This window comes from Ambystoma mexicanum, chromosome 11 (genome assembly GCF_040938575.1).
Source record: "Ambystoma mexicanum isolate Mex_15411 chromosome 11, UKY_AmexF1_1, whole genome shotgun sequence".
In the NCBI taxonomy this organism is placed as follows: Eukaryota; Metazoa; Chordata; class Amphibia; order Caudata; family Ambystomatidae; genus Ambystoma; species Ambystoma mexicanum.
The window spans coordinates 1,261,232,170-1,262,385,602 of NC_090934.1; positions in this window are offsets into that span (position 1 = coordinate 1,261,232,170).

Sequence of the window (1,153,433 nt, forward strand, 5' to 3'; positions counted from 1 at the left end):
CACATATGTGGCCCACCCAGATTACAGTTCCTGGAGGCACGCCTGGCTGCATTTAAGGACAGCAGCGGCCATCTCCTGTGTGGCAAGCTCACCTGACACCTTGCTGTCTGTACAGCCATTGGGCTTGCAGTAAGCAACGTTAGTGCATCCTGGGGGGGTTCACGCCCACTACTTCTGAATGGATGATCTCTGACAGCAGGTGATTTGGAAGAAGGCCAGTTGTAAGGCGTGCCAGAGAACTACTGCGGGGCTGCAGAGCAGTTCCTAATCACACTGAGCCTATTGCAGCAAGTTTACTTGAGGATTTCACAGGTAAAAAAAAATGGACAAAGTTCAGCATCGAGGGTATTTGTTTCCCATGAGCATATCAAAAACACATCCAATCCAAACTTCCTGAAGAACAGTCAGTTCACAACAGCAAGCGCTGCTCGGCAGCGTGGGAAACGCACGTCTTTCTTCCTGTGCTATATAAATAGTGTTTGGGCCGTCAGCAATGCACGGAAGGCAGCGGAAAAAACACGCAAACAATGAAACGTGAATAACAACAAAACAACCTCAACAGAAGCCTGATGTTATCAGTGACGTGCGCAGGTCAGCAGAATAAGCAGACGGACTGGTGTTTGCTACCCAAATCGTCTGATAACAACCCCTGGTCTTGACCTTATTACATATTTCTTAGAATTCAAAAGCATTGCGTGTATTCACAAGTTGTGCTTGATGGATGCAATTCCAAGCCTATTTACCTGTGTAAACCGCATGCATCACCTTAAATGCGACTCCTAGCATTTCAGCGCGGAAGTCACCCTAGGCATTGTGATGTCCATGTGACAGGGACCACGTGAGCGAGGAAATAACGTTCAGGGAGAAAGCCCGCGAAAGGCATTCTCCGCTCTAGCATAAGAGCCAGCGTGTCAGACTCAGGGCCTTTATTACGCGAGAACCTGCTGCGTGTCACACCTTCCAGGCCCGTTCTCTCCCAACAGCTCCACGGCCCTCCTATCACACCCATGTAGCTCGGCGCATTTAGAAAGCGGCATGATTTCGGTTTACTTATGCTCCATGTCGCAGCGGCATAAGTAAACGTTCACATGAATAAATCAGACTAGTGTGACCTGCGGCTACAAAATCACACGTAACAAACTGAGCGAAAACTATGTACACTATCTGCACAAGGGACAAACACACTAAGCACGTTTCTTCCACACCTGCTAGCATCTCAGGAAATAGGTTGCCATTACATTTACAAATACCAGCTTCTCTTAACTTACCAAAGGTTTCCCTGCTTTTTGAGTTTCACACTGGAAAAACAGATGGACTCTGTTCTCAGCAGGCCTCCAAGGGGGAAGGAAAGAAACCTCACACATATCCATGCAGTTTTAAAATCCAAGATGGTGGCAGACCATAACTATGCTTAGGCAAACTCCCTTTCAGCCCACATGACCACAGGCACATGGCCTATTCCGAGGACATGCCTACCTACACTGCACAGGGGCAATCCATGTGCTGCCTTGAGCACTACCCAATAGGGGATATACCAAAGTAAAACAGCCAGCTTGCTCAGACAGAGTGTGGGAGAAGGAGCCGGAAGAAGGTTTTTGGGCGACATTGGCGAGTAAGAGATCTATTGAGAACTGTGAGGACACTGGTGGAGGCTGGAGGCAGAAAGTCACAGTGGAGGAGAAAACTAGACTCTGGAGGTTAGATAGCATCTGAAGAGGAGTTCTGGAGGAGTTGAAAGCTGTGAGGGGGCACCAACTCACCAGAAACCTCTCCCATTATGGAGGAGCTAAGGGAGCGCAATGGAAACATGTAGCGCTCCACTTGCTGCTTTCTGCAGCTTGGAAGCGTGGTTTCACTTTGAAAGTTTCTGTTCCCCAACGTGCATGTCCAATGGACCATGCAAGGCTGTGGCGTTATGCATCCCCATCCTTGCATGTACCATTGGGGATGCAGGCTGGGGAACTGCAACTCTGAATGTGCGTAGTGGCGCTGCAATGCCTCCCGCAAATTCAAAGGGTCTGGGGCTGTGAAAAGGCAGAGATCAGGCTCCTGTGCACATGTGCAGGAAGCACTCTTTGGTTCCTGTTCGTGTGCGTGGGAGATGGATGGCTTCCATATTGCTGCCTGTGCACGGCGAGGAGCAGTCAGGATTGAACCTATCTAGCCATTTCTTACTGTCACATTGCATTTTTTAATGGGAATCTATGATAAAGCAAGCATGATGTGTTATTACAAGGCTAGATTGGCCTTTTGGTGCTGCTAGTTTGGGCATTTTTTCATATTGTGGCATGGCATTTTTAATGGCAAAATCAAACTGGAGTATGGTCTTACGTGGGGGTACTGCCATAGATTGGCAGAACCAGCATGGACATGTTTTCTTATAGTATCATTACTTGCATTATGCCCAAAGCAAACATGAGTGTGTTTATGAGAATACTGGCATATATTAGTGCAGCCAGCATGGAAATGTATGGGCACAGCCAGCGCAAAATGTTTTTATCTTGGCACATATTGTGGGGAAAGGCATGAAACTGTGTTGGGAAATGCTCCTGTGCACTGCTGGTGACTTGTTCCTAAACAAAACCAATTGGGAACTGTCTGGCTTACCCAACTTTTCACTTGATGTGTGCTATGCAATGCACCATTTTTTAACCCATTGTTAAAAAAAAAAAGAGTCTCTGGTGGAGAATCCCCCCCGAACCGCCGTTTGTTGATTTGGGCTCATTTGCTCGGGCATATTTGAGGGAATTATTTCTGCCCTGGAATTAAAAAATGTACCAGCCGCCACTGGTTGGAAGAGGGAGAGAATCATTACCATCTGTGGGGGAGGATGGAGAAAATCTAGAGGGAAAGATAAAGTCGAAAGCCCTGAGAAGGAGGCAGGAGAATAGGCAACCAGTCCAGGGCAGATTTCAAAGGTGAAATGAGGTAAAAGATGGTGCAACCTCAGCAAGATGCAGGGAGGGTATGTCAGGGGTATCCAGGTGTGGAGTTTCCTGGGCACCAGGAACATAGAACAGAGAGCTGGTCAGGTGACAGGGCACCCCTAAAGCCTGGCCTTAGAGCCCTGGGAAGGCAGGACACAGTTGGGACAGATTCACCTGTCTCCAATTTCTAGAATAGAATTGAAGGTTTTGTCAAGCCCTTGCCATTGTGGACCGAGAGGGACCTTATTACAGATTGTCAAGATCAAGACAGAGCACTGTCTGTGGATATAAACACAACAGGGACAGCTGCTCTCCACGTGCCTAGCAGGAAAGACAGACACAATATGTAACCATATGCAACATAGCATGTGGAACTACCTTATAATTCCCTTCCCATTGTTATTTCTGTGGCTGCAATAAGTAACTGCATATGACTCCATGGACGTATCATCAGGCAGATTCAGGCATTCTCCAGACGACAGGTGAAGGTGGCCCAAACAAGTTCCACAAGCCTGTTGGCATGCGGACGAAACCCAATGGCACCATGACCCCAAATGTCCCAAGTAAACCCTTCCATGCAAGGCAATACTCCACAGGGATAGGAGATTCTCAGTTGGTGGGAATGATGGGACAGCCTGAGATGAAGACTTCAGCATGGGCCTGAGGTAAATTCACACGGATGCAGCAGGGAAGACTGACAGGGGGCCCGGAATGCCCCAAGGGCATGTATTTAGTAGCCACAGGAGATTAGGGGTGAGTGTGGCTGGGGCAGGACAGGTTGTGGAGGGAGGTCGGTGCCAGCAGGCGCTCAGAACAGAATTCCCCTGCCTAGTTAGCAGCCCCCCATACCCCCAACCCTCCCTTAGTAGGATGCAAGGGTGCCATGACACCTTGTACTTCAAAGAAAATTGGGCATGGGGGGGGCAGGGGAAACGAGGACAAAGGGACAAAAGGGGCATAGATGACAAGGAAAGCAAAATTGCAATGTTTCTGGAGGCGGCGGCGGGAACAGGCCTCCTTTCATCAGGCCGCCTCCCCAAGAATTGGTGTATGGCCCCAGGGCACTTTTGCCCATTAAGTAAGGGGGCTGTGGCAGAAGATCAGCCTCTACTAGCAAAGGAACAGTTCGGATTTAGAAAGGAGCATGCAACGACCCTCCAGCTGCTGAGAGTGATGGACACCGTCAGCCACGGATCTACATCAACAAGTCCACAGGACTCGTCTACTTGGATGTCGCCAAAGAGTCTGGCACAAGGGACTGCTGCACAAGATGATCAACCTGGGATTCTGAACTACCTGGTGAAGAGGATTGCAAGCTATTTGGGAGACCGTGCCTTTCATGTCGCCATGCAATCTGAGATGTCCTCATCACATCCCATCTGAGCAGGTGTGCCGCACGGATCGAAACTGAAACACTTGCTGTTCAATATCTTCACCTTCGACATTCCGACAGATCTCCACAAGACCGACCTGGCACGTTATGCGGATGGTGTTGCAGCCATCTCCGAGCCATTCAGTCAAAAGAAAGTGGCGAGGAACCTGCAAGCTTCTCGATGTGGTATAGTGATTGGAGGATATAATTTAACACCAGCAAGACAACTGCCACGCTGTTCACCAGAAAGAAGATCAAGGAGCACCCACACATCAGTCACAATGGGGAGACCATCAAATGGGAGAAGAGCAGCCACTACCTTGGTGTGACCCTGGACAGCAAACTCAACTGGGGAAGCCATATCGAGAATACTCAGCAGAAGGCAACAGGAAAGATGTCAGTGATGTACCCACTCCTGAAGGCCAAGTCCATGCCCCACCGGACAAAGATCAACATCTACAAGGTGATCGTCAGACCTACCCTGATGTATGCCTCCCCAGCATGGATGACCTGCCATGAGTGACACCGGAAGAGTCTTCAGATAGTCCAGAACAAGGCCCTGTGGACATCGTCTGGAACTCCACTCTTCACAAGGATAGCTGACCTTCACAGGGAACTGGACATCGAGATGTTGGACGAACATCTAGCGAAGCTGAGTAAGAACCTGTGCCAAGGACTGGACCAGAACCCAAACACACTGATCAGAGACTCACTGCCATCACTGAAAATCCTTTCTACCTCTACCCGTGGCCCATCTCGGCGAAGACCCTGTGAAGCCAGCCCTACTGTGACAGGCCACACAGACCAAGAAGAATCCTAACCCACGAATACATACTCAACCCAAGAAGATGGAGTAATGAGGTTCAAGCCTTGTATCCAAAAATCACTGCTGATGGATAAAATCTATCATCAAGAAGAAGACAGACAGCAGAAGGTCAGCCACCCACAACAGTCCAGCCCCGCATGGAGCAGGACCCAAGGAAGAAGAGAATTGTCCAGGCCACCCAACCCGCCTTACAAAACGAACGCAAGGAAATAAATACCAGCCACTGCATGCGGGCAATGGGGAAAGATAACAACGGGAGGTTGTTGAAGTCGTAGGCTTCTGATTTGGCCGTATTGGTCAGGGAGAGGCTGCCCTCAGCACAAAAGAGAAAGCGCCAGCTAGAAAGGCTACAGGACCCATATACACAGACCTGGGCTTTTGGACTGCAAACGCTGGCGCAAAACGGACATACCTCATACAGACCTTGCAGTGCTTAAAAGCATGCTTCTGATTCAGAGCAGGTTCCCAAATCATTTGAATGTGTTGAGAAGCGCATTCAGGTCTGAAAAGAAGACCCATTTTTGGTGGCATGCATGCATCCCTGTGGGACGGTAGAAAGTGTTGTCCATCATCGCTGACCCCATCCTCCACTCTCATCCTATGTACACAGGGCCTTATTCTGACCCTGCCTGTATCCTGGTTGTAGAGGCTCCAAGATACCGGCATTTGGTATTTACCTTTACCGGCACTCAGTCCGGCGGCATTGCCGCAGGATTACGAGTGCGGCGGGATGATGTTCTTCCCCATTCATGAAGTCCCATGGGACTCCATGAGGGGTTTTGCCATCATTACCACCACCGGCATGATGACAGCTTTCATTTCTGGTAGGGCACCTGGCTAAGTAACTCCGGTGCCCCACCGGCAAACCCATAGTCGGGCGGTCTGGTAAAGTGCTGGTATCCACAAATACTGGCACTTTTTTTCTGGACTGCCCGCCTTGGAATGACGCCCGCAGTATGATGCACCCACCCCCGGTCTAGCGGCACAAGAGGGTCGGATAGACCCTTCTGGAAGTCGTTTTACCTCCTGTAAACTTAAGACAAGGAAGTGCCAATAAAAAGCGACAAGTCGTCTGGAACCGCAAGTATGGCTGGTCGTTGACACACTGTGGAAATGGGTCCGGGAACCCCAAAAACCTGCACCCCAAAGACAAAATCCAGGGTGTTCAACTGGACATTGGAGTGGGGCCAGGACGAATCCAAGTCAAGAACTTTGAAAGAGACATTTCTTTTGCTCATGATTCATTTTAAAACCACCTTTCATTTTTGTTGTGCAAATAAATGTTGCTTTCTTTAGAACCCCGTCCCTATATCCACCTCTCGCACTGCCCCTGACAATGATATAATAGGTTATTTATAACGCGCTTAATACCAAGATGTTTCTAAGCACAGACCCGGGGATCGAACCTGTGTTGCTCCGTGAGATTTTGCTTCCAAGGCAGCAAGCACGTTGCTGCTGAGCTATCCTCCGAGACAATAAGCTGAATGTTATGGACGGTATTCTATACATTCATGTGCTTCATGTGCCGTGTATAAAATAATTTTGTCACAACAAGATAATCACCTGAACCTATCCATAGATCAAAGGAAAAAAGAACTTTGCCTTCTAGTTAAGCATCAAAACCTTGCTTTCAGTCCTGAAGAGGGTGAGGTGCTGAAGCCTAGACTCCTGCAAGCAGAAACTATATAAGACTATTGTTACACATGATTACCAAATGTCGAAATTATTTTCTGGGTTCCCCAATAGGACATATAAATGATATTGGAGTTGTGTATACAATACTGTTTTGCCTTGTCTGTATAATGTGTTGTCATCACACTTGCTAATTGGAAATAGTTCGTTGTGATTTTTATTCTAGTGTTTGCTTTTTTAAACTATCCGTTTGATTTATTAGGTGTGCAGTACCAGTACATTGAAAACCGAGTGAGGCTGTAACACAAAATGACAGAGATGAGAAATAAGACCAGGACAAGTTAATTATTCAGGGATAACGTATACAGAATGGGCCAAAATAACAAATGGGATTCAATAAACTCAAACCCTGAGAGCTTCAGCACTCTGGCTTTCCTAACTCTGACCTCGCCCCAATCGGTCAGGGATCTTCTAACTAGTTAACTCGACTGAAACTGTCACGTGTTGTTCTTGATTCCTGCTACACTAGGCAGCTCAGGGAGGCCCAGATGCCAGGTAGTCTCAGGCCAAAAGCGTCCACGCCTTTTTCCAGTTCCAGGTTTCAGAGGCACCCCAAACGTACTTCTCTGTGCCTCATTTCTGGTTCTGGATCATCTGGCTTCTCCCAAGGCTCTTGGCATTGATGTGTATGTCGCCGTGAGCATCAGGTCCGGGATGTGGTCCTGGTATGAGTGGCAGGCAGCACTGAGGTGCTTGAATTGGACTCCACCTTGGATGGATACCCATGAGATGTCTTACACTTGCCTCTAAGGGTCCAACCTCAGGAGTAACCATTTCACTTCTGTTCTTGTCCTACCCCTCTTTGATGACGCATCACATGCCGGTGCCTCCTCCCACTGTGAGACCAACACCTTAAGATGAGTGTCTTCCCTCTACCCGCAGCGCAGCAAGGCCACCAATAGTGGCAGACAGGCGTTATACAGGACCACTTACATTACATTACACTACAGTACAGGCATACCTGAACATGAAGTAAGTGTGGCAGAGGTGCACTGTTAGAGCTTTGAGTGGGCCACAGTACCGGTATATTGTTTAATGCAGCAGGTGTGGATCGAGGTGCATTGCCGAAGCTCTGTGTTTCTCTCAATACTGAGTGTATTTATTCATACATATTTTATACATACGTTTGGATAGAGGTATACTGTGAAAACTCTGATGGTATCTCAGTACAATATGGGTATATCAATACACAAAGCAAGTTAATAGTGGCACACTGAGAGATCGGAGGGTGCCTTAGTATGGGTATACTATTATGTGCTGCTAGTTTTGTGACGGGGTACCCCACCATCAATAACCACGCTCACTCAGATAGCAAGTCCAAGGATCTTTATTAATGATTTCACATATGGATTGGCTATAGAGTACCTGTTAGCGGTCTTCGGTCCTACCAGGTTCTTTTGGATGTTTGGCGCTAGGGCCGTCCCTCGCTCTCCACTTCCCGCTGGTTTACTCCCACCCTAGCCCAGGCATCTTTAACAGGATGTTAGTACTACCGCAAGGGAACATCTACATGTCTCCCTCTTCCTTGTACACCTGTGGTTGCGCTAAAACGTTTGCCTGGTGGCCTTGTCTCTTTCCCTGACCTAGCCCGCTTAGTGTCCTATGGGAGTCGTTGGGTCGGTGCCTTCTTCCACACAGTGCCACTCTATCCTCCCACGCACATTCTTACCCGAACCTTCATTACACTGGGTTCCACATGTTCTCCTCCCACCACGTGACCATCCATCCAATCTCTCACTCCGCCTTTCCACCTCCACCGTTTGTTACTTCCCTTCTTACTCCTGCTCTTACTATCAACCTGACCACCAACTACAACTCCACTGATACTTTCCTCCCTCCTTTGATGCCTTCTAGTTTCCTCTGCTACTACTAATAACGCCTTTCCTACCGCTAATCCACCACTACTCGTGTTATCCCACTCCTTGCTGCTACTACCAACACTTTGCTACCACTACTATCTCTCACCTCCACTGGTTCTTCTCTACTGTGACTACGACTCACTAAGACTTACTACTGTCCACTACTACCAACTATCAACTCCTACTCCCACCACCTCCTACTCCCACCACCCCTCTACTAATCACACAACTACTACCACCTCCGCTACCACAACCGTCCTGCTACTCCTACTCTACCACTGCTCCTCTCACTCTCCACTCACACACAAATACTCCACAGACCCCCCTTCTCTCCAACAGTTTCCACACTCTGGTCGCTCTCAACTCCTGTGGTCTCTTGGACGTTCTCCTCCAACTCCTGTCCTCACCCAACTAACTCACGCTCAGCCACTCACACACACTTGCTTAACTACTCCACCCCTCCCAGGATTTGTTACTTACCCTGGCGAATCACCTACCTGTCTCCAAGGGGTCTTACTGGGGACTCCATCGTAGGCTAGTGGGTTTTCTATACAGTTTTCTAGTGTGACAACCAGTGTTATCCCGGCCGCTGCGTCCATAGGTATAGAGTCACCACTGTACCACGGCCCTCCTTTGACCGGTGTGATCACATTTGTGGCTTCCTGAAGCTGTGTGCAGACTGCTGCTAGGTGGCTCGAACAGCTTCCTCGTGCTGTCTGCGGTTGGCTGCGGTATGCTTCGACTTTCCTCTGTGTCGGGGATGCCATCATGTTGACAGGTAAGGTGGGGAGGGGACTGCCCGCATTCTGTACACCGATCGGGTGCTGGGGTGGGACAGGTTCACCCACCCTTTTTGACAGGGCCTGAAAGCGGGCCATGCCACAATGTAGATAGAGGTGCATTTGCAAGAGCTCTGTGGGTGTATTGGTACTGTATGCTTACACAAAAAACATGTTGTAAGTGTAGACAGAGATGTACTGCAATAGCTCTGACTTGTGCCTTAATTGTGTATGGGTATACTGGTACATGACCTCAGTGTGGCAGAGGTGCATTGTGAGTGCCTTGTAAAGGTGTAGAAAGAGGAGACTGACACATAGGCGGCATGCTTGTTGGCATACACTTTTATTTTAGTATTGTAAGGGTGCAGAAGTACGAGTCTGACACAGTGGTGGCATGCTTGTTGGCAAATAATTAATTTTTCTCGTCACCTGCATGGGGTTAGATTAAATCTGCTGAAAACTAACCACATGCAGGTGACGAGAAAAATGAAACCAGATACTGAAGAAGCCTGTCGGCACTGCAATCTCTTTGCAGAGTCACTAAAACATCTGATAATTGAATGTGTGGCCCTAAACAAGTTGCGTTCCATCCATTTGAGTAAATTTAAGCCAGTAAACAAAGAGATGGAAGATCTATGGTTTCGGATACTGAGTGGAAGCTCGACACATCTTACCTGTTCAGTGATAAACTTTCTAGACAGAGTTCTAATCTGAAAACACATGAACTAAATTGTTAATGGAAAGCGTCACTAACGATCTTAGGATGAGTTGTAATAAAAGTTTTTGTAAAAACTAGATGTTACAAATAAAAAAAAAAAAAATAATAATAATTTATTTAGAAAAGAAAAGAAACAGAAAACCCTATCTTGCCCTATTACTATGAGGGGTTGCCCTACTTCAGCAAAAACACCAAGGACTCAGTCAGGATGTCTTGTAATATCAAATGTCCAATGTCCTGTATCCAAACCTATTTCCGTCCCTTACACTAAACTAAGGAAAACCTGGGCATCTTCTTAATCCAGAAGGGGCTTCTCCCGTTCTGGATATAAACTGTTAATGTTCAATTCTTGATTATAAAACACAATGCGTGATTTCTTCAAATACAGGTCCTAAGTATCAAGGGGGTAAGTCTCTTCCCCTTGTTCTCTCTACAGCTCAAAGATTGTAGCGTCAAGTCTGGTGAACTATCCTATCCATCTTGACTCTAGATCTTGGAATTCTAGAAAGTGGTTTTTCTTCTGGTAGTGGGTCCTCAACCCCTTTTCCTGGATTCTTGCACATCCCTTATTTTCTTACATAAACCCAATTTCTCTTTGGGTTGTCTCAGGGTCTCCCAACTTGGTCTGTCATTTCCTCCTCTTTTGTTTGGGTCCCAGACACCTTTATATTCTCCTGGGCTCTCCCCGACTTGCTTTGGGCCTCAGCCCCTTTGGACTTTTGTTCCTTCTGTCTTGTGTTGGTCCTTGACCCATGTATCTTGCTTTCATGGGCCTTGCCCGACTTCATATGGGTCCCATATCCTGTTGGGCTGGCTTTGCGGGTTATCTAGCCTTGCTTTACTCAATGTCCAACTGAACAGACCTGGTTTACTCTTCTGCCAAGTACTTTTACACAAAGGATATTTTGTAAAGTTTGATGCAGCTTTTATAGTTTGTTTGTTATCCCTTCTTGCAACTTCATGTAGGTCCCAGACCCTATGGTACTGTTTGTGCGGGTTCTCTACCCCTGCTTCACTCAATGCCCCAGTGAACAGACCTGGTGTACTCTCCTGCCAGGCATTGGTCCACGTAGGATATTTTGCACAGTTCATTACGGTTTCTTCAGTTCCTTTGTTATCTCTTTCTGCCTCTCAGGATATTGGTTAAGTGCTTTATATACTTATTTGATTACCCTTTCCCTACCTTGGGGAAAGTTGTCGCGGTCCCTGGTCTGCCCTGGGAGTGGAGTGGGGCTTCTGCTCTGCTTCCTGCGGTAGGCATCTTGTTTTCCGCTGCTCCGCACTGGTAAGATCTCTCTCGCACCGTCGGCTTTGCGTCTTTCTCCTACTTCTCTTTGCCAGATGGGATTTCTCTCTCCCCGTTTACGGACAGGCCCCTGCTCCACAGAGCCTCTGGAGATGCTCATCCCTCCTTGACAGCCTCTCTCGGGTCTCTTGCCACAGAACCAGCATCTGGGTCCTTGCTCCGCCAGGGCTGGCTTGACATTCTACGCAGTCCTTCCTTGCTTGTTATGGCGGTAATGGTTTTTGGCAGACTGTACCGCCTATGCTGGTTCTGACGGTGGGCTTTTGCCTCCTTGCCTGATCTTCTTTGTGTCAGTGATGGTATGCATTCTCCCTGGGAAAGTCTCCCTCTTCCTCATCCTAGTATTATCTACATTAATGAAATCCTCTACTCTACACAGGTACATAGTGGTGTAGGAGATCTTAGGGAACTGAGTGGGGTGAATAGATAAAGGGAGTGACGATGAAGGTGGTGAAAACTGCATTCTCCCAAGGCTATCGTCACTGGTCCCATGGAGGATTTCCGCCCCCATGAGCTCAACCAGCTGACTACCACCCCCAGGGGGACTGTCGGGTAGCAGCCTCACCTCCCTGGCCTCATAGAAACAGGCTCCCCTATGGAAGCTTTGACAATACCCTGGGATTCGTCACAGTATATATAAAAGAGCAAATCTTCCTTTCCCTAATTCTAAGAGGGGTTTCCCTACATCAACCAAAAATACAAAGGGTGCTGCCAGAATGTCCAAGTAAATTAAGAGTCCACTATCCTGTGTCAAAACCCGGTTTCTTTCCCTTACACTTGTAACTAAACTAAAGAGGTAATGAATCTTCTTGGTTTAGAAGAATGACTCCCTTCTTCTGAACTACGAATTCCAGTTCTGTAGGTGGAACCTTTACCTAAGGGAATGACTCCCTTCCAGGTCTCAATCCCCTTCCACAGTATCAAAACAAAGTTCCAGATTGAGATGTCAGCAAGTGGCAAAGTTCTCAGTTCAAACTCAAAAGGTATAGTTACAATTATAGCCTGGGGAATGGCTGCCTTCCCCATGTCCCATCAATGTTCCAGGTTTTGGGGTTCCAACCTAAACATCAACACTCCTTGTTGATTATAGTTTCTTCACTATTTGATTCCTGGAGAATGCCTTCCTTCTCCAAGTATCTTCCTTTTGGTAGTTTTGCAATGCGAGGGGGATGTTTCCCTTGCCCTGAGTGCTACACACTCCAAAAGGCAAAGTTCAAAACAGTTCTCAAGTTCCCCACAACCATAGGGAATGATTCCCTTCCCCTGCTCTTGACAACCAGGAGAATAACTCCCTTCTCCTGGTATATTGATTCTTGAATTTGTACCACTTTGTTTACTAGGGGAATGCCTACCTTCTCCTTGTATCCTTCCAGTTCAACAGAACCAGGGGGGATGACTCCATTCCCCTGATTTCGGTTACTAGGAGAATTACTCCTTTCTCCTGGTAACTTTTCAGTTGACAGGACAGTGCCAGAGCACCAGGTACAATGACTCTCTTCCCTTGGCCTCTCTCTCACTTTAGTTTCTAACACAACACACATTTCTTAACTTCTCTTCTTTGACTGGGGTTTACATTGATATCTTCCCTTTACCAAGTACTGCGACGAGGAAGATGACTTGTGCTGTGTGCAGATTTTCGGGTCACAGACCCTGGTTTCTCTTGCTGTTTGATTCGGCCCATTTGATTCACTCCCCTGCCAAGCGGGACCACTAGGAAGACATCTCACTTCCTGTTTTGGGTCCTAGAGCCCTGGTTCTCTCTTTTTTATGTTCCGCTCCCTTGGATCGCACTCCCGCCAAGTACGGATGCATGGGAGATGCAATGCTTCTCGGTGGGGGTCCCCGACCCCTGTTTCTCTCATTACTTCTCTCTGGCAGACCTGGTTAACTATCCTGCAAAGTACTGTGACTTTCCTTACTTCTCTCTGGTAGACCTGGTTCACTATCCTGCCAAGTACTGATGTTGATCTTCGTTATTGAATGTGGGTCCCAGACCCGTCTTTCTTGGGTTTTTTCTTGGGTGTTTGGGCAATTAGCTTTGTTGCCAAGGATTTCCATTCTCTCCCTGATTGGCTGGGTTTGGGTAACCCACTACACTCTTCTGCCCCTACCAACTGTCGCAGTCACCGCTGTACCTTTAGGGTCACGTCTGGTAGGTTTTGGTTGGTATCTGAGTCTTTTGACTTCACTTTCAGGCTTCTGCGGTCTTCTCCCATCCTCTGGCGTGCTGTGATAGCTCTGCAGCATTCGGTACTTGACAGCGAACGCTTCTCGTCTTGACCGCGCTATGTCTTGGCTTTGCATGCCTAGAATGCTGCTTCTCCCTCTGGCCGGACGGTTCTTTCAGGTGGGACCAATTGGGAGCACCACCATAGATCTGGTAGGAGCCAGTTCTAAAGCCCCTTCTGTTCACCAACAGCTCGAGCATTCCCCATGCCTGCGGTTCCTCCAGGGAAGGCTTCTCTCTCTTCCTGGTTTTCCCCTCTTCTATTTTGTATTGGCCTTGGCCAAAAGGAATTTGGGAAACAATAGACTGCTCCATAGTGTCCCAGTATTTCCCTGAGAGTTCTCTCTAAGGTAGACCAGACTCTTCTTAGTACAAGTACCTTTACCATAGATCACCCTTGGGTCATCTATGTTCTTCATCGTCCCGCTACTGTTGTTACTGTGTACATGACACATGTACATGGGATGGCAAGGTAAAGGAGGGTGAGGTGAGGGTGACTGGGGTGGAGTATACTCTGTTGTCTCTGGATAGTTCCCCTGCCCGCGCAGGGGGATCCCTCACAATGAGATCCTCCCACTGAGTACCACACCCAGGGGGACTATCGGGTAGCAGCCTCACGCCCCTGGCCCCATGGGAAGGGGCTCCCACTAGGGGAGAAGGGACGACATCCAAGCATTAGTCACAGCCCTAAGGTTGCCTCAGTATGGGTATACTATTACATGCTGTGAGTTTGGATAGTGATGCGCTGTGAGAGATTTGAGGGTGCATCAGTACTTTGTGTGCACTGTCTTTCTGCCCAGGGATTCTATACCATAATGCACATTGCATAGGCACTTTTTAAGTACTTTGGTGGTGACTGGCCCAGTATGAAAAGAAAATATGTGTGCGTGTGTTGTGAGGAGCCAGGAATAAGACGAGGACACAGAGGAGACATATTTTTAGTTATAAACTTGTATTAAAATAAATGGAGTTGGAAAATTATATGATATCGCATTTATAACGGGCCTGTACACAAGTGTTTCTAGGTGCTACAAGACAAGGCAGGGGAAACAGAGGGAGGACAAAACAACCTCTTACTGTGCCTTGTGTCATTCAGACCGCGCAAGTGTGGGGAAGTGGAAGGGGAGCAGTGCCGCGGGGGTGGGGGAAGGGACAAGTGCAGGTAACTCAAAAGTGCAGCCAGCGGGTGGCTCAGTGCACATAAATCAGAAGTGCAGCCAACCAGTGGTTCATAAGTGCAGAGAGAAGTGACTGTAGGGTGCAGATACAGCCACAAATATAATAGAAAGACACTGGGGAAAATGTTAATGGCCCCGAGATTCGTCCCCACTTACTAGCATGCGATAGCTCCTAGACTAAAGAATCTCGTTGCCTCCATGCTGTGTCCCTTCAAGGAGAACAAAAACAATATTTTGTATACAACCACATCAACTACAGCAATTCCACTTCACGACTAAATCAATTAATTACAAAAAATGTATTATATCAATATATAAAAAACAGACACAACTGTTAAAAAGACACAATGCAAAATATTTGCTGCCTAAAAAGGATTGTATCTTTTTTGTCTCACAAAGTGCAAATGTGCATATTCACAGTCAATATTTCACTCAACTTCTGGCTGACTAAAACACCATTCAACCCACGCAAATGACACATACATCTGTCGACTACAGTTAAGAGAGCTCCCAATTTACAGGCTGCTCACTTCAGACAACTAGTGTCCTAATTAATCGAATCCTTGTGTCTAAAATCACAAGGTTCTAATCAACTAAATAATTCATCAATAAATGCTGTTATAATGTACACCACCAAAAACACTCAACATGTTTCATTCTTTTTGGTACAGTACGACACAAATGTAAGAACTTCTCCAGGGGAAACTCGACAAACAGGTCTTCACTCTCTTGCACACTCCTCACAATAGTGTTCTTCTTGGACCGCGGTAGCATTAGTCGATTGCATTTCCAACGGTTTTGTAGGCACGTCTTCAAAGTAGACTGCACATTTTTTACTCGGGAGCATTCATAGTACCGCTTAGTGTTGTTAGCTTCGGTCAATCCTCATCAGGGATTCCCAAATCCCTTGCATGTAGCAGGCCTCCTTGCTGTCCATACGCGCTCCCATTTGAACCATTGCGTACCGCGTAATGCTGGAATTGTAACACAATCCTTCCGTCACTTCCGCCTCAGTCGTCAGCGCCTGCCGTGAGTTACCTGATCTTGCAGATACAGACCACAAGTGCTGGGAGAGCCAAGAGGCAGTGCAAGGTGCAACTGGAAATGCAGAAGCCTGGGCTCAAGTTCAGAGGGTGGCCAGGTGACCAGTGCGTGGAGCATTTGAGACATCAGCAGGCGAGATGAAGAGCGGAATCAAATAGGAAGGGCTTGAGTTGGTTCCGGAACCAGAGGTGATTCTGCTCAAGTTTGAGAGAGACAGGGAGGCTGTTCCAGAGGGAGGCCTCAGCTGGAGATAGAGATCTGCCCCAAACTCTCTGCTTGGAAAAACGACTGAACCTCAGTGAGTTGGAGGTGGATGAGCAGAGAGCTCGAGAAGGGAGATGTTTAGGAAGAGAGAGTTGGAGGTAGTGCGATCCCAGACCCCAGAAAGCCTTGTGGACGATGCAGAGGGTCTTGAACTTGATCCTTGCCACCATTGGGAGCCAATGAAGAGATTTCAGAGCTGGAGAGATACGATCCCTGTGCTTGAGGCCATGGACAAGTCTTGTAGTCCTGTTCTGGATAGGGGGTAGAGTACAGAGAGTAGAGACAGGAATATTTAGAAAGAGTCTGTTGCAGTAGTCCAGTCTAGAGGGGAATAGAGCTATTGAGACAGTGATCCTCTGGGGGAAAGTGAGGAAAGGAAGAATACCTCTGAGGAGGTGCAGCTGATAGTCAGAGATGTGAGGAGAGAAGGAAAGGGTGGAGTCGAAGATGACCTCAAGGTTCTTAGCCGCACAGGCAGGATCAGGAAGAGGCACCGCAGTGGGCAACCAGAGAGAGAGAGAGGAAAGGAGGGAGCTGGTGTTCCTATGAGGAGGATCTCAGTCTTACAGGCATTAAGGCAGAGATCATTGGCGGCACACCATTCCTGAATTGCGGCCAGACAGTCTGGAATGAGAGAAGGAGAAGAGGCGGGCGAGGGGAGCCTGAAAGAGAGCTGGGTGTCATCCGCATAACACTGAAAGTTGGAGTAGAAAGCAGCAATGTGGTGGGCAAGAGGTGCCAGGTATTGGTTGAAGAGCCAGGGTGAAAGGTTAGACCCCTGGGGATAACCACAAGTAGAGAGAGAGATAGAAGAGAGGAAAGATCCCAGTTGGATGTGAGAGGGTCAATCAGTGAGAAAGGAGGTTAGCCAGGCCAGGGCCTGATCAGTGATACCCAGGTTATCATGGAGGTGATTGTGCAGGATGGCATGGTTAACCGTATCAAAAGCAGAAGAAAGATCGAGGAGAATGAGGACAGAAGGAAGGTTAGCACCAAGGTTGGAGAGCAGGTCTTCAAAGGTGTTCAGGAGAGCAGTTTGCATGCTTCTGGCAGCTCTGAAGCCAGACTGGTGGTCGTGGAGACAACCACCGGATTCAGTGTGCAGATTAAGTTATGAGATGGCTAGTTTTTCAAGAGTTTGCCCAGGAAAGGAGTAATGGAGATCACGCGATAGTTAGCCAGAGAGGAAGGATCGGCTGAGGGCTTTTTTAGGAGTGGCTGCACAAGGGGGTGCTTAAGGGCGGGAGGGTAAGGTTCCAGTGGCAAAGGAGTGACTGCACAAATCGACCAAGGCTGGAGCAAGGGTGTTGATGTGGTCCAAGAGTTCTGGATGAACTGAGGAGAACCTGTTTTGACAAGACTTTCATAGATCAGACTTGTCTAGAAACATCGTCTGGGGTAAACAAGGGAAAGGAAGAGAAGGTAGGAGGAGAGACGGCCACAGGTGGGCCAGGAGTGGAGGAGGAGGATGAGGAAGAGAGGGTGTACAGGATGTCCTGAGTTTTAGTGGTGAAATGAGAAGCCTTGGCCGTACAGAGGACCTGGGAGGGAACAGGAGAGGTAGAGACTGCAGTAGGATTTGCCCGCTCCTTGCAGATTTTGAAGAGTTCGGCTGAGTTGTTTGATGCGGCAGAGACGCAGGCTTAGATGTGGGCTCTCTTCGTGGCGAGGACAGAGATCCGGTATTGCCTTTGGAGCAGGTTGCAGACCAGTTTGTGAGAGGGTGCACCTGATGCCCTCCACTTCCTCTCAGCCACCCTGCACTTGCATTTGAGGGTGACGACGTCTGTGTCATACCAAGAGTTGTACTTGGATTTGGGCTTCAAACAGATCCTCATGACAGCGGCAAGTACAACAAGAGTGTTAGAGATAGAAAGATGAAGGTTAGATAGGGCTGTGTCAGGATGTGAGTCAGCCAAAGGTGCAGATGGAGGAGAGAAAGTAGGGGCGAAAGCCTCAACTGACACACGCTTTATGGGTCGGATGACCGAGAAGGTAGGTGGCAGTGCTGTAGTTGGCTTGGCCTGAGGGGTAGAGAGAGAAAGGTGGGAGGAAAGGAGAAAGTGATCACTCCAGGAGAGAGGAGTGGTGAGAGGGTTGGAGAGGGGGACGTCTGAGGAGATCAGAACATCCAGGGTGTGCCCTGCAGAGTGAATTAGGACAGAGGGAAGAATAGGGAGACAGAGGCACAGAGGTTGTAATAGAGCCATGAAGAATGGCAGGTAGCATTCAGATGGATGATAAGGTCTCTGAGGAGGAGAAGTTGAGAGGTAGAGACAAGGAGGGAGGAGGAGAATTCCGCCCATGCAGAGAGGAAGAAGGCGACCTGGCTGGACAGCCTGTAGATAGTGGCCACTGTGAGAGACAGGGCAGGAGAGATAGAGAGCCTGCAAACCAGGCATTCAAAGAAGGAGTCCTGCATAGGAATGATAGAAGCAGGTATCCACTCCAGTAAGATCAAGGCTACACCCCCACCAGGACGGCTGGTGCTGGGTTCGGAAAGGATCTTGTAGCCATCAGGAAGGAGAGTGTCAAAGCTTGTGACAGAGCTGGCCGTGAACCAGTCTCGGTCAGACAGAGTACATCCAGATTGAGTTCTTCCAGGAGACGGCAGATGTCAGAGGAGTGTTGGACAGCAGAGCAAGAGTTCAGAGTAGCAATGTGGAGCAGGCTGCTCCTTTTCAAGGACTTCCGTGGAGGGGTACAGGTCAGATGTACGCCCTGTGGAAGTGTTGCCGGTGCCCGAGGATGGGCAGATGAGGAAGGAGAAGGCAAGGTAGCCAGGGAGGAGGAGATGGTTGCCACATGGGTGGCAGAGGAAGGAGGCAACAGGGTGGCCGGAGAAGTAGCAGATGCAGCCGTAGAGATGGCAGAAGATGGAGGCAGCATAGAGGGCAAAAGAAGGGACAGAAGGAGAAGAAAGGAAGTTGATAAGGCGCGGGAAGCGTCTATGAAAAAGGAGGAGATTGGCCAGAGGGCCTTGAACCAAGATGGTGCCATTTAGGTGGACATTAATGATGGTCTTGGAGGAGTGGAAGGGGGCCAGGAGGGCCTCCCACTGGGTGCCACCATTAATGGTAAAAGAAGAAAAAGGAGAGAGAACAGAGACCATATGGGGAATCCATAGGCCCTAGGTCTGGAGAGGGAACGACAAAGAGGATGTCGGTAAGGATCTGTCTGGAAGAAGCACTGGTGTAGGAGACCAGGATGTCCCTTTTGAACTTCCTCCTGCCAGACTTAGTATAAAGGATAAGATAGTCAATGGAAAAGCAGTTAGAGAAGGTAGGTGAGACAGAGGGCACCATAAAGGGTGCAGAGGGAAAGAGTGGGGGGAAGAAAAGAGGGAGGGTAGCGCTGGGAAGAAGGCAGGTGGGGGAAACACCAGGGCGGGGGGGACATGGAAGGAGGAGGGGGACACAGAGGATAGAACAGCGGAAAGAAAATCAGTTACAATACATGGACAAAGTCAATCGCTAAAGGAAACTAGAAGTAAAGAATGAGCACAGCAGGGATGCAGGCAGTACAATGTAAGTAAGCAACCTTGGAGAAACAAAAACAACAGAGAGACGAGAGAGAGAGCAAGAGAAGTGGCATTGGAAGCTAGAGAAATGGGACCTGTCTACCAGGGTAGGAGTGCATGGTTTCAGGTTGTTTTGCCTTGTAAGGTCTCCTTCTGCTTTCCCCACACTAACCAACTCCCCTCTAAGATCTCTACCACTTTATACTAAACACCCAAATCCTACTAAACACCCAAATCCCTCACAGAAGGCCACCACAGGCCTAGCCATTAGCACATCAACACTAACTGAGCCTCGACAAAGCTCTCATCTTTAGCCCTGTCGAACTCCACCATATCAGTGTCTAACTGTAGTCTCAGATCTTGGGTTCTACCCAATACATAACATACTCCCAGGTTTCTTCTGCCAAACCCAGACAAGCGATATGTAAGACCACTTGCATTCCATTACCCTCTGTCTGTTTGTCTGTCTGTCTCTTTAGTCTGGGGTACTACACTCTCTAACCTCCTCTTTTAACTTTCTTGCTACAGTTTATGGGGGCTCTCCAGTCTCCCCCTTCAAACACCTCCTTCTAAATCTCCCCTTGAACTCTCTGGTCACCTCCCTAAGCCTCCCTCTTACCACCTTCCTCTGAGGTTCACACACCTCGTACTTCAATCTTCTCCTGAGGTATACTAACCTCCTACATTAAAGCTTCCACCATTTGTTCCGTGTGATTTCCAACCTACTCCTTTTTCTCTTCTGCCACCTCCTCCTTGATGTTCTCCCAGGACCGCCTCCTCATGTCTTTCAAACTTCCTCCTTTATCTCCCATGCCAGCTCCTCCTAAAATTCTCTTAAGCGCCTCTTGTTGGTGGCCCATGACCTCTTCCTGCACTACTCCAGCCATCCAACTGCCCCCTTCAGCTCTTCTCCAACCCCACCCTTAACTCTCCAACCATTTGCTTCCGCTATTCTTCAACCACCTTCTTCTACTCTCCAGTCGCAAACCTCCTTCAACTTTATAAGCTCCTCTTTTCCTATAGCCTCCCCACTCTAGACAACCTTCTCTTACCAATCGCCTTCAACCTCCAACCACAAGCTCCTTCTCCAAACACCCATAGGGCCATCTCAAGGGGTTTTGCAGCCCCCACAGAAGCACTTTGGGTCTCAACGGAACCAAATCAATTAAGGGATCCAGAATTTGTTCTGGCCCCACCGATTTTTTGCGATCACAATCCAAAACTTGATATGTTGCACCATAGCGATCAAAGTAAGCATGGTTACTACTTTATAGCCCCCCCTCCCCCTTACGTCTTAATCCTTGGTGCTATTAGAATAATAAACCCATTTAAAGAGCAACATTAGAAATCCGAGGCCACTGCTTTAGCAGAGATACAATACACATTCTAACAATAGCAGCCACAAGGAAGGTCTACACGCTGCAGTATGGATGCACGATATAGGTCAGTAGCAGTATGAATAAAATACACCTAACAGAGCATGGGCACAACATTACCGGTGCATGGATACCTGCGAGCGATTGGAAGCACATATAAAATGGCACAGATAGTGGATGTGGATTACAAACTACCCGGAGGGAACGGATATGCATACATAGACTGAGATTAGAAGCGGGTCATGATTTTTAACTGGGTTTGCCCTTCATACTACTACTTTGTGCAGTGCGATATATCAATGGTTACTAATATTTATGATGTAACACTATGGCCAGTTAAATAGTGAGCAAGACTTTTTTGAAGAGCGTATCCTGAAAACGAAATCTCTCTTGGGGCCAGCCAATTTTATAATCTTTAGTGACGTGTTTTTGACAGCCTGTGCACTATAACATTACACGTGTTGGCCAGGATCAAACACTTTCATTAATAGGTGAAGCTATGATTATTCAGCACAGTCTGCAATTTCTGCACTTGGCCATGTGTAGTAGTTCTTGTAGAGCAAAAAACAAATTACTTAGCTCTTAGTAATTATTTTTCTGATGGACGTTCCTCTCATGGATTCCTCATCTATGATAGTCTATGTCAAGTGTCAGCCGCCCTTGGAAATATTTTCACCACAAGGGGGAGCAGTGTAGCTCCATTCAGTGCCTCTATGAGCTGCATGCTGGATGTGAAATTGGGGCAAGTATATAATGAGCTGCTATGCCTAATGACCTCAGTTCTGCCCTTTTCCCCAGCACTCTGCTGCTGAGTCACTGCAGAAAAGAGGAGGTGTACAAGCTATCTGCCAAGATGATGAAGTGGGATGAAAATTCATCAGAAAAAACATTACCTAGAGGTAAGGAATGTGTTCTTCTAATGGATTCCTTCCTCCCACCGATTCATCATCTAACATAAACTCACATAACAGTACGTACATTTGGAAGAAGGAAGAGAGTGAGAGGGGCAATACCTAGACCAGAAAACATTGGAGAACTGCTCGCCAAAGCAATGGTCCTGCCATGACAGGGAATTCAAGCAGCAATGTTTGGGATATGTGTGCAGCGAAGTCATAGTGACAGATTGGCAAATGCCAAGATAGGGACTCCCACTCTCTGCAGGGCAGAGGTGGCAGCAGGTCCTATGGTTGAATGAGCCCAAGGATCCTAAGGCATATCCCCACAGCCAGATTGTAGCATTCAGAGATGTAGGGGATGACCCACTTTGACGCAGCCTATTTCGTTCCAGTCCTGCTAGCAGGATCACCAGTTTAACCCACACAAATCTGGTCATCTTTCTTGACGTCCCTCCGAGAGATGAAGTAGCTGAGGGCCAAACTGGGTCCATCCAATGGAAGCACTTCTGTGTCTTAGAAGGCTGGGGTGGAGGAAAGAAAACTCGAAGATTGAGCTTCTGAGAGAGATGAAAATCTAAAAGAGCCTAAGGAACGAAGGACGGTCTCACTCTCAAATTCACTTTCTCCTTGGAAAACACTCACCCGTTTCACGGAAATTACCAGGAAAATCACCTTACGGCTGAGCAATCTTAACCAACGTAAATGCATAGGCAGAAACCGGGCTCCATCAGGAAAGTTAAAACTGTATTCAAGTATGCTTAGAACAAGGAAGGAGAGTCAAATGCCAGAGTTTGATATACCTTCAGCAACATACCTCACACAGTAAAAAAAAATACATGTTATTTATATAATTCAGTGAAAAACACAGCTCTGAAAAAATGGGGGATTATACGAAGTTGCCCAATTTTGTTCAGTGCATCACAAAGGTACGGACAAGACCATCATATTATAGTTGCAAAAAAATATATATGGAAAAAAAGTGACAGATAAAGAACCATATGAAAAAGAAAACACTTAGGAATCAATTCCTGAGTAAAATATCATGTCACCCAATCAAATATTAATTAATATTACCCAATACACCACTTTAAGTGCATGTATTCAATGGTAAGCCCTACATGTTTCTGTCCCTAGTGCTATATGTTGGACATTCGTCAGGGGTACACACTAACATTAGATGGTCTAGCAGTCCATATTATTTAGTTGGAGAAGATAGTACAGAACAAAGGTTTTGCCATCGATTTTGACGTAATCACTCCAGTACCATTAGAAAATACCAAATCTTCATAGGTTGAGATTAATGAAAGAATTCTTCAACAATTCATTCCAACTACAAGATGTCCCCAAACAACAATGCAACCTGAAAGATGTATGGAGGTTATTCCCTGCGCATATTTCCACCTTACTTTTAGTGTAAAGATTCAGGCCAGGGACAAAATTATCATTCTCTTGTTTTACCAACTTTCAAAAAGATGCCATCATTTGATTATCACAAGGAACAACTTATGTTCGTGGCATCCAGTTCTGCACAGTTGGAAGTAGGACCAGTGCATACAAGGCGCCACTGTGTTTCTTATCTTTCACAGGTTCCAGTTTCCTGCCTGTTACTTCAGCTCCTTTACACAGTGGCACCTTGTATGGCATGTCCCTACTGTCAACATTGGAGACCTGGATGCTATGCACATGAATGGTACCTTGTGATAATCAAATGACAAAATGCTTTTGGTAGCCATCAGTGAGACCTTATTCAAACATTCAATCAAAACCGTTCAACCGGAATCCATAGAATTAATTGGAAAAAGAAGTCTGGTATATTTGTTCAAATTTCAGCTGTATGAAAATTACATACAGCCGAAAATGTTGAACAAATACACCATATAGCGCCATTATAGCAAACAAGAGGGGCAGGGGTTGCAGGGGTGTCCCCCGCACCCTTGTTCGCTATAATGGCACCAGGGAGTGTGGTGATGTCGCCTGCTTCCTATAAAATAAAGTTTATTTTTAAAAACAACAAAAAGAAAAGGACCCTGCAGCACCGGTTCCCATCCACTTAAGGGAACTGGAACCGCAGGGAGACATGGAATCAGCGGTACACAGCAAAGTGTGCCATCAAAAGGTAAGTACGGGGGTCAGGGGGGAGCGGGTTCCCAGAGTGGTATTTTGCTCCGGGGTGATGTTCGTGATTATTACTATTTCGAAATCGAAATAAGCATGGGCATCCACTTGAACCATCTTCGAGAGTTGGTGTTCTTGAGGCCATCTCTGACACATCAGAGATCAGAGCAGCCACTGAAGTGGCCTCATGTGTATCTGGGCCTCTGGCACCACAAGAATGCAGCAAGCTATGAGACCCAGTAGACACAGAAAGACAGAGGCCAGAAATACCATCTGGGATTGAAAGACCTGAACCATCTGGAAGATGTTTGCCACTCGATCTTTGGGAGAGAAGGCGGTGTCTAGGACCACACCCATAAATCAGAGGGACTCAGGCGGCAAACATAGGACTTCCTGAAGTTCAGAACGAAGCATACACTGTGCAACTGGCTGCACATGTGGTACAGATGTATCGATGCCTGGGTAGGGGAGCAAGTTCACACGAGCCTGTTATCCAGATATGTATGCTTTCCCTCATTAGGTAACCTACAACAACTTCCAACAGTTTGGTGAAGAATCTAGGTGCCCTGAAGCAAGTCCGAATGGCCGGCAGGAACCTGAACTAGTAATGGGAAAGTCCCATCACAAATCTCAGATAGTTTCTCTGCTTAGGATAGCACATGCAAGTAGGTGTCCTGAAGGTCCAGGGACACCTACTAGTGCAGCAGGTCAAGGACGTAAAGGATCTGGAACATGGTGACCATCTTGAACTTGTTCTTTTGCAGGTACAAGGGCAGATCCAGGATGGGATGCGTGCATCTATCCTTCTTTAGAACCAGAAAGCAAAGACAATACCACCCCCTGCCTCATTATGAGGGGGGTACATGTTCTATGATACCCTTCATCAGAAGTTGACAGATCGTTTCTAAACATGAAAGTGTCTGGCAGCAAAGATGCATTGTTAGAAGGATGGGCTGGTAGGGAATGAACAAAGAGGAGGCAATAACCTGTGTCAAGAACATGTAAGTCCCAAGCTTCAGATATGGTACGAAAACACGCCTCGGTAAACAGGGAAATTCATCCCCACCACTGGATTGTGATGTATGACGCGTTCTTTACAGAGGCTTCCCACATGGAGCTGCAGAGGGCACTGCCAAGGTATGATGTCCTCTCTTTCTGCTCCACGGCCTCTTCCCCGGCATGTGGGATAGTGTAGCAGCTGCTTTGTGGGCACCGGCTTCCTACCGCACTGGGCATTGGAGGGGAAAGCTAAATAATTAACTAGACAAACAATGCTAATACTACAGTGGCATAACATTCCACACAGAGGGCTGGATGTACGTACTGTATGTGACAAGGCCTGTACCCTAGCTTTGACAAGACACAACGGGAACGTCTCTCAAACAAGGGTGGAAGGCCTACCAGAGAGAAATTCTTAGCCATCCTTCCTACCCCTAAGGAGGACAACGGCAGTTGAGGGGGCCCCAATACCTGCCCCCCTTATGCCAGTTTGTTTCTGAGCAGTACACCTTTGTCTCACACCATACGTATTAAGCAGGATGCTTACCAGTGTCTTTGTGCTTTTTCTTGCTGCGACATACCAGACCAGACCAGGACCTCAACAAAAAAAGCATCAGCGAGAGCACTGTTATTTGGTGCTGCACATCAGCCGCAGAAAGAGATCAGCTGCTGGGACCTGACTGCAGGAAAACAGTCCTCCAGTGTTCTGCTCTGCAACACCAAAACTAGAAAAGCTGCTCTATGCTGCCCAGCGACAGTGGAGAACACTCACAGCCACCCGTCAGCACCATAGACCACCAGAGAGTAAAACGAGGGCCACAAATCACCAAAACCATTTGACTTACCTGAGGGGTGCCAAGATCAAGACCCACTAACAAGAAAGGGGATATTCAACTTCCCAGGCCGGCATTGCCATTCGACGGAGAGCCTTCGCGAAGAAAGTGGACCTGGCTTAATCCGCTATTTGTAACCTTTACCACTTCCAACACTTCCTGGGTAGGGAAGACAGGACCGCATTGGCCAGGGTCAGTGATCCAATGGCAGGAGGACAGCAAAGCACAGGCATTTGTGGGTTGTTCAAGTAAGTTCATAGGAGGAGGAGTTGGCATATCAAAGGACCGCCAGGAGGGAGGAAAGAGCAGTGGAGTGTGGGGGTGATTTCTGGAGAAGGTGAGGTATTGGCTAGTGAGTGAAAGTAGTACTGTGTTTTGAGTGTGCATGAAAGTGTGGCATTTGTGGTTAGGATACAGGAGTGTGAAGTGACTGTGTGACTGAAAGTAGGTTCTCTGAGTAAGAGGTGTGGGAGTGATACATGTAGTGTGGAGGATAGAGTAGTAGTGTGAAGTTACGGGGATGTGGGAGCAGTAGTGAGGAATAGAAGGTAAGATCAAAGGTTGGAGGCAAGGCCTACAAAGTACGAGAGACATCACTGGAAGGACAGAAAGGAGAAGAGGGAAGAGGTGGATTTGGAGACGTAACATAGAGAAGGAGAAAGAGAGTAAGGGGAGAAAGTGAGTGTGGTAAAAGAAAGATCGATTAAGTAGGAGGTCTGCATGGCACAATCCCACAAACTGTTAGCATATTAACAACTGGATAGAGTAGGGAAAGCTATTAAGTCCTGGAGGGAGTTGAGTTAGATAGGGCCACATGCCTTTCGGTGAACATAGTAGCTTATTTAGCCTGTTAGTATACTGAGTTTGGAACAATCACTATCTACTAAGTGGGGCAGGCCTGGGTTAGGGATGAGGTTCGTTCATTAAAGAGAAAGAGAGGGGTGCATTAGGACCCATTGAAAGTTCAATAAAAACCCTTGAACTGGCCTTAAGCGTTGGAGTGTTTCTTGAGCCATCTATGACACACAGTAGGTTTCTTTATATTTGCAATATAAGGCAAGGCAGGCAGCACAAAAGACTGGATAGTGGAAATGTAATCAGGACCAAAATGCATCTTCTTATAACTTGGGACAACACAAATCTGGGTTTAAAGGATATCCCACGTTGTAGGTTGCAGTTCTCCACAAGGGAGTGTCCTCTGCTCTCTGGTCGGGCGCAAGGGTTTCCTGACCGTCCTGGGGTTTCTCATGTGTAATTGACTGTAGGGTCTCAATCTCAGGGGCTCCTACACCATTCCCTTCTCCTCCCTATGGCTCTACGCCTTTGATCTCAGGACCAAGTTGAAAGGGTTTCCTTCATCATTTTTCTCTGGTCTTCTCCTGGCTTTTTCTCAAGTGATCTTATTCATGCACCCCTTCTTCATTGATGTCTGTGGGGGGTCTCTCGTTCTAATCTATTCTCAGGGCCTCCTCCTTTCTCTTCTGACTTACATGTGGGGGCAGTATGCTTTTCCCTTGAGTTTCCACAGGAGCAACTGTTCGTAGGGTCTCTGCCACCTACTGCCCTTAGATTCCTTACTCCTACATATCTCACTTCCTCTACTCCTGTGCTGGCCCATCTTCTCCTCCACCCCAAGCCCCAGTCTGGTTACTTCTGCTATTATATGATATGGTATTTATAACACACCTGTACACAAGTGTTTCTAGGTGGGACAAGACAAGGAGGGGGAAACAAAGGGAGGACAAAACAACAATATTACTGGGCCTTGTGTCATTCAGATCACGCAAGTGTGTGGATGAGGGAAGGGAACAAGTGGGAGGTGGGGGGGCAGGGAGAAATGCAGGTAACTCAATAAGTGCAGCTAGCGAAAGGCTCATAAGTGCATAGAGAAGGGACTGTATGGTTGCAGGTACAGACCCTTAAGTGCTGGGGGAGCCCAGAGGCAGTGTAAGGGCAGCTGGACAAGCAGGCCCTGGGGCTGAGTTCAGAGGGTATCCAGGTGACCAGTGCGTGGAGCAGTCAGGTACGTCAGCAGAGGAGAGGAAGAGAGAAAGCAGAAGCGAAAAAAGGAAGGTCTTGAGGTGCTTCCTTAACCAGAGGTGGTTCTGCTCAAGTTTGAGAGAGGCAGGGAGGCTGTTCCAGAGGGAGGCACCAGCCGAGAAGAGAGATCTGCCCCCAACTCTCTGCTTGGAGAAGCGTCTGACCCTCAGAGAGTTGGAGGTGGATGAGCGGAGAGCTTGAGAAAGAGGATGTTTTTGAAGAGAAAGCTGGAGGTAGCGCGGTCCCAGGCCCCAGAAAGCCTTGTGGACGATGCAGAGGGTCTTGAACTTGATCCGTGCAGCCAAGGGGAGCCAGTGAAAAGATTTCAGGGCTGGAGAGATACGATCCCTGGGCTTGCGGTCAAGGACAAGCCTTGCAGTCCTGTTCTGGATAAGCTGTAAAGGACAAAGAGTAGAGGCAGGCAGATTTAGAAAGAGGCAGTTGCAGTAATCCAGCCTAGAGAGGACCAGAGCTCTGGAGACAGTGAGCTTCTAGAGGAAAGTGAGAAAAGGAAGAATACCTCCAAGGAGGTGCAGCTAATAGTTTGACTTCTTAGAGACGTCAGAGGTGTGAGGAGAAAAGGAGAGGGTGGAGTCAAAGATGACACCAAGGTTCTTAGCCTCACAGGAAGGAGCAGGAAATGGGCCCAGAGTGGGCAGCCAGAGAGTGAGGAAAGGGGGGAGCAAGTGTCCCAATGAGGAGCATCACAGTCTTACTGGCATTAAGGCAGAGATTGTTGGAGGCACACCATTCCTGAATTGCAGCCAGACAGTCTGGTATGAGAGGGAGAAGAGCTGGATGAGGGGAGCCTGAAAGAGAGCTAGTTGTCATCCGCATAACACTGCAAATTGGAACAGAAAGTAGCGATTCAGTGGGCAAGAGGTGCCAAGTAGTAGTTAAAAGGCCAGGGAAAGAGGATAGACCCCTGGGGAACACCACAAGTAGAGAGGGAAAGGGATAGAAAGAAGAGAGGAAAGACCCTAGTTGGACCTGAACGGGTTAGTCGGCGAGGAGGAGGTCAACCAGGCTAAACTAATTGTGGGCATAACCCTTTAGATTGGAATCTTACACCCAACTCCTGCCTTGTGCTAAGAGTGACCTCTCATTCCTTGCTGATGTTACTCACAAGGGCTTTGCTCGGCACCCAATATTCTCCACCAAGCTCCTCCCAATGTCTCCAAACAATCCCCTGCTTCCTTACAATAAACCTCCTCTTACTGTTGAGAATGAACCTTTCCTTGGACCTCCTCATGCTTTGTTACCTTCTGTGAACTGATCTCGTCAAATAAGTAATACAAGCGAAAGTTGCCAGCACTAACCTGTACCAAATGCAACCACCAGTAGAATGTGAGAGGCTTCCTGGGATCCTTGCACACTTGTGGGTCTATTAAATATGTACAGACCCTGGATGGACAAGCTCCCCAGGGAAAACCCTCTAGGGGAAGAAAACCCCTGGATCTGGAACTCTTCGTTCTAACGCCGGTCCGTGTATGCTGCAGCAGAGCGAGCAGTCAAACTGCCCTGACTCTGGATGCAATGGCTTCTGCGGGGAAGTCTAATACAGCTGTCTGGGAGGGACTTTGTCTGGTGGGCAGTGATCAAGTATGTGGTCAGACTGAGGGATTGAAAGAGATAGTTAAGTGTGTGTGAAAATGAGAAAAAGGAAAGAATGCTCAAGGAGGTTAGAGTGCGTACCGAGAGCCCTTTAAATGGTGTGCCTATGTCTGGAACCGTTGTGCTGAAGTGAGAACGGAACAACCTGGGAGAAACAAAACTCCGTAAACGAGTGTGCATGTAGCGGAATGGGAAATGTAAAGACAGTAATGATGTCTACCTACCGCTATGGTGAGAATGAGCGGTTCTACAAGGATGTCTTGTTCGTAGCAAAGTAGGGAAAGAGTGCGACTGAAAAGCGAGAAAGCAGAAAGTCAGAACAAACGTAATAGCGGAGCTGTGGCGAGATGTAAACAAGGCGGAGCCTACCGAAGTGAACTGAGTCCCAGGAAGATTGTAAGAGAGAGGAAGCCAAGATGATCGAACGCAAGGGCGTGTTGTAAGGGAAAAAGGACAGAGCCCCTTTAAGAGGGAGAGCTCGAGATTATGGGAGGGAGCGGGAAGCGGGTGGAAAGGGAGAGGCGACGGAAGAGGGAAATCAGTAAGAGCCTGGAGGAATAAAGGCAAGGTTGGAGAGGCAATGGCTCCTTTGTCTGTCATCCAGTGTGCGTGTGAATGGCCCACCTCAGCAGTATAACAACTGGCGACGAAGGGAAACGTTCCGCGCTGTGGAGAAAATGATGAAGGAGGAACCCCATGCGGAAGATAGAAGGGCCTGGGTGCCCAGCAGCAGTGGAGGCCCGTGCGCCCAGCAATAACAGAGGGCCCGTGCGCCCAGCAGTAACGGGGGCCCATGTGCCCAGCAGTGAGAGGGGCTCATGTGCCCAGCTGCAACGGGGAGCCCGAGAGCCCGCAGTGAGGACGGGCCCGTGAGCCCAGCAACCAAGCTTGGCCCGTGTGCCCTGCAAGGGCCTGTGTGCCTGGTGATGACGGTGGGCCCGTGTGCCCTGCAGTAGCAGTGGGCCCGTGTGCCCTGGAACCACGGTGGGCCGGTGCGCCCAGCAGAGCGGTGGGCCCGTGTGCCCTGCAGTAACAGTGGGCCCGTGTGCCCTGGAACCCCGGTGGGCCGGTGCGCCCAGCAGAGCGGTGGGCTCGTGTGCCCTGAAAGGAGCCCGTGTGCCCGGGAACAACGGTGGGCCGGTGCGCCCAGCAGGCAGAAGCTGGGCCCGTGCGCCCGCAAAAGAAGATAACGTGTGTGGAGCTCCGGCGGAGGGCCCGTGTGCCCCGCAGTGAGAAGAGCCCAGGAAGAGAGCCCCGAAGAAGAGGAACGCAGTGATGGCCTAATGTAATGGCTGCCAAAGTAGGACGACGCAGCGGGTGCGTGTGACCCCGCCGCAGGAGCCAACCCCGTCAACGAGGAGAAGACCGCCGGACGCAGCCCAGCAGAAGGAGGAGCTGCGGGAGCCCACCCCGACAGAGGAGAAGACCGCCGGACGCAGCGCAGCAGAAGGAGGAGCTGCGGGAGCCCACCCCGACAGAGGAGAAGACCGCCGGACGCAGCCCAGCAGAAGGAGGAGCTGCGGGAGCCCACCCCGACAGAGGAGAAGAACGCCAGACGCAGCCCAGCAGAAGGAGGAGCTGTGGGAGCCCACCCCGACAGAGGAGAAGACCGCCGGACGCAGCCCAGCAGAAGGAGGAGCTGTGGGAGCCCACCCACGACAGAGGAGAAGACTGCCGGACGCAGCCCAGCAGAAGGAGGAGCTGTGGGAGCCCACCCCGACAGAGGAGAAGACTGCCGGACGCAGCCCAGCAGAAGGAGGAGCTGCGGGAGCCCACCCCAACAGAGGAGAAGACCGCCGGACGCAGCCCAGCAGAAGGAGGAGCTGTGGGAGCCCACCCCGACAGAGGAGAAGACCGCCGGACGCAGCCCAGCAGAAGGAGGAGCTGCGGGAGCCCACCCCGACAGAGGAGAAGACCGCCGGACGCAGCCCAGCAGAAGGAGGAGCTGCGGGAGCCCACCCCGACAGAGGAGAAGACCGCCGGACGCAGCCCAGCAGAAGGAGGAGCTGCGGGAGCCCACCCCAACAGAGGAGAAGACCGCCAGATGCAGCCGACAGCAGAGAGGATCGCTGGCCAGCAGAGGATGATGCGGAAGCGGCCCCCAGCAGGAAGCGGAGCCGCCACCAGGAGCAGCCCCAACGGCGAGAGCGAGACGATGCGAGGAGTGCGCAGCGGCTGCAGGTACTAAACCCCGCGTCTCCCGCGCAGTGACAGTCAAAAAAAATAAATAAAATAACACCACCAAAACAAACAAGGGAATCCCCGTGTCTCCCACACAGTGACATTTGGGAAAGGAAAGGGTAAAACCCTGTGTCTCCCACAAGTGACATTGGAAACTAAAATAATACAAGCCACAACGTATGGCCCAGCGGCATTGACCCTGTGTCTCCCACCCAGTGACACTAGAAAACGTAAAAGGAAATAAGAATGAGCATGATGCGTGACAGCAGGAATAAAGGCCAAACACTACGACTCAACTGCAATATATGAACAATAAGAAGCAAAGAATAACACGGCTGGCCATACCCTACCAAACCAGCAGGCAGAAGTACCTATAAGGAATGGACGCATCATGGCACACTAAACAAGTGACCACAGTGCCCCATGACACCTAAGCAGCTACAGCATACACAGGGGCGCCACCACGTCGGATCCGGACGCGGCAGACCCCAATGCCCAGCCACCACAACCAGAGCCAGCACACAAAGGGGCACCCGGCACCCTGCTGACACCCCGGCTGCCCCGACCAACGCAAAGGTAACATGGAGGTAGCGATATTGAATAGGGGCGTCGCACTAATGGAAAATTAATGGTGACCACCCACCGCCACAACTTCACCTACTGAGACACAAGGACGCAGTGGCACTCGCGCCCAGCTGCGCCAACACCACCACAAGGACACGCACAAGACAAAAAGAAGACAGATATTGGAAAGCTGCCCAAACTCATGCGTACCAGCAGCAGAGAAAAACCGTACCAGACAGGACCGGCAACAGCGAAAGTAAAAGAAACACCACCCATACAAACCAAAGGACCAAAACACAGCGATCTGCCGCCAAAGACCGCACGCAAGTGCACAGCAAATCCATACCCGAACTAAACACCGGCAACCATGACCGACCTAGAGCAAGCAGACGCCGACGCAAGAGCGCAAGCCCTAGCAGACCTGGGCCCCACGTCATATGCCACCGTCATGAGACGGCCCAACCCATTTGCCTTGATCCCGCACCACAACCAAGGAACAAGATGGGAGGAATGGGTCAAAGAATTTGAGGACTTTCTAGGTGCAACAATTGGGAACAAAGACCCGCCAAACAAACTCAGCATATTTAGGAATTTGGTAGGAAAAGAGGTAAAGGACGTCATCAAGGCAATCCCTGCCACAGACAAAACCACGTACCAACGTCTCCTCGATGCAATAAACGACAGACTCATAGTAGGATCCAACAAAGACTACGAACGCCTTGCATTCAACCAACACAGGCAACGTTCACACGAATCAATTGGAGAGTTCGTCATAGGTCTCCAGCAGAGGATAGGAGACTGCGACTTCGCCAACTTCAATGATGAAGAAGCTATAAGACTAAGGATCATAGAAGGGTGCACCTCGTCAACATTCAGGAAACACCTTCTCATAAAGCCCCTACCCCGAGCGAAAATACTGAATATGGCAAAAACATACGAGAGAGTTGACGCACAGGCAGCCGCCATTGAGAGGAAAGTTGCACGCGACGCCATCGCGGCCCTCACGGAAAAGCAATCGCAACACTCCGAGCCCACTCGACTAGAAGGAAGAAACAGAGAAGACACTGGCAAGAAAGCCCGAGCAAAGAGCAATGCCACGGGCGAGGGTGGAATAACACCCACAGACAACCATACCCAGCTCTTAGACGAACATGCTGGCGCTGTGGCCAGGAAGGTCACCTTCAAGGAATGTGCAGAACTGGACCACCCACAAGCTCGGCATGCCAACCCACACCCCAAGAAAGATGCCCGGGTACACCTAGAGCACGGTTAGACATCAGGAAAGACATCAAGGACATGAACACCAGCCCACCCAGAGGTCTCGGGCATGCACACCACCTCTACCCTGAGTTAGCCCGCCACAAAGGGGACGGACCGGCACTTGGCACACAAACCCCACCCGTTCTGCAAGAGGACTATGAGCTTCGCAATTGCCCAGTACCCTTTGAAATATCGTACGGGGGGGGAAATGGAGGTCGCAGGAAACGTCAGTACAAGGCAACAGTACCAGACAAGGGCGGAAGAATACCCCCTAGACAAACCCCAAGACCATGCCATCCAATGGAGGACGGCACAGACAGAACAGCCTAAAGGACGGTCACAACGTGACCCAACCCAAGGAGACCGCAGAGTGCCGGACACCATCCGCACAATACCGAGTCCCACCAGAGGACACAGCCGTCTCAGTAACCGGACAGCACTACAGCATGCACTCATCAGCGTCCACTATAGATCATTCAAAGTAACCCACAAGAAGGACCACGTGCCCGAGCAAGATGCGGGAGAGACAAGCAAAGCCAAAGGACAGACGAACAGCGCAGATCCCATCCTAGCGACAAGGGACAAAGAACAAGTGACAAATACGATGAGGAACTACGGCAATATGATGCCAAATTACTCCCTCCTCCACGAGTTATACTTTGAAGAGCATGAACCAACGGAAAGGGAGGTGATCGAGATGGAGATAAAAGAGAGAGAGGAGACTCATGAAACACCGCAACGAGAGAGTGCAGAGGAGAGCCACGAGCAACCAAGCAGACCTCATCGAACCACAAAGAGACCCCAACGGCTCATCGAGCAAATGTAACCTCGGAAGTCTCATGTTAAGCAAAGGGGAGGTGTTGTAAGGGAAAAAGGACAGAGCCCCTTTAAGAGGGAGAGCTCGAGACTATGGGAGGGAGCGGGAAGCGGGAGGAAACGGAGGGGCGACGGAAGAGGGAAATCAGTAAGAGCCTGGAGGAATAAAGGGAAGGTTGGAGAGGCAATGGCTCCTGTGTCTGTCATCCAGTGTGCGTGTGAATGGCCCACCTCAGCAGTATAACAGGGCGTAGTTTAATTCTGTGAAAAGAGAAAAGGTTAGTAAGCTTGCGGGGAATGAGCACAAGGAGTGATTACCACTAGGAAGCTAACTCATGAAGCGTATGCTACTGGAGTAGCGACACGCTGGGTCCTTGCATTAAATAGCTCATGTACTCTTACTGCATCAAAACGAGGCGTAGAAAGATGAGGCATGGAAGTAGGACCAGAGACTAGAGAATTACATGGAACACCCAGCGCCATCTTGGATGTAGACCACAATACTGGACCATTATGCCTCCATCTGCTCCTTAGTGACTAATGTTGGGAGCGAGGTGTGACACCTTCTGATACACTCCTGTTTCCACTTCCTGATACTCTTGTCCCCTTCCTGATGGTCTCCTCCTTTCACCACATGATACTACTTTCCACCTTTAGTTTTCAACGTCCTCCAAAGATTTCTCCATCATCCCCACAAAAGTCCTTCCTCTCCTTCCCACCTACTACAAATCTTCTCTCTTTCTCCAACCTCCTTCAAAGTCTTTCTTTTCGATCTCCTCCTCTAAATTCTCTCTGCCAGCAAGGGGAAAGCATTTTTAGTAATGGTGTCATTTTCCAAAAAAGTGCTGTGTGTCCATGCTGCAAGCAGCACAACAAGGTGTGCTCTTCTCAGGCAGGCGTGTTGCAAGAATGTAAGGTGCTTCTGTGGTCAGTACACTGAGCAAGCAGGGCTGGAAATGTCAATTTGTTCATATGTTGTGCATGGGTTCTCTGAGTCATTAGCGTGAAACATTTAGTGTCTGTTTGGTGTCTGTGCGAGTCTGAAAAGCATGCTGTGTAGGCTGTTTCAGCACAGAGACGTTTTTCGGGGTGGGCAAACAGGGCACTTTTCCGGTGCCCCCACCGTAGCGGGGGGCCACCTGTTGCTGAAGTTGGGGAGGGGCGGGGCGTGGCACTGCTTGGGGGGGGTCGGCACTTCATGGTGTATGGCCAAATCACGAGGCCAGAAAACATTTTGCGCTCTTTATTTCTTTCTGTCATTTACATCATCATTTAGATACTGAAAAGAACATATGCTTTGTGTGTGCATGCCTGCACACACATTTGACACACACAAAAACTAGCTTTGGCAATTTCAACAGTTTGGGCTTTTGTAAAGGCATGAGAAAGGCATTTGCTAGGCACTGCATAGTGCCATTAACTGGTTAATGATGATAGCGGGTGCAAAATGGTGTGAGTACCTGGGCATCCAACAGCAGCGCCTGGCAATGCCTAATACTTATACACAAGCCAAGGCTGTTGGCTTTGCCAATGCTTGTTTTTAACTGGACTTCAATGAAGGACACGCATAGTGCTTATAAATCGAGTGGCTGTAGGCAGACCTGGTTGACATTTTTATTACACCAGTATTGTGTTTACAACTCAACTTAAGTCACTAACTTTCAAAAGACTGCTTTGAAAAAACACTGGCAGGCACTTTGATAGACCAGTTTGATGGTAAGGCTTGTTTAAAGTAAGCTGAAAAAGTTCCCATGAGGAGATGTTTTGGGTGGGCAGTCAAAGGGCGGGCAAATAGCCAAACACCTTCAAGGTTTGTGTCCCTCCTCAGATGCTATTTCTCCTGATGTGTACTCTAATGCAATAGTTTTGGCTTATAGGTATCTCTGCCACCTAATAGCCAAAACGAATGAGATGACTCATCGTTCCCCTTGGACAACACAGCCCCCATCACATGGCAACCAGTCGGTTTGCTGATTGGACATATGCTGCTCACTGCTGGCACCAGTGCATGGATGACAGCCATGAACTAGGAAGATATAAAAACAAGCACTGGCAATGTGAACAGTTTGGGCTTATGTGTAGGCATATGAAAGGCACTTGCCAGGCACTGCCAGGCACTGCTGCAGTGGTATTAACTGGCTAATGCTGGTAGCAGGTGCTCTCCCTCCCGTTCCCTCCGATCTGCTGACCATTTCCTTCTCACTTCACCTCCTCCTCCCTGTGCTTCCTCCCGTTTTCGCTCCTTCCAGCTCTTAGCTCCTTTACACTGGAACTCCCTTCCTCTTGCCATCCGTTCTTCCCCCACCTTCCCTTCATTCCACACTTCCCTGAAATCTCTCCTTCTCCATCCTCCTCCTTGAATCCCCTACCCCCCTTCTACTTCCCCCTTCTTCTCTCTTTCCCTGACTCTCTCCCCTCCCCTCCTCTACCCCCCTCTTCCTCCCTCCCTTTCCCCCTCTTGCCCTCCTCCTCCTTCACTCCACCCCCAACCTGTCCCATCTCCCTTCCCCCCTCCCCTTTCAGTTAATTGCTCTTTCCATTGTTTTGTTGTTTGATTGATTCATATTGTTATGCTTCAACAGTTTATCGTTCATGTTTTATGTATCATGTTGTTCTTTGTACAGCGCTTTGACGTAAGGCGCTTTATAAATCAATAAAATACAAATACAAATACAAAATGGGCTGAATACCTGGGCATGTAATAGCAGTGTCTCCAAATGCCTAATACGTATACACAAGACAAAACTGTTGCCTTTGCCAGTGCTTGTTTTTAGTAGGCCTTCAGTGAAGGACACGCGTAGTGCTTATAAACCAAGTTTGAGAAGGCAGACCTGGTTAAGACATGTTTATTACACCAGTTAAAAACGTGTTTATTACTCAAATTAAGTTATTAAATCTCAGAAAACTATGGCAGGTGCTTTGGGTGCAATGTTTGATGGTAAGGCATGATTAAAGTGAGCTACAAGAGTTTGCATGAGGAGACATATTTGGCGAGGAGGGGCAGGAAATGGGTGGGAATGGACATAGGATTAGCATAACCATGGGCAGTCAATTGATGGGCAAATAACCAAACAACACCTAGAAGCTTTGTGTCCCTCATATGACATTTCTCCCTATCTGTACTCTAATGCATTAGTTTAGGCTTATAGGTGGCACGAAAGCACCACCTGGTAGCCCAAACTAAAAATGTGTAATGATGATTAACTTGGAGGTGCTTGTGTTGTCTGATAGCTCCACTCCACCTTGAAGTGAGCCAATTATTTGTCAGTTTGCTCTCTGCCTTCCCTGACTGCTGGGTGTGGCAGTGGGTGCAAAAGTGAGTGAGCGCACCTGTGCAAGCCTGAGAGCCAAGCAGCACAAGGCCCCATGCTTTGAAAGGTAGCAGGCTCTGGCGTCTATTTTGATTCCTTCATGCCTTGGATTAGATGCTTCCCCTCCTTTTGTGCGGGTGGCACACTGCAGCAGCTTGCATGAGGCGGCTGATCTGCCTCTGCCCTCCTTTGGTGCGTGGTGTAGCAGATCGACACCACTGTTACTGTTTGTCTGCCCCCCCACGATCAGCACCTTCACTTTGCTGCCTACAGCCTGCCTGCCACAGAAGGACAGCCAGCCAAGAACCGGAAGAGCTCTTCCTCGACCCCATGTCTAAAAGTGCAATTATGTGGAATGGAATGTTAAACTGTAGCCACCAGCTGCTGTGCTGCCGTGTGCTAATATCATCCCATCACTTCTAGGATTCTCTAATTTGGCCTCCAAAGCACCAAGGTCAGATTGTTATGCGTGCGGTAGTGCATGTTTGAGGGACCCTGCCGCCATCTATCTCAAATATCAGCTTTTATCCAGTAGTATCCGGGAGATGGGCAGTAACAGTTCACCTTTCACATTACATAGGATTTGGAATAACCTGCTCAAAGTACTAAAAATATACACAAAGTTTAAGGAATACAAAATGGGACGCTAAGCTCTGTAACCGGCGGCACACCTTTTTTGAATCCCCATCAGGGCTGACTCAGCCTTTCATCCTTTCAGAGGTGGATAACAGGAGTACCGATTAGCTGAGCATTGAAACTCCTGATTAGTTTAAAGTGCCCAAAATAACATGACTCATAGTTTGAAAAGAATGCTTGTTTGAGGAATAAATATGGTTGTCACATTGGGTTTGGGATCCTGAGGAAGGCATTGGCAGGGCCTCACTTTAGTGGAAACTATTTCTGGCATGGCAGCCCCTCTGAGCCCTTAATCCTGCAAGGTACACAGTGAAGGGGCTCCTCCATTCACAGGGTTCATAAATAAGTGTATGGTGTCAGAAAGCATGTATGTATAGCCCAAGAGGGCAACAATACTGAAAGCAACTGAATATAGTTTTGCACAGCTTGCTGTACGAGCTAAATTATGAATTTGTCTTCTAACTGTTTCTATAGCACCATGTACCACACATGGGGCGAGGTAATGCTATCTCCGTCAGGTACTGGGCCAGTTCTGAGCCATGCACATTTGTTTCACAGTCGTTATTGGCTGGGTAAACCTCTGTGGAGCCTGTGTCTCTAAGAGAAAACCAAAGCAGGTGACAGATAGGCTGCGTCCAAAGATGTAGCAGGAAAGTAATTGTAATGGAAATTATGTTGACCCAATGCACAATAAATACGTTTTGGTGTGAAGGCTTTCATTGAGAATATTTTCTCTGACAACATGTGCGTGTGGAATTGCAGGAGGAGCTGTACAAATTAGAATAAACAGACAGAGGTTACAATCTTGCCTTACTCCCTGATGCTCAATGTTGGCAATCATTTTGGAAAACAAAAAATACTGACATGCTTACTCCTCTGCAAGTGTGCACTTTGCAGCACACCTGTGACAATTTATCTTTGGTGCAGGGCTGGCACCCACACCGTAGCCATTAGCACCTTGTAAATCTGAATCGGCGCCCAACTAAGGTGATGGCTGACAGCCAAATGAGAGTAATAACTGATAGGACAAGTGTGATCTATTTGTCTGCATACACTGAGATGTCGTACTGTGGGAGAGGCCTCCGACTGGCTACCCGGCAAAGAAGTTGTTACACTTCTTTTTGAAGACTTAACAACATTATGATAATGCATAGTGTGCTGATAAGAAATTGCAAGCAAAATTAGACCAGATCAACGCAATCTCTAAATGCCGTTTTGCATTCACTCAGTACAACCTTTGTGGCAATTCCATCTTTCTTTGGGGACTACATTAATAAAATGAAATAAACAAAGTTGAAATGAATATTGATTCCACCGCAGTGAAGAAGATAGCTCAGTGAGTTAAGCACTTGTTACAGAGATCTGTGGTCATGTGCTGGGGTTCATATTTGTGTGTATACATGATGTTGAGAGGAGCACATATTGTGCTACTAAACAGCATACCGGCACTAAAAAGAATAGTTATATAAACTAAAACAGTGTCAATTTGGTGCTGTTCTAGTTATTGGTGTTGAATGCCTTTCCTCACACCAATATCTTTTATAGCAAGAACAGCACTGCAAGATAAATGATATCTGCTACATTTATCACTGTCACCCATCTACTGGTTACTGAAAAATGTGCAATGGGAAGTGATGTTAACATTTCTCAAGGCTTCCTTATAATTGCCCTTTTCTTCTATTCATTACTTTACTTTCATTTTTGCTTTCTTTGAGACCTATCTTTCATATTATCAGCCCTGTGACGATCCTTTCCGATAGCATCACTTCTCCCAAGAAGGGAACCTCTTTCCATGAGGCAAGCCGCTAACCAATAGTCCCCCAAGGGTTAGTAATCTGCGGGAAGATCTCATGGAGAGGAACTCCCCTCCTGTAGCTAAGGGTGTGGGAACGAGACACAGCCACTTTAAACCTCAACCCTGCAGGCTGATGTTAATGCACAAATCTTCTACACTCATTGTAGAATATCAAGCCAGCCTGATGTAATAGGTACAGGGATGAAGAGGAGCTTTAGAATGCTACAATCGAGCGGGAGGAATGCTCGATCAGCTGCTGTCAATTGGACTGACGTTACGCTGGGGCTGTGCTCGCTATTTAAACTGCACAGCAAAGATGGACTGAGTTCTTTGTCATCTTCTGACCCGTCTGGCAGTGGCCCATCTGGCAGTGGCCTGTGTGTCTCTTTGTATTCTGAGAGCTGTTGTATTCCTAGAAAGAGAACCCAGTAAGCGAGGTGGCCACATAGAAGTGCGTAAGGCCGAACATGGGCTTTGGGAGACTGCCGCGAGGCACGTCTCCACAGTTAAAGAGACGAACGAGCGGGACGCCTGGGAAGTGTTTTGCGAGCTGCCTGGGAACCAACACAGTAGACCAGGAGAGAGGGAAAGGGGGTAGCACAATCTTTAGTGGGTGGACCATCCCGTCGTACAACAGTCCTGCCTAGTTTAGCCTACCGTGGCCTACAACAGAGCGCATAGGTAAACGTGCGAAGAGAACAAAAGACTGGTGGTGGTGTAACCTGTGGTGGGTGGACTGAGTAGTCCAACAACAGTGCCGAGACCGCCAACACTAATTGGCTGTGTAGAGAAGTAGGTCACAGAAGTAGCATGAAAGAAGAAGCTGAAACTGAGAGAATGGACCCGCAGCCCCTGGTGAAGCCAGAGAAGAGTTCCCCAGGAGAAGGTAATGTGAACAAGTACAAGTCCAGGAGAGGGCAGGGAAGACGGAAGACTGTAAATCATGAAGAAGCAGATGAAGTAGTGAATCACTTTGTAGCACAATTCCCTGGGAAGTTCCACAAGAGTGTTGTGCTGGAGAGTTGAGAGGGACACGGGGAGCGTCTTCATCATCTCAGTGGGGACAGGATAAAGAGTATAAAGAAAGCGAAATGTGTTGAGACTTCCTTGTTGAAAACTATAAGAAACATTGGGTAACCAGCTAGGAAAAGGGAGTCATTCTCCTAGCCTCATGAGGATCCTTTAGAGCTGCTTGCTTATTATGAAAAGCTTGGAACTTTAATGGAACTGTTAGAAGACTTGTCATCTTTGAGGCACTTTGCATCCAGTAGAAGGGAGTCGTTCTACTGGGTAACGATCAGAACTCAAACTTTGTTATGGTTTATTGTAGTGACTGGAATAGTGTTGGAGCTTTTGGACTGGGACGGTGCCTTTTGATTTGGACTTTCAGGGACACCCTGACGAGCACCCGCGTTTCTTTAGTTTAGGTAGGGAAACCCCATTAGAGTTAAGGACAGATAGGTTTAACTTTTACTTTAAATAAAGGTTTATCACAATCACCATGGCACCACTTTGTCAATCTCTTAATTCCTTGTCACCACAGTCCGCTTTAATCAATGTCCTGTTTTTTATAATACTTCCTAAGCATGACGTTGTCACATTTTTGAATGTACATGTGAAGAAGTGCCATCTGGCAAGGGTGCAAAGCCCTGGCTTTTTTGATGTGTGGTCATACATAAAATTCTGCTGGTAATTCAATCTCAAAAAGAGTAATCTGCCAACCAGATTGCCCTTTTTGTCAACTCCATGCCAAAATCATAGTGTACTTCTGCTCTGCTGCATCTGTAGCTTGATCCACAGTGCCTGCTCTGCTCATGGCCTAGAGCAGATTCAAAGGTCAGAAGATGCCCACTCGACAGCCGCAGTGAAAGACAAGTTTCTGTTGCACAGGGACTACATTTAAGATACACCCCCTGTACCAAAACAATGATGACCATGAGTAATCCACGCCGGTGGCAGGGTAGACTCTAAATAAATCCAAGCCTGAGTTTAGGCATGGTGCATAGTACTCCTTATGATCATGGCCACCACATCTCAATAGATATCGATCATGCTTCAGCTCCTGTGGAAGGTGATGTGTATTCTGTCGAGCCGGGTGGAGACTGCCTAATGAAACGGGAGGACCAGGTTTCTTCTTTGATCTCTTTGTGAGGGGAGGTAACACCCGCCGCCAGAGGCAGCTGGCCTGGGCATCAAAGGAGCACACCCATTCAAAAGGAGTAGCCTCACACCAGGGTCTTTGTTCTTAGTGGGAAGAGAAGGGGGCGGGATTAGAGTAAGCAGGAGACCCTAGTCGATGGAAACTTCCACTATCTTGTTTCTCTCTTTCCTGTCCTCCCGCCCCACTTCCTCTGGAGCAAAGCACTTCGGGTGTGACATCAGAAAGTCCACTCAGTTCAAGACTTTTGCCTTTAAAAGAAGGGATCTCCCACCCCTTTAGATTCTCTCAAATCCTCTCAAGACACGAAGATTCATCTGAGAAGAACTCACTACACTTCCTTTGGGAAAGTTGTGCCTTGACGCTGCCTCATGCCCTATCCAAGACCATCATCTGCTAGGTCCAAATCGATTGTTCGATGGCGGGACCCAATCCGAATCACTGGTGAGTTGCCCACTGATTATGACCAGGAGTTACAACTGTGGCTCAGCCCAGCTAGCCCTTGAACGGCTGCCTCATCAACCTGCACAACAATGCCCCCATGGTCCCGACTTCGTTGACCATTGCCCGCCGACTTGAACCGCTGGAGCGTCACTCATCGAACCCCCAGCAGCTGAAGTCCAACTGTGCCTGGCTGCACTGTGAATGTAATCCTGCAACCACTCTGATCTGCATCATTGAGAGCATCCCTTCTGTTGCACAGAGCGACCACATTCGCCTATACTCGGGGCACACCAAGAACTGAATCCAGGTACTGTTGACCATGAACTGCCCCCTCGGTCCCCTCAGGCCCTAGAGAAAGGTTCGGTCATGGTCACACCTGTTTTCAACATTGACATATCCTTTTTGTGGCTAGTAATTCTCCTACCATCCCTGGAACCACGTTCAGAGTGATAATTGCTTCTTACATCTTCTCTGTTTTTCCTTCGGGATGGGTTTTTATACAGTATTTTCTATTAGTTCTATTACATGTGGCATGTTTAATCAAAGTGTATATTTTTTTATAGAACCTTGATTGGACATTCCCTTTATTTTGGACTGTGATCCTGAGTTGTTTGGGTCACTACTGGTTCACCTTCACACCTCTCTTAAGAGCATAGCCTACCCTTAGCCCACGTTACCACAAAAGGTCGAGGGAGGTATGTCTCTTAACTGTCCCTGTATTACCTTTATGATTGAAGCCAAATTGAATTATTTAGCTCTGTTAAACATTGAGTCTGGAATGGGTCAAGAGATAGACTTTTCTGACATAATTAATTAATGATTTTTCAACATGTCAACCTAGATGAAAATATATAGTTTAATCGTGGCAATGTTTCAGGCACATCAGCCTTGGGCAGTAGAAAGCATATACTCACTCTCATTTCATTCTTTCTATGATTCACTCAAATGTGTCTGCTCTTTGGGCATGAACTGAAATGCTAAGTGAATGTTGAGGTTTTTTACATTTCTGTTTTCTCTGCTGCCTAGTCATGTTCAGTTTTTTTCAGGACATGTGCTTTGAAGACACTCATACAGAAAAAAATAGTCAAGTTAAACTGTTGGGTTATCATTTTATTAAATAAATACTTGCGTAAAAATAATTCTCCTTTATTTTCTTTCAAAATTAATATATTATTTGAAAAAAAAAAGTGAAGATTTATTAAATATAGCACCTTCTTGGGGGGACAGGCCACAGAGATGTGTAATGTTTATATTTGATTAACAACTAGATAATCCATTTAAAGCCTAGATGCATTTCTGTTGAATTTGACACGTGGTATGTAATCCCCTCATTTTGCGGATTGGGAGGGGGCATTGATTTCACGGGGGGGAGGGTGACATGAGTTTCAGGTGGGTGGGAGGAGGGCATGGGTTTCGAGGGGGTGGCAAGGCTGCCTGTGCCCCGGGCCCCAGAAACTGTTAAGATGGCACTGTTTCAGCGTGCTATTGATGTTTGAATGGCACTCTGATGTCAGGACCAAAGCAAATTAATTTGTACGATACGGGATTGTTTAAAGCCACAAAGCCGAGATCTTTTAAATCAGGGTTCTGCAAATTTTGGCTCTACCCAATTCCCATCAGTGTGAGTCAGCATTGTAAATGGCTAGTGATCATGGGGGTATACTACAAACATCTGAAGAGCTAAAGGTTGCTGACCCCTGTCTTAAAGGGACAGAGACACTTACAGTATTGACACCATGAACACATGAATGTTTGCAGATGGAGGATAAGGGAAACTTCGAATCACTCTTGTCATTCCATCCGAAGCTTCCCTGTTAGGAATTGAGAATCTTAAGGAGATAAATAAAATGGGGGCCCATGTGACCATCCTCAGGCCAGACAATGGGGAACCAGACCCACTAGGTCACCTGTTTATGGGCACTAGAAGTCCCCATAGCTAAACAGGTGACCTAGTCACACTATAGCAGTGGCTGAAGTGGGTGGGAGCCGCTGGGCGCGGTACTCCTCTACATTTTTTAAAAAAAATGTTTTACGGTTCCTATACCTTTATTTTAAAAAGAAACCGCTCTGGAATGGTTTTATTTTAAAATAAAAGTGTAGGAAGAAGTTGAAGCTTGCACTTCAGCGCACTGCACTGAACGTTCTCTTAAACAGACGGTGCGTTTGTTTGAGGGGTTTTATTGTGTGTGGGAGGGGTCCTGGCAGTGGGGTTTGTGGGAAGTGGGGGCAGGCCAGCAGGGAACATAGTTGCAGTGCGTCTTTTCATACACTTCGACCACTGCACTATAGACAAGTCCATTTGCCCTCTGTCAAGATTTTGTTATGAGTTCACAGGGGCAAGGCGCTGGTCTTGGAAGCAAGACCACGCAGAGCAACAGAGGCTCGAATCCCGGATCCGCGTTTAGAAACCAAACTCAGGTATGGTATTTGGCGCATTATAAGAAAACAATAAAATAAAATAAATACATTAAATAGTTGTGTCCTGACACCACAAGCATTCCCGTAATTGGTGCTCCTAACTGAAACAGTGGTCCTGCAATGTGGACACCAAGAGGAGTGTACAGGCAGGCAAATATCGATTATTTACCCCAGGAAGTACATTTTATTATTAGGATTATTATAATATAATTCTGCAGCGCAAATCTAGCTTGGGAGCAACAGAGCACTGTACAGGTCATAGAGTAGAATGTTGGTAGGGTGTCCGGACATTTCATCCACAACAATTGGTCGACAGGACATTTGGTCGACGTAATTTCATCAAAAACCAAATGGTCGATTTTTTTTTTATTTATATATTTATTTTTAAGGTTGTAGTTTAGGGGAAAAAAGGGTTTTTTAGAAAAAAAGAGGGCTGGGGGGACCCCCCCCCCCAAAAAAGGGTAAAAATAAAAAAATAAAAATATTCGACCATTTGGTTTTCGACGACCATTTGTCCAGTCGACCAATTTTTTTCGATGAAATGTCTGGTAACCCGTTGGTAGCAAACATTTAACAAACCAACAAGTAATAATCATCACAGTACAATATACAGATGGGGGAGTGCACGAGACAGCCTGGATCTAGGTAATATCAAGGTGTTGTTGGAGAGCCAGGTCTTTAGATCTTTCCTAAACTGAAGGAGACTCGGAGCAGTGCGAATTTCCACCAGGATCGAGTTCCAGAGGACACGGCCCAGACAGAAAATCTCCCCTCAGTGCCAGGGCACTACTTGGGCTAGAAAAGCAGGCAGTCTGCAGCTCCCATAACATTGTGTACCTCTCTGTCACCACTGAGCTCCCAAAGAGAGCACAGTCCTGCTGCATGTCTGGGATGCCCTGCTGCCTGCCTCGACTCTCTGCTGCCTAGACACCACTTGAAGAAACACTGGATACCCGGTTCAACTGCAATATCCAGGATTTGACCTGAAGGCTATTGCTGTGCATACATCTGGTCTTCCAGTGAGTGTTCCTCTTGTGTTAGAATCTTAGGTAGCTCGGGACGTTGTGGGACTGTTGCCGAGATCTGCAGGTAACCTGTGTAGCACCGCAGCTCTTTTAGACCCTGTAGGGCTGATTCAGTCTTATTATTTTCACTGAAGAAAGGAATCACACCTAGTTTTGCAAACCTGTCTCTAGTGGGATTTCGCATGTTGTTATCCACTTGAATTATCACGCAGGTTGGTGCTTTGCAGGTCAGATTTGGCAAAGAGAGTTCCAAATAGCACAGCTCTATGTTTTGGTTCTTAAACCGAAGATAGAACTGTCTTCCATACTGTTTAAATTGTTAATTGGGGAGCCAGGACACCAGGGTTCAAATCCAAGCTCCCCACATTCCGCAAACCCCAGTGAACCACTTGATCTCATTGTGCATTTTTACCTTAACTACCAACACTGGAATCACACAGCAGTGAATGAATTCATTATATTCTATAGTGTTTAAGTCATAGATTGTTTGTCTATAGTATTATTCCATATATAGTTATAATAATAAAAAATACTAGGTGAAGAAATGCAGGCTGTTCACTGAATTGTCTCCGGTCACTCATGGCAGCATTACCAAGTGAGTCATGGTTCACTCACTAAAATGTTAAACAAATGATAGAATATAATGGTTAGTGACAAATGCATTCTAAATGTTTGGATGTATATTTAGAAATGAACACCTATGCTTCTCTTTTGCATTTTTACACCATGACAGTGCTTTTCTACACTCATCCCTGATGATAAACCACACTCAAAATGCTTATTTTAACTCTGCTCAGCAATTTCACTGCCACACTTGGTCTGTGAAGTGTTGGAATATCTCAAGCCATTTGATTTCTTATCCTTTATTGGCACATGTCGATCATTATTGACCTCGTCACAGCCTATCAGAATGTTTGAGTGCAGTCAACAACTACTGGTATTGACTGCCCTCTGAACATTCCATCTTCAAAAGCAGTCAGGGAAACAACAATGCAATTTCCAGGCAAGGTTTCTTTCAACAAGACACTTCCTTTCTGAGAGGATGTTTTTTTTGGCAGCAACATCCTATTTAGCACGCCGAAAGAGAAAGCTAAAAGCTAAAACAGGGGAAAATGCTTTATCTTTGTTACAAAAACCCTGTTTATTTGCATATGAATCCAAATGCATGGTCATATTCGGTTCAACCAAGTTTGTAATTAAAATGCTTAATTTAGGATGTTAAAATGCTTAATTTATGAGAACTATGTTAGTTCAATATTACAAAATAAAACCACATTTTTATTTTCTAACTTTTATTTTATTTTCTAACTCAGTTGCCAATTTAGTTTACACTGTATTAAAGTAAAAATGTTTACTTCACCACCAAAATGACAAAATATGTATCGCTTCTACCACCATGTGCTAATAGCGTTATAGACCTCGGGAGGGGTCATTATCGCTTGAGATAATGACCCTTCCTCAACTTATGGCCCTCAGATTTACCTTGAGCCATAATTTGGTGGCAGGACATTAGCCTGCATAATGACCCCTCCCTCTGACCATGAGGCTCTATTAACAAATTCGCTCATCAGGTGAGAAAAGTGTAAATTAGAAAGTGCAGCAATCTTTTGTGTTGACTTCTTAGTCCTTACTGTAGTTGAGTTACTGTGTACACAGTGTGCAGCAATGGACAGCACTGGGAGTGCATGCAAGGAATAGGATGCCCATGTTGTGGGCATCTTAGGTTTAGGTGCTGGGCCCTCATGCCCCCACTCTGGAATGTGCACTGGCTCGCCTTGAACTAGCTCTAGCTGCAATCTTGGAAATGCACGACTGTCAGTATGCTGCGGTGCTGCTCTGCCATTACCACCCACGTATTTGTATGGATACAGCCTCTGGCCTGGGGCTGTGAAGTCTGCATATTGAGGTGCTACACACCAAGAGAGAGCGTTTTTGTACAATCATGAGTTCACATTTCAAAAAATGAACAGTGGCAAGCATCAATATTTAAAATAGTGTCACGTATTGCCCAATATGCGAACAAACTGCAAAAGAAGTACGCGTTTGTAAAATCAACCTTATGGGTTTTTTAAAATACACATTGCAAAGCTCTCAAATCACCCCATAACGTGATTGAACTAGTCACCCCGTCTTGGTGTGTGCTTTGCATTCTGAGGCTTGTAGTCCCGACTTTAAAATGGTTCAATAAACATTACAGAATATCAATGCGGCTCAGAGCCTCAATCATTTACTACTTCACATTAGCCCTGACACCCTGAGCTCACAGGTTTCCTGTCTCCAAACACCCAAGGTGTTTGGTTTCCAATGGGACATCTACCCAGACCACCTGCTGCCCACATCAAAGGTTCCCATTCTGTTCCGTTCCTAGGCTTTTGGCTGTACATTTTTTACTGCTGCCATTTTTTTTTTTTTACCGATTTTTGTAGCAAAATATAGGAAGGAGGGCTTGGGTAAGGAACGATGGGAACGATGGGAAGGAGGGCTTGGGTAAGGAACGATGGGAACGATAGGAAGGAGGGCTTGGGTAAGGAACGATGGGAAGGATGGGAAGGAGGGCTTGGGTAAGGAACGATGGGAACGATGGGAAGGAGGGCTTGGGTAAGGAACGATGGGAAGGAGGGCTTGGGTAAGGAACGATGGGAACGATGGGAAGGAGGGCTTGGGTAAGGAACGATGGGAAGGAGGGCTTGGGTAAGGAACGATGGGAACGATGGGAAGGAGGGCTTGGGTGAGGAAAGATGGGAACGATGGGAAGGAGGGCTTGGGTAAGGAACGATGGGAACGATGGGAAGGAGGGCTTGGGTAAGGAACGATGGGAACGATGGGAAGGAGGGCTTGGGTAAGGAACGATGGGAACGATGGGAAGGAGGGCTTGGGTGAGGAACGATGGGAACGATGGGAAGGAGGGCTTGGGTAAGGAACGATGGGAACGATGGGAAGGAGGGCTTGGGTAAGGAACGATGGGAACGATGGGAAGGAGGGCTTGGGTAAGGAACGATGGGAACGATGGGAAGGAGGGCTTGGGTAAGGAACGATGGGAAGGAGGGCTTGGGTAAGGAACGATGGGAACGATGGGAAGGAGGGCTTGGGTAAGGAACGATGGGAACGATGGGAAGGAGGGCTTGGGTAAGGAACGATGGGAACGATGGGAAGGAGGGCTTGGGTAAGGAACGATGGGAAGGAGGGCTTGGGTAAGGAACGATGGGAACGATGGGAAGGAGGGCTTGGGTAAGGAACGATGGGAACGATGGGAAGGAGGGCTTGGGTAAGGAACGATGGGAAGGATGGGAAGGAGGGCTTGGGCAAGGAACGATGGGAAGGAGGGCTTGGGTAAGGAACGATGGGAACGATGGGAAGGAGGGCTTGGGTAAGGAACGATGGGAAGGATGGGAAGGAGGGCTTGGGTAAGGAACGATGGGAAGGAGGGCTTGGGTAAGGAACGATGGGAACGATGGGAAGGAGGGCTTGGGTAAGGAACGATGGGAACGATGGGAAGGAGGGCTTGGGTAAGGAACGATGGGAAGGAGGGCTTGGGTAAGGAACGATGGGAACGATGGGAAGGAGGGCTTGGGTAAGGAAAGATGGGAACGATGGGAAGGAGGGCTTGGGTAAGGAAAGATGGGTTGGGGGGGCAGGAGTGTGAAAGTGAAGGTGCGGGGTTTGTCACTTCGCCTTTTGCGCAAAGAAGAAGAAAACAATCAGCAATGAAAAGAGCAGCAATGAAAACATGTGCGGCAAAGCACAGAGAAGCATCTGGTCACCACTAAATGAAGGGTTGAGTTGCACCTACTGGGTTTTCTCTATGATCTGCGGGGCATGTGCCAGGCACAAGAGGATACCTATCAGTCTATTTCGGACCGGATTCTGGGACTTGCAGGCCACATACAGATCTCAACAGCAGGCACATTAACCTGCTAAGCTTTCTTAAAAGAACTATCACGTGCATGCATCTCACAGATCACTGTAGCAGGCACATTAACCCAGCAAGCTATCTTGCCGGCATTCATAGGAATAACGTCGAAGAAGTTGAGAGATGTAGGGTGCCTGGTTGTAGAACTTCAGGGGAAGAGTTCTCCATGTCACTCATGACAGTCCATACTCACATGGAAACTGTTCTGTGGTTGGTGGGTGTCTTTTTAGGTTCTTGATAAGCAGTAAGGTATTCATTTTACTCTACTGCACTGTACCTTAAAACATATAGGTTGACATGTCATTTAGCAAACTATTTTCCTTCATGTTCTATCAAATGGTACTTAAGTAGTGCAAGTGAAAAGTTGAGTGCAGGGGAAAGTGTCATTCTTTGGAATTACAGCGAAAGCAAACGGCTGCACTTTGCATTCCTTTACTGACGGTATGTTCCAAAAAGGAACCGGTCTTCTTCAACTTCAGTTGTGACGGCATAAACACAGGCATTGGCAATAGCAACAGTTCATGCTTTTGTATAGGCATGGGATAGGCACTTGCCAGGCACTGCCACAGTGCCATTAACTGGCCTTTGATGGTAGCAGATGCAAAATGGCGCAACTACATGGGCATCTAATAGCAGTGCCTGGCAAATGCCGAATACTTGAACACAAGACAACACTGTAGGCTTTTCCAATGCTTGTTTTTTAAATGACTTCAGTGAAGGACATGCATAGGGCTTATAAATCGAGTGGCTGAAGGCAGATCTGGATTAGACATTTTGATTATACCAGTAGTGCATGTATAACTCCAATTAAATAATTAACTCTCAGAAGACTGCTTTGACAAAATAGGGGCAGGCACTTCAAGTGCAAAGTTTGATGGTAAGGCTTGAGTAAAGCAAGCTCGATGAACTTTTTACCTGCTCCTATTCTGTCAAAACAGTCTTCTGAGAGTTAATTACTTAATTGGAGTTATAAATGCGCTACTGGTATAATCAACAGGCAGGAACTGGGTGGGAATGGCCTTGGTGATTTGCATGGCCGTGGGCAGTCAATAGTTAGACAAATAACCAAACACCTACAGGCTTTGTGTCCCTCCTCATATGCCACTCCTCCCTAGCTGTACTCTAATGCAATAGTTTCAGCTTATTGGTGGTGCTAAAGCACCAACTAATAGGCCAAACTAATCATATCTCAAGCAGTTCTTTATCAACAGGGCCATTTTAATAGTTTCTGGGTCCCAGGGCACAGACAGCCTTGCCCCCCCTGAAACCTATGACCCCCCCAAACCCCCACCCGTGAAACCTATGTCACCCCGAAACCAATGCCCCCTCCCAATCTGCAAAATGAGAGGATTACATACCTGGCATCAAATTCAACCGAAACTCATCTAGACTTTAAATGGATTATATAGTTGTTGACATGAAAAAGGAAAACAGAAAGATGGAATTGGAATGGAGGAAAGAATACAACCCAGGGAAAAAAACACTGTACCAGAAACAAATCCGTGCTTACAAGAATGAAATTCAAAAGGCAAAGAAAAGACATTACGATGACAGAATCAACAATGCCACCAACGCACAAAAAGAAATGTTTAGCATCATTTAAGAAATGAGAAACCCACCAGGCTGTGATAACACCCCAACCCCCTCAGAAAAACTATGCAACGACCTGGCAGATCACTTCAAAAAAAAAAATCAACGACATCCGTCAAACCATACAAAAGCCACCAACCAACCACACCATACAACCCAACAAACCCAACTCAGAACCACAACACAAACTCCGAAGCTTTCCTGAAATATCAGCAGAGGCATTCGCAATGATGGTTAAACGAAGCAAGAAAGCGGGATCATCCATGGACCCATGTCCCCCAGACATCTACAAATCAATCCTCGCGCAAGGATCACCAGCAGAACACTACAGAAACCTTTTAAATCTATCGCTATCAACAGGGACTTTACCGAAGATCTTCAAATCAGCATACATCAAGCCACTCTTAAAAAACACAAGTGGTGACGTAGATGACCTCTCCAACTACAGGCCGATCTCTAACATCCCCTACCCAGCGAAACTTCTAGAAACCTACGTATACAAACTAACCCAAGAACACGTAGAAAAACACCACCTGCTGGACCAAGCTCAAATCGTTTTTTTCAGACGAGCGAGAGGAATGGAAACAGCACTACTATCCATCTGGGACGACCTCAAACCTAACGCAGACTCAAACACTACTTCGGCCCTTATTCTGCTTGACCTCTCCGTAGCCTTTGACACAGTTAGCCATGACACCCTGACCAAAAGACTAGAAAACATAGGCATAACAGACACAGCAATACGCTGGACCAAATCATTCCTAGCAGACAGAACAGAAACTGTATGGATAAAACCTTTCAAATCCACTCCACGAGCTAACGATTGTGGAGTACCACAAGGATCCTCACTATCTCCACTATATTTCAACATCTACCAGACTCCGGTCATCAGAATCTTCAAAAAATACAACATTACATGTTACAACTACGCAGATGACACTCAGATCATCTACAAAATCAAAGACACTGATGCCGACCATTCAACCCTAACCGACTGTCTAAAAGAAGTCTTCGACTGGATGGATGCCAACAACCTGAAAATCAATCCAGGAAAGACAGAAATCATGATCGTATCCAAAGACCAAGAGAACGAAACCACAATCCCTTGGCCTACGGAAATGGGAAACGCACCAACACCATCGAAGGTAGTAAAAAAATCTGGGAGTCCTAATGGACAACAACCTAACCCTGGAGCCACAAATAAATGCAACAGTGAAGAAATGCTTTTTTCTCCTCCGGACGGCAAGAAGAATTCTACCTTTCCTCTCCTTCGCGCACAAAACACTGACTATCGTCACCCTAATCATGTCTAAAATAGACTATGCAACCTCGGAATACCAGAATACCTCCTGAAGAAACTGCAACGGATCCAAAATGCAGCAGCAAGACCACTCCTCAAACTATCCAGAAGAGACCACATTACTCCAGCCCTAAAAACACTACACTGGCTCCCAGTAAAACATCACATCACCTTCAAAACAATGTGCATAACGCACAGGGCAATCAGCGGACAAGGAGCAGAATTCCTACAAAAGAAAATAACAGTCTACAAACCAACGAGACCCCTCCGATCGAGCAATGAAATCTGCCTGGAACTCAAACCATACCTTAAGAAAAAACTTGGAGGCACCTCCTTCTACCACTTAGCCGCAAAAACCTGGAACAACATCCCAAAGGAAATAAGAAACACTAAAGATCACCTAAAATTCAGGAAATCACTAAAAACCTGGCTCTACAACACCACAGACTAAACCTGGAAACCGAAACTGGAAAAAGGATAACTAAACCGAAAAGACACGGACATCCCTGACCCGGGAGAGTAAAAGCCCACGGCACCTGGACAGGTGACACCGGATAGACAGGAACACAGGCGGCATGCACGGAGACTGAGTCAACTAACCCAGACAATCCCACCAACACCTTCGCCCGTCCCTTAACTTAATTACTGCCAGGTACCACATTGGAGTGGAATTATCCAGATATTAGCGATCACCCCACTACCTGAGAGGTTGTCACTGGCAGGTGCACTGGCCACAGGAGTATGAATGGAGGATAAGGGGAGCTATGAGAGAGCATGTTAGAGGCGGGGGATAGAGGAGTAAGGAACCTGTATGCCAGTCAGACCCAGATCAGGACAGAGCCGTAACAGGGGAGACTACGCAAGCCGAGCGCTCCAATTCAGGATAGAGACGCAAACTAACCAACCCTATTAACAATTTCCCTTTCTGCTTACACCCCTCAAACTCCAAACCAAACACAACCAAAACCTACAGCACCACAAACCGCACAAACTTCACTACACTGCAACAACAAAACAAAAACACACATAGCCTTGCACAACAGTACAGGATGACTACCGGCCGCAAACACCATAGGCCCAGCCGACGGACCCACCGGGCTGAGGCCGCCAACAGCACATCACTGCTCTCTTGCACTTTTCCTGCTTCCTCCCACTAACTCAACCTCCCCTCCTCTTTCAGAGCCGCCAGAGCGCCAAGGGACCACTCCGGTGGTGATAGTGCGCGGTACAAATGTCCTTTAACATTAACATTAACATAAAATGTAAACATTTCACATCTCTGTGGCCGGTTTCACCAAGAAGGTGCTATATTGAAGAAATCTTCACTTTTGTTTTTCAAATAATGTATTAATTTTGAAAGAAAATAAAATACCACTATATTTAAACAAATATTTATGTAATAAAATGGTAACCCAACAGTTCAATCAGACCATTTTTTTCTGTATGAGTGTCTTCAAAGCACATGCCCTTAGAAAGACTGTACATGTCTAGGCAGCAGATAAAACAGAAAGGCATGTAACAAACCTCAACATTCACTTGCCATTTCAGTTCATGCCCAAAGAGCAGACACATTTGAGTTATCAAAGACAGAATGAAATGAGAAGCACCCAGTGAGTACATGCTTTCTACTGACCAAGGCTGATGTGCCTGAAACATTGCCACGATTAAACTATATATTTCCATCTAGATTTACATATAGCAAAATCATTAATTCTGTCATAAAATTATATCTCTTGCACCATTCCAGACTCAATGCTTAACATAGCTAAATAATTCAATCTGGCTTCAATCATAAAGGATATTCTTAAGAATGGGTACTCCCAGTTTTTTGATATCGAGGGGTCGACACTATCTAAAGGGAGACTAATGTAGCAGCAAAAAAATGAAAGGTCAACTACCTCCTCCTTGAGTCCCTGTGACACTTACAGGCTCGATCCAAGCTAATCCTGGTGAGTCAAGGATTAGTCATACCACAATTTGATCATTTAGAAAAAAACGTGTTAATTTATTTATATGCATTTTATGCAAAGACATAAAAAGGACTGTCACGATCCGCTTCCTTCGCTCCCATTCCCACCACTTGGGGGCATGATTTGGGGTTTATTCCCTACTGGGCTTTCCTTCCGAACCTTATGCTACAGTGCTGTGATGTATTGGGAGCGCTAAATCCTTATTTGCCAAACTACTTCCCTTCCGGATCCATTCCAGGTTTTTGCCAGCCAGTATGCTGCTTTAATCAAATGACTATGCTTCCCAGAATGCCTGGCCCACTGCTTCATGTTTTCTCATCTTCACAATCAGTTTTCAGCAAAGGGAAGTGGGTAGAACACACCCCCTGATACCTTTGATTGGCCCCTAGTATGAATGTTGAGTGGTTGCAAAAAGGCACATTAAAGAAATAACCCATAACCGCTCCAAGAATACTTTGAGACATGTATGTATACAAGAGGGAATTGGATCCCAATTGGTTATTAACAAACTGGTGTTATTAGGTTTTCACTTTTTTCTGTGTGTATGAATTCTTTTCTGTTCACTTTGTTCTTGTTTTTATCCATTATAATAGGTTTGGTGTCACTAGACCATTCAGATTGTAAGCGGTTAGCACAGTTTTGGTAGTTTTAGCTATTGATGTATAGGACTTTGTGTTAGTCCTTTTTATGTCTTTGCATCATTTTGTTGCTGCTTCATTCATAAAGGTAAAACAGGGCCAGTTATACCTCCTTGTAACTTTTGTGATAACGTGGGCCGAGGGTAGGCTATGCTCTTAAGAGGGGTGTGAAGGAGACCCAGTAGTGACCCAAACAACACAGGATCACAGTTAAAAATAAAGGGAATGTCCAATCAAGGTTCTATAAACATATATACTTTAATTAAACACACCACCTGTAATAGAACTAATAGAAAATACTGTACAAAAATCCATCCCGAAGGAAGAACAGAGAAGATGTAAGAAGCAACTATCACTCTGAGCGTGGTTCCAGGGGTGGTAGGATAATTACTAGCCACAAAAAGGATATGTCAATGTTAAAAACAGGTGTGATCGTGACCTAACCAGTCTCAAAGGCCTAAGTGGACCGAGGAGGCAGTTTAGGTACCTGGATTCAGTACTTGGTGTGCGCCGAGTAGGGGCAAATGTGGTTGCTCTGTGCAATAGAAGTGGTGCTCCCAATGACACAGGTCAGAGTGGTTCCAGGATTGCATTCGCAGTTCAGCCAGGCTGAGTTGGGCTTTAGCTGCTGGGGGTTTGATGAGTGATGCTCCAGTCTTTCAAGTCGGTGGGCCACGGTCATCTTAGTGGTGACTTTGGGGGCATCAATGTGCAGGTCGATGAGGCAGTCGTTCAAGGGCTATCTGACCTGAGCCACAGTTGTAACCCCTGGCCATAGTCGGTGAGCAACTCACCAGTGATTTGGATCGAGACTCAACATCAAGCAGTAGATTCGGGGCAAGCTGGGGACGGGCTTAGATAGGGCTCAAGGCAGCATCACGCTAGTTCAAACGGCATGCAATAGTTTGACTTGGTGGAGGAACGCAACAGCCAGTGCCAGCACCTTTCCTCTCTTTCACAGTGCAATAAACACAGAGCAACCAGTTCAGTAGAACAGAGAGCTACGGCTGGTCTGGCCCTCCAGCTGCTGTGAAGCCTGCTCGGGGGGACTTGAGGACAGGATGGTTCCGTTCAGAGTCTGCTTTCCCAGATTCAGGAGATTCTGGCACAGAGTGGTAGGTCCTGGTGCACGTCAAAGGTTACTCCCGATGTGCCATTGGAGTAGGTAAGAGGCAGACCTTCCGTCCACCTCGGAGGGCTCCTGCTTCACCTCAGGATGAGGGCTTTGGAAAGCACAACTTTCCCAAAGGAAGTGTAGCGAGTTCTTCTCAGAAGAATCATTGTGTCTTGAAAGGATCCGAGAGGATATGAGTGAAACTAAAGGAGTGGGAGACCCCTTATTTTAAAGGCAAAAGTCTTGAACAGAGTGGACTATGCTCTCCTGGTGTCACACCCAAAGTGCTTTTCTCCAGGGGAAGTTGGGGAATAGGAAAGAGAAAGAGGGACAGAGAGAAACAAGATGGTGGAAGTCTCCTTCCATTGACCACAGCCTCTGCCTACTCTAATCCAGCCCCTTCCCTGACCACTAAGAACAAAGGCCCTGGTATGAGCCTACTCCTTTTGGGTGAGCTCCTTTGATGCCCAGGCCCAGGGCAGCTGCCTCTGGTAGAGGGTGTTACCTGCCCTCACAAAGAGATCAAAGAAGCAACCCGGTCCTCTATGTTAATTTGTCCGTCTTCACCGGGCTGACCAGAATACACATCACCTTCCACAGGACCTGACACATGTTCAATATCAATTGAGATGTGGTGGCCATGATCATAAATAGTACTATGCACCATGCCTGAAATCAGGCATGTCTTCATTTAGAGTTTACCCTGCCACCAGCATAGGTTACTCATGATCATTGTAGTTTTGGTACAGGTGTATATCTTTAATGCAGTCCCTGTGCAGCAGAAACTTGGCTGTCACTGCGGCTGTCGAGTGGGCATCTTCTGACCTTTGAATCTGCTCTAGGCCATGAGCAGAGCAGGCACTACGGATCAGGCTACAGATGCAGCAGAGCAGAAGTACACTATGATTTTGGCATGGAGTTGACAAAAAGGGAAATCTGGTTGGCACATTACTCTTTTTGAGATTGAATTACCAGCACCATTTTATGTATTAACAAAAATAAAAAATATCCACGGCTTTGCACCTTTGCCAGATGGCAATTCTTCACATGTACATTCTAAAATCTGACAACGCCATGCTCAGGAAGTGATTTAAAAAAGCATGACATTGATCAAAGGGGACTGTGGTGACAAAGAATGAAGAGACTGACCAAGTGGTGCCATGGTGATTGTTATAGACTTTTGTTTAAATTAAAAGAGAAACCTATCCGTCCTTAACTCCAATGGGGTTTTCCTACCTAAACCAAAGAAACACAGGTGCTTTTCAGGATGTCTGTGAAAGTCCAAATCAAAAGGCATCATCCCAGTCCAAAAGCTCTTACGTTATCCCTGTCACTACAATAACCCATAATAAACTTTGTGTTCTGATCGTGACCCAGGAGAATGACTCTCTTCTACTGGTTGCAAAGTGTCTCAAACACGACAGGTCTTCTCAAAGTTACAGTTCCATTAAAGTGCCAGGCTTTTCATAACAAATAAGGAGTGCTACATGACAGAATGACTCCCTTTTCCTAGCTGGTTCCCCAATGTTCCTTACAGTTTTCAACAAAACATGGAGTTCCTTCAAGGAAGTCTCAACACACTTTGCTTTCTTTATACTCTTTATCCGGTCCCCACTGGGAGGACAAAGATGCTCCCTGAGTCCATCTCAACTCTCCAACACCACACTCTTGTGGAACTGCCCAGGGAATTGTGCTACAAAATTATTCACTACTTCATCTGCTTCTTCATGATTTACAGTCTTGAGTCTTCCTGGCCCCCTCCCAGAATAGTACTTCTTCCCGTTACCTTCTCCTGGGGAACTCTTCTCCGGCTTCACCAGGTGCCTTGGGTCCACAGCTTCTTCTTTCACGCTATTTCTGCGACCTGCTTCTCCCTGCGGCCAATTACTATTGTCGGTCTCAGCAGTGTTGCTGGACTACTCAGTCCACCCACAACAGGTTACACCACAACCAGTCTTTTCTACTCTTCGCGTATTTGCCTATGGGGTTTTGCTGTAGGTTACAGTAGGCAGACTAGGCATGGTTGTCGGACTGGAGGGTCCACCAATTTAAGATTGTGCTACCACCTTTCCGTCTCGCCTGTCTATTGCATCAGTTCCCAAGTGGCTCGCAAAACACTTCCCGGTTGCCCCGCTGTTCATCTCTTTAACTTTGGAGACGTGCCTCGCTGTAATCTCCCGAAGGCCAATTTCGCCCTTAATGGCTCGTATGCAGCCACCTCACTCGCTGTGTTCTCCTTAAGTGTAAACCAGCTCTCAGCATACAAGAGCCACACGGCCACTGCCAGACAGGTCAGAAGATGACGAAGATCTCGGTCCATCTTTGCTGTTCAGTTTAAATAGGGACGGCCTCAGCGTAACATCAGTCCATTTGATAGAAGCTGATCGAGCATTCCTCCCGTTCCATTGTAGCGTTCTCAAGCTCTTCTTCATCCCTGTACCTATTACATCAGGCTGGTTTGATATTCTACAATAGCATCTAGTTTCGGGCGTGATCTTATGTGTAGAAGATTTGTGCATTAACATCACCCTGCAGCGTTGGGGTTTAAAGTGGCTGTGTCTCCTACTTGTGCCGTTAGCCACAGGAGGGGAGATCCTCCCTCATGTTACCACCCTTTGGGGGACTATTGGTTAATGGCTTCACCACCCTAGCCTCAGGGAAAGGGGCTTCCCTCTGTGGAGAAGTGACGCTATTGGAAGGATCATCACAGGACCCATAATGTGAAAGATACGTCTAAAAGAAATCACAAATGAATGTAAAGTGATGAAGAGATGAAGAGGGCAATTATAAGGGGGTTTTGAGAAACATTAACATCACTTTCCATTGCACATTTTGCATAAAGCAGTAGACGGGTGACACTGAGAAATGTAGCAGCTATCATTTATCTTGCAATGCTGTTCTTGGTATAAAAAATATTGGTGTGTGGAAATACATGTACCACCTTAATGATGCTATTTTAGTTTACATAACTAGTTCTTTTTATTGCAGGTATTGCAGGTATGCTGTTTAGTAGCACAATAAGAGCTCCTCTCAACAGCATGTATGTGTAACAACTTCTTGGCCGGGTAGCCAAGCGGAGACCCCTCCCACAGAGCAAAATCTCAGTGTATGCAGACAAATAGATCACACTTGTCCTGCATGTTATCACTCTCCTTTTGTTGTCACCCCTCGCCTTAGTTAGGCGCCGATTTAGATTTACAAGGTGCTAATGGCTAGCCAGCCCTGCACCATAGATAAACTGTAACATGTGTGCTGCAAAGTGTACACTCGCAGATAAGTAAGCATGTCAGTGTTTTTTGTTTTCTAAAATGACTGCCAACATTGAGCGTCAGGGACTACGGCGAGATTGCAACCTATGTCTGTTATTCTAATTTGTACAGCTCTTCCTGCAGTCCGACACGCATGCAATTGCCAGAGAAAATATTCACACCAAAACGTATTTATTGTGCATTGGGTCAACATAATTTCCATTACTATTACTTTCCTGTTACATCTCGGGATGCAGCCTATCTGTCACCTGCTTTTGTTTTCTCTTGGAGACACAGGCTCCACAGAGGTTACCCCAGCTAAAAACGACTGCAAATTAAATGTGCCAGAGCTTAGAAGTGGCCCAGTATCTGACTGAAATAGCAATCTCAGTCTATGTGTGGTGCACAGCGCTATAGAAATAGCTAGAAGACAAAGTCTTAATTTAGCTTGTACAGCAAGCTGTGCAAAAACTATATTCAGTTGCTTTCAGTATTGTTGCCCTCTCAGGCTATACATCCCTGCTTTCTGAAACTATACACTTGTTTATGGACCCAGTGGATGGAGGAGTCCCCTCACTGTGTACCTTGCAGAACTAAGGGCTCATGGGGGCTGCCATGCCAGAAATACTTTACATTTAATTGATGACCTGCCAACCCCCTCCTCAGGATTCCACGTCCAATGTGACAACCACATTTCTTCCTCAGACAAGAATTTCTAGAAATCTATGAGTCAAGTTACTTTGGGCACTTTAAATTAATCAGGGGTTTCAATGCTCAGCTAAACTGTACTCATGTTATCCACCTCTGAAAGGATGAGTCAGCCTTGATGGGGTGCAGAAACGGTGTCCTGCAGGTTACAGAGCTTAGTGCCCCATTTCTTATTCCTTTAACTTTGTGTATATTTTTTGTACTTTGAGCATTTTATCACAAATCCCATGTAACGTAAAAGGTGAACTGTTACTGCCCGTCTACCGGATCCTACCAGATAAAAGCTGATACCGGAGATAGATGGCAGCAGGACCCCCTCAAACATATGCTACCGCACGCGTAACAATCTGGCCTTGGGACTGTGGAGGCCAAAAGATAATCCTAGAAGTGATGGGATGATATTAGTGCACATCAGCACAGCAGCTGACGGCTACAGTTTAACATTACATTCCACATAATTGCACTTTTAGACATGGCGTTATGCAGCAATTGGTCCAGAATAACCCCATGCTGATCAGGTGCTGAAGCTAGGATTTTCATTGAAGTGTCTCTGTGCTAATCTCAGTAATGTGAACACTAGGCCACACATCTCAGTTAGTCATCACTGGAACTTGGCCGCAGACACCAGAAGTGCTATGCAAATAATAACACACAACAAAACGCATGAGGAACCCACACCCAGCGAGGTCCGGGGCAGTTTGCCCCTCTGACTGGCGCTCCACTTGTGGTGGCCCTGCATGGATGATGAATGTACGTACCTTCCCAAATTTCATGACCATTCATCTCCCTCGCCTCAAGCCTCTAGGAGGAGCGACTCAAGGAAGAGGTCTTCAGGCTCCTGGCTGGCTGTCCTTCTGTGGCAGGCTATAGGCAGCAAAGTGAAGGTGCTGCTCGTGGGGGGCAGACAACCAGTAACAGTGGTGGCAACCTGCTACACCATGCACTGAGGGGAGGCAGCGGCAGATCAGCCGCCTCATGCACGTTGCTGCAGTGTGCCACCCGCACAAGAGGAGGGGAAGCATCCAATGAAAGGCAAGCAGGAATCAGAATAGAAGGCAGGGCCTGCTGCTTTTCAAAGCATGGGCCCTTGTCCTGCTTGGTTGTGAGGCTTGCACAAGTGCGCTCATTCGCTTTTGCAGCCACTGCCCGCCCAGCAGTCAGGGAGGGCAGGGAGAACACTGACAAATGATTGGCTCACATCAATGAGGAGTGGAGCTATCAGACAACACGAGCACCTCTATGTCAATCATCATTACTGTTTTTTAGTTTGGGCTACTAGGTGATGCTTTCGCGCCACCTATAAGCCAAAACTATTGCATTAGAGTACAGAAAGGGAGAAATGTCATATGAGGAGGGACACAAAGTTTTTAGATGTTGTTTGGTTATTTGCCCATCAATTGACTTCCCATGGTCATGCTAATCCCTATGTCCATTCCCACCCAGTTCTGGCCCCTCCCCACCAAAAATGACTCCTTATGGGAACTCTTTTAGCTCACTTTATTCAAGCCTTACCATCACATTTTGCACCCGAAGCACCTGCCAGTGTTTTCTCAGGGCAGTTTTCTGAGATTTAATGACTTAATTGGAGAAATAAACATGTTTTTACTGGTGTAATAAAAATGTGTTAACCAGAACTGCCTTGCCAAACTCTATTTATAAGCACTATGTGTGTCCTTCACTGAAGGACTGTCAAAAACAAGCACTGGTAAAGCCAACAGTTTTGTCTTGTGTATAAGTATTAGGCATTTGCAGGCATTATTATTACACTCCCAGGTACTCACACAATTTTGCACCTGCTACCATCGTTAGCCAGTTAATACCAGTGCAGCAGTGTCTGGCAAGTGCCTTTCCTATGCCTGCACAAAACCCCAAATTGTTGGAATTGCCAATGCTTGTTTTTATATCTTCCTAGTTCTTGGCTGTCATCCTTGTTCTGGTGCCAGCAGTGAGCAGTACACGTCCAATCAGCAAACTGATTGGTTGCTATGTGGTGGGGGCTGTGTGGTCCAGTGGGGAGCAACAAGTCATCTTGTTAGTTTGGGCCATTAAGTGGCAGAGATATATATATAAGCCAAAACTATTGAATTAGAGTACACATCGGGAGAAACGGCATCTGAGGAGCGACACAAACCTTGATGGTGTTGTTTGGCTCTTTGCCCACCCTTTGGCTGCCCATGGCTATGCTAATCCCTATGGCCATTCCCTCCCAGTTTCTGCCCATCCCCACCCCAAAACACCTCCTCATGCAAACTCTTTCAGCTCTCTTTTTTCAAGCCTTACCATCAAACTTTGCTCTCAAAGTGCCTGCCAGTGTTTTTTCAAAGCTGTCTTCTGAAAGTTACTGACTTTATTTGAGTTGTAAACACAATACTGGTGTAATAGAAATGTCAACTAGGTCTGCCTTCAGCCATTCGATTTATAAGCACTATGTGTGTCCTTCACTGAAGTCCAGTTAAAAACAAGCGTTAGCCCCAAGCCGGGCAAGGACCAGGCAGAGTGTGGGTCGTACAGACCTATCTCGCTCTTGAACTTAAACGCTAAGATCTTCGCCAAAATTCTGGCGACCAGACTGGAGGGTCGCCTCCCCCGCTTAATACACCCTGACCAGGCGAGTTTCATCTTAAATAGACAGAGCTCCGACAATATGCGGAAAACCCTTCACGTATTCAACTCGAGGGTAGTTAGGGAGGAGGGCGCACTCTTGCTGGCCCTCGATGCGGAGAAGGCCTTTAACAGGGTCAGCTGGGCTTTCATGGGGGAGGTTTTTTCTGCTCTGGGGATGGGGCCGAGGTAGCTGGGTTGGATGTCTGCACTATATTCCTCTCCCTCGGCCAGAGTAGTCGCAAATGCGACAGAATCGAGGTCGTTCCCTCTGGTACGAGGCAGGGATGCCCATTGTCTCCTTTGATATACGCACTGGTGATGGAACCTTGGGCAATCTCGGTTCGCAACGACAAGGCCATCAGAGGGGTGCAGATAGGGGACACAAACTGCAAGATCTGCCTATTCGCTGATGGCGTGTTACTCTACATCACAAGGCCGTCCCAGACAGTCCCCAGGATTCCCCAGGGTCTGAAGCGCTACCGGGACCTATCGGGATAAAAGGTAAACCTCGGGAAATCGGTAGCATTACTAGGGAGGAATCTGACCGATCCAGAGATAAACTATGTGAGGGGGCTCCCTTTCAGAATACAGGAGGATGGGTTCCGATATCTAGGGGATCAAGTGACACGCGATCCCGGCAGACTATTCCCGGGCAACGTTCCCCCACTCTGGTCCGAAATTAAAAAGGACATAGAGATATGGGCGGGTTCAGGCCTCTCCTGGATGGCACGCCTCAACCTTGTGAAAATGGTGATTCTCCCTAAGTTTCTGTTCCTCTTCCAAATGCTTCCCACACAGGTCCCCAGAACATTCTTCACAGAAATAAAACGGGCCCTCCTGAACTTTCTCTGGTCCGGAAAAAAACACAGAATCTCCTATGAGGTACTAACCAGGCCAAGGGAAGATGGCGGGGTGGGTAACCCGGACCTGGAGGCATATTATAGGGCCTCCCAGTTGAGGGTGCTTGTCGACCACTTCACCCCAGGTACTGAAATACAATGGGTGGCCATGGACAATAAAGTTCTCGCACCTGTCACAATAGAAGAATGGCTCTGCGTCCCAAGGAAGAACATCCGCAAAAGGGTCCTGAACCACCCAGTCCTGAAAGTGCTGTGGTCCCTGTGGAGGGAGGGAGGCTATTATTGTTGGCTCACGACCTGGCCCTCCCCACTGAGTTGCATTTGGGCCCCCCCTTCATAGACAAAATAGCAGAACCAACTGCATTTCAAACGTGGTTTGAAGCCGGTCTAAGTAGGACCGGACACCGGTGGGTGGGGGGCTCATTCCTTCACCTGAGAGATCTAGAGGAGGCATTGGGAATTGGCACCCTGTCACCATTCCGATACCTCCAGCTTAAGGGGGTCCTTACAGAATCATCGTGGGGTGACACCCTCAGGAGAGATCTAACTGATTTTGAGAGACTCCTCATTTCCACTTGGGGTTCCAAGGGGGTGATATCTCGTCTGCTCTCTGCCCTGTGGGACCCACCGCCAGCGCACTTGCAATGGGGAAGGGACCTAGGTGAGGAGATAGACGATGAAAGGTGGTAAAAAATATGCCGGCGGGCAATCACTCTACGGCCTTTCTGCATTTTCGGCATCAGGCCCTTAAGGTTATACACAGGTGGCACTAACCCCCACAAAGGATTGCCAGAATGAGGGCGGGGTACGACCCGCACTGCTGGAAGTGTAAAAAGGTAAAGGGTGATTATATTCAAATGTGGTGGAGGTGCCCGGTGGTCCAGACATACTGGGGAGAGGTATTGTCCTGGATCAAAGGGATTGGATGGAGTCGAAAGGTCCCTATGCCCGTGGCTCCTCCTCTTTGGAATTGACATAGGGGAAGATAATGAGGGAACTCAGGGTCACATGTTACAGATCATGTTGGTGGCGGCCAGGTGTTGCCTGGCCCAGAAATGGAAAAACCCTAGTATGCCGCGTGAAGAGGTATGGGTCACGAAAGTACGGGCCATATATGACATGGAGTTCCTCAGTCATCTGATTGATGAGTCTAAATCTAACATCGAAGATCTATGGCTCCCCTTTTTTGAAAAATACGGCAGGCAGGCCCAGTGAGACGGGTCCACATCGGGGGCCTCCCCCCGGACGGGAAAGGCCGTCACCGGAGTGACCTATTGAAAGCTGCCTTATGTATGGCCCAAAACTCCTGAGTGCAATAAGACAATTGAATAAATGCTGTTACGCTCCACATGGACTTGCTAGGTGGACTTTGTACATGTGCTCGAACTGGGGGTCGGTGGGGGGGTGGGACAGGGGGGATGGGTTATAATTGTGCCACGGGAGTTTATGCTTTAATGTGTTACGCATTGTTATAACGCAAAATGTTAATAAAATCTGATTTATAAAAAAAAAAACAAGCGTTAGCAAAGCCAACAGCTTTGGCTTGTGTACAAGTATTAGGCATTTGCCAGGCGCTGCTATTAGATGCCCAGGTACTTGCATCATTTTGCCCCCACTATCATCAATGGGCAGTTAATAGCACTGCACAGTGCCTGGCAAATGCCTTTCCTATGCCTACACAAATGTTACAGTTGAAATTGCAATGCTTGTTTTTTGTGTGTGTCAAATGTGTGTGTAGGCATGCACGGCAAAGCATATGTTCTGTTCAGTATCTACATGATGATGTAAATGAAGAAAGAAAGAGCACACAATGTTTTCTGGCCTCGTGACTTGGCCATACACCATGAAGTGCCGACCCCTCCACCCAAGTTGGCCAGCAGGTGGGGCCGCCCACTAGGGTGGGGGCAAGGGGCATATGCCCTGTTTGCCCACCCATAAAAAAGTCTCTGTGTATCAAGCGCATGTTCATACGCCCAAATGGTTTGCATGTATTATGTGCATAATCACAAACAAACAGGTGTGTCGTTGCAATTGCCCATTATATGTGCCTCCACCTACCCCTGTGTCCCGCTGGGTGCCCATCCTCTCCCAAAATGCGATTCCTGGCGACGCCCCTGGCTAGGACACTTCTTCAAGGTGTGCTTTTTTTCTTTTCTGACTCCCAACCCTCCCTGCAGCAGGGTAAAGTGCCAGACTCCCCAAGGTGGCGCAGAGGGCCGCTGTGTAACACAACCTCACCAACCCGATCCTGCTGCAGGAATGAAAAATTCAGGGGCATCGGAAAACGCCAAACTTTCTATACCCACGTCCACAGCGGCATACATTACCGGTATCATGTGCTTGATTAATAAACAATTACTGTTTTGTATTTAAATGACTTAACTTACAATATTTTTTTTCCTTTTAATATAATATTGCCCTGAAAAGTGTCCAACCAAAACACATATTTATTTGGTGGTTTTTGGAAGGCACTAACTTAGGCGGGCCGAAGATTTGTCATTAAATTGGAACTAATACCAACCTTACAAAGGGAACTATTGAACGCCTACAGCACGTGTGTCCCTGCATTTAGGACCTCTTGGTGTTACACTATTAGAATAGGTAGGAGCCTTCACAAAATGAACCTATGGATCCGGTGTCGACAGTAGAACTCCTGTGACGCTTAATTATATTTTAATTCATCTTCCCCAACAAGCAGTAAGAACTGGGTTCTAGAGTTTTGGCAACAGGATAACATAACCTTGCGTTCTGAGTCTTCAGGCTCTGAGGCCATGTCGGTGAGATCAATACCAGGGCATGGACTTTAGGCCTGATGACTTGGTCGCATGACTTCACCCTTCTAGAAAATGTTTCTCTTAATTTATCTTTGTGGGGTGAGCTTGTTTTCCTCATCTGGTTACCGGGTGAACTCAATGCCATATAACTCATAAACCTTTCAACTGAAGTCCCTCCTGTTGGCCAAATAATGGCTTTTGCCTGTATCGCAGGTTTAGAGTTGGGGGTAGGGGGGGTTGCATGAAATGTACACGAGTAAGTTGTCCAAAATGGTCACTTCCCCGAGTCGCACAAGGTTAGTGGGGGGTTTTCTATCAGAAAGCTATAAGTCTTCAGAACACTGCAAGCCTTCTTCAGCTCCAATATTTCCCTGCTCGCTCAATCGCTGTCAGCAGCAGCCTTCAGTGGGTGGAGTCTCTGGACATTTGTGAGGGTAAGCATCCTGACTGAATTCTCTGCACACTGGTCCAACCGTGGGACGTCCATTCCAAGATTATAAACTCCTGTTATCTAGGTATGATTGCAGCCTTTGCTGGAAGTGTCTGTTACATAGCAGGAGAATCACCTGTGCTTTAGACTAGGTCTCTTGGACTCCTCACACAAATAAGTGTCACTGTTTCTTCCAGTAGAGCTTACTTGGGAAAGACTAGATCAGCCTGAATGGCCATTTCCCTACTCCAAGGGTCTAATGGCCCCACCAGCTCCCCACCAGCTCTCGGCACTGGTCTGCACTTACCTTTGCACTTGCCACTAGCTGGCCGCACTTTTACCTATTGTTTTATTTATTTTATTTACCTTACTGTTGATCCTATGTATTGCACTGCCCCCTCCCCTTCCCCCATCCCCTACAATTGCGCAATCTCAATGTCACCTGGCCTAGTAAGATCGTTGTCTTTATCTCACCTCTGTTCGACCTCCCTTGCCTTGTCGCGCCTTGAAACACTTGTGTATAGGGGCATTATAAATGCCATATCATATCATCATCATATCATAATGTAAGTGTCTGGTGACTAGCAAGAGCACAGGGACCTTACCTCCTACACATCCAGCGGTACTTCTCCTGCAGGCCTTCCCAGTGGATCTCAGTCTTTTGGGAGGGTTGATTTCATCACAGTTCCATAGGCTCCTCCTGCTGGCTTTTGGAGCACTGCCAGGCGATGTGTTCAAGTTTCCCACAGATGAAATATCAAGGTTGTTTCTTATGAGGGGGGTGGCCTCTAGGAATTTGAAGGGGGATTCACTCTGGCTGAAGAGCAGGCTTCTCCAGACCACTGGAGATCTTATTTGCGAAGGGTTTTCAAAAAGTGAACCACCCCTCCATTGTCCTCCACTGGGTTGAAGATCAGGGAAACCTGAACACCACCCTGAAGCCATAGGAGTGAGCCAGCACTCGCTGATGAACGCTGTCTCTCTGGCTTGCCTCCTCCAGAAGGGACTATACTGCTATCTAACTCCTCTCTCAGGTATGGGGGTATGGACTCAGTGAACCTTTCCAGCACAAGAGCTTCTATGACTTCCCAAAGAGTCAGGTCCGTAATCTGCTTGTGTAGGAGGTCCTTGAATTGACAGGACATCAGGCAAATATTTTTCAGAAAGTCTCCACCTGATATTTCTCAATTTTTGTTGATCGTATTGGGCAAGATGCTCCATCTGCTCAAAGGACCCCTTCTTGATATATTGCAAGGCAGTAGGAGTACCGTCACCGGGATAAAACAATTGGTAATATTGTTGAAGCTCTCTGTTTAAAAGGCAGGGCTACATAAATCGTGCATTTATCTTGCAGGTTCCGAGCCCTCTCCTTACCTGTCATGGCTCACATATTGCTGCTTAACCGATGATGATCCCTGTGGCTTCAGTGGGGACTTTGCTAAGAGTCTGGCATCCACCAGGTTTTGCTTGAGACTGAGCAATGGTGATCACTATGGGCCTCATTACGAGTTTGGAGGCAGCCATGGTGCTCTCCAAACCGGGCTCCATTACCGGGTTTCTGCAATGGGGACTTACCGGGTCATTCCGACATAGGAGGACCCAGTAAATCCTCCTTACAGGAACCATTCCCCATTCCCATTTCAGCCCCCATAGGGCTCAATGGGAATGGGGAGGGAGGTAACAACGGGCACATTACAAGTGTCCCGTTGTTACCTCCCTCTTCCCCTCGCGGGACCCGGAAAAGACATCTGGTTTTACCAGACGTCTGATCCGAGTCCCGCAAAGGGAAACTCATAATCGGCGCTCCCGTAATGAAGGGGGCCGGTCCCGTACCGGCCCCCTTCATTCCGGGAGCGCCAGGGTCGTAATGAGGCCCTATGTTATTAACAAGAACGCTCCTAATCCAGTTACTGTGGATCGACAAGATAGAGATTAACCACTTTAAGTTCTGGCGAAGCGTCCAGAGTCTCTGACTTAACCCCGACATAGAGTGCATTAGGTTGTTACGCAATTCAGGTCTGTCTCTATACCTACTGCAGAACATTTCTCCTTGTCCCGCCACCTCTTTTGTGGCTTTTGTCTTTAGGCCTGTCAGTGTTCACCATCAACCTCTGCATCAACTGGACCCCTCCTGGTCCCTTTGTGTTCTTTGGAGTATAGTGCTCTCCTCAGATCCTCTGCAGCTGGAACCTTAAATGCTAGTAATTTTCTGTGTGGCGGACCAGAAGTAGGATTCGGACTCTGGGAGATCATGTTCATGGATTTTTATTATATTCTTTTACAATTAGTCTGACCTGCTGGCCAGCTTCAAAGAAAATAAACCAAAATAATGAAAACTAACTCTAAGAGCTATATTCCCTATTCTAAAACTCAAAAAGTCAAGGAAAGGATATTCTTGTCAAGATGAATCCAAAACATTAAGTCCCTAGCACAAATCCTATACCATCATACCACATGTATAGAAAAATGAACACACATAAATCTAAAGAGTTTAACAACCAAAAAGATGCTCAACTGCTGCTTCAGTTCCAGGTTTTCTCCCCTGGATATACAGTTATTCAGGTGCCACTGCAATGGCTACATTTTCCAAATATAGTTCCAAATAAAATCTTACTTAAGGTATTTGAGTCTCTCTTTCTCCTGACACCTCAGGGTGCCGTTGTCACTTGTTTACCCCGCTTTGGAATGTTTCTGTTTGCCTCCTGGGCTTCACATGCTCTTTCACTCCACTTAGGGTATTACTCTCTTTCATCCCTGTTCCAAGGTGTTTTCACTCGCTCCACCTCTTCTGGGGTCTCTTGATTCTTGGTCCCCTCTCTTAGGACATCATCACTCCCTCTCCTCTTGACTCTAATCCACTTCCCTTGGGGTATCCTGACTCTCCTTCTCTTGAGATCTCTCGACTCTTGTTCCCCTCTCTCTGGGTATCTTGATCTCTTAGGTTAGCTTCACTTAGTGTAAGGGGATAAGTATCTTACTTGACTCCTTCAAACTGGACTCACCCCTTCTCACCTCTTCACTTGGAACAAAGGGGATACGTCTATTGCATGACTCTTTCAAACTGGGCTCACTTCTCGCTCTCCAGGTGTAATCAGGCTGCCCACAGTCTCTTCTTCACTGGGAACCTTTAGGTTGTCTAGCCCCTTCCAGAGGCTGCCTTTCTTCCAGCTCCTTGATCAAAGCGGGGTTGGCCTCTTCTCACTCTCTCGGTTCAGCTGGGCTCTCACAGGTTTCCCTCTTCAGCATAGCAGGGTAGCTACTAGGCACAAGGCAACCTTCCTTCCCCTGGTTCAGGCTTCTTCTTCACTGCTTTCCCTTAAACAGCGAGACAGGGATCCAGTCCCCAGCTGAGACAACTTGCAACAGTCCTTTCTCCCCCTGGCCGACTACTGATTGGCTGAACTATCCAGCTTCACCAGTGGTGGAAGTAGCGCTTACATCATATCTCCCAGGGTAGGTCATCCTCTTTTGGTCAGTTTGAATAACAGTTGAGTCAATTAGGAGTTCCAATTAACTTTCCCTTGTAAGAGCTGGGCTCCAGTTTATCTGGTTTGCTCCTCCTCAGTGGAGAATTGAACCCAGGTCTTCTTCATTGGAGGCTGCTTCAGTTCTACCACTGTGCTATTTCAGCTGTGCTGCTATTCAGTTGTGAGGGAAGCTGAAGCCTTTTCCTTGCAGCTGATGAGTGATTTTTCTCTCACCTCATGTTGTCGGCTTGACCAGCCATTCCTCTCCCTTCGCCGCCACAGGGATTCAGCAATGTTATTTGTGGGAGTCGAGGAAAAAAACTCGATTCACCACACCTGTCTGCTATCAGGACCACCTGAGGTGTGTTTTCTGCCAAGTTGGGATTTTCCCTCATTGGGGTCTTCTTTGGAATCACCTCTGCCTCTCTTGCTGTCCCTATCAGCTGAGGGCATGGTAGATACTGGAGAGAAGCAGCATTGCTTCTACACTTCAAAAGCAACAAGAAAACAGGTGAAGCCAGTCGTGAAATTCACCCTATCGAAGTTGAAAAAAAAATGCCCCACAGTTTTTGCCACAAGGACATTTCTGCAGAATAGAAGTTGGACTGTGAGAATGACCATTTTGGGTTGCTAGTGCCTCAACTAATTCTCCTAATACCTTTCAATGTCTGTCCTCAGCTTTTTTTCTCCCCTTGTGGTGAAGTCCGCTGCTTTACCTTTGGAACACATAGTGGGCTGATGAAAATGACTGGGCGCCACCCTACGCTAGTGCATGCTGGGCCTGGAGGAGGTATACAGGAATCCCTAGACCACATTCACTGGGTCCCTTTCCCAAGACTGAGACAGTCACAGGAATGTTCACCTCCTACCACTCCCACCAATATGCAGACCACTTAGGGGATAGTCACAGAGACTTACACCCACCCCCTCAGCTTATGCCACATTGCAGGATCACAAAGGCAGCAGTTATCGAGGCATCCATAGAAAAAAACGAATTAGAAAAAAACTAAGTAGAAATGACCGAGTTTCTTTGGTCGAATTGTTGCTGGATTTTTGTAGATTTTGATTAAAAAATAGGTGGAGGCTGGGGTAAGGGTATAAGTTAAGATAGGGGAAGTGTGCGTGGGTGAGGGGCCCCAGTCAATGACTTTCAGAAAGTGTGTTGTAGTTTAACAGCATTGGAATCAATACCTTGCAGCCTTTTCTCTGGCCAGGTCTCTTTTTTTCCTTTCAGAACCACCTGTCCCACAAATATCTAGGCAACTGCAAAGAGAGTCTGCACCGGATCCACATGAGAAAATGGACCAGCGCACAGCACTTGCTATTGCCAATCGCCAGCTAGTCACGCAGAGATTTCCCTCCATTGCCACACCAGAGAGAAGCGAAAAAGAACTTTGACAAACAAAGTTGTCAGTGAAAACCACAAGGCAATAGCGGGCTATGCCCTTTAAACTTGGAGAATGTGGCAACAACCAAAAAGGGGGTGCGGCTTACCAGTATTTTAAAAAATTGTACCATTCAAACCCAACCTAGTGAAGAACCTGAGGAAAGGCTGTGGTTACATTGGCCCCGAAAGATAGGTCACTGCAACAACCAGTGTGAACCCTGGGGAGGACTGACACAGGGTAGGCTTGGCTATAAAAGCCCAGCTAGACAGAGCAAAGATGAAAGGTGTTCGGGTGAGGTCAAGAGCAAACACCATGTGGTAGAGGGTTGGCAGTGGACAGAAGGATTTTAAAGATTGTGGTGTGCGAGAGTGCCGGAAAGTGTGTGTGTGTGAGAGATACACACAGAGAGAGCGAGAGAGAGGGAGAGTGTGTGTTAAAGTAGTATAGAGTATAAGCGGTGTGAGAGAGTGACTGAGAGAGAGTGTGTGTGAGAGAGATAGAGAATAGAGTGTGAGAGTAGAAGGACAGAGGGGAGAGGTTAAAGGTGTGCATAAAGGTGCATGTGAGCTCAGACATTGGTGGAAGAAAGGAGGCAGTGTTTGTGTAAAAGGGGGGTTGGGATAATCCTGCAAAATAAGATGGGTCGATGAACAGAAAAGGGGGGAATACTGCATCTCACCATCGGTTGTCTCACCCCCACTCCCTGAAGACCCCTCACCCAGGTGATCCTGCCACACTGGTCCACCCACAGGGTCTGGATTTCTACTATTGTAGGTGAGGATTTTGGAATCAACAAGATAAGGTCACAGAACCTTAGGACGGGAGCGTAATCACTTGCTCTAAGAAGGCACCACTTCTAACTCGCCAGCCCTTTTTTAAGGATGAATTTGTGGCCAGCTTTTAAATGTGCTGCCTGTCCCTCCCCGGCCATCATTTTCCAATGAGACATTAAGTTCTGCACACATGAGAACCAATTTTCACTGACTATATTTGCTGAGTTCCAACACTACCATCAATAAATTAGAGTTCGAAAAAGGGCCATGTAGGCACTTGCATTTTTTTTACAAATAGCGCTATTCTGCTAAAAGGGAGATATTTAATACACCTAGTTCAAAGCGAACAGCATCTGCAGGGGAGTTAGGAGGTAGACCCATCAACCTGCGAAGACCCTTGTTTTGCACTGTCTCCAGATGCCTGCACGGGGTGGCACCTATGAGAACAGAAGGTGTCTCACCCACTAGTCCCCGGGAACTGTCATCCAGGTGGTCAGGACACAGCCATCGCTTTTGGATCCAGTTCCTGCGGGTGTACCAGTGCGGGAGGATCACCTGGGTGAACGGTCTTCAGGGTGTGGTAGTGGGACACCGGATGGTGAGATGTGGTATCCCCTTCCCTCTAACACCTTTACCCCATGCTACCCGGAAGGAAATTTAGGAACTCTACCATGCCCCCCTTTTACAACACATACACTTTCTCGCTGACAGCCTGCTTTAAGGGAAAACAGGCTAACACCCGAGCCGTATGACGTGCCCAATTCAATTGTCAGGTGAGATCAAGAAATTATCGACAATCACTCACACTTGACTTCCATTACACTTCCCTGCATGGATAAAAGGCAGAGCACGAGAGTACACTCTGAGCGAGGCAAAGCACACGAGGAAACAGCACTTCCAAGATGGCAGTTTAACGAAAGCAAAAGGAGGTCCCAAGGAGGGACATTCCATTGACCTTTTCGACAAGGAACCATTACTTCCACGAAATCTCGCGAAAAAGTGTAAGACCAGGAAACCAGGCTGAAGAATCCTGCATTATGTGTCGGAGGTGCCCGGGGCTCTCCCGTGCCAGTAATCAAGGCGGGGTGAATCTCCAGCCACCGTGGTACTGACTTTGGCTCCAACAAAAAAAGCTGCTTCAGTGAAAGCAACACAGCTGGTGAGTGTGGTCTGTGTTGAAATCCAAGGTTGCAAGCAGCAACATTGTATGGCGAGCGCTGGAACGAACATTGTTAAAACGCGAATGAAGTTAGACTGCTGATGAGTGATTGAACTTTAAAGCAAGCTACAACACCTTTGACAGAGTGGTCTGGCACCGCCTGGGTGCTCAATCCAAGGCCTCTGTAAGGTACCAGCTGAGAAGTGATAAAAGTAGATAAAGTTGGCCCGAGCCCGGCAGAGGGAGATCAATTGAAAGAGAATGAATAAATGTGAATCGAAATGGTCCTGTGATGGGTCAAATCAAATCCTGCGCACAGTCGAAAGTCTTCAATTTTGATGAAGTAGATAAAGTTTGGAAAAGTACATGGATTTGGCCCGAGCCCAACAGAGGGAGATCATTTGAAAGCTTTGTCTTAAAGTGGGTCTGAGCATGGCGGAGGGTGGCCCAGGCTGAATCGAAAATCACCCAAGAAGTTGTATATGAGAATCCTGAGGAGAAAGGAACTTTTGAATGTTTGTTTTTCGCATCAGGCCCTCTGAAGTAAGAGACTTGGAATGGCAAAGAGACTTTGACATAGAAGACCCTGATACAGAGATTTGAACTGTAGCGTCATGCTAGAGAAGCCAGAGACTGTGCTAAGCTTGAGTGTCCCGTATTGTCCCGTGCTGAAAATGTGGGGAAGAGAGACCAACAGCTTGAATATCCTGACCTATCATTTCTTGAACACTTTTCTTTTGTATAACATTGTTTGCCACACTATTTGTATTTAGAAGTAAGGATTGGCAATAGGTTTATTGGTGTGGGCCCTTTTATTTTGAGAAGACACCACTAGTATTGTGTTATTATTATTTGATGGTCATAGCTTGCTCCCATCTTTAGATTTAGGATTAGATAGGCGTTTTTCAAACCGAGTTGAAGTTCAATAAACACCCTTGAACTGTGATCACTTGTGTCTGTCTTACTGTTTGATACCATGCCTTCCTTACACACACCACATTTCCGCTCCGTAAAGAGTAGCCAAATTGATCTTGGACTGCATTACCTGCAAACATTTATCTAGGCGTTTCGCACCGAATTGCTGGTAGAAGCGCATGAGTCCGCCAAAGGCGACTTGGGCTTGGTTAGAAATTATTCCTATATGCTTTCTCCACGGCCCATTGTAGATGAATAACAGGCCTGGGTACTTATACACGTTCACAACCTTAAGAGATTCACTCTTAAGAGACCTACTAGGGGTATTCTTCATTTATTTCCCAAAACACCAAATTCTTACATTTGACAAGGTTTAGTGTAAGCCCATGGTTATTAAAATACATATTGGCATAGTCCAAACTCAGCTGTAAGCCTTTGGGGGTTCAATACAGCAGCACTGGGTCATCTGCATACAATAATCCGCTTACCTGGACCCAGTTAAGAGATGGTGGGATAAGAGATGTTTGTCTGGCCGTAGGATTAAAATCACATAAAAATAGAGAGAATAGAACAGAGAATAGAAGGGGAGCAAGGGGGCAACCTTGTCTGACCCCTTTGTTGCTGCTAAATTCTCTCGAGTACCCGTACTGATCATCACAACTGACGGATATCCTAGAGTCTCCATATAAAGCTTTAATTGCAGCCGGATGCACAGGTGGAACCCCAATAGATTTGAATTTCTTTCACATTAACACGCGGTTAATGGAATCAAATGCTTTGGACAAGGTAAGAAATGCAGAAAATAGCCGCAGCTTCCGTCCTTTGTGACAATCGCATGTAGGATAAAGCACTGGTCTATTGTTGAGTAACCTTTTTGAAAACCTGCCTGCGTATTTGGGACCACATTATTCTCAGAGGCCCACGCATACAATCTGTCTGCCAGGCAGGCAGCGTAAATCTTATATGACGTGTCAACTAGTGCTATTGGGCGACAGCAGTGTGGGTCAGAAATATCCCCTTTTTTGAATAGGGGGATAATAAAACTCATTTGCCATGCAATAGGACGGTCAGTCAGGGTGGCTAGGGAATTATAAACCTGAACCAGTGCAGGGGCCCACCAATCCCTGCTCCCCCCGACCCCCTATAAATTTCAGGTCTGAGGGCATCTGGGTCCTGGGCTTTCACTTTTTTTTAGAATCCTTAGTTGATCTTCAATTTCAGTTAATGTTAGGCCCAGAGAGTGGCCCAGTTCTACCTTGGATCGTGGATACAGGGGCATGCAAGTGTAAAGGAACTCATGGTGGCAACAGTAAAGACAGGCACAAGTGATCACAGTTTAAGGGTGTTTATTAACCTGTACGCAGGTTGGAAAAACGTCTCATCTAAACCTAAATCTAAGATGGGAGCAAGCGTCGACCATCAAATGAAAATAAGGCAGTCCTAGTGGCGTTGTGTCAAATCAAAAGGGCCTATACTAAGAAACCTATTGCCAAGCCTTACAACTACTACAAAAAGGGTCTGGGATGTTTTTCAAGAAAAGAAAAAAATGTTCTTAAAGAATATGTCAGGATGCAGTAGCTTGGTTCTTCCTTCCCCTTCCTTGAGCACAGGCCAAAGTGGGATCTTGGAACATAGCACACACTTGAGCTTCTCCAGCATGAGTCGACAGTTCTGTTCCAGTTTATCAGGAGCCTCGATGGCCAAGTCCCATTTCCCTTAAAAGTCTCTTGCCTTCAAGGGCCTAACGTGTTCAAGCAACAAAACAAAAAATCCTTTAACAAAATGAAAGTTTGTTTCCTGGTTTTATTTAGGGTGAGGTCTCTTCACCCCTCGATGTCCTTCTTCCGGGCACTGATTACTGTTCCTTGTGGTGTTGGGTGATTGCTTTTCACCCCTTGGAACTCCCTCTTCTGGGGTTGGATCCTAAAACAATTGCTTTTAATATCAAGGCCTTCGGTGGTTGGTGTCCTGGTCCCAAGGGCCTGATAGGTTTACCATACGAAAAACGAACTAACAAACAAAACGTTCTGTTTTACGTATTTCTCGTGTAATGGATTCACCCCGGGGTCCTCCTCTTCTGGGCGCCGACCCCTCTGTGCTTTCTGCCTCCCTCCACCGGGTTCACTCTGGCTTTTCTCGGGTGATGGTTTCACCCCTGGATCGCCCTCGTTTGGGCTCAGATCTCTCTCGACTGTTGGTCTTTTTACAATGCACTTTGGCTAATAGCTGAACCCCTGGATCTCCCTCATTTGGGCTCGGACCCTTCTTAAATGTCCATGGGCCTCAATACGAGTCTGGCAGTAGCCGTGCCGGTAAAACCGGCAGGCTGCCGCCATACCTGTCGGGATTTACTGGCTCCGGACTTGCCAGACTTACCGGGGCATTACAGCCCCAGTGGTCTGGTAATTCCAGAGCCGGCGTCCTGTTACTCCCCATTCCCGTGGAGTCCACGGGAATGAGGGCTGTGGAAACACCGGCACCATGCGGTAATGGTGCCAGTGTTTCCACGTCCATATGCGGCCAGTTGCGTTATGCCCACCAGGTCAGACATGGCAGGTGTAACACCACACGGCCACAGAACCCACACCGTTAAATCCGGACCGGCTAACTTGTAATGAGGCCCAATGACTTTTTTCATAGTGGACATCCGTCGGCCGGGTTCACATTTGTCAACACACTGTTTCTTGGGACTTTAGACTTGCCCCCTTCTCATCAGCATCCCTCGGTCGGGTTCACTCTTGCCAACTTCACATTCACAAATGTTTCGGGTATTCACTTCCCTTGCTTTCTCACAGTTCTTAGGTCAAAGGCTTTCGACTGTACAGGGATTTCGCTTGACCTCCTCTATGACCACTTTGACCTAACTTGGCGGGTCTCCTACGGCCTTCTGGTACCTGTAGTTTCATTCAAACGGGGATCAACCAGAGTCTCACAAGTTAGCACCCACATGTGCCGGTTAGCTCTGCAGTTGGTTTGCCCTCAACCCTTTTACAGACCTTTGAACTTGGTTCAATTTGCCATTTTGCATCTTTCATTCACCACAGCCCGGCTCTTATCAGCTCTTGCCTCGACTCACCGGCTGTGATGAACTGCTCGGCTTTCTGCATAACTGGAGTCAAGGCTGGTACCAGGGTAGCAGGAGTTTCCCTTGCTCCCGCTTATCAGCGTTGACAAGCTCCATGTACCGTTGACATCTGTTGCAGCACACTTGGGCTCTTGTCCTCGGTCTTGTGATTCCCTCTGCAGAGGTTTTGCGAGTCTGTGTCGGAAAGGGCAAGATTGTGTCTCTTCTTGCTAGCCTCTCGATATTCACTGTCTTTCTCCTCCTCTTGAACTGACGGACCTGGATAGCTGTCTTGTCGTGTGGTCTGCCTTGCTCGTACTGTGCTCTCTTGCTCCATCTTTTATCCCTGCGGGGAACGGAAAGGGCTGTAAGGTGTGTGTGATTCAGGTTAATTGCCTGGCTTTTCCTGACGCTTGGGTTGGGACATCTCAAGTAAACAGATTGCATATTAGCCCATTGTCTTTCGTGTCGGGGAAAGGGCAGAGATAACGTTTCTGCGTGGTAGGACAGGGAAGAGGTGTTCAATGGAATTATAACCCTCATGTTAAAGGGGTTTTTGGTGATCGCGGAAGAGTGGGTTTTGGAGGGTTTGTGAGGTGAATGGGAATAGCTGGGATTGTGAAATGGATAGATGGGATTGTCAGGATCTTAGTGTTTTATCAAGGTAGACAGGGTGTTCGGGAATGAATTTTCAGAGGGATGTGGAGAAGAATGATTGGGAGTAGTCGGTAGAAAACAAGACAACAAGGATTCTGAGAGATATGGTTTCTGAATGTGACAGGGTTTGAGATCATAGGGGATTGGTTATATACAGAGGGGATGGTTGTTTTGGATAAGCTAGATTCAACTGAAGGAAGGTGGGAAAATGTATTATAACCTACAAAGGCCTCAGGTATATCGTCCTCCTCTCCTTCTTCCTTGGTACAATACTGCGTCTCACCTTAGGCAATTCCCCGAGTATAACCCCAGGCTCTACTACCCAGGTGATCCTCCATCGCTCGTCCACTGCCAGGGTTAGGATCTGAGAGCGTCAACCCTTCCCTGGCCACCTGAATAAGGGATTCTCGAGGTCTACTCAGGAGAATACCCTCAGGTTTCTCACATGTCCTTCCCCTATGCTGGTTGCACAGGGTTGTTTCACTAAGAAACTTCTTTGTGGAACAACCAGGTTGCTGTTCCAACACTGCCAGCATATATTCTGATCGATCTCCTCCGCTATCATAAAAAGAAGTTTACTGGTTGCGTCCTCAACCCTTTCTTGGTCAACCCGGGTATGTTCGGGAGATGATTTAAAGAGTTCCCTCACCTCTCCTTCTCTCTCTATCTTTCTTTCCCTTTCTTGAGCTTCCATCAGCTCCTACTATAGATTGTCTGGGCAGATCTCCACAGTGTGGCCCCACTCTCCATAGAACAGGCACTGTTCAAAATGAGAGGTTTCAGACTCATTTAGGCATACAGTGGATGTTGACCCTCTTTAGTTCTTATTCAGGGGGCTAAAAAAAATTCCTGGGTCTTAGGGTTCTCTGGAGTTTGCTCTATTCTGGTTTGTTCGCCCTTTATTTTCCCCTCCGAGTAGAAAGGATGGGGTTCCTGTATGACATTCTCGATAGAAGGGGTTTTAAAATGTCCTCCTGCTGTTTCACGGGATGGCATTTTTCCCAACTTGGGTTCCCTATGTGTTTCATCTCCCAAATTTCCATCTTCTCCTGCCCTCAACCTGTGGGAGTTTGATGTCTCTTGTGTATATTGTCTTTTCCCCTGAAATGAGTTAGAGAGGAAATTCTCTAATGATGGGATTTTATATCTCTTGTGTTTCGAAAGATGGTGATTTTCTGGGACGAGGAAGGGAGGTCTTAATGGAAGCTTATTAACCCTATCTGGATTTTTAGTGGAGTTCTCCAGTGGGAGCTCCATAGGTCCTCATATATGAGAGTTCCTAGTACTTCACCCCGCTGAATAGTTCTGGGAAGAGGAGAAAAGTTGAGCACAGCAAAACTTGGCTCATTTCCACATGATATGATGGGAAAGATCTCTATTCTCGGCCATTTATGGAGTATCATGTCGGAGGTGGTAGAATAGCTCATCTGTAAGCCCAGACAGAATCACAATTTTATCTCTCGCTGGGACACGATAGGTGTAGAGACATCAGTGACAATAGCTATTTCCTTCTATCATTTTTCAGTTGGGAAAAATAGCTTGAGATATTAAGGGGAAGAATTGGACTCCTATTTTCTGTTGCAACCACGGGAAGGGAATGCTTTCCATTGATCTCTCACCATTGAGGGCAAAAGGGTTTTGATAGGGTTTGTCATGTGAGTTTAAGATTTCTAAGGATTGCAAAGGGGTATGGAGGTCTCTATTTGGATTCTCTACGGGTAACAGGGTTCTCCAGCTATTATCAATTGGATCACATCCAACTCCTGACACCATATGTAAGGAACCCATGGTGGCAACAGTAAAGACAGACACAAGTGATCAAAGTTCAAGGGTGTTTATTAAACTGTATACAGGTTGGAAAAACACCTAATCTAAACCTAAATCTATGATAGCAGCAAGCATCGACCATCAAATGAAAATAAGGCAGCCCTAGTGGCGTTGTGTCAAATAAAAAGGGCATATACTAAGAAACCTATTGCCAAGCCTTACAACTACTACAAAAAGGGTCTGGGGTGGTTTTCAAGAAAAGAAAAAAAGTGTTCTTAAATAATATGTCAGGGTGCAGTAGCTTGGTTCTTCCTTCCCTACTTTTGGAGCACAGGGTAAGGTGGGACCTTGGAGCTGACCCTACCAGCGAATTACAAGAATGTATTTGCATGAAAGTGATCAAGGCAAAAGAACGCGGATGGATTTCACATAAAGAAGCAGATCTTCTGTGTGCCATCAAACCTCAAATCCCATAATTCTACATATTGCCCAAGATTCACAAAAGTATGTCACATCCACCAGGAAGACTGATTGTATCGGCGGTCAATTCAGTCTTGGAACCTCTTTCCAGTTTTACTGACTTTTTCCTTCAACCATTGGTACGTAAGATGAAATCTTGCGTACAAGATACGATCCAGATGATTAACAAAGTGGAGGGCCTTGCATTTGATCCAGGCTGCGAATTATTAGTGGGCTTAGACGTTGTCGCCCTGTATACGAATATACCACAAAGGGCATCATTAGATATGCTGGAAGAACGACTACTTTTAGAATACCCTGGCTCCTCAACACCAATGTCATTTATACTCTGGTGTGCCGAAATGGCTCTCACTGAGAGCTACTTCCATTTCAACAGTGAGTACTACAGACAGATACAGGGCACCGCAATGGGGGCTACCGTAGCACCGAGTGGGCTAATCTCTATATCGAGCAGTTTGAAGTCAATGAAATTCTGACTGAGTTCAATATGTACAAATATAAGATCAGAACCTGGAAAAGGTATATAGATGACATTTTCGTCATATGGCAAGGAAATACACAAGAACTGAATGAGTTTTTTAATTGGTTGAATGTGCAAGATCGTTTTTGAAGTTTACTTATACCCAGCCAGGGCAAGCAAGAACTGAACTTCTTAGACATCACGATAGTGTCTAATTCCAGCAATAAAAAGTTAAGTGTGAAACCTTTTCATAAGAATACCGATAAAAACTCACTTTTACATTATGAGAGTTTTCACCCGAGGTAGAGCTACAGCAAGTGCAACGCCCACCGGCAGAATGGCCCATCAATTTGGGAAGGCCCTTATTTTTCAGAGATGGTACTTTGTTTTTTAGCTCTCAAGCTCACGTCATTCCATGTTATAAGTTCTTTTAGATTGCAGCTTCTTTTAAACGCCACTTGTTAGGAAAGATTTCTTAATTGTGGGTAATTTTCCTTCCCTGTGGCAACCCCTAAACTTTTTGCTGTTGTTTTCACCATGATCTAGACTTTGCCAGAGAAGTGCAGCCTTCTGCCGCACTCCTCTGGGCTTTCGCTCCATTCTTATGGGGAAACTGACATGCCCTTAAGACAGTCAGTACCGGGAAACGCTGTTTTCCGTAGTTTCTTTATCATGTTGCAGCTTTCGTGCAACATGACACAAGAGGGCACTGTAAGCTAAGTTACTGCTCTCTTGGGTCTCTAGTCTTCAACAGGCCCTAGATACTCTGTTTGGATTGTAAATGATCGGTGCAAGTGAATCATGGACGGGAATGGTGGCAGCGATCATTTCTTGTGTTTTTGAGCTCCTTTTGGCGTTTTAAGCGCGTTTCTCGCGCTTCGCCCAAAATGGTGGCCTGGCTCCCAAAATGGCCAGACCACGAGGCTCCTTAGTCCTGTCCGCTGACCGTCTTGCCCCCTTCACCTTCCCCAGGTCGAGCCGACCCGGGGCCTTCCTTATTTTGGGCATGTACTTTCCCACGAAACAAAGATGCTTTCGCGGGCTTCTACAGGCCTTGTGTGTGCCTCCAGGATGTGGGCTGGGATGTCTGGTCCCAATACACATCCTGGGTGCCAGAGAGTCTAGTGTGGTGTAAATGCCTGGGACCACCGTGGTCCGTGATAGGTCCACATATGGTGTGAGTGTTTGATGAGCGGATCTCCCATTGGGTCCCCTCCGTTTTGGCGCGAAGGGAACCGTGGATAAGAGGGGGCTGGAAACGCCACTACCATGTCGATCTCCTGAGTTCTCACGAACAAAGGAATACAGGAGCCAAGTATCCTGCAACCACGAGGCTGAACCGAGGAATCGCTGGTGACCCGCTGAAGGACTGCTCCTCTGCACTGCTGTCGCTTTGTGAAACCCTTTCTACCTCTGATCGAACCAGAAGGCCTGTACTGGTACTTCGACCCTTGGAATAGCGGGGACAGCTATTCTCGGCATCTTTACCATCTCCTGCACGTAAGCCTTCGGAAGTGTCTCTGAGCCATCCAGCAGACTGACCAGCCTACCCAGGAGTCTTGCTCTGTAACCACTGCCAGGTTGTGTTGTATTTTGAGTCCTTGTCACTCTCACACGATTCGTACACTTGGCATTCCCAGGTCTGAAGTGAGTAGTGTACATTTGGCTGAGATACACACGGCCGCTCCGTTGCCCTGCTGTGGTAACAAACTGTGCGGCTTCACTTCGTTTGGGACATCTTTAACTCAACTCTGCTGCTGCAGAATCTACACGACGACGAGACGTCCCCTGCTGAAACTGACACGCAGAAGCCTGGGTCTGCTTGCATCGGGGACCGGTGAGTAGCATAGCTAGGAACTGGTCGCCCTCCTGCAGGAGCCCATAGCTTTTCCCCGCTGTGTCAAACAGCACGCCTTTCCGTACTCGCGCTCTGCTTCTGCCCACAGTGGAGGCTGCGCTTGAGTCGCGGAACTCTGTTCATCTTCTTTTGTGCACCGAACTGAACTGCCTGATTCCCTCGAAGAGACTCCCCTTTTTGCCCGTTGGCACCAGCGTGTGCAGGTACTTTTGAGCACAAGGCTCCACTCTTCGTAGGGCTTGGACTTCCTTTTAGTTAGGTGCCTCTGAAGGCGGACTGGGTCTAATCATTATTTCACACTGCCTGTTTTCCTCCCCTTCTAGGTGGACTACACATTTTGTGCATCTAACACTTTAGACTCGTTTGTATTTGTATATATATTGTATTGGTTTGGTATGTGTTGGTTTATTAGAGTTTTATCGTGATTTCTCGCTACGGTCATTGTTGCAAAGGCCTTGGAATAAATGTGTATATATTTTTAATATAACACCTGTTTGGAGTAATTTGTAAGTGTCCTTGCTTTATGTGCTCATTGCGGGCTTTCAGTCACCCTCACCCCTCTTGAGACCTAGTCTTGACTGCCGCGATCGCTACCCTGCTTGGTCTGGCTTGTCGAGAGGTTACCCTGTTCCAAGTAATTAGGTTGACCTTCTGAACTTCTGCGCCACCAGGACAGAGTTCAGAAATCCGTCTTAACACCACTACTGACTTGTCAAGTGGTTTATCACTTCATTCTAAGCATTCCAGTTCGTAAGCATGATCTTTTTGATTTGATTAGAAAAATGGCTGATTGTATTCACAAACACCAATTTGTCATCATCTTTAATCTAAGGACAATTTTTGTACTCCAAGAGAGCCTGCATGTTGTTATTAAGGGTGCGTTTCTTCACCAGATACGTCAGTTTTTCGGGGTAGCCTGTTGCAAGTAATCTTTTGCTGGTATAATGCTGTAGGTTGTTTCTGCCACTTTGTATTACCAGGCTTCAATTACAGCGAGGCAATTGCCTTAAACTGACCACTGGAAAGCGATGTCAGTTGCAGCTTAGACTGCGGGTTGGCTTATGATAACTTTTGTATGCCGCCATTAGGATGTTTTCCATTGATACTTTTTTGTATCTCATTAGTCACCTCAACGGTATAATTAACATTTATTGTTACACTCTGCTTCGTATCCATAGACACACCCAGGTTGGGAGGAGAGATATTGAAGCAAGTGCTCCTACTACAGCTGAACACGACAGATATGCTCTGTGAATGAAGACAAGGTAATGACACATGAGCCACCGTTTTGTAATATATCTTGAAACTACCCCGCGATGTAGGCGTCCCGGAGCATGAGTAACATTACTTATTTTGCATTATTTACAGGTCGCTTCATTTCAATTGAAGAGTGACTCTGTGATCGCACTCGGATTGATTGTGAGCTCTTGCCGCACGGGACCCACCACTTTAGGCTTGTAATTCACACCTCCTTAGGGTGCGACACTGAAGCTCTCTCGTTTGATAAGCTTGCAGAATTCGATGTTAAAGCCAGGTTGGCTGATGTTTCTGGTCGTTTCCATGGCCAATTTTGGTTAATTGGGACCTGCACAAATGGGTTCATTCCGCCTTCAGCGGAGGCCAGATGAACATGTTTTTGATAACTAGATCGAACAAGTGATGATTGTTCATCCTGAGATCTTCCCTCGCCATTATGTTTTCAACAGAAATGAGCCTTTCCATGTTACAACGCCCTTCTTGGTGCATTAAATTGGAGCACATGATAGCTCCACAGACGATGTAACTTAACAGTCTGTTGAGAGAGAGATTTTACTCACTGGTCTCTCAATCTCTTTGTTTGTTCACAGGTGTTTGCTGTCCACCCTCCGCTGGAGGAAATTTGAAGCTTAGCACAGTAGCAGAAAATAGCTGTTTGGTTGGTGTTTCGAAGTAGTCCACTGGAGGAAATTTGAAGATCACCACAGTAGCAGGAAATAGCTGCTTCGCTGGTACTTCAAATTAGTCAACCCCCACATGACATTATTAGTGCGTGGATCGGTTGAGCACAGTTTGAGAGTACTCCATGTCCTGATTGTAACTAATCAAGCCTTGTGGCGTTGAGATTATCTTTGCCAATCTTATTGACAACCTTGGCACATATTGTTTTTAGATGCATGCCCCTGATGGATTTCCCCTGACTGTGTGTGTTTGGAATGAGTGAGGAATGAAACATGTTGGGTTGAATGGGAGTGAAGGAGTGTGAGATTCAGTGGTGAATGCAGTTTTTTCATTCTTTTGATGTCAGACAACTTATTTTCAGGTTGGGCTGACAATGAGACAGTTGAATTAGACATATATTCTTGCTTTACTATTTCATTAACCGTATATTTTTCTATGGTTTTTGTACACTCCCGATCCCGGTGTACTTAAGTTGTTATAATTGTGTTTTGGTTTTTCCCTTTTGTGCAATTTCTTATGGACTGTGCCAAAGATTTGTATTAACTGAGATGAACTATGCCCCCTTGGCATTTTTATTGTGATTTTTAATTATTGTTGAGTGCTTAAATAAAATTGATATACAAATAATCTGTTCAATGTGCATTACTTTGTATCTACTCTTCACTGTGTAGTCCTTGAGGTGGCTACTAACCCTTTAGAGGTATTGGAAATTAATCCTTCCCTCTTTTCAGGTTTTCCTTAGGTGAGGTTGGACATCTCACCCTGTGAAGACACACTGTTGACCAAGTCTTTAGTTTATGTTATTTAGGTGCACCTAATATTAGGGGGTCAGTTTGGTCAAACGGTTTAATTCCACCTCCTCTCCTTGTTGTTTGGTCGGGACCTTGGAGCACAGCACACACTCGAGCTCCTCCAACACGAGTCGACAGTTCTGTTCCAGTTTTTCAGGAACCTCTATGGCCAAGTCTTGTTTCCCTTAAAAGTGTCTTTCCTTCGAGAGCCTGACGTGTTCAAGAAACAAAACAAAAGTTCCTTTAACAAAATGAAAGTTTGTTTCCTGGTTTTATTTAGGGTAAGGGCTCTTCACCCCTGAGTCCCCCTCCTCCGGACGCTGAGCCCTGTTCCTCGTGGTGTTGGGTGATTGCTTTTCACCCCTTGGATCTCCCTCTTTCGTGTCGGGAAAAGTCAGAGAGATATAGTTTCTGCGTGGTAGGACGGGGAAGTGGTGTTATATGGAATTATAACCCTCATGTTAGAGGGGTTTTTGGTGATCTCGGAAGAGTGGGTTTTGGAGGGTTTGTGAGGTAAACGGGAATAGCTGGGATCGTGAAATGGACAGAGGCGATTGTGGGAACGGTAGTGTTTTATCAAGGTAGACTGGGTGTTCGGGAATGAATTATCAGAGGGAAGTGGAGAAGAATGATTGTGAGCAGTCGGGTAGAAAACAGGACGACAGGGATTCTGAGAGATATGGTTTCTGAATGTGACAGGGTTTGAGATCCTAGGGGATTGGTTATATACAGAGGGGATGGTAGATTTGGATAAGCTAGATTCAACGGAAAGAAAGTGGGTAAATGTATTATAACCTACAAAGGCTCAAGGTATATCGTCTAGTTTAGTTTAGTTTATTTGCTTATATACCGAACCCAAGGGTATCTGGGCACTTTTGCTTGACGAAACAGAGGTTGTTACAACATGGAAATGCAGTTATCAGTAGAGACAAGATAGAATTAAAAAAACAAATGTACAATGAACGCGAGGTGCAGTCCCAACAAGGAATGCACCTGTACACATATAATGTCATGAAAGTGCAATACTAGGTATGGAAGGCAGCTGTCCTGAGTTACAGATCAGAACGCATGTCTTCGGAAAACAGGGTGATATCTCCAAGGGCATTTGACAAGTGTCAAAGATCTAGTAGTAAATCCTATTAAGGCTGGTTGTCTAAGAATCCATGAAGAAACAATGGTGTATTAGCGGAATTAGGTAAGCTGAGAGAAGAGCCAAGATTTTACCTTGTTTCTGAAGGACGGGAACAAGGGTTCAACTCTGAGAGCAGGGGGCAAAGAATTCCAAGTCTTGGTGGCCAGCACCGGGAAGCTAGATCCACCGGCTTTATGCAGTTTGAATTTAGGATGTTAAGGCAGTGAGAGTAGTTGGTTCTGGTGGGTCTAGAGGATTGTTTTCTAGAGAATTTGTTAACTAGGTACTTATGGGCTAAATTTGCCAGGCACTTGTGGGTGATCATAAGTGTTCTGAAGGTGATCCTGTCTTGTATAGGGAGCCAGTTGATGTCACGTCTGGCTTGTGAGATGTGGTTCGAACGAGGGATGTTTAAGGCCGATCTCAGGGCGTTATTTTGCAACACTTGTAGCTTATTTAGGTTGTGCTTGCTAGTGCCTAAGTATAAAGTGTTGCAATAATCCAATTTAGAAAGTATGAGAGACCTTGCTACTGTGATGCAACTGTTAGTGAACAAGAAAGGTCTGCATGCGTTTATTAGTTTAGCAGTATATGCTGTTGCTGAAGCTGTAGCATTTACTTGTCTGGAGAGGTAGAGGGTAGAGTCCAAGTAGACTCCTAATTTATTGGCATCCTTGGCAACTTTGATGATGTTTCCATCAATGTTAAATGCGGTGTATTCGGCGTCCCTTTTTATTGAGCCGTTGCCAAAAGCCAATGAGCAGAAGCTCGGTTTTGCCATCATTGAGACAGACCGTTTTTAGCCATCCATGCTTGAATTCTAGTGTACATTTCGTTTAGGAGTGTGGAGTCTTTGTCGTATGATCCTGATAAAGTGATGAGAATTTGCGTATCGTCCGCATAATTTGTGTAGGATACGCCCAGGTCATCTAAGTGGTTGAATGGAAGCTTTGCATGTGATTGGGGAAGGTTCTGCTGAAGCTCAAGGGGCAAAGACCCTCATGGTTCTGTCTGAGAGAAAAGAGTGAACCCACACAGCAGCTTTGGTGGAAAAGGAGGCAGCTGTAGTTAGATGAGGGGTTAGGATGTTATGATCGATTAAATCGAAAGCAGCCGATAAGTCGAGCAGGAGGAGTATGGCCAGATTTGCATTGTCTTTAGCATTGTCCATCTGGACTTTCAAGTCCAAGAGGGCTGTCTCAGTGCCATGCCTCTGTCTAAATCAGGATTGCCGGAGGCCCAAGAGATTATTGGCTTCGAGATGGTTCTATATTTGGATGTAGGCTGTGTTGTCTAAGATTTTCAAAAGAAAAGGCACGGTTGTTATAGGTCTGTAATTGGTAGGAATACTAGGGTCGAGATTAGGTTTTTTGATAAGAAGCATGACCCATTCATCTTTGAGATTTTTTGGAACAGGGCATGATGCGAATGAAGTGTTAATGAAGGAGGTGATGAAGGGTGCAAATTCCTTAGCCCCTTCCTTTATAATAGTGGCAGGGCAGATATCACCCTGGCATTTAGATGTCTTAAGGTTAGCGATAATCTTTTCTACATCATTGGGGGTGACTGGGGTGAAGTCAAATAAGCTGCAAAGTTTTGGTGGGGAGGAATGGAGTTCCCTAGGTTTGGCCGTAGATGCGAGGCTCCGTTTTCTTTGCTTCAATTTTAGTTTGGAGTAGTGAGATTTTATCTAATAATGCCTTTTGATTGTTGACAAACCAAAGGGCATCTTTATTGCCTGAGTCCGGAGGAGATATAGGTTACTCAAGTTCCTTGAGGATGGTAAAGAGTTCTTTGGAACTGGACTTGGCATTATGAATTCTATTACTGAAAGTGTCACTTTTGGTTTTCAGAATGGCAGCTCCTCCTCTCCTTCTTCTCCAGTACAATACTGCATCTCACCTGGGGCAATTCCCAGAACATAACCCCTGGCACCCCTACCCAGGTGATCCTCCCTCGCTTGTCCACCCCCAGGGTTGAGATCTGAGAGCATTAGCCCTTCCCTGGCTAGACCCCAGATTATTTTTGGTTGGTTACCTTTCACTGAGTTTTCTTTCTCGTAAGCAATTTCTTCTTTCTTCAGGTGGAAGAAGTGGTTTACTGTGGACTTCTGTCTATGAGAGGCTATGTCTGCCTGAATTCGCTGTTGAACCAGTGGACATCCGCCCTCACTGGCCCTGTGGTGCGCTGCATTGCTATGGAGGCGGGCACAACTAATTTTCTAATCCCCAGCTGAATACATTCAAACAGGTTCATCATGTCCGCATGCAACAAAGCTTTATATCTTGTCCCATATTTTAGAGATATCCTCATCTGCTAGCACTTTGCGAACATCTGTTCTCGAAATCTTTTTCATGGGACAAATCCGCTTTAGAGACCCGTCCAGATTTGGGAGATCACCTTCGTCCCCATCAAGCATACAATGTAAGACCATTGGGTTGTGATCGCTTTCCGGGCGAACGCAGATAATAAAGTCTGCGACTTTCTTAAATGAAAAGCAGTTCACAAGCCCATAGTCGGTGATTGAAGTTCTATTCCCAACTGTGAAAGTTGGAGTGGGGGAGAGTAACTCTTGGTCCTGCCATTTAGTTCAACAAAAAAGTATTTTGTCATAAATAGATCTATCAGTCTGCCCATAGCAGAGCATTTACTCCCTATCGCTCTCTTTGCCATTCCACAACATTCATCCAGCCACAACTTGTCTTCAGGAGTCACAGGGTTTGGGCCTTGCTTAGCATTAAAATCTCCCAGAAATAATATGTAGTGGTAAAGAGGAGGTAGTAGAAGTAGGAATTGGCAGAGTATAGGTGGAGGGAGATGGTAGAGATGAGAGAGAAAGGCAGACTTTACTAGACTTTACAAATGTGTAACACACCCCTCAGGACCCGGAGGTTTATGGGCGCAAGCAACACTTACAAACATACAACAGGGAGGGTAACTGGGGTGGATCCCATTAAAAACCTAAGGTAATTCTTCAGTTACTTGAAGAGAAAAGTCTTCAATTTCTTCTAGAAGTTTTCAATCAGGCTGGTCCTTCTGAGCTCTTTTGGAGGGCATTCCAGGCTATAGGAGGTGCTGCATAGAAGGCACCTTTTTTCACTTGAGTGAGCAAATATCTCAGCTCTTTTAGCTGTTGTATCTTATTTGATTTGAGTATTCTCGTGTTAGCCTCTACGGACATAGCCTCACTCAAATACGAGGGCACAGTGCATGTGAGGCTTTTGTGCACCATAACTAAAAGACGCAATTTAATCCTTTCTTCAATGGGTAACCAGTGTAAGTTTCTTCTTGTTTTGGTTACATGATCACTCTTTCTGAGCCCCGCAATCGCTCTAACTGCACTGTTTTGTATGACCTGGAGGCTAGAATACTCTGACTTGTTAATGCCCACAAGAAGACTACTACAATAGTCTATCTTAGACTCAATAATGGCCCTTGCAATTATCTCGCAATTTGGTTTTGAAATGAATGGCCGGATTTGGGTGTGCAATTTTATATAGTATCCTGACGATGACACCAGGCTACTTGCTTGTGCTGTCATGCTAAGATGTTGGTCCAGGACGATTCCGAGGGTTTTACCCTTTGTTTTGGTTTCCAAATCACAACCTGCCATCCTAAACATCTTATAATTGTCCCCTAACTTTTTGATTTTATTTGCTGTCTCGACTACTATGAGTTCAGTTTTTTCCTTGTTTAACGCAACATCATTCTCCACCATCTATGCTTGAATGATATCATAAACCTCATTCAATCTTAAGGTGTCCTGCTCATAGTTACCTGATAATGGGATGACACATTGAGTGTCATCCGCATAGTTGGTGAACTGAATGCCTTTTTCATCTAACAACTCAAAAAAGTGGAACAGTGAAAACATTATACAGGGATGGCGATAGGCATGCGCCCTGTGGGACTCAGAAATGCATGAGACTAGGCGGTGCTTCCGCCGAATCACTACACACCCTGAGCGTTCTAGTTCCCAAGAAGGTTTGTATCCAAGCTGTGGCAGCTTCAGAGAAGGTTGCCCCCTCCTTCAACCTGGAAATTAACACACTATGATGCACCAAATCATAGATGGCCAACAGGTCCAATAACATCAAGATGACCCTCCTGCCCTTTTCCCTGCCACACAATAAATTGGACTTAAGGTCCAACAATGCTGTCTCTGTGCCATGATCCTCTCTAAAGCCAAATTGTCTCTCATGTAAAACTTGTGGTTATTAAAATGTTCTAAAATCTGAATATAAGCGACGCATTCTAAAATCTTAAGTAAAAAAGGGGTGTTGGTAATAGGCCTATAGTTTAATGCATCAAAGGGGCACAGGCTACCCTCCTTCAAGAAGGGAGTAATCCAGGCAGTTCTCAAATGAGCATGAACATGACTTTCTGAAAAAGAGGTATTAACGAATTTAGTGAGAATTTCAATCATGATGTGGGAACATGCTTTAAATGTCTCTGCTGGGCATGTGTCCCCCATGCAGTTAGTCGGTTTCGGCTTATCAATAATTTCAGACAATTTTGTCTGTGTTACTGGGCGGGAGTTAAAAACAGTTTTTCCTGTTCTGGCAGTCGTTTTCAGGATCTGTGGTATACATAATCTACCTTGGTCCACTTTACCTCAATTCTTTGTTTGATCTTGTCCAATTTGTTCAACATAGCCTCTTGGATAAATGAGCACCATTGAGCATTTTCTATGGGCCCTTCATGCGAGCGTGGACATGGAGTTTCTAGTTCCTTTAGAATTGTGAACACTTTGGACTTGTGCTGCGATTCCTGAATCCTATGATCAAGCATATTTCTCTTCCCTGTCCCTCTCTGCTTTGGATTGTCTCCAATTGAAAAAAACATTTGTTTTTCCTTGATTTCAGGTTGTGTAACTCTTGTGTAAACCAGCTATTACATTTCCTAAAAGGGACCAATTTAGTTCTCACGGGCGCAAAGACATTGACTGCCTTTTGTAGAGTCCCCTGAATTTCTTTGCTCATTTCATACCCATCCTATAAGGTCTCAGCCTTTGAGGTCTCAGCCTTTGGGGCAAGTGGCAGCAGCCATTTCTTCAAGTCTTCTGGCACGAGTTTCTTGATTTTTATTTTATTTATATATATATGCTTCTATAGCGCCGTAAGCTTGCAGGCATCAGGGCGCTGAGACACACAATAAGTGCATGGTGATTTAGACATCCAGATCTCTGGTTCCGGTGGATATCGGAGGACTATTTAAATAGGTGGGTTTTCAGGAGTTTTCGAAATTGGAGGTGATTTTCTTGGCTTCTCAGAGTTATCGGAAGGGCATTTCATATCTGAGCCGCCTTTACTGTGAACGATCCGCCCATACCGGATTTGAGCCTGTATTTCTGTTCGACTAATAGGTTCTTACCAACTGAGCGAAGATGTCTCTTGGGTGTGTAAAATTCAATATTTTTCTTCAAATATTGGGGCGCTTTGCCAAAAAGGCATTTATGTACCAAGGTGAGGGCTTTAAATTCAATCCTGTCTTTGACTCTAAGCCAGTGGAGAGATTCTCTCGCTGTGTTAACATGGTCTCTTCTAGCCAATTGTTTTACAATCCTGACCGCGTCATTTTGTATGACTTGACAAGTATCTATGTGTTTGGCGCTTCCCCCTATCAATAGGGCATTGCCATAGTCCAGCCTTGATAGCACTACTGCCCTGGCAATGGTAGCCATGTTGTTGTCATTCAAGAACGGTCTGATGGCCCTCATTAATCACAGATAATAGGCAGTGTTTTTACGTAACAGATTCGCCTGAGCCTCTGAATTAACTGAGGAATTCATCATCATACCCAGCGTCTTTACTTGACTGGAGACTGTAATGATGGCTTTTTTAATCTGGAAAGTTTTATATTCCCCACCCAATTTTTCCAATTGACGGCTGGAGCCAGAGAGCATCAGCTCCGTTTTTGAGTCATTTAGGCACATCCAGTTGGATTGCATCCATTCATCAATTTTGCTATATATTGCGCCTAGTTTCTCGCTGTCTTTCTGATGTGATCCCTCTATCTCTATTATAAGTTGTGTATCATCTGCATAATTGCAGAAGAACACTTCCAGTTCTGCCAGTAGGTCATCCAGTGCTCGCATGTATAGGTTAAAAAGCATGGGTGAAAGGCTCGCGCCCTGTGGCACCCCAAACAAAATTTGGGTGGGGTCTGAGAAGTTGTCACCCCAGTGAACTCTGGCTTGACGGTTGGTAAGAAAGGAAACCAACCACTTCAAGGCCAGGTCCGAACAGCCTACGTTGTCTCTGAGTGCTCTGACCAGCAGGTCGTGGTCCACCAGGTCGAAAGCCACACTTAAGTCTAATAACATCAGAATCCCCATTTTCCCTTTGTCCATGAGGCCCAACATATGATTTTGAAGGTCCAACATGGCTGATTCCGTGCTATGAGCAGCTCTGAAGCCAGATTGCCAATGGTGTAGGGATTCTTATGTTTCCACGTGGGCTTGTAATTGCTGGGTAGCCAATTTGTCCACTATTTTCAGGATGAAATTGGTGTTTGTTATGGGACGTAGATTCCCTGGGTTCTTTGGATCTAGCCCCACCTTCTTTACTAAGGGTGTGATTGTCACCTTTTTAATTTCTTCCGAACTGTGCCTTCTTTGAATGATGCATTGATGATCTTAAGTAGTTTAGGGGCAAAATGCTCCTTGTGTTGCAAAATAATGTCAGGGGGTAGGACATTTTCAGCGCACGATGTAGGTTTCATAAGATCAAGCAGTTTTAGTAATTCTGGTTCCGTTATAGGTGTAAACATAAACGTTTCCTGACTCTGTTTCTTTTTACACTCATAGGTGCTGTCATCCCTTTTTCGTCTGGCTAAAATGATGTTTTGCCTGGCTTTGGCTATTTTTGCTGTAAATGCATTTTGAACAGTGTTACAGTCTGCTTTAGATGGAGCTAATGATGGTGTGAGAGTTGTCGGTTTTCCCACGCTCTTTAAAATTTTAAAGAGTTTGCTTGTTTTGTTGTCTGCTGACTCAATTTCCTTATTAAAGTGGTCAGCTATAGCTAGTTCGATTTTTTCTTTGTATTTCTTATTAGATACTTTCCACCGTTCTTTATTTTCAGTGGTTTTGTCTGCGAGCCATTTCCTCTCAAGGGCTCGCTTCTCTATTTTAATTGCCTCTATGTCTGAGTTGAACCATTTCTTATGGTTACTATTTTTTCTAATAAGCTTAGTTTTGAGGGGTGTGATCTCATCTACTAGTAGTTGTATTTGTGCATTATATACCTTAAGCATTTCCTCACAGCTGTCTTTCTCCAGAAAAGAGGTAAGTATTTTATCTATGCATGGACGAATGTGGTCAATGGTGATTTTTTTTTAATTTCTACTGGTGACCTTCGAGTGGGGGTTGTCATTAGTGCCTGGTGCCTGAAGTTCAATATTTTGGGTGACCAAGTAATGATCAGTCCATATGCAAGGCGCTGTCTTGCAACTAGAGAATTTGAGGTTGTTAGCTAAAATCCAATCCAGCTGATTACCTTGTGGTGTTGTTGGGCCCTCATTTATAATACTAAAATCCATATTTGTTAATTTTTTCTGTAAAAAGATGGCTTCCTTATCCTTTTTGCTTCCCCGCCAAAGATTAATGTCCCCCACCACCAAGTTAGATACATTGGTAGATTTAAGCATGGCTAATTGGGAGCATAGTCTGAACTCAGTGAGGGGGGTCTATATATGACTATAATATTGAGGCAGTTATGAGGGGTGAAAGTAAGTTTCATGTGGATTGTTTCACATCCTTCACAGCTAAAGAAGGCCTTAAATAATGTAAGCGTTTCTTTTGCTATGATGGCGACTCCCCCACCTACTGCTCCTTCTCTATTGTCGTTATATATGATGTATCCGGTTGGAACCGCTGCCTCACATGTGGGGCCAATGGGGTCTTTTAACCAAGTTTCAGTCACGCAACATATGTCTAGGTTGTGTTCCAGAATTAAATCATTTATGTTGTGTGCATGTTTTACCAACGATCGTGTGTTTAGCAAGCCTATCTTTAGTGTGGAATGAGCTTTACCGGGTGTTTGGGTGCGCTGATGTATCTCGTGTGTCTCAAGAGCACTACTGACCCTGTCCTGCGTGTGCATGATGCTTGTAGCTTTAGCGATCATGATGACGTGTAAACACGAGAAAAAATCCAGTAACAAGAAAATATTGACCTTTACTGTAAGTCGAAAAGGGAGTAGCGGAGCGGAGCTCTCCCTGAGCTAAACCGGAGTAAACCGGCTATGACGCGCCGGCGCTGGACGCGCCTGACTTCGTATCAAGTAGGGGAAAGAACTACAAGAGTTCTGGGAGTTGTAGTTTTTAAACAACTAGTACTCCTGCAGCAAGTAAAGCAAACGAAACTGCTCACTAGCACCACGGATTCGACTATAACTTCCTAATCAGGTCAATAATTGTATCTAGCAGGGATACTGTATTTAAAATAGATTAACAGTTCTACAATAAAAAAATATATAAAACTACGTATGCAAGCCTAATGAAGCAGGCGGACAGACATGAATCACAACTTCCGCTTTAATGTTAAAATTACTGTGTCTTGATATTTCTAGCGGATTTGATCTGCTTTATTGGCTTGATATTTTGTATCTGTCCCTCACATAGAACATTCATGTGAAAGAAGAAATGATCAGACCAGGAACACAAGCTCACAACTGGGTCACTCGTTAGTACATTATGCATGGCAATCCAGTCCAGAGTATTTCCCTTGACATGTGTGGGTTCTCTAAAAGGCTGTAGAAAACCAAAGTTGTTGAGGGATTTTTCCAGGCTTTGGGCTGCTGAATCTTTTTTGCAGCCCAGCCACAGGTTCATATCCCCAATACCAGTACACTGGTGTTAGGTTTAAGGATTGGGAGCAATAAGCTAAGCCATTGGACCCTCCCTTAGACCTGATTACACATTGACACTAGGGTCCATCATGCTTTAGACGTAATACTCAGAATTTGTGGTGGGCAGTAGGGGTGCCTGAACTAGGTAGGAGGGAGCCTACTGGAAGTTGAAAATAGACCAGAGTACTTCTTAGTCCACGTCCACCTGCATCTCTTAAAAAACATATTTCTATTTATAATAAATCCTGGTGAAAGCATATTGTGACAAATCTCTAGATGCCATCACTTCTCCCCTAGAGGGAGCCACTTTCCATGAGGCCAGGGAGGTGAGACTGCCACCCCATAATCCCCCTGAGAGTGGTACTCAGGGGTGAATCTCATGGGGAGGGAAACCCACTAAGGGATAGTGACGACCTGGGGAGAACATCGTATCCCCATAACCCACCTAGCCCTAACATACCTTCCTGCCCACCTCCCACCAACACTTTCCCTAGTGTTCCTTTATGTTTATGCCAAACTGTCAGTATAGGAGGTACTGGGATGAGGAAGATTGTAGGTTCCTCAAGGAACGTGTATCCCTTAAGTACTGTAAGGGATCAAGAGTAAGACTTCAGACATAGTGGCATGTTAAGTGTTTGTTTTTATTTATCACAATATAATAATAAGGTTGGAAGAAACCCTATCTATCCCTAATCCTAAGAGGGGTTTCCCTGCCTCAACAAATCTAAGGAACATCTTTGTCAGGATGTTAAACAAAAGAGCGTCCTCTGTCCAAAGCCCTAAACTGACCTTTAGATGCTAAACTCAACATAATGTGAAAATGGGATTTCTGTAAGCTATGCACTTATAGCCTTCTTTGAGAGATACAAACATAAAGTTCTAAGGTGCCAAAAAGAAAAGGAATAAAGTTCCACCAGGAAGGGGGTCCTCCCTTCCTCCGGATTCCTTCTGGTATTTTGAATGTCACTTCATCACAGTTAGGATTGTTCAGGTGGGAAGACTCTTCCCTTGAGTCTTCTTTAAACACACAATTCCTTTGAATGTTCAATTTCTCACACTCTGTATCTCAATTAGCCTAAAAGAGGTATGGTTCTTTCCTTTTCCATTGATTGTTCCTCTTTTTACACCTGGTGTACTCTCTTACCAGGATATTGCGGCTTTATTACTGATTCTCAAAAGGAGCATGATTCTTCCCTTTTGTATTCGTTATCACTGTTCCACAATTTCAAGTTTACTTTTCTTCTCACTCCTGGTTTACTCTCCTGCAAGGATATCACAACTTTATTTCTTGGGTGCGCACAGTGCCTGGTTTACTTTCCTGACAGGGCTTTTCCGTTCTCCACTCACTCTCTCTTTCATCCAGGAAATAATGCTTTTCCAATATTGGGTCACAGACCCTTTCTTAACACTGTTCGCATTTGTATCAATTCCTCCAATCACTTTACTTGGACTCGCTTGTGCCTTCAATGGTACTCGGTAACCCATTCGCTTTCCCTGGGCTTACCGGACGGCCTGTCTTCTTTCTGTTTGTTGCGCTTATTGGGAGTGCGTCCTGTTAGCCTTGTGGCTCCCACTTTGTCTTCCTCTACTTCTGGCACTTCCAGCTGCCTGTAGCAATAAAGAGGCAAACGTCTCTTGGCTCGGTGTCTCAGCACGCCGTTTTGCTCGCCTCCGGTGTCCCAACCAGCAGCAGAACAAGCTGGATTCAGCAGCAGTCTCTGCTCTCTCTCTTTCTGTTCAGCTGTGTCAGTATGAAACTTCCCAGCATTGGTTAGCATTTTCCAAAGACTAGAACGTGACATTGGCTTACCGTTTCTGGTCATCCTCATTGCTCCAACCCTCTTCCTCAACTCAGTACTCAAAAAGGCAGGGCAGGGATAAATATGGTTGTTGGCTAAGAAAGCCTGAGAATTCTTCATCTATGTCACAATAAGCTATACAGGCATGTCGCAAAGGCACATGGGTGCCATTAAAAACTATAGCTGAAGGATTATTTGAATCCAGTATTTTCCTGCCTCTCTGGAGTTTGTCCTCCCCCATGTGGTCCTCCCACAGATAGCCACACCCAGGGTCAGAGTCCGGTAGCTTCTGCCGTTCCCTGGCCACATAAGAGAGGCTTCCCTCCAGAGAATCAGTGATGACACAGCTAGATTTGTCACAGTACTTGGACGAAGAAAAAACCAATTGACTTAGTGGAAGACCTCAAGTTCAGTACTGGGACTGAGCAATGACGAGTGCCCCATGGAACAAAAGTAAGCGCTCTAGTCCATGTGAGGAATGTGAGAGCCAATGGAACATAAAAAGAAAAGATGGACTCGACACAGAGTCAGGCCTTCCCTGGAGGAACCCGGGAGATTCAAAGATAGACAGTTCTGAGAAGCAAAGAGAGCAGAGACCGGGACGTTTACCCACAGGCAGAGGCATCTCTGAGGGGTCCGCCATGGACGGACCAGTGAAGGAGGAGAAGCCAGGGGTAACAAGCCGACCAAGGGTGCTGGTATGCACTGTCATTTGGAGATGCGCAGCCCGGGAACAGTGGAACGCTGAGGAACTACTGCAGCCCCTGGAGGAACTGAGAGAGACCCGAACAAGAAGGCAGAGAAGCTCACAAACAGCTGGAGGCTGCTTGTAAGCACCCCGCTGAGCTCTGGTTGCCCTCGACAGTTGGCAGGGCTCCCAAAGGGTGGAAAACTAAAGAAAGACTTGTCCGGAACCTGCACCCAATATTAAGCCGCCTCCTAAACTATCTCCTTTGTGGCGGTACCTGGCAGGGTTGTGAACCAGGTCTACCAAAACCCCAAGAAGAGGAAACACAGATGTGGGACCCACACTACTCTGCTCTTTTGCAGGCCACAACATCCATCTGTCGTATCTGTGGATAAGGTACCTCACTTGTCTTCTTTTTGGGGGGTAAATTGACTGCTCACTTCCTTCTTATTCTCTTTATTGTTATCCTCTTCCACCTTCCTCCTCTTGCTCTTTACCTCTTCTTTCCTCCATCCTCTGGGATTTCTCTTTCCAGCCACATTTCTCCATCCTCCAGGGTTTTCTCGTTCATTTCACCTTTCTCCACTGTATTACATTTCACTCCAACTTCCGCCACTCTCTAGGTGGCCTCTTTCACTCAACCTTTCTCTGCTCTCTGGCTCTTACAGGCTGCTTCCTCCTGATTCCTCTGTTGTCCCCGTACTACTGCATAGTCCATGCCTCTTAATCCAATAGTTCTTCTGCTCCCCAATATTACTACTCACCATCTCACTTTCCCTGCTGTCCTCGGAGTTGGCCATTATATAGGCCCTCGAGAGAATACCTTCTCCCTGTTTGGCTGTAAAGGTGAAGTGTCCTGTCTGAGAATGCTCAGTGGTGGGGATGCTTTATAGTCCTGAGTCTGGGATGGACGTCTTTTAATAGGGAACCACCATTTTAGATTGCGTTTCTGTCTGCAACTGTGAGCTGCTGCTGCTTTGACTCTGCTCCTCTTGCTGCAGGACTTACACTCCTTGAAGTCCAATTTGGACTGTGCTCTGTACTCTGCAGGTCAGTGGGTGTGCTATACAGTCCTTTTGTTGTCTGGGAATTTGGAAATACTTTTCTCCTGTATTCTGTGCTTTGTGAGGGTTTCTGCAATTGATTTCAATGGGTATGTTGGCCGCAGGAGACTCTCTTTCTATTGCGACTAATGGTAAAGGATGAGTTTCCTTTCTCCAAGTCTCTCTGGGTATCACTACATATTATCCCCACCAAAAATATTGCCGTATATATGCTCGTTTGGAATGGATATAGGTGATATTTTTGGGGGGGATAATTTTTTGGGGTTTTGGGAGCAGGGGTTGCAGGGGTGCCCATTGCTCCTTTAAAAATAATGCAGGGGTAGCGGGGGTGTCCCATGCAGGTTCCATGCCTTAATATTTTGTGGGGATATTAACACATGGAACCTCTGTCTGTATTGTCGAGAAAAAGATGCGTCTTCTCAGTGTGTCTGGTTGCTCACCAGGGAAGAGTTCAAAAAGTAAGGAGGGATGGTCAAACAGATTAATACACAATTAGTTCAAATACAATCAACTTGGATGGGTGGAAGGGAGAGTAGGCTCAGTCGCACATAGAATTATATAATCATATTTTATTGGTATCAAGAATTACAAGATCAATGTCCAGATGTCTTTAGCTGTGAACCTGGGAGAGTCAAGGGGATATTTCATCAGATACATGGGAAAGTTATTAGCCTTAAACCTTACTGGATCACCAAACTCCAAAAAGAAATAGTCCTCCAAGAGGTGGAGAAAGTGCTAGATATGGATTTCATCTAACCATCACAGAGTCTGTGGTCCACGCCAATAGTCCTAGTGGCAAAACCCAATCAACCGTGGAGGTTTTGCATAGACTTTAAAAACTTAATGCCGCGTCCCACTTCAACAATTACCCGATGCCCTGGACTGACGATCTCATTGATCGACTGGGCATGGCTGTCTACCTCTCCACGACTGATCTTACCAAAGACTATTGGTAGGTGCCAATAAATCGAGAGGACAAAGAAAAAACAGCATTATCCAGCCCTGGGGTACTATTTCGGTTAAAGGTCCATCCATTCGAGCTCCATGGCACTCCCGCCACTTTCCAGTGGTTAATGGACCAGATCTTGCGATCCTATGCTAATTTTAGCAGAGCTTATCTGGACGATATTGTCATCCATAGCAAGACCTGGGAGGAACATATGTACCACCTATATGAAATTATCAGAGCCCTAAAATGAGCTGGAATAACCGCAAACCTCAAGAAATGCCACTTGGCTCAATCAGCAGTTAAGTACTTGGGTTTCTTTGTGGGAAATGGACTGGTTCAGCCACAACTTGGAAAAGTCTGCACCATTCAAGAAACGTCAATTCCCAAAACTAAAAGAGATCTCAGGGCCTCCATAAGTTTTACTGGTTATTACAGGAGGTTTATCCCCAATTACTCCATCATCCCCCCTGCTTAACTGATAAGTTAAAGAACGCCAAACCCCAGATGTTTAAGTTGGCAAAAGAAGATCAGGCCTGTTTTGATACTTTGAAGTCCATTCTGTGTAGCAAGCTCATCCTAAAGGTCCCTAAGGTTTATACTCCGAACCGACCTCTCGAAAGTAGGGATAGGGCCATCTTATCACAGCAATATGATGGGGTGGAACATCTGGTACTTTTCATCAGTGGAAAACTGTTCTCAAGGGAAAGAAATCATGCTACCATTGAGTTGGAAGCTCTGGCGATACAATGGGCCGTAAACTACCTTAGTATTACCTCCCAGGTAGAAAATGTATCTTACTTATAGACCACTTAAACCTTATATGGCCCAGTTATAGGAAAGACACGAAACCAAGGGCAATACGCTGGTTCCTGGATCTCCAACCCTTCTATTTTAGTATTGAACAAAGAAGTGGAAGGAACAAGGAAATGTGGATTTCCTATCCCTTTTTCCTGTAGGAGACGAGGAAGCCAACGGCATTATGGGAAGGGTATGTGGTGAATCCTTAGATGCCATTACTTCTTCCCGAGGGGGAGCCCCTTCCCATGAGGCCAGGGAGGTGGGGCCGCTACCCGATAGTCCCCTTGGGGGTGGTATTCAGAGGGAGGATCTCATGGGGAGAGACTCCCTCTCTAGGGACAGGGACGACCATCTAAGGGAAATGCAGTATGCCAACCCTTCATCACCTCCACCCACCTCTTACCCATCCTCCTATCTCTTTGCTCAACCCTCTGTAGCCCTCTGTAGCTTTAATAGGCCAAGATTAACTGGGACGAGGAAGAGTAGAGATGGATCTAGAAAGACTTCCCTGGAAGGTACTGGGATGTGGAGAACATGCAGAGCAATGAAGAGTCCTCAAGAGAACGTACATATATGTTCTAGTTGTTTTGCTGGAATCAAAATAAAAACAGGCGAAGGTCTTAACAAAGTTTCTAGCCCTCCCTGGAGGAACCATGTGTATGAAGGCGGTACAGCACGAGAAGAGGAAGTAAACCGGAATGCAGAGGAGTGACCCGAGAGGTCTGAAGCCGGTCCAAGTAGGAAGGACAGCACGGCAAGCTGCCAGGTGGAAGAAGCTTGTGGTGTTCCTGAAGCCTGGGAGGTGCGAAGAAGAAAATCTGCACAACAAGGAAGAAGTCAAAGTCTGCGGCAGAGCCGCTGGAGGACAGCAGAGGTCCACGGAAGCCACAGGGACCCCACAGCTGTTGGTAGATGCCCCTGGAAACCGGAATCTTTGCGGACCACGCATAAAGGTACGCAGGTTGCAGAGAAGGCGTTGGGGACCCGAGAGGGCTGTGGCAGATACAGAGGGGCCGCAGAAAGCCACCAAACTCTTGCTTGGAACTGGCAGGGAAGCCCATCTCATCACAGTAATAGCAGGCATCTTCCTCATCAAAGTATTGGCGGGAAGACTGAAGAATATGATAAAAGAGGCAGAAGCCCACCCAACTAAGACCACACTTGGCAGATTAGTGAACCAAGTTGGTCCACGCCAGGGGAAGGGAGTCAGTCCCCCTGGCATGTGAACTGTGAAAAGAAACCTGAGAAAGATGAGGGGAAGGGAGTAATTCCCCCTGGCATTGTGAACTGTGATAGGAAACCTGCGAAAGGTCAGGGGAAGGGGGAAATTCTCACTGGCATTGTGAACTGTGATAAGCATGCCAGGGGAAGGGAGTCATTCCCCCTGGCAAAGAAGCTGAATCGAGCCTGAAAAAAGGACTGGGGAAGGGAGACATTCCGCCTTGCGTTGTGAACTGGGAAACGAACAGTCAAGAGCGTGGCAGAACAAAGCCAAGGAAAGTCAAGAGATAGGAGCCATTCTCCAGGAACCCACTAGTGAAGAAACAACTATGGACAATAGGGAAGTTTACCTTTTGGGTTTGAACTGAGAACTTTACTGCCTTATAATCAGGCACATTCTTTGCACCTTCTTAAGGGATTGAGACCTGGGGGGAGGGAGTCATTCCCTCAGGTAAAGATCTCACCTAAGGATTAGAACTGTGAGCCGGTAGTCCAGAAGAAGGGAGCCATCCTTCTGAACTAAGAAGATTCACTACTTCATTAGTTTACATATAAGTGTAAAGGACAATAGGTTTTTGATTTACAAGGACATCCTAACCGACCCTTTAGTTTTTAGTTGAGGTAGGGCAACCCTGTTAGAGTTAGGGAGAGGGAGGTTTTCCCTTTTATTTGTAGTATAATAAACGTTTGTGCCAACAACCATGCCGCCTGTGTGTCGGTCTCCTCCTTCTGCGCCCTTACAACTGTTAAGTCATTCTTCATTTACAATCTGTGAACAAAAAAACATTTAATTTCACCCAATCTAAGCACATTCTTGCAATATTTACAACATCTTTGTATACAGAAAAAACGTTTCTTTTTTAGCCTGTATACCCCATATACAAACATTGGGCCTCATTACACGTTGTAAACCATGGCGCTATTAGCGCCATGGTTGCCGCCGGTCCCTTACCGGGTCCGCCTTGGTGGATGGCGGAATTAGCGCCATATTCCAAGGTGAGTGGGGGCGCTAATTCCGCCATCCACCATTGCCCCTTCACCATTGCCAGTCAGCCCCACAGGGCTCCATGTTAATGGTGAAGGGGCTAATTACGGTACCGCAAATTGCGGTACCGTAATTAGCACCAAGGTCCCTTTGCGGGTCCCGTCCTTAACACCTGGAAAAACCCGGCGTTAAGGGAGGACCCGCAAAGGGACCTCGTAGTAAGGCGGTAAGGGTTTACCGGTACCCTTAACGGTACCGGTAAACCCTTACCGCACAACGTGTAATGAGGCCCATTATTTTTAGTATTTCCTCAATCAGCCCTCAACATCACAGCACAAAGCTTGCATTTCTATCTAACTCTGATTAATTCACTCAAATTAATTTATAATCATTCCATTCCATGAATGTACCCACTCCAACATATAAGCTCATATGATTCCATTGCTTCCTTCCATTAACTTCCTATTTCCAAAGTACCCTCTGGAATACAAAATGTGAAATTTCTAAACCTTGTTCTTTCACACTTAACTTTGACCATATTTATTTTCTCAACACAATACTACAACACACAATACCTCCATTGAGAGTGTGTTTTTCAATTAAGTTTTCTTCTTAAATCGCAACTATTCTTCACTGCAATCCACACACTCTTCGTTCCATCAGAATTCTACACGTATACAAAACCCTCTTTTAAAACCTAGCTTTGACATAATTCAAACAACTGAAACTAACTCCAATTCGTTCTCATGAACCTACCTCCGTTTTGTCAAAATAATTGACGTACATGGTCTCAACATCTTAAATCTGAGCGCCATTTTGAAACCCCTTTTTGTGTAACACCAATACCAAAAACATATCCCGCCATACTCACTGTTAAGGGATACAGTGCCCTTCCCAGTCCTAAGGGATATAATTAGGGATATAATTTAGCATTTATATAGTGCTATGAACCTTCAGGTATCAGGCTGCATTTATCGACCTCGGAAGGATGAAAGGCTGAGTTTGGCCCTGCCAGGATTCGAACCAGCATCAGCAGGCTCTGCACAGATGTCAAAGCGAGCGTTCGCTGTGCTATCGCACCAGCATACAGATGTGGGGCCTCATTAGGAGTTTGACGGTGTGGGGAAAAGTGGCAGAAATTCCATTACTGACACTTTACCCACACCGCCAAATTACAAATTTGGCAAAATTACCACTAGCAAAATTAATGTGTGGTAATTCTGCTGATTTTTTAGGGGAAGGTGGAGGATTTACCTCTAGCTTAATGCTGGAGGTAAATCCTCCACTTTTCCTCCAAAACCCAGCAGAATTATCACTCTGTAATTCCGCTGGTGGTGATTCCGCCAAGAATTCCCAATGGAGCCATAAATCAGGACTAACACTGTCTTATCACCACTTGTAATCCCATGGTAAACCGAAGCGAATAAGTGGCAGTAAGGGTAATCTGGTTTGGCAGTATTCCGGCGAATTTACCACTAGAAAACAGACAAACTCGCAATGAGGCCAATAGCGTCCCTCAAACTGGCAAGTGGTCATGGTTCCTTCCAGACCTCTGAAATGGTCAAACTCCTAAGGCACTTCCTCTGTTTCTGCATCAGTAGATTTGCCATCCTAACCAGTTGCGTCAAGGCCTTCCAGATTTCTCTTCATCTGAGACCATTGTTCAGCATCAAGCTCTACAGAGGTATCCAGGGCTCTGAGACTGATTCTCTGTGCTGACGGCTCCTGGACGATTGCTTCTCCTGTATGTCTTCTCTTTGGTCTTTTCTAGGCTCTACCTCACTTTCTGTATCTAATCTCCTTTGTTTTGCTTCTTTTCTCATTATCAGGTGATTTGGAATTGTATATTGTGCTTAGTTACAGTATTTGCACCAGCTACTGTAGGTCTGCAGCTTCCAAAGGTTTCATAACACATGGCAGCCATCTTAGAGGCAGGCAAAAATCCTTCTTGTAATGTCATTGCGGAACGTATTCCCCTTAACCTCTTCTTCCAAAATGTACAGTCAAAATGCTTGTGCTGGCGACTTGCGCTTAACGACTAGAAAATTGGTGCACTTTTGTGTCATTCAAAGATTTGCACAGTCAATATATTTGTGCCATTTATTAGTAATCTTGATGACAGCTGACACGTGTTTCGACACTAGGTCGTCCTCAAGGGAATTGTTTCTGGGTGTAAGTATCCCCGATTAGTAATGCTCTAATATTCTATGGTCCCAATCCATTCATGTGTATGTTCACTCAAATCCCTACAACATGTTCCACTCTATTGGCGTCTTGTACTCGTACAGCGCTGGTCACGAGCTGCGTTCAGAGATTTCTCATTATCATATCTCAATCCTTAATAGGTGTAAAAAAGTCCATCTGGATGGTTCCCGGGCACCGCGTCCGTTTTTGGCACCTATTATATTAGGAAATCTTTGCTTTAATTTCTTGGAATTGAGAGGACTCTGCATAAAATGAACCTCTGGGTATGGGGGTCTCCTTTAGAGCTCCTGTGACACAAACATTGCCTAAGCCCATGGGTCTATTCTATTGAAATCACCTTCCCAAATATGTGTGTAGGAACTGTGACGAATGTCCAAAGAAGTTATGATAGCAAAATAGAGCTTTTAATGTAGAATGTAAACGTGCACGCACAGTTCCAGGAAGGACGACTGTAGCAAAGGATAGGGCTAAACTCTTCCAGAACACGCCCAACACATTTTGGTGCATTACCCGCATCAGGGCATTTTCTGCTTTTTTTTCGTCTATTTAGTTATTTTTGGTCTTTGTTAATTGTTTCAGTTTCCATTTAGCCTGCTTTGCATTTTCATAGCCTCATAGTTTGTTTTGCTAATACTACAGCCCTCATCTTCAATAACACCATTCTTGCTCCTGCTCCACCCTGTATATGCGAACTTTCGTTGGACTTTGTTCCCTGGGTAAGAGTATTTACATTGTGCTTCAGCTAGAAATGGGTCCCTTGTTTTGTCTTGTTTTTGTTCAGACTAATGAGGCCCCTATGATGATGGTAATGCACAAAACAACATGGTAGCCATGTTCTTAAACAGTTTAGTCCTCTTCTCGGCTACAATCTGACTTAATACAACTGTGTACATAAAATCTACATCAAAAAAATTATTGCATGTTAATATTTGCTTCAATATGTTATAGATATTACTTTGGCTGTTATTCATGCTGTAAGTAATCTAATAAAAACTTTTTTTTAAAAAATGCATGTTTTTAAGCAGTTTTCAGCTGGAATTCTGTGTTTTTGTAAAATACACAGCCAGTCTGCATTTTCACGCAATGTAACCACTATACTATTACAAACTTTCAATACGTTGAGCTACGGACGGGATAACTTTTTTCTATTTTTGATAGTTAGAAGTTCCAATGCAGAAGAAAAGAGCATATAGCTGTTTTGCATATTTTGCGCTGTTACGTGCAATAAAAAGTCTTAACAGCTTGAAAGTTTGTTTTCTTTGTTGAAAAAGGGAATTTTACTCTTGCTATTGTTCCATTCACACTTTCTTGACCCACATTTACTCCACAGAAAATAACTTTCATATGTGCATGTTGTTGCCAATTACGCATTTGTCCAAGCCAGTACAAAATAATTGTGCTTCTAGGGGTACAACTTAAATTAAAAAGTCCAATGTGTGTCGTGATAGCCTCATCAGCTTAGATATGTGAGAGCGACCTGCTTCTCCTGGGTTAGAATTACTCAGGTTGTGTCCCTGTGCAGTCACGTACGTTACCAGAGCAGGACTAGTTATTATCATTATTAGGGTATTTATTGAGCGTGCACCTAGCTTCGAGACCAATGGAACACTTTACAATCATAGGGGGAAGTACATGGTGAGGGGAGCAGAGAAACCAGGGAGTGGGGAGCTAACACCAGCGGAGAGGGAAGATTGGCAATTTGTCAGTAAGAGATCTGCAAGCAGCCAGGGGAGGAAACAATGGGGATAAGATCACCCAGTCTCGGGTAGAGTGGTAAATGGATGATGTGTGGACCTAGGTTTTAGGTAGGAGCCATTCCTCGAAGAGGACGGTCGTGAGCTCCTCCCAGGAATGTAGACGTGATGGTGTGAGCAAGATGTTGATGCATACGAGATTCCAGAGTCTGCGGGCATACAAAGAGAAGGCCTGTCTTCTTTTTCTTTCCTTCCTGCACTGGTGGAGTTCAAGTCTGCACATGTCCTCACTTTTGGTGGATCCTAGGCCTCCAGAGATGCTAAGCTTCTCAGCGAGGTAGTTTGGGGACTTCAGGGTGACAGAATTGTAGATGATGCAGCAGGATTTGGAGATAATACGGGCTTGCAGAGCGAGCCTGTGCAGTTTGATGAGGGTCAGGGTGATGTCGAATTTGTGGAGTCCTTTGATGAGTCAAGCTGCAGCATGCAGGGCACATTTTAGGGGTGCCAGGGTCCTCAACAGAAGGCCTTCCAAAAAGGCCTTGCTACCATGCAGGTGGGAGAGTTCCAAGGCTTGGACAAAAGATCTGAAGTCGTTTTCTGGGATGAAGGGATTGATTTTCCACAGGAGTGAAAGTTGGCACCAAGCTGGTTGAGTCTTCCTTGCAATGTGCTGTTTGAAGGAGAGGTGTCTGTAGATATCAGACCTAATGGACTGGATATCAGACCTAACCACCTGGTGCAGGTGGTTAGTTTGGGTGTGAAGCCCTCGAGGGGCATAGCAGAGAGCCAGGCCTGGATGTCAGGGTGTTCAGTGTGGTTGGCCAGCAGTAGGAATTCAGTCTTCGAGGGGTTGAGCTTCAGGTAAGCCCTGGACATCCACAACGCGATCAATGAGAGGCGGGCCATGAGGCTGTGGATATCTTATGTAAGGGTGCAGAAGAAAGGCTTGTACAAAATGGTAGCATGGTTTTGGATAAAGACTTTTATTAATAAAAAAAGGGTTGGAAAAATACCTCTCTATCCCTAAACCTCAGAGGGGTTTCCCTGCCTCAAAAGGAAATTAGTGAAATTGTCAGGAAGTCCAAAACTAAGACGTCTGTCACTGGCATGCCCGAAAACCTACTACTGTCCCTAACACTAATAATATGAGATAAATGTGCAAGAATGGTCTCTTCTCAAAGTAAAACGTGTTTGTTGTGCTTTCAACCAACAGAAAAGATCCCCGTTTAGTTGTGGATAAAAAGGGATGCTAAATAAAGTTCCAAAAATACAAGATTCCAGTGCAAGTGTTCTGCACCTTTCCCCTATACTTCTTATCTTAAATCACTGAATAACTCAAGAGAAACTGATTCTTAGCTTCACAGTTCTTGTATTCTATCAGCTTGGCACGGGACTCTACCATATTTAGGATTTCCTTTTCTCAGTCCTGAGGTACTTTACCCTCTTGCTTTCAATCTCTCATGTGGGTGTAAATCCCAGACTTGCAATACTTTACACGGCTTGGTTCACACTCCTGCCAAGCCAGTGTTTTCTCATGCACTCTCTCCTTCTCTCGTAGGGTCCCAGATCCTCTATCTCTCATATGGGTGCGGGTACCAGAGCTGTTTCGGCTTGGTTCACTCTCCTGCCAAACATACAGCGCTTCTGACTTTGCCTCACTTGCATTCAGGGTCTGAGAACAGACCCCCTTGTTCTTGACCTCTTGTTTGGGTGCTAGACTCACACTGCGGCGTTGCATCCACTTGCTTCACTCTTCTGCCAAGTACACCACTCGTTCAGGGTCCGAGACTCTCTCCTTCTCTTATTTGGGTGTGGGTACCAGACTTGCACGGCTGCGTTGTATCCGCTTGGTTCACTGCCCTGCCAAGTATACAACTGTCTCTCATTTGTTTCAGGGTGCAAGACCGTCTTTTCCCAGAGGTGCGAGTCCCATACTTGTAATGTTCCTTCACGGTCCCAGACCCACTTACACTTTGGGGTCCCAGACCCACTTCTTCCTCCTTGACTTTCAAAGAGTTCTTCTCTTTTCACCCCTTTTCTTCCCTAAACCTCAAACACCTCCCAGATATCCTGCGTACCTCTTTCCTTCCTTCTTACAGGTATCAGCAGTTCCCGGGCAGCTGCGTCCCTCTGCAAGGCCCCGGTAACATTCGGGCTTCCAGCGGGGTCTGCAACAGCTCAGCAATCTTCCTGCACAGCTCCCACTGTTCCTCCTCAGAGGACCACTCTCTCTCCGGTTCCCTCAGTGAGGGAGGCTCCAGCTTTCCTCAGTTTCTTGCACACTGCTGGTGCCCAAGGGTACCCCACCTTTTTGGGAGGCACGCTGGTCTTCTGGGTTTCTCCAGCCTCCCTCAGTTCCCCACAAGCTGTTGGGGTTTCAAGGGTTCCCTCTCTCTCTCTGAATGGAACAGCGGTCCACAGCCTCCTCTCTTGCAACACCAAATTCCTTCTCCTTGCTCCTTCAGGCAGGGCTTCTCTGACAGTGGCCAATAGGACTTGGGGAAAGACTAGACTGTCGAATGTGGTTCTTACAGGTAATCCTAATGCGTCCACACTTCTCCCTCGTCACAGGACAGATCTTATGACTCCCTTGTGAGTCATTGGGGTTCTTCTTCGTCACAGTTCTAGGAAAGGGATCTTCACTTAAGTAACTCCTATTCTTCCTCATTCCAGTACTTTCTAAGGATATGGTAGGGTGAGTACAACTTATGAGCTGATTAGGGATGGGATTGTTCTTAGAGTTGTAGGAAGGAGGTCTAGGGTCACTTGATTGGCAGGGATCCCGTGTTCTCTGTGGATGTCGTCCCTAACCCCATAAGGGGCTTCCCTTCCCATGCAATCCTCCCCCGGTGCACCACCCCCAGGGAGATTTTTCTTCTGTGAATGCACTGCCCGGACCCCAAGGAAAAGGTCTCACCCTAGGAGAAAAGGGATGGCATCCTCAGATTCGTCACACTTCCCTAGTGCGGCTAGAGTGCATTTAGTAAGCAGCCACCATACTGCTGGTAACCTTAATCAAATGTTTTCCTACTACTGTTTTCAGATGTCCATGTACTGCATGCACAGAGCCTTTCATCAGAATGGGTATAGGCTTCTAATTGACAAGTTTAAACAGTAACATCTGAACCCTTTCTCAAGTCTCTGTCAAGATATACCCAAGTATTGCTACACAAGTCCGGGTGCAGATACTTTTGTTACACAAGCCTCAACAACTTAAGACTCTTGCACAATACAGATAATCCTATATTTCGAAAATGTTTCAAAATCAATGTTTTTCTAATAAACCAGTAACTTCAACCTGCAAAATCTCTCCTTTATGTTAGGACGCCAACTCTAGAGCGTTGGTGTATTACTGGGCAGATAGCGGTGCTTCACAAACCCAGATGACAGAGCAGTGGCTTCCTGCATTCAGTGGCAAGAGCAGAAAGTATTGCATACACCACACGTTACCTATAGTACCTTCTACACTGAACAGTAGTTCATAGGGCACCAGGCTGAACACTATCATTAGAAATCAGAGGTAAAACAGATGATATGCATACGGGTAGAGGGGTATAGTTCATTTGACTGAGGGATGGCACAGGTCTCCACAACAGCCATGATTGAGGACTCCACTGAAATGCAGAATGCTGCACCACAATTATTAGGAGCACAAACCTAAGACCGTCATTGCAGGGTTCTGCACACACTTCTTTACTTAGTGAAGATCAAATGTTGCCATCTATTATATTACATACATGCCAACATGCCAATTTCTCCTTCAAGACGCTAGTCCAGTTCTGGTTCTAATTTAGCATTCTGGGACTTGTAGTCCCTGAGTTCCCCCATTATAAACCTGGGACCACAAGTCCCAGAATGCAAAGTTAAAACACTTCTGGACTAGCATCTCTTGACATGAATTGGGCATGTGGACATGAAGGGTAGTGTTAGAGATTAAATGCATGTTTTTTTTAAATAATACATCCCCTGAGGGCTGCCATCCACCTGCTCAGGATTGCATCCTATCTTATTTAACGCCAAACAGCTTTGTTTTCATCAAAGGGAATATAACTAAACGGAAGTGACCCATAGACGTCCTGTACACAGATGTTATAGAAAGATTTACAAAATCGTACTGCTTCAGAAAAAGCCCAGCAGCAGTGCTGTGGTTGGGCCGGATCTTCCCGGATCGGCAAAAAATGCCTTCCCGGATCTGGCGACCCAATCCGGGGGAATCCATGTGCACTCTCCATTTATTTTCGAATGCTGCATTGGGTTCGCGAGGTGGAAAGGCGAGACACTTCCCCACAAGACCACTTGAGGGTCTGAAAAGGAGTGCTCTGAAATCCAATGTCAATTTTGCACATTACAGGTGCGCACATTTTGTACTTTGCCGCCGACAACAGAAGCTATTGAGCTATTTTCCAGGTGTTCATGATTCATCATTTGAGAGGCAAATGTTTAGGGGGGTGACTAAAATATCTTCCCCGTCCCATTTACACTTCCCCCTCCGAGAGAAGGCCGGCTCACGGTTTTTCCCAGCATAGAAAAAGCTACATCTGCGTTGATGTGAAGCCTTAAAAATACACCCCAGTTACACTTTCCTGGATGTTTCGTTCCCAACAAGCAGGCAAGCCTGCTCCCCCTCCGCGTTCCCACGATTCTGCGAGGAACCGGAAGTGCAGGAGTGCGTGGGAACAAACACTCACCGGCGCCCTCGCGGCCTTCATTCGCTGGCTCCCCAGCAAAGGAAAAAGCAGGGCTTGTTTTTCCTTCATCGGACCCCGAGTCCCCACTCTCTTTCTCTGCCCCCCTCCCGACTGTGAGAACAAGGAAATTATACACAATGCAATCTCCTTTAGAAAACTGAGAACCTACACATCGGAGCCCAGCAGTGAGCCCTATTCATTTATAACAATAATCATAATTAAAAACAACCGAAGCGTTGCCCACAATGAATTAATCATTGAATATTGTTTTTAAACCTGGCATCAGAAAAAGCAGCAAACAATATTCCAAGTTTAATGTTTGAACTATGAATGGTTGCTAACGGCTTTTTTTTTACCCAGCGGTGTGCTGTGCTTGCATAAAACCGAAGTTGTGGGAGAATACAAATACCTGGAGTATTCCCAAGGTGTAAATGTCATTCAGATGCCACCCCCACAGAACCAGTCTGCAATCAGGTGAATCTTGATGAGGGGTGGGTCATGTCGCCATTTAGATGCTTTCGTATGTCTGTACCCTTTCTTTATTATTTCGCTTTATTCAAATGTTCATGTGTAAAACAACAAACACCAAACGGGAATGAAGGTAAAATAAAATCGAAAGGTTGTCTATTAATTCAATTGGGATTGGATACATTTTATATAATACCGCAAATTTGCTGGCTGTGGCATAACAATTCCAAAGAACAAATGAACAACATACATAATTCCAGAAGGCACAATGTTAAATGAAGTACAAAGCAAAATGCAGAATAAGGACAGTGCAGCTCATACAAGAAAAGCAACAAAGGCGATAAAGGCAAGGTGTGGCAGGTTGATGGTCATGGTGCCATCGGAAAAACCACAATGGCACCAGGAACAAACGCAGAACCCACCAAGAATACCGGGTTGGGCTGACAAGGTGCTTAGCCCTGTAGAAGTGGAACACTATACCCACCAGAGTACCACCTAAAGATAAAATACCAGGATTTTACACAGTACCCTGAGGTCATGGCTCACAGAGACGGTACAAGGTACAGCAAAAGAAAGTCCAAGCCGGAAGGCACAAGTAGGACGGATAGGAGACCGGGCGTAACCACCATTTGAAGAGAAAGGTGGTACCACAAGGACAGAAACAAGCAACAGCCCACAAGAGGCGATGGTGGACAACGGGCAAGCAGTTGCGGACCCAGGGGCTCAAGTAGAGGCAGGAGCCAGCAGGCACCATGGCGGACATGTCATTGAGAGCAACATTTCTACAGAGACCAGCCCCTTTTTCTCTACAGCCCCAATAAGACCAAGGTCAGAGATGGGACCAATGGATGGAGGAATTCAATGACTTTATAAGAGCGGTGGGTGACCAGGACTCACCTAACATGTCAGATATATTTACCAACCTGGCAGGGAAAGACATAAAAGGCATAGTAAAGACAATCCCTCCCCAGGAAAAGACCACATGCGCAATGATGATCGCTGCAGTGAACAGTAAGCTGTTCGTACTGCCCAACAGAGACTATGAGAGGTACTCATTTAATCAATGTGCCCAAATGTCCCATGAGACAATAGGGGAGGTTGTCCTCCGACTCCAGAAGAAAATAACCCACTGTGACTGCTATTCTTTCAGATGATGAGGTAGATAGCCTCAAGAGAATAAAAGGGCGCACATTGTCTGCATTTTGAAAGCATTTACTTAAAAAAAACACTATCGCAACCAGAAATGCTGGACTTGGCCTGTGTGTATGAGAGAGTGGACGTGCAAGCTGCTGACATCGAGAACCCCAGGAACGCGGACAGTGTGGCAGCGACAGGCTTCAGGAACCAAGGAGGTCTGTTTAGGACAGGACAAAGTGCCACACAAGAGACCCCAGGGAGACAAACAGTGCTACTGATGCAGATTCGAATTTCCCCATCGAGGACAATGCCCGGGCCCTAAAACAAGTATGCATAAGATGCGGCCGAGAAAACCACTTCCAGGCTATGTGCAGGGAGAAGGTCCCAGCAACCCCAAGCTATGCAACCTTGATACCAACACGGTTGACTGGGCACCAGGACCCACACTGAGGGTTCAACGACAATAGGACGTACCCTAAGCAGAACCTCCAATCGCCATCTCAAGGGAGGCGCGTGGTGCCATTTCAACCACAGGCCAGGTTAAGCAGCGATGGAGGATCTCACCCTGCAGATGCCGCCGCAGTACCACAAGGAGCATGCATATTCGCCAAACCCAGCAGTACTATATGCAGGCCACCGGGAAAGGTATGAGACTGAACGAGATGTATACATGCAGGACAACTATGCTCAGCATGATTGATACAGCAAAGAGTATGTGTGGTTGATCAGTGCAGAGACAGATGATGGCACGGCTCCAAGGGTAACCATCCAGATAGGAGGATTGAAGCACCGATTCATTGTTGACACAGGGGCACCGTCAATGTGATGAACGCATACCTCTACCAGCTGATAAGGGACCTCTACCCCTTGACCCCTTCCCATGTCTGAATATTCCAGTGGGGAGCAGCACACCCGCTCCTGTCGGCAGGACAGTTCTGGTGCGACCTGCACCACAAAAGGCGCATTGTGTCAGCAACAATTCACGTCATCAAAAGCCCAATGGCAGGCAGATGCCTGCTGAGTTACCGAACGGCACAAGCCCTAGCCCTCATTGACATTCAGTATGACCAGTCGAAGGTGGTGCAGGGACGACCAGCAGGAAGGAACAAGGTTAATATGGTGTCACTTGCCGTCAGGAGATCTGTCGAGGGAACTCGGATGGAAGATAGAGGTGAGCATCGGACTTCTGTTTGGTCCAGTTGATTGAAGAACCTGGGTTATGCCTTAACCCAGGTCTCCTCTCTTGAGGGAGCTCTTTTTCCTGTGTAAAACTGACAGACAGAGGGGTAAATCAAACAAAAGAGCGGGAGAACACACCGCCACGGTACCAGGCAACAAAGGAAAATAAAAATGGGTACTAAGGTTATGCAGTCAGCATTTAATCAATACCTATACTCTATTTCCCCTTTTTATGGTGACCTGAACCCACTCTGTACGGTTTCAAGATGATGGCTGTGCAGGTAGTTAGGTGCCTAATGAGAAACAAGATAAGCATCAGGAAGTAAGCTAGGGTAGTGATATTTGTCTAGTGAAAATAGAACACGGTAGGTTCTTACCAATGGGTAAAGAAACGGTGGTTGAGAAATGGAGGATGGTCGAAAAAGCAGAATCCAAAGGCTGAACAACTGCGGGATAAAACACCAAATGGGAAGGTCAATTAGGATCTTACCCGGGCAGAACGAGGAGCGCACTAGAGTCGAGTTGGTGCACTTGATGACTTCAGCAGAGCATTTCGTGGGTGCACAGGAGTTCAATGCAAATGTTCCCAAAGATTTCAAGTGTCCGTGAGGAGATAAGGTGAGCATGAAGGTAATTTATGAGAAAGAGGTGTCAGAGGGAGCTTGAGCAGCTACTCAGAGGGGAAGGACCCCCCACAGCTCTCGAAGTGAAGTAGAATGGAGTCTGGACAGAGCGACGGCTTCAGTCAGGCAGAAAGCAGGTATGGTTTGTCACTATGCGAAGGAATGCACAGAAGTCGCAAGAGAAAGCAGTCTGAGGACAGGCAGGAGTTTGGCAATGGCAAGAGCGACTATTCCAAATCAGTAAGCTTGAGCAGTCCAGGGACAGGCAGCAGTTCGGCAACAGCAAGAGTGACTATGCTGAATCAGCAAGCGTAAACAAATCCAAAAGGCAGGCAATATTCGAAAGGTCAGGAAGGCAGCGAAATGTGCAGCGTCAAGGTAGTGAACGACTATAATCAGAAGCAGCGACTGTCAGTTCTGCGCATGCCTTTATTCAAACGCTCCGGGTGAAACCCACGGATCCGGGGAGCTGACCCGATCAGGTTACCATGAGTGGTAATCATAGCAACCCATTTTCCCAAGCGCAGCGCTGATGCTGCAGAGTACCTCCAGGGCAACCGTCACCTCTGTAGAAAAGGGCATCAGAATGCCGTATCCTTCTAGGAACGGGACACCTTACCCTGGACAGAGAAGCCCGGGCCTTTGCAGATGTAACAATGGTAACGTGCCAGGAGATGACCCTCCAGAGGATTAAGGCAACATTCCCAACACTATTTGAGGGAGTGGTTGTGCTGAAAGACTTAGGGCCTCATCACGAGTTGGGCTGTATTCCCGGCTGTAATACCGCTGACTGTAATAGCCCTAGCACCGACTGGCCCGGTGGTATTACCACCGGATCATGGGTTGGGCCTTAACGGTAAATCCCCATTCCTGATTGGGTCCATTGGATCCAATGGGGAATTATCGGTGCTAATACTGCGGGCTAATACAGCTGGCTGTAATACCGCCGAATACAGGGATTTTCACCTCCAGAAAAAAGCTGCAGGTAAAACAGCCGATTTAGCGCCCAACTCGTGATAGGGCCAGCCCTTAAATGCAGCGGTAATTCTGTTACCACCACATTTAAGGGCTACAGCCAAACTCGTGATGAGGTCCTCAGTCTTCACTCTGCATGTGTACCCGGCAGTGACCCCGGTGCCCCAACACCCAGGCAGGATAGGCTTCCACCTGCAAGCACAGGTGGAAGCCTATCCTGTCCCGTGAGCTGCAGCTGCTTCTCAACAACAAAGTCATTGAGAGAGTTAGTGGCCGGACGCCATGGGCATCGCCATTGGTAATGGTGCCGAAAGAGAATGGATAACTACGACTTTGCCTCAACATGCGCATACCAAACACTCCAATTTAGAGAGAGAGGCCCCCTGGTCCAAGTATAGAGGACATGATCATCATACTGAATCAGGGCAAACGATTCTCGAGGCTCGACCTCACTCAGGGGTACCACCAACTCGTCATTCACCATGACCTCAGGCCAATCAACACTCTCGCAACCCACAAAGGGCTCTTCCGCTACAAACAGCTGAACTTTGGAATTTCGTCAACAGCGGAGATATTCAAGAAGACCATCAACTGACTGATCTCACCCGTAATGGGCGCTTTGACCTACAGTGATCATATCCTATTGTTCGGCTCCTCCCAAGATCATCATGACCGAGCGCTCTTACAGATGTGTGAGATCCTAGAAACTGCGCGCCTCACCCTCAATGGGGGTCAAATGTGACATTAACAAGCCCAGTCTCAAATTCTTTGGGCAAATCTTTTCAGAACAAGATATGACGGCCGAACCAGACAAGATAAGTGCAATTGTAAACCTGGCCTGCCGACTGATGTGTCAGAGCTCAGGTCATTCCTGGGCATGGTTGGATATTGTGCCCGATACCTTCCCAACTATGCCACCCATACCTTACCAACTATTTCGACAGCTGCTCAAGAAGGAAGCAATGTTTGAATGGAGCAGTCAATGTAGAGAAGCATTTCAAACTATCAAAGAGGAACTCGTCGCCAGCTGCAGATTGGCATACTTCAATCCTGAGTGGGACACTGAGATAACGGTGAATGCCAGCCACGTGGGACTGGGAGCAATCCTGGCCCAGAGCGAATCGGCACAACTGCTTGGGCAATGCATCATAGCATTCGCCAACAAAGCCTTATCAACCACTAAGAGGGCATGTTCACAGGCTGAAAGAGAAAGCTTGGCTGCAGCCTGGGCCTGTAAGAAATTCTACCATTTTGTCATTGGGTGGCGATTTACCCTCGTAATGGACCATCAGGCTCTGATATCCTTGCTTGGAAACCCAAAGACCAGAATTCCACTGCGCATTGAGAGATGGGGCATCAGACTCCAAGAGTATGACTTCCGCATTGTCCACATGTCGGGGGGGAGGCAAACCTGGCGGACTTCCTTTCCAGACACCCAGAAGGACAAGCAAAGGACATGCTAGAGAGAGAGGCTGAGCATTATATCCAATACCTATGACAGAATGCGCTGCCCCCAACTCTCACATTGGCAGTGTTCTCTAACAAGAGCAGACATGATCCCACCATCAAGGCGGCTGTGCAGCTCACCAACATAAACAAGTGGAAGAACCATCGAAAAGATGTGCAGAAGAACAAAGAGGTGGATGTGAAGGAAATAGAGAGGATAGCCAAAGTACAAGGAAAACTACCCACCACAAAACAAGGGTTCCTTCTGAGAGGGGGCTGCCTGGTAGTCCCCAAGGCCGTGGGGACTACCAGGCCTTGGGACATGAGGGCAACAGAGGGCTGGGGAACGTAAAGAATATATTGCGCAATCAAGTATGGTTCCCCTACATGGACGCAGTAGTAGATGACATCCTCACGCACTATCTGGCCTGCCAGAGGGCTGCAGCAACCTCAGACCCTTGCCCCCTGCGGATTGTGCCACTACCCAAGGGTACCTGGCAGCGAGTGGCAATGGACTTCTATGGGCCACTGGAAGAAGGGGGACATCTACTGGTTTCCATGGATGAATGTTCCCGGTTCGCAGCGGTGAAACCGGTACAGTCCATGGCGTTCCACAGCTTAGGGGGGGTAATAGACAAACCTTTCAGAGAGTGGGGGTACCAAACATAGTGAAAACAGACAATGGGCCCCCATTCCGAAAACAGAACTTCAGGAAGTTTGCAGCTCATCTCGGATTCCAGCACCAGAAGATCACACCACTCTGACCACAAACAATGGGATGGTGGAAGGATTTATGTTCACTATCAAACAAACCCAGCAGAAAGCCCTCATCGACCAAGTACCGTTTCCCCAAGCAGTGTGCCAAATGCTGAGAAGCTACAGGAGCACCCCGCCCGGGTCTACCAAGAAGACTGTTATGGGAATAATGATTAGATACAAACCCTGAATGCGCCTGTTGCAATTTGAAGACTACCCGGAAGAACAGGACGCTGAAATACAAGAAAAGGATGCCGAAAGAAAGAGGAAATCCAAGCCATAGGCCGACCTGCAAAGGGGAGGGAGCGAGCCACAGCTTCCGGTCAGGGGACGGAACCTGGTCCACCATAAGCAGCAGAGGAAGACTGACACATGCTACGACCCAACCCGTTTGAAGTGACAGAGATAAAAGGGTTCACGGTTACAGCGGCAATGGACAGGCATGACAAAACGCGTAACGCCTCCTTTTTCCAGCCAGCTGCACACACAGGACACCGAATCCACAGCGCCGCCAACAGGAGATGAAGTACAAATGGAGAAAAGAGAGATATGGTCCGAGGACAGTCCCATGGAACAACCTATGGAGGATCTGTCAGAAACCGACAAAGATGGATCCAGAGAAACCTGTGAATCCCAAGGGCAACCTCATCAAGTCATCCGGAAACCTTCCCGGCTAATTGAACAGATGTGAGACCGACACACTAAACGATAAGCGAGGGGGAGATGTTGTGGAGTAAAAGGAGCAAGGGACCTTTAAGAGAGGGACATGTGAGAATGGGAGGGCACGCAGGAGCGGGGAGGAAGGAGAGGGACAGAAAAGCGAAGTTTTGATGGAGGAGTTGAATAAAGAAGGGTGGAAACCACAAGAGTCTTTGTTTCGTTAATTGGATGATCGGGCCTGGGGGAACGCAGACGCAAAACAGGCACTAGCCAACAATATCAGTGATGAGGGATAATGTGAGCCATAGTCCAAAACATCTGGATTGCAAAAGATTGACAACCCCTGCACTACACCTATCAGAACCCTACATCTCTCCCACCAGCTTCTATAACAGTCACAGCTAACACAACCTCATACTTTGGACACACAAGGCTCCCTTCTGAATACAGATAACTGACGTGCGCTAGACACAAATCACTAATAAATGTACACAGAGCCCGGTTACCTCTGATCTGCAAGTATCAACCCAACAGCAAAGCAATCTTGAACTCTCCATACTAAGCAAACACAACCTGCTTTTCCCGACAAACCTCATAGTGCCACAAGTCCATGTAAATGGCAGCGATGTGCAGTATAAATCCCAATCATAACGTATCATATGTCTGTTCTAAAGAAGCATGTGGGTATGCACAGTGCATAGAAGAGCCTTTAAAGCCTCTTCCGTGTATTATCTGCACACCAGGAAGCAGCAATATAAGTTGCTGCTCACTTTCATATATTTGTATGCCTTTTTGTGGGGTAGGCTTGCATCACCTGCTTTTAAGCAATTTAGCAGGTCAGACCCATGAATATGAGTGATGCCGAGTTGTGGTTGCTATGAGCCAATTAATTCATTAGTGTTTGGCGTGTAATTTCAGCACTGTGTTTACAAAGGCTTAGCTGTGTAATGTTTGTGCTGTCACCCATCCTTCCTAAATGTTCGTATCACCTTTGGGAATAAGGTGACATGCTCATTTTCAAGAATTCTTTGTGCCTCACTGAAATGCCAGCTTTTATGTGAATCGGGCCCAAAGAGTTCATAGATTGGAAGTTTCATATTTTCCTACTGTAGCCTGGAAACTTTAAGGGGGTGGTTGCTCTTAAAACAAGTTCATATTTTAGAGCACAGGACACCTTGATATTTTTTCAGTCTACATACCTTGTAGAGCAAGGTTGTCCAACTCACGGTCTCGAGGGCCGGAAACATGTTGGATGTTCAGAATACCCCTCATTAATATTCATGAGATACATTTGCATACATTGATTCTAACTAGAAAAATTGGTTGTTTACTAGGTTTTTGTGCTTATCATATGGTAAGAACAGAAACATATGTCTCAATAAGTCTTATATTGAAGTTTTATTGATTGCGCTCAATAAGCCGACACATGTTTTCGAGCACTGGTCATTCTCAAGGCTTGTAATTGCGCTAAGTATCAATATTGCATATTAGATACGGTTGAATCAAATGTAAGTATATACAAATCACCGGCACATCATCATCCATTGATGAGAATTTAACATAAAATCTAACACATCATTTGTAAGTATGCAGAGATATTAGTGGTAGTCATGCCGAAACCAAAACAAAATCCATAAGTTACATCACATTTGAAACAAATCATGGAGCGTTGTCCAGAGACCAGCAAGTCAATTCAATGAATTCCAGCATTCAACATTTCAAAGCAATAGACATCATCAGTCAAAATTAAAAGTCACCACGATAAGGCATCAGTTTGAACATATTTGAGATAGAATACCAACACCAACAAAACAATTTGACATCCGTTTGAACATATTTGTGGTGAGATTAAATACAAACAGCATAAGATTTTAAAAAAGAAGAGAATATTGGAAAAATAAGATACAAGGTTGCGTATGTAATGTTGCGTGACACAAACAAAAAATATGATAAAAAGGATATCATAAACAAAACCAAGAAAGGGAAGAGAAAATATGGAAAAACAGGGATAATTAGTTAACCAATATTCTTACAGGTCATTATGAAAATGGTTACATAACAATAATGTGTTGCTTCAATAAATTATATTGACATGCAATTTTTTATTAGTTTGCCAATTTTGGGAAATTCCATTGCAGCAGGGCAGTGTAATTAACTGTTTTGTGACATACCGTAAGAGTAGCTGGTCACCCACACAGTAGAACTGTGAGTATATCACAATTATTTCTTATGGTGTGTCCTGCTAAGTGACAATAATCATGCTTAGTTATCAGTTGGTCTAAAATGTGTTGTCAAAACTCACTCGTCCTGTTCCAAATCTTACTCGGAGTGGAGTCTATTAGATTACCTAGAGGGATAGTACAAATAAGCATTAAAGATATTGGTGTATTCTATCTATTATTTTAGCATGAATAATTAGAACACGAGAGATGCTCACCCCCTTTGTAACTTGTAAATTCCTTTTTAATCAATAACAACTCCAATTCCTTAATTAAGGTGTGATTTCTTGTTGTGATTAACTAGCATCTGAATAAGTAAACAGAAATTCAAGGTTGAAGTGGGTTGCTTATATAGAATATAGTTGTCAAGTCAGAAAAAGATATTAAAAAAAACATTTGTACTAGTTACATAACTCTATGTGTGGTAAGTTTGCCCCAAAATCCTTACCAATTTATAAGATTATTATCTTCATCAACGAAATTCCATGGGTCTCCTGTCAGGATTCACCCTCGTTGTGCTGCAAGTTAGTTACTCGGGGCTTCCATTTTAAACATGCCAAACAGAGACATCATCATGTTGCACACTGCGTGTGACATCATCGCGTTTCCTTGCGGATGTAAATAAACACACTTGCACTATGGATGTTGTTCAATGTGTTCTCATGTCTGTAGCTCACACCACCAATTTAGTATGACACCCTACATGATGTTGTCTGTGTAAACTGATGTGGTTAGTTTTAAACCATCATTACAATTCTTTTCCTCACTGAGTGCCGTAGTGGTAGAGATCATGATTATGTTACATTAAATAGACGCTTGTATGTACTCTTAAGTTATATTTCTGTGTCATTATCAGTCTGCTAAATATCAACTTTTACTGTTTACATTATTAAACATATAGAAAGCAGTTTATTAGGTCTTAGTAGATGAACTGGGATTCGTGATAATTGCACCCAGTTATCAAAAAGGTGGTTATCTCGTGTGTAAGTGGTATTTAATTACCATGAGTCCTTCAATAGGTTACACTTTGGTAAGATATTTTACTGGTCTGCGTGTGCAGCTTCACTTTTACAAAATCACAGCATCTCAAATATATTTGTGCTGGTTCACCTGCTCAATTATGGTACCAGTCAGCTACTGGCTTCTTAGACATGTTTTATTAAGTCAACAAGTTCTACAAAAAAACATTCATTTCATGTTCATAATTGAGACAGATGGTTGTGCACCGCAATTTACAAATCATTCTTGCTTCCAACTGCCTCAACAGAAGCTTCTGGTCACCACCTTGTGTGCTACATACAGTTCAAAAACAATAAGTTCTTCTCCTCCTTCCATTTGCACATGTATTCACTTTGGGTGACTCACTATTCACCACAGATCCCCCTCAGCTGGGCTCAGATCCCTTTTTACAATGTTCATCACCTTAGATCCCCCTCATCCAGGCTCAGATCCCTTTGGCAAAATGTTTGTATTATATTCTCTTACTCGGCCGGGCTGCGATCCCTTTTTCATATAATTAGTGTCCCTCAGTCGGGCTCGGACCAATGTCACTTTTACATCAAATATCAAAGACTTTTGAATGTGCACAGGGTTTGGCTTGACCCGTTGCAGAACCACTTCGATTTCACAATTCCTCTTGTTTTAACCTTTGTCACATTTTCGTTGGATACCTAACAGAGACTTTCGAACGAGCCCTCATGTGGTGCTGGACCACTCCGTCTATGGTATTGTATCTTAGCTTCAAAGTTCCATCACTCATCTGCTGTTTTAATTATATTCATGGCACTCACCACATATGGATCATGCACTGTTTTCTTCAATATTCTTTACAAAATGTTGCCACTTGCAACCTTGGTTTCCTCACAGACCAGTTTGATATCAGTCTCCCCAAATCATCGGCTGTGCTGGCTTCACTGGTGCTGCTTTGTTGTAAGAGCAAGGACAGTACCACGGGGGCAATCGATTTTCCCTGCTTTGACTGTCGATGTGGGAGAGCCCCGGGTACCTCCGACACATAATACAGAAATCTTCAGCTTTGATTCCAGGTCTTATATTTCTTATTCTCGAAGGCTCAGGAAAGATACAGGCTTTCGGTCAAAAGGTCAAGGGCACTTCCTTCCTTGCAATCCTCTTCGACCTTGCCGTCTTCCACCTTGTATTAAACTGCCATCTTGGAACTGCTGCTTCCTCGTGTGCTTTGCCTTGCTACGAGTGTGCTTTCATGGTCCGCCTTTTATCTCTGTGGGGAAGTGTGATGGAAGTCAGGTGTGTGTAATGATCAGTAATTGCATGACCATGCCTGATCAATGTAGTGGGACACATCAGGTATATGGCTCAGGTATTAGTCTGTTTTCTTTCACAGTGAGCTGTCCGTGGGAAGGTGTTCGTGTTGGAAAACGGGGGGGGGGTTGAATTCCTAAGTATCTTACTGGTTAGGATGGGGTAAAGGTGTTGCAGGGAAGGGGGTTCTGTGTCTCGCCATCCAGTGTCTCACTTCTACTCCCTGAAGACCCCTCATCCAGGTGATCCTTCCCTACTGGCCCATCCCCAGGAACTGGATCCAAAAGCGATGGCTGTTTCCTGGCCACTTGGATGACAGATCCCTGGGGACTATCAGGTGAGACACCTTCAGGTTTCTCACAATATATAGACTCCACAATTAGACATCAAGTGGAGATCTTACCCTCATATATCAGAGACTCAACACATGTTTTACAAATCTTGTCAGAGATCAACTGGCAACCAAACTCTTTTCATCATGAACTTGCAATTTAGACAATAGATTATACCTAAACGGAATGTTCAGCCTCAAACAGACAACATGTGGAAATGGTCAAAGAATTTCTGAGATTTTCCTTAGAAAACAACAATGTTTTATTTAATAAAGAGTACTATCTAAACACCAGAGGGGTAGCAATGGGAGCCAAATATGCCCCATAGGTAGTCAACCTCTTTATGGGGCAATTTGAACAAACTCATGTACTGGCTAAGATTAAATTTACTGATCAAATTATATTGTGGAAACAATTAATTGATGATATTATTTTGATTTGGAACGGTACTTCTGAATTACTTCAAAATGTTCTTGATTATCTCAATCATAATGAATTTCATTTAGAACTAATAAGTCATATTGATCAAAAGTGTATAGATTTTGGGGATTTGCATATTTTTATTTTTAAAAAAATACAATTGAAAGTAAGACCTTTAGAAAACCCACTAAGGTTAACTCTACACTTTTTGCCACTAGCTGCCATTGGAAATCAATTATTATGAATATACCCTCTGGGGAATTCTATTGCGCACATAGAAATTGTAGTCTAGATACATACTTTTATGAAGAATGTAAATTAAAGTAATAGATTCAGTGAAAGAGGATACACCAATGACTCTATAACTCAGGTATGTAATAAGATCAAGGGGTTACCAAGTCAGACTCTCGTAGAACCAATAGAGGGCAGAAAAGGCAAACACAGAGAACAAGTAAGCTTTATTATTAAATATACTAAGGATGACAATGTTTTATATAAAATGGTGAATAAGCATTGGCATATCTTGAAAATGGATAATGATCTGACCAAGTATATTAATGACAAACCTACTTTTGTTTGCATGAAAGCACCTACCATCAGGAACAAGATCAGCCCGTCATTTCTCAAACCTGAAGATAAACAAGCCAGTATTGGACATGACTGGATGAGACCACATACTCTGGGTTTCTTCAAATGTGGAACCTGTAGCTTCAGCAAACATACATATTCTGATGGCAAAGAATGTGAATGCCATAATGGAATAAAAGTAAATATACAAGATCTCATTAATTGTTGATCAAAATATGTAGTTTATGAAATTGTATGCATATGCCAAAAGGTCTATGAAGGGAGCATAATACGGAAATTGCGCGTCCGTATAGATGAACACATGGCCAGTCTTAATAGTCAAGATATAAGAATGCTGCTAGTAGTACATTGGCAAGAAGCACATCAAATGGCTAATAAGAATGAAATTAGATTGATTGGTCTACAAAAAGCCATATGTAGCACACAAGGTGGTGACCAGAAGCTTCTGTTGAGGCAGTTGGAAGCAGGAAGGATTTGTAAATTGCGGTGTACAACCATCGGTCTCAATTATGAATATGAAATCAATGTTTTTTTTGCAGAACTTGTTGACTTAACAAAGCATTATAAGAAGCCAGTAGCTGACTGGTACCATCATTGAGCTAGTGAACCAGCAAAAATATAGTTGAGATACTGTGATTTTGTAAAAGTGTAGCTGCACACCCAAACCAGTAAAATATCTTACCAAAGTATAACCTATTGAAGAACTTATGTTAATTAAAGAATACTTACACAGGGGATAACCACCTTTTTGATAACCGGTGCAATTATCCCAGTTCATCTACTGAGATCTAAATAACTGCTTTCAATATGTTTAATAATGTAACTAGTAAAAGTTGATATTTAGCAGACCGATAGTGACAAAAAATATAACTTAAGAGCAATGTTCCCTCTAATTTTCTTGGGCAGTGCGGCAAAGAATAGTTGTGTGCGGGCTGTTTTTCAGTCATGTGCGCAACTGAGTGATGCGCCTCCAAACCGGTGGTGGTCGGCGACTCAGCGGCGCCGGTCCGGCACCCACCAATGTGCAAGTGCTTGCTTAGTGATCCGATTCCACAGTGTGCAAGCGAGGAATGCAAATTTGTGGCACAACAAGCTCTACTTCAAGGGACATTTGGGTGACCTATTCATCCTAAGACTTTAGCTCATCTCAAATTGTGTGCCTTTTACATCTCTAAAGATTGGCAAGTTAGTGAACTAAGAATGCTCCTGCATTCTTAGTTCACTAAATGTATGGAATATAAAGGAAATGCTTTCTATTGGTTTAATGAAATAAGCAATACATGAACATGATTAACAACAAAGATGACTTAATAGAAGGGTGGGGTATGGATGGACATGGACACTGGATAGTTAAATAAAAAGCACTGAATCATGTAATGTCAGATTGTCCTGGTCCGGAAGTTTACCCAACCGACAGTCTCAAAAAGTCTGCCAAGAAAAGGGTGACTACTAGACTCCTACTACTACAGCTTCATAAGGGGACTCTTAGTGTTGTGCAACCAAATCAGAGGTCCAGCAAGAGGCAACACTCTAACAAGGAAGGGTTTAGTATATTATGTTTACTATTTTATTCAACATGAACAATAAATATAAAGATGAAGGAACTGAGGGGCGGGGGGGCTCTGCGACTGGCGTAGTAGCTTGCAGCCAGGTAGCACATTACAGAACAAATTGTTTTACAATCAATGAAGAAAATAAATTAAACTTATGTAAATAATACAGAAAACAAACATTTCTTATCAGATAGGAAAACATGACAGAGAGCAATTTGCACCACCACATTTGCCATATATTGTAAGCTGATAATGAGATGTTAATACAAGAAAAAATACAAATCTACACACATTTTCATTTAAATGAAGGGGATATGTGAATGTCATACATACCAATTGCTGTTCGTTAAAGTTGGAGTGACTGTCAGTAACATTTCAACAGCATAAACAGGTTCCCAATTGAAAGCTTCTTTCTTATATGCTTTTGCTTTTAAAAGTCTCTGATGAGCAAAGCATCAATAAGCTCTAAAAGTCCCAAGGTGAGAAGTCAGGTAGCAGGCTAAACAAAGAGTCAGCAATGGCATTGATGAGAAGTTGACGGTGTCGGTGTGGTTATCTTACAACACTTCAGTGGTGCTACAACTCGCCAATGGTGGCACACTGCCCGCTGTGGCACTACTGAAACTTGACTCTTTTGAGCTGTCAGACTCCCCTTGATTCACATGCTTCTCTCGCCTGTCTTTGCCGCTCTTGCAGTGCTGATATACATTATCAAGATTTACTTCATTATGCAATAGATAGACCTTCGTTCGCATGAGCATGTCAAGTTCACTTTCTTCCAGTCGATTCCTTGATTTGGTCTTAATGCTGTTCATAAGACTGAACCCTCGCTCACACTCTGCGCTTGAAGCTTGAAATGTGGCGCATATGTCCATGAGCTGAGCCACTACATTGTACTCCGTGGCACGTTGAAGTGTGAAATTCACCATGTCTTGAAAACATTTAAAAGAACCACACTTGTGCCTCTCTGCTATCACGTACTTTAAGGCATTATATTGCATAAGGATGGATTCCACTGCAAGCATGCTAGGGTCTGATTCTAAACAGTCCATCTCATTACAATCTAAAATAGCTTTGTATTTTTCAGCAAGATGCTTAACATTTTCTATTCCAAAGTTAAAGCTGCATTGTTGAGTGGCTAGTGAATCAAAATCAAAATTGTTCCAGTCCTTCAGTTAGTTTTCTGGAAACCTTTTCTCCATATGCTCACACACCAAGCCAATAAAACTCAGAATAGATGCAGTACTGAAGTCCTCGTTGTCAGAGTATGTTGAGATCAGATCTCTAACTGTGCTGCTCCTAAACACTTCCTGACCAAGGTACTGTCCCCTAATCTGGTTGATCTTGCTGCATGCAAACTGCATGGCTTCAATTGGGGTAAGACTGCTTTTTTGGAGTAACTTGGACAAGTCTGCTAGATCGCGAAGAATATCATTTAGCACTGCCAAAGAAATGTGATAAGTGGGGTCAGACAGTTTCTTGAAACAGTATTTCGCTATAGTATCATTTTCCTCCTTCATTTCCTGATCAAAGTATTTTAGCAACACCTCATAATTGCGCATTAATGCATTCACTGGAAAATGTCTTGATAACCACTTCACTTCATTGAGGGGTTGAAATGACTAATCATGACATTCAATGACTGATGCCATTTCTTCAAATTTAGATTTTCTCAATGGAGATGTGCAAAACACAGAATAAACAGTTCTTAGCAAGGTTTTACTTCCCTAATAATTGCCACCTTCTTCCAAGCATCCCTGATGCCCAATTCTTCACGGTGAGCTACACAGTGTTGCTCAATTAAATGTGGAATAGATTGTTTAAGCCTTGTAGCAACACTGTTATTTTTGCCATGCATAACGGATGCACCATCTGATGTGACAAGACGTTAACTTGGACAATTCCACCGAACACAGGGTTGTACATTGAATGTGGGGTTGATGCTAGAGGTCTGATTTTAAAGTAAATAGCTAACATTTTACTGACAGAAATGTCAGTGCTTTCATCAACAATCAAAGTGTGAAATGGAGCATTGCGAACTTCTGCCAAGATTTCTGATCTGATTACGCTGCTGATGGACTCCAAGAATTCAAAAGCATACTTTTTACTACTCCAGCTGTCCGGTATTTTGTTGTAGTGCACTATGTGATTGTGGATTTCTTGCACAGACAGCATGGAAGTGCTCAATTTTACAGCTAGCAAAACAGTGTGTAGTAGAACTTTCACCTCTTCAGGCTTGGACCGTTGTCACTCAACCATGGCCAATCTATTACCTCTGTCAGTTGATGTTTGTGCCAGCATACTAAGCAATCCAAACCCCAGTTTCTCTGCCACATTCTTGTGCCTGAGAGCCTGTACAGCAGAGACATGAACTCTTCCAACTAAATAGTGTTTTATGTAGTCCAATTTCCACCCATCGGCCCATTTCTTTCCTGTAGAAAATTCTCCAGTAACTTTAGCTTCCGCGCATACTCTGCAAATCAGGCCCACATCAGCATTGTACTAACAAATCTCTCCAAGTCGCACATGTACCTTATCTTGTGATTTCTGGGACTCTGTTTTGACTATTTCCTTTAACCAATCCTCTTTGAAAGCTGAGCAACATTTCTTATTAGGTGGTGCAGCAGCTGCAGCACTCCCTTGCCCTTCCTTTGATGAAGAAGACTTGGATCTTCTGAAGTTAAACAGTTTATCCATTATCTGGTTAAAAAAGAAATAGCATTTAGAAATAGCATTTATTTGCATGGAAACAACGTGCTGTGATCCTGCTGCTGTCTATGTGCAAGTGGAGAACTTGTATTCATCATCACACCAGGCCAAGGTCAGATGCCATTTATCTATTAGTTGGCATCTTGACATGTTTACCCAGCCCAGGCAGCCACAAAAGTAGCAAAATGCATATGTAATATGAGCTACAGAACAATTGATGACTGACAGGCCGATTCATGGAATTAATGTGTGCTGAAAATTCCCGTGCAAGCGTGCGAAAGCGTGCAAATCGCAGCGAAAGCGCGAAAATCGCAGCGCGAAATTCGCAGCGAAATCCGCGCACAGGTTCATGGAAGTCTGTGCGCGTGTCAATCCCTGGATGTGCGCTATAATCTTGCGTGGTGCACGCTGGTGCGCTCGTCTCCAAACAGCATGCGCTACGCGCACAGCGAAAGAGCACATAGTGCAGCACACACAACTAAAGTAGGTGTAACGGGGGCGTAACACGCGGAATGGGGAACAACGCGTGAAAATGTGGGCATCATGGGGGAAGTACAGGAGCCAAATGCGCAGAACGCCCACACGCGCGTCTACAACACGTATTCATGTAATTGAACGGGGCCAATGCGTGCGCCAAAAAAGACGTGCTAATCCGGAAACGTACGCCAGCAGGAAGCAGGCATACGTGGACCCGCGCAGCATAAAAGTGCGCGCAAACAACAAACAAGCGCAGACGCCAAGATGAATATACCGTGCCTCGCAGCAGTGGTCGTGTAATATGGCAGGAGGAGGAGGAGGATAGCCAGGCCCAGAATTTTTACACTCAGAACCAGCCTTTTTGGGATGCCTGATGACCAGGTGTATGGGAGGTACAGGTTTCCACCTCACATAATACTCAACCTGGTGAGTGAGTGGGAGGATGACCTCACATCACCCACCCTGTGCTCCCAAGCACAGAGCCCCTTGGAAAAGGTGCTCAATGTACTGCTCTTCTTGGCCACTGGTTCATTCCAGCGGACAAATGCCATAGTGGGGGGGGGTCTCACAGGCCACGCAGTCACGCTGCCTGCACCAGGTGTTGGCCCTCATGACTGCACGCCCATCAGTCCCGAAGGCACATATACCTGCCCAGAACACCTGCAGAAAGGCAGACTGTCGTCCAGGATTTTTACGGGGAGGCACACTTCTCCAAAGTGCTAGGTGCCATTGACTGTACCCATGTGGCTCTACGTCCTCCCAGGGCAACTGAGCACATCTACAGAAACCGCAAGCACTGGCATTCCATCAACGTGTAGGTAGTATGTGATGCCAAGGGAATCATCACCTCAGTATATGCCAACTATTCAGGGTCCACCCATGATAGTTTTATTTACAGAATGTCAACCCTAAACCGGGACCTAGAAGCTGGGCGGCATGGTGATACATGGCTGCTTGGTGAGTATAAATGCCCCAGCACATGCATGCATGTCAGATACTGAGTAATGCCACAACCCCACTAATGATACCCATCATCCCCTCCCCAGGGGACAGTGCCTACCCACTGAGCACCCACATGATGATGCCAATTCGGAACCCCACCACACTACCCGAGGTAAGATACAACAGAGCCCATATTGCAACCCAGGGCATAGTGGAGCGCACATTCGGAGTGCTCAAGTCACGCTTTCGCTCCCTTGACCATTCTGGCGGGCAGCTGTTATACACTCCCCCAGTAGTGTGCAGGATCATAGTGGCAGCATGTGTCCTGCACAACGTTGCAACATGCCGGGGCCTGCCCGTGGACATGGTGGTGCCCCCACATCCCCAACCACAAGCACGGCCGCTGCGCATGGGAGGGGAAAGGGCACGTGGTGAGGCAGCCCATACGCAGCTGTTGGCTAATTACTTCACTTAAAATCACACCCCTGTGGAGTGCACACAGCTCTGGCACATACCAGCTGACAATCAATGATGATGACATAAGGGACAGTCAACTGTCACAACCATACCAGCCTGAGATTGGTCACCTGGAATTGTTACATTGTGCGCATCCCTACCTGCCGAAAGACAACCAATGCTGTGTGACAAGAACAACACACATTTATGCTGCATGAATGACTACCCACTTGCAAAATACAACATGAAAATAGTGCCATGTCACCCAATCCCCAGCTCCACCACCCAACACACCATGGCATGTCATGCAATGTGAAAGCAAACAAAGCAATGCACAAGACCTGACATGAAAATAGCGCCATGTCACCCAATCCCCAGCTCCGCCACCCAACACACCATGGCATTTCATGCAATGTGAAAGCAAACAAAGCAATGCACAAGACCTGACACAAGTGTCACAAAGTGCACTGTCCCAAATGGAAACTGCCCACAGACAATATGCTCCCAGTAATCAATAACAAACAGCACACATGAACAAATACTTACCACCAACACAATACAGCAACACACCATGAAACATTGCAAAAACATGACAGTACTAAGTCAAAGTAGTGGTAGTCTTACAACCTGAATAAGCCAGCACATCGACCCCTTCCAACTGTAGAGTGTTGCTGGCACGCAAATGTGTCAGTGTACTGCATACAACATGAACTCCATCTGCAAAGGAGACGGCCTTGTGAAGACATGAGGAAGGAACCTGCAAATTAGGAGGAAGACATGGATGCACAAGGACATATCAATACACCATGCAGTATACAATACAACAACAATACCCACTAGGGATGTACACACAGTATTGACTACAGTCTGCCCACACAGCTCATGGGATCCCAATGTCACTGTGTAAGTCACTGTCACTTGGTCACACCCTTTGCAAGCCCATGGAAACGGGAAGCAGGAGGGGTGTGTGTGTCACGAACCCAAGCATCTAACCCAAACTCAGGACAAGCCTGCATGTGCCCAGCCGGAATACAGTGGATGCCCACGGGAGCCACACAAGGCAACACACTGTAAAAAAAAAATATATAAAAAATGGCCATGCGGGGGTCAGGGGGGGAGGCCAGCCAGGAGGTTTGAGGACAGGGTGCACACCAACACCCACTTGCGTGGATGTTGCGGGAAAAAAAAACCTCCATGGGCTCATGGCCTGCACGGCTATGCCATTGTGGGAGAACTGCTGTCGGTCTCTTCACCCTCTGCTGCTGCATCAGGAGGTGGTGGCACTATGGGAGGCAGCCCACGTAAAGCCCTGGTATGGTCCTCCATGGCAGCAAGCATGCGGGTCTGGAAGGTCTGATTCTGGAGGATTAAAGTGCGGAGATCCCCATGCAGCACGTCACGGGTTGCCTGCACTTCTGCACGCATGGCCTTGCGGGATGCCCGGATCTCCTCACGTGTTGCCTGCAGCTCAGCTGAGAGCGAACGTGTGAGTTGCTCCAGCTGTTGTTCTGCCCTAACATTTCGGGAAGCCTCAAGTTCAAGCAGACTCTGCCTGAGGTTATGGAGTTCCACCCTCAGGGCTTCCCTGTGGCCCTGTGACTCTATTGATATGGATTCGGGCAGAGTCTCCAGTGCCGCCCGCCGGTCCCTGTTGGACGCCAACAAGTCTTCCCTGTGTGATTGGCAAATGGAGTCTGTTGCCTGCTGTTGTTGCTCCATCTGCCTTTCAGGTGGGATAATGGAAGTGGCCACCCTCTCCATTGCCTGAGCCATCATTTCTACTGATGCTGCCTGTTGGGTTGCCATACCGTACATGGAGTTTTCCCATACAGTATTGCCTGGTGGTGCACGGCCACCGCGTCGGCGGGCACCACACCTGTTTGGGGCAAGGCGATCTGCACCTTGCTGTGCTGGCACTACCTGAGGCTGCAGGACTGCATTCCCCCTCTGATCTGCTGGCCCAGGAACAGGATCAGATGCTGTGGAGTGTGACCCTGCATCCGTAACCACCAAAGGCGGACCTACCAACACTGACATCCCCATAGAGGGTTCTACCCCTGGTCCAGGTGGGTTGGACAGAACAGAATCCCTGCCAGAAGCACTGACCTGCGACAGCACATAAGTCTCATCTTCCGACTCAGCACCTGAATAGAGGTCTGGGGAGCTGCACCCAGAGGCACCCCTCGACAGTATGGTCTGCAGTACCAAAGTGTTTTCACCCAACACCACACCACGTCCCCCACTGGTGCCTGGTCATGGCTGAGAATCCTCCTGGGTCTGCACCATCTCCTGAACCTCACCAGCATCAAGTGCGACATCACCTGCAAAAACATGAAACACAAGAAATTGAAACAGGCATGAGCAGAATAGCACACACATAGGCCTGACAAGACAGAGATCCTGTACATGGTTAACACATGTCCCACATGACTATAACCCTGGCATGCATGCACTGTCAATGATTCTGAAGGGGACCCAAAAAGGCAGACAATAAGGACACCAAGATGGAAAAGCAACACATTCGCAGCATGTCGTGTAGCACTGGCATCACACATCAGCCTGTGAATGGCATGTCCAATACACATACATGACACATGCCAGTACACAGATGTCATGTAGCATAGCCATGGTAAATTAGACAACTACAGCGATATGTCAGTGAATGAGTACTGTCACACATCCATGTCACATGCACATGATGAGAAGATTAATGCAGAATAGTGTTGCAAAATATGCACGTGCCGCACACTGCAGCACATCAAGTGTACAATTAGACAGTGATTGTAGGCAGATGTACACATCAATGGTTGGTCACTTCAACATGACAGGAAACAACTAACATGTTCCACATGCAAACAGACCCTAAAAATAAATTTCAGCAGGCCAATACTCCCTCGCCCTGAATGGTTTAAACATTCACATAACCAGGTAACTAACGTGGCACAATGTGGGGTGTAAACAATGACAGAAGCACGTCACATACGTGGCATTAGGGATGAAAAAAGCATATGAAAAATGGGATAATCTAAACAATCAGCCTGAATGAACACAGAAAAAATCAGAATAATGTTGTTGCAAGATGATAGTTCAAGTGCAACAGCAGTAATGTGGGCTAATTGGCTATTGTGGGCAGAAGGGATACTGTCATACCCAAATCAAAGGCACATGAATGGATTGTAGGAAGCACATGGGTGACCCATTACACTCAGAAGTACACACCCTCACCTGGCACTCAATCAGAACCTGTCACCCAAACAACATACACATGGATTACACACACATGCATGGGCACTCACCGGACAATGCCTCGTAATCAGGTAGCTCTCCCACGCCTTGGATCTGTTCCTCTGTGACGAAGGTCCCAGCAACAGACTCATGTTCAGTGAGTTTGTTGTCCTCTGGTGGAGACCCACCGTCAATCACCAGAGTAGCGGCATGATTTGAGGCCAGCTTGTTCTTTGCTCTGCGTTTCAGGTCATTCCACCGCTTGTAGCAATCATCAGATGCGCGCCTCACAAATCCAAGGGCACTTATGCGGTCCGCGATGGTCTGCCAGTGTGCCCTACGTTGACCAGGTGTGGTCTTGCATCCTGCAGTCACCACCATTTCGCGGCTATGTGCCGACACATAGGTCACAATGCATCAAGTTCGGGGTCATTAAAGCTAGGCTTCATTGATGTGCCGGACTGTGTAGCCGTGTCTGGGGTCTCAGCCTGTAGTGCCAGAGCACCCTTCTTCCTCTTTTTCAAAGGTGGAGCAGAGCCTGAGTGGCTTGCGCCGCTCTGGTCAGTAGAGGCAGAAGCGCAGGTGGACTGGGTACTGGGAGTGTGCGAATGCACAATGACCATAGGTCTTGGTGCAGGCATTGGCTGAAGTGTGATGTTGGCAGGGGCAACGTCAGTTTGATGGACCATGACCGACACTGTCCCGGCTGGGAGACTCAGAGCTGGGGTGGATAGAGCTGCAGCTGCCCCTGCAGCCTCCCCACCCTGCCTACTTGGGGCAGCAGATGACATTGCTGCCCCAGATCCACGTGGCCTGGTGACACCAACTTGCACTGGCACACCTGGCTTAGACTTGCTGACCTGGAAGTCAGCCTGGGAGTCATCCTGTGCCGGGTCAGGTGCCACAATGGACTGGTCCAACAAGGGCTGAGCTGGGATGGTGTCAGCCACGTTTCCCTCAACCATGGAATGGAATTCGTACCCTAGTGCCCTAGCAAGGCTTTATGTGACCCCTGGGGGAAGATGACGGGTCATGCAACGCACAGGCACCCCAAAAACAAAAAGTTATGTGCACGCAACCCCTTGTAGACCACGTGCAGCCTACAATGACCTCTGAAGGGGCACATGACACACAGGGCAAGCACAGTTGGTAAATGCGTGCGCGACTCACCGTCTGCCTGGAAAAATAACGTGGCAACACCCCCGCCAAAAGAAGAATTGTACGCTGTCTGATGAGACAGGACAAAAGAAGAAGTGAACGCTGTTTGAGGAAACAGGCCCAAAAAAAAAAAAGAATGCTGTCAGAGGTAACAGGGAGTACGAACTTGAAACGCTGTGAAGTAATCTTGTGTGAACCGACAAGAAGTGCAGAGTTCACCCACTCGCTCTCCACGAAAAGCACGTACAAGGGAATGGGGCACTGTACGTACCTTTTAAAGCGGCCCACACGTACAGCGTCACTTATGCGTGTACGTGCTAAGGCCCTTTCCTCCAATTACACGAGCTGACACTCGGACGTGCAGTTTTTGAACGTGTGCGATGAACATTCACCCGTGTTGATGGAAACGCCTGCGCGCGTCACGTCACTTATGCGCGTAGGCCCTTTCCTCGAATTACACGCATTCACACGCGGACGTGCTGTTTTTTCATGCGTGCTGAACCACTATGCCCACGTCACGAGGGAAACGCTCGTGCGAGTCACGTCACAGAAGCGCTTACGCGCTAAGGGCCTTTGGTCCAATGAAACCGTGTACGTGTGCTAACGCGCTTACGCGCGAAGGGCCTTTCCTCGAATTAAATGCTGATGTGCAAGATTTTCACGTGCCAAATCACTCCGTATCAAGCTGGCCACGCAACAACACACGGAAGACCACGCTCCTGCCCAGAAGGCCGAATTACTGCCCCCCAGAGCCGCAAGCACGCTCCCACCTGCCATCTGCTGCTGCCTGACTGCCTGCTGCCCACGTGCCCTGCTATTTGCTGGCTGCACGTCAGCCAGGGGTGCAGTTGCTGTGACCACCCCTGCTGGAACCGAAGACTCCCGACTGGGGTACCATCGCTCCACAGCCCAGCCCCAGGACTCAGTTGTCCACCCACTCCTGCCTCTGGGGTTGCCATGTCGGGCACAACACCATCTGGCACCACTGGCAACCCCCGGCCAGAGAGGCAGAGGGCCACCAGCTTCAGTGCCAGGGAAGTTGGTGTCCTGGTGGAGTAAGTCCTGCGGCAGTATGATGCCCTCTTTGGAAGTTCGCGCGCCGACAATGAAGGACGGACCAGGATCTGGATGGACATCGTGGAGGGGGTGGCAGTCCGTGCCTTACAACATGTCAAGAAGCGCTGGGAGGACTTCAGGTCCAGGACCCTCAACAAGGCCCGGCGCCTCTTGAAGGCAGCGGATGCCAAGGGGCGCCGGGGCCACCTGTCTGACCACCAAATGAGGGTCCTGGGACACATATACCAAGCGCTCCACGTCCAGGTCCTTGAGAGGCAGACCCATATGGAGTTGAGCGCTAAGTGTACATGCATACTGATTGGACGCTGTGCATGTGGTGGTGTGCCAGTAGTGTGCAGGTTGCACATGTGTTTTCGTAGGGCCATGTAGGGATATGTATGAACACGGGCGTGAGGCTGCCACATGTGAGTCCTCTTAGGTGTGAGACACATCGATGGTGTATGTGTTGGTAAGCATGCTGTGCAAATGCAGGTGTGGGAGCACACATGTTTGATTTTCTGTGTATGTAAGTTGGCATGGTTGTGGTGTCACACATGGATGGTGGTTCCTGCTGCATGTATCTGCACTGTGTACATGTGCATGTGTGTGTATTTGACAAGTGTGCAACTGTGATGCAACATGGATGCACGTGACACTGATAGGTAGAAGGCTGAATGCCAGATGTGACATGTATGGCGATCGCATCACTGCGACAGTTGGAGGAGATGTAGACATGCATGTAAGTGTGGAGGCATGTGTGCATGTCTAGTGCACTCCTCGTGTTTCATGTGATGTCAGGCTCACCTTCGGCTGTTCATGCTGTTGTATGTGTATGGATGGTGCTGCCTGGTGCAATATTGCTGTGGAAATGCTCATGTGTGTGAGTTGAAATGAAATGTGTGTCGTGGAGTGTGATGCCATGTCTGAAGTTTGACACTGCCACTCATGTGCAACTGTCATGTGTGTATCAGTCCATTGTACAGTGCCCTGATGTCTGTGTTTTATCTCTCCCTGTCTGCAGCGTCAACTAATGAAGAGGGCGGAGAGGGTGCTGTGGAGCACAGCGGCAGGGATCACACCACCAGCCGTAGACGCAAGGCCCGGCTCCCCTCCCAGATTGTCATCTCGTTGGGGAGTGAGGAGTCTGGTGCCGCGTCCCAGGCTGCAGCTGCCGAGGGTAGGTCCAAGAGGCGGAGGTCGGAGGTGGACTCCTTGGCAGCAGAAGGGGCAGCTGAGACCCCACAGGGTCCAACGGAGGAAGATGGCACGGAGTCATCCAGGTTGGTGGGGAGTTTGGTGGAGGAGGTGGCCATGGAAGGGACACACACGGGGTCTGGAGGTGGGGATTCCACTGGTGCTAGTGGTTTAGTGCAGGGGCAGGGACAGGAGGCAGCACAGGCCACCGCAGAGGTGCCTGTGTGCAATCCTGTCCCTGATCCTGTCACTGCATCATCTGGCACCAGCAGGGATGCCTAGGTCCAGAGCCGTTTTCAGGGAGGGGATGAGCACACAACAACTGACCTTCCTCTCCCTGCGGACGTGGCTATCCGGGACCATGTTGAGCCTGTCCTGGCCAGGATAGCGTTGCGTCAACGGGGCATGCGAGGTGACCTGCGGTCTTTTCGTGAAGAGACTGCATGTCATCTCGGATGCATCTTTGACCACGTTGACCTGCTGGGACGGGTCACCGGTGCTGGATTCCTCCATGTGCTGGACCTTCTTGCGACCCCCTCCTCACCTGAACCCCCTACGCACCAGTCGTCCTCCATGCCACCTTCCCACCCATGTATCACCTGGGTACCCTATGGAGCTGCCTCTGACCCAGCGGCCAGGCTGGTGGAGGACACATCCCTGCCACAGTCGGGAGTCGGACGTCCAGCAGGGGTGGCCACCATGACAACTGCACCCCAGCCGGAGGAGGACGTGCAGGCAGCAAGAGCCAGGGCGCAGGCACAGGCACAGCAGCAGCAGCAACATGGTGGGAGCAATGATGGCTCGGGGCCTTCAACATCGGAGGAGCAGACATCGGCCAGAGGGCAGGAGGACCCAGGATTTTCAAGTGACTTCCGTGTGGCAGCGGTTGGGCTTCGCCATAGATGCGGAGCGGCAGCGGGCGGAAGAGGCACGGCTCACAATGGTCAGGGAGGAGAACTCCATGCGGAGGGCACTGAGGCGGGCCGAGTGCCTTGAGGCAATTCGCAGGGAGTTGGAGGTGAACATGTCGTCGTTCCTGTGAACCTTCGGGGCCATGGAAGAGGACCGCCTACAGGACATTGAGCCGGAGTTCGATGATGCCCTGGCCCGTGCTGCCATTGTAAATAGTTTTTAGAGTTAGGTTTCCTTTTCCTTTTTCTTTGATTTGTGGTGAATGGACTATGCCACACACATTTGTATATAGTTTTTTTATTAGGTAGTTTATTAGGTAGGTTTCATTTCTTTCGTTGGGCTCATGGACCCTTGACAATGGATTGTACATAGTTGGACAATGGATTATTTTGACCTTTTTCATTTGATTTCACCATGGATCAATGGATTTTTCTTTTTACGTTTCCTTTGGATTTGCGTTGTTGGAGGGAGAGTTTGGAATATTTTTCTTTCGGATTTGTTTCGATTGGTTATACTTTTCATTTACTCATCTTTTGCACATGCTTTTCATTTCATGTTTGCTGTTTTTTAATGCTTTCATGTCATTGATTTTGTTTTGTACATAATACATTTTCATATTTTAGTTCCATGTGTGGGATTCGCTCATTGGGTTGATGCATGTGAAAATGTGGGTTTACACAATCAATGCCAACCAGTGTGTGTGTGTGACAGACATGTGTTGATGTACATAGTTGACTGTTGGTTTGTGTCTTGAGATATGCATGTCAGTGTGGGGTGGATTGGGAAATCAAGAATGGGGTGGCGTGCTGTGGTATTTTGGTGTAGAAGTGGGACATGATTGTGCATCTGTATTTCATGTAGGGGGGACATGAGTGGGGGCCTGCTGGCAGGTGCCCCTGACTGCTATGGGGTGGGGGTGCTGGGGTACATGAGTGGGACATGAGTGGGGGCCTGCTGGCAGGTGCCCCTGACTGCTGGGGGGTGTGGGTGCTGGGGGACATGAGTGGGGGCCTGCTGGCAGGTGTCCCTGACTGCTGGGGGGGTGGGGGTGCTGGGGGACATGAGTGGGGGCCTGCTGGCAGGTGCCCCTGACTGCTGGGGGGTGGGGGTGCTGGGGGACATGAGTGGGGGCCTGTTGGCAGGTGCCCTTGACTGCTGCGATGTGGGGGTGCTGGGGGACATGAATGGGGGCCTGCTGGCAGGTGCCCCTGACTGCTGTGGGGTGGGGGTGCTGGGGGGCGTGAGTGGGGGCCTGCTGGCAGGTGCCCCTGACTGCTGGGGGGTGAGGGTGCTGGGGGGCATGTGTGGGGGCCTGCTGGCAGGTGCTCCTGACTGCTGGGGGGTGGGGGTGCTGGGGGACATGAGTGGGACATGAGTGGGGGCCTGCTGGCAGGTGCCCCTGACTGCTGGGGGGTGGGGGTGCTGGGGGACATGAGTGTGGGCCTGCTGGCAGGTGCCCCTGACTGCTGGGGGGTGGGGGTGCTGGGGGACATGAGTGGGACATGAATGGGGGCCTGCTGGCAGGTGCCTCTGACTGCTGGGGGGTGGGGGTGCTGGGGGACATGAGTGGGACATGGGTGGGGGCCTGCTGGCAGGTGCCCCTGACTGCTGGGGGAGGGGGTGCTGGGGGACATGAGTGGGGGCCTGCTGGCAGGTGCCCCTGCCTGCTGGGGGGTGGGGGTGATAGGGGACATGAGTGGGGGCCTGCTGGCAAGTGCCCCTGACTGCTGGGGAGTGGGGGTGCTGGGGGACATGAGTGGGACATGAGTGGGGGGCTGCTGGCAGGTGCCCCTGACTGCTGGGGGGTGGGGGTGCTGGGGGACATGAGTGGGGGCCTGCTGGCAGGTGCCCCTGACTGCGGGGGGGTGGGGGTGCTGGGGTACATGAGTGGGGGCCTGCTGGTAGTTGCCCCTGACTGCTGGGGGGTGGGGGTGCTGGGGGACATGAGTGGGACATGAGTGGGGGCCTGCTGGCAGGTGCCCGTGACTTGCGGGGGGTGGGGGTGCTGGGGGACATGAGTGGGGGCCTGCTGGCATGTGCCCCTGACTGCTGGGGGGTGGGGGTGCTGGGGGACATGAGTGGGACATGAGTGGGGGCGTGCTGGCAGGTGCCCCTGACTGCTGGGGGGTGGGGGTGCTGGGGGACATGAGTGGGGGCCTGCTGGCAGGTGCCCCTGACTGCTGGGGGGTAGGGGTGCTGGGGGATATGAGTGGGGACCTGCTGGCAGGTGCCCCTGAATGCTGGGGGTGGAGGTGCTGGGGGACATGAGTGGGGGCCTGCTGGCAGGTGCCCCTGACGGCTGGGGGGTGGGGGTGCTGGGGGCCATGAGTGGGGGCCTGCTGGCAGGTGCCCCTGACTGCTGGGGGGTGGGGTGCTGGGGTACATGAGTGAGGGCCTGCTGGCAGGTGCCCCTGACTGCTGGGGGGTGGGGGTGCTTGGGGACATGAGTGGGGGCCTGCTGGCAGGTGCCCCTGACTGCTGAGGGGTGGGGGTGCTGGGGGACATGAGTGGGACATGAATGGGGGCCTGCTGGCAGGTGCCCCTGACTGCTGAGGGGTGGGGGTGCTGGGGGACATGAGTGGGGGCCTGCTGGCAGGTGCCCCTGACTGCTGGCGGGTGGGGGTGCTGGTGGGCATGGGTGGGGGCCTGCTGGCAGGTGCCCCACTGGGGGTGGGGGTGCTGGGGGACGTGAGTGGGACATGAGTGGGGGCCTGCTGGCAGGTGGGGGTGGGGGTGCTGGTGGGCATGGGTGGGGGACTGCTGGCAGGTGCCCCACTGGGGGTGGGGGTGCAGGGGGACATGAGTGGGACATGAGTGGGGGCCTGCTGGCAGGTGCCCCTGACTGCTGGGGGTTGGGGTGCTGGGGGACATGAGTGGGGGCCTGCTGGCAGGTGCCCCTGACTGCTGGGTGGTGGGGGTACTGGGGGACGTGAGTGGGGGCCTGCTGACTGCTGGGGGTTGGGAGTGCTGGGGGACATGAATGGGGGCCTGCTGGCAGGTGCCCCTGACTGCTGGGGGGTGGGGGTGGTAGGGGACGTGAGTGGGGGCCTGCTGGCAGTGCCCCTGACTGCTGGGGGGTGGGGGTGCTGGGCGACATGAGTGGGGCCCTGCTGGCAGGTGCCTCTGACTGCTGTGGGGTGGGGGTGCTGGGGGACATGAGTTGGTGATCACAAGTGCAAGGTGACATGTGGCCTGGCTGGGGGGCATGCCCATGGTGGATGGATTGGCTGTGGCACATGACCAGGGGTGCAGGCTAGTCCCCTGTGGTGTGGGCTGCCTGCAGGGGCCGTGGAGGGGTAGAGGGGACACCTGGGAGGACCTACAGTGCTAATTCACGTGTGGGACTCCACGCGCACCCCACTGGATACACGTACCCGCTCTGACAGCGTAATCGCTTGTGAAACTTCCTGCGCACCCCCAAAATACACGTACCCCGCTCGCACTGGGCCAATCGCGTGTGAAACTTCCCGCGCTCCCCTGTAATACACGTACCCCGCTCGCACTGGGCCAATCGTGTGTGAAACTTCCTGCGCACCCCTGTAATACACGTACCCCGCTCGCACTGGGCCAATCGCGTGTGAAACTTCCCACGCACCTCAGTAATACACGTACCCCACTCGCACAGGGCCTATCGCATATGAAAGTTCCCGCGCAACCCCGAAATACACGTTCCCTGCTCCAATCGCTTGTGAACGTTCCCACGCACCCCAGTAATACACGTACCCCACTCGCACACGGCCTATTGCATGTGAAACTTCCCGCGAACCCCAGTAATACACGTACCCTGCTCCAATCACGTGTGAAACTTCCCGCGCACCCCAGTTATGCACGTACCCCGCTCCAATCGCGTGTGAAACTTCCCACGAACCCCAGTTATACACGTACCCCGCTCCAATCGCGTGTGAAACTTCCCGCGAATCCCCCGAAATACACGTACCCCACTGGCACAGGGCCTATCGCGTGTGAAAGTTCCTGCTATCGCGTGTGAAAGTTCCTGCGCACCCCAGTAATGCACGTACCCCACTCGCACAGGGCCTATCGCATGTGAAACTTCCCGCGCACCCCCAAAATACACGTACCCCGGTCCAATCGCGTGTGAAACTTCCCACGAACCTCAGTTATACTTGTACCCCGCTCCAATCACGTGTGAAACTTCCCGCGCACCCACGAAATACACGTACCTCACTCCAATCACGTGTGAAACTTCCCGCGAACCCCAGTTATACACGTACCCCGCTCCAATCGGGGGTGAGACTCCCCGTGCAGCGGGGTACATGTATTCGGAGGGGTGCGCCGGGGGTTTTACAGGCGTTTTCGTGGTTGGGGGCCTGTGCGCCATGTACGGGATCTGTGCGCTGTGCATGGTGCACGGGGAGGGTTTGGGGGCGTAACTGGCGCTGCTGCAGGGTCGCTGCGCCACTCTGCACCACGGCTGGTTTTGGAAGCTAAAATCCATGAATATGCTGTGCGCAGAAAATGGATTTTAGCGCACGTGGCTGGCGCAGAAAGTCGTACGCGCAACACTGTGCGCCAGCCGCGTGCGCCACTTGTGAGCTGAATTCTATGAATTACCCTGTGAATGAGCAGCTTACACCTCAGTTGGACTCGACTGACTGCCCCATAACAAGCTGGTATAGAATTGCAGTACCACTCCCTGTTGCACTTAGAAATGTCTAATGTCGGTTGTCCTTAATCTATGTAATTCCCACCCCATGTAATTTGTCACCGCCAGGAGTGAGTGACTGTTCCAATTAGTAACCCCACTTCGCCCTCTCTCAAAAACCTGGTCAGAATTTCACTGGAACCCATTGCATTGTAAGAAACTCACTGCTTCCCGTCAAATCTAATTTCTTATTTATTATATGTACTTTTGTGATCAAAAGATCATTGATTTGCGCTTCTACAGACGGCAACCAATTATGTAAAACGTTTCATTGTTAGCAGCTGCTTTTGCAAGCATACATTTTTACACAATTGAAATCGTAATGTTAGTGTTAGTACTTGCATCAGGGGAGTGATTAGCAGGGCAGGACAGGGGGCAGCTCATTCTGAAAGCAGTTCTTAAATGTGCTTTTCAGACACTGTGAGAGTTAAGCTTGTAACTTTTAAGCTGCATTAGAAAAGTCTGACAATAATATGAAAAGAAGTTGGATGCACCCACAAAGTTCACACTTCCCGGCCACAGCCTATTGCATGTCTACCTCTGAGTGTTGATAAGCCACTCCTTTAAAATGAATGGCACTGATAAGGCTGGACTCAGAAAATTGGTCTTTCTAACTGCTGCCCATATTGCCTTGCACTCCAGGATTACTGTACAACTCCCCCCTAGAGAAGGATGCAAACTGGTACAGAAACCCCCATCGGTCAATTGATGGAACTTTCCTTGAACTAATACGTTCCACCTTCCCACCGATCTGACGCCATCAGTTTAAAACATGTAATCGGAAGCAGGAAAATTATTGCCAGGTCTGCCTGCGAAAGGCAGAGACCATGGGCTAACTCTTCTAGCTCGATGACCGATACTACCTTCCTTGTGCGACAGAGAGGATGGACTTATTTGTTGTACTGCTCCCATAGCCTGAGGAGATAAAACCATTCCCTAGAACGTGTGACCCTGCAGCCACAAGAAATAACCTCATAGTGTCATCCGGCCTCCATCTGACTCTAGGCCAACACGCCCTAGTGATTAAAGCAACCATTCCACTGACTTACTGCTAACCAAATTGCTGCTAGCCTCTGAAAAGGAATAACCGCAGATCCACCGTCTGCTATGCCTCACACCACACCTTCAGACAGAACATCCTACAGTAGCTCCACCCCATAAACGGCACTACCATCCTGTGAATGCCTGGAAAATAGACTGCTCATCTCCTGCTAGCATCTAGCTTTGCACAATTAACGTGGCATCACTGTTTGAGTTTACGGTACATGAAGTCGATGTCACCCTGATATGATCTTGCATTTAACACTCCCAAACATCTCGTTGTCAATTGGACATCCCACCTCAGAAAGGCAACATCGCTATGTCGACATGCTCCTGCTGAGGAACTTGCTGCTGCTGACTCGTTTCCAATGGTGCAAAAGTTAGTTAACTGTCGCTTTTCTGATTGTATGCCGCTTTTGGTTGCATTTTTTGTACTCTGGTGACATTACCTAAAACAGTATCCGTCCCTTAAGACATAAGAAAGGATAAACGGCAGCAACCCAGGCTTGTAACCGAGCATACCAGCTCTGTGCACTAATAAGCATCAAATACGACCATACAAGGAAACCTGCGATTCGGAACCGAGTGGACCACAAGAATTAACCAGTGCACTGTGGCCACATGCATTCCATTCCATCTTGGTGCCAGAGAAACCCCCAGTCCCCTCCTGCACATGCGTTCATCCAGCACAGCCGAATATCCTCCCCGATTAGGTATAACCAGTCGTCATCCAAAACATGCTACGGGGATAACCGGAAATCACAGAGGTAGTCCCATTACCAAATGTCCCTTGGGCCGTGCTAGCAAACCTCACACAATTAGTGAAACAGCACCTCCGTCCTCACTATCTTAAAATTGTCGATCTAGTCATCAACCCTACTTCCATCAAGAGACCAAGTGCTACTCACTGGGAATTTTGTGCAGACCTAAATGGTCCTTTCCCCTTGAAAAATGTGATTTATTACGTAATCTAAATGCTGCCAATCTCATCATCAGAGATGATCAAATCGAGTGCTGTGAGACTCCTGAGCTGCCACTGCAGTCTCTAAAGTTAACATGCATACATACATGCAGGCCTGAAAGGCTAGTTGATTTACAGGCCTCGGCCTGACTCCGGGCGTGGCGTCTCTTGCCATCATGGCCCAAGGCCCAGTGGGGCCCTCATATCCTCCTGACAGTCTAGTCATCAAGGCAGTCACAGACTGTCACGGAAACAGAGCAGACTTGCTCAGATGACGGCCTGGTTGGGGGACAAGAAACACTTCACTTAATTTCGCTGCTCTCCGTCTCGCGGCTCCATCTTGTCAAAAGATGGAGGCAGATGGAGAGCAGCAAACTCAAGTGAAATATAGATACATAATGATACAGCCACAGGGGAAATGTCCTAGTTACGAGCTGGCCTGCAGCACTTACCAAACCAAGGCTGCACTGAACGCACAGGTGGTGGCTCGTCTGCCGCTTCAAGTTCTGGCTCAGCTAGGCCGATATAATAACACGGGCACGCACGCACAGGCTGAGAAATTACTCACAGACAGTCACTCTGCATCTGTGAAGGCAGTGATGCAGCGCTCAGTCTCTCGTGCGCCTACCCCACCCACAACCATGTGTGATTGGCTGTAGCAGCGCACAGCACATGCAGCCAAGCGCTGCTACAGCCAATCATATTCAAAGATAATGATTGGATGAAGTATCGAATAATGAATGGAGGGAGGGCAGGGGAGGAAAATGAAGGTGCGCACTGCGCGGTAAACAAAAGGATATTTGCGGCTCCAGAAACAAAGGTGCGCGGCCGCACAGCCCCGCCCCTTACAGGGAACATTGGTGACGAGACATGAAATCTGCCGGTTTTATTATTTTCCAGGCTTGTGAATAATTGTGAAATTGAAGTCTTGCAATCTTTGCCCCTACCTCTTGATCATTCCGCACTAGAATTCCCGTATATGGTGACCAATGCTTGATGGTCTGTGGTAACTGTGAATGGTGTCCCTGACAGAAACATCTGAAAATGCTTGAAAGCCCAGACTACCGCTAGTCCCTCTTTCTCTGGCTGCGAGTATCTTCTTTCCACATCAGGTAGACTCTTGGGAGCATACGTGACAACTCCTCTAGGGATCTCTCCCTGGACTATGCTGGGACAGGATAGCATTCAGGCCCACCGGACTAGCGTCTACTGTTAGTTCAGTGCACTTAGTCGGATAGAAATATGCCATGCACTCTGCAGATCCAAGGCCTTTCCTTATGTGCGTGAATGCCGCTTCGCAGTGGCGGTCCCACTGAAATTCCTTGCCTTATTTGGTGAGTTATCTCAGTGATACGCTGATGGTGGCTAAGTCCTTCAAGTACCGACTGCAATAGCTGGCCGTGCCCAAGAAATTATCTTACCTCACTTACATCTTGTAGGGGCGCGATGTCATGGATGGCAGTCACCGTCCCGGATCAGGGCTTATCCCTTCTTGTGAGAATATGTGTCCAAAGAACTTGAGGTGTTTCTTGTGAAACGCACACTTTCCTAGGTTCAGGGTCAGCCCTACCTGCGATAGTGCAAGGCATACCTGGTGAAGGGCTCAGTCGTATTGTTCAAGATTCTCTCCAAAGACCAAGATGTTGTCACTATAATTGAAACAACCCTTTATATGACGAATCACTCTCCTGATGCTCTCCTGAAAGATTTCAGCCACAGATTATATTCCAAAGCTAAGCCTCTTATATCGAAATAAACCCTCATGAATCGCAAACATCGTTATGTACTGCAACTGTTCGTCAAGTTTGATCTGGTGGTACCCCTTGTTTAGATTAAGCTTGGTGAATACTTTGGCTCTGTTTAGCAAGCTGATCATGTCATCCAGGTGCATGCCAGGATGTTGTTCCCGTCCAATTGCTTTGTTTGCCTGTTGTATGTCCACAAAGAGATGCATTTTGTCAAAAGACTGTTGCTTGGGTAATGCCACTACCAGTGAAACCCATGGGGTAGGACCATTGGCTGGCTCAATTATGCCTTCATTCAATAAGCACTGAATTTCTTTCTCCACCTGTGGTTGTAGGTGAATCAGTATCCTTCTGGGATGTTGGGCAACTCGGGTGACTGGACCATCTATGTGAAGAGGGACTGAGTCCCCTTTCAGGCATCCAATTCCTTCGAATAGTTGCAGAAACTGCTGTATGACTGGCACCTTATGTTGCATGGCATATGTTACAGCCGCAATCTTCATTTCAGGAGCTGTGGGTCGACCTAGTAGATTGCTTCCTGTCACCTCTCCATGAAGAACATGCAGTTCAGTCATGGCGTGCCGTCCTTTGTAGCTTAGTTCCATTGAGAATTTTCTGTGATACTGAACAGGTCCTTTGGCAGCTGTAGGGAAGGCATGGTATCACAAGTATAACACTGAAACAATGGATACAATTTGTAAAACCCTTATTGAAAAGGTTGGGGTTGGAGAAACTCCTATTTTGCCCTATAACTAATATGGGAGTAGCCTCGATCATCAAACGATAAACAAAACAGTCCTAGTGGATCCTGTCAAATCAAAATGGCCTATGTTTACAAAAACCTAATGCTTGCCCTATCTCTTGTACAAAAAAAGTGTAAAAAGGAGAAATGTATGCAAAGGAAAATCAGTGCTCAAATGAATAAAAGTAGTTGAACCAGCTCTCCTCCTCACGTTAAACCTCATGGAGTAAAGCTGTCCTTGTATTCAGGATGACACACTCTGGCTCAGTTTCTAACACTCTAAGCAGTTCCAAACTATGGCTTGAGGCGCGCCTGAACTTCCACGTTAAAGTGTCTTTCTTGACTTTCAAAATTGCAGTCCAACGTAAAGTTCACAAAGGTCCTCTTGTGCTGGGCTCGGACCTGACAGCACAAAGTTCACATAGGTCCCCCTCTGTCCGGCTCAGACCTTACAACACACAGTTCACGTAGGTCCCCTCTGTAAGGCTCAGACCTCTCACATCACATTTCAACACAAACCTGCAAGGGGGCTTATTGTACTTCGGGTCTCCCTCAGTCGGGCTTGGACTCCTTTTTGGAGGTCGAAGACTTTTGAATGTGCCTGGCTCTCTTTAAAGACCACCGCAGGACCACTTTGACTCAAAGTTCAACTTTACTCTCCCTTAATTCACTTTGCTGTTTGTTAGCTTTATAGCTTCAAACAATGTACCTTTCATAGAGATTTTAGAATGGGCTCATTCCTTTTGCCGGATCACTCTGTTACTTAGTATGGCTGATCTCACAGCTGCCTTTTACTTCAAAGTTCATTCACAGGTCTGCCTTTCTTTGCGTCTCATCCACACGCGTGCAGCCTTCACTTGTGATATCATGCTGCTACTTCATTCGCTTTAATACACACCGGTCTCTCAGGCGACATGCCAACTCACCGGCTGTGTGCACTTCTTTCTTTTTTTGCTATTTCCAATTCACGAGTCAAGGTTATTACCACAGGCTTGGCCAAACCTCCCAAACTCTGCCGTTCAGCCGGGAGGGTCGCTGGTGTCCTTGAAACACAATGCAATCTTCACTTGTGGGATCTGGCCTTCTCCACATATCTTTCGCAGTCTGTTGGAGGCAACGACCTCCAGTAGGGAACCCAGTGGGGTTTTCGGCCCGCTGCTCTCGTCCCTGGGTCTGTTGCTCTGCTCCAGTATGTGCCTTCATCCCGGAAGTTCTGCTTGTAGTCGTGTTCCACCTTGCTCAGAGTGTGTCTTTAGGTGTTGTCTTTTATTCATGTGAGGAGAGCTAACTGGTATCAGGTGTATGCACTTAGTGCAAAGTGTCTGACTTTGCCTGACCCGATTAACAGGACATGTCAAGTACGATGTGAGAGAATTAGCCTGGTTACTCTCAGTCACCCTCTTCCTCGGTCCAGTGTTTGTGTAAAAAGGGGGGTGTTGAGACTTTGGAAAATCATACAAAATAGGATGGGATAGATGAACAAAAAAGGGGGAATACTGTGTCCCACCATCTGCTGTCTCACCCCCACTCTCCGAAAGACCCCTTACCCAGGTGATCCTCCCGCACTGGTCCCTTCCCAGGGACTGGATCCAAAGGCGATGGCCGTGCCCTGGCCACTTGAGAGTGAGATCCACGTGGACTAGCGGGTGAGACACCCTCTGGTCTCTCACACAGCTCACTGGAATACTTTCATCTCTGACAGTGTCCACTTAGGCGATACGCCATTTTGCAAAACTCTGATATGCACACTATGTTTAGCATGGCTCCTGTATCAATGATAAACTTGGCAGGATTTTGCCCTTTTTGAATATTGATATCTCCTTCTGGAGCCGTCACCACGTCATTCATCATATAGGCATAATCATGTTGGCTCCTTTCCTGTACAGGTGTGGGTGATGGAGATCGTCCTGTGATCTGTCTGACATGGCTCTCCAAGTCCATCTTTTTTGGCCCTGCGGTGCGCATGTTGTGATCTGGTCTGGCAATTTCCCTGCGTTTGATGCGGTGTTGCATTAACCACCCTGACCATGTGATTCTCCTTGCCGCAGTTAGTGCTTCTGTACCCAAATACAGGGCCTCATACACCTTCCTCATGTGCAAAAGGTAGGCCACACCTGTAGCATCTTCCATTTGCTCCATACCTTCTTGAGGGTGTATTGATGGCGTTACTACCTCTCCCACCTTGGCTGATCTGGTAGGCTTGCTCCCTCACAGGCCCTTTGCTCGTTTCTATCCGCGTTGCCTGGGAATCTGCTCTAGCTTCCGTTTTCGCCATCTGTAGAATGGTGGCGAGAGGGAGAGTCTCCCTCTTATGATTCTTAGCCTAATGGATTCTTCATTTGTGAATTTGTGAAACTCACAATGGGCTACCAGCTTGCGCAGTCAAGTCGCAAAAACTTCTATGACATGCTGTGTTAAAGGTATGTCTCTCATGGTCCACGTTCGCTGAGGGTTGAAATAAGTGCTCAGTACTTCTTTGAGGCCCTTATATGTCTTTGACCTCTTCAGACGGGAAGGTAGGGATGAAATCCTCCAGTTCGTCTCCAACCAGATTTATGAACAGTCTCCTGGAAAAATGTGTCTTGGGCACTTTCATCTTAGGCAACTTGTAGTTCTCGAATCTCTGAAGCCATCTTTCCCATCTCTGTCCCAGTTCCTGCAGATCCCCCATGTTGAAGGGGCCTGGTCCGCGAAACACAGCTGCACTGCGCCTTTCCTCATTAGATGGTTAATTTCTCTGCATTTCACTTTCCCTGGCTTCACTTTCACTCCTTTTGCCAGTTACCTTCTCGATTGACAGCTCAGCTGAGTGTGAGGATATCTGGTAAATCTGTCGTGGGAAACATGCGCTGCTTATCCCATCCTCGTCGCCAGGTTCCTGTCTCCCCATCATCACAGGCCAGTCCTTTGATGTGCAATTGCACTGAGGGGAAAAAGCGCACCAGAAGTAATGGACGCAGAGCAGAGGGGAAATACTTATCGTTATTGCAGTTTCTTCTGCGCATGCGAGAGCTAGCGCGGCTCCATTTTTTCCATGTTCCCTTGCTGAGACTTCTCGTCATGTTAGGTTAACTGTATCCTCTCCGGACATGACACTGCCCATTACTATTCACTGTTTATTATCAGGCTGCAGTCTTACATTCCCAATACGTTTTGCCTAAGAAGCAGACAGTGGCCTGTCATTCGGATCATTTGATGTGCCTTCCTGGGGTGCCAGCGACTAGTCAATGGTGCTGTGATGACAACTCTTAACATTTTGTGAAATAATGCCACTGATTCCAATCACGGTTTTAATATTTGTCCAAAATAAATGTTGTGACCTTGAGAAAATATATTTCCCCCTCTGCTTTAGATTTTCTAAACAAACAAGCATGGACACGCACAGAAATAAATGAAGTGGGCATTGGTATGAAGTGGTATTATAAATAAAATAGAAAGGCATGGAGAAGGAAGCAATATATAGTAATTAAAGTTACTGACTTTAGAACCTGAAGAACAACTGACCACGTCTCCCCTTCTTAATCAAAGCTGCTTGATCCTTGTAAAATATGTATTACCCAGTCCTTCAATTTCCTTATCTGCACAATGCTTTTGTTTTCCCACGTAAAAAATGTAATGTCTCAAGTGCGCATTTGTGGGTACCTGCCAACCACACCATGTTTTCAATTCGGCAGTTGGAGATAGACCCTCTTTCTCTTCTGTCACAGGGTTCCGACACTTGCACAGTCCTATAAACTGGTACTTCCTTGGCTGCCTGTCATTTGTTATTTTATTTGACATGATTTTCCTCAAGCCAGGTCTTTGCTAATTGGAACCCTCTTATCTAAGCGTTGGTAAACAAGAAACTTTTCCACAATGTGTGAAATTTCCAACAAACCTGGTTCTCTGGTTGGGGCATATTTTGCACACTTGGAGACAATTCTCTGCCATCATCTGCAGGCATGGTGATGTTGGCATGGGGGTCCTCCTGTGGTGTCACCCAGAGGTCTCTCCTCTCCCATTGGCTTTTCAACATCTTCCCTGTCCCTCTAACCCATTTGACCGCCGCCTTCTCTCCTAACTTTCAGTGTTATGAGGACGACACACAGCTCTCTTTCAAGCGCCCTCCTCTGCCTCCTCCTTTTCCTCTCTCATTCCAGACTGTTTGTTTGCTATTCAGGCATGGTGCACTGCTAACGATCTCTGCCTTAATGCAGTAAGATTGAGATCCTTCTAATTAGGACCCCAGTTCCCTCCTTCCCCCCCTACACTTTGGTTGCCCTCCATGGGCCCCCTCCCCTCACCCTCCTGTAAGGCGAAAGCTCTCTTTCAAGCGTCCCTCCTCTGCCTCCTCCGTTTCCTCTCTCATTCCAGACTGTTTGTTTGCTATTCAGGCATGGTGCACTGCTAACGATCTCTGCCTTAATGCAGTAAGACTGAGATCCTTCTAATTAGGACCCCAGCTCCCTCCTTCCCCCCTACACTCTGGTTGCCCTCCATGGGCCCCCTCCCCTCACCATCCTGTAAGGTAAAAAACCTTGGTGTCACCTTCGAATTCTCTCTCTCCCTCTCTCCTCACATCACAGTTCTTGCCAAGAAGGCCCACTTTCAGCTGCACCTCCTCAGAGGAATTCTCGCTTTCCTCACCTTCCCCCAGAAACTCAATGTCTCCAGAGCTCTGGTTCTCTCCAGCCTCTTCCTCAATCTGCCTAACTCATCCCTTTGCCCCCATCAACTAATCCAGAATAGGACTGTGAGACCTATCCTTGGCCTCAAGCCCATGGACCACATCTGTCAGCTCCTGGATGCTGCAAGGATCAAGTTCAAGACCCTCTGCATCATCCACAAGGCTTTCTGGGGCCTGGGACCACACTACATCCAACACTCTCTCTGTAAATACCTCCCTGCTAGGGCCCTTCGGTCTTCTAGCTCCAACTCTCTGCAGATCAGACGCCTTTCCAAGCAGAGTTGGGATAGATCTCTCTCTTCCGCAGGTGCCTCCCTCAGGGAGGGCCTCCCTGCCCCTCTCAGACTTGAGCAGTATCTCCTTAAGTTCTTTAAGATTCTCAAGACCCTGCTTTTCACTTCCTCCTTCCCTCTTCCCCTACCCTGCTAATGCCCCTCTCTGCCTCTTCACAGGCTGCCTGGTTCCTTCAGACTCGTACAGGGCACCAGCCCCCCTTGACCAGTCTACCCTGAACTTGTCTCCCCTAATCCCCCCACCCCTCAACCTGCACATGCCCTTCCGGCTCCTCCCCCCTGCTCCTGCCTGGCTGGGCCTGCACCCCTTAAGCCCTTTTAGTCCCAGTCATATTCCTCGCACTTAGCACACAGACCTTTTTCCCCTGCACTTTCTGCTTTCCCCTGGCTTGGTCCACCTGGCCACCTCTGGCACTCGCTTAACCCATGGGCCCCTCCTCCATGTCTGGCACTTACCCCCTTGCCACTCCCCTGCACTTCTTGTTACTAATAGGACCATTGTCTGTTTTGTCATCCCTGCTCCCCCCTCCTGTCTTGTTGCGCATGAAACACATTTTGTATAGGGGCATTATAAATACCCAATAAATAAATTAAATACAATCCTCCTCAAAACGCCTCTGGGCCCAACACTATGGCACATGTTGGCTCCCGCCCCACTCGCCACCTCAACTATCCCACCAAGATACAGGTAGGGGACTTTCTCACATATCTCCCTTCCTTCCAACTGATTCACCCGTGGGAAACCATTTGAGCTAGGTAGATCCAGAAAGTCTTGAGGCCATTCGTACCCTTCATCGGGTCTTCCATGCCAACTGATGTCTTCTTCCTTTCGGTCTCTTCCCTGTGGTTCTCACATTTCCACCTGTTTGTATAAGACCTTTTCCTGACTTTCTCATAACCAGGTCTCAACATTTACTAGTTCTGCCTGGGCGAGCATATCAATCTCTTCTCTGTCTTCGTTTTCAACCACCAGTCCTTTTGTCCTGGATCTGGTTCCCTTGGGCACAGGTATCTCTTGGTTCAGGCATTTAAGTACTGTGGCAAGGCCTCTGGGCGTGCTCCAGCTTCCCACAAGGATACCACTTGAGTGGTGGCATTTCTGCTAGTAGCAAGATAGGTCTCTTAGCCTCAGGGACCGCTGATCCTCTGAGTAGTAGGCTGGGAGGGCCTTCTCCTTTGCTAAGGTCAATCAGGGTTTCTTGTCATGTTTTCAGGTTTCCCATTGGTTATTATTTTGGTGGGACCAGCACAGGCTTCCGTGGTTTCACTTTAGCTGGGAGGGGTCTTGATTGGTGGACTCTCTGGAATTCCCGTAGCTGTCTGCATTCTGTTTCTAGTGACGGCTGATGGAGGTGTCTCATGGGACACTCTAGTTAGGCTGGAAGGGAGTTCAAGAGCTGCTTCATTATGAAGTGGTCCTTCATCTCCCCTAATGTAAAACTACCTAGGGATTCATGTTAGGTGAGTTGTATTCAGTATACCTCTGCTGCGAGGTGCTGCAAGATGCCATCCACACCTACCTCAGCTGTTGGCGGTGGTATTATTTGTCATCTCCTAGACGCACCAGAACTCCATTCCTCAGGGTCTCAGTATGTCTGTCCATCGGCATTCAAGACTTAATAAGCTGCTGATATGTCCCTTATTAGTAGTAAAGCAATGCAATGTACTGAGGTCAGGATGTCTTGTCGCATTTGGTTGCCTCAGCGACTCTCACAAACCTCTGGATGTACGGTTCTGGGTTGTCATCTGATGCAAACATTTGCAGTAAGGAGACTGAGGAACATGACCGTGAGATAGCTTCCTAAATTGGTTTAGTATTGCAAGGTGTTGAGTAGCCAACTCGTCCATAGTGATTTCCATGGTATCAGAAGCTTTCTGTAACAGCCTGGAGTGGGTACTTATTCCATGATGGGCCTGACAATTGGCTCTGTTTCTGGTGTCGAAAAACAAATTCTTCCTCTAAGTCGGTGTGTTCTCAATGGATCTGTGGATTCTCTGGGAGGTGGCTGGGTGCTGCTTCTTGGGATGGCCTAAACCTTCCTAGGCTGTGGATCTGAACCAGCCATGAGGGAAATGTAAAACTTTCCACTTTGATAGAAGTACGGCTTGTGACTTTGCTCCCTCAGGGAAACCTTCAGGGTAGATAAACTCTTCTGCACCAGATTATCTAGTCTGCAATACTGGCTATGGATCCTGTAACATCTAAGGAGTCCCCTAGAGAGTCACCTTAGACCTTCCTTGATCCTCCCGAAACAGTTGTCGGTTAAACTTTGGTCCCTACGAGTGGCCTTGTCTGTCTTGGTGTTGGATTCACTGTGGAAAAGCAGGTTGTCTTTTAGGGTTCCATGTCATTTCATTGCCGGATGTTTTTTCGCTGGGTTTTTTACCGCACATTTTTTAATGAAAAAACCCATTGAATTTAAAAAATATATATTTTTGGGGGGTTTCCGCTCCAACCCCCCAATCACTTTCAGTTTTTATCTATTTCCAAACACCCACATCCCATATATATCATTTTCTAACCCCCCCCAAAAAATCAATGTTTTTTTTGGTTAAAAAATGTGCGGTAAAAAACCTGCGAAAAAATGTCCCGTGATGAAAGGACGTTGTACCGTCTTTTAGTGTGACCCACATGGTGACTGAATGCTTGATATTGAAATGACAATAGGAGTATAGAGGCCACTAGGTAGGTGCTGAGGTCTAGCCCTAGTTGGATTCCCCTCCTATTCTCAAATTGAAACCAGGGCACCCTGATTATCTCGCTAGCATAAATGGTTCTCAGTGCTACAGGGTCCACCTTATCTTGGCAAACTGATCACACTTCTGACAATATAGGTCACATGGCAAATGTAAATAAAGCATATGCCAAACACAGAGATCTTTCCAAACACTATTTTATTGGCATGTTATTGCAGGGGTAAATTAAATTGAAATCCTTGGAGGCAGAAAACATAATTTTAGTGAGGACAGAGTTTGCTTAGGCTCAAATCCACATTGGCATCTCCTGAGTGGCCGACCACAGCAGTGTCTCTGGTAAAGTGACAAAATATCAAAGGGCAAAAGTCCTGCTGGTCTCGTCAAGTCCAGGTCCTGGTCTCTACTGGCTGCCTGACACAAGAGAACAGTTCTGGGGGTATTCATAGAGTTAGCTGAAAGAAAGCATAAATACTGCAAACTAGAATGTTCCCCACAATTGTTTGTGGATTCTCGGGTCCTCATCTGGTCACTCCATCTATGGGTGGAGTGTCTTTCTTGAACTTCCTGCTTTCTTAGTCGAGTGTTTTGGAGCTTTCATATGATGGTGAGTTCTCCTACGGCGCTCTGAGGTCCATACTGGTAGTCACCACCTCAGGTTGATCCATACTTTCACAAAGGCCCAGAGCCTGGGGAAAACAGGCTACTTTATAGGTTCCACTGTCTTTCCACAACCCCCTTTGCTGCTTCCTGTGTCACATTCTTGGATTTACTGCGTAGCAGCCTAATGTCTCACTCCTTTACGCTGAGCAATTTTTCGTACCTAGGGGTCCTATTTTATTTATTTTTTCTACTCCTGCCTTTGTACTTCACCTGCACTGACTCAATGCTTTGTAAAGTGCTTGTTCCTCTCCCACGGTTTGACACAGGGTTCGCCCTGTGCCACAGTACCAGCTTGCTTTTCCCTGGGTTAGAAGGCCCCTTCCTTCTTATCACCTTTTCTCTCTCCCATTTTCCTTATCTCCTCTCCCTTCCACTCCTTCTCTCTGTTAGTATTCCTCTTCAGCTCTTCTGACCCTCCTCCTTTCCCTCTGCTGTTATTCCTCCTCTCCTTTTGTCTTTCCCTCCTCCACTCTCCAACGGGTATTCCATCTTTCCTCTATTCTCACCTTCCTCCTTATCGCTCCAACGCCCGGTGTTCAATGCCTCCACATTTCCTCTTTTCTCACTCTCCTCTTTTCCGCTGCTGTTATTACTTCTCTCCACTCACCATCCTCCTCTCTCCATCTCCTGGTGTTCCATCTTTCCACTCTTCTCACCTTTCTATTCCTCTCTCCAACTCCTGGTGTTCCACCTTTCCACACTCCTCACCCTCGTCCTTCTCTCTCTAACGCCCAGTGTTCCACCTTCCCACTCTTCTCACCCTCCTCCTGCTCTCTCCAATGTTTCACCTTTCCATTCTTCTCACCCTCCTCTTCTCTGCAACTCGCGGTGTTCCAACTTTCCTCTCTCATAGACTTCCTTCTCTCCACAACCTCTGGTATTCAATGCCTCCTCATTTCCTCTCTTTTCACCCTCCGCATTCTCCTGCCAAATCCTGGCCTCCTGGTTTTTCTCAGTCTGCGTGCTCCTCAGGCCTCCTCTAAAATAACCTTTTCTCCAAACTCTCCTACACCACTCTCTAACCACCTGTTCATCTCATAGGAGCTTGGGCCAATCACAAATCAATATAGCAGGTGATCATTTGAATCCAGCTTGTATTATCTTCCTTGGATTATGTGTGTCTCTGACTGGCTGTGACACTCTGCAATGCGGCCTGAGCCTAATTCAGCTAATCCTTTCTTTGGTTTCACTCATGGACAACCCGCGAAGCAATCTGACTCAGCCTCCTCCGCTTAAGAATGGGGAATAGGATGCTGCGGGTGTGTTGCAGTTATGAAAGATATTGCAATGCTTCAGCGTGGCTTAAATAGGCCATGCACATGACTGAGGTTTGTAAAAATGTAGCACTGCTTGAAGGGTCATACATGCATGGTTTAGTGGGTGAAAAGACTTTAGCGCTGTTTTAGAGGACCATAAAAGGAACAGCAGATTGCAAAGCTTTAGCATCTTTTATATGGGCCATGCATGGAAGAGTAGGTCTAGATGGACAGTCCCTTGCCATAACCTCTGGGCATGGTGTATTCGGCCAGCGGATCCTTACCACATCCACGAGGGCCCTGGATCACTGCACGAGTGGTGGCACCCGGGTCCCCTGGCCACTCCAACGATCACTAAAAGGTAGGCAAGGGACTTCATCACACATTCTCCTTCTCTTCTTTCCATGGTTCATTCATGTTCAAAGTTCTTTTGTGCCTTTCTTTTATTGCCTACTCTGCTGCTTTCTACTGGTTTGCTTTCTTCTGTCGCTCCCCTTCTGTGAGCCTCCTAACTGCCCATGTGATTTTCTTCCGGCATGTGTTTCCTTTCTTTCACTTCCCCTCTTATGTTGTTTGCCTCTGCCTCCTTGTGTTGTTAACATGTTTTCTTCCTTCCTTTTTCTCCATTTCTGGTCAATATGTCCTGATCTTCACCTCCCAGGTCTAAGACCTCATCCTTTATCTCCCTGGTCCTCAGGTTGGTTGGGTAGAGTTCTCCCTTCTCTTAGATCCCTGGTGGTCTCCTTCTTGTCATTTTAATGTTTTCTTTATTCTTTTTGGTGTCCCTAACTGTCCTCTGGCTGGCAGGAATAGGAGCCCTTTACTACTTGATCTCCTTCCTTTTTAGCTTTTGCTGTTTTATCCCCAGCTTTTCCGGTATCGTTCCCTTCCCGCCTCCACCTATACCTTTCATATCCCCTTCTCTTTTTGAGATGTCTTCTTTGCCTCCCAAGTTCTTTTGCAGACCCTTTCACTCTCATCCTTTTCTTGGCTCCTTCCTAGGTTTCCCAATTTTTCAGTGTCCCTCCTGCTCCCTCTGATATTTCTTGTGTGCTGCATCTTTCCCTCTCTCCTCTAACCAGGTTCTGCCTGGTTCTTCCCTTAATCTCGATGATTCCATCTTCATTTCCAGTCCCTTGGGGTGATCAGTCAACGTCTCCTCTATGGTGGAGTCTGCAGCATTTGCTGCTGGGTCTGGCGCTCTCTGATGGAACATACCTGTGTAGGTTCTACGTTATTTCGTCGACCACTTTATCATCGTGGGACTTTTCATCGCCGACCCTTTCATCGCCAACATTTTTATTTTTTTATTTATTTATTTATGGGGGGCTGCGCCCCCCCAGACCCGCACCTTACTTAAATAATCATACCCCAACCCGCACAAACACCCCCCCTAAAAAATGAATGATGAAAAGTCCCACGATGAAAAAGTGGTAGACGAAATGCGTGTATACCACCTGTGTAGTGACCTTGTCACAGCTGTCAAATGAGACATGCTAATCCAGGGATTGGTCTTTTTAAAAACCTCCCTGACTTTGACAAGCACCAGTGCCCTAGAATTGTACCAACTCATTCCTCCTCAGTGAGGCCACACAACCTCAGGAATATAGCCAAGGGACTTATACGACCTCCCAGTGCAGGCTGTGATGTATCTGTGTAGTCCTATCAGAGCAGGGTTCAGAGAGCTGCTACACAGATACAGGTTTAGGAATCAAGATGACAGACAAGTGAAGGCGAGCGTCCCCAAATAGCACGACCCTCCCCGCAATGAGAGGCAATAATGGACTCTCCCAAAACGGGAATAAGGCTAGGACCAAGTGCGGGTGAGCTTAATGGAAGTTTTATCTAAGTCAAAATAGGGCATGCAAAGAAGTCTGCAGACTCCGAGAGCGCTCTGCCTGACAATCGCAAAGGCAGGCGTTTATATTTACAAAAAGTGTCATAAGAACCTACACACTATAGGGGGCACATGTTCATGGGGATTGGGTGGCATCGACTAACTATATGTGCAGCTGTGATGTGTCGCTTTGTGGTTGGTGGACAACGCCAGGTGCCAACGTGGGGTGGGTAGGTCAGCTGGGCTCATCTGGGAGGTGCTCCCAGGCCAGGCGTGGTCAGTGTCATTGATGGACGTCGTTCTTGGCTTTCTGCCCTAATGGCCATGCACACCCCATTCATTCAATACTACAATGTCAGTTGTCCTGTAAATCCTACAATAGGTTATTCTACAGGTTAATACAACACAGGAGGAATGCACATTGGGTGGAATACCTTGACGATACATCAATACATGCTTACTGTTTTCCTGTTGACTAGGTATCATGGGTCATGGGGTCGGGTCTCAGGGCACGGGGTGAGCTGTCCGAGTTTTAGGTCTCGTTAGAAGTAATGACAGATGCTTTTACACAATGTTGGCGCAATATTAGGTGTCTTATTTTACAAGCGCCATTAATCTGGGGTGAACTGGTGGGCCGTGGGGGCACCTCTGGCCTTTGGTTATGGCCAGGTTTTCCTGCCAGGTTGTAAATAATTCAGGTGGCTGGCCGTGGCCATGTGAGCTGCGGGGGAACCTGAATGCTTGAAGCGGCTCCAGCCGAATTGGGGGAGGTGAGGCGGTGTAGCTCGGGCCTTTGCTTTCTCTGGCAGGCTTCAATGGGAAGGGACGGTAAGTGACCTTGGATATGCCCACGATGATACTCTTCTCGTATGCTGCAAATTATATTGAAAACAAAGGGATTCGTATAATGTATAAGGCTTATTGATTTTCTAAAGGGTTACACGTCTACATCGTTTGCACCTTTACATAGTCATTTCAAATATGTTAACTATACTAACGTTTCTATCAATCACTACAGGGTGAGTTATTTGCAAAAATAGCAGCTCTTGCATTATATGGTAAACACGATACGTGAGGTAGCATTAGGGTTGATGGAGCATGCAGGAACAACAGACCAATATGGTTGACAGCAGTAATACATGTTAAACTCATACATTCACATTTGATTGCATTCTATGTATCTCTTTAAGCAATTTACATGAGCTCACAGTACTGTCGCGCTTGTGTTCCTTTGCACTCTAGCAGCATCAGGTTAGTCATGGCATAAGGACTTGGTATTGCTCTATTTACATTACCCCTAGAGAAGCACATAGTAGGAGGCCAGGGGCACTGGTTGTTTGTACATAACTGAGGAGGTTTGGGTATCCTGACCATTTTGTCAAGTAATCACACATTCTTCTATTCTTGCAGTGTTTGTAGATTTTGACAAGGGGGTCGTGCAGAAGGGATATCATTGTGATGCATTATATATATATATAGCAGTTTCTTGGTATAGGATTGAGGCTTTTGTTTCGTCGGGGACGATTTACAGTTATTTTCCAAGCCGGCCCGACACCCGGATCACGCAGAAGATAATGATGTACTGCGGAAGGTGAATGATACAGTGTTTGCTCTAGCACTAGCTCATGTCCAACTGTTCGTGGGAACGGGCTTTCAGCGGATCCGCCAGGGAGCGGAGGCAACATGGGTAGGCGAGGACTCTCTGAGGGTGGGTGCCGTGCTGCAGCGCACGAGGAATCATGTCTTAAGATGGCGTCTGGTTTTCAAAATGGTTTCCAGGACCTAGCCTAATGCAGTACGTTTGGTCAATGTGTCAACCAGTGGTCCACCCACCACCTGGGCCCTGGTGGCGGGGGGGGGCCCTGATGAGTCATGGACATCACAAGGAGGGGACTGCATGGAAGGGGGGTCCCTTGGACCTCTCCTCCCATACATTTCTGCCCTTTTGTTACTTAGGTAACGAATACTGTAACTCCCCCAACCTCTGGCGTTCCTTTTCATCAGCCACTGCCTCGTCCCACGCCGGGGTGCCCTTTATGGGCATCCAAGGCCTACACACCCCCCTCAGGGTTTCTCTCCTTCTAGCATATTCGTCTGGTGTACAAGTCAGGTATATACAGTCCCTATCCCCCTCCAAATCCATCCACACCTCCTCATACCATTCAAATTCCCGGGGCTCTCTAACTGTTGTGTGCCATAATTGGTCCACTATATCCCCACCGTGGTATATTGGCACCATCTGGTATTTGGGCCCACCCTCTTCACCTGTTTGCACCTGAGCTTCCTGCATAGCTTGTACTGCACCTCCAGCATTGCCCATTGTCACTATCATCAATGTACTATTTGGTACCGCGTTTGCACAACATCGAAGGCCCATCTGGCACATGCAAAAAATTAGAAGTAAAAAGACCACTGTGGGCTTTAGTAGTTTGACAGTCATCCCCAACCATGATGGGACCCAGGAGAAGAGGTTGTCGAACCACGTGCTTGCTTCTGCCCCACCTTCGGTTTTCATTCTTTCTCCTAGGACGTGTACTGCTGCGATCACGTGGGACAATGTACCATTATCTGCGTCTTCAGAAGGTACAAAAGTGCAACAGGCACTTCCAATTTTTCGGCAAACACCTCCGTCCATCGCTGTTAATAGGTCTAAGACATACCTATTTTGCATTGTCATTAGCCGCAGGGCTCTCAGCTCTACCTTGATCACGTTGAAACCTTCTTCAGTGTCGCTTGCTAACTGGATCAGCTCCCAGCCGGTTATTTGGAGCCACTTAGCGTTTGCCTGTGCTTGGATGCTTGGAATGAGTGAGGCAAAGAAAGTCTCTGCAGAGCTAAACAATCGATATCTGTCTGGGATCTGCGCCAGTAGTTCTGAAGATGCTTTGGATATGTAATTGGAGGATCGTCTGTTTCGGGACAGCATTTCTTCCTTATTGCCAAAGGACAGGACATACATTTGCGGCTCTTCCGTCGGTTGGGCCTTGCTTTCACAGGAGCATCTTTCACTTTCATGCCCCCACCGATGTGGCTCTCTGGTATCACCATTAGGGCACAATGTAGTGTAACCAGTGAGCAAATGCCGCTCCATGATTGTGGGAGATGCAAGTATGCCTGGCTGCCACACACCCAGTAAGTGTCCATGAGTGCTGCTGTCCCCTTCCTCATGTCTGGGATGGTGAGAGTCCTGTTGCAGTTTTTGTTATGGTTTTTCCTTCTCCCTGGAAACACAGTTCATATGTTATTTCTTTCTGCCGTTTGAACGGTTTTTCGATGGCAGTCACCCAGGTTAGCTTTGCGATATGCTCCTTCCAGACTGGTGTACACGTTTTTTCGATCCACTGCAACTTTTCAGGTGACACTCCTCGTAGCGCCTCAGCTTTACATGTCACTTCTTCATCTTTCCATTTGTTGTCTGTAAATAATGTCCCTTTTATTATAAAAAAACGGTTCTCTCAGGCATATTACTCCTTCCACTTTCGGGTAGCATGTTTTCTCGTTCTGTAGCATGTTAAAAGTTATTACATGTGCCTGAAAGGTGTTCTTAATTCTGCACAGCGTAAGATGAAGGAGACATTGGGCATTTATAAGAGACAATTCTTTTGGTAGCAGCACCTTGGGTGTTCCTGAGGCGTGGGGGATAAGGGAGCAGACATAGTAACTCTCATTTGTTGTTTGCTTGGCAGTTGCACTCATGTCCGCATACAATTTATTAGTTTGGTGAGGGTGTCTTGGGTCTTCCATTTTATCTAAACCCAGACCATAATACTCGTCATACTTCCTACTCCCCACCTCCCCTTTCCTTCTATTATTTCTAAGGTATCTCCCAGCTTCACGGGCGAGGTGTAATCTAGACCCCCCTTTTCCCACACACCCCTTTTCCCAGTCATCATACAGAGATGCAAACTTCTCTGCCATCACTTCGTTTTCTTCTTTTATTCTATGATGTAATGTACTGTCTGCTGTAGGGGTGGTTACATGTGTGGGCAGGGTAGTGGGGGTATTGTAAAGCCATGATATGACAGAAGGGTTGCGGTCATTTAAGCTGTGGGCATTGTAGTCAGAAACATTTGGCAGGGGAGGTGTGCTAGCAATCATTTCAACACTGCTTTCCTTGGAGGGGTTGATTGTTTTGGGCGGTTTCGTGTTATAGCCCCATACAAGCCGGAATCTGTCCCATACCAAAAAATCACCTTCTTTTACGCTTTCAGTTGTTTTGGTTTCATTTGTCATATTACTTCCGTTACCCCCTCCCCCCTCATTCATCTCGATAGAGATGAATTCTACGAACCAATAAGTACTTAGGCCAAACATTATCGCAAAAAATAATATGATGCACACAGACAGTCCACATTCATACGAATATCTACAGCGTTTTACTATAGCATCTCTACATCTAGACACTCTATTGCTATCCGTTGCGGGCTGCTCATTTGTTGCCATGGTTGTTCCTATTTAAAACATAAATGTGCATTAGGTATATACATGTAAACATTTCTTTTTGTACTGTATCTACCAGAGGATTATAAGGAGAGAGAGAGGGAGGGGTGGGACGGGCGCAGAGAGAAACAGAGAGAGAGAGAGAGACATTTTCTCATTTATATTTGATCACTTTTTTCATATTTCATTTCAATCATTAATGTTACCCAGTTATCTTTTTCTTTTACCTGTCAGTGAATTTGTTCGTTAGCATATTAATTTGTTCGTTAGCATATTAATATACCGTTTACACTTCCTTTTACCTGTCCTTTTCATTCAACATTTTCATTGTTATTGTTTGCTGTTGTGCCTCCTCATTCACTTCCCCCTGAACATTATAGTACGCCCTCCGTACATCTGTTAAATGTATCCAGTACCGGAGTCCTTTGACCTGACAGCGGTGGGCATACAAAAAACTACCTCATATGGGCCATGGAACCTTGGGGCATCCCACCTACGCACAAAACTTCTAACATAAATGAAATCCCCTGGCATTAGTTGCCCTTGGGGGTTCTGTTCCAGAAATGACACAGCTGTGTTCCCTTCTTCCCTTGTAAATGGCGGTGAGAGTTGTCTTGAGATTGCACGCGCTGCCCTAGTCAGTTTTTTCAGGTAATCAGTAAACTTATCTCCTAATATCGTGGTGCTTCTCTGTGCATCTGAGTGTCTGCGCAGCGGAGAATGTGCTGTGTGCATTCGTCTTCCCGTCACAATCTAGTGCGGGGACAAGTGGTGGTCCTTACTTGGCTGATTCCTCAGCTCGAATATTGCAAGGGGTAAACAATACACCCAATTATTTTTTAGTGAGAAACATAGTTTGGACAATCTCCCTTTTAACAGGCCGTTGATCTTCTCGACAACGCCGTTACTTTGAGGGTGATAAATCGAGCAAAGCTTATGTTTAATCCCCAACAATGCAGTTACTTCTTTGAATAGCTTGTTTACAAAATGAGTGCCGTTGTCTGAGCGAATCACGTCGCAAATTCCCCAGCGCGGGAATACCTCTCTCACTAGGAACTTTGCGGCGCATTTAGCATGAGGGCGTGCACATGGACCAGCTTCGACCCACCTGGAGAACGGACATACAACCACTATCATGTAGCGTGCCCCATTACACCTTTCCCCCCATGTCTGCATAATCAATATGCAGTTCTCGGAAGGGCCCTGTAGGTTTTGGAATTGTCCCTCTGAGTGTCCATAAGGTCATCCCAGAGTTGTATATCTGGCAGGTTGTGCACTCCATTGCTAATCTTGATATATGTTCTTGGAGCCCAGGCACAAACCAATCTTCCTGTATCTCTGCTGCTATATGTTGTTTCGTATTGTGTGCTGGAAAGTGTAATTGCTGGAATGCTATCTGCACCAGTTTAATGGGCATCACTACTTTACCTGTGTTATTTTGGCGCCATAATAAGTCTGTTGCCGACTGGCTGCAACCCCTTTTTTCCCACAAGGATTTTTCCTCATTACTCGCTCCTTCCTGCAACTCTAGTATTTGCGATATGGACATGGCATTGTACCCTTCTGGTAGTTCCTCACTTGCTTGTTGTTGCAATAGGTACTCACCTGCAGTTTCTTTTTCAAAATATGACGCCTCCTTGGCGGCAGCGTTCGCTGCCGCGTTTCCCAAAGATACAATGTCTGTGTTAGACGTATGGGCTTAGCCACCATTGTAGGTTCTTTCAGTGCCTCAATTAATTCCTTTAACAATTTGGCATGTTGTACTGGAGTCCCATCCGCCCTGCGAAACCCTCTCCGCCCCCACCGGGCCAGGCCACCGTGTACGGTGGTAGTCATATAGGCTGAATCTGTGTATATCGTTACTGTGCATCCCTTGGCTGCACGTAATGCTTCAATTAGGGCGATAAGTTCTGCTGCTTGAGCTGAAAAGTGCGATGACAGGCGATATTGTACTAGCACCTCGTACTCACCTTCTTCTAATCTCACTATCGCCATTCCCACATGTTTTTCCCCTGTATCCATGTCAATTGATGCTGATCCATCTACACCGGGCCCTCTCCTTGTTCTCCTGTGTAAGTTGCACAATTGTGCACTTGCATGTCTTCTAATGTACATGGTTCTGTGATGAATGTCGCTGGGTTTACTGTTCTGCACCTTACTATGTGGATGTTGGTGCTGGACAATATTATCTCATAGGCCGTTGCCCGCTGTGTGACCGTCTGCTTTTTGATCTCTCCAGTATTGCGAACAGGGAGTGTTCCACAAATAATGTAACAGAGCACCCCATTACTATAGTGGCGCTTTTCTCAATGGTGAACGCGGCGGCAGCGAGAGACTGCTCGCACGCGAAGTGACCTTGCATTACTGCATCTAGCGTGCCACTGTAGTAGGCCAATGGATTGTGTCCCAGAAATGTCTTTTGGGTCAACACAGCTGTCTTAAGAGTCCCTTTGCAGTGGGAGAACAGGTAAAATTCGCGCTCATAGTCCGGATTGGCGAGTTCTGGAGCACTGGAGCAAAGGAGTCACTCATTTCTTTTGACCACTTTATTTCTCTGTTCTCCCGCTGGGCCTGTTTGAGTGCTTGTAGTAAGGGCCTTGTGTATTCTGCGTAATCAAGTATCCATGCTCTGCAATAGTTACACATTCCTAGAAATGTTTGCATCTGTTTTACCGTGTTTGGCTCTCTTACTGATGTGGTCGCTTCTACTCTGTCAGGTATTATCTTTTTGCCATCCTTTGATATCAGCTGTCCCAGGTATAATACTTTTGGTTGACAGTATTGTAGTTTCCCTCTGTCCACTTTGTAGCCTTTGTGGGCCAGCAGTTTTAAGAGGGTAACTGAGTCCTTCCTGCACTCATCCTCATTCTGTGCGCAAATGAGCAGGTCATCTAGGTACTGAATGATTGTGCTTTCAGCTCTCAGGTTTCCCAAGTCTTCGCGGAGGATGCAATTGAATATGCTGGGACTCTCACAGTAACCCTGTGGCAACCTGCAATGTTCATATCTCTTCCCCCCTAGTGTGAATGCTGTCAAGTATCTGCTTTCTTCTGCCAAGGGAATGGAGAAAAATGCATTTTTCAAATCAACTACTGTGAAATGTGATGCGTTTTTTGGGATACTGCAAAGTATCGATGCAGGGTTCGGGACTAGAGGAAACTCTTTTTGTATGACGTCATTTAGTGGGCGTAGATCCTGGATCATCCTCCATGCCCCTCCCTTTGCTTTCTTGATCGTGTAAATGCAAGTATTACATGGGGAATTTGAGGGTATTATTATTCCCTGGGCCAATAAGGCACTTATTGTTTCCTTTATCTCTTCCTCAGCTTCGCGGGACAATGGGTACTGTTTGACTCGGGGCAGGATTGCTCCCGGTTTAAGCTTTATTGTGACTGGGGTAACTCCGTGCAACAACCCTAGATCATGGGGATCCGTAGTCCACAAGTTGCTTGGCACTAGTTTCATGTCATCATCAAAAAAGGAAGGCGGTGCTCCTACCAGTGCCATCAACTGTACGGGCACTTGTCTCACTTGTATCAAGATATCACATGGTATTGCTATCTCCATTATTATCTCACCGTCACTTTCTGAGTCAGAAAAGAGATCCTCATCTGACAGATCACGTAAGGCAATGTCAGCATTGATGCACAACACAGTGCGCCATTCACATCCATCTATGTCCATGCCAATTACTGCAATTCTTTTGGCTAATATCTGTACAGCATGCAAATCTAGAGATATCACTGAACCAGGTGCAATGTCTGGGCGTACTATTGGGCGGAAGAGGAATTCTGTTGGTACCCGCCATTCTAGGTTTTTTAGATCGGGTACTACTCGGGCTAGTGTTTTCAATCCTTCAATGAACACATTTGGATTTACCGGCATGCCACGTATCACTGGTGCTGTTGCTCGCGCATGTACCACCAGCATTACACGCAGCGGGCATATTCCTGGGCTGGAGCAAACTATTCCTCTTTCCGTGAATGATATAGTCATATTGAGCTTGCTGAGAAGGTCCCTTCCGAGCCAGTTTATCGGTGACTGTTCATAGTAGACTAGGGGTGTCCTCACTGTTTTACCCCCCACTGTCACATCCAAATCTTCTGTGTAAGGAACTTCAATGACAGCCCCAGAGGACCCCTGCGTCTTCAACCTACGGTTAGATAGCGGAAACCGGCCTTCACGTATGCATGATTTTTCGGCTCCCGAATCCACCATAAATATGAATTGCTTGTCTCCTATCTGCGCCCCTACTAATGGTTCCTCCGCTGCATTGTAGGTGGTAGATAGAATGGGACACGCAAGTGTTCCCTGTGGGCTGTCCTATGCTGGTTGCCTCATGGCTCCCCCTTGACTGAAGACATTGCCTGACACTACTGCCACACCACTATAGGGGGCTGGGGCAGGTGCCCCGTTCACAACTGTTACGAAAGGGTTTCCTGGTGTGTATTGCATAGGTTCGTCGTTCTGTGGGTGACCCTGTGCTCTATTGGGTTGAGCTAGTCTTTGGTCTACGTACCCTTGCTCTTGTTGCCTCTGCTGTCTTCCCATTGGAAGGCCGTATGGGCTCCCTGGGTGGGGGTTACCGTATTGTTCCATCTCCTGAAATCCGTTGTTTGGTCTGTTCCTGCATTCTCGGGAGAAGTGCCCCCACCTCCCGCAATTCCAGCAGCTCCCTTGTGCACCTCTGGGACCTTGCCCCCCATATCCTCCATTACTACCGTACCCCTGCCCACCCCCTCTGCGACCCCTGTACCCACCTGGTCCCCCTCGAGGGGCCTAGTCTTGCCACTGCCGACCTCAGTACTGCTACTGTCCGTTCCGCTGTGGTTGCCCCGCTCCTGCCCAATTCGCTGCCAACCTCCCCTGTATTGCTACCAGCCCCTCCTCCTCCTCTTCTCCTTCCCTGTTATGTGGGAGCGCGGCTACTGCTGCTGCGACCTTCACCAGTTTCGTTTGTACTAACTTGGCCTCATCTGCCAATCTTTTTTGTGCTACTTCTTTCTCACGTTCTTTTATTCTTTTGCAGTCGTGGACTATTATGCTCTGTATTTCGGGCCACCCCTTCGCCTCAATTCCTGCAATTTTGTCAAGTGCTTTTTGTACCTCTTTAGGCAGCCCTCTCTTTATCATGAAATAAAATAATGATGTTGACTGATACCAGGGCGTGCCCGTTTCCGCTCTCCACATCTCCTGTACCCGGAAAATATAATCCATAGCATCTTCCCCATCATTCATTGTACATTGCAAAACTGACTGTAAGTCTGGGGTGTCTGGGTACGTTTCTCTTAATGCATCCCACACTCGTGCACGCACTGTGTTGAAGGAGGCACCATCATGGTGGTCACAATCTAGTGTTATCCCCGGGAAACCAGCTTTTGCCCACACTCTATCTGCTTGGTCCCCAACTGCTGATACTAGCAGACTTTTCCATATCACCTACCGCCAAGGGTACTCCAGCTGTGTGCTTTTCGAATGCATATATCCACTTACTTGCCCCTCCCGACAGCGGTGGCAACAGCTTTAACAAATTGGCCTTATCCATCTGAGCCCAGGGTATGTAATTTGGTCTCTCTCCTCCCCTGTGTATCAATGGGAGTTGTAACTTCCCCTTTGTTACTTTGCTTGTACTCACCTTCGTTCCTTTCTTTCCTAGTGGAGCCATTCTCCCCAATCTATTCCTTAATCGTCCTGTCCATTCCTCATCCATTGTTCTCCCTAAAGATGCACCATCCATCCTCCCACTTTCTCCTCCCATTGCCGCACTTAATCTCCCACCTTCTTCATTGCCGCACTTAATCTCCCACCTTCTTCTTCATCGTCCTCCACATCACACCACAAGTCCTCTCTACCCCCTGTGGCCATTATTTGATCATCAGCATGTTCACTCACCTTATCTAGTTCTATTATTCGCATGGACTCTTCTTGTATTCTGAACAATATTTCCCCCTTCTTCCACCCTCCTCAATCGACTTGTCATGGCCCTGTGCCCTTGGCGCTTGCTCTGACCGGGCAACATTAGTCCCACTCTGCTCACAACTGTTTTTAATTCTTGATAATTCTTCTTCTCTTGCTAATGAGAGCCTGGAGTCTAAATCCTCTGTTAGCTTTTCTATATCTACTGTGGGTGTACTTATCTGTCCACGCTTTCTATGGCTCTCATACAGTGGGGGTGCAGTCGGACCATGGGTCGTTGTAACTGTAGTTGGGGCCCATATGTGGGGTCACTATACCCCGCTGCGGGCACCGGTTTATTAAGTATAGGGTACAACCGTGTTACTTCACCTGGTTTTCCTTCCTCTATCATCTCTTTACCATCTTTAGGTATCAGTAATGGGTTACCGGTGGTAGATGGCAAATTGGTCCCTAACTCCTTCTTTTTGAGACGGGGCACTTCTTCAAACAATCTCCAAAGATCTAATATCTCCTTCCTATTGTGGAACTGCTTCCCCTTATATTTCATAAAAATGCAGGTGGCTACCATATCTAGAACATTTTTGTCAAACGATCCTCCTTCTGGCCATATCTGGGGCAGCCTTTCTCCCTTTAACTCTGTGACCCACTGGTCGTGGTATTTTCTGATGCGTTCAGCATACCCAGGTAAACTCTTACAAATATGAGCCAGGGGTGTTTCTGCCCCCATGGTATGTGCTTGGCTTATGTATCACTATATATACACGTACGTTTAAAAACCTGTGCGTTTCCAACACCTGGGCAATATGGGAGTGGGTGTGTACAGCTTATACTTTAAATAACTTAGGGGGCACATACAAGAGCAAACCACCTTTTGCACACTACCAATATCTTCAGCACAAATATTCAAAAGACACAGTTTAATTAATTGGGCTTACCACCTTAGAATGTCTCCTGGTCACACTTACCATGACCACACCATAATCATACACATTTTACAATTCACTAAAATCATCATAACATAGCTACGTTTTGACACATATAATGCATATATGATAGTCAACACTCTATTGACAGTTAACCTTTAATCTTTTTCCCCGCTCCCTAGTTGGCCCCGGTTCTACGTGATTTTGCCGACCTATTTTTGGTCTTGGTAATTTTCATCGCTGGATTTTACATCGCCAGAAACCCTGTTTTTTTTTTTTATTCAGGGGGGGTTCCCCCCCAAGTCTCCCCCTTACTATTATAATAATACCCTAACCCCAACAAAACACCCCCCAAAATAAAAAAAATAAAAAACGGGGTTTCTGGCGATGTAAAATCTGGCGATGAAAAGTACCACGACCAAAAATAGGTCGGCGAAATGCATGTATACCGTTGGCCCCTTCTTTCTTTGTTTGATATGAGGTCCCCCTTTTGCATGAATCTTTTTTATTTTTGCTCAGTATTAACCTATTTTTATTCATAGACCCAGAAAGAATGAAAGAATAGCAGTTACTAATATATTCACTGTGTCTCCCTTTTTTACCACACACCTTTATCTTATTCTCCACTTGTTCATATATTCCTAGTACTAGTCAAGATAGCACTATGCGGCGCCGCCTTTTACCCGTCTCTTTATCTCTTTTCACCTTTTGATCCTAATGGCCATATGCAAAGAATAAGTAAAGAAAATGTATAATAGTTTTTAGTGGTCCCAAACGTGTCCCCTTTTAAATGACCTCGTTTTTTATCCTGCTCCCTTCACCTACTCCCTTTACGGTCACTCGCACTTAATACTCACGTGCCCGTCTTGAACCGAGAGTCTCCGAACTCAGTCCGTCCAGGCGCTGCCACACGCTCAACGGCTGGCCCCAGCTCCGGCGAGCGGTACTCAAAGGGGATTTTTGAAACGGGATCCCGTACCCTTTCTCTATTGAGTGCGCAATTCTAAGCGTACCAGTTGCCGTAGGTGGGTAGCTTTCCGGAGGAGGCGTACCGTGCGTCTCCCTTTTCGACCGGAGATTTTCGTGCCAGAGGGGACGGAAGGGATATATTAAGAGATGTAATCACGCATTCGGGGTCACCACTGAAGGCGAGCGTCCCCAAATAGCACGACCCTCCCCGCAATGAGAGGCAATAATGGACTCTCCCAAAATGGGAATAAGGCTAGGACCAAGTGCGGGTGAGCTAAATGGAAGTTTTATCTAAGTCAAAATAGGGCATGCAAAGAACTCTGCAGACTCCGAGAGCGCTAGGCCTGACAATCGCAAAAGCAGGCGTTTATATTTACAAAAAGTGTCATAAGAACCTACACACTATAGGGTGCACATGTTCATGGGGATTGAGTGGCATCGACTAACTATATGTGCAGCTGTGATGTGTCGCTTCGTGGTTGGTGGACAACGGCGGGTGCCAACGTGGGGTGGGTAGGTCAGCTGGGCTCATCCGGGAGGTGCTGCCAGGCCAGCCGTGGTCAGTGTCATTGATGGACGTCTTTCTTGGCTTTCTGCCCTAATGGCCATGCACACCCCATTCATTCAATACTACAATGTCAGTTGTCCTGTAAATCCTACAATACGTTATTCTACAGGTTAATACAACACAGGAGGAATGCACATTGGGTGGAATACTTTGACGATACATCAATACATGGTTACTGTTTTCCTGTTAACTAGGTGTCATGGGTCATGGGGTCGGGTCTCAGGGCACGGGGTGAGCTGTCCGAGTTTTAGGTCTCGTTAGAAGTAATGACAGATGCTTTTACACAATGTTGGCGCAATATTAGGTGTCTTATTTTACAAGCGCCATTAATCTGGGGTGAACTGGTGGGCCGTGGGACCTATGAGGGGGCACCTCTGGCCTTTTGTTATGGCCAGGTTTTCCTGCCAGGTTGTAAATAATTCAGTTGGCTGGCCGTGGCCATGTGAGCTGCGGGGGAACCTGAATGCTTGAAGCGGCTCCAGCCGAATTGGGGGAGGTGAGGCGGTGTAGCTCGGGCCTTTGCTTTCTCTGGCAGGCTTCAATGGGAAGGGAGGGAAAGTGACCTTGGATATGCCCACGATGATACTCTTCTCGTATGCTGCAAATTATATTGAAAACAAAGGGATTCGTATAATGTATAATGCTTATTGATTTTCTAAAGGGTTACACGTTTACATCGTTTGCACCTTTACATAGTCATTTCAAATATGTTAACTATACCAACGTTTCTATCAATCACTACAGGGTGAGTTATTTTCAAAAATAGCAGCTCTTGCATTATATGGTAAACACGATACGTGAGGTAGCATTAGGGTTGATGGAGCACGCAGGAACAACAGACCAATATGGTTGACAGCAGTAATACATGTTAAACTCATACATTCACATTTGATTGCATTCTATGTATCTCTTTAAGCAATTTACATGAGCTCACAGTACTGTCACGCTTGTGTTCCTTTGCACTCTAGCAGCATCAGGTTAGTCATGGCATAAGGACTTGGTATTGCTCTATTTACATTACCCCTAGAGAAGAATATAGTAGGAGGCCAGGGGCACTGGGTGTTTGTACATAACTGAGGAGGTATGGGTATCCTGACCATTTTGTCAAATAATCACACATTCTTCTATTCTTGCAGTGTTTGTAGATTTTGACCAGGGGGTCGTGCAGAAGGGATATCATTGTGATGCATTATATATATATATATATATATATATATATATATATATATATATATATATATATATATATATATATATATATATATATATATAAACAGTTTCTTGGTATAGGATTGAGGCTTTTGTTTCGTTGGGGACGATTTACAGTTATTTTCCAAGCCCCACTACCCGGGTCACGCTGAGGATAATGATGCACTGCGGAAGGTGAATGATACAGTGTTTGCTCTAGCACTAGCTCATGTCCGACTGTTCTTGGGATCCGCCAGGAAGCGGAGGCAAGAGGGGTAGGCAAGGACTCTCTGAGGGTGGGGGCCGTGCTGCAGCATACGAGGAATCATGTCTTAAGATGGCGTTGTGGTTTTCAAAATGGATTCCAGGACCTAGCCTAATACAGTACGTTTGGTCAATGTGTCAGCCAGTGGTCCACCCACCACCTGGGCCCTGGTGGCAGGGGGGGGGGTCCCTGACGAGTCACGGATGTCACAAGGAGGCAACTGCAGGAGAGGGGGGGGGGGGGTTCCTTGGACCTGTCCTCCCATACACAAGCCAGAAGAAGGCTTGGCCCACAGAGCCATGCCATGCAGAGTCCTCCAAATGCACACTAGTACAGCAGACCCCGAAACCCCACTGTATCAATTGGGGAGGGAGAGATTAATTAGTGCATGCAGGTGCAGGCACACTCACAGGGTGCGAGCTCGGGGGAGGGGTTACCGCAAGCTAAAAATAGAGGGAATTTAGAGATGGGGATGGTGTAAAGAGGCGAGGGTCGAGTGGTGGAGGCAGTTGTTGATGAAGTGAGACTGACACATTTAGGTAAAAGGAGGGGACTGGAGGGAGAAGGACAGTGGAGGGAGGGCAGAAGGGGGATGTGGGAGAAGATCTCAGAAGAGATAACTGGACATTGGAGGAAATTGGGCAGCGAAAAGAGGGGAGGTTGGCAGGGACATAGGGAATGTAGTACTAACATTTTCTCAACAAGTTATGCAATGTATAAGGCTAAAAACAAGCCCTGCAGGTTCGGGACTGGCACTTTATTGTGTACTCTGACGAATACAGGGAATTCATTCCTTATTCCCCTTCGGGACTAGGGTTGTGAGTCTACTTCACTTAACACCACCTGGGGGACAGAGCAAAGGGGATAACAAGTGGGGAGGGAGGGTGACTCTCCTTTAGTGGACAAGGAATCCCCAGAAAGGGATCTTATGCATCATCCCTCATGAGAAAAGCCCCATTTGTTTGTTGGCTATATATGGATTGACCAGGATAATTGTATGCTTGACCCTTCAGAAATGGCAGGGGTGGTTTCTGACTCTTTGATAAGACAATCTTTACTTGAACCACAGAATCAGAGAGTTATCCAATATTTTTACAGCCTGGAGCAAGCAGCTGAAAGAGACGTCCCACTGGAGGGCTGAGGTGCTTCTGGACCCGTTTAATGCTGCTCTCCCCAATGCATTCTGCAATCAGCGGGATTTGACCGTGCATGAAGAGGGAACCTGACTACACTAGAGGTGGTTAACCGGCGCCTGCAACTAATGACTCCAGGGACACATTGAGTCCAGACAGGAAGAGCAGAACCTGACGAAGAGACCTGGAAGGCCAAGAAGGAATCTGAACCATGGTACGACATCCGTCCAAGGGACTGCCTCCCCGGAGGAACACTGCTACAACAACCAAGGTACATGGACATTCTAGGGAACCGGTAGGAGGACAGACGGAATCGCCCATGAACCAAGCCGGGGAGAGAGCGAGTACAGCAAGACGGAGTGAGAAACACGTTAACTCCTGAAGGGCTGAGAAGCCAAACAGCCCAACGCGCACTGAGAGAAAGACAACACCACAAGGGGGTGGCCACCCGAGACCACAGTCCTAGGTGAGAATCAGAGAGGCCCATGTTGGGATGAGAGAAAGGCAACCCCACCAGGCAGTGTGCCCCTGTGACACTAGGTTGGGGTAAGAATCAGAGAGGCCCAGAGTGAGCTGATAGAAATGCAACCCCACGAGGGGGTGTGCCAGTTGAGACCCCAGGTCAAGGTAAGAATCAGAGCGGCCCAGGGTGACCCGAGAGAAAGGCACCCCCATGAGGGGTTGTGCCACACTAGATCCAATACCGGGGTAAGAATCAGAGAAGGCCAGAGTGGCCACTTGGCCTATGCATCAGACGAGAAGCCCAAAGACATTTCTGGTGAATGGACTTGAACTGTGCCTCGGGCAGTAGGCCCTTCTACCACAGATATTTTTACACTGAGGGTCAGAAATCAGCTGCCATCACCATACCTAAACAGGGGATCCTTTTCAGACCTTCATGGTCATTCTTATGTTGTTTTTCCTATATTAGTGGTAGGGACAGAACGATAGCTGAGAATACGTTAGGACAGCAGAGGGATTTTTTGACTTGTAAGACCTCCTGATGAGCACCATTTTGTATTTTCTTTGGAGAGGCATTCTTGCCTTTAATAAAACTGACCTATTTCAAAAATGTCTTCTTGTCCTTCTCCAATGTTAGACTTACCACAGTACAGTGTCAATATTTGACTATGAATGCTGTTAATTCATATCTTTCATACTGCCCTATGTTTTTGTGATGTTTCTCATGCCTCATACCCAGAACACTGCTTGATACTCGCCAAACCTCCATCACTCTCCCTGTACCCACCTATCAAATATTTCACTATCATTTGTTTAACCTAATCTATATAGGGACACTCCTGGCTCAATATTGATGGTGCCATGATTGAGCTAAGAGACCATTTTGCCTTTGGTATGCACTACATATATGGCAAACATTATTATGATATGCAGTGCAACAATGTAGTCTATGAACGAGTGAGTCTGCTTGTGTGGTGCACACTGTGGCGAATCGCAGGAACTCGTCTCTTCTCCCCAAGGGGGAACCCCCCCTGTGAGACTAAGAATGAGCCTGCTCCGCAACACCCACTCTAGGGGTCGAAGGAAGTGGGTCCTCACTGGGAGAGACTCTCCCTTTGGGGAGAAGGACTCCCATTACTGTGACGAACACCATCAAGAATATACCAATGTTACCTCTTCAGACATATCCTATAAAGATTCCTGTGAAGAAAATACCAGTATGTGATATTGTAAACCAGAAACTGTAAATATTCCTTTAACTAAGGAAAACAGATAATCTGAGACAAGGGACGAAAAGAGAAAGGAATACAAAACTACACTGCAGAAGAACCACGGCCGCGCAGCATATGAAAGAGGAAGAGCCTGGAGATGGAAGAAGAAAGCATGTGAATTACAAAGCGGCAGAGAGGCCGACACTGAGCAGAGGCTTGAAGTTCTGTGGCCTTAACTGGAGAGAGAACAGGAATCAGAGGGAAACAGGTGGTGTCTCATAACGACGAGAAGGAAAGAGGTCAAGTCGGACACACTGGGCCTCATTACACGTTGTGCGGTAAAAACCCCAAAATACCGACATGGCGCTATCAACGTGTCTGCCCTCGCAAGAGGGCGCTAATAGCGTACCATTACGACTACGCCGACACGAGCATAGCGCCATGCCGGTAAACCCCCTACCGCCATGGCGGTAAAGACCCAAAAAAGTCACTTTCCGCCCTCGACGAAAGTGCAGATTGCACCTCCGCCCTCCTGCTGCATGCAAATAGCGGTCACTGCAATTAGCGGTGACCGTTAAATTGCAGAACCGGAAATAGCATCATCGCACAGGAACGGGAAAGAGCACGGCGGCCATCTTCAAAAACACAATCCATTGCCATTCTCTGCCCCCTGGACCTGTTTGGAGTCGTTAGCTGTTGAAAATCATCCGGAACACCTTCAAAATGCCCAAGGCATTCAAAAAAAGCACTGACAGGCAGCACAAAGAAAAATTTACAGCAGAGGAGTTGAACATGCTGACCCAGAACCTGGCTGAGAATGCTGAGGTTGTTTTTGCCAATGACATGTGGCGGCCGACACTACTTAAGAAAAAAGCCATCTGGGAAGAAATTGCAGTGAAAGTCAGTGCAGTGGGCACCAGCACCCGCACTGTGCGTGAGTGCAGGAAAAGGTGGGACGACCTCAGACTGCGGGTGAGGGGCATCCTTGCTGAAAACCACTGAATCGCCAGTGCAGGTGGAGCTGGTTCACCCATCAGACTTAAAGAATGGGAGGAGACCTGTGGAAACCTAATCGCTGTGGAATCCATTGAGGGAGTAGGCACCATGGAGCTAGGCGTGGGTACCACTTCGGATGGAGGTGAGTGTACACATGACAGGGTGCTATGTGAATGTACTGTTCCCCCCATATGTGAGCACAGAATCCTCTCATGCATGGACACACATCCACACATGCATCCATCCCTCACCATGTCAGTGTCAGACCCAAACACACACACATGCACACATCACCAGAGACAAGTTCCAAACACAACCATGCATGGGTGAGGCACTGAATTGGCACATCACCTGCCTCCACAACTACTAAAACCCAATGGCCACAACTGCATCATTGAGGTATTCTGCATTAAGTATATTGAAACGCAACCAATGCCGTCCCCCTTCATGTCCCTGACACGCTCACATACAGATGCTGAGGATGCTGCAAATGCATCCCAGGCAGCAGCTACGAGTAAGAGGCCAAGGGCACAGGACTCGGAGGACACCCCCACAACATCAAGGGGCAAGGGGGGAAGGTCACACCTGATGAGTGTGAAACATCATAGGAGTGCCACTGCCAGGGCAGAAGTAGCTGCACCACAAACTGCAGCCCCACCACCGGAGGTGAACCCACAGCCACCAATACCAGCCACTGAGGGCCCACCATCAGCTGCGGCAGGCTCCGCTGGAGAGGCAGCCGCCACTGCCCCCCTATCTGATTCTGAGGACACTATAGTTGGCCCAATGGGGATGCACACCCCAAGCCCCCCTAAAACCCCAGAGCCAGCACCATTCCAGACACCTGGGTCTGATGTTACTGTTGAGGACACCTTTCCAGCCATAATGTCCCCCATGGTGGCTTCACCTGCTGCAATGGATGCACCTGAGGGCACAACATCCAGTACACCATCACCCAGCACTGCCCTCCATCTGCCCACCATCCTGCAGCGTCAACAGGAACTGACTGTGCTGGTTGGCCAGCATGTTGAGGAGGCTGCCCATCTCAGGGAGGATATTGTGGAGACGGCAAGGCACTCCACTGAGAGGATGGACGCCTGTACTGACAGGCTGTGTGACGAGATATCCAGGCTCAGGGAGGTCCTTACTCGCATAGCCGACACAATGGACCACCACTTCTCACAACCAGGACATTCTGCCCCATCGTCATCTGCCGGCTCAACCCAGACAAGCCCCCTCCGCCGCTCAACACGCACCACCAGGCGCACGTCTGGCCATCCTCCAAATGCTGCTACAGACAATGGCCAATAGGGGGTTAATGGCGATTCCTCTGCGTGCATGGGCCAACGCAAACATGGCAGACACATGAGGAACTGTTGTGGGGGGTGGGGGGAAGTGTGTCATGGGACTGTTGTGGGGGTGGGGGGAAGGGTGTTATGGGTCTGTTGTGGGGGGTGGGGGAAAGGGTGTTTTGGGTCCGTTGTGGGGGGTGGGGGGAAGGGTGTTATGGGTCTGTTGTGGGGGGCGGGGGGAAGGGTGGTGGGATGTTTGGGGACATGCACTTTTTCATCTTTCCGTTACTTAATACACTGGTGTCTAATCAAAACACAGACTTGGACATCTTCATTGTGTTTGTGTACTTTATTGGAGACAGTGTTCATTGCGTACTTCTAAACATACACCAGTGCATCACTACCCATGTCCATGTGACAGTCCCTCAGAATATTTGGTTGATCAGATGCTGTCTCACAGCACGTCCCTCCTGGCCATCCCCTCTTGCATGTCCTGCATCCCCTTCGCCTCCGTCCTCATCAGCTTCATCATCCTCATCAGGTGCTTCTATTTCAACGTCAGGGGGCAGTGGCACATTCCGTCTGATACACATATTGTGCAGCATGACACATGCCATGGTGATCTTGGCCACTTTCTCATGGCCATAAAGGAGAGCGCCACCAGACCTGCTAATGCACCTAAACCGTGATTTCAAAAGGCCAAAAGTCTGTTCGATCACGATGCGGGTACGAATATGTGCACGATTGTATTCCTCTTCGTGCCTGTTCTGTGGGTTCCGTACAGGTGTGAGGAGCCAGCTCTTCAGAGGATAGCCCGCATCACCTGTATGGGGGAACGAATGGGGTCCTGTTACTGTTCACCTGCAGAGCAGCCTGTTCATGTCACACAAATTGACATTGCATAGTGATTCCAGTACACAGTCAATGGCATACATGCAGATGGTCCGTGTGACAGCAATGTGCAAGGGTGAGCTCGACCCTGCAAGTAGACACTCCCCATTACTGTCTACAATAGTAATTGACATGTCCTGGGTGAGGCGAGGTCTTAGGTGTCCCTGGGCCCAGGCAGATTTTGTTCCTCACTGTTGTTGGACTGCCATTCCAACATAGATGTTGCCATGCAGTGAGGCATCACTTCAGTGGTGGTAAAGGTGCGTGGTGAAATGCAATGTGTATGGCTAGGACTGATCCTTTTGCATGCATCATACGGCACATTGCATTATTGATGTTGTGCTGGACTGATTCCGGACGACTATCTTCATGGCACGTATGGAATCTGGCCATTTTGTGGCATATAATGTTGTGCAATGTGTATGTGAATGGATGTTTGATGCTACTAGACCTGGAATTTCTGGTGTGTAGTGTAGCTCATACTTGCATGTCGGTTCATCTCTACTACGTAGCGGCCTTCCCAGATGGACATTGGCGTACATCTTTATGTGCCTTTCCCAGACAGGTGACAAGCTACACCCAGTTGGAGTATGTATCTCTCCCCCCCCCCAATCACACCCAGTTGGAGTATGTATCTCTCCCCCCCAATCACACCCAGTTGGAGTATGTACCCCCCCCAATCACACCCAGTTGGAGTATGTATCTCTCCCCCCCAATCACACCCAGTTGGAGTATGTATCTCTCCCCCACCCCCAATCACACCCAGTTGGAGTATGTATCTCTCCCCCCCCCCCAATCACACTGCCATGTGCTTGCCCTGCTACTCACCAAGTAGCCACGAACGTTGTGCGGTTTGTCGCTCCATGTAGCGTGGGATAGTTGAGTTCCGCAGGACCATGGAGTCATGGGTTGATCCGGGAAATCGGGCACAGCAATGTGTGATTATCTTGTTGGCGTCACATACCATTTGGACATTGATGGATTGGAATTGCTTACTGTTTCGGTAGACCACTTCATTGCGATGTGGGACCACCAATTCCACATGTGTACAGTTGATGACCCCGATGCAACTTGGGATGCCTGCCAGTGAATAGAATCCTACTTTGGTGTTTGCAATCTCCTGGGCAGTCCGTGGCATGGATATGTGTTCAGGTGCATGCTTCAGGAGGGCATCAAGTACCTGATTCAGCGTGCGTGAGAATACTGGTTGGGAAATGCCATGCATCTGGGCCACTGTATGCTGGTAGGTGCCTGTGGCCAGGAAGTGGAGCACAGTCACCACCTTGAGTAGAGGGGGGATGGCAGTTCTGATGTCTATGAGGCTCACAATGTCGTTGTGTGTCATGTCCACGATGCTGGTGATGGTATCCCGGTCCAGACGGTACAGGGTGTGTATCTGCTCAGGGGTTAGGTTAAATGGACTGGCTCTGATCCTGGGGATTGGTGGGTGCCTCTGTGGTATGATTAGGTGCCGTGGTGGTGCTTGCTGTGCCTGTCTTGCCCTCCTCCTCCTCCCCCTGCGTCTTCTTTGTGCTGCCTGTTGTTGTTGCAGCTGCGCTTCAATCATGTCCTCCAGCCAATGTAATGCTGCTAGTATTGGAACCATCTTGGTGTTGGAAGGGGTGTGTGAAGGGGTGTGGTGTGCTCCTTTTGAGCTGCCACAGTCTCCATTGCCTCCACCTGTGCTGATTGTGTCCACCTGTGGCAGGTGGGAACACTGCTCAGTTCTCTTAACGTGTGGTTCGCGATGCCGGTATTTGCGCCATGGCGGTAAGGGGTTTGGGGGGCTTTACCATGCCGCTATTGGCGTGTCCGCTCAACTTGTGATGCTGTGCTAATAGCGGCATGGCGTAATTTACGAAAAGGTGGGTCGCGCGCATGCGGTCTGCCCGCTATTAGTGGCACCGTACTTAGCGGTGCCGCTAATAGCGGTGTGTCGGGTCGTGATTCGCATGGGGATTTAACGTTACCGGTATTTCATTACAGGTAACGTTAAATCCCTACCGCCTACCGTGTAATGAGGCCCACTGTGTCCTAACAGCTGGGAAGCAAACAAAATGGAGAGTGGTGGCGTGACCGCAAGAAGCGTGTACTGCACCAGGAGTCCTGTAAACACTGCCGATAACACTTTACCAATATGGGACAAGCTGGTAACTGAATGGCGAGGGTGCCTGCAACTACGGCGACAGAGAGAGAGAGATGTAAAGGAACCAGCAGAAGCCAACCGAAGAGACAACAAGGAGAAAATCGATAACTCAGTGACGTTATCCCTACCAAACAAAGGCAATAGGGAAGATGGGAGACCCGGGAGGGGGATGAAGAATTGCTATTGGAATGCTCGTACTCATCTCAGTACAGATAAAGAGACTGTAATATTAAAAGCCAATGAAGCAAGCAAGAATCATTACTGGAATGCTAATACTCGCCCCAGTAAAGGAGAAGAATATATTACATTAATATCAAGACAAGTGAATGAGAATCGTTACTGGAACACTCATACTCGCCCCAGCAAGAGAGAGGAAAATATCCCGTTAATACCCAGAAGAGGCAATGAGAATCAGTATTGGAATGTCCATACTCAGATCAATCAGGAAAGGAAGAATAAAGAAGAGAGGTAAAGAACGAGAGAAAGTATCAAAGGAGAGACTTGCCAAATTTTGAAGACCCTACCAGGGGAAAACAGAAACAGTATAATTTATAACAAATGTATAAGGAAGACAGGAAAAGAACAGAAATATATAACCAATGAACAGAGGGAGGAAAGCCAAAGAAAGCACTGAATGAACTGTGTGCATTGATAAAAGCAGTCTCCAGAAACAATTTGAGGATAACCTATTGACTGAAGTTAGCAAGAAACAAACATACCAGGAGATGTGAGTCATTCTCCTGTCCTGAGTTATTAGGTTAGTGATAGGGTCAGGTAGGATTAGTTTGGACAGCAAACAGATTCCTTTTTGAGACTTTCTCTGATGACCGATGAGCACCTTAGTTAATGTTGTACTAGGGATGCCTTATAGTATAGGGATAGGTAGGCCTTTTCCCATTGTCTTTAATAAAGAAACCTGTGAAATGAATCCTCTGAGTCGGCGTCCATCTTCTGACCCATCACAACACCTAACAGAATCACTTCTAGGTAATACCATGTTTTACGCTAGGGAAAATAGGATATAGGGCCTCATTACGAGTTTTATTTGTATTTCAGCCGTAAATCTGCTGCTATACCACCAAACGGACTTACCGTTATTGCTACTTGGTCCCATGGGTTTACCACAGGATTGCAAGTGGTCATAGGAGATGAAACTCCCTATTTTTGGGGGGTCCATAGGCCTCCATTGTGGACCTTTGGTGAATTTACCACCAGCAAAATAAGTGAGTGGTACATCTGCTGATTTTTGGGGGCGACACAGTGAAGGATTTACATCCAGCAACAAGCTGTACGTAAATCCTCACTTTTCCTCCAGGAACCGGTGGATTTACCACTTGGCAACTCCACTGGTGGTAAATCCGCCAAATATTATAATTTGGCAGTGCAGGAAAAGTGGAGGTAAAGGAATTGCTGCCACTTTTTCCCCCCACTGCAGACCTCGTAATGAGGCCCATAATGATGCAAAAGGGTTTGTTCAGGATTCTATGGCATGGTCAAGTGGGGAACCTACAATTTTAGCACAAGTTTCCCGCAGCTACAGTATACATTCCAGGCAGTGTAATAGACCCCCCTGCATCCTATCTTTAGCTAAATATCAGCCTACAGTGCCTTCTTTCTAATTGTCTTTCAAGTGACTACCTAAAATGAGTACAAGTCACTCTAGCATGGCACATAGATAAAACATGCATCCATGGTGCTCTCCACAGTTCAATTCATGGAAGGGGAAATAACTGCTCATATGCCAATCAGCAAATTCCACTCATTTGCTATGTGGAAGCCGGGAAACTTTATGAAACAACATACCCCCACATATCATCAGCGATACTTTAGTGTGGTTTGTTCATATACATGCAACAGCATGCGGGAGCCCCTCTACTGAGAACGAACACGACTAAATAACCTGTTCAATGGGAGAGGTCCCACGCAAGAGGGTCCACAACCACGTTTTGGCTCACTGTAATTATTACAGAAGAGAAACATCTATGTGCATGTCAGTTTGGTCCCACTCACAATGTTAGCCCCGCACCAACATCCTAGGCAGTTCTCCTCTGAACAAGAATATGATGCCAACATAGCTCAGGGGGTTGATGACCTGCTGCAGAGATGTCTCTTAGAGGCTTGAATTGTGTGTCATCTTCAGAGATCAATAACATAATTACCAATATGTCAATTCGTAAGCTTACTAACGAAATGCAGAGATATTAAGCACATTTAGGAATATACACATGCAGAAGACTTGCTTATCTCAATATATGATCTACTAGATCCAAGCCTCCTTTCTTAAGGGGGAAACAGTGATGGGCAGATCCCTGTTTACTGGGTTATAAAATGCTACCGGGCGTACATCTTCACAAAAAACATTTGGGGTGTACTTATGATGAAATTGACCAACTATGTGGGAATGCTGTATGACATGGATTAGTTAGTGCATACTAGTGGTATGCTTTCGAAACAACTTCTGAATAAGAACATTTTGTGGGTTAGTTAGCTCAGTAATATTCATAACCCCCCCCTTTGATATCTAACATCCACATCTTTCCTTCATTTAGACTAAGTTCAGAAAAATGTGCAGAAACAGAGCTCCTCTGTTGTCAGATTTAAGATGTGCTTGTGGTCCCGGGTCTCTAGCGCTATTACACAATAGTGAATAGTAATGCTCCCTTTATAAATTCAGGACAACAGAAAGCTTATTTACAGGGTGAAGTGGGCCTGGGGGCCCTGGCGTGTGGAGTATCTCACACTTCACATTGGACAGCCTTTTAGATCTACAGAGAGTGAACTAAATTCCAACAAAGCTTTATGTCTTGCAAAGAGGTCCCATGACATGCTTGGCATCTCCATCCCGCCCGGGCATTTCAGTCCAAAGTGGTTTGCATTCCAGAACCTGTAGTTTTGCAATTCATACACAATTGTGAAATGCAAAGTGATATGGGCTAAAAATCAAACCGCTGTAACTAGCCAGCTACTTTCTCTCTCTACTTACTCTGGGTGTTGTGAAGTAGGGATGTATGGGCGCCGAAGAAAGGCGGCAAAAAGAGAAGTCATGTTTAACCACAATCTCAAATCTGGACTGTTGAAATAACTGTTTCAGAGGCGCCCCACCTCATATCACCTGCATGACCTGATTTATTTCCCTACTTGCAGTATCCTCCACTCCCTCTCTGCTTCTGCCCTCACCCTTGGCGTCTTTCTAAAACCCAATTCCAGAGCCTTTCTCTTCTTTTATTGCTGCATTTTCTGATGTTTCTGTGAAGGAAGGACTTCCATTTTTTTTCTCTGCACGCACGTACCATAGAGAAGTCAAGGTTTAAATGAAAGTCCATCATCAGTGTTTACTTAACCAATGTGATCAAGCGGTTAGTTTACAGCGAAACACGTCGCTTTTATCCAGGTTTCTTTCTCTTCAATGCACATGCACAATAAAGAAATGTGTGTGCTACCTGGACATGCTGTGATGTTCCCTTATTGCTAAGCGAACACTGTTATTGCCTGGCTGCCCTCAGGAGGGCATTCCGCCAGATTTCCCTTTTTTCCAAAGGTTTTTCTTTTTTTCGAGAAGAAAAAATATATATATACAAATCTGTGGATGTTGTCCTTTCTCCCTTATGGTGAGACCTTTCCCATGAAGCCAGGCGGTTTATAGTGAGTATTTCGAATTGTATTTTTTTGAATGCCAATATGTCGAAAAAATGTTGCTGAAAAAAAATATTTTGAATGTCCTTTTTTTGTTATTTTTTTTTAAATGGGGGGGCTTCCCCCTAACCCCCCTTTTTTAACCCTTTTTTTACTTACAAAACACACAAAAAAAGTAAATTAATAAATAATAAATTCGGGAAAAAAATTCGGCAAAATGTTTTCGACATATTGGTAATTCGAAAAAATGTTTTCGACATAATGACCGGATACCGAGCCAGGGCAGTGCGTCCACAGTACAATAGTCCCCTTGGGTGTGGTACACAGGAGGAGGTTCACATGGGCGAGGAACCTTTTACGGAATCAAGGATGACCATTCGCAGAGAAGGCAGTATATTTCTGCGTTGTCACCCCCTTCCTCTTTGCGAAAAACCAAACCCTGCTTCCATTGTTACAAAATAAACTTCTGTTGTATAATAAGCCATCCTTATTCTAAGAAAATAACTAACACACAAGAGAATTCAACTGGCCTTCCATTCATTTGTAATACAAATACTGGGATGAAGAAGATGGCTGGGAGTGTGAGGATTGATCCCGAGAATTGTGTTGAGCGGTCTAGTGTCCCGCTGAACCTGATTGGGACAAACTCATTCAAAATAGATGAGGGAACCCAGGTGAAGAAGATCCCGTCTCCTGAGAGGAATTGCCAGTGATGCCATAGCACTGGCTGCAAGATTGGCGAGCCGAACGCCGTGCACGGAGAAGGGAGAAGGACCGGGCATAATCCAGGACTTGAGGAGTACATGTATCATAGCCCAAACAACCCTCCAGGCGTTCCAAAATCTTGGGAGCCGCCTGCTGAAGAAAAGGCACTCCGGGGGAAGCGAAGAACCCTGCCAAGCCGAGACCGACAAAATGAAGCTGCCAGAGTCACGCTTAGAAGTCCCGCTGCTCGGAAGACACAAACCAAGCACAAAGGTACAAAGGCAGGCCGAGAGGGACTAGAGGTATGGGGAATTTGTGGAGCAAGTACAGAGAGCAGGATAAGAGGGTCTGGGACCCTGAGAAGATCCTGCAAGTCTGGGACCCACAGTCCTATGATGAGGATAGCAAATAAGTTGGTCTGGGACCCCAAGAGAATCCTATGCTTGGCAGGAGAGTAAACCAAGCTGTCACGATTCAGAACTGCGAGTCTGGGACCGACATCATTATGAATGCAAAGAATAAGAGGGTCAGGGACCGCAAGCACAAAAGAGATAGAATCCTACTATTGGCAGGAGAATAAACCTAGCGGTTATTATTCAGAATTGCGAGTCTGGGACCTGCCATATGAGGATTAAAGGATAAGAGGGTCTGGGACTCTGACAGACAAGGAGATAAAGAGAGAGGATGTATATGCTTGGCAGGAGAGTAAACCAAGCTGGCACACAACTGCATGGCAAGTCTGGGACACACACGTATGAGAGCCAAAAGCTAAGGTGAACTTTATCTGCGAGAATATATTGTCTGGGACCCAGCAAGTTAAAGAGTTATGTGGCACATTATTGTCAAAGCTTAAAAAGTGCAAGGAAAAGGAAGGCAAATCCCTTGGCTAGTAGAGTTTTCTTTTGGACTCTGGAAAAGTCTAAAGAGAAGCCAGGAACAGGGAAATACTTTTTTCATTGAATTTCATAGGTTTTTATTAGTGCAAGTTAACTATAACGTCCCTTTAACAAAGTTCTTCCAGTGAATTTTATAGGTTGTTATTAGTGCAACTTAACCATAACGTCCCTTTAACAAAGTTTTTTCATTGAATTACATAGGTTTTTATTAGTGCAACTTAACCATAAAGTACCTTTAACAAAAAATTTTAAGTGAATTGTATAGGTTTTTATTGGTGCAACTTAACCATAACGTCCCTTTAACAAAGTTTTCTTTAGAGAATATCATGGGTTTTTACCAGTGCATGCAATTTTCCTACAACTTACTTATATCATACTTACCCCAATATAGCAACGTTTTTGTCCAATTTACAACGTTTCACCTTTAAACTCTGCCATTTCCCACCTTCTAGCATCATTTTGAACACTTCTATACTCTTCCCACTGTTTTTGCTTCTGTCAATGCCCGCAAACGTCTGACGTCATTGTGGACCTTCCGGACAGAGGCACGTGACCATGCACTTGCACGCGGCATGATGACATGTCCATTAACGCGTTTGCACTTTGCATTCGGGTCCTTGCTTCAAGGACAGATCCGAACTGCATTTTCTACTGATCTAGGAACTTTCAAGCTCAAAATGTACCCTTGCACAGCTCGTAGATGTCACGACCCTCACCCAAAACCCCCTCTGGCAAACCCATTGGCCAGGTGGAGTCAGGACTCGGGCCTCGAGAGCCTGGCATCCTCTTCAAAAGCCCTCATGGGGCCAGTCCTGGCACCTGTGGCGCCAGGCTCATACACCATGAAAAACAATGTGCTTGGGAACTACTTTATTGTATTGTCAGCCAACATGGAGGCATCCACATAGCTTGGTTCATAAGAACCAAGCTATGCGGTCTAGTGTTTTGGGTGTGGTAGCCTAGGGACTACTTTACCTGGACTATTTTGTTGGGGCTATTTTAACCACACCCGAGCAAGACAACACGCTTCGCGTTACTTTGCAGCTTGCAACGTGACGCTCACAGTGTCCAGCTATTCCCTCGAACCTCGGAGAAGCAGAACCTGCAAGGAGACAAAAGGAACATCATTAGCAGCAGCATCTTACCTGCACTCTTCATCTTTAAACACTCACAGCTACTGAGAACAGCTTCCTCGAATCTGCACGCCTCCCGGACAGAACGACCTGAAAGAGGAATACAGAGGCAACATTAAAGAAAGCAGTAGAGACATTTACAAATTACGAACTGCTCAAAAAGCTTACCTGGCTGGTCGCCTCTCGGCTAGCATCAATCCGGACATTCCACTCGCGCTGAAGATCGCTGCGACCTACAAGGAAGGAAAACACAGGTTAGCAAAGGCAAGACTTCGCAGCGCTGCGCATATCGCTTACTTACCGCATCATAGCGCTCTTAATGTGGCATTATTTACCAGCGGGTCTCAACCAAGCCAGTTCGCCGCGCTGAAGCTCTGCATACCTAAGGGAGAAAAAAGAGACATTTTAAACAAAGAAAGGCATGCAGGATAGCAACAAAACTAAAGAACAGCAATAAGACCTACCTGAACAATATCAAACGGGCCGGCGTCAGTGAAGTAACTGGACCGCACTCGCCCATGAAAGACAAGGCGCCTCTGCAAAGAAGGCAGGAAGGAGAGCACGCCTAATTCTACCACAAGGTGAGGAGAGGGCGCAAGAGGGACTGAAATCATACGGGGGTGGAGGGAGGATACTTACCCCAGTCGGTCAGTCTTGAGCACAGTCCTCCTGTATTTTCAGGCAGAACCTTCCCCGCAGACCACATCAGGGCAAAGCTGAGAAGCATACCAGCGAGTAACCCGGCTGGGTGGCGTCCCTGTGGATACCAGGTGAGCGTAACACTAGACCTATTCTTACTCATTGGCCCTCATTACAACTCAGGCGTTAAGGGTTTAACGGCGCCGTTGGCGCTGTTAACCCTTACCGCCTGATTACAAGTGTCCCTTTGCGGGTTGGTGTTTAACGGCTGCTTTTAGCAGGCGTTAAAAATCCAACCCGCAAAGGGACTTTGGAGCTAATTACGGCACCGTAATTTACGGTGCCGTAATTAGCGCCTTCCCCATTCCCATTATGCCCTATGGGGGCAAAAATGGGAATGGGGAAGGGCAAATGGTGAATGGGGAATTACCGCCCCACTCACCTTGGAATGGGGCGGTAATTCCGCCATCCACCATGGCGGAATCGTAACCTTAGCGGCATGGACCATGGTGCTAATAGCACCATGGTCCTCCGCCAAGGGGGTAATGAGGGCCATTATCCATTAACAATCTAGTACAATGCACATACTTGGAACTTGAGTGCGTTGTACTCTGTTACGGAATACCTGTACATTACTCCTACAGGACCACCTCCATGTGCCGCCACACCAAATCCAACTACCGCAATGCTCTCAGAAAGATTGTTCCTTTCTTAGCAAGTAGTAGGCTGTCTTCCTCCACATCATCTTCCTCAACCAATACTGTAACCACACAGCCTCCGTACAGAGCCCCTCTTCCCTTTCCATGTCAGCCTGCAGAAAGCAAAGTCAGAACCCTATTGCCATATTACCACAAGCACATTTTTTTCCCTTTCAAACCTATCCTACTTTCGAATAACTTTACTACATTAACACCATTTTTCGTCCCTCGCGGTCATGGCCAGTAGCTAGATTGTGGGTCATGACCTTATACCATGACCCAGACATTCTGGCCACTGCCCATGGCCACAGGCTGTACCTTAGTCAACAAAGGTATATCCATATTTTTTGTACCTACATTATGACACGTGTCAAAAAATAAAATACGGGCACATTTGCAAAACCATGCTTGAAGGTCCTGGTCAATGCTCCTTACACGGGTTTGCTTGAAATCCGCCCATGTTTTATTTTTTCAAAAGTGTCAAAATGTATGTACATACAATAGTCATATAGCTTACCCCCACTTGACAAAATCCATTCAGTCTTTACACAAACATTTAAGGTTGGGTCTATAATCTTTCTGAAAACATTTGTCCACATTCGTCAAACGGCAACAAAATTATAAGCCATCTAAAATGTTGACACCCCCCTCAAATGTAGCCCCCTCTTGAGAAAATCCCACCAAACTTTACAAAAACATTTATATTTAGATTTAAAATTGTTTTTCAAACATTTGTGCAGATTCGTCAAATGGCACTACATTTATAAACCTTTACAATATTTTGGGACCCCACTCTAAATGTGTTCCCTCTTGACCAAACATCTCCACACTTTCCAAAACAATTCATAATCAAGTCTAGAATAAAATTCCAAAATTTCATACAGTTTCATTGAGTGGCGCCAAATTTATAAGCCATCCAAGAACTGATTTTCATCAACCCTGTAATTCAGAAATAGGCATAGATGTCCCAAACATCTGAAGTGTTCGTGAACATCACAGGACTGTCCCTCGAACATCTGGACTGTTCACAGACTTTGGGTTTGAAAAACACCTGTTTTTTGGCTTCTCACAGCCATAGCCCATCCCATCCTCATCACACCTCACCTCCCCAGAGATTGTTTGATACGTTTGACAAGTGCAATGTTGTGTTTTTTTATATGTTTCTACCGCGGTGTCCAGCATGGCGGCCGTTTCCAAAAATCTGATGCACTTCATGCTTTTCACCATCCAAGCAGTGGGCGCGTCCGATGACAGCATCATCAATGCACCCTCTAGGCCAATCGGATGCCTGTTCACGGAACAAACAGGTAAATGGGTCCGCAGACCGAACCCAGACATCACACATTTTTTTGGACCTACTTTTCTGTCGTTTTATAAAATAACTACTGGACGCATTTACACCAAATTTAGAAAAGCATGCTTTCGGGATCAAGCCGCTGCTCCTGGCGCAAATTTGATGAAAATCCGTCCAGCGGTTTGGACTGTGTGGTGAGCAAAATTTCTTTCCATCATGCCTATGGAAAAAAAAATGTGGGACCCCCCTATAACCTTGCCTCCCCATGACTAAACCTCATCAAACTTGCCAATAAAATTCTGACAGTGCCATATACTTTTTTTGCAAAGTTTGGTGAGGATTCGTCCAGGGGGAGCGAAGTTATAAGCCGCCCAAAAAGTGCTCTTCCTATGAGTTGAGCAACTTAACCATAACTACACGCCCGCTACCTCACGTCGTGTAATTCATATTCTTTGTAAAATGCTTTGGCAAGAAAGAGTGAAGGTGATCAGACTAAAAAAATTCCTTGAAATTCAGCACTCGCATTTGAAGCAAGCCCACCATTACTGTGCGTCCCCTGTTCTGCAGAGTATGACCACAATGGTGGCATCACAGAATTTCAAGCAGTCTTTTATACCATCATTGGGGCTCACTAGCCATGTACTTCGGCAGGGATGTCATTTGGGGGCCACTAGGGGACTAGCAACTGTAACCCCTGACAACTCCCGTATGACCGCCGCCACTGCATCTGCGACCCCTGAGGGCTCGGATTTCAAAAGGAAAGAATATCTTTTTGAAGTCCTTCTGACTTCAAAAAGAAATTATTTCCGTTTCAATTTTTTGTAACCGAAATCTTTTCTTTTTAAAATCAGTCAGAATGACTTCAAAAATAAATAATTTCATTTTGAAATCCGAGTTCCCCCCCTCGCCAGGACATGGATGGCTCTGTCTCCTGTGCTCTGCTGTGCATGAGACGTGCGTGATGGAGCATGGAAGCCAGAGTCGTGCCTGCAGAGGAGGAGCAACGGATTCTGGAAGGTAAGTACATTTAATTTTTTTATGTAAAAGTGTGTTGTCTGTGTGTATGTGTGTTATGTAATGTACGTGGGTGTATATATAATGTAATGTGTGTGAATGAGGGCATGATGTTTGTGTGGCTGGGCGTGGTTGTGTGAGTGAATGGTGAATGAGTGCATGTGTAAATGAGCAAGTGGTGTGTGAATGTGTGTGCTTGTGTTAAAAACCTGGATTACTTGCCGGTAATCTTTATTACTCCTAGTCCCACTCTTTCTCATCCCAGTACTTTCCTATGAAGCACTTTGCCTCATACTTAAGAACTGGGATGAGGAAGAGTGACATTGAGGTAATACTGGGCAGAGGAGTTGATTTTGGGGGTTGGAGGAGAGTGGGAGGGAGAGGGGACACGTGGGAAGGGTGGGGCAGGAAAAGGGTGTGCTAATACATAAAGGTCATCAATGATAAAGCAGGCATGATATATATTAGTGGCTAGACTGGCATTATGGTAAAGCCAGTCTAGTCATTTTTTACTGTGGCATGACATTTTTACTGGGCATCTATAATAAAGTAAGCATGATACTTGTTATTACCTGTCTAGCCTGACATTTGGATGCAGCCAGTATAGCCTTTTCTTACTGTGTCATGGCATATTTTTTAGGCAGATGCAATGAAAAATCCTAACTGTTATTACGTGGCTAGATTTGCATTTTGGTGCAGCTAGGCTAGCAATATGCTCTTGTGCATTGTTGGTGACTGACTTGCATCTATTGGATTTTTGAATACTGCAATATCACAGCAACTCCCAATGTAGGGGCTATACTTATCATATAATGACAATACTTGACATGCAACTATAACTTGCGTAATATGGAAATAACTGGCCATACAATGCTGAAGTGACATATCTATGACAGTCCCTTGGCCTATGTTGACTCTATTGGTTCTAACCCTATGATATCATGACCCCATCCATGACATATGAAGGCAGCACCTTTGCTAAAATGTGATTGGTATCTAAAATGGTCCTGTCTGCTTTAGTACCTATTTGGTATTTAAAAAATTGTACATGTATGTACTTTTTGTTTACGCCCTGCAAGCTACTTCCTGTGATCTCACCAGGGTTAAAGAGGAACTGATGCCATCCAGGTCAAAGGTCATGTGACATCACTTCCTGTAATGTCATCAGGTATGTGATGTATTTTTCGCTACAGCTGGCATTTTGGTAAATCGACATCCCTGGCCTTTGGCATTGGCCACTGTACATGTTGCACCAATAGCTTTTTTTGTGGGACACTTGCCATGGCCTTGATCAGTGATATCATCAGTGATGTCATCTGTGATGCCATCATTGTGGTTATATGCTGCGCAACAGGGGGCGCAAAGTTAAGGTGGACTTGCTTCAAATGTGAGTGCAAAATATCAAGGGTTTTGTTGTGTTACATCTGATCACCTTAACTCTCTCTTACCAAAGGATTTTTCACTGAATTTCAAATGTTTTGTTGCTGTGTTTTTTTCACGTTAAATCTGATCACCATAACTCTCTTTAAACTAAATCGTTTTCATAGAATTTAAAGGATTTTGTTATGCTTTAGTTTCTTTGGGGCCCACTAGCCATGGCCGTTGCCCGTGGCCACAGTACTTGTTGCACCAATATGTTTCTTGGTGGCCCACTAGCCATGGCCTTTGGCAATGGCCACTGTACATATTGCATGAATATGTTTCTTTTGGGGCCCACTAGCTGTGACTGACAAGTGACCATGGCCGTCGGCTGTGGCCACTGTATATGTTCCACCAACAGGTTTTTTTGGAGTCTACTAGCCACGCCCTTTAGCCTTGGCCTCTTTACATGTTGCACCAATACGTTTCTTTGGAGCCCAATAACCATGGCCTTTGGCCATGGACACTGTACATGTTGCACCAATAGATTTCTTTGGGGCCTACTAGCCCCAGACATTGGCCGTGCCCACTCTACATGTTGCACCAATATGTTTCTTTGGGGCCCACTAGCTGTCATGATCTCTGCTTCCAAAAGGTCAGGGTTTTCCCAACTCCCTTGGAAGCAGATCCATAACCCAGGTTCCGAGTGCCAACCAGTCCCAATTGGGACCTTTTGGACCCAGTCCTGGCGCCAGTGGCACCAGGCTCATAAATATGCCCAGTCCCAGCGCTGGAAGCGCCGGGCTCATAATGCTTGGGTGGACTTACCTTCAGCAGACCATGCTGCTTACTTGCCTGCCAGTTGAGCCTCTGATCCTCTTCTGTTTGGAACTACTTTTCCTGTTGGGTGGGGCTGGAGCCACTCCCTAGATTCAGAACACTGGAACTCTTCTGGAAGGCAGGAACTCTTTTCTTACCGGGAACTCTTTTCTTACTTAGGCGTGGCTGTGGAAGGAGACATCTAAGCACTACAGGAGGCTATTTAAACCACACCCGGTGGATGAATCTTGCTTTGCGTTATTCTGCAACCTCTGCAGCAGAACGCTCATCGTGTCTTCTGCATCCGGTCCTGGGCCTAAGGAAAAAGGCTTACCATCCTGAATCCAGTCTTCAGCAACACCTATAAAGACAAGAAAGAACAGGTTAGCATTCCGGCATCTGAAAGGCAAAGGCTTACCATCCTGAATCCAGTCTTCAGCAACACCTATAAAGACAAGAAAGAACAGGTTAGCATTCCGGCATCTGAAAGACAAAAGTTTACCAACTCTTTGCACGCTCCGGAGGCCTTCGGCGCTGCATCCCGCATCTGAAAGACAAAACAAGGTGCGTTTAAAGACATTGGGGAACTTTAATACTCACGTGCCATTACTCCTTTCCACATCTAATCCAGTGGGTATTCCGGCACCCTGCAGCCGCTCCGAACTCGTACCTGCAAAATAAAAAGACAGTTAGAGCGCATAGTGAAGCAGGCAACAAGCGCTTACTTACGTGCTTCCAGGACCTTCTATTCATCACACGGGCTCCATCTTCAACTCACTTCAGCCCGTCATCCGCCATCGCCGGAACCCTGCAAAACAAGAGACATCATTACTAAAGACTTTAAAGACATTTGAATGACTCAAAACTTACCGTTCGTGCAGTAAACGACGGACAGCAGTCCTCTGAAGTCAAGAGGCCTGCGCTACCTATCCAGTGAAGAAACTGGTTACAGCACCCTGCCCCGAGGCAGATGGAGAGCTCGGCATTCACTTACCTAAGGTGAGAGCGTTAACCTTTGGGGGTCTACAGGAGAGGAGAAGAGGAAAGAGATAGGGACACCCCAATAACCCCAGTTCATTAACCCCATATTTTCTATCTGCAGACATCTTACTCTACACGTCAGGCATACAGTGCACAGAGGTCCAGCCCAAAGAGCCAACCGGGTGCTACACATCACCTTTGAAGATACGGTAGTCGCCCAGTCAAGACCGGCGCCTCTGCGAGAATCAGGTGAGCGTTACAGAACGCAAAGCCAACCGCAAAACTCTCGCCCAGGCGCTATGGAAACCTCGGATACTGACCCCCTAGCCCGGTTACTTGGGGAACTAAGGGCAGAAGTGCATGCAGCTCGTCAGGAAACAAATGCTCTAAGAAGGGAACTAATTATTTCCAAGGAGAGAACAGACAATCTGGCTAGACAAGTGCTACAGTCACAAGCCGGACAGACCCCGTTACCCGCATCAGGGGCAAATCTTCCTTCAACATCCTCTATGAATCCAGTGCAGATCAACCTACCTGGGAATGTACCTCTGGCTCCGCCCGAACGATTTTCTGGTGACCCAAAGAGGTTTGCAGTATTTATCAATCAGTGCCGGTTGCACTTCTTATGCCGGCCAGCAGCCTTTCCAACTGATCAAGCAAAAGTAGCTTTTGTACTTTCGTACCTTAGTGGCAATGCGGCAGACTGGTCGATCCCTCTAGTTAATCAAGATGATCTGGTTCTCCATGATTTTCAAGCCTTTCAGCTTAGTATGGAAAAACTGTTCGCAAGACATTCACAGGGGCAGGCCTTGGACAATGAGCTTCTTTCGTTGCAACAGGGTAATCAAGACCTTTTGGCTTATATTGCATCTTTCAATAGACTAATAGTGGAAACTCAATGGCCTGAGGACAAAAGGATTACGCTGTTTTATAGAGGTCTACGTGGAGAGCTCAAAGACGTTTTAGCCCAAGTAGTGAATCCCCCACAAGACTGTTCGGATTATATAGACTTGGTCGTTCAAATAGATCACAGGCTGCAGAACAGGAAGGCCGATCGTTCCAAGTTTGATGCTCGAGTATTTTCCAAACCGCCAACTCCTTCCAAAGGAGTAGACTCCGGGGAACCCATGCAAATAGGGGGTCTGAAAGGTCCTCTAACACAAAGGGAGCGGGAAAGGAGGAAACAGTTGCAATTATGCCTATATTGCGGAAACTCAGGGCACTTTCTTCGAGACTGTCCGGTGAAACCTGCCAGGAAGGCAGTAGGAGCTGCAGTTACCAAAGTTACAAACTCTGAGCAGGGAAACGACCTCGCCCGACAAGAATAGAGGTCCTCTTGCCGAGCGTGAAAACCAGTTCCGTGACCTCGCATTTCGTGATACCTATGGTCCTCATTAGCCCTGATAATCCGGATCGATTACATGCAATTGAAGCTTACGTCGACAGCGGTGCCATCGGCAATTATGTGGATCATGAAATGGTTTTGAGGATGAATCTAACTCTTTGTCCCAAGGCTGTAAAGGACGTCATTACTACGGTGGATGGTACGGAGATAGCCTCCGGGCCAGTAACGCATACCACTCAAGAGGTGACGCTAGTAAGTCAAGATGGACACCATGAGAAGATCGTGTTCGATGTGATCAAGGCCCCTCAGTTTCAGATTATTCTAGGAATACCTTGGTTAGAGAAACACAATCCTCTGATCGATTGGCGAGCAAGAACGGTCCAGTTTCCAGAATGTGTCTCTACTTGTCACCCTCCACCTGGTGTTGCACTGGCCGCAATTTCTTCAGAGACTCCCCAGTTACCTCCCGAATACCTAGAATACCAAGATGTTTTCCGGAAGGATCAGGCTAACTCTCTACCTCCTCATAGGTCTTATGACTGCCAGATAGACCTGATACCTGGATCTACTCCTCCTTGTAGTAGAATTTATGCCCTCACCGAGCCTGAGAACCTTCACCTTCGACAATACCTGGATCAATACCTGGCAAATGGGTTTATTCGTCCTTCCAAGTCCCCTGCTTCTTCAGCTTTGTTCTTCGTTCCAAAAAAGGAAGGAGACCTTAGAACTTGTATCGATTATCGCTCCCTGAACCAGATCACCGTTAAGAATAGATATCCGTTACCTTTGATCCCTGAACTCCTGGACCAAGTCAGAAAAGCATGCATATATACAAAGCTGGATCTTAGAGGAGCTTACCACTTGGTACGAGTAAAAGAGGGCGATGAATGGAAGACGGCCTTCCGCACCAAGTATGGGCTATTTGAATATCAGGTCATGCCCTTCGGACTTTGCAATGCCCCGGCCGCCTTTCAATATTTTATGAACGATGTCCTCAGAGAGCTCATAGATGTATGTGTTGTTGTTTACATTGACGACATCCTCGTTTATTCTTCATCGGAATCTGAACATCGGAAACACGTGAAAATGGTCCTCGAAAGATTGCGTCAACACAAACTTTTCGCTAAGTTGGAAAAATGTGTTTTCAACGTGACTGAAGTTGAATTCTTGGGATTCATATTATCACCTGGCGGAGTGCGTATGGATTCAAAGAAGGTCGATGCAGTTCTCAAATGGCCATCACCATCCTCCGTAAAAGGTGTGCAAAGCATGTTAGGCTTTGCTAACTTTTACCGCAGGTTTATCCCCGAATTCTCTCGAATAGTCCAGCCCATCACTGCCTTGTTAAAGAAAAACAAACGTTTTGAATGGTCTACCGAGGCGGAACAAGCTTTCCAGGATTTGAAGACTAAATTTATCTCTGCACCAATCTTAAAACACCCTCGCCCTGAACTCCCCTACATCGTGGAAACTGATGCTTCAAGCCTTGCCATGGGGGCAGTTCTATCACAAAAGGACCCGGTAACCAATCAGTTGCATCCCGTGGCATTTTGGTCCCGCAAATTCTCGCCTCCTGAAATCAATTACACGATTACTGACAAGGAACTTCTGGCTATCAAGTCTGCCTTTAAGGCTTGGCGGCATTATCTGCTTGGGGCCCGACACACCGTTACTGTGATTACGGATCACCGAAACCTGCAATATTTGAAGACCGCAAAAGCCCAATCCTCTAGACAACTCCGTTGGGCATTATTCTTTGCCGAGTTTGACTTCATAATTACCTATCGACCTGGTACAAAGAACGGTAAAGCCGATGCCCTTTCTTGGATGGGAGTGGAAGAACACTTGGTCAACCCTAAACCTGTATCAATCATTCCCGAACAAAGAATTCTGGGTGTAATCGCCACAGAATCCATAGAGGAAGTTAAGGATAAAGCCAGGCAACTTGTAACTCCAGCAGACATACAGAATTGGCATCTGCAGGGAAAGGACTTTGCAGTAAAGGACAACTTATTGTATTTCCAAGAACGATTATACCTACCCAGCACAGATTTACAGAAAAAAGTAATCTCTTGTTATCACGACTCTTTAATGGAAGGTCATCCCGGTATAGCCAAGACCTCAGAAAAGATCAAGCGCTACTTCTGGTGGCCGTCTTGGAAAAAAGATATCAGAGACTTTATAATGTCCTGTGGAGTATGCGCCCAAAACAAGAGTCAAAAGGAAAGACCCGCAGGCCTCTTACGCCCTATTGACATCCCACCTCGCCCTTGGCATACGCTTTCTATGGACTTCATCACCGATCTACCTCCATGCTCCGGATACAATACGATTCTAGTAATCGTGGACTTATTCTGCAAGATGGCGCATTTCATTCCGCTCAAAGGCTTGCCAACAGCAGCAACTCTGGCCCGAGAATTTCTCGAAAACATCGTCCGACTGCACGGTTTTCCTTCGGTTCTAATTTCGGATCGAGGTAGTCAATTTATTTCTCATTTTTGGCGAAGTTGCTGTCGGTCGGCTCAAATTGATGTGAGACTATCGACCAGTCACCACCCTCAGACCGACGGACAAACCGAGAGGACCAATCAAACTCTGGAACAGTATTTACGCTGCATGCTGCAACAAACTGAAAAAACTTGGAAAGACATCCTTTGGATAGCCGAGTATGCCTACAATAACTCTGTCCATTCGGGAACTGGGAAAACCCCGTTTTTTCTTTTGTACAGCAGTCACCCTCGAACCTCGGAGTTGGATCCCCTCCAAGATCTTGAAACACCAGCAGTAGACTACCTGCATTCTACAATCACCCAAGCCTTTAAGGAAGCTGTTTCTCACCTTCAAAGGGCTAAAGAACAATACAAGAAAGGAGCAGATCAACATCGGAAGGAAGCCCCTCACTATCAAGTAGGGGATCAAGTCTGGTTATCCACCAAATATCTATCTCTAAAAGGGCCACGCACATTCAACCCAAGATACCTTGGTCCCTATTCCATCACTACCATAGTAAACCCAGTAGCGGTCAAGTTGGACTTGCCCCCGCACATGAAGATACATCCGGTCTTCCACGTCTCTCTATTAAAACCCGTGCAACCTCAAACCCGACTAACCAAATCTCCAAAACCTATCCTAGTGGATGGAGAACTCGAGTTTGAAGTCAAAAGCATTCTGGACTCCAAGATCTCCAAATCTAAACTATTCTACCTAATTGACTGGAAAGGCTACGGCCCCCAAGAGAGATCCTGGGAACCTGCTGAATATGTCCACGCTCCTCGCCTAATCAAAAGATTTCACCGAACATTTCCTGACAAGCCAAAACCCCCGGAGAAGCCCGGTTTGGGAGGGGCCTTGAGGGGGAGTACTGTCATGATCTCTGCTTCCAAAAGGTCAGGGTTTTCCCAACTCCCTTGGAAGCAGATCCATAACCCAGGTTCCGAGTGCCAACCAGTCCCAATTGGGACCTTTTGGACCCAGTCCTGGCGCCAGTGGCACCAGGCTCATAAATATGCCCAGTCCCAGCGCTGGAAGCGCCGGGCTCATAATGCTTGGGTGGACTTACCTTCAGCAGACCATGCTGCTTACTTGCCTGCCAGTTGAGCCTCTGATCCTCTTCTGTTTGGAACTACTTTTCCTGTTGGGTGGGGCTGGAGCCACTCCCTAGATTCAGAACACTGGAACTCTTCTGGAAGGCAGGAACTCTTTTCTTACCAGGAACTCTTTTCTTACTTAGGCGTGGCTGTGGAAGGAGACATCTAAGCACTACAGGAGGCTATTTAAACCACACCCGGTGGATGAATCTTGCTTTGCGTTATTCTGCAACCTCTGCAGCAGAACGCTCATCGTGTCTTCTGCATCCGGTCCTGGGCCTAAGGAAAAAGGCTTACCATCCTGAATCCAGTCTTCAGCAACACCTATAAAGACAAGAAAGAACAGGTTAGCATTCCGGCATCTGAAAGGCAAAGGCTTACCATCCTGAATCCAGTCTTCAGCAACACCTATAAAGACAAGAAAGAACAGGTTAGCATTCCGGCATCTGAAAGACAAAAGTTTACCAACTCTTTGCACGCTCCGGAGGCCTTCGGCGCTGCATCCCGCGTCTGAAAGACAAAACAAGGTGCGTTTAAAGACATTGGGGAACTTTAATACTCACGTGCCATTACTCCTTTCCACATCTAATCCAGTGGGTATTCCGGCACCCTGCAGCCGCTCCGAACTCGTACCTGCAAAATAAAAAGACAGTTAGAGCGCATAGTGAAGCAGGCAACAAGCGCTTACTTACGTGCTTCCAGGCGCTTCTATTCATCACACGGGCTCCATCTTCAACTCACTTCAGCCCGTCATCCGCCATCGCCGGAACCCTGCAAAACAAGAGACATCATTACTAAAGACTTTAAAGACATTTGAATGACTCGAAACTTACAGTTCGTGCAGTAAACGACGGACAGCAGTCCTCTGAAGTCAAGAGGCCTGCGCTACCTATCCAGTGAAGAAACTGGTTACAGCACCCTGCCCCGAGGCAGATGGAGAGCTCGGCATTCACTTACCTAAGGTGAGAGCGTTAACCTTTGGGGGTCTACAGGAGAGGAGAAGAGGAAAGAGATAGGGACACCCCAATAACCCCAGTTCATTAACCCCATATTTTCTATCTGCAGACATCTTACTCTACACGTCAGGCATACAGTGCACAGAGGTCCAGCCCAAAGAGCCAACCGGGTGCTACACATCACCTTTGAAGATACGGTAGTCGCCCAGTCAAGACCGGCGCCTCTGCGAGAATCAGGTGAGCGTTACACTAGCCATGGCCTTTGGCCATGACCAATGTAAATGTTGCACTAATAGGTTTCTTTGGGGCCCTCTAGCCATGGCCTTCATCAGTGGCCTTTGTAGATGTTGTACCAATAAGTTTCTTTGGGGCCACCTAGCCATAGCATTTGACCGTGGCCAGTGGCACAATGACCCATTACCCCCTGCCTAGTAGATGTGATCACTGTAGGTGTCAAATTTTTCTTTTTTCTTTTGTTTTCTCCCCATTCCCACGAGATTCCCCCAATATTCCACCAATAATGGCAATGAACTACACATACAGTGGCAATGAACTACCCATGTCCGCTGTATTCTCCCAGTATTCCCCCAAAAATCTGAAAATGTTCAAAAATCAAAATCTCTTCCCAGTTCACTCAGGCACTCACAAAGTGCACCCTCCTCTTTCCATGGTCACAGATTTCCCGCAGCCGCTTTCCCCCCTCACTGGCCCTCTCCCATTACCCCCTTTCAACCTTTTGATTGTGTGATGCATTTTCTTTTTCGAGCGCTTCTTCCGTTGTAGCCACGGGAATCTCACAAGATTCCCTTGGTATTCCCCTGATAATCCGAAAACGTTTGAACTGTCACTGACTCCCCAGACCACCCACAACTCTCCAATTACACACAGTATACGCTTTCCCCCTCTCCACCTCTAGCCTGATGCAATTTGTGAGGAATCCAGTGGAATCATCACATATTCCCTGGAGGTAACCTCCTCCCATTTGGCCAGGGGACGGCAGCCGCTACCTGATCCTGATCCTGGGGGTGGTCATATGAGGGAAGATCACATGGGAGGAGATAACTACCAGGGGCATGTGGTGTCTTGATTGGATTCGACACAGCGTTCCTCCCTTTCCCATGAGGAAGACTCACTAACACCCACATTTCTAATGGCATATTGTCATTCTGGTCAGGCCCCCATCTTTGACCCAAACACCCACAGCACACACATAACACCTTTTGATTCTAATGTGCCTTTATCTAACAGGAGCTCAATGTACAATGTGCAGTCTAGTTATTTTTTAAATATTCAGTGCGCAGGACATTTAAAGATGGCAACCGCACTATCGAAGAGAGTAGTGCAGGAAAAGACGTTGAATGCCAGGGTGAAGCTTATAATAATAATATTGCATTTATATAGCACTACGAACCCTCAGGTATCTGAGCGCTGCTTATTATTACCCACAGTGTGTGGTGCTGATTTATCGACCTTGGAAGGATGAAAAGCTGAGTTTGGCCCTGCCGGGATTCATACCTGCATCAGCAGGCTCTGCACAGATGTCAAAGCGAGCGCTCTACTCGCTGTGCCACTTGAACGGCTACATGAACGTGAGGTGCCCGGAAAGCTGTGGCGGAATGGAGAATGCCACTGGGATAGGGGGAGAGATGCTGCATGCGAGCAAGTAGGGCCGTGGAGATGTCAGGAGGCGTGCAGGAGCTCCTGGATGTGGGGCCACTCTATAAAACAGGGTTCTCTGGTTGGTATACACGCATTTCGTTGAATGATTTTACATCGTGGGACTTTTCATCGCCAACCCTTTCATCGCCAAAAACTTTTTTTAAAAACTTTTTTATGGGGGAGGTGTTTGGTGCGGTTTGGGATATGATTATTTAAGTAGGGGAGGTCTTGGGGGGGCAAAGCACCCCCATAATTAAATTTTTTTTAAAAAAAGGAGTTTTTGGCGATGAAAGGGTGGCGATGAAAAGTCCCACGATGTAAAATCATTCGGCGAAATAACGTAGAACCCTCTGGTCTGGGTCGAACAGGAAAGCCGGTGTGTGATCGCAGATGCTGGAACAATGTTCACACACTCCAAATTGGGAAGCAGGAGAAGGAATCACACTGCAGAGGTGCAAGCAGAATTGGAGCCGGTGGAAAAGACCAGTGACTGCCAAAAGCAGCTGGGGACCCGGGGCGTTCTGATATGCACGCAGCAAGTGTTTGATTGCTACAAAGTTGCTGATGCAGAAAATACTCAAAATTTGTTTAAATGCAGCCAAGCTAAAGTACAAATTTGACACCCAATAAGAAGAATGTTTGAATACAGACAAGGCAAAGTATCGTGCCAGCAAGTGCTTGAATGCAGTCAAGGCAAAGTACAAATTCAACACCCAAGAAGCAGAATGTTTGAATGCAGACAAGACAAATTACAAAGGTAAACCCTAATCCAGTACAGATGCATGAGATGCCAGTCTGGGGGAGAGGCTTGAGCAAGTGTTACCATAGACAGAAATACCATGCACCTCATGGTATATGCTATTGTGGTATAGCCAAAGAACTGTGAAGCGCATAGGCAGTCCTGTCAGGCAAGTACACCGGCAGCTGAAATTGTATACAAATTCCTGGCAGGGGAGTACACCAGGTGATCTGAAAAGTCAAAAGAAGTCCTGGCAGATGAGTACACCAGGCACTTAAAACTATGTAAAGATTACTGGCAGGGGAGTATACCAGGCAATCAGCAAGTTATAAGATATTATACAGAAAGACTAATACAGAACCTTTTGCTTAACCAAGAACTTTGTGAGCCCAGTGAAGATACAAAGGAATTGTTAGTTAAAGACACACTTTTGCCATCCTGTTTAAGAATCCAGTGGAAGGGAACCACCCTCTGGTTTCAAGTGTCCTTACCTTGTAGAACATTTGCGTTGGAATAATTCTTATACTTTTGGTTTTGAACAGTTCTGCTAACATCAAGTTAAAGACATTTTACCTTGCACCTAGTTGTTGATTTATTTATAGTGTGAGGGTCAGATTAGGAACTGTGGACACAAGGACGGTTTTGTTGATGACATCCTAACAAAGACAGATCCTTAGTGTTGATTGCTAGTTAGGGAAGTTCCTCTTTAGAATAGGGCTAGAATGGTTTTCTTCCAAACCATTTATATTTTTTTTAAATGTCTATTGTTGAGAATCTGAAACTTTGTACGGGAAATTCAATGCCTCATGGCCACGTTGTCTCTTATTTGGTCCAAATCCGCCCAGCAGTTTTTGCGGTTCAGATTTACCAAATTTGGGCTTTTTCGCTATGGGAAAATGAATGGGAGTTGGCCGAAAACATTGTTTTTTGCTTTCTTAATAAATGTTTCATTTTCTAACAAATCTTTCCCAATGGTTCCAGTCTGGAGGGAGGCCTGACAAACATTCTGTTTGGAAAAGATCAGCTATATCTGTCCTGCAAGTCAAAGGTTATTAGCAATAGAATTATTTGGCCTTTCTATGGCTCAAGGCTCTGGCGAATCTGCAAACGATAAGGTGGGATGGGTTAGTAGGCTGAAGACGGAGTAGGATAGTGAGAGGAGTGCTGTCCTGTTGGCAGCTTCAACTCGGTATACACCGGGTGCTGAGCTTTGGTGTGGGTATTGGATCGGTGTCAGGACGCGCGTGCTGTTGCTCCGGTTTATGTGTTGTTGCAGTTTTGTGAAGTGCATGCGGCTTGTTGTGCGAGAAATGGTTGTGTGAGTTTTTTGAGTGAGATAAGTATGCAGAGTTTGAGCTTATATTGGTTAGTGGGTTACCTGATCTATAGCATACTAACATTCACTGTTTTGTCTAAGTGTGGCACTTGTTGATCTTCACAATCTTATCTAGATGCTACGCAGGCTAATGTTCACAATTCTAAGTGTGGCATATGCTAGTCTTCAGGTTTCACCTAGGTGCGGGCATGCTAACATTCAAGGTCCTATCTAGATGCGACACAGGTTAATATCCACAATTCTATCTAAGTTTGGGCATGCTAACATTCAGGTTCACCTAAGTGCGGGCATGCTAACATTCAAAGTCCTATCTAGATGCGACGCAGGCTTATATGCACAATTCTGTCTAAGTGTGGACATGCTAATAGTCACAATTCTATCTAAGTGTGGACATGATAATATTCAGGTTTCACCTAAGTGCGGGCATGCTAACATTCAAAGTCCTATCTAGATGCGACGCAGGCTAATATTCACAATTCTGTCTAAGTGTGGAGATGCTAATATTCACAATTCTGTCTAAGTGTGGACATGCTAATATTCACAATTCTATCTAAGTGTGGACATGCTAACATTCAGGTTTCACCTAAGTGCGGGCATGCTAACATTCAAAGTCCTATATAGATGCGATGCAGGCTAACATTCACAAGTCTGTCTAAGTGTGGACATGCTAATATTCACAATTCTTTCTAAGTGCGGACATGCTAATATTCAGGTTTCACCTAAGTGCGGGCATGCTAACATTCAAAGTCCTATATAGATGCGACGCAGGCTAATATTCACAATTCTAAGTGTGGACATGCTAATATTCACAATTCTATCTAAGTGCGGACATGCTAATATTCAGGTTTCACTTAACTGCGGGCATGCTAGCATTCAAAGTTCTATATAGATGCGACGCAGGCTAATATTCACAATCCTGTCTAAGTGTGGCCATGCTAATATTCACAATTCTATCTAAGTGTGGACATGCTAACATTCAGGTTTCACCTAAGTGCGGTGCTTGTTGACCTTGACAAGTATGTTAGTATGTGGTGCAAGGCAACTTCTACAATCCTGTCATGGATAGGTTCAGTCTGATGGTCACAAATCTTTCTGAGTATACCTGGTGTGAGTCTATGGCAGTTTATGTTATTGGGAGGTAAGATAGAGTGTCAGGGGTTTTCTGGAGTAGAGTAATTGCTCTACTCCCACCCATGCCAGACTCACAGTTTTTGTTGGTGTCTGTTGACTGCTGGCTTCACTGGCTTCACCTGCGGACACCTGCAGACACATCTTGGAGCCACCAATGTCGGAGCCGCCCTTGGCCTTGGGGCCCTACGCCACGGGGGCTGCCGGGCAGGGGGCTGCCCTGGGGATTTCAGATTTGTCTATCAGGTGGCCAATCACTGGGGGGGTGTGGGTGGGTTTGGAGGCGGGAGAAAACACGGGAAGCTGGGCGGAAGGGGGAGAGGGGACAAGGCTGCGCGCGGTTAGCTGGGGGTGATTAATTATTTAAAAAAGGGCCCAAAGCGGTCCCAGGGTCTTACACTCACCTGGCCTTGGTTGTTCCAAATAGCGAGGCGGCGAGGCGGCCAGTGGCTGGCCTGCACTCGCTGTGAGGCAGTAGCCAATCATGGGGGGGTGGGCGGGTTGGGAGGTGGGAGGAGGCGGGAGAAAACACGGGAAGCTGGTTGGGAGGGGGAGAGGGGACAAGGCTGCGCGTGGGCAGCTGGGGTGATTCATTATTTAAAAAAGGGCCCAAAGCGGTCCTAGGGTCTTACGCTCACCTGGCCTTGGTTGTTCCATATGTGTTCAAATATACAGTGGGTACAGCCAAACGTCGTTGCCACGCCCCTTGGCCGGTTATTGTTGTAATGTAGTCAGTGATTCCATCCGTGATGTCATCAGTGATGTCATAGATGATGTAATTAGTGATGTCATCAGTGATATGAGCAATGTCAACTGTGATGTCATCATTGTGGTCATATTATGGTTACATCACTAATACCATCAAACATCCGTAAAACCTGCTCCTCCCTCACCTTTCATGCTTCTAAACTCCTAATCTCCTCCCTTATTTTCTCCCGTCTCTTCTACTGTTCCTCTCTTCTCTTTGGACTCCCTGTCTCTCACCTGACTTCCCTAAAATACATCTACCACGCCTCTATCCGCACTCTATGTCTTCTTGGGCCTCGAGTCTCTTTGTACCTCACTCTCTCAACTCGGCTGGCTCCCCTTCCTCTCACAATTGAAATTCCAATTCCTCTGCCTTGTCTACAAATCTCTCCACAACCTCGCCCCCCTATCTTTCCTCCCTCCTCTCATTTTACTCTCCCTCCCGCTCTCTCCACTCAGCTGATCTCCATCTTCTTGCTGTACCCCCAGCCCCTTGTGCCTCCTTGTGATTCCACTCCTTCCAACTCTTGGCCCCCGTCCACTGGAACTCCCTATCTCTCTCTATCTGCTCCACCCCTCCCTACCCATCTTTCCGCTTCTCCCTCAAAGCCCTTCTTCTCCACTCCCCCTGACTCTCCTTCCCTACCTCTCTCCCCCCTCACACGCCTGCCCCCCTTCCCTTCCTCACCCCCTTCCCCCTCCCCCCGATGACCCCAATCTGGATACTGTAACCACCTTAGTGCGTTGGAGGTCACCCGGGGCCCCCCCTTCCCCTCCCTCCTCCCCCCTCCCTGCTCTGTGGAAATTGTTCTAAATACTGTATCACTGGTTTGTTTCATGTTTGTAAATTATGCTTCATTCATTACTGTACCTGTTGTTATTCTGTAAAGCGCTTTGGTGTAAAGAGCTATATAAACTCAATAAACATAAACATAAACATTTGTGGCACCATCACTAATATCATATATGACAACAACAATTATTTAACTGATAACATCTGACATAAGATCACTCTGGGTACTTGGCCATATTGAGACCAGTGATATGTTTCTACATATGTGATTTTAGCATTTTACAATAGTTCATAACAATGAGTACATTGTGAGAAATAGTTAGCAGCTACAGATACATCATATCACTACTTGTAAATCTTTCATTTGTAGTAGTTTGGTAAAAGATGATATCTGAATTATAAGTATGAAGGAGTGAGGGGTAGAGGAAACCCACTGCCCCGAAGAGTTGTATCCCACCACCCACAACGAGATTAAAGGGAGTATCAGAGTTAAATGGCAATAGAGGACAAAATAAGTCCCACATCAGGGGCAGAAGCAGGGAGCAGCTGGGTCATGGAGACAAGCATAAAGTCCAGCATAGGGACAGCACCGGCTGTACAAGGTCAGGGTCTGCGATTGAAGGACTATCCATAAACCAGAAGAAAACTGTGTCTGTTTGCAGGAGTTCTACTCTGACTGCTGGGGAGTGGAGAGATGATGTCACCAGTGATGTCATCAGTGAGTCATATGTGATGTCATCATTGTGGTCATAGGCTGCGCAACAGGGAGCGCAAAGTTACGGGGGCTTTAGCTGAATTATAGGGGTTTTGTTGCGTTAAGTTCTCCAATGCGCGCTCCGGACGAAGGCAGGGTCGGGAGCTGAACAGACCCGTAATGACTGTTGACTATCAGCAATCTACCTTGTTATTGAGGGAAACGGCATTCCATTCAGTTTCAAGAATCATAACTAGTTATATTAGCGCCATGGTTTTATGAGATTTCTGCATCATAGCAGCATCAAGAATCGGATTCACTTCTGTGCAATTTGGCAAGGTGACAAATGGAACTCGACTTGAAAAAGACTGATGTGGTCGAAACACGCGTTGGCACAGTTCTTTGTTTAATAATGACCATGGAATAAAAATGTACAACTCATTTCACCTATGCTGACTAGTCCTGTCACAATATTTGCTTTGCTTACTTTAGCGCATGCACATGGAACAATCTCGCTATCCATCCTTGCAACTAAAGTTTCTTCCTTCAATTTCCAAGGTTTTCTTATGATGTATTGCTCACCTTAACATCCCTGCAACTAATGTTTTTTCCTTGAATTTCCAAGGTTTTGTTATACCATCGTTTTTTTCCACACCACTGGACATGGCCTTTGGCAGTGCCCACTGTATATTTTAGAACACTAGCAGACGACTAGCCATGGCCTTAAGCCCAGGAGGCCCCAGATGTCATCAATGCAGGAGCACCTCAAGGTTCCTGCATCTCCCCATCTCTATTCAATGTCTATATAAAACCTCTTTTTGATATGCTTGTCCATCTGCGTGTCCGGTACACCAACTGTGCTGGTAATACCCAGGTGGTCTTTGAGTTATCTGGGGTTTTTGCACAGGATTCTGCAAGTATTAACGCAGTTTATAGGGCTATTCAGTCGTGGATTAAAGCCGGTTCTTTGGCCGTCAACGACACCAAAACCGAGCTACTTCCAAATGGGTGAACAAACTTGACTCCTCCTATGGAAGTTTTAAGATTGCTGATTCCTCTACACCGGTGTCTAAAAGTGTCAAAACACTGGGGGTCTATTTGGACTCAAAGCTTAATATGAAAGTCCATGGATCCCACATCCGAGCAGCTTGTGGTTATGTGGTTAAACTGCTCAATCTGATCAGGCCCTACATTTCACTCACAAATAAATCCATTGTGGCCTCAGCCCTGATTAATTCAAGGCTTGATCATTGCAACAGCCTTCTGTCAGGTACCACTAAGTCTAACATACAATCTTTCCAACTAGTTCAGAATAGTGCTGTTCGTGCTGTTTTCGGCCTACGTAAATATTATCATGTCTCAAATTCCAGCAAGGCGCTGCACTGGCAACCTGTTGTACGCCGGATCTCACATAAGATCCTGTCCCTGGCCTATAAATGCTGGTCTTCCACCGCATTTGTTTATTTGAAGAAACAACTGTCTGTCGACCGTCCGGCCTACCTTCTGCGCTCGGGAGATCTTCACAAATTCAAGCTGGCAACATTAGGGGGCTGTAGTTTCTCAGTGTGGGCACCAAAAGAATGGAATTCCCTCCCGCTCACAATAAGGACTATCAACAGGCTGTGAGGATTAAAAAAAGCTTTGAAAACTCATCTCTTTGGTCTGATCACTGGCTAATGCCTGACCTATCTTGCCTTTCTTTGCGTCCTTAACCATTTCTTGGTTTGATCACGGGATATCTCTGACCTATTTTGCCCTTACTCTGCGTCCTTCTTGTAACTTATTTTGTTTGTAATGTCTTTGTGTGCATTGTCCTTCTGTGCGCCCTGAGGCCCATGGGCATGTGGTGCCATACAATAAATAAAATAAATAAATTAATGACCAGTGGGCACGGCCTTTGTTTGGGCCCACTGTCCATTTTAGAATACTCCCAGGCCACTAGCTATGACCTTTGGCCATGGCCAGTGGGCCTGGCCTCTGGCCGGGCCCACTGCATTTTTAAAGTTACTACCAGACCACTAGCCATGGCCTTCGGTCATGGCCACGTCCATACTCAATGTCCATTTAAGAACACTACCAGACCACTACACATGGCCTTTGGCTCTGGCCAGTGGGCACAGCCTTTTGCTGTGACCACTGTCCTTATCAAAACACCAACAGGCCACTAGCCATGGCCTTTGTCCATGGCCAGTAGTCACGGCTTTCGTTCGTGCACACTCCATATTTTAAAACACTTGCAACCCGTTGCACAAAGATGTCCATCAATCTCACTGATTTCGACCTGTTTTGACAGTGGTATTGTTATGCAGTATTAAAGATGGCAGGATTTGAGAACTGCTCATTTTAAAATACTACCAGGCCACTAGCCATGGCCTTCCGCCATAGTGGGCCTGGCCTTTGGCCGTGCCCACTGTATATTTTAGCCATAGCCTTCGGGCATGGCCACTGTCCATTTTAAAACACAACCAGACCACTAGCTATGGCCTTTGCCCGTGCCCACTCTATATTTTAAAACACTTGCAACCCATCGCTCAAAGACGTTCATCAATCACAGACTGATTTTGCCGAAGAAGAAAGTGTGAAAGACAAAATAGCGTTGGACTTTAAAAAAAAGTAATGAACTCCAGATAAATATGCTGGCAAAGTATAAAAGGTGCTCACCTTTTAAACCCGGTAATCTGCAGTGAAATATTCCCTGGAAAACAAAATGCCAATACAAGACAGGTTTGTGTGGTATCTAAACTGGGAACATGGCAACCTGAGTAAAATCCCGGTAGCCAAATACTTGACCAAGCTTGCCAACCTAAAAAAAACAAGGGGTTGCATCCACCCTCTGAAGAAAAATTTGCAATTTTCCATGTATTAGCAGCTCCTTAGCCAGAAATAGCTGCTCTTTTCATGTGGGCCTCGTGGCAGCTTAACCTTTCGAGTGCAATACTTGCAAGGACTGACAGTAGCACGCTTTTTTAAAAAAAATGTGGATGCTGTGTTTTCTTACTGAGTTCTGAGATATTTGAAACTAAGAAAACACACAACTTACGGGACTGTGGATGTTTCCCATCCATGCAGTAACCGGGACGGACCCTGCTTAGCTCCAAAACAAGGAAGCGGCTGGCCTCACCTAGCCATGTTGCACTAAGTGATCTTGTAACTTGTGCTCATTTATTAGGCAACGTGGCGTGAGGGTGCTGGCTACTTCTTTGCTTTAAAGTTAAGCAGGGTCAGTTATGTTTACTGCATGGATGGGAGTCCCTGATGCTGATCATGCCACTGGCCATGGGTTTAGCCATGGACATTGATTTTTCACGCCCAATGTAGCTGTAAAAATATCTACTTTTAAAAATATCTGTGGTCATTTTTATAGCTGAGAATATCGGAAAAACGTCTGGGGAAAAAATGCTTCCCTAGCCCACCAGGACCTCGCCAAGTGTCTCCCTCCTCTATGCCTACTCCCCATACACCTATGATGGCTTCTTCACCTCCCCTATGCTCTCCCAATCCCCACATCTCACGCTATTTCCGGGACGCAGTTTGCTTTGAAATGTCGGCTTTTCGTGGCTATTCTGTCTATAGCGGACATTACAGAAAAGCTTTGTGTTGCAAACTTAGTCCGTAGACCCCCTTCAACTCCCCAATTTCACTTGGTATCCTCTTACCTCCCCCCTCTCTACACTGAAGGCATTTGCATGTTTTTTGACCTGAAAATGGCTTTTTTTCCTGGGTTTCATTTTCTAATACCCTCGGCTATAGCTGCAACTATCTCTCGCATCAGGGAAAAAAAAGAAGGCATGTTGCAATGCCCCATGGGAAATATATACCTATTTTTGGGGGCTAAGGGAGCGCCCCTTCTCCATCAAATATTTAAAAAAACTACTGGATGGAATAACCCCAATCCACAAAAAGGCCTCAAGTCAACGCTTCGTGCCAATGTTGTTTCGCACTTGCTCCCATTCCATCCAGTGACTTGGACTGTGTGGTCTGGCAAAAATGTACCTTTTTTGTCTATGGAAATATGAATAGGAAGTAGGCTGCACTTTTTTTTTTTTTGTTTTCTTAATAACTTTTTTATTTATTAACAAAACGTTACCAAACTTTGCAGTCTGGGGGTGGGGGGTAGGGGAAAGGGGCTTGTGCGTCCCTAATTGAATTCAATATTTTGGCCAAATCCCTTCAACAAGTCAAAAGTTATATATATCAGTAAAAAAACTTTGTTAAAGGGATGTTATAGTTAAGTTGCGCTAATAAAAACCTGTGAAATTCACAAAGAAAACTTTATAAACGGGACGTTATGGTTCAAAGTAAAACCGAAAAAAACTGAAATTCGCCAGTTATGGTAGGCTAAGCAACCATAACTCGCCCTACTACTGTGCACTGCTAACACTAACACCCAGGACATCAAAGATGACATCAAAAATGTCATTGATGACATCACTGATGACATCACATGTCTACCTCACTCCTTTTTCCTTCACTGATATATCTAGGGCAGTAACAGGCAGGAAATGAAAAGTCACTGTACTATAGTGCAAAGTACTATGATGACAGCACAGATGACATTACATGTCTAGCTCCTTTTTTTTTTTGTTCACTGACATATGTAAGCCAGGTGGCTTTCTTCACTTTCAGTCAGGAGTTTAAGAAGTTAAACGTGCTATATTTGTTGTCCTTACCCTTCTCATATGTTCTTACAATACTTTCCTTAGGTTCTGGTTACATCATATCATACATATACATAGAAGAAGAAGGAATCCAGAAACACAAGAATCTTTTCTATGCATGAAGTGAATTAGTTTGGGTATGAACATTTTGTGTTAATACTGCAGTTTGTGGTGCATGCTTTACGTTCCCTGTATATGCTTATATTTGTATTCAGTGTGCTCTCTTTATGTTTTTGTGAGTAATAGTGCAATTATGCAGTAAGGGAAGCATACGTAGATACTTATGTTTCACAGTATGTAAACATCTGTAATTGTAGCATTTAGCAATTTAGTATGCAACATGGGAAGATTGCAAATATTGCACCTCTGTAGCGCATGCTGCAGACAATGCCTACTTTTGTTCATGAGTTTGTTCATGTACTGAAAGAACTCAGTAATGAAAAGGGTTTTTTTCTGCAATGCAATGCTTAATAAACTACGTCGCATATCTTAGTTCTTCAGTCATCTCTGATACTTTTCTGCCAATAATATAATGACAATCACTTGTGGAGGCTCTGCATGGAAAGTAAATGCACATGTGATGTCATCACTGATGTCATCAATGATATTTGTGATGTCATCTTTGATGTCCAGGCTGTTAGTGTTAGCAGTCCACAGTGGTGGGGCGAGTTATGGTTGCTTAGCCTACCATAACTGGCGAATTTCAGGGGGTTTTCGGTTTTACTTCGAACCATAACGTCCCGTTTATAAAGTTTTTTTTGTGAATTTCACAGATTTTTTGTAGTGCAACTTAACCATAACGTCCCTTTAACAAAGTTTTTTTTACTGAATTTCACAGGTTTTTATTAGGGCAACTTAACCATAACATCTCTTTATCAAATTTTTTTTTACTGAATATACACTTTCATCATGTGAATTTGGGAGATATGTACTATCATTCCCTTACTTTATATACATTTAACAGAACATACTGAACCCTCTCGCTAATGATATTTGAAGGGCACGGACTGAGCGCCTGTCGGCGGACGGGCGCGGACGAGATCAACACTACCCAAACAGTCAGGGGGTATCTGAAATTGTTCTATTATGCCATATGACAAATGCACAAGTTTAAAAAGGAGCACATAAACACATTATAAGTAGTAATAAGTAACCATTCGAACCTACACGTCTCACACGTTACCCATTCATTTAATTACCATGTAGAATGAAATGGATTATACCATAACAAAAAAAGATATGCCTCCAACGTAATTACCTCACAGAAACTGTGCCGCTAGGAGCAACAGCAGACGAACACAACACAACGAAGACAAATTACAAGAAAGTAGTAAGTGAACCTCATTTTTCTTATATGTGTGTATACTTTTTGTATGAGGTGCAGAACAAATAATGTATTTCTGTTGTTTTGACACAGAAATGTGCAGTACTTTGGAGTGGCTGGAGGAGAATTCTCTGCATGGCGAAATGTCAGAAGATAGCAATAATAATGGTACAAACTTCTCTACATAAGCAAATTAATAGTCAGTATTGTATGGGCACTTAACATATATATATTTATTTTTATAGACCAGGTAAAAAAGGAAGAAAGTCCACCAAAGGCCACAGTGCAAGACACTCTGAAACGCATAGAAGACAAAGTGGACATGCTAAAAGAGAATTTTAATGGGTTAAGGCAATTTGTGGAGGAATACGTGAAAGGAAAAATCAGATATCACTGTCCCACCTGTACCTGTACCCCTTTTCCATTTCCTAGTGAACTATCTCCAAACCCTCAAGAACAACATAAACGTTTTGACGAAACTTCCATCCCTTCATCCCCTCACAACCAGCCTGTGGAAAACCCTAATTCCCCTATATTTGTTTGTATCTGCTTCCCCCTCTCTCTCTTGATTGATTTATGTGTCATGAACCATTGGCTGCGTCCCTTTTGGACTTCCTGGTCCCTGACACATCGAGGCCTGCACTCAGCAGTACTACCATCATGGCCGACAGACACGGAACGTTGTTTACCAGCTTCCGCGTCGGACGTAGCACACTCTATAAAGAAGCCACGCCCCGCGGGCCCATGCATCTCAACGCTACCGCTTGCAGTGGCTAGACGTCCGTTGCCGTAGTTTGCTCTCGCTGACTACCTGTCCCGGTACCTGGACCCTTTGTTCTTCCTCCTTCAGTCCCTTCCTTTCCTTACCTCCTGTATCCTGGACCCCGTGTATCCGTCTCAAGTACACATCATCATTTCCTGGATTTCCTGGACATACTGAACGTTCCAGGAGTCGAAGCACCGATCACATGCTGGAACCCAAAGAAGCCCACACGGGGCTGTACAAGACCCGGACTGTACGCAAGAAAACTCCTTCAAGGAGCTCCAGTAAACAACAGCAACAGGTGAGAAGGGGGGGAAACCTGTGACAGATTGAGACGTCCACGAACCAAAATAGACACAGACATGGAGGCGGTGCTTCAACTATCTTATGCGCGGCATGCAGGAGTTAACAACAGAAGTGCAGAATCTTAAGGCTGAGAACGGTGCGCTAAAACAATTAGTCTTGTCCCGGGATTCCGCGACCAAAGAAAGTGTATTGTTAGGCGGAGTAGTTGATAAATACGACGGTTCTTCAAAAACCCTTCGCGGATTCCTTGACTCGTGTTTAGTCAATTTCACCTTCAAGCCCTACTACTTCTCCACCCCCAGGGCAAAGGTGGGCTTCATGATTTCGCATCTCTCTGGGAATGCTTTGACTTGGGCCACGCCCTTAGTTAATTCTGGGGATGCCCTCCTGGATGACTACGACGGATTGGTACAGGCTCTAAAGACCATGTTTGACCGCCCAGAACAGGTCTATAGTGCCCAGGAACGCCTACTAGATTTCCAACAAGGTTCCCAAGACATGCTGACATATGTGACACGCTATAAGCAATTGACCAAAGAAGCGGATTGGTCCTCAGAAGCCTCCTTTACCCTTTTTTGAAGAGGACTAAATGAAGAGATAAAAGATGAGCTAGCCAGAGTGTCTCGTCCAGGCACATTTCAGGGTCTCATGGATCTCTCTCTACAGATAGACTTCCGTATCCAGGAACGGAAGGCAGAGAAGAAGAAGACCAGAATGTCCTTCCAAAATACCTCCATGGAAACTTCCTCGAAGGCTGAGCATGCTCCTACCCCTGCTAATGAACCTGAACCCATTCAACTCGAGGCCTTTCGCTGACCCATATCCCCACAAGAAAGAATGCGACTGATTCATACTAGGCTTTGTATGTATTGTGCCTCAGATAAACACCTAGTGAGAGAGTGTCCATTAGCCCCTCCACGGTGTTCAGGAAACGCCAGCTCCCGATCCTAGATGGAGCGCAGCTTCGGGAGAGAGATGTTTGCTCCACGTATATTCCATCCTTGAACTCTCCTGGACAAAATAATCTTGTGGTTTTATAGGCCTTTCTATCGCCATCCAAGAACAAAACCTACCCCATTTTGGCATTGGTGGATTGTGGAGCCATGGAGATATTTATAGAGCAGGATTGGGTCACTGCCTACCACTTTCCTTATGAAACTCGAGGCATAACGCAACCTGTAGAGGCGATTGACGGAAGACCCCTTTCTTCTGGACCCATAACTCTACAAACCCAGGAGTTGCAACTCTCGATAAATCACCATCGAGAGTCGATCAAGTTTGACATCATTAAGACTGCTCACTACCCAATGGTGCTGGGTATACCCTGGTTACAAAAGCACAACCCATACATCAACTGGGCAGCAGGTTCCTTGTTCCTGGGTTCAGAGCATTGTATGTCTCATTGCCTATCCCTGGATTCCTCGCCGACATCTTCTGGAGGTACACCGTCAGACCAGCAAGGGACATTCACGGTCTCAAATGTCACCCAGGTTCCTAGGGCCTATCAGGACTACACCAATGTGTTTTCAACTGCTATAGTTCAGGCCCTACCACCTCACAGACCTGAAGATTGTGCTATTGACACAGAACCCTCTGCCGTGATTCCCTTTGGAAGAATGTTCATTTTATCCGAACCGGAAAAGAGAGCCCTCCGTGAATATTTGGATACCAACCTTGAAAATGGCACTATTCGACCCTCCAAATCACCAGCAGGAGCTTTGTTGTTTTTCGTCCCTAAAAAAGACACCAAGGAGCTTAGGCCTTGTCTCGATTATTGCGGTTAAATCAGTGCTCCCTGAAGGACCGCTATCCTTTGCCCTTAATCTTAGACATCCTGGAAGCAGTGAGAGGAGCTGTAGTCTTTACGAAACTGGATCTCAGAGGTGCCTACCATCTGATCCGTATTAGGGAAGGAGATGAATGGAAAACGGCCTTTAGAATGCCCTTTGGTCACTTTGAGTACCTGGTCATGCACTTTGGGCTTGCCAATGGTCCAGCGATCTTCCAACGTTTCATGGATCGGGTGTTCTCTGATATGATGTTCATCTTCGTTATAGTGTACCTGGACGATATCTAATATTTTCTAAGGACCATCTTCAGCATGAAGGGCATGTTAAGGCAGTATTACAGCGGTTACGTGAACACAAGCTCCTGGCTAAACCCGAGAAATGCCTTTTTCACGTCTCTACTGTTCACTATCTAGGATTCGTCCTTAGCCCAGAAGGAATCTGAATGGACCAATCAAAGGTAAAGGCCATACTGTCCTGACCTGTTCCGACTACTGTGAAGCTGATCCAATCCTTCCTGGGGCTTGCCAATATCTACCGGAAATTCATACCCTCCTTTTACGAGATAGTCCAACCGATCATTACATTGTTGAAGAAAGAAACTCCTTTCGCTGGACCATATCCCAAGAGGAGGCATTCCAATGGTTAAAGACAGAGTTTACACAAGCCCCCATCCTGGCTCAACCTGACATCAATCGACCATTCCTAGTGGAAACGGATGCCTCTAACTACGCCATTGGAGCTGCTCTAAAGCAGGAATTTGAGCATAAATTAGCACATCCCATCGCTTACCTTTCACAAACTCTAACTCCCAGCGAAACCCACTATTCCGTTTTGGAAAAGGAATTGTTAGCCATCCGTCAAGCCTTCACAGAGAGTGGCGTCATCTACTTCTAGGAGCAAAACATCCTGTACAAGTCCGTACAGACCATCGTAATCTTCAAGTTTTACATTCACTGGAATGTAGAAACAGCCGTCAGGCTCGCTGGGCCTTCTTCTTTGCACAGTATTAGTTCCAGATCCACCATGTCCCTATAGCACAAAACATAATTGCTGACGCCCTGTCCCGGCGTCCCGACTATGAAACTCTTGAGGGTTGGTCCTTCCTAAAGATGTTTCCCAACACAATTTTTGTAGCCCAAGCAATCAGCCTCCTGGAAGATGTTCAGATACAAACCCAGTCCTCTGACTTCTGGAAGGAATTTACAGGGAAGAATCGCTGGAGTCTAAAAACTAAGGACGGGTATCTGTTTAAGGATAACAGCCTGGTCATCCCCACACAGAAACTACAACAAAGGATCATAAATCTCTGCCACTTCACTCAGGACATCGCAGCGTCACCAATACCCTCCGTCTGATACAGAGACAATTCTGGTGGCCAAGAATGAAGACTGATGTTCAGCTGTATATCCAAGCCTGTGCAGTCTGCAATCAAAATAAACATGATAATAAGAAGCCGGCGGGTCTCCTACTTCAACCTTTGTTGCCGACAAGACCTTGGGAAGTCATTGCTATGGATTTCATAGTAGAATTACCCCCTTCCAGGGGATACACGACCATCATGGTCACCATTGATTTATTCACTCACATGGCCCATTTTACTCCACTGTATAAACTACCATCTTCATCAGAACTTGCTGGAATCTTCCTGGAACACATATTCCGACTTCATGGACTCCCCTCCAAGATTATTTCAGACAGAGGGCCCCAATACATTTCTCAGTTTTGGAAACACTTATGCCGAATACTAGGGATCCAACGTGCCCTCTCCTCTGGTTATCATCCACAGACCAACGGAGCTACAGAACGGGTGAACCAATCTCTAGAACAGTATCTCCGTTGCTTCACTACTAAGGTACAGGACGATTGGTTACTCCTAATACCCTTGGCTGAATTCGCCTACAACAATTCGGACCACTCAGCTGTCAAGACCAGCCCTTTTTTCTGCAGCCAAGGATTCCATCCTTCAGTCCTACCTTCCGTTCTTCCACATCCTACACCAGTACCCACACTCGACACCTGAATCGGAACTCTCATCAGTGTACACAAGGAGGCCAAGGAACACCTAGAAAAGGCCCGAAATCACACCAAGCAGTATGCGGATTGCAAAAGAAGACCAGGACCATCCTACACAGTGGGTGATAAGGTTTGGCTATACTCAAAACTACTGCCTCACCATCTACGACCTAATAAACTGGCTCCCCGGTACTATGGCCCTTTTTCCATAAAGGAAATCATTAATACAGCGGCCTTCCGGCTCAAACTACCAGACTTTTGGAAGAAGATCCACCCAGTGTTCCATACGTCTTTAATGAAGCCATACATCCAATCCTCCCGGACTGCCCCGAGGCCTAATCCTGTAATCATCAATGACCAGCTGGAATACGAAGTGTCCAGATATGTGACTCCAGGTACAAACGTGGTCAGCTGCAATACCTGGTTGAGTGGAAAGGATACCCTCCTAGTGAACGCACCTGGGAACCAATCTCAAATTTAAATGCTCCCAGATTACTCAGAAGGTATCATCTCATACACCCGGGCAAGCCCGGATGGAGGGGTCTTCGGAGGAGGCATGCTGTCATGAACCGTCGGATGCATCCCTTTTGGGCTTCCTAGTCCCTGACACATTGAGGCCTGCACTCAGCAGTACTACCATCATGGCCGACAGACACGGAACGTTGTTTACCAGCTTCCGTGTCGGACGTAGCACACTCTATAAAGAAGCCACGTCCCTGCGGGCCCACACGTCTCAACGCTACCGCTTTCAGTGGCTAGACGTGCGTTGCCGTATTTCACTCTCGCTGGCTACCTGTTCCCGGTTCCTGGACCCTTTGTTCTTCCTCCTTCAGTCCCTTCCTTTCCTTACCTCCTGTATCCTGGACCCCCGGGTACCCGTCTCGAGTACACATCATCATTTCCTGGATTTCCCGGACATACTGAACGTTCCAGGAGTCGACGCGCCGATCACACGCTGGAACCCGAAGAAGCCCACACGGGGCTGTACAAGACCCAGACTGTATGCAAGAAAACTCCTTCAAGGAGCTCCAGTAAACAAAAGCAACAGGTGAAAAGGGGGGAAACCTGTGACAGTATGTGTGTTTAATAAAAAAAAGGTTATGTTAGTTTTAGTGGAATGGTTTGGATCTAATTTATTTTTTAAAAAGAGTTAAAATGTCCGCGGACAGCGTGCCTGTTCGGCCTGTCCGTAATCAATAAAATATGGATGTTCTAAGGACAATACACCTACCTGTACCATTCGCAACCAAGATGGAACTGTTCTTAGAACACACCAGCTGTCCAAGATGTTCGTAAATCAACAGAATGGGGGCGTTCTAAGGACATCATACCTCTCCGTACAGTTCACAACCAACATGAAACTGTTCTTAGAACACACCAGGTGTCTGGGATGTCTGTAAATGAACAAAATGGGAGTGTCCTAAGGACACTATACCTGTCCGTACCGTCTGCAGCCAAGATGGAACTGTCCGTAGAACAGGCGCGGTGGCCGGCATGTCCGTAGTCAAACAAAATGGAGGTGTCCTAAGGACACTGTACCTGGCCGTAAAGTCAGCAGAACATCTACGCACATGCGCACCACACCCGTAAGTCTTGCGAACATCGTGCCTGTCCATAACTGTCTGTCTCATATGTGTCGCCCTTTTAATTAGTTTCAGGACCCAAACACTTTCCGTAGAACACCCGCGCGCATGCGCACAGCCGTTACTGTGCATTTGGTGTCCTGCGGGCACCCATTTCCTTCGGGATATGTTCACAATGTCATCATGTGACCGCACCCACGCTGAGCGTGTGCCCTAATTTGCGCACTTTGTCCGCTTCCTCAACATTTCAAAAGAACTTATGCAGACATGCTAAATTATTTTACAATACAAAATCCCCATTTCACATGTCCCATGCAATGGCCCTAGCTTTCAACATATTGTTTAGAACTTTTTCAACGCTTTTGAGTAATTGATATGGTCACGAGGCGCACCCCTCCACCCCTATAAAAGGCCACACCCCTGAGCTCATCGTCATTGTACTTCTGGCTATAGCAGATTGAGTTTTGCTGCCTTTACTGCTGTAGCGAAGATTATCTGACCAACCCTAATGGCATCCATGGCTGCTGTTGCTACATCAGCCTCAGCACCACCCCCAAACTCTCCACCACCACCACCTCCCCAATGGCTTGCAGAGGGAAATACGCGTGAGGATGTAGAGAGTGAGTAAGAAGAGGATGAAGAGAATGAGGTGGAGGAACTCCCTGCTACCAGCACTCGCCGGGAGTCGTGGGTGTGGCGGTTGTTTACCGTTTTTGGTAACGTACCAAAAGCACGTGCAAACGTGCTCCCCTGTAAACAGTGCTGAGTCGTGGGAGACCTGGTGCGTACAGCTTTGGTACGACAACCATGAAGCGACACCTAACTTCGTTCCACTGTGCGGACATTCGCAAGGTGGTACCATGTAAAGAACGTAGTAGGTTGATTTCCTCCGCAGCATCCTCCATGTCCGATCCTCTCACCACAAGAGACACTCCTGTGGGAGAGCGCATCCCTCCAGCTGCCTCACAGGCCATTTGCGATGCTGTTGACCCTTACCTTTCAAAGGTCACAATATTGTGTATGTACTGTGACGCAGTACTCTGCAGGGGGACAGTCTTCGAAGTGCTTTCTAGACTACGGTCACAAGCACCAGAAGAACTGCTACCTACCCAAATAAGGCCCACCCTATATCTTTCTCTCTCCATCTGCCCTTTCTTATCCCCGTGGTTGGTGTCCCTTCCTTACCCTCCTTTACCCTCCTTTCCTAGTGTGTCGTGTGTAAAAAAAATCAAAACAATATAAACAACAAAAATTTTAAAAAGGCTCTTTTCAGAGCCGCCTTTCTCAGTTTAACAATGGAACTATCAAGTGAACGGTGTAGGGCCCGCACATTTTTCAAAAAGTCTGCGGACAATCATAGGACACACAAAAATTTAGGGTGCAACCGTAGCAAAACCAATGCACTTTTCTCTGGGAGTAAGTGGTGGCTCTGAAAAGAGCCTTTTGGTGGTGTTTTGTGTGTTTGAAAAACTTGGATTCATCAAAATGTAATGCAAAATAGGTGACTATGAATCCAAAAAAGGTTGCAATGCATTTTGTACATTTCGAAGAAAAATCTGATTGCCAGCATATGTAAGATGGACTCCATCTCTGCGAAAAATGAATGTGCTACGAAATAAAATATTTTCATTGTGGAAAGAGGACATGCCAACATCTCTTAGAAAGGCACAAACAGCCTTATTGACATTGCGCCTCACTTTCTCCATTTGTGGACCAAATAAAGCAGAACGCAGCCACATTTGTCTTTGTGCAATACGGGAATAAATTACTTGGCAATTTGGAAACATGTCCATGACATTCTCAAGTCCTTCCTTCATTGCAAATTGCTAAGAAATTCCAGAGACATGCTCTAAACTGTTTCCTCCACAATGAATGATAATTATATTAGGATGACGCTCTGCCTGTAAAGTAGCACAGAGAGGTACCAGGTCCAGCCACTTCATTCCACGCACTACATGCCAGTGGACTTCCACATGAGGGAACCCAAGATCTCCAGATATTCCGCAACGTTCTGCATGCACCTTCAACCAATGTATCCATGAGTCTCCCAAAATCCAGATAATCTGTTTTCGAGCACACACAGCCATGGCTGTCTTTTCTCCTCTCAGGAAAAGACATTCTCACTAAATCTCTCCGTTCAGAACACACCCCCTGAACTTTACTGACCAATCCCTAGCTTCGCTCATTCTCAGTTGCATGTGTCTCCACCCCAGAATCCCTGTTTGTAATACGCGCTGCCTGCAGACTACCGCCATGTCCGCGGACATGTAGAGGATCTGAGCGTGACGACTGTACATTTAAATAGTATTCCCCTTTTCCCCTTTAAGGTGGGCTCTGAAAAGAGCCGTTTTTTTTTTTTTTTGCAGATGCCTGACAGACATCTGTTATTTAGTATTTTTTTGATTTTTTTCTTCTTAGTTTACTCCTACAATCATCACATAACCTTCTCCAAAGCAAGCCTTACATTCCAAAAGAACATGGCATTTGCCAAAAAAGATAAAGAAACACCATCTACTTCAAAATAAGCCACATTACTGGAAACAATGTTCTCGTGGCTGCAGAAAAACATACCAGCTCTTAACATGAAAGCACGCATGCCGTGATTGATTGCACACCTACCAATACTTTGATCAGGACAAAAAACAGAACTGTTGTCCCATTTTGCTCTAGGAAGTAAGCCAGAAAAAATTACTTTCGCAGTTGGAAAGATGTTAATGACTGCTTGAACCAACTGACCCAAATCTCCCAACAAAGTAGGTGAACTCACGTAGCCCAAATGGCAAGCGCCATAGTGCAAAACTACCACATGGGGACTGGTCATCCTATGCATATCTCTGCAAACTTGGAGAATTGCCGTTACATTGCAATCAGTCGCAGCGCTCCACACCACCGAATAACGCTGGCGTAAACCCACTCCGCCAGGGTCGTAATGAGGCCCACTCTCTTTCTACACAAATCAACAATGTCAACATCTGATTGGCTGATGCCTACAGTCCCTTTTGCATGCTGGATTTGCTGTAGAACCCTGTATGTGGCACGCCCTACCCGCGGACAAGCGCGGTGTCCGTGTGTCACACAACTCTTAGCCAGTCCTTCTACCCTTTCCACATGACTCACGAATCCATTCCCTCATTGGACACAACTAAGCAGTCACACAACCATCCACCAGTCACATCCAAGACCTCTACATCTAACTCCGTCATCAGAGTTCTGCACTTCAAATGTACTGTTGATCACTCTGAATACAAGTCGCATATCATTGCAAAGCACCTACTTCAAAAACTACTGTGCAAGTGTCGCAGATTTCTACTTACAGCTCCATGCATACCCACATGCATGATTACAAAGTACAGGTATGCATATTTTATTCAGAGTACATGTGCAACTCTTATGATTCCATGTAAACAAATTAATGCCACCAAATCTGCATAGGCAATACATACCAACGCTCCCGCGTTAAGTGCAAGACTTCGATTTTTCATTGAGAAATCGCACTACTTCTTACTATCTCCCACATAACCTATACATACGTACCAGCCCTCCCGATTTATGCGAAACTCGATTTTCCATTAAAAAATGTCACCATTTTTTACTGTCTTCTGCCTAAATTAATACTACTTCCAATGCGATCGTATGAGAAAAATAAACGTTCCCGATTGCTGTGGTGACATCTCCCTCTCAGGTGCTCCCAATTTTTCGCATTCCTACTTACAATATGAAAGTATTCACATTTTTCCAATCTACTATAATGACCTGTCACTTCCAAACCTCTCTGCTATGTACAACACAGTTTAAAAAAAACAAGGGAATTTCATGAACTGAAAATTGTACTCATTTGCGAAGCAGGTTCAACTAACATACTGCAAATAACATATAAAGGCTGCACGTAGTGAAATGAAATGCACACATACACTGTGTTGAGATATCAAACGAGAATACTCCCACGAAAGCTGAAAAATGAACGTGTACATTAACACCACTGCTTTAAACACACAAAATTACTAACTTCTTCCTTTTACAATTGCAGTGAAGACTACTCTTCTGAAAATCAACAGCATCTACACTGCAAACAACATATCGGAAGAAACCTGGTCATTCCACAAAAAAAAGTAAATACAGTACTACCTTTATATTTTTACTGTTCCTCAAAGAGACTGTGTGAGTTATTTATGTAATTTGTGCACCAAAAAAAACATCGATTTCTGAACCATTCTGCACACAAATCCCCATTTATTAAACAAAGAATAACAGGCAGAATGGCACACAAATCCCTGTGTTTTTGGAACACAAATAACATAAACAAGCCTTAGAATGTTAGTACTACAAAAGAAATAGCTGTTTTAATTGTATACCATAACGTTTACTATTAATACTTCTCCTCACCACTAGCTCACTTTCTACTCTCATCTGAAGCACAGTGTAGTAATATACAAACAGAAAAATAGCCTTCCCAACTCATTGTAACTTCCCAATGCACATTCACACACCACCACAAACATCTTCCCCATCAAACTCATACACGCATCCACACAGCACACATACATTGTAAAATAGACTAACCCATGCCTTCTTTTTTTCAACAGACCCCAAAGAATTCCTACGAAAAAGCAAGTCCGTAGAAAGGAACGCAGAAATAGAGCAAATGAAAATAAAAGTGTCCAAACCAAGCATCCATCTCTAGCAGAAATTGTACAAAACGTTGAAACAAAACAGCTAATACAGTCATTTAGCGAAACAAAGGAAGCTTCAACTACAGAAACTTTGGCTCCTCTATCAAAATGTGGCACGAAACAGAAAATGCTTTACAAGAATTAGGCTACCACTACTGCTAACAATGCTCCTATAAATCCTGATATACTAGCAAGAACCCATAGTAAAAAAAGTATTTTAGCAAAAATGTTCCGCCACAGAGTCCTTCAGAATCTAATAAGAAGAGGAGCGAAATCATCTTCAACCTTTAAAACCTACCGTAGAAAATTAATCCTACATGCTCTCGTAGACAGTGCAATCCTTCTCAAAAGGAAGTTATTTATATTAGTGTTAAATAGGATGAAACAACTAACAAAACTAAGTACTAAACTACAAAAGAAACTTCTCAATAAACGGAATGTCAGCAAAAATAACTTCTTAAACATTTGTGGAGGTGAATGGAGTCACACAACAACCACAGAACCATATTTTAATGAAGAAGCATACAAACAAAATCAAACAAACACAATGCCATCCATAGCAGTGGACGAGGATATGAAAAAATCAATAATACCATCATGGAACAAGAAACACTGCTTACAAAGGTATCCCCAGAAAACTCAGAATTACCTCTCCATTCGACTGAACCAGACCGTCCAGTATACAAATGGCCATGCACATCAATGTGTAACATTCCTAACAAATCTTTCAAATCTTTACGCCAGTTCCTCAATCAGTATTTGAAAGGTAAAGACAAAATGAAAATGAAAGTGCTGCAAAATATGGATACCTGTCCAGTGCGCAAATACACAGGACTACAAGGACATTCATTAGCCTGCATTTCAGGACCTATTTGCAAAAGCACCTTCCATGATATCAAAATGACATCAACACATCCTTCAAACGTAAGAAATCTAGTGTATAAACTGTACTATGCTAAAAGTCCAGCTTTAGAATTAGCCAATTTAAATAACACTCTTCAGAATGGTACACTCAAATACCTACAAGAAGAAATCAGCCGTATCCAGATATTTCGGAAGTGAAAGCATCTTAAAAAATGCAATAGTTCTAGAACAGACTAGCAACAGTTCTGCACATAGCAACCTTCTATTACACACATACAAAAAAGAAATGCTAACATTTAAAAGTACATCCGCTGAAGTACCAAACCATGTGTGTGTGTGTTTCCGCAAAACTTTTTACAAAAGTAACACAAAAACTATAGACGTAACATACAAAATAGAAGACAATGAAGATTCCAAATGTTTTGAATGAGCTCTCTACCTTTTTAGCAGAAAACAAATATGAAATAAGTGAACCCCTAATATGTTGCAGTTACTGCACTACAAAACTGGACAACAACCAAACGCCTTCACATGCTATCACAAATAATTTGGAATTATTCCCACTACCAAAACCCCTGCAACAACTCAATTTGTATGAGAGCATCATAATTCAAACAGTTCACCCATTTCAAGCAATAATACACCTTCAACCAAAAACAGCAAAATTACCTCCCTCTGAATTGGTGAAAGGCATTTGTGGCAAAGTAGTTTATTTTCCATTAGATCTGACAGAAAATGTGCACACTCTAGGAGTGCAACGTCCAATAGAGCATTCTTTAATTGTCTTAGTAAATGGTGTACCAACAAAAGACAAAACCATTTGGCAACAACTCCTGGACTTACATAAAGTTAGACAAGCCTTGCAATATCTGAAAGGCAATAATGAATACTACAAAGAAATAAATATTGAAGAAAGCTTAAGGGAAACAACTGAAATAATTCAAGAGTCATCGGAAACTGGTAAATTTGAACTTCTGGATCCTGCTGCAGTATCCACTCTTTTGGACCATTACACAATTCATCCATTGCACTCTAATGAGAGCATAGATGATGCACTAGAAATGTACCAAATGCGACAAACCAAAGGGTCACCAATGAGCATATGGGAAAAAAGTATAGAAGCATGCGCTTTTCCACTGCTATTTCCTACTGACAAAGGAGGAAGATACGATGATAGACCCACTCAGATAATAGCATCAGAATATCGCTCATTACGAATGTATTCTGAAGATCCCAGATTTAGACAAAATGTGGAATACATATTCCACCTACTCTTTGAAAGTGAACTAGCAACCCTATGTTATGGAGTTGCACACATATTGAAATCTGGAACCCACTTTCAAAATATGTCAGCTACACATTTAATACAAAAAGTGCAAGAAAAAGATGAGGTTTTACAATCAAGTATAACAAATCTGTTTGCAAACATGTGTGGTACGAAAGAATACTGGTTCCGACGGCACGGAGATGTAGGTTGTATGATCAGAAACCTTGGACCACCTACTTGGTTTGTTACATTAAGTTGTACAGACTATGCATGGGAAGATTTACATGATTTCCTACGCATATCAAACAACAACAAAACCAACATAGATATACTAAAACCTGGAGAACTTTAATCTCTAGATCCTGTTAATATTTCAAGATATTTCCACCATCGTTTCATTGCTATGCTACACTTTATTTGTAATAAAACTGTTCCTCCCCTCGGAGAAGTGCAACACTTCTTTTGGGGAAAAGAATACCAAGCCAGAGGAGCACCACATATCCACATGCTTTTATGGATCAAAGGTGCACCTAAATTTGGTCAGGACAGTGATGCCACTGTTTTGCAGTTCATCCAAAAATATGTCACTTGTGAAATCCCTTCACAAAGGACACATAGTGACCTTCATGGACAGATTGTACAATTTCAAAGACACAAATGTGGCAAATATTGTCGTCGCAAATGCAAAAGCAAAGGGAAATATTACACCAAATGCTGCTTTGGTTTCCCTAGACCAGTTACAGAAACAGGTGAAGTGAACAACTTCATGTCTTCAGTTCGACATAGTGTTAAAGGTAAATCACCTAAGAACATGTATTACATAAAAAGAACAGAAGAATCAAAATATGTCAATGATTACAATGCCCTCTTATGGAATACAAACATAGATGTGCAGTACATTGCAGACAATTCCACTGCAGTTACACGATGTGTTACAGCCTACTTAACAAAAGCAACAAAAAAAAAGAGCTTCATGACCTCTGGAATGACCTATCATCAGACAAAACACTATCTCAGAAATTGTACAGCCTAGGCATATAAATGCTCTCTCATAGAGAATGAGGCGCCTATGAAGCTGCAGATCGTTTAACCGGTACTGCTTTGTATGGAAAATCTGAAAATATAGTATGGCTAAGTCTTGGTCCTGCTAAATCTAGAAAAAGAGTTCACAAATCATATGAGGACATAGAAACAATTGCCAAAAATGATCCCAACAGCCAAGACATTTTAAAAAAACAATTTACTAGACACATACTACCAGAACAGCAGTACGACTTTGGAAACCATGTGTCTATACCACATAGCCCAAAACTTTGCATACAAAAATAATATAAAACCTGATGAAAGGAAAGGTAGATATAACGTGACAGATTGTGAAGGCAGCTTAGTGAAACTTACCAAGCAAAGCTTAATTAATAATGTCAAATTATCATTAAAAACTCCTCAACAGAAAGAACTATATTACATGTCCCTGCTACAACTTTTTAAACCATGGAGAAAAGAGGAAGAGATACTAGATAACTATGACTGTTATGAAGACGCTTTCAAAGCAAATGAAAGCGCTATCACCGATGTGAACAGCAACACGAAGAAGAACTCCAGGCCCAACTAGATAAGGACACTTCCAACAGTAGTCAACCTTCTGTAACAGGAAGTCAAGAACCACCAGGACAGCCACTAATAGCAAATGATGCAGAATTAGCTATGACAGAAGTGGAAAACACCATGTGTCACTATGAAGAAGATATAGAAGACTTAACTGTACTACAATCAAAATGTGACAAAGATCAGCGCACCATTTTTGAAGAAGTAACAAAAGTAATTGCACATGGTGTACAACATGAAAATAAAAAATGTACCTGCCAAAATTACAAACCTATACTGTTGTACGTCAGTGGTGAAGCTGGTTCAGGAAAAACATTCTTAATCAAAATCTTCAGCAAGTTCCTTCAACAATTGACAAACAACAAACTGTCAGCTGTTGTAACTGCCCCCACAGGTTTAGCTGCCTACAACATAGGCGGTGTCACTTTACACCGATTACTACTCCTTCCAGTAGAACACCAAAACAAATTAGACTATTACAAACTTTCTGCAGAAGCTGCAATGGAACTACGCAGAGTATTAAAACAAATGAAAATGCTACTAATAGATGAAGGGAGCATGGTCGCCAACATATTGTTGGCTTTGATTCACCTCAGATTGCAAGAAGTACTTAAAACAAACTACGAAGAGCTCTTTGCAGGAAAACACATGATCGTTTTCGGAGATCTTCTACAATTGACACCAGTGAAAGGTGAACCTATTTTTAAAACCTTAGGACTAAGGCGCCTGTCCTGTGCCGAGGGATATCGTTCGCAGCGTCTACAGGAGCAGGAGCTCCTTTCTCCTGGCTGCCGGAGCAGCCCACAGCCAACGTGCTCGCATCCCATTCCAGAGATCTGATCCGCTGAATGCCCGCATGCCACAGCACCCCGATGCCGACCAGAAGAGCCCACAACGCCAACATGGCCGCCATGATCGCACCGCAGCACGGTTGCTGATCGCTGACCTGATTGGTCCTCCCCGCCCAGCGTATCCACTTCTCTGATCCTGTCGGACCGGCAGACGTGAGCCGGCCCACAACAAGGCGCACACTAAGGCGCCTGTCCTGTGCCGAGGGATATCGTTGGCAGCGTCTACAGGAGCAGGAGCTCCTTTCTCCTGGCTGCCGGAGCAGCCCACAGCCAACGTGCTCGCATCCCATTCCAGAGATATGATCCGCTGAATGCCCGCATGCCACAGCACCCCAATGCCGACCAGAAGAGCACACAACGCCAACATGGCCGCCATGATCGCACCGCAGCACGGTTGCTGATCGCTGACCTGATTGGTCCTCCCCGCCCAGCGTATCCACTTCTCTGATCCTGTGGGACCGGCAGGCGTGAGCCGGCCCACAACAAGGCGCACACTAAGGCGCCTGTCCTGTGCCGAGGGATATCGTTCGCAGCGTCTACAGGAGCAGGAGCTCCTTTCTCCTGGCTGCCGGAGCAGCCCACAGCCAACGTGCTCGCATCCCATTCCAGAGATCTGATCCGCTGAATGCCCGCATGCCACAGCACCCCGATGCCGACCAGAAGAGCACACAACGCCAACATGGCCGCCATGATCGCACCGCAGCACGGTTGCTGATCGCTGACCTGATTGGTCCTCCCCGCCCAGCGTATCCACTTCTCTGATCCTGTGGGACCGGCAGGCGTGAGCCGGCCCACAACAAGGCGCACACTAAGGCGCCTGTCCTGTGCCGAGGGATATCCTTCGCAGCGTCTACAGGAGCAGGAGCTCCTTTCTCCTGGCTGCCGGAGCAGCCCACAGCCAACGTGCTTGCATCCCATTCCAGAGATCTGATCCGCTGAATGCCCGCATGCCACAGCACCCCGATGCCGACCAGAAGAGCACACAACGCCAAAATGGCCGCCATGATCGCACCGCAGCACGGTTGCTGATCGCTGACCTGATTGGTCCTCCCCGCCCAGCGTATCCACTTCTCTAATCCTGTGGGACCGGCAGGCGTGAGCCGGCCCACAACAAGGCGCACACTAAGGCGCCTGTCCTGTGCCGAGGGATATCGTTCGCAGCGTCTACAGGAGCAAGAGCTCCTTTCTCCTGGCTGCCGGAGCAGCCCACAGCCAACGTGCTCACATCCCATTCCAGAGATCTGATCCGCTGAATGCCCGCATGCCACAGCACCCCGATGCCAACCAGAAGAGCACACAACGCCAACATGGCCGCCATGATCGCACCGCAGCACGGTTGCTGATCGCTGACCTGATTGGTCCTCCCCGCCCAGCGTATCCACTTCTCTGATCCTGTGGGACCGGCAGGCGTGAGCCGGCCCACAACAAGGCGCACACTAAGGCGCCTGTCCTGTGCCGAGGGATATCGTTCGCAGCGTCTACAGGAGCAGGAGCTCCTTTCTCCTGGCTGCCGGAGCAGCCCACAGCCAACGTGCTCGCATCCCATTCCAGAGATCTGATCCGCTGAATGCCCGCATGCCACAGCACCCCGATGCCGACCAGAAGAGCACACAACGCCAACATGGCCGCCATGATCGCACCGCAGAACGGTTGCTGATCGCTGACCTGATTGGTCCTCCCCGCCCAGCGTATCCACTTCTCTGATCCTGTGGGACCGGCAGGCGTGAGCCGGCCCACAACAAGGCGCACACTAAGGCGTCTGTCCTGTGCCTGTCCCTGCCCGATCACTGCCCACTGGCCAGGAACTCTGCCCGTCAGCCACTCCACCGAAGGTACTGTACAAACTGTTTCCTGATCGCCTACTATGTCGACCTCCATCCAGCCTGACCTGCAAACTTCCTCATAACACTAATTCTAAACGTGCGCGCCATAGCGCCTCGTGTACTTATGCATGTACTATCCTAATCCCACTCGCATTTGCTGACTCCCCCTGTGCATTCGCATACTGTGCTCTAGCCACCCCTTGCAAAATTCGAATCTACCCACTATTTAATATTCTGTTATGCCTATGGTCCCATCCCTAGTTGTGCCTCAGATCTTGCCCCATCTGTATTTATGATTCTATTGTGCCGTGATTTTGCTGCCTACACTGCACTTTGATTCTATTTGTGCCGTGTTGAACGATACCCTCGCCATGCCTCATCCCCAATCCACCAGCTCACCAGCTGCCCCACTGGCATTCCTCTCCAACATTCCTCCTACTTACTTCCTACCATCATTCTTCACTGAAAGCATCCCCACAGCACGTCATCCTCCACCCAGCATAACCTCCTACACCAGACCCATCCACATCAGGAACCAACTCCTAGGTCTCCGTTCTAGATACCCTAGACTCACCCACCAAGCACCTCCCATCACTCTTAACACGCCTAATACGCCAGCCCTTACAGTCAAATCACCCTTACCTAAACCCGCCATGCCGCACCCCATCCCGGCGGCACCACTCAACACCACCCCTACCTCAGCCCAACACACACACAACCTACAGTGTGCCCTCATTAATGCTAGATCCATCCCTGCCCATGCCACTGAAATTCACGAACTCCTAATTAACTTGGACCTCGACATCTTAGCCATCACCGAGACATGGCTGCACAGCGCTGCAGGGCCAGCCCTCAACCTTACTATCCCACAGGGATACGCCATTATCCGGCAAGACCGCCTCTCCTCAGCAATGTTCCCTCTAATTATTTTTCCCTAAGTGCGGAAATGGTTAGCTTTTGTGCACACATTATTTTTCCATGTGCGCACCTTAATAATGAGGTAAGCCACTTTGTGAGCGTGTGTAGTTAGTGAGCTGCCATCTCCAAAGAGTTTGGAAGGAAATGACCCCTTCCCAACTGCTGCAATTTGTTAAAATCAGTGTAAAAGGTGCATCTTACAAAAAATGTTTCCAAACATATAGGCTAAAATAACCAAATATTTGATATGTGATTATAAGGAGAGCTCATCATCCAGTTCAGGACTTCAAGATATGCCATAATACCTAAGAAGAGTACTCCTGTACAGAGAAGAAAAGTGTATGTGCAAAAAAAGCTTTGTATGCTCAGGATAAACACTAGGTTTAGTTCTGGTTATTCATGTGTCGACACTGCTCAGAGACATTACAGAAAGTGTTAATGCCACAGGAAAATAACACAAGTTTATTACAAAAAAACACATCGCTCACCACTGATGTGGCTGTCAAAAAATGTAGACAGGACACTATTTTTGCAAACAAAATAATGGCAACTAAAAGGAATGTGTCCAAAAACAATAATTCATGTGCCACTTTAATGAAGTAATTCAAGGGCCAGGATAACATGCCTATCATAGGTTGTGTACTGACAATTGCATCAGAATAACTGCACCACAGAATATGATGATCAGATTTCCTGGGGCGCTGCTTACTATCCACATTACGCGCTCTTGTGAATTGTGACGACATTTGCTCAAAACCAGGCTTACAGCTAAGAGGCATATACACCGTCCATTTTTTACTTCCTAAAAAAAAAAAGGAAAATGCGCCCAACAAAAACGGGAAACCATGAACATATACGAGCCTACCCCCTGCTTCTACCCAAAGTTCCACTGATATTTTCTTTAAATCTATGACCAGTAGAGCAGTGGCATTGGTAGGAACTCAAATAATATTACTGTCTGATCTCAATTAGAATATTAAGGGAAATAACATTTTAATAAGCATGCAATATCCCTAGTCGCAAAGCTAATTAGTTTATTCCCTGAAAAATGATTTGAGACCGAGTAGGGAGCAAAATCATATCAGAACCATGCGTGTAACCCTGACATATGAAGTGAAATGACAAGGCACATTATGACAAGTCCATCCCTCATCACCACAGCCTAGACAAAATTCAACAAGAGCCTTTCTGAGGTTTCTCCGGGAGCCCCGTTGAACAAAATCACCTATATTTGCCTTTTAAGTAAATAGCAGCAATGCTCAGAAATACAACAGATTCAGAGAAGTCTTCTTTAACTAGAGACCTCTTTTCTGCAATTCACTGCTATTAGTTGAACAAGATGCATTAGGGTTGATAGAGGCATTAAATGCAAACACATGATTATATTGAAAAGCCCTCAGTAGCAGAGCATAGAAAGAAACAGAAGGTGCAGTTTCCTAGACTGTTACAAGAGTTTCCTATTCTTTAGCAGACAATCAACACATGTTCTTCACTGTACTGTACTGCCAAAACCTTTGATTCAGTTTTTGAAAGGTTGCTGATTTGTACTTCACACTGATGGACTGCTCTCCCGTGATAGTCCCCCTGTGTTAACCTCAATACTAGTTGACAAGGCTCTGTAAAAAGTGAGGGATTGTAGCAGTAAAACACTAACTGGGAAGTGTGCATACCGACAATACTTTGTGATCAAAACATAAGTAAATTATATCATGTGCAGTTTAAGAAAATGTCATCAATCTGTATGTGCATAATTACTATGAAGTGGATACAAGATTGTCTGCAACATAACTCATCTTTACATTGATGGTTAGAATTATACAAGTGCAACCGTTTTTGTATAGAAGTGAATTGCCATATAATTTGTTATTGTCAATGCCCCATGGAACTCTGAAAACTTGCAAAGGCTGAAGATTGTGTGAAAAGCATTCCAGGTATCTGAATATCTGTTTCACTAATAGTATATACAAATAATGTCAGGCATAGTCCATACCGTATCACTTTGCTAGGCCTTGAAGACCCTCCGCATATGGAAACCGAGCCACAATCACCATATACTAGTGATACGACAGACACGAGGTTTGATTTCCAAGTACTAGGGTTTATTGCAAAAATATGCTCAGTCGCCCGACTGGGTCTAACGTCTCGCAACGTGTGTCACTCAGACCTCGTGGGACGCAAGAGAGCGAACATCATACAAACAGTTACATATATACAAAATATTAGGCTTCAAGGCACATCAGAACCGCCCATAATGTATCTTCTTCAGCTAGGGTTCGGTGATTGACAATTATGACAAATATGACACATTATGACATGTTTCTTAATCTATTATACTCAGCAACAGTTGCAGACATAGTTCTTTGTTATAAAGAACATAAAGCACTCGTTCAGTGAGGATATTGTGTTCGCGGGAGAGACACATTCCACAGCACCTTATCTACTAGTTTCTATTCGTGAACTCTGGGTCAGCCCGTTCTAAGGAAGATCCGTGAAGGAGGTCCACTAGAAAAGTATAATTCATATATCAACTGCCTATTTCTACAGCTTTAGTGAGACAGGCCAGCACCTGGCCCGCTGATAAAATGCTGTTTCTGCTTGCTCTCAAGGATTTCATGAGGGAGGAAAACAATGTATTTCTGTACTGTTTGGCATTCCTGTCTGGGCTGATCTTTCAACCTGCAGGCTGTGGCCTTGTACCGCGTATGAGCTTTTCAGAATATAATATGTTATGGCAAAGCATTTAACAGAAGAGCAAAAGAGAGATCAGCAAAAATGGCAGATGTTGCACAAGATGGATGCCCTGTGGTTGAACGCACATGATGCAATTCGTTTGTGGCCAATATAATACACCTTCTCTACTTGGTTTAGGGTCGTTTCTAGACTTACAACATGCAGGCCAAGTAAATGAAGTTGCAATGTTGCTCTCCACTTATAGAGTAATGTTAGCAGTGCTAAGGTAGACGTTGAGCATGAAATTTGCCTACTCAAAATCCTTAGAGGGCAAATTAATATTTGAATTTTATAATGCGTTAAGGGGGCCGCTTCAAAGTGCTTGTGACATCTGTCCAAAGAATTGGAAGCATGGCATGATATTACACATCAAAGTAGCCTTCTTACTTACAATCAGTATCTGATATTTGAGCTGACAGTTGGGTTACATAGTCTGGGTGACGATTTTGCAAAAGCACCAAGAGTAAAGAGAAATGTAATATGCTTGAATGCCAATCATATTATAACAAACATAAAACAAGTGGATGTAGGTCAAAGTCTGGTAATCTTTTATAGAGCCATGGTAGACAGTCAAGGTTGTCTGGTAATATCTGAATGTGGCCTCAGGCAGACGTTTGAGTCATAAGGTATACATGGGGTAGAGTCAAGTATAGGAGTCATTGGCAGGGAGGGAAGATAATTTGGTTAATGTGTACAGGCATATCTTAGTTATACCTTCTGTTCATGGGACCACTTTTTCATATTCATTTTTAACCTCTTGTGGATGTATTCTTTTTATTGGGCGTTTAAGGTCAAGCTTGCATAGTAAAGCAAAGTAAGTAGGCTAGACCAGAATATCAAGACTAGTTATCATAATTTAGCTTAATTTTTAGAGAAGCAAATATTACGTACCTGCCGTGGCTTGTGCCTTATTAAATCTTTTTGATTAGAAGGGAATTGTCTGTGTGCGCTGTTAAAATTCTTCTGAGTGCCACCCAAAAGGAAGCTGGGCAAGCGCACATGAACACAACTTAGAGGGAACATTGCTCCTCAGTAGGTGGTGGGGTAGCATTCATCCTGAAAGATCAAATCACCTCCAATCTTGGTGACACCATAGACTCTCTAGCTATAAAAATTGCCCTCTCCCCTAACTCCACCATCACCTTCAACCTAGTCTACCGCCCGCCCGGCCCACTAATAGAGTTCCATCAGAACCTTGTACACCACCTAACAGAAAACCTAAAACTCACCTCCAAAAGCATCCTTCTAGGTGACCTTAACCTGGGGTATAACGACAAAAAGGACAAGCCAGCTAAATCTCTTGCAATAGCCTTAAAAGAACTAGGCTTCGACCAAATAATAACCTCACCCACACACAACAAAGGCCGTATCCTGGACTGGATAGCCGACCACAACTGTCACATCGACATTAGCTCCAATACCCCGACTCCTTGGTCAGATCACCACCTCATTCACTTCTTCATTCCCGCCGTATCTAACACAAACAAACCTAACCCCATCCCCCCAGCACTGGCAAGATGTGCAAAAAATCTCACTAAAGATAAAATTACACCCCACCTTCACATCCTCTCCACAGACCTCAAGTCATCTGACCCGTCAGAATTAGCAGATATCTACAAGAGCACCATTAGCACCGCCATTGACGCCATTGCCCCCTTGCAGACCAGAAAAGCCAGAAATATCAAACACTCAAATACCTGGTTCTCCACTGAACTCAAAGAACTCCGCTCACAGAAAAGCACTAAACTCCTGGCAGAAATCGCCTTCCCCAGCCACCCTATCCTCCTACAAAAAAATCACTGCCCAATACAAAAAAGCCATAATCACAGCTAAATCAGTCTCTTATAATGATAGAATTGCTAATGCAAGCTCCGAATCTAAAGAACTCTTCGCCATTTTCAACGAACTCACCACACCGGCCACCAAATCACAAGACATTGTTAAAGACCAAATCTGGTGCAACTCCATACAATCTGCCCTGTTAAATAAAATTGAACTCCTACAAACAAAAATTAAGGAGCACCACAAAAACCTATCACTGCAGGTCAACGCCATAGCCTCTTCCTCAGCACTCACCTCCAAGGTGATAAATGCTGTCAAGCCTTTTCTCTCCACTAAAAACTGCCTGTCCATCGCCAGAGCCACTACAGGTACTAAACTAGACTACTGTAATGCCCTGTTCCTAGGCACCTCCGCCCACAACCTAAAAAAACTCCAAATCACGCAAAACAACGCGCTCCGGGCAGCGCTGTCCATTCCAAAAAGAGAACACATCTCGCAAGCAAGGAAAGATGCTCACTGGCTACCCGTGAAAGAACGCATACTTTTCAAAGCCATGACCATCACCCATAGATGCCTCTCCCTGGATGCCCCACCCTATCTCGCAGAAAGAATCACACCGAAAGCCTCCATCAGACCCACCAGAGCTCACCGCACCAACATGATTGATGTCCCCACGTTTCAAAGATCCAGGGCGGGAGGAACCAGCTTCCAACACCTCGCACCTAAAAACTGGAACTCCTTACCTACCTCACTAAGGAACGAAAAATCATACCACACCTTCCGTAAAAACCTCAAAACCCTCCTATTCCGCTAAAGTCCTCCACATGCACATTCATACTTGCATTGTAACCACAGCATAGCATAACCTCTAAGCTCAATGTTTATTACCAATGTGAAACGTACTCTGTAACTCGGTTTTCATCTGTAAACATATTCCTATGTTTGTGTTCAAGACTAAGGGCCTCATCACGACTTTGGCGGTAACCCTTAAATCCGGCGGTAGCGCTATTACCGCCGGATTTAAGGGTCAGCCAAAGCAGGACTTCGGTGGATTTCCCCCCAGCCCTTAGCTGGGGGGAAATCCGCCGAAGATTCGCGCTATTACCGCCGGCGGGAAATCCGCCGGCGGTAAGAGCGCGAATTTTCCCCATTGAGCCCAATGGGGAATGGGGCATTCCCGAATGGGCTCAATGGGGAATGGGGACTCCCAAGTCCGCCAAAGTCGTGATCCCGCGCTATTAGCGCCGGGGAGTTTGGCGGTAGGGCTAATACCGCCCGCGCTAATAGTGTTACCGCTACCGCCCAAGTCGTGATGAGGCCCTAAGTCTGCTGTAACAGCGCCACGATGCCCCAGGGCAGTTTTGTGCGCTTTATAAATGCAAATAAATAAATAAAGGACACAAACTCTGCCGTAAAAAAGTTGGCAGCATAGGAAATGTCAACCTTTGGCAACATTTCCAATACAGAGAATTAACAGAAAACATGCGTCAATCTGCAGACCTCACTTACGCCAACATTTTAAAAAGTATTAGAAATGGTGTACTATCTCAAGAAGCACAAGCAATATTGAAAAACCGGCACATCCATGCACTTTATGGTGATAACACATGTTCTACTGATGTTATGGAACAATTAGCGCACAAAAATGTCAATTGTATGGCCTTAATGCCAACTCTTGCAAGCTGTTTCAAATTCAATGAAACAATGTTAAAAAAAGAAATGCAACCAATAATTGAAATTTGCTCCACAGACAAACTGGACGTACATGGTAAGCAAGCCACAACAAGACTAAATACTTTATAAAATTCTATCTCCAACTCAGCTGGGTTGGAAAAAATATTAAAATTATCCTTAAATTGTAGAGTAATGCTTAAATGTAACCTTGACGTGGAGCAAAGACTAGTTAATGGGGCGCTGAGTGCAGTTGTTGGCTTTCAAACATACCCACGTGACAACAACATTCAGTTTGTCAATATTCGCTTTGACAAACTTTCAGAAGTAAAAAGGATAGGGCGCTCAACAGCTCGATTCCTTCTCTTCAAAGACATGTATGTACGTAGAGAACAATTTTCTCTAACTCTAGCATATGCAGTCACCATTCATAAATCCCAAAGTCTTACCCTAGACAAAGCATTGATAGATATAGGAAACACAGGGCCTCATTACGACCCAGGCGGTAAGTTACCGCCTGGGCCGTGACTTTACCACCATGGCGTAAACTACGTTTACGCCATGGTGGTTGGCGGACTTACCGCCCCATTCCGAGGTCGGCGGGGCGGTAAGTCCCCAATCCCCATTTACCCTTCCCCATTCCCATTTTTGCCCCATAGGGCATAATGGGAGTGGGGAAGGCGTTAATTACGCCACCGTAAATTACGGTGGCGTAATTAACTCCATGGTCCCTTAGCGCCATGGATTTTAACACCTGCTAAAAGCAGGTGTTAAAAGCGCCATGGCGCTAAGGGACCTCGTAGTTGGCGGTAAGGGGTCGGCGCAGCTAATGCTGGCGTTAACCCCTTACCGCCAGGGTCGTAATGAGGCCCACAGTCTTTAAAGAAGGCATGAGCTACGTAGCACTATCACGCTTACGTACACTTGACGGTCTATTTCTAATCAACTTTGATGCAACTAAAGTGAACGCTGATATTCCTTGCATTTTAGAATACAATAGACTGTGTTCACTGTACACCCCCATCTGAAATCATATCTTGTTCCAGAAAAAGGAAAACGTTGTAAAAGAAAACTAATTCAAACAGAAATGCAACAGAATCTGACTGCAAATCCTTTAAAGAAAACAAAAGAAGCTAATACTTCATCAATTACCACAAGCAAAGAAGAACCTATTAGGGAAAGTAAATCAGGTACTTCTTCAAAGAAGGAACAGAAACTCAGAAGAAATCACTCGGAGACAGAACTATCTGGTCCATTCAAATTTTCAAATGAAACTGGTGTAAATTGCTACGCAAATGTAGCAATGAATATTCTATTTCAATTGCCACCAATTGTTAACAACATTTACTTACACAGTACGGACCAATTGTGCTTGCAAATGTTAGTCCTTCATAGAAACGCAAAAAACAATCCTGACAACACGTATAGCATTCACGGAATAAGACAAGATTTGGACTACTGTGCTGGAATGGTGAGATTCACTATAAACTCACAAGAAGATCCACAAGAATTTCTAATGTACTTACTACAAGTACTCGAAAACAAAAACATACCTATAAATGAATATTCCAGATTTCATACATGTGGAAACATAAATGCACTCTCTGTAACAATGTGACACAGGAACAAATCCCTAATGAGCGATTTGTGTATGTATCCATACCTAATTGTGAATCCATTCCATTTCAGCAACTTCTACAAAGTGCAAACCATGGCAGATTATGTACTATCTGCAATTTAGATAATCGCTCACCTTACTGATACAAACACATAGTAACTACATAATACTAATGCTTCTACTTTACAATGCAGATGGTACCAAAAACAACTGCAAGCTGACTGGATTCACATACGGTCAAGTGTCACTTGGTAAGAAAACCTTCACAACAATAGGTATAATCTACCACACAGGAGCCACAATCAATGCAGGTCACTACACTGCATATATTAAAAAGAAATGTGGATCGTTCAAATGTAATGATAGTAGCATTACTCTAAAGCAGAGATTAAAAGCAAATCTTACAAACGCATATTTATAGGCCGATTCATGGAATTAATCTGCGCTGAAAATTCCCGCGCAAGCGTGCAAAACCGTGCGAATCGCAGTGCAAGTGCGATAATCGCAGCAAAACCCGCGCACATCCATTAATGGAAGTCTGTGCGCGAGTAAAATCTGGGATGTGCGCTGAAAATCTGCGTGGAGCATGCCAGCGCACAGGTCATCTAACGGTGTGCGCTACGGCCACAGCGAAAGCGCACATAGCGCGGCGCACATAACAAAAGTAGGCGTAACATGGGGCGTGACACGCGGAATGGGGAGCAACGCGTGAAAATGTGGGCGTCACGGGGGAAGTACAGGAGGCAAGTGCGCGGAACGCCCACACGCTCGCCTACAACACGTATTCATGGAATCGAATAGGGCAAACCAGCGCACCGGCGAAGACGCGCACAGGCCTAAACACGTACGCCACACGAAGGCAGGCGGTAGCGTCCCTGCGCATGAAAAAAATGTGCGCCAAAATGTGCGCTAACAAAAAGCAGGTATATACAGCTCTGATGATTGTCCCATACTGTGGCCCTCTAGGACAAATGACGTGCAAAGGGGTACGAGACAAACACGAACACTCGCTGTGTCAAAAATAGCGTGTGCGTGTATTTCGGGGGTGCGCGGGAAGTTTCACACGCGATTGGCCTTGGGCAAGCGGGGTGCGTGTAAATCTGGGGTTGCGGGAAGTTTCACACACGGTAGGCCATGTGCGAGTGGGGTGCGTTTATTCCTGGGGTTCACGTGAAGTTTCACACGCGATTGGCCTGGGTACGTGTAAATCTGGGGTGCGCGGGAAGTTTCACACGCGATTGGCCTTGGGCGAGCGGGGTACGTGTATTTCGGGGGTGCACGGGAAGTTTCACACGCGACAGGCCCTGTGCGAGTGGGGTACGTGTATATCTGGGGTGCAGGGGAGTCCTACACATGAATTGGCAGTGTGGGTCCTCCCAGGTGTTCCCTCTACACCCTCCACGGCCCCTCCAGGCAGCCCACACCACAGGGGAATACCCTGCACCCCTGGTCAAGTCCCGCAGGCAGCCCATCCACCATGGGCATGCCACCCAGCCAAGCCACATGTCACCTTGCACTGCTGATCACCAACGCATGCCCCCCTCCACCCCCACCCCCCAGCAGTGCAGGGCACCTGCCAGCAGGCCCCCACTCATGTCCCACTCATGTCCCCTTGCACCCCCACCCCTCAGCAGTGCAGGGCACCTGCCAGCAGGCCCCCACTCATGTCCCACTCATGTCCCCTTGCACCCCCACCCCCCAGCAGTGCAGGGCACCTTCCAGCAGGTCCCCACTCATGTCCCACTCATGTCCCCTTGCACCCCCACCCCCCAGCACTGAGGGGCACCTGCCAGCAGGCCCCCTCTCATGTCCCTTTACACACCCACCCCCCAACACTGAGGGGCATCTTCCAACAGGCCCCCACTCATGTCCCCTTGCACCCCCACCCCCCAGCAGTGCAGGGCACCTTCCAGCAGGCCCCACTCATGTCCCACTCATGTCCCCTTGCACACCCACCCCCCAGCAGTGCAGGGCACCTGCCAACAGGCCCCCACTCATGTCTCCTTGCACCCCCACCCCCCCAGCAGTTCAGGGCACCTGCCAGCAGGCCCCCACTCATGTCCCCTTGCACACCCACCCCCCAGCAGTGCAGGGCACCTGCCAGCAGGCCCCCACTCATGTCCCACTTGTGTCCCCTTGCACCCCCACCCCCCAGCAGCACAGGGCACCTGCCAGCAGACCCCCACTCATGTCCCCTTGCACCCCCACCCCCCAGCAGTGCAGGGCACCTGCCAGCAGGCTCCCACTCATGTCCCACTCATGTCCCCTTGCACCCCCACCCCCCAGCAGTGCAGGACACCTGCCAGCAGGCCCCCACTCATGTCCCCTTGCACCCCTAGCCCCCAGCACTGAGGGGCACCTGCCAGCAGGCCCCCACTCATGTCCCCTTGCACACCCACCCCCCCAGCACTGAGGGGTACCTGCCAACAGGCCCCCACTCATGTCCCCTTGCACCTCCACCCCCCCAGCAGTGCAGGGCACCTGCCAACAGGCCCCCACTCATGTCCCCTTGCACCCCCACCCCCCAGCACTGAGGGGCACCTGCCAGCAGGCCCCCACTCATGTCCCTTTGCACCCCCAACCCCCAGCAGTGCAGGGCACCTGCCAGCAGGCCCCCACTCATGTCCCCTTGCACCCCCACCCCCCAGCACTGAGGGGCACCTGCCAGCAGGCCCCCACTCATGTCCCCTTGCACCCCCACCCCCCAGCACTGAGGGGCACCTGCCAACAGGCCCCCACTCATGTCCCCTTGCACCCCCACCCCCCAGCAGTGCAGGGAACCTGCCAGCAGGCCCCCACTCATGTCCCCTTGCACACCCACCCCCCAGCAGTGCAGGGCACCTGCCAGCAGGCTACCACTCATTTCCCCTTGCACCCCCACCCCCCAGCACTGAGGGGCACCTGCCAACAGGCCCCCACTCATGTCCCCTTGCACCCCCACCCCCCAGCACTGAGGGGCACCTGACAGCAGGCCCCCACTCATGTCCCCTTGCACCCCCACCCCTCAGCAGTGCAGGGCACCTGCCAGCAGACCCCCACTCATGTCCCCTTGCGCCCCCACCCCCAGCACTGAGGGGCACCTGCTAGCAGGCCCCCACTCATGTCCCACGCATGACCCCTTGCACCCCCATCCCCCAGCACTGAGGGGCGCCTGCCAGCAGGCCCCCACTCATGCCCCCTTGCACCCCCACCCCCAGCAGTGCAGGGTACCTGCCAGCAGGCCCCCACTCATGTCCCACTCATGTCCCCTTGAACCCCCACCCCCCAGCAGTGCAGGGCACCTGCCAGCAGGCCCCCACTCATGTCCCCTTGCACCCCATCCCCCAGCAGTGCAGGGCACCTGCCAGCAGGCCCCCACTCATGTCCCGCTCATGTCCCCTTGCAACCCCACCCCCCAGCAGTGCAGGGCACCTGCCAGCAGGCCCCCACTCATGTCCCCTTGCACCCCACCCCCTAGCACTGAGGGGCACCTGCCAACAGGCCCACACTCATGTCCCCTTGCACCCCTACCCCCCAGCAGTGCAGGGCACCTGCCAGCAGGCCCCCACTCATGGCCCACTCATGTCCCCTTGCACACCCACCCCGCCACTCATTTCTCCTTGCACTCCCACCCTCCAGCACTGAGGGGCACCTGCCAGCAGTCCCCCACTCATGTCCCCTTGCACCCCCACCCCCAGCACTGAGGGGCACCTGCCAGCAGGCCCCCACTCATGTCCCACTCATGTCCCCTTGCACCCCCACACCCCAGCAGTGCAGGGCACCTGCCAGCAGGCCTCCACTCATGTCCCACTCATGTCCCCTTGCACCCCCACCCCCCAGCAGTGCAGGGCACCTGCCAGCAGGCCCCCACTCATGTCCCCTTGCACCATCACCCCCCAGCAGTGCAGGGCACCTGCCAGCAGGCCCCCACTCATGTCCCAATCATGTCCCCTTGCACCCACCCCCCACTCATTTCCCCTTGCACCCCCACCCCCCAGCACTGAGGGGCACCTGCAAACAGGCCCCCACTCATGTCCCCTTGCACCCCCACCCCCCAGCACTGAGGGGCACCTGCCAGAAGGCCCCCACTCATGTCCCCTTGCACCCCCACCCCCCAGCAGTGCAGGGCACCTGCCAGCAGGCCCCCACTCACGTCCCCTTGCACCCCCACCCCCCAGCACTGAGGGGCACCTGCCAGCAGGCCCTCACTCATGTCCCCTTGCACACCCACCCCCCAGCACTGAGGGGCACCTGCCAACAGGCCACCACTCATGTCCCCTTGCACCCCCACCCCCCAGCAGTGCAGGGCACCTGCCAGGAGGCCCCCACTCATGTCCCACTCATGTCCCTTTGCACCCCCAACCCCCAGCAGTGCAGGGCACCTGCCAGCAGGCCCCCACTCATGTCCCCTTGCACCCCCACCCCCCAGCACTGAGGGGCACCTGCCAGCAGGCCCCCACTCATGTCCCCTTGCACCCCCACCCCCCAGCACTGAGGGGCACCTGCCAACAGGCCCCCACTCATGTCCCCTTGCACCCCCACCCCCCAGCAGTGCAGGGAACCTGCCAGCAGGCCCCCACTCATGTCCCCTTGCACACCCACCCCCCAGCAGTGCAGGGCACCTGCCAGCAGGCTACCACTCATTTCCCCTTGCACCCCCACCCCCCAGCACTGAGGGGCACCTGCCAACAGGCCCCCACTCATGTCCCCTTGCACCCCCACCCCCCAGCACTGAGGGGCACCTGCCAGCAGGCCCCCACTCATGTCCCCTTGCACCCCCACCCCTCAGCAGTGCAGGTCACCTGCCAGCAGACCCCCACTCATGTCCCCTTGCACCCCCACCCCCAGCACTGAGGGGCACCTGCTAGCAGGCCCCCACTCATGTCCCACGCATGACCCCTTGCACCCCCATCCCCCAGCACTGAGGGGCGCCTGCCAGCAGGCCCCCACTCATGCCCCCTTGCACCCCCACCCCCAGCAGTGCAGGGTACCTGCCAGCAGGCCCCCACTCATGTCCCACTCATGTCCCCTTGAACCCCCACCCCCCAGCAGTGCAGGGCACCTGCCAGCAGGCCCCCACTCATGTCCCCTTGCACCCCATCCCCCAGCAGTGCAGGGCACCTGCCAGCAGGCCCCCACTCATGTCCCGCTCATGTCCCCTTGCAACCCCACCCCCCAGCAGTGCAGGGCACCTGCCAGCAGGCCCCCACTCATGTCCCCTTGCACCCCACCCCCTAGCACTGAGGGGCACCTGCCAACAGGCCCACACTCATGTCCCCTTGCACCCCTACCCCCCAGCAGTGCAGGGCACCTGCCAGCAGGCCCCCACTCATGGCCCACTCATGTCCCCTTGCACACCCACCCCGCCACTCATTTCTCCTTGCACTCCCACCCTCCAGCACTGAGGGGCACCTGCCAGCAGTCCCCCACTCATGTCCCCTTGCACCCCCACCCCCAGCACTGAGGGGCACCTGCCAGCAGGCCCCCACTCATGTCCCACTCATGTCCCCTTGCACCCCCACACCCCAGCAGTGCAGGGCACCTGCCAGCAGGCCTCCACTCATGTCCCACTCATGTCCCCTTGCACCCCCACCCCCCAGCAGTGCAGGGCACCTGCCAGCAGGCCCCCACTCATGTCCCCTTGCACCATCACCCCCCAGCAGTGCAGGGCACCTGCCAGCAGGCCCCCACTCATGTCCCAATCATGTCCCCTTGCACCCACCCCCCACTCATTTCCCCTTGCACCCCCACCCCCCAGCACTGAGGGGCACCTGCCAACAGGCCCCCACTCATGTCCCCTTGCACCCCCACCCCCCAGCACTGAGGGGCACCTGCCAGAAGGCCCCCACTCATGTCCCCTTGCACCCCCACCCCCCAGCAGTGCAGGGCACCTGCCAGCAGGCCCCCACTCACGTCCCCTTGCACCCCCACCCCCCAGCACTGAGGGGCACCTGCCAGCAAGCCCTCACTCATGTCCCCTTGCACACCCACCCCCCAGCACTGAGGGGCACCTGCCAACAGGCCACCACTCATGTCCCCTTGCACCCCCACCCCCCAGCAGTGCAGGGCACCTGCCAGGAGGCCCCCACTCATGTCCCACTCATGTCCCCTTGCACACCCACCCCCCAGCAGTGCAGGGCACCTGCCAGCAGGCCCCCATTCATGCCCCACTCATGTCCCCTTGCACCACCACCCCCCAGCACTCAGGGGCACCTGCGTCCCCTTGTACACCCACCCCCCAGCACTGAGGGGCACCTGCCAACAGGCTCCCACTCATGTCCCCTTGCACCCCCACCCCCCAGCAGGGCAGGGCACCTGCCAGCAGGCCCCACTCATGTCCCACTCATGTCCCCTTGCACACCCACCCCCCAGCAGTGCAGGGCACCTGTGAGCAGGCCCCCACTCATGTCCCACTCATGTCCCCTTGCACCCCCACCCCCCAGCAGTGCAGGGCACCTGCCAGCAGGCCCCCACTCATGTCCCCTTGCACCCCCACCCCCCAGCACTGAGGGGCACCTGCCAGCAGGCCCCCACTCATGTCCCCTTGCACACCCACCCTCCAGCACTGAGGGGCACCTGCCAACAGGCCCCCACTCATGTCCCCTTGCACCCCCACCACCCCAGCAGTTCAGGCCACCTGCCAGCAGGCCCCCACTCATGTCCCCTTGCACCCCTACCCCCCAGCAGTGCAGGGCACCTGCCAGCAGGCCCCCACTCATGTCCCCTTGCACCCCCACCCCCCAGCAGTACAAGGCACCTGCCAGCAGGCCCCCACTCATGTCCCCTTGCACCCCCACCCCCCCAGCAGTGCAGGGCACCTGGCAGCAGGCTCCCACTCATGTCCCACTCATGTCCCCTTGCACCCCCACCCCCCAGCAGTGCAGGACGCCTGCCAGCAGGCCCCCACTCATGTCCCCTTGCACCCCTACCCCCCAGCACTGAGGGGCACCTGCCAGCAGGCCCCCACTCATGTCCCCTTGCACACCCACCCCCCAGCACTGAGGGGTACCTGCCAACAGGCCCCCACTCATGTCCCCTTGCACCTAAACCCCCCCAGCAGTGCAGGGCACCTGCCAACAGGCCCCCACTCATGTCCCCTTGCACCCCCACCCCCCAGCACTGAGGGGCACCTTCCAGCAGGCCCCCACTCATGTCCCTTTGCACCCCCACCCCCCAGCAGTGCAGGGCACCTGCCAGCAGGCCCCCACTCATGTCCCCTTGCACCCCCACCCCCAAGCACTGAGGGGCACCTGCCAGAAGGCCCCCACTCATGTCCCCTTGCACCCCCACCCCCCAGCACTGAGGGGCACCTGCCAACAGGCCCCCACTCATGTCCCCTTGCACCCCCACCCCCCAGCAGTGCAGGGAACCTGCCAGCAGGCCCCCACTCATGTCCCCTTGCACACCCACCCCCCAGCAGTGCAGGGCACCTGCCAGCAGGCTACCACTCATTTCCCCTTGCACCCCCACCCCCCAGCACTGAGGGGCACCTGCCAACAGGCCCCCACTCATGTCCCCTTGCACCCCCACCCCCCAGCACTGAGGGGCACCTGCCAGCAGGCCCCCACTCATGTCCCCTTGCACCCCCACCCCCCAGCAGTGCAGGTCACCTGCCAGCAGACCCCCACTCATGTCCCCTTGCACCCCCACCCCCAGCACTGAGGGGCACCTGCCAGCAGACCCCCACTCATGTCCCACTCATGACCCCTTGCACCCCCATCCCCCAGCACAGAGGGGCGCCTGCCAGCAGGCCCCCACTCATGCCCCCTTGCACCCCCACCCCCAGCAGTGCAGGGTACCTGCCAGCAGGCCCCCACTCATGTCCCACTCATGTCCCCTTGCACCCCCACCCCCCAGCAGTGCAGGGCACCTGCCAGCAGGCCCCCACTCATATCCCCTTGCACCCCATCCCCCAACAGTGCAGGGCACCTGCCAGCAGGCCCCCACTCATGTCCCACTCATGTCCCCTTGCACCCCCACCCCCCAGCAGTGCAGGGCACCTGCCAGCAGGCCCCCACTCATGTCCCCTTGCACCCCACCCCCCAGCACTGAGGGGCACCTGCCAACAGGCCCCCACTCATGTCCCCTTGCACCCCTACCCCCCAGCAGTGCAGGGCACCTACCAGCAGGCCCCCACTCATGGCCCACTCATGTCCCCTTGCACACCCACCCCGCCACTCATTTCTCCTTGCACCCCCACCCTCCAGCACTGAGGGGCACCTGCCAGCAGTCCCCCACTCATGTCCCCTTGCACCCCCACACCCCAGCAGTGCAGGCACCTGCCAGCAGGCCCCCACTCATGTTGCCTTGCACCCCCACCCCCCAGCAGTGCAGGGCACCTGCCAGCAGGCCCCCACTCATGTCCCCTTGCACCACCACCCCCCAGCAGTGCAGGGCACCTGCCAGCAGGCCCACACTCATGTCCCAATCATGTCCCCTTGCACCCACCCCCCACTCATTTCCCCTTGCACCCCCACCCCCCAGCACTGAGGGGCATCTGCCAACAGGCCCCCACTCATGTCCCCTTGCACCCCCACCCCCCAGCACTGAGGGGCACCTGCCAGAAGGCCCCCACTCATGTCCCCTTGCACCCCCACCCCCCAGCAGTGCAGGGCACCTGCCAGCAGGCCCCCACTCATGTCCCCTTGCACCCCCACCCCCCAGCACTGAGGGGCACCTGTCAGCAGGCCCCCACTCATGTCCCCTTGCACACCCACCCCCCAGCACTGAGGGGCACCTGCCAACAGGCCCCCACTCATGTCCTCTTGCACCCCCACGCCCCAGCAGTGCAGGGCACCTGCCAGCAGGCCCCCACTCATGTCCCACTCATGTCCCCTTGCACACCCACACCCCAGCAGTGCAGGGCACCTGCCAGCAGGCCCCCATTCATGTCCCACTCATGTCCCCTTGCACCACCACCCCCCAGCACTCAGGGGCACCTCCTGCGTCCCCTTGTACACCCACCCCCCAGCACTGAGGGGCACCTGCCAACAGGCCCCCACTCATGTCCCCTTGCACCCCCACCCCCCAGCAGTGCAGGGCACCTGTCAGCAGGCCCCCACTCATGTCCCCTTGCACACCCACCCCCCAGCAGTGCAGGGCACCTGTCTGCAGCCCCCCACTCATTTCCCCTTGCACCCCCACCCTCCAGCACTGAGGGGCACCTGCCAACAGCCCCCACTCATGTCCCCTTGCACCTCCACCCCCCAGCACTGAGGGGCACCTGCCAACAGGCCCCCACTCATGTCCCCTTGCACCCCCACCCCCCAGCAGTGCAGGGCACCTGCCAGCAGGCCCCCACTCATGTCCCCTTGCACCACCACCCCCCAGCAGTGCAGGGCACCTGCCAGCAGGCCCCCACTCATGTCCCAATCATGTCCCCTTGCACCCACCCCCCACTCATTTCCCCTTGCACCCCCACCCCCCAGCACTGAGGGGCATCTGCCAACAGGCCCCCACTCATGTCCCCTTGCACCCCCACCCCCCAGCACTGAGGGGCACCTGCCAGAAGGCCCCCACTCATGTCCCCTTGCACCCCCACCCCCCAGCAGTGCAGGGCACCTGCCAGCAGGCCCCCACTCATGTCCCCTTGCACCCCCACCCCCCAGCACTGAGGGGCACCTGTCAGCAGGCCCCCACTCATGTCCCCTTGCACACCCACCCCCCAGCACTGAGGGGCACCTGCCAACAGGCCCCCACTCATGTCCTCTTGCACCCCCACGCCCCAGCAGTGCAGGGTACCTGCCAGCAGGCCCCCACTCATGTCCCACTCATGTCCCCTTGCACACCCACACCCCAGCAGTGCAGGGCACCTGCCAGCAGGCCCCCATTCATGTCCCACTCATGTCCCCTTGCACCACCACCCCCCAGCACTCAGGGGCACCTGCGTCCCCTTGTACACCCACCCCCCAGCACTGAGGGGCACCTGCCAACAGGCCCCCACTCATGTCCCCTTGCACCCCCACCCCCCAGCAGTGCAGGGCACCTGTCAGCAGGCCCCCACTCATGTCCCCTTGCACACCCACCCCCCAGCAGTGCAGGGCACCTGTCTGCAGCCCCCCACTCATTTCCCCTTGCACCCCCACCCCCCAGCACTGAGGGGCACCTGCCAACAGCCCCCACTCATGTCCCCTTGCACCTCCACCCCCCAGCACTGAGGGGCACCTGCCAACAGGCCCCCACTCATGTCCCCTTGCACCCCCACCCTCCAGCAGTGCAGGGCACCTGCCAGCAGGCCCCCACTCATGTCCCACTCATGTCCCCTTGCACACCCACCCCCCAGCAGTGCAGGGCACCTGCCAGCAGGCCCCCACTCATTTCCCCTTGCATCCCCACCCCACAGCACTGAGGGGCACCTGGCAACAGGCCCCCACTCATGTCCCCTTGCACCCCCACCCCCCAGCACTGAGGGGCACCTGCCAACAGGCCCCCACTCATGTCCCCTTGCATCCCCACCCCCCAGCAGTGCAGGGCGATCTCATGGCACAAACCAAAAGTCAACTATGTACATCAACACATGTCCGCCACACGAAGGCAGGCGGTAGCGTCCCTGTGCTAACAAAAAGCCCATATATACAGCTGGCCCCCACTCATGTCCCCTTGCACACCCACCCCCCAGCAGTGCAGGGCACCTGTCAGCAGGCCCCCACTCATTTCCCCTTGCACCCCCACCCCCAGCACTGAGGGGCACCTGCCAACAGCCCCCACTCATGTCCCCTTGCACCTCCACCCCCCAGCACTGAGGGGCACCTGCCAACAGGCCCCCACTCATGTCCCCTTGCACCCCCACCCTCCAGCAGTGCAGGGCACCTGCCAGCAGGCCCCCACTCATGTCCCACTCATGTCCCCTTGCACACCCACCCCCCAGCAGTGCAGGGCACCTGCCAGCAGGCCCCCACTCATTTCCCCTTGCATCCCCACCCCACAGCACTGAGGGGCACCTGGCAACAGGCCCCCACTCATGTCCCCTTGCACCCCCACCCCCCAGCAGTGCAGGGCACCTGCCAGCAGGCCCCCACTCATGTCCCCTTGCACCCTACCCCCCAGCACTGAGGGGCACCTGCCAACAGGCCCCCACTCATGTCCCCTTGCACCCCTACCCCCCAGCAGTGCAGGGCACCTACCAGCAGGCCCCCACTCATGGCCCACTCATGTCCCCTTGCACACCCACCCCGCCACTCATTTCTCCTTGCACCCTCACCCTCCAGCACTGAGGGGCACCTGCCAGCAGTCCCCCACTCATGTCCCCTTGCACCCCCACACCCCAGCAGTGCAGGGCACCTGCCAGCAGGCCCCCACTCATGTCGCCTTGCACCCCCACCCCCCAGCAGTGCAGGGCACCTGCCAGCAGGCCCCCACTCATGTCCCCTTGCACCACCACCCCCCAGCAGTGCAGGGCACCTGCCAGCAGGCCCCCACTCATGTCCCAATCATGTCCCCTTGCACCCACCCCCCACTCATTTCCCCTTGCACCCCCACCCCCCAGCAGTGCAGGGCACCTGCCAGCAGGCCCCCACTCATGTCCCACTCATGTCCCCTTGCACACCCACCCCCCAGCAGTGCAGGGCACCTGCCAGCAGGCCCCCACTCATTTCCCCTTGCATCCCCACCCCACAGCACTGAGGGGCACCTGGCAACAGGCCCCCACTCATGTCCCCTTGCACCCCCACCCCCCAGCACTGAGGGGCACCTGCCAACAGGCCCCCACTCATGTCCCCTTGCATCCCCACCCCCCAGCAGTGCAGGGCGATCTCATGGCACAAACCAAAAGTCAACTATGTACATCAACACATGTCCGCCACACGAAGGCAGGCGGTAGCGTCCCTGTGCTAACAAAAAGCCCATATATACAGCTCTGATGAATGTCCCATACTGTGGCCCTCTAGGACAAATGACGTGCAAAGGGGTACGCGACAAACACGGACACCCGCTGTGTCAAAAATAGCGTGTATTGCGGGGGTGCACGGGAAGTTTCACACGCGATTGTGCCTGGGCGAGTGGGGTACGTGTACTTCAGGGGCTCGCGGGAAGTTTTACACGCGATTGTGCCTGGGTGAGTGGGGTACGTGTACTTCAGGGGCTTGCGGGAAGTTTTACACGCGATTGGGCCTGGGCGAGCGGGGTACGTGTATTACTGGGGTGGGCGGGGAAGTACAGGAGGCAAATGCGCAGAACGCCCAAATGCACGTGCCAAAAAAGACGCGCTAATCCGGAAACATGTACGCCAGCAGGAAGCAGGCATACGTGTACCCGCGCAGCATAAAAGTGCGCGCAAACAACAAGCAAGCTCAGACGCCAGGATGAACATACCATTCCTAGCAGCAGTGGTCGTGGGATGCCGCAGGAGGAGGAGGAGGATAGTCAGGCCCAGAATTTTCACACCCAGAACCAGCCTTTTTGGCATACCTGATGACCAGGTGTATGGGAGGTACAGGTTTCCACCTCACATAATACTCGACCTGGTCAGTGAGTGGGAGGATGACCTCACATCACCCACCCTCTGCTCCCAAGCACTCAGCCCCCTGGAGAAGGTCCTCAATGTACTGCACTTTTTGGCCACTGGATCATTTCAGCGGACAAGTGCCATAGTGGGTGGGGTGTCACAGGCCACGCAGTCACGCTGCCTACACCAGGTCTTGGCCATCATGACTGCACGCCCATCAGTACGCAGGAACATATACCTGCCCAGAACACCTGCAGAAAGGCAGGCTGCCGTCCAGGATTCTACGGGGTGGCACAATTCCCCAAAGTCCTAGGTGACATTGATTGAACCCATGTGGCTCTACGTCCCCCGAGGGTATCAGAGCACATCTATAGAAACCGCAAGCACTGGCATTCCATCAACGTCCAGGTAGTATGTGATGCCAAGGGAATCATCACCTCAGTATATGCTAACTATCCAGGGTCCACCCACGACAGTTTCATTTACAGAATGTCAACCCTAAACCGGGACCTAGAAGCTGGGCGGCATGGCGATACATGGCTGCTCGGTGAGTATAAATGCCACAGCACATGCATGCATGCCAGATACTGAGTAATGTCACAACCCTACTAATGATACCCATCACCACCTCCCCAGGGGACAGTGCCTACCCTCTGAGCACCCACATGATGACGCCAATTCGGAACCCCACCACGCCACCCGAGGTAAGATACAACACAGCCCATATTGCAACCCGGGGCATAGTGGAGCGCACATTCGGAGTGCTCAAGTCACGTTTTCGCTCCCTTGACCGTTCTGGCGGGCAGCTGTTATACGCTTCCCCAGTAGTGTGCAGGATCATAGAGGCAGCATGTGTCCTGCACAACGTTGCAGCACGCCGGGCCTGCCGGTAGACATGGTGCTTTCCCCACATCCCCAACCACATGCTTGAGCCGGGTTCGGCAGTGCTGGTGTGTGGAGTCACACACCAGCACTGCCGAACCCGGCTCAAGCACGGCTATCCAGCCTACTGGCACCCACACATGGGAGGACCAGCTCACCCCACCTGGAAGCTCAACCATCAAACCCAAATGGCCTTGAAAAAGACTTAGGTTGAAACGTGCGTCGGCTGTGTAACATATCATCATGTTATAAATATCACCTTTACATCCAATGATGTCTCTCATTGGTGCTGACTAAACCAAGGAATAAACCAAACCTCATGTTTGACACACTAATAACTTGACTCATCTATTACTTGTGCAAACTACCTACCAACAATTACCGGACTATCTAATCCAACCAGCGCCTTTCCAGTCCAGAGTTTGTCAAACCCCACAAATCTTCTAAACATTAGGAACCTCGGAGTTGGTCCCTTGACAAACAAGGACCTTGGCTGCAGGTCTAACTCAGTCAACAACCGAATAGAAGGTGCGCAGGAGAGAGGGAGTCCCGCTTTTCAAAACTCCACCCATGCCAAAAATACACATGCATTACACACACGCGCATGGGCACTCACCGGACAATGTGTCATAATCGGGTAGTTCTCCCACACCTCGGATCTGTTCCTCTGTGACGAAGGTCCCAGCAACAGACTCATGTTCAGTGAGTTCGTTGTCCTCTTGTGGAGACCCACCGCCAGTCACCAGAGTAGCGGCATGACTTGAGGCCAGCTTGTCCTTTGCTCTGCGTTTCAGGTCGTTCCACCGCTTGTAGCAATCATCAGCTGAGCGCCTCACAAATCCAAGGGCACTTATGTGGTTGGCGATGGTCTGCCAGTGTGCCTTACGTTGACCAGGTGTGGTCTTGCACCCTGCAGTCACCACCATTTTGTGGCTATGTTGCAACACATAGCTCACAAGTGCTTTAAGCTCCGCGTCATTAAAGCAAGGCTTCCTTGACGTGCCGGAGTGTGGAGCCGTGCCTGGGGTCTCAGCCTGTCATGCCAGAGCACCCTTCTTCCTCTTTTAAGAAGGTGGAGCGGAGCCAGAGTGGCTAACGCCGCTCTGGTCAGTAGGGGCAGAATCACCGGTGGATTGGGTTGTTGGAGTGTGCAAATGCACATTGACCATAGGACTTGGTGCAGGCATTGTCTGAAGTGTGATGTTGGCAGGGGGAACATCAGTATGATGGACCAGGACCGACACTGTCCTGGCTGGGAGAGTCAGAGCCGTAGCGGATGGAGCTGCAGCTGCCCCTGCAGCCTCACCACCCTGCATACTTGGGGCAGCAGATGACATAGCTGCCCCAGATCCACGTGCCTGGGTGACAACTTGCACCGCCACACGTGGCCTAGACTTGCTGACCTGGAAGTCAGCCAGGGAGTCATCCTGTGCCAGGTCAGGTGCCACAATGGGCTGGTCCAACAGGGGCTGAGCTGGGATGGTCTCAGCCACGTTTCCCTCAACCATGGGGGGGGAGCATGGGTGTCCCTGATTGGTCCTCCACACATGGGGGTCTAGGGGCACCCTGCAAATCCTAGCCACGTCCCCTACCGCGCCCACCACATCCACCTTTTGAAGGTCGCCCACCTTTGCCTCCCTTACCGTTTGGTCGCCTCCCAACCATGGCACTGATGTTGTTGTGCGTATGGGAGGAGCAGTAAACTATTGTCCTGGGCAATTGGGGGTCAAAGGGGTAGGGTACTAGATGGAATTCGTACCCTAGTGCTCTAACAAGGCTGTCTGTGACCCCTGGGGGAAGATGACGGGTCACGCAAAGCACAGGCAGCCCAAAAACAAAAATAAACGTGCACGCAACCCCTCGTAGACCACATGCGTGGAAAAATGAACCCGCACTACGCTGTGGCACCCAGAAACACAAAAATAAGCATACGCGTGATACACGCAGCCTACAATGACCTCTAAAGGGGTACGCGACACACGGGGCAAGCACAGTTGCTAAGTACGTGCAGAACTCACCGTCTGCCTGGAAAAAGAATGTGAAAAATAAGCGTGTGTGCGCATTGGCAACACCCCCGTCAAAAGAAGAATTGTACGCTGTCTGAGGAGACAGGACAAAAGGAGAAGTGAACACTGTTTGAGGAAACAGGCCCAAAAAAAGTAGAAAAATAAAAGCTGTCAGAGGTAACAGGGAGTACGAACTTGAAACGCTGTGAAGTAATCGCGTGTGAACCGACAAGAAGTACAGAATCCACCCACTCGCTCTCCACAAAAAGCACGTACAAGGAAATGGCGTCCTACACGTACCTTTTAAACCGGCCCACACGTACATGTCACTTACGTGTGTACGCGCCCTTTCCTCCAATTACACGCGCTGACACTCGGATGTGCAGCTTTTCCACGTGTGCTCTGTCATCACGTGCTATGAGGGAAACACCCGCGTGTGTCACGTCACAGACGCGCTTACACGCTAAGGGCCTTTGGTCCAATGAAATCGCGTACGTGCGCTGACGCGCTTACGCGCTAAGGGCCTTTCCTTGAATTACACGCTGACGTGCAAGATTTTCATGTGCCAAATCACTCCGTATCAAGCTGGCCACGCGTTCACACACGGAAGACCACGTTCCTGTCAGGAAGGCCGAATTACTGCCCCCCAGAGCCGCGAGAACGCTCCCACCTGCCATCTGCTGCTGCCTGATTGCCTGCTCCCCACGTGCCCTGTCATTTGCTGCCTGCACGTCAGCCAGGGGTGCTGTTGCTGTGACCACCCCTGCTGGAACAGAAGACTCCCGACTGGGATTCCATCGCTCCACAGCCCAGCCCCAGGACCCAGTTGCCCACCCACTCCTGCCTCTGGGGTTGCCATGTCCAGCACTACACCATCTGGCGGCACTGGCAACCCCCAGCCAGAGAGGCAGAGGGCCACCAGCTTCACTGCCACCGAAGTTGGTGTCCTGGTGGAGCAAGTCCTGGGGCAGTATGATGCCCTCTTCGGAAGGTCACGCGCCGACAAGGAAGGACGGACCAGGATCTGGACGGACATCGTGACTGCCATCAACGCGGAGGGGGTGGCAGTCCGCGAATTCCATCATGTCAAGAAGCGCTGGGAGGACTTCAGGTCCAGGACCCTCAACAAGGTCCGGCGCCTCTTGAAGGCAGCAGATGCTAAGGGGCGCCGGGCTGTCGGAAGACCAAATGAGCGTCCTGGAACGCGTATGCCCTGCGCTCCACGTCCAGGTCCTTGAGAGGCAGACCTGTCTGGAGTCGAGCGGTAAGTGTACATGCATACTGATTGGAAGCTGTGCATGTGGTGGTGTGCCAGTAGTGTGCAGGTTGCACATGTGGTTTTGTAGGGCCATGTATGGATGTGTATGTACAGGGCCGTGAAGCTGACACATGCGAGTCCTTTCATGTGTAAGACACATGGATGGTGTATTTGTGGGTAAGCATGCAGGCCAAATGCAGATGTGTGAGCACACATGTTTGAATGACTGTGTATGTCAGTTGTCAAGATTGTGGTGTCACACATGGATGTTGGTTCCAGCTGCATGTATCTGCACTGTGTACATGTGCATGTATGTGTATCTGACAAGTGTGCAACTGTCATGCAACATGGATGTATGCGAGACTGATATGTAGAAGACTGATTGCCAGATGTGACATGGATGCCGATCTCATCACTGCGACACTTGGTGGAGGTGTACACATGCATGTAAGTGTGGTGGCGTGTGTGCATGTCTAGTGCACTCCCTGTGTCTCATGTGATGTCTGGCTCACCTTTGCCTGCTCATGCTGTTGTATGTGTATGGATGGTGCTGGCGCGATATGGCTGTGGAATAGCTCATGTGTGTGATTTGAGATGACATGTGTGTTGGGGATTGTGATGCCATGTCTGAAGTTTGACAATGACACTTGTGTGCAACTGTCATGTGTGTATGAGTCCGTTGTACAGTGCCCTGATGCCTGTGTCCTATCTCTCCCTGTCTGCAGCGTCGACTGATGAAGAGGGCGGAGAGGGTGCTGTGGAGCACAGCGGCAGGGATCGCACCGCCAGCCGGAGACGCAAGGGCCGGCTCCCCTCCCAGGTTGTCATCTCGTCGGGGAGGGAGGAGTCCGGTGCTGCGTCCCAGGTCGCAGCTGCCGAGGGGAGGTCCAAGAGGCAGAGGTCGGAGTTGGACTCCTCGGCAGCCGAAGGGGCAGCTGAGACCCCAGAGGGCCCGACAGAGGAAGATGGCACAGAGTCATCCAGGTTGGTGGGGGGTTTGGTGGAGGAGGAGGCCGTGCAAGGGACAGAGACGGGGTCTGGAGGTGGGGATTCCACTGGTGCTAGTGGTGCAGTGCAGGGGCAGGCACAGGAGGCAGCACAGGCTGCCGCGGAGGTGCCTGTGTGTAATCCTGTCCCCAATCCTGTGACTGCATCATCTTGCACCAGCAGGGATACCTACATCCAGACCCGTTTTCAGGCAGGGATGAGCTTACAACAACTGGCCTTCCTCTGCCTGCGGACGTGGCTATCCGGGACCGGGTTGAGCCTGTCCTGGGTGGTGTGGCGTTGCAGGGCCATGCGAGGCGAAATGCAGTCTTTTCATGGGTAGACTGCATGTCATCTCGAATGGCTCGTTGACCACGTCGACCTACTGGGACAGGTCACCAGGGCCAGATTCCTCTTTTTGCTGGGCCTTGTTCCGACGCCCTCCTCAACTGAACCCCCTATGCGCCAGTCGTACTCCGTGCCATCTTCCCACCCATGTGTCACCTGGGTGCCCTGTGGAGCTGCCTCTAACCCTGCGGCCAGGCTGGTGGAGGACACATCCCTGCCACAGTTGGGAGTCGGATGTCCAGCAGGGGTGGCCACCTCAACAACTGCACCCCAGCCGGAGGAGGATGTGCAGGCAGCAAGAGCCAGGGCACGGGCTGAGGCACAGCAGCAGCAGCAACAAAGTGGGAGCCATGATGGCTCGGGGCCTTCGTCATCGGAGGGGCAGGTATCGGCCAGAGGGCAGGAGGACCCAGGACGGGAAGTGTCTTCCGTGTGGCAGCGGTTAGGCCATGCCATAGATGTGGAGCGGCAGCGGGCAGAAGAGGCATGGCTCACGATGGTCAGGGCGGAGAACTCCATGCAGAGGGCCCTGAGGCGGGCCGAGTGCCTCGAGGCAATTCGCAGGGAGTTGGAGGAGAACATGTCATCGTCCCTGTGAACCCTCGGGGCCATGGAAGAGGACCGCCTCCGGGACATTGAGCAGGAGTTCGATGATGCCCTGGCCCGGGACATCCAAAAGTGAGCCATCGGACTAGCCCGCTGCCCTTGTGAATAGTTAGATAGTGTTAGGTTTCCTTTGGTTTTTTCTTTATTTTGGTTGCGCTCGGACAATGCACCACGTTTCTGTATATAGTTTTTCATTAGGTAGTATTTTTGATAGGTTTCATTTCTTCAGTTGGGATCATGGACCCTGGATTGTTCATCTGTATATAGTTCACTATTGGATTCATCTCTTTTTTTTGGATTTCCCCATGGAGCAATGGTTTTCACTTTTGTTTTTCCCTTGGATTTGCTTTGTTGGACTGTGACTTTGGACACCTTTCCTTTGGATTATGATTTCTTGTTTTTCATTATTTTACGGACATGCAGCTTTTCTTTTTTTTATTCCCATTGCTGTTTGTTTGATTTAAATTCCATTCATGTTGCTTTTAATACATTTTTTTCTTCATACTTCGATGTGTGGTATTATCTCATTGGTTTCATGCATGTCATGATATGGGTTTTCACATTCACTTGCAACCATTGTGTGTGTGTGACGGACATGTGTTCATTTACATACTTGCCATTGGGGTTGTATCATGTAATTGCCTTTTCTATGTGGGTGGATGCAATACTTGGTTGGGTCTTTGGGCTGGGGAGGCTGGCCATAAGGTCCATGATTGAGGATCGTCATGACCTGGGGGCAGGGGGACATGAGTGGGGGCCTGCTGGCAGGTGCTCTGCACTGCTGGGGGGTGGGGGTGCAAGGGGACATCAGTGGGGGCCTGCTGGCAGGTGCCCTGCACAGATGGGGGTTGGGGGTGCAAGGAGACATGACTGGGAAATGAGTGGGGGCCTGCTGGAAGGTGCCCTGAACTGCTGGGGGGTGGGGGTGCAAGGGGACATGAGTGGGACATGTGTGGGGGCCTGCTGGCAGGTGCCCTGCACTGCTGGGGGGTGGGGGTGCTGGGAGACTTGAGTTGGTGATCATATTGCAACGTGACATGTGGCTTGGCTGGGGGGGCATGCCCATGGTGGATGTGCTGCCTGTGGGACACGACCAGGGGTGCGGGGTAGTCCCCTGAGGTGTGGGCTGCCTGCAGGGGCCATGGAGGGGGTAGAGGGGACACCTGGGAGGACCCACACTGCCAATTCACATGTAGGACTCCCCGCGCACCCCCGCATTCCCTGCTCTGACAGCAAAATCGCGTGTGAAACTTCATGCGCAGCCCGGTAATACACATACCCTACTGCAATTGCGTGTGAAACTTCCCACGCACCCCTGAAATACACGTACCCAGGCCAATCGCCTGTGAAACTTCCCGCGCACCCCTGAAATACACGTACTGAGGCCAATCGCGTGTGAAACTTCCCGCGCACCCCTGAAATACACGTACCCTACTCCAATCGCGTGTGAAACTTCCTATGCACCCCTGAAAGACACGTACCCAGCCCAATCGCGTGTGAAACTTCCTGCGCACCCCTGAAATACACGTACCCAGGCCAATCGCGTGTGAAACTTCCCACGCACCCCTGAAATACACGTACCAAGCCCAATCGCGTGTGAAACTTCCCGCGCACCCCTGAAATACACGTACCCAGGCCCAATCGCATGTGAAACTTCCGGCGCACCCCTGAAATACACGTACACAGGCCAATCGCGTGTGAAACTTCCCGCGCACCCCTGAAATACACGTACCCAGGCCATTCACATGTGAAAATTCCCACGCACCCCTGAGATACACGTACCTAGCCCAATCGCGTGTGAAACTTCCCACGCACCCCCGTAATACATGTACCCCACTCGCACAGGACCTTTCGCGTGTGAAAGTTCCCACGAACCCCGTAATACACGTACCCTGCTGAAATCGCGTGTGAAACTTCCTGCGAACCCCAGTAATACACGTACCCCACTCGCACAGGCCCTTTCGTGTGTGAAACGTCACGTGCACCCCAGTAATACACGTTCCCCACTTGGCGTTTGCTGTTTGGCAGCCCTGTAAACTGGTCCAGGGGTAGCGCAGCCCTTTGCGCTGAATTGGGAATCTTGATGGCTTTTCCTTGCGCGAGGGCGTTCTTGGGGGCGTAACTGGCGCTGCTGCAGGGTCGCTGCGCCACTCTGCGCCACGGCTGGTTTTGGAGGCTAAAATCCATGAATACGCTGTGCACGGAAATCGATTTTAGCGCATGCGGCTGGCGCAGACATTCGTACGCGAACACTGTGCACCAGCCGCGTGCGCCACTTTTGTGCGAAATTCAATGAATTACCCTGTTAATCTTCTTAAAGCCAAAATGTAATAACTAATGTGTACTTCAACATTAACAAAAATTCAAGTAAAAGACTATAAACAGTTAGAATACGCCAACAGGTATCTAACTGGCCAAGATTGTATTACAACCACACAGATAAATGAATATCACAGAATTGTAACAAAAAAGACACAGTTAGAATACGCCAACAGGTATCTAACTGTTTAAAAAATCTGCAACAAGCAGAAACAACAAGTGAACACTCAAAGGAAACAAAGAAATAGTTTGTAGCATAGCAAAGAAAAGGTTTTTTTAATCCGACAAGGATTTTTTTTCCCCAGACCCAATGATTTGAAAAACAAACACAGAAACTGAGCAAAATGCACAGTATACTGGTTTGTAAACTAAATATGAGGAAAAAAAAAGCTAAAATGTCTATTTTACAATGTAATAAGTCTTTATAAAATACAAACACTAACATGCTCTTTTCTTTTATCACAGAAATTGAAAAAGGATATTTCATCCAAGTACTAAAGTCATGTAAGAAATATATCGAATCTCAACAAATTAAACAGTAAGTATAATTTCACACATTGCCTACATATTCAAATCTATACGTCTGATCTATGGCAGTAATTTGGTGCAGTGGCTGTAGGCAGGGCCTAGAGTCTTGGATGGATAACCTACGACATACACCCTGCGGCCATGCAACCAAGACTGTAGGTCCTACCCACAACCATCGCAGCATATCAAAACCATGGTGGCTTATAACTTCACTGCTTATGACTTTGGTCTTGGGTGCATGGCCTGCGGCCATGCACCTAAGACTCTAGGTCATGAACACAACCACCGCACCACATCACATCCATGCTGACTTATAACTTCAGTGCTTATAACTTCAGTCTTGGGTGCATGGCCTTTGGCCATGCACCTAAGACTCTAGGCCCTCCCCACAACCACCTGATCGATATGCAATACTACGGGTATATCTATTGCTGTGATATCCTGCGGTGGTTGTGGCCAGGGCCTAGAGTCTTGGGAGTATGGCCTACGGCCAAGCACCCAAGACTCTAGGCCCTGGCCACAACCACCGCAGCATATCACACACATGGTGGCTTATAAATCATTAGCACACCCATAGAATTAAACATTTTAACTGCAGCATACACTCAATTTGCACCCAGGACCCTAGGCCCTGCCCACACCTACCAGATAGATATTCGATTGTATGGGTGTGATGTATGAATGTGATATGCTGCGGTGGTTGTGGGCAGGCCCTACGGCCTGCGGCCATGCACCCAAGACTCTAGGTCCTGGCCACACCCACCACAGCATATCAAACCTATTATGGCTTATAACTTCACTATGTATAAATTTGGGCTTGGGTGCATGGGCTTTGGCCATGCACCCAAGACTCTAGGCCCTCCCCACAACCACCTGATCGATTTTCGATACTACGTATGTATCTATTGCTGTGATATGCTGTAGTGGCTGTGGTCAGGGCCTAGAGTCTTGGGTGTATGGCCATAGATATTTCAATGTATGGGTGTGCAGTATATAAAACCCATGGTGGCTTATAACTCCAGTGCTTATAACTTTGTTTTTGGGTGCATGTACTCTAGTCCCTCCCCACAACCACTTGAACGATATGCGATACTACGGGTGTATCTATTGCTGTGATATGCTGCGGTGGTTGTGGCCAGGGCCTAGAGTCTTGGGAGTATGGCCTACGGCCATGCACCCAAGACCCTAGGCCCTGGCCACAACCACCACAGCATATCACACCCATGGTGGCTTATAAATCATTGGTAGTATATAAAAGAAGGTGTAAAACATAACGCACAATATATCCACAGGAGTTGCACCTACACGAAATTCCGTGTATTGCCTACTTTCCTTTAAAACATGTCTTTATTTAATTAATTATAACACTCTTAAAATGATCTTATTACATAAAATTCATAATCCAACACACAAGATATAAAACATATAAAAAGACTCAACTTCACAACACATAACAATCCCAAAAAATCGGGTTAAATCTGCTGATTTTTACATTAACTCCGTGTGGAACTCCACACTGAAGAAATTTCTTTTCAATATCAGTTTTATTAGTATTTCCTCAATAACCCAACTTGTACAAGTTTCTGTCCTAAGAGCACGTATTACTGTGGGACATTCATCAGGGGTACAGATGATATGTGTTTGTATCTCAAAGTGGATTGTATTTCTTTCCTGGCACTTTCTTGTCGCTCTGGATTTAGCTAAGAAATTGACACCTTCTGAATTGTGGTGATAACTTCCACAAGCCTCACCAAATCATAGATTTTGGTGACAAACGACTTCCAAATGATTACAGGAGGTCGCTCACAAACTGCCTCTCGAGTTAGCACTTCCATATAAGTCAGGACTCCAGATTAGGATAGGCCTCCAACTTGATAGATGGTAGGTTGAGACGGCAAAGACAAATCTCCCTTAAAAAACCGGGTATGGCCTCTGGATAGATCCCAGGTAAGAGTGCGCTGTGTAATATATATGTGGTTCTAATTTGCCTATTTTATTTGATTCTTAAAAGTTTGGGATTGCACGTGTTTTGTAATTCTTGTATCTACACTGTATGCATGCTTATTCAACAATAAAGAACTATAGGTTTCAGAGAGAAAAGAAAAGAATACTCTGGCCTGGATGAACGCTCACACCTGATATCGGTCCACTAGACTCTTCCACTGAAATTGCAGGTCTGAAAGTGACAAAATGCAAAAAAAGGAGGCTGGGCTGGGTGTGCTGTTACCACTTGACCTAAGGGCAACTAGAGATGTCTGTATAATCTCCTGTGGGTTCAATGTAATATCAGTCAAGATTGCATGCTTTTTTCATTATTTGAAAAGCCATGCAGGTTTTTGCTATACATTACGCAAATAAATAGTGCAATTTTGCAAAAGTCATTTATTGTTAGTTACTAGACGTCCTTGTAATTCGTTTAAGTATTCGGTGGATATTTTTTTTAACCTTGGGCAGAACTTAAATTTAAAACACGTTTAGACCAACGTGGCTAGCAGCCCCAACATTAGCAGTGTAAAGGAAGATTTGGCACTTTGCACATGAAAGGGTTACTGGAGATGAGCTTGGTCCCATGACCAATTTCCCATGAATGTGGTTGTGTGTGTGTGCTGAGCAGCGTTTCTCTGGCAAGAGGGCTGTACATTCCAGTTTCAAGGAAAGCAAACAAAATGAACCTGTACTGGAGAGTACTGCAGGATGCCCAGAGACATCCCAGCCAAGAAAGCTATGGTCCTGTTGCACACTCTTAGACCCGACAAGGTGCTCTTCACCTGGCACCAGGGGTGTTGCTAGGTCTGGAAAAGATCAGGGGCTAAGCTAAAGTCAGGACTGGCAGGACTCGGTGCTAGCTAGCATTTTGGTTGTAGCACCTGAGCTTCTATCCGGGGCTCCAACCCAAAGACCTGGGGCTATAGCCCCCTCAGCCCCCCCCTAGCAAAGCTTCTGTCCGGCACCAGGGCAAACATGGGGGAGGGGGCGGAACACCACATACACCCACTGAAGCTACGCCCCTGATGGTTGGAGAAGATCTGAGCGAGGTAAGAGAGGAGGTTGGAAGAGACTGAAGAAAGAAAATGGCTGGTGGAGATTGGAGAGAGAGAAAGGAGGGTATCAGGTAATATTATCCCCATCAAAAATATCACTGTATATATGATCGTCGGGAACACAATAGGCGATATTTTTGGCGGGGATAATTTGTGGCAGCAGGGTTTACAGGGGTGTCCCCCGCACATTTAAAAATAATGCAGGGGTGGCGGGGGTGTCCCCCCAGGGTCCATGCCTCAATATCGCCGCAAAAATATGGCGATATTTTTGTATCGCGATATTTTTGCGGGGATATTAACACATGGAACCGAAAGGAGGAGGCTGGGGAAGACCCAAGAGGAAGAAAGGTGCAGGGTAAAGGAGACCTATTTAAGGAAAAGGAAGGAGGTTGGAGAAGACATGTGAGAGAAGGGAGAAGGTTGGATGAGACCTGAGAGGGTGAAGAGAGGTAGTAGGAGGAGAGGTTGGTGTCAGAGAGGAGGTTGGCAGGAAAAGCCAGAAATGGCCCAAGGGGGGACAGAAGGAAGTTAACATAACTTTTGGAGCAGTGTTGAGAGAGTCAAGGGGCAGGCCTGCCAAATCCCTTAGAGGGCAGCAGTTACAAAAGCGTGGCATACCGCTATGGACAGAAGACCAGAAGGCGAGGACTAGAGATGGGGAACCAATGAGACATGAACAAGTGTCAGGGACACGTGCAATCCTCATAACTGATAGTGACTGTACATGCTCTCCTACCAGCAGGGAAGGGACCCTGATAAGACATGCAATCTGAAAGTCTTGATTGATTACAAACATGGTGGAACCTTCCTGTCATTTTCACTGAATTGTTACTTTGCATTTTCTTTGGTTTGGCAAAACCTTCTAACTTACCCTAATAAACCTTGGTTGAACTAGGATTACTCATGTTGATCCTGCTCGACTTCGTGACACATTACAGAGTTGAAATTCTTCGCCATTAAGTGGGCATTGACGCATTTCAATATTCTCTTACAAGGAGAAAGTTCTGGTTACAGATCATGCTCTCCTGACCTGGTCAGCATCAATATTTTTACTCAGTCAGGGGCTCAGCATCAATATTTTTACTCAAGGGGGCCGAGCATTAAAACATTTCAATACGACTGCCTTATAGGGACTTTCTGAGATCTCTTGGCCGGCCGGAGCCCTTGGGGTTGAGGCACATGTCGGGCATACACAAAGCTATTTTTCAGAGCCATTTGCTTTCCTCAATATCTGCAGGGCAGACCACGTGTGGCATATTTTTTAAATGGAAGCTCCTGGACTGTGGCCAGTGCCATGTGACTCCTTGTATCTGGAATGATTGGCTTTCTTGTTTAGGACTCCTAAAAAAAACAGGGGGTTCCACAAGTGTAACACTTCAAGCAGTGACCATAAATAAGAAAGAATAGGAATAACAAATAATGTGTCTTTCTGGAATTCTATACAATAATTGCTACACTCAATACACGTTTATTTCAGGCACATTTCAGGGGGCGAGTCACTTATTTTGTCTGTCCTTCAGCACCTCAAATTCCCAATGCAGACAAAAACTTCCAAAAAGCATTTAGAATAGAATAAGCATCCATTTCTGACTATGTATTTTGCTTTTCGCAAGTTACAGTTATTGCATGTTTTTTTCTGCCGTTGTCTCTGTTGCATCATCACAAGACATTCCATCTCGGTGTCCTCGGTCACTTGACAAAATCCTTGTGTACAGTGTAAAAATGTTTCACCATAGCACACAAAGTGACCCTTGATTTCATTTTGCCACACGTAATGCTTTCTTATAATGTGTTTATCTTTCCTATCTCCTTGGCAAGCTGTTCAGGATGTTTGTTTGCATGTTTGAGGTAACGAGTGTCCAGAGTACGGGATACTGTGTGAGTGCGCTGCTTTCCCTGCACTACTCTAAATTGTTTAATACACAGTTAAGAACCCTCCCAATAGTATGTATTTTGCCAACCTCTGAAACCTGAAAAGTAGATCCACGCAGGCTTGACATGTGGCCAACTTTGAACCAGACCTGCAGATTAACTGGCCTGGTGTTACATCTCAGTTACCAGTTTAATGGTATCCACTACAGAGAGTGATTTGCTTTCTGTCTTTGAGAATATTCAGACATGTAATTGCTCATTTAACTTTAGCTGGTAAGATAGCTATAGTCGGTAAGATAGCTCAGTGGGTTGAGCGCTCGTTGCTGCGATGTGTGTTTGTGATCTGCAGGTGGCATGTTAGAATTCCTGCCAGGCCAACTCAGCCTTTCATCCTTCTGAGGTCGATAAATTAGTACCAACACAGGTTGGGTGATATTGTATGTATATTTGTTCTATATAAAGCGCTTAAGTGTAAGTGCTATATAAAAACACATAATTATCATTTGCCCATGGATGTCTGCTTGCATTCACAGTAATTTGGTAATATGGGCCTATACACACTGATCTTAAAGATACATATGGCGATCCATTTTTGTATGCAATGTTTACCATATCCATATTTTTCACAGCATACCTAGGAACAATGCTATTTGATGCCACTTCCTGTTTTGTCAAGGAGTGAAAGTTGTGTTCCATCGCTACCCATGATGTCCCTTCAGGGTGGGGTCAAATGGCATCACTTCCTGTGATGTCATCAGAGGTCAAGGATCGTATGGTGTCACTTCCGCTACACCTGGCATTTTGGTTAAATGACGTCCCTGGATAGACTTGTAATTTTTCAAGGTCCAAGTAGCTACAAATACCTTATATACTTAGTATCCAGAGACGGCACACTGCCTGTGTGTGACCTGATACTTGAACTATCACAGAGGTTGAGTAGACCGTGTCAAATAATTGGAATTGAGGACCCTCCACTGACAGACCATACTCACAGTGTGGGGAGGGAGTGGGCAGGATCTTCAATGTTTGACCTATTACCTGTCATGGGGCACCACATTGCTCAACTACCTGGACGGACATAGCTTACCAATGCACTTCAGCCCCGACCCGCAACAACCTCTACTTTTCCAGTGTTGGGACCCACACACACGGCTCCATTAATGCACCTCAGTCCTGGTACCTGCAGCATCTCCTGGTATGCCACTAAATTGATCCACACACAGCTCTATCAATGAACCCCAAGACTGACCAGCAGCTCCCCCTGCAGGATCAACACGATGACACACATACGCCAATGGACTTGTATCCTGACCCCCAGCTCCCGCTGCAGGATCAACACAATGAAACACATAAGCCAATGGACTTGTATCCTAACCCGCAGCTCCACCTGCAGGATCAACACATTTGACACACATAAACCAATGGACTTGTATCGTGACCCGCATCTCCCCCTGCAGGATCCACACAATGACACACATAAGCCAATGGACTTGTATCCTGACCCGGAGCTCCCCCTGCAGGATCAACACGATGACACACATAAGCCAGTGGACGTGTCTCCTGACCAGTAGCTCCCTATGCAGGATCAAACACGATGACACACATAAGCCAATGAACTTGTATCCTGACCCGCAGCTCCCCCTGCAGGATCAAACACGATGACACACATAAGCCAATGGACATGTATTGTGACCCGTAGCTCCCCCTGCAGGATAAACACGATGACACACATAAGCCAATGGACGTGTATCCTGACCCACAGCTCACCCTGCAGGAACAACACGATGACACACATAAGCCAGTGGACTTGTATCCTGACCAGTAGCTCCCCTGCAGGATCAAACACCATGACACACATCAGCCAATCGACTTGTATCCTGACCCGCAGCTCCCCCTGCAGGATCAACACGATGACACACATAAGCCAATTAACTTGTATCCTGATCAGTAGCTCCCCCTGCAGGATCAAACACCATGACACACATCAGCCAATCGACTTGTATCCTGACCCGCAGCTCCCCCTGCAGGATCAACACGATGACACACATAAGCCAATGAACTTGTATCCTGATCAGTAGCTCCCCCTGCAGAATCAAACAAGATGACACACATAAGCCAGACACACAGAAGCCAATGAACTTGTATCCTGACCTTCAGCTCCCCGTGCAGGATGACCTGCAGCTCCCCCTGCAGGATCAACACGATGACACACATACACCAATGGACTTGTATCCTGACCTGCAGCTCTGTTGTTGCTCCAGTTGTAGGGCCGACACATTTGTCAATGCATCCCAATGCAGACCTACAACATCCCATTATACCCCTCCTAGAATATTTGGGGAAAATATTTTAGGGGTCAGGAAAAAGAAGTCACCTACCTGGTGAAATGATCACATGGAACCACCCCCACACAGCAAGAATAAATAACAGCACTGCAAGCACCCACCACAACAAAACAGGTACAGTGCAGGCCGAAGCAAAACACACACACAACACAGTATGAGTGTCAGCAGTGCTCAAGCTTCCTTCACAGACCACTGTCTCTAATTACTATACCAGTCTCTATTTTGTTTCTCCTCTTTCTCTCTCTTGGAGTTTCCAATGTACAAATAGTCTCAGCGAGGTGTCAGGTCTGATTCTCTTCTCCCCTCTGCCACCACTTCTGATCTTACCTCTATCTCTTCCTCTGTTACCAAATCTCCTTCATCTCCCAAATTCCCCTCTCACTTCTAGCTCTGATTCTCACCGCCATCTTGAGCTTTCATGACGCCATCTCCCCTGCATGTTGCTCTTGAATCTACGTCTAGTGCTATTATTGTTTCTCGCACCTCCACCTCTCTCCACTCCTCTTCCTTTCTGCCACTTCCTTTCTCTGGTTTTCTCTTTTGGCATTCTGTCCCTGCGTGAACCCTTCTCCCTTTATTTATTTACGTCCTTCAACCCATTGTTTTGCCTGCCTTTTCTCCCCTCTCCCCCGCCTTTGCTTCTTCCTTTTTTAACTTCTCTTATTAATCTCTTTCTTTTCTTCCATTTACCTCTTCCCTTTTTGCTAATTTCTTCTTCTTTCCTTCTTCCCCTTTCTTTCTCAGAAATTATTTTTTAAATCATTTATAGTAGTTATTTAACAGTTATCTACCCGTCTTTCACATTGGCTTCCCTAAAGCCCATTCCATTTCTCTCTTTTGACCTGTCTTACGTTTTAGCCTTTTGCATTTTCGATTCTTCTTTCATTCATGTGCGCTTTCACTTTTTCACAAGGTCTTCTTTCATGTCATGTTCTGCTTCTTCCCTCACTTTTATGTTTGTTTGTTTATTTATTGATTTGTATGGTGCACCGAACCCGGAGGTAGCTAGGCGCAACAGAGAACAGAATACATGGATACTTTAAGCTTAGTTACAAAGTAAGGCGCAAGGTACATGAAAAGCATTTACAAGTAAATAATTGAACACATCTAGAGGGAGAATATACATATATACAAACATAGAAGGCTAGGGTCAGGATGGTGTTCAGTGGCTGAAGTAATTTGTGGTTAGTCCTGAGGGTCGTTGGAATGTAACTATTTAAGAATATTACATCTGAAAGTGTAGTAGGATTGATATATTCTGATGTCAAGTGGGAGTGTGTTCCAGTACTGGGCCGCCTTAACCGGGAAACTACTACCTCCTGTTTTTTTTAACCTGAATCTGGGTATCTGTAGACAGTAGGAGTTTGCAGCTCTGGTGGGGCAGGTTGATGTTCTTCTCACTATTCTTTCTGCAAGGTAGGGGGGAGCCGCATTATTGAGGCATTTGTAGGTTAATGAGGCTGTTTTTAGAGAGATCCTATCGCTAACTTTTAGCCACTTTTGTTCTCTTCTTGTATTAGAAATGTGCTCTAGTAGGTAGGTTAAGGGCAGTTCTGAGGGCATTATTTTGCAGGATTTGCATTTTGTCAATGATGTATTTGTTGGCTCCCAAATACAGTGCATTGCAGTAGTCAAGTTTGGAGAGTATTAAGGCGTTGGCGAGGATGATGCAGCTTGCTTGTGTTAGGAAAGCTTGGCATGCCCTAATGAGCTTGCATGTATAGGAGGTGGAAGATGCTAGGGCATTTACTTGTTTCTGCAACCTCATGGTGGAGTCAAGGTGAAAGCCTAATGTTTTCACTACTTTGGCTACTGTAATTATATTGCCGTCAGTGTTGAATGCAGAGTAGTTGAGGTTCTTTAGGTTGGCAGCAGAACCGAGGAGCAGGATTTCAGTTTTGTCATCATTCAGGCAGTGGCCATGAGTGGCCATCCATGCCTGAATGATGAGGTATATTTCATTTACCAAGGCCGTATCGGAGACAAAATTGCCTGAAAGGGGAATGAGGATCTGGGTATCATCTGCATAAATAGTGTAGGTGACACCCAGTCTGTCCAATTTGTCGAATAGGGGCTTGGTAAATATATTGTACATAGTCAGCGAGACGCAGGAGCCTTGGGGTACGCCACAGGCTATTTTGATGGGTGTCTGCTGATGCCGATGTGGAGAAGACTCTCATTGTTCGGTTGTCCAAAAATGATTGGACCCAGGCTATGGCCTCTCTTGAAAAGTGAGCTGCCGAGGCCCAGTGTTCACACAAGACTGTGTGATCCACCAGGTCAAAGGCCGCTGACAGGTCAAGGAGGAGTAGCATAGCCGTGTTTCCCTTGTCGTTGAGCTCGTCAATTTGGGTTTTGAGATCGATTAAGGCTGTCTCTGTGCCGTGTTGTGGTCTAAACCCAGATTGGCGGACACCTAAGAGCTGGTTGGATTGAAGATGCCGCTGAATTTGTAAGTAAGCTACTCTGTCTATTATCTTGAGGAGGAAGGGTACAGTGGTGATGGGCCTATAATTAGTGGGAATGGAGGGGTCTAAGGTTTGCTTCTTGAGGAGAGGTAAAACCCATGACTCTTTTAAGTTACTAGGTATAGTGTTGGTCGAGAAAAAGGCATTAATCAGTTTAGTTATAAAGGGAGCTAGGTCTCTAGCTGTCTCCTTAATTAGCTGGGCTGGGCAGTTGTCACCTTTACAGTTAGAAGGTTTGAGGGATGCAATAATCTTTTCAGTTTCCTGAATGGAAACTTTAGCGAATTTGAAAGAAGCAGGTCTAGTTGTGTCTGTGGGAGGGCTTCTGAGTGGTGTCTCACTAGGTGGCAGTGAGGCTTTTTTTTTTGGAAATTTTATTTTGAAGTGTTGTAATTTTGTTAGCTAGGGCATGTTGGATGCTGGTGCACCATTGTTTGTCTTTGAATATATTGTCAGGTGGGGGTAGCGGTGCTTCCAGTTCCCTTAAAACGGCAAATAGTTCCTTGGTGTTGGAACTTGCATTGGAGATCCTCTCATTGAACAGGTTTTTTTTAGTAAGTCGGAATTTCTTTTTTGTAGTTGTTAGCGAAATGTTTAAGTTGTAGTTTGTTTTCTTCAGAAGGGGTGTGTCGCCATTGCGATTCTAATTTTCTTTTTTGATTCTTAGTTCTTTTAGGTGAGGGGTGAACCAGGCATTGAGGTGAGCTTGTTGTTTACTTTTTAGTGACTTCAGAGGTGCGATGATGTCTAGGGCTTTATTCATAGCATTATTGTAGCTTTCCACAGGGAGTTCAGGGTCTGAGTTGTTAGGGAGAGCATTAATGTTAGGGAGTTGGAGTGGCAAGAGGTTGTCTGGTGTGATGTTTTTTTAGATCTAGTGGGTAGGGGAGGTGCCATGACTTTATCTTTGGTGATCTGTTTGTTTATAGTTAGGGAAAAGTTGATCAGGTAGTGGTCTATCCATTGTTGAGGGGTCATTTTATTGATAATGGTATCGCAGTTCAAAGTGGCGACCCAGTCAAGGGTCCTTCCTTTGTCGCGCGTTGGGATCAGGACTTTTTGGGTTAAGCCATGTTCAGCTAACATAGTGGCTATAGATTGGGCTGGTTTGTCTTCATGGTCTTTAAATCCTAAGTTAAAATCTCCTAGTAGTGGGAGTTATGATGAGTCTTTAGTATTATTAGCTATAAGGGTAGATAGGTCCTCCTCGAAGGTGCTGGTGGGACCAGGTGGCCAATATATTAAGTAAATAGTTAAGGTGCGGCAACTTGAGATGGGCAATTTAGCTGTGAGCTGTTCACATGATTTAAGAGGAGGTTGAGTGAGTAGCCTTAAAGCAAGGTTAGTTTTTGCTATAATGGCAAGACCGCCTCCTCTGCTGTTAGGTCTGGACATTCTAATTAGTTGATAATTTTCTGGAATGGCTAGGGAGAGCGCTGGGCCTGCAGCCAGGATTCCGTGACAGCCAGAATATCTAGGTCATCTGATGATAAGATGTATGCTATATCTGTGGCATGGGCCACTAGGGATCTGGCGTTGATCAGTGCTCCAGATATTATAGTTGGAGTAGGCGTATTCTGGAGTTGTATAGGAATAAGTTTAGGACTAAAGAGTGGTTCAAGGTGTGGTGAGGTAAATTTATGCTGGATATTAGAGGCCTTGTTACTGTGAGCTACAGGTTCATAAAGGCGGGGCAATCTAGCTAGAAGTCTAGTATTTCTTTCCACAGTGGGGCATGGTACCTGTTTGGAAAGGGGCATGATAAGGCCAATTAGTGGTATGATAAGGTACAACAGAAGGGTCCCCTGGGTTTTACGAGGGCACATAGTTATGACTGGGTGAGTGGGAGTAGAAGAACAGGCTAGTTAAGGTCAGAGCACTAGGCACAAGTAGTCAAGTTCACATCGGGCTGTGGGGTGTGCTGTCTATCAGTAAGTCTTGTGGGGCTGGCAGGGCAGATTCTGGTCAAAGAGGCTAGTCCCACAATAGACATTTTAGTTTCCCAAATCAAAGGCATGTAGCTGTATAACTGGGTAATCTCAGGAGGTACCATGTCAAACCAAACGTGGCTTATTTGAGATGTTAACCTGCCACCAGACTCACAAGAAGACACCCAGTTTTACTTCAGGAAAGTGTTGCCTGTGATTACAAAGGCAATCTCCCCAACTGCTGGCACCTTAGGCTACAATATGACTGCAGTCAGGAATTGTACATGTGACCTTTGGCCCGCCTTATTGACACAGCAAGGCAATGAATGTGTGTTGTCAGGAGACTATCCCTAGGAGGGTGACACAGGCACTATGGTTTTTGACATTGAATATTTGTGAAGGTGAGTCTGATTAACAGTGCTCACTAGCAGTCAGAATTACCTGCATTATTTTATTGCTAAAAATCAAAAAAGCTCACGCTATTTCCACCTTGCGGATTCTATACCGACACAACAGGGCTTGGTCAGTGTGCTTCTGGAATACAAATAAACATTGGAAAAACGAACAATTTGGGATTTTGTTTAGTCATTTTATAGGCATTTGCCGATCACTGCCAAAATGACACTTCCTGGTGTTGAGACAGCAACAGTTGACACATGTTGTGAGCAGCAGGGCATACAATGTCAGTGCCTGGCAAATGCTTGTCTTAAACCTATATGCAGGCTAAAAATGCTGGCTTCATCCATGCTTGTTTTTAACAGGATTACAGTGCAAAGAACATATTTGGGGACACAATACCTATGAATCAAGTGGTTGAAGGCACACTTGGTTAAGACATTTTTATTACACCAGCAGTTCATTTTACAGCTGGCAGTAACCCATTAACCCTCAAAAGGCTGCTTAAAAATAACACTGGAAAGCCCTATACAGCACAACATTTGATGTTACTGCTCAAAGAGAATGCAGGTGGGTGTTTTGGGGCAGAGAGGGACAGGTAGTGGGCGGGAACGGAAATAGGGATGGCCATGGGCGTTCAAAGTGCCAGTACAAAACCCTAAAAACATCCACTGTGTCCCACTCCTCAAATCCTATCTCTTTACTACTCCAATACAATAGTTGTGGCTTACAGATGAAGCTACAAACCTGCGTATTAGCCAAACCTACAAATGCCCACCAAGTAATAATATGGTTCCCGAATGATGTCTACAGAGTCAGCACCTGCTGTTGCGGCACCCCTTCCCCATAAGCTTCAGAACCCAGCCCCCAATCATTGACCATGGCCCAATGTGTTTGTTTTTTAGGCTGAATGGGTCTTCAAGCTCTGGCCACCTGAGTATTTCAGGCTGTAAAAGAAGAGCTGCAGCGTATGCTACAGGCACTGCTTCTGGAGAACCACCTCTGCATGCATACACATCGGCCAAGGAAGAGGAGGAAGGGGGCAATAGTCAACAATTTTGTATACAATCTTAGTGTTCTCTGCAAATTAAGAAGAGCTGGTAATACAGGAACCGATAGCTAGTACCATCTAGAACAGGGGCGTGCAATTTTGGTTTTCCAGATGTTTGGACTACAACTCCTATAACCCATAGCCAGCACAGCCAATGGCAAAAGATCATGGGAGTTGTAGTCCAAAACATCGGGAGAGCCAAAGGTTGAAGACCCCTGCTCTAGAAAATACCAACAGCGCTGTCTTTCTTGCAACAAAATTTTTTAAAGACTTTTTGTAGATTCTCCGATCTATCTGACCCACCAGCATGCATTGGCTACGAAAGGATGCGCTCATCCGTTCCTAAGGTTTCTTTGAGATCTCTAGCAGGGGCCTGGAGAGGAGCGGTCATTTTAGCAGGCAACTATTGCTGGGCCAGACGCTTATCGGCCATCTCTTTCGGTAAATTGATCCTATGTCTCCCTCTACTGGATATCTATGCTCACACCAGCACTCTCTAGTCAATAGGCGTGGGCAACTTCTGTACTGCAGTCTGACAACCTGCACTAGTTTACATGAGTGACTGCTCATGAAAGGAGGAATCTGTGCAGACAGTGGGGGTCATTACGAGTTGGGCGGTAAGGGTTAGTGGTCACCGGTAAGGATAAACCCTTACCGCCCTATTCCGAAGTCCCTTAGTGGGTCCCAGCAGGAACGGCTGGCCTGACCAGCCGTTCTCTGCGGGTCCCGTTAAGGGACCTTGGAGCTAATAACGGGCCCGCAATTTGCGGGCCCGTTATTAGCGCCTTCCCCATTCCCATTGAGCTCTATGGGGGCTCAAATGGGAATGGGGAATGGTTTACTGAATGGGGATTTACCGGGTCCTCGAAGGTCGGAATGCCCCGGTAAGTCCCCATTCAGCCAGACCGGACCTGGGTTTGGAGGCAGCCATGGCGCTAAACTCGTAATGACCCCCAGTGACTCCAACAGCAAATGCACACCATTCGCACATTTTGTTTCTATAAATGTGGGTGCAATGTGTTCGTTTTAGAATAAGTGCTTTAAGTGGGATACGAAATCGAGGGAGGGCGCTCTGAAAATGGGGCGTGGCTAAATTGTGCTGGACATGGCCTAGAGGAGGGGCAGGTGACTTATAATAAATACATCGTGAGGACCTGCAAATATGTAATTTGTGTCACCCAGCATAGCTTTGTTTGCATCCAGCCTTGAAGGATTACATTGTGAAATTTTGATTTGTGTATTAATAGTAAGCACCCTTCATAATGATGGGAACCATTTTCACTTTAAGCCTACACATAAAGTCCTTATTTGAATGTACACTACTGACATTTCTATTTCTACGTTGTCACTTTATATCATCGCAGGCACCCTTTGTTTCCCGTGTAGGTCAGTGTCCCGAGTCTGTGCAGTGCAGTGGTGGAGCTGGGGGAGACAGGGGTTGCTCCCTTTGGCTGCCCTTTCTGTCCCTTTGTACCACTTCCTGCTACTTGTAAGGCTGGGCGCAGGCCAAACAATAAACAACTGCACTTCTATCTTTAAAGCACGCATTTGACTTACACGTGTGTGCCTTGTGTTGCTCCGCCCATGGGGCTCTGCCCTGTCCAGTGTCTAGGCATCTTTGAGTTTACATGGCATGCGTGCCTGAGGTTGAAGGGTGCCAGCCAGCGGCACACAGTTACTTGCATCCTTCAACCTTGGTTCTGTGGTCCCCTGCATAAACACTCCCTCTGGCTGCCCTACCCACTGGCAGGGAGCCACACACATCTTGGATCCAATGACTCCTGCCCTGTCTCCTGCCCTTCCCGTTCTTATGCTTCCTAAAGAGGAACCTGAGAGGGAGAGAGGACACCATGAGCATATAGAAAGGTAAGCTTTAAAACTGTTTGTGTGTGCTTCTTATGAACATAATATGTGCGTGCACTTGAGACTGTTTGCATTTGTGTGTGGGTGGGTGCAAGAGAATGTGTCTACACATCTGTGAGGGAGTCTGCACACTCGTGTTTGAGATTAAGGGAGTGTGTGTGAAGAAGGTGGGCACGTACATGTGCGTTCGTCGTGGGAGTGGCTAGCATATATTGTGTGCACCATCATATAAGTGGTTTGCAGAGGCAATAATATCTATTTCACAGACAGCATGGAAGTGTTTTACAGGGCAATGTTGCCATATATTGTGGACCAAAGCACATGAATGTGCTTTACAGTGGCAAGCTGATATATGTATGTATATGGTGGAAACCATCAGGAAAGCTTTACAGTGGCAATATTAGCATATGCTTAGCTGCATGCAGCACGAAAATCTGTTTTACAGGACTAAGCTGACATAGTCTGTGGACAAAGACATTGTGATGTGCTTTACAGTGGCAGTGTTGGAATTTATTGTGAGCACCATCATGAAAGTGTTTCATAGTGCTAATGCTGGCATATATTGCATGAGCAGGCATGCTGAACATGTTGTAAAATGCTTCTGTGTACTGTTGGTGACATGGCATTCATTGGTTAACGTACAGAACATATTATCGTTTGTATGGCTTTTGCCCCATTTCATAGGAAAAGTTCTACTGTAAATTGCACCATTTCAAACAATTTCTTAGGGAAAAGAGAAGAGCCACCCTCTCCTCAAGCCAGCTACATTGATTTGGGCACCTATGCTTGGTTGTTTGTGCTAATCTCGGAAAAGTTAATCATGTCCAAAAATGATAAAAAGTCACCAGCTTTCTTATCATTTAATAATTTATAAGGGAGGCGCCCCTCAGGATACTGCTGCGGATGGCCTCAAGAACACACCAATTCCCAGATGATGTTCAAGGTTTTTCATTATTTTGTTTTCAATGGGCCGAATGGCCATCCCTCTTGCCCTAAACTAGGGATGGGCCATCCCACCCTAACCCTGGCTCCCCTCAATCCCTGAATTGGTTCTAGTGATCAGTAACCCCTACTGTCTAAAAATCTGTCTATCTTCTGGTGATGGCCTAAAGGTAGATGCCTTATCTATCCAATCTCCCTCAGGGAAACAATATAGGGTTCGTAGCAAGGATTTCCTGAGGAGGTGGTTAATGATCATGCCTTCCACACACACAGCAGTAATCACCCCCTCTGTTCTTTCTCTGCTCTTATTTTCCTTTACCTCAATCTCGCTCTCTCAATTCTTGCAGTCTCCCTTTCTCCTCCTAATCCCATCCCTTCTATTCCACCCACTGTCTCTCCTCTCTTTCCTTGGTTTTACCAGCAATCAGACAGGCACAAAAGGAAGGGACACAGACTGTCCCCAACTGCCACCTTTCCCCTCTGGGGCGGAATGGCTTGTTTTATTATTATTAGTGTATTTATTGAGTGCAGACCTAGCTTAGGGAAGCAATGGATACATTTACAACCATGGGGGGAAGAACATGGTGAAGGAAGTAGTGAAACAAGGGAGCGGGAAACTAACAGGTCGGGGAGGGCAGGCGGTTTGGTATCAAGGAATCTACAGCGAGGAGCAGATAACCCAGTCTCAGGTAGAGGGAGGAGTGGAGGGTGTGCAGACCTAGTTGTTGAGGCAGGTGCCATTCCTTGAGGAGGAGGGTCTTGAGCTCATTCTGGTACTGTAGAAGTGACAGAGTAAGTTGAATGTTGATAGTGAGTTGGTTCCAGAGTCTAGGGGCTTAAACACAGAAGACCTGTCTTCTGGTTCTTTCCTTCATGCACCGTTGAAGTTCAAGTCTGCACATGTCCTTACTTCAGGTGGATCGCAGGCCTCTGGTTTCCACCCTGGTAAGCCTCCCGACCCAGAGTGATATGGGTTCCATCCCTTCTTACTGACTCTGTCACAGTACCCAACTACTTTGACTCCAAAAGCTGTCTCTTCCACTTTCTATTTTGTCATTTCAGTGAGTTTCCAAGAGGAGTTTCTTAAGCAGCAACCTGCTCTTCATGATATTGGCCCCCGCAGGCGTGCTGGTGAACTACTAACAGAGTCAATAAAGGTACATCCCAGGAGGGAATAAGACCAAGACCAAGTGAGAGTGCGGTTAAAGGCTTTTTTATCTAAAGTTAGGGCAAACAGAATCTACTCTGCTCACGCCGAGATCACTCTGCAGGAAACATGTTACAATTCAGTTATATACAGAAAAAACATCATCAGCGGTGGGGAGGCCTAGGGGGCACATGAAAGATTGGGATTGGTTGCTAAGGGGAGGCACCTATGGGTGCTAAATGGTCGGTGATGGCTGATTGGTCTACGGGTACGTGGTGAGTTGACGTCATGATCTAGTATGTGGAGTCAGCAGTTCAGCTGGGCCCATCTGTCCGACATCCGATGAGTTGAATCATCAATATCACGGTACTGTCATATTTTGCCCTTGTGGACACACATTCCCATCCATTCATACATTTGTTCGTTTCTTTTGCCAGCAAGGCCAGTAGGGCGCACATGTAAAAACAAGGCATGATTCTCCATTATTGAACATCAATTATATGTCTTTATCAAGGATATTGCTTTCATATCCAAATAACTTTGCTATTGTTTGCCGTGCGCAGCGAATCACGCGTGCACATTTTTAGTTTGTCAGAACACTTTTGAAGCCACAAACTGAGTCAACAACGAACAGAATGATAATGAAATGGCATTACTTTCTCACAAACCTATGTATAAAATAGACGGATACACACAGTATTATGAATAAGGCAGTCTAAGTAACAGATATTTAAGTTCATTCATCTATACTATCTCGTTCATCAATTTACAATATCTCGTAGTATGAGGTGATAGCTATGGTGATTTGACACATACAATTGGAGGTGATATATTTGTTTGATTTGTATTTTTCATGAAGGGATCTAACCTGAGACTTGAAGAGAGACTACTATTGGCTTTAACCATAAGGGGTAGTATATATGAAAATAAGGTAAAAAGAGACAGCCTACATTTAATTTTTCTTGATTGATGATGTGACACTACATGTAACATTGACTAACGAAAATGTGGTTTTGCCTTTCTCTTGACCCCCATCAATCCTCCCTTTTCCCCCAATACATTTTCTATCTGGTATTTTTGTTTATTTGGATTTATTAACTGTTGCTACTTTTTATGGCTTGTTCTGATGCATCTACTTTTTTGTTGCAAATGGTTTAACATGTGAATGAACATTTTTTGTGACCTTCATTTTTCCATGTTTTCATATTAATTTGGAACTTATTTTCATAATTTTGTGACCACTTATTTTTGTTTGATTGATATTTAAAACTAGCCCTGAATTGAAAAAGGTCCAAGAGGGACCGAAACACGTGTCATCCTAAAGGGCATCCATACAATAAAACACTTGTTCAACAAACTGGGCGCAGTCTCAACTTGGGATTCTCTTTTTATTTAAATCATTCAGATGTGGTTTTCACTTGGCTAAACCACTCCCCAAGGGGACGCGACCACATTGAATTTGTTCTAGAGAAAAGAACATCTTTTACTTATTTCTGAAAAAGATGTCGCCATGTTAGACCTGACCAGCATAGCCAAGCTCTCTTAAGAAACATTTGGATATTGGGTACATCTTATACAAGTCCTTCCTTGGAGGAGTTTCACTGATCAGGTGTCCAAACAACATAACTCAATATTAGGCCATGGTGTTCGGGATGGGCTTAGGCCCCCCCTTCTGGGGCCTTTAGTTTCACATCACATGATGGCTGGAGTCCTTTATATTTACACATAACAGGTTACTGCTTCATATACATCTAGCTGGTTCTCTATTTGAGAGAAATATACTTACGGCATTGTTCAAACTTCATGTAATTTGATCAATGTCATAATACTAAAACAGGAGGTGGTGAGGGAAGGGATAGCTAACACATAGTCAATATGGCACAAATAACTAAATACAATCAATAGTTCATATGAATTTGTCTAACGGTATGCATACTCTTACACTCTACGTTATCAACAATGAGGTAGCATTGTGTGAGTTTGCATAGAAGGGAACAGTTTCTTAACTGTAACTCCATTTCTCCAGCATTGGTATCTTTCATGGATTCACATGCTTAGAATATTCCCCGTCGTCAGGCTGGGAATCCTCAGTAAATTATATAGACACTTTTGTGTCCTATCTACGTTGTTTTGGGCCGCGTATGCCTGCACCACTAGGACGTAGAGGTATAAGTAGCCCCGCCCCCGTGGCTCCCTCAGATTTCGACCCCCAAAGTAGTATGGGGGACATCTGGTTTGCATGCTAGGGGAGACCGGCGGGCGCATGTGAATCCATGAAAGATACCAATGCTGGAGAAATGGAGTTACAGGTAAGAAACTATTCCCTTCTCCAGCATTGGATCTTTCATGGATTCACATGCTTAGAATAGATTGTACAGCAGTATCCCCCATAGTTGGAGGTGTGTATGCAAACCAATAACACCATAACCATAAATGCATATTAGCCACGGCTAAACTTCATATCATAGTACATGAACAGCTAAAAAACCACACTTTAACGTACATCAGCCGGAGGATATACCCACTTTATTGGGGCCTACCTTATTGAAACAGGTGCCGTAGGACTGCACGACCCATCTGTGTATCCTCAGCATGTTGTTGTTCGAGGCAATAATTCCGGGTAAACGTATGTGGTACCGACCAGGAAGCCGTCTGACATATATCTCCCAGAGGAATCGCGGACCACAGTGCCACCGACGACGAAGTGGATCTCGTCGAATGGGCTCGTGGACTTTTTTCCAGCGGTTTCCCAGCTTTTGAGTGGCAAAAAGAAATGGTAGATGACACCCATCGGGACAGTCCTTGTTTTGAGATTGCTTTACCTTTAGCCGAAGGGCCATAAGCCACAAATAGCTGTCTTGTGTCCCTGAGATTTTGAGTGCGATGGAGGTAAAATTTCAGAGCTCTTCTCACGTCCAACGTATGGAGAGTCCTCTCCGCAGCAGACGAAGGTGTTGGAAAAAAAGTCAGTAGCACCATAGAAGAGTGCTTATGGAACATGGTAGGGACTTTAGGAATGAAGTGAGGGTTAGTAGCCAAGACGACTTTATTTTTGAAAAACCTCAAATATGGTGGATCGATCACTAACGCTTGTATTTCTGACAGACGTCGAGCCGAAATAATAGCCACTAGAAATGCCAGGTTCCACGATACGAATTTCAATGACGACGATGACATTGGCTCAAAAGGAGCCTTCATTAGTGATTCTAGAACCAGGTTAAGACTCCAGATCAGAAGAAACTTCGTTGGAGGAAAAGTTCGGAACAATCATTTCATGAAATGTTTAATCAACCGGTCACTAAACAATGGAGTTGAATGTCTCTTCCGAGTAAATCTCGAAATGGCAGCCAGATGCACTTTTATCGATGAAAAAGACAAACCTTTTTGAGCCAGGAGTAGCAAGTATGGTAGAAGCTGCTCCGGCGTGATGCTAAGTGGATGTAAACCTGGCTGATCCCCGCACCATATATAGAATCTCTTCCATTTGTATGTGTTCGAAGCGTTCGTGGACGGCGCCCTTGCACCTTGCAAAATGCGACGACAGTCCGGTGGAATTGCTAACGTGGCAAACTCGGAGAAATCAGGAGCCAGGCTGTCAGACTGAGGCTGTCCGGGTCGTGGTGCCAAACCGCCCCTTTGTCCTGAGACAGAAGGTTTGGGATCCTCTGGAACCTCATGGGTTCCGCTGCTGAAAGATGGAGGAGATCGGAGAACCACACTTGTCTCGCCCAGTACGGGGCCACCAGGATCCCCCAACATGGATATCTGTGGATCCATCGCAGCGTCCGACGTATGAGTGGAAATGGGGGAACGCATAAAAAAACTTGTCCGTCCACGGGAAGGAGAACGCTTCCCCCAGTGAGTCTTTCTGTGGCCACCTGCTCGAGTATTGTGAGCACTTCCTGTCCTCTCTTGTCGCGAAGAGATCTAGGGCCGGACAACCCCACTTTTCGAAGACACGGTGTAGTTGTTGGTCGTCCAATTCCCATTCGTGTAGTCGATTCATCTCTCTGCTGAGAGAGTCTGCTTGCACATTTTTGACTCCTGGTAAGTGGAACGCCAATAGATATATCCTTTGGCAGAGGGCCCAATGCCAGATCTCCCGGGCTTCGGTCGACAGAGTCCTGGAGCGAGTACCCCCTGTTTTCTCAGGTAAAACATTGTTGTCATGTTGTCTGTCATTATCCGTACAACGGATCCCTTTATGCGTGGTAGAAAGGACTTCAGGGCCCAGTGCACTGCCCTTAACTCCAGCACTTTGATGTGAAGGCTGGACTCCTCCGATGACCACCGACCTTGAACTTGAAGGGAATCCAGATGAGCTCCCCATCCAGTCAGAGAAGCATCTCTCACCACTGTCATCTGGAACATAGGTTCCAGTAAGGGCATTCCTCTTGTTAGATTTTCGGAGATTCTCCACCACTGAAGTGCCTACACAAGCTTGCTGTTGATGGTCAATTTGTCTGACCAACGACCTTGACTCTGTGCCCATCGATCCGTCAAGAATTCCTGAATGGGCCTCATGTAGAGACAACCATTGTTGATCAAGGGTATACAGGACGCCATGGTCCCCAGCAGGGACATGTACCTTCTGACTGACACTCTGGTGTTGACTTTCCATTGCGATGCCTTGTTCCGCAGTTTCAGAACTCTTTCGACGGATTGTTTTACCAATCCTGACTGGGTCTGGAACTCTGCCCCCAGAAAGACCAAGGTCCTTGATGGAGTCAAGGAGGACTTTTCAAAGTTTATTGCGAAGCCCAAATGCTGTAGGAGGGACATGGTGGCATTCAGACTGTCCCGTGCCCTTTCCGGAGATAATCCCCTTACTAAGCAATCGTCCAGATATGGGTACACATGATGACCTTCCTTCTGTAACCAGGCTGCCACTGGAGCCAAACATTTCGTGAACGTCCTGGGAGACGATTTTAGTCCGAATGGGAGGACCTTGAACTGATAGTGGGTTCGTCCGACGATGAACTGCAGAAATCTTTTGTGTCGTCGACGCATCGGGATATGAAAGTATGCGTCTTGAAGGTCTAGCGACGACAAAAAATCTCCCGGTTGTATCGATCGGATAACCTCTTGCAGTGTAAGCATTTTGAACTTTAGATTCTTTAGCAGCTTGTTGAGAGCCCGTAGATCTAGAATGGGACGCCATTTTCCATTGGGTTTCTTGACCACGAAGTAACGGGAGTACACTCCCTTTCCTCTTTCTGCCACCGGGACCAGTTCTATAGCCCCTTTCTGCAGCATAAGCGTCACTTCCTGCACCAGTATCTGAAGATGGGATTGTGGCGAGAACACTGGTGGAATGTGTGGTGGCTTGTCCTTGAACTGTAGGGAGTGACCCAGATGTATCGTGTCCAAAACCCATTGGTCCGTTGTTATGCGTTCCCACTCGTCGACGCGACGAGACACTCTGCCCCCCAGGACGTCTTGAAACTTGTCATTGCTGAATTTTTGCCTGTTGATCCTTCGCCGACGATGAGTAGGAGTCTCTCCTTCTTGAGGACTGATAATCTCTGCCTCTACGAGTAGCTTGGGCTGCTCGTCTGTAGCCTTGGGAAGAGTAGGAGGGTCTACTGAAACCTCGGTCTCTAGGTGAGCCAAACCGGGAGTTTCCAGAAATTCCTCTGAAAGGACGAAAGGAATGAACATTTCTGCCACTCTAGAGGGCTCTGAGTGACCGAGCAGTGTCAGAGTCTTCTTTCATGCCCTTCAAGGCTTCATCCACTTTCTCGCCAAACAGTTGTTCCCCTTCGAATGGCATGTCCAGCACCTTGTATTGCACCTCCAGTCTAAAAGTCGTGCACTTAAGCCAGGCTTGCCTTCTTAACACAACGCCGTTATAGATTTGTTTAAAACCGGCCTCCGCCAGGTCGACAGCGATATTTATGGAGTGATTGGAAGCCTCTTCCCCTTCACGTACTAGCCGCATAGCGGACTTCCTGCGTTCCTCTGGCAGATGGTCCAAGATAGGAGCCAAACGATGCCACATCTCTCTACCATACCGCACCATAATGGCCAGGGAGTTGGCTGCTTTCACTGTAGTCGCACTGACTGACAATACCTTCTTTCCAAACGCATCTTGTCTCCTGGCATCGTTGTCCGGCGGGGTCGTGCATTTGTGTTGCGACCTCGCTTTTCTGGCCGCAGCAGCGGACACCACCGAATCCGGCAAAGGTTGAGACGTAAAGCATTTGGGGGTTGACTCCGGAGCCTTGAATTTCTTTTCTAACCGTCCTTTTATCGCCAGTTCTGAGAAAGGATGACGCATGGTCCTCAACCCCTCTTGCCAGACATGGTCCAAAATGGGGATAGCAAACATCGATTTTCTTCTCTTGCCCATATGATCGAAGAGAAAGCAATCTTTTTTTACTTCTTCCGGTGCTAGGCCAAATTCCGCACACGCTTTTCCCATCATTGCATGGAAGACCCCGATGTCATCCGGCGGTGATGGTTGTGCCGGGCTCTTTGGAGTTTCCATCTCCGCATCCGACTCCCATGTTGGGTCCCTTGAGGGGGATAATGAGACGTCTGAAAGAGACCCTTGACGTTCTGACTCCGACTCCGGCAGTTCTCCCTCCTCCAAGTGTGGGCCAGAACGATCCTCCACCACCGGGCAAGTTGTAGGTATTCTGGTCGACGACCGAGGAGCCGGGCCTAGTTCGGCAACAACCGGCGTAGCCTGCGGTACTGTAGAGACACTAGTGTGAGGCAGCTGCATGTCCAAACGCTGTAAAAGCTTCTGTAACGTGTTCAACACCTCCAGGGACAATAGAGACTGGGGATTCAGCAAGGAAGAGGCGGCTGGGATGGCACTTCCACTCTGGAGCTCCGCTGAACTGATTGCACGTAAACCCAGATCAGTCGGCTGTACGATCGGACCACGGTCATCCTCTGCCGACGATATGGAGAGGGCCGCTTCTGGTTGCAACAAGGCCTCAGGCAAGATCGGGTCAAAAACTTCCGGTAGCCAACCCATCGAAGGTGCCACCGTCGATGACGACATTTTCTCCATAACCGCTGTTTGACCCGCCGAAGTGATCGCGGGAAGAGCAGGCGCAGATGGCAAAGAAGACGTTGACGATCTGACTGTCGTCGACGACAAAATTTTTGGCGCAGAGCCTTGTGGCGTGCTCGCCGGTTTTGAACTCGACTTGTGGGTTGACGACACATGGCGGTCTCCCGAGGAGGATTTGAATTTTTCTCTTTTCTTGATGAGGAGGAAGAAGATGACGTTTTCTTTGACGAAGAGTCCTTCGCAGGATGTTTATCAGAGGGGTGTTTTTCCGATGAACGTGGTTTTTTCGTCAGAGGCTCTGCCGACGCAGAGCAACGAGGGGGCACCGGAGATTTAGATCTCGAGGCAGTAGAGCCTACCTCTGATGCATGGTATGAACCGCCCCGTCATTGAGCCGAGTTACCAGGCGTCTGTTTTGGTCCTTCAGGGTCTTCTGGGAGAAGCCTTGACAGATCTCACACGTGTCGGCCGAATGATGAGGGTGAAGACAGTAAATACAGTCCATATGCCCATCACCTTCATACACTTTCTTAAGACCACAAGTAGCATACGGATGAAACAACGCCTTTCCAGACATTTCTGAGGGAAGTCGAAGAAGAAGTACGCACAACCTAGCAAAAATAGTAGATACTCGAGGTAATCCCACTACTTTGGAAGACGGTTGAAATCTGAGGGAGTCGCGGGGGCGGGGCTACTTATACCTCTACGTCCTAGTGGCGCAGGCGTACGCGGCCCAAAACAACGTAGATAGGACACAAAAGTGTTGAAATTTTTCTTATGGAAAAGGTCTATATAATTTACTGAGGATTCCCAGCCTGACGACGGGGAATATTCTAAGCATGTGAATCCATGAAAGATCCAATGCTGGAGAACTGCGGTTTGTTTACTCGTTACAGGAGTACAATTAGCTGTGCACGTATTTAAATGTTATAAGTCAGTACACACTCTACTTTCATTATAACAGATTAGCATATAAACTTCTAATAACACACGTTTATGTATTTACACTGTTATACTCATTAGCTTGCTTAAGGTGTCTGCAGGTTTACATGAACTCCACACACACTGAGAGGGCACCCTTTTACACATATAAGTCAGACGGGAAAATACATTAGCTGATTTAAAGGTCTCTTGCGTTGTTGACTCTGCTCTGGGGTACACAGAGATTAGGTTTCTATGGCCGAAGGTCTAAGGGGTGCAGGGCAGGTTTTACGGAGATAGATAGCCCTGGCCTTCGCCTTCTCCCCCTGAGCTGCCTCCGCAGCAATCGAGGGAGTTTGGACGGCAAGTGATACCGTGTGGATTTTGTTGCGTTTCTGCTGCTAGCATTCTCATGGGAACCAGGCAGTTATATGGACGGCAGAGAGGAGGGGGCGGGGGGGCGGTTGTGCTGGCTGTGCACTTAACAGAAACGGTTGCTGGCTCGGGTGAAACCTGAATGGCCTCTCGTTTATTTGCAAGATGGAGTCTGTATGTTACAAAATTGAGTCTTGATTTAACCCTACAGGGGCATGAATAAGACTGCAGCAGCGGTCATAAATGTATTTGCACGAAAGGGGTGATGGTTCCCTAAGGTGTTCTCACATGCGTGCCTCAAGTCCGGGGCCCTGGACCCGAAGCAGTCATGACTGAGCCCACCTGGGAAGAATAGGAATAAATGGGGGTGGGGGCTTGAATGTCCCCTCCTTCTGTTCATTTCCCCCCTTTCGTTACTTAAGTAATGAATAATGCAATTGTCCCAACCTCTTACGTTCTTCCTCCTCCGCCACTGCTTTGTCCCGTGCAGGTGTCCCATTTATTGGCATCCATGCTCTGCACACTGCTCAGAGGCTATGTCCCCGTCTAGCGTACTCATCACGGGGGCAGCTCAGATACATACAACCTCCATCACCTTCTAGATCTACCCACACCTCCTTATACCAACATAACTCGCAGGGTTCTTTTATGGTTGTGTGCTATAGGCTATCAACTATGTGCCCTGTGTTATAGATTGCAGTCATTCTGTATTTGGGGCCCGGTGCATCACACGTTTGCACTTCCGCCTCGTGTTTTATCTGTGCCACATCATTTGCACGTCCCATTGTCACCATCATTAGCGCGCCGTTCGGTACTGTATTTGCACAGCATCGAAGTCCTAATTGGCACACACAAAATATTAGGAGTAAAAAGACGATGAGAGGCATGAGTACCCTTGCAGTCATTCCAAGCCATGAGGGCACCCACGAGAATAGATTGTCGAACCAGGCACTGGACTGTGCCCCTGCTTCGTTCTTCATCCGTTCACCAAGGTCGTGCACTGCAGCTATTACGTGTGAAAGAGAACCATTCTCTGCGTCTGCAGAGGGTACAAATGTGCAACATGCACTCCCGATTGCCATCAATAAATCCAGTACGTAACGATTCTGCATTGTCATCAATCGCAAGGACCGCAGATCCACCTTGATGACATTGAACCCCTCTTCAGTGTCGTTGGCCAGCTGGATGAGCTCCCACCTGGTAATCTGCAACCACTTGGCATTCGCTCTTGCCTGGATGCTGGGAACAAGTGATGCAAAGAATGTCTCCACTGAACTAAATAGTCTGTACTTATCCGGGATTTGGGCCAATAGTTCAGATGACTTTGAGGAGATATAATTGGATGACCTTCTCCTCCTCCTGTAGGTGCCCTCCTCCCCTCCCTCATCCAGAACATATGCAGGCTCTGTCTCCGATGGTGTTGCGGAAGATGTATCTGCACCTGCTGGTATTTTACATTTTCCATTGATGTGGCTCTCTGGGATTACCATTCGTGCGGAGTGCAGTGTTGCCATGGAGCATGTTCCCTTCCATGACTGCGGGAGAAGCAGGTAGGCCATGTTGCCGCAAACCCAGTATGTGTCCATCAAAGCTACGGTGCCTTTTTTCATGTCAGGGATTGTAAGTGATTTGCTGCAGTTTTTGTTCCTCCCCAGGTCCCTTTTCCCTTCTCCATGGAAGCATAATTCATAAGAGATGTATTTCTGTAACTTGAAGGGTCTTTCGATGGTGCTGACTCACGAGAGTTTTCTTATATGTTCAGTCCATGTGGGGGTGCATGTCGTCTGTACCCATGCGAGCTTGTCCTCCGAGAGGCCCCGGAGTGCTTCTGCTTTGCATAGGACCTCTTCCTTCTGCCACTTGTTGTCAGCATGCAATGTTCCCTTTATTACTAAAAAAGGTTCCTTTATGCAAATTACTCCTTGCGGCCGGGAGTAACATGTGCGTTCATGCTGTAATAGTTCAAGAGAAACTGTGTGTGCTTGAAAAGTATTTTTAATTCGACACAGCGTAAGATGTACAAGACATTGGGCCTCTGCAACTGGTATTTCTTGTGGCAATGGTACTTCCGGGGTACCTGAGGCATGGAGAATAAGGGAGCAGACATAGCAGTTCTCGTTGGTTGTTTGCTGGGCCATGTGACTCATGTCAGCATACCATTTGTTTGCTTGATGGGGTTTTTGGAGGTTATTAACGGTATCTAGATCAAATTTGTATTCCTCCTCCCACCCATCTGTCCCTGTTTCCCTTTGTTTCCTCTTCCATGCCTTCCCCCCGTCCCCGACCCTTGTTTACTTTTCACAACAGTATGAAAATTGTCATCACTCCTTAACATTATTCCCCCTATATTATCCTCTCCCTTAGTAGTTGAGTCAGGGTGTCTGTTTATTTCTTCTACCGCCACAGTGGTGGGATACGGATGGTTCAGCACCCATGTGAGTTCTGAAGGTGTTTTATCGTTCATTGTGTATATGTTAAAATAGGCATTTTTCACTGTTTGGGGTGATGTTGTGTTGTGTGCCTCAGTGGTACGGATTGTATTGTTCTGCTCGTGTTCCAGGGTCCAATGACCCCATATTAACCTTTCCCCATCCCAAATCAGGTGGGTTCCTTTTTTTATTGTCTCCATGCCTGCACCCCCCTTGCCGGCATCAATTGAGATATACACTATGGCCCAGTACAGGAACAGGCCAAATAACACTGTAAAGAAACACCACAGTACACAAGAGCAACATGCATTCATAAGAATAGCTAGGATACAGTTCTCTCCTCCGTCTACCACTGTCTACACTATCACTAGTTGTCGTTGGAGGCTTGTCCATGCCCGGTGAGTTTCCTGATTAATGAGACACACACATTTGTTAATCATGCATAACAGTGTATATGATGTATATAGAACTATGAGTGGGTTACTTTGAGCTTTTAACATCACTGCTTTTTTCATCTAACATTTCTTGTCATTACAAGTTATAATTTATATATTCGTGGTCCCAGCTATGTCTGTCCGTCACTCCTCCCACATCGTCCATTTGGGGAGGGGAGAGGGAGGGAGGTACATGCAATGCTTGTACCACTCCGCTGCTAAAGGAGAAAAAGGTGTTATTCATGCATTGTTATTGTACACCATACTTTGAACCATAAAATGCAGCCATTTTCATTTGCTTTCTCTTACGTTTCATCATCATATTTTGTTACCATATTTACACCAATATTTACATTTTTCACTCTCCCTCACTTATTCTTCAGTGTTCCCTGCAATGCCACTTTTTTGCCCCAACCCATTTTTACGTTTGGGTAGTACCCTCTTCCACACTTTCTTGGGCAGTTTGATCATCTATGTTCCCATGGGCCCTGCGCACATCTGTTAAATGCACCCAGTAACGCATTCCCTCTACTTTAACAGCTGTGGGTGTGCAAAAGATCTGTCATGTCTCCCGTTGCTCGCCCTACCAGGAATCACACGATCACACGCCCCGCACCACACCTACCCGCAAGAGCAGTCCCTGCACACAGAGGGAACCGGCAGTTCGCCCAGCGTGGGAGGACACCAGCCTGCAGCCCCGGCGTCTACCGTCCTTCGTTTAGCTGGCAGTTGCCATGGAAGCGCACTCACGGCTGGCCACGCCCACGGAGACTCCCACAGCAACCCCGAACATCCGGCGTCTCGTGACCACGTGATCACGTCACGCCTCGCATGTACTTGGGACACATCACGTGACTGCCTAACGAGTTCAAAAGCATCCTGACAAAACGGGTGCAGCGCTTCACAGCTGATCTTTTGAGGATTGTTTAGCGCTTCTGGTTTACCTTTTTTTGATCACGCACCTTGCGACCTCGGACTGTTCAACGGACTTGTCTTGCCTGCTCCTTGGATTTCTGCCTCTTGGATCCTCGCCTTGTTCCCCCCGGCTCCTCGACCTTGGAACTCTCTCTCTCGGACTGCCTTTGATCAACCCCTTTGAACCTTGAATCTTGGAACTTGTTTTCGACTTCCTTTGCCTTGCTGGACCATCACATCAGACCCAGGTGTGACACACCCACGAGCCGTGCAGAACGTCTCTTCTACCACCATCAGCAGACTGTTGTCCTCGCCATGCTTAGGGTACTGCCTACAGCACACTTGGGTAAGCCTTGTTCCTACTGATTGTTACCTGTACCATCCACACTGCTCCTATTTAACCCTCACCCATTGCCTTACAGTGGTCAGGGGGTCCTTCCGGCATTCCTGCTACCTGATTGGCGGCTCAACACACCTGTGGCCTCAAAGATTGCACAGGCAGTGTATCATTTCTGCCTGTGCGGTACTTGGGGACGGAGGTACATTAATCTGCACGACCATCAAGATCAGAACAGACTGTGAAGCCTTCCAGGTCATCCAGATTATGGATACCTCCCCCGGGGACCCTGTGGCCGCTCTAATGCAAGCGGTTGCGGCCCTTAGGACCAACATGGCCGCAGCCACAACGGCCATCCACCATAGACTCGACGCCCTGCAGAGTACATGTGCCCCTTTACCCGCAGATCCCAACCCCCCAGCTCCGCCTTCACCTCCGCCCACACCACCCACAGTCCCCACTCCAGTGGTCCTTCCAACCTCCTTTCCTCTTGCTGCCCCCGAGCGCTATCAGGGGGATCCCAGGAAGTATTGCACCTTCCTCAACCAGTGCAAACTTCACTTCTTGTGTAGACCTCAGCTTTTTACCGACTCCGTTACCAAGGCAGCTTTCCTTCTTTCTCACCTATCGGGTGTAGCGGCCATTTGGGCGAACCCATTATTAGAGAGCGATCACCCTGCCCTGTACAATTTCGACCTACTAGTGACAGAGATAGCAAAGGTTTTTGACACCAGGTACAAGGCGCAATCACGAGACCTGGAACTGCGTGATCTTACACAGGGAAAGCAAACACTGATTGATTATATCACCCGTTTCAACCAACTGGCTGCAGAGACCTCGTGGCCTGAAGAAAAGAAAGTCATAGTGTTCTATTGCGGTCTCTGTAGCCACATGAAAGACGCTCTTTCTGTGGTTCCGGCTCTTCCCTCCATCTTCTCTGAACTAGTGGACCTGGCTCTACAGGTGGACGCTCGTAGGTCCGAGCGTAGGGCGGAGACGGCTTTCTCCAACCAGGCACTCCCAGTCACTCCCGTCTCTGCTCCGGAACCCATGCAAATCGGCGGGATCTGGAGTCCCATCACCCAGGCCGAGCGGGAGCGTCGGAGAACCGACAACGCCTGTTTTTACTGTGGTACACTAGGGCACTACGTTAAGGAATGTCCTCGCCGCCCATAGAACAAAGCATCAGGTTTTCAGAAGGCTCGCCCCTAAGAATGGGGGTACGGGCGAGTCCTTCTCTGACCCCCACTGAACCCGTATTTGGTCCCATCAGACCGATTGCGGTCCAGGCCAAGCTGAAACCAACCAGAGATCTGGCACACTCAGTACAGATCGTGATCGACTCCGGGGCCACTGGCTGCTTCATTGATACCTCACTGGCTCACGGCCTCAACCTACCCTTGATCAAGAAGAAGTATCCGGAGCTGGTACAAGCAGTCGATGGCACCTCCCTTGCCTCTGGTCCCATTGAGTATCAAACCGCTCCCATGTTAGTGGTGATTCAGGGCACGCACCAAGAGACGCTAACGTTCGATCTCATCACCACTCCGCAGTTTGGTATTATTCTGGGCATCCCGTGGCTGAAACAGCACAATCCCTTGATTAACTGGGGCACTGGGCAGGTCACATTTGAATCCGAGGTCTGCCAGCACTTCTGTTTGATTGAGTCCACTACGTTTACATCCCTGGCCACTGTCCTTGGGGCCATGGCCTCCGCCAGCCTTGATGAGACAGACCCAACTGCAAACGTCCCACACACTGTGGGGGCCGTTATAGCAGGGATCCCCGCTGTCTATCATGGATTCCTAGAGGTGTTTGACAAAGTCACGGCAGAGGGCCTACCACCACATCGACCCTATGATTGCCCCATTGATTTGGTTCCTGAGGCAACAATACCAAAGGGCAGGATATGCTCCCTATCTCCATCGGAGGAGCTGGTACTCAAGGAATACATCCAACAGGCCCTACGCTTGGGTCACATACGACCCTCTAGCTCTCCGGCTGCCAGTCCGATCTTCTTCGTGCCGAAGAAGGAGGGTGACTTACGTCCCTGTATCGATTATAGACGGTTGAACGCCGTCACCGTTAAGAATCGGTATCCCTTACCCCTCATCTCCACGCTTCTGGACAGATTAACGCAGGCATCCATCTTCACTAAGTTGGACCTTCGGGGGGCATACAACCTGGTTCGTATGCGTAGCGGAGACGAGTGGAAGACGGCGTTTTGTACTCGACAAGGGCTGTTCGAGTACACTGTTATGCCTTTCGGTCTCTGCAATGCCCCTGCTACGTTTCAACGCTTTGTCAATGATGTATTCTGCGACGTCTTAGACGTTTTCGTCGTGGCCTACCTAGACGACATATTGATATTCTCGTCCTCACTGGAGGAACACATAGGCCATGTCACAGAGGTACTAACTCGACTAAGGAAACACTCCTTGTACGCCGAACCCGAGAAATGTGTGTTTCATACTAGAGAAGTGGAATTCCTAGGCTTTCTTATTACACCCGGAGGCCTATCCATGAATATATCCAAAGTCCGTGCCATCACAGAATGGCCCGCCCCAACCAGCCTCAAACAGCTGCAATCGTTTCTTGGTTTTGCCAACTTTTATCGTCGATTTATCGCCGGTTTCACGTCCATTGTCTCTCCACTGACTGCTCTGACCAGTCCTCGAGTCCAGTTCTGTTGGACCTCCGAACACCAGCGTTCTTTTGAGACACTCAAAGCCAGATTCACCACAGCCCCTGTACTACAGCATCCCGAACCCAAACTCCGGTTTATTTTGGAAGCCGATGCCTCTTCCTTTGCATTAGGCGCAGTGCTCTCCCAGCCTTGTCCTTCCACGGGTCGGCTGCACCCCGTAGCGTTTCACTCAAGAAAGTTCACACCTCCCGAGTCTCACTACACAGTCACCGAGAAGGAGTTACTGGCCATTAAGGACGCACTACAGACCCAGCGACACCATCTCATTGGGGCCAAACACCAAACCGTGGTTTACACAGACCACAAAAACCTGCAGGACCTGGCTTCCCTTAAGTGCTGGAACAGCAGACAAGTGCGTTGGTACCTGTTTTTTGCCGCTTATGATTTTGTGGTTAAACACAGACCAGGGTTTTCACATGGTAAGGCCGATGCCCTATCCCGTTCGCCCGGGGGGGATTCTTTGCCCCTATACCCGGACACGCTTCTAAACGAAGGTCATGTCATATGCATATGTACTCCTCCTCCCTCCATGCTAGCCCTCATCCGACAGTGGGTTTCACATCATCCACATGCACTAACGGAATGGGATTTGGTACTCCAGGAAGGATTGCCGTTCATACAAGATAGGCTGTTCCTCCCCACTAGTGACGTACGTAACCAAGCACTCGCTTGGTCCCACGACGCGGCCATCAATGGGCACCCCGGACAGCATCGCACCTTGGAATTACTGAAGCCGTGGTGTTGGTGGCCATCGATGGGGCGCGACGTTCAACATTATGTAAACACCTGCTCCGTCTGTGCACAGTGCAAAACACGCAGGGGCCGTCCCGTGGGTCTCCTTCAGCCCCTACCTATTCCTCCCAGACCATGGCATACGGTTTCTATGGACCTCATTACAGATTTGCCTCGCAGACAAGGGTACGACTCCATCTGGGTGGTCGTCGATTCCTACACGAAGATGGCCCGTTTTGTTCCATGTCACGGGATACCCTCAGCCCCCGCTCTGGCCCAACTATTCTTCAAATCGATCTTCTGTCTCTTTGGTCTTCCACAGGTCATTGTATCCGACCGCGGCTCGCAGTTTACATCTCGTTTTTGGCAGGCTCTTACCAAAATCCTTGGCATTGATGCCCGCTTCTCCTCAGCCTACCACCCGGTGAGCGATGGCCAAACTGAGAGGGTGAACCAGGCCCTCGAACAGTACCTGCGCTGCCTAACCCTTCAGTATCAGGATATATGGTTGAACCTGCTCCATTTGGCCGAATTCGCGTACAACAATGCCTGGCATTCCTCCACTGGTTTCTCTCCTTTCTATTCAGTCTATGGGCAACACCCTCGTTCTCTCCCTCTCCCCGATTTTGCTTCCTCATCCACTCCCGCCGCCAGTCTCTGTGCTCGCGATCTGCACTCGATCGATGCCCAGACACTGATCCATTTGCGGGAAGCCCAGACCTCTATGGAAACCAAGGCCGACAGGAAACGGGTAGCAGCCCCTGACTATCGGGTAGGTGACCATCTTTGGTTATCGACTCGCCATTTGCGGATCCCTGGTTGCCGCAAACTGCTGCCCCGATTTGTTGGTCCCTACAGGATTACCCATGTTCTGAACCCGGTGGCCTTACGGCTCTCTGTTCCCTCTACCTGGCATATACACCCGGTGTTCCACACCTCCCTACTCAAGCCCTGTCTTGCTCCCACCCGGATGGTCCAGTCTCCTGCCCCTGTTTCTGTGTCCTCCCCGGATACGTTTGAGGTCAGTGCTATTCTGGGTTCTCGTCCCTGCAGGGGTCGCCTCCAGTATCTGCTTGACTGGTTGGGGTATGGTCCTGAAGAGCGCTCTTGGGTTCCCTCCCGGGACGTCCATGCCCCGCGTCTGGTTGCTTGCTTTCATCAGGATAGCCCGTCCAGCCCACAGGGTTGTGGGCCTTTGAGGGGGGGCTCTGTCACATCTCCCGTTGCTCGCCCTACCAGGAATCACATGATCACACGCCCCGCACCACACCTACCCGCAAGAGCAGTCCCTGCACACAGAGGGAACCGGCAGTTCACCCAGCGTGGGAGGACACCAGCCTGCAACCCCGGCGTCTACCGTCCTTCGTTTCGCTGGCAGTTGCCATGGAAGCGCACTCACGGCTGGCCACGCCCACGGAGACTCCCACAGCAACCCTGAACATCCAGCGTCTCGTGACCACGTGATCACGTCACGCCTCGCACGTCCGTGGGACACATCACGTGACTGCCTAACGAGTTCAAAAGCATCCTGACAACACGGGTGCAGCGCTTCACAGCTGATCTCTTGAGGATTGTTTAGCGCTTCTGGTTTACCTTTTTTTTTATCACGGACCTTGCAACCTCGGACCGCTCAACGGACTTGTCTTGCCTGCTCCTTCGATTTCTGCCTCTTGGATCCTCGCCATGTTCCCCCCGGCTCCTCGACCTTGGAACTCTCTCTCTCGGATTGCCTTTGATCAACCCCTTTGAACCTTGAATCTTGGAACTTGTTTTTGACTTCCTTTGCCTTGCTGGTCCATCACATCAGACCCAGGTGTGACACACCCACGAGCCGTGCAGAACGTCTCCTCTACCACCATCAGCAGACTGTTGTCTTCGCCACACTTAGGGTACTGCCTACAGCACACTTGGGTAAGCCTTGTTCCTACTGATTGTTACCTGTACCATCCGCACTGCTCCTATTTAACCCTCACCCATTGCCTTACGGTGGTCAGGGGGTCCTTCCGGCGTTCCTGCTACCTGATTGGCGGCTCAACACACCTGTGGCCTCAAAGATTGCACAGGCAGTGTATCATTTCTGCCTGTGCGGTACTTGGGGACGGAGGTACATTAATCTGCACGACCATCAAGATCAGAACAAGATCACTTTATACGTGCCATTGAATCTTGGTCTGTTCCACCTCCTCACAAAACTTCTAACGTATACCATGTCACCTGTCATCAGCTGGCAATCTGTATTCTCTGTTGTAGGTGCTGCTGTGTTTGTTGGCGCATTGTGTGTGAAGGGCAGTACTATCTGTTTTGCTATCGCGCGGGCTGCTTTTGTCATATTTCTAAGATACTCATGGAACTCTTCGCCTAAATCTGTGGCGCTTTGATGAGTGTCCGACTGCCTGCGCAGGGATGAGTGAGCTATGTGCATTTTCCTACCTGTCACGATTTCATGGGGTGACAGGTGGTGGTCCTTGCTGGGTTGGTTTCTCATTTCAAAAAGGGCTAGGGGTAAGCAATACACCCAATTCTTTTTGAGGGTATGGCACAGATTAGACAACCGGCTTTTGAGCAGTCCGTTCATTTTTTCTACTACGCCATTCGATTGCGGATGATAAATCGTGCAGAGCTTGTGTGTTATGCCTAATATCGCTGTAATGTGCTTGAACATGTCATTCACAAAATGTGTTCCGTTGTCGGAACGGATGATGTCACAAATGCCCCAGCGAGGAAACACCTCCCTCACTAGGAATCTGGCCGCACATCATGCGTCTGGGTGAGTAGACGGTCCTGCTTCCACCCACCGGGAGAATGGGCACACAACAACAATTAAGTATCTGGCTCCATTACACCATTCTCCCATGTTGGTGTAGCCTATGTGTAGTTCTTTAAAGGGCCCTTCAGGTATTGGGAGTGTTCCTCTGAGCGTTCACAGTGTCATGCCAGAATTGTATGTCTGACACGTAACGCATTCTACTATTAGCCTTGTGACATGTGCCTGTAGTCCAGGGGCAGTTTTCCTGGATATCTGCAATGATGTCCTGTTTAGCGTAAAGCGCTGGGAAGTGCTACTGCTTAAATGCTACCTCTAGCAATTGTGTCGGCATCACCACTTTGCCAGTGATGTTTTGTCTCCATAGTAAATCAGTGGGGGACTGACTGCACCCTCTCTTTACCCATATTTCCAGAGGCATCATGTTGGAGCTCAATTATTTGGAAACTGGCAACGAGTTAAAGCCTTCGGGTTGTGTTTCTTCTATTGCCTTCTGTAGTATGTACTCACCTGTCGGGCTTTTTGGTAGGTAGGAGGCTTCTTTGGCAGCAGCGTCCACTGCTGCATTCCCTAATGAGATGACATCATCACCTCGAGTATTGGCCTGACATTTCACGACCGCGACAAGTGTGGGTTCTTTCAGGGCGTCGATCAGATCACTTAGTAGTACTGCATGTTGTACCGGGGACCCATCAGATCTCCTGAATCCCCTTCTTCCCCACTGCGCTAGTCCCCGTGTACTGTGGTTGTCATGTATGCAGAGTCTGTGTAAATAGTTACCATACACCATTTTGCTGCGTGTAGTGCTTCAATCAGAGCTACTAGTTCTGCTGCTTGGGCTAAAAAGTGTGGGGGCAACCTCTTTTGTACAATCACTTCAAACTCCCCATCCTCCACCCGTACTACTGCTGCACCTACATGTTTTTCTCCTGTCTCACAATCTATAGAGGCAGACCCATCAACAAAGTACACTTCTCCTTCTGATAGTGCAGTTTCGTGTGCCTTTTGTGCATGTTTGTCATTCCCTGTGTACGTGGCGCAATTGTGTTGTTGCATGTCTTCTACTGTGCACGCCTCTGTGATGAACGTGGCTGGGCTTACACTTTTACACCGCACTATGTGGATATTGGGGCTGGAAATAATTAGTTCATACGCGGTAGCCCTTTGGGTCGTTAGTGTACTTTTTGACCTTTCAAGTATGTCAAACAGGGAGTGTTGTATGTATAACGTGATGGAGCATCCCATCACGATAGTAGAGCTTTTTTCTATTGCGAACGCAGCAGCTGCGAGAGCCTGTTTGCAAGCAAAGTGTCCTTGCATCACTGTGTCAAGTGTTCCACTATAGAATGCCAGGGGTTTGTGGCCCAGTAATGTCTTTTGTGTCAGCACGGCCGTCATGAGTGAACCGTTGCAATGTGAGAAAAGATAACATTTCTGTTCATAGTTTGAGGTCGCGAGAACCGGTGCAGTGGAAATTAGTTCTTTAAGGGTGTCAAAGGCTGTGTGCATCTGGGTCCATTGCAGTTTAGTGTTCTCCCTCTGTGCTTCTTTGAATGCCTGTAGCAGAGGCTTGTATATGATGCATAGGGCCTCATTACACGTTGTGCGGTAAAAATCTCCAATTGCCGGCATGGCGCTCTTAACGTGTCCGCCCTTGCAAGAGGGCGCTAATAGCGCACCATTACGAGTACGCAGACACGAGCATAGCGCCATGCCGGTAATGACCCTACCACCATGCTGCTAAAGACCCCAAAAAGTCACTTACCGCCCTCGACGAAAGTGCAGATAGCACCTCCGCCCTCACGCTGCATGCAAATAGTGGTCACCACTATTAGCGGTGACCGTTAAATTGCAGTACCGGAAATAGCGTCATTGCACAGGAACGGGAAAGAGCACGGCGGCTATCTTTAAAAACACAATCCATTGCCATCCTCTGCCCCTGGACCTGTTTGGAGTAGGTTGCAGTTGCAAATCATCAGGGACACCCTCAACATGCCCAAGGCATTGAAAAAAAGCACCGACAGGCAGCGCAAAGAAAAATTTACATCAGAGGAGCTGATCATGCTGACCCAGACCCTGGCTGACAATGCCGCCGTTGTCTTTGCCAACGACATGCGGCGGGAGACACTTATAAAAAAAAAGGCCATCTGGGATGAAGTTGCGGTGAAAGTTAGTGCAGTGGGCACCACCACCTGCAATGTGCGTGAGTGCAGGAAAAGGTGGGACGACCTCAGACTGCGGGTGAGTAGCATCCTTGCCGAAAACCACAGAATAGACACTGCAGGTGGATCCGGTTCACTCATCATACTAAAGGAATGGGAGGAGACCTGTGCAAACTTAATCGGAGTGGAATGCATTGAGGGGGTCAGCACTATGGAGCATGGCGTGGCAACCACTTCAGATGGAGGTGAGTGTACACATGACAGGATGCTATGTGAATGTACTGGTCCCCCCAAATGTGAGCCCAGAATCATCTCATCGATGGACAAACATCCACACATGCACCCATCCCTGCCCATATCAGTGTCAGACCCAAACACACACACATGCACACATCACCAGAGACAAGTGCCAAACACAATCATGCATGGATGAGGCACTGAACTGACACATCACCTGCATCCCCAACAATGAAGTCCCAATGGCCACAACTGCATTATTGATGTATTCTGCATAAAGTACATAAAGTACATAGGCTCACATACAGACGGTGAGGATGCCGGAAATGCATCCCAGGCACCCCCTGCAAGTAAGAGACCAAGGGCACAGGACTCTGAGGACACCCCCACGACATCAAGGGGCAAAGGGGGAAGGTTCCACATGATGAGTGTCAAGCATCTGAGGAGTGCCACTGCCAGGATAGAAGTAGCCACACCACTAACTACAGCCCCACCACCGGAGGTGAACCCACAACCACCAATCCCATCCACGGAGGGCCCACCATCAGCTGCGCCAAGCTCCGGAGGAGAGGCAGCAGCCACTGCCCCACTTTCTGATGTTGAGGACACAACAGATGTCACAATGGAGATGCACACCCCAAACCCCCCTGCAACCCCGGAGCCATCACCACTCCAGACACCTGAGTCTGATGCCACCGGCGAGGACAACATTCTAGGCTCAATGTCCCCCATGGTGGCTTCACCTGCTGACATGGATGCATCTGAGGGCACAGCAGCCACTCCACCAGCACCCAGCACTGCCCTCGACCTGGCCACCATCAGCCAGCGTCAACAGGAACTAACTGTGCTGGTTGGCCAGCATGTGGAGGAGGCTGCCCATCTCAGGGAGGAGATTGTGGAGACGGCAAGGCACTCCAGGGAGAGGATGGAGGCCCCTACAGACAGGCTATGTGAGGAGATAGGCAGACTCAGGGAGGTCCTCACTCGAATAGCAGACACAATGGACCGCCACTTCACACCACCAGGACAGTCAGCCACGTCGTCATCTGCTGGTTCAACGCAGACAAGCCCCCTCCGCCGCTCCACACGCAACACCAGGTGCATGTCTATCCAGCCTCCAAATGCTGGCGCAGACAATGACCAATAGGGAGTTTATGGCGAAGCTTCTGCTTGCATGGCCCGACGCAAACATAGGGGCAGACACATGAGGAACTGTTGTGGGGGGTGGGGGAAAGGGTGTTATGGGCCTGTTGTGGGGGGTGAGTGGAAGGGTGTTATGGGTCTGTTGTGGGGGGTGGGTGGAAGGTGTTATGGGTCTGTTGTGGGGGGTGGGTGGAAGGGTGGTGGGATGTTTGGGGACATGCACTTTTTCATCTTTCCGTTACTTAATACACTGGTGTCTGATCAAAACACAGGCTTGGACATCTTCATTGTGTTTGTGTACTTTATTGGCGACAGGGTCCATTGCGTGCTTCCAAACATACACCAGTGCATTCATACCCATATCCATGTGACAATAAAAAACCACGTTACTCAGAATATTTGGTTGATCAGATGTTGTCTCACAGCACGTCCCTCTTGACCATTCCCTCTTGCATGTCCTGCATCCCCTTCACCTCCGTCCTCATCACCATCATCATCCTCATCAGGTGCTTCCATTTCAACGTCAGGGGGCAGTGGCACATTCCATCTGATACACATATTGTGCAGCATGACACATGCCATGGTGATCTTGGCCACCTTCTCATGGCCATACAGGAGAGCGCCACCCGACCTGCTCATGCACCTAAACCGTGTCTTCAAAAGGCCAAATGTCTGCTCAATTACGACACGGGTACGGGTAGGTGCATGATTGTAGTCCTCTTCGTGCCTGTTCTGTGTGTTCTGTACAGGGGTAAGGAGCCACCTCTTCAGGGGATAGCCAGCATCACCTGTATGGGGGGACAAATGTGGACCTGGTACTGTTCAGCACAAGTGCGGCCAGTTAATTTCAGGCTTTTTTAATTTGCATTGTGATTGAAGTGCACAATTAACAGCATACATGCAGACTGTCTGTGTGACTGGAATCTGCAAAGGTAAGGGCGACCCTGCAAGTACACATGCCCCGTCAATGCCTACAACAGTAATGGACATGTCCTGGCTGAAGCCGTGTGTTAGGGGTTCCTTGGTCCTAAGCAGATTTGGTATCACACTGCTTGTGTACTGCCATTCCAACATTGATGTTGCCACGCTGAGAGGCATCACTTGAGTTGTGCTATAAGTGCGTGGTGTAATGCTATGGCTAGGGATGATCCCTTCGCATGCATTCAAGGCCACAATGCATTATTGCTGTTGTGCTGCGCTCATTTTGTAGGACTATGTTGGTGGTATGTATGAGATTTGTGTATTTTGAGGTGTGGAATGTTGTGCAATGTGGATGTGGATGGATGTTTGATTTTTCTAGACCTGGATTGTCATCTATGTTATGTAGCTCACACTTACATGTCCATTCATCTTTGGTACGTTTTGGGCCCATCCAGATGGATGTTGGCTTACATCTGTATGTGCATTTGTCCAACGGACAACAAGCTACACCCAATCGGAGTATGTATCTCCCCCCCCCAATCACCCTGCCATGTGCTTGCCCTGCTACTCACCAATTAGCCACGAAAGTTGTCCGGCTTGTCGCTTCATGTAGCGTGGAATAGTTGAGTTCCACAGGACCATGGAATCATGGATTGATCCAGGAAATCGGGCACAGCAATGAGTGATTATCTTGTTGGCGTCACATACCATTTGGACATTGATGGAGTGGAATTGCTTCCTGTTTCGGTACACTACTTCATTGTGATGTGGGACCACCAATTCCACATGGGTACAGTCGATTGCCCCGATGCAACTTGGGATGCCTGCCAGTGCATAGAAGCCAACTTTGGTGTTTGCAAGCTCCTGGGCAGTCCGTAGCATGAGTATTTGTTCAGGTGCATGCTTCAGGAGGGCAACGAGTACCTGGGTCAGCGTGCGTGATAATACTGGTTGTGAGATGCCATGCATCTGCCCCACCGTATGCTGGTTAGTGCCTGTGGCCAGGAAGTGGAGCACAGTCACCACCTTGAGTAGAGGGGGGATGGCAGTTTGGATGTCTATGAGGCTCACAATGTCGTTTTGTATCATGTCTACAATGCTGGTTATGGTATCCCGGTCCAGACGGTACAGGGTGTGTATCTGCTCCGGGGTTAGGTTAAATGGATTGGCTCTGATCGTGGGTATTGGTCTGTGCCTCTGTGGTATGATTAGGTGCTGTGGTGGTGCTTGCTGTGCCTGTCTTGCCTTCCTCCTCCTTCTCCTCCTGGGTCTCCTCTGTGCTGCCTGCTGCTGCTGCTGCTGCTGCTGCACTGCGATCATGTCCTCCAGCCCATGTAATGCTGCTAGTATTGGAACCATCTTGGTGTGGGAATGGGTGTGGTGTGCTCCTTTTGTGCTGCCTGAGTCTCCATTGCCTCCACCTGTGCTGATTGTGTCCACCTGTGGCAGGTGGGAACACTGCTCAGTTCTCTTGACGGGTGGTACGCGATGGCGGTATTAGCGCCATGGCGGTAAGGGGTTTTGGGTGCTTTTCCATGCCGCTATTGGCACGTCTGCCTGGCTTGTGATGATGTGCTAATAGCGGCATGGCGTAAATTACGGACTCGAGGGTCACGCGCCCGCGGACTGACCGCTATTAGTGGCACCGTACTTAGCAGTGCTGCAAATAGCGGTGAGCCAGGTCATAATTTGGATGGGAATTTAACGTTAACGGTATTCCATTACCGGTAACGTTAAGTCCCTACCGCCTACCGTGTAATGAGGCCCATAGTCTAATATCCATGCACGGCAGTAATTACACATGCCAAGGAATGTCTGCATTTACCGTGCTAGGCTCTTTCACTGCTTTTATTACAGCTGCTCTGTCTGGGATGATTCTTTTACCATCTTTTGAGATCAATTGACCTAGGTACAATACCTCTGTTAGGCAATATTGCAGTTTCTGTCTGTCTACCTTGTATCCCTTCTGGGCCAGATGCGTTAATAGAATAATTGAATCTTTTCTGCACTCCCTTTCATCCCTCCCACAGACCAGCAGATCATCTATGTACTGAATTATGGGGCTTGCTGTGCGTATGTTCCCGAGGTCTTCATGCAATATTCTATTAAATATGCTGGGACTCTCACAATATCCTTGGGGCAATCAGCAATGTTAATATATTTTCCCCCCTAATGTGAATGCTGTCAAATAGCACAACCCTCGATCAAGTGGTATTGAAAAGAATGCATATTCAGGTCTAACACCGGGAAGTGGGTAGCTTCTGTCGGAATGCTACATAGTATTGAGGCAGGATTTGGAACAAGAAGGAACTCTTTCTGTACTACGTCATTAAGGGGGCATAAATCCTGGCTCATCCTCCAATGCCCTCCCTTTGCCTTCTTAATCGGGTAGATGCAGGTGTTACAGGTTGAGCTGGAAGGAACTATTATGCCCTGTACTATTAGTGCATAAATTGTGTCTTTTATCCCCTCCTCGGCTTCCCTTGAAATAGGGTATTGTTTCACCCGGGTAGAATGGCCAAAGGTTTGAGTTTTATTTTCACTGGTGTCACCTTGTGTAGCAGGCCTACATCATGTGGGCCTGTTGTCCACAACTGTTGTGGCACTCGAGGCATGTCATCCTCAAAGTAGGCTCGTGGGGCTTTGATCATTGCTACGAGTGGCAACTATACCTCTCGTTTTGTATCATGACATCACAAGGAATTGCAATTTACATTACTATTTCCCTGGTGTCGTCTGTATCACTGAAAAGTTCCTCAACCGTTAAATCTTGCAGGGCCATATTGGCGTTGATCCACAGTACCGTTCTCCACTGGCATCCCTGCATATCCATTGCTATCACTGCTATCATCTGTGCGGACACTTGCATGGCATGTATGTCTAGGGACACGATGGACCCTGGCACTATTTCTGGATCTGCTACCGGGCGAAATATGAACTCGGAGGGCACTCTCCAGTTGTTATTGTTCAGCTCTGGAACCACTCGTGTTAGTATTTTCAGCCCCTGTATGAACATGTCAGGATTCACAGGTATACCTCATGTTTGCAGAAAGCCTGCTTGTGTGTGTATCACTAACATTGCACAAACTATACATATGCCCGGCGTGGAGCACACTATCCCTCTCTCTGTAAATGAGATGGACATATTAAGTTTGCTGAGAAGGTCCCTTCCCAACAGGTTAATGGGCGATTCCTCGTAATATAGAAGGGGGGTACGCACAGTTTTCCCTCCCACTGTTATGTCTTGTTCTTCTGTGTATGGAACCTCAACCACCACCCCAGAGAATCTCTGCGTTTCCAAAGACCGTTTAGAAAGCGGAAATCTGCCTTCCTTAAGGCACGATTTTTCCTCTCCCGAATCCACCATGAAAATAAATAGTTTGCTTCCTATTGCTGCCCCTACGAGTGGCTCCTCTGCTGCATCGCGGGTTATCGATAGTACCGGACATGCAAGTGCTCTCTGTGGACTGTCCTATGCTGAGTGCAATGGGAGTTAATCCACGTCGAAAACATTCCCCGTCACTACTGCGGTTCCCTTGCATGGTGCTGCTGGGCCCCGTTGGCAGTAGTGGCATAGGTTTGGTTGCGCATGTGGGTTGCTTGGTTGTGACACTGGGGGTGTGGGGGTGTGTCTTGCGGGGGCATGGGGTGCTCACTCACATACCTATGGTCAGGGCGGCTGTCTCTCCTACTGCTGCCCATAGGCAACCCATACGGGCTTCCTGGGTGTGGATGTCCATTTGTGTATGAATTATTTGGTCTACTTTGACATTCTCGCATAAAATAGCCCCACCTCCCGCACTGCCAACATTGTCCCTGCATACCCCCTCGTGGCTCTCCATACCCCATACTTCCTCCTCTCGACCCCCTGAATCCCCATCTATTGCCTCGCCCTCCTCTCGATTGCCACTGTTGCTCCTTGTACTTGTTTTCTCCTGCCTACTGCTCCTGACCGTTACCTGTCCAATTGGCCATCATCTGCATTGGTATTCCCATCTGACCGTCTTCTTCCTCCCTCTCCCTTCCTGCCACACTGGAGACTGCCACTGCACTGATCTTCAGCAACTTGCTCTGTACTAGTTTGGCCTTGTCTAATAACCGCCGCTGCGCTATCTCCATCTCTTTTTCTTTGATCCTCTTGCAATGGTGCACCATGATGCTTTGAATTTCAGGCCACCCCTTGGCTTCTATCCCAGTTATTTTATCAAGGGCCTTCTGCACTTCCTTTGGGAGTCCTCTTTTAATAATGAAGTAGAACAGGGACGTGGATTGATCCCAGGCCATACCTGTTTCCGCTCTCCACATGTCCTGCACCCGGAGAATGAAGGACATCGCATCTTCCTCATCATTCATGGTACACTGCATCACTGACTGTAAATCAGGAGTGTCTGGGAATGTTTCCCTCAGCGCATCCCACACTTGCGCTCGCGCTGTGTTGAACGAGGCCCCATCATGACGGTCACAATCTAACGTTATTCCTGGGAACCCCGCCTTCGCCCAGACCCTGTTAGCCTGATCTCCCACTGCAGACACAAGCAAGCTTTTAACATCCCCCACTGCCAAGGGCACTCCTGCCGTGTGTTTTTCGAAGGCATATATCCACTTGGTGGCACCTCCCGAGAGTGGGGGTAACTGTTTAAGCAAGTTGGCCTTGTCCATTTGGGCCCATGGTATGTATTTGGGCCTTCCCGCCACCCGGTCTATCAGGGGCAGCTGTAAACCCCCCCCCCTTCTTGGTACTCACCTTCTTTCCTTTCTTTCCGATCACTGCTATGCGCCCTGTCCTGTTTCTCAGCCTCCCTGTCCATTCTTCTATCGGAGACAACCCCTCTCTGAATGATGAGCCACCAGTGGCAATTCCTAACCTTCTGTCCTCTTCTTCCTGTTCTGCTATGTCACTCCAGCACTCCTCCTCTCTCTCTGACACTGCCCCTCCTTCTTCCGTTTCCCGTTCACTTTCTGCAGTATTTATTTCTATTATTCGCGTTGGGGTATAATTTATTCGAAACAAGATCTCTCCCTTCTTCCATCCATCTTCCTCTGTTCCCAGACTCAGTGGTGGAGTATCATCTTGGTTCGCCCGTGGGGTGTATGTCCCTCCCGCTTCCCCCAGTGCTCTTATACGGGAAGGTTCTGTGCAGGCTATCATGAGACGTGATTCCAAATCTTGAGCTAGTTTTCTGATATTGACTGTTGAGGTATCCAGGGGTCATGTTACACTTTGGCTCTCGTATGGGGGTGGTGCAGTGGCGGATGGCTTGTGTAAAGGCGGTGCTGTGGGCTGTGCTACATACACGGGGTCACTGTACCCTTCTGCAGGTTCCGGTTTTGATAACAAGGGATAGACACGTGGTACCTCTATGTTCTTTTCATCCTGAGTGGGGTGCCCTATATTGCCTGCTGTTGTCAGGGGAGAGGCATTCTGCTTGCTCTCTTTACCTGGGGGCACCTCCTCAAATAGGCGCCACAGATCCAATATTTCTCTCCTATTGTGGAACTGCTTCTCCTTGTACTTAATGAACAAACAAGTGGAAACCATATCCAACACTTCCTTGTCAAAAGACCCCCCTTCTGGCCATACTTGGGGTAATCCCTCCCCTTTTAACTCTGTGACCCACTGTTCATGATATTTTCTTATCTTCTCGGCATATCCTGGTAGCGTTCTACAAATATGAGCAAGGGGGGTTTCTGCGCCCATTGTACTTCACTCTCACTACACCTTACCTGGTTGGTCTACCTTGTACCTATTTGCTTCTCGTATACTCAACTTGCTCTGTATTACATTTTTCAACTGTTTAGTCACCTTTTAGTATTTTCACACTGCCTTATTTACCTGGCAATTCCCTCCCCTTTAAATCAACAAATCTGCATTGCTCATTGTACAACAAAAATAGTAATTTCACATACAGATTAGACGTTTAACATTTACATAGACAACAGAAAACATGTAACACTCCCCACCGGTCCCAATATCCCTTTCTTTTTATCTGCTCCCTTGTTCTTTTTTCAAGTTTTAACCCCTTCCCCTACCTTGCACCAGTCCACCCACTTAGGTGGGGCAAAGAGGAAAAATAAATAATAAAAAAAAGATCAGAAAAAAGTGTTTCTACCTAATGCTCTGGGTCTACCTACTGACCCCTCGATACTTTTTCTTTTTTCCTTTTTACTTCAACTTCTTACACCTTTATATCCTGTACTAGTCGAAATAGCACTATGCGGTGCCGCCTTCTACTCCCCACGGAGATAGAATCCCTTTTAACTTCTTGTCCCCTTTTTACTCCATTTTTGTCCTAATGGCCATTTGCGATAGAAAGAGAGCAGTAGGAAAGATAGGAAAAAGACCCCAGGCTCCAAAACCTCTTGTCGCTCCCGCTTGGATTCACCTTTACACTCCCACGGTGTCACCCAAATTATTTTCTTTGTACCCTCGAAACCTCCTAATCTGACTCCCACGCGCCTTTAATATCACTCGCACTTAATACACGGTGCTGCTCCTCGCTCAAAGACCACGCTCAGGCGAGTGGTACGTATGGGTTATGTTAAGAGGGATCCCATACCCACTCGCCCTACTGCGTGCGCACGTCTAGGTGTACCGGTTGCCGTTGGCGGGTTGCTCTTGAGAGAGCGCGCTCAGGGTCAAAGCAGGGGGGGCATCTCATGCCAGAAGGATGGGAAAGAACGCTATCACGTCGGGGTCACCAATGAAGGTGAGAGGCCCTGCAGGCCTGCTGGTGAACTACCAACAGAGTCAAAAAAGGTACATCCCAGGAGGGAATAGGACCAAGACCAAGTGAGAGTGTGGTTAAAGTCTTTTTTATCTCAAGTTAGGGCAAACAGAATCTACTCTGCTCACGCCGAGAGCGCTCTGCAGAAAACATGTTACAATTCAGTTATATACAGAAAAAACGCCATCAGCGGTGGGGAGTCCTAGGGGGCACATGAAAGATTGGGATTGGTTGCTAAGAGGAGGCAACTATGGGTGCAATATGGTCGGTGATGGCTGATTGATCCACGGGTACGTGGTGAGTTGACGTCATGATGTAGTATGTGGGGTCAGCAGTTCAGCTGGGCTCATCTGTCTGACATCCGATGAGTTGAAAGATCAATTACCTGGTACTATCACATTTTGCCCTTGTGGCTACACATTCCCATCCATTCATACATTTGTTAGTTTCTTTTGGCAGCAAGGCCAGTAGGTCGCAAATGTAAAAACAAGGCCTGATTCTCCATTATTGAACATCAATTATATGTCTTTATCAAGGATATCACTTTCATGTTCAAACACATTCGGATATTGGGTTGGGTGTATTTGTTCATTATTGACACGGGGAGGCAGGGGTATATGGTTGCTGTGGCTGGATTTCAAGAAATACATTACATCTTATACAAGTCCTTCCTTCGAGGAGTTTCACTGATCAGGTGTCCAAACAACATAACTCAATATTAGGCCATGGTGTTCGGGATGGGCTTAGGCCCCCCCTTCTGGGGCCTTTAGTTTCACATCACATGATGGCTGGAGTCCTTTATATTTACACATAACAGGTTACTGCATCATATACATCTAGCTGGTTCTCTATTTGAGAGAAATACACTTACGGCATCGCTCAAACTTCATGTAATTTGAGCAATGTCATAATACTAAAACAGGGAGTGGTGAGGGAAGGGATAGCTAACACATAGTTATTATGGCACGAATAACTAAATACAATCAATTGTTCATATGAATTTGTCTAACGGTATGCATACTCTTACACTCTACGTTATCAACAGTGAGGTAGCATTGTGTGAGTTTGCATAGAACTGTGGTTTGTTTACTCGTTACAGGAGTACAATTAGCTGTGCACATATTTAAATGTTATAAGTCAGTACACACTCTACTTTCAATATAACAGATTAGCATATAAACTTCTAATAACACACGTATATTTATTTACACTGTTATACTCATTAGCTTGCGTAAGGTGTCTGCGGGTTTACATGAACTCCCCACACACTGAGAGGGCATCCTTTTACACATATAGGTCAGACGGGAAAATACATTCGCTGATTTAAAGGTCTCTTGCATTGTTCACTCTGCTCTGGGGTACACAGAGATTAGGTTTCTATGGCCCAGGTCTAAGGGGTGCACGGCAGGTTTTAAGGAGACAGATAGCTCTAGCCTTCGTCTTCTCCCCCTGAGCTGCCTCCGAAGCAATCGAGGGAGTTTGGACGGCAAGTGATACAGTGTGGATTTTGTTGCGTTTCTGCTGCTAGCCTTCTCATGAGAAACAGGCAGTTATGTGGATGGCAGAGAGGAGTTGGCAGGGGGGATGGTGGGGTTGCACTGGCTGTGCTCTTAACAGAGACGGTTGCTGGCTGGGGTGAAACCTGAATGGCCTCTCGTTTATTTGCAAGATGGAGTCTGTATGTTACAAAATGGAGTCTTGATTTAACCCTACAGGGGCATGCATAAGACTGTGGCAGCGGTCATAAATGTATTTGCATGAAAGGGGTGATGGTTCCCTAAGGTGTTCTCACATGCGTGCCTCAAGTCCGGGGCCCTGGACCCGAAGCATGTATGACTGAGCCCACCTGGGAAGCATAGGAATAAAAGGGGGGGGGGCTTGAATGTCCCCTCCTTCAGCTCAATATGTGGAGCTGATTTGGGAATTTTCAGTGCAGTAGACTGATCAAACTTGAAGTGTATTAGGACTATGCAAACTGGGAATATATGGGAACTCTGTAAACTGTTAGTTAAGACTGGTATCAAAAATGGTGAATGTTAAAGGTTTTGCCAAACTAGGAATATGCTACTGTGGTTTTATAACTGGGAACAAAGCCAGTGTACAGAGATTATGTGAATTGGGAATACAGTATGATTGTCTAACTGGGGAGGTACTGGGATTGATTAGAATGGAAAATATACTGGCATTCTGTTATCTGGGATTGTAATTGAAGGGACTAACATTGAAATAGGAGTATATGGAAAAGTGCAAGAGTAGCCTGGGAATGTATTGAACTTGTGGAATTAGAAACTGGGGGTATACTGAAATTGTGTATACTTGGACACTAGGATTGTAAACTTTCGACTATACCTGCATGGTGCTGGAAATATGCTGCAGCTGTCAAACTGGGAGTGAAGCAGGGGTTTGCCAAATAATACATATGGAGGAACTGCACAGACTAGGCATATAATGGCATTCTGTAACCTGGTAATATACAGGAATTGTGTAACTGTAACTGTGGGTATAAGGCGATTCTGAAAACTGCATGTAAAATCGGGAACATATTGGAATTGTGCTAACTGGGAATTGTAATAGTCTCAAGGAAGGAAGTGGACACAAAGGTGGCATTGTTTTGGTAGTAAACATTTAATTCTTAAGTAAAATACCTCACTATCCCTATCTCTAAGAGGGGATTCCCTGCCTCAAACTAAAACTAAAGGAATTGTCAGTATGTTCCACCCTCCTGTGTCAAATCCTACTCTAACCCTCCCACCAAAATGAAAGAGTAATCTAACAGAAAGTTCCTTCTTCAGGAGAATGGCTCCCTTCTCCTGCTTCTTAACAAGTGTCCAAATGTAGTTTCTCCACAGAAAATACCAGGGGAGATGCCTCCCTTTCCCTGGCGTATAGGCTTCACCCAGTCTTTATCCAATGTCCAGGAGAATGACCACCTACTCCTGATGTACACTTATGCTGTTCCTGATAGAACCAAGGGGTTCTCCCCTGACATCTTTAACACAAGTCTTGGGCCTGCACCAGGAGAATGACTCCCTTCTCCTGCGGTTGTTTGGTTCAATTCACAATATGGCCAGGGGAACGACTTCCTTCCCCTGGTGCCTTTATCACAGCTCTTTGTCCGATACCAGGAGAATTACTCCCTTCTCCTTGTATTGTTTAATACAGATCTTTCTCCGTTGGGGTTCTAAACCCACCTCAGGAGGCCAGTGTTTTCCTCACTACCACTGTACTGAGGAAGATTTCCTCTGATGCTTTCCTTTTTGCTCTTGGGGTTCCAGACCCTACTCTGGTGGTCAGTGGTTTCCTTGTTACCATTGTGTCGAGGAAGATATCCTCTGATGCTTTTCTCCTTATTATTGAGGTCTCAGGCCCTTCTCTGTTAGTTAGTGGTTTCCTCATTACCACTGCGCAGAGGAAGATTTCCTCTGATGCTTTTCTTCATACTCTTGGGAGTCCCAGCCCCTTCTCTTGTTATGCCTGTACAATTAGGGACCTATGAATATAGGTGTGTGTGTGTGTGCACATGCACTAGGACCAGCCCCGTGTGAGCACACAACTGCTGGTTTGTCTTTGTCCGAAACAATGAACTCACTCAGAATACAAGGAAACGCTTTATACTTTTCATTTATTTAGCAATTAGTAGATAACATGGCAAATAATCACTACAAACTGCACAGGAATTTATGCTGACAAATAGGTAAATGCACAAGTTATGTGAGCACAGATATTACGTTCATTTGCTTATGCGGCTGGGCTAGGGACCCTCATGGACACCGGACTGGTGGATCTCTCTCTCCTCACAGGCCAGCATCCAATGCAACACAGCAGACAGGAACAGCCGCTTGAGGCCTCATTTACAGGACACCCTGCATGCACGATGATAGCTCACTGGCGAATCCCCTTCCCCCCTGTATTTGCAATGCTTTAATCAAGTGAGCCTGTCCATCAAACGTTATGTGAACTCTTCTAGAAGCCTCTACTAACTTGTTTTCAATGAAATGTAATGTCTGCACCAGGGTTCCAACTTGTACCTTCCCCCCTCCCTCCTAGAGACTGACGCGTGTCTGGGAAGTGTTTCTGGAATGTGGTCTTATCACTGACCAAGGTCAATCTGAACTTCTGGTGCAATCTCGTACCTGTTTACATGGAACATTGCAGTGAAAGGAAAAAAGCTAAAGTCTGCAAGCATTTTGTGCACGCTTCGAAAATCAATTTCTCCTGTGGCCTACGAGCTGTTTTGCCAATATACGACAATGCCCATTAACTTCCTTGCTAATACTGGGTCAGGGAAAAGCCGCCTCGGCATCTGTGTCAACCCCTGAGTCCCCTCTGGCTTTCGTTTATTCTCCCCCTTACCTCTCACAGGGATTTGGTACCTTGCTGGGACTTCCTGAGATGAGGGCACACTTCTTTGGCTCTGTGGGCTTCTCTCCTCTGCACTTGTGGCTTTGCGGTGACTTCCTGACTTTGGGATTCAGTCTGCCTTCACTCAGTGGGCGGAGAACTTCTTTTGCATCCTTTTACTGCTCTCTGCTTCTCTACAGTTTTCGGTCGGCGTTCAAATCTCGCATACTGGAGACTTTGTGCACCGGGTGCTTTCCCCAACGGCACTGGATCCCGCGGCTCCTGCCACCACTGTGCTTCTCGTTGTGGCTGTGTTCGGTCTCTGCGGCCGCGCTTCTTTGATCTAACAGTCCTTCGTTAGTTGTTATACTTTGTATCCAGTTCCTCCCATGCAAATGCACAAGTCATTCCTCATTGTTTCTTCGTGACTGAGCCTCTTGCCTCCTTGTGGCCACCTCATACTAGTATCATTGCAGTTCAAGATCTTTATGTCTTCTGTGTTCTTCCATGTACTAGTACTTTTGGACTTAGGCCCTATGTTACAACAATACATAGGCTTGTTCTCAATGTAATGGCTCTGCACATATGGGAGGGCTGAGGAATGTTGGGGAGTGGCAACGTTCAATGGGCTTTACCCCAGGTGATCGTCCTTATTCCCAGAGAGGGAGTCCCTCGCCATAAGGTCCTCCCGCATTAAACCACCTGTAGGGGACTATTGGGTAATGACCACAGCCCCCCTAGCCTCATGGAATGGTATTGTGCAAACTGGGCTTGTCAAACTTGAGGCATACTGGAGTTATCAAACTAGAAATGTACAGGTTTTGTGCAGGAATCGGCTAGCTCTAAGCCGGAGTAGATTTGGGTAATGCACACTGGGAGTTTGGAAGCTAGGAGTATTTTAGTATTATGGAGGGTGTAAATTTACTGGGATTTTACAAACTGGGATTGTACCAACATTTTGTAACAATGAAGTATTTTGGACTTCAGCAAACTGGAAAAATGCGGTGGTTGTGCAATGGGAGAGTATTCTGGGGATATGAAAATGGGAATAGATTAGGGTTTTTACAAACAGAGATTGTGCCGGGATTAAGCAAACTGTTAGTTCGGTGCATTGTGAAATCTCAGTGCCTACTGGATTCTGAACCTGGGAATTAATTAATTAATTAATTAATTAATGGATGGATGGATGGATGAATGAATAAACAAAATACTTGTAAGGTTGACAATATGAATAATTCTCAACGTGGGAAAAACAAAAGAATGAAGGAAGTACATATTTGCAAGAAACACTATATGAAAGTGTCTTGAGGCGCCGGACAAATGCTCTCAGGAAAACATTGGGCAACCTAGTTGAGGGGACTGTGTTAGTGTGCAGTCCACAGACCAATTAATTAAATAAATAAATTGAATGGGGCAACTGAAGGATGGATGGGGCTTTCCTTGATAGAAGTGACTCCCCAAATGTCTATTCCTCTCCCTTCACCTTTTGATATCAGTCCATGCCATTGTCCTCAGTGTTTTACTATTTTTCTTCTCTTTTAGCAAACCTTGTTAAGACAAATTAAGAAGGGTAAGGGAGCCCCTCTACTGAGAATGAACATGGGCCAGAAACCCTGTTCTATGGAATTTCTTCCGCTCAGGGGGGTCTGCAACCACGTTTAAGCTCACTGCACCCTCCACAGACGAGAACTATTCATGTGCATATCAGTCTGGCCCCACCCACAAAGGCAGTACAGCACCAACATTCTAGGCAATTTTCCTCTTAACAAGAGTACCATCAGCAACCCCAGATACTTGGTTTGGTCTTGTTGAGCCTGCTCAGTGAGGTGGGGCTGAGCCTCTCTAAGACACAGTGACCAAGTGTCCCACGTCTGGATTATCCTGGGTTCCTTAGAGTGAAACGCCAAGTATGACAAAATTAAGAAGGGTGTGGAGCTATGAGGGTGCAGTAGTGAGAGATTGACACACAGGTGGTATTTTTGTTGCTACAGACTTTTATTCAAAGGACAAATAGGGTTGGAGAAAGGCATCACTAGCCCTGATGCTAAGAGGTGTTTCCCTGCCTCAACAGGAATCTTAAATGTGTCCATCAGGGTGTCAATATAAAGATAAGTCCACCGTTGTCTCAAAACCCTAACTCTCGTCCTCACACTAACAACTCAATATAAAGTGGAAAAGGGTTGTCTTCTCCACCGGCTCTTCAATTCAAAATTCAAAACACAAAGTTTCAAATGGTGTAAAAACAAATTTCCAATGGGGTCAAGAGAATTTCTCCCTTCTCGTGGCTTCACACAGTGTTTACCCATCCCAGGGAGAATGACTTCTTTCCCTTGGACAAGTCCCAGGGGAAATGACTTCTTTCCCTTGGTTTCTTTTCCACTTCCTTAATAAGCGAAGAGTATATCTCCCTTCTCTCAGTTTTGCCACAATGTTCACAAACCCCAGGGGCTGTCTTCCTTCCCCAGGTTTTCTCTTCCTTTTGCAAGGGTGCAGAAGTACGAGTCTGACACAGTGTTGGCATACTTGTTGGCAAAGACTTTTATTTACATAAAAGTAAACACAAGGGAAGCCTATCTTGCCTTATGTATATGAGGGGTGGCCCTATCTTAGCAAAAACACTAAGGAATCTGTCAGGCTATCTTGTAAAGTAAAATGTCCACCATCCTGTGTCCAAACTTATTACCGTCCCTTACAGTAAACTAACTAAGGACAAAAATGGCCGTCTGCTTGATCCAGAAGGAGGCTTCTCTCGTTCTGGATACATATTTATAATGTTGAATTCTTGATGAGAAAACACAAGCAACTCTTTAAACTAAGTTCCCAAGTATCAAGGGGGTAAGTCTCTTCCCCTTGTTCTTTCTCCAGCTCAAAGATTGTAGCGTCAAGTCTGGTACACTATCCTGCCAGACTTCACTTTAGATCTTGAAGTTCCAGGAAGTGCCACTTCCTTTGGTAATGGGTCCTCAACCTCTTGATTTAGCTACTTGCACCTCTCCTTATTCCTTACATGAGTTAAGCACTATCTTTGAACCAATGATAAAAAGAAGAACAGCGTTTTTTACTAACTATCAAAAGCCACAGTGGGCATAAATGTAATTTAATGAATAGGTATAATGTAAACTGGTATGGATGTGTTATCCTGCTTCAAAGATACACATATTAAAATGGAGAAAATAGAAATCCTTCGTACAAATATTTACTACCTTATAGAACCTTTGCCAGCTTTATTCAGGCAAATGGTGGGGGCATGCGCGGGGCAAGTTGGGGGTGTCATTTGTGGCCGCAACAACCAGATTTCAGCCAACAAACTGGCATTGGCATAATCTGGGGCTGTGAACCACATTTCCCAGGAGGCTCTGGGGGGAGAAAATCATGTACACGCAGCATCGCGGCTGCACGCTTAAGGCAGTCGTCCGCTTGTGCCAGGTACGGATTATGGAAGATCACGGCATGGGCGGATGCAGTGACACGAAGCAGAAAGATTCCTTGTTTGCAGGTAACACGACAAGCAAGACGGAACGTGGGCCATGCAGCGGTAACTTGCGCTGAGGCGCTCTATTTCAACGCAACTTCAGCTTTGTCCGGGGCCCCCAGACCTCATATAAGTGCACATTACGCCGCATTCATGAATCATGTTAAAAAGCAAAATGCACTTTAGCCATTTGCGCAGCATACGTGTGATGCTGCTCCTTAGTTGAACTCCTTAAAACTGTACTTCAGTAGCTCAAAAATACCTGTGGTCAGGTTACTAACGTTGGGAGCTACGAAATGCTGCATTACTCAAATAAGGTGAAAGAAAAAGCACGTGTGGTAATTAATACAATGGACGTGCGAAGGGCTCAGTAGCAGAACTTTGCAAAATTCTACTTGGGCTATACAAATCAGTCTGAGGTATCATGCAAATGCTTGCAGCCAGCGAACAGTAAGTAAACTGACTTGGAAGAACCTCAGTGTGATCTTTGTTTGTTCTGTGTGTCATGTCATGCTTTGTCAACAGGCCATGAGTTTTGTTACTTCGTGTGGAGAAACCACAAAAGTTTGTTTGTGTCATCACACCATCATATTCTAAATGTTTGTTAGTTGCATTATGCCATCATGCTCTTTTTTTTGTTTGCTGCAAAGCCATTGTCATATGTTTCACAAGGTTCTTAGTTCTAGAGAGATGTTATGGCTATGAATGTCAATGTAAAACCGAGTAGGCTACTCTGGCATATCATTGAAAGTGAAGGGAGTTCATGATTTAGGTTGCAGGCATAGGTTGTTGGGAGTATGGTAAGGAGAGGCAGGTATTCCTTGATAGTAGTAGGTCAGGGCAGCTAGTAGGACTATATGTGGCAAGATGTTAAGGTGTTTTATTTCCCTAAACTCCCCCTACCTAACTTCTTCCCGTGTTCCCTCATTTTCCCTTCCTATCCACAACCTCTTCCTAATCCCTCTTCACACAACTGGCTGCCCTGTGGTTACCTGGACTATTAGAATCCAGGGACCCATGCCAACCACGATGGGAGGGTCGATTCCATTCGGCTTCTGTGGTTTGGGAGAGGGTGTCGATATCCTTTCCTTGCTGGTTGTTGACATTTATTGCATTACTATTGATGTTGTAAAGCAACGAAATTAGTTATAAATACTAAAATGATTGAATTTACGTTTGACCCTGATGAATTGGGAAAAGTTATATGACACTTTCTTAGATTTATGAAATCACACAAAGTGGATACAAAAACATACTGCAAGTGTACAAACAATCAGTTGAGTTATTTTGCTTAAAAAACTGGGAGGGATGTGATAGCTGAAGAAAAGTTGCAAGGTGGGTGAAAAAAGCATTCCATGTGTTAATATCCCCGCAACAATATAGCCATACAAAAATATTGCCATATTTTTGCGGCGATATTAAGGCATGAAACCTGCGGGGGACACGCCCGCAACCCCATATTTTATTTAAAGGGAGCAGGGGATACCCCTGCAACCCTCAGTCCCATTTACCCCATAAATTATCCCCACCAATAATATTGCCTATGGCCTTACCCCATGACCATATATATGGCGATATTATTGGTGGGGATAATATTACCTGATACCGAAAAAAAGGGGCAGAAATGGGGTTAGAGCAGAAGAAGGGACATTTCAAACATGACATTATGGAATAAAGTATTTGAAGCAATGCGTTTTCAGGTCAAGCTCTGTCTGTTGCCATGGTTGTATTAGACCACCAATGATCTTTGACATAAGGTAGTTCAGCGGGATGACCACATGTGATTAATATGCTGGTTACCCCGAGACAGAGCGAGGATATGTCAGAGATGGACAGTGTGAGGAGCTGCCACTGATGCACTGATGGGTGGTGTCAGGGGCTGACACTGGAGAACATTGTTTGGTGCTTGCATTGGTTGATAATTTGAGGACCTGGTAGAAGTGGCTATATAACAAATGATTGACCTATTATATTTGTTTGCAAGCACAAAAGTGTGCATACATTTTTTCGTTAGCAACAATAAATGTCTCCAGGTTACTAGGATTCCTAGCAACAACAAATTACACTCACAACTTATCTGGTTTTCTAACTTCTTTATATATATATATATATATATGTGAAGTGAATTGGTCTATCAATCCCCAACCTCTTTCTCTTTTCTGTGATTTTTTTAGAAGAATTACTTTTTTCTCCAACTTTCAAACATACAATGATAAAATGACAAAACATAGTGCATTTAACACCTCATGCTCTTCCGATTATTCAGATACTCCAGAGTTTGTATATGATAACATGCGTTACATTCTAAATCAAACAGTACATGAAACAAGTAATGAAACAGGAATCAATATACATATATTCAATGTATATACAGTCAGACAAGGGATATTGTGTCCCAACAGTACATGAAGAGAAATTTGTGAACAGCTGTACGTAGCAAAAACAGTGTGTATGAACCTAAAATACATACAACAGTGCCCCTACTATTTTGGAATTGCTATGGCCCATGTGTTGCAGTGGGTCTGTGCTCCTGGTGGGCCTCCTAAGGATGAAGCCTAGGAATTTCTATGTGGGTCAACGTCACTATCTATTAGCTGGAGGTATGGACAGAACTCATTAAGGTCCTGCCCCTTCTTCAGATGTTTCGGCAGGTTTTGTAAGTAGTCTGCCTTCATCTGGATCTGATCGGTGGAACCCCTTTGTATTAAAATTAATCCTCCACCTGGGCTCTACTTAATGATGCTTCAGATGTGTTGAGTAGCTCGAAATAGAGGGAGTTGAACATGGGAGTCTGAGAAATCGCTACGATGTGGGCATGTGAGGGATAGGTTTCCTGGTGCAGGCTCCTCTGTGGTTGGGTGAGTCCCTGGTCATTAGTATCCTGCAACGAGTTTCAGGGCAGTGGTCCAATGTCAGCAGCCATGGGGCGCACCTACTCACAGTCCGATCATAATGCTGCTTCTCCTTAACAATAGCCTTGTCCAGTCGCTCTGGCTACCTCTGGTCTCTTGGATGTCCTCCGCCGCCACCGGTCCTCACCCAACTGCAGCCCACATAGAAGTGGGATAGTGCAGCATGAGGAGCTGACACTGGAATTAGCAATTCCTCATAGAGCACACAGACACAAACGTTTCCATTACAAACCGTTAAAATGTTCAAAGCACATTTACAGCACAATTAGTGTATTTTCATCACACTTTTAATTTGAAAAAATGCTAAAATTATACACATATTAGCGATATTGCACATGCCAGCAACAAACCTTTATGAAGTGTGTATGATTGGTCGCTAATATTATGAATGGAGCAACATTTCTTGTCTATTTGTGCATGTTTTGAATTACTGCAGGAACATTCTCCAAATTTCATTTGTGTCTCGGAGACCTGGCTCAACAAAGTCTCTGGCCCCAATGTGGTCCAGGTGCTTCCCTTGGGTTATAATATTCTGCGACTGGATACACCTTCTGCCCACCGTGGCGGGGGAGGGGTTACATTGATCTATCGATCCTCCTTTTTGTGTGCTTCATTATCTTTCAGTCACCATATTAAAATGGAGGCTATTTTAATTTGCATCGTTATTTCTTCTTCCAGGTCTATTAATTTACTCTTAGTGTATCATCCTCCCGCCTACGATTCCTCTTTTGCTATGTATTTTGAAGAGGCTGTTAAGGACCTCAAAATACGATTCACTGATCTGATTGTTCTTGGTGATTTTAACATGCATCCTAATGATTTTCTGATTCACGGGCCGCCTGTTTGATTGCGGCATTGTCTGATCTTAACCTATCGCAATTGGTTGTTGGGCCCACTCATGCTCATGATAATACCTTGGATCTTATCTTTCCTCTTGCTGCATTGATCACTCCTTGTTTATTTAATCGGTCCTTTGGTTGGATTATTCTATAATTTCTCTTATTATTAAACTCTTTCCCTCTTCTACTCCCTTGGCTTCTTCTCGGCCACCCTACCGGAGTTAGCGGTCTATTCAAGCATCAGATATTTCTACTAGCATCATTGTAGCCTGTGCTTCTGCATTTACAAAGGACTTTTCTTTTTTTGTTCGATTTTTTTGTCTACAATTGATTCACTTGCTCCTCTAAGAAAGACAAATTCCGCGGGCTCCTGTCTGAGTCTTGGTTTTCTGCTGAATTGGCTAATATCTGCCTTTTGCATAGGGAAGCTGAACGCAAGTGGTGCATATCTTATTGTCCTTCTGCTCGTCTATCTCTGCACAAGGCTAGTGCTATTACCAAGCTGCTATTTCCAAGGATAACTGCACATATTTTTCTATTAGTTTAGAATGTGTGAATAATAAACCTCTTCTAACACTCCTTCACAAACTGTTTATAATTCTCTCTATTCTTTTTTTCTTGATAACATTGCTGCTGTTTGCCAGAAAATAGTTGATTCTGGCTCACAATCTGCCTCCCTCATGGTCTCTTCTGACACTAGCAGTAATTCTCATTCCTGGTCTATTTTTCCATCTTTTGGTATTCCCAATATTATTCTGGCCACTAATGGCCTGAAATCAACCTCACCTTCAGATCCTATTCTGCTTGTCATTCTCAAGGAGATCATGGCTTCTATTGCTTCTGTACTATCATCTGCTGTAAATATTTAATTTTCCACTAGTTTCATTCAGCCTTCTCTTAAACACACCTTGGTGATCCCTCTACTAACTTTGGCTGGACCCTCTTCTTTTTTCCAACTTTCATTCTATTTCTCGTCTCTATTTTTTCACAAAGTTACTTGAACTCCTAGTTACACCCTTGCTTTGTTCTTTTCTTGAGGACTCTTGCTTCCTTGATCCTTTACGTTCTTCTTTCTGTCCCGTTAGAGGTACTGAGTCTGTTCTGGTGTCTGTCGGGGATAACCTGACCTGGCTGGTGGACCAGGGTGGTGTTGGAGCACTGATTTTCTTAGATCTTTCTGCTGCTTTCGACACCATTGATCATTCTATTCTGATCAACAGGTTATCCGCAGCAGGCATCTCTGGCTCGGTCCTTCCTTGTCTCTGTTCCTTTTTAAATGGTTGGTGCCATTGTCCTTTCTCCTTATTTTTCACCTGCTTTACCTGTCATTTGTGGTCACTTTTGGTGTCCCTCAGGGGTCTGCACTTTCTCCTTTGCTCTTTAATGTTTTTTATTTAACCTTTGGTTAAACTTGTTCACTGTTTTGGTTCCCATTGTTATTCCTATGCAGATGACACCCAGATTCTGGTTCACCTTGATCACTCACTTTCTGAACGGCCGAAGTGCGAAGCGTTGTCGCACCTGCTTCCACTCAGTAAATACCTGGATGAGCGACAATTGGCTTTGCCTCAATGGCGATAAAACTGAGGTTCTTGTGATGGGCCCTTCATCTGGTGTTTCTCGCTGGACCTCTGCTTTCTGGCCCTCCATCCTTGGCCCTCTTCCGAAACCTGTACTAGTTGTAAAAAATCTGAGAATCAAGCTTTCCTCCTCTCTTTTGATGAATCCTCAGGTGAGTTCTGTCTGTCAGATGGTATATTTGGATCTATGTGATCACTGCGCTGCTCGTAACTGCGACGGCCAAAATGCTGATGCCAGTTATGGCGTGGCGCAGTGATCATATGGATCACTGTGCCCACTTCCCCTGGCCTGCATTACCCCTCGCAACCCCACCCCCACCCCCACTCCACTTACCTTTAGGGTGGCATACGGAGAAGTGTGCCGTCCATACTCTACGATCCCTGCGGTGTCAGCTCCTCCCACTAATGTCGGTTAGCGCAACCCCTGGCCCCCATTACTGCGCTCAGGAAGAGCGGGGGACACCCCCGCAACCCCTGCTCTGCTTGGACGCAGTAAAGGTCACCCTCATTTTGTGCGCCTCCAAAGTCGCAGTGACTGGGGGGCACACAAATGAGGGCGACATTTTGCTACAATACTGTATATTTTAAGCATAGAATCTTTTGTAAAGTCCTTCCATATCTCCCTGCACCTCTTCGCCCTCTTGATGTATCATCTATTGCATTTGGTTCTCTTGAGTACTGCAACTTACTCTATCTTGCACAACTGGCATATTTTTTGCAGAGCACGGCAGCTAGGCCACAGGCACTCTGCTTCGTGCTTCCATTTCACTGGTCCTTTCTTCTTTTCACTTGCTCCCCGTCTATAAGCGTGTCAAATTTAAGGCCCTCTGCTTTATCCATCGGCCTTCTATGGCACAGGTCCTGAATATTTACAAGCCAAATTCCCTCCCTATGTTCCCTCTCATGCTCTGCGATCTGCATTTCTCGTCTGGACGGGAACGCTTTTTCTATTCCGGGTGCCCAACTATGGAACAATATCCCACTTTCTCTCCATACTATTCAGGACCATTCATCCTTTCGCCGATCCCTGAAAACGTTTTTATTTTAGATTTTCTTCCTTAGGCTATTTCTTTCTCCTTCCAGTTTGCAGCACCATGATGCCCTTGTCGGTGATAGTTTGTACTTTAGAAATGTGCTTAATATAACATAACAACATAACATAACATACTAAACTGTGATTAAGGCTTTCTTCGAAAAGAGTAGACTATAAACACAATCCCTTCAATGGAGATACAATTTCGGCAGATAAGATTCAGTAAGGGAAAAAATAAATAACAAATCTGACAAATATATAAATCCATTAAGCAAAACTCATATCATTGTAGTTTTATGTTCCCCCATTCAGAATGGAAGTATAAAAGTAACGGACTGTTATGTAAGACGAATTATTCCCCTCTTGTTACTGCAACTTAATTTGAAGTCTTAAAGAAACACAACCTGCAGCTTGTGAGTGTGCGCAATGTAAAGAAAAGCCAGTGCTAAGGGCCTGCATTGTTGTTGCCCATTTCATGGGGTGGTGAGAAGGCACTAGGACCCTGCACTAACCTGTCCTGCCGCTCATAAGAAGCCAGAAACCAGCCTCTGGCAATCCCGTGTTAAGGGCATGCATTGTTGGCCGGTGTTCCAGCAAGAGGGGCGATTTGTACTGCCCAGTACCTGCAGTGGTTTCATTTTTCTTCTACATCTACGGTTAAGAAAGTATTAGGATAGCCCCCTTGCAAGTGACTACGCAAGTGCCAGCAAGGAGCATTCCGTTGTTTTCAGTGTGGGCTGCAAGGATTGTTTTGCATCTGCTTTTCCTGGACTATCAAGACTTTTTCTTGGAAAAACTGTAATCAGCAAGATTGCCGGTATCACAGGGTCGCTCCTCCTACTCACGTGACTTACCTGCTTCACAAAGTACAAGCTTGCGCCCCTGTGCGTGCGCCTCCTTGCAAGTGACTATGCAAGTGCCAGCAAGGAGCCAGCAAGGAGCGTTCCGTTGTTTTCAGTGTGGGCAGCAAGGATTGTTTTGCATCTGCTTTTCCATGGACTATCAAAACTTTTTCTTGGATAAACTGTAATCAGCAAGATTGCCAGTATCACATGGTCGCTCCTCCTATTCACGTGACTTACCTGCTTCACAAAGTACAAGCTTGCGCCCCTGTGCGTGCGCCTCCTTGCAAGTGACTACGCAAGTGCCAGCAAGGAGCGTTCTGTTGTTTTCAGTGTGGGTTGCAAGGATTGTTTTGCATTCGCTTTTCCATTGACTATCGAGACTTTTTCTTGGAAAAAATGTAATCCGCAAGGTGCGTTTGTGAAGCTGGGCAGCTGGACTGTATTTACTTGAAGGACTGTGTTTGCCTGTGTACAGGCTTTGAAATTACTGAGCTTTGAATTCGCGTGCACATAATTAGTGTGCGTTGAAGTAGCAAGCTTTGAATTAGTGTGCTTTTGAATTATTTGTGTATATTTATAGGGCTTGAGAAAAGGATACTGATTATTGTTTTGTTTGTTTTCTATTAGATTTCTGGTATCACAGGGTGGCTCCTCCTCCTCACGTGACTTACCTGCACGGGCTTGCGCCCCCTTGCAAATGACTATGCAAGTGCCAGCAAGGAGCCTGTTTGCCTGTTCGCCGTCTTCGCAGGCACGCAGGCCAGGGTTTCACTTGTGGTACTTGCTGTGTGTTACTTTTCCCCCCATGTGGTTTACTGTAGAAACTCTTTTTAAAATAAGGGCTCGTGTGCGGTTAGAACAATGTCAACTAAACATCCACATAGCCGTACAGGACTCAAAATGAGGAAGCAATTACAAAAAGGTTCACGGCCATGTGAGGATCTAATATCTTTACCGCTAGTATGTACACCGGGCAGGGGAGTTATGAAAATGGCCAGGATATGCCACTACCCCTTCACCATTGACCCCAACGTATGTAGTCATCTTGGCAGCAATTGAGAGCAAAAACTCAATATTGCTGATTGAGTCTGGTGTCACCGAGCATAGTCCTCGAGCTCGGCAAATGGCTGTTCCTCTTGTGTCACCGGGAAAAGGAATTGAGGAAATGCCGGGATCAGTACTTTCTCCTAGTTCAAATCCTCAGGTCTTTCATAAACTTGATAGCTCCCTCCTGGCTCTATCTCAATATCCTTTGAGTCAGGAGGGAGTATGGGAGATATCTTCGGCACAGAGTGAGGTAAGAGGGTCAGGAGAGGGGACGGGGAAGGGTGAAGAAGAATCTCTCTATGTAAAAATGTTGGCTGAACTGAAATTTCACACGGTTCTGTTGGAAAATTTGATTTTGACAAGGGATATGAACAGAGGCACAGATGAGCAGTCTCAAAGCCTTAATATGTAGGAAAAGTTGCCTACCATGGGGATTCAAATTGGGGTGGGGACCTCACCAATAGACTGTACCAGAAAGCCTGCCAGAGTCTCAACTCCATGTTTAGGGGAGGGAAAACGAGATTGTAAGGATGCCAACACTAGTACTAGTACCCGAGGTAAAACCTTGTGCCCGGTGTGTCCTTCCCTTTTAAAAAGTAAGGAATCAGTCACAAAGAAAAACAAAAATATTAAGAGTTTGATAGGTAGAGGCCAATACAAGCCTGCCAGGAATACCTGGCGTAATTTGATCAAAGAAGACATGGTCAATTCTGAAAGCACATTGCTTCTTGATACTTCAGGAGAGGGGGAGCTTCTTTGTAGTCATGAAGGGGGTGCCCTGGTAATGGACACTATTTTGGATTCCTTGAAAAACAAAAATCAAAATCAGAAAAGGCCCAATAAAGGGCAACCTTTTGAAAAAAACAAGAGCCACATAAAGAGGGACTTACTTAAATCTGTTCCCAAAAAATCAGTAAATGAGTTAGCGGGGAAGTCAGTTGGCTTCTCTGTTTTGTCAGGGCCCTCTTGTGTAAATGGGGCTGAGGGACAACATGCCAATGGTTCTGAAAAGGTAACGGATGGTACTTCACCAAAAATAAATGTTTCAAGTAAGACAGATGTCATCACAATAGTTACACCTATGACGTTTGTGAATCTGTCTGAAAGAGCATCACTAGAGGAAGAACGGCAGTTAAGCTCTCATTTTGAAGTGTCCAGGGCTATTGGAAGTTCTCCTAAACACTGCAGGAATATTCTGGGTCTGGGTTTCTCAGCAATAACATCAGAGAAGAAGAGGGGATCTCCTGACTTGAAAATAAAGGGACAAATTAGTGGCACAAATAAATCAGAGATAAGAGTGGGAGATGATTCTGACATTGAAGACATGATAAAGAAAGTTGTAAGGCAACTAATGGTGGAGCGATCTGAAAAGCAAAATCCCCCAACAGCTCAAATGACTAATCCTGATACTCGGATGTTTGAAAGAAAAATACACGAAAGTAATCAAATTCAAGTAGAGAAGCAACAAACGCCTCTCAACCAAGTGATCTCTTTTGGTGAGGAATTTCTAGAACCAAGAGCTCTAAGGTTGGAGGTCAAGTTGCTTCTCTGCCAGTATATTTGGCCAGAAACTGTGAGGGTGGGATGTGTGAAAAACCATCGAGTACGGTTTGAAAAGATCCCAACAAAGGCAAGTAAACGTCAACATATTTGGAATCAGTCAGTGAGCGAAAGATATTGTAACCACAATCGCGATGAGCCAGAAGGGAGACAGGAGGAACACAAAAAGGCACAGATTAGTTATCTGAAAAATGTACAGTGGAGACAACCATGCCATCTGGATTATCCCAGTGTCATGGTGTATTGCTTTTTTGATATTGGTGGGCCTTAAACAGGTCTCAAATCTTAGATCTGTTAAACGAGATTCCTACTTTGAGAACGTTGTTCTTTGCAGACATAAAGTTGGTTGACTATATACATCCTGAATGGTATGATCATGTGAGGCTTGTACTTAATAGTACTTCAGTGTATGAGGCACTCTTACAACAAACTGAGGCACTTTACATATTGGGCTATGACATCTTGTCGTTTTCTCTGGGTTCTTTAAGAGGGGAAAATGACAATATTGCTCAAGCGAGAAGGGAGATCAGTTTAGAGGGGGGTAGGCACATGTCACCTAGCAGCTCTCAGGGGAAGGGGGAGGATGAAACCAGCTGGTGTTGTTTGGCTCCAACACTTAGAGATTCTATCCACCAGTTGAAAGATCTAAAGGTGCAATTTTAATAGCTGTGAATTTTCGATCCTCTCTTGGAATGTGAGGGGTCATGGCCATTTTGGAAAATTCTATCAATCTTTGTTCACAGTTTGCGAAATATTCACTTTTATGCTTTCAGGAGACCGGGATGACCTCATCATATTCATTGGATGGCTTTGATTGTTATCATGAACTAGCCAAACAGGGTCTCATTGGACATCCTGCAGGAGGTCTCTTGATTGCTGTGAAATTGGACAATAATGTTAGTGTGATTATATGCAGTAATATTGCTGAAGGAATCATGGCTCTCAAGTTGGATATCCAGACTCTGAAATGTATTGTAAATATACTGTTGATGAATGTTTACTGGTCACCTGAGAACGACTTGGTGTTGGTTTTGGGTCTTGTGAATAACTTTATTGTGGAAGAAATGTCAAACTGTACAAGATTACAAGTGGTAGTTGTGGGTGAATCAAATGCACATTTGGAAACTTTGAATGTCTCCCCTTCGGCACGCACAGGGGGTACTGTCCTCGGTACAGATAAGGCTCAAGGGTATTGGGCACCAGTTTTTGCTGTTAGCTCGAGGGGTGGAATGATGGTGGAACAGAAGGCACAGTGGTGTAACTTTTTCTGAAGTTGGGGGCTAATGTCTGCATGAGAAATGGAAGGGATTTGCTGTAATGTTCCTACCTGGAAAAGGAACGAAACAGACTGACGACCTCTCTTTCTAAGGTCTATCGACAACACAGATTGAGGTGCTTAGAAACTGTTGCATGAATCTGCAATGGGTACTTATTAAGGACGCTAATTATTAGACTGAGACCGTGAAATTACAAAAGTATAAATCATTTTAATAATTTGGTAAAAACCAAATTTTTATAAAAAAACTGTACATTTATCGGCTTTTTCACACACCACTCATACCTTTCATACTAATTCATTCGTACTGTGACATAAGGGTTTGGCAATTTACATTTTCTTTTTGCATATTAGTTGTTAATAGTATGCATGACATCAGAAAAAACAGTTGGTTTTTCTAAAAAGTCGACATATGTTTCGGCCCCTTATAATAGTGCCATTGTTGTCTACGATGGTCTACAGAATTGTTATTGGGCCATCTTCAGGACACTGATGATTTTATTGGAAGCATAAAGTCTTCACCCTTTTCTCATACGAAAAGCCATCTAAAAACATAAATAGTACATATATTACATTTTGGAACAGTCTGTACTCTTTCAGTTTTTTGCAAAGTGATGGCCAGATTACTATGCCAGGAAAGAAGCACCCACCTGTGGTCGAAATGTTTTGTTTAGGACCACGGAGTTAAAGTTGAGGGGAATCTTCTGTATTACCCTTTATCAGGAATCCTATTGAAAAGGAACACATATAGGGGAGATTACTACCCTGCGTGTGTGTTTGAATCAACGCTAAGTTTAAAAAAATGAGGAGTGACTTACAGTAAACACCTCGGTGTAGGTTGATCTTCAGAATTCTGTGCTCCAGCGCCGCATAGTTTACTGTCACATAGAGGGAGCTGTTTATGTCGGCAGCATCAGAAGTGGTGCCTACAAAAAAGAGGTTAGTTGAATAAGTATCTAACTCTAGTCGTGGCTATTTTTTGTTTAAGGCAATTAATTTCAAAACATTTATACACTGTGATTTCTAAGCCAGCCGATCGTGTATAGTTTGTGACAGCTGGCGCTCAAGTATCAACTATCTTTAAAATGCTAAGCTTGTATTTCATGTTCTAACCATTAAAAGCAAAGTGAATGCCGTATATGTGTGGTCGTATAGAACTGCACCTCTTACTTCTTAATGCAAATAGCAATCATTCTTGTGAACATACTAGCGAAATGGATTAATACTGTTTGTATTTGACCATATTGTAATTATCACCATGGCTTAGGAACAAATTTTATATTGTGTGTTACCATTGCTATTATGGACAGTGCTATTCATGGCAATCTCGTGTCTGCTACTCAGGGGCGCCATATTGCGCTCCAGTGTGAAAAAATATATGTATATATAGCCGACCGCGGGATTCTCAGCTTATTTGCCTTCCTGCTATGGCCATATTGTGATTATCGCCATGGTTTAAGAACCGAGCTGGCTCCATATACTACAGTAGATGTACAGCTGTTTATGACTATCTTCAGTGTGCTTTATGGGCGTACCGTGCCGCGCTGCACTCTATATGCAAATATCTGACCGCGAGATTCAAAATGTTTAAACTTGTTGCTGAGTGATTGAAAAACGCTCGGATTTACCTCTTATGCTTGTATAGGAGGAACACAGCCTGTCAATGCTTGTGGCGTCCTCTTGCCTGTAGCTGAATAGCTGTCAGGAAGGGCAACAGAAAAGGGACTTAATCTTCAAGTCGGTGACGTGAAATGAGATGGGCGTGTTACTCACACTGGCTACTACCGTAAACATGGCGGCCATTTGTAAACTAGTTGAGCCAAAGGGCTCGTCCTTATTTTAAGAAAGAGGACGAAACATAAGGGATGCAAATGCACCCCCCGAGCGGAAGTGTAGCTGTAATCTGTATAACATACATTGCTTATTATACTGTTATTTAGACGTACCTTCATTATTATGTTTATGGAACGAGTGGAAAAAAAATGTCCGCGTATGCCAGACCAACAGACATTAAACATGATACTCGCATGTAAAACAGGGGTGAGCATCTGATTGATTTTGCCTAAAATTAATCAGTAGTTTATGGCATGCACACTTATATGCTTAGATGTTCTAAAGGCTTATTGTGAGGTGCCCAATTACTAAGAGAGCACTGCTGGTGAAGGAAGGTTCATAAACTGCACCTATTCTCTTTCAAACGGGTTTTGTGGAACGAGAAGCCGCTTGTTAGATGACAGATGATTCAATAAAATAGATGCCTCGCTGATATTAAGGAAATTATACCTTCTCAATGTGTGAATAATTAGAGAAAGGCACTCCATTTGACGGCTATGTTTAGCCCATTTTGGACAGTTTTCAAATTATAAATCCATTTTTGTTCTGCTTGAGTAAGTATTTTATCTTTGTTCCCATTGCGTGGTGAGATTTTAATAACCTGTATAATGCACCATATAAAATCTGTACATTTGTGTTGTTTTTGAGTAAAATGGGCCACTAATGGTTTGTTTTCTACTGAATTGCGAATACAAGATTTGTGCTCATTGATGCGCTGGTGAACAGGCCGTTTTGTTTTGCCTATGTATACCAAATCGCATGGGCATTTGATAGCGTACACTACCCATGGTGTTAAACAATTCGTGAAATCTTTAAGTACAATGGTTTTGTAACACAGGGTAATTATTTTGAAAGTGGCTGTTTGTGCACACACTGAACATTGTCTGCATCGATGGTGGCCAATTACAGGTGGTAAACCCCAAAGTGATGTCTGCATAGACTTTTTGGATTTTGGGAACTGGTACGAATGTACTAGAGTGTCTTTGATATTTGGTTCTCTTTTGAATGCAAACCTAGGAACTGGAGGGTGAAAATCTTCTGTATAGATCATTTTCCAGTGTTTGCGTATAATCTTTCTGTAGATGTTGCTGATCGGACTGTACGTGCTGACACAAGTGATCTTATCTTCTTGATGTCGTTGTGCTGGTTCCAAAGTATTTGTGCGATTTGTGTGTAACGCTCTCTTGTATGCTCTGTGTATAGTTTTTTGAGGGTATCCTCTTTCTTTAAGTCTCGACTTGAGGTTTTTGGCATGTTCTTTATACTTTTCTACATCTGTGCAGTTTCTACGAATACGTAAAAACTGGCCGTAAGGTAAACCTTCTTTGAGACTGAGAGGATGGAAACTTGCATAGTTAAGTAAGGTATTTCTATCAGTGGGTTTTCTATATAGAACCGTTTCAATGGAGCCTTCTGTTGTTTTCTGTATTTCCAAATCTAAGAACAGTATTTTGTTCCAATGCATGGTCTAGTAAAAAATGTTATTGTCCCTACGGGTCGGCCATGTTTTTTTAAGCCTAAGTGGCTCGTTTTTAGAAAACTTTCCTATGGACCTTACCGGAGTTTTCGTCCATTAAACGCACGTGAAAACAAGCACCAGGGAGCTGCCATTTTGTGATAATCCTATCATTTCCCCCATCGCCCTGGCTGACCTGCTTTTGCGGCACTAAATCATATCCCCCGCCCCTGAGCCTGTCATCAGCAGACTCGTACCGCCCATTTCCCAATGCCAAAAGCACGTCTTGTGTCAACATTCGCTGCGCTTCAGCTAATGACGTGTCGCCATGGAAATGGCAGGACGCCTCTTTCCCCAATAAGTATAAACAGACCGTTTCACAACACACAGCAGCAGATTTTCGATTCCATTCCTCTCTCTGTGTTACTTAGAGTATTCTGTGACTCGTTTCTGTGCTCTGGTCAGCTACCTTCGCCGCTTGTAGCCCGTGTGAACACATGTACCATCTCGGTAAATTATTTTACTTTGTTTACCACACAATCGCTACAATAATGCCCTACATGTACGAGCCCGAGTATACCGAGGAGGAACTACTGGAAAGGGAAGCACGCGAAAACGATGGGGATTCGGACGGCAGTTGGCAGGACGAATCAACAGATGAAGAGCCTGGGCCTAGTCGCATGGACGGCGTCTCCACCTGGTGCACATGCAATCGGTGCGAGCTAATGCCGACCGAGGAGGAGAACTGCTGCTGTCGAGAAAACTCGGGATGCCTGGCCTACATTTCGGAAGGCGAGCCACGACCGCAATGCATCACCGAGCTGCCAGACTTCAGGGCAGCCTGCCTCACAAGGACCGTGTTGAGGATAATGATAGTGCTTATGCACGAACTTCGCGCAACTGTTCGTCCTCGTAATCCGAGTAACGAGTAAGTATACTCTGCTTGTCATGCCACTCCTATTTCATGTTCTTCTACTATATCCAAAATTACATCTACATATCATTGTAAAGCATGTAAGTCGTTCAATAGTGTGCATTGTCTAGATTTCATTTGTCCGTGTAGAATGCCATTAGTTACAAGAATTGTCATTGACAACAAACGTTTATTAAACATATCTTGGTCATTTAAAAACAGTTTGTTTCATTCCTTTTCACAGGTGGTACAGGCTGGTGGCCTATCGTTCCTTTACATGGTGGCTCCACGGGAGGCTTGGACACCGCATTCGAAAAAAGTGATACCCGCCTGTGCCGTTCGTGCCATTGGAGAAATGTTCCCGAGTGACAGCGGTCAGTACAGGGGATTTTCTCTCGCTGTGCTGCAACCTGACCTGTATAATCTTTAAAGTCTTGTATTTTTGTGTCATGAAAATAAGATACAAAATAAAACACAACATATATTTTAACAACGGTTGTTTCGATTTTTTAAATGAATCAAGTGTGTCTCCATTCAAGGATGGACGTCAGACATCTGTGCTCCGAATGGGTGAAGGTCTGGTCGCTGTGAAGCAGGGTGGTCACTATCTATCTAAGCTAACATAACATATTCTCGATAATGCATGCACTAAATAACACTTGTTCAAAGTCTTTCAGTAGGTTATGTTTCTATAAAAGTCACACATATATCTATACTAACAATTACCATTGGATTATACAGGCCTAAGGGTCTTGACCACTATAATACACCGGTTGAAGTGTGGGTCTGTGCTCACAAGAATCTCCAGTATGTGGCATTTGTTATTGATAAGCAACGATATACTATCAAAGGCGGTTTGCGCCAGTGGATGAGTGCTGGCATGGGGGGCTGTCAGGGGCGCGAAAGGCAAAGGTGCCAAACTGCATGTACACTTCAAAAGGTATCCCACGCCAAAGGGCCATCGGTCACATGGCCTCCTCAGACCCCGTGTCTCCAGCCAGGCCTCCCCTTGAAGCAGGCCGCCCCCCTGCAATCCACATAAGTGTGTCTCCATTCAGCAGTCTTCTTGTGCCTTATCTGCACGCCCCAGGCCCATCCATCCCACCCCCCTCTATCAAAGGCGGTTCGCACCCGGGTATGAGCGCTGGCATGGGGGCTGTGACGGGCGCAAAAGGCCAAGGTGCCAAACAGCATGTGCACTTCAAAAGGTATCCCACGCCAAGGGGCCATTGCTCACATGGCCTCCTCAGACCCTGTGTCTCCAGCCAGGCCTCCCCTTGAAGCAGGCCACCCCTCTGCAATCCACATAAGTGTGTCTCCATTCAGCAGTCTTCCTGTGCCTTATCTGCACGCCCCAGGCCCATCCATCCCACCCGCCTCTATCAAAGGCGGTTCACACCCGGGGATGAGCGCTGGCATGGGGGGCTGTGACGGGTGCAAACGGCAAAGGTGCCAAACAGCATGTACACTTCAAAAGGTATCCCACGCCAAGGGGCCATTGCTCACATGGCCTCCTCAGACCCCGTGTCTCCAGCCAGGCCTCCCCTTCAAGCAGGCCGCCCCCCTAAGACCACGACATACATACGTCATTCATTCACAAACACACCCCTGTTTCTAATACTTTATAAACCACTTGATATGTCTCATGAGAACATCTTTGTGCTTTGCAAGTCAACTCCTGAATGTGTTACCTGGCAACCACTGAGATCTACGCTAATCTGCTCATCGTCCTGCTATCCCTGAACTTCTGTGACCGCTTAGAGCAAACCCATCAGTGTGCTACCTGTGGCCACCCACCTATTCTCCTGCAACATACTGCTCTGCTTGCTGAATCCAACTGTTTGTTGGTCAAGGTGAGGCCATGAATCCTAGCCATATTTCGCAGATTTTTAAATTTCTATCTATTTGCGAGTAGAGTACACAATAGTGCTATGTTCATTGGTCTCATTGCTATTGACTTGAGTTTCCATTGCTATGCTATCAATAGATCTATTTATTTTCATCTGTGTCTATTGTCATCGAATTGCATCCTTCGGGGGTCCAGTCTATGATGTAAACATGTTTCCTTCTCGTGCAAGACAGAACATCCAAGGGACGAGTCACATGTTCAGATTTTAGTCACATCATTTATACATTTCTGCAACTTATGCAAATACTAAGCCACACATAATGAACTGGTATAGTTCCTGCAACCAAAACAAACCTTGCATTGATCATTGTATGATTAATTTACTTTTGTATCAAATCTTTATTCTTGAAGATTGTATAATAATGTTGATATTTACTTTTCAGATTTATCAACAATGCCTGCCTGTTCGATTAGCCCTTCGAAGACCCATGCGAAATCTGAAGGCACTACAATGCATGTATTCCCGAAAACTGTTGATCGAATAAGAGAATGGGTCAGACATTGCGGATATCCACTGGATGAGCTGGAAAGTAGAGTCCAACAAGTCTTACAGGACAAGAGGGGTGATCGATACCGCATCTGCAGCTGGCACTTTTCCTTGGACATGTACACAACATCTTGGGTAACAAAGAACAATAAACGGCGAACGACACGGAAATTGCTCAAAAAAACTATTCCCACTCTATTCGTCCACATTCCGCCACCGGTGAGTCAAGTGTCCGGATTTAGCTTTAGGCCTTGCGGTAGTATGTAGGTAGCCAAACGGATTAATTGATATTGTAGGTGTTCTATCCCTTGTAATAATTTCGATATTGATATGAGTGTATAGTTTTTTGAATAATGACATTTATCAATATATTCTTTTTCGATTTCATAACCCACAAACGCAATGTATATATATGGAAACAGGGAACTGTGCTGTATTGAGCATTTTTCAAGTATTGTGTCGCCTTACATGCCAATTTTTAATATTGGCATTTCATTATCAATCATTAATTTACCTTTACAACTTCTTGACTATCCCTTGAATCTGAAGCAAGAACATTCTACATCCTTGACGTGGTCGCAGTTATCAACCACTTCTAGCGTTTATCAGGTAATCTTACTAGGCTAATCCGCTACAGACTTCTTTTATGCATGTCAAGTAATAGTTTTATTTTATCGTGTAATTATTTTACCGAATGTTTGGTTAGTGCTTTCCAATTGACATACACCTTAGTTATCGTCCACTGGTGTTTGTTTTCAGTTATAATTAGTGTTATCCATACTAATGCAAGTACTATCTTTCAGGGAGATGCTGAAGCGTCCGCCACATCTACAACATTTCTAGATGTTCTTCACCAGCAGGAGGTATGGATACTGTCAGCTCCATCGAGCGTCACCATCAGAGCTGGAATTATTGTCGTTTGATTGTTCTAGACAATGTTTCATTCATGGTTAGCCGTTGATATGTACCTGTGCTGTCGACCCCAGGTGTGTGTTATGTTTTCACTATTGTAATCCTCACTAATGCAAGTACTATGTTTCAGGCAGTTGATGGAGCGTCAACCCCTGCACTTGATGCAGAGCCTGACATTCAAGTAATTCCAGGGGAAGTGGAAGCGGGACCATGCGTATACGAATCGGCGCAACAGCTTTCGGAAGTGCGCACTACATTTGCAACATCCATAGATATTCTTCAGCAGCACGAGGTATGGATACTGACAGCTCCATCATGTGTGATCATATAACGTGATTCCATTTGCTATACTTTCTTCCCTATTAACGCAAGTGCTGTGTTTCAGGGAGATGACGAAGTTTCCACTACAATCACAACATCCAATTTAGATGATGCAGATGTAAATAAATCGGAGAAATAAGTCAATGAAATGTGATCATATTTAGATTTTCCTTGATTCTTTTGGACAATGCATCATTTGTGGTTATCTCTTTGTATCTACCTGTGCGTTCGACCCCAGGTGTGTGTTATGTTTCCAATATTGAAAACCATACTAATCCAAGTACTGTGTTTCAGGGAGACGACGGAGCTTCCACCACAATCACAACATCTCATTTAGATGATGCAGATGTAAAGGAATCGTTGAAATAAGTCGATGACATGTGATCATATTTGGATTTTCCTTGATTCTTTTGGACAATGCATCATTTGCGGTTATCTCTTTATATGTACCTGTGCCGTCGACCCCAAGTGTGTGTTATGTTTCCAATATTGAAAAGCATACTAAAGCAAGTACTGTGTTTCAGGGAGATGCGGATGCCTCGTCTCCAATACAACCATTCATGGCAGTCCATGCAGAGCCAGAGGTATGGATACTGACAGCTCCATCGAAATAGATCATCACTGGTCGAATACTTGTCGTTTGATTGTTGCACACAATGTTTAAATCATGTTTGGCTATTGAGATGTACCCGTGTGTTCGTCCTCACGTGTGTTTTATGCTAACAATATTTTGATACATAGTAATGAAAGTACTATGTTTCAGGGAGACGATGGAGCCTCATTCCGTGCTGTCTATGCGGGTACAGAAAATATAGTCGTTGCAGCGCATGAGGAAGGGAGGACATGCAGAAACGAATCGGAGCTACAGCGTGAAGATGTTGAAGGTCGAGTCAAAAAAGTTGCAAAGAAAAAACCCCCAAAAAAAAGGTTACAAACAGTTCATAACTTTAAAAAAATGTTTGTGCTGGGGACTATTTTATGTTTTTTTCCAGTCAATTGGACTACACTTTATCTTGTGTTTAAACTGAACATCCCTTTTCCAATCTCTCCTCCAGTTACCCGTGGGTGTCAGAACTATACACACACACAGACAGTGAAGCGAATGAGAGATGTTGCTTGCCAGACCATGTATACTACGGAGGAACTATTAATTGAGGCGAGGCGTGTTCAGGCTCGAGATGCTCATGTCCAATGGCCAGAACATGAATTAACTGTGTTTGGAGACTACAGCAAAGTGGCATTGGACCATAACTACAGTGCGACCGCACCACCACAAGAAGATGTTATTGAATGTATTGAAGATAGCTCTGAAGTAGTTGCAGATCAATTCATACAATCTACACCCGCCAAAAATTTGCCACCAAAAAACCTGTCGACATTGTTGTGTTCTCCCATCAATGTTGAAGTAATAGATGTCGAAATGACAGAGAATGAACCAGCCACAGCATCCATAGACGCATCAGAACTTGATATCAGCAATATTACTTTCCAATGTGTTGAAATCTCCACAAAGTCACAGGCCGAAACAACGTTGACGCAGGATGACTTGATATCAGAACTTGATATCAGCGATATTACTTTCCAATGTGTTGAAATCTCCACAAAGTCACAGGCCGAAACAACGTTGACGCAGGATGACTTGATATCAGAACTTGATATCAGCGATATTACTTTCCAATGTGTTGAAATCTCCACAACGTCACAGGCCGAAACAACGTTGACGCAGGATGACAGTCTAATGAAAGGGAGCAAATACATTGTATTCGACAGTTGTTTGATGGAAATTATAAGTATGCTGAAATGTGTGCATTCCATTAGAGGGAAAGTATGTGGGAAGCCATTGATTAATGTGACTCGTCAAATAAAAGGCAGTAACATCAAAATAAATGCTGCCTGTAGATTAAATCATAGGTTCTCATGGTCTGCACAACCAATGCTGGGGAAACTGCCAGCAGGCAATCTACTGTGTGCAGCTGCATCACTTTTTAGTGGCTCCAGTTTTAGAAAGTTAGAGGCTTTCTTTCAGTTTGTGGGACTCCATTTCATTTCTAAAGCGCTGTACTACATATACCAACGTGATTATCTGTTTCCGGCCATTAGTGATGCTTGGAAAATTGAACAATTGTCTCTAGCAAGTACATTCGAAGGCAAACGATTCAGGCTAGCCGGCGATGGACAGTGCGACAGCCCTGGATTTTCTGCCAAGTACTGCACCTACCGCTTTCAGGACATGGATAGTAAGAAAATTGTGAGTTTGGTGGTCGTGCAGGTAACACAATGTACATCGTCAGTGGCCATGGAGAAACTAGGATTTATAAAATCAGTGGAATATCTACAATCAAGGGGAATGCACATCGACCTCATAGCCACGGACAGACACGTTTCAATTGCCAAGACAATGAGAGAGCAGTTCCCACATATTAAACATCAATTTGACGTATGGCATCTTGCTAAATCAATCAATAAGAAAATCTCGGCTGCGGGGAAAAAAAAAGTTTTGAAAGTATTTTGCAGTGGTCCCATTCTATCACCAACCATCTTTGGTGGAGCTCAAAAACTTGTGAAGGGTCAGTGGAAATACTACTTGAAAAATGGCGGTCACTGATGCACCACTGTACCAACGTTCACCGCTGGACAGCAAATCAACATTTCCACCAATGTGAACATGGCCCTTTGTCCCCAGAGGAGGCACGGAAGAAGAAGTGGTTGATTCCATCTTCACCGACACACAAAGCCATTGAGAAGATTGTTTTCGACAAAACTCTATCAAGAGATTTGAGAGGACTGACAGAATTCTGTCACACGGGACATTTGGAGGTGTTCCACAATATGTGCCTAAAGTACAGGCCAAATCGCTTGCATTTTAGCTTTCGGGGCATGAAACATTGCACTCTACTAGCGGTCTTGGCCCATAACAGCAATGTCGGACGTGAACAATCTAGGACTAGGGGTAAAGTAAGGATGCCTCGCTACACTAAGGTGTTTTCAAAACGAAGTAAGCAATGGGTGATCAAACCAGTCTATGATGAAATGCAGTTCGACTTTGTGAAAGGCCTTATTGTTGCTGTGTTAGAGAAGCACAGATATGGAATTTTGGACGTTTCTGTGCAGAGCAGTGATCCATTGCCACCGAACATTGCGACTGTGCCATGCCAACCCGAAGCACAGCTGGTTGTGAAGTACAAATCCCAGTTTAAATAATTACAATACGATTGTCTTTTTGTAAATAAATGTTATTGTACAGTGTACCTGTAACCCTAACCCCTACCTTCACCATCATGGGTGGCGAACAAGCTGGGTGTCATCTTTGAATTCTCTCTATTTACCTCATATATGTGTATGTATATATTTTTCTCATGTCTCATCTCATGTAAATGTAAATGCTGCGCACTGTTAACGGAGGGGAGGCTTGCGTATTGCAAATAATAAAACAAACAAACAAACAATAAATCTCACTTTTAACTCAACTCCTGTGGTACTTTATACTTTCCCTGACCTTCCGCCAAAAATTAAATGTCTCAATTTGGGCTGCAAAGCTCGCAGACAACGGGGACAAAATTGGGGCACTTAGAACGCGCCAGCCAAGCGGGCTGTGGTATTTGGGAGAGAAGCCAGTTCGCATTTGCACATTGAGGCGCACTACATAGACGGATTCTAAACTTCAAGTTCTCACAGATGCCTATACTACGTGATGTTGCAAATAAAGAATGCGAAGGACAGTGGCTTTGATTTTCAGCTCACGCCCAGATGAGGCCCACAAGTCGCACTGGAAGTATAAGAGTCTATTGTTTTTTGACCTTGAGACAAGGACCATGCCGAAAGAACTACATTTGAAGGGGGTGCGCAATAACGTAAGAGACGATAAGGCAGAAAATTCAGAAACTAGACCGAGTTTCAGTTTAGTTCAGTATACGAAAAATCGTCAAGGGCACGGTCCGTTTTACAGACTGCATTACGAAGAGACACAATGGAAATTTCAAATATAATGTAAGTAAATCTTTACACGCTTTTATACCGGAATGAAGATTTAATGAATGGATGCATGAATAAATGAATGAATGAAGAGCTAGGAAAAGCAAGGAAAACGTGTTCGTAGTGGGCACATGGGCATGCAGGTCCACTGGTCTCACTGATCACGGTCCTTGGCCCAGCCACTTTTCCCTGCACTGCCTACCTGCAGTACGGGACTGTCTCTGTATCCTTCAGCCCCTTCTCCCGGCATTTACCTTGCACTTGCCACCAGCTGGCCCTATTATTTAATTTGTATTCAACTAACCATGTACAGCACTTTTACCCCACCTCCCCCCTTCCCCATGCGCGATCAGAAAGACACCTGGCCTAGTAGGATCTTTGTCTGTCTGCCCTTGTTCCCCACCTGCCTCGTCGCGCCTAGAAACACCTGAGTATAGGCGCGTTACAAATGCCATATCATATATCATATCATTCCTCACGCATGTAGACTAACTGTCGTTTATCATTGTGTGTTGGCCTTGATTTATTTCGTTACTTTTCCCATTGATTTTAGAGCCGAACATACTCCATTGAACTATCCTTGCAAGCAAATAGTTTCTGATCGGCTGTAATAAATAAAATAAGTAATATTAATGAAGATCGGCTGGCGAGACTAATTATAATTTTTTTGTTTTCATAACAGGTATTTGCTCCCCTTCTGCTACTGCCATCGGTTTCAGACACCAGCAGATGGCTTTTACAGTAGACACCTGCAGCTTCGTGTGAACAACTGGAGCACACTGACAATTTTATGGGACGATCGCCAAGGGCCCACATGCCCTTACGCTGTACTAGTGGCTAGAAGCAACATATCAACCTTTACAATGGACTAGTGCCTAGTTGATGGAACATCCTTGCGGTTCACCGTGCTTCCAAATTGCTTCTTTTAACGAAAAGCAACACCCTGTGTACCAATGGCGGATACAGATAAAAGAAAATAAATGGCTTTCAGAGTTCATATGGCAATTGCTGAATATTCTCTAAACATTTAATGTAAAATAAATGTACTTTACCAAATGTACCGTGTTGCTGTTTGATTTTAAAGTACAGTTTCATATTCCGAATTGTGGCGCGCTGTGTTGTGAGATGGTCTGTGTTGGTTTCCGGGTTCTGTGTGGAGTCGCGTAGAAGACGACTGGGTGCGTTTGCCTACGCAGCACAGTAATGTCACAGAGAGAGGCGGGGAATATGAATGTTTGGATAATGTCAGGATTAGGGGCGGGGGAATTGATTTAGTGCAGAAGCAGGTCAGCCTGGGCGATGCGGCAAGTGATAGGATTATCAGAAAATGGCGGCGCCCTGGTGCTTGTTTTCGCGTGCGTTTAATGGACGAAAACTCGGGTAAGGTCCATAGGAAAGTTTTCTAAAATCGAGCCACTTAGGCTTAAAAAAACATGGCTGACCCGTAGGGAAAATAAACATTTTTTCTAGACCATGCCTTTAAGTCAGTGTGAATTGTGAATTGGATGTGAGAATTCTGAAGATTCAACCATTGGTGAAAGGAGGATAATTGCTCTGAAGTTCCACTCCATATGAGACATATATCGTCGATATAACGTAACCAATTTTTTATATAACATTGAAAGGGGTTATCTGAGCTATATATTGATTGTTGTTCTAAATTGTCCATATATAGGTTCGCTAAGTCTGGGGAAAAAGTAGCTCCCATGCTTGTCCCTTTTGAGTTGGTTATTGTCATGATCACTGCTTCCAAGGAGCCAGGACCAGCCCAACGTCCTTGGAAGCAGGCCCCTAACCCTAATCCTAGGCACCAGCCGGTCCCCACTGGGACCTTTTGGACCTTGTCCTGGCGCCGGTGGCACCAGGCTCATCAGAATCATCGGTCCCGGCACTGGAAGCGCCGGGCTCATAATATGTGTGCAGATGCTTGGGTGGACTTACCTGCAGCAGACCATGCTGCTTACTTACCAGCCACTTAGAAGTCCTCTGTGAACAGGAACTACTTTCTTACCTGGGTGGGGCAGGCTCCACTCCGTGGATTCAGCACTGGAAAGCTTCTGGAACTGGAACTCTTTTCTTACCTAGGTGGGGCCGTGGAGGAAGACGCCTCATCACTCCAAGGCTATTTAAACCACACCCGATAGACGAAACGTGCTTCGCGTTATTCTGCATCTGCAGCAGAACGCTCACCGAGTCTGTTCCAGCCTTTCTTCTTTCGATCATGAAATCTGCAAGAAGCATACTTACCATTCCTGTATCCAGTCAGCAGCAGCACCTGCAAAGACAAGAAACAGCAGGTTAGCAAGGCAACCTTAACTCGCAGTGCTTTCTCACCTGATCCATCGGCTGCGGTCATTTCCTCACGCTGCACCTCCGCCTGTGAAGACAAAAGCATTATTATTACTTACCGGCACTCCGTGAATTCCGGATTTCTTCACGCTGCATCGCCGCCTGTGGAGACAAAAGCATTGTATTTACTTACGGGCATTCCGCGGACTCCGGCGCTGCAACCCAACTTCTGAAAGACAAAAGAAGAGACATTAGACAGGTATTTACTTACGCCCACCGCGCTCGTCGCAATAGAACGCCTGCAAATACTCTGGCGTCTCTTCAAGCACAAACTAAGCTGCAAGGGAAAAGACAGTTAGAGCGCTTGCATTTACTCACGCATTTCCAGGCTCTTCACTCCATTTTCTATCTCTAAAGTCCTGCATGACGAAAGGGGGAAAAGCATTATACAAGTCCTGTTTAATATTAACGTGCCTCGCACCTAAAGACTATAAAGACTAAAAAGGTGTCTGGAAACTCACCGCTCGTGCAGTTAACAACGGTAACGATCCTCTGAGTCCAAGAGGCCTATGTTTCACCAGTGAAGGAACTGGCAACAGCACCCTGCACCAGACGCAGATGGAGAGCCCAGCATTCACCTATCTAAGGTGAGCACGTTGACCTGGGGGGGCTCTACGGAGAAGCTAGTGAGAGCGAGGAAGAGGGACTTTAAACAACCCAGACCATTAACCCCCATATTCTTTCACCTGCAGAAACCTCACCCTACGAGTTCGACACACAGTGCGAAGAGGTTCGACCCCAGAAGCCAATCGAGTCCTGCACATCACTTTTTGAGTCACAGACACCTTCCTGCCAAGACCTGCGCCTCCGTGGGAATCAGTTGAGCGTTACAGAACGCGAAGCCCACCGCAAAACTCCTACCCAGGCGCATTGGAAACCTCAGACACTGATCACTTAGCCCAGTTGCTCAGGGAATTAAGAGCAGAAGTACATGCAGCTTGTCAGGAAACAAGCTCTTTAAGAAGAGAACTGATAATTTCCAAGGAGCGAACAGAGGACCTCGCTAGGCAATTGCTACAAACACAGGCAGGACAGACACCTCTGCCCGCTCCAGGAGGAAGCTATCCTTCTGCATCATCTGTAAATCCAGTGCAAATCAATCTACCCGGTAATGTGCCCTTGGCTCCACCCGAACGTTTTTCTGGTGACCCAAAGAAATTTGCAGTGTTCATCAACCAGTGCCGCTTACATTTCTTATGTCGACCAGCTGCATTCCCAACAGACCAGACCAAAGTGGCTTTCGTGCTTTCTTATCTCAGTGGCAGCGCCGCAGATTGGTCGATCCCATTAGTCACCCAGGATGATCCGGTTTTACAGGATTTCCAGGCCGTCCAGGCCAGCATGGAGAAACTGTTTGCAAGACATGCACAAGGGCAGGCCTTGGACAATGAACTTCTTTCATTACGACAGGGTAATCAAGACCTTTTGACCTATATAGCCTCATTCAACAGACTCATAGTGGAAACTCAATGGCCCGAGGATAAGAGAATAACGCTTTTCTACAGAGGCCTGCATGGAGAGCTCAAGGATGTGTTAGCTCAAGTTGTGAACCCTCCACAAGAATGTTCAGACTATATTGACTTAGTTGTCCAATTGGACCACAGATTACAGAACAGGAAGGCTGATCGTTCTAAATTTGATACCCGAGTGTTTTCTAAACCACAGACTTCTACTAAGGGAGCTGACACTGTGGAACCCATGCAAATAGGGGGGATGAAAGGTCCTTTAACCCAAAAGGAGCGGGAAAGAAGAAGACAGCTGGAATTATGCCTCTATTGCGGGAACTCAGGGCACTTTCTTCGAGACTGTCCAGTGAAACCAGCTAAGAAGGCTGTAGGAGCCGCAGATACCGGTACCACAAGTTCAGAGCAGGGAAACGACCTAGCCCTGCAAGTGTAGAGGTCCTCTTGCCGAGCGTTAAGATCTGTCCCGTGACCTCGCATTTCGTGGTGCCAATGGTCCTCATTAGTCCTGCACGTCCGGATCGTTTGCATGCAATTGAAGCTTACATCGACAGCGGAGCAATCGGCAATTATGTGGACCGTGAAATGGCATCAAGGATGAATCTACCCCTTGTCCCTAAGGCAGTAAAAGACGTCATTACTACAGTGGATGGCACGGAGATAGCCTCCGGACCAGTAACGCACGCCACCCAAGAAGTGACGCTAGTGAGCCAAGATGGACACCGGGAGAAAATCGTGTTCGATGTGATCAAGGCCCCTCAGTTCCAGATCATTCTGGTAATCCCTTGGTTAGAGAAGCACAATCCTCAGATCGACTGGCGAGCAAAGACGGTTCAGTTTCCAGAATGTTTTACCACTTGATATCCTCGGCCTGAAGTTTCAGTGGCGGCAATCTCTTCTGAGGTTCCCACATTACCTCCCGACTACCAGGAATTCCAAGATGTCTTTCGGAAGGATCAAGCTAATACCCTGCCTCCTCATAGGTCTTACGACTGTCAAATAGACCTGATACCCGGAACAACTCCTCCTTGAAGTAGGATTTATTCCCTCACCGAGCCAGAGAATCTTCACCTCAGACAATATCTGGACCAATACCTAGCTAACAGGTTTATCCGTCCTTCTAAATCTCCAGCTTCATCGGCTTTGTTCTTCGTTCCGAAAAAGGAAGGAGACCTTAGGACTTGTATAGATTACCGCGCCCTGAATCAAATCACCGTTAAAAACAGATACCCGTTACCTTTGATCCCTGAACTCCTGGACCTAGTCAAAGAAGCATGTATATATACAAAGTTGGATCTCAGAGGAGCCTACCACTTGGTACGAATAAAAGAAGGCGATGAATGGAAGACGGCCTTCCGCACCAAGTATGGGCTATTCGAATATCAAGTGATGCCCTTTGGACTGTGTAACGCTCCTGCCGCTTTCCAGTATTTTATGAACGATGTCCTTAGAGAACTCATGCATGTGTGTGTTGTTGTCTACATTGATGACATCCTTGTCTATTCATCATCTGAAGAGGAACATCAGAGACACGTTAAAAAGGTTCTCGAGAGATTGCGTCAACATAACCTTTTTGCCAAGCTTGAAAAATGCGTTTTCAACGTAACTGAAGTTGAGTTCCTGGGATTCATATTGTCACCTAATGGAGTTCATATGGATTCAAAGAAGGTCGATGCAATCATCAAGTGGCCATCACCAACCTCGGTAAAAGGAGTTCAAAGCATGTTAGGCTTCGCTAACTTTTACCGCAGATTCATTCCTGAATTCTCTCGGATAGTCCAGCCCATCACCGCTCTGTTAAAGAGGAACAAACTTTTTGAATGGTCTACTGAAGCAGAACAAGCTTTTCAGGACTTAAAAGCTAAATTCATTTCTGCACCTGTTCTAAAACATCCTCGCCCAGAACTTCCCCTACATCGTGGAAACGGATGCTTCTAGTCTTGCTATGGGGGCAGTGTTATCACAAAGAGATCCGGTCACACACCAATTACATCCAGTAGCCTTTTGGTCCCGCAAATTCTCGGCTTCCGAGATCAACTATTCAATTACAGACAAGGAACTTTTAGCTATCAGATCAGCCTTTAAAGCCTGGCGACATTATCTTTTGGGAGCCAGACACACAGTCACCGTAATGACTGATCACCGCAATCTACAATATCTGAAGACGGCCAAAGCTCAGTCTTCCAGACAGCTTCGCTGGGCTCTGTTTCTGGCTGAGTTTGACTTTATAATTACTTATCGACCCGGCAGTAAAAACGGAAAAGCAGATGCCCTCTCTCTGATGGGAGTAGATGAACATTTGACCAATCCAGAACCAATACCCATAATCCCAGAACAAAGAATTTTGGGGTTGGTCAGCGCTCAATCCTTTGAAGACATCAAGACTACAGTCAAGTCACTCCTAACTCCGGCCGATTTGCAGGACTGGCAATTAAAGGGAAAAGAATTCTCAGTGGATCAAGACCTACCATATTTCCAAGGACGATTGTACTTGCCCTGTGAGAAAATACAAAAACAAGTAATCTCCGGTTATCACGACTCTCTAATGGAGGGTCACCCTGGCATTACCAAAACCATGGAAAAGATCAAAAGACATTTCTGGTGGCCATCGTGGAAGAAGGATATTAGAGACTTTGTAATCTCCTGCGGTGTGTGTGCCCAGAATAAAAGTCAGAAGGAGAAACCAGCCGGCCTTTTACACCCTCTGGATATTCCTCCCTGTCCATGGCATAACCTGTCCATGGATTTCATCACGGACTTACCTCCATGCTCAGGGTATGATACCATTTTAGTAGTCGTGGATCTATTCTCCAAGATGGCTCACTTCATTCCCCTGAAGGGCCTACCTTCGGCTTCAGTATTGGCCCGAGAATTCTTAGAAAACATCGTTCAGTTACACGGTTTTCCCTCGGTTTTAGTCTCCGATAGGGGAAGTCAATTCATCTCCCACTTTTGGCGAAGTTGCTGTCGTCTAGCCCAAATTGATGTAAGACTTTCAACCAGTCACTATCCCCAAACTGACGGACAAACCGAGACGACAAATCAGACTCTAGAGCAATATCTGTGTTGCATGCTCCAACAAACTGAAAACCCTTGGAAGGATATTCTTTGGATCGCTGAATACGCTTACAACAATTCGACTCATTCTGGAACCAGGAAGACTCCCTTCTTCCTATTATACGGACATCATCCTAGAACCTCTGATCTGGATCCTCCCCAAGAATTCGAAACACCTGCTGTGGATCATTTACACTCAGAGATTACCCGTGCTTTTAAGGAAGCCACTGCCCATCTGCAAAGAGCTAAAGCTCAAGTCAAAAAAGGAGCAGATCGACACCGTAAAGAGGCACCCCACTACGCAGTAGGAGATCAGGTCTGGTTATCCACTAAGCACCTGCCTCTAAAAGGACCCCGCACCTTCAACCCGAGATACCTTGGACCCTACCCCATAGTTAATTCGGTGGCGGTCAAATTGGAATTACCTGCGCATATGAAAATACATCCAGTATTCCATGTCTCCTTATTAAAACCAGTACAGCCAGAAACCCGATTGACTGAACTCCCAGAACCTGTTTTGGTAGACGGAGAACTCGAATTCGAAGTAAAGAACATCCTAGACTCCAAAATCTCCAAATCTAAGTTATATTATCTGGTTGATTGGAAAGGATACGGCCCCCAGGAAAGGTCTTGGGAACCCTCAGAATATGTCCACGCACCTCGTCTGGTCAAGAAATTCCATCTGAATCACCCCGACAAGCCAAAACCCCCGGAGACGACACGCTTAGGAGGGGCCTTGAGGGGGGGTACTGTCATGATCACTGCTTCCAAGGAGCCAGGACCAGCCCAACGTCCTTGGAAGCAGGCCCCTAACCCTAATCCTAGGCACCAGCCGGTCCCCACTGGGACCTTTTGGACCTTGTCCTGGCGCCGGTGGCACCAGGCTCATCAGAATCATCGGTCCCGGCACTGGAAGCGCCGGGCTCATAATATGTGTGCAGATGCTTGGGTGGACTTACCTGCAGCAGACCATGCTGCTTACTTACCAGCCACTTAGAAGTCCTCTGTGAACAGGAACTACTTTCTTACCTGGGTTGGGCAGGCTCCACTCCCTGGATTCAGCACTGGAAAGCTTCTGGAACTGGAACTCTTTTCTTACCTAGGCGGGGCCGTGGAGGAAGACGCCTCATCACTCCAAGGCTATTTAAACCACACTCGATAGACGAAACGTGCTTCGCTTTATTCTGCATCTGCAGCAAAACGCTCACCGAGTCTGTTCCAGCCTTTCTTCTTTCGATCCTGAAATCTGCAAGAAGCATACTTCCTGTATCCATTCCTGTATCCAGTCAGCAGCAGCACCTGCAAAGACAAGAAACAGCAGGTTAGCAAGGCAGCCTTAACTCGCAGTGCTTTCTCACCTGATCCATCGGCTGCGGTCATTTCCTCACGCTGCACCTCTGCCTGTGAAGACAAAAGCATTATCATTACTTACCGGCACTCCGTGAATTCCGGATTTCTTCACGCTGCATCGCCGCCTGCGGAGACAAAAGCATTGTATTTACTTACGGGCATTCCGCGGACTCCGGCGCTGCAACCCAACTTCTGAAAGACAAAAGAAGAGACATTAGACAGGTATTTACTTACGCCCACCGCGCTCGTCGCAATAGAACGCCTGCAAATACTCTGGCGTCTCTTCAAGCACGAACTAAGCTGCAAGGGAAAAGACAGTTAGAGCGCTTGCATTTACTCACGCATTTCCAGGCTCTTCACTCCATTTTCCATCTCTAAAGTCCTGCAAGACAAAAGGGGGAAAAGCATTATACGAGTCCTGTTTAATATTAACGTGCCTCGCACCTAAAGACTATAAAGACTAAAAAGGTGTCTGGAAACTCACCGCTCGTGCAGTTAACAACGGTAACGATCCTCTGAGTCCAAGAGGCCTATGTTTCACCAGTGAAGGAACTGGCAACAGCACCCTGCACCAGATGCAGATGGACAGCCCAGCATTCACCTATCTAAGGTGAGCACGTTGACCTGGGGGGGCTCTACGGAGAAGCTAGTGAGAGAGAGGAAGAGGGACATTAAACAACCCAGACCATTAACCCCCATATTCTTTCACCTGCAGAAACCTCACCCTACGAGTTCGACACACAGTGCGAAGAGGTTCGACCCCAGAAGCCAATCGAGTCCTGCACATCACTTTTCGAGTCACAGACACCTTCCTGCCAAGACCTGCGCCTCCGTGGGAATCAGGTGAGCGTCACAGTTATAGAAATGATCTTTGTATAAGAAGAAGTTCTCTTTCAGAGCTAACCTGATGCATTCTAAGATAAATGCTGTCGGGACCTGATTAAGGGTCTCGGTGCGTCTTTCTAAGTATTCGGCCATCACCTTGAGACAATCATAATGTGGGATGCTGATGTATAAACTCACCATATCTAAAGTCACCAAAATATCTGTTGGATCTAAATGGATGTTTTCCAGTATTTTAATCATACTGGTGGTATCTTTCACATACAATTTCATTTTTGGAACGAATGGTCTCAGAAACCAATCGGAGTACATTGACAAAGGCTCGAGAATGGAATTGATGGCAGCTACAATAGCTTCCTACCTGGACAGACGGACTTAGGTCATCTGTAATTGACTATATATTTTTGTCTGAAGCTATACTATCATTTAAAATATTGCCATCTAGTCTGAGTGACCACAGCATGCTGGAATTAGTGCGGGAGTTGGGGGAGAAACAGGAAAACAGCTATTGTAAAATAACAAATGTGTATGTTAACCAGACTAAAACGAGGCTCATTTGGCACCATTGGAATAAAAGGAAAGTTAATGTTCTCTTTGAGAAAGAAATTGAAAAAACCACAATAACAGAAAAACGGGTATTGCTTACGCACAATGATTTTGGACAGTATACAAACATATTAATTGGAGCAGAGCCAGTAAAATTATTACTAGACATCAATAGGAAGTTAAGCACAACCATGGGTACGACAACCTTGTAAGAGAAAAGAAAAACAAATGCAATAGGTTGGTTAGACGGTTGAAGAATTCTGGTCTAAATCATCTAGTAATTATAGAAGAGATTAAGAAAATAAAGTCAAAGCGTAAAAACTGGATGAAAAACCATAAGATGATTTTATTACAGGAAGAGAATGAAAATATGTTGGCTGCCCTCAAAGATGGCTCAAGTAGAAGGTTTTGGCTATTAATTAATAACCTAGAATCTAGTAAAAGTATTTCCCAATCTAATCCCATATCAGACCAAGCTTGGCTTGGTCATTTTGGAACAATTTATGTGCAAAATGCCACACCGAAAATTTGGGATTATATTAAAAAGCTATCATGGGATATTAGATTTACGGTTAATGAAATAAAAAAATCAAATAAAGAGTGCGAGTTCCTCTCGGGCTGCAGGACCTAACAACTTATCTAATGCGTGGATGAAGGAGGACAGTCGGTTATGGGCTAGAGCTCTAACATTTTTGTTTGACGATATTGTAACAACTAAAACAATACTTTTATCTTGGCACTTCTCCTACATTATTCCTATTTATAAAGAGGGGGACAAAAAACAACCTAAAAATTATTGCCCAATAGCGATTCTGGACGCTGAATCCAAAATCTTTGCGGGGTTAGTTCTAAAACAATTTAAGGAATGGTGTGACACAAATAACATCGTATCAGCACAGCAGTTTGGTTTTAGGAAGTACATTGGAACCAATGCCGGGGGTCTATTACTGACTATTCTACAGCAAAAGGCATGGAGAGTTGGGTCAACTCCGATATATGCGGTGGCGATTGATCTCTCCATGGCATTTGACTTGGTTGATAGGGATATCTTATGGCAAAAACTGAAAACTTGGGTATGCCGGGAAACATATTATCTATACTAATACACCTTCATGAGGAGTCGCAGGTTGTAGTATGTTTGACTACTGAGGGTATGTTGACTGCCCCGATAACAATTGCCAATGGTCTGAGACAGGGGTGCATATTTGCGCCGACACTATTCAACCTCTATGTGTCGAATGCAGGTAATTGCCTGGATGGTGTTTCGTTTGCACCTCCACAAGTCAGTGGGAAGAGAGTTGCATGGTGTGCTTATGCAGACGACTTCCTCCTTTTTGACTTAACCCCAAAGGGTTTGCAATATGTGATAACAGCTTTTAGTACCTATGTTGGAGTCAACCATTTACAAATAAATGCAAGTAAAAAGTCATTATGAAACTGTCCAACTGCAAACTTGTGAAGGGCTATACCTGGTATATAATAAATGAGAAACTAGAAGTTAGACACTCAGTGAAATATCTGGGATATCCTATGTTCGATACATTTAAGAAGTGTCAGTCCCTGCATTCAAGAGAGTCAAAGCTGGGGGATCCAGTTTCGAAGTTGAAGCACCCACAGCATGGAACATCCCTACCTTTCAACCTAAGAAAAGAGCCTTCCCCCATGGCCTTTAGAAAAGCACTGAAAACTAATCTGTTCAAGTAAACTGTGCACTTGTTGTTGATACCATATAATGGACTAGGACTTAAACTACAACCTTGTATTACTGTACCCAATAATGTATACTATGCCTAAGTGAATATTCTGTAACCTCGCCACGATGCCCCAGGGCCGCTGTGCGCATTATAAATCCAAATAAAAATAATGAAAAACGTTTGCAGGAGACAATATCTTTAGAAATTATAAAAATGAAGAAAGTTAAAAAAAATATGGAAGGTTCTTTTTGATCCCACTAACGAGGTTCTATAATTTGAAAGCCATTCCAAAGATCACGTATGGTCTAGAACTATTGCCGGAAAGCACTATTACTGACATAAGGAAGCATGAGTCAAAGATATGGGAGACTATACTATTTTGGCCCTTGAAGTCAGTCCTGATTGAGGCATTGCGGTATGTTTTGGGGCTGCTAACCTTGGGTATTCATGTCCTTTGGTGCCAATTGTCATTGTATAGAAGGTTAATCTATATAGAATTTTGGGGGAGGGATTAAAGTTGGGTCACCTACAGGTTGAAACAGATATACAATTGCAGGCATTATGTACCAAAGCACTTGAAGAATTGGGATTTACCACTAAAAATCTAATTGAAAACACGGTACGAGTTAAAATCCTAGTACAGTACGCAGATTGGGCTGCGACGATGGACAAAGTAGCCTCTGTGACATTATATAGTAATTTGGTTACATATTGAAAGATGTTGGGTGACATGGAGGCTTGCTTGTGTAGATTTCCTAACAAATGGTGGAGAAATGCCTTTATGACATTTCGGCACAATGTCTGTTTGGCAGGAGAAATAATGGAAATAAGATCACGGAATAGGTCTCCTGGGTTAAAGAACGGAATGTACTCTTGTCGATTTTGCAAAGACAAAGAGATGAAAGAAACACTTGTACATTTACTTTTGTATTGTAAGGTATTACTCGCAGAGCGTATCAAGGTGTTTAAAAGGTTTGTTCCCAATTTAAAATGTGTAAACTGTGATGCCTTGTGGTGGAATATGTTGCACGGTCCTTCTGTATCGCTAAAAATGGCTGTGGTCTATTTCCTGTCCCAGATTTGTGGTGTTGTTTCAATTGGGGTGGTTAGTGGTAATTCTGCATAAAGGTTGCCATGTGAGCAATAACTGGGTAAATAAGCATAGCAAAGAAAATAACTGAAAGAGAGTGGGGGTTGGTTTTGTCTGAAATATCAAAATTTTATTAAGGAAGAAGGAACTGAAAATACTTTTCTATATGGAAATGAAGCTATTTTTGTTTGTGACATACTTTAGTCTGTAGCCTTATTCTTTTAAATAACTATTTATGAACTCTTTTACTCTTTTGTTGTGGTTAATTGTATCAATGATGTAATTATATGTTTTATTTTTGTAAAGATTTGCATTGCAAATCATAAACAAATAATAAAACATATTTAAAAAAATAAAATGTTAAGTTCCAAAATAGGAAAAGAAAATCCTTTCTGCCCATAACATTATGAAAATAAATGTCTTTAAAATTGAGATAAGAGGTGATTTAAGTGTCTTGGGAGAAGATGCAGATTTAAGTGTGGAAAATGTGGTAGTTTTCTGGTGCAAAAGCCCCCATCAGCACTTATCACCCAAACATGAATGTTAAATTAGAGGTCTTGCTACCGTTTACAGCTGACAAAGTGCTGCCCTTACACATATGCAGATAAGTTAAGGAGTTGGCATGGCCCTAATGCCAGGTTTTGAGGGAGTGCCATTAGTGACACAGCAGCCTCGTATTCATGGTTTGGAGGTGAGTGCAGGAGACGAGGGCCTCCCCCACCCACCAGTAGCTATGAGATAAGGAGGTCACATAAGGTCAAAGTTCTGTGATCGATTTCAGAAGCGGACCTTATTAAATCCATTGTAAGCTAAGGAGAGGCTTGTTTTGCATCTTAAAAAACATCACTTTAGTAACGCGATTACCTTTTTAATTAGTGTGCGCTCTTCTGATGCCATTTTCTTTGTGGTTCAGTGAGCAGCTATGCTGAATAATGGAGGGGGAAATCTGCAGTGCCACCAAAGTTGAGGGGACACCTCTGCCCCTCCCCCACATTAGGCCCATGCAACTAATAAATAATTTGAAAAAAATATTGATATACAGATTAAGTCACAGTTCATCTCTAAATGATGCCCCACCATCAGTTTGTATACCACAGATGCAGGGCCATTGAAACCTTGTTATTTAATATTTATTTTATTGGTGTCTTATATACAGGTGCCAGATCGCACCCATGCTACAAGGGGCTGAAGTCCTCTAGTTGCACACAGAATGTAAAAACATGTACAGACCATTGACAATTAAGATTAGCAAATATTGTCAAGGCACAAGCAGGTTTTTTCCAGAATTGCTAAGGAGACATAAAGGGGTCGGGGAGGAGTGGGCGGGCAGGCAGCAGAGCTATGAATGGAGGGTAGGGTTGGAATGAAAGTAAGCACAGTTTACTGTAGATCTAAAAGTGCTATGGGGTCTGAAAATGCATATCAGGTAGGTGCTATTGTGGTAAAATGGAGCTGGAAGGAGGGAAACATGGGGTGGCAGGGAAATTGTTAAGCAAGGTGGAATTAGGGGAAGTAGGCAGTGGTGTCTAGGGTGTCAAGGTGCTTTTATAGTTGAAAAAGGAGGTGTCCGGATGAAGGAGGGATTGGATTAAAGTGGGTGGGGTGTTGGGTGCATGACGGTTGAAGCACATGGTTGAAAGCTGTCAGTGTGCCCAGTCTTCAGATACTTTTTTGTAGGTGTTGAATTTGGGTTTCTTGGGAGATATCTGGTAATTTGTTCCATAGAATGGGTGCTTCATGAGTCAATGATGCACTAAAGAACTGGGCCTCATCACAAGCTGGGTGGTGCAGTAAAAATGTGGCGGTATGAGCGTTACCGCTGCATTACTGCCCCGCCCAACTACAAGTTAAGCAGAAAGTTGGAGGATTCACTTCCAGCTATTAGCTGGGGGTAAATCTGACGACTTTCCACCCATTTTCGGTACAATTACCATAGGGCAATTACTGCTGCAGTAATTCCTCTGAAAATGCCCATTGAGTTCTATGGACTCAAAATAAATGGGGACTTACACTGCCACTTGTAATCCGGTGGTAATACCGATGGACCAAGTGGTGGTAACAGTAATTCTGTTGGGCAATATTCCAGCGAATTTATTGCGAGGAATACCGCCCAACTCATGAAGAGGCCTCAAATCTCCACTTTCAAGAGACTCCAGAGAAAGCTTTTCTTTAAACAGAGAGCCTCAGGAGCATGGAAATGTAACTTTTGCAGCCCCTGTGCACTTTTTTCACGCCCTTATGCATGTCCTGCAGTAGCTTGTTTTGGTACAACAATAAACTATTTTATGTCTGCATACTCACATATGGGTCCCTAATTTCTACCATGGGGCTTGCCAAAAATGGTGTTTCTTCTCGTGCTGTTTGCATTTGCTACTGCATTCCAACTTGCCCTCATGGCTTTAGTGGGGCTATTTTTACCTGAGGCCTTTGTTCCTTTTCAATATGGCCAGCGCCACTGCAGCACTTCCAGGAACCTGAGTGCCCCATCCAGCCTCCTTCACTGCAGCTGCAGCGATTGGCTTTCTATACCATTCTTAGGCCAATTGGTGAGACAGCAGGTGAGAGAGCCGGTGAATCAACCTAAGGCCTTCACCAAGGCTCCTGTCTGGCCTTGTCCAGAGCGGGAGGGAGCCCCCTTCCATCCTGCTGCTACTGCAACTTTCCCACAGCCCACACTGCACATGAAACAAATTTACTGTACAGCTGCATCTTGGGAACATGAAAAATGTGCTACAACATTGCGCCGGTAAGCACCCCAGATCACCTGCTCCTGCATCACAACCTTCTACCTGGTTGCCTGCTGAATCCTGCCTCATTTGCCCTACAGCCTGACTGAAAACTGTATCTTCTTCCCACCTGATATGTGTATCTGCTGTACATTTCACACAAATCTTGCTTTTTGCTGCCTGCTAGTGCCAACTCCATAATTTCTCTTTAAGAGCGCCTTTAATATCTCTCCTCCATTTTCTGCTGTATTTAGTGCTTTCTGGCAATTTCGAATTAAGGCATGCTTTTTAAATCACTGCATCCTCTATTCTGTGCTGCATGTAGTGCTTTTTGGCAATTTAGAATCTAGGTGTGCTTTTTAAATATTTAAACCACTGCATCCTCCATTTTGTGTTGTATTTAGTGCTTTTTGGCAATTTAGAATCTAGGTGTGCTTTTTAAATATTTAAACCACTGCATCCTCCCTTCTGTGCTGAATTTAGTGTTTTTTAGCAATTCCAGATTTAGGTGTGCTTTTTAAAATCGCTGCATCCTCCATTTTGTACTGTATTTAGTGCTTTTTGACAAATTCGAATTTAGAGGGCTTATTCAGGGGTACGTGCCAAAAATAAAAAGGGTTGTGTCACTGCCAAATGACACATTAGCATGATGCCAAGGATTCAGAGCTGACCCGAGAGTTGAGCTAATAAAACAAATCCGCCACTCCCGAGAAGCTGTGATTTATGGCTTAGCAACATTCCTGGCAACCACTACATGCGTTAGTGTCTGTCAGGGACTGTATTCCAAAGCCAGAACACCCTTACTGCATCAGCCAAAAGATGCAGACATTAACGGTACCCTTGGGGATGCGGTTAAACCACACAGCACCTATTTTCCCATTATGTAGCCAGCATTTCTCAGACTGCAGCACTGGAGCACATGTTTCCCCTGCAAATATAGATTTTAGCAGCTTTTGCTGCTGGAAAGCACAACACTTTCCTTCCAGTATTTCTACCATCTCAGAATTATGGTGTTGGAAACTGGAGGGGAGAAGATCGCCTTCCCATGCTATATTTAGCATGGGCACTGAATCAGTCGCTAGGTGTGCTTTTTAAATCACTGCCTCCTCCATTTTGTGCTGTATTTAGTGCTTTTTGGCAAATTTGAATTTAGGTCCGATTTTTAATATGTGCACTGAATGTCTTCATTTGCACACTTCCTCCTCTGTGCCCGCCTGGCTGGGTCACTTGGTGAGTTCCCGTGCACTGTGCAGCTCCCCAGCTCATCTGTCTCTCCCCCGCTACCAGTGGCGGCTGGTGAATTTGAAAGCTGGTGGGGCGTAAATTTCCCAGGGCGAATTTAGTAGAGAGCGCGCGCAGCGCGCGAGCCCACCCCCCAAGGTGGGTGCGGGGCGGTTCTCCCCCGTGAAAATTTGGGAAAAATGGCCTACAAAATGTGCAATTTACTGTCCAAAAAACCAACCGAAATATGAAAAAAGCATTCGGTTTTACATATTAATGGTGGTACACTATTCTTACGTGTGCAAGTGTGATGGTGTATTTTACAGCAGCTTGTATTGAGAATAGTTGGTACTATGGTGTATGCATAAAGAAATTAATTATATAGTCAGTAATGATGGAAACATGTTTGTCATGCTGTTACTGGCATTCAAATGTGTTCATCCTCTTACTAAGGTGGGATTTGAGGCATTTTCTGAAAGGAGGAAACTAAGCTAAAATATTACTTTAGTTTTTAACCACTTAATTAATGCGACATTTGTCCTACCTCTAATGGCTGCCTGCCTCGCTGAGTTGCCATTGCTTCAGTTGCTCAAAGTTGTAACACGTGGTATGAACATTCCTTGCCCTTTTACTGGGAGTGGATGGCAGCCTGCAAATGGAAAGTGTGTTTCATCAACTTTCAAACAGGCTATTGCAGAGAAATACCTGATCACAGGCTGCTTCTGGGGCGCAGCCATTTAAACATTGTGTTCCAAAGGAGAGATAACGGACTTATATGCTGACTAGACTCATCTGAAGCATTCACACACACAGCCACTTACTCTAAGGCCCTGATTCACAGAACGTTTTCCAATGGGGTTTTGCCATTATGAAACGCTTCTGTGAATTAGGCCCTAAAGGTCTTTGCACATGCAGGATGGGTGGTTGATGCGCTGAGTATGGCGGCAGTAACATGATTTTCTTGTAGGACTGAATGGCCAGCCTGGACAGTAGCATCCATACTCTACACAGCCATTGCGTCATCCTGGCATTTGGGGTCCATCGACGGAAAGTTTGTGGCTGTAGATTACAATAGCAGTAGCAGAGTCTACGCTGTGCCCACCTAATAAGCCACCTTAAGGCTCTCCTCTGTATGTGCCTCAAACACTCCCAGAAAATTAAAAACCCATGCATTCACAAGCTACCATAGAGCACGAGCAGCAGGCTACTACTCAAGTGTTTCAGACTCACCGCTCTCAGCAAGCGTCCTTAAAAATGATAGCAGCTGTCAGTTAGGGAGGGCAGGCTGATTGTCTAAGCTTCCTGCGCTCACTCCTTATAGGGCCTGCTTCTTATTGCCTCGAGGACAAGGGTTTAAGTAAACAGAAGCAGCTGACACACTTTTAATGTCCCTAGAGGTACTTTTATGCAATAAGATTGTATGTCTTTTCACAGACTTAGCCCACTGTTCTCAGGTTATGCTAGTAATTGACAATTCAGCAGCAAAATATGTGACATCAATGGTGGATGAGCTGTGCCTCCAAGGGGACAACCCCGCCCCAACCCCTCTGGGGCATCCCTTACAGCAGAATTCTGGAGGAAGTACCTGCCTGAACTCTTAATGGTACCACAAAAACATGACATTCCTCCGTGCCCCAGGCAGGCAGCCACTGCTCCTGAAGTGCAGGGCATTCTTTCATTGGAGGACGCGCGCTTCATAGGGACTACCCCGCTCCCTGCTAGCATTTCACGTGGCAGAGAAAACGCATCCTCTCTAAAGAGTCTGCGAGAGTCCCCAAGTGAAATGTGTGCCACCTGCACTGGCAGAGAAATCGCCCCTTCTGGATCTCGTGTTCCCCTCACTACGCCTCCGATACGAATTGTACGCAAATATCTATGGAAGAAACCAAACCTGCATGCACGCTGTAAAATGTTTGCCCCAAGCAACTAATCCAGTCTGTCGCCTGTGACTGTTGAGGGGTGATGCTCTCCCACTGTGGTGGTGTGGAAATTCCCACCTCGCATTACATAGCCCTCGAGTAACAGAGGGATGCTCGCAAGCAACCAAACAAGCACTTACAACATACACGTCAACATCTGCCATGTTGTTTTGGAGTTGCTCATCTAGTCCTTGCTTTTGCTCTGCATTCTGCGACTTGTAGTTAGATTTATGGTTGGTGGAAAAAACATACCACAAGACAAAAATGAACAGAAAAAAATAAAAATGACTGGATGAGCATCTCTTCTACTTCGCTCTCAAGCTTCTGTGTGGTCGTGCACGAGAAGGACAACCAGTCTTGCGTTTTCCCTTTGGAGTCTGGAAATTGTCTTTCTTACCCATTTGAAATGTACGAAAACTACAAGTCCCAGAATTCCAAGCAAAACCAGGACTCGATGGCCTTCTCACTGCATTGCCATGGGAGACATCTGAGCTCTGCTTATGCACACGTGCACAGGAGCAGATGCATCTACCACACGGATGGCAATGTTTGGTTGCATTCATTGTTGGGGTGTCTGAGGTGTATCTGTCAGCACTGTATCGTGACAGAAACAGCCCAGTAAATAATACACACTGACGGGTTTTAAGCATTCCTGGGCCACATGTTAAACACACATTACTCATTGCAAATGTTCATTGTAAGGACCATGAACTTGCAAATTGTTCTGGTGCTTAATTACTGAGGGGTTGCCAGCCACGTGCCTCTGACTTCAGAAGTGCCGAGTAGGGAAACATGCCACCACACAGATTAAACCAACAAGAAAAGGACATCAGTGACAAACCGTGACCCCCGAATTTGAGCAACTAACCAAAGACCTCTGGGCACAGCATCAAAGCCTGCAACCTCTGAGGTGAATTTCTCACACTTCCTATGTTTTTCACCCACCTCACAGAGCTCTTGTGAGATATTCTGTGCATGTGTGCCTAGCAGCTTGCATGCGCTCCCCTTACGCTGCTCTCCTGCGCTCTGGTACAGACTTCCCAGAGAATCAATCGCCTGTCGACCAACATCTCTATTGCAGTCTGATCAACCGGACCCAATCAGTGTGGAGCAAGTTCATTAAGTCCAAGAGAAGTTGTCTCGGGACTAGGATAGCTCAGGGGCACCGTGCTTGCCTTAAAAGCAAGACGAGTGGAGCAACAGGTTTCATCCCCAGGTCTGCGCTTACAAACCTCTGGGTATTACGTGCGTTATAAATAACCAATCATATCTTCAGACAGGGATCCGAAGCCAAGACGTTGGCCAATCCAATATGCAGCCCTTTCAGCGAGGTAAACTGATGCAGTCATTGCTGCAACACTGACCCCATTTCCAAGGGCTGCCTCAAACGATCCTTTTGGTCATGAGCAGCCGCGGCCCTCGACCACTCCCGCATCTGCCAATTGTGCCGTTTTATATTTTCGGCATTTTTTGACAAAAATGACAAAAATATAAAACGGCACAAGTCACCAGGGAGAGCCCTGGCAGGGAGAGGCCCTCTCCCTGCCAGGGCTCTCCCTGGTGACTTGTGCCGTTTCCCGTTTTATATTTTCAGCATTTTTTGTCGAAAAATGCCAAAAATATAAAATGGCACAATTAGCAGATGCGGGAGTGGTCACGGGCCGTGGCTTCAGTATGGACAGCAGCAGCACACGCCTGCCTACCCTGAGCCTTGCTTGCGTACCGGTCCGGCCGGTAAACAAAGTAGGCTAGGCCCGGCTACCACCAAGGATTGCCCCAAGTTGACGGCAGTCAGCTCGGCAGCAACACTGAACGACGTGTAGGCCATGGCATGACTTCTGTAACCACTCCTTCGCCACTGGCTCTTTCCCTCTAACCCTCAAGCACTCCCTTGTGCACCCTTTCTTTAAAAATCTGTCTGCTGACCCCTCCTGCCCAGCTATCCATCACCCTTCCTAGGTAAACTCTTGGAGAAGTTGGTTCTCTCCCAGCTGACCCTCCACACTGATCTTATTGGTTGCCTTCATGACCATCAATCTGGATTCTGGACATCCAGAGGCACAGAAACTGCTCTCCTGAACACCCATGAAACAATGCTCGCAAATCTCGACTCCAACTCTCCTGCTTTTCTCATTCTCCTCGATCTCTCCTCTGCCTTTGACACAGTCAACCATTCTATCCTCATAAAACGACTCTGTGACACTCTCAGCATCACTGACCGGGCACTGGATTGGCTGACCTCTTTCCTCATGAACCACCCATCCCACCTGCAACTGGGCCCTTTCTCCTCCATCACCACCCTCTCTACCTGAGGTGTCCCCGAAGGCTCTATCCTATCGCTATGGCTCTTCAATGTCTATCTCGCCCCTCTTGCTCACCTGATCTCCTCCTTCTCTCCTCATTTCCAGTGTTATGCCGATGATATACAGCTTTCCTTCAAACTTCCCTTTACTTCCCCCTCTTCATCCTCTCTCATCCCCGACTGTCTGTCCGCCATTCAGGCATGGTGTGCAGCAAATTATCTCTGTCTCAATGCCAGTTAGACAGAGATCCCCCACACGGAGACATCTGTGCCCTCTTTTCATCCTACCCTCTGGCCACCCTCTTTGGGCCCTCTACCCACACCGTCCTGTGAGGCCAAAAACCTCAGGGTCATCTTTGAATCTGCTTTCTCTTTCACCCCTCACATCATGGACCTTACTAAGAAGTCCTGCTTCCAGCTCCACCCCCTCAGAGGCATTTATCCTTTTCACACCTTCCCCCAGAAGCTCAATGTCTCCAGAACTCAGGTCCACTCCAGGCTGGACTACTGCAACAGCCTCCATCTCAATCTCCCTCTTTCCTCCCTTTGCCCCCTCCAGCTAATCCAGAATAGGGCTGCAAGACTTTTCCTTGGTCTCAAGCCCAGGGTCCATATCTCTCCAGCCCTAAAATCTCTCCAATGGCTCCCGGTGGCTGCAATGATCAAATACAAGACCCTCTGTATCATCCACAAGGCCATTTGGGGCCTGGGACCACGCTGTCTCCAACTTTCCCTCCCTGAATACTCCCCTACTGGAGCCCTACACTCCTCTAACTCCAACTCTCTGAAGGTCCAATGCTTCTCAAAGCAGAGAGTTGGGGGAAGGTCTCTCTCCTCGGCTGGTGCCTCCCTTTGGAACAGCCTCCCTGCCCCTCTCAGACTTGAGCCGGACATCCTTAAGTTCCAGAAACTGCTCAAACCTCTGCTCTTTTCTACCTCTTTCCCTTCCCTGCTAATCACCTCACTGCCGCTGTGACCGGTGGTCTGATCCCCATGAATCTCACACAATCCCAGGCCCTTCCTCTCAGTCAATACCAGCACCCCCCTGTCCCCAGCACCCTCAACGCACTGCAGGCCCCTGCCTGGTGGCTCCACATCCCACGCTTGAGTCACCTGTACTAGCACTTAGCCTGAGATTCTCCTCCTTGGCTCCCCTTAGCTTGTCCCGTCCGGGCCCTCCTCCAGCACGTGTCCACTCCTCTGCTCCTCCTTCCATCCCCATCCCCTGCACTTCTCCTCAATGCACTTGCATGTCCGAATGCCACAAGGCCTAGTAGGACCACGACTGTATGTTTATGGTTTTTGCTATTGTTATTAATTCCCCTGTTCCCTCCCCATTCAGACTTGTGGCGCTTCAAAACACAGTTCTGTTCTATAAATCTCCTTACAAATGCTCAATCCAATAAATAAAAAGTAGGTCGTTTGCCAGGAGATCGCGTGCCGTGCACATTTATGCTCCTGTAAATATCTGAAAGGTACGAGATTTTGGCTACCATGTCCATGTGGATCCGAGCAGCAAAGACCTGACCGAGATCACGGAGTACTTGATTAACCTGTCATGCTCGTGTAAGGCCACTCAGGATCATCCATTCCCACAGATGACAGTCACCTGACATGCTCACCAGTGACAGCGAATTTAGCAGGTCTGTGTGAAAAGCGAACAGCAGAGCAGAGAAGGGGGCAACCGAAACTCCTAAATGTAAGGTAATGAGCATTTACACTGTGCCAGGTTACTGCTGCCAGCACTGAAGCGCCAAACGCAGAATAATATTGGGCCCGTGTTTGGGTACCAGACCTGGATCTCCGGTAAAGGAGAAGGATGGGTGGTGTAGTGTAGGCTAGGTGAACTGGGGACAAGTACCAGAGGAAAAGATACTAGAAGAGCAGAGCGTTGGGGAGGTAATGCTCGAGTCTGCTTGAGCGCAAGTGTTCTTAATTACCTGGGGAGTGTGAGGATCAGTGAGGGGGAAAAGAGAGCTAGAAAGCGCCCCTGCCTCACTTCAAATTAGGCTAGAGATACAAGCCATACTCAAAGAGGCACTATCCAATCAAGGATCGGTGCCCAATATGCTTCGAGTGCACAGATTCACCAATCGGAAAGCTGAGTAGATACTTTAGCCCAGTAGAAGCCTAGAGAAAATCCCGTCAAGAAAAGCTAACGGCAGATTTTCTGTAGTTTGAAACTCACTTGTGCACAGGCTGGCCTAGAAGAGGGTGGTGCATCAACGCACATCTGTCAAATTCACGTGTCTTTGAGCGATGCACCGTTAATTCCTTGTATTACTGTAATACATGGTGTGTTATCCAGGTTAGCCACTAGAGGGAGATAGAGGTCTAGTTACTACAGGTAGAGTTTGAAAATAAAACCGTTATGGCTCCATTACAAATTAAAGTTGAGGCTGTCTCAAATACGTGAAATTAGCCCAGGTTATTTTATGTATTTGTTTTCTATTTAGGGCACCTTTGGGAGCATGGATTTAGCCACGAGGTGCAATGACGCACATAGCAAATGAATTACGCACAGCCGACTCATCCTGTCAATCTCCCGAGGTGGGTAGATTGAGAACCTATTATACTGGGTAATAATCACAGCTATTAGAACGCTTAGAGGGGGTAGTAATCTGGCATGAATCACTGTAAAAAACGTGATATTATTATTAATGCTCGATGGCATTCTAGTGCATTTCGTGGCTATTAATGACCATCACACAAACACTAAAACGCATAGAAAGTTACATTAAAGCGTTTGTGGTACACACTGCCAGAACGGGAACACGTGGCTTGCTATATCACTACACCACACAGTAGATCGAGAGAACTCGGCATAATTATACATTTGATTTGTACTATATGATCTCCTGTGTATTGCAGCGATACAATGTGCCTTGTATTTGGTTTCAGACAGGCTGATACCCCAACAGAACAATGTCATGTTTCCAGTCATCAATCTAGTTTTGTCAGTTTGCAACATTTGCTGCACAGTGCACGGATTCTAAAATGGCACCCACAGGATTCAGTTCAAGGGCTCCTTTCGGGGGCAAACTGTACATATTTACTTATCGTCTATTGCTATTCCCTAAGGTGCCATTGATGATTACATATTTGTTTTAATGTATCATGCCATTCATTCATCGTGTGCCGATTTCTCCATGATCTCAAGATGTTTTGGACTACAGCTCCCATTAGACCTAACCAGCCTAGCCAATGTAGAGGAATCATGGGAGTCTTAGTTCAAATCATTTGGCGAGCCGCAGGCTGCAGACCTCAGCTTTAGCGTGACACAAGGGTCTCCAACTCCAGTCCACGAGAACTCCAACCACACCAAGTTTTCCTGATAACCATTGACTATGTGACTAACTCTCTTTGAGATCCACTGTATTTTGTTTGGATAGCCCAAATCTGTGCAGCGGATTTAGCTCTTTAGGACTGGCATAACGGAACTGAACATTGACCACGAGGCGACTCACGGAAATGGCTAACATAGTTTAACATTTAGTGGTCGTGCCATGTGGGGGACTAGCAAAACTCCTTTTTGATGGAGAAGAGTCAACAGGTTCAACCACAGTAATCTAAGGTCTTCCAAATCAGCTATGGAGTTCCCATGACTCAGTCTTCCCGTTTCTCCTATTTAAAGTCTATATGTAAGCGCTCGGTAGGCTTATTGAGACATGCAGATTCTCATATTGTATTGTACTTGTCATTTGTATAGCATCAATTTTACCATTATTATGTGCTGTTAGCAGGAACGCACCGGGCTGGATCGAAGTCCAGAGTGGGGGAGCTCATGGAGCATGATTATGATGCGTGTAAGCATTTGGCCGAAAAAGGCTTAATAGGGCTGGCCAGGATCTGCAAAAGAAGCAACCCATGCGGTCTGGCATGCGGGTGGGTGCTGAGAGGAGTAGGGGTGGCGCCAGTGCTAGAGACTCGCTATGTGTTCAGCGTGCCCAACATTAGCGCTGCATTCTGCTGTCAAAGGTGTTGAGGCGTAGTGTAAGTATATAGAGAGTTTACATGCACAGCACAACCAAATGTTGTTGCAGTGCTTGCTGTATAGTGATGTGTGTGGATGTGCACGTATGCTAATGGCAGCCTGATGATGGCTGACATTGATAAAGTGTAGGGAGATATTCACAACATCCAGGACTTGAGGATACACTTTTGGCTTCCGCTTAACAACTGTAAAACAGAGATGCTGGGCACTAGCAGGGCTCCCTCAATTTCAATTTCAGATGAACAATCAACGAGGCCCAGTGACAACCATGCTGGAAAATATGAGGATACTTTTTTTATTTAGTATTTGGGGTTTAAAATAGTGCAAACCTATCTGGGAAGCAGCAGAGTGCTGTACGTGTCGATGAGGGTAATCTATGGGGTAAGTAGCGGGGCATGGGACGTTCCTGCCATGCGGGCGGGATGTGATGCAGCAACACATGAGGCCCAGGTAGCAATTCGGTTGACTGGAGAGTGAGGTCTTGAGTTCCTTCCTGAACTGCAGAAGTGGGGCCACGGTCCAGATTGCCACTGGGATGGTATTTCAGTGATCAAGCTGGCATTTCAAAATGAAATTGACAGAGTGGTTAAAATCCTGTAGCTTCCACTGTCTTTTGACCATCAGTATCATTCAGTTTCTCACAGCACTATGTCAAAACATTCATATTTGTGGCAGTCATCCTCTCTATGTTGGACTGCACACACCCTTTGATACATGCATGCATTCAGTGACTGCTGACGGCTAAGAACAGAGTAGCAAGGGCTATTTTCAATCTCAAAAGACCAGCCCACCTGACCTGGAATTGCAAACTTATAGGTGGCTGACGCTAACTCAACAACTGATACAGAAAGTACTGCCTGCATTGCAATGCACTTTGTGGAACACAGGCGCACTTCGGATATTTCTCAGACAGTAGTAGGAGTGCAGGGGAAAGGAGCAACGTGCAGCACATTTGTCAAGGGTTGCAGTCATACTGGTTGGCAGCCAATTGAGTTTAAATAGATTTCATTTTTGCTGTAACCGATATCCGGTGGTAAAGTGGAGATTGTGAAGGCATCATGAAGCAAGACACAGACCACATATTCAAAGCTCAAAATAAAATGATTTATTAACTCAAAGGTCATGATGGTAGAAGGCCTAACTTGCCCTATGCGAAGGTGGGATTTCCTACCTGAATGGAACTAAGGAAAGTCTGAGTCAAAGAGTTCAACTTAAAAGTCTGCCTGTGTCCAAAACCTAACCTTGCCCTCACAACTAAAGCTAAACAATGTCTATGGATGTCAATACTAAAAGAAATGGTGACCAACACAAAGTTCTGAGTTTCTTCCAGCTCTTAGCTTCCTTTTCAGCTCCCCTTCCCCAAGTTAAAGAAAGTTCCACAAAAGTCACAAAATTACCTTTCCCAAGTTGAAGGCAATACAGTGCCACATAATCCTCGGGGTTCCCTTCCTCAAGTTGAATGCTACACATTTCACACAAAAAGGGGTCTTCCTCAATACAGTATTTGCATTTCATCAAATCTCAGGGTTCCCTCCCCTAAGATTTCAATGTAGCACTTGCACTGGTTTCAGTCTTTCAATGTTCAATACAAAACTAGGCCCACTCGACCCTCCTTCTGGCTCGCTTTACCAGTTCACTCACTGTGCTCTTTGGTTTGTTTCACAATGTCTTTTGACTTTCACCATTTAGGACTCACTGGTCTATGCGCAGTTGTCAGACCACACGGTCCACCACCGCAGGTCGCGCAACCAGGAACCCTAGGCTCTCCAGCCCAGATAGGTTCTTCTGCATTTGTCCCTGTGGACCGATTCACATTCACTTGGTTTCTCTTTATTGGCCTCTTGGCTCTGTGTGCAGTTTAAACTTTTCTGGTTTCTCCTGGTTAGGCTCTTGGCTTTGTCATCATGTATTACACTTCTTGCCAGTCTTTGGTCTTGCTGCACTGCATTTATTCTCAAAGTTCAGTTTGTAGTGGTTTTGTTCATGTCCTACCTTTCTATGGCACTCTTTCACACTTTCCCTCTTTCCTATATGTAGTTTTCATATGGGTAGTTCCTCTTTGGTTGTCTGTTCTTTGCCTTGCCCATAGAAGTGTTACTCCATTCCACATTATAATATGGTTAATTGCAAGATGTCATTCAGTTCGGTATTCAATGATTATTCATTATGCTTGATTTCAAGTTTGCCTTCGGTTCTATATTCAATATGCATGATGTTTAATTTCAACTTTCTATTCAGTTTGGTATTCAATATATATTCATTATGCTCAATTTCAGGTTTCCGTTCAGTAAATGTTACTTCACTCGTAGCCTGCTAGGAATGCCCCAGTTATCAACTCAGCGGTCTACGGCATTGCTCGTCAGTGGCTCCTGCTGCTTCTGTCTTCTTCGGCAGTCTGCGAGCCAGCTTCTGCAAGTCCTGCCCACATACGGGGGCTTGCCTTGCCCACACTGATTGCTCTGCCGCCTCTGGATGGATGCAGATGGTGTCTCGCTTACTTCTATATTTCCCCTGCTCCCACTGCTGATTCCTTGCCATGGAGGCTCCCTCTCGGGGCTGCTGGCCAGCGTCCTCGCTCCTCCACAGATCCCACCACGGCTGCCTCCTGCGAAAACGTGTCCCCTGCAGGTCTTCTCCCCACAGGCCTCTCTGTTTCTCTCCCTACAGTGTTCTCTGGCTCTCTCTTTATACACCTGTAACCTCCTAACAGGTTGCAGGTGTGGGTCCTTAATTAGGTTTGCCTGACCACAATAAAGGGGACATGCCTGGCTCTGACCATATTCTGCAGGCATCTTCCTCGTCCCAGTACCAGAGTGGTAAAATGATAGTGTAGTGTTGATTACTCTCAGTCTCCTCTTCTTTATCCTAGTACTTTGAAAGGTTGAATGGGGAAAAATAAGGGTAGAGGTCTTGCAATAACCCATAAAGGTTGGGGTAAGGTCAGGTTGGTCATCAGTGGAGAAAGGGGGATACCATGTCTCGCCTGTGGGTCATCTCTTCTCTCTCACCTGCCATGCCACTTACCTGGTGCCGTGGTGCTGGGTATCGGGTGCCCTCCTGGAGGCTCCACCCGCGCTGGAGGTGGCCTCAGGTGCACTCCACAAAGCTGCTGACAATGATGGGTGCTGCCATTGCAGCAGCTGTGCGCATGCGCGGGAGACCGTGTTGGCCCTTCGTGCATGCGCATTCCGCAGTGCCCTTCAGGTTGCTAGGGCAACCATTGCCAGCGTTCCCTAGCCATCCGTTCATTTGCCGGCCTATAAAGGCAGGGAAAAGACGCTCTTCCATGCGTCTCAACGCGGAAATTCTTGTCCATGTCCTCGCTCCTGGGACCTGTCCTTTGGTTGCTCCCTTGCCAGTCCGAGCAGCTCTCTTGATTCCAGTCCTTCCTCCTGAAAATCTCCTGTCCTGCCCTTCTCTTCCTGTTCTCCCTCCCCTTCTTGTCCTGGTCTTTCCCTTCTTGTCCTGCCTTCTGCCTTGCTTCTTGTGCCTTGGCTCTGCAGACTTCAGCACCCTGCCCAACTATTTTCCTTGCCTTGACTCTGCAGTCTTCATCATTCAAGCCATCTGTTTCATCACTGCGGCCAGTTGATCTCTTCATCATTCTGCTTGCTGGTGATCCTCATGGACTCTGATCTCCATGTGGCCTTCCCCGTCAGTGCTTGCACTGTCCTTGCACCACGTAAATCAGGGAAGGTCTGTCCTGGGTATGGGGAGCTGGTCCAGCATAACCCTGTGCTTTGGGGTGTTGTTGGGTTGGTTTCCCACCTCACCTTGTCATCTGAACATCCGGAATCTACCTTGTGGCATACTGGCTTCACCGTCTTTTCAGGAACAAAAGAAAGCAGGTACGCAGCGCAAGCGAGACGCTGTGCATGATATCACCCTTCTTCTGTGTCACAGAGATTTATAATTTTTCCTGATATTACCCTGGTCATAGGAAAAGGGGTAACAACATCCTACAAATGCTTCTGGGATTATGGGTTTCTTATGGAATGGGAAGGGGGAATACTGTGTCTCCCGCAGGAACGTCCTTTTCCAAATCCCCAAGGACCCCCCACTCTGCTGATCCTCCCTCTCTTCTCCACCCTCAAGGTCGGGATCCAAGAGTGATGGCCTTTCCATGGCCACCTGGGAAGGGGTCCAAGGGGAGTAGATGTGAGCACGCTCTCAGGTTTCTCCCAAGAAGTGTGCTTTAACTTCATAAAGAACAGTTCCCGAATGGTGAAAATGGTTGCAAAAAGTAGTGGAGCTGTTAACAGTAAAAAATAAAAGTAGTGGAACACCGCTCCCGACCGTTCCTGCTAACATCGACCACTGCTTTCAGAGAGAGATTAATCTAATTAACTCTTTTATTTTTTGTGGCCAATTTACAGTCATAGTAGTGTATGGGCAGACCCACACTGGTTGTCCACGGTTATCAAATGTGGAACGATTCCTCTTTGAAAAACAGCATCCTTTAAAATTCAAGAAGATGCCATTCATGATCTCCAGACCTTGTGTTTAGCTGACTCTCGTAAGTGCATGGCACCTAGTGGAATTCAAGTAGTGGTGCGTGCGGAAGTGTGTGTGTTGTTGTGGCACAATATCTATATGTCTTCATTAGGCCCATTCTGTGCAAGCCATGTATAATCACCTTTACACGTTTCACACACACCAGGCCTGGCAGATTCTTCCATAGCCCAGCAACCCAACATCACACTTCAGTGCCTCGTTTCTCTCTATCATTACCTTAGTTGGTATACAGTTGCAGTTGCTGTTATGTCGTTTTTCCATAGACGTGATAGCTATGCTGGTTGACCCTATGTAACACAAGGCTGCAAGAAACCGCAAGGCTAACTGATGCCCCGAGTCCATCTGTCACAAGGAGCCGTTACCGTTATGCAAACCTGACTGGTAGCGCAGACCGGGATTCGGGTCAAAGTGATTTCATATTAGTGATCTCCGTCTATAAGCTGCATCTTCTGTATAATGTGCAGAGATGATGCCGACAGCTCAGTGTGACTTGTGAATACTCTCTCCAAATCTCAGCTGTCATTTGTGCCTAACAAGAACACACTTGTCTATCTAAGCCGTGGCTCAGCCTGTCTTATTGTTTTCTTGTCCCTCATGCCAAATATGTGACATTCCGACACATTCGGAATTCACCCCCTCTGAAACGGCCTATTTCCATTTGTTTCCCCGTAGGCACCCACGGAATAGGGCTGACCTGTTTTCCATCTCCAGTCCATAGTTGGTGCAATAGGGACGTGGCATTGACCCCCCCTTTGGGCGGCACTATCGGCCCTCGAATCCTTGTATGGGCCGTGAGAAGTACCTTCGCCTTTCACCTGCTCCAACCTACAGCGACAGGTGAGTTGCTGACTCCCGAGTCTTTTCCTCGGTTTTGGTAATAGGGCTTCGACATGTATATTTACCTGTATTCTAATTTACATCTGCGGTTTCAGATGATCCGACTAGGAGACACTTCCCTGTGCTCCCGCGCTATTTTGAGGCTTCTGAAATATCCTATGGGGCCACCATACTATCATTCCTAGTAAGTACAGGGCCATTGTTAGCCCTATTTGTATGCTAGACGGAGAGTACGGTATACCTCCTATTTTGGGTCAGGTGGTTTGGGCACTGACGGCATGTACGCACCCTGTTACAGTCGCACCCCTTTTCGCTTCTTAGGGGGTTTATACTATTGGGTTGTATAATTTTTCCCTCTTTTCCACGCTCTTTGGTGAGTGTTCTTTTCTTCTCTGCCTTTTCCCTGCTTGTCTACAGAGAAGGGCATGGTGAATGATTCGGTCTGGTGGAGGTAGTCTTTATATATATGTTACCACTCTGTTGCAGGGTGGATTCCCTCCTATACACAGGGGTTCGGTGTTTTTATAGGTGAAGAATTCCTTTTCTCTCCAAATATGTTGTTATTAGTCATCTTTATCAGCAGCTGGTAGCCGTTTTCTTTCGGCTGCTGTTGATGTTTTTATTGGGTTGTACAGGCCAGTAATATCATTATTTATCACATCCACAGAACTCCATTCCCCTTGGGGTCCTGATGAAGGCAGCAGTACTAATGCCCTGCCGAAACGTCTGGCACATCGCTCTGTGCACTCGAGCTTTGTGATATGGCTCATCAACGCCACAACGGACGTAGACCTGGGATGTGTGTGTTTTGGTCAGACGCAATTTTTACGTGCTATGTCTAATCATTTTTAGCATTGCTATTGGGTGACACTGCCATACAGAGCATATCTGTGACTTGTTAGCCAGAGAGGGACAGAAAGTTAGAATATGTGCCTATCTAGCTCTGTGACATAAAATCCTGGTGGTGTCATCTGTGTTTTTATGACTATACATGAAATTGCTAATAGATGCATTGTATATATTTTCTATATTGATATATGTCTTTGTGTGGTGTTTTTTATGATTGGTGCACTTAGGACCTATGGCCTGCGTAATAAAACTATGTAAACATTTTCTATTAAATGGAAAAAAAATTTTGGTACTCCGTGTAATGTTCATTCTGTGGGGTGATGTATACAACTCATGGAATACGACCCAGTTTAAATTGGAGCTAGGTCTTTAAATTTGGTTCAAAATGGTTCATCTGGGGGACTCCCCGTTGTGTGCTTATGTTGTCACTCATTTGTCCCCTGTATGCCTTTGAGTGCGTATCCCCTGTGTGGTGAAATATGTATTCTCCACAGTGTGTTGTGGTTAGTCAGAATGAGGAGACGGACAAGATGGCATGTTGGGCAACACAGTTCTTTCATTTGAACACAAAAGCCTATACTATCCCTGTACTTCCCAGCCCTACTCTTAAAGAAAGAAAGAGTCTACAAAGGTGCTTGTCACAATATTTTACAAAATAATCCAAGTCTGCTGTCCACAAAACCTATCCAACCTGATTGCTGTCCCTACTACTATACAACTAAAAAGAACCTAACTTAACCAAAAGTATCATAAGGGTCTTCTAACAAAATGATAGAATGGTGGCTGGTTTCTGACCCCAACGTAATGTCTCTGCTTCAGAAAAGGACTTCTCCCTGATGCACAGTTCCATTCAAGGCAACAGCAAATGTTGCTTCCAACTTCGCCTCCTGGGATTATTTATCAGTTCTTGTGCATTCCTGGACGGCCAAGGACTTTGGCCTATTCTCAGTCCTCCGCCCTATTTGGGAATTTCCTGGCTTGTAAACCCAGACCAGGCCTTCTTCTTGGGTTACACTCCAGGGAACCTCATGCTGTTTTCTCCACCTTACTGCATGTTTACACCTCTCTGGGGTCTTGGGTTGACACCCCTCTGTGTGATTCGGTTTCTCTCACCCCGCCTTGGGGTCTGGTTGCTCTCACCCCACCTTGGGGTCTGGTTGCTCTCACCCCGCCTTGGGGCATGTTTTGGACTTTCCGCCTTCCGCCTTGGTCCCTGCAGCGACTGTTTCCCTTCTATCTCCATGCAGTGCTCTTCCAGGTCGTCATTCAGGTCGGCCAAAATAGCTTCTTTGTTCCAGCATCATCCTGCGGTAGAGCTAACGCTCCCTTCCTGCTGCCTTCTTGTGGGTTTTCTGTGTCGGTTTGTCGTGGCACCGTTCGTTGGCTGCACAGGAGTTCCCTGCTGCTGGAGAGCTTCCGGGACAAGGCTTTTCTGGTCCGCATCTCGGGCAAGGGGAGCCGAATGTTCCGCAGGCTTATCTGTTCTCTTTGCTCCTCCCCCCATGAGGAGGTCTCTCTTCCTGTGCCGCTAAGCGAGTGTTGCTCACCTCTTTAGCTCCTCTGGCTACTCTCTCCCTTTGGTTCACTGATGATTGGTCTCTTATCTTTCATTCAACGGGGGGGTTGGGCCTTCCATGCATTCTCCGTCCTGGGTTGAAGACGGTGCCTGAAAGGGGTCAGAAACCATACAAGCCCTTGATGTGTACAGTGGTAAGTCATTATACAAGTTAACTCCCATGTAACCCAAAAAACGAGAAGATTTCTGGTATAAGTAGGATAATATATATCCCTATTTGGGGATTGCCTGTCCACAAAGGACGGGGGGAGGGCATCCCCCAGTGGGATCCCACTTGCCCTGTCTCCTAGGGGGGTTAGGCTTAGCAGGTTCACCTCTCTAGTGCCAAAGCGACCTAAATATAGCACAGCACAGCATGGCATACATTATTATAACGTAATAATATAGAGAGATGTGCCAAGAACCGATCAAGGACCAGGATATCCTGGCTGCAGGTGGAAAAGTGTGACAATTGGTCAAAGTGGCTGTCAGAACATCATATTAGTCCAGTGAGATTGCAGCAGGCGAAGGCACAGGCCTGAACATCAGTACAAGACAAGCACAGAGAAGCTGATAGAGCAGAGTTGCAGGTCAGAAATGACCCTATGTAAAATAAGAGCAAAGGCAAAAAGACAGAGCAAACACGTGTGAGGTGACCTCTTTGCTTGAGAAGCATCACATTCATGCACCACATTATGATTCCATGTTCTGCACATGCACAGATTTGCAGATGTATAGTGAGCTAAGCAGCAGTATTCCTAGATGTAGGTGGGTAAAAGCTGGTCGTACCATCACCGCCTGCTTCAGAAAGCACCAAGCCTTACAAACCTCCTGCGATGGGGACCAATAACAGGAGGAAGAAGGTGAGCCGAGCGATGATGGAAGATCTGGTGATCATGTGCTGGGAGCTCCGAAGTTTGAGTGAGTCGTGAAAGGCCCTCTGTGACGGAGGCATACAATGTGAGCTAGATTGGACCCAGACAGGGGCAGCGTCAGGGTCTTTCAACCATTTCAGTTGAAATGGGCCCAGGGTTACTGGGGGGCAGTGGATTAACTTTGCTGAAAATGTTGGATGGGACATGACATCTAAAGGTAAGGGATCCCTGCCAAATGAGGGAGACAAAATGATGGGCCACAAAAGTTGGGGGGGCAAACACCCTTGTCCCTTCCTAAAATTACGCTCCATGTTGGTAGCCTTGTGTTACAGAAATATTTTCCTTTCATTTGGTACATTAAACATGCAAATTACAGGCACCCTCATGCAGTCACCTCCCCCTTGCAATCAGCAACCAGCTGTCAAAGAGTGATTAATAGCTTTTCAACTGGACAGCTGGTGTTTAGGCTCCCTGGTGGCTGCCTGTCCCATAATAACTTGCAGCCTTTAACCACCTGCTGCATTCTTTTGAGTTGATTATATTATGAACACCCCACGGGTGCCTCCCAGCTGTAGGGCAAGGAGGGCCCACAAAAATCATGTTGAAATAGGCCCCGCCGGCTCCGACACATTTTCAGCCGGCCCTGGACACAGACATATGTTAACCCTGCACGAGAAGTGGGCGGAAGGAGAACACACACTCCCACTCACTCGAAGCTGACCCAAAGTACCAGATATAACTGGTAAAGGGTTGCAGATCCCTGTGCTAACGTGTGTTTGTCTGGTCCGATCCTTGTCGGTAGGCCTCTTTCCAGGAAGTGCCTTATCCTTGACGATGTTATGTTAAAGGTACTTATACAGCACACTGTCACCAACGGAATTGGTCCGCAGACGCTCAGGCGGATCTGTAAACAGGAAGGATGGGTATTTTTAGTCTGGAGGAGGGGAGGAGGCGAGTGTGAGAAGTGAAGTGTGCCGGTGGCAGCTTCAGCTCGGTATGCACCGAGTGCTGGGCTTTGGTGCTAGTATCGGATCGGACGAGACCTCGAGTGCTGTAGGTGATGTTTATGTGTTGTTGATGCGGTGTGGTAAAGTGCATGTGGATTGCTGGGAGAGAGATGGTTGTGTGGCTTTGTGTGGTTTAAGTGTGCAGAAGACTGAGGGTTGGGTTAGTGGGGTCTGTATCCTGATTCAGGTACTTCTGATTCCGTTAGAGTTGTATCCCTATGAGTTGGGTTGATACTGGTTCCTCATGGGCTGACTCGCTTTGTTGGTGCAGCGCTGACCCCGCTGTATCCTAGTGAGTATTGTTTGGATTGATAGGTGCATCTGAACGTTTCTTCGGGTGTGGGACTGGATTGGTAATATCTCTATTCTCTTGTTATCTGGTGTGACACTGGTCAGTTGAGGCTTTGAATGGTTCAAGGTCAGAGTGGTGTTGATGTGACGTTCTAGTGCTTCTGTCTTGTTGAGCCTGTGTATTCAGTCGCTCGTTTCCTCCTGTCTTGACTGTCTTTCCATTGGTTCATTGGTTTCTGTGGGGTGAACATCCTTGGAGATGTTGTTAGTTGCAGTTTTTGTGTGACGGGGCATTGTGCTTCCCGCTATGTGGTAGGTGGACAGTGTGTAATGATGAAACATTCTGTTTCTCACCCACTGGATTGAGGCTCGTGGTGTAGTGCTTCCTTTCCCTCTCTGTCTGTTGTCCTTAGGTCTGTTGGGAATGGCTATAGTTTAAGGTCATGGTCCTCTTGATGATTCGTCCTGTTTCTGTCTTTGTCTTGCTATGTATACTGTCTTTGGTCATATTGCGGCTGTCTCCCAGTTAGTCGTTTAGTATGTTGTGGGACATTTTCCTGAGAGTTTTTCTCCATTGATTGCTTTGTGTGGATCTGGGTCTCTCTCTACGTTCATAGATGTTTTAGTTGACCATTTTGTGAACTTGAAACGGCTGTTGATCAATAGTCACTGCTATCACTAAGGGTTTCTGTTTATCTGCCGCCCCCTAAATCTTCCCAATTGTTGTGCTCAGGTACAGTGTGAGGACATCCATGTCTCTGAGATATTCTTCTGCACAAAGGAGGGAAGGACAGCTCAGGGGCAACGCTGTGGTCTTGTAAACAAAGCTACACGTTGCAGCATGGGTTCGGTACTCAGTCGTGAAGCACAATATAAGAAACTGATTTGTGAGCGATGCTGAGGCGACTGCCGAGCTGCAGTCTGCATCTGGCAGAAACCCTAAGGGGAAGTGTCCAAGACACCAATCACATTTCTCTTTCTGGTTTTTCATTAAACTTTGAAAAACGTGCTTTTCTAAGCCTTGCCCATCAGATGGCAGTGTCTCACAAGCCTTTGTTTTAAAGTGCATGCTTTACATGTAATCTGGACATTACATATTTAAGAGTGAACTATGTTTTTTTTGCTTAGTTAATAGAATAAGAGAACAGACAAGCTAATTGCACATACTATGAGCAGTTGAGGTGCACTTGCTCAGTGTACGCTTTGATAAACAATATGTTTAAGTGTTGACTGGAACACATTTGCGTTTTTCAGAATTGTCAGTGGCCCAGATAGCTCAGTGAGTATCAGCTTATATAAGGGCTGGGGATTCGGTCCCCTGTGAGGGCGTAACCCCTCTTCTTTGGATATTTTATATATATTTCATATATTATATTTTCTTTATTTATTAAGTACTTTAAAGAAAAGAGTGTGGAAGTGGTTGCAAACAGACCCATATGGGGTTGTACCTTCCTCTCTAACCATCTCTCTGGTGTTATCATTCGTCTTTTAGTTAAAAATTCTGTCACCCTTTACCTTAGTTAGTTTCAGGACAACTCAGTCCTTTCCTTAGGTTTTGATTCCCGACCTCAATTGCTCCACCCAATACCCGTGCTGATTAAGCTACAGTATTTTCTCTCAACATGAGGAAGAATAAAGATGATGCGTTATGCCTCTATTGAGGTCTGTAGGGCTTAAGGCTCTCTTTAGTGGGGACGTTTGTTCTCCCCTACTTTTGTCCCATTGGACATTCCTTATTCTATTGGTTTCTGGTGGAGACAGGGTCAGCTCGAGGGTAACCGTTCAGTTTTTTTACATGACAAGTTGAGCAACCATGTTTTACTTGGATGGAGTGTTTGGAAACACTTGATGGTATCAGTTAGACGAGTTGCCAAATAATAACTTTCTGGCGCCTGCCCCATGTTTTTCCTCCCAAAGCTTGGCCTATGGTTCAGCTAACCGTCTAACAGTGTGTTGCAACTTCTCCTCTGCTCGGGGAGTACACGCAGGCTTCTGTACCCTCATGAGCGTTGCTTAACCTCTTTAGAGTGCTGTTTTCGTATCCGTGCTGACCCTTCTGATACAGGTTCCTAATTTTGGAAAGGTCTACATCAGTCTTTTATCCTGCTGAGATCGATAAGTGAACACCTCACACCACACAACGTTCGTAGTAGTGATAAGCACCACTCATATACCTGAGGGTTCGTAGTACTGTATAAGTACTGTTTTGCTATGGACAATGTGCTTAGTTTTTCCTTCCCCTGATTCCCTTAGTGGCCAGTCAGCCTCACATGAATACAGTGACTCAGACCTCAGGGTTTGAGGGGACAGTGGTCCCAGATTTCTTCTCAACCTTGCATTTACGGGGCATTGATAATTATCCAGAGTCCTTTCCCCCTCATTCCCCTTCCTGCCATCCTTGGGGGAGATTGCATCATAATATTACACCTCTGGGAGTATCCAATGGTTTCCGTTTTTTTCCTTTTTACAGGAGTTCTGGCGGGTGACCAGTGCAGACTCGCACTGAGCATTTCCCTCCCGTCTGTTACTTTCCTTTGTGCTAATCTCTGGTATTTCAATAAGTTAACCGGAGCCTGTTCACAGTCAGGGGATTGGTTAGAGGCGCTAGTGGGTATTTATTTCTCTTAACGGTGTAAAGCGGGGCTTTAATGTGGTCCTCAGGGTAGTTTTCTTCTGGATTGCAAGCTTTTTCCTTTGGATAAGTGGGGGAGGTTTCTATTCTTTTGGGAAGGCTCAATATCCCTTGGTGGGATAGAGGGGTCTGGGAGTGATACTATCCCCCATCCACGTTATTATGACCCTCCATCACGATGCGTTCCAGAGTCTATACATTAACTTTCAGACGGTGTCTGCCGCTACGATTACCAGAGTGCTGGGATATATATTTGGTTGATGACTTGATTATCATAGTCACCTGCATGGCAGGTGGACCTTTGGGGTTTTCACAAGAGTTTGTTTGCAGTAAGGTGCCAGCTCAGGGTGCTGTGAGCTTCAAAGATCTGCAAATTGGCTGAAATATAGGTTGGACCTCTTCTGGTGTACACCTTCAGTTTAACCGTTTAGTGATCAGTTCTTTGCAGTTTAGAGTCTTGCTAAGATTTTGGAAATTTGGTGTCTTCCTTCGGTTACTTTTGATCCTCTAGGGGATTTATCACCAGGGAGGAGGGAACAAGGTTCAAGCACCGGGCATACCTACAAGGGGGTTTAGATATCACTATAATGGTAGTGATTGGATGTCGGATACATTTATTTCTTCTTGCCAAGTTTGGCCTCTTAAGGATCAGGTTTGTAATATCTGCCTTTTGTCATGGTAGCAGAGTCCTTCTTCAAGAGTTCGGGAGGTCTGAAGGTCTCCGTGTTGGCGGTTTGACGGGTTTAGCTTCTCAGGTGGGGCCTTCTCTTCCATTCTGCTTCTGCCTCCAGAAGACTTCCCTCCTTAGTATACACATATGTCTGAAGACAATTGTAGATTAATTCTATTGCTTTTCAGCTCCGCTCAGGATGGATTGTCCTATTACAAAATTTATAAAAATGATTTTTTACTCCCATTTTACCCTTTTGAAGATTTGTCTTTCCCTCTTGGTTCCCCAGTGTAGTTCTGTGACGTGCCCTGTTTCTAATGCGATATCTTCCTTTAATGCATGGGATGGAACCTATAAGACTTTCACCCCTATGGGGTACTTTTCTTTATCTCCAGGAGAGCTAGGTGTTTGTTTTCATTGGTTTGCTTTCTAGGTCCCCAAAAATGGTACGAATTTAAGGGTTTTGAATATTTGATTGAACAACATAGGTGTTTATTTCAGATGGTTTTGTCCTAACCTATTAGTATAGGAAAACTTTGTTCAATGTTTTCCCCTCTTTTAATCAGTTGGTTTTGGTGGCCTGTAAGGAACACTGGAATTGGCACATTTCCTGTTTTCTTGCAGTGGATTTGACTTTGCCTTATAAGACAGCTTTTCGGGCAACCTAGTCTTAGGCAATTCTCTGATTGGTCAACAGATTGATTTAATGAAAGCATTTAAAAAATATTTCCTTTCCTATTATTTTATTATATTATCTATTATATTGGATCATTTTGTACGTACTAATGAGATGCAAGGGCTTTGAACTTGCATAATATGAGCCTCCTGTCTTGTCATAGAATGACTAATCCCCCACACTAACGTGAGATGGGGGTTTAGATTCTATTAAAGACAAGGAGGCGATTATTATAACTCCCACCCACCCTGGATATGATATGATATGACAATTGTGATACGCATGTACACAGGTGGTTCAAGTGAGAACATTCTTTGGTTTGTTGTTCTTCCCAACCACCCACCCTTCTTGCTTGTTGTTCTTACAGGTACGAGTTGAGGTTCTGCTCAGGAGTGTGGATCGCAGTTACAATTTCTGGAGTGCGTGATTTCGGATTTCGGGTGAGAAGTTCGGCTTTAAGGAGATTGGTTCTGCTTCTGTTGAGGAGTTTCGAGTTCGCCTGGTTCATGGAATCGTCGTTCATGGAATAGTGTTAAGGATGGCTACAGTAACATTTTTGTGAAAGAACAGCTTCAGAAAGAGGATTTTGTTATTGTTTACAGAGACATTTATAGACTTGGCTGCATGCCCATTGGCTCCCAGGGGGGCATGACCTGTCCACCATCTTGGAATGGGACATTTATAAATGTAATGTGTTGATGTTGTGTTAAATAATTTTAGAAAACGTTTATACAAATGTTATTTTCTTTGCTGCTGTGTATGTCAGAGTAAAGAAAGCTAATGCATAATAATCGCCTCCTTGTCTTTAATAGAATCTAAACCCCCATCTCACGTTAGTGTGGGGTATTAGTCATTGTTTGCCGTGATTGGTCATCGTGGTTCCAGATCGTGATCCGAGTCTAGATTATCTAAAAGGACATAATGGCACAAAATTGAACAACTCAACTAAGCATCAGGTTTGCTGATTAGATAATACAGAATGAAGCAAACAGGTTTTACTGCATTTTATATTTTCTAAATATCTTTGCACTATGGCAAAAATATATCGGGCTGTTGTTTTTACAATGTTTACATATTAGAATTTAAAATTAATCTCTGTTTCCAATTTTAACATTACACAGCGTTTAGTGTAAACATTAGATAATACAGTTTCAAGCAAAAACTGTTTGCCTCACTCCTATAGGAAGGGGGGTAAAGCAAGGTTGTATGCTTGCCCCACTCCTATTTAATTTATTTATGTCGGACGTCGGAAAATCATTGGAGGGAGTTAACAACTTTCCACCTAAACTTGGAGCACGGCGAGTTCCATGGCTCGCCTATGCCGATGATTTAGTAATTTGTGGCTGCACTCCCAAAATCCACATAAGTGGTTTATAACTCTTTGAAGTATTGCAGCAGTTAGTAAAATCTTCAGCTTTAAAACGTCTAGTGATTAACACAAGGACGTCCTAGAAACATAATAGAGCAGTTAAACCTTTTGTACATTTAGTCTGTATTCAGTCGATGACCATGTGTATTAAAGTACAATACAAGTTACTCCATTCCAAGATGTCCTACGGCTATTCATGCAATAGCTTTCTTTCAGTTTCCATGACAACCACTCATTGCCATTACCTTCCGAGAACAGAAATGGCAGGTTCGGTGGGAATCATTTGTAGCAGTTTCGCTTACGGTTCTAGGTAAGGCATCAGCTTTGCTCTAAGAGCGTTCTCGACAAACTTATGACAATCTAAGATATCGAGGAGCAGAATGTAAAATAATATCATTTTTGTACAGTCGCAGCAAGTCAGCCAACTCACACGTGTAAAACGTAGAAACATAGAACTACTGTAAGCGACTCGCTTCGCCTGCGTACAGTTTACACAACTGTTAAGGACAATTCTTTTTGATTGTTAAGGATATTAGTATATCAGGTTTTTTCGCACATACACCTAAATGAGTGGCACAATTCCTCACACAATTGCAGAAGAATTATATTTCGAAGCCAAATAATGGCGTTCCCACGCAATTAATTTCAGTGTGAGACTAAAGGGCTCTAAACTGGTAAGGAATCACGCACAACTTTTTCTACCCCCCTTTGAGTACTAATTGAGTATCTATTAATTGAATGCTTCATTGTTAATGTTCACAGAAATTATCAAGCACTTAGCAGTGCCAGCAGTCAGTTAGCATTCCATTACCTGATTTTTACTATTCATATAATACTATAGAATCTAATTGAGGTTTTTCTTCTCTTTTATCTCTTTTTGTTCTACTTTCTTTTGACCAACAATCTACATGACGTACGTATTATAATATTGTGTCTAATTACTGCTGCCACACAATTGGGTTATCAATTGAATATATTAACATGCAGTACATGTGCAATGGATGTCTACGCTGATTCATGATTTATATATTACTGTTGTGTTTTTCTGGGATGTTACAAATGGGAATCATATTGTTGATTGCGAATTACTGTTTAGAAACAATGTTGACTCTGTGATTGGACAATGATTTGTAATTGTCTGACCTAAATAGATGATCTAACAGGTCCTGATGAAGGACATAATTGTCCGAAATGCATTGGTCCTATCACGCATCTGCGTAGAAGATGTGAACGAATAATCATTTATGAATACAATTAATTAATACATTTAGACATTATTGGAAGAATTGAGTTACCAATTACTGAATAATTCAAAGAATTATAAACCACTTATGTGGATATTGGGAGTGCAGCCCACACCGCTGGGACACGTTATAAAGAAAGAACTGCAAACATAATTATTGCTGTGCACACTCACCGCTCTGCAGTCTTAGTAATTTCTGATACCACTTTTGTCAGGATAGGTCGAATTGTCCAGGCAAGCTTGGATTATGCCTGAGCGAATGGATTAATGGTAAAATGTATCTACATCCAAATGTATGTGCTTCGGCAAATGTAGGTACACTGGGAATGTGATCAAAAAAAGGAAAAAGGCAAAGTCCCAAATTTTTTGTTTACGGGGGAGAAATTCTCAAACGGGACCCAGAAATAGGGAAGGACAAGCGTGCCCGAAGGCACCGAGAATTAATTACCCCTTACTACTCTAACTCTAGAGATATAAAGAGATCACAAAATAATGGTCACATATACTAAATACAAACAGACATCACTATCAAGGACTCATATAAGACAAAAGAAAGGCAACACGAAAGAAACATCCCCCCAAAGGAGATACTTGAAAAAAACCCTTTGAGTCTTATAAAAGTTTTTAATCATATAAATATTAAAAAGACAAAATCAATTCCTACATCCAGGTCTCAAAAAAGTACAAAAAAACTGAAAAGACATAAAATACACAAAAGAATACATAAATGCGTCAACCAATGACCCTATTTTGGAACAGAATTCATGAGCTATATTGCCCAACTTTGGACATTAGCTAAGGAATAGGTTGTCGACATGTTTCGGCCCACACATAAATTGAACATTTCCTCAAATGTCCATTCAGAAATGAGTACAAAGGCCATCTTCAGGACATATGATTTCTTCACACTTGGTCTTTTGTATGATGTGGATGGAGCATCATGGATCTACAAATACAAACAGGGGAATGCCATTACTTCATATATAACAATTCATACGTTACGTCGTAGTTTTTTAAAAGTGAGACAATTTTACAACAGAGGTACTCCATAGCTCTAAGCTAATAAGTTGATATCAAATAATAAACCTCATTCGTTATGCCAGACATTGCATAAACTACTTTTTTCATGTTAACCTTTTTACAGAAAATTTAGTTAGTGGGTCAGCAGAAGAAACACACTCACAAACACCCTACATAACATTATGTGACACATTATTTCGATCTCTTACTTGTTTCCTCCAAAGAGAGTGTAATTCATCCAGATATTACATAGATATTCAAAGGCCACCGTTGTAGGCTGAACACCAACTTCACTGGCAAGGATCACCTTATCCTATAATGTGATAAAGAGGCATGTCTACATCACTGATTTGATGGTATCTAATTAGACTATCTCCTAATTAATAGCCGGTTACCATGGCTCTTGTCTAACAGAAGGAACAGAGCAGTACGTCTTTAACTGTCTTATGAGTATTATTTTATGATATGTTATATTTTTGTAAAGAACCTTAATTAATTCACAAGGGAAAGTGCTTCCGACCTCATAGATACCTAACTATTAGGTTAAAAAACAATTTGTCGTGCACAGAGTTTACATGGCTATGCAGAATCCGGTGTTTAAGCCAAAATATTTCATGGCAATAACTGCCCTGGATGTTGTGCTATCTTTTATTTCATTTAAAATCACTTTTCTTTATATAAATTTTTATTAATTTTGACGGACACCCTTTTCGAAAAATGAATTATACCTTATTATAAATAGATTACTCACAAGCAAAATTGTCGGGAGATTAAGGTGCTTCGTTATGAAGAAAAAGGTTCCCACGCATGAGATGTTAGTGGGTGGATATGTCAGTTCCCACAAGAGAGTGTCCGCAGTCTACAAGGCTGTCAGTATCAAGAAAAACAGCTGCAAACACCAAAACAAACGACAAACTATGTTAATCGACTATCAAAACCCACGGAACCCTCCACCGTAGTGCACGAGAAACGAGCTTACCTCTGCATTCGCCGTTTTCATAGACGAGCCGCTCGTCAGAATCGCTTCATTCACAAGCGAGAAAACCGGACTACCCGGATGCCTGATTAAATACGCGAGTGCGTAAAAAGACGTTTGTGGGGAGCCAATAGCCTTTGAGAGAATACGTCATGAGTCAGGACGTGTAAGTCATGTGAGAAATGTTTACCAACTTTATCAAAGCGCTACGCCCGTCTCTGTAACTGAGACCCAGACAAATGGGCTTTTGGAATACTGAATATATCCTCCGATGTCATCTGGGCAAAGAAAACCGTGGAACCATCAAAAAACAATGGCACATTTTAACCACTGACGATTTTCGTCCGATGCAACCGAGATTTGCATTCAAACGTCAGAAGAACTTTAGGGATATGTTGGTTCATACATATCCAACTTTACCTAGTCCTTTGACACAACAGACCCTTTGGAATTTACCTCCAGTCCTTGGCCATTATAAGTGTGGCCATTGTTCGGTCTGTTCTCTCACTACCAATTGTAAAACCTTGACATTGAATGGGAAGGTTTGGAATTTAAAATCTTTTTCGAACTGCGGCTCAGATTGGCTGATTTATGGCATTAAGTGCCCTTGCAATTTACTCTATATTGGTAAAACTAGTAGAGCTGTTAGACACAGAATATGTGAACATAGATCATGTTTAAAAAACAAAACAGATAAAAAACCTTTGGTGGCCCACTATATATTAGCTAAACATAGTTACACCGATTTAGTTTGGTTTGTTATTCAGTTGATACCGGCCCTACCTAGAGGTGGCAACCGTGATTTGGCTCTTACAACAGCTGAACAGAGACTGATTTACAATTTTAACACGGTGAATCAGGGTTTAAATGTTTCTGTGGAGTGGAATAGTTTGATTAACTAATTTGTAGCCTGATATCTGCTCCTAATACTTGCATCACATTATTTTCTCATCTGGTGTATGTCTGAAATTGTCATACTGTGGAAGATAACACCCCTAGTACTGTTTGATACCGAGATTGTAATCATGTTCAGTTGGTATAAGTCAGAGTCTTGAGATAACCTATTCCTTACACATGTCGTGTATAAATATACATCTATTTTCATGACTGTGGTGGATGTATTGCAGCGGCACGTCTTTTTGATGTGTTCGTGATTGTTGTCGTGTATCTGTTGGATTGAGCCACGGTTTTCTTTGCCCAGATGACATCGGAGGATATATTCAGTATTCCAAAAGCCCATTTGTCTGGGTCTCAGTTACAGAGACGGGCGTAGCGCTTTGATAAAGTTGGTAAACATTTCTCACATGACTTACACGTCCTGACTCATGACGTATTCTCTCAAAGGCTATTGGCTCCCCACAAACGTCTTTTTACGCACTCGCGTATTTAATCAGGCATCCGGGTAGTCCGGTTTTCTCGCTTGTGAATGAAGCGATTCTGACGAGCGGCTCGTCTATGAAAACGGCGAATGCAGAGGTAAGCTCGTTTCTCGTGCACTACGGTGGAGGGTTCCGTGGGTTTTGATAGTCGATTAACATAGTTTGTCGTTTGTTTTGGTGTTTGCAGCTGTTTTTCTTGATATTGACAGCCTTGTAGACTGCGGACACTCTCTTGTGGGAACTGACATATCCACCCACTAACATCTCATGCGTGGGAACCTTTTTCTTCATAACGAAGCACCTTAATCTCCCGACAATTTTGCTTGTGAGTAATCTATTTATAATAAGGTATAATTCATTTTTCGAAAAGGGTGTCCGTCAAAATTAATAAAAATTTATATAAAGAAAAGTGATTTTAAATGAAATAAAAGATAGCACAACATCCAGGGCAGTTATTGCCATGAAATATTTTGGCTTAAACACCGGATTCTGCATAGCCATGTAAACTCTGTGCACGACAAATTGTTTTTTAACCTAATAGTTAGGTATCTATGAGGTCGGAAGCACTTTCCCTTGTGAATTAATTAAGGTTCTTTACAAAAATATAACATATCATAAAATAATACTCATAAGACAGTTAAAGACGTACTGCTCTGTTCCTTCTGTTAGACAAGAGCCATGGTAACCGGCTATTAATTAGGAGATAGTCTAATTAGATAACATCAAATCAGTGATGTAGACATGCCTCTTTATCACATTATAGGATAAGGTGATCCTTGCCAGTGAAGTTGGTGTTCAGCCTACAACGGTGGCCTTTGAATATCTATGTAATATCTGGATGAATTACACTCTCTTTGGAGGAAACAAGTAAGAGATCGAAATAATGTGTCACATAATGTTATGTAGGGTGTTTGTGAGTGTGTTTCTTCTGCTGACCCACTAACTAAATTTTCTGTAAAAAGGTTAACATGAAAAAAGTAGTTTATGCAATGTCTGGCATAACGAATGAGGTTTATTATTTGATATCAACTTATTAGCTTAGAGCTATGGAGTACCTCTGTTGTAAAATTGTCTCACTTTTAAAAAACTACGACGTAACGTATGAATTGTTATATATGAAGTAATGGCATTCCCCTGTTTGTATTTGTAGATCCATGATGCTCCATCCACATCATACAAAAGACCAAGTGTGAAGAAATCATATGTCCTGAAGATGGCCTTTGTACTCATTTCTGAATGGACATTTGAGGAAATGTTCAATTTATGTGTGGGCCGAAACATGTCGACAACCTATTCCTTAGCTAATGTCCAAAGTTGGGCAATATAGCTCATGAATTCTGTTCCAAAATAGGGTCATTGGTTGACGCATTTATGTATTCTTTTGTGTATTTTATGTCTTTTCAGTTTTTTTGTACTTTTTTGAGACCTGGATGTAGGAATTGATTTTGTCTTTTTAATATTTATATGATTAAAAACTTTTATAAGACTCAAAGGGTTTTTTTCAAGTATCTCCTTTGGGGGGATGTTTCTTTCGTGTTGCCTTTCTTTTGTCTTATATGAGTCCTTGATAGTGATGTCTGTTTGTATTTAGTATATGTGACCATTATTTTGTGATCTCTTTATATCTCTAGAGTTAGAGTAGTAAGGGGTAATTAATTCTCGGTGCCTTCGGGTACACTGGGAAGAAAGTTTGGACTAAAGGAGTACTGGAGAAGGTTGAGCAGTGCTGTTATGTTAGGTTATGAGATCAGTGATACTAAACAAAGCTCCCTCTTCTTAAAGAGAACATTAAAAGTTGTCTCTTAATTGACTGCCATAAAGAATTTCATGAGGAGAACAGCGGGATATAGCGTGATTGGGCTAATTTCAAATATATCGCCAGAAATTAATACCTGCTATAATTTACGCCCTGGAAGCCTCGTATAACAGCTGTGACGAATGGGCTGATAAGGTTGAAGGATCTATTTGGCGTACATTGTTGGGCCTGTCGAGCGCCACCGCAGGTCAGGCCATTCATCTAGAACTGGTTTTAACATATGTGATCAATTTGATTCGGATAGAATGAGGCTGTCTATCTAATAAAGTAATGTGAGCCGAAGAGGGTTCAGTCCTTGCCTTAATTAAAAGAGAATAGATTGGCAGAAAGTGCAAAAGCCTGGCTATATTTCAAGAAAGGAATGCATCTTTGTTGGCATTTTGTTAGGCAGTTTTAAACGGCAGTTAGAAAAATGGGATTATATATTGGATCATAACCATATTGCCCGGCTTAAATCTTTAAGCACTGTCTCCAGAATGTGTTTTCCTTTTTATAATGCTGCAGCGTTATATATTTCAGTTTCCCTCCCCGACCTCAAGAAAAACATTAATGTTAATTAGACTAAATAAATTGAAAGTCGTAGCCAATACTGGTGCTTGGGAGGGTTTACCTTGGGGAAAAACGGGTTTGTAGAAGGTACAATATGATCGACCGGGTGGAAACCACCTGCTATGTTTGAACATCATGCAGTGCCTTGCGGTCTACCTGTCTCATGTATTATAAAACCCATGTAAATGATTTGAATGACATATTAGAAGAGGTGTTTTAGTTGAGGTGTGTTTCTGGACAAAGCTTATCTCTGACACTGGTAGTAACAAAAGATTGGAAAGTTGGAGAGGCCAAATTAATGGCCAGTTAAGGATGTATTATTGATATGTGTTTAATTCGCTTTTTAACTGTAGTATGTTATTTTTGTTTTTTATTTGAATGTTGGTGGGAGAAAACGCAGTCCAGCGCAACTCTGCAAAATTAGTTGTAATGGTTTTTGGATCAGAGACTTAGCAAATCAATGCTTCTACATCCAGTACCGGCTCAGAATTGTATCTTGTGTTTCTAGTGAATTAAGGGCCAAGTGTTTCTTCAGTCACTGTAGTGAGTGTAGTTTAAGTATGAAATGTTACCTTTCCTTGTGTGACAAGAACAATAATCCGACCTTGTCACCAGGGGCTAGGAATCCCCCACAGCATGGGGTGGGAGGCCTAGCAGGGTGCTAGCCGGAGCCAGTCCTACCCCAGAGGGGGCGGTGGGAGTTAAGGGGCCCAATTTCCTGTCCCTGCCTTTACATGTGTAGTACCAACTTCCCATGCTTGCTGGAGAAAGTGCTGGCCAAGTCTTCCCTCTCTGTCCAAGTGTCAATGGAGAAGCAGCAGCAGGACTAAGAAACAATACACAGAACAGCAACCAAGCTGAGCCCCATCCATTGCTTCAGAAAAGAAAGAACAGAAGAGCATACGCATCTTTCCTGGCTACAGCTCAATGTCCCCCAGCCTTGATGCACGGGTTCAATTCAGAGGGGAAGCAGCAGCACGGAGGGTCCCACAGAGGCTATGCAGCTTCCTCGGGTACTGCGCAGCACTCCGTAGCCTCCAGGCTTGACCACTAGCGACTAATATTTGAGCAGGAAGCACTGCAACAGACTACACCTACCTTGGGTGGGCTGCCTTCATGGCAACACAGAGGCCCTGCGAAGTAAAAAAAGGAGCAGGGCTTGATCCGCTCTTTGTAACTTCCTGTGCTTGTAGCCTCTCCCAGGCTGGGAAGAATGGCCAGGGTCAGCAAACCAATCAGCGGAAAGGGAGGAGTATCAGAGAGGCAGCAAAACACAGGAAGTTGTGGGTTGTTTTGTTGAGGTCAGAGAAGAAGGAGGTGCCAGATCAAGAGATCAGCAGGAGGAAGGACGGTGGACTGGAGTATGGAGGAGATTCTTTTTTGAAAAGGTGAGGTATTGATTGCTGAGAGAAAGAGATAATAAGAGGTGAGTGATATTGTTAGAGGGAGTGTAGGCAGTGAGTGGGGAAGTGGTTGTGAGAGTGACAGGAGTGGGACTGAGGAGAAGGTGGGGTGGAGTGGTGGTCGTAGTATTGTGGAGGAGGGAGAAGTGGTGTGTACTGGAGAGAGTAATGTGGAGGAGGGAGCAGCAGTGTTGCGGAGGAAGTAGCAACTTGCAGGAGGGAGTAGCAATATGAAAGGGTGTAAGCAAGGAATAGAAGGAGTGTGAGATATCAGAGCAACAGGGAAGGGATACGCAGGGAGTAAGATTGAAGATGGGTGTAGTTGGGAGCAGGAGTGTAGAGAGGAGAACAGGATACAGAGATAGGAACATCAGGGCGTGTGAGGAAGAAGACCGAGTCAGGCAGAGTGTCTGAAACGGACACCCCCAGAACCTCTGATAGCTTCTAACGAAAGTGGTAGTGCACGGCCAATTTAGAAAGTCCCTGAGGGAGTCTAGATTGAGAAGCCCATTGCCTTTGGGTTAGCCCAACCAGGTAGCCCAGAAAATAGATCTTCGAGCATAACAGTCTCTAAATATTAATCCGGGGACACCTGGGTTAGGGTGGAAAATGCTAGGGCTAGACGAGAAAGCGAGATAGGGAGAGAGGGACAGTCCTAGCACCCTAATAAATAAATCAATAAAACCCTTCAACCATCTTTGGGATTTGGAGTATTCTTGGAGCTATGCAAACACATCTAGATAAGGTGTAAAAGGCAGGTAATGCAGAGGCCTTGACAGAGCCGAGGGATAGGAATATCTCTGCACGTGAAATAATGTGCTTTGAAGTAGACACACAAAAGTCTCAGAAGGGAATTTCCAAAACCTTCATATAGCAACAATAAAAACATCTGTGTCCTGTCCAAAAATATATAGCATTTCGTAGCTTCTCTTTCTGTGGCATTGGTGGCATGAATTGTCTTACCATCAGCAATTGCAACAGATGAGAACCTTTCATTTGGAGGATTGGTAATTGCAGTGGTTGGAGTTGTTTGCTGCATATGTTACTGCTTTGAAGTGGTGGTGGGAACGACTTCAAGATTTCAATCAGTTTGCTTTTTTGCTACCAAAGCTGCATATTTCTATTATCATTAAATTAAAGAGTGATTGGTGTACAGCAGGGAGACCTACAGGCCGATTCATGGAATAAATGTGCGCCGAAAATCCCGGCGCAGAGGGGCCAATACGTGCGCTGCGCCGAAAATTAGCGAAAAGCGCAGGGTAACCAGCGCACGTCGATTCATGGAAGTCCGTGCGCAAGAAAAGCAGAGGACGTGCGCTGAAAAAGCGCGCGGCGCAGGCCGGCGCACAGGTCAACCAACGTCGTGCGCCACGGCCACTGCGCTATCACTCCGAGCGCAGCGCACAGCTCTAAAGTAGGCGGAACACAGGGCGGGACACTCGGAATGGGGAATAAAATGGGGCACAACACTCGGAATGGGGAAGAATGTGGGCGGCACGGGGAAAGTTTAGGAGGCAAGTGCGCGGAACGCCCACACGCTCGCATACAACACGTATTCATGGAATAGAATAGGGCAAAAAAGCGCACGCTCAAAGCAGCGCACAGGCACAAACAGGCACAAACACGACCGCCACAAGAAAGCAGGCGGTAGCGTCTCTGCGCCTGCAAGAAATGTGCGCTAAAAGGTGCGCCAACAAATAGCACCTATATACAGACATGATCAATGTCCAATACTGTGGCCCTCCAGGACAAATGACGTACAAAGGGGTACCCACAAACACAGACACGCGCTGAGAGAAAAAATAAACGTGTGCGTGTATACCGGGGTGCGCGGGAAGTTGCACACGCGATATGGCCGGGTACGTGGATTTCAGGGGTGCGCGGGAAGTTCCACACGCGATTAGTCAGGGTACGTGGATTGCAGGGGTGCGCGGGAAGTTCCACACGCGATATGGCCGGGTACGTGGATTTCAGGGGTGCGCGGGAAGTTCCACACGCGATTAGTCAGGGTACGTGGATTGCAGGGGTGCGCGGGAAGTTCCACACGCGATATGGCCGGGTACGTGGATTTCAGGGGTGCGCGGGAAGTTCCACACGCGATTAGTCAGGGTACGTGGATTGCAGGGGTGCGCGGGAAGTTGCACACGCGATATGGCCGGGTACGTGGATTTCAGGGGTGCGCGGGAAGTTCCACACGCGATATGGCAGGGTACGTGGATTGCAGGGGTGCGCGGGAAGTTCCGCACGCGATATGGCCGGCTACGTGGATTTCAGGGGTGCGCGGGAAGTTCCACACGCGATTAGTCAGGGTACGTGGATTGCAGGGGTGCGCGGGAAGTTGCACACGCGATATGGCCGGGTACGTGGATTTCAGGGGTGCGCGGGAAGTTCCACACGCGATATGGCAGGGTACGTGGATTGCAGGAGTGCGCGGGAAGTTCCACACGCGATATGGCCGGCTACGTGGATTTCAGGGGTGCGCGGGAAGTTCCACACGCGATTAGTCAGGGTACGTGGATTGCAGGGGTGCGCGGGAAGTTGCACACGCGATATGGCCGGGTACGTGGATTTCAGGGGTGCGCGGGAAGTTCCACACGCGATATGGCAGGGTACGTGGATTGCAGGGGTGCGCGGGAAGTTCCACACGCGATATGGCCGGCTACGTGGATTTCAGGGGTGCGCGGGAAGTTCCACACGCGAATAGTCTGGGTACGTGGATTTCAGGGGTGCGCGGGAAGTTCCACACGCGAATAGTCAGGGTACGTGGATTGCAGGGGTGCGCGGGAAGTTCCACACGCGATTAGTCAGGGTACGTGGATTGCAGGGGTGCGCGGGGAGTTGCACACGCGATATGGCTGGGTACGTGGATTTCAGGGGTGCGCGGGAAGTTCCACACGCGATATGGCCGGGTACGTGGATTCCAGGGGTGCGCGGGAAGTTCCACACGCGATATGGCCGGGTACGTGGATTTCAGGGGTGCGCGTGAAGTTCCACACGCGATATGGCAGGGTACGTGTATTTCAGGGGTGCGCGGGAAGTTCCACACGCGATATGGCCGGCTACGTGGATTTCAGGGGTGCGCGGGAAGTTCCACACGCGATATGGCCGGGTACGTGGATTTCAGGGGTGCGCGGGAAGTTCCACACGCGATATGGCAGGGTACGTGGATTGCAGGGGTGCGCGGGAAGTTCCACACGCGATATGGCAGGGTACATGGATTTCAGGGGTGCGCGGGAAGTTCCACACGCGATATGGCCGGCTACGTGGATTTCAGGGGTGCGCGGGAAGTTCCACACGCGATATGGCCGGGTACGTGGATTTCAGGGGTGCGCGGGAAGTTCCACACGCGATATGGCAGGGTACGTGGATTGCAGGGGTGCGCGGGAAGTTCCACACGCGATATGGCCGGCTACGTGGATTTCAGGGGTGCGCGGGAAGTTCCACACGCGAATAGTCAGGGTACGTGGATTTCAGGGGTGCGCGGGAAGTTCCACACGCGAATTGGCTGTGTGCTCCCAGGCATTACCTGTACACCCTCCACGGCCCCTGCAGGCAGCACACACCACAGGGAACTACCCTGCACACCTGCTCATGTCTCCCACCACCCCCACCCCCCATCCACCAGGGACACCGTCCACCAGGTCCCCACCCATGTCTCCCACCACCCCCACCCCCCATCCACCAGGGACACCCTCCACCAGGCCCCCACCCATGTCTCCCACCACCCCCACCCCCCACCCCCCAGGGACACCCTCCACCAGGCCCCCACCCATGTCTCCCACCACCCCCACCCCCAGCACTGTGGGGAACCTGCCAGCAGGCCCCCACCCATGTCTCCCACCACCCCCACCCCCAGCACTGTGGGGAACCTGCCAGCAGGCCCCCACCCATGTCTCCCACCACCCCCACCCCCCACCCCACAGGGGCACCCTCCACCAGGCCCCCACCCATGTCTCCCACCACCCCCAGCACTGTGGGGAACCTGCCAGCAGGCCCCCACCCATGTCCCCCTGGCCCCAGGTCCTGACGATACACAATCATGGCAGTAATGGCCAGCATACCCAGCACAAACACCCAGGCAAGGATTGCATGCACCCACATAGTGAATGCAATCACATGACACAACCCCAAAGGCAAGTATGCAAAAGAACACATGTCCGTCACACACACATACACAATGGGTGCAAGTGAATGTCAAAACCCATATCATGACATGTAAGAAACCAAAGAGAAAATAACACAAGTGTAAGATAATATAAAAATGTATTAAAAACAAAAATTAAGTAAACCAATAAAACATACAACTATGTGGCAAAGTAAATAAAAGGTCCATGTCCGAGAACAAAAATGATAAACCAAAAAACAAAGGATTCAAAAATCAATAGAATTTGTCCAAAGCAAAACCATGTAGTAGGAAATCTAAGAAAAACCATTACGTCATGGTGTAAACAATAAGAAAATAAAAAAATGTATCTCCCAAAAAATAACAATATATACAGGAATGTTCCAGGGTCCATGAGCCCAACACCACAAATGAAACCTAATACTAACTAATAAAAAAAATATGTACAAAAAAGTGGCCATTGTCCGAGCGGTCCAAAATAATAAAAATAAATAAAGGAAACCTAGCACTAACTAACTAAAAAACTATATACAAAGGCAGCGGGCTAGTCCTGCGGCTCACTTGGTGATGCTGGCCAGGGCATCCTCGAACTCCATGTCAATGTCCTGGAGGCGGGACTCTGTCCTGGCCCCGAGGTCTCGCAGGGACAACCCCATGTGCTCACCAAAATCCCTGCGAGCCTCCTCGAGGCACTCAGCCCGCCTCAATGCCCGACGCATGGAGATCTCCGCCCTGGCCATGGCGAGCCGCTCCTCTTCCGCCCGCTGCCGCTCCGCACCTATCCGCTGGCCAAACTCCTCCCACACGGAACACACCGCCATACCAGGGTTGCCCTGCCCTCCGGCCGATGCCTGCCCCTCTGATCTTGATGGCCCTGAGCCATGATGCCTCCCACGTCGAGCCCGCTGCTGCCTCCGACGCCACTGCCTCTGCCAGCACGACGGCATCCAGGCTGATGGTAACCACCGACGCCGTTGTGCACGTGCCCTGCCCGATGATGCCGGCACATCTTCCATCTGCTGGGGTCCACTTGCTGTGTTGTCCACCCCTGCTGGACCTCCGACTCCCAACTGTGGCAGGGATGGGATCCCCACCGAGCTGGCTGCATTGGTCGGGGCAGGTCCACAGGGGGCCATGGTGGCATCTGGGCCGGAAGACGGCAAGGAGAACGACCGGTGGATAGCCTGCACAGAGGAGGAGAGGGCCGTCAGATTGGCCAACACATGCAGGAACCCCCCGAACATGGCCGATCCCAATTGGGCCACGTCGGCACGGTGCACTTCGTGATGACGTGCGTGCTCCTCCCGAGAAGCACGCACGTCATCACGAATCACAGCCGTGCGCATCGCGACCCCAATCAGGACCTGCTCCACGCGGCCAGGGGTTCCCACGGCCGCAGGTGGAGGGGAGTCAGTTGACATGGACATCCCCTCTACCTGCGGACGGGCCTGGGACGGGGCATCCCTGCTGGTGCATGGTGGTGCACTCACAGGGTCAGGGACAGCGACATGCACAGGCACCTCCACGGTGACCTGTGCTGCCTCCTGCCCCTGGCCCTGGACTGCACCACTTGCACCAGCAGGGATGCTCCCACCAGGCCCCATGTGTGCACCAGTGTCGGCCTCCTCCTCCTCTGTGCAAACCACCAACCTGGATGGCTCCTCACCGTCTCCCGCCGTAGCAGGCCCCTGTGGGGGCTCACCCACCCCTTCCGCTGCAGCCGTGGGGGCATCCCCGCCGCCTTGCTCCACAGCGCCGTCTCCGCCCTCTTCTTCACTAGCCGCTGCGTAGAGGGAGACAAAGGACACAAGCATCAGGCTACTGTAAAATGGTCCCCTAGACAGGAAGCAATAGCAGATGAGCACCCCTGTCAAAGTACACTTCCATCATGTCCCTCCACAACACATGGGTCAGTCCAGGCAAAACACACACAGTAACAGGCATGGTGCATGCCATGCACATTTCCATGCATGTCCAATTGACTCTTGAAACATTCAATGATATGTAACTCACATGCATCATGGCTCATGCATATCACATGCACACACTTCACCTCAGTCACATCCATCTGGCCCCAAACACAACGAACACAGGCGAAACAAGGGTAAGTTGGGTGCGTCACTGAATCTGTGCATTGTCACACACATGTGTCATGCATCCATGGCATGCACAAGTCACAGACACGCAGGTCAGGCACACAGACATGGCTACCATATATGTACCTGGCATCAGCACCCATCCTTCACCCCCATCCATGTCCAGGTACAGAGACTGGCATGCTCTCATGTCCTAAATCTGCATAGGGCTCCCCATGCCGCATTTCAACACATGCAACAACCATGTGGGTCACACATCACTGGTCGCACATGCATTACCATGATGTCCCTGCACACATACATGCATACATGGCCCATGGCACACATACAGGCAAGTATCATAGAACCAGCACACCGCAACATGCCCTGTCTCACACAGTAATGCTTGCACACTTACCACTCAACTCCAGACGGGCCTCCCTCTCAAGGACCTGGGCGTGGAGCGCTGGGCGTACGCGTTCCAGGACCCTCTTCTGGATGGAACTCATGCGGCCCCGGCCCCCCTCCACGAGGCGCCGGGCCTTCACAAGGGTCCTGGACCTCAAGTCCTCCCAGCGCTTCTTGATCTTCTGGACGTTGCGGGTTGCCACCCCCTCCGCGTTGATGGCAACCACACAGTCGGCCCAGATCCTCTCCCGTCCTTCCTTGCTGGCGCGGGACGATCCAAAGAGGGCATCATACTGCCCCAGGACATGCTCCACCAGGACACCAACTTCGGTGGCAGTGAAGCTGGTGCCCCTCTGCCCCTCTGGCCTGGGGTTGCCACTGGTGCCAGATGTGGAAGTGCCCGACATGGCAACCCCAGCGGCAGGTGTGGGTGGACAACTGGGTCCTGGGGCTGGGCTGTGGAGCGATGTAATCCCAGTTGGGAGTCTTCAGTTCCAGCAGGGGTGGACACAGCAACTGGACCCCTGCAGATGGCTGATGTGCAGGCACCAAATGGCAGGGCACGGTGGCAGCAGGCAGGCAGGCAGGCAGGCAGCAGCAGATAGCACGTGGGAGGCTGCTCAGGGCACTGGGGGGGCAGTAACTCGGCCTTCTGGGCAGGAGCGTGGTGTTCCGTGTGTTTTCGGGTGGCCAGCTTGATACGGAGTGATTTGGCACGTGAAATTCCTGCACGTCAGCGTGAAATCCGAGGAAAGGCCCTTAGCGCGTAAGTGCGTCAGCACGCATACGCGATTCTATTGGACCAGAGTCCCTCACCGCGTAAGCGCGTCTGACGTGATCCGCACGGGCGTTCCCCACTCAGCACGTGATGACGGAGCACACGTGGAAATACTGCACGTCAGAGTGTCATCGCGTGTAATTGGCCAAAAGTGCGCGTACACGCGATTGGCCTATGTACATGTATTACATCGCGTGTAATTGTCCAAAAGTGCGCGTACACGCGATTGGCCTATGTACGTGTATTACATCGCGTGTAATTGGCCAAAAGTGCGCGTACACGCGATTGGCCTATGTACGTGTATTTCATCGCGTGTAATTGGCCAAAAGTGCGCGTACACGCGATTGGCCTATGTACGTGTATTTCATCGCGTGTAATTGGCCAAAAGTGTGCGTACACGCCATTGGCCTATGTACGTGTATTTCAGGGGTGCGCGGGCACTTACACACGCAAGTACGTCAGCGCACCTGTATGCCTGCTGCGTGGGAATTTCCACACGCTATTGGAGTGGGAACTAGATTCCAGGGGTGCGAGGGTCACACGCTCGCCTAGAACACGCGCAAGGCATTAATTTGCGCACTTATCAATAAACAAGCCAGATGCCAGGATGAACATACCGTTCCTAGCAGCAGTGGCAGTGGGCTACCAAAGGAGGAGGAGGAGGAGAGTCAGGGCCAGAATATTCACACCCAGAACCAGCCTATTCGGGATGCCTGATGACCAGGTGTATGGGAGGTACAGGTTTCCAGCACACATCATACTGGACCTGGTCAGTGAGTGGGAGGATGACCTCACATCACCCATCCTGTGCTCCCAAGCACTCAGCCCCCTGCAGAAGGTCCTGAATGTACTGCACTTCTTGGCCACTGGATCCTTTCAGCGGACAAGTGCCATAGTGGGTGGTGTGTCACAGGCCACGCAGTCACGCTGCCTACACCAGGTCTTGAACATCATCACTGCACGGCCATCAGTCCGCAGGCACATATATCTCCCCAGGACTCATGCAGAAAGGCGGACGTGCATCCAGGAATTCTATGGTGTGGCTCAATTCCCCAAAGTGCTTGGTGCAATTGACTGCACACATGTGGCTCTACGTCCACCCAGGGCAACAGAGCACATCTATAGAAACCGCAAGCACTGGCATTCCATCAACGTGCAAGTTGTATGCAATGCCAAGGGTATAATCACATCAGTATATGCCAACTATCCCGGGTCCACCCACGACAGCTTCATCTACAGAATGTCTACCCTATGCCGGGACCTAGAGGCTGGCCAGCATGGAGATACATGGCTGCTTGGTGAGCATGAATGCCACTGCACATGCATGCATGTCAGATACTGGGTCATGACACAACACCACTAATGATACCCATCACCACCTCCGCAGGGGACAGTGCCTACCCTATCAGCCCCCACATGATGACCCCAATCCGGAACCCCACCACGCCACCCAAGGTAAGGTACAACACAGCCCACATTGCAACACGGGGCATAGTGGAGCGCACATTCGGAGTGCTGAAGTCACGCTTTCGCTCCCTTGACCGTTCTGGCGGGCAGCTGTTATATGCTCCCCGAATAGTGTGCAGGATCATAGTGGCAGCATGTGTCCTGCACAACGTTGCAACACGCCGGGGCCTGCCCGTGGACATGGTGGTGCCCCCACATCCACAACCACATGCACGCCCGCTGCGCATGGGAGGGGAAAGGGCACGGGGGGAGGCAGCCCGTACGCAACTGGTGGCCAACTTCTTCACCTAGAAATCACAGTGCTGGCTAGTGCACACTGCTCTGGCACATACCATCTGACAATCAATGATGACACTACCTGACAATGTCACAAAATTACTTGACAATAAACTGTCAGATACACATCAGCCTGAGATTGTTAACATGGAAGTGTCACTATGTGTGCACCCCTACCTACACATACACCAGCAATGCATCACAACGAAAAGACACAACTCCATCAATCAAATATGCATTGCCACAGGCGATTCACTACATGACAACATTGCCATGTCACCCATTCCCTTCACAGTCCCGCCACTGAGGACACCATGTCATGGTATGTGAGAGCAAACAAACTGGCCATCACAACATGACACCGGTGTCACAAATAGCAGTGCCCCAAATGGAACATAGCCGCACTTGAACAGCTAACCGCGCTGGAGCCACTACTACACACCTGTGTAAGAGTAATTTCAATCAAATTACACACCAACCCACCCTGAAGCCCACCCAAACAAGACACAATGCATGTAATCAATGGTAGTCTCATTACCTGATTCTGCTGGTATGTCCTCACCGTCCAGATGTACAGTGATGGCGCCACGCAAAAGTGTCAGTGCACATCTACCGACATGTAGTCTGACTCCAGAGAGTATGCCCGTGTGAATAACTGTGTGAAATACCTGCAAAACATGAGCAACATATGTAAGTAGAGGCACATATCAAACCATCATGCATAGTTAGGTGCAACAACAATGTACACTATGAATGTCTACACAGTATTGACTATGGACTGGCCAACAGCTCATGGGAGTCCAATGTCACCGTGTAATTTGCTGTCACTTGGGCACACCCTTTGCAAGCCCATGGAAACGGAAGCAGGAGGGGTGTGGATGTCTGGTACCCAAGCATCGAAACCAAACTCAGGACAAGCCTGCATGTGCCCAGCCACAATACAGTGTATGCCCAGGTACCCACACAAGGCAACACTATTGAAAAAGAAAAAAAAATTGAGAAAAAATGGCCATGAAAGGGCCGGCGGGGGGGGGGGGGCCACCTATGAGGTCCGAGGACAGGATGCACGCCACAATCCACCTGTGTGGATCATGGGAAACTAAAACACCCCATAGGCTCGTGGCCCACACGGCTACTCTGTTGTGGGAGATGAGTCGCTATCGCTCTGGCCAGACCCTGCAGCTGACTCAGGAGGTGGGGGAGCTGCCTCAGAAGATGGTGTGACAATGGGAGGCAGCCCACGCAAAGCACGAGTTTGCTCCTCCATGGCTGCAAGCAGGCGGGTCTGGTAGTTCTGGTTCTGGGTTATAATCATGCGGAGGTCCCCATGCAGTAACTTCCGGGATGACCTGACCTCCGCACGAGTTGCCTGCATCTCGGCCGAGAGCGTCCGTGTCAGACGCTCCAGCTGCTCCTCTGTCCTTCTATGGGATGAAGCCTCAAGCTCTAACAGGGTCGACCTGAGGTGATGGAATTCTTCCCTCAGGCCTTCCCTGTGGCGCTGGGACTCCATGGAAAGTGATTCCCGCAGAGTCGCCAGTGCCGCCCGCCTGTCCATGTTGGACGCCAACATGTCCTCCCGGTGTGCCTGGCAGATGGACTCTGTAGCCTGCTCCAGTCGCTCCATCAGCCTTTCTGGGGGGACAATGGAAGTGGCCACCCTATCCATGGCCTGTGCAATCATCTCGGATGATGCTGCCTGTTGGGTGGCCATACCGTAGATGGATTGCTCCCAAGCGGTATTGCCAGGTGGCATACGGCCACCACGTTGACGGGCACCACACCTGCCTGGGGCAAGGCGGACTGCGCCTTGCTGTGCCGGCAAGGCCTCAGGCTGCAGGACTGCATTCCCTCTCTGATCTCCAGCCCCAGGAACAGGATCAGAGATTGTGTGGTGTGGCCCTGCATCCGTAACCACCGGAGGCTGAGCTGCCGACACTGACATCCCCATTGAGGGCAATGGCCCGGCTGCAGGTGGGTCGGACAGAGGAGATTCTCTCCCAAGAACACTCACCTGCGACTGCACATAGGTGTCATCCTCCGAGTCTACACCTGAATACTGCTCGGGGGAGGAACCCCCAGAGACACCCCTCGACAGCACGACCTGCAGCACTTGTGGGTTTTCACCCACAAACACACCACGTCCCTCACTTGTGGAAGGTCGGCCAGGGTTGCCCTCCTGGGATGGCTCAACCACCACATCCCCAGCATCAACAAGTGCTTCGTCCCCTGCAAAGACATGAAAGAGAAAAATGGAAACAGGCATTAGCACCATGGCATGCAACAAGGGCTGATGAACAACAGAGGCAGTAGTTCTACGACACATGTCCCACATGACTGGGAGACCTCCTATGCATTCACCATCACTGGGTCTGTAGGGGAGGCTCAGGGCATACAATGTACAGATTGGAGAGCAACGCCTGCTCACCATGCTGCCTAGCACTGCCATCACACATTGGCCGGTGATTGCCATGTCAAAGGCACATGCCATCACACACATGGCATGTGACATAGCCACCAAGTGAAGAGGGAGAGGAGGGCAACTTTTTTGGATTTCAACCACTCTGGTCCTGACATTGCATCATCACATCAATAAGTTAACATGTTGTACATGGATCTGCTAGTCCAAATTGGCCACGATGCACAGTGCCTTGTCTACATCAACAAAATGCAGTAAACAATGAGATTCCACCTCCCCATCACCTGTAAAGGAATCATATAGCATTCGTGAAGCACCGGTCCAGAAATGTATGAAGGTACAGCGGAGCACTGAGGGGTGGTGGGGCAGAAGGGGATGCCAGTCAACAATCCTACTGGTGCTGGTGTCATTCATGTCACGCAAGTGCAGGGGTGGGTGGCACAATGAAGTGCAAGGGGAAGTGGCGGCTGGAAGTGCTGTACAAGGTAAGTAGGACTTAACGTCAAGGGCAGATGGTGTTAGGCGCAGACAAGTGCTGGGGGGGTGGCCTATAGGGGTACAGAGACAATCATGCAGTGCTGTGGGCTCGGAGGGGACAGGGGAGGTACACACTGCATCTGGCTCGGCAAGGTCCTTGCAGATTTCTATGTGTCCTGCAGAGTTGTCACATGCCGCAGATATGTGCCCTTGGATTGGGGATCTCATCTTGGTGAAAAGGGTGAGGCGCTATTGCCTTTGGAGCATGTGGCAGGCCAGTTTGCCAGAGGATGAGCATGATGCAGGACATTCCCTCTCTGCCACCCGGCACCTGTGGTTTGGGTTCACAAGATACGAGTCATGCCAGGACTCTGCATTGGCATGGGGCTTCAGACAGGTGGTCATGACCGTGGCAAAGACATCCAGTGTACCTGACATAGAGTGGAGCATGGAGTGGGCCCTGTCAGGATGGGAGTGAGCCTAAGGGGGAGCTGGATGGGGGGGAGATTTTGGCAGCATAAGCCTCGACTGACACACACTTCATGGGTTGGAATACCAAGAAGGTGTGTGACAGTGGTGAGGGTGGCTTTGCCTGTGGGGTGGTGAGGGTGAGCTGGGAGGAGAGGAGAATGTGATCACTCCAGGAGAGAGGAGTGCAGAGATGGACGGAGAGGGGAAAGTCAGATGAGATCAGAGCATCAAGAGTGTGCCCTGCAGAATGAGTAGGGACAGACGGGAGTCTAGAGGGTGAGAGGGAGTTGCTGAGGTCACAGAAAGGTCACGTGGGGGGGTCAACAAGCATGCAGGTGGATGCGTACAGCACCAAGGAAGAGGATTTCTGTGTCTGGGGACATGAGTGAGGAGGAGAGGTGAGGACACTCAGAAAGGAAGTAGTACATTTGACCAGTTTTCCCAGACACAGTACGCACAGTTTGTGAATGTCAAGGTGTGGTAGAGAGAGACGTCACACAAGCCATTCCAGAGTGGAGTAGGTCTAAGTAGGAGTGACAGTGGCAGGAATACCCTCAGGGAAGCCAAGGGCACACCCCCCCTGCACAGTAGTGGCGGGCCAAGGAGAGGGTCTCCTGAACATCAGGTAGGAGTGTGTGAAGGATGCAGACAGAGCTGGCCGTCAGACATGTTTCCATGAGACCAAGGATGTCAAGGTGCATAACCTCATGTAAGTGACAGATATCGGAGGAATGCCTGATGCAGCCGCAGTGAAAGGAGTGTAATTGTGGAGGAGGTTGACAGCCTTGTAGGACTTACGGGGAGTGCTAGAGATCAGAGGTGCAGCATGTGTAGGAGTTGGAGTGGGAGGCGGAGAAGGATCATGGGAGGGTGCAGGGAGGCAGTGCAGGATTGATGAGGAGAGAGGAGGGGGGACAGCAGGAGAGGAAAGGAAGTTGATGAGATGTGGGTAGCATTTCTCAAGGAGAATGAGGTTGGCCTAAGGGCCTTGGACTGAGATGCTCCCATTACCATGCACATCAATTGTGGCCTCTGAGGATTGGAAGGAGGCCAGGAGTACACCCCAACGGGTCCCACCATTGATGGTGGAAGAGGAGCAAGGAGAGAGGACAGGGACCATGTGAAGGGTCTATGGGACAGGCAAAGGCATGTATGAGCAGATGTCAGTGAGAGTTAGCTTTGAGTAGGCTCAGATGCACTTGTCAGCAATAGGGTGGGTCGCATTGGAGGGCAGGGTGCCCTCATTTGACTGTTAGCAAGCAGGTGTCGTGAGTAGGGCACGATGGTCTGAACTGTAGAAGTCAGGGAAGATAGACCATGAAGAGCAGCATGGAGTGTGAGGGAATGGGGCTCGAAACCAGACGGTACCAAAGCACACAGGTAGGAGGTGGATGTCAAGGCAACATCCACAGTATGACAGCATGTTGGTTGGCATTTATATACAGAGGACACATTAGCATGTGGTATCATTGCATGTCAGGCATGTGAAGATGAAACTTGAATGGCTGGGGGAAAGTATAGGAATGGTATGTAAGACATCAGATGAATAGACAGGGGAGTATGAGCAACAATGTAGTGACAAAATGACAATTCAAGGGCAACTTCCATGGTGTAGGGCCATATGTGCACTGTTGCCAGTAGGGATAGTGCTGTGGGCAGATGGTGTTGCACTGAACATACTGGATGAGGCACATGGGTGCCACTATCAACTCTGCCACACACCCCCTTGACAGGCACCCAACATGAATGCTTCACACACACACCATGCACATGGATAATACACACATGCATGTGCACTCACCGGATGATGCCTCGTAATCAGGGAGATCTCCCACACCTTGGAGTTGTCCCTCGGTGACGTAGGATCCAGCTACGGACTCGTGTGGTGTGAGTTCTATTTCCTGTGCTGGGGACCCACCTCCAGTCACCAAGGTTGCGGCATGACTTGAGGCCAGCTTATCCTTTGCCCTGCGCTTAAGGTCATTCCAGCGCTTCTGGCAATCACTAGCTGTGCGCCTCACTACTCCAAGGGCACTTATTCTGTCAGCAATGGTCTGCCAGTGTGCCTGGCGTCTGGCATGTGTGGTCTTGGACCCTGCAACGATGACCATTTCCCTATCATGATCTGACACATACTGAACAAGTGCATTCAGTTCGGCGTATGTGAAGCTTGGCTTCCTTGATGGGCCGGACTGTGCAGCCGTGCCTGGGGCATCAGCCTGTGCCGGACGTGCACTCTTCCTCTTGCGCTTGGAAGGGGGTGGGGATCCAGAGTGTCCTACGCCGCTGTGGACACTAGGGGCAGGAGCCGTGGTGGACTCAGTACTGGGTGTGTGGGATCGCACACTCAGCATGGGAGTAGGTGCAGGCATTGGGGGTAGAGGGATGGGGTCAGGCCTGATCTGAGGTGCATGAACTAGGACCGACACAGTCTTGGCAGGGTGTATGAGAGGTGGGGTGGATGGAGCCACACCCTGGCTACGGGGGCCAGCAGATGACCTATCTGGCATAGATGCGCGTGCCCTGATGACACCAATGTGCACCGGTGCACGTGCAGTGGACCTGCTGACCTGGATGTCAGCGATGGGATCACCCTCGGACAGGTCTGGTGCCACAATGGGCTGGTCCGACAAGGGCTGATCAGGGTTGGTATCAGCCACATGACCCTCAACTGGGGGGGGGGGGGATGGGTGTCCCTGACTGGTCCTCCAGACTGGGGGGGACAGGGGCACCCTGCAAGTCACAACCACGTCCCCTAGTGGATCCTCCACGGCCACCACGTGTGGCTCGGCCACCTTTGCCACCCTTACGGCTTGCACGCCTCCCAACCATGGCACTGATGTTATTGTGCGTATGGGAGTCGGTGTGCACAATTGTCCTGGGCAATTGGGTGTCAAAGGGGTTGGGTACCAGATGGTATTCGTACCCTAGTGCAGTGGCAAGGCTATATGACACCCCTGGGGAAAGATGACGGGTCACGCAACGCACAGGCACCCCAAAAAAGTTAAGGAACGTGCACAATACCCCTCCTAGACCACGTGTGCTGATGGAAAACCCTGCACTACGCTGTGGCATCCAGTAACACTTAAATGAACGTATGCGTGTCACACGCAGCCTAGAATGACCTCTGAAGGGGTAGGCTACACACGGGGCAAGCACAGAAGTTAGATACGTGCGTGACTCACCGTCTGCCAGGTAAAAGAGCGTGAAAAATGAGCGCGTTTGGTTGGCAACACCCCCGCCAAAAGAAGATGTGTACGCTGTCTGAGGAGACAGGACAACAGTAGAAGGGGACACTGTTTGAGGGAACAGGCCCAGGTAAACCAGTACAAGAGGAAAAAGAGAAAAAGCTGTCAGAGATAACAGGGAGTACGAACTGGAAACGCCGTGAAGTAAATCGCGTGTGAAACGACAAGAAGTACAGAATTCACCCACTCGCTCTCCACGAAAAGCACGTACAAGGAAATGGTGTTCTACACTACCTTATATACAGGCCCACACGTACAGCGTCACTTACGGCGTGTACGTGCTTGGCCCATGTTCACCAATCACACGCTTTGTCACTTCTGCGTGTGGATCCTTTTTCTCCAATCACACGCTTTGACACTCCTGCGTGTAGCTCACTTTTCACCAATCACACGCTTTGTCACTCCTGCGTGTAGATCCATTTTCACCAATCACACGCTTTGTCACTCCTGCGTGTAGATCCATTTTCACCAATCACACGCTTTGACACTGCACGTGCAGGTAACTATAGACGCACATATGCTGGTGACGGGTTTTCGCGCGATTCGCTGAGTGTGGGATTTTCACGTGCAAAATCACTCCCTATCAGGCTGTCCACGCGTTCAAACACGAAAGACCACGCTCATGGCCAGGAGGCCAAATTACAGTCCCCCAGAGCCCTGAGCACGCTCCCACCTGCCATCTGCTGCTGCCTGACTGCCTGCTGGCCACGTGCCCCACAGTGCTGGTGGGTGGGGGTGGTGGGAGACATGGGTGGGGGCCTGGTGGAGGGTGCCCCTGGTGGATGGGGGGTGGGGGTGGTGGGAGACATGGGTGGGGGCCTGCTGGCAGGTGCCCCTGCACTGCTGGGGGGTGGGGGTGGTGGGAGACATGGGTGGGGGCCTGGTGGAGGGTGCCCCTGGTGGATGGGGGTGCAGGGGGACATGATCAGGTGTGCAGGGTAGTCCCCTGTTTTGTGGGCTGCCTGCAGGGGCCGTGGAGGGTGTACAGGGTACACCTGTGAGGGCCCACCCAGCCTATTCGCGTGTGATAATTCCCGCGTACCCCTGTAATACACGTTCCCTGGCCTATCGCGTGTTCTACTTCACGCGTACCCCTGTAATACACGTTCCCTGGCCAATCGCGTGTTGAACTTCCCGCTACCCCTGTAATACACGCACCCTGGCTGTTCGCGTGTGATAATTCCCGCGTACCCCTGTAATACACGTTCCCTGGCCTATCGCGTGTTCTACTTCACGCGTACCCCTGTAATACACGTACCCTGGCCAATCGCGTGTTGAACTTCCCGCTACCCCTGTAATACACGCACCCTGGCTGTTCGCGTGTGATGATTCCCGCGTACCCCTGTAATACACGTTCCCTGGCCTATCGCGTGTTCTACTTCACGCGTACCCCTGTAATACACGTACCCTGGCCAATCGCGTGTTGAACTTCCCGCTACCCCTGTAATACACGCACCCTGGCTGTTCGCGTGTGATAATTCCCGCGTACCCCTGTAATACACGTTCCCTGGCCTATCGCGTGTTCTACTTCACGCGTACCCCTGTAATACACGTTCCCTGGCCTATCGCGTGTTCTACTTCACGCGTACCCCTGTAATACGCGTTCCCTGGCTGTTCGCGTGTGATAATTCCCGCGTACCCCTGTAATTCACGTTCCCTGCCTAGTCGCGTGTAGAACTTCCCGCGTACTCCTGATTTGAAGATTGCCCGCTTTGCTTTCCTTGTTTGCCTGCCCTGTGAAGTGGTCCAGGGTTAGCGCAGCCCTTAGCGATGATTTAGCGATTTTGATGGCTTTTCCTTGCGCGAGGGCGTTCTTGGGGGCGTTACTGGCGCTGCTGCAGGCTCGCTGCGATTCTCTGCGCCACGGCTGGTTTGGGAGCATGAAATCCATGAATACGCTGTGCGCGGAAATCAGTTTTAGCGCACGTGCCTGGCGCAGACTATCGCAGGCGCACGCTGTGCGCCAGCCGCGTGCGCTACTTGTGCGCTGGATTCTATGAATTACCCTGCTAATGTCTTAGGTGACTTTACTTGATACTGTTTCTCCTGCTGCTCTGTGGGGTTTGTGCCAGGACCGATGTCAAGATTTTAATCAGTTTGCTTTTTCCTGCCTAGGATGCATGGTTTCCTTATCTGTACATTAAACACTGATTTGCATATAGTCATGCTCATAGCGATCTATCTGCTCTTAACTCTGTAACAGTACCAGCTGCTTATAATTGTGTTGTCTTCCTGGTGCTTGAACACAGATTTACTTTGTTCCACATGATAGGATCCCATACATTCATGACAATTGCAGAAGAGATTGTCCTCTACTTGCCGCGCACAACAAAGAAGGGTGGTTGCCAATATACTAATTCTAAAAGGTACAAAATACCATGGACCAATATTTTGCACTGAACAGAATCTCCACATCTACTACATGTGGAAATTCTGTTCAGTGCAAAGTTGGTTTTCAATTTGAGAAATTCGGCTGTTAGCTAACGTGGAAACTTTGTACAGTGCAAATTTGTTTTTCAACTTGAGAAATTTGGGAAGGACTGTATGTATTGGTCCATGCTATCACATGTAGACATATCAGACTAACCAAGTTTTCAGTACCAACAGAGGGCTATTCGCATTTGGTCTCAACCTTATTTCATTATTGTGAGCTTTTTTGTTTTGGTATTACAAAGAGGACATCAATATACAAGATATTTTAATGCATCTATGAAAATAAATTTAGCCGCATAGGCAAAACCTCCTTTGGGAATGTCCTGTGTATTTTGTACCTTCTAGAATTAGTATATTGGCAACCACCCTTCTTTGTTGTGTGCGGCAAGAAGAGGACAATCTCTTCTGCAATTGTCTTCACTTTAGTGGTGACTCAGGGAAATCACCATATCCTCCGCTACTGCGGCACACTCCCAGTTAACATCTTACCACTTTATAAAACCTGAGTGTATGCGCACTCCAGTTCAGGTTCCTTACCTGTCTTGAGCTCCCATAAATTCATGGTTTTAGTTTCAGAGATGGGTCTCTATGTTTTAAACTCTAAAAATCCAATGCAGAGAGCATGGCGCTGACCAACATCTGTTGTAATCATCTTACTAAAAACTGTCTTGGTAGAAATGTTGACAAATTGAGGTCTCTCATATCAAATCGGATTTCCAATCTGCATATATTCAATAAGAAATATGTCTATTGCAGTATATACCCTGTTCACTGTTTATTTTGCGTTGTAAAGATGTTTGTGTGATGCTGCTTTGCTCAATGTCTGTTCATATATATGGGCAAGTACATGTGCTGTTAAAACTAGCATGCACATTTCTTAGGATGTTATGTTATGCCCACTAAATGTCCAGTAACCTTCAAAGCTCTATCTTGATGTTCAAGAACCTCACCCACTCTGAGTGCGCAGAATACAATACCAGTTTCCTCACAACCCAGTTTCTCCTTTTTCCAACTCTTTCAATATGGCATGATTTGACTCTTTGAAAACACTGACTTCTGCAAGTTAGTATGCCGACATCCCAGAGTAAATATGAAAGTTTCATGCCAAGAAATACCCAATGAATGCCACCACTGATGAAATGTATGCATTCCACCCATTGTACCTAACAGACCTTAAAATTTGCATCAAAGACTACAAAATGGACATGTTATCACGCATCGTTGTAAATGCTGGATATGTCATGAACCACCGATTTCGGCCCTTCTGGACTTCGTGGTCCATGATTCACCGTAACATCAGGTTGGCGATCCTCCCAACATGGCCGACAGCACGGGAACGCTGCTCTCTAGTGTCTACGTGCTACGTGCGGCTTCCTAGAAATTAGGCACGCCCCCGCGGCTCTGCGCGTCTCAACGCTACTGAACTGAGTTGTTCAGCATGTGTATCTTTCCTGTCTATAATCCAGTTACCTTTTCTTGCTCCTTCCAGGAATCCCTTCTCTTTCCCACCTCGCTTCGGCAAGGCCATTCCCCCTTCTTCCCGGAATCCGTCTCGTGCTCGGTGCCATGGGCCCCCCGCTGGCACCCATTGAGTACTGAACTTCAGTTTCCTTTCCTTCCTGGATTTTTCCGTGACATATTTCCTGGATACTGAACGCAACCCTGCCTAGGCAGTCGGCACCCCTCACACTGGAACCCGAAGACTCGCGTCCTTCCCTGTACAAGTCCTGATCGGTGAGGAAGAAGGAAGGAGTACCCAATAAGACCTCAATAAAGGACAAACAAGTGAGAAAGAGGGAAGGGTGTGACATATTGAGACGCCTAGAACCTAATAACAGAATTGACATGGAGGCTGCAGTCCAAGACCTCATGAGAGGAATGCAAGAATTGACTAGAGAGGTTCAAAATCTAAAGGCCAAAAATGCGGCATTAAAACAACTAGTCTTGTCCCGGGATTCAGCGTTCAAAGAAAGTGCCCTGGTCGGGGGTATTGTGGATAAATACGATGGCTCTTCCAAATCCCTGCGTTCCTTCCTTGACTCCTGCCTGGTGCATTTCACGTTCAAACCCTACTATTTTTCCACTCCCCGGGCTAAGGTAGGGTTTATAATATCTCACCTTACCGGCAATGCTTTAACATGGGCGACTCTCTTGGTTAATTCAGGAGACCCACTCCTGGATAATTATGACGGATTTATAGAAGCCTTTAAGGCCATGTTTGATCGACCAGAACTCGTCTACCACGCCCAGGAGTGACTTCTGGAATTCCAGCAAGGGAACCAGGATATGCTTACTTACGTGACCCGATTCAAACAACTAGCTAAAGAAGCTGATTGGTCCCAAGAAGTTAGTTTGACCCTATTCAGGAGAGGTTTGAATGACGAGGTCAAGGATGAGTTAGCCAGAGTGGCTCGCCCAAGTTCCTTTCAAGCCTTAATGGATTTATCCCTGCAGATCGATTTCAGAATCCAGGAGAGAAAGGCTGAGAAAAGAAAAACAAAGACAACCTCCCCAAAATCAACCATGGAATACCCTTGCCCTAAGAGAGCACCCATCCAGCATTCATCGGAACCGGAGCCTATGCAAGTGGGTGCTTTCTGTGGACCAATTTCCCCACAAGAAAGGATCCGTAGGATCAATACCGGACTTTGCATGTATTGTGCATCTGATAAACACCTTGTAAGAGAATGCCCTATAGCACCACCCAGGCGCTCGGGAAACACCAGTTCCCGATACTAAGCGAAGCACAGCTTCGGGAGAATGATGCCAGCTCCACATCCATTCCTTCCTTAAATGCTCCTGGCCAAAACAACTTAGTGGTTCTCCAAACAATCTTGTCACCCTCTGAGAAAGACTCAATTCCCATCCTGGCTCGGGTGGACTGCGTTGCCATGGGAGTATTCTTAGACCATGATTGGGCTGTCAGGCACAATATTCCTTGAGAACCCAAAGAAATAATACAACCTGTCTTAGGAATTGATGGGAGACAGTTATCTTCCGGTCCTATTACTCACCAGACCAAGGAACTACTGCTTTTTTATAAATAACCGCCAGGAAAAGCTCAGTTTTGATATTATAAAGGCTGCTCACTACCCCATGGTTTTAGGCATGACTTGGCTCCAGAAACACAACCCATACATCAACTGGGCAGCCGGATCCCTCTTTTTAGGCTCTGAATTCTGCCTGTCCCATTGTTTGTCTCAAGACTCACTGCATAACCCTCCTGTGAACTCCCAGGAATCCGAGCAATCTCCCTTAAGTGTCTCCAACATTACCCAAGTGCCTGAAATATATCAACCATACTCAGACGTGTTTTCAATAGCCATTGTTCAAACTCTTCCACCCCACAGACCGGAGGACTGTGCCATTGAAACAGATGCTTCAGCCATAATCCCATTCGGCAGAATGTTCATACTATCTGAACCTGAAAAAAGAGCCCTACGGGAATATTTGGATACCAACCTGGCTAATGGAACCATTTGTCCTTGAAAATCTCCTGCCGGTGCCTCTCTATTCTTTGTACCAAAGAAAGATACCAAAGAACTTTGACCCTGTTTGGATTACCGCAGACTCAACCAGTGCACTATCAAGGATCGTTACCCACTACCGCTCATTTCCGACATCTTGGAGGCAGTGCGGGGTGCTGTCATCTTCAACAAGCTTGATCTCCGGGGTGCCTATCACCTCATTCGGATAAGGGAAGGTGATGAATGGGAAACAGCCTTCAGAACCCCTTTTGGCCATTTTGAATATCTTGTGATGCCCTTCGGTCTCGCCAATGCCCCTGAAGTTTTTCAGCGGTTCATGGATAGAGTATTTTCTAATATGCTGTTCCTTTTTGTCATCCTATACCTAGCTGATATACTGATCTATTCCAACAACCCCCAAGTCCATCAGGAACATGTCAATGCAGTTTTACAATGATTACGAGAAAACAAACTCCTGACCAAACCTGAAAAGTGTCTGTTACATGTCCAGATGGTTCACTATCTCGGATTCGTGCTGAGTTCCAAAGGAATATGAATGGATCCTGCCAAGGTTGACTCCATACTCTCTTGGCCAGCGCCTACTACAGTAAAGCAGATTAAATCCTTCCTGGAGCTCGCAAATTTCTACAGGAAATTCATCCCTACATTTTCAGACATCGTGCATCCCATAGTCACACTCTTAAAGAAAGACACACCATTCAATTGGTCTGCCGCGCAAGAGACTGCCTTCCAGGACCTAAAACGAAGATTCACTCAAGGTCCCATGCTGGCTCAGCCTGGCATAAATAGGGCCTTCGTGGTAGAAACAGATGCCTCAGATTACGACATAGGGGCGGTCTTAAAACAAGAATTTGAAGACAAGAAGGAACACCCTATTGCCTACCTATCCCGCACTTTGACTCCCAGTGAGACCCACTATTCTGTCCTGGAAAAGGAATTACTGGCCATCCGACAAGCCTTTACCGAATGGCGTCATCTACTCTTTGGCGCCAAACATCCTGTGCAAGTTCGAACCGATCATAGAAACTTGCAAGTCCTACAATCCCTGGAGTGCAGAAATAGTCGTCAAGCCTCTTGGGCCTTCTTTTTTGCCCAGTATCAGTTCCGCATTCACCACTTTCCTGGAACCAACAACATTATAGCAGATGCCTTATCTAGACGTCCTGACTATTAGTCTGTCAAAGCATGTGCCTTTCCAGAGATGTTTCCTAATACAGTGTTTGTCGCCCAGGCCAATTCCTTCCTGGAAGATGTATGTGCCGAAACACCTTCTTCTGATCTATGGGAGGACTACATCAAGACAAACCAATGGAGCCTGTTACTAAGGATGGGTATCTCTTCAAAGATAAGAGATTGGTGGTACCCACACAAAGATTGAGAAACAAGATCATAAGCCTTTGTCATGATACCGTTCATTCGGGGCATCGAAGCATCACTACAACTCTCCACCTCATTCAGAGACAGTTCTGGTGGCAGAGGATGATTGATGCTCTAAGAACTTACACCTGAACCTGCGCTATTTGCAATCAGAACAAATGTGATAACAGAAAACCTGCAGGTCTCCTACACCAACCCACGTTACCAACACGCCCTTGGGAGACAAACGCTACAGAGTTTACTGTGGAATTGCCCCCATCCAGGGGATACACTACTATAATGGTTACTATCGATCTGTTCACCCATATGGCTCACTTCACACCCTTGTACAAGCTCCCATCTTCACTTGAAATGGCAGGGATATTCTTGAAACATATATTCAGACTTCATGGTTTACCTACTAAGGTCATTTCCGACCGAGGACCTCAGCATATATCCCAGTTCTGGAAACATCTATGCCAAATGCTAGGCATCCAGCGTGCATTGTCTTCTGGGTACCATCTTCAGACTAATGGAGCGACAGAACGTGTAAACCAGACCCTGGAACAATACCTTTGCTGTTTTGCTACCAAGGTCCAGGATGATTGGTCACTTTTGATTCCGGTAGCTGAATTCGCTTACAACTACTCTGATCATTCAGCTATCAAGACTAGTCCTTTCTTTTGCAGTCAAGGATTTCATCCTTCGGTTCTGCCATGTGTTCTACCACATCCTACCCCGGTACCCTCAATTGATTCCTGGATCGAAAGACTGGTAAACGTACATAAGGACACCAAAGATCACCTGGAAAAAGCCAGCACAGAGGTCAAGAAACAACCGGAGACCCAGCCTGGCATATGAAGTTGGGGACAAGGTCTGGTTATCTTCGAAACTCCTGCCTCGACATCTACGGCCAAACAAACTAGCTCCCAAATATTATGGACCTTTATACATTAAAGAAATCATCAATCCAGTGGCCTTTCGGCTTCAGCTTCTAGAATCCTGGAAGAAAATACATCCGGTTTTCCACACTTCCTTGTTGAAACCGTATGTACGGTCCACCAGATCAACTCCTAGACCTAGCCCCGTGCTTGTCAATGACCAGATCGAATTCGAAGTCTCGAGGATATGTGATTCTAGATACAGATGGGGTCAACTCCAATACTTAGTGGAATGGAAAGGGTACCCCCCCAGTGAACGCACCTGGGAACCAGTCTCCAACATGAATGCTCCCCGCCTAGTGCAAAGGTTCCATCGAATCCATCCAGGCAAACCCGGTGGATCAAGATTTAAGAGGGGGCATGCTGTCATGAACCACCGATTTCAGCCCTTCTGGACTTCGTGGTCCATGATGCACCATAACATCCGGTCGGCGATCCTCCCAACATGGCCGACAGCACGGGAACGCTGCTCTTTAGTGTCTACGCGCTGCGTGCGGCTTCCTAGAAATTAGGCACGCTCCCGCGGCTCTGCACATCTCAACGCTACTGAACCGAGTTGTTCGCCGTGTGTATCGTTCCTGTCTATCTTCCAGTTACCTTTTCTTGTTCCTTTCAGGAATCCCTTCTCTTTCCCACCTCGCTTCGGCAAGGCCATTCCCTCTTCTTCCCGGAATCTGTCTCGTGTTCGGTGCCGTGGGCTCCCCCAGCACCCGTTGAGTACTGAACTTAGTTTCCTTTCCTTCCTAGATTTTTCCGTGACATCTTTCCTGGATACTGAACGCAACCCTGCCTAGGCAGTTGGCACTCCTCACACTGGAAACCGAAGACTCGTGTGCTTCCCTGTACAAGTCCCCATCGGTGAGGAAGAAGGAAGGAGTACCCAAGAAGACCTCAATAAAGGACAAACAGGTGAGAAGGAGGGAAGGGTGTGACAGGATAAAACAGTCCTTAAACATTGTCAAATGTTTCATTTTTTTAGACATATTACATCTTTCCATGATTGCTAGCAGCTCTTGGCACATTTGGTTTATAATTCTTGTACCTAATTAGGAATTTCGGCACAGATATGCTTCTTGAAGAACTCTGCCATGTAACGGATATACAATGCAACAAGTGTGTGGTTGTTTGCTTCTTCGGCACGGTGAATATATTTGCCCTCGATGATTTGTTGTATGGTGATCTCACTGTATCAGACATCCCACACTTCAGGAATGCTGGCTCCTTCAATGGAAGATCCAACAGTACGCACGTAATGCCATTCCTATGCGTAGTTCACCAGGCTGTAGGACACATTGATCATGAAGACAATGTTGAGACACTATTAGTTGCTTAGATCAGATTTGGTTTAGAGACAAATCTAATGTCACAACACATTCTGAATCTGTCCAACAAATATGTTTTCTTATATTTTCAAGATGTGTCAAGAAAATGTACTGAATTGAACTATCCATTCAAGCAGCTGGCATGACTGGCAGGGCACATAAGCAAGTTGTTTGCATGAACACTTCTTGCAATGTTGCGCTGGAAACAATCCAGATGGGTACACATTCAGGATAAGGACTTGTTTTCTTAGGCTCAGTTTGGGAGGCTGTACCCATTGCATAATCATCCAGATTGCTTGCAGATGCTGTGCTCCCAACATCCAAAGTAGAAGCATTTAATATACTTCCAGTTTTGCATACAAACCATGCCAAGTCTACTTCACAAAGGGATTTCAAATACTTAGCTTATCGATTAACATCAGATTACTTAAAAACTCTACTCTTTGGCTTATGGAGCTTGGGACCGTATAGGAGAACAGTGAACATAATATGCGCATCTGTAATCCTGCTGTGGCGTGCATGAAAGGTTTGATCGTATGGAACTACAATATTTTGTTTGGGTCCTGGCACCCATCATTCAATAGGCAAAGGCACTTTTGTATTAAACATCTGCCATGGGTTAAAACACGCTTATGATTCAACCCGAACCCTGATCTCCTGCAGCAACAAGGATCAGTGGTGCAACTAGCACAAGTGCACAGATAGAGGAGTTGCACACCCTCGCACTTTCCATTGGCTATTTGCACTCAACCGAACAACATCATACATTTCAACCTGCAGTGTGTAACAGATGCTTCCTAGTTTCAAGTCTACAGCAAAAGAAGAAGGTCGTTTTTTTGTAATTGCATCTAATGGTACTTTGGCCTCTTTCCTGCTTACTGATCTCTCACCATCATCTTCATGATCTGCCGGTTGTTTTTTGTATCAGGCCTGTAGTCTATCAAGATTCCCTTTGTGTGTGCGCTTCTGTAACACGACAGCTGTCCCCTAGCACCGAAGTGTTCTGAAAGTTGTTCATATCACTGTCCTGCCCTTGCACTCATACTGAAATCTTACAGCAATTTTTTTGTGTAGTTTAAGGTTTGAATTACATATTCCTTTTATTGGTTTTGAGACAATAAACACACATGAACATGTGTACCCCTCTAACGCTTGGACGTCGTGGTTGATCTATCTGCATTACACCTTCCATAGCTTTAGGGAAACCTTTCAACCTAAAACAGATGATAAACATGAAGAACTGAACATTTAACAATAGTGCTGTAATTTAATATGTGTACTATAAACATGGAACATTTTGGGACACTATTGACATCAGGTTAAACACCGTTTGGACCATTTTCTAGTCTGTCCTTAAATAGTGGAGATATTGAAGATTGTATGGTTAAATGTGATTTTATCGAGAAAAAAAACAATTTTTAAAGAACCCAAAACTTTGAGGAAAAAAATAATGAATTTTACTTTTGTTGTTTTTGGGGGGGGACTACTATTCCCATTCCCCACTACATCTGTACACTTTTTAAAAAATCGTTATTTATTTTTCGTTGTTTTGGGCTCTTTAAAAATTAATTCTTTGGGGTTTTTTCTCGATAAAATCACTGCATACCGATTGTATCTACTTTGTTGGCAGCCGTTTTGATGATGTCAACAACACTACATGCCACACCGTTGAGAGACACCATAGGCATTATTCATCTATAGCTAGTTTCTGATGACCCAAAACCAGTCCCACCTTTTCCCCACGAAAACTGCCCCAGAGCACGTGTTTTCTATCCATGCTCTTGCACTAGGAGCAGAGAACACAGGAAGTCGACCTGAAATGAGACTGCTAAATTTTGACCAGTGGAAAGGTCGACTGGGCAACATTATTTAAGCAATATGCCCCGAGTGGCAGGGGCATTACCGAGTCAGGTAATGCCCCGGGGCCCATAGTTATAGGCCCGACCAAAGCGAGGGCCTTAACGAAGGCCCCGGGGCCTTACCAGAGTCAGTAATGCCCCCGCCGCGAGGGGCATATAGCTATTAGTACCCCAGCCCGCAAAAACTGCGTGACCGGGGCACTAAAGCTTTTTTTCTGTCCTGAAACGCTGTGGCCTTTCGGGAGAAAAAAAAAAATACGTCAAAGAAAATGCCCGCCATGGAAAGGGAAAACAGAGTCCGTTTTCCCTTTCCATGGCGGCCAACGGGAGCGGACGTGCTGGAAACAGAAGCATTTCCAGCGCGTCCGCTCCCGAAAAAAAAAATGGTAAGTGCGGTAGGGAGAGCGATTGGGTGTGCGGTTGTGTGTGCGGTTGTGAGGGGAAGAGGTAAAAAAAATAAAAATACATACCTGGGTCCCCGGCGGGGAATTAGTAGTTAAGGAGAGAGAGTAGGAGATGTGAGAAGGAGTGCCCAATAACAAAACCATCGTAAACAAGTTTACATTTAAGACTACTTCAATAGCAAAATGTTTTTGGAAGAGTGGCTTTGAGCAGAATGAATTCAGGTTGCCCCCTAAATCATTTACACATAGAACAGTTAAGTAATATCATAGGCCCTAAACACCCAGAGCCGAGGAGGGTGGGGTGTGTGGGAGGGGGCTCTGAGGAGGGGGTGTAAATAGAACTTGGCAGTTATTAGGTCACATCAGGGAACAAGACACGAGAACTGTGGAGCTCTCAAAGTGGGAACACGGCAGTCGCTATTTTCCTGATTCATGGAATTTTGTGCATGGTTCAAAGTGAATTGCACTGCTGAAAAGTGACTTTGCACTGCCGACACAAACCCTGATTCATGGAACTGTGCAAAGTGTATTTTTGCAATACACTTTGCACAGTCCCATGAATCACTTTGAACGGTGCAAATAATTCCATGATTCGGGCCCTAGACTCTAAAAATAAAAGGATTGAAATAAACGGAAAATGTGCCCTTTCTGGATCGCGCATAAGCTCCGATCCGTGCACACCCCAGACCCTGGCCCCGCGCAGACACCCCAGACCCTGGCCCTGCGCAGACACCCCAGACCCTGGCCCCGCGCAGACACCCCAGACCCTGGCCCCGCGCAGAGGGAAAGAACTGTGGCAATAAAGTAGTTTCGCGCACAAGGAAGTCTGAGGCCGGAGCCCTCCACTGTGCTCAGAGAGGCCTTCACCGGTTAGATCTGCATTGGCAAAGGGCCACGTGGGAAAGGAAGTACAGTATACCGGCAGAATATCTGTAAGGACGTGCTCAATATCCGACTATACCAGTATGCCTCTCACGACAACTAGGCGCATGAATGACTGTTTAGGGATTAACGTTATTCTGCTACATATTTTCTTTGTCAGAATACTATTTGGCACAGTCCTACTTTGGTGTCAACTCTTAAGATGTTTTCCCCATGTTGTTCAGTTTATCACACTAACTTCGCTAGGATGCAAACATAGATAGCATCCGAAACTCGTCATGCAGATAATCAAACTGGCTTTGCTCGTATGTACCACAAGGGGGCAGAGTTGCCCTTTCATCGTCCCAATACACTATTATTTGGAGAATCCGAATGGCGGAGAACTACGACGGTCTGGAACAAAATTCCAACATTCTGCCACTGTTCAGTGTAATTTTTGGGTCCCAACTGTGGCGCGTCTGTACTGCCGTTTGGATGTGTGCATTGTAGGGGCGTGCCAAAGGAATACCTGAAATATCTAGGAATAAGTTATACTATTGAGAAAGGATCGTAATACCAGTTTCCCCATCCAAACTCGGCGGCCTACACAGACATGTCCCGTGGGTTACCATTTCTAAGACATTGAAGGCACAACACTTTACTAACAAATACCTTAGTCCCTCAAGAAAGAATGCGGTTCAGGCACATGAAAGCTTCCGCTTTTGCATGTGCCTGATTTATGGCTTGACAACAGCCCTAGCAACCGTCAGGAATGCAGGGCAGCCACATGGAGGGGATTCTCCAGCCAGCCCCAGTGGTTTTGCGACAAAAACGGTACCTTTGAGGTGCAGTTACACTCCACTGCACACTTTTTTCCTTTTGTAAACAATGCATGTCTTGTACTGCAGCACCACGTTTCTACTTTAATGAAAGTTTAAGAAAGATTTCTTAGACTTGAAAAGTGCAGTGTATTAAGAAATGCTCGCAATGTCACTAGAGTACGTTTCCCCCTCAAGGTTAGCAGCCTTCGCTGCTTGAAAGCACAACATCTCCCCTCCAATAATTCTACCCACCTCAGAATGACGAGGCTGGAAACTGGAGGGGAGAATGTAGTATTTCCACCCACCTCTGAATGACGGTGCCGGAAACTGGATGGGAGAATGTAGTATTTCCACCCACCTCAGAATGACGGTGCTGGAAACTGGAGGGGAGACTGGAAACTGGAGGGGAGAATGTAGTATTTCCACCCACCTCAGAATGACGGTGCTGGAAACTGGAGGGGAGAATGTAGTATTTCCACCCACCTCAGAATGACGGTGCTGGAAACTGGAGGGGAGAATGTAGTATTTCCACCCACCTCAGAATGACAGTGCTGGAAACTGGAGGGGAGAATGTAGTATTTCCACCCACCTCAGAATGACGGTGCTGGAAACTGGAGGGGAAAATATAGTATTTCCGCCCACCTCAGAATGACGGTGCTGGAAACTGGAGGGGAGAATGTAGTATTTCCACCCACCTCTGAATGACGGTGCTGGAAACTGGATGGGAGAATGTAGTATTTCCACCCACCTCAGAATGACGGTGCTGGAAACTGGATGGGAGAATGTAGTATTTCCACCCACCACAGAATGGCGGTGCTGGAAACTGGAGGGGAAAATATAGTATTTCCACCCACCTCAGAATGACGGTGCTGGAAACTGGAGGGGAGAATGTAGTATCTCCACCCACCTCAGAATGACGGTGCTGGAAACTGGATGGGAGAATGTAGTATTTCCACCCACCACAGAATGACGGTGCTGGAAACTGGAGGGGAGAATGTAGTATTTCCACCCACCTCAGAATGACAGTGCTGGAAACTGGAGGGGAGAATGTAGTATTTCCACCCACCTCAGAATGACGGTGCTGGAAACTGGAGGGGAAAATATAGTATTTCCACCCACCTCTGAATGACAGTGCTGGAAACTGGATGGGAGAATGTAGTATTTCCACCCACTTCTGAATGACGGTGCTGGAAACTGGAGGGGAGAATGTAGTATTTCCACCCACCTCAGAATGACGGTGCTGGAAACTGGATGGGAGAATGTAGTATTTCCACCCACCTCAGAATGACAGTGCTGGAAACTGGAGGAGAGAATGCAGTATTTCCACACACCTTTTTATCACATGCTCAGAATCAGGCCCGGAGTGAATACAAACTCTTGTATAGCCTGCATTGAGTGAGTGAATGCTAACATGCCTGTAGCCTTTATTATGATTTAGTGAGTGCCTGCATTATGAGTGACTGATCGAATGCTATCATTTGCATTGTCTGCATAATGTATGAGTGAATGAATGCTGACATTTGCATAGCCCTTATTATTTGTGACTGAACATTAACACTTGAATAGGCGCTGTTATGAGTGAGCATATTAAACAATGTTTGCAGCCTGGATTATGGTTAACTGCGTGAGTGATGTGACAATATCCCCTGCCTCGCCTTTAAGGTAAAGGGTGGGTTGGCCAAGGGGTCCGGGTGCTGCTGCCTGGCACACAATGCTACATCTGGGGAGGTGTGGCCTACCCCAGCATGCCCCAATAATGTGGCAGGGCCTCGTCACAGCGAGCAAGACTATGCCCCTGTCCCTTTAAGTCAGTGCTGAGACCCCTTTGATTAAAAACATTGTTGCTGAGCCCCCTTTAAGTAAAATTTTGTTGCCGCCTCCCTCCCTCCAGATGCCATATCTGCTTATATTTTCTATTAAACGTAGTCGCTGTACTCCTTTTTTCAAGAGCCTCTCGCCCCACTGGCCTTCATGGGAGTGATCCCAGATTAATAAACCTTCTGTTTTCTGGCTTGCATATGTGGGCCAAAAATATGTCTGGGATTGCGCACAATGGAGTCAATTAACATCCAAACTGAGCTAATTTAAGACAGCTCAAACATACCTGGCACTTTAACAAGATACAAATTGGCCTTGAAAAAGACGTTATGGTCGAAACACGTCTTGGCTTAGTCATAATACTCCATGATTTTGGGAGCACTGGAAAACTGTAATGACACTTGAATATTACATTCTAAAAAAAACATTGGGCTCAGCGCCGTATGATTGGTGTTCACACTAACCTTACACTATTTTCTTAAGAGGTTAGGACATTTCCTCTTGAACACCACAATACACAGCGGCCAACTCTAGTACTTTTCTATCACTCCTACACCTCAGCGCATAAGACAATTGGTTATCCTAAACATTGCATATTAGGCAGAGGTAGTTGGGTGGGGAGGTGGGCTAACTGAAACATGAAGGTGGTGCTTGCTCAATTAGGTAAGCTGGTTATGATGGACAATATACATTTATTAAAAATAGGCAAATCACTACCAAACACAGATTAAATAGGTCAGTAGTCACCAGAAGTACATTAAATAGGCTGGTGGGGACCAACAGTAAATTAACTAGGCTGGTATTAACCAAAAACAGATCAAATAGGCTGCTAGGAACCAAAAATAGAATAATTAGTGCAGTAGCTACAAACTGTACATTAAACTCGCCACTAGCTACCAAAAGCAGTAACATACAGTCAAGGGAGGCAGGCACAAAAAGAGGGATTGGGGATGATGAGGTGGTAATGGTGGGAAAACAAGGAGAAAAAGGAGCGTTTAGGTTTATGCGAGCATTAATGTTACTCCCACCCCACCATATTGGGTGCGGATTACTGTTATGCCAGAGCCAATGAGAAGGTTTGAGATTGAAGGAATAAAGAAGCACAAACAATCAATCGGCAATGAGTCAGATTGGCCAACTTCCCGCTACTCTATCAAACCAACAGGCTTGGTGGGCTTGGACCAGAGAGTTAGAAACCAGTACAGGCAGTGAGAGAACTTTGTGGGCTCCTTTAGTGCAGATAATTAAAATGTAGGAAAGAGTAACAGATGAGCTCAAAAAGCGATAGAGGAAAGCTGATGTTTTTGATTTTTTATGCATTCAAACGTTTCTTCTTCACTTAGAATGTGTCTGTGTTATGTTATGCTATGCATTAGGAAGGGGACGCTGGCCAATCAAGATGCTCGGAACACGGGCTGCATTGTACAATCCAAGCCCACGTTCCGAGCAGCTGGGTGCTTCTAGCCAACGCCCCTTCCCTTCCCCTCTCCACTTTTGCCTTCACCTCTTATTACCCGTGTTGTTTCCTATGCAGGTGCTAAGAGTGTGCATTTATTTATTTATTTTAAAAGAAACTTACCTTTGCTCTGCAGCGCCGGGCTGTACAGTGCTTTCCGAAAGTCAATTTTCAATGGTCATCAACATGGAAAACAGACTTAGGAACCACGGTGCACCGGGCTGTGCAGCAAAGGTAAGTTTCTTTATACACTTCATTAGCACCCATGTAGGGAACTGCATGGGTGCTAATAGCGATATGCCCATCAGCGGTGGGCTGACCCTGTCGGTAACAGCATTGCCACCCTCGTTGAGGGACCCTCGCTTCACTCGGACCCTTAACTTGAGGTGTTTTTGATTTTGTATGCATTCAAACGTTTCTTCGTCACTTAGAATGTGTCTGTGTTATGTTATGCTATCCATTATCACCGTGGAAGGGGACGCTGGCCAATCAGGATGCTCGGAACACGGGATGTATGTTATAATCCAACCCCACATTATGAGCAGCCTGGGTGCTGCTAGCCAATGCCACCTCCCTTCCCTTCTCCAGATTCGCCTTCACCTCTTAGCACCCGTGTTGTTTCCTATGTGGGTGCTAAGAGTGCACATTTATTTATTTATTTTAAAAGAAACTTACATTTGCTGTGGAGCGCCGGGCTGCACAGTGCTTTCCCGAAGTCCATTTTCATCGGTCATCCGGATGGAAAACAGACTTAGGAACCACAGTGCACCCGGCCGTGCAGCTAAGGTAAGTTACTTTATACACATCATTAGCACCCATATAGGGAACTGCATGGGTGTTAATAGCGATATGCCCCTCAGCGGCGGGTTGACACTGTTGGTAACAGCATCCCTTCGCTCAGGCCCTTACGTTGGGCGGTGGGCCGCTACTGACAGGGTCGGCCTGTCGCCTCAAGGCATATTGCCCCAATATTTATACTCTGCCCATCACTACCATACTGGTCTTACAGCACGTGGCCTTTTTTCGAAAGGTGGCATATTGTGAACCTGCCAGGTTGTTGCCAGAACTTAGTCTGTGGAAAGAAAGGGGAGGTTTGAGTGGAGGCGATAGAAAAAGGAAACCAGAGAATAGAATTAACAAAATCAGAGAGGTAAAAACATTAAGCAATTGAGATGAGTGGGCGAGGATATGCCTGTCGGAGTAGGGATGTGTGTTTCTCAAATGTGATAACTTATTAGTAAGCATGATTGTATGACTCAGGAGGGTATAGCTCGATTTAAAGAAAAGTGTTATTGTGACGACAATATCTAGAACAGATGAGTCATGATACTGGATGTAGTTATATGGTGAGTGGTTGAGGGATGTATTTGAGAGATGCTCAAGCGGGACCTAGTAGTGTGAAGGCTTTCACCAGATTAGTTTGTATTAAACAATCCCTATATCAAGAAAGTGTACTGGGTTTGCCAAGCTGGCTGGCATGAGTGTCGGCACCAAGAGTTGGACGTGTATAGAGGTAGGCCCGGGGAGAACATGGGGTAAGTGGTAGGGGAGCGGAAGGGGAGACATGATGGACTTGTGTCCAGAAATATTAGGCTCTGTAAGCTAGGTATAATTCACTTTAACATAATAAAATAATATGCATAACAAAATTGCTGGAGCTACCAGCTATTCAAGCTAGGAAGACAATTACAGTCCTAAGCAAAACCTTTACAGCCACTTGCTGGATGAACACCAACGCACACTAGATACACAACAGCACCACCCCAGATCGGACATAAAGCAACCGCAGGGCGAGTTGCCCTCTCATTAGTGGTCCTTCCGTATGCAAATGACAGCAACATCTATTAACTACTCCTTTAGGCCAGCACACGTTTAGTCTTTGTTATACCCGGTTAATTTCGTCAACCTCACCAGCAAGACGAGGAATCACCCTCATAAACAAGAATAATTTGACAATGACATTGCCCTCCTGCAGCATCCCGCCTGCATTTTATACCATGGTTACTCCAAGGATTGTAAACTTGATCAGGCTCTAGGACTTGATCAGGCTCTAGGCTTGCGCTTCTGTGCAAAATGATTGGGGCAGGCACCCTCAGGGAGCATGGAAAGCAACAGAAATCGAAAACCTCTAACCAGTATAATAGGTAGGATGGACCAGTATCATCCAAAAGTGGATCCGGATTCTTACAATCCCGACAATTCCCGAGTGATAGACAACTGGAAAGGCCTTACATTTAAAAACCTCTGGCCTTACTCAAAATGTTTTGAATATAAGCACCACAACCACTGAAACCACAAGTGCTTTTAGTGTGAGCAGCAAAGTTTCTACTTTTGGGGTAGCAGGATCAGGGTATGGACCCGCAGTGGGAGGAGCAGCATTTCCTTTGAGAAAAATAGGAATATTTCCTTTTTAATTGGGCCTTCATTTTTCTCGCCGCCTTTTCAGCATATGATATGATATGGCATTTATAACGCGCCTATACACATAGTGTTCTTTTGGTCATGCTGTGCGTTATAAACCGCTATCAAGTAAATGAATAGCTAGCAGACAAAACTATCATAATGCTGACTTATTCAAATTTTAGTGTAACGTCATTTACTAAAAATGCAAGCTGTATACATTTTAGTATTCAGTTCCTCATGATGCAGAAAGTGGGCTGCATGAATATTAGCAGTGACGCACTTTCAATGCGGGCTATACAATGATTATATTCAGTCACTCTTAATCCATGCTATACAAAAGTTAGCATTCACTCACTCGCTTGGATTGCATGCTACACAAAAGCTAGTATCTGCTCACTCTCACTGTTTTACAAATGTTAGTATTGTGAGAGGGTGGCCGGGAGGGCGGCACAAGTAGGCAGATAGAAGGACAGACTTCCTCAAAAATAGGGTTTATTTGGACACAAACAACAAAGGAACCATAGAACAGTAACTCGGTCATTGATTAGAAAGAATGGCCCTCATTATGAGTCCGGCGGAAACCGTGCCGGAAAAAACAGCAGCTAGCCTCCGGACCCGTAATGATTTACCATGGCCTGACTTTCCGGAATAACTGGGCATTACAGCCCCCGGCGGTCTGGTAAATCAGTCGCCGGTAAAATGTTGATCCCTATTCCCGTGGAGTCCCATAGGACACCACAGGAATGGGGACCACGGAAGCACCGGCACCGTTAATAATAGTGCCGGTGCTTCCGTGAAAGTCTGCTGGCAGGTGCCATTCCGCCAGCTAGGTTCAGACCTGACAGGCAGAACGGCACCCGCCAGCAGACTCGTAGTTTGTCGGTCCGGAAAGAACGGTGCCGGTAAGCTTACCAGCACCATTGTTTCCAGACCAGCAAACCTGTGATGAGGCCCAATGTCTCTTACAACAGTTTCAATCGAGGGGAGCATCCACCATTGCTCAAAAGTTCAGAGAGACAAGCTCAGTCTGGCAGTACGGGGAAATTGCCATTGTCTTCAGGGTGCGAGTTTGTGAGGTTCCCGAACCCTCGTCGGTTGAATACGATGTCAGGCCTATCACGACCTGCATGATCCAGACTCGGACTCATTGAAAGATCTCTTCCAGGAGGCCAAGGCAAGTGGTGAGTCTCCGTGCTGAGGTGCGCCCCAGGGAGCTTTCCATCAGTCGACCACCTTCCTGAAGTATGTTCCTCTTTCTGGAGACACCTTTTTTGCTGATCAGCCCCAGTTTATGCTCCCTGTTCCCTAGTAAAATTGCACTGTACAAAAGTACCTTCTCCCGCTGGCTCTAACTTCTGCCGTGCAGGCCCCTGGTTCACTGGAATCTCCCTAATGTTTCTCTCTTGAGGTACCTGTTCAGCACCCACCTCCTCAAGTATAGTAGTTGAGTAGTAAGTACAGTACCTCCTCCTCTGGGTCTCCTTTCTCTGGCCCTGATGTTAAGGGATTCCCTCTCCTTCAACATCTTGATTGGTTGTTTTTCTGTGGGTTTTTATCCAACCTCCACACTCTCTAAATGGCATCAAGTAAACTTCAACATCCTTGCAACCCGCTCTCTTTCTCCATGAGGATTCGTCTCCTCAACTCCCCAACAAGTGTTTGCCTTTTGATGATGCCTCTCTCTTCTTCCACCCTCCTCCCCCCTCAAATTAGTCTCCCCCTAATGAGAGCCGTCTTTCTCCACTAACCTGTAGGGTGAACCCCTCTCACAGTGGAAATTGGGGAATTAAGACTAAGGAAAAACGAAGACTTCCACCGGAAAAGAACACACTCAGTTTTACCTAATTGTAGTAATTTTTCAATCACTTACCAAGGACTCGCAAAGTAGCCATCAGTGTAGAGTAGGTAAACAGAAAAACTAAGGTTTAAAGGCCCTGCATAACAAAAAATGTAAACTAATTTATTCATCTATGATCATATAGATATGTTTGTAAGCCTAAAGCATTCTTGCTCTCGTGCCTTGATACCTTCGGGTCTGGCGCGCTTTAGAAAGAAAGAAAGAAAGAAAGAAAGAAAGAAAGAAAGAAAGAAAGAAAGAAAGAAAGAAAGAAACAAAGAAAGAAAGAAAGAAAGAGAGAAAGAGAGAAAGAAAGAAAGGAGCATCAACAATAATCACATTGAAATCAACAATAGTAAGTAAAAGTCACCTTTTTAGTCAAAGGGAAAGTAAAATCCAAACAGAAAAAAAGAAGAGCGAAAAGGTGGGGAGCAGTGCAGAAGATGCGGGGAGTAGATATGGTGGTAAGCCAGTAAATAGTGAGAAAAGTTAAAATCAATAAGCACTCTGGTAAATTGAGAATCAATCTTTAAACGATAAGTCATCAGTTATTATTTCATATATGGAAATTACATGATGCATTCAGTCTCATCAGTACATATATACATTTCAACTGACTGCAGTCATTCAAAGCACACACAGCCTGATCATACGTACTTGGCACCGCACATTGGCGCCATGCTACGACTTACTGCTGACATGTGAGGCTTTGTTAGTGTCCACAAGCTGTATATCAATTCCTACTACTTCCGAATATCATCTAGGAGTTCATGAATTCCTCTAAAGGGCTGTCGAGGAGCTGTTGGGTCTTCTGAATGTCGACGTAAGCGAAAAATCACAGGCGTTATGTTATTGAGCCCATAACATTATAGTGATGGGATAAAGGCTCCCACTGTTCAACGTTTCGAAGATGACTGCCTTTATCAGGACTGGATTAAACGCCCTACAATATAAACAGTCACGTTTTATGATATGATATATTTTATTTCTATCGCGCTCGTACACAAGTGTTTCAGAGCACGACAAGGCAAGGGAGGGGAACAGGGGAGAACAAAACAACGCTCTTACTAGGCCCAGTGACATTGAGAACGCGCAAGTGCATGGGAGAGGGGGAGGGGAAAAGTGCATGGAAGGGTGGAGAAGTGGAAAGTGCGGAGCAAAGGAGAAAAGATAAATAATAATGAATAAATAATAAAGGCAACAAACAGTGGTAGTGCAGCAGCAATTGGCAAGTGCTGGGTTTAAGGCAGCAGACAGGGTAGGTCTGATAAGTGCAGGAAGAAAAAAAAAAGAAAGACCAACATGCTGCAGAGATGACACAAATGTTCTACCTAATGGTTAGCCTGATCACTTTATGTGTGTGCATGGAGCTCTGTTTTACATGGGAGTTTCTAGTGTTCTGAAGGTATACCAGAATTGGTAACAACGGCCCCTCTCCTGTGCCGCTCCAGAGCCATTACACACCTCTCTCACCAGGTAGGGATTGCATGCAGGAAAACAGTTAACAAAAACGGGGTTTTGTTATACAACCCCAAAGGCACCTTTTGGGCAAGTCGAGCGCAAACTGGAAGAGATAGTTGCCTGACTCTAAGGTTATATTGTAATGTGGAGGGAGGACATGGGTGTTGGGGATTAAGAGTGGAGGGAGGTTATGGGTGCTGGGGATTGAGACTAGCAGAAGGGCATGGGTGTTGGGGCAATAAGGGTGGAGGGAGGGCAATGGTAATTCATAGTTAATTAATGGGCTTTGCATCAAGACTAAATACTCTGGTAGTCATATGGGTTGTGTCATAATTTTACTTCAGTGATTTCTCAGTTTACATTGTAAAATGTACATAGATGAGTTCAGAAACAGTTGTATATCAGTTCCTGGTGGATTAGACTGCAATCCCCATCAGCACAGCCCCCCTGTGGCAGCCTGCTGGCCCATACATCATCAGCCTCCTCCTCCGAGTCCGGGGGTTCCATGTCCCCCTCAGCAGACATTTGTACATTTCTCCAGGTGTACATATGATATCATATGATGATATGATATGTCATTTATAACGCACCTGTACACAAGTGTTTCTAGGCACGACAAGGGAGGGAAGACAGAGGAGAGGGAGGACAAGACAAACAATCCTATTAGGCCTTGTGTCATTCATATAGTGCAAGTGCCAAAAGCAAAGTGCAGGGGAAGGAAGAGGGGAGAGGGAAGTGCAATCAGGGCAGCAATGCTCTGAGTAAGTGCAGCCAGGGCAGCGCGGCTCTGGGTGTCATGATCTCTGCTTCCAAAAGGTCAGGGTTTTCCCAACTCCCTTGGAAGCAGATCCATAACCCAGGTTCCGAGTGCCAACCAGTCCCAATTGGGACCTTTTGGACCCAGTCCTGGCGCCAGTGGCACCAGGCTCATAAATATGCCCAGTCCCAGCGCTGGAAGCGCCGGGCTCATGATGCTTGGGTGGACTTACCTTCAGCAGACCATGCTGCTTACTTGCCTGCCAGTTGAGCCTCTGATCCTCTTCTGTTTGGAACTACTTTTCCTGTTAGGTGGGGCTGGAGCCACTCCCTAGATTCAGAACACTGGAACTCTTCTGGAAGGCAGGAACTCTTTTCTTACCAGGAACTCTTTTCTTACTTAGGCGTGGCTGTGGAAGGAGACACCTAAGCACTACAGGAGGCTATTTAAACCACACCCGGTGGATGAATCTTGCTTTGCGTTATTCTGCAACCTCTGCAGCAGAACGCTCATCGTGTCTTCTGCATCCGGTCCTGGGCCTAAGGAAAAAGGCTTACCATCCTGAATCCAGTCTTCAGCAACACCTATAAAGACAAGAAAGAACAGGTTAGCATTCCGGCATCTGAAAGGCAAAGGCTTACCATCCTGAATCCAGTCTTCAGCAACACCTATAAAGACAAGAAAGAACAGGTTAGCATTCCGGCAACTGAAAGACAAAAGTTTACCAACTCTTCCCACGCTCCGGAGGCCTTCGGCGCTGCATCCCGCATCTGAAAGACAAAACAAGGTGCGTTTAAAGACATTGGGGAACTTTAATACTCACGTGCCATTACTCCTTTCCACATCTAATCCAGTGGGTATTCCGGCACCCTGCAGCCGCTCCGAACTCGTACCTGCAAAATAAAAAGACAGTTAGAGCGCATAGTGAAGCAGGCAACAAGCGCTTACTTACGTGCTTCCAGGCGCTTCTATTCATCACACGGGCTCCATCTTCAACTCACTTCAGCCCGTCATCCGCCATCGCCGGAACCCTGCAAAACAAGAGACATCATTACTAAAGACTTTAAAGACATTTGAATGACTCGAAACTTACCGTTCGTGCAGTAAACGACGGACAGCAGTCCTCTGAAGTCAAGAGGCCTGCGCTACCTATCCAGTGAAGAAACTGGTTACAGCACCCTGCCTCGAGGCAGATGGAGAGCTCGGCATTCACTTACCTAAGGTGAGAGCGTTAACCTTTGGGGGTCTACAGGAGAGGAGAAGAGGAAAGAGGTAGGGACACCCCAATAACCCCAGTTTATTAACCCCATATTTTCTATCTGCAGACATCTTACTCTACACGTCAGGCATACAGTGCACAGAGGTCCAGCCCAAAGAGCCAACCGGGTGCTACACATCACCTTTGAAGATACAGTAGTCGCCCAGTCAAGACCGGCGCCTCTGCGAGAATCAGGTGAGCGTTACAGAACGCAAAGCCTACCGCAAAACTCTCGCCCAGGCGCTATGGAAACCTCGGATACTGACCCCCTAGCCCGGTTACTTGGGGAACTAAGGGCAGAAGTGCATGCAGCTCGTCAGGAAACGAATGCTCTAAGAAGGGAACTAATTATTTCCAAGGAGAGAACAGACAATCTTGCTAGACAAGTGCTACAGTCACAAGCCGGACAGACCCCGTTACCCGCATCAGGGGCAAATCTTCCTTCAACATCCTCTATGAATCCAGTGCAGATCAACCTACCTGGGAATGTACCTCTGGCTCCGCCCGAACGATTTTCTGGTGACCCAAAGAGGTTTGCAGTATTTATCAATCAGTGCCGGTTGCACTTCTTATGCCGGCCAGCAGCCTTTCCAACTGATCAAGCAAAAGTAGCTTTTGTACTTTCGTACCTTAGTGGCAATGCGGCAGACTGGTCGATCCCTCTAGTTAATCAAGATGATCCGGTTCTCCATGATTTTCAAGCCTTTCAGCTTAGTATGGAAAAACTGTTCGCAAGACATTCACAGGGGCAGGCCTTGGACAATGAGCTTCTTTCGTTGCGACAGGGTAATCAAGACCTTTTGGCTTATATTGCATCTTTCAATAGACTAATAGTGGAAACTCAATGGCCTGAGGACAAAAGGATTACGCTGTTTTATAGAGGTCTACGTGGAGAGCTCAAAGACGTTTCAGCCCAAGTAGTGAATCCCCCACAAGACTGTTCGGATTATATAGACTTGGTCGTTCAAATAGATCACAGGCTGCAGAACAGGAAGGCCGATCGTTCCAAGTTTGATGCTCGAGTATTTTCCAAACCGCCAACTCCTTCCAAAGGAGTAGACTCCGGGGAACCCATGCAAATAGGGGGTCTGAAAGGTCCTCTAACACAAAGGGAGCGGGAAAGGAGGAAACAGTTGCAATTATGCCTATATTGCGGAAACTCAGGGCACTTTCTTCGAGACTGTCCGGTGAAACCTGCCAAGAAGGCAGTAGGAGCTGCAGTTACCAAAGTTACAAACTCTGAGCAGGGAAACGACCTCGCCCGACAAGAATAGAGGTCCTCTTGCCGAGCGTGAAAACCAGTTCCGTGACCTCGCATTTCGTGATACCTATGGTCCTCATTAGCCCTGATAATCCGGATCGATTACATGCAATTGAAGCTTACGTCGACAGCGGTGCCATCGGCAATTATGTGGATCATGAAATGGTTTTGAGGATGAATCTAACTCTTTGTCCCAAGGCTGTAAAGGACGTCATTACTACGGTGGATAGTACGGAGATAGCCTCCGGGCCAGTAACGCATACCACTCAAGAGGTGACGCTAGTAAGTCAAGATGGACACCATGAGAAGATCGTGTTCGATGTGATCAAGGCCCCTCAGTTTCAGATTATTCTAGGAATACCTTGGTTAGAGAAACACAATCCTCTGATCGATTGGCGAGCAAGAACGGTCCAGTTTCCAGAATGTGTCTCTACTTGTCACCCTCCACCTGGTGTTGCACTGGCCGCAATTTCTTCAGAGACTCCCCAGTTACCTCCCGAATACCTAGAATACCAAGATGTTTTCCGGAAGGATCAGGCTAACTCTCTACCTCCTCATAGGTCTTATGACTGCCAGATAGACCTGATACCTGGATCTACTCCTCCTTGTAGTAGAATTTATGCCCTCACCGAGCCTGAGAACCTTCACCTTCGACAATACCTGGATCAATACCTGGCAAATGGGTTTATTCGTCCTTCCAAGTCCCCTGCTTCCTCAGCTTTGTTCTTCGTTCCAAAAAAGGAAGGAGACCTTAGAACTTGTATCGATTATCGCTCCCTGAACCAGATCACCGTTAAGAATAGATATCCGTTACCTTTGATCCCTGAACTCCTGGACCAAGTCAGAAAAGCATGCATATATACAAAGCTGGATCTTAGAGGAGCTTACCACTTGGTACGAGTAAAAGAGGGCGATGAATGGAAGACGGCCTTCCGCACCAAGTATGGGCTATTTGAATATCAGGTCATGCCCTTCGGACTTTGCAATGCCCCGGCCGCCTTTCAATATTTTATGAACGATGTCCTCAGAGAGCTCATCGATGTATGTGTTGTTGTTTACATTGACGACATCCTCGTTTATTCTTCATCGGAATCTGAACATCGGAAACACGTGAAAATGGTCCTCGAAAGATTGCGTCAACACAAACTTTTCGCTAAGTTGGAAAAATGTGTTTTCAACGTGACTGAAGTTGAATTCTTGGGATTCATATTATCACCTGGCGGAGTGCGTATGGATTCAAAGAAGGTCGATGCAGTTCTCAAATGGCCATCACCATCCTCCGTAAAAGGTGTGCAAAGCATGTTAGGCTTCGCTAACTTTTACCGCAGGTTTATCCCCGAATTCTCTCGAATAGTCCAGCCCATCACTGCCTTGTTAAAGAAAAACAAACGTTTTGAATGGTCTACCGAGGCGGAACAAGCTTTCCAGGATTTGAAGACTAAATTTATCTCTGCACCAATCTTAAAACACCCTCGCCCCGAACTCCCCTACATCGTGGAAACTGATGCTTCAAGCCTTGCCATGGGGGCAGTTCTATCACAAAAGGACCCGGTAACCAATCAGTTGCATCCCGTGGCATTTTGGTCCCGCAAATTCTCGCCTCCTGAAATCAATTACACGATTACTGACAAGGAACTTCTGGCTATCAAGTCTGCCTTTAAGGCTTGGTGGCATTATCTGCTGGGGGCCCGACACACCGTTACTGTGATTACGGATCACCGAAACCTGCAATATTTGAAGACCGCAAAAGCCCAATCCTCTAGACAACTCCGTTGGGCATTATTCTTTGCCGAGTTTGACTTCATAATTACCTATCGACCTGGTACAAAGAACGGTAAAGCCGATGCCCTTTCTCGGATGGGAGTGGAAGAACACTTGGTCAACCCTAAACCTGTACCAATCATTCCCGAACAAAGAATTCTGGGTGTAATCGCCACAGAATCCATAGAGGAAGTTAAGGATAAAGCCAGGCAACTTGTAACTCCAGCAGACATACAGAATTGGCATCTGCAGGGAAAGGACTTTGCAGTAAAGGACAACTTATTGTATTTCCAAGAACGATTATACCTACCCAGCACAGATTTACAGAAAAAAGTAATCTCTTGTTATCACGACTCTTTAATGGAAGGTCATCCCGGTATAGCCAAGACCTCAGAAAAGATCAAGCGCTACTTCTGGTGGCCGTCTTGGAAAAAAGATATCAGAGACTTTATAATGTCCTGTGGAGTATGCGCCCAAAACAAGAGTCAAAAGGAAAGACCAGCAGGCCTCTTACGCCCTATTGACATCCCACCTCGCCCTTGGCATACGCTTTCTATGGACTTCATCACCGATCTACCTCCATGCTCCGGATACAATACGATTCTAGTAATCGTGGACTTATTCTCCAAGATGGCGCATTTCATTCCGCTCAAAGGCTTGCCAACAGCAGCAACTCTGGCCCGAGAATTTCTCGAAAACATCGTCCGACTGCACGGTTTTCCTTCGGTTCTAATTTCGGATCGAGGTAGTCAATTTATTTCTCATTTTTGGCGAAGTTGCTGTCGGTCGGCTCAAATTGATGTGAGACTATCGACCAGTCACCACCCTCAGACCGACGGACAAACCGAGAGGACCAATCAAACTCTGGAACAGTATTTACGCTGCATGCTGCAACAAACTGAAAAAACTTGGAAAGATATCCTTTGGATAGCCGAGTATGCCTACAATAACTCTGTCCATTCGGGAACTGGGAAAACCCCGTTTTTTCTTTTGTACGGCAGTCACCCTCGAACCTCGGAGTTGGATCCCCTCCAAGATCTTGAAACACCAGCAGTAGACTACCTGCATTCTACAATCACCCAAGCCTTTAAGGAAGCTGTTTCTCACCTTCAAAGGGCTAAAGAACAATACAAGAAAGGAGCAGATCAACATCGGAAGGAAGCCCCTCACTATCAAGTAGGGGATCAAGTCTGGTTATCCACCAAATATCTATCTCTAAAAGGGCCACGCACATTCAACCCAAGATACCTTGGTCCCTATTCCATCACTACCATAGTAAACCCAGTAGCGGTCAAGTTGGACTTGCCCCCGCACATGAAGATACATCCGGTCTTCCACGTCTCTCTATTAAAACCCGTGCAACCTCAAACCCGACTAACCAAATCTCCAAAACCTATCCTAGTCGATGGAGAACTCGAGTTTGAAGTCAAAAGCATTCTGGACTCCAAGATCTCCAAATGTAAACTATTCTACCTAATTGACTGGAAAGGCTACGGCCCCCAAGAGAGATCCTGGGAACCTGCTGAATATGTCCACGCTCCTCGCCTAATCAAAAGATTTCACCGAACATTTCCTGACAAGCCAAAACCCCCGGAGAAGCCCGGTTTGGGAGGGGCCTTGAGGGGGGGTACTGTCATGATCTCTGCTTCCAAAAGGTCAGGGTTTTCCCAACTCCCTTGGAAGCAGATCCATAACCCAGGTTCCGAGTGCCAACCAGTCCCAATTGGGACCTTTTGGACCCAGTCCTGGCGCCAGTGGCACCAGGCTCATAAATATGCCCAGTCCCAGCGCTGGAAGCGCCGGGCTCATGATGCTTGGGTGGACTTACCTTCAGCAGACCATGCTGCTTACTTGCCTGCCAGTTGAGCCTCTGATCCTCTTCTGTTTGGAACTACTTTTCCTGTTGGGTGGGGCTGGAGCCACTCCCTAGATTCAGAACACTGGAACTCTTCTGGAAGGCAGGAACTCTTTTCTTACCAGGAACTCTTTTCTTACTTAGGCGTGGCTGTGGAAGGAGACACCTAAGCACTACAGGAGGCTATTTAAACCACACCCGGTGGATGAATCTTGCTTTGCGTTATTCTGCAACCTCTGCAGCAGAACGCTCATCGTGTCTTCTGCATCCGGTCCTGGGCCTAAGGAAAAAGGCTTACCATCCTGAATCCAGTCTTCAGCAACACCTATAAAGACAAGAAAGAACAGGTTAGCATTCCGGCATCTGAAAGGCAAAGGCTTACCATCCTGAATCCAGTCTTCAGCAACACCTATAAAGACAAGAAAGAACAGGTTAGCATTCCGGCATCTGAAAGACAAAAGTTTACCAACTCTTCCCACGCTCCGGAGGCCTTCGGCGCTGCATCCCGCATCTGAAAGACAAAACAAGGTGCGTTTAAAGACATTGGGGAACTTTAATACTCACGTGCCATTACTCCTTTCCACATCTAATCCAGTGGGTATTCCGGCACCCTGCAGCCGCTCCGAACTCGTACCTGCAAAATAAAAAGACAGTTAGAGCGCATAGTGAAGCAGGCAACAAGCGCTTACTTACGTGCTTCCAGGCGCTTCTATTCATCACACGGGCTCCATCTTCAACTCACTTCAGCCCGTCATCCGCCATCGCCGGAACCCTGCAAAACAAGAGACATCATTACTAAAGACTTTAAAGACATTTGAATGACTCGAAACTTACCGTTCGTGCAGTAAACGACGGACAGCAGTCCTCTGAAGTCAAGAGGCCTGCGCTACCTATCCAGTGAAGAAACTGGTTACAGCACCCTGCCTCGAGGCAGATGGAGAGCTCGGCATTCACTTACCTAAGGTGAGAGCGTTAACCTTTGGGGGTCTACAGGAGAGGAGAAGAGGAAAGAGGTAGGGACACCCCAATAACCCCAGTTTATTAACCCCATATTTTCTATCTGCAGACATCTTACTCTACACGTCAGGCATACAGTGCACAGAGGTCCAGCCCAAAGAGCCAACCGGGTGCTACACATCACCTTTGAAGATACAGTAGTCGCCCAGTCAAGACCGGCGCCTCTGCGAGAATCAGGTGAGCGTTACACTGGGTAAGTGCAAGGTGACAAGGGATTTTATGGGTTACAGTTACATCCCCCAAGTGCGCGGTCGGCCCGGAGGCAGTGCAGGGGGGGACTGATCATGGAGGAGCCTGGTACCCAGTGAGACTCTGAGGGAAGCCAAGAAAAAACAGTCAGTGCAGTAGAGAGGTAGGTTAGCGTGGGGAGGGACGGGGAGAAAGCAGAGGCGAAAAGGAAGGTCTTGAGCTGCTTCTGGAACTTAAGGTGGTCCAACTCAAGTTTGAGAGGGGCAGGGAGGCCATTCCAGAGGGAGGCGCCTGCAGAGGAGAGAGCTCTACCCCCCACGCTCTGCCTGCAAAACGACTGACCCTCAGCGAGTTGAAGGTGGCTGAGCAAAGGACTCGAGAAGGAAGCTATTTTGGAATAGAGAGTTGGGTATAGTGTGGGCCCCGACGATGCAGAGGGTCTTGAAATTGATCCTTGCAGCCACCGGGAGCCGGTGGAGAGATTTCAGATTGAAAAAGAGGCTGTTGCAGTAGTCCAGCGTAGGGAGAACCAGTTCTCCGGAGACAGTGAGCTTCTGGGGGAAAGTGAGAAAAGGAAGAAAACCTCTGAGGAGGTGCAGCTGGTAGTGGGCCTTCTTGGCAAGGTCCGTGATGTACGGAGAGAAGGAGAGAGTGGAGTTGAAGATGACACCAAGGTTTTTTGCCCCACAGGAAGGCGAAGGAAGAGGGCCCAAGGAGGGCGCCTGAGTGAGAGAGGGAAAGCGGGAGCAGGGGTCCTGATGAGAAGGATCTCAGTCTTACTGGCATTAAGACAGAGATCGTTGGAGTTGCACCAATCCTGAATCACAGATAGACAGTCAGGAAAGAGCGAGAGAGGAGAGGACGCTGAGGGGAGCCTGAAAGAGAGCTGAGTGTCATCCGCATAACACTGAAAGTTAGAGGTGCAAACCTTCACGGATTCATAATACATATTGACTGCACGTGTTTCAGTCTCTCGTCCAAAACGCCAAAGGCTCACACCAGGAATGGAAATCTTAGCCACAGAGGGGTGTTTGACATTGATTGCTGGAATGCATGTAATAGGTGTTGGGATATGATATATGTCATTTATTACGCGCCTGTACACAGGTGTTTCTAGGCGCAACAAGACACAGAACGGAAGACAGGACGACAAAATAACAATCTTACTAGGCCTTGTGTCATTTAGATCGCGCAAGGGGGAGGAGGCGGAGAAGTGCTGGGGGGGAAGGGGAGAGTGCAAAGGAACTCTTAAGTGCTGCCATGGAGGTGGCTCATAAGTGCAGAGAGTCAGGTGAAAGCTTTTAGAAACTGAGAAAAGGGTGGAGGGTTTGACCCCCATTTCAGACAGTTGATGAAAAAAATGTGATCTGAAGTGGAAAGAAGGCTGCCCATTATTGGCAACTTTTATGGAAGCCGGTACTAGTACAATGCTGTCAGGTAATAGGATAAGAAATACGAATGACCTTTTCTTTAAAGAGCTATCAACTTTGTTGTTTTGTATTTTTCTGTGAAATCATGTGTGAACACATCATTGATATCTCGTTTTATTGTATATATTGATATATTGTACACAAATGTCACCTGGGCCCTAATACATATACATCTACAAACAAGGTGACGATTATGCATTAGTTATACCTTTGCAAGAAAAAAGAATCACAGTTTTTCCTTGTTTGGATGCCAAGTCATGTAGTGCATGGCAACATTTTCCCACTTGTCCTATGTGCATATCCCCATTAATGCCATCATCACTTTAATTGTATATGATTTCCATTTTCAGTGTATTTGTTTCTCATTAGACCCAAACAGTGTTTACCAGTAGGAAATAGTAACTTCCGGCCCTTTATGTGTGTGTGGGACATATAAATATGCGCCTTTATTTTGGAACAATATCACACACATTAGACCCATTTTTCAACCGGCATAGGGGTTCTGTCGAGCACCCTCGATCTTGCATATCGATATCTGTATGTTAATGTTAATGTTAAAGGTCATTTGTACCGCGCACTATCACCACCGGAGTGGTCCCCTGGCGCTCTGGCGGCTCTGAAAGAGGGGGGGAGGGTGGGTTAGTGGGTGGAGGCTGGAAAAATGCAAGATTGCAGTGATGTGCTGTTGGCAGCCTCAGCCCGGTGGTTCCGTCGGCTGGGCCTGGGGTGTATGCGGCCGGTAGTCGTCGTGTGCTGATGTGCGAGTCTATGTGTTTTTTTGTTTTGTTGTTGCAGTGTAGTGAAGTTCGTGCGCTTTGCTGCGCTAGAGGTTTGTGGTTGTGTTTGGTTTGGAGTTTGAGAGGTGTATGCAGAGAAGGAAATTGTTAATGGTATTCGTTAGTCATCTCTATCCTGGACTGAACCGGTTGGGCTCGTGTAATCTTACCCGACAGGATGCTTGTACACCCTGAGCCTCAGGAGGTACGTGCCCGTTTTTCCATTCGAGGCCGTTTGAGGATCTAGCTGTCCCCTCCGCCCGCTCCCTTAATAACCTTGCATGCTCCTCACCCCCTCCACATGACTAGCGCCGCTGCTAGTGTCCATACACCCGGTTGTGTGGTGATTGGTGGTATCTTGTTTGTTCCACAGCCTCGTGGAACCTAGTTGTGGCTGTATGGGCGGTGGGGGATGGTAAGGGTTGGCTGGAGTAGTTGTATCCATTTCTCTGGGTCTCGCGGGTGGACCCCTGTGTCCAGCGTCAGCCCTACTGGTGCCCAGGGTACTTCTGTCGGTTCTAGGGGTTTGTCAATGTCCTTTTTTGATGAGTCGTTTGTCTTATTGTTGTTTCGGTTTTAGTCTCCGGTGTTGAAGAGGCAGGTTTTTAGTAATTTTCTGAATTTAAGGTGGTCTTTGGTGTTCCTTATTACTTTTGAGATGTTGTTCCAGGTTTTTGCGGCTAAGTGGTAGAAAGCGGTGCCTCCGAGTTTCTTCTTGATGTAAGGTTTTTGTTCCAGTCGGATTTCGTTGGTTGACCTGAGCGGTCTCGTTGGCTTGTAGATTGTTATTTTTTTTTGTAGGAATTCTGCTCCTTGTCCGCTGATTGCCCTGTGCGTTATGCACAATGTTTTGAAGATGATATGCTGTTTTACTGGGAGCCAGTGTAGTGTTTTTAGGGCCGGGGTGATGTGGTCTCTTCTGGATAGTTTGAGGAGTAGTCTGGCTGCAGTGTTTTGGATCCGTTGTAGCTTCTTCAGTAGGTATTCCGGTATACCGAGGTAGAGAATGTTTGCATAGTCGATATTTGACATGATGAGGCCGACGATGGTGAGTGTTTTGTGTGTGAAGGAGAGGAAAGGTAGTATTTTTCTTGCCGTGTGGAGGAGGAAGAAGCATTTCTTGACTGTTGCGTTTATTTGCGGTTCTAAGGTTAGGGTGTTGTCCATCAGGACTCCCAGATTTTTTACTCCCTTAGATGGTGATGGTGTAGATCCCATTTCCGTTGGCCACGGGATGGCGGTTTCCTTCTCTTGGTCTTTGGATATGATCATGATTTCGGTTTTTCCTGGATTGATTTTCAGGTTGTTGGCATTCATCCAGTTGAAGACTTCTTTTAGACAGTCGGTTAAGTTTGAATGATCGGCTTGGGTGTCTTCGATCTTGTAGATGATTTGAGTGTCGTCTGCATAGTTGTAGCATTTGATGTTGTGTTTCTTGAAGATTCTGATTACTGGGGTTTGGTAGATGTTGAAGTACAGTGGAGATAGTGAGGATCCTTGTGGTACTCCACAGTCATTGACTCGTGGGGTGGATTTGAAGGGTTTGATCCAGACGGTTTCAGTTCTGTCTGCTAGGAATGATTTAGTCCAGCGTAGCGCTGTGTCTGTTATGCCTATGTAGGTGTAGGTGAACTTGTGAGGGCGGTTTGAGGAGGAGGGGATAAAGAACAATTTGGTGCAGTGTATAATTTGAGACTGATCGTACCATCATTACTCTTAATTATGTTTTTAACATTGTCACTTACATTCCATTGAATAGGAGAATTATGCAAATTCAAATTGTGCCACAACAGTAGATAATGAAATCCCTGTTCGGCTCTTTTTCAAAATGTTTTTTCTTCTGTTATAATCCTGTTGCAGTGGCACAGTACTTGTGTGTTGTTCTAATCTACAAGGGAGCACATGCATACAACATAGCTTTCATCTCTTGTTACATGAATCAATGGATATGTCGACAATCAGTCTGTAGCCTACCACATGACATTATTCAACAATTCTCTCTGGCCCACTTAGAAATTGCACCATGGATCACAACACATGATCAAGATCCCTTATACGAGGCACGGCAACCAAACCAGTGAAGTTCCTCCAGAATGTTTGTGCCCATTCCCAGAGGTTCACCTCCAGTTCAGAGCCACTGGGCGATCTCAAAAGCGTGCTTTTTGTTTCAGAACATGGTCTGCCTTAAAACATCCTTTTGAGCTAATTTGCATACCAATAATGCATTGCACGATTGCTCTGAACTGGAGGTAATGTTCCAGGGATGGGAACAGGGTGATGCTGTGGCATGTGCGGCTTAGCTGAAATGGCATATTCTACTCTCACATTTCTGGCAGGAGATGATTTTTCCATGCTTTTTAAAAACCCACCATAACATTGACAGTGTTTCATTAAGAATATAATGTTTGGTGTAAAGTGCAAGGTCGCCATCTCATCCAGTTTTAGGAGGCTTTGATTCATTGGTCTGAAGGGAATCCTATCACGCCCATGCCTGCTTCCAGGGCAGGCAATCTAAAAATAATAGCACTTGGATTAGGGCATACCACCAGGAACAGTATTTCGCTACTGGTCAGAAGCCATATCATGAAGGTTATGTTAAGCAATAAGCACAAATGATTTAACCTGAACAAGTTTAAAATAAACTGTCAAGGAACCTAGTGTTCGTAGTAAACTGTATTCTGAAAAATCACGATCTGCGCAAATAAAATACAGAACACATGCATACAGTTCAGTACTAAAGATGTAATTGTTTAAAAGCAATCCAAGTGCAGTTCATTGACAGGCAGAGACCTAAACAAACTGCAACAACTATTCAAGAATGAATATTTTCGTTATTCGTCACCGGCTCATATTATACCTTGCCTCAGTCAACATTACGTTACGCTGGCTTCTAAACTCCAACGTCCTGAGCCCTGCGTGGCCACCCCTCTGATCTTATACAAAAACTAACTTTCGTTTGCGCACTTCAACTTCAATGGCCTCCTGCATGCCCCGTGACATAACCCATACAATGATTGCCTTACATTCTATATTACTACCAAAAATATAGTTGCCTGTCATAGTTGTATTTGTTGTGACCTTTTTGGTATTGCCCACCCGACAACCCAGGTCCTTATGCGCTTCACGCCCAATTTCTACAATGTACTGTCTGCCTACTTATGTTGTTATGTTTTATCCTTACTGTTAAACTTACTGGAGCCCTATTCACGACCCGAGCCTATCTTTAGTTACCCCCGGCTACTTGAGTAGTCATGCCTACCCCTTGCTTCACGCAGGACCACCCCATCTAGCCCATTGCAGTATTATATGAGACAATTGCATTTGACATAAACTGCGCCACACCTAGGACAATTGTATTTTAGCCTGCTGGGATTCTACTGCTGTCATGCACTGAAGGACTACGTGGTTGCACCTAGATGTGCCGCCCCCACTCTCTGCATTTTTAGTCATTGCTGGGATTGTTGAACTGAGGTGCCGCCCTTTGTGCTCTGCATTTTTAATTACTGCTGGGATTGTTGCACCGAGGTGCCGCCCTTGTGTTCTGCATTTTTAATTATTGTTGGGATTGTTGCACTGAGGTGCCGCCCTTGTGTTCGGCATTTTTAGTCATTGCTGGGATTGTTGAACTGAGGTGCCGCCCTTGTGTTCTGCATTTTTAATTATTGTTGGGATTGTTGCACTGAGGTGCCGCCCTTGTGTTCTGCATTTTTAATTATTGTTGGGATTGTTGCACTGAGGTGCCGCCCTTGTGTTCTGCATTTTTAATTATTGCTGGGATTGTTGCACTGAGGTGCCGCCCTTTGTGCTCTGCATTTTTAATTACTGCTGGGATTGTTGCACTGAGGTGCCGCCCTTGTGTTCTGCATTCTTAATTATTGCTGGGATTGTTGCACTGAGGTGCCGCCCTTGTGTTCTGCATCTTTAATTATTGTTGGGATTGTTGCACTGAGGTGCCGCCCTTGTGTTCGGCATTTTAGTCATTGCTGGGATTGTCGCACCTAGGTGCCATCACCACCTGCCTCCCAACATGTGCATTACTAAAACCTACCTTATATACATACTTTGTTCCCTACTCTGGACCATTCCCACTATTATCACAATAATGGCCAACACTAACACCACACCTTGTAACCTTCAAGAGAGAAATATACGACTTAGAGCGAGACTACCACGTCTGTATGACCTAATAAACAAAAGAACTAGACCCCTTGGTCCTACACTAACTATAACTGCCTCTGACTCCAACCCTTCTGCCCTAGATGCAGAAAGACGCCCTAAAAAACACATTGACCTCTCCCACAACCAGAAAAGACCCGATCTTCCTAATCCCAGACCCACTCAAAAAATAATCATGACTCCTACCTTATCAGGAGCCCTCATCAATGCTAGGTCCCTCATAGCACACAACACAGAAATTACCGACATACTAGCCATGGACAACCTAGATCTCCTAGCTATCACAGAGACCTGGCTCCATGATGCTGCTGGCCCTGCACTCATGATTGCCATACCAGACAACTACAATATACTTAGAGTTGACCGGCCTGACTCTAGGGGAGGTGGCCTGACCATTATTGCCAAAACGAATTTAGCAGTAAGGCTCACCCTACACCCAGATGTCACATCTTGTGAACTTCTTTCTGCTAAAATACCCATCTCTAACAACAGTACAATAACTGTTCTTCTGGTGTACAGACCTCCAGACCCTCTAGGTAATTTTGAGGAAGATCTATCTAGCCTCCTCACCACGAACATCAAAGACTCCACTCAGCTCCTGCTACTAGGTGACTTTAACCTAGGTTTCAATGACGACACGGACAGACAGGCCCATTCCATTCAATCTATCTTAGTCGATCATGGCCTTACCCATAAAATCTTAGCCCCCAAACATATAAAAGGGTGGACACTAGATTGGATAGCTAACCGAAACTGTGCCACCACCATCACCAAAATCTTACCACAAACGTGGACTGACCACCACCTTATCTACTTCTCATCTATCATAGAGCCTCCTAAACTAGACAAGCTTGAAACAGCTCCACCTATGCCTACTAGAAGTAAAAAAGAAATCACAGCTGAAAAACTACTTCCACTCCTCCTACCAGCCTTCACTGCCTGCACTATCAATTCTGATCCTAATATACTAGTTGAGACATTCAACAACACTATGTCCAAAGCCTTGGATACTATTGCCCCTATCAAACTGCGCAAAAGTAAACGAGAATCTCACCTTAACACATGGTTCACCCCACACCTCAAAGAATTACGGATCCAAAAACGTAAACTCCAAGCTATTTGGAGACACACACCTTCAGTTGAGAATAAAACCTTACTCGATAACCTTGCCAAAAAATATAAGAAGGAAATAATCCAAACTAAAAAGAATACTTTCAATGAGTGAATTAGCAAAGCCAATTCTAACTCCAAAGACCTCTTCTCCATCCTCCGGGAAATGGAAAACCCAATCACACCTGTAGATAATGTCCCTAAGGACAAACAATGGTGCACTAGCATCCAAAATGCGTTAGCTAATAAAACTACAACCTTACAAACAAAAATTGCAAAGAAGAAAGCATCCTTGAACACCACTGGAACACATACCTCCCACTTGGCAGATACACCTAGAACAGGCAATCATAGCAGCCACAAACCATTCAGATTTTCCAACATATCCATATTGGAAACTGAAAAAGTGATATTATCCCTGAAACCCTCCAACTGCCAAGGTGACAGCTGCACAGCACAAGTTATTAAGGATGCAGCGAGAGACCTAGCGCCCTTTATATCTAAATTAATAAACTCCTCCTTCCGATCCAGCACTGTACCGACTAACCTTAAAGAATCATGGGTTCTTCCTCTCCTTAAAAAACAGACCCTTGGCCCAGCCATCCCGACCAATTATAGGCCCATTACCACGGTCTCATTTCTCCTTAAAATCATTGACAGAGTAGCCTACCTCCAGATCCAAAAGTATCTGGAGACAAACCAACTACTAGGATCACGCCAATCTGGCTTCAGACCACTACATGGGACTGAAACAGCCCTAATCGACCTTAAGACACAAATCGACGAGTTGAAGGATAAGGTAAAACAGCTATGCTCCTTCTCCTTGACCTATCGGCGGCTTCGACCTAGTGGACCACGCAGTGTTATGCAACCATCTAGCGTCTGCTGCCCATTTTTCAAGCGAAGCTATAGCCTGGATACAATCATTCCTGGACAACCGCACGATGAGAGTGTTCTCCCCATTAGCCTCAGCGGACCCAATATATATATCACCTGTGGCGTCCCACAAGGTTCATGTGTCTCCCCCACAATGTATAATATCTTCACTAAGCCACGCTCCGACAAACTTGACAGATTGGGGGTAACCTACACCAACTATGCGGACGATACACAGATCCTCATTCCTCTATCTGGCAACTTTGTTGAAGACACAGCTCTAGTAAACAAGATTTACCTCATCATTCAGGCATGGATGGCCTCTCACGGCCTCTGCCTGAACGACGACAAAACAGAGATACTGATCCTGGGTTCCGACTCCAACCTCAAAAAACTCACCCCGAACTACTGAGCCTTCAATAAAGACGGCAATATAATCAAAGTGGCAACAGAGGTAAAAACACTAGGTTTCTACTTCGACTCCACCTTATCGCTCAAAAAACAAATCAACTCCCTGGCTTCCTCCACAGCCTACACTTGTAAATTAATCAGGGCCTGCAGACCTTACTTGTCTAAAACCAATTGTATCACTCTAGCCAATGCCCTAGTAATGTCCAAATTGGATTACTGTAACGCCCTATATGCGGGCACCAACAAAACTGTCACAAACAAACTACAAATATTGCAGAACAACATTCTTAGAGCAGCCCTGGACATACCCCGTAGAGCTCACATATCTAACATTAGGAAAGACAATCATTGGTTAAAAATCAGTGATAGAGTTCTCCTTAAAACACTATCTCTCACACATAAAGGACTGAACAACACTGCGCCCCCATACATCTCAGCCAGACTGACCAGGAAATCCTCTATTCGCCACACCAGAGCCTCTAATCACTCCCTACTTGAAATTCCCAGATTTAGACTAACTAAAGATGGTGGAGTAAGCTTCCCTGTTAGAGCTGCCTGTGCCTGGAACGCACTCCCCATGGAATTGAGAACTAATCTTCCCTACTCTAGATTCAGATGTAAGGTGAAAAGTTGGCATTGGACTAACAACAATTAACCTGCTGAACTCAATCCTATCACAGCGTTCCTTGATTCTGTTCTGACACCAGAGTATTTGATTATCTGTTTGATCTGAGTATCTGACACCTTACCAATGAGAGAGATTCACATGCTGTATCTCATGTATACTTGTATATTTGTATTGTATATATGTTAATGTATCCTTTGTATGTATGTAACCTAAGCCTAAGTATTCTTGCAACTGCTGCGCCCGGCTACACCTGGGTTTGGAGCGCATTATCAAATAATAAACTAAACTAAACTAAGAACATTAAAACAAACAAACTGAGAAACAGCACCTTTTTAATGTGACACTCTAATACATATGCAACATTATTATTATTATTATTATTATTATCTCTTTCCGGGGGAAGTCAAACGAAAAAGGGGCAATGCTACAGTTAGCAGGGTCCACATTAGATAGAAGAGGACAATTCTGGGCAGGAAAAGTGAAAGTGCTAGCTTCTTTCTATAGTGTTGCCTTATGCAGCAGGTAAGTATGTGGGACAACAAAAAGAAAGTCACCAAAACATTTACACTTGTGAGTTTTGAAACGTGGCCGCTTTCCTTTAATTGTGGCAGAGGGAATACACTCATTCTTAGCCGAGGAAAGAGTGACCTGGCCTGTCCCTCGACAGCACTTCTCCATGTTGCCTGCTGCTGTGAATGGCACATGGTACCTACATGATGACTTCTTGAATTCCAGTGTCTGCTCCATCAAAGGTGCAATCATAATAGGTTACAATAGATTCTAAAGTAAATATAGTTTTCTTTTGTTTGAGGCAGAGCACCATCTCTCCCCACATATGTATATAAACATACATACATACATACATATATACATACATGTGTTTGCATAAATGATACTGTCGTGATGGCAGCTATTTATTTTATTGTGATATTTGGATGCACAAGCATCCTCACACAAGATACACACGTACAAAACAATTTACAATCTACATTTCAATATTAAATAACATATGTTTCCATTTCATTATCGGAATACCTTTAGTTTACAAAACAAAACAAAGGCATTATTGCTAAAATTAGCAGCCCTTTATATCAACACAATATAAAACGAATATTTAAATCTCCCAATTTCCACATAATTAAACAATTCCCACATGATTTAACAATTTGATAACAGCAATTGTCGCGGAAGTCTCTTTGCCATTTGCTAACCTAAGGAACAGTCTGAATTTACAAAGTCGCAACCATAAGGACCCAACAACATTGTTCTTTCCTCCTGTAGTGCCGCGCAATCCAACATAATGTGCTCCCTTGTTTGCAATTCCCCCTCCATCGTACACTTATCACAGGACCCACTGGTTTTGTTGCTCATTTTAGATCAGGCCCAATGGATCTCCCCCGTCGGCAGCAAGTGCAACCTGAACCTCAGGAATTGGGAAAACCAGTAGGCATTAGGAAACTTCAGAAGGCATGAAGGGGTGATTCCCAACGGTTTGTTATACGGTGGCAAAGAGCTATGTAATTTCAGCCCCCTCACGCTGCTCATTCTCTGCATGGCAGCTATATGAAGTGCATAGTAAAGATTATATTGAACTTTACAAGAGAAAATGCAAATAAGCTTTCCACTGTAAATTTTGTGCCCATCCGGGAAAGTTCACACACCGGAACAGGCCAAATCTTGGCAAAGTTTCATCAACGTTTTCATGCCTAAAGGATTTCTGAAGAAACCCTGCTTTTTGCATGGGACTTTCAACAGTTGCTGAAACATGCACTTTTTAGCCCATGATATCTCAGAACTCTCTGCTTTCCTTTTCAAGATCTTCGGCGCAAACTAGGCCCGCGTCTGAAGTAGAGCATGCCACAAACATTTCAAAAATGATTTCAGCCGGACCCGATCTATTCTGGACATGCTCAGTAGGCAGGGAAGGAAAAATGCAAATACAAATATGCAAAACAAAAGCATCTGCAGCCCCCGCTATATTCATTGGGATAAGGTGCTCCATAAGCGACAAGCCAAATCCAATAAGTCTTGAGTTGTCACAGGCAACTGGGGCTCACGGTCTAGAGGGGATCCAGTACACCTTTCCCTCAACCTTTGAGGGGGCTCCCACCTCCCTTGCACAGTTTCCCTACTCCAACACTTAATGATGTAGTGCAAATCCGCTAAAGCCTTGGAGCCCCTACTGTCTGGCCTATCCCTGTCCTAGGGTGGGCTTAAAGGCCTTGGCCTCATCTCGGACTCCCTTAGGGCCTTTCTAGGTGACCTATCAGAACAGTACGATTGTCCTGGTGCCCTTTCCTCCTGATTACCATCTCTCACCCTTTTCCTCATGTGCCTGTCCCCTCTTTTCCACCCTCCTCCCTGTCTCCCTCTCTCTCTTCACACCCCTTTCCCTGCTATTATTGCTCTCTCTCCCCCTTCTCCTGTCTCCACCCTCCCTCCTGATCTCTCCTCTCTCACTCCACTATGTCTCTTGGTCTTACTTCTCTCTGCTGCTTCTTCTGTCCCCACCCTCCAATTCCCTCCTAATTCTATCTGCAACCCTCCAAATCGCACTCATCTAAGCACAACCCTGCTTCTGCTCTCCTTCACCCTCCTGCCACTTACATTCCACGCCTTTCTCTCTCCTCCTCTCAAGCTGCCTCCTACCTTCCCTTCAAAAATACCTTCAGCCACTCTCCCAGTTACACTCATCCCGCCTCCTGTTCTCTCTCCAAAATTACCTCCAAGCGCTCTCTCACTCAAACCCAATTGCTATTTCTTTCTCACCCCCAACAACTCACCCCATTTCTCTGAAAACGTGTGAAATTCTCGTTAGAGTCCTTCTCCAGCTACTACACACACCTTGCTGGTCTTTTCGCCCTCGTTCACCTGCTCTCTGGCCCCGCTCATACGCCTCTCCCTGTCAACCTACTCTGGTCTTTTTATAGCCCTCCCCTTCCTACCTACAAGCTTCCCTCTGCTCCCACTAGCTACTCGAGTCAGTGGATTCCCTGGGCCAATGTCTGTCTGAGCTAACCCCTTGTGGGCTGGCAGTTCACCGGGAAGTCTTCATAAGGACCTCTAGCCCAGCCCCCTTTTCAACCTCTGTCTTGGCAATACAGACCATGTGGTTACTGTGTTTGTTCCCTGTAGCTCCCCTTCACTTGGTAAGTCAGTGGTCCAATAGGGTTCGGGGAGTGTTCCTAGGTCTCCCTATTTTTTTATCAGTCTTTTGTTTGTCCCTGCTCTTCAGCAGCTGCACCTTTGTTACTCTGTAGCCAGGTTGTATTTTGTGGGATAGTTGTGGAGTCTCCCATTCAACTCCTGAATGGGGAAGCCTATTGTATTGCCATTTAGCTAACCAGTCAGCTTCTCCTGTTCGTGGCCTGGTCTTGAGCATTAGGCCCTGCTGCATTGTGGTACTTGTAGTTTTTCTATGGACAGTGCTGCATTACAGGAATCATTATCCATTCCAGCTGTCTGAAGAGTCTGGTGCGTTCTGGTCATTGTGGTTTCTTGGGCACCATCTGAAAGAAAATAGAAAGAGAGCTGGTCAGGACAGAGTACAGGCATTGGTACATAAACAGATGCACCAATGTACATGCATGTTTCCATGCATACCGGGCAGGTGGGGACGGGGTCCCATTCAACCCCCCCCCCCCCCACAACCTCCAGAGTATGTCTGGCTGGTAGGCAGCCTGCCCCAGGATGAGTGGCGTCTCGGCCCCCCACATGACAAGGCCAAAATCCTGCCCTGTCACACTGCACCCCAACATACATATATATACATATATATTCTCTCTCTCTCTCTCTCTCTCTCTCTCTCTCTCTCTCTCTCTCTCTCTCTCTCTCTCTCTCTCTCTCTCTCTCTCTCTCTCTCTCTCTCTCTCTCTCTCTCTCTCTCTCTCTCTCTCTCTCTCTCTCTCTCTCTCTCTCTCTCTCTCTCTCTCTCTCTCTCTCTCTCTCTCTCTCTCTCTCTCTCTCTCTCTCTCTCTCTCTCTCTCTCTCTCTCTCTCTCTCTCTCTCTCTCTCTCTCTCTCTCTTTTTTTTAAGGCCAAAAAGGTATCAAAACTAATTGTAATATGGCTGAAGAGCTGCATATAGGCAATCATAGCATATTGTGATGGTGACCACATACAAAGTCCATTTGAACAGCTCTGGAAGTCATCTATGGTCAAATGCAATACTTTATCCCTTCAGTCAGCCGGAAGTAATTATGCTGGGAGTTAAGACTCCCTGTGGCTATTGCCAGCTGTATGATAAAAGTCCTCCCTAGTGAGAGGTAGCTCATCACAATATCGATTAATCTATTGGCCTATGTAGAGGCTAGAAAGTGCCTTCTACCACCCTGTCATTGCAGCCTACCTCTTCCGCGAACACGGCCAACGTTTCCCATGGTAATCTGGACACTCTATCGATTGAGTGAAGCTCTATGCAGAAGAATACCCTTGTTTTCTCACAGCTTCCTGATAGTAAGTGGGACTGCACGATCTCCTGAAACAGCACTGAGGCTTTGTCACAAAAAGAAAACCACCGAGACAGTCAATCACTCTCTCAAGGAAATTGAATTTATGACCCACAAAGCAGTGACGCAGGAAGTTGTAAATAGACGGACCAGAAATATATTGAAAGCCAATTAAATGTTGCATTCACTGAAACTGTTTGACCCAGGCCTGATCACATGAATTACTTTAGCTGCAGGTGGGCTGAACAGTAAAGGTGCTGTTTTGTCCAGATAACCATTCAGCAATGACCCTATTTGTAAAACAGATGTTGAATGAATCTGAATTGGCTTGGCTCCTAATTTGCACAATGTCGAGATAAAACGATCACATTTTTCACTGGTGCCTCTAAGAAATGCTCCTCTATGTTAACGATCATGCCTATGCAGTCTGCAGCCGTCCAGCTGTTTTGGCCTACAGCTCCCATCAGCCCTAGCCAGTACAGAGAATGATGGTGTATCCTGGGTGTTGTAGACCGAGCCGTCAGGAGAGCCAAATTCTGCTATAGCGAACAATAGCGGATCCGTTTTTTAGTGAAGACACCATAATGGCAATGGGTGGAAATTGAATTGCAAGTCACTCTCACTTCTTGCGGACGGAGATGTTGAATCTGACATCCCTATCAAGGCTAGTGAGCAACACCATATAGGTCATTTGTTGAGGAAGATTTCAAAAGGCGGCTGTAGGGAGGTAAGTGCCCTTCCTCCACTGCCCTGCTGGAAACAACTAAAAACATGACCAATCCACCATCCACAGACGAATGCCATGGTGGGAGAAGGGCACTGCCATGCCCACCAAAAGGGTTGATTGTGCTATTACATCTGCCTGGCAGGGCCTCCATTGCCACAAAGCTCTGTCAGATGTTTCTCATCATTGCATGAGGATTGTTCGGCTGGCGCCACAGCCAAGAGGAAAGCCTGGTATACTCAGCCCTCACAACACATTTGTGCCAGAGGAGAGACACCTGAAAGACCTGACCTGAAACTCCATGTCATACAATTTGGCTGTGGCCTGATGGGCACGGGAGGGTGGTGTACGATGGGTCAGAGTGTGACAGGGTGTCATAACTAAGGTAGTAGGTGAAAAGAGCACATTTCATGGTGGCTGGGTGGAAGTCAATGAATGAAACTCCTGCTGGAAGTTGGTGGGCTCTAATGCATTGTTTCTGAACAGTGCTGGCGGTCTGTCTGGTGCCTGCATCATGCATGGGAAACAGGCTAGGTCCACACAAAGTCACAGCACATGCCCAAATGCACATTGCTGACTGCCGAAACTCATAATGCATTGATCCACCTCATGGTGGTCCAACCGCCCACAGCCACCTGCCTTCCCTCCCATCCCCACTATGGCCCTAACATGGTGGACCAGGGTTCTTTATCTCCCTCTTACTTGCATCAGCTCAACCTCCAGCTTATGTCCGAGCACTCCCCTCCTTTACTCACACTAGACCACCTCCCACTCCTCTACTCATGCCCCCTTGCTTTCCTCCACTCAAACTCAGCCTCTTGCTGTTTTAAATGCCCTTTCACCCACATACTTCTTCATACGCAAACTTTATCCTCACTTCTAAGCAGCCACTGTGCCTTCCTACATCCTTTGACACCCTTGCTTCCGTCTACTCTCTGCCTTGTCTTATTTTCCTTCCCTCACTAACCTCGCTTGCTGCATTATAATTGTTATTGTCACCCCATCCCCATGTTTCTTCCTCTCATCTCTTTCCCAATGCTTTGCAATGTCATTGTCTTCTTGGGGACCCCTATTATCTTTCACCCTCTCTGAGAATCTTTCCTGTTGCAACATTTAATTCTAAAGCTGCCAACAGACCGGCGGCCATTTTAGTATTGAGTTTCTAATTATATTCCCTGGAGCTATTCGAGGAAAGTCAGGTGGCAACGCAGAATTACACTCGGAGATTACAGGCGCTCGTTGTGGCGGTGCTTGCGTTTTAGTTTGCATTGTATCTTATCGGAGCACCGAGTGTGAATGAGATGCCGTCACTTGGTCGGTCTTTGAATGAAGTGGTCTCTGCAGCAGCAGGCCAAAGGCCTGACTGGGACGGCAGGCTAGGTGTCTCTGACAGAAGCCATCATGCGTCGTCTAGCAGCTGATGGCATGAGGCTGCCTAGATCTTCAAGCTTGTCATTTCTCTGTCATTTCTCTGATATTTAAAAAAAGATCTTGAATCAGCCACTTGGGCTTATTTTCTATCTGGGGATCAATGCCTGCTTGGATGCAAGTCCAAAATACATTACTCATGGTGCTTGTTTTCCTTGAGTTCAAGGCACATGTAAACCCCCAAATAAGATTAGGAGATAAATAAAAGGCCGTTTTGGGAGTGTCGAAGGTCTTTGTGGCGCTAAGTGGGTATAAATTTGATATGTCCACCAGTTTGCAATATCTACCAGTTGATAAGGTTAATCAGAAAAGGCCTAGCATTTGCATCCCTCTATAAGCTGCATGTCAATTATTAGACTAAACACTGTGGGTGTGCCACTTGTTCCTCGCATAGCCTCGATTGCAGCTGCTTTTCATTGCAGAATCATTTCGTCCTCAACTATCACAAATGCATGAAATGTTCAAATGTGTTTGTTTCAAGAAATGTGACCACGTTAGTCTAATTTTATCATTAGTATGGCAACGTTCCTACTTTTTGTGCGGATGGGTGAATGCGTATGTCCTGACATCGAAAGTGGCTCTGCTCGTTACAGCAGGGCTTTTGTGAAGGCCTCCCTTCCGTGAAGCAGGGTGCCACTGAGGCGAGCCCTACCGCTACCCTTTCTCCCTTTCCCTCCGGGCAACCTGAGGATGGATGGGCCTGTGGCCTCTGGCACTGGCTGGAAGGGCCGCCCACGATGGCTGTTGATCCTCTATTGCCCCCTAACGGGGGCGGGCATCCACTCAACATTGAAATGAACATGGCAGGTGAAAGTTCGTAAAGGACCACGTTGGTTCATCAGAGAACAATTATGGCTATCATTACGGATTTGCGAAGACTGATTATACAGTCAAACAAAATGATGTGTACCTTTAAAGTGTTCATAAATGCTTTTCTATGCTTTATTTTTGTGCATAAAGTTTAAACTTTTCTTTTTATCCCAATCGTTTGAACTGTCTCTTGTTTCTAATGTTAAAATGCCAAATCAATTTAAAATAATCAACGATAGGTATTTGACAGTAGGCAAGCCTTCCATGCCCGCTGTGACGAATCCAGGGAATTCGTCCCTTCTCCCCCAGGGGAGTCACCCTTTTTGGGACTACGGAGGTGAGCCGCTATGCTTAGCACCCCCTAGGAAGGACAAGGAATCAGCAAGTAAGAGTTTTTCTACACCTCCCTGCAACACAGATTCACAAGTGTTTGTTGGCTTCATGGGAATTGTGGAGTACAGTAAGGTACGGGGCCCCTTACAGTTGGGTGGTTTGGTTTCTGACACAGCCTTGGTAACATTTGTGCATGAAGAGCGGGAGCAATGGAGCCTTTGATCTCAGTTCGGGGAGGAACATAAAAGACCCGAGGCCCCTGTAGTAAGGGGAAGATCCAGCCTGTTGGCGAGAAACAGAAGACTACACCAGAACGCAGGGCAAGGGACTGTAGACAGGGCCAGGCAGACGGTGTGGTGGGAGGAGGAAACCAGCGGCATATGGAACCCCGCCAATACTAGGAATGAGAGTTCAAGGACCTCAGAGCCGCCGCGAGTCCAAGCGACCGATTCACCACAGAAGCGGCGCACTGGTGTCCATCAGGCTTTAACGTCAAAGTATCGTGCACTACGAGCGCCGCTGATGCGTACTTGTTATCCTTGGAGTGCTGGTCGTCTGCATTGTGTCCACAATTTCGTTGTAGTGGGCTCCGGTAGAGTGTAAGCGGCACAGTGATCTGGGTCAGTACACTGTACACGAGACAGAACGTGTCAGAACGTGTCAGTGGTCTGGCACCGTCTCCCTGCACCACAATTCTGTACCCGGGGTTTACCGTGGGCAAGGACAGTGCAAGCACTGGTCCCGTGAAGACCAGGAACAAGGCAAGGGGATTCAGACTGGCAGGGCAAGCAAACACTGAAGACAATGATCAGAATATTAAAGCATAGATAATAGGAACTGGAAGAGGTACACTGAAAATAGTCAGTAGTAGTAGCCAGTAGAAAAAGTCAGGATTGAAACATAGATTGAAACATAGCAACATGGAACAAGGACCATGAGAGAACTCATAGAGCAAGAGACAGAGGAAAGAGAAAGAAGGTGCACACAAGAGAGTTGAGACGTGAAGAGCCGAACGCCTGCAGCCCCGATATAGAAGCGGTCCGAAAGCGAGGCTCCTTGAAGGATCACCATGGTAATGATACACCAATGCCTAGTGCCCATGTGTGATACCGAAATGGTGTTTCCTGGCACATGCGCACAACAGACAAGATGGCAGCACTCGTAGAGGCAGGGAAACGACTTTGGTGACTCCCGAAGGGATCACAGGATCCAGCGAACCCAGACTTGTCCATCGCCAAAGCAAGTAACAGTGCCACGTGCCCGGTAAGCCATGATGCCCTGCTCACCACCTGACATGGTGTTCGAGGTGGTGCCGCATGACACAAAGTCCTGTCGGTCTCAGAAAAGAGGAACCAAAGAGGGAGCCCCGACCACAATGAAGTCGGAGTCGCGGTTCCACATCGAAGAGAGAAACTGCCTCAACCTAACGAGCAGCGCTGCTGAGAACCAGGTTTGCAGCTGACAGAGAGTAGAGGGATGAGGGCAGTGAGGCACTGAAATATCCCACGATTGGGTGAACGCAATACCAAATCCAGACGGCCCGAGACGCAAGATAGCCCCCGCCGGGCTGAGCATTAAAATACCCCACGAGGGGGTGAAACTAAAGGGAGTCCATGAAGGGCTGAAAAGATTCCTAGCCTACACAGGGCAGAGGATCCAGTCACCGACGAAGGGGTGAAAGAGATGACAAGATGAACCAGGAAGCCAATGAGCAGCTAAAACACAACATAACCCGCAAAGGCATAAGACTCACAGTAAGGGTGAACAAGAGACAGATTTCAGATGTACCAAAATATCAGATACCCCGAGCTGCGGCAAAAGACATTTCCAGGTGAACAAAGGGAAACAAAGACTAGCTGACAAAGCCTGTTGTGTCTGACAAGGAGCAGGCTCACAAGACCCTTGATTCAAAATAAGTGTTTGAACTGATAGGAACCTTTGCTTGGGGGTCTGGAGCAACTGACTCTAGGAAGAGAAGAACAATCAAGGATCCATTTTGAGCTGTAGCAGCAAGCTGGGGCCTGAGAGAAAGAGCACAAAGCATAACATTATTTGGAGGTCAGAAACCAGCCACCACAAGCCAAGAAAGGGGGCCTTAGTCTTAGCGAAGTGAAGTTTATTTTGTTTTCTCATTAGTGGTAGGGACAGACAAAAGGTTAGCATAGGTTTGGACGGAGGACGGAGTGTTCATGAGACATCCTGATGAGAACTAGTATACTGTTTCTCTTTGAAGATTAGGGAATCCATCATTTTAGAACTGTGGAGAGAGGAGGCCTTGATTCCTTCAAGAAAATGTGGTTACTTTTGTCAGTCTCCTATGTCTGACTTACCATACCTCACAATCTCCCTTTCTGTTCCCTGCTCCTACCACATCAAGACAACACAATCGCCCGAATTATTCCTTATTTGCTTCACACTTATGCCTGGTGTTTAAAAAAATATATTCACTATCCTCTCCGTGAAAAGAACAAATAACTTACTGCTAGGTAATGTTGGTTTCGATGGACTAGTTCATCTTCCCACCGATTCCTCATCTTAGAGATGGAAATCTTTCAGCGCTGTCTTTGTAAACTTTTTCAGCTAACCGTGGGCTCCATGCAGCTCCACCCGACTCAATTTGTGCCACTGATACCAGACGTGACACCAGGGGAAGTTTATATGGATCCATTAGCTGCTCATGGCCTCAGTTCTGTCTTTTTGCCCAACCACTCAGCAGCCAAGAGACTGTAGAACAGCAAACGGCGTATTGGCTATCTGTCATAGGAAGTAGGATCAGCGGGAAATCAACAAGGAATTTGTGGGAGGAAGGGCACTGCCAAAAGGCTAAGGAATCTGCGGGAGGAAGTACACATTACCAAAAGGTAAGCCATTTGCTTTTCCCATGGATTCCTTCCTCCCACAGATTCCTCATCTTAGAAAGACTCCAGTAGAAGTGCAGAACTGGAGGAGGGAGCGTAGCAAGAAACGGCACTGCCCGCTCAAAGCAGGCATACTCAACAGATAAGTATTCCTGGCCGACATGTGCAAGGAAGCCCACATAGCCACCTGACAGTTATCAAAACTGTGACACCTTCCTGCAGGGCAGAAGTGGCTGCCAGACCTGTGTTGGAGAGGGTTATGATACGTTCAGGCACTTCCTTCCGAGACAGGTCGTAGCATTCGGAAATTCCAAGGACAATCCCCCTAGACAGGGTCTGTTTGGTTACGACTCTGCCCGCACAAACCCCAGCATAACTACCAAAGAGCTGGCAATCCCTCCTGATGTGCTTTGCCGGTGAGGCATAGCAGATGAGAGTCCACTTGAGATCCAGCTGAGGAAACCTCTCTTTGACCTTGGATGGATGAGGCCGAGGACCGAATTCCAGAAGGGGAATCTTCTCCTGACACGATGCTGGGAAGGGTCCTGGTTTCCCCCACTTTGGCTGATACAGCCATTAGGCCACATATCATCACTGCATCAGCCTTAATGCCCCGCTCTTAGATACAAATCGGTGACATGTCCCACTGAAAGTATAGACCCTAGAAGGCCCCTGCAGTAAAGGGAGATGCTTTACATCCGTTGCCACTAGATGTCTCCTAGCCATTCAGTCAAAGCAGTCTGCCCTAGAGCCTGAAAGTTAGCTCATTGAGCTAATTCCTTGCTTCACAGAGCTGTGTGCAACTCGCAGTCACAAGTTCAGAACCCAGAAAGGGTAACTTGACGCTTCATCCTTCTGAGGTTGATAAATTAAAAACCATTAGCACCAGGGGGAGTGGCACCAGCCAATCTGGAGGCGAGGAATGCAAGCTATATCAATCGTTGTAAGCCCGCATTCATTTCCAACGTCCTGCTCCACTTTCCCAGCTACCTTGTGCTTTTGGCCGGTCCCAAGGCCTCTTTTCCCTTTATGCCTGTGGTCTTGTCCGCTGCCTACCTGGAGCCCATACTGACAGCCTCCTTTTCCCCTGACAATGGCAGTATGCAATTTACTGGCCTGCTCAACCCTCCCTTCCTGGCTTCTCGTCCCGCCCCCCATGGAATCCAAAAAAGGGCCATGTCCCTTTTCTGTGTAACCTGCCGCAATTTTTGTTTATAGGTTTTGAATGGGAAATTGGCACACATGATATGTGGGATGTGGGATATATAAAAAAACAGTATTAACATCGTGGATGTTGGACCGGGGTTCGAATAGCTCTAAATACTGGTAATGCCCAAAAGAAAACGAATGAAAATCAACGAGGCTGAAAAGATGGCATTTAGATGGGGATGGGATAAGGGTAGAACTTAATGTAAGGAGAAGTGGGGGGAGTATGTGAGGTCTCCCCCCGCATTATTAAAAAAAACAAAAAAAACATATTTTCGTAATTTGACCCAAAAAACTCAGTCTTTACGACCTCGTTATTTTTTTTCTGTTTTTTCACGTAGATCCTAAATACTTCGGTTTGGGGCGGGATACATTGTAAACACTTCTGAAACCTTTCCGAAGCCCTCATGCTCAGTCTATCGGGGCGTTACCAGCGAATTCCGGCCCAGACCTCAGTAGTTAACAATGCATAAAAGTGGGCAACAATCCCAGGAATCCAGCATGAGGCACTATGCAACTGGGCCTCAATGTACATTTTTGGCACCAGCAGGAGTCAGCACATGCACTTACCTTTCCCAGATGTTTGCCCCACTTCTGGCACTATCCATGCTGCCATGTTTGGGTGTTTGTTTGCCCTCCGTGCAGGGTTCCCTTCTAGAGTGTGTACATCCGAAGGATCGCACTGATATCCGGTGAACCTCAATGAGATGGCCAGCAGCTACCTGCGCCCTGGTGGTTCTGACTTAAGCAGAGCAGGTACTCCTTTTATAGTGCATGGCTCTCTTAATAGTGCAAATTCATTATTTGTACTGATTAGTATACAATATTCTCCAAGACGGAGCGCCCACTCAGTTAGCAATTGAGTATAGTGGAGTTAGGGGCTCGATGGTTCCTTGTCAGGGGGGAACAGGGACCCCAATCAACTTGGGGTAGGCAGCATAGTAGGGTGCATGTCAGAGTCAATACTACCCCACAGGCAGGTTGAGGGGAGTAGGGGGTCCTCAGTCCCTGAACTCCATGAACGTGCCTTGTATTGTCCAAATGTTTGTAGCACTTGTCTATCTCACCATGCCTTCTAGACTCTTTTCTGGCCAGAGTTCTCGCATACTACTTAAAAAACCACAGCCTCCAGGATTCAGCCCGTCAGCAGCAGCATGAAGAAGCAGGGATGCCAAACGTGAGTGTCACTCCTCTGACACCATCTAGGCTACAGGCAGGAGCACCAACTTCCCAGCGCTGGAGGAAGGAGACAGGTCCAACCAGAACAAATCACAGAAGCCCCACGAAAAGCCACGAGCAAAAAGGGGATGGGGCCAAGTAGGTTTTTTAACAATGTGTGTCACTGCAGCCTGGCTCATAGGGAAAGCATAGGGGTAGATTGGCAGGAGCAGTCAGGCGTTATTAGGGGCCAATGGAAAGGGGAGAGCCTGAGAACACGGAAGGCCCGGATATAAAAGTCCTGCACTTAAAAGCATGGATGTAGGGTGTTCGAGTGAGGCCAGGAGGAAGGGGAGAACAGAGAGACCAGTTAGAGGGCTGAGGTTTGAGCGGTGGGCTGAGGGGTTGCTGGGGACATTGGTTGGCCGTGTGGGCAAGGTACTGCGTGTGAGAGGAGGGGAAGTGGTTGTTGTGAGACTGAATGTTAGAGTGAGTGGTAGTAGAGAGAGAAAGAGAGAGAGGAAGTGAAAGAGGGAATGGAAGTAAAGGTGAAAGTGAGAGGAGACGGGTATAGCGGGAAGGTTGGAGAATAGGATGGAGCAGCAGGAGAGAGAGAGAGAGAGAGAGATTGGACGTCCCTAAAGTGAGGCAGGGGGCTTTGTCACAGGTACCTTCCAAAATCTGTTTATGTTGTTATGTATTTCTAAATGCACTGCTATTTGCCCACTATGACGTTAATCCAAGCTGCAGATGTATACATTTACTAAGTTGATGTGTTTGTGTTTGTAATCTGTGTATTCGTCAATCACCCTTACCTTGTTGTCTTTTAGTTTGACTCCTGTTGGTCGTACGAGCAACACAGATATATATGTGTGTGTGTGTGTGTGTGTGTGTGTACGTAGGCGGTGAATGGGGAGAAGCGAGGATCGCTGAAGGTGAAGGAGGAAAGGGGAGTATGGGGACCCACAATTGAAAGAAAAGAATGCTATGACTAACAGGTGTCCAACTAAAAGACAAAGAGTAAAGTATGGTTGATGAAACCACGTAGAACCATTTCAGTGTGATGTATGAATCTTTTAAAGTGTCAGTTTGCAAAATCTATTCATGTTACGAAATTATGTTTTAAGGTGGCATGTGAGTGTGGAGAAGGGATGTGTTTGGTTGGTCCAAACGCACAAAAGATTATTGGGATCCATCTCTTCATATGTTGATGTTTGACATACATGCAGTATGTGAACAGTAAGGTGGTTATTTTATGTTAAGTTGTGCTACTAAGACGTATGTCATCGATAGTGACACATTAGTTCATTTAATTTTGTTGCAACATAATTAGAATGATGAAGGTGATGTGTTTAGCTGGTCTTTGAGCGAGAAGAGGAGTCGGCCTGTGGATTCCCTGTTATTCAGCCAAAACAATGGGTTAAGTGACCTATGGCTTTACACGTTCCCTATTAATCTGCCAATATGCTCATCAATGTGACCTATTTCTTTTGATTTGGCACATTTGGAAATCAAAACTTTGTTCCAAGATGATGTGTTTCGGTGGGATAAAGGTGAATACTTTTAGTGGTGGGTATGTCACGCATCTGTTACATATTGTGCCAAAGTGACAAATGTGTTTTTAAATTGGTATGCAGGAGAGATGTTTTTAGTTCTAGGTTTGTTTGTGAAGTGTGCATGTGATATTTTGGCAGTGGACCTGAAACAGTAGGCCTGAAAAAGCACGTGTTCGACCTTCCTGGCTCAGTATCACTGCACACATCCTCGCACTGCACACGCCGTCACAACCATCTTGCTGTTTTTTTGATGCCATGGTTGGCAGTTGTCATTCGCATAAAAAGTTGTTCCAATAAGCCTTGAAGGGCGAACGCGATAGGTATGTTTTGTAGCGTGGAACTAGTATCCTAATAATTAATCTGGTTCCAGGAAGCCTTCCTGTGCTTGTGGGAACAATATAGGGCTGTGTCTGGAAGTTGTTTTGTTGTAGGGTGTGCAGTTTCTTAGCGTGTGGTCCATCCAACATTACAGGGAACTTGTGTAGGAAAATCTTCCAAACTCTCAATGAGGCCCTCGAACCTCATTATGAGTTTGGCGGTGCGGGAAAAAGTGGCAGAATTACTACTGTTTTTCCCAAACCGCCAAATTATAATTTTTGGTGGATTTAACACAGATGTTATTACCGCACAGTAAATCCACTGATTTTCTTTAGAAAAAGTGCCAGATTCACCTCCAGCTTGTTGCTGTAGGTAAATCCTCCACTTTTCCGCCAAATCATCATAAAGTCCTATGTACTCCAAAAATGAGGAATTACAATGCCCTACCACTACTTGTAATCCCGTGTACCCCACAGTGTTGGGATGGTCAGGAAAAGTCCCAATGATGAAGACAGGTTCATGTTGCGTGCATCATATTTGTGACTGGGGGTGCGGCAAAATGGGCGCAATGTTGCAATTCATATGTATCCAGTGTAGTTAAATGTGAATGTGGTGTGTTATTTTAAGTGTTACTTTGTTTTCAAGATTGATACATATTAGATTTGCACACACGTAGCAGAATATATGTGAAAATTGCCAAATGAAATATAAACACGATCCAGATATGGTGTGCTATGTAGTGTCTAGAAGCTGGGCAACAAGGAGTTCCATAATGCGCATGCAAGGAAGGGGACTGGTCATAGACAACCCACTGTGAAGAAAACATGACAGCTATTAAACATGCATGCACACTGATATACATACACAGGAAATTTACAAATCTACATGTAGTGGGCTTTTTTATAAATGGATTAAACTCGGCACTCAGGGTTTCGTGAGGTGAGTTTTAAGTGACTTGGAGAAACTGGTTTTGCAGAATTTCCGAGGCCAGAGGAAGGGTAAATGAGTAACTACGACCATAGCAGATGGTCAGCTTAGCTAACAAACAAGCAGGGTTTTTATGGCCTGGTAATATCACAAAGGCAGATGTGATCTTTTTAAAGTGCATGGGAGCTTGCAGAGAGATCTGAACATTTGCTTTTGACCAACAATAAACGTGGAGTGAAGAACGCCTGAGGCCAGGGTTGACCGATACTCTGTGTTCCAATTATTTACAGGATGTGCCATGCGTGCTGAATTAGTAGTCGTTAGATTCGAATTTTTCAATAATGCTAGTAGGCAGGGTTGGGTGAGATGGTTATCAACAGTTAAAAGGGAACCTGTTTATACTGCTCTCTCTCATGTCATTTGAAGTATCTGACCATGTGCAAATTACATTTAGGATTGAGAGGTCTCAGACCAGCTGGGACTTGTAATGAATTATGTTTGTATGTGAATGTATAACTGTATGATAATGTCATGACCTACCACGGACAAATCCTAAAAAGAGGTGTGTTCTGCACATGAGCTGAAGATGGTATTTAAGATAATGACCACCAGTGCGAATGGGGGAATTGGAGAAAGATGGGATTTCCTTGAATAGGTTTTAAGGGTGGAGGGTGATTTGTAATAACATATATGGGAGTGTTTTAATGTTTCAAACATGTATATAATGTGTCATCTTGTGTGGTTCAGGGAGACTTGGGTTAGTTTGACTCCATAGGGTCATCTAGCCCCTGCTGACCATTTGTACTATAAACTTTACTGGACAAAACTTGCACTCACGTTTTAAGAGGTGGGCCTACTTTGGGTTAAGGTGATTGGAGGCCCACCTCTATATTTTTTGGTGACCACGAAGGGACCCCAGGCTTTCTGAGATATTCCGAGACATTTGGGGTCTCCTGTCACCACAACTCAGCTGTGGCGCCTCTCTGCGGGGACCAGTCTTCCGTGAAAGATGAAAAAGAGAGGTTTACGTGTACCATATTGGTTAAAGACCTGTGTTCTCCCTGTAGCCGTGGATCCGTCATCCAGCTGTGCAGGACGAATTGATGGACCACCACATTTGAGCTCCCCAGGTTCATGTGAGTGCACTTTTGGGGGGTAAAACAAGAGGGGAAATAGGGGAAAAAGAGGGTTTTTCTTTGTTTTAAGGGGTTTTGGTAAGGGTAGAATCTGAGTGTGTGTGTGGAGTTAGCCAAGGTTACAGGGACTGAAAGGGTGAATGCTTTGAAGGAATGAGTGAACTGTTTTCATTGTAAATTCTTTGTATATATGTTTTACTTAGTTTGTTATTTTAGAGGTGTGAGGTGGTATCTTGCACCAGCACGCCCATTGTGAGGTTTGTCCCGGTTCCCTTCAGTTTGCTTGTCTGGTTGGCGGGAGCCCTCACCTAGAGGTGAGGTGGCATCTTATGGTAAGTCCACCCGTAGATACCTTCCTGGAATATACCCATGCCATCCATCAATCTGTATTGACTGTGCGGTTGGACCCCTTGCCTCACTTTTCTTGGTTGGTCGAAGCAGTGAAGGGGTATCTTCCTGTAGTCAGACGATATTGCAGTAGAGAATACCGTACTACTGATGAAAAAAGCAAGAGCAGCTGTGTTGTAGTGGGAAATATTGCCCTCCTTCTATGCTTGAGTGAAGGAGATATCTCTGAGATATTGGCCGGCGTGTGTTTTTTGGATAAGATGCTGCTTTTCGGTAAGAGTGAGAAGTATAACTAAAGTAAATAGCTAAGCGAGGTGATTGCGGTGTAAGCGAGTAAGGTGAGTGATTGTGGGGGAAGACTAAGAAACCGAGAAGGAAGAAAGCGCCCAAGAATTTCTGGTTGGCTCACTCCATGGACCAAGGTTTTCCTACATGTATGTATGATGGTAGGGCCACACGTCTAAGTGAGGTGTCATCTGCATGGGGCATCCAATGGCGAGGTGGGGTTGGAGTGTGGGGACGGTATGACAGTTGGACTGGATGGGTCCTACTGAAGCATGGAATGTTGTACTCACATTAAGGGCAAAACCAACATGATAAGTCCTTAAACGGGGACGGCATGTTTCCTTGTTTTGATTTGGCTTTTTTTTAACTGGTGTTAAGGCCAAAGGCCACACAAATATTCTTACATGGGGTAATATAACAAGAGTACAACATAAGTGTTCTTATTTGGGGGGATTTGTGTAATGATAATGTTATTTGTATAGTGCTTTTGCCAAAGCGCTGTACAGAGAATATATTTATATAAAAGGTATCACCCAACCGAAGTTTGCACTAATTTATCGAGCTTTGAAGCATGAAAGGCTGAGTTGCCCTTGCCGGGATTTTAACTTGTGAATCACACACAAATTACAATAGCGATCGCTCAGCTGCTGAGCTTTCTTACCAACTAGCCAGCAGGAGCCTGTTTTCTTACTGTAGCATTGCAGTTTATTACTGGTGTTAAAGCCAAAGGCAACATAAATGTTCTTACATTGGAATGGGGGCATTCGTGCAGCCTGCAAGGCAATGTTTTTTTACTGTAGCACGAAATGTTTTACTGTCATTAGGGAGCAAATACAACATGGTGAGAGTTCTTATATGGGAAGTGGGGAATTTGTGTAGCCAGCAAGGATATGTTTTCTTACTGTGGCATGTCTTTTTTATACTGACATTAAGGCAAAGCCAACAGGAGTATGTTCTTACATGGGTATACTGGCATGCATTGGCAGAGCCAACATAAACCTGTTTTGTTATATTATCGTTACTGGCATTATGGACAAAGCAAACATGAGTATTTTCCTATGTGAGAATAGTGGCATGTATAGGTTCACCAGACTGGTCATGTGTGGGCACAATCAATATGAAATGCGTTTGAAAATGCTCCTGAGCTCCTGTGCATTGTTGATGACTTGGCATCTAATGGACTTTGTATGTTTTACCCGACAAAACCGATTGTAAACTGTGTGGCTTTTTTACCTAATTTATCACAGAAAGTCTACGGTCAAATTCACTATTTTAATCCATTATTTAAAAACGTTCCTCAAGGGGACAACCCCTCTTGATTGGTTCGCCCTACCTCACTACGCTCTGTCATCCTGTGTGGGAGCTACTACATTAGCTCTGCCCCTGGTAAACTGACATTCAAAGCACATTCTTTTTTTTAAATCAAACGTGCAGTTCCGGTCGTCAGGCCACACAGATGTTAACATCGAAACTACATCCACTTCAAAGTATATATCGCAAAATGTAGAGAACACACATATGCTGCGGGGATTCAGCACTTTGTGGCGCTGCTGTTGTTCTTTCATTAAGAATCCCAAACGTCTAAACAGCAGCAGGGTTGTCTCTGGTGCTTTCCTGGGAGTGGGGGTCCCATACCCCGAGCCCTTGACCTGACCTCAGCGCAGACTGCTCGGTACAACATACTTCCATGAAGTAATCACCGTCCGTGACTGGCGCTGAAAGGCTCGGCGCGAGGTGAATGCCTCAGCGTTTCATTAGGGTTGACCTTTTGGGGAGGCGGAGGGGGATAAAGCGCCAGATTTATGTTCATGGACTGAAATAGCGGGGCCTGGGCTGCCCTCCACATCTGACAGGTGGGAAAGTTAAAGGTGGATGAATAGACGGAAAAGAACCAGGTCTTCCGGGTGTGGAGGCCCGCAGAGCACATGGCTGATAGAGTTTACTGCCAGTGACTCTGCGAGAGAAACTCCTATTTCAGTTTCTTGGGGAGGTGTTGCGTTGCAGGGTTCCCATTTATTCTATGCAGGGCGTTCAGCCAGCATTGGCTCTTGCAAGCTGCAGTAAAATAATTTGATTATTGATGGGTTATCCGGGTTTGAAAAGCAAATAATTGTGCCTCGTCTTTCTAGCTTTCAATCTTGTCACTTGCCAGGACCTATCTTTTCCCCTAAGTGGGGGTACTGAGAGATAACGTGTTCATTCTCCCACTTCCTCTGCTTAAATTCCCTGTGCTTCCCTCCCACAGTCACCCGCTTCCCGAAGCACAGTTTCAGAGTCTTCAGAAACCGGTCCAGAAGGCCTGGAATACTCATGAAGTTGCTGAGGTCAAAAGATTCGAGAAGTAACAATATGGTGGCCAAAGTCCTCTGTGCTGAGAAAGGACAGGCTCACAGTGGGGGCTAGTCCATAATGGGCGATGGTGGTCGGACCCGCCACCCGACACGCCACCCATTATGATCGCTCCCACAGCTGCTGTAAGTAGCTGAGAGTTAGGGAAATATTCCATTGGCTTTCAGTACATCAGCCGTGCATGCCCAGTGGGCCGTGCAAGGCTGGTAGTATTTTACTTCTCCAGTCATGCGTGATGCATTGGGCATGCAGGCTGGGGAACTGGAGCCCAAAAGTGTTCAGGGATCTGTGAGGGGTCGAAATGAAAGCCGGACACAAAGTTATCTTATCCTTAAAATCAGACATTTTATTAAACAAAAAGGGGCTCAATACCTCTCTAGCCCTATTCTAAAGAGAGACTTCCCTACTTAGAAACTAAACACTAAAAGTCTGTTTGTGTCAGGATGTCATTTGTTAAAGTAAAGCCGTCCTTGTGTCCAAAATGTCCTATTCTGACCCTCACACTAAACTAAACAACAAAAGGGTGCAAGGAAATGTCTTTGTCTGGATGTTGGCCCAAAAGTGTTCAAAACCAAAACATAAAGGATGACTCCAACGAAAATGTTCTCAACGGTAAAGATCGTCGGATCCAGAGGTTGTTCCCGTTCTCCTGGATTCTTAAACCAACTGGAGAAAAATGTCTCTAGTGAATAGTTCCTTTGTGTCTTCACCAGACTCACAAAGTTCTTGTTTAAACAAATACATTCTGTAAGTCTTTCTGTAGTATTTCTGATGCTTGGTGGACCACCTGGTATACTCCCCTGCCAGGAATCTTCAAGCAATTTCAACTGCCTGGTGCACTTGCCTACCAGGACTTTTCTTAAGGTTTCTCAGTTGACCTGGTATACCCCCCTACCAGGAATCTTCACACAACTTCAGCTGCCTGTTATACTCGTCTGCCAAGAATTTTCTTAAGGTGTTTCAAAGTTGTTTAGTTATCACAATTCTTCACAACCTTCTCCCCACCTTGGCATCTAATGCATTTATACTTGAGTGGGGTTCGCGTTCATACTTTGTGTTAGATGCATTAAAAAAATTAATTTAATTGAATATTGAGTTTATACTTTGCCTTGTCTGTGTTCAAACAAACGTGTCCTTTGAACTGTTCCTTGAATGCATTCAAACCTTCTTATTGGGTGCTACATTGATACTTTGCTTTGACTGCTCTTACACAACTGTTGTGCAGTCTCTGCATCGGCAAGTCATTCAAACACTTGATGGCGCGTTTGTCGGAACGCCCCAGGGTCCCCAGCTGCTTTGGGCAATTTCACTGGTTGTTCCCAACATTTCCGATGCTGAGCGCGCCTTTGTGGTGTGTTTCCTTTACCCGCTTTCCAGTTTGGAGTGTGCAGACGTTCTCCCTGCATACTGCACGCTCCTTGGGCACACGCCAACTCTCCTGCTCCAGCTGGGGAATGCTCTTGGGTCGAGGGGCCCAACCTCCAGGAACTTCGGTGTGGCTGCCGGTGTCTCCATGGCCCATCGCGCTCACACACAGTACTTCTCTTCTCTCATCGGTTCTCTCCATTACGCCAGCACCGTTGGTGTGCCTTGCGTTCCTGAGCCCCAACGTGGGAGGCAAGATTTCCTCCTGGACTGCTTGACTTGACAGTGTGGTTGCCAGCTTTAAATGCCCTGCTAATTGCAGGTTGGGAAAAACAGCCAGTCTGCATGTTAAACTTCAAGCACTTATCAGTTTGCACAAACTCCCTTGTCCTCCTCCTCGTCTCAATACCTGGGTGGTTATGGGAGTTGGAGTCCATAATTGTCTTGAGACTTTTAACTCCTGGATGGTGTTTCTTATTCCTTCCACATAAAGGCATTAGAGACAACAGATGTGTGTGAGTTGTGGGTGTTTGCGCCAAAGGTAGGGGCCTGACTGGAATGACAAACGCCATAAAGAATTCAGGTATCAGGGGTTCTTCCTCATGGGAAGGGGGGTGTACCACGTCTTGGGCAATGAGGCCAATCGTGCACCTGGTAGTTGTCTCCTCTTATGTGATCCTCCCTCATGAAACCGCCCCTAGGGGCAGGATCAGGTAGCGGCTGGAGTCCCCTGACACACGGGTGGAGGTCACTTATCGCCAAAATGCTGAACAAATGATAATACAGTACAAAATAAATTCAACAATAAAACAAGATCTATCAATCACATTTGTGACGTCATCTTTGATGGCCTGGGTGTTAGTGTTAGCAGTGCATGGTGGTGGCGCGAGTTATGGTTGCTTAGCTTACCATAACTGGCGACTTTCTGGGGGTTTTCGGTTTTACCTGTAACCATAACGTCCCTGTAACAATGTTTTTCCAATGAATTTCATAGGTTGGTATTAGTGCAACTTAACCATAACGTCCCCTTAACTAAGTTTTTTCATTGAATTTCATAGGTTTTTATTAATCCAACTTAACCATAACGTCCCTTTAACAAAGTTTTTTTATTGAATTTCATAGGTTTTCAGTAGTGCAACTTAACCATAATGTCACTTTAACAAAGTTTTTCATTGAATTTCATGGGTTTTTACCAGTGCATGCTATTTTCCTACAACTTACTAATATTATACTTAGCCAATAAGCAATATTTCTGTCCAATTTACAGAGTTTCACCTTAAAACCCTGCCATTTCCCACCTTCTAGCATCATTTTTAACATGCCTATACACTTTGTGCAACTTTTTGAAATAATGTTGCATCTGTAGACGTCTGGGAACGTCTGACTTCGTCGCAGACCTTCTGGAGAGTGCCACGTCATCATACGCTTGCGCGCAGCATGGTGACGTGTTCGCGAAGGCATCTGCACTTTGTGATCGTATCCGTGCTGCAAAGACAGTTCAGATCTGCATTTTCTACTGATCTAGGAAATTTCAACTTCAAAATGTCCCTTACACACCTCCTACACCTTTTCGTACTCATTATCCATTACCAATCTAGTACACAGTATATACTTGGAATAATTTTATCAAAACTGCTATTTATCTTAAAAATGGCATCCGTTTTTGCCATCCGTCCTCCCCAAGAGCCACCACCACAAGCAGCTGGAGGACCTCACCACAAAAAAGCACAGTACTTTCAAAGACAATAAAGAGGACCAAGAAGATGAGGTAGAGGAAGTGCCTACTTCTAGCATCAAGATCGAATCATGGGTGTGCCAGTTCTTTGCTACTGTTGGGAGTGTACCAAAGGCTAAAGCTACCAAAGTGAAATGCACTGAGTGCAATTTTGTACTCAGTCGCAGACTACCTGGACAGTAATCCTACGGAACCACCCCCATGCGCCGCCACACCAAATCCAATGACCGCATTGCTCTCAGAAAGGTTGTTCCTTTCTCAACAAGTAGTAAGCTGTCTTCCACCACGTCATCTTCCTCAACAAATGCTGTAACAGATACTGTAACGACACAGCCTGTTGTCTGCGGGCATTGGTTTGTTATAAATAAATAAGGAGTGCTACGGACCATTGTTGTCCATTGCAGCCCCTGAAATGGGGGATAAAGGCCATTAGCAGCCCTGGCTCCCAAAGCGGGAACCCAGGGTTCTAAAACATAGATTTTTCTTCTTATAAGGAAGGATTATTCTTCTGTAGGAAGGAAAATCCTTTTCCAGGCAGCCAACATGGAAAGAGAAGGCGGGGCTCCGTACACAGCCCCTCTTCGCTAGCTATGGTAGCCTGCAAAACCCTATGAACATATTACCACAAGCACTTTTTTCCCCTTCAAACCTATCCTACCTTCGGATAACTTAACCACATAGCCGGTCCTAGGTAGACATAGCCACTTTAACACCATTTTTCGTCCCTAGCGGTCATGACCAGTAGCCAGATTGTCCGCGTCATGACCTTATGCCATGACCCAGACAATCTGGCTACTGCCCACGGCCACAGGCTATACCTCAGTCACCAAAGGTATATGACTATTTTTTGTACCTACATTATTACACTTGTCAAAAAATAAAACATAGGCACATTTGCAAAAAACATACTTTAATGTCCTTGCCAATGCTCCTCACGAGTTTGCTCGAAATTCGCCCATGTTTTATTTTTTTAAAAGTGTCAAAATGTATGTACATACAATAGTCATATAATTTAGCCCCCACTTGACAAAATCCATTCAGTCTTTACACAAACATTGAAGGTTGGGTCTATAATCTTTCTCAAAACGTTTGTCCACATTCGTCAAATAGCAACAAGCCATCTAAAAATGTTGAGACCCCCCTCTAATGTTGCCTCCTGCTGAGAAAATGCCACCAAACTTTAGTAAACCACTTATATCTAGATCCAAAATTGTTTTGCCAAATGTTGTGCAGATTCGTCAAATGACACCACATTTATATGCCTTTACAATATTTTGGGACTCCCCCTCTAATTTTGCCCCCTCTTGACAGAATCCCACAAAACCTTGCAAAACCATAATTGAAAAATTACATGCATGGCCAAAAGTTATAAGCCATCCAAAAACTGCTTTTCCCCAACCCTGTAATGCAGAAATAGGTACAGATGTCCTAGGACATCTGAAGTGTCCGCGAACACCACAGGACTGCCCCAGGACATCTGGAGTGTTTGCTGACTTTCAGAGAGGGGTGAAACAACCCGTTTTTTGGCTTCTTATGGCCATATCCAATCCAATCCTCATCCCCCGCACACCCCCAGAGATTGTTTGTTGAGTTTGACAAGTGCAATGCTGCTTTTTTTTTAATGTTTTCACTGCGCTGTGCGCAGACCCCAAAAAAGTCTGTGAATCCAAGGTGGCGGGCGTTTCAGGAAAACCGACGCATTTCATGTTTTCTCACTACCCAATCAGCGGCCACGTCCCGATGTCCGCGGACCATGCAAAAGTCAGCAACTTTTCTGGCCAATCAGAGGCCAGTCTGCAGACCGGGACCGAACAGGGAAGTGAGACAGCGGAGCGGACATAGATAGCACTATTTTTTTTGCCTTACGTTTTGGTCGTTTAAAAAAAACCTACTGGACGGATTTACACGAAATTAACAAAAGCACACTTTCGGGACAAAGCCGCCGCTCCTGACGCAAATTTGGTGAAAATCCGTCCAGCGGTTTGGGCTGTAGGTGCGACAGAAATTTCTTCCCATTATATCTATTGGAAAAAAATACATTTTGGGACTCCCCCCCTATAATTTTAACCCCCTTGACCAAACTTCACCAAACTTTGCTAAAAACTTCAGAATGGGTCATATACTTCTTTTGCAAAGTTTGGTGAGGATTCGTCCAGGGGGAGAAAAGTTATAAGCCACCCAAAAAGTGCTCTTCCTATGTGTTTAGCAATTTAACCATAACTACATGGCCGGTACTGCAGGCCATGTAATATATATATATATATATATATATATATATATATATATATATATAAAAATCCTTTTTAAAACAAATTAATTGAAATATCATTATATTTTATGCTACAAAATTGAACACGCATTTTGATTGTGTTAAGCATCACTACAATGGTGATCTTCCTTTGTAGGTATAAAATGAATAAGCTGGTGGGCTTTCCTAAACAAAATCTATCCTGTGTGGCATTAAAACTATTTTAAAACATTACAAGGTGCGCAACTTAATGATAATTAATTTATGGATTAGAATCCTTAACACAAATGAAATCTCTTTGTCCATAAGGCTACTAGAAATTTTGGATATCGTTTTAAATTAGTAGAAAGGGTTCTCTTCTTCCTTTCCCCTTCCTGTACCTTCCTGCTGCTCCGTTTTAATCATGTGTACTTGTTTTAGTGTTTTTAGAGGTATAACCTTTTTATCACCATAAGATGTATTTTTTAGATGTGACATTTTTAAGATGTAAAGAATTGAAACAGATTGATTGATTTTTATGTATTTTTATATAAGTTGATGTTTGAAAAGTTCAGTTTTGTACTAAAACACACAATAAATAAATAATAATAATTATAAAGAACAGCAAAATACAAAACCATTTGTGACAGCTTTGTACTGTGAGCCAAAAAATATATTTTGTGTTGTAGCTGGGGGATGGTTTGAATGCACTTATTGGGAGACAGGTGAAGGCAGGCACAGCAATATCATTTTTAACACACTTTATATTAATATTAAATACGTAACTCACCTCTTACCTGTTTCCAGCATCCCTCGCTTATCTGAGTTACGGATCTCCTTGATGCACCTCTTTGGGAAGCGGATGTGGAATGAGAGGCAAAGGTTAGGATTGGATTCCCCAAAACACTGGGTTATAATGACCTTTAACACACAAAAGCAGAGTCAGACTTTGGAATGATGCTGTATGGGTTCTTTAGTTAGCATTTAGATTAGGTACTTCCTTGCTTTCAGTACACCAGCAGTTTTCTAAGGTTTTGATATAAGTAGGGGGAATCACAGGACACTATCTACACTATTATTATTCCTAAGAAGCTGCGTAAAAACCGGCAGGTAGCCGCCGGACCTGTAATGAATTAACGCTGCCTGACTTGCCAGAATAACCGGGTCATTACAGCCCCGGAAGTCCAGTAAGTCAGGCGACGGCAATTGTTAATTTACATTCCCATTTGAGTCCCATAGGACTCAATGGCAATGGGGAACATGGAAGCACTGGCACCGTTAATAATGGTGCTGGTGCTTCCATGAACATCTGCGGCCGGGTGCCGTTCCACCCGCCAGGGCAGACCTGGTAGGCAGCACGGCACCAGGCCACAGACTTGTACTTTGCCAGTCTGGAAACAATGGTGGTGCTTAGCGTACCACCACCGTTGTTTCCAGACGGGCAAAGTTGTAATGAGGGAATGGGCCTCATTATGAGACCGGCGGTAGCCGTGCCGGTAAAACCGGAACGGCTGCCGCCGGAATCATTTTTTTCCCGGCACCTGGGAATGGGCAATTACCGGGCATTACGGCCACGGCGGACCCGGTAATTGCCCATTCCCAGGCACCGGAAAATATTGCTCCCCATTCCCATCTGAGTCCCATTGGACTCAATGGGGAGGCCGGATGCACCGGCACCATTCGTGAATGGTGCCGGTGCAACCGGCAGGGTCTGCTCGTGGGTGCCGGTACGCCTGCCAGGTCAGAACTGGTGGGCGGAAAGGCACCCGTGAGCAGACCTCATAGTTTGCCGGTCCGGTAACAACAGTACCGGCAAGCTTACTGGTACCGTTGTTCCCGGACCGGAAAGCTTATAATGAGGCCCAATGTCTTTATACAGTGCAGTGTAAATTAATATATTTTAAAAAACGTACTTGGGAGAGAGCCTGGGTAGGGCTGTCGCAAGGTCATTTGCTGCAGTGCTCTTCCTCTTCTCTCCAGGACGCAATTTCTGGCAGGCAGAGTAGCCGCTGTGTGTGGGGAGCCCCAAAGTCTTATAAGCTGGGCTGATTATAGCAAGTGCAGACCAGCACTCAGCAGCAGCGTGGGGGGAATCTCCTTATTGTTCTATGGCTAGACTACTTATGCCAGGTGCAGCCCGGCATTGACTGCAGCGTAGGGTGCCCCAAATACTCACTCAACCTGGACCGTGCCTCTCACCAGCTTCCGGGAAATCCTTGTGGGCTGCCTGGCAGGGGGTGTGCCTTTCACAATTAACGTACACGGGGGGAGTATGTTGTATTCCAGCAAGCAGCCATGGAGGCAGCGGTAAAGAAAGTCACTCACCACTCTGGAAGCGCCTGTGAGAGGGGCCACAGTGGTGATGTTGCACGCCGGGGAGGTGGCAGTGAGGAAAGGTGCTCCCCTTGCTGTCAGGGGACTGCCACACTTTGGGTCCGGGCACGCAGCTATGATTACTTTTGGTAAAGGCGTGGAGCGGAGCTCCGACTCGAGCCTCTGTTTTGAGGGTTCGGCTTAACTCTCCCAATGGAGCTTTGCTCGTACCGCAATAATGTTGAAACATTTATGAAGCAGGGACCTTTGGTGAGAATGTTCTAGTTCCAGAAATCTCATTAAATAAATCCTCTGTTGGCCTACATTAATCCGAGATACACATAACTGGAGTTGATGGGTATTTGCTCCTGGTGAAGGGTCTTTACAGAACATGTCGAGCTTGTTATTGTGGGATATATGACAAAGCAAGGGAATTCGTCCCTTCTCCCCATGGAGGAACCATCCCCTTTGGGAATAGGGAGTTGAGCCTGCTACGCTTAACACCCCCTAGGGGACAGGGCAAGCGGGATCCCACTGGGAGGGACTCACCCTTAGAGCACAATGCATTCACAGAAAGAGTTTTTATTCATCATCCCACAGGTACAGCATCCCATTTGTTTGTCGACTATATGGGGATTGAGCAAGACAATTTTGTGAAAGACTTTCGAAATCGCTGGTATGGTTTCTAACCCTTTAATAATCCCTGCGTTACTTGAACCACAGAATCAACAGATGGTCCAATCTCATGGCTGAACCATAAAGAGGCCGAATGAGCAGCATGAGAGAGAAGCTCCCACGGAGCCAGTCGCGAGGGAGGAAATCTTGCAGGTAAAGCAAGTCCGCAGAGCCAGCCATGAGAGTAGCCGTCCTCCTGGAAGGCAGGGCCCAGGAGCAGCCCAACATAGAAGACATCTGATGCAGAAGAGTAAAGGAGCTTGCAGAACGCTGCTCTACCTGGTGTGGCCCAGAGCAGAAGACACTTTGCATCAGGAGAGAAGAAGCCCCGACCACACCAAATGTGGAAAGCTGGCACTCGCTATACACAGTTCTGATGAACCATCGAAGACTGGCAAAGAACAGCAGAACCGACGAAAAACAAAGTAGAGCACAGTGCAAGACCTCAGACCGCAGTGCTGCACCAGCCAAGGAGACCGCCCCTCCCAAGGAAAGCTGCTTCAGCATACAAAGTACACCTTTGTCCCAGAGATGAGGGTGAAGAGATCTGGCCAAATCCCAACATGGGCTGAAAGATAGGGACCTGAGTCCCCAAGACTGGGCCGGAGATGAGAGGCCCCAAGGTGGGGAAGGAGGCTAGAGAACCCAAATTGGGGTGAGAGACCAGTGACCCCAAGGTGGGGTGAGAGATACAAGACCCAGGGTGGGGTGAGAATAAAAGGACCCCAAGGCAGGGTGGAAGAAACAGAATCCCAAGGCACGGTGTGAGAATTGAGATCCCAAGGTGGGACGTGAGAAGCCATTCCCCAAGAGGGGGGGAAGGAACCAGTACCCAATGGTGGGGTGAGAGGAGCCAGACCCCAAGAGAAGCAGAGAGGCACACAAACCCAGGTTGGGCTGAAAGCAACTGTACTCCAGGGCGAAGTGACCCCAGTTTGACTGCAAGAGTGAGAGAATAACCTTTCAAGGAAAGATGAAGGATAAAGATATGCTTAAAACTGTACCACCAGCAGTGTGGCCTGGGAGAGAGAAATTTGGGTGTGCGACAGGAACCGGCCACTAGCAAGATAAGAGGAAGAATAAAAAGACACTTAGAACTGTGCAACCAGACACGTGGCATGTGAAGGAGACCTTTGGGGTGGGGTTCAGGAACCAGCAGCCACCAGGTAAAAAGGAACAATAAAGAGACACGTTGAACCGTTTAAACAGGAACTTGGCCTGGGAGAAGCCAGAGGGACATTCGGTTGGGGGCCAGAAACCAGCCACCAAAGTCCTTGCAGAGATCTTTCTGGTTGAGTTTATGTTCATCTTTTGTATTAGTGGTAGGGAGTGGGACAGAACTTAGGTTAAATTGGGTTTTTTCGATGTGGACTGAATTATGTTGTTTAATATTTGTCTTTTAGTCAGGACAAACAGCACCTTAGAACTATGGACAGGACAGGCCTTATTATCTACTGAGTCTGTTGTACCACAGATACTTTAAACACATTTTGAATGACTTGAATCATTAGTCACAATTACACAACCTTTGTATGACATATATTCCCCAAACTTATTTTGTTGTAAACTGGACAATGATTGAATGTTCTTTTTGAATGCATGTTTTGAATCATTTACTCATCTCTGAATATTTATGGAGAAAAGCTATTGTTATTATAAATATAATTTACAAATGATTTACTTTGAATATTCACAAACTTTATTATGTGAAATAAACATTTCTGGTCAATGTTTTCTATAAAATAATTGAGTTTGTAATTCACAGTAATTTTATTTAAGGATTATTCCCTTAAAGAGTACAGCATGTTGCTCCAGCTTTGGCCAATTTATGCAATCACTCCTTTGCTACTGGAACTTTCCCCTGCCCCCTTTAAGCACTCTCTTGTGCACCCCCTTCTAAAGAAGCCCTCAGCTGATCCTTCCTCTCCAGCTATCGGCCAATCTCCCTCACTCCTTTCCTGGGCAAACTCTTGGAAAACCTGGCCATCTCCCAGCTTAATCTACATACTGAATCTGTTGGTTGCCTCCATGACCACCAGTCTGGCTCCAGAGCTGCTAGAAGCATGGAAACTGCTCTCCTGAACACCCGTGAAGACTTGCTCTGCAATCTTGACTCTAATCTCCATTCTGTCTTCATTCTCCTTGAGCTATCCTCTGCTTTTGACATGGTCAACCATGCCATCCTGCTCAATCGTCTCTGGGACAACCTTGGTATTGCTGATCAGGCCCTGGCCTGGTTGACCTCCTTTCTCACCGACTGGCCCCCCAGGTCCAACTGGGGTCTTTCCTCTCGTCTATCTCTCTCTCTACTTGTGGTGTTCCCCAGGGGTCTAACCTCTCTACCTGGCTCTTCAACCATACCTGGCACCTATTGCCCACCGCATTGCTACTTTCTGCTCCAATTTTCAATGTTATGCGGATGACACTCAGCTCTCTTTCAGCCACCTCTGCTTCTTCTCTCATACCAGACTGTGTGGTCGCAATTCATAAATGGTGTGCTGCCAATGATATCTGCCTTAATGCCAGTCAGACTGTGTCCTCCTCATTGGGACACACGCTCCATCCTTTTCTCTCTCTTTCACTCTGGGCACTCTTCCTGCTCCTTCCTGTGAGGCTAAGTACCTTGGTGTCATCTTCGACTCCACCCTCTCCTTCTCTTTCTCTCCTCACATCTCTGATGTCTCTAAGAAGTCACACTATCAGCTGCTCCTCCTCAGAGGTATTCTTCCTTTTCTCACTTTCCCTCAGAAGCTCACTGTCTCCAGAGCTCTGGTCCTCTTTAGGCTGGACTATTGCAACAGCCTCTTTCTAAATCTTCCTGCCTCTACCCTTTGACCTTTACAACTTATTCAGAACAGGGCTGCAAGACTTGTCCTTAGCCTCAAACCCAATGATCAAATCTCTCTAGTTCTGAACTCTCTTCACTGGCTCCCATGGCCGCAAGGATCAAGTTCAAGACCTTCTGCATTGTCCATAAGGCTTTCTGCGGTCTGGGACTGCCCTACTTCCAACTTCCTCTACCAAAACATCTTCCTTCTCGAGCTCTATCCTCATCCACCTCCAACTCTCTGAGGGTCAGGCGCTTCTCCAAGTAGAGAGTTGGGCGCAGATCTATCTCCTCGACTGGGGCCTCCCTCGGGAACAGCCTCCCTGCCTCTCTCAAACTTGAGCAGAACCACCTCAGTTCTGGAAGCAACTCAAGACCTTCCTTTTCGCTTGCGCTTTCTCTCTTCCTCTCCCCTGCTGATGCACCCAACTGCTCCGCGCACTGGTCACCTGGTCACCCTCTGACCTCGGGCCCAGGCTACTGCATGTCCAGTTGCCCTTGCACTGACTCCGGGTTCCCCAGCACTTAAGGGCCTGTATCTGCAATCCTACAATGCCTTCTCTCTGCACTTATGAGCGGATCTGCGTGAAATGACCGAATGCAAAAAGTCTGACTACCAAAAGTAATTTTTTTTTCGCAAATACATATGTGGGGGAGACCCCCACCTTACCCCTATACATTTTTATTAACTTTACCCCAGCACATATATATGTGCGGAAAAATGGGGGTCAGACTTTTGGGGGTCAGACTTGTTGCCCTCTGTCATTTTGTCCTATTCCCTTATGAGCCACTTGCTTGCTGCACTTGTGAGTTAACTGCACTTCCCCCTTCCGCTCCCCCCTGGCACTTTTCCCCTCCCTATTCCCTGAACATGCACGAGCTGAATGACACAAGGCCTAGTAAGGTTGTTATTTTGTCCTCCCTTGTTTCGCCCTCCTTGTCTTGTCGTGCCTAGAAACACTTGTGTACAGGCGGGTTATAAATGCCACATCATATCATATGTCAATATCATCTGTCCACTGGAGTAATTCTAGATTACATTCTTGTTTTGCCACTGTGATGTCGCTGGCCCTGCAGTTGCCTAGTCAGAGTTTGGAATATGTTGGGCACCAGAGCTGAAGTAATACTTCCAATGAATCCTCCATCCTTCCATCCTGCTACCTGCTGCTAAGGATAGCCACATGCGGCTTTGACTTTGTAGTGGTCCAGGCCTACTACTTTTCTGTCACACCTCCCACTTAAACGCATGACGAATTTCTGCTAATGTAGACATAGAGGAGAGACTCAGCCTCTCACTATTAAGCTGCGTAAAGCACGGATTGCTACTTTGGCTTTCAAGTGAATTATCTATCCCTAACTGGAGTCTGTAGATGAAATTGATAAATGGTTCAAAGATGTTCAAAGTTAAAAAGAAAATGTAATAAACCCTAAGAAATAGGGTCCATTGCCCCAATGATAGTCGAGAGTGGGTGCCCTGCTCTTGTTAGCCGCAGGACATCATTCTTTAGGAGTGCCTCCTGCCTGCCCCAGACTCCATGACAAGGTGCAGCCGAAATTGAAACAGAGGGGAAAAAGCCAGCCTCTCAATTTTAAATAAGAGGAAATCTTTCCCTTTGGGGAATGCTCTGTCCTTCAACTTTGTTTAATGAGTTTCCTTTCACACACAACGTCAGGATTTCGCTGAACGGCTAGAGCAGGGATAATGTGTATGTTCTTAGAGTCAATTAAATATTTCCAAGACTGTAGCATCAGGTAAGGAGGAATGTCTCAGGCATGTTCCTTGTATTGTCCATCACACGCATCCGAGACGTATGAAAGATGATACTAATGCATTAAACGTGCATATTCGAAGCATCTGGTCGTGCCATAGCATGACTAATCCCCTTCACTGTCACGCATGGAGGTTTACATCCTAGTAAAGACATATACGAGAGTATTATCCAGGCCCCTTTTAATAACAACTACTTCTACTTTGTTTTTCTTATGGTATATGGTAAGAGATAAAAGTTATTGTGGGTGTCTTATTATATGTCCCTTATTACAGAGCTTGCTCATATGTTCCAGATGTCGGTATCAAGCCTGCTGGGTCTAGAACTGCCCAGGCTACTCCTCACTGATGACGCCCAATGAGGCTGAAACATGTCTGGGGATATGTGTGGTCTCGTGCAGAAGGAATGTGACCTAGCAGTTCGGGCAGGACTGTCCCTTTCGAGGTGGGACCAAGCCTGATTTGCTTATGGTCTTTCCCCGTTCTGTAATGGCTTAGCAAGCTAAAGATCGATGGGCTGGAGGGTTTCCCAGAGCTGGGCAAGAGGTTAAGATTAATTCAAAACCACCTAGACATCACCTTTTTTTTTGTCTAAATCACCCCGAGTGGGGCAGGTATGCCCAGAGGTGGGTCCCGAGCCTGCTGCGCCTAGAGACCCAAGGTACTCCTTACTGATGATGCCCAATGCAGCTGAAACATTTCTGGGCATGTTTGTGGTCTTGTGCAGAAGGGATGAGACCTAGCAGTCATCACATTTTGTTTTGTCAAAGAACACTCACGTACATGCCTTTGTAGATCACTGCCATCCGAACTATTAAACCTTTGCATGTTAACAGAAGCTTAGTAGTCAGCACAATCTCCAGAGAGGAAATAAATCCCCATTGGGTAAACAACATGAGTATTTTGTATCATCTGACGAATATTGGAGCAATATATATTGTGCCAGATCTATAGTAGCAACGGCGGGAGCCTTTTACATCTGGAAAGATATGATGAGGAGGGTAGAGTAACTTGTAAGCTATCTCTCGGTTGAATGTCAGTCGAAACTGAAGTTTTAACAATGAGATGAAATGCAGTTCTGTAAATGAGTAAAGGTGTTAATTTTATGATTAAGATGAAATGATGAATTGTTATGTATTAAAGAAAGTATCTGATGAATATATTTTGTTGTATTTTATATGTAATGCAGAAGGTTGATTTTATAACCATTGCATAATAAATCTGTTTTTTTAATGTCGAATCTCCATCTGCTAAGAGACACGTATTTCCCTCTTTTCATTGTTGGTGCGTTTGCTACTAAGGACTCATATCTACTACCTTGACAGTTGTAGAGTTGAAGAAAATCTGACTTAAACATCACTGGTACCTCTCCCACCCACACTGTTTATTTTCTCGTTTCTCTGTTTTCTCAGTTATCAATGGATGATGAGTTCAGAAAAGAACTTCGCTGCCTTTTATTGGTCTTTGTAGCCTGTTCCTGAGCTGGTTATGATGAGCAGGGTTTAAATGGATTCCCAGCACTTAAGAAGACTTAAGAAGAGGAAAAGAGGCTGATTGTAAAGGGTTATATGTGCTGCTACTACATGGCACTGAGCCAAAGAGCTTGGCAGCATTTTTTTCTTCAAAACTCTCAATGTTACACATTCAAAAAATGTAAAGTTGTTTTTCTTAGCTGCTGGATAAGTGGATGAGCAAGATACACGCATAATAATCGCATTAGTGTGTTTATTGTAATCTAAGCCTCAACTCGTGATTGTGAGTGGGGAATAATCATTGCAATTCATCACGAGGTTGGCGGTAAGCTAATAATTGAGGTAGAATGGCAGTAAATCTGTTACTGCTGCTTTACCGCCGCATTACAGCACTGGTACATTCTGAGTTTGGAGGTGAAGTGGAGTATTCACCTCCAGCAAAAATCTGGAAATAGAGCCTCCTGTTTACCTCCAATGATCTGTGGATTTACAGCGCTCCTCGTGGCAAAAGCCACCAAAAATCCAAATGGAGTCCCATAGACTTCAAAAATGGGATTTACACCACTGTGCTGAGACTCGGAATCCGGTAATGCCACTGGAGTGAGTGGCAATAAGGGTAAACGATTTTTGCTGTAAACCTGGCCGATTTACTCCCGATTTACCACCAAACTCGCAATGAGGCTTAATTGTGTTTTAATACAAATGCAGATTTGCAAAATGGCCCCCTTTTATCACAAATGTCAGGAAGTGGAGCAGCAGTTTTGTAGTTCTCCCTCTCTCTCTCTCTCTCTCCCCCCGCACCCCCCCTCTCTCGACTGACTCTATCTTACTCCCATGAGACTAGAAGCTTCCAGAAACATCTGTCCCTGCGGGCCAATGTTATAACTACGTCCCATAAAAAAAAATCTTGACAGCTCTCTGCTGTAACAGTTCTGAATGAAGCCCTGGTTGTTCAACATGACCTTTGCTCTTTCATATTCCCCCTCGACTAAGAGCAGACGTTTCACAACAGTAAAACAAAACAAAAAAAAGGCGCATCACACAGTTCTGCTCTATTTATAAATCCCCCCGCCCCCCTCCGCCTTCAGATTTCTAGTTCCAACATTTTTCTCTTCTGCAACAACATGCACACCAAAAAAGAAAGTTGTAATGCAGCGTCTTAAGTGTTTAAATAAGTAACATGTCGAGGGCCCTGGGGGAATTCTGTTACCACAGAAACAGTGACCACGTTGTATATACCTTATATAGCCTGGGAAAGCTGGCTCTGCTGCCGCTTTCGCAAATTTCCCCGATAAGATCACTTCGTTCCCAGATTCCCACATGGCTCCACATGGACAGGAACAGCTTATTTCTTCTTCGAAATTGTTGCTCATGTATTTCATTTCCTCGCGATTAAAGGCTCTTTACACTAAAGGGGTGGGGGAGGGAAGACATCCTGGATAGCCAATAGACTGATTAGAGTACACAGCAAAAGGACCCGAGAAATGCGAAAAGGAGGCGTAAGGGGGCGGGATGTGAAAACGATGGTGAGTGGTGTACACGAGAGAGCATCGAGCCCTCGTTGCTGGCTAGTGAGGACAGAAATATACGATTCAGCGTCTACTGAAAACTTACAAACAGGATAATACATTCTACACCAAAAAACGAACTGCACACTATGGGGCTGGTTCAAAAAGAAGTTACTCTTCTCGAGTGGCGAGGATGTTTCTGGGTTATAGAGGTCACGGTTGGTTGTTGGTCAATTGCTAATTGGTGGTGACGTACATTTTCAAACTCAACCCTAAACAGCTTACAACATGTGGAGACAAGCCTCGCAAGACCACGGCAGCCGCTGTGACCTCCCAAGACTGCTCGGTCCTGATGGGCACAGTGCTCCTCCTTTATAAAGGACGATTTAACTTCAATTGTTCAATGGGCGTGGATATTGTTAATGATAAGGCCCAGTGAGGGACTACTGAAGCAGTGAAGTAACTGGTGGTTGCATGTGGGCCCAGAGAGACTTTAACAGCAAGCGATTGCTGCAGTGTATTCTTTATTTGAAAGGGGTTATTAAATCCTCTACATCAATCACAGTGTTGAGTCTTGCTTAAGCCACTACGTAATGGGCTACAAACCCATCAGTATCCATCAGTGCCGAAATGCAGTGCGCAACACCTGCTCCAGCCTTCCTAGAATCCCCAGGTAGGGCTGCAATACCATGGCCACAATGCGAACCGCTATTTCATATGAATCTGTAGGCCGTGGGTGGCATGGATTACGCAGCGCGATGGAAGAAGGCCATGTTACTTAATACCATGGGAGTCGAGGGACAGAGAATATTTTCCAGCTTGAAACCTGAGCCGGTGGTGGGTGATGATGATGATGATGTGTTCAAAGAAGCCACACGCATAATTGTTAAACGGTTCTTCATTAAAGAGAACATTGTCCTCCATTGCTTGAAGTTCTACACAAGGAACGAGCAAATGTGGAACCAGTTGATGACTACGTCACAAGAATGAGGGAGCTGGCTGCGCTTTGTGGGTTTAGCGACAATGCAGAAAACCTGATCTGCGACATGTTAGCGGTACACACACATTCAAGAAAAGTGCAGGAAAAATTCATTCTTGAGAAGCAGCTGAACCTGGATAAGGCCATCTAGATCGCCAAAGCAGAAGAAGAGACGTAGGGAGAGTTGTCGGAAGCGGCTGATTGAGACTGTGGTGCTCCGCCTTGTCTCTTGTCACCTTGTCTATTGTCAGTACGGCTTGACACTTGGGATTACGTTATGTTAGATACATTTATTATGTGCGCGTTCACCCAGGCATGAGGAAAAACTTAAGTTTATGATCAGACATGATTGTTGTGTCTCAAGGCTGCTTCTTCCCCTATGTATATGTGTTGTATGATGTGAGTGGATTCTAAGGAAAGTAGTGTAAGTAAATATGAAGAGTAAGGTCTACAAGCATAGTACCTTTTGCATTTTTACTTCCTGATTGTCACTGAAGAAAACCACCTGCCCTACATATGTTAATGAACAACAAAGAAAGGGTAGCCAGACATGTGATGTCATCAGTGATGTCATGAATTACATTTGTGATGTCATCTTTGATGTCATGGGTATTGGTCTTAGCAGTGCACGGTGGTGGCGCGAGTTATGGTTGCCTAGCTTACCATAACTGGTGAATTTCAGGGGTTTTTCGGTTTTACTTGTAACCATAATGTCCCTTTAACAAAGTTTTTTCACTGAATTTGATATGTTTTTAGTAGCGCAACTTAACCATAACATCCCTTTAACAATGTTTTTTGTTAGTGAATTTCATAGGTTTTTAGTAGGGTACAGTAACGGGAACATTGCTTTAGCACAGTGTTGGCAGTAAGGTGATATGTTTGTAGTACCGCACTTTCACCATAATGTCCCCTTAAGAAAGTTTTGACAGTGATAGCTTGTCTGCCGTCCTCACGAACTTGTGGAAAGCCCAAATTCCCCTGTGTATGCATCCATTTGTGCCACCCCCTCCCTTGCCTAATAGTGTCGGTGTATCTGACAAATGAAAGGTGTGCATGTTAAGTGTTGGTGAGACTGTGCGTGGTGTTTCTTTTTGTGTCAACATATCATGGTGATTCTGTGCCGCAAATTAGTAGCCGAGATAGCTGCCGCTAATCAACGTTGAGGTTTCCTATGCAGACTGCACCTGGCCGGCATATGTGCAATCACAATGCAGGTATCTGTAGGACTGCAGTACTGGCCGCATGGCGGCAAGTGCAGAAACACTTTTAATTGCTTGTGGGAGCGCACGTCTATCCGTTGTACAACTATGTCCATACCTAGGGCATCCTCTGTGTGCTAGTAAGAGCACCCCTGTCACCAGCCCTACACATTGATACGGTAGGCTACCGCATTTCATGTACTCCGCACGACTACATGGGTTGCTCTGCAAACCTACCAATTTGTCCCTGCACAATGCCTGCCTGTATGAGGCCCACTTTAAAACAAGTAACAGCAACCTCAAGTGTACGCAGGGCGTGCTAAATGTCACAACAGTTTGAGTGATGTGCCGCTTGCCTTTCCATGACTTGTGAAACAGACCTACTGTATCTGCACTGAGTACTGTGCCGGAAAGTGTGAAGGGTTCGCCTGCTGGTCGTAACAGTTGGAGATAACGTTTAACTGCAGGTGTGACAGTTTGTAGTGAGTCTGCAAAATGGCAAAGCTGTTGCGGCTTGGTCACCAACATAGTAGTGCATGTTTGTAACAGAAGCACATAAACAGCACATTCTTCGGAGAGCAAACAATATTACTGTTGCTTAAAACAGTAGTGTAGCTGCATGGGTCACGCTTAAGAATTACCTTCCTCCTGCACGTATTGAAGCTGTGTTTCTCTTTGTTGTAAGTATTCTTCTATTTCATAAATCAGTCATGTCTGTGCATCCTAGTCCTACCGCTAATGGCGTACCATGAAGTGTCCGTACCGCATGTGACGAGAACAGCAAAACAAGCATAAGGGACCAGTGGGCAGGGCACTACCCAGGCAAAAATGCAGTAGGGTAATTTCATGTACAGCATTCTCCACAAAGGCTTCGGCCCACAACAGGGACACTCCTATAAGTAACCAGAGCTTTACAACACCCTTGTAGACCATATGCTGCGCTAAGGACCCTTACCTGCCAAAGGGCATTGTACTGTGCATGTACTGCTACGAGGTATTCTACAGAGGGAAGTTACTTTGAAGTGCTTGTGAATACTCTGTGCGGGAGCATGTCAATGAGTGGCGTCTATTGAAGTGAAGGCCACACAATATTTTCCTCTCTCTGCACGTCCCCTATGGTCTCCCTGTAGGTTCTGGCCCTTCCATACCGGCCCTTGCCTTTCGTTCTTTCGGTGGCGTGTGTTACAAGACGAAAAGAAATAGAAATGCACTGGAAAAGGAAAAAAGGTAAGTAAACAAAGCTCCTTTCAGAGTTCAACAATGGAAGTGGCAATGAAGGGAGGCAGGGTGCCGCACATCGCAAACCCTCCACACATTGTGCGCTAAATAAAAGGAGCCGGGATACTGTAGAAAACACTGCAGTGGAATCTGGTACAGATGCATCGTTGTTAAAAGAGATTGTTGTGCGTGTGACAGTGTGTTTTCAAGAGCTGAAGTGTGCAACACCTACCACAAACATTCTTCCTATACTTCCAAAAAGGGCAACAATTAAATTTAAATAGGGCGTGCAAAATCGGAAATGCAGTAATGTTAAGACAAACACTATTTGTGGGGAAAATTCTTTGCACTGTGAAACGTCAGATTCCCATTTGTAAAGTACGACACTGGCACAAGTTGTAAAAAGACACAAATAGATTTCTTCGCAATGTACTGCGCTTTCTCCATTTCCAGACCAAATGAAACATAACACTGCGACATGGGTGTCTGCGTAGTGGCATAACAATGTATGCAGGAGATCGTAAACAGACACATGACCTGCCCAAGTGCCTCCTTCAGCACAAACGGCACTGAAAATTGTGTAACATGTTCTGCAATTTCCCCTCCACAATGAAGAACAATAATATGGTTGTGATCGCACGTCACCAAAGTGTCACACAGACAAACCAAAATCAATCACTTCATTGTAGGTACTCCATACGAGTACAAATGCACATGATACAATCCACAATGACCTGCCACTACGCACTATCTTCCATTCACTATCAATCAATGTATTTACAACTCCTCCACAAAGCATACGCTGTGGCTCATGCAATATACAGCCATAAGAGCACCCTCTGCATTTCGCTTGACAAATATACTGTGTACCACAGTCTGTGTGTGCCAGCCACAACCATAAACCTTATTGACCAATCCTGTGTCCTCCACAGGCCCAATGCTATGGCCGCCATCTGCAAAAGGGACGTATGTCACACGTGCAACTCTGCAACTGTCGCAATGTCCACAGACTTTTCGAGCTCTGCGCGTGTGAGAGTGGGGGAATACATTTCAACCATGGTAGGGGACCTCGTCAGTAGTGGCGGCTATGAAAAGAGCATTTTTTTGTAATTTTTTTAAAAGGTGCTTCCTTAGAAACACAATTTTTCTGTTTTGTACTTGAGCTGACATGCTTACAGTAGGGTCTTCAGTGCAGCCTGTATATTGGAAAACAAAATATGATTGCCACTGGTCGACAAAGAAATTCCACTATCTTTGAAAAGTTTTACATATCGAGAACCAATGTTGACGTTATCACAGGAGACCATTCCAGCAGCACTCAAGAAGTCACACATGCTTCGGTTGATTAGACCCCTTCTAACCTCTGGCTGGTGACAACAATCATTGGAATAGTCCCATACTATTCGTGGTGGGATACATGAGAAAAGCACCCTGGCAGTGGGAAAAATGCGCTTCACTGCTTTCATCAACTTCTTGAGTTGACTGTACACACGGGAACAAGGCATGGAGCGCTCGATTATGCACGACCAGAGCATACACAGTTGGGAAAATTGCACACATCACCACAGCACCACAAAGCGTCCACTGCTTCCAAGTCGAAATCACAATGAAAGCCTTGTTCGACTGCATACTGGAACAGATCTTCCACAAACTCATCACTGACTACCAACACAATGCGTCTGTCCATCTCTGCCTCTCACACTCACTGCACAGAGTAATGGAACAACATGTTGCCGCCCTTTCCTGTGATGCACACCCCGAGCACCTGATTGGACGAATCCCACAGTCCCGTTCCCATTGGTCAGCTTGATGTGGCACGTGCGCTTTCCCAAAAACCACAATGGCTGCGCTCCAGCAATGCAGTAGTCCTTCTTCCCTGTTGCTCTACCACTACCTCAATTGTACCGTTACACATTTACACTGCAAGTGTCATGCCATTCCAAAGCATGTCCCCTACAATGTTCAGTAAAAGTATGCATGATTCCTCCATCCACATGCTCACGTGTGGCACGTGTAATCCTGACAGTACCGTGGAATTCGCTACCTTTTCTTGATATTGAAGGGTGGGGGTGCAGGGGGAAGCAATTTCAAGCTGGGTAGGGGATTGGATCTTCCAGCGTGGCTGTGAAAATGTTTTTTTATTTATTTATTTTTTACATGCTTGGGAACAACTTTTTTAGTTTTTTCTCTTTATAACCGTTTCTGTTTGCCTCTCCTCACATTTTTACCAAACTCTGCTCAACGCTTCTTGCACAGTGTAAAAGAAAACGGCATTGCCAATTTCTATGAAACCACTGGATATTTTGCGACCTCATGATCTCATAGTGGGTGGCAAACATCCCAGCAGTCTGCATAAATTCGCACATTCTTCTGTTTACAACACACCTTCCGACCTGTGGCTGTGAACAAATTATACCTGCATGGTTCCATACTCCTCATGGTGTTATGTATCAGTAGACGACCTTGGCAGTAGGAAAAATCTGCATCACTGCATTCAGCAACCTCTTCAGGTGACGGATTAAACTTCCACACAACATGTAATCTAAATGTAGACTTCCATAGTGCACCATGACAAAATCAACCTTTGTGAAGGAGGCCACATATCTGCAAAGGTGAACCATCCCGCCTAAACTGCACTCATGCTGACAGCCCCAGAGAGCGTCCACTCCTTCCAACCCGAAATTACCAGAAACGTCGTTTTGCACACAACACATGTGCAAATGGCGCACAAAGGTATCACTGACGATAAGCATCGTGCGTCGCTCCATCTCTACCAACCTCACGACACAGTAGTGGCCAAAAAAGATACTGCACCGTCCTATCAACCACATCTTAAACACCTGATTGCCTAATTCCCACCGTTCTATTTCAATGCCCATCATGCTCATAATGGCAGGATGTGGCACGTGCGCTTTCCCAGCTAAGCGAGGGCCACGCCCCAGTAAATGAGACACAATACCTTTTTCCCTTTCCACTGGCATTTTTCCAGCACTCCCTCATTTTGTGCTGTCAATGTTTCACACACGCATGCACCAACCACATACAAAGCGCTGCATTGCACACTAGCATTTCTGTACACCACTCCATATTTACCCTTCAACACTCTCAACACGTCACATTTGCTTCCAAAGCACCTCCACCAGAACCTTCTGCTGAGCCATCCACAATTTCAGCATCCACAAAGATCCGGAGCGGCACCCAGCACACCTTTGGCCATGCAACATCAGTCTAGGCCTTGCCCACACCCAGCACAGCACTATGGATCCATGCATGCGACCATGTGAGCAGCTAATATTATCCATAAACGTAACACATGTAGCGCTACTTCCACCCACCTCCCCCACACCATAAAACAGCCATCCACGAACCCATATCACTGTTAGCAGAATCCACAAACATAACACAGCTTCTGCCACCCCTACCTCCTGCCATTCACGACATAGGGCGTACTACAACAAATCTGCACATACCACAGTAATCAAGCACATATAAGATGCACTTCAACCATACCCTCTTCCATACTCACAGCATACAAACACTTCACTCTGTGGCCACACTGCACAACTTCTCACTGCACCATCTCCAGCCGTACACCAAATACTATAGCATATTTCAACTGTCACCACAACCATGGAACAAACACTATACGCTTTTTTACTCCTTTCTGCTGCTGTTGCACGTGCACAATGTGGTCCACAACCATTCTCCAAAGATCACCACCCTCTAACTGATGCAGAGTCAAAAATGCATTACTGCCATGGGTGTGCTCAAGCCCTAGGCTCTTGAGTGCATGGCCTATGGCCCACGGCCTTCGGCCATGCACTCAATAGTGTAGGCCTTGAACACACCCACTGCAACGTAATGCTACCATGCATGTCACCATGTCACCAACTACCACAATCCACATACACACCACTGCCACCAGCACTCCTAGCCAACCTGCGCACCACAATGGAGCTATGCAGCAAGAAATGCAACAGTTACCATATTCTACAAACAAAGCACTTTCTCTGTAACCATATGCAATTTCCTTCACCTACTATGGTCTTACCCACTTCCATTCACAAACTATTGTGTCACTCCCAACCTAACCACATAATGTTCACAACATTGGCCCTACTCCAACCAATGTGCACACACCAGACTGTGCAAGCACCACCCTCTACCTGATGCAGAGTCAAACATGCATTGCTGCAGTGGGTGTGCTGAAGCCCTAGACTCTTGAGTGTATGGCCTATGGCCTTCGGCCATGCACCCATTAGTCTAGTCCTTCAGCACACCCACCACAACGTAATGCAGGCATGCATGCTACCATGTGCCCAGCTACCGCAATCCACCCACATAGCACTGCCACCTGTGCTCCAACCCAACCTATGTCATGTGCAATTCACTCCCCTTCTCAAATTCACCTGCCACCACTGCCATACTTAGCCACATTCTGTGACCAAAAAGATGTAGGAGTTTTCAAGTTTTAAAAAGAAATGTGCATAACAATGACATCACGGGAGAATACAAAACACACAGTGTTGGCACCATTGAAGCATTCTAAAATGTACAACCCATCAAACAGCACAACATGAAATGATGATCAAATGTTAAACATGTACATTTCTAAATGGTACCTTAACACCAAATGAAATTACCTAACTGCGCAGAAGGTAATCACACAGAGCTGGTAGGCAACATTGGCCACTGCTCTGTAGCAGCAGTCTGGCCAATACATATGTATTCCTGCAGTGTAACTTCAACTCTGAATTACATGGACACTGATACCCCCTCAGTCTGATAGACAGATGCTGTGTGATGGTGGTACGCTCTGGCACTTGCCTTCACTGGTGGTTCACCTAAAGGGGTCACGTGCTGTCAGGTCAGTGGATTGGTCTGAGCCCAATCAATGTAATCACTTACCAGGCCACTGTACAGACAGACTATTTAATGTGGTACATGCTTTATCCTGCTACCTGCCGTAGAGTCACATAAATCACCTGCCACTGTAAAAAGCAGCACTATCTGTCACCCAAATCTGTAGTTGGTAAAACTGCTTAAAAAGCAGTAGCCTACTGCCTAAATCTGTAGGTTTGGCAACTCACCACGGAAAGAGGTTGCTGCATACAGGTCGCAGCACAAGCTATCTGCCCTTTACGACAGCTGCTTCAATTCATCACACAATGCAGTAGCCTGTCGAGATACCCGCGAATTGATGCAATACGCATGAATACTGGAGGCACACCTCTGTCGTCTTCCACCTCATTAGATATGTCACATAAACCATTTCTCACTCCCTCACCCTTTCCATCCCTTCTGACAGCCAACACATGGCGTACGGTATATTTTCCAGTCCCTTTCGCCACCGCACTGTCCTCCAATACACCATGGCAGTAGTTCCTGAAAACATTGACGCACGGCATGCTTCCCTCCAGCCAACCAGTGGCCGCGTCCAATATTCGCTGACATAACGGCGTACCGCAGGCCAATGACACTTTGGTCCGTGGAGCGACCCATATTAGGGACCCATATATCCCTAATTTTTTGGGACATACATTTCGGTTCTTTGCAACAAAACTAATGGTCGGATTTCCACCAAACACAAAAAAGCACGCTTTCTGACCCACGCTGCAAATTTTGTGAAAATCCGTCCAGCCGTTCGGCCTGTAGCCGTGCGCAAAATTTTTCCCCATTCAGTCTATGGAAAAAAAATCTTTTTTGGGACCCCCCTTATAACTTTGCCCCCCCTGCACAAAATCTCGCCCAACTTGGCAAAAAAATTCTGAGCCAGCCATATACTTTTTTTGCAAAGTTTGGTGATGATTCCTCCAGGGAGAGTGAAGTTATAAGCCGCTGATAAAGTGCTCTTCCTATGAGTTTAGCAACTTAACCATAACTACACGGCCGCTAGCGGGCCGTGTTATATATATATATATGTGAGAAAGACCATGACATCTGTATTCAGACAATTTCCAATATATCTTGGTAGAAAAATATTATTTTAATATGAACAAATAATGAATTAGTGATTATTGCACCATTTATTCATGCAACAATCAATGTTGCATGTATTCAATTCTGACGCTTTACACAATAAACATATATATGCTAAAAATCTTACCTAACAAACAAAACCTAAATTATGCCATGTGATTAACAACATCTGCACCTTCCAAATCATATAACATTTCTTTTAAAATACAAAAGAACTAAATCGGATAATATACAGAAAAAAAGACATTGAATTAGCGCACACATAATCAAAATCGAAGTCTTCATATAGATAGAAACAAGGGTGAACTAGCTGAGGTAACCATGTTCTACATCTGGACAACTGGGTTCTGTCCTAGAGACCTTCTTGGATGCAGGTTTCGACAAATTGAAACCTGTTTTTTTGCAGTCTGCCTTCCTCGGGACCATTTATTTAGCCACCAGAAGGGAATAATGTGGCAACCGTCTCATCTAGTTATTTTACATCATTATTTATATTACATGAACTCAGGAGAAGGAATACTTTTACAACATCATTTGCATAATTTCATTTGGGTTAAATTATATATGCCAGTGTCGGGAGTTTATATATTTTCAATGTAGGATTATACGTGGAAGAGGCAAAACATAAAATCAGTCAAGGTTGTCAGCCAGAAGGAGAAAAGAACATGACTTAAGAGTAATAAATTCAAGTGTAAGAATCTATATACATGTACAGTGCTCCTTCAACTTAATGGACAGAATAAACTGTATACGGGAATGATGTTACACACACCAAGTATTTCCTGGGAATACATGCCAATGATCCTGTCAAACAGGGTATAGGAGCATGGAAGACCAGAAAAGGAAAGGTGAAGAAGGAAGTATGGAATGGAATGGGTGAGGGGGGTAGAAAAGGCATGGAGGTAGGGGGTCTAAGGAGAAGTTTTTTAAAGGCAAGCCTGATCTGATGCTCAGGCGATCTAGGTAGACTCGGGCCCTTTATTAGGAGCCATAGACGCGATATATTGAAGTCTGTAGTGCCTTCATTAACGTAACTGTCATAGTCATGTAAACACCCACTGTCTGCAATGCACACTTAGAGGATTTCAGAGCCTGGCAATGAGCAAATGTTCCATTAAGGCACTCGGCTGCTGACATGTATCTACTCCATGCAATGGAAAATATGCTGCAGTATTTGCTTCTGTTGCTGCCCAGGGCACTGTCCTCCATCCTCCTCCAATCATTTGCCTGAAAGAATTCCCCTCAGTGTTGCTTCAGGCAGGGTGTTCCAGAGTTTCTAGCTTCTAGGCCAACATGGATCTATATTTCATTCTCCTTATTATGAGTTATTTTACTTAGATTTCACACCACAGTCTATCCAGTCAGAATGCAGTGCCACACTACAAGACTTCAAAATGAACCGTGGTATGCTAAGTGAACTTGTGCAGTGTGAAAGGGTGAGAGGAAGACTATTTCATAATAATCATTTGTGTTTAAATATCACTTTAATCTAAAGCGCCTTACATAAATTACCTACATTACTATTAGGTGCTATTACGCTAAACATTAGCAATGTTCCACACGTAACTCCACGGAGAGGCTCCATATATGAGGGACCTTGATAAGAAAGCAGCAGTCACATCTAGTATTAGGCTCGGGATGGTTAAATCGAATAGTGTAGTGTGAAATCAGGGTGCTTGTAAGGTGTAAGGGTACAACCGGTTGAGAGCCATTTGGGTCAAGGGCATACATCCACAATTGGGCAAAGCTAGAATCATCACTTGGCCCCAGGCTTTACCTTAAGTATATTCTCCCTTTTGCTGCCACATATGAGAAGGGATGTGCTGCCGGCCTGAACGCATGGTGTACAATTGTTGGACTCCAATACAGAGGTTACTTTAGTGTGGCCGTGTGTTGATGACCGCATTGACCACTACTATATGAATCAAAGTTGAGCGCGTACATTGCAGGAAAAGGCCTTACACGTGTTCAAATCATCAGCACAGTGTGACTGGTGGCATGATGCATAGTTGTAGGTTTCATGCATAGCTTCAAAAATGTATTCCTTTTTATAGAGCTGGGGTTCCACGTTACTACACCGCCACGAGGTACATATTAATTAAAACACTTTTGACAATTATGAGTCTGTAGATGCCAAATTTACAAAAAAGCAAGGAACGCACAAATCAAGGAATTGGGCTGTCGCCAATTTAAGTCGAAAGAAAAATAAAACGTAAACGCTGAAATAATCCTCTGTGGGAATTATTCTGAAACTGCAACAAAGTACACCTCTGAGGACTTCTAATGACGTGCTAATACCCAGGAAAGAAAATGGTGAGTTACCATCCATGTTCTTCCTCCAAGATGCATCAGTTTCAGGTGGCTCCCACAAAGAGCCACTGAAAGTATCCAAGATGGCCGACCTCACCTGACCTTCCCCGGGCTTATGACAATGCCAGCAAGGAGAGCATGATGGGAAAAAGGTCAGAGCTACATCTTCCAGAACCAACAGAATTCAAAAGAAAGGGGAGGGATGCTCCATATTGACCACGTCTCAAGAGGAGGGCTCTAAGAGCAAGTTTGCCAAAAGGTAGGTGGCCTTCCTCTGGAGAAACCAAGAGGAAAGCCTCTCAGTGCCAGTATTTCGATACCATGCAGGGTCCCATGCTTGAAGAACCTCTGCAGAGCCTGAAAGCACCAAAAACTCGAGATTTGACGACAGTGTTGAAAAGCAGTGAGAATTTGAGGGGCACTCGCAACCTCAGAGGTGCCTAGTACCTGGACAAAGCACCAAGAAGAGGGGCAGTGAAGTTTTAGAAAGTCTTTAGAACCTGAAAGGGGCATTATGAAGTTTTAGAAACCCCCTGGCCTGAATGATGCCTACAACCAGAGAGGGGTGTTGAGACGTGTTAGAAAGTGTCTAGTCTAGAGCCTGGGAAGAGCACGACAAACATGAAAGATGCCTACAACCTAAAATCTCTGCTAACTTGCCCACTTTTAAATATTGTGAATCATTCTTAGACAAAATATATTTACTTCACTTTCAAGATATGGATGTTTATTTGTTCTGAGAGGGTGGTTACTAAACGAGGCAAGTGGGAGTGGAATCAAGGTAAGAAGAAATTAGGCTTTGCTTTACATACTGGAGGCCAGGAATGCTGGCCTTACAATATCCTAAATCCTGCATTCCATGCCGGCCAATCAAACCTCTCTCACCATTTCCTTTTGCTTGAACTGGTCCCCAGTACTCCTTAAACACTAGCACCGCTACCAGCAGTCACCACACCTTGGCCCTCAGTTACCTGTGGTCATTGGCTGAAATGGAGAAATGTATAGGGGATCCCACAAGGACCGGGTGGAGGTGGAGTTTGAAAGAAGGGGCGGAGTTCGTAAGCGGCATAGCTGGCAGTTGAACTCCGCTCAAAGGAAATGTACAAAAATAATAGTTAAAAAACGGCACAGTTTTTTTCATGCTGCTTCTTTCCAAACTCCACACTGTACATCAATTCCACTTTGAATCACTTACCTGGCACTAGTGAGCCCAGAATACTGTTGGTAATGCAGTGATTTTTAGTACATTAAGGGATCCATAGACACGATCTACAGTAGAAGACTACCAGGGTAGGTCAGCAGGTTGAAAGACCGTTGCTGAGATGTTATATATTAAAAACTGGTTGTTAATCGTATTACTTTTTGCAATTCCTTATAAAAAAAACAGGTGTTATAAAATGTGTTTGGTCAGAGGATTTGATGGGCTGGTCGCTTGCTTATATTCCAAGGGCAGAGGCGTGGGTATTTCTGACCCTGTAGTGTAAATCAAAAGTTGGCACCCATGAACCTACAGTTTAATTTCCTAATAACTGCTGTCAGCCCAATAGAGGCTTTTACTAGTGATTAAGCAGTTTGACAAGCATATGACATCTTTCTAAAAATAACCTGTAATAAAACACAAAGGAAGGGGCACACAAATTACAGGGTATTTGTGTGGTAGTCCGACAAAAAAAGAAAGACAATTCAAAGAAAACTAGTGAATGCAAGTTTAAATGGCATTTTTGAATTTGGAAATTACTTTTTTTCTATGAAAGTGTAAAATGCACATTTGGAAAACAATAGTGTGCCCAGCATGCAGAAAGCCTGCTTCTAACAGTGATGCTCCCCCACCCCAGTGATAGTCATGGTGCATTGATTCCCATGGTGTCCCTTTCATTCCAAAAGAAAGAAAACAGAGCGGGCAAATACAGCCCGCAAATGCGTGAATGACACCTGGGCAAAGGAGCACAGAGCAGCTTAGAGTTGGGGGCTTGGTAAAGCCTTTCGGTAAAGCCTTGTCAGGGCTGAGGCATGCCGGGTTCGAGATCCGTGGAGACATCTTATGCTGGATCTCGGACCCGGCAAGAGACTGCTAATTGACTGTGGTGTTGGGAAGAGGGTGTTCCCAACGATTCCTGCCCCGTTGTGTGTGTGGGGCGAGGAACGATAGATGGCCGGAGGAGCGCTGAATAAATCAGACCAGCCTACTTTGCTCCGTGTGAGGCACTCCTGGGCTTCCTCCAGAAGTCCCAACATCCAGCCATTTATTTTCCTGTTCTGCCGTACGTGGTGACATGGTATGAATATAACACCCCTCTCCTTTTCCCATGGCAACTATATAAAACATTAGCCTTAGTTACTGTTGCTCAGTATATTGTCCCGGATTAACACACAGTCACTTAGTTTTACTGGGAGCCTGGGTGGTCACTCAGTCCTTTCTTTCCAGCTGTCGGTGCAGCTACCATGTCTGTATCTCCCCGCCCCTACTTTCTATCTCGCCTATCTATTCTAACTGCCACTCTATCACCTATCCTATCTCTCTCACGAAGTCTGGAATAAAAATGATCTCCTGTCCTCTAATCCAGACCTACCTATTGCTGTCACATACGTCAATGCTACTTCCAGGCAGACTATTACGGACATCCTCTTTTCTGTCCCCTCCCCAGACCAATGGACTCCCCACCTGGTCCCCACTCTCTACCCTTACCCTTTCTCCTCTTCACCCATTAATGGTGGCACTAGATGGGAACTACTCTTGGCATACTTCCCATCCTCTAGGTGCATCATTAATGGCACTATCATGGCCCAATGTTCTCAACCTTATCTTCTCCTTCTTGACCAGCGCCTGCCCTCTCTCATTAACTTCCTCCCTTCTCCTGCTACTCCTCCTCTCCTATAACCTCTCCACCACCACCGACCGGGAGTACCACACCCCTGTACCCCTCCTCTAAAAACCATCTAAGGGGGTAATCAGCTTCACTTAGCTACTCTGAATGCTTGTTCTGCTGTAAAACACTCCTCTGACATCTGTCACCTTCTTGAAGACTTTGACCTCGACGTCCTCACTCACGGAGACCTGGTTCAATGCCAGCTCTGTCACTGCGCTTCATACTCTCCTTCCTGAGGGCTTCCAACTCCAGTCCAAACCCACAACCAAACGGCCGGAGGTTCAGTGGCCCTGATTTTCCCTGAGTGCGTCCCTGCGTCTATCATACCTACTCAATCCTACTCCTCTTTTGAATGCCTCGCCTGTAGGCTCGGGGTATCTCCTACTCTCTCACTCACCCTGGCTACCATCTACAGGCCCCCCAGCCCTATCTCTCTCTTCCTCTCTGAATGGGTCGACCTCACCTCCTCCCTCTTGAACTCTTCTTTCAAACTCCTCCTCTGTGACTTCAATATCCACCTCGACTCTCCTGAATCAGCCACCTCACTGTTCTGTGACCTCTGTGACTCCCTCTCTCTCACTATTCTTCCTTTTGGTCTGACCCACTCAGCCGGACACACTCCGGATGCCATAATCTCTGGAGACATCCCTATCACTAACCCAGTCACCATTCACCTCTCCTGGTCAACCACTCTCTCCTCTCCTCCCGCCTGTGGTCCTTTGGCCGTCTGTCTGAGCTGCCTCCCGCACTGCAAGCCTCCTTCGCCGTCATTCGACTGATGAAGCGAGTGTCAGTCACTGATTTTGCTTCCACTTTTATCCCCCTCAGACCTCTGCTTTTGACGCTCCCTCTGACTCGGTCCTTGCTAACCTTCACCTCTCCAACTCTAACACACTCGATATACTTGTCCCTGTCATGAGGGTCCACCTGAAACCTGCCTCCAAGTGCACTGGCTGGTATGACTCTGATCTAGCATCTCTGAAACATAAGTGCAGAGTTGCTGAACGGAACTGAACAGAACTGAACGGAAGTGGCAGACCTCAGGTTCATCCTCTGACAAACTGGGCTGCCGCCTGCTCCAAAGGCAATATCGTTTTTCTATCCACTACAAGAAGAGGGCTCGCCTCCAAGCATGCATCTCTGCAGCCACTAACAGCATGGCGGAACTTTTCAAAATCTGCAAGGAACTTGCCAATCCAACTGCAGTCTCCAACTCTCTCCTTCCTTCCCAGGGTCTCCGCACCGATTTGGCCTCCCATTTCACATCTAAAACTCAGGACATCCTGTCTTCACTCTCCAGCACCCCCACCTCCACTCACGCTCCTGCTGTCCTGCCTCCTTTCTGCCCTTAGCACCTGATGAGGTCTCTAAAGTTGTCTGCCTCTGAAGGCCTCATCGAAACAGGTGTTCTCCTGCTCTTCTAGAACCATTAAGGACAACATCTCTCTCGCCCCGGCTCTTGCCGATTTCTTTAACCACTCCTTCACCACTGGCTCTTTCCCTCTATCCCTCAAGCACTCCTTTGTGCACCCTCTCCTAAAAAAGCCATGTGCTGACCCCTCCTACCTGGCTAGATATTGCCCTGTCTCCACCATCCCCTTCCTGGGTAAACTCTTGGAGAAGTTGGCCCTCCCCCAACTGATCCTTCATGCTGAACTTGTTGGTTACCTCCCTGACCATCAATTTGGATTCCGGGCACCCAGAGGCACGGAACTCTCCTGCTGTTCCCATTCTCCTTGATCTCTCCTCTGCCTTTGACACGCTCAACCATTCTATCCTCATAAAACAGCTCTGTGATGCCCTCGGCATCACGGACCGGACACTGGATTGGCTGACCTCTTTCCTCACTAACTGCCCTCCCTGTTACAGCTGGGTCCTTTCTCCTCCACCACTTCACTCTCTACCTAGGATGTCCCCCAAGGCTCTATCGTATTGCCATGGCTCTTCAATATCTGTCTTGCCCCTCTTGCTCACCTGATCTCCTTCTCTCCTCATTTTCAGTGTTATTCTGATGACACACAGCTCTTCTGCAAACTTCCCTCTACTACTTCCTCCTCCTCCTCTTTCATTGGCGATTGTCTGACCACTATCCAGGCATGGTGTGCGGCTAACAACCTCTGTCTTAATGCCAGTAAGACCGAGAGCCTTCTTATGGGGCAGCTGCACCCTGTTTCCCTCCTACCCTATGGCCGTCTTCCTTGGGCCTTCTACTCTCATCCTGTGAGGCCAAAAACCTCAGGGTCATCTTTGACTCCTCTCTCTCCTTCACCCCTCACATATTGGACCTTGCCAAGAAGGCCCTCTTTCAGCTTCACCTCTTTAGAGGCATTCTCCCTTTCCTCACCTTTCCCCAGAAGCTCAATGTTTCCAGAGCTCTGGTACTTTCTAGGCTGAACTACTGCACCAGCCTCTTGCACAATCTCCCCATTTCCTCTCTACGCCTCCTTCAGCTAATCCAGAATAGGACTGCAAGACTTATCCTTGGCTACAAGCCTAGGGACCGTATCTCTCCAGCCTTAGGATTTCTCCACTGGCTCCCGGTGGCCACAAGGATCAAAGTTAAGACCCTCTGCATCATCCACAAGGCTTTCTGGGGCATGGAACCACGCTATCTCCAACCTTCTCTCCCTCAATACTTCCCTGCTAGAGCCCTCCACTCCTCTAACTCCAACTCTCTGCTTGTCAAACACTTCTCCAAGCTGAGAGTGAGGGGGGAGCAGGTCTCTCTCTTTGGCTGCTGACTCTCTTTGGATAGCCTCCCTGAACCTCTCAGGCTTGAGCCAGACCTCCTGAAGTTCCAGAAACCTCTCAAAACTCTGCTTTTCTCTACCTCTTTTCCTTCCCTGCTAATCGCCCCACTGCCACTAGGACTGGTGGCCTGGACCTTCATGAATATCACAGGTTACCAGGCCCCTGCCCAGTCAACACCAAAACCCCACTGCCCGCCCCCCCAGCACTGCCCTTGTGGGCCCCATACCTGACGGCTGTGCATCCCACCCTTGGGATTCCTTCGCCCTAGCACTTAGCAGTAGTTTCCTCCCCTGGGACCTCTCAGCACTTCCATCCTGGGCTCTCACCAGCACTTGCCCATACCTTTACCCCCACCTCCCTGCCCTATCTCCTGCAGTTCTCTTCACTGCACTTGTATGTCCGAATGTCACAAGACCTAGTAGGACCCTGATTGTATATTTACTGTTTTTTTTCTGCCATTATTATTTCCTCCCCCTTTCTCCCTCCCCACTTTGCCTTGTGGCACCTGGAAGCACAATTGTGTTGTGTAGGCGCCTAACAAATGCTCAATAAATAGTCTCTTCTTCTTCTTCTTCTTCTTCTTCTTCTTCTTCTTCTTCTTCTTCTTCTTCTTCTTCTTCTTCTTCTTCTTCTTCTTCTTCTTCTTCTTCTTCTTCTTCTTCTTCTTCTTCTTCTTCTTCTTCTTCTTCTTCTTCCCTGCCATTTGTTTGTTCCTGGCTCTCTCTCCACATTGTCGCAGGGATCACCTTAAACCATGATGCATTCCTTGTTACTGTCTTCGTTGCCCCTGCCAGCTGTTTTCATGGTTCCTTTCCATCGTTTTACTGTCCAGGGTGTAGTCTGGAAAGGGCTGGCTAGTTTTGATCTTGTGGTTTTCGGGAGGACCAACACCTTGTTACCAACTTTATGGTGGGACTCTTTGGCCTGTCGTTTGTCACTCATATGTTCACTTTCTTTGATCCTCTTTGTGTGAGTGCATTGTCGGTCTAACACCTTCACAGTGGTGGTGCGGTATAGACGAGTTTAGTATTGTGCCATACATGAGGTCTTCCTAGGGGGTGTCGGTTGAGGCATAAGGGGTTAGTCTGCAGTTTCTTAGGAAACGGTATAGTTTGAATTTCCATGGCCCGTGTTGAGCTTCGACAATCTTGAGGGCTTTGTTGATCATCCTCATGAACCACTCAGCATCCCTGTTTGCTTGGTGCCATTGAGGGGTGATGAGGTGTTGGTGTATGTGGAGGTAGTCCAAGTACTTTGTGAATTCTCTGCCCTGAAAGGGGGGCCACTTGTCACTCCTTATGGATTTAGGTAGCCCGCGTGTAGCAAACATCTTCTCAAGTGTCAGCAGCACTGTTTGTGCCGCCGCTGATGAGATTACTTCCACTTCCAGGTAGCGGGTATAGTCGTTGATGGCTATGATGACATAGGTCCCTTCCTGTACCGAAAATAAATTAATGCTACTGCCTCCCATTGTGAGGTGCCTCTTGGGGCTGACTGGTTTGGCGCGTGTCTCAGGGGTGCACCTGTGGTCTGGCACAGGAGACATGAGGACACAATGCTCTCGACTTTTGAATCCATTTGTGGGAATCACACTCTTTCAAATTTATGTTTTTGTTCTGATGATGCATTGGTGCCTCTCATGTGCGTGGGTGACGATTCTATCTTGCACACTGAATGGTATGAAAATGCGTGTGTCCCTCAGTATGAGGCCCTCGCTTGTGATGGATAGTTTGTGGAGAACTGTAAATACCCCTGCTAGGAAGTCCGTAGCTGCTGTGGTGCGGTTGTGGTTATTCAGTAGAAAGGAATTCCCCCCCCCCTGCCAGGATCGCTTTTTTCACCAAGTCACAGAATAGGTCGTTGTTCGTTTCTTCCGTGATGTCAGCCAGACTGACTGCCTTTGTCTTCATGGTTTTTATGACCTGGTAGATGTGCTCCTCTGTTTCTGTGGACTCTATGAACTCAGCTGCTGTTGCAGCGCAGGGGTGTCTCGACAGGAAATCTTGCAGTGTTGTCAGTTCCTGCTTGATATATGAGGTTGAAATCATTGTTGCAACTGTAGCAGCCACTTTGCAATCCTTGCTGTGGGTGTGGTGCTCAGCCTTTGAAAATGGGGATCAGCGGTTTCATGTATGTTTTGAATTTCCATCCATACACGTATAAATGAAAATGCTGGCATCCCCATAGTACGGCAATAGCCTCTTTCTCGATGTGGGAGTATCATTGCTCCGTGGGGCCAGTGCCCAGGATGCATATGCCACTGGTTGCATTCCGCCCGTGGGGGAGTTTTGTATCAAAATAGCTCCTAGTCCAACTGGGCTTGCATCAACATATATTTCCTTTTGTAAACTGGTGTCATAGTGTGCCATAGTGGTGCTGGCAGACAGGGACTCCTTCGTGCACTTGGAAAGCTTCTTGACAGTGTTTGCTCCACTCCCATTTAGCGGCTGATTTTGTCATGATCCTCAGTGGTTCCAAAATCGTAACCAGGTTGTTTATAAAGCTATCCCAGTATGTTGCTCTTCCAAAAAAACTGTGCAATTTCGTGGGCGTGGTGGGTGGTGTTACTCCCTTGATATCTGCAACCTTGAGGGGGTCTGCTGGCACACCCTTACTGTTAAACAAGTAGCCAAAGAATGTCAGCTCTTCCTTGAGGAATTCTAATTTTTCCTTGTGAATGGTTAGGCTGGCTTCGTCAAATCGGTTGAGGACTGCTGCTAGTCTATGCATGTGCTCCGCTTTATTTTCTGCATCTATGAGAATGTCATAACTGACATTTAGGATGCCTGGGAGACCCTGGAGGACTATTTGTAATATTTGCTGGAACACTTCAGCTGCTGAGGAGCTACCAAAGTTTAGTCTTTTGTATCTCCTCAGTCCTAGGTATGTTGAGAAAGTCGTAATGTATCTCGAGTCTTTATGTAGCTTTAGCTGTTGGTATCCTGCATTTAGGTATATCTTTGGGAAGAATTTGGACTCTGTGAGAACTGCTATGAACACATCCAGTGTCGGGGTGATGTGTGTCAATGCATATTTGTAATTTTTCTTCGTTGTTTGGGCTTCTTGGTCACTATCATGGGGGAGATCCAGGGCGCGCGTCATGTTACTTTTACGATTATATTCGCCTTTTCAAACTCCCATAACTCCTTTGCGGCCAGGTCTTGCATGTGGAATGTTGTCCTCCGATGTCACAGAGCCTTGAGCTCTATGCTTGTGCCAATGTGTAACTTGATCACCTTGTCTATGAGACAACCGATATTGTGGAGTATGTTGGGGTGTTTTGCTAGAAGGTCTTGTATGTCATCGGTGTCGGTAATGTTGCAGATTAATTGTATTAATCTGAAGTTCTCTGCTGAGCTCCAGCTGAGTAGGCATTATATGACGGCATCAACTACGTATATCTTCGATTGGATCTGTGTGGGCCCCTTTCTGCTGAGTGTTGTGTGAACTTGCCCTACGACGAGAAAGGGTTTGCTACTGCCATATGCATATAGTACGGTATTGGTATTTTTCAGTGTCATCTGGGGGGTTCATCTGTTGTAGTGCCTCGACTGACATGTTTACCGAGGCTCTGGTGTCGATGGTCATTGTTATCTCTTGCTCATCAACGTGTATGAGGCATCTGGGCCTCCTCTTTTTCTTGGATGGTCTCCCACCTTGCTCTAGCACGGATATCAGGTGTACTTTCCCCTTCCTTTTCTCTGGTCGCTGAGCTTCGATGACTGCCACCGTTCCCTCATCCGCGTTATTGGATTAATCTGATAATGAGTTGTTTTCGGCCTCAACTTGTCATGCTTTGGCCTGTTTCATTTTCCTTGGTGCTGGACTCGGAGCTGGTGGGCAGTTGGTTGCCGGTAATCCTGACGATCAACATACCTTGGCATAATGGTCGAGGCGGTCACATGTGCTGCATGTGGTACCCTGAGGCTGGGCAGTTTCATTTGCCATGCCGTTGCCCAACACTCGAACCGCAGTCGTTCGGACCTGGTATCCTTGGACGCCACGTGGGAGTGTGGTTCGTCTCTCTGTCATCTCCTTTGGAGTTTCTACAGTGTCATATTCATGTGGGCTGCTGTGGCGTGGGAGAGCTCTCCTTGTCGACCATATTCAGTATGCGTGGCACTGAAATGCCTTTCTTGCTCAATATTCTTCTTCTTAGCTTCTCTGACTGCATGCCATTGATGAGTTGGTTTCCTGATCTCCTTATCTGTGTCTTTGATGTCAAGTGGCAGGGCTAGCCGGCGCAGTCGTGTATGGCACGTGTCGAGTGTTTCAGATTAATTTTGTATCATTGAACAAAAGTTTAATATTTCGTAGTCCGGATTAAGTTGGGCAGAAAAAGGTTGGTTAGGGCATCTTTTGCTGCCTTGTATTCACCAGTGTTATCCTCACTCAGTAGTGAGTTAAAGATGTGGAGTGTGTCGTCAACCACGTTCAGCAGTAAGTGGGATTGCATCTTCCTTGGCGTTGCCACATCCCAGCAATCCATAGCCATCTCAAACTTTTGGATCCACATTGCCCATCTAGGTCCCACTGTAGACGGGTCTGTCTAACTGTTAAAAAGGGGCCATCACCATTCCCAGGCTGCCCTGACCACGTGCTGGGGGGTTGGGGCTAAAGGCCAGTGCTAACCTGACTGGTGTACTTGGGCCTGGTGTGGCAGACATCTTTTAGAGTGATGAGGCAGGTTTTCTTACCCCAGCGTCCCGTGTCAGTGGGGTAGGGATGTTGTACTTTTCGTCTGGGCCGTGGGACTGCTTCCGGCGTACTTATATATTTACAGGGTAATTCATAGAATTTTGCAGAAAAGTGTCGCAAGCGGCTGGCGCAGAGTGTCCGCGTGCGATTGTCTGCGCCAGGCACGTGCGCCAAAACCGATTTCCGCGCACAGCGTATTCATGGATTTTAGGCTCCCAAACCAGCCGTGGCGCAGAGAATCGCAGCGACCCTGCAGCAGCGCCAGTAACGCCCCCAAGAACGCCCTCGCGCAAGGAAAAGCCATCAAAATCGCTAAATCATTGCAAAGGGCTGCGCTAACCCTGGACCAGTTCACCGGGCTGGCAAACAGCAAACGCCAAGCGGGGAGCGTGTATTTCAGGGGTGCGCGGGAAGTTCCACACGCGTTTGGGCCCGTGCAAGCAGGGTACCTGTATTCCATGGGTGCGCGGGAAGTTCCACACGCGATTTCAGCAGGGTACGTGTATTCCAGGGGTTGCGCGGGAAGTTCCACATGCGATTACAGCAGGGTACGTGTATTTCAGGGGTGCACAGGAAGTTCCACACGCGATTTCAGCAGGGTACGTGTATTCCAGGGGTGCGCGGGAAGTTCCACACGCGATTCCAGCAGGGTACGTGTATTTCAGGGGTGCGCGGGAAGTTCCACACGCGATTGGCCCAGTGCGAGTAGGGTACGTGTATTCCATGGGTGCGCGGGAAGTACCACACGCGATTTCAGCAGGGTACGTGTATTCCAGGGGTGCGCGGGAAGTTCCACACGCGATTCCAGCAGGGTACGTGTATTTCAGGGGTGCGCGGGAAGTTCCACACGCGATTGGCCCAGTGCGAGCAGGGTACGTGTATTCCATGGGTGCGCGGGAAGTACCACACACGATTTCAGCAGGGTACGTGTATTCCAGGGGTGCGCGGGAAGTTCCACACGCGATTCCAGCAGGGTACGTGTATTTCAGGGGTGCGCGGGAAGTTCCACACGCGATTGGCCCAGTGCGAGCAGGGTACGTGTATTACATGGGTGCGCGGGAAGTTCCACACGCGATTTCAGCAGGGTACGTGTATTTCAGGGGTGCGCGGGAAGTTCCACACGCGATTGGCCCAGTGCGAGCAGGGTACGTGTATTCCATGGGTGCGCGGGAAGTACCACACGCGATTTCAGCAGGGTATGTGTATTGCAGGGGTGCGCGGGAAGTTCCACACGCGATTCCAGCAGGGTACGTGTATTTCAGGGGTGCGCGGGAAGTTACACACACGATTGGCCCAGTGCGAGCAGGGTACGTGTATTCCATGGGTGCGCGGGAAGTACCACACGCGATTTCAGCAGGGTATGTGTATTGCAGGGGTGCGCGGGAAGTACCACACGCGATTTCAGCAGGGTACGTGTATTCCAGGGGTGCGCGGGAAGTTCCACACGCGATTCCAGCAGGGTACGTGTATTTCAGGGGTGCGCGGGAAGTTCCACACGTGATTGGCCCAGTGCGAGCAGGGTACGTGTATTACATGGGTGCGTGGGAAGTTCCACACGCGATTTCAGCAGGGTACGTGTATTGCAGGGGTGCGCGGGAAGTTCCACACGCGATTCCAGCAGGGTACGTGTATTTCAGGGGTGCGCGGGAAGTTACACACGCGATTGGCCCAGTGCGAGCAGGGTACGTGAATTCCATGGGTGCGCGGGAAGTTCCACACGCGATTTCAGCAGGGTACGTGTATTTCAGGGGTGCGCGGGAAGTTCCACACGCGATTTCAGCAGGGTATGTGTATTTCAGGGGTTCTGGGGAGTACTACACGTGAATTGGCCGTGTGGGTCCTCCCAGGTGTACGCTCCACAACCTCCACGGCCCCTGCAGGCAGCCCACACCACGGGGGACTACCCTGCACCCCTGCTCATGTCCCGCAGGCAGCCCATCCACCATGGGCATGCCCCCCAGCCAACCCACATGTCACCTTGCACTACTGATCAACAATGCATGTCTCCCACCACCCCCACCCCCCAGCAGTGCAGGGGCAGCCTCCACCAGGCCCCCACTCATGTCTCCCACCACCCCCACCCCCCAGCCACCAGGGGCACCCTCCACCAGGCCCTCACTCATGTCTCCCACCACCCCCACCCCCCAGCAGTGCAGGGGCAGCCTCCACCAGGCCCACACTCATGTCTCCCAACACCCCCACAACCCAGCCACCAGGGGCAGCCTCCACCAGGCCCCCACTCATGTCTCCCACCACCCCCACCCACCAGCCACCAGGGGCAGCCTCCACCAGGCCCCCACTCATGTCTCCCACCACCCCCACCCCCCAGCAGTGCAGGGGCACCCTCCACAAGGCCCCCACTCATGTCTCCCACCACCCCCACCCCCCAGCCACCAGGGGCACCCTCCACCAGGCCCCCACCCATGTCTCCCACCACCCCCACCCCCAGCAGTGCAGGGGCACCCCACACCAGGCCCCCACTCATGTCTCCCACCACCCCCACCACCCAGCAGTGCAGGGGCAGCCTCCACCAGGCCCCCACTCATGTCTCCCATCACCCCCACCACCCAGCCACCAGGGGCAGCCTCCACCAGGCCCCCACTCATGTCTCCCACCACCCCCACCCCCCAGCCACCAGGGGCAGCCTCCACCAGGCCCCCACTCATGTCTCCCACCACCCCCACCCCCACCCCCCAGCCACCAGGGGCAGCCTCCACCAGGCCCCCACTCATCTCTCCCACCACCCCCACTCCCCAGCCACCAGGGGCACCCTCCACCAGGCCCCCACCCATGTCTCCCACCACCCCCACCCCCCAGCAGTGCAGGGGCAGCCTCCACCAGGCCCCCACTCATGTCCCCCTGCACCCCCACCCCCCAGCATCCAGGGGCAGCCTCCACCAGGCCCACACCCATGGCCCCTATCACCCCCACCCCCCACACCCCCAGGGGCACCCTCCCCCAGGCCCCCACTCATGTCTCCCACCACCCCCAGCCACCAGGGGCCGCCTCCACCAGGCCCCCACTCATGTCTCCCACCACCCCCACCACCCAGCCACCAGGGGCACCCTCCACCAGGCCCCCACCCATGTCTCCCACCACCCCCACCCCCCAGCAGTGCAGGGGCACCCTCCACCAGGCCCCCACTCATGTCTCCCACCACCCCCACCCCCCAGCAGTGCAGGGGCAGCCTCCACGAGGCCCACACTCTTGTCTCCCACCACCCCCACCACCCAGCCACCAGGGGCAGCCTCCACCAGGCCCCCACTCATGTCTCCCACCACCCCCACCCCCCAGCCACCAGGGGCAGCCTCCACCAGGCCCCCACTCATGTCTCCCACCACCCCCACCCCCCAGCCACCAGGGGCAGCCTCCACCAGGCCCCCACTCATGTCTCCCACCACCCCCACCACCCAGCCACCAGGGGCACCCTCCACCAGGCCCCCACCCATGTCTCCCACCACCCCCACCCCCCAGCAGTGCAGGGGCACCCTCCACCAGGCCCCCACTCATGTCTCCCACCACCCCCACCCCCCAGCAGTGCAGGGGCACCCTCCACCAGGCCCCCACCCATGTCTCCCACCACCCCCACCCCCCAGCAGTGCAGGGGCAGCCTCCACCAGGCCCCCACTCATGTCCCCCTGCACCCCCACCCCCCAGCATCCAGGGGCACCCTCCACCAGGCCCCCACCCATGGCCCCTATCACCCCATCCCCCAGGGGCACCCTCCACCAGGCCCCCACTCATGTCCCCCTGCACCCCCACCCCTCAGCATCCAGGGGCACCCTCCACCAGGCCCCCACCCATGGCCCCTATCACCCCCACCCCCCACCCCCCAGGGGCACCCTCCACCAGGCACCCACTCATGTCTCCCACCACCCCCACCCCCCAGCCACCAGGGGCAGCCTCCACCAGGCACCCACTCATGTCACCCACCACCCCCACCCCCCAGCAGTGCAGGGGCACCCTCCACCAGGCCCCCACTCATGTCTCCCACCACCCCCACCCCCCAGCAGTGCATGGGCAGCCTCCACCAGGCCCACACTCATGTCTCCCACCACCCCCACCACCCAGCCACCAGGGGCAGCCTCCACCAGGCCCCCACTCATGTCTCCCACCACCCCCACCCCCCAGCCACCAGGGGCAGCCTACACCAGGCCCCCACTCATGTCTCCCACCACCCCCACCACCCAGCCACCAGGGGCACCCTCCACCAGGCCCCCACCCATGTCTCCCACCCCCCCCCACCCCCCAGCAGTGCAGGGGCACCCTCCACCAGGCCCACACTCATGTCTCCCACCACTCCCACCACCCAGCCACCAGGGGCAGCCTCCACCAGGCCCCCACTCATGTCTCCCACCACCCCCACCCCCCAGCCACCAGGGGCAGCCTCCACCAGGCCCCCACTCATGTCTCCCACCACCCCCACCCCCCAGCCACCAGGGGCAGCCTCCACCAGGCCCCCACTCATGTCTCCCACCACCCCCACCACCCAGCAGTGCAGGGGCACCCTCCACCAGGCCCCCACTCATGTCTCCCACCACCCCCACCCCCCAGCCACCAGGGGCACCCTCCACCAGGCCCCCACCCAGGTCTCCCACCACCCCCACCCCCCAGCAGTGCAGGGGCAGCCTCCACCAGGCCCCACTCATGTCCCCCTGCACCCCCACCCCCCAGCATCCAGGGGGACCCTCCACCAGGCCCACACCCATGGCCCCTATCACCCCCACCCCCCAGCAGTGCAGGGGCACCCTCCACCAGGCCCCCACTCATGTCTCCCACCACCCCCACCCCCCAGCAGTGTAGGGGCAGCCTCCACCAGGCCCACACTCATGTCTCCCACCACCCCCACCACCCAGCCACCAGGGGCAGCCTCCACCAGGCCCCCACTCATGTCTCCCACCACCCCCACCCCCCAGCCACCATGGGCAGCCTCCACCAGCTCCTCACAATCCCCAATCATGTGCATTATGGTCAGCCTCCACAGCCAAAAAGCCCTACCAAGTAACCCATTCACCCACATGGAAATGGAAATTACATGTTACACCCCCAATGTTCATAAAGCTAATGAACCCATGTCCGTCACACACAATGGTTGCAATTGAATGGGAAAACACCCAACATGACATGCATGAAACCAATGAGATGATACCACACAGTGAAGTATGAAAACAAAATTGTATTAAAAAAAATAAGAATGCAAAAGAAGTGAAACAAACTACAATGTCAATGAAAAAAAGATAAGCTGCATGTCCGTTTAAAAAAATAAAAACACCAAATCCGAATCCAGAAAAATGCTGTCCAAAGTCAAATGAAAAATAAAATCAATCCAATGAAGAACTATGTACAATACTTCCAAGGGTCCATGAGCCCAACTGAACAAAGGAAACCTACAAAAAACCCTAACTAAAATGCAACTATATACAAAAAGTGGAGCAGTGTCCGTCGACTCCAAATCATAAGAACAAACAAAGGAAACCTAAAACTAAAGAACTATATACAAAGGCGGCGGGCAAGTCCAGCAGCTCACTCCGTGGTGTTCCGGGCCAGGGCATCATCGAACTCCTGTTCGATGTCCCGGAGGCGGTCCTGTTCCATGGCCCCGAGGGTCCGCAGGGACGACGCCGTGTCCTCCTCGAACCCCCTGCGGATTGCCTCGAGGCACTCGGCCCGCCTCAGGGCCCTCCGCATGGAGTTCTCGGCCCGGACCATTGTGAGCCGCGCCTCTTACGCCCGACGCCGCTCCGCATCTATGGCGTGGCCCAACCACTGCCACACGGAAGACACTCTCTGTCCTGGGTCCTCCTGCCCTCCGGCCGATGCCTGCCCCTCCGATGTCGAAGGCCCCGAGCCTTCATGGCTCCCACCATGTTGCTGCTGCTGCTCTGCCTCTGCCCGTGCACTGCCTCCTGCTGCCTGCACATCCTCCGCCGGCTGGGGTGCAGTCATAGATGTGGCCACCCCTGCTGGATGTCCGACTCCCGACTGTGGCAGGGATGCCTCCTCCACCAGCCTGGCCGCACCGTCAGAGGCAGCTCCACAGGGCACCCAGGTGACTGATGGGTGGGAAGATGGCACAGAGGACGACTGGCGCGTAGGGGGTCCAGTTGAGGAGGGGGTCGGAGCAAGCCCAATCAGACGGAGGAATCCGGCCTGGGTGACCTGTCCCAGCAGGCTGACGTGATCAACGAGCCATTCGAGATGACGTGCAGTCTCTCCATGAAAAGACTGCAGGTCACCTCGCATGGCCCGTTGACGCAACGCCACACCAGCCAGGACAGGCTCAACCCGGACCTGGATAGCCACGTCCGCAGGCAGAGGAAGGCCAGTTGATGTCAGCTCATCCCCTGCCTGAAAACGGGTCTGGACATAGGCATCCCTGCTGTTGCAAGATGATGCAGGGACAGGATCGGGGACAGGATTGCACACAGGCACCTCCGCGGCGGCCTGTGCTGCCTCCTGTCCCTGGTCCTGCACTGCACCACTAGCACCAGTGGGATCCCCACCTCCAGACCCTGTCTCTGGAGCTTGCACGGCCTCCTCCTCCACCAAACCCCCCACCAACCTGGATGACTCCGTGCCATCTTCCCCTGTTGGGCCCTGTGGGGTCCCAGCTGCCCCTTCTGCTGCCAAGGAGTCCAACTCCAACCTCCGCCTCTTGGACCTCCCCCCGGCAGCTGCGGCCTGGGACGCGGCACCGGACTCCTCACTCCCCGACGAGAATGCAACACGGGAGGGGAGCCGGGCCTTGCCTCTCCGGTTGGCGGTGGGATCCCCGCCGCTGTGCTCCACAGCACCTTCTCCGCCCTCTTCATCAGTTGACACTGCAGACAGGGAGAAACAAAACACAGGCATCAGGGCACTGTACAATGGACACATACACACATGACAGTTGCACATGAGTGGCATTGGCAAACCTCAGACATGTCATCACAATCCCCAACACACATGTCATTACAACTCGCACACATGAGCCATACCACAGCCATATCGCAACTGCCACCACCATCCCTAGACATACAACAGCATGAGCAGCCAAAGGTGAGCCCGACATCACATGCAACACAGGAAGTGCACCACACATGTACACACACCACCACACTTGCATGCATGTGTACACCTCTGCCAAGTGTCGCACTGTTCAGACGGGCATCCATGTCACATCTGCCAATCAGGCTTCCACATACCGCTGTCACATGCATCCATGTTGCATCACTGTTGCACCCTTGTCAAATACACACACATGCACATGTACACAGTGCTGATACATGCAGCCGAAAACAACATACATGCGTGACATCACGGACATGTCTACTTACATACACATTCATCCAAACATGTGTGCCCACACAACTGCATTTGGCATGCAAGCCTATACACACAAGCACCATCCATGTCTCACACATTACAGCCCTCGCATGTGTCAGCCCCACGGCCCTGTACACCCCCAGCCATACTCGACCCCATACAAACAGAACCGAATAATCACCACACGCACTTCTCACAATCAGGATGCATGTACACTCACCGCTCGACTCCAGACGGGTCTGCTTCTCTAGGACCTGGACGTGGAGCGCTGGGGATAAGCGTTCCAGGACCCTCATCTGTTCTTCCGACAAGTGGCCCCGGCGCCCCTTTGCATCCGCTGCCTTCAAGAGGCGCCGGGCCTTGTTCAGGGTCCTGGACCTGAAGTCCTCCCAGCGCTTCCTGACATGTTGTAAGTCGCGGGCTGCCACCCCCTCCGCGTTGATGGCAGTCACGATGTCAGTCCAGATCCGAGTCCGTCCTTCCTTGTCGGCGCGGGAACTTCCGAAGAGGGCATCATACTGCCCCAGGACTTGCTCCACCAGGACACCAACTTCGGTGGCACTGAAGCTGGTGCCCCTCTGCCTCTCTGGCCGGGGGTTGTCAGTGGTCACAGATGGTGTTTGCCCCGACATGACAACCCCAGAGGCAGGAGTGGGTGGGCAACTGGGTCCTGGGGCTGGGCTGTGGAGCGATGGAATCCCAGTCGGGAGTCTTCGGTTCCAGCAGGGGTGGTCACAGCAACAGCACCCCTGGCTGATGTGCAGGCAGCAAATGGCAGTGCACGTGGGCAGCAGGCAGTCAGGCAGCAGCAGATGACAGGTGGGAGCGTGCTCGGGGCTCTGGGGGGCAGTAGTTCGGCCTTCTGGGCAGGAGCGTGGTCTTCCGTGTGCATACGTGTGGCCAGCTTGATACGGAGTGATTTGGCACGTGAAAAATCTGCACGTCAGCGTGTAATTCGAGGAAAGGCCCTTAGCGCGTAAGCGCGTCTGCACGCATACGCATTTTCATTGGACAGAAGGCCCCTCAAGCGCAAGCGCCCCTGTGACGTGACGCGTACAGACGTGCATGCGCATTTCAGCGCGCGTGAAAAAATGCACGTCCGCGTGTAATACGAGGAAAGGGCCATGCACGTATGCATGGCAGCACGCATATGCGATGTCATTGGACCAAAGGCCCTTAGCGCGCGTAAAGGCGTCGTCAGCGTATGCGCGTCTATGAAGTCACGTGCACGTTGAATTGGGCACACGTTTGAAAATGTTGCGTGTTAAAAAAATGAATGACACGTCCGAGTGTCAAAGCGTGTAATTGGTGGGAATGGGCCTAGCGCGTACGCGCGGCAGTGACAAAGCGTGTAATTGGTGGAAATGGCCCTAGCGCGTACATGCCGCGTAAGTGACGCTGGATGTGTGGGCCTGTATAAATGGTACGTGTAGAACACCATTTCCTTGTACGTGCTTTTCGTGGAGAGCGAGTGGGTGAATTCTGTACTTCTTGTCGTTTCACACGGGGTTTACTTGACGGCGTTTCAAGTTCGTATTCCCTGTTACCTCTGACAGCTTTTTCTCTTTTTTCTCTTTTACTGGTTTACCTGGGCCTGTTCCCTCAAACAGTGTTCCCTTCTACTGTTGTCCTGTCTCCTCAGACAGCGTACAAATCTTCTTTTGGCGGGGGTGTTGCCAACCAAACGCGCTCCTTTTTCACGCTCTTTTACCTGGCAGACGGTGAGTCACGCACGTATCTAACATCTGTGCTTGCCCCGTGTGTCGCCTACCCCTTCAGAGGTCATTCTAGGCTGCGTGTGACACGCATACGTTCATTCTTGTGTTACTGGGTGCCACAGCGTAGTGCAGGTTTTTCTTTCTGCACACGTGGTCTAGGAGGGGTTGCTTGCACATCATCTCCCTTTTTTGGGGCTCCTGTGCGTAGCGTGACCCGTCATCTTTCCCCAGGGGTTACATTCAGCCTTGCTAGAGCACTAGGGTACAATTACCATCTGGTACCCAACCCCTTTGACCCCCAATTGCCCAGGACAATAGTTTACAGCCACTCCCATACGCACATTAACATCAGTGCCATGGCTGGGAGACAAGGATTCCGTAAGGGTGGCAAAGGTGGAAGAGCCACAAGTGGTGGCCGTGGTGGATCCGGTAGGGGACGTGGTCGTTACTTGCAGGGTGAGCCTGTCCCCCCATGTGTGGAGGACCAGTCAAGGGCACCCATAATCCCCTCCCCCCCTCCCGTTGAGGCTGATGTGGCTGACACCATCCATGCTCAGCCCTTGTTGGACCAGCCCATTGTGGCACCAGACCTGGCTGACTCCATGGCTGACTTCCAGGTCAGCAGGCCTATGACACGTGCGCTGGTGCACGTTGATGTCATCATGCCACGTGCATCTGGGGCAGCAAGGTCATCTGCTGCCCCAAGTAGGCAGGGCGGAGAGGCTGCAGGGGCAGCTGCGGCTCCATCCACCCCAGCTCTCACACACCCAGCCAGGACAGTGTCGGTCCTAGTCCATCCTGCTGACATTCCCCTGAAACCATTACACTTGAGCCAATGCCTGCACCAACTCCCATGCTGAGTGTGCAATCCCACACTCCTGATACAGAGTCCACCAGGGCTCCTGCCCCTAGTGTCCAGAGCGGCGCAGGACACTCAGGATCACCACCACCTTCCAAGCAGAAGAGTGCTCGTCCGGCACAGGCTGATGCCCCAGACACAGCTACACAGTCCGGCCCGTCGAGGAAGCCCAGCTTCACGGATGCCGAACTGAATGCACTTGTTGAGTATGTGTCCGCACATGATAATGAGATGGTCATTGTTGCAGGATCCAAGACCACACCTGCACAACGCCAGGCACACTGGCAGACCGTTGCGGACATCGTAAGTGCCCTTGGAATCGTGAGGCGCACAGCCAATGATTGCTATAAGCGCTGGAATGACCTAAAGGGCAGGGCAAAGAGTAAGCTGGCCTCAAGTCATGCCGCAACTCTAGTGACTTGAGGTGGGTCTCCAGTAGTAGACATGGAACTCACTCCACATGAGTCAGTCGCTGGGACCTACGTCACGGAGGAACAGATCCAAGGCGTGGGAGATCTGCCTGATTACGAGGCATTGTCCGGTGAGTGCACATGCATGTGTGTGTCATCCATGTGCATGGTGTGTGTGTGAGGGCTTCTGTTTGTGTGCCAGGTGAGAGTGTGTGCGCCTGAGTTGTATGGGTCAGCCATGTGCTTCATGCATTACATCCTGTGCAGCTGCATTTGGCCATAGCAGTATCCCTTCTGCCAACAGTAGACATCTAGCCCAACTGCACGCCAGTTGCCCTTGAAGTGTCACCTTGCCACAACATTGTTGCTTAATTTTCACTGTTCATTCAGTCAGATTGTTTGCATTTCACCACTTTTACTAGGCATTTCGCAGTCCTCTAGTCACATGTCTGACATGGCTATGGTAAAGTGGAGTGACTTTGTTACCTGGATATCATTTGTTCACACATGTCCCTGTGCAATTGGACCATTTTGGAATGGCAGCTCCAGGTGAAAAATCTGACCTGTTTGAATTAGAAAAGCTATTACATGCGGGAACTGGACTGAATGAATAGGTGCTGCCCTCCTCTCCATCTTCACTCAATAGCAATGGTACATGCCATCTGTGTGATGGCATGTGTGTTTCACCTGTCAATCACAGGCCAATGTGTGATGCCACTGCCAGGCAGCATGTTCATCTTCCATCTTGGTGTCATCAATGTGTGCCATTTGCCTCCCCTTCATACGCAGTGAGGGTGGATGCATGGGAGGGTTTTAGTCATGTGGGATATGTGTCAATCAAGTACTGGTTCTGTTGCTTCTCAGCCCTCATTGTGTGCCATGGTGCTAATGCCTGTTTCCATTTCTTTGTTTTTATGTCTTTGCAGGGGAAGACGCACCTGATACTGCTGGGGTTGTGGAGATGGTGCAGACCCAGGAGGGGTCCGAGGGCCGACCAACCACAAGTGAGGGACGTGGTGTGGTGGTGGGTGAGAACCCACAAGTGCTGCAGGTCGTGCTCTCAAGGGGTGTCTCTGGCTGCACCTCCCCCGAGCTGTACTCGGATGATGAGACCTACGTGCCGTCGCAGGTGAGTGTTCCAGGGAGGGATTCTGTTCTGTCCCACCCCCCTACACCAGGTTCAGAACCCTCAATGGGGATGTCAGTGTTGGCAGCTACGCCTTTGGTGGTTACGGATGCAGGGTCACACTCCGCGACATCTGATCCTGTTCCTGGGCCAGCAGATCAGAGGGGGAATGCAGTCCTGCAGCCTCAGGCAGTGCCGGCACAGCAAGGCGCAGTTCGCCTTGCCCCAGACAGGTGTGGTGCCCGCCGACGTGGTGGCCGTACGCCACCTGGCAATACCTCATGGGAGCAATCCATTTACGGTATGGCAACCCAACAGGCAGCATCATCCGAGATGATGACTCAGGCCATGGATAGGGTGGCCACTTCCATTGTCCCCCCTGAAAGGCTGATGGAGCGACTACAGCAGGCAACCGACTCCATCTGCCAGTCACACAGGGAGGACATGTTGGCGTCCAACAGGGACAGGCGGGCGGCACTGGCGACTCTGCAGGAGGCCATCTCCATTGAGTCCCAGGGCCACAGGGAAGCCCTGAGGCAGGAGCTCTTTCACCTCAGGACGACTCTTGTTGAGCTTGAGGCTTCAACACACCAAAGGACAGAACAGCAGCTGGAGCGTCTCACCCGTACGCTCTCAGCTGAGATGCAGGCAACCAGGGCGGAGGTCCGGGCATCCCGTGAGTTGTTGCATGGGGACCTCCGCACACTCATCCTCCAGAACGAGACCTACCACACCTGCATGCTTGCAGCCATGGAGGAGCAGACTAGGGCCTTGCGTGGGCTGCCTCCCATAGTGCAACCACCTCCGGATGCAGCTGCACAGGGTGATAATAGCAACAGCAGTGATACTCCCACAATAGGGTAGCCGTGTGGGCCATGAGCCCATGGAGGTGTTTTTTTTCCCAGGATCCACACAGGTGGGTTTTGGTGTGCACCCTGTCCTCGGACCTCCTGGGTGGCCTCCCCAACCCCCCCGGGCCCATCAATGGCCATTTTTTATTTTTTTTTATTTTTATTTTTATTTTTATTTTCCCAATTTTTTTGGGACAATTTGTTGCCTTCCGTGGTTCCTGTGGGCATACGCTGCATTGTGGCTGGGCACATGCAGCCTTGTCATGTATTTGGTTCAGATGCTTGGGTTTGAGTCACACACACCCCTCCTGCTTCCCATTTCCATGGGCTTGCAAAGGGTGTGCCCAAGTGACATTGGGCCTCATTCCGAGTATGGCGCTAAGGGATAGCGGCCACCGCTAACGAGAGCGGTGGCGGTAATCCCTTACCGCCATACTCCGAGTTCCCTTAGCGCCATGGTGCCTTTAACACCTGCTTTTAGCAGGCGTTAAATACCATGGCGCTAAGGGACCTTGATGTTAATTACGCCACCGTAATTTACGGTGGCGTAATTGACGCCTTCCCCACTCCCATTATGCCCTATGGGGCAGGAATGGGAATGGGGAAGGGTAAATGGGGATTGGGGAATTACCGCCCCGCCAACCTTGGAATGGGGCGGTAATTCCGCCAACCACCAAGGCGCTGCCGGTCCGGGTACGGCGTCAACCAAGGCGTTAATAGCGCCATTGGTTAGCGCCGTACTCGGAATGAGGCCCATTGACGTACATGGTGACATTGGACTCCCACTACATGTGTGGGTAGTCTAGTCAATACTGTGTATACATTCCTAGTGCATATTGCTGTTGTGTTGTACACTGCATGTTGCATTGATGTGTAACTCATCATCTGTGTCTACCTCCCAATTTGCAGGTCCCTTCCTCATGTCTACACAAGGCCCTCTAGTTTGGAGATGGGGTCCATGTCGGCAGCAGTGCACCTACAACTCTACATGGCGCCAACACTGCACAGTTGGTAGTGGTGAGAGTGCAGGCATTTCCAGGTGGTGAGAGTACTAATTTATTACATTTGTGATGTCATGTTAATGGTAGTACCTGCTCAAGTTTGTTGTTGGTCCTGCATTACTGTGAGCATTTCAGGTGTTGCAAGTTTCAATTAGGGACACTGTACATTGTGACACTAGTGTCATGTTGTGGGGATTACTTTGTTTACCTGCAAATAGCATGACATGGCACGGTGTGTCGTGTGGCGGTGCTGGGGATGGGTTGGCTGACATGGCACTGTCCTCTTGTTGTATTTTGCAAGTGGGTATTCATTTTAGCTGCTTGAATGTGTTTCTTCACAAAACTGCATTGGTGGTGTCTGTGTGGGTAGGGATGCACACATTGTAACACTGCCAGGTGAACAATCTCAGGCTGATATGGTTTTCACAGTTGATTCTCCAGACATTCAGGATCAGTGTCAGGTTGAGTCATCATTGATTGTCAGATGGAATGTGCCAGGGCAGTGTGCACTCCACAGGGGTGTGATTTCTATGTGAAGTAATTAGCCACTAGCTGTGTACGGGCTGCCTCCCCCGTGCCCTTTCCCCTCCCATGCGCAGCGGCTGTGCATGTGGTTGGGGATGTGGGGCCACCACCATGTCCACGGCCAGGCCCCGGCGTGTTGCAACGTTGTGCAGGACACATGCTGCCACTATGATCCTGCACACTACTGGGGGAGCGTACAACAGCTGCCCGCCAGAACGGTCAAGGGAGCGAAAGCGTGACTTTAGCACTCCGAATGTGCGCTCCACTATGCCCCGGGTTGTAATGTGGGCTGTGTTATATCTTACCTGGGGTGGCGTGGTGGGGTTCCCAATTGGCGTCATCATGTGGGGGCTGAGAGGGTAGGCACTGTCCCCTGTGGAGGTGGTGTTTGGTATCATTGGTGGGGTTGTGACCTTACTCAGTATCTGACATGCATGCATGTGCAGTGGCATTCATACTCACCCATGCCGCCCAGCTTCTAGGTCCCGGCTTAGGGTGGACATTCGGTAAATGAAGCTGTCGTGGGTGATGCCGGGATAGTTGGCATATACTGAGGTGATGATTCCCTTGGCATTACATACTACCTGCACGTTGATGGAATGCCAGTGCTAGTGCTTGCAGTTCCTATAGATGTGCTCTGATGCCCTGGGGGGACGTAGAGCCACATGGGTGCAGTCGATGGCACCTAGCACTTTGGGGAATCGTGCCACACCGTAAAAATCCAGGGCGGCAGCATGCCTTTCTGCAGGTGTTCTGGGCAGGTATATGTGCCTGCGGACTGATGGGCGTGCAGTGATGATGTTCAAGACCTGGTGTAGGCAGCATGACTGGGTGGCCTGTGATACCCCACCCACTATGGCACTTGTCCGGTGAAATGATCCAGTGGCTAAGAAGTGCAGTACATTGAGGACCTTCTCCAGGGGGCTGAGTGCTTGGGAGCACAGGGTGGGTGATGTGAGGTCATCCTCCCACTCACTCACCAGGTCCAGTATTATGTGTGGTGGAAACCTGTACCTCCCATACACCTGGTCATCAGGCATCCCGAAAAGGCTGGTTCTTGGTGTGAATATTCTGGCCCTGACTATCCTCCTCCTCCTCCTTTGGTAGCCCACGCCCACTGCTGCTAGGAACGGTATGTTCATCCTGGGTCTGAGCTTGTTATTTTGTTAGCGTGCTAATTTATGCGTTGCGCGTGTTGTAGGCGAGCGTGTGACCCGCGCACCCCTGAAATCCAGTACCCAGTCCAATAGCGTGTGGAAATTCCCGCGCACCCCGGGATACAGGTGCGCTGACGTACTTGCGTGTGTAAGTACCCGCGCACCCCTGGTATACACGTACATAGGCCAATCGCGTGTACGCGTACTTTTGTCCAATTACACGCGATGACACTCTGACGTGCTGTCCAATTACACGCGATGACACTCTGACGTGCAGTCTTTCCACGTGTGCTCTGTCATCACGTGCTGTGTGGGAAACACCCGTGCGGGTCACGTCACAGACGCGCTTACGCGCTGAGGGCCTTTGGTCCAATAGAATCGCGTATGCGTGCTGACGCGCTTACGCGCTAAGGGCCTTTCCACGAATTTCACGCTGACGTGCAGGATTTTCACGTGCCAAATCACTCCGTATCAAGCTGGCCACGCGAAAACACACGGAAGACCATGCTCCTGCCCAGAAGGCCGAATTACTGCCCCCCAGTGCCCTGAGCAGCCTCCCACGTGCCATCTGCTGCTGCCTGCCTGCCTGCCTGCTGCCACCGTGCCCTGCCATTTGGTGCCTGCACATCAGCCATCTGCAGGGGTCCAGTTGCTGTGTCCACCCCTGCTGGAACTGAAGACTCCCGACTGGGATTACATCACTCCACAGCCCAGCCCCAGGACCCAGTTGCCCACCCACACCTGCCTCTGGGGTTGCCATGTCGGGCACTTCCACATCTGGCACCAGTGGCAACCCCAGGCCAGAGGGGCACCAGCTTCACTGCCACCGAAGTTGGTGTCCTGGTGGAGCATGTCCTGGGGCAGCATGATGCCCTCTTTGGATCGTCCCGCGCCAGCAAGGAAGGACGGGAGAGGATCTGGGCCGACTGTGTGGTTGCCATCAACGCGGAGGGGGTGGCAACCCGCGAAGTCCAGAAGATCAAGAAGCGCTGGGAGGACTTGAGGTCCAGGACCCTCGTGAAGGCCCGGCGCCTCGTGGAGGGGGGCCGGGGCCGCATGGGTTCCATCCAGATGAGGGTCCTGGAACGCGTAAGCCCAGCGCTCCACGCCCAGATCCTTGAGAGGGAGACCCGTCTGGAGTTGAGCGGTAAGTGTCCAAGCATTGCTGTGTGAGACAGGGCATGTTGTGGTGTGCTGGTTGTCTGATACTTGCCTGTATGTGTGACATAGGCCATGTATGCATGTATGTGTGCAGGGACATCATGGTAATGCATGTGCGACCAGTGATGTGTAAACCACATGGTTGTTGCATGTGTTTAAATGCCACATGGGCAGCCCTATGCAGATTTCAGACATGAGAGCATGCCAGTCTCTGTTCCTGGACATGGGTGGGGGTGAGGGATGGGTGCTGATGGCAGGTACATATATGGTAGCCATGTCTGTGTGCCTGACCTGCGTGTCTGTGTCTTGTGCATGCCATGGATGCATGACACATGTGTGTCACAATGCACAGATTCACTGATGCAGCCTAGTTACCCTTGTATCCGCTGTGTTTGGGGTGTATGGGGCCAGATGGATGTGACTGAGGTGAAGTGTGTGCATGTGATAGGCATGACCCATGATGCATGTGAGTTCCATATCATTGTATGTTTCAAGAGTCCATTGGACATGTATGGAAATGTCCATGGCATGCACCATGCCTGTTACTGTCTGTGTTTTGCCTGGACTGACCCATGTGTTGTGGAGGGACATGATGGAAGTGTACTTTGACAGTGGTACTCATCTGCTATTGCTTCCTGTCTAGGGGACCATTGTACAGTACCCTGATGCTTGTGTTCTTTGTCGCCCTCTACACAGCGGCTAGTGAAGAAGAGGGCGGAGACGGCGCTGTGGAGCAAGGCGGCGGGGATGCCCCCACGGCTGCAGCGGAAGGGGTGGGTGAGCCCCCACAGGGGCCTGCTACGGTGGAAGACGGTGAGGAGCCATCCAGGTTGGTGGTTTCCACAGAGGAGGAGGAGGCCGCCACAGGGGCACACATGGGGCCTGGTGGGGGCATCCCTGCTGGTGCAAGTGGTGCAGTCCAGGGCCAGGGGCAGGAGGCAGCACAGGTCACCGTGGAGGGGCCTGTGCATGTCGCTGTCCCTGACCATGTGAGTGCACCACCATGCACCAGCAGGGTTGCCCCGTCCCAGGCCCATCCGCAGGTAGAGGGGATGTCCATGTCACCTGACTCCCCTCCACCTGCAGACGAGGGGACCCGTGTCCGTATGGAGAAGGTCCTGATTGGGGTTGCGATGCGCGCGGGTGCAATTCGTGATGACGTGCGTGCTTCCCGGGAGGAGCACGCACATCATAACGAAGAGCACCGTGCCGACGTGGCCCAATTGGGATCTTCCATTTTCGGGGGTTTCCTGCATGTGTCGGCCAATCTGGCGGCCCTCTCCTCCTCTGTGGAGGCTATACGCCAGTCGTTCTCCTTGCCGTCTTCCGGCCCAGATGCCACCAGGGCCCCCTGTGGACCTGCCCTGACCTATGCAGCCAGCTCGGTGGGGATCCCATCCCTGCCACAGTCGGGAGTCGGAGGTCAAGCAGGGGTGGACACCACAGCAACTGTACCCCAGCAGATGGAGGATGTGCTGGCATCATCAGGCAGGGCACGTGCACGACGGCGTCGGTGGATTCCATCAGCCTGGATGCCGTCGTGCTGGCAGAGGCAGTTGTGTCGGAGGCAGCAGCAGAGTCAACGTGGGAGGCATCATGGCTCGGGGCCTTCAACATCGGAGGGGCAGGCATCGGCCGGAGGGCAGGAGGACCCAGGACAGGAAGTGTCTTCCGTGTGGCTGCGGTTGGGCCAGCAGATAGGTGCGGAGCGGCGGCGGGCGGAAGAGGAGCGGCTCACGATGGTCAGGGCGGAGAACTCCATGCGGAGGGCCCTGAGGCGGGCCGAGTGCCTCGAGGCAATCCGTAGGGGGTTGGAGGAGCAGATGGCGTCGTCCCTGCGGACCCTCGGGGCCATGGAACAGGACCGCCTCCGGGACATAGACGAGGAGTTTGATGATGCCCTGGCCCGGAACACTACGGAGTGAGCCGCTGGACGTGCCCGCTGCCTTTGTATATAGTTCTTTAGTTTTAGGTTTCCTTTGTTTATTGTTATGATTTGGAGTCGACGGACACAGCTCCACTTTTTGTATATAGTTGCTTTTTTGTTAGGGTTTTTAGTAGGTTTCCTTTGTCCAGTTGGGCTCATGGACCCTTGGATATTGTGTACATAGTTCTTCATTGGATTGTTTTATTTTTTAATTTTATTTTTTCCTCTCCATGGAGCAATGGTGTTTGGATTTTATTTTTTTTTTGTCGGATTGATTTCATTTTTAATGTGACTTTGAAGTACATTCGGGAGACATGAGTGGGGGCCTGGTGGAGGCTGCCCCTGGTGGCTGGGGGGTGGGGGTGGGTGGGAGACATGAGTGGGGGCCTGGTGGAGGCTGCCCCTGCACTGCTGGGGGGTGGGGGTGGTGGGAGACATGAGTGGGGGCCTGGTGGAGGGTGCTCATGGTGGCTGGGGGGTGGGGGTGCAGGGGGACATGAGTGGGGGCCTGGTGGAGGGTGCCCCTGGATGCTGGGGGTGGGGGTGCAGGGGGACATGAGTGGGGGCCTGGTGGAGGGTGCCCCTGCGCTGCTGGGGGGTGGGGGTGATAGGGGACATGAGTGGGGGCCTGGTGGAGGGTGCCCCTGGTGGCTGGGTGGTGGGGGTGGTGGGAGACATGAGTGGGGGCCTGGTGGAGGCTGCCCCTGCACTGCTGGGGGGTGGGGGTGGCGGGAGACATGAGTGGGGGCTTGGTGGAGGGTGCCCATGGTGGCTGGGGGGTGGGGGTGCAGGGGGACATGAGTGGGGGCCTGGTGGAGGGTGCCCCTGGATGCTGGGGGGTGGGGGTGCAGGGGGACATGAGTGGGGGCCTGGTGGGGGCTGCCCATGGTGGCTGGGTGGTGGGAGACATGAGTGTGGGCCTGGTGGAGGCTGCCCCTGCACTGCTGGGGGGTGGGGGTGGTGGGAGGCATGAGTGGGGGCCTGGTGGAGGCTGCCCCTGCACTGCTGGGGGGTGGGGGTGGTGGGAGACATGAGTGGGGGCCTGGTGGAGGGTGCCCCTGGTGGCTGGGGGGTGGGGGTGCAGGGGGACATGAGTGGGGGCCTGGTGGAGGGTGCCCCTGGTGGCTGGGTGGTGGGGGTGGTGGGAGGCATGAGTGGGGGCCTGGTGGAGGCTGGGGTGGGGGTGGTGGGAGACATGAGTGGGGGCCTGGTGGAGGGTGCCCCTGGATGCTGGGGGGTGGGGGTGCTGGGTGACATGAGCAGGTGTGCAGGGTAGTCCCCTGTGGTGTGTGCTGCCTGCAGGGGCCGTGGAGGGTGTACAGGGAATACCTGGGAGCACACAGCCAAATCGCGTGTTGAATTTCCAGCGCACAACTGAAATCCACGTACCCTGACAAATCGCGTGTGGAACTTCCCGCGCACCCCTGAAATCCACTTACCCGGCCAAATCGCGTGTGGGACTTCCCGCGCACCCCTGAAATCCACGTACACGGCCAAATCGCGTGTGGAACTTCCCGCGCACCCCTGAAATCCATGTACCCTGACAAATCGCGTGTGGAACTTCGCGCGCACCCCTGAAATCCACGTACCCGGCCAAATCGCGCGTGGTACTTCCCGCGCACCCCTGAAATCCACGTACACGGCCAAATTGCGTGTGGAACTTCCCGCGCACCACTGAAATCCACGTACCCTGACAAATGGCGTGTGGAACTTCCCGCGCACCCCTGAAATCCACGTACCCGGCCAAATCGCGTGTGGGACTTCCCGCGCACCCCTGAAATCCACGTACACAGCCAAATCGCGTGTGGAACTTCCCGTGCACCCCTGAAATCCACGTACCCTGACAAATCGCGTGTGGAACTTCCCGCGCACCCCTGAAATCCACGTACCTGGCCAATTTGCGTGTGAGACTTCCCGCGCACCCCGGTATACACACACACTTATTTTTTGTCAGTGGGTGTCCGTGTTTGTGGGTACCCCTTTGCACGTCATTTGTCCTGGAAGGCCACAGTATGGGACATTCATCATGGCAGTATATAGGTGCTATTTGTTGGCGCACCTTTTGGCGCACATTTCTTCCAGGCGCAGAGACGCTACCGCCTGCTTTCTTGTGGCGGTCGTGTTTGTGCCTGTGCGCTGGTTTGAGCGTGCGCTTTTTTGCCCTATTCTATTCCATGAATACGTGTTGTAGGCAAGCGTGTGGGCGTTCCGCGCACTTGTACCCTGTACTTCCCCCGTGACGCCCACATTTTGGCAAGTTGTTCCCCATTCCGAGTGTTACGCCCGTGTTCCGCCTACTTTTGTAGCGTGCGCCGCGCTATGTGCGATTTTCGCTGTGGCCTGTGCGATTTTGTCTGTGACCTGGCGCACGCAGTTAGATGGCCTGTGCGCCAACGTGCGCCGCGCACTTTATTATCGCACATCCGATGGTTTTCTCGCGCACGCCCTTCCATGAATCGATGTGCGCTGCTTTTCGTGCGATTTTCGCACTTGCACTGCGATTTTCGCTATTCCACTGCGATTCGCACGTTTTTGGCCACTTGCGCCGCGCTAATTATTCCATGAATCGGCCTGTTAATTGGTCCACATAGTGATGCTGCCACGCTGTGGAACGGCTGTCGCAGAAGGTTTTTGTTCTTTTTTTTGCTGGTGCCCGCTCATGCACAGTGTGGTGTTGGGAAGAGGGTGTTCCCAACAATTCCTGCCCCGGTGTGTGTGGGGCGAGGAACAATAGATGGCCACAGGAGCTCAAAATAAATCAGACCAGGCTAGTTTGCTCTGTGTGCGGCACTGCCTGGCTTCCTCTGGAATTCCCAACCTCCTGCTGTTTATTGTCACGTCCCGCCGTACGTAGTGACATGGTATAAATATGACATAGACCAGCACTGCCTGCGGTAATCCACCTTCTGCTCCTTCACTGGCCTTGTCTGTTTCCACCAACTGCCATGAACATAGAAAAGAGACTCCTTTTCTAGGGCCTTGACAGCTATCTTCATTTGAATTTGATTTGTGTTAGTGTATTCAGCATGCACTGTCTACACAAAGCTGATTTCCCATAAAACAAGCCATTGCCACCCATTTAGCATGCCCAGGGTACTAATAGTTATAGACCCATCGGCAGGGGGCTTTACCAATCATTAATGGAACCCGAGCCATTATTAAAAGCCTGAGCACCCTGGGCCTTCTTGGGTCAGTAAAGCCCCATCCCCCTCAGGGTTTATAGCTTAAATATGATATCATAGAAGCAGTTCTATGTGAATCTGCCTGATGTAATTTGTGCTACTGGCATATTTAGATTATGTCAAGCCTGTTTTCTGTAACGGGTGCTCAGTCATATAGTAGTTTAATGTGCGCCTACGTCTTTTTACTCTTTTTCACTGAGTCCCTCATTACTCGCTCCCCTGGGCCCATACCCTGCTCCCTAGCCCGATGCCCCATCCATTCACTTGGTGAGTAGGTACAAGTGGATCTAGGTCACCTGGCCTAAGCCCGCCCACCTGTCCATCACCTTAACTGTTCGCGCCTTCCTATTTTCCTGTTCTTTTTCCCTACTTAAGGAGCCCTCAGCCTCTTTTTTTTCCTTTGCAGTTGGTAAGTAAGTGCAAGTGGATCTAGGTCACCTGGCCTAAGCTTCACCTACCTTCTTAGCTCTGCCTCTTCCTTTCTGCTCTTAGATCAAGGGCGTCTCTCGCCTGGACATCCGAATTGAAGGACAATTCCTGTTTGGACCTGTCTGGACCGGCAGGGCCCAGGGTCAGACCCTCTGCTCAGACAACACATAAGCATGCGCCGACATGTGTTTTCTCTCTCTGTCTTCACAGGCCATCCCCACCATCACGAGGCAACGCCAAAGTCAGCAACATTGCCCTCCTCTAAGGCATGGACTCTGCAATGCAGCAAGCTCACCAACATCAGCCTCAAGCCCATCAACATCCCCTCACTGTCCACAAAACGGAAGTTGATACATGCCAACATACGCCCAGCTATCCCCCATGCAGCAGAAATTGCTGCCCTCCTCACTACACACAACTTTGATGCCACCTCCATCACGGGACCTGGCTGACACCCACATCCTAGTTGGCTACAGCATCCAACACAGAGACCGGCCGAACAAGACAGGCTGGGGCCTTGCAGTCATACACAAGGCCTTGTGGCCCTGCACCATACTTGACATCGACAACATTGGCTCCTCCGCATTGCTCTCCTGCCACTTCCCGCTCTCCCTGACGGACACAGTCACCTTCCATCTCGTCTACAGACCCCCCAAATTCAACATCGCCTTCATCGGAGACTTCATCGACCAGGTCCTCTCAGGCAACAAGGCCACCCAACCGATGAAGGAAGCTTTCCTCAGCCTTCTCGACGCCCTCAGCCTCACACAGCACACAAAACATGATAAAGGTAACATCCTCAACCTAATCATCACTGCACTGTCTTCCCTCCACTACAGCTCTCCTCTCCTGCTTGACTGGTCTGACCCCCTAGCCTTGCCTTTCAACATCCTGCACACCACCCCAGTGAAGCACTCCCAGCAGAATTGCAGCAGACAGACCCAATAACTGCATTACCTTAGCAAGAGCCCTTGTATTATCCAAATTAGACTATTGTAATGCCTTATATGCAGGGTGTAACAAATACATCACTAATAAGATCCAGATCTTGCAAAATAATGCCATGAGAGCAGCCCTAAATATTCCCAAGAAAGCCCATATATCCGACCATCAACTGGCTCTCCATAAAAGATTTTTTTTCCTCAAAACAGTTTCCCTGACACACAAATGCCTACACTAGGCCGCCCCACAATACCTCTCTACCAGATTCTTGATACAATCCTTTAACCGCCCCTCGAGAACAGCTACCGCTAACTTTCTACTAGTGCCAAGATTCAAACGCACAAAGACGGGTGGGAGTAGCTTTGCGGTCAAAGCTGCCCAAAATTGGAACTCTCTCCCACCTACCTTAAGGGAAGACTTACCTTACTTACTCTTTAGATCTAACCTCATCCACTGGATTAAGGAACATGACATTTGATCCCTTACCATATCCTGCTTACATCACCTGCCACGGTCTCCTATTGTATATATATATATGTTCTTGATGTTTTCTGCCATATTATGTTTAAACTGTATGATACCTTACAGCTTTGTAATCTTATGTATAGTAATGTAATGTATGCTAACTCTAAATTACATATACCTTTACAGCAATGCAACCTAAGCTGAACAACCCTCTTTATGCTTTATGCGCCCTAATACCTCCGGGTCTGGCGTGCATTATAAATAAAATAACCAAACAAACAAACAGACCTTCAGGTCCTTCAAGAACTTCCCAGTGGAAGTCCTCATAGGAGACCCCACCAACATACACCTTACATGGACCGAACACCCAGGGACATCATTTCACCAAAATACCAGTGGTAGTGGAAGTGACATCACATGACCCTTGACCTCTGATGACATCACAGGAAGTAGTGTCATTTGACCCAAACCTGAAGTGACATCACGGGAAGCGATGGAACATGACCTTTCACCCCTTGACAAAACAGTAAGTGGCATCACACAGCATTGTCTCTAAGTACACCAAGAAAAATATGGTTACGCTATCATTGTAATGTTATATACATTTCATACAAGAATGGATCACCATATGTATCATTAATATCAGTGTGTATAGGCCTATCTTACTAAATTACTATGAATGCAAGCAGATGTCCAAAGCCAAATGATAATGATGTATTATATAGCACATACGCTTAAGTGCTTTATGTAGAACAAATACGCATACAGTATCGGTACTCATTTATCAACCTCAGAAGGATGAAAGGCTGTGTTGGCCTTGCCAGGATTCGAACCGGCAACCTGCAGATCACACACACATCGCACCAGCAAGTGCTCAACCCACTGAGCTATCTTACCGGCTACAGCTATCTTACCGGCTATAGTAAAATGTGAAATTACGTGTCTGAATTTTATCAAAGACAGAAAGCAAATTACACTCTGTAGTGGACACCATTAAACTGGTAAGTGATATTGCACAGCAGCCCAGTTCATATGCAGGTCTGTTGGAAAGTTGGCCACATGACAAGCCTGCATGGATCTACTTTTCAGGCTTCCGAGGTTGGCAAAATACATACCATTGTGAGGGTTCATAACTGTGTATTAAAGAATTTAGAGTAGCACAGGGAATACAGAGCACTCACACAGCATCCATAACTCTGGGCACTCGTTACCTCATACATGCAAACAAACATCCTCAACAGCATGCCAGGGAGATAAGAAAGATAGACACAACAACAACATAGCATTCATCGTGGCACAATGAAATCAAGGGCCACTTTATGTGCTATGGTCAAACATCTCTACATTGTACACAAGCTTGTAGGCACAAGGATTTTGTCAAGTGACCAAGGACATCGAGGGGGAATGTCTTGTGATGATCGTAACAGAAACAACGGCAGAAAAAAACATGCTATAACTGCAACTTGCAAAAAAGCAAAATACATAGTCGGAAATGGATGCTTATTCTACACTAAATACTTTTTGTACGTTTTTGGCTGCATTGTGAATTTGAGGTGTTTAAGACTGCATCCGACCTGGCAATCCTCAAGAAACTTCGAGCAACCCGCCGACAACTAATCAACATAGCCAAGCCCGCCTACTATCAGAATACCATAGCAGAAGCCGCCAAAAAAAGCAGAGAACTCTTCAAAGCAGTTAAGCAGTGTGTCAACCCGCTACACAACCCTGCCATACCACGCTTCATCGAAAATTCCACCGCCATCAACACCTTCTTCAACAACAAAATCAGCAAGATTCGCAGGCACATAGACGCCAGCTCTGCATCCACAGACCCACCTCATGTCCCTCTTGCAAAATCTCCACAACCTGGACAACATTCAAGACACTCTCAACAGAGGACCTGGTAGAAACCCTGGCTGCCCTCAAAGCCACATTGTATACAGATGACATCCTCCCAGCATCTATCCCTGCAGAAGCTCTCCTTCCCTACCGGGAGATCATCACCAGCTCCCTAACTCGAGGTACCTTCGCATCGACCTTAAAAACAGGACAAATCCTCTATCTGCTAAAGAAACCCACTCTGGATCACAATGACCTAGGTAACTATCGCCCCATCACCCATCTTCCCTTCCTAGGTAAGATCATTGAGAAAGTGGTAGCCGCACAGCTGCAACAACACATTGACACCAACAATCGCCTCCAAACCTACCGATCCGGATTCAGGCACAGATGCAGCACGGAGACAGCAACCATACAGGTGGTCGACGACGCCCTCAACATCCTTGACAACGGCCACTCCTGCCTCCTGGTTCTACTTGACCTTTCGGCCACTTTCAACACAGTAGACCACCAGGTGCTTATGGACACCCTACATTGGCGCATTGGGGATCAGCAAGCTTGTCCTCCACTGGTTCAGGTCCTAGCTCATCAACCGCAAGTAGTTTGTTCAGATGGACTCCTCTAGATCGTCAATGCTACCCATCACTTGCAGAGTCTGCAGGGTACCATCCTCTCCCCATTCTTCAATCTTTACATGGAGCCGTTGGGAGCCCTCTTCGCCACACACAACATCCACATCCACCAATACGCTGATGACACACAGCTATACATCAAGATCGACTCCATCAAGGACATCCACAAGGGGGAAGAGGGGGGTCGGAGGTGGGTTTAATTTGTACAAGTATTTGGAAAATCAATAAAAATAAGTTTAAAAAAGAAATAAAATAAAAATAGAAATAACCCTGCCTCTCGCTGATCTTGGATGTCCAGTGCATACTTGAAGCTCAACCCCTCCAAGACCTTCCAAGATTCCTATTTCTCACCAACATACAGACCTGGTTTTCAACCATGAACTGTGAGGGCTTCACACCCGAGGTCACCTCCTGCGCCAATTCTCTTGGGTTCCACATCAACAAACACCTCTCCTTCAAGACACACATAGCTAAGAAAACTCAGACAGCTTGGTATCAGCTCTCCCACCCGTGAAGAGTCAAGCCCTTCCTCCCTCCAGACAGCTTTAGATCCACCGTTCAAGCACTGGTCCTATCCCACCTGGATTGGGGCAATGCACTCCTAGAAGGCCTCCCGTCATCCTCCCTTGTGCCGCTGAGAAGTGTCATACACGCGGCTGCATGCCTCATCAAGGGTCTACGCAGATACGACTACATCACGCCGGCCCTCATCGACCTTCACTGGCTCCCACTGCTTGCACAAATCACCTTCAAGTCTTGCTGCATCAGTCGCCCTTTAGTCACCCAGCTATCTTGCAGAGAAACTCTGCATCTCTGGCAGAGAGCACAACACTAGAAGCCTGGACACGTGCAGACATGAAATCCACCACTCAAAAAGGAAAGGACCAGAAAACAAGCCTTCTCTGCCTAGGCCCCAAGATTATGAACCCTCCTCCCTGTCAGCATCAGACTCACCCCTACTCTCCTACAATTCAGAAAAGAACACAAGACCCACCTCTTCAAGGAGTGTCTCCTCCTCAACACCTAGTCCGTCAATTCGCACCTCGCGCCACCTGATTCACTAGACGCCACTTGCCTCTCTCCTCCCCACCCCCCGGTACAGCTGTACCCCTCCTCGGTGTCCCTTTGTATCCTACCTCCGATGTACATTTGTTCTATTTTTACCACTGAAAATCTCTCCATTATGCATCTGTAATGTTGTGCACCACTGTAAATGTATATGTATCTTTATTGGTGCATACCTCTGTAAATCGCTCTGTTGCTTTTCGAAGCTAGGTCCATGCTCAGTAAATTCCATAATAATAATAATAATAATAATAATAATAATAATAATACATTGTTCAAGCCCCAAATCTGGGAAAGACCACTCATACAGCATGACCTGCATATGCCTTGAGCGCACCTTTGGCACGTTTCCGCTGCATGGATCTCACAGAGGGTGCACTGATGTACGCCAATGAAAACGTTGGCTGAATAGTGCTACTGTGTCGTACGTTGCACAATATTTGCATGCAGCAAAATGTTTTGCTACCTCTTGATGTGGACATGCCACCCCCTGGGGATAAGGATGCTGAACATGATGCAGGGCTGCAGTACACATCAACAGAGATGATGTCAGGGATGGCACAATTGCACGCCAGGCCCTGATGGATAATATTTTCTGAAACTTGTACATGGCACAAGACATCCACCACTGAGTGAGAACCAACATTGTGAATAAACACGGCTTTGACATAATCAACGTCTTCCCATTGATGCAGTTCAACAGATCAACAGATGTATTGCTACCAACTCCCCAGCACACTATCCCCCCTCGCCCCTTATACCACCAACTCCGCAACATGGCCATTCAGGGCAAAATATGTAACAATGTTATTTCCGTGGCCTCTTTCCACCCATGCCTGACACTGGTGATCTGGTACCGAACTGGAGCTGGGAGCGGAACCTGGGTGTGCCCCGCTGTGCGCCCTCAGTGGCTGAACTGGAGGGTATGGACCCTGGCCATGGATGTGCTGCAGTGTGACCTCTGTGCTATGACAGATGGCCTCTGCAAGGGCTGAGACCCCTTCACTCAGTTCCCTGACTCTCTGCCCATAAACGTACAGTGCAGCAGTACTGACAGCTGCCTACACCCGGTTTCTGCTCATGGCTCTCACAATCCTGCGGGTGGCCCCTTGCAGGCAATCACAGATTGCATGGAGGTGCTCCGATTGGGTGTTCCCAATGGCCTCCATTTCCCTTTGTCGCCTCTGCATCTCATCCAGCCTCTGGAGGATGGTGTTGTTGGGTGGTGTGTGCTGGATAGGAATGGGGCTGTGCATTGACTCTGGGCTGTAGTCCGGTGAGCCATGGAATAGCGAGTCAACATCCTGCTCTGGTGTCGTGGCACGTCAGCGGCGGTGATGGCTCTGAGGCTTTGTGCCCCTTCTCCATGCTCTGATACTGGGCTGTTGTCCCTTGGTGACTCAACTGTGGCCCGCAGGCAGGTTTGGCCTCAGTATGGGTCACTGCAGCTGCGGGAGTGGCAGCAGTCAGCCTGTAGGTGCTCCTTGTGTCCAGTAGTGTTGCCGTGGGGCCTTTGCTGGTGCCTGTAGGCTTGGCCTTGCTTTGCAGAGCTGTTCAGAGGAGGTCCATGCACCTAGGCGTAGCCTGTGTGCGCCTCTGTGGGGTGGTGGCTGCCCTTGGAGGCCTGGTGGCACTACTTCCAGATGGGCCTGCCCCCTCATCCTTTTCCGATGCCTCTGGAGATGCGTGAGTGCCTGTAGGGGACATAGGAAATTCTGTCCGGTATAGTTCAACCACGTGCGTTGGCATGCAAGACACATTTGCTATGGGACAGAGTGGGACCCAACATATTTTGACTGATGGGCATGGTTGGTCTGGGGACATTGCATGTGTGTGAGGATGGCAGGGTGTCTATGCTGGGACTGATGATGTGTGCTATGCATGCATGTGGTCATTATTGGCCCCTGGCCCCTCATCCCCTCCGTGGGGGCACACACCTTGTGGGTATGGGTGTGGTGGCTTTGTCCATGGCACTGCCATGGCTCTATGGGGCACTGCTGTGCAGCCAGCAGTGTTGTGCTGTGGGGTACTGTGATTGGCTAGCTGCGCCCATGTCAATGTAGAGGCATATGTACTTCCATGTGGGTTGTCTGCCAAACTGACATGGGGCAGGCTAACTTGGTCTGCAACATGTCGTGTGACTGTGGCACAATTTTGTGGTTACTCATCCACCACATTACCTCTGGAACAGGGTGCGCCAGAAGGGGCGTGGTGTGCATGCCACTTGGATTGGACACTTGCCACCAATTCCCACTGCTGTGACACTCAGGGTTGCCCTTGTTGCTCTGCTCCATGGCTGCTGTGGAGGGGTTTCCTGTGGCACCCCATCCCTTCGCCCTGATTGGCCTGCCCAATTGCTTGATGTGCTGACATGTGTCCTGTCCACTGGGGTGTCTCGTGCTGGGCTGACATTTGTGCATGTCCTTGTGCTGGGTTGAGGGGGGTGTTCAACTCAGCTCCTGCCTGCTGGCACCCACCTCTGCACCTCTGACTCCCTCAACAGCCTCCATGTAGACAACGGTGCTGCACTTTTCCTCCCAGGTAGTCAAGGCAAGTAGTTCCATAGTCCCACCTCCAGTTGGGAGGGACTTCTGGTGGTGTTGGGACAGGAGTCCTCGAGCCCTGACCCTGAAATCATATCAGCGCATCCTGCAGTCCTCGCCATCAACGGGAATGCTGGACACTGCTGTCACCTTCTGGCTGATGTTGTGCGAGATGGCTGCTCTGCCACTGGAGAATCATGCTTTGCCTGCAGCTTGCCAATGGCCCATTTGTCCAACGGATATTGCCAAAACAGACCTTTAAAACGAGGCAGAGAAGCAGCCACAGCCTACAAAGCTTCATTACAGATCACCTGCATGGACTTGCCCTCCCCCCCCAGCAAACGGACTGCACTGCTGCTCCCCCATCTACCCATCAATATGCTGAATAATTCCCCAGACACCCCAAAGGACTTCCATGTTTTTCCCCCAGTCTGCCCCTTGTTCTCCTCCTTCATCCATCTTTTCTCAACTGCAGAACACTTTCTTGTATTCTGAGATTTTATTGCTAGCTGGAATACAGAACCATCCTCTCTTCTAAGGAGTTTCGAATAGCCTTAAACTAGAAGTAATATCTAGAGAAACCTCACACAAGAAGAATACTGCCTTGATACAGTGTTTCGAAGAAGAATCTCCATCTCCAGTATAGCCACCCTACCAGTTGACTCATCAGAACATCGCTGGATCATAGCCATCAACACTACTCAAAGACACCCAGTCTATCTCAGTACATTGGGGTTCATTCCGAGTCGAGCGGTCTGGTAAAAAAGTGCAGGTATCTGCGGATACCGACGGTTTACCGGACTGCCCGACTACGGGTTTGCTGGTGGAGCACATTGGCTTACCTCCAGCTAAAAGCTGCAGGTAACCCAGGCTCCCTACCGACCAAACAAGCCCTTGTTACTGCCACAGGCATTGCCGGAAAGTCCCCTCATGGAGTCCTATTGGACTCCACGAATGGGGATCAATACTGCTGCTACGGCACCCGTAATCTTGCACCAATGCCGCCAGACCCGGTGCCGGAAATGGTATGCACATTTGCCGGTATCCTGGCAGCTTACAACCCCTCCTTAAAGCATTCGGCAACCCTCATCCTCCGCCACATTTCCTCCAACAAGATTCAAAAAGGCCTCAATGCCAACATCATTCAGGCAGAATGCCGCAACCAAAAAGGTAAATTGTGATCACAAAATAAGAAATGCTTCAAAGCATCCATACCACTGCAGTAATAACACTGATTGCAACCCTATTGTGCACATTGAAAATCCAAATTACACAGGGTGATTGGCTCTGGCTCCATCGTAATCTTAATAATGGTTTTAGGAAATTGAGGGATAGGGCAATGGGACTCTAGCCCAAAGTACGGAAATGCTGACACCGTTGAGAAGTCTGGCGTGGACTACCAGGGCTTTTAATAGTTTTATGAACAATGCAGAGGGGAAAAGTATATTTAAAAAATACTCAATGATAATTTTACAAGAAACATGGTTAAAAAAAACAGATAGTAGAAGGCGGCTTCTCCACAATCCAACAATTGGCCACTAATCACAATGGATGAAGACCGCCAGATGAACTTCAGAACAATGAGGGGCTGGCAATAGGCTGCAGCACCGCCATTGTTTTGACTTGAATATTCAGGAAAGGAAGAAAGAGCTCTGAAGGATTTTAGACTTTTAAATAATTTTAAAATTAGCAAGGTAGAACATTATGCAAAAATTCAAAAGCTAAAACAACAGCATTGGAATTGGGTTAAAGCCCACAACCATTTACTTCTCAAGAAAGCTGGAGAACACATGCTGCGGGAAATTATGACAAAAAATACACGGTCTTTGGGCCCTAATTAACCAGCTGGGTCACACCCAAAAAATGCTTAAAAGCAACCCTGTCAATGAGGCCCAATGGCAAACACACTTCTTAAACTTAGGTAATAGTCTCTCCATGACAGAATACACTGTAGATCAATGTATAAACTAGAATTTAACATTCAATATTCTTGCCGTAGAGGGAGGTATTATGAAAGCCTCCACTTCTAGATTGCCTGGTCCAAATTGAATTAGGAACCAAAATTTTAAAAAGAATGTGCCTATATTGGCAATGATATTCACTACGTTGTTCAGAAATATATTGGCTGCTAAAACAACGAAGCTATCTGTTATCATCCCAATTTACAAGAAGAACGATAGGTCAGATCCAGCAGAATACAGCGCTATCGCCCTTCTTAACGTGGATAGCAAGATTTCTGCCACTCTGGTGTTGTAAGAGCTGGAGCAGTGGGCATATACATCGAAACGTTTTCCAAAATACAAATCGTTTTTCGCAGGTGGATGAACACAATCCTAAATTGATTCATTTTGGCATGTTTGAGGGAGATGGCCTTGCCGAAAGATGCTCCTGCACTATATGTATCTATGATAGATTTTACACGGCATTTGCTACAATGAATCGTCATAAATTGTGGGGCGAATTGGATAGGTGGGGCATTCCCCCTGCGCTATTGGCAAGCAGTATACACTTAGACGAGGGAACGTCACGTCAAGTAAGATTAAATGGCGAGGGTGCCTTGACGGGAGAAATAGCCACCTTTTCGCAGATTATGGCAATGATGTATACTGGCCCCTTGCCTTTTTACTTTATACCTCTCAGACCTGAATGAGGCTTTGGAGAAAGTATCGCTGGCAAGACCTAAAATTCACGATCTCCACATAACGTGGCTGGCATCCGCCAAAGATTTAATTATAGCAGATCTTCCACCGTTGGGCTTACAGAAGCTAATAAATGCTGTGGCCAGTTATGCTTTGGATAATGACCTCATTATTATAATGTAAATACATCCAATGTAATTCAATTTGATAGGAAGGCAGCTGTCCCATATGATTTTAGCTGCTGGATAGTGTAAAGTTGACCCCGGCTAAGAGTGTGAAATATTTAGGGTTCCATTTTGAGGCAACTCCAGGTAGAATACTTATTGATATATTGAAGGCCAAAGCATGGCAGTTTGCGCAACAGATGCGGAAAATCTGTAAAACATATTGAAGATTTACTGTTATGCATTTGTTGGAATTTTATAAATTTAAGGTAATCCCAGCACTGCTATATGGTATGAAGATGTAACCACAAGTCATGCAATTTGTCTGGGTCATCATAGAGAGGCAATGTTGGAAAAAAGCTCTTGGAATCCCACTGAATGTCCCAATTACCGCACTCAGGTTTGAACTGAGCTTAACGGCCTTGAAGTGTTGGTATAAGTAGAAGGTCGTTTTCCTGTATCACAGATTATTAACTCCCGTACCACAATCCCTATACATCAATTTAAACAAAATAACCACTGATGGAAAATCTAAAATACTTGTATGCTTCAAAACATTTGCAGAAGATGTTCTTAATGAAATACAATCCACAACCATGGAATGGAAGACACTTTTCACAACCATGGAATTGAAGACACTTTTACCACCCTGTAAAAAAATGCTGTTTGAAAGGGATTGGAAATCAACCATTGATGAAATGCGTACTACAAGTTGTTTTAGAGCTTTGATGGTTGACAAACCGTTAGGCTCAATCCCGAATTACTTATGTAAATTCTCCAATATGTACTGGAGACACGTTTTTCTCTGCTTTCAGTCGAGCATCATTCCCACGCCTGAAAAGCACTCAAAGCGGCCAAACTAGGGTGGGTCCTCTGGAGACTGTAATCTTTGTAACATAGAGGGGAAAATCCAATCATTGAAGCATTTTAGAATCAAATGTACAGCATTCCATCTAATGGGAAGCCAAATGTTTTGTCGATTTGTAAGGGATGAGAACTGGTTGAAGGTGGAATCGTTTTGGGAAAGGGCAGCCAGCAGGCACACAAAGGCCTTGACGATTATGGTATTCAAGTTTTTAGAATATATTATTTTGTTGACTATAAAGTGGTAGTTGTATATATTGATAAGATCTAAGTGGGATTAATGGTTTTTAGTATTCCATCTTAAATATAGTAAGAGTTTAATGAATTTCATAAGGATATTCCTGTAATTTTATATGAATTGAGCATGGATTTTATTATTATTATTTTGGTGAACTTTGCCATTATTTAGTTTGATCTTGTTTGCACGTTGTTGGTTTGTTTTTATGTGAAAGGTTGCTCTTGACAACCATATCACATTAAATAAAAGAAGTACAAAATAAAGGTAAATTGTGATCACAAAATAAGCAATGCTTCAAAGAATCCATAACACCCCAGCAAAAAAAAATGTCATGGACTAGAAATTTTACGCAGAAATGAGACACCGAAGGGGCAAAAAGAAAATGTACCGAATCCACCCTTTTGTTTTCTTGCAAATAACAATACGCAGATCTGTTGTTCAAGACTTTATACTAGCTCAACGACAGGGGTGTTGCAAGGTCTGGAAAAGATCTGGGGCTACGCTAATGTTGGAACTGTCGGGGCTGGGGGCTAGCTAGCCTTTTGGTTGGAGCTCCTGAGATTCTATCCGGGGCTAAAACCAAAGGACCAGGGGCTCAACGAACTTTACTTGTTGCACAAACATCTTGTGTACATTAAATCACCTCACACTGATTTATGTCAGCAGTTGCTGTTATCCCCCTTTCACTTCGCCACTAAACCGGTGGTGAGCGTACTAACACTATGTACAAAGAGAGGATCACTACTTATGTGAATATGGTGTATGTGTACTGTGAATCAATATGTTCATGCGTATACCTACGATGTTGAAACCTTTCACATTACATATCCAAGTGCAAGCTTAATATATAGGTAGGGTATAGTTAAAATACTGTGCCCCGCTTGTCTCTCACGCCTCTCTTTCTGGCGTCTTGCACTGTTTGCAGTTCCTGACTCCCTTGGTCAGTTGCCACTGAGCCTTTCAGAGAAGCAGGGCGGTTAAGTCCTAGCAACAAGGCTTGGTAATAGTTCACTTCCGGGAGTCTCTGTGAGTCCATCGGGTTGGTTTGACAGCTTCATTAAGTATTCTGGATAAGGTGTAGCTGCAGTGTGCCTTGTTGAGGCTTTAAATCAGAAGTCCCGCCTCTAATGCACGGCTCCATGCCGGTTCATCGAGTGGATAGGGCATCTCTGCCATCTCCAGCCACATGGCTGTGTCTTGCGATCAAGCAGATGGAAATTAGTGATTGTTTTTGAGTGGCAAATTGCTGTGTTCCGGTCCTGTTGTTGCCACAGCAAGATTTACACTTCGGATTGCTATCATTGCTCGTTCCTGTCGTTTCCAACTCTTTAACATTCGTAAAGCCTGTCCCTTTCTCACTTTTCATGCCACCAAACTCTTTATTACTGCTTTCGTTTTTTAAGGTCTTCAGTATTGCGCCTGTCTTCTTGTTGGTCTTCCTGCTTCTCATCTGGCCCCTCTTCGTTCTGTCTTTAATTCTTCTATTTGCACTCTTTGCCCAATTTCTCCTTGTGTTTGTTATGCATCGACGGCGGACTTGGTCGGTTTGGCACCGTTGGCGTCACATCTCGTCAACATATCGCTTTAAACCCAAGTTGACGTATAGTTCTTCCAAAATGGCGCATCGAACTGAGAGTAACAGTCTAGTCCTGCAGAATGGTGGACAAGAGGCTCCTCCCTCTTTCCTGGAGACTGTACATCTGAAGCAGAAGCCAGGAGGAGGGTGCGTTGCTACTGCTTACTGTAGCTACGTTACGTGAGTAATCGATTAGTTCCGAACTTTCCTCCTGCTTCCCTACCTTTCCGCAACTCCTCTGCTTCTTACCTTTCAAACTCCTTTATATTTCCAGGTTTTCTTTTCCTCCGCGCCCACCGAGCGCAGAGAGTACTCCCACGGCCCCAAGCTTATCGCAGGAACCCTTTCAAGCAGCGTTCCCCGTTGTTAAGGAAGATTCTTTTCAAGTAGGTCGCATACCTCGTCAGATACTTGACTCCCATCAGGCTACTTTTTGCTGTTAGTAATTCTCGACCCTTTCAGGTTGTGTTCCTTTCTGCTAACGAGGATTCGTGGTATCAGACTACATTTCCCATAACCCCTTCTCCACAAGTCGCGAACCTTGTCCTCGTCAACTTAGGTAAACTAAACTCCTCAATAGGTATTCTGAGTAAGACTTCCTACTCCCTTCTTTCAAACCTCTCTTTTCCCTTACTCTTTTACCCAAAGGAGTCAAGCGTGTTTCAAACAGCAGGACTTCCCATCCGTCTATTCTCCCGTTCTAACAGAAATACAGTTCGGAAAGGTACCCTCATTTCCTATATCCTTTGACATACCTTTCCGTCAAAAACATCTTAGTAATTCTCTCCTTATATTATAGTTACCTCCACGTGAAGTAGAATACACCTGCTAGACATTGGGGATCAAACTACGCTCTCTAGCCACGCACCCCAATTTCTATTGACCAGCGCTCTCAAGCAGCCCAGGGTTTTTTCCCTTTCGAGGGTTTCCCTGCTGTGGTCTCCAAGAGCTTTAATCACAAGCGCGAGGAGAGTGCGGCAGGTGAACTTTCATCACTTCCTGCAGCTCCGAAGACAAGGTAGGCTGTACTTTGATTGTGTTACCCATCGGCCAACATCAAGAGTGAGAAATAGATCATTTGATTGATATCCTATAAGTTACTAACAGATAGCAACGATCAAATATCACCTGGTGTTGGCGGTTGGAGAACGCAACCGAGTGTAGCCCTACTATGGAGCAACAAGTGCAACAGTTGGTTTCTGCCATGCAAGCACTATCTGCGGAAATGCAACAACTTAAACAAGAAAATCACAGTTTACGTCAGACTATAGGACAGTCAGGACAGAGTTCAGGGGTTCCCCCGGGTCCCTTGCCTTGTGGCAGATTTGATGGAAACCCTCATATGGTGAGAGAATTCTTAGAATCCTGCACAGTCCAATTTACTTTCAAAGCAGCGTTTTTTCCTACCGACAGGGATAAGGTAGGTCACATGATCGCCCAGATGACGGGAGCCGCTTTGGCATGGGCCACTCCTCTTGTGACCAACAACAATCCCATTCTCGACTCTTATCCCGCCTTTTGTAATAGTGTTAAAAGTATGTTCGGGAGACAAGAAGTTACCATTGTATCCCAAGAGAAGCTATTGGATTTAAAACAGGGAAATCAAGATATCCTAACATACATAACCAAATTTAAACAAATGGCTGCAGACACCTCTTGGGCAGACGATGCTCAGATCACCATATTCAGGCGAGGTCTTTCTGAGGAACTTAAAGACGAGGTATCCAGAGTAGCGAGACCACACAACCTGGCTGAATTCATTTCCTTAGTAATGCAACTGGATTTTCGTCTACAAGAACGGAATAAGGAAAGAAGGAAGGGACGTACTCTTAGACAGCTGACAGAAGGTGGTACTTCCTCAAACAAAGGCACTTCATCTGAAGAACCTATGCAGTTGGGGACTACCAGAGGCCCCCTTTCGGCAGAAGAACGAGTTAGGCGAAAGACACAGGGACTTTGTATGTACTGTGGTTCCAACACCCATACTGTGAAAGAATGTACTGTGGCTCCACAAAGGAAGCCGGGAAACGCCAAAGCCCGACCGTAAAGGGAACGACGGGGCAGGGCTTTCTTTCAGTTACCGGTTCCCTACTTAAGAAGGAGTCTCATCCTCCCAACTTCATCAATAATTCCATGGTGGTTCTTGAAGTATCCTTGTCTTGGAAGAACATTAGATTAGAGAGAGTATCCGCATTGATAGACAGTGGCGCTGCAGGTAACTTTATAGATGACTCCTGGTCTAGAAATCATGGGATACCCAGAGAAACCAAACACGTGGAAATCCCAGTTGAAAGTGTAGATGGTAGTCCATTAACATCTGGCCCTATTAAGGAACAGACTTGTTCCCTTGGTCTTCACATATCTGCCCACCAGGAGATAGTGGTCCTTGATATAATTCGCACTGCACATTATCCGATCATACTCGGACTACCTTGGTTGAGGAGACACAACCCATACATCAACTGGTCAGCGGGTATGCTTTTTTTGGGTTCAGAACATTGTGTTCATCACTGTCAAGAAACGAAAAGATCTCCAGATGACAGCATTTCCAGCAAGATACTTAATCAGGTTTCTTCAATACCCCCAGAATACCAGATGTACCAGTCAGTATTTTCTCAGTCAGAATATTCATCTCTCCCACCACATCGAAGGGACGACTGTGCTATCGAATTGCTTCCCGACTGTCCCTTGCCCTTCGGTCGCATGTATATCCTATCAGCCAAAGAGAAGGAAGCCTTAAAAGAGTACCTTCATACCCATCTACAAAACGGTTTGATCACGGAATCAACCTCCCCAGCGGCCGCGTCTTTGTTTTTCATTCCAAAGAAGAACACAACGGAACTTCGTCCGTGTATCGATTATAGAGGACTAAACAAAATCACAGTACCTGATAAGTACCCCATGCCGCTTATACCAGACATCTTGGAGGCGATCAGAGGAGCCCAAATCTACACTAAACTCGATCTACGGGGTGCGTATCATCTGATTTGCATACGTACTGGAGACGAATGGAAGACAGTGTTTCGAACGCCCTTTGGACATTTTCAATATCGTGTAATGCCCTTTGGCTTGGCAAATGCCCCCGCAGTCTTCCAAAGGTTTATGGATCATGTTTTTTCAGACATTTCTCTTCATTATGTTATCGTCTACTTAGACGATATACTGGTGTTTTCTCCTTCCTTGTCCGAACATATACGACATGTGCCTGAAGTCCTACATCGATTACAACAAAATCACCTATTATGTAAACTGGAGAAATGTGAGTTCCATCAAACAACTGTCGCCTACTTGGGTTATATTCTATCCCCTCAGGGTATCGCTATGGATCCAACAAAAGTGTCAGCCATCATTGAATGGCCCTCACCAAGATCGGTAAAGGATATCTAGAGATTCCTAGGTTTCGCAAATTTTTACAGGCGCTTTATACCCCATTTTTCTAAGCTTACCATGCCTTTAACTCATTTGTTGAAAAAAGGAGTTGCCTTCAATTGGTCTTCTGAAACACAAAGGTCTTTTCAAGACCTGAAAGGATTGTTTACTGCTGCACCTATCTTATCGGTCCCTGATCAAAGGAGACGTTTCATTGTGGAATCCGATGCTTCTCATCACGCCATCGGCGCTATTCTTTTACAACCGGACCATAGAAACAATGAGAAACCCATCGCCTATCTTTCCAAGACTCTGACCCCTGCGGAACTGAACTATACAGTCCTCGAGAAAGAACTATTGGCCATCAAACGTGCCTTTGAGGAATGGCGCCATCTCTTATTAGGAGCACAACATCCTGTTGAGGTGAGAACGGACCATCAAAACCTCCGCACCTTACAATACGCGCAAACCTGCAACAGCAGACAAGCGAGATGGGCACATTTCTTTTCTCCTTTTCGCATCGTTTTCACCTTCATTCCAGGAAGAAACAACCAAAGGGCGGACGCACTATCTCGACGGGATCCCTGGGAGAAGACAGCTTTTCAACCTGAACCTTTGTTTCCCAAGGTGCTTTTCATTTCAGTCCTCCATAACTTCTTGCAAAGGATGAAAGACCGAAGCAAGATTTGGGTCCCTTCTAACCCAGAGATTATCGCACGACATGGTCTTACACTTAGCAAGGGATTGCTGTTCAAAGATGAAAAGATGTTTGTTCCGGAGGAAATCCTGCAAAAAGAAGTCTTACGACTCTGTCATGATTCTCGTGTTGCTGGACATCGGGGTTTTGTAAACACTACGGAATTGATCCAGAGACATTTCTGGTGGCCTTCTCTGCAACAGGACGTACGACTATACATCAGTTCCTGCCCGGTCTGTCTTCAAACCAAGTCATCATGTCAACCCCCCATTGGTGAATTGACTCAAATGCCACTCCCCAATAAGCCATGGCAAATAATCTCCACTGACTTTATAGTGGATCTCCCTTTGTCAGAGGGTTGTAACACGATTATGGTCACGGTTGACTCTCTGACCAAGATGGCTCATTTTATTCCTCTCTCTTCCGTACCTTCAGCAAGTACGATGGCTCGAATTTTTCTGGACCGTATTTTTTCATTGCATGGACTCCCTGATACTATCATATCAGAACGTGGTCCGCAATATACCTCCAACTATTGGCGCCACCTGTGTAACGCCTTAGGGATCTCACGAGCCCTGAGTTCGGGCTACCACCCACAAACCAATGGGCAAACCGAGCGTCTCAATCAGACCCTAGAGGGGTACCTCAGATGTTACATATCGTCGGCCCAAGACAATTGGAAGGAACTTCTACCGTTAGCAGAATTTGCGTATAACAACGCACAACATTCCGCAACCCGTTCCAGCCCCTTCTATTGTACATATGGATTTCATCCGCCAGTATTTCCTGCTTCTCTACCTCAATCCCTGCCTATTCCGAATTTGGAGAAACTCGCTGACGGAATCCGACAGGGACACGCCAAAGCGGTTACGGCCCTACAAGCTGCCCAAGAAGCAAGCAAGAGGCAAGCGGACAGACACCGGACTCCAGCACCGCTTATAAATATCGGAGACAAAGTATGGTTGGCAAGCAAGTTCCTGCCCAGAAGACTGGTCCCTTCCAAATTGTCACCTAAATTTTATGGCCCATTCACTGTATTGGAAAAGAAGGGAGCAGCGGCTTATCGTTTACAGTTACCATTGTCATGGAGTCGCATTCACCCTACCTTTCATGTGTCTCAATTGAAACTGGATGTGAGGAGTCAATTTCATCCTAAACACTCTGGTATGCCTGCCCCTGTTTTGCTAGACTCTGCCCCTGAATACGAGGTGTCGGGAATTTGTGACGCCCGCTACTATCGCGGGGTTCTTCAATTCCTGGTGGACTGGAAGGGATATTCCGTGGCTGAGCGCTCTTGGGAACCCGCTTCAGCGGTTCATGCCCCGCGCCTGGTTCACTTGTTTTACAGAAATCATCCGGGCAAACCGGGGGGTTCTTCCCTTGGAAGGGGGCATACTGTTATGCATCGACGGCGGAGTTGGTCGGTTTGGCACCGTTGGCGTCACATCTCGTCAACATATCGCTTTAAACCCAAGTTGACGTATAGTTCTTCCAAAATGGCGCATCGAACTGAGAGTAACAGTCTCGTCCTGCAGAATGGCGGACAAGAGGCTCCTCCCTCTTTCCTGGAGACGGTACATCTGAAGCAGAAGCCAGGAGGAGGGTGCGTTGCTACTGCTTACTGTAGCTACGTTACGTGAGTAATCGATTAGTTCCGAACTTTCCTCCTGGTTCCCTACCTTTCCGCAACTCCTCTGCTTCTTACCTTTCAAACTCCTTTATATTTCCAGGTTTTCTTTTCCTCCGCGCCCACCGAGCGCAGAGAGTACTCCCACGGCCCCGAGCTTATCGCAGGAACCCTTTCAAGCAGCGTTCCCCGTTGTTAAGGAAGATTCTTTTCAAGTAGGTCGCGTACCTCGTCAGATACTTGACTCCCATCAGGCTACTTTTTGCTGTTAGTAATTCTCGACCCTTTCAGGTTGTGTTCCTTTCTGCTAACGAGGATTCGTGGTATCAGACTACATTTCCCATAGCCCCTTCTCCACAAGTCGCAAACCTTGTCCTCGTCAACTTAGGTAAACTAAACTCCTCAATAGGTATTCTGAGTAAGACGTCCTACTCCCTTCTTTCAAACCTCTCTTTTCCCTTACTCTTTTACCCAAAGGAGTCAAGCGTGTTTCAAACAGCAGGACTTCCCATCCGTCTATTCTCCCGTTCTAACAGAAATACAGTCCGGAAAGGTATCCTCATTTCCTATATCCTTTGACATACCTTTCCGTCAAAAACATCTTAGTAATTCTCTCCTTATATTATAGTTACCTCCACGTGAAGTAGAATACACCTGCTAGACATTGGGGATCAAACTACGCTCTCTAGCCACGCACCCCAATTTCTATTGACCAGCGCTCTCAAGCAGCCCAGGGTTTTTTCCCTTTCGAGGGTTTCCCTGCTGTGGTCTCCAAGAGCTTTAATCACAAGCGCGAGGAGAGTGCGGCAGGTGAACTTTCATCACTTCCTGCAGCTCCGAAGACAAGGTAGGCTGTACTTTGATTGTGTTACCCATCGGCCAACATCAAGAGTGAGAAATAGATCATTTGATTGATATCCTATAAGTTACTAACAGTGTTTCTATTATGCCCTCCTAACACACCCTCCGTTGGCTATCTTTTAAATCTCATCTTCTGTTACGCTTTCTTTGTATCACATTTAAATGGCGTCATAGGCTCGCTTCTCCCTACCTTTGCTCTCTTGTTTCTGTGTATGTTCCTCCTCATTCCCTTTGTCACAATCTCTCTTTTTGTTAACTGTTCCCAGGACATCCCGCGGCACAATCTCACTTTCGCACATTCTCGCTCTTAGCGCCCAAGCTGTGGAATTCTCAGGCGCTCCACATCAGGTCTATCCCCACCTACCTAACCCCTTTTTTCACAAACAAATCAGAACCCATTTACTTTTTAACATGTCTTAATTTTTCTCTCTTTTAGTTTTGATGTCAACTATTCATGAATATTTACTAATTATATGTGTCTGGCGCTTTGGCGAAAGCGCCTTATAAATGAATGAATACAAATACACTAGCAATTGTTCACAGAGGCCTGGTGTTACCTGCATAATGGTTCAGGCAGATATCCTGTCCCCATAAAGAAATGTAGAACAGCTCCAAGGGAGAGAGGAGAAGGAAACCTGGAAACAGAGGGTCTCTAGTTCGTTGCCCCATGTAGAGTGGGGTTTGAACTGGGGGGAGAACTCTGCCTCGAGTTGCTTAGGGCAAGTGCCTCCAAGATCAACTGAGGACTCATGGGGCAATATTTACCCCCCTTGTCTACTATTGATCTTGCCTTGAAAAGGACCCTTTGGGGTCGAAACACGTGTGGGCTAACCACACTAGACCATGTGTCTACACCACTATAAATAATCACACTTGGAAATACAGCACCTAGCGTGATAATCTTTGTATTTATAAGATTTACCAAGCGTTTAAAAACTGCAAGGTAACCAGGACTACCCATTATTCCGTAAACTAGAGGTTTGGGTTCACCTCTAATAACCTGTGACCTTAAACAGAGATATCGAGACCATCATACTCAATAGCGAGCTCAGCACAGGAGCGTTCATATCTAGAGCCCAACCTTTCCTTTTTGTGTTAAGTAGGTTGCTTTCATTCAGGATGTGGAAGATAAAGTTGCAAAGGTATCATTTTGGCCTAATGTGTTTTTCCTACGCAATTTGTGTATTTTGCAAGTGAACTCTATAAGAATATTACGGCAGGATTTGAAATCTATACTGCAAATGTGTGTACCAAGTAAAGCCTGGAAGGTATGTGGTCAGACGGCGAAATTTCATAGTGGGTTAAAATCCCTGCTTCACTTTTAAGCCAAAGTGTGTGATCCTGAAGAAATAACGTAACCTCATTCTGCTTTATCTGCAAAAATTGGAGGCCTTGCGAGTGATTAAATTCACACTATTTGAAAAAGAGGCACCGTTTCAATGGAGCGGATTAAGTGATTTTATGGACAAAATGAGGTACCCTTGTTCTCCTCGGTTAGTGACATCCAAGACTGTCACCTCTAAGCACAAGGCCGCAGTGTTGAGTGTTGCCGGTTCGTAGGGCACACTGCCCGATGATACGTAGCAGACATCGCTACGTCCCCGCTTCGAGCCTTTAAGAACCGAGGATCGGACCCTCTGCGGCCACAGGACAAGGCTGTGGTTTTGAGCGACACAGGTGCACAAAAAACACTGCCTAACGATATGTAGCAGGCATCTCAAAATCCACGCTTCTGAGCGTTTAAGAACCGAAGATCGGACCCTCTCCGGCAAGGCCCTCGCAAGGGACCCCCCCTCCCCTGCAGTCCCCTCCTTGTGACGTCCATGACTCGTCAGGGGCCCCCCTGCCACCAGGGCCCAGGTGGTGGGTAGACCACTGGCTGACACATTGACCAAACATACTGTATTAGGCTAGGTCCGGGAAACCATTTGAAAACCAGAACGCCATCTTAAGACATGATTCCTAATGCGTTGCAGCACGGCCCCCAACTTCAGAGAGTCCTCGCCTACCCCTGTTGCCTCTGCTCCCTGACAGATCTGCTGAAAGCCTGTTCCCACGAACAGTCAGACATGAGCTAGTGCTAGAGCAAACACTGTATCATTCACCTTCCGCAGTGCATCATTATCCTCAGCGTGACCCGGGTAGCGGGGCCGGCTTGGAAAATAACTGTAAATCGTCCCCGACGAAACAAAAGCCTCAATCCTATACCAAGAAACTGCTTATATATATATATATATATATATATATATATATATATATATATATAATGCATCACGATGATATCCCTTCTGCACGGCCCCCTTGTCAAAATCTACAAACACTGTAAGAATAGAAGAATGTGTTATTATTTGACAAAATGGTCAGGATACCCAAACCTACTCAGTTATGTACAAACACCCAGTGCCCTGGCCTCCTACTATGTGCCTCTCTCGGGGTAATGTAAATAGGGCAATACCAAGTCCTTATGCCATGACTAAACTGATGTTTCTAGAGTGCAAAGGAACACAAGCGCGACAGTACTGTGAGCTCATGTAAATTGCTTAAAGAGATACATAGAATGCAATCAAATGTGAATGTATGAGTTTAACATGTATTACTGCTGTCAACCATATTGGTCTGTTGTTCCTGCGTGCTCCATCAACCCTAATGCTACCTCACCTATCATGTTTACCATATAATGCAAGAGCTGCTATTTTTGCAAATACCCACCCTGTAGTGATTAATAGAAATGTTGGTATAGTTAACATATTTGAAATGACTATGTAAAGGTGCAAATGATGTAGACTTGTAACCCTTTAGAAAATCAATAAGCATTATACATTATACGAATCCCTTTGTCTTCAATATAATCTGCAGCATACGAGAAGAGTATCATCGTGGGCATATCCAAGGTCACTTCCCCTCCCTTTCCATTGAAGCCTGCCAGAGAAAGAAACGGCCCGAGCTGCACCGCCTCACCTCCCCAATTCGGCTGGAGCCGCTTCAAGCATTCATGTTCCCCCGCAGCTCACATGGCCACGGCCAGCCACCTGAATTATTTACAACCTAGCAGTGAAACCTGGCTATAACCAAAGGCCAGAGGTGCCCCCTCATAGGTCCCATGGCCCACCAGTTCACCCCAGATTAATGGCGCTTGTAAAATGAGACACCTAATATTGCGCCAACATTGTGTAAAAGAATCTGCCATTACTTCTAACAAGACTTAAAACTCGGACAGCTCACCCCGTGCCCTGAGACCCGGCCCAATGACCCATGATACCTAGTCAACAGGAAAACAGTAACCATGTATTGATGTATCATCAAAGTATTCCACCCAATGTGCATTCCTCCTGTGTTGTATTAACCTGTAGAATAACCTATTGTAGGATTTACAGGACAACTGACATTGCAGTATTGAATGAATGGGGTGTGCATGGCCATTAGGGCAGAAAGCCAAGAAATACATCCATCAATGACACTGACCATGCCTGGCCTGGTAGCACCTCCCGGATGAGCCCAGCTGACCTACTCACCCCACGTTGGCACCCGGCATTGTCCACCAACCACAAAGCGACACATCACAGCTACACATATAGTTAGTCGATGCCACCCAATCCCCATGAACATATGCCCCCTATAGTGTGTAGGTTCTTATGACACTTTTTGTAAATATAAACACCTGTCTTTGCGAATGTCAGTCAGAGCGCTCTCGGAGTTTGCAGAGTTCTTTGCATGCCCTATTTGACTTAGATAAAACTTCCATTAAGCTCACCCGCACTTGATCCTAGCCTTATTCCCATTTTGGGAGAGTCCATTATTGCCTCTCATTGCGGGGAGGGTCGTGCTATTTGGGGATGCTCGCCTTCAGTAGTAACCCCGAATGCGTTATTACATCTCTTAATATATCACTTCCGTCCCCACTGGCACGAAAATCTCCGGTCGAAAAGGGAGACGCACGGTGCGCCTGCTCCGGAAAGCTACCCACCTACGGCAACTGGTACGCTTAGAAGTGCGCACTCAATAGAGAAAGGGTACAGGATCCCGTTTCAAAAATCCCCTTTGAGTACCACTCGCCGGAGCTGGGGCTGGCCGTTGAGCGTGTGGCAGCGCCGTCTGGAAGGACCCAGTTCGGAGACTCTCGTTTCAAGACGGGCACGTGAGTATTAAGTGCGAGTGACCATAAAGGGAGTAGGGGAAGGGAGCATGATAAAAAACGAGGTCATTTAAAAGGGGACACTTTTGGGACCACTAAAAACTATTCTACATTTTCTTTACTTTTTCTTTGCATATGGCCATTAGGATCAAAAGGTGAAAAGAGATAAAGAGACGGGAACCTAGCTCTGCAAGGGGGTAGAAGGCGGCGCCGCATAGTGCTATCTTGACTAGTACTGGGAATATATGAACAAGTGGAGAATAAGATAAAGGTGTCTGGTAAAAAAGGGAGACACAGTGAATATATTAGTAACTGCTATTCTTTCATTCTTTCTGGGTCTATGAATAAAAATAGGTTAATACTGAGCAAAAATAAAAAAGATTCAAGCAAAAGGGGGACCTCATATCAAACAAAGAAAGAAGGGGCCAACTAGGGAGGGAGGAAAAAGATTAAAGGTTATCTGTCAATAGAGTGTTGACTATCGTTGTATATGCATTATATGTGTCAAAACTTAGCTATGTTATGATGATTTTAGTGAATAGTAAAATGTGTATGATTATGGTGTGGTCATGGTAAGTGTGACCAGGAGACATTCTAAGGTGGTAAGCCCAATGAATTAAACTGTTTCTTTTGAATATTTGTGCTGAAGATATTGGTAGTGTGCAAAAGGTGGTTTGCTCTTGTATGTGCCCCATAAGTTATTTAAAGTATTAGCTGTACACACCCACTCCGATATTGCCCAGGTGTTGGAAACGCCCAAGTTTTTATAGGTACGTATATATAGTGATATATAAGCCAAGCACATACCATGGGGGCAGAAACACCCCTGGCCCATATTTGTAAGAGTTTACCTGGGTATGCTGAACGCATCAGAAATTACCACGACCAGTGGGTCACAGAGTTAAAGGGAGAAGGGCTGCCCAAGATATTACCAGAAGGGGGATCGTTTGACAAAAATGTTCTAGATGTGGTAGCAACCTGCATTTTTATGAAATATAAGGGGAAGCAGTTCCACAATAGGAAGGAGATATTAGATTTTTGGAGATTGTTTGAAGAAGTGCCCCCTCTCAAAAAGAAGGAGTTAGGGACCAATTTGCCATCTACCACTGATAACCCATTACTGATACCTAAAGATGATAGAGGAAGGAAAACCAGGTGAAGTAATACGGTTGTACCCTATTCTTAATAAACCGGTGCCCGCAGAGGGGTATAGTGGCCCCAAGTATGTGCCCCTAACTACAGCTACAACGACCCATGGCCCGACTGCACCCCAACCGAATGAGAGCCATAGACAGCGTGGACAGGTAAGTACACCCACAGTAGATATAGAAAAGCTAACAGAGGATTTAGACTCCAGGCTCTCATTAGCAAGAGAAGAATTATCACAAATTAAAAACATTTGTGAGCAGAGTGGGACTAATGTTGCCCGGTCAGAGCAAACACCAAGGGCACAGGGCCATGACAAGTCGATTGAGGAGGGGTGGAAGAAGGGGGAAATATTGTTCAGAATACAAGAAGAGCCCACGCGAATAATAGACCTGGATGAGGTGAATGAACATGCTGATGATGAAATAATGGCCACAAGGGGTAGAGAGGACTTGTGGTGTGATGTGGAGGATGATGAAGAAGAAAGTGGGAGATTAAGTGCGGCAATGGGAGGAGAAAGTGGGAGGATGGATGGTGCATCTTTAGGGAGAACAATGGATGAGGAATGGACAGGACGATTAAGGAATAGATTGGGGAGAATGGCTCCACTAGGAAAGAAAGGAACGAAGGTGAGTACAAGCAAAGTAACAAAGGGGAAGTTACAACTCCCATTGATACACAGGGGAGGAGGGAGGCCAAATTACATACCCTGGGCTCAGATGGATAAGGCCAATTTGTTAAAGCTGCTACCACTGCTTTCGGGAGGGGCAAGTAAGTGGATATATGCATTCGAGAAGCACACAGCTGGAGTACCCTTGGCGGTAGGTGATGTGAAAAGTCTGCTAGTATCAGCAGTTGGGGACCAAGCAGATAGAGTGTGGGCAAAAGCTGGTTTCCCGGGGATAACACTAGATTGTGACCGCCATGATGGTGCCTCCTTCAACACAGTGCATGCACGAGTGTGGGATGCATTAAGAGAAACGTTTCCAGACACCCCAGACTTACAGTCAGTTATGCAATGTACAATGAATGATGAGGAAGATGCTATGGATTACATATTCTGGGTACAGGAGATGTGGAGAGCGGAAACGGGCACATCCCGGTATCAGTCAACATCATTATTTTATTTCATATTAAAGAGAGGGCTGCCTAAAGAGCTACACTGCAGCAGTGCCGCGCTCCCACATAACAGGGAGGGAGAAGAGGTGGAGGAGGGGCTGGTAGCAATACAGGGGAGGATGGCAGGAAATTGGGCAGTAGCGGGGCAACCACAGTGGAACGGACAGGAGCCGTACGGAGGTCCGCAGTGGCAAGATTGGGCCCCTCGAGGGAGACGAGGTGGGTACAGGGGTCGCAGAGGGGGTGGGCAGGGGTATGGTAGTAATGGAGGATATGGGGGGCAAGGTCCCAGAGGTGCACAGGGGAGCTGCTGGAATTGCAGGAGGTGGGGACACTTCTCCCGAGAATGCAGGAACAGACCAAACAACGGATTTCAGGAGATGGAACAATACGGTAACCCCCACCCAGGGAGCCCATACGGCCTTCCAATGGGAAGACAGCAGAGGCAACAAGAGCAAGGGTACGTAGACCAAAGACTAGTTCAACCCAATAGAGCACAGGGCCACCCACGAACCTATGCAATACACACCAGGAAACCCTTTTGCAACAGTTGTGAATGGGGCACCTGCCCCAGCCCCCTACAGTGGTGTGGCAGTAGTGTCAGGCAATGTCTTTAATCAAGGGGGAGCCATGAGGCAACCAGCATAGGACAGCCCACAGGGAACACTTGCGTGTCCCGTTCTATCTACCACCTACAATGCAGTGGAGGAACCATTAATAGGGGCGCAGATAGGAGACAAGCAATTCATATTTATGGTGGATTCGGGAGCCGAAAAATCATGCATACGTGAAGGCCGGTTTCCGCTATCTAACCGTAGATTGGAGACGCAGGGGTTCTCTGGGGCTGTCGTTGAAGTTCCTTACACAGAAGATTTGGATGTGACAGTGGGGGTTAAAACACTAAGGACACCCCTATTCTATTATGAACAGTCACCGATAAACTTGCTCGGAAGAGACCTTCTCAGCAAGCTCAATATGACTATATAATTCACGGAAAGAGGAATAGTTTTCTCCACCCCAGGAATATGCTTGTTGCATATAATGCTGGTGGTACATGCGCGAGCAACAGCACCAGAGATACGTGGCATGCCAGTAAATCCAAATGTGTTCATTGAAGGATTGAAAACACTAGCCCGAGTAGTACCCGAGCTAAAAAACCTAGAATGGCGGGTGCCAACAGAATTCATCTCCCGCCCAATTGTACACCCAGACATTGCACCTGGTTCAGTGATATCTCTAGATTTGCATGCTGTACAGATATCAGCCAAAAGAATTGCAGTAATTGGCATCGACATAGATGGATGTGAATGGCGCACTGTGTTGTGCATCAATGCTGACATTGCCTTACGTGATCTGTCAGATGAGGATCTCTTTTCTGACTCAGAAAGAGACGGTGAGATAATAATGGAGATGGCAATACCATGTGATATCTTGATACAAGTGAGACAAGTGCCCCTACAGTTGATGGCAGTGGTAGGAGCACCGCCTTCCTTTTTTGATGATGACATGAAACTAGTGCCAAGCAACTTGTGGACTACGGGTCGCCATGATGTAGGGTTGTTGCACGGAGTTACCCCAGTCACAATAAAGCTTAAACCGGGAGCAATCCTGCCCCGAGTCAAACAGTACCCATTGTCCCGCGAAGCTGAGGAAGGGATAAAGGAAACAATAAGTGCCTTATTGGCCCGGGGAATAATAATACCCTCAAATTCCCCATGTAATACTTGCATTTACCAGATCAAGAAAGCAAAAGGAGGGGCATGGAGGATGATCCAGGATCTATGCCCACTAAATGACGTCATACAAAAAGAGTTTCCTCTAGTCCCGAACCCTGCATCGATACTTTGCAGTATCCCAAAAAATGCATCACATTTCACAGTAGTTGATTTGAAAAATGCATTTTTCTCCATTCCCTTGGCAGAAGAAAGCAGATACTTGACAGCATTCACACTAGGGGGGAAGAGATATGAACATTGCAGGTTGCCACAGGGTTACTGTGAGAGTCCCAGCATATTCAATCGCATCCTCTACGAAGACTTGGGAAACCTGACAGCTGAAAGCACAATCATTCAGTACGTAGATGACCTGCTCATTTGCGCACAGAATGAGGATGAGTGCAGGAAGGACTCAGTTACCCTCTTAACACTGCTGGCCCTCAAAGGCTACAAAGTGGACAGAGGGAAACTACAATACTGTCAACCAGAAGTATTATACCTGGGACAGCTGATATCAAAGGATGGCAAAAAGATAATACCTGACGGAGTAGAAGCGATCACATCAGTAAGAGAGCCAAACATGGTAAAAGAGATGCAAACATTTCTAGGAATGTGCAACTATTGCAGAGCATGGATACTAGATTACGCAGAATACACCAGACCCTTACTACAAGCACTCAAAGAGGCCCAGCGGGAGAACAGAGAAATAAAGTGGTCAAAAGAAATGAGTGACTCGTTTTCGTCACTGAAACAGTTAATTTCAAGTGCTCCAGTACTCGCCAATCTGGACTATGAGCGCAAATTTTACCTGTTCTCCCACTGAAACGGGACTCCTATGATAGCTGTGTTGACCCAAAAGACATCCCTGGGACACAAGCCATTGGCCTACTACAGTGGCACGCTAGATGCAGTAATGCAAGGTCACTTCGCGTGCGTGCAGTCTCTCGCTGCTGCCGCGTTCGCCATTGAGAAAAGCGCCACTATAGTAATGGGGTGCTCCGTTACATTATTTGTAGAACACTCCCTGTTCGCAATACTGGAGAGATCAAAAAACACACCGACAACACAGCGGTAACGGCCTATGAGATAATATTGTCCAGCGTCAACATCCACATAGTAAGGTGCAGAACAGTAAACCCAGCGACATTCATCACAGAACCATGTACATTATAAGACATGCAAGAGCACAATTGTGCAACTTACACAGAAGAAAAGGGAGAGGGCCCGGTGGTAAGTGAAAATGCCCTAACCGAAGGAGAGGTGTACTTTGCAGATGGATCAGCATCAATTGACATGGATACAGGGGAAAAACATGTGGGAATGGCGGTAGTGAGATTAGAAGAAGGTGAGTACGAGGTGCTAGTACAATATCGCCTGTCATAGCACTTTTCAGCTCAAGCAGCAGAACTTATCGCCCTAATTGAAGCATTACGTGCAGCCAAGGGATGCACAGTAATGATATACACAGATTCAGCCTATATGACTACCACCGTACACGGTGGCCTGGCCCGGTGGGGGCGGAGAGGGTTTCGCAGGGCGAATGGGACTCCAGTACAACATGCCGAACTGTTAAAGGAATTAATTGAGGCACTGAAAGAACCTACAATCGTGGCAATTTTCAAGTGCCAAGCCCATAAGTCTAACTCAGACATTGTATCTTTGGGAAACGCGGCAGCGGACGCTGCCGCCAAGGAGGCGTCATATTTTGAAAAAGAAACTGCAGGTGAGTTCCTATTGCAACAACAAGCAAGTGAGGAGCTACCAGAAGGGTACAATGCGATGCCCATATAGCAAATTGTAGAGTTGCAGGAAGGAGCGAGTAATGAGGAAAAAGCCTTGTGGGAAAAAAGGGGTTGCAGCCAGTCGGCAACAGACTTATTGTGGCGCCAAAATAACACAGGTAAAGTAGTAATGCTCATTAAACTGGTGGAGATAGCGTTCCAGCAATTACACTTTCCAGCACACAATGCCAAACAACATATAGCAGCAGAGATACAGGAAGATTGGTTTGTGCCTGGGCTCCAAAAACATATATCAAGATTAGCAATGGAGTGCACAACCTGCCAGATATACAACTCTGGGATGACCTTACGGACACTCAGAGGGACAATTCCAAAACCTACAGGGCCCTTCCGAGAACTGCATATTGATTATGCAGACATGGGGGAAAGGTGTAATGGGGCATGCTACATGATAGTAGTTGTATGTCCGTTCTCCAGGTGGGTCGAAGCTGGTCCATGTGCACGCCCTGATGCTAAGTGCACCGCAAAGTTCCTAGTGAGAGAGGTGTTCCCGTGCTGGGGAATTTGCGACATGATTCGCTCAGACAACGGCACTCATTTTGTAAACGAGTTATTCAAAGAAGTAACTGCATTGTTGGGGATTAAACATAAGCTTTGCTCGATTTATCACCCTCAAAGTAACGGCATTGTCGAAAAGATAAACGGCCTGTTAAAAGGGAGATTGTCCAAACTGTATTTCTCACTCAAAAAAAAATTGGGTGTATTGTTTACCCCTTGCACTATTCGGGCTGAGGAATCAGCCAAGTAAGGACCACCACTTGTCCCCGCACAAGATTGTGACGGGAAGACGAATGCACACAGCACATTCTCTGCTGCGCAGACACTCAGATGCACACAGAAGCGCCACAATATTAGGAGATGAGTTTACTGATTACCTGAAAAAACTGACTAGGGCAGCGCGCGCGATCTCAAGACAACTCTCACCGCTATTCACAAGGGAAGAAGGGAACACAGCTGTGTCATTTGTGGAACAGAATGCCCAAGGACAACTAATGCCAGGGGATTTCATTTATGTTAGAAGTTTTGTGCGTAGGTGGGATGCCCCAAGGTTCCATGGCCCATACGAGGTAGTTTTTTGTACGCCCACCGCTGTCAAGGCCAAAGGACTCCGGTACTGGATACATTTAACAGATGTACGGAGGGCGTACAATAATGCTCAGGAGGAAGTGAATGAGGAGGCACAGACAACAGCAAACAATAACAATGAAAATGTTGAATGAAAAGGTACAGGTAAAAGGAAGTGTAAACGGTATATTAATATGCTAACAAACAAATTCACTTACAGGTAAAAGAAAAAGATAACTGGGTAACATTAATGAATGAAATGAAATATGAAAAAAGTGATCAAATATAAATGAGAAAATGTCTCTCTCTCACTCTCTCTTTCTCTCTGCGCCCGTCCCACCCCCTCCCTCTCTCTCTCCCTATAATCCTCTGGTACATACAGTACAACTTTTTTTTTTTTACATGTATATACTTAATGCACCATTATGTTTTAAATAGGAACAACCATGGCAACAAACGGGCAGCCCGCAACGGATAGCAATAGAGTGTCTAGATGTAGAGATGCTATAGTAAAACGTTGTAGATATTCGTATGAATGTGGACTGTCTGTGTGCATCGTATTATTTTTTGCGATACTGTTTGGCCTAAGTCCTTATTGGTTCGTAGCATTCATCTCTATCGAGATGAATGAGGGGGCAGGGGGGAACGGAAGTAATATGACAAATGAATCCAAATCAACTGAAAGGGTAAAAGAAGGTGATTTTTTGGTATGGGACGGATTCCAGCTTGTATGGGGCTATAACACGAAACCGCCCAAAACAATCACCCCCTCCAAGGAAAGCAGTGTTAAAAAGAATGCTAGCACAACTCCCCTGCCAAATGTCTCGGACTACAAATCCCACAGCTTAAATGACCGCAACCCTTCTGTCATATCATGGGTTTACAATACCCCCACTACCCTGCCCACACATGTAACCACCCCTACAGCAGACAGTACATTACATCATAGAATAAAAGAAGAAAACGAAGAGATGGCAGAAAAGTTTGCATCTCTGTATGATGAATGGGGAGAGGGGGGTGTGGGAAAAGGGGGGCCTAGATTACACCTCGCCCGTGAAGCTGGGAGATACCTTAGAAATAATAGAAGGAAAAGGGAGGTGGGGAGTAGGAATTATGACGAGTATTATGGTCTGGGTTTAGATAAAATGGAAGACCCAAGACACCCTCACCAGACTAATAAATGGTATGCGGACATGAGTGCAACTGCCAAGCAAACAACAAATGGGAGTTGCTATGTCTGCTCCCTTATCCTCCACACCTCAGGAACACCCAAGGTGCTGCTACCAAAAGAATTGCCTCTTATAAATGCCCAATGTCTCCTTCATCTTACGCTGTGCAGAATTAAGAACACCTTCCAGGCACACGAAATAACTTTTAACATGCTACAGAACGAGAAAACATGCTACCCGAAAGTGGAAGGAGTAATATGCCTGAAAGAACCGTTTTTTATAATAAAAGGGACATTATTTACAGAAAACAAATGGAAAGATGAAGAAGTGACATGTAAAGCTGAGACGCTACGAGGAGTGTCACCTGAAAAGCTGCAGTGGATCGAAAAAACGTGTACACCAGTCTGGAAGGAGCATATTGCAAAGCTAACCTGGGTGACTGCCATCGAAAAACCATTCAAACTGCAGAAAGAAATAACATATGAACTGTGTTTCCAGGGAGAAGAAAAAAATGTATTGGGGGTAAACAAAAACTGCAACAGGACTCTCACCATCCCAGACATGAGGAAGGGGACAGCAGCACTCATGGACACTTACTGGGTGTGTGGCAGCCAGGCATACTTGCATCTCCCACAATCATGGAGCGGCATTTGCTCACTGGCCACACTACATTCTGCTTTAATGGTGATACCAGAGAGCCACATCGGTGGGGGCAAGTGAGTGCAAGATGCTCTGCGTGAAAGCAAGGCCCAACCGACGGAAGAGCCGCAAATGTATGTCCTGTCCTCTGGCAATAAGGAAGAAATGCTGTCCCGAAACAGACGATTGTCCAATTACATAACCAAAGCATCTTCAGAACTACTGGCGCAGATCCCAGACAGATATCGATTGTTTAGCTCTGCAGAGACTTTCTTTGCCTCACTCATTCTAAGTATCCAGGCACGGGTAAATGCTAAGTGGCTCCAAATAACCCGCTGGGAGCTGATCCAGTTACCAAACGACACTGAAGAAGGTTTCAACGTGATCAAGGTAGAGCTGAGAGCCCTGCGGTTAATGACAATGCAAAATAGGTATGTCTTAGACTTATTAACAGCGATGGACAGAGGTGTTTGCCGAATAATTGGAAGTGCCTGTTGCACTTTTGTACCTTTTGAAGATGCAGATAATGGTACATTGTCCCACGTGATCGCAGCAGTACACAACCTAGGAGAAAGAATGAAAACCGAAGGTGGGGCAGAAGCAAGCATGTGGTTCGACAACCTCTTCTTCTGGGTCCCATAATGGTTGGGGATGACTGTCAAACTACTAATGCCCACAGTGGTCTTTTTACTTCTAATTTTTTGCGTGTGCCAGATGGGCCTTCGATGTTGTGCAAACGCAGTACCAAATGGTACATTGATGATGGTGACAATGGGCAATGCTCGAGGTGCAGTACAAGCTATGCAGGAAACTCAGGTGCAAACAGGTGAAGAGGGTGGGCCCAAATACCAGATTGTGCCAATATACCACAGTGGGGATATAGTGGACCGATTATGGCACACAACAATTAGAGAGCCCCGGGAACTTGAATGGTATGAGGAGGTGTGGGTGGATTTGGAGGGGATAGGGACTGTATATACATGACTTGTACACCAGACGAATATGCTAGAAGGGGGGAAAGCCTGAGGGGGTGTTTAGGGCTTGGATGCCCATAAAGGGCACCCCGGCGTGGGACGAGGCAGTGGCTGATGAAAAGGAACGCCAGAGGTTGGGGGAGTTACAGTATTCGTTACTTAAGTAACGAAAGGGGGGAAATGTATGGGAGGACAGGTCCAAGGGACCCCCCTCCCCTGCAGTCCCCTCCTTGTGACGTCCATGACTCGTCAGGGGCCCCCCTGCCACCAGGGCCCAGGTGGTGGGTGGACCACTGGCTGACACATTGACCAAACGTACTGTATTAGGCTAGGTCCGGGAAACCATTTTGAAAACCAGAACGCCATCTTAAGACATGATTCCTTGTGCGCTGCAGCACTGCCCCCACCTTCAGAGAGTCCTCGCCTACCCCTGTTGCCTCCGCTCCCTGGCAGATCCGCTGAAAGCCCGTTCCCACGAACAGTCGGACATGAGTTAGTGCTAGAGCAAACACTGTATCATTCACCTTCCGCAGTGCATCATTATCCTCAGCGTGACCCGGGTAGCGGGGCCGGCTTGGAAAATAACTGTAAATCGTCCCCGACGAAACAAAAGCCTCAATCCTATACCAAGAAACTGCTTTTATATATATATATATATATATATATATATATATATATATATATAATGCATCACAATGATATCCCTTCTGCACGGCCCCCTTGTCAAAATCTACAAACACTGTAAGAATAGAAGAATGTGTTATTATTTGACAAAATGGTCAGGATACCCAAACGTGAACAAGCGGTTTGTTGCCGTGAAACGCGTCGTTGTTTTCGTGTCTTTTTCTCTCTCTGGACATTATTATTATTAAAGCTATTTTGTGCCTGCAAACATCCTGACTTCCTGACTCTGGGTTTGGAAAGGACTCTTCAAATCCAAACCTCTTGCCGGAGTGCCATCCACTTTTCCTGCACCTTGGTACGGGGATTTTTTTCTGATGTATATATATATATATATATATATATATATATATATATATATATATATATATATATATATATATATATATATATATATATATAATGCATCACAATGATATCCCTTCTGCACGACCCCCTTGTCAAAATCTACAAACACTGTAAGAATAGAAGAATGTGTTATTATTTGACAAAATGGCCAGGATACCCAAACCTCCTCAGTTATGTACAAACACCCAGTGCCCCTGTGCTTCTCTAGGGGTAATGTAAATAGAGCAATACCAAGTCCTTATGCTATGACTAAACTGATGCTGCTAGAGTGCAAAGGAACATAAGCGCGACAGTACTGTGAGCTCATGTCAATTGCTTAAAGAAATACATAGAATGCAATCAAATGTGAATGTATGAGTTTAACATGTATTACTGCTGTCAACCATATTGGTCTGTTGTTCCTGCGTGCTCCATCAACCCTAATGCTACCTCACATATCGTGTTTACCACATAATGCAAGAGCTGCTATTTTTGCAAATACTCACCCTGTAGTGATTAATACAAACGTTGGTATAGTTAACATATTTGAAATGACTATGTAAAGGTGCAAATGATGTAGACGTGTAACCCTTTAGAAAATCAATAAGCATTATACATTATATGAATCCCTTTGTCTTCAATATAATCTGCAGCAAACGAGAAGAGTATCATCGTGGGCATATCCAAGGTCACTTCCCCTCCCTTCCCATTGAAGCCTGCCAGAGAAAGCAAAGGCCCGAGCTGCACTGCCTCACCTCCCCCAATTCGGATGGAGCCGCTTCAAGCATTCATGTTCCCCCGCAGCTCACATGGCCAGGGCCAGCCACCTGAATTATTTACAACCTAGCAGTAAAACCTGGCCATAACCAAAGGCCAGAGGTGCCCCCTCATAGGTCCCATGGCCCACCAGTTCACCCCAGATTAATGGCGCTTGTAAAATAAGACACCTAATATTGCGCCAACATTGTGTAAAAGCATCTGTCATTACTTCTAACGAGACCTAAAACTCGGACAGCTCACCCCGTGCCCTGAGACCCGAACCCATGACCCATGATACCAAGTCAACAGGAAAACAGTAACCATGTATTGATGTATCATCAAAGTATTCCACCCAATGTGCATTCCTCCTGTGTTGTATTAACCTGTAGAATAACCTATTGTAGGATATACAGGACAACTGACATTGCAGTATTGAATGAATGGGGTGTGCATGGCCATTAGGGCAGAAAGCCAAGAAAGACGTCCATCAATGACACTGACCACGCCTGGCCTGACAGCACCTCCCAGATGAGCCCAGCTGACCAACCCACCCCACGTTGGCACCCGGCGTTGTCCACCGACCACGAAGCGACACATCACGCTACACATATAGTTAGTCGATGCCACCCAATCCCCATGAACATGTGCCCCCTATAGTGTGTAGGTTCTTATGACACTTTTTGTAAATATAAACACATGTCTTTGCGATTGTCAGTCAGAGCGCTCTCAGAGTTTGCAGAGTTCTTTGCATGCCCTATTTGACTTAGATAAAACTTCCATTAAGCTCACCCGCACTTGGTCCTAGCCTTATTCCCATTTTGGGAGAGTCCATTATTGCCTCTCATTGCGGGGAGGGTCGTGCTATTTGGGGACGCTTGCCTTCAATCGCTATGTCCACGCTTCCGAGCCATTAAGAACTAAGTATCGGACACTCTGCGGCAAAGCCCTCGCAGGACAAAGCCACAGTGTTGAGCGACGCATGTGTTTGGCGATTAAGGGGTCTGAACGGTGTCAGAACAAAGAGTGCGAGCATACAGCACAGCCATCGACCAGCAGCTACTGCAAGGTAAGAAAGGTGCGGGTGGGGGGCGCAGCCTTTATTGCGTCCTACTAAACTGCCTTACCTCGCGCATACTTCCTTTTAAATGCGATTCTTACCACGCACCAATTAGGCTGTCCCTTAACCAGGAAGTCGTACTCTGTTTTCTGCATCTCTGAACTGTTTTCTTTCCATTTCTCTTGCAGTTCTCTGCATTTTTTCCCTCTAGGTGGACGTTTAGGCCTCCCTTTACTGTCTCTGCATTTCCCCTGCAATTACTGCATTTTTCCCTTCTAAGTGATTGTATTGGCCTCTGTCTTTTTGTATTGCATACTCCTTATTTTTCTCCTCTAGGCAAGTGTTCCTAGGTGTGCTTCACATGGTATGCTTTGTCCACTAGGCCTTTCTCCTCTAGGGTCCCCTCTTTGCTGTGTTTCACTACTGTTGCCCTCCAGCCCTCTCTTCCTCCCTAGGGTATTGTGAGCCAGCTTCCACCGCTGTTTCTCTCTGCCGGATGCTGGCTGGTTCACTTGTTCTCTGTGCTCTGTTGTAGCCTGTTGTTTTCCCTTGTCTCCAGCCCGCTCCCTCCCCATCACTTTCATGTGCACCCTGTGAGACATAGCCCTGTGCAGAGTTCCTTCTTATCTCCCTCTCTTGCCTGCCCGCTCCTCCTTCTATCACACCCACTATGGCGCTATTTCCCCCATCTTCTCTAACTGTTTTTCTATCTCCTATCGTACTCTTCTCACTAATACTTTTAGGAAGAAGCTTAAGAAGGACACCCTGGTCTTCAGCCCATGCCTTCCCATCGCTGAAACCTATGTCAGTGCTTCCTCCAGAGAAACTCTCACCGACATCGTCTTCGTCGTTCCTTCAAACGACCTATGGACCCTTCATATGTTCGCTCTTCTCTCTCTTTCTTCCTCTTCACCCATTAATGGTGGCACCCAATGGGAGGTTTACTGAGACGGATTAATTCATTTTACTGGGTCCTCACGGCCATTTATCCACCACTGTACCTCCTACCTATTGTGCTGACAGTCTTTCTGGAAATTACTTGTTGTATTTGATTGTGCTGAGTAACATCTTGTGCTTTTCTATCTTTCGGCTGGACTGCACATCCGCTACCTTCACTTGTGCCTGCAGAGAGAAAAAGCACTCTCATAGAATTTAATTGTAATTCTTGAAAATGTTGCAGCACTAAGCTTTACTTCCTGCCCCACAACATCCAGGAAGACTTTGTCTCCCATAAGTCTCTATTGCTATATAACGAAAGGTCAGGTGCTTCAGCATTGGTGCTTCTGAGCTCAGCCGGTCTTCGCCGACCATCGCCGCTAGCTGCTCACAGGTTCCCTGCCTGGTAGTGGGCTTTCAAATAAGTAAGTTAGAGACTTTGTTGCAAGCGTAACTATGCCATGACATTTACATGTTGATATATCCCATGGCAGGCACGTGGCACACTGTTCTTGTAAAAGAACCCGAAATCTCTCTGAAAATCCTCCTGTTCTAACTTTCCGTATCATATCCCAGCGCGCTCTACGGCACACCAGTGTGGCTAAAAACTGCTCTGCCTGCCGCTTGTCCCCGATTGATCTTTCCTTGTGAGCCTGCAAGCTCGACGCTAGGGAACTACGATTCCCAGAAGCCCTAGGGTTATTAACCCCGTCGGCTGTGAGTTTCGCAAGGACTGCTTACGGAGCAACACAGATCGTCTCTTCAACAAAGGCACTGGGTCTCATTACGAGTCCGGTGGTAGCCGTGCCGGAAAAACCAGCAGGCTGCCGCCAAACCGGTAACTCCATTCGCCTCTGTGATTGTCGGAATCATCGGGGCATGACAACCCCGGTGACCCAGTAATTCTGGAGGAGGAATTCTGTAAAGCCCCATTCCCATGGAGTCCTATAGGACTCCATGGGTATGGGGAGCATGGAAACACGGGATCCGTCTATGACAGAGCCGGTGTTTCCATGTCTGTCTGCAGGCGGGTGGAGCTACTTCCGCCAGGTCAGACCTGGCAGGAGTAACACCTCCTGCCTGCAGGACTCAGAATCAGCCAGTCCAAAAACAATGGTGGCGGCGGATTTACCACCACCGTTGTTTCCGGAACGGCTGACTTGTAATGAGGCCCACTGTGTATGCTGCCTTATCCTGCTCCCTCTCACTACCAAGTTGTGTCCTATAGCCCCCCCAGGCCTGGACTGAAGAATCCATTGTTCTAATGAAACTGAAGCAGATGACATGGCTAACATCAAACACTACACCTTTTTCAGGAACACTTGTTCACCCAATTCCACTCTTGCTCTCTCCCTCCTCAACACAGGATCACTGCTCAAGCATGGAGCAGAGTTGGCAGACTATCTTTCAGAATTCGGCCTCAGCCTACTCGCTTTAGCCGAAACTTGGCTTAACCCCTCCATACCTAATGATGCCAAAGTATCCATCCCCTCTAATTATATGATGTTTCGAACAGATCAACTAAATTACAAAGGGGGTAGGGCACCTTGACTGCATCACTATTACTCATATTAGCCCAGATGACTGTGAATCATTATGGGTCAAGATCAAGACCTCAGCCAACTCCTCCCTAAGTATCCTGACCTTCTACAGGTTCCCGAGAGACATGCCACATTTTGAGGAGCAACATTTGGAGCTTCTCACTCATATCATCAAACCTAAAAAACCCCATGATCATCGTGGGTGACTTCAACCATTGGGCGGACGATCCCTCAGACAAACAGGCATCCTCCCTCATGGTCTCCCTTAATTCTACAGGATTTACACAATGGGTGAAGAAGGCCACACAGAGAGGTGGTCACATGCTGGACTGGTTGGCATCCCACCATTCACTCATGTCCTGCCTGGGGGTAATGCCTGTAGTGCGTGCGAAAAAAATGAGCTAAAAGAACATGGTGTCGATGCGCAACCATTTTGGACATTCACTTCCATTACCGCAATGAAAGCCTACGGGTTTGTGGGCTCAGGAAGTAGACATGCATTTCTACAGTGGAGGTGTCATGTCTGCCAGTCCTCACAGCCCCCCACACCTCTCATACATAGCAACACCTGTGCTTCAAAGTGTTTCTGCCGTTCTGCAGCTTACAGCTATATTATTACAGATCAGTTGTCAATTTTTTGTTTATTTGTAAAGCGCAACCAGGCCCATGGGCAACCAGGCGCATCATCTTACATACAGGTTACAGTCGTTACGTTACAGTTACATACAAGTGATCAGTATAAGTACAGTAGGACAAGGCAGGAGAATCGAGTTCACAATCTTTACAAAAGATAATGGCGATGCAAATAAATAGGTAAGACAGGTACACAGAGAACAGTAAGGCAGAAGACAGGCAAATGGACTGAGGAGGTTAGACTGTCATGGTGTCCATGTCCTGGAGCCAGTGTTTAGTATTGAATACATGGAAGGAGGGTTCTGATCTGAGAGAAGCAGGGAGTGTGTTCCATAACTTTGAAGCCAGTATGGGGAAGCTAGCACCTCCCGAGTTCTGGAGTTTGAATCTCGGTATGGTCATTGTTTGTACTTGGGCCGCTCTGAGTGGTCTTGAGGATGTATGTGAGGTGAATTGACTCGTAAGGTAGGCATGAGCGAGGTTGGCCCTAGCTTTATGTGTTAGAGCAAGAGTTAAGAGGGATATTCTGTGCTCTACCGGAAGCCAATGCAGGTTGCGTCTAGTCTCAGAAATATGCGACTTCTTAGGGATGTTGAGGGCTGCCCTGATGGCATTATTCTGAATTACTTGTAATTTGTTGATATTTTTGTGGCTAGTACCTAAATAGAGGGTGTTACAGTAATCAATTTTGGACGGAACTAAAGTTCTGGCAAGTGTGATGCAATTAGGTGTGGTAATGAACGGCCTGCAGGCGGTGATTAGTTTACATGTATATGCGGATGATGCTGCTACCGCGTTGGTTTGTCTGGAGAAGGATAATGTGGCATCAAGGTAAATGCCAAGAGTTTTAGTGTTGTTCGAGGCTGTGATAGAGTTACCATCTATAGTGAATGATTTGAAGGCAGAGTTTAGTTTCTTCAATTTAGCATGTGTGCCGAGGATTAGTAACTCAGTTTTATCGTCGTTAAGACAAAGACTGTGTTGCGCCATCCATGCTTGTATCACTGAGTAGATATTGTTAAGGGTTTTGCTGTCAGTTGCATAATCTCCAGAGATGGGAATGAGTATCTGGGTGTCGTCCGCATAGTTAGTATACGTAACACCCAGATAGTCAAGGATGTCAAACAAGGGCTTAGTAAAGACATTGTAGAGCGTAGGGGACACACAAAAGCCTTGCGGAACCCCACAGGGTACCGGGGATGGTTCAGCAGAATCAGTAGGGGAGAAGAAGCTCATAGTTCTGTTCGCCAGGAAGGAGCTGATCCAGGAAGTGGCAGAGTCGGAAAAATGGGCTGCAGATTTCAAATGGTGGCAGAGCATTTGGTGATCGACCAAATCAAAAGCTGCTGACAGATCAAGCAGTAGGAGTGCTAGTTTACCATTATCTTTTAGCACTTGAATTTGTGTGGTGAGATCTTTCAAGGCAGTTTCTGTGCCGTGTCTTGGACGGAAACCAGATTGCCTCAGTCCCAATAGGTTGTTAGACTCTAAGTAAGCCTGTATTTGCAGGTAAGCTGCTCTATCCAATATTTTTAATAAAAAGGGTACCGTGGTAATAGGCCTATAGTTTGACGGATTGGCAGGGTCAAGAGTCATATTTTTGATTAGCGGAATGACCCAAGCGTCTTTTAAATTATCAGGCACTACTCCAGTTTTGAAGGAGGCATTGATAAGGTTAGTAATAAACTGCGCTAGATCATGTGCAGCTGCCTCGATGGTCGGAGCAGGGCAAGCGTCACCTTGGCAGTTAGAAGGTTTGAGTTTCCTAATGATATTCTCCACTTCCCAAATTGACAAGGGGGAGAAATTAAATGGTTTGCACGTGGGCTCAACGGTAGGGGTCTTGCTAGGATATTGTTTGTAATCAGGGTCAGAGAGTAGCATACATTTTTTCGCGTTGATTTTAGATTGTAGCCGGGTTATTTTATCCTTTCTACGTGCATTGGAGACTGTTAGGGAAGTCGCCATGGCAACGTATACTGTCAACTCGGCACACTGTACCTAGGAGTTATCACATGACACCCTACGTGGCGTGCGCGAACCAACGCCGACTTCTGTATTCACATAAAGCACAGCGTCTCTAATCCCCGGGTGATTCTGATTAAAGTGTTTTTGATCCTCGTTACCTGTTGTGTTACTGCGTTCTGTAAAAGTTCCTGTTTCCTACCTGCCTGTCCCTGGATTTCCGCTGCCTGTTCCTTAAACCTGGTACCGCTCGGACAACTTGACCGACCTCAGCCTGCACCTGGACTTATTTGCCTTACGTTTTGTCCCTGTACCTGCTTGCACGGATTTGACCTCGGCCTCCCTTTGATTCCACTTGCAGTCTGCAAGCAACGCAGCTCCTGCTGCTCTACGGTAAGGCAGCCTGCCTTACCTGTTTTCCCCGCTTCACTTGGTTCTTGCCTCCAGACTTCTCTGTTGTTACACTTGCGCACTGGACAATTTGGACACTTTGCTGTTTCCACAGGGTGCACCAACTCGTCCCTAGTCCGGCAATCGTTTCGATCGGGTTAGTCCCCTTACTAACCTTCCTCCCTTGTAACGTTTAATTCTTCTCTGCACTTCTAGAGGACTGTACATTCAGAGCTTAGGTAAGCTTACCACACTTACAGATCAGGATAGGGGAGAAGCACGGGAGGGGGGAAGATGGGGCATTTTCCAAGATTCTGATAATTCTCCTTACTGTTCCTAGGAGAGAACTGAAGGAGGTGCCATAACCCAAGGGAAACAGGCCCTACTGGTGTTCCAGCCTGGGGTATCCTGTGGTAGGGTACCTCACCCTTTCAAGTGAATTAATCCTTTGGATTGTGATATTTAACAATCAGAGGGGTGTATCATTAGGAAGGTTTACAGTCTTCTGAGGAGACTGCAGAACCTTCTTCATTATACAACCACTGTAGCATGCACTTCGAGGAGGTGAGTGCCACTGTTATGGTGTTGTGTCACTTATCTTATTCCTCTCATTGATTCAGCGTCCCGGTGTTGTGACAGGAGGCAAGGTCACATATTAATGTCAGCTGAACTAACTGTGGAGAATAGTTGTTGTATTGTCCGGCGAAGGACGAGCCAGGAAGGGAGCCAGAGCATTCTGCAGGTGCAGTGATAAGGGGTAATGGGAAGAAGGCAAGGAAGAGAAGCTTGGGTTTTCCACTTCTAGCTGGAATTCTCAACTCTTGGCACCTCATGCGTATAGTCTGCTCTTCGGCTGAGGGCAGTCTGGTAACCATTGAGGGGCAGGGATTTCCCTCCATAAAGAGAAGAGGTATTCCTCTTGGGAAGACGGATAGAACTGGACCCCCCGGGTGATGCAGTCTCGCTGAGAGGGAGGATGCTCTGCTCCAGACCCCGTTAGTATGAGTGATCTCTCTGGCTACCTGCTCTGGCACTAAGCAGTGTTGTGGTGGCCGAGATGAAGGTGTCTTCTGCAACCATTCTAACGGGGATGCTCTTTTTCTATATTTTAGTATAATTGACTATATGGTATGTGTGTGGGTATAAACATGTGAATAAAGGGCCTGTTACGTGCCATTTAGTTTTTTCTATAATCAATTGTTTATGTGTAATTTGTTGCCTATCTGAGTCCAATAACTTGTGTTGAAAAGGTCTACGGGTATGTCATTCTGAGTTCCCTATACGTGGCCCAGAAAAAGCAAGACAACACCTTGTGTGTCGTCTGATCACTTCTTGATCCACGCCACAGTGCATCTTCCGCCACCACTGGCGAAACTGAACACACTACCCAGAATCAAGAACCGTTCATGCAACCTCAAAAACGTCACCCCTGCCAAATGTACTGCCCTCCTCTAATCCAGTCTAGAACCCCTTAAAAGTTTCTCTGAGTCCACTCAGTGGAACATCTTACCACCTCTATAAAACAGGTCATCTCAGTTCTAGCACCACTAAAACGTAAAATAATCAAACCTGAGGCACAAATAAAATGTGGTTCACGGATGATATCATTACGATCAGACAGAAGAGAGTCCGGGAAAGAGCCTGGCGTAAGAACCCCAGCCCGAACACATTAGCCCAATATATACAGGCAGTGAAGGAATTTAAAACCACCATTATTACCTCTAACTCTACCTATTTTAACAATAGGATTAATAATGCACGATGCAGTACTAGAGAACTCTTTAAAATCCTGACAAACTTCCACTAATTATGACTTAACCAAGGACTCCACATGGTACCAAGAAATCCATGATGGGTTCATAGCTAAGACTGCAGTTCACAGCAGACTGTTAGCAACATTCAGACATTATTGCAGGGATGTAATACTCATGCAAATGTCTCCAGGGCCTGACGCCCGCACCCAACAACATCCCCATTTTTGAATGTTCCCACTACTCAGAGGAACAAGTCTTTTAAGTCATCCATGATCTGAAACCCACCTCATGCCTCAGTGATTGCTGTCCAGCAGATGTCTTTAAGGGCTCCCTTGAGCTACTGGTTCCTGGATAACAAAACTCATTAACCTCTCCTTCGATGAAGGTGTGGTCCCATCCTCCCTTAAGGAGGCATGGATAACACCTCTACTAAAAAAGACCAATGCAGATCCTCACCTTACCTGCAACTATCGACCAATTACATATGTGCCGTTTGTCCTTCACATCATGGACAAATTGGCATATTGCAGCTGCAGAAACACATTAAAAATCACCATATTTTGGGGTCACGCCAATCAGGCTTTAGTGCTCAGCACGGGATGAAAACCACTATGCTGGATTTTAAATTCACTTTGGCTGGCATAGCGGATAGGGATCATCCCTCCCTGTTGATGCTCTTGGATCCATCTGCATCCTTCGACCTGGTGGATCACTCTCTGATGGTGACAAGGCTTGGGGATATTGCACACTGCTCCGACCAGGCATCTCATTGGATCTCCTTGTTCCTTGGCCCTCGGGTAGCAGTCTGAGAATAAATTTCCTCCCCGTTCTTCAAACATGCAGCGTCCCACAAGGCTCATGTCTACCACATACCCTATTCAATGTGTAGATCAGACCCCTGCTCCCTTATTGGACGCCCTGGGTGTACAGTGTACGAATCATGCTGTTGACATACAGGTCGTCCTTGAGCTGAGCGGTAAGTATGAACAGGATCTGGCCGCCATAAACAAAATCTATGATGCAGTCCAGGCGTTGATGGCAGGCATTTCACTTGCCCTGAACTGTGACAAAACTGAGCTCCTGATCGTAGCATCTAGAGCCCGTCTTAATAAACTGGACCTGGCCTATGCCAATTTTTGTATTGTGAGCAACATCATCAACATGTCCAGGAAAGTCAAGACACTACGGGTTATTCTTGATGGCTCCTACATTTGATACTCTTGTGACCTTATGTCCAAGCTACTGAATTACATCCACCCATTCCCCACTGCAAAGAACTGTGTTACTAGCCACTGCATTAATAAACTCCAGACTTGACTTTTGTAACAACCTTCTAGCTGGAACGACACTCTCAAACATACAATTGCTACAGGTTGCACAGAACAGCGCATGTTCGGCCATCCATGGCATGTCTAAATGCACCCATGTATCCAATGCTCGGAGGACATTACATTGGCTGCTAGTAAATCACAGGATCACCCACAAGATTCTCACACTGTCATTTAAATGCTGTTCCAATGACGGTCCAATATATCTAAAGGATTGTGTGAAGACCCAAACATCAGGGAAACAGCTACACTCCCCTGCCTACCCCACCCACGTGCAGCCTAGATACAAGCTCGCACGCTTTGGGGGTCATCATTTGATGTCCAGCCCCCCTTACATTGGAACTCAATTCCTGGGCTCATATACCTGGCTAGCAATCTCGTACTTTTCAAGAAGCAAATCAGAACCTACTTATTCAACCTAAATGCGGCACTGTCCCGCCTATTCTTTCTGATTACTGACCCTATGCCTGCATGCCCTCATGACTCACCGTCTGTCTTTTATGTGCGCTCTGAGGTCCATGGGCATGTGGCGTGTTATAAATATTTAAATAAATAAATAAATCCAGTTCTCGAGAGTCATCATTAATGTCTATCTAAAGGGTACATCATGGTCCAAGGCCCTCAGCCCAACCTCCTACTATTTGAAAGGCGCCTCCCTCGCCTCATCATCTTCCTTCCTTCTCCTGCTATTCCTGCTACCACTCCTCTGGCTCTTCCTCCACCTCCTTCCTCTACCGTTCAGTCACCTACACTCTACACCTCTCTGGCACTGTTGCCATTTGCCTCTCCTCTGGCTCCCTAGCCACCTCCATCCCCCACCTATCTGGCCCCCTTGCCAGCTACCTCTCTCCTGATCCCTTGCCATCCTCGGCCTCCACCTCTCTGGCTCCCTTGCCATCCACTACCTCTTTGGCTTCCCTGCCTCCTTCTCCCTTTACCTCTCAGGTTCCTCTGCCACTTCCGATGGGTACCTCTCTTCCCTGTCCCCCTCCACGGAAGTCTTTAAAAGTGGTAATCTGCACCACATTGCTACTCTCAACTCTCGATATGCTGTCAAACTCTCCTATGACATCTGCCACCTCCTTGAACTCCTGGACCTAGATGTACTTGCTCTTACCGAGACATGGTTTAAGGCCAGCTCTGTCACAAGTTTTGACACTCTCCTCCCTGAGGGATACAAGGTCCTCTCCGAGCCCAGGCCCAACAAGCCCAGAGCCAGAGTGGCCCTGATTTTACCTGAGTGGATTCCTGCCTCCATCCCCACCCAAACCTACTCCTCCTTTGAGTGCCTGGTCTGCAGGCTCTCTATCTCTCCTCGCTTCTCTCTGACCCTGGCCACCTTCTACAGGCCACCTGGCCAGATTACCCTCTTCCTCTCTGAATGGGCTGACCTCACTTCTTCTTTCCTTTCATCTACCTACCAGCTTCTCCTCGTTTGGGATCTCAACATTCACCTGGATTTTCCAGACTCCTTTGGGCTCTTATGCAACCTATGAGACTCTCTGTTCCTTTCCATTCTACCCTCCGGTCCGACTCATTCTGCCGGGCACGCCTTAGATGCTCCCATCTCTTAAGACGTCCCACTCTCAAATCCTTGCACTACTCTCTCCTGACTGACCACACTCTTCTTTCTTCTCAATTGAAGCTTCCTGTCCCCTTGGCAAAGGCCCATCCAGCACTGCCACCTTCCTTCATGGTCATTGACCTATAAAGCAAGTGTCAGTGGACGACATTTGACTCCACCACTTACCCCTGCGGCTGACCGCCATCCTGAAACAGCCCTTTCCAACCTTCACCTTTCTACCTCTAACACTCTGGACAAGCTTGCCCTTGTCATGAGGATCCGGATGAAGCCTGCCAAAAAGTGCAACTCTTGGTACGACTCCGATCTGGCTGCTCTGGAACGTAAGTGCAGAGCAGCTGAACGGAAATGGGGGGGCTTCGTGTTCACCTTTGACAAAGGCAATACAAACTCTACATCTTCTCTAAAAAGAGGGTCCATATTCAAGCCTGCATCTCTGCAGCCTCCAACAACACCGCCAAGCTATTCAAAATCTGCAAGGAGCTGGGCAGTTCTATTGCAGTATCTTCCTCTTCTACACCTACCCAGACCCTGGCCTCTCATTTCACGACTAAAACCCAGGACATCTGTCCCACTCTCCGCCTCTTCTCCTCTCATGCCCTCTACCTCTCCCCAGCCCTCCTTGGATTCCCCCTCCTCCTGTCACACCTGAGGATGTTTCCAGACAAGTTTGGTCTATGAAAGTCGCATCCAAACAGGTGACACCCTGCTCCTCCCTCCAGAACCATTAATGACAAAATTGGTTCTCTCGCTCCAGCCTTGGCCGATTTCTGCAATCCCTTTTATGTCACTGGAGTTTCCCCTCTCCTCTGAAGCACTCCCTGGGGCACCCCTTACTAAAAAGCCTTCTGCCAACCCCTCCATTCTGGCAAACTATTGCCCGATCTCTGTCACTCCTTCCCTAGGCAAACTCCTGGAGAAGTTGGCTATCTCACAGCTAACCCTCCACACCAAAGCTGTTGGTTTTCTGCATGACCTTCTGTCTAGCTTCAGAGCAGCCAGAAGCATGGAAACTGCTCCCTTGAACACCTGTGAAGATCTGCTCTCTAACCTTGACTCTAGCTCTCCCTCTGTACTCATTTTCCTCGACCTATCCTCTGCTATTGACACAGTGAACCACAACATCCTGATTACTCATCTATGCGACACCCTGGCCATCACGGATCAGGCTCTGGCGTGGCTGTCTTCTTTCCTCTTGGATCGACCCTCCCAGGTTCAACTTCAGTCCTTCCTCTCCATCACCTCTCTCTCCACATGTGGTGTTCGCCAGGACTCTATCCTCCCCCCATGGCTTTTCAATGACTACCTGGCCCCTTTGGCCCTCCTGATCTCTACCTTTTCCTCTAACTTTCAGTGTTATGCGTATGACATGTAGCTCTTTTTCAGGCTACCTTCGGCCTCCTCCCCCATCCCTGGCTGTCCGCTATTCAGGCATGGTGCGCCTCAAATGATCTTTGCCTTAATGCCAGTAAGACTGAGATCCTTCTCATTGGGACCCCTGCTCCTCCGCTTTTCCCCTCTCACTCTGGCCGGCCTCCCTGGGCCCTCTGTCCTCACCCTCTTGTGAGGCAAAAAACCTTGTAGTCATCTTCAACTCCACTCTCTCCTTCTTGCCACACATCATGGACCTTGCCAGAAAGGCTCATTTCCAGCTGCACCTCCTTAGAGGTATTCTCCCTTTTCTCATGTACCCCCAGAAGCTCACTGTCTCTAGAGCCCTGGTTCTATCTAGGCTGGACTACTGCAACCACCTCTTTCTCAATCTGCCTAACTCCACACTTTGCCCTCTACAACTCATCCAGAACTAGACCCAAGACTTATCCTTAGTTTCAAGCCCAGGGACTGCATCTCTCCGGCCCTGAAAACCCTCCACTGGCTCCTGGTGGCTGCAAGGATTACGTTCAAGAGCCTCTGCATCGTCCACAAGTCTTTCTGGGGCCTTCCTAAGTACCTTCCTCCTAGAGCCCTCCGCTCGTCTACTTCTAATTATCTGCAGGTGAGTCGCTTCTCCAAGCTGAGATTGGGGGTAGATCTCTCTATCCTCTGCAGCTGCCTCCCTTTGGAACAGATGCCTCTCTCAGATTTGAGCCGGATCTCCTTAAGTTCTGGAAGCTCCTCATGAACTTCCTTTTCTCTTCTTCCTTCTCTCTTCCTCTCCCATGCTAACCCTCCCCTGCTCCTGCTTCGTCTGCTGACTGGCCACTCAGTGTCCTCTGAGTCTTACAGGACACCAGCCCCCCTGCCCAGTCCCCCTGCACTTGCCTGCTGGCCTTCCTGCACTGACGCCTGGCCTCCCTTGCATTACCAGGTTGTGATTCCCATTGGAGTCTGAGCTTTCCTTGCACATACCTTAGGGCCCTGCTGCTCTGGGAGCACTTCTCCCCGTACCGCCCCACCTGCACTTCTTGACTGCGCACTTGCACAATCTAAATGATTCTAGGCCTACTAAGAAAGTTTGCTTGTCCTACCTTGTTCCCCCCTGCCTTGCCTGGTTGCGCCTTGAAACACATTGTGTATAGGCGCACTATAAATAACATATCAATCGATTGCATTTTTGCTGCTCCGGCCGTGCCTGAATCCCATATCACTTTGTTTAACAGGCAGATATAAAGACTCAACAACTAGTCCGTGGACCAGAGTTAATTACCTCCCCTTTTCCTGCAGTCCCCGAAGTTGCTTGGGCCATCCAGAGTACTGACCCAGAGGAGGATGAGTGTAACTCTTTGCTATGCCATGTTATCTTTTTAGTGTGTCATTTATAGCATGTCTTACGCTATTTTCCTAGTTTCTTGGAGCTTCAGGATCTGCATGCGGTAGGAAAGGTGACTGATACAGTAGCAGGGAGGAGCAGGGCAAGGTTGCTTTGTTACAATGTTGATGTGTGCCGATTTGAAAAGATAGGTCTCTCTCTGGCCAAGTATTAGATATTTTATGAGCTGTCTAGAGAAATAGTTAAGTAGTTAATTGGCGCTCCTGGTCGCTATGGTAATTGTTTTTGTGGCTGTCTGTGGCTCTGTCAGAGCAGTGCTTAAGGAGTGTCGGGTGTTGTCTTGGTGTATCTGTGGTGGGTTCGTTTTGTGTTTATGAACCTTTTGTGCAGACACCTACCATCAGATGGTGTACGTTCCATTGTGTAACCTGTGTTGTTTCGGTGGACAGGCTGTGTGTTGCAATGTATTGTAAGTTAGGGTGGGAGGCAGAATGACTTTGAAGAGGCTATTGTTACCATATCTTTTTCCAATCAGTGCCAAATGTGATAACATGGGCATACCATGCAAGTGTGGGATTTAGATTTCAAAGTGCACTTTCGACAGAAATAGCACACAAAAAAGGAAGTTTTGATTTTATTTGATTTTTACAGCGACTCGCTAGGGAGCCAAGGACGGGAAGAGCGATGGATCAGAGGAGCAACTCACAAGAGCGCCAAAGACCAAAGAAGAAAGACTCACCAGAGAAGCCAAGGGTGAGATTGGCAACTGACCAGACATATTTGCTTTCCCCTTAGTTTGACTTCAGTCAATTTATAGTTTTGACTATTAACAGGCACTTGAGCGACAGCTATAAGCAAGTAACTATTGCACTGGAGCACAGCTGGGAGGAAGATTACATGTGTGGAAGGACACACAGTTTGAGGGTGTCGTTTGCTTATTTATCTGCACATTAAATGCTCTGCTAATCCTATGACCATTCCCACCCACTTCCTGCCCGAGATACATCTTCATGGGATCTATTTGAGCTAGCTCTATCAAGCAGTAACATCACGCGTTGGCCTGCTAGTGTTAATCCTAAGTAGCCTACTGAGAGTTGATTGCCTTAATGCAGATGTAAACGCGTTACTGGTGTAAAAAAAAAGTCTTGACCAAGTATATCTTCAATCACTTGGCATATCTATTCCTTGAACTAAGGTGCTGTTTAAATAAACATTGACAAAGTCGACAATTGTGCCTTTTGTATAAGTACTAGATCAGCATATGCAAGGATCTCCTGTCATATGCCCAGATAATCACACCATTTTCCAGCTATTGCCATCTTATAACCAGGTATTGCCCTTATGGCAGTCCCTGGCAAATGCCTATCCTATCCCTACACAAAAGCCACAACGTTTGTCTTCACCAATGCTTGTATTCAATGGCAATGACTGCAGCCTGATGATTTCTGAAGGCTACAGCGAGTAATGAATTTAAGGATTGGGTATGTATTGAATTTCATTTCATGGTCAATTACTGTCATGTATAATACATTTATTTAAGAGAAACAGATTACAGTAATTATTTAAAATGACCATCAAAGCATCACCTCTTATAGCTGGATGGACGTTCTGTAGGAAAATAACATGTTTACCTGGTGAATATGTTTAAAGACATATGTAGCTGTAATTTATTGGCAATCAGAATATGTTTAAACTTTGTTATTGGTGGTTAAGTGAAAATGATGACTCACAGATAACGCTAATAAACATGTCATAAAGAGATGTGTGTGTCAAAAAGCACCTTGTTTAATTTGCATGCATAGTTGGATCAAAGATTTTCATGTATAAATATATTGTTTTTATGTTTCTATGGGGGATTAATCCAATGCAATTGTCTTTTATTATTGCAGGCAATGTCTAGTCTAGTCCCAATCAATGCAGCAAGCGCCAATGAAAACTGAAAACCCCAGGTCAAGCCGCGTCCTGCTCCTCCCTGCCCGGCCTCACCTCTACTCCCACACCCCCACCCGCCATGCCACTCCCTCCTTTTTTGGATGCAGAGTACCACGAGTTCCTTTTCTCCCCTTCCACCACAGGATATAGAGGCGTTGCTGGGGGAGGGTGGCAATAGCCCCGGGTCTTTTGGTTGTAGCCCCGGATAGAAGCTCAGGGGGTACAAACAAAAGGCTAGCTAGCCCCGAGTCCCGACAGCCCCAACATTAGCATAGCCCCTGATCTTTTCCAGACCTAGCAACACCAGTGACTGGATATAAGGGTCACGTGTTTTTTGGCACGTGTCCCTTGAACTGTCTTGGTAAACATGTGTTGATGTCTAAATGTTGTGGCGTGGGAACCCCCCTCTTCACGGATTTGGTTATTTCCTGTCCCACGGATGTAATAGGCCGAGGGGAGGGTGGGAGAAGTAGTGGAGGCGAGGGGGGAATTAAGGCTTTGCGGAAGTGCTGAGGCTGTGGGAGGGGGGCGAGGGGGTCCTCAATGAAGGCTGTAGGGCATGGCCGCATCGACAGTCCTGTCAGACAGCAGCGAAGAAAAGAACACAGGAAAACCGAAGAAACATCCAAGAAAATAAAAGTCGTGCACTTTTGGGAAATGTCCAAAGTAAACATAGTTCAAATTGGACGTGGCTGCAGGATGTTTCATTGACTGTCAAATAATCCAGTGGGTCCCAAGATGCAAAACTCTATTAGTATTAAATCTCTCGTAAATACTCACCGAATGCATGGCTTTGCACAGAGCCCGGATTCCCCAGGGAAACTAACGGCACCGGCCCCACTATCGTGTGCTTCTCCACCCCGCTACTTAACACACTTTCTAATTAATTATGTGTTTCCACCCTCGCCTGGGGATCCTTCCGTTCCTGGATGCTTTTCTGTGAGCCATCACTTCCAGCACACATTTCCCTCTATATTTCTAGTTCTCATATATGGCCTCTGAATGCTTTTTTCTATCCTTGAGTGTCAAAGAGGGTGTTTTATTTCAGCGTTTGTTGTGTACCAGTGCAAAATGAGCTGGGGCGCATCAAGGGGGCGTGGCCTAACAGCAGGGGTTGGAGAAAGGGGTTGTCTGCCGGCTTGATTGGCCACGCTCCCTTGACAAGCCCAGGCTCAATGGGCTACAGGCACCCCTGCAAGGCAGCCTTTTGTAGAGATCAGCACCCTCTCCCCCTTGGGAGGCTGAAAAGGTGAATGAGCGGGAGCTTCAGGCTTTAGAAAAAAAGCCTCTGCTTTCAGTAGCCTCACTTTTCTTCCATAAAGGTGGTGTCGGCCACAGTCGTCTTTTGCTTGAAAGGATGTCTCTCAGGTGCTGCGCCACCATTATGGATTAAAAGCATTTTTTTTTGTGAAGCTCTCGCACATGAGCGAGAGCTTCAGGCTTCAGAAAATAAGCCATGTCCTGTATCGGCTGTGGCTGCCATGGGAGATTCAGAACGAGATTTCTGAGCCTGCAGGGGCTCGGCCCCGGCTGGCCCCAGCCCATTTAAAGCCCTGTGTGTACCTGTTGCTCTGGTGACTTCTCTATCGACTTATCTAGACTCAGCCGTGGTGATATGTAAAGACGACCCCCATGATCCCTGAAGAATGAACACTGGGGGCTCCCTCGGGTCTGCTCCCCGCACCACAATATGGCTTCCCCTTATTCACGTGGCACAGTAACAGTGACGAGCACTGACAGGGAGTCTGGCAGGTGATTTCTCGTAGCTGCAGGGTGTTCACACAAACAAGCAGCGAAAGGCCGGCACTCGATGGTAGAATCCAACAGAAGGACATGGCTGCAGGCAATTGGCAACCGAGGATTGTCTGACTGGATGACTAGTAAGGTAGAGGCAAATAAGAAAAGCTAATAGCAGGAAGGCAGGGCAGAACCCAGAGAAAATCATCAGGAGAGAGGGGGAACTAAAGAGAGCTCAGGCAGAATAGGGGCCAAAAACTGGCAGGTAACAGGGTTTAGGACACATGAGCGCCAAGGTGACCTGCATCTGGAGCATGTGTCCTTCAACGTGAAGAGCTAGTGGCCTTGAATGTTGAACCACTGGTCCAGAGGCAAGCGGAGTACCATCGATAATCTCTATCCGTATTGTCTTCTCCTTCTTCCCTGCGGGGTTTTCCCGCTTACTTGGCTCTCCACCCCTGGTCGAAGCGGCTACCCAGATGGTTGTACGCCACTTTCGCCTTAATAAGACCCCTTCGGATGCTAGGGTAAGGCATGATCTTGACACCCAGGCAGAACAGGGGCAAAGAACTGGGAAGCAACAGGGTTCAGGACACAGAGACAACAAGGTGAGCTGCAACCGGAGGGTTAAGATGCACCGCATGAATAGGAAGTCTGTCTTTTATAGGCTTCTGGAGTGCAGCTGTGGGGACTGGTGACTAGGAATGCCTGTCCAGCTGCCTATGCTCATTTCCGGGGGCAAGGGAACTGCCGTGGCGTGATTGGACAAACATGGCGGTCGCTGTGGTGCCCCCAGATCTGCTACTGTCAGTGCCCCACCACCTGCATCGATCATGTCGCCCTGCCCTGGTCATCTGTGAGTGGTCAATAATGTGAGACTGATGACTCCTTGTATGGTTCTCAGGGTTAAACATTTTATTAACAGAAAATAACGCAAATAAATCCCTGCTAACCCTACTCTATCAGGGGGTTCGCTACCTAGTCTAAGAACTAAGGGAATCACTCCTAACAGAAACAAACTGGCCCTCACAGTAAACAACCAAACATATAAAGCAAATAACCAACAACATAACTCAGAAAATAATAAGCAACCAGTAATTTTGATGACCTTCACCTGTCTTGGGTAAATCCCTTTCCCAGGATTGTTCAAAGTCAATTTCCCTGAATGTTCACAGAATAGAATACATTGTTGAACCAGTTATTGTATGTTCCAAATAAAGTAAAAGTTCACCAAACAAAAATCCACTGGTAACAGTTGTTCAGCTTCCGGTTGAAAAGATCCCTTTCCAATTTTAGCCAAGGAAATAGTACCAATGGTAATCCTGGAGGTAATCCTGGATGTCTTCCTTTCAGGATTGCATGCCACAGTTCATTGAACACATTAGTCAATTCTCCTTCTGTAATTCTACAAAATGTTCATAGCCTCTGCAGTACCTCTGGTATAGATGTCGGGATACTTCTTCTTGGGTTGTTGTTCACCTCCCGACAACCACCCTTATTCTAATGGCACTGTAGAAACCGACTCCTTGGTTCCACACTGTGCTACTACTCTGACAGTCTTATACAAAATCACATTTCAGGTTACTTCTACTTCAACTTTAAATGTAAAAATAGGCAAATGACAAGACACTTTGACCTGTACAGGTAGGCAAGACACTCTTCTTTTCTCTACTTCAAGAAAAAGGCAGCCTCTTTGCCTCTCCATTCTGCCACAAGGATAACCTGCCCCTGCTTCCAGACTGACCTCCTTCCCACTTCAACAGTCTCAGCATTACAGGTTACTGGTTTTAGTCCTCTTACATGCACCCTGCTCCCTTCCCCAGCATTGTACAACCTTCTTGGTTCCTGCAGTTACTTGGAAGCTGAACTGCCACACTTTCAACTTCTGATAACCATGTCTCACTTGTATCAGAGGACAGTGGAACTTGAACAACTTTGCCTGTTAGATGGTTTGCTTTCAACAGGCTTTTCTTTACCATGGAAAGAGTTTGCCTATTGGCTTGGGTAATTCTTGTCCTCATTCTTAATATAACAACTTCTACCTTTAAAGAACATTCGTTCTTATAGTTACAAGGATTAGTCTTCAAAGGAAAACCACTTTCATGTATACGCAACCACTCTTTACAGTATATTTTTAACTTCAAGTGTACGCAAAAGTCTTTATTCCCACGCCTTAACGCAGAGACACAGCCTTCTCTGGTTGGGAAACCGAAATTGGCCCCACGTGACCTACCTTTGATCTGATACGCGCTTACGTTGTGTGAAAGTCAGTTTTCAAGATTTCTAAGAATTTCGAATATGCTCCCCGTCTTAATTGGAGACACGCGACCACTCGGCATGAGATAACTGCGTACAATCGTAAATGAAAGGCTTTTTCTATATGCGAGAACTATAGCTTTTACCAACAGCGCACGTGATACATTTCCATTGTCAAACATCAGCTTCCACAACAACAAACAAGTTTGGTTTGCTTCTTCTCTTACGCATGCAACTTTAAACCTCATTCACCGGCTGCTTCCACTTTCCAACTTCTACTTCTTCTATGGCTCTGGTCACACTTGGGACTCACACCCCTCTACAGCATGGGTGTCTCTGGTTCCGCCACACCAACTTTAAGTCTCCTGCACTCCTCTGTCCCTCGGCTTGCTTCTTGCTACAGGCCTCAGGCTTCAGCAAGGCTCTGCAATCACAGCCACTAGGCGCACCTGCAAAGACTTTCAGTTCCAGCACGATTCTCTCAGTGCAGCCAAGGGTTTGTGAACGCAAGACACTCTCAGAACTTGCAGGTGAAATCTGCTCTCTCCTTGTCTCGGCGTCCCTACAGTGAACACACTTCCTCATGAACTCCCTGCCTCATGCTCTTCTTCTCCTACTAGTAGTGCCACCCTTCAAGCTCCTGTTCCCGCTCCTCTCACAGCTCCTTCTCCCTGCTCTTTCTCACTACAGCCTTTCATGTCTCTTAGGTGGGCAATTAATTTCAGGTGCAGGCTATTATTGTTAATGAATCTGAGTGATTTGCCAGTGGCTGAAAGTACCGCGGGCAAATCGTTTGCATGAGAAAGGTGCGAACTACCAAAGGTTTGCACCTTTCTCATGCGAACACATACATTCTCACACCCACAACACACACACACAACACACCCGCAACACACCCATAACACCCCCCCACACCCTCAGCACACCCCCACCCACACCCCCAACATAAACAAACCCCACTTACCTTCATCTTCACGTTGGTTCCCGGCAGCGCCAGTTCCCTTTCACTTCTGTGATCGGTAACCGGCGCTGCAGGGTCCTTTTCTTTTCTTTTTTTTTTTTTAACGGAAGGCTCGGGGTGTGCCCCGCAACCCCCGCTCACTATACCATAAAGTATAGTGAGCGGGGCGATGCGGGGGACACCCCCGCAACCCCCGTTTAAAAACAAATAAAACAGGGGTTGCGGGGGTGTCCCCCGCAATGCCCGCTCACTATACCAGTGAGCGGGGCGATGCGGAGGACACCCCAGCAGCCCCCACTATTTTTTCAATGCTACCACCAAAGGTTCGAACTTTTGGTGTTCGAACCTTTGGTGGTAGCATTTTTGTGACCTTTTGGTCAATGTGACCATTTTATTTTAGGTAATTTCAACCTAAACCATTGTTAATTGCCTGATCCTGACCAAGGCTGTTAGGCCTGATTGCCTGACCTCTACCTCTCCATGCCTCTTCAGCTTCGTCTCAGTCCCTATGGGATTCTGGGACATGTATTTGACTTTGTCAAACTTAGATTTTTCTACTTCTGGTAAATTTTAAAGGTAGATGTAATTCCCTTAGTACTTATAACTGATGGGTTATATGTTTTAGGTTTACTAGAGGGAGATGTGGTAGAGAAGGCAACACTTTCTTTCTTGTAGTGTACCTTTGATATTGAGGAGGGCATGTGATGTTAGGGATAAAAAGGGTTCTTTCCTTGGGTGCAATAAGGCTGGGTGTTACAACCTTTGGTTTTACCGCATTAGTTTTAACAGGAGGTTGAGCGATATTAAAATGCAATAAGCCATAGCCTCTTCTGGCATGGCGGTAAGAATATTCCCTTCAGGGGAAAATACTGCGTCTCATCCCACAATATTTCCTCACTACACTGGCTCTTGTCTCCACCCAGGTGATCCTCCCGCAGTACAGCACCCCCAGGGTTGGGATCAGGAAGCATCTGCCCTCCTCTGGCCACTTGGGAGGAGACTTTAGGCAGGGTTTTAGTGAGGGATCCGCAGGATTCTTCACAACATCTTTCAATGGAAATGCCAATGAGGGTAGAAGCAGCACTCTCCAGCAGGTAAGTGTCTCGCCATGTGGAGTGCGTCGGGCATGGCACTGTTTGCTTACTTTTCTCTGTGTGTTGCTTCCCTTCTTTGGTTTCTTCCCAATGACTCACACTTTTGAACATCCTATTTTATCCTTTCTTATTATGCATGCTCGTTCTTACTTGCCGTGTGCATCTTCTCCATTTTTCATTGTGCCCTATTTGCTTTCTTCCCTTGCTTATATTCCCCTTTATGATTACTTTGTGCACCTTCCCTCCTATTTTATTTCTCTCTCTGTCTTTATGCTTTCTTTGCTTCTTTGTCTCCTATACGTTTCCTTCCCATGCTTTTTGCTCTTTTCCCATTACTTCATGCAGCTTGTCTATTCTGTCACTCAACCCCTATGCTATGCTTCATACTTACTTGCAAGATATCTCAATTCTAGGTGTCTTCCACTTACCACAGTATCACAAACTTAGGTTGTTTTTTTCCCACTTGCCAGGTATCTCAGATCTTACTGTTTTCTACCTACTGCAGTATTCTTATGAAGAGGGATGGGCAAATGTGCCCCCTCCTCCACCTCCTTGAGGTACATGCCACGGAAGAAGGCCAGGAGATATTGTGAACGCCCATACTATTTTGGACCAATTCCTAGTGCTGCAATGATAGATCAGTATGTTGAAAGATACCCTGTCAGCCAGCCCTATAGGCCAGGTGCGGTACAAGTCTACCCCAGAGTGGCTGAGGAGGCCCAGGCTGCAACCAAGGAGACCTCAATTGACAGTATTGACTAAAAGCGCTGAGAAGCTATGCTACTGGCATCGTTAGAGACACCATGACTTAGCAGTGTTAGACATGAAGTACACATGCTATCCGCACATCGGGACACAAACACACGGATACATGAAGAACACGAGCGTACAGTTCTATAGATAGAGGACAGATACATATACATATTGTCATTGCTTTTATTATTTTATCATTAGCTGAACACAGCAACGCAGAAACTACATGAAGCAAGAGATCCTGAGTAAAGCTTGCAGATGTCTATATGCAAATAACCTTATGGAACTGCAGGCGCACCTATGGGACCTGACAGAGCCAAGTGTGACTAACCTTTGGAGAGTATAGAATAGCATGGACACTGTAGGAACCGCATAATGGTTTAGGAAAATTAGAGCAGGCCACAAGCCTCTCAGCAAGAGCTGAGCTAAGTTGAATTCAGGCTAGACAAGAGCAAACGTGTGAGACAGGACCCACTACCGAGGCCACCAGATACGAATGACATCCCATTCCCTGAACAACGGTAACACCAGCTGCAATAAATGCGAATAATTCTTCATAATTCAGAGCTCCAAACCATGGTCTCCGAACACGTGACCTGGCCGACTCAGACAATTGACAGAAACCAGCGCTGGGAAAGGGAGTTGATCTCACACCGCCAGACAGAAGCTTGCAACAAAGATTCTACAATCTGAGATAAGTTTTGCACGAGATGACCGAGCACTCTCATAGTCTAAAGTGGTACACACAAGTTACAATACAGACACATTGTCGTTCTCATCACCTTGAGAAGGTACACCAAGAGCTGAGAACCATTGCGGATCCCGACCTGGGGACGTCAGCTCTAGCCATCCACAGTTCAGTATCCTAGGGGTGGATAGCAACGGGCAAGAACCAATGGTAAGACCCTCAAACTGCAACACTGTTAGAGATAGTAATTTGGGGATGGACCAGGCCAGCCACCTGACATGCGAGAGCCAGTAGAATAACACATATAGGTGACTATCTAGGTTATTAGGCTCCTGACGACCAATCCAGTAGTAGTTTTCTGGAGAGGGGTCCAGGTTGTGACGTCACTATGATGCAATTTTAGGACTAACCTGGCCTGCGAGCCAGGAGATGCTGAGATGTCCAAGGATTTATTTTGTCCCTGCACTGATCCCTGTTGGTTTTGGCTGTAATAAACTGCAGTTTGAACTTGCTGACTGACTGGGTCTACGTTCCTTTTTGGGGGAAGGTGTTGGGCCTTCCAAGAGTCCGCAAACTCCTAATGGCCCTCTAGCCTACCTGGGAGTTTGTCCCAACACCTAATTTAGGCATATTTTCCCACTTGCCAGGTATCCCAAATCTAGGTGTTTTCTGCCTGGTGCTGTGTAAGGACTGGACGGGGTTTATCTGTACTTCTGCCCTCTATATGGCAGAGTAGGAGCACAGAGCACCCCAGCCAAGATTCTCTATCGGGTAGCAATGGACAAGCAATCAAGGCTTAAGCTCTCAGGAGGTGATGCAGGCTGGTTCTTAAGTATAGTGTAGTCCCCAAGCCCCCACAAAGGAATGTCCACACACTATGTTAGTGAAAGCACAGTTCTTTATATAAATGAGGTTCAGGTTATATACACAATCACAATAACACACTTTGTGCTCAGGCAATACTATAATGGCAAATGTACAATTTCTATGTGGTACCACAATTACTCTTTGACTCCATTAAAATGCACCAACTTCTGAAATTTTCAAATGGCATACAAATCAATAGCAAAAGGTATCAACCATAGACTTGGGAGGAAATCAAGTTGGTTAAACAATTGGCAGAATACTTTGTCTCGTTAACTAGACACAGTTCTGTGTGAGGATCACCCCACCTGGGCAACCTGTAAATAAGATTTTGACAAGCCCAGTCCATATATTGTTTAGTAGAGTCTTATTTCCTTCTACAAATGTTCTACTACCGCAATGTACCTGGTTTAGCATAGTTCGACGACTGGTCAATTACAGATCCTTCTTGAGTAACTCCCTTTAAAGCAGGAGGCACGGATCGTCGAGATCCTTCGAAGAAAAGGGTGAACAATGGCGTTGAGGCAGCAGCTTTGGTCCTGGCAGTGCTCATCGACGATCGGTCGTGGGTGTCCTGTGAAGATGAGGTGTGCGGTGCAACTCGACGACGATTGTTCATTGCCACAAAGAGTAGATGAAGAACTTCAGCGGGACAACGCGGTCGACGGTGATGAACAAGCGAGTCCTTGAATCAAAGTGTTCGTAGGCAATGGAGCGTTGCAGCTCTGGTCATCGGCGGCACGGCATCAAGCTGTCCCCACTTCTGGGCAACAACGGCTTCAACCAGCCTCCAGCGGTCATGCCGATACTTCGAACCCTGGTCGACGAGGATGGACTTCGATGGCCTCGATGTCCATGTGCTGCGCTTCGAGATTCCTCAGCGGGCCCCATTTCCGGACGGCAGCCTTTCGAGGACTGACTTCCAGGGAGCCTTGGTGAAGGTTAGCTGGTGCACGATGTTCCCTCACAGCTCAGGAAGAGGTCTCCTAGCCAGGTCCTCTCTTGGATCAGTTCTTAGAGACACAACAGCTTTCGGATTGCGTCAGAGGAAAGCAACAGTAGAGCTGTCTTCTTCCAGCTGGGCTTCAAGGTAGGCATCAAGTTTCAACTTCAGCTTCTGAACGATTTCCATCAGTGAGAGGTCCCCAGATATACAGTTTGGTCTCTCATTCACTCTGCTGGGTCACACTCAGGAAACCGATCATTCAGAAGGGCATTCAGGCAGGCAGGCAGCCAATCAGGCTCACAGTACATTCAGTCCATTCTTCTCCATCCAGACACTCACAACAAGGAATGTGGATTGGGACAAATACCCAGCCATTCAGCACTCCACACTGCATTCATACCAGTTTTGGGCAGGGCTGTCTCATTCATTGTGTCACATACTAGAAACCAGACACCCATAAGACGAAGTGTATACTGGTCACACACTGCATTCACCCAGGTCCCACCCCACGGGTGTACCCACTACATACAGTCATTGGGAAGGCTCCAGCCAGTCTGGCCTGGTCTTTCCCACAATACCATATATGGAACTTCCACCCAACAGCCAGTCAGGGGGAGGGACAGAGTCAGGGCTTCCAAGGACTTTGGGAAAACAAGGTAACAGGCAATAGAAAGCAAGAGGCCACGGGGACCATCTTGTCTCCTGTCAGGAATCAACTAATTCCAATGACAGGGTCTGGGTATCCCAAAATGGAGGATACTCAGAGCACCTATCAAGTTCAGCACGAGAGCTGCCACCAGCCTATACCCTGGTCTATGGGCCCCACACAGGTGCCCAAAAACATACTCTAGGGGTACAGGGTTGTACCCCAACCCATGGGTTCCATAAGGGTATCCCAAGGGTCTGCTCACCAGAACCAAAAAAGAGGAAGAGCTGCACTGCCAGGAGTCCTGCATGGACTCCTGTGCAGAAAATAACACAGACCACACATGATAAAAGGAGTACAGGACAAGGACATGGCGGCTCTGTCCCTCCAATGCATTTCCAGCATCACAGTCATCCCCCCAGACTGAGGTTAGGGTGGTCTAATCTCCCACGAGATTGATACCCTCATCCAAATGGTCAACATATCTTCTGAAAAGGCCATCTGCATTATCATGACTCTTCCCTGGCCTATGCTCAATGGTGAAAACTAGTCCTTGCAGGCTAATGGACCACCTGAGCAGCTTTGGGTTTTCACCCTTCTTATGCATAAGCCATTTTAAGGGCTTATGGTCTGTTTGGACCTTTAAGGTAGACCCCATAAGGTAGGGCCTAAAACGCCTAAGGCTCCAAACTATGCTAAAACATTCCTTTTCAACAGTAGCCCACCTAAGTTCTCTACCCTTGAGTTGTCTACTATTAAATATGATAGGATGTTCTCTCCCTTTGTCATCTAACTGGGAAAAGACATCTCCAATTCCGGTGTCGCAGGCATCAGCCTGAACGATAAAGGGTTTGCTGTAATAAGGCGCACACAGCACAGGTGCCCTACACAGACTTTCCTTCAAGCCAGTAAAGGCCCTCTATCAGTCTTCTGTCCAATTAACCTTCCTTGGTTGGTTGGGCGAAGTCAGAGCTGTCAGAGGGGCAGCTAAGGTTCCATAGTCGGCCATGAAGTTGCGGTAATACCCAGTGAGGCCCAAAAAGGCTCTCACCTGCGTTTGAGTAGTGGGAGTTACCCAGTCATGTATATCCTGTACTTTACTGGGGAGAGGTTGGATTCGATCCCCTCCTACTTCATGACCAAGATACGTGATTTTCCCCTGAGCTATCTGGCACTTGGTGGACTTCATAGTGAGGATAGCCCTTTTCAAGGTCTGCAACACCTTATCCAAGTGAGTTAAACACTTTTCCGAGGTGGTACTGTAGACAGCAATGTCGTCAAGGTAGGCCACACAAAAGGCCTCCAGCCCACTGAGCGCATGGTTGACTAATCTTTGGAAGATGGCAGGTGCGTTTTTCAACCCAAAAGGCATGACTCTAAACTGGTAGAGTCCCTTAGGTGTTGAGAACGCAGTCTTTTCCTTGGCATGGTCCGTCAGAGCTATTTGCCAATAGCCTGAGGTAAGGTCAAAGGTGCATATAAATTTGGCAGCACCTATGGTGTCCACGAGCTCATCATCCCTGGGCAATGGGTGTGCGTCAGTTTTGGGGTCAATGCCATCAGTTTTAGTGATGGCATTGACCCCTCTGTAGTCCACAGAGAAACGTCAATCCTTGGTACCTGCCTGGGAACTTGCCTTGGGGACAAAGACCACTGGACTGGACCAGGGACTGTTTGAGGGTTCAATAACACCAGCATCCAACATCTTAGCGACCTCAGCCTGGACGTGTTTCTTCACAGTGTCTGACATCCGATAGCACCTGCTTTTGACAGGTACACTGTCACCAGTGTCAATTTCGTGCCTGCACCACGGGGTGAGGCCTGGTGTCAGCGAGAACAGAGGAGCATACTGCCGGAGGAAAGCCCTGCAGGCCCTCTGCTGCTCTGGTGTCAGATCTGGAGAGAGATGCACTCCCTCCACTAAGCCATCCTGAGGGTGGCTGTGCAGCAAACCATGAAGGGGCACACTCTCATCCTCTTCTTGCTCTGAGGCTAGCAAGAGCATGAGACTTCTGATCGCCTATGGAAAGGCTTGAGCCTGTTAACGTGGAATACCTGAGGGGCTACCCTGGTGACTCCCATCTCAACCAGATAATTGACTACACCCATCTTGGAGATGATCCTGAAGGGTCCAGTCCACTTATCTGCCAAAGCTTGTGGCTTGGTAGGCTCCATCAAAAGGATCTCCTGTCCTGGAGTCCAATCCACTTGTGATGCTTTAAGGTCATGCCAGTATTTGTTCAATTCCTGGCTGGCCTTAAGATTCGCTGTTGCTTGGCCCATCATCTGTGTCATCCTCCGTCTGAGGCCTAACACATAGTCCCCCACTTGCTTGGCAGGACCTGGAGGGGTGTCTTACAAACCTTCTCTGATCAAGGTAAGGGCCCCCTCACGGGATGTCCAAAGAGCAACTCAAAGGTGCTGAAACCAACACCCTCTTGAGGTACCTGTCTGTAAGCGAACAGCAGGCATGGCAGGAGGAGATCCCATTTCCTCCTTAGGGGCTCTTCCAAAGCACCCAGCATGCTCTTGAGAGTTTTATTAAATCTCTTAACCAGACCATTGGTCTGGGGATGGTAGGAGGTGGAGAACTTGCAGCTTACTCCACACTCTTTCCACATTGTTTTCATGTAACTCAACATGAATTTGGATCCTGTGTCAGAGACAACCTCCTTAGGGAATCCAAACATGGTAAAAATGCCCAGGAGAGCCCTGGCAAGCTCCTTGGCAATAACAGTCAGAAGGGGTATAGCCTCAGGGTATCTGGTGGTATGATCAACCAAGACCAGGATGAACCGATGTCCACCTGAAGTGCGAGGGTCAAGGGGACCGACAATGTCGATGCCCACCCTCTCAAATGGTGTGCCAACTACTGGCAATCATCGCTGCAGTGGGGCAATGACACTGCCTTCAGTCTTGGCAGACAATTGACAAGTGGGGCAGGTCCTGCAGTGGGACTCCACTTCTACTCCCATCTGGGGCCAGTAGAAATGGGAAGAGAGCCTTTGCTTTGGCTTCTTGGTCCCAAGATGACCATCTAAGGGCACTTCATGCGCCAACTGCAGTAGGAAGGACCTGTAAACCTGGGGTACCACTAACCTCTTGATGTCACCAGGTTGAGGCCTAGAGGGCTCACTACAAAGGAGCTCACCCTCCCTGTAAATCTGGAAAGACCTGGGCATTTCACCTTGTGCCTTGGCCTGGGCCTGTTTCCTCAGACCCTCGAGATAGTGGCACTCTCTCTGAGCCTTACAGAAGTCTCCTCTAGAGGGCCCCCCTTCAGCCAGCAGGCATTGAAGGTCGGGATGATCCTCTGGGTTGAGCACCTCTCTGGCAGGAGGATCTTCTGGCTCTTCTCCCTCAGGAGTCGAGTTTGGGTTTACCACTGGACCCAGCCCGTCCAGAGCATGAATCCCAGTGGGTGCTGCTGAAGCAGCAGGAAGAAAAGGAGCCCCCTCGCAGAGGTGGCCTGCTTGTTCTTCCTTCATGCCTTGGGTCTTCCCTTTAGCTTGGGTACCTGACTCACAGACAGACCCGGTGTTATTTGTGACCTAGTGACTGCAGCAGCAGTCAGGGGGAGACCATCAGAGATCAACCCCAACTCCACTAGATCATTGCCTAACAAAATGTTAGCAGGTACATTGTCCTGAAGCAGGACAGGAAGCTTTGCTGTCTTGTCTCCAATCATGATTGTGACTAGAGCTACAGGAGATAATTTGGGAGGCCCACCAGCTAACCTGGTAGTTCTCAGAGGAGCCCCTACATAGTCCTCTGGCATGAACAGGGTCCTGTCCACCACTGTTATACTTGCCCCCAGTGTCTCTCAAACCAGTAGAAGGCTGGCCATTCAAGAGGACACTTCTCAAAAACCTATGGATGTACTGTGGGATTGTAGCCATTACTTCTGCGTACTGGTCCCAGGCCCCAAGGGTCACTAGGGAAATCTCTGCAGGAACACCGAATGTGATTCCTGCAGAGGAAGGGAGGACCAGAGCTGGACTGCCCCACTGGGACACGGGGATAGCCCTGGTAGACCTCTGGCCGTAGGGCCTCTTTGGAGCAGAAGGATACACATTGCGTGATCCCGCCTCCGCCTGGGTGGTTTTCTATGAATTGGCTGCCTGAAGTGCCGGCTGCCACCACTGACCAAAGCAGGTGCTGTGCATTTTCTTTTTCTTCCCAGCAGGGCTGGGCATGGGCAGCTGGGCGTACGGCTCCCACCTATGCAGTGCACACATTGCCAGCGCAGGACAGCAGGGCAGGCTGCAGCAGCCGGCTGGTCGGCGTGAGGACTAGCAGACGCTGAATAACCAGATATAACCTGAGTTTCCTGCTAGACCTTGTGCCTATTTTCTTGGGGGAATGACAATGTATGGGCCCGCTTGCGTTGCCCATGGTGCCTGCAGGTTACACGTAATCCTAGTAAATACTCCATTGAGCTGCCTTACCGATCGAATTTTAAAATTGGGATATTTGACAAGGCCGTTTTCCCAGCTCCAGTTGAGCAGCCTGTTGACCAATTATTGAAATTCAAGGACGGAAATTCAGCCATCCCGGATTGCCTTAGATGCGTACCATGGGTGATAGTTTCAATTAGCGGAACCACAAGAGATCGCATTACCTGTGGCGCTGCGGGTCCTTGTAAAATGGATTTCCGTCCTAGGGAGCGCCACCCCCTTTGTTAGACCTCATTTTCATTCATTTGCAGTATAATTGTCAGGCACATCGTGAAACCCAGGACGGCCAGCGAGGCCCTGGAATACTTCTCCGTAGCTGGCAAAAGCGTACTGCCATTACATACGGTAAACCATCCACGCCTATGGTTTCTGCTTAGTGCTTGCAGACTGCCACCGGACGGTCTGCTGCAGTACACAGGTTTGCAGGGCAGGGAGAGTAGGAAGCAGGAAGGCAGTAAGTGGAAACGGCAGAGTGACCTGATGTACCTTCAGACCCTGCATCCTGCCCCTGACGGTCTTGTCTTGTGCAGAATAGTGGAGTGACGCACATGCCCAAACACCCTAATGCCATGAAGGGGCTATGGTCAGGTTGAAGACCAAAGGGAGACACAATACAAGGTAAGCTATTCAATATTTTCTGATTAAACATCAGACAGTATAATATGCCATACTTGAAATATGAATATGCTGTTTTGCTGTAGTGCTTTATGTTGGCTTCCTACCACTACATTAAGGGCTGCACAAATAAATGTTATTTTAACCAGTGTAATAGTAGTAGTCCATTTGTCGACCTTAAAAGGATTAAGGTCTGGGTTTTCTGATGCAGGATTTCGAACTGCACTGAATAACTGAACATTTGAGCATGTGCAATTGCACATGTTGTTGGAATGTTTTTGTGGTAGTCTTGTTTGCATAGAGCTTGCACAATTAGTTCCCCCCGCAATTGTATGGTAATCCGACTGCTGGTGCTTTATTGGCTGAACAATGAAGCGAGGCCTTAACCCAGAGCTATCGTGCTGTCATAAATGGATAATTCTGACGTCAGAATCCAACTGTAATAAGAGAATGACTTTTCTAGTCTCCTGAAACAAAATAATTGAGCTTTTGACATCAGAATGCACTTGGACCCAGGTGCTGTGCAGAGCGGGCACCCACCTTCTCTCAGACTTTGGATGGGGTGATTAGGTTTGGTGTGCCCAAACTTTGCGCACAAATAAAATGGTGGGCATGCTGCTTCCGGTGAACATAGCCATCACTATCTTTGGTCCCAGCATTTTATAAAAACGTGTGTGATTGTTCTGTATATATTTTTTGGTACTCTAACCCACCAAAACTGGGGCATCACCACATTTTGCACTTGCTCTATTCTTCCTGGCCATCCCCCTGAAAACATAATTTCATGAACTAGCTCAGTTTGTATTTAGCAGAGGAGACACTCTTGAAGTGGCAATTCACGCATAACAAGCGCTTGGCCCTGAAAAGCCGTTCTTCATAAGGCATGTTCCCTGCGCCGTGCCATATGTTGTATGGTCCAGCCCACTACGTCGGTTCAAGCGCCATGACAGTGAGGTTTGGCCCATACTGTGTATATGCTTTACATTTTTCTTTTAATTTCCTGAACGCTGTTGGGGGGGATCACTGGCAGCAGACCCAGTTGCACGTGGTGCATGCTGTGAAATTGTTCTCCATCTTTCTGACACATATTCCTGCTGCGTCTGAATTGGGTGAGCAGCGAGGCTCAGCCACATGTACATTTGAGATGTGGTACAGTATATCATGCTGTAGGTGCAAAGGAGACCTACCTGCGACGACGTAGGTGCATGTGGAGTTGCCAAATATGAGTTGGCCATGCTTAATTGGTTGCAGGCAGCTCTACAGATCAGCGGCATACCGGCCACCTTTACTCCCTCAAAACGGGCCAATAACTACAACAACAAAAAGTGAAGTAAAAAATATTCCCGCCTAAATAAACTGAAAACGGCGGTAAATAGGAACCAGCACGCTGTTTCTACTCAAACAGTCCAGCTCAGTGTTGCCAGCAATGGGGATCTGGTGTGTTCTGAAGAGGAGCTTCCAGTAATAAATGGACCTTTTCAATTTGCATACATTTCTGGGTACAAAGAGGTATAGCTTACAAATGCTTTAGCACTAAACATATATTTGTAATGAGGGAAATGTACTGCCATTGAAAATACTCTTTAAAACGTTTAAACGTATACCTGTATCGTTGATCCGTTTTATGTGATAATTACAGGCGGAAAAAGGCCCACTCTCTCCCGCTAAAACTCACATTCCTCCCATCACCTCGCAATCAGTTTTTCTTGAGCACTTTGCCCTCAGCTCTAGCAATTGGCTCTCACTGAGTGTCAGGATCAATTGGCATGTACACCTCTTTCAGGCATTTCTTCTAATTTGGATATATTGTTCCCCACTCAGTAAGTAGTTAGCCGTAAGAGCTCAGGATATGCCCTGCCCTGCATAGGTTTCAGCGTTTATACTTTGGGAGTCTGTGCCCACCACCAGTGGTGGACTGTCCTACAGGGAACTCTGGAGATTTCCCGTGGGCCTCTTGAGTGGGAAGAATAAAGAATTTCTTAAAAATCTTCCAGTTTATGTTACTATGGGGCCACTTTGACAAACATTTCCAGGGCCACTTTTGGTTGCCAGTCCAGCCCGGGGGAGAACAGTGGTCTCCACCTCAGGCATGGGTTAAGGGTAGGTCAGGCTGACGGCCTGGACTCCAAGTGCCATACCTTTACACTTGGGGTCACCCTTCTTGTGGTCCAGAGCCCCACATTCCCAACAGGTGCCAGGTATGCAGGGTGCACTAATGGAACCACTGGGAGCCTGCTTTGCAGCAGGAGGACCACTACTCTTACTCCCACCCACATAGGACTAATCCCAACTAGACTTTTGGGTCTTAGGAGAGGAAGGTTTTGGTTTACCCGACTATGACTACTTTTGGGACTCCTCAGACTTCTGAGAGGCCCCCTTTTCTTTGTCCTTGTCCTTCCCACTGGGTTCCTTAACAGACACCCGGTGGGAGACCCACTTGTCAGTCAGCCTGGCTAGCTTAGAGGGATCTAAAATGTTCTGGTCAACAACATATTGACGCAGCTCTGGTGAACAGGCTTCAGAAAAATGCTCAAAAAACAAAAGGTGGGACAATTCAACAAACGTTTTCACCTTGTAACATCAATCCACCCCATCATGTTCACATGTGCACCACTCAGCCAGTCAATCCAAGACATGGCCTCTCATTACACGGATGGCAGTGGACCAAAGTGCTATTAGCATCTTGGTCCATACCGGTAAAATACCGGCACCGCCTTGGTGGAAAGGGGAATTACCGCCCTATTCCAAGGTTGGTGGGGCGGTAATTCCCCCATCCCCCATTGCCCTTCCCCATTCCCATTTTTGCCCCATAGGGCTCTATGGGAATGGGGAAGGCGCTAATTACGGTACCGCAAATTGCGGTACCGTAATTAGGTCCCTTTGCGGGTTGGTTTTTAACGCCTGCAAAAAGCAAGCGTTAAATTCCCCAACCCGCAAAGGGACCTCATAGTAAGGCGGTAAGGGTTTACCAGTACCGGTAAAATACCGGTACCGGTAAACCCTTACCGCCTACCGTGTTATGAGGCCCATATTCTCTCTTTTCTTATATTCCCTGAAACTTTTAAAGTATTGGGTAGGTGGCTTGCCAAACTTGGCAATCAAAGCAGATTTCATGCACTCATACTGACCCATTTCTTCCACAAACACCTGCATCATCACCCTGTGATAAAAAAAAGTATGTTTCAAAAAGCATGTGTGTGCCTGATGGAAATTAAATGCATGCATGTGCAAGTGTTTGAATAAATGTGTGTGTGCATGTGTGTGTGTGTATTTGGAGAGGTCAGCACCACCATCATGAAAGTGCTTTGGAGTGGCATGCTACCTGGCATATTTTATGGACATCATCATTAAAGGGGTGGCATATAAATGTAAACAGGCTAAGTGAAAAAGTGTTTTGGAGAGCAATGCTGGTACATATGGTAAAAACAGTCATTGTGGCTCTGCTCTTTAGTTTGGCAATGCTAGCATGTATCGTGGGCTCCCTCATGATCATGTTTTACAGTGGCAATTTGGCATATATTTGGGCAAAGGCAGCAAGAAAAAGTGTTTTGCAGGGCAACACTGGAATATTTTGTACACAAGAGCATCATGAGCCTGTTCTTTGCAATAACAGTGCTGCCATATATTATGGGTAAAGCTCCCTGTTTTCTGCTTTTACTGAATTTTACACAAAAATCAGATGGACATCGATTTGCTTCTTTCTGTATTTATTTATAAGCATGGAAAAAACATAAAAACAGATATTTCTGCTTGGCTCCCTTTGCTTTCAATTATGCAATGAAGGCCAATCACGCATTTCAGGCCTATCACATTGCAGCATGTAGAGTGTACAAACTGTATGAAAAATAGCATTAAAGTCCTTCAGATTGCTGACAGCATATATCTAAGGTCAGCAGCAATCACAGGAGCAACCGTTTGTTATAAAAATGGAGCTGAGATTAATGTGGAACAACACAGTTCCATTTGTGTCTTATATGGCTGCATGTGTGTTTAAGTGCATGAATATTTTCCTTTCAATAAATGCAGAAATATACTGATCACAAGTTATCTTTTTATATGACAAATAATACATGTGGACAAATACAGAAAAAAAATATGGATACAGACGGATATGATGGAAAAATAAATATCTTTAAACTGTGAGCATTAATTACCATCATAATAGTTTTCTACAATGTCAATGCTGGCAATTATTTGGTCACAGGCAGCATGCAAAATTGTTTTGCACGGCAATGCTAGCATGTATTGTAAACCGGCATCTTGAATCTCTGCTTCCTGGTGGTAGTGCTGGAGTATATTATGTGCATCATTAAAAAAGTGTTGCACAATCGTAACGTGTGTTCATAGTTGAGCTCAAGCGTGATCAAAATGTGTACACTGTGCATGTTTGCTGTTGATGATCTGGCATCCATCTACTGGACATTTTTCATGTGTCGTCCTACAGAACCGACTGTAAATAGTATGGCTCTTTACCATGTTTTTCGCAAATCGTATGCTGTAAAATGCAACATTGCATCCCATTATTTAAATGCCCCCTTGTCTGCCCCCACCCCCGAATCTCCCTGCATGTGTTCAGTCTCCATTGCTATGCTCGGCGGTTCATGCTAATTTGAGGGAAAGTACTGATGCACCTCCAGTGAAACAAGCATTGGCAAAGCCAACAGTTTTGGCCTTTCTTTAGGTATGTGATAGGCATTTGATAGGCACGGATATTATGGTAGTACCTGGCCATAAGATGGGAAATGGAGTGATTACCTGGACATATGATAGAAGTGCTTGGAAAGTGCCTATTTAATACTTAAGTCCCAACTGCTGGCTTTGTCAATGTTTGTTTTTAGCTGGACTTCAGTGCAAGGAGCAGATAATAATGAAGTGGCTGAAGGCACACATGATTAAGACATTTTTATTACACCATAAATTCTTTACTACTACAGTCAAGCCATTAACTCTCAGCAGAGTGCTTGGAAATAACTCTGGCAGGCTAAAGTTTGATCTTATTGCATGAGAGTTTTAGCTCAGAGTTCTGGGGGGGTGTTTTGGGTGGGGAGGAGCAGGAAGTGGGACGGTCACGGGGCAGCTGCAGCGGTAATGTCTATATAAATAACCAAATAACACATAAAAGCTGTGTGTCCCTCCTCACATGCCATCTCCCGCCTAGCTGTACTCTAATGCAATAGTTTCGGCTTACATATAGCGCTGAAACATCACCTAATAGCCCAAACTAAAGAATCACCAGCCGCCACTGCCCTGGAATCAATTATAATGTGGGTGCCTTCTGAGAATCCCCCGTGCCCCCAGGTATCAACATTTGCCATAGGCCACTGAACGCCCACATGTCAGCACTGGATGCCAGGACATTGCCCTGTTTTCCCTGGCACTCTCCCTGGTGCCACAGGATGAAGCAAGAGTTAAAAGGCGACTTTACAACCTTCCTTCCTCCTCGCATGTCAATTTTCCTGCTTGCCACTTAAGACCAGCTATCTTCTCTGCGCATCCACGAACAATCTGTCTTTCATTAAAAAGAATCGCTAAGGAAACAAACACAGCATGGGAATCCAGGTTTCTTAATTAGATGCTCATAAATCAAGGCTGGGCCAGCTCGAGGGAGTTACGGATGTGCCCCCATCTTGAGATCTCTCACTCCCACACTTAGTGACCTACGGCTAAATGTATCTCCAGGCCCTGTCAGCATCTCCCAACGACCCCCGACCTGGCCCCATGCAGCCCTTTCCAGTCCGACGTAGTTCTTCGATCCCTTGCCTGACTTTCACACGCTTGGTATTCCCCAGGCAGACATGTGCGGTGCTCTGCTGTTTATTTGCATCTGGGAACCTCGAGTCAGGATGTTCTTTGTGTGTAAGAGGTTATATGTTGGTCTGTCCTAGCTGCAAACTAAATTGTTTCTAGGCGCTTGACTTGTATTATGAATTTGGTGCTCTTGAGACACCAGGCGCGGCTTGGCCCATAGGGCAAAAGGGCAAAGCCTAGGGGCCAGCCCACCAGGCTATTGTTGGACGGTTTTGTGTGCCAATGTGGGCCAGTTTCATGATTTAAGGGCCTCATCACGAGGGTATAAACGCATTTCAATGCAGTATTTTTCATCGCATGTTTTTTCATCGCCGTTTTTATTTCGAAAAAAAACATGTTTTTTTTATTTTTTGGGGGGGTTAAAAAATTTAATATATGGTTGTGGGTGTAAGGGAATAAAAAAAAGGGGGGGGGATTGGGTGGTAACCCTCCCCCAAAAACAAACAAACAAAAAATAAAACGAGTTTTTTGAAGAAAAAAAAACGGCAATGAAAAAAACCCACGATGAAAAATACTGCGGCGAAATAACGTAGAACTATCACGAGTTGGGTGGCGCGGTGAAAATGCGGCAGCAATACCGTTACCGCTGCATTACTGCACCGCCCAACTATGATTTGGGCAGGCAGTTGGAGGATTTGCATCCAACTCTGAACTTATATTTGGCACAATTACCGCAACAGAATTACCGCTGCAGTAATTGCGCCGAAAATGCCCCATTGATTCCGAAGGACTCCAAAAAAATGTGGACTTCCACTTCTAATCCGGAGGCAATGCCGCCGGACCAATAGCGGTAATGGAAAAGGAGTTGGGCGGTATTGCCGTGGATTTACTGCCTGGATACGAGCAAAGTTACTGGCCTATATGTTTTAAATACTGCGCCTGCTGCAATGTTCTCCCAAAATGCTCCCAAACCAGTAACATCAACAGTACGCCAGGAAAAGTCACAAATTGGGTGAGCTACTTTTGTTTTCATGCCCAGGGGTGTTTTTGCCCAGTCTGAACCTGCTGCACTCAAAGCAAAGAAGCCTGAACTGTTCTTCTGGTCAATTTAAGCTCTTTCCCCAGCCCACCAGCACAGACTTCTTTTAAGAAAGTAGCAATAAAGATTTTCCAGAATAACTTCCCTAGAAAGTCTTAATTCTACTAAAGACATGGAGGCGAGCATTATGCTTCTCTTTCTTTCTTTATTTCCCACAGAAAGAGCTCAGCAGCAAGTTGTGATGCACCCAAAGACCAGATAGCAACATCCATAGCTGACCAGGGTGCAGAAAAACATACATGAATAACATAAAATCTTAATACACGCAATAAAAGTACAGTCCATAGAGAATATTCACTTAAAACAGGAAAAACTCAATTTCCCAGCAAGCTAGGTCCAAGTTCATGCAAAGGTCACTAACATGTGACTCCAATCCTCCAATAGCAGTAGGTAGACACCTCCAAATAGGGACCAATAGCATATTTCCCCCTCTTTCGAGGCTGCGAACTTAAGAGTCAAACCAAGAAGAACATCAAACTGTAGCCGCTGGTAGTGGACGTTTGCGAAAATCCAGCGCACATCAGGTTGGCTTGTCCGAAGTCACTAGGAAGAAAATGAGAAATATCAAGGGTTACCTGATGTATATATTAACCCTATTCGATATACAAGGGCGGGAGAGAAAAACATCATTCCATTAGTTAACTCTTACATGGCATGTAATACAATAATTCAAAAGCTTGATGCGCGCCCTGTATTTCTCTAGTCGGGCGGGATAATGCTCGCCTCCATGTCTTTAATAGAATTAAGACTTTCTAGGGAAGTTATTCTGGAAAATCTTGATTCTATGTCAAGACCGGAGGCTCACATGCTTGTTTAAAGCTTACTTACCACTACGGATGCAGGTTGCTCTACCGGCTTCAGGTAGAATTGTTTAAAGATAGACTCGCCTGCCCAATCGGCCATTTTCATGATGTCTTCTAAGCAAACTCCAACCTGAAAGCCTTTAGAGGCCATAGCGCCTCTCACGGAGTGAGCGCCAAAAAGGTCTGTATCTATACCTGCCTGGGAGAGTGTCCAGCACAACCAGTGCACCAGTGTCGGCACGGAAACCTCTTTATGTGACTTAAGGAGTGCTATCAGAAGTTGCCCTCTAGGAGAGGTTCTGAGTGGCGCGGTTACCTCTTCATAAACCTTCAAGCATCTGACGAGGCAGAGCTTGGGCTGTTCCGTAAAGGCAGGCTATGTAATTACTTTCAAATTGCATTTGGTCCTTCTGGATATATGAAATACTACACCGTCAGGCGAAAAGGACCTGCCTGCTAGATTGAGCGCTCCGACATCTGAGAATCTTCTACAGGAGACTAGGCATAAAAGCGTAGTGAGTTTACCAGACAGGGCAGTGCGAGGTAATTCCTCGTTAGGAGGCCAAGAGAGAAAAATATTTCATACTCTGTTAATGTGTAATAGAGTGTTGTACCGGGATGGAGGTGGTACCGAGAGGCGGATGCCTTTAAGCATCCTGCACACTAGGTGATGTTCACCTGCTGGTAACCCTTCCACAAGATTGTGGCAGGCTGAAATTGAGGAGCGGTAGGCTTTAACTGTCCTGTAGGCGAGGCCCCGCTCTACTAATGAAGCCAGAAAGTTCACAATCTCCTCTATAGGTGCTGAAACCGGATGGAGTTCTCGGCCCAAACACCAGCGTGTCCAAGCGCTCCAAGAGTTAGAATACCTCTTGTAGGTGGCTGGGGCTCCAGCTTTCCTCAATGAGGCTGACTGCCTTGTGAGAAATGCCTGGGACCCTCCATCTTGACCTGAAATCCTCCAAGCCGCTAGAGTTAAGGACTTGGTGAGGAGAAGGGGTTGGTGTTGGCCCGCCGGACCTGTTAGAAGATCTGGAGACTGGGGTAGAAGGATTTGGAAAATCCGCAGAAAGTTCCAGAAGAACTGGATACCAGGTCTGAGAAGTCCAGACCGGAGCTATGAGGACTAGCTCTGCCTGTTCCAGACGGGCCTTTGCCAGGGTCCTCACTATCATGTTGAAGGGGGGGATGGCGTAAAGAATTCCGCCCGTCCACCGCTGTAGGAATGCATCCGTCGCTGTGGTTGCTGGGTCCGGTCTCCAGCTGTAAAACTCTGGCAGCTGTGCGTTGAGGCGGGAGGCAAAGATATCCTTGGTCATGGGGCCACACACTCGTTGGAGCCGGTAGAAAATCTCTGTGTTGAGCCTCGAATCGCTGTAGTCAGTGGAGTGGCGGGAGTGCGAGTCCTCGACTACGTTTATGAGACCAGGAAGGTACTCCGCCTTGACGGAAATGCAGTGTTTCAGGAAGAAATGCCCCACCCAGATGATTGATGTATCTTACTGCAGATATGTTGTCCATTTTCAGTAAGATACAGCAACTCGCTCTGCCTCTGGCGAAAGATTGCACGGCAAAGGAGCCTGGTAGAAGCTCCAGGCAATTTATGTGCATCTCCAGTTCGTGTGAGGACCAAGTTCCCCTTGTGGCTACAGCGCCGCATCTCGCTCCCCAGCCTGAGCGGCTGGCGTCCGACTCTATTATTAAATCAGGGGCGGACCCAAAGATTGCCCTGCCGTTCCAGGCTTCCATGTGAGTAAGCCACCAGGTGAGATAGAGTTAGACGTTGAGAATAGGAAAAGCTGCGTCTGAGATAACTGCCTTTCAGCCTTTGCAATTCTCGGTAGTGAAGGGGACCCGGAAATGTTGCCTGTATGGAAGAGGACAATAGGCCTAATACCCTCACTAACTCCCAAAGGGAGATTACATTCTACTACAGGAGCCTGCGAATTTCCCGCCACGTGGCGTGTATCTTGGCGATAGGCATGCAGAGTTGGGAGGTTTGTGTGTCCACAATCCCAGGAATTCTATACTCCTGGAAGGGCAAAGAACGGATTTCTCCCAATTGATGAGGAAACCGAGGTTGTGTAAAAGATCTATGGCGAGACGGGCTTGCTGTTGAACCAAAGCCTGGGATCGAGCCATGAAAATGATGTTGTCTAGATAAATAATTAGTCTGACATCTTTTTCTCTGCGATGAGCCACATCTGGCCGCAGGAGTTTGGTAAATGCCCAGGGGGCCGAAGAAAGCTCAAAGGGCAGGTTCGTACACTCCCAGTCCTGCTCCCTCCAAGTAAACCTGAGGAAGCTTACATGTGCCTGATGAATGGGTACTGCCAGATAGGCATCCTTGAGATCTAGGCGAATCAGCCAATCGCTTGGTTTAGGAGGTCTCTGAGCATGTGTATCCCTTCCATCTTGAAATGGCGGTATATTATGAAATTGTTCAACGCCTTGAGATTTATTACAGAGCGCACTTTTTGTTTTCTGCGAACCAGAACCATAGGGCTGAAAAACCCACCCGGACTCGAGCATGGCTGTATGGCCCTCTTCTGGTGAAGCTGAAGTATTTCGATGTCTAGCGCTGCTGCGTCCTCTTTGGACATGACTATCTGCGCGGGGCGATAAGCTAAAAAAGGCTGAACAAAAAACTTGTGCTGCGCTTCGAATCCAGGCATCCCCTGATAAGGAGTCCCAGGCTTGCGCAAAGAAAGCTATTCTCCCCCCTACGGGTGGCTACGGCGCTGGCGCTGGTATGCTTGCACTGACCTGTAGGCTGTTGGGCAGGATATCTGGCTGCTCTCCTCCAGCCATGTCCTCTTCCTCGTCCCCTGGAGGGGAAGAAGGTGCCCGAATGCTGTTGCCAGGAGTTGTGTTCTCTTCCATGTTGAGGTCTCCTGTCGAATGAGTATCTGCCGGAGGAGCGCTCTCTGCCTCGTCCGGCCCAGTAACATTTTTTGGATGCAAATACCCTTTTAATGGAGGCTTGTGCCTTGTCCAGGGCAGTGAAAGTACTAACACATTTCGACATTTCTTTGACGAAAGGATCGCCAAATAGGAGCCCTTGAGCTGCTGGCCCTGAGTCAGAATCTTCCAGTTCCCCTAGTTTTGGGTCAATTTTCAGCAGAATGCTCTTTCTGCGTTCCGTAGAAATGGAACAGTTGGCATTTCCTAGCATGAAAAGCACCCTCTGGGACCATTCTGCCAGAATGGTGGGGTCAATGGGATTGCCCGTGTCAATGGCCTCTTCCGCCAGATCCATAATTTTAGCTAGGGTTCCGGTGATGTGAAGGACCTTGTCTTGACAAGAACACCAGGCTCGGTCAATGCCCTTCTTAGCATCTTTAACATTCTTCCCCAGAAAGGTGATTATTTTGGTATCTAATTCAGGGGTCAGGGCCACCTTGTCGGGGAATCTCTGGCCGGGGGCACTCAGAGCGCAGCTTTGCTCTGACCTCCTTCTCCAGTGGCCGACACAGTCTGTATTTGATGTATTCAGTAGCCCTTGATGACGGTTCCCAGTCTGTTTACCTGGGGTGGATCAAATCTTCCGGATTGAACATGCTCTGGAGAGTGGGATGTTTTCCGGGTATCTGCTTGGGAATTGGGACTGCCATATTCCCAGACGTTGAGGGTCTAGACCCTACAGTATGCTTGTCCTCCTCTGAGGATAGGGGGGTCAGAATCTCGTACTGGCGCTCCCCCTCGATATAGTCATCATCATTAATTCCCTGCTGGTCTTCCTCTGGGCTTGAGGGTCTGCCACCTGCATTGTCTTCCCCGGGGTGAAAGGGTATGTTATCAGAAGGGGTTTCCTTCCTGGTAAGAAAGGCTTTTTTAAGCCTGGTGAAGGTGTCCGAGATGGCAATGGTATTTCGGCTAGCCTGGCTCAGGGGAGTAGGGGGGGGTAATAGAGTCCTTACTCTTGCAAGCCGTTGTACATCCCCCATCTGACAGGTGCTTCCTTTTCTGGGTTCTTTTTCTTCCCTGCTGAGGTGCCATTTGAAAATGCTCCTCCATGCTGCCTAAACAGTGCTGAATGGGTAACAGCAAATCACAGACAGCTTTTTTTTTATAGTATTTTCTACAGAGGATCCTAGAACCCTCTTAAAACTATCTGCCATAGCCATGTCATTAAATTCATAGCCCACCTCCTCCTCAAACCAGGCTTTATTTGCATGTGGGGAGTATTGAGCTGCCATTGTGATCAAATATTCTTTTGCACCTCTTTTTTTTTTTTTTTTTTAAATATACTGGGTTATTCTGGTCGCCTTCTCTCCAACCCACTCTTTATCAATATGATTTTTTAAAAATATATATTTAGGCAAATACAAACTGAAATTGCTAAGAACGCTCAAATCCTCTCACTCTGGCGCTCGCACTCATAAAATCAGTTGTAAATCAACGGAAATACGAGCTGCGAGCGCCAGAATAGAGGAAAGGACCAAGAGGAAGCGAGAGCTCCCTCTTGCGTCTTTGCAAGTGACAGGGCCTGCTCAGGATACGCTGTGTGTGGCCTCTGCCTGCCGCACGGAGCCTTACTGAGGGCAGGGGAGGTGCGCAGAGCGCAGAGGCGTTGGCCAAGAGGAATGAGCTGTGGGCAACACGGAGAGAGGCTCCGATTCCAAAGGTGGTCTCTGACGCTGGCTGAAGGTAATAAACCTGGCGTCGGAAAACGAAAGTAGAAATGCTACGTGTCCTCAAAAAGAGGAATAAAGAACAACGCCACAAAGATTACGTTAAACACGTTCGAAAGGAACAAATAAACACAATAATTATGCAGTACAAAGCGCTAGCTATGGTAATAATAATGGTAGATAAACAGTAATGAAAGTTCCACATGATAAATCTAGATGCTTATTAACTAACTTTAAGGTAATAAGGAATAATAAAATGAAATGACTTATCTCTTGCTGTGAGCAGCAAAGAAAGGGGGAATTATGCTATTGGTCCCTATTTGGAAGGGTTTACCTACTGCTATTGGAGGATTGGAGTCACATGTTAGTGACCTTTGCATGAACTTGGACCTAGCTTGCTCGGAAATTGAGTTTTTCCTGTTTTAAGTGACTTTTCACTGTGGACTGTAGTTTTGTCGCGTTTATTAAGATTTTATGTTATTCATATGTTTTTCTGCACCCTGGTCAGCAATGAATGTTGCTATCTGGTCTTTGGGTGCATCAAAACTTGCTGCTGAGCTCTTTCTATGGGAAATAAAGAAAGAGAAGCATAATGTGAGCCTCCGGTCTTGACATAGAATCCAGACTCCATATCCAATGAAGGAATTTCAGCCACATCCGGTCTGGGTCAAAATTAAGGTGGCAAGTTGGACGTAAAAGCATTTGTACACGCTTAAGGTCCTGAAGTCTAAGAGTGGCATGCGCGTGCATAAAAATGGGCTAATCAGCCAATCAGTATAATTAATTCAGTGGGGGTCTTGGCTCATAGTCAGCGTTGTAACCTCGGTCATGTCCGGTGATGGGGGGCTGTCCAAGTTTATAATCAGGAGATGTAAACGGCAAACGAGGTGCGGGGTCATAAATAATGGACTTATCGACTAGCCAAGATGATACTGCCAGAATTCACAATCCAAGTTTGGCCTTACAGTCAGCTGTGCAGATATGTTTTGGATAATGGGAAGTCATCTTTGGCTGAAGTCCTAGCAGCGAAAATGGCCCAACCTTGGCTGACAGTAGACTTCAAACAAAGTGCTGAAGAACTTTTAAAGGGGGCTCCAGCAATGACATCCCCTGCATGCTGGCATCCCCTGCACTTGTGGTCTGTATCTGTAACCCTACAGTTCCCTTTCCTGCACTTATTAGACACCCATTGTCTACACTTTTAACACTCGCCACCTGTTGGCTGCACTTTTATTGCATTGATTCCATGTCCTGCACTTGCTCATCCTCCCTGCTCCCCTGCACTTGCGCAATCTCAATGTCACTAGGCCAAGTAAGATTGTCTTGTCCTTCCCTCTGTTGCCTCGTCACGCCTTGAAACCCTTGGGTATAGGCGCGTTATAAATGCCATATGATATCGTAGTGATAAAAGCTCAAATTGTTCACCAGAATCCGAGATTAGACCACGTTTTTAATGTGCTTCTTAAACGAGTTTGGATTGCCATGAGGAAGGCGTCAGACTGAAACTGTCTGCATACACAGATGCCAAGCAGGGCTGCACAGAAAATACCCATGACAGCCCAAAGTAATACCTCTCCAGTCGTGGGGCAGTGCATGCATGGTTGCAGCTTGTGGCCACTGAGCTCAGGCTCGGACTGGCCTATAGGATAATAGGCCCATGGCCGAACAAAAAAACACAAACTGCTGGTCTAGGTGTTTTTTGGTCAAAGTGGGCCACTTTACTGGCCAATTTGGGCCAGTTTGAGTTAATGCACTCTTCTAGTAGTTTTGACCAGTGTTGCTGCATAAATATTCTTTAAAAGGCGCAATTTGCATCACCCATTATCAAAAAAATAAACTTGCTTACTATTCAAACAGTCTGTCACAAAAGGAATGAATTGCCATTTGCAACTGTGGGCCACTTTTTCATTGGTGCCAAAACAATTATATGGCACAGTCCGACCCTGGCTGAGCTAATGGCCGTGCCCTCAAGTCCACTCAACACTTACAGATACACAACTCACCCGTAACAAGCAGAGCATGCGGAACCGCACAATGCCTTTCCGTTCAGCTTAACCTTACTCCAACCGCTCGTTGCAGACAGACCACCTTGAAAGATGCCGAGGTCACCACAGCAGGCGCCACAGCCTTGCCCTGACTCCTAAACACATGCTGCCTTTCTCACGAAGGAATGCCATCTTAGCTTGGTTCAGCTCCTGCCCGAAAACATAGATTGGTCAGAGAGGCCTAGGTGTCTCCAGCATTTAAGGCATGGGTTTACACGTTTCCTCATTTCTTTATAATTGTGTCCACAAGCTTTCGGACATAAAATGTGTGCAATTCTAAGGTCTTCCCCCCTCTAGGAACTGCAGGGCAGTTTTCATTGCCACTGTGCTGTCGCAGAATGTGAGCAATCAAACTCAAATAGAGTGAGTTGCATACGTGCCAATATGATCTAATTTATTTGGAAGATACTAGTCCAGTCCTGGTTTTAACGTCTCATTCTGAGACCTGTAGTTACAAATCCACAACTACAAGACCCAGAATGCAAACTTAAAACCAGGATTGGACTTGTGTCTCCAAAATGGATTGGGCAATGGTGGAATGTATGGCATCGATTCAAACTAAGATTCTCATATTTAAATACCTGGTTTCACTGGCTGTCAGTGTCCTCACTCTCCTAGGTGATCTCCAAGACGTTAAGTCTGTTCACCACGAGCACAGTCTTTCCCAACAGTTCATTCTGGTCTTCTTGAAATTGACTGTCAATCTCAGTGTTCTCCTCTGCCGCAATCGTCAAATGTTTGTGCCACCCGGTTGACTTCACCCTGGATCGCCATATGGCTTACTTTCTCCTTAGGCTCGGGGTTCTCCTCTTTCTTGGTACCTTAAATACAAGGAAAGTGTCCAGCTCTGGAGCCTTTCCCTCTGGTTGAGGACTGTATTCAATGGTCTCAGGGTTTGTAGAGCGTCCCAGTCTTTAGCATATGGATATTGGGTGACATACATCATAACTAAGTCTAGTTCCTATCTTGTCTTCGATAGCTTTCCACTTCTGACTATTTAATGCAGAACTGGTTCCACTTTTTTTCAAAACCTCTCAAGGTTAGTGATCACGAGTTAGCTCCAAAGTTCCCACACCTTTCAGGTTCAGTTTAGCACTTCTCAAAACTTTAGGATCTCATGCATTCTCTTCTCTCTCAGGATATCCTGTCCCTTCCGGCTGAGTCTCTCATCGACTCTGGGCCCAGGCTTACCAACTCTTAGGTTCATGCAGGAATTCCTGTGCCCTTATGCTTCAGTGCCTCATCACCATTTAACTCGCGGCCTCCCCACCCATTAGGCCCACTTGGCTCAGGGTCTCCTCAACTCTCAGGTTCTCTCAGGGTATCTTCATCCCTTGTGGATTGGCATGCAATTGTCCTTTGCCCGCGAGTCTTTCGGATATCTTTAAGCCCTCTGGCAGATTAAACTTGAAAACCTGGCTCTTCATCTAAGACACCTTGCTCTAAAGACACATTGCTCCTGCAACTTCACCCAAACAGACACGCCGACTCTTAGTGTCTCTATGTCTGATACCTGACGCCCCATTTCCCCTTCCCCATTGTACTTATCGTGTCTCCTTCTCCAATGTAACGAGCGCCTAGATACCTGAGGGTTCAGTGTGCTGCCACAAATAACAAAAAGAAATAAATACATTGACATCCACTAGTTGCCAACTCTTGATCAAGTCACTCCGCAATTGTGTCCTCCAAGAGCTGCATTAGAAGGTACACAATTAGAATACTGAAATCCTCAGGGGTGAAAAAAAAAAGTGATTCCTGATTACAGAAGAGGTGGCCAGCACCCTTCTGCCATGCTCTCCAACGTACCTGACGGATGCCAGGCTTCACAGCAATCCCCGGCCTGCGCACGCTAACAGAGCATGGGTGCTGTAGGGAAAACACAGTGAACTAGTGGGAGATTGACTCTGGGTCTTGCATGTTCGAACGTATTTCAAGGATGGGAACTCACACTATTCTGCATTGCTTGACTGATGTGTGGGCATTGTCATTGGTGGCTATGGCGTTTCTTTTTCACCACACAGTCTTTGATCATTTACTGAAACACTGTTTCTATTATCGTGCCTTATGTATCGTCCTATCTCTTCACAGTTTTGATTTCTTCAAGCTTTCAAAAGTTTGGATTTTCCCCTCAAAAATGTTTTCTCTTTTAAAGATCCGTGCCTTGGTTTTCGCTACTTTTTCTTCTTTTTATTCTACGTCATAAAAACATGTGTGGTTCCACTTAGACCACTGGAACATGACATGTGTTCGCCCGGGCGAAAAAGATTCAGAAGCTGCAGCAAACCAAATTAAACTAAATGTAAAAAAAATCGATACACTATGGCCCTGAAAGCAGCCCACTGACATTTAGAACAACCCAGGATCAAGCTAAAAACCCTGCACACTTCAAGCCTGCACAGCACAAGGCCTGAGATACCATCAAAGTCCTACCCTACAATTTATAAGCCTTTTACCAAAGCACAACCCCACTATTTGGGTGCCCTAACTTACCTTATGCATTGTATTGTGCATGTGTATGGGTGGCAGGACTGTCAGGGGGTTCCTCACAACAGGGTGCCAGCAAACTTGAAATGGTCTAGGGCAGGGTTGTCCAACTCCGGGCCTCGAGGGATGGATCCATGCCCGGTTTTAAGAATACCCCTCATTAATATTCATGATATAGATTTGCAAACAATGATTCTAAATGCATGCCAATTTTACCTCATGAATAGTAATGTGGGACATCCTGAAAACCTGTCAGGATTACAGCCCTCGAAGCCCATAGTGGGACAACCCTGGTCTAGGGCATGCAGAAGATCCATGGCTTGAGACCGAATGAACGGCGCAACGTGCCCTGCGGAGGACAGGCACCTGCTAATCCCTAAAACAGCAATCAGTACCAGAAGGGGCAGGCTATTGAAATGGAATGGTGTACATGGTGATTTTATTGTGTATTGTGTAATGTTGACTTTTATGGCGCACTGCCGAAATAAAGTTATTTGAGTATTTAAGCTCCACGCCCATGGATTGACCTTCAGAAGGCATGAGCATAGTCCCTAACCTGATGTCTTAAGGGGAAAAACTCAAGACCAACACATGAAAACATTATACAGGGAATCGAGAGAGCTGGGAAACCCAAAGCCAGTGCCACATGGACAAGGCGATGTATTTCTCCCACAATCAGTTGTCTGTGGACCAATGCTTGAATGGTGATGTGGGACACTGTTGCAGGGGAGAACTTTAGCAGTCGTCTCAAAGAGGGGAAAAACATGCTCGGTGCTGTCAGTGTCTGCAGGGGTCTTCAATGTTAGCTAGTATTGCCTGGCCAACATCTCCCACCCTCCTCTGCACTGAAGCCCTCAGCGTGTAGCACGCTCATGCCCTGCCAGCCTTGTGTGGCATAGTTCCCTTAACCGCATCACCTCCATTCAGCCAGAACCGCACAGGAAAATACCAGTGAGTCAGGCAGCAGCAACCCTCTTTGTCAAGCAGCCTTTGAAGGTTTTCCATTCACGTCTATGTGCCAGTCCCCTACTCAGCAATCGCTGCTGGGTACAGCTCCAGCCCACTTCACAACATGCCTCCCTTCTGCCAAAAGCATGATCTGGGCTCATGGTGTGGGCAGGGCCATCCTCCTCCGCAGCTGGAGCTAGTGATGAGGTCATGCCATGAAGCATACCTCTTGCATGTCGCTTCCACTCAGTGTTTGCCTTATCCCCGAACAGTCATATTATTTATTAACTCCAACCATTAGGTAACCATGGAGAGTAGACTAAATATTATTCCGCGTCTAACCGAGGCACTGGATGTAGTCACCATTCACTACCCTCGGGCTTATTATTATTTTGTAATATTCTAATTTCACGGTTGGCAAGTGCTCAAGCAATCTCACAATCTCTCTGACAGGAGGTTCAGGGCACCAGAGGGAAACGAGCACAACACAGGCATGAGTGGCAAAGGGTACAGAATAGCAGGACTTGGCAGGGTTTCCTTATGGTGAACTGATAATCTGGACATCTTCCGGTTAGGCTCATGTGCATGGAGGAACCACCTCCCCATCTTCGGTTTTCCCTGTAGAGGCCTGGTCACAAAGAAAAAACTACGAGTAATTCTGTCCAGGAGTAACTCAAGGGTAAAACAAGGTTACTCATGGGGATTTCTATGTGACTCGGCCCAAACAAAAGCACAAACATAGTATTACTAAGTCACACTAGGTGTTTCCAGGTGTTAGTGTGAATTATCCCTGGAAATAGTATAAACATATGCCTGTGTCTCTGGCTCAGTGAAATAAACATATGCCTGTGTCTCTGGCTCAGTGGACTCATGCATCCACTACAGGGGGCTGTGTTTAACGTCATGGTCACAGGTTCGAATCCCGGCAGGTCCTCTCCAAAAAATAAGTGCCATTAAGTTGGGTAACAATAAACATCTGTTATCTGTTATTGGCGCCAAGGGGCCCCTCTGTAGGTGAACGTGCGCTCTATAAATACATCTGTTGTTGGTCATGTACGCAAAACATGCCATGTGCATTGAACAAGCACACTTGAGGCATAAGTATGCATAACCATCTCATCTGGTTACACTACGATATTTGCAAACATGGGTGTTCAGATAGGTGTATCAGGGTGTCCAGTTAAAGTTTCGAAAACAAAAGGATCGAATGCCAAAGGTGAGAGTGCATTCAACCGAAAACAAAAGAATCACATTTTTTTTCAAAATGTATCTTTTTTTTGTTGCTCTAGTTTAGCTTAAAAAAGGTATTTTTACACCAAAAACAGGGGTTTGGGGGGGACCCCCCCAAAAAAATGCGATCCTTTTTTTCAGTCGAATTGACTCAACCCTTTTGTCATTCGTCCCTTTTGAGTCGATCCTATAACTGTATCAGGGAAGAGGTGTGTATCACCAAGTCGCTGTAGAGTAGACAGGGTATGCATGAGGGGGCAAGGCCCAACCTTTATTGCACCATGGCCCAACCTGGTGCTGTTGCCACGGTGCAGCTCTGTTCAGACCTGTTCCTGTTAGCTGATGAGGGTTTATATTTGCTTGACTCACAAAAAAGGAATTAAACCTTTTTGTGAAACTGCAAATTGTATGCACATCATGCAGAACAATAAACTGCACTCCTCTGTCAAACAAGGAATGCAAGAATGTCTCATTATTACTCAGGCTTTTCTGGGTATGTTTAAGTCTTGAAAGTAGTACATTTGATTGGCCAGGAACTCAGGTTAACCATGCCATATATGGCATAAAAACAGTGTTGGCTGTTAGGTTTCCACCATGTTGCATTTTGGTTCTCATAGGTCTGTAGGCTATATTTATAAAAATGTACAGAAATACAAAATAGCATATGCTAACAATTCCAGGATTTACAGAACAGGATTTCAGAGCTTTGTAGCGCCATGTGTTTCTGAAAGAACAGTGTGAATGGAATAGTGGGTTGAGGTAAATTGGACAGTTTTTCTGCATTACTAAGCAGTTATTTAGAATGCGGATTACTGTGGGGTGGCAGAAGAAAACACATTTACCTGTGAATGTGTGCATCTACTTAGCACAGACCTAGATAGCAAACAATTGCTTACAAAAGGGGATACTATTATAGCGATAAATACTCGTTCCACAGGCTATACCGCGGGCTAACGGCTCAGCAACTCAAGTTAAAGGCCCGAGCGAAGTGAGGGTTTTTAACAATGGCACCAGGACGTTATCCCCTGGTATAGCCCGTGGAACGGGTAGTTAACGCAATTAGCACCCAAAGCGGTAAACCAAGTTGTTAAAAACATTTATTTTCATACAAAGAACGGGGTGCGCGCAACACCCTGCACAATAAATGAAAATACTGTGGCAAGATGGCCACCATGGAGCCCCTCTTCCATTTCCATGGCGGCCAGCAAAGCAAGATGGAGGAAAGTTGCGGCAGGCAGTTCCACCGCCACAATCAGGTAAGTGGGGCTCTTTAGTTAAAAAAAGGACAGGAAGGGTGAAGAGAAGATTGTGGTGCGGGTGGGGGAAGTAGCCATTGGGTTCCATGGAACGCATGTTTAGAGTGGGATTATCAGCTTGCGATCCGAGGAACCTGATTAGCCGTTCTCCCTGGTGCTAATAAGAGAAGACAACGGGAAAGCAGGGAGAGGTGAGGCCTGTTAAGTGGTGATCTAGGGAAGGTTGACATACATGTAGCTGTTCAGAGAACTTTGAGGAACTTACATGAAAATGAATGAATTCTGGCATGACCCTTTCTGCTCTGCTTTCCATTTTACACAATCCATAAAATGATCGCCATTTCTGGGGGTCATCAACGTCTGTTATTTACAATGCAATGATAAGAGCCTTTGCAAAAGATAACAATTCAATCAAATGAATGTATCCCTCGAAATTTATGGGGACCCTGCCCTAGGCCCACCAGTGTGAGGAAATGCACCAAGTGTTGCCGAATTGGCAGCATGTGTGTATGAAGTGACGAAAGTCCTTGGGAAGCCACCTGCAGCCAAAATGAACAAAAGGGAGGTCAAGAGACATACCATTTTATTTGTCACACTTAAGTTATCCAATGTGTATGCTTTGCATTGCAACTATTAAGCACGTGTAGGCCCACATTCAAGGTCTCTTGTCATACGTGGGGCTGATGCCAAAAACGTGTTTCTCAAGAAAAAATAGTAAATTAGCTTAACGTCTATTTACAAAAGAACATACTAGCGCGATTAGAAAGACTTTTATAACTTTGTAAATGGTGTACAGTTGGCGCACGTCCAGGCCTCTGCAACATTTGGCACTCCGAATGTTTTGGACAGCAACCCCCATCAGCCCTAGTCATCAAGTTCAAGGTTGAAGGATCTTGGGATTTGTAGTCCAAAGCATCTGGAGTGCAGTTTGCAGACCCCTGCCTTAGTCAATCTCAGGATAGAAGTCAAGGCTGTGTACATGGGGAATAAGCCCACAAAAGTGTAACTTAATGTGTTTTCACAAACTTTCAGCGTTGTTTTGAAAACCTTTGTGAACACACTTAAGTTACATCTGGCCGTTGTTGGTGTAAGCGTGGTGTGAGAGATAGAAACATGAATGAACATTAATGCAAATGTAGGGAGTAAAAAGCGATGTATTTTTCAGTGAGCGAAAAAATGCTTTTCTTGTCTGAGTCTGACATTTCATAAGGTTATGTCAAGTCAGACCACCAACTCTGGGAGCAAGCAGGTCAAATATGTGAATCGGGTGTAACTTATATGGATTTTCCATAAGTAGTAAGTTACATCTAATTCTTTGTGAATACTGTTCTTATAACGTTTGTTACCACAGGCAATGATTATTGTCCTCCTCTCAGCCAATCAGAATGTTCAGAGTGCAGTCAATAACTACTGATATTGACTGCATTCGGAACATTCTGACTTCAAAAGCAGACAGGGAAACAATAATGCAACTTCAGGGCAAGATCTCTTTCAAAAGATACTTCCCCTTTAGACAGGCCTGTTCTATTCGCTGCAACGCCTTATTTAGCAGACCAAAGAGAAAGCTAAAACATGGGAAAATGTTTCCACTTTCTTATAGACAAGACCCCCAGTGCTTGCTCATCTTAGCCCCACTACAGTTTAACCAAGTTTGGAATTGAAATGCTTAATTTATGAAGATAAGCTTGTCATTTAAATACTACAGAATTAAACAATATTTAATTTGCAAACTCAGTTTGCTGATTTACTTTCTCATTATTAAAGTAAAATGTTTTACTTTGCCACAAAAACTCCAAAACATTTATTGCTACTTCCACTATGTGCCAATAGTCTTATAGACCTCAGGAGGGGTAATTATCACTTGAGATAATGACCTTCCCCAACTTATGGCCCTCGGTGTGGTGGGTCAATATCCTGCCGTAAAGACCCCTTCTGCAGTATATAAGGCAATAACGTAGATAAGTATGTTATAAAAAAGAATACAAGAATAGGAACAGAGTGCAAAATTCCAAATCATCACAAGTTCCAATCCTTCAAGGATGTGGCCAGTCAGAGAAGAGGCATCCCCAAACGGCCCCTTAAAGTTGTTGAACTGGAGAGTCTTGCTATCTCACTGACCTTCTAGCTTGAACTACCTCTAAGAATAAGGCTATGTTATCCTCCTGGATTTCCTTCACCTAGTATGATAGGGAAGTCAGCTCAGTTGAACCATATGTTGTAAAGCTGGCCCTGCTATCTGGCCTGTGTGTTCTTGCCTGAAGTATACAATCTTTGGGGTGAATGGTCAAGAGGCCTGTAAAATGTCCTTATTGCCTGGGGACTCTATTTCTCAGATGGTCCTTGGGAATGTCTAGTTGGATGTAGGGGAAGTTCAGAGCACTGAATCCCAGTGATATGAAGACATTAGACCTGTATTTAATTCTCCTTGGAAGTGAGCTTTAGTTACAACCTGGGCATCCATTAACCTGATTCAAGCCATGCTTGACTTCCTCCTATGTTCAACATGTTAACCAACTAGAAGCAGACTAGAATGATTTAAAGTTATTGTATTGTATTGCATTTGGTTATTTTTATAGCGCTCTTTCCCCATTTGTATGGCCTCAATGTGCTCTGTGGTTGGAACACCATCAGTGACCATAGTCAATGTGCTGGAGGTTCTAAGAGTTTTAGATTAGGAGATGCATGTGTGCATTTTCGCTGATCTAGGACTTAGGTGGCTGGCTAGGCTCGACTAAGTAGCCCAAAAAGGTCAGGCATGTGGGTGGGCGCTGTTGGTGGTTTGCGATTTAGTGCTATTGTTGAAGAGAGTCGATGTGTGGCCAGCTATACTGAATTTCGTTTTGTTGGTAGTCGCTGTATGCTAGTGGCAGAGGTGTTGAGGTATGTCAAGTGTTTCAGTGTGGACACCTATATGCGCTGCAAGACCGGATGAGCATAGCCATAGCTGCATTCTATGGTGCATGGATGCTTGGCCGTGCCTACGGCCTGTGTCCACAGACGTGGTGTAAGCTATACATACCGTAAGCTTCGATGTTGTTCAGCTGCAGCGATCTTTGTCCAGTGAGGACAGCATGGTCAAGACGATGTGGTGTAAGCTATACGTACAGTAGGCTTCGATGTTGTTCGGCTGCAGCAATCTTTGTCCAGTGCGGATGGCATGGTCAAGATGGCAGATACAAGCTCAATCATATTTGAGACTCCTGAATAACAGCACAATTGAACTGAATATTCCTAGGCAGTGGGAGAAGCCTATGTTTCAGAAACTGGCAGATATGAACACACCAGCACCTGAGACTCTTATACTGCGGGAGATATGCCTATGTTTAACAAAGTGGCTGGTCTAATAGGCAGTATTGTGGGGGATACAACTAGGTTTCAGAGTTCTGTATATTGGGAGAGAGGCCCTGGTTTCAGAGTACACTTGAGTACGGGAGAAAACACCTAGATTTGAGAATCCTCCATAGTGCGAGAGAGGGCTAAGACTCACAATACATTTTGGGTATGGGAGAACAGTCCTAGAATTGAGGGTCCTGTACAATGGGAGAGGGGCCTAGGTTTCAAATAGAGTAGCTTTCACAGTATAGTAGGCAGATATGGCCTAGGTTTCACAATACAGTAGGCAGATATATGGGACACACCTAGAATTGAGAGTCCTGAATAGTGAAAGAGAGGCCTATGTTTCACAATACAATAGGTTACACAATATAATAGTAGGATATGGCCTAGGTTTAACAATACAGTAGGTTACAAAGTATAATAGGCAGATACAGTGGATACACCTAGAATTGAGGACCCTGTATACTAGGAGAAAGGCCAAGGTTTCACAGTAGAATATGGGTATGGGAGACACACCTAGATTTGAGCGTCCTGTATAGTGGGGGAGAGGTCTAGGTTTCGCAGTACAGATTGGGTATGGGAGAAACACATCTAGATTTGAGAGTCCTGTATAGTGGGAGAGAGGCCTAGGTTTCACAATACACTAGGCTTCACCATATATTAGACAGACATGGCCTAGGTTTCAAATACAGTAGGTTACACCGTATAATAGGCAGATAAAGTGGATATACCTAGAATTGAGAACCCTGTATAGTAGGAGAGAGGCCTAGGGTTCACAGTAGAATATGTATATGGGAGACACACTTGGATTTGGAGTGCTGTATAGTGGGAGAGCGGCCTAGGTTTCACAATACAGTAGGTTTCACAATATATTAGGCAGATATGGCCTAGGTTTCACAATACAGTAGGTTACACAGTATAATAGGCAGATAAGGTGGATACACCTAGATTTGAGGACCCTGTACAGTAGGAGAGAGGCTTAGCTTTCACAATACAATTTGGGTATAGGAGAACACACCTAGAATTGAGGGTCCTGTATAGTGGGAGGGAGGTCTAGGTTTCACAATACAAATTGGGTATGGGAGACACTTAGCTTTGAGAGTCCTGTATAGTGGAAGAGAGGCCTAGGTTTCACGGTATGAAAATGTTTTTTTAAAACTTTGTGTTGACGATGGATTTTCATCGATATTCACAGTTCTATCTCAGTGTGACATAGGCTAATATTCACAGTTCGAGCTCAATGCAGTGCAGGTTGACATTCACTGTTCTATTTCATTGTGGCACAGTCTAGTATTCAATCTCAATGTGGTGCAGGCCAATATTCGCAGTTCTGTCTCAGTGTGGCACAGGCTGACATTCACAGTTCTATCTCAATGTGGCGCAGGCTAATATTCACAGTTCTATCTCAATGTGGAGCAGGCTAGTATTCAATCTCAATGTGGTGCAGGCTAGTATTCAATCTCAATGTGGCGCAGGCCAATAATCACAGTTCTGTCTCAGTGTGGCACAGGCTGACATTCACAGTTCTATCTCAATGTGGCGCAGGCTAATATTCACAGTTCTATCTCAATGTGGAGCAGGCTAGTATTCAATCTCAATGTGGTGCAGGCTAGTATTCAATCTCAATGTAGCGCAGGCCAATAATCACAGTTCTGTCTCAGTGTGGCACAGGCTGACATTCACGGTTCTATCTCAATGTGGCGCAGGCTAATATTCACAGTTCTATCTCAATGTGGAGCAGGCTAGTATTCAATCTCAATATGGCACAGGCTAGTATTCAATCTCAATGTGGCGCAGGCCAATAATCACAGTTCTGTCTCAGTGTGGCACAGGCTGACATTCACAGTTCTATCTCAATGTGGCGCAGGCTAATATTCACAGTTCTATCTCAATGTGGAGCAGGCTAGTATGCAATCTCAATGTGGTGCAGGCTAGTATTCAATCTCAATGTGGTGCAGGCCAATATTCGCAGTTCCATTTCAATATGGCACAGGCTGGTATTCAATCTCAATGTGGCACAGGCCAATAATCACAATTCTGTCTCAGTGTGGCACAGGCTGACATTCACAGTTCTATCTCAATGTGGCGCAGGCTAATATTCACAGTTCTATCTCAATGTGGAGCAGGCTAGTATTCAATCTCAATGTGGTGCAGGCTAGTATTCAATTTCAATGTGGCGCAGGCCAATAATCACAGTTCTGTCTCAGTGTGGCACAGGCTGACATTCACGGTTCTATCTCAATGTGGCGCAGGCTAATATTCACAGTTCTATCTCAATGTGGAGCAGGCTAGTATTCAATCTCAATATGGCACAGGCTAGTATTCAATCTCAATGTGGTGCAGGCCAATATTCGCAGTTCCATTTCAATATGGCACAGGCTGGTATTCAATCTCAATGTGGCACAGGCCAATAATCACAGTTCTGTCTCAGTGTGGCACAGGCTGACATTCACAGTTCTATCTCAATGTGGCGCAGGCTAATATTCACAGTTCTATCTCAATGTGGAGCAGGCTAGTATTCAATCTCAATGTGGTGCAGGCTAGTATTCAATCTCAATGTGGCGCAGGCCAATAATCACAGTTCTGTCTCAGTGTGGCACAGGCTGACATTCACGGTTCTATCTCAAAGTGGCGCAGGCTAATATTCACAGTTCTATCTCAATGTGGAGCAGGCTAGTATTCAATCTCAATATGGCACAGGCTAGTATTCAATCTCAATGTGGCGCAGGCCAATAATCACAGTTCTGTCTCAGTGTGGCACAGGCTGACATTCACAGTTCTATTTCAATGTGGCGCAGGCTAATATTCACAGTTCTATCTCAATGTGGAGCAGGCTAGTATGCAATCTCAATGTGGTGCAGGCTAGTATTCAATCTCAATGTGGTGCAGGCTACTAATCACAGATCTCTCTGAGTGTGACGCAGGCTAGTACTCACAGTTCTATCTCAATGTAGTGGAGGCTAATATTCACAGTTCTGTCTCAATGTGGTGCAGGCTAATATTCACAGTTCAATCTCAGTGTGGCGCAGGCTAATACTGACAGATTTCTCCAAGTGCAACTCAGGCTAGTATTCCCAGTTCTATCTCAATGTGGAACATGCTAATATTCACAGTTCTATCTCAATGTGGCGCAGGCTAATATTGGAGGATCTATCCGAGTGCAACGCAGGCTAATAGTCACAGTTCTATCTCTCTGTGGCGCCGGCTAATAATCACTGTTCTATCTCCATGGGGCGCCGGCTAATAATCATATTTCTATCTCAGTGTGGCATAGGCTAAACATCACAGTTCTATCTCTGTGTAGCATAGGCTAATAATCACAGTTCTATCTCCATGTGGCACCGGCTAGTAATCACAGTTCTATCTCAGTGTGGCATAGGCTAATAATCACAGTTTGTCTCAGTGTGGCATAGGCTAGTAATCACAATTCTATTTCAGTGTGGCATAGGCTAATATCACAGTTCTATCTCAGTGTGGCATGGGCTAATAATCACAGTCCTCTCTAGTTGTTAAACTGAATGGTAAAAACAGCCTGGCATGCTATGTTCTGAGGGGTAGGTAGAGTGGCAGGGCAATCGGAGTAACGTGATTGCTCTACTCCCCACCCATGCCATACCTACCTTCATGGTCTCTGCTGGTTGACGGCTGGCCCTGGCATGCCCTGCTGACACCTGCAGACACTATCTGGAGCCACCGCTGTAGGAGCCGTCCTTTGCCTTGGGGCCCTTAGCCGCAGGGGCTGCACGGGCAGAGGACTGCCGTGGGAGGGTGTGTTTAAGAGTGGCGATCAGCCAATCAGGGGAGGGTGTGGGAGTGAGGAGGGAGCAGGGCTGGGTCTGGAGGAGTGAGAGGGGATGCGAAATCCACTGCGCATAGAGCACATGAGTAAAATGAACCCACACAAAGCTGGCAATAAATTTCAGTGCCTTATCAGGCACATGCTTACCTCCACAAAACACCAGCAAAAGTGCCGGATCTACCGCCATGCAGGGCCTAGAGCCTCACACAACACACCTCACAGATGAGCCAATCAGGGGAGGGTGGGAGAGGGAGGAGGGAGCACGGTCGGGTCCAGAAGAGGGAGAGGGGATGCAAAATCCACCGTGCACAGAGCACATCAGTAAAATTAACCCCCACAAAGCTGGCAATAAATTCCAGTGCCCTAGCAGGCACATGCTTACCTCCAAAAAATGCCAGCAAAAGTGCTGAATCTACTGCCGTGCAGGGCCTAGAGCCTCACACAACTCAGCTTGCAGATGAGCCAATCAGGGGAGAGAGCAGGGAGGCAGGAGGGAGCAGGGCCGGGTCCGGACGAGGGAGAGGGGATGCAAAATCCACCACACCCAGAGCGCATCAGTAAAACTAACTCCCACAAAGCTGGCAATAAATTCCAGTTCCCTAGCAGGCACATACCTCCACAAAATGCCAGATCTACCGCCATGCAGGGCCTAGAGACTCACACAACACAGCGCGCAGATGAGCCAATCAGGGAATGGGGGTGGGAGGGTGGAGGGTGCAGGGCCAGGTCGGAAGTGGAAGAGGGGATGCGAAATCCACCACGCACAGAGCGCATCAGTAAAATGAATCCCCACAAAGCTCGCAATAAATTACAGTGCCCTAGCAGACACATGCTTACCTCCAAAAAAAACAGCAAAAGTGCAAGATATACTGTAATGCAGGGCCTAGAGCCTCACCCAACACAGCTCACAGATGAGCCAATCAGGAGAGTGGGGCTGGAGGGAGGAGGGAGCACGGCCATGTCCAGAAGAGGGAGAGGGGATGCGAAATCCACTGCGCACAGAGCGCATCAGTAAAATGAACCCCCACAAAGCTGGCAATAAATTCCAGTGCCCTAGCAGCTCATGCTTACCTCCACAAAACACCAGCAACAGTGCCGGATCTACTGCAGTGCAGGGCCTAGAGCCTCAGACAACACAGCTCGCAGATGAACCAATCAGGGGAGGGGGCGGGAGGGAGGAGGGAGCAGGGCCTCGTCCAGAAGAGGGAGAGGAGATGGGAAATCCACTGCGCACAGAGCGCATCAGTAAAATGAACCCCCACAAATCTGGCAATAAATTCCAGTGCCCTAGCAGCTCATGCTTACCTCCACAAAACGCCAGCAAAAAAAAGATGTGGGGCATAGGAAGAACTTGGAGAGGGATTGATAAGTATTTTGGGGAATAGAAAGAACTGAGAAAGGAAACCGTAAAGGGGTGGGGGATGGGTAAAACTGAAGGGGGTTAAAACCACTGGGGGAGTGAGAAGAGACTCGGGAATGGCGGAAGGTGGGGATGGGTTAGACGGGAGAAGTGGCACCGAGGGGGAAGAAATGAGGAAATAGAGAGAGAAGTATGCAATCAATGAAAGAAGGGTGGAATGTGAAGAAAGAAACTAATTACTAGAAATAGAATGATGGAATGTGAAGAAAGAACGAATGAATAGATGGACAGAATGGAAGAAAAAGTTCATGAATAGAAGAAAAGAAAATAACAAAAAGTAAAAGTAAACAATTAATTAAAGAGATGACCATGGGTAGAGAGGGGATGATTAAGGAGGGACAGGTCTACGTGCTGAATGTAAGGTTAGGGGGTGACACCAGGGTCTATAAAAGCTCTAGAACTCCCAAGAAAAGGAGGGCATTTATATAATACACCAAAACAAAGTACTAGCATCATTTTCCTACCCATCTCTATCCTCTCCTGCCCCGAGATCCATCAAAAAAACCAGAGAGTTGTCGAAGCACACAAATTCCCCATACTGTTCCCAAATGGCGCTTTACTTTATACGCGCAATCCCTATGACATGCAGTATCACCATCATGCATCTTGTGCTGGCAAAGGTGATGGTCATGGCCAAAAACGGTTAGAACAGATCTGGACATTTTGGTGGAAAAAACACTTGAGTGTTGACGGTGGTTCTCTTCCTCTTACTCGACTCATGAAGGAAGCCCATGATTCAATTTGTTAAGGAAAATAATGTATTTTTTCAGGAAATCTATCAGTGCTGAACCATAACGGAGGACATTGAACCAAGGAAAAGGATTTAGCTGTATCAAGGTATTTTCTGCCTTTTGCTTTCAGTTTAGGCAAGAATAGGCACTTGCACACAGGACTATGGGGTATTGTGACAGGGCCAGGGGCCACTCCCGGACCCCTCCCAACTTGGGTCAGGTGGGCTACCCAGACATAAGCCAGGGTCAGCCCTGTCCCAGACATGGGGAGGGGGGCTAGAGGGAGTTGTGGAAGGGGGTTCAGTCCTTAAATGTGCCATGCCTATAAATGTCGGCACCACTCTTTGTCCCACAGTGCCTCCCAGTACTGTTCCAAACCAGTGTAATCTCTTTTTGTTTCAGACCTGTGACTCCCAGAATGCACCTAGGAGCAACCAAGAAAACCCAGACCGGAACCAGGGAAATGGAGTCAAGAACAGAAATGGAATAGACTGGAACTTATTTTGCCAAACAGAGATGTGACATCCAACACACAACCTGCCAACCCCAGGTGAATGGTGTATCAGCAGAAAATGAACTGGGAGAGAGGAGAGTTTGCAGGGAACAGGAGAGACACAGAAAACACACCAAACTGAATAAGCAACAAAAATCACCAGCACCAGAAGGAAGCCACATGGAAAACAAGCAACCTGACAATCTGGCTGTTTTCCTACAAACCGAGATTGAAAAGAGGGTGGGCTCAGAGAGATTTGTAAAGCCTTGCCACTGTGTAACCCTTTACCTGGGGAAAAGGCAGGCACAGATTAGTTGGCACACAGAGTAACATGAGCGCTGTAACCAATTATGAGGGGAAGTTACATAATAAGGAAAAGGGGACTATAAAAAGAGAATGAATGGAAGAAAGGGTGTGGGTAATGTAAGGAAATAGGAGTAAGACTCAGAAACATGTGCATCGTACAACAGCATTTCAACGCCGGATTTCTCAAAGCCTGCCACTTCAACGTGCACTAATGTTCATCACATTTTTTAGTGGGGGGTGGGAAAGGGCAGATGAGGGTTTGGGGGTTAGGTAAAAGGTAGAATAGGTGGCGGAGAGGGTTTGGGGTGAACCCCCTAAAATGAACAAATCTGATGAACATTTCCACGTTGAAATGCAAGGCTTTGAAAATTCTGGCGATGAAATGACATGGAACCACTTGTGTTAAGTTGATTGCTATAGACTTATTAACACAAAAATGGGTTGGAGAAAGACCTAATCACTATGAGGGGTTCCCTGCCTCAACGAAACTAAGGATATCAATTGTCAGAATGTCCAAACGTAAAAGAGTTCTCTGTCCTGTGTCCGAAATCCTAACATGACCCTTACATTCTAAACGTGTTATAACGTGAAAAGGGGTATAGTTCTACCTTCAAGATATTCTACTGCATTGAGAGGGATTCCAGGGAGGAGCCCGTGTCATACAACAAATGCTTCACTGCCTATTTACTTGAGGTGACGGTTCCAGAGGGTAGTGCCAATGCTTCTGTAGAGCTGTATCACCTCCCATTGGTTGCATTATATTTACTGCTGTGTATTCGTCTTCATTAATGTGAATCCATGAAAGATCTCATGCTGGAGAAAGAACAAGTTACTTACCTGTAACGCCTGTTCTCCAGCATGGGTATCTTTCATGGATTCACATGCAACCCTCCCTCCTGCCCCTCTACGGCCCTTCTTGGTTCCTACTGCCACATTACATGCGCTTCCAAATCTAATCTGAAGATGCCCACCAGGGGTGCAGCTGAGGAGGTCTAGTACAATTGGCTGGAGCAGTATGACCCAAAGTGATAGCAATAGGCTATATAAGTGACAAGCAGTTTTTTAAAGCTTTAAAGCTAAACTGCTTTTAATATTACTGAGGATTCCCACCCTGGCGATGGGGAATATTCATGAGCATGTGAATCCATGAAAGATATCTATGATGGAGAAAAGGAGTTACTGATAAGTAACTTGTTCCTTCTGTCCTCTCTTCTCACCCCACCCCCTTCTATACTCAGGGATCCAATGACCTCCTCACCCTCCTATGGACATGGTGGCCTGCTCACCCTTCTGTATTAACACCACTCTCCCTCACCTCTCTACACCACACAACTTCCTATCTATGCATCTATTTCCTGGTTTTACCACACTCTCACTACCTATCTCATCCAACTAACTCCCACTCCTGCTTGACTCCACCCTTACCACTACTCACATTACCACTCTCTATACCCAACTATCATACACTCAATCACACTCCCTTTCTAATGCCGCTTTACACTTCTCCCTCTGTCTCTCTCTCTCTAACTCTCTCTCTCTCATTCTTTCTTTCCTTCTCACTTACCTGTTACACCTCCTCACACCACACTACATACAACTGGTACCACTCTCTCTCTCTCAGTACCTCACCAGTATGCCACCAACACTCTTCAGCGCTCCACTCCACTGTCCGTCCTCCACCTGGTCTCTCCTAGTCCACCATCACACCCGACTTCACCTATACTACTGTGGTGAATCCAACAACGTCACCACTCCCTCCTGGGGGAAACCCTCTTCCCATATGTCCAGGCAAGGGCACCCGCTTACCGATCCCGACCCTGGGAGTGGCTACCTGAGGGAAGACCATGGGGGTGAGGTAACCCTCATGGGAGGGAGGAAGACTCACTGGCCAAACCCTGGTATCCCCCCTTACTTTCAGGCCATGATACTCTCTGGCTCCACAAACCTATATGACATATTGCAAAATATATATATATATATATATATATTTTCAAACGAAAATTAAGCCCGAAAGAGGGCCAAACCTGCGGAATGCACTCCCAAGAGCAGCCAGGTCCAGTGAATCCACTCCTTAGCAAATAAAGGGCTTCACGGCAAAGATCAGGTCTCACCAAATGTTCTTTATTAGTAAAAAGTGCATAGCAAAGGAGAACCTGAAGGTTACAACGACGCGTTTCGCGATCGACTGACCGCTTGTTCACGATAGTAGGGTAAACACAGACAATGGACTCCTTAAAACACCATTCAAACTCTATGGTTGCAATGTGTAGAATGTCTCGTGCAAGGCGTTACTCTAATGTAAGGAGAAAGCAGTCGGCCATATTGTAGTGACCAAGTTTACCTCATATCGACCTTAATAGTCTCAAATAAATACATTAAATAGTGTGCTGAGCTACAAGCAGCAATTTACAGATTTGATTATTGCCGCAAACGCCACAAAGTACATCTAAGAGGGAACAGATCCAGGAGACGGCAAATACCTCGTGAAAACCTAAAATGGTCAGAATAGAAGGTAAAATATTATTAAAAAATAATAATAATAACCGTTGGACAGAAGGAAGGAACCACACAAGCATAAAGTAAGGTACGCCTTGCAAATGCAAAATACAAAGTCCAGTGGCGGGCTACATAACACCTTACTATAATATATAAAACATTAATATGTAGTATGCTAAAGAAAGTGTGGTACAATGTCAATAACATTCCTTCCAAACCTGAAATAAAATGAAACCTGCCCCAAAGAAAATAATAATAGGGCACACTCACAGGTATATTGCCGTCTCTCCTCTATGGACCCTATATGTAAGGTGTGCACGTGCGCAAATAGAATGACATCAATATATGCGCCTAAATCATCGGTAATCTCAATCTTACCTATACATTGAGTAAACATTGTATATATGTTAGGGTAAAAACCGGGTCTAATCGCACGCATGTAGCTGTATTAGGAAAGGGGTAAAGTGCTTAGTGCATGCACAATGGTGCAAAGTGCAAGGTGTAAAAGAACAAGGTGCAAAGTGCAAAATGCATAGCAGCAATAGTACGGAGTGGAGGGATAAACAGGATACAGGGAAAGGAAAAAGGGGGAAAAGAGGGAAACGCATGGGGATCAAAATTTCATTCTCGATAGCAAAGATAATACGCACAGTGCTCTACGTCCATGGGTGCACTGATCGTGTAGTCACAAGATTTGAAAACCAACAAAAACTCCCTAAAGAATAAAAGGAGGATGGCAAAAGGGCGTGCAGCCATGGACAGCTGGATGAAAAATATAGATCCACAATAAAGTGCAAAGTGCATAAACCCTAAAATGCCCCAATTTAAGGGGCAAACACCCTTCCTGATAAGCCTGAGATTTCACCTAAATAATGCATACATGCTATATAGGCCCGTTTACTCATAGATTAAGAAATCCACATATAAAAATGAAAAGAGAAGAAAGTAAAAATGCTATATGCATAAATATTCATAATACCCTAAACATACGATTAATGTTTTTAAAAATACGAGACAAATGCAACACTGGTATAATGCGTCTAAAGAGTCCAAAGAACACTGTGTGAAGAACAGTATACATCATGAATATTAATCTAAAAAGATAAATATACTCCCTACTAAAATACAAGTTAAAACCAGATAATAATACAAAGCAGGCCGACATAATTCATGAAAAAACAACCATCAAAAAAGTGTCCTAGCCTAAATAGAATAATATTGTTAACATCAGGCAAGTGAAGGCTTTTGTACCAGGGAACCCAAAAATGCAGCAATAATACATACGAAAATTACATGAAAATGTGTGCTATTAGGTCCCCAAAAAAGTATACAATTCTTCATCTAGATTGTGACCCCTAGGTTTCTTGGTCTCGAGGTCCAAAATAGATTTAGTCTCCGGTTGCCTCAGCAGTAGCTCTCGATTGCCTCCTCTTGGCGACTTAGGCACTGTAAGAATCCCAAAGAAGGAAAAACCCTCCAATTTGCTGTCATGTTGGGACTGAAAATGTAAAGCCATCGGATAGTTAGAATCATTGTTTATAATGGCTGGAATATGTTGAAGTATCCTTAGTTTCAATTTGCCTTTAGTACTGCCCACATACCACATGTTGCAAGGACAGTTGAGAACATATACCACATGATCAGTATCGCAAGTAATTCTGGATGCGATCTTGATGTTAGTACCCAAGATGGGATGGGTGTAGTGTGTCTTGTTGGCAGCATGAGTACATGCTTTACATTTGGAGCATTTGTAAAAACCGCAAGATTTAATATTTAGCCAAGCACTGGTTACCACATTGTCAATGGGCTTCATAAAACTGGTAACTAAAGTGTCTTTAAATGAGGTAGACCGTCGAAAGGTGATATTAATGTGGTCACCCAAAATGGTGTTCAAATGTTCATCAGATTTGAGAATATGCCAGTGACGTTGCATGACTTTGCGTATGCTATGTGCTTTTGCTCCAAAAGTTAAAATGAGACGTGTCTCATTCAAATCAGTGGTAGTATGTTCAGTACCTTCCTGCAACAATAGCTGTGAGTGATCCATGCTTCTCGCTTTCAAGAAAGATCTCTCCAAATTTTTTTTATTATATATATAATATTGCACAGTCCATCTGCTTTAGAGGAGGGGCAGGGGAGCAATATGGAGCCTGGAATCTAGTTGTTTGTTGAAACCAGAAGGTGGCACAGTGTTTAAAAACAGGAAGCGTCAAGATGGCGAGAGACTCACTGCTCCCGACGTGGGTCAGGATAGCCAGAAGAAGCAGCCTGCATTGTGGAGGAAGAGGCTGAAGATGCTGTTGCGAGAAGCCCAAGATACAGAGATCTGCCACAGAGATGCCGAAAGCCAGGAGAGCTGCCAGAGAAAGTCGGAGGCGTGGGCGGAGACCAGTAAGCAAGCAAAGCATCTGCCAAACCCGACAGCAGACCATAGACGGAGTCCGAAGACATGAAGGAGCCTGAAACTGCTGCTGAGAAACACAGAGAGAATGGGATGCCGGGTCAGTTAAAAGGGTATGCCGCATGCTGAAAGAAACAGTAAATAAAGGTTGGAGGAACCCGAACAGGGAAGTAGGGCTCCCGGGACATTACTGGAGAAAACCACAGGTGAATAAGAAGGGGTCTAGGACCTGATGCCATACTGAAAGGGACACTGAGTCGGAAAACAGTAGGCATGAGAAAATAAAGGAGATGGGACAGTCTGAGAAGTCCTGGTGAGGACGTGAACCAGGCATTGAGAATTGTGAGTTTGGGACTTGCACCCAAAGTGTGCAAAGTGAAAGCCCTAGCAGGAGAGTATGCCAGGCTGGGATCTAAATGACTTAAGGGCCCAGAACATCGCCTGAGCTCCAACACATTGGTGTGAAGCAACATGTCCTCTGGCTGCCAGAGGCTTCTGGCTTGGAAGCTTCCTGTGTGCACTTCCCAACCTTCAAGGGAGGCATCGGTTGTCACTGTGGCTTGATGTGCTGGTAGGTGTATTAGAGCACCCTTTGTGAGGTGTTGTTGATGGCCCAACCACTGTAGAGTTCAGCGGAATTCCGGGATGTGCTTGATCTTGTCGTTCCAGGAGCCTGACACTTGTTTCCACGTGGCGTCTAGGAACTTCTAAAGAGGTCTCATATGCAACCTGCAGTAAGGTACCAGAGTAATGCAGGAAGACATCATCCCAAGTAATGACTTGATGGAGCAAACCATTGTTATCTGGAGTGAGGACAGCTGCTAGACCTTGTGGAGCATGGCATGGACTCTCTCCTCTGAGGGAGTCGCCAGACATTGCAATGTGTCTAGTCGTGAGCCCAGGAACAGAACGTTCTGAGACGGCGATATTAATGACTTTGGAAAGTTGATGGATAGTTCCAGAGAAGTCAGGCATCGGATGTTCTCTTCGGTGTGCTGCAGGATGACCATCTGTGAGGGGGCAGGTATTATCCAGTCGTCTAGGTAGGGGTAGATGTACATTCCTGCACAGCGGAGATGGTCTGCCACTGGTGCTAGGCATTTTGTGAAGAGACCTGGAGCTGATTTTAGGACAAACAATCCTGAACTGGTAATGCTTGCCTTGCGACACAAAATGAAGGAGGCATCTGTGCTTGCATTGTATGGGAATGTGGAAGTAGGCATCCTCCAAGTCCGGAGAGGATAGAAAGTCTCCCTGCTCCAACTGGCAGAGAGCATGTTGTAGCGTGACCATGCAGAATGTTTGCAATTTTAGGAACTTGTTGAGCTGCTTGTGGTCGAGAATGGGTCTCCATCCACCTGACTTCTTTCTCACCAGGAAGCATCTAGAGTACACTCTGGAGCCGCGGTGATGCAATGGTACAGTTTCTATAGCCCCTTTCTTTAGCAGGGACTGAACTTCCTGCAAGAGGAGGGACAGATGTTGTTCCTTTTTGTATATTGGTGTAACGGAAGGGTATTTGTCAAGAAATTCAAGGGTGTGACCCAGTTGAACAATTTTGAGAACCCATTTGTCGATGGAGCTGTTGCTCCACTGTTTCAACAAACTGCGATAACCAGCCTCCCACTGAGGTGCTGCAATGGGGACCCGGAATTTGACGCTGGCTAGGCTAGCTTGTGTGCTTGAGTGTGGGAGGAGGCTCTGTGCCGTCTCTGTGTACCCTTGTATGCCTGCAATCTCCCTCTATAAGCCTCCTGCGAGGTGGTGCGAGGTGCTAGGCTATATGATGGCAAATAATCTCTGGAGGAACTTGAAAATCTTCCTTTCCCAGAAGGAAAGGGCTGCCTCTGTAGTTTCAGGGTGCCAAGGGAGCGGGTGGTGTCACCATCCATCTTGATTGCATGAAGGGTCTCGTCGATCTTTTTACCAAAGAGGTTGATGCAATCAAAGGGCATGTTGTTGACCTTACACTGCACTTCAGGGCAGAAATTGGCGCCCTTCAACCACCCCTTGCGCCTTAGACCGGCCCTGTTTCCCATCTGGCAGAACACTGTGTCTGCCATATCCAATGCCACCTTGATGGCATGATCAAATGCTGCTTCATCCTCATGTAGCAAGGTTAAAGCCTCATCCATCTTGTCTTGAGGCAGGAAATCCAAGATGGGACCCATTTTATACCACAATTCCCAGTAATACCAGGAAAAAAAGCCTAGGAATTTGCAGTCTTGATAGTAGTAGCAGCCCACTTTCTGAAAGCATCCAGCTGTTTTACCTCTTTGTCAGGGAGAACCATAGATGGTGAGGACAGGTTAGCAGATCTCTTCCTTGCTGTAGCCGAGACCACAGAGTCCGGAGATGACTGGATACAGAGATATTTGGGCACAGGGTCTTGAACTTTATATTTCTTTTTCAGATTATCCTTCTTTGGTGGCGGTAAAAAGGGCTTCTCGTGACTAATAAATCATCGTCCAGAGATGTCATCTAGCACAGGGATAGCCACCACTGATTTTCTGGAGGATTCATGCCTCTGGAACAGGAATACTTATTTTTTCTGTTCCTCTGGGACCAGGTCGAACAGTTTCACTGCTCATGTTAGCAGTACGTGGAAGAAACTATTTTGTCTTGTGGGGAACTAGTGGAGGGCACCTCAGGAGGTTCTCCATCGGCTCGCACTAGATCATCATAATCACCAGTAGTAGCATGTGTACCCTGGGATGTGTCCCTGTCCAGACCGGTATCAGTGTTGTCAGGGCAGCCACAGGGCCTAGCAAAGAAGGTGCTGGTCGAGGGGGCAGATGCTGGGAAATTATATCTTCCCGTGCAGGCAGTGCTGGATGGCTCCTACTACGGGCCTCTTGAGGGGCTGGAAGTGTAGCAGTTCCCTCACCGAAGTTTGAAAAGTGAACAAGATGTCTAACAACAATTCTGTAGGTGCCAATGGTGTTTCCATGGGACCTGTAGGCACAGCAGCGGGTGCAGAAGGTGGACGTGGTGGATGTACCAGTTGATGTGGTGCTGGAGGAGGCACCGGGTGACGTAGTGCTGGTAGAGGGGGTCAGGTTCCTTTTCTATCTCCTCCTGATTCGAAAATAAAGCCTCCAGAGGCTCCTCTTCTGACATGCTACCCTCCTGTAGCATTTGTGCAGGTGGTGCTGCAGTGGCTATATGCACCAGGGAATACATTGGTTTTGGCTTTGATGGCTGTGGCAAAAAAGAGAGTGCTGGCAGCATGTCCTTAGCATGTCCTTCTCAACATTAGCACTTCTAGCAAAAGAAGCCATCACAGGCGCTTGTGTTATCGTTGTTGGTGCAGGCCTGGGAGACAATGCAATCCTGGACATGATGGTCATAACCGTGGATGAGGTGGTTGACGATTCAATCTTACATGGGCCCGTCATGGTAGATGCGGACCTAAGGCTTGTTGACAAGGTTGTCAATGGGGTCTTCAGCAGGTGTGTCGTTGACGAAGAAGATGGTGTAGATGATGTCTGCTTGTGGCTCGTCGACAGTGTGGTCGTCATTGTTGTGGAAGTCAACAGACACTGTTTGCCGGAAGACAACAATCCTGTCATGATCGTGGGCGCTGGTATCGTGGACGAAGCCATCGATGATACAAACGATGGAATCCTGGCAGCCGTCGTCAGAAGGGCAGTCGAGGTGTGTGACTTATGCCCATGTTCCCTTTTTGGTTTCTTCCCCAGGGAAGTGTCCTTATGAGACCTCAACCTCTTTGCAGAGGGAGTATTTTTCTGTAGATCTGCCAACCTTGACAGAGGGATGACTTCGCACTGAGGCCGAGTCAGAAGCCCTGGCACCCTTATCCAGCCAAGTCACCAACCTTTTATAGAGAACCTTTCATATCTTCTTGGAGAAGGACTGGCAGATGGAGCAGGCATCTACATTGTGGTCCGGGTGCAGGCAACATATACATTTTTCGTGTCGATCGTCCACGAAAAATGTTCTTGAGGCGACACTTCGAGCAGGGTCTAAAAAGGCTCTTCTTGCTGGCGTCTGCCATGGCCGTGCGGAGGAGGCCTCAAAGTCGAATAGAGGGCCTCTCGTGGGTAGAAGATTTTCCGATGTCCAGATTTTCACCAGCAATGGATCCCCGCTACCGGCAGTCCCAGATGGGACCGATGATGACAAAAAAAGGATTGAAGATATCTCATAACAGATGAAAAATCGATATTTCGAGGAGCGAAACACAAGGACTCCCAACAAATAAAGTGCAGTGAAAAAAATTGAAAGATGGCCACAAGGTGTAGAGGCAAGGAGGTCTAGTGCCATTGGCTGGGACAGTATGACCCACAATGATAGTACTAGACTATGTACCTGAGGAGCTTTAATGCTAAACTGCTTTTAATATTATCTAGAATTCCCAGCCTGATGATGGGGAATATTCATTAGCATGTGATTTCATGAAACATCCCATACTGGAGAAGGAGAGGTGAGAGTAACAGAGGGGAGGAAGTAGAGAGAGGAAAGAAAGGGAGTAAGTGAGTGAGAACACGTACCAGATGTCTGTTAACAGCATTAGAAAACCATCATGTCCCATTGAACAACCTGCAGAGTGTTAGGTTAGGACACCCCTAGAAGAACCCTAAAGGAAGTCAGATAGATACGGCTTCTTGCCTTTAGGCCCTCACCTACACCTAGTAGGTGTTATTTATCACCAGCTGGAATACTGGGGGGTATGGACACCTCCTTCTCTGATTCGGGTAGGTATACCTGGGTTAGGGTGCAGGAGCCAATGGGACATGAGAGAGGGAAGCCCATTAGTAGACCCTGCCTGTGCCCTGATCTATGCCATGATCAGAATTAAAACCATCATTTTAACATCTTGAAAATAAAAACCGTTGAAACATCTGTCCAAGTCTGGAAGTTATTGAAGCCGTTACCTACAGAATATCGAAACTAGTCACCTAATGTTCCCAAAGATGGAAAATCAGCCTGGATAGGTGGCTCTGGAAATGCTTCCGCAGTCCATGCTCCTTCTTATGGCTGTGGTGTAAGCAGGGGAGTTGCTAGGTCTGGAAAAGACCCGGGGCTAAGCTGATGTCAGAACTGTTGGGACTGGGGGCTAGCTAGTCTTTTGGCTCTAGCTCCTGAGATTCTATCCGGGGCTACAACCAAAAGATCAGGGGCTATAGCCCCCTTAGCCCCCCTAGCAACGCCCCTGGGTGTAAGCAATGAAACATGGGCGTTTCCTGAGTTTCTGTGCCTTAAACAGCATCATGCAGTGAATTCACTAGAAACACTACCATGCAAGCTTGCACATACAGTGGTGACTGCTAAAGTGGCCCCATATATGGAAACATGATGGCCACCATTACACCTGATCCTATGGACTCAACCTGATCTTTAACACACAAAAGGTTGGGCTGAATCCACAGGGACATGCCTCTCCCGAATGCATCAAAATGTGATGCAGGTGGAAAAACACAGAGATTTCCTGACTGAGCAGGGAAAAGCTTTTAGTGGGTTTCCTGCGATGCACCGCACTCCTTGTAGAGAACCCTCAATATAATGTAATGGAGGCAGAAAGCATGCAGTGAGTTTGCCTTCATGTTTTATCACCTCTGTGTCTTTTGCCATTTTGATGAAATGACTACTGCTCTGCAGGATGACAGGGATGCGTAGTGAATACAATTCATACTCAGTCTCACACTCCCATTAAATCAATAGTCACCCCACACATGAAGGTGAAACACGTACAGCCCGACAGGTATACCTCCTTTAACCTCTTAAGGTAGCGCAGGCCAAGGGCAGGATGCACTCTTCAGGTGGGATGTGAGCTAACACAGAAGTAGTCCAAACATTAATAGAATGTTTGTACCAACATAAAATAATGTCCAGTCAAGAATCTATAAAAATAGGATACCTTAATAAAACTGAAAAAGTAAACACACTGATCAAAAACACTGTAACCCACCCATGTATGTGAAAATACAGAGAGTACAGTCTTTAGAATGAGGGGTACACAATAGGTTTCAGGATAGGAGTGCATAGGTAATGATTTCAGCAGCAATTGTCAAGGTTTCTGAACAAGACTTTTAAAAGGTATAGAGTGGGGTCTTACAAGTCACGAGGGCCCTATATAGCAGGCACAGGGGCCTGCTATATAGGGCCCTATCTTTATTCTTGCTTTGCATGTTTTTCGGCATCAAACCAGTCTGCTGGGTGCTTTCGGTAACAAGACCAAGTTGAGTCAGGGAGGGATGGGATGCCATTGATGGGATGCAACTATGTGGAGTGGTTCATCAGTAGCAAACACTTGCAGGATAGAATCACTGGGAAACGGCAGTCTGTGTCAGTTGCAGTGCTGCAAGACTCGGCGCCCAAGGTTGCAGGGAAGCAAAGACTTTGACGTTAGCAGTGAGGGAGCTCATCTGGCTCAACACAGTGTACTGTAGTAGCAACTGAACTGGATAGCCCAGCCCTTTAAGATGAGTAGCAATTACCCTGGAGATGGATGGGGATGCAGATTTTTATTCATACATCAATAATCGAAACGACTCAGGTAGTTGGCAAAAGGAACATTGGTTTATTATCAATTATATAAAACAGGGAGCATAATGAACATCAACGAACTCGCTCGATCCTCTTACTCAAACATTCTTAGTAAAAACTGAGATCTTATAAGTAAAATGCATCACCAATGGCGTTAACCTACGTATGAACCAACGTCATCCTATGTGGCAAACTTCAAAAACCTATGCGTATGGGTGATTGGCTCTGAGTAAACATCTATGTATACGATCCATACTAGTCTAAAAAAAAGTGTGATTGGCTGATTGGCTACTTAACATCAGGTGGGACAACTAAGCCCTCCCCTAAAAATGACCACTATGAACATCACTAAATACACGACATCCTATTGGTTTCCACAACTATAGGACCCCTAAATACGCAGTGCTCTACAATTGGTTGGCACTCTACCTCCGTCAGTACTTTTCCACTTACCTCTAGCAGCAGGCAGGATGGACATCCAGGTGCTGGTGACCTCGCCTTAACCATTGCTTCCCACCAATTAGCATATCAATCCATCGTCACCTCAGTGGTCTACTGTTAATTAGGCTTTGAAGCTCGGCCTCGAGTTTACTCTTAGCTCTGAGAAATGTAGGGAGTGAAAAGCACGATCTGCCTTCGTGCGTAGGTGTGACCATCAGTCGTCCAACTTCATGCTTCCATGTGACTGGAGACCATGGAATGGAGCTTTTTGGTGCATTTAATATTATTTTTTAATGGACCTCTGATGTCTTCCTTGTTTTGTTCATGCCTTCTGAACAGGAGTTTTGTTCTTTCAGACGATTTGTATCCAATGTCAGTTCATTCCAGTTTGATAAGATCTTGGCTTCTTGGCTCACCCAGCTTTGTCTGCCGAGAGACACTTTGTAATTCAAATTGCTATTTAGCTGCGACATACTAGAAATGAGGCCTTCTTGTCACTGTCCAGCATATGCGTAGTGGAAACATCTATCCTTCATTTGTCCGTAGGTATATATGTATAGGTTGGAGCTTGCCGCAATCTATTCACTATAGCAGCCTTAAGATTACTTTTATCTGCTTGTGTTTCTTTTTGCATCTGTACACGTGTAAAATGACTTAATGTCTTCATCTGTTTCTGTAGCATAAGCTTCTTCACCTTGATCCCAAGATGTCACTTGGCCTTGATACTTTCTTGATGCCTTATAGAATATGTGCATTCTCTGGTCTCTGCATCTCTTCTATTTACGTCATTTTAGCTCTGTGTGACGCCTATTGGCGATGGTTGGTGACATTACCATTCTTCTTTGCCATATATTGGCTCTACTTCTTCAGTGATTTAATTCAAATGGCCATCATATTTTCTTGTATGCAGGCATGGTTTTCTCAATGGGTACCTTGCATCCCAGATTCTCTTAGGTATTGGTACTTTCAATGGTACTGGACAGAGTCCATATTCTGCTCTTTGTTGGTTCAACTGTTCTATGTATGTCACATTCTCTGGTTTCCAACACACAGGTAAAAGGAGCGGGACGGTTGAGGTGGGTGTACTTAGCTCTTCCTCTACACAATAGCCTGGGGTCAGAAGATGCTGGAAACCAGGCAGGTGTTGTCAAGTTGCAGATGCCAGAAGATTTAGTGGGCCTTGGATGTGGAGACAGTGGAGGGCCGCCATTAGGGACCTCAGAGATCCATGAGGCGGTAGAGTGTCGAGGTTAAGAATGACTCTGGTGGTTTCCTTGAAAGAAAAAACGGATAGCATTGAAGGTGCCCAAAACCAGTGCCAAAGTGGGTTGGCAATGCCGGGAGAGCCCAGGGGTCACTTACTGGGTTCTTTGGTTGCTAGGGGACCCTGTGCAGGGTCTTCAGGTGCTCTTTTTCACTTCCCAGCTAGGAACCTTTTAGAGAGCACTTGCAGGGTTCTGGCACCTCCAGTGATCTCAGCTGCGGTAAGCCTTGTCCAGAAAATAGCTCACATTAAATATTCCCTTGGGATGGTTAGGGAGGAAACGATGCCTCTTGCTTGGAAACTATGGTCTTCGACTCTATGGCCAAGGGTCTTTGGAGCACACTGTACTCCCAACCAGGTTCTAGATAAATCCTTGTTCTTTAAGTTTCCAAAGATGACTCAACTAACAGAAGGGTCTACCCCCACTTATACAGCTTCCTTACTTCCTTACTTATATAGGAACAAAGGCCATTGCTGATTGGTTACCTTCTAACCTGCTATAAAAGGACCAATCCTGGCAGCTGTTTCAGATTCTTCTGCGTGGTGATGTCGTACTAGAGGGTGCTTTGTCAGAAGGAAATGGAGAGGCAGACAGGACATTTGTGAGCCCTAGGAAAATCGATGATGGTGGAATCCATCAATAAGGGAAAAGTTCTCCCATCTCCTTCCCAATCCTCTGTCTGCCTACACCTAAGGGCCTCTGTTAATCAATTACCTAGTGTCACTTTCCTTGGCCTGGCAGAATCTGCACTATAACACTGAACACTATGACGCTATTAACCTTTCCCTGCACGCTGAGGGCAGTTTCTGCCTTCCCAGGAGGTGACAACCTTTTGCCAGGGAAGGAAAAGGCTTTGCTGTAATCCAGGCCAAATTGTTTGATTTGGGGAAAACTCAGACCAAGACAGTAAACGATCTGACCAGAAGGATCACTACAAAACAAACTAATATTAAAGTGACATCAATAGAGTTTGGCCACTATAATTGTGGAGTCTTAAAGCTTACCATCTCATAACCGGGCATTACTTATTTATAGATGTGTTATTTGCCATCAGATCCAGGGGATACCAGTTATATAATGTAATTAAGACTCAGGATTTCTCACAATTTAGGTCAGATTACGACATGGTGGACTTTTGGTCCAAACAGTTGCTGTCAGTGATGCGTGTGTCACTTTGTGGCTGCCATGTTGCCAAAACACAAGGCAGCTGCTGAGAGTTGTCACTAGAATAGCTCAGCAAAGTTGCATGTGTGCACTATGCTTTCTAGCATGAGGAAAATGAAAGGGAGATCTGATAAATAGACCTAGCATTCTGTCACAGCAGCCCATTGAAAATGAGGTGCTAGGTTTATTACCAATTGTATCAATATCTGTTTCAGATTTTCCATATGGCTCAAACATTTTCTTAACTTTACATATCAAAGTGAGGGTTAAGAAAATGGCTGAGCCAGTAGGCAGGAGTGAAAATCTGAAAGAGAATATAGGCTCTCCCGATCCTGCAATAATGATCTTTCCGTGACCAGTTGAGCCATAGTTATTACAATGATGTCCCAAAAAGTCAGGGATATGGGTTCCCTTACTGTTTTTTTTACACAATACCTGTTTGAGGGCATGCCATCTCTAAGTGCAAAAGAAGCCATCCAACAGTATTGTGTGAGCCAGACATGGTATGAACAGTTAGACACAATCCTTCCCTTGGGGTTAAGGGAAGGATTGCTCAGTGGCAAAGAGGGTGGCATTTTCAAAAGTAGTGATGGATGATCTTGACTCTTTGGGTTCTAACCTTTCAAAGTTTCAGGTTCACCAACTTGTTTCAGTTGAGTTTCATCCCATCGCTGACACCATATGTGAGACAGTCATGGTATGAACATTTAGACACAGACACAAGAGATCCAGTTGGAAAACCTTTATTTAAAGCTTCAGGATGGGAGTAACGCCTAACTTGCCCTAGCTCTAAGAGGGGAATTCCCTCAACTGATGTATCTAAGGCCAGTCTGTGTCCAAAAGTCCAAAGAAAAATGCTGTCTGTGTAATAACCTATACTTGCCCTTACTTTTAATACTAATCATGTGCTGGAATATTCAAACTAAATAAGTGCTCCAAAATCATATGACAATGGCCCTCATTACGACCCTGGCGGAGATCGTGGTGCAATATGCACCATGGAGCACGGCGGAAAGCTGCCAATACCGCCATGGGGGTTGGCGGATTTACCGCCCCATTCCGACCTTGGCGGGGCGGTAAATCCCCATTCCCCATTTTACCCTTCCCCATTCCCATTTTTGCCCCATAGGGTATAATGGGAGTGGGGAAGGCGTTAATTACGCCACCGTAAAATACGGTGGCGTAATTAACAACAAGGTCCCGTAGCGCCATGGATTTCTCCGCCCGGAAAAACCAGGCGGAAAACGGCTCCATGGCGCTACGGGAACTCGTAGTAGGGCGGAAGGGTCCGCCGCGAATACCGCTGGCGTAAACCCACTCCGCCAGGGTCGTAATGAGGCCCAATGTCTTTCAGGAGTTTCTCCCACAACTCCCTTCCTCAAGTTCCAGACACTCAGGGAGTAAAGTTTCACAAGATTTCAAGATTTAGTTCCAAGTAAATTTCACAGTATTTTAACGGCTCACAGTTCTTGTCAGGTTAGGTTTCCAATCTGCGTAGGGGCCTTCTCTAATAGTTCCTCTCATGAACTTCTTCCCCTAAGTTTGTGATGCTCAAGGATTTATAGTTCCATTGGTCTCTCAGGTTATACTTCCAAAAAAAAAAACAACTATCGAAGTAAATTATTAATTCAAAGTTCTTGTTATCCTTTATCTCAAGCCACAGTACCTTATTAGCACCTAGCTCTTGGTTACACCTGGCACCGGTCTTGTCATGCTCTGCTTCACAATCTTCCTGTTTGGTTTTCTCAGATGCACAAACAACAAATGTCCAGCTAGTTTCTCAAACTTCTGTCGTCTGAACTCAGACAGCAGCACTTAGTCTTTTCACTTAATGTCCATAGTACCTTTTAGACTCAGGGTACCCTTCCCAAGTCTCAGCTCTTAGTGTAGCTATTGTAGATATTCACAAACACTTCTGGGGTTCCCTTCCCCGCCTCCGTGTTCCACTTTCAGGCTCTCCCTGGTCTGGGCGCAGTTGTCAGACCGGACGGTTCACCAAATACAGGTCGCGAAACCCAGGGCCTGGGGCTTCCAGCTCTGCCCCTTCCTTGTCAGTTCACTTAGTTTACTGGGCTGGTGGGCTTTACTTGCTCTAGTCCTTTAAAAGTATTCCTTTCTTGTGTACAGCCTTCTGCCGGCTCTCACTGTGTTTCTTGATTGCCAGCGCCACTTTGCTCGCAGTTCATACCTCACACAGCTCCCCTTAGGATGTCAATTTCCTTCTTTCAGTCCACTGAGACTTTCGAAAACATAACCTTCCTTACACACCACTCAGTAACTTTGTAGCTCCCAAGGTTCTATTTGTTTGGCTTGCCGCATACAGTACTTTCATTCTGAAGGCCTTCACAATGGGTTTTCCCTCCCCCGCCTTCCTTCAGATACTCTGTCATTCTTATTTCCCAGTCCGCATTATCCGATTGTCTCACAATCGTGGAAGATTGCAATAATAGATTTCCTTTCATTCCGTTTTATACTCGCTACATAGTATGTAGCTGCCCGAGTCTGATTGCGAGTCTCTCTGTACTTCAGACTCACCATCAGTGATTTTGCTCAGACTTTCAGGCTACATGCTTCCAGAGCACTGCAGCTGAGGTCAAGGTTTCACCACATGCCCCTCAGATACTCCTGGCCACGGGAGGAGAACGAGCATTCCCGGCTTACATAAGGGAAGGTCAGACCTGTCCACAGCCTTCCCTTTTTAACCACATTGGCTCCATGGAGACAGGGCCCCATTACTGCTTAACCCCAGAGCCTTTGCTCTGCCATAGGGTAGCGTGCCGGCTCGACAGTCTCCTCCAGCTGGTTTTCTCTCCGCCTCCTTGTTGTTCGCTTCCAGAATGCCAATTCCTTGCAATTCAGGGATCCCCTACTGGACTCAGCCACGCAGCCTCCCTGTTGCTGTGTCTCCAACTGTTGTTCCTCGCACTACTGAATTTCCCCACCTTTTATACACCTGCAACAGATTAACAGGCTGTAGGCGTGCAGTCAATGTCGAGCCTGCTTGACATTTCATTACCCAACTATCTGGACATGCCTGTCCTTTAGCTCTGAGTGAGTTGGATCTTAAAGGGGCAGTGTGTCTTTTCTTATTCATTTTAATTGGGCTAAGGTCACAAAGAGCCCTCGGTTTCAGGAAAAGGGGGCTACCATATCTCGCATGTTGGCACTCCGTCCCCCATTCCCAAAGACCCTCCATTCAGAAGTCCTCCCTCGCTTGCCCAACCCCACGGTTGGAATCCCATGGCCTTGTCCTACTCTTGGTTGTCTGAGGGGGGGTTCCGAGAGGGCTAAATAGGAGAATGCCCTCACAATTCTCACAATTGTTAATTTCTACGAATTGGTAAATTACCAGTATTGGAAGCCATTGGCGTTGAACCGGGAATCTCAAAAGAGGGGCATAGATGTCACTCTTGTGGCTTAGCTGGAATGCTGGAAACCACTCAGCACGTATTGACAGACTATTGCGAATATGGTCCATTATATATGAAGATTCTGGGCCCATGTGTAACCGATTATAATAGTATCAACTTGTTGCGCCAATCTGGTTTAATTGTTTGCGAAATGTAACTTATTTGACTGTTAGTCTTTGGGGATATGATATGTTTTGTTAATCCCTTATAGCAGTGGTCTTCAAACTTCTTTGGCCTGGGCCCCCCCTGAGCAAAATCTGGGCAGGCCGGGCACCCCCCCGCCCCCAAAAATGCTGAATGGACAATATATAGAAATGGCTATGAACTATTGTGCGCCGTCAATGCACCATAGTCCCTGGGCTCCCTCACCTGCTCCCATCAGTCACTGGACTCCCTCATCCCACTCCTAACCAGTCACTGGGCTCTCCCCACCCCATCACAGACCCCAGGCTCTCCCCACCCTTCTCACACCACTATCCCAGTGCTCCCACCCATCCTGCTCCTATCACAGTCCCTGGGATCCCCCACCCCGTTCCCAACACAGTCAGAGGACCAGTGGGAGCTGGTGAGTTTTTTTAAATGGAGGGGCATAAATAATTCCCCCAAAAATGCCATAGCGACAGAGCGCAGTGAGGGAGCCCGAACCAATCATAGGGGGTTCTAGGGGTACAACCCTACTTCTCCCCTCTACCCCCACTCGGCAAAATCAGCTCAACAGACCAAAACAAGCACACACCCACGCACACACACACACTCACACTAGCACAGCAACCACTCTATCTTTCATGCAAGCACCCACCACCATACACTCACTCATAACACAAGCATACACACGCCCATACACATATTTGAATAAAAAATAAATGAACATAAACGTACCTTCTGCATGGGCCTGTGCATGGGTGTTGAAATGCCCCGCTCCAGGTTGTTCTGTCTGTATGTGCGAGGAGGTGCAGGAGCTCCTTCTCACACATACAGACATGGAGTGCCCCAGCCAGCATGTCCAATGAGCTATGCAAGGCTGGAGAAGCAAAACACCCCTAGCCTTGCATGGCTCAGTGAGCATGTGCGGCTGGGGAACTGAACTGTCAAAGGGAAACATGGTTTCCCTTTGACAGTTCAGCCAGCACAGGAGCACTCCCTCAGCTGGCAAAAGCAGCTGAGAGAGTGCTCAGTGTTTCACTGGCCTGGCTCCTCCGCTCCTCCATAATGGGTGAGGGGGCCACTGATGGATGCCCCTTCGCCCATTATGGATGAGCCACCAGGCTATGCAGCTAGTAGTTTTGACCATTGTTGCTGAATGAATATTCTTTAAATATCACAATTTGCTTACATTTTAACAAAAAGCCACCCCCATGCGTACTATTCAAACAGCCTATGACTAAAGGAATGAATATCCATTTGCAACTGCTGGGCGCTTTTTCATTGGTGCCTGAGACAGTATTATGGTCCAGCCCAACCATGTGAGCCGCCCATGCCAATTTCCTCCAATCTAAAAAAAAAAAAAAAATTATATATATATATATATATTTTTTTTACATTTCATGCTGGGCTCTCGCGGCCCCCTGGGATGCAGCCTCACCACCCTGGGGGTGGGGGGGTGCGACCCACAGTTTGAAGACCTCTGCCTTATAGGGATATGATATGTTCTCTCAATCCGTTATGAACACAGAGAGAGTCTTCATTTGAACCCCTGTACTCAGACTTTCTTTAATCTATTTTTAGGTAGGCAAATCCCATGTTAGCATAGGGCAAGTTAGGCCTTTCTCCATCCCGACATTTATATTAATAAAACCATTTGTTTTTAATTCTGATAGTTGGAGGTAGCTATCTCCTGGCCCGAGAGCCTATTGAGGGCTCGTATTGTAGGGTTACCAAGCCATTTCTTGGATGTGGTGGCAAGTGGGGTGGTCAGGGTGGTCCCTTGAGTTTTTTAGGGAAAGAGCCAGGTTTTGAGTGCTTTACAGAAAGCCATGTAAACTTGGCTGTGTCTAATACGTGGAGGCAGTGAGTTCCACCAAGTTGGTGCGAAGGTTGAGTAGGTGGAGTCTCCAATCATGGCAGAATTGGATGTGGGAACCACTAGGGGAAGGGCTTTGCTTGACCTTGGGGTCCAAATTCGGTGGTAAGGCGTAATCATTTCTTCTAGGCATATGGGGCCTGCTTTACACTTCGCTCAGTGAGTAATACACAGGATTTCAAAGGGGGATCTACGTCCAATTGGGAGCCAGTGTAGGGTGCGACAAGTGGGAAAGATGTGGTCCCTTCGTCCAAATGTGAGTAGCAGTCTGGCAGCTGAATTATGGACTCTTTGGAGTTTGTTTAGTTTAAAGGCCGGTGCACCCAGGTAGAGGGAGTTTGCATAATCAGGTCTGGACATGACAATGGACATAATTGCAGCCAGTCTATTGGGGTAGGTGAGGTATGGGAATATGCGTATCAGAAGTCTAAAGTGGGAATGACAGGATTTGGGTGCATTGTGGTTGTGGTGAGACAGAGTTAGGTCCAAGTCCATTGTGCAGGCGAGGTTTTTGACAGTAGTGGTGGTCAGTGGGGAAGGACCGAGTGAGGGTAGTCAAGGAGTTGGTTGGGGGAAAAGAGCAGTTTTGTTGCATACCATGATCTCTGTTTTCCCTGGGCTTAGAAGGAGATGGTTAGTTGTCATCAAGCGAGACATGCTGCTAGGTCAGGGTGAGGGTCAGAGGTCAATTTAGGAATTCTCAAGATGATTTGTGTGTCATTAACATAGTTATAGCATGTGAGGTGTGAGAGCGGATGATCCAGGGGGGCAGAGGGATCATGTAAAGGTTGAAGAGAAGGGGTGAGAGGAAGGTGCCTTGGGGTACTCCAGTGTTCACTGGGTGTGTGGTGGAATGGAAAAGGGGGAGAAGAGTGATTTGCTTTCTGTTAATGAGGAACGAGCCGATACAGATGAGTGCTGAATCTCGTATTCCTAGAGAGTGTTGTCTTTCAAGGTGGATCATGTGGTTAATGGTGTCAAACACGGCTGAGAGGTCAAGGAGAATACTTGCAACGCATACTTCTGCGTCTGCTGTGAATTTGAGGTCGTCCCAGATAGAGATTAGGGTGGTTTCTGTTCCGTGGCACGGATGGAACCCTGATTAAGTGGGGTCAAGGAGATGGCTTGTTTTCACAAGGTTACCAGACATTTGGTCGAAAAAATTTGGTCGACTGGACAAATGGTCGAACCAATTTGGTCGAAAGCCAAATGGTCGAATTTTTGTATTTTTTATTTTCACCCCTTTTTTCTCTAAAAAACCCTTTTTTTGCTTAAACGAAAACCAAAATAATACATATATAAATAAAATAAAAAATTCGACCATTTGGTTTTCGACCAAATTACGTCGACCATTTGTCTTTCGAACAATTTACAGTCGACCACTTGTCTGGACAGCTTTTCGCAAAACCATTGAGCTGTGAGTATACATCCAGTCTATGAGCTTTGACAAGAATCGGGTGTTGGAAATGGGCCTGTAATTGATTGGTATAAGAGGGTTGAGAGATGCTTTTTTGAGAAGAGGGTTTACATGTGTGGTTTTGAAGGGTTCTGGGAAGTTGCCGGAGGCGAAGGAGTCATTAAGAATGGAGCTCGTCAGTTCTCCTGCACAAATGGAGCTCAAGATTTGTTTGAGGAGAGAGGCGGGACAAGGATCAAGGAGGGAGCCAAAGGGTCGGCTGGAGGATAGTAGTTTGACAAACTCCTCGCTCCTGATAGGGTTGAAAGAGCAGTATGAAGGGTTCTCGCAAGGGAGGAGGGTAGTTTCTTGTAGAGTTTGGTGTTGAGAGTGGTCGTCCTCTCTAGCGCTGTTTTGTGGAAATGTTCAGAGAGGGAGTTGCTGAGCGTTTGTGAGGAGGCAGTTGTGGCTGCGGTGCAGGATGGTTTTAGGAATTCTGTGAGGATGCTGTAGAGCTCTTTGCTGCCGCTGCAGCAGTTCAGGATCCTTTTATTCTAATAAACTTTTTTGGCCTTTCAGATCTCTGATTTATATTTTTGGTGGTGGTGGGCAAATACTGATTTGCATATTGGGGTTTTGGAAGTTCGCCATTTGCGCTCAAGGGAGCGGTTATGAGTTTTTAGAGTCTTCAGGCGGGGGCGAACCATTTGAGTGTAGGTCCTCTGCGAGAGGGAGCAGACTTGGAAGGGGCTAGGGGAATGAGTGAGTCATTTAACCAGGAGTCAAAGAGCTGTATGGGTAAGGGTCTATCTGTGGCCGGGAGTGAGGATAGAGCACGCAACAGTGCCTCAGCCAGATCTGGTTGACCTTACTCCAGCACTTGAACAGAGATGTAGGGGTAGAGGAGTCCTTGGCAGCATGGCAGCGTTGTGAGGAGAGATAAAGGTATGGCAGAGTAGTCTGTCCAGATGAGGGGTTTAGGGGAGGACATGGAGATGAGGTTGGAAGAGATGAGAATGGCATTGAGAGTGTGGCCAGCAGTGTGCGCGCGTCCTGTGATATATTGTGTGAGGATTAAGTGCCTGGGCTATCGACCAGGGGTAGAGTCATGGAGCTGTTGGGCATGTCGAACAAGATATTGAAGTACTCCAGTAGGGTGAGTGTAGGATGGTTTACTTGAGTGGCCGCTAGTGAGTTGTATAGGCTGTTGGCGAAGTGTCTGACATATCTGGGGGGCCTGTAGATGAGTAGGAAGCTGTGCGAGAGAGCGAGCTAGGGAGATGTTGATTAGAAGGGATTTGCAGTTAGCTGTGCTCAGTTGTGTTTCAGTGGAGGTGATAGAGTTGTGTGGTTTGGGGAGGATGGCTAGTCCACCTCCCCTAGAAAATCTTTTGTGGGTGATGAGTGGTCGGGTGACACTGCTTTGTGAGCCATATTCTTGAAGTCATCCGAGAACCAGGTTTCTGTGATGAAGATAAGATAAAGATTCTCTGAGGTTACAAGATCATAGATGCTGTGTCTGTTTTTGGCCATGGAGTGGGCATTGAAAAGGAGGCAGATGACTTTGTGAGAAGTAGAGTGGGCAGTGTTTTTCTGGGCATCTGGGGTTGGCAGGGCTGGGATGGTCCTAGTCACCGGTAGGTTGGTGGTGGTGGCGGGGAGAGTGTCGATTGTGTCGGACAGTGTAATTGTATGGACGGAGATAGTCAAGGAGAGAGCTACTGTAATTGGGTACGTAGAAGGTCACGGGTGGTTTGTTACCAGGAAGAGATGGAGGGCGGGTGGTCACAGGTCTTCGACTGAATAGTGGTATGGGATGGGCGGTTCAGTTAGTAGCGAATGGCTCGGAGGATTGAGGCATGGTGGTGGGAGGCGCTGGGTCGTTCAGAGGTGTCTGGCTTGGTGCTGTTGCGGGTTGGCACATGGCGGATAGGAAAGGGGAGAGGAAAGGTGGAGAGGCTGTCTTCAAGGAGAAAGGAGGGAGGCAGGGGTGACAGAGGGGATGTGGTAGTGGAGCTAGGAGAGGAGAGGTGGATCGAGAGATGCAGGGCTGGTGAGGCATGCAGAGTTGAGAGCGAGGGGCGCTGCCTACCTCTGATTTCTCTGCGTTTGCATGCTGGATTGTGCGAGAGGGTGGAGTGCTGTGCGGGGAAGGGCGTGGAGGCGATGGTTCGGGAGTAGGCAAGACATGCCAAACTGAGAGAAGGGAAGGGGTTGGCTTTCTGGTAGTGGTCAATGTGATGGAGGGGGTGAGAGGTTGTGGGCAAGGTAATGAGGAAGGTGTGGTCGGGGAGGTGGAGGTAGTGCCAGAGTTGACAGTGGGGGTAGGCCTGGGGAGGGGTGGGGTTCAGGGTAAGCTGTCGCAGTACCCCCAGCATTCTTCTGGTTTGGATTTGGAGAGAGTGTGGGAAAGGTCATAGATGTATGTGAGGGAGGGTGTGTGGTTGGTGGGTGCAGGAGGAGGGGTGGGGCATTTGGGGTAAGGTGGGGCTCATCTTGTATGAGAGATAGACTGAGAGTGATGTGCGGCGGTCCCTTGGGTTGTAGCTCTGGGGGCAAGGGACATGGGCAGGGCGAGAGAGGTGCAGGGTGTGTTCCCGAAGGTAAGCGCAAGGGTTGAGTTGGTGGTGGGGCAATGTTTTTTTGGAGTGCCAGAGGGCACCTCTGGTCTGCGAATTGGACGCTGGGTGGTGAGAAGCTTTGGGTGGGAGAAGGCCTTCCACCTGGGGATGCGGGTTGGGGAGGTTGGAGAGTGGGTGGGGGTGGGCACGGGTTGCTGAGGGGGTGCAGGTATCAGTTGTTTCTGGGTGCGCTAGAGTGCCCCTCAGTTCTGAGAGTTGGAGGGTGGGTGCTGGGAGGAAGAGGGAAGCTGTGAGTTCTCTGGGAGGGTGGGCGGGAAAGAGGGTTTGGAAATGAGGAGGGTCAGCAGAAGTAGTTAGGAAGGGGCAGGCGGTGGGTGAGTCATGGTAGACCAGAGAGCTCCTCTGGTCTGAGAGTTGGAGGGTGTGTGGTGCATGGTGGCGGCGTTGGGTTGATAAGTGTGTGTGGCTTCAGTGGAGGGGTCGGAGGTGAAAAGGTTTAGCAGGGTGTAAGGTGGGTTCACAAATGAGGGTGCAAGGGTGAAGGATGTAGGGCGGATGGTGTGTATTCTTGAATGTCTCAGAGCTCCTTGTGTATGTGAGTAGGGAGTTGTGTGGTGTTAGAGGTGTTGTGTGTGAACGTCATTCTGGGTGAGTGTGGTAATGGGATCAAGAATGAGGGTGCGAGGATGAGGGGTGTAGGGCGGGTGTGATGTTTTCCGGAATTTCTGAGAGCTGCTCTTGTATGTGAGTGGGAAGGTGTGTGGTGAGTGGTAGTGTGTGCATGAGCGAATCTGGGTGAATGCGGTACTGTTGGACGGGAAAATGGTGTGGGGGTAGAGATCTTGGTTGTTGGTGTGGGTCGTGCAAGGGTGTGGCTCGAAGGTGTGCCGATTGGAGAGACAGGAGCATCTGAGGTTGAGATACCACCGTAGATGGGAATGGCTAGATTTGAGAGAGTCTGACCAGTGCGTTGAGACGCCTGAGTGTAAGACATCAGCAGCTAGTATATGCAGCTAGATTAGACACATCATATAAATGGTTGGGATGAGATGCTTGGCTATTGGGGAGTGCCCCAACATGAGACAGCAGCAGTAAGTATAAACAATCAAAGTTGAGACCACAGTAGCAGCTAGCTTTAGTTTGCTGGATTTTGGATACCCACCTATTGGGAGAGAATGTCCAAATCTGAGACGAACAGCAGCAGGAGTGAAAACAGCTAGATCGCACAAATAGAAGCTAGTGCGCCGAATTGAGACAACAGCCGCAGGCACATGAACTGCCAACACTGGGATAGTTGGCTATTGGGAGAGAGCGCTCAAAATGTTGTGACAAAGGTTGTAGGTATAGACAGCTAGATTCTTAAACAGGGTCACAAGAGTGGAAGGGGTTTTAACAGAGAAGGAAGGAGAAATGCCTAAAATTGGGGCACAACAGTGAGTTCACAACAGTAAATGCATTAACACCTAGATTTGGGACACTTGGATACAGGGAGAAACGCCTAAAATGGGGGCACAACAGTAAATGGAGTATGCCTGGATAGAGGGAGAAACGCCTAGAATGGCCAAGAGCCATAGAAAGACTACCTTGTTTGGGTGTCCCAGAACCACTATTTCGGTGAAGCAGTGTGTTATTTGATTGTCAAAAGATCTTTTCTGCACAATCTGATCGAAAAGACCAAATCGGATCCGTCTGGCTGGCCATAACTGGGCAACCCTTCCACATGGAGAGCTGCAGGTAAGCGAACGCTGCTCATCAGTTTGCAGAAGAGCCAATGGAGACTGTTCACTTGTCTTTGAGAAGGTAGCTCCCTATTCCCCCACAAGGTATTTATGATGTCCTGTCACAGACTGAAGAACTAGTAAGACGCCAAAGATGACAATTGCAACTCTTGAGCCAATCTGATTGATAGTTGTGTTTTTTAGAATGCTTAGAAAGATTCCGCTGCACAGCCATGACAAAACTTCATGTACTCACGCCATAAAATGAACCCCTCTTCACATCACTCAGCAATTTACAAATGCAAATTAAAAAGCAGCCTTGAAGCCATGAAGTGTGCATGATCGAGTTGGGTTTGGATTTAAACTGGGCGAGTGCTGCCAAGATGGCGTGTGCGGAAATGCTACTCAGAGACACTCCCTGCATCGCAGAGCAGCTGTTTGACGCCAGGGTCCCTCTAGCTGATGCTCAGTGAGAAGCCAGACCTAAAAAGTATTAGGCTGCGAAGGAAATACTTGCACATCTCCTTCTTAATGGACATTGTGTAATTCAGCGTTTACTAACAGTGGACGCCGCCCATGAATGGGGGCAGCTGTCAGATTGTCACATCATTCCCTGCTTTTCTCCCCTAGCTATTGACTGCGAGATGGGCTCCATAAAACGTTTAAAGACGTTATTTTGCTAGATTGCTGCTGCTTATGGATGCTCCTGATTGGCCCACCTAACAGGGGTCCTGTGCAGTGCACAGATGGCCTTCTTTACTAAAATGCACATGGGGTAATTGGCTCATAGCTCACTTTTCACTCTTTTCATGTTCTTCCTGGATCATCGCCTATGTGTCAAAGTTGAGCCGGATCTTCTTAAGTTCCGGAAACCGCTCAAGACTTTCCTTTTCTCCTCTTCCTTCCCTCTTCCCTTCCCTTGTTAATCTCTCCATCTGCCGCTCCGACTGGGACCTGGTCCCTTCAGAGTTACACAGGGACCAGACCTCCCCCTACCAGTCCCCTCAGCATCCTTTTCCAGCACCTGCCTTTGGGCTTCCTGCTGCGGACTAGCCCAACTTGGTCCTCCCTTGCCCATCACACTCTTTACCCCTCCCCCTCTACCCCTGTCACTTTGGCCCTCCCAGCACTTGCCCACCCCCCTTCTTTGGGGGCACCCCGCTCCTGCACTTCTCCCTCTATCCCCTCCCCCCATGCACTTAACTCCTTGTCTTGCACGGCAGGATTGTCACAGGGCCAATATAACCGTTTTTTGTTGTTCTACTTTTGGTTGCTCTACTTTTGTGATTCCTCTGGTCCCCCACCCCCCATCTTGTCTTGTGGCGCCTGGAAACACTTGTGTATAGGCGACATACCAATGCCCAATAAATAATAGTTTCTCAATACTCCAATGAGGCTTGAGGTTCTGCAGTCGAGTCCCTGTAGAAGGGGACGCAGAGTACCCAGGTAAGGCAACGATTTAGAGAATGAAAGAACAGTTGGCCTTTCATAGCTGCAGGACTTATATTGACGCATACTAGTATGGACGCAGCATGCTGGGCCGCCGAATACCTTTGGATTGCTAGGTGCATTAAAGGGGAGCTTTGGTATTTGGGCTATCGCTAAGCGCATTATAGGGGCGCTGCAGTTTGCTGGTGCTTTGTATTGGGGTGGTGCTATATGCTTTATTGGGAAGCTGTAGTTTGTCCCTGCTGTACATTGGAGTTGTGCTGAGTGCAGTTTGGAAATGAAGTTTGCCTAAGCTGTATATTGGGACAGTTTTAGGCGCATTACATTAGAGTGGTAGTCTGCCCGTCTTGTAGATTGGGGTAGTTATAAGCACATTATGAGGAGCTGTCGATTGCCCATGCTGTAAGGGCTCAGACTGGCCTATACAGAAATAGGGCAATGCCGAAAAAAAACCACCACGTGATAGTGTGGGCCAGTTTTTGGGTCAAACTGGGCCACTTCTTTGGCCCATGTGGGCAAGTTGGATAAGTTACTTCACCATGCGCCTAGTAGCTTTGACAACTGTTACTGAATACGTATTGTTTAAAATGCACAATTTGCCTCCCATTTTATCAAAAACCTCCCCCTTGGGGACTACTCAAACAGTCTGTCACAAAAGGAATGCATTGCCATTTGCAATTGTGGGCCCGAGACAATGTTATGCCCCAGTCCCTCCTCGGTGCTGTATATTGGGTGGGCATGTGGGGAGCCCTAGTTTTCCCGTGCTGCATATTGAGGCAGTGCTAAGTGGAAAACAGAGGAGCCATAGTTATCACGTGCTGAATGTCACGGTAGTACTAAGTGCAATAGAGGGGCGCTTTAATGTGTCAATGCTGCACACTGGATAGTGCTAAGTGCAGAAAACTACTTCGCCAGTGCTTTATAGTGGGGCAGTACTGAGTGCATTATGGAGGAGCTGTAGTTTGACCGTGCTGTATGTTGGTGCGCAGCTAAGTGCAATACAGGGAAGCTATATTTACCCCGCGCTGTATATTAGGTTGGTGCTCCGTGTTATACAGGGCAGCTTTAGTTTGCCGGGGCTGTACATTGGAATAGTGCCATGTGCATTACAGTGGAGCTGTGGTTTGACTGGCGGAATATTGGTAAGTGCTAATTGCATTACAGAGAGGCTGTAGTATGCTGTGCTTTATATTGGGTAAGTGCTAAGAGCAATACACGAGTGCTTTAGTTTGCCGGAGCAGTATTGGGGTTGCATTAACTGCAATACATGGGAGCTATAGTTTGTCTGTGCTGTAAGTTGGGATAGTGCTAAGTGCATTGGCAAGGGAGATGTCGTTTGACAGTGCTATGTATTGCAGCATGGCTAATTCCATTATAGGGGAACTGTCATTTGACCATGCTGTATATTGGGGAATTGCTATGGGCCTTGAAGGGGAGGTGTAGTTTTCCTGTGCTGTACATTGGATTGGGGTAGTGCTAGGCGCATTAGAGGGGAGCTCTAGTTTGCCTGTGCTGTACATTGGATGGGGTAGTGATAAGCGCATTGGAGGGGAGCTGTCGTATACCTTTGCTGTAAATTGGATCAGGTAGTGATAAGCACATTAGAGGGGAGCAGTCGTTTGCCTGCACTGTACATTGTATTGGGGGTAGTGCTAAGCGCATTAGAGGGAAGCTGTTGTTTGCCCACGCTGTATACTGGATTGAGGTAGTGCTAAGTGCATTAGTGAGGGAGCTGTAGTTTGCCTGCGATGTACATTGAATTGGGGTAGTGCTAAGCACATTGGAGGGGAGCTGTGGTTTGCCTGTGCTGTACATTGGATTGGGTAGTGGAAAGCACATTGGAGGGGAGCTGTGGTTTGCCTGTGCTGTATATTGGATTGGGTAGTGCAAAGCACATTGGAGGGGAGCCGTGGTTTGCCTGTGCTGTATATTGGATTGGGTACTGCAAAGCACATTGGAGGGGAGCTGTAGTTTGACTGTGATGTACATTGGATTGGGTAGTGCAAAGCACATTGGAGGGGAGCTGTGGTTTGCCTGTGCTGTATATTGGATTGGGTACTGCAAAGAACATTGGAGGGGAGCTGTAGTTTGACTGTGATGTACATTGGATTGGGATAGTGCTACGCGCATTGGTGGGTGAGCTGTTTGCCTGCGATGTACATTGAAATGGGGGCAGTACTAAGCGCATTGGAGAGGAGGAGCTGTAGTTTGCCTGCGATGTACATTGAATTGGGGTAGTGCTAAGTGCATTGGAGAGGACCTGTAGTTTGCCTGCGATATACATTAGATTGGGGTAGTGCTAAGTGCATTGGAGGGGAGCTGTAGTTTGCCTGCGCTGTACATGGGATTGCGGTAGTGCTAAGCGCATTAGAGGGGAGTTGTAGTTTGCCTATGCTGTACATTGGATTAGGTTGGTCCTAAGTGTATTAGAGGGGAGCTCTAGTTTGCATTACAGAGAGGCTGTAGTATGCTGTGCTTTATATTGGGGTAGTTCTAAGAGCAATACATGAGTGCTGTAGTTTGCCGGAGCTGTATTGGGGTTGCATTAAGTGCATGGGAGCTATAGTTTGTCGGTTCTGTAAATTGGGGTAGTGCTAAGCACATTGCCAAGGAGCGGTCGTTCGCCAGTGCTATGTATCGGGCCATGGCTAATTCCATCACAGGGGAACAGTCTTTTGTCCATGCTGTATATTGGGGAATTGCTAAGTGCATTACAGGGGAGGTGCAGTTTTCATGTGCTGTACATTGGATTTGGGTAGTGCTAGGCACATTAGAGGGGAGCTTTAATTTGTCTGTGCTGTACATTGGATCAGGTAGTGATAAGCGCATTAGAGGGGCGCTATAGTTTGCCTGCACTGTACATTGTATGGGGTAGTGCTAAGCTACTAGAGGAAAGATGTTCTTTCCCCATGCTGTACATGTCTTTTGGGGTAGTGCTAAGTGCATTAGTGAGGGGGCTGTACATTGAATTTGGGTAGTGCTAAAAACATTGGAGGGAATCTGTGGTTTCCCTGAGTTGTACATTGGATTGGGGCAGTGCTAAGCGCTTTGGAGGCGAGATGTAGTTTCCTGTGCTGTACATTAAATTGGGGCAGTGCTAAACACATTGGAGGGGAGCTGTAGTTTGCCTGCAATGTACATTGGAGTGGGATACTCCTAAGCACATTTGAGGGGAGCTGTAGTTTGCCTGCAATGTACATTGGATTAGGATATTACTACGCGCATTAGAGGGGAGCTGTAGTTTGCCTCTGATGTACATTGGATTGGAGTAGTGCTACACACATTAGAGGGGAGCTGTAGTTTGCCTGCGCTGTACATTGTATTGGGGTAGTGCTGAGCGCATTGGTGGGTAGCTGTAGTTTGCCTGCGATGTACATTGGATTGGGGTAGTGCTAAGCGCATTGGAGGGGAGCTGTAGTTTGCCTGCAATGTCCATTGGCTTGGGGTAGTGCTAAGCGTATTAGAGGAGAGCTAGAGTTTGCCTGCACAGTAGAATGGATTGGGGTAGTGCTAAGCGCATTAGTGAGGGACCTGTAGTTTGCCTGCGCTGTACTTGGGATTGGGGTAGTGCTAAGCACATTAGAGGGGAGCTGTAGTTTGCCGGTGATGTACATTGGATTTGGGTAGTCCTAAGCGTATTAGAGGGGCACTCTAGTTTCCATTACAGAGAGGCTGTAGTATGCTGTGCTTTATATTGGGGCAGTGATAAGAGCAATACATGAGTGCCATAGTTTGCTAGAGCTGTAGTGGGGTTGCATTAAGTGCATGGGAGCTATAGTTTGTCGGTGCTGTACATTGGGGTAGTGCTACGTACTTTGCCAAGGAGCTGTCATGTGCCAGTGCTATGTATAGGAGCATGGCTAATTCCATTATAGGGGAACTGTCATTTGTCCACGATGTATATTGGGGAATTTCTAAGTGCATTACAGGGAAGGTGTAGTTTTCCTGTGCTGTACATTGGATTCGGGTAGTCCTAGGCGCATTAGAGGGGAGCTTTAGTTTGCGAACACTGTACATTGAATCGGGTAGTGATACGCGCATTAGAGGGGAGCTATAGTTGGCCTGCACTTTACATTGTATTGGGGTAGTGCTAAGTGCATTAGAGGGAAGCTGTTGTTTGCCCACATTGTACATTGGATAGGGGTAGTGCTAAGTGCATTATTGGGTGAGCTGTAGTTTGCCTGTGCTGTATATTGAATTGGGGGTAGTGCTAAAAATATTAAAGGGAAGCTGTAGTTTCCCCGAGTTGTACATTGGATTGGGGTAGTGCTAAGCGCATTTGAGCGGAGCCGTAGTTTGCCTGCAATGTACATTGTATTGGGATTGTACTTTGTGCATTAGAGGGGAGCTGTAGTTTGCCTGCGATGTACATTGGATTGGGGTAGTGCTACGCACATTAGAGGAGAGCTGAAGTTTGTCTGCACTGTACACTGGATTGGGATAGTGCTACGTGCATTAGAGGGTAGCTCTAGTTTGCCTGTAATATACATTGTATTGGGGTAGTGCTAAGCGCATTAGAGGGGAGCTCTAGTTTGCCTCTGCTGTACATTGGATGGGGTAGTGATAAGCGCATTTGAGGGGAGCTGTAGTTTGCCTGCGATGTACATTGGATTGATATAGTACTACACACATTAGTGGGGAGCTGTAGTTTGTCTGCAATGTACATTGGGTAGCTTTATTGCTAAGCGCATTAGAGGAGAGCTTGAGTCAGCCTGTAAGGTACATTGGATTGGGGTAGTGCTAAGTGCATTAGTGAGGGAGCTGTAGTTTGCCTGCGCTGTACATGGGATTGGGGTAGTGCTAAGCACATTAGAGAGGAGCTGTATTTTGCCTGTGCTGTACATTGGATTGGGGTAGTTCCAAGCGTATTAGAGGAGAGCTTCAGTTTGCCTCAACTCTACATGTGATGGGGTAGTGGTTAGTGTATTAGAGGGGAGCTTTAGTGCGCCTGAGCTGTGCATTGGATTGGGGTAGTGCTAAACGCATTAGAGGGAAGCTCTAGTTTGCATCTGCTGTACAATGGATTTGGTTAGTGCTAAGCGCATTTGAGGGGAGCTGTAGTTTGCCTGCAATGTACATTGAATTGGGATGGTACTACGCGCATTAGAGGGGAACTGTTGTTTGACTGCGATGTACATTGGATTAGGGTAGTGCTAAGTGCATTGGAGGGGCACTGTAGTTTGCCTGCGATGTACATGGGACTGGGGTAGTGCTAAGCGCATTGGAGGGGAGCTGTAGTTTGCCTGCAATGTACATTGGATTGGGGTACTGCTGAGTGCATTAGAGAGGAGCTGTAGTTTTGAAATGGGTGATCTCCAGCCCTTTAAGATGAGTAGCAATACCCTGGAGATGGATGGGGATGCAGACCTTACTCATACATCAATAATCAAAACAACTCAGTTAGTTGGCAAAAAGGATAACTGTTTTAATAACAATTATCTAAAACAGGGACTACAACGGACATCTCAGCACAAATTCTCTCAATGCATCTTAGAAAAAAGCACTCTTATATAGCAAAAAATAATCATAGGTGACGTTTAACCTACGTATTACTAACGTCATCCTGCATGGCAAACTACAAAAACCTATTGAAGAAAGTAACTGGGTCTAAGGGAATATCCAAGTATATGTTCTATACTTGTATGGCACAGTGAGTGTCAGTAATTGCTTTCTTAACATCAGGTGGGGCAACTAAGCCTTCCCTTCAAAGTGTCCACTATGAACGTCACTAAATACACAATGTCGCATTGGCCCTACACACTATAGGACCCTTAATTACGTGGTCCCCTACAATTGGTGGGCACTCTGAACCTCCATCAGTACTTTTCCACCTCTGTCTAGCAGCATGCAGACTGGACCTCCAGGTGCTGGTCAGCTCGTCTAAAACAGAGCTTCACACCAATTAGCATAAACATCTATGATCACCTCAGTGGTCTGCTGACAATTAAGACTTTGAACTTGTCCTTGGGAGTATTCTTAGCTCTGGAGAATTCAGGGGAGTGAAGGCACGCTCTGCCCTCATGCGTAGGTGTGTGATAGTCCTGTTTGTCCAACTTCATCTGTCCACATGACTGAAGACCACAAAATCGAGCCTCTAGTGTATTAAAAAATACTATTTTCCAATAGACCTCTGACGGCTTCCTTGTTTTGTTCATGCCTTCTGAACAGGAGCTGTTCTTTCACACAATTATGTATCCAATGTCAGCTCACTCCAACCTGATAAGACCTTGGCTTCTTGGCTTGGCTTCATGGCTCATCCAGCCTTGCCTTTCTGAGATTCACTTTGTAATTCATTTGTTTTTTTACTGCAACACACTGGAAAAGAGGCCTTCCTTTTCTAGCCCAGCTCTGTTATAACACAAAGTGGAAACATCAATCCTTTACTCATATTATGCATATATGTATATGTTGGCGCATGCTGCAATCTATTCACTATAAAGCTAGCCTCAAGAATACTTCATCTGCTTGCGTTTCTTTGCATCTGTACACGTGTAAAACAGCTTGACTTTTTCATCATTTCTGTGGCATAAACTTCTTCACCTTGGTTCCAAGATGTCACTTATACTTGATACCTTCTTGATGCTTCATAGAATATCTGCATCCTCTTGTCTCTGAATCTCTTTTCTGTATGTCAGCTCGACTTTGCATGACGTCAATATTCGTCGTGATCATTAATTTGTTCTGCTTCTTCCGGGATTTCATTCAAATGGCCATCATATTTTCCTGTATGCAGGTATGGTTTTCTCAATGGGAACCTTGCTTCCAGGATTCTCTTTGGTACCGGTATTCTCAGTGGTACTGCACATGTCTCACATTCTGGCTCCCAACATATAGACAATATGGGTGACGTGGTTGAGTTGGGAGTACTTGGCTCCTTCTCTACAGTTTGCCTGTGCTGTACATTGGATTGGGGTAGTTCTAAGCATATTAGAGGAGAGCTTGAGTTTGCCTCTGCTGTACATGAGATAGGGTAGTGATAAGCGCATTAGAGGGGAGCTTTAGTCCTCCTGAGCTGTACATTGGATTTGGGTAGTGCTAAGTGCATTAGAGGGGAGCTCTAGTTTGCCTGTGCTGTACATTGGATTCCGGTAGTGCTAAGCGCATTAGAGGGGAGCTCTAGTTTGCCTCTGCTGTACAATGGATTGGGGTAGTGCTAACCGCATTAGAGGGAAGGTGTAGTTTGCCTGTGCTGTACATTGGATTTGGGTAGTGCTAAGTGCATTGGAGGGGAGCTTTAGTTTGCCTGTGATGTACATTGGATTGGGGTAGTGCTAACCGCATTTGAGGGAAGGTGTAGTTTGCCTGTGCTGTACATTGGATTTGGGTAGTGCTAAGTGCATTGGAGGGGAGCTTAAGTTTGCCTGTGATGTATATTGGATTGGGGTAGTGCTAACCGCATTAGAGGGAAGGTGTAGTTTGCCTGCAATGTACAATGGATTGGGGTAGTGCTAAGCGCATTAGAGGGAAGGTGTAGTTTGCCTGTGCTGTACATTGGATTTGGGTAGTGCTAAGTGCATTGGAGGGGAGCTTTAGTTTGCCTGTGATGTTCATTGGATTGGGGTAGTGCTAACCGCATTAGAGGGAAGGTGTAGTTTGCCTGCAATGTACAATGGATTGGGGGTAGTGCTAAGCGCATTAGAGGGGAGCTGTAGTTTGCCTGTGGTGTACATTCAAGGAAACATGCATCCACCCACCCTTCAATGTCCCATGTACACTAGGCTCTTGCTGTACCCACGTCTGGGCATCCAGCTGGCACATTGTGCTAGGCACTCCATTGGCATTCGCAAATGGCTGGAGAGCCCCTTCGTGTCTCCTTTCAAAGCTCCCACCACCGAGAGAGGCAAAGGAGGGCAGAGAGGATGATGCCCTTGTTAATTCAGGCTGCTATGAATTTGTAATGATTGCTTACTGCGCCTATCATAAATAGTTGATGGCTGGGTGCTGGTTAAATGCAAGTCCACTCAAGGGTGAAACATGGAAGCCGAGCGGTGATTGGCTGGTGGCCTGGCAGGCCAGGCTCTGGGGGCCGACTGGAGCAGCAGTGAGGCAGCTTTTACACTCGGAAAGGCCGCTAACACTAATCGGTGTCTCATCACAGCGAGTGCCTTTTACGTTTGGTTGGACAGGGATGTTTTCTGCAAGGCTGTGATTCTAGGGAGGCCTGTTCTCCTTGAGATGTGCTGCAGGATGTTCGAGCTTTCAGCAATCCATATGTGCACGGGAAGACACCCAGCAAAGATTTCAGATTTATTTATTTATTGTTGCATGTATAGCAGCACACAAAGGCCACGGGCATCTTGGCGCAAGTTACAGGAGCTTCAAGTCGGCCAAAGTATAGGTGTATTGGGCAGGTTAAAAGCCATTTAGCAAAACAGATCTGATGCATTCCAAAGTGATATGGGAACAATATGTATTGCATGCAGTTGCTTCTGCTGTCTAAAACTGGGTCAAACCACCAAACAATCGAGTTTAAGTAACAACTGCAGTATTCACCTTCCATAATCGCCTGTCTTAATTCAGGGGACACAGCAATAACAAAGCGGTAATGGCTGGAAGGTTTAGAATTCATCTTAACCACTGACATTGCTCTGGGCAACCCTCCAGACCATCGTTCTTTGCCTGCCAAGCCATTACAGAAGGGGAAAGACCATATGCAAATCAGGCTTGGTCCCACCCTAAAAGGGGCAGTCCAGCCCGAACTTCTAGGTCACATCCCTTCTGCAAAAGATCACAAGCATCCCCAAACATGTTTTGGCCTTGTTGGTCCTCATCAGTGAGGAGTATCTTGGGTCTTTATGCCCAGCAGGCATGAGACCCACGTCTGGGCATACCCATCCCAATTGGGGTGACAAAGCAAAAACAATGAGCTGATGGCTGGAAGGTTTAGAATGAATCTTAACCTCTGGCATTGCTCTGGGCAACCCTCCAGACCATCGTTCTTCGCCTGCCAAGCCATAACAGAAGGGGAAAGACCATATGCAAACTAGGCTTGGTCACACCCTAAAATGGGACTCCATGTGCCTTCCTGGAGAGCCAAATCAACTCTGCATTTTCAGGACCCCCACACAGAAACATCTGAATATCCATTATAAAAACATGAGCCATTTGCACAGCCCATCAACATCCTCAAGACATAGTGTGGCTGGGCTCTCAAGAACTGCTCTTGGAGACAACTGGCTTCATTTAATCAGTATAAGTGGACACTACCTAGATTTGTTGACCTGCGCATGCTATTGGCCCCCTCAAGCCACGGGCGGGGGTGCCAATCGGATTCTAAGGGTAAAACAGCAAGAAATAAGGCAGTTTCAATTAAGGTTTAGGGTCTGTTTGTCTACAAACCACTAGCAAGAAGGCTGTTCTGATTAAGAAGTATCCCCGGTTCACCCTCAAACCGCGTGGATCCATTTTGGATCTAGGGATCAGATTCATCAAACAGCTGTTTTTTTCTATAACTTAGATAACGGCCAAGTTGCAGCACATCCTCTGCCAGTGGTTGAGATCCCTTCAAGCGCCCTACACTTTAAAGGTGGGAGCGGCCGGTAAACATTGGTATTGGAAGTCATGCAACACTGTTAATTGGCACCGTCAGATTGCACCCATCTTCAGGTGGGCAGTTATTTCTGATCCAAGATTAGAAAGTTATGCAAAAATATCTTTTACTGACCCATTTTAGATTCTACCTGATGCATTGTTATACTTGTAATCTAGTGCTTTCTACCAGAAGAAGTGTACTGGTAGAAAGCACTAGATTACACTCACTGCATTGGAGAAGAGCAAAGGCAAGGCAAAGCAACGAATAACTGTAGGAGTAGAACTCGAGCATAAGTCATGAATCTGCCAAGACCACAAATAATGAACAGCACTGGGGTAGAGATACTCCTCAATCAGAGTACCCAGGGAGGATCATCTAGGACTGACAGTGATCTCCTAGCAAGATAGCTCCCAGAGCACAAACAACAAGTAGAAGGACTTAAAATAAATCCAGGCACTGGCCAGGTTTATCAGCACAACACTGCACTGAGGAAGCAACCCTGTGGCTCATGGACAGCAATGGCCTGGGTCTCGACGACAAGCAGAGTGATGCAAGGAAGCAGAAGTTAACAATCATGACTGGCCCTTCATGTCTTGGAGGATATTGCGCTAGTCGACCCATCAAGTCAGCCGAAGCTACCTAAGGAATCAGGACAAGCAACTTCACTACTTTGAGTGCACACCTTGGCAGGAGATTTTCAATTGTGAAAGAGCTGGAACTGCAAACATCTGGAACTGCAAACATCTGGTGCACTCCAAAGGGTTGTTGCATGTGTATCGTTTTAGTAGGGTTCGAACAAGACACAAAAGTGTATCAGAGGGCCTCCCAGGATTATATCAAATGCAATTCTGAAAGCAATCCAACTAAGAAGAAAATTCAGATCATCCCCTCACACTCAAGTATAGTACTGCACACACTCAAAAGCAAAGTGCATCTAAAACACAATGAGCCTCATTAGACGGTAGGTGGTAGCCATGGCACTATTAGCGTCATGGCCACCCCCTTACCACCTTCCAGGTCCGGGTTCCCGGGATAGGGACTTACCGGTCTATTCTGACCTTTGTGGGACCGGTAAGTCCCCATTCCGGGAACCATTCCCCATTCCCATTTGAGCCCCCATAGGGCTCAATGGGAATGGCGAAGGAGCTAATAACGGTACCGCAATTTGTGGTACCGTTATTAGCTCTGAAGACCCTCAGCGGGTCCCGTCCATAACGCCTGGTCAGACCAGGCGTTAAGGACGGGACCCGCTGAGGGACCTCGTAGTAGGGCGCTAAGGGATTACCAGCACCGGTACCCTTACCGGTGCCGGTAATCCCTTACCGCCTTCCGTGTAATGAGGCCCAATGACATGTATTTAAAGGCCGAGGCGCAAAGCCAAGCCTGTCCATTCTGCTCAAGAAGATGATGAGCAGGGATTCATCTCAATTCTATGGTGCAGAGATGTCATGATCAAATGCCAGCGGTTGGTTAGCACATTTTCTCCCCCTGGGAGCATCCATGAGAAGCAGTACTCTGTTTTGCAGACGCTTACTAGCTCCGGAAATGTGAGGTTTATCAGCCATATACAATGATGTGGCAACATCATAATGCATTGTCTAACTGCGCGAAGGCAAGGGACACTAGGGCTGGGAATGTCCACAAGCTAGACGAGGTGCGATGCAAAGGATAACTTAGAGTCCCTCCACACTTCCTAAGCCATCGTGCATCATGTAGTGGAAGATATATCCCGCTTTGTGTCCCACTATCAATGGCAGGGGAGGAGGAAAGATGAGATGTCTTCTTTACAACACAACATTCGTGTAAATCAACCCCAATCAGTAAGGTAGAGGGTATCCCTTGTAACCCCAACCCAGTACCCTTTACAATCTGTTGCCATGGGGAGAGCCCTACTCTCTTCATTTCTGACTCTTCGGTGCGTTGATCCGTCGAAACATTGGTCACCTCTGACATTTTGACAAATATTTTAACTGTCCAAAACAAGTCATGCTAAAAACTCCCACATCATGTTTCCTTTATTGGGCTATTATAGCCAAATGACCTTCCCTATTGAGCGCACAGTGGCCAGGATCCAGCGTCACAAGAGAAGTGGAGTGGCTGTGCTCTTCATCCTGTAGCACCCAAATAACTGCTAGCCTGACATAAGGCAGTCTAGTGATGGACGGTAGAACTTTATAAAGCATAACAACAGATGAAGTGACCCTATTTTCAATGTTCTCCTCTGGACATTCATGAGACTAGGTGCATGACCTTCAGACCAGTGGCTATTGCTCCACTGAACCAATCACATGAATGGATCACAGCAGAGTAGCTCCTGCTTCAGGTCAGGCTATCCTCGGGCTGCAAAGTAAAACAAGGCTATGGTCCATGTCATCTTCTGGGGATGTGTAGAGGTAATCCTTCATTTACATGTAACACAGGGTTGGATGTTTTCATCCAAGACGTGCTGTCACAAGCCAGTCAAAGCACTTTAGCATTGTTTGAGATGTGCCACCTTGCACAAACCGGGGGTGGATATATGTGGCAAAGCCACAGATGCATTCGCTTTTGGAAACTGGTTTATGTTAAAGGTTGTTCAAGTTTGGAAAAAGGGCAGCAAAGCAAGCTAGGAGATGGACACCCGCTGCCCACCTTCCACATGAACAACAACAGCAAGGTAATCAGCATCCATTAAATGGCTTACAACTCTGGCCCGCCATAGCAATGGATGATGAGAATTCGGTTTAGCGAAAACGACCATGGGGGAATAGGAGTTCCAGCAAAGGGCCACCACAAAAGGTATCTTTTCACAATTTATTTAGAGTGGGCAAGGGGCCTGGAGAAGGCTGAGGATGTTCTTACCCCAGAGACCTACATAAGTGGAATGGACAGGGGGGTGGGAAGAGAGAGAGAGAAAGAGAGAGAGAGAGAAAGATAGAGAGAGAGAGAGAAAGAGAGAGAGAGAGAGAGAGAGAGAGAGAGAGAGAGAGAGAGAGCGATTGTGACGAAATTACTTCTGCTCTGCAAGAGCACAGGAATGAGTAGGGGCTAAACCACCTACTCAACCACACACTACTTATAAACCAGCAGTGATCCCAATCATACGTGTAAACAGGCACAGCCCCAACAGGTGTAGCCCCCTCGCCTTTTCTGGTAACTTGGGCTGAGGGCAGACTATATTCTCAGTAGGCATGTGAAATGATCACAGTGGCAACCCAAACAGCAATGAGGCAAAGACTCCAAAATAAAAGAATGTCCAATCAAAGTTCAATAAAAATATATACTTTAAATAAACCATCAAAAATGCAAATAACTAAGTAAAAACACAAGCAAAAATGCATCCCTGCAACACAACATAGAAAATGCAGAACTGATGTACAATAGAACTCTCGCTAGTTGAGCAGGGGTGATCAGGCAAGGAATTGCAGCAATGCCAATGTTCAAAAAGCGTATGGCTTTCAAGAACAGGACTGAAACGGTAACTTATAAGTCACTATGGTCCCAAAGGTGGGCCAGGGCCTCTTGACAGTACCTTATTCTTGGCCTTAGGTAGGTCGAAAGTGTGACACTGGACTTCTCTGAGCTTTCTTTGTGTTCAAAACAGGTTCGAAATGCGCCGAATTTCTTTGATCCAGGCAACAAGTCAGCGTGGAGTTGGCATTGAGATGGGGCTCTGTGTGGTTCGAGTTGGCATTGGGTGCAGTGCAGTTGGAGGAGTCCAACAGATTCAGATCAGCGGTCCAGTCAGTTTGAGATGATGCCATCGTAGGTTCGAGTTGATGCATGACACAATGAATTCCAGTGGTTTTAGTTGAAGTTCGAATCAGATCGAGGCGAGGTTCTGTGGTTCGATGCCGAGCGCTGAGATGCAGCGAGTCAAAGGATGAGCCAAGGCGACAAAGAGCTCAACTAGTGCAAAGTGGCATCAAACCAGTTAGAAGATGCAACAGAGCATTTCAAAATTGCAAGTGTACCAAAAGCAGCACCTCGGATCCTGTCAGATTTAAGGACATTAAAGGAGGTTCAAAGTTGTCGGAACAGTATTCCAGATGCTCTTGGGCTTCCAGTTGCTTGCAGTCCTAGTTCACTGGTCTTAGGGCACTCCCATTCTAGGGAGGTTGGCTAGTAGGGCATCCTTCACATCCAGTAAGGAGTCTGGTTTCAGTGCAACTGGCAGAGGGGGTAGGCCTTGGTCCAACAGCGGTTACTCCCACCATTCAATGGAGATGGTTGGGGGACCGAGCACTCCTCTGCTTTAGATGCCTTCTATCTTCACCTCACTTTTGAGGACTTTGGAATGGATTGTACTCCAAGTAGAAGTCAGATAAATTGTTTCTTCATGAAAGCCCAATGATGAATCAAGGAAGGAAGGGGACACCCCTCCTAAGACCCAGAGTGCCCAGCCCTGCAGGAAAGTAAGGGGCCAGGAAGGGGAAAAGCCCCAAATGAAAAGCAAGATGGTGGACCCCTTTCGCAAGCTCACCTTTCCCTATCGGGCTACTCTATGTCCCTTTCTCATGCTTACTAACTTCAAAGGAACTCTGTACTGCAGTGCCCTCAAGTGAGGCTGGCCTTAATTTTTGGGAGAGCCTTTTTGAAGCAGGGTTCCCAGGAGATCTCTTGGTGAGAACTCCTGTGCCTGAGGGGAGGTGTTACCTTTCCTCCTGGGGAATCAATGGAAGACAGCATCCTGTCTATTTTTTCACTTGCTGAAGTGTAGACAGCCAGGCTGCCATGTATAGCCGGTCTGGGCTCACAGTACTGGCACTTTTATGATACCAAATTGGTGTGACTTTGATAAAAGTGTGGTCTGATAAGTTACCATATCATAACCAAGTGTGGCTTATTCTTAGCCATTACCCTGCCACCAGACTGATATTGCAACAATTATTATATTTGGAATCAGAGTTGCAGCTGTTAAAATGCTACCTCTGACTGCAGTGACTTTGGGACATGGCATCTGTCAGGAATGCAAATGTCACCTTTGAGCCTGGCTTGTTCCACTCAAAAGCAAGTGCAGAAGTTGGCAGGAGACTGGTTAAGTCCAGGCTACATGAATGCACTATACTTTTGTGATGGAGCATCTTGAAAGGAGTTCTGGTTAGCGGACTCCCCTTTCAGAAACATAATTACCTGAATCATTTTGTATTAAGAAAAATAAAAAAGCGAGGGCTTCCGCACCCTCGCCAGATAGCATTCTAAAAAAAAGAAAGCTTGGAAGAGATGGGGAGTGAGAGAACGTGTGAGAGAAAGTCAGTGATAGAGAAGGTAGATGCATAGGGCACGTTAACTAATACAAAGTGAAGTAGAAAACGGGGGGACAGGTTAAGAGAAATGGGCGAGAAATACGTGCTGGATTGGGAAACTTGAAAATAAAGATGGCGAGTTGAGAGGGGTGAGGCTGGAGAGAGAGAAAATACGAGAGTAAAGAAACAAAAAACATCTGGTCGAATTTTAAGAGCGCGATGATGAAAAGTTTGAAGCAAGCTGAAAATGGAAGTCTCACTTTGCAAGTGGGGGGCGCTGGGAACAGAAGCTAAGTGCTCTGCGTCCTCCTGACACTTACAGGATGTGACGGCTGCAGCCAAGCATGCGGGCTAAAGATCGCACTGATGTGGCCTTCTGGGATGGGACGAGCAGGGGAAGCGGAGGGTGGAGGCGAGGGTCTGTGGAATAAAACATGAGCGAGTCCGCGCTGCTGCCGGGGCAGATCAGGATGCTGGTATCCCCTCCTCACTCCATTCGTTCTCGTGCAAAGTCCATTTTCTAGGCCACGGACCCCTTTGGGTCTGAAAAGGGGCGCATGTGATGGTCACAAGAATGCGAATGGCAGCAGTGTTTGTGGTGCGCTCTATCACTGAAAGTGGTGTGTGATATTTGGAAATTACATCACACTCAATTTCTTTCTAGTGCGAAATTAAAATACATCTGCTATAATCATTTTTGCTTTCTATATTCCTGGTGTGAATGCCAACAGTCCTTGCCATGATGTGGAAGGGTGCTGTGAGGATCAGGCATGGAGTGGCCTGCTGCTAATTGACGTGTGTTATCAGGATACCACTGCCTCTAGCAGACATCCGTATCCGAGGCACTGTATATAAATGCTTTTAGAAAGGGATTTAGACAACACAGATAGCCCCTGACATGGGCACTCTAGCCCTCATCAAGCGTTTACAGTGGGTGGTACAATAGGAATAATCACCCATTGCACGGGCTGGAAAGTGTGGTAGCGGCCCAGGGTCGGAGTTTACTTGAATTTTTCTTTGTACATTTAGGGCCCGATTCATGGAAATACGCACAGAAATCGTGCAATGGCCGTGCGCCGATAAGGCCACTGCGCGAGCTTGCACGATTAAGAAAATATGCGCCAAACGCGTATTCATGAAGTGTTTGCGCAAAGTACCTGTATTCGCAAGTCTCGGCTGGAATGTCACGACACGGCCACATGCAAAGCAGGAAACTGCCAGATCAGCTATCTTTTCGCGGTCCTCCAGGTGCGAATGCACGCACCATTTAAATAGTGCGTGGGGTCCCCCGTAAGCAGCCCTGCGACTCAGGAAACATGCGCGGGGTCCCCCATAACTTTATCCGGCACCCCGGCAACATGCGTATGAAAAATCGTAGCTCGGGAAAGACTAACAAAGTTACTCACCGTAGTGACTGCCTTCCTCCATACTTTTGGGACATTCAGTCCTGTGGGACGGGACCAGACCACTTTTCGCAAAAAAGCATCAAACTGATAAATGTGTCCTCCTTCTCTTTTCACGCCGGGTACCCCATGCAGCCGTAACCCCGCCCTCGTTAGCTACGCTCCGCGCATCGCCCTTCAGTCCTTTTCTATCACCAGGTCTGAGATCATTTAAGCAATAATAGAGGATACTTATTAGAGGGGACGGCGGGCGGGCGTATGGAGGAAAGGGGACTATGGACTAGGAGTAAGGTAGTCACTACGGTGAGTAACTTTCTTATACTCCTATGTCCCTTCCCCTTTCCTCCATACTTTTGGGAGATTACCAAGCACTCCTCACAGGAAAACGGGTGGATGAAACTCCTTTACTGAAAGAGGTTTTTAAGAACCGCCTGCCCAAACTGAGCATCGGCTCTGGAGCTCAGGTCTAAGCAGTAATGCTTACAAAAAGCTGATGGGGAAGCCCACGCAGCTGCGCTGGCAATGGTTTCCCAGGGAACATATTTCTGGAAGGCAATGTCAGCTGTCTTGCCCCGCACAAGATGGGACTTCAATTCCCTTTGGAGGCTGAAGGCCCTGAACGGTATTCGCCTCTGAAATACAAGAAGCAATACATTGGGGAATAGTTGCTTTCAAGGCCGGCTTTCCTTTCAGATCTCCAAAGGTCACAAAAAGCTGGGAAGAGCTCCTAAGTTTAGATGTTCTGTCCAAATAAAACTTTAGAACTCGTCTTGACATCCAAATTATGCAATACCCTCTCGGCATCTGTGGCCGGGTCTGGAAATAAAATGGGTAAGATGAAAATCGGATACCACTTTTGGAAGGAAAGAAGGATTAGTCCGGAGGACAACCTTATCCTTATGAAAGGTGAGCAAAGGATGTTCTACAGACAAGGGCCCTCATTACGACCCTGGCGGAAAGCGACTGACCGGAGCGCCACAGCGTAAATAGCGTTTCCGCCATTGCACGAAGGAGCAAAGTGCGGCCCATTCCGACCCATCGGGCACGAGCACCACGGCATGGCGGAAGTGCAAAGTCCGCGATGGCGGAAATGACCCCAAAACGGCCCACACCGCCGCCGTACGGCGCCCCAGGTGCAATACCGCCACCCCTCTTAGCGGTCACCGCAGTGTGCGCCTACCGGAAAGTACGGTGCCCGGAAATATACGGAAACGGAAGTTAAAACATGGGCCCGGAATGGGAAACATCCCGGCGTACACCTATAAATACACTAAAACCACACAACCACTAAAATCACTACCCTGAAACACACCCCAACCCGTCAACCACCCTAGCGAAACCAAGAATAATGGGAAAAGCAGCGAAGAAAGCGTGCGACCGCAAGCGGCAGGTCCACTTCTCCCGTGAGGAACTCACCGTGCTAACAGAGACCCTCCAGGAGAATGCTGCCGTCGTCTTCTGCACGCAAATGACCAGAACGGCACTTGCAAACAAGAAGGCCATATGGGCTCTGGTGGCACAGCGGGTAAGTGCGGTGGGGACCGCACCCCGCACCCCACAGCAATGCCGCAAGCGATGGGACGACCTGCGGATACGCGTCCGCAGCATACTCTCTGCCAACCGCAACATTGCCACAGCCACCGGGGGAGGTCCTGAATCACCCATCAAGTTGACCCCCTGGGAAGAAATCTGTGCCTCCACCATCGGAATGGAGAGCATAGAGGGAGTCGGAGGGATGGAGAAAGGAGTGCAGACATCCGAAGATACAGGTAGGTGGGCCAGAAAAAACAATGCCAAATCCACACAGTCCATCCATGTGAAGTACCATGCGTCCACATAGTGCAACAGAAACACATGTCCAGGAGAACGTCCACACACATCGGCCTGATAGCGCACGTTAAAACCCACAATAAATACATAAATAATTAAAAACCCCTAATACACGCACTACACGTGCAGCAGGCACACCCTAACTGCAGGCTGCCAAACAACTGCACCCTCACTCCACACACAAATCAAAGCACCTCCAAGGGCCCGGCCCAAATCACCCTCAGGTACCACCCCAATGCATGTGATACAATGCCATTCCAATTCCCACAGACCCACCAATAACCCTCGCCCTCCTCTACTCCACCACAGGGTCCGATCCAAACGACGAGCTACAGGACACCCCTACCAGCACACCTGCAAAGAGGGCCAAGACCAACGGCCAGAGACCCTCCACCTCAGCTGCACGCATCAAGACACGGCAGCAGCACAAATCAGGTGGCAGCACAGAGGAGGGAACATCAACAGGCACCCCAGTAGCCAGCATGCCCACAACACCACCACCACAGGTCCCCCCAATGGATGCCACAGAAGGCACTGCCTCCGGTGGCAGCAGCACCATAGGTGACACCCCATTGATGGCAGCATGCTCCGACACAGAAAACGGGGATGCCGAAGTCAGATCCATCCATGACCTGTCCCAATCCCCCTGTCTGTCCCATCCCGTACAACAAGACGACGACTGGCCATCCCCCACAAGCCCTGTGGCAATGCAACATGAGGACAACAGCCCCTCTGTGACACCCCCGCAAATGGCCTTGGCCCAGCAGAGGCAACAGTCCCTCGACCAGTTGATCGAACAACAGCAGCAACTGGCCACGCTCCTCAAGGACCATGCTGATGAATGTGGGGGCACTAAGGCAGACATAGAAACATCAACTGAGACACTTAGGGCACAAATCGAGAGTAGCACCGAGAGCCTGAGAGTCCAAATGGAGAGAAGCACCGAGAGCCTGAGAGTCCAAATGGAGAGAAGCACCGAGAGCCTCAGGGGGGAACTGCATGCGACGGCCAAGGACGTATGTGCCGAACTTGCCGCAGTGCGCCGTGTGCTCACTGAGCTCTCGCAAACCCTTAGGGACATGCATGGACGTGAGCAGGCAGACACATCATCCGTTGCAAGCTCCGTCCAGGGCAGCCCCCAACGTAGATCTGGAAGGAACCTGCGCTCCACAGGCAGGGGTGCCCCTGATACCCGCAGAGGGGGCTTGCAATAGCGACAGCCCACTGACAATGAGCATCTTTGGACACTGGTGTTCGGGGGGGAGGTAGGGTGGTGGAGTGGGTGTGTTGGGCTCACTTGGGTGGCGGGTCGATAGGGTGTTCAACATGACATCACATATGCCATAAAAAGTGCACGATCAACCAATGAGATGTGTGGACATTGATCTTTGTGTACTAGGCCATCATAGGCGTACAGTCCATATTGTGCATGTCCCAGACACACGCAGTGCCACGAGTCCCGTGTCCATGTATCAGCCACCAGGCGTGAGTGCTAGAAGCATACATCAATGAGATGCTGACGAATGTCACGGGCCTCCGGTGCCTCGCAGACTCCATGAGGTGCTGCCACATCCCCACCCTCATCATGACCATCTTCAGGTGCTTGCAGTTCTGCGTCAGGGGGCATGGGCACATTTCTACGTACGCACATGTTGTGGAGCATGACACATGCCATCACCATCTTTGCAACCTTCTCATGGCGGTACAGGAGTGCCCCGCCAGACCTGCTGAGGCAGCGGAAACGGCCCTTCAGTAGGCCGAATGCCTGTTCTATGACTACACGGGTACGTGAGTGGGCATGGTTGTAGTCCTCCTCATGCTGGTCCCGTGGGTTCCGGACTGGTGTGAGGAGCCATCTCTTCAGTGGATATCCAGCATCACCTGTATGTGGACGAGAAACGTATGATGTGGAATGCCATTGATACGTACGCACACCCCCCCCCCCCTTCCTGCCAGGTCATTGCCAATTCACATACCCCACATCATCATGCATGTAATGAGACTCACCGAGTAGCCAGGATCTGTTCCCTGCGTGTCGCTCCATGTAGCGTGGTATTGTAGAGTTCCTCAAGACCATAGAATCATGGGTTGATCCAGGGAATCGGGCGCAACAATGTGTAATGATCCTGTTGGAGTCACACACCATTTGTACATTCAGGGAATGGAATTGTTTTCGGTTGCGGTACTGGGCCTCCATGGCATGTGGGACGACCAATTCCACATGGGTGCAGTCGATGGCACCAATGCAACCCGGTATGCCGGCAAGTGCATGGAATCCCACTTTCGTGTTTGTAATTTCCTGCTCCGAGCGTGGTAGGGAGATGTAGTCGTCTGCGTGCTGCAGGAGGGCATCGAGCACTTGCAATAGTGTCCGTGAGAACAGTGGCTGAGAAATGCCATGCAACTGTCCGACTGTGTGCTGGTAGGTGCCTGTGGCCAGGAAGTGGAGTACAGACACCACCTTCAGTAGGGGTGGGATGGCGGTTGGGCTATCTATCATGCTGACAAGGTCAGCCTGTGTCATGTCCACAATGGCGGCTATGGTGTCCCGGTCCAAACGGTAGAGGGTGTGGATCTGCTCATCAGTGAGGTTGAACGGATGTGCTCGGAGGCGTGGGATTGCGGGCTGCCTGCGTGGTGGTAGTGGCTGTGCTGGTGGGCCTTGCTGGCCCTGCCTTGCCCTCCTCCTCCTCCTGCGTCTCCTCCGTGCGGCCGGTTGTAGTTGGTGTTCGTCTTCCTCTTGGAGTTGGAGCACTTGCAGTGCTATCAGGTCCCCCAGGGCCAACATCGCGAGTCCTGCCGGTAGCATTTCGGTGTGGTTGTGGGAGGAGACTGGCTGTGCAATTCATGTGTTTTCAGGCTGTATGGCCTCCACCTGTGGTGATTCATTCCACCTGTGCAAACTGCCCTCCCCTTTGGCCGAGCACGTCACGCGCACAACGCTGCAATTCGGGGAATGGTATCTTGCTATTGCTATCATGTATTTGTACCCGATGGCCGTGTTGGATTGGTTGTTATGTTCATTCGGCTATGGTCCCATTGTTTCCCATTCTATCTGTGCAGTCGCGAACAGACTTGTGAAGGGTCAGTGGAACGTAGTACTCGAATAACGGTGGGCCCTCATGCATCACTGTACCGAGTTGCAACGACGGGCGGGGCGTCCCATTCGTGGGTGAAGGCAGTTGCCATTTTCACACACAGCCGCACTCGATGGAATAATTAGTGATTTCAAACGGCCACAGATGCCTTTCCGACGTGGTGTTGCAAATGAGGAATTCGAAGGGCGGCGCTTTCGGTCTTCAGCTGGCGGCGAGGAGATGCCCACAGGTCTGACTGCAAATATAACGTTCTATTGTTCAATGTCCTTGAGACAGGGCCCATGGCGAGGGAGCAATGATTGATATGAATAGTTTGGGATGCGCATTAGCTACGTGGGCGATGAGGCCGGCCGTTCCCAAATACATGTTACTTCACAACACTGGAATTACGGGCTGGGGCACTGTGGATTTTGCAGGCTGCATAACGCACAGACTCAATGGATGTTTCTAATGTCATGTGAGTAATTATTCAGGCGTTTTGATCCCGGGATGAGGGAATGATGAATGGATGCATGGGCAGGTGATTTGATACAGAGTTTGCCATGTACAGGGCTTCTTGGGATCTATCCGCCTCCCCTACGCTATGTGATGCAGGGCTGCCATAGTGGGACCATCGTCTATCTGGCCTTGTTGAGCCCTCCCTGTCTCGAGGCGCCCTCAGACACTTGTGTCCATGCACGTTGACATTCCCATCTGATGGATTCTGTTTTGACAGACGCATGCACAGGTACACTCGTTTGTGATGGTGTTTGCACCTCGATATAGATGGTTATGAGTCGCAAGTGGTTTTGGGGTGGTGATGATCCTTTTGAGTGGGCTAGCATGCATATGGCTGTGGATTTCGTGTGATCATTGAAGTGAGTTGTTCGAATGTAGTTCTGATGGCCATTCTGTTCTTTTTCTTTTCTTTTGGTTGACAGGTATCTCCTCCCCTTTTGCCACTGCCATCTGTATGCCACTCCTGCAGATGGATTTTACTCCCGACACCTGCTGCTTCGTGTTAATCGGTGGAGCAGCATTACGATCTTATGGGACGATCGCCAATGGCCCACATGCCCTTACGCAGTACTGGTGTCTCGGAGCAACATTTCGGCCTTTCAGCTGGACTAGTGCCTCCCCATTGGGACAGCCCTGCGGTTCTGTGCGCTTCCATGTTGCCTTTTCGTACGTGAATGTGGCTCTGTGTACCATGGGGGTACAGGGCGACACACAAGTAGTGGCTGGTCATTTCTTGCGGATGCAGCCCACAATGGTGATTAGTGTTTTGGAGTTCATGGCCTGATGGCTGTATGGGCTTGGTGTCTTTGATGTGCATAAATTGCTATTCTGATTTGGCCCGTGTAGCGTTTTTCTTTGCAAGTGATGTGGCATATGCCTATTTGGGGGGCGATGTATTGTGAGGAGATCTGCATTGGGTTCCAGCTTCGGGGTTTAGTTGCGTGGTACTGTACTGGGCGCGTTTGCCTACTAAGCCCGTGAGGTCAGGGATGGGGGCTGCCTATATGACAGTTTGAATGTTGTCATGCTCAGGGGCGGGGGATTGGGTTTTGTGTAACAGATGCCGGTCAGCCAGGTGGACTGGTGGAATGATGTGATTTTCGGAATATTGCTGGGCACAGGTGCCTGTGTTTGCGTGCGTTTCTTGGTGGGGGACTGTGGTCATGTCCATTGGGATGGCTTCTGTATTCGTGCCATCTGTGACCTGCAGCTCCCATTGGCCCCTCTTGTGTTGCTTTTGTTCGTTGGCATGCATGGGTGCTTTGTACATTTCAATGGTTGCATTGTGACTTCATTGCACCTACCGGGAGTTGTACTTTGTGGGCAGGGAGCGGTGTACAGGCACTCAGTGGGGCCGTTTACGGTTGATTCGCGATGCCGTACTTCTCGCCATGGCGGAATGGTACATTCCGCCATGCCTGATGGCGTTAGGTACATGTCCGCTAGGGTCGGAATTGGCGTACCGTTGCACCATGGTGGTGTTTGCGGTTTGGCATGGCGCGCGCGCGCGTGCTTGGTGCAGTTAGCGTTGGCGTTCACTACGGTGTCGCTAATGGCTTCGTACTTTGCGGTGACGGGTCATAGTCGCACCGAGCGCTATTCGATGGCGGTATTGCATTTCCGCCATCGTTTTTCGATTTCCGCCAGGGTCGTAATGAGGGCCAAGGCCTGAAGTTCACTTACACGCCTTGGTGAAGTCAACGCAATCAGAAAAGCCATTTTCCACGAAAGGAACTTCAAGTCCACCTTAGCCATGGGCTCAAAAGGTTTATGGCATAAGGCAGTGAGGACCACATTCAATTGCCACTTTGGATGCCGGTTGTGCACAGGTGGATAAAGATATAATAGACCTGCAAAGTGTCTCTTAATGATAGGGTTGCTCAATGAAAAGGAGCAAGAGTCAGTGGAAATGTAAGCAGCCATAGCCGACAAATAAGTTCTACAAGACAAGACATGTATGCCTGAAGTTGCCAGATGAGAAAAGAATGACAGGACCGTGTCGATGGTAGCCTCTCTGGGGTCCAGCTGCTTAGCTTAACACCAGTGACAGAACCAGAGCCATTTGCTCCTATACTGAGACCTTGTCAAAGGTTTTCTAGTCGCCTGGATAATACGCATATTATCCACGGACAAGTTGAAACATTCTAAGGATTTGAACTCAGGCACCAGGCTTCCAAGCTGAATGATTGTGGGGAGGGGTGCCACATCTGCTGATCGCTCTGGTGAAGCAGGTCGGGAATCAGCGGAAGCCTGATGGGTGAGCAGACTGACAGATGCTGAAGCTCCGAAAAACAGAATTTGGCTGGCCACCGAGGGGCTATGAACAGGAGAGTGTAATTTGTCGTGTTCCTGAGTTTGCATAGCGCCCAGTGAATCAGAGGAAGAGGCGGGAAGGCGTAGGCCCTCACGTTGTGCCACGGAATCTCGAGAGCATCCCCCAGAAAAGAAGCTCCTAGCCCGTTCCTGGAAGCATAAAGAGGAAGTTTCCTGACGTTGTAAAGAGGTCCACTTCTGGAGTGCCCCAATGGTGAAAAAGGTCAGAGAGGATCTCTGTGTTTAGTTCCCACTCGTAGCTGACCACCGCTCGTCGGCTGAGAGTCTGCAGTCACATTCAGTTGGCCCGGAATGTGTACCGCCAGCAGCCAACCACTGTGCTGAATGGCCCATTTCCAAATCTGAAGGGCTAAATCTACAAGGGAAGGTGACCTGGTACCCCCCTGCTTGTTGATGTAAAACATGGATACCGCATTCTCTGTGCGGATGCGGACCATTTTGTTCACAATCACTGGCTGGAAAGCTTTGAGCGCCAGGAAAATCACCAGAAGTTCCAGAAAATTGATGTGCAATTGTCTGTCCTGTGGTGACCATAGGTCGAAAACCTGAAGATGATCCAACGTCGCGGCCCACCCAATAAGGGAGGAGTCCGTCATAATGGTCATTTGAGGGGAGGGCTCCTGAAAAGGAGCACCCACCGACAGATTGCTGGAAGATGGCCACCATAGGAGATCTGTCAACATGCAGGGTGGAACCGGAATCCTTTTGGTGGCCGAGTCCACTGCCTGAAGCCAGGAGCTCCGAAGAGCCATCTGCGTGAGTTGCATCTTGAGACGGGCAAGGGGAAGAGCAAGCACGCACAAAGCCATGAGGGCTAGAAGCCTCTGGAACCACCGGGCTGACATGATCTCTGACTGAATGAAAACCTGACACATGGTCAACAGATCCGCCATCCTGTCCACAGTCAGGTACACTCTGCAGTCGATCGTGTTCCAATGGAAACCCAGGAATATCAGGTCCTGAGAGATCATCATGAAGGATTTCCGCCAGTTCACCGACAGCCCAAGGCAGAACTGATGGTTGCTCGAGGCTTTCACTGGACAAGGACTGCGCAGAAGCCAGTCGTCCAAATATGGATAGACATGAATACCCTGAAGCTGAAGAAAATCAGCGATAACTGACATCATCTTCGTGAAGACACGCAGCGCTGAGCTGAGACCAAAAGGGAGCACTCTGAATTGGAAGTGCTCCTCTCCCAAGGAGAACCGCAGATATTTTCAACGCGAGCTCCACATCAGGATATGCATATACGCGTCCTGAAGGTCCATAACGCTGAGCCAGTCGCCCTTCTGAAGAGAGGACTTTCTTTGGAAGGGCGTGATCATCTTGAATTTCTCTTAGGGAAGAGAAAGGTTGAACTGGGAAAGGTCTAGGATGGTGTGCAGGCCAGCCTGGTTGGGTTTGGGCACCGTGAATAGACGAGACTAAAACCCCTCCCCTCTTTCCACTAGGTGAACGGGTTCCACTGCCTTGAGATCTAGAAGCTCGGCTCTGAGGGAGGTCGTCCCCGACTGCTGAAAGGGAGGATTGAAGAGTGGGGTGTAGAGGAGGGGCAAGCAGAAGCCCGCCCAAGCAATGGATACAACTCACCGGTCTTCGGTGTTGGTTTGACACACCTCCAGATGAGACGAGGTTCGTCCTCCCACCGGAGTCTCGTGCGAGCACCCAAAAATATAATTTTGCAAAAATTTCAGCGGAGAGACTACCTGTCCCTGATTAGGAGGCTGAAGACTGAGAGAATAATCGATCCTGTTGCTGTCTCTGACGGGAGCTACCTGTCGGGGGATCAGCTCTGCACGACCTGCAGTCCTGGAACCCTCTGAAGTCTGAGGAGGACCGAGACTGGGATCCAGATACCTGAGCTTTGACTGGGGGATACACTAGCACCGGCAGAGACTTGACAGTTTGCATGCTCGCCTTAGTCTTTGTAAGCTTGTCATCCGTTGAAAATGAAACAACTCTTTGCCGTCAAAAGACAGGTCGAGAACTTTATCTTGGACCGCCTTCGAAAACTTTGTTGCATGAAGCCAAGCTTGACGAGAGGTGTCCACACCCAACATGAGGTGTCGACATGGTGCACAGCAGCCTCCAGCATATCCTGCGCCAATACCCTGGCGTCTGACAAACCGTCTTTAAAGTCTTCCAGCCTGTCCCCAGGAATGAACTCCTGGAAGTCAGCCAAATCCCTCCAAAGTTTCATATTCGTTGCCGCCAAAATGAGCTTGGAGTTAATCTGACGCAATTGCAGCGCCGAGTTGGCAAAAACTTTCTTGGCCAAGGAGTCGACCAACTTGTCTTCCTTGGCCAGAACTTGAGCTGCGGCAGCAGAGGTCGCAGAGGCCGGCTTGGATTGCAGACTGGCGGCTGCAACCACCATTGAGGAAGGGAGCGGACATGACACTAAGGCTACTTCCTCGGAGGTGTGAAGCCTGTAACGGGCGTCAATTCTCTTATTTATATGTAGCCCAGTGTGGGGTATATCCCAGACTTTGCGAGCCTCGGCCAGAACATCCTTCTGAAGGAACAGGCGGTGCGCTCCTGTGGAGAAAAGGTTAGCGCCCCCGAAAGCACCCCTTCCTGTGGAGCGGGTGCCTCAGATACCGGTATGTCAAGGAGTGACATCATGTCCAGAACCCAGTCATGGAATGCTGTGACAGAGCAGGCTGGTCTTCACTATCCTGGTCTGCCTGAGGGTCATCCGGGATGTCAGGATCCGCCGGTTGCAATGCGGTCAGTGTCAAATTGACGTCTCGCTTTGTTGGAGTCTAGTCAACTGGAGACAACGGCGGAAGAGGTGGAGGCGGGCTGGGAGGTAGAGGTGGTACTGCTTCCGGGGCGACAGGTACCGAGACTGGAACTGCTGGGGCAGGAAGCGGCACCAGATGGCAGATCTCCCTAACAAGGCCTTTAAAGTACTCCCTCATGGGATTAGTGTTCATAAGACTGAAAGTTCCCAAAAAAGGCATCCTCTGCCGAAACTTTAGGTACTGGAATGGGCAGAGGCTGCTCATGAGGGGCATACCCCCATGAACATAGTGAAGAAGGCTGCCAAGAGGGTCCGCCACCAACGGGGTCTACATAGGAGAGTGGGGCAGACGTATGAGGAAGCAAGGCAGACCGTATGCGTTAGTGGCATCATAGCGCGCCAGTCATAGGAATGGTGGAATGGATTCACACTGTCACGCGGACAAGTTTGTCCACCAAAAACAAGGCTCCCAGCACCCGCCGTCGACCACACGGGAAGGCCCATTTTGTGAGCATCTGAGGAGAACTGCGTCACATGTGTGGATAAGGCAGGTAACTCCACAGACTGGTCAGGGGACTTGATCGAAACCTTAGCCTTGACACAAGTATCCTCGGCAGAGCCGGTACTATGGGGCATGGGATGTTTACTGGACATCCTGACGTGAGCCTTCGAATTAGCCTCTAAGAGAGGAACCTGGGCCGAGCCGGTCACACAGGAGACACGGTCAGCGACCTCTCCCTGTGCCCCCTCAACAGAACCGGTAAGACCGCGAGCGAGGGCAGGTCTCTCAGTTTTGTTGGCACACACCTTAGCCTCGATGAGAAGAACCTCGGAACGGAGTCCGGTCTTTATAGCTCCCCCGAGAGGGGCCTGGAACCGTGGTTCGGTACAGAAAGCCTCAACGGAGGCCTCAGGGCGCACCCCGGTGTCTGTATGGCAAGCTCCAGACAAGGAGACCTCTGAGCGAACTCCAGTACCCAAAGCCTCAGCACGACTGGGCTGGCTATTAGCAACTGATTGGTGAACCTCAGATCGTGATCCGGAGTCGGCAGGCCCCTCGCGGGAACCCTCTGAGAAAACCCCAGTACTCCTATTAGGCCTGCGAGGCACCCCAGGAGAAACCCTGGTAGCAGAGCTTTTGAAGCCCCTCCCGGACCTTGAGGACCCTGGGGAGGAGGCCCCAGGCTGGGGTGCCCTGAAAGGTAAGGAACTTACTGGGCGTCTCTTCTTTCTGTCGATGAAGAGTTGAAAATGCGGTGGACGAACTCTCTGGAAGATCTCCTCCCACCAACGAAGACGATGTTGATGTGCCCGGACCGAAAGGGAGTCGCAGTAGAAACACGAGTCCCAACAGTGATCCGGTCCCAGACACTCCAAACAGAGAGAATGGGGATCTGCCCTAGTGAAGTGACTTTCGCAAGAGGAACAAGCGACAAATCCCAAACAATCCGGCATAGACGGAGGACTATGCGACTGCAGAACCGGAGCAAGAGAGGAGGACAACGGGAAAAGAAAAAATCTTCCCGGTGATGCAAGTGTGTCTAGCCCCGACCGTGCAGAGAAAAGGACAGAAAGGCGATGCGAGGGGGAGAGTTAGAGAGGCAGGGTTACGGCCGCGTGCGGTACCCCGCATAAAAAGAGGACACATTTTTCAATTTCATTCTTTTTTTACAAAAAGGGCTCCGGTCCCATCCCACAGGAGGGAAAGTCCTAAAAGTATGGAGGAAAGGGGACGGGACGTAGGAGTATTGGGAAAAATTCGGGCAAATCCACATAAAACATTCCTGCACCCTGCAACACAGCGTATGCACACCCCTATGTTACATCGGTGTCCCGATTGAGTACACACACCACGAAATATGACATGCGATCCCAGCTGCACGCTAAAAATCTTACGCGCAAGTGTTCTTACACTAACCTTCGGCTGGTGGATCCTATGAAGGACTTGCATGGGCATTTTCCAGCCGAGACTTTGCGCAATCGATTCCATGAATACGTCTCTTGCTGAGCAATAGCGGGCATGAGAGGGACTGCCTGCAGGCCGTACCTCGGAATGCCCACTTCTTCATAAATTATTCCCCATTTCTGGTGTTCAGCCCCCTTGCCAGCCCTTGTGCAGGCCATGCCCACCCACTGCTCAGAGTCTCGCGCAAGTCCATCGACTGCTAGCACAGGCGTGCCAGGCCAGCTCCAAATCCATGCAAGTCCAGGAATAGTCCAGCGCATTCGATTCCATGAATCAACAGAGTTGCACACGCATATTGGGCACAAGTAGCCTATTTTCTGCACAAAACATTCCATGAATCGGCCCCTTATAGTATCGCACAAAACCATGAGGCATCTAGGCACTAGTTACAGTACAAGTGCAGCAATACAGTCACAGTGTGTGGGACCAAGCATGAACGATTACAACATGAGAGTAGAGATGATGAATGCGCAGTGCGAATACAGGTAGGTACAAAGCAACAGTGTTATGGTGCACAATCTGGCTAAGCCTCACCTCATGGTGCAGGTGGCTACATCAGGTATGCAAGTACAGGTAGGTAAAGAGCAACAGTATTATGGTGCACAATCTGGCTAAACCTTACCTCATGGTGAGGGGGGCTACATCAGGTAGGTAAAGAGCAACATTGGTATGGGTGCACAGTCTGCGAAAGTCTAACCACATGGTGCGGGGGCTACATCAGGTATGCAATTGCAGGTAGGTAAATAGCAACATTGGTATGGATGCACCGTCTGGTAAAGTCTGACCTCATGGCGCAGGGGGCTACATCAGGTGTGCAAGGACAGGTAGGTAAAGAGCAACATTGATATGGGTGCACAATCGGGCAAAGCCTCACCTCATGGTGCAGAGGGCTACATCAGGTATGCAAGTAGAGGTAGGTAAAGAGCAACATTGGTATGGGTGCACATCTTGGGAAAGTCTCACCTCATGGTGCAAGGGGCTACATCAAGTATGCAAGTACTAGTAGGTAAAGAGTAACATTGGTATGGATGCACATCCTGGGAATGTCTCACCTCATGGTGCAAGGGGCTACATCAGGTATGCAAGTACTGGTGGGTAAAGAGTAACATTGGTATGGGTGAACAGTCTGGGAAAGTCTCACCTCATGGTGAGGGGGGCTACATCATGTGTGCAAGCAGACAAAATGAGTTACATATACAGCACAAGGCTGCAGGCCAATCAGGTAAGTTAAGACAAGATCATAAGGATGTGGGTCAAATCAGGAAATATGTTTGTACAAAGCTTTATTCGGTTGCAAAACCATAAAATCATCACATCAGGGCAAGCAAACGAAATCTTCTGAACCATGCCCCAAACACACATTTTGAGGTAAAATGAACTGTATTCAAATCATCTGCTTTATTACAAAAAACCACAGCTACAGCAGTCAATCTAATTACTCATTAACCTAAAAAGCGTGATTAAATAACTTTTCCTCAAATCATTGGATCCCGGACACCTCAATAAAAAGTGTGTTATCGTCTCCTCTGGCGCCCCACAAATCTTACACTGGGGGTCATTTGAACACTTCCACTTCGCTGTAAAAGGGTCCAGTTTGAGTGTGTTGGTACGTAACTAGATATAAAGTGCCCGGGCATAACCGGGACCAATATAGTCAAGATACGTTTCAAAACCTGCTGGCTGTTTAAATTCATAATACTAAGAGCCAGAGCTTAGGTTCCGACAGGCCCGTTTCATTCTGTTGAAAGTCGCCTGATAGCAGACCTTTTTTTACCAGTGCCTTAGAACCAGGGGTCAGACGAGTGGGGCTAGACCAGAAAACATCCAGGTCCATCCCCACTAGTGCTTGGTGAACAAACTTAAACCAAGGCAAGGAACCCGAACCAAGTATACCCAACAGACTACAAAGAGCCTCTCTATATCTAGATTTACCTAATTCAGGTACACTCCAAATTCTCCCTCATTATAATAGTGGTTTATTTGACAGTATTTCTGAGATAGGCATGAGATCACATTCCTATCGGAGACTAGCCATAGGAGCACCTCTAGGTTGCATAAGAAGGGCTCTCAAGAGAGTATTATCGAGTATGACCGGAGACACTGCCCCTCTGCCAAGGCTGAAAAAGATACGGCGGATGCCCCTAGTAAATCTTTCAGGGGTCACAGCTGCTTTAGTTTGCTGGGCAGACCAGGAGAGATCATCATAAAACCTTACTCCCAGGTAGTCATAGGAGCTCACATGTTCCAGATCACACCGTCAATTGTAACCTTCAGTTTGTTATTCCTGTCTGGTCTCTGGCAGTACACCATCACTTTTGTCTTCTCCGTATGAAGAACCATTGAGAGCTCCTTACATTTCCCAACAAAAACGTGCAGGTTATGTCTCGGGGGCTGCATCAGGTATGCAAGTACAGGTAGGTAAAAAGCAACATCGGTATGGGTGCACAGTCTGGCAAAGTCTCACCTCATGGTGCAGGGGGGCTACAACAGGTGTGCAAGTACAGGTAGGTAAAGAGCAACATTGGTGCAGGGGGGGCTACATCATGTTTGCAAGCAGACGAAATGGGTTACATATACAGCACAAGACTGAAGGTCAATCAGTTAGGTTACAGACAAGATCATAAGGCTGTGGGGGCAAATCGGGTATTATGTTTGTTGCAGGAGAGTCATGTACCGGTAGGGCTACGCCAGGGTGCTGGGGTCACATCAGTAGAGCAGGGCAAATATAACACATATAGCAGGATAGTTTAGGTTATGAGGTGCAGCTCCTGGTGGAGCAAGTGCTGCGTCCACATTAGTAAGTAAAAAAGAGGCAGCAGACAGAGTACACGATGCTGGGAAAGTTACATATGCATTGCGTGTCCAAGAGTCGGTATCAGATAGAGTGTTTACACGGTTGGCAAGTAAGTAGGTGTGATCTCAATACAGAATAACAGGTAGTGATAACATAACGTGCTACTCTACCGAATAAGAAAGGTCTCTGTGTGTCCCCCCCCCCCGGCCCTGAAAGGCCCAGACAGGCAGAGGGCCACTCCGTTGGCCCACCTTGAACATAGCGTGGACCTTTAACAAGGGTTCCTAGTTCCATGGCAGCAAGTTGGTACAACGGGAGGAAGCAGCAGCAGCAGTAGCGGCGGGCGCCGCCTCCGCATAATCCGGTAAGTGGGTCTGGGGGGATTCAAAATAATAAGGGAAGGGAGGGTGGGGGGAAGATGCCATGGCGGGGGAAGCAGCCATCAGGTTGCTTGGAACGCAGGCTTGGATCAGTAGATTCCCACGTTGGGTGCTAATAAACAATAATACAGACCATGCCTTCTGTGATTCGAATGCAAAAAGGCCATAAAGTGGTCGCAGTTCGTTTACATATAGCATCAAACAAAAGTGAACGCATCAAAGTCAGTAGAAAAACTTAGACCATCAACAAAGTGAGCTGCGTCCTCTTGCGCTCCACTGATCCTGCCGCTTGGCATCCCAAGTTTGACTGGGGTAATGACACGCCCCATATGTTACACCCAGTTGGTCCAGTGGGTGTTTTTGAATCTCACTGATAGCTCATGTGACAGCCTTGCCAATCGTGGTTCCCCCAACTTTGGCTGAAATTACCAAGTATAGACTCATGTCCCACAGCCAACACATCAGTCAGTGGCAATGTTCCCTCTAATTATTTTTCCCTAAGTGCGGAAATGGTTAGCTTTTGTGCACACATTATTTTTCCATGTGCGCACCTTAATAATGAGGTAAGCCACTTTGTGAGCGTGTGTAGTTAGTGAGCTGCCATCTCCAAAGAGTTTGGAAGGAAATGACCCCTTCCCAACTGCTGCAATTTGTTACAAATCAGTGTAAAAGGTGCATCTTACAAAAAATGTTTCCAAACATATAGGCTAAAATAACCAAATATTTGATATGTGATTATAAGGAGAGCTCATCATCCAGTTCAGGACTTCAAGATATGCCATAATACCTAAGAAGAGTACTCCTGTACAGAGAAGAAAAGTGTATGTGCAAAAAAAGCTTTGTATGCTCAGGATAAACACTAGGTTTAGTTCTGGTTATTCATGTGTCGACACTGCTCAGAGACATTACAGAAAGTGTTAATGCCACAGGAAAATAACACAAGTTTATTACAAAAAAACACATCGCTCACCACTGATGTGGCTGTCAAAAAATGTAGACAGGACACTATTTTTGCAAACAAAATAATGGCAACTAAAAGGAATGTGTCCAAAAACAATAATTCATGTGCCACTTTAATGAAGTAATTCAAGGGCCAGGATAACATGCCTATCATAGGTTGTGTACTGACAATTGCATCAGAATAACTGCACCACAGAATATGATGATCAGATTTCCTGGGGCGCTGCTTACTATCCACATTACGCGCTCTTGTGAATTGTGACGACATTTGCTCAAAACCAGGCTTACAGCTAAGAGGCATATACACCGTCCATTTTTTACTTCCTAAAAAAAAAAAGGAAAATGCGCCCAACAAAAACGGGAAACCATGAACATATACGAGCCTACCCCCTGCTTCTACCCAAAGTTCCACTGATATTTTCTTTAAATCTATGACCAGTAGAGCAGTGGCATTGGTAGGAACTCAAATAATATTACTGTCTGATCTCAATTAGAATATTAAGGGAAATAACATTTTAATAAGCATGCAATATCCCTAGTCGCAAAGCTAATTAGTTTATTCCCTGAAAAATGATTTGAGACCGAGTAGGGAGCAAAATCATATCAGAACCATGCGTGTAACCCTGACATATGAAGTGAAATGACAAGGCACATTATGACAAGTCCATCCCTCATCACCACAGCCTAGACAAAATTCAACAAGAGCCTTTCTGAGGTTTCTCCGGGAGCCCCGTTGAACAAAATCACCTATATTTGCCTTTTAAGTAAATAGCAGCAATGCTCAGAAATACAACAGATTCAGAGAAGTCTTCTTTAACTAGAGACCTCTTTTCTGCAATTCACTGCTATTAGTTGAACAAGATGCATTAGGGTTGATAGAGGCATTAAATGCAAACACATGATTATATTGAAAAGCCCTCAGTAGCAGAGCATAGAAAGAAACAGAAGGTGCAGTTTCCTAGACTGTTACAAGAGTTTCCTATTCTTTAGCAGACAATCAACACATGTTCTTCACTGTACTGTACTGCCAAAACCTTTGATTCAGTTTTTGAAAGGTTGCTGATTTGTACTTCACACTGATGGACTGCTCTCCCGTGATAGTCCCCCTGTGTTAACCTCAATACTAGTTGACAAGGCTCTGTAAAAAGTGAGGGATTGTAGCAGTAAAACACTAACTGGGAAGTGTGCATACCGACAATACTTTGTGATCAAAACATAAGTAAATTATATCATGTGCAGTTTAAGAAAATGTCATCAATCTGTATGTGCATAATTACTATGAAGTGGATACAAGATTGTCTGCAACATAACTCATCTTTACATTGATGGTTAGAATTATACAAGTGCAACCGTTTTTGTATAGAAGTGAATTGCCATATAATTTGTTATTGTCAATGCCCCATGGAACTCTGAAAACTTGCAAAGGCTGAAGATTGTGTGAAAAGCATTCCAGGTATCTGAATATCTGTTTCACTAATAGTATATACAAATAATGTCAGGCATAGTCCATACCGTATCACTTTGCTAGGCCTTGAAGACCCTCCGCATATGGAAACCGAGCCACAATCACCATATACTAGTGATACGACAGACACGAGGTTTGATTTCCAAGTACTAGGGTTTATTGCAAAAATATGCTCAGTCGCCCGACTGGGTCTAACGTCTCGCAACGTGTGTCACTCAGACCTCGTGGGACGCAAGAGAGCGAACATCATACAAACAGTTACATATATACAAAATATTAGGCTTCAAGGCACATCAGAACCGCCCATAATGTATCTTCTTCAGCTAGGGTTCGGTGATTGACAATTATGACAAATATGACACATTATGACATGTTTCTTAATCTATTATACTCAGCAACAGTTGCAGACATAGTTCTTTGTTATAAAGAACATAAAGCACTCGTTCAGTGAGGATATTGTGTTCGCGGGAGAGACACATTCCACAGCACCTTATCTACTAGTTTCTATTCGTGAACTCTGGGTCAGCCCGTTCTAAGGAAGATCCGTGAAGGAGGTCCACTAGAAAAGTATAATTCATATATCAACTGCCTATTTCTACAGCTTTAGTGAGACAGGCCAGCACCTGGCCCGCTGATAAAATGCTGTTTCTGCTTGCTCTCAAGGATTTCATGAGGGAGGAAAACAATGTATTTCTGTACTGTTTGGCATTCCTGTCTGGGCTGATCTTTCAACCTGCAGGCTGTGGCCTTGTACCGCGTATGAGCTTTTCAGAATATAATATGTTATGGCAAAGCATTTAACAGAAGAGCAAAAGAGAGATCAGCAAAAATGGCAGATGTTGCACAAGATGGATGCCCTGTGGTTGAACGCACATGATGCAATTCGTTTGTGGCCAATATAATACACCTTCTCTACTTGGTTTAGGGTCGTTTCTAGACTTACAACATGCAGGCCAAGTAAATGAAGTTGCAATGTTGCTCTCCACTTATAGAGTAATGTTAGCAGTGCTAAGGTAGACGTTGAGCATGAAATTTGCCTACTCAAAATCCTTAGAGGGCAAATTAATATTTGAATTTTATAATGCGTTAAGGGGGCCGCTTCAAAGTGCTTGTGACATCTGTCCAAAGAATTGGAAGCATGGCATGATATTACACATCAAAGTAGCCTTCTTACTTACAATCAGTATCTGATATTTGAGCTGACAGTTGAGTTACATAGTCTGGGTGACGATTTTGCAAAAGCACCAAGAGTAAAGAGAAATGTAATATGCTTGAATGCCAATCATATTATAACAAACATAAAACAAGTGGATGTAGGTCAAAGTCTGGTAATCTTTTATAGAGCCATGGTAGACAGTCAAGGTTGTCTGGTAATATCTGAATGTGGCCTCAGGCAGACGTTTGAGTCATAAGGTATACATGGGGTAGAGTCAAGTATAGGAGTCATTGGCAGGGAGGGAAGATAATTTGGTTAATGTGTACAGGCATATCTTAGTTATACCTTCTGTTCATGGGACCACTTTTTCATATTCATTTTTAACCTCTTGTGGATGTATTATTTTTATTGGGCGTTTAAGGTCAAGCTTGCATAGTAAAGCAAAGTAAGTAGGCTAGACCAGAATATCAAGACTAGTTATCATAATTTAGCTTAATTTTTAGAGAAGCAAATATTACGTACCTGCCGTGGCTTGTGCCTTATTAAATCTTTTTGATTAGAAGGGAATTGTCTGTGTGCGCTGTTAAAATTCTTCTGAGTGGCACCCAAAAGGAAGCTGGGCAAGCGCACATGAACACAACTTAGAGGGAACATTGGTCAGTGGTCAATCAGTCTACGCCTAATCACCCCAAAACCCATGTGCTCATAATAATGCTGCCATTAAAATATTCCAACTTCATTGAGGAATTCACAGATACCACATATGGTATGGCCCCCGCACCAGTTAAACCTGGGCACATTTCCCATCATATTAATGCGGACACAAGATCCATTTATTAATATGCTCAGGGTGTCCCTCTATTCTGAGAATAATTGCCCCTGCAAAGTGCCAATATGTCCTTCGCGCCCAGGTGTATGAATAGAAAACGGTGTCTTGTTGTTCGTCCAAGAGTTGGGTCACTGGGCGACAACTCTGACCACCTCATTCCAGGTCTCCCCACCCATGCAACTAATGTGCTCTGCAACACAACTCCCATCTTCCATTTCGCCAGCTTTGCCCTCGGCTATACTCTTATCACATAGACATGCCCCATAAGCGACACGGACAACTTTGTTCCCTGACACTTGCTGAATTAAATTTAAAAATGGAGAGAAGTTGGTATCTGAACAGATAGCACTGTTTTGCCTATAAGATATAACTGGCTGATTTCAAACTTACCAATCGTTATTTTTTACCAATTGTAATTGGTTATTTATAACGTGCTTAATACCCAGAGGTTTCTAAGTGCGGACCCGTTGCTCTGTGTTGTCTTGCTTCCAAGGCATGCGCGTTGCTCCTGAGCTATACTCCCCTTTTTCTGTGACAACTTAGAGGTAGTGCTTATTCCAAATGGGTGAAACTAAACTTTATAGCCTTGAAATCCCTCCCATTCTCCTCTAAATTTCTATCAATTAGGCAGTGTGTCGACTTTGTGAATCAGGAGAGCCGGCCTTCAGGCTAGCCTTCCAACCAAGTATGTAGGACGCATGCACAAAGGGCAAAATCTTGAATATAGCTGGCAGGCTTTGGAAACTCATATTGCTTTCTGTTCCTTATCTAGCTTGTATATTTCCTCATCAAATCAAAATAAACCCAAAGAAGATCAGCACGAAGCCTGCATGCAAGATGGGAGGCTTCAAACCCAAACTTGCCTAACCCTAGAAACACATGTAACGCTCACCTGAATCCCTCGGAGGCGCAGGTCTGGGCTGGGGTTCTCTGAGTCTTCTAGGGTCACGCGCAGGCCTCGAATGCCACCCTGGAAAGGCCCTTTCCTCACTGAGATCTTGATCTGAAGGGTGAGGTGTCTGCAATTATGAGAGCAAGGGGTTAATATGGATATATAAGCCTGACTGGGTAAGCTGCCTCCCCTTCCTGGTACTCCCAAGTAGTTCGTAGGCTAAATGTGCTCACCTTATGTAGGTGAAAGCGGAGCTCTCCATCCTGCGTCTGTGCAGGGGCGCGGAAGCCAGTTACTTCACTGGTTAATTGTCCAGCCTCTTGGTTGCAGAGGATGAAGATTTGGAGCTAGGCCGTTGTTAGCAGCACGAACGGCGGTTGCTTGAATATGGAGGTCCGGAGAGCGATGGAATGGCGAAGGTATTGCAGGCAAGTAAGTAGAAAATGTCAATTCGAAGTTAAAAGCACTTCTTAATGTCTCTTTTCCTTTTTCAGGTCGCAGAAGCAGCTGGGTAGAAAAATGGATGTCGAGGAATGCACCGAGGAGTGAGAAAGATGAGCGCTGCCCAAAACACGTGCGTATAGATGGAGTTTTGTATTTCTTAATGATGTCCTTTTGTTTTGCAGATGCGAGTAGCAGCATCGGTGGAGGAGAGAAGAATGCAGCGCAGGTAAGGAAAGTTTCACGGAGGTTTACTAACCAATGTCTTTGCTTCCACAGGGTGCCGGAAAAATGGAAAGCTGCAGCCCGTGGCTTGAGATGCACCGATGGACTGGGTCAGTGCTGCGCTGGTTTTTATCTCGTGCTAACCTGGTGTTCTTTTCCCTTTTCAGATGCTGCTGAAGACGAAGATGGTATTTCGGAAGGTAAGATTGCGGATTTCTCTTCCCCAGATGCAGAAGTTGAAGATTCTCTGGAGCTGACACGGTGAGCGTCCTGCTGCTATTGCAGAATAACGCGAAGCACGTTGCTCTGATCGGGCGTGGTTTAAATAGCTTACTGGAGTGCTTAGGTGTCTCCTTCCACAGCAGCCTAGCCCAGGTAAGAAGTCCCAGCTTCCAGAATAGTTCCAGTATCCAGTCCCAGGGAGTGGTGCTGGCCACACCCAGAAGGTAAAGTAGTTCCAGCCATGGATGGATGAGGATTTCATCCTGCAGGTGAGTGAGCAGCATGGTCTGCAGCAGGTAGGTCCACCCAAGCACCATTCCTTACATCATGAGCCCGGCACGTCCTGTGCCGGGACTGGGTCCCCTTATGAGCCTGGCGCCACTGGCGCCAGGACAAGGTCCATAAGGCCCCTATGGGAGCCGATGGGTGCCTGGAAATGAAGTTGTGACCCAGCTTCCGAGGCAGTTGGGCTAAACCTGACTCCTTGGAGGGTGCGGTCATGACAACACACCACCAGAGTTCTGAAATGATTCTTAAAGTTTGCCATTCTTCCGACTGCAAACATCCCGCTACCATTTGCCCATCATGCAAGTGAGACAATGAGCCCCATTACCAGCTGGTTTTACCAGCCGTTAAGGACGGGACCCGCAAAGGGACCTTGGAGGCAATTACGGTACCGCAATTTGCGGTACCGTAATTGCCGCCTTCCCCATTCCCATTGAGCCCTATGGGGGCTCACATGGGAATGGGGAAGGGCCAATGGTGAATGGGGAATGACAGCCCCGCCAACCTTGGAATGAGGCGGTAATTCCGCCATTCACCATGGCGGGATCGGTAAATTACCGGCGGCAACCATGGCGCTAATAGCGCCATGGTTACCGCCTTCCGTGTAATGAGGCCCAATGTATGGCTCCCTTACACTTGCACGTACTGATACCACAAGCCCCTCAAATTCTTACCCAGTAGAACTACAAAGGGCATCACTCTTTGTCCCATGGATCAAAGCCAAGAATTGTAGACTACCTTCTAATCTTCAAATCTCAGACTGTGCCAGCCTGCGCTGAGTTCCCCATGGGCTACCAAAATGGCCCTGATGGCTGTTTTCTGCTTCCTGATCTGAGCAAGGCCAATGCTGGTCTGCTACCCAAGCTGAGCAAGGCTCATGCTGCTCTCCCTTGAATCACTATCGGAAGGAGGAACTTTTGGTCCACTTCTCCTTTGGTATAAACAGTCCAAGAGAGAGAGTTTGGGGTGTTTTCTCTCTGTAGCAATGGTTCTGGAAGATCTTCATCTGCTGGGTCGACTCTGGGTCTGGTTCTGTGTGTCTTTCTATTGGTTCCTTCTTTAGGTGATCGAGATAAAATCTTGCTATATTCCCACAGGCAGATCATCTGATCCTATGGCTGGGTGAGGAGTAGCAATAGGTCCATTTCTGTCCCCTTGGAGGGTGGGGTTGACCTTTTTCTCAACAGGATTTTGGTAATTTCTTCATGGTAAGGCTGTCAATCTCTGGTTTGGACCCCCAAAAGTATTTCCCCGTGCTTCTTAGCCCCGACAGATAGATCCATAGAATACAGAGCTCGTGGGTAAGGATGTGATGTTTGCACCACTTCTTCAAGCAAGCTTGTGATTAGGTGATGTACTACTTTTTGCAGGCATGCAGAACAGAGTAAGTCAATTATTCTAAGATTAGGAGTTTTGTAGCCTCATTGTAGGCTTTCTGCCCCAGCCACGTATTCAATAGATCTCTCACTCTATACAGTTATTCTGGAGATTCTTCTTATCTGAACCATAGTTGTCTGAATCAGATGCAATAGTTTTCCTGGTCATGTCCCCTCCTTCTTAGGATCTTCATTTCAGATCTGTGTAGGTGGTAGTCCTATCTGGGTTCAGAACTTGAAAGGGCTGCAAGGGTTCACCCATGAGCAGGGGTGCTTTATATCAGACTCAGCTAGCTTGATTCCATCCAGCGGTCTCTGCATCCAATGCAAAATTAACAAAACATGCTGCTGGATCTTCTCCATAACTCAACATCTGGAGGACCGTGGGCGGATGGTTTGTTCTTGCCTTTTGGCTATGGCTCTGTGTAATGCTGTTAGGTTCTCCTGATGCTGGCAATTCATTGCCAAATGTCCATCCAACAATGGCCTGAGTAGATCTTCCATGGTAGTGGCGATTTGTTCGGCTCCTCTAGGATCTGGATTCCCTTTTTGTAGTCCCATCGGGGGCCATACTGCCTCTTCTTCTTCCTCGTCATGATGCATGGATCCTCTCTCCTGCTGAAATGCGGGACTGCCAACAATGTCTCCTAACCCACTCCCACTGGGTTCTGCCCTCTTCAACTGTTTAGATTGTTCCCATGCCTTCCATATCTGTTTGGTTAAACTCTTCTCTGGTTCTTGAGTTAGGATTGCTAGTTTTCCCCGGTCGTACGGTGTCGTGATAAGCTGCCAGGCGCATGCAGTAACCTGCATTTGCACTAACCCACTGAGCTATCTTGTGTGTATTAGAGCCTATTCGAACCGTGGAGGAAATTGCTGACATCAACCAGGACTCTCGAACTGGGTGAGCCTGCATGCTTGCAAGGGGTTAATTGCGAAGGCCTTTTCTGAAGACATAAAACATCTAGCATTTGCAAGAGGCTCTATGCAGCCCTTGGGAGCCAGGCACAGCTTTGCTCGTCTTCGGTCTGCGAGTCAGGTGCACTGATAAGGCAAGAATGTCTGATCTTTTCAAAACACAGTGCCCGAAGCCTGGGAGCCAAGACTGGCTGTTTCTAGTCTTGTAACTTTACAAGCAAAAAACATGTTTACTGCCGGGAAGGGAGAGCCTAGAAGGTTCTCGAAGAGCTGACACGTCATGATGATTGACGTGCAGCTCCTAATAAGAGAACTATACTTGGACCAGGGAAGGGGGGACTCATCCTGGGCTGTTGGAAAGACGCGCATATCAAGAAGAACAGTGCCTGGACGACCAGCTGTGCACTATCAGGGCTGAGACTCCTAACATCACATCCCCGCTCTGGTGTAGGACTGTGGGGGCCTGGCCAGTCCTCCCCTCCTCTTCTGAGGAGTGCCGGGCACCTGTAGCGGCGAGGGTCCTGGGTGTGATCAGATCGTACCTTCATCTACATTTCATTAGGAGCGTAAGACCAAATAATTGCATATTCATCTGTGATTGATAATTGGCATTATATAGCTTGCACTTTCTATTTCCACATTATTATAAATTGCTGCTTAGTTTTCATTAGCCACTGTAGATAATAAATGCAAGCATCATATATTCTGTGTGATTGGCTTTTTTCCAGACTGAGATCATCGTGCGTCTTAAACCTTATTTGTGTGGGAAGGTAATTAGGAGTGATTTACTTTGCACAAAGGGCTGGATCCCAGGGAGGTGCGGGTACTGCTTATCACTACATTTTGCGCTGTAAGCAGGATTTACGAGCACGATGCCATTCTGGAAAAAACATGCAAAAGATGAATGCAATGGGGAAGATAGTGCACTCTGTCACATTCCAGGATGGCCGGCATGAAATGCTTGGACGGGTGTGGCAGATATTTTGCATCGATACTCGGCACCGAGGGCATGGGACATGCTTGAAAATGATGTTTCCCCGGCGGTAATTAGTAAGTGCTTGGAGAGTTTACCGCTTGAGAGATGCAGAAGGGAGCTAAAGGCAGCAGGAAACATAGGCTGGTTATTCCTGCAGGCGCTCAGAAAGGTGCATGAGAATGAATTGCTTAAAGATGCGCAGATTCGCAAATTAACAGATGAGATTTCCCTGCTCCAAGAGCAACAAATTATTATGAGAGAGACCCTTGAATCGTCCGTTAAACGGGCTGATCAGATGGAGGACAGGTGTGCCTCTTTAGCTGTGCGTGTAGCCACGCACAAGCGCAGACAGCGGCGGGGCAATCCGTCAAAGATAAGGATTCGCGCGCTAATTAGGAAAGATAACTGGGACCCAAATTTATGGTCGGGTGAAGTCAGTGATAGTGAAACTGAGCAAGCATATGACTGGAATGAGTCTGTTGAAATTAGACTTGCTGAATTAAATTGTTCTGATGAAGAGGAGCTGGAATGTGCTCCAAAGAAATGTGTTTATCCAGCGCGGCCGTTAATCACTAACAAGTCAAAAGGCCAAGCTGGTGGTGCAAATATTCAGAATACAAGGATTGTCCGCGATTATACACAGACAGAGCTTTTAGAGATTGCTAAGTTATTTAGACAGAAGCCAGGTGAAGCACTTCTGAGATGGTTCCTTCGCCTCTGGGACACGGGTGCCGATAGTATCTTCTTAACCCCAGAGGAACTGTTAAAGATGGGTTCACTCACTACTAATGTGATGTTGGGACAGATAGTGCGCAGTGCGCTCGGACAGCAAGGTTCTCATTCCTTGTTTAATTGGCTTCAGACTGCCTTAATGACTCTGTATGGGAGTCCAATGGATATGGAAGAGAGTTGGGGCGGTTGGCAATCACTAACTGAAGCAACAGATCAGCTTAGAGAGATGGGTTTGCAGTGTGCACTGTACAGTGCAAATTTTGCAGGGCCTGACATGGAGTTGTTTACAGCTGGCATGCGCGCACGTTTGTTAAAAAATGCACCGAGTCACATGAAGGGCGCATTGCTTTCATTGCTGGGTCCAGCGCAGGGCAAAGCCATTGGTGAAGTGGCACTTCTGTTAGGGCAATTAGAAGGGCTGGATTGCGTAAAGCAGCGCGCCTAGTGGCTGCAAACAATGATTCAGAGAAAAAGCGTGGTAAAAATGTAAAGTCTAAAGAGAAAGCTGATACTGTCGAGATCACACGCAGACAAATGTGGGTGGACCTGCTAAAAGCAGGAATTCCAAGGGAAGAGATAGATGGTAAACCCACATCTGTGCTGCTTGAGAAATGGAAAAAATTAAAAAGACAGGGATTGGAAAAAACTAAGCCCTCTGCACCCTCTGAAGAGGAGGTGTTGAAGCCCAAAGTGCGAGCAAAAGGTTACCCTGATTTGGCAAAGGACAAGTGGGAGGTCCCAGACCCCATTTTTGATTGAAGGGCTGGCTCTGTCTTTGAGGTACGGTTAATAAAGAGAACTAGTCCCAGAGACAGACGCCCTTTTGTGCCACTTAACTTGTACTTGGATGAGAAAGTAAAACATGTTTTGGCTCTACTAGACACAGGAGCTGAGGTAACCATTCTGAATGGCAATCCCAGTAAATTATCTGGTCCCAGAGTTTTGGTCAATGGTTATGGGGGAGCAGAAACTGTTGCAAAAGCCTTTAATGTAAAAATGTCAATTGGCGAGGGATTGCCTTTCACAGCAAATGTTTTGATTGCATATATACCGGAGTACATCCTTGGCATGGATGTGTTGTTGGGCAAAAGTGTGACTATAGATTTAGGCGAATTTGTTTTTGGCAATCGAAAAATCCATGTGAGAGTAATTAACCCCGTTGTGGTTGGGCATGCCAAATGGTCCCCCATGCATTTACCTCCTCCTGCTGACCCAGTGTGCGTGAAACAGTACTGGTTGCCAGGAGGACATAAAGAGATTGGTGAAACTATTGAGTCATTGGTGAAAGCTGGCATAATGAGGCCGGCAGTCAGTCCATTCAACTCGCCGATCTGGCCTGTCCGCCGCCCTTAGCTGCGGCGGTGCCAGACATCATCACCCTGATTGAAAACCTTACGAGAGAAGTGGGTGAATGGCATGTGGTCCTTGACCTGGCCAATGCATTTTTCTCCATTGATATTGACACTGAATCACAAGACCAATTTGCTATCACTTGGGGAGACAGACAATTTACCTTTACTAAATTGCCCCAGGGGTATGTGCATAGTCCCACTCTGTGTCATAGATTAATTGCCAGAGACTTAAAGATGGTGCAATTGGATGATGTATTTATTGCTCATTACATTGATGACATCATGCTGACCAGTGTTGAAAAAGAACATGTAGAAAACGCTGCTGAAAAGTTGATCACACACATGCAAAATCGGGGGTGGGCCATAAATCCCAAAAAGGTACAGGGGCCTGCTCAAGAGGTGAAATTTCTAGGTGCAATCTGGTCTGGGTCAGTTAAGAAAATTCCTGACCCGGTAATTGATATGGTTCAGCAGATGGCTCCACCAGCAGATAAAAAAGAGGCACAAAGATTCATTGGGTTAATGGGGTTTTGGAGAAATCACATACCTCATTTAAGCCTGATACTGAAACCCATTTACAAAGTCACCAGAAAGAAACATGACTTTACATGGGGCCTAGAGCAACAGACTTCCTTCCAACAGGCTAAAGACGCATTGCAAAATTACATCACGCTGGGGCCCCTGACAAAAACTGATCCTTTTGAATTGGAAATTCTTGTCTACAATGACGTGGCTGTGTGGAGCTTGTGGCAAAAGCAAGGACAGAAAAGAGTGCCACAGGGGTTCTGGTCAAGGAAACTCACAGATCCTATGACAAGATACACTCCGCTTGAGAAACAAGTTGCTGCAGTGTACTGGGCTTTAGTTGAAACTGAAAGAATCACAGGCGAGCAACCAGTGACAATTTGCACAGAAATTCCAATCATGGGCTGGGTGCGTGACACTGCTGCAAATGGGAAAAGTGGCAGAGCACAAGACGCCACTCATGTCAAATGGAAATGGTATTTACAGCAACGTGCGAAAGCTGGCCGCACAGGGGTTTCCAGACTGCAAGAACAAATGCTGGAGGCGGTAGATCTGGAAGCGATGCCTGAACCAAACACCCCTGTGGCGTTGCCAGAATCTCCCTTCAAAGTCACACCCGCCACCATGGATCAAGCCATACAAGCTGCCTCCCAATGTTCCGTGTGCAGTGAAGTGAAGCACTACCCTCTGGAGAGGAAGCCTCAAGGCCCTTTGAGAAGAGGTGAAAGAGCTGCTAGCGTATGGCAAGTTGACTACATTGGCCCTTTAACCCCCTGAGAATGGAAAGCATTATGTGTTGACCATGGTAGACACATACTCTGGACTGCTGTTAGCTTATCCAGTCGCCCATGCAGATCAACGGGCTACCTTGCAAGGCATGGCATGGAATACCTCATCAGACACTATGGCATCCCGGATGAAATCCAATCAGACCAAGGCAGCCATTTTGCTGGACACAATGTGCAAGACTGGGCACTAGAGCAAGGCATAAAATGGACACTGCACATCAGCCGATACCCAGAATCCTCTGCTCTGGTGGAATGTAGCAATGGGCTGCTCAAGCAACAAATAAAGAAGCTGACTAAGACTCACACTCTCAAGGGGTGGTCCAAACATCTGGCACAAGCACTGTTTGAACTGAACAATCATCCACTGGGAAATCGCCAGACACCCTTTGTGAGACTGACAAGTGCGAAAGTGGAATCTACAAAGACTCTTGTGTGGAAAACCGACAAAGAAGCTAAGCTGCCTGTGCAAGCGACTGCAGGCAGCATTGGACTTGATCTATCTACCTGTGAAGATGATGTTATACCGGCGGGGCAAACCAAATCCATCTCGCTGGGTATTGGCATCAAATTGCCGGCTGGCACTTATGGACGCATTGCTGCACGATCCAGCCTGGCAAAACAAGGCATTGACATATTGGGAGGTGTGATTGATCCTGATTATAGAGGGACTGTTTCGGTACTTTTACATAATGCTGGTGCATCTGCAGTACCATTAACCAAATATGACCGAATTGCACAATTGATTTGTGAATGAGCAGTTGTCCCCCTAGTAGTAGAAAGCAAGCAATCCCCAGACACTACATTGAGGGGGGAAGGAGGCTTCGGTAGCACGGGAAAAAAGGTGTGGGTGCACCATCCTAACAAAAAGCCTGAGGCTGGGGAAGTGTTAAGTCAAGGTGTTGGAAGTACTTATGTTGTACTTTTGCATAATTCTGATGTGCCTGTTTATATTCCCGTTACTAGGCTCACACCACGAACGTAGAGCAGTATGAAGGGGATGGGACTTGCCTTGCCGTGGGTGCTCCTGGCCTGCCAAACCAACGCTTTCTCTGTAAAGAGTGGGTTATTGCAAGACACTACATGGACTCTGAGAATCGCATGCACTACACCTGATGCTCCAGTCCTGCGTGATAACTACAACCGCACCGTAACCTGTGAGAAAAGCGTTACAAATGAGTATCCACATGGAACTGCAAGAGTTCTAGATTGGCACATTGTCGGACACCTTTTATCACTAACTCATATGACTGGCGCTTATGAAATCTTGGGTCCAAAGGTTTCAGTGAATGGATCAAATAATTTGTTTGATGTTTCATGTTTCTTTTGCCCCAAGAACTGCAATGAGTGTACTCGCCAAGATTTTCTGGACTATAACTTGACCAAATGCCTTTTATACAATTGTACGTTGAAACAGCCTCTACCAGATGGTAGTATGGTGTTTGTATCAAAAACCAATATTGTATATGGTAGGCATCCCACTTGGAGGATGGTGTTTTTCAAATCACACAAAGTAGAAACTGTGAACATGCTAGATTTTCCAGTAGTAAGACATGTGATGCACGCTTCCATCATTTCAGAGGTACACAGACATAGACTTGTCACGGGGCAATGTCTCCTTAGTACTACCAAGCTGCTATAAATGGAGTCAATTTCTATGGCCCATCACCAAATTGCGCGTAGCTAGGGGTTTAGATTAATTGATTGCGGGTGCAACGGGAGTGGGAACGGGGGCTTTAAATGCTTTTGACATAGAAACTGTGCGCAACAAGTTAGCCACTATGGGTTCTGATGCCAGCGGCGCTATAAAACTTCTGGCCCAGTGGGGCCCATTGATAAGTCCTACCCTGCGCAACACTGCTACAAATATTGGCAACCATTGGAAGTGGCAGAATTTCAGCTATGAAGACATTTTCTCTGCCATAGGACAGGTCAACAAAACTGCTAAAGACACACGATGCATTTTATGGCAAACTTTGCTAAATCAACTTGGCTTTCAGCTCCGAATGGGGGCGACTATCTTCAACCCACTGGCACACAGAGCTACAGTTACCAGCAAACATATGGATTAAGCCGCTTGCTTTTGATTGCATGAATAACACCTTCCATGCGTTAATGCAAGTTAGTAGGACCGCTTATGCTCTAGAAATATGGTGCCCTTTTATAGTATTGCCTATGAAAATCAATGGTTCCTGGTGGGTTTCGCAAATACGAGGGGAATGGTTAGACAGCCAAAACTACACCATCCACAGTCACACCTGCATGCCCTGGGATCAGGGGTGGGTGTGTCCCCTAACTGGGAGGGTTCCGGACCCATGCATACATCCCGTAGCAGGGGAGTGCACCTGGATGCAATACCACATAAATGGGACTGACATCTTCCAGATAGATCAGCATAAAGCTTGCATAGTTACTAATCATTCCTTGCTTATTAACAATTATAGGTTATTAGGGAATCCTCAAGTATTTTGCGTAGATCAAGTGGTGACTATCTTAGACATTGTTACTCATACCCTATATTCTTTAACCCAGTGGTCTCACACTACTCTGCATGCAGAGCTCACGCATTTGCTTAACTGGACTCTATCCTATGGAGTGATTACTGCCCGGCTTCAAGCTATTAGACAGTTTGCTCAAACTGCTTGGAAAGATTTCCAGACGCTAGCTACCTCAGTTATTTCTGCAGAGTACAAGCTGATAATAGACAGAAACCAATTGATCAAAACTGCTGACCATCTGCAATCAGTTACTACTCACCACTGGTGGGATATATTCACTGGATGGTCTCCCTCCTCCACTAAGCTGCTTAATATAATACTGCACCCATTGCTGTGGTTGCTGATTTCCCTAATATTCATACTTATCGTCTTCATTGGGCTCTTGCGCAGAATGTCTTTCCTTTATACTAGAATGACTGCGCTAGAGAAAAGCTTAATTGGCCTACAGCACACTGTGCATGCTTCCAGATCATGGAACTGAGTCAGCATTTTCAGGCCTCACTTCGAAAGGGGTGGAATGTTGTGATAAGCTGCTAGGCGCTTGCAGTAACCTGCATTTGCACTAACCCACTGAGCTATCTTGTGTGTATTAGAGCTTATTCGAAGCGTGGAGGAAAATGCTGACATCAACCAGGACTCTCGAACTGGGTGAGCCTGCATGCTTGCAAGGGGTTAATTGCGAAGGCCTTTTCTGAAGACATAAAACATCTAGCATTTGCAAGAGGCTCTATGCAGCCCTTGGGAGCCAGGCACAGCTTTGCTCGTCTTCGATCTGCGAGTCAGGTGCACTGATAAGGCAAGAATGTCTGATCTTTTCAAAACACAGTGCCCGAAGCCTGGGAGCCAAGACTGGCTGTTTCCAGTCTTGTAACTTTCCAAGCAAAAAACATGTTTACTGCCGGGAAGGGAGAGCCTAGAAGCTTCTCGAAGACCTGACACGTCATGATGATTGACGTACAGCTCCTAATAAGAGAACTATACTTGGACCAGGGAAGGGGGGACTCATCCTGGGCTGTTGGAAAGACGCGTGTATCAAGAAGAACAGTGCCTGGACGACCAGCTGTGCACTATCAGGGCCGAGACTCCTAACATCACATCCCCGCTCTGGTGTAGGACTGTGGGGGCTTGGCCAGTCCTCCCCTCCTCTTCTGAGGAGTGCCGGGCACCTGTAGCGGCGAGGGTCCTGGGTGTGATCAGATCGTACCTTCATCTACATTTCATTAGGAGCGTAAGACCAAATAATTGCATATTCATCTGTGATTGATAATTGGCATTATATAGCTTGCACTTTCTATTTCCACATTATTATAAATTGCTGCTTAGTTTTCATTAGCCACTGTAGATAATAAATGCAAGCATCATATATTCTGTGTGATTGGCTTTTTTCCAGACTGAGATCATCGTGCGTCTTAAACCTTATTTGTGTGGGAAGGTAATTAGGAGTGATTTACTTTGCACAAAGGGCTGGATCCCAGGGAGGTGCGGGTACTGCTTATCACTACATACGGTTCGTTAAGGGAATCTACTTATTCAGCTGATTCACAGGGGTCATCTGACCCTTCCAAAGACCTCCCACAACTAAGGAATTTCAGGCCTACTACCAGTTCCTTGATGTCTTTGTTACCATGTGTAGAGGCTGTTGTGACCCAAGAATCCCGGGCCAATGATTTGTTGTGCATTCCCCTTCCTGTGGTTTGCCTCTGTATCGATCCAAAGGAATCCCATGATGACATCATATGCTACGAATGGCTTCACAAACTCCCAAAATAGGAGTCAAAGGTTTTTATTACATAAAGCTCAAAAAGTCTTGGTTCACAAACAACTAATTCTTTGGTGGGGGAAACTAAAAGGTGTCCCTCTCTCGACCTCTAGTGGGCTAGCACCTCCCTAGCCCAGGCTTTCCTAAACCCCAGGTTGGTTTCAGGCAAGAGATTGGCAAAAACTACTACCTAAATCAGTCTAGCTGAAGTGAGGGCCTGAAGGCCATGACCTTATCTACCTAACTATCTCAGAGAATTCCTAAGGAATCCCTAACTCTAAAATGTTCCTTACCAGGTTAGCATAGCAGTGTTAAAGATTCTGATTGAACCAATAACAGACATTCTGCCCCTTTCACTCTCTCGTTCACTTGTTCCTTTTTTTACTGTCCCTGCTCTTCTCTGCTACTTACTCCTCCCTCCTCCTGGTCTTACCCATTCTCCATGTCTCTCTCTCTCTTCTCTTACCTTCCTCTGCTGCCCCTTTGATGGTCATGCATGTTCTCTCTTCCCCTCACTTCTCTCCTCCTCTTTGTGCTGCTCTCTCTCTTATCTACCCTCTGGTCTCTAACACTTGCCCTTCCCTTCTACCACCTACTCATTCTCATATCCCTCTCCCTACTATAGTCACTCTGACATACACTCCTCCACTCACAGCCTCATTCTAACTATCTTGTACCACTCCCTCTCACTGTAAATACCTTACCTCAATCTCCTGCACCACCACCAGCTCCTCAGCACACGGCTCCACTTTCCCTGCTCCTCTTGGTTGCTCAGTCCTCCTCCCCACCTTCTGACCTCATCTGAACACCTTTCATGCTTTCTGGCATTTGTAGGTCTTTCATACCCATAAATTATTGTCTCTTTCGTTGCCTTCCTCTCACATTGGTCTGTCTGCTCACTTGATTCTACAAGCCAATCTGGTACTGGCAAGGTGGGCAAAGGGGAAATTGCACCCCAGGTTGGCTGTGCTGCTGCTCCATGGGCCAGAGCTCCAAAATGTAAAAAAGAAATTGAAAAGGACAAAATCCTTCAGAATCTTGCATTCCACAAAGGAATGGAGTTCTGCAAAGCCTGCTCAGATTCTGTGTAAATGGGGCGAGGCCTTTGTCTTGATTTCAGCAATTTTCTAGATGTGCCTTGGTGGCCCGCACAAATGGGCCTAGACAGTGAGTGAGAGAGTGGGAGAAAGAGAGAAAGAGGTGTTGAGGCTGCAGGGGCATGTTCATACCGCCCAGTGACAATTTATACATTTAAATAACAGATTCTGTGACCCTTTATGGTAATGTTGGCACCACTGCTCCATACACCATTGGTCTGTTACAATCCACAACACTCCTTCATGGAGCCTACTTGCCAAGAAAGTAAAGGTCCATATGTTATTAGCGTTTTTCGTCTCTTTGATTCTGTACAAATGTTTCCCCTATGTTCTGATAAATTTCTCAATCACCAGTGGGTTCATACAAAGAGTTTCATAGCTTCCTGAATAGCACACATGGATGTTACTTATACAGTGGTTATAGAAAAGGCTGTAGGACACAGTTGAAAGACACACATAGTAAGATGTAATATTCTAGTATTAATTATTTGAAGACTACAAACTAAAGGGGTCTTTCCGAGCTGGCCAATTTGTAATACTGCCGAAGAAAGCTAAAATCTCTGCCAGTGGTATTAGTGAAAACGTTTACCACCAGGAGAGATAGCATTTCTGGAATACCTACAGTGCTACTTCAGAAATACCACCAATCTTGATGGCTATGTAAAAGGGTTTTATCCTTTATTTCAGCCATTCTCAGCATCAATGTGAAAGGAGAAATGGATTATGTACAGTAGTGGCCATTATCACTACTGTTGATTTTCTTTATGCACAAAATGGTAACCTCTGGCCCTTTTATGCATTATATGGGTAAGGCGGTCAGAGGAGGCAATCAGAGAGGCCTATCTTTTTACCCCCTCAACATGGCCCTTTCTAGAAACTTTGTTCACTCTATTGAAGGGAAGCACCTTTGCAATACCACCATGGCATATCACTGATTGTATTTTACCAAACCCCGCCTTGGGTGGTTCGTAAAATCAATGGTATTTGTGAAATGCTGGCGATTGTACTGTTACCACCAACTCTGAACGACCCCCTAAGTGTGTGATAGTTTTCCACTGACTTTTGTCCAGGACACTCTTGTCTCATGTCACCGACAAAAGACACCAATGCAAACCAACATCAGATTCATATATATAGATACAAACCACATGAACAAAGACACATCCTTCCACCTATACTTTATACTGTCACAAATACACTCAAACAAACACACACACCCACTTATTTGAAAACACACATAAATATAATACGCCACTCTTGCTCTCTCTCCGTCTCCCGGTCCAAGGTGTATTCCCTTACAGTTCCCTCTGCTTCCGCGAGTTGAAATATGCAACTGACTTTCCATGAAAGTGCAACTTGGCAGCGCAAAAAAGCATTGTCCCCTCGCTGTCTTTCACAATGCATTGTCCAAGTGCAGACTCCATATCCACGATTACCAGAAAGACCCTGACCACGGCTTCTTGTCGTGTCTGGCAGAGGCTGACTGGCTAATCAAGATGGTCTACTGTCTAACTGAAAGCCAGGGTAATGGAAGGTTGTGAGGGGCAAGGAAGGAATAGGCTTGGTGTGATGGGCAATTCAAGGATGTGATTGGCAAGGAATGTGTGACTGAGCAAGGTGGGCAAGGGAAGGCGTGTGTGCAAGGGAAGGGGAATGAGTTAATAGTTAAAGGATGGAGCAAAAGAGGAACAAAGGTCTGAAAGCTAATTGTAAGAACTGGGGGGCATTGAGAATGTTGTGCAAGGGAAAGACATGAAAGGATGAAACATAAGGAGGATTGGGTAAACGATACAGAGGTATCGATCTGGAATGATAGATCAGCAGGTTGGCATTTGCTAAAATCTATGTCTCACCAGCGATTAACTGCACCCAGTTGTGGGACTGCCCTCCTTTCTTTTTTTGAGTGATGCATACTTGATTAGTGAACATATGTGTCAGTTAGTACTTCTCTTATATTGTTTCAGGTTACTTTATCATGTGACTTGGTGCTTTGAAAGTATTCACAATTATGCAGACTAAGGTTATAAATAGATTATAAATAGCCTTTTCCTCAGATGTATTTGCCTCAGCATACCGACGATTAATAGGCTTGCCCTTTGTAAATACATTGGTGCCTTCAAAAACAGATTTATTGAACAGTAAACTAGTTTAGCCCTTGAATAATAACTTCTCAGAAAGGATTTTCTGTTGTTAATATTGAAGATGGAATAGGAGATGAAGTCTTCCATGATTTCTGAATTGGAAGCTGTGGAACCAGGAAGACAGTGCTCAAATCCACGCCTTCCATACGTCACACATTCGTCCTCATTACAAGTACAGCGGTGTAGGAAAACCTCAGGTACCTCAAAAACTTTGGTAACTCAGTTACCACTGCATTACTGCACCGCCATACTATAACTCTGGTGGCGATGCAGGCGAAAACCATCCAGCAACATGCTGGAGGTAATTCTGCCAGTTAACTGCCAAAAAAATTGCCAAATCGGCAGAAATTACCACCGGTGGTCATTCACCCAAATCCCCATTGAGTTCATGGGGACTAACACTTCCATACCATCAGTTGTAATCTGGTGGTAATTCCACCGGACCAAGTGGTGGTAACGGTATTCAGAGGTATCCGGCAGAGTTTCCACCGGAATACCGTCAAACCTGTAATGAGGCCCATTATGTGAACCTGAGCAAACTTTTCATCACTGCGCCTTACTTTCCTTAGCTTTCTGTAGAGAAAGCCTCACTCATATTTATTTATTTATTTATTTATTTTGACACTTGTAGGACGCACCGAACCCTGAGGCACCTGCGCGCTGGTTCTTGGCATTAGATCAAAAGTACATATAAGAGTACAATACATCATGCATATTGGGTTATAGTTTTCTGTTCAGGGTAATACATACAGTTAGAGTTGCTGTGATAGAGACTTACTTTAACAGATCTTGTGTGAAGAGCCAAGTTTTCAAATGTATGCGGGAAAACCAAAAGGAGGATGCCGATCTTAATGAGGATGGCAGGGCGTTCCAGTGCTTGGCGGTTATCCCTGGGAAGCTACTGTCCCCGGCTTTCTGTAACTTGAATCTAGGGATGGTGAGTAAGTGAGAGTAAGTTGAGCACGTGAGTCTGTTGGATTGGTTCATGGCGAATTTATTGGTTAAGTACTTGTGGACTGAGTTGGACAGACATTTCTGCGTCAAGTATAGGGTTTTGAATAGTATTCGATCTTGGACCGGTAACCAGTGGACGTTCCGTCTCGTAATAGTGATGTGTGTATTTTTAAAGATGTTCAGGGCTGCTCTTAAGGCGTTATTTTGAATCACCTGCAATGTTTTTGATTTTGTAGCTCTTAGTGCCAGCGTAGAGGGCATTGCAGTCGTCTAATCTGGATAAGATAAGGGCTGTAGCCAGCGTAATACAGATATCGGGTGACAGGAAGGGTCTACAGGCATTGATAATCTTAGAGGTGTAAGCTGCTGCAGATGTCGTGGCGTTGACTTGTCTAGTTAAAGTGAGAGCTGAAGCAAGGTAAAAACCCAGAGTTTTTACTTCCTTGGAGACATTGATGGTGATGCCGTCGATAGTGAAGGACTTGAAGCAGTCGCATAGTTTGTTAAGACGGTTTTGTGAGCTTACGAGGAGTAATTATGTTTTTTCAATGTTTAGGCACAATCCATGTTGAGCCATCCATGCCTGGATGGTTTGGTAGATTTTATTTGGTGATTTAGAGTCTGTGTCATAAGAGCCAGAGATGACAGGGGCTGGCACTGCAGCTGAAGTGAGTGAGCAGACCCTCATAGTTCTATTGGTTAGGAAGGACTGTATCCATTGTATGGCTTTGGATGAGAAATGGGCCGCTTAGGAGAGGTGTTTGCATAGTATGTTATGGTTGACTAGATCAAAGGCTGCCAATAGGTCTAGCAGGAGGAGTGCTAGATTGCTGTTATCTTCGAACTCATCCATTTGTATCTTTAGGTCAAGGAGGGCTGATTCAGTCCTGTGTCCTGGACGGAAGCCAGATTGCTGTAGGCCAAGGAGGTTGTTGGTTTACAAATAGTTTTGGATCGGGAGATATGCTGGTCTGTCCAATATTTTAAGGAGGAAGGGCACAGTAGTTATAGGTCAGTAGTTTGTCGTTGTTGGGGTCTAAAGTGGGTTTCTTCAACAGTGGTAAGACCCGTGCATCTTTGAGGTTAGTTGGGACAATGCTGCTTTAGAATGAGACATTGGGGCGTGTAGCTTGGAGTCTGCTAAGATTGGGATGGTGTTAGGGTCATCTTTTTTAGTTCGACTTTGGATTGCAGAAGGGCAATTTTATCAAGGAAGGCTTTTTGAAAGTCTGTGCACTAGGCTGCGTCTTTAAAACATGATTCTTGTGGTGGCACTGGCGATTCGAGTTCTCGTAGGATGGAGAAGAGTTCCTAGGAACTTGAGTGAGCACTGGCGATTCTCTCATTGTATGTGGCACTTTTAGTCTGGAGGATAGCTTGTTTGTTGTTTTTGGAAGCCACAGAAAAGATTTCTTTGTTTGGTTCATTCGGGTATTTCTTCCAATTCATCTCGGCAGTTCTCTTGGTGCTGCGCATTGTTTTGAGGTTAGGTGTGTACCAACAGTTTAGGTGGGCTAGGAGTTTAGCTTTGCGCAGACTCAGAGGTGCTACTTTGTCGATGGCAGCTAGGAGGGTTTGATTGTATAGCTCTACAATAATGGTAGGGTCATTGGCAGTGTATTTTGGTATTCGGTAATTGGGGAAGTAGTTTCTCTACTGTTATGTTCTATGAATTTCTAGATAATGCAGCCGGTGCATTAGGAAGCGATGTATCTGCCACAGGGTTCTTAGGGATGGTGAAGGTGATGATGGGATTATACCCCATTGTGTTACTCTATAATTGTCACAATTTATGTTTACACATATTTGTGAGGCGACAGGATGACAAATGAGGGTCATATGTTGTAGGGTTGGGTACACAGGGTGCAGGTGTGGAATTTGTGTTAAGGGATGAGGAGGCAGAAAGCCAGATATGGGTATTTTGTCATGCCAGCTCATGTTTGGCTCTGAGAGCAAACCCAGACCCCCTGGTTCACAATGGCTCTGCTCTACCAATGATTTATCTAGCTTCACCACCTTTTTACATTGTTCTGAAACTAAAAATGGGTTGGGATGGGAGGATATGTAGCCTGCTGTCAAATGACAAACTGCAACACAATGAAAACTGGACTCAAACCGAAGCTTTCCCATTTCACTAATTATATTATACTGGTGAAATAATGTCACTGTTTTCTCAGTGTTAATGTTAATGTTAAAGGATATTTGTACCGTGCACTATCACCACCGAAGTGGTCCCCTGGCGCTCTGGCAGCTCTGAAAGAGTAAGGGAAGGGGGGTGTTAGTGGGAAGGAGCTGGAAAAGTGCAAGAGAGCAGTGATGTGCTGTTGACGGCCTCAGCCCGGTGGGTCCGTTGGCTGGGCCTGGGGTGTTTTGTGGGTGGTAGTCGTTGTGTACTGTTGTGCAAGTCTATGTGTGTTTTTGTTTTGTTGCTGCCATGTAGTGAGGTATGTGCTGTTTGTTGTGCTGTAGGTTTGTGGTTGTGTTTGGTTTGGAGTTTGACAGATGTATGCAGAGGGGGAAATTGTTAGTGCAGTTGGTCAGTTGGCATCTCTATCCTGACTTGAGGCGGAGAGTTTCTGTAATCCCCCCAGATGGGTTTCGGTAGCACCCCTGTGCCACTGTCCTGATCTGGGTCCATCCAACCTTCAAGATCCCTTTCACATCTAGCCCCCTCCTCCCCCAGCCTGCCTCGCAGCCCTACCTATCTTCCCTTTCCACTCATACAGCCAGTGTACCTGCCAATGTCCACAGCTCAGCTATTGTGGTGATTGCCAATATCCCGAAAATTCCAAAACACTGTGGTACCTGGAGGCAACTAAGGGGCGAGTGAGGATGTTGGGTGGGATTAGGGTAGGGTTGTTGATTCCGTCTCATGGGTGTCGCCGGTGTTGCACTCTACCCGGTGAGACTCGCCCGGGTGCCGTGGGAGCTTCCCAGTCGGTTCAGGGAGTTGTCCGAGTCTAGTCAGTTTAGTCGTCCCTTTTCCTTTCTGTTTCAGTTTTTCAGTTTGAGTCTGTGGTGTTGAAGAGCCAGGTTTTTAGTAATTTCCTAAGTTTTAGGTGATCTTTGGTGTTTCTTATTTCTTTTGGGATGTTGTTCCAGGTTTTTGCAGCTAAGTGGTAGAAGGAGGTGCCTCCAAGTTTTTTCTTGAGGTATGGTTTTGGTTCCAAGCGGATTTTGTTGCATGACCTGAGGCGTCTAGTTGGCTTGTAGATTGTTATTTTCTTTTGTAGGAATTCTGCTCCTTGTCCGCTGATTGCCCTGTGCGTTATGCACATTGTTTTGAAGGTGATGCAATGTTTTACTGGGAGCCAGTGTAGTGTTTTTAGAGCAGGAGTGATGTGTTCTCTTCTTGATAGTTTGAGGAGTAGTTTGGCAGCTGTATTTTGGATCCGTTGTAGTTTCTTCAGGAGGTATTCTGGTATTCCGATGTAGAGGCTGTTTGCATAGTCGATTTTTGACAAGATGAGGGCGACGACAGTGAGTGTTTTGTGTGTGAAGGAGAGGAAAGGTAAGATTCTTCTTGCCGTGTGGCGGAGGAAAAAAACATTTCTTGACAGTTGCATTTATTTGTGGTTCTAAGGTTAGGGTGTTGTCCATCAGGACTCCCAGATTTTTTACTACCGTAGATGGTGATGGTGCGGTTCCCATTTCAGTTGGCCACGGGACGACGGTTTAGTTTTCTTGGTCTTTGAATATGACCATGATTTCTGTCTTTCCTGGGTTGATTATCAGGTTGTTGGCAGTCATCAAGTTGAAGACTTCTTTTAGACACTCGATTAGGGTTGCGTGATCGGCTTGGGTGTCTTTGATTTTGTAGATGATTTGTGTATCATCGGCGTAGTTGTAGCATGTGATGTTGTATTTTTTGAAGATTCTGATAACAGGTGTCTGGTAGATGTTGAGGTACAGTGATGATAGTGAGGATCCTTGTGGCACTCCACAGTCGTTAACTCTTGGAGTGGATTTGAAGGGTTTGATCCAAATTGTTTCTGTTCTGTCTGCTAGGAATGATTTATTCCAGAGTAGTGCTGTGTCTGTTATGCCTATGTCTTCTAGTCTTTTGGTTAGGGTGTCATGACTAACTGTGTCGAAGGCTGCAGAGAGGTCGAGTAGGATAAGGGCTGAGGCTATGTTTGAGTCTGCGTTAGTTTTTAGGTCATCCCAGATGGACAGTAGTGCTCTTTCCGTTCCTCTTGCTGGTCTGAAACCGACTTGAGCTTGGTCTAGCAGGTGGTGTTTTTCTACGTGTTCTTGGGTTAATTTATACACGTAGGTTTCCAGGAGTTTTGCCGGGTAGGCAATGTTGGAGATCGGCCTGTAGTTGGAGAGGTCTTCTATGTCGCCACTTGTGGTTTTCAGAAGTGGTTTGATATGTGCTGATTTGAAGGTCCTCAGTACATTTCCTGTTGCTAGTGATTGATTCAAAAGATTTCTATGGTATTCTGCTGGCGTTCCTTGTGCAAGGATTGATTTGTAGATGTCTGGGGGACAGGGATCCATGGGTTATCCAGCTTTCTTGCTGTGTTTTACCAGCATTGTGAATGCCTCTGCTGATATTTCAGGAAAGTGTTTTAGTTTGTGCTGAGGTTCTGTGATAGGATCGCTCGGTAGTGTGTTGTGGTCGGGTGGTATGTTTTGTATGGTTTGTCGGATGTCATTGATTTTTTTTAAGTGGTCTGCCAGGTCGTTGCATAGTTTCTCTGAGGGGGGTGGGGTGTTGTCACAGCCTGGTGAGTTTCTCATCTCTTTAATTATGTTAAACATTTTTTTTTGTGTGTTGGTGGCATTGGTGATTCTGTCATCATAATGCCTTCTCTTCGCCGTTTTAATTTCCTTCTTGTATGTGTGGATTTGTCTCTGGAACATTGTTTTTTGTCTGGGTTGTATTCTTTCCTTCATTCCAGTTCCATCTTTTTTTCCCTTTTTCATGGTGCTTAATAGTGGAGTGAACCATTTTGCCATTGCTCTTTTTTTTGATGGGGTGAATGGTTTTTCTGGGGCGATCTTGTCGATTGTGTCTGCAATCCATTTGTGTAGTAGTTCCGCTTTCCCGTCTAGGTCAGCCAGCTCTAGTTCTGTAGTTGAGGGTTTGGTTACCTCCAGTTGTTCGAATAGGTTGCTTTCTTTGACGTGTTTCCAGTTTCTTTTTGTGGTGGTTGTGAGTTTGGGAGGTTGGATGTAGACTTCAGTAGGCAGAGTGATCACGAATGGGATGATGAGATGGTCGCTCCACAGTATTTGTACAGTATTTGTATTGGCGGTGCCGTGGTGATGAGTTTTTTGGGTGAAAATTGCATCAAGGGTGTGTCCTGCCAAGCGTGTTGCCCCTTTGACTAGTTGTCGTAGTTTCATGGTATTGGGTTGTTCAATCAGTGAGTTTTGGGAGTTGGCGTGACTGTCTTGAAAACAGATGTTGAACCCCCCAGGATGATTAGGTGTTCGTGATTGATGGCTATGTTGGTGATGGCTTCTATAAAGTTGTCGACGAAGGTTTCATCATATGTCGGTGGTCTGTACACCAAGATGAATGTGACATTGGTTTTTGGGCTTGCTGTTAGGTGTATTACCATTGTTTCGCAGTTGAGGATGTTGAGCGGTTCGTCCGTTTTTATTTTCAGGTGTCCTTTGAATGCTATTGCGATTCCTCCTCCTTTTTTGTTTTTCCTGTTTATTTGAAGGCATTTGAAGTTGTTTGGAAGGAAGCCCTGGAGTGTGATTTTGTAGTTGTCGTCCAGCCATGTTTCTGTGATGAACACGATGTCATTACCACTATCATCGAGTAGGTCGAAGATCTCTTTTGAGTGTTTTGACATGGATCTAGCGTTTATAAGATTGCAGTGGAGTTTGAAGGTGTTGTTTGGCTTGGACTTTCTTGTTGAGGTCGTCTTTTGATCGGTGTTGGGGTTTCCTTCCTGGTCGATCTCTTGTTGAGGTGTACGTTTTGGGGTGTCAGCATCTTTGAAAAGTTCTTCTAGGTTCTGTCTTGGGTTCTTGTTTTCATCGGATTCGTCTTCCATGAGTTGTGGTTGTTGATTGGAAATTCTTCTTGCTTTGGTGATGTAGGGTGTTATCTGTCGTGTGTTTGTTGTTTCTTGTGTTGTTCATCCTTCTTCTACGCGTTTGTGTTGGGTAGTTTGATGTTGCTGCTTCTAGTGTTGGGTTGGTTTGTTCTGGTGACCAGTTGTCAGCAAGGTAAGGAGTTAAGTAGAGGGATTTGTCTCTTCTCTCAGTGTTGGTTCGATTATTGTTCTTGGCTGCAGAGTTGCGTTCTGTAGTTGTGTTTCTTTGTTGCTGTTCTGGAGTGTTTGTTCTTTCTTCTCTTTTTCTGTCCGTTGGAATGGGTCGTTTGCGCAGCATTATATGATAAGAGAGTAGTATAGTCTTTATTTGTTTGCTGATGTCCGGTTGGTTCTGCTTTGGTCTGGTTGTCTTGCGGTGTAGTAAGGGAGTGGAGGGCTGTCCACTAACAGTTGGGGTCCTGTCTGTTGGTGGTATTTCTGGCTGATGTAGCCGACTTGTTCCGTCGCTGTCTTGAGAGTGGTAGGGGAGGTGGTTAGGAGTTATATAGTTGGGTTTTATTGGTGGCTCTCTATGGTGTCAGTCACCCTATATGTGATTCACTGCAGTGGACAGGCAATGAGGGTTTAAGAAGGATATCTACTAGTTGGGAGTCATTTTGAGGGTGCCGCTAGAAATTAAGCCTGAAGAGGCGTGAGACCATAATCGGGGTGTCGCTACATAGTAATTCACTGGTGGGTTCTGTCTCACTTCAGGAGTGAGTTGGTTAGCAGGATTTGGCATACCTGTCTAGAGGTATATCTATGAGATCTGAATATCGTACTATGCAGCCCGGCAATAGAACCCCTACTAAACTTGAGAGACCTGTATAGTGGGAGAGGGGCCTATCAATGCGATCTAAATATCACACGATGCAATATGGGGACAGAACCCTATTAATTTGAGAGACCTGCACAGTGGGAGAGGAGCCTATCAATGCAATCTGAATATCGCACAATGCAGCCTGGAAATAGAATCCCTACCAAATTTGAGAGACCTGTATAATGGGAGAGAGGTCTATCGATGCAATCACAACATCACACAATGCAATATGAACCCAGAACCCTATTAATGCATTCTAACTGTCACACAATGCAATCTGGGGACAGAACCCCTATTGCATTTGAGAGACCTGCACAGTGGGAGGGAAGCCCCTTAATGCAATCTGTATATCACAATGCAGTATGGACCCAGAACCCCTATAAAACTTTTGAGGGACCTGTATAGTGGGAGAGAGGCCTATCAGTGCAATCTGAATATCACACAATGCAGCCTGGAAATAGAACCCCTACCAAATTTGGGAGCGCTGTATGTGCAATCTGAACAGCACACAATGCAGCCTGGAAATAGCACCCCTACCAAATAGGAGAGACCTGTATAGTGGGAGAGAGGCCTATCAATACAATCACAACATCACACAATGCAACCTGGGCCCAGAAACCCTATCCAATTGGAGAGACCTGTATAGAGGGAGAGAGGCCTATTAAAACAATCACAACATCACACAATGCAATATGAACCTAGAACCCCTATAACAATTAGAGAGGCCTGTATAGTGGTGAGAGGCCTATCAATGTAGTCTGAATATCATACAATGCAGCCTGGAAACAGAACCACCACCGAATTGGAGAGACCTGTATTGTGGGAGAGAGGCCTATCAATGCAATCTGTATATCACCATGCAATATGGACGCAGAACCCCTATAAAAATTTGAGAGACCTGTATAGTGGGAGAGAGGCCTATCCATGCAGTCCAAATATCACACAATGCAATCAGGACACCGAACCCATGCTAAGCTCGGGAGACCTGTATAGAAGGAGAAAGGCCTAATCACCCTGTGTAATGTTTGCCAAGGGGCTAGGATTCTGGGTAGAGTTGTAGCTCTCCCCTAAACCAGGCCACTCCTACCTTACTGGTCCTTGTACCGGTCCTTGTAGTTGATGGTTGACGGCTCGGGACACAGGCTGACACTTTCCAGAGCCGCCTCTGGTGGAGCCGCCCTTGTCCTTGGGGCCCTAGCCGATGGGCTGCATGGGCAGAGGGCTGCCCTGGGGGGTTTGTTGAGGACAAGGGAGGAGGCAATCACTGGAGGGGGAGGGTTTAGGGAGGCGGGAATAAGGAAGTTGGCGAGGGGAAGGGGAGCGGAGTATACAGGGGGGCACACAGAGGCAGAAATTAAATTAAATGCCCAGAGGATCTCTTAGGGGCCTGTTCTCACCTGCCTTGCATGATTTAAAGTGCCAGCTGGGAGAGAGACAAGCGTAGGCCTACTCAGTGAAGCAGGAGCCAGTCACCGAGGGGAGGCTAAGCAGGCGCGAATAAGGAAGTTGGCGAGGTGAAGGGGAGCGGAGTACATCAAGAATCAAGACTACCAAGTTCACAGCCTAAAGAGGCTCAGGGGGCTCACCCACGCACCTGCACGGCCCGGATGGAAGTGGCGTGCAGGTTGAGGTGGGTGCAACACACGGAGATCAGGCAGCCTATCAGGGCCAGTGGGAGGGAGCAAGGGCAGGCACAAGGAGAAATAGGGGAGGACGCAGCCTGTGCAGGGGGGCAAGAGGGGGCTGGGCTCTAAAAGAGTAACGGATACCAAATTCAAGGCCTAAAGAGCCTCAGGGGGCTCATCCACTCACCTCCACGGATTCAGGTCTCTAAGAAACCTCAAATATAATTGAAAAATATGTTGCATAAAAGGAAAGTAATGTCAATAACTTCTATTATATATTCTTGAGAATGTGTGTGAGGGGAGAAGTTGGCATTGAGTGTACTTGTTCTGGACGTTGGGCCGATGCACTGTGGCCTTGGGCCATTGAACTATGGGCCAGAAAAGACAACTTGCCCCTCAGGCCAAATGTTGCCAGTCCTCCCCTGACCACAGCTCACGTTTGTCTTATGCGATTCGGCACGATTAACATGAAATTGTGACCGCTGTATGCGCAGGTAATTGATGGTTGCAGCTGGCTATTGTCCTTGGCATGTCCCTTTAGAGGTTCGAATGGGGGTAATTGGAAAGGGGAGGCTGAACAAAGCGAATTGCTGTGGGGGAGAATGAGTGAAAGTAATGATGCTTGTTTAAAATATATTTTTTTCTGCTGCCTTTCTTTCAGTGTTGATCGTACCATTGTAACCCACAGTGCTTCGAGGTGGGGTGGAGGAAAGGCAGAACCCAGGTAAAATGGTTGTATTGAGGGGGAGTATGTTGGTGCGACATGCAAGAGGGGAACATAGTTCAACATTTAATGGTACACTTTGACCCCTTTCTGTGGCATCGTCCAGCCACTCTACACTCCCATGCCCATCCATGTTTGCTGAACTGTACATTTGGTGGGGACCACATCTCACCTCGCAAACCCTACACTCAAAACTGAACTCACCTAGAATTTCGCTGTCACAAAGAGGGCACTTCCGAACTGTACCCATGAACACATCCGAATTTGCACCTAGCATTTACCTCTGCCCCCACCAAGCCCCCCCCCCCCCCGCACACTCTTTCAGCAACGATCATCGATATGGCTAGTGCAATATACAAGTCCCAGTTACATTACAGGTCTCTGAAGTGAGCCCCGAACTCATTTTCCCTCTTCATGTTAGGTTTGTTCGGGGATTTCTAAGTTCAACGTCCCCAAATTTGAAGGCAGGGGGGCGTATGTACACCTCACACAGAGAGTCTTTATGCGCCATGTTGTCATCTCCAGGAGGAGTTCAAGAGAAGCCCAGTCATAGAGAAGGGAGAAGTGCAGGGCAGAGAGAATGTCGTCAGCCGTCCCTGCTGAGTGACTCTCGAGGTCATTCCACCAAGTGCTGAGACAGTCCAGATAAGCCCCGAGTGACAGATCGCCCCTTATATGGAAGCGCAGAGCCCCCTGCGGTGGCTTCATTTTATCTGTCAGCCGCCGGAATGTTCCCCCACGTTCCCCTGAAGAGATAGCTCTGTGGTGGCAACTGGAAGTGTCCCCTCGCGCCCCCCGCCCCCACGCACGCTTCACTCCCGTTCTCTGCCTGCCTGCCCAGTACCGCTATGTATTTCCCAAACTGTCTGACAACAACAACAGAACGCAAACTCGCCTCGCGTGGAACTGGAGAGGGTGGCCGAGAAGCTGCCAAGCTGGGTATAATGCAGTGTAGTTGCACACGCTTCCAAGGGAAAAGGGCTCCGGCCACGACCCAAGACCTGGCGTTCCTAGGGCGATTGGCAAAGGGGAATTTCAGAAGCAATTAAGGTGGGGCACGGAGTTCCCAGGAAGTGAATGCCTTGCTCGGGTGCTGAAACAGAGGACAGAAGGAAAGAGAACCTCTAACTACTGGAGATGACCTTTAGGCTTGGGCTGTGAACACCCATAATACGGACTTCTGCCCTCTGTAAAGTCATTGGTTGGTTTATCATTAGAGCACTCCTATAGCCCATTGAAACATTGCCAGAGAAGAAACCAGGCACAATTAAAGGAGATCCAAACACACCAGGGGCTGGATTAAACAAACTTTAGTGGTCACTGCAAAATATTATTTGCTGGGTTTTCGAAGCTTTGCTGGTTTGTAAGCAGGCTTGGATTGTGCCATAAAATTGTCTCGGAAAAAGTGGCCCACAGTTGCAAATTGCAATTCATTCCTTTTGTGACAGTGCTTGAATGGTACCCAAGGGGAAGTTTTTTTTTAAATAAAATGTGATGCAATTTGTGCATTTTAAAGAACATCTATTCGCCAACACTGGTCAGAAATATTAGCCGCATAATTATAATTGTTTATATTTAAAATTATAATGTGCATATTTAACGCGCCTAATAGAACCAGTTTCTAAGTGCGTGGGCCTAGGTTTCGAACCTGTGATACTATGCCTCGTCTTCGTTGTCCCTGAGCTATCCACCCAGCCCATAGTGAAGTAACTCATCAAACTTGCTTACCCTCATTGGCCAAAAAACTGGCCCACAGCAGCATTTTGCGTTTTTGTTTTGGCCATGGACCTAGTGCCCTATAGGTTAGTCCGAGCCTGTTTGTAAGGCTGCTGTGATGCAGAGGCTGGGGTTTTTAGGCAGTTACTTTTCTTTGCTGGACATGGAAGAATATATGTGCCAACCTGGCCCATTTCACTAGGGAGATACTAGCTCATCTTCTTTTAACTTTGCATCCTGGGACTTCTCGTCCTGGGTTTCTAATGAGGACATCCAATGCAAAGTGAAAACCAGGACAGGATCAGCATCTCCCGACTGGAATGGGACATTTTGGAATGTATGAGGAAGTGCAGTGCAGCTGGTTTGAGTGAGTTTATTATGTTCGGTAATTGTCTCCCTGTTTTTTTTGGATCTATGTGTTCACTGCAGCGCTGAAAAGGCTGACGAAGAAAATGGCGACTTCAAAACGGCTCGGCACAGCGTTTGTTATGTCGTCAGCCCTCGGCCTGTGCGCGGGGGCTGGCGGAATGTTAGCAGGCCGCGCGGCCTGGTGCGCAGCTCCAGCGGGAGCGAAATGAAGAGACACCCACGCAGGTTGCTGGTCGGCCCCGGAACTGCCTCCCGAACGCGGGGGCGGGGCTTTTATTTAGCACGCCCTGCGTCACCGCGTAGCGGGACGCAGGGCGGAACTCAACATTCCTCCTTTATTATAAAACAAACAAAAACATCACACTAACTGCCAAACAAACGGCAACATCCAACATAAGCTTCCAGTCCTCAACACTCAGCCACCCTGCCATGGGGTTCATGGCACCAGTTACCACACATAGTCACTTAGCTTGGCTGGCGGTCTCGTCGTTGCTCTCAGCCGGTATCGCCCTTCGCGGGGGCCACTCCCCCTTGCTTCATGCTCTGGTTCGTTTTCGCTGTTCCGGTCCTCGAGGCCGGGTGCATCCACCGGCTCCCAGGTTCCATCCCCCGCTCCTTTCTCCTCACGGATGGCCTCCTGCTCTTCTTCGCTGGGAGAAGTGTCCTCGCCTTCCCGATGGCCCTCCTTATCGGTCCATAGGGTACGGGGTATGGCCTTGAACCATGACGCATTTCTAGTCACTTGGCGGCGTCCTCGTGTCACAGTTACCATGGTTCCATGCCGGCTGCTGACAGTCCATGGAAGTTCTTCGTACCTGGTGTCAAGTTTTGACTTGGAGGGGTTTTGTAGCATGATGACCTGGTCACCCACTTGATGATGGGACGGCCTCGCTCTCCGCTTGCCGCTCATGTGTGCGTTAGCGTCCCTTCTCCTTCTTTCTGTGCGTTCCTCGTTGACCGCGTCCGGGGTTCTGCTAGGGTGATGCGGGATCGAAGATCTAATGACGGTGCCGAACATGAGGTCCGCTGGCGGTATGCCGGTTGAGCTGTGGGGCGTGACCCGGTAGTTCCGGAGGAACCGGAGGAGGTCAACCTTCCAGGGGCTGGCGTTAGCCTTGGACACCCTGAGCACCTTGTTGATAGTTCTCATAAACCGTTCTACGTCCCCATTTGCCTGGGGGTGTCTTGGGGTGATGTGATGATATTTGACATTGAGTTCCTGTAGATACTTTTTGAAATCCTCTCCCGTAAACGGTGGCCCATTGTCGCTTTTGATTGAGATGGGTAGCCCGTGAGTTGCGAACATTTTCTCTAGGGCAGGAATGACCACTTCAGCTGCTGTAGATTCAACTACCTCAACTTCCGGGTATCGGGAGTGATCATCGACGGCCACCAACAGGTGGAGGCCCTCCCTTAGCTTGCAAAAGTCAATGCTGATGGCCTCCCAGCGAGAGCGGCCCCGTTCAGCTGATATGATGGGTTCCGGGTCTGGCGGGGCCCCCGTTATCTGACAGGATAGGCACGTGCTAACGAGTGTCTCGACCCGCTCCTCGATCTGGGGAAACCATACCCGGTGCCGAATGCGGGCTTTCGTCCTTACCAGTCCTTGGTGTCCATCATGCGCTAGGGCCACTATCCTGTCTTGTAGTTTGAGAGGGATTACGATGCGGTTTCCTCGTAGTATTAGTCCACCTTCCGTGATTGACAAGTCTTGTCGTACTGTGAATATGCCGGACAAAAACCCTTTTGCATCCGCTGTTCTGTTGTGCGTGTGTCTCATGAAGGTCTTCCAGTCACCGGAAAGGATGGCATCTTTCACTAAGTCACAACACGGGTCCTTGTGCGTTTCCGCCTCGATTTCCTCGATGCTCACCGCCTTGGGCCTCATTGCGCGCACCACTTGGCATATGTGTTCCTCCGTCTCTGCAGCTACTTGGATCTCTTGTTGAGTGGCCTCTCGCGGATGCCTGGAGAGAAAGTCCGCCGGGTTTCCGCTGCCCGGTTGGTAGATGAGATCAAAGTCATATTGCTGGAGGTGCAATAACCACTTGGTGATCCGTGCCGGAGGGTGTGCTGATGTTCCCATGAAAATGGGTAGTAGGGGCTTGTGGTCCGTGATCGTCGTGAAATGACGCCCATATAAGTAGAGGTGAAAATGCCGGCACCCCCACAGCACGGCGATGGCCTCCTTTTCGATGTGTGAGTACCTTTGTTCGGTCTCTGTGAGGGCTCTCGATGCATATGCTATCGGTCTCTTCTCCCCTTCCTTCGTGACTTGCATTAGGATGGCTCCGAGCCCCACAGGGCTGGCATCCACGAACAGTTCTGTGGGCAGCTCGGTGCTATAGTAGGCCATCTTGGTGTCGGCGGAGAGAGAGTCCTTGATGCTTTCGAACGAGTCCTGGCATTTCTGCCCCCACTCCCACTTGACGTTGGCCTTGGTGAGTTCCCGCAGCGGCTCAGATAGTGTGGCCAGGTTTCGGATGAACCTCCCGCAGTAGGTGGCCATGCCTAAGAAACTGCGCACTTCTGTGGGGGTCATCGGTGGGCTTGCCGCCTGGATGTCTGCGACCTTCTGCGGGTCAGGGGAGATGCCTGTGCTGCCAAACTTGTACCCGAAGAAGGTGATCTCCGACTTGAGGAACTCGCACTTCTCCCGGTGTATTGTGAGCCCAACTTCTTGTAGTCGGCCCAGTAAAGCGTGAAGCCTCTTGATGTGCATTTCTTTGTCGGGGGCGTGAATCAGAATATCATCGCTCACGTTGAGGACACCAGGGATGCCCCGGATGACCTCTTGGATGGTTTGCTGGAATACCTCCGCAGCAGACGATATTCCGAAACTTAGGCGCTTGTATCTCCGCAGCCCCAAATGCGTTGAGAACGTTGTAATGTAGCGAGAGTCTCTGTGGAGTTTGAGTTGATGATACCCCGCCTTGAGATCAATCTTTGAGAATATGCTTGATCCTGTGAGGTCAGCCACGATCTCGTCGATTGTTGGGGTTATGTGGCGTTCTCTTTTAATGGCAGTGTTGGGGAGACGCATGTCTATGCAGATCCGCACCTTTCCAGGCTGCTTAGGCTTCCGTGTCACCACCATTGGGGAGACCCACGGTGTGGGCCCTGTGACCTCCTCAATGATGCCCGCTTCTTCCAGTGCCTTGAGTTCCTGCTCCACTTGTTCTCTCATGTGGAATGGCGTTCTTCGGTGCCTGACGGCTTTCGGCTGCATGGTTTCATCAATATGAAGTTTGATGGTTTTGCCTTTTAGACAGCCTATTCCCTCTTGCAAGTCAGGGTATTGGCTCAGCATCTGCTCCACTTCCTTGTCTTCGTTGACATGGCAGATGAATTGGACCACTCCCAAGTCCTCTGCTGCGTCCCCACTCAGGAGGCTCTCAACACCTGCCTTCACGACATAGACCTTGGACCATAGTCTGTTTTTTCCGTGTTCCAGCGTGGTGCGGAACCTGCCAATCACCAGCAGGGGCTTTCGACAGCCGTATGCATACAACAGAGTGTCTGTGCTTTTCAGCTCTGGTGGAGGACTTAGAGTCAGGAAGATGCTTTCGGGCATGACGTTCACCGAAGCGCCTGTGTCGATGGTCATGAGAATGCACTGGTTTTGGATGGTGACCATGCATTTGCGCCTTCGGACGGCTTTTCTTCGAGGTCCTCGGCATTGGCACAGTGCAGACACCAGGTATACCTTCCTTCCTTTTCTCTCGATGTCCTTGGAGGGGTCCTGCTGCATCGCCGAGACATCATCCCCTTCTTCCTCCGTGGAAGAGCTGGCCACTGCGATCCTTCTGGCACTGGCTTGCTTCTTTTTCTTGGTCGCGACCTTCTCCGGCTGGTTTTGCAGGGGCTGTATGGGGGTGTCCGCTGATCGGCATACCTTCGCGTAATGGTCCTTCCGGCCACATGCTCCACATGTGGTGCCTTGAGCAGGACAGTTGCGACGGCCATGTCGTGGGCCACCGCACCAGCCACACTCTGTGGGTCCCGGAATGCGCGGTTGCCACCTGTTTTGGCCATACCCGCCACTGTTGTCGTCTCTCGAGGATTGTTTGTTGGTGATACGTGCCACCATAGCTGTGTTGAGAGCAGGTTGCAGCCTGTGTAGCGTGGCCTCCATGTTGGCCGCTCTGGTGTGTGCCAGTTCCCTCTGACGTCCTAGTTCGAGGATCCGCTGTAGGGGAATACCCCTTTCGCTAAGTATCAGGCGCCTTAATTTTTCCGAATGTATCCCGTTGATGATTTGCCTCCTGATCTCCCTCTCCACGTTCGTGAATTCGCAGGACATGGCCAACTTTCTCAGACGGGTGTGGTACGCTGCCTGTAGGGTGGTGCAAAAGAGAAACGTCTCATAGTCTGGGTTTAGTTGCGGGAGAAAATGATCGGTGAGGGCATCTTTCGCGCTTCGGTATCCATCCTGGCCATCATCAACATTGAGGGAATTGAAGATGCGCAGTACCTCGTCACCCACGCTGAGTAGTAGGTGGGCCTTCAGTTTCCTGGGCGCCGTAACCTCTTTGCACTCCATCGCCATCTCGAACTTCTGAATCCACAGCTGCCATCTGGGTCCGCATGATGATGGATCCGTGAATGGGTCGAACGGCTGGACCAGTGTCGACGAAGTACCTTGTGTGCGAGGTGGAGGTGGCGTCATGGACAGGTTTGCCGCAATTCTGGATGGCGTGGAGTGCCCAGGCGTGGATGTGCCGGCCGCCATGTTGTCGTGGACCTGATCTGTGTTGTCGTGAGTTCATCCAACGGCCACCAACGCCGCGATGTTGGGCCTACCTTGTAGGTGCAGCCGTACCCAGGCGCCGTGTTGCAGATCAGGGCCTGGTGCTCCCGTTACATTGTGATGCTGCCCTCTGGTGTTGGATGTCAGATGCCACCTGGTTCTCCAGTGTCCAGAGGGAAAAGCTGTGGTCTTGGTGGCAGAGAGCATGAATGGAGGAGAGAAAAAAAAAAAATATTTTTTTTTTTTTTTTTTTTTGGTGTGGGGGGTCACGTGTGTGATTACACCCCCACCGGGTGTCCAAAAATTTCGCCACGATGGCTGTGTGGCGTTAGGGTGCCTTCAAAGCACCGAGCCCGTCGTGGAGTTCCTCTCGCCTCGTCGCCATTGTTATGTCGTCAGCCCTCAGCCTGTGCGCGGGGGCTGGCGGAATGTTAGCAGGCCGCGCGGCCTGGTGCGCAGCTCCAGCAGGAGCGAAATGAAGAGACACCCACGCAGGTTGCTGGTCGGCCCCGGAACTGCCTCCCGAACGCGGGGGCGGGGCTTTTATTTAGCACGCCCTGCGTCACCGCGTAGCGGGACGCAGGGCGGAACTCAACAGCGTTCACATAGACCATTTTTCCGCTCATCCCTACATCCCTTCCCCTTTATATCCCTGTCCTGCACACTTCTGTGCGTGCTGTCGATCTATCCCTGCGATTTCAGTTCCATTCCGCTAACATGGGTTGTAACTGGCGCTGCCGGGTCCCTTTTTTAAAAAACCTTATTGTCCCCCGGCTATCCATGTAATGGAAGCGGGGGACACCCCTGCAACCATAAAACCCATTACACCGAACAAGAGGACCGCAACATTTTTGGCCGATACCTTTTTTTCTCTCCTCAATCGCTAAGAGTAGGGTGCATGGTGTGAACATAATTCACCTCACTGGGAAGTGAAACCATATCAGGTGCAAGATTCTGACCCAATCCAGGGATTTCACTTGCTAAATGGAACATGCACCCCCTTTATTAAGAGAGCCCCCAGAAAAGATATCTGAGTAAAACCATGCCTGTATAATGCAAGAAAGCTTAAACGTACCTAATTGGTTGCAATTTACCACCGATCAAGCATTTTGCACCAGCCAAGATTATTTTCATAATCCTGCCCTTGGTCATATAGGTTTCCTCTTTGAGGTCAGCCAGAGAAGGTCACCAAAGAATCCTTTCTATTCTCCTAGAATCCTAGATCTATAAAAATGCATTAAAAAAACAGAAAGCTTGATGGTGTATCCGGTGAGCAGGGCGCAGCGCTGAACATGGCGTTTCCCTTGGGAGTTGCACCTCTCGCTGATGTGATATCCTCTGACAGGCTATCCAGGCTGCCCCGGGGTGTGGCCATTGGTGGAGCTTTGGAGGACAGGACTGCGAGGTTTGGTCCCTGCGTGCACCCGGCATGCGGTCTAAAGTGGCTGGGTATGGGATTCAGGACTGACGTGTGAGCTGATGGAGTGCAGATAAAGTTTAAGTCGGGGAGTGTGTCTGATGGCAGTGCTTGGCTGTGGATATGCTGTTTATTTGTTCATCACCAATGGTATATAAGGCGCTATATAAGTGCAAAATAACATAACATAACATCTCACATGGCATTTAAAGTTACATGGTATATAAGGCGCTATATAAGTGCAAAATAACATAACATAACATCTCACATGGCATTTAAAGTTACATGTTCATGCCTGTGGCCTACCAGTGTATCAATTAATTCAGGGTATATTGTAAAGTTGCCGCCATTACTGGGTTGACCAGGAAAGTTCAGATTTAGGCTGCTCTGCGTGGTCGGAGGGGTCCACATATCCCATAGAGGCCTACTGATTGGCCCGTTAGGGACATATGCAGGACTTCCCATTTACCCCATGATCCAGGGTGCAAAGTTTCAAGTTGCAAGCTACTCGCCAGCCATAAAACGTCACTTGCCGCCTCAGTTCTATACATGCAGACAACACCATTTCACACTCGCCAAGAATCAATTGTCTAGCCGATGGCTAATGGGGAGGGCAAATTTTGCACCCCATCTTCTCCATATCTTTTTTTAATTAGCAAGTCATACAACAGTATTTGGAGCATATCTACATCATCAGACATAATAAAAAGGTAAAAAGAGACAAGAAGGGGAAAAATTACATACAAGCTTCGTTATTTCCCTCCATACAAATATCCCAAAGGACCTCACAGGTGAGTTGATGGCTCAGCCCAGCCGCAGTGAGGGCCATATTCCTACTACCCAGCAGTGGGACACAATACGTCAACAAATGCTGGACTGACTCAAGGCCACCACAGCCGCAAATTCGACATGTACGAGCAGGTCTACGGATGTTCAACCAAGCGTCCGTGATTTCATAGGTCTTAGCAGAGTTGGTTTTAAGTTTTAAAGCAGAATGTTACCCACAAATTGACCTATGTATCTAGGGTCCCCTTCTCGTGCAAGAATGTACTTGATGAATAGAGCACTGTTCGACATTGAGGATAACAGCTGTGAACACTCCTTTTCAGAGCAGAAAGGACAAGTTCAAAGTGACATCAGAAGCCATGAACCATCGACCATTTCCAACGGAAAGTAAACGATCAATGGCGCTACCATGCATAAAATGAGCCTTAGTCAAGCCAGCACTTAGCATGAGGGAGTTCAAGGTACCCACCTTGGTGTTTGCAAGTTGCCAGTGTATGTTCAGAGAAGATAACTGAAGTCACGCCATGCATGACGAAATACCAAATTCAAGGAAGATGGTCTGGACTGGAGTGCAAGTGGAGAGCGCAAAAAGCCTCTTAAGGAAGAGGGCTTCCAGTTTAGCCACTCCCTTGCAATTACTCGGGTGCCAAAGCACCGCTCCATACATTAGGATCAGGCTAATCTTTGCCATATAAAGTTCAACAAGGGCCTCGAGAGAGTAGCCTACTCCAACACAGGACATTTTAGCCAGGGCCCGATCGCTTGGGAGAACCTGAGACTAATGTAATCAAGGTGGCAGCTACCGCGTAAGCCCTGGTCAAAGTAAATGCCCAGGTAGTTATACTCCTTGACTACCTCTAGTTTTTCCCCTTCCAAATGCCATGTAGTCATGATTTTTTTTGGCCTTAGGAAGCCGGTGGGGGGGGGGCAGGACTTTCGTTTTCTGTACGTTAATCACGAGGTCCAGGGAGTTAGAGTACCTCTTTATCGACTTTAGGGCTGCTTGTAGTCCAAACAGGGTCAAATTCAACAGGATGATACCGCCCGCTTAGCCCATTCATTGGAGGGGAAATAGGGCCCACTTGTGATGGATCGATATAGGGTTAGACAAGGCATCACCTATATCCGTAACATATAAATTAAATAGAAGGGAAGCCAGTCTACATCCCTGCTTCAAGCCACAGGTTTTAGGGATCCATGCAGTAGTTCTACCCCATTGATCCAGTCTAACTTTGACCCGAGTGCCAGTATGAAGATAGATGACTAAGAGGTCTGTGGGAATATTCCAGGCAGAAAGTTTAGCCCAAAGCTCATTCCGGTTTACAGAGTCAAACGCTGCGCTATAATCGAAAAACGCGGCATAGACCGTGCACCTACGAATAGATCAAGGCTGTTGGATAACAGTCTGTAGGGCAAGGCAGTTAGTAGTAGTGCTCAAGCCCTTTTGAAAGCCGGTTTGGTTGACGGTAATAAGCTTGGCTCCCTCCGTCCAGGATCATAATTCATCAAGAAGCATCCCGGCGAAGATTTTAGACGAGGCATCGAGCTTTGCCAGGAGTCAACAATTACCCGGGTTGGTGCATTGCCCTTTCTTCCAGATGGGTAAGATGATGCTATCACACCAGGACAATGGGAGAGTCTGTGATACACCAATCCAGTGAAAAAGCCAGTCCAGTGCGAGCGACCAGTCAACTGCATCTTTTTTCATTATCATGCTACAGATGCCGTCTGGTCCTGGGGCGTGCAAGGGCTTGCTTCCATTAACGATCTTAAGAATATCATTAGGGGTATGGGTATACTGCCATCTACCCAATGGAGCACTGTGGACAGGCGGACATACACCCCACCAGGGTCGGATTGGCCCCTCGGCCTTTCAGCCTGTGGCTGGGCCGAAATCGTCCCTGGGGAGTGGGGGCTGGTTTCTGGCCATGCCTGGGCCGGTTTGGAGAAGAAAAAAAACAGAGAAAATATTTTTTTTCAAATTCTTTTCTTTTTTTGTTTTTTCAAAAAGCCTTTCATCCTTCTTAGGTCGATAAATGAGTACAAACACAGGTTGAGTGATATTGTATGCATATTTGCTCTATAAAAAAAAGCCTAAGCGTAAGTGCTATGCAATAACATATTATCATTTAGCCTTGGACGTCTGCTTGGATTCACAGTAATTTAGTGTACTTAGGAACAATGCTATTTGATGCCACTTCCTGGTTTGTCAAGGAGTGAAAGGTCATGTTTCAACACTTCCCAGGATGCCACTTTGGGATGGGGTCAAATGACATCAATTCCGGGGATGTCATCAGAGGTCAAGGGTCGTGAGGCAAGGGGTGGGCCACTTTGTTGAGGCGATGGGTGGCCCAATTTTTTTGGGTACTGGGCCTATTTCTTGTCCCAGTCTGACCCTGCACCCCACACTCCCAAGGTAATCACAATGTGCTCTGTCCAGACTATCGTCGGGACACCAAGGTGCTCGCGAGGAGGGTGAGAACTGTCAATCATCTGCCAAAATTCATGAGAATTGTTTGTGGAGACTAAATGCACCAAATTGCGCCAACGGGCACACTCAGTGGAATAACGATGTTGCCTTAACCACTTGCAGAAATGTCCCTTAGCTTTATTCAGCAGATAGACACATATCAAAGGTGCTAAGTGCATTTCCGAGATGAGGCGCAATTCAAGTCTCAAGACTTTCCTCTTGGCCACCAAAATCCCATCATAAGAATGGCGGTGGGTTGACAACAGGGTGACGGATCTCTGGGGACTGTTTCTCCTATCTAAGATAGCAGAGACCAAAGCAACAATCACTTCACCATAGTCCTTGATCACTGCAATGAGATTGGCCCTTGAAAAGTCCACAGCGTTAACCCAACGCTCAACAAATAACTCAAGAGCCGTGCTCAGGTATTCACAAACTTCATTCAGTCTCCTCTTGTTCCAAGAGATGCGATTGAGTGTGGGATTAACCCTGAGTACACCAGAAGTCTCAGGAGGGGTAAGATGTTTGGTAAAATTAAGGGACAACACATGGGGGACATGGTCACTTTCAAATCAAAGACAAATACTCATGTCCATGATCAAAGAATGGTTAGATAACATAAATCCATAGTCCAAAATTTTACTGGATATAGGACCAAATCGAGCACATTTTGAAGGGAAATCCGATGGAAAAGCACTGTTGATCATCGAGAATACAAAAGAGTCTAACAGAGATGCCCACTCCAAACCCCATTTACAAGAGCGTGTCAATAAATTATCTTCCACTAGAGAGGTTAGCATGCCAATGGCAGAGAAGATGGAATCCGTGAATTAAAGTCCTCACAAACAATGCAAGAAGGGAGGGTAGATAACCAAAGTCTCAATCTCAGCCAGGACGGAGCGCGGGGCAATCTGTACGGAGGATCATAAAGGTTGATAAGAGCCACCTATTACGTGAATCAATGGTGAAGGAAATCACTGCCATTAAGATGTTTGGTGAACACGTTGGTATCTCCCTCAACACAAGAAAGTTCATAGCGCCCAGGAGTAGACCTCCCCTAGGTCACCGAAAAGGGCCCTGGATGGCCGGCATATGTATAAATTGCCACCAATCGACAATGGGTGGATCAACTAACCAAGTCACCTGGAAAGCAACCAAGGAATACTCATCCAGAGTGTTCATAAGGCCACCCTCTTTCAATAAATGTGAGTGGCCATGGGTATTCCAACTGGGCTAAAGGATCATAGGCCCCCCTCTGTGCCGCCATCTTGGTCAGCCTTGCCCTGTGGCTCTCTTCCCCCCAGTACACTCCCAAGCCCTGCTCCATATTGTAAGATAGGGACTAGAGGGGGAGGATGGCCTGGGCCAGGGACAGTGAAAGATGGCCATTATTCTCCACCGCCCTGTATCTTCTACCATTAAAGGAGTTAATTACAGTACATTCGTATCCTAGCCGCTTGAGATGGTTCTCCATATCTCTCTCTCCCACGCCAAGCATGTATCCCTCCTGCATCGCTTCTCCATCTCCCATCTCCCCATGGTGTTGGCCACTCTAGCTTGAACCGGGACAGACAAGGCCAAAAAGAAATCACTGCGGCACCACTAAAGTTTCCATATGTGCTATTGCAATTTGTGACTCACAACAAACAGTGTCAGTAGTTTTAGGGGTGCATATTTGTGTAGCATAGCGTATTTTAACAAAAATCGGGCCAGCGGTAGAACTTGTCAAAATGACCACCTGACTAGTGTAGAAAGTCATCAGCATTGTGCACATTGACCCACAAATCAAGTCCGCCATGGTAAGTTGGCTGACTCTTAGAGCACTGTCCAATACACCAATCCGTGTAAATGACCAGCCAAGCAGAAGTTGTGGGTGGCCCGTTAAGCAGGCACTACTGAAAAGATCAGGCCAGTACAAACAATGCAATCTGCTTCTCTTAAAAGACAGGGATTGGATTTTCATATATATAAAAAAATTGCTTTTTGTATTGTGATTGGATTATTGCATGGGTAGTATTGTATGCCTCTTATTGCACATAATGTAGCTTTATTTTTCACCTATAAAAGCAACCCCATATTTCGACCATGTTCAGTGTGCAGTAATAAAGACAAAAAATATGACATTATGTAACGTTGATGGATTTCCATATTGATCATAGATAATGTATGGCCGGTTATGGAAAAGAAAGGAAAGGAAAGGTAGTCAAAAATGGCGAATTAGGAGGGAGAAATTGGTAATGGGAAAAGGGTGCAACGCTCTCATAAAGAAAAAAACAGGAAAAAGTTGTCAAAATAGAAATCGTGGGTTTTGCTACTTTTTCAGGGAGTTGCAAGAATGGAAATTGCCATTTCTGACATACAACCAATCCCATCTCAGAACCTTTGTCCTCAGCAGGAAACCTTCTTCCCTTAAACCACCCTAACCTGGAAGAGTCTTCGGGGGTGACCCACTTCCCCAAATATAGCACTGGCTCTTTGAGACCTCAGAGTGTTAGACTTGTATCTTAAAACAGAAGAAAACGTCAGTCTTTGACAAGTCGTGAAGTTATTTAGTCTTTCTGACTATACCCCTCAAGAGAACAAAAGGACAGATTGAGGTGAGTATTGCCCGAAAATGAGTACGCCCTGGTACACCGCTGGCTGCAAGGAAAAATGAAACAATGGTTAGCCGAGAATACACACCTGAATATAGCAATGACATACAGTAGCCATACTCATTAACAAAGTGTTAATGATGTCTGCCAAGGATATTGTCAAAAGATGAGAGGTGTACCCCTAGAACAATAACCAACAATAGTAAGCTAATAATCAATATAGGGTAGAAATGATTACTAGAGTTCAGTGCCAATCTTACCGTAGGTTAATGGAGCAATGTCTCCTGGATAGAATTCCGGTGTCCTTATGGCGGAGGAGTCCGTGCGACGGAGGTGGAAGTCCGAGAGCAAGTCCTATAACAGACTATTTCCGACGGAACGAGGACGCCTGTTAGAGTTCTGATTCCACCTATCACCCGACGGAAAAAGGACGCCTGTAAGCAAAGTCTTGTATCCAAACAAGTTCAAAGGTAGTCCATGGAAATGTTGCGTAAATGCAAGGTAACAGTATGAGGGTGAGACATAGGCAATCCAAATGGGAAATCCAAAGTTGAAGACCAAAATGCCGAAATGATCGAGCAGGAGTAAGCAAGCAGTCCATTGGGGGTTCCGGGTCAAAGTAGATTCGTAGAAAGGCCAAGGATAAAGAAGTAGAACAGTCCAAATGCAAAGGGGGGTCGTAGAATACAAGAACAAGGTGAGTAGACAAGAACAGACGCCACTTGAAACGAGATTCAGAAGCAGCGCTCTGAATGCTAGGCAGAGTCTTAAAGGCTCAGCTGACCTGACGTAAAATGTCTTGCCGTGCCCGAACCAATGGGCATCTATGGATAGGCTGCCAATGTTTCCATGACAACCCCCAGCGTTCCCGGAATGAAATACAGCACATAGGGGATTTACCTTTATGCGAAGGAATACCACGCTGAGCACTCGATGCCAGCTGAGATCTCAACACATGATTAGAGGTACGGAGTGAGCACCTGTGTTGTAATGGTGTACTGTGTGCACGGGAGTGAGAACTTGGTGGATTCCTGACAGCATCCTCCCCCAAAGAGAGATCCCGGGCACAGGAGGCCAAAAACTGGGCCAAGAGTTCTGGAGCATGCAAATGTGATTCGGGCTCCCAGGTACGATCACCAGGCCCATAACCCTTCCAGTCCACCAAATAACAGCAGATACCCCGAATCAGCCCTGAATCTAGTATGGCCTGAACTTCATATTATTCCGCACCCTGAACCAAGACCGGTGCAGGACGAGGAGGCAACCGAGTACCAGCCCGACAAGGCTTCACAAGGGAGACGTGAAACACGGGGTGGATTTTCCAATGGGAGGGCAGATCTAGACGGACCGCTAAAGGGTTCACCAAGGATTTCACGGTAAAAGGACCCAAAAAAACGAGGCACCAGACACTTGCGAAACAGGATGTGCAGGTTCTTTGAAGAAAACCAAACTAACGACCCAGGTAGATAGACAGGAACGGTTATATGATGGCGATCAGCGTGAGACTTGGCTTGTTGCTGAGCCGCTTTCAGATGTTCAAATATCTGCCTACTTAAGACCTGTATAACCTGGACTACTCCCTGTACAGCCGGGTTATCAGATTAAAGGCATCAAATCCAAGGGAAGGGTTCTCGGGTGTTGACCATAAAGAGCAAAGAAGGGAGAAGAACCTGTAGATGCATCAATAGAGTTTTTGAAAGCGAACTCTGCAGCTCCTAGAACCAATAACCAGGACTCCTGATGTAGCATAGTCAAACACTGGAAAAATTGCTCTAGAGTAGCATTACCACGTTCAGTCTGCCCATCTGTTTCAGGATGATACTCAGTGGAGTATCTTCCATCGATAACCAATGCAGTAGTCAGATGCCGCCAAAGAAACGTGAGGTGAACTGCGCACCACGATTTAAAATGATTACCCCCGGCAATCCGAAATATCTGAAAACATTGTTCAGGAACATCTCCGCCAGAACCGAAGCTGTGGGTAGGCCCTTGCAAGGAATAAACAGGGCCATCTTGGTGAAATAACCAATAACTACCCAAATGGCATCGTACCCCTAGACCAATGCTAATTTGACTATAAAATCCATGGAGATCATAACCCACGGTTTCTTCGGGACGGGCAGAGGTTGTAATAATCCCATGGGCTTTGATGAGGAACCCTTGCATTGGGCACAAATCGAACACGTTTCAATGTATTCTGCCACATCTTTATTCATGGTAGGCCACCAACACCACCGTTTCAACTGCTCGATGGTTTTGCGTCGACCAGGGTGTGCTGCCATAAGCGCATCATGCGCTTACTTCAAAGCAATCAACCCGGTCTCTACATTAGGCAAGTAGATCCGTCCCTGAAGGTAAGGCAGCGAACAAACCAGATCCATGTTGTAGTCTGCTATTTCAGGAGGGTTAGCAGCTGCCCATTCCTGTAGCATAGTCTTTAAGGATGAATCCAGAGTACATGAACAAACTACATGACAGGGTTGCAAGATAGCTCCATCCCAAGCACGTGAACGTTCTCCATGGATCCTAGAGAGAGCGTCCGCTTTAGAATGCAGAGACCCCGGACGATAGGTGAGCACGAAATTAAACATGGAAAAGAATTCGTACCACCTAGTGTGGCGAACCGTGGTACATTTTACTGACTGTAAGGCCAACAGATTCCGGAGGTCGGTATATACTTGCACAGGAGCTGTTGTACAAAGAAGGTGATGTCTTCAGACTGTAAAAGCATCCCGAACGGCTAACAATTCACACTCGGTAATGGTATAATTGGCCTCATACCTGGTAAGCTTCCTGGAATTATAGGCAACGGGGTGAAGAAAACCCGTATCAGTACATAACTGAGATAGGACAGCACCAAAGGCTTGATCGGAGGTGTCGGCCTCAACATAAAATGGCTTACCAGGATCGGAGTGTTGTAAGACCAGAGCTGAAGTGAAAGCAGTCGTGAGGGTATCAAAGGCAGCCTGAGCTTCCTCAGTCCAGACAAATGAACGCTTGGAACTGGTGAGGGCTGTTAGAGGAGCAGCCATAGCGGAAAAAGAGCATACGAACCATCTGTAAAAGTTAGAAAACCCCAGAAAAGACTGAAGGGATTTAACAGAAGTAGGCACAGGCCAATCTAGTATGGCTTTGACCTTAGTGTTGTTCATCAGGACCCCTTCACTGGTGATATCACAACCAAGGAATTCTACTTGGGTAGCATGAAAAATGCACTTTTCCAACTTTGCATAAAGGTTGTTCTCACGTAACCATTGTAAGACTGTGGAAACGTGTTGAACATGTGTTTCATAAGAAGGTGAATAAACAAGGATGTCGTCCAAATACACAATAACGTAACAATCCAATAGATCCCTGAAGACATCATTGATGAAACACTGAAAAGTGGCTGGAGCATTGCAAAGCCAAAAGGGCATGACCAAGTATTCATAGAGTCCATATTTGGTCTTGAATGCAGTTTTCCACTCATCACCCCTTCTCATGCGTACCAAATTGTAGGCGCCACGTAGATCCAGTTTCGGAAAAAGGACAGAAGAGCCCAATTGGTCCAATAAAATTGAGATTAGTGGGATTGGATATTGGTTGCTGATAGTAACCGCGTTCAGGGCTCTATAGTCAATGCAGGGACATAGGTCCCCCTCCTTTTTAGGAACAAAAAAAAGAAGTGAGGCGGCTGGCGAACGAGAAAGCCTTATGAACCATGAACTTAGTGCCTGGTCCAAATATTCTTTCAGTACTGCATCTTCCTTTTGAGTCCGAGAATATATCCGCCCAGAAGGTATCGAAGCATCATGGACCAGATCAATGGGACAGTCATATGGTCTATGCGGAGGGAGAACTTCTGCCCCCTTTTTGTCAAAAACGTCCCTGTATTTTCCATACTCCTTGGGCAATGAAACGGTAGCAATAGCTCCAATTACTGAAGCAGAAGCGAACATTAGAGAACTAGGACCAGTCGTAGTTGCCTGAGTAGAAAAACATAGGTCTCCACAAAAAGCAGAAACAAACTCCATGGAACCCGAACACCAATCGATGACTGGATTGTGTAACTTTAACCATGGTAATCCAAGAATGACCTTGAACTGTGTTGCAGTGATGACATCAAAAGTAATGACCTCAGTGTGTCCCGAGGGGAGAGTGATAGTAAGACCAACCGTGTGTTCTGTGACTAAACCAGAGAGTAATGAAGTGCCATCAACTGCGTTCACCAACTCAGGACATGACTTGGGTCCAGAGGTATTGCATGGTCTTGAACATATTGTACATCAATGTAATTTCCTGCAGCTCTGGAATCCACAATAACCTTAAGAGGCTATGGATCCCTTGAAGGGAAAGCAAGAGTAGCAGGAACAAAAATGGGTACGAGACCCGAGGAGTCCTGAACATTCTGGCTCGACAATTGGACCCCTTCTATTGTCGGGCTTTGGCGTTTCCTGCCTTCTTAGGTTTTTTAGGGCATAATCGTAAGAAATGTTCTGATGACCCACAGTAGAAACATAAATTGTTTCTCTGACGGTGTTCCCGCTCATCACTGGTTAAGGGACCTCGTAATGCCCCTATCTGCGTGGGTTACGAAAGAGGTGCAGGCATCAAGGTAGGGGAGTTTAATGGTATTGTCTTCCTCTTCCCTTTGCGTTCGGCCTTGCGTGCATCTATCTGTAGAACAAGGTCCACAAGCTCAGGGAACGCAGAAGGAACTAAGGAACTACCAGTACCATGGATAGCACAACCTTCAAGGAATCAGATAAATCTTTATAGAACAATGCCCCTTTCTTTTCATCTGGGCAACCGGTTTCTGCTACTACTTGGTTGAACTTAGCCAAGTAGTTCCAGAACGGCGTTTCCCCCTGCTGTAGGGAAAGCATTTCCAAATCAGTAGCCTGAGACTTGTAATGCGTATCAAAGACCCGGGACATGGCTGCTATTAACACATCACAATCATGAAGTAAATGACTGATTTCTTCCAACAGAGGGTAAACCCAAACTGCGGCCGTGCCACGCAAATAGGATAAGACAAAGGCCGCCTTGGTAGCAGCATCCGGAAATGAGGGTCTACACAAAAAGTGTAAACGACATTGGTTAATGAATGTCCGAGATGATTTCGGATCACCCAAAAAACATTCAGGCGGTGCCAAAGGAAACTGAGCCGCCATGTAGGCAGGGATATTCTCCTGTCTAGGCGGAACCCCGCCTGAGGCTGAACCAGAAACAGAAGGTGAAGCCTCCGCCCCAGATAGCATGCCAGCTTGTAATTCATTAATACAACATTGTGTAGCCTCATGAGCTGCGCTCACGTCTGCCCTTAGATCTGCCACCAACTGAGTCAGGATCGTTAATGGATCCTCAGCTGATTCCATAGTAAAGTATGGCTTCTGAATATGTTAGACATAGGTCTAAAAACAGAAGAAAACGGCTGTCTTTGACACGTCATGAAGTTATTTGGTGTTTCTGACAATATACCCCTCAAGAGTACAAAAGGACAGATTGAGGTGAGTATTGCCCGAAAATAAGTGCGCCCTGGTACACCGCTGGCTGCAAAGAAAAATGAAACAATGGTTAGCAGAGAATACACACCAGAATATAGCAATGACTGACAGTAGCAATACTCACTAAAGAAGCGTTAATGATGTCTGCCAAGGATATTGTCCAAAGATGAGAGGTGTACCCCTAGAACAATAACCAACAATAGTAAGCTAATAATCAATATAGGGCAGAAATTATTACTAGAGTTCAGTGCCAATCTTACCTTAGGTTAATGGAGTGATGTCTCCTGGATAGAGTTACATTGTCGTTATGGCGGAGGAGTCCGTGCGACGGAGGTGGAAGTCCGAGAGCAAGTCCTGTAACAGACTATTGCCGACGGAACAAGGACACCTGTTAGAGTTCTGATTCCACCTATCACCTGACGGAGCGAGGACGCCTGTAAGCGAAGCCTCATATGCAAACAAGTTCAAAGGTAGTCCATGGAAAAGTTCTGTAAATGCAAGGTAACAGTATGAGGGTGAATTGTAGGCAATCCAAATGGGAAATCCGAAGTCGAAGACCAAAATGCAGAAATGACTGAGCAGGAGTAAGCAAGCAGTCTGTTGAGCGTTCTGGGTCAAAGTACCGTAGATTCTTAGGAAGGCCAAGGATAAAGAAGTAGAACAGTCCAAATGAAAAGAAGGGTCGTAGAATACAAGAACAAGGTGAGTAGACGAGAACAAACGGCATTTGAAACGAGATTCAGAAGCAGCACTCTGAATGCGAGGCAGAGACTTAAAGGCATCAGCTGACTTGACGTAAAATGTCACGCCGTGCCCGAACCAATGGGCGTCTATGGATAGGCTGCCAACATTTCCATGACAACCCCCAGCGTCCCCGGAACGAAACTCAGAGCGTATGCAAAGGAATACCACACTGAGCACTCGATGCCAGCTGAGATCTCAACACACGATTGGAGGTACGGAGTGAGCACCTGTGTTGTAATGGTGTACTGTGCGCACAGGAGTGAGAACGTGGTGGATTCCTGACAGAGAGGCCTTTGTGCCAAAACCTTCTGTGGTACAACCAGGTGAACGATGCAGGCCCCAGCACAGGAAACCTGAGCTGTGCAGCGACAGCAAATTCAGACACTATATTATCAGGGTATCACAGTATCCACCTCATCTTTCTGAATACCAGTATTGCAAGACCACCTAGAACGCATCCACCAATCCATAGAACTCCTTCCCACTCTATTCCTTCTCTAACTACTTTCATCTTTCACACACTATTCTAGACAGGGACCCATCTTGCCTCCCGGCTTGGCAGCCCTGGGAAAATATGTATACTCTTTGGATACCCCTGGAGGGGGTATCCTGGACAAGCAGCATAAAAGCATCAGACCTCTTCGGCCACTATGGTGGTGACTGTCTCAGTATAAAATAAATATATATGTATATATTTTTTTAAAGAAACACCTCAACATAAAATAATGTACAGAACACCTCTGACATGAACCTTTTCTGTTCTCTTGTTTACGTTCTCTTTCGGTCTCCTTCAGTGCTTTGGGACAGCCTAGCCTTTTGGGGATGCGCAAATAAGCAGCATAAGAGCATGTGCTTCCTTTCCCTGTTTCCGTGAATGCCTCTTCTTCTCGGCTAGGTGGACTGGCCAGCCTCAGAGCAATTCGACAGTTGGAAGTCATCCATAGCCTTTGCAGTGCAAATTGACTTCTCAGTTGTTCCACTAAAGGACAGGAAGCAGCACATTGAAAGGAAAAGGTTAGTCGTTGCTGCTGGGCTGAAGGCAAATGTAGTATTTGGTGGTAGAGTGAGTTAGTTTGTGGGTATTTAAATCGTTTTCTGATTTCTCCTTCCATTAAACATAAGGCAGCATGCTCACCCTGACTGCCTCTGGAAACCCCTTGAAGGAAAGAGGTATTTGTAAATATATGGGCTAAGTGAACTGAAATTCACTTATCCATGCTGCTTGAAAAATGCCTGTTCTGGGGTTTGGCGTGGGTCTAAATTAATGTGGGCGTCCATAGGTTTTAATGTAATCCGCCAGGGTTTCGTAAAGGTTTCTTAAGGATTTACCTGTCTAGCTCCTGCCCAATTTCCTTGCTGGTGAAGTACCCAGGTCTGGTAGTCTGCTTTGGAGGAAATGAATTTGGGTTTTGGCAGATTTTAGTTTAATCTTGCCGGCTTGTATTCATACATTTGAAAAAAGTGTGGGCAGGCGGCACCAAAAAGAAGCGGGCTCCTTGGTGGGCAGACATGCAGTGTTGTGTTTAACACGGCTGGGAATTAGTGAAAAAGTGTGAGTCCCCACCCAGGTAGGGTGAGCCTGGGTTTGGATCTAGGGTAGACTCACCCAGCGGGACCTGTTCGCAGAAGATGGCTCACACACGCTGCATGAAGAACACACCGCCATGGAGTAAATGGGCTGTCCTAGCCCTGTACATTAAAACAAATACCCCCAGTGAGGAAAGCCTTTGGAGCAAACGCTTCAGACCCCTCTCACCAAGGTTGAAGGTGCTGAAGCCCACGGCAGCCACCCGGGGCAGAGGACTGGGGCAAGGAACAACACTATCCCCTACAGTAAAACACATTAATTATGGTTGATGTTACAGTATGTATGTATGTAACGCGTGTACATTTCTTCGCTTGTTGAAATTACCCAATTTGTTCGAATTTATTTGGTCGAAATATACATTTGCCCGATTTTCGGCTGTGCCTTTTTAGCTTCTAACCATTTGTTCGAAAAATATATCAGTTGTGATTGTACATTTTGCAGCAATTCGTGAGTCTGTTTTGCTTTGTATATTATTTTTTTAAACCAAATTAGGCTTCTGCGTGTCCTGAAAGGGGCAGAATCCGGTCCCTCACAAATGCAATGCTTGACCTCACTGCAAACACTGCCCCCCAAATCTGGCAAACAATTTCACATGAGAAATTGTTGCCCAATAGTAAAAATGTAATGGGACGTATGGGACAAGCACATGTCAGCATGTGAGTGAGAACGGTAACACAATACAAAATGTGTGAAATCTACCCTAACCTTCGGGGTGTAACACAGAGATTAGCGAGGTCATAAACATATGGTACTGTTACATACATAACATGCACATTGCACACGCACAACTGTGTGGCATTTCAACAAAAGTGTGGGTATTGCACCCAGGTGTATGTGTTTGGTTTTCATTTGTGCAAATTGTATAACAACGTTCCACAATCCATTCAGCTGTTAAACTCTTAGTTCCGTCCAGTGGAGTAACTTTGCTGAAAATGTTAGGGGGGGACAGGGGTGGGGTGGGGTGGAGGGAGGACAGATGGTGGCTCTTAGGGATCGTTTCGGCCAAATTGTTTGAAAAAATGTGGTCGAATGGTAGATTTGACTAAATTCAGTCACCACCATTAGTTCAAAACCGAAGATAACGAACATGAAGAGCTGGGGTTGCGGGGGTGTCCCCTGCTACCCATGTATGGTATTTTTGGCTTCGGCAGTTGCAGGGGTGTCCCTGGCTTCCTGAGCATTGGTGGCATGGGACCCAACAAAAAAACAAAGAAAAAGGGACCCTGCTGCGTCAGATCCGACCCACGTTAGATGGATGGATCTGGCGCTGCAGGAGAGGCGGCTGATGCAGAAAAGGTAAGTAGGAGTGGTTTGTGGGAGTACTGGCATTTTGGGGGGACATGGATTTGGTTTTTTGTACAGAGGTAAAAACCTATTTGCAGCGAAAATGACTACGGTCAATTTCACTGTGATTTTGTACTTCGGTCTAACAACCTAAATCGCTGAGGGATAACACTAGACTACTAAACAAGAGTTAATTGCTGACGCTTTGTTATAACTTTCATAAGACTGGTTCATAAGACTGGTGGCCTATCTTTAAAATTCAATTGGCCCCCACACATCCTCAGCCGGTCTGCCATGCACCCAGTGAACCAACATAACATTCACAAACTTAATTCCAATAGAACATACAAACAATGCATTATTTATCATTCATTCAGACACAAATGTCAACACACATATGCTTGCATACACTCTGACTCAGACACAAATGCACCCAGAACCTCCATTGACATACACTGGGTACACACAACATTTATTTGTACATATACAATAACACATGGAAACAGTGGCGCAACGTCCATTGAGCAGACCAGACTATCACCCCCTGATCCCTGAAATTGTGGGCTAAGTTGACTTGACCTAGCAATAAAGCCATGGCCAAAAGGAACAGATTCACTGGAATGTCAGCAATTCCCTTGATGTTTCCTTTCATTCAAAGTCAGCCATCGGTTAATGCAGTGCAGTGGGTGGCCAAGTATACTTGGTATCAATTTTTAAATGCCATACATCTCCAACCTTGAGTTCTGCACAGCACCTTATATGTGTATGTGCTGATAGATTTTTTTCTATAAGGTTCTGACCGATTAAAATTAAGATATGTTTTCATGTGTTCAAATGGCTCCAAGCAGTGGAGTAACAAGCCGCGAGAGGCAGGGGTGGGAGGGGCAAGCTGCCCCTGTGGCTCTTTTAAGAGCCAGACAGGGACATTTGTCATTGGGACACCTCTCACATTCAGCACATCAAAGGGGGCACCCAATGGCAATGGTGTCCCGCTGGCATCAGTACACCTTACCCATTCCGAATGGTAGAGTAGTCCCGCTGCCAGGACAATGTCCCAAGGAGCTCCGGGCAGCAGAGGGTCCCCACGTTGCTCTGTATTAACAGAGCATTACTATGTGAGCCATTAGGCACTGATGGGAGGGAGGGGGGTACTGTTAGCAGGGATTTTTGTCCCTTTAGAAATGGGAATGGGAGGGAGTGATCAGAAGTGAGAAGGGTGCATAATGGTGCATGCTATATGAAATAATGACTATGGCTTTAAAACCCAAGGAGGATTTGTTAGGCTCACATTTATCTACATGATGCTATTGTGACTTTGCATGCAGAATGGGGAGAATACAACTAAAGCATTACTCCCATTGCTCAACATATTTTTATGACAATGTTATTGTGTATGGTTAGTTTACTATGAAAGGCTAGTTTATTATGTAATGTGGTTTGCTTCCAAGGCATTGCTATAAATAATTATTTAAGCACATGAAATGTAAAGCAAAACCTTAATAACTATCTATATCAACTAAACCTGGAAAGATGTGTGCGGTCTCTTAAATTGTGCACATCACCATTTAACCAAGTGTGTGATCCTGAGCAAATCATTTTTTATCACATTGTGCCTTACGATTGGTGGGTGTGTAGTACTACTGCGCAAAGGACACCAAGTTCAAATTCACAATTCTCAATTTTACACAGTATTCAAGGAGTAGCCATCCAGATTTGTGAATGGAGATTTTTAATTGTGTTTTCAGCCGACACGTGTTTCGACCCAAAGGGTTGTCCTCAAGACAAGAAGTAATGGGGATGAATCCCTCTACAGAAACAGTTATTGCATGGTTCCAGGAATACAACTGGGTGTCTCCTAGACTGTTACCAATTGGGTGTGCTCTTTAGCTCTCATGGATTCAAAGCAATTGGCCTTTCAGAGGGTTCAGTGAGATGATTCAATTGTAGAGTCAATAGTAGGTATCAATACCTGTGGACATATATATATATGGGTTAAATGCCCAAAAACTGCACAAGCGTTATCTACAGCTCTGCAAGTGACTCTGATTCACTTCAAAGCTTATGTTAATGTATCATGGTATTATAATGGAAAAGCCTAGTGACTATAGAGTTGCTCCACATCCACATATAACAATAGTGCAATTTAGGTATTTTGCACCATAAAGTTATTTGCAACTTGGCTTATTTATGGCAACTTATTCTAAAGTCCCTTCCATTGTGCCTCCAAGTATCAAAGACTGATGATGCAACCTTGCAATGTCCTTTTCTATGAAGTCACTTCTGTTGGTGCAATCCATATAATAATTCAGAAGTTTACATGTATTTTGCCTCAGAGGGCTTTGACAGAGCTCTAATAGGTGGGTTTCCTGCATCTCGAATGACCCGCAAGTTTTTTTTTTGTTGTGTGTTAAAATGCCATCTTCCACTAATGTTACCAAAAAAGTAGATGCGGGCAGGGGTAGTTTGGGAGCGCCAATGAGACTATGTGGAATCCCACACACTGCATTTCGTTGCTCTGCCCCCACACTCTTACAATGCTGGATACTCCCCTGCTAAGTTTGGTAAGTGAAGCAGTTTTTGGTGGCCTGTAACCTGAACCATGAGACCCATTTACTAATTTGCACCAAACCGTCCAGAAAAAGTGTCTGCAAAACTCAAAATACTTTTTGCCAGTTTGGTTTAGATTATTTTTGGCGGCAGGGGGAAAAGTTATACAGGGCTCTTAAAAGTGTGCTTTTCACACAAAATCCCATACAGTTCCTTCTGCGCACCTAGAGCAAAAACTGCTTCACCATGTTTGGAAGGCGTATAGCACTCAGATTAATTTCACAGAATTTGCAGGGTGCAACAGTTTTGGGTTACAGGTTTTCTCAGCTTGACTCTTTCCACTCTACTTGCGCCAACTTAATTTTGAAATTACGATGGTTGTGCTTTAGCAGCATCTGAAAAGTGGCAAGACTAATTTTCGAGGCGTTGCAGAGCTGGGGCTTGCCACAAAGAATGCACCATTTGTTATTGTTAATGTGTCTTCATACCTGGGGCCTTAATTTGTACTGTGAGCTCAGCTCACATTGTCCAAGTGTGACATACGCCCTCACTAGGGTCAGCACACAGCCCAGCCCCCCCAACAAACATATACAAGCACAATTAAAAATTATAAAAAAACTTTTAAAGTACCTCTGCTCTGCTTTCAGATACTGCACGGGCCACATCTCATGTTACACCGACCTAACCTCTTCACACTCACGCACCTCCAGGCTAAAACCAGTAAGCTGAATGAGCTTCCTAGTTCCTGTCTTTGTGTCGCATGAACACAAAGCCGGAAAGTGATTCTCTGAGCCACGGCCCCTGGAAGTGCTGCTGCTAGCTTGGCAGCACAGGCGCCAGTCCCTGCAACATCCATTTCAGCACCCTGGCTGCTGACTTTGAGTCAGGCCAGCCAAGGTGAAGGAACGGAGCCATGCAGGGCATCCCGGCCCTGAATGTGTTGCAGCACAGCAGCCAGGCATCTCAGCATTATGTAATGAGACAATGCAAGCCTTGCTGGGCACCCCAGCTGGGCTTGTGCTGTCCGATTACATAATTGATGATTGCGGTCCCCCTGCCCTCCCTCTAAAAGATGGGGGGACACAAAGCCATGCCACCGAAGTTGGGGGGGACAACACCCCCCACCCCCCTATAAATACGCCCATGGTTCCGTCTCAATGGGCTGCAACCACCTTCATAGTGTTTTCCAGCCAATCAAACAGAGGTCTCAAGGTGTTGAACAGCATGGAGGGTGCAAACCTTTTAATAAGAGTGCACTGGTCAACACAAGTATTTTTAAATTTTATTTACCTTATTACTATCTACTTACAAAACACACATTCGTGCAATTCCACTTCGGGCAGTTCACCCGCGAACAAATCGTACACCAACTAACAACCCAATTCCTCGCTTGTTACTTAGTACAACAGTTCTACTGGTGAAGAGTTACAATGAAGTGCCTTGCCGGAAGCAAAACTAGTAGGATAGTGGTCCCTAGATTGGGGCCAATCATGAAGGGGGATATAGGACAGGAAAGGTGACATTAGTTTGTATGCTTTCAGGAGTCTCCTTTGCAGGTGAAGTGGGTAGCTGGCAGGATAAGAAATGGTCCGGAACAAGACAGAGAAGAGCTCCAGCAAAGTCTGTCTTGCCAGAGCTCATTCCCAGATATGTCCTCAAGACAGGCTCAAACAGGGGCACAGGGCTGAATGCAGAAACCGCCAATGCTTCACATACTGTTTAGCAGCTGTCCGAATTGGTATATATCTCTTGCAATTTGCAGACTTTTTTTGTTAGGGTGAATATTGTGACTAATAAAAAGAGCAGAGTCCAACTTTCATTACTCACTCGAAAGGATTTATTGCTGAATCACTATCGGAAATGTTTCGAATTTGAAATTGTGGGCATTCTTATGTTCCCATAATACTCTTTGCTTTTATGCAAATAGCCAGGCTTGGGTTCTATGAAGAGATACTGTGTTACGTGACCTGGCCTGGAGCCATGCCTTTTGGCCTTGCCCCCTCCTACCCACCCCAAATAGGAGAGGGTTCCCCCAGTTATTGTTTTCCATTTCCAGCACTGGCAGAGTAAGGCCTTAAAGGCTGTAGTGTTCATTGCCGTCAACTGACCCGTGACTCAAGGATTTGGCCTGCAATAAAACATCAAACCCACCAGGCTGCAGACAGGTTAAGAAACCCACCAATATGGCAGGCTCATAAACAATGTCATCTCTTTACACTAAAGTGATGAACCTTTAGATGTAAGGCGAGCATGTTCAACGGTCATGCAGTGACTGTACAGGGGTCTGCTTCTGCTGAACAGTCAGACATTTGACCTACTTTGCCCCTAAAGTCTTCAGAATTCTCAGCCCTGAAGTATACAACCTTGCTACATCATCTCCCAAAAAGTGATTTGAGGCACAAAATGTATTGGCGGGGCTGGGTTTCACATAATAGTAGTTTCTGAACAAAAACCCGTCACTGAATTGCGAGGTATGCAAGATAATTGTTCTTGCTTCATCTACGTAAATTAATTACTGATGTTTCAGTTTGTCATGAAAGTCAATGATAGCGAACACACATTCTCAGCTGAATGCCTACTAAAGGGCAACTCAAAAGTACATTGCAGTACACACTTCAGATGAGTGATGCAAATAAGATGAAGTGCTTACCTTTCAAACTAATCACAAATCGCATTCAACTAATGAACTGTTACCTCTGCTTTGACAAATAAACTTAATAAAAGTGAAACGTGCTTGTTTCTAATTCCAATGCAATTGTCCTCAATGTGATGGGTTTATAGTCCATTTTGTCTGTCAGTCAGTCCATTTTGTCTTCACGGTACTGTGTGGTTTGGCGTATTTTGGGGTGCTTCCTATCTTTGGGAGTGCGATTTAACTCAACACCAAGTTGATCTCAACTTACCTGCATTGGCCTTGCAGCTTGTGCTTCCTAGAGGCTACTCCTCCTGTGTTGCTTTGATTTCTCTTCGGAACACTGACAAAGAACATTTTACTGGGAAGAGCATTGCCGCTTTGACTTTGTCCGTTGAGTTTGTCTGTCCTGGCTCTCTAGGGGCCTCCTTCTGAACCTATTGGCTTTGGCAATGTGTGTTCCCTTACGGGTTTTAAGTGTTGAACACTTTAATGCTGGGATATTTGACTGCCTACATCCCTCTGGGAGAATATAACTGTTCTTATAACCTATCAGTCTGTTCTGATCTAGCTGTAACCTTTCCTTCCTTAAAAACTCAATCTTGCAAAGGTGATACTATATAAATACTATACTGACCTCAAATGACGTCATCTCTGTGTGCTGGAACATGTGTAACATATGAATGACTACTCACCTGCTTTATTCGCTTTTTTTTGTAATTCTCTTTATTGATTTTACAACATGTTAAACATTCCCACTTCCCCTCTCACTCCCCACAGGGAGCTGCTATGTCCCTTTCCTCCCTCAAGGGCCTCTTACTTGGGATCGCTCAGTGAAGGTCCAAGAGTTGTAAATGTTGCGGACACTATTGTGCCCTAAAGTCATCTTTCAGGAATGCCAATGTTTCACCCTAGTGTTTAGCACATTTTTGCAGGTTGTAATTCATTGCATATGTGGCCCATTCAATTGCCACCAGTTCCCAAACCTTGCCCAGCCACTTGTGTACCGTGGGAACGATTGGTCCTTTCCCTTTCTGCGCAATAAGGGTAATTGCTGCTAACGTTGGGACCACCCTTGCCTTCTCCTGGCCCTTAGGTTCTCCTTCTTCCCCCTCCCCGCTCAACAACACCAGTAAACATTCCGGGGTCTGTCCCCCTATCCCAAATGCTTGTGTTTGCACCTGCTGTACCTCGCACAATAAAGGATCTATTTTGGGGCATCTCCACCATATGTGGGCTGCCGTGCCCACGCCCCTGCATCCCTTCCAAAATTCCCCAGGTGCATCTGGATATATGCTATGAAGGCGGGCCGGGGTGTAGTGCCACCCGTAGAGGATCTTATACCCGGTTTCCTGTAGTTGGCATGCCCTCGCCAGATTAGGTATCTTTCTCCACCATTTTTCCCAATACTCCCTCTTAATTTCCTTGCCCAGCTTCTGCTCCCACCGGGTCATGTACAGCAATTCGGCTTTGGGGGTGACATCGTCCTGTAGAGGAGGTCCCAAGCCGGACCCGCACCCGCACCCAAATCGCCCATTTTGAACTGTCAGGAACTTTCACGCCGAAATATGTGACGTATGATGAGCAAATAAACCAGCAGAGAGCCGCAGTGGGGCTCTGCCCGGTACCTATCAGACAGACAGCACCTATCAAAGTACCTGTACTTAAGAAACCTTGGACAGTAAGGTTGAGAAAACCATATCGACAAGTGAGACAAACTGATGATTGTCAAAAAACAATGCCTGAAGAAGCCAAGAAAGTCCTAAAGGAAGACGAATGGTGACGTCACAAGAACCCGGACTGACTCACATACAGAAGATATGACAACCTGCGAATGACAAAAATAGACGAAACACCATGCATAAGGGACAGCCTGAATCTAAAGTGAAATAACCATGTCAAAGGTATGAAGCTTATGCCATAAGCGTGATGAAGATATGCAGCCAGTTTACATGTGTACATATGCTTGGAACCGCAAGAAAGCTGAGAAAATCATGCGGCTTGTTATGCTTAGTAGTAAAATAGATTGCGGCAAGCGCCACCTATACATATCTACCTCAAATAGGAGCATTTTATATAAGTATACTTCCACTGTGCACAAGAGCAGAATTAACCAAACGTTACGAAATGGCCGCGGGAGAGGAGCCCCTCAACACGAGAATCAAAAGCTAAAAAACAAGAAACGAAACTCACCCACATGCAACCCGTACCAAGAAGCCAAGGTCGCATCGGCTGACATAGACAAACCATAGATACGATTTATGAAGCAAAGAGCGGAGTATCCTGTTCAAAGAAGTCAAGATAAGCAGCAGAAGGCAGGTGGTGGGCAGAAAGCTTAATCAAATACACAAATTGCAGGGGAAGGGAGATGATTTCACGGTGTCTGAATCATGAGCCCTGCCAACTAAGAAGAGTTGGGGCCTTCACACCTACGCGCGCACTTGTTCCATGCACAGATATCTGAACTCTTCCCGACAGAGATACACAGGGTAATTCATAGAATTTCGCAGAAAAGTGTCGCAAGCGGCTGGCGCAGAGTGTCCGCGTGCGATTGTCTGCGCCAGGCACGTGCGCTAAAATCGATTTCCGCGCACAGCGTATTCATGGATTTCAGGCTCCCAAACCAGCCGTGGCGCAGAGTATCGCAGCGACCCTGCAGCAGCGCCAGTAACGCCCCCAAGAATGCCCTCGCGCAAGGAAAAGCCATCAAAATCGCTAAATCATCGCAAAGGGCAGCGCTAACCCTGGACCAGTCCACAGGGCTGTCAAACAAGGAACGCAAAGCGGGTAACGTGCATATCAGGGGTACGCGTGAAGTTTTACACGCGATTAGCCAGGGCACGTGTATCACAGGGGTACGCAGGAATTATCACACGCGATTTGGCTGGGTACGTGTATTACAGGGGTGCGCGGGAATTATCACACGCGATTTGGCTGGGTACGTGTATTCCAGGGGTGCGCGGGAATTATCACACGCGATTTGGCTGGGTACGTGTATTCCAGGGGTGCGCGGGAATTATCACACGCGATTTGGCTGGGTAGGTGTATTACAGGGGTACACGGGAAGTTCTACACGCGATTCGGCTGGGTACGTGTATTACAGGGGTGCGCGGGAATTCTCACATGCGATTTGGCCAGGTACGTGTATTACAGGGGTGCGTGGGAATTATCACACGCGATTTGGCTTGGTACGTGTATTACAGGGGTGCGTGGGAAGTTCTACACGCGATTGGCCAGGGTACGTGTATTACAGGGGTATGTGGGAATTATCACACGCGATTTGGCTGGGTACGTGTATTACAGGGGTACACGGGAAGTTCTACACGCGATACGGCTGGGTACGTGTATTACAGGGGTGCGTGGGAATTCTCACATGCGATTTGGCCAGGTACGTGTATTACAGGGGTGTGCGGGAATTATCACACGCAATTAGGCTGGGTGGGTCCTCACAGGTGTTCCCTGTACACCCTCCACGGCCCCTGCAGGCAGCCCACAAAACAGGGGACTACCCTGCACACCTGCTCATGTCCCCCTGCACCCCCACCCCCCAGCAGTGCAGGGGCAGCCTCCACCAGGCCCCCACTCATGTCCCCTATCACCCCCACCCCCCGCCACCAGGGGCACCCTCCACCAGGCCCCCATCCATGTCTCCCACCACCCCCACCCCCCAGCAGTGCAGGGGCAGCCTCCACCAGGCCCCCACTCATGTCTCCTATCACCCCCACCCCCCGCCACCAGGGGCACCCTCCACCAGGCCCCCACTCATGTCTCCCACCACCCCCACCCCCCAGCAGTGCAGGGGCAGCCTCCACCAGGCCCCCACTCATGTCACCCACCACCCCCACCCACCAGCCACCAGGGTCACCCTCCACCAGGCCCCCACTCATGTCTCCCACCACCCCCACACCCCAGCAGTGCAGGGGCAGCCTCCACCAGGCCCCCACTCATGTCTCCCACCACCCCCACCCCCCAGCAGTGCAGGGGCAGCCTCCACCAGGCCCCCACTCATGTCACCCACCACCCCCACCCCCCAGCCACCAGGGTCACCCTCCACCAGGCCCCCACTCATGTCTCCCACCACCCCCACCCCCCTGCCACCATGGGCAGCCCCCACCAGGCCCCCACTCATGTCTCCCACCACCCCCACCCCCCAGCAGTGCAGGGTCACCCTCCACCAGGCCCCCACTCATGTCTCCCACCACCCCCACCCCCCAGCCACCAGGGTCACCCTCCACCAGGCCCCCACTCATGTCTCCCACCACCCCCACCCCCCAGCCACCAGGGGCACCCTCCACCAGGCCCCCACTCATGTCTCCCACCACCCCCACCCCCCAGCAGTGCAGGGGCAGCCTCCACCAGGCCCCCACTCATGTCACCCACCACCCCCACCCCCCAGCCACCATGGGCAGCCCCCACCAGGCCCCCACTCATGTCTCCCACCACCCCCACCCCCCAGCAGTGCAGGGTCACCCTCCACCAGGCCCCCACTCATGTCTCCCACCACCCCCACCCCCCAGCCACCAGGGTCACCCTCCACCAGGCCCCCACTCATGTCTCCCACCACCCCCACCCCCCAGCCACCAGGGTCACCCTCCACCAGGCCCCCACTCATGTCTCCCACCACCCCCACCCCCCAGCAGTGCAGGGGCAGCCTCCACCAGGCCCCCACTCATGTCACCCACCACCCCCACCCCCCAGCCACCAGGGTCACCCTCCACCAGGCCCCCACTCAAGTCTCCCACCACCCCCACACCCCAGCAGTGCAGGGGCAGCCTCCACCAGGCCCCCACTCATGTCTCCCACCACCCCCACCCCCCAGCAGTGCAGGGTCACCCTCCACCAGGCCCCCACTCATGTCTCCCACCACCCCCACACCCCAGCAGTGCAGGGGCAGCCTCCACCAGGCCCCGACTCATGTCTCCCACCACCCCCACCCCCCAGCAGTGCAGGGGCAGCCTCCACCAGGCCCCCACTCATGTCACCCAACACCCCCACCCCCCAGCCACCAGGCTCACCCTCCACCAGGCCCCCACTCATGTCTCCCACCACCCCCACACCCCAGCAGTGCAGGGGCAGCCTCCACCAGGCCCCCACTCATGTCTCCCACCACCCCCACCCCCCTGCCACCATGGGCAGCCCCCACCAGGCCCCCACTCATGTCTCCCACCACCCCCACCCCCCAACAGTGCAGGGTCACCCTCCACCAGGCCCCCACTCATGTCTCCCACCACCCCCAGCCACCAGGGTCACCCTCCACCAGGCCCCCACTCATGTCTCCCACCACCCCCACCCCCCAGCCACCAGGGGCACCCTCCACCAGGCCCCCACTCATGTCTCCCACCACCCCCACCCCCCAGCAGTGCAGGGGCAGCCTCCACCAGGCCCCCACTCATGTCACCCACCACCCCCACCCCCCAGCCACCATGGGCAGCCCCCACCAGGCCCCCACTCATGTCTCCCACCACCCCCACCCCCCAGCAGTGCAGGGTCACCCTCCACCAGGCCCCCACTCATGTCTCCCACCACCCCCACCCCCCAGCCACCAGGGTCACCCTCCACCAGGCCCCCACTCATGTCTCCCACCACCCCCACCCCCCAGCCACCAGGGTCACCCTCCACCAGGCCCCCACTCATGTCTCCCACCACCCCCACCCCCCAGCAGTGCAGGGGCAGCCTCCACCAGGCCCCCACTCATGTCACCCACCACCCCCACCCCCCAGCCACCAGGGTCACCCTCCAACAGGCCCCCACTCATGTCTCCCACCACCCCCACACCCCAGCAGTGCAGGGGCAGCCTCCACCAGGCCCCCACTCATGTCTCCCACCACCCCCACCCCCCAGCAGTGCAGGGTCACCCTCCACCAGGCCCCCACTCATGTCTCCCACCACCCCCACCCCCCAGCCACCAGGGTCACCCTCCACCAGGCCCCCACTCATGTCTCCCACCACCCCCACACCCCAGCAGTGCAGGGTCAACCTCCACCAGGCCCCCACTCATGTCTCCCACCACCCCCACCCCCCAGCCACCAGGGTCACCCTCCACCAGGCCCCCACTCATGTCTCCCACCACCCCCACACCCCAGCCACCAGGGTCACCCTCCACCAGGCCCCCACTCATGTCTCCCACCACCCCCACACCCCAGCAGTGCAGGGGCAGCCTCCGCCAGGCCCCCACTCATGTCCCCCTGCACCCCCACACCCCAGCAGTGCAGGGGCAGCCTCCACCAGGCCCCCACTCATGTCTCCCACCACCCCCACACCCCAGCAGTGCAGGGGCAGCCTCCACTAGGCCCCCACTCATGTCTCCCACCACCCCCACACCCCAGCAGTGCAGGGGCAGCCTCCACCAGGCCCCCACTCATGTCTCCCACCACCCCCACACCCCAGCAGTGCAGGGGCACCCTCCACCAGGCCCCCACTCATGTCTCCCACCACCCCCACACCCCAGCAGTGCAGGGGCACCCTCCACCAGGCCCCCACTCATGTCTCCCACCACCCCCACCCCCCAGCAGTGCAGGGGCAGCCTCCACCAGGCCCCCACTCATGTCTCCCACCACCCCCACACCCCAGCAGTGCAGGGGCAGCCTCCACCAGGCCCCCACTCATGTCTCCCACCACCCCCACACCCCAGCAGTGCAGGGGCAGCCTCCACCAGGCCCCCACTCATGTCTCCCACCACCCCCACCCCCCAGCAGTGCAGGGGCAGCCTCCACCAGGCCCCCACTCATGTCACCCACCACCCCCACCCCCCAGCCACCAGGGTCATCCTCCACCAGGCCCCCACTCATGTCCCCCACCACCCCCACACCCCAGCAGTGCAGGGGCAGCCTCCACCAGGCCCCCACTCATGTCTCCCACCACCCCCACCCCCCAGCAGTGCAGGGGCACCCTCCACCAGGCCCCCACTCATGTCTCCCACCACCCCCACCCCCCAGCAGTGCAGGGTCAACCTCCACCAGGCCCCCACTCATGTCCCCCTGCACCCCCACCCCCAGCAGTGCAGGGGCAGCCTCCACCAGGCCCCCACTCATGTCTCCCACCACCCCCACACCCCAGCAGTGCAGGGGCAGCCTCCACCAGGCCCCCACTCATGTCTCCCACCACCCCCACCCCCCAGCAGTGCAGGGGCAGCCTCCACCAGGCCCCCACTCATGTCACCCACCACCCCCACCCCCCAGCCACCAGGGTCACCCTCCACCAGGCCCCCACTCATGTCCCCCACCACCCCCACACCCCAGCAGTGCAGGGGCAGCCTCCACCAGGCCCCCACTCATGTCTCCCACCACCCCCACCCCCCAGCAGTGCAGGGTCAACCTCCACCAGGCCCCCACTCATGTCCCCCTGCACCCCCACCCCCCAGCAGTGCAGGGGCAGCCTCCACCAGGCCCCCACTCATGTCTCCCACCACCCCCACACCCCAGCAGTGCAGGGGCAGCCTCCACCAGGCCCCCACTCATGTCTCCCACCACCCCCACCCCCCTGCCACCATGTGCAGCCCCCACCAGGTCCTCACAATCCCCAATCATGTGCGTAATGGTCAGCCTCCACAGCCAAAAAGCCCTACCAAGTAACCCATTCACCCACATGGAAATGGAAATCACATGTTACACCCCCAATGTTCATGAAGCAAATGAACCCATGTCCGTCACACACATATTTTCCAATTGAATGGGAAAACACACAACATGACATGCATGAAACCAATGAGATGAAACCACACAGTGAACAATGGAAAAAAAAATGTATTTGAAAAAAATACAAATGCTAAAGAAAGAAAACTAACTACAATGTAAATGTGAAAAAAGAAGCTGCATGTCCGCATAAAAACACAAAACTAGAAAATCTAATCCAAAAAATTTTGTCCAAAGTGAAATGTCAAAACTCTCCGTGCAACAAAGAACTATGTACAAAAATAACAAGGGTCCATCATCACAACTGAACTAAGGAAACCTCCTAAAAAACCTACCTAAATATCAACTATATACAAAAAGTGGAGCAGTGTCCGTCGACTCCAAATCATAAGAAAAAACAAAGGAAACCTAAAACTAAAGAACTATATACAAAGGCGGCGGGCAAGTCCAGCGGCTCACTCTGTGGTGTTCCGGGCCAGGGCATCATCGAACTCCTGTTCGATGTCCCGGAGGCGGTCCAGTTCCATGGCCCCGAGGGTCCGCAGGGACGACGCCGTGTCCTCCTCCAACCCCCTGCGGATTGCCTCGAGGCACTCGGCCCGCCTCAGGGCCCTCCGCATGGAGTTCTCCGCCCTGACCATTGTGAGCCGCGCCTCTTCCGCCCGCCGCCGGTCCGCACCTATGGCGTGGCCCAACCGCTGCCACACGGAAGACACTCTCTGTCCTGGGTCCTCCTGCCCTCCGGCCGATGCCTGCCCCTCCGATGTCGAAGGCCCCGAGCCTTCATGGCTCCCACCATGTTGCTGCTGCTGCTCTGCCTCTGCCCGTGCACTGCCTCCTGCTGCCTGCACATCCTCCGCCGGCTGGGGTGCAGTTGTTGATGTGGCCACCCCTGCTGGACGTCCGACTCCCGACTGTGGCAGGGATGCCTCCTCCACCAGCCTGGCCGCACTGTCAGAGGCAGCTCCACAGGGCACCCAGGTGACTGATGGGTGGGAAGATGGCACAGAGGACGACTGGCGCGTAGGGGGTCCAGTTGAGGAGGGGGTCGGAACAAGCCCCATCAGACGGAGGAATCCGGTCTGGGTGACCTGTCCCAGCAGGCTGACGTGGTCAACGAGCCATTCGAGATGACGTGCAGTCTCTCCATGAAAAGACTGCAGGTCACCTCGCATGGCCCGTTGACGCAACGCCACACCAGCCAGGACAGGCTCAACCCGGACCTGGATAGCCACGTCCGCAGGCAGAGGAAGGCCAGTTGACGTCAGCTCATCCCCTGCCTGGAAACGGGTCTGGACGTAGGCATCCCTGCTGGTGCAAGATGATGCAGGGACAGGATCGGGGACAGGATTGCACACAGGCACCTCCGCGGCCGCCTGTGCTGCCTCCTGTCCCTGGTCCTGCACTGCACCACTAGCACCAGTGGGATCCCCACCTCCAGACCCCGTCTCTGGTGCTTGCACGGCCTCCTCCTCCACCAGACCCCCCACCAACCTGGATGACTCCGTGCCATCTTCCTCTGTTGGGCCCTGTGGGGTCCCAGCTGCCCCTTCTGCTGCCGAGGAGTCCAACTCCAACCTCCGCCACTTGGACCTCCCCCCGGCAGCTGCGGCCTGGGACGCGGCACCGGACTCCTCACTCCCTGACGAGATGACAACACGGGAGGGGAGCCGGGCCTTGCGTCTCCGGCTGGCGGTCGGATCCCCGCCGCTGTGCTCCACAGCACCTTCTCCGCCCTCTTCATCAGTTGACGCTGCAGACAGGGAGAAACAAAACACAGGCATCAGGGCACTGTACAATGGACACATACACGCATGACAGTTGCACATGAGTGGCATTGGCAAACCTCAGACATGTCATCACAATCCCCAACACACATGTCATTGCAACTGGCACACATGAGCCATACCACAGCCATATCGCAACTGCCACCACCATCCCTACACATACAACAGCATCAGCAGCCAAAGGGGAGCCATACATCACATGCAACACAGGAAGTGCACCACACATGTACACACACCACCACACTTGCATGCATGTCTACACCTCTGCCAAGTGTCGCACTGTTCAGACGGGCATCCATGTCACATCTGCCAATCAGGCTTCCACATACCGCTGTCACATGCATCCATGTAGCATCACTGTTGCACCTTTGACAAATACACACACATGCACATGTACACAGTGCTCATACATGCAGCCGAAAACAACATACATGCCTGACATCACGGACATGTCTACTTACATACACATTCATCCAAACATGTGTGCACGCACAACTGCATTTGCCATGCAAGCCCACACACACAAGCACCATCCATGTCTCACACATTACAGCCCTCGCATGTGTCAGCTTCACGGCCCTGTACACCCCCACCCATACTCCACCCCATACAAACAGATGTGCAACCGGCACAATGGGGAATGATCACCACACGCCCTGCTCACAACCAGGATGCATGTACACTCACCGCTCGACTCCAGACGGCTCTGCTTCTCTAGGACCTGGACGTGGAGCGCTGGGGATATGCGTTCCAGGACCCCCATCTGTTCTTCCGACAAGTGGCCCCGGCGCCCCTTGGCATCCGCTGCCTTCAAGAGGCGCCGGGCCTTGTTCAGGGTCCTGGACCTGAAGTCCTCCCAGCGCTTCCTGACATGTTGTAAGTCCCGGACTGCCACCCCCTCCGCGTTGATGGCAGTCACGATGTCAGTCCAGATCCGAGTCCGTCCTTCCTTGTCGGCGCGGGAACTTCCAAAGAGGGCATCATACTGCCCCAGGACTTGCTCCACCAGGACACCAACTTCGGTGGCACTGAAGCTGGTGCCCCTCTGCCTCTCTGGCCGGGGGTTGTCAGTGGTCACAGATGGTGTTAGCCCCGACATGACAACCCCAGAGGCAGGAGTGGGTGGGCAACTGGGTCCTGGGGCTGGGCTGTGGAGCGATGGAATTCCAGTCGGGAGTCTTCTGTTCCAGCAGGGGTGGTCACAGCAACAGCACCCCTGGCTGATGTGCAGGCAGCAAATGGCAGTGCACGTGGGCAGCAGGCAGTCAGGCAGCAGCAGATAGCAGGTGGGAGCGTGCTCGGGGCTCTGGGGGGCAGTAATTCGGCCTTCTGGGCAGGAGCGTGGTCTCCCGTGTGCTCACGCGTGGCCAGCTTGGTACGGAGTGAAGTGGCACGTGAAAATCCTGCACGTCAGCGTGAAAACCGAGGAAAGGCCCTTAGTGCGTAAGCGCGTCAGCACGCATACGCGATTCCATTGGACCAAAGGCCCTTAGCGCGTAAGCGCGTCTGTGACGTGACCCGCACGGGTGTTTCCCACACAGCACGTGATGACAGAGCACACGTGGAAAGACTGCACGTCAGAGTCTCATCGCGTGTAATTGGACAAAAGTGCGTGTACACGCGATTGGCCTATGTACGTGTATATGAGGTGTGCGCGGACACTTACACACGCAAGTACGTCAGCGCACCTGTATCCCGGTGTACGGCCATTTCCACCAATCACACGCAATGAGACTCTGACGTGCAGTCTTTCCACGTGTGCTCTGTCATCACGTGCTGTGTGGGAAACACCCGTGCGGGTCACGTCACAGACGCGCTTACGCGCTGAGGGCCTTTGGTCCAATGGAATCGCGTATGCGTGCTGACGCGCTTACGCGCTAAGGGCCTTTCCTCGGTTTTCACGCTGACGTGCAGGATTTTCACGTGCCAATTCACTCCGTACCAAGCTGGCCACGCGTGAGCACACGGAAGACCACGCTCCTGCCCAGAAGGCCGAATTACTGCCCCCCAGAGCCCCGAGCACGCTCCCACCTGCTATCTGCTGCTGCCTGACTGCCTGCTGCCCACGTGCACTGCCATTTGCTGCCTGCACATCAGCCAGGGGTGCTGTTGCTGTGACCACCCCTGCTGGAACAGAAGACTCCCGACTGGAATTCCATCGCTCCACAGCCCAGCCCCAGGACCCAGTTGCCCACCCACTCCTGCCTCTGGGGTTGTCATGTCGGGGCTAACACCATCTGTGACCACTGACAACCCCCGGCCAGAGAGGCAGAGGGGCACCAGCTTCAGTGCCACCGAAGTTGGTGTCCTGGTGGAGCAAGTCCTGGGGCAGTATGATGCCCTCTTTGGAAGTTCCCGCGCCGACAAGGAAGGACGGACTCGGATCTGGACTGACATCGTGACTGCCATCAACGCGGAGGGGGTGGCAGTCCGGGACTTACAACATGTCAGGAAGCGCTGGGAGGACTTCAGGTCCAGGACCCTGAACAAGGCCCGGCGCCTCTTGAAGGCAGCGGATGCCAAGGGGCGCCGGGGCCACTTGTCAGAAGAACAGATGGGGGTCCTGGAACGCATATCCCCAGCGCTCCACGTCCAGGTCCTAGAGAAGCAGAGCCGTCTGGAGTCGAGCGGTGAGTGTACATGCATCCGGGTTGTGAGCAGGGCGTGTGGTGATCATTCCCCATTGTGCCGGTTGCACATCTGTTTGTATGGGGTGGAGTATGGGTGGGGGTGTACAGGGCCGTGGGGCTGACACATGCGAGGGCTGTAATGTGTGAGACATGGATGGTGCTTGTGTGTGTGGGCTTGCATGGCAAATGCAGTTGTGCGTGCACACATGTTTGGATGAATGTGTATGTAAGTAGACATGTCCGTGATGTCAGGCATGTATGTTGTTTTCGGCTGCATGTATGAGCACTGTGTACATGTGCATGTGTGTGTATATGTCAAGGGTGCAACAGTGATGCTACATGGATGCATGTGACAGCGGTATGTGGAAGCCTGATTGGCAGATGTGACATGGATGCCCGTCTGAACAGTGCGACACTTGGCAGAGGTGTAGACATGCATGCAAGTGTGGTGGTGTGTGTACATGTGTGGTGCACTTCCTGTGTTGCATGTGATGTCTGGCTCCCCTTTGGCTGCTGATGCTGTTGTATGTGTAGGGATGGTGGTGGCAGTTGCAAAATGGCTGTGGTATGGCTCATGTGTGCCAGTTGCAATGACATGTGTGTTGGGGATTGTGATGACATGTCTGAGGTTTGCCAATGCCACTCATGTGCAACTGCCATGCGTGTATGTGTCCATTGTACAGTGCCCTGATGCCTGTGTTTTGTTTCTCCCTGTCTGCAGCGTCAACTGATGAAGAGGGCGGAGAAGGTGCTGTGGAGCACAGCGGCGGGGATCCGACCGCCAGCCGGAGACGCAAGGCCCGGCTCCCCTCCCGTGTTGTCATCTCGTCGGGGAGTGAGGAGTCCGGTGCCGCGTCCCAGGCCGCAGCTGCTGGGGGGAGGTCCAAGAGGCGGAGGTTGCAGTTGGACTCCTCGGCAGCAGAAGGGGCAGCTGGGACCCCACAGGGCCCAACAGGGGAAGATGGCACAGAGTCATCCAGGTTGGTGGGGGGTTTGGTGGAGGAGGGGGCCGCGCAAGCACCAGAGACAGGGTCTGGAGGTGGGGATCCCACTGGTGCTAGTGGTGCAGTGCAGGACCAGGGACAGGAGGCAGCACAGGCGGCCGCGGAGGTGCCTGTGTGCAATCCTGTCCCCGATCCTGTCCCTGCATCATCTTGCACCAGCAGGGATGCCTACGTCCAGACCCGTTTTCAGGCAGGGGATGAGCTGACGTCAACTGGCCTTCCTCTGCCTGCGGACGTGGCCATCCAGGTCCGGGTTGAGCCTGTCCTGGCTGGTGTGGCGTTGCGTCAACGGGCCATGCGAGGTGACCTGCAGTCTTTTCATGGAGAGACTGCACGTCATCTCGAATGGCTCGTTGACCACGTCAGCCTGCTGGGACAGGTCACCCAGGCCGGATTCCGCTGTCTGATGGGGCTTGCTCCGACCCCCTCCTCAACTGGACCCCCTACGCGCCAGTCGTCCTCTGTGCCATCTTCCCACCCATCAGTCACCTGGGTGCCCTGTGGAGCTGCCTCTGACAGTGCGGCCAGGCTGGTGGAGGAGGCATCCCTGCCACAGTCGGGAGTCGGAGGTCCAGCAGGGGTGGCCACATCAACAGGTGCACCCCAGCCGGCGGAGGATGTGCAGGCAGCAGGAGGCAGTGCACGGGCAGAGGAAGAGCAGCAGCAGCAGCAAGATGGTGGGAGACATGAAGGCTCGGGGCTTTCAACATCGGAGGGGCAGGCATCGGCCGGAGGGCAGGGGGACCCAGGACAGAGAGTGTCTTCCGTGTGGCAGCGGTTGGGCCACGCCATAGGTGCGGAGCGGCGGCGGGCGGAAGAGGCGCGGCTCACAATGGTCAGGGCGGAGAACTCCATGCAGAGGGCCCTGAGGCGGGCTGAGTGCCTCGAGGCAATCCGCAGGGGGTTGGAGGAGGACACAGCGTCGTCCCTGCGGACCCTCGGGGCCATGGAACTGGACCGCCTCCGGGACATCGAACAGGAGTTCGATGATGCCCTGGCCCGGGACACCACAGAGTGAGCCGCTGGACTTGCCCGCCGCCTTTGTATATAGTTCTTTAGTTTTAGGTTTCCTTTCGTTCTTATTATGATTTGGAGTCGACGGACACTGCTCCACTTTTTGTATATAGTTGATATTTAGGTAGGTTTTTTAGGAGGTTTCCTTAGTTCAGTTGTGATGATGGACCCTTGTTATTTTTGTACATAGTTCTTTGTTGCATGGAGAGTTTTTACATTTCACTTTGGACAACATTTTTTTGATTTGATTTTCTAGTTTTGTGTTTTTATGCGGACATGCAGCTTATTTTTTCACATTTACATTGTAGTTAGTTTTCTTTCTTTGGCATTCGTATTTTTTTCAATAAATTTTTTTTTCCATTGTTCACTGTGTGGTTTCATCTCATTGGTTTCATGCATGTCATGTTGTGTGTTTTCCCATTCAATTGGAAAATATGTGTGTGACGGACATGGGTTCATTTGCTTCATGTACATTGGGGGTGTAACATGTGATTTCCATTTCCATGTGGGTGAATGGGTTACTTGGTAGGGCTTTTTGGCTGTGGAGGCTGACCATTACGCACATGATTGGGGATTGTGAGGACCTGGTGGGGGCTGCACATGGTGGCAGGGGGGTGGGGGTGGTGGGAGACATGAGTGGGGGCCTGGTGGAGGCTGCCCCTGCACTGCCGGGGGGTGGGGGTGCAGGGGGACATGAGTGGGGGCCTGGTGGAGGGTGACCCTGGTGGCTGGGGGGTGGGGGTGGTGGGAGACATGAGTGGGGGCCTGGTGGAGGGTGACCCTGCACTGCTGGGGTGTGGGGGTGGTGGGTGACATGAGTGGGGCCTGGTGGAGGGTGCCCCTGGTGGCTGGGGGTGGTGGGAGACATGAGTGGGGGCCTAGTGGAGGCTGCCCCTGCACTGCTGGGGTGTGGGGGTGGTGGGAGACATGAGTGGGGGCCTGGTGGAGGGTGACCCTGCACTGCTGAGGTGTGGGGGTGGTGGGTGACATGAGTGGGGGCCTGGTGGAGGGTGCCCCTGGTGGCTGGGGGGTGGTGGGAGACATGAGTGGGGGCCTGGTGGAGGCTGCCCCTGCACTGCTGGGGTGTGGGGGTGGTGGGAGATATGAGTGGGGGCCTGGTGGAGGGTGACCCTGGTGGCTGGGGGGTGGGGGTGGTGGGAGACATGAGTGGGGGCCTGGTGGAGGCTGCCCCTGCACTGCCGGGGGGTGGGGGTGCAGGGGGACATGAGTGGGGGCCTGGTGGAGGGTGACCCTGGTGGCTGGGGGGTGGGGGTGGTGGGAGACATGAGTGGGGGCCTGGTGGAGGGTGACCCTGCACTGCTGGGGTGTGGGGGTGGTGGGTGACATGAGTGGGGGCCTGGTGGAGGGTGCCCCTGGTGGCTGGGGGGTGGGGGTGGTGGGAGACATGAGTGGGGGCCTGGTGGAGGGTGACCCTGCACTGCTGGGGTGTGGGGGTGGTGGGTGACATGAGTGGGGGCCTGGTGGAGGGTGCCCCTGGTGGCTGGGGGGTGGGGGTGGTGGGTGACATGAGTGGGGGCCTGGTGGAGGGTGCCCCTGGTGGCTGGGGGGTGGGGGTGGTGGGAGACATGAGTGGGGGCCTGGTGGAGGGTGACCCTGCACTGCTGGGGTGTGGGGGTGGTGGGAGACATGAGTGGGGGCCTGGTGGAGGGTGACCCTGCACTGCTGGGGTGTGGGGGTGGTGGGAGACATGAGTGGGGGCCTGGTGGAGGCTGCCCCTGCACTGCTGGGGTGTGGGGGTGGTGGGAGACATGAGTGGGGGCCTGGTGGAGGGTGACCCTGCACTGCTGGGGTGTGGGGGTGGTGGGAGACATGAGTGGGGGCCTGGTGGAGGGTGACCCTGCACTGCTGGGGTGTGGGGGTGGTGGGAGACATGAGTGGGGGCCTGGTGGAGGCTGCCCCTGCACTGCTGGGGTGTGGGGGTGGTGGGAGACATGAGTGGGGGCCTGGTGGAGGGTGACCCTGGTGGCTGGGGGGTGGGGGTGGTGGGAGACATGAGTGGGGGCCTGGTGGAGGGTGACCCTGCACTGCTGGGGTGTGGGGGTGGTGGGAGACATGAGTGGGGGCCTGGTGGAGGGTGACCCTGCACTGCTGGGGTGTGGGGGTGGTGGGAGACATGAGTGGGGGCCTGGTGGAGGGTGCCCCTGGTGGCTGGGGGATGGGGGTGGTGGGAGACATGAGTGGGGGCCTGGTGGAGGGTGACCCTGCACTGCTGGGGTGTGGGGGTGATGGGAGACATGAGTGGGGGCCTGGTGGAGGGTGCCCCTGGTGGCTGGGGGGTGGGGGTGGTGGGTGACATGAGTGGGGGCCTGGTGGAGGCTGCCCCTGGTGGCTGGGGGGTGGGGGTGGTGGGTGACATGAGTGGGGGCCTGGTGGAGGGTGCCCCTGGTGGCTGGGGTGTGGGGGTGGTGGGTGACATGAGTGGGGGCCTGGTGGAGGGTGCCCCTGGTGGCTGGGGGGTGGGGGTGGTGGGAGACATGAGTGGGGGCCTGGTGGAGGCTGACCCTGCACTGCTGGGGTGTGGGGGGGGTGGGAGACATGAGTGGGGGCCTGGTGGAGGGTGACCCTGCACTGCTGGGGGGTGGGGGTGGTGGGAGACATGAGTGGGGGCCTGGTGGAGGGTGCCCCTGGTGGCTGGGGGGTGGGGGTGGTGGGAGACATGAGTGGGGGCCTGGTGGAGGGTGACCCTGCACTGCTGGGGTGTGGGGGTGATGGGAGACATGAGTGGGGGCCTGGTGGAGGCTGCCCCTGGTGGCTGGGGGTGGTGGGAGACATGAGTGGGGGCCTGGTGGAGGGTGACCCTGGTGGCTGGGGGGTGGGGGTGGTGGGAGACATGAGTTGGACATGGGTGGGGGCCTGCTGGCAGGTGCCCCACAGTGCTGGGGGGTGGGGGTGGTGGGGGACATGAGTTGGACATGGGTGGGGGCCTGCTGGCAGGTGCCCCACAGTGCTGGGGGGTGGGGGTGCAAGGGGACATGAGTTGGTGTTCATTAGTTCAAGGAGACATGTGCCTTTGCTGGGGGGCATGCCCATGGTGGGTGGGCTGCCTGCGGGACATGACCAGGGATGCATGGTAGTCCCCTGTGGTGTGGGCTGCCTGCAGGGGCCGTGGAGGGTGTACAGGGTACACCTGGGAGGACCCACACTGTCAAATCACATGTGGAACTTCCCGCGCACCCCTGAAATACACGCGCCCAGGCTATTCGCGTGTGGGACTTCCCGCGCACCCCTGAAATACACGCGCCCAGGCTATTCGCGTGTGCGACTTCCCGCGCACCCCTGAAATACACGCGCCCAGGCTATTCGCGTGTGGGACTTCCCGCGCACCCCTGAAATACACGCGCCCAGGCTATTCGCGTGTGCGACTTCCCGCGCACCCCTGAAATACACGCGCCCAGGCTATTCGCGTGTGGGACTTCCCGCGCACCCCTGAAATACACGCGCCCAGGCTATTCGCGTGTGCAACTTCCCGCGCACCCCTGAAATACACGCGCCCAGGCTATTCGCGTGTGGAACTTCCCGCGCACCCCTGAAATACACGCGCCCAGCCTATTCGCGTGTGGAACTTCCCGCGCACCCCTGAAATACACGCGCCCCCAGGCTATTCGCGTGTGGAACTTCCCGCGCACCCCTGAAATACACGCGCCCAGGCTATTCGCGTGTGGAACTTCCCGCGCACCCCTGAAATACACGCGCCCAGGCTATTCGCGTGTGGAACTTCCCGCGCACCCCTGAAATACACGCGCCCAGGCTATTCGCGTGTGGAACTTCCCGCGCACCCCTGAAATACACGCGCCCCCAGGCTATTCGCGTGTGGAACTTCCCGCGCACCCCTGAAATACACGCGCCCAGGCTATTCGCGTGTGGAACTTCCCGCGCACCCCTGAAATACACGCGCCCAGGCTATTCGCGTGTGGAACTTCCCACGCACCCCTGAAATACACGCGCCCAGGCTATTCGCGTGTGGAACTTCCCGCGCACCCCTGAAATACACGCGCCCAGGCTATTCGCGTGTGGAACTTCCCGCGCACCCCTGAAATACACGTGCCCAGGCTATTCGCGTGTGGAACTTCCCGCGCACCCCTGAAATACACGCGCCCAGGCTATTCGCGTGTGGAACTTCCCGCGCACCCCTGAAATACACGCGCCCAGGCTATTCGCGTGTGGAACTTCCCGCGCACCCCTGGAATACACGTAGCCCTCTCCCCCAGGCCCGATCGCGTGAGGAACTTCACGCGAACCCCTGTAATACACGTAGCCCGCTCCCCCAGGCCCGATCGCGTGTGAAACTTCACGCGAACCCCTGAAATACACGTAGCACGCTCCCCCAGGCCCGATCGCGTGAGGAACTTCACGCGAACCCCTGTAATACACGTAGCCCGCTCCCCCAGACCCGATCGCGTGTGAAACGTCACGCGAACCCCTGTAATGCACGTAGCCCGCTCCCCCAGGCCCGATCGCGTGTGAAACTTCACGCGAACCCCTGAAATACACGTAGCACGCTCCCCCAGGCCCGATCACGTGAGGAACTTCACGCGAACCCCTGTAATACACGTAGCCCGCTCCCCCAGACCCGATCGCGTGTGAAACTTCACGCGAACCCCTGAAATACACGTAGCCCGCTCCCCCAGGCCCGATCGCGTGAATAACTTCACGCGAACCCCTGTGATGCACGTACCCTGCTGAAATCGCGTGTTAGACTTCCCGCGCACCCCGGTATACACGCACACGTATTTTTTGTCAGCGGGTGTCCGTGTTTGTGGGTACCCCTTTGCACGTCATTTTTCCTGGAGGGCCACAGTATGGGACATTCATCATGGCAGTATATAGGTGCTATTTGTTGGCGCACCTTTTGGCGCACATTTCTTACAGCCGCAGAGACGCTACCGCCTGCTTTCTTGTGGCGGTCGTGTTTGTGCCTGTGCGCTGGTTTGAACGTGCGCTTTTTTGCCCTATTCTATTCCATGAATACGTGTTGTAGGCGAGCGTGTGGGCGTTCCGCGCACTTGTGCCCTGTACTTCCCCCGTGACGCCCACGTTTTGACAAGTTGTTCCCCATTCCGAGTGTTACGCCCGTGTTCCGCCTACTTTTGTTGCGTGCGCCGCGCTATGTGCGAATTTCGCTGTGCCCTGTGCGATTTTCGCTGTGACCTGGCGCACGCTGTTAGATGGCCTGTGCGCCAACGTGCGCCGCGCACTTTTTTATCGCACATCCGCTGGTTTTCTCGCGCACGGCCTTCCATGAATCGACGTGCGCTGCTTTTCGTGCGATTTTCGCAATTGCACTGCGATTTTCGCTATTCCACTGCGATTCGCACGTTTTTGCCCACTTGCGCCGCGCTAATTATTCCATGAATCGGCCTGACAGTCTCAAGGTCAAACCAACAAGAAATAATTGACACATGGCCATTGGGGAGGTGATTGATGATGGCAATGGTTGGGGGAAGGCTGGAAGAGCGGGCAAGCATCCTGCACCTGGCCGACCATTCTGCACACTGCTAAGCCAGTGGAAAAGTATAAGGAGGCTTGGTGCCAACCCAATCACAATGGACCAAGGGATCTAGGTTCCGATCGTTTGTAGAACCAATGGAACATCGTACTTTTAGTGATGTACACAATAGCCATTCTGAAGGAAGGGCTTAGATGCCCCATCTGACACTGATTACCCAATCCTGTCACCCCGTTACCATATACAGATACAGTACCTATAGTAAAGTTACCTTCCTATAATCAATAGAATTGCATGCAACATTTTGAGCGTTACACATGTGAAGACGAGTTTTTAAGTTTTTAGTATAAAAGATGTTTTTTCTATGAAGTTCGTTGGAGTTGAAGCGAGAAGGAAGATCAAGCAACAGCTGATGGTCATGAACTCCCTTTTTTTGTACTTGTCATTAAACGGACTCCCTTTGCCAAACCATTGAATTGTCATTATTGATTCGATGCTAGAGTACGAATCTGCATCCCCATCCATCTCACGGATGCTGCTACCTCATCTTGAAGTGCTAATGAGCAACCCCCAGATTTATGGGCCGGTTGGGGTCCTGATGCACACTTGGTAGCAGAGGATGGTTTATCGATTATCGATTAGACAAAGACACCTATTGGCCGTCGACATAAAGTAACTCTAGGTCCTCGGCAATATCACGAGTCCTTTTGCCATCCGGCTAAGTAGACCGAGAAGCTCCCCGTAGATAGTTAAGTAAAAATCCTGCAGGTCAAGGTTTGAAGGAACCTGTGTTTTGCCCACAAACCCCTTCCCACTTCTACGAGCAGCCGATCGAGTGAACAGCAGGAGAGGCTGTAAAGAAGGCGGTGATCCCGAGGAGCCAGAGAGGAAACATGCGAACGGTGAGTGAACAAGACTGAATGCTTTGGCAAAAAGTTGCATGCCTTAGAACAAGTAAGGGAAGGTAACGGTGGGAGGCGGGACAAAAAATAAGGTAGAGATAGAGTAGAATGTATATATATAAGGGGAAGGAAATAAAGACTCAAGGGTGACCGAGTAACACATAGAAGAGGATACCGGGAAGATGCCTGAGCATAGAAGGGAATACCGGGAAGATACCCGAGCATAGAAGAGGATACCAGGAAGATACCCGAGCATAGAAGGGGATACTGAGAAGATACCCGAGCATAGAGGAGGATACCGGGAGGATACCTGAGCAGAGAGAGAATACACCCAAATACCTACGCTTAATATAGCAGCTAGAAGAAGCCGGCATCCAAAGTCCTGAATTAATAGGATGAATTAGGAAACCTAAGTGGTTAAAGACACTTTTGAAAGGGATGGGCTTGCACTCCATGTCGGGGTAACTCATAGGGGCAGAGATCTGTGTAGCTTGCTGGAGTCTGTCTAGTCTGTCACATCTGTCTTATGTTTTTCTGTTCTCTCTTTCTTTTTCTCTCTGACTTCATAATAAATAAGGACATTTTTGAGGACTGAGCACGAAAATTGTGCGATGTATAGCCAAAACACTGTATATTATGAATCAATGATTATTGTTTGTAAAGGGAAAAATGTATTTTGTGGACAAATAAAACGAGATTGGAGCTTGCGACGATTGGCGCTCGCTCATATTGTTGATATTGTTTAAGCAACGTAAAATTTGACTAAGTGTTGGGGAGGAAGAAAAGAGATCATTTAAGTATGAAAGATGCTACACCGTTGATACACTTATGCAAACAGTTGCCAAAACATGCACCTAAGCTGGAAATGTACAGTGCAGAATGGGTTAAGGGAGCCGCTAACAAAATGTGCATGCCGTGGCCCAGGGCGGGTCACTATCTAAAAATGGTCCTGCAACACATGACGACATATTTGCATGCTACGTACAATGGCAAGAAGTTAGACAAACGCCTAGCGAGTCTAGAACTTTGGAAAATGTACCAAGAGGACAAGGAGGAAGAGCTGCCTAGATTGGATACTTAACTTGTGCACAAAGGGGGGTGAGACGCCTTCCGTGCCACCCGCCCTGCCTGAAACAAAAGGTGAAGTTAGTAAAGACAAAGGATTATACCCGCTAAGGGAACTTGAAGCAGCCACGGGATAAAGCAACCCGGCATATGAGTCACCTCCGCAAAGTAGTGACGAAAACCCAGACAAAGACAGAGATAGAGCTATCACCTCCAAAGTCCTGAGTGACAAGGAGAGGCACGAAAAGGAGAAAGGAGACCAGGCACAAGAAAGTACATCTCTAGATACCAAGAGAGAGGGCAAAAGATGGAAAGGAGATGAGGATAGAACTGATGAGATAACATTCACACAGAACAAATGAGGTCAGATTCTGTTGAAAGTGAGACAAATGGGAGAGTTAGACGAGTTTCGAAGAAGTGAGAAGGAAAAGGAAAAAGCATTGAGAGACAAAAGGATCACGAGAAGAGACAGGCAGAGACGAGAACAATTGTATCGCGAGGAGCAAGAAAGGAAACTCAGTCACAAGCAGAGAGTAACCGACGAACAGAGTAGGCAGGAACTATGGAAGATAGAAGAACAAAAGATCAGGGAAAGAAGAATAAAAAGATGAAGGGATGAGGAAGCACAAAGGGCAAATGAACAGAGAGATGCAAGGAAACAGGAAGAAGGTAGAGTCAGGGAGGAAACACGGAAGCGCAGAGAGTTCGATGACAACATAGAACGCAAGAGAAGACAGAGAGCACGAGATCTTGAGTATCTGGAAAGAGAGGTTAAAAAACCTGATCCAGTGGAAAGCAGGGAGCACATAGAAGAATTCTTTCTCGAGTATGATTCAGTACCAGGCACGTCTAGGGCAAATATCGAGGATGACTTCGACACCTGAAGCATCGGAGAGACGATCGATAGAATATATGATGAAATGGGGCTAGAATAACTACTCCAAGGGACAGGAGAGGACGAACGTCTTGAGAGCACTCAGTTGTATGACACTGAGGACGCCTCCAGAAGTAGTACAAACAGAGAGCTGTCCCCAGATGGGTTGACACTAAATCGGAACGAGGGTGATGAGAGGAATTGGACGAGTTGGGCACAGACAATGTCAGGTGCGGAAAGAGAGGAATATGAGGGAAAGGAGGATGAAAGAAGGCACGAAAAACGCCTCTCAAGAGGAAGGGGAATAAGATGGTCGGATTCTAGTGAATCTGCACCTAAGGCATCAGAGTCAGCCACGCAATCAGACCGACACAAAGGAGTATTTTACGGTCAGAGGGGTGTGTCTCCACCATCCTATGTGAGCCGACCAAGGACATTGCCAGGTAGACGGCGATGCAGGACTATCACCCCTGCAGTGGATAGAAAAATGATGAGTGAGGAAAAGGAGTGTCATGTATCACAATTTCTGTTGCTCGAGAAAGGAGGAACAAGGCCACAGTATATTCCATGGCCACACAGGGATCGAGAAAACCTGAAAATACGCTTCCAATGTTAACATCAGGAGCCGGGAAATGGATACATGAGCTGGAAAAAATGACAGGTGGGAACACGCTAGCTATTGAAGATATTAAAGGTCTTTTAATCGCCATACTTGGTGATCGAGCTGACGATGTCTGAACACGTGCAGGTTACCTTGGCGTGACTACAGTTAACACTGCACACGATGGAGCTCCATTTAACAATTGCAGGGCCACTGTATGGAAAGCATTACGATTGCTATACCCGGATACTTCTGACATGGGAGCCATAATGACACGAAAAATTAAGCAGTCAGAGGATCCTTTGCTTTACATTCAGAATTTCCAAGACGCGTGGGTGCTCGAAACTTGTGAATCTTGGGGGAAATCTATACCCGTGTTTTACCATATATTATGCCAAGGGCTGCCAGATCAGGTACAGAAGCAGCTCAAGAAATTGAGAGGAATTCAGGCCAAACCATGGTCTGAAATACAGTTGACCATAGCTCACTATTGCACATTACTGCAGGAGAAGAATCGCAAAAAAGAGTCTGCACGAAAAGCTGAAAAGGCCAAATTAGTGCAGAAGAAATGGTCAAAATATGCCATTGAAGGGGCAATGATAACTAGCACAGATGGACTGATCGTGCAGCAGGTCAATAATCAACAGCAAAATAGTCAGGGCAGTAATGGGTTCTACCCCAGAGGGAGAGGCTTTCGAGAGAAAGGATGGCAGAGTAATCAGGGAGGTTTCCAAGGTAATCAGGGAGGTTTTCAAAACATGCAAAACAGCAATCAGGATATGCCAAATGGGCAAATAATCAGACCACCGCCAATATGTTGGATGTGTGGGATGTCAGGACATCTAGCATGCACATACAGAAGTCAAGGCATGGTGCAAAGCGACCAGGGGATAAGAGTAGGAATGGTGAATCCACCTGTGTTTTTTCAGCAGGGTGGAAATGGAGTTGCACAGAATCACACAGTGCAACAGCAAGCGCCAGGAGCACAGCAAAGCTTGCAACCTCAGAACTTGATAAGTTATCCACAGGGTCAGTCTAAACATTCGCCGATGCAACTGTCACAGACGAGTGCAGGACAGGCATCAAACTCTTGAATGAGGGCTAACACTGCTGATGGAGGAAGTCCATTCACGCAGCATGGGACAAAGTTATATATGGACTAGGACAGCTCACTGGGAAGCCTGATGTGTTCTATCCTATCAGTGACACCAGACCCTCATGAGGAACCAAGGGTAGATGTCCTTATAGGGGATAAAGAATATTCCTTCTTAGTTGACAGGGGTGCAACACGTTTGTGTATACGTGAAGGCAAGTTTTCCTTGTCCGGCGATGCTATTAATACTCAGGGCTTCACAGAAGCAACAAGTCCTGTTCCTTTTACAAAACAACTTCCAGTCTCTATAGGAGAATGTGACATGAATGTGCCACTTTTATACTCAAGACAAACCCCAGTAAACATATTGGGACAAGACCTAATGACGAAGTTAAAACATGACAATCGCGTTCACGGAGAAGGGCATAGTATGTTCGACTCCAGGAATGCATTATTTGAACGTATGCAAAATGATTAGAGCATACACAGGAAAATCAGCTATGAGAGCTGTCCCATTGGAAACAGAAATATTCGCGTATGGGATACGCATACTAATGGCAGGGGTACCAGGCCTTACAGACAAAACCATGAGAACCCCAGATGAATTTCTATTTAGGCCATGAATACCTATGCACGAGGAAAAGGGACAAGTGTTTCCCTTGGCAATACACACAGCATAGTGAGAGGGAGAATGGCACTGATCGATGGGTGTGATGATGAAGGCAGATAATGGTGCACAGAAATCGCCTTTGAAGAGGGGTGCAGACTAACTGACGTCACTGATGTCGATCTATTTGATGAACCACCAGATGTAGGCGAAACATCAGTTGAGGTAAATGTTGTTTTCTGGGTGAGAATGATCACAAGAGAGGTGCCCCAGAGAATGATGTTGGCGAAAAAATGTCCTGAATATTTTGATGACGACATGGCCCAGGTGCCTTTCTCGGTGTGGACCACAGGCCCCTAGGATGTAGGCCTATTGAAGTGAGTCAGAGAAGTAAGGATTAAAATGAAGCCAGGAGCAATTTTGCCAAGAGTAGGACAGTATCCCATGTCTAGGGATGCAGATGAAGTGATTTTGAAGACAATTTCTGCTATGATGGAGCAGGGCATCTTAGTGATGTCAGAGTTGTCATGCAATACTGCGGTTTACTCAGTCAAGAAATCAAAGGGAGGGTCCTGGAGACTAGTTCAAGATTTGCGCCCGATAAATGATATTGTTGAGGCAGAGTTCCCTCTAGTCCCTAACCTGTCCACAATCCTATGTAACATACCTGTTGAGGCTCAATATTTCATGGTGATTGACTTGAAAAATGCATTTTTCTCAATCCCATTACGCAAAGACTCACAAGATTTGACGTCATTTACATTCAGGCAAATGCGTCTGAAGAGCACTGGGCTACCCCAGGGATACTGTGAGTCTCCTTAAATTTTCAACAGAGTCACATTGCATTAGAAAGTGTTGTCTTGCAATATGTGGATGACATTTTAATCTGCAGCACAACAGAGGAAAGATGCAGACACGATTCTATTCAGCTATTGATTATACTGGCTGAGAAAGGATATAAAGTTGACAAAGAAAAGTTACAACATTGTCAGCAAGAAATGCTGTATATAGGCCAGCTGCTCTCGCATGAGGGGAAATGGATTACCCCTGAAAGGGCTGAAGCCATACTGAACACAGCCAAGCCACACACGATAAAACAGATGCAGAGTTTTCTAGGCCTTTGCAATTACGTAGGGGCATGGGTTTTTGACTACAGCTCATATACCGAGCCCTTGTTACAGGCCCTAAAGAAAGCACAGATGACGAAAGAAAGAATTTAATGGTCTGAGACTATGGAATATGGGTTTACTGAACTCAAGAAAGCCATTTGCACTGCACCTGTTTTATGGATTCCCAATTATGCAGAGGAATTCTACCTGTTCTCACACACAAATGGCAGCTTTATGACAGCAGTACTCACAGAGAGAACCACATTGGGGTACAAGCACCTAGCATACTACAATGGGAATTTGGACCCAGTGATGAGAGGCCACTTCCCTTGCGAACAGAGTTTAGCTGCCACAGCATTCGCCATAGAGAAGGCTACAACAATTGTGATGGGATGCTCAATTACTTTGTTCATTGAGCACGCACTATTTGCCATTCTAGAGAAACCAAAGGGCACATTGACATCTCAGAGAGTTTCTGCTTATGAAGTGATCATATTAAATCCATTGATTAGGATAGTTCGATGTAAAATAGTGAACCCAGCTATGTTTATAGCAGAGCCAGTCACTGAAGGAGAACCGATCCATGACTGCGCGAATTCTGATGAATTCTATGACGAAATTCCCAGGTGAAAGAAAATGCATTGGCAGAAGGAGACATTTTTTCATTGACGGTTCATCGAGAATCGATCAAAATGATGGGCAGAGGTACACAGACACTGCTGTGGTAAAGCACACAGCAAATGGAGAATTTCAGGTACTTAGTGCACGATTACCATCTCATTATTCATCACAGGCTGCAGAATTATTGCCGTTGATGCTCGCCATCGAGAATCACGCAGACCAGGAAGTGACGGTGTACAGTGACTCTGCCTATGTGACATTAACAGTGCATGCAGGCTTAGCGTGCTGGAAAAGGAGGGGCTACCTCCGATCGGATGGCACGCCAGTGCAGCACGCAGCCCTATTGGATAGGCTCATTAAGGCACTACAGCTCCCATTGGGCATAGCAGTCGTAAAATGCGCCGCCCACACGAAGGGGACAGATTTTATCTCAAGAGGAAATCAAACAGCAGACACAGAGGCCAAGCTTATGGCATCCAAGGGCGAAAACCATAATGGGAGTGGAAATAACTGATGTAAATGAAAAAATGATCATTGCACGAAGTGAACCTGAGGGTTATAGCAACATGGGGCAAACCCAGTTAATGGAACTCCAAGGGGAAGCACCACAGGAGGAAATGAACCTCTGGAAGCGGCAAGGGTGTTCTTTAAACCCCTCCGAAAGCTTGTGGCGACAAGACAGCACTGGTAAACCAGTAATGCCTATAGCCCTGTTAAAATTAGCATTTGAACAATTGCATTATCTAGCACACATGTCGAAAGAGAATTTAGCAGCAACGATCGCTGAAGACTGGTTTGTACCGAACTTAGCGAACCACGTTGCATTTTTTATGATGAAATGTATGATCTGCCAACAGTTCACGGCTGGGCACACACTAAAAGTGATTAGATGAGTTATCCCAAGGGCAAATGGACCTTTTCAGCACTTGCATGTCGATTATGTCGATATGATTCAAGTATGTAATGGGTACAGGTATTTAATTGTTGTGGTGTGTCCATTCTCTAGATGGATAGAAGCAGGTCCTTGTACACACCCAGACTCTACCTGTGCGGCCAAATTTCTGGTGAGAGAAGTATTTCCCAGGTCGGGAGTATGTGAGGTCATGAGGTCAGATAATGGGCCTCACTTTGTTAATACAGTCTTCGAACAGATTAGCTTGCTGCTTGGTATAAAGCACAGGTTCTCGCCGGCGTATCACCCGCAAGGTAATGGGATATGTGAGAAGCTCAACAGCTTATTAAAGGAAAGGATAGCCAAGTTGAAGCTTACTCTAAAGAAGGGATGGTTACACTGCCTTCCATTGTGACTGTATGCACTCAGAAACCAGCCTGGTTCTGACCATCATCTTACGCCGCACGAGATAGAAACAGGCAGAAGGATGCATACTCAGCTGACACCCCGAGACAGAGCTAGATATGATGCCCAGCCAACAGGGTAAATCTTCTGAAATGCAAAATTACTTGAATTGCATGACATCTTGTCTTACTGTCATTTCAGGGCAGCTGCAGCGACGACAAAAAGGGTATAGGGCAGCACAGAACACAGAAAGAGATATTGGTACACACTCAGTGCAGAGTTTACGTGTTCCATCAATTTTTCCCAGAGACACGGTCCTGGTGAGAAACCACACGAGAAAGAAATGGGACAAGCCAAGGTTCAACGGACCCTTCACAGTGGAAGACGTTATCCCATCTGCAGTGAAACTACAAGGAAGAAGAGCTTGGATTTTCCTGGGCGACATCAAAGCAGAGATCGGAAAAGACCCCCTGCCCACACCGCAACGCACAGAGACTACAGACAACGGGGAAGAACCACAGCATGTGCAGACGAGATCCATGATTAAGAAGAAGGACGCATGACCAGCAAAATTGTGGCTTAAAATTGGACATTTCCTCTGAGCAAAAAAGGGGATAAGGACATAAAACACGGACACTCTGTGCATCCTAGTTGCAGAGTGAAGAAGAAAATTGTACGTATGAGCCACAACATACTCTGTTGACTTTGAACTGAGGCACACTGAAACCTTGATAAGAAAAGAATATCCCAAAATTTGATTGCGGTCACAAAAATTGGAAGAAAGTACAGTATCCAGACTCATTCAAAACAGGAGCTTTGTTCGGACTCCCTTATGATGCCTCACAGCAGCAGCAGCATCACTAAAGATATTCTGAATTAGTTTGACCTAGTCTTGAGGTCATACCCGTCACTAGTGGGCAGGCTCACTAGCATCACTGAATTCCTTCAAGACCCTGAAAATGAAAAGACGATAAGGAGGCTGCTCACCATGATTGCAGAGAAGTTCCTCCTACTTCCAGAATACAGAGAAGAAAAAACAAATGTCCCAAGCAGAAAGAGAAGCGACTAGGCTTGTCAACATGCTATTCTTTTGTTTAATTGAAGACTGCTCAAATCTTGTTGGGAGACACACTGACGTCCTGATATTTCTTCGAGATCCAGCAAACGCAGAACGCTTGAGTATAATCCTGAAAAATTCAAGTTGCTCTCCACACACACCGAGTTCACAGAAGCCACTCACAGTGAATACCGAACAATTCCAGAATTCAGCAAGGACAAGCCAAATGTCCCTGTCACCAGAAGATAGTAGATTAGCGAGCAACGTATACTTTTGCCTAATTGAGGACTTTCCAGAACTTGTGCGGAGGCCTGCTGGGGTTGACGTCCTCACTTTCATCAGAGACCCAGCAAATTGCACACCAATGAGCATGCTCCTGCAGGGTATTGTAATGAAAATTGAACTTTCTAATCACCATCAGAATTCCCAGGGGAGACTGTGAAGCGTTCTGCCGAGGGACAGATCGAGAAAGTATTGCCAGAGACTTCACTTTTATTCATACTATCAAGGACATGATATTTCTTCCGGAGTGAAACAGATAAGAGGAGTAGACTTAGGAACTTGTGTATTTTTGCAACTCGTACCAAGAAGCCAAGGTCGCATCGGCTGACATAGACGAACCATAGATACGATTTATGAAGCAAAGAGCAGAGTATCCTGTTCAAAGAAGTCAAGATAAGCAGCAGAAGGCAGATGGTGGACAGAAAGGTAAATCAAATACACGAATTGCTGGGAAAAGGAGACGATTTCACGGTATCTGAATCACGTGACCTGCCAACTAAGAGGAGTTGGGGCCTTCACACCTACGCGCGGACTTGTGCCATGCAGATATCTGAACTCTTCCCGACAGAGACACAGTCTGAAGGCCAAACCAACAAGAAATAATTGATGCATGGCCTTTGGGGAGGTGATTGATGATGGCAATGGCTGGGGGAAGGCTAGCACCCTGCACCTGGCCGACCATTCTGCACACTGCTAAACCAGTAGAAAAGTTCAAGGAGGCTTTGTGCCAACCGAATCACAATGCACCAAGTAATCTAGGATCCTATAGTTTGTAGAACCAATGGGACGTTGTAGTTTTAGTGACGTCCACAATAGCTATTCTAAAGGAAGGGCTTAGATGCCCCATCTGACAATGATTGCTCAATCCTGTCACCCCGTTACCATATACAGCTGGGCCTCATTACACGGTAGGCAGTAAGGGTTTACCAGTACCAGTATTTTACCGGTACCGGTAAACCCTTACTGCCTTACTACGAGGTCCCTTTGCGGGTTGGTGAATTTAACGCCTGCTTTTTGCAGGCGTTAAAAACCAACCCGCAAAGGGACCAGGGAGCTAATTACGGTACCGCAATTTGCGGCACCGTAATTAGCACCTTCCCCATTCCCATAGAGCCCTATGGGGCAAAAATGGGAATGGGGAAGGGCAATGGGGGAAAGGAGAATTAACGCCCGGCCAACCTTGGAATAGGGCGGTAATTCCCCTTTCCACCAAGGCGGTGCCGGTATTTTACCGGCATGGACCCAGGTGCTAATAGCACCTTCGTCCACCGCCATCCATGTAATGAGGCCCATAGTACCTATGGTAAAGTTACCTTCCTATGACCAATAGAATTGCATGCAACATTTTAAGTGTTACACGTCAGTGATGATGAGTTTTTAGTATAAAGAATGTGTTTTCTATGAAGTTTGTTGGAGTTGAAGCAAGAAGGAAGATCAAGCAACAGCTGATGTTCATGAACTCCCCCTTTTTGTACTTTGTCATTAAACAGGCTCCATTTGCCAAACCATTGAGTCGTCATTATTGATTCGATGCTAGAGTATGAATCTGCATCCCCATCCATCTCACGGGTGCTGCTACCTCATCTTAAAGTGCTATTGGGCAACCCCCATCTTTATGGGCCGGTTGGGGTCCTGGTGCACAGTGCAATATTCTATATAGGTTAGATATCAAGCCTTTTGACCCGTCGTGTGTCAAGAGGAACTTCTCGGATAAAGTGACCTGCCTGGTGGCCGCCTCCTTGACTGCTGGATTCAGTAGCCAATGCCTTAGTTGTGCATATGGGTCTCTTCCCCCTCTTCCACTCTGTACACTTGTTTGCACTCTATAAAAGAGCCAGTGATCTGGCCCTGGAACATATCCCTTATAGTCCTATATCATCCCTCCCACCACTGTCTAAATGCCCCTTGTTCTTTCCCTGGTGTAAAATCCCCATTGTTAAAGATGGGTTTGAAGGGGGAAGGGAAGGTCGTGATTCCATGTTTCCCCACCAATTTGTCCCAAGTGTCAGCTATTAGCGTTGTAATGGTGCTCAGATACATGTGTTTCGGCCTGTGTTGTCTCTGTAGCCATAGCACCTCTCTCAAGTCGTGTTGCACTACTGCTCGGTCCATAGAGATCCATTGCTTCCCTGCACTCTTGGAGAACAATTCTGTGGTCACCCGATCTCAGCAGATCCATGTTCGTCTCCACCACCATAATTACAAATCCGAGATCCAAAAGGCCAAAAAAGCCTATTACAATAAACAAATTCTGAACTGTGGCAGCAGCAGCAAAGAACTCCACAAAATCATCACATAATTCGTGAAACCTACTTGCACCTCTGCCCAATCCACTCCCACACAACCACTCTGCAACTCCCTCTCGCTACATTTCTACAAAACCGCACTTGACAGGATGGCAACGCTTAACACCAAACTGTCCTCGCTCTTCCCCCTCCCTACACTGACCCCTCCTGACGCCATTTCCCTGACACCCACTTTACCAATCTTCGACTCCTTAAACCCATCTCCAGAGACTAGTTCCTTGACCTACTATCATCCAGCAGACCCTCCGAGTCACCCCTTGACCCCAGCCCTCCCTCTGTTCTGAAATAAATATTCTCCTCTACATGCACAGGGGAACATGCAAGAACCATACTAAACGACTCCCTCACCTCTGGCATCTTGCCTGAAGCCTTTAAAATGGCGCATGTCAAACCGCTCATAAAAAAGGCATCCCTCGACCCCCTAGAACCTAGGAATTACAGGCCAATCTCCAACACCAGATTTCTCAGGAAACTCATCAACCGGACTGCATACTCTCAGCTCAACTGCTTTGTAGAATCCAACAAACTCCTTGACCCCGCTCAATCAGGCTTCAGACCTCGACATGGAACTGAAACCACTCTGATCTCGATCTGGGATGATCTCAAGGTCACGGCAGATTCTGAGGGTTGTGTAGCGCTGATTCTCCTCAATCTCTCAGCAGCCTTTGACACCGTTAACCACTCAATCCTCCTTGACTGCCTCCATTCCCTAGAACTGAAACCACTCTGATCTCGATCTGGGATGATCTCAAGGTCACAGCAGATTCTGAGGGTTGTGTAACGCTGATTCTCCTTGATCTCTCGCAGCCTTTGACACCGTTAACCACTCAATCCTCCTTGACCGCCTCCATTCCCTAGGAATCCATGGCTCGGCACACAAATGGATTGCCTCTTTCCTCAGCAACAGACAACAAAATCGTCTTCCGTTCCTCTTTTACCTCACCCGGACTTCAGGGTTAGTTGCCCTGAAGTCTGGGTTAGGAAAGGAACGGTTACTTTGTCTCTGTGTGCCTGACTGGTTTAAGTGCCTTGCAGCTTTACCAAGAATAATTTACTTTTTACTACTCTGCTCATTTAAATTGTGTTCTCTCACATTGCGCATTGAAACTGCATTTACTGTGTTTTTTGATACGTTTGAGCAACGAGCAAGCACTCGTATTTTGATTGTTGTGTGCAAGTTGTGTGCAAGTCACCTAACGGGAACTACAGTTCCCAGAAGCATTTGCTGCATACTTCTAGTAACGTCAGGCGCTTCAGCGCCGGTGCTTCTGGGGCAAGCCGGTCTGCGCCGGTCCCGCCGAGCATCACATATCTACCTCTTCACTTCCACCACTCCTGTTAGAGGTTAGTTACCCTGAAGTCCGGGTTAGGAAAGGAACGGTTACTTTGTCTCCGTGTGCCTGATTGGTTTAAGTGCCTTACAGCTTTACCAAGAATAATTTACTTTTTACTACTCTGCTCATTTAAATTGTGTTCTCTCACATTGCGCATTGAAACTGCATTTACTGTGTTTTTTGATACATTTGAGCAACGAGCAAGCACTCGTATTTTGATTGTTGTGTGCAAGTTGTGTGCAAGTCACCTAACGGGAACTACAGTTCCCAGAAGCATTTGCTGCATACTTCTAGTAACGTCAGGCGCTTCAGCGCCGGCGCTTCTGGGCAAGCCGGTCTGCGCCGGTCCCGCCGAGCATCACATATCTACCTCTTCACTTCCACCACTCCTGTTAGAGGTTGGTTACCCTGAAGTCCGGGTTAGGAAAGGAACGGTTACTTTGTCTCTGTGTGCCTGATTGGTTTAAGTGCCTTAAAGCTTTACCAAGAATAATTTACTTTTTACTACTCTGCTCATTTAAATTGTGTTCTCTCACATTGCGCATTGAAACTGCATTTACTGTGTTTTTTGATACGTTTGAGCAACGAGCAAGCACTCGTATTTTGATTGTTGTGTGCAAGTCGTGTGCAAGTCACCTAACGGGAACTACAGTTCCCAGAAGCATTTGCTGCATACTTCTAGTAACATCAGGCGCTTCAGCGCCGGCGCTTCTGGGGCAAGCCAGTCTGCGCCGGTCCCGCCGAGCATCACATATCTACCTCTTCACTTCCACCACTCCTGTTAGAGGTTAGTTACCCTGAAGTCCGGGTTAGGAAAGGAACGGTTACTTTGTCTCTGTGTGCCTGATTGGTTTAAGTGCCTTACATCTTTACCAAGAATAATTTACTTTTTACTACTCTGCTCATTTAAATTGTGTTCTCTCACATTGCGCATTGAAACTGCATTTACTGTGTTTTTTGATACGTTTGAGCAACGAGCAAGCACTCGTATTTTGATTGTTGTGTGCAAGTTGTGTGCAAGTCACCTAACGGGAACTACAGTTCCCAGAAGCATTTGCTGCATACTTCTAGTAACGTCAGGCGCTTCAGCGCCGGCGCTTCTGGGGCAAGCCGGTCTGCGCCGGTCCCGCCGAGCATCACATATCTACCTCTTCACTTCCACCACTCCTGTTAGAGGTTAGTTACCCTGAAGTCCGGGTTAGGAAAGGAACGGTTACTTTGTCTCCATGTGCCTGATTGGTTTAAGTGCCTTACAGCTTTACCAAGAATAATTTACTTTTTACTACTCTGCTCATTTAAATTGTGTTATCTCACATTGCGCATTGAAACTGCATTTACTGTGTTTTTTGATACGTTTGAGCAACGAGCAAGCACTCGTATTTTGATTGTTGTGTGCAAGTTGTGTGCAAGTCACCTAACGGGAACTACAGTTCCCAGAAGCATTTGCTGCATACTTCTAGTAACGTCAGGCGCTTCAGCGCCGGCGCTTCTGGGGCAAGCCGGTCTGCGCTGGTCCCGCCGAGCATCACCACTCCTGTTAGAGGTTAGTTACCCTGAAGTCCGGGTTAGGAAAGGAACGGTTACTTTGTCTCCGTGTGCCTGATTGGTTTAAGTGCCGTACAGCTTTACCAAGAATAATTTAATTTTTACTACTCTGCTCATTTAAATTGTGTTCTCTCACATTGCGCATTGAAACTGCATTTACTGTGTTTTTTGATACGTTTGAGCAACGAGCAAGCACTCGTATTTTGATTGTTGTGTGCAAGTTGTGTGCAAGTCACCTAACGGGAACTACAGTTCCCAGAAGCATTTGCTGCATACTTCTAGTAACGTCAGGCGCTTCAGCGCCGGCGCTTCTGGGGTAAGCCGGTCTGTGCCGGTTCTCGCCGAGCCCGTCGACCTCGGCCAGAAACCTTGCTTCTCTACGGCATCACGCCCTGATTTCCTGCTAAGAATGGGCTTTCCTAAAGTAAATGCTCTCCTCGCCAAACTACAAGAGCTACAAGAAACGGAAGCTATACATGCGCACATATTAGAGATCCTTGACAAACCTGAAATTAAACCGCAATCCACTAAGAAGGACCATTCTAAAAACACCTGCTCAACACGCATTAGCGCACAGACCTCTCCTACCAAAGCACACACTACACACTCCGCCACAACACAAAACAAGACACAGAACACACATGAGCTAAATGAGGCAACTCTACCCACCTCCACTTTGAACGACCTAAAAGTATGTCTACTGAATACAAGATCTCTTAATAACCATGCTCAATGCATCCACGACTTGATACTAGCAGATAATATAGACATCATGTGCATTACTGAAACATGGCTACAGGACCCAATAGGTCCTACATGCTCTATAGCTGTCCCTATAGGCTACAAAATCCATTACACCAACAGAGACAGTGGGAAAGGGGGTGGGGTCACTATAATATCACGTGACTCCATACCTGTGTTCCCCACATCTACAACATGCTCAGGTTGTGAAACATTACACCTTAAATACTGCCCTACTGATAACAATTGTATAAATGTCCTACTTGTCTATAGACCACCATCACTCGACTCTGAGTTCAATGATGAACTCATACACCACGCTAATTCACTAATAGGACAGAACAAATCTACAATTATCCTTGGAGATTTGAACCGATGGCGCGGTGACCCCAAAGATAAAGAAGCGACTTATCTTGAAAAAAATCTTCAGAAAATCCAGTTCAATGTTTCTAACCACGCCCCTACCATGGCCAATGGGCACCAATTAGACTGGGTTATTTCCAATAACATCAAAACAAACAATGTTATCACTACTCCGTGTATATGGTCCGACCACTACAAAGTAGTTTTCAATTTATTGATCCCTCAGTTAGCAAAAAAACCTGCAAACGACGCTAAGAAAGTTTACTCAAGAAACTTTAAAAATATTGAAAGCACTGATTTACAATCCTGCGTTAACAGAATTCTGGCAGATATTAAAGAAACAGATTCCTGTGACACTATCATCAGCAAATATGACCATCATATGCTAAGTTTGATAAACCAAAAAGCACCCAATCGCGAAAAAACAGTCAGGCCCAACTCTAACCACCAAAAATGGTATACACCAGAACTGACCAATCTAAAAAAGGAAAAAAATCGTAAAGAGGCACAATGGCAAAAAAACCCTACTGACGATAATAAGATCAGTTGGAAGTCACTAGAAAAATCATATAAGAACTGTATTATTGAAGCTAAAAGAAATTATTTCAACAGTCAAATCGAATCATCAGCGAACTCTACAAGTAAACTCTTTGATATACTGAAATCCATTGATAAACCTCAGGCCCTGACTCCAAACTTTAATCCTTCACAATCAGAATGCGATAACACTCAGACAGCTTTTGCTAATAAAATCACTAAAGCAAGAGAACGAATTACATCTGCCCTTTAGACTATGCAACAATCTAACCTCTTAGTCGAATCTTCGATGGACACGGGGATTGAGAAATTCCAATTTCAACCAATCTCTATTGATATCATGAAGAAGACACTGGCATCTATGAAACCTTCTTCCTGCGCGGAAAACAAGCTTCCACCTAAAATTATTCTTGAACACCCTGACATATTTGCCCCTTTATTTACTAAAATTGTGAATTCATCCTTCCGAGACAAAACTGTGCCAGTCAATATTAAAAAAGTCACCATCACTCCACTGGTAAAGAAACCCAACTTAGATCTACGTGACCCCAACAATTTGAGGCCTATTACCAACTGCAATTTCACCCTTAAGGTCATGGACAAAATTGCCACAGCCCAACTACAGGATTATGTAGATAAAAATGAACTACTACATCCACAACAATCCGGTTTTAGAGCAGTGCACAGCACAGCACAGCACAGAAACAGCAATGTTAGATCTGCAAACAAAAATGCTGGAAATTATGGATAAGGACAAAACAGGACTACTAGTACTCTTAGACCTTAGTGCGGCGTTTGATCTGTTAGACCACCAGCTCTTACAAAAAGCACTAGCCAAAACTGCAAACTGTTCTAAAGAAGCAATAAGTTGGCTCACCTCTTTCCTGGAGAACAGAATTTCACGAGTTCATTGGGGAGATAAATTCTCAATTGAACATAACATCTCGTGCGGAGTTCCTCAGGGAGCCAGCTTGTCCCCGTTACTCTTTAATATATACATACGCCTCCTGTGTGAATTACTAGAACAACTTCAAGTATTTTTCACTAACTATGCTGACGATACTCAGCTAGTCATGGAATTGAGCGGTGACTATGTTAAAGACACTATTAAATTGAACACCCTCTACAAGAATATCGAAGAGTGGATGAATAATAACTGGATTTGCCTCAATAGCAACAAGACTGAGTTAATGGTTTTTGGATCTACCCAGGCCTAAACTAAACTGACTTCTGACTACAAGGCATTTCAAATGAAGGAATCTTGCATTGAAGTAGTCGGTAAAGTGAAAACACTTGGCATGACGCTGGAAGCCAATCTCAATGCAGATGCTCAAGCCATGCATGTCAGCAAAAACTGTAATTACCACATTCGTCTTCTCAAAACAATGAGACCCCTTCTCAATGAAAAGAATTGCGCCACTATTGCTAGAGCTACCATTCTTTCACGATTGGACTATGGCAATGCGCTCCTTGCTGGTGCCAGCAAGCAAAGCTTACATAAGTACCAACTGATTCAAAATCAGCCGATAAGAGTCATCAAACTAAAATCAAGGAGAGATCACATCAGCGTAGCCAGACGCGACCTACATTGGTTAAAAATGGAAGACCGTGTACAATTCAAGTCCTTGTGCCTAACCCATAAATGCCTCTATGGAAAAGCACCTGCCTACCTTAAGACCAAACTTACACCCTACAACCCTACCAGAACATTAAGATCTGAAGCCAAGGGATTGATAACAACTCCTGAATTCAAAAAAGAACTAGGTCTAGGAAGAGCTTTCCCCACTCGTGCGGCAGCACTTTGGAACAAACTTCCTACTAGCCTTAGACTGGAATAAAATCTATTCTCCTTCCGTAAAAAACTTAAAACCTTGCTTTTTAAGTAATTCAAGATATAGCTTTACGACCTCTGATGGACAACCCCTATATGTAAGGAAACGTCCTGTATACTGTTTGTCCCCACTATTTGTCCATGTCTCCATGTAAGCGCCTTGATGCTTGCGAGCAGTTCGGCACTCTACAAATAAACAAATAAATAAATAATAAATAAATGCTCGCTCTGTGAACACTGGAGTACCCTAAGGTGTATGCCTCTCTGCTCTCCTTTTCTACCTCTATATGTCCACTCTACCTGGAATCATCCGCATACGCAACCTTTCCTGCTACAACTACGCCGACGATACCCAAATTATCCTAAGAATCCCCAAGACTAGGATTGACCCTCATCCCGACCTTGAACCTTGTCTCCATGATATTGACCAATGGATTACAAGTAACCACCTCCTTTTGAACCCTGAGAAAACTGAAATCATGGAGTGCGGCAATACTGCCCTTCTCCCACAACTGCTCCAATGGCCCCCTTCCCTCGGCCCACCTCCCCCTCCCTCCAACTTCTTCAAAAACTGAGGCTGCACTATGGACTCCGGCCTAACCCTCTGCCGCAAGATCAATGTTGTTTCAAAATGCTGTCAGACTTCTTAAACGCATTTTTCCCTACCTCTCCTACCCCAGCAGACTCGCCGCTGGTATGTCTATTGTTATGTTGAGACTGGACTATGCCAACTCCTTATACCTAGGAGCACCAGCATACCAACTCCACAAACTACAAAGAGCCCAAAACGCTTCCGCCAAGCTTCTCCTCACCCTGGGACATAGAGACCACATCTCACCCGCTCTCCCAGTCGGACGAAGGGCCACCTTCAAGACCCTATGCATTACCCGCTGAGCAGTGCACAAGACCGGCCCAAGGTATCTACAGGAGAAGATAATACCCTACCTCACATCTCGCAACCTAAGATCAAGCTCTGCCGGCCTTCTAGTGATTCCGACCTCTAACTCTGTCAGGATCAGAGGATCCGTCTTCTCAACCTTGGCACCAACTCTGTGGAACTCACTCCTCTCGCATATTCGACACACCCATGACTACATGGCCTTCCGCAAGGCTATAAAAAAATGTCTCTTTCCATAATACTGACTAAGACCTTCTAAGGCTGCTGAGACCCTCCAACCAAATGACAAATGCTCAAAGAGATCCCGAGCAATGACCACACAATGGGCCTCATTACGACCCAGGCGGTAAGTTACCGCCTGGGCCGTGACTTTACCACCATGGCGTAAACTACGTTTACGCCATGGTGGTTGGCGGACTTACCGCCCCATTCCGACCTAGGCGGGGCGGTAAGTCCCCAATCCCCATTTACCCTTCCCCATTCCCATTTTTGCCCCATAGGGCATAATGGGAGTGGGGAAGGCGTTAATTACGCCACCGTAAATTACGGTGGCGTAATTAACTCCATGGTCCCTTAGCGCCATGGATTTTAACACCTGCTAAAAGCAGGTGTTAAAAGCGCCATGGCGCTAAGGGACCTCGTAATTGGCGGTAAGGGGTCGGCGCAGCTAACGCTGGCGTAAACCCCTTACCGCCAGGGTCGTAATGAGGCCCAATGTGCTCATCTATTCACAAATAAGTTTACTCTGAGCACAGCACTCGCAAACGCCCTCTTGGAATCCTGAAATGAGAGCGTGTTCAATCGGAACCTCCACTCAGACACTGACCACTCCTATCTCTATGCTCACTCTCTCCTCTACACCAACACGCAATTAAAGCGCAGCTACAGCCCTCGCTCAATTCAACCTAGCTTCTCACATACGAACAATACTTCATGAACACCCAACATTCTGATAAAACGCAGCTATACCCCACGAAACTCGGCCTAGCTGCATACATGCGTACTACACAGGCCTAACGCAGCCAGAACCCAGTCTTGATGTCCATCCTCCAGACGGCACACATTTAACTGATTTCAAAATACCACCACACCTAATGCTAGGATGCAGCTGCCATCAGCAATTGCATCAGCTGCGCATATAATTGGTGCACACAAACACCCTATGACACCTTACTGTCTCGACTGACCTGCGGTCCCTGAGGGCGTTCAACCTACCAGCGCTTTGAGGTCATAGCAATGATATATAGAGCACTATATAAATGCCAAATAACATAACATAACAGTCAAACAACTTTTATTCGGTGTAAACACGTCCAAGTACAAAACACATAAAAACATACATTTTCATTTCCATTTCCACTGGGGATACAAAGATAAAAAGATTGCATGTTTCTCCACGTTAATGATAAGATGTGGTATAGAAATAATGTAATAAAACATACTAAAATATTATACAACCTTTCATCAGTGCAAACAGAGATCCTGGGTAACACAAATGTACAATGATGCCAGTGAGCGCTAGTTGCGAGGAGAGCATGCTCGCAGCCTCCCAACATTGTGAAATCCTAAACAAACTGCCCATGGGTGAGGACAGGCTTCTTATAGTCATGGTGTCCTTTTAGTGGGCTGGGCGGAGCTATGCAAATTAGGGAGTGCAAGCCATGGCAGTGCGGGCAATGCACAAGTGTCCCTGGATCCCACGGTGAAAAGTTGGCATCTCTGAGTGTGCAGCAAGAAACTGAAACGGGAATGAATGATTCAATAGAAAGCGGGCACGTGTCTGATATGTAGTTCCCGTTGGGGCCAATCCATATCCTGGTGTCTTGCTGATTTTAATGGGAACTCAGGGATAAACCCCATTTCCTGTCATGGTGGTTACACCAGATATTGCAGGTTGCCTAACCTCCCTTTTTTGCAGCTGGGCTACGGGGGAGGCGGCCATAGAGTGGTTAGAAGCTGGGCTGAGGTTTGGGTGGCCTAAAATAGCAACCAGCTTGGCAGTAAACAACCACTGCCTCACCAATTCATTCAACAGAGGTGAAGGAGTGGCGCATGGGTACCCAGCCCTTCTTCCTTGGTACTTCTGAAGCAGGGCACATGGAATCCTTGAGGGGCAGAGCAGGGTTGCAGGGTATTTGGGACAAGGCAGCACAAACACGCCCATTCCAAAGTGTTGAACTAAATGTTAAACTAATCAACCTCTCCGTTCATACATGTCAAGTCATATAAACAGCTGGACAGCTCAAAAAGAGGCACGTGCGATGTAGTGCCCGCCAATCCATGTGCACGTGATGACATAGGTCTGTCCTTAGGGACGAGGTACAATGTGCCCTCAGCCCCTACACCCCCCATTTGTTGTTCACATGGAGTAGACCATGTGGAGGAGGCGAGTGACTGGCCGAACACACCCTGTATTCTTTTACAATTAAAGGGACGGATATACGGTCCTTTAACTTAAGTAACTTGTAGAGAAACAGCACGCGCCATCGCGTGTCCTGCTGCACCTGTGCTCTCCATTGTGGTAGCGTGACACTGGGCCTTCTTGACCTTTGCTGTTCACTTGTTTTGTAACTCAACCGGCCTCGCCAAGGTGTTAGATGCGAGCCTCCCACCCCCGACGCACCCCATTACGATGCAAAGCTGCCTTAACAACATCTCATGGCCTCTCCCCAGCCCCAGCTCTCTTTCCTACTGTAATCAAATCTCCATCCCGATGCACGGTCTGGCTCCCCCGAGCCCCTCTACCCCACCCCCTCGAGCTCGTTATCTTAGTAACTAAATCGCTTGTAATAGAAAGTAATCTCGCTGACTGCGGCCTCCTCTCTCGCCGATTATTTTAGGTAACCGTATCTCCCGGGTTGTATCATCCCCCGTGCGATCGCGGGCACCCCTCGCTCCGACACCGCCGTGTCACTCTCGCTGACCCACAGCACAAGTGCGGCGCTGTTTTAACTCTTGACCTCCCGCTCATCCTCGTGATGCGCGTTGCGCTCTTGCTTAGGCAGGAACAGAGAGTAGACATTACTGAAGACGAACAGTGTTTACGTCTGAAGTTTGGTTTTTCATTTTCCTCATCTATAAAGAAATACCTTGGAAGAAACTATGTTGCACTGAGCAAGTATACAGCTGAGCTGCAGTGTGTACATTGGGGTGTGTAGTAAGATGCTCCGAGTAAGTATATAGGTGAGCTGGAGTGTGTACATTTCTTTGGTGGCAAGATGCACTGAGCAAGTATACAGCTTAACTTGAGTGTGTTCATTGGGGTGTGTAGCAAGATGCTCCGAGTAAGTATACAGGTGAGCTGGAGTGTGTACATTTCTTTGGTGGCAAGATTCAGTGAGCAAGTATACAGGTGAGCAAGAATACAGCTGAACTGGAGTGTGTACGTCGGGGTGTGTATCAACATGCTCCAAGCAAGTATACAGCTGAGCTGGCATGTGTACATCGGGGTGTGTAGCAGGATGCTCCGAGCAAGTATACAGGTGAGCTGGGGTGTGCACATTTCTTTGGTTGCAAGATGCACTGAGTAAGTATACAGCTGAGCTGCAGTGTGTACATAGGGGTGTGTAGCAAGATGCTCCGAGCAAGTATACACCTAAACTGGAGTGTGCACATTTCTTTGGTGACAAGATGCTCTGAGCAAGTACACAGCTGAGCTGGAGTGTGTACATTGGGGTGTGTCGCAAGATGCTCCGAGCAAGTATACAGGTGAGCTGGGGTGTGCACATTTCTTTGGTTGCAAGATGCACTGAGCAAGTATACAGCTAAGCTGCAGTGTGTACATAGGGGTGTGTAGCAAGATGCTCTGAGCAACTATACAGCTGAGCTGGAGTGTGTACATTTCTTTGGTGGCAAGATGCTCCAAGCCCGTATACAGCTGAGCTGGAATGTGTGCATCAGGGTGTGTAGCAAGATGCTCCGAGCAAGTATACACCTAAACTGGAGTGTGTACATTTCTTTGGTGACAAGATGCACTGAGCAAGTATACAGCTGAGCTGGAGTGTGTACATCAGTGTGTATAGCAAGATGCTCCGAACAAGTATACAGCTGAGCTGGAGTGTGTACATCGGGGTGTGTCGCAAGATGCTCCGAGCAAGTATACAGCTGAGCTGACTTGTGTACATCAGGGTCTGTAGCAACATGCTGCAAGCAGGTATACAGCTCAGCTGGAGTGTGTACATTTCTTTGGTGGCAAGATACACTGAGCAAGTATACAGCTGAGCTGCAGTGTGTGCATCAGGGTGTGTAGCAAGATGCTCCGAGCAAGTATACACCTAAACTGGAGTGTGCACATTTCTTTGGTGACAAGATGCTCTGAGCAAGTACACAGCTGAGCTGGAGTGTGTACATTGGGGTGTGTCGCAAGATGCTCCGAGCAAGTATACAGGTGAGCTGGGGTGTGCACATTTCTTTGGTTGCAAGATGCACTGAGCAAGTATACAGCTAAGCTGCAGTGTGTACATAGGGGTGTGTAGCAAGATGCTCTGAGCAACTATACAGCTGAGCTGGAGTGTGTACATTTCTTTGGTGGCAAGATGCTCCAAGCCCGTATACAGCTGAGCTGGAATGTGTGCATCGGGGTGTGTAGCAAGATGCTCCGAGCAAGTATACACCTAAACTGGAGTGTGTACATTTCTTTGGTGACAAGATGCACTGAGCAAGTATACAGCTGAGCTGGAGTGTGTACATTTCTTTGGTGGCAAGATGCTCCAAGCCCATATACAGCTGAGCTGGAATGTGTGCATCAGGGTGTGTAGCAAGATGCTCCGAGCAAGTATACACCTAAACTGGAGTGTGTACATTTCTTTGGTGACAAGATGCACTGAGCAAGTATACAGCTGAGCTGGAGTGTGTACATCAGTGTGTGTAGCAAGATGCTCCGAACAAGTATACAGCTGAGCTGGAGTGTGTACATCGGGGTGTGTCGCAAGATGCTCCGAGCAAGTATACAGCTGAGCTGGCTTGTGTACATCAGGGTGTGTAGCAACATGCTGCAAGCAGGTATACAGCTCAGCTGGAGTGTGTACATTTCTTTGGTGGCAAGATACACTGAGCAAGTATACAGCTGAGCTGCAGTGTGTACATCGGGGTGTGTAGTAAGATGCTCCGAGTAAGTATATAGGTGAGCTGGAGTGTGTACATTTCTTTGGTGGCAAGATGCACTGAGCAAGTACACAGCTTAACTTGAGTGTGTTCATTGGGGTGTGTAGCAAGATGCTCCGAGTAAGTATACAGGTGAGCTGGAGTGTGTACATTTCTTTGGTGGCAAGATTCAGTGAGCAAGTATACAGGTGAGCAAGAATACAGCTGAGCTGGAGTGTGTACGTCGGGGTGTGTATCAACATGCTCCAAGCAAGTATACAGCTGAGCTGGCATGTGTACATTGGGGTGTGTAGCAGGATGCTCCGAGCAAGTATACAGGTGAGCTGGGGTGTGCACATTTCTTTGGTTGCAAGATGCACTGAGTAAGTATACAGCTGAGCTGCAGTGTGTACATTTCTTTGGTGGCAAGATGCTCCAAGCCCGTATACAGCTGAGCTGGAATGTGTGCATCAGGGTGTGTAGCAAGATGCTCCGAGCAAGTATACACCTAAACTGGAGTGTGCACATTTCTTTGGTGACAAGATGCTCTGAGCAAGTACACAGCTGAGCTGGAGTGTGTACATTGGGGTGTGTCGCAAGATGCTCCGAGCAAGTATACAGGTGAGCTGGGGTGTGCACATTTCTTTGGTTGCAAGATGCACTGAGCAAGTATACAGCTAAGCTGCAGTGTGTACATAGGGGTGTGTAGCAAGATGCTCTGAGCAACTATACAGCTGAGCCGGAGTGTGTACATTTCTTTGGTGGCAAGATGCTCCAAGCCCGTATACAGCTGAGCTGGAATGTGTGCATCAGGGTGTGTAGCAAGATGCTCCGAGCAAGTATACACCTAAACTGGAGTGTGTACATTTCTTTGGTGACAAGATGCACTGAGCAAGTATACAGCTGAGCTGGAGTGTGTACATCAGTGTGTGTAGCAAGATGCTCCGAACAAGTATACAGCTGAGCTGGAGTGTGTACATCGGGGTGTGTCGCAAGATGCTCCGAGCAAGTATACAGCTGAGCTGACTTGTGTACATCAGGGTCTGTAGCAACATGCTGTAAGCAGGTATACAGCTCAGCTGGAGTGTGTACATTTCTTTGGTGGCAAGATACACTGAGCAAGTATACAGCTGAGCTGCAGTGTGTACATCGGGGTGTGTAGCAAGATGCTCCGAGCAAGTATACACCTAAACTGGAGTGTGTACATTTCTTTGGTGACAAGATGCACTGAGCAAGTATACAGCTGATCTGGAGTGTGTTCATTGGGTTGTGTAGCAACATGCTCCAAGCAAGTATACAGCTGAGCGACAGTGTGCACATTTCTTTGGTAGCCAGATGCACCGATCAAGTGTACATCTGAGCTGGAGAGTGTACACTTGTTTTGTAGCAAGATGTTCTGAGCAAGTATACAGCAGAACTGAAGTATGCACACTTTGGTAGCAAGATGTGCTGAGCAAGTATACAGCAGAGCTGGAGTGTGTACACTTCTTTGGTAGCAAGACGCTCCGAGCAAGTATACAGCTGAGTTTGAGTGTGTCTGTTTGATAGCAAGGATGTCATTTCTATCAGAAATGGTCTAAAGAGTTTATATTGCATAGGGTGGTGGCAGTCCCTGGGGAGGCTGCCTTTATGGGTTTTCAATGGTTGCATGGTAAACCAGGCAGGCGGTGCAGACTAGTGTATCAGAACGTAAACCGGGTCCAATGGCCAGGGGGCATAAAATAAATAAGATGGACATTTAGGGCATAGGACCAGTATTAGCATGGGTGCAGTTCACATATATATTGGTGACCGGTAAACACACAAGAAGCAACTGCTCCTGAACTCCTTTACACAAGGCCCACGAGGACCATGCTGTGAACAGACAGGACATCACAGACCACATCCGGGGCCAGACACAGCCATACCTCTAGCCTTGATATAGACCCATGAGGTCGAAACACATGTCAGCTGACCACTACTAGGACTATGAGTCCACACTTAATGGAGAACTAAACCTGCACTTGTTAAAACCGCAAACAGCGTGGACAATTTAATTTAAAAAATAATTTAAAAAATACAGAATTGCAAGGTAGCCAGGAACACCCTTTTTTTCAGTTCACATATATACATGTATCTGTGTGATTAGGCTGAATAGGGATAGGGTGGGGCTTGGAAGCACTCCTCTACTCAGAGCAGCATTTTCATTTTACTGCACCTGAATTAATAGAGAAACGAGCGGGAGCACCATCACACACAAGATCAGAAACGAAATGGACGCTGGAGCATTTTTAGGTAGAGGAGGCCTCCCTATGCTATCACGAGGCTGTGAGGCAAGTGTTGGGAGGCATTTCATTTATGAGATCACGGGTCTGTAGGGCAACTTATAACCCACCCCCGTCCCCAAGAGGTCCCTGGGGCTTCCACACAACCATGCAAAGAGACAATATAAAGGAGGCAGCCTACACCGCTCCGCAGCATGACCTCTTTATTGGCCTTTGGCTACCAGATGAGGCGCAATGGCCAGAGGACTGGAAACCATTCCTTCCAGCCTGTGGAGGCGAACTGCACGCATGGTCGGGGTTTGGGGGAGAGCGGCGGCCGTTACACATGCCTAGAATGGTATGAGAGCTTCTCAGGTGCGAAAAGCGTCTGGTGGGCACGAGTCTCTGTGAAGTAGTCAGATAGGCATTCGTACTTTAGCCTGGCGCCCCTATCTCGCGTGCCTTCGCCTCTGGCGCATCTCTAATAGTTACTGGCGCACATTCTGAGGGGAATTCGTTTCTGGGAGATAACTTGAGGGCCATATATTTAGGCCTGAATGACACGATTTCTGGATGATGCAGTTTCCCTTGACAGATTATTCCAGAGAATTATTTACCTTTAATCGCATACTGAGAGATGTGTCTGCACCCTGCATGGACTTCTACAGATACACGGCCTAGGAGTGCCACTAATGTAGTTTAGTTGGGACACAAGCTCAGAGTGAGGGTTCAATGGACTTCACTGATTGTAGTCATCACATTCTTTGCTTTTCCGGTGGTGTGGCCGAGAACTTGGCTTTTCTTAAAAAGATTACAAAGGACAAGGTCACCTGCAGAACAATGCAATACGGTTTAAAATGATATTATGTGGACAATCAAAAATCAGACTTGTGTACATGAGAACAATAAATACACATGTTGTAAGCTACAAGTGCATGCAAAAAGTAACCTGGCAAGCTAGGCCTGGGAGACATGAGAGAACCATGGATTAGGTTTGGACTGGAAGGAATGGAAAAAGCATAGCAGCGTAAGATCTAATTGGTGAAAAAGCACAATTACCTTTACAATGGAGAATGCTGCCCAATGTTATATGAAGGCCTATGGAATAAGTGCATCAGCCTTTCAGTAAAAATATTTGGTTAAAGAATCCTGGCAAAAATCTGTTTTCGCCATTATCACTGATGGCCTCAATAACACATCAGCTCCGGAAGACAGTTCAAGTGGTTTTTATTTATTAATTTATTTTATTTTTCGCATTTGTTGCAGCGCACTGAACCTTCAGTTATCTAGGTGCTACTTACATTAGGTGAAAAGTATATACATGAAAAGTACAGTGGAGGGGGAAGGAAAGGGGAGACAAGTAACAGATGGTATCAACAGACATGGATACTAGTAAATGTGAAGGTATGTCTATTTGGGAGAGGTGCAGGAGCAAAGTGTCAGCTCAGGGAGCTTTATGGGAAGAGGCAGGTTTTCAGTTTTTTTCTAAAGGTCCAGTAGGAGGGTTCCTTCCTCAGGATGATGGGGACATTTTCCAGAGCTTTGAGGCAATGACAGGAAAGCTCAATCCTCCTGCGGCCTTTCGAGTGAAGTTAGGCACTCTGAGGAAGTGGCAGTCTGTGGATCTTAGTCGGCGAGGTGGGGTGTATTTGACCACACGACATGAGGGGTAGGCTGGGGCAGTGTTGGTGGATGGCGAGGGTCTTGAATTTGATCAGCTCGTGGATCGGAAGCCCGTGGGCATCTTTTCTGGCTTCTGAAACATGGTTGTGCTTGGACAATTTACGCTCAGAAGTGTCTGCAAAGAGGGTGTTGTTGTAGTCCAATTTGACTACGGTGATGGCTCTGGCTATGGTGAGGCTGTTGGATGTGATGAGGGTGGGCTTGATGGCATTAAGAAGTCGGTGGTGTAGGCAGCAGAGGAGGCAATGGTGTTGACCTGGAGTGAGAGGTCAAGGGTGGCGTCTAGTTAAATGCCCAGGGTCTTGGCTGCAAGTGAGGTTTGGATCAAGTTACCATGAATGACAAAGGCTTTGTAAGCTGAATACATGTTGCGGAGAATGGTGTGAGAGCCTACAATGAGGAATTCAGTTCTGTCACGGTTTAGACATAACTGGGGGGTTGCCATCCAGTTCTGGGCAATGTAATACACTGAGTTGATGGCTGCCTGAGAGAGAGGGGAGGATTTGGGTGTCGTCAGCATAGTTTGTGTAGGATATGCTGAGGGTGTCCAGGTGATCAAAGAGGGGTTCAGTATAAATGTTATACATAGTGGGGGAAATGCATGATCCTTGTGGAACTCTGTACGTTACTGGCATGGGCGGGGCAACAAGATCATCCATGAAGACCCGAGAGGATCGGTCTGCCAAAAAGGATCTGATCTAGTCTACGGCTGCAGGGGAGAAGTCTGCTGTTGTGGTAACGTGGTTGCAGAGTGTCTGGTGGTCGACGAGTTTGAACGCTGCTGATAAGTCCAGTATGAGGAGTAGGGAGAGTTTGCCAGTGTCTTTGATATCATCCAGTTGGTTTTTACTGATATGATGAAACAGGCTCTAAGGGGCGTCCCTTTCTCTCTTGTCTAGAGACAGCAAGCCCCTCCCTAACCAAGGTGTCCATGCGCCCCAGTTTAGTATCTAATGATTATTAAATTGTTAACCCCTACTTTCTAAATTCTGCCTGTCTCGCTATGATCGCCTCAAGGTGAATGCCTTATCTATTTAACTCCCTCAGGGACATAATAGGGATGGCCTAATCTACTTTGCAGGTTCGTTTTGGAGATCAAGGGTGGGGTGTCCTACAGCACCCAAACCCCACTCAGTCTTTTCTCTTTCACACCCTGGTATTCCGCTCATTATGTCCTTCTGTCTGTCTCCTGTTCACCTCTTACTCTCCGACCTCTAACTCCACCCACATGCTTTTCTCTCTGTCTCTGTTACTTCCTCATCTATCCCTCCAATGTATCTCTCACTCACCTACCTTCACCCTCTGATCTTACTTCTTCCGACTCTTCCTCACACAACTCCCCTGGTTCCCAATACTACTCTCCCCTCTACTGTCTCTTCTCCACACCACTACTAGTACTCTCACCTCTCCACAATACTCCTACTCTCCTCTCTTCACATCACAACTCTCTCCCCTCTCCACACTACTATTACACTCTCCTCCACAATACTACTACTACACTCTCCTCTCCACACTACCACTACTCCACCCATCTTCTGCTCAATCACCAATCTTTCACACTTTCAGTCACCCCTCACTCCCTACACTTCCACTATCCAACTCAATCACACACCTTAAATACACAATCAAGTACAGTAACACTTTCTCTCACCAACCAATACCGCAACTTTTCTCCAAATCACCCCCACATTCCTTTCCACTGCCATCCTTCCTCATTCTGGTCTCTTGGGCCACCACCTCCCCCTGCCCTGACTGCACCCAAACAACCCCCATATTCCTGTTTCCTATCTCTCCTTGTAGCCTCCCCTTCTGACCCCATTGGTTCTTCCCTTCTCATTTCCCTGGCCACTCTTGCCTGTTCTTTCCAACCCAGGAAGTGTTAGAAACAATGCAATTCATAAAAGGGGGGGTCTAAGCCTACCCCTTTCTTTCTTGTGGGCCCACCGTGCACTGGAAATGGTAGTTCGCTGTGACAACAGGTCCAGTTTACGTCTGCCCAGGAATTTCTCATGCTGACATACCATGGGGCTGGCTCTGTGGATCCGCCATGAGTATTCAATTCAATGTCTCTGGTTCGGCTTGTTTTGGAGAACCATGTGGGGAAAAATGCTGTACAGCCTGTGCATTGAATGCCTCTGTCTTTGTATGGGAGCGCTGTGCAGCACCAAATTATGTGTGGGCCACTCTGCAGGCTTGCGTAGCTGAGGGCACCTGAGCTTGCAGCTGTCTTCCTGCTTCTTCGCCGCTGTGCATCATGCTAGTCATAGTTCTCTACAATAAACAGATGACTTGGCCAGCATCGTGCAAAGGCAGGCATAAAGATGATCAACAGTGGTACTGTCCTCACCCACATCAGCACTTAAAAAGGGGAAAGGACTGGTACCCCACCTAGCTACTACCCTTCTCCTCTGGGGCAGTGCTGGCTGTGGCTTCGACCCTGGTAGGTCTCCCACCCCAGGCTGAGAGGGGCCACTTCCCCTCCTGATAGGGTTACACTACTGACCCTGTCACAGCTAGGCTGTAAGAACATCAGCCCCGAAGATCCAAAACTCCTTCCTTGGTCGAAAACACTGTATACCCTGGTTGAAACTCTCGCAATTTTTGGATTCAATTTTGGATTCTCAGTGCCAAAATCTACAGATGCAGAGCCAAAGGTACTGATTTTGAAGCTGGCAAAGGGACTAGAATGGTGCTCTCACCTCACTCCAATTAAGAGAAAGAAAATGATAAAGATGGAGATTTGCCATTTTTTCAGATAGTATGTGGGGCGTAATCAAGGGCCCCAAATTAAAGGAACTGAAGGGCCCACTGGCGGACCTGACAGCATTCAGCAACCTTCAGGCTGAAAAATTGGGCTTATTTTGGCAGACTATGTAGGTGTCTTTCTGCAGGGGAAATCCAGAGAAGACTGAAACAAAAATGTTATCCGAGTGGAGATTGCAAAAGCACATTATATTGCGGGCTGAGAAATAAATGCAACAACTTTTTTCACTGAATCTATCACTCAAACGGGGGTGCACCGTGACCATTCAGACCCACTTTTCAGCAGAACAATGAATAGCAAGTAATTAAAAGTGTATTTTGTTAATGACTGAAAGAAACAGCCCTGCACTGAAAGTATACAGCTGAGCTGAGCAAAAGCAAAGAAAACTCTGATCAGTAAAACACACTGTATGCCAAAGAATAAAGGGTGATGTTAGAAAATTGATTGATGTGTCATTTTTTAGGTTATTTCTAGGCGATTTTGTTGAAATAAAGTTAATCTACTTGTGAATGGTAATAGCAAGCTAAAAGGTCTCAGATTTAAGGGTTGGCGAATTGGTGGAGGGGTGGGGGAATTAGTAATGTGGGTAATAAATTACATTTACCTAACTATTCTGCTTTCTGTAAAAACAGTGGAAAATTGCCAAACGACTGGTCGAACCCGGCTGCGTTTTATTTAATTCCCCATCATTAGCTGAATCGGAAAATATATATAGTATGGCAGTTACTAGTAAATTCTGAAGTTTTACCACATAACTAACTTTTGCCAAACAGTTGACTTGAAAACAAAAGGGGATTTCAGATGGAAGTTGCCTTGTCTGTTCCAGACTCCTAACCCAATCCATAGAGAGAGGCTGGACTTGGGACGAGAGAGAGGGGTACTGTCCAATCCTGTTTGCGAGAACTCTTGCAGGGAACTGCCCAAAATTGAAATCCTGATGGTGTCATCACTACTATATAAAGTGGATGCACTATGGGAGAAGGGACAGAGTTGCTGAAATGTACCATCTGACAGCCACAAGGAAACACCAGAGGAGATTGCTGAGCATTGCATCCGAGTGAAGATTTCTATTGTGGGGGAGGCCTAAACAAAGCTGAATGTGCCCTAAAAGAGCTGGGGGCCATCCTTGAGAGTGAAGTAACAAGACCCCTGCCCTGTTCTCCAAGAGGGTCCTGATATGCAGTTGGCTTTCCTGAACTTTAAATAGAGGCTTTCAATGTAAGTAGAATTGAGCCAATTGAAACCAAAGGTGGGGGAATCTGCTTGCCTTCAAACCTTTCCTTTTATAGTGGGGGAGGAGGAGGCAAATCTGTGTAGATTCTTAGCCTATTTAACTACAAATATTAATTTAACTATTCCCCTTGGCAGAAGACTACAGGGTGAGTTTTGTTAAAATTCAAAATTAACAAAAGGTCATTCCCGATGTGTGCTGAAAACTATAGACTGTCATTTAATTTGGTAATCTTTCTATTCAGCTTCCCCAACATAGGCCTTTAAGTGGAAGGGTCTGAAATTCAAAATTCTGTAATCATCCCAATGTTACCACCCAGCTTCCCCAACACAGACCTATAAGTGTAGGGAGGGGGGTCTGAAATCCAAAATTCTCAAATCATCCCAATTTTTACCATTCAGCTTCCCCAACACAGACCAAAGTGGGAGGCGGGAGGTCTGAAAAACTCACTGCTAAATCACCCTGTGTTTATTTTGAGCAAAGGTGTGGTTGAAATAGTAATTTGCATATGCTTTTGTCCAAACCTGTAAGCTAAACTGCTAGCCTCTTAAGCGCTCAGGAAAATCTAAACTGCACAGCACTGCTCCTGTAAGTTGATTGTGTTTATTGACATGCGCTAAATATTTCTTGAAGTGAAATCTGTAGAAAGAAAAGTATTGTAATTTGTATTTTTCCCAATCTATACGTGTGATTTATTTGTAAAACAAGAAGTTCATTGTGAGCCACAAAGAAGGTGGCATGTGTAGTTTAGTGTGATTTCTATTACCTATAATTCAAATAAATACAAATATATTTCCTGTACACCAGCCTGGTTCTCGGCACATTTTTAGCTTAGGCAGTGGGATCCAAGGGGCATGATATGAGACTGAGATAGGGCTGAATAAAATAACTGACATTAACCGTTTATTGTCTGACACTTAGTTTGGGGAGGGAAGGAACTCCCTGTGTTGAGGATGGCCTCTCAATAAACTGTTACAAGTACTTTGAAGCCACCAAAAAGAGTCAAATGCCATTATGGGTTGCTTAGGGGGACAAGGATTGTCTAGGAAATACCCCAACTAACAGGAATGTGTGCAACTTTCACGATGGCAACAGAAGACAGGGACACCAGAAGCATAAAGAAAAGGTTAATCACCCACTACGAATGTAACAATGCTGTGAGAAGAGGTATTTTATATCTAGTTGCAACAAAATGGCATTACTTTTTCACTTCACCGCAATCGCCTTCTCTTCTCCATGCAAATATTATTATTATTTTTTCTATTATTATTATTGTATTTATTGAGTGCAGACTTAGCTTCGAGATGCAATGGAGCGGTTTACAGAGGTACACAACAATACAGGTACACAACGGTGAGCTTTACAGAGGTATACAACAGTACAGATATACAGCAGGGGTGGAATACAGAGGGGCACGGAGAGGGGTTACAGCTGCCCCCGGTGGTGGGGAGGAGAGTGGCGGGCGGCTTCTAGTGAGTCAGTTTGTGTGATGGCCTAGGTGTTGAGGTTTAGAGATTCCTTGAAAAGGTGGGTCTTGAGTTCTTTTATGAATTGTAGGAGCGAGTCTGGTGCTGACGGGGAGGAGGCTCCACAGTCTTGGGACATAGGCGGGGAAGGCTTGTTTTCTGGTCCTTTCCTTTTTGCAGTCACGGATTTCAAGTCTGCATGTCTCCTGGCTTCTGGTGGTGCGCTGTTCTCCGGAGATGCTGAGCTTCTCTGCAAGGTAGCTAGGTGACTTGAGGGCGACTGCTTTATAGATGATGCAGCAAGACTTGAAGGTGATTTGTGCGTGCACTGGGAGCCAGTGAAGGTTGACGAAGGCCGGGTGATGTGGTTGTATCTGCGTAGACCCTTGATGAGGCGTGCGGCCACGTGTAGGCCACTTCTCAGCAGGAAAAGGGAGGATGACGGGAGGCCTTCGAGGAGCGCATTGCCCCCATCCAGGTGCCATAGGAAAAGTGCTTGAACATTGGATCTAAAGCTGTCCAGAGGGAGGAAGGGCTTGACATTTCGCAGGAGGGAGAGGTGATGCCAAGCTGTCTGAGTTTTCTTAGCTATGTGTGTCTTGAAGGAGAGGTGTTTGTCGATGTGGAACCAGAGAGACTTTGTGCAGAAGGTGAGCTCAGGTGTGAAGCCCTCAGAGTTCATGGTTGATAAACAGGTCTATCTGTCTCAGTGTTTGGTGTTGGGGAAAAATAGGAATTAGGTCTTGGAGGGGTTGAGCTTCAAATATGCAATGGACATCTAAGACTGGATCAGCCTAGGGATTTCCTTGATGGAGTCGATCTTGAGGTATAGCTGGGTGTCATCAGCGTATTGGTGGATGTGGATGTTGTTTGTGGCTAGGAGGGCTCCCAGAGGCTCCATGTATAGATTGAAGATCACTGGGGGGAGGATGGAACATTCGGGACTCCACAGGTGATAGGTGGCATTGGTGACCTAGAGGAGTCCATCTGAACAAACTGCTGGCGGTTGGCGAGGTAGGACTTGAACCAGAATAGGACAAGGTTGCTGATACACATGCACCAATGTAGGGTATCCGTAAGCGCTTGGTAGTCTACTGTGTCAAAAGCAGCCGAGAGGTTGAGCAGAACCAGAAGTGGCCGTCATCAATGATGTTGAGGGGATAATCAACTACCTTTCTGGTTGCTGTCTCTGTGCTGCATCTGTGTCTGAACCTGGATTGGTAGGTTTGGAGGAGATTGCTGGTGTCAATGTGGTGCTGCAGTAGGGCGGCTACCGCTTTCTCAATGATTTTACATAGGAAGGGAAGATGGGTGATGAGGTGATAGTTGCCTAGGTTGTCAGGATCCAGAGTGGGTTTCTTTAGTAGAGGGAGGATGTGTCCTGTGTTGAGGGTCAATGGGAAGGTGCCTTGAGTTAGGGAGCTGTTGATGATCTCCAGGTAGGGAAGGAGAACTTCTGCGTGGAGGGTTTTGAGAATGGATGATGGGAGGATGTTGTCTGTATACAATGTTGCTTTGAGGGCAGCAAGGTTTTCTACCATGTCCTCTGTTGAGAGTGTCTTGAAAGTTATCTAGGGTGTGGAGATTTTGCAAGGAGGGACGTGAGGTGGGTCTGTGGATGCAGAGAAAGTGTCTATGTGCTGGCGAATCTGGCTGATTTTGGCAATGAAGAAGGTGTTGATGGCAGTGGATTTTTCGATGTAGTGTGGTATAGCAGAGGCGGGTAGCGGGTTGATGCAGTTCTTGACTGCATTGAAGAGGGCTCTGCATTTGTTGTCAGCTTCTGCTATGGTGTTCTTATAGTAGGAGGTCTTGGCTGTGTTGATGAGCTGTCGGCGGGTTGCTCTGAGTTCCTTGAGGATTGTCAAGTCGGATGCGGTCAAGAGCAGTGACAGGTTTTCTCTTGTTTCCTGATGACTCCTTTGCTGAGGTTGAGTTCTTGCGTGTAGCAGGGTGATGATGGTTTTGGTTTATAGCTGCGTTATTTCAGAGGCACGTGCCGTTCGATGGAGGTTGAAAGGGTGGTGTTGAGTACTTTCAGTGCTATGCGGATGATACCCAGCTCATTTTCAGGCTACCCTCGACCTCCTCTTCCCCTTCCCGCATCTCTGACTGTCTTTCTGCTATTCATGAATGGTGTGCCGCCAACGTCCTCTGCCTTAATGCCAGTAAGACTGAGATTCTACTCATCGGCACACCCACTCCCTCCTTCCCTGCAGCTCTCTGGCCGGCCTCCCTTGGCCCTCTTCCTGCTCCTACCTGCAAGGCAAAAAACCTCGGGGTCATCTTCGACTCCACACTCTCTTTCTCTCCTCACATATCTGACGTCTCTAAGAAGTCACACTACCAGCTACACCTCCTCAGAGGTATCCTTCCTTTCCTCTCCTTCCCCCAGAAGCTCACTGTCTCTAGAGCCCTGGTTCTGCTGGACTACTGTAACAGCCTCTATCTAAATCTGCCTGCCTCTACTCTCCACCCTTTGCAATTCATTCAGAACAGGACTGCGAGACTTGTCCTTGGCCTCAAGCCCAGGGGCCGTATCTCTCCAGGACTGAAATCACTACACTGGCTCCCAGTGACTGCAAGGATTAGGTTCAAAACCCTATGCATTGTCCACAAGGCCTTCTGGGGCTTGGGCCCAAATACCTTCAACTCTCTCTTCCTAAATATCTTCCTTGTCGAGCTCTTCGCTCATCCGCCTCCAACTCCCTCAGGGTCAGCCGCTTCTCCAAGCAACGAGTTGGGGGTAGATCTCTCTCCGCAGCAGGGGCCTCCCTCTGGAACAGCCTTCCTACCTCCCTGAAACTTGAGAACCATCTCCGGTTCCGGAAGCACCTCAAAACCTTCCTCTTTGCCTCTGCTTTCTCTCCCCCTCTCCCCTGCTAAAATCACTGAAACTGCACTGAATCTGGAACCAGGCCACCCACCGTTCTCGGTCCTTGGCCCAGCCACTTTCCCCTGCACTGCCTCCCTGGCAACCCCTGCACTGCGGGACTGTCTCTGTATCCCTACAGCCCCTCCTCCCTAGCACTTGTCTGCACTTACCTTGCACTTGCCACCAGCTGGCCCTTATGATTTATCTTGTATTCTACTAACCCTGTACTGCACTTTTCCCCTCTCCCTTTCCCCCTGCACTTTTCCCTTCCCCTCTGCCCTTGCACTTGCGCGATCTGAATGACACCTGGCCTAATAGGATCGGTGTCTGTCTCCCCTTGTTCCCCCCTGCCTCGTCGCGCCTTGAAATACTTGTGTATAGGCGCGTTACAAATGCCATATCATATCATATCACATCACTTCCATTAGAAAGTCGCAATTCGGCTGGGGTTGTTCTGTTCATGTAAGGTTGAGGTTGGCAAGGTCTTTCATGAGGGCTTCCACCAGGAAGTTCTTGAAGGACCTGAAGGTTTGTCTGATGGGAATCTGCTGGGAGTGCTTGACTGGGGTGGTGTGCAGCATATTGAAAGGCACGTATAGGCGGTCAGTCAAGCGGGAGAGGAGAGGTGTAATGGAGGGAAGACAGTGCAGTGATGATTGGGTCGAGGATGTTACCTTTCTCGTGTGTTGGCTATTTTGTATGCTGTATGAGGCTGAGGGTGTCGAGAAGACAAGGCTGCATTTGAGGATATTTATCTCAGAAAACTGCAGATAGTTTCTATAACGTTTGATTGCTTTCGTGTTTTCTATTCTGTAGGCAGGGGCTGGCAGTTCCAAGCTTGGTTTGGTTCCAGGTCAGGTAACCAATGCCCACCACTTGATTTCTTGAAGAAAGAGAAAATATGCTGCTTCTTGGTTGCTTGACTCTTACTTCTCCCTCTACACAGCCATTACTCTGAGCACCTTATTTATATAGAGTTGGGAACCCCCGCTCCATCCCTTACATTTTAGAACAGGCTTAATTGGTTGTACATTTGTGGAAGGAGGTCAGGTGTATCTCATGGGATCCTCTCATTTTCCCGCCTCAGGCAATAAAGAGGGGATCTGCCATCTTGGATTTAATCTGAGGTGGGGTGTCAAGGAGCATTGCAGAAACACCTGCTGTAAGTAGAGGGTCCGCCACTTTTCAGCTGCTCTGAACCTAGCTTAAAGATATTCATCTCTGCATACCCGAGGAAACAAAACTGATCAGGCTTTACTTTTACTTCTTATTTGTCTCTCACTCATGTCCTCTTCCCATACCCCCTTGCTGGACCGCTATTTGAAATGAGATGCAACGGGGGGAACAAACTATGTCTCGCTGCTACCAAACGTGGTGTCGTTCGAGGAAAACCTTAAAATAACCAACTGTTGATAAAGGGGGAGTGGCAGCACCCTTGCACTACTACATATAGCACAGTTTTTCTAGCAGTCACATGAGCTGTGTTGCGTCTACCAGTATCTTGGCTCTATAAACACCTGCTGCTGAAAGAGAGTGGCAGGAAAATCCGAAGTAAGCCATACCTTGTCTTAACCTGTGAGAATGGGATCAGGTAGGTGTGATGAATCAGGTAAGATTCCCCCAGAAATACAGACCTGGGACCCCTCTCGTATGGCCAGTGAAAGGCAGACGCTCCCTGATCCTGAGCCTGGGGGTGGTGTTCTGCTGGAGGATCATATGGAGTGTGGGTGGGAAGCAGGTCGGGAAGAATGCGAAAATCCCTTTTGTAACTTTCCCCAAGACCCTACTCTTTTGATGGCATATTGTAAACTCAAAACTGTTGGAAAAACTGATTTTTATGTTATGGGCTCCAAGTCCCACAATTTCCCAAAGTAAAGGGACGAAGAAGAGAGCTGCAGAGGCACACGACTTCAAAGTGCAGCCTATTTATGGTAATGACCCAGACCTGAGGGAGGCTGAGAGGCATAAAAGGCCCCCTTCATGTGCAGGCAATGGGCGAAAGCAGTAGTAGAAGGTGGAGTGGTTGTATTACCTCCGGTATATACGCATTTCACGGACCTATTTTTGGTCGTGGTACTTTTAATCGCCGGATTTTACATCGCCAGAAACCCCGTTTTTTAATTGTTTTATTTTGGGGGGTGTTTTGTTGGGGTTGGGGTATTATTATAAAGTTATGGGGGTTCTGGTGGAGGAACCCCCCCAGAATAAAAAAACCCCCAAAAACAGGGTTTCTGGCGATGTAAAATCCGGCGATGAAAAGTACCACGACCAAAAATAGGTCGGCAAAATCACGTAGAACCATTACCTCCACGTGTCGGCAGAAGCAGAGCAGAGACGCTGGAACCATCATGGTGCATCGAGTGGATGTCGGTCCTGAGAGGGTCTTTGCTGTTCCAGACTGTGAATGCAGAGGTAGCGCATCGGGAATCCTGAGAGCTGACGATATTCCCCCTGAGAACAAAATCTGCTGAGGTCATGAGCATTTGAAAGCTCTTCCATTTGTCAGTCGGGTTCTGGCGTTAGAGTACCGGAGGTCGTGGGAGCAGGAAGAGTTCCTCTAGTGATTGCCCGAGTCGCAGGAAGTGGGGAAGCACGGATTCTAGGCCGCGAGGTGAAGGAGCAACAGAGGACCAGAAAGGCAAATGAGCGCGCATGCCAGACCCAGTGAGTTCACTAAGTGATTGTGACCCAGGTGCCCTCTGTAACCGCTCCCATGTCAAGACCGGCTGCCTAAACCTTATAAGTAACACAAGTAGAGTGAAAGTCAAACTGAAGCATCATTTTGAATGCCAAACTGAATTAAAGCAGAAGAACCATTATTTTTTAAAACAAGCTGACTATAAAAAGAGCAAGTGGCATAATAAGAACACAATCACCAGACCAGAAGTGTGTGATTGTATGTATGTGGATTTGCCTAGAGGCCAACAATAGGCGGGAGCAATAAGGCGAGAAACTAAGTTAAACAACTATTGCCAAGGCTAAAAGAGAAATATAACAAGGTAAGTGAAAGTGAACAACCATTGCCAAAGTGAAGAAGGGGCAAATGAGAGTCTCCATGATAGTAAACCCTATTGCTCAAATATAAAGAAGCTCAGACGAGTAATTGGCTCAAACCTATTCTACAAAAGCCAAAAAGGTGTGTGAGAACAAGAGTGGCAGAAGGGCTGCCCTTTTGATAGAAAGTATTCAGAGGGAGTGGGGCATAGCCTGCATTGTGTGTGGCAATCACACATGTGTACCAAACAGCACCAGTATGATTCTTGTTTTCCCTAAAGACATTTTTGAACTTGATGTTGTGGAGCAAGGAGCATTGCTGATTTGTTGGAAGTTTATCTTTACCATAGAAGTACTTGCAATTATTTGTTCATTCTGGCCTGGCAGGAGAGTACACCAGGTTAGAAGACGTTGTAGTTGTCTTCTCTGTACTGGCAGGAGAGTACACCCAAGCAGAGGATGTTTTGGTAGTAGGCCTGGCAGGTGAGTGGACCAGGTGGAAGACACTGAACTAATGTGGTGTGATAACAAACCTAAAAGTAGAAGTAGCAGAACTACAATGATGTTCTGAGTTGTTGATAAATCCTCCTGCTATTACAGAAGTAAGTTATGTAAACTGGTGCAGAATCATATATAATTGCTGAAACAAGTATTTATCAACTATCGCAGAAATATGTTTACAAGAAGAAAATAAACCATTTTAAGTTCTTTGTCACAAGTGGAAGGAGAGAAACAACTTTTGCACTACTGGTTAAAGCCAAATTGAACAAAACAGAACTATGCTGGAACTTTTGCTGTCAAATTGAAACAGACAGAATATTTGTTGTCAAGTGGAATCAAACAGAACTGAATTGGAACTTTATTATTACAAGACATGATCTCCTAATCTTTTTGGAACTGTTGAAAAGAAACCTGCTTGAATCTGGGGAAGGGGAATTCACCCAGATTATAAGGAAAGTTGAGTATCTGATTTTGAATTTAACTGTGATATTTTGCTTTGCTATATATTTCCCTATTGAGTTGTATGTATATGTGTGAGGGACAGAAGCTTTTGTTACTGTGTTTCGTTTAGTTCATTTTAGGCAGGGAAATCCTCATCAGGTTAGGAACAGTGAGGTGTTTATCCAACCCTTTGAATTAATAAAATGGCATCTTTTGAAAAATCTTCAAAAAGTTATCCGCCTCACATTTCTGACCCCTCACATAGGTCTAGACAAGTGCCAGTTCCTCCTAAAGGAAGTCCAGCCCACTTCATGCATACACTATTCATCCAAAATATGTAAGTTCCTGGACAAATGGCAATATTTCACTCATGATGACCCCACAAAGCAATTTCCTGTAATAGGACCTTTGGGCATGAACCAAATCATACATGTAAAGGGTGCTTTAGAGACTGAGGTTAAAAGGTGCACAAACAGCCTTGGTACTCTTTCTTTGACCAGTGTGCAGAAGTGGCTAAATGGCAGTATGAATCCGAAAGACGCCCAAGAAAAACTTCAAGAACAATTAAAAGAATTAAAAGCTGACCGCTCTAATTTGGGGGTTTCCAAAAAGAGGAAAGGATGAAACAGACTGTATCCAGTTCTTCAAGAGGCAACCCTAATGAAAGAAATATTCAAAGGTATCTTACACTCATACAACCCTTCCACATTGAAGTTTGTACCACATTAGGTACACAACTGTGACGAAATGACTTGTGCCCAGCAGGAGTATAAGGATGAGTTGTGGCTAAACCGCCTACTCAGGCCTCATACTTCTACAAAACCAGAGTGATACCAATCATAAAGGTGAAACAGGCACAGTTAAGAGATGTACCTCCTTCACCATTTGTGGTAACATGGGTTGAGGGCAGGCTATACTTTCAAGAGGGGCGTGAACGTGAAACAGTAGCAACCCGAAGGGCAAAGTACAATAGTCCCAAACAATGAAATGTGCAATCAAGGTTCTAGAAAGAAAAAAAAAATTAAACACACAAAATGCAAAACAACAAGGATAATACACTACAAAAATCCACCTGTGTGAAAAAAAACAGAATATGCAAGAGATTTAAAGATGCAGCATTCTGCATAATGAAAAAGGGGTGAAAGGCAATCAATGACCACAATGTTCAAAAAAGTATATGTTCTTGTGCTTGTGCAGAAAGGGGTTAAAAGTGACCTAACCAGTTTCTAGGTGCTCAAAGACGGACCCGGGGGTAGTTAAGAGTCAATAATAGATTATTGCTGTTTTTGGTGGTTCAGCAGCATCAAGCCAGTCTTCTTGGCACTGCGCAAGTGGTTCAAATCAGGTTTAGATACAGTGAGTCACAGTGATCCAGATAGGGAGCAGGAGTCGAGTCGGGTTCGAAGTGAGGCACACAGAGGTTTGAATTCTTCATCAGCTGAGAGCTTCTGCTTAAAGCCGAGGCAACAACATGCTCAGATGGTGGTTCGAGGATGCAGCAACAGTCGTCCAAAGAGTTTGAAGAAGTGCCAAAGGCAGCACAGCAGGATCCGTTGGTTTGAATGCATTTGAACATGGTCTAAATGCAAGAGGACAGCTGCTTGGCTTCTTCATTTGCTTTGTGTCCCAATACAGGGACTCAGGGACAAGATAAGTCCTTGATCTCGGTCTCCCGCTCATAGGAGGGGTTGGGGGCTGGCAAACAGTTGCAGGGGTACTTCACCTCCAGTGAGTTATGGGTAACAGTGTAGCTGGCAGAGAGGCAGGTCAGGACCTCCAGCAGTAGTTCACCCCAAATGTGCCCTGGGGATGGTTAGGGATTGGATCACCTACCTTCCCCCTCACTACTGGAGGACTTTGGAAAGGACTGCTCTCCCAGCAAGCTCCAACAAATTGTTCTTGAAGGGTTGAAGTTCAGAGATAAATCAAAGAAGGCATGGGAGACACCCTCTTTTATAGCCAGAAGGCTGCTGATGATTGGACAAAAGTAAATCTGCTTTAAGGGGTCCAATCCTGTCCTTAAGCAAAGTGGTCTTTGCCTTCTGACATCATATAAACATGCTTTGTGCTAAAGGAAGTGGAAGGGACAGGAAGGAAAGAGAGGTACAGAGAGAAACATGATAGAAGAACCCTCTTCCAACAATGCTGAGCTCCCTCTGTCTACACTACATCTGCCCCATTCTCAGACCCATAGCATCAACAGCTCTTTGGTATTCAACAGCCTGGTGTTAGGCTAGTTCTTTTATATGGGATGTGCCCTCTGATGCTGGTCTCCCAGGACAACCCCGGCTGAGGTACTGTCTACCTTGGAGAGGTGTTACCCGACCTCAGAAATGATAGACACAGCCATTCAGTCTCATCCTGCTAGTGGTAGGGCCAAGCTGTCTGACCAGAATGCACACAATCCTTCCACAGGTGGCCTGGGCGCACAGTGTTGACACATGTATGAGGCAAATCAGACATGACTTCTTATAGTTAGGTGAATTACTATCCATCATACCTTAAACTCAGGTGTTGCTTTATCTTTAAAAATGTCAAGGTGTGCCTTTTTCTGCGCCCAAATACTTCAGAGCTGGGTCCGGGATTGTTCTGAGGAGTTCATAATATTTTCTGTAGCATCAGTCTGGTCTGGAGAACAGACAGCATGGAAAACCAGGCCTGTGAGGAAAGTGATCTCCCACCACTTTGGTTCTTTCATCACCTGTGTTTTATGTGGTGCTAGGGCAGTGCAAACACTGAGAGCAGATAACAGGCTGGGGGCACTTCGGAATGTTAGGCAGCAGGTCTAACGAGGTGGAAAAATTAGGGTCCGATTAATAGGCCAGGGAGGAACAGAGAGGCAGTAACTGACAGAGGAGGAGCAGAGAGGCAGTAACTGGCTGAGGAAAAGCAGAGAGGCAGTAACTGGACAAGGAGGCGCACAGAGACTGAAACTGACAAAGGAGGAGCGAAGCAGAGAGGCAATGCCAGCCAACAAGCTGACAGAAGAACAGAGTAAATGCATTTTCTGTGCAAAAGTGACTTCAGGTGTTAAAAGGACACCTAGGACCTCTGAAGCTGCTCTGTGCCACTGGTGACCAGGCACTGCAGATCAGGAGACCTGTGCAGCAGGGCATATGGCACTATGCTCTTGGCATGGAGTTTATGAGAGGGGAATCTGGTTAGCAGATTACCAATGCCGGTAATACTGGCAAATCCCCCCATGGAGTCCTATGGGACTTTTGGAGCGAAGTAGTCGGGAGACTAGCGGAAAAGGGGGTCACTGTGGTTATAGATTCAGATAGTTCAGTCAGTCAATAGTCCTATGGGACTCCATGGAATCAGGATTTACCGGTGTTTCCACTACTTGGAATCTGTTGGTAATTCCGGCAGATGAAGTGGCAGAAACGGTATTACAGTTTGCCAGTATCCCGCCAGTAATATTGGTGGGATACCGGCAAAACATGTAACAAAACCAATACAAACCAAACTTGCAGTGCGGATATCAATGGCACTGTTTCAACATTGTCCATTACACAAATGTAGCCACTGCTCCACTTGTCCCACCCTCCCTTCTGAGCCTATTTATCCCACTCACTTTGTATCTGCACCCTGTGGTGGGGTCCCATTTTCAGTAGATTCTGTTAATTCTTGTATCGTTCCAAACAGTTCAGCTACCAACATTTTCCATGCCATCAGGGTTCCCACCTCCTCCTCTCCTCCTATGTTACTTGCCTCCTGCCATACCATGGTCTCCGCCTCCGTCCACTTCTGCAAATCCCTCCACCAAGTCTCCACTCGTGGCCTATGATAAGTCTTCCATCCCATAGCAATCCCCCTTTTCGCAAGTACATATGCGAAATCCTTCAGTTTACTGACATGCTTAAGTTTCTGCGGTCTGGGGAACCCTCCCAGTAGGCAAGCCCAAACTGAATCTATAACCACAGTGACCCCCTTTTCCGCTAGTCTCCCGGCTACTTCGCTCCAAAAGCGCTCAATCACCGGGCAGGACCAGAACATATGTACCATATCAGCCTGTTCTTCATCGCATTTGGGACATGCTTGTCTGCCAGCATTTTCAAACCTCGATATCTTCAGGGGAGTCATATATGCCCTGTGCGTGATATATAATTGTATCTGTTTCAATCTAGAGTTTCTTGACACCTTTTTATGGTACCACAGGGCACGTTCCCACATCCCATCCTCTATCGGGGCTCCCACCTCTGCTTCCCAGTCTAGCCTCAGTTGCGTCGGTTCTCTCCCAATCTTAGACATCATCATTTCGTACAATCTAGAAATCTCATGCCCTCCTTCCGCTATATCATATATTGTGTCTATGATAACATCCGGCCCTTCTTCCAGTACTGTTTCAGGCCAAGTTTTTTTAATCTTCTGCGCTATTCTATGATATGTAATATATTGACCTATGTGTAACCCCGCTTCCTCTCCTGGTTCTTCGAAATGTAAGATAATCCCCTCCCGCCAGACATCTCCCATAGTCACCAACCCCACCGATTCCCAGTGGTTCCTAATTGTCATTCGCAGCTGCTCATCTACCCCAGCCAACGTGACCAGCGGTATCTGCGGGGAGCATGGAACTGGGTTTTCCATCATCTGGCATGCTCGGCGCCAAATCCTCCACCCTAGCACCATAATCCCAGGGCGCGCTTTCATTTCTGTCTTGGGCAGCCAAATCATCTCTTTCAAATAAAATGGGGCACAAACTGCTCTAAACATCCTGGATTCAGGGGTCACTTCGTCTGAGAGCCACTTAGCGACATATTGCAGTTGGGCCGCTACGTAATAGACCTCATAGTTGGGCAATTTTATTCCCCCTTTTTCATAGAAGTTCTGCAACTTCCATAGTGCCACCCTATTCCTAGTGCCCTGCCACAAGAAATCCCTGGACATGCTGTTCAATCTGGTGAAGAACTCTTTAGGCATTAGGTATGGAATGTTACCGAAGTAATGCAGGAGCCTAGGTAAGACCACCATCTTGAGCATTGCTCCTCGCCCCATCATTGCTAGGGGCAACTTCACCCAAAATGTCATACTCTTTTCAATTTTTCTTATGGCTGCCTCGGTATTGTGCTTATGTTCTTCTTCCACCGTGTGGTACACGTTTATCCCCAGATATTGGAAAGTAGCCACAGCCCACAGCGCTTGTAGCACCGGGTGCCACCCGATGGGGGTCCCCCTATAGCTACCTAGCGGAAAGATGGTAGACTTCTGAGGATTCACCGCTATGCCAGAAAGCCCCGCGTACCTATCCATAACTTCCAGGATATATTGGAGATTCTCTTCCGGGTGCCTCAGGTACAGCAGCAGATCATCTGCATTCAAGGAGATCAAGTGTCGCTCCCCTCCCACCTCGATGCCTATTGGATCATACTGTTGTCTGAGGTATATCGCCAAGGGTTCTAGAGCTAATATGTATAGCATAGGGGACCATGGACACCCCTGCCTGGTACAACTGCTTATTTGCTATCTCTCAGAGATCACTGCTCCTGTTTTGACTCTAGCCAACGGTTCACTGTATAGCATCTTTGCCCATCTTATGTATCCAGGCCCCATACCATAACCCGCCAAGGCTGCCAGCAGCCATGGCCACTTGACTGAATCAAAGGCCTTCACAGCGTCTAGGGACACTATCGCCATTTCACCCTCATTCTTGCTCCCCCATTCGACCACCCGATGGAGCCGTCTGTGATTATGAGTTATGTTCCTATTCGGGACATAGCCCGCCTGGTCGGGGTGTATTAGCTTACTAATGACTCTTCGCAGTCTACTTGCCAAAACAGCCGTCAATATCTTGCTGTCCTGGTTCAGCATTGACAACAGTCTATAGGAGCCACAATTATTTCCAGGCTTGTTAGGTTTGGGGCGCAGTATTATAATCGCTTCTCTAAGTGATTCTGGCAGCCGCCCTGTTTCAAACGCTTCATTTAGCATATCCAACATCGGGGGGAGCACTTCTGCCTTGCACACTTTATAAAACTCACTTGGAAACCTGTCCGCCCCCGGGGTCTTACTCGTGGGTAGCTGTCTCACCACCTCCTCTAGCTCCTCCAAGGTAATCGATGCATCCAGCTCCTCCCTTCCTTCGGCACTTATTTTGGGCAACCCTATATCTTCTAGTGTATCTGTTATTTCTTCATCGCTGCTCCTCTCCTCGTCTCCATATAGTTCCCTATAGTACTATGCAAATTCCTGATTAACTCCCTCCTGGGTGTCAGATACACTGCCATCTTCTCTTGTTATCGTCCTAATAGGGGATCTGGGGGTCTCGCTCTTATATACCCATGCCAAAAGCCTTCCTGTTTTATCATCTCTGGCATGCTGCCTCTCAATATATTTTTTATATTTAAGGTTACACAGTCTATCCCATTGTTCCGCACATGTCTGTTGCAGTTTCAGTATTAACTCCATGTCTCTTTCAGTATCATCCCTCGCCTCTACCGCCTTTTCAATTCCTTTTCTGCTTCTTGTAGATCGGCCAGGATTCCTCCCTGCAGGCTTTTAGATTTTGCTATGGCAACGCCCCGCAGCACCACCTTAAAGGCTTCCCATAGCGTGCTCGCTGAGTCCACGCTACCCGTATTTACCTCAAAATAGTTTATAATCTCTTCCCTTATATCTTCCCTAAAGAGGGGGTCTTTGAGCGCCTCTGCTCGGAGACGCCATGTCGGGATCCGCGCTCTGGGGGGGAAGTATCTCCGCCGCCTAATATGTTGACCTATCAATTGGCCAGCCAGACAGTCTGGAAGAGGTTTGCCCTGTTGATACCGCTTGACAGGGGGCAAAAATGCAAGTTGAAAGCTACGAACCAGTCATAAAAAAGTAACTTCCCACTTCAATACATTGCATACACACTATTTCTTATTCACCAAGAGTCAAATATCACTAGCCAATGGCTAGTGGCGAGTACACATTTTGTGCCCCGCCGCTTGATCCAGTTGCACCCTAACTTCATTATGGCCAAAATGTTACATTTTTGCTTCATACCAGAGCTTTGCACTCCATACGGGGAGCTTCAGATTTTCCACATGCGCTTTGTTCAGATGAAGTAATTAATGCTGTAGTTATTGGGGGCAAGCCTATACCCCATCCTGTTACTCGCCCTCTGTGTGTATTGCTCTGCCTCCTATCTCCGAGGACCATGATTTCCTATTACACCCATTATGCCAGTGAATTTATTGGTTTTGGATTCATAAATTGGTTTACTATTTATTGTTCCCTAGATGTTATACTCTTGGGCATCCCTGTGCACAGAGAATTGGAGTTTTTGGCTCTGTTACAAGACAACAAATTCGAAAATGCAACAGTGGAATGGCACTCCCTCATCACCTCAGGGACTGTTAGACAGAGTACTACCAAAATGTTGGTTCAATTGTGTGAATGATGTGGGATGTATGTTGAATGTTGAATTTGTAAGAATAACTTTATACCCAGGCAAACCACTTCCATATGTTCCCCAGTATCCTATTTCAAAGCAAGCATATGACCAGCTATTGAATCATTGCTCAAACAAGGTATTACTGTGCATACTTGCAGTCTCTGCAATACTCCTATTCTACCTATTAAGAAGCCTTGTCCAGATACTTACAGTTTTGTCCAAGATCTGTGAGCTGTTAATGCTTCTGTCTTGCCTTCCTTTCCTCTGGGTCCTAATCCTGCCACTATTCTATCCTATATTCATACTACTGCCATTTTTCAGTTGTAGAAGTGGTAGTAGATATATGCTCTGCCTTTGTATCTATACCTGTTGTAACAGATGGCACATGTGAAGGCATCATGTAGTAAGATACAGACAACAGATTACATTTTCTAAATAAATGGTTTATTTTTCTTAAATGTCACGATGGAGTATGGCCTAACTTGACCTATGCTAAGGTGGGAGTTCACTATCTAAAGAAAACTAAGGATAGCTTGTGCCAGTAAGTTCAACATAAAAAGTCTGTCTGTGTCCAAATCCTATACTTGCCCTCATAACTAACTATATACAAGGTTTAGGGATGTCAGCAACCAAAGAAACAGTGTTCCAAATAAAGTTCAGAGCTTTTTCCAGCTCCTGGCTTATTTTCTTTTTTTCTGTTTAAATACTTTACTAGGGTTATCTTTAACAACACAGCAAGTGATCGAATAAACAAGTCGGATGTCATAAGAGGTAACAAATGAAATTGAAGTAATAACAAGCATATTGAATTAGAATATATATTGTAACTTTGAGAGGAAGTGATATCAATGGAACAATATTGGAATATTTGTACTAAACAGGGACAGACGTCAAGACATACTCAGAAACATAAGGAAGGGAGGAGGGTAGGGGATGTCATACCAATAGAATATATAGATGGTTCATATTAAATATGTGATAAATACATTCCATTTGCTATAGAAACGTAGGCAGATTTTTGAATGATAATGCATGCATTTGTTGAACTCTATGGAAAGAACAGACCAAGTTCCACCAAATACTGTATGACCATGTATGTGCATGTTTCCAATTAGCAACAATAAGGTGGAAAACAACAAAAACAAAAAAGTTAACTAAATCAGATGAAGAAATTGACAACATATATGGATTAACTAAAATCCCGACCATTAAGTTACAAAAGTGTCAGTGGTTCCTGAAATGCGAAAATGTTTTGTAAGCATTTCCAAATGTGTTCCCAGAAAGAAAAAACAAATTTGCACTTAAATATAGAGTAAAAAAGTTCTGCAGAAGGGGATTGGCAGGACCAGCATTCATTTTGAACACTGTTGGAGATTTTAGCAATCTTGTGAGGGGTTAAATAGGCTCTATGTAAAATAAAAGTGTGTGATTGTGTTAAATTAGCAGCAACCGAGGTGGAATAACATTGATCCAAAATGTTATCCGAGGTATCCGGGGAAATTTGCATGTGCCAATCCAGCCCCCATAACATGGTTATTTTAGAGGTGGGATAACACTTATCTTTGGAATGGTTGAGGATAGAATACAATTTAAAGGCTTTAGTAGAGGGGGAGCAAATTGCACTGGACAGATGTAGAGAGAACGTTTTGGTGGTAAAAGGGGAAAGTTTTGGTGACCAGATTAATAATGTTTGCATACGTTTGAAGGCCCTTGTTATTAAGACCGTACTGACCACAGAGCTCATGAAAGAGAATGGGCAAGTTATTACTAATAAGTGTTTAACTAAGAAGTACCACCTTGATAATAATTTATGTTTCGGCTTGAACAGAAAGAATGTATTAAACCATTCAAACCATATAAAGGCGTCAGCACATTCTTGAACATTGGCTGAGCAAGATACTAAACTGTTCCAATCATTCTTTCAGAAATTCTTTGATACCAGGCCAGGAAGAAGTCTGAAGAAAGTGAAGTAAAGAGAAAGGAGTTATAAGTTCTGATTCTAATTTGATCCAGGAGGGAGTGTTAAGTAACTGAGTTTCATTAGCTAGGAACAGGATAACTTGTCATAAAATAAAGGACTTTTGATATTTGAGGAAATCAGGAAATTCAACTCCACCATTGGTTTGTTTCAGATTAAAGTTTGTTAAAAGCGATTTTGGGAGGTTTGTTATTCCATAAGAATTTGGATAGAAGTTTGTCCATTTTCTTAAAGAATTTAATTGAAAGTAAAACTAATAAAGAATCATAGGACGGAGTGTCATCTTGATAGATTCCAGATGCCCCACCAAAAAAAAGAAACAAAGGAGACTATTGATTAATAGAGGAATTTATGTTGTTAAAAATAGCACTTTGATATAAAGTTAAATTAGAGGGAATGTCTTTAGAGATATGGTTGCCCAAATATTTAATGGAAGACAGACACCATTTCATAACAAATAAGTAGAAATTGGGTGCTATGTAGGAATTAGTTAGGGGGAAGATTTCTGATTTGCACAATTTAGTTTGTAGCCCAAGACCATAGAAAACTGTTCAATAGTAGACCTTAGCGCTAGAATAGATATAGAGGGAACTGACAAATACAGTAAGGTAATATCAGCTTAACCAGAAAATGTGAAGGGGATGCCTTTAATCATAATACCTTTGATACTATCATTAACTGAAATGTTTTGAAGAAGGGATTCTAACGCTAGGATGAAGAGTAAAGGAGAGAAGGGACAGACTTGTCTAGTTCCCTGTGAGATTGGGAAGGATTTAGAAAAATAATTATTGATAAGAAGTCTAGTAGAGGGTGAAGAATTTAAAAGAGTAATGAGTTTACAAAATGTATGCCTAAATCTGTGCCATGACACAGAGTGAAACATAAAGGGCCAAGACACTCTATCTAAGACTCTTAGCATCCAATGTGAGAAGAATAAGAGGGTCGGAAGCTGTCTGTGTGTGAAAGAGAACATTAAAAAGAACCCTAGTGTTGAAGAAGCATACCTACCTTTAGTAAAACCTGATTGATTGATATTAACCAATTTAGGCATTATGCCATCTAATCTATTAGCAATAGCCTTGGCTAGTATTTTTTATTCAGAATTTATTAAAGAGATTGGGCAATCATTTTTAATATAAGAAGGGTTGTTATCCGGTTTGGGAAATACAATTAACAAGGTTTCACTAAAGGAGCTTAAATGCAATGCGTTTAGACATAAGAGATTTAAAAATAGCTTTGGTGGCGTGATTGAAGTATGATCATTCAAGTGTCTTAATTGAGTGGATTAAGTCTTGTGAAAGTTGTTTGATTTGTTTCTTTTTAATTGCGTCTTGTTATATAATGAAGCCCGGTAAAGTAGCCTTAAACACATCCCAATTATTGTGAACATATGTATCCAAAGTGTTGTTATTAGTAAAGAATTCAGCACAGACTCTATTGACTAGCTGAATAAAAGAGGGGACATGTAATAGAATGGAGTTAAACCTATACCTGGAAGAAGGAACAGATTATTTTTCCCATTCAAGGATGGTGAATACTGGGGCATGGTCAGAAATAACTATGGGACAGATCTCTGAGTGGATAATTCTGGATGCTAACAAAGGATTGGTGAAAATATGATTTAGTCTGGACCGGGGTTTGTGGCGGGGAAGCGAAAAAGGTGTGTTCTTTGGCATTGGGATGACAAAAATGCCACAAATCTACTAGGGCAAGATCTTCTATGAAATTAATAAAATGCTTTTGCGACTTGGAATTAACAAATCTAGTATCAGATTTCCTGGCGAGGAGGAAGTCATACATTTGATTGGCGTCACTGCATGTGATAAAACAATCAAAATGCTTTTGAACAATTATGTGTTTCAAATAAATCCAAAATGGAAGATCATGGGCATTGGGGCCATAGATATTACGAATTGTGACAGACAAATGATTAATTAGAGCGTCGATGATTGACCAGCAACCAAAAGGGTTGTGTTTTTCCTTAATTAGTTGGCTGAGATTCTTTTATGAATAAGGATAAAAACTCCTTTCTAGCCAATAGCGGGAGCAAAAAAACACATGTGTAGCCCACAATCTAGAAAGTGTATTGTTTTCTTCAGTGGATTCCAAATGAGTCTCTTGGATGCAAGCAATATCAATTTTACTTTTCCCAATATGGCTTAAAATGTTTTGTCTCTTTATTGGGTTGTTCAAATCTTTAACATTCCATGACATTACCATAATACGCATTGTAATAAAGATTCAAGGATATGATAAAATCAGGTAAAGGCATGCATGTTGTGTACATCAGTAGATGAAATAGCACAGCGATTGGCATTTGAAATAAAACATAATAATCAAGCAATGTAATTGAAGTACGACACATCACATTGGAGGAGAAGAAGCACACAAAAGGGAGGGGAATAAAATAAGTATGAGAAAAACAAAGGAAGCTTTGAAAAAACGCAAATGTAAAAGATAAACGTGTAAAGCATATTGTGAACATCGAACAATAAAAGTAGCACTTAGTATGTGCCATAGGGAAGAACAGACAGACCACTATAAATCCACCGGTTCAGACAGAGCAAAGTGGGCATAAATGTAAAGTTAACCAACATGGCCAATAGGGATGAGCGACCAGTTAACAAATTGCCAATGATCTGGCAAAAAGAAATCAATTAATTGGAATTGGCCTCATCAGGTAGCATTTGCTTTATATGAGAACTGTATTTATCTCTATGCTTGTCAGGACCTTCGATCAAGTTTAGAAGGGGGTCGAGATCAGATCTATTTCTAGACGGATGAATTTTACCAGATTTACATTTGTTGCGAATTGATAAGCTATAAACATGTAATGATTGTCTAGTTATAGGATATGTTGCAGATGAAGAAGCAGCAGCAGGAGAAGTATCCATTTCCAAGATTGAAGAGCTTTGATGGCCTCATACAATTCATCAGGATCAAAGTATTCTTTAGTGGTTCCATGAGGTGGTGTAGTAAGCATCCTGGCAGGATCTAGTAACCCATATTTGATATCTAAACTCTTCAGGGCAGATCTGAAGTCCAAGAACTGTTTCCTTTTATCCTGCGTGGCTTTTGAAAGATCCGGGGAAATATATATTTTATTGCCTTGAAAGCTTAACAGGGATTGTTTTTTGGCAGCCATCAAAATATGTCGGGCTTGTTGATGCCGAAGTATACAAGCAATGAGAGGTCTTGGTGAAGAGCTGTTAGTAGAAAAACAGGGTTGAATACTATATGCCACTTGAAACTCCAAGGGAGGAGAAAATTAGATATTTAAAATGTGAGGAGGGGGGGGGCAATCTGTTAGGAATTTAATGGGATCATTTTGTTCAGAGTTTTTGGGAATCCCATAAACCCTGATATTGTCTCTCCTGTTTCTATCCTCTAAGTTGGACATTTCTGATTCCAAGTGAAGAGGTTTACGTTGCATTTGTTCCAGACCCTCTAGTCCATCTTGCAAAAAAGATATTTGTTCCTCCACCTCAGCCAGTCTTGAATTTATAGTTTTTAAATCGTTTTTGAAGCAGCCAAAATCTTCCTGCAGAGACAAGGACCTTGAGTCTAGCACAGAAATAGAGGATTGAATGGTTGAACGTTCCATTAAATGTTTTCCATACCCTTATTGATGGACATGAATTCATTTGAAGATGCCATTGAGCTCTGTTCTGCCATGATGATATATAAATAAGTTATGTAGAGATAAATAAGAAAGCAGAGCACAGGCCAGATTAAAGCAAAATAATGATTGAACAGTACCTTGATGGGACACTGGGTGTCAGCAGTGAGAAGGCTGTACATCAAGAGAGAGGCCACACTCTCTAGTGGTTCGTCAGGCTATGAGCTACCTCACGTGAGGCGGTGATGTGACTGCGCAGTTAAGCGCTGAAGAGGAGATGAAGGAAATGGGCGGGGAGCCAGGCAGTCCCCAGGTACAACATGAGCGCACAGCAATACAGTGAGAGCCTCCAAAACCTCACTGGAGTCTGCGAGGCTATGCAATACAGACTAGTTGAGGGGACATAAATGCATTAAAGAACTCAAAGTCATATAGGGAGTAAGGTAAATAAGCTCCATTGGGCGAGCCAAAGAAGTCTTAGTTACTTACCTGTAACTGTATTTCTCCAGCATTGGTATCTTTCATAGATTCACATGCTTGAATATTCCCCCTCGTCAGACTGGGAATCCTCGGTGATAAATTTAATAATAATTTTTTTTAAATTTTTTTTTTAATATATATATACATTGCTACCTAGCAGTGCATGTACATAGCCCATTATGGCCTATGAGCCATTTCATTGTGTAGTCTCTCCACCTCACTTTGGTCCTTTATGGCCCCAGCCAATGAGGTGGCAGGGCCTAAGCTCCGCCCCCGGCAGCCATCTTCAGATTTTGAACCATATAGATTACAGTATGATGGATGCCGAGCATAGGAGCAGCCTCTCAGGGGAGGCGGGCGGGCGCATGTGAATCTATGAAAGATGCCAATGCTGGAGCAATACAGTTACAGGTAAGTAACTAAGACTTCTCCAGCATTGGATCTTTCATAGATTCAGATAGTTGAATAGAATACCAAGCAGTTAAAACATGCCACCAATATATATATATATGCATAATACAGAAAAACATATTTCTGATCAAACCTTTACCATGCAGCAACACAACGGTTATCTACTTCGGGAAAGGTGGGAAAGGAGGCTGGTCCTACCTTATACAAAAAGATGGCGGAACACTGCCTGCCCAACTGCAGCTTCTTTGTTGGTGTCTTCAGCCAGGCAGTAGTGTTTCGCGAAGGTATGCAGAGTGCTCCACGTGGCGGCTCTGCATATGTCCTTCAAGGCCACCCCTGCGTGGAATGCTGTTGACGCCGCCCTTCCTCTGGTGGAGTGTGCAGACGGCGGTCTAGTTAAAGGGTCGCCTTTCAATTGATGGCAGTGGGTGATGCAGGACGATACCCAGCGTGCCAGACTTTGTTTAGATATATGCTGACCCTTGGTACGGCCAGAGAAAGAAATGAATAGCTGGTTTGAGGAGCGGAACTCCTTGGTTCTTTGCAAGTAAAACTTCAACACTCTAGCAACGTCTAGAGAATGTAAAGTTCTTTCCGCTTCAGAAGCGTGATTCTGGAAGAAGGTTGGTAACACAATGCGCTCAGTGAACGACATCTCCGAAAGTACCTTGGGGAGGAACTTCGGGTGAGGCCTTAAGATGACGCAGTCCTTCTGGAACAAAGTAAACGGGGGTTCAGAAGACAAAGCTTGTAACTCACTGATCCTTCTGGCTGAAGTGATGGCTATCAGGAAAGATGTTTTCCAGGACAAGAATTTCATATCGCATCTGTGTATGGGTTCGAAGGGAGGTTGCATGAGGGCTGTTAAGACGGTGTTGAGACTCCAGTCTGGAACTGGTGTAGGTGTAGGCGGATAAGTACGCATCAGCCCTTTCAGGAAGATCTTAACCGCTGGTAAGGAAAGTAAGGCTTGCGTCTCCGCGGTTACTGTGTAGGCCACTATGGCTGACAGATGGGCCTTGATAGAGGACAGTGAGAGCCCTGACTTAGCCAGGTGCAACAAGTAGGGCAGAATCTGATCAACCGAGGCCGAGAGGGGATCGATCGCAGAGGTCTCACACCATTTGGAAAACCTGGTCCATTTCCTGGTGTAGGTAAGTTGCGTGGACGGGGCTCTAGCGGCCCTGATGATATCCCAGCATTCTGATGGTATCTTTAGGTGCATCAGTTAGCGCTGCTCAGGAACCATGCTTTGAGAGACAGGCTCCTCGGGTCGTGGTGGAGGACCTTGCGGTTCTGTTGTGTCAGTAGATATTGATGTGACTTGAGACGAATCGGGGGTCGGCAGGATAGGTGCCTCAGTGTCGGGTACCAGACTTGCCGTGCCCAATCCGGTGCAATAAGAATCAAAGAACAATCCTGTTCTCTTACCTTGCGAAGTACCCTCGACATGAGGGGAATGGGTGGGAAGGCGTAGAGGAACTTCCCCGACCAATCCACTGAGAACGCGTCTCCCAGTGATTGGTGCTCCGGGTATCTTGAAGCAAATCTCTTGCATTTTTTGTTGTTCCTGGTGGCAAAAAGGTCGATCTGCGGATGGCCCCATAAGGCAAAGATCTGTTGGGTTTCTTTTTTGTCCAGCTCCCACTCGTGTGACGCTGTGTACTCTCTGCTTAGTCTGTCCGCTAGGACATTGTCCACTCCTGGAAGATGCTCTGCCCTGATCTGTATCCCGTAGCGCAAGGCCCATGCCCATAGCTGTTGGGCTTCTTGCGACAGGATCTGAGACCTCGTGCCTCCTTGCTTGTTTGTATAGTGCATGGAGGTCGTGTTGTCTGTCTGGACTGTAAGAACTTGACCAGCTATAACCGGTAGGAAAGCTTTCAGCGCTAACCTTACGGCCCTGAGCTCTAACACGCTGATGTGGAGCTGGGACTCTTGTGCCGACCAAGATCCCTTGGTTTGGAGGTCCGCCAGATGAGCGCCCCAGCCTGATAACGAAGCGTCCGTCCGCAGCAGGAGGGTTGATGTCGGTGCTTGAAATGGCATTCCCTGCAGAAGATTCCTCGGAACATTCCACCATCGAAGGGCCTTGTGCAACGTCGATGGAATCTGGACAATGTCTTCCCAGCATCCGAAAGCTTGTTTCCATTGGTGGTCCAGAGCTTCCTGAACCGGTCTCATGCGAAGCCTGCAGTTCGGTATGAGGAATATGCATGATGACATCATGCCCAATAGGGATTTGTAAGAGCGTACGGATGTTGTCTCTTTCTGTAGGAAGTTCGAAGTTGAGCGAAGAATCGCCGCTATTCTTTCTGTGGATGGCCTCACTCTGGGAATGCTGGTGTCGAGTTCGGCTCCCAGGAAGAGAGCTACCTTGCTGGGAACGAGGCAGGACTTCGTCTGGTTTATGGAGAAACCTAACTCTTTTAGGAGGTTGACAGTCCTCGACACTGCCGAGCGAGCCTTTGCAGCGGAACTTGCCTTTATTAGCCAATCGTCCAGGTATGGAAAAACGTCCGTTCCTGCCCTCCTGAGACTTGCCGCTACCGGTGCCAAGCATTTTGTGAAAACTCTCAGAGCCGATTTTAGCCCGAACGGGAGGACTTGAAACTGAAAGTGGAGCTCTCCCACTATGAACCTGAGGAACTGTCTGTGCGCTGAATGGATCGGAATATGGAAGTATGCGTCCTCCAAGTCTAAAGTGGCCAAGAAGTCGTGCTTGTTTAACCAAGGTAGCACCCCTTGTAAAGCTACCATCTTGAATGTTATGCGCTTGATGAATTTGTTGAGTGCCCTCAGGTCCAAGATGGGTCTCCATTGACCGTTTTTCTTTTTGACGAGGAAGAATCGGGAGTAGAAACCTTTTCCCCTCTGAGAATAAGGTACTGGTTCTACTGCTGCCTTCTGGAGCAGTTTTTGCACTTCGGACATGACCTGTCTTAGCATATGCACTCTGCGAGATGTTGGAGGCAGAGAAGGAGGTTGGTCCAGAAATTCTAAGGTGTGACCCTTTCGGATCACCTGCAACACCCATCTGTCCGATGTAATTGACTGCCAGCGCTGGAATAACTGGCTCACCCTTCCCCCCACCGGGGTGTGGTGAAGGGGGGGAGAAAATTGGTTGTCAGTTTTGCTTGCCTTGTGACTTCCCTTGGGCGGAGCCACGTCTGCCTCTATGGGCGTATCTGTTGGATGACTGATATTTATTGTCTTGGTACGTTCCGCCTTGTGCTTTTTGACCATAGGAGGAACGACCGTATCCTCTGAACTTGGAAGATGAACCTCTAAAGGGACGAAAAGACTGATGGTCCTTACTTTTGTCCTTTAAAGAACTGATGGCTCTGGCTGTGTCCGTGTCTGTCTTGATTGCCTTCAAATGGTCGTCTATCTTTTTTCCAAAGAGATCTTGGCCATCAAACGGCATGTCTAATATCTGCGCCTGGACTTCAGGTCTAAAGTTAGTAGCCTTCATCCAGGCCTGCCTTCTGAGCACTGTGCCGTGCGCCATCTGCCTGAAGCCTGATTCGGCCACATCAACCGCTGCGTCGATCATGTGATCCGATGTTGCTTCACCATCCGCGATTATCGATTTTGCCTCCTCCTGGAGTTCCGGTGGTAATTGCTTCGCCAAGTTAGACATGCGGAGCCAAAGCTCGCGATCGAACCTTGCGGTCATGGCCAGCGCATTGCCCGCTCTGATTGTAAGGGATGCAGAAGATGATACTTTCCTGCCCATGGCTTCCAGTTTTCGTCCGTCCTTATCCGGTGGTGCCGACAACGGTGAGGAGGGGTTGGCGAGTTTCTTTCTGGCCGCCACTGTAACAACCGAGTCTGGTTTCGTATGACCCCTCAAACAAAGCGGTGCCGAATCCGGAGCTTTATATTTCTTTTCTGGCCTGGACACCAACGCCGGAGTCGATAAGGGTGTGGATAGGATCTTGGATCCGGAATCCCAGATGGTATCGAGGAGAGGAGTTGTGGTCACTGTCCTCCTTCGTTTGTCCCTGTGCTCATAGAGCACTGATTGCCTTTCCTCCGAAGAAACCTGAATTTTAAACAATTCTGCGGCTTTACCTATAATGGTGTGGAAAGAAACGAGATCATCCGGCGGTGAGGCCTTGCCCGGCGAGTCTCTCCTCCTGGGCTTCTCGACTACGTAGTCATCCCACTCACTGGGTGCCTCTGGCTCCTGTGTTATTTCTCCTTCTTCTGGTTCCGAGAATTCTCCAAAAGGATCCTCCTGCCAGTCTGATACCGAGATGGTGGACGGTACCATCGTAGGATCCATGTCCGGAGATTGCGGTCTGTGCGATGAGTGTGGTGACGGGACTCTTGTAGGTGAAGCACTGTGGGTGCTGCTCCTTGGTCTTCGAGCAGGTGATCTCATCCGTTTTTGCGGTCTACTCCTGTGAGGAGAGCAACCAGATGTGCCTGGAATCGGAGATGACTCCCTAGGTATAATTCCTGCTTCAAAGGGATTAATCGGGATTTGCTTCTCCCTTTGCCGTTTGTAAAATTCTTCTACAATCCTCTGCACGGATAACATGAGTATCGGGTCATGAGGATATTCGGATTCTCCCGTGGACGGGTGCCAAGGAGGGCTGTATTGTTTCGGTAAGGGACCGATGGACTCTTCCACCACTTCCGCATCAGAGAATTCTTCCTGAAGAATTACATCCGGAAGTTCTGCCATGTGCCCCAAAGGTGAAAATTGCTGTACCAGTGGTTCAGTCTCGGTATTCTTCTCAATGATATTGCTTTCAATGACAGGAGTTTCAAATGTGGACGGCAGTAATTCCTCCGTAACTGCCGAAATTTGTGGTGCCTCTGAAGGTGTTATGGACCATGCTATCTTCGTCGACGACTGAGATTTTCCCGTCGACGAGGGCTTTGCTGCCGACTGAGATTTTCCCGTCGACGACTGAGATTTTCCCGTCGACGAGGGCTTCGCCGTCGACGACTGAGATTTTCCCGTCGACGAGGGCTTCGTCGACGACTGACATTTTCCCGTCGACGAGGGCTTCGTTGACGAATGTGGAGTATGTTCCGTGGACGACTGCGTCATGGATGAATGTTTCGTGGACGAGTGGTGTTTCTTGCTCGTCGACGATTGCTTCGTGGTCGACATGTCCGATGACGATGATCTAATTGTCGACGATGTCTTAAGCGTCGTCGTCGTCGATGATGGTTTCGTCGACGGTATGGCCGATGACGGGCCTTTACCTTTCCCTTCATTCGTGGACGGTTTACCCGCCGACGACTGCCCCCCCGTTTTTTGCAAACTCCTCCTTACCTCTGGAGGCAGATTTTGCTGACTTTTTCTGGCTTGGTAAGTCAACTGGAGGCAGAAAGGGTATCAATTCCAGCTTCCTCTTTTTGGACTTGGGAGAGGAACTCCTTTCCACTGAAGAGGCCCTTCTCTTTGAAGTTTGTCTCTCAGATGGAGTGCTGGATTGGACAGGAGCTGTTCTGACAGACTCTTCGTCCGAAGATTGATCCCTGGATTCCAGGTATGAAAGGAGTCTTCTATGCCTGTCATGAAGGGTCTTGGTGGAAAAATTTCTACAAATCTCGCATTTTTTAATGTCATGCGGGTACAGACAATAAATGCAATGCTCATGGGGGTCTTTGTGGTAAACCAATTTCTTCTTACACCTCGTGCAGTCCCTGAACAGGGAAGGCTTCTTGACAGCCTGAGGTGCCTCCATTTCTGAAGAGAAGTTCAGTCGACGATTTTGAGAGGAAAACAACAAGTTTTGTCTTCAAGGGTAATTGAAAACAAAGCCCCAAAGAAGGGGAACAAGATGGAATATATTTTTCCAAATATATTCCACACAGAAGTAGAAAGAATTTGAAAAAGCTCAGAGAGCTTGAGGATTCCCTGTGTCTGTTAGACTGCGGTGAAAAATCTGAAGATGGCTGCCGGGGGCGGAGCTTGGGCCCTGCCACCTCATTGGCTGGGGCCATAAAGGACCAAAGTGAGGTGGAGAGACTACACTATGAAATGGCTCATAGGCCATAATGGGCTATGTACATGCACTACTAGGTAGCAATGTATATATATATTTTAAAAAAATAAATAAATGTTATTATTAAATTTATCACCGAGGATTCCCAGTCTGACGACGGGGAATATTCAAGCATCTGAATCTATGAAAGATCCAATGCTGGAGAACTAGGTGGCCATCTCGCTCGAGCGCTGTCCACGCCCCCCGGTCTTGGCTTATTTTCAACTTCCCCTTCCCCACGTTCAAACAGTTCCAAAAAGGCTTAGGGGTTTTGCTTCCCCAAAAGTTCAACACAGTTCACAAAATCCAAGAATCAGCTTCCCCTTCCCCAAGTTCAAAACAGTTCCAAAAGGGTTCCCGGGTTCCCTTCCTAAAAGGTTCAACACAGTTCCAAAAATGCCTTGGAGTTCACTTCCCCAAAAGTTCCACACCGTTCACAAAGTCTGTGGGGTTAGGGGGCAGGGGGAGTTTCTTCCGTAACACATCAGCTTTTCCAGCTTCAAAACTACAATCAGTTCAAATATCCTGGCTTTCATAAACAGTTCCTGTATAACTTTTTAATCATCCAGGCTTTTCAATAGTTTACATAGATTGCTCTCTTTCTTATTTCTCATTCACTTCAGCAACTGTTATAAAATACATCTTCTTTATGTTTACTTTCCTTGGCTCCTTCAACCGGAGGTCACTATGTGTAGGTTCAGTTGTCAGACCACATGGTCCAACAATTACAGGTAATGCAACTGATAATCCTTGGCACTTTGTTATGCTTCTGTAGTTCTTCAGGCTTTTTGCCAACACAGATTTTCTTTCCCTGACTGTGTCATTAGTCAACACTCATTTCAGAATCTTTTGGGCTGTCTCTTGGCTTTGGCACAACGTGTATCTCACACCTTTTTATCTTTGGCCCATACTTATTCTAGATTCTTCTTGGCAGTCTTTTGGCTGTGTCACAACTTGTATCTAATACAACCAGATTCTTCTCATTGACAATCTTTTGGCTTTGCCACAACTTATATCTCATACAACCAGATTCTTCTTGGCAGTCTTTTGGGTTTGCCCCAACTGGTATATCAGATAACCCGGCTCTCATTGGTAATCTTTTGGGTGTGCCATAACTGGTATCTCAAACAACTCACTCTTTGGTGTTCACCCTTTTCCACCACCTTGCTTTCACATTCTACATAAGTGCTCATCACTTGCTTTCCACTTTATTCATAAGTGCTCATTACTTTGCTTTTGTCTCGTGCTGTATTCAAATGTGTTTATCACATCTTTCCTTCAGTCCGGTATTCAAAGGCGTCTCGTTCTTTTCTTGCTTCCTTTTGCTCCGCTTCTGTCTCAGAGGAGCCCCAGTGAGCAGTGCTCGTCATCCACTCCAACCTGCTCCACTTCGGCAAGCTGCACACTTCTCTCCAGGCCGGTTTCTTCTCCCTGCAGGGCGGTCTCTTATTTCATACACCTGGAGCTTTTTAAATGGTTGCAGGTACAAGTCCTTCACATCAGTTGCCTGACCATAATTAAGCCTATTAGCTGGACATTCCTGGCTACAACAATGGTACTCCTCCACAGCCCTCTTCCTCGTGTCAGTACCAAAAAGGTATGAATGAATGGATGTGTGCATAACTCCCAATTGCCTCTTCCTCATCCCAGTCTTAAAGTGAAATGGCTGTGGGGCGTTTTGTGTGTAAGAAAGAGGAAAAGACTGATAATAGCCTGCAAAGGCATTATGACAAGGAAAGGGGATACCATGTCTCACTCAAAGACATCCTCTCCCGACTCCCCAAGTTCCCTCCACCCAGGTGATCCTCCCTCGCATATCCACCCACATGGTCGGGATCCAATAGCAATGGCCTGTCCCATGCCATCCGAGCAGAGGTTGCTAGGAGAAAGTAAGTGAGGACACCCTCAGGTTCCTCAAACACACAAATTACTCTTGAGACTCAAGGGCAGTCCAAGGGTCTTTATTGCGATTTTTGTGGGCCCTACGTTATTCTCTCTCCTTCTCGTCTCCCGTGGGATTACCTCCCTAACTCAGGCATCTGTAACCTCAGTTAGTACTACTGAATGATAACCCATACTGTCTAATATCTGACTTTTCTGAAAGAGTCTCCCTAAGAGGCTGGCTATATAACTACTTCAGGGACTTGCTAACTACCGCTCCTGTCCCTAGCTGTTAGTGTTCTAATAGGGAGTGCCTTTCACTTGCTCAGTTGGATTCGGCTAAATTCACTCACATCCACGCTTACCACCTCCCTCCTACTCTTTCCACCCAGCCCTCCTCTTACAACGGTCTCCGTTACACAATGTCTTTGATGTTTCACTCCCAATTCCTCTTGCCTCAAACCTTTCATGTTACTTCCCTTCTCCATTCCCACTCTCCCCCCCACTACTACCCTCCTCCTCTCGATCCTACTCTCTTTTCACCACTAGTAGGCACCCTGCTTTCACTCAGTACCATTCACTTCACATCCACTCTTACACTACTAATTCTATTCATGCGACACAGAAATATGCACAATCACACTGCAGATGCACTATCTCCCTTGAACCAGTACCTCACCTTCACCATGTCTCCAAAATCCTCTGCTCCTTCCTGCCTCCTCCTCTTGGTCCTCTGCCTCGAAATCTACCAACCTCACCCGGATAACCCACACCCTCCTCCTTTCTGTTCCCATCCTTATACTCCTTCCCCTCTTGGAATTGGCCAGCTGCTCCTGCCAAATCCTGCTGCTCTTCTCCCTCCTGGGATATGTATGGATGAGGTACTGTACATAAAAGGGGACTAGGCCCTGCCCGTGTACTCTGTGCTGGATTGTCACAGAGCATTGTTGGCGGCCTGCGTTCCCTGTCCATGGTAGGGGACTCTTTGTTCGTTGCATTTTCGGCAAGTTCATACGATCCTTGGCTTGTGGGTGTGCTTTCACCGCTCGTTGGCTCTATGCCTTTTCTGAAATGTCTGTGTATGACGCTGACGCTACGCTCACAGGCAGAGCAGATGATCACTGTGTAAGTTGACTTTCCTCTCTGTGGTGGGACTCTCCACTGTCTGCTGCCTTGCTCATCTGCACTAGGAAGAGGGACACAAGCAAGCACCTGGATGAAAAGGTAAGTCAAGAGGTATAGTTCTACACATAAGCATTTCAAAACGGGGGTGTCAAGAAAAGGGGTCTTCTGGACAAATCGCCTCCTGGATAGACATGACTCTGGGTATTAGGGTCCTTCACTGCCACACCCGTGCTGGGCAACTCGCTGCCTCCTCTTCAATATGGAGGTGCTGAGAAGGGTTAATGCCCATTCCAAAATGGCATTGACGTACACCACGCGACGGTGTCATGATGTCAGATTTTCATGGAGGTGCGACACAATTGCAATTGGGAGCAGTCGCAAAAGCTGCTTCGAAACAGTGCACTGCGCATCGCAATCTGCCTTCTTCCCATGATGGCCACAGCGCTAGTTTCTATCCTGGTCTACCTGCCTTGTACACTTCCTGGTTCCTGTTCTGCTCTCCTCCCCTCCTTGATCCATGCTCCTGGTTTCCTGCTCCATTCTCGTCTTGGCTGTCTTCTGCTGGCCTTCTATTCCTCCTTTTCCTGGCGATGTTCATCCAGTGGCTTCCGGACTTCCAGCAACCCTCTATAAACTCGTGTCCTGGACGGACCTTACCATCTAAGAGGTTTTTTCCCCTGTATTACAGTATTTCCTCTTTTAGATACTTTTTCTCTTGGGGTAGCCTCCTGGCCCTCCTGTTTCACGTGCAGGTGGCAAGGTGGCTACTTGGAGAGACAGGCCTTAAAGCATCACAAAGCTCGCTAGGTAAGGCCTGTTGCTGATAAATTGCGACGCCCCCACACAAAAAGAAATGGAACAGATGCAAGAATGAATGGTGGCCATCCAGGGATTAACCTTGGAAGTCCAGAATGTTTTAAAGGCTGAAAATGCGGTGCTAGGGCAAGCTAAGGCCCAACAAGAGCCAGCGGCAAAGAATGCCCAGTTTAGAGGTTCCGCTATAGATAAATACCATGGGGATACTAGGAGATTTAAAGAATTTGTGGATGCCTGTACTGTTGCTTTCACATTTCAGCAAGCTTCTTTTCTGACTGACAGAGCCAAAGTGGAGTTCATGATATCTCACTTGGCTGGGAGCACGTTGGAAGACCATAGAAGCTTTCTTGCTGTTTTTTCGGGTATCTTTGATAGACCAGAATTAACCTACACTAAGCAAGACACCTTACTGGACATCACACAGGGGAACATGGATGTCCTAACATACACCAGAACATTCAAGCAGTTGGCTCAACAGACAGCCTGGCCCAAAGAAGCCTGCTTTAGGTTGTTTCACAGGGGGCTGTCAGACGATTTAAAGGACGAGTTAGCCAAGGTTCCACAACCTCCTTCCTTTGATCAATTAATCAAGTTGGTATTGAAGATGGATTACCATTTGCATGAACGCAAGCTTCAATGCGTACATCCTGGAATGTTCCCTCAGGAATGCAGGTCCCAAGTCCTGTCTCTGCCCTGAAGAAAGTTCTGGAGGTGAACCAATGCAGATCGGAGCCACCAGAGCGCCGCTGTCAGGCGAAGAAAGACAACGCAGATGAAGCAAGGGACTATGCATGTATTGCAAATCTCCAAACCATATGGCACGTCTATGCCCCTTGGCTCCCCGCAGAAGGCAGGAAACGCCAGCTTCTGCTCATAGAAGTGACCCATGTCCGGGAGTCTTCAACTGGTCCCTATGTTCATTGAATGATGAATACCCATGAACCAAAATCTACTGCATTGTTGGTTATCAGGATCCATCTTGCCCTGCAACACGGTCTTAGCATAGATACCATTGGTATGGTAGATTAAGGAGCCACAGGTTTATTTATGCATAGGTCTTGGGCCCCGAAAATGGGCATTCTAGTAGTGACAAAGACTCAAGCTCTACCCGTGTAAGGTGTAGACGGACTACCCCTGACTAGCGGACACGTAGTGGAAAATACAGTGGATATGATCCTGTCTATCCAACAACATAGAGAAAACAACTCCTTTGACCTCATAGCTATTGCACATTACCTGGGGATCCTGGGTATTCCATGGTTGGAGTGGCATGGCCTATACATTAATTGGGCAGCCAGATCAATGTTTTAGGATCGGAGAGGTGTACAGCAACATGCACACATCCCTCTGAGAACAAGGAAGCTGTAGCACTCATCTCTTCCAGTTCCATCAGTCACACTCTTCAAGTAGCCAATTTAGTGCCAAGAAGTATCTGCACGATCAAGAGGTATTTTGTAATGAGGAGGTGAAGACCCTGCCTCCACATAGGGCACATGATTATGCAATAGAACTGATACCTGGATCTACTGTTCCTTTCAATAGGATGTCCATCTTGTTCCCTATGGAAAAACAAGTATTAAAGGACTATTTGGATGAAAACCTAAAAACACGGCCTGATTACGGAATCCAAATCCTCGGGTGGCATCTTCTTGTTTTTCATCCCCAAGTAGGACAGTGGGTTGGCTAACGCACTGTGTGATTAATCCTATGGATCCCTCACTAAATCCTTGCCTAAAGTCTCCTCCCAGGGGGCCAGGGGAAGGCAGATGCTTCCTGATCCTGATCTTGGGGGTGGTGTTCTGAGAGAGGATCACCTGGGAGGAGAAAAGGCCCAGAGAACTGGGGGGAACCTATGGGGTGAGACACAGTATTTGACTTCCTCTAAGAAAGACATTTCACACACACCAAAGTATATAATCGCTTGCTACCATCATAACCTAGTGGTTTCACATATTGAACACTTGAAAGGGGGTGACATCAACCAGAACTCCTGTGTTATGAAAAGGAATTAGCTCCCTTCTCCAACCCATAGAGTTAGAAATGTCCCTAATTTAAAAAGGGGAAATAAAAGGAAGTTTGTGAATAATAACTGCCAAAAGTCTAGAAAGCCTTATTTCTCTTTCCAAACACAACTAATGAATAATTTTTGTGAAACGCTTTTAAGAAATATTGCAGAAAGCGGAAATCAAATCAGCTAGTTGAAAACACTAGAAAAGCTAACTTTGTTCGTAGGGACTTTAGGTTCCATAATTCCCCCAGTACTGAAACAAGGAAGAGGGATGCAGAGGAGTACTGCAGAAGGAGTGGTCAGCTAACTGGTGTAAATGACTTACACCTGAGGGAGACTGGGAGGCTGACAAAGCCCCATGAGGTGCAGGCGAGGAAGCAACAGGAGGAGAAAGCAGTGCAGGCTGTGTGTGCAGCAGAAGTTGAATCTGGAGACGACAGATGCCAGCTGCAGGACGGGTCCTGAGAGGGTCTTTGCCTAAGGCTGTCCCTGTTGTAGAGGTTGCGTAGAGGAAAGCATAAGAAAAGGACGACGGCCCAATGAAGGCTCGTCGTGCGGAGGTGGTGCAGCGATGGAAATGTGCCCTCTCTACTGGTTACAAGTGGCTGGGTTACACCTGAACCTCCCCGAAGCAGAAGGAGCTCTCATTTTGAGTGGCGCAAGCAGAGGGAGGCCAAAAGAGGCTGTCTGCATGATCGCAGGAAGCCATAATCACAGAAGACCTGCAAACACCAGGTGGAACGGGAACAAGCGACTTACACAGTGAGTTCGCGGCTTGCGTGTGACTCTGGGGTGTTCTGGTGCTGTCCGCGTGTTCACAGCAGGCAGATTTACTTGCATATGAGTGAAAGCAGCAGTAGTTATGTTCCTGGATACCGAGCTATCCAAAACCAATTGTAACTGTTTGGTTGTTGTTGCAGAGGGGAAAGGAAGGTGGCAAACAGGCTGCCCTCCTGGAGTAGATTACCCAGTGGGAGAGCAGCATAGTTGCAAAGGAGTCCTAAAGAGTACTGATGTGATTCCTAGTTGCCCCCAAAATGGTTTAAAGTTGAATGCCAAAGAATACTTGTGAAATTGTTGTTGTTCTAAGTTGGATGTTGCCACTAAAGCACACTTTGTCATTATAGGAAGCATTGAACGGGCAGGTGAGTATTCCCCTATAACAAGTTGTGGAAGTAGAAGGCCTGGTACAGGAAGCAACCGGGTAGTAGTAGAGTGCTGAACTCTGAACTGTGGTTCTAACAGAAACAACTCATGTTAAATTGTGGCATTTGAAGAAGAATTGTGCCAACCTGTTGTGAATTATTTTGATAACAATGTCGTAGCAAATCATCCTGACAAAGACAACTGTTGTTGTTCACTTGAAGAATACAAAGGTGAAGCTTGTTCTTAATCCAGGGGGAGTGAGAACATACTCGTTTTTTAAAACCAAAGTTGTGGCAAATCATCCTGACAAAGACAATTGTTGTTGTTTACTTGGAGAAGAAAAATGTGAAACAGGTTCTTACTCCACGAGGAGTTGGAAACAGACTATTTCTTTTGGAGCTTTCTTGAGACCCCTGAATTATTTGTTGTTCATTTTCAAATCCTCAAAAACTGTGTTGGAACTTTGTGGCAACCAGGATTTCCTTATTTTCTTTGAACTGTGGAACACGACTTTGCTCAAATCCGGGGAAGGGGAATTCACCCAGGTTATGGCAAGAGACATTAATCATATTGTGAATTTAATTGTATGTTATATATATTTGTTGAACTGAACTGCCATGCATTTCCATATTGCTTTATTGAATGTACAAGTGTAAGGGACAGATATCCTTTTGTTAGAGTGTTTCCTTTACTTTATTTTAGGCAGGGAAATTCTCATCAGGGTAGGGATAGTGAGGCATTTATCCAACCTTTTTATTTAATAAAATGACTAAAGTTGAAAAACTCTTCACAACCAGCAGTATTTCAGTGCTTTGTGTACCATATATTTGCAGACCTCCTTTTGCATTCTGTTGCTGTACAGCTAGACAACATCCTTATTTTCTCAAATAAACCTGAGGAACACAATCAACATGTTTGTCAAGTTTTACAAAGACTGCAATTATATAAATTGAAAGCTAAGCCAGAAAAGTGCATTTTTGATGCTGTATCCGTGCCCTATTATAAAATCCAACCAAGGGATCACTATGGATTCTAGGAAAATAAAAGCTATCTTACTGATGATAGCCCCACATTCGGTGAAGGAACTACAAAGATTCCTTGGCATAACAAATTTCTGTCGCAAATTCATCCATGGAATCCCGGCTGTAGTTGTACCTTTAACAAAGCTGTTCAAGAAAAATACACAGTTTAATTGGGACCAGGAAGCAAAAACAGCTTTTCAGAAGTTAAAGATACGTTTTACTTCCACCACTCTTTTGCGGCAACCCATGTACGAGAAAGCTTTCATCTTGGAATCCGATGCCTCAGACTTCGCTGTAGGTGCAGTGCTAAAACAACAGGGTGGGAAATAGGAGCACCTACTGGCTTACTATCCAAGAACCTTGACAGCAGCAGAGAGAAACTTCTCTGTTTTGGAAAAAAAGTTACTGGCCATAAAACTAGCCTGTCAAGAATGAAGACATTTTGAATGAAGGCACATTTGCCCATGGAAATAAGAACCGATCATCGAAATCCACATCTTCTACAAAATTATGAGTGCCATAACAATCTGCAAGCTAGATGGGCCCACTTCTTTTCTCATTACCAATTCCTAATCACGTATATTGCAGGAGCTAAGAACCATATTGCGGATACCCTGTCTCAAAATGGGTTGGCTGACCCAGAAGCACAATCTGTTCATGCAAGATCTTTCCTCAAGCCACTTTTGTTTCTGCCATTGATATGTGGGTACAACAACTCAAAAGAATAACATCCTCCAGAGGAATCCTTACGAAGCACTTTGTGTTTGAGAGATGGGTTGTTTGTTCATAAAGAAAATATTTACATACCTACTCCTGTACTCCGTCAAAAGATTCTTCAATTGTCACATGATTCAGCTCTGGCCGGGCACCACGGAACTAAGAACACCTTAGACTTGCTCCAATTATACTTTTGGTGGCCAAAAGTGACAGTGGATGTCAAGACATATGTTGCTGCCTGTACTACCTGCGCACAGAACAAGACACCCAGGCGGTACTCACAGGGAAAACTCACACAAGCATCAATACCTACAAGACAATGGCAAAGGATGTCTACAGATTTTATTGTGGAACTCCCACTGTCTCAGGGATGTACAACAATAATGGTGACAATTAATTCTTTCACAAAACTGGCACACTTTTCAACACTGAAGAAGATAACTACAGCTCGGGAAATGAACAAAATCGTCATCAAGGATATCTTCCGGCTGCATGGACTCCCCAAATCTATTACTTTGGATTTTAGACCGCAGTACATGAGTAAATTCTGGTCAGCAGTCTGCAAACAATTGGGTATAGAAAAAGCATTATCTTCAGGATATCACCCCGAGACGAACGGTCAGACAGAAAGACTGAGGCAGACCCTGGAACATTACCTCAGATGTTTCACTAACATTACACAAGACAATTGGATACTTCTGTTGGCAGTGGCAGAATTTTCATATAACAATACCCAACATTTGGCCACAGGAGAGAGAGACTTTTTTTGTTCCTATGGATACCATCCGTGCTGGTTGCCCACTCTGCCATCAACTGAGTCCAAAGTCCCCTTGGTTGAAGAAATGATAAAGGATTTATATGAAATCCAGCGCCAAACATTGCAAGCATTACAACAGACTGGTAAACTGCATGCAGATCTCAAAATATCTGAATATCCTCAATACCAGACAGGTGATTTGGTTATCTGCCAAGTATTTACTGAAACTAAATATTTTGGACCCTTTCCAGTTGTGAAAATTATCAATCCAGTAGCATTTAAGATCTGACTACCTAAGTCATGACATCGAATACATCCAGTCCTTCATATCTCCTTGCTAAAACCCTTTGTCAGAAAACAAGACAATAATATTCAACCTCCCCTTCAAGATTATGAAAAACAGGAATACAGAGTACACCAGATTTGTGACTCCCGTTTTCATTGTGGGGTTCTTCAGTACCTGATCGACTGGAAGGGGTATTCCAAGGCAGAACGTTCCTGGGAACCCAGTTTGAATGTTCATGCCCCTGTTCTTTTGCGGAGATTCCATCGTTAGTATCCCTGGAAACCACATGGACTGAGATCTGAAAGGGGGCATGATGTTAGGATCTTTCATTGCCGGGCCCGGGCTTGGCAACTCACCACCACCTCTTCATTATGGAGGCGCTGGAAAGGGCTAATGCCCATTCCAAAATGGCATCAATGTACGCAATGCGACTGCGTTGTGACGTCAGAATGTCAAGATTGGGCGTCGGGCGACACAATTGTAATCAGGAGCAATCACAAAAGACGCTCCGAAACGGTAAGCCTTTAAGCCCTTCCTGGTTCCTGCTCTGTGCTCTTCTCCTCCTTGATCCTTGCTCTGGTCTCCTGCTGGCCTGCTATTCCTCCTTGTCATGGTGAACTTCATCCAGTGTCTTCCGGACTTCCAGCAACCTTCTAGAAACTCATGTCCTGTATGGACCTTACCATCTAGAGAATTGTTCTCTTGGGGTAGCCTCCTGGATCTCCTGTTTCACATGCAGGCAGCAAGGTGGCTATTTGTGGAGACAGGCCTTACCTCTTTGCTGAATCGCAAGGTAAGGCCCGTCGCTGAAACTGAGTTAATCTCCCGTCAACACTCTTATGAAAAGTCTTGGGTACTAGCCCTGTTACATACCTCCAGCCTTTCTCTCAATATCTCCTTCTGTCCCTGGTCTCTAAAATGATGGTACCCCACTACCGGAGATGGACGTTTGTGACTTTGGAATCTCTACGGCACTTTGTCGAAGAAAGGGGAGTCTGCGACCAGTAGTACTTCTTCTGGAGGACCTAGCATGTCAATCATTGGCATTGTGACTTCTTAGCCGAGTACCCTTAATGTGAGAGTGGTCTGGGGGTAAAGATCAATATCTCCATGGACGCAGGTGATTTGTAGGTTACGCCCTTGGTTCACCCTCCTCCAATGGCCAGTTCCATTTTCTGCATCCATATCCATTTACATTCCACTACAGCATGCAGGACTGCCATTGTGAGTATTCTATTGGACATTCTGGAAGTCCTTATAAACTTTGCACCCAATGACCACCAGGAGCAGAGAAGTGGTAACTTTTGCTGTTGCTCTTTTTTGAGAGTCATCGAAATGTGCACATTTATTTGAAGTATGATTTGTGACACGTTTGTGAATAGCTAAATATGCATGGAGGCTTCCTCATATTTTCATTGTTTGCAAAAATTACTTTCTTATGTTTTCGTACATTGCGAAATGTCTTAGAACATTCACAATCAATCAGCTTTGCGCCTGATTTCAAATTCGCCGACACTACATACATCTCGCCCACGGTCTTTTTTGTACCATTACCAGGTGAGACCTGTCTGAGTACACATTTATCTACTCAGAACACTCTTAGGTGTAAGGATAGGGTGCATATTGTGCTACATTTTGATCAAGTGCTTCCAGAGATTTTACTCTCAGTGATGAACATTTCGCTGATATAACTGCCTGTTACATGTTTGTCATTGCTGTCCGCCACAGGATCATTTAGAAGTTGCTGTCCGTTCACAGATGAGCATGTTTCTGGTGGTGAGCGGTAGATTACAGGTGAAAGGGGGTAACAGGGAACACCAACGTTTATCTTTTTATATACAGGAGGTACAATGCTCTTTTGATCACAAAAAAATGTACAATAGATAAGAAATCAGATTTGATGGGCAGCAGTGGGCTTCTTACAACAGGGTGAGTTTGAGGAACATTCTGACCAGGTTGTGGAGGGGCATAAATGGAACAGTCACACGGGACGATAAATAAGTGCTTGGGATCTGACCATGATGGATGAAGTGCTAGAGTGCTGGCAGAGAAAGTGAGGGGCAGAGGCAGATTAGAGGTGAGGGAAAAACTTTAGCAAGAAGGCATACAAGAGGCAGGTTGAGAGGGTAACTCAGAGGTGAGGAGGTAGGCTTTTAGTTTGGTTTTGAAGAGATCTGTATGGACTGTTTCTCGGATATCCAGGTGAAGATAATTCCATGCAAGTGGAGCAAGAAGAAAGAAAGAGTGGAAGCGAGAGGAAGCACAGGAAGGGAGTTAGCCACAAGGGTAGTTGAGAAGGCAGAGCAGAAATTACGAGAAGGCTTGTATTTATTTATTTATTTTATTTATTGGACATGTTTATGGCACCTATACAAAAGTGTTTCCAGGCACTACAAGCAAGACAAGATGGGGGTCAGAGGGACATGGGAACAAGAGTAGAAAAAAACGGTTATATTGGCAATGTGACAATCCTACCGTGCAAGTGCATGACAAGGTGGTACGTGTGGGGAGGGCATAGAGGGTGAAGAGCAGGAGTGTGGGTCCACAACGGTGGGGGCAGGCAAGCGCTGGGTGGGCCAAGGCAGCAGGTGCCAGGGGAAGAGGGGTAAAGGAAGGATGAGTGCGCTGGACAGGGAGGACCAGGTTGGGCTAGTCCTGAAAGGGAGCCTGAGGGCAAGTGCTGGCAAAGAATACTGGGGGAATGGCAGGGGTGGGGGGGTCTGGCCCCGGTTTGACTCTGAAGGGAACAGGCCCCAGTCGCAGTGGCAGCAGGAGATTTCTCACAGGAGCAGGAGAGGGGAGGAATAGGAGAAAAGGAAAGTCTTGAGAAGTTTCCGGAACTTAAGAAGATACAGCTCAAGTTTTAGGGGGCGGGGAAGCCATTCCAGAGGGAGGAACCAGCCGATGAAAGGGATCTACCTCCCACTCTCTGCTTAGAGAAACGTTTGATCTGTAGAGAGTTGGAGCCAGAGGACTGAAGGACTCTGGCCGGGAGGTATTTTGGGAGGGAGAGCTAGGTGTGAAGAGGTTGGATAGAGTGGTGCTTTACCGTGGATACATTTGTGAACTAGAAGAATTTCAAATCTGGCCTTTTGAAGCAGAAAGGGTAATGAGAGCAGAGGTTTAAATGCTGTGATGTTGAAAATCCGTACTTAACTATTTCTTAAAAGAAATACATAATAATTCTGGTGCACTGCATGTTTCTGTTTTAGAAGAATGGAAGAATGTTTTATTTTCAATGCAACTATGAGCCTAAAAATGCAGGAGCATGTCACATTTGTGTAGTGCGCTCAAGCCCTGCCCCCAACAACGCTGTAGGACAAATGTGCTCTTTTGGTGACTATGGCCTTCAGGCAGGATAGAATGGGTGTTAACTCGTTACGTGCTAAGGGCGAGTATGTTCATCCTGAATTCCCAAAAGGAATCATTTTAGGCTCTGCCCCTCCCAGTAGGCTCTGCCCACTTCCACATTAAATGTTAAAGACACCAAAAACTCATTAAAGGTCTTTGCTTCGCTGGGGCATTTTACTGGGCCCAATAATCACGACTCCATCAACCCGAGCTTTCCTTATTGATGCATTGAATATTAAATTAATAGAAGATGAACAGGAAAAGAGTTTAAAATAGAAGAGATGTATGTTTTACAATGCAAGAGAGGTGGATAAAGAGGCAATTTTTAACCACCAAGCTGACACTGATGAGAGTACAGTTTAGGAGCATTTTTCGGAGGAGCTCCTCTGGAAAAGGGGGAGGGGGAGGGTTAAGTGGGTTGATGGAAGCTCAAGCGCCCAAACTCTGGGATAGTAATGGCTAAGATTTGGACATACATGTCTGATCAGGTGATAGGGCATTTTGGTTTGATAGTGAATTATGAAAGCAGGAGTGGCAGCACAGAGGGGTATGGGCCTCAGGTGCACCTCAAAAACGAGGTGCAATGGGAGCAATAAAGGCATTTTTGTGAATAGCAGGAGTAGGCAAAACGTTTGTGGCAACAGCACAAAGGGTCAAGCATACACGGACGTAAAAGGAGAAAGAGCTGTTTTCCCTTGTCTTTCGCCAGGCACTGCATGCTGGGGTTCCAAATAAATACTTTTGGAGGAGAGAAGGCATGGCAGGCAGCAGTTTTGGGCGCCTCAGTCCCATTGGCTCGTGCCCTGAGCAGCAGTGGCTCGGAAATACTCTAAATGCCCTACTTTCCTGCAGGCTTACACAACCGGAAACCGCACAATGGTTTGGTGGTGGGGTTGCAAAAGTGTGAGCTGCCCCTCCACGGAGAACAAAGTAGGCCCAATCACCTGTTTTATGGGATGGTGGCCACGCAGAAGGTTCTAGAAACATGTTTTAGCGCTGCGTGCCTTGCCAGAGGAGAAATATTGATTTGGCAGATCCACCTGATCGCGGCCACGAAGAGAGTCATGGACTAAAATGCCGGGAAATTCTCTTCTGGACCACAGTCCCAGCAGCAACTCCCTGCACCTGTCTCTGCCTTGTTGGGTGTCCTGGGTAAGGTGTTGCTTGTGAGTATTACTCTTTTTTATGGCTTTTCAAAGCTGGCCCCCTTGATAAATTACAGATGTGTGTTGTTACCAAACTCTAACTCACTGATACCCATTTTATCAAGGAGAGTGGACCTACGCAGAGTCATACCTGTAAGGTCAAAGACAGACACAGTCCAAAACAGCCTGTATTAGTTCAATGAGCCATAGACCCAGCTTAGACAGACTTCTCCATCATTAAGGTTGTGCAGCATCTCTACGATTACCCCATCCCAATTGCTCCCTCCACAGGACAGCATAAGAACCACTATAAACTGTTTTCAGCCTGTGCATGTTTTGTTAAATTATAATCAGAGATCACTTATCAATCTTTTAGCCTATATGGCAATTGTGATACAAGAACAAAGAACAGATCCATTTCCAATGTCCAATCACATTTTGTCAATGTCTTTCCTGTGCTCTAGGCTAATGTCCATTTATGCCTCTCAACTGGATTATTTATGATGAAACCCCAAGTTTGACAGCATTTTCCAAACGTGAGAAATGTTTGGAGGAGTTACACTAATATATGCAAAGGGATCTTTCTGCTTGTTTATTTCAGAGAACGGGAGGATAGCTCAGGGGCAACGCGGTTTCCTTGTAAGCGAAACGAGTCGAAAGCAACGCAGGTTCGATCCCCGGGTAAAAATAACCAATTACAATCGCCCTTGTTCATTATCAGTAGTGAGGCTCTCGTGCGTTTGCCAAATGTTGAAACATTTGGTGTGCAACTCTAAATTAAGAAGAGTAATCTGGACATGGGCCCATAGCTCTATGTGCATAGAGAGCTGCTGTGTTTGAGATGCCCAACACGATGGTACTCTTGCTTAGAGGAGATTTTGGTGCTGAAATGTGCCTGTGGTGGGGCCAGACACACAAGCAAATAGTTGTTTCTCCACTGGTATGGAACGGAGAGACACAAAATGAGGACAGTCCTCTCTGAGTTTATGCCATCTCTTAGAACAAGCTAGTTCGCCTTGTTTGAACTCATTAAAGGAGCTCTCGCTCTTTAAACAGTCATTTATGTAGTTTTAAAGAACAGTGCAAGTCATAACAAGCATTGGCAATGCCAACAGTTTGGGATTGTGTGTAGGAATGGGAAAGGCATATGCCAACACTGCAGTAGTGGTATTAACTAGAAAGTAGCAGGTGCAAAATGTTGCGAGTACCTAGGATTCTAATAGCAGTGCCTGGCAAATGCCTAATACTTACTTATACACAAGCCAAAACTATTGGCTTTGCTAATGCTCGTTTTTAACAGGGGTTCAGTGAAGGATACACATAGTGCTTATAAAATGAGTAGTTGAAGGCAGGCCTGGTTAAGACATTTCTATTACATAGCTCCAATTAAGTCATTAACTCTCAGAAGACTGCTTTGGAAAAGCACCGGCAGGCACTTTGAGCCTCATTACAAGTGTGGTGGTCCGGAAACAAGGGTGCCGGTAAGGCTCCAGCACCCTTGTTGCCGGACCGCCACACTACGAGTTGGCCTGCCGGGGCCGCTGTTCCCGAAAGGTCTGACCCTGCCAGGCACATCGGCCTCTGCAGCCAGAGTCTTCACAGAAGCACTGGCACAGTGCTTCCATCTCTCCACTCCTATAGGGACTCTATGGGAATTGGGACTTACGAAATCTGGCGCCAGACTGCTCTGCCCCGCTGGGACTTGTATGTTCCGTTGCCACCGGGAAGTCAGGCGCCAGATTTGAAATTATGGGGTTGGCGGCAAACCGGCGGTCCCATCGGCAGGTTGCCGCCAACCTCGTAATGAGGCTCAATGAGTGCAACGTTTGATGGTAAGGCTTGATTTAAGCAAGCTCAAAGAGTTCTCACTAGGAGGTGTTTTTGGTGGGGAGGGGAAGGAATTGGGTGGGAATGGCCATAGGGATTAGCATGGTCATTGTCAATCAATGGGTGGGCAAATTATCAAACAACATTTTCAAGCTGTGTGTCCCTCCTTATATGCCATTTCTCCCTATCTGTACTCTAATGCAATCATTTCGGCTCATAGGTGGTGCAAGTGCCTCCTAATAGCCAAACTAAAAATGGCTACACGCCCATCTACATATACATGGTGAAAGGTAAACCTTGGGTACGAAAGATGTAAGAGAGAGTGAACATGGAATCTGACATTATACATCTGAAAGAGAGCTATCTCAGATGAGGGCTTTGTGGCATGTTACAAAGTTGTTTGACAGGAATGTTTCAAATAGGTACATTTTTAGAAATGCTTGACGGACCGGGGGAGGCTAGAATAGCTGATGTTTTCGGGAAGAGGTTTCGCAATTATATGAGGTGGGCAGGTGAAAACTTGGCTGGAAGTCCATTTGTCACTGAGATGTTCTTCTTGTGGCAAAGGTGCCCGCTGCTTCAGTGTTTTTCATGGCAACAGGCTGGTTTGGTGCACCCTCGGCTTCCCTTTTGAGTAGGAATTGCCCCACAGTGAAGTATATGCACACGATTGGCTTGATCAATCATTGGCAGTCTAGAAAGGGGGATCCTGACCAAGCGTCTTAATATAACCTATAGAGGAGGCCCCTGCTTCCTCTACTGACCAATACCTGACAAGCAATGTTAAGGCAGCATGCCATATGCACTTGAAGCAAGTCACGTAACAGCCTGTCCGCTGTCTACAATCCAAAATATGCCTAAAGTGGTGCTGGGACGTTGAACGTGCCCCTGTGCGGGTATTTAACACTTTGCTACGGTAGATTGTGCAGCTGAAACCTACAGGTCTTTAATAACCCCACTGTATAAAGTCTCGTCGCTGTCCTCGGGCTTTGTTCTCGTGCGAGTCTGCGGATCTGGGGCGTCTGCCGAACGAAGTTTCCAAAGGAATTAACTTTTCAAACAAGTCGGAATTAATTGGGTGTAATGCGGCATGCCGAGCCTTGCTTATAAACAGTGAGTGCTCTCTAGTGCAGGTGCGTTCGGTGGCAGAGGCAGGCGTAAGTTAGGCCACCGTGGCGTTTGTGCCCCGGAGCTGAAGAAGGGACCAACGTTGGGCTGCGAAACTTGCGATAGGTCAAGTGAAAAATGAGCCAAGCAGCTGGAGCTACCCTTCTTTCTTTTCAATATTCATAACACATACACCCCGGGCCTTCACCCTTTCATCAAGGAGGCCTTTTTCATTATAATACTTATTTAAAGTTGTGTGTGTATTTTAATCACACCAGGGAGGTATCAATCCGCATAAGCGCATTAAACGCAGAAACATGTTTAAAGCATACCACAATTGAACAGGGTGGGTCGCCCAGATCGATCAAAGTACACAATATATGTTTGTAGGACGGGAGAGCAAAGAAAGAGCTGGAGACAAAGGACTCCATTAAGAGGCAGCTGGAATGAAGTAAACCAAACGTGAAGACGTAAATGCTGGACACGTACTGCATGTCACCGTATCTTTCCAGAAAGGGAAAAGAGGTGCAATTTGCTCTAATTTCTCCTACACTTTGCGTGGGTCACATTTGAAATAGAATTTGACGGATATGTGACCTTTCAGTCCCTGGCCACCAAGGGTGAACGGTGCAGACAGACCAATGGGTTGTTTATTCACCTGTGTCAAGTCCGACTACAATCCAAGATTGATCTATCAGGATGCCCTGGGGGAAAATCTCTGGGTAGTTCATATATCTCTCCCATGGAGGGTGGGGGGGGAGGGAACAGGGACATCCTGATAATTAACATATATGACCCCTGGGTAAGCTGCTTACGGAGACCCTAGGTGATCATTTGGACTCTCTGTTAACAAATTGGTGTATGGGGAAAGATCCTGCTCCCATTTTATTATGCAGAGATCTTAATGCCAAATGTATTGATCCCGAAGGATGTGGGAAATATGCATGTGTCTCGGATATCTGCAATCTGCCATTAGCTAAGAGTAACAACAAGGGGAAAGTGTGGCTGGACATTTGTAAAGAATGAGAATGGAACCTGACAATCCTAAATGGGTGCACTGTCGGAGACCTTCGGGGTTGTATGACCTGGGCTGTGGGGTCTAAGCGCACAGTGCTCGACTATATGGCTGTGACTGAGTGTTTATTGAGTCATGTTCTACATCTATGCATTTCTATAAATAGCTACAGTGACCATGCCACATTAACCCTTAGTGTGGAGGGAGGGGGCAGGGCGGAAGGGGTGGGTGTCTGCAGAGAGGTGGTATCTAATCATGCGGGAAATAGGATTCGGTTGGCCCAGTACATCATCGATAAAATGAACACCCTCTCCTGTGAGTACAGAGATTAAACAGTTGTTGTGGGGTAAAAATCCAGAGGAGATAGAAGCCTGGATTCTGCAGCTAACCCAAGCACTCTTTAAGGGTAGGCCACCCCCCGAGATAAGATGGAAAGCTGGGGGTGCCTCGGTTTTTGACGTTAACATTCAGGACCAGAAACGAGGCATGCGGCGAGCCATCATTGCCCTTAGAGTGTCAGCAACTACTGTAGTAGACCTTCTGTTGCAGGCCAAGACAAAGGAGATAAAGCAAAACTATCGCACATGGTTACGCCTCTATCGCCAGTCTTGGCAAAAAGGTCAGTGGCAGAAGTTTGTAGAAATCCTCTGTATCAGAAATAGCCGTAGAATCTGGCACTTTCTTGCACAAGCTGGGGGTGAACAGAAAATGAGGGTCTTGAATCCTATCCCTGGGGGCACATGGGCTGACTTTATCTCCGATACATTTCTAAAGGTCATTGTAACCACCACCAGCATACCTGTGGGGATAAAGATGTGGCCGCTCCCCCTCAGCCACAAAATTGTGAAACAAACAATTATGAATTTAAGGTCCTCCAACGCACCGGGGCCAAACGGCTTAGCCAATACTGTATTAAAAAGGGACCCAGATAACTGGGCACAGGTACTTCTCACTTTATATTCCCGAATTTGCAGAACTTGCCAGGTGCCTTCATCTTGGAGAAAGTTTGTGTTGATCCCAGTGCACAAAAGGGGGGATAGAGGGAGCGTGGCCAACTATCGGCTGCTATCAATGCTAGATGTGACAAGCAAAATCTTTACCACCTTAATACTTAAGGAATTAGAAGCCTGGGCATCGAAAAACCAGATCCTAAATTATGCACAGGTGAGCTTTAGACCAGGGGCGGGCACTACCCACAACATTTGGGTTTTGGACCAGCTAATGAACAACACCGTTAGTAGCAAGGAGGCTACCTTATACATAGCCTTCATAGACTTTCGCAGCGCTTTTGACCAAGTGATGCGCGACCCCCATTGGTCAAAACTTAGTGCTATGAACTGCCCTGCCCGGATATTGCACATATTAATTGCTCTTCATAGTAACACCTCCACTAAGGTTCGCCTTAATGATAATGGAGAAGTGGCCACTTCAATTCATATAAACACAGGGGTAAAGCAGGGATGCATAGCCGTGCCCATGCTATATAACCTCTATATTGCCGACCTCCTACCACGCATGTCGCTAAAATCAAACTGCCCCCCTAAACTGGGTGACACTCCCATCGTTGGCATGCTCTATGCTGATAATTTAATCCTATTCGATCGCACCTTATCTGGCATAAAGAGCATGCTAAACGAATTGTCAGTCTATGCATCTCAGTTAGGTTTAACTATTAACCTAGATAAAACAAAGATAGTGGCAATTGCAAGAAAGGGTCCTAGTCGCTCTGGCATCGTTACCAATTTGGGCACGATTGCCATTGTGAATTTCTTCCCATACTTGGGATTGGATTTTAAAGCCATGTCTAACTACGATGCTATAATCAACCAGAAAAAACGGCGAGCAAAATTACTCACTCTACAGGGGTCTGCAGGCTTCAGTATGGCAGGCATATTAAGACTATATCAACAGTGTTTTGTCCCTGCCATCTTTATGGTCTGGAGGCGCTGGCCATGCAGGACCTAAAATGGCTGAACACTTTAGAGGGCCATTACTGGCGGACAGTACTGGGACTAGGCCCTTCGTGGTCGGTACAGTTTCTGCGCCTACAGTTGGGTCTCATTTCTTTGAGAGGTATGGCGATCCGTGCAAGAGGCATATTCTATCTGAAAGCATGTTCCGCTCGATTGTGTAAATTGCTGGAGCTGGCCGGTGTCAAATATGATTCTGAGTGGCACCCGCGGGGGTCTAATTTTAAACAACTAAATGAATCCCTCTTTGAGGAAATTGAATGGTCCTATGATGACAGGAAGCACATGGCCTTTATCCACTTAAAAAAATCTTTTGAACAAAAACTGAACAAATGGGATTGGAGCATGAACTCCATTCATCTGGCCAAGTTAAGTGGATATGAGGCTGTGTCTCATGTTATCTATAGATATCGAAAGCCCCAGCTTTACCTGCTGTTATGCCTGGCACCAGAGGTGAGGCAGTTTATCTTAAGGCTACAGACAAATCAACTCTCAGTCCTGGCAATCACTGGCCCTCGTTTGAAGGTGCCGCGCCAGTCTCGTTATTGTTGAATATGTCAATATGTAGGGGTGTTGGAACTAGGCAAGTCCTAACCCTTTGCCACAAATTAGGGCCATTATATATGTGTTCATTCGGGAAATGGGTCCACAACTACGAGTCAATAACTGAGGTAGGTTTTTGGGATCTATGTTTCAATTCCGAATCTCTGGGACTTCAGCTTGCACTCTTTAAAGTGTGGTCCCATGTTAAAACCTTGCTACCGTATTAAAACGCGTATGGAAAGTGGCTATGGGCGGGCACCTGACTTGAGATTATGGAGAGGGTACCAATTGTACACCCCAGGTGGAACTACTTCCTCACCCCCTTTCCACACTTGATGTATTGACCAACTTTAAGGCTTTCTATCATACTTGGTGAATATGTGTTTTGCAATGGTGTTTGGTTTGAGGCTCGCCCTTTGGTATCTCTTAATAACAAGCTGTTGATGACATCTTCCCCGTGGACTGGAATTGGACAGACTGTGGAAAGGCCCCTGTTTGTTTGTGCTACTAATGCTTGTATTGCTATTACTATTATTTTTTATCCTTGATTGATTGATCTTAATCCTATTGATTTATTTATTGTCTAAATTGTTTGTTTGTTTGCTGGTTTGATTGCTTCATTGATTTTATTGTCTTATTTGCATTTGTATTTGTCTGATTTCTATTTTGTACAGATTGTAATTGTGGCATACGCATAAGTGTAAAATCCTAATTTAGGATTGTATCACAACAAAGTAAATACATATATCAGCATCCCTATAATTCCCCCTAAATACTCAGTACACATCAACAGTCTAGTCCATAACCACCACACATAATCCAAGCCTTAAGAGTTCCTATTTTTACTTGAAACGGTATTAGGATACCTTATCCTTCTCTCAATACACATGGAAGACCTTGTATTTAGCCCATCTAAAGCGCCTTTATGTATGAGCACTACCAGAAAAGGACAAATGAACATAAGCTGGGTGACTCCATATCACATCTAGAACATAATGAGACAACCGATAAATCACAACTGGATGGCGCAGTATGATGGCTTATCCATGATGTTTGGAAGACCTTTTACGGTGATCCGACTAGTGGGCCAGATGACTCCCTCTCACGGACCACGGCACCAACCACAAGCTCCATCCGAGCCTCAATGTACGTATAAATGCACCCCTTCGGTGGACAGCAGCGGCAGGCATGGCCATCTGCACTCATGACCCAGAAAGCAGCAACGACCAACGACAAAATCGGTCTAGCTGGGCACATAACGTTTCGCCGATTTACACCAGACTATGCTTCAACACCTCTGCCATTAAAATACAGTGACGACCTACGACAAAAATGTGGTCTTGCTGGACACATAACGAGTTTCTTGTACTCGCACTCTCCTAACCTCCATCAGCACCGGACCACATGCCTGATCTCTGGGGTTGCTTACAGGAGCCCAGCCCGGTCGCCTCATTCCTTATCTTGGCCAAAATGCACACATGCATTGTAAACCTCTATGAGAATTTCCCATACTCTGGAGTGAGGTCCGCAAAGGTGTTCCCACCACATGCGTGTTGAGACTATAATAATGGTAAAATCCGCCATATAAATGACGAATATGATTACAATTACAATGATTGAGTGCTACAAGTTCTGTCGCATGGATGCGACAGTGTCATGGTCATTTAATACCAAAGTTTCTTGGCAGCGTAGGAGGGGCTACTGTAGAGCTGAGGCTCTTTTGTCAATAGAAGACACCATTGTTGTTCCAATGTATTACTATAAGGCTCCATATTATTATGTTCCCTCATTCACTCACTCAACTACCTCTTTCAACAAAAAGGCCAAGGATTCAAACTTTGCTCACCTGTAGCTCTGCTTATATTTCCACAGGATGGCATCTATCTGTAGATAGCAATACCACCTTTCTTGCTTGTGGTGAGGTTATGAGATACTTCTAGTGCTCTAGTCCTCTTCAAGTGCTTCGTGGCGCCTTGCAGTGTCTTTACATGGACAATTGGGAAAAGATACTCCAAACTGAAGTGCAATGGAGTCAGGAACAGTAAGCGATCCGTCTTCCGAATGTAATGAGCTTCATAACTTTGCAAAGGAACTCTTATTTTAAGGAAATGTCCTTTTTGTATGTACAATACATTATAAAACCAAGTTGCGGAGTGTGAGGTCGTTGACAGGATGGCACCATAAAATGATTGCACAGGGGGACAGGATAGTTGGGCAAGTCAGTTGCACATCAGACAAAAATCCCCAAAGTCACATGCAAATACATCACTACATTGGGAGTAACACAAATGAACAATGGCGATGTTCCCCTTTATTGTGATTCAGTTTTCCATGCTCGGGTGGACAACTCATTGGTTTAGCGCTGCCTTCCGACAAGGGGCAAGCTTGTGATTTGCAAACTATAATCCGAGCAGGACCGACTCAGCCTTTCATCCTTCCTCGGTCGATAAACTGAGTACTATTGAAGTGCTACATAAAAACATGCGATTCGTATTGTTATCCATGTGATGCCATGTAGTTATCCATTGTTTCCTCAACAGTCAGAGCTTTTTCATGCAGGATAAATGTCAGAATCCGCCGACTTGTGTTCTACTTCTTGGCACGATAAATAGGCAGCCGAAAAGAAACACAGGATGGCAGAATTGAAGGCTGGGCACTTTCACCGGGATGGGGAAACCCTTATATAAAGGATTTTTTCGGGCTTTTATACCATTTGTAATACTGTATGGGCACGCTGCATGGCACCCAGATGTACCTGGTCAAATGTAATATCCCCCATCTTTATTTTCTGACCAGGGCATCCTACAGAGTACCGAAGTGCAACCCTGGTCAAATGTAATATCCCTCATCTTTATTTTCTGATCAGGGCATCCTACAGGGCACTCCAGTCAAATGCAATATCCATCATCTTTATTTTCTGATCAGGGCAACCTATGTGCCACCCCAGTGCATCCTGCACAAATGTAAAATCCCTCATCTCTATTTCCTGATCAGGGCATCCTATTTCCTGATCGGGGCATCCTACATGGCACCCCAGTGCGCCCTGTTCAAATGTAATATCCCTCATCTCTATTTCCTGATCAGGGCATCCTACGTGGCACCCCAGTGCGCCCCTGGTCAAATATAATATCCCTCATCTCTATTTCCTGATCAGGGCATCCTACGTGGCACCCCAGTGCGCCCCTGGTCAAATATAATATACCTCATCTCTATTTCCTGATCAGGGCATCCTACATGGCACCCCAATGCGCCCCTGGTCAAATATAATATCCCTCATCTCTATTTCCTGATCAGGGAATCCTACAGCGCACCCCAGTGCGCCCCTGGTCAAATATAATATCACTCATCTCTATTTCCTGATCAGGGCATCCTACAGCGCACCCAAGTCAAATGTAATATCTCTCATCTCTATTCCCTGATCAGGGCATCCTACAGGGGTCCCAAGGCACCCTGGTCAAACGTAATATCCCTCTCTATTTTCTAAATCAAGGCAACCTATATGGCGCCTCAGTGTATCCTGGTCAAATGTAATATCCCTCTTTTTTCTGATCAGGGCCTCCTACAGGGCACCCCAGTGCATCCTGCACAAATGTAATATCCACCATCTCTCTTTTCTGATCAGGGAATCCTTCAGGGCATTCCTCAGGGCACCCCAGCCAAATGCAATATCCCTCATGTTTATTTTCTGACCAGGTTATCCTACATGGCACCCCAGTGCCCCCTGGTCAAATATAATATCCCTCATCTCCATGTTCTGCTTAGGGTACCAGTCTGTAGACTCGTGGACAGACACTCACAGTGCGATACGTGTTATCTTGTATGGGCATGGACTGGAAATCGACGGAAATACCCGTGCATCGCAAATCCATTTACTCCATGGGTACTTGCATGCCAACAGTCGGTTCACAGAGCCCAGGCACACTTTCCCAGCTCTCCTGTAAGGCTGCACAGTCTTTCTTTCAATACAGAGACATATGCACATACAAGTCGTGGAAATAAATCTTTCCCTTTACTTAATCTTTGTTTCCCTCGCCCCAGAACCCCCACCCCTGTGTCGAGCAGGCTTGGATGACGTCACAAGAATTTGAACAGTTTATAAGTCCTTTTCGCAGAACGGTCCGTGCCGAAGAAAGCAGCCCTGGAAAGTTTTACAAGAGCCCCGGATTTAGAAGTGTTTTGACATGCGAGTCACCGGGGCGCCTCCTCTCGGCCGTTTCTCCTAATATGGCGCTGTCCTCCGAGAGATATTCAGCGTGCGTTCGATGCCCTTCAATGTCTGCACCCAGACCTCCCACATCTGCCCACCCGGGACTCCAAGGTAAGTGGAGGCCCCGGTGGTGCCCAGGTGGCCAGGAGTCCCTTCCATTCGGAAACGTGCCCAGCCTGAAGTCCATCTGGTAGCTTCCCAGCTAGGCGCAAACTTTGCAAGTCTATTGAGCTTCCCTCAACAAACTAAGCAAGATGGAGGGGTTACGTGATAACAGTTGCGCAATGTTTTCTAAGTACGTTTCCTGGAATGCCGCAGCGTAACACCGCCACCAGGCCATATCCGCCTATCTGATGGAGCAAGCATCACATTCCTCCCTCGGCCCCCACAAACAGGCACACTGACCTCTAGAAATGTATGTTGCATCCGCACCCAGCAAAAGTGTCACTCAATCAAACAACATATCTTGAGAACCCAATGGCCTCTTATAGACACACGCACGCAAGCATGCACGCACGCACACACACATACACATTCCCTAGCGTAATCCACAACCGCTTGTCTCTGCTCTCCCTTCCCAGCTGCCAACTGACAAACCACCTGCAAATCTCTGAACTTTGCCTTGAAACCCAAGAATATTTACACACTCATTGTTGGTGGAGAAAGTCACAAGCTATGAGCACCCTACCGAGCAAAAGTTGTACCGCAACCCACATACACACACGAATAAAGAACACAGAAGTACACAGTACACTACACACCAGGGCTTAAAGTGGGTTAAGAAATCGAGGAGGGGCCCTCATTTGGGGGCGTGGTTTATGGGATGGGGGTGGCCTAAAAAGTACTCAAACCATAGTAAGGCACGCAAACAAATATATATGCATGTAAGCATTTATATATTTGTATGCATACCTTACTATAGTTTGTGTACTATGCAAGCCATATTTTATAAATATCTGTTTATAAAAGATGGCTTGCAAAGTACACAAACCATAGTAAGGTGCGCACATAAATATATAAATGCTTACATTTATATATTTGTTTGCATGCCTTACTATGTATTATGTACTGCAAGATGGCTTGAAAAGTACACAAACCATAGTAAGGTACCCACACAAATATATAACATTTATATATTTGTGTGCATACCTTATGGTTTGCATACTTTTCAAGCCATCTTTTTAAAACATTTCTATGTTTATAAAAGATGGCTTGAAAAGTGCACAATTCAAGCCAATTTTTAGAAAGCTTTGACGACGGACAAAGCCCGATTTGTCCGTTGGCAAAGATGGCTTGAATTGAGTACTTTTAAGTCATCTTTTTTAAACCTCAAACTATTTAATGGAATCCCCAGGTTTGCAGAGGGTTAAAGATGCCTCGGCGACCTGGGGAAACAAAGGGTTATAGTGACTGACAGAAGTGCCAACCAGCTACAGCGACGCTGTGGCTGGCAGGCACTTCTGTCATCTCGCCTCACGTAATGGCGGGCGCATCTCCTGTCACGGCTGCGGCCGTGGCGGGATAATGCATCCCGCAATAAAGCAATAAAAAGCCATAGTTTCATTTTCGCTCCAACCTTTTGCTCACATTTATAGATCCTACAAATAAATGTAAATGGTGCTAGGGTTTACTATATGCTCTTGAAAGGCAGCTTTCCTGTAGTGCGTTGGTCTGGTACAAAGCAATTCTCACAGAATCATGAGTCGGACAGCAGGCCAGGTGAACATTTTTTATTAGCAGTGAAGAAAATCGGTTATTGCAAAGTTAAGTAGCCCAGTAACAGGCTGTTGGAAGCATATGCCACTGCCCCATGTTGACTCGCCTTCAGGATGCACGCCTTACGTTAACGCATGTCCGAACAGTCCATTCACTGCCATGCTGCATCCACACACAATGCTACGCATGGCATAGTCACGTGCTGATAGCGCATGCTTATTTTTCTTGCAATAGGATACTGTCTCTAATATACACAGTTCATTTTATGACCATGAAACCTGCTGGGCATTCTTCTTTACCTTGTTGGTCTGCTTATGGCAACTGGTTGGGGCACACAGTCGCCACTGTAGATGTCCCTCTGGGAGTGTCTGACAGAAGATTCCTCTCTGATTGAGGATGAGGGGCAGACCAACTCTTCAGTTAGTGCAGGGGCATCATTGAGATTCATCAAAGTATTTATTGCTTCCTGACTATTTCTCACATAGTCCACTGACTCTCGCAGAAATAATTTGGGAAATCTTTATCCTCAGCTGGCCTGAAGGTTCTCTTGAACCCTTTTTTTTCGGAACAGCAACACCATCCCCATGTTCCATTCCTGACTGCCAATAGTGAAGACATAATTTCTCCTTTGTCTGGGCACCTGTTTAGGGGTAATGTACTTAGATATGGTGGAGTTGCCTTTATGATGTAGCCTGATTTTAACCTAGTCCCCTTCGCTATTCTTGATGCGTGATTGGAAATGTGCTGGCTGTACTGTTCTTTTCTCTTCTTTTCCCTATTCTTTACTCTCTATAAAAGATTTTCTACGGTTACTGACTCAATGATTCTTAGATATGGGAGCCAAGATAGTATCAGGGAAGAATAATGAGCTATCCTACATTTCATGAGCTGGATAAGTGAAATGCTGGTAATTGTACTGATAGCGAGTTTGAAGACAGCTATCGTTTCCATGACTGTGAAGTGTGGGTCTTAGTGTGATGCCAAGGCTAGCTGGAGACTGTCTTTGATGGAACAGTTCAATATTTCCACCAGGCCGTTGACTTGTGGGTGATAAATTGCATCTTTGTGCTGAATTGTAATATTACTTGTTAGGAAGTTATTCATTTCAGCTGATACAATTTCAATGGGGTTATCCGTAAGTATGTGTTTGGGCATGCCTTTCCAATCAAATATCCCTCGAAAAGAATAATGACTGTACCAGTCATAATGTTGGGCACCAGGTGAAAATAAACCCTTTTAGGAAGATAATCTACCATGACTATCCCGGGTTGGTTGTCTGGCTCAATGTATTCTAAAGGCTATATAAAGTGCAACCCAACCCTTTTCCATGGTTTTTCAGGGGGTGTCAATTTTCCGCTGTGGGGCATGACGTGCCTTAAGCCTTTGGTCCCTGTTGACACATTCAATTAATTATTCAATGGCATAATCTATTTCTGAATCCATGTGAAGCCACCATTACGCCTCTCTTATGCATTCTTCATTAAGTGTGACACCCATATGTCCCTGGTGGACTTTGATAATTGGCCTAATGCTGCCGGTGCAACAGCCTTCTACCTTCAAAATATGACTTCCTTTGTTAAGGAGAGTTCTGGGGCTACTTGTCTAAAAGCTCGCAATGAGATTATAAGAGCTCTTGCTTCAGGCCACCCTCTCAACACTAACTGTCTCACCTTCTAGAATGTGGCGCCCCGGTTCATGATCAATTTCCATTCCTCTTCACTGATGGCTGTGCTGGACTCTGCACACATGTCAGTGATTGTGGCCTTGACACACTTGTTGTGGAACATGTGTTCGACTGAGCTCTCTCTTTGATATACAGTCTTCTTGGTGGTTTCTCTACACTGGGCCGTTCTCTATTATATAGATATATTCAAGGAGTTTCACAGCAAGTCTGACTAGTCTGAACATGGCCATCTATGCACCTCCTGGGATCAACAGGTGTACCAGGGGTTTGTGATCAGTATGTAGTTTGAACTTATTGCCCCAAATGTATATACGAAAATTAGCTGTTGCCCGGGCCAACCTCCTCTTCGATATGAAAGAGTAGTTCTGCTTGGTAGGTGAGAGGGACTCGAAAGCAAATGCCACTATGTATTCAGATTGCATCTTCTTCTGTGAAAAGGTGATGCTGAAACCATAGCTGCTGGCATCCACCGTGACACAAGTCTCCAGGTGGTGGTGAAAGGCCGCAAGGCAGGGTGCCCTGAGGATGTGTTGCTACATGCTACCAAAGGTCACTCATTGTGCGTCACTCCACCTTTATTCTGCTCCTTTTTAGAGTAATGAATGGAAAGGTTCCAAGAAGTGTATGTAAATTTCATGTAATACTCCACTAAACCTAAATATAACTTAAGTTCTTACTTTGTAGTGGGTGCAGGACCTTTAATATGGCCTTCAGTATTTCGAGTTTGGGCTTTACCCCTTCGGGTGAAAGGGTGGATCCTAGGTGCTCAACAGATTATGCATGAAACACACACTTGTCTTTGCGCAAGCAAATTCCTGCAGATTTTATTCTCAAAAGAATAGTCTCTAATGCTTTGTTATGGTCCAAACATATCTTAACATATGTGAGTATATATATTGTCCTGCAAACAGGCCATTGTACTTACATCTTTCATCATGGAATCCATCATTCATTGGAATACATAGGCTACTGAAAATGAATCAAATGGCTGTACATTCCGAAAGGTGTGATGAACGAGGAATGGGATTTCAAATCTTTGTGACGTTTTATTCAGTGGTATGCATCACGCATATTCAGTTTGGAGAATATGCTTGCTTCCGTTAACATCATCACCAACTCGGATATGCCTTGCAGTTAGCAACTGCCTGTAATCCTTTCCTGATTTAAACTGTGCAAGTCTATGCACAAAGGTTGCTAAATCTGAGTTTCAGGAAGCTTTCCTAGAGTGTACCACCCGCCACATAGTCCATAAAACCATCAATAACACAAGTACACACCAACACAACAGACAGTCATACACCAACTACCACCTGCAACTCTGGCTCCCTTATGGACACAACTAACCAGTGTGCACAACAACAACCCACCCAACACCACACGACACACACACACACAAAACACTGGCCCACATCCGAGGCACTGAGTCTTACCCATACGGTTACAATGCATGGGGCCTAACATACCAACTCCCTCATGCAATACAACACACACACACGCCAGTTCCTCCTGGTTCTAAACCTATCCTCTCATTCTATCCTCACTAACACCCCCAGGCCCCTCTCATGCAGTGCCACGTGAGCGCCTGGTGACTGCCTATGGGTGTTAGCGGTGCGTGGTATGAATCTACATAACATAACAAAACATAACATAAAGTGATGCTTCTTCATGAGAACCACTAGACTTAACCATTCCAAAGATTCATTGGTCCATATAGTGTGGCCATTTTGTAAGTTCAGTAAGTGTTCTTTGAGTAGCTACCGGTAACTGGACAAACTCTGTCTTTAACATGCATTGCGCCTGGGCATAACATCTTTTGTGAACATAGTTTTTGCTGCAGCCCAATCTCCAATCTCCACCGATCACACATAGAATGTGATCAGAACTACTGGGGACTAGTACAATATAGGGGTGTACCGAACTTCGGCTTCGAGTAAGTATTCAGCTGAATTCAGGCTGAAAAAAAGCTATTCGGCTCCGGCTGAATAGTTTCTTGCTATTCGGCTCTTGCTGAATACTTAGACATTCTCATTTCAATACAATGCAACATGAACTCAGTAAGGCAAATATAGACTTCAGTTTGCAAAACTGAAAAGAATTAGACCAAACAAATTGCTATCACATAGCTGAAAAATATCTTATATTGTAATCTGCTCTTTAGGGCATGTTTTGTTACAGATTCTTAGACAGAACAGGTGCTCATCTTTTATACTTAGCCTGCAACAATACAGGAACATCTTTTCTTTTGGCGAATGTTTATATGCAATGTGCACTTTTTTCAATTGGAAAAAAAACTGAAAGAAATGTGCATAGATACTTTCAGTTCCTGTCATGTCACTTCCCATTGCATACGTCATAGTCCCCCGTTTTCTTTTTTTAAGGACTTGAGTCCTGAGTTTAGCATTATCTGATATTTTATCAGGAACTATAAGTTGCATATGTTGGTGTATTGGCGAGAAACAGTGGCTAGGATAAGTGAAAAGTGAGCAGCATTTGTTTGGGTGGGTGAATAGTTGTGAGATTGAGTTCACGCATTTCAGATTTCCTCTTGACTTGTGTCCTGCATGAGCCGACATGAACCATTTTATACATGTCTATGTGAGCTGCAAAGAAGTTTTGGAACACGACCGCATCGACTTTGCATCTGGATAGAGAATGCAATGCATCTGATTCAGAAAGGCAGTCTTTTTGCATTTGTGAAGCGTCCTACTTTAACTGGCACTGAATATGCAAACATCTTCTGTACATTTGGTCCCTTCATTTTGGTTAAATCTGCTTTATTTCTGGCTTTTATACTTTAATTAAAGATGCTACATTAATTACAATAAAGAGAAATAAAGTATAGAATGCATTTAAAATGCTGCTTTATTCGTTTTTTTAATAAGTGTGTTTTTTGAAGTTTGGAACATGATTTGTTAATTAAAGCCACTATTCGGCTTCATAATCGGCTTTGGCCGAATACTAAATATGCTGTTTGGTACAGCCCTAGTACAATGTGGCAATAATCACACGTTTGGTAGGCTTCACCGGTCGTTAACGGCCAGGGGTCCAAGTTACGAGGGCCTTAACACACGGGCCCTGGTGCTGTCCTTTGAAGTATATTAGGCACGTGCAATATCCCAGCAAATGACTATGATGATCAACATACACAGTGGGACTCACATCAGTCTTCCTGGCCTCAATGTGTTTACTGCTAATTATCCTCTTATATGTTCTGCAGGGAATCACTGTTAAGTCAGATCCTGTGTTTGTCATGAGGTCTACTGCGTTACTGTCCGGAAGGATAGTGCAATGGGGTTTCAATCATTTGACATTGGCGAGTTCTAATGGCAGTATTGTGTTTGTTTCTTCTTAGGAGCCACTGGGATTTTAACAGTTACTTGTCATGCTCACTAGGACTTTTTAGACATTGGGCAACATACCATGGCAAAATGACCCATACTCTGATACATGCTGCATACCCTTTGTATCATGCAGGAGATGTATGTTGGTTGGCCATATGGTATTATTGCTACACCAATGACATGTGGCTTCACGGTGATGTGGTCATCTGTTCTGCTGTAAATTGGATATTCTCTGCTTATGCTTGAGATGTGGCCTGCATTTTGGGTGTAGGCAAGGGAGGTAACCTGTTCCCTTAAAGACAAAGATTCTTCCAGGGACCTGCCAATCTGTGAGTCTTTGTCTAAGGAAATATTTATTTCCTGTTTATTTTCCTTGTTTGCAATATAGGGGGGGTATGTAGCCCTTTTTTTGATGAGGGGGGCCTATGTCATGAGGGGATTTAACAATTTTAGAGAAACAGGGACATAGGCTACCCCACCTGTCTGGCACTTGCCGAGGATGGATCCAGCACACGTTTAACAAATCACAGCATGTGGTCTGTACATCAGAGAGCACCCAATTTACCTGTAGCACAGTAACAATATTTATTATTCAAGTGATTTAAAAAATATAGCATGACAGGGCTATAATCAAAACATTTTCTTGCCCGTGGTTACCGGGGATATACACTGTTTAAGGCATCTCAAAAAACCTCATACATTGACTTTTTGCATTCAGTTTTTTACAGTGTGGGTTAGTACAAATAGTGACTTAGAATGTGGTCGTGGTGACCTAACATCTGTCTAGTCGACACTAAATGGTGTTTCTGGCACGTAGTAGGTGGCAGGTATTCTAGTGCCGTCTTCAGGACAGTTGCAGTGGACTGGGTAGTGTCACCCATGTACCCCAAAGTTGGAACATCTAAAGGTAAGGAGGTTAAAAATTAGAACATGGGTGTATCTCTGCAGGGACAATGGTGCCTGAGAGTGTGCTGAACAAGATCCTACCTGAGCCATTGCTTTCCAGTGTCACAGGCTGGGGAAGAAATTTCGAGTTCTTCCCTAAAGGTGCCTTCTTTGTGCTTTGTATAATTGGAACCTGTGTCTCTAGGATCTGGTCTTCAGCTGAGTAGCTGTTGAAGAAGATAATAATTATTTGGTTGGATTATCTGATAATTCTATACACATCTTTTTACGTGCGTATAACGAAATTTCTGGCGGTGATGGTGAGAATCTACTTGTGCGTGCTAGTTGGCAGTGGTAGTTTCTTATTCTCATTAGGTGTGTAGCTCTGATCTGCTCAGAGATGCATGCGTGCTCGGTAGCTACGTGCTGAGAGGAGACAAAATGGTGTGTGTGGATCAACACCGTGATGGACGACTAAGTGTGCGATCAGCGTGTTTTCAGGAGTGCTCCCTCTTATGCCTCCTAAGCGTCTCTACCGTGTGGACGGAGACCGCTCTGTATGGGCACTGTGAGCTTACCTGCGTGTTCTCGTAGCTGCTGCTCGCCGTGACAATGGCGGTGGTTGTAGCTGCGCGCACGCGTGTTAGCTACTTATTGTCGCGTAGGTCATGTCTGCGCGACCGAGCATCAGGCGCGCATGCGTGCACGATTAGTGTCTTTGTTGTATCGGATAAGGGGAGTAGTGTCTGCGCCAGCCAAGTATATCTCCTCTATTCGAAGTGTGGAGAGTCTGCACTAAATACTGTGCTTGGTTGTGTGATAATTCTTGTAAAATGCTGCCTCCGATGAAGACATCGCTGGCAGTTCATACTTCATGACACATTGTATGCTTTGTTACATGATGGATAAAGGACACATTTTGGTTTACTCCTTAACATGTGATACTTGTGGTAATTTTTCACATAACCAAAGTGAAAGACCCAAAGGAAAAACAAAAGTCACTCTGCAGAGGCAGCAGCTCCAGGGTTATTATGCCCCACTTTGGAGAGCCATAATTATGGTTTTCCCCCCTCCCCCAATTTTGGGAAAGATGTGTGCTCCAGGAGGGATGTCAGTTCCTGGTCACCTGAATTGAAAACACATTCTCACTACAGCTAGCAGAATCCTGAGCGACTGAAAGAGCAACTAAATTGGTAACACCTGAAAAGAAACACAACCTCCATGATGATTGTTTGTAACAAGAAAGCGCTTGGAGGAGAAGAACTAAAGAGCAACTGAATTGCAGCACTTGGGATTTAACCCTGTTAATACTTGCAACTGAACTGCAGCACTTAGGATTCAACCCTGTTAATACTTGGACAATCTTAGGATTTAACCCACTTACTTTTAGCATCAGGTATATTTTGACTGGGGACTGGAGTGCACACCTCGCCTTCCTCACTTTTTCACATAAATCTATATCAACAGTTCCCAATATCTACTGTCAGTCCAAAAAAACTAAGCACCCTTTGAGGGTCCGGAAATGAATGGTAATTGGTTGGCCGAAGACCAACCGCCTCATTTACAGTGTAAGAATATATATTCATTAGTCATTAGTTATTTCGTAGCTATTAGTTTAACTAGAGTGAAGCCATTTTAAGATGACCAGAATCGCCATTTTGTTTTCTCTCTCTGCTCTTTCTAACGTTGCCACTTTGCCTCATGTAAAACTGCTTTGCTGTAGATATTATTTCACTTCAATGGTCCAAGGCTAAGAAACATGTTGAAACATTACACTGGAGAGCCAGACAGGAATGCCCGATTCCCTCCCTCACGTATCCTTGAAGACAGGGAGCAAGGCATATAATCAGTACACGAATGCCAGCGAGTCTCCTGAAAGAATAGCAATGTATGAAACTAGCATTTAAAGAGTTGAATTATGATCTTCTTTACGGCCCCCCTTTCTGAGCCCAGTGAGGCCCCCAGAGAGCGGGCTGACTTCTAGAGCGAGAATCGAAACTTAGCGATAGGGAGGCCTGGTATTTGCCAGTCTCCTACGCACAGCTTGCCTATGAAAAACAGAAACGCTGTGTTCTCGCAAACAAAGAATGGTGTCTGTAAAAATGGAGATTGCAACCTGTTACTAAATATGGTGGTCTGAAGTGTCATATTTGTCATGATGGTCAATCATCGCCTCTAATTCAAAGGGAAATGAATTGGGGGCGGCATCAATTGTGTCATTGCTGATTGTAAGGTGCTCCTTTTGTATATATGTAACTGATGTAAGACTCTTTTTTGCTTGCGTCCCCTGAGGTCTGTTAGACACACGTCTAGGGGCGTGGGACCACTTGGCCAACTGGAACTATTTGTATTGCAATAAACCCTAGTTTTTGGGAACAGAACCTCGTGTTTGGCGTATCTATTCGCGTGTGGTGACTGTGCCTTCTTTCCACATTCGGGGGTTCCTCAGGGGCCCCTTCTTCAAGATGGCACCCGAATAGGGACCCTCCCCCACTTGTTCCATCGTGGACGTTGCAAAATAAGGAAGGCGACAAGAACGGCGAGGACGGGAGTGATCAAACAAGGATCGACAGGTGTTCGGGGCGCCCTGCGTAAGTGATGAGACTCCTTTCTGTAGATCTGCACACTGCTGATCCCTGATCGACGTCCCCGGCCAGCGAACAAGGAGGCGAGTGTCCCGAAACGAGGCAGAGCCGAGATACGCAGCCACAACGTCATTGGTTGCGTCAGTATACGGACGAATTGTGTCTTGAAAAGACACATTGGTTGATCAGGTGAGTCGTACCCCGATTTGTAAGTAATCCTGATATTGGTTGAGAGTTGATTTTGCAAAATCGAACACCCAGGTTAAGTTTGATTAACCAAGGGTAAGGTTAAAACATGACTGGGGTATTCTCCACGTTAGCAGGATTTTTCCGCTGCGGTGAACAATCTTTGGAAACTGGCTAGGAAGCACCACTGGGAGGAACGCCGGCTTATGAGATGTACATAAAGTATGGTATGGGAGCGATAATGTTGTGTGAGACTTGGCATAAGCAAACCAGAAAACAGGAAAATCTTCAGTGGCCGATTGATGGGAGTTTTGAGATGGGACGAATAGATAACCTGGAAAAGGCGTTGATAAGTAAAAGAGCACACCCTGGGGTACTTGACACCCTTAGGGACTGGAGAAGGGAAGCAATGCTCAGATACAGAAGTAGAGAGAAACATGTGCGTAGGCATAAGTCAAAGATGGAGAAAGCTGAGGAGAAGGAGGAGGAGGAGTTGAGTAACAGCTTGAGAAAGGCAAGGTGGCGCAATGAATTAAAAATAGAAAAAATGTATCCACAAAGAGAGCTACGCACATCAGACAAATTGATAAACAAAATTTTAACTGAAACAAAACAGGGCCCGAGGAGTGAAACGAAACAGACTACGACAGTAGCTGTCACTCAACCCCCTCCCGCTGTTCAGCTCCTCCCAACGCCAGCACAACCACAGGCTGCATCAGACACTGTACTGCCCACTAGCCAGCCAGCCCTGAGTGTTTTGCAATTACCACAGCCCCAGCAGACAAGCCCCCCTCTCACTGCCCCCTCCGCACCTTCCGATCAAGAGGGTGCCACTGTTCCGACTGCCCCTCCCATGAGTGGAATTGAGCAGAATGAATGTGTGAGAGTAACTCGTAGTGCGATCAGCAAGGAAAGAAAGCGTGAGCTGCAAGAACAAGCAGAGATATATATAGATGAGCATGATGAGGGATCCATGCTAGCGTCACTGTGTGACTTCAGAAGGAACAATGAAATGCAGGTATTGTTGGAATGCATGGGGGAATATTTGGCGGGGCAATGGAAAAAGTTAATTGGAAAGTTACCACTGCAACGATTGTTGGATTTGAATGCTTTAGCCCGTTGCAGAGGGAGAGATGAGGAGATAAAAGAGCATGTAGATAGACTGTTTGAATTGAAGAATGAACTTGATGAAGAATATTCTGAAGTATTTGCCACACCGGGGAATAAGAGAAAAAATATTGAGAGAGGCAGGAAGAAAGCATCAGGATTGTATACGCAGAGATCCTTGCCATCACCGGAACAGATAGGTGATAGACGAAGATTGCAGGTGTGTGTGCGGGAAGCGATGAAATGGATGTCAAGTCCTAGGACTTCGGTAGGAGAGATAAATGAGATTTGTAATGAGTATCCTTTGCGAATAAGAATAGAAGCGATGCAGACGATAGTAGGGGTGTTGCTCCAGCAGGTAGCAGGACACAACAGGGGAAGGGGAAATGCACAGAACAGGGGAAATTTGAGTATGCATGGAGGGCCTTTGGGGTTAAACCAATGTGCATATTGCAGAGAGGAAGGACAGTGGCGGGCACAATGTCCGCACTTGCAAAATAGAGGCAGAAATGGTCAGAGAAGGCCTCATAGAGGGCACGGAGGAACAAATGGTCATAACAGACATCATATGCAGCAGAATCAGAATGATCAAGGGAATAGTGCACATAATCAAGGCCAGACTCCGAATCAAAATATACAGAATCAAAATCAGCAAGGTGCACAAATGGGAAATACAGGAAGAGGGGGGAACATTTTTGATACTCAGACAGGTGCATACTATAATAACAGTGGTGATTACACATCAGATGACGTGTTCTTACCCCAATAGGACAGCCCAGGACAGGGGTCGGAACCAGTGTCTATTCCGGTGAATCAGAAAGGACCCTATGTAGAAATGAAGATCGGGAATGAAGAGCATAGATTCCTCGTAGATACGGGGGCACAAAAGTGCTTGATAGATCATCATTTGGTTCCAGATCATCATTTGGTTCCAGACATACCTCTGTCAGGGCGACAGAATATCTCAGTAGGGTTCGCAGGTACCCCAGTAATGAACCCCGAGTCAAAATCAGTAGCAGTGACAATAAGGCCTTTTACTGAACATTGTCCATTTCATTTAACAGAGCATTGTGGAGAGAATCTTTTAGGATTAAATCTATTGAAAAAACTCAGTTATCCATTGTACACCAGATGGGGTATTATTGACTATTTCTCCCCAGATTATGCCCACTTCTGAATTTATGACGGAACCTTTAACAGGAGAATTGAGTACAGTGCCAACTTGTATTTCGGCCGTGAATGACAATGATGTGGGATGTTTGAAAATAGAGCCAGTAAATATCACATTGAAAGATGGAATAACGCTACCGCGTATTCCACAGTATAAAATTTCAGCAGAAGGAGAAAAAGGATTGAAAAGTATTGTTTTTGATTTGGTGAAACTGGGAGTGATTGAAGAAATTACAGGTAGCGTGTGTAACAGCTCCATTCTTCCGGTGTACAAGAAAGGGGGTAATGAGGTACTATACAGTTTTATTATTGATCTCCGTGAACTGAACAAAGTGGTAGATCCCAAATTCCCGTTAGTGCCAGATGTCACTACGATCTTGACAATGATCCCCGCATCAGCAGAATATTTTAGTGTTGTTGATTTAAAAAACACCTTCTTCAGCTTTCCAGTACACAAAGAAAGCAGGTATTTATTTGCTTTCACTTTAGGAGGACGATCATTCACATTTACACGCATACCACAAGGCTACACTGAAAGTACAAGCATATATGGTAGAGCATTGAAAGAACAGTTGGACATGTTAGAATTACCAGCAGACTGTGTATTGCTACAATACATTGACGATTTATTAATCGCTGCTGGCACGGAAGAGACGTGTAAAAAAGGTACTATTTTACTATTGACCCATCTAGCTGCGCATGGCCATAAAGCGAGCCTAAAGAAATTCCAATACTGTCAGAAAGAAGTAGCTTACTTGGGTTACTTACTTTCCAAGGAAGGGAGAAGATTAACGCCTGAAAGAATAAAGAGCATTTCTGGTATGCCTATCCCAACAACAAAGAAAGGTGTGAGAGCTATAATAGGCATGGCTTCATATTGTCGTCAGTGGATTGTGAACTTTGCTTTGATTGTGAAGTCAATGGTGGAGCTAACAAAGAAAAATGTTGTGGTACCTTTGCAGTGGAATGAAGAGTGTCAGAAAGCATTTGATTAGCTAAAAACCATTTTGAGTTCTGCTCCAGTTTTGGGCACACCGAATTATGAAAAGGTTTTTAGGCTATTTGTGCATGAGAACGAAGGATGCGCGTTGTCTGTCTTAACACAGGAACAAGGTGGAAGAAATAGGCCGTGCAGCTATTTTTCTTCTGCGCTGGACCCTGTAGCGCGCGCACTACCACAATGTTTGCGAGCTGCTGCAGCGGCTGCTGCATCGGTGAAACAAACAGAAGGGATGGTATTGGGGCACACCTTAATCTTGATGGTGCCACATGCCATAGATGTTCTACTCAATAGAATGCAGACGCAACACTTCACCTCTGCTAGATTGACTAGATATGAAATTGTATTGTTCGCGCTCCACATCCAAATTATGAGGTGTAGCGCTTTGAATCCAGCAGAATTAATGCCAATGCCTAGGGAAAAAAGTGGTGGAACTGAATCCCCTCCCCATGATTGTTTAATGGTTACTGAGGAAGAAACAAAAGGGAGAATTGATTTGAGTGATACACCCCTAAAAGAACCAGAAGGGGAACTGTTTTGTGACGGCTCTTGTTTTAAATTACCTGACGGCACATCAACTGCCGCATACGGTGTCACCACATTAAAAAGCGTTGTGGAGAGTAATAGAATTCCTTACAACTCCGCCCAAGCAACAGAGTTAATTGCCTTAACAAAAGCTTGTGAAATTTCAGAGAACTTGAGTGTAAATATCTATACTGATAGCCAGTACGCCTTTGGCGTAGTCAATAACTTTGGCCGATTATGGGCCGAGAGAGGTTTCCTAACATCCCATGGGGCTAGAATACAACATGGCCCTTTGATTGTGCGATTACTGTCTGCACTTACGTGTCCAAAGCACCTGGCAATAATAAAATGCGAGGCACATAAAAAAGTGACATGTAACGTGGGAAAAGGAAACGCATTTGCAGACAAAATTGCGAAACAGACTGCGATTGACTTGAATACAAAAATGTTGACAGTACAATCAGAGGAAGTGCCCTGCATGATAGAAAATGGAATTGTAATTGTTAAAGAAATGCAGGCTGAAGCTACCACCGACGAAATACAGGGATGGGCCAAGGGCTCTGCAGAATTGGATTTGGAGGGATTTTGGGTGGACAAGAAAAGCGGGAATTGGATGTTACCAAATGCTTACGTAAATGCAATGGTTACAATGTCTCACAGTCCCACACACATCTGTGCGAAGAAAATAGTCCAACATTTAGCCACAGTTTGGGAAAATCCCCTTATAAAAAAGAATGCCCAGAGGTTGGTCCAAAACTGCATTACGTGCTTACAGCACAATGTGGGAAAAGGAACAGTGACTCCAACGGGAAGTTTCGGACCTCCCTCTATGCCATTCGAAGTAATTCACTTTGACTTTATAGAAATGGAAAGGTGCCAAAATCTGAAGTACGTTCTAGTGATCATATGTGCATTTAGAAAATGGGTGGAAGCGTATCCTTTGAAAGATTGCACAGCAATGAGCACGACGAAAGTAATGCTGAAAGAGTATTTCTCTCGCTTTGGTCTGCCCCGTGTCATATGGTCGGACAATGGTCCGCACTTTGTGGCTGCAGTGATATTACAGATTTGTGCAGGATTACAGATCGATAAGAGATTCCACAGTTCAAGACATCCGAGTTCGGCCGGTCTTATTGAACGCCATAACGGAATTCTAAAGTCCAAGATCAGTAAGATCTGTGCCGGCAGCAAATTGAATTGGGTAGATGCATTGCCAATAGCGTTACTATGCATGCGAACGTCAGTGCAGGCCAGAACTGGGCTCTCCCCTTATGAGATCATAATGGGGAGACCAGCGAATGTGTCGTGCGCACCTCAGCCCAGGAAAATGAGTGAGATCGAATACCCCGTACTTAGCATTTACTGTAATTTGTTAGTAAAAAAAAACTGTGTTTGATTCATCAGCAGGTGCAGGAAGCATTATCAGTGCGGTATACTTGCCCAGGACATGCATTGGAGCCAGGCAGCTCGGTGCTGATAAGGAACTTCGAACGGAAAACATTGCTTGCACCCAGGTGGCGTGGGCCGTATCAGGTACTATTAACCACGGAGACAGCACTACGCGTGGATGGACGCAAGGCGTAGATTCATGCCACGCACGCCAAGAAAGTTCCATCGCCATTCGACACGTCAACTGATCGGGACAAAGACCAGAAAGAGACAACAGCTGTACCAGAAACGAAAAATGCCATTGCCAGTCCCTTGCCACAGAAACTGCCTGATCCTGAAACAAAGCTTGATGAGATTGCCATAAAAACGGAAGAGCAAAGAGTGCCTCAACATTGTCCAGCAGATTCTGCATCACTGCTGGCCGACTTCAAACGCATACCTCTGTGGCGTCCACCATCTTCTGTTGCGCCACAGCCTGCATTGTCGCCTGGGGACCCATCATCATCTGCCATTGTGCCCCAGGCTGACTCTAAGCTTGAGACCGAAAGTGCACCCGCACTATTTGTTGATTACACGGTACCAGGAGCAAATCGGTACAACCTGCGCAGCAGAAAGAAGGAGTGATCACATTTTTCATCTCTTGGTGAATTTCTTGCCTCTGTTTCCAATTTTCGGATGAAGTGGGAATCGGAGGCCTAGAGGAGGGTGGCGTAAGAGTTGTGCAAATTAGACAGCTCACGAAAACGCAACTCCTCGGTGCTAAATCCATGTGTCAGGAACCCGAGTGAACAAGCGGGTCGCACGTGGTACAAAGGAAGCTGCTCTGAAATTCTAGAGCAATGTGCAAAATGCACAGAGGCCTTGCCAGATGAAAAGGCAATCCAGGCAGACAGAAAACTGGCATAAAAAGATTGTAGACATTGATTGAACTATTTCAACATCCGGAGAAGCACAAGCACAAACAATATTCATGACGAGCACAGTGGAAGAAGAAGGACGAGACAAGAATGTTGGAACCTGCAAATGCCTCCTCTTGCACCAATGCTGATAGCGAGTTAAACGTAGTACATAAAAAGGTGAAAAAAGGACATGGTCGAAAGAATTGTATGTAGGGTCTAACCATAGTAATGTGCATAATGAGTATATTAGCCCCAGTGTAACAGTGTTATGGTACCTAGAGGAAATGCACCCTCTTGAAGTACTTTTGCCCATGATGAACATTTCCACAACGGAAAGCCCAGTCCATGTGATTTCCTATACCTTGTCCCCAATGTAAGAGAAAAATAGGGAAGGATATGGGAACAACACATTGCTGTTAATAATGAATATGACACACTCAATCCAAAGAAAAAATAATTGTTGGGTTTGTGCCCACCTGCCTGTACAGCCCCTGCCCTTAACTTCTGCATGTTATGCTTCTCTGAGTACCCTATATTACGGGAAATGGAACGAAAGTGAAACTGGTCAACTAGATAAAACAAGTATGAATGAATTCGAGGAAGTAATTATGAAACCGGTGGGTTGCTCGGTGTTCCAAAAAAGACGATTAATTGCACCAGCAATAATGCCACAGGATAGATTGTCTGTACCTTATAAAACTTCTGTGATCACGTTCCACATGAACCCACATGGGAATAAGGATGCAGAACCCCCTTCATATACAGTGAATTATAACCCTCATTCTGTCCCATTCTGTCTAAAGAAAAAGGTTTCTTTCCAGGTAGGCCCATTTACCAGATGCAGGAATATAGCATTTCTTGATAAGGAAGTGGAACCAATATATGTGGGAGATCCTGTGTATTTCATATGTGGAGAAAAAGCATATCCTTTGTTACCTAGCAACTGGGAAGGTACGTGTTATTTGGGATTTCTGTTCCCTGGGGTGTTTCTTTTAAAAACATCAGACATAACGAAATTGACTAGGTCACAACCTCGCCTTAATATTGAAGACGGGTTGATTATAGAGGACATAGCAAAATCATTCATACAGTTTTGGGGCCAGGTGATAAACTCTTATAACATAAGATGACTGTCAAGGATATTAGAAGAAACAATAAATGGAACTACTGATATATTACATAATATGACTCTTGAAGAAAAAGGAATTAGATTAATGACACTACAATATAGAATGGCCCTTGAAATAATCTTAGTTGATCGTGGCGGTATTTGCAAAATCGTGGGATCAGCGTGCTGCATATTTGTAAGTGACTCCTCCCCCACGATTTTTGAGGCGATAAGAAAATTGCATGTGTTAAGTTCCGATCTTCATAAGCTCCTGGTTCTGGGAAGTGTTGCGATCCTGGGGATGGAAACTATTTGCAATCCTAGTAGCAATCCTCGGAATATCCGTGATATGTTGTTGTTGCTTACATTGTCTCCCCATAATATGTACTGAAATTAGCAAAGAGTGTGTACAAATGATGAAATGAAAGAACATTACTAAACTAAGCACACGCCATAGTAACAAATCTGAAACCATTAAAGAATTCATGGCAATTGATATTATTAATAATAACGAGGAGACAACAAGTGTACCTGAGTCCGAAGTTGAATCAGATTCCGAAACTAATCCAAATACTTGGTCGGAGGAGGATGCAATGTATGGATGAGACGTTTGGCTTAAGGCCAAGAGGAGGGTTTGTCAGTCCAGAAAAACTAAGCACCCCTTGAGGGTCCAGAAATTAATGATAATTGGTTGGCCGAAGACCAACCGCCTCATTTACAGTGTAAGAATATATATTCATTAGTCATTAGTTATTACGTAGCTATTAGTTTAACTAGAGTGAAGCCATTTTAAGATGACCAGAATCGCCATTTTGTTTTCTCTCTCTGCTCTTTCTACCGTTGCCACTTTGCCTCATGTAAAACTGCTTTGCTGTAGATATTATTTCGCTTCAATGGTCGAAGGCTAAGAAACATGTTGAAACATTACACTGGAGAGCCAGACAGGAATGCCCGATTCCCTCCCTCACGTATCCTTGAAGACAGGGAGCAAGGCATATAATCAGTACATGAATGCCAGCGAGTCTCCTGAAAGAATAGCAATGTACGAAACTAGCATTTAAAGAGTTGAATTATGATCTTCTTTACGGCCCCCTTTCTGAGCCCAGTGAGGCCCCGGAGAGCGGGCTGACTTCTAGAGCGAGAATCGAAACTTAGAGATAGGGAGGCCTGGTATATGCCAGTCTCCTACGCACAGCTTGCCTATGAAAAACAGAAACGCTGTGTTCTCGCAAACAAAGAATGGTGTCTGTAAAAATGGAGATTGCAACCTGTTACTAAATATGGTGGTCTGAAGTGTCATATTTGTCATGATGGTCAATCATCGCCTCTAATTCAAAGGGAAATGAATTGGGGGCGGCATCAATTGTGTCATTGCTGATTGTAAGGTGCTCGTTTTGTATATACGTAACTGATGTACGACTCCTTTTTGCTTGCGTCCCCCAAGGTCTGTTAGACACACGTCGCGGGGCGTGGGACCACTTGGCCAATTGGAACTATTTGTATTGCAATAAACCCTAGTTTTTGGGAACAGAACCTTGTGTTTGGCAGATCTATTCGCGTGTGGTGACTGTGCCTTGTTTCCACATTCGAGGGTCCCTCAGGGGCCCCATCACTACCTCACATCAAGATCAATACTGTGGACAACGTCAAATTGCTATGTGCCACACTGAACACCACATTTACATTGTTATTACAAGCTAATGCCATCATAAACTCGCTGTCATATTGCTTAATGCTTCTCAAGCAAGTTCCCCCTTCATCTACGGAGCTAATTGCATGACTATCACTCGCACAATACTTTGTGGGAAGGTAGACTACTGCAATGTACCGCTGCTGGAAGAAAAGGAGAGCATCTTTCAACGTCTACAGGTACTCCTTAATGCCACGGCAAGACACGTGGCCCAGGCTCCTAGGCTCTGCCGTATTTCACCTCTTCTCAGAAGACTCCATTGGCTAATAATGTTGGCCAGAGTCACATATAAGGCCCTCATTCTAATTCCCTCAAAACTTTATAGTAATTTTGGAGGGTCGGAAGAAGTAGTCGGACACCCGGAATTCATGTTCCAGCTTCTTTTTAATTATACTAATAAGAAAAAGCCTATCACTATCACTAGCAGGAATATGCTTCATAACTAAGAAATTAAGGGTGCTTGTCCGTCTTTGTAAAGTCCAAAAGAATATTGTTCTCCGTCCAACTGTCCTATCTGGCCCTACCACTATTTGAAACTAACCTACATAGACCAAGGGAAGTTTTCTCTTTGCCTGGTCTCTTCTGTTCATTCACCTGTTAATGTTTATGGCTTTCTTTTCTGTGGGAAAGACAGTCTCTTCGCTCAGTTCCTGTAGCTCTTCAAGGAAACTTTAATCTCTCTTGCTTTCTGTGTTTCTCAAGTTATAGGCTCTTCGAGCGTAACCTTTCCTGACACTCAGTTTCAAATTTATATTCTTTTCAAAGGTCTTCCTTTCAGTAGTACTTGTCTGGGGTATTCTTTCCCACCCTTCTAGGTTATCTTCATCACCAATTATCAATCTTATGTCTCTTCCTTTACTACTTGAATCCCAGAGATATGGGTTTAGCTCCTCTCTTCCAGGCTGTTATTTAGGACCCAGACTTGTGTACTCGGACAAGGTTTTACATTCATAGAATAGTTCTCTTTCACCTCAGGGTTAGGTTATTCGCTATAAGTTACCAACACAACTGTATTCCTACTTTCTTCAGCCCCTCTCTTCCAGGCTGTTCAGTTCGGTTCTGACTTTGTAAGTTATGTATGATCCAGTCTGGACTACTGGGACGAGGCTTCACCTTCATGCAGGAGTTCTCTTTCCCCTCAGGGATCTTCATTATTTTTTTATTTTTTATTAAGACATTTAGTTTATTACAAACCTTTGTCAATACAATCACCCATCAAACTTCATCATCATCTACATATGTTTTCCACTTTATATCAAAAGTTAAAAACCTATACATTCCCAGTTAATGTACAAATACCAAAAATCTGTCATTTGAAATATATAAAAATCCTTAACCTAAGAAACTAGGGTGTCATTTCCATAGTGTTAACCCAAAAACATTCAATTCAAGCTAATAATATGATAAAAAACATTCTTTAAAAATGTTATCAAACCAAAGGTTAAAAAAAAAATCCCGAGTAAAAAGAGAGACCACCATTCCTCTGCATTATGTGAGGGTCTTTCTTTGACAAACTTCCCCATATATCTAGTTCTTCATACAGTCAAGCCAGTACAAAACAGCATGATGTGTTTTAAAGATTCCGTCTCCCCTTCAGCAGCACAGAATCTACATCTAGGATCAACTGCCTCCTGTTCATAGGCAAATAGAATTTGCTTTGTGGGGTATATACTCATGCAAAACCTCATGAATTGATATTATAAACAGAGGATTAGGAAATCTAATTAGATATTTTGGGAGACAATTATACGCCTTTATTTCTTTTCTTCAGTTGATGTACAATCTATGTTTTATTTTGGTCTCAACAGTCCATATCCAATCCTGTTGTCACAATTTCCGTTTAATCTCCTCTGGATTTATCTCAAGTGTTTCCTGTTTGGTTCCCAAATGTTCTAAAATAGCAAAACATACTGAGTTCCATTGCTCAAGAAGGTCAGTACTTCCCCTCACAATTTCTGTGATCAATATTTGGTAAGAAATGGTGGACCCGGGCATTGTAAACTTTCAGAATAAGGAGAGAGCCTTCCATACCGTCATTGCATAAATCGATATTAAACCTGGTTCATGTCTAATTACGGCTGTAGGAACTCCCCTTGGTAGCCGCAATATCCTTATCCAAAAAGTGCACTCTAGTAATGCCCCCATTTTCCAAGGAGTGGATAAAACAGCCTCTGCATCATAGGTTAAAGTTGGGATCACTTTTAATTTATAGAAGGTTAGCACAGGGAAATAGAAAATGCACCATATTTTTTATGGATCAAGATTCCCTGAGCCGTCACATTTCTAATTCCTCACCAAGCATAGCATCAGGATATTCGTTTTAGTGGTGTTTATCTCATATCTGTTTTTGACCATGTATTCCTGTAAGCGAGAGAGCCTTTATTTAAGGCCTATCGGGGTCTGATCAATCAGGACGAGATTGTCCGCATGGGGTATCCATGCTAAGTCTGGGTCAGCCATTTTAGGGGGGAAGGCACTGGCAAGTTCCAAAGTTTCGTGGATGTCCAATAAAAATAAATTAAAGAGAATTAGAGCCAGCGCCCATCCTTGCTTTAGCCCTCTATAAGTGCTGATCTCCTAAGTCAAAAGGCAGTGAGAATGTAATCTAATGGTTAGGGTCAGCCCCGACCCCTCTACATAGCCTGTTTGGCGGGGGGTCTCGCATATGTGTATTATTAACCCACTTTTGTCAGGATTAAAGCCGCAAATAGCTTGCCTAAAACATCCAAGAGGGCAATAGGTCGATAGTTGGTAGGGTCTGCCATATTGCCCCTCTTGAATATGGGGACTATTATGGCTGACCTCCAAGTGTCAGGCACATCACCTAACCGCATCACCTGGTTAAAATGTTTAATAATGAAAGGGATTGAGGCTTCAGGCGCCTCTTTAATCATGTTGTTGGTTAGGCCGTTGTGGCCCTGAGCTCTCGACGAGGCTTCCTTTTTAATAAAAATGGCTAGATCAGTAACATCTACTGGGATAGCCCATGCTGTTCCAAATTTCTTTGATGCGAAAACTTGGACACACCCACAGGGCCAAATAATTTCCCATAAAATGTAATCCAGTCCTCCTCTGTAACCACATTTGTCAAAAGGGCTGATTGAGAAGTGTGGTTGTTAATCATTTGATAGATTTGTCGCAAATCATTTTTTTTTATGCCGCTTAGCATCTCTTCAGCATCATTCCGTAACATTTGAGCTTTATAGGCAACACATTTTTGTATTTGTGTTTCCCTTTTCTAAGCAATTCAGGTTAATTACCCAGAGATCTTTATGTAGCAGTTTTTTTTCAAATGCGATCCTCTCATCATAGCTATGTTTAGGGGAGAAGATTGGTGTATTTCCTCTTTTATCACTTATGGTGAAATCAAGCAATAGCGGAACACAGTTTGCATCTAACTGCTGTTGTTCCAGTTTTTCATTATATTTGGACAGCTCCATCATGAGGTTTGATTCGCAAGCGATTTCTGCCTTGCAAAATTTAGAAATTTGCTGACCAGTAGCCTCAGGTCAATTTTAGAAGGGAATGGTCACTTTATTTTAATTTCCGTTACCTCCAAGGTCATTACGTTAGAAATCATATTTCCTGATACAAAAAAATAGTCCAAAACTCTGAATTGCCCACCGTTAGACCAAGTGGCTTTACCCGGTATATCCCCTTTAGTTTGACCATTAAGCATGTAGAAATCTCTCATCTGCATCATATTAAACCACCTGACAGCTCTTTCATGCCCTTTACTGATGAAACTGTCAGAATCCATAATAATCTCAACATTTTTATTGATGCATGGAATATTCAAATCCCCACATATAACAATAAACATAACATTGGATTGAGTACTGTGACTATCAATAATGTCAGTCACAGAATCCAAAAGTGTCTTAGTTGTTATGGCAATAGGGTTTCAATATAAATTGAAAATTAGGCCCAATTTGGATTTCCTTGGGGCACTCTGATCAGATTTCTATGAAAGCACTTGCAGGGAGTGATTCAGATTCCAGGTGTCAACCACAGGTATCCCCAGCTCGTTTCTCACAAAGGTAAGGAGTCCTGATTAAGGTCTTCCCGTAAGGCCCTTGTAAGCCAGGTTAAGGTGTGAACTGTAGCCATATAATATTGGAATAGACTGCAGCCAGGTTTCCTGCAGACACAACATTTTCAAAATGCAAGTCACCATCAGAAAACAAGTGGACGAAGCCCTGAGTATTCCATGAACCCATTATCCAATCATATCCTCTGGATGACTCTTGTTATTTATTTGCTTGAAAAAGAGACGCTGCCATTCCGGACCGCTGTGCGAAGGAAAATGAATTGGACATGGTTTTGGGGGCTTCGCTAACCTTGCGATCCAATCTATTTAGATGGTTAAATGTGACCATTAAGGCACCTTCGGAATTTGTATTTGGGGCGTGACAGGCCTTTATCAGCCATCACAGTTTGCCTATTTACTGCTCTCCCTTGGCTTAAGCCTATTTTAGTTGCCAACTTCAGAGAGTTGTTTTATATAATAGATTTATTAGGATTGTGTGGCTTAAAAATGGCTGATCTTTTGTTAATTGAATGTTCACTTAGTTCAAAGCCCAGAGGGAGAAGCAAATGAGCTACATCAAGTAAGGACGATTTAATCACCCTTGAATTTAGATGTATAATCACTTTGTCAAATTGTGATTCATTCACACATTTTTACAATTTTTATATCCTCAGTATTAATAAATCGTAATAATGGAATGTGGTAAATAGTCTCAATACATTGAAGCAGTTTAAAATAAGACCATCTTCAGCAGATAACAAGTGCTACAAAAGCAGGGTGCATTCACGCTGTTCTTTCTTAAATCACTCATTGGGCCAGGGCCCATCCTGTTACACCTCAAAAACTTCAAATTGACACCAATATAATTTTCAATAATAACTGGCTTTGTGATAGTTCAGTTATGCGCAGTTCAGTTTATAACTGCTATTCGTCAGCTTAGATTGAGTCATCAGCCATCCGTTTTTTCCACCAGAGTGAGAAAAGGTAGCTTGGCATCTAGAGGGAGGAGGCTTTATGTTGCTGTCTTTTGTTGTCTCAGTCAAGTGTGAATCTTGAGTTTCCGATGGCAAAGTTTGACCGGCCACCCAACCATCGTCCATCATGTAGCTGGAAAAATTCACGTTGTTCGCTTCCTCAGAATTAGCCTTCACATCTGATTTATCAATCTCACAAACAAACCTGTTGATTTCATTTTGAAGTTTTATAAGAAATTCAGAACTCGGCAGGGGCTAGTTGTTTTTTGTTTGCGGAGACGCTGAAGGAATAAATAGGTTACGCAAGAAATTCCTTGCATCATTAGATTTCCGTTATTGGATGTTTTTAGACTTTTTTGTTTGCGAGTCATCTTTGCTGCTTTTTTTGAGCAATTTTCTTTTCTTTCTTTTTGAAAGATTGGAAAAGAGTCTATCGGTGAAGGTAAGACACCACATGTGATCTCAGGTGATGTGTGGTTGGAGGGACATCCTTCTACGTCTGGGCTCGGCAAATCAAATGTTTCTGTTTCTATTGCAATTATCAATGATCTACTGATTGCGCCTTCGGGAAATGGAGCCGTTCTGTTTTGTGATAGCAGTTCTCAATCGGATCGTGCAATAGGACACTGGTGAGTTAAATTTACCAGGCTAGCTTATTCATCCCATGATGATCTATTTAAATCACTTGGTGATGTTTTTGATTTTAAGTTGCGATCAGATGAATGAGGGTTGGAAACCGTAGGTTTCTGGTCCTTGGCACTTTTTTTTCTCATGTAGATTCTCTAACAGTGATCCCAATGTACACTTTTTAGAAGCACGTTCCAGTTCGAGGCCTTCCTGGAGTTTCTGTAACTGAGAAGAAATCTCTGCTTCATGATCCACTCTTGTTTGCAAAGAGGTGATAAATGATTCTATGTATATCATTTTTGAGTGGACCAAGTTGTTTGATCTTTGATATTTTCATTTACAGTTTCTTACTATTTTAGGAACAGCACCAAAAAGAGAGATAGAGCTGACATAACGCTACAATACATTTGAAATGCAGTAGAATTTAAGGGATTCGCTGGCCCTTGAAGAGTTTTGGAGGAAAAAATTTAATAAACGAGGAAGGAAGAAGATAGAGAGGATTAAATTGATTTAGTGTTAGCTGGCTCAATTATCGGCTCTGATGAAAAGGAAATCAGCCGTGTACTGGCAATAGGAATTAACTCAACTTCCTTTAGGCTAGCATTGAGTCCCACATCAATACTTTAAGAGGCCTGCAAAGTATTTTTATGTCGATCTTTTATAGCATCTTTTTTGAGTTGTAACATATGAGATGCCGAGGGGTCAGCTATGAGCTCAGGTTTGGTAGATGTAGCCTTTTGATCAAGTCTTTCATTGATAAGAGCAATATCCCTAGGCAACCGGCCGCTAAAGGAGAGAAGACCTCTTCAGCGTTTTGATAATGGCCCCCCTGTTGAAGGATCTGAGTTAAGGGATTCTGTGGAGTCAATGTCATTTCAGTTGAAGTTTGTGGGGCAGCTCGGAATACTTCGACTCGAGAGGCAGAGGACCCTTTTGGAGCATTCAGAACTCTTTTTAGTGGAGCGTGGGCCCGAAACAGGGAAATGTCCAACGCATCCGTCATGTTTTTTCCATTCAAGTTAGACGTAGCCCCCTGTTCCAAGGCGGCAAAAGGATTCCTATTTAACCGCTCAGCAACAGGTAGGACACTTCCACTGTTTGATAAAAGAATAACAGTGACCAGTGATATGTCACTTTCTAATATTTCGGCATCCATCAACTCGTGAACACTATTCCTTGCAGACGCGATTTCCAGAGTGTCAGGAAAAGTTGTTAATTCTTTAATGTTCTTAGATGAAAGCACAGTGTGTGGTTTACAGGAAGTAAGGGCCTGTCCGGCAGATTTTAATTGTTACGAACGCTGCACAGAGGTGGTCCGTGCTGCGCCGCTGGCGCTTTTGGCCGTCTCTCCACAACATTACTCCCAAGATGGCACGGTGTGTGCAATCAGACGTTCCAGTTTTCGTGCCGTTACCTGGGGAGTCTCCTCCCACTGACCAGGTCACGGTATGTAACGAACCGGAAGAGAAGCCGCAGTGCGTTGCTACTGATTATGGTGGTCACGCTTTGTAAATTCCCGCATAGGAAACTCCTATTCTCATTCCCTAAAGCTTATTGCTCATTCCCTAGGTTTCCTTGTACTAAAGCCTTCCTTTCCGAATCTTAATTTCCTCCTAGACGTTTCCATCCTTTCAAACACCGCTCCTCGGAGCTAACGAACGCGTCAACAACAGAATCAGACACTCGAGTCCCTTCCGATCTGTAGGCCATATTCGTTCCCTCTCCCATCTCACCTTTTTACTATTCCAGCGAATGTTTTCTCCTACGTACACTTTACTTATCGTCTAATCCAGAGATCAGCAGATTTCCGGACTACAGCCCCCAGAGTGCACTTCCGGAATCCCTCAGTCCTTCCACACTGCATCCTACCCAGGTCGGTTAGCACCTTGACCACTCTCTTCTCTCCGATCTATCAACTTCCGTTCACACAAATACTCACCTGTTTTCCCTTCTCATCCTAAAGCTCCGGTTAGCTGCTGAAGCAGACCTGTTCCCATTTTCAGACATCGAAGGGATACACCTCCGAGCCTTGAAGGAACACACCCTGGGGACAAAAAACAACCGGAACCCGGTCCGCTTCCTTCTCACCTCCGCTCTTCTGCGACACAGGGTTTTTTCCCTTTCGAGGGCTTCCCTGCCGCATCCTCTGTCCGCCGTGCTGGAGGCGGGGAGAGGGCGAGGTAGGTGAAGTCTCTTTATCTCCATTCAGGTAAAGAAGACAAGGTAGTTCTTATTGTTCTGGGAAACACTGAGTGAAAACTTTGACCTCACAGAAAATAATCATTCAGTCTTAACATTAATGGAGATTTCTTATCTTTCATGATCTTTTATAAACCCACACATTCAGTGCCCTCCTCTGAGTCTTCTCATGGAGGCTCAGCGTCTTTTAGGCCCGCTTGAGAAAGACAATGCAAGGAGACAGTAGCTGCGGATGTGACTCTAGCTGGAGGAGCCTGCTTCCTATTAAGCAACAGTCTTCCATCCTCTTGGCATCGTGCTTGATGTCTTGTTCGCGGGATCTAGTGTCTAGCGACATTTCCACCAAACAAAGACACACAACAACAAAGAAAACCTATGAAATTTCTTAAGAAAAATAAATGTTTTTTTTCCCTTCTCAACTTGGGGCTTGGGGTTCGTTTTTCTTAACCGTGGTGATGGGCTTGTTGCCGTCAGTGGGAATTTAACGGGGAAACCGTCAAGTTATCGCAAAAGTATGAAAGTCTTATACTTCATGATTCAGAGTATCCCAATTGGAGGCTCTCCTCGCCCCCGAGCACCCAGACAACACAGGAAACACTCTGCGACACTCCGCGTCCGGAGTGGAGGTTTTGTTAATTAAGCTCCACCTCCTTACTGAAGGGCAGCAAAAACAGACTGCAACCGTAGCTTGCTAAGTATAATCTCCACACGGGAAACACTCCAAGACACTCTGCCGATCTTAGTTATTTGTTTACAACACAATGTTAGTCCCACTTTCTCATTCTTGTGACTAGGACGAGTGTTTGCAGATTCATAATGATATCCCTTGGGCCCACTGCTTCTCCTGGTTCCCCGGATATCTTTCATTGAAGCAGGTTAGAGGCTGGGCTTCGCACTTGCTTGGGCTAATTCTCTCTAGCTCTTTCCTTCTCTGCTTCACTTCCTTGTGTCTGTATCAGACTCCTGCTCCACTCTGGCCTGGTGGCTCGGAAGCAACACACGCTTCAGATTCGGGCGTCTCGCTGTTGTTCCTTGGGCGTCCTGTCCACCACTTCCACTTTGTGGTCACGCCACCACCAGGTTGCTGATTGCTCTCTTGGTCCTGCTGGCACACCTCTCATGTCTGCACACGCTGGACTTCTAGCATCTCATACTCGCGCTACCAAGCTCTTTACAAGTCACAGTCTCTGTGACGGACCTCTGCAGTGCCTCTTGTCGGTATAATGATGTCAGGGGGCTTCCCCTGTGCACCAGGTTCTCCTCCTCTCTTCCTGCTCCAGAAAGTTACATATACATCTTGCATTAAAGGGATATCTTCCTTTTCTTGTGCACTTGACTTTATTCTTGCATTGCCTTCAGCCAAAGATAGCAGTGTCCTATTGTTCCGCTTAGCAGGTAGTCTCATATAGGCAACTGTATTAGATTGTCTAGGGAGTTCCTCACGGGATTCTGTGTCCCAAAAGGGGAGTCTCTCCTGGTGAGGTCCCACTTGCCTTTGCCTCGACCCCTAGGGAGGTTGTTGCGGAGCAGGCTTCCCTCCCTAGCCTCGGGGGTGGGGAGCTCCCCCTTGGGGAGAAGAGGCGATTTGTCACATCATGCGCTTGGATATCTAAAAGAAAAGATCTCATGGCAAGTCGCTGGGAGAAAGCTTTGCTTGGCTAATAAAGTATGCACTGTTGCCACCCCCACTTTAAGCGTACAAAGTTATGGGCCTCGCATTTCAATTTCAAGCAGCAGTACTCTTGCATTCTTTGTCCATAGAGCTCCTCAGCATCAAATAACATCATGCCTTTTGAAAAAAATGAAAACTTTTAAAAACAAATCGCACCTGATGTTAATACTGCTTTACACTTTCCTTCGAGCAAGTATTTATCTCCATTGTTTAAAGGTGCAGCTAGGCTTAGATATGTTCACCTCCAGCAACGGGTCACAATCCTGTGCTGATGTGAATACCTTTTTTACATACTCTTAACAGCAAATATGTCATGCCCCTTGTTTGCTTTCATCAGGATGTGTTAATTTAACCAGCCAAAGGTGGCTTTCTCAACTCTGTCCTGGTCTCTACTACAGATATAACCCAGAGCAGACAGGATGTTCATCCTTCTCAGTGTATGGTCTCCGTCAGGCTCCGATAAATAGCCCTAAACTGGCTTACCACCCTCAGTTCTGGTCCCTTCCATGGTCTGGGAAATAACCGTCAGCAGGCTTGTGGCTGTTGCTAGTCAGAGTCTGAGATATAGCTCTCAGCAGGCTCCTGGATTTTCCTCCTTTTTATGTATGGTCTCTGTCAGGCTCTGATATAGTGCTCTGAGCATGCTCACGATTTTCTCCCCTCTCTGGTTTGTATTCTTTATCTCCCCCTCAGTTCCTGGCCTCAGGGTCTGAAATGTAGCCCTCAGTGGGCTCTTGTCCTTCCTCTGTCTCTGGGCTTAGTCAGTGTCTACATATAGCTCTGAGCAGGCTCTCAATCCTCTTTTCCGATCTTCAGCATGTCTTTGCCAGTGTCTGAGAAATAGTCCTCAGCAGGTTTGTGATTATTAGTCTCAAGTCTTCTTTGGTGTCCTTGCCCAGGGTCTGGGTCTTGTCTTGGATCCCTTCCCACCGGCTCTCCTTTCCTCCTCCCCTACCTTCAAGATGTTACCCTGTTCTGTGTCCACCTTTCAAGGGCCTATGCCCTTGTGTAGGGTGGCTGGTTACTCTGATTGTCCATTCTGATCTCTAATGAGTTTTTCCACTTTCTCTCCTGAGTTCCTGTCAGTGATTAGTTACAGTATTCCATTGTTCCAATCAACCCCTACCAGTGTTTCTATTAACCCTCTCAGAGGTTCCCATTAAGGCAGATTCCTGATGCACTGTTCATAAATGGGACTAATGGCATGCTGCTCAGCGGTAACTGAAGGCTTAATAGGTTGCACTACCATTATTCAGCCAGAGGGAAGCAATAGTTATGCTACTTCACTGCTCTTTCCGGAGTTTCACCGCTGTAAGAGTGCTGCCAGTAGAATGGTTCTGCCATATGCAGGTGAAGATATCTACCATTGAAGGGTAAGCAGGATTGGACGATTGATGTTCACACCAGTGAGCACAAACTTGGCTCTCTGGAACCAAGTGAATGCAAGTTACCCTGGTCCTTCCTGAAATGTCTTGTGTGCCAGTGCAGCGGTTTAATAAACTTGGGTCCAAACTATTATTTAGTCTGGGAAGTGAGTGGGTGTAAAGGTACTGTATCTGGGAGCATACCTGCGCAGCAAAGTGTGGGGCATAGTTACTACTCTGTCTCTGATTGTGACACTTAGGTGTCACAGTATCAATTTCCTAAAATGGATGAATACAATGACCTGGGATGTAACCGAGGACATCGGGGAATCTCCTGCTTAACTCCTCCAGGTAACACTTGACGCAGTGGATGGGCATCAGTGGTCTTCAGAATTTCCCTGAGTCCTAAGGCAGGGTCCCAAAATGTGAACTTCGTCACATACAGCTCAAGAATACCAAGGAATCATGGTCCCTAGTTATCATATTTGACACAAGAAGAAATAAAACAATTGAACCCATTAGAATAGCCCATTAGAATAGCCAATCTGAAACCCTGCAGGCAACCCAGTGCCACACCTTCACTTTCAAAGACCACTGACAACTATATTGTCAGATATTTCCTGAAACACCCACGAGGGCCAAACTACTTTTACCAGGCCACAATCGTCCGAATAGAAACAGTACATTGCGCAACAAGTCACAACCTTATCCCAACAAACCCAGTCACAGACACCCCACCAAGTAAGCACTTGGACACAAGGCACTCCTTTAAGTATACCTTTCATCACAACACAAACAGCAGCAGTGGTAACCACCCCTCAAAAACGCGAGGATGAGAATCCTGACCTCAAGAATAAACCACTCAGCCTTATTTTATTTTGTATTTATATTTTGATTGGTTTTACTATAGTACAGTGATGCTCAAATGTTTACACAAACATAGGCCGGGCCGGCCAAGCACCAGCCCATTAGTTACACCAACGCCATGAACCTCCCCCAAATTCCTTCATACAGGTTCAGTTTCTTCTTTTTGCTCAAAATTACCCTCTCCATTAGAGACACTAAGCCTTTTTAAAAGTTACGCTTTAAAGGAGAACCTAGGAAGCCACTGAAAACAACAACAAATGGCCAACCAACACCCCGGACATTACCAACTCCCACAAGGAAATGGTTGGCCCAAGATGCCTTTTGATCAATGCTCAGTTGCCAAACACACATTTGAAATGTTCATTCTCCTCTCGGAAGATCAATAGCTTACTCTTCATCACTGAGACCTAGCTCTTCGGATAATCTAACAGCAATTATTCACGAAAGCTTCATGCCATGCCATACAATCAAATGAGCAAATTGTATCAAAAGGAGAGGAGGAGGGACAGCACTAGTCCAGAGACTTGTTCCAAGTCTGGACGTCTATTGTCACAAGTGGTCTGAAAAATTCAGAGTCCCACTGAAAGTTTCACATGTTTTATTACAAATACAGCACCCAGTATATGGACTGCTCTTCTGAGTAATTTTGCAATTATGCGAGACAGAGACAGGCACATTGTTCGTCCTGTGCACCGGCTGGAGAAGGGGTTTTGGGGAATTGCTAAGGGCCGTCGCTCTTTCTCTCAACTCCATTGACGAGCCATCTCTACCCTAGGCATCCATAACCCCAGGTGTGTGCTACCCCTACTGTCTAGGATCTTCCCTCACTTACAGTGAGGACCTAAAAGCAACCATTTTATCTAGGTATCCTCCCTCAAGGAGTTACTAGATGGGCCTGGCACTGTCTGTGATTAGTTTTAAAGGGTGGTGCATGTGTGCAGCTGGAGTCAAGCCCCCCCCCCTATCTCGTTACTACTCCAATCCTTTCCCTATTTTGCACTGTCCAACTCCACCCACCTTATCTCCTAACCACACATCCCTTCTCTGTCTCTCTAATGTTTCTCTCTTCTTTTATCACCTAAATCCTCACTAATGTTACTATCTTCTTTCCTATCACCCTTGCCTCTCCACCCTACCACTGTACCTTCTCCACACTACTATTATCCACCCTCCACGCTACTTATCTCCGTCCTCTGCCCTACTAGTACACTCCCTGCACTACTACACTCACTGCTACTAATCTCCACTTCCATGTTTCTAGTACCCACCTCCATCATTTGATGTTACACCACCGTCCGTTCTACAACTACTACCACTAACTCCACACTACTCCTGCTCTTCTTCCCCAAACTCAGGGGCCCCCACTACACTCACTCCTCCCCACTTCTCTACTACATCTTTGTCCTCACATCCCACTCCTACACCCCTCCCTACTGGCCTCACTCTCTCCTAACACTTGCTCCATCTCTCATTACTACTCTCACTGCCCTGCTCCTATCTCTCACTCTATTCTTATCTTCCTTTCCATTGCCACTCTACCCCCTCCTCACTACCTACACTACACAAACTATACTAAACACAACTGGTACCACTCTCTCTCACAAATAGCTATGCTTTGCTACCAATTCTCGTGTACTCTGCTCCGCCGCCCGTCCGCTGCCTGATCTCTTGGCCCGTCATCACCTCTTCCAAAACCTCAACTAAACAACCCACACTCTGGTTTTCCTTCTGTCTGCTTTTATAATGTAGGCCTGGTTGTTCTGTCTCCCCCTCCCCTACCCATCTGCTGCAGGAATCACCTGACTCTATGCACCAACCAGTGTCCGTCTTTTCCCCAGGATGCAGGTGATAGGCTTTAACAACCCCTCTAAAATCTGCTCCTTTGTCAGCATGGTTTTGTTTACAGTCTCTGGTGGTTTCTGTGCATTTTCTCTGGTGTACTGTGGGTCTAAAAGTTCATTTTTCTGTAGTTGGGGTGAATTATGTGCTGCGTTGAGGTGGTAATCACTGTTGGGCAGTGGGGAAGGCACGTGGTTCATCTTGGTTGCTGTATTTCTCTTTGCTCCTTTGTTTGATTCCACCATTCCATGGCTTCTTGGCGGCTCCCAGGTGGATTGTGGGAGATGAAGTTCTGAAATAAATGGAAAGCAGAGAACAGTGGCCGGAATCTATATTGGGAGGCATTGGGAGATCAAGAGTGGTACCATTGATAATGTGTAAGGCACATGTTTCTTTTGGGGGAATAGGGACTGCCCAACAGAACTGGCTTGTGTTTGTCTTGTGGCAGATCTCCCTCCTCCTCTTCTGACATGGCCAGGGTACTGGCGTTGTTGCACTACGATTGACAACATCCCCAAATGTGAATCACTTGTCCGTATGCGCTCAATCCCCAAAACCTCATCACTAAACTTTCTTCTCATCTATAGACCAATGTCCTACAACTCAACTTCCGCTGGCAAACTTGCAGATGCGGCCGCTAACCTCTCAGCGAGCCACCAATACCCCACATTACTGAGAGATATGAACATCTGGCTTGAGCAAGAGGACAGCCCTGCCGCAAGGTCACTTACAGCAATGCTTTGCCCTTAACACTCTAATAGTTATGGGTCCTATCCACACAAGTGGTCATACATTGGATGCTATTTTTTGTAATAGGAACATCCGTTATTGTCTGCTCCCCAGTTCACCTTCCCTGGAGTGATCACCAATAAATCTAGTTTGCAATTTTCACAAAGGAACCTCCACTCGAGGAACCTTCCAAGGGACACACTGCACCAACTTCACCTTGGAAGGACATACAAACGCAAATTCTAATGGAGAGACGTATAGTGAGCAAACCCAACATTACAGTGGACCCACAAATTACAACACCAGAAGAAACTCCGCAACCTTCAGAAATGAATAAATAACACCTTGGACAGTGTCGATCGAATAAGGCATTTAAAAGGTCAAAGAAGAAGACAAGTGCTAAATGGTTCACTCCAAAAGTAAACCACATGCAAAAAAAAGAAAGAAAAATGTTGACCAAATCTGGGGGGAAAACAACCTAAGAGCAGAAGAGCAGACAGGCTTGCCTTCCACCAGCAGTTCTATTTGTACAGGGGCAAGATAATGATAGTCAAGAAAGCACGCTTCACTGTACTTATAGAAGATGCACAACAGTCAAAAGGAACTGTTTAAGAACAAAGACCCAGCAGTCTATAACACAACACCAACATCGACTCGAGAACTCGGCAAGCAAATTGCTGTGCATTTTGGAAAAAAGATCTTAGAAATCCAAGAGTACCTGGAAAGTAAAGGAATACCACCACTCTGCCTGACTAAGGAACAAAACCCCACTGCACTAAAAACCCCTCCTCTGACATCGCTCCACCTCTTCTTAATAAAATAGGTACTGTCTACTATTGACCTATGAAACCCAGCTAGATCCCCAGAAGACGCAGGCCCTCCCAAATTAAACAAAACGATCATGAACAACAGGAGCTGACACATGCCTTCTTATCCTTCCTCAATGGCTTGCTCAGTTTAAATTACCCACTGTAGTGAGTAATGTACTCCTAGACCATAGTCTATTTTCATCCCTACCTTTGGGATGTCTCCCCCAAGGGGATGGAACATGAACACTGTGCACAACAAACAATTTAAAAAGATATAGAGGGCCCATGTGCAGTAATGCCCATACTCACCTCCCTCTCCTTTGTGCATTCCTGGATTCCCAATCACTAGTGCCTTTTGGCAGCAAGCATTAACAGCTTTGGGGTATCTTTTTGAGTTGGGATAAATTGAGGGCTGTTTGGAGGAAAGTGCGATAGACTAGGAGTACAGTAGCTATAGAGTGAGTAACTTGAACTTATTTCTATGGCCCCTCCCCTATCCATCATACTTTTGGCAGAGTACCAACGCAACTTTGGCCCTGACCAGATAGACGTGAAAGCCTTTTGGAGACCTAATGCAAGACTTACAGGCTTCCAAAATGAAGGCAACCACCCAGCGAGTGATGGCAGCTAGTGCTGCCTGAGAGCCTGAAGCAGAACCTCCCCTAGCTGAGAAATAATCTGCCAGATGTTCTGAAGGTTGTAGTGCATTTCAGACCAAATTTAAGATTCCTTGCCACGTCCAAGCTATGTAACATTCTTTATGACTCATTAGCAAGGCCCGGGAAAAAACAGCAAAGAAATCTGATTGATGACTCAGTCAACACGTTTAAGAGGATGAAGGGGATTCATAATCAACATAACCTTACTGAAAAAACTGGATGAAAGGTTCCTTACAAATGTGTCTGGCTGATGTACGTGTGACCAGAAACGCCATCTCGCAAGAAAGGACGCTTTAGTCCCCTGAGGCCACAGGCTCGAAGGGTTTATGCAAAAGGGCGACCAGAACCAAATGGAGGTCCCATTGGGGCCTAGATTGACCCACCGACAGGTATAGACAGGTGAGGCCATTGAAATGCCTTGACAATTGAATTCTGGAGGGAAAAAACAGAGGTTTACGAATTAGAGTATGCCCCAGATAATTAAGTATTGCATTAGTCTAGATTTAACTCTGAAGAGGTGAAACTGGAGATAAAAGACTGAATGTAATCCAGGGCTGCCTAAAGAGGGTTAGTACCTCGGTCCAGAACCCAGTGGCAGAACCGTATCCATTTACTGGCATATGGTTTGCTGCTGGATTTTTTATGAGCTGCTGAAAGTATGGCCAAGTTCTCCCCCAGGAGCCCAGGGTTCCCACGACTAGTTCGTCAAGAACCAGCGATCCAAGGTAATAGAGTGAGGGAAGGGAGGCAGAATCTGTCCCTCCTGTCAGCTGAGAAGGTTCTGCATTATCGGAAGACCATGCCATGAATGGATCGTTAACTCATAAAACAAAATCTCTTGGGCCAATATGGGGCTATCAGAAGCATTCTGCGATGATAGAACTTCCTAAATCTGAGGCTAACTCTGCTCACCATAGGAATGGGGGGTTGGTGGGGGGGGGGGGTGGCGGCGGCTGTATAAGAACTGTCCCCAGCGGGAATCACGAAAGCGTACAGCATAAAGGTGGCCTTGGGCATTCTGCTCCATGCCAAACAGGTCTATAAAAAGCCTGCCATATGACCACAAAATCTCAGCTATGATTAGATTGATTTCCCACTCATGAAGAGAGTTGTTCATCCTGATCAGGGCGCTGCCTGAACATTGAGAGACCCAGCCAAGTTCTGAATAATACAGTCCCACAGCTGTATAGCTGGTCTGCACAGAGGTGGAGATCTGGTCCCCCCTTGCTTCTTTACGTAGCTTATCGCTGCCATATTGTCCGAAAAGGACATGAACTCGATGGCCTTGAAGAGAAGGCAGAAAGCTTGAAGAGCCAGCCAGATTGCGTTCAGCTCAAGCAAGCAAGTTGATATGTAGTGACTTGTCCTGCATAGACCAAGGATTGTGCACTTCATATGGCCCAGAATTGCACACCACCCTGAGACAGAGACAAAACTGTTGTGGCCGACCAGGAAAGGTTTGGGGGTGTAAAACCTGTGACGATCAGCTAAGGTTCCACCCACATTCCTGGTGAAATCGGCAGCAAGGCCGACTGGGGGTGAACATCCTGCCTCCAATGGCATGTCAATTGTAGTTGTGTCCACCTCATGTGCAGTATGGTGAATGGGACCAACAGAACACATGAGGGGATGAGGCACAGGGGCCTCAGGAACATCAGCACTGGCAGAGCCACGTAATTCCCGAACTTCTTGCACAGTTGGACAATATCCCTAATCATGCCCTCCGTGGGAATGCCTTCCTGAGAGGGGCAACTCACATGTACCCTATGATGGGCAGGCGTTGGGATGGTTAGAGGCTCGACTTCCTCCAGTTGATGGACAAGTCTAGAGAGAACAACCGTTCCTGTATCCTCCCCATGAACTCCGACCCCTGAGGAAGAGAGCCTGCGATCACCAGTCAGTCGTTTAGCTAATGATATATGTGAATACCCTCTTCTTGAAGCATGGGTGTGATAGCATCCACCATGTTGGGGAAGATCTTGAAAGCTGTACTGAGGCCAAAGGAGAGTAACATGCAACAGAGTTGAAAGGAGCCAACGGAGAATCTCAGGTACTTGAGACGAGGAGGACAAATGAGGATATTCATGTAGGGGTCTGCCAAATCCTCCCCGCAGATCCAGTCTTCCTCCTGCAGAGCAGATAGAATCTGCACAGGGGTAACCATCTTGAATTTCTCAGGGGAAGGCAGAGGTTGCACTGGGATAGGTTGGAGATCAGTCTGCATCTGGCCTTGTCCTTCTCAACCCAAAATACTCAAGAATAGAATTCAAGGCCTTACTGCGATCTGGGCACCCTCTCCGTCGCTTTGAGGCCCAGCAGTTTGACGATCACTGACTGCAAAGAAAGAGAGAGCGATTGGTCGTTTTGGGGGAGGAGAGGGGCAGAGAGAGGGACACACGGGTGAGGGAGCCTGAACCCTTGTTCCCGCTCACAATGACTGTGGGTATAAGGACTCCAGGTGATCTGCCTCCACTGGTCGCGGTGCAGCATTACTGCACCTCCCACTGTGGTGATGTGGTTCATCTGCAATTGCGTATCATTGTTTTTTCCTGGGCCTCTTTCGGGCCGGTTCTCTAGAAAAAGAATGGTCCTGCCACACTGCTTTCCTGGGAGCATTGCTGGAATCTGCTAAAGCCCTGGAAGGCCGTGCTCTTGGCTTGGGGAGGTAGCAGATGATGCCTTAGCCAAGGATTTGGCTGTTAAGTGTGTCAGCCTTTTCCATAGTGAGCACTGTGCCGGTTGTGGACAAAGTTATGGTGCTTAGGGGAACATTTGGGTGGCATCAAAGGAAAGGTTGAGCACCTTATGCTAAGTGTCCTGGAACCGTTTTGTGTTCCTCAGTCAGGCTTGACGCCTGCCATCTGCTCCGATGCACATGTCCCCAGAGGCCCTGTCGATATGGGTATGCTGCTGCTTCTAGCATGTCACTGGTCACATACTTTGCATCAGCCACGCCCACCACAAACTGTTCCTGCCTGTGTTCTGGGAATCATTCCTCTCACTCGGCTATATCACGCCGTAACACGCCACAAGGAAGGCATATGCGTTGGGCAGACAAAGATGTGGTGTGGTGTTGGCATAGATTTCATGCCAATAGCATCAAGGAGATTCTATCCTCCCATGAAGGGACTGAGGAAGATGCCAATAAAGGAAGGTTTAGTCTGAGGTAGAGCTGCTGCCACCTCTCGGGACGGGGCGGGCGGATAGTAGGCAAGACACAATTTAACCTCCTCCAAGAGTCTGTATTTGGCCTCCAGACACTTGTCCGTAGCCGCAGAAGCATGGGTCTTGCTCTATGTCCTTTTGGCCTCTTGAATTACCTCAGGTTGCATGGGCAACCCTGCCCTAGAAAGCTTGTATTGGCACACAGAAGTCAACATCCCCCTTTTGCCGAGGATACCACAGCTGGTACCAGTGGGCACAAACATTCCATTGAGTGTCCACTTCATCCTTCGCTGGAGCCTCAAAATCCTCCTAAGGAAAGATAGCACCTTTCCTGCCTGTTAGGTAGGTTTCCTGGGATGGGGCTGTGCATAGCCTGTGGATGTTACTGAAGCTACCCGCAGGGCTGGAGTACACACTGGCATGGTCTTCTTAACCTAGCGGGCTTGAGCCCCTGATAGCAGCAGTTGCACAGGTATCCCAATTGCCAATAACAAGAAAGGCAATGGCGGGTTGCCTTATGACGCTTGCTGGATATATCATGTCCCATAAGAACTCTTTCATGGTAGCAGTAGCCAAAATCTGCATGAATTAAGTGGTGAAAGAGGTTTCTTTTTCCCACCAAGGATGCCACTTGTTTTGCCGCAGAAATGGGCCCATGAGGGAGAGAGGTTGGGGGAGCTCAGGAAACCTATATAACATAGCCGACTAGAATGTCGGATAGAACTCCATCTGATGGACAACTGTTGAGGACCATTGGACAGGCACCATCTGAGAAAACCTGTCAGGCACATAGGGCCGGGTTGAGCCTTCCCCCATCAATGACCACTCTGGGGCAAGTGAAGTGGAAGCCTCCTCTAGAGAAACAATTATCTCCTGAGAGTTTGCTGCCAAGAGCACAGTGCCCATGTTTTGGGGCTTGGTGCCCTCCACAGGGCCGCGGTACGTTTCAGGCTTGCTGGGGCATCCTCCCTTGACAGTGTGCCATTTTGGGAACCCTAACATGCAGGGATTTAGAGCAGTGCCAAACCCCAACCAATAGGGGGAGATCTAACTCAACACTTGAGGGCCCAACCGAGGCTGACAATAGATTGACAACAGTTGGATGGTCCTGGCTAGGGTGTTGCCCCTTTGGAAGGGTCCCAGTGCTGGACTTAGAGTGTTTTATAGGCTGACCTATGCCTTTGGATGCTCCATGCCCAGTTTCCAATCCAGACAGCATAGCCTGAGTAGAACCTTCGGAAGAGCTGGTAGTGCACTGCAGAAGAACCACCTCAATGCAAGCCCCTGTAGAATATGAGGACGCATGCTAGATCACCTGAACCTGACTGACGGGCTTGGCTACAGAGAACTTGTCACTCTTACGGGTGCCAGATTGAGGAGTTCTTCTTCCTTACCTTTAACACTTGTTTGGAAACTTTGGGGAAAGGAAATTGAAAAAGCTCCTCACAGCGAGCTAGTCTCGATGTGAGCACCTTAAGAGAAAGTGTGTTGCAATGAGCGTAAATCGGCTGCTCGTGATTTGGGTCTAGGCTGGCCAAGCACACACAATAAGGGTTGTGGTGAGGAAAAATTCTTGCAATTACTTGTGAGGCAGCAGGGATTCTCTGTGTTCAAGATGCTGGGAGGGTTATGCATAAGGGAGTCCTCATGGTTGGGAGAACTACGATGGATAGGGTGTGGGTGCTCATAGGAGCATGGGAGAGTAGGAATCTGTTATTTGTAAGCTAGGCCTCGTGGGCCATCTGATACGGAGTGAGTGTGGTGTAAAACGTGAGATTATTGCAGTGAGGGTGTTAATGAGGAAGGAAATATAGGGAAATGGAGGAAAGATGGAAAGACATTGAGAACCCAGGTAAACCATCCTCAGATGCAAGGTGGGCTCCTTCATGGGTTGCAGTGGTTGTTGTCTAGTTGGAGATTGTGGATATGAGATAAGCTTTCAGAGTTGTGTGCGAGTTGTGGTCCACCGATGGGAAGTAAACTAGACCAACTGCTTGCTCAGCTTTGGTTGTAGCAGTTAGTTGAAGAGCCAATCTTGAGCTCTTTCCTGAAAGTCTGGTGGTCCTCTTCAATACAAGGTTTCTAGGGAAGTGAGGTTAAGAGTTTGGTGGCCAATACCAAGAAAGGGGATCCTCCCTGCCATTTCCTGCTGGAGCTACAAATTAGTATTAAAGCAGCATCACTGGACCTTAGAGCCTTCAATGGTTTATAGTGCTGGAATTTCCTTATAAAGGAAACTCAGCCATTTCCCTGGTATGTGCGATGGGCGATGATGAGGGTTTTGAAGTGTACTCTTTTCTTCACCAGTAGCCAATGAAGAACGTGCAGAAACGGAATTATGTGTTTGAATATTTAATTCTAAGGAGTAGTCGGCCTGCTGCATTTTGAACACTCTGAAGTTTTTCCACAATGTATTCGGGTGCCCGACATGCAGGCTGTTTTCAGTCTTGGCAGAACTAGTGGTATCACAGCTCTGGTCCTGTGGATAAAGGACAGATAAGGCATGATGCACCGTAGAGTACAAAGTTGCAAAAAGCAACTTCTTGTCCATTGTGGTGAGTGTGGTTGTCTATAGAGGATGATGGTACAGGGCATTGGTCCATCTCGTCGGCCCAACGGATTGATGTGATGCAGTCTCACTGCAGATCATGGGTTCTGTTTTAGTAGCATTAAGCTTTAGTCTGCTTGTTGTCATGCAAGTGTCCACCTGTGTGAGTTATGTTTTAAGGTGCACTGACACAGTTGAGAGTTTGTTTTTGAATGTGTAGATTATTTGTTTGTCATATGCATATTTATAGCAGGCAAGACCAACCAGGCTGATGAGATCCAGTAGGGTAGTCATGTAAGTGTCAACAATGAGAGGCGACTGGATGGGTCCTTTGAGAACTCCACAGGTTAGTAGGCAAGGCTGGGATTTGTTGGAAGCCATGATTATGGTATTGGTTCTGCCTGTGAGAAAGAAGGTGATCCAACTAAGCAGAGCTAATTTTATTTCAGTGTCTTCTAGTCGCCTTAGAAAAATGTTGTGGCTGCTGGTGTCAAAGACTGCCGAGATGTCCAGTAGGATGAGAGCACTTTTGGAGTTGTCATCTGCATTGTTGTTTAGCATGTCCCAGAGCAAGCAGATTGCTTATCCTCTACTCCTCATTGGCCTAAAAACCATGCTTAGTCTTGTGGTAGTGTGTTTCTATGTAGTCCCAAAGCTGTCAGTATATTCATTTTTCCAGAATGTTTCTAATGAAAGGAGTGTTTTGAATTGGGTTTTAGCTTGCTGGTCATTTGGGTAAGTTGTGAGTTTTTTTAAGAGGTTGCCTGACACAAGCTGACTACAAAGTCAGCAGGACAGACGCAGTAGTTACTCCTACTTCTTGTCCCCTTTCCTCCATAACGTTTGGATCTCGTCCCGATGAGGATGGCACAGCAGACAATTTCCAAAGAAGCAAAGGTCACATGCATGCAAACTCTTGCATACTGGCCCCTCTCTTGCATGCCCCCTGGCTTCCAATCGGCAGTCATTTTCTCTATGTGGTCAGTATTGAGCACTTGCTGCAGCATGCATCGTCTAATGCACCAACTCCTTTTTCTGTCATTAGGTACCCGACAGGGCACAGTTTTTCTGCCAGTCTGCCTATGCTCCGTTCCTGGGGCCCTACTCGTGCTTCTGACCTGCACTCATCAAAACAACAATGTTTTGTACCGGTTTTGTCTCTCCTTCTGTTCCACACTTAGCTTTTTCACAGAGGCACACACAGCGAAGCCAACATTTTTGGCAGATGGATACTTTACAAGCCCAATTACCTTCCCTTACATTAAAAACTTGCTTGAGGTGGTTCAAGATGTATAAAGGAGTATCGGAAGGACACAGAAGAGGGCCTCAGATGTTGACAAGAATTTGCAAAGTACTGTGAAGAAGCCAGGATAATTGCAGAGGTCCTGAGGCAAAGCATGTCTTGAAGATCAAAGGCACATTGCGCCTCGGCACAGCTAAAACTCTGTGTGGTAGGAAGAGCATCAGTGATACCAAAGGGCTAGAGCCCACAGTATGGAGTTGTTGGAGCGTGCTAAGTGTGAGAAGAATACTCTTGGTGAAACACAGGATAAACAATGGATAGCACAGGAAAGGACCAAATCACAGGAAAGTGCATGAGGTGGAGAAGGCATAACCAATGCATGGACTGACGATGCTGAGAAGAGTGTCTCCAAGAAAAGAGCTCAACTACGCTTTGCAGAGCAGGGGAAATGAACAGAGCAAGCCTTTTATACAACTGAGACTTCCCAGGCATGGTTCCCTTTGCCAGAATCTGGAGATGGGGCATGTAGAAGAACATCTGGATCAAGGAGGGTCTCAGGAAATTCACAGCAATTCCAGTGTGCACGTACAGGTGTTCTGTGTAGATCCTTACACTTCCGGCAGCCATGTTTGAAGGCTGTTGAACCCAACCCCAGATTAGAACAATTCCAATTCTGGGCTTCCATCTTAACTTGAAACAAGGATTTATTTTCCGTTTATACAAAATGTTTTTTTTTATGTCTCTTGTTTTGTTGTGAGGTAACAACCTAGTCAGAAATATTAAATTGGTTTAAAAGAATAAGCCTTGTTTCTGACCTAGTGGACAAACTGAGCATGTAACTGACACATGCATTTCTTCATGTTCGGTTTTGTTCCTTTTTTCTCCCCCCCCTTTTTTTTTTCTTTCATTTCAGGTATTTCATATCTACTTTCAAGAATGTGTAAGGGAGTAGTTTCTTACCTGTAACTCCATTTCTCCAGCATTGGTATCTTTCATGGATTCACATGCTTAGAATATTCCCCGTCGTCAGACTGGGAACCCTCGGTACACATATATATAGTCATTTCCAATAGGAAAAAACTTCTGCCCTATCCCCGTCTGCGTCCTCTACGGGGCCGCCCACGTACGCCCCGTTGGACGTGATGGTATATAAGCCCCGCCCCCGCGGGTCCCTTCAGATTTCGACCCCTCCAAGATAACGGGGGGAAAACTTGCTTACATACCAATCTTCCACATTGCAGTCCGGGGAGGCCGGAGGGCGCATGTTAATCCATGAAAGATACCAATGCTGGAGAAATGGAGTTACAGGTAAGAAACTACTCCCTTCTCCAGCATTGGATCTTTCATGGATTCACATGCTTAGAATAGATTGTAAAGCAGTAACATCAAGAAGGAGGTGAGAGTGCAATGTAACTTACATTCGTAGAGACACCCCCAAACACTACCGTTTACACCATGTATGTAAGCAACAACTTATTATACTGATACGAAACGGATTTTCGCCATACAATGCTATGTCATATGACTCAGTATGCACCCCTTGCGCACATATCTACCCAACCACTTATGTTTAGGTCAATAAACTATGCACATTCATGTATACACTCTGAAAAACCAGCTGAGGCCAAATAATAATAGGCAGCATTCTACTTGAAACTTTGGCTTACCTCATTGAAAAAGGTGGCGAAGCACTGCCCTTCCCATTTGTACCTCATCCGCGTGCTGCTTTTCCAGGCAGTAGTGGCGCGTAAACGTGTGCGGAACAGACCATGCCGCCGCCTGGCAGATGTCCGTCAGCGGAATTCCTGCCCATAGAGCCACGGAGGAAGATGTCGATCTCGTGGAATGGGCTCTGGGACGATGTAGTAGAGGTCTCCCGGCCTTGGAATGACACAGGGTAATCGCCGAGGAGACCCAGCGAGCCAGACCTTGTTTGGAGATAGCCTTACCCCTAGCCGAGGGGCCGTAGGCGACGAATAGCTGTCTGGTGGCTCTGATATCTTGCGTTTTTTGTAGGTAAAATTTTAGCGCCCTTTTGACGTCCAGAGTGTGAAGAGCCTTCTCCGCCGTCGACGAAGGAGATGCAAAGAAAGTAGGGAGTACCAGGGTCGAGTGCTTATGATAGACCGACGGTACTTTTGGGATGAATGAAGGGTTAGTTGATAAAATAACTTTGTCCTTAAAGAACCTCAGATATGGAGGGTCTATGACCAGTGCCTGTAGTTCCGACATTCTTCTAGCCGAAGTGATGGCAACTAGGAACGCGAGTTTCCAAGATAGAAATTGTAGAGATGAAGAGGACATTGGCTCAAAGGGAGGCTTCATTAAGGCAGCTAGAACCGTGTTCAGACTCCACGACGGTGGGAACCGTTTTTCCGGAGGGAAGGTTCTAAACAGACCCTTCATGAAATGCTTCACTAGCCTGTCACTGAATAGTGGAGGGGACTGTCTTCTTCTGGTAAATCTCGAAACAGCCGCCAGGTGTACTTTGATTGACGATGATGACAGTCCGCTTTCCGCAAGATGAAGAAGATACGGGAGGATTTGCTCCGGAGTTACTTCCAAAGGTTGTATATTTTGTTGTGTTTGACACCATATACAGAACCTTTTCCATTTGCTTACATATGATTTGTTAGTGGACGGGGCTCTGGCCGCCTGCAGAATCCTTCGGCAATCAGTCGAGACTTTTAGGTTCCCGAACTCCGAGAAGTCAGGAGCCATGCAGTTAAGTTCAGGCTGTCCGGATTGTGGTGCCACACGGTCCCCTCGTCCCTGGACAGGAGGTTCGGTACTTTCCTGAATGGTATCGGCTGATCCAGCGACAGATGAAGGAGGTCTGAGAACCATGGTTGCCTCGGCCAGCGCGGGGCCACTAGGATGACCCGGCAATTGTACCTGTGGATCCCCTGGATCGTCCTCCGTATGAGGGGAAATGGAGGGAAGGCGTAGAGGAACTTGCCTGTCCACGGAAACGAGAACGCTTCCCCCAGGGAGTCTGTTTGGGGCCATCTGCTCGCGAACTGAGCACATTTCCGGTTTCTTTCCGTGGCGAAGAGATCGATCGACGGGGTCCCCCATCTTTCGAAGATTTCCCCGAGTTGAGTGGAGTCCAGCTCCCACTCGTGTATTTGTGACATAGTCCTGCTCAGGGAATCCGCCTGTAAGTTCTTCGCTCCCGGTAGGTGGTATGCCACTAGGGAGATGTGGTGTTTTAAAGCCCAATGCCAGATCTTTTGAGCTTCCTTCGAGAGGGTCCTGGATCTGGTGCCACCCTGTTTTATCAGGTAGAACATAGCTGTCGTATTGTCCGTGAGCACTCTTACTTTTGACCCCTTGATGTGTGGGAGGAAAGATTTCAGGGCCCATCTCACCGCCCTTAGCTCCAGGACGTTGATATGTAGGCGAGATTCGGTCGACGACCACCTGCCTTGGGTTTGGTGACGTGACATGTGTGCTCCCCAGCCCGACAGAGAGGCGTCTGTAATGATGGTGTTCTGAAATTCCGGCTCCTGCAAGGGGACCCCTCTGTCCAGGTTGCGCGCCACTTTCCACCATCGGATGGCTTTGATAACTCGTTCGTCGTCGACTATTATCTTGTCCGACCAGCGGCCTGTGGCCTGCTTCCATCTGTCTGATAGGAACTCCTGTAGAGGTCTCATGAACAACCGGCAGTTCGCGACTAGGTGGATGCACGATGCCATGGAGCCGAGGAGAGCCGCATATTTTCTTACTGACAACCTTCTCTGTAAACGAAGTTGGCTTGTCAGGTGTTTGATTTTCAACAACCTTTCCAGGGATGGTTTCACTAGTCCCGTGTGGGTGTCGAATTGAGCACCTAGGAACTTCAAGCTCTTCGAGGGCTTTAGTGAAGACTTTTCGTAGTTCACTGCAAATCCCAGACGCTGTAGCAGTCGCAAGGTGGTCAATAGGCTGTCGTTGGTCGACGCTGGGGAGGATCCCCTCACGAGCCAGTCGTCGAGGTACGGGTAAACGTGATGCCCTTCCTTCCGCAGCCAGGCTGCTACGGGTGCTAGGCACTTTGTAAAGGTTCTTGGGGAGGACTTCAGGCTGAAAGGGAGCACAGTAAATTGGTAGTGTGTTTGGCCGACTAGGAACCTCAGGAACCTCCTGTGGTGAGTGCGCACCGGAATGTGAAAATACGCATCTTGGAGGTCCAGAGACGCTAGGAAATCGTTCTTTTGGACCGATCTGATTACCTCCTGTAGAGTAAGCATCTTGAACTTTTGACTCAGCAGGGTTTTGTTGAGGTCCCGTAGGTCGAGGATGGGGCGCCACTTCCCGTTTGGTTTCTTTACTACGAAGCAGCGTGAGTAAACCCCTAAGCCTCTCTGTGAAGCAGGGACTAACTCGATGGCGCCTTTTTTTAGCATGAGCGCAACCTCTCGACGCAATACGCTTAGGTGTGGTTGAGACAGGCGTATCGGTGGACGTCTTGGAGGTCTGGATTTGAATCTTAGGGAATGTCCCAGTCTCACCGTGTCCAGAACCCACCGATCTGTCGTAATTGACTCCCATTCCTCGACGCAACTTGACACTCTCCCTCCTAGAACGTCATTGTTGATCTTTTTGTTTTCCCGTCGACGACGAGTAAGTGGGACGTCTCTTAGAGGCCTGGAAATTTCTGCGTCGGGTCGAGGACTGTGAGGCGCGTCTATAGCCTTGGGACGGATATGAAGACCTCCCGAATGCTCTATCCCTGGATCCCGCAAATCGTGCGTTTCCCGTAGCTCCTCTAAAGGGGCGAAAGGAACGAAAGGGCTTACCGCTTTGGAGAGAGCCCAGCGAGCGCGCCGTCTCAGAGTCCTCCTTCATTCCTTTCAAGGCCTCATCCGCCTTTTCGCCAAACAGGTGGTCACCTTCGAAAGGCATGTCGACGACCTTATATTGCACCTCGGGTCTAAAGTTGGTGCACTTGAGCCAGGCCTGGCGTCGTAGAACCACTCCATTGTTAATTTGTTTGAACCCCGAGTCTGCCAGGTCCACCGCTATATTGATAGCATGGTTCGAGGCTTCTTCTCCTTCACAAACCAGGGACATAGCTGATTTTCTGTGTTCTTCGGGGAGGTGGTCCAAAATGGGTGCCAGTCTGTGCCACATCTCCCTGTCATACCTGGCCATGATTGCCAGGGAGTTCGCTGCTTTCACTGTTGACGCTCCCACTGACAGGATCTTCTTACCGAAAGCGTCTTGGCGTCTAGCTTCGGAGTCCGGCGGGGTAGAGCACTTATGCTGGGCCTTTGCCTTTCTCGTCGCCGCCGCCGATACCACCGAGTCAGGCGTGGGTTGCGCAGAGAGGCATTTTGGCGTCGAATCTGGAACTTTAAATTTTTTCTCTACGCGGCCTTTGACCGCAGGTTCCGAGAATGGATGCCGCATGGTTTGGACGCCCTCTTTCCATACGTGGTCCAGTATCGGTATCGAAAAAACGGAACGCCTATTCTTGCCCATGTGGTCAAAGAGGAAGCAGTCCTTCTTTTCTTCTTGTTGGGTCAAACCGAACTCCTTGCAGGCTTTTTCCATCATGGAATGGAAGGCCCCTATGTCATCCGGTGGAGATGGGTGAATGGGACTTTTCGGAGGATCCACCTCCACATCCGAAACCCATGACGGGTCTCTCGACGGCGAGAGGGAGATATCAGAAGCTGACCCCTGTTCAGAGAGGGAGTCCGAGAGCTCACCTTCTTCCTGGACTGTTGGAGCAGTTGGGCCCACGACCGATCTAGTCGGGCGGTGTGAAGGTCCGGGCTCGTCGACGAGGGGAGTCGTCGGAACAGGCGGGAGCCTTTCGTCCAGGGACTTCAAGAGCGAGTGTAAGGAGGAAAGTACCTCCATAGAGAGAGTAGCCTGGGCATTTGGAGGCTGGGTGAAAACTTGAGAGCAGGTTGCACCAGAAGGAAATCTGGGCCGTAGCCCCAGGTCTTCCGGGCTCACTATTCTGAAGCCGTCGTCTTCTTTGGAGGCGATCGAAACTGGCTGTTCTTGTAGCAGTGTGTCGGGTAGCCCCATGTCGAACGTTTCTGGCCTCCAGGCCTGGAACTCCGTCGACGAGGGAATCGTCGTCGACGATGAGCCCGTTTGAAAGGCGGGGGACTGTGACGGAGTGGGCACTTGGATCGTCGCCGTCGTCGTCGTCGACGGAGGGCCTGCAGGTGGCTTAGGCGGTCCCGCCTTCGCGGAGCTCTCCCTGTGTTTATCCGCCTCTCTACTCGTAGCTGATCTTTTCTGATCGCTCGAGGAGGATTTTGGCCTGTCCTTGTCTTTCTTCGACGAAGAAGAAGAGGAAGATGATTTCTTCGTCGATTCTTTCGATGAGGCCTTAGAGGAATGACTTCGAGGCACGTCCTTCCCCGTAGGTCGTGATTTTTTGGCCGGAGGTTCCGACGGATGTGAGCGTCGGGAGGCTTCTGATGTTTTCGCTGAGGCGATACTGCGCACCGATCCTACCTCCGACTGAGGGTACGCTCCAGCGCCGTCGTTCAGCCACGAGACCAGTCGCCGATTCCGGTCCTTCAGGGTTTTTTGGGAAAACCCCTTGCAGATATCACATTGGTCCGCCGAGTGGTGGGGGTGAAGGCAGTAGATGCAGTCCAGATGGCCATCCCCTTCATAAACCTTCTTTAGACCGCACGTGGCACACGGGCGGAAAAGAGGCTTACCCGACATTATTGCCAGACTAACTAACAAAACTCGTAGGAGTTGGAAGCGGACCAAACAGACCAACTCGCAGGAGTTAGAAACAATCGATAAGTATTTGAAGAAAATACACGAGGAGATCCCACTATCTTTGGAGACGGTTGAAATCTGAAGGGACCCGCGGGGGCGGGGCTTATATACCATCACGTCCAACGGGGCGTACGTGGGCGGCCCCGTAGAGGACGGGGATAGGGCAGAAGTTTTTTCCTATTGGAAATGACTATATATATGTGTACCGAGGGTTCCCAGTCTGACGACGGGGAATATTCTAAGCATGTGAATCCATGAAAGATCCAATGCTGGAGAATTGTTGATACCTTTGTAAATTTAACACGCCCCTCTATGTTGGGCCTCACTATGTGTAAATTCTTTTTTCCACGTATTTTGCATATTGTAACATGTTAAATGATATTTATTTATTCTTCTGTTTTTTATAAGATGGTATTCTCAATAATATCATTTTGTCTTTTGAAAAAAACTTGGGACTGACAAGGTGTCTTTTGTTCTATATAATTGAATGTAGTTGTAATATCCTTTGTGGTTAAACAGGATTGAACCAGGTAATTGCTTCAAATAATTAAAACCTAATAGGGCCAATCCACGATGCACCAGTACCCCCCTGTTTGTTGATATCAGGTATTCCTGCCCCAGAATGTTGCGTCTCCCAAGGGGCAGACCATTGCCACTGGATAGTGGCCCCTTCGTTTTAAACCCCAAAAATCCAGCAAAGCTGCTGGGGGACTAACTAGGTTTGGGAAATTAGCCTTAACAGAGAATTCTCCCTAACAGTGGGTGTGATTAATGTCGGGTTGGGGGCCAGCGAGGAGGCGAGAGTTGCGAAAATGGCAAACTACTTGTTTGTAATACAGATAAAATTTGGAGCATGTCGCAAACATGTGTAGTACGTCAGCTCTCCTGAAAATACTCTTCAGCAAAGAAACGGGGCAAACAGGTTACCAAATGGGTCTGTTAGATTGGGGTGGGGAATACACTGAAAATATCTCTTACCTCCCCACCCTATCCCCCTTTATGGTCCCTACCCAAGGACTCGGTTTTTTTTCTCCTGCTAAGAGTGAGACTCTTTTTCTCCCACTCTTAAGCATGATTTGAGAATGTCCTTTGACTGTGAATGTGTTTTATGGGCTATGGGGTCTTTTACTCCATAGGGCTTCATGTGTTTTTGGTATGTGTGTTACACAGCACCCTCAATGCAGTAACACAGGAGTGTCATAGTGACCCCCAAACATAGACTCCATACCCTGGGACTGACTACTTTCTCCCAGGGCATGTAAAGTCACCATTGGCTTTACTAGTCTCAAATTCTGAACAGAACCAGTACAAACCATCATATTGTTGAAGTACTGGTAGGGATAATTCGATTGCCCCTGGGTCTGTTTTCCAAGGGGGCACTGTCCAGTCCCCCTTGTCGAGTTTCTGGCTGGTGGCAGTGGATACCACGCGAAATATTCCACCGGAATATTTCCTATGGGATTTTCCCATTCATTTTAAACGCACCACTTTTTGGTGCAATGTTAAAGATACTGCTGGGTTATTTATTTAATATTTATTCCCCGGTTGGGTCTTTTTGCCAGGACTCGGTTTTAAAATGGTGTTTGTGTTTGCCTCTGAAACTCTAACCCAAGTCGAGCCCTTTGTTCCACTTTTTGGCGGGCTTCTCCACCGAAGCCCTCCAAATGGTGCCACTCTGTCTGGGGTCTACAGGATGTGTGGGAGGGGGATTAGGCACCCTGGACTGAGTTGCCTTGGCAACTCAAGTCGCACTCTTGTGTGATTGGCCCTTAGCATGTTTGAGTGACAGCTAGGCTGTTGAATGGGGGTTTTGCTGCATAAAAGCAGGGCTTTGGGGACTGGAATTTCAGAAGTCGTCACAGGACCTAAAGAATCCGAAGAAGGGAGAAGCTGAGCCATCTACAACGACAACACCAGCGGTAGAGCCCTGCTGTACGAACTCACCACTTCCCCGACGACAGAGATCTTCTTCCAGGAGAGTCTTCTTCCCTTTGAGCTGGTGGGACCAACCAGTTCGCCTTTTTCGCCTTCCTGGACGTCTCGTGGTCGAATCGCCTCTGCCAAACACCCCGGCAGCCGGATAGCCACGCTTCACCTCTAGCGCAAATAAAAGGGTCGTACCTTTTAATCGGGAACTCCGTGGCTGGTTTCTTCCCTGGCAGTGCAACGACCTCCAGCTTTCTTCCTTGTCAAGATCATCTCTTCCCCTGGTCGAAGCCACGACTTGCACCCGCTACCAGGAACAACTACCAAAGCTAGAGCTTTCTCACCATTTCAGGTACTGTGTCCCGCCTGGTCTCCCTTGCAACAGATTGTCCAAGGTGTCCCGTAAATCCTTGACTTTCTAACTGGGTTGACCTCAGACCTGCTAACTTTGCCTTTCTGAACTGATCCAACCTCTTTTTGACTTTTCTGCAAAGACTTTAGGGCCTCATTACACAGATGGCGGTAAGGATTTACTGGTACCGGTAAAATACCGGTACCGGTAAATCCTTACCGCCTTACTACGAGGTCCCTTTGCGGGTTGGGGGATTTAATGTCTGCTTTTTGCAGGCGTTAAAAACCAACCCGCAAAGGGACCCAAGGAGCTAATTACGGTACCGCAATTTGCGATACCGTAATTAGCGCCTTTCCCATTCCCATTGAGCCCTATGGGGCAAAAATGGGAATGGGGAAGGGCAATGCTGGAAGGAGGAATTACCACCCCGCCAACCTTGGAATGGGGCGGTAATTCCCCTTTCCGCCAAGGCGGTGCCGGTATTTTACTGGCATGAACCATGGCGCTAATAGCGCCATGGTTCTCCGCCATCCGTGTAATGAGGCCCTTTGAGTGCATTTCCACTGTGTGATCTTGGGCACATTCCGCCTTGCTCTCTCCAAGAGTGGGCCTGCCTATGAACTTTTTGCTCTACAGTAGACCCTGCCTTTCTTGATTTGCTGTGGTTTCTTAAAAGTGTTGGTACTGTGTTATTTTCCTACTCTGCCATTTTTCTCCCTTTTTAAACAAATTATTGGAGTGGCATCTACGGTTACGTGCTGACCTCTATTTTGCTAAATAAGTGGTGTCTTAACCTAGACTTGGCGAATAATTAACTAGGCAGGTGTATATACTTATAGTGACTGTGTTTGAACTTGCTTGATGTATTAGTGCCAGTTTATTTTCATAAGTGTGTTTTTAAATAAATAATTATATACTTTTATACCAAAGATCTGGTCAGTGTTTGCTTGTCCTACTGTATTTTTAGCCCTATTGTGTATACTCTATATACTGCCTAACTCTTCTTCAGAGAAGTCTGACTGCTCAGCCACAGCTACCAGGAAAATCTGGGTGGTGCAGACTGCTACCAATTGGGTTTACTGCTTACTTCTGTAGTCCTGAACTTTTTGCAGTGGTCCCTAAGGGAACTGCACAGGTTTCTGCCTAACACTCACCCCACCCTTCACAGAGACTTACCTAGTGTTTGGTGGCTCCATTACCTGTTCCTAAGGAGCCACTCCACACTTCCGCATCTTGCTTCCTCTTAGCCACTCCACACTTCCGCATCCTGCTTCCTCTTAGCCACTCCACACTTCCGCATCCTGCTTCCTCTTAGCCACTCCACACTTCCGCATCCTGCTTCCTCTTAGCCACTTCCCGCTTCCGCATCCTGCTTCCTCTTTCCTCTTAGCCACTTCCCGCTTCCGCATCCTGCTTCCTCTTAGCCACTTCCCGCTTCCCCATCCTGCTTCCTCTTAGCCACTTCCCGCTTCCGCATCCTGCTTCCTCTTAGCCACTTCACTTCCGCATCCTGCTTCCTCTTAGCCGCTTCCCGCTTCCGCATCCTGCTTCCTCTTAGCCACTTCCCGCTTCCGCATCCTGCTTCCTCTTAGCCACTCCACACTTCCGCATCCGCGCTTGTCGTGCAGCTTTCCAGCAAAGTGCAAACAGCCATTACGAGCGCCGGTGTTTAACGCCATTTAGACCCAATACAGTTCTTATTGGGTGTCACTATGAATTAATCGGACCCACAGGTTAACAATTTCTGGTTTACTGGTTTAGACCCGGGTTTTGGCAGAGACCAAAAGATTTAATTCGACGGCAAAACAGATTTAATTCGACGGCAAAACATCTGTGTTTGTAAACGAAAGGAGAGTCTCCCATCAAATTTGAGTCAATGGCTGCATGAACTTAATAAAAAATATGTGTTTGACAAAAGGGTTTGTTTACTTTTGGAGAGGTACCGGTAGAACTCTTTGGCGAGTATGGTACTTAGAGTCACAATCTGCTGAAAACGGAAGACGTTTACATTTTTTCAGGCAAGGTCGGAAAGCGACAAATAATGCTCCCAAGCTCTTATAAAAGTAGGCCCCTTATCACAAATTGCAATTGTGACTTTTCACGACAATTAATTTGAATAGCAGCTACGGCAGATTTTTGTAGATCATGTGTGGGAAATGGTACATTGTAAACTCTATGGAGCTCATTTTGCTCCTGGACGTAATTTAGCGTCTGGGAGCTGTTACATGCAGACATACACTTAAGCGGCATCCCGCCTGGCATGCAGCGTTTACAATTACAATTCAATGCTGCCTGCCATGGGCGCATTTACAATGGAGTCCACCTGCATTATGCTGACGCATAAAGTCGATGGGCTTCACAGGGATTTCCAGCCTTTGCGCTGGCATGAAAAGGCCTGCTGGCGCAAATGCTAGGGCATTTGTATGGCCGAGAGAAAGGGAGGCGGTGGAAACACAAGTTGCGTTCCACTCCTCTCCGCCATACAAATGAATTAAAATAAGCTGTGGCGCCAATGGAGGGCATACAAGCCTTACTTTTACGCCTTCCATTAACATTACAGCTCTGTTGAAAATTAGTTTCTATGGGTCTGCCATCATTCTTTAAAACTGCCAGCAGCACTGTGCACTGAGACATCAAAGTGGCCTAGAAAGCCGCCACAAGCTGGCCTATATGGCCGGTCCTCCGGGCATTACCTTATTGCCATTTGAGGCAATCCAAGCCTGCTTTTCGGACTGTTATATACTATTTCTTGTCCTTTTCTTCTTGTCGCTGCGGATAAAATGGTCAGGCCATGCAACTAAAACTGGCAGCAAGATTCAACACTCTTCGGTATGCAGTGATTTTGTCGAATTGAAAACAAAGAATGAAATTTTAACGAATAAAAAAACTAAAAACAATCGATTAAAAAAGAAATATATATATATATATATTTATGGGTGGATTCGGGGTTAAATGGGTGGCGAGGTGTTAGGGTTGTGTTTTAAACATGTTTTAAACATAGAGCGCTTGGATCCAATCGTTGTTTTACATTTGTTAAAAATCCATTCTTCGTTTAATCGTTCGTTAAAATCAAATGTAACCTAAGCTTCATTAAAAAATACATTGAAAAATGCAGATGAAAAGCACATTAATTATAAAAAATAAATCAATGTTGCTTGAAACACTAGACACAGAGCCTTCTTGAAATAATGCCACCAACCAATAAAGCGGCAAGAATGCTGAGTATTTTGAAGACACAGTGGATGCCGCAAACTAAACTGCCATATTGAGGTGTCAGAATATTTTACAAAACGCCCCAAGGCAGAGAAAGGATATGAAGGCAATTCCTTGAAATGGTGGACAATAAAGAATGTACGAATGCTCATTTTTAGGTAAGAATGCAGGGTGCACATAAAAGGTGACATTGGGAGAGGAACCATATAAGTGGGCGGGTTTGAAGATCAGCAGCCAATCATCTGCCTCCCTCACTTCAGAGTATTGCCACAGGGCTTAAGAGGAACTCAAGGATAGCCAGACCATGAAGATTTTATTTGGGGGTAAATGTATTGTTGCCGACAGCATCTTCCAAATATTCTGTGCGAATCCAAGAAGCAGTTCAACAGAAAGCAGCTGCACAGGATTGTCTCTGAAGCACCCTTGATTATATCTTTAAATGCACAAGCTTTTGCCCAGTGTTTAGCGCGAGGTCTCTTTAGTAGAAAGTCATGCATTGGAAAAGAGAGTAAGAAAGTGGGTGAATGGAGAAAAGGAGAAAGATGGACACATCCAACTAAGACAGACTAAAGAAAAAAAGCGTTAAGAAGGTTTCTTGGAGCAGACATAATGCAGCGTTTCTGGAGACCTGCAGACGGTTGAAATATTCATCAGCCGGCTGCGCTTAGGACACACATTTACTCTAAACTGCTTTAAATATTTCATCCTCCGGACCCGAGGAATGTTTCCAACTCGCAGCACTGATGCGGGGGAGCTCTCCTAACGTGTTCAGATGCAGGACTTGGATGGCGGGAGTCATGTGATGATCACAGAGCGGCGGCTTGCCATCTTTCCCGGTCTATTTCCTCTTGAAAGTTTCACGTGAAGAGTTTGGAAAGAAGGCTGGACTCGGTGATGCACACCTGCTTTTGTGTGATTGTACCGACAAATCGGGTGCAGTGGCAGCAGCAAGCTCTATAGGCAGGGCCACTGGTCGTCCTAGAAATTAAATTGCCTAGGTTCAAAATAAGGTTCAATGCTGTGATAAGCTCACAGTGACTGGAGTGCTGCATAAACATACAAATAACATGTATTTGCAAAGCCTATATTCACTGAAGGGGGTAGCTCTTGGTGTTGTAGACCAAAAAGGTGGTTAATGTTAACCAACCCAACAGTGCTGATTCGTATCAATATTAGAAGGATGCCCTGCCGGGATTCAAACCTGCGGCCATTAGGACAAATACAGATCCCTGTAGTGTAGTGCATGGTTCTCCAAACTATGGGCAGATGTTTTGGACTAAGGCTCCTAAGATCCCTCACTATTGACCATGCTGGCTAGAACTGATGGGAGCTGTAGTCCAAGACACCCCGAGCCAAAGGCTGCAGACGCAAGATATCGTGGATGTATTACCTCATTCAGCTACAGAATCAACTTTATCCCTTACACTTTGCAGCTATAGCACCCAATGAACACCTTCCAAACACTTCCAATATGCAGCATCTAAATGAGTCCCAACATATGAAGGGAACAGCATTAACAGCAAATCCTCACCCTTACACATAAAGGTATGAATCTCTCCGCCCCCTCAGACCTATTAGAAATGATCTCCAAACACATCTCTGCCCGCCCCACCAGAAGCCATCTTGCCAACCAACTCTGTGTACCCTCCATAAAAATAGCTAACGCCGGCGGCATCAGCTTCCCTCACATAGCACCAAAACTCTGGAACCCCCTCTCCAACACACTAAGGGCAGAACCCTGCTTACTAGCCTTCCGCAAATCCCTCAAAACCACACCATTCACTTAACCCTCTGTACTCCACAGCACCCAGCTAACCCACCAGCTGCTACCAACCATGCTGTTAGAGATGAACTTGACTGCACTGATATCTTCACTGCTGTATACGTTGTAACTCCAAGATGTACTGTAAACACAATTGCCAATGTAACTAATAAGCCTTCTTTGTAACCAGATATGCATATATGTAAAAGTGCCATGATGCCCACGGGCTGCTGTGCGCTTTACAGAAATACAAATAAATAAATAAATGAACCCAGATGGCATACTCAAGTGGTAGAACCAGGATTGGATTGCATCACGTGCAGACCCATAGACAAACGTCATTACTTGTCAAGCGGAACCAAACCGTGAGTGTACACCTCATTGACCAAGCATTCTACATGTTCATTGAGGCGAAATAAGCAGTTTTTTTGTGATGTGGAATGGATGCGTTTAGGGCAGAGAGTAAAAGGGATGAAAAGCCACTCATCGTCGAGCTCCTATGCGTCACGCAGCCTTCAACCATCTCCTTCGCTGATTCCGTTGTGGCATCCCCGCAATCAGACATGACTTTGAGTATATCATGTTAGGACCTCTTCTGCCTCCTTAGTGACTCTTTTGCCTCTCTGTTATAAGTCTATCCAGCCACCAAGTTATCCGTTCATTATGATTTGACTACTATTTTCTGGGGTCGCTTGCTTCCGCTCCTCTAATACATCTTAAACATGTTGCTGCGAGGGATGCAGGGACCACGATTTCAGTTCCGGAAATTGCCACACTGACTTCATATGATCGAAAATACACATTCATAGTTTTGTGGAAGTAAGTAAAACTGACCACTGAAGATTAAACATACACATGTCTTTATCAGATGTGCTGTATATGTTGTGTTTTAAAGCTTTTACATTGCCCCAGTCATCACTCGTATTCTTATGGCTTTCATTCCTTGCCCGCGAAAATGGTGCATTGTGCCCCTGTCTGAAGTAGCCAGACCGTAGTCTGAGGAGCAAGAAGAAAGGAAAACAGGGCAAAAAGTGGGGACAGGGAAAAGCGGGGATGCAAAGAACTAATTGGGAAGCTATGATGGGATTGTGGTAGAGGGAGTATGCTTGTATGAGTGTATAAGCAGTGGTGTCTGTTTGTGTGTGCACGCGTGTGCATTGGGAGGCAGTGGATCAGACGACATGCAGATCTAAAAAAAGGGAAGTCTTAGTTACTTACCTGTAACTGTATTTCTCCAGCATTGGTATCTTTCATAGATTCAGATGCTTGAATATTCCCCGTCGTCAGACTGGGAATCCTCGGTGATAAATTTAATAATAAAATTTTTTTTTTATTTTATTTTTTTAAAAAATATACACACATTGCTACCTAGCAGTGCATGTACATAGCCCATTATGGCCTATGAGCCATTTCATTGTGTAGTCCCTCCACCTCACTTTGGTCCCTTATGGCCCCAGCCAATGAGGTGGCAGGGCTTAAGCTCCGCCCCCGGCAGCCATCTTTAGATTTTGAACCGTAGGGATTACAGTATGATGGATGCCGAGCATAGAAGCAGCCTCTCAGGGGAGGCGGGCGGGCGCATGTGAATCTATGAAAGATACCAATGCTGGAGAAATACAGTTACAGGTAAGTAACTAAGACTTCTCCAGCATTGGATCTTTCATAGATTCAGATGCTTGAATAGAATACCAAGCAGTTAAAACATGCCACCATTATATATATATATATGCATAAATACAGAAAAAACATATTTCTGATCAAACCTTTACCATGCAGCAACACAACGGTTACATACTTCGGGAAAGGTGGGAAAGGAGGCTGGTCCTACCTTATACAAAGAGATGGCGGAGCACTGCCTGTCCAACTGCAGCTTCTTTGTTGGTATCTTCAGTCAGGCAGTAGTGTTTGGCGAAAGTATGCAGAGTGCTCCACGTGGCGGCTCTGCATATGTCCTTCAATGCCACCCCTGCGTGGAATGCTGTTGACGCTGCCCTTCCTCTGGTGGAGTGCGCAGACGGCGGTCTAGTTAAAGGGTCGCCTTTCAACTGATGGCAGTGGGTGATACAGGACGATACCCAGCGTGCCAGACTTTGTTTAGATATATGCTGACCCTTGGTACGGCCAGAGAAAGAAATAAATAGCCGGTTTGAGGAGCGGAACTCCTTGGTTCTTTGCAAGTAAAACTTCAACACTCTAGCAACGTCTAGAGAATGTAATGTTCTTTCCGCTTCAGAAGCGTGATTCTGGAAAAAGGTTGGTAAAACAATGCGCTCAGTGAACGACATCTCCGAAAGTACCTTGGGGAGGAACTTCTGGTGAGGCCTTAAGATGACGCGGTCCTTCTGGAACAAAGTAAACGGAGGTTCAGCAGACAAAGCTTGCAACTCACTGATCATTCTGGCTGATGTGATGGCTATCAGGAAAGATGTCTTCCAGGACAAGAATTTCATTTCGCATCTGTGTATGGGTTCGAAGGGAGGTTGCATGAGGGCTGTTAAGACGGTGTTGAGGCTCCAGTCCGGAACTGGTGTAGGTGTAGGCGGATAAGTACGCATCAGTCCTTTCAGGAAGATTTTAACCGCTGGTAAGGAAAGTAAGGCTTGCGTCTCCGCGGTTACTGTGTAAGCCGCTATGGCTGACAGATGGACCTTGATAGAGGACAGTGAGAGCCCTGACTTAGCCAGGTGCAACAAGTAGGGCAGAATCTGATTAACCGAGGCTGTGAGGGGATCGATTGCAGAGGTCTCGCACCATTTGGAAAACCTGGTCCATTTCCTGGTGTAGGTGACTTGCGTGGACGGGGCTCTAGCGGCCCTGATGATATCCCAGCATTCTGATGGTAACTTTAGGTGCATCAGTTTGCGCTGCTCAGGAACCATGCTTTGAGAGACAGGCTCCTTGGGTCGTGGTGGAGGACCTTGCGGTTCTGTTGTGTCAGTAGATATTGATGTGTCTTGAGACGAATCGGGGGTTGACAGGATAGATGCCTCAGCGTCGGGTACCAGACTTGCCGTGCCCAATTCGGTGCAATTAGAATCAAAGAACAATCCTGTTCTTTTACCCTGCGAAGTACCCTCGACATGAGGGGAATGGGTGGGAAGGCATAGAGGAACTTCCCCGACCAATTCACTGAGAACGCGTCTCCCAGTGATTGGTGCTCCGGGTATCTTGAAGCAAATCTCTTGCATTTTTTGTTGTTCCTGGTGGCAAAAAGGTCGATCTGCGGATGGCCCCATAAGGCAAATATCCGTTGGGTTTCTTTTTCGTCCAGCTCCCACTCGTGGGACGCTGTGTATACTCTGCTTAGCCTGTCCGCTAGGACATTGACCACTCCTGGAAGATGCTCTGCCCTGATCTGCACCCCGTAGTGCAAGGCCCATGCCCAAAGCTGTTGGGCTTCTTGCGACAGGATCTGTGACCTCGTGCCTCCCTGCTTGTTTGTATAGTGCATGGAGGTCGTGTTGTCTGTCTGGACTGTAAGAACTTGACCAGCTATCACCGGTAGGAAGGCTTTCAGCGCCAACCTTACGGCCCTGAGCTCTAACACGTTGATGTGGAGCTGGGACTCTTGTGTCGACCAAAAGCCTTTGGTTTGGAGGTCCGCAAGATGAGCGCCCCAACCTGATAAGGAAGCGTCCGTCCTCAGCAGAAGGGTTGATGTCGGTGCTTGAAACGGCATCCCCTGCAGAAGATTCCTCGGAACATTCCACCATCGAAGGGCCTTGTGCAACGTCGATGGAATCTGGACAATGTCTTCCCAGCCTCCGAAAGCTTGTTTCCATTGGTGGTCCAGAGCTTCCTGCACAGGTCTCATGCGAAGCCTGCAGTTCGGTATGAGGAATTTGCATGATGACATCATGCCCAATAGGGATTTGTAAGAGCGTACGGATGTTGTCTCCTTCTGTAGGAAGTTCGAAGTTGAGCGTAGAATGCTGGTATCGAGTTCGGCTCCCAGGAAGAGAGCTACCTTGCTGGGAACGGGGCAGGACTTTGTCTGGTTTATGGAGAAACCTAACTCTTTTAGGAGGTTGACAGTCCTCGACACTGCCGAGCGAGCCTTTGCAGCGGAACTTGCCTTTATCAGCCAATCGTCCAGGTATGGAAAAACGTCCGTTCCTGCCCTCCTGAGACTTGCCGCTACCGGCGCCAAGCATTTTGTGAAAACTCTCGGAGCCGATTTTAGCCCGAACGGGAGCACTTGAAACTGAAAGTGAAGCTCTCCCACCGTGAACCTGAGGAACTGCCTGTGCGCTGGATGGATCGGTATATGGAAGTATGCGTCCTCCAAGTCTAAAGTGGCTAAGAAGTCGTGCTTGTTTAACCAAGGTAGCACCCCTTGTAAAGCTACCATCTTGAATGTTATGCGCTTGATAAATTTGTTGAGTGCCCTCAGGTCCAAGATGGGTCTCCATTGACCGTTTTTCTTTCTGACGAGGAAGAATCGGGAGTAGAAACCTTTTCCCCTCTGAGAATAAGGAACTGGTTCTACTGCTGCCTTCTGGAGCAGTTTTTGCACTTCGGACATGACCTGTCTTAGCATATGCACTCTGCGAGATGTTGGAGGCAGGGAAGGAGGTTGGTCCAGAAATTCTAAGGTGTGACCCTTTCGGATCACCTGCAACACCCATTTGTCCGATGTAATTGATTGCCAGCGCTGGAATAACTGGCTCACCCTTCCCCCCACCGGGGTGTGGTGAAGAGGGGAAAAAAATTGGTCGTCAGTTTTGCTTGCCTTGTGACTTCCCTTGGGCGGAGCCACGTCTGCCTCTATGGGCGTATCTGTTGGATGACTGATATTTATTGTCTTGGTACGTGCCGCCTTGTGCTTTTTGACCATACGAGGAACGACCGTATCCTCTGAACTTGGAAGATGAGCCTCTAAAGGGACGAAAAGACCGATGGTCCTTACTTTTGTCCTTTAAAGAACTGATGGCTCTGGCTGTGTCTGTCTTGATTCCCTTCAAATGATCGTCTATCTTCTTTCCAAAGAGATCTTGTCCATCAAACGGCATGTCTAATATCTGCGCCTGGACTTCAGGTCTAAAGTTAGTAGCCTTCATCCAGGCCTGCCTTCTGAGCACTGTGCCGTGCGCCATCTGCCTGAAGCCTGATTCGGCCACATCAACCGCTGCGTCGATCATGTGATCCGATGTTGCTTCACCATCCGCGATTATCGATTTTGCCTCCTCCTGGAGCTCTGGTGGTAATTGTTTCGCCAATTTAGACATGCAGAGCCAAAGCTCGCGATCGAACCTTGCGGTCATGGCCAGCGCATTGCCCGCTCTGATTGTAAGCGATGCAGAAGATGATACTTTCCTGCCCATGGCTTCCAGTTTACGTCCGTCCTTATCCGGTGGTGCCGACAACGGTGAGGAGGGGTTGGCGAGTTTCTTTCTGGCCGCCACTGTGATAACCGCGTCCGGTTTCGTATGACCTCTCAAACAAAGAGGTGCCGAATCCGGAGCTTTATATTTCTTTTCTGGACTGGACACCAGCGCCGGAGTCGATAAGGGTGTGGATAGGATCTTGGATCCGGAATCCCAGATGGTATCGAGGAGAGGAATTGTGGTCACTGGCCTCCTTCGTTTGTCCCTGTGCTCATAGAGCACTGATTTCCTTTCCTCAGAAGAAACCTGAATTTTAAACAATTCTGCGGCTTTACCTATAATGGTGTGGAAAGAGACGAGATCATCCGGCGGTGAGGCCTTGCCCGGTGAGTCTCTCCTCCTGGGCTTCTCGACTACGTAGTCATCCCACTCACTGGATGCGTCTGCTCCTGTGTTATTTCTCCTTCTTCTGGTTCCGAGAATTCTCTAAAAGGATCCTCCTACCAGTCTGATACCGAGATGGTGGACGGTACCATAGTAGGGTCCACATCCGGAGATCGTGGTCTGTGCGATGACTGTGGCGACGGGACTCTTGTAGGTGAAGCACTGTGGGTGCTGCTCCTTGGTCTTCGAGCAGGTTCCGGTGATCTCATCCGTTTTTGTGGTCTACTCCTGTGAGGAGAACAACCAGATGTGCCTGGAATCGGAGATGACTCTCTAGGAATAATTCCTGATTCTATGGGATCAATCAGGATTTGCTTCTCCTTTTGCCGCCTGTAAAATTCTTCTACAATCCTCTGCACGGATAACATGAGTATCGGGTCATGAGGGTATTCGGATTCTCCTGTGGACGGTTGCCAAGGAGGGCTGTATTGTTTCGGTAAGGGACCGGTGGACTCTTCCATCACTTCCGCATCAGAGAATTCTTCCTGAAGAATTACATCCGGAAGTTCTGCCATGTGACCCAAAGGTGAAAATTGCTGTACCAGTGGTTCAGTCTCAGTATTCTTCTCAATGACATTGCTTTCAATGACAGGAGTTTCAAATGTGGAAGGCAGCAATTCCTCCGTAACTGCTGAAATTTGTGGTGCCGCTGAAGGTGTTATGGACGATGCTATCTTCGTCGACAAGCATCCCGTATGAGATTTCGTCGACGACTGAGATTTTCCCGTCGACGAGGGCTTCGCCGTCGACGACTGAGGTTTTCCCGTCGACGAGGGTTTCGCCGTCGACGACTGAGGTTTTCCCGTCGACGAGGGCTTCGCCGTCGACGAGAGCTTCATTGACGAATGTGGAATGCGTTCCGTGGATGACTGCGTCATGGATGAATGCTTCGTGGACGAGTGGTGTTTCTTGCTCGTCGACGATTGCTTCGCGGTCGACGTGTCCGATGACGATGATCTTATTGTCGACGATGTCTTAAGCGTGGTCGTCGTCGTTGCTGGTTTCGTCGACGGTATGGCCGATGACGGGCCTTTACCTTTCCCTTCATTCGTGGGCGGTTTCCCCGCCGACGACTGCCCCCCACCCCGTTTTTTGCAAACTCCTCCTTACCTCTGCAGGCAGATTTTGCTGACTTTTTCTGGCTTGGTAAGTCAACTGGAGGCAGAAAGGGTATCAATTCCAGCTTCCTCTTTTTGGACTTGGGAGAGGAACTCCTTTCCACTGAAGAGGCCCTTCTCTTTGAAGTTTGTCTCTCAGATGGAGTGCTGGATTGGACAGGAGCTGTTCTGACAGACTCTTCGTCCGAAGATTGATCCCTGGATTCCAGGTAAGAAAGGAGTCTTCTATGCCTGTCATGAAGGGTCTTGGTGGAAAAGGTTCTACAAATCTCGCATTTTTTAATGTCATGTGGGTACAGACAATAAATGCAATGCTCGTGGGGGTCTTTGTTGTAAACCAATTTCTTTTTGCACCTTGTGCAGTCCCTAAACAGGGAAGGCTTCCTGACAGCCTGAGGTGCCTCCATTTCTGAAGAGAAGTTCAGTCGACGATTTTGAAAGGAAAACAACAAGTTTTGTCTCCCAGGTTAATTGGAAACAAAGCCCCTGAGAAGGGGAACAAAATGGAATATATTTACCAAATATATTCCACACAAAAGTAGAAAGAATTTGAAAAAGCTCAGAGAGCTTGAGGATTCCCTGTGTCTATTAGACTGCGGTGAAAAATCTAAAGATGGCTGCCGGGGGCGGAGCTTAAGCCCTGCCACCTCATTGGCTGGGGCCATAAGGGACCAAAGTGAGGTGGAGGGACTACACAATGAAATGGCTCATAGGCCATAATGGGCTATATACATGCACTGCTAGGTAGCAATGTGTGTATATTTAAAAAAAAAAAAAAAAAAAAAAAATATTATTAAATTTATCACCGAGGATTCCCAGTCTGACGACGAGGAATATTCAAGCATCTGAATCTATGAAAGATCCAATGCTGGAGAAACTAAGAAATCTTGCGCTAATGAGCATTTTCCAGTAATGCTGATTTCTGGTACAGTGGAAGAATTACTAGAATTAGTGACACATAACTGTGTGGTGGCCCGACGTGCTCGGGAAGTTCTTGAAGTGTGGAGGCCAGAATTGTCTGGTAGCCTTTTTTAGGGAGACAATGTAAATCCTAGGTATATAATATAGGAATGCCAGCCAAGGATAGGCTGTGTCACAATATGAATGCGTGTAACCAAAATGGGAGAAAGGCTAGAAGGAAGTAAGAACCACCATAGAAGAGCCATACGTACATGGCCTCTCCACCAGGGAGCTATCAACTAATGCGGTATGCAGCAGATGGGGAGCTGATGAATTGACATGATGTAACCGCTGTGCAAACTCAACCCCATTACCGTAGACCACATTCCTAACATAAGGGAGTATGCCACGTATAAATGATGCTAAACTAATAGATATTCAAGGACAAAGATGTGCAACGCATTTTACAAAAAAGTCATGAAACGCATGAAGAGTATAAAATAGATTATGCAATATAATGAAGACACCTGTAGGCATTACGCAAACCTAAGCGCTGGCTTGAAACTAGGTGGTACCTCAAACTGTGGCACGTACTGATTAAGTCAACGGCTCTCCTCTATAATAATAGGCAATGGGACCTATGAGTCTGTGCACTAGTACATACAAAAGGTGCACACGAGAGGGTGCATTTAAGTACTTGGTAAGTGATAAGGAAATTATGTGATTTCATTTATTTATGTGAGGTGCATCTCCTCCTGACATGTATTGTGAACATGGTTTGCATTCTCAGACTATGGGCCCGATTCTTGGAATTTGGTGCACGGTTCAAAATGATTTTGCACTACTGAAAAGTGACTTTACACTGCTCCACCCTGATTCATGGAACTGTGCAAAGTGTACTTTTTACAGTGCAAAGTCATTGCAAGTGGTCATTTTTGCAGTACAAAATGACTATGCACTGACTTTGCACTGCAAAAATACACTTTGCCCTCTTCCATGAATCAGGGTTTGTGTCGGCAGTGCAAAACCACTTTTCAGCAGTGCAAAGTCACTTTGAACCGTGCAAAAGATTCCACGAATCGGGCCCTAAGCATCAACTTCAAGAATATGTTTTCTATGACTCATTTACAGGAAACTGAAATATATTTTTAAATAACTCTGCCCCCTCATTAGATATGCAAATTTCACACTTCGCCAAACACATCTTTAAGGTATCACTCCTCAATGGTATACTCTGCTGATAGCGAAAGGGCTATAGGCCTCTAAAATGCCATCTTAAAGAGTTGTATGCGTGGTTTATGATATATTGTGTTACAATACTCATCTTTTAAGGTGGATGGCACAAAACTAGCAGATATCAGACATCAAAGCAATGCAGGGAAGGCATAATAGAGATAATGACAGAAGACTGGGGACAGGTCACATTATCGCATAGCGTTATACATTGAGTCCAGAAAAGTCAGGTGTAGAGCTCGAAAGTCACTATCATCCAGGAATTAGACTGTATAGGTTCTGGATAGTACATGTTAGCGGGAAGTTTAAAGATTGAGAGTGGGGAAGGAGAAGGTTTGGAAAGAGGGACAACATAACATAGGCGACAGGAAGCAGTGAGGAAATGTAGTCCGTTAGATGTTTTCCATTTGGGCACCTCATGGAAGAATGGCCATGAGATGGGTAAACCGACACCAGTATTAGAGCACAAGCACAGAAATGTAATCATTTTATCAAGTGCACAGGCGTTGCTAGGGAGGGGGTTGGGAGGTATAAGTATATTTGTTTGACCGTATTTGGTCGAATGGTACATTTGACTGAATTTGGCCTGTACCATGTGACCGAACATATTCGAACAAATTGGCTAAAACATACCGAACATGTGGAGCAGGGGTTGCGGGGTTGTCCCCCCCTCCCCATGTTCAGTGTGTATTGCCCTTGGGTGATTGCGGGGTATCCCCAACTTCCACAATATTGGAGGAGCGGGACAAAAAAAAAAGAAAAGAAAAAGAGACCCTGCAGTGTCGGATCCGACCCACGTTAGAGGGACGGATCTGACACAGCAGGGTTGAAGCAGATCAGGTAGCAAGCAGGTAAGTAGGGAAGGGGTGTGGGGGTTTGGGTAGTGGTGTTTATCATTTGAGAATTGATCGCATGCCGGCTGTTTTTTTCCGTACAGTTTGCCGCGATCAATTCTCATACAATCAAACACCCCTAAACCGGCTGAGGGCGCTATAGGCCCACGTCTTTTGGTTGTAGCCACAGATGGAAGCTCCGGGGCTACAACCAAAAGGCTAGCTGGCCCTGAGTCCTGACATTGGCATAGCCCCAGATCTTATCCAGACCTAGCAACAGCCCTGATCGAGTCCACTTGGGGCCACAGGACCTGAGTTGGCAAGATCATGCAGCCAAGGGCCCGAGTGGGCGACTAGAGTGCAGATACCAAGCCTTCCACGCAAAGCTTGGGAGACTGAGCAAGTGGGTTGGAGGACTGAAATGAAGCCATTTCACACCTATATTAGGAATCCCCATGCACTTTGGAGGGCAGCCTATCAATGCTTCCAGTGAGGAGGGCACGTGGGGCGAAAAACGGCACTACTTTCATCCCGATTGGCTCTCCGCAACATCCGATGGAGAGGTTTGTGGGACTTGTGAGCTAATGTTTCGTTCCGCCGCTGCCTCGATTTTTCAGTTAGTCCAATACAAGGTATCAACATCTGCAACTTGTGTGATTTGAAAATTGGATTTACACAGCGTCCAACTTTCCCCTGCACAACACTAAAAGAGAAGTATTTCACGATTCTCAGAAATAAACGCAGTGCGTATTTTTGATTTTCGTTACTTTTGCCACCAGATCACAGCTGCAAAAGTACTGCCTTGAGTGCCAGGATAAGGTTTGCCTTAAACATCGCCGCTGTGCGTAGAGGCAGCAAACGCAGACCACTGCGTGCCACATGTGCATGTCGTGGAGGGAAAAGCCATGCTTTTAACTGTGTAAATGTCAGCCAAGTCCCCACATCTTTCCATTCTTACGGAACTGTGGCCTGCGGTGCCCACCCGGGCAGGCTAGGCCGTCAGAGTTAGTGCTGGGAGGGGAGTGGGGGCGTATGCCAGGGTGCCCTTGATGATATCTTATTTACTCGAAAGCACTTTCCCAAAAATGGAGAGAAAGCAAAGTCAGCTACAAAAAATCTGCTCTGCGTTCCGCCTAAATTTGGTTTTAACGTTCCCCTTCCCTAATCTCCAAAGAGATGAAAAGGGATGATTAAAAACCGGAGGGAACGAAGCTGAAAAACAAAGCGGAACAGTGTATATTCCAAGGCCTTAATCCACGCCTGGCTGACCCTGTGGCCGTCTTGCCCAGCCAGCAATTGTAACGCCTTGAAGCCGCCAAAGGAGACAAGAGACCCTACATACGCAAGCCTAACAGAGATCTAGTCTGCGTCCTACTACCTAATACTCTGGATCTGGAGAGGATTTCGTACTGACGGTTATGCCACTGGAATTTATACTGCACACTGTTTCCATTTGCATTGCCTGCAGGCTCTCTGGTGGATCTCAAAGAGAGGGAGGTGGGTTAGGTTGGTGGGGAGTGAGGGAAAATGCTAGAAAGCTTTGCTGCTCTGTCCATGAGTGTAGTGAGGAAGTACCCAGGTACTGTGTCCGGATCTCTTTCTAGGTAAACCGTGTCAAGCGCGTACAGCAGTGGCAGGCAAGCCGCAAGGTGTTCAGTGTCAAGAGCAGTGGCAGACAAGCTTCAAGGTGTTCCATATCAAGCACATAGAGCAGTGGCAGGCAAGCCACAAGGTGTTCCGTGTCAAGCGCACAGAGCAGTGGCAGGCAAGCCGCAAGGTGTTCTGTGTCAAGCGCACAGAACAGCGGCAGGCAAGCCGCAAGGTGCTCCGTGTCAAGCGCAAAGAGCAGTGGCAGGCAAGCCCTAAACTGTTGCATGTCAAGTGCCTAGAGCAGTGGCTTGCAAGCTGCAAGTTGTTCCGTGTCAAGCGCATAGAGCAGTGGCATGCAAGCCGCAAGGTGTTCTGTGTCAAGCGCACATAGCAGTGGCAGGCAAGCCGCAAGGTGTTCTGTGTCAAGCGCACAGAACAGTGGCAGGCAAGCCGCAAGGTGTTCTGTGTCAAGCGCACAGAGCAGTGGCAGGCAAGCCGCAAGGTGTTCTGTGTCAAGCGCACATAGCAGTGGCAGGCAAGCCGCAAGGTGCTCCGTGTCAAGCGCAAAGAGCAGTGGCAGGCAAGCCCTAAACTGTTGCATGTCAAGTGCCTAGAGCAGTGGCTTGCAAGCTGCAAGTTGTTCCGTGTCAAGCGCATAGAGCAGTGGCATGCAAGCCGCAAGGTGTTCTGTGTCAAGCGCACAGAGCAGTGGCAGGCAAGCCGCAAGGTGTTCTGTGTCAAGCGCACAGAACAGTGGCAGGCAAGCCGCAAGGTGCTCCGTGTCAAGCGCAAAGAGCAGTGGCAGGCAAGCCCTAAACTGTTGCTTGTCAAGTGCCTAGAGCAGCGGCATGCAAGCTGCAAGGTGTCCGTGTCAAGCGCATAGAGCAGTGGCAGGCAAGCCGCGAGGGACCCTATATAGGGAAGCCTAACAGAGATCTAGTCTGCGTCCTACTAAGTAATACTCTGGATCTGGTGAGGATTTGGTGCTGAGCGCGTAGAGCAGTGGCAGGCAAGCCCCAGCACACCAGATGCTCAGGCCCACAACCTCATCTTCCTCTTTGGAGCTGGGAAGCTCGGTCTCGTTATATTATAGTTTCCTGAGCGCACTGTGGCACAATAGGCCTCAAAGCAGTGAGAGGGCTACATATAACTGTGCACAATACCTGCCATGAAGTAGTCAATCTTGTAGTGTCAGTAAAGCTTTTTAATGTTTTAATTTTGAGTATTTGTGTACAAACCTAAGCTTCAAGAAGTTGACTGTACTTTCGAGGTTACATACAGACAAGGGTAGGCCTTGGGGGTAGCTAGTGTGTTTACTACAGTTTTCAAAGCAGATTTTTTCTGCCCATTGCTTCACCGCATTTTCCCCACAATATACAGGGGGAAGGTTTGGGTGAGGCAATATGGAATTAAAAGATGGTGGGGATTGATGCGTATCTCCCCCGCATTTGGCATTTAAAAAAAGCGCAGTTAAAAACACATGCAACTGACTTGGGGTTGAATGCACATTTTCAATGGGTAATAAAACCAGGTTAGTGGGTACACACAAATTCACTAGGCCCCAGGGTATACAGGCCAGAGGCAGCCTTTCCGGCCAAATGGCATTGTACACATTTTGTATGGAGCCTGCAGGATTTATATGGTTTCTGCAGCGGCGCGAATCTATTGGTATACTATTAGTATTTGCATATATTAGGAGCTTAGTGTGGATGCTGGAACCCTCCCAAAAGGCTGCCTGAAGAGAATGCCTTCAAATCCCTGTATCCTAAAAGTGAGGGCCCAGGAGTGAGTGGGGTTAGTGCCAGAGTGTGGGTGTGCAGCTCGAGAAGACTTGCTGGCGAGTTTATTCTTTGTGACAGCTGGAGTCAGACTTTAATTATGGCTTTACTCCTGGGTGTCCAGGTGCATCTTGAGATAGGTTATCAGCCAGCAGTGTTTTGTAGCGTGGGGCAGCAAGTGATTTCGTGAGCTTTAATGGTTAAGCCAAAGAACCTGAGTTTCCAACCATGTAACAGGAGCCAGAGCAGGTTGATCAAGGTGGGATAGGGAGTTATTGCAGAAGTAGAATTCGCCAAAGTAGACTGTTGAATTTTTATCTCAGATTTTGCTGAAAGTATATGTGGGGGGGGGGGGTAGGAGAATAATTGTAGGGGTGGCTGCGGTCTCCCCCCACATATATCTGTGGCAAAATCAGCTTTTAAAAAAACGATACAACAAAATCTACTACAATGAAAAAGATTCAACCAGATAACATAGAACCAATCGAGGTTGAGATTGGTTCCATCATGGATTGAAGCCTAGCTTGTAACGGTTCATTGAGAAGCCACCCTCAACATGGGGAGTGCCTCCCTCCCCACTCAAGGTGTCACACAACAAACTGTTTAACAGATTCTTTTATTCAGTCCTATCTGCAATTCATCTAATACCCCTTGGTTCCCTCCCCCTGAGCTGCCAATGAGCCAAAACCCAGGCCGGCGTACACAAAATATATTTAGGTTTATTTGGATTAGATGTTACAACACTTGCACTGAAATGTCAAACACCACTTTTCCGTGGCACAACACAATCCACTTTTCTCAACATAAATAAATCACAAAAGTGAATTGAAAAGGACACAAATCACAATTCTTTACTTTCTACAAATTTCAATTCAAGAAATAATTAGCGCTTTTCAGTGTGCAATTTCGATTTTCCTGTATGCTGAAAAGGCTAGCAGTTTATTTTTTTTTTACAAATGTGTGCAAATGCATATGGCAATTATTATTTCACCCATGCTTTTCCTTTAAAATGAACACAGGGTGATTTAGCAGTTTGTGTTTCAACCACCCCACCCCCTACTATGGCCTGGGTTGGGGAAGTCTGACAGAAAAATTGGAATGATTTGGGAATTTTGGATTGTAGACCACTCTCCAATGAAAGGCCTGTGTGGGGAAGCTGTATGGTAAAATTGGGATGATTTGAAAATTTAAGATTTTTGGCCCCCGCCGCACTTAAAGGCCTGTGTTAGGGGAAATTTGGTCAAAAAGATTGGACTGATTTAAGAACAAAAACACCTCTCTTCCTTAAGAAGTCTGGGTCAACAGGACATAAAGTATTACCCAATTAAACTACAGGCTATAGTTTTCCAGCGCACACTGGGAAGTGAGCTTTGTTCATTTCAAATTTTAACAAATATCACCCTGTAGTGTTCCACCAAATGGGAAGTAATTAAATTAATCTTTTTTGTGAAGTAGGCTAAGGATCTACACAGTTTGCCACTGTCCACTATAAAAGGAAAGGATTTAAGGCAAGCCAACTCCATCACCTTTTTGTTTCCCGGAGCTCAGTTCTACCTACATATAAAGCCTCTGTTAAAGTTCAGGAAAGCCAGCTGCATTTCCAGAGCCTCCGGAAAGATAGGGTAGGGGGCTGGTCATTCCACTCTCAACGATGGACTCTCGCTCTCCACCATAGGATCCAGTCAGCTTTTTGGGCTTGGTAGAAATATTTTTTTAAATTTATTTACATTTTTAAAGCGCTCACACAGCACGCAGGCATCGAGGCGCTGTTCCAGAAATAGCTTTTTTTTTGTATAGTTGCTTAATTCTTTTTTTTTTCTTTGTCTTAGTTGCGTATTTATAACGCGCTTAAACAGCCAGAGGTTTCTAAGTGCAGACCCGGGGATCGAACCTGTGTAGCTTCGTGTCGTCTTGTTTCCAAGGTGCGCACGTTGCAGCTGAGCTATTCTCCGGGACGGGAATAGACAGCTCCACCCAGATGCACTCTCAGTAATCTCCTCTGGTGTCTCCTTGCAGCTGTCAAATGGTAAGCTTCATCAGCTCTCTTCAATGGTAAATGTCAACAGCTCTGTCTCTTTCTCCTAGTGCATTCCACCTTATATAGCAGCAATAACACAGCCAGCAAAAGGGTTAGCCTCTGCCCTACAGAATCTTTTTTTATGGAAACCAAGTGGCCTTTTCTTTTCCAATGTTTGCTGGGATTTTGTATGCTAAACACAATATACATCACTTTATGTCAATATGCACCATGTTCTTTTCCCTGACATGTTTATGTTAGCAGGGGTACCATTTTCACATTTAAACTGCAAACACACATGCAAAGCTGTTTTTGTGTCAGTGTTGAAAAAACCCTGCTTTTTATGTGAAAGGGACCTTCAGTTTGGGGCCTTTGATTGCACCCCACAAACTCTGCCAGGTTTTCTCTCAAATCCACCCTTTTCAGCCCCTTCGTTCTGAGCTGCACTTCCCTTGTTCTGTTAAAGGAGGCCAACAGGTTGAAACCAGCAGCCACAGGAGTATTACATCTTTTTGCAAGAGACCAGCTCTTCTAAGTGAGGGCGGGAGGCTATGAGTGTGAAGTAGTGGATTGCTACATTGATTTGAACTGGAAGATGTAGCTTTTCAAAATCATGCCCTGGTTTTAGGTTTGGGGGTGAGCAGGACATTTTGTTGTCTAGAAAAGTAGTTGCATATGCATGGTGCGAACAATTGCTGTGTTACCGAAACATGTGTTAAGTGGTACACCATGAAGGGCATGGCCTTGTATCATTGTTGGTTCCTCAAAGGGCCTTGATGGTCATTTTGCTAAATGTTTTCTCATTCTGAACAAAATAATAATGAACACAATTAGAAACACCCCCTCTGACAGGGAGACACACGACAGTGACTCTTTCTGACCCTCTTGGTGTTGTAGGCACTGATCAGGTTGTGACTGACCAAGGACATTCTTTAGTGTATGAAAAGAAGTAGTGGAACTATGTTCGCTGCTGGCCCGATCCCACTTCCCACAAACCCCATCACCACGCCCTCTGACACGCACAATACAAACCCCATACCTGTGTCCCACCGTTCCTCCATTCCACCACCACTGCTGTGTTAAGGCTGAAAGAAACACAGTGAAAGAAAATGTTAAATGCATTTTAAACAACCCCGATTACCTTTATTCATTGTCCCCCACAGCTTGCAGTTTTACGGACCCTCCCCTCTCTAGTCATCCACCATTTGCACCTCTTAAGGGTTATGCTAAAGATTAAAGCTACCCCTCCCACCTACCCATTAACTGCAGGTACAGCATTATTTAAGAATAATTTTAACATGACATTACAAATAATAATTTGGTGTAACCGTAGGAGTGTTAGTATGCATGCCAACATTTTCCATTTGGGAGGCCATATTTCATTCCTAGTTTTAACTTTATATTCTGGGACTTGTACACCTGGATTCATAATCCCAGAATGCAAAATTAAAACCCAGACTGGACTAGCGTTTCCTAAATGGAATGGACCATTTTGGCATGTATGCAGCATTCATACCTGGCTATTTGGTCCCATCCCATCCATAGTTTCATCCTGGCAACCACTTTTCAGCCCTTCCAAACAAGATTGCATTACTTTAGACCGGCCGGAAGAGCCATCCGAACGTCTACAAACACACAGATGTTGCTGACATATCGTTTTAGGTACACTTTCTCATCTTCTGGGTGTTGCATAACCGCATTAAAGCCAAAACAGTAACAAAACTTAAACATTGAGCACTGGCAAAAGCAATAGATTGGGCCTTTGCATAGTGGAAAGCTTTTCCTATGTTCATAATATGTGCCTTCTCATGTCGTGTACCTCGCCTTACCATTCTGTAGCTATCTAACCTGCAACCGGTTTATCTCTGTGCATTCCGTATCAGTCCTGTAACTGTAACTAGCGCCTAAATGCCCTCGGCTATAAATGCAAAATAAATAAATAACGTATGCCCCTAACTAGGCTGTTAGGTAGGGACTCCCATCAGAGAGCGGTGTGCTATGTCCCTGTAGATGCCGATCTATAGAACCGGTTAAGCAGAATTGGAATGTCCCTCATCAGGCAGAAAGCAGTTGGCAGTGGTTATTCTCACCAGAGAGTCCAATGATTGAATGAGCACACATTGCCAATAGTCCTTTGCCCACATGAGATGGATTCCCGCAGAGTGCCGGAAATTCAACTTTGCTATTGGCGGGAACTCTGGTCCAGGGCTTCCCAGTGAGTAATTTTATATTTGCAGCGGCCTGAAGGACAAGGACATTCTGAAATTATTCTTGATAGGGAAGGAAGGCAGATCTTTAAGTTAGTGCTACACACAGAAGCTACAATCATGGCAGCAACACACAAAGCACAGGCAATTCTCCAGCTAGGATTCTACTCGAAGTCTTGGCTTGGAGCGGCCTGAGTGACACTTCTGTCCCCTTAGGTACTTCATCCAGGCCCGAAACAAAAGGAGAGTTCGGACACCGTTATGTCGCACAAAGGAAGCTTAGTGTCCTGGCTGCAGACAGAAGCCTTTAGAAGCTGTCTGCAGGGTGGTGTGGGGCACTACACTGTGATGTAATGTACATACTAGGATGTCAAAAGCTGAAAATAGGCTATGTAAGGCAGTGTGCTGGCACCATTTGAAAACACAAATGAAGAAATAAGTAAACATCAAGAGCACGAGATCATTTTAAAGACAAGAGTGGGATTTTTTGTAACACGAAATTTAATGTATTGATTGTTGATGCATCATTTTACCAAATTATGAATCAGGATAAGAAGGCTTGATTAACAAGGCTGTATTTTTTATGTTGATTTTGGGTACCATGGCCAAAACTGCACCGAGTTTTAAAGGCCGCGAGTGGTATGACGAAATGCTATGTTCGTTGATGACATTGACAACTGTAAATAAGAAATGTGGGTTCACTAATATGATTTTATTTTTGTAAAATTAGGACAGACTCTTTTAATCTGAAGAAGTGTGTGAACAAAAACAAATACATTTTAAAGAAAGATTTTGAAGTGGGTGCAAAGGTTCCGTTTTTGCTGTTTATTTTTGCATGGACTCTTATGCCATTCTTTTTATTTTTATTTATTTAATGTGATATAGTTGATTTATAAACTTTTCACATAATTAAAAACATAAAATATGTGTTATAATAAAGACAAGTTAGAAAAGTGCAAATTTGGATTAGACTACACATTTCATGAAATAATGATTATTATACAATTCAATTCAAACAATACTTCAATAAAATCATCTTAAAACCCTCCAATATTATCGCAATTCAAGACAACAGAACGGATGTCATTATTTTGACCTCTATGCTTACATATAAATGATACTGTCAACCGACCCTTTTATATTATTTTAAATTTGTGGATTCTTTTGTGGGTAAATGTGTTGTTACTGTGGGGATCAAGAGGTAACCTTGTCACAAAACATAGGGTTGCTTTGTTAACCAGTCAAATTCATCTCTGATAAAACCATTCAAGAGGGTATACCACTACATTGGGTTATTAAAAGCCCTCAGTCATGCTACAATAACAATGGAGGAAGGTAAGTTCCAATTGTTTATTCAGAAGTAATCACAGAAGTAATCACAGAAGTGCCCGCTTTGCTCCCTACCGCGCCCCCTTCACCGTTGAGCAATACCACCCAGTTCAATCACTTTTCGGCTCCTCTGGGGATCTCGAAATTCATATTGTACTCCCTAAATGTGGCTTGGGTTTGTTGGTTTCATTTGAATAGCTTATAGCGCGATTCAGAGTGTGGATATGTAATACAATTGTCACCTAACAGACATGCCTGTTTGTTGACTTGTGCATTTGGATGAGTTTGTTTTGATGCAGTAAGTATGGGAAATGGAAGCACATGCCATACTTTGGGGTCTGCTTTTGCATATATTGGACGGCCTAATGTTTACTTAGCGAAACAGAATTTGGTATCTACTCTCATGAGATGCTCAGGCTGTCTGATGCAGCAAATAATTTGATCACATGCACGTGAACTGACCCATCAATCATCCGCTTACTAAGCTCCCTATCCCCAAACACAAACTTAACCCATGCATTCATCTACCTACTAAACCACCCGCACAACATCCTGTCTTATACAAAGCAAGAGCTATTGGCTTTGTCAATGCTTGTTTTAACTATAGGCCTGGTCCATGATGCTATCTCTGATGACATAATACTCGACTGTGACATCACCTGAGTCTTGTCCATTCTCTTGTCATATCATGTTGGTGACATAGCTACTTCGCCATTGTGACACAACACCTTAGCATGAAGGCTGTTCAGCGAGGTGCCTGAGCATTGGAGCCAGGAAATGGCCAGAGGCTCTCCTACCCAGCGAGGACAGTAGTGTAGCGGAGAGAGACAGGGCCATGAAAATGGACCCAGCAAGGGTCACGCTGCAGAGAAAGAACGAAGACGAGCGTGTGATGAAAGATAGTAAGGAACGCAGGCTGTTGTAGGTGAATGAAGATTATAGGCTTCAGGGAGAGAACAAGGGATAGGCCGCGGAACTGGGATAAGGCCTGTGGCTGCCCAGGGAGAGCCAGGATGAAAAACCAATTTAAAGCGGGTGGCAGCAACATGAGTAGTAAAGACAGCTACACACTCACTCAATTGTAGCCGGATAAGGTGGAGGCTGAAGGATGAGGACCAGGGATAACCTGTCAAAGGAGCATCATGGACAGGCGGCAGGAAGCAGGTGAAGGCAGAGGATTCCAGGTAAGAGCAGAGAACAGACTGCAGAGATGGAGTGGTGCCAAGGCCTGGAGGGGAAAAAGAGACAGGCTGCATGTGTACATCGTATACTTTGTATGCATCTGATTATCTTATTTGTGGATAATGATAATGGAATGGATGGATTTCTTAAGGAAAGTAGAATCCTTTCTATATTTAACAGAGTCTCTTTACGTTGTAGGCGTTTGCCAGCATGAAAGTATTGCATTTAAGGATTTGTTAAACCAATATCTATCTATATTTATAAAAGTCAACATGTGTGGGTTTGTGGCTTGGCGAAGTGTTGTTCCTTATACAATTCCACACGGTTTTACCAATCTGCACCAAATTTTGCATAATTACCCATTAGGACCCTCTGGACAGTACTGGACACATGACGTTTGGACCCCACCCTGTTCCGTGGATTTCAGAAAAAGTCAAAATGTTGAGTTTGTGGCTTGGTGAAGCATTGTTCCTTATACAATTTCACAAAGTTTCACCAATCTGCACCAGATTTTGCATAGTTACTTGTTAGGACCCTCCATACATTCCTCGCTACATGACATGTGGACACCCTGCCCCTTCCTCAGATTACAGCAAAACTCTAAATTTGTGTGTGGGTTTGTGGCTTGGCGGAGCGTTGTTCCTTATACAATTCCACACTGTTTCACCAATCTGCACCAAATGTTGCATAGTTACTTGTTAGGACCCTCCAGACTTTACTGGCTACATGACATTTGGACACCCCACCCCTTCCCTAGATTCCAGCAAAACTCTAAATTTGTGGGTTTCTGGCTTGGCAAAGCGTTGTTCCTTATAAAATTCCACACAGTTTCACCAATCTGCACCAAACTTTGCACAGTTACCTGTTAGGACCCTCTGGACATTACTGGCTACAAGAAATGTGGACACCCCACCCCTTTTCCTGTATTTCAGCACCTTCACACATGAGACAGTTGCCTGAAATTGGCAAAACATCAATGTGGTTGTAGAAGGACCGGTCCTCAACCCTATAATGGGGCATTTGCACTGCAATGCACCTCAACAAACTGCACCACGCCAGGGGGAGGCAACAGGTGGGCAGAGAGCGCAGTAGGTCCCAGTATGCTGCAGCACACCAACTCTCGCCTCTCCCCAACATCTGCTCCAGGGTATGTCAGCCAGTCAGCCAGACACACACAGACGCCCATTCTCAGTGCAGTTTACTTTGGAGTGCAAAACACATCAAGCAATGAGTGATTCGGAACAGCGACCTACGGGATCATTGATTTTCAACAATTGAGGAGTCTGTTCACAGAACCCGTTCGGAGAATAGGTACTTTTTGCGAGTACTCCATAGAAATAAAAAATGAAATAAATGTTCTCAATCTGCAAATAATGCAAAATAGGAGTTACAGCAAAGAAGCAGTAATTCTTTATAACTCTGGGGGACCAACGTCTGATGTCATGAATCAAAGGGACTTCGAAAGCTAATGCATTTTACCATCTCGGTATAATATATTACGTTAGTCCCAAAAAGGTATTAAAAAACATGGATTTTGTGTGATTTTAAAACTGGACTAACATGCGTCAAACCCTTCTTTAAAATGAAGCTAAAAGTACACTTGTTCTATTAATTGCAAATGAGTAAAAGAGAAGCATGAAGGGTTCTTCAGTAATGGTTTAAGGTTTAAAATTAACTTACAACATTCTGTTCCTTTCCACAGTTACAAATAACTAAACCCCAAAGTCAGAAGGACACACATTTTAGGGTAGAAGAAATAGAAAAAGACCTCAGTAAAAACACCATCAGTAAAAGCTTGTGAAGAGGGTCAAATAATTAAGCTTATTTTCCTACATATAATACAGAACATGTCACACTGCGATAATAAAACGTTCCCTTCGCAATGGCCAAATAAAAAGTTAAGAATGTAATAGCAGGAGCTGGTTTATTTCTATGCCGCTACCGTCGATCTCGTAGGCAGATTCAAAAACGATATGTCCATATCAAATGGTATTAAGATAGTACATGATGCAGAGAGTTTTGCATAACCCCAGTTTTTCCCATTACCACTATACTCATAACAAAATCCTAACAGTTCCCTAACAAGAGGTGTACAGTCAAAGTGGTGAAAAAAGGATGCTTGAAATTAGGGGCTGTGTGAGAAAGATACCCTAAGGGGTAATCTAGGGGGGCACAAGTAGGGATATATGAAGGGCTTCAATACTGTCCCTACACAGTATGATCTATTGAAGAGGGCTGAATGTTGCTTTCACACGCTTGGGGGCAGGGGTGGGGTGGCGGACTTGACGTTTAACAGCCCACCACCATGAGCATCAGTTTGGGCTGTGGGTTGTTAAACGCCATGTCCGCCCCCCAGCCAGGGCATGAAAGCTATTCGCACCCTAGGATTTCCCGGGGCTCGGCTAGTTTTCACTTTTTTGTTCTTCCGATGGGAGATCAGCCCTGCGTGTGCACATTTCCCTTCAGAGATTTTTTTTAGGTTTTTTTTAAATGCCCGCCGACATTAAAATAGGAAAGGCACCAGGTCCCTTTTTGGATGACAGCGGCCATGCAAAACATTTTCCAAAATGGTTGCCGTCATCTGAAAAGGGACTTAGTCCCTTTTCTATGTTTATGGTGGTGGACATTTTTATTTACATTTTCAATGTTTTTACCGCAGGCAGTGAATGCACAATCGCGCCTTGGAAAGGCGAATTATGATTGGTCAATCTGCCTTTTCTGGGTGCAAATAGGTAAAATTACACTGCCTGAGGCCTCATAAATTCTTGACCTGACCATTCTTACATGCGGTTTGGCGCTTGCCCATTTAAAAAGCAGAGAACTAAAAACAGACCAACTGATAAGCGGTGCAAAACCCAATTTTACTCTTTAAAAACAGGCACGTACTCCCAACAAAAAATGAGGAGAAAATACTTCTAACAAAAAAGTGGAAACAACAAACATGTAAGTAGTAGCCTACCCGCTGCTTTAACCCACACAGCTGAGCCGACATGATTGTATCAGTGGTACCAGAAGAGCAAACTGCACAGGAACGCACTTTAATAATATTACTGCCAATATGAAAAAGAACATCTTTTAACGTCAATGAACTGCTAGGTGCAAAGAAGCATGGATTACGAAAAAAATGTCTGTTTTAGAGTTACAAAAATATTCTTACAATGCTATAAAAAAAATATAACCCCTTTAGGAGTTGACATTTCCTGTTTGTTCTTAAAACAATAATAACTTTACTCCCAACTTCCAAAAATAGAGAGCAAAATACGTAAAATATGATACGGTGCCCCAAAGTTAAAGTTGGAAACAGGGGGAGGAGTTGAGAGAGAGAGAGAGAGAGAGAGAGAGAGAGAGGGAGAATGGTCGAAAGAGGGACATCAAATTTTAAAAGGTGGATGAACATAACAGAGAGACTGGGAAAGGGAGGAGAGCGAGTGAAAAGATATAATTAATTAGATGTAGAGAGTGGGTTAGAAAGCCACTGTTAGAGGGTCTTCTAACTACTTATAAAGCACTATCTTTCTCACCTCTCAGTGCCCCCTAACCAGTTGGTGTGATGGGAATTTCACTTTTTTCTTAACTCAGACTAAAACATGTGCCTCCTGTCAGATCGTCTCTCGATGCCTATTTAAGGCAAGTGTTATCACAGCATTTTAAACAAAACAGAGTTCCGCTCTCTTCACCAGTCCCCCTCCCGCCCCCCTCCAGTCTTCAAAAATAACTCATCCAAGCTAAACACTTCAGGATAAGCAACTCTAAATTAAGTCTCTTCTGCTGCAGCAGAAGGGGGAGGTATAGAAATGTGTCTCTGCTTCATTGCATGCAATAACATAGTCATTCAACTGGGAAACTCAGTGAAGGACTGAATTCCCCAGAGCTCTCTTTGACCAAAGTCGAATAACATGATTTACTTTAATGATATTGACATAATGACGCTAGATGAGGATTGGCAAGGTACTGTAGTCTTCCCATTATTTTGCCTACCTTAATACCATATACTGCACTTTGTTTCCAGCTCCCTCTTTGCTTTCATGGGTCTCTATACAAACGCGCCTTCCTATAAAGACTTTGCACTCCCAAGGAGTAATGCTAGTATACTCCAAATGTCCCACTTGATATTTGAATTGCTGCTAAAAAGGCTGCCTCCTTTTCTGCGTCAAAACTAGTTTACACAATATCCGATGGTCTTAAACAAGACGGTGTAACCCAATCGAATGAACTACAAAAATGGTTCCCTTCTGAACCTCATTTTAATGAGTGCGAGAAGGAACCAGTGTCGGAGTTGAGCATCCGATGACCTCCGGCACACTCATTATGGATACAATGAGGCAACACACTCTTTTCGAATGTGTTAGCCCCTGAGGAGTACTAACAGGTCACCAGCACTGGATTAAATGTAGTTTAAAAGCAATACATGCTTATTATAAATAAGAGTATTGGACAGAAAAGTGAAGGGAGTGGTGTCATTGACCAATTTGTTTTACAAGATTAAAGAAATCATCAGTCCTACTTTTTAGAATGGCAATTATACACTAGACCCCAAAATGATCCAACCCTCAAATGTACTCCATTGAGAAACCATGTTCGAACGAATCTATTCATGGAGATGGAAATGTTATGGTGTAACAAGTGCGGATTTAGGACTGCGAGCCTGATATTGCCCAGCTGAATCCTGTCTGAAAGTAAACGCAGGGCCACTTTGTCTCGCTGCAGCATTGCCACATGGACTTGGGAAGGCCATGCCCAGATTCACAGTGCCAGCCGTAATACTTAAAACCAAAACCTCAGCCAAAGTCACCCAGCCCCTTTTATGATATGATAGGTTATTTATAACAGGCTTAATAACCAGGGGTTTCTAAGCGCAGACCGGGGGATCGAACCCGTGTTGCTCTGTGTTGGTTTGCTTCCAAGGCGAGCACGTTGCCGCCGAGCTATCCTCTCGAGACAATAAAAGCCCAATGTTCAAGAACATCTCCCAGAATTCTTCTCTAAATCCTGTTTACCAGTAGCAAAACATGGAAGGATCCACAAAAGTGAAATATGGATTTGGTAGGAGGAAGACTACGGGGAAAACCTTGCAAGATGCCTAAAGCCAGGAAGGACCCTGGCAAACATACCGCAAGGCTCAGTCATCAAGGCTATTCTGAAAGGCCAGAAAGCAAAATATTGGATCTACCAGAATCCCTCTCTGTCACAGAGGGAAAACCCGGAGTGGATTGGAAAGGGCATCTATGTATTCCAGGAAAGGAAGACAGTAAATGCTCCCCACTGTTGTGACTACTGTATGCCTAGCCCACAGTCCCCCTTCTTCCGTACCTATGGGAGGTCCCACTCGCAGAGACAGTACCAGAGAATTCTTAGGTGCATAGCAAAAAGATCACATGGCCACGCCCCTTCAGGTGCCACCCACAGCATCACTTGCAGGTTGTTTTTCATTGCTTAGACAGTACCTGACTGATGTCTAGTTTAGCGGGGAAAGTGGGAGGGTATATGAAGGAAGGGTGACTACCTTTATGTACGCTGATGTCCCCACCCCCTTCCTCCATACTTGTAGGAGATTATGAAGCATTCATGCACTGAAGGGGAGGTGGGCCTAACCGTGTCTATCCAAAACGGTTTTGCAGAATTGCTTGGCTAAAACTGGTGTCAGCCCAAAGCTGGAGTCTAGGCAGTAATGACAGCAAAATGCAGAAGGCGAGAACCAAGTGGCGGATCCTGCAATGATCTCCCTAGGACGTGCCTCTGGAAGACCACAGAGGTCGCCTTGACCCGAACAGCATGCGTATTAAGCCCCTTGGGTGGGGTAATCCCTGACCTCTGTAACCCTACAAAATGCAGGACACTATCGACCAACCCATTGTAGATTTGGGGGCTGACAGACGCCAAGGCTCACCCCGCGAAGAACAGCTTATCCGAGGACCCGAATTCTCTAGTCCTGTCAAGATGAAACTTGAAGTCCAGACAGACGTCAGATTGTGCAAAGTCCTCTCCCCTTGTGAAGACAGATTAGGGAACAAGACAGGAATGTAAATCTCCTAATTAATATAAAAATAGGAAATCTTTTTTGCAATAACGTAGGCTGCATATGAAGCACCACTGTGTCCCTATGGAAAGTGTTAAAAGGCCCAGCTTGCGGAAAGAGCATGCAGCTCACTGACATTGCGAGTCAAAGTGAGGGCCCTCAGAAAGGCTGTCTTCCAGGCCACCAGACTAACTTCTGTGGCCATGGGCATGAATGGTTTGTGAGCTAGGGCAGAGAACCCAAACTTGAGGTCCCAGGAAGAATGAGGCCTCCTAAAAGATGAACATAAGTGTTTAAGCCCTTCAAAATGCTGCACTTCAGCACCATTGTTGAGGGATAAGGAACTCCCTTCAATATTTATCTAGGCTGCTACCGCCCAAAGGTAGGTCCGGTAGTATGCCATGGAGATCCTTGAGGAAGCTAGAGCAGAGATGAAGGACATAACTGGGTCCAGGCCGGATGACAGAGGGTTTAGCCGCCGGTCAAGGCGCCAGTAGCAAACACGCATCTATTTGCCTTGTGGAGGGACGACGAGAAGTCATGATTACTTTCTAAATTCTCTTCAGACAACCCCAGATGCCCCGGGTCACTTCCTCAGGAACCAGGTTTACAACTCAATAGATTGATGCCAAACCACCCTCCTTCTGAGACAGGAGATCCAGTCTCACAGGCAACTTGACTGGAGAGAAACGACTCAGGTCAAAGAACCAAAATCTGGCTGGCCACAAGGGGACTACCAGGATCTCTTTGCAAGAGACTCTGTTTCTGAACTCTCTGAACCGCTTCAGAACTCTGTGCATGAGGGGGAAGGCAGGAAATGCATAGAGAGCTACTGTCTCCTCTTGCCCCAAGGGTCTTCTGAGTAGGATTATCCACCCCTATCTGGGTGCTCTTCAGGCACAGTAATTATAACACCCCCCCAGCCCCACCCAAAGGTTTAATTCCAACACAGGGTCTTCTAAGGCTCTCAAGGAGACAACATGTCTTTTTAGCACCCCTAGCCTTGCAGCTACCACTAGGATCTTGGTTAGAACCCCCAGTAGACAACTGTCTCGCTCCTTCTCTTCAGTATTATCTGACCCTTGTCAGCTAGATTCTGGGTCAAGGCCCCCAGCAGGCTCCTTGGACTGGCCTATCCTGCCACCTTGACCCTCTTCTGATGTGGCCTATTAGACCTGTCCACCTCCTGGTTTCTTAAATGGGTCACAATGTGGCTCCCTTTTCTTGGTCTCTCCTGCAACATTTCACAATTAACTTTCTGAAATGCGTTCCTAACACCCACCCTGCTAGCTTGTTTCTGCCTCTGCTTATACATTGACTTGGGTGATAAGTGAGAGTTCGCATTAGTGTAGGACGTTTAATTGTCTGCTAAATGATTGCTGCTCCCCCATGTGAATGTCTGTGTGTTGTGCTTTCTGATAAAACCATTTGGCCCGAGGGCTCCAATAGTGTATCTGCCACCTTGGGATCAGGCACTGGCATCAGGGAGTCCAGGCCATCCACGTTCTTCCTGCCAAGGAGGTCAGTAAGTTCACTCACTTGCTAGCAGCGTATTGCATGATGCGCCTTTGCTCTGTTTGTGTACCTGACCTCAGGAGGGGGCTATGTTCCATGATCCAACCTAAGATTAATGTGCTCTTCGTGGCATCACTCACTCTTCGTTTGTGGAGTCGTGGACGAAGCCCAGAGCAAGAGGCAACGTCCCAGCCTATACTATGCTAGGTGGAAACCCTTCATGTGGCTGATTTCCGCAGCGTTTGTTCCCCCTAATAGTGTCCTCCTCAGATGACAGTAGTACTGAGTACTTCCATTATACCTTATGAGACACATATCATGGTGGCATATGTTATGGACCTTTCCTTGAGGGGGTGACAGGAGAGTGGGCAATGGGGCACACGACAGAAGGCTGACCGCGCTATGGGGGATCAATCGCATATCACCTACAGGAGTTGCTTTATAGCTACTGGCTTCCTGTGGCCCCCAGGCTTCCCTCATCTTCCCTCCACAGTCCCCCAAAAGGCAAACCTGTGAAAACAGGCAGAAATGCTTGGAAGCAGGAAGGTGGCAAGGTTATTAATGACCAGAGGCAGGGCCGGCCTTAGAAGCTGTAGCGTCCTGGGCAGCAAACCAAAAATGTGGCACCCTTCCCCTCCACACGCGCTCCCCCTGTCATGCGGCAGGGGGGGGGCAAATGTTTCAATAGGCAGGGCAGGCGCCCTATTGTTATTAAATGAGGGCATTTAATTTCAAAAGGGCGCCTGCCACGCCTTCTCCCACCACGCCAGCTCAGGGGATACCTTGAAATACTCCCCGAGCTTGTGGGGGTCTAATGGCAGGGCGCCCCGGGCGGCCGCCCGGCCCGCCCTGCCCTAAGGCAGAGGTTGCACTGTAAAACAACGTGCTGTTCATGAAAGCCTCTGCGTTATCAAAGAGAAAATAGGCTTATCTGGAAAAGAATAAAAAAATCAGCTTTCCACTATATATGAGCCATCTTGTTAGCTGCTCAGGTTTCTTCTTTCAAGCAAGGGAAAGAGAGCGAGAGAGAGAGAGAGAGAGAGAGAAAGAGAGAGAGAGAGAGAGAGAAAGAGAGAAAGAGAGAGAGAGAGAGAGAGAGAGAGAGAGATTGATTCCACACCATTGCCCAGAGCCAAACAGCTCATGCTTTCTCATCCGGAAACATTCTCTGTCCGAAGCTGAAACTGGCAACACATGCGGGAAGGGAAAAGGCTGGCGGTGATGCCTCTTAGTTTCCCTAAGAATGTTTTCTAGTAGATAAAAGATTTAGATGTATAGGTTGCTGACGAAAGATGGGCTGGTAAAGGAAAGGCCGAATTACACTTCCCTGAGACAGGAGGTGGCATAGCACTGGCATCTAGCCTCACACTCTCATTTACACTGTAGGATGAGACCCCGGGTATACAGCTGGTGGAAGTGTCCCACCCCCCACTAAAGAGCAAGAACAATCTTGAAATGATAGAAGTCAATTCCAAATGTAAGATGCACTGAGGTGTGAGAGTGCAGGGTTTCCTCCCATGGAATGCCTTGGACCAAATTGGAGCATCCTACTAGCCACCCACCTTCAAAAGAGCCCAGCAGAGGACTGTATGGAATGTAGTCAGTGCTGGGACTAACCAGCCATGAAGACACATCTAAGAAGAATTTGCTTGTTGTACTCCTTAACTTCTCCTTTTTTTGCCTCATTCTAGTTATTTCTTTGTGCCCTACGTTTTTTACTGACTAGTTATTTAGGCCTATTTTTATTTGTTTCCCTCAGTCGCTCACCCAAACATGCTCTCCTGATATTTCCTTATCCTTTGGCTTGTTCTGTCCACCAGCCCCCGCCTTCCCATTCTCTTTTGCCTGCTATTTCCTAATGGCCCAAAAGCAATCGATGAACTAACCTCTGCCGAAAGATGCTTCATTTAAGCTCTGACTGAAGGCCCAGTGCGCTAATCCCTCTAGTTATCTGCTTGGCTGAGCTGCAGGCCTCAGAGTTCAAGAGCCCAAGCTGGGGGGTGGGGAGAGGAGGTGCGGTGGATATCTGTTACAGCCCAGGCAGCCTCCTCAGGATGCGGGCGCTTACTGTGTCACATGGCACAGCAGGCAAACTCATCCGGTTCCTGCAATGCCTGCGCAGTGGGGGCTGTCTGTGGTGTGTGGCTGCCCAGTCTCTGGAAAAGGTTCCCAATTATGGCAGTCCAATGTGGTTCATGTGAGGAGTTTGGGAGGGAACTGGGCTTCCGCATTGTATGATGCATGACAATAGCACTGCCCTTTTTAGCTACACTTGTGGGGAGTGGCATTATACATTCACATTTCCTTTCCAAACCAATACTAATACTAATACAATGTACGACTTTTTTTTGTCCAAAGAAAACTCTTGCACTCATTTACGATATATTTAAGTCATTCATGGATCTCGAACTCTTGATTTTTGTAGAATTGTCATTAGTTTTGCTTAACTTAACACACAAGTAGAGAACTAGACCCAAAGGCGATGACTTTTGTTAGATGTTGATTCTTTTCTAATTATTTTAGCATCACTTTGCAATCCAGTGGGAATAAGAAAACAAACGGTCTTCTGCATCTTGGATATACATGTGACGGTGCAGAAAGTAGCAGAGAGGCCGGATGTGTACTCATCTAAGTCCTAACATTACGAACCGGTCTGGATCTAACGCTGCAGGACGATGAGGATCGTGCACTGGGATCACGGATGCCACAGATCCCACAGGTGTTGAACTGAAACAAATTGGTCTATATGTTTAGTTCATGGGTTTGTAGAGTGTTGCGCACCACCTATCGGCCATCACCGAGCGCTGTCGATGGGGATACTCAAAGAGGGCAAAGGCGGAGAACTGGTGATAGGATCACAAGTAGATCTGCCATTCAGCTAGCTGGCTTGGACCTTCCTCTACTTTTGTGAAAAGCTGATGGGGAAGACTTAGGGTGGAGTGAACCTTTATCAGTGAAAAGCAGTTGCCTGTCTTGTGTATCCAACCAGTGGGAGGCAACAGTGTCAGCCCCTTGATTTATCAATGATCAAATCGAAAACGTTTGTTTGGAGGCAGCATTTCTGCAGTAAGGTTAGCTTGGTGGCATCTGATCAAGCAACATAAGAAGAAAAAATGTCCACTTACGAGAACTGAATAACAATGCCAGCCACAGACAAGACACGGAGCAACTAGAGAAGCCCCAGGATGCCCTCCTATAGAGCCCTAATATCAATTGGGACAGGCGATGCTAGCAATGTCTAATCTCATTATCTCTAAAACCAGAGGAACCTTACCATGAGAACATCTCATTCTCGAGCTTTGCTAATCTCACGAGCTCCAGGCCTGTATATAGCCTTAAGTTACCATTGGATGGCATGTACAAGGGATCTAGTTTTGCCGAATTACCTCGTTGGTAATCCTTTGCGAAATGAGCTTCATTATATTCTCTAACTAGTGGTACCAACCGGCATTGCTCGGGTCTGTAGCTGACATGCACGTGGGAGTGTGCTATAACCTTGTGTATGTTATGCTGTGTCATAACTTCCTATTATTCAAAACTTGCAAAATCATCAATCTCCCGAAATCACCTATACTGATAGCGCAGGGTGAATGGGTGGTGTTGGTCAAATTCTACTATCGCCAGGAGCCCCAGACTGGCATGCTGACCTCTGGGCAGAATTTCAGCCCATCAACTGTTGTGGGGTTGAAGCCAACAATCGCGAAATAGTCGATCTCCCGAAATCGCCTATGCTGATATCACAGGGCTTGACTCCCGCCCTGCGCAGGGCAAATGGGTGGGGTTGTGAAAGTTCACTATCGCCAGTACACCCCAGACTGGTATGTCGACCGTGGGCTAGAATTTCAGCCCACCAACTTTTATGGGGCTGGAGCCAACACCGAAAATACAAACACACTTTCACAAAAAAAAAAAAATATATATATATATATATATATATATATATTTATATATATATATATATAGATTGGACACATTCTTTCATACTTGTGGGCAATGTGCATGCACATCTCTGAAAATGTGCAAACCTAAAGGGTGCGGTACTTGCAAAAATAGGCAAGGCATAGGCGCAGGAATACACAAAGAGCCCCAGAAAACAGCAAATGATGTTCTAAGAATGGCGTAAAAGGGGAGAAACCAAGCAAAGCAGCAGAATTAGAGATGCAAGCAGCAAGTGGCTGTGCAAATACATCTGAAATATGAGAGGGAGGATGAAAAAGCGTGTAATCACAAAAAGTGAGCAGCTGGTTTGCAGGGAAAACAACCTGTCAGCATTTTCACCAACCCATAACTGAAGCAAAGTCCAAGGTCTGGTGCTTCCTGCAATGGGAGATATTTACATGAGGTACCTCTGCCTGCCCCCCTCCCCCCCAAACTCATCACCCATGTGAAACTAGAAATGCTAGAGCTGAAGCGTGGCTAAATCTCACCTGTCATGTGCTCACAGGACATAACATTACATATAAAGCTGGTAGCTACCCTCTATGACTGTGTCCTTTCAAAGACCCATGACACACCTTTGGGAATCTCTATGACGAAATGACTATAGGAGTGCAAGGATGATTACTGACTAAAACGCCTACTTAGTCTTACACTGCTGCTAAACCAGCAGTGACCCCAATCATAAAGGAGAAACATGCACAGCCCAACAATGATACCTCCTTCACCTTTTTGAAGGTAGCAAGGGTCAAGAGCAGGCTATCCACTCAAGGAGAGAGATGTGCTAGCACAGAAGCAGAAGAAACAGCAATAGTACCAGGGTACCAAAGCAAAAGAAGGTCCGAGCAAAGTTCTACAAAAATAGAATACTTGAATTAAACTAAAATAAAAAACACACTAATCAGAAACACTATAACACGTCCTGTAAGAGAAAGCGCAGAATATGCTATACTTTTTATGAAAGGGGACACTGTTGGTCTTAAAATGCAGGTGCACAAGCCATCATTTCAGCATCGATACTTGAGTTAACTAAAGATCATGTATTTCGCATATAGCGCTAAACACCCACAGGTCTCAGAGCACTGAAATAACAGAAGACATTATTATCCCACAGAGTGGTACTCAATTTATTGACCTTGGAAGGATGAAAGGTTGAGTTGACCTTGCTGGAATTCGAACCTGCCACGGCAGGCTGCATACAGACATCAGGGGGGAGCGCTTAGCTCGCTGTGCTATCTGACCGCTACTTTAAAATAGTACAGGGGTCTTACTAATCACAAAGGCACTTTAAGATAGGCCAGGAGGACAATAACACTACCAATACTTGTAATGCTTGTTCTTGGCGCTCAAATGCATTGTGCCAGGCTTCTGGGCCCTGTGCAGTGGGGTGAGTTGGCATTGAGATGTTTCAAGTGGGTTGTTCCCAATGGATCACGCGGCATCGAGGCAGTCAAGTTGGCTCGAGAAGGGGCTAGCCATGTAGTGCAGTCCTGTAGCAGTGATCGTCTCAAATCGGGCTAAGAACAGGCTGGCGATGGTTCAAGTCGGGTCTCCAATCAGTCGAGTAGACTAGAAAACAGATTGAAACTGGAAAACAGTGTCCAGAGCTGTTTTTTAAATTCTCGTTGCTGTGGTATGCCATCCAGGATCTCCATGGGCAATTCTAGTCCTTTCTTCTGCATTTCCCAACCCGGAAGGATTTTAAAGAGCACTTTCATTCTGTTACCCTGTTACCTCCAGAAAGGAGGTTCCTGGGTACCAGTGTTCTCAGCGTGTAGGCCTTGTCCAGCCAGGACATCACCCCAAATGTTCCTTTGGTAGATTTGAGGGAAAAGGCATGCCTTTTTCTTTGAGCTCTTTGTCTTCAACACTATGGACGAAGGCTTTGGAGAAGACTGTACCCCCAGCAAAGTTACAGGTGCAATTCTTCTTCTTCAGTAGTACACGGATGATTCAACAGGATGTAGAGGTCTTGTCCCCCTTAAATAAGCAATCTTCCTCAGTGGTTTTGTTCCCCTTCAGCCTTCTGTAAGGGGCTCAATCATGGCTGCTGCTTCAGAGTGTTCTGCCTGATGATGTCATACCCAGAGTGCATTGTCTACAGAAAGTGGGAAAGGGTACAGAAGGTTTGGAAGCCCTGGGAGAATCCAATATGGCAGGACCCTTCTGTGGACTGGTGTTGCCCTGCTGGCTACTCTAAAATATCCCTCTTCGCCTGTGTGCTTACATCAAAGAGTATTTGTTAATTACCATCCTGTTGGGATTCCCTTTGGCTTGGCAGAGCGTGTCTATTGAACCACTAGACCTCTCTCTTCCCCATGGGGGCAGTTTCTGTCTTCCTGGAAGATGACACACTTTTCGCAACGGAAGATAAAAAGGCTTTTGCTGGGGCTGAGCCCACGTGGTCTGTTTTGGGTGAAACTCAGTTCCAATCTGTGAAGAAAAGACAAGCCATGACAGGAAGGTAACTAGAAACCAACCTGATAATAAAATGACACTAAAAGGTTTTGGCCAGTAGAATTGTTTATTTCCAGGAGCCACCATGTCCAATCAGACATGGTTTATATTTAGTTATTAATCAAATGCCACCAGACCATGCAGGCACAATTGATTAGAATTTGCAGCAGGGGTGCCCACGGTTAAAAAGGGCAGTGCATGGCTGTGGGAATTTTGGGGCCAAGCAGGATGTCTGCAGGCAAGCATATGTCATTCTTTAACCGTAATGTTGTTAATTACAAGGCAGGCACAGGGGACGTGGGGTGCGGCGGTGGGGGGGGGGGGGGAATGCGGGGGAGTTGGGAGTGGGGTGGTTGTCAGTGGACAGAGTTACATGTTTGCACTATTTTTTGTTTTAGCATGGAGCATTATGAAAGTGCTGTCTGATTAGCAGATCTCACTATTGGAGATAGAATTACAGCATTTTATTAGTAAAAATAAAAATTAACTCAGACTATTCCACATTCACAGATGGCATTCTGTCACAATTTCACAGATGGCAAAGTAAAGGGATTTATTGCAGAGCTAAGAGTACACTTCTTAGCAGTGGGTCAACATATCTTTCCACCCCATAATGCCTTTGTAGCTACGATTGTGAGGCAGCTCTATAACCTTGCTTGCTTTCCTAACATTTGTGGTGCAACTGACTGCTGGTATGTGGTGCAGAGACAATACTGGCCATAGATCACATACATCACTAGCATTGCCAAATGTCAAGGGAGAGTGCTAGCAAAATCACCCTGAATGTGAATGCCAGCTACCCCAGTGTTACCTGATTTAGAAATATCTGTTCGCAGTGAGATTTCAGACCAATTGGACGTGACTTGTTTGACAATACCTGGCTACTAGGTAAGCATTGCAGAAACACAATTAACACCATCCTCACACAAATGATGGGGTATCTCATTCCCAACGTGCAACAACAGCTACACTCAAGAACACAATTCCCTTGGTAGAGGCCAACAACATGATGAAGTCCACTTTCACACCTGCAATCCTAAGTGGGCCTTTTTGTTCCTCAAATTCTAGTTCATTGCCTAGATTAAGGGTCTGCAACCTGCAGCTCTCTAGATGTTTTGGACTACGAATCCCACTATCCCTCATCGCTGACTATTCTAGCTTGGTCTGATAGGACAGCCAATGGTAGCAGACCCCTGGACCCCACTATAGTGTGCAACAAGACAATGGACTGCAGCGTGTTGTGCTGCAAAGCACTTGGTTATGACTGATGCATTCGCATTAGATGTGGCTTCCTTTCAGAGCCACAGGAGCCATACAGCTGCATTTGATCTGAGTCGTGATGGGGTCCTGTAATTAAAGTATTTTGCATAAAGTTGCGTGTGTGCACATGTGATGCCTGCACATGCATACAGCCCAGTGTACATGAACGGTTACAGTCCCAATGCCACAAAGTCTGATGGCATAATTAGAGATTCTGTTTGGTAACAAGTAATAAAAACATGTAAGGGCAACACATGGTTCTCCATAACTGGCAAACTGAATAAATATCTGTCAGCTGTGTAGAATTTTGCGAGCTTGTTTTAGTAGATGTTAGCCTCATTACGAGTTCGGTTGTAACCCGCCGGTGCTACTAGCGGGTTGCCGCCAACCTCATAACACCATTTCCGCCACCTGATATCGCAGTGCCACTGGGCTATTCCTGGCGGCCCTGGTTGTCAGGCGGCAGAAACTGTAAGTCCCCATTTGCGATGGGGACACGGAAGAACCGGCACCGTTGCTAACCGGTCCCTAGGCTTCATTACGAGGTTGGTGGTAAACCCCATAACACTGTTTCCACCACCTGACTTCCCAGTGCCACCGGGAGATTACAAGTACCAGCGGCCCGGGAAGTCAGACGTGGGAAAATGTTGTCCCCATTCCTTGGACCCGGAAGCACCAGCATTGCTGCTAACTGTGCCATGCTTCTATGACAAGTCTGCTTTCCGGGGCCATTGTGCCAGCAGGTCAGACCAACGAGGTGCAGAGGCCCCGGAAAGCAGAGTTGTAGTCTGGCGGTCAAAAAGGGTGCAGATACATTGCTACCGACACCCTTATTTCCGGATCGCCAGACTTGTAATGAGGCTAATGTCACATCATGAGCAAAATACACATTAAAGCAAAACCCTGGAACCCAGGCAACATATTGAAAATAATAAAAACAAATTAAAAAACAGAAAAGAAATCTGCAGTATAATACAGTAAGGCAGATAAAAAATAAAACATGCCCACATCTTGATGCATTTCCTTGGTTGGGCCATAGTCCAATAAACCTCTTCAGCACAGCTTCCTGCTCCTGTGGAGCACGGTCATGCCTGGGGGAGTGAGGGGTCAGGACTGGTGTAGCCCATCTCACTCACCAAGCAGATGCTACACTGGCAGGGCTGATGCTGCTTGATGCTGATGGGTGGTGCAGCAACTGAAGCCACATATGCCCCTGATGCCAAAGCTACAAGGTTGCTCACTACTTGCTCGTGCGCATGGATTCATAGCTGTGTTTTATGTTTCCGAAGAACCTTGAATGCACACGTTCATCCTAGCCTGCTCACCATGCAACGATTCAGCGACAGCTAACCTGCTCGCAATAATCTGAACCTCATATTGGCCCTGTGACTCCTGCCTGGTGTTCTCAAGAGCCTTTAAGAAATGGGTGATTGACTCCTGTGCAGGGTTTGTTGGGCACATACTGTCATCACAGCCAACTGCTGTTCCCCATTGCTGTTTCCAGTTTGGGGCACAGTGTTTGCGATGCAATTGGCAAAGACATGCAATTTCCAGCTGGTGCATCTTCACCCCGCTTTGGCTACTCATGCTGCACCCCCTCCAGCTTCTTCATAGTTGTGGTCCTCGTAGGATTCGATTTAAGATTCTGTAAATGGTCCCTTTTATGTTGAGATCCCGCGTCATAGAGTGCCTACATTTGAGCATTCTCACATGGTACAAGTTGCAGCTATCCAGCATCTGCCATAAGGTCTGCCATTCATGCCTTTGACCGTAATGACATTGACAAATGCATGTCAAACCTACATGATTTATTGTTTTTGTAGTGCATTGGAGATGTTGCTTCAGGACCCGTCCGTTGGAAGACTTGGATCATATAATTTTTTTTGTTTTAATTTGATTTAATTGATTTACAGTTTTTACAAAGAATCATAAAATGTTTTCCTTAGCTAAATCCAGTGTTCGCCTTAACACAGAAGAAAATAGAGTTAGGTAAAATTGTATCCCTTTAAGAGATGGAGGCTTTTCTTTCTTTCTTTGCCTTTTGGGAGATTTGATCCGTTTTCTGTTGCAGGTTCCTCATCCTTATTAGTTTGTTATCCTTGTTATCCGTGGGTCTTTTATGCCTTCGTGTGGAAAGATTTTAGACCAAAAAGATGCCACAGTTATCACTAGAGTTGTCCTCTCACCACTCTTCTGCATTATATGATTGGTACTTTAACAAGTGCTGTCCCAGAAAGGTTTTCCTCTCCTCCGCTAAACCTGGGCAGTGCAATAGCAGATGTTTTAAAGTTTCAACCATGTCCAATTCTTTGCAGTATCAGCATTTATTTTGTTCTGATTTTCCTCTTATTGCGATAATCTCATTTGTTGGAAGACTTAATCGCATCCTCATAAATTTATCTCGATATGGTCTGCTAGGAAACTTCATCAAACAGCCAGAGGGTAGGTTTAGCTTTCTGCAGACCATTGGGAGATTGGCAGTTAAGTGATAGGTGGAGACGACAACTAGAGTACGGATCCAGTCATGCTTGCCTAGTTTCCCTTTAACTCTTGTGGTGCTAAACCTCAAATCTTCTTCTGAACAATTGATTTCCCCCAATTTCCATAGTGTACTTGTACCCCCATCAATTCTTTATTGATGAACTCGAAGATTTCTGGACACTATGGTAGGGTAATTTCTCTAAACAGTGCTAGACTGATCCATTCCACCACAGCTTGAAGTGAAAGGAGGCCCAGTTCTCTTCGTATAGTTGCTATTGGGGTTGAGTTGGGAAGACCCAACACGCGTCTCCAGAAGACACCCTCAAGCTTAGGCCATGTTTTCATTGGTATTTCTGGCATGGCCTCGACTCCATAGGTCACTGAAGGCACTACCTTTGCCTTGTAGTAATTTAGAGCCGGTAGCATGGAGAAACTGACAGATTTCTTGTCCATAGCCCATGCCTGATTTGCCAAGGCCCTGGTTTTCTCGCAGAGATAGTCTTGTATCGTGGATTCCACTGAGCCATTGTTCAATATGACTCCTAGATATTTGAATTCCTTAACTTGCTCAATCTGGGAGGAGTCCAGAAACCATTGCAACTTCTCCTTTCGTTTTTTTGATTTTTCAAAACACATGATTTTGGTATTTTCTTTGTTTATCTCCAGGTTGTTTGTTAATATGTTTCTGGAGACTATCAAGTTGTTGCTGAAGACCCACTGCAATTTTGTCTATTAAAATTAGGTCATCAGCATACAGGAGGTGAGTCAAACACACTCTCCCTATAGTTGGAGGAAAGGATCTGATCGAAGGCTTGAAATCCTGAAGATCTGTCAATCAGAAGTTAAACAACGCTGCAGCAAGGGGGCATCCTTGTTTAACGCCTCTAGCTGTATGAATTTCTGAGGATAATGTTCCCGAGTGATTTAGGTGTACTCGCATGGACGTGTTTGTGAAGAGTGATTAGGGGTTCCAGGATTGTCATCGGGCAGTTCTGCTTTGTCAATTTATCCCACAGGTTTTAACGGTCTACTTGGTTGAACGCCTGGACCAAGTCGACAAAAGCCAAAAGATTCTTGGTCTTCCCTCCTTTCAGGATGCTTAGGATGAAGATGTTTTCAGTCGTACCAATCTCCTTTACAAATCCCTTTTGAAAGGGGTCATTACAGCCCACTGTCTTTGTCCACTCTTGGAAATGTTGTTGGAGAAGAGAGCCAAAGACCTTCCCAATCACATATAAAAGTGCGATGGATCGATAATTCTGGTTTTCCTTCCTACCTTTTTTGAAAATAGGAACCACTGTTGCTGTTCTCCATGAGCTAGGAATCGAATTACTTGTTGTAATGTTTTCTAATACCTCGTGGATGAAAAGCACCCATTCCACCAGATGTTCTTTCGGAATGGCATTGGTTAAACCATCGGGGTCCGGTGCTCTCAAGGTGTTACATTTTTGTAATTTCCCATATATGTTATTTACCTTAAGGGGGATATCCCACGGTATGCTTGAGCTCCCTGTTAGACACTGAGGGAGGGAATTTAGTCTTCGGGAGAGAGTTGAAACATTTCATACCCATTTATTTTCAGTCACGTTATTTTGTTGTAAATCACTCGTATTAGTCACTGTCATTTTAACCAAGGACAAGAAATCTTTTGCTTTTCTATCACAGATGGCTTGTAACATTTGTTCAGAGTCATTTTGATACATTTGTGCTGTGTAGCTAGTGATCCAATTTTTGTATTTCTTAGTTGCAATGTTTGCAACTTCTATGTTTTTGTGGAGGTTTGGCTTAACTGCCAATCGTCTGGCTCTTCTCAGCACTCTTCTTTTTTCAACCAGCTCTGCGTCATATGTATGGGTTCTTTGCACTTGCTCCTCTTTTGAGCCGCGTTTTTGTGAACAACGGCATTCGAGGGGGGCATATTGTTGACTATGGGATACTCGTAAACACAGCTGTTGACTCCTAGATTATCAGTATAATCCACTAATAATTTTTCAACTGCAGATTTACTTAATCTACGTCTTGTGCCTCCGTTGAACCCCTCAACTGATGTTGACATTTGTTGTTTTTTATGTTCTGCAGCCGTGGACCAAGTTGCGCATAACATGTTATGATCACTATTTTCCATCTGGATCACCTCAAATGATGTAACAAAGTCGTGGAGGTCTCTTGATAGCAAAACGTGATCAATATTTGCACGTTGGCTCCCTCTTTCCCAGGTTGACACTGATTGTTTGCCCTCCTCGACTTGAGCCTTTAAGATGTGGAGATCAGGTGAGTTCATGAGGGATAACCATAAGGTTCATCTCTCACCTGTCTTCCCATAGTCTCCTTTTGAGCAGCTCTCATTAATTCTCCACACACTATGATGTAGTTGGCGTTTTGTTTGATATATGCGGCATCAATAAGGTTTGAGACCATCTCCAAGAACTCTTCATTGGAGACGGCCTGAGGGTTCCAATAGAGATTTATCACCACAAGGGTGCACAGCTTCACTTGGTATAGTGAATCCACAGGGTAATTCCAGCTCATCGGAAGTTTAGAGAAGACTGCTTTTACAAGGTTCAGGCCACTAACAGATCTTTTCACTGTTAGTAAGCCTGATGTGGGACGTCCTTTGTCCATCAAAATAAGGTCTGCCCCTTAACCATGTTTCTTGTAAACGCAGGAGGTCATAGTCCCCTAAGTTTACATCACTGGAAGCTGTTAAGTGTTTATATCCCCTTGTGTTCCAAGAGACGATTTTAAACAGGGTGGTCACATACGCCACTACCTTTTGCATATCTTGCTTTGGTGGGCTCAGATGACTCTTCTTGGGTGGCTATGTGTGTACTCTTTGGGCCAGTACCTCTGGGATCCAGGACCACTTTGGTTGCTCTTGCTCCTTTTTCTGACTATTTGGATAGATTCTTGTCTCTTTTTTATGTTCCAGCTGACGGTCCGGTTTGAATGTGACGATCAAACTTGCTCTTGATCCATTTGGAATGCGACCAGTGTCCAACGGATCTATGAAGATGTGAATCTCTCTTGCTTTACCCATAGGCACCATTTTACGGAGGGACATGGCAGTGGGGCTTTCTGATGAAGCTTTTGACCGACCTGCAACCTCTTCTTTTTCCCAGTGGTGGATTGTGGTATCTTCAATGGTCTTTACTGCTGTTAGGTCAAAACCAAGCATTAGCAAGCTTTCTGCTGCGTTCAGCAACATCCCTTTTACCACTGGTGATGGAAAGTGGAGGTAGATGCTATCCGAGCGATGTTCATCCCCAAATTCAATGATCTTCAAGTCATTTGATAGAATTTTTTGCAGCAGATTTGGGATGCAAGGAAATAATGTCATGACCGTTGTTCTATTTAGTATTAAATCATCACCCTAGTATTCTCTCAAGTTTAAGTGAATGCTGACTGACTCGTTTTCCGTTCACAGAGGTTTTTCTTAGGGAACAAGGGTTCGTTCCTTCCTCTTTTCGGGAGTTCTGGTCCACTTTCCTTTGCATCCTCGTACTTGGCTTTCTATCTGTTTGACGAATTGAGGGCGTCTTTGGTAGGTCTTTATGCTTTCGCTTCGGCCACCCCTCGGTCGACGATCGATCTTTAGTGGTCCTATCTCTACTCCTTCTGTTCCTATGTTTGTCATACTGTAGGGATTCTCTAGTCACAGTCAGAGCAGAGCAGGGTTGTCTGTTTTTCTGATCTTCCCCACTGGTTTGTCTCTCCGTTGCTCTTGATCTCTTTTCCGCAAGTGTCAGGAACATTGGAGAGATTGGGTCCTCTATCATGAAAGCCAGTAAATCTATGTATTTACTATTTTCTAGGAGTTGATTTTGGTGCTCCTCTGGGTCAGAGGATAACATTCTCAGCTCAGACTCGGCTTGTTCAACTGAATACTGAGATAGGTCTATCAGGTCTTGCATTGTTTGGGAGTCATCATTAGTTACCAAGAGGACTGTTCTTGTGTTTCTTGGGTCCCTGTTTTTCTTTGCCGTTTCATTTTTTTTTGCGGGGTGTTTTCCTTTAACATCTTTCTTGGAGCGGGTTTAGGATTTCACCACTTCTTTATTTAATGATAATGATGATAATGATGTGTTAGTTTTATAGTGCCTTAATCCAAAGCGCTTTACAGAGCACATATTTACATACAACATTACCCAACCGAAATTGGTACTCATTTATCGACCTCGGAAGGATGAAAGGCTGAGTTTGCCTTGCCGGGATTCGAACCTGCGACCTGCAGATCACGCTCAGATCGCAGCAGCAGGCGCTCAACCCGCTGGGTTGTCCACCTTGTCTGAGCCTAAACTTGACGTCTTTACCACCTCTCCTTTCTTCTTCTTCTTTGTCTGTGAGAAAATAGAGAATTCTGGATGTCTCCTCAGTTGACTTCAGGGGTTTTTGTGTGGTTTATTTCTGGCTAAGAGTTACATAGCATCAGAGCATGGGCTAGTAATAATATCCCCCCCTGGCATTCAATTGCCTACAATCATCTTCCACATTTATACCCGCTAGCCCCTGCTTCAATGCTATTCGCTCTTTCTCCCGCATATACACCTGGATATAATGTTTTGCATAATGCCTCGCAGGACATATGTTGGTTTTCACACATTGCCCCCTTTAGATAACAATCCCATCATCTACTGAGCTAGGTACCTTGGCAGTGATGCACATGGGCAGACTTACCAAGTTGGTTGCTCCTCGCCTGGGCCAAGGCCCCCGATCCCAACCACACTGGTGAATTCAGCTTCGAGGCCACAGGCCCCAAATTTGGTGCCAGTGTTGTTGGAGTGTTTGAACCACCACTGGATGCTCTGCGGATGCGTCAAGGCCTCCGATCCCAACCACACCGTTTGCATTCAGCCTTGAGGACACAGGCTTCTATGTTGGTGTCAGTATTGTTGGAGTGTTTGCACCACCACTGATCCTCGAATTGTACGATTGGACCAAAAAAAGGTCAGACCGTAAAAAAAGTCTGAAAAATGCCACCACCAAAGGTAGCATTGTAGGTAAGTATAAAAAAAGACTGCAGGTGCCCCCCGCAACACCCCGCTCACTACACTGTGTCATTTAGTGAGTGGGGTGTTGCGGGGGACACCCCCGCAGCCCACCCAAAAAATGATTTAAAAAAAAAAAAAACAAAAAAAAAAAAAACGGGGTTAGGGTTGTCCCCCGCAACACCCCTCTCACTATACTGTGTGGTATAGTGAGCGGGATGTTGCGAGGGACAATCCCGCACCACACCCAAAAAGCATAAACAAATATGGGCTGATGGGGTGTCCCCCACAACACCCCGCTCACTATACTGTGTGGTATAGTGAGCGGGGGGTTGCGGGGGACACCCCTGCAACACCCAAAGAAATCACGGAAGTGAAAGGGAACTGGCGCTGCAGGGACTCAGCACGTAAAAAAGGTAAGTAGGGTTTGTTTATGTTGGGGATGTGGGTGGGGGTGTGTTGAGGGTATGCTGTGGGTGTGGGTAGGGGTCTGGGTATGTAGGGGTTTTGAATGCGTGTTCGCATGGGAAATGTGCAAACTTTTCCATCGCAGACTTTTCCGCGACAGAAAAATCACGCAGATCCCTGATCCTCTGCTTCACTTCTGCCCAGCACGTCTTCACATAGCGGGGTGTGCAGGAGAAGATGTCCTGGGAATTGACCTGAGTGGTCCACTCCATTCCATGGACACTGCTCTCTGCCATCAAGTCCGATCTCTGAAAGTCTCATCAAAACAGGTTCATCCCTGTTCCTCCAAAACCATCAAGGACCACATTGACACACTGGCTCCTGCTCTGGCTGATTTCTACAACCACTCCTTCGCCACTGGAGTCTTCCCCTCCCCCATGAAGCACTCCCTTGTGCATCCTCTTCTCAAGAAACCCTCTGCCGACCGTTCCTGCCCAGCTAACTATCGTCCAATCTCCATCACTGCCTTCCAAGGTAAAATCCTGGAAAAGCTTGCCATCTCTCACCTTAACCTTCACACTGAATCTGTTGATTGTCTCCATGACCATTAGTCTGGCTTCAGAGCTGCCAGAAGCAAGAAAACTGCTCTCCTGAACACCCGCGAAGACCTGCTCTCCAACCTTGACTCCAACACCTCCTGTGTCCTCATCTTACTTGATCTCTCTTCTGCCTTTGACACAGTTAACCATGCCGTCCTGCTCAACCGTCTCCATGATAACCTTGGTATCACCAATCAGGCCCTGGCTTGGCTGACCTCCTTCCTCTCCGACCGACCCTCCTAGGTCCAACTTAGGTCCTTCCTCTCCTCTATCTCTATCTCTACCTGTGGTGTTCCCCAGGAGTCTAACCTCTCTCCCGGGCTGTTCAACCAATACCTGGCATTTCTTGCCCATCGCCACTCTCTGCCCCAACTTTCAGTGCTATGCGGATGACACCCAACTCATTTTCAGGCTGCCTTCCGCCACTTCCTCTCCTTCCCTCATCTCTGACTGTCTTGTTTCCATCCAGGAATGGTGTGCCACCAATGATCTTTGTCTTAATGCCAGTAAGACCGAGATTATTCTCATCGGCACACGTGCTCCCTCCTTTCCTGTTACTCTCTGGCTGGCCTCCCTTAGTCCTCTTCCCGCTCCCACCTGTGAGGTTAAAAACCTTGGGATCATCTTCGACTCACTTTCCTTCTCTCCTCATATCTCTGATGTCTCTAAGAAGACACACTACCAGCTGCACCTCCTCAGAGGTATTCTTCCTTTCCTCTCCTTCCACCAGAAGCTCACTGTCTCCAGAGCTCTGGTTCTCTCTAGGCTGGACCACTTCAACAGCCTATTTCTAAATCTGCCCGCCTCTACTCTCTGCCTTCTGCAACTCATCCAAAACAGGACTGCAAGACTTGTCCTTGGCCTGAAGCCCAGGGATCGCATCTCTCCAGGACTGAAATCTCTGCACTGGCTCCCAGTGGTGGCAAGGATTAAGTTCAAAACCTTCTGCATTGTCCACAAGGCCTTCTGGGGTCTGGGACCTCAATACCTTCAACTCACTCTTCCTAAATATCTTCCTTCTTGAGCTCTTCGCTCATCCACCTCCAACTCCCTCAGGGTCAGTCGGTTCTCCAAGGAGCGAGTTGGTGGTAGATCTCTTCTGCTGGGGCCTCCCTCTGGAACAGCCTCCCGGCCCCCCTGAAACTTGAGGAGAACCACCTCCGGTTCCGGAAGCACTTCAAGACCTTCCTCTTTGCTTCTGCTCTCTGTCTTCCTCTCCCCTGCTGATCTCCTGACTGGTTACCTGGCTACCCTCTGATCTCGGGCCCAGGTCCCTCCCTGCCAGTTGCTCACCTGCACTGCCCACTGGCAACCCTTGTACTCGGGGACTGTTCTGTATCCCTACAGCCCCGCCTAGCACTTGACACCTGATGGCTACACTTACCCTTGCACTTGCCATCCGCTGGCCGCACTATTTATTTATTTATTGTCTTTATTTATTTATCTTACTATTTATTTGTCTTACTGTTCTCCTATGTATTGCACTATCCCCTCTCCTTTCCCTCCGCACTTTTCCCCTTCCCCCCTCCCCTGCACTTGCGCAATCTCAATGTCACCTGGCCTTGTAGGATCGTTGTCTTTGTCTCCCTGTTTCCCCTCCCATGCCTCGTCGTGCCTTGAAACACTTGTGTATAGGCGCGTTATAAATGCCATATCATCATATCATATCATATCATTGATGAAGGAGATGAGCACCCCTGTCTGCCTGAAGCTCTTTGTATACTCTCCCTTGTTTCAAAGAAGCTTGCACAGGCGTGGACTTAATCATCTTCTAGGCCACGTTCTAATTTTTCGCAGTTACCACCGACTTGTATGTACACTAGAACATGTGCCTTTTTCACACACTGTGTGATGAGCACATTTTTGACGATGGGCACATTTTTCATATGCGTGATGTGTTCTGCATCGTGCAGCATGTGACATTGGGCTCGATTTTCATGCAATATGTGATGATGTACATGTTTGTTATGCACTGTGTGGCAGTGTGCCTTTTAACCACAGAACGTGCATGCAATGACGCCTTTTGAGCTTTTTGGTGAGTGCATTTCAATGAGTCATCTGACAATATTGCAAAACATGCACGCTGCGTGCATTTGCTGTGTGAGAGCGCCGTGCACATATCTAGATGATCAATTGAGCACATTCCCCAATGCACGATTGTTCGTCAAGATGCATGCATAGACTACAGCTGAATGCCACGGGTAGTATAGCTCAAGAGATTGGAAGTAAGGCGATGCAGTGCAACACAGGTTTGAATCCCAGGTCGTGCTTAGACACCTCTCGGGTATTAAGCGCATTATAAAAAACAACAATTATAATAATAATGGAATTGTATGTGGACCCAGAGGGAGACATTTACTGGAAGCGACCTGTAAACAAACGATTTAAGGTTGTTTAGTGGTAAGATACAACAGAGAAAACAAGTGTCTTTGCCACAGAATGAGGTTGTGACTGATGGGCGTGGTCTCAGTGACCCACTTTGACTGCGGCGAAGAATCACGCTTCGGGCGGGGGGGGGGTGGGGCCTGCTAACTGGTTGGTATGCATTCACAGTTATGTGGGTATGTTGGGTTTCTTTACACCTCTAATGCAGAGGCGTTGCTAGCGGGGACCTGTGGGGGCTATAACCCCATGTCTTTTGGTTGTAGCCCCGGATAGAAGCTCAGGGGCTACAACCAAAAGGCGAGCTAGCCCAGAGTCCCGAGCCCGACATTGGCATAGCCCCGAATCTTTTACAAACCTAGCAACATCCCTCCTCTAATAGATGGCGATATTAACCTCCTCCCGCTTCTGACATATGCAAGGAAGCAATATGAAGGTGTATTCTTACAGCCCCTGTTGTTAAGCGATCTGTGGATTCCAACGGGCGTGGGGCGCTAGACTTTAGCCATTGGTATTGGTGTGGAGGGGCAGGAATTTGAGTATTGGGACAGGGTATGGAATTGACTAGGTTGCAGAGTGCATATCCACTATGCTTATACTCTGGAAGGAGGGTTGTGGTAGGTCCATTATATGTGACTCTGTGTATGATGGAACAAGTTGCTCAAGGTGAGGAGGGGTCACAAGAGATTCTGAGATTTACTAGAGGGGTGATTCATTTGGAATAGGATATATTCTAGTGGTACTTGATGTTTATAGTTAGTATAGGTATTTCATTTTTTTCTTTCTCCTACTTGTATTGGAATTCCTATTTTTAGATTAGGAGCTGGAATTTGCTTATATATATATATTGTGCAGATTCGGGGGAGTGGTACATTCTTGGAATCATACTGTTAAATTATTATTCTTTGGTTTTGGGTGGGCTAGAGATGATCTGACATAATTCGTGACCCTAGATGTTCTTTTACATTTTGGAGGACTGCTCTTATGAACAGTTATCTCAAACATAGGTTTGCTGTTGCAACGGTCAGTTGTAACGCCATCTGGTTTTCCAGTTTTTGCATTAACGTTTTAACTTTTTGGCTTTTATACTTTGAGACTTCAACTTCTCCCGGGTCCACTTTCTGGCAGAGTGGTTGGTTTGGATGCAATATCAGAATGAGTGGTACCCCAGTCACCAGAGATAGATTGTCCATAGTTTCTTGGAATGTGAATGGGGTTAGAAATCATATCAAGAGGAAAAAGATTTTGTCTCATTTGAGATACTTACGGGCGTATATTGCACTGTAACAGGAAACGCACCTGACTCCGAAGTTGAACAAATGTGCAGGGGTTAGGTAGGTTAGGTAATACATACACTCCTCTTAATCCTCAAATTCGAGAGGAAAGATGTACCGGGCCTGATCATCTCTTCACATAAGGATAGAGAGGGGAAGTTGGGTTCATTATTCATGAAATTCCAAGAATCTACTATCGCGCTATGCAGTATTTATACCCCTACGAATGGCAGCAATACATTCTTTGGGAACATTGGCCAAACTTACAAAATGTTGGTGTTCAAAACATTTTGCTAGGTGAGGATTAGGACAGAAGCAAAGGAAGACCAAGAGGTGAGAGGAATAGGAACAGGGAAGCCCTTAAGTCAGTGATGTTGGAGTACAATCTGCTAGATATTTGGAGGCTGTAACATCCTACTAGAAGAGAATCCAGCTCCCATTCTGGAGCGCATGATGTGTACTCTCGAATTGATGATATTTTTACTTCCGGTGCAGTCACTCAGAATTCCGTTACAGTTGACATTGAAAATATTCTAATTTCTGATCATGCCCCGATCAGGATGGAGATGTCCCTATATTACATGGCCTTGGGAGCTCACCCCCGGAAAATGAACACGTCCATTCTGGAGGATGAGAGGGTAACAGATCTATTGGTATGGAGGCTGAGCAGTTTCTTGAAGCCAATAGGAATGGTGAGGTTGGTGATGACATGTTATGGAAGACTTTCAAATGCATAATGCGGGGAGTCCTGAAGACCTGAGCTATGGAGTTGAATTAATTGGGTACTTTAATTAAAATGCTAGAAAAGGATCTGATGGAACACCCAAATGAGGAAAAGAAAAGGGATTGCATTAAAAAGAAATATGAACCAAATAAGCGGGTAGGCGAAGGGGCAGAACAGACTCTGCTTAAGACTAGAGGCGCTTACTTCGAGGGTGGGGAGAAATGCAGTTGTCTGTTGGTACACAAATTGAGAGTTATCAATGGGAGCAGAGCAATCTGTGCCATAGAGAGGCGTTCTGGAGGGACAACTTTTGATCCCGTCACAGTTAATGAAGAGTTCAGGAATTATTATTTAATCTGAGTCTCTAATTACTAACAGGAAGGACACTACAAAATATCTCAAGGAGATGGGTCTACCAGTGTTAACAGGGGAGGAGGAGAATATTCTAGATTCAGACTCCACATTAGATGAGATCAAAAAAGCGGCACGTAGTCTCAATCTAGGGAAATGCTGGCTCAGAGATCCTTCTGGCAGAATTTACAGGATAATGACAGACAGTGTCTTCAATCTATTGGGGGACCTGTTGAGATATTGTAAGAACAAGGGCACACTTCCCGTGACAATTAAACACGCCACAATATCAGTTCTGCTGTAAAAAGATAGGTCTCCTACTTCATTGAGGGGTTAAAGACCTATAAACCTTATTCAGTCTAGCAAGATTTTATCCAAGGTCTTGGCACAGAGGCTAGAAGGGGTATTGCCTAAAATGGTGAACCAGAATCAAACAGGTTTTTATAAAAGGCAGATATTTGTAAGCGTGGGCATGCTTGGAGAGCCGGCAATGCGGACGCTTCACTGAAGTGCCCCGTGTAGGCTCTGAGCAGATACCGCTTTTGAACGTATTGGAGACATAACAGCGATCCAGGTGCTACAACTGAGGAAGCGGAAAGCCTGGGGAACAAGTCGTGTGACTTGAGGGGGAAATCTCCACCCACAAGGGCCATCAACCCCGAGAGAAGACCAGGCTCTCCCCCACCAGCAGCCCACAAGATGGCGGTCGCCGCATAAGGCCCGAAGGCAAGCTCAGACCTCCCGCAATCACACCTGCGACAGGACCGATGCCCCGCTGAGACTGGGAAAGGAAGCGGAGCTGCTGCGCCTCACATAACTCGAGGCGGCGGTGAGCGGGAGATGAAAAGGAGGAGCCTGGGGGAGGCAGCGAGCCACTACACTGCGGCATCCTGAAAGAGTGAGCAAGGCCTGGAGGCCCGGATGGAAGGTTCCCGACTGAAGCGGGGAGAGCACTACGAGCACCAATATAATGGGGATCTCCGCCGCACCATCAGCTATGCGGGTCCCAGATAGGAGAAGGCAGAGAGCACAGCCGTTGCAGCAGATCTGCAAGTGAGGGACAGTGGAGAAACACAGAACCCGGGACTCAGCACGGTGGAGAGGAGGTAGCAGCCCCCAGGAACCTGGCAGCTTGAACTACTCCAAAGTAAGTCCCCCCCACCCCGAGCACACAGCAAGCACCCATGGCGCCGACTGCTCCCCTTGTGAGCTCCCAGAAGAGCAGAAGCAAACGCCCAGCAGGCAAAGCCACACACTGGAAAGGGGGTTTGAGGGACATCACTGCTAAGCCCCCTCCCTCATCATTAATGAAGTGCCCCCCCTTTCCATCCATCCGGGAAGCGAATAGGAACCCACAAACTACCAGCCATCAAAGGGTGGAAAAGGCAAACTTGCAACTAAAGCACTCTGCCATGCTGCCTTGCCACAACACGCGGTGAGCAATGCAGTAGAGGAATAGGCGACAAAGCCAGATAGCAGTGCACGCCTTCACGCCAGCATGGTACCACTCACTGGGAGTACCCCGGCCACAATGTCAAAACAACCCAAACCCCAGAAGACAACAGACATTGCCACCATGGTGCTACCACACGGTAAGAACAAAAAGCCAGATCCCGGACGAGCCCGAACTCACTCTCCTGATAGAGCGACTGGACACCGGATCACTAAAGAGGACATACAATCCCTCGTGGCTAGTATAAAAACGGAATTTAGGAGTTGCATGACAGAAATATCATTTAAGGTGGAGGTCCTTGATAACCGCATGGGGGAGATGGAACAAAGGGCCAGCGAAACTGAAGAACAAACCCTGAATCACACAACGCAGCTGGCAGAACTACAGATGAAAATCCAAACCTTGGAAGAAAATAGTGAAGACATGACACACAAACAAGAGGACATAATGCTGGACCGCACCCACAGGATGCAAAGCCGCAGGAGACCCACGACGGACACCCCCTCAGACGTAATCACCCAGGTCCACTTCTTCTCCACACAGCAAGACAATATGACTGCCAGCCGCACACAGGGAGATCTAACCTACCAAGGGGCTCCAATACAAATCTATTTTGACCTGGCAGGGGCAAAAGTACAAAGGCGAAGGGCACTGAAACCCCTAGTGAGCTTTCTTCAAGACCTGAAGATAAAATACTGGTGGCTCTTCCCAGCAATCCTCAACTTCACCTTTGAAGGCCAGTTACGCACAATCAACTCACTGGAAGAGGCCAAGGGCATTTTGACAGGAGGTCCCTCAACGAAGACCTTACAAACCCATCTCCCCTGAGAGGCCCAAGAGAAGATCCAAAGGCCCAACGAAATTCCTGGGCCAGAGTGGCATGCTGGGGGAAAGCCAAATACTCACAGCTAAAAGCATGAACAATCTCCCCAGGCCCAACCACAACACTCTGCAACCTAACAACCTTAACAAAACCAATTATGGCGCCCCAAAATAGAACAATAAATGCTCAGAGCTTACACGGTTCACCCCGGCCCTGAGAGTATGCTCACTCACCGGCCCAATGGCCGACGGCCCACTGGAATCTAGTCACCACCAATTGTTATGTTGTTAAGGTTGTTACAAGTTCACAAAAGTTGAAAGCCCTGGTCGTGACAGAAAGACATGAAGACTACAGTATAAAATGGCAACCGAAACCCCCCAGGACCCAACGCCCCTTGGCCCAATAGAAGAGACGGATTCCCAGCAGGGCGACCCACCTCAGTGTTGGGATGGAGATGGTCCTATCTCACCCCACTAGCCACCGCCAATGAGAATGAACTTCATCGAAGCCAAGGGGGGAGAATCCCCCTCCTCCACTGCAAGGGTAAGAGCCCTATAACACAGCGAAGTAGGCGAATAACATCACCCATGTCTTGTCATTAGAACTCCATTTTGTATCAAGCATAGATGCCATCTTTTACTAGGCCCTTGAACCACCACTCTGTGAGGCTGCGGCACTCGCATTACCGGCCTCTCACACAGAGGGACCAAGCCATCCACACATCAGGCCAGCTCCGCACGAGCCTTGTTCCTACAGATGTCCATCCGTTCACTGTCCTTTCAATGTTGCAAATACCTAGTATCGTTTCTCAAAGAATGCGCTCTGCGGAAAGCGTGAGACAGAAACCGGCCTCAGCACAAATGCCCATCCATCTCCACTAAACTGCCCGTGTCCCCTCCTCCCCACCCTGCCAAGCTTGAGGCCACCGCTCAGGACCTCCCAATTCCTTTCATGCTGATAAGCAGCTAACTCCCTCACCTTGACGATTCTAAAACACTCACCATTGACCTATTCTTGGGCAGCAGTATATTCTCTCAATAGCAACACACATCTGTTCTTATCATGAGGCATCAGGGAGGGTAGGCGGCAGATCAAACCCCCAGGAGAGACACTTGGGTGCGGGAACTGCAGTATCAATAAAGCCCTGAATGTGGAGGTTGGCATGTTAATATATTATCCTCTCTTCTCAAAGGACCCCCTTGCATGTGACGTTCAGGTATCTGTCATTATTCATTGATTACCAGTTCCTGTTGTTTAGCTTAGATTAGATTGGTTAGAAATGTTTCACCCGCATGAACGGACCTTCACCGCGAAGATGAGCCCAGCTGACCCATGTGCACCAAGATCGAATTGGAAGCAGCAGCCAATTAGGGCCTGGCATCCGATCGAGAGCAGGCCTATTTATAGGTCCCCAACCAACCAGCAACATGACATCTGCCTTGGTTAAAATCATCACTGAGGATGCTTTTGCCCTTTTTAATGTGCTGCCCGTATAGTTTTTGGCAGAGCGCTCTCGGGCAGCAGAGTTCTTTGCTGGCATATTGATATTATATAAACTTTGTTTTCCTTGCAACTTATCTCTTGGTCTTATTCCCTGATGGGGTGTGTAATTATTGGGACATGTGAATGAGGTCGGTGCCTTCATTTGGTGACCCCAACGTGATAACCTTAGCTCCCGTACCTACAGCAAGATCAAGGACCTCTCCAGAAAGGATGTTGCCACCTTCATCCAACCGGTTCCCAAAAACGCGTACGTAGAAGAAGCGGTTCTCGTGGGTTTCGGCTTGGCAAATACTCTGCTGCTTGTTGGAGCCGGGGGCGGCCCCAGAGAGAGGCCCGGGTGTTGTGGATTAACCGCGAACAAAGGATTTTGGAAGAACACAGGCACGTGAGTATAAATTGCAAGGAGAAATAAACAGTGGGGTTTTGAGGGATATAGAGCAGTGCGATTGAAGGGAACATGCAGTGGTTAAATGTGAGTGAATTGGGTGGTTATTCGGAGTAAAGTGCTTTTTCTTTTTATATGGCCATTTATTATTCTTTTTATCTCCTACCAGAAGATGAATGGAAATCAGGAGACTTCCTCTTCAGGATTGACAGTGCGCCCATACGGGCAGTGCGAGTAGAAAGAGAAGGGGAAACTGATAGTTTGGGGTATGAGAATGTGGGATCGGTAAGGGACGAAGAGTATTGGATCGACTTTGATGAAGTAGAGGAGGGTGCAGTGGGAGGAGTACCGCCGGTACAGTGGGCCACCCCGAGAGTAGAGGACACATGTGAGGGAAGACTCAGAAACCGGCTGGGAAGGATGGCCCTGGCGAAAAAGAAAGGAACAGGAAACAAGGGTGGAAGGGGGAAATGGAAACTACAGATGCCCCTCATCTACAAGGGAGCTGGGCCGTCCCATTATGTCACTTGGGCACAAATGGATAAAAACAACCTCCTCAAATCCCTCCCTCCACTCACGGCGGGTGCGGGAAAATTGATCTATGCCTTTGAGAAAAACACAGCAGGGGTTCCCCTTGGCATAAGAGATATTAAAAGTCTCTTGGTGTCCGCAGTGGGTAATCAAGCAGAATCAGTGTGGGTGAAAGCAGATTATCCAGGTGTGACTATAGGTAACAATACCCATGACGGGGCATCATTCAACAATGTTCAAGCACAAGTATGGGATGCACTATGGAGGACTTTCCCCAATACCCCACAACGTACACTCCATAATGCAATGCACCATGGGGGATGAGGAAGATGCTGCACAGTTAATTCTCCGGGTCCAAGAGATGTGGCGCACAGAGACGGGCACCGCGTGGGGCCTGTCCACCTACCTATTCTATTTTATTATAAAGCGAGGACACCCAAAGGAAGTACCAAATGCCCTTGACAAGATAGCAGGGTTAGAAGCCAAAGGGTGGCGCGAGATTCAGAGCATCATAGTACATCACTGTAAGAGGATCAAAGAAAGAAAAAAGGTAACTATTCAGAGGAGGTTAGCTGAGGAAGCGAAACTCGTCCAGACAAATTTAGTGAAGGTCCCGGCTCGCTCTGCCAAAAATTACACGAGCAGCGCATTAAAAAGAGCAAAGGCATCATCAATGACGATTTAAACTAAGGCAGATGTCATGTTGCTGGTTGCTGGAGTACCTATAGATAGGGCTGCTCTATATGGGATGCCAGGCCCTAACTGGCTGCTGCTTCCCAGTCAATCTTGGTGCACGTGGGTCAGCTGGGCTCATCCTCGCAGTGAAGGTCAGATCATGGAGGCGAAACATTTCTAACTAATCTAAGCTAAACAACAGGAGCTGGTAATTCATGAATAATGACAGATACCTGCAAGGGGGTCCTTTGAGAAGAGGGGATAATTGTCATGATGCCTACCGCCGGGCATCAGGACCAAGCCCATCAGCTCCGGGAGCAGGCATCCAGATACTTATTAAAACCCCAACAGCCCCGGCGCCTTAGGCGCCAGGCTCATCATAGAAATCAGTCCTGGCGCCATAGGCGCCAGGCTCATAGACTTTACTTACCTGATTCAGACCATGCTGCTAGTGAGTCCAAGCCAACGTGAGGCCTGGATGGGACTATTTTATTACAGGGACTATTTTTTACTCGGGCGTGGTTCTAGGGAACTTCTTACCTGGAGCTACTTTGGAGGCTATTTAAACCACGCCCAAACAAAAAGCTCACGCTTCGCGTTATTCTGCATCCAGCAGCGTAACGCTCACCGTGTCTGCAGTCTGCATCCAGTCTTCTGCCACGCCCGCCTCGAATCTGGAGCTCCTAAAACAAAGAGGAAAGAAAAGGACAAGGTTAGAAAACAAACTATTTTCGAATTCCTCACCTGATTCCGGATCCATCTCGCCTCCGGACCTGGAAAGAACATCATTTCTGTACGCGTCGCATCTCCAGCTGCAGCGTCGTGCCATACTCACCAGTCCTCGCAGCATCTTTCGATTCGGCGCTGCCTCCATCATTTCTTCGCCGAACTCCGGCACATGGGGGACAAAAGAAAACAACAAGGTGAGCTGAGAAAACCAACAAATAAAACTCTTATCACCATAGACTTACCTGATTTACCACCGGAGGCATTATTCTATAACTCTCCACATCTTCATGTGCCGCACCTGCAAAGAGAGAGAAAACAACACGTTAAACACGTGCAACATTTACCGGACAGCGTCGGGTAATACAGACTCTTATCTGAGCGCCACCAGCTGCCACGAGGGCATCGTCTCACGATCTCAGCTGCAAGACAAGGAAGGAAGGGGGGACAAGAGTGAAACATCGGACATATTGAACTCTATGAACTTGATACTTACTGGACCTTGCCAGGAACCTCAGAGTCAATACTCTCCGGAACTCTCCCACGCCTTCAAACCAGTGAAGTAACTGGCATCAACGCGCCCCTGCAATCCATGCAGGATGGAGAGCTCATCTTTCAAGAATATAAGGTGAGATTGCTGAGAGGGCACTTCGGAGGTGTTTAGTTGGGAGGACTGTGGGGGGCTGCCATCACTTGAATCCACAGGTGGCTAAATCCATCCCTCCACTTGCAGGAGAATACTTCTACGGGTCACGCAGACAAGATTAGGAGGGCCAGTCCAGTCAGTTATCTCTACACTACACATCACGTTGGTGGAGACCGCAGCCATCCGGATCCGACCAACGCCCCTGTGGGAGCCAGGTGAGCGTAACAATAATATATTGACATGCCGACCTCCACATTCAGGGCTTTGTTGATACCGCAGTTCCCGGCACCCAAGTGTCTCTCCTGGGGGTTTGATCTGCTGCCTACCTTCCCTGGTGCCTCATGATACAAACAGATGTGTGTTGCTATTGAGAGAATATACTGCTGCCCAAGATTAGGTCAATGGTGGGTGTTTTAGAATGGTGAAGGTGAGGGGGTTAGATGCTTATCAGCATGAAAGGAATTGGGAGGTCCTGAGCGGTGGGCTCTGGCTTGGCAGGGTGGGGGAGTCAAGGGGAAACGGGCAGTTTAGTGGAGATGGATGGGCATTTGTGCTGAGGCCTGTTTCTGTCTCATGCTTTCCGCAGAGCGCATTCTTTGAGAAACGATACTAGGACAGTGAACGGATGGACTTCCGTGGGAATAAGGCTTGTGCGGAGCTGGCCTGATGTGTGGATGGCTTGGTCCCTCTGTGTGAGAGGCCGGGGTGCGAGTGTCGCAGCCTCACAGAGTGGTGGTTTTCGGGCCTAGTAAAAGATGTCATCTACGCTTGAGACAAAATGGAGTCCTAATGCCAAGAGATGGGTGATGTTATTTGCCTACTTCGCTGTGTTACAGGGCTCTTACCCTTACAGTGGAGGAGAGGGCTTCTCCCCCCTTGGCTTCGATGAACGTTAGAGGCTTAAATTCGCCCAGCAAGCGCAACCAATCCTGTGGCACCTCAGTGATATATTGGGCTCAGTAATCTTCCTTCAAGAAGACCCACCTGGTCCCAGTCGACTTTCACCGCCTACAGAGTATAGCCTTCCCTAAGCAATATCTGGGAACCAGCATCTCCAAAAGAGGGGGCACAGTAATTCTACTAGCCAAAGGAATCCCATTCACAGAATTGGAAGTCCTCAAGAGCCTCGAAGGCCGCTACATGGCTGTGAACGGCAGGCTGCTGGGCCAACTCTACACCTTGATCTCAGTCTGCGCCCCCAACGAGAAACAACAGGCCTTCTACACACACTTAGAAACAAAACTCCATGGTGGGAAGGGACTTCAACGGGGTCCCAGACCGACTGATGGACAAGTCTCACCAACCAGCACCAAGGGACTTTAAAATCACCTAGGGCCTGCTTCACCTCTTCAAATACTTTGGAGTTGTAGACGCCTGGAGAGTCTTACACCCAGACACAAAAGACTTTTCCTTCTATTCACAAGTACATTGCAACTCCTCTCGCATCGACCTACTACTCACAAGCCCCCAACTTCTCTTGTATAAAGAGGAGACAGTAATTGGTGTAAATGTAACCTCTGACCATGTCCCCGGCTAATCCTAGCGACCTGTGTGTACAATCCGGACCCTCCTGAAAAACCTCAATGGTCCCTCTATGAACCGCTATTAAACGACATGTCACTTCGAGATACATTGACTACAGCCATCTGCAATTACTTCAAAAAATAGCCCATACAGCAGCCTACCGAAAGCATTGCTCAAAATTACAAGAAGCCCTAGAAAAAGACATATCAGCAGCAGAAGCAATCCACAAAAAGGGCTGGTTGCCCAAAGCAACCCGAGCCCTACAACTCGCCCGCAGCAAGTTCGAAGGGCACTATGCAGAAGAAACAGCCCAAACCCTTAATAGAACCAAACAAATCTCCTACACCAACAAAGCCAACACATTCTTGGTTAGGAAATTGTCGAAAGCAGCATATTACAGGCCTGAAGGGCGCTAAGGGGGCGACTCAATACGCTGAAGAAGCCAAGTTACAACTAGCAATAGCACACCTAAGGAACACCATGACGGCCATCCAGCGATCAACGGAGCAGCAGAAACAATATATTGCGGAAGCCACCCTCCCCTGCTTCTCAGAAACAGACAGGCAATCCGTAGACCTGCCAATCTCAGTCGAGGAAGTAGACACTGTGATAAAGTCCCTGAAACCCAGAGTCCGAGGCCCAGCCCCAGATGGCTTCTCACCCAAATTTTATAAACACTTCAAAGCCTCTCTTATAAGCCCACTAACAGAACTCTTCAATTCCTTCCGAGAGACGGGCACGACAGCCCCTTCAATGCAAGAATCAACCACCATCCTGCTACTAAAGCCTGGTAAGGATGTGCCTCTTACAGACTCATCTCGCTCCTAAACATAGATGCGAACATATACTCCAAAGTACTAACAAACAGATGTGCATAAATTCTCTCGTATTGACGTGGACCAAACAGGTTTCATACTGGGAAGAAGCACTGGGGACAACATCCGGCAGGCACTTAAGCTAGTAGAGGCAAGATCGACGGAACACAGCGAAATGGTGCTGCTATCTCTGGACGCTACAAAAGCTTTCGAGAAAGTAGATTGGTCGTTTATTATCCTGGTCCTTGAAACATTCTGCTTCGGCCCTCTCTTTCGCAAAATAATACTGGCCAACTATAGAGCCCTGAGAACAACCCTGAAAGTGAACCAGAGACTTTTGGCCGCTATACCACTCTCCTGCAGGACAACTAATCTTCACCCTAATAATGGAACCCTTTGCCCAGAGAATCCGCAACAACCCGGCCATCAGAGGTGTGGACATAAATGGCAAGCAATACAAGGTGTCCCTTTATGCAGACAACGTGATGCTCTCACTTACTGACAGCTGCTCTTCCCTACTAGAGTTCCTAGCAGAACTGAACCTCTTTGAACAGGTGGCAGGCTTCTCCATCAATTACCCCAAATCAGGCGCCTTGGCGATAGGTATGTCTGAGAACATCATAAACAACCTCTGCCAAACATGCACAGCAGAATGGAGCACGAACACAATGAAGTACCTGGGTATACAAACCCCTAGGGCAACGAGGCGCTGCTTACAGAAATCTCAATTGAGTTATACATGGTCACAGTTGATCTTGGTTCAGTTACACTAGCAAGGTCATGAGTGATGGCAACTAGGTGCTGGTTACAGGGGCGCCATTGATTGAAATGATTATGATTTAGAGAGCATTGTAGGTGCAGACACATATTCATTCATTCCTTGCAAGAGAAGAAGCATTGCCTAGGCTCACAGAATTAGTTGGGCTGAAGAGAAGCTGGCGGGATATTAAACGTCCTAAGAGAAGAGCTATGTTTTTAGGCCTTTGCAGAAAGACCAGAGTGAAGTTTCAGCTCTTAGGTGAGGTGGTAGGGCATTCCAATGTTTGGCTGCCACCACCATGAAACTGCGGCCTCTGGATTTCTTGAGTTGAGTTTGAATCTCGGAATGGATAGGCAATGGGAGTAGAAGGCTCTAGTGGGTCAGTTAGATTGAGATTTAATGATTTTGTTGGATAGGTAATTTGGGGTGGTGTGGTCCGCACATTTATGCGTAAGGGTAAGAGTTTTGAATTGAATTTGATCCCTGATGGGGAGCCAATGGGCATTTTTTCTGGCTGCGGAAATAGGGTCTCTTTTTGGGATGTGCAGTGCTGCTCTAAGGGCATTGTTTTTAATGATTTGTAGTTTATTTTTATATTGCTTATAATGGTTCCAGCGAAGCGTGTGTTGCAATAGCCTAATCTGGAGACAATGAGGGCTATGGCTAGAGCGAGGAAACTATTAGTGGAGAGGAAGGGTCTGCCTACATTGATGAGCTTGATTGAGTGGGCCGCAGCTGAGGCTCTGGCATTGGCCTGCCTGGTTAGCCTAAGGGTAGAGTCGAGAAGGACTCCCAGTGTTTTGACTTCTTTGGAGACTGGGATGGAGTTGCAGTCAATAGTGAAAGATGAGTAAGCACTGCCCAATCGTTTAGGAGCTTTTGTGAACTGATAAGCAGCAACTCAGTCTTTTCGTCATTCAGACATAAGGAGTGCATGGGCATCCATGCTTGGATACTATGATAGACAGTGTTCAGTAAGTTAGTGTCAGTGTCATAGCTGGCTGATAAGGTCAAGAGAATCTGGGTAGCATTAGCGTAGTTAGTATACGAGATACCCTTTAAGTCTAGGAGGTCGAAAACTGGCTTTGTTAAGATATTTTAGTGTAGGTAATGGGGTATTGTAGAAACTTTAGTTGTATGCTGATGACCTATTGCTGGTATTACAGGACCTATCAAACTCTATACCATCGCTGATGGAACAGGCTCAAATCTGAGGCCATGCCTTGCTCTCTCTCACATCGGAAAATAGACTTGACAAACCACAGCTTCAGATGGTATCCTCATGCTGTACCTGGGAGTTGAGATTTAGCAATGCAGGAATTGCTCAAGTTAACATTGGAGGGTAAGGTTAATGCTTTGAAGATGATGGCTGCCTCACGGATCAATAATGTTCTCAGCATGACTTCCCTGCAACTGTCAGGAAACTGCTTCGGCCCGGACACTTGGTGAAAACCAGAACTCAAATACGGGCCAGGTTTCCACACCCTAGTTCCCCCTCTCGTTCGCACTCTCAAGTAACTGTGCCACGTAATTCTAAGCCCATGAACATCCGCCGTGTAGCAGTTAGACGGCGTTGGAAGTTACCATGGAAACGAGGACCTTCCGCGTTCATTCAGTCACGTGTCTTTTCACGTTAAGCCTTGTTTCACCCTGTCACATGATCTATGGTTCCTACTTATGCCCCGCTCGTCCTTGAATCATTGCTTCTGAATTCGGTTCTATGGCCATTGAAACTTTCTTTGGAACTGCTTTCTTGGTTATCTACCCGGCTACGTCCTACTGAATTTCCTTGTCTTGCTCCCCGTCTGTCTGTTCACGAAAACCACCTTACGACCCTTGGAACGCTTTTTGATCTGCTACGTCTGCTGATTCGTACTTCATTCTGCGTGCACGGATACTGACCCGGAACCCTCAAACATTCTTCCTGTTCGCTCAACTTCGTACTCATTCGATCACTGCCTCCGCACTACCTTACCTTGAGACTTTCTCCATCGTGTGTACCTGGACTGCCTTCAGGAATCCATTAGGTGTCCTCATGCCGGCGGGTTTTAGGAGGAGCATTTCTTCGCTTCACTGGAACTTGGATTGTTTCCTGGGAACTCTGCTAGGCGTCCTCGTGCCGGCGGGTGTTAGGAGGATCTTCTTCACTTTAATCGACCTGGGACTATATTCTGGGAACTTGCTAGGCGTCCTCATGTCAGCGGGTGTTAGGAGGAGCATTTCTTTACTCCATTGGTGCAAGGACTGTGTAACAGCGAGTAGGTCTTCCCATCTTCAATTCCTCTCAAAACCTACTTTGATCTGCAGAACTCCACTCTTGGACATATGGTAAGAGGTGTTTGTCTTGTTTTTTCATACTGTTCATGATACTGCTACTCTTCTTGGTTAACTAAACCCACTCATTATACTGTTATCCACTTCTTAGGATACGCCTGTTTGCTTATCATCAGGAACACTGATCTTAGTACTGGAACATTATCTGCTAGTCCAAAGGTACTGTTTCCTTGATCTTGCCTTGTCATTTGTTCACGTGGATTCATTGGTATTAACCTTGACCTTCCTTTGCAGGTCAGCGGTATCCTGTGGTGTCCATCCATCTTTGGGTCAATTAATTCCTCAGGCAATTGTTTTTACATCCCTGAGAGGTACATTGGCAGAAAGAACTTGTCGACTACACAGCGGGTTCAACTGCCAGAGCAGAACTCCAACCAGGAATACTTCAGAGTTCTGACAGCAACCTTCAAAGTTCTTAATGGGGAAAATTGATAAATTGATTCTGGCCTTTGTATGTCATCACAAACCTCAGAGGATGAAGATTTGAAAACTGCAGCTTCCAAGTGACAAAGGCGGTTTGGGCATGCCCAAATTCTCTAAATATCATCTTGTTTTCATGTTGTGACACATGTTGCCCTTCTTAAGGCAATCTATTGATGAATGGGCAGGGGCCGAGGCCAGCATAAACGGTCCTTTAGAACATGCTGCATTGTTGACTACTAGGAATGGCCATAAGAGCGAAACTTCTGTTCCGACTGTATTCCTGCGTAATTGCTGGCTGGATGTATTAAAGCTTTTAAATCAAGATGCGTTGTTTGCAAAAAGGGCATCGATTTGGCTGAATCCCTCTATCAGAATCTATAAAAAAATATGTCTTGGAGCCATCAATGGTATCAATCACTGTACATTTGGAGAATATCGATCTCTGAGGTCTGCTATGCCTTCTTTGAATATGTTTGCTGACTCAGACTTTAAAGTGGCCATTGTTCAATTGGGGAAGCGGAACATATGGCCTCAGCTGTTTACAAGCTTTTGTACGGTGCAGTGAAAATGAATGTCAAGGTCTTGGAGACATGGTCGAATTGCCTTTCTTCATAGATTACTGAGAGGAGATGGGAAGCACTCTTTATGAATATACCCAAAATGTCTGTTAATGTTGGAGAAAGAGTGAGATAGATCAAATTGCTGAATAGAATGCACTGTACTCCAGAGATGATGTGAAGGCAAGGATTAAGTGTATCCAATGCCTGCTGAGGATGCAAACATGAGATTGGATATTTGTAACATATGTTATGAGACTGCAACAAACTGGTGACTTTCTGGAATGAAATTGCTGATGTACTGAATCAAGTTTTGGTTATGGATGCAGAATATGACTTTAAACTTTGATCTTGGGATAGGATACAAAGTTTGAGAACCTATCATATTAATAAAATAACTGGCTTTTCAGGGCTCCTTTGGTGGCCAAGAGCGTTATTCTGAGAGACTGGAAATCCACCAACTTTCCTACCAAATCGGTGCGGTTTCAAGAGATCTTATTCTGAGGTGTCAAAAGAGATTCAAGGTTTTCAAAGACATTTGGAGCAGATTTTTGGAGATGGACTTGGGGGGATTTATGTTTTTGCTGTGCTCAGTCGGAGGGTGCACTCTTTTTGGGAGATTTCATTTTTGGTTTGTTGTCTTTTTTTCTCTCCATTCTTATTTCTTGTGCAGCTCTTGATTCACATTCTGATTGTTTCAGTTGTGTTAAATGCTATACATTTTGAATAAAAAAAACAAGATGCTGTTTATTAAACCTTCTTGTATGCCGCTCTGAAAGCGGTGGCGTAGAGTAAATGCACTTACAACCCATCTTGTGGCAACTATATACCAATTGCTTCAGTCACAAACATGGTTTGAATGCATTTGGGAATCAAACTGACATTGCAATTATGTCACCATGCTCAGTCAAATCTGCCTGTGAGTTCAGACATTCAACATAAATGCTAAAAGGCACATAGCTTATTTCTTTGAGTTTTTTTCTGTGTTCTTCAATATCATCTAAATAATTTATATTTTTTCCGAGTGGTGACATAAAGCACTGACTCATTAAATGAGTGATGGAAACGCCACTTCACTAGAGAACGAATGTGAGCTTCTCTGCAATAACAGGGAATAAAGAAGTCGTAAAACATGATTCTGAGTCTTAAAGTTAATCCATAAAAAGGAAGATAACAAACATCCTTCTAGTATTCCCAAAGGCCCGCTTTCTTCTCCCACGTTTCTCATAGCTGCCCAAAATAATTCCTTTTGAATATTATTTCCTCTTGAAAAATGTCTAAAATAAATTAACACAGTTATGCTTTGTTTTAAATGTTCCAGATGAAGGCAAGTTTGCCAAATGCTAAATAAAAACCATACACTGAGAAACAGACCAATCCTCTGCATGTCTCTGCATGACTGTATCTCCACCCATAGAAGGAATATATTACTTACCTCTAACTCCTGTTCTCCAGCATTGGTATCTGTCATAGATTCATAAATTCATATGCTGTATAGATAAGACAGCGAATAGACAAGGCTCCCTTAGCTTCACCCCTAGATGCCATCTTCAGATTTTGGCACTGGACTACGTCAAGTGGTAGTATGAACCAAGAAGTGCCAGAGGGGTAGGCGGAAGGGTTGCATGTGAATCTATGAAATATACCAGTGCTGTAGAACAAGAGTTAGAGGTCAGTAGGGAACAAGTTACTTAGCTGTAACTCTTGTTCATGTATATTCCCCGTCGTCAGGGTGGGAATCCTCAGTAAAAAGAAAGCAGTTTACCTTTAAACTTCTATAGCCTATCAGTGTCCTTTGGGTCATACTGCCCCCAGCCAATGACACTTGTCCTCCTAAACTCTCCACCTGGTGGCCATTTTCAGATTTGGTTGCACATGTAAGATGGCAGTATGAACCAAGAAGAGCCACAGAGGGGAAAGAAGAACGGTTTGCACATGAATCCATGCAAGACCCATGCTGGAGAACGTTACATGTAAGTAACTTGTTCCTTCTCCAGCATGGGGTGTTGCATGGATCCACATGCTCATGAATACAATTATAGAGCAGTACATATACACAACCACGGGAGGTGGCAAGGCTCACAGAAGCAATACACTTACCAACCCTCAAACAGGTTGCGTAGCATCGCTTGGCCGACCCGGGACTCCTCCCTGGAATCTCTGTCAACACAGTAGTATTTCATGAAGGTGTAGGTAGACCTCCATGTAGCAGCCTTGCAGATGTCGAGCAGGGGAACACCACAGAGAAACGCTGGTGTTGCTGCTATGGCTCTCGTGGAGCAGGCTCTCGGCCAGCCTGGAAGTGGTCTGTTGGCCAGGTGATGGCAATGCATGATACAGCCGGAGAGCCATCTGGAGATGGAAGCCTTAGGCAGGCCTTCCCATGTCCCACAGGTCCAAACTTGACATACAACTGAGACATCTTCTGAAAGTCTTTCTTGCGTGCTACATAGAACTTCAGGGCACGAGCAACATCCAGTGAATGCAACGCCCTTTCAGCAGGCGAAGAAAGGTTTGTGAAGAAAACTGATAGAACCAAAGGCTTGTTGGGAAGGGGACAGCCCCCCCCCCCAGGTGCTTTAAAGTAAGGCGAGATGCATTCGAGGCACTCTAATGAAGCGGGGGGGGGGCAGGTAAAGGGGTGCTTTTCCCATCAAGCAGGACCCCATGCTAACATCATCAATTAGAGCATATTCATATGGAGCAGCCCAAGATGTGGGCGGCATCGCTATTTTGTGTAGTTATTAATATTCCTAGGTAGAAGCGAAGACTTGTGCGGTAAGCACAGTAAAAGTGCCATTACATGCACTAAGCCCAAATCCACAAGGCAACAGTAATCTCCAGTCATGCCCGAGCTCCCATGACGACAGTTTGCACCCCCACCCGCCACACTGTTTGTCCATTGTTCTTGAAAGTGTTGCGAAGATGTGTCCCTCACCCAAGAGGAATATGCCCTACAAGGCTGAGATCAGAGGCCGGCACCTGGTGAGCATGTTATCTCACTCTGGCCAAAGCATAACCCGGCCCTCTCCCGAGTGACCACGAGTTATAGCCCATATAACTGACTAAACCCTAATATCCCCGAACTCCATGACACCAGGTGCCCTTTGAACATCAACCCAAAAATAACAAGTCCTGAAATGTTAAAAGAAGATGGACAGGATGTTTCATTGCAGCAGCAATCGTGTGATTTGTATTGCGAGGTGCTGGGAGGGATAAATTATAGCTCAAAACGAGGGAGGAGACCTTGAAGCCGGATGGCGCGGAGAGAGTGAGTGAAATGTGCAGGTGAAGGTTAGAGTGCCCTGGAACCTCCTGTGTGCCTGTTTTGAAGCCTGCTAAGTGCATGGAATGAGTGATAAACAAGCTGTACAGTATAAGTATAATTCATTTGTTGTCTGACCTTCAACGTGAGAAGAAGCTGAGCCGCGCAGCAACCCACGTGACGGAAGACAGACGGACTGGGCTGGGACCAATAAACTGCCATCCCATATGGATAAAGGGAGCACCTGTATAGGGTTCACCCAATCAGCCGCGCGGGTTGTCACTGTATGTATTGTGTCATTATGACAATGTTTTTGCCTTAAATGTTTCTGCTTGTACCTCTTTTTGGCAGAACGTTTTTGGCAGCAGAGGTCTTTGCTGATGCTTTCATCTGCGCATGAGATTAAACGTGTTATCCTTACAAGATCGACTTGGGCCTTTCTTTCCTAGCAGGATGTATTTTCTCTGGTGTGAGCGTTCAGGGGCTTGCTTTCAGGCTCCTTGAGATGAAAGTCTGATAGAACCTTCGGCATGAAGGAAGGATGAGTTCGCAGAACCACTTTAGTGGGGTGGAAGGACAAATATGCAGGCTTACAGGAGAGGGCCTGTATCTTCTCGACCCACCTGGCAGAAGTGATGTCCACCAAGAAGGTGGTATTCCACGACAGAAACTTCAAAGGGGCACGATGCATTGGTTCAAACAGAGACCCCATGAGTTTAGACAGTAACAGATTCAGTTCCCAAGCTGTAGCAGGTGCTTTCACTGGCAGGAATGTCCTGAAAAGACCGTTGAGGAACTCCTTAACGAGCCTGTGCGACCACAGATAGAGCTTGCCCGGATCACGTGTGTACCAGGATATGGCGTCCAGGTAGACCTTCATAGACGTATGGATAAGACCAGCCTTGGCCAGTGAGAGCAGGTATGGGAGGAGCTGCGGGGCAGTCATGGGCAGCAGCCACATTTTTCGCACCCAGATCCACACTGTCAACGTAGAGGGAGCACTGGCCTTGGCCAGGATCTTCTTGCTTTACAAAGGCGGCAAATAGTGTCCACATTCTAAGACTGCAGGAACCAGGCCTTGAGGCCGAGTGATGCCGGGTCATAGTGAAGGATTGACCCTCCTGCTCCTGGAAAGGCAGTCAGAAAGTGGAGGCAGTTGGATGCCCGGGACCACCGACAGATGGAGACGGTCTGAGTACCAGATCTGCCTCGGCCATGCCGGTGCTATGAGGATCATTTTGCAGTGGGAACATCTGAGTGTGATGATTACACGTAGCAGCAGCAGAATTGGAGAGAAGGCGTACAGGAAGAGACCCTCACAGCGGAACAAGAAGGCATCTCTTAGGCTCTTCAGCTGAGTATATCTGCTGACAAACCTTTGACACTTGGAGTTGGCAGCCATCACAAAGAGGTCAATCTGAGAAAGACCCCCCACTCACTAAAGAGGCACGACACCTGCGCTTGAGTCTGCAATGGTGTTCTTGATGTCTGCTAGGTGAAACGGGAAGAGAAACATGCATTGAAGAACGAGGGCTTCCAGGAGGAGAGCAGGGCAGCACGTCCTACCCTGTTTCCTGATGTAAAACACGGTGGCAGTATTGTCCATGAAGGCACGCACCACTTTTCCCTGGAGCTGAGGCTGGAAACACAAGAGAGCCCAGAAGACAGCCCGCAGCACCAGGATGTTTATGTGCAACTTTCATCTGGGAGACAGAGGCCTCTGGCATGAGAAAGTCCTGTGTGGGCTCCCCAACCCTCTACAGAGGTATCAGTCGTGACTGTAGCCTGGTACAGAGGGATCTGAGAGGGGCTCCCTGAGTGAGGTGTGAACGGACCACCATTGCAGGGCTTGATGGAATGCCCGATTGAGGGCAATCTTGCCTGTCCACGTGCCAGTGATTTGCTGCCACCTGGCATCCAGAAATTCTTGGAGGGGTCTCATCTGAAGCTTGCAAAAGGGGACAAGATGGATGCAGGAGGACATTATCCCCAGCAGGGACTTCATGGATTGGACTGTTGCAACGGACACTGTCGACAGTCATTGGACTTTTCCCAGGATGGCCCTTTGAGTCGGGCACCCAGGAATAACGCGTTCTGAGACGGCACTACGCAGGACTTCGGATAGTTGATCGAGAATCCTAGCGAAGTTAGAAGTTGCATGGTCTCCGCTGTGTGCTGAGTTACTATTGCATGGGAGCGGGACCGGATGAGCCAATCGTCCCGGTAAGGGTAGACGTGGATTCCTTTGCGGAGCAGATGTGCCACCACCGGGGGCATGCATTTGGTGAACAACCATGGAGCCGATTTCAGGCCGAAAGCAAGGGCCTTGAACTGGTAATGTCGCCCCTGGAAGTCAAAACTCAGGGACTTCCGGTGTTTGCGATGAATGGGGATGTGGAATTACGCATCCTCCAAGTCGAGAGTAGCGAGAAAATCCCCTTCCTCCAGCTGGTCAAGCATGTACTGCAACATGACCTTCCTGAACTTTTGGGATTTGTGGAACTTGTTGAGGCGTCTAAAGTCTATGATTGGCCACCACCATCCTGACTTTTTCCTTATCAGAAAGTATCTGGAGTACACTCCAGAGACCCGGAGGTGGTTAGGGACTGGTTCTATTGCCCCTTTGCGTAGCATGGCTTGATCCTCCTGTAGCAGCTGGGCCATGTATAGATTCTCTCCTAACATGAGGAATGCAGGGGCACTTGTCTTGAAATTCTAAACCGTGCCCCTGCTGAGGAACGTCCAGGACCCATTTGTTTGTGGAGATCTTTCTCCACTGATCACCAAAGTTTGATAGTTGGTCTCCCAATGGTGTGTGGAAGTGGGGGCACAGGACCTAGGCCGGGTTAGGCCTGTTTCGGCATCTGCATTCTGTATAGGGGGCGACAACAATGCTGGGTGCCACTGCCATAGGCCTGGTAGCAACCCCAATAAGCTTCCAGGGTGGTAGAGTGGGAGGGCTGGAAATAGGGGGTGGTGTAAGCCTTGGATGATCTGGAGACTCTCCCCTTCGGGGAACGAAATGCCGGTCTTCTCGGCTGCAGGGTCCCCAGAGAGCGCACCGTCGATGTGTTGGTCTTGATGGCCTGGAGAGTGTAATCGACCGCTTTACCAAATAGGTTATCCCCTTCGAACGGCATGTCGATGACTTTGGTCTGCACATCTGTGAGGAAATTCATGGCCATTAGCCAACCTTAGCGTCGGAGATCCACACCATTCCTTATCTGGTGGAAGCCAGAGTCTGCTATGTCGAGAGAGACAGTGATGGCGTGGTCGGACGCTGCTACCTCTCCTTCCAGGAATAGGGCCAAGGCATCAGCCTTCTGGTCATTAGGAAGGAAGTCAAGGATGGGCCCCATCTTGTACCACAGCTCCCAGTCATACCTTGACAGGATAGCGAGGGCATTGGCAGCCTTGATGGTGGTGGTGATGATGTACAAGCTTCTTGCCTTTCTGGTCTGGAGGCACCATGGACGGGGGGAGTGGTTGGAGGTCCTCTTCGTGGCGGCGGCTGAAACCACCAAGTCCATGAAGGCTGATACCTGAGGCATCTGGATGCCGAATCTGTAACCCAGTATTTCTTCTCCAACTGGTCACGCTTATCAGGCATAGTATTCAGAGCCTTCATGATTGTCAAGCCATCCTCCCTTATGTCATCCAACAAAGGGACCGATACAACGGTCTTCTTAGCAGACTCCCACCACTCAAAAAAGAAGCCCTCCTTCTTCTCTTCTAGCACCAGGTACAGTAGGAGCAGAAGTTTGGTTTGAGCCCCTTGGAGGGCTAAATGGCTGGGAAGGCCCACGGATCAGTGACCCATCGTAAGGTGTGGACAGAATAGGGTCGTGTTCTCCCATGGCCCCCTTCCTGATCCGAATAAAAAATCTTCAGGCAGGTCCTCTTCAGAACTGGAGTAGATGGCTAGTCACTTTCTGGGGGATCCCATAGGAGCCCAAGTAAAGAGGGGCATAGCCTTGGTGGGCCTGGCCTGGGCCTGAATCCCAGAGCTGAAGGCATGTCTCTCACCAGATCAGAGCCCCTTGGGAAAGATGCACAACAATTTACTTCATGTATAAGTGCCTTACAAATGCACAATAAATAAATAAACAGGAGCTGTCATCGACAGGGCCATCGTGGGGCCCATTGATGGGGGTCTAGGAGGCAGAGAGACCCTGGGAGTGGTGACCATTGTATAGGTAAAGTGTCGGTCATTGACAAACCTTTCGGCGCAGCGGATGCTGAAGTAAGACCTGTTTTCTCTGTCTTTGCTGACGGGTCATCGACGAAGTGCTGGCAGACAGGGCAGTAGTCGATGCAGCAATAGCCTTGATGAAGTTGTCGTTGACGAGGCTTGTGTCAACGACGCCGTCAACGCTGGTGGAACCTGTGACGGGTCCTTAGGAGATCTGCTCTTTGACGATCTGTGCTTGGATGAAGAGGGCAGCGATTGCCTTGTGGATGGAAGTAACCCCCAGTCGGCAGACTAAACGTCGAAGGAGACGGTGACTGACCCTTTTCAGAACTTGGTCCCACAGCCGCGGAGGTCGTTGATGAGGAAGTCGATGGAGCATGGGATTTCGCCTTTTTTGGATCTTCGCAGAGGAAGCATCCTCAAAGGGCCTCAACCTCTTCTGACTAGAGGGAGTACACCCAGTGGAGCTGCCAGCCCTGGACGAGGCATGGCATGACTACGCCCAGAGGCCATGTCAGAGGTCTTCTCTTTCTTGATCCATGACAGCAACCTCTGGTGGTGGTCCTTCCAAGGCTTTGACAAAAAGGATTGACAGATTGAGCATCCTTTTGCATCGTGGTCGGGATGAAGACTGTAAATGCACTTCAGGTGCAGATGCTCGATGAAGATATTCTTCGGGTCCCAGTTTTCACATGACCTGAAGAGGCATTCTTTGTGGCATCTGCCCTAGTCAAGATGTCGATGTATAAGCCCAAGCCTGGGCCCGTGATGACACAGGCTGAAGATCCAACGGTAGATTCAAGATCTTCGCAGGCAATGGGTCCCTGCTGCCTGTATTTGCCGCGTGACTGTTGAGGATGAAGAAAAAAAGAAGCAAAAAAACAACATGATTTCAAGGAGCGAAGCACAAGGACTCCCAACACTAGAAACGTGCAGTAAAATCTGAGGAGGGCCACCAAGGGTGGAGCTTAGGAGGATGAGTGTCATTTGCTGGGTGCAGGATGACCAAAAACAAATGATAGCTTTAGAGGAGATGAGCAGTTTTAGTTTAAAGCTAAACTGCTTTCTTTTTACTGAGGATTCCCACCCTGACAACAGGGAATATACATGAGCATGTGCATCCATGCAAGCGCCATACTGCTCCGTACTTACCTCTAACTCCTGTTCTAAAGCATTGGTATCTTTCATAGATTCACATGCGATCCTCCCGTAGTGCGGTGCCAAAATCTGAAGATGGCATGTAGGGGTGGGGCTAAGGGAGCCTTGTCTATTCGCTTTCTTATCTATACAGCATATGAATTTATGAATCTATGACAGATACCAATGCTGAAGAACAGGAGTTACAGGTAAGTAATGTATTCCTTCTAGGGGTGGAGATACAGTCATGCAGAGACATGCAGAGGATTGGTCTGTTTCTCAATGTATGGTTTTTATTTAGCATTTGGCAAACTTGCCTTCATCTGGGACATTTAAAGCAAAGCATAACTGTGTTAGTTTAAAGCTAAGCTGCTTTCTTTTTACCAAGGCTTCCCAGCCTGACGACGGAGAATATCCATGAGCATGTGAATCGATGCAAGTCCCCCTGCTGGAGAACTTATTCTTTCTCCAGCATTGGATCTTTCATCGATTGCATGCCTATTGATGCTGTTAAACCTTGTCCTTGTAAAGTTGTGCACCGATCTCTAGGTTGCGGCCCTGCAGATGCCCAACAGGGGAACTCCGGAGTGAAATGCTGTCATGGAGAAAACGGCCATTGTAGAATGAGCCCTGGGATTACCAGAGAGAGGCCTGACAGGTTGCTGATGACAGAAGGAAATGCAGGAAGAAATCCATCTGGCAATTGACGACTTGGAGAGTGCGTTACCCACACCAGCAGCACCAAAAGTCACAAAGAGCTGAGAGGTCCTCCTGAACTATTTAATGCAGGAGATGTAATATTTCAGTGCACGCACCACATCCAGAGAATGCAAAGAGCGTTCTGCAGGAGGAACAGGAGACCCAAAGATGAAGGGTAGCACAGCTGGTTAGTTGAGGTGGAACGCCATAGGTATTTTAGGCACAAAGGACGGGTTACTGCATAACACAACCTTGATCTTGTGGAAACGGAGATAGGGTGTCTTGCAAGAGAATCTTGCCCACATGCCGAGCCGACGTGATGGCGACCAGGAAAGCTGACTTCCAGGAGAGGAACTTGATTAGAACCCGATGCCTAGGTTCAAAAGGAGGCTTCATAAGTCTCAAAAGGACAGCATTGAGCTCCCAGGCCGGTGAAGGCTGCCTGCCTGGTGGAAAAGAACAGAAAAGGCCCTTGATGAACTCCTTAACTAAAAGGCGGAACCATAGCAAAGGTGCAGAAGAAGATCTTGTGTATCTAGAAATCGATGCAAGGTGCACCTTGATGGAGGAGTGTGCTAGGTCTGACTGGGCCAAAGACAGCAGATATTATCACAGGTTTCCCCCTTTCTCACCTGTTTTCGTTGCCTGATGACTTCTTTAGGCAGAGTCTTCTTTCGTATGGTTCGGGTCTTATACAAGTCCGCTCGGCCGTCGTCGGCTTCCAGATTGCGTTCAGCTTCGATGTCCGGGATCAAGGGAAACTCCAGGAATTCAGAAAAGAGGATGAGGTGCACGCGGTAGCGGTGCAGGGATTCCGGGAAAGGCTGGACAAGAAGGAGGAAAGGTAATTGGAAGAAGGGGATTCAGGAACCAGGAAACAGCAGAATAGTACAAGGGAGAGTACGGAGCACACGTTCGGTCACAGCTAGCAGCAGCGTTGAGATGCGCGGGCCGCGGGGGTGTGGTTTCTTTATAGAGCATGTAGCGTAGAAAGTGAAAACTGGTGAGCAGCATTCTTAGCTGCTGCCACGTTGGTAGTAATATGGAGTGTAAACCCCGACGTGTCAGGGACCAGCAGGCCCAGAAGGGGCGAGTTCGATGGTTCATGACAGCATGCCCCCCTCCGGAAACCCGTCCCACCGGGTTTGCCCGGGTGTATGAGATGGAACTTTCTGAGTAACCTAGGGGTACTTAAGTTTGAGGTTCCCAAGTGCGTTCACTGGGGGGATATCCTTTCCATTCTACCAGGTACTGGAGTTTGCCACGTCTATATCTAGAATCACAAATCCTGGAGACCTCATACTCCAGTTGGTCATTGACGAGCACTGGGTTAGGCCGGAGGTTAGTTCGAGAGGTCTGGACGTATGGCTTCATTAAGGATGTATGAAACCGGGTGGATTTTCTTCCATGAGTCTGGTAATTTGAGTCGGAAGGCCACTGGGTTGATGATTTCTTTTATAGGGAATGGCCCATAATACCGGGGAGCCAATTTATTTGGTCGCAGATGCCCTGGCAGCAGCTTCGAGGATAGCCAAACTTTATCCCCTATTGTGTAGGTGGGGCTTGGTCTTCTTTGGGAGTCTGTATACAGTTTGGTCTGGGTCCTGGCCTTCTCTAATTGTTCTTTGGCTTCTCTTTGTACATTAATGAGTGTTTTAATCCAGGAGTCGACTGTGAGGACTGGTGTAGGGTGTGGAAGGACAGAAGGTAGAACCAAAGGGTGGAATCCTTGGCTACAGAAAAAAGGGCTGGTCTTAACGGCCGAGTGGTCCGAATTATTATAAGCAAATTCAGCCACTGGTATTAAAAGGGACCAATCGTCCTGGACCTTGGTAGTGAAGCAGCAGAGATATTGTTCCAAGGTTTGATTTACACGCTCTGTAACTCCGTTGGTTTGGGGATGATAACCTGAGGAGAGGGCGTGTTGAATGCCTAATATTTGGCAAAGATGTTTCCAGAACTGAGAAATGTATTGAGGCCCTCTGTCCGATATGATCTTGGAAGGGAGTCCATGTAGTCGGAATATGTGTTCCAGGAAAATTCCAGCAAGTTCTGACGAGGATGGCAGTTTATACAGAGGTGTAAAATGAGCCATATGAGTGAACAAGTCAATGGTGACCATGATGGTTGTGTATCCCCTGGAAGGTGGTAATTCCACAATGAAGTCTGTAGCTATGCATTCCCAAGGCCTTGTTGGAAGTGGAGGTTGCTGCAATAGACCCGCCGGTCTTTTGTTGTCATGTTTGTTTTGATTACAGACAGAGCATGCCTGAACGTACAGTTGTACGTCAGCTTTCATTCCAGGCCACCAAAATTGCCTTTGAATTAGTCGGAGGGTATTGGTAATATCACGATGTCCGGAGTAAAAGGTATTGTGATGGAGGTTTATTATCCTTTGTTGTAGTTTTTGTGTTGGGATGACCAAGTTGTTATCTTTGAACAAGTATCCATGCTTAGACTTCAAATTCCACTGGTTCTTGCTCGAGATGTTTTTCCAGAGCTCAGAGGATTGAGTTTGAATGCGGACTTCATCTAGGAGACTGGTTGCTTGGGCTACAACTAATGCATGGGGAAACATCTTAGGAAATGGTCGGTCTTCAGGCGGTTCATAGTCAGGACGCCGAGACAGGGCGTCAGCGTTTATATTTTGTGTTCCAGGGACATGGTGAATCTGGAACTGGTATTGGGCAAAGAAGAAGGCCCAACGGGCCTGACGGCTGTTCCTGCATTCCAAGGCCTGTAATACTTGGAGATTTCGATGGTCCGTGCAATCCTGGACAGGATGTTTAGAAGCAAATGACGCCACTCGGTGAAGGCTTGACGGATGGCTAGCAGTTCCTTTTCTAAAACTGAGTAATGACTTTCACTCGGGGTCAATGACCGTGAAAGATAGGCAATGGGATGTTCCAGTCCGTCATCGATTTCCTGTTTCAGAACTGCTCCGATGGCATAGTTAGAGGCGTCTGTTTCCACTAGGAACGGTCGATTTATATCAGGTTGAGCCAGGATGGGGGCTTGTGTAAACTCTGTTTTCAAGCGTTGGAAAGCCTTCTCCTGGACTGATGTCCAATGAAAGGGAGTATCTTTCTTCAACAAAGCAATAATCGATTGAACAATCTCGGAGAAGGATGGTATGAACTTCTGATAGAAATTGGCCAAGCCCAGGAAAGACTGGATCTGTTTTACGGTGGTCGGAGTAGGCCAGGATAGTATGGCCTTAACCTTGGATTGATCCATTCCTATGCCGTCTAGGCTAAGGACAAATCCTAGATAGTGAACAGTGGAAACATGAAAAAGGCACTTCTCGGGTTTTGCTAGAAGCTTGTGTTCACGTAGCCGTTGTAATACTGCCTTAACATGTTCTTCATGCTTGAGAGGATCTTTAGAGAATATCAAAATATCGTCCAGGTAGACGATGATGAAAAAAAATAGCATATCCGAAACTACCCGATCCATAAAGCGTTGGAAGATCGCCGGAGCATTAGAGTCCAAAGGGCATGACCAAGTATTCATAATGACCAAAGGCTGTTCTGAAGGCTGTCTTCCATTCGTCTCCTTCCCTAATACGGATCAGATGATAGGCACCCCTGAGATCCAATTTGGTGAATATTACAGCTCCTCTTACGGCTTCCAGGATATCTGAGATCAAGGGTAATGGATAACGATCCTTAAGGGTGCACTGATTAAGACCTCGATAATCAGGACAAGGTCTGAGCTCTTTAGTGTCTTTCTTAGGAACAAAAAATAATGAAGCTCCAGCTGGAGACTTGGATGGGCGTTTGGTGCCGTTTTCTAGGTTAGTACCTAGGTATTCACGAAGGGCCTTTTTCTCGGGTTCAGACAGAATGAACATCCTTCCAAAGGGAATCACAGCTGAAGGTTCGATTTCAATAGCACAGTCCTCTGGCCTATGGGGTGGTAAGGCTTGGACAATGGCAGAAGAGAACACATCGACGTATTCCTGGTAGGCTTTAGGAACCTGGACGATGTTAGAGACCATGAGAGGACCTTGCTGGGTTGTTGAACGTTCTTCCGATGGTGTCGGAGAGGGATCAAGGAGTAGACAATGAGACATGCATAATTCGGAACCTAGGAACAGGGAACCTGCTGTCCAATTGATATATGGGTTGTGTTTTTGTAGCCAGGGCATTCCCAATACCATTGGGTAATGGGTCAGATTTTATGATGTCAAATTTGATCTTTTCTTGATGATGGTTATTTGCAAACTTGATTTCCTTGGTCTGAAGGGTTATGGGTCCAGAGGAGAGAGGTCTCCCATCAATTGCTTCTACAAGTTGCAAGACAGTCTGGGATTCGTAGGGAATATGATGTCTAAAGACCCATTCTTGGTCTATGAATATTCCCATGTCCCCACAGTCTACTAGTGCCAGAATGGGGTAGGATTCCTTCTTGGATGGCGATAGAAAGGCCTGTAAAATTACCAGAGAGTTTTGTCCAGGAGAGTTCAAGGATGGTGTAAATGTGGAGCCTGCATCTCTCTCCCGAAACTGAGCTCCATCTAGGATCGGGAGCTGGCATTTCCCGAACGCCGCAGAGGAGCTATTGGACATTCTCTGACTAAATGCTTGTCCGAGGCACAGGGTCCACAGAAGGCCCCTAGTTGCATGGGTTCGGGTTCGCTTGTAGGAATAGAAGAATCTTCGGATTTCGAGGGGGTCTCTAAGGGATTCTTATGGAGGGGTGACTTGGTCTTTCTTGTCTCTGCCTTCCTTTCCTGGATGCGAAAATCAATCCGTAGAGCAAGATCCATAAGTGCCTGGTAAGAACTAGGACGTGCCACCCTGGCTAATTCATCCTTAATATCTTCATTTAGCCCTCTTCGAAAGAGAGTGAAGCAAGCTTCAGAAGGCCAACCCGCTTCTTTAGCCAGTTGCTTGAATCGAGTTACATAGGTGAGCATGTCCTGAGAGACTTGCTGGAAATCGAGTAAACGTTCTTGAGCACTAAAGACCTGTTCTGGGCGGTCAAACATGGTTTTAAGTGGTTGTGTCAGGTTTCCCTGCCGTCCTGGTATGGTAGTAGGGAAAGTGCGGGCAGTAGCGAAATACAAGTGTAGGCACGCCCGTAATCGCATGCTTTTTCACAAGGATGCGGCCCGCATGAATAAAACTTTCTGCTTACCTGGAACGCAGCCTGGCACCTGGAAGGTCGCTTGGCAACGCTGGCGTCCTCTACACCGCAGGTTGGCCCGCCCTGCGCTGACGGCAGCACGCAATGCAGTCACATGATCCATCTTTCTTAACCCCTTCCCACTGAAGTTGCCAGCGCTTCTGAACATCCTTCGGTGGCGTTACGGACCTTGCTTTTTGTGTTTTTGTAAACTTTCCTTCTTACCTTCCTCGCTATGACCACGGACCGCTAATAGTTTTGCATATCTGGATTCTGATTCTGCTTTTGTCGCCTGCACCCTGCCTGACCACGGACCACTGCTGTTTTGCCTTTGGATTTCGACTCAACTCTTCGTTGCCTGCCTCCTGCCTGATCACGGACCGACTTTGGGTTTATCTTTGGACACGTTTTGAGTACCTTGCCGCCTGCACGTTGCCTGACCTGGAGAACTCATAGGATTGTCTTTGGATTTCGTCTTCTTTACCTTGCTCACCTTGCTTCACGGAACTTGCCTGGAAATAACAAAGTATTTGGGGAATAAGTACACGGACTAGAGACTTCTGGGTGTACGTTTTTGCCATCAAAGGAACTTGCCACGCATGTCAGTTGCTCTTGAACTTCGTTTTTTTCCGTCGGACAGGAGTCCAATACGGTAAGACTGTTATTCTGCTAATTTGACTCTTTCATGTTCTGCCTTAGCCAATTCCTAATTCCTGGTTCCCCTCTCTGTGAATTCACTTGGCTGCTTATCACTTTATTGGGTACATTGTGTAGTGTTTTCCTGGTTACACGATATTGACTATTGCCTTGTCTTCAGCTGGGGGTGTGTACTTCAGCCTACCTTGTGTCCAGTTCTACGACGCCAGTGGTGTGTACTCCTGCCTACCTTGTGTCCAGTTCAACGACGCCAGTGTCATCGGTCTCCTGTCTTTCCACTAATAGACCATTCTGGTTGTGAATTTTAACAATCACACAGGTACATTATTTGGAAGACTTCTTCGGCTACACTACAAGGCAACTCGCTCCATATCAAGTATTCAGTGCTCTGACAGCTTGAATGAATCCATCGTAATCATCCAAAAGGACATCTCTGGAATTAACTAATGGTGTAGTCCAGGCTAATGCATTCCCAGAAAGGTGAGAAATAATAAAGCCAACTTTAGCCCTGGAGGTGGAGAAATAATATGGTATAAAGGTAAAGTGGACCAAACAAGAATCCAGGAATCCCCGGAGGGTTTTCGCAGATCCATCATATTTGTCAACAATGCCTCCCAATAGCGCACTGTCCTTTGTGGCAGAGTCACAGGATAGTACCAATTGTTTTAACGCAGCCTTTTCAGCTTTCAAGTTTTGTACTTCGGTCGTTAGTTCTTGCATGCCGCGCATAAGATCCTGGATGGCCGCCTCCATGTCTATATCGACTTTGGTCAGGTGGCGTCTCAATCTATCACAGGTTTCCCCCTTTCTCACCTGTTTTCGTTGCCTGATGACTTCTTTAGGCGGAGTTTTCTTTCGTATGGTTCGGGTTTTATACAAGCCCGCTCGGCCGTCCTCGGCTTCCAGATTGCGTTCAGCTTCGATGTCCGGGATCAAGGGAAACTCCAGGAATTCAGAAAAGAGGATGAGGTGCACGCGGTAGCGGTGCAGGGATTCCAGGAAAGGCTGGACAAGAAGGAGGGAAGGTAATTGGAAGAAGGGGATCCAGGAACCAGGAAACAGCAGAATAGTACAAGGGAGAGTACGGCGCACACGTCCGGTCACTGCTAGCAGCAGCGTTGAGTCGCACGGGGCCACAGGGGTGTGGTTTCTTTATAGAGCAAGCTGCGTAGAACGTGAAAACTGGTGAGCAGCGTTCTTAGCTTGCTGCCATGTTGGTAGTACTATGGAGTGTAAACCCCGACGTGTCAGGGACCAGGAGGCCCAGAAGGGGCAAGTTCGATGGTTCATGACAGATATGGCAAAACGTCCTTCGGCTGAAGCGCAAAAGGGTCCAGATTCTGTGCTGCACATCAGTGGGAGAAATGGTCCATTCACTCATGTAGCAGGCCATCATGGAGGAAGCGAACTCTAGGAACACAGGAGTCAGGCCGTCAGGCTCAGAGAGGCCAGATTGTGGTGGAGTACTGCCTCGCTGCTCCTGGAAAGCAGGTCGTCAGAGGAGGAAGTTTCGCCGGAGGAGCGGAAGACAGGGTGAGGAGGTCGGAGTACCATAACAGCATCGGCCAAGCAGGGGCCACTAAGATTAGTTTGCATTGATATTGTCTGAAGACATTTAACACCCGAGTCGCCCAGGGGATCGGAGGGAAGGCATACAGTAAGGTCCCCTCCCAGGGAAACGTGAAGGCATCTCCCAGGCTGTCCAGATTCGGGAATCTGCTGGCAAAGGTCACACACTTCTTGTTGTCGTGGGTATTTCCCAATTGTCCCAGCAACGGAAAATCCAGCAGAGTTGAGACTCCCAGAGTTCCCATTGGTGACAAGAGCTGACTTCTCTACTGAGGAAATCCGCCATTGTGTTCTGAACACCTGGTAGGTGGAAAGGAAGGGATTTGTTTCTTACCTGTAACTCCATTTCTCCAGCGTTGGTATCTTGGATTCACATGCTTTGAATATTCCCCGTCATCAGGCTGGCAACCTCGGTCTTTTTTTAAAATAGTGTTTTCCCTTTTCCCTCGAGTGTCCTATCGACGTCCTCTTGGGGCGCTTATGTACCACCCAATAGGACGCAGGGTATAAATAGACCCGCGGCTTCTCCTCAGATTTTAACCTCCAAAGCAGAGGCACCAACTAGGTTTGCATGTAGGGGAGGCCAGCAGGTGCATGTGAATCCATGAAAGATACCAACACTGGAGAAATGGAGTTACAGGTAAGAAACTACTCCTTTCTCCAGCATTGGATCTCTCATGGATTCACATGCTTTCAATAGATTACATAGCAGTAGTCATCATGCACGGTGGCATGTAATGCAAACCTATACATCAGGAACGCAACACATAAGACCAGCAAAGAAGACGTTAGCAGTGATAACATTGAAAAAGATATCCCAAGGTTGTGGGGGCTTAGCTTACTAACACAGGTGTTGCAGGACTGCACGCCCCATCTGTACATCTGCACCATGCTGCTGCTCCAGGCAATAATGCAGAGTAAATGTTTGCGGCACCGACCAGGAGGCTGCCTGGCAGATGTCCACCAGCGGAATCCCTGACCATAATGCCGCTGATGACGCGGTGGATCTCGTCGAGTGCGCCTTTGGGCACCTCTCAAAAGGCTTTCCCGCCTTAGAGTGACAGAAGGAAATCGCTGATGAGACCCAGCAAGATGGTCCTTGTTTGGAGATTGCTCCTCCCTTGACTGAGGGCCCATAAGCCACAAACAGTTGTCTTGAACGCCTGAATTCCTGAGTACGACTCAGATAAAATTTCAATGGTCTTTTTACATCCAGCGTATGCAGCACCTTTTCTGCCGAGGAGGAAGCAGAAGCGAAGAATGATGGCAGCACAAAAGAAGAGAGATTATGAAAAGTACTTGGCACCTTTGGAATAAAGTGTGGGTTAGTAGCTTACACCACCTTGTCTTTGAAGAAACGTAAGTACGGAGGATCAATTACTAGGGCTTGCAACTCCGATATTCTTCTTGCTGAAGTAATGGCCACTAAAAACGCCACTTTCCACAAAAAGAACTGCAGGGGTGTTGACGACATAGGTTCACATGAAGCTTTCATCAGACCCGACAGTGCCAGATTGAGGCTCCAACCAGGAGGGAATTTCTTGGCAGGAGGAAAAGTCTGTAACTGAAACAATCCTCTTAGAAAATGTTTAACCAGACGATCACTGAACAGAGGGGTAGCATGCCTCTTCCGAGTGAATCTAGAAATGGCCGCCAGGTGTACTTTTATGGATGAGAACGCCAAACCTTTGTTTGCCAAGTGCAATAAGTAGGGCAGAATTTGCTCCGATGAATGTTTAAAGGGTCTATCCCGGGACAACCCTTACACCACACACAAAACCTTTTCCATTTGCATGCATAGGAGACATTCGTAGACGGAGCTCTAGCCGCCTCCAAAATGCAGCGACAGTCACTAGGAATGTTCAGTAAGCCAAACTCAGAGAAGTCAGGAGCCACACAGTCAGGCTGAGAGAGCCCGGGTCATGGTGCCAAATTGCACCCTTGTCTTGAAACAGAAGGTCCGGCGTCACTTGTAACCACACTGGTTCTGCTACGGATAGATGGAGTAGGTCTGAGAACCACGGCTGCCTGGCCCAATACGGGGCCACCAGAATCACACAGCATGGGTATTTCTGAATCCACTGGAGGGTCCGTCGAATGAGTGGAAACGGAGGGAATGCATATGCGAACCTGCCTGTCCACAGGCACGATAACGCATCCCCCAGCGAATCTGGCTGAGGCCATCTGCTGGCAAACTCTCTGCACTTTCTGTTCTCTCGGGTGGCGAAGAGATCCAATGAAGGATGACCGCATTTCTGGAAAATGCTCGACACCAGCTGTTCCTTCAGCTGCCACTCATGGCGTTGGTTCATTTTCCTGCTGAGAGAGTCTGCCTGCACTTTCATTACCCCCAGCAGATGAAACGCCACAATATTGATTGTTTTGTTCGAGGGCCCAATGCCATAGTTCCTGAGCCTCTCTCTCTCTCTCTCTCGAGTATCCTGGAATGCATGCCCCCCTGCTTCCTGAGGTAAAACATTGTGGTTGTATTGTCCGTCAACACTCTCACCACAGAGCCCCGTATGCCCGGTAAAAACGATTTTAGGGCCCAATGAACCGCTCTCAGTTCCAGCACATTGATGTGAAGACTCGATTCAACTGGAGACCACAGCCCTTGGACCTGGCAGGTCCCCAGACGTGCTCCCCACCCTGTCTGAGAGGCATCCGTCACAATTGTAGCTTGAAATTCCGGCTCCAGTAACGGCACTCCTCGAGTCAGATTGTCTGAGAGCTGCCACCATCGAAGAGCTTCCTGTAAGTCGCTGTTGACCACCACCTTGTCGGACCATAACCCGCAACTTTGAGCCCACCGATCCGCCAGAAACTCTTGCACTGGCCTCATGAAGAGGCGACAGTCCTTCACCAACGGAATACATGACGCCATGGCTGCCAACAGCGACATGTACTTTCTGACTGACACTCTCGTCCCGACTCTCCACTCTGCCGCTTTCTGCTTGAGTTTTTTAATTCTCTCGACGGAAGGCCTGACTGAGTTTGGAATTCTGTACCCAAAAACACCAAGCTCCTGGAGGGAGATAGATATGACTTTTCGAAATTGAGAGCGAAGTCTAGTCGTTGCAACAGCCGCATGGTAACGTTGAGACTTGCCTGTGTCACCGCCGGATACGAGCCGCGTACCAGACAGTCATCCAGTTAAGGGTAGACATTATGACCTTCTCGTCGGAGCCACGCATTTCGCAACATTTCGTAAATGTCCTGGGGGACAATTTTAGACCGAACAGGAATTTTCTGTGCTGTCGACGCATAGGTATGTGGAAATATGCGTCCTGCAAATCCAACGACGCCAGAAATTCTCCCGGCTGTACTGACCGAATTACCTCCTGAAGTGTGAGCATCTTGAACTTCAGGCGTTGCAGAGTCTTGTTCAGCACCCGAAGGTCCAGAATGGGTCACCACTTGCCGTTGGGTTTCTTGACCACAAAGTAACGCGAGTAAACCCCCTGACCTCTCTCGGCCATTGGAACCAATTCTATAGCCCCTTTCTGTAGCATAAGTACAACCTCCTACTGTAAGATGTGAAGATGAGGTTTCACAGAATATACGGGAGGAATGGGAACCGGGTCTATATCCTTGTGAGGAGTATCCACACTGATTGTAGTTCCGGTCTCTGGAGGCAACAAACTGGTGTTTCCTGAAGCTCCACGAAAGGGCCAAAAGGGACGGAACAACCGCCCACTTTGCAAAGCTCCCAATGACCTCGCCGTATTGGAGTCCTCTTTCATGCCCTTGAGGGCTTCATCTATTTTTTCCCCAAACAATTGTTCCCTTCACAGGGCATGTCCAGTACCTTGTAATGAACCTCCGGCCTAAAGTCTGTGCACTTTAGCCAGACCTGCCTCCTTAGTACCACCCCATTATTTATCTGCTTGAACCCAGATTCCACCAAATCCACAGCGATGTTAATGCTGTGATTTGACGCCTCCTCACCTTCACGCACCAGTAACATGGCCGCCTTTCTGGGTTCCTCGGGTAGATGTTCTAACATAGGAGCCAGCCGATGCCACATTGCGCGGTCGTAGCGCCCTTGAATTCCAGAGAGTGGCCCAACCTCACTTTGTCCAATACCCAACGGTCTCATGTAATTTTGTCCCATTCGTCGACGTGTAGGGCCACTCTGCCCCCCATTCCTCGAAGACTGTCATTGCTGCGATTTCGCTCTCCTTCTGGATGCCCGAAAATCACAGCTTCCTTCAATGTTTTCTGTGAGAAACCCTTGCAGATGTTGCAGGTATCGGCGGAGTGATGAGGGTAGAGGCAATAGAGGCAGTCCATGTGCTCGTCCCCTTCATATACCTTTTTCATTCCGCAAATAGCGCAGGGCCGAAACCACCATAATCTGCAACGAGTTAGCAGCTTTAACTGTTGTCGCTCCCACTGTTAAAACCTTCTTTCCGAAGGCATCTTGTCTTCTAGCGCCGCTGTCAGGAGGTGAGAGGAGACGCAGGTGGAACATTCTGTACTCCCGCCGACGACGAAGGGCCAACGCACTGAAAGCCAAGGCTTGTTGGGTTAACCACAGGCTCTCATTCCTCCTCCATCGACAACACTGAAAGGACGGAGTCATGCTGGGTTAACCACAAGCTCTCATTCCTCCTCCATCGACAACACTGAAAGGACGGACTCATGCTGTAATAAGGTGTCCGGCAGAAGGGTGTCATACGCCGAAGGCTGGCAAGCTCCACTCACTGGTAGCACGTCCACCGTCGGCGACGAAAACCTCGGGCCCTCGTCGATTGCCACTGAAGCCGACGACACCACTGTGGAGACAGACACTGCAGCCAGCAGTGAAGCCGTCGATGACGGGACTCCCGCCGACGGCGATGGCAGCAGTGGTGCAGATTTGTCAGGCGATCCCGCCTTTTTTGAATCTCTGCATAGGTGCTTCGAAGATTCTCTACTTGAGGAAGACCTATGATGGTTTCCTGAAGAGGAGCGTTTCGAAGAGTCCTTTTTCGAAGAAGAAGAAGAAGAAGAAGAAGAAGATTTCTCAGGCCTTCGGGACTGGTCAGACTGACCATGTTTTGACGATGAAGGAGCCCCTTTCGTCAGGTGTTTCCCGGAAGAGGGGCAGCCACTTATTTCTGTAGGCTGTGACTTCTTTGCCGGCGGTTCAGCCGATACCGACTGGCGAGGAACTGCAGGGGAAGGTCTCTCCGATGCTATACTGTGCACCGATCCTACCTCCGATGGAGGGTAGGTCCCATCGTTCAGCCACAATATCACGATTTTCCCAACATTGGGAAAGAAAATTACCACAGAACACCAATGTGTAGAAAGCATGAGCATGAAAGCATGAGGTGATCACGACACTTTGGAGACGGTTGAAATCTGAGGAGAAGCTGCGGGGCGGGTCTATTTATACCCTACGTCCTATTGGGTGGTACGTAAGCACCCCAAAAGGACGTCGATAGGACACTAAAGTGTCGAAGTTTTCCAAGGGAACACGCTATTTTAAAAAAAGACTGAGGTTCCCAGCCTGACAACAGGGAATATTCAAAGCATGTGAATCCATGAAAGATCCAGTGCTGGAGAATAAGTAATATTTGCTGCTCCAGTGCCCAGTACCAGAGTGTCTGTGCAGACAGGGAGAGATCTTGTGCTGCCATGCTTCCGTATATGTGGTTGTGGTGTCCATGAAGATCCTGACCACATGACAGCTGACCTGTGTAAGGAAGGACTTGACTGCACACAGCTCCAGGAGATTGATATGGAGAAGCTTCTCTGTGCCTGTCCACAGAACTCTGGCATGCAGATCCCCTGCATGCTCCCCCCAGCCTTCCAGGGAGGCATCTGTGGTGACAGTGACTTGGTGTGGTGGAGGGTGAAAGGGAGCACCCTGCACTAGGAGAGGTTGGGAGGACCACCAGCGAGGTGCCTCCCGGAACTGCTGTGTCAGCAAAATCTTGTCCTCCAGAAGCCCAAGGCTTGACGCCAGCAAGCATCGATGAATTGGAGGATAGGTAGTATGTGAAGCCTGCAGTGCTGGAGAGGAGGAATACATGACAACATCATTCCTAGGAGGGATTTCAGGAGATGGACTGAGGCCGTAGGCACTGGGAAAGCAGCAGAACCTGGGTCAAGAGGGATCAAACTCTGTCTTCCAAGGGAGATGCCATGCAAGATTGCATGTCCAGTTGGGCCCGAAAATAGAGAGCCTGCGGAGACGGGATCAGAAATAATTTCTGAAAGTTGACCGCGAATCCTAGTGACTGGAGACACTAGACGGTTTGTGTGGTATGCTGGTCCACCATGGAGAACAACGCTGTCCGTACCAGCCAGTCGTCGAGATACCGGTAAAGATATGCGCCCGAGTGCCGAAGGTGACCAACTATTGGGACGAGGCATTTGTATAAGACCCTTGGGGCCGCATCCTCTAGACCTAGGGATGCCAGAAAATCCCCTTCCTGCAGTTGGGACAAGACCTGTTGAAGGGTAACCATCCTGAACTTCTGGACCCTCAGGAATTTGTTGAGTACCCACATATATAGGATGGATCTCCAACCTTCTGACTTTTTCTGCACTAGGCAGTACCTGGAGTACACGCTTTGTCCATGCTGATTTGCTGGGACCCTTTTGATGGCTCCTTTTGAGAGGAGTGACTGAACCTTCTGCAGCAGTACATGCATGTGTTACTCAACTTTCTGCAACAGAGGGATGTTGTGAGGTCACTTGATGAACTCTAGTGTGTGACCCTGCTTTATAAAGGATAACACCCATGTCTGTGGTGATGAATTTTCTATATTGACGAATCAAGACAGCCTTCCTCCGAGTAGGGGGTGGAAGTAAGGGGGCTGGACCTGAGACGGGTCAGATCTGCTTGAGCTGCTGGCTCCTGGTGGGCGAGGAGCCACAGCAGCGCTTGTTGCCTCTATAAGCTTGGGACTTGTTCTTGTACATGTCCGAGGCTGAGAAGAATCTGGACCTGTACGATGGTGAGAAGGCTAATAGTCCTTCGCTGTTCTTGAGAAACGAGATTTCCCTGATTGAAAGGACTGGCGCCGTTGCTGTAGTGTGCCTAGCAAATGAGCCGTTTCTGTGTCACCCTTGATGTTCTGCAAGGTCTCATCCAGCTTCTTACTGAAGAGGTCCCCTACATTAAAAGGGATGTCCACCACCTTTGCTTGGGTTTCTGGTCGAAAGTTGGTGGCCTTGAGCCAGCCCTGCCTGCGCAGGACAGTGCCATTTCCGAGCTGCCAGAAACCGGTGTCCGTGATGTCCACTAAGACAGAGATCACATGATCTGAAGCCGTTTTGCCTTCACAAAGAAACTCTAGAATCGGCTTGATTTTGAACCAGAGTTCCCAGTCGTATCTGGACTGAATGACCACTGGATTAGCCACCTTCATAGCAATGGCAGCTGTTGTGATGACATGCTCTCCAAAGCCATCAAGGTGCTTGCCTTCCTTTTCCAGGGGAACAGAGCAAGCAGATGAAGGGTCGGAGGAATGTGTGCAGTCTGCCGCAGATACCACAGAGTTAGGGATAGATTGTGTCCGGAGGCATTTTGGTGCTGAGTCCATTACCATATATTTCTTATCAACCCTCTCTTTCTTGGGAGGTGCAGAGGATATATTGGTCATGATCAATAGACTGTCTTCACATATGTCCTCGAGTAAGTGTATGACCAAAATAGCATTGCAGGGCTGCTCCTGCTGCTGGTAGAGTAGGCTTTCCCTCTTCAGGGACTAGGCCAAACATTTTCATTGCCCTGGACATTAGAGCATGGAAGGGCACAATCTCACCTGGAAGGAAATCACAGAGAGGCACATCATCTGGTTCTCCATCACCCATGACGAGGTCCTCAAATTCATCAGTGCCTGTGGTGTGTACCGAGGCGTTGTCGCCTGAAACATCATCCTTTAATAGAGTTGGAGCACTTGGCTCTGGTTGTGGTGTGGACTGGTGAGGGGTGGATGGGTCAGAAAACTTGTGTTGAAGCTCAGACAACAGGGTTTGTAACGTGGTGAGAATGTCTAAGCAGACGTCTCTTGGAGCTGGGGTTGCAGGCATAGTTGTGGGAGCAGGAGGAACTACTGCCAGCAGAGGCATAGACAATTCAGGGTTGGAGGTTTGCACCTCCACCTCTTAGTCAGGGTCTTCTAAGCCTGATGGTTGAAGGATGTCTTCTGATGGGATAGCTGATGAGCAGTTGTCGTGGGGGTCTTCCACGTACACATTTTTCAGGCTGCACCGGACAGATGCCTTGAAGAGGCTTTTCCTTTTGATTTCTGTCATGGATGTAGGTCTCACAGCCGAAGACAAGAATCCACTTCACGGGGCGCCGGCCACCGGCCACCAGACAGAAGCAAAACCCCAGATGTTGCTGCAGTTAAGGCTTCTGAAAATGTATCAGAATTAAGAAACTTGAAGGAAAAACGTATAGAAAACGTTGACAATATCTGACAGAGACCTTTGCGGACTCCCAACACATAACATGCAGTACAAAATCTGAAGATGGTCTCGAAGGGTGGAGCTAAGGGAGCCTTGTCTATTGGCTGTGGGCAGTATGACCTAAATGTACTGTACTAGAGCATAACAGTGACTGAACTTTTCAGTTTAAATTTAAACTGCTCTATGTTACTGAGGATTCCCAGCCTAACGACGGGGAATATTCATACAGCATGTGAATCTATGAAAAATCCAATGCTGGAGAAGCTGTAAATACATTTCCCTCTCGCAGATCTTTATTGATCTGAAAGGGGAGAAGGTGCAGGCGGTTATGCGATGTGCCCACTTCTCATGAGAAGATTCCCACAAACCTCCTCTGGGTGTGCCTCTCAGGAATCCTCCGCCCTTAGAATCTGCCTTACACCCCTAGGAGGGCCATTCTATGCGACGTTGTCACAGTCTTCACACGTTGGGTGTTTTTTTCTCAGGGCTCTCATTTGGTAAATATGCTTTGAGCACAATTACGGTTTTAGGCTTAAGTTTAAATGCAATGTGGGAGACAGTCAGTGTTTGCCTTTTGTAGGACCTGTTTCATTCGCTCAATTGCAGTGCTTGCTTTGGCCGGTCGGCATGGTTATAGCGATGATGTGGTAGTCACTGGGCTCTGCAGCTGAAGGTGTTTGACTATTAGTTAATTGCATATAGATGTCTGCTTGCCTCGATTCAGCATGCGTTTGGGAGTGAACATTTTGTGGACTTAGTCTCTGACCCCTGTTAGCCATTCAGTAGTTTCATTTATTTTTTAGACTGCTGGTTTCCTCCAATGGGCCCATACAGATGATCACATACCCCTTGAAGTGTATGTTTAAGACTTTAAATTAGTGGGAGAGTTTATAGAGACCTCAAGTTATTCCTTGTCAGATGAGAATTGTTCAGCCAGTCCAGGCTGTCAGCTCACATCACGTTGAATTCTGGCGTGTGTAGCTTTATATTTTTAAAGGGTAAATAACACTACCAGCATACTTCCAGAATTCAAAATGATACGAGCCAGGACATGCAGAACATCAATTGGGACACTTCTGTTTTTTTTTAAATGAGCGCAAACAAGTATTGACCCTAGGTGAGAACAGTGTCAACACTAGGGTGTGTTGGCATTCACAATGTCCTTCTTTCCAGTTACTTTCCATGCAGATTGCAGCTGTGGCAGATGAGAAAACATATTCTATTATCAGTTAAGCAAACGTATCCCAAATGGCAGCTACCTCCATCTACTAAAATGGGGTGACATCGCCTTATTGGGGCGTAATGCCCACTGTTGTCACTTCCAGTAGTGTATACATTTGGATGTCAATGAGACCCCCCACAGGTAACAGGTACTCTTCAGGGTTTAGTCGCTCCAGTCCCACCCGTATGTGTACATTTGAATGCTAATTATTTAGGGCTTCTGCTCTGTGGGAAACAGGTGCTCTTCAAGGTAAATGCAGCAAGAAAACGAATTGGGCATCAGCAACGGAATGCCAGGGCCAGGGTAAGGGGGTGTTAGCATCCCAGAGCCCACATATGTTGCATATTGCAAGACACGTCGGCAGGTATAGGTTTGGGAGGGGAATGGAAACCTGACAGCTGTCTCGTATAGGCTGCAGTTGGGACTGTTTCATTTGGACTACAAACAAATGCAGTTTTGGTACAGTAGTGAGTAGCGTTAGTTTTTAAATTAAGCATGTGCGTGGGCAGGGCCATCTTAAGGACTTTGGGGGCCGGGGCATGGACACCTCTGGGGCCCCCCTCCAACAGACCAAAGAAATTAAGGGATATAGAATATCTAGTGCGCCGCACCCCGTGTCACGATAACAACCCATAGCTTGATATGCTGCCTCGCAGAGATCAAAATAAGCATGGTAAACTTCCTTTAAGATACCTTACACTCTTCATTCATGTTGTAATCAGAGTGATAAACAAGTAGCATTTCAAGGGCAACATTAGCAGTCTACGCGAGGGTACTTGTGTTCAAGCATAGATACAGCAAACATGTCATCAATAGCAGCCACATGGAAGCTATAATGGACATAGTATAACTGCAGGACACAGATTTTATGACACCTGATCCAGAATAGTCTGAGACTAGCTGCCTCAGAGACAGCAAAAGTGCTCAAGCATGGCTACAGACGACCAATGGGAAGCAAGGATAAAACTACACATACCATAGCATAGCATAGAGAGTAGATAATGATTTGAAGATACCAGGAAGGTGTCTGTATCCATTAGATTCGGGACATGGTTTTCAAGCAGTGTTGCCAGTCGAGAGCAAAGAAACAGGTGGCTGTGGTGTGTAATATATCAATGCTCACTATCATTATAGAGGAAGCAACACTAGATATAGCCAGGGAAACCATGAATGAGTCTTTCTTAAAGGTCATACCCTGAGAACGAAATCACTCTGAAGGGCTGGCAATTTTGAAAGGTTTAGGGACTTGCAATTTTGACAGGTGAAGAAATACAAGATTAAATGAGATACCCAGGATCACACATTGATTAAAAGGTGAAGCTGGGATTCTTACCCACAATTTCTGCTCTTTACCAATTTATTTTCTAGTTTTTACCTAAATAATCCCATTTTACAGAACTGACTTGGAAAATATGAAAATCACATAACCCACTATAAACATTTTAAAAAACAAAACGTTATAGATACATGTTATTAAAAATGGGAATGATTCTAGCTTCATTGGGCCTCATATTGACCCTGGCTGTAGCCATGCTGCTAAATACCGGCACGTCGGCCGCCGGAGTCATGATTTTACCAGCACCCGGGGGGGGGGGGGGGGCATTCCAGCCCCGCCAGACCCAGTAATTGCCCATTGCCAGTAATTATTAGTCCCCATTCCCAATGGGAATGGGGAGGACGGTAGCACGGGCACCAATCAGAATGGTGCTGGTGCTACCGTCAGTGTCTGCGAGCGGGTGCCGGTCCCCCGCCAAGTCAGACCTGGCAGGCAGAAATGCACCCGCTCGCAGACCTTGTAGTTTGCCAGTCCGGTAACAACGGTGCCGTAGCTTACCGGCACCGTTGTTACCGGACCAACAAACTTGTAATGAGGCCCATTGTCTCCAGCATCAAGGAAAGTATATAAATACCAGCACACTAATGGATGTGATCTTAAAATATTTCAGATAGGTTTCTCTTTTGTAAAGCTTTAAATACACCCCAAACACAGGCTTGTGCAATGGTATTTAAAAACATGCAAAAAAACCTTTGAATTGTACAAAAAAGCAAACCATGTTGTTGTCACATAAGCAGATCTTAACATATGCTGGTAAGAAGCCTGCAGTATCTAGTCTGCTCTCTTCTGTCTAGAACTCCTTACACTCAAATGGCCTACATGATAGGAAAGATCAGGTAATTGGCCAAACAATGCCACCACTATGTGAGAAGAAAACCTTTTCATAGAAGGCAGTACAGTACTGTCAGTGATATAAGATTTGCCCAGGATCACTGTATCGTCTACTGGCAAAGCCAGGATCCAAGCATGAATCCTTTGGATCCACAATCTGGAATTTGGATACATAAACACCTATAACAATTTATTGTAATCATTGGAGGTGCCTGCCTAGGTTTTACAACTCCCCATCTAAACACACCAATTTCTAGACAATCACCATACTGACGCTATGTTAGTTTCTATAGCAACCGCTATCTAGTGCAGGTACATTGGTGATAACAGCTGGAGTGCTATAGAACAAATTACATATGCATGCAGGCTTAACAACTTCATACATTGGAAATGCTAAGTCGGCCTAGCTGGAATTTGATATTGTAATCTTGCACGTCAACGCATATTTCTGCAATGAGTGCTTAACACACTGAGCTATCCTCTGAACTATCGGGACACTCAAATGTATCAATATGTATTTCAACTTTGGCTATTATTGCACATGATCAATATAATCCCCACAGAAAGGTGAGAATGCTACAGGTGTTGTGCCACGAAAACTATGTATACTGCATAGAACATAGCATTACAGGATGAAAAGATCAGAACAAAATGTACTTATCAACAACAGACAGAAATTAGGGTTAGCCTTAGCAGCACACCATAGAAAATCCTGATGTGTGTTGTTTAATTTTGTTGATTTAGGGAAACTGACATTTTTTTAATAAGGCTCCTTCTTGGGGCCCTCTCCAAGGTGGGGGCCCGGGGCAAGTGCCCCTTTTGCCCTCCCATAAAGACGTCTCTGTGCGTGGGTTACTTGTCTGTCCTGGGTAGCAGTGCTTGTACCCCAAAAGGAACAGTAAGCTTAACAATCCTATCCCATCTGCTTGGTAATAAAAGGGTCGTTGAATATAGATGTAACGGCAACCAGTTGGTGAAGGGAGCGTGGAAAAAAGCAAGGGGGTATACTATACTACAGCTATTGGTATTGTTTATTTATAAAGCGCTTATACACAAAACAGGTGCTTTACAGCGCTTGAAGACGTGGGGGGGGACATGGGCCCGGCGCGTTATATAAATAAACGAAATACAAATTCATAAGACCTTGGAGATTCCGAATAATATACAGTAATAATAGCAGCCTAGGTCTGGCGAAGTTTTTGCTAATCAAGTATTATTTATAGCAGCATAGACATTGCTGCACTAAATGCAACACCTGGGATCCCTCGGCATTGCCTATGCTGCCAAGAGCTCATGGGAGTTGTAGTCCAAAACAGGAACGGTGTAAAACCCGGAACAGGCCCGAAGGGGCCCGAACGGTACATTAATATATAAAACGGCAGCACAACTCACCTGAAAATGATGCAAACACACATGAAGAACATTTTGGAAATGGGGAAGGATGAACAATGTGCTGTTATTAACCTATTGCTGCCCAAAGGCTACATTTTCACACAAAAAATACTCGGAACGGTACCCTAATATATACAACGGCAGCAAAACTCACCTGAAAAGGATGCAAACACACATGAAGAACATTTTGGAAATGGGGAAGGTTGAACAATGTGCTGACATTAACCCATTGCTGCCCAAAAGCTTCATTTTCCCACGAAAAATTACCCGGAACGGGCCGGAACAGTACCCTAATATATACAACGGCAGCAAAACTCACCTGAAAATGATGCAAACACACATGAAGAACATTTTGGAAATGTGGAAGGTTGAACAATGTGCTGTCATTAACCCATTGCTGCCAAAAAGCTACATTTTCACACGAAAAAGTACCCGGAACGGTACACTAATATATACAACAGCAGCAAAACTCACCTGAAAATGATGCAAACACACATGAAGAACATTTTGGAAATGGGGAAGGTTGAACAATGTGCTGTCATTAACCCATTGCTGCCCAAAAGCTACATTTTCACATGAAAAAGTACCCAGAACGGGCCGGAACGGTACCCTAATATATACAACGGCAGCGAAACTCACCTGAAAATGATGCAAACACACATGAAGAACATTTTGGAAATGGGAACGGTTGAACAATCTGCTGCCATTAACCCATTGCTGCCCAAAAGCTACCTTTTCACACAAATAAGTACCCGGAAGGGGCCGGTACGGTACGCTAATATATACAACGGCAGCAAAACTCACCTGAAAATGATGCAAACACACATGAAGAACATTTTGGAAATGGAGAAGGTTGAACAATGTGCTGCCATTAACCCATTGCTGCCCAAAAGCTACCTTTTCACACAAATAAGTACCCGGAAGGGGCCGGTACGGTACGCTAATATATACAACGGCAGCAAAACTCACCTGAAAATGATGCAAACACACATGAAGAACATTTTGGAAATGGGAAAGGTTGAACAATGTGCTGTCATTAACCCATTGCTGCCCAAAAGCTACATTTTCACACGAAAAAGTACCCGGAACGGGCCGGAACAGTACCCTAATATATAAAACGGTAGCAAAACTCACTTGAAAATGATGCAAACACACATGAAGAACATTTTGGAAATGGGGAAGGTTGAACAATGTGCTGTCATTAACCCATTGCTGCCCAAAAGCTACATTTTCACACGAAAAAGTACCCGGAGCGAGCCGGAACGGTACCCTAATATATACGACGGCAGCAAAACTCACCTGAAAATGATGCAAACACACATGAAGAACATTTTGGAAATGGGGAAGGTTGAACAATGTGCTGTCATTAACCCATTGCTGCCCAAAAGCTACATTTTCACACGAAAATGTACCCGGAGCGGTCATGAACGGTACCCTAATATATACAACGGCAGCAAAACTCACCTGCAAATGATGCAAACACACATGAAGAACATTTTGGAAATGGGGAAGGTTGAACAATGTTCTGTCATTAACCCATTGCTGCCCAAAATCTACATTTTCACACGAAAAGTACCTGGAACGGTACCCTAATATATACAACGGCAGCAAAATTCACCTGAAAAGGATGTAAACACACATGAAGAACATTTTGGAAATGGGGAAGGTTGAACAATGTGCTGTCATTAACCCATTGCTGCCCAAAAGCTACATTTTCACACGAAAAAGTACCCGGAACGGTACCCTAATATATACAACGGCAGCAAAACTCATCTGAAAATGATGCAAACACACATGAAGAACATTTTGGAAATGGGGAAGGTTGAACAATGTGCTGTCATTAACCCATTGCTGCCCAAAAGCTACATTTTCACACGAAAAAGTACCCAGAGCGGGCCGGAACGGTACCGTAATATATACAACGGCAGCAAAACTCACCTGAAAATGATGCAAACACACATGAAGAACATTTTGGAAATGGGGATGGTTGAACAATGTTCTGTCATTAACCCATTGCTGCCCAAAAGCTACATTTTCAAACAAAAAAGTACCCGGAACGGGCCGGAACGGTACCCTAATATATACAACGGCAGCAAAACTCACCTGAAAATGATGCAAACACACATGAAGAACATTTTGGAAATGGGAAAGGTTGAACAATGTGCTGTCATTAACACATTGCTGCCCAAAATCTACATTTTCACACGAAAAAGTACCCGGAACGGGCCGGAACAGTACCCTAATATATAAAACGGTAGCAAAACTCACCTGAAAATGATGCAAGCTGACATGAAGAACATTTTGGAAATGGGGAAGGTTGAACAATGTGCTGTCATTAACCCATTGCTGCCCAAAAGCTACATTTTCACACGAAAAAGTACCCAGAACGGGCCAGAACGGTACCCTAATATATACAACGGCAGCAAAACTCACCTGAAAATGATGCAAACACACATGAAGAACATTTTGGAAATGGAGAAGGTTGAACAATGTGCTGCCATTAACCCATTGCTGCCCAAAAGCTACCTTTTCACACAAATAAGTACCCGGAAGGGGCCGGTACGGTACGCTAATATATACAACGGCAGCAAAACTCACCTGAAAATGATGCAAACACACATGAAGAACATTTTGGAAATGGGAAAGGTTGAACAATGTGCTGTCATTAACCCATTGCTGCCCAAAAGCTACATTTTCACACGAAAAAGTACCCGGAACGGGCCGGAACAGTACCCTAATATATAAAACGGTAGCAAAACTCACTTGAAAATGATGCAAACACACATGAAGAACATTTTGGAAATGGGGAAGGTTGAACAATGTGCTGTCATTAACCCATTGCTGCCCAAAAGCTACATTTTCACACGAAAAAGTACCCGGAGCGAGCCGGAACGGTACCCTAATATATACAACGGCAGCAAAACTCACCTGAAAATGATGCAAACACACATGAAGAACATTTTGGAAATGGGGAAGGTTGAACAATGTGCTGTCATTAACCCATTGCTGCCCAAAAGCTACATTTTCACACGAAAATGTACCCGGAGCGGGCATGAACGGTACCCTAATATATACAACGGCAGCAAAACTCACCTGCAAATGATGCAAACACACATGAAGAACATTTTGGAAATGGGGAAGGTTGAACAATGTTCTGTCATTAACCCATTGCTGCCCAAAATCTACATTTTCACACGAAAAGTACCTGGAACGGTACCCTAATATATACAACGGCAGCAAAATTCACCTGAAAAGGATGTAAACACACATGAAGAACATTTTGGAAATGGGGAAGGTTGAACAATGTGCTGTCATTAACCCATTGCTGCCCAAAAGCTACATTTTCACACGAAAAAGTACCCGGAACGGTACCCTAATATATACAACGGCAGCAAAACTCATCTGAAAATGATGCAAACACACATGAAGAACATTTTGGAAATGGGGAAGGTTGAACAATGTGCTGTCATTAACCCATTGCTGCCCAAAAGCTACATTTTCACACGAAAAAGTACCCAGAGCGGGCCGGAACGGTACCGTAATATATACAACGGCAGCAAAACTCACCTGAAAATGATGCAAACACACATGAAGAACATTTTGGAAATGGGGATGGTTGAACAATGTTCTGTCATTAACCCATTGCTGCCCAAAAGCTACATTTTCAAACAAAAAAGTACCCGGAACGGGCCGGAACGGTACCCTAATATATACAACGGCAGCAAAACTCACCTGAAAATGATGCAAACACACATGAAGAACATTTTGGAAATGGGAAAGGTTGAACAATGTGCTGTCATTAACACATTGCTGCCCAAAATCTACATTTTCACACGAAAAAGTACCCGGAACGGGCCGGAACAGTACCCTAATATATAAAACGGTAGCAAAACTCACCTGAAAATGATGCAAGCTGACATGAAGAACATTTTGGAAATGGGGAAGGTTGAACAATGTGCTGTCATTAACCCATTGCTGCCCAAAAGCTACATTTTCACACGAAAAAGTACCCAGAACGGGCCAGAACGGTACCCTAATATATACAACGGCAGCAAAACTCACCTGAAAATGATGCAAACACACATGAAGAACATTTTGGAAATGGGGATGGTTGAACAATGTTCTGTCATTAACCCATTGCTGCCCAAAATCTACATTTTCACACGGAAAAGTACCCGCAACGGACCGGAACGGTACCCTAATATATAAAACGGCCGCAACACCCACCTGAAAATGATGCAACCACACATGAAGAACATTTTGGATATGGGGACGGTTGAACAATGTTCTGTCATTAACCCATTGCTGCCCAAAATCTACATTTTCACACGAAAAAGTACCCGGAACAGGCCGGAACGGTACCCTATTATATACAACGGCAGCAAAATTCACCTGAAAATGATGCAAACACACATGAAGATCATTTTCGAAATGGGAAAGGTTGCACAATGTGCTGTCATTAACCCATTGCTGCCCAAAAGCTACATTTTCACACGAAAAAGTACCCATAACGGGCCGGAACGGTACCCTAATATATACAACGGCAGCAAAACTCACCTGAAAATGATGCAAGCAGACATGAAGAGCATTTTGGAAATGGGGAAGGTTGAACAATGTGCTGTCATTAACCCATTGCTGCCCAAAAGCTACATTTTCACACGAAAAAGTACCCGTAATGGGCCGGAACGGTACCCTAATATATACAACGGCAGCAACACCCACCTGAAAATGATGCAACCACACATGAAGAACATTTTGGAAATGGGGATGGTTGAACAATGTTCTGTCATTAACCCATTGCTGCCCAAAAGCTACATTTTCAAACAAAAAAGTACCCGGAACGGGCCGGAACGGTACCCTAATATATACAACGGCAGCAAAACTCACCTGAAAATGATGCAAACACACATGAAGAACATTTTGGAAATGGGAAAGGTTGAACAATGTGCTGTCATTAACACATTGCTGCCCAAAATCTACATTTTCACACGAAAAAGTACCCGGAACGGGCCGGAACAGTACCCTAATATATAAAACGGTAGCAAAACTCACCTGAAAATGATGCAAGCTGACATGAAGAACATTTTGGAAATGGGGAAGGTTGAACAATGTGCTGTCATTAACCCATTGCTGCCCAAAAGCTACATTTTCACACGAAAAAGTACCCAGAACGGGCCAGAACGGTACCCTAATATATACAACGGCAGCAAAACTCACCTGAAAATGATGCAAACACACATGAAGAACATTTTGGAAATGGGGATGGTTGAACAATGTTCTGTCATTAACCCATTGCTGCCCAAAATCTACATTTTCACACGGAAAAGTACCCGCAACGGACCGGAACGGTACCCTAATATATAAAACGGCCGCAACACCCACCTGAAAATGATGCAACCACACATGAAGAACATTTTGGATATGGGGACGGTTGAACAATGTTCTGTCATTAACCCATTGCTGCCCAAAATCTACATTTTCACACGAAAAAGTACCCGGAACAGGCCGGAACGGTACCCTATTATATACAACGGCAGCAAAATTCACCTGAAAATGATGCAAACACACATGAAGATCATTTTCGAAATGGGAAAGGTTGCACAATGTGCTGTCATTAACCCATTGCTGCCCAAAAGCTACATTTTCACACGAAAAAGTACCCATAACGGGCCGGAACGGTACCCTAATATATACAACGGCAGCAAAACTCACCTGAAAATGATGCAAGCAGACATGAAGAGCATTTTGGAAATGGGGAAGGTTGAACAATGTGCTGTCATTAACCCATTGCTGCCCAAAAGCTACATTTTCACACGAAAAAGTACCCGTAATGGGCCGGAACGGTACCCTAATATATACAACGGCAGCAACACCCACCTGAAAATGATGCAACCACACATGAAGAACATTTTGGATATGGGGACGGTTGAACAATGTTCTGTCATTAACCCATTGCTGCCCAAAAGCTACATTTTCACACGAAAAAGTACCCGTAATGGGCCGGAACGGTACCCTAATATATACAACGGCAGCAAAACTCACTTGAAAATGATGCAAACACACATGAAGAACATTTTGGAAATGGGGAAGGTTGAACAATGTGCTGTAATTAACACATTGCGCCCAAAATCTACATTTTCACACGAAAAAGTACCCGGAACGGGCCGGAACAGTACCCTAATATATAAAACGGTAGCAAAACTCACCTGAAAATGATGCAAGCAGACATGAAGAACATTTTGGAAATGGGGAAGGTTGAACAATGTGCTGTCATTAACCCATTGCTGCCCAAAAGCTACATTTTCACACGAAAAAGTACCCGTAATGGGCCGGAACGGTACCCTAATATATACAACGGCAGCAAAACTCACTTGAAAATGATGCAAACACACATGAAGAACATTTTGGAAATGGAGAAGGTTGAACAATGTGCTGCCATTAACCCATTGCTGCCCAAAAGCTACCTTTTCACACAAATAAGTACCCGGAAGGTGACGGTACGGTACGCTAATATATACAACGGCAGCAAAACTCACCTGAAAATGATGCAAACACACATGAAGAACATTTTGGAAATGGGAAAGGTTGAACAATGTGCTGTAATTAACACATTGCGCCCAAAATCTACATTTTCACACGAAAAAGTACCCGGAACGGGCCGGAACAGTACCCTAATATATAAAACGGTAGCAAAACTCACCTGAAAATGATGCAAGCAGACATGAAGAACATTTTGGAAATGGGGAAGGTTGAACAATGTGCTGTCATTAACCCATTGCTGCCCAAAAGCTACATTTTCACACGAAAAAGTACCCGTAACGGGCCGGAACGGTACCCTGATATATACAACGGCAGCAAAACTCACTTGAAAATGATGCAAACACACATGAAGAACATTTTGGAAATGGGGAAGGTTGAACAATGTGCTGTCATTAACCCATTGCTGCCCAAAAGCTACATTTTCACACGAAAAAGTACCCGGAGCGAGCCGGAACGGTACCCTAATATATACAACGGCAGCAAAACTCACCTGAAAATGATGCAAACACACATGAAGAACATTTTGGAAATGGGAAAGGTTGCACAATGTGCTGTCATTAACCCATTGCTGCCCAGAAGCTACATTTTCACACGAAAAAGTACCCATAACGGGCCGGAACGGTACCCTAATATATACAACGGCAGCAAAACTCACCTGAAAATGATGCAAACACACATGAAGAACATTTTGGAAATGGGGAAGGTTGAACAATGTGCTGTAATTAACACATTGCGCCCAAAATCTACATTTTCACACGAAAAAGTACCCGGAACGGGCCGGAACAGTACCCTAATATATAAAACGGTAGCAAAACTCACCTGAAAATGATGCAAGCAGACATGAAGAACATTTTGGAAATGGGGAAGGTTGAACAATGTGCTGTCATTAACCCATTGCTGCCCAAAAGCTACATTTTCACACGAAAAAGTACCCGTAACGGGCCGGAACGGTACCCTGATATATACAACGGCAGCAAAACTCACTTGAAAATGATGCAAACACACATGAAGAACATTTTGGAAATGGGGAAGGTTGAACAATGTGCTGTCATTAACCCATTGCTGCCCAAAAGCTACATTTTCACACGAAAAAGTACCCGGAGCGAGCCGGAACGGTACCCTAATATATACAACGGCAGCAAAACTCACCTGAAAATGATGCAAACACACATGAAGAACATTTTGGAAATGGGAAAGGTTGCACAATGTGCTGTCATTAACCCATTGCTGCCCAGAAGCTACATTTTCACACGAAAAAGTACCCATAACGGGCCGGAACGGTACCCTAATATATACAACGGCAGCAAAACTCACCTGAAAATGATGCAAACACACATGAAGAACATTTATGAAATGGGGAAGGTTGAACAATGTGCTGTCATTAACCCATTGCTGCCCAAAAGCTACATTTTCACACGAAAAAGTACCCAGAGCGGGCCGGAACGGTACCCTAATATATACAACGGCAGCAAAACTCACCTGAAAATGATGCAAACACACATGAAGAACATTTTGGAAATGGGGAAGGTTGAACAATGTTCTGTCATTAACCCATTGCTGCCCAAAAGCTACATTTTCAAACAAAAAAGTACCCGGAACGGGCCGGAACGGTACCCTAATATATACAACGGCAGCAAAACTCACCTGAAAATGATGCAAACACACATGAAGAACATTTTGGAAATGGGAAAGGTTGAACAATGTGCTGTCATTAACACATTGCTGCCCAAAATCTACATTTTCACACGAAAAAGTACCCGGAACGGGCCGGAACAGTACCCTAATATATAAAACGGTAGCAAAACTCACCTGAAAATGATGCAAGCAGACATGAAGAACATTTTGGAAATGGGGAAGGTTGAACAATGTGCTGTCATTAACCCATTGCTGCCCAAAAGCTACATTTTCACACGAAAAAGTACCCGGAACGGGCCGGAACGGTACCCTAATATATATAACGGCAGCAAAACTCACCTGAAAATGATGCAAACAAACATGAAGAACATTTTGGAAATGGGGAAGGTTGAACAATGTGCTGTCATTAACACATTGCTGCCCAAAATCTACATTTTCACACGAAAAAGTACCCGGAACGGGCCGGAACAGTACCCTAATATATAAAACGGTAGCAAAACTCACCTGAAAATGATGCAAGCAGACATGAAGAACATTTTGGAAATGGGGAAGGTTGAACAATGTGCTGTCATTAACCCATTGCTGCCCAAAAGCTACATTTTCACACGAAAAAGTACCCGGAACGGGCCGGAACGGTACCCTAATATATATAACGGCAGCAAAACTCACCTGAAAATGATGCAAACAAACATGAAGAACATTTTGGAAATGGGGAAGGTTGAACAATGTGCTGTCATTAACCCATTGCTGCCCAAAAGCTACATTTTCACACGAAAAAGTACCCAGAACGGGCCAGAACGGTACCCTAATATATACAACGGCAGCAAAACTCACCTGAAAATGATGCAAACACACATGAAGAACATTTTGGAAATGGGGATGGTTGAACAATGTGCTGTCATTAACACATTGCTGCCCAAAATCTACATTTTCACACGAAAAAGTACCCGGAACGGGCCGGAACAGTACCCTAATATATAAAACGGTAGCAAAACTCACCTGAAAATGATGCAAGCAGACATGAAGAACATTTTGGAAATGGGGAAGGTTGAACAATGTGCTGTCATTAACCCATTGCTGCCCAAAAGCTACATTTTCACACGAAAAAGTACCCGGAACGGGCCGGAACGGTACCCTAATATATATAACGGCAGCAAAACTCACCTGAAAATGATGCAAACAAACATGAAGAACATTTTGGAAATGGGGAAGGTTGAACAATGTGCTGTCATTAACCCATTGCTGCCCAAAAGCTACATTTTCACACGAAAAAGTACCCAGAACGGGCCAGAACGGTACCCTAATATATACAACGGCAGCAAAACTCACCTGAAAATGATGCAAACACACATGAAGAACATTTTGGAAATGGGGATGGTTGAACAATGTTCTGTCATTAACCCATTGCTGCCCAAAAGCTACATTTTCAAACAAAAAAGTACCCGGAACGGGCCGGAACGGTACCCTAATATATACAACGGCAGCAAAACTCACCTGAAAATGATGCAAACACACATGAACAACATGGTGGAAATGGGGAAGGTTGAACAATGTGCTGTCATTAACCCATTGCTGCCCAAAATCTACATTTTCACACAAATAAGTACCCGGAAGGGGCCGGTACGGTACGCTAATATATACAACGGCAGCAAAACTCACCTGAAAATGATGCAAACACACATGAAGAACATTTTGGAAATGGGAACGGTTGAACAATCTGCTGTTATGAACCCATTACTGCCCAAAATCTACATTTTGACACGAAAAAGTACCCGGAACGCTAGCCTAATATATAAAAAAACAGCAAAACTCACCTGAAAATGATGCAAACACACATGAAGAACATTTTGGAAATGGAGAAGGTTGAACAATGTGCTGTCATTAACCCATTGCTGCCCAAAAGCTACATTTTCAAACAAAAAAGTACCCGGAACGGGCCGGAACGGTACCCTAATATATACAACGGCAGCAAAACTCACCTGAAAATGATGCAAACACACATGAACAACATGGTGGAAATGGGGAAGGTTGAACAATGTGCTGTCATTAACCCATTGCTGCCCAAAATCTACCTTTTCACACAAATAAGTACCCGGAAGGTGACGGTACGGTACGCTAATATATACAACGGCAGCAAAACTCACCTGAAAATGATGCAAACACACATGAAGAACATTTTGGAAATGGGAAAGGTTGAACAATGTGCTGTAATTAACACATTGCGCCCAAAATCTACATTTTAAAAGGAAAAAGTACCCGGAACAGGCCGGAACAGTACCCTAATATATAAAACGGTAGCAAAACTCACCTGAAAATGATGCAAGCAGACATGAAGAACATTTTGGAAATGGGGAAGGTTGAACAATGTGCTGTCATTAACCCATTGCTGCCCAAAAGCTACATTTTCACACGAAAAAGTACCCGTAACGGGCCGGAACGGTACCCTGATATATACAACGGCAGCAAAACTCACTTGAAAATGATGCAAACACACATGAAGAACATTTTGGAAATGGGGAAGGTTGAACAATGTGCTGTCATTAACCCATTGCTGCCCAAAAGCTACATTTTCACACGAAAAAGTACCCGGAGCGAGCCGGAACGGTACCCTAATATATAAAACGGCAGCAAAACTCACCTGAAAATGATGCAAACACACATGAAGAACATTTTGGAAATGGGGAAGGTTGAACAATGTGCTGTCATTAACCCATTGCTGCCCAAAAGCTACATTTTCACACGAAAATGTACCCGGAGCCGGCCTGAACGGTACCCTAATATATACAACGGCAGCAAAACTCACCTGAAAATGATGCAAACACACATGAAGAACATTTTGGAAATGGGGAAGGTTGAACAATGTGCTGTCATTAACCCGTTGCTGCCCAAAAGCTACATTTTCACACGAAAAAGTACACGGAGCGAGCCGGAACGGTACCCTAATATATACAACGGCAGCAAAACTCACCTGAAAATGATGCAAATACACATGAAGAACATTTTGGAAATGGGGAAGGTTGAACAATGTGCTGTCATTAACCCATTGCTGCCCAAAAGCTACATTTTCACACGAAAATGTACACGGAGCGGGCCTGAACGGTACCCTAATATATACAACGGCAGCAAAACTCACCTGCAAATGATGCAAACACACATGAAGAACATTTTGGAAATGGGGAAGGTTGAACAATGTTCTGTCATTAACCCATTGCTGCCCAGAATCTACATTTTCACACGAAAAGTACCTGGAACGGTACCCTAATATATACAACGGCAGCAAAATTCACCTGAAAAGGATGTAAACACACATGAAGAACATTTTGGAAATGGGGAAGGTTGAACAATGTGCTGTCATTAACCCATTGCTGCCCAAAAGCTACATTTTCACACGAAAAAGTACCCGGAACGGTACCCTAATATATACAACGGCAGCAAAACTCACCTGAAAATGATGCAAACACACATGAACAACATGGTGGAAATGGGGAAGGTTGAACAATGTGCTGTCATTAACCCATTGCTGCCCAAAATCTACATTTTCACACAAATAAGTACCCGGAAGGGGCCGGTACGGTACGCTAATATATACAACGGCAGCAAAACTCACCTGAAAATGATGCAAACACACATGAAGAACATTTTGGAAATGGGAACGGTTGAACAATCTGCTGTTATGAACCCATTACTGCCCAAAATCTACATTTTGACACGAAAAAGTACCCGGAACGCTAGCCTAATATATAAAAAAACAGCAAAACTCACCTGAAAATGATGCAAACACACATGAAGAACATTTTGGAAATGGGAAAGGTTGAACAATGTGCTGTAATTAACACATTGCGCCCAAAATCTACATTTTAAAAGGAAAAAGTACCCGGAACGGGCCGGAACAGTACCCTAATATATAAAACGGTAGCAAAACTCACCTGAAAATGATGCAAGCAGACATGAAGAACATTTTGGAAATGGGGAAGGTTGAACAATGTGCTGTCATTAACCCATTGCTGCCCAAAAGCTACATTTTCACACGAAAAAGTACCCGTAACGGGCCGGAACGGTACCCTGATATATACAACGGCAGCAAAACTCATTTGAAAATGATGCAAACACACATGAAGAACATTTTGGAAATGGGGAAGGTTGAACAATGTGCTGTCATTAACCCATTGCTGCCCAAAAGCTACATTTTCACACGAAAAAGTACCCGGAGCGAGCCGGAACGGTACCCTAATATATAAAACGGCAGCAAAACTCACCTGAAAATGATGCAAACACACATGAAGAACATTTTGGAAATGGGGAAGGTTGAACAATGTGCTGTCATTAACCCATTGCTGCCCAAAAGCTACATTTTCACACGAAAATGTACCCGGAGCCGGCCTGAACGGTACCCTAATATATACAACGGCAGCAAAACTCACCTGAAAATGATGCAAACACACATGAAGAACATTTTGGAAATGGGGAAGGTTGAACAATGTGCTGTCATTAACCCGTTGCTGCCCAAAAGCTACATTTTCACACGAAAAAGTACCCGGAGCGAGCCGGAACGGTACCCTAATATATACAACGGCAGCAAAACTCACCTGAAAATGATGCAAATACACATGAAGAACATTTTGGAAATGGGGAAGGTTGAACAATGTGCTGTCATTAACCCATTGCTGCCCAAAAGCTACATTTTCACACGAAAATGTACCCGGAGCGGGCCTGAACGGTACCCTAATATATACAACGGCAGCAAAACTCACCTGCAAATGATGCAAACACACATGAAGAACATTTTGGAAATGGGGAAGGTTGAACAATGTTCTGTCATTAACCCATTGCTGCCCAGAATCTACATTTTCACACGAAAAGTACCTGGAACGGTACCCTAATATATACAACGGCAGCAAAATTCACCTGAAAAGGATGTAAACACACATGAAGAACATTTTGGAAATGGGGAAGGTTGAACAATGTGCTGTCATTAACCCATTGCTGCCCAAAAGCTACATTTTCACACGAAAAAGTACCCGGAACGGTACCCTAATATATACAACGGCAGCAAAACTCATCTGAAAATGATGCAAAAACACATGAAGAACATTTTGGAAATGGGGAAGGTTGAACAATGTGCTGTCATTAACCCATTGCTGCCCAAAATCTACATTTTCACACGGAAAAGTACCCGCAACGGGCCAGAACGGTACCCTAATATATAAAACGGCAGCAACACCCACCTGAAAATGATGCAAATACACATGAAGAACATTTTGGATATGGGGACGGTTGAACAATGTTCTGTCATCAACCCATTGCGGCCCAAAATCTACATTTTCACACGAAAAAGTACCCGGAACAGGCCGGAACGGTACCCTAATATATACAACGGCAGCAAAACTCACCTGAAAATGATGCAAACACACATGAAGAACATTTTGGAAATGGGAAAGGTTGCACAATGTGCTGTCATTAACCCATTGCTGCCCAGAAGCTACATTTTCACACGAAAAAGTACCCATAACGGGCCGGAACGGTACCCTAATATATACAACGGCAGCAAAACTCACCTGAAAATGATGCAAACACACATGAAGAACATTTTTGAAATGGGGAAGGTTGAACAATGTGCTGTCATTAACCCATTGCTGCCCAAAAGCTACATTTTCACACGAAAAAGTACCCAGAGTGGGCCGGAACGGTACCCTAATATATACAACGGCAGCAAAACTCACCTGAAAATGATGCAAACACACATGAATAACATTTTGGAAATGGGGAAGGTTGAACAATGTTCTGTCATTAACCCATTGCTGCCCAAAAGCTACATTTTCAAACAAAAAAGTACCCGGAACGGGCCGGAACGGTACCCTAATATATACAACGGCAGCAAAACTCACCTGAAAATGATGCAAACACACATGAACAACATGGTGGAAATGGGGAAGGTTGAACAATGTGCTGTCATTAACCCATTGCTGCCCAAAATCTACATTTTCACACAAATAAGTACCCGGAAGGGGCCGGTACGGTACGCTAATATATACAACGGCAGCAAAACTCACCTGAAAATGATGCAAACACACATGAAGAACATTTTGGAAATGGGAACGGTTGAACAATCTGCTGTTATGAACCCATTACTGCCCAAAATCTACATTTTGACACGAAAAAGTACCCGGAACGCTAGCCTAATATATAAAAAAACAGCAAAACTCACCTGAAAATGATGCAAACACACATGAAGAACATTTTGGAAATGGAGAAGGTTGAACAATGTGCTGTCATTAACCCATTGCTGCCCAAAAGCTACATTTTCAAACAAAAAAGTACCCGGAACGGGCCGGAACGGTACCCTAATATATACAACGGCAGCAAAACTCACCTGAAAATGATGCAAACACACATGAACAACATGGTGGAAATGGGGAAGGTTGAACAATGTGCTGTCATTAACCCATTGCTGCCCAAAATCTACCTTTTCACACAAATAAGTACCCGGAAGGTGACGGTACGGTACGCTAATATATACAACGGCAGCAAAACTCACCTGAAAATGATGCAAACACACATGAAGAACATTTTGGAAATGGGAAAGGTTGAACAATGTGCTGTAATTAACACATTGCGCCCAAAATCTACATTTTAAAAGGAAAAAGTACCCGGAACGGGCCGGAACAGTACCCTAATATATAAAACGGTAGCAAAACTCACCTGAAAATGATGCAAGCAGACATGAAGAACATTTTGGAAATGGGGAAGGTTGAACAATGTGCTGTCATTAACCCATTGCTGCCCAAAAGCTACATTTTCACACGAAAAAGTACCCAGAACGGGCCAGAACGGTACCCTAATATATACAACGGCAGCAAAACTCACCTGAAAATGATGCAAACACACATGAAGAACATTTTGGAAATGGGGAAGGTTGAACAATGTTCTGTCATTAACCCATTGCTGCCCAAAATCTACATTTTCACACGGAAAAGTACCCGCAACGGACCGGAACGGTACCCTAATATATAAAACGGCCGCAACACCCACCTGAAAATGATGCAACCACACATGAAGAACATTTTGGATATGGGGACGGTTGAACAATGTTCTGTCATTAACCCATTGCTGCCCAAAATCTACATTTTCACACGAAAAAGTACCCGGAACAGGCCGGAACGGTACCCTAATATATACAACGGCAGCAAAATTCACCTGAAAATGATACAAACACACATGAAGAACATTTTGGAAATGGGAAAGGTTGCACAATCTGCTGTCATTAACCCATTGCTGCCCAAAAGCTACATTTTCACACGAAAAAGTACCCATAACGGGCCGGAACGGTACCCTAATATATACAACGGCAGCAAAACTCACCTGAAAATGATGCAAGCAGACATGAAGAACATTTTGGAAATGGGGAAGGTTGAACAATGTGCTGTCATTAACCCATTGCTGCCCAAAAGCTACATTTTCACACGAAAAAGTACCCTTAACGGGCCGGAACGGTACCCTAATATATACAACGGCAGCAAAACTCACTTGAAAATGATGCAAACACACATGAAGAACATTTTGGAAATGGGGAAGGTTGAACAATGTGCTGTCATTAACCCATTGCTGCCCAAAAGCTACATTCTCACACGAAAAAGTACCCGGAGCGAGCCGGAACGGTACCCTAATATATACAACGGCAGCAAAACTCACCTGAAAATGATGCAAACACACATGAAGAACATTTTGGAAATGGGGAAGGTTGAACAATGTGCTGTCATTAACCCATTGCTGCCCAAAAGCTACATTTTCACACGAAAATGTACCCGGAGCGGGCCTGAACGGTACCCTAATATATACAACGGCAGCAAAACCCACCTGCAAATGATGCAAACACACATGAAGAACATTTTGGAAATGGGGAAGGTTGAACAATGTTCTGTCATTAACCCATTGCTGCCCAAAATCTACATTTTCACACGAAAAGTACCTGGAACGGTACCCTAATATATACAACGGCAGCAAAACTCATCTGAAAATGATGCAAACACACATGAAGAACATTTTGGAAATGGGGAAGGTTGAACAATGTGCTGTCATTAACCCATTGCTGCCCAAAATCTACATTTTCACACGGAAAAGTACCAGCAACGGGCCAGAACGGTGCCCTAATATATAAAACGGCAGCAACACCCACCTGAAAATGATGCAAATACACATGAAGAACATTTTGGATATGGGGACGGTTGAACAATGTTCTGTCATTAACCCATTGCTGCCCAAAATCTACATTTTCACACGAAAAAGTACCCGGAACAGGCCGGAACGGTTCCCTAATATATACAACGGCAGCAAAACTCACCTGAAAATGATGCAAACACACATGAAGAACATTTTGGAAATGGGAAAGGTTGCACAATGTGATGTCATTAACCCATTGCTGCCCAGAAGCTACATTTTCACACGAAAAAGTACCCATAACGGGCCGGAACGGTACCCTAATATATACAATGGCAGCAAAACTCACCTGAAAATGATGCAAACACACATGAAGAACATTTTTGAAATGGGGAAGGTTGAACAATGTGCTGTCATTAACCCATTGCTGCCCAAAAGCTACATTTTCACACGAAAAAGTACCCAGAGCGGGCCGGAACGGTACCCTAATATATACAACGGCAGCAAAACTCACCTGAAAATGATGCAAACACACATGAAGAACATTTTGGAAATGGGGAAGGTTGAACAATGTTCTGTCATTAACCCATTGCTGCCCAAAAGCTACATTTTCAAACAAAAAAGTACCCGGAACGGGCCGGAACGGTACCCTAATATATACAACGGCAGCAAAACTCACCTGAAAATGATGCAAACACACATGAAGAACATTTTGGAAATGGGAAAGGTTGAACAATGTGCTGTCATTAACACATTGCTGCCCAAAATCTACATTTTCACTCGAAAAAGTACCCGGAACGGGCCGGAACAGTACCCTAATATATAAAACGGTAGCAAAACTCACCTGAAAATGATGCAAGCTGACATGAAGAACATTTTGGAAATGGGGAAGGTTGAACAATGTGCTGTCATTAACCCATTGCTGCCCAAAAGCTACATTTTCACACGAAAAAGTACCCAGAACGGGCCAGAACGGTACCCCAATATATACAACGGCAGCAAAACTCACCTGAAAATGATGCAAACACACATGAAGAACATTTTGGAAATGGGGATGGTTGAACAATGTTCTGTCATTAACCCATTGCTGCCCAAAATCTACATTTTCACACGGAAAAGTACCCGCAACGGACCGGAACGGTACCCTAATATATAAAACGGCCGCAACACCCACCTGAAAATGATGCAACCACACATGAAGAACATTTTGGATATGGGGACGGTTGAACAATGTTCTGTCATTAACCCATTGCTGCCCAAAATCTACATTTTCACACGAAAAAGTACCCGGAACAGGCCGGAACGGTACCCTATTATATACAACGGCAGCAAAATTCACCTGAACATGATGCAAACACACATGAAGATCATTTTGGAAATGGGAAAGGTTGCACAATGTGCTGTCATTAACCCATTGCTGCCCAAAAGCTACATTTTCACACGAAAAAGTACCCGGAACAGGCCGGAACGGTACCCTATTATATACAACGGCAGCAAAATTCACCTGAACATGATGCAAACACACATGAAGATCATTTTGGAAATGGGAAAGGTTGCACAATGTGCTGTCATTAACCCATTGCTGCCCAAAAGCTACATTTTCACACGAAAAAGTACCCATAACGGGCCGGAACGGTACCCTAATATATACAACGGCAGCAAAACTCACCTGAAAATGATGCAAGCAGACATGAAGAACATTTTGGAAATGGGGAAGGTTGAACAATGTGCTGTCATTAACCCATTGCTGCCCAAAAGCTACATTTTCACACGAAAAAGTACCCGGAGCGAGCCGGAACGGTACCCTAATATATACAACGGCAGCAAAACTCACCTGAAAATGATGCAAATACACATGAAGAACATTTTGGAAATGGGGAAGGTTGAACAATGTGCTGTCATTAACCCATTGCTGCCCAAAAGCTACATTTTCACACGAAAATGTACCCGGAGCGGGCCTGAACGGTACCCTAATATATACAACGGCAGCAAAACTCACCTGCAAATGATGCAAACACACATGAAGAACATTTTGGAAATGGGGAAGGTTGAACAATGTTCTGTCATTAACCCATTGCTGCCCAGAATCTACATTTTCACACGAAAAGTACCTGGAACGGTACCCTAATATATACAACGGCAGCAAAATTCACCTGAAAAGGATGTAAACACACATGAAGAACATTTTGGAAATGGGGAAGGTTGAACAATGTGCTGTCATTAACCCATTGCTGCCCAAAAGCTACATTTTCACACGAAAAAGTACCCGGAACGGTACCCTAATATATACAACGGCAGCAAAACTCATCTGAAAATGATGCAAAAACACATGAAGAACATTTTGGAAATGGGGAAGGTTGAACAATGTGCTGTCATTAACCCATTGCTGCCCAAAATCTACATTTTCACACGGAAAAGTACCCGCAACGGGCCAGAACGGTACCCTAATATATAAAACGGCAGCAACACCCACCTGAAAATGATGCAAATACACATGAAGAACATTTTGGATATGGGGACGGTTGAACAATGTTCTGTCATCAACCCATTGCGGCCCAAAATCTACATTTTCACACGAAAAAGTACCCGGAACAGGCCGGAACGGTACCCTAATATATACAACGGCAGCAAAACTCACCTGAAAATGATGCAAACACACATGAAGAACATTTTGGAAATGGGAAAGGTTGCACAATGTGCTGTCATTAACCCATTGCTGCCCAGAAGCTACATTTTCACACGAAAAAGTACCCATAACGGGCCGGAACGGTACCCTAATATATACAACGGCAGCAAAACTCACCTGAAAATGATGCAAACACACATGAAGAACATTTTTGAAATGGGGAAGGTTGAACAATGTGCTGTCATTAACCCATTGCTGCCCAAAAGCTACATTTTCACACGAAAAAGTACCCAGAGTGGGCCGGAACGGTACCCTAATATATACAACGGCAGCAAAACTCACCTGAAAATGATGCAAACACACATGAATAACATTTTGGAAATGGGGAAGGTTGAACAATGTTCTGTCATTAACCCATTGCTGCCCAAAAGCTACATTTTCAAACAAAAAAGTACCCGGAACGGGCCGGAACGGTACCCTAATATATACAACGGCAGCAAAACTCACCTGAAAATGATGCAAACACACATGAACAACATGGTGGAAATGGGGAAGGTTGAACAATGTGCTGTCATTAACCCATTGCTGCCCAAAATCTACATTTTCACACAAATAAGTACCCGGAAGGGGCCGGTACGGTACGCTAATATATACAACGGCAGCAAAACTCACCTGAAAATGATGCAAACACACATGAAGAACATTTTGGAAATGGGAACGGTTGAACAATCTGCTGTTATGAACCCATTACTGCCCAAAATCTACATTTTGACACGAAAAAGTACCCGGAACGCTAGCCTAATATATAAAAAAACAGCAAAACTCACCTGAAAATGATGCAAACACACATGAAGAACATTTTGGAAATGGAGAAGGTTGAACAATGTGCTGTCATTAACCCATTGCTGCCCAAAAGCTACATTTTCAAACAAAAAAGTACCCGGAACGGGCCGGAACGGTACCCTAATATATACAACGGCAGCAAAACTCACCTGAAAATGATGCAAACACACATGAACAACATGGTGGAAATGGGGAAGGTTGAACAATGTGCTGTCATTAACCCATTGCTGCCCAAAATCTACCTTTTCACACAAATAAGTACCCGGAAGGTGACGGTACGGTACGCTAATATATACAACGGCAGCAAAACTCACCTGAAAATGATGCAAACACACATGAAGAACATTTTGGAAATGGGAAAGGTTGAACAATGTGCTGTAATTAACACATTGCGCCCAAAATCTACATTTTAAAAGGAAAAAGTACCCGGAACGGGCCGGAACAGTACCCTAATATATAAAACGGTAGCAAAACTCACCTGAAAATGATGCAAGCAGACATGAAGAACATTTTGGAAATGGGGAAGGTTGAACAATGTGCTGTCATTAACCCATTGCTGCCCAAAAGCTACATTTTCACACGAAAAAGTACCCAGAACGGGCCAGAACGGTACCCTAATATATACAACGGCAGCAAAACTCACCTGAAAATGATGCAAACACACATGAAGAACATTTTGGAAATGGGGAAGGTTGAACAATGTTCTGTCATTAACCCATTGCTGCCCAAAATCTACATTTTCACAAGGAAAAGTACCCGCAACGGACCGGAACGGTACCCTAATATATAAAACGGCCGCAACACCCACCTGAAAATGATGCAACCACACATGAAGAACATTTTGGATATGGGGACGGTTGAACAATGTTCTGTCATTAACCCATTGCTGCCCAAAATCTACATTTTCACACGAAAAAGTACCCGGAACAGGCCGGAACGGTACCCTAATATATACAACGGCAGCAAAATTCACCTGAAAATGATACAAACACACATGAAGAACATTTTGGAAATGGGAAAGGTTGCACAATCTGCTGTCATTAACCCATTGCTGCCCAAAAGCTACATTTTCACACGAAAAAGTACCCATAACGGGCCGGAACGGTACCCTAATATATACAACGGCAGCAAAACTCACCTGAAAATGATGCAAGCAGACATGAAGAACATTTTGGAAATGGGGAAGGTTGAACAATGTGCTGTCATTAACCCATTGCTGCCCAAAAGCTACATTTTCACACGAAAAAGTACCCTTAACGGGCCGGAACGGTACCCTAATATATACAACGGCAGCAAAACTCACTTGAAAATGATGCAAACACACATGAAGAACATTTTGGAAATGGGGAAGGTTGAACAATGTGCTGTCATTAACCCATTGCTGCCCAAAAGCTACATTCTCACACGAAAAAGTACCCGGAGCGAGCCGGAACGGTACCCTAATATATACAACGGCAGCAAAACTCACCTGAAAATGATGCAAACACACATGAAGAACATTTTGGAAATGGGGAAGGTTGAACAATGTGCTGTCATTAACCCATTGCTGCCCAAAAGCTACATTTTCACACGAAAATGTACCCGGAGCGGGCCTGAACGGTACCCTAATATATACAACGGCAGCAAAACCCACCTGCAAATGATGCAAACACACATGAAGAACATTTTGGAAATGGGGAAGGTTGAACAATGTTCTGTCATTAACCCATTGCTGCCCAAAATCTACATTTTCACACGAAAAGTACCTGGAACGGTACCCTAATATATACAACGGCAGCAAAACTCATCTGAAAATGATGCAAACACACATGAAGAACATTTTGGAAATGGGGAAGGTTGAACAATGTGCTGTCATTAACCCATTGCTGCCCAAAATCTACATTTTCACACGGAAAAGTACCAGCAACGGGCCAGAACGGTGCCCTAATATATAAAACGGCAGCAACACCCACCTGAAAATGATGCAAATACACATGAAGAACATTTTGGATATGGGGACGGTTGAACAATGTTCTGTCATTAACCCATTGCTGCCCAAAATCTACATTTTCACACGAAAAAGTACCCGGAACAGGCCGGAACGGTTCCCTAATATATACAACGGCAGCAAAACTCACCTGAAAATGATGCAAACACACATGAAGAACATTTTGGAAATGGGAAAGGTTGCACAATGTGATGTCATTAACCCATTGCTGCCCAGAAGCTACATTTTCACACGAAAAAGTACCCATAACGGGCCGGAACGGTACCCTAATATATACAATGGCAGCAAAACTCACCTGAAAATGATGCAAACACACATGAAGAACATTTTTGAAATGGGGAAGGTTGAACAATGTGCTGTCATTAACCCATTGCTGCCCAAAAGCTACATTTTCACACGAAAAAGTACCCAGAGCGGGCCGGAACGGTACCCTAATATATACAACGGCAGCAAAACTCACCTGAAAATGATGCAAACACACATGAAGAACATTTTGGAAATGGGGAAGGTTGAACAATGTTCTGTCATTAACCCATTGCTGCCCAAAAGCTACATTTTCAAACAAAAAAGTACCCGGAACGGGCCGGAACGGTACCCTAATATATACAACGGCAGCAAAACTCACCTGAAAATGATGCAAACACACATGAAGAACATTTTGGAAATGGGAAAGGTTGAACAATGTGCTGTCATTAACACATTGCTGCCCAAAATCTACATTTTCACTCGAAAAAGTACCCGGAACGGGCCGGAACAGTACCCTAATATATAAAACGGTAGCAAAACTCACCTGAAAATGATGCAAGCTGACATGAAGAACATTTTGGAAATGGGGAAGGTTGAACAATGTGCTGTCATTAACCCATTGCTGCCCAAAAGCTACATTTTCACACGAAAAAGTACCCAGAACGGGCCAGAACGGTACCCCAATATATACAACGGCAGCAAAACTCACCTGAAAATGATGCAAACACACATGAAGAACATTTTGGAAATGGGGATGGTTGAACAATGTTCTGTCATTAACCCATTGCTGCCCAAAATCTACATTTTCACACGGAAAAGTACCCGCAACGGACCGGAACGGTACCCTAATATATAAAACGGCCGCAACACCCACCTGAAAATGATGCAACCACACATGAAGAACATTTTGGATATGGGGACGGTTGAACAATGTTCTGTCATTAACCCATTGCTGCCCAAAATCTACATTTTCACACGAAAAAGTACCCGGAACAGGCCGGAACGGTACCCTATTATATACAACGGCAGCAAAATTCACCTGAACATGATGCAAACACACATGAAGATCATTTTGGAAATGGGAAAGGTTGCACAATGTGCTGTCATTAACCCATTGCTGCCCAAAAGCTACATTTTCACACGAAAAAGTACCCATAACGGGCCGGAACGGTACCCTAATATATACAACGGCAGCAAAACTCACCTGAAAATGATGCAAGCAGACATGAAGAACATTTTGGAAATGGGGAAGGTTGAACAATGTGCTGTCATTAACCCATTGCTGCCCAAAAGCTACATTTTCACACGAAAAAGTACCCGTAATGGGCCGGAACGGTACCCTAATATATACAACGGCAGCAAAACTCACTTGAAAATGATGCAAACACACATGAAGAACATTTTGGAAATGGGGAAGGTTGAACAATGTGCTGTCATTAACCCATTGCTGCCCAAAAGCTACATTTTCACACGAAAAAGTACCCGTAATGGGCCGGAACGGTACCCTAATATATACAACGGCAGCAAAACTCACCTGAAAATGATGCAAACACACATGAAGAACATTTTGGAAATGGGGAAGGTTGAACAATGTGCTGTCATTAACCCATTGCTGCCCAAAAGCTACATTTTCACACGAAAATGTACCCGGAGCGGGCCTGAACGGTACCCTAATATATACAACGGCAGCAAAACTCACCTGCAAATGATGCAAACACACATGAAGAACATTTTGGAAATGGGGAAGGTTGAACAATGTTCTGTCATTAACCCATTGCTGCCCAAAAGCTACATTTTCACACGAAAAGTACCTGGAACGGTACCCTAATATATACAACGGCAGCAAAATTCACCTGAAAAGGATGTAAACACACATGAAGAACATTTTGGAAATGGGGAAGGTTGAACAATGTGCTGTCATTAACCCATTGCTGCCCAAAAGCTACATTTTCACACGAAAAAGTACCCGGAACGGTACCCTAATATATACAACGGCAGCAAAACTCATCTGAAAATGATGCAAACACACATGAAGAACATTTTGGAAATGGGGAAGGTTGAACAATGTGCTGTCATTAACCCATTGCTTCCCAAAATCTACATTTTCACACGGAAAAGTACCCGCAACGGGCCAGAACGGTACCCTAATATATAAAACGGCAGCAACACCCACCTGAAAATGATGCAAATACACATGAAGAACATTTTGGATATGGGGACGGTTGAACAATGTTCTGTCATTAACCCGTTGCGGCCCAAAATCTACATTTTCACACGAAAAAGTACCCGGAACAGGCCGGAACGGTACCCTAATATATACAACGGCAGCAAAACTCACCTGAAAATGATGCAAACACACATGAACAACATTTTGGAAATGGGAAAGGTTGAACAATGTGCTGTCATTAACCCATTGCTGCCCAGAAGCTACATTTTCACACGAAAAAGTACCCATAACGGGCCGGAACGGTACCCTAATATATACAACGGCAGCAAAACTCACCTGAAAATGATGCAAACACACATGAAGAACATTTTTGAAATGGGGAAGGTTGAACAATGTGCTGTCATTAACCCGTTGCTGCCCAAAAGCTACATTTTCACACGAAAAAGTACCCAGAGCGGGCCGGAACGGTACCCTAATATGTACAACGGCAGCAAAACTCACCTGAAAATGATGCAAACACACATGAAGAACATTTTGGAAATGGGGAAGGTTGAACAATGTTCTGTCATTAACCCATTGCTGCCCAAAAGCTACATTTTCAAACAAAAAAGTACCCGGAACGGGCCGGAACGGTACCCTAATATATACAACGGCAGCAAAACTCACCTGAAAATGATGCAAACACACATGAAGAACATTTTGGAAATGGGAAAGGTTGAACAATGTGCTGTCATTAACACATTGCTGCCCAAAATCTACATTTTCACACGAAAAAGTACCCGGAACGGGCCGGAACAGTACCCTAATATATAAAACGGTAGCAAAACTCACCTGAAAATGATGCAAGCTGACATGAAGAACATTTTGGAAATGGGGAAGGTTGAACAATGTGCTGTCATTAACCCATTGCTGCCCAAAAGCTACATTTTCACACGAAAAAGTACCCAGAACGGGCCAGAACGGTACCCTAATATATACAACGGCAGCAAAACTCACCTGAAAATGATGCAAACACAAATGAAGAACATTTTGGAAATGGGGATGGTTGAACAATGTTCTGTCATTAACCCATTGCTGCCCAAAATCTACATTTTCACACGGAAAAGTACCCGCAACGGACCGGAACGGTACCCTAATATATAAAACGGCCGCAACACCCACCTGAAAATGATGCAACCACACATGAAGAACATTTTGGATATGGGGACGGTTGAACAATGTTCTGTCATTAACCCATTGCTGCCCAAAATCTACATTTTCACACGAAAAAGTACCCGGAACAGGCCGGAACGGTACCCTATTATATACAACGGCAGCAAAATTCACCTGAAAATGATGCAAACACACATGAAGATCATTTTCGAAATGGGAAAGGTTGCACAATGTGCTGTCATTAACCCATTGCTGCCCAAAAGCTACATTTTCACACGAAAAAGTACCCATAATGGGCCGGAACGGTACCCTAATATATACAACGGCAGCAAAACTCACCTGAAAATGATGCAAGCAGACATGAAGAGCATTTTGGAAATGGGGAAGGTTGAACAATGTGCTGTCATTAACCCATTGCTGCCCAAAAGCTACATTTTCACACGAAAAAGTACCCGTAATGGGCCGGAACGGTACCCTAATATATACAACGGCAGCAACACCCACCTGAAAATGATGCAACCACACATGAAGAACATTTTGGATATGGGGACGGTTGAACAATGTTCTGTCATTAACCCATTGCTGCCCAAAAGCTACATTTTCACACGAAAAAGTACCCGTAATGGGCCGGAACGGTACCCTAATATATACAACGGCAGCAAAACTCACTTGAAAATGATGCAAACACACATGAAGAACATTTTGGAAATGGGGAAGGTTGAACAATGTGCTGTCATTAACCCATTGCTGCCCAAAAGCTACATTTTCACACGAAAAAGTACCCGGAGCGAGCCGGAACGGTACCCTAATATATACAACGGCAGCAAAACTCACCTGAAAATGATGCAAACACACATGAAGAACATTTTGGAAATGGGGAAGGTTGAACAATGTGCTGTCATTAACCCATTGCTGCCCAAAAGCTACATTTTCACACGAAAATGTACCCGGAGCGGGCCTGAACGGTACCCTAATATATACAACGGCAGCAAAACTCACCTGCAAATGATGCAAACACACATGAAGAACATTTTGGAAATGGGGAAGGTTGAACAATGTTCTGTCATTAACCCATTGCTGCCCAAAAGCTACATTTTCACACGAAAAGTACCTGGAACGGTACCCTAATATATACAACGGCAGCAAAACTCATCTGAAAATGATGCAAACACACATGAAGAACATTTTGGAAATGGGGAAGGTTGAACAATGTGCTGTCATTAACCCATTGCTTCCCAAAATCTACATTTTCACACGGAAAAGTACCCGCAACGGGCCAGAACGGTACCCTAATATATAAAACGGCAGCAACACCCACCTGAAAATGATGCAAATACACATGAAGAACATTTTGGATATGGGGACGGTTGAACAATGTTCTGTCATTAACCCGTTGCGGCCCAAAATCTACATTTTCACACGAAAAAGTACCCGGAACAGGCCGGAACGGTACCCTAATATATACAACGGCAGCAAAACTCACCTGAAAATGATGCAAACACACATGAAGAACATTTTGGAAATGGGAAAGGTTGCACAATGTGCTGTCATTAACCCATTGCTGCCCAGAAGCTACATTTTCACACGAAAAAGTACCCATAACGGGCCGGAACGGTACCCTAATATATACAACGGCAGCAAAACTCACCTGAAAATGATGCAAACACACATGAAGAACATTTTTGAAATGGGGAAGGTTGAACAATGTGCTGTCATTAACCCATTGCTGCCCAAAAGCTACATTTTCACACGAAAAAGTACCCAGAGCGGGCCGGAACGGTACCCTAATATATACAACGGCAGCAAAACTCACCTGAAAATGATGCAAACACACATGAAGAACATTTTGGAAATGGGGAAGGTTGAACAATGTTCTGTCATTAACCCATTGCTGCCCAAAAGCTACATTTTCAAACAAAAAAGTACCCGGAACGGGCCGGAACGGTACCCTAATATACAACGGCAGCAAAACTCACCTGAAAATGATGCAAACACACATGAAGAACATTTTGGAAATGGGAAAGGTTGAACAATGTGCTGTCATTAACACATTGCTGCCCAAAATCTACATTTTCACACGAAAAAGTACCCGGAACGGGCCGGAACAGTACCCTAATATATAAAACGGTAGCAAAACTCACCTGAAAATGATGAAGCAGACATGAAGAACATTTTGGAAATGGGGAAGGTTGAACAATGTGCTGTCATTAACCCATTGCTGCCCAAAAGCTACATTTTCACACGAAAAAGTACCCGGAACGGGCCGGAACGGTACCCTAATATATATAACGGCAGCAAAACTCACCTGAAAATGATGCAAACAAACATGAAGAACATTTTGGAAATGGGGAAGGTTGAACAATGTGCTGTCATTAACCCATTGCTGCCCAAAAGCTACATTTTCACACGAAAAAGTACCCAGAACGGGCCAGAACGGTACCCTAATATATACAACGGCAGCAAAACTCACCTGAAAATGATGCAAACACACATGAAGAACATTTTGGAAATGGGGATGGTTGAACAATGTTCTGTCATTAACCCACTGCTGCCCAAAAGCTACATTTTCAAACAAAAAAGTACCCGGAACGGGCCGGAACGGTACCCTAATATATACAACGGCAGCAAAACTCACCTGAAAATGATGCAAACACACATGAACAACATGGTGGAAATGGGGAAGGTTGAACAATGTGCTGTCATTAACCCATTGCTGCCCAAAATCTACATTTTCACACAAATAAGTACCCGGAAGGGGCCGGTACGGTACGCTAATATATACAACGGCAGCAAAACTCACCTGAAAATGATGCAAACACACATGAAGAACATTTTGGAAATGGGAACGGTTGAACAATCTGCTGTTATGAACCCATTACTGCCCAAAATCTACATTTTGACACGAAAAAGTACCCGGAACGCTAGCCTAATATATAAAAAAACAGCAAAACTCACCTGAAAATGATGCAAACACACATGAAGAACATTTTGGAAATGGAGAAGGTTGAACAATGTGCTGCCATTAACCCATTGCTGCCCAAAAGCTACCTTTTCACACAAATAAGTACCCGGAAGGTGACGGTACGGTACGCTAATATATACAACGGCAGCAAAACTCACCTGAAAATGATGCAAACACACATGAAGAACATTTTGGAAATGGGAAAGGTTGAACAATGTGCTGTAATTAACACATTGCGCCCAAAATCTACATTTTCACACGAAAAAGTACCCGGAACGGGCCGGAACAGTACCCTAATATATAAAACGGTAGCAAAACTCACCTGAAAATGATGCAAGCAGACATGAAGAACATTTTGGAAATGGGGAAGGTTGAACAATGTGCTGTCATTAACCCATTGCTGCCCAAAAGCTACATTTTCACACGAAAAAGTACCCGTAACGGGCCGGAACGGTACCCTGATATATACAACGGCAGCAAAACTCACTTGAAAATGATGCAAACACACATGAAGAACATTTTGGAAATGGGGAAGGTTGAACAATGTGCTGTCATTAACCCATTGCTGCCCAAAAGCTACATTTTCACACGAAAAAGTACCCGGAGCGAGCCGGAACGGTACCCTAATATATACAACGGCAGCAAAACTCACCTGAAAATGATGCAAACACACATGAAGAACATTTTGGAAATGGGGAAGGTTGAACAATGTGCTGTCATTAACCCATTGCTGCCCAAAAGCTACATTTTCACACGAAAATGTACCCGGAGCGGGCCTGAACGGTACCCTAATATATACAACGGCAGCAAAACTCACCTGAAAATGATGCAAACACACATGAAGAACATTTTGGAAATGGGAAAGGTTGAACAATGTGCTGTCATTAACACATTGCTGCCCAAAATCTACATTTTCACACGAAAAAGTACCCGGAACGGGCCGGAACAGTACCCTAATATATAAAACGGTAGCAAAACTCACCTGAAAATGATGCAAGCAGACATGAAGAACATTTTGGAAATGGGGAAGGTTGAACAATGTGCTGTCATTAACCCATTGCTGCCCAAAAGCTACATTTTCACACGAAAAAGTACCCGGAACGGTACCCTAATATATATAACGGCAGCAAAACTCACCTGAAAATGATGCAAACAAACATGAAGAACATTTTGGAAATGGGGAAGGTTGAACAATGTGCTGTCATTAACCCATTGCTGCCCAAAAGCTACATTTTCACACGAAAAAGTACCCAGAACGGGCCAGAACGGTACCCTAATATATACAACGGCAGCAAAACTCACCTGAAAATGATGCAAACACACATGAAGAACATTTTGGAAATGGGGATGGTTGAACAATGTTCTGTCATTAACCCATTGCTGCCCAAAAGCTACATTTTCAAACAAAAAAGTACCCGGAACGGGCCGGAACGGTACCCTAATATATACAACGGCAGCAAAACTCACCTGAAAATGATGCAAACACACATGAACAACATGGTGGAAATGGGGAAGGTTGAACAATGTGCTGTCATTAACCCATTGCTGCCCAAAATCTACATTTTCACACAAATAAGTACCCGGAAGGGGCCGGTACGGTACGCTAATATATACAACGGCAGCAAAACTCACCTGAAAATGATGCAAACACACATGAAGAACATTTTGGAAATGGGAACGGTTGAACAATCTGCTGTTATGAACCCATTACTGCCCAAAATCTACATTTTGACACGAAAAAGTACCCGGAACGCTAGCCTAATATATAAAAAAACAGCAAAACTCACCTGAAAATGATGCAAACACACATGAAGAACATTTTGGAAATGGAGAAGGTTGAACAATGTGCTGCCATTAACCCATTGCTGCCCAAAAGCTACCTTTTCACACAAATAAGTACCCGGAAGGTGACGGTACGGTACGCTAATATATACAACGGCAGCAAAACTCACCTGAAAATGATGCAAACACACATGAAGAACATTTTGGAAATGGGAAAGGTTGAACAATGTGCTGTAATTAACACATTGCGCCCAAAATCTACATTTTCACACGAAAAAGTACCCGGAACGGGCCGGAACAGTACCCTAATATATAAAACGGTAGCAAAACTCACCTGAAAATGATGCAAGCAGACATGAAGAACATTTTGGAAATGGGGAAGGTTGAACAATGTGCTGTCATTAACCCATTGCTGCCCAAAAGCTACATTTTCACACGAAAAAGTACCCGGAACGGGCCGGAACGGTACCCTAATATATATAACGGCAGCAAAACTCACCTGAAAATGATGCAAACACACATGAAGAACATTTTGGAAATGGGGAAGGTTGAACAATGTGCTGTCATTAACCCATTGCTTCCCAAAATCTACATTTTCACACGGAAAAGTACCCGCAACGGGCCAGAACGGTACCCTAATATATAAAACGGCAGCAACACCCACCTGAAAATGATGCAAATACACATGAAGAACATTTTGGATATGGGGACGGTTGAACAATGTTCTGTCATTAACCCGTTGCGGCCCAAAATCTACATTTTCACACGAAAAAGTACCCGGAACAGGCCGGAACGGTACCCTAATATATACAACGGCAGCAAAACTCACCTGAAAACGATGCAAACACACATGAAGAACATTTTGGAAATGGGAAAGGTTGCACAATGTGCTGTCATTAACCCATTGCTGCCCAGAAGCTACATTTTCACACGAAAAAGTACCCATAACGGGCCGGAACGGTACCCTAATATATACAACGGCAGCAAAACTCACCTGAAAATGATGCAAACACACATGAAGAACATTTTTGAAATGGGGAAGGTTGAACAATGTGCTGTCATTAACCCATTGCTGCCCAAAAGCTACATTTTCACACGAAAAAGTACCCAGAGCGGGCCGGAACGGTACCCTAATATATACAACGGCAGCAAAACTCACCTGAAAATGATGCAAACACACATGAAGAACATTTTGGAAATGGGGAAGGTTGAACAATGTTCTGTCATTAACCCATTGCTGCCCAAAAGCTACATTTTCAAACAAAAAAGTACCCGGAACGGGCCGGAACGGTACCCTAATATATACAACGGCAGCAAAACTCACCTGAAAATGATGCAAACACACATGAAGAACATTTTGGAAATGGGAAAGGTTGAACAATGTGCTGTCATTAACACATTGCTGCCCAAAATCTACATTTTCACACGAAAAAGTACCCGGAACGGGCCGGAACAGTACCCTAATATATAAAACGGTAGCAAAACTCACCTGAAAATGATGCAAGCAGACATGAAGAACATTTTGGAAATGGGGAAGGTTGAACAATGTGCTGTCATTAACCCATTGCTGCCCAAAAGCTACATTTTCACACGAAAAAGTACCCGGAACGGGCCGGAACGGTACCCTAATATATATAACGGCAGCAAAACTCACCTGAAAATGATGCAAACACACATGAAGAACATTTTGGAAATGGGGAAGGTTGAACAATGTGCTGTCATTAACCCATTGCTGCCCAAAAGCTACATTTCCACACGAAAAAGTACCCAGAACGGGCCAGAACGGTACCCTAATATATACAACGGCAGCAAAACTCACCTGAAAATGATGCAAACACACATGAACAACATTTTGGAAATGGGAAAGGTTGAACAATGTGCTGTCATTAACCCATTGCTGCCCAGAAGCTACATTTTCACACGAAAAAGTACCCATAACGGGCCGGAACGGTACCCTAATATATACAACGGCAGCAAAACTCACCTGAAAATGATGCAAACACACATGAAGAACATTTTTGAAATGGGGAAGGTTGAACAATGTGCTGTCATTAACCCGTTGCTGCCCAAAAGCTACATTTTCACACGAAAAAGTACCCAGAGCGGGCCGGAACGGTACCCTAATATGTACAACGGCAGCAAAACTCACCTGAAAATGATGCAAACACACATGAAGAACATTTTGGAAATGGGGAAGGTTGAACAATGTTCTGTCATTAACCCATTGCTGCCCAAAAGCTACATTTTCAAACAAAAAAGTACCCGGAACGGGCCGGAACGGTACCCTAATATATACAACGGCAGCAAAACTCACCTGAAAATGATGCAAACACACATGAAGAACATTTTGGAAATGGGAAAGGTTGAACAATGTGCTGTCATTAACACATTGCTGCCCAAAATCTACATTTTCACACGAAAAAGTACCCGGAACGGGCCGGAACAGTACCCTAATCTATAAAACGGTAGCAAAACTCACCTGAAAATGATGCAAGCTGACATGAAGAACATTTTGGAAATGGGGAAGGTTGAACAATGTGCTGTCATTAACCCATTGCTGCCCAAAAGCTACATTTTCACACGAAAAAGTACCCAGAACGGGCCAGAACGGTACCCTAATATATACAACGGCAGCAAAACTCACCTGAAAATGATGCAAACACACATGAAGAACATTTTGGAAATGGGGATGGTTGAACAATGTTCTGTCATTAACCCATTGCTGCCCAAAATCTACATTTTCACACGGAAAAGTACCCGCAACGGACCGGAACGGTACCCTAATATATAAAACGGCCGCAACACCCACCTGAAAATGATGCAACCACACATGAAGAACATTTTGGATATGGGGACGGTTGAACAATGTTCTGTCATTAACCCATTGCTGCCCAAAATCTACATTTTCACACGAAAAAGTACCCGGAACAGGCCGGAACGGTACCCTATTATATACAACGGCAGCAAAATTCACCTGAAAATGATGCAAACACACATGAAGATCATTTTCGAAATGGGAAAGGTTGCACAATGTGCTGTCATTAACCCATTGCTGCCCAAAAGCTACATTTTCACACGAAAAAGTACCCATAACGGGCCGGAACGGTACCCTAATATATACAACGGCAGCAAAACTCACCTGAAAATGATGCAAGCAGACATGAAGAGCATTTTGGAAATGGGGAAGGTTGAACAATGTGCTGTCATTAACCCATTGCTGCCCAAAAGCTACATTTTCACACGAAAAAGTACCCGTAATGGGCCGGAACGGTACCCTAATATATACAACGGCAGCAACACCCACCTGAAAATGATGCAACCACACATGAAGAACATTTTGGATATGGGGACGGTTGAACAATGTTCTGTCATTAACCCATTGCTGCCCAAAAGCTACATTTTCACACGAAAAAGTACCCGTAATGGGCCGGAACGGTACCCTAATATATACAACGGCAGCAGAACTCACTTGAAAATGATGCAAACACACATGAAGAACATTTTGGAAATGGGGAAGGTTGAACAATGTGCTGTCATTAACCCATTGCTGCCCAAAAGCTACATTTTCACACGAAAAAGTACCCGGAGCGAGCCGGAACGGTACCCTAATATATACAACGGCAGCAAAACTCACCTGAAAATGATGCAAACACACATGAAGAACATTTTGGAAATGGGGAAGGTTGAACAATGTGCTGTCATTAACCCATTGCTGCCCAAAAGCTACATTTTCACACGAAAATGTACCCGGAGCGGGCCTGAACGGTACCCTAATATATACAACGGCAGCAAAACTCACCTGCAAATGATGCAAACACACATGAAGAACATTTTGGAAATGGGGAAGGTTGAACAATGTTCTGTCATTAACCCATTGCTGCCCAAAAGCTACATTTTCACACGAAAAGTACCTGGAACGGTACCCTAATATATACAACGGCAGCAAAATTCACCTGAAAAGGATGTAAACACACATGAAGAACATTTTGGAAATGGGGAAGGTTGAACAATGTGCTGTCATTAACCCATTGCTGCCCAAAAGCTACATTTTCACACGAAAAAGTACCCGGAACGGTACCCTAATATATACAACGGCAGCAAAACTCATCTGAAAATGATGCAAACACACATGAAGAACATTTTGGAAATGGGGAAGGTTGAACAATGTGCTGTCATTAACCCATTGCTTCCCAAAATCTACATTTTCACACGGAAAAGTACCCGCAACGGGCCAGAACGGTACCCTAATATATAAAACGGCAGCAACACCCACCTGAAAATGATGCAAATACACATGAAGAACATTTTGGATATGGGGACGGTTGAACAATGTTCTGTCATTAACCCGTTGCGGCCCAAAATCTACATTTTCACACGAAAAAGTACCCGGAACAGGCCGGAACGGTACCCTAATATATACAACGGCAGCAAAACTCACCTGAAAATGATGCAAACACACATGAAGAACATTTTGGAAATGGGAAAGGTTGCACAATGTGCTGTCATTAACCCATTGCTGCCCAGAAGCTACATTTTCACACGGAAAAGTACCCATAACGGGCCGGAACGGTACCCTAATATATACAACGGCAGCAAAACTCACCTGAAAATGATGCAAACACACATGAAGAACATTTTTGAAATGGGGAAGGTTGAACAATGTGCTGTCATTAACCCATTGCTGCCCAAAAGCTACATTTTCACACGAAAAAGTACCCAGAGCGGGCCGGAACGGTACCCTAATATATACAACGGCAGCAAAACTCACCTGAAAATGATGCAAACACACATGAAGAACATTTTGGAAATGGGGATGGTTGAACGATGTTCTGTCATTAACCCATTGCTGCCCAAAATCTACATTTTCACACGGAAAAGTACCCGCAACGGACCGGAACGGTACCCTAATATATAAAACGGCCGCAACACCCACCTGAAAATGATGCAACCACACATGAAGAACATTTTGGATATGGGGACGGTTGAACAATGTTCTGTCATTAACCCATTGCTGCCCAAAATCTACATTTTCACACGAAAAAGTACCCGGAACAGGCCGGAACGGTACCCTATTATATACAACGGCAGCAAAATTCACCTGAAAATGATGCAAACACACATGAAGATCATTTTCGAAATGGGAAAGGTTGCACAATGTGCTGTCATTAACCCATTGCTGCCCAAAAGCTACATTTTCACACGAAAAAGTACCCATAACGGGCCGGAACGGTACCCTAATATATACAACGGCAGCAAAACTCACCTGAAAATGATGCAAGCAGACATGAAGAGCATTTTGGAAATGGGGAAGGTTGAACAATGTGCTGTCATTAACCCATTGCTGCCCAAAAGCTACATTTTCACACGAAAAAGTACCCGTAATGGGCCGGAACGGTACCCTAATATATACAACGGCAGCAACACCCACCTGAAAATGATGCAACCACACATGAAGAACATTTTGGATATGGGGACGGTTGAACAATGTTCTGTCATTAACCCATTGCTGCCCAAAAGCTACATTTTCACACGAAAAAGTACCCGTAATGGGCCGGAACGGTACCCTAATATATACAACGGCAGCAAAACTCACTTGAAAATGATGCAAACACACATGAAGAACATTTTGGAAATGGGGAAGGTTGAACAATGTGCTGTCATTAACCCATTGCTGCCCAAAAGCTACATTTTCACACGAAAAAGTACCCGGAGCGAGCCGGAACGGTACCCTAATATATACAACGGCAGCAAAACTCACCTGAAAATGATGCAAACACACATGAAGAACATTTTGGAAATGGGGAAGGTTGAACAATGTGCTGTCATTAACCCATTGCTGCCCAAAAGCTACATTTTCACACGAAAATGTACCCGGAGCGGGCCTGAACGGTACCCTAATATATACAACGGCAGCAAAACTCACCTGCAAATGATGCAAACACACATGAAGAACATTTTGGAAATGGGGAAGGTTGAACAATGTTCTGTCATTAACCCATTGCTGCCCAAAAGCTACATTTTCACACGAAAAGTACCTGGAACGGTACCCTAATATATACAACGGCAGCAAAATTCACCTGAAAAGGATGTAAACACACATGAAGAACATTTTGGAAATGGGGAAGGTTGAACAATGTGCTGTCATTAACCCATTGCTGCCCAAAAGCTACATTTTCACACGAAAAAGTACCCGGAACGGTACCCTAATATATACAACGGCAGCAAAACTCATCTGAAAATGATGCAAACACACATGAAGAACATTTTGGAAATGGGGAAGGTTGAACAATGTGCTGTCATTAACCCATTGCTTCCCAAAATCTACATTTTCACACGGAAAAGTACCCGCAACGGGCCAGAACGGTACCCTAATTTATAAAACGGCAGCAACACCCACCTGAAAATGATGCAAATACACATGAAGAACATTTTGGATATGGGGACGGTTGAACAATGTTCTGTCATTAACCCGTTGCGGCCCAAAATCTACATTTTCACACGAAAAAGTACCCGGAACAGGCCGGAACGGTACCCTAATATATACAACGGCAGCAAAACTCACCTGAAAATGATGCAAACACACATGAAGAACATTTTGGAAATGGGAAAGGTTGCACAATGTGCTGTCATTAACCCATTGCTGCCCAGAAGCTACATTTTCACACGGAAAAGTACCCATAACGGGCCGGAACGGTACCCTAATATATACAACGGCAGCAAAACTCACCTGAAAATGATGCAAACACACATGAAGAACATTTTTGAAATGGGGAAGGTTGAACAATGTGCTGTCATTAACCCATTGCTGCCCAAAAGCTACATTTTCACACGAAAAAGTACCCAGAGCGGGCCGGAACGGTACCCTAATATATACAACGGCAGCAAAACTCACCTGAAAATGATGCAAACACACATGAAGAACATTTTGGAAATGGGGAAGGTTGAACAATGTTCTGTCATTAACCCATTGCTGCCCAAAAGCTACATTTTCAAACAAAAAAGTACCCGGAACGGGCCGGAACGGTACCCTAATATATACAACGGCAGCAAAACTCACCTGAAAATGATGCAAACACACATGAAGAACATTTTGGAAATGGGAAAGGTTGAACAATGTGCTGTCATTAACACATTGCTGCCCAAAATCTACATTTTCACACGAAAAAGTACCCGGAACGGGCCGGAACAGTACCCTAATATATAAAACGGTAGCAAAACTCACCTGAAAATGATGCAAGCAGACATGAAGAACATTTTGGAAAAGGGGAAGGTTGAACAATGTGCTGTCATTAACCCATTGCTGCCCAAAAGCTACATTTTCACACGAAAAAGTACCCGGAACGGGCCGGAACGGTACCCTAATATATATAACGGCAGCAAAACTCACCTGAAAATGATGCAAACAAACATGAAGAACATTTTGGAAATGGGGAAGGTTGAACAATGTGCTGTCATTAACCCATTGCTGCCCAAAAGCTACATTTTCACACGAAAAAGTACCCAGAACGGGCCAGAACGGTACCCTAATATATACAACGGCAGCAAAACTCACCTGAAAATGATGCAAACACACATGAACAACATGGTGGAAATGGGGAAGGTTGAACAATGTGCTGTCATTAACCCATTGCTGCCCAAAATCTACATTTTCACACAAATAAGTACCCGGAAGGGGCCGGTACGGTACGCTAATATATACAACGGCAGCAAAACTCACCTGAAAATGATGCAAACACACATGAAGAACATTTTGGAAATGGGAACGGTTGAACAATCTGCTGTTATGAACCCATTACTGCCCAAAATCTACATTTTGACACGAAAAAGTACCCGGAACGCTAGCCTAATATATAAAAAAACAGCAAAACTCACCTGAAAATGATGCAAACACACATGAAGAACATTTTGGAAATGGAGAAGGTTGAACAATGTGCTGCCATTAACCCATTGCTGCCCAAAAGCTACCTTTTCACACAAATAAGTACCCGGAAGGTGACGGTACGGTACGCTAATATATACAACGGCAGCAAAACTCACCTGAAAATGATGCAAACACACATGAAGAACATTTTGGAAATGGGAAAGGTTGAACAATGTGCTGTAATTAACACATTGCGCCCAAAATCTACATTTTCACACGAAAAAGTACCCGGAACGGGCCGGAACAGTACCCTAATATATAAAACGGTAGCAAAACTCACCTGAAAATGATGCAAGCAGACATGAAGAACATTTTGGAAATGGGGAAGGTTGAACAATGTGCTGTCATTAACCCATTGCTGCCCAAAAGCTACATTTTCACACGAAAAAGTACCCGTAACGGGCCGGAACGGTACCCTGATATATACAACGGCAGCAAAACTCACTTGAAAATGATGCAAACACACATGAAGAACATTTTGGAAATGGGGAAGGTTGAACAATGTGCTGTCATTAACCCATTGCTGCCCAAAAGCTACATTTTCACACGAAAAAGTACCCGGAGCGAGCCGGAACGGTACCCTAATATATACAACGGCAGCAAAACTCACCTGAAAATGATGCAAAAACACATGAAGAACATTTTGGAAATGGGGAAGGTTGAACAATGTGCTGTCATTAACCCATTGCTGCCCAAAAGCTACATTTTCACACGAAAATGTACCCGGAGCGGGCCTGAACGGTACCCTAATATATACAACGGCAGCAAAACTCACCTGAAAATGATGCAAACACACATGAAGAACATTTTGGAAATGGGAAAGGTTGAACAATGTGCTGTCATTAACACATTGCTGCCCAAAATCTACATTTTCACACGAAAAAGTACCCGGAACGGGCCGGAACAGTACCCTAATATATAAAACGGTAGCAAAACTCACCTGAAAATGATGCAAGCAGACATGAAGAACATTTTGGAAATGGGGAAGGTTGAACAATGTGCTGTCATTAACCCATTGCTGCCCAAAAGCTACATTTTCACACGAAAAAGTACCCGGAACGGGCCGGAACGGTACCCTAATATATATAACGGCAGCAAAACTCACCTGAAAATGATGCAAACAAACATGAAGAACATTTTGGAAATGGGGAAGGTTGAACAATGTGCTGTCATTAACCCATTGCTGCCCAAAAGCTACATTTTCACACGAAAAAGTACCCAGAACGGGCCAGAACGGTACCCTAATATATACAACGGCAGCAAAACTCACCTGAAAATGATGCAAACACACATGAAGAACATTTTGGAAATGGGGATGGTTGAACAATGTTCTGTCATTAACCCATTGCTGCCCAAAAGCTACATTTTCAAACAAAAAAGTACCCGGAACGGGCCGGAACGGTACCCTAATATATACAACGGCAGCAAAACTCACCTGAAAATGATGCAAACACACATGAACAACATGGTGGAAATGGGGAAGGTTGAACAATGTGCTGTCATTAACCCATTGCTGCCCAAAATCTACATTTTCACACAAATAAGTACCCGGAAGGGGCCGGTACGGTACGCTAATATATACAACGGCAGCAAAACTCACCTGAAAATGATGCAAACACACATGAAGAACATTTTGGAAATGGGAACGGTTGAACAATCTGCTGTTATGAACCCATTACTGCCCAAAATCTACATTTTGACACGAAAAAGTACCCGGAACGCTAGCCTAATATATAAAAAAACAGCAAAACTCACCTGAAAATGATGCAAACACACATGAAGAACATTTTGGAAATGGAGAAGGTTGAACAATGTGCTGCCATTAACCCATTGCTGCCCAAAAGCTACCTTTTCACACAAATAAGTACCCGGAAGGTGACGGTACGGTACGCTAATATATACAACGGCAGCAAAACTCACCTGAAAATGATGCAAACACACATGAAGAACATTTTGGAAATGGGAAAGGTTGAACAATGTGCTGTAATTAACACATTGCGCCCAAAATCTACATTTTCACACGAAAAAGTACCCGGAACGGGCCGGAACAGTACCCTAATATATAAAACGGTAGCAAAACTCACCTGAAAATGATGCAAGCAGACATGAAGAACATTTTGGAAATGGGGAAGGTTGAACAATGTGCTGTCATTAACCCATTGCTGCCCAAAAGCTACATTTTCACACGAAAAAGTACCCGTAACGGGCCGGAACGGTACCCTGATATATACAACGGCAGCAAAACTCACTTGAAAATGATGCAAACACACATGAAGAACATTTTGGAAATGGGGAAGGTTGAACAATGTGCTGTCATTAACCCATTGCTGCCCAAAAGCTACATTTTCACACGAAAAAGTACCCGGAGCGAGCCGGAACGGTACCCTAATATATACAACGGCAGCAAAACTCACCTGAAAATGATGCAAACACACATGAAGAACATTTTGGAAATGGGGAAGGTTGAACAATGTGCTGTCATTAACCCATTGCTGCCCAAAAGCTACATTTTCACACGAAAATGTACCCGGAGCGGGCCTGAACGGTACCCTAATATATACAACGGCAGCAAAACTCACCTGAAAATGATGCAAACACACATGAAGAACATTTTGGAAATGGGAAAGGTTGCACAATGTGCTGTCATTAACCCATTGCTGCCCAGAAGCTACATTTTCACACGAAAAAGTACCCAGAACGGGCCAGAACGGTACCCTAGTATATACAACGGCAGCAAAACTCACCTGAAAATGATGCAAACACACATGAAGAACATTTTGGAAATGGGTATGGTTGAACAATGTTCTGTCATTAACCCATTGCTGCCCAAAATCTACATTTTCACACGGAAAAGTACCCGCAACGGACCGGAACGGTACCCTAATATATAAAACGGCAGCAACACCCACCTGAAAATGATGCAAACACACGTGAAGAACATTTTGGATATGGGGACGGTTGAACAATGTTCTGTCATTAACCCATTGCGGCCCAAAATCTACATTTTCACACGAAAAAGTACCCGGAACAGGCCGGAACGGTACCCTAATATATACAACGGCAGCAAAACTCACCTGAAAATGATGCAAACACACATGAAGAACATTTTGGAAATGGGAAAGGTTGCACAATGTGCTGTCATTAACCCATTGCTGCCCAAAATCTACATTTTCACACGAAAAAGTACCCAGAGCGGGCCGGAACGGTACCCTAATATATACAACGGCAGCAAAACTCACCTGAAAATGATGCAAACACACATGAAGAACATTTTGGAAATGGGGAAGGTTGAACAATGTTCTGTCATTAACCCAATGCTGCCCAAAAGCTACATTTTCAAACAAAAAAGTACCCAGAACGGGCCGGAACGGTACCCTAATATATACAACGGCAGCAAAACTCACCTGAAAATGATGCAAACACACATGAACAACATTGTGGAAATGGGGAAGGTTGAACAATGTGCTGTCATTAACCCATTGCTGCCCAAAATCTACATTTTCACACGAAAAAGTACCCAGAACGGTACCCTAATATATACAACGGCAGCAAAACTCACCTGAAAATGATGCAAACACACATGAAGAACATTTTGGAAATGGGGATGGTTGAACAATGTTCTGTCATTAACCCATTGCTGCCCAAAAGCTACCTTTTCACACAAATAAGTACCCGGAAGGGGCCGGAACGGTACCCTAATATATACAACGGCAGCAGAACTCACCTGAAAATGATGCAAACACACATGAAGAACATTTTGGAAATGGGAAAGGTTGAACAATGTGCTGTCATTAACACATTGCTGCCCAAAATCTACATTTTCACACGAAAAAGTACACGGAACGGGCCGGAACAGTACCCTAATATATAAAACGGTAGCAAAACTCACCTGAAAATGATGCAAGCAGACATGAAGAACATTTTGGAAATGGGGAAGGTTGAACAATGTGCTGTCATTAACCCATTGCTGCCCAAAAGCTACATTTTCACACGAAAAAGTACCCGGAACGGGCCGGAACGGTACCCTAATATATACAACAGCAGCAAAACTCACCTGAAAATAATGCAAACACACATGAAGAACATTTTGGAAATGGGGAAGGTTGAACAATGTGCTGTCATTAACCCATTGCTGCCCAAAAGCTACATTTTCACACGAAAAAGTACCCAGAACGGGCCAGAACGGTACCCTAATATATACAACGGCAGCAAAACTCACCTGAAAATGATGCAAACACACATGAAGAACATTTTGGAAATGGGGATGGTTGAACAATGTTCTGTCATTAACCCATTGCTGCCCAAAATCTACATTTTCACACGGAAAAGTACCCGCAACGGACCGGAACGGTACCCTAATATATAAAACGGCCGCAATACCCACCTGAAAATGATGCAAACACACATGAAGAACATTTTGGATATGGGGACGGTTGAACAATGTTCTGTCATTAACCCATTGCTGCCCAAAATCTACATTTTCACACGAAAAAGTACCCGGAACAGGCCGGAACGGTACCCTAATATATACAACGGCAGCAAAATTCACCTGAAAATGATGCAAACACACATGAAGAACATTTTGGAAATGGGAAAGGTTGCACAATGTCCTGTCATTAACCCATTTCTGCCCAAAAGCTACATTTTCACACGAAAAAGTACCCATAACGGGCCGGAACGGTACCCTAATATATACAACGGCAGCAAAACTCACCTGAAAATGATGCAAACACACATGAAGAACATTTTTGAAATGGGGAAGGTTGAACAATGTGCTGTCATTAACCCATTGCTGCCCAAAAGCTACATTTTCACACGAAAAAGTACCCAGAGCGGGCCGGAACAGTACCCTAATATATACAACGGCAGCAAAACTCACCTGAAAATGATGCAAACACACATGAAGAACATTTTGGAAATGGGGAAGGTTGAACAATGTTCTGTCATTAACCCATTGCTGCCCAAAATCTACATTTTCACATAAAAAAGTACCCGGAACAGGCCGGAACGGTACCCTAATATATACAACGGCAGCAAAACTCACCTGAAAAGGATGCAAACACACATGAAGAACATTTTGGAAATGGGGAAGGTTGAACAATATGCTGTCATTAACCCATTGCTGCCCAAAAGCTACATTTTCAAACAAAAAAAGTACCCGGAACGGGCCGGAACGGTACCCTAATATATACAACGGCAGCAAAACTCACCTGAAAATGATGCAAACACACATGAACAACATTTTGGAAATGGGGAAGGTTGAACAATGTGCTGTCATTAACCCATTGCTGCCCAAAAGCTAAATTTTCACATGAAAAAGTACCCAGAACGGGCCGGAACGGTACCCTAATATATACAACGGCAGCGAAACTCACCTGAAAATGATGCAAACACACATGAAGAACATTTTGGAAATGAGGAAGGTTGAACAATGTGCTGTCATTAACCCATTGCTGCCCAAAAGCTACATTTTCACACGAAAAAGTACCCGGAACGCTACCCTAATATATAAATAAACAGCAAAACTCACCTGAAAATGATGCAAACACACATGAAGAACATTTGGGAAATGGGGAAGGTTGAACAATGTACTGTCATTAACCCATTGCTGCCCAAAAGCTACATTTTCACACGAATAAGTACCCGGAACGGTACCCTAATATACACAACGGCAGCAAAACTCACCTGAAAATGATGCAAACACACATGAAGAACATTTTGGAAATGGGAAAGGTTGAACAATGTGCTATCATTAACTCATTGCTGCCCAAAATCTACATTCTCACAAGAAAAGGTACCCGGAACGGGTCAGAAGAGTACCCTAATATATAAAACGGCAGCAAAACTCACCTGAAAATGATGCAAGCCCACATGAAGAACATTTTGGAAATGGGGAAGGTTGAACAATGTGCTGTCATTAACCCATTGCTGCCCAAAAGCTACATTTTCACACGAAAAAGTACCCGTAACGGGCCGGAACGGTACCCTAATATATACAACGGCAGCAAAACTCACCTGAAAATGATGCAAACACACATGAAGAACATTTTGGAAATGGGGAAGGTTGAACAATGTGCTGACATTAACCCACTGCTGCCCAAAAGCTACATTTTCACACAAAAAAGTACGCGGAGCGGGCCGGAACGGTACCCTAATATATACAACGGCACCAAAACTCACCTGAAAATGATGCAAACACACATGAAGAACATTTTGGAAATGGGGATGGTTGAACAATGTTCTGTCATTAACCCATTGCTGCCCAAAATCTACATTTTCACACGGAAAAGTACCCGCAACGGGCCGGAACGGTACCCTAATATATAAAACGGCAGCAACACCCATCTGAAAATGATGCAAACACACATGAAGAACATTTTGGATATGGGGAAGGTTGAACAATGTGCTGTCATTAACCTATTGCTGCCTAAAGGCTACATTTTCACACGAAAAAGTACCCAGAAAGGGCCGGAACGGTACCCTAATATATACAACAGCAGCTAAACTCACCTGAAAATGATGCAAACACACATGAAGAACATTTTGGAAATGGGGATGGTTGAACAATGTTCTGTCATTAACCCACTGCTGCCCAAAATCTACATTTCCATACGGAAAAGTACCCTCAACGGGCCGGAACGGTACCCTATTATATAAAACGGCAGCAACACCCACCTGAAAATGATGCAAACACACTTGAAGAACATTTTGGATATGGGGAATGTTGAACAATGTGCTGTCATTAACCCATTGCTGCCTAAAGGCTACATTTTCACACGAAAAAGTACCCAGAACGGGCCGGAACGGTACCCTAATATATACAATGGCAGCAAAACTCACCTGAAAATGATGCAAACACACATGAAGAACATTTTGGAAATGGGGAAGGTTGAAAATTGTGCTGTCATTAACCCATTGCTGTCCAAAAGCTACATTTTCAAACGAAATGTACCCGGAGCGGGCCGGAACGGTACCCTAATATATACAACGGCAGCAAAACTCACCTGAAAATGATGCAAACACACATGAACAACATGGTGGAAATGGGGAAGGTTGAACAATGTGCTGTCATTAACCCATTCCTGCCCAAAATCTACATTTTCACACAAATAAGTACCCGGAAGGGGCCGGTACGGTACGCTAATATATACAACGGCAGCAAAACTCACCTGAAAATGATGCAAACACACATGAAGAACATTTTGGAAATGGGAACGGTTGAACAATCTGCTGTTATGAACCCATTACTGCCCAAAATCTACATTTTGACACGAAAAAGTACCCGGAACGCTAGCCTAATATATAAAAAAACAGCAAAACTCACCTGAAAATGATGCAAACACACATGAAGAACATTTTGGAAATGGAGAAGGTTGAACAATGTGCTGCCATTAACCCATTGCTGCCCAAAAGCTACCTTTTCACACAAATAAGTACCCGGAAGGTGCCGGTACGGTACGCTAATATATACAACGGCAGCAAAACTCACCTGAAAATGATGCAAACACACATGAAGAACATTTTGGAAATGGGAAAGGTTGAACAATGTGCTGTAATTAACACATTGCGCCCAAAATCTACATTTTCACACGAAAAAGTACCCGGAACGGGCCGGAACAGTACCCTAATATATAAAACGGTAGCAAAACTCACCTGAATATGATGCAAGCAGACATGAAGAACATTTTGGAAATGGGGAAGGTTGAACAATGTGCTGTCATTAACCCATTGCTGCCCAAAAGCTACATTTTCAAACGAAAAAGTACCCGTAACGGGCCGGAACGGTACCCTGATATATACAACGGCAGCAAAACTCACTTGAAAATGATGCAAACACACATGAAGAACATTTTGGAAATGGGGAAGGTTGAACAATGTGCTGTCATTCACCCATTGCTGCCCAAAAGCTACATTTTCACACGAAAAAGTACCCGAAGCGAGCCGGAACGGTACCCTAATATATACAACGGCAGCAAAACTCACCTGAAAATGATGCAAACACACATGAAGAACATTTTGGAAATGGGGAAGGTTGAACAATGTGCTGTCATTAACCCATTGCTGCCCAAAAGCTACATTTTCACACGAAAATGTACCCGGAGCGGGCCTGAACGGTACCCTAATATATACAACGGCAGCAAAACTCACCTGAAAATGATGCAAACACACATGAAGAACATTTTGGAAATGGGGAAGGTTTAACAATGTGCTGTCATTAACCCACTGCTGCCCAAAAGCTACATTTTCACACGAAAAAGTACCCAGAACGGGCCAGAACGGTACCCTAGTATATACAACGGCAGCAAAACTCACCTGAAAATGATGCAAACACACATGAAGAACATTTTGGAAATGGGGATGGTTGAACAATGTTCTGTCATTAACCCATTGCTGCCCAAAATCTACATTTTCACACGGAAAAGTACCCGCAACGGACCGGAACGGTACCCTAATATATAAAACGGCAGCAACACCCACCTGAAAATGATGCAAACACACATGAAGAACATTTTGGATATGGGGACGGTTGAACAATGTTCTGTCATTAACCCATTGCGGCCCAAAATCTACATTTTCACACGAAAAAGTACCTGGAACAGGCCGGAACGGTACCCTAATATATACAACAGCAGCAAAACTCACCTGAAAATGATGCAAACACACATGAAGAACTTTTTGGAAATGGGAAAGGTTGCACAATGTGCTGTCATTAACCCATTGCTGCCCAAAAGCTACATTTTCACACGAAAAAGTACCCATAACGGGCCGGAACGGTACCGTAATATATACAACGGCAGCAAAACTCACCTGAAAATGATGCAAACACACATGAAGAACATTTTTGAAATGGGGAAGGTTGAACAATGTGCTGTCATTAACCCATTGCTGCCCAAAAGCTACATTTTCACATGAAAAAGTACCCAGAGCGGGCCGGAACGGTACCCTAATATATACAACGGCAGCAAAACTCACCTGAAAATGATGCAAACACACATGAAGAACATTTTGGAAATGGGGAAGGTTGAACAATGTTCTGTCATTAACCCATTGCTGCCCAAAAGCTACATTTTCAAACAAAAAAGTACCCAGAACGGGCCGGAACGGTACCCTAATATATACAACGGCAGCAAAACTCACCTGAAAATGATGCAAACACACATGAACAACATTGTGGAAATGGGGAAGGTTGAACAATGTGCTGTCATTAACCGATTGCTGCCCAAAAGCTACATTTTCAAACAAAAAAGTACCCAGAACGGGCCGGAACGGTACCCTAATATATACAACGGCAGCAAAACTCACCTGAAAATGATGCAAACACACATGAACAACATTGTGGAAATGGGGAAGGTTGAACAATGTGCTGTCATTAACCCATTGCTGCCCAAAATCTACATTTTCACACGAAAAAGTACCCGTAACGGGCCGGAACGGTACCCTAATATATACAACGGCAGCAAAACTCACCTGAAAATGATGCAAACACACATGAAGAACATTTTGGAAATGGGGAAGGTTTAACAATGTGCTGTCATTAACCCATTGCTGCCCAAAAGCTACATTTTCAAACAAAAAAGTACCCAGAACGGGCCGGAACGGTACCCTAATATATACAACGGCAGCAAAACTCACCTGAAAATGATGCAAACACACATGAAGAACATTTTGGAAATGGGGAAGGTTGAACAATGTTCTGTCATTAACCCATTGCTGCCCAAAAGCTACATTTTCAAACAAAAAAGTACCCAGAACGGGCCGGAACGGTACCCTAATATATACAACGGCAGCAAAACTCACCTGAAAATGATGCAAGCCCACATGAAGAACATTTTGGAAATGGGGAAGGTTGAACAATGTGCTGTCATTAACCCATTGCTGCCCAAAAGCTACATTTTCACACGAAAAAGTACCCGTAACGGGCCGGAACGGTACCCTAATATATACAACGGCAGCAAAACTCACCTGAAAATGATGCAAACACACATGAAGAACATTTTGGAAATGGGGAAGGTTGAACAATGTGCTGACATTAACCCACTGCTGCCCAAAAGCTACATTTTCACACAAAAAAGTACGCGGAGCGGGCCGGAACGGTACCCTAATATATACAACGGCACCAAAACTCACCTGAAAATGATGCAAACACACATGAAGAACATTTTGGAAATGGGGATGGTTGAACAATGTTCTGTCATTAACCCATTGCTGCCCAAAATCTACATTTTCACACGGAAAAGTACCCGCAACGGGCCGGAACGGTACCCTAATATATAAAACGGCAGCAACACCCATCTGAAAATGATGCAAACACACATGAAGAACATTTTGGATATGGGGAAGGTTGAACAATGTGCTGTCATTAACCTATTGCTGCCTAAAGGCTACATTTTCACACGAAAAAGTACCCAGAAAGGGCCGGAACGGTACCCTAATATATACAACAGCAGCTAAACTCACCTGAAAATGATGCAAACACACATGAAGAACATTTTGGAAATGGGGATGGTTGAACAATGTTCTGTCATTAACCCATTGCTGCCCAAAAGCTACATTTTCAAACAAAAAAGTACCCAGAACGGGCCGGAACGGTACCCTAATATATACAACGGCAGCAAAACTCACCTGAAAATGATGCAAACACACATGAACAACATTGTGGAAATGGGGAAGGTTGAACAATGTGCTGTCATTAACCCATTGCTGCCCAAAATCTACATTTTCACACGAAAAAGTACCCGTAACGGGCCGGAACGGTACCCTAATATATACAACGGCAGCAAAACTCACCTGAAAATGATGCAAACACACATGAAGAACATTTTGGAAATGGGGAAGGTTTAACAATGTGCTGTCATTAACCCATTGCTGCCCAAAAGCTACATTTTCAAACAAAAAAGTACCCAGAACGGGCCGGAACGGTACCCTAATATATACAACGGCAGCAAAACTCACCTGAAAATGATGCAAACACACATGAAGAACATTTTGGAAATGGGGAAGGTTGAACAATGTTCTGTCATTAACCCATTGCTGCCCAAAAGCTACATTTTCAAACAAAAAAGTACCCAGAACGGGCCGGAACGGTACCCTAATATATACAACGGCAGCAAAACTCACCTGAAAATGATGCAAGCCCACATGAAGAACATTTTGGAAATGGGGAAGGTTGAACAATGTGCTGTCATTAACCCATTGCTGCCCAAAAGCTACATTTTCACACGAAAAAGTACCCGTAACGGGCCGGAACGGTACCCTAATATATACAACGGCAGCAAAACTCACCTGAAAATGATGCAAACACACATGAAGAACATTTTGGAAATGGGGAAGGTTGAACAATGTGCTGACATTAACCCACTGCTGCCCAAAAGCTACATTTTCACACAAAAAAGTACGCGGAGCGGGCCGGAACGGTACCCTAATATATACAACGGCACCAAAACTCACCTGAAAATGATGCAAACACACATGAAGAACATTTTGGAAATGGGGATGGTTGAACAATGTTCTGTCATTAACCCATTGCTGCCCAAAATCTACATTTTCACACGGAAAAGTACCCGCAACGGGCCAGAACGGTACCCTAATATATAAAACGGCAGCAACACCCATCTGAAAATGATGCAAACACACATGAAGAACATTTTGGATATGGGGAAGGTTGAACAATGTGCTGTCATTAACCTATTGCTGCCTAAAGGCTACATTTTCACACGAAAAAGTACCCAGAAAGGGCCGGAACGGTACCCTAATATATACAACAGCAGCTAAACTCACCTGAAAATGATGCAAACACACATGAAGAACATTTTGGAAATGGGGATGGTTGAACAATGTTCTGTCATTAACCCACTGCTGCCCAAAATCTACATTTCCATACGGAAAAGTACCCTCAACGGGCCGGAACGGTACCCTATTATATAAAACGGCAGCAACACCCACCTGAAAATGATGCAAACACACTTGAAGAACATTTTGGATATGGGGAATGTGGAACAATGTGCTGTCATTAACCCATTGCTGCCTAAAGGCTACATTTTCACACGAAAAAGTACCCAGAACGGGCCGGAACGGTACCCTAATATATACAATGGCAGCAAAACTCACCTGAAAATGATGCAAACACACATGAAGAACATTTTGGAAATGGGGAAGGTTGAAAATTGTGCTGTCATTAACCCATTGCTGTCCAAAAGCTACATTTTCAAACGAAATGTACCCGGAGCGGGCCGGAACGGTACCCTAATATATACAACGGCAGCAAAACTCACCTGAAAATGATGCAAACACACATGAACAACATGGTGGAAATGGGGAAGGTTGAACAATGTGCTGTCATTAACCCATTCCTGCCCAAAATCTACATTTTCACACAAATAAGTACCCGGAAGGGGCCGGTACGGTACGCTAATATATACAACGGCAGCAAAACTCACCTGAAAATGATGCAAACACACATGAAGAACATTTTGGAAATGGGAACGGTTGAACAATCTGCTGTTATGAACCCATTACTGCCCAAAATCTACATTTTGACACGAAAAAGTACCCGGAACGCTAGCCTAATATATAAAAAAACAGCAAAACTCACCTGAAAATGATGCAAACACACATGAAGAACATTTTGGAAATGGAGAAGGTTGAACAATGTGCTGCCATTAACCCATTGCTGCCCAAAAGCTACCTTTTCACACAAATAAGTACCCGGAAGGTGCCGGTACGGTACGCTAATATATACAACGGCAGCAAAACTCACCTGAAAATGATGCAAACACACATGAAGAACATTTTGGAAATGGGAAAGGTTGAACAATGTGCTGTAATTAACACATTGCGCCCAAAATCTACATTTTCACACGAAAAAGTACCCGGAACGGGCCGGAACAGTACCCTAATATATAAAACGGTAGCAAAACTCACCTGAATATGATGCAAGCAGACATGAAGAACATTTTGGAAATGGGGAAGGTTGAACAATGTGCTGTCATTAACCCATTGCTGCCCAAAAGCTACATTTTCAAACGAAAAAGTACCCGTAACGGGCCGGAACGGTACCCTGATATATACAACGGCAGCAAAACTCACTTGAAAATGATGCAAACACACATGAAGAACATTTTGGAAATGGGGAAGGTTGAACAATGTGCTGTCATTCACCCATTGCTGCCCAAAAGCTACATTTTCACACGAAAAAGTACCCGGAGCGAGCCGGAACGGTACCCTAATATATACAACGGCAGCAAAACTCACCTGAAAATGATGCAAACACACATGAAGAACATTTTGGAAATGGGGAAGGTTGAACAATGTGCTGTCATTAACCCATTGCTGCCCAAAAGCTACATTTTCACACGAAAATGTACCCGGAGCGGGCCTGAACGGTACCCTAATATATACAACGGCAGCAAAACTCACCTGAAAATGATGCAAACACACATGAAGAACATTTTGGAAATGGGGAAGGTTTAACAATGTGCTGTCATTAACCCACTGCTGCCCAAAAGCTACATTTTCACACGAAAAAGTACCCAGAACGGGCCAGAACGGTACCCTAGTATATACAACGGCAGCAAAACTCACCTGAAAATGATGCAAACACACATGAAGAACATTTTGGAAATGGGGATGGTTGAACAATGTTCTGTCATTAACCCATTGCTGCCCAAAATCTACATTTTCACACGGAAAAGTACCCGCAACGGACCGGAACGGTACCCTAATATATAAAACGGCAGCAACACCCACCTGAAAATGATGCAAACACACATGAAGAACATTTTGGATATGGGGACGGTTGAACAATGTTCTGTCATTAACCCATTGCGGCCCAAAATCTACATTTTCACACGAAAAAGTACCCGGAACAGGCCGGAACGGTACCCTAATATATACAACGGCAGCAAAACTCACCTGAAAATGATGCAAACACACATGAAGAACATTTTGGAAATGGGAAAGGTTGCACAATGTGCTGTCATTAACCCATTGCTGCCCAAAAGCTACATTTTCACACGAAAAAGTACCCATAACGGGCCGGAACGGTACCCTAATATATACAACGGCAGCAAAACTCACCTGAAAATGATGCAAACACACATGAAGAACATTTTTGAAATGGGGAAGGTTGAACAATGTGCTGTCATTAACCCATTGCTGCCCAAAAGCTACATTTTCACATGAAAAAGTACCCAGAGCGGGCCGGAACGGTACCCTAATATATACAACGGCAGCAAAACTCACCTGAAAATGATGCAAACACACATGAAGAACATTTTGGAAATGGGGAAGGTTGAACAATGTTCTGTCATTAACCCATTGCTGCCCAAAAGCTACATTTTCAAACAAAAAAGTACCCAGAACGGGCCGGAACGGTACCCTAATATATACAACGGCAGCAAAACTCACCTGAAAATGATGCAAACACACATGAACAACATTGTGGAAATGGGGAAGGTTGAACAATGTGCTGTCATTAACCCATTGCTGCCCAAAAGCTACATTTTCAAACAAAAAAGTACCCAGAACGGGCCGGAACGGTACCCTAATATATACAACGGCAGCAAAACTCACCTGAAAATGATGCAAACACACATGAACAACATTGTGGAAATGGGGAAGGTTGAACAATGTGCTGTCATTAACCCATTGCTGCCCAAAATCTACATTTTCACACGAAAAAGTACCCGTAACGGGCCGGAACGGTACCCTAATATATACAACGGCAGCAAAACTCACCTGAAAATGATGCAAACACACATGAAGAACATTTTGGAAATGGGGAAGGTTTAACAATGTGCTGTCATTAACCCATTGCTGCCCAAAAGCTACATTTTCAAACAAAAAAGTACCCAGAACGGGCCGGAACGGTACCCTAATATATACAACGGCAGCAAAACTCACCTGAAAATGATGCAAACACACATGAAGAACATTTTGGAAATGGGGAAGGTTGAACAATGTTCTGTCATTAACCCATTGCTGCCCAAAAGCTACATTTTCAAACAAAAAAGTACCCGGAGCGGGCCTGAACGGTACCCTAATATATACAACGGCAGCAAAACTCACCTGAAAATGATGCAAACACACATGAAGAACATTTTGGAAATGGGGAAGGTTTAACAATGTGCTGTCATTAACCCACTGCTGCCCAAAAGCTACATTTTCACACGAAAATGTACCCGGAGCGGGCCTGAACGGTACCCTAATATATACAACGGCAGCAAAACTCACCTGAAAATGATGCAAACACACATGAAGAACATTTTGGAAATGGGGAAGGTTTAACAATGTGCTGTCATTAACCCACTGCTGCCCAAAAGCTACATTTTCACACGAAAAAGTACCCAGAACGGGCCAGAACGGTACCCTAGTATATACAACGGCAGCAAAACTCACCTGAAAATGATGCAAACACACATGAAGAACATTTTGGAAATGGGGATGGTTGAACAATGTTCTGTCATTAACCCATTGCTGCCCAAAATCTACATTTTCACACGGAAAAGTACCCGCAACGGACCGGAACGGTACCCTAATATATAAAACGGCAGCAACACCCACCTGAAAATGATGCAAACACACATGAAGAACATTTTGGATATGGGGACGGTTGAACAATGTTCTGTCATTAACCCATTGCGGCCCAAAATCTACATTTTCACACGAAAAAGTACCCGGAACAGGCCGGAACGGTACCCTAATATATACAACGGCAGCAAAACTCACCTGAAAATGATGCAAACACACATGAAGAACATTTTGGAAATGGGAAAGGTTGCACAATGTGCTGTCATTAACCCATTGCTGCCCAAAAGCTACATTTTCACACGAAAAAGTACCCATAACGGGCCGGAACGGTACCCTAATATATACAACGGCAGCAAAACTCACCTGAAAATGATGCAAACACACATGAAGAACATTTTTGAAATGGGGAAGGTTGAACAATGTGCTGTCATTAACCCATTGCTGCCCAAAAGCTACATTTTCACATGAAAAAGTACCCAGAGCGGGCCGGAACGGTACCCTAATATATACAACGGCAGCAAAACTCACCTGAAAATGATGCAAGCCCACATGAAGAACATTTTGGAAATGGGGAAGGTTGAACAATGTGCTGTCATTAACCCATTGCTGCCCAAAAGCTACATTTTCACACGAAAAAGTACCCGTAACGGGCCGGAACGGTACCCTAATATATACAACGGCAGCAAAACTCACCTGAAAATGATGCAAACACACATGAAGAACATTTTGGAAATGGGGAAGGTTTAACAATGTGCTGTCATTAACCCATTGCTGCCCAAAAGCTACATTTTCAAACAAAAAAGTACCCAGAACGGGCCGGAACGGTACCCTAATATATACAACGGCAGCAAAACTCACCTGAAAATGATGCAAACACACATGAAGAACATTTTGGAAATGGGGAAGGTTGAACAATGTTCTGTCATTAACCCATTGCTGCCCAAAAGCTACATTTTCAAACAAAAAAGTACCCAGAACGGGCCGGAACGGTACCCTAATATATACAACGGCAGCAAAACTCACCTGAAAATGATGCAAGCCCACATGAAGAACATTTTGGAAATGGGGAAGGTTGAACAATGTGCTGTCATTAACCCATTGCTGCCCAAAAGCTACATTTTCACACGAAAAAGTACCCGTAACGGGCCGGAACGGTACCCTAATATATACAACGGCAGCAAAACTCACCTGAAAATGATGCAAACACACATGAAGAACATTTTGGAAATGGGGAAGGTTGAACAATGTGCTGACATTAACCCACTGCTGCCCAAAAGCTACATTTTCACACAAAAAAGTACGCGGAGCGGGCCGGAACGGTACCCTAATATATACAACGGCACCAAAACTCACCTGAAAATGATGCAAACACACATGAAGAACATTTTGGAAATGGGGATGGTTGAACAATGTTCTGTCATTAACCCATTGCTGCCCAAAATCTACATTTTCACACGGAAAAGTACCCGCAACGGGCCGGAACGGTACCCTAATATATAAAACGGCAGCAACACCCATCTGAAAATGATGCAAACACACATGAAGAACATTTTGGATATGGGGAAGGTTGAACAATGTGCTGTCATTAACCTATTGCTGCCTAAAGGCTACATTTTCACACGAAAAAGTACCCAGAAAGGGCCGGAACGGTACCCTAATATATACAACAGCAGCTAAACTCACCTGAAAATGATGCAAACACACATGAAGAACATTTTGGAAATGGGGATGGTTGAACAATGTTCTGTCATTAACCCATTGCTGCCCAAAAGCTACATTTTCAAACAAAAAAGTACCCAGAACGGGCCGGAACGGTACCCTAATATATACAACGGCAGCAAAACTCACCTGAAAATGATGCAAACACACATGAACAACATTGTGGAAATGGGGAAGGTTGAACAATGTGCTGTCATTAACCCATTGCTGCCCAAAATCTACATTTTCACACGAAAAAGTACCCGTAACGGGCCGGAACGGTACCCTAATATATACAACGGCAGCAAAATTCACCTGAAAATGATGCAAACACACATGAAGAACATTTTGGAAATGGGGAAGGTTTAACAATGTGCTGTCATTAACCCATTGCTGCCCAAAAGCTACATTTTCAAACAAAAAAGTACCCAGAACGGGCCGGAACGGTACCCTAATATATACAACGGCAGCAAAACTCACCTGAAAATGATGCAAACACACATGAAGAACATTTTGGAAATGGGGAAGGTTGAACAATGTTCTGTCATTAACCCATTGCTGCCCAAAAGCTACATTTTCAAACAAAAAAGTACCCAGAACGGGCCGGAACGGTACCCTAATATATACAACGGCAGCAAAACTCACCTGAAAATGATGCAAGCCCACATGAAGAACATTTTGGAAATGGGGAAGGTTGAACAATGTGCTGTCATTAACCCATTGCTGCCCAAAAGCTACATTTTCACACGAAAAAGTACCCGTAACGGGCCGGAACGGTACCCTAATATATACAACGGCAGCAAAACTCACCTGAAAATGATGCAAACACACATGAAGAACATTTTGGAAATGGGGAAGGTTGAACAATGTGCTGACATTAACCCACTGCTGCCCAAAAGCTACATTTTCACACAAAAAAGTACGCGGAGCGGGCCGGAACGGTACCCTAATATATACAACGGCACCAAAACTCACCTGAAAATGATGCAAACACACATGAAGAACATTTTGGAAATGGGGATGGTTGAACAATGTTCTGTCATTAACCCATTGCTGCCCAAAATCTACATTTTCACACGGAAAAGTACCCGCAACGGGCCAGAACGGTACCCTAATATATAAAACGGCAGCAACACCCATCTGAAAATGATGCAAACACACATGAAGAACATTTTGGATATGGGGAAGGTTGAACAATGTGCTGTCATTAACCTATTGCTGCCTAAAGGCTACATTTTCACACGAAAAAGTACCCAGAAAGGGCCGGAACGGTACCCTAATATATACAACAGCAGCTAAACTCACCTGAAAATGATGCAAACACACATGAAGAACATTTTGGAAATGGGGATGGTTGAACAATGTTCTGTCATTAACCCACTGCTGCCCAAAATCTACATTTCCATACGGAAAAGTACCCTCAACGGGCCGGAACGGTACCCTATTATATAAAACGGCAGCAACACCCACCTGAAAATGATGCAAACACACTTGAAGAACATTTTGGATATGGGGAATGTGGAACAATGTGCTGTCATTAACCCATTGCTGCCTAAAGGCTACATTTTCACACGAAAAAGTACCCAGAACGGGCCGGAACGGTACCCTAATATATACAATGGCAGCAAAACTCACCTGAAAATGATGCAAACACACATGAAGAACATTTTGGAAATGGGGAAGGTTGAAAATTGTGCTGTCATTAACCCATTGCTGTCCAAAAGCTACATTTTCAAACGAAATGTACCCGGAGCGGGCCGGAACGGTACCCTAATATATACAACGGCAGCAAAACTCACCTGAAAATGATGCAAACACACATGAACAACATGGTGGAAATGGGGAAGGTTGAACAATGTGCTGTCATTAACCCATTCCTGCCCAAAATCTACATTTTCACACAAATAAGTACCCGGAAGGGGCCGGTACGGTACGCTAATATATACAACGGCAGCAAAACTCACCTGAAAATGATGCAAACACACATGAAGAACATTTTGGAAATGGGAACGGTTGAACAATCTGCTGTTATGAACCCATTACTGCCCAAAATCTACATTTTGACACGAAAAAGTACCCGGAACGCTAGCCTAATATATAAAAAAACAGCAAAACTCACCTGAAAATGATGCAAACACACATGAAGAACATTTTGGAAATGGAGAAGGTTGAACAATGTGCTGCCATTAACCCATTGCTGCCCAAAAGCTACCTTTTCACACAAATAAGTACCCGGAAGGTGCCGGTACGGTACGCTAATATATACAACGGCAGCAAAACTCACCTGAAAATGATGCAAACACACATGAAGAACATTTTGGAAATGGGAAAGGTTGAACAATGTGCTGTAATTAACACATTGCGCCCAAAATCTACATTTTCACACGAAAAAGTACCCGGAACGGGCCGGAACAGTACCCTAATATATAAAACGGTAGCAAAACTCACCTGAATATGATGCAAGCAGACATGAAGAACATTTTGGAAATGGGGAAGGTTGAACAATGTGCTGTCATTAACCCATTGCTGCCCAAAAGCTACATTTTCAAACGAAAAAGTACCCGTAACGGGCCGGAACGGTACCCTGATATATACAACGGCAGCAAAACTCACTTGAAAATGATGCAAACACACATGAAGAACATTTTGGAAATGGGGAAGGTTGAACAATGTGCTGTCATTCACCCATTGCTGCCCAAAAGCTACATTTTCACACGAAAAAGTACCCGGAGCGAGCCGGAACGGTACCCTAATATATACAACGGCAGCAAAACTCACCTGAAAATGATGCAAACACACATGAAGAACATTTTGGAAATGGGGAAGGTTGAACAATGTGCTGTCATTAACCCATTGCTGCCCAAAAGCTACATTTTCACACGAAAATGTACCCGGAGCGGGCCTGAACGGTACCCTAATATATACAACGGCAGCAAAACTCACCTGAAAATGATGCAAACACACATGAAGAACATTTTGGAAATGGGGAAGGTTTAACAATGTGCTGTCATTAACCCACTGCTGCCCAAAAGCTACATTTTCACACGAAAAAGTACCCAGAACGGGCCAGAACGGTACCCTAGTATATACAACGGCAGCAAAACTCACCTGAAAATGATGCAAACACACATGAAGAACATTTTGGAAATGGGGATGGTTGAACAATGTTCTGTCATTAACCCATTGCTGCCCAAAATCTACATTTTCACACGGAAAAGTACCCGCAACGGACCGGAACGGTACCCTAATATATAAAACGGCAGCAACACCCACCTGAAAATGATGCAAACACACATGAAGAACATTTTGGATATGGGGACGGTTGAACAATGTTCTGTCATTAACCCATTGCGGCCCAAAATCTACATTTTCACACGAAAAAGTACCCGGAACAGGCCGGAACGGTACCCTAATATATACAACGGCAGCAAAACTCACCTGAAAATGATGCAAACACACATGAAGAACATTTTGGAAATGGGAAAGGTTGCACAATGTGCTGTCATTAACCCATTGCTGCCCAAAAGCTACATTTTCACACGAAAAAGTACCCATAACGGGCCGGAACGGTACCCTAATATATACAACGGCAGCAAAACTCACCTGAAAATGATGCAAACACACATGAAGAACATTTTTGAAATGGGGAAGGTTGAACAATGTGCTGTCATTAACCCATTGCTGCCCAAAAGCTACATTTTCACATGAAAAAGTACCCAGAGCGGGCCGGAACGGTACCCTAATATATACAACGGCAGCAAAACTCACCTGAAAATGATGCAAACACACATGAAGAACATTTTGGAAATGGGGAAGGTTGAACAATGTTCTGTCATTAACCCATTGCTGCCCAAAAGCTACATTTTCAAACAAAAAAGTACCCAGAACGGGCCGGAACGGTACCCTAATATATACAACGGCAGCAAAACTCACCTGAAAATGATGCAAACACACATGAACAACATTGTGGAAATGGGGAAGGTTGAACAATGTGCTGTCATTAACCCATTGCTGCCCAAAAGCTACATTTTCAAACAAAAAAGTACCCAGAACGGGCCGGAACGGTACCCTAATATATACAACGGCAGCAAAACTCACCTGAAAATGATGCAAACACACATGAACAACATTGTGGAAATGGGGAAGGTTGAACAATGTGCTGTCATTAACCCATTGCTGCCCAAAATCTACATTTTCACACGAAAAAGTACCCGTAACGGGCCGGAACGGTACCCTAATATATACAACGGCAGCAAAACTCACCTGAAAATGATGCAAACACACATGAAGAACATTTTGGAAATGGGGAAGGTTTAACAATGTGCTGTCATTAACCCATTGCTGCCCAAAAGCTACATTTTCAAACAAAAAAGTACCCAGAACGGGCCGGAACGGTACCCTAATATATACAACGGCAGCAAAACTCACCTGAAAATGATGCAAACACACATGAAGAACATTTTGGAAATGGGGAAGGTTGAACAATGTTCTGTCATTAACCCATTGCTGCCCAAAAGCTACATTTTCAAACAAAAAAGTACCCGGAGCGGGCCTGAACGGTACCCTAATATATACAACGGCAGCAAAACTCACCTGAAAATGATGCAAACACACATGAAGAACATTTTGGAAATGGGGAAGGTTTAACAATGTGCTGTCATTAACCCACTGCTGCCCAAAAGCTACATTTTCACACGAAAATGTACCCGGAGCGGGCCTGAACGGTACCCTAATATATACAACGGCAGCAAAACTCACCTGAAAATGATGCAAACACACATGAAGAACATTTTGGAAATGGGGAAGGTTTAACAATGTGCTGTCATTAACCCACTGCTGCCCAAAAGCTACATTTTCACACGAAAAAGTACCCAGAACGGGCCAGAACGGTACCCTAGTATATACAACGGCAGCAAAACTCACCTGAAAATGATGCAAACACACATGAAGAACATTTTGGAAATGGGGATGGTTGAACAATGTTCTGTCATTAACCCATTGCTGCCCAAAATCTACATTTTCACACGGAAAAGTACCCGCAACGGACCGGAACGGTACCCTAATATATAAAACGGCAGCAACACCCACCTGAAAATGATGCAAACACACATGAAGAACATTTTGGATATGGGGACGGTTGAACAATGTTCTGTCATTAACCCATTGCGGCCCAAAATCTACATTTTCACACGAAAAAGTACCCGGAACAGGCCGGAACGGTACCCTAATATATACAACGGCAGCAAAACTCACCTGAAAATGATGCAAACACACATGAAGAACATTTTGGAAATGGGAAAGGTTGCACAATGTGCTGTCATTAACCCATTGCTGCCCAAAAGCTACATTTTCACACGAAAAAGTACCCATAACGGGCCGGAACGGTACCCTAATATATACAACGGCAGCAAAACTCACCTGAAAATGATGCAAACACACATGAAGAACATTTTTGAAATGGGGAAGGTTGAACAATGTGCTGTCATTAACCCATTGCTGCCCAAAAGCTACATTTTCACATGAAAAAGTACCCAGAGCGGGCCGGAACGGTACCCTAATATATACAACGGCAGCAAAACTCACCTGAAAATGATGCAAACACACATGAAGAACATTTTGGAAATGGGGAAGGTTGAACAATGTTCTGTCATTAACCCATTGCTGCCCAAAAGCTACATTTTCAAACAAAAAAGTACCCAGAACGGGCCGGAACGGTACCCTAATATATACAACGGCAGCAAAACTCACCTGAAAATGATGCAAACACACATGAACAACATTGTGGAAATGGGGAAGGTTGAACAATGTGCTGTCATTAACCCATTGCTGCCCAAAAGCTACATTTTCAAACAAAAAAGTACCCAGAACGGGCCGGAACGGTACCCTAATATATACAACGGCAGCAAAACTCACCTGAAAATGATGCAAACACACATGAACAACATTGTGGAAATGGGGAAGGTTGAACAATGTGCTGTCATTAACCCATTGCTGCCCAAAATCTACATTTTCACACGAAAAAGTACCCGTAACGGGCCGGAACGGTACCCTAATATATACAACGGCAGCAAAACTCACCTGAAAATGATGCAAACACACATGAAGAACATTTTGGAAATGGGGAAGGTTTAACAATGTGCTGTCATTAACCCATTGCTGCCCAAAAGCTACATTTTCAAACAAAAAAGTACCCAGAACGGGCCGGAACGGTACCCTAATATATACAACGGCAGCAAAACTCACCTGAAAATGATGCAAACACACATGAAGAACATTTTGGAAATGGGGAAGGTTGAACAATGTTCTGTCATTAACCCATTGCTGCCCAAAAGCTACATTTTCAAACAAAAAAGTACCCAGAACGGGCCGGAACGGTACCCTAATATATACAACGGCAGCAAAACTCACCTGAAAATGATGCAAACACACATGAACAACATTGTGGAAATGGGGAAGGTTGAACAATGTGCTGTCATTAACCCAATGCTGCCCAAAATCTACATTTTCACACGAAAAAGTACCCGTAACGGGCCGGAACGGTACCCTGATATATACAACGGCAGCAAAACTCACTTGAAAATGATGCAAACACACATGAAGAACATTTTTGAAATGGGGAAGGTTGAACAATGTGCTGTCATTAACCCATTGCTGCCCAAAAGCTACATTTTCACATGAAAAAGTACCCAGAGCGGGCCGGAACGGTACCCTAATATATACAACGGCAGCAAAACTCACCTGAAAATGATGCAAACACACATGAAGAACATTTTGGAAATGGGAAAGGTTGAACAATGTGCTGTCATTAACACATTGCTGCCCAAAATCTACATTTTCACACGAAAAAGTACCCGGAACGGGCCGGAACAGTACCCTAATATATAAAACGGTAGCAAAACTCACCTGAAAATGATGCAAGCAGACATGAAGAACATTTTGGAAATGGGGAAGGTTGAACAATGTGCTGTCATTAACCCATTGCTGCCCAAAAGCTACATTTTCACACGAAAAAGTACCCGGAACGGGCCGGAACGGTACCCTAATATATATAACGGCAGCAAAACTCACCTGAAAATGATGCAAACACACATGAAGAACATTTTGGAAATGGGGAAGGTTGAACAATGTGCTGTCATTAACCCATTGCTGCCCAAAAGCTACATTTTCACACAAAAAAGTACCCAGAACGGGCCAGAACGGTACCCTAATATATACAACGGCAGCAAAACTCACCTGAAAATGATGCAAACACACATGAACAACATTTTGGAAATGGGAAAGGTTGAACAATGTGCTGTCATTAACCCATTGCTGCCCAGAAGCTACATTTTCACACGAAAAAGTACCCATAACGGGCCGGAACGGTACCCTAATATATACAACGGCAGCAAAACTCACCTGAAAATGATGCAAACACACATGAAGAACATTTTTGAAATGGGGAAGGTTGAACAATGTGCTGTCATTAACCCGTTGCTGCCCAAAAGCTACATTTTCACACGAAAAAGTACCCAGAGCGGGCCGGAACGGTACCCTAATATGTACAACGGCAGCAAAACTCACCTGAAAATGATGCAAACACACATGAAGAACATTTTGGAAATGGGGAAGGTTGAACAATGTTCTGTCATTAACCCATTGCTGCCCAAAAGCTACATTTTCAAACAAAAAAGTACCCGGAACGGGCCGGAACGGTACCCTAATATATACAACGGCAGCAAAACTCACCTGAAAATGATGCAAACACACATGAAGAACATTTTGGAAATGGGAAAGGTTGAACAATGTGCTGTCATTAACACATTGCTGCCCAAAATCTACATTTTCACACGAAAAAGTACCCGGAACGGGCCGGAACAGTACCCTAATATATAAAACGGTAGCAAAACTCACCTGAAAATGATGCAAGCTGACATGAAGAACATTTTGGAAATGGGGAAGGTTGAACAATGTGTTGTCATTAACCCATTGCTGCCCAAAAGCTACATTTTCACACGAAAAAGTACCCGTAATGGGCCGGAACGGTACCCTAATATATACAACGGCAGCAAAACTCACTTGAAAATGATGCAAACACACATGAAGAACATTTTGGAAATGGGGAAGGTTGAACAATGTGCTGTCATTAACCCATTGCTGCCCAAAATCTACATTTTCACACGAAAAAGTACCCGGAACAGGCCGGAACGGTACCCTATTATATAAAACGGCAGCAAAATTCACCTGAAAATGATGCAAACACACATGAAGATCATTTTCGAAATGGGAAAGGTTGCACAATGTGCTGTCATTAACCCATTGCTGCCCAAAAGCTACATTTTCACACGAAAAAGTACCCATAACGGGCCGGAACGGTACCCTAATATATACAACGGCAGCAAAACTCACCTGAAAATGATGCAAGCAGACATGAAGAACATTTTGGAAATGGGGAAGGTTGAACAATGTGCTGTCATTAACCCATTGCTGCCCAAAAGCTACATTTTCACACGAAAAAGTACCCGTAATGGGCCGGAACGGTACCCTAATATATACAACGGCAGCAAAACTCACTTGAAAATGATGCAAACACACATGAAGAACATTTTGGAAATGGGGAAGGTTGAACAATGTGCTGTCATTAACCCATTGCTGCCCAAAAGCTACATTTTCACACGAAAAAGTACCCGGAGCGAGCCGGAACGGTACCCTAATATATACAACGGCAGCAAAACTCACCTGCAAATGATGCAAACACACATGAAGAACATTTTGGAAATGGGGAAGGTTGAACAATGTTCTGTCATTAACCCATTGCTGCGCAAAAGCTACATTTTCACACGAAAAGTACCTGGAACGGTACCCTAATATATACAACGGCAGCAAAATTCACCTGAAAAGGATGTAAACACACATGAAGAACATTTTGGAAATGGGGAAGGTTGAACAATGTGCTGTCATTAACCCATTGCTGCCCAAAAGCTACATTTTCACACGAAAAAGTACCCGGAACGGTACCCTAATATATACAACGGCAGCAAAACTCATCTGAAAATGATGCAAACACACATGAAGAACATTTTGGAAATGGGGAACGTTGAACAATGTGCTGTCATTAACCCATTGCTTCCCAAAATCTACATTTTCACACGGAAAAGTACCCGCAACGGGCCAGAACGGTACCCTAATATATAAAACGGCAGCAACACCCACCTGAAAATGATGCAAATACACATGAAGAACATTTTGGATATGGGGACGGTTGAACAATGTTCTGTCATTAACCCGTTGCGGCCCAAAATCTACATTTTCACACGAAAAAGTACCCGGAACAGGCCGGAACGGTACCCTAATATACAAAACGGCAGCAAAACTCACCTGAAAATGATGCAAACACACATGAAGAACATTTTGGAAATGGGAAAGGTTGCACAATGTGCTGTCATTAACCCATTGCTGCCCAGAAGCTACATTTTCACACGAAAAAGTACCCATAACGGGCCGGAACGGTACCCTAATATATACAACGGCAGCAAAACTCACCTGAAAATGATGCAAACACACATGAAGAACATTTTTGAAATGGGGAAGGTTGAACAATGTGCTGTCATTAACCCATTGCTGCCCAAAAGCTACATTTTCACACGAAAAAGTACCCAGAGCGGGCCGGAACGGTACCCTAATATATACAACGGCAGCAAAACTCACCTGAAAATGATGCAAACACACATGAAGAACATTTTGGAAATGGGGTAGGTTGAACAATGTTCTGTCATTAACCCATTGCTGCCCAAAAGCTACATTTTCAAACAAAAAAGTACCCGGAACGGGCCGGAACGGTACCCTAATATATACAACGGCAGCAAAACTCACCTGAAAATGATGCAAACACACATGAAGAACATTTTGGAAATGGGAAAGGTTGAACAATGTGCTGTCATTAACACATTGCTGCCCAAAATCTACATTTTCACACGAAAAAGTACCCGGAACGGGCCGGAACAGTACCCTAATATATAAAACGGTAGCAAAACTCACCTGAAAATGATGCAAGCAGACATGAAGAACATTTTGGAAATGGGGAAGGTTGAACAATGTGCTGTCATTAACCCATTGCTGCCCAAAAGCTACATTTTCACACGAAAAAGTACCCGGAACGGGCCGGAACGGTACCCTAATATATATAACGGCAGCAAAACTCACCTGAAAATGATGCAAACACACATGAAGAACATTTTGGAAATGGGGAAGGTTGAACAATGTGCTGTCATTAACCCATTGCTGCCCAAAAGCTACATTTTCACACGAAAAAGTACCCAGAACGGGCCAGAACGGTACCCTAATATATACAACGGCAGCAAAACTCACCTGAAAATGATGCAAACACACATGAAGAACATTTTGGAAATGGGAACGGTTGAACAATCTGCTGTTATGAACCCATTACTGCCCAAAATCTACATTTTGACACGAAAAAGTACCCGGAACGCTAGCCTAATATATAAAAAAACAGCAAAACTCACCTGAAAATGATGCAAACACACATGAAGAACATTTTGGAAATGGAGAAGGTTGAACAATGTGCTGCCATTAACCCATTGCTGCCCAAAAGCTACCTTTTCACACAAATAAGTACCCGGAAGGTGCCGGTACGGTACGCTAATATATACAACGGCAGCAAAACTCACCTGAAAATGATGCAAACACACATGAAGAACATTTTGGAAATGGGAAAGGTTGAACAATGTGCTGTAATTAACACATTGCACCCAAAATCTACATTTTCACACGAAAAAGTACCCGGAACGGGCCGGAACAGTACCCTAATATATAAAACGGTAGCAAAACTCACCTGAATATGATGCAAGCAGACATGAAGAACATTTTGGAAATGGGGAAGGTTGAACAATGTGCTGTCATTAACCCATTGCTGCCCAAAAGCTACATTTTCAAACGAAAAAGTACCCGTAAGGGGCCGGAACGGTACCCTGATGTATACAACGGCAGCAAAACTCACTTGAAAATGATGCAAACACACATGAAGAACATTTTGGAAATGGGGAAGGTTGAACAATGTGCTGTCATTAACCCATTGCTGCCCAAAAGCTACATTTTCACACGAAAAAGTACCCGGAGCGAGCCGGAACGGTACCCTAATATATACAACGGCAGCAAAACTCACCTGAAAATGATGCAAACACACATGAAGAACATTTTGGAAATGGGGAAGGTTGAACAATGTGCTGTCATTAACCCATTGCTGCCCAAAAGCTACATTTTCACACGAAAATGTACCCGGAGCGGGCCTGAACGGTACCCTAATATATACAACGGCAGCAAAACTCACCTGAAAATGATGCAAACACACATGAAGAACATTTTGGAAATGGGGAAGGTTTAACAATGTGCTGTCATTAACCCACTGCTGCCCAAAAGCTACATTTTCACACGAAAAAGTACCCAGAACGGGCCAGAACGGTACCCTAGTATATACAACGGCAGCAAAACTCACCTGAAAATGATGCAAACACACATGAAGAACATTTTGGAAATGGGGATGGTTGAACAATGTTCTGTCATTAACCCATTGCTGCCCAAAATCTACATTTTCACACGGAAAAGTACCCGCAACGGACCGGAACGGTACCCTAATATATAAAACGGCAGCAACACCCACCTGAAAATGATGCAAACACACATGAAGAACATTTTGGATATGGGGACGGTTGAACAATGTTCTGTCATTAACCCATTGCGGCCCAAAATCTACATTTTCACACGAAAAAGTACCCGGAACAGGCCGGAACGGTACCCTAATATATACAACGGCAGCAAAACTCACCTGAAAATGATGCAAACACACATGAAGAACATTTTGGAAATGGGAAAGGTTGCACAATGTGCTGTCATTAACCCATTGCTGCCCAAAAGCTACATTTTCACACGAAAAAGTACCCATAACGGGCCGGAACGGTACCCTAATATATACAACGGCAGCAAAACTCACCTGAAAATGATGCAAACACACATGAAGAACATTTTTGAAATGGGGAAGGTTGAACAATGTGCTGTCATTAACCCATTGCTGCCCAAAAGCTACATTTTCACATGAAAAAGTACCCAGAGCGGGCCGGAACGGTACCCTAATATATACAAGGGCAGCAAAACTCACCGGAAAATGATGCAAACACACATGAAGAACATTTTGGAAATGGGGAAGGTTGAACAATGTTCTGTCATTAACCCATTGCTGCCCAAAAGCTACATTTTCAAACAAAAAAGTACCCAGAACGGGCCGGAACGGTACCCTAATATATACAACGGCAGCAAAACTCACCTGAAAATGATGCAAACACACATGAACAACATTGTGGAAATGGGGAAGGTTGAACAATGTGCTGTCATTAACCCATTGCTGCCCAAAAGCTACATTTTCAAACAAAAAAGTACCCAGAACGGGCCGGAACGGTACCCTAATATATACAACGGCAGCAAAACTCACCTGAAAATGATGCAAACACACATGAACAACATTGTGGAAATGGGGAAGGTTGAACAATGTGCTGTCATTAACCCATTGCTGCCCAAAATCTACATTTTCACACGAAAAAGTACCCGTAACGGGCCGGAACGGTACCCTAATATATACAACGGCAGCAAAACTCACCTGAAAATGATGCAAACACACATGAAGAACATTTTGGAAATGGGGAAGGTTTAACAATGTGCTGTCATTAACACATTGCTGCCCAAAAGCTACATTTTCAAACAAAAAAGTACCCAGAACGGGCCAGAACGGTACCCTAATATATACAACGGCAGCAAAACTCACCTGAAAATGATGCAAACACACATGAAGAACATTTTGGAAATGGGGAAGGTTGAACAATGTTCTGTCATTAACCCATTGCTGCCCAAAAGCTACATTTTCAAACAAAAAAGTACCCAGAACGGGCCGGAACGGTACCCTAATATATACAACGGCAGCAAAACTCACCTGAAAATGATGCAAACACACATGAACAACATTGTGGAAATGGGGAAGGTTGAACAATGTGCTGTCATTAACCCATTGCTGCCCAAAATCTACATTTTCACACGAAAAAGTACCCGTAACGGGCCGGAACGGTACCCTGATATATACAACGGCAGCAAAACTCACTTGAAAATGATGCAAACACACATGAAGAACATTTTTGAAACGGGGAAGGTTGAACAATGTGCTGTCATTAACCCATTGCTGCCCAAAAGCTACATTTTCACATGAAAAAGTACCCAGAGCGGGCCGGAACGGTACCCTAATATATACAACGGCAGCAAAACTCACCTGAAAATGATGCAAACACACATGAAGAACATTTTGGAAATGGGGAAGGTTGAACAATGTTCTGTCATTAACCCATTGCTGCCCAAAAGCTACATTTTCAAACAAAAAAGTACCCAGAACGGGCCGGAACAGTACCCTAATATATACAACGGCAGCAAAACTCACCTGAAAATGATGCAAACACACATGAAGAACATTTTGGAAATGGGGATGGTTGAACAATGTTCTGTCATTAACCCATTGCTGCCCAAAAGCTACCTTTTCACACAAATAAGTACCCGGAAGGGGCCGGAACGGTACCCTAATATATACAACGGCAGCAAAACTCACCTGAAAATGATGCAAACACACATGAAGAACATTTTGGAAATGGGAAAGGTTGAACAATGTGCTGTCATTAACACATTGCTGCCCAAAATCTACATTTTCACACGAAAAAGTACACGGAACGGGCCGGAACAGTACCCTAATATATAAAACGGTAGCAAAACTCACCTGAAAATGATGCAAGCAGACATGAAGAACATTTTGGAAATGGGGAAGGTTGAACAATGTGCTGTCATTAACCCATTGCTGCCCAAAAGCTACATTTTCACACGAAAAAGTACCCGGAACGGGCCGGAACGGTACCCTAATATATACAACGGCAGCAAAACTCACCTAAAAATGATGCAAACACACATGAAGAACATTTTGGAAATGGGGAAGGTTGAACAATGTGCTGTCATTAACCCATTGCTGCCCAAAAGCTACATTTTCACACGAAAAAGTACCCAGAACGGGCCAGAACGGTACCCTAATATATACAACGGCAGCAAAACTCACCTGAAAATGATGCAAACACACATGAAGAACATTTTGGAAATGGGGATGGTTGAACAATGTTCTGTCATTAACCCATTGCTGCCCAAAATCTACATTTTCACACGGAAAAGTACCCGCAACGGACCGGAACGGTACCCTAATATATAAAACGGCCGCAACACCCACCTGAAAATGATGCAAACACACATGAAGAACATTTTGGATATGGGGACGGTTGAACAATGTTCTGTCATTAACCCATTGCTGCCCAAAATCTACATTTTCACACGAAAAAGTACCCGGAACAGGCCGGAACGGTACCCTAATATATACAACGGCAGCAAAATTCACCTGAAAATGATGCAAACACACATGAAGAACATTTTGGAAATGGGAAAGGTTGCACAATGTGCTGTCATTAACCCATTGCTGCCCAAAAGCTACATTTTCACACGAAAAAGTACCCATAACGGGCCGGAACGGTACCCTAATATATACAACGGCAGCAAAACTCACCTGAAAATGATGCAAACACACATGAAGAACATTTTTGAAATGGGGAAGGTTGAACAATGTGCTGTCATTAACCCATTGCTGCCCAAAAGCTACATTTTCACACGAAAAAGTACCCAGAGCGGGCCGGAACAGTACCCTAATATATACAACGGCAGCAAAACTCACCTGAAAAGGATGCAAACACACATGAAGAACATTTTGGAAATGGGGAAGGTTGAACAATATGCTGTCATTAACCCATTGCTGCCCAAAAGCTACATTTTCAAACAAAAAAAGTACCCGGAACGGGCCAGAACGGTACCCTAATATATACAACGGCAGCAAAACTCACCTGAAAATGATGCAAACACACATGAACAACATGGTGGAAATGGGGAAGGTTGAACAATGTGCTGTCATTAACCCATTGCTGCCCAAAATCTACATTTTTACACGAAAAAAAGTACCCAGAACGGTCCGGAACGGTACCCTAATATACACAACGGCAGCAAAACTCACCTGAAAATGATGCAAACACACATGAAGAACATTTTGGAAATGGGGAAGGTTGAACAATGTGCTGTCATTAACCCATTGCTGCCCAAAAGCTAAATTTTCACATGAAAAAGTACCCAGAACGGGCCGGAACGGTACCCTAATATATACAACGGCAGCGAAACTCACCTGAAAATGATGCAAACACACATGAAGAACATTTTGGAAATGGGGAAGGTTGAACAATGTGCTGTCATTAACCCATTGCTGCCCAAAAGCTACATTTTCACACGAAAAAGTACCCGGAACGCTACCCTAATATATAAATAAACAGCAAAACTCACCTGAAAATGATGCAAACACACATGAAGAACATTTTGGAAATGGGGAAGGTTGAACAATGTGCTGTCATTAACCCATTGCTGCCCAAAAGCTACATTTTCACACGAATAAGTACCCGGAACGGTACCCTAATATACACAACGGCAGCAAAACTCACCTGAAAATGAAGCAAACACACATGAAGAACATTTTGGAAATGGGAAAGGTTGAACAATGTGCTATCATTAACTCATTGCTGCCCAAAATCTACATTCTCACAAGAAAAGGTACACGGAACGGGTCAGAACAGTACCCTAATATATAAAACGGCAGCAAAACTCACCTGAAAATGATGCAAGCCCACATGAAGAACATTTTGGAAATGGGGAAGGTTGAACAATGTGCTATCATTAACCCATTGCTGCCCAAAAGCTACATTTTCACACGAAAAAGTACCCGTAACGGGCCGGAACGGTACCCTAATATATACAACGGCAGCAAAACTCACCTGAAAAGGATGCAAACACACATGAAGAACATTTTGGAAATGGGGAAGGTTGAACAATATGCTGTCATTAACCCATTGCTGCCCAAAAGCTACATTTTCACACGAAAAAGTACCCAGAGCGGGCCGGAACAGTACCCTAATATATACAACGGCAGCAAAACTCACCTGAAAATGATGCAAACACACATGAAGAACATTTTGGAAATGGGGAAGGTTGAACAATGTTCTGTCATTAACCCATTGCTGCCCAAAAGCTACATTTTCAAACAAAAAAGTACCCAGAACGGGCCGGAACGGTACCCTAATATATACAACGGCAGCAAAACTCACCTGAAAATGATGCAAACACACATGAACAACATTGTGGAAATGGGGAAGGTTGAACAATGTGCTGTCATTAACCCATTGCTGCCCAAAAGCTACATTTTCAAACAAAAAAGTACCCAGAACGGGCCGGAACGGTACCCTAATATATACAACGGCAGCAAAACTCACCTGAAAATGATGCAAACACACATGAACAACATTGTGGAAATGGGGAAGGTTGAACAATGTGCTGTCATTAACCCATTGCTGCCCAAAATCTACATTTTCACACGAAAAAGTACCCGTAACGGGCCGGAACGGTACCCTAATATATACAACGGCAGCAAAACTCACCTGAAAATGATGCAAACACACATGAAGAACATTTTGGAAATGGGGAAGGTTTAACAATGTGCTGTCATTAACCCATTGCTGCCCAAAAGCTACATTTTCAAACAAAAAAGTACCCAGAACGGGCCGGAACGGTACCCTAATATATACAACGGCAGCAAAACTCACCTGAAAATGATGCAAACACACATGAAGAACATTTTGGAAATGGGGAAGGTTGAACAATGTTCTGTCATTAACCCATTGCTGCCCAAAAGCTACATTTTCAAACAAAAAAGTACCCGGAGCGGGCCTGAACGGTACCCTAATATATACAACGGCAGCAAAACTCACCTGAAAATGATGCAAACACACATGAAGAACATTTTGGAAATGGGGAAGGTTTAACAATGTGCTGTCATTAACCCACTGCTGCCCAAAAGCTACATTTTCACACGAAAATGTACCCGGAGCGGGCCTGAACGGTACCCTAATATATACAACGGCAGCAAAACTCACCTGAAAATGATGCAAACACACATGAAGAACATTTTGGAAATGGGGAAGGTTTAACAATGTGCTGTCATTAACCCACTGCTGCCCAAAAGCTACATTTTCACACGAAAAAGTACCCAGAACGGGCCAGAACGGTACCCTAGTATATACAACGGCAGCAAAACTCACCTGAAAATGATGCAAACACACATGAAGAACATTTTGGAAATGGGGATGGTTGAACAATGTTCTGTCATTAACCCATTGCTGCCCAAAATCTACATTTTCACACGGAAAAGTACCCGCAACGGACCGGAACGGTACCCTAATATATAAAACGGCAGCAACACCCACCTGAAAATGATGCAAACACACATAAAGAACATTTTGGATATGGGGACGGTTGAACAATGTTCTGTCATTAACCCATTGCGGCCCAAAATCTACATTTTCACACGAAAAAGTACCCGGAACAGGCCGGAACGGTACCCTAATATATACAACGGCAGCAAAACTCACCTGAAAATGATGCAAACACACATGAAGAACATTTTGGAAATGGGAAAGGTTGCACAATGTGCTGTCATTAACCCATTGCTGCCCAAAAGCTACATTTTCACACGAAAAAGTACCCATAACGGGCCGGAACGGTACCCTAATATATACAACGGCAGCAAAACTCACCTGAAAATGATGCAAACACACATGAAGAACATTTTTGAAATGGGGAAGGTTGAACAATGTGCTGTCATTAACCCATTGCTGCCCAAAAGCTACATTTTCACATGAAAAAGTACCCAGAGCGGGCCGGAACGGTACCCTAATATATACAACGGCAGCAAAACTCACCTGAAAATGATGCAAACACACATGAAGAACATTTTGGAAATGGGGAAGGTTGAACAATGTTCTGTCATTAACCCATTGCTGCCCAAAAGCTACATTTTCAAACAAAAAAGTACCCAGAACGGGCCGGAACGGTACCCTAATATATACAACGGCAGCAAAACTCACCTGAAAATGATGCAAACACACATGAACAACATTGTGGAAATGGGGAAGGTTGAACAATGTGCTGTCATTAACCCATTGCTGCCCAAAAGCTACATTTTCAAACAAAAAAGTACCCAGAACGGGCCGGAACGGTACCCTAATATATACAACGGCAGCAAAACTCACCTGAAAATGATGCAAACACACATGAACAACATTGTGGAAATGGGGAAGGTTGAACAATGTGCTGTCATTAACCCATTGCTGCCCAAAATCTACATTTTCACACGAAAAAGTACCCGTAACGGGCCGGAACGGTACCCTAATATATACAACGGCAGCAAAACTCACCTGAAAATGATGCAAACACACATGAAGAACATTTTGGAAATGGGGAAGGTTTAACAATGTGCTGTCATTAACCCATTGCTGCCCAAAAGCTACATTTTCAAACAAAAAAGTACCCAGAACGGGCCGGAACGGTACCCTAATATATACAACGGCAGCAAAACTCACCTGAAAATGAGGCAAACACACATGAAGAACATTTTGGAAATGGGGAAGGTTGAACAATGTTCTGTCATTAACCCATTGCTGCCCAAAAGCTACATTTTCAAACAAAAAAGTACCCAGAACGGGCCGGAACGGTACCCTAATATATACAACGGCAGCAAAACTCACCTGAAAATGATGCAAACACACATGAACAACATTGTGGAAATGGGGAAGGTTGAACAATGTGCTGTCATTAACCCAATGCTGCCCAAAATCTACATTTTCACACGAAAAAGTACCCGTAACGGGCCGGAACGGTACCCTGATATATACAACGGCAGCAAAACTCACTTGAAAATGATGCAAACACACATGAAGAACATTTTTGAAATGGGGAAGGTTGAACAATGTGCTGTCATTAACCCATTGCTGCCCAAAAGCTACATTTTCACATGAAAAAGTACCCAGAGCGGGCCGGAACGGTACCCTAATATATACAACGGCAGCAAAACTCACCTGAAAATGATGCAAACACACATGAAGAACATTTTGGAAATGGGAAAGGTTGAACAATGTGCTGTCATTAACACATTGCTGCCCAAAATCTACATTTTCACACGAAAAAGTACCCGGAACGGGCCGGAACAGTACCCTAATATATAAAACGGTAGCAAAACTCACCTGAAAATGATGCAAGCAGACATGAAGAACATTTTGGAAATGGGGAAGGTTGAACAATGTGCTGTCATTAACCCATTGCTGCCCAAAAGCTACATTTTCACACGAAAAAGTACCCGGAACGGGCCGGAACGGTACCCTAATATATATAACGGCAGCAAAACTCACCTGAAAATGATGCAAACACACATGAAGAACATTTTGGAAATGGGGAAGGTTGAACAATGTGCTGTCATTAACCCATTGCTGCCCAAAAGCTACATTTTCACACGAAAAAGTACCCAGAACGGGCCAGAACGGTACCCTAATATATACAACGGCAGCAAAACTCACCTGAAAATGATGCAAACACACATGAACAACATTTTGGAAATGGGAAAGGTTGAACAATGTGCTGTCATTAACCCATTGCTGCCCAGAAGCTACATTTTCACACGAAAAAGTACCCATAACGGGCCGGAACGGTACCCTAATATATACAACGGCAGCAAAACTCACCTGAAAATGATGCAAACACACATGAAGAACATTTTTGAAATGGGGAAGGTTGAACAATGTGCTGTCATTAACCCGTTGCTGCCCAAAAGCTACATTTTCACACGAAAAAGTACCCAGAGCGTGCCGGAACGGTACCCTAATATGTACAACGGCAGCAAAACTCACCTGAAAATGATGCAAACACACATGAAGAACATTTTGGAAATGGGGAAGGTTGAACAATGTTCTGTCATTAACCCACTGCTGCCCAAAAGCTACATTTTCAAACAAAAAAGTACCCGGAACGGGCCGGAACGGTACCCTAATATATACAACGGCAGCAAAACTCACCTGAAAATGATGCAAACACACATGAAGAACATTTTGGAAATGGGAAAGGTTGAACAATGTGCTGTCATTAACACATTGCTGCCCAAAATCTACATTTTCACACGAAAAAGTACCCGGAACGGGCCGGAACAGTACCCTAATATATAAAACGGTAGCAAAACTCACCTGAAAATGATGCAAGCTGACATGAAGAACATTTTGGAAATGGGGAAGGTTGAACAATGTGTTGTCATTAACCCATTGCTGCCCAAAAGCTACATTTTCACACGAAAAAGTACCCAGAACGGGCCAGAACGGTACCCTAATATATACAACGGCAGCAAAACTCACCTGAAAATGATGCAAACACACATGAAGAACATTTTGGAAATGGGGATGGTTGAACAATGTTCTGTCATTAACCCATTGCTGCCCAAAATCTACATTTTCACACGGAAAAGTACCCGCAACGGACCGGAACGGTACCCTAATATATAAAACGGCCGCAACACCCACCTGAAAATGATGCAACCACACATGAAGAACATTTTGGATATGGGGACGGTTGAACAATCTTCTGTCATTAACCCATTGCTGCCCAAAATCTACATTTTCACACGAAAAAGTACCCGGAACAGGCCGGAACGGTACCCTATTATATACAACGGCAGCAAAATTCACCTGAAAATGATGCAAACACACATGAAGATCATTTTCGAAATGGGAAAGGTTGCACAATGTGCTGTCATTAACCCATTGCTGCCCAAAAGCTACATTTTCACACGAAAAAGTACCCATAACGGGCCGGAACGGTACCCTAATATATACAACGGCAGCAAAACTCACCTGAAAATGATGCAAGCAGACATGAAGAACATTTTGGAAATGGGGAAGGTTGAACAATGTGCTGTCATTAACCCATTGCTGCCCAAAAGCTACATTTTCACACGAAAAAGTACCCGTAATGGGCCGGAACGGTACCCTAATATATACAACGGCAGCAAAACTCACTTGAAAATGATGCAAACACACATGAAGAACATTTTGGAAATGGGGAAGGTTGAACAATGTGCTGTCATTAACCCATTGCTGCCCAAAAGCTACATTTTCACACGAAAAAGTACCCGGAGCGAGCCGGAACGGTACCCTAATATATACAACTGCAGCAAAACTCACCTGAAAATGATGCAAACACACATGAAGAACATTTTGGAAATGGGGAAGGTTGAACAATGTGCTGTCATTAACCCATTGCTGCCCAAAAGCTACATTTTCACACGAAAATGTACCAGGAGCGGGCCTGAACGGTACCCTAATATATACAACGGCAGCAAAACTCACCTGCAAATGATGCAAACACACATGAAGAACATTTTGGAAATGGGGAAGGTTGAACAATGTTCTGTCATTAACCCATTGCTGCCCAAAAGCTACATTTTCACACGAAAAGTACCTGGAACGGTACCCTAATATATACAACGGCAGCAAAATTCACCTGAAAAGGATGTAAACACACATGAAGAACATTTTGGAAATGGGGAAGGTTGAACAATGTGCTGTCATTAACCCATTGCTGCCCAAAAGCTACATTTTCACACGAAAAAGTACCCGGAACGGTACCCTAATATATACAACGGCAGCAAAACTCATCTGAAAATGATGCAAACACACATGAAGAACATTTTGGAAATGGGGAACGTTGAACAATGTGCTGTCATTAACCCATTGCTTCCCAAAATCTACATTTTCACACGGAAAAGTACCCGCAACGGGCCAGAACGGTACCCTAATATATAAAACGGCAGCAACACCCACCTGAAAATGATGCAAATACACATGAAGAACATTTTGGATATGGGGACGGTTGAACAATGTTCTGTCATTAACCCGTTGCGGCCCAAAATCTACATTTTCACACGAAAAAGTACCCGGAACAGGCCGGAACGGTACCCTAATATATACAACGGCAGCAAAACTCACCTGAAAATGATGCAAACACACATGAAGAACATTTTGGAAATGGGAAAGGTTGCACAATGTGCTGTCATTAACCCACTGCTGCCCAGAAGCTACATTTTCACACGAAAAAGTACCCATAACGGGCCGGAACGGTACCCTAATATATACAACGGCAGCAAAACTCACCTGAAAATGATGCAAACACACATGAAGAACATTTTTGAAATGGGGAAGGTTGAACAATGTGCTGTCATTAACCCATTGCTGCCCAAAAGCTACATTTTCACACGAAAAAGTACCCAGAGCGGGCCGGAACGGTACCCTAATATATACAACGGCAGCAAAACTCACCTGAAAATGATGCAAACACACATGAAGAACATTTTGGAAATGGGGTAGGTTGAACAATGTTCTGTCATTAACCCATTGCTGCCCAAAAGCTACATTTTCAAACAAAAAAGTACCCGGAACGGGCCGGAACGGTACCCTAATATATACAACGGCAGCAAAACTCACCTGAAAATGATGCAAACACACATGAAGAACATTTTGGAAATGGGAAAGGTTGAACAATGTGCTGTCATTAACACATTGCTGCCCAAAATCTACATTTTCACACGAAAAAGTACCCGGAACGGGCCGGAACAGTACCCTAATATATAAAACGGTAGCAAAACTCACCTGAAAATGATGCAAGCAGACATGAAGAACATTTTGGAAATGGGTAAGGTTGAACAATGTGCTGTCATTAACCCATTGCTGCCCAAAAGCTACATTTTCACACGAAAAAGTACCCGGAACGGGCCGGAACGGTACCCTAATATATATAACGGCAGCAAAACTCACCTGAAAATGATGCAAATACACATGAAGAACATTTTGGAAATGGGGAAGGTTGAACAATGTGCTGTCATTAACCCATTGCTGCCCAAAAGCTACATTTTCACACGAAAAAGTACCCAGAACGGGCCAGAACGGTACCCTAATATATACAACGGCAGCAAAACTCACCTGAAAATGATGCAAACACACATGAAGAACATTTTGGAAATGGGGATGGTTGAACAATGTTCTGTCATTAACCCATTGCTGCCCAAAAGCTACATTTTCACATGAAAAAGTACCCAGAGCGGGCCGGAACGGTACCCTAATATACACAACGGCAGCAAAACTCACCTGAAAATGATGCAAACACACATGAAGAACATTTTGGAAATGGGGAAGGTTGAACAATGTTCTGTCATTAACCCATTGCTGCCCAAAAGCTACATTTTCAAACAAAAAAGTACCCAGAACGGGCCGGAACGGTACGCTAATATATACAACGGCAGCAAAACTCACCTGAAAATGATGCAAACACACATGAAGAACATTTTGGAAATGGGAACGGTTGAACAATCTGCTGTTATGAACCCATTACTGCCCAAAATCTACATTTTGACACGAAAAAGTACCCGGAACGCTAGCCTAATATATAAAAAAACAGCAAAACTCACCTGAAAATGATGCAAACACACATGAAGAACATTTTGGAAATGGAGAAGGTTGAACAATGTGCTGCCATTAACCCATTGCTGCCCAAAAGCTACCTTTTCACACAAATAAGTACCCGGAAGGTGCCGGTACGGTACGCTAATATATACAACGGCAGCAAAACTCACCTGAAAATGATGCAAACACACATGAAGAACATTTTGGAAATGGGAAAGGTTGAACAATGTGCTGTAATTAACACATTGCGCCCAAAATCTACATTTTCACACGAAAAAGTACCCGGAACGGGCCGGAACAGTACCCTAATATATAAAACGGTAGCAAAACTCACCTGAATATGATGCAAGCAGACATGAAGAATATTTTGGAAATGGGGAAGGTTGAACAATGTGCTGTCATTAACCCATTGCTGCCCAAAAGCTACATTTTCAAACGAAAAAGTACCCGTAAGGGGCCGGAACGGTACCCTGATATATACAACGGCAGCAAAACTCACTTGAAAATGATGCAAACACACATGAAGAACATTTTGGAAATGGGGAAGGTTGAACAATGTGCTGTCATTAACCCATTGCTGCCCAAAAGCTACATTTTCACACGAAAAAGTACCCGGAGCGAGCCGGAACGGTACCCTAATATATACAACGGCAGCAAAACTCACCTGAAAATGATGCAAACACACATGAAGAACATTTTGGAAATGGGGAAGGTTGAACAATGTGCTGTCATTAACCCATTGCTGCCCAAAAGCTACATTTTCACACGAAAATGTACCCGGAGCGGGCCTGAACGGTACCCTAATATATACAACGGCAGCAAAACTCACCTGAAAATGATGCAAACACACATGAAGAACATTTTGGAAATGGGGAAGGTTTAACAATGTGCTGTCATTAACCCACTGCTGCCCAAAAGCTACATTTTCACACGAAAAAGTACCCAGAACGGGCCAGAACGGTACCCTAGTATATACAACGGCAGCAAAACTCACCTGAAAATGATGCAAACACACATGAAGAACATTTTGGAAATGGGGATGGTTGAACAATGTTCTGTCATTAACCCATTGCTGCCCAAAATCTACATTTTCACACGGAAAAGTACCCGCAACGGACCGGAACGGTACCCTAATATATAAAACGGCAGCAACACCCACCTGAAAATGATGCAAACACACATGAAGAACATTTTGGATATGGGGACGGTTGAACAATGTTCTGTCATTAACCCATTGCAGCCCAAAATCTACATTTTCACACGAAAAAGTACCCGGAACAGGCCGGAACGGTACCCTAATATATACAACGGCAGCAAAACTCACCTGAAAATGATGCAAACACACATGAAGAACATTTTGGAAATGGGAAAGGTTGAACAATGTGCTGTCATTAACCCATTGCTGCCCAAAAGCTACATTTTCACACGAAAAAGTACCCATAACGGGCCGGAACGGTACCCTAATATATACAACGGCAGCAAAACTCACCTGAAAATGATGCAAACACACATGAAGAACATTTTTGAAATGGGGAAGGTTGAACAATGTGCTGTCATTAACCCATTGCTGCCCAAAAGCTACATTTTCACATGAAAAAGTACCCAGAGCGGGCCGGAACGGTACCCTAATATATACAACGGCAGCAAAACTCACCTGAAAATGATGCAAACACACATGAAGAACATTTTGGAAATGGGGAAGGTTGAACAATGTTCTGTCATTAACCCATTGCTGCCCAAAAGCTACATTTTCAAACAAAAAAGTACCCAGAACGGGCCGGAACGGTACCCTAATATATACAACGGCAGCAAAACTCACCTGAAAATGATGCAAACACACATGAACAACATTGTGGAAATGGGGAAGGTTGAACAATGTGCTGTCATTAACCCATTGCTGCCCAAAAGCTACATTTTCAAACAAAAAAGTACCCAGAACGGGCCGGAACGTACCCTAATATATACAACGGCAGCAAAACTCACCTGAAAATGATGCAAACACACATGAACAACATTGTGGAAATGGGGAAGGTTGAACAATGTGCTGTCATTAACCCATTGCTGCCCAAAATCTACATTTTCACACGAAAAAGTACCCGTAACGGGCCGGAACGGTACCCTAATATATACAACGGCAGCAAAACTCACCTGAAAATGATGCAAACACACATGAAGAACATTTTGGAAATGGGGAAGGTTTAACAATGTGCTGTCATTAACACATTGCTGCCCAAAAGCTACATTTTCAAACAAAAAAGTACCCAGAACGGGCCAGAACGGTACCCTAATATATACAACGGCAGCAAAACTCACCTGAAAATGATGCAAACACACATGAAGAACATTTTGGAAATGGGGAAGGTTGAACAATGTTCTGTCATTAACCCATTGCTGCCCAAAAGCTACATTTTCAAACAAAAAAGTACCCAGAACGGGCCGGAACGGTACCCTAATATATACAACGGCAGCAAAACTCACCTGAAAATGATGCAAACACACATGAACAACATTGTGGAAATGGGGAAGGTTGAACAATGTGCTGTCATTAACCCATTGCTGCCCAAAATCTACATTTTCACACGAAAAAGTACCCGTAACGGGCCGGAACGGTACCCTGATATATACAACGGCAGCAAAACTCACTTGAAAATGATGCAAACACACATGAAGAACATTTTTGAAACGGGGAAGGTTGAACAATGTGCTGTCATTAACCCATTGCTGCCCAAAAGCTACATTTTCACATGAAAAAGTACCCAGAGCGGGCCGGAACGGTACCCTAATATATACAACGGCAGCAAAACTCACCTGAAAATGATGCAAACACACATGAAGAACATTTTGGAAATGGGGAAGGTTGAACAATGTTCTGTCATTAACCCATTGCTGCCCAAAAGCTACATTTTCAAACAAAAAAGTACCCAGAACGGGCCGGAACAGTACCCTAATATATACAACGGCAGCAAAACTCACCTGAAAATGATGCAAACACACATGAAGAACATTTTGGAAATGGGGATGGTTGAACAATGTTCTGTCATTAACCCATTGCTGCCCAAAAGCTACCTTTTCACACAAATAAGTACCCGGAAGGGGCCGGAACGGTACCCTAATATATACAACGGCAGCAAAACTCACCTGAAAATGATGCAAACACACATGAAGAACATTTTGGAAATGGGAAAGGTTGAACAATGTGCTGTCATTAACACATTGCTGCCCAAAATCTACATTTTCACACGAAAAAGTACACGGAACGGGCCGGAACAGTACCCTAATATATAAAACGGTAGCAAAACTCACCTGAAAATGATGCAAGCAGACATGAAGAACATTTTGGAAATGGGGAAGGTTGAACAATGTGCTGTCATTAACCCATTGCTGCCCAAAAGCTACATTTTCACACGAAAAAGTACCCGGAACGGGCCGGAACGGTACCCTAATATATACAACGGCAGCAAAACTCACCTGAAAATGATGCAAACACACATGAAGAACATTTTGGAAATGGGGAAGGTTGAACAATGTGCTGTCATTAACCCATTGCTGCCCAAAAGCTACATTTTCACACGAAAAAGTACCCAGAACGGGCCAGAACGGTACCCTAATATATACAACGGCAGCAAAACTCACCTGAAAATGATGCAAACACACATGAAGAACATTTTGGAAATGGGGATGGTTGAACAATGTTCTGTCATTAACCCATTGCTGCCCAAAATCTACATTTTCACACGGAAAAGTACCCGCAACGGACCGGAACGGTACCCTAATATATAAAACGGCCGCAACACCCACCTGAAAATGATGCAAACACACATGAAGAACATTTTGGATATGGGGACGGTTGAACAATGTTCTGTCATTAACCCATTGCTGCCCAAAATCTACATTTTCACACGAAAAAGTACCCGGAACAGGCCGGAACGGTACCCTAATATATACAACGGCAGCAAAATTCACCTGAAAATGATGCAAACACACATGAAGAACATTTTGGAAATGGGAAAGGTTGCACAATGTGCTGTCATTAACCCATTGCTGCCCAAAAGCTACATTTTCACACGAAAAAGTACCCATAACGGGCCGGAACGGTACCCTAATATATACAACGGCAGCAAAACTCACCTGAAAATGATGCAAACACACATGAAGAACATTTTTGAAATGGGGAAGGTTGAACAATGTGCTGTCATTAACCCATTGCTGCCCAAAAGCTACATTTTCACACGAAAAAGTACCCAGAGCGGGCCGGAACAGTACCCTAATATATACAACGGCAGCAAAACTCACCTGAAAATGATGCAAACACACATGAAGAACATTTTGGAAATGGGGAAGGTTGAACAATGTTCTGTCATTAACCCATTGCTGCCCAAAATCTACATTTTCACATAAAAAAGTACCCGGAACAGGCCGGAACGGTACCCTAATATATACAACGGCAGCAAAACTCACCTGAAAAGGATGCAAACACACATGAAGAACATTTTGGAAATGGGGAAGGTTGAACAATATGCTGTCATTAACCCATTGCTGCCCAAAAGCTACATTTTCAAACAAAAAAAGTACCCGGAACGGGCCAGAACGGTACCCTAATATATACAACGGCAGCAAAACTCACCTGAAAATGATGCAAACACACATGAACAACATGGTGGAAATGGGGAAGGTTGAACAATGTGCTGTCATTAACCCATTGCTGCCCAAAATCTACATTTTTACACGAAAAAAAGTACCCAGAACGGTCCGGAACGGTACCCTAATATACACAACGGCAGCAAAACTCACCTGAAAATGATGCAAACACACATGAAGAACATTTTGGAAATGGGGAAGGTTGAACAATGTGCTGTCATTAACCCATTGCTGCCCAAAAGCTAAATTTTCACATGAAAAAGTACCCAGAACGGGCCGGAACGGTACCCTAATATATACAACGGCAGCGAAACTCACCTGAAAATGATGCAAACACACATGAAGAACATTTTGGAAATGGGGAAGGTTGAACAATGTGCTGTCATTAACCCATTGCTGCCCAAAAGCTACATTTTCACACGAAAAAGTACCCGGAACGCTACCCTAATATATAAATAAACAGCAAAACTCACCTGAAAATGATGCAAACACACATGAAGAACATTTTGGAAATGGGGAAGGTTGAACAATGTGCTGTCATTAACCCATTGCTGCCCAAAAGCTACATTTTCACACGAATAAGTACCCGGAACGGTACCCTAATATACACAACGGCAGCAAAACTCACCTGAAAATGAAGCAAACACACATGAAGAACATTTTGGAAATGGGAAAGGTTGAACAATGTGCTATCATTAACTCATTGCTGCCCAAAATCTACATTCTCACAAGAAAAGGTACACGGAACGGGTCAGAACAGTACCCTAATATATAAAACGGCAGCAAAACTCACCTGAAAATGATGCAAGCCCACATGAAGAACATTTTGGAAATGGGGAAGGTTGAACAATGTGCTATCATTAACCCATTGCTGCCCAAAAGCTACATTTTCACACGAAAAAGTACCCGTAACGGGCCGGAACGGTACCCTAATATATACAACGGCAGCAAAACTCACCTGAAAAGGATGCAAACACACATGAAGAACATTTTGGAAATGGGGAAGGTTGAACAATATGCTGTCATTAACCCATTGCTGCCCAAAAGCTACATTTTCACACGAAAAAGTACCCAGAGCGGGCCGGAACAGTACCCTAATATATACAACGGCAGCAAAACTCACCTGAAAATGATGCAAACACACATGAAGAACATTTTGGAAATGGGGAAGGTTGAACAATGTTCTGTCATTAACCCATTGCTGCCCAAAATCTACATTTTCACATAAAAAAGTACCCGGAACAGGCCGGAACGGTACCCTAATATATACAACGGCAGCAAAACTCACCTGAAAAGGATGCAAACACACATGAAGAACATTTTGGAAATGGGGAAGGTTGAACAATATGCTGTCATTAACCCATTGCTGCCCAAAAGCTACATTTTCAAACAAAAAAAGTACCCGGAACGGGCCGGAACGGTACCCTAATATATACAACGGCAGCAAAACTCACCTGAAAATGATGCAAACACACATGAACAACATGGTGGAAATGGGGAAGGTTGAACAATGTGCTGTCATTAACCCATTGCTGCCCAAAATCTACATTTTCACACGAAAAAAAGTACCCAGAACGGTCCGGAACGGTACCCTAATATACACAACGGCAGCAAAACTCACCTGAAAATGATGCAAACACACATGAAGAACATTTTGGAAATGGGGAAGGTTGAACAATGTGCTGTCATTAACCCATTGCTGCCCAAAAGCTAAATTTTCACATGAAAAAGTACCCAGAACGGGCCGGAACGGTACCCTAATATATACAACGGCAGCGAAACTCACCTGAAAATGATGCAAACACACATGAAGAACATTTTGGAAATGGGGAAGGTTGAACAATGTGCTGTCATTAACCCATTGCTGCCCAAAAGCTACATTTTCACATGAAAAAGTACCCGGAACGCTACCCTAATATATAAATAAACAGCAAAACTCACCTGAAAATGATGCAAACACACATGAAGAACATTTTGGAAATGGGGAAGGTTGAACAATGCGCTCTCATTAACCCATTGCTGCCCAAAAGCTACATTTTCACACGAATAAGTACCCGGAACGGTACCCTAATATACACAACGGCAGCAAAACTCACCTGAAAATGATGCAAACACACATGAAGAACATTTTGGAAATGGGAAAGGTTGAACAATGTGCTATCATTAATTCATTGCTGCCCAAAATCTACATTCTCACAAGAAAAGGTACACGGAACGGGTCAGAACAGTACCCTAATATATAAAACGGCAGCAAAACTCACCTGAAAATGATGCAAGCCCACATGAAGAACATTTTGGAAATGGGGAAGGTTGAACAATGTGCTGTCATTAACCCATTGCTGCCCAAAAGCTACATTTTCACACGAAAAAGTACCCGTAACGGGCCGGAACGGTACCCTAATATATACAACGGCAGCAAAACTCACCTGAAAATGATGCAAACACACATGAAGAACATTTTGGAAATGGGGAAGGTTGAACAATGTGCTGACATTAACCCACTGCTGCCCAAAAGCTACATTTTCACACAAAAAAGTACGCAGAGCGGGCCGGAACGGTACCCTAATATATACAACGGCACCAAAACTCACCTGAAAATGATGCAAACACACATGAAGAACATTTTGGAAATGGGGATGGTTGAACAATGTTCTGTCATTAACCCATTGCTGCCCAAAATCTACATTTTCACACGGAAAAGTACCCGCAACGGGCCGGAACGGTACCCTAATATATAAAACGGCAGCAACACCCATCTGAAAATGATGCAAACACACATGAAGAACATTTTGGATATGGGGAAGGTTGAACAATGTGCTGTCATTAAACTATTGCTGCCTAAAGGCTACATTTTCACACGAAAAAGTACCCAGAAAGGGCCGGAACGGTACCCTAATATATACAACAGCAGCAAAACTCACCTGAAAATGATGCAAACACACATGAAGAACATTTTGGAAATGGGGATGGTTGAACAATGTTCTGTCATTAACCCACTGCTGCCCAAAATCTACATTTCCATACGGAAAAGTACCCTCAACGGGCCGGAACGGTACCCTATTATATAAAACGGCAGCAACACCCACCTGAAAATGATGCAAACACACTTGAAGAACATTTTGGATATGGGGAATGTTGAACAATGTGCTGTCATTAACCCATTGCTGCCTAAAGGCTACATTTTCACACGAAAAAGTACCCAGAACGGGCCGGAACGGTACCCTAATATATACAATGGCAGCAAAACTCACCTGAAAATGATGCAAACACACATGAAGAACATTTTGGAAATGGGGAAGGTTGAAAATTGTGCTGTCATTAACCCATTGCTGCCCAAAAGCTACATTTTCAAACGAAATGTACCCGGAGCGGGCCGGAACGGTACCCTAATATATACAAGGGCAGCAAAACTCACCTGAAAATGATGCAAACACACATGAAGAACATTTTGGAAATGGGGAAGGTTGAACAATGTTCTGTCATTAACCCATTGCAGCCCAAAATCTACATTTTCACACGAAAAAGTACCCGGAACAGGCCGGAACGGTACCCTAATATATACAACGGCAGCAAAACTCACCTGAAAATGATGCAAACACACATGAAGAACATTTTGGAAATGAGAAAGGTTGAACAATGTGCTGTCATTAACTCATTGCTGCCCAAATTCTACATTTTCACACGAAAAAGTACCCGGAACGGGCCGGAACAGTACCCTAATATATAAAACGGCAGCAAAACTCACCTGAAAATGATGCAAGCAGACATGGAGAACATTTTGGAAATGGGGAAGGTTGAACAATGTGCTGTCATTAACCCACTGCTGCCCAAAAGCTACATTTTCACACGAAAAGTACCCAGAACGGTACCCTAATATATACAAAGGCAGCAAAACTCACCTGAAAAGGATGCAAACACACATGAAGAACATTTTGGAAATGGGGAAGGTTGAACAATGTGCTGTCATTAACCCATTGCTGCTCAAAAGCTACAATTTCACACGAAAAAGTACCCGGAACGGGCCGGAACGGTACCCTAATATATACAACGGCAGCAAAACTCACCTGAAAATGATGCAAACACACATGAAGAGCATTTTGGAAATGGGGATGGTTGAACAATGTTCTGTCATTAACCCATTGCTGCCCAAAATCTACATTTTGACACGGAAAAGTACCCGCAACCGACCGGAACGGTACCCTAATATATAAAACGGCAGCAACACCCACCTGAAAATGATGCAAACACACAATAAGAACATTTTGGATATGGGGACGGTTGAACAATGTGCTGTCATTAACCCATTGCTGCCTAAAGGCTACATTTTCACACGAAAAAGTACCCAGAACGTGCCGGAACGGTACCCTAATATATACAACGGCAGCAAAACTCACCTGAAAATGATGCAAACACACATGAAGAACATTTTGAAAATGGGGAAGGTTGAACAATGTTCTGTCATTAACCCATTGCTGCCCAAAATCTACATTTTCACACGAAAAAGTACCCGGAACGGTACCATAATATATACAACGGCAGCAAAACTCACCTGAAAAGGATGCAAACACACATGAAGAACATTTTGGAAATGGGGAAGGTTGAACAATGTGCTGTCATTAACCCATTGCTGCCCAAAAGCTACATTTTCACACAAATAAGTACCCAGAACGGGCCGGAACGGTGCCCTAATATATACAACGGCAGCAAAACTCACCTGAAAATGATGCAAACACACATGAAGAACATTTTGGAAATGGGAAAGGTTGAACAATGTGCTATCATTAACTCATTGCTGCCCAAAATCTACATTTTCACACGAAAAGGTACCCGGAACGGGCCAGAACAGTACCCTAATATATAAAACAGCAGCAAAACTCACCTGAAAATGATGCAAGCACACATGAAGAACATTTTGGAAATGGGGAAGGTTGAACAATGTGCTGTCATTAACCCATTGCTGCCCAAAATCTACATTTTCAAACGAAAAAGTACCCGTAACGGGTCAGAACGGTACCCTAATATATACAACGGCAGCAAAACTCACCTGAAAATGATGCAAACACATATGAAGAACATTTTGGAAATGGGGAAGGTTGAACAATGTGCTGTCATTAACCCATTGCTGCCCAAAAGCTACATTTTCACACAAAAAATTACACGGAGCGGGCCGGAACGGTACCCTAATATATACAACGGACGCAAAACTCACCTGAAAATGATGCAAACACACATGAAGAACATTTTGGAAATGGGGATGGTTGAACAATGTTCTGTCATTAACCCATTGCTGCACAAAATCTACATTTTCACACGGAAAAGTACCCGCAACGGGCCGGAACGGTACCCTAAAATATAAAACGGCAGCAACACCCATCTGAAAATGATGCAAACACACATGAAGAACATTTTGGATATGGGAAAGGTTGAACAATGTGCTGTCATTAACCCATTGCTGCCTAAAGGCTACATTTTCACACGAAAAAGTACCCAGAACGGGCCGGAACGGTACCCTAATATATACAACGGCAGCAAAACTCACCTGAAAATGATGCAAACACACGAAGAACATTTTGGAAATGGGGAAGGTTGAACAATGTGCTATCATTAACCCATTGCTGCCCAAAAGCTACATTTTCACACGAAAATGTACCCAGAGCGGGCCGGAACGGTACCCTAATATATACAACGGCAGCAAAACTCACCTGAAAATGATGCAAACATACATGAAGAGTATTTTGGAAATGGGGATGGTTGAACAATGTTCTGTCATTAACCCATTGCTGCCCAAAATCTACATTTTCACACGAAAAAGTACCCAGAACGGGCCGGAACGGTACCCTAATATATATAACGGCAGCAAAACTCACCTGAAAATGATGCAAACACACATGAAGAACATTTTGGAAATGGGAAAGGTTGAGAAATGTGCTGTCATTAACCCATTGCTGCCCAAAAGCTACATTTTCAAATGAAAAAGTACCCGGAACGCTACCCTAATATATAAAACAACAGCGAAACTCACCTGAAAATGATGCAAACACACATGAAGAACATTTTGGAATTGGGGAAGGTTGAACAATGTGCTGTCATTAACCCATTGCTGCCCAAAAGCTAAATTTTCACACGAAAAAGTACCCAGAACAGGCCGGAACAGTACCCTAATATATACAACGGCAGAAAAACTCACCTGAAAATGATGCAAACACACATGAAGAACATTTTGAAAATGGGAAAGGTTGAACAATGTGCTGTTATGAACCCATTACTGCCCAAAATCTACATTTTCACACGAAAAAGTACACGGAACGGTACCGTAATATATAAAACGGCAGCAAAACTCACCTAAAAATGATGCAAACACACATGAAGAACATTTTGGAAATGGAAAAGGTTGAACAATGTGCTGTCATTAACTCATTGCTGCCCAAAATCTACATTTTCACATGAAAAAGTACCCGGAACGGGCCGGAACAGTACCCTAATATATAAAACGGCAGCAAAACTCACCTGAAAATGATGCAAGCACACATGAAGAACATTTTGGAAATGGGGAAGATTGAACAATGTGCTGTCATTAACCCATTGCTGCCCAAAAGCTACATTTTCACACGAAAAAGTCCCCGAAACGGGCCAGAACGGTACCCTAATATATACAACGGCAGCAAAACTCACCTGAAAATGATGCAAACACACATGAAGAACATTTTGGAAATGGGGATGGTTGAACAATGTTCTGTCATTAACCCATTGCTGCCCAAAATCTACATTTTCACACGGAAAAGTACCCGCAACGGGCTGGAACGGTACCCTAATATATAAAACGGCAGCAACACCCACCTGAAAATGATGCAAACACACATGAAGAACATTTTGGATATGGGGAAGGTTGAACAATGTGCTGTCATTAACCCATTGCTGCCTAAAGGCTACATTTTCACACGAAAAAGTACCCAGAACGGACCAGAACGGTACCGTAATATATACAACGGCAGCAAAACTCACCTGAAAATGATGCAAACACACATGAAGAACATTTTGGAAATGGGGAAGGTTGAACAATGTGCTGTCATTAACCCATTGCTGCCTAAAGGCTACATTTTCACACGAAAAAGTACCCAGAACGGGCCGGAACGGTACCCTAATATATACAACGGCAGCAAAACTCACCTGAAAATGATGCAAACACACGAAGAACATTTTGGAAATGGGGAAGGTTGAACAATGTGCTATCATTAACCCATTGCTGCCCAAAAGCTACATTTTCACACGAAAATGTACCCAGAGCGGGCCGGAACGGTACCCTAATATATACAACGGCAGCAAAACTCACCTGAAAATGATGCAAACATACATGAAGAGTATTTTGGAAATGGGGATGGTTGAACAATGTTCTGTCATTAACCCATTGCTGCCCAAAATCTACATTTTCACACGAAAAAGTACCCAGAACGGGCCGGAACGGTACCCTAATATATATAACGGCAGCAAAACTCACCTGAAAATGATGCAAACACACATGAAGAACATTTTGGAAATGGGAAAGGTTGAGAAATGTGCTGTCATTAACCCATTGCTGCCCAAAAGCTACATTTTCAAATGAAAAAGTACCCGGAACGCTACCCTAATATATAAAACAACAGCGAAACTCACCTGAAAATGATGCAAACACACATGAAGAACATTTTGGAATTGGGGAAGGTTGAACAATGTGCTGTCATTAACCCATTGCTGCCCAAAAGCTAAATTTTCACACGAAAAAGTACCCAGAACAGGCCGGAACAGTACCCTAATATATACAACGGCAGAAAAACTCACCTGAAAATGATGCAAACACACATGAAGAACATTTTGAAAATGGGAAAGGTTGAACAATGTGCTGTTATGAACCCATTACTGCCCAAAATCTACATTTTCACACGAAAAAGTACACGGAACGGTACCGTAATATATAAAACGGCAGCAAAACTCACCTAAAAATGATGCAAACACACATGAAGAACATTTTGGAAATGGAAAAGGTTGAACAATGTGCTGTCATTAACTCATTGCTGCCCAAAATCTACATTTTCACATGAAAAAGTACCCGGAACGGGCCGGAACAGTACCCTAATATATAAAACGGCAGCAAAACTCACCTGAAAATGATGCAAGCACACATGAAGAACATTTTGGAAATGGGGAAGATTGAACAATGTGCTGTCATTAACCCATTGCTGCCCAAAAGCTACATTTTCACACGAAAAAGTCCCCGAAACGGGCCAGAACGGTACCCTAATATATACAACGGCAGCAAAACTCACCTGAAAATGATGCAAACACACATGAAGAACATTTTGGAAATGGGGATGGTTGAACAATGTTCTGTCATTAACCCATTGCTGCCCAAAATCTACATTTTCACACGGAAAAGTACCCGCAACGGGCTGGAACGGTACCCTAATATATAAAACGGCAGCAACACCCACCTGAAAATGATGCAAACACACATGAAGAACATTTTGGATATGGGGAAGGTTGAACAATGTGCTGTCATTAACCCATTGCTGCCTAAAGGCTACATTTTCACACGAAAAAGTACCCAGAACGGACCAGAACGGTACCGTAATATATACAACGGCAGCAAAACTCACCTGAAAATGATGCAAACACACATGAAGAACATTTTGGAAATGGGGAAGGTTGAACAATGTTCTGTCATTAACCCATTGCTGCCCAAAATCTACATTTTCACACGGAAAAGTACCCGGAACGGGCCGGAACGGTACCCTAATATAGAAAACTGCAGCAATACCAACCTGAAAATGATGCAAACACACAAGAAGAACATTTTGGATTTGGGGAAGGTTGAACAATGTGCTGTTATTAACCCATTGCTACCTAAAAGCTACATTTTCACATGAAAAATACCCAGAACGGGCCGGAACGGTACCCTAATATATACAACGACAGAAAAACTCACCTGAAAATGATGCAAACACACATGAAGAACATTTTGGAAATGGGAAAGGTTGAACAATGTGCTGTCATTAACCCATTACTGCCCAAAACCTACATTTTCACACATGAAAAAGTACCCGGAACGGGCCGGAACGGTACCCTAATAGATAAAACGACAGCAACACTCACCTGAAAAGGATGCAAATACACATGGAGAACATTTTGAAAATGGGGAAGGTTGAACAATGTGCTGTCAATAACCCATTACTGCCCAAAATCTACATTTTCACACGAAAAAGTATCTCTGGGAAGCAGGAATTGACTGTTTGCTCGGAAGAGCTGTTGGGTTTTCGCCTTGGTTGTGGGGTTGACCTGGTTGATCCAAGAAGTCAATATATGGCAGTTTTCCATGAGCTAGATCAGGGCTTTATGTCCTTTTTCAGGGAGCTGTCCATGCTGAACCGTGAATATTGATCAACAGTGTTATGTGGTACCAACACACACAGTACAGTTGTCAAGAAGCAATCCCAATCATAAAAAGGGAAGAAGGACTCAATGGTCGGTGGAATCCGCCCTGGAGGAGCAAGGAACAAGATGCCTGTTATATGCCATAGTATCCAAAGGCTAAGAGCTGAGACGCAGAGGCATGTAGCAAGGAGAGAGAGGTCCAAGCAAGGGGGATCTGGGCAGAGGCAGGGAGAAAGGAAGCCAAACCGCCAAAAGCAGACCGAGAACGAAGACACAGGCAGCCGGAGACACAAGTAAGAATCCGGAGCTGTGGAACCGCGGGAAAGAGAATGCCAAACGCAGCTGCAGCAGACAAACTCTGCTCTGCCACCTGATGAGACTGGAGACCACCCAGATGATTCCCAAAGGTAGGGAAAGGGTTGGGCTGGTGGCGAGGCCATTAAGGGAGCTAGAGCAGCTGAAAACCCATGTAGGCATATCCCAAAGAGCACACAGGGATGCAAGTGGTACTATATTTGATACAAACTTTGTAAATCATGCAAAGATATTCCGAAGAGCACAAGGAGATACCAGTGGCATTATACGTTATAGAGATTTGATAAACCACTCAAATACATACTGGAGAGTACTAAGGGTTGAAAGAACTATGAGAATGTGGTAAAGCAAGGATGTCATCCTAAAGATTTCAAAAGAATAAAAGAGAGGATACTCAGACAAATGCCAACCTTAAGAAAATACCTATTTGTGTTAGTACCTGGCAGTAGAGTATACCAGGTCTGTCCGAGTGGTTGGTATGGTTTTAATGGTTGTTGGGCTCAGCCATATGGGTATTTAAGAGAGGTATGACAGTGGCCAGCTAATGAAAGGAACATGATAAAAAAGGGGATAGGGAGGTGCAGATTAGCAATGTCAGTAATTTAACATTCTGGGGTACGAGGGGTCTGGGGCACACAGGAAGGGTTGACAGAGCAGAGGATGGGAAGTGTGGAAAAACTGAGTGAATGGGGGATGAGAATGTGGGATAGTGGAGAGAAGGTACTGAGGGATTGGAGGGAAAGGAGGCTAGTGAGATCAGGGATTTTTAAGCCTTTCGCAGTGAGAGACGAACAAATTAAGTGTGGTCGGGGGGAGAAGGGTAAAACTGATGGTCCTGGATAGTTTGGGACAGTAAAAATGGAGAGAGGAAATGAGGTTGGTGCAGGATGTAATGGAGTATGGGGAGTGATTCCTTGTAGGCGACAAGAAGAACCTGGGAAAGGATTTTACAGCAGCAATGGGTGTCCATATAGTATGATGAATCAGTAGTGATTCCCCACAGAATCTTGACCTGGCGCCCTTCTCATGTGGCCAGGGGAAGGCAGATGGTGTCATGAACCATTGCCTACGTCCTTTCTGGACTTTGTGGTCCCTGACACATAGGGGATTGAATGCAGTAATCCTTCCAACATGGCCGCCGGACACGGAACGCTGTTTGCCAGTCCTTGCGCTCGACGCTCTGCGTTCTACTAAACAGACACGCCCCCGCAGTTCTGCGCATCTCAACGCTACCGCTTGCTGTAGTTGGACGTGTGTTACCGGAGTTCGCTCGGGGCTTTCATCTGGATCCTGTTTCCCGGTTCCTTGAATCCCCTTTCCTTCCTTCCTTTCCTTAAAACTTACCTTCGAACTTCCTGGATTTTCGCCCACGCTCGGGTCACGGCTTTCCGTGTCTCCGAGCTCGGACATTGCTCCTTCCTGGTCTCCGTCCTGGACATCTGAACGTATCCTGGAGTTGGATTGTCATCCTCAAGCTGGAATCCGAAGACCAGCGCACGGGTCTATATAAATCCCGGACCGTGCGAAAGAAGTCACCAAAGAAGGTCTCAAGCAAACAACAAAAACAGGTGAGAAGGGGAGAGACTTGTGACAGATGCTTCCTGATCCCAACCCTGGAGATGGTGTTCTGCGGGAGCATTACATGGGGTGTGAACAGGCCAGGAGGAAGGAGAAACACCCTTGTATTATTTTCCCTGAAACTCCAATCTTGGAATGGCTTATTGTATGGTAGAATAAGTTAGGAAAACTAACTTGGTTGGCAGACTTCAAGTCCATAATTCCTTCAGTACTGGGACGAGGAAGAGGGATGCAGAAGAATATTGCTGTGGGTGCAGTCGGCTAATTAGTGTAAATGACTTACACCTGAGGGAGACTGAGAGGCATAAAAAGCCCCCTCAGGTGCAGGAAGAGGGAGAACACGAACAGCAGGAGCAGCAGGAGAGGAGAAACAAGTGCAGGCTGCAGAGGAAAGTGAAGCTGGCGTGAGAGAAAACGCTGGGACCATTGTGCAGCCAAGAGCGGTGTCAAGTCCTGAAAAGGTCTTTGCCTCGAGCGATTCCTGTTGCAGAGGTTGCACAATGGGAAGCATAATAACAGGATGCTTGCCCATTGAAGGCTCGTTGTGCAGAGGTTGCGCAGCAGGAAGAGGAAGTAGCTCGGGAAGTGTACCCTCGTTAAAGGCTTTAGGTGGCTGGGTTGCACCTGAGCCTCTGTTGAGCGGAGGAAGCTCCAATTTCGAGTGGCGTGAGAGGAGGTGAACCAGACGAGGCTGTTTGCCTGACCGCGAGGAGCCAAAATGACAGAAGACCTTCGAACACCAAGCGGAGCTAGATCGAGCGACTTACCTTCTGAGTTCACAGCTTGCAAGTGACTCCGTAGCGCTCTGACACTATCCACGGGAGGCAGTTTCACTCGCATTTGACTGAGAGAAGCAGTGATTACAATTCTGAATACCGAACCATACCAAACCAACAAATGTTTTACTTATTAAAGCAAAGTGACTGTGCAAGCAAGCATGGGAGTTGGTGGAAGGGCCAAAATCCTGTGGCGAAGCTTTAGTCCAAACAAAAGCGTACAAACAATACCAAGCCAAGAGTATTTAAAAACCCAGCAATACCAATACAACAACCATTGCTCAAGGTCTCGGGAGGATAGCTCAGGGGCAACGTGCTCGCCTTACAAGCAAGACGACATGGAGCGCCACAGCTTTGATCCCCGGGTCTGCGCTTAGAAACCTCTGGGTATTAAGCATGTTATAAATAACCTATCATATCAAATAACCTATTAAGGCAAGAGGGGAATAACGGGAACCCCAAGAGTTGTAATACAGATCACTAGATGATATAAACACACATTGCCAAAGCCAAGACAGGAATAGTGTAAGACCACTTTCTGGTCACTATTTGATTGTTGGTGTAGAGGGGAAAGAAAGGTGGCAACAAGGTTGCCCTTCTGAAGAAGATTTCCAGAAGCATAGTTACAGAGGAATCCTAAAGAGCACTAATGTGATTCCTTGTTTCACCGAAAATGGTTTAAAGGGTGATGCTAACTAAACCTTGTGAAGTTGTTGTTCTTAGTTGGAAGTTACCACTGAAGCACACTTTGTTCTTTTGTGAAGTATTAGACGGGCAGGCGAGTAAACCTGTGTGGCAAGTTGCTGAAGTAGAAGGCCTGGCATGACTGAAAACCAGGTAGTAGTTGATGAGAGTGCTAAACTGTGGTTCTAACAAAGAACTCTTTAAATCCGTTCTTCTTCCGGGAGGAGTTGGTACACACTATTTCTTTTAAAATCAAAGGTATGGAATGGAATGGAATGGAATAGATGGAATGGAATAGATTTTGTAAAGCACAGCATTTGCCTGAGGGCATCTTGGTGCTCCCTACAGAGGTCTTGAATTGAATATGTTTGGCCACCGGCAGCTAATGGAGTTTGCGGAGAACAGGGGAGATGTGACAGCCACGAGGAGTAGAAGTCACCAATTGGGCAGCAGCATTCTGGAGGACCTGCAGGTTATAAGCAGGATGGCCAAAGTATAGTGTTGCAATAGTACAATGAGGATGTAACCAGAGCAGAAATTACAAAGACACAGAGATGCTCTGGGATATAGGGAATGACCCAACACAAGAGCCTCCGCTGAAAATGGCCCCGCTGGCACACAGAGCTGACTTGTGACTCCATGGACAAGGACACAGTGAGTTTAACCCCCAAGGTCCTTGACCTTTGAGACTGGCTGAGGAAAGGGCCCAGGAGGTAGGCCAGAAAGCTGGTGTCCAAAGAGTATTAGCTGTGTGTGTGGGAGGTGGTGGGTACCACCAAAACCTCGGTTTTATCACCGTTCAGTTTAAGCCAGTTGTAATTCATCCATTCTCCCAAGGCCTCCAGACAGGCACGAAATCTGGCAGCTGACTCAGGGCTGGAGCGATCCAGACAAACCAGTATCTGCGTGTCGTCGGTGTAGGAATAACAGAGCAAGCTGTGAGAGGATATCAGTTTGGTCAAAGGCTGGACATTGACATTAAATATGACCGAGGAGACGGCAGACCCTTGAGGAACCACACATGATCTAGCCAAGGCCGCAAGGAAAAAAGGAGGGAGTTATAGAATTTGACAGTCGGAGGGGAAGGAAGTGAACCAAGCAAAGACGGTGCCCAAGAGGACGGCACCTGCCAGGCGGCCTAGCAGGACTCCATGATCGATGATCGATGATGTCAAAGGTGGGTGACGGGTCCAATAGAATCAGAGCACTGATGCTGCCCCCGTCATGAGTCTGCGCCAAGCCGTCCATGACAGAAACCAGGACACTCTCGGCCCCACGTCCTGGGCGAAACCCCAATTGTGAGGGGTGAAAGAAAGAGGATTCCTCAAGAAAAGTGCAGAGTAGTGGACAGACCAGGGATTCAAGAAGTTTCTTCGGGAATGGTAAAAGAGAGATAGGACAGAAGTTAGAAGGGATCAGTGGATCCAACAAGAGTTTCTTTAACAGTGGGATAACAGTGGCCAGTTTGAGGGAGGCCAGGATCACTCCTGCAGAGAGGGATGTATTAACTGCTTCTGTCAACAAATGAGCAATGTGAGGAAGGATATCATTAATAAGATAAGAGGAATAGGATCAAGAGGGGATGATGACCTGAGCTTAGTAACAGCAGTAGTCTCCTCCAGAAAAGAGAAAGTAGGAAACACAGACCAAGAAGCGGCTGGCGGAGGCTCAGATGGCTCAATATCATTTGATGCTATTTACGTTAGCTGTTTGTACCATTTGCTGCTATTTTAAAGTTAGTTGTTTGTACCATGTGCTACTATTTTAAAGTTAGCTAATAGTACCATTTGCTGCTATTTTAAAGTTAGCTGTTAGTACCATCTGTTGCTTCTTCAAAGTTAGCTGTTACTATCATTTGCTGCTACTTTAAAGTTAGCTATTAGTACTAGTTGCTGCTCTTTGACCTAGGCTGCACCCAGTGGCTACCCTGTGCTACCCCCATCCTGCCTTTCCCCCATCGTGTCCCCACCCCAAACCCCTTCCGCTACTCTCTCTTTTCTTTCCCCTCCTCCACAACACCTATGGCACTCTCTGCACTCTCTGTCTCTATTTTTTTGAACGGTTTCTTCATTGACTATTCTACCCTTCTCACTAAGTCTGGTAGGAAGAAGTTCAAAAAGGATGTTTTAGCCTCTAAACCTGGTCTCCCTCCAGCGCTTCCTCCAGACAGACCCTCACTGACATCCTCTTTGTCGTTCCTTCGCCAGACCTTTGGACTCCCCATATGGTCTTTGTGCTCTCACCCTTCTCTTCCTCACCTATTAATGGTGGCACCCAGTGGGAGGCACTCCTGGGCCCCTTCCACTCCTCTAAGGTAATCATTAATGTCTACTTTAATGGCACGGTCATGGTCCAAGGCCCTCAGGCCAACCTTCTCCTCTTTGATAGACGCTTCCCACGCCTCATCAATTTCCTTTATTTTCCTGCTGTCCCATCTCTCCCTTCTTCAGCTTCCTTGCTCCCCCTCTGCCTCCTCCATGGCTACCGTGCCCTCTCCTCCTTCCTCTTTTTGTCCCCCCTCGAGCTCCTTCTACACCTCCGCAGGGCATACCTCTGTTTTGTACCCCTCCCCGGAAGTCCTTCAAGGATGGCAACCATCTCCATATTGCCACTCTCAACTCTTGCACAGCTGTCAAACACTCCTCTGACATCTGCCGCCTCCTGGAAGAACTTGACCTAGATGACCACTGTCTCACCAAGATAATGTTCACGGCCACCTCTGTCACAAGCCTTGACACTCTCCTCCCTGATAGATCCTCTCCGGCACCCACATCCAACCGTTCCGGACGGGGTGTAGACTTAATCTTCCAAGAGTAGATTCCTGCCTCTGTCATTCTTATGCAGGCCTACTCCTCTTTCAAATGCCTTGTCTGCAGGCTTTCTCTCTCTCCTGGCTACTCTCTTACCGTTGCTACTATCTATCGGCCACTTGGTCAAATCACCTCCTTCCTCTCTGAGTGGGTGGACCTCACCTCCTCCCTCCTGGCCTCGACCACTCAACTCCTCCTTCTTGGAGACTTCAACATCCATCTGGATGCTTCCTGTCCCTCCTCTGGACTCTTCCGCGACCTCTGTGACTCTCTCTCTCTCTTTCTATTCTCCCCTCTTGCCAGACTCACTCTGCTGGGCACGCTCTGGATGCTGTGATCCCTTCAGACCTTCCCCTCTCTATCCCTCTGACCATTCATCTCTCCTGTAGTGATCACTCTCTCCTTTCCTCCCATCTCTCCCTCTCTGCCCTCAGGCCAAGCCAACTCCAACACTGCCACCTACCTTCTTGGTCATCCGACCCATACCACTTTCTCTCCCCCTCCTCCTCCTCTGACTGACTGACATCCTGACCCAGCCCTTTCCATGCTCTACTCTTCTATCTCTGATACTCTTGATGTTCTTGCCGCTGTCTTGAAGATCTGCTTGAAGCCCAAAGCCAAGTGCAACTCTTGGCATGACTTTGACATAGTTACCCTTAAATGCAAGTGTAGGGTGGTTGGGAGGAAATGGCTGGCTTCTTGTGCATCCTCTGACAAACTGGCCTGCTCCAAAGGCAATACCGGCTCCTTGTCCGCACTAAGAAGAGAGCCCATATCCAAGCCTGTGTCTTTGTGGCATCTAACAACTCGGCCAAACTCTTTAAAATCTGCAAGGAGCTGGCCAACCCTGCGGCAGTCTCTACCTCTCCTGTCGCCTCCCAGGCCAGCTATATGGCCCTTGCCTTTCATTACATCTAAAAAATCCAGGACATCCTATCCACCCTCTCGTCCTCTTCTCCTCCTCCCAGAGCTGCCCGAAGCATGGAAAGTGCTCTCCTGAGCATCTGTGCAGACCTGCTCTCCAACCTTGATTTAAATATTCCATCTGTCCTCATCCTACTTGATCTTTCTTCTGCCTTTGACACAGTCAACTATGTCATCCTGCTCAATTGCCTCTGTGATAACCTTGGTATTACTGATCAGGCCCTGGCCTGGCTGACCACCTTCCTTTCCAACCGACCCTCCCAGGTCCAACTTGGGTCCTTCCTTTCCTCTATCTCACTTTCTACCTGTGGTGTTCCCCAGGGGTCTAACCTCTCTCCTTGGCACTTCAACCAATACGTGGCACCGCTTGCCCACTGCATTGCTGCTCTCTGCTCAAACTTACTGCTATGCGGGTTGGCACTCAACTTGTTTTCAGGCTCCCCTCTGCCACCTCTTCTTCCTCTATCATCGCTGACTGTCTGTCTGCAATCCAGGTGTGGTGCACCGCCAACAACCTCTGCCTTAATGCCAGTAAGACAGAGATACTCCTTATCGGCACACCTGCACTTTCCTTTCCTGTCACTCTCTGGCTGGCCTCCCTTGGCCTTCTCCCTGCTCCCACTTGCGAGGCTAAGAACCTATGGGTCATCTTTGACTCCACGCTTTTCTTTTCTCCACACATCTCTGACGTCTCAAAAAAGTCTAACTAACACCTGCACCTCCTCAGAGGTATTCTTCCTTTCCTCTCCTTCCCCAGAAGCTCACTGTCTCCAGAGGTCTGGTTCTCTCTAGGCTGTAATATTGCAAAAGCCTCTTTCTAAATCTGCCGGCAACCACTCTCCGCCCTCTGCAGCTCATCCAGAACAAGACTGTGAGACTTGTTCTTGGCCTCAAACCCTGAGATCGTATCTCCCCAGCCCTGAAATCTCTTCATTGGCTCCAGGTGGCTGCAAGGATTGAATTCAAGACCCTTTGCATTGTCCACAAGGCTTTCTGGGGCCTGGGTCCACAATACTTTGAAGTCTCCCTCCGTAAATACCTTCCTACTTGAGCTCTTCACTCCTTCACCTCCAACTCCCACAAGGTCAGTCGCTTCTCCAAGCAACAAGTTGGTGGTAGATCCCTTTCCTCGGCTGGTTCCTCTATCTGGAACAGCCTCCCTGCCTCTCTGAAACTTGAGGACAACCATCTTCATTTCCGGAAGCACCTCAAGACCTTCCTCTCCCCTGCTAATTTGTCTGCTTTGGCACCGGGCACCTGGTTACCCTCTGATATCGGGCCCAGATACGTGCCCTCCCAGCCACACACCCACACTGCCTCCTGGCATCCCTTGCACTTGGGTCTGTATCTGCTACCCTGCAGTCCCCTTCTAGCACTTATCATACACCGTTGTCGACACCTTATTGTCGCACTTACACTTGCTGGCTACCTGTTGTTGTTCTATCACGTGTTCAGCACTTTCCACTCCTCCGCTGCCCCTCACACTTCCCCTTCCCTCTCTCCTGCACTTGCACATTCTCAATGTAACTGGGCCTAGTAAGATCATTGTTTTGTCCTCCATTGTTTCCCCTCCCTTGCCTCGTCACGCTCTGAAAAACTTGTGTATGGGCACGATACAAATAAAATATCATATCATATCAATATCAGCCTCAGAAGGAAGGTGAGAAACAGCAATATTCGATTGAATAGAAATTATTTTATCCATAAAACACCTGGACAAGGAATTACAAGGCCTGAGAGGAGGGAACAGGAACCGGTAAACCAGTAGAGAGATTACGAACCACTTTGAGCAACTCCCTGCGGTGATTCACAGGAGTTTCAATAAGAGATGCAACGTACGAGATGCGTATTTCATGGCACATGAAATGGCAAGGTGATACTGCCAAGGTGACCAGAGACCAGGCAAGCATGTCCCTGTGGGTATATGAGCGCCTCCACTTTCGTTCCATCTGCCTGCGTTGTAGCGAAGGGCACGCAGCTCGTCCATGAACCACTGCTGAGAGGGGCGTGAAGATAGTCTCGATGTCTTGAGCAGAGCAAGGCTGTATGCAACTGCGGTCAGAGTCCTACTTAAAGAATTCATGTCCACAGGAGACAGCCTGAAAGTCGGACAGTATAAAAGAGGTCATATCAGATTTAGATACTGAGCGCCATCCACGCCGCTGGAATAATTTGGCTGGTGGAGCCAATGGCGGGCCCTTAATGCCCCAGGTGAAGGGAACAACAAAATGATCAGACCACAGGATTTGAAAGGCCGCAAAAAGAGTGATCTCAGCATCTGCTGAGAAAATCAGGTCCAAGGTGTAGTCTAAGGAATGGGTCTGTTCATGAACCTGCTGGGTGAGGGAGAGTTCTTGCATAGAGGACAGAAACCTTTGAACCTTAAAGCTCTCCACCTCATTGACCTAAAGATTAAAGTCACCCACAATTGTAATTGGTTATTTATAAGGCGCTTAATACCCAGAGGTTTAGAAGCGCGGACCCGGGGATCAAACCTGAATTGCTCCGCATTGTCTTACTACCAAGGCAAGCACTTTGCCCCAGAGCTACCCTCCCAACACAATGGCATATCATCCTGACAAAGACAGCTGTTGTTTACTTGAAGGAGACAAATGTAAAACATGTTCTTACGCCAGGAGAAGTTGGAACCTATCACTTCTTTTTGTACATTGTTGATACAACTGAACTTTTTATTATCAAGTTTTGAATCCCCAAGAACTATCTGGAACTTTGTGGCCAAACAGTATTTCTTGATTTCTTATGAACTGTGGAGCAAAACCTTGCTCAAACCTGGGGAAGGGGAATTAACCCAGGTTATGAGAAGAGGCAGTGGCCATATTGTGAATGTGGTTTTATGTTGTATTGTTATATGTAATTGTTGGATTGAACTGTCATACATTTCCTTATTGATTTATTGAATGTACAAGTGTGAGGGACAAATATCCTTTAGAGTGTTTTCTTTAGTTTATTTTAGATGGGGAAACCCTTGTCAGGGTAGGGATAGTGATGCGTTTGCCCAACCTTTTTATTTAATAAAATGGCTAAAGTTGAAACCTCTTTACAAAGTCATCCGCCGCACATTTGTATTTGTATTTTATTTAATTTATGGACATTTCTTACCACTCACAATAGGTTCTGAGATGCTGGATGGTTGGGGAAATCCATGGTTCTGGACACGGGCAATAGGGATAATGGTACTCAACGAGAACACTAGTGTTAGGTTAAAATCTTGGAAGGCCTTCTCACTGGAGTTGGTAACAGATGGAAAGAGCACCTAAAGGAAGGGCCTGACATTATTCAGATGAGGATTTATTTAGTCCAGTGAGTTTCAGAAAAATTGGGTCGACTGATTGGGGGAGGGTGACCAGAAAATTGTCAGATTATGAGAAGTGAAGGTGAAGACAGTGGCTGTAGTCATGTTCGGCAGGTTGAATTGCCAGGAGTTCAGTGGCATAGATTTGATTAAGTGGTCCAAGTCATTGGAAAAGAGAGATTGAAGATTCAAGGAGGTCAATAGATGAGAATTTTGCAAAAGGAGGTGGAGCAAGGAGCTGAATACAAATGTACTCAAAAGAAAATGAGATTAAGTTATTGGGGAGAGAAGTGGATGGCGTGAGCTCCAGGGCAGCCTTGCCTGAACAGCCATTGGCTAAGGACCAGAGGAAAAGGGAAGCGCCCTCCAGAGCAGCTCCATTCCCTTTTTGGCCTTGTTAGCCCATGGACGCCTGACGTAGACAACCTACAGTGACTGACAAGGTAAAAGTGGTGTGGGCGGGGAGTACAGCCATTACTGTACTCCAGTAAAACACCACCACTCTTATTGCCTAATATCATATATCTACCTGCATTCCATATTTTGCATTTAGCCTAAATGTGTAAGTTAGACATGGGTTTCTTCTAACTAACGTTACTAAAAATGATCAAATTCTGCATACTCACCTGCAAACTCTGAACTGGACACAACTATACCTCTATCGCAGCACAACCCGGATGCACTTCGTAACACCCAACCCAGCATAAAACCAAACCATGCACAATTATACCTCAACACCACATGCCGGCTACCAACCGAAAATGCACCAATGCCCAGTGACCGGTTTCTCCGAACTGAAGCTGCCAATAGTACCTCAAAGCACCCTTGCTCTTTTCTCTCTTAATCCCACTAACAACCCATCTGCCCCAACACTCTTTACATTGCAGATCTGTCTGTGTGCCAAGAGACTACACCAGTGGCAACAGTGTGCGGTACAAGATCTCATAACATTAATATCATTTGCCAGTTTTGGCATCAAATGCCCAGTTCTTCCACCATATGCTCAAGCACTTCTGTGATATGACTGTGCTCTTCTACCATACAGCATACTGTCATACCTTTAACTGACAGGTCCTACTCCATATATTCAGGTACTGGCAGAGACATCACTATAGACCATGTTCGTGAGTAATGGGTTAATGACAGGCATCGTTTAACCTTTCTAAACCTTTCTAATTTCCAAATGTTCTTCATGTGTGTTTGTATCATTTTCTTTCTTTTTTGTGATAAAATGTAGGTTTTGGGCATTAATGGGTTAATGACAGCATATTGGTGCACCTTTCTCATTTCAAAATGTTCTTCATGTGTGTTTGCATAATTTTCAGGTCAGTTTTGCTGCCATTTTATATTTTAGGGTAGCGTTCCGGCCCGCTCCGGGTACTTTTTCGTGATCAAATGTAGATTTTGGGCAGTAATGGGTTAATGACAGCATATTGGTGCACCTTTCTCATTTCAAAATGTTCTTCATGTGTGCTTGCATCATATTCAGGTGAGTTTCGCTGCCATTTTATATATCAGGGTAGCGTTCTGGCTCGTTCCGGGTACTTTTTCGTGATAAAATGTAGATTTTGGGCAGTAGTGGGTTAATGACAGCATATTGGTGCACCTTTCTCATTTCAAAATGTTCTTCATGTGTGTTTGCATCATTTTCAGGTGATTTTTTTGCAGCCGTTTTATATATTACGGTAGTGTTCCGGCCCGTTCCGGGTACTTTTTCGTGATAAAATGTAGATTTTGGGCAGTAATGGGTTAATGACAACATATTGGTGCACCTTTCTCATTTCAAAATGTTCTTCATGTGTGTTTGCATCATTTGCAGGTGAGTTTCGCTGCCGTTTTATATATTAGGGAAGCGTTCCGGCCCGTTCCGGGTACTTTTTCGTGATAAAATGTAGATTTTGGGCAGTAATGAGTTAATGACAGCATATTGGTGCAACTTTCTCATTTCAAAATGTTCTTCATGTGTGTTTGCATCATTTTCAGGTGATTTTTGCTCCTGTTTTATATATTACGGTAGCGTTCCGGCCCGTTCCGGGTACTTTTTTGTGATAAAATTTAGGTTTTGGGCAGTAATGGGTTAATGACAGCATATTGGTGCATCTTTCTCATTTCAAAATGTTCTTCATGTGTGTTTGCGTCATTTTCAGGTGAGTTTCGCTGCCATTTTATATTTTAGGCTAGCGTTCCGGCCCGTTCCGGGTACTTTTTCGTGATAAAATGTAGATTTTGGGCAGTAATGGGTTAAGGACAGCATATTGGTGCATCTTTCTCATTTCAAAATGTTCTTCATGTGTGTTTGCATCATTTTCAGGTGATTTTTGCTGCCGTTTTATATATTACGGTAGCGGTCCGGGTACTTTTTCGTGATAAATTGTAGGTTTTGGGCAGTAATGGTTTAATGACAGCATTTTGGTGCACCTTTCTCATTTCAAAATGTTCTTCATGTGTGTTTGCATCATTTTCAGGTGAGTTTCGCTGCCGTTGTATATATTAGGGTAGCGGTCCGGCTCGTTCCGTGTACTTTTTCGTGATAAAATGTAGATTTTGGGCAGTAGTGTGTTCAAGAAAGCATATTGGTGCACCTTTCTCATTTCAAAATGTTCTTCATGTGTGCTTGCATCATTTTCAGGAGTTTCGTTGACGTTTTATATATTAGGGTAGCGTTCTGGCGCGTTCCGGGTTTTACACACACCCTCCAAAACATGTGGAGAGAGCTGGAGAGCCAAAGGTTGCAGACCCCTGACCTATGTAAAGGTGGGAACAGAGAATGTTATTACAGAGGTGGGGCCTTGCCATTGGGTATTAGGACTCCTTCGAGGTATACATCTTCCAGGAAGGCGTTAACTCACCAGCGCTTCCTGATAAGTGAAATCTGGGCACAGTGAGCAGTGTCTGTTTTTTCCACACTTCTGACACAACTGTCAGTTAAATGTTCGCGCGAACATTGTGTGGAACGGCGTGCTAACTTCTTGACCCCCTTGAAAATCCCAGTAGGCACCCGAACAGTCTGAAGAGCATCAGTACCAGCGCTGACACTTCTAAGAGGGCTAATTCTTTAAAAAAGAAACGCAGTGTTATCAGAGGAGACCTGCCAAAGAGAGCTGCGCAAGCTGGCATCGACCCAAGGGGGAGGGTTACTGGGTGTCCAGGTGGGTGGTCCGACGTGGATAGGCAAATCACACAAGCACCTTGTAAAATGAAGGCGCGGGATCTTTCCACCTTTCATCCGCGCACTTCCGGAAGTCTAGGGAAACTGTACCAACCCACTTTGAAAGGTTTTGTGCCTCGATCTACTGACGTTTTACGTCAACAAAGCTGAAAGGACACAGCAGACTTTGCCCGCTTGCCTAACATCTTACAAAGCAACGTTCTAAACAGCCAGATTTTGTTCTTCCTTTTATCCCACACCCTACCTTCTTGAAATCCTTCTCCAGTTTTTCTGTTTTGTATTAAATTACTATCTTCTTTGCGTTCTATAATTTAGCAACCATTCCATCAAAGCTGCATAAGCAATGAGTAAGTAGGCACTTTCGCTATTATTGTAGGACATGCTTGGATCATCTTATGCTGGCCATAAACCTTACTAATTAAGAAGAGCACTCGGGCTGCAGTATTATAACTCGCCTGACATTACATAATGGACTTGTGCAAAGTGATAATACATCCAGGAGCCGCTTAAAATTGTTGCACAATGCCCCAGGAATCCAGGCAGCGTAGAAACGCCATCTCTCTACACATGCAAACTTCTGAATGCGAACTACGCCGCGTTGGCGTCCGGGCACTGTGCATGGGTGAATTCTGAGTTACTGAAGGCTGTGGTATAACCGGGCTCAAGACCATACTTACTGCATTGTGATAATGAAACAATGACATTATTTACATAAGGCTGGTTGAAAATGTGAGGTGGTTGAAGCAGTGGGTAACAATGCTCTTATCAAATGGAAGGAGTGGATCTGGTAGGGTGTTTTAGGGAGAAAGATCAGCCTAGGTGAGGGGGAGACTACGCCAGAGCAACAAAGTATTTATGTATTGGTTATTTGTAATGCACCTATACACAATGCGTTTCAAGGCGCAAGTGCATGTTATCTGACTGAGAGCAGGACAGAGTCTCAGATAAACCAGCGGCTACCATGACTGTCAAACCACCTTGGCAGAATTCATATAAGGATTTCTTGTGGTGAAAAGTGGTGAATGCAAGTGGTAATGGGGAAGGGGATGTAAAGGGGAGATGCATGGAAGAGGGCAGCCATAGGGGTGTACCTTGCGTGATCATTTGGTGGAGAAGGGAGGCAGCGTTTGATACCAAGGGCACGGGATCAGGATTCAAACCTGAGTTGCGCTGCGTTGTCTTGCTTCCAAGACAAATGTGTTGCCCCTGACCTATCCTTCCTCCCCTGGTAGGTTTATCCATGATGGTTGACTTCTGAATACATGGTAAGCATGTGAATATGCGAATAGTCTTCTAAAGCAACCGAGGCCACGTACAGGTTACATTTGTTGAGATCGGAGCCCAAGGTTGACGCATAATGGTACGATCTCAAGAGGTGGATGGGAAGGGATGAAGCAAAGGAGCTAACCTTCTGGTGTCAGAAGTGGGGCACACAAAGTTACCAGAGATAAAAACGTGTTTGCTGAAGACACTGTGTGGGTATGCACTGGGTAGTGAAGAAATTACTTCATATGTGTACTGTTGCTGTAAAGTGCCCCCGCCTACCATGTATGTATAAGATGCTGGTAGGTGCCCGCAAAGTGGTTCCTGCCAATAGTATTACTGAAAGTAACTAAATGTCCTATCTCAAACACAGAGATGATCAAAACTACTTCATGTGAGTCAGAGACCAATTCAATTAATTAATAAGACGGCTGGCTTCAAACTCATTTAATTCATAGCATGCCCACAAGCTAAATATGTACATGTAGATTCCTTTTTTAAATTTGACAAACAGCAATTAATTCCTTTGTTTTGCAGGTAAGACACAATGGGAGCTTTGAGGGCTCAGAAATGTGAGGCAGACAACTTGCTAGAGGTTTTTCATAACATGACATTTTATGAACTCAAAAGGGTTGGTTTGGCAAACGCCTCACTATCCCTAACCTGACGAGGATTTCCCTGCCTATCAAAATAAACTAAAGGAAACACTCTAACAAAAGGAATATGTCCATCACACTCATGCATACAACAAACTTAAAAAGGTGATGAATGACATTTCTAATATAACAGAAATAACAGTTATGTGCAGTATGAAACTGATAACGGGTTCTCCTTGTAACCTGGGTGAGATCCCCTTCCCCAGATTTAAACAGGATTTTCACACAACAGTTCACAATAGGAAAGTTCTATCTTGTAACAAAGTTCTAATGATAAAGGTCTTCTTGCTCCAAAAAAGTCTCTCACTTGGACATTGACCAACAGTTCAAAATATTCAACACAAGTCTTTATCTCTCCACTTGTACCAGAGATATCAGCACAACTTCTTAAAAAACAAGAATACTTTCCATAGTTCACCTGTATTAACAAAATGCTTTTGTCATGATGTGTCAGCAACAGTCCACAAAATACTTGCAGCAGCAATAATGTTTTGTCAGGATGATTCCACAACAGTTCACAATATACTTTAGTGGTCTTACCACTTCTTCTTCTTCACAGTCTTTAACCACAACACAGTACTTCAATGACTTCTTCCTGGTCCACTCACCTGCCAGGACTACTACTACCACAAAGTCCCTGCCCTGGTGTACTCGACTGCCAGGACTCAAAAAAGCTTCTATTACTACTACAAGTATTTATGTGGTAAAGTTTGCTTCAAACAATTTAGCAAAGTCTTTTGACTTTCTACAACATCAGTTTTGACTACTTCTTCTGGGAAGACATCAAACACATTGGTGCTATTTGTTCCACACTTGTGATTGCCACATGCAATGCAGGTTATGCTCCTCGCCTTGTGAATACTTTATCTCAGGAGGGCAGCTCTCCTGCCACTCTTGTTTTCCCAGTCTTCTGTTATGTTGCCCTCTCTTGGCTCTGGCAATTACTCTGACTTGTATAAGTAAAATGATTCCCAAAGTTCTTATTCTGCCACTTTAGCTTCTTTATATCAGTTCGGTATTCAAAATGATTATGATTGTGCCATTTCACCTTCTTTACATCAGTTTGATATTCAATTCAATTAGACCTGGTCAGCGGACGATCACAGAGCGTTCCGGGGTCACACAATGCTAGGTAACCCACGGGGTATTGCATAAGTGTCAGCTCGCTCCGCTGCCTCTGGTCCTCGGTTTCTTCTGATTTGCTCTGCCCGGCAAACTGCTTGCTTCCTGTGGCCGATGCCGGTCAAAAAAAGAGCTCTCCTTGCTCCAGGGATACTCTGGTGCTCGCCTGCCACGGGAGTCCAACTTACAATTGGGAATGCTTTTCAAGTTAATGCTTCCTGCAGCACAACCTCTGTATTCACGGTCTTCAGGAGGAAGGCTTTCAAAAACAACGCTTCCCGCTGTGCAACCTCTGCATTCATGGTCTTCAGCTAGAAGGCTTTCAAAAACGTTTCCCACTGCGCAACCTCTGCACACAAGGTCTTTGAAGGTAGAGACCCTCCCAGAATCAGCATCCGATCTGCAAACAACAGTGGCTCTGGCGTCTCTGGTTTCCTTCAACTTCTGCTGCAATTACAACGTGGACTTACTGCACTCACCTCGCACTACTTCTTCTAATGGCCTGCACCTGAGGGGTCCTTTTATACATTCCAGTCCCACTCAAGTTCGGTTTATTGCTTAAGTAGGACAGGCAGCATGGAAACATCAGAGCAAGATGGAATACACAGGGTTGTGCGGATGGCAAGTATGATGGAAAGCTAGAGAGAGGATCATTCTAAGCCTGTGGTACCCAGGATGAAGGCAATGCAGAAAAGTAAAGGTTTTTTTATTGTGTCAGGGAGGTGCCTCTAAGAAATATGGTGTGGCTAGGGAAGCCAGGAAATAACATATAAGCTTAAGAAGGACGGGCAGCATGGAAACATCAGAGCAAGATTGGATACACAGAGATGCGCAGATGGCAAGTATAGAGGGAAGCAAGAGGGAGGATCTTTCCAGGCCTATTGTATGCATGAAAAAGGAAATGCCGACAAGCAGAGGTTCTTTATTATCTCAGAGAGGTGCATGTAAGCAATAAGATAATGATGATGTCCTTGGATCACAGAACAGGTGACCAATTTAAGAGTGGACAGTGGGACTAGATGATCTAATTATTGTTTCTGACTATTCATTCACAGGAAAACGCCAGAAAAATAACCAAACATTAGTTCAATGTAAGGTATGCAATCCAAGACATAAATGGAGCAATGCAACAGGAAACATATCTGAGTTGAGCAACTGGATGGCTAAATCATCACACCCACGTGAGATTATCCTGAGGTTGTGGAGCCAGAACAGTTCTGCATCGGTAGAGGGGGGTGGATCTACCAGGGTGGGCGTACAGTGGCATGGTAGGAAGGGGCACACCGAAAATCTATGGGAAAGGAAAGATAACAGGCAGTGTACTGGATTAGGGCACACGAAACCTTAGGTGAGCAAGAGCCAACGATAGGGCAGAGGGTAGGAGAGATAGAGAATGTGGATTAAATGTATATAATTATATAATGAGAGGGGTAAGAGACAAGAAATAGGTGAAAGAAGAGGAGGATCAAAGGAATGGCTTCATGAAGCGCTACTTTAAACGGAAGACGAAAAAGTGAAGGGAAAAATAAAAGGCGGGGAGAACAACAGCATAAAAGGTGAGTGGTGTATACTGGATAAACAGGAAAGGGGGGTAAGCCACTTTCAAAAAGCATGAACAAAGGGCAAAAAGTAGGCGCAAAGGCAATCCAAATATTTAGCAAAAAAGGTAAATTGGATTGTAAAGGTAGGGCGTGTAGAGCCACAATTTGAGTAAACCTTACACAGGAAGGTTTTTAGTTCCCTACAAAGAGTGACCAGGGAGGGTTCTAGGCGAGGTTCAGGAAGAAGAAAGATTCATATAATCAGAGCACAAGTTCACAAGCACTGCTTAAGGGTTTGATTTTCAAGAAACTTGGAATTTTCAAGGATAGTTCTGCTTCACTGTGGGGTCACAAGTCTAATAACTACAATGCCCCCCCCCCCCACACACACACACACGCGCACGTTCAGATGCAAGGCACCTGCATCACAATCCTCTCCTTATGTGTGTTACAGGGCACTGTCCCCTTTAAGAGATATGCAGGAGTCATGCGCAGCATGACGAGAGAGGGGGAGGAGCAAGGGGAAAGCAAGAGCACTTTAGATTGTACCTGAAAGGCATTAAAGTAAGACGTATATCTCACACAGTGTTGCGTCCTCCTTTCACACCCTACCCACCAGGGTATAACAAATGTCGACGAGGCTGCTTTTCACCGCACACCGAGTCCTCCTGTATCCAGCGTGCAGTTGATACCACCGTGGTATGCTCCTCCTCCCAGTTCCAGCTCCAGCCCGCTTCCCATAGCGGACCTCCACGTGCGACGGCAATTCCGCCAATGCTGAGAAGCCTGATCCCAGGCCTCCTCAATCCCCTGCATCTATGGACCCTCTGCCCTGTGAGGGGATTGGAAATGTTCTGTTTCCCTGTCGCGCGGCAATCCGCCAGCGGCTGGCTGTTTCACGTGCTGGAGCACGTTATCATACGCGGCCTAACAGGTGGGTGCCACTATGCCCTCTGCTACGCCACAACTGCTCTCCCTCAAGGGGCACCGCCCTGAGCCTGCAGAGACAGCTCTACTGTCTTAACCACATCACAGCACGCACGCTAGAGTGCCAGTTGCACTGCGCATGTCTCATGTCTCCGTGCAGTGGACATTTAACCCAAATACATGAGGAAAAACGCCGGCACATTGACCCACAGCGTTTTCCTCCCCCACATGCTAGGCAAGCTGGCTGTTCTCCACATCATCAGCCTCCACAGCCATCAACATCAGAACTGTCACACACTCCCTGAAGGGACTATAATTGACAGCGCACAGCAAACCCACCATAACCAAACACCGCCATGAGTGCACAGGACGCCCAGCCCCCTCTGCCACTTGTCGTCCCACCACCTGCTTTGCCTGTTCCACCCATGAGATCCACTGCCACCGATTGGCGCATGCCGCCTCCGTTTTCCATGACCTTGCAGGCAGATAAAGGCCCACGATGGGTGGAATGGATAGATGGTTTTAACAATTTCATCAATGCGGCTGGGGAAGAAAACTCACCTAACCTACACAACATGTTCCTCAACATTGCTGGCCGTGAAGTCAAGACGTTTATCAAGACCATTCCCCCGGAAGAACAACCTGACTTCGCAGCACTCATCATCTCCCTCAACAAGAGACTTGTCATCAAACCCAACCGTGATTATGAGAGATACATGTTTAATCAATGCCCCCAGAAGGCGGAAGAGACTGTAGACAAATTCATCACTCGCTTGAGGATCAAAGGAGCCCACTGCCAATTCCACGCTTTTTCTCTAGAGGAAGCCATCCGGCTGAGAGTTATCGAGGGGTGCCTGTCCCAGACTTTGAAAAAACAACTACTCAAGAAGACACTCTCCATAGACGAGGTCAGTGAAATGGTCAGGATCTTCGAAAGAGTGGACGCTCAAGCAACTCTAATGTCAGGAGGCACCGTCACCAAACCTGACAAGAGTGAACTGATTGCAGCAGTCCAGCCGATCAACAACAGACCAGGTGACAGGAGCACCGCAGGAGGGTATCAAGCAATACCCAGGATGCAGAGGCAGTGCTATCGCTGCAGGATGGTGTTCCCCCATTCAGGAACGTGCCCTGCTCTCTCCCCGAGATGTGGTAATTGCAGCATAGAGGGACATTTTCAAGCGGTCTGCAGAGAGGGCCGACCCTTCCCCACACCGCAGCCACCACCTCCGCAACAGTACAGGACGGTCAGTAGATTCCAGAAAATTCCAACATATCAGATGCGACCATACAAGCAAGGACCGAGACGTGATGTGAGGGTGGTTGAAGACCTCTACCCCGAAGGTGATCCCCAAGAATCAGAGGCCTATGAACAAAGCTCGCACTTCCAGGACGATTATGACGGATCACCTCAACCCCGCTCTCATCCATATACAGGAGTGTCACACGGACCCATATATGAAGGCGAATACTATGACCAGTATGGGCAAGATGAATAGGTCAACCTCATCCTAAATGACAGAGAGGCAAGAGAAGCGCCCAAGACCTGTCAACATTGGTGCGAAACAATTCTGGTTCCTGATCGATTCAGGGGCCACTGTCAACACTATGTGAGAAAAAGAGTATCTCCAGATCCCCGACAGGCCAACGTTGACCCATACGACTATCCAACATTTTCCAGTGGGGTGCAGGTCTCCCTCTCCAGTCCATAGGACATTTCGGATGGCAGCTCATACACAAAGGACTGTCCACCAACACCATTATCCACGTGATTCGAAACCCAACAAAAGGGAGATGCCTTCTAAGCTACCACACAGCGTCATGCATGGGACTAATTGACATACATGTACATGATGGAGACATAATACATACCGCTGTGTCCCTAAACGACCTGAAAAGACATATCTGCACAATGGAAAACATGCATCGATGCAACAATGCGATCATGAAAGACACAATCCTGGCAGAATTCCCACTACTCTGAAAAGGACTAGGGAAGATGAAAGGCCCCCCTGTCAAATTACATGTGGACACAACTGTTCGACCTGTCCCTCAACACCCGAGAAGAGTAGGATGCCACCTACAGGTTGGAGTCTCACACAAGCTAACACAGTTATTGAATGACGACATAAGTGAACCGGCCACCGGACCCACCCCATGGGTCTCGCCATTGGTACTCGTCCCCAAAGAAGGGGGCCGTCTACGACTCTGTGTGAACATGAGAATGGCCAACACTGCCTTCCAAAGAAAATGCCATCCAGGACCGCGCATAGATGACATGATCGTTCAACTGAACAAGTGAGTCCTCTTCTCCAAACTAGACCTAAACCAAGGCTACCACCAGATGGTGCTCCATTCTGACTCAAGGAGCATAACAACCTTCGCAACCCATGATGGACTTTTTCCGCTATAAATGCCTTAACTTTGGCATCTCGTCGGCAGCAGAAATCTTTCAGGAAGCCATCAGGCAAGTCATCAGACCGATATGTGGAGCCCTAAATTACAGTGACGATATCCTTGTCTTTGGGAAGACTCGTGAAGAACTGGATGCCGCCCTGCATGCGACCTATGCAGCTATCCAAGATGCAGGCCTGACTCTGAACGTTGACAAATGTCGATTCAGTAAAGCCAAGCTGAAATTCTTCGGCCACATCTTCTCGGCAGACGGCATGATGCCAGATCCTGACAAGGTCTCTACCATCTTCAACCTATGAGAGCCGACCCAGAAAGCTGACGTACGGTCGTTTTTAGGGATGGCAGGATACTGCAGCCGATACATCCCACACTATGCCTCTATCACTGAGCCCCTGCGCCGCCTACTCCAGAAGGACACGACGTTCACTTGGTCAGCCGACTGTGAAGAAGCGTTTGACACCATCAAGCTTACACTGGCACAAGCCAGAAGAATGGCCTATTTTCACCCTGAGCTGCATACCGAGATCGTAGTGGACGCAAGCCTGGTCGTGCTAGGATCCATACTGGCCTAGACCAACGGGACCGACAGACATCCGAGACACATTGTTGCCTACGCCAGCAGGGCATTAGCCCCACCCAAGTCTGCCTACTCACAAGCCGAAAAGGACACTCTGGCAGCCATGTGGGTGTGCAAACACTTCCACAACTTCGTGACATGCAAAAGGTTCACGCTCATCACGGACCATCATGCCCTTCTCTCACTGTTTGGTAACCCCAGGACCAAGATGCCTCCCAGGATCGAGCGTTGGGGCATCTAACTCGAGGAATATGACTTTGAGATCATCCACAAGCCAGGCGGCGAAAACAATCCGGACGATTAGCTGTTTAGACACCCAGAGGGCAAACCAATCTCCAGCCCCGCGGACGCTGAATATATCCCCTCCATGGCCTTAGCAATCAGCCTGACGGAAATCAACAGGTAGAAGGACTACCGGAGGGCCCTGAAACAACACCCAGGGGCATGTAGAGACGAAGTGGAGAGGCTCGCCAGAGTGCACACAAAACTGGCTGTGAAGGACAAGGCGGTCCTACTGAGAGGATGCCGACTCGTCATCCATGCGACCCTACGGAGGTCATCAAGACGGCACACGAGGCGCATTGTAGCGCTGACAACACAAAAAGGCAGCTACGGTGCCATGTTTGGTTCCCTTTCCTGGATTCAATGGTCGACCGGTGGGTGAGAAACTGTGTAGCGTGCCAATGCACAGCCAAAGCAGAAGCCCCGATGCCAATCCAGCCCACTCACATCCCTGACCACCACTGGGAGAGGGTTGCGGTTGACTTTTATGGACCCCATAGAATCTGGAGAGTACCTTCTCCAATTCATTGGTGAACACTCAAGATTCCCCATTCTAAAGAAGACACCATCCACAGCTTTTGCACATGTAGCAGTGATCTTCGACGAGGTAGTGAGCGAATGGGGAATCCCGTGCGTCATCAAATCTGACAATGGGCCCCCATTCAGCAGACACGAGTTTGCGACATTCGCAAAACACATGGGGTTCAGCCACCAGAAGATCACGCCCCGATGGCCACAAGCCAATGGGATGGCCGAGCGGTTTATGGCTTCAATCAAGAAGACACTGAAGAGGGCCCGCCTTGAAGGGGCCAATCAGCATCAGGCACTCTGTCGCCTACTCCGTGACTACCGCAACACTCCTCATGAGGGGACCAACAAGACCCCAGCTGAACTAATGATGAAGTATGACGTTCGCACACGAATCGTGAGGCACCCTATATCTCAGTCAGAAGGAGATCAGGTGGTCATAAGAAGAGATAAAGAGCGGCAGGAGAAAGCGAGAACAGACACCGACGAGAGAAGAGGAGCCAGGCCAAAAGAGTTCCAGATAGGGGACGGAACGAAGTGAGGGTACAACAAGCAATGTCAAGAAAGATCAATACCCGATTCGCTCCTGAGCCGCTACAGATCACATCGGTGAAAGGGACCATGGTCACGGCAGCCAATACTGAAAAGGAACTGACAAGAAACAGTTCCCTATTCAAGCCACTGTCAAGGGATAATGGACTCAATCAAAATATGTGCCACCATATAATGGCATTGCTTAAGTGCCAAGGACGAGTATGCTCGTCCTTTTTGCATAGACTTGCATAATAGCCTGGCAGTTAAGGGGTTATTAAACCACTGGGTGACTCGATACCGCTTATGTGCATGTGTTAGAAAGTTTGCGAAAAACAGTTGCATTTTTTTTATACAAAAGGTAGGTAGGTATTGATGAAAGTTAACGACCACCGGACTCGAGTAATCTTTTCATTACCTCCTTGTCTATCTTCTTCGTCGCAGTTTTTCCATTTTGTGATGAGTCCTCACCTGGAAGACAGGCTTTCACAAGCCCCTCCAAAAAACATTTTGGTCTTCCCCTTTTTTAAAACTCGTCCCCTAAATCGGGCATGAAATCACCTCTGACTCACCGACAGAGAATTCCTGATTCCCAATTGGTTTAAAATCACAATGGTCTTGGATGGAAGGACATTTCAAAGACTGTGCCAAGAAGACTTGGAGTTGGAGTAATGAAGATTACCAGTAAGCAATCGGGCCATTCCTCTGCCGTCAATAGTACTACTTTCAGCATAATTTTACTGAAAACAGACATGCAAGCTTTCCTATTTATCTATCATTTCATCCATCCCATTCCCGATTAAGCGGGGCACAGTTAGGGAAATACGCTTGGTGCATCTCTCTGCTTGGTGAGGGCAAACCGGCATCATGATGGCTGTCATGCACATAGATGGCAATCGGCATTACCACTTATTTGCAGACAGTGGTGGTAAAAGCCCCAGGAACCCGGGAGCTGCCTGGATTCCTGTGCCCTTTGCCCCGGCCAACAAATAATCGAAATCTCCTGGTGCGGCCTGCAGACCTGGACCAAGCAGTCTTGGGCCACTCGGGGATACAGTTAATTTAAAATGAGCATGTTAGTCTCTAGTTCTGCCTTTGCTTTTCTATGCTATCGCAATATCTGCAGTTGTTAAATGTCTTTTTACACAATGGTTAGCAAGACACATGCTTCTTTTGTTTCTTGTATCCATTCACAAACTTATAAGATTTATATTTGTGAATAACTCCCCTACACGATCACAACTTTACACACAAAACACATATACAATTATATGCTTCATACCCACAAGCGTTTAGCTATGATCACAAACCGAAACACATTTGTCAGTGCGTGCGTGCGTGTGCGCGAACGTGTTTGTGTCAATCCTACTCCCGCTCATGCACACTCACTGCCAGTTAACATTCTTGTAACTGGTGTGGAAGAAGCCATCTTGAAAATCATTCCCGTCGTCTTTCAGACTGCCATTCCGGGGATATTCTTCTTCACTGGAAAGCCTCATCCCAAGGAAAGAGTGCAAGGAGGAGGGTGGGGGCGCTTAACTTGTGTGACCAACGATTGAATTCCAACTCTAAGCCATAGAGGGTCAGAATACTCATGGCACTATTAGTTTAAACAAGCATTGGCAAAGGCAATTGGTTTTGTCTGTAGTATATCCAGTGTGTCCTCCAATTCCACCTCCAACTCCATTCAACGACCGGAGGTGCAATGGTACAGCTTCTATAGCCCCCCACCTTTTTTTTTAGCAGATACCCAACTTCCTATAAGAGATAGGGCAGATGTTGTTCGCTCTTTATTGGTGGAATGGAAGGGCATTTGCCCAGAAATCTGAGGGTGTGACCCTGTTGAACAATGTTGAGCACCCACTTGTCAGTGGAGATGTTGCGCCACAGTTCGACAAACTGCAATAACCGGCCTCCAACTGGGGTGCTGAAGTCGGGACCCGGAACCTGGTGCCGATCAGGCATGCTTTGGCGTTTGAGCGTGCAAGTAGGCTCTGTGTGGGCTCTGCGTACCTTTCTAGGCCTGCAACCTCCCTTGGTATGCCTCCTGCGAGGTGGTACGAGACGTTTGGCGATGTAATGGCCGATAATCTCTGGTGGCTCTTGAAAATCTTCCCTTCTCAGAACAAAAAGGCTGTCTCTGCTGTTGCAGGGTGCCAAGGGAGCGGGCAGTGTCAGTGTCCGTCTTGATTGCTTGAAGGGTCTCATCGACCTTTTTACCAAGGAGGTTGGCAGCATCAAAGGGCATGTCGATAACCTTAGACCAACAGGGTAGAAATTGGTGGTCTTCAACCACCCCAGGTGCCTCAGAACAGCCCCATTTCCCATCTGGCGGTTTCCTGTGCCTGCAATATCCAAAGCCACAGTGATGGCATGATCAGATGCTACTTCCCCCTCATAGAGCAAGGCTAAAGCCTCATCCCTCTTGTCGTCAGGTAAGAAATCCAAGATGGCACCCATCTTATACCACAATTCCACGACATACTGGGAAAGAATGGCCAAGGAATTTGCGGCCTTGATTTTAGTAGCAGCCGTGTTAATTACCCGCTTTCCGAAAGCATTCAGCTGCTTTCCCTCACTGTCTAGGGGGAACCATGGATGGGGAGGAAGGGTTAGCAGATCTCTTCCTTGCTGTAGCCGAGACCACAGAGTCCAGAGATGGCTGAGTGTGCAGTCTCTGGAACTTTATATTTATTTTCCAGATTATCCTTCTTTGGTGTAGCCAAGACATGATTCCTCATGACTAATAAACCATTCTCCTAGATATCATCTAACACAGGGATGGCCACCACTGATTTTCTGGAGGCTTCACGTCTCTGGAACAGGAAACCTTCTTTTTCTACCGCTCGTGGTAAAAGTGCGTGGAAGGAGCCAATTTAATCTGGCGGAGAATTTGTAGAGGGTACCTCAGGGGCTTCTCCATCCGCTAGTACTAGGCCATTATATTCATCATTAGTAATATGCATACTCTGGGATGTGCCCATGTCCGGGACTGGTATCCGTGTCTGTGAGAGCAGCTACTACGCCTAGAAAATGTGGTGCTGGTCGACGAGGCAGAGGATGGGGGATTACATCTTCCCATGAGGGCATTGCTGGAGAGCTCGCACTAGGGGCACCTTGGGAGGCCGAAGGAGGTAGCCGGTGCTGCAGTTCCGTAACCAAGGTTTGCAAAGTGGACAATCTCTCCAGAGACAAAGCCTTGGGTGCCGATGGTGTTCCCAGAGGAACAGTAGGTACAGCAGCGGGAGCAGAAGGTGGAACTGGTGGATACACTGGTTGATGAGGTGCTGGTGGAGGCACTGGTTGATGAGGTGCTGGTAGAATATGGTCAGGTTCCTCTTCTATCTCCTCCTAATCTGAAAATAAGGCCTCCAGAGGATATTTCTCTGACATGCTACCCTCCTGTAGCATTTGGACAAGTGGTGTTGCAGTGGCCATAGTCACCAGAGAAAACATTTGTTTTGCCTTTGATGGTTATGACAAAAAAGAAAGTGCTGGAAGCATGTCCTTCTCCACATTAGCACTTTTAGCAAAGGAAGCGATCACCAGAGCTTGTGCTGTCCTTGTGGGGGCTTGCCTGGGAGGCAACACAACCCTGGACACAACGGTCGTAACCGTGGATGCGGTGGTCGACGATTCAATTGTGGATGGCATAGTCATGGTAGATTCAGACCAACAACTCATCGACAAGGTCATCGACGGGGCCATCGATGGGGTAGTTGACAGGAGTTCCATCAACTAAGAAGATGGTGTAGAGGACGATTTGAGTTTATGGCTCGTCAACAAGGTTTTGTCATCATGGATGTCGGGGATGTCAACGGACGTTGTTTGCCGGAAGACAATGATCTTGTCGTGGCTGTGGGGATCGTGGATTCTGTTATGGACTAAGCCGTTGCCGATACGAATGACAGGGTCCTGGCAGCCATCGTAGCCATCGAGGGAAGGGCAGTTGATGTGTGTTACTTATGCCCATGTCCCCTTTTAGGTTTCTTCCCCAGAGAAGTGTCCTCATGAGACCTCAAGCACTTTGCAGAGACAGTTTTTTCTGTAGATCGACCGATTCTGACAGAGGCATGACTTTGTAAGGAGGCAGAGTCAGAGGACCTGGCACCTTCCTCCAGCCAAGTCACCAAACTTCTATGGCGATCCTTCTGTGTCTTCCTGGAGAACGATTGGCAAATGGAACAGGCATCTACATTGTGGTTTGGGTGCAGGCAATATATACATTTTTCATGTTGATCGTCCAGAAACATTTTCTTGATGTGACACTTAAGAATGGGGCCTGAAAAGGCTTTTCTTGCTGGCGTCTGCCATGTCCGCATGTAGGAGGCTTCAAACTCGAATAGAGGCCTTCGCGAAGTGAGTGGATATTCCGATGTCCAGATTTTCACGGCAACAGATCCCCGCTACCGGCAGTCACAAATATGACCGATGATGCAGAAAAAAGATTGAAGATAGATATATCAAAAATACATGAAAAAAGTCCATATTTCGAGTAGCGAAACACGAGGACTCCCAAAACACAAAAGTGCAGTATAAATCTGACGATGGTCCCCAGGTGTGGAGCTAAGTAGGACTAGTACCATTGGCTGGGGCAGTATGACCGAAAGTGACAACAGTAGGCTATATAAGTGACAAGCAGTTTTTTTTTTTTGCTTTAAAGCTAAACTGCTTTAATATTATCATTTATTCCAAGCCTGACGACGCTTTCAAGAGACCCTTTCATCAAACTCTATGCCAAAAGTCTAGTGTACACCTGTGCCCTGCTGCATCAGTATCCTGATGTGCAGCTTCTGCTTTCCAATGGCACTGAGCAGCCTCAGAGGTCACAGATTTTGCTTTCACAGAAACTGTTTGGCAGTTTCTGTGAAAGCAAAATCAATTCAGTTCATAGATGACATTTAAATCAGCACCTCTGTTCCAAATGCATAGTAATTATCATGAAATGATCCGCTTAGTGGCAGGATAATCTGGAAATATAAACCACACCTAGGTTATGTTATGGTGGCTGGTAGTTTACATAATTATTAAAGCCACATAGGATTTGTAGCATATCAGCGTCAACCCTGTGACCCTGTTATCTCTCACCAGCTATGAGAGGACATGTGGATTCCAGACCCCTGCATGTCTTCATTCCATTGAATGGGACAACGAGCAGGATACCTGCCTCTGTTGACATTCTGGGAGTCTGGGGAACACCTCCCTACCAGGATTCACGACTGAAAACGGGAGATTTCAATAACAAGGGCACACCTAACAAAAGGGGTTTGCAAACTAAAGGGCCTTTGAAATGGAGGGCTAGAGAAGGGGACAGGTTTAGACAGAGCAGTCCCAAAGGGAGAAAGGATTTCTCCATTTTGTATTTCTATGGGCTTCTCTTTTTCTCCTGTCTCCAGCACTTCCTACTAGAGAAAAACTTTTATGATGCAAAAACGCACAAGTTAAGTTAACAAGGATCGCCCACTTAAATCAATCTTGGTTTTAACCACTACCCTGTGGCTTGTTGCCTTTTATAATGAAGAGGACTCCCTCTCTCTCTTTGATTCATTTCAGTTGGACCTCTTTGGGGAGAGCAGACCTTTCCGAAGTCCTCTACCAGTGAAGTGAATAAGGAGTGTTCCAAGGCAAAGGCAAGATAGGTTCCCTACCATCCTATGGGCACATTGGCAGTGAACACCTCCTGTAGCAAGGCCTGCCTCTCTGCCAGCAACACTGGCTTACAGGATCTCCCTGCCGGTGAAGGACCCCTGCATGTGTTAACCAGCCTCCCCCAGGTTGGAAGAATGAGAACAAGGACTCATCTTGTCCCTAGGCCTCTGGACTGGGACTCACAGTGCTAAAAGAAGCAAAACAGCTAGTCTCCAGCATTCTACTGCATCAAACCTTTAACGAACATGTTTAAATGCACTCGAACCATCAGGACCCATGGTGATGCCTTTGGCACTTCTTCAAACCTCTTTGAACCGCTGTTGCTGCACCTCACCAGCTGAGTGTTGTTGATTGCTCTGGCTTGAACAAGAGGTTTGCCGCTGCAGCGAACTGTCATGTCTGGAGCAGTGCATCGAAACCACCAGCATCTTCATCATCAACGCAAACCTCAACCATCGAACTAACCCTCATGGCCTCATTGACTTGCATTCTTAAAACGTTGCATTGAATTGCATCGCGCGTCATCTCAAACCCAACTCGGCGCTTGCTCCCTATCTCAATCACTTTAACTCGCTGCACCTGAACCTGGTTCTACCGACTGTAAGGAACTCATGGTGGCAACAGTAAAGACAAACACAATTGATCACAGTTCAAAGGTGTTTATTGAAGCTTATAATGGGTGAGATAAATGCCTAATCTAAACCTAAATCTAAGATGGGAGCAAGCTATGATCATCAAATAATAAATAAGGCAGCCTTAGTGGCATGTTGTCAAATAAAAAGGGCCTATACTAAAAAACCTATTATGATTCATTACTACTCAGTTACAAAAAGAGTATCGGATAATGTTCACCACAAAAGAAAAAGTGTTCACAAAATGATAAGCCAGGATGGTTTGCCTAGGTCTTCCTTGCCCACGTTTTAAGCACGAGACAAGGCGGGACTTCTGAGCACAGCACACTCCTGGGCTTCGTCAGCACAAGCTTCACAGTTCCAGTTCAACAATATCAAAGCCCTTCAGAGGCTAAGTCTCTTTCCTGCAAAAGTCTCTTGCCTTGGACGGGCTGCTGATTCAAAGAAACAAAAAAACAAACAGGGGATCTTCTCTGGTAGCCTTGCACTTTGGGCGATTGCTCTGCGCCCCTAGGATCTCCCTCCGCCAGGCTCTGCTCCTCCTCATGACACGGGCCTCCATTAGTCGGGTTTACTGTGGCCTTTCTTTAACATAGTTCATGTATTGCTCAGTTCATCTGAAAGCAGGGTTTTCCTTCTCCTATCTTTCTTTTGGCAGCCCTCTGTCGGGTTCACACTTTCCTTTCTTCACGTTCACAACCTTGTCGGAAAGGGGGGGGGGGTTCCCTTCCCTTAGCTTTCTCCTTGCAATGGGTCTGAGACTTTCGATTGTACAAGGGTTTTGATGTGACCCTTGTAGGACCACTCTGACGCTTCCCGCCACCCTTTCCTGAGGCCTTCTGGTCTTCGCAGTTTCAACAAACAAAACAAAAGGGGCCAGCGGGAGTCCTTCGAATGAGCACTCCTACAGCGCCTGACCACTATGCAGCTGGCCCATGTCTGGGCTTTCTTAACAGTTCAGACATACATACAAGCTCTTTCTTCTTGCGTTCAAAATGTTGCTACTCGCAACTTTGGGTTCAACACAGTTCGGTTTGCTATCAGCTTCCTCCGAATCACCGGCTGTGCTGAACCCGTGGGCTCCTCTGATCTCTGGAGTCAAGGATAGTGCCACCGTAGCCAGCTTGCCTCCCCGCCTGCTTTATCTGCTGCTACACATGCCTGCGGTAACTCCCGGTCTTATGATTTTCCTTTTGGAGGCTTTGCAGGTCTACGTTGAAAAGGGCAAGCGCAGTTCCCCCTTCGTCGTCCTTCCAGGTCTCGCTGCCCTACTCATCCGCTTGAACTGCTGGTTTGGTGTAGCTGTCTCTGCGTGCGTTCGGCCTTGCTCGAAGTGTGCTTTCGTACTTCGCCTTTTATCCCTGTGGGAAATGTAAGGGGCCGTCAAGTGTGTCTGGTTATTGTCAAATGCATGAACCATGTGTTGGGACATGTCAGGGACACGGCTCTGGTGTTAGTCCATTGTCTGCAACAGTGTAAGAAATTGTTTGTGTTGGAAAAGGGAGGTAGTGATTCTAAATATCCTAGAGTAGCAAAGGGGAACGGTTTTACAAGGAAGGGGATACCGCGTCTCAACCCTCTGTGTCCCACTTCCACTCCCCGAAGACTCGTCGCCTAGGTGATCCTCCCCCACTGGTTTAACCCCAGGAACTGGATTTAATAGCGATGGCCATGTCAGGCCACCTGGACGACAGATCTCTGGGGACTAGCGGGTGAGACACCTTCATGTTTCTCACACCACTCACACAACGTTGAGAAGCCTGGTTTGACACAGTCGAACTGCCAAGAACTGATTAAGGAGATATTGGTAGACCCCAGCCACGTTGGTCCGTTTGTTGGGATCCCCTTTTTTCAAATTTTCCCCAAAGACATATCCATTTTGACAAACATTAAAGTGATTTATTGCCTTCTGCTCATTACATTATGCATTTCTCTGTCTTCCTTTGCAAGGGTGGATTCTTTTTTAAAATTTTAATTAAAAAAAAAAATGTTTATGGTTTGTTACAAACCCTTACAATATGATTCATTTTGAAATTTCTGCTTAAAACATTACAATTTCAACTTTCCACTTTATACATCAAAGGAGAAGACATGCAGGAGACTTTAGCATATCACTGCTTAGTTCAAATTACTATTGTACTCTCCTGCTAATCGCTTTGTTATTTCTTCCAGAAAAAAAAGTCAGAGCAATTGTTAATTTTCTACTAGAGTCTTCAAAACACAGTCGCAACCAGTCTTAGGCACTCAGTGTTTGATACTCTGCAAAAAAGTGTCCCAAATGTTTTGTTCTTTCCAGCCTTAATGTCGGACAGAATAATGTCAAGGTCTCATCTTGTTTATTACAGAGCCTAAAGCTCCTTTCCATACCGGCATAGTTTGTCCGCTGACTTAATATCTCTTTGGTCTTAAATAAAGTGAGACGAAATTTCATGCATAGTAATCTACGGTGCCTGTCAGGAAATTTCTCCTGATATTTCTGTGTCTCATTTAGAGCTTTTCCTTCACTCGGTACATGCTGCATTACCTTGTGTTTCAATCTCTGATCTCCTTTGTCAATCCAATCCTGTAGCCAAAGTTTCTTTTTGGCTCGATTTGGATTTGATTGGAGAGTGATAATGTCAATGTCAAAATCTTTCATCATTTTCTCACAACGTTCAGCCCACAGCGTCAAAATATTTTCTTTGTCTCTACTGCCTTGTACTATTTTAAATGGTGGCAACACATTTTGCGTGGTCATTTTCCGGTACAATGTGAGCATATTCCAGCATTTATTAATAACAGATTTAGTTAGTATCTGATGCATGCAGGTGGTACTCCCTTTGGGAGCCATAAGACTTTAGCCCAAAAGATATTTTCCAGCGTAGCCCATAGAGTGGACGGGCAACCCAATGCACACTCCACCCTGTGGATCAACGCCGGGACAGCTTTTGCTTGTAGAAATCAAGCACTGGTTTTAATGAGAACTTGACAAATTTCTTATGTAGCACAGCTGCTTGTATCGCCAATTGCCGGCATTTGGCTTTGGTTTTTTCGACCCAGAGTGCATCATTCAGACTTGAGCTGATCATCATGCCAGGGTACCTTGTGTGGAGTACACTCTTCACAGACTCTATCCCCAGATGCCATTGAAATTTCCTGTTAGAGCGTACATTTATCTTCCTTAGATCTTGAAGTGTCAGAATTTTTGATTTATTCGTATTAATGCACATCCCATTGCTGTTAACATACTCTTCAAGAGCATGACGTTTTCGTTGCAGCCCTATTGGTGTTGCATCGAGCAGAACTAAGTCATTGGCGTAGAGGATCCACCTTATGTGACTCCTATGAACGTTTGGTGGAAATTATGGAATACTTTCGATAGTGGCACCAACATCTGACAAAAACAAGTTAAAGATGGTTGCGGCCATTGGACAACCCTGCTTTACCCCACAAAACATATCCATTGGGGCCGAAAGAGTTCCAGCCTGATCAAGCCGGATTTCCACCTCAGTGTTAGTATGCAGTTCTTTTATAGCTAATAACAAGCTTCGTGGGCAGTTCCACTTTTTCAACTTGGTCCAGAGAATTTCTCTATCTATACTATCGAAAGCGTGGGATAGATATATGAATGCAAGGAAGACTTTTCTTCCAGTTCTTATCGCTTCCATCTTCATCAAATTTAAAATCAGAAGATTCAGTCCACATCCCACCCCCTTAACAAAACCCATTTGCCTGGGATCAAAATGCTGGCTAGAGATGATCCACTCAGATAGCTGCCGTTGAAGTTGAGTGGCATAGATCTTTCCCAAAACATCTAAGAGTGTGATTGGGCTATAGTCCTTGGGATTTGTTCTATTGCCCTTTTGAAAATTGGTACGACAATCGCACTCTTCCAGGATTTTGGGGTTAAACATTCGATTGCAATTCTCAAGAACAAGAGAGGGCAGAATTCAGCCCATTTCTCCGTTTATTTTCTTTAGAATGTAATTGGTGAGGCCGTCAGGGCCCGGAGGCATATATATGTTATTATTCCTTTAATTGTATTCCAGATATCATTTTTGTCGAATTTAAGGTCCCATCGATCTAATATTGGGAACACTGGGTCTTTGATTTGACCTTTGTTTTTATAAAGCTGACTATAATGCAACACCCATTCAGCTTCGGTCACCATGTTATCCTGTATCGCATGATCCGAACAGCTTTCATCATTGATGATCTTCCAAAACTCTCGGGAATTTTTGTTTGCTATTCTGATCATCATCGCCTCTGCATCTTGTTGTTCAACTACGGCTTTAAGTGAGATCATCCAGTTTTTATATTTTGTACATTGTCTGAGCTCTTTGCGCATTTGTCATTTTCTCCTTGCAATCTGAATACCAAAGAATGCATGGGTTTGAATTCACAATTGCGAAAACCCTGTTTTTTTTCAACATATTGTTTCAGTAAGTGCCCATATTCAGTTCTGTCATAATCCTTAACGTAGGCATCTATGATAGTATTCACGTCATTATCTTTAGGACGGAGACAGAGCCTACTTGGTTCCACAATCACATCATGTTTCCAGATATGCACATGTTCCTTTTCAGGTGCAACAAGTGTTCATTTCACCAGGTTGTGATCACTCTGTGGTTTAATAACAACTTGTAAGGATACGGCACGCTGGGCCACTTTACCAGAGACGAGAAAATAGTCCAATATGGACTTCTGACACTTTCTTTTCCACGTTGGCTGTGGAGGTATGTCCCCTATTATATTTCCATTCATCATTGACATGGTTCTTATCTCCATTTCATCACACCATTGGGCTGCTACATGGTGTGTACTACGCTTCCCTTGTGAACCACTTTGCTCAAAGTTTCGACAATGAATATTCAGGTCTCCACACAAGATTATGTTTGGCTAAGGTTCCTCTGCGTTGATGTCATCAATTAATTTGGACACTATGTCGATAAATGCCATCGTGCCAGCAGCTTGATGCTGCCAGTATAAGTTGATGATATGGGTCCGACAATTTTTCATCTTCGAGTTCCCTCTTAATTTGATAACTGTTATCTGGATGTACGTGGAAATGTTTGTTGAGCTAATAACTCGAAATCCTGAGCTATTCCTTACAAAGGTCAATAGGCCATCTATTGGTCTGCCTTTTTGTTTTTTAATTGCCAGGTTTATGGTTATCTCAAACTCTTCAGCAATTGGGCAGACTTCAAACCAAGTTTCTTTGCAAACACAGTACATCCAGACCATCCAACCAGTTAACTGTAGATTGAAAGAGGTGCAGGAACCCCCTGGTGTTCCATGTGCCAATGATATGAGTGCTTTTTGTGTTTGGTTCCTGATGTTAACTGTGATTGCAGCCTCCTAAAGCTTTGGCTAACCAGTTCCAGTTGTTCGTTTCTGGTATTTCACTGTCGGTATCTTTATTAGTTGAGTTTCCATCAAACATTTTATTATGTCACTCAACAGTGATTTTCATCCGCTCTCCTACTTGACCTCTTGTAGGGGACTATCATCTCCGTTGTGTTGAGAGATCACATTCTTATATAAATTTAAGCTGTCATCAACATATGGTAACGTAAGATCCATGTGTCGTTCTTTAGCCTTATGTTTTTGTGGCTCATCACATGGCACTTTGGGTCTGTTATTTTGATCTCCACTCCCATTATTATGATCATATTTTATTTAAAAAATGTTGAAACCTAACGGTAACAACACCAGCACCGCCACTAGCAGCAGATTGCATATTAACCTGGATTCAATATGCAATCTAACTCTGTCGTTCTGTGGTTCATTCATGAAATCCACTGTCTTAATGTCATTGGATTCGATCGTTCTCAGCAACGGTACGTGATGTAAAAGACGTAGCACATTGTTCCTATCCTTCATCAACTTGATCTGTTCAAAGATTTACCAGCATTTTGAGTGTATATTCTTTGTAAAGTCTTTTTTGGGGACTTTGGCAAGCCTACTCCTGTCACACGATTGTTCTTCTTTATCTTGATTACGTGGAACCCTGTCAGATATTCGTACACGATCCTGGGACAAGAGATTTGATAATACAGGATAAACCTTGCCCTCTGATTCTTTTTCTTTGTTGTTTCTATGTAACAACCTTGAATCCATACAATCTTTTTTCGTTTTTGAGGCCTGAGGAAGTTCAGCAAGTTTTTTCCATTTTTCCTCCAATGTAAGGAAATTTGGATTCACAATTTATGATGTGATCGCCTGTTGGGTCTCATTTAGTAAGAGCAACCTGCATAATCTCTGCGGACTTGATTCTCTCAGACCTTCTATCCCAGAGCTACTAGGATGTTCCACTTTCGTTGGCTCGGAGATGCCACTTTGTTCCAGATCTATGGACTGGGTCTGTTTATTCTCCAGATCTTCCTCATTGTCATGCGTGGACAAGTTCATCAGCTCAATCCTAGTTTCTTCATCACTCTGTATATCGATTGCTGTGTTCTCCTTAGTTTCTTTTTTATCAGACAGCACAACTTTTTTAGATCTTTCAGAAGTTCCACTCAAGGTCTCAGCATTGAGAGTGAGATTCACAGTTTTGATGTTACGTAGACATTTTCTTGAGTTATTAGTGATACAATTCCTTCTTTTAATTTGATTTTTTGTCTTTTTAATTTGGAGGGGGTTAGCTGTTGTTTTCTTTTTGTCATTTGCTGAATTAAATATGGAATATATCCCTTCATTATTCCCTGTATTTTGAGGATTGTCAATCATAACCAGGTCAGGGTTACCAATTAACCCCTCGTCATTTGCTGAAGTAGATGGTTTGGGGGATTCAGGTCTCTCAGCAGTTTCTCCTCGGATGATAGTTGGGAGCACTTTTGCCTCAGAAGACCCCCCACCTTTTCCGACACTGAATTTTCTGAGGGTTCGTTCAAATCAATATAAGTTGTAACAGGGAGAATTCACTTATTGACTCCATCCCCACCAGGCACTTCTTTATTGGTGCTGTCAGTATTCATGTCTTTTTTGCACAATCGTGAGGTTTGGGAACTTTCCTTTTGATTGCACTGGCTCGTTTCCTGGGTGAATTTCATCATATCACGAGCGGCATACACTGATTGTATTTCAACAGACACAAAGCTTCCCTAGCAACTTCAGCAAGCAATTTTTTGTCCTCAATATTATCACACTTTTGATCCACCAAAGCATTAAGTGAGCAATCAATTATTTTGTTTTCCTCCTGTGACTTCTGTTTAAAGAGGGTGTTATCGAATTCCATGTTTACTAATTTGGAATTCATTAGCGCCGTCAAAGTAGTCAAGTCTTTTACGTTCTCATTCATTTGCTCATACATTTTTAGAAATGGAGTGATGGTTATTGACAAGGCTGACATTAAATTTGGCTGTAGTTCTTAAAGTACTTTTTTAACAACTTCTCCCACGTCAGGGACATGCTGCATGATTCGTGTATTTCCCCTAGGGAAGGTACGCCTTACTTTTGGGAATTCACGTTCCATAAATGAGGAGTCTGAGGATGATTCATTAGAGGAAGGCACATTAGGACTCAGTTCCACACATCTTAATTCAGCATTAACTAGATCAGTTACAGCAGTGTTTGGGACCTGCCAAACCCCATGTCTGGTTTCCATAAATTGTTTTTGATTTTTTTTTATTTCGCTGCTGAGAGAAATTTAGCATGGGTGAAAGGCTCAAATCAGTTTGTCTTCGTTTTTGGGCCCCACCTTTCCACGTGTCCACTGTGGGGCTTAATGCTGCTGTTGGTGCAGCAGAACACCTTTATTCCTCTACATTCTTGTTTTCTGAAAGGTCTTCTCTGTTTTTGTTGCTAATGTCAGAGTTTATTTGTGTCCGATCACGTAGGAGTTTATTCACTACGTCTATCTAATTTCTCTTTTAGCCACACCGTGGCTAGGGTGCTCAACTCCCTCCTGCGAAGCAAATGAGTATTTGATGAAATGTGTCCCACTTTCTGAAAATGGAAAACCTCATAATCTCATTCGGGTCGAACAAAACAGGACACGCACTACTTTCATTATGAGCTATATTTGGTGTCAATTCACACTCAGGGTTCGCTTTTGAGTTGCTGTTTTGAAAATGGGGAGCTTGAAGATCATCATCTTCGTCATTAGCACCGTTAGAACCATTAGCACAACCCTCAAATTCCTCAGCTGCAATATTAGCAGCCATACAGCCGTCCTTTGAGGCAATGGCGGATGATTTACTTAATGCATCTGTTGCACAGAACACTTCTTGCCCATTGCTCAGATTTCGCATCACGGCAACACGTCCACCGATCTCCATTGAAGGCGGCTCTAGCTTTCGTTTAGCTTCTGTGCTCGGATCTGAGGCCATCAGAGACTGTGAGTTACGACGTGAACTCAGACCTGAATATCCTTTTTCTGTATTAGGTCTGGAAGTATAGCACACCCCCCCTTCACGCCGGAGCGAGCACAGCTGCTGGTACTACACTCTCTGAGTGCAGCGCCATTGGCCACCTCTCTTCGGCTGTCGGTGCAACCATTCTTTGCTACTGTCTGACCTTCTGTGCTTATGCACCATCAAAAACATTGTGGAGGTGTATACGGTGTAACAGCCTCGACAATCCTCAGAATCTTTACTGTAAGTTTCGTCTGACATTGTTGTTGCTGTTATTGCTGGGCATAATGTGGTTACATGTTCACTTACTTGGTGTACTTGCTCCGATTCTGATATTCCACGCCGCAGCTGCGATCTTGTCAGAGGTTGAGATGATTTTATCTTCGCTCTCAAGGACGCCAGTGGTTTACAGCAAGATTCCATGACTAGACCAAAAAGGCTCAGCTGGAGTCCTTTAACAGTTGTACACTGAGCCTCACAAGGATTCGCAAAGGATTCCAAAGACTCTGCGTCCACTCCACGGTGATTCGGGGTCTTTGGGCAGTAAGCTCCGCCTCCGCTCAAAGACACTGTAGAAACACTCCAAATTGTCAGTTTCACGCACTGACAACGCTTATGACACTGCTCACTGCAATCTCCCAAGACTCAGCTCCGACTCCACGTCCGCTCCGCTGTGAGTCGGGGTCTTTGGATAGCAAGCCCTCCCTCTGCTCATAGACACTGTAGAAACTCTCCAAACAGTCAGTTTCATGCACTGACAACGCTTCTGACACTGCTCACTGCAATCTCCCAAGACTCAGCTCCGACTCCGCGTCCGCTCCACGGTGAGTCGGGGTCTTTGGGTAGTAAGCTCTGCCTCCAGTCGTAGAGACTGTAGAAAAGCTCCAAACAGTCAGTTTCACGCACTGGCAACGCTTCTGACACTGCTCACTGCAATCTCCAAAGACTCAGCTCCGACTCTGCCTTTACAAGAGTGGATTCTTGTTAGTGTTTTCTAGTACGGCTTCAATTGCATATTGGTGTGTTTAGTTACAGTATATATATTCTTATAGAAATTTGAGTGGATATTCCATTGTTTTGGACTGTTTTACTATTGCTCATTGGGTTGTTACTGTTTCACATTCACACCCCTCTTTGCAGAATAGCCTGCACTAGACCCATGTTACCATAAGAGGGGGGTATATCTCTTGACTCTGCCTGTTTCATATTTCTGATTGGGATCACTGTTGTTTTGTGGAAGTGTGAGGGGGTGAGCAGGTGGTCTAACCACTACTCCCCCTTGGCAGTACAAGGCAGTAGTCATTTCGTCTCACTGGTGGCAGAGGTGGGATTTGATACACTCTGTGCCTGCAGCTTAGTCCTACAAATTAAAAAAGATGTGCAGTTAATGTTAGAAGCACTGGCAGGATTGTTCTAATTGCTACAATGGAACTTAAAATGAGCTCTGCACTTGCCTTGAAAGCAAGAGAGCTACGTCAGCTATTTCAGCAAAGGGAACACTCTTGCAGCAGTAAGGTTATAAAGCCTAAACTGCACAACGATCTCCTATCTTTAGAGAAAGCTAGGGAGATGGAGGGTTTCCATGGAGCTAGTAGTGATCTGGAGCACCCAGCACAGTTACCCTTTCCTATAGCATGGGGCTGAGTGGGTGTAAGAAGATGGGGAGAGAGACAGCGATAGCACACCCCGCCATTTTCCCCAGAGAGTGTAGAGTTTGGTCTTCCAGAGGTCTCAGAGATCCCACCAGTGTCAGGCCTCTGATTGGTCCCACGCTTCTGTAAATGTCAATGGATCCCGGTAGTCTCTGGGTTTTGTATCAAAAGGTTTCCAACAATGTCCTATTCACCCTTGAAGGTGGTTACCCCTCCCTGGGGTCTCAGATTGTCCTCCAGACGGTGGGGGTTTCTCCTGCTGGCCCACCTCAGGGCTCAGTGTCTTTTGCCACCTATTTGGGGTGTTTGGATCTCACCCCGTCTTGGGGTCTTCTGGTTTCCACCCCGCTGTGAGGTCGTTTGGCTCTCAACCTGTCTTGGGGTCTTTGGTTAACACCACACTGTGGGATCGTTTGTCTCTCACCCTTTCTTTGAGTCCTCTAGGTTTCACCTTGCTGTGGGGTCGTTTGGTCTCACCCAGTCTTGGGGTCTTCTGCGATTTATCACCCACCTCTCGACTATCCCAAACAAATACTTACCTATTAGGTGATGCTCCTCTGGTCAAGGTGTCGGGGAGGCGGTAGAGTTTTGCCTGGTTGTTCTCCTTTCGTTTAATAAGAGCGGGTGCTTGCTTCCTGCCAGGCTCTAGCAGGTTCACAGCGGTGGCTCTGCGACTCCTCTTGGTCAGTGTCTTCAACTCTTTCTGGTTGACCATCTGCGCCAACTATGTCTCTTCTCTGGCTCGTCGGGCCAATGTTTCACGGGCTCCTCCGTGATTCTAAGCACCACGTCTGGTGCTGTGTCCTTGCGGCAAACAAAGTCTCCTAGGAACGCTGTTCTGTGTGACTCTGTGGGTCTCTCTCCAGCTTTCCAAAAATGTTACTGTGCTCTTCCTCTGTGATGTGTGGAGGAGGAGGGCTTATAACTGTTTTTCTTAGTGGATTGTAGAACAGTTCCTGAAGAGGGTTAGAAACCACTCCACCCTCAGTTACATGTCTTGAAAACTCTTTAATTTCTCAATCCTCATGTAACTAACGAACCTCTAGGATTGTTGAGACAAGGAATTCCACTTGCCCTGTCCCCTAGGGGGTGTTAAGCTTAGCAAACACATCTCCCTATTCCAAAGTAGGTGGCTCCCTCTTGGGGAGGGGAGAACAACTCCCTGGATCCATCACAGGAGAGCTGAAGGCAATTGCCTTATCTACCTAAGCACCATCAGGGAATTCCTAGATTGGCCCTACACTATCAATGAGGCAAATCGACTAAAAAGGATTTTAGGGTGTACCTTTCAGCTACGCTGTTTGACTCGGTTTTCTTCCTTTCTCTCCCACATGCTCCTTTCCCTCTCTCTGTATGATGTTCTCCTCTCAATACTCTTTTGGCCAGCTCCACTCCACTAATTTCCTTCTGCACCCTACGACTTCATCCTCTGTCTCTCTGAAAATCTCTCATTCTCTTGCCTCCACCCTTCAATGTTACAACTCCCTCCTGCACACTATTCCTTTCACCACACTAAAACTCCCTCATCCATACTACAACTCCACCCCACCTTCTCTCCAGTCATACTCCTTTCACTCTCATAACCACTTTCCACTCACTCCCTACACTCGCACTCACTGACCTTGCATGCACATTCACCAATCAGTATGACAAAACAATACCTCACCTTTTCTACAGATCATCTACACTCTCTGATCCACCATCCTTCCTCTTACTGGTCACTTGGTCTACTACCTCCTCCTCCTCTGACCTCACCCAAACCACCGACACCTTCCTGATTCCTGTTGCCTGTCTTACCCTAGCCCTCGTTCTATGATTGGCCTACTGGTCCTGGCCAATATAGCCCTACCTTTACTGCCCGGGAGGTTTTATAATCACAGTCAGTAATAAAGAGCGGGTTATGTCTGACCTTTTTTTCCATTTGGGGCTGCTGTGCTGAACCAATGGCAGTCCGTGTTGCAAAGTGTCTGAGTTCTAGTGAGGGGCTGTGCTGTGGTCTCCCCCAAGGTAAGTGCAGGACCTGCTGAACGTTTGCCGATCCACTACGAATCCCTGGTGGTCTAGGTCGATCACAGCAGTTATACTGCTAGGCACGCTGATGAGCAATTTACGGCATCTGAAGAAGCAATGTAAGTTCTCCAGTTCTACCTTCGTTGGCACTCTCTCTACGTGTTGGCCAAGCAGATCAGATAGCTGTACACAGAACATGTGGGGCACTGATGGGTTGGTGTGCTGTGGGTGGTGTCTCCATATTGGTGCTGCTTCTCTTGTGACACTAGCCAAGAAAGACAAAACTTGGCCAGCACCTTCTTTAGGGGGGTGTAGGTTGATGCAAGTGGGTACTCCACATACATAAACACGCACAAGGAGAGGGGACAGGAGATGGGGCATTTTAAACTGCCACCATCCCCCCATGTGGTAGGACTGGCTCTGTCTTTCACCTCAGTAGGCCTCCCACCCCATGCTGAGAAGGGTTCCTATACTTTTGTCACAGGATCAGGCTACCGACCATGGCACACTCCTCCACCCTTTCTTCTAAGTCTTCCTCTTCATCCTGGCCACTAGGTGACTGGGGATAGGGGGATATAAAGTCTACATTTGCCTGCTTGATTCCAGCCCTGTGTTCAACTTTAAAGGAGTATGGCTATAGAGCTAAGAACCATCTCAGGATACAGGGGTTAGTATCATGGTTCCTTGCCATTCAGACTAATGGGGCGTGAATGATGACTCCAGTGGTGTCATCACTGATTTCCCTGTGGTGGCCTCCTCCCATGTGACAGCAGCCACTGCCTGATCTGGATCCTGAGGGTGGCTGTATAAGGAAGGCTCATATAAGGGGAGACAGTGGCTGGGGGGCGCGGTGGGGTTGGTAACTCCATCGGATGAGGTAAGGTATTCTGATCTTTACCTCGAGGAAGATTCTAGAAGTCCTTAAGGGTTTCTCGTCATCTAACAGTTCCACCCTTTAAAGTCAGAAAACCTTTCCTCTAAATCACTCTAGTGAAGCCATCATTTATGACTCAAACACTCACAACTCATACATGGCATCTTATGGTTTCGATGTATGTTTATGTGAAGCTTTTGAACAACCACACCCAAGAAATCCCTTTACATCTATGGACTTCAACTCCCATAAATCCTCAGGTGCTCAGACGAGGAAGAGGAGAACAGTGTTTATGCAGATCAAGAGAAGCCTGAAGTCTAATGTGCAGACTAGTTAGCCCTAAAGTAAGCAGCACATTTACAAATGGAAGAGGCATTGCAGGAGAGAACGAGGAACCCATGCTGGGGCTCCTGACGGCGAGGTATCCGGAATGGTGTGATTAGACGGAAAGCAGAGCACGGAAGAAGGATAGCCATGGAGAGGCGGGAGGCCAGGCAGAAACTCCTGGGAATACGACCGCCCAAGCACACAGCACTCTACGGTCCAGGGAAACCAGCGGTTGCTCGCGGAGCTGCCTCGTACACTGACAGAGCATCTGACATTCCCGATGGGGAAGGGACAGCACTGTGAAAGCCCGAGCAAGATTGGAGACGCAAAGTAGACCCGGTGAGTCTGCCTAGAGCAACGGGGGACCCAGGGGCGTTACAAGGCACACGCCAGTAAAGGTTTGAACTGTATGAAGTTGCAAATGCCAGAAAGACACCAAGCTTGGTTAATTGCAATCAAGGAAAAGCACAAGTTCAAAGGGCAATAAGAAGAACGTTTGAAAGCAAATAAAACAAAGGGCCGCAACAAGCCCCAGTCAAGCACGGATGCATGAGATGTCAAAGTTGGGGAAAGATGAAGCAAGTGCAACCATAGGCAGATAAACAGAGCACCTTAAGACATATGCTTCTTTCAGTGAAAAGAACAGTGAAATAAATAAGAAGTACTGGTAGAGGAGTATACCAGGCAGTTGGGAAGCAAAACCTGTGAGAGGAAAAAGGGGGCAGAAAGGAAAACCTTCACCATGAGAAATGTTGTACAAGTCCTGGCAGAAGAATATACCAGGCAGCTGGGAAGCAAAGCCTGTGAGAGGAAAAAGGGGGGAGAAAGGAAATCCCTCACCTCGTGAACTTTTGGAGAAGTTTGGCAGGGTATTATGATAGGCACCTGAAGTTGTATAAATAGTTTCACATTGTGTGAGGATACCTGGCAGGGGAGTATACCAGGGGAGATGAAAATCCCATAGAAGGATACTTGGCAGGGGAGTATACCAGGCAATCCGCAATTTTAACAAGAAGAGCTAAAGATAGACTGTGGTGGAATGTATTGTTTAAAGTCAAAGAAAGACTGTTATGGAATTTATTGTTTGAACAAAAAATGTGTTAATTCAGTACCAAAGATACAATGAAAAAGTGTTGGATAAAGAAACACTTTTTGACACAGAGGAAATGTTGGATAAAGAGATACTTTTTGCCATCCTATCTAAAAATCTAGGGGAATGGAACCACCGTCTGGATCCAATGGTCTTTCCTTTGGAGCCCCTTTTTGTTGGAGTTATTTGTATATTTTTTGTTGTGAGCACTTTTAGCTAATATCAAGTCAAAGACATTTCCATGCACCTTTTTTTTCTAGTGTGAGGGTCAGCTTAGAATGTTTTGGATACAAGAAAGGTATTTAAATTACTGACTACTTGACACAGACAGGTCCTTAGTTTTAGTTGTCAGGTAGAGAAAATCCTCTTTAGAATAGGAATAGGGAGACAGTTTTCCATCCCATTTCTGTTTAATAAAATGTCTGATTTTGAGAATAATATTAATGGAAAAAGTTACGTACCTGTAACTGTTGTTCTCCAGCATGGGTCTGGCATGGATTCACATGCTCATGAATATTCCCCGTCGTCAGGCTGGGAATCCTTGGTAAAGAAAAAATCAGTATCAATTTAGTTTCTGATCTATCTTTCTTAGTAGTAACCAATCACTGGTCTCTGGGTCATACTGCCCCCAGCCAATGACTGCCCTCTCCCTAAGCCCCGCCCCTGGCAGCCATCCTAAGATTTGGTAGCACGTAAAGTGGCAGTATGACCAAGTGAAGAGCCGCAGAGGGGTAGGAGGGAGGGTTCACATTTGAATCCATGCCAGACCCATGCTGGAGAACAACAGTTACAGGTAAGTAACTTGTTCCCTCTCCAGCATGGGGTCTGGCATGGATTCACATGCTCATGAATATAAGAATACATAGCAGTATACACATGCACAACCACGGGAGGTGGCAAGGCTCAACATTAAGCATTACATAAACTTAACATTAAGCAACTCTTACCTCCTCACCAGGCCCACCTTTAGGCGAACAGGTTGCGCAGCACTGCTTTGCCGACTCTGGACTCCTCCCTGGAATCCCGGTCGATGCAGTAGAACTTCCTGAACGTGTGCGTCGACCTCCACGTAGCAGCCCTGCAGATGTCCAGCAGGGGCACACCAGACAAGAACGCCGTAGTAGCAGCGATCGCTCAGGTTGAATGGGCTCTCGGACGGCCGGGCAACGGTCGGTTCGCCAACCGATGACAGTGCATGATGCAGCCGGAGAGCCATCTGGAAATGGAAGCCTTCGAGAGGGCCTTCCCTTGATTCACAGGTCCAAAGTTCACAAAAAGCTGTGATGTCTTCTGAAAACCCTTTGTGCGGTCCACGTAGAACTTCAGCGCTCTAGCTACATCCAGCGAGTGCAAAGTCCTCTCGGCCGGCGACGAAGGCGACGGGAAGAAAACTGGCAAACTAAGGGCTTGTTGAGGTGGAAGTCTGACGGCACCTTGGGCATGAAGGAGGGGTGCGTCCTCAGCACCACCCTCATCTCGTGGAAAGTCAAGTATGGAGGCTCGCAGGATAGGGCCTGGATCTCTCCCACTCGTCGTGCAGAGGTGATGGCCACAAGAAACGCTGTTTTCCACGACAGAAATTTCAATGGTGCCGAATGTAGAGGCTCGAATGGCGGCCCCATGAGCCTGGTCAGCACCATGTTGAGCTCCCACGCCGGGGCCGGAGCCTTTACTGGCGGGAACGATTAGAACAGTCCCTTCATAAATTCCTTCACCAGTCAATGAGACCACAGGGATGACCGTCCCGTGGTTCTGGTGTAACAGGAAATCGCTGCAAGATGGATCTTGATAGAAGCGTGAGCTGGCCCTGCCTTGGCCAGCGACAGCAGGTACGGCAGCACTTGAGGGGCCGTAATTCGCAGAGGGTTAATCTTCTGTGCACGGCACCAGACAGAGAACCTCTTCCACTTGTGTCCGTAGCACTTTAGAGTTGAGGACACCCTGGCCTTTGCAAGCACCTCATTGCAGTCCGCCGGGATATCGTACCCTCCAAACTCTAGTGCTGCAGGAGCCAGGCCTGCAAGTTCAGCGACACTGGGTCGTGATGGAGGATGGCGCCTCCTTCTCTGGAGAGAAGATCTGCGTCCAACGGCAGCTTGACTGGTGGGGACGCTGACGAGTCCATAAGGTCCGGGAACCAGATCTGTCTCGGCCACGCCGGTGCGGCGAGGATCATCCTGCACCGGGACCTCTTGAGTTGGTTGACGAGTCGGAGCAGCAACGGCAACGGAGGGAACGCATACAGGAACAGGCCATCCCATCGGAACGAGAAAGCATCGCCCATGCTCCTCGGCTGGGGAAACCTGCTGGCGAACCTCTGGCACTTGGAGTTTGTCGCCGTCACAAACAGGTCGATCTGGGGTTTGCCCCATCGTTGGAAGAGTCGATGCACTTGATCCTGACGTAACTCCCACTCGTGGCACGAGCGCAGCTCCCTGCTGAGTGAGTCGGCGATGATGACGTTCCTGCCAGATGGAAGGGTACCAGAAACATCCCCTGGGCAATGGCCCAGAGCCACAGGTCCTGGGCTTCCTTGGATAGGACTGGGGATCTGATGCCTTCCTGCTTCCAGATGTAGAACATCTGGGTGGTATTGTCGGTGAAGATCCTCACCACCTTGCCCTTGAGGGATGGGGGAAACGACCTGAGGGCCGAGAACACTGCTCGGAGCTCCAGGATGTTGATGTGGAGTGACCTTTCCTCCGGGAGCCAAAGGCCTCTCGCGTGCAGATCTCCGATGTGCGCTCCTCATCCCTCCAGGGAGGCGTCCGTCGTCACTGTCTCCTGATGTACCGGGGTCTGAAAGTCCTTGCCCGCCGCGAGATGCACGCGGTTGCCCCAACATCGGATCGCTTGGCGGAAAGCCTCGTTGAGCGGGATCCTGTCTTCGAAGCTGCCCGTCGCTTGTATCCAACGGGCGTCGAGGAACTCTTGTAGAGGATGCATCCGTAGCCTGCAGAGGTGCACCAGGTAGATGCATGAGGACATCATTCCGAGTAGGGACTTGATGGATCTCACCCTGGCCACGTCCGCGGCCAGCAGGCGTTGCACCTTGCCCAAGATGGCCTTCGTCCATTCCTCCCACGGCGAGGCCAATCGCGCAACTGTATCGAGTTTGGCTCCCAGAAACAGTACGAGCTGCGACGGGACCAGGTGGGATTTCGAGTAGTTGATGGAGAATCCCAGGTCCGTGAGAAGTTGGGCGGTCTCCGCTGTGTGTTCGACGGCGAGTTCTCTTGTCCATGCACGGATGAGCCAATCATCCAGGTGAACTCTGCGCTTGTTCGGAGGGCTTCCCGACGGGCCCGGCTCTGTTGGGTCATCCGTTGGGGTGAGGGGCAATCTCGTCCTTATCTCTGTGCATAAGGTTTGGATTGCCATCAAAATGGCCACCAAATTGTCCTGAGGTTCGGGCCCCGGCTGCGACAGGCACGATGGTTGCTCCTCCTCCTCGGGAGTCTCGTTGGTGCCGCCATCGCTCTCTTTGACCGCCTCATCAGCATTCTACCGTGGGACCGGACCTCCTTGAACCTCTTGTTGAGGCCCTGCACGACTTCAACCGGCTCCTCCTCAGAGGCTGTATCCGTGTCCGTGACGGCCACCATCCCCCCTCTTTTTCCACAAGGGGTATTCACGGGGGTCTTATCGATGGGCTGAAAAGAGGATTCCCTCTGTGGCGGCAGGGAAACTCTGGGCCCCGAGGTCGCCTCCACTGGGTTAGCCTCCACAGGCTTCGCCAGGGCCGCTGCGACTCCCTCGATAGAGGCCTTCTCCTGGTGAATCAAGGCCTTCACCACCTTGGGCGCGCTTGAGGCCTTCACCGTGGGGGAGGGGTCACCGCCTCGCTCCCCCTCGGCTGATCCCTTCGAGATGAACCGGGGCCTCTCCAGAAGCTTAGCCGGGTTCTCGGATTTTCGTTTTCCCGAGCCAGAGCGTTGGCTCGTGGTTGATGGCATTGGTGAAAGTGCGCCCTGCCTGGCAGCCGAAGAGCCCGAACCTTTTGGCGCTCTCGGTGCCCGCAGACTCGCGGTGCTTTGCCATCTGTTGGGCCCACGTTGCCGGGGCGCCCTCACAGGACTTAGAAGACCGCTTGGACTTCTTCTTCTTCTCACCTGCTGGGCCCTTCTCCAGCCAGCTGGTGAGGCGGATCCGACGATCCCTCATAGTCAGTTCCGACAAGTTCTTGCAAAACGCACAGTCCTTCTCCATGTGCATTTTGTCTTCGCGAAGGCAGTAGAGACATCTCGAATGCTCGTCCTCCTTGAAAACATTCTGTAACCCGCATCCAGGGCAGTTCCTGAACAGCTTGGATCCGGGTGTCGAGCTTCCCTTGTCCTGGGCCATGTCCACGAGGTAGGCCTCAGATCTTCTGGAATGTTCCAAGAAGCATAAATCGATAAAAACTTTACCCTTGAGGGGCGTAGAAAATTCCAAAACGGGTCCCGGTTGACGGAAGTAGAAACGGTGGAGCTTGAGGCTCGATTGACTGAAAAAATGAGATAAAACTCCTTGAAAAAACGCAAAACGCAGTAAAAGCTCGAGAGCTATAGCACGAGGACTCCCAACACTTGAACGTGTGGTAAAAATCTGAGGATGGCTGCCAGGGGTGGGGCTTAGGGAGAAGGCAGTCATTTACTGGGGGCAGTATGACCCAGAGACCAGTGATTGGTTACTACTAAGAAAGACAGATCAGAAACGAAACTGATACTGATTTTTTCTTTACCGGGGATTCCCAGCCTGACGACGGGGAATATTCATGAGCATGTGAATCCATGCCAGACCCCATGCTGGAGAATTGTGTCAACCTCTCATTTCTGACTCCTCACATATGTTGTCGGGAGTGGGATCGGGCTCAGTTGACCCAAGCTGGGGATCCCACAGGAGTAGAGCAAGGATTCGGCCCACAGTTGTTATATCTGGGGAAGAAGGAAACAACACCACTTCTCCTACCAGTGGGTCAGATAACCAAGAAAAATCTAGACATGTTCCTTTTACTACCAATGGACTGGGATTTTTAAGAAAAGACCAAGAACCCCTTAATCCTTTATATTCTAGGGTGTGGGTTATTTTCCAACTATTAGCTCGACATACTATTTTGCCAGCTAAGAAGACGGTAGGGGATAACATTTACCATCTTTTCTGTCCCCACAAATGTCTAGCATATCAGATCCCCTGGGAACCATCCACCAGGAAGAAAGGGGAACACTAGAGGAATGACACCCCAGAAAATGATGTCTATCACATGATAAAGGAAACAGATTGTAAACAAACGAAGGGCAAGACTTCGTGGGAGAGATCCAAATCCCCCAATGTTACAACATATTTGAAATGTTTCTCTCCACAAAGAATAAGGCCTGGCGTTAAAAAAGAATGTTGTTTCACATTCTGAAGAGATTCAATTCCCCAAATCCAAACATGAAATCTTCAGCCACACTTCACCCCCCACACCCCCCCGAGTTCCTCTTTGTCTTCCCTTAGGGAATCTGTAAGTAATCCTAGGTCTAAGTTAAGAGGCAAGGAACAAGAAGGGAGTGAGAATTATTCAGATCCCCCATGGAAGAATCTGGATTCTTTGGAAACTACCACTCCCTAGAATCCAAATGTTTCCTCTGTGGGAGTATGACACCCCACACACCACTGTCCATCCCATAGGTAGAACACTCTAACTTACCATCAGAGTAGAGAAATGAATTAACTACGGGGTTCTCCTATGAAAGCAAAATATATGCCCATTCTAGAGAAACGATACACAAAGGGACAGGTGGAAGTCGAGGAAAATAAAACTTTATCCTATGTACTGGGGACAAAAACATTTAGGAAATCCCTACTGTCCTAAAAGAAAAGATAATTTGGGCCCAATTGGATACAGGAATTAGGGTGTGCGGATGGGCCTTTAATCACCTTAACCCAAGCAGGCCCACCACTTAAGAAGCGAGTGCACATTTGTACGTAAAGCAAGTTCATTGTATAATCATTCGTGGAGGGGCTAGATAATGCTGTAGAATCAAACTAACCCAAGTCTCCCTGAACCACATAAAATGACACATTATATACATTTTTGAAACAGTTAAAATGCTCCCTTATTTATTACAATCCACCCCCACATGTGATTGGACGAGACCTATACAAAAGAAATCCAACCTTTCTCCAGTGCTCCCATTCCCATTGATTGCAGTTATCTTAACTACCTTTTCAGATCATATTCATAGCACAGCCCTTTTTAGGATTTGTCTGTGGCAGGTCATGACATCATCACATGGTTACACATTCACATACAAACATAATTAATTACAAGTCCTATCTGGCCTGAGACCTCCTAACTCTAAATGTAATTGCACCTAGTTTGCACGAACACTTCAAACGACTTGAGGAAGAGCATAATAAAGTTTCCCTTTGAACTGTTGATAACCATCTCACCCACCCCGGCTTACTGGCGTCATTGGAACATTCTAATTTATACGACTACCAATTCAACACTCATGAACTCTGCCCACATCCTGAGAAAACAATCGAAAAACAGGGAGAATCGGTCACTCTGGCCTCCAGGGTCACTTCAACCCACATTTATTGTTGGTCAAAAGCAAATGGCCGGATCCCTCTACAAGCTCCCATGCACTTAAAAAAGATTACATCTTTCTCCTGCGAAACTGCCAGGGCATTAAAACCCTAACCGGTTTGTTTGCTGACCATCTGCAAAGGTCCTAGTTACTCATTACTCTCCACTGGCCTCTGAAACCCTGCAAAACCAGGTGTTTCCAGAGACTCGGAATTCATATTGCAAACTCCTACCTGCAGAGCTGAATCCATTTATAAAAAAGCCCACTACATGTAGATTTATAAATTCCCTGTGTATGTATATCAGTGTATGTATGTTTAATAAATACTGTCTCTTCTTTACAGTGGGTTCTTCATGACAAGTCCCCTTCCTCACAAGCACATTATGAAACTCCTTGTTGCCCAGCTTCTAGGCACTTCGTAGTACACCATATTTGGATCGTGTTTATATCTCATTTTGCGATTGTGGCATTTACCTTTCCATGTGCCTGCAAATCTAATATGTATCAACTTGAACACATAGTAACACTTAAAGTAACATATCCCATTCACATTTAACTACACTGGATACATAAAGAATGGCAACATTGCGCCAATTTCGCTGCACCCCAGTCACAAACATGGCGTGTGCAACATGAACCCCTCTATCTCGGTGGGACCTTTCCTGATCACCCCAACATTCCTAAAGTTAATACTTTAACTAATAAATCATATTCTTGTTCTTTAAAACCATCTTCTCAGGCGAAAACCCTACCAGCATCTCTCACATTGGTCCCAATATGGACATACTCCTCCGCTGGACAAACCCAACTCACCCCCCTACCATTTCCGTAATCTACCCGCTGCTCCACACAATCATCCCAACTTGGTGAAGGACGCAAGACAGCATCAGTCTGTGTATCCATGTGATATGAAATGGTAGTAGTTCTAGTGTTGGACAGGGTCACAGTCATCATGGCAGCTGCTTTCAGTACCTGGGCAGAACAACATGATAAGAGCATTTGACAGGAACAAAAGATAGCATGGAAAAAGAAAAAATAGGTATTAGAATTCTCACAGCTAGGCCCATCTAAGAGAGTCCAACCACAGGCTATTCGTGATTCCTGCCTCGTTCTCCATGATCACTCTGAGCTTGTGCAAGGCGGCAACAGTCTGAGTCAGGGACCCATTCTCCAAATCATTGGGAGGCACAAACGTGCAGCATGTTCTCTCTATCTTCTGGCAGACCTGTCCCTCCATAGCTGTTAGGAGGACAAGGATATTCCTATTCTGTAAGGTTATAAGCCTCAGCGCCCGCAGTTCTTCCTTGATAGCACTGAAAGCTGATTCGGACAAATTGATAAATAGCCGAAGTTCATATCAGGTCACCTGGAGTCACTTGGTATTTGTCGCGGCTTGGGCGCCAGGTGCCAGGAGGGACGAGAAAAAAGCCTCTGCGCAACTACACAACCGATACTGTTCAGTGATGACCATTAAAGCTAGTGAAGATGCCACCAAGAGGCAGTTGGACCATTTGGTCCATCGCAATAGTCACTAATTTCTATGATCAGACAGAGTCATTGATATGTCATTGTGTGATGATAAAGGGGATGTAAGGGGCACATGGGACAAAGAGGGCACATATGTGGCTTTGAGCATTGGGCAGGCAAGGATCAAACTTTCCTCAGGAATGACAGGGACAGGCACATGTAATGTGGTAAAACTGCACACACTTCGCCACCCTGGAGGCAACTGCCTGTATGCGTATGGTCCGCAAGTTGAAAAAATGCAAAGTGTGTGGCTGCAGTTCCCATTTGTGTCAACAGACACCGTGCCATCGCCCTTAAAACACAGAGAAAAATGGGTGTCTGTATCTTAACAGGTTTTCCCAGCTCCTTGGGCCATGAGAGATGCTGTAAATAGTTCTTCCACACATGTCCACATTCTTGGTTTACTCGTGCCACACTTTTATATGAGAATCCCCTCATCCTTCCAGCGCTGCAACTCTTCACCCCTTGATCCCATCGGTTATTGTGAATAGCCCCTTTTAAACTCAATTGGACTCTTTGTGTACACCGAACCTTCTTCTGCTCTTTACGATCTGTAGCTGAAATTCTTTGTCAACAGGTAAAATGGATGCTGTGACTGATTGCCGTTGGAACTGTCCTGTGACCCTGCACAAAGCTAGATGCACTAGACACAGTGTGTCTGCTAACTCTGTCCCATCTGGGATAAACACCCTAGGCACACCAGAAGCATGGGGGATGGAAGAGTAGATGTAGCAAAATCCTACAGACCCCTCGCTCCAAACTCTCCTCATGTGGCTATACATACATTATCTGTTGCAAAACCATGTACATCTATCGGGTCTACATTTTCCTCGTCCTCATTGTTCAGGAAATCAGCATCACTGTTTCTTTTTGATCTTACTAATATGTCCTTAAATTCTATGAGACTAGATACATTTACATTCACATCCACACTGTTTGCCATCTTTGAACATGATGACAAAAGAAACAAAAAAGACATATACGCAATCATCGTAATATACATTATGAATCCAAAGTTTTCTTCTTCTTCTTATTACTTTTCAGTTCCTGGTTTTTCTCCGCAGCCCCCTTTTCCACTAGAATGAACTGCAAATCCTTGGGGAATACTTAACTTTGTGCCTGCTCCTGTGCCGGTGGAGGGGTACTGGTATCCCTTTGTATCTCGCTGTTATGGACCCAGCTCTTGTTACCCTCCAACTTCACAGCAATCAGAGTTGCAAAAATCACATGGTGCGTCCCATGGAAGCGTTGCTCATTCCAGCGTTGCACAAAGGTTTGGATATAAATCCAGTCCCTGGGGAGTAGTAGTTGGATGTGAAGATTGTCAGATTATTTGCCACTTCCGTCTTGTAGGCTGTTGATAAGAAGGCACAACCTGTTAAGATATAATTCGGACACTTTTGGTTAAAGCCCTAAGGTACTCCCTAAACTCATCACCCAAGAGCTCTGTGGTCTTATGTGCATCTGATGCTTTGCGTGCCGGTGAGAATGGTGTGTGTAATCTACGCCTCATCACGATCTCATGAGGGCTGAGGTGGTGTTCTTTCCCTGGTTGATTCCTCAAATAAAATAACACCCAAGGAAGACAGTACAATCATAGTTTACTTAAATCACTGCACATCTTAGCCAACCGGACCTGAAGAACCCCATTTAACCATTCCACAATACTGTTTGCCTGTGGGTGGTACACTGAACACAACCTGTGCTTGATTCCCAAGAGTGAAGTGATTTCTGAGAACAAGGCACTAACAATGTGGGTTCAATTGTTGGATTTCAAGACCTCATAAATTCCCCACTGTGGAAATACTTCCCTCACTAGAAATTTAATTGCAGACTTAGCATCAGGTTGTAGCAGGCACCAACCACAAGACACCGGGAGAATGGACATACTGTGACTATAAGGTCCCGGTAGTTGTTACATCTCACAAGCATATCAACAAAGGCTATATGGAGTTCCCGAATTGGATCAGAGGGCCAAGGCAAAACTCCCCTTACTCATGGTGTTTCCAAGACTGAATTCCCTACAAACTATGCAGTTTCCTACAAATCTACTTACCCGCTACTGGAGGTTTGGTATAAACCATTCCTCCTGCAGCTCTGCTGCAATTTGTCGTTGAGAAGTGTGCCACAGGTAATGTATTTTCTCTAGAGTCACAAGAAGCAGTTAAATAGGTAAAACTACCTTCCCTGTCAGCTCCTGTCTCCACAGCAAATCTGTGCGTGACAGGACACATCCTCTCTTTGCCCGAAGCTCCTGTTCCTCTTTAGGTGCTTTTTCTTGCATTTCTATGATTTGAAGCAATGGGACTGCAGTATATGGAGTGGCAACTGTACCTGCTGGGACACGGTTTCCATTTTCTGTAAATGGCAAATATGCAGCTTCTTTTGCTGCCCTGTCTGCGGCTTAATTTCCAAGTGCTATAGAGTTAGTATGATTAATGTGCACTGCACATTTTACGATACCTACCTCTATCGACAGGGTTAAATCTTCGATTAGTCTGGATAGCAGCACGGCATGCTGGGCAGGGCTCCTGTCAGATCTCCTAAACCCTCTTCCCTGCCACCTTGATAACCCTGAATGCATAGTGGAGGTTACACACGCAGAGTCCGAATAAATAATGACTGCCTTCCCTGTACTCATTTCTGAAGCCTCTATAAGTGCCACTAGTTCCGCTGCCTGTGCAGAGTAATGCAAACGCAACCGTTTCATCAGTCTGACCTGGTATTCCCCATCCACAAGGCCCAGAGCGGCCGCACACATATACCTCTCACCAGTGTCCTGATTGGTTGTCGAGGACCTATCAACAATAAGTACCTCACCTCCCACCAAAACATCCTCCTTAACACTTGTCCTGTCTTCATCTTCTCCCTTATATGTTGCACAATCTTGAACAATGTCATCAGGTTTCACTGGCTTGGCTACAAATGTCGCAGGATTGACTTGGTGACAGTGTACAGGATATATCGATGCATTTGACAAAATAACATCATACCCGAAACTCTTCGGGTCGTCAAAGTCAACTTGACTTTTCAAGATTACAAAGAACATATGTTCCACGTACAATAGTCACTGGGCAACCCATGGTAATGGTTGAAGACTTTTGAATTGCAGAAACTGCTGCTGCTAAAGCTTGCTCACAAGGGAACTGTCCCTGAATCACTGAGTCTAGCAGTCCGCTACAGTATCCTAAAGGTTTATGGCCTAGCAATGTTTGCTGGGTCAGGACCACTGTCATGACCCGCCCTTTTGAGTGAGAAAATAAATAAAATGGTTTCTTGTAATTCGGGGTCGCCAAGACCGGAGCATTGCTGATCGCAGACTTGAGTTCCCGGATGCAAGTCACAATTTCTTCAGTCCATTCTATTGGACCCTTCACATTTTGTGCTTCCTTAAGCCCCTGCAGTAAGGGCCTCAGGTAACTAGAGTAGTCAAAGATTGAAGATCTACAATAGTCCCAAAGACGGCTGCATTTGTTTTACTGTGACTGGCTGATGCGTATTATGAACTGCAGTGTTTCTCTCTGGCATTACCTTCCTTCCTCCGGGCAATATCAGTTGCCCGGCATATTCTACCTCTGTCTGGCAGTACTGCAATTTTTCTTTGTCTACTCTGTAACCCTTTTCCGCAAGCAGGGTTAGGAGTGTTATTGAATATGCTTGATACCACTCTTCTGAAGTGCTACAGAAGTGCTACAGACTAGCATATTTTCCACACACTGGATTACGGTACTGGCTACATGTAAATTTCACAAAGCCATTTGAACCACCCTGTTGAAAACACTGGGAGATTCACAGCACCCTCGTGTGCTCGAATCTCTTACCACGATACGTAAACATAGTGAGATACTGAGAATCGAGGTGTAAAGGGGCCGAGAAAAATGCATTTTTTAAATCATTCACCATGAAGTATGTCAACCCAGTAGGGCTATTACAGGGAATGGAAGCAGAATTTCGTACCACTGGAAATTCTGCCTAAACAATATTATTGAGGGGCGCAAATCCTGGACCACATTCAACTGGACCCCTTTGGCCTTCTTCACAAGGTAGATGGCTGTCTTACATGGGGACACAGAAGGTTGTATTATGCCTTGCTTCTACAACGCCATAATAGTCTCATAAATTCCTCATCCACCTCTATAGACATGGGGTACTGCTTAACATGTGGTAATCTTGCACCAGGTTTCAGCTTTATTCACACTGTTCTAACACTCTTTAGTAGCACCAAATCATGATGATTACTGGTCCCTAAATGGTCTGGCACTTTTTTCAAAATTCTCCTTCCAATGTGGCGATGTACTTCTAATGATGAGCATGGTCTCTGGTACTTCCCTTAACACTATTGATGTCTGGCAAGGCACCACAATCTCAAAAACCATCTCTCCTGTGTCTTCGAACGATTGTTCATCGAACACGTCCCTTAGCGATAAGGTCAGATCGATGCACCACTTCACCACTGTGAGCCACTCTCCGCCTTCCTCATTGGTGCCTGAGAGAACCACTCTGTTCTTCTTGATAACTTCTGCCTCTAGGAGAATTGGAATAATTGTGCCTGGGTTTACTTCCTGCGGTACAACAGGCCGAAACAAGAACTCAATCAGTACCCACCATGTCTGATCTCTAATTCCCGGGACCCAACTCAACAAAACCATCATCCCATAAAGAAAAAAAAAGTTAAATGTACAGGCACCCCCTTATTGCGCTGTCACTACAGTAAGCATGCAAACGAGCTGCTTCTCTTACCGGATACAAACCTGGAGTCGAGCATACTATACCTTCCTCCGTGAAAGCGATCGACATAATCAGCTTGCTTAGGAGATCTCTGCCCAAGATATTTGCGGGGGTATCTGTGCAATACAACAAAGAAGCAGATGCATTTTGTGTACCTACCTTAATACGTCGATCTTCAGTATAAGAAACCAACTGGATAGTCCCAGAGAAACCCTTTGTGTACATCATTTTGCCTGACAAGGGGAACTCACCTTCCTTGATGCATGATTTTGTAGCCCCTGTATCGACAATGAAAGAAAACGTTTGGTCACCTTCCGGCACACCTATCAGGGGTTCCTCTTCCAGATCAGTGGTAATGAACAGGACTGGACACATCAGAGATCCCTGTGGGCTGCCCTACTCTTGGTAAATGGTACATAATAGCACCAGGCAGCGAAAAAGGATTCCCCACAAAAACACTTGCTCCAGTGTAATGAGTGACCGTTACTTGCGGTCAAACCATGTGATCTTTGATTTATTTCGGAAGTTCCCATTTTCATTTTGAGCTCCCCAATTCTTGTAAAAATAGTCCCTCATAAAATTAGTGCATTGCAACATATGGGGCCTCATTACAAGTGAGGCGGTAAGGGGTTAACGGCACCGGTAAAGGCCTCATTACGAGGTCCCCTCGCGGCACCCGCTCTGGACTTCTGGTCAGACCAGAGGTCCTTTGTGGGTCCCGCAAAGGGACCAGCATACTAACAACAGGCCCGTCATTAGCATGCTCCCCATTCCCATTGAGCCCTATGTGGGCTCAAGTGGGAATGGGGATGGTCCGGGTTCCCTGAATGGGGAAATACCGGGCCCTCCAAAGTCGGAATGGGTCGGTATTTCTCCATTCAGGGACCACGGACCCAGACCCGAGTTTGGAGGCAGCCATGCCCTTGTTAAGGGCATGGCTGCCTCTAAACTCGTAATGAGGCACATGGTCTTGAATCCTTCTTGGTGAAGGCGGGATCCTGTGACAAAACAAAGATACAAAAACGGTCTGGAAATAGTCTATTTCAAGCTCGCTATGTCAGTAATGGCGGGACAGATTTGAAACATTCCAAAAAGGTGCTTCACAACAAATGGGGAGTACATCTCATGGAATTCTGGTGGAGATTCGCTCAGCCAGTCACAGGTTATCATACAGCTTGCAATAGAGGTTTTGCTTTAAGGACTCTTTGTATAACTCTGCTTCCCTTTTCCCAATCTTCTTGAAATTCTGCACATCATGCAGCCTGCTTGACTGGTGAAAGAAGCTTAGATGCATCTAACACTGAAGTTACTTCGGAATCATATTGTAATAGTATCTACTGATGTACGTCTGCAAGTCCATAACCTATATATGTTCTTATCTACAAATTTGAATAGCTAGCTATAAAGATATACATATGGAGATTTCCTATAATAATGAACAAGGTCTATGTACTTTTGTAATGAACTGATAGACAAGCCACTCCATGAGGGCAAGGGGGCTAATTCCAGTAGACACAACACACCAATTGTAGTAGTTATATCACAAGTACTTTCTCAAACAAAGTTTATTTAATGGACATTGAATTGATAATCAATTCAATTAATTGTTTCATTGTGTTCAAGGCTAGTCAGAATACACTGCTACATTAACACTCGTTCCAGGTCTTTAGCCCAAATTGGTCAGTTGAGATTGCACTGCCTCTTTCCTATGACACATTTGAGCTCCTGCTTTGCATTCTAGTCTATTTATTTCTCTTCAACGAAGGATACAACAATTGAAAAGATCTGGGATGGGACTTGACCTAAAGCATTCATTATCCTTTAGAAATGTTTTTTCTAAGGAGTTTCTTGTCCAACGCCACCAACCATCATTTTGGATTAGATTGTCCACTTTGCTGGTAATTAGAGAACAAACAAACCAAATAGTGGAGGCTACATGCATAGTGGCATCGACATGTTTTAACCTTTTGGAAAAGAGTAGAATGGTTCTAACTTGGAGAATGCAATTCAGATAGTCCAATTTCGTGGACAGAAATATTTATGGGGAGAAGTAATGTTCCTGGATAAACAACTTTTACGCACAATGCAATCAATCATCTTTCAAAACGTTTCTATAGTTGTACTTCCCATGTGTAGACAGAATTCTTTCAACTGTCTAGACTTCATGATTGCAGTCTGGCATTTGCGCAGAATGCTAATTCTTTAACCCCGCTTAGGGGCTGGACTATTATACATCTCATTGTAACTTGGATGGAAACACTCCCCCACAGCACCGAATGTTACAAATGTTTTTGAATGGATTCTTGGACATTAGACTACTTAGAGTCAAAGCCATAGACCAAGGCAATGTTGTGGGTAAATAAAAACACCAATGAATGAAAACAACCGACACCAATAACCAGATCCAAGATGTAACTGCAATAAAACAAAGGGAATGTTCTCCAAAGTAGCTGAGGAGAGGTCCAAACCCCTCAAGCCGATAACTGGTAAAGACCATTTGTAAGTAGCCAAATGGCCTTTCCACTAAGAAGGGCTAGGTTGTGTCTTGAATATATTCTCATGCTTTGCTTTTAATTGTGCCTGGGTATTGCTTGCTGGCCTTATCTGTAATGGCATGTGTGCATTAGCATGTGTGTGATGTGTGACTATGGGAGTACAAGTCTGTGACTGTGCACACACTGTGATGACACCACAGGGCTCCAGTGACGTGTGCTGTACATTCTAGGTGTGGGTGGGCTCGTGGGTGTATGCACACGTGTGCTAGCTCCCTGCATGTGCATAACGTGTAGGCTGTGTACGTTACGCAGTTGCATGTTCTTATTTGCATATGTTTGTGTGAGTTTCCTTGGAGAAAGCGACTGCCATAGAATGGTACTGACCTTCAGTCAGCTGTGACAGAACCCATAAAACCTTCTAGTAAAAGTTTACTAACTCTCAAACAATCAGTCACAAGGGTTCAGAGGGTAAGCTTTCCTTTTCATTTCTGCGCCCAGCCCTGAGTTGAGTCTCGTGCTTCAGCTGAGATGGTGTATATTTTGCATACATTAATGCGACAACAGAGTGTGGGTCAGAAAGACAGACGACGAGCCCTACTGTAAACTAGTGCAGGTTACCCAATGCAGTAGCTAAGAGGAGAGCTCACCAGATTTCAATTAAACATGTCAGTTAAGAGATCGGCCTTTTTTTATTGAAATAAGCATTAAATATAATTTTTCCACTTTTGTCAAAATTCCTCAAACTAGAACTTGATCACTCACTCCTGATGATATGTTTCGAAACAGCTGGGTCAGAATACACACACGAATAATGTTGTTATCAAATATGGATGACTTATAGATTCTTTTCCTTAGTACTTTTGAAGCTGGAAGAGCCATTTTCAAAGAAATGCCAGCGGAGTCAACTTCAGCAGTCCAAGCAATGTATTGAAATAAGCAGTTATGTTACATATGGCAAATGCCTTGAGTGAGGGTGCTTTTCATAATTGCCAGGTAAGGGAGGAGTGCTTCAGTTAAAAGGATCTTGAGTATGGAGGTAGGGAGGGTGATATGTGTGTATGATGTAGCCTTGAAGGATGCTAGGGTAGCAGTTGGGTCTTCCATGGTAAGTGTCTTGAAAGCTTTCCTCTCTGACAAGGAGCTCAACGAACCTCAAAATACCAAAGTAATGAATTTCACATTTTTATTATAAATATAAATATATATATATATATATATATACATACATACATACATATCCAAAGCAACTGCGATTCCCAATTTGGGGTGGGCCCAGCACCCGTTCCTGACCCTTGAAATGGAATCCCACCTCTCTGCTGACTGGATGCCCCTGAGATCAGCAGCAGTGCAGTGAGCTGAGATATGAGGGCAGGAGAAACATTGTGCCCACTGAGACACCTAGAGCCTGAGTGGGAGGGTGGTGATCAGAAGCACTGCTTTTCCGGGTGTGCTCTGCCTGTGGCGCACAGCTCTTGGCAGAGGTGGATATATCCACAGTAACGCATTTGTGAAAGTGGCACATACATTACCCACCTGACTTTGGTCTCTCTGCAAAGGGCAACAGAATTGCTGGAAAAGGAGTCAACCGCAGACAGCCTTCCATGGCCCAAGGCTCCACATGCAGGTTTCTTGGTGGTGCTTAAAGGCAACTGTCTGGGAAGTCCCAAGGTGGGTTCTGGGCTGTGCATGTTCACTGCCTGGCGTGAAGTACTCGAGCTGGGGCAATGTGGATCCTGGAGGGCTGTGCACCACAGGGCTGAGAGCTGCGAGAAGGATGGTGCAGGCGCATATCAACGTGGTGACATCACTGGAGAGGTGGGACATTTGCAGCAAGCTGTTGGAAAATACTGAAGGAAAATGAATTGCCCAGCTGCCGAACAGTGTACCTGTTGCCCAGCTTTTTAAGTTAATACAGAGAGGAGTGGGTTTCTGTTTACAATGGGAAGACATGACAAGCAGCAACCCAAGCTGTACTTTTAGGCCAAATCTGCAAGATCAGCAGAGCCTGCAAGCACTGCTAGTGATAATGTCCAGGATCATACTATGGCCGCTTCTGGGGAGTCAGAAGAAATGTTCTTGGAACATAAGGCAGGTTTTAGTAGAATTGACATAAAACTAGTCTCCATGCATACTCACCTTGAGACCCATCACAAACAGCTGGAGAAAACAGAGCAAAGAGGTTCTAGTGTGAAAGATAACTGCTTACATTACCTCCCTATCAAGAAGAAAAATAATAGATGGAGACTACGAAGGCTGTGCTGGCTTAAAATGAGGACCTAGAAGGTCAAGGTAGGTGTAATAATATTCACATTCTAAGCCTCACGGAATAGTCCGAATCGAAATATGGAATGATTTGTTGAAAAAATGGGGCTGCAGCTGTTTGATTCTTTTGAATTCTCTAAGTCGTTTATTGTTGAGAGAGGGCATATAGATCTTTGATGCCGAAGCATGTTTCCATACACTATGAGCAACTTCTGTGGATCAGAAGGATGTGTAACGAAGGGTTCCAAATGGCGCACCAAAATGGTACAGTTTAGGTTATTTATTAAGGTTGACAGGATGGCTGGGGTGCTTCACATGTCCCAGACAAAGTAGACAAGTGTCTGTAGTCTTTCTGGTTTAGTCCCCAAGTGACTATGGTGCTTTTACATTCTCCATCTCTGTGTTTAGGGCTTCTGCCCGCACTTTCTTCTACCCTCTCCTTACGCCCTTCTCTTTTTGTACTGATCATGGCCTCCGGCCATCCTTCCTATTTCCTTTACTTGCCCATTTTCTCTCTCCTTGAACAGGTGCTCAGCCCTTTCCTTCTCCTTTTCCCTCCCCATCCTCTCCTCTGGCATTAACTCTTCCTCCTCAAACAGGAGCTTTTCCCTTTCTTTCTCTGCCCTCTGCTTAAGTGTTTGCTCCTTCTCCTCGATCAGTGCCTTGACAATGTCTTCCTCTGTCTCTCCTTGGCTAGAGCTTTAGCCATGTCTCCCTACCCCATCTCTTTGGCCAGGCATTCTTTTTTTTTTTCTCTCCTCTGGAACATGACTACTGTTTTGTTTTTCTTTATCTCATTCCACTCCTGGGTCACCCACCAAATGTGCATTTACCTCTTTGGCTGTTTCTTAGACGACCATCTCTGCCTGCTTTTAGGTCACTGTGGCAAGGAAAATGGTGCCAATGCGCTAATACACAATGCAAAACGGTGGTTAGAAGGGTGTTCTAGATTTCAGAATAGAATGCGCGGGATAAAAAGATTTGTTCAGCAAACTTAATAGGTGAGTAATGAAATATAATTTGCTTGTATTTTAACATGATTAAGTAACACAGAAAGTAAGTCTGGATTCTAAAACCAATACAATTTTCAGACTCATTACAACTTTGCTGGTGCAGTAAAAAAGTGGCAGTAATAACGCATTCTGGCATGTTACTACACCAATAAAGTGCACGTTTGCCAGTGGAGTAGAAGGAATTACCTCCAGCTAAGAGCTGGAGAAGATTCCGCCACCCTACCGGCAAAAATAGCCAGTATTACTGGCACCGGTGATACCGGCAAATCCCCCATGGAGTCCTGTGGTACTCCATGCAATGCAGATTTACCACCCTTAACTGCACTTATAATCTGCCGGTAATTCTGCCAGGTCAACTGTCCCTAACGGTAATTCAATTTGCCGGTATCCTTGCAGGACTACCGCCAGGATACCAGAAAACTCTTAACAAAAAAGGAAAAATTGAGTAACCATCACAAGGTACAAAATAATTCTTCCTTTTTTTGGTGGGGACCCAGAATTGTATATATTATGTTCACATGATGATAGAATTAACAGTTACAGCCCCTATTATTTAGTTATTTCACACTAACAAAAGAAAATCTATGGCTGGCTGATGCATAAAGGTAAAGGTCCTATTTATAAGGAAACTTGAAAAGATGAGATTTTGAAGGTATCTAATGATAGATATAATTCTAACTAATTGTACTTATAATAGCTTTGATATGTTGTCAATGTAATTAAGGTAATGGCAACACTATGTTTGAGGTTCTATAGGTATGAGAATTAGAATTATATTCATAGACTGCAAACATTAAAATACAGACGAGGATAAAAAAATGGAAGAACAGGAATGAAGATATCCCCTGATGAATGTCCAACATTTAGTTGTATAGAGGACTGAAATAAGCACACATAGGGAATATAATATGCAGACATTGTAGTGGTGCCATTGAAAGAATAAGCCATTAAAAAAGTCGACACATACAGTATGACATTGGTCTATGAGGAGATATACATATTAGAAAATTAAGAGGTGACTATATGCAGGAAATAATATCTACACCAAAGAACAAATATGGATTGTTCATGGAGAATATATCGGTTTGTAATCTATATATTTGTTAATTTTGTGATTTCTGTGCTATTCATGTTGTTGTTCCTTTCTGTGTGGATACTTGATACAATAGAATGGTTAAGTGCTCAACACATTCAAATTGACTTAATCATGTGTAATGTGATTATTGTGTGATATACATATTGTCAATATTAATGAGTTGCATGTGTTTGCTTGAGTTGATGTGCAATTTGTGGTGCCAATGAATTTAATAAAAGAGTCTATTTCAATTAAACAATATATTACACCTCGATATTTTATATACATTAAGCAGTGTGCAGAATCTCCTGTAATTCCATATAAACAGTAGCCACAAATATTACTAAATGATTTTCTAACTTTTTCTTTTTAATATTTTAAGGTGTAGTTCAATCTAGGATAAACTGGAAGGGATTTCCTGGATGTTTCCTGATAGTAAAGTTTAAATAACGTTATTTGTTGCCCACATCCTTATGCTCTAAATATTCCCTAGGAATGTCTAGGTTCATGGCTGCCACCACATGCTGTGGCTGAACCATCATTTGAAAGGGCGAGACAGAGTTACCTCTTGGATATGATACAGTAGTATCTGTACTCTGTACTGTCTTTCAGTCGGGTCTACATGGTCACTTACTTCCTCTCGACCATGGTTTGGATCAGGGTTTTTTAAAATTATTTTTTAACAATCTGTGTGCATTCAAGTGGGTTTACAGAAGATTTATTTTCTCCACCTCATTCGTCAAACTTGGTTTCTAGTGTTTTGCGTCTTTTTGCCAGTGGCCGTTATTGCAACAGCATGTCTTTGGGTCATCTGGTTTGGTGCAATCGTTGTCGGTTTTTAGTAGACTATTTTTTGATCAGCCTCCAGGAGGTAGGACTGCCCAGAAACTCACAAACATCTTTCAAGAAGTCTTTGACCGCAGTGCGGAAATGGACACAGAAATATTCTTGCCATACATTAATGTATTTGTCTTTCTCTCCTGTGGTCGTACTGCCCTCTTTCCTTCCCACCTTTTATTCTGATCTCTCCAGATAGAAAGTGTGTTGGGGTGTGTCTGTGGGCCTGGGTATCTGTTACAAATTGTGGAGTCTAAAATATTGCTTTTGACCAACTAAACAAACGACAAAAAAAGGGTGTCCCCCGCAACACCCTGCTCACTAGCTCACTGTACTAAATAGTATAGTGAGCGGGGGTTGCGGAGGAAACCCTGACAGCAGCCCGAAAAAAAAGGACCCTGCGGCGCCGGTTCCCGATCACGGAAGTGAAAGGGAACCGGTGCCGCAGGGACACAGCGCAAAGGAAAGGTAAGTAAGGTGGTGGGGGTATGTTGGGGGTGTGGCTCGGTTGTGTGTTGTGAGTGTGTGTTGTGGGTGTATGTTTGTATGGTTTTCTAATGGATGTTCGCATTGGAAATGTACAAACATTTTGTAGTGCGTACATTTCCCATGCAAACATTTCCGTTGCAGGTTATTCTACTGCGGAAAAATCACGTAGATACGTGTTAAGTACCAAAGCTGACCTCATAGTTGTTCTCATCGAACACACTACATACAGAGATAGTGGTATCTGTAACAGAAATGATGAAACAAAACTATTTTAGAGCTCCACTACACTGCTTAGCAAAATCCCTATATAATATAATCCAGTTCATACCATAGCCACTGCAGCAGCACCTATGGCCCCTATTCCTCGTAAACCACCAGTGACTGTGGCAAATACACAATTTCGGATTACACCACCTAAATAATTCTAAAGTCATCCTCAATTACTTAGGACCTTCCTGAATCAATACAAAAGGCATTTTGTACAGACCATATGCATGTTTAAAGGCCTCTGCCAAGACTGTACTTGTATTGCCCAATATAGGTGGTGTTGCTACTTCACGGGCAGACATTTTATTTTAGGTTTTAGGCCAGAGACTGTTTACGTTAAGATTTGAGTCTGTAAGAGGTACGTTGGTTTGGGTATTTGAACCCAAGCTAGTGATTTGGACTTGCAGAATCAGAAACAGATTTATGTCCTATGTGGAAATGTTTAACCAATTAGCTGCTGTAATGGAATGGCTGGCAAAAGAAACGTCACTGTTTTATAGGAGATTTAAAAGAAGAAAAGAAAGAAGCCTTGTCTTTACACCCTTCTACACCAATTACTTTTCTATAAATGTTGTTTATCGTCCAATAAGTCGAAAAACACTTTCTGAGCCTTGTTTATTCTTCCGATCGTAGAAAGAACCTTTAATGGTTAAACCACAAGATGCATTGCCTGATACTTTAGGGCACTAAGACTAACCTGCCAGAGTAATTCAAAGCACACACAAAGAATCTGCTGCATGCCAGGACACAGAGACTAGCTTACTTGTGAAAATTAAAATTGCACACCAAAAAGCCATGGTGTACAATGTCTAAGTACCCAAACAGGGCTGTAGAAAAGTGCACTCTGAGAAAACAGCTGGTCACTGGAATACTCAGGCAAAATTCCCAGAGCAAACGGAAGGAAACACATGTTAAGTACAATCTGTAGACTGGGACATTAGATTTCAGAGCAAACTAAGGGAAGGACATGCTGGGAAATTACAGCATAGTGAGAAATTGCATCTAAATTCTCAAAACAGATGGATAGAATTCCGGACTGGAACAATGTTGCCTACTGGGACACAGGATATTTGTGCTGTCAAAAAGCAGAGTCGTGTTCACAAAGAGTCAAAACAGGATCTTAGGTAAAAATGGTTTTATTGAACAAACAAATCCTCTCTGGGCTCAAACTCAAACATAAGGGGCCTCATTATGAGAATCCCACTAAAAACCGAGTCATTACCGGCATGGAGGAAGTAGCGGGCCCGTGCTCCCGTGACGCCGCTAATAGCGGCTGATTACGAGTGCGCAAGCATGAGCAAACCCCCATGCCGGTAATGGCCGTACCGCCATGCCGCTAAAGGCCCTCCAACCCCCCAATAGCAGCATCACAGGACCCGCCGATACCGCCTCCGCCAAGGAGCAACCTCTTAATAACGACTCGGTAATAACATCATGGTAATACCGGGCTCGTAATACCGGACTCGGAAGTAACGTCATCGCGTTGGAACGGGAAATGTGGCCATCATTAAAAACACAATCCATTGACATCCTCCCAATCCGGCAGTGATACAGAGGAGAGAGAAGTGCCATACCAACCAGCATGTCGAAGACTACACGTAAGACAACCCCCCGCCTGTGCAAGAAGCGCTTTTCCGATGAGGAGCTAAACATGCTGGCTGACACTCTTGCAGCCCATGCAGATGAGGTTTTTGACTACAACCTCAAAAGGGAAGCACAAATAAGGAAAAAAGAAATATGGGAGGAGGTAGCGCGCAAGGTGTCTGCGGTTGCCACCACCCTCCGCACAGTCAAAGACTGTAAAAAAAGATGGGACAACCTCTGTCTCCGGGTCTGGAACATCCTGGCCAGCAATCGCAGGGAGGCCATGGCCACAGGCGGGGGTGCCCACTCCCCAGTCAAACTGATGCGCTGGGAAAAAACCTGCTGCACGACCATCCAAATGGAGTCCATAGAGGGCTTTGGCGAAATGGAGACGGGTGCTGCGACATCGGGAGATGGAGGTGAGTGACCCTGCAAACCCCAGTAGGCCAAACCATGACGTAGTACAACTGTCAAAATGAGCAAAGCCAAGCCAATGCATGGCCCATCATACACACATATACAGATCCATGTCCAGGTGGAGGCCCAAACCCTGCCACAATGAAATGCATGCTGTGTGCCAATCCCATTACCAACAGACACCCAACACACAGGGACCATTTGCATGTCATACATCACACAAACCTCAATACAATGCCATGCCACCTGGTAGGCATCTGTGCCGAATGGAGACGCCACGGCTTATGCCAATATTCCCCCCCCTGAAACTACCCTGTGTGACACACCTTTAAGATTGCAATGCATGAGAAATGAAATACTATGCAGCACCAACTCATGCATCTTGCATGTAACACCATCACTGATGCCCTGCATCTCTTCTTCCCCCACAGGCACTGATGCAGAAGGTGGAAGTCAGGACCCTGCCCCAAGGCCATCTTCATCCAGGGCCAGACCACATGGCACTGACCATTCCACCTACGGGGCAGAACCGCGGCCCACAGTGCAACCCAGGGCACGTGCACAGGCCAGGCAGTCACATGAGAAAACCACAGCAGCAGACGAGACTGCGACTACTCAGCTTCCAACAACAGCTGAAGGGGAGGCTGATGGCACCCATTTCGCTGCCACAAGTTCAATGAGAGGGCAGCAGCCACAGCCCCACTTAGCAATGTGGATGTGGAAGCAGAGGAGTTCAAGGACCCTGATGGCACAATCCATGTGGAATGTCCCGGCACCCCAAGCCCCCCGTCCACCCACCAACACACCATTCAGGGCACACAATCCAGCCCCATGCTGGATCCTGCAGTTCTACTGCACAGTCCATATCTCACCATCATCCCAGAAGCCAGCCCTGCAATACCCCACGCAGCCGCTGCACCCTCTACCTCCACAGCCCCTACTGATATCGAGGCACGCCTGTCAAGGGTAGAGTCCCGGCACGACTCGATGATTGAGGTAGTGCGTCGATATGTGGCTGATGGTGAAGAAGCACGCAGAGAGATCCGTGAGGACAATGCTGGAACCATTGCGGCTATAAATTCAAGTGCTATTATGATCCGTGACAGTTTGAGGGCCGTCACACAGGTCCTAACCAGCATGCTCCAACACATGCAGCGCCAATAACCTGCTCGGGCGGTGCAAATCACATCTGCATCCACCCCATTGTCCACACCTGCAAGCTCCGCTCCCTCCAGCCCTGTGCAGATGACGAGGCGCAGTGCAAGGCAGACAGAAATGCTGCCCCCGGACACAAAAAAAGCCCAGAAATAGTGTGGGATGATAATGGGTGAGGGGGGAGGTGGTGTTAGTGGTGTAGAGGGGATTAAGGGGGAGTTCATTGATGGGTATGGGGTGTTTATTGGGGGTATGGGGTGTTTATTGGGAGTATGGGGTGTTTGGGTGTTTTGGGGGAGGGGGAAGGGCGTGTGAGTGGTGGAGGTGGAAAGTACTTTTTTTGTAAATATTCTTAATACACCTGTTGTGTTCAAAATCATTTAAGGTCTGGACATTGTTCATTTTGTGTGTGTCCATTCAATTCACGACAGCGCACAGTGCCCAACTCCCCACACACCCTGTGTCCATGTCCACACAGTCCCAGTGCTCAGTGTAGCACTGACACATAACCATCAACGTCCCTGTGGTTCAGAAGTAATCGTCAATCAGTGATTGGTGTACAGCACGGCCATCTTGTGCATCACGTACTGGCAGGGGTGCTGCTTCTTCTCCATCATCATCCTCATCATCCTCACCCGGTGCATGCATGTCAATGTCAGGTGGCAGTGGTACATTTCTCCGGATGCACATGTTCTGCAGCATTACACAGACCATGGTGATCTTTGCCACATTCTCAGGGCCATAAAGGAGTGCTCCACCAGACCTGCTTAGGCAGCGGAACTATCAGGCTGCTGGTCCTGAGGTGATAATCCGGTAGAAGCGCTAGTAGTGTAGCTGTAGAGTTCTTCCTACCAATGTATCCCTTTGTATTTCTAATCAAACTACAAAGGAATCAATTAGCCGAAAGATGGAGATCAATGCCTCCGTTGTTGGAATGTTCAGACACCGTTGGTACTGTAGGGTTGGAGATTTCAATACCGTTGACTGTAGAAGAGGAAAATCCTGAGATCATATCAAGATAATCTCCCAAGGACCAGAGCAAACCTGAGATCAATCAGGATAATCTCCCAAGGACCAGAGCAAGAACAGGACACCAGAAAAATACGAGAGATTTACTGAATTTCCAAATAATTGAAGAAGAAAGGAATGAGATCAGATTATGACTTACCACTGTGGGTCTTTGGCGAATCACTACCGAGGAACTCTTACACCACCCAACCTAGCCCTAAAACCCAGCCGGCAAGAGGATGCCTAGGCGGAAAACAGTCTCTGGTCCAGAATGCTACCCCGACGAAACGAGGACGCCTGCCGGCCTACGTGCCAATGATCACAGTCTCTACTCCAGGTGCTTTGGGATTTTGGATGGTGTAGGTTCACTCTAGGCAGTAAGGGGAATGGAAACGATACCCAAGGGGATCTGGAGAACGGTCAGCAGCGTATGGACAATGAAGGTACTGTAGTCCAATAAGTAGAAGCAGATGGTTAGACGATCTGGAGTCAACAGCGTGTGCGCAATGACGGTAAGATCCGATAAGAAGAAGCAGGTCGTTAGACGGTCCGGAGTCAGCAGCATGCGAGCAAAGCAGGTAGGGTCCGATAAGCAGAAGCAGGACGTTAGCCGGTCCGGAGTCAGCAGCTTGCGAGCAATGCAGATAGGGTCTGATAAGCAGAAGCAGGTTGTTAGATGGTCTGGAGTCAGCAGCGTGCAAGCAATGAAGGTAGGATCCGATAAGCAGAAGCAGGTTGTTTGAGGCAGGCCGGGGTCGAGTACCAGGGGAGGACCAACACAGACAAAGAAAGGCAAGAAGGGTCAAGAACAAGAGCAAAACTACGAGCAGACACTAGCCTTGATTCGAAATCAGAAGCAGCGAGTGCGGCAACCCGGAAGTGTTTATAACGGGTGAGCGCGGCCTCTCCTGACTCCTCCTCTGCGGAACGCGATAGCGTTGTGCTTGTGGAGAGGACGCCACAATCGCCATAGTAACAATGCTGTACGAGTTCTGATGCGGCTGTGGGTGTAACGGGGTACTGAATGTTGTTTAAGGTTTGGAGAGGTTTTGCCGGAAGTTTTGCCAAATGGTAAAGATGACAAAGAGCGTTTTCAGCCAATCCTGACAGGAACCATGCCTTCAACAGGTCAAAGGTCTGCTCAATCACGACACGGGTATGGGTATGTGCCCGATTGTACTCCTCTTCGTGCCTGTTACGCGGGTGCCGCACAGGGGTAAGTAGCCACGGCTTCAATGGATAGCCTCCATCACCTGCATGGGAGCACAAAGAGGTATGTGTGAGTCAATCTGAGCTGACACCTTTAGGATTCACAGCCATGGCTGCAGCTATTTGGTGTTGACATGCACATGTACCTGTATGTATGTACACAGGTTCATTTGATGTGTTGTGTACTGCACTATGGTCTGCTAGTGTGGATTGCATTGTACAGATGATACAGGGTGTTCACTTGCATGCTGATGCGGATGTACCGTGGATGCGGAACAATGGGCCTCATTCCGAGTACGGCGCTAACCAATGGCGCTATTAACGCCTTGGTTGACGCCGTGCCCGGACCGGCAGCGCCTTGGTGGATGGCGGAATTACCGCCCCATTCCAAGGTTGGCGGGGCGGTAATTCCCCATTCACCAAGGCTCTTCCCCATTCCCAAATGAGCCCCCATAGGGCTCAATGGGAATGGGGAAGATGCAAATAACAGTGACCGTTCATTACGGTCACCGTTATTGGCTTGGAGGCCCCTTTGCGCCCTCGACTTTAACACCTGCTCAAAGCAGGCGTTAAGGGCGAGGGCGCAGAGGGAACTCGGAGTATGGCGTTAAGGGAATACCGCCACCGGTCTCGTTACCGGTGGCCGCTATCCCTTACCGCCATACTCGGAATGAGGCCCAATGTCTTGCTACCCATAATTGAGTGTATGCTACGCTGTACCTAACCACACTAGCGGCATTGGCACAGTTGTAATCATGTTCAATCATTCATCGCTTGACATACCCATGGTGGCCTGCTTGTGCATCTTGCATGTTGTCATTGATGTACGGCATTGGTGTTATGTATACAATTGATGTGTCATGTTCAGGTTGAGATGTTCAGGACAACAGTGTTTAACTCTGAGTGCATCGTCCACTCACCGCCCAATCCCACCCAGGTGGAGTGTGCATCCCCCCACCTCACCACCCCGATGCACTGCCATGGTCCAGTCAGGCACCTTACCGAGCAGCCAGGCACGTCATCCAGCATGTCGCTCCATGTAACGGGGTAGCGTGGAGTTACACAGCACAATGGCATCATGTGTAGATCCGGGATATCGGGCGCAACAATGTGTGATGATCTTGCAGGAGTCACATACCATCTGCACATTGATGGAGTGGTATTGCTTGCGATTGCGGTACACCGCCTCTATGGCATGAGGGACAACCAATTCGACATGGGTGCAGTCGACCTCTGACCACCTTCTGAACTTCTCTCAGCCTTTCCTCCTTAATGTCTCTCACACCTTCTTAAATACGTCTGTCTGTCTTCTGCCACTGCAGAAGCCTACTTTAGTATCGGCAAGCTCCTGGTCAGTCCGTGGTAGGGATATGTGGGTGATAGCATTCTTCAGGAGGGCTTCCAGCACTTGG